The following is a 1,153,433-nucleotide window of genomic DNA, read 5'->3' as shown; positions in this document are numbered from 1 at the left end:
CAGAGACGGCAGAGCTCTCCCCGGAAGGAGAGGGCGGGGTCGATGACTCAACTGGGAGAACATGTAAAGGACTGGAGGGAACGCCCACACGAGGGGGAACAATGGGTGAGAGAGTGACCTGATCTCCCAAGGGGGCGGTGCCCATGCCCACAGGGAGGCAGGTGGGGGTTAGGTCAAAGGTGGGGATACAGGGAACAAAGGAGGTAAAGGGATTATGGGAAGAAGAAGTCCCACCACGTGGCCATCCTCCATCTTGGTAAGACAGAGTCCCCGACCACGTGGCTGCGGCCTCCTCAGGGGAACAAAGAAAAGGATTCAGGGGAGCAGAGCAGCACGGGGTAGCGCCAGAACTAGGATTTCTAACCGGGAAAAAGGGATTGGAAAAGGGGTTTGGGGTCAGTTCCTCAGTGGAGTAGCTAATTCCGCTAAGGCAGGGGTGCCAGGGTGGCTCAGGGGAGCCAGGAGCACAGTCCATGTCTGTGGAGCTGCCCTGCGCCTTACAGCAGCAGAGTACTCCCCCCTGCCTACCCGGATTAGGGGGAAGAGGGGTAGGAGAGGATGGGGAAATGGGTTCAGGGGAAACAACAGTTTTGCCCAATGGCTCTTTCCTTTCCCTGCCCACTTCTCGCGTGGACCCCGCTTTTACAACCTCCGATATCAGCAAATGGAGGGTGGCAAAGCAACCTTTAACAGAGGGATATCTACATTCAATTCCCTCCACCAATTTCTCTCCTACCCTCTCCCAGAACTCTTTTTTGTGAGCCTCCTCTGCAGTTACACGTGGAAAGGAAAAGCAAAGCCATCATACAAACTGTTTAACAGAACCTTTAGAGTGGAGGCCCTTCACTGAGATGATAGCCTTAATTAGGGAATATAGTTCCTTCTGTTGGGTAGTTAGCACGGTCCCCATGCTAGTTCTACCCACCCAACCTCACCCTTGGTGCAGAAAAACTGGAAAAAAAAGCAAAAAACTGTGAAATACCCCAGCGGCCGCCACTCATGCTGCGCGCTGCGTGTTCCGTACCCTCGGAAACGCGGCAGAGCCCACCCATGTGAAGTATTAGCCGGGTACCCCCCATCGCTAAATACTCACCAAACTGGAATCTTCGCAAATAAAAGCTGCCATCAAGGTCCTCGGTCTCAGAAAGCTTCTCTTCTTTGGCTCTTCGTGGCCATGAAGAGTTTCACTTCCCCTCCCATGCGGGGAAAGCACTGTGTGCTTCCCTGTGGGTGGCGGAGAGTTCACTGACTTACTCTGGGGAGGCTCGCTCCCATTTTCAGTCCAGCATGAAGCACTGTCCTGGAGTGGATGGCGGCTCAGCGGTGAAGCCCCGCGCCGGTGGCAGCAGCTCTCCGCACGGCTCCCGGTGCTTCGTGGTGATTCTCCGCCTGCCTCAGTGGCTCTGCTGGCCCTGGCCCCACGGTTGGGCGTCACTCGCGGCATCTCTCCATGTTTTCCTGGGCTCGGCTCCGTGCTGCAGTCCGAGCTGGGATGCCAGAGGATTCTCGCCACTGTGAGCGAAAGACACCAGTAAAGAGTGAAGGAACGTCCACCTTTCCCCATGCATGGAAGGCTGAAAGTCTTTTATTGCCACGGGGAGCCGTGCCGAGGCGCCGCGACCCACTCCCAGCTTGCACATGAGGAAACACGGCCTTGGGCACTCCAAGGCACGGGATTATATCAGGGAGAGAGCGAGGAGAGCAGGGACCCTCACAACCAATGGGGGCAGGTGCCGTGGCGATGACGTCGACCACGGCACCCAGTGGGGGTGTGACCATAGCGGACCCTGGGCGCTGGGGTGGACAGGAGATGGGAATTCGGAGTGAGGGGCACTGAACCTTCTGGGCAGGACGGGGCGTGGTCACAGGAGTGGCTCTAACAGCCAGGGACCTGGAGTGAACAGCCGCGGGGGGGGGATAGGGGAAGAGATACAGGGGGTGCAGGGAGGTACGCAGAACACGGCTAGCTAACAGATCAGAACCCCTAACCTAAACCCCAAACCACAATGCAACAGAGAGCATTCCATAACTAGCAAGTTTCCTGAAGTAGAAGATTATAAGCCATATATAAAAAGCTTTCAATTCAACTTTCAAGCAAGTTGCATATTTCTAATTTGAAGGACTCCTCAGAAATCACAATATCATCACACACATGATCTGATAGCAATATTTAGCCTGAATAGAAAATAATAGCAATAGAACTAGTAATATAATGGTAATGATGATGATGATGATAATAACAATAGTGGTTTGTACCCTGATATGATTATTGTGAGTTCATGAATATTCAGGTTTCACGCTTTTTAGTGTAAACACTGGCATAGTCATTTTAAAAACATTGTTTCTCAAGAAGAAAGCATGAGTGAAAACAGGTGAACTCTGGTTCATCATACATGAATAACAACAGCAGCTCTCATAACATATTCTGTGTAGAAGAAAAACATGACTGACCTGATTGGTTCACAGCTCACACAGACAAAACACCCATATCTGGCCTCTTTGGAAGGCAGTTATATTTGAGAACATAGTGGAAGAGAAATAAAGTCGTTTTTAAGTGGCATAGGAAAAACCTAGTGCCCAAAAAAAAAAATACAATGAAAGCTTGGTTATCACTGGATCCACTGTTTATCAAGAGAATTTTTATTTTTCTATTAAATATTTTCTGCATGTTTAAAAATCTTTTTTTAATCACCGAAAAAGCCAGTAGAAATCATATAAAAAACCTCTACTCTAGATTCAGAAATTAATTAAAATTCAGCATTGCAATATGTAACAGTAATGCCCAATGTCATAGGATATCAGAACACCTATTAATATTTTGCACCCCTACAGAATAAGAGGGAACACAGGTGAGTAAAGCACTCATAAAAGGTATTGTATAGACAAAGGAAGACCAGGAAATATCAAAGATGGGAGTTATGCTTTATAGGAACTGGTGAAGTAATTTTGGAACAAAAGAAGACACTGTCTCTATGGAGATTTACTGCCATCATCTCTGAATTAGTCCTAAAAGTCATATCAGCCTTCTGTCACACAATTCCCCTTATGTGATCAATGTGAATGTATCTTTTAAAAAATCAGGAATATTAAAGAAAAAATTCATCATCATTATTCTCAAATTCCAGAAGTTGGAAAAAAAGAGGATAAAAAAGGCACTTCTCTGGTAATTGAAGCTGTCAAGGTTAAATATTAGACATTCTAAAGCACACTAAGAAACAGATAAAAAAAGGTACTGCATTCATAGGCAGTGACACTTTTGTATTTGTACTAACAACAGAAGGTAACAATGGCAGATTCTTTGCACATATGAAGATTGGGAGCTTTATTTTTTTCCCGTGACCCAGTTACCAGTAATAGCGTCATAATATGTTTGACCTTTTGATCAAATGCTTCAACCCTGAAACACTACAAACATAGGAATCTCAGTATGAGTGGTCTAAGTATATTGTAATTATTCCAGAGTTGTGTTTTTAGAAAAAATCATGCCTTTTTTTCTCCCTGCTCTTTGTTACATGACTAAACTACTCCTGGGAAATTAAATAAATGTTTTTTACGAGGTGGTCCCTTGAGATCCCCAACATATAATTTAGTAAATGTTACAACTTATCATTTCTGAGTCAAAACATGGGAAATATACTAACAATAAAAATGAATTTTAAAAGATAACAAAATAGAAACCTTGATGTCAGTGAATGCTCTAGTTACCATGGAAACATGTGTAATACCAGCTTTGACAACAGGGTTCCTTTTTTTTTGTTTTTTTCCACTTATTAGTCAGGCCACAAGATCTGAAATCTCCGTTTGACATCCCCACCCAGCTCTTCTGAAATCTGCATAAAGGAAGAGCATTTAAAACACTTGTTTAGAGCAGCACCAGTTGCCTTCACACTAACTTTCCAGTCTCCAACTTAAATTGTTTGTGGACAAAGCAAATCATGCACAGGTCATACCATGGTGATTTAAGACCAGATGGAAATTATACTCAAAAAAAAGCCATTTCCCTTCTCCCACCTCTTCTGGTAGGCAAGGGACAAAGACAGAGATTATGGATTAAGATAACAATTTATTGAAAGCAAACAGCAGTGGAACTCGTTCCATTATGCACAGTAACAACAGAAATATAATTAACAAAAGTATACAAAAAGTGACGGTGCTTTGCCCACAAAAAGGTTTTCAACACTTTTACTTCTGTGTGTCCACCAGCACAAAGACAAGATGCTGGGCAGGGACTCCTGCAGCTAGTGTTTCCTGCCCCTAAAGCAGAGAAAAATGATACATTCCCAAAAGCATGGTCATCTGACAGAAAATGTGACACTGCTCTACTGGGCTCAGTTCTGTGCTGATGCTTCCAGCAACTCTTCAGACTGCTCCAGAGTGCTGGTGGTCCGTCCTGCATGGTGCTGGCATTTTGCTACCTCTTCACTGCACTCCTTTTAGCTCAGCTGGATTAGGGCTGCCCCCCTCGGCTCCATTACCTGCAACATCCTCCCCCACTGGCCCTGTCCTTCAGCACCATGTTGATTCCATGTTTCACCGTTTTTCTTCAGCACCATGTCCTGTAGCTGCACCTCAGAGAAATGGGAGGGGACGGTGGGTGGCAGCAGATGATAGAGTCCACAGTGCTTCTGCCAACAGCCTTCCTACAATTTATTGATTGGCATGACCAAAAAGAACCTCGCTCTGTCCTCCTGACATCCTCCCTTCAGATACTTATAGACATTGATGAGGTCCCCTCTCAGCAATCTCTCCTGAAGGCTGAACAGACCCTGCTCCGTTTAGTTTCTCTTTGAAAGCTAGAAGATCCAATTCCTTAATCATTTTTATTGCCCTCCCCTGGACCTGCTTCAGGATTTCCATATCCCTCTTGTACTAAGGAGCCCAGAACTGGACACAGCACTCCAAATGCGGCCACACCAGGGCTGAAGGGAGAGGCAAGATCTCATCCCTCACCCTGCTGACAGTGCTTTTCCCAATGCACCCTAGGATACCATGAGGGACATGGCTGCCTGGGGTTATTCCTCCCCAGGTGTAGGCCCCTTCATTTGCCTTTGTTGAGTTTCAGGCAGTTCTTCTTTTCCCATCTCTCCAGCCTGTCCAGGGCCTTCTGAAGGGCTGCACAGCCCTCTGGAGTATCAGCCATTTCTCCCAGCTTTGTGTCATCAGCAAACTTGCTGACGAGGCATCTGTCCCTTCATCCAACTCACTGATGAATTATTTAAATAATACTGGGATCAGTATTGAACCTTGGGGGACATTAGCAGTGACAGGCTTCTGACTAGATATGTTGCTAGGTTTTACTGCTGGCTGCTGATTCTATTCTTGCTGAAATCCATGACAGTCAACATCAAATTAATTGATATATCAAATAACATAAATTATTATAAAACAGAACATTATTAATTTTTTTACATGCAGTACTTTGGATCTATGTGACAGTCACTGACTTTCTCAGTCAGTAGATCAAATTAACCTAAGTGACATTTCTCTGGAACATAGATATAACATTATACAAATGAATTGCAATGTGAATTCAATTAGAGTAACGTACAGTATGGGTTGATATTCTCAATATTTTTCTGTATAAAACATGTAAACTTCCTTTGGTACTAGGCACCACTACAAATTCCACAGTAATCAGAAACAGTACTTAAGTTTTTTTCCAGCTGTGCTTGTGGATTTTATCTACTGATGGCAAAAAATTCAGGTAACAGAGATTTATTAAGAAATACAAGGTCCTTTAAGTTAACAGGACAAAGAACAACTTAAAAGTAATCTTCTATGATATAGGAAAAAAAAAAAAAGACTATTCTTCCATAATGTCATGGAGGGACATAAAGAGTATTCACCATGGCAAAACCACATGAAAAATTATAACTAAAAATCAATATATTCTAAGAATTTATTCCTATTCTCAGATGTCTATTAAACAATCCACTTTAAAGATAAAAACAACCTTACATACTTTACACGACTTTCAGTTCTACACAAGTGTTTGCACAGGACTGCTTTTTCTATCCAGCTGGCAGCATTGCCTGGGTGTCTGTTCACAGTAATTCAGCACAGTTAGGGCCAATTATCTCACTTCCAATGAATAAGTAGCTGCTATCTGCAATCACTCTTCACTGGCCACAAATACATGAAAACTTTTTGTCCTATATAAGTCTGCCTGTAAATTCACCATCTCTGTCTATAATAAAAAAAGAACTAATCTGTGTTGGAATGTGTATATTTTCTTAACAAACTAGTTGAAAAGAACAGATCAATAGTAGCAACATTCATGCATGCATTCTCTCATCCCGTCAAGTTATTTCATAGGATATTATATATATTGCACCTCATTTTCCTCAGTTCTATGTGTGACTCAGATGGAGTTTATGGATTCATTTTTATGGGATAGCACCGTTATTTTTGTTATTAGGTTTATCTACTTAAATGAGAACGTACAAGGAAGGAAGAATAAATTATACAGGGCTTCAGATAAACTACACTCAGAAAATATATTAGGTATATCAAAAAACAAACAAAAACCCCAATCTGCTGCCTTTAAAGATTTCATTTTTTTCCTCCAGTCTAGCAAATTAAAAACTTGCACTAGTTTTGTCATGAAGATTTAAACCTTGGATATCATAAAAACAAAGATTTTCTAGCAGGAAAAACATTTTTTTCCACAAAAAGTGAAGAGAGATTCATTATGCTATGTTTCCATAGCTTTGTCTGGCATGAAAAAAACTTATGTTTTCCTCTGTTAGACTACATTTGAAAAAAAAACATGCACGTGGATGGTAATATTTGAGCATTGAAAGCATAATACAATAGAACGGTTCAATAGAAAATTATTGGGTAGAAATTTGAAAGCACAGTAGAGAGCAGAAGGAAATATAACAAATGGCCTTTGAAACAAACTTTCTAATTCAATAGAAATGTATTTCTATGTAAGAGCAATAAATTATATTAAGACACAGTTGGGTTTCATAAAAACCTTGCTTCAAACACAGTGTGCTATGTCAAAAAAATTGCATCAAGATATCCACATTAAGAAAAAGTATCAAGGTGAGTGATCTGATAGATAAAAAAAAGTGAAGAAAAAAAAAAAAAAAAAAAAAAAAAGGAGGACCAGACCCTCCTACATTTTCAACAGCTATGTATTGAAAAGAAAGAGCTACTAAAGAACTCATAATCAGAAGATCAGGACCAAAATTTGAATCAAGTAAAGAAACTTAGAGTTAGATATTAAGATCTTGCAGAGGGATGGTATTTTAAATCTACCTACATTTAATTCCACTGTATTTTATTTGGTTGCCAAAGGCAATTCTTCAGTGTGGTGGTTCTGAATTTGCTATTATAAGGTTATTTCTTCAAGAATTTTGTGGTGAGTATACCCACATACCAATGTATTTTTTTATCCCCCTCTTGGATGAAAGATCCAAATGCATATCTTGGCATTGTAAATTTTGAGGTGCCAATAGAATTCCATCCATAGAAGTGAAATTGGGGCATCCCAGGTTTGGGTGTAGATTAGGGGTTCTAATCTAAACTTCTAAGCCGAGTTCTGTGTACCACCGTGCACCCCCCGTGTTTCTCCCCCACCCTCAGCAGTCAGCTCCGGGTCTTTTACTGTTGGAGCTTCAGCCCGTCACTCCTGTAACCACTCCCTATCCCGTCCAGAGACTTCGGTGTCTGTCATCCCGATCCCGCAACCCCGTTTGCCCCAGAGCCCGGGGTCCACCCCTGTCGCATCCTCCCTGTTGGTCACCGCGGTCCTCGTCATCGCCACAGCACCTGTCCCCATTGGGCAGGAGGGCTTCTGCTCTCCTCACCCCAACCCTGATAAAACCCTGCGTCTCCCACGACTCGAGGCCATTTTACGCCACGCAGGCGCTGGAGGCAGGTCGTGACCTCTCTGCCGCAGCTCTCCACGGCCATTAAAGACTTTCAGCCTCCCTCGTGGGTGAGTTGGACAATCCTTTGCCTCTTCGCCAATGTCCCTCACTCGCAGCAGTAGAAACCGCGGCCAGCCCTGCCCAGACCACAGAATGGAGCCGCGTCCGGGAACGAGCAGCGAACCTGGGTCCCGGAGAGAGGCGGTGCCACTCCAGGCACCGGAGCTGCCCGGGGACTGGGAGGAAACAACGGAATGCTGCATGAAATGAAATAATTACTTACTTTTCTTCAACATCGTATTGATTCAAAATCAGTTGCATGCACATTGTCCAGCAGAGTAGTGCCTTGTTACAAAAAGTCTTGCTTAGGTGTGACAGCATACCTTTCCATAATTTATAAGCACCCTGAATTCAGACTGCTTCCTAAAATACTTGAAAAATATGATCCAGTAGGATGGACACAGGGAGAAGGTCAAGGAAAGTAGATGGATTTGACTTCCTCCTAGATGCACAGTGTATGTCTGTGCTGCTTAATCAAACGTGCTGAATCATGTCTTTACACTGAAGCCAACTAACATTGCAGAAAACCAGCGCAGCAGAAATCATGCTACTAAATTCTGTTCTCATTTAAAGTGGAGAAGATGCATTGAAACCACTTCTTCAAAATAGTACCATACTAGCAGCCAAGCAAAAGTCACAAATGGGTGGATTAGTGACAGCGCTGGACAAAAGCATTCCAAACACACTAATTTATCAACAAACCTGACACAGCTTATCTTCCCAGGATCATTCCCTGGTACTACTTAGCTTTTCTGTGCTAAAACTACACTGCATTGAGAAATTCAGTAACAAACCCTATTACTGCGAACAAATCCTTTATTTCTAGTAGGAACTCGTCTAAGGATAATGCTCAGCAAACTAACAGAACCCCTATACTGGTAAAGGGATTTTACTATTCAATTGGCATGAAGCTTTAATGCAAGGCATTTCAGATATGGTGTATATATTTTCCTGAGGTTGCTAAACAATTTATCCTTATACAATAAAACAAAACTCAACAGAATTACACATTAACAGATAACACAAATAATATATACACTTCACCTCTCCCTAGTTAATTCCTATTCAATGGAAATGCAATGACTCATTAAGAGTCCATTTACATAACATGCAAATAAATTGGGGAATCAGCATTGAAATTACTCCAACATATAGTCTTGCAAGATATTAGAGAAATAAAGTGAATAACCTCTTTTTCTCTGAACAATAGTTTGTATTATATGAAAGACTTCATTTCCATCTAAGTTTTGTGTGCTGACTTGATATTTAATAATATATAGATCTAATGAAAGGGATAAAATAGAGATTTTTGAACCTTGCAAAATAATTCCTATATATTTAAAGAATATATGTAAAATATTTTTTTCAGAATATCACAAAATTTAAAAATAATATTTACTGAGAAGATTTTTTAATTTTATTTGTTTAATCCTGATTACTGAGCAGATGAAACTACTGTCCTCTTTGCAGTATCTCTGTTCTCCTATATCCCTTTTTATGGCAGGGCCATATAATTGTAGAACATCTTGTCCCATTTCAATCAAATTTGACAGTTAAAGAGATGACCAGAAATTTCTTCGAATATTTTTAAGACATCTTAATATTGAATTGCACTCTAAATGTGACAACTGATTATAAATGGAAGCTACATGGTTAAGGTGTAAGTGTCCTCATCTGGTGTGATAAATCTTATGAAAGCCTTCAAGAACCCAGCTAGAGGAAAGACACTTTATTACTGGCACCTTTAAGGGAATGCAACTAAAAGTGTTATTATATCTCATATTCTCTGAGTGACTCTTTACCAGCACTGTTTCAAACACTGCATATTAAAATACCCTAAAGTAAAATTGATGTATGGATAGGTTGCACTTCCAAACTTCTTAAATGCCAATAAAAGAATTGGCTACAACTAAATACCTTGAAATCTACAAGTTGAATATAGGCATTTCTTCTTAGTATGTTATACAGGAACACAAGACAAGAACTTCTAACTTAAAGTAAGGAAAAATAATTCTGAAAATCAGTAGCAATTCTTTTGTTTTTTGCTTTTGGGAAAAATCACCCCACAACAAAGAATATAGTATCAGCTGTGTGCCTCTTGGTGTTTTGGTGTACCTCCACTGTCTATAAAAAATGGCAAGCTTGATCTAATCTGGAAGTTGTTAAATGGTGTGTGTTAGCTATTCCATAATACATGAGTGGCATATCACTCCCGATTTCCCTTGACAACACTTACCTTGTGCAGACAGATGAAAGGTTTGGATGCTGATAAACTCATCTTCATCCATTCTGATAATACAGAAAACTTGCATATCTGTGGACTTTTAATGTTTAACTCTGAAACTACTGGTGTACTTAGGGGAAAACTCTGTAAGGCATTTAAAATATAATCAAATGAAGTGGAAAGAAATAACAGAGTGCATCTCAAAAAATGCCTTTTTTTTGAAGGTCAAATCTCCTGGAAACAGTACTAGTTCACGTGTCCTGGAACAATTAGTTTTCCACAGGCAAATGCTTAACAAATCCCAAATACTGTCTTGTTAGAGCTTTAAGGGAAAGATAAAAACCCGCAACATAACTATGGAGGCAGTAATTCCAATTCTGCATGCTGATTCTTTAAAATTAGGAGAACCTGTAAAGTATTTAAAGAAGAAAATCAGTACTCATCAGAAAATCAGTACTACATTAGTAGGATGCAAGTAAAAATCCAACTCTTCCTAGGAGACTTGGCTTTAGTATTTTTTTGCTTTCTTTTCTTTAACATCCTCTACATCTGAAAGAAACCTATGGAATAAATGTGAATCTGCATAAGTTTGATTATATTTGTGTGATAGGTTTTCATGTTCCTATATAAAATCAGTTTGTGCAATGGCTTTGTATTATTCAAGTAACTAAACTTCCCCTATTGCTTCAGACTTTCACTAAGATAGTGATTCCTAAAATTAGTGTAGACCACTTCTATCTTATCTGCTTACCTAAGTCTTTCAAAATTTGAAGTCTATAGCCTGACAGTCCAACATTTCTTCTTATACAGGAAATACCTATCTTGGTCTGTTCTATATATCTTAACTGTGAATCTATAACTCAATCTTCAGATTTCTAAACACTCTGCCTGTAAAACTTTGTGAATATTATCTCTGCTATAGAAGTTACTTTTCTTTCTGAACATAAAATAATTAAAGGTATTACATTTATTAAAAATGTATGCTTTGTTTTCTCAAAGCACTGACTAACATAAGTTAATTGAATGTTCTGCATTCTTTGCATTGCCTTCCCATAGATCATTTCAAGCCCTGGGCCTGTGAGATTTTAAGTATGTGTCATTATGAACAAAATTTGGCTCACGCATCCACAAGCTTGATCCACAGGAGAGAAACCCTCAGTTCCTTTACTTATGCTAATCAATATGGTAACTATATACAATTCTGCACCATACATACTTCTCAACGGTGTGTACAATTTATTCTGGCAGCAATTTAAGGGAAGGAGATGAGGGAACTTTTCTCAGTTAAATTTGAAAGGTAACTTTCAAATTTGAAAGGCAAATTTGAAAGGTAACTTTCAACTGAATTTGAAAGGGAATTCCAATTCTGGTGGCATCTAGTTAATTCCACTTCTGACCCCACTGTAAAGTCACAGTGTTTAAAAATACAAGATGCTTCAGAGTACACAAAGATATATACACCATGTGTTTATACTTGAAGTTTATAGACTAAGAGTCAACATTAGGTAATAGATATAGAAACACAGATCCTGAAATTTTTGAATAGGGGGGACTCTGAGCTCATGGTGAGAGGACTGTAGTTACGTCCCTCAGTTTGCATATCATTTTCATTCTTGAAATGAATACATAAGTAAATTAATAAATCATGGTTTCATTATTTTTTCTTTTAAATGTGTTGTGGTATGTTTTTAAGTTCATAAAGTTAGATTTAGGTAGTTGGTTTATGTCAGTTTAGAATGGTATGTTTCTTGTATCCCCCCATTTCTTTCCCTCACAGTTGGTTCAGTCCAAGTTGTTTGCCCCAGAAGTTCCTGCCACTTGGCTCCCCAGTTAACTGCTAATCTTCTCACCCCTCCCTGCTCTTTCCTTATTTGGTTCTGCCACTCAAAGTTGTTAACACCCCTCTGGTTGTCAATCCTGTAACCACCCCCAGTTTCTTCCAGAAGTTTCTGTGTCAATCACCCCAGTTTAGCTTGTCCATTTGTCCCCTGGTTTTGTAACCACCCCTGTCATACTGTCATTGGTTGTTATGATTTATGTAATCCCCTTATAGTTTGCCTCTATTGGACAAGACAGGTCTACACCCCTGTCTGCCCACTTCCTATTTAAGTTGCTGCAATCCTTGATTTGACTGACATTTGTTTCTGCACCCACCCTGAGAAGATCTTTTTTTCTGCCCCATCTGGGGAATAAAGACTCTTTGGGCATGCAAATGACTGTCCGTTCCTTCATCTCTTTTTTTCTTCCCAGCGTGTTTCGGCTATCTAAGCTGCGTAACCCACGCCGCAGCACTCAGCACTACCAGGGACGCCAGAGCCATTCTCCTGGAGTACCCACTCTCATGGTGGCCACCCGGCCTTATACGAGCAGTGCTAGGCAGCGCATCTCGTCCGCTCGTGGCCGTGGCAGGTAACTGCTGCATAAAAATGTGTGAAAATCTTATTTCTAGTATCAAATGAGAATGTTCCATCCTAAGTGTAGTTTGAAATTTGTTTTGTGATGCATAATCCTTGGCAGTATATGTCAGAAATGCTATTCAGCAAATAAGAAGACAAAAACTATTCAGTAGGAGGTTGTCTTTAGATATTGTAAAAGTACAGTTTACTGTATTCTATACTGTAATAAAGAAAAGATGTATAACCTTACCACAGATCTAGACTTTTGCCCTCTCAGTATTTTAAAAAGGATCTCCTTTTTAGGATGCTTAAAACCATTGAATTTGGTAACCCATCATGAATATACCAGTGCCTCTTCGCTCAGATATGTGATCCATGGCAAGATTGTTCATTGCAGGATAACAACTTGTCAGATGACTTTCATGAAGAAATACTCATTTATTTCAGTAGACAATGGTGGATCACTAATTTATAAATAAAAATCTAAATAAAATATGCATAAAGCTGAGAAAAATCCAGTCTGCTTGTTTTGTTACCCTGAAATTATGAGACCATTTCAAGGACAGTCTTCCTAGGTGCAAAGCTCTTGGAAGTTGTTTAGGCAACAGTAATTGTTAATAAAATAAACTCATAAGCTTATTATATAGTCCTGGGCTCTTCGCAATAGTGTTGCCTTTCTGTCCCATGTCTCTGAAAGTCAGTCTGATCTATCTTATAGCAATACTTCTAACTACATGCCTTATTTTAACTCAAGAACAACTGTGGCAGTACAGTTCTTTTCAGACAGCATGTGGTCTCTAAATAAACACTTTCTCATTTTCTTTACATTTCAAAATGCAGTTGGAACCCTCTCAAGATTCTTCAGCATTCCCCATGGTTTTGTTAGCTGGTAGAGAAACTGTATATTATTGAGGACATCAGATTAGCAGCTCTGTCAGTTTTATTGTTAGTTTAGTTATCACCATATCTTGCAGTGTATCACTTTTGCAATTTCCTTTGATTTCTCATTCAAGGGTCAGGGTGTTTTAGTTTTAGTAACATATAATCTTGCAGTAATAATAGTACCCAACTTTGAAGTATACTGATTTAGACAACATTTATAAAATACTTCACTGTGTTGACATTTTTGTAGCCACCTGCCCAGTCTTAGTTTCAGGCCACTGTAAATTAGTAACTCACACTGACTAAGGGTGCCAATTTACACTGTTTCAGCTACTCCATAGTAATTACGACTTGCCTCTGCAAATAGGAAAAATTAGAGGTTTATTGTTTGCTTTCACTGAAAGAATAAGCAAGCCCTTTTTTAGAATGGGTTAAAAGTATGTGTCTGTATGAGTCTTTCTACTATATAGCAATTTGTTGGAATTTGTGTTGCTTTCATGTCTGAAAAATGTACCCACATCAATTTGCATATTTTTAGAAGGGCTGAAAGGAAGAGAGTCACAATTTTAATTTTCATGAATTTCGTATTCACATAAGTAATTATCTATAGTAGACACTCCAGGTCAGTGACATTAATTCAGTCAAGGTTTAATATTTCTCTTTCTTTATAAAGCAGAACACCTCTATAGGGATGCAAGGATATCAAAGTACTCATGGAATAACAACTGCTGGAATGCCAGGCCACTATACGTAAGTGTGTACAATTTGACATATAAATGCCTGACAAAAGGCATCAGACAAGAAGGAACAGACTCTAAAGTTGTCTTTCAAACCTGAGTTCTCTACTTGCTGTTCTGTTTACTTTAGACATTCATTATTAAACTTAGTATATCACTACTCTCAAGACATTAGTCTTAAACATGAGATTTTTTTAATAAATAAGAAGGTATTTTTTCTCAGAAAAAAAAAAAACAACAAAAAACCAAAAAAAACCCCAAAACCAAAAAAAAAAGGTGAGAAATAGGAAAGGCAGAGTATGCTCAAGTGTTGAGCATCACATGCACTGTGAAGCAAAAATAATTGCCCCATTGCTTTCTGCCTTTAAATGCAGGATGTTTTACATACAAAAGTAAGAGCCATATGTATTTTAGGTTCCAGTCAGTAGAAAGTATAACAGTCTTGACTATAGTTTCATTTTTGTATCACTAGACTATGTTCAAATTAAAATATTTTACTGTTTATTAAATGAATTTAATGAGTAATTATTTATATATTATTACATACATACTTCTTTTATGTTCAGAGCCATGCACCTTTGTTTTTATTGATATTGTTTGGCAACATCTGCTTTGTAATCCTGGTAGCCTGTGTCTTCCAATGGACCAAACCATTAAAGATATCAGTTTTACACTACGATAAATTAAAGTGAAGGGAATGAAAATAAAAGAACAGAGGCAGTAAAATAGATTTTTAAAAATTTATCTTCAACAATACATTTCTGTTAACTATCTGGAGAATGATTTAATAATTTTATTAGGTATTCTGAAATTAATTGGGACATTTGGGTGACAAAAAAGGACTTTGTGATTAAACCCTGAATTCAGTTAGTGTTATAATAGGCTCTCACTATTTTGATCCTTTTTGGTTTCTTCACATTAAGAAACAATATGAACAAAATAATTTGCCTTCACTCAAACCCCACATTTAACAGTATATTCTAATCAAAATATATCACGTTATCCTAAGTAAGCCATTACTTTTTTGACAGAGCCCACAGTTTCCTTACTTTTCAGCAATAAGTAGTTACCATAGCAATAATCAAGTAGTAAATAGATTCCACCTAGCTTGAATATAAAAATCTATGTTAACTGATCTTCATTGATTACAAGAATTAATATACCCTAGAAGTCATCAACACAAGTTCTACTGTACTGATAGAAAAATCCCCTTTTTATTCTATGTTTATTTAGAACTGTATTTGGCTGTTTAAAAAAGGAAGAAAAAAAAAAGCTGCTGGCATTCAAGTTTTATCTCTGTTCCAAGAATTATATGTAGCATCCTAAAATAAGATAACAATCATAAAGAAAGTTGGATTCATTTCTTATATGAAACTCCTACTCAATAAATCTAAACCCTAATTCCATTGTTGTCATGCTATTTAAACAGCAGGGAAGTATAGATAAAAGATTGAATTTGAGCTAGGCTACCAGCTTCTGCAGGAAGTCTGTTGTGCTCTTAAATCCTTTTGTTATTATGTTCTGCCTCCATTGAAATGTAGACCTTGTTCGGACAGAGCCTCAAGGTATATGACCTTTGAATTTCAGAATTAGTCAGAAAAGAAAAGTTATTTGGTTGAAGATGAAACTATTCTTATTCAGTTAGACTTATAGAAAAAAAAAAGACAAATCTAGAAAAAAAAGAAAATATTTTAAAACTTTTATTTATCATTTTTACGACTTATCTGCCACCTAACTTGATAATGAAAAATGAGATAGATTTTAATATTTCCCTTGCCTGTATTTGGTAAACTTGTAGCTACTTTGGACTTTTCAAGGCCTTCTTAATACTAGGACCCCAACACTGATACCAATAGTGGTCACCAAGAGCTCTACTAGAGTAGAGGAATAACAGAAAACAAGAGTCAGGGTCTATATTTTAAGATGATACACCAGGAAAAGGCTGTTATATGTATGTCACATTGTATAAAAATATTGCTGACAAGGTAGACTGGGATTACAAACAATCAATGAAAGTCAGGGCAGGACATTTAAAACTGAAAAAAAAATATAATTTTAGTTGACACATAATTGATGTAATTCATTAGCACATGATAATACTGGCATCTAGAGGAGTATTGTTACATATAGGAATTCTATACAGAAAGTAAGAAAATTAATAATTATGTAGTAGAGAATAAAATATTTTAGATTAATATAAACCCATAAGTTCTAAGATATAAATGAACCACAAGCTGACAGTAGAGAGAAATAATTCTTTCCACTGGACATGTCATTCTTTGTGTGTTTCAGAATTTTCTGCATCTCTCTCTGATTATTCTAGTGGGGCTGTTGGGTAAGCTGGGCAATGCGTTATGGCAATTCTGAAGCATTCTTTACCCCTGACCTTCAAAAACAGTTCACTTTGGTTGCCCTTTACTATGTACTTCTTGAAATGTGAAATTAATTAAGATCTGATGTGATCTATATGTCCAGGAAATCTCATCAGAGCAACATATTGGAAATTAATCAAAAGGATATACTCCATAAAAGTAAAATTTCTCTCCTCAAATGTGCCTGTTCCTATATAAATGACAATAAATTGGAGAAAATTAGAAGGAAAAATTATAAAAATATTTTCTTTGTTAGAGGAGAAGGATAACAGAGAAGAAAGTTGAAGCTCCTAGCAGCAATAAAAAATACTCCACACTGTACGGAACTTTCTAAGTTGTCAAGATAGCTCTTGACAAATCTGTATTTTACCAACAGTTTACTGCATACAAGGATCATCAAGCATTACAGAATATACAGTTATCTTTCTGTATGTGCTCATACTGCAGCCAGTGATGGTTCAAGGAGATTGAAATCTTGGGAGCACATGCTTCATGTCACGCTTGGAAATATCAACCACTAGGATATCCCTTAACTATTGTTTTTCAAGCTGCATAATTCTGTGGTTGGGGTAGCAACAAAATGCTAATGTTTAAGTTTTTAATTATACTATAGAGATAAATACAATCTCTTGTGCTACAAAAAATCTGGATTTTTGGTGTTAAATGAAATTAAATGTTATTCTCTGTTTGGTATCATCTAATTAATCACAAAATAAAGAAAATTCATTCTTTAAACAAGCAAAAGGAAAAAAAGGATTACCGTTCTCTAATCAGGAGTTTTTCTACATTCTCTTCTTGTCCCTTCACCTTCTACTGTCACTAATAATGGGCTACAGAAGAAAAACATTTTGATCTCTTAGCTCAAGCACTACACTTCCACTTTTTTTAAATTTGGCAACCTATCTACTGAGTAAAATCCTAATTAAATTTGATGATATCTGCTCAATGCTTAGGACATGATTTACGTCACAGGTGGAACACATCTACCAGTTTGTCTTAGTTTGCCTCTTTTGATCAGGAAAGGCTCACAGCTGAGATTTCATAAAGAGAGAATTATAGCTTTATTTCTTCAAGAGGAGGCCCTTTATGTTCAGGAATGGGTTCTGCAAGGCTCCATCTTAGAACAAATTTTCTTCAGTGTGTTCATAAACAATCTGGACACAGGACTCTAAAGTATACTAATTTTGCCAACAATACTGAATTGGGAGTAGCTGTTGGCTCCCTTAAATGTGGAAAGGCCCTGCAAGAGAGACCTTGACCAATGAGAAAGCTGGTCAATCACCAACCATATGAAGTTCAGCAAGGGAAATGAATGCTGGATTCTGCATCTGGGATGGCATAACCCTGGACATACCTACAGAGAGGGGAATGAGATCCTGGAAAGCAGTGCCACGGAAAGGGACCTGGGGGTTCCGGTTGATGGCAAGATGAATGTGAGTCAGCAGTGCCCTGGCAGCTAGGGGGGCCAACCCTGTCTTGGGGGACATCAGGCACAGCATCACAGCTGGGCAAGGGAGGGCATTGTCCTGCTCTGCTCTGCACTGGGACAGCCTCACCTCGAGTCCTGTGTGCAGCTTTGGGAACCACAGTATAAGAAAGACATTAAACTATTAGAGAGCATCTGAATGAGGGCAATGAAGATGGTGAAAAGTCTGGAGGTGAAGCCATAAGAGGAGCAGCTGAGGTCATTTGGCTTGTTCTGCCTGGAGACTTGAGAGAAGACATAGCAGTCTACAATTTTCTCATTGTGGGAAGAGGAGGGACAGGCACTGACATCTGTGGCAGCCAGTGAGGACCTGAGGATATAGCATGAAGCTTTGTCACGGAAGGTTTAGGTCAGATTTTAGAAAAAAGGTTCTTCACCCAGAGCATGGTTGGGCATCAGAACAAGCTCCCCAGGGAAGCAATCACAACACCAAGCTGTGATCAAGAGGTCAAGCACGGCGTCTCTCTGTATTTTCCAGGTCCCCGGGCAGCTCTGGCACCTAGAGCGGTATTGCCTCTCTCCGGGATCTGGGATCACCGCGTGTTTCCAGACTCGGCTCCGTGCCAATGTCCGGGCGGGGGTGCCAGCAGATTCCTCACCACTACGAGTGAGAGACACCAGTAAAGAGTGAAGGAACGTCCGTATTCCCCACGCATGGAGGGCTGAAAGTCCTTTATTGTCGCGGGGAGCTGCACTGAGGCACTGCGACCCGCACCCATCTCGCGCGTGAGGAAAAACGGCCTTGGGCACTCCGAGGCATGGGATTATATCGGGGATGGGACGAGGAGAGCAGGGGCCCTCCCGCCCAATGGGGGCAGGCGCTGTGGCGATGACGTGTATTACAGCAACCAATGGGAACACAGCAGGTGTGGACACAGGGCTTTGGGGCGACTGAGACTGCAAGAACAGGGAGACGGGCACGGAAACCTCAGGAGTAGGGGAAAACCCGGGAGGTGCACGAGGGTATACAGAACCAGAAAACTAACAAAGAAAAAACCCATAATTTGAACCCAAACCCAGGATGCAACAGTCAAGAAACATTTGGACAATGCACTCAGGTATGTGCTGCAATTCTTAGGGTTGTACTGTGCAGGTCCAGGAGTTGGTCTTAGATGATCCTTGTAGGTCCCTTTCAATTGATGATATTCCATTATGCTATGATTTTATGATTCCATAGAGCGATCATGGGAAAAATAGTATCAGATACTTCTGTTTTGACTGAATGGAAACTTGTACAGTTTTAGCACTTTATTGAAAGGTATGAAGCAATGTATCTGTAAAATCTCTCAATACCTTCAATTAAAAGCTCAGTTAATGGCATTCAGGGTATATTCTTCTACTTTTTCAAAACAATTATATGTAAATTCAAGAGAGCAGTATAATTAACCAAAGTATCTCCAAAGCACTCTACAAGGTATTTACATGCTATTGAACAAGTTTTCTTATACATATGAAGTCATTTACATATTTTAGAGAAATTGCACTTAAATGGGTGGAAAAAGCAACTCAAATGTATGACTTAGTGACAATAGTGGTATTTTTCTTTTGATATTAAATTTCTCATTGGAAAATACAAAAATCAAGTGATTTTCTCCTGCAAGTCCCCATGTGACCTTTATTTTGGCCTCTGCTGGTGGTAGTAGGCAGATACTCCATTTTAATTTTAGAAAGATGCCCTGTGACACTCAAAATAGTACTAAATGATCTCCCCTTCTACAAATGCTTGCCCTTAAGGAGAAGTTCAGTAAACCAGATGCATGAGAGCTGAGATACACACTTCCTGCTGAAGTGAAGTTTCTCATGGTGTGACCCAGTATCCTTTGGTTAAAAATCTGTATAACAGAATAATAGATTATTTTTTTATGAAAAGTAAAAACACTCAAAATAGTTTTAAAGCCTTTAAAATAATAAATAAATGCCTCAGAAGGGAGTTACAACTACAACTCCTATATATTCACTTTTTTAAATTAACCTAATCTTAGAAGACCAATAAATATGTATTTCTTGTCTTTGTGTAATAGCAGTAATTAGTTAGTTTAGTCATGTCCTTTATGAGGCAAAGGATATCACTCTGTACCTCAAACTGTGGAACTTATAATACGTCATGTCACAAAAGTATTCAGAGTATTTAGCACAAAGTTCCATAGGGTTTTATGGGTTAGGGTTTTATGTTACTAAACTTTCTAAAATAATTAATGTTTTCTCTTGAAGAAAGCATGATTTTAAATCTTACCTGTTGCATTTGATGAAACCACTTAACAAAAGGTTGAGATAGTTAACATACAGATCAGTGGTTTGAGCACAGCTGAATTTTGAGCCATACTCAAAAGGAAGTAGAAGAATTTGGATCTTTTGAAAATAGGATCTCCACCTCTATTTGAGGGAACTTGACAATACTGCTTCTGCTCCTAAGTTCAATTTTTTAAAGCTCAATCTCCAGTGTCCAAGTCACTACAAAGCTCTTACACCTGAAGGAAAGAAAATCTGTAAAAAGTGCAGCATACTTATAAATTACTAAACTTGGGGACTGAATATTTGATTGTATTTAAAAATGTAAGAAAATAGTAATCACACACCTTAAAAATCAGAAGTAATGCTCTTTTTTAACTCAGAAATTTTTATTACTGAATATTAAAATTAAAATATTTAAGATTTTCTTTTTGCTTTTTATTTTCCCTCCTCTAGTAAATCTGTTGTTAATAGCTGGGGGAAAGAGGTAGGATGAGGAAAAGGAGGCAAAAATGAAATTGTATCCTCAGAGACTGCTTAAAGATTCAGTACTGTTTCTGCAGCTATGAAGAAATGAAGTGTGCTTATGAAAATCTGCATCTAGAGGTATAATAAAGATAAAATACCCATGCACATGGGCATAAGACAAAAGATCAGTAGTAAAGAATACTTAGAAAATTTGCTTAATTTCCCCCCCTTTTCCCAATCTTTTTTAATACTGAGATGCTAATAATTAACATTGAAATATTTCTCATAAAGTATCAAATTTATCCCCATGGGTACACTTGAAACTCAGACTTCATGAGAAAAGATTCAGCTGAATTGTATCAAGAAAGACAGGATTTACTTTTAAAAACTGCTTTGCAGAGAACTTTCCAGTATGGAATAGAGAAAAAAAAAGTTCAAGGAAACCACAGACCAAACAGATAATTTTTACTTCCCAAAAGTAAATGGTATCTTTAAGCTGTAGGTTGTTGCAAATATCCAGAGGTTGATATATGATAGATTTCACAGCCACAGGTTTGTCTGTATTCCGTGATCAGGTGAGAATGGAATTGTTAACAGGTGAGATAAAAGTTCTGTATCTGTAACACATTAATCTTGAAAATACAGTAATATACTATGGTGTCATGGGCTTTTTTCTTCTAGTAACTCTAGACATATATAGGATTCTGACTGTCTCTGTCTAAACAACCATAAAATAGGATGTATTAAAAGAGGAATTAGAGGAAATATAAGAACTTTATGAAACATGGCTGTCACAAGTAAGGGAGATGAATATTTTGAGTTGGTGTGTGTCACATGACAATGGCTGACATATACAAGGTAATGCATAGTATATGTGTTGTTTAATTGATAGGCACTATAGAAGATATGAGTTTAAAGGCTCCCCAAAACCTGGAATATTATCTCAAAAAAGAGATAAGTGTTGCACAGGGTGTGATTTCCTTCTGTGAACTTTCTCCTCTGCAAGAAAAAAAGCATAAAGTCACTTTCTGATGTGATATAGATTTCGACCCTACTTCTGAAACTGGCAGCACTTCTCACATTCATTTGGATGGTCAGAAAAATGTAAAGAAAAGAGGTAACTATTCTTATCCTTCCTTGTCTTCTCTGGACTATAGTCTCTAAAGAGACTGTGTTTAAGTAATTTAGATATAGAACAACCCCAAAAGGTAAACGGGAGAGAGATGAAGCCTTATTTCCCCTCAAGCAGTTAACTCCAGATCCCACTGGAAGAATGAGTGCAGTTGTTTCATTTTCAGATAAATTTTTTTGCTGTCTTCCACAAAGGCCATTTAGGTCCTCAGTGAGACTGTTTAGGTGATGTGGATACTCATATATCTTATAGCAAGCTGAACAAATTAGACCATGATATTTATGAAAAAGTGTCAAGAACCAAAATACAGCATATAACCTTTTGAAAATTGCTTCTCCTTTGTACCTGACATACAGACAAAATAAGCTGAAAAGAAAGACTAAACAGAGATAACATTGTTCTCAAAAGCTTTAATTTAGTTACCAACATACCTAATGCATAGGTGAAAAAAAAGTAGAATAACAAACACATTTGTCTCATCTACTCATTTCCTCTTTATTCTATTCCTTTTGGGAAAAAATCTAAACCAATATTTTAAACTTGTGAATTCTTCAGCATCATTTCAATAATGTTTTTTGTATTAATTAACCTGTAAGAGCACAAACTCATATTGACAGTTATCTTGTTCTCATTTCTTGATAAGTGTAGGAATTTAATTGTCTCACAATGGATGTTAGAAAAAGCAAACATCCTTACCACCTTTGAAAAATCCAAACAAACACAAAAGAACGCTTTCAACAGAATAAAATTCAGCTGTGGCTATGTTTTCTAGTCAAAGAAAATTTCTAGTCAAAGAAAATTTTTTATCTACAGGGTTTGAAATTAAATAGACTGTCAAATTACTTTTATTTTCTTTATCTTTTTGTCTCTGTATAATCATCCATTTGAGTGCTACTCAAAATGCTACTGAGAAAGTTTTAGAGGAGTGGAGGTACAGATTTAAATATAGGAACTTTCTTTCAAAGTGCTTTAAAATTTTTCATTTAAAGACTTAATTAATATATATACCTTTTATTTATAAAAGCGTACAATTTAAAATGAACCATTCAATAGGTTGCATAATTTAAGATTTAAAATAAGCTCCTAGGATTTCTAAGTTAACCATTCTCTCAGTGATTATATTTAGTCTTTTCTGTGTACTCTTTCTGTTTTTCTTTTTTTTGCACATTTGAATAACAAAAACATCTCTTATAATATCAACCCTGTGCACAAATCTAATACTCAGCCCCATACTAGTAATTGTGAAGAAAATTAACATTACTGCAGCCAAAACCAGAATGCCCAGGTATTTGCACAGTAAAGAAGTTTCAAGGAAAGAAGAAATTGAGAAAAAAAAAAAAACATTTACAATTATGTCCAGTGGTTTTGTTTGGCATCAGGGAAGAAGAATAACAGACTGGAAGTTTGTTCTTAGAGTTCAGAGCAGGAAAAGATGGTCAGAGGTTACAGTCAAATGGGCTGACAATGAAAATTCTCTACGTGGTGACTTATGGCAGACTCTGGTGTCATCTATGGATGTCTATAGCCCTCACAGAAGTTTACAGAAGGCTTCCTTCAGAAAGCTGCGGCAGCAGAAATTAATTCTCAGATACCTCTGAGAAGCTATCTAAGCCGGCTGAACCTGATGCATGTGTGAGAAACAAGAGAAAGCCATGTATGACTGTAATTGGACACTGTGGGAGATTAAGACATCCATCTGCTGACCAGATGTACAATTTTGGAAGGCTGTAAATTTCTTTCTTACATAAGCCTCTTGTCCCACTAGCAGGATTAAGGATGACATCACCTGGACCCACAGGCTGTTACCCTAGTTCCCTGAGCCCTACAGTAAATCCTGATACATTCAAGAAAACAATGACACCCCAAAGACTGGATGCAACATTTTGAATTTAACCTACCAACCAACCAATCAACCTCCCAATGATTCTTCACACTCTTCCCCTTCTACAGAAGAAACAACCCTTCATTAACTTCTCCAGCGTGAGTCCTTCCACAGGCTGCAGTTATTCATGAACTGTTCCAGTACAGGTCTCTTCCACAGGATGCAGTCCTTCTGGAAGGAGCTACTCCAGCGTGGGTCCCCTGCATAGTCATAAGTCCTGGCAGAACACATGATCCAGTGTGGGTTCCTCTCTCCATAGTTTCACAGGTCCTGCTCAGACTCGCTTACTTCCTACATAGTCTTCCCATGGAATTACAGCAATCTTTGAGCATCTCCCTGATCCAGTGAGGAGTCCTTCCTTGGCTGCAGATGAATCTCTGCTCCATCATAAACTTCTGTGGACTGTGAGCAGACAACCATGGGGGTTGATCAGGGGTTGATCTGAAAAAATTGATGATCTGAAGAAATTCCTGAGGGTTGGAAAAGGCAAATATTGCACCCATCTCTAGCCAAAAAAAGAGGTTCCAAGGAACAAAAGACCAATGACCACATCTTTATGCAAGACAAATGCAGGAAGGACAATGTTAGGACCCTAAGGACTACTGAGCTTTGAATGGCCTTCAATCATAGGCCCTGCTCAGGCAGCCCATTCTACAAGATACCCGTGTTCAGCCCTGCCTCCAAGTCCCATCTTGAAATCTGCCTTCCTAACTTTCTGGCTGGACTTTGCTGGATCCAGACCCAATTATTTAGATTGCATTATCTGACTGTAGCCAAAACCAAGTTAGTATCACCAACTCAAAAACAGACTGTTAGAGTGTATATAGTGCAGTGGAACAAATTTTGTTATAAACTACCAGAATGTTAAACACTTTTAGGAATACAGTAACCCAAAACTGCACGTGCCTAATATGTTATGAATTACACAGAATATTTTGTCTTATACTTCTTATTATGAAATCTAAAACACATCATATATAGTTCATCAGACAGTTGATTAGCTGGCAAATGAGCCTTTAGAGAGAGAGGCTGCAGTACTTCTAGCACATTTACTTGCAGAAGGCAAATGTAAACTTACATGATTGATGAACTTGATGAACATTTTTAAACCTATAACTCTGGAGATCTTGGAATGCTTCTTCTAAATTGTGCACTTTCCAGTGATTCAAAATAGCTTTTAATAAAAGGTCTACCTTAGTAATTGCCCGAGTTCATTAAATTGTATTTGTTGTGACACTGCTTTTCAAGGAATTTGTGATTACTTATACATTCCAACTCAATGGATTTCTGTCCTAGAGTACCAATGCAACTTCTGTGCTCTAGTTTTTTCTGTTCTGTATGATGGCCAGACCTTCTGTTGGAATCGCTTCATGTGATAATATCATAGAAGCATGGAAAGGCTTGGGTTGGAAGGGACTTTAAGTTTATATAGTTCCATCTCCAAGGCCATGGAAAGGGATACCACCCACTACATTGGGTTGCTCAGGGCCCATCCAAACTTGGATAGATGTCATGTTGCTTCTGTGCAACATTTTTTTTATTAAAGAAATAATAGATGTGATTTTCCTAAGACTGCTTTATCTCCCAGTGCAGCAAGAATATATGAAATTTAAATAAATTATTCTACTTGTTTTTAGAGCAAGTCTAAATCTTATTTGCTAAGATAGATTAATAAAATAAATTTCATCCAATCTTATTTGTTAAGATAGATTAATAAAAGAAATTTCAACTTTAATTTTTTCTGAGCCTTATGCAAATGTCTGAACCATCTTATTTTCTGCAGTCTTCACTGGAATCACAATATATGGATTCTGCAGGAACTTAGAGGACCAGATATTCTATAAACAAAAGTGATTAACTTTGGAATCTAGATTTTATTGAAAAATTTCAGTAGACAAAATGTGTTGAATCTGAAAGCACATTCAAGTGTAATTCTTTAGCTGACTGTTAACAGTAACATAAGCTTCATTCAATTCAGGATTAAACATCCTAAGACTGCTAATTGATAGCAAAATATATCATATATACAAGTTGGAGTCATGACATCATAGAATTGTGAAATCATAGAATGGTTTGTGTTGGAAGGGACCATAAAAATCATCTAGTTCCAACCCCCTGCTATGAGCAGAGACATTTCCCACTAGATCAGGTTGTTTAATACCTCATCCAATCATGCCTTGGACACTTTCCAGGGATGGGATAACCACACCTTCTCTGAGCAATCTATTCAAGTGTGTCATCACCCTCACAATAAAGAATTTGTTCCTTATATCTAACTTAAATTCCCCTCTTTCAGTTTGAACTCATTAGTACTTGTCATATCATTAGAGGTCCTGATTAAGAGTCCCTTTCTGACTTCCTTGCAGGCCCCCTTCAGATACTGGAGGATTGCTGTGAGGTCTTCCAACAACCTTCTCTTCCACGGGCTGAACTTTGTCAGCCTGGTTTCATAGACAAGGCACTCTAATCCCCTTATTAACTTCATTGTACTCCTCTGGGTTAGTTCCAACAGTTCCATGTCCTCCTTACATTGGGAACACCAGAACTGTACACAGGTACAGGTGGGGTTTCATGGGAGCAGAGTAGAGGGGCAGAATCACTTCCTCTGACCTGCTGGTCACATTTTTTGGTGCATCCCACGATAGGGGTGGCTTTCTGGGCACACACTGCAGGCTTATTTTGAGTTTTCCATCAACCATAACCCACAAGTCCTTCTCTGCAGTGCTGCTCTCAATCACTTCTCTGACTAGCTAGTAGATGTTTGAAATCTGGAAATAATACGGAAATAACATCTGAAAATGAAGAATGGAATGGACCTAGTTGTCAGCTTTCTATTGAGTTTAGTGAGCCTAATGTAGATGAAAACTCCATACAGTCTTGATACAATATTAAGATTAAAATAAAGTGACAGAATAAAATACATTCTGTTGTGGCTCATATATTTAGAATATGACATTTATAAGAAGAAAGTAGAAAACAAAATGAGAAAAATAAGTTAGATGATGAACTACATATCTCAGTAGATACCTTACAGAGTCAGGGGCAGAAAAGTATTTTGAAAAGTCTTGCAAGAAGACTGACATAAAAGACTAGTTTTCAAAACACTTATATAAATAAATGGAGCTTTGCTTCCATAAGTAAAGAGTACATTTGTTTTCTAAGGTCATCTCCCATTTGAAGAGGAAAGGACAGACTAAAATGTAGTGCCCTCTTTCTGTCCTTTGTCTTTGAACTTGCAAGCAACTTAAACCAACAAGGTATTTCATTTTACATTTGTGTAACAGTGTATTTTTAGGTTCATAGAGAATAATAAACAGGAATTATACGTTAAAGTACATCCAGTGCTCTGTATCTGTGCTAGTTTTAGCTGGAGTAGAATTAATTTTCTTCACAGTGGCTAGTAGGCGGGTGTGTTCTGGATTTGTGCTGGAAAGAGTGTTGATACAATTTTAAAATAAAAAATCCTGAAACTAAATATAAGGTATGAAAAGAGTAGACTAAGAATGATCACATGATTTCTTATTACAAACTCTCCCACCACAACATTTACAAGGTGTTTTAAAAGACTACAGTGACAAGTTTGGACATCCTAATTCTGATATTTAAATACATGTCTGAATTTAAGCACAAGGAAGACTGCATTAAATCAAATGGTACTACCTATTAACTGTAATCTTAGACAGACATTAGACTCTTCTAAGTGTAAATCAGCAAAATTTTTATCTTGTGTGCACTGGCAACACCTGAAAGCTTACATTCTGAGGCATAGACAAATAAATCAAATGCAATAACTGTCAACCAAAATAAGAATCTAGTCGGGGTTTGACAAAAACATTTTTATTAAAATTAAACCTCAGAAATTAAAGATTTTAACCATTATCCTGATTTTTTTTTTTTTTCATTATTGTCTAAACTGCAGTTGACTTCACTAGCACTATATACAGAGTACAGAAGTTAAACAGCAAAAACCAGGTAAAACAACAGGAAACTGAAAAATAACATTTTCTTTCAGCTTTTGTATCTTATCATGACTGGAAATCACAAGGGAAACAGAAGAATAAGCACACTGAAAACAGATGAAGAGCAAAAGTTATCACGATTGCTACTGGATATGGAGTGCTCCTGAGGACATATGTGAGGTTAATAATATGTGAACACATTAAAGAAATACAGTATTTTTTGCATTAATAAGTACATTTTTAAATGTAAGCATTTAAATTACAATAATTAATGCATGTGTAATGTTCTGTTTATAAGATCATCCCTGATGATGGTGCAATATCAAAATAGATACAACACATCCAACAGAAGAATATGTGTCTAGGAACATCTCTAGTTGTAATGTTGATTTGTTCAGACACAAAAATGATCACCAAACCTTTCTTTGTTTTTGTCACAAAATTAATTTAACTAAATATACCAAGACAAGAAAATGGGCCCATGCACTGACACATGCTTATCTATTGATTTCTGTTGCATCCTGGGTTTGGGTTCAAATTATGGGTTTTTTCTTTGTTAGTTTTCCAGTTCTCTGTACCCTCATGCATCTCCCGGGTTTTCCCCTACTCCTGAGGTTTCCGTGCCCATCTCCCCATTCTCGCAGCCCCACTCGCCCCAAAGCCCCGTCTCCGCCCCTGTTGTATTCCCATTGGTCGCTGTAGTACACGTCATCACCACGATGTCTGTACCCATTGAGAGGGAGGACGCCCCATCCGCCCTGTCCCTCCCCTGTATCATCCCACTCCTCGGCATACTCGAGGCCATTTGCATCCGTGCAAAGTTGGAAGCTCTCGCAGCCAATTAAGCATCCAGCCACCATGCGGACGGATTTGGCCAAATTCCCTGCCTCTTTGTTTCTTCCCTCGTGCCGATGGCGAAGCGTGGCTAACAGCCCACCCCAGAGCACAACAGCAAAAGCACCCGAGAATTACGGCAAGCTCCGGCCCCGACGAAAAGCTGAGACACCCAAGCCAGGCGCTCGAGAGCTGACCGAGGCCGAGAAAAGTAAGGCGAAGCCGCGAGTAATTTCTAGGCCAGAACTCAGGATGACTTTGACTCAGACAAGGAAGATCGTCCCAGATAAGGTCTGAACATAGTTTTAAATCATTAAAGGTTAGGGGAAATGTCCTATAAACAAAATTTACTTTGAGGAAGAAAAGCGCCGTATGTTTGTGGTTTACGGTTTACACCATGTCATTCACCTGAAGGGTCAGATAAGCAACCTTAATCCTCAGTCCTCAAAGGGGACACATTGAGAAAGGATTGTCTTGAGTTGTCTGGTACTAGAGGGACTTCAGAAAGTAAACATTTTAATACTCTAGAAAGCTAGAAATAGCTTATTCTTTTTTAGCTTAGTTACCCCACCATAAAGAAAGAGCACCAACTTTCTCTCTGAAGCTGTCTAGAAGATACACATATAAAAGAATTTAGGCTGTTCCAGTCAGTTGCTGATACTGTCAGTAATATGAACCCAGGACAAAGACTTCAGTGTCTCCATACTCTAATTCTTACTCTCATTTCTGAGTACTGTAGTAATTCAATACTAATTACTTGTGTCCTGTGAGTGAGAGCTAGAAAATTATTGCATCACACAAAGAAAAAGCAAACCTTATGTTTATGTAGAGTGTATATTTCTCACTATTCTCCTACAAAACTACTTATTACAGTTTTTTCATACTTTGCAATTTCTTAAATTCTGAGACTATACTTCAACATGCAGAAAAAGTGTGATATGGAGCCACCAGCCAGTCAGAAAAGAAGTCACTAATATTCTGCAGTTGAGTTTGGGTCAAACCACTGCAATTTCTTTTCTCTATGTGTAATTTAATGCCTTTCCTTACTTGGAAGAAAATACTCTTTCTATGAGATGTGAGGATTATCCGGAAAATCTGAGGTTTCGCTCATGAAATTCTCATAGCGTCCTCTACAAATTTTCATAGAAGCAGCAATTAAAAGTCTTAATAAGCACACTACTTTAAGATTAAATTAAATATTCCTTAAAAGACATTCAAGTTTTGCAACAAATTATTCCTCAAAAATAATCAAACAAAAGCATAACAGAAAAACTGAAAATTAATCAATTTTTCTGTTATGCTCCTGTTTGATTATTTTTTCTTATTTTGAGTGCCAAAGTAATTATAGGTATAAAGGTTAATTTTATATGCCAAAAATTTATTTTGTCCATTTTTAAATTTTGATTACGCATGCTTTCATCTCAGCTATACAACATACAGCAACACATTTTCTTTGATTTTAATGAAAGTAAGATCAGGTCTACATCACTTTTTCATACATGATTTTCATATTTTCTATTAGATCATGTGATGAAAAACTTGCCTGAATATCCACAAAGGAGCACACAGAGAAAATGAGTGGTGGGGAAAATCCTTGTAAAAGTCTGTCTCAGCTCCTCCTAGACCAATCCCAGGAGCCCCCAGACCATGAAATGTCCATTTTCACAAGGCTGGAGAAGCAAAGAGCCCAGAGGCAGGTAAGAGTGCAAATAAATGACTGAGAGGAAGGGACAGTCTGTTCCTGTTCCTCACGGGGCTGTTCCAAGAGACTCTTGGAGTCCCTAAGGGTGAGTCCATTGGAGTGACTATGTGTGACAGTCTGTGCCAGAAAGTCTAGTTCTCAAGCTTGAGGTATTTTTCCTGTTTTGTCAAGATGATTCTGGATTAACTCATATTTCGTTATGCTCATTTTAGGTTCTTAGCAATCTTTATTATTATTTGTGATTTGGGGATGTGATGGCCAAAAATGCAAAGACAGCCAAAGACTTATCCATGACAATTGAAATCTCTATTCTGTATAAGAACATATAACTTAATGTGGTAGGAAGAAGATGGTTACTACATTGCAGACATTTTACTTAAAAGTGTATGTAGAGGGTTGACTTTGATTTGACAGCTGATCCAACTGCTATCTCACACCCCCTTCTCTACAGGGGAAGGCGAGAAAGTAAGATAAAAAAATCTACTGGGTCAAGAGAAAGACAAGGAAATAACTTGACCATAACCATCACGGAGAGAGACTGGACTGGGAATTTTTTTTAATTGCTTCTTAAGTACATATAAAGAAGAAATTAATTCAGAAGAATTAAGCTATTCAGATGTACAGGGGATCCCATGGCCTCTTCTCACAGGGCATGTCCCCAAAGCCCTCACTTCCCCAAACTGTGTCATGTAAACCAAGACCAGTGCATCGACTGGGGAATTAGGTCTTTCTCCTATGCTCTCTGGGTAGAGGTAATTCCAGAATGCAACAACTGATCTGTTTATTCTGGAGCTGGTGTGTACCCATACATATCCCTGAGGGGACTTTGGCTTATTTTTCTCTTGTCCATTGATACTTCCACCCAAACATGTCTCTGTCCTTTATATCTTTTTTTGGAGATATGACTTGTCTGGATAGAGAAAATACTCACAAATCTGTTGAACACCTGTTGACAGGTATTCCTTTGTGAACTCCATCTCTCTTCTCCATATACAGAAGAAAGGTATATAACTCTACAAATTACTGTATCTGTTTCAATGGCAAACAATTATAATTTTCTGCATATACAGATAGGGTGGGTTTTTTGGTTTTGTTTTGTTTTGCTTGTTTTTGTTTTTGGGTTTTTTTTGTGGTTTTTTTGTTTCTTTGTTTAGTTGGGGTTTTTTTTGTTTTGTTTTGGTGGGGTTTTTTGTTTTTTTTTTTTCCCCAGAGACTTGTATAAAATTTTGTCAAACCAGGAAAGAAAAAGCTATTTTATTCATCACTTGCTGGATATTTATCTAAATTTTCTGAGATTCTACAATTCCACCACAGCAGTTTTATAAAGAGAGGATGAACAAGCAGTCTTACATAGTGGTACATAGAACTATTGAATGTGATATATCTTTGTTTTACATCTGTGAAAATAATATATATTTCAAGAGCTAGGCTAATTAAGCAGATTTTCACTTAAATTATATAATATCATAATTTACACACTTTTCAAAAGAAGACTTCACTGCTATATGCATCCGAGGGATTAACTGTCCTTCAAAGGAAAGACATCTTCATATAGAACTTTCAAGATACTCAAAATTTTACATATTTATATCTGTAAGTAATTAACTGAATAGTTTTTCATCAGATTGTATTTTATATTTAAGGTAGAAGTTATTTAAATGCATATGCATGATGACTAGAAAGCTGAAAGCCAACTTCAAATGAGACTTTTTTGGTTGCTGGAAGACCTTTTTAAATATAGATTCAAAATGCTAATTATATTTTCATGGAGAAAATTGCTGTAGGTCAAACATAATGATAATAAAATAAATGCATTTTTGTGTAGAAATATTTGTAAAAATCTGTGAATGGTTAAGTTATTATTGCTATTAGGTAGCTTCATTTTTGATTCCTCTCTTAACATAGAAAGATTTTTTTGACTCCTGCTTTCCACCTGTTGCTTCTTTCAAAGGAGAAAGGAATAATTATGCAGTGCACAATTAATTAAGTTAAATTGAGTAGAACGATTTATTTTACAAATACTGGTTTTATAAAATGACAATTAGTAAATGCTAAGTAAGACAAAGACAATTTGATTTGAAATTACTATATGCAAAGTATGCTTATTTGTAATCTCTTTTAATGGTGGCTGTAAATGTTAATTTTGCTAATTCAGTTTGAAGATAAAGGATAGTAACCAACTCCATATTAATTTACTAAGGATTAGCAAGAGGAGAGTTGAGAATACTTGAAAGGCATATTCATGTGAAAATGCAAATACAAATCAAAAGAAATCAGATATTCAGATGCAATTCTAGTTTCAGCTTACATTGCTTCACAGACTAAAAATAATCTAAATAAATAATATAAAAAAAATTTGGATGGTGTTTGAAATTGATGAGGCTAAACTAATCTAGCTCTTTTTGAAAATCATTTTTACAGCTATCTGGTAAAAGTCAAAGTCAGTATAAGTGTATATGTCTTAGCTGCATTTAATAGAATGTGATGTAAGAATATGATTCTCTATTAACTGTAAATCTTTTCCATGTCAAGATAATAACAAATAAATATGTGATTGGTAATAATAATAATCTCATCAGTGTTGGTATTTCCTAGTTGATTATATTTGATACTCTCACATCATCTAGACATTTCACCCATTAACAAGGCTGTACATCAAGACTTATCTTACATAAGAAAAAATATAAATAAATCTATACTGATCTGAAGGTCCAAGATTAAATTATTTTGTTTAATCTACAGGAATAGCTACACCCTCACTAATGTGTTAAAGTCCACTGGAAATTAACTCCAGAACTGAATAGACTATTATGGTCATGCCATGAAAAAAAAACCAACCATAGCTCTTTCTTAGGCTCCTATGGCTTTCTATTCTTTGAGATTAAAAAGGAACCTTCTTTTGAATTTTTTGAGATTCTCTTGAACATATTTGCTGTTGTTGAGTGGGAGAGAAGTGGATTTCAATGCTATGAATGGGTTCCTGCAAACTGTAGGGAGATGTTTATAAGTCTTGTCTTCTGAGAATCATAGACTGGCTTGGGTTGGAAGAAATCTTAAAGACCATCTAGTTCAAACCCCATTGCAATGGACACAGGCACTTAACTAAATCAGGTTTTTCAGAGCCCCATCCAATCTGGCCTTCAACACTCCAAAGGGTAGGACATTGAGACCTTCTCTGGAGAGGATGCTATAATGCCTCCCCAACCTCAATGTAAAAAATTTATTCCTAAGAGCTAGTCTAAACCTACTCTGTTTCATATTGAAGCCATTCTCTCTTGTCCTATCACTACACACCCTTGCAAAAAGTTTCCCTCTTTCTTGTAGGTTCCCTTCAGATATTGGAAAGCTACAATTAGGTCATCCCAAAGCTTTCTGTCCTCTAGGCTTCAAAATCCCAATTCTCTTAGACTTCGCTCATAGGAGAGGTGCTCCATTCCTATAATCAACTTAGTAGGCTCCTCTGTACTTGCCCCAAAAGGTCCATGTCGTTTTCTGTGCTGGGCGCTCCAGAGCTGGATGCAGCATAGCAGGTGTGTCTCACCAGAGCAGAGTAGAGGGTCAGGATCATGTCCCTCACCCTGCTGGCCACATTTCTTTTGATTAAGCCCAAGGTACAATTGGCTTTCTGTGCTGCAAATGCACATTGCTGGCTCATGTCAAGCCTCTCCTCCACCAGCACACCCAAGTCTTTCTTGGCAAGGTTGCTTTCAATCTGTTTGTCGCCCAAGCTCTACTGATGTTGTAGGTTTTGCCCAACGCAGCTGTGAGACTTTGCACTTGGTAGTGTTAAACCTCATAACATTTCCATGGGTCAACTTCTTGAGTTTGAACAGGTCCTACTGGATGGCATCCCACCCATCAGCTGTGCCAGCCACAGCACTGGGCTAGGTGTCATCTGCAAACTTGATTAGGGTACATTCTATCCCTTATTCTATGCTGTTAATGAAGATATTAAACAACATTGGTCCCAATAAGGACCCCTGAAGGACACCACTGATGTGACTGATGTCCATCGGGACTCTGAGCAATTGACCACTACCCTCTGGATGTGACTGTCCCATCAATTCCTTACCCACTTAACAGTCCATCCATTGCATCCATCTCTTTCCAATTTAAAGAGCAGGATATTGCTGGGAACCATGAGAACTTTTGGATGTCCACATCTTGGAGAGTTCAAGGATAGGTTGGAACCTGGTAGCTCTGAATTTGATCTAGTGGAAGGTGTGCCTGCCTGTGGAAGTTGAAGCTAGATGATTTTAACGGTTTCTTAAACCATGTCAAAAGCTTTAGAAAAGTTCAAATAAATGACATCTGTAGCCCTTTCCTTAGGATGTTACTCAGAAACTTGAGGTAGACAAGATTCTAGTCAGAGACTTGCAAAATAGTGTCATAAACCCACATCCAGGCTTTCTAAATTGAGAGGTGGACAGAATATACATGCTTGTGTCCAGGAGAACAATCTAGAAAGTTATTCTTGGAGGGACCTTAAAACCTAAAAATTTGCAATCTGATTTACCTAATAGCCTCCATGATTACTGAAGCTAGAGATTATATCTACAAAAACATACATTTTAGAAACCATAGATTGCCATAAATCTTGTTATAGTATAGTTCTCCTGCATCATTGATAAATTGTATTCACGGATCCCAAACTAGGTCACAACCATTGAGTTGCTTAAAAAGTGGAGCTGCTAGACATGGCTATTTTCATTAGAGTAAACTAAGGATTATTGAGGTACTTAACAGAGTGAAGATTCGTATTTACCACTTTTGTGTCCCATTTTCCCAGTCTTTAAAGAACTAGAAAGAAGATCAATCTGAGTTTCTTCAATTAAAATCAACAGGTTACATTTTGTGATGGTATCTTCCCATGTCTCTTAAGGCCACATGACCTTTATATACAGTCTAAAAAAATAAGAAATTATTTCCCTTTAAACACTTAATGTAGACAAATCTAAATGTATACACCAGGGGTGAGATGGCATATTTTTAAGCAAGATACTACAAGCTAATTTATTTGGCTTTACATACAGGTTGCAATAGAATAGATACAAATATTCATTAATCTAATATTTAAATATGTAAAGATAAAAATAATATTTGCATCATTTTAATACAGCCGATAGTATTCTGTTCCAAAAATTCAGTAGCTGGTAACTGATACTGGGGAAAATTATTATACATAACCAGTAGTGGAAAAAATTAATAATTTTATCTGGACATTGATACTGAAAAGGGCTATTCAAGTAAGAGTAGTGAATACATTGCTTAGTTATCTGTAGCAAAAAAAAAAAAAAACAAAAAAAAAAAAAAAAAAAACAAACAAACAAAAAAACCATAGAGTGAAATTTTAGGAAGTACCACAGACATTTCATGGCAAATCAATAGTCCCTTAGTGAAGAAATCAAAGTAATATATCTATTGTATCTGCAGGCCTCTAAATTTCATTTGGATTCTGTGGAATTCACATTTAACCAAAATATTTTTCCAATTTTTTTCCTAAAATACCTAAATCAAAGAGTAGATGATTTTCATGGATTAATAAGATTTGCCTGGTTTACAATTCTCTCATTATACCTTCTTGGGAACTCAATACTTGCAATCTATACAGGGTGGAAGATTTTAAGCTCCCCATTTTTGTCACTTCCTTAATAATTCAGAGCTTAATAATATTTTCCTGTTAAAAGACTTTAGAAAGTCTTTGTAAATAAAATGCAAACTTCCAGCGTATTTAAAATGCAATTTTCAGTGAGTGCCTCTCACTCACTAGACCCTTTGTAACAGTCTATACTTGTATAATAAACTTTGTTTTCCTTTATTTCTCCACAGATTCTTTTCTCTTTTCCTTACTAATTTATTTTTTAAAAAGTAATAGTAGAATCTTGTCCCCTTATTTCTTCTTCGAAGAGGCTCATCTGCTCAATTAGTGAAATCTGTGAAATTTCAGAATATATTTTCCGAATATGAGCCTATGTTCTTCCAAGTCAGGCCTATCCACTCACAGCCTGAAATTTCAGACACCATAAAGATTGTACTTTTGCTAGGTAGGTTAATAGCCACACTATTCCTGAGACATGGAGTAAGAGAATAAATCTAGAACTTGAATATATCTCTCCTCATGTAAATTTGGCACAAGTATCAGACAAAAAAAACAACATATATCTTAGTTTCAGCAGAGTGTTGTACCTTTGCAGTCACCTGCTGTTTCAACTACTTTAAAAAAGTTTAATACATAATTCTAAGAGATTAAATTTAATTACCTAAAAGCTACACATTTCATCCAAATGATTTGTCTTTGTCACGCCAGTAGACAAACAGGAGTTCCATTAGAGAAGGAGATTGAAAATACTTATCTGTGTAAGGGAAAAGCCACATATAACACAAAAATACTGTATTGCTATGAAAGTTACATTATATTAGATGCACTTTCTAGCAAGGTATAAAGTAGTTTGTTCAGTCATGTTAATGTAAGTGTTTAAGTCTCTCCATTTGAGATGTCTTAATGTATGCATGACATTTACATATGACTGGCAGATACTGTGGTCACAATGGAGATAATGGTCTGGTGGCAGCTGGAAATCAAATAAAATATCCTACACGATCTTAGATACTACTACATGTGTTTAGTTGAGTGACTTGGGCCAAATACATGATAAATAAAATAGCAAGAAAGCACTAATAATAGGATAGCAAGGAAGATGGATATAAGAGATAGAAAATTTTAAAGATAGAAATGAGATTATGCTACTTGTTATACAGCCATACGTTTAGGAAGGACCTTTCTTAACAACTCAATAATACGTTTTCTAATTCAATTGTCTGTTTACTTCATCAATTGCGTTGTAATTATTTAACAGCTTCTAAATTAATGCTGGGGTGATAAATAAGACTTCATTACAATGCAAACAAGAAGAAAACCACAAAAGCCAGGGATTAAAAAGGTTCTTTTAGGTTGCCTAATTTATCTTTTTGCTAATGAAAGATTCTTTCTTTTTTTTTTTTTTTTTTTTTTTTTTCCAAATACTCATATATACAGCTACATGGACACATGCTCATGTATATTCACAGATACTTGAGTATTTTGTATTTAATATTATGGTAATACTTTCTCACATTTAGTTTTGAATGCCCAAAGCAGGATACTTTCAAGAGATTTTTCATCTTTTTCTCAGAAATTGTTTTCTGACAGATTTTTTTATTAAAAAGTTTCCTTTTAACTGTAGAAGCAGTCTGTGTGCCATGTTATAAAATTCATATACTTGGTTCTTTCTTTTTAGTATTCCTTAAGAACTATTCTTCTATCTGGCATCAATATTATTTCTGCAAATACATTACTGCAAAATATCATTTCTGACTGCATTTTTCCCCATATTTTGTCTGTCATTTGGATTGCTAGTTCTTCTTGGCAGCAATTATGATTTACATAGCCAGTAAGACACACCCATAAACAGTAGGAAAGTATTTTGTCTATCATTAAAAGTACAATACATTTGATCTCTGAGAAATTGTTACAAAAAAGATATTAATTAATTTGATGTACAACTTCAAAAACACACACTGAAGAGTTTATTTTTCTCTGTTTTGCTGTTTTGGTGGGTTTTGCATGTTTTCTTTGTTTATTCAATAATATTAACAGAAATAATTCAAATTTAATAATTGCATTGGGTATAAAAAACCCTCTGCAATAATAATGATGACAGAGGTAATAAAACTTCTATGTAATTACTGCCCTTTTCCTGTAATAGCTCTTACTAAAAATCATTTTCATGGCATGCCATGAAGGCTGAGTTTATACATGTAGCATATTTATTTTACGCATCTCTATGAGAAAAACTGAAAGTAATATAACTCTTGAGCACTTTTAATATTTATTAATGTCTCAATATTGTGATATCTTCTTTAGGTTAAATACTTCCTTTAATATGAATTATTTTTAGTAACACAAGAAAGCACAGAAGACAAAACAAACTATTTTTACATGCACAATGAAATAATACGGAAAAAAATTTCAAACTGAAAATTTCTATTTATTTCTTTGCAAAATTAGCAAAATGACATTGATTTCTTTAGAGTATTTTCTATGTTGAAATTGCAGGGCTTCTCAAATGCAAGTAGTAACATACTCTTCTGGAAGACGAATAAACTGATCTAAAAATGAAATATTATTTTCTTGAGGGGGAAAAAAAGTACCTAAAAATCTAAAATTCAGTTTTACTTTTTTAGCCCCAAAGTAAAGTTTATGGTAAAACAAATTGAAAACAAATCCAAATCCCAGCTAAATAAGAAGGACTCCAAAGCAAATAAATATTTTCTTGAAAGAAACTGTACCAAAACGTTATTGGAAATACAGTGCTTGTATTGGACAATACATTGGAAAAACACCTGCTTGTTTTGCTATTGAATGTTTCTGTCTTAAAAACTGGTCATACCTGAAAAGCAGAATGTAGCTTTTGCCTTTCATGCTTTTCTTTCTTCAACAGCTTTAGAGAGCGGGACTTGTTAAGCCTGAAGAAAGCTGCAGGGAGACCTTATGGCAGCCTTCCAATACCTAAAAAGGACCTACAAGAAAGCTGAAAAGGAACATTTTACAAGGCTATGCTAGAACAAGAGGAGACAGCTTTAAAGTGAAAGACTATAGGTTTATGTTAGATAATAGTAATAAATTCTTTACTGTGGTGCTGGTGAGGCACTGGAAGAGGTTTCTCAGATAAATTTTGGATACCCCATCCCTGGGGGTGTTCAAGGCCAAGCTGGACGGCTCTCTGCATCACTTTATCTAGTAGAAAGTGTCCCTGACCATGGCAGTGGGGTTGGAGTGAGATGAGATTTAAGATATCTTTCAGCCCAAACTAATCTGTTATTCTATGACTCTGTGAGAGAAACATTAAGAGAAGAAGGAGCAGAAATCAGGAATTAAGTAGGTGGATATTGTGAAAAACTAATTACATTTTGCTTTGTCCTGAAATACCATCAATATAAAATGTTGAGAAACTCTTGGTAGGCATATGACCTTTTGGTTTTTGAAATTTGAAATTAATTGCATTTTCATCACGACTTATAAAAAAATAATAGAAGAACAAAGCAAGGCACTAAGATCCCCAAAATCTCTTTTGGGTTGTTCTAAGGTCCACCCATCCTAGCAGTGACTTTTTATCTTTGTGAATTATCTAACATTGTTCAAGCTCTTATTTCTGTGTAATAAAGGTAAGCACTAAACTCATCCTTTTACACATTAAGTTATTTATTTTGTATTCATATTGCTGCCACATAGTTATTTTGTTAATCTTTCACAAATAGCTAGTATTTCCGAACCAAGTATTCAGAACAGTGGATTTTACATTAGTCATTAAAATTGCAAATTTCTCAGTAATTTAACAATGTCAGGATTTTACCTGGATATTTGAAACTAGTAAATATTAAAATAAGTAAATTATTCATTCTGAAATGTTAATGGGCGAAAGAGAGCTCTACCAGGACAGTTCAGTCTGATTTGATAGGCAGGTAGGGGTATCCCTCCTGGCTCTAAATTCTTAGTCCAGAAGGGCACACATCTCTTTTCAACCTTGTGTCATCAGGATGAGTTAGAGACTGAGGGATAGAGCAAATGACAATAGGTATTTTTTAGGCAGCTGAATCATACTTAAGATCAAATATGTCATCTCAACAAGAAATGGTGTTTTTTTACTGTCTTGTAATATATCACTCAAAATGAGAGTCAGTTTTTTTATGTGAACACATAAAGTCAATCCAGCAGAGTAAATGGCCCAGCTTTTTTCACAGCATTTGAATGCTTATCAGAACACAGTTTTAAAGCTGGATTCTTATAAAGCTTATTGTCATTGAATCTATTTTAACACCAATCTATTATAATTGCAGTTAGAAGTGACTTTCCTTTCTGATTGTCTGAATGTGCCTCGATAGTCCAAATAAGCTGTCATTCCACTAATCATTAAATGTTTTTTTTTATGATTTAAGCAATAAATGAGTGGTACCTGCCACATACCTTTGTTCTCTCATCCTCCCCACTATGTGTCAGAAGGTTGCTCAGGGTCAAAGATACCCTGGACTTCAAAATGTCTTTTGTAAAATTTAGAAATAAATATAGTAACATTACACAGCTGTTTTCAAATGTTATTCTGCCTGCAGCTTTGAGTGTAGAGGATATGCTGGAGCAGGGCTCTGAGGAAAGGGATTGGGGCTGAAGAAGTAATGCTTGTCAAACCCTTGAGAGCAATAATAGATCAGAAGAGAACATTTAAAGCTGAAAGTTGAAACTAGTGTATTTGTTGGGAAATAGCAAATTACTCCTTAGCAAATACTATCAAGAAAAGAAAGCCTGAACTAAAAAAGCATTACAAGCAAAAACAAGAAAAAATACTTGACTATCCAGGGAATGTGCAAAATATAGTAATCTTTTTTTAAGGATGTATGCTAAAATTTCCTGCAACCCTTATAAAAGACCAGTATAAATTTTAAGGAAATAAAAAAAAACTAATTCCTACCAATATAGTAAACATGTTTTCATTTGGTTTTATACATATACATAATATGCATGTCTTTCAGATGATTATACAACATGGTGACTCTGATTTAGAGATAAGTCAAAAGTCCACTTAAGAATAAAATTGTCCTTATAGAGTACAAATGGAGTACATGGTTATCCTAAGAATCACATTCAGGCAATCAAGATGAAACATGAGATAGAATGTAATTATTCATATAGATTTCTAATTTTTTAAAAACTTTAATTCAAAAATACATGAAGATGTTACATAAAGGGCAGAGCTACTTCTAAGAATGTAAAATTCAGACTTGCTGCAATACAAATGTTGCCTACCCATGAGATCGCATGACTGGTCTGGCAATTTGTACCAAGTGATGGGGTCGATATCTCATATGTCAAACTTCAGCAAGTAGCTAGAGAAAACACTATGTGACTCTATAGCAGCAATAGCATATTAGTAGAATTGCATTTCCTACTTCCACCTAACAAAGAGACACAAAATGAAATGTGTGGCAGTTGCCCATTACAACCTCAAGCAGTAAAAGCTTCAGCTAGTGCTGCCTTGTGAGGCTGTAGCCGCCACATTTAAGGGCACTCCAGGGTTGCGGAGTGCCCCAGTGTGGGTAAGCAGCTTTGGTAGCTTCACGCTGAGAGGAAGCAAAGGGACGACAGAAGGACACTTTGCCTGCGAAACTGAGAACTTTTATTCCCTCATGTGTGGTCTGAGTGAATCGCTCTCAGAGCATTGCAAGGCAAAATGGCCCCGGACAAAAGATTACAGCAGATTAAATAGGGGGTGGGCAGACAGGGGGGGAAACCTGTCTTGCCCTATGGGGTTAAACCAAGATAGGGTTTCACAACCAATGGTGACATAACAGAGGTGGGTACAGTGTTTTAGGACAAATAGAAATGCAGAGGTGGGGTGATTGACACAGAACTTTCATGAAGAAGCAGGGAGTGGTTACATGATTGACAGAACCATGTAAGGAGAAACCCATGGGGAGTGAGAAGATTGAAAGGTAACTGTGGGTCCTTGCAGCAGGAAATCTTGGAGTAAACAACCTGAATCAAACCACTCTGAGAGAAAATAGGGGTACAAGGAACAAGCCTAACTAACACTAAAAAAAATCCCTGACTAAACCAACCCAACCTACAACAGAAATACAAATGCTTTTTCAAGTAAATGGGAAGTGTGTAATCATGTTTCTTCAAAGAATACAAAGTTAATATGCACAGACAATAGAAATACAAACTCTACTTTATGTGTTATGGCTACTTTTACAGACAAGAAATTCCTTCTGGGGGGACGTGAGAGGGTGGGCTGGAATATAATTTCCATAATTTTCTTTTCCTACTTACTCAAGGCACTAATGTTAAAATAACTATATCAGCTACTTTCATAAACATGTGCTATAGTAAAACAGAGAAAACCCAAGATTCTAATTTAATAAACATAATTTTTATGTAATCTGGGAAATCTTTACCTTCTAGAGTTTGTACACTAAAATAGCCATTCAAGAGGATCCAGGCAACTCTGATGCAAGATAAAAATTATTCATTGGTATAGTAATAAGTGGGATTACATAAAAAGTATTGCTGGTAGTAAAAAAAGCTTCCTTATATGTAATAGGATATAGCATCATAAATGCTTTGTTAGCAAAGCCAAATATTAGTAAAATCAATAACTTTTACTGATTAGTTAATAGAAAATGTTGGGGTTTTTTTTCAGTTTTGGTAATTGTTCCCTACAAAAATGAAAATAGCCAACCTAACCATTATCTTGGGTAACTGTAGAAGATCTCCATTAAAAAACCAGAAGCAAACACAATGGTTTAATATATTTATTTCAAGGCCAAATAAATTTCCATTTTAGGAAGTAAATATCAAGAAATGTAACAAAATAAAGAAATCAGACAACTGAACTATTGAGGCAGCTTCCTTTAAGAGATGAACCTTGAGGTTTGTCCAGTTTCTTGTTTATGGTTTCATTAATACATGGTAAGAAATAAAAAAAGTCCAACTAGATGAGAGAATTCCCGCGGCTGCTCTTTAAACATGGGATGCAACAAATTCCAACATTTTAAAATCCAGCAAAACTCAGTGAATATCCACACTGTCTATGTTTCCTACTGTTTTTTTTAATGAGAAGTGTTAGAGAAAGATCTAATCATTATTGGCCTTCAGAAAGCAGGTTATTGTTTATTGCTGCAGTTAAAAGTAAGACCAGTATGGTTTTTTTCCGCATAATCTCCCAGTACCAGAAACTGATCTTTATATCAAGAAACCAGAGATGAGAGATACTTTTGGCATCTTTTATTGTTAAAACTGGCCTATACATCTGATAGATGGACAGTTTTAAAAACTAACATTAGAAGGTTCACTTTCTCTTCCCTTCTCTCCTCCTTTATTCTTATAAGAAGACAAAATATTCTTCTTTGGGAGCTATAATTGTCTGTAAGTGATTCACTCAGAGCAAACAAAGAGTCCCGTGTGCATGGTTCTTGCATCTGTCTGCTTCAGGTAACCCTTTGGGTTAATGTCATCTACTTTCTTTATTCTTCTCTTGTTTTTGACCTTGTTGGTTGCATGTAACAACTGTATCTCCCCAGGGCAGGAGTACATCCAGAACAATTTCCTCATGGAGCTATTCTCACACATTTGATTTTTGTATATTGAAATAGTGATGTTAATAATAAGTTTAATAAGATGTTTTCCATGTCCTGGAGCATTCAGCAAAAAATTCAAAACACTACATTCAAAACTGATCAGAAAATATTGAACAATTTTTCTTCATTAAAAATAATTTTATTTAAGATAAATCTCTGGCAATACCAGTGTCATTGTTTGACATAGAAGTGAATTTTTTTCAAGAAGTTAGGTCAAACCAATCAGTAGTCAAGTTTAGATATTAGCACCTAGAGTGACCACTAAAGGTATAGACATGCCTCTGGGAACACAAAGAGTTAAAAGCAAGAACTCCCAAGAGAGCTATCTCTTCTGGTCAGAGTGCTCTGCAGACCTCCCCTACCCAACCACAGGCTGGGTGGGGGAGGGGAAGCCATGCAGCCTGGGAGAGGTGAGCGGAAGAAACTGAAAGACTAAATCAAGCCAGCTCCTGTAGACAGAAGAGTAAAGAGAAATATAAATGTCTTTGTTCCCCCCCCCACCAGAGGGAAGAGACAGAAACTCCAGACTGCACCTGTAAATTTACCAGCAGAAGAGAAAAGGGGGGGAGGGAGCTGCCCAGCCTTAGCCTTAAAAATTAGCTTCTGAGCAGAGATTTCAACCGTCCAGAGAGTCTGAACTTTTAACCCTTTCCTAAAAAATGAAAGCTTTGTAAAATATTACTCTTCCTCAATTTAAGTAGAAAAGAAACAGTCTGAAATCTAAAATATTAGAAGAGAAAATTTTTGGGTAGAAAGAAATAATAAAGTAGCTTGTGGCTAAACTTTTCTTATTAACCATAGACTGAACCAAATTCTCCTACAATAAAAACTACATTTTAAAGAAATGCAGTAGTAAACCAAAAAGACCTACTTCAACAACCACCAGCACAGAAATAAAAAGAACAGAAGAAAGCTAAAGAAAGAATAGTAATACCCTCAGTCTTCAAGAAGATAATCTCTGTTCTTAAACCCTCGGCCCCAAGGAGAAAATAAGGAGGGACTGTAGTCCCAAGATGTTGAACTATTGTCTCTTTTAATCCGTAACAAAACATACTTAAAAGAACCCTATAAACAGTCTGTCCATACAGAGTAGTAAGAACACTGTAACATAAAAAAAGTGTCACACTAGCAGGTTTTCTTCAAGCAGTTACCATGTGTAACATGAAAACACAAAAGTAGCAATGGTGTTTCCTAAGAGTCTGTAGTACAAGAGAGACTTCTCTCTCATTTAAAAAACCGAATAATTATCTAAAAGATAACATTTTTATCAAGAATCCTGAGTAGTGTCTCACTGTAGTTTTGTTTAGAAATTAAGTGAAAAGAAAAAGAGTGTTTTAGAGAGTCTTCATCCTAGATTTAGTGTCTGTGTTTTTTATAGTAGTAGTAGTTTAATAAAGTTTTTTTTCCTTTATTATTAAGTTTAAGCCTACTCTGCTCTGCTCCTAATCACATCTCAAAACAATTATTTAAGAAAGTACATTTTCATAAAGGTGCTAACATTACACCAGTATCAAACCATAAAAACCTGTTTTCTTACTTAATTTCAGTCATCATAAAACATAAATAATATTTATTTATTTTTACCTTTACCTCCTTCTGACTTACATGCTTTGTAATATTTAATACAACTCTATTAAGTTTAATGAATATATATTTTAAAAGCAATTTTCTTGTACAAATATCTATTGATCAAATTTATAATAAACATTTTGATATTACTTAATCAAAACTTCTCTTAAGAAATCATGTTTCCTCTGAGATCTCTCATTTTTATTTAGAATTAGTTTAATTGCCTGGTGATATTATTTCTTTTCAAATTAGAAACATTTCTGGTCCAGTTTCATCTATATAAATGTAAGTGTATGACTGAAGCAAAAAGGTGTCTTTATATACCTCAAAATTTCCTGTGAGCCAATTCCTGTGTTCAGAAGCAGAACTGGGAGAATTGGGAGTTCTTGAAAAATGTTTGATGTATTACAATCTTGATGTATTTCTTTATATTCTTTCCACTACCATGTATATTTACATGGCCAAAGATTTAGTCATCACTGAGAAAAGTTGTAAGAAATATGTATGATCTTCTCAGCAGCATTCAATTGATGTAAAAAGAAATGAGTCATCAGTCTCCTCAAGATGTGCCAAAGCTTTTTGCTTTTTGGCATCAAAACAGCAGAAGCTACTTTTATCAACATTGCCATATCTAGGTTTTCTGCTAGGAAAATAGTCACCTATAGTGACTATTATAGTCACTATAGGTAGACAGCCATAATAGTCAGTATTGGTAGATAGATGGATGCCATGTATTTGTAAAATTTGTTCAAGGAATATTAGGTACAGAAGAACACAAATTAGTGATCACTCTGTAGAATCCCACTGAAAACCCTTTATCTCCACAGTTGAAACACAGTCTACTGCAGCACAGGGAAGATATGTGTAGCATAACACACTGAATGGCAGAATGCTTGACATGAACCAGCAAAGCAGTTTCTCTCTCAGAAAGAGTTCCTTCTCTTTAACCTTTCCCTAACACATGGTATCATATCACTGCATATATCAAATATATTTCAGGACTGTGTTATATGTTATGTACTGTGCAACTGACCAAAAAGAAACTAAACACATGTATATGTATTTCTAAGTTATCTTAATACATTTATTCTTCTCTGATGCAGCACAATAGGCATTTTTCTAGTTATCATCAATTTTTAAAATATATATTTTAGACTTTCTAGCTCATCAGACATAACTTGCTAGGACTGAATTATATTAATTCTTACAATAGAAAAAATCATGTTGCCATTTTTGAAAATCTTTAATTATTGAAGTATATGTTTATTTACTTATAATTATCAAAAGCCTTTACCCCACCTAATCAAAGGTCTAGTTTGAAGACTTGTGTTTTCATCCTATGCTGATTGAGTCTTCTGGATGAACTACAGTATTGAGAATATATACCATTGCAGCTTTGCATTCTTTTCCCCAGTCCCAGGCAGCTCTGGAGAGCCCAGCTAAAGGCGCTGTTTCTCGGTGGGACCAGAGTGCCGCATGGCCTGGGCACTGTGGTGTTCAGTGCACCGGCAGGGGCTGGCCGCGCTTCGTGGCCATTGCTGGGGCAAGGCAAAGAGGTGAAGGAGGCACACCATGTCCTTGGGGTTGGCTGGAGAGGGCTTATTGTCGTGTGGAGCTGCAATGGAGAACCCTGGCCGCTCCCTAGTGCCACATGGACAAAATGGCCCCGAACAAAGGGGCACGTGGGGTTTTATAGGGGGCGGGCTGATGGGGGTGGAAGCCCCTTCGCCCAATGGGGACAGACAATGGGGGAGTGACGTGGACTGTGGTAACTGATGGGAACACGACAGGGGTGTGTGCTGGGTTCTGGGATGAATGGGAATGCAGGGACAGGGTAACAGACACAGAACTCTCAGGAGTGGACAGGGGGGGTGGTTACAGGACTGACATGTTGATGCTCCAATGGTAAGTGACCTGGAGCGGACCACCGCAGGGGGAACATGGGGTATGCAGGGGTACACAGAACCAGCTCACTAACATATATCAGAACCCCTAATCTGCACCCAAACCCGGGATGCAACATATCCCCGATTTTTAAAATATAAAAAAGACAGTCGTTTTGACTTCTTCGCTGTTCGTACAATTGCTTTTTCTCCCAGCTTCTTCTTCTGTTGTTTTCTTCTGCTGCTGTGACGGCTGCCCTTTGCAGATGGAGAGGGCTTGCTGCACTGATGCTGGGGCTGGCTCTTCCCTGGGTGTTTTGGGATGGGGTAACTGGGACAACAACTTTATTACAAACACGTGGATTGGGAACACAAACGGACTGGGGTAGCTGGAAGGGTTTTTTCTTTAGCTTGGGGGAGAAAACATTTTTTAAACTGATGTAGAATCTTTTTTTCTCCTTGCAGCGCCTGTGGTTTGATGTGACCCCCTGGTTGGTGGGGTCATCTGCGGCACTCACAGGCACCCTGATGTTTCAACTTGCCACCTGCACTACTTGATAAATCACAGCTCCCCTTGAGGTGCTGTGGCCTGCCTCATTTCTATCCTCACGCGAGGCAGATTCATGCTTTCGTTTCAGTTTTTTTGGAAAGTGGGGTCCCCCTCCCTCCCCCATTTTCCTGCTGTCCCTGTTGGAGCCCTCCTCAAAAATGGACATTGGAGTAGAAAATGTCCCTTCTGGTCAAAGTGGAAGCATCAGCGTTTTGATGGAGACTGCCTCGGAACAGCATTCTTTGGAGGCACAGCAGCCAAGGAGACCATGTGGTTTCTGGGCTTTTCTGGGATCTCTTTTATTTCAAGCTGTGTTTCAGCATTCATGGATGTTGTTTCTGGTTCAAGCTTGTCTTGGACCTCTGATCCCTCTATATGCCTCTCAGCTGCTACTTTGACCAGATCCGTGGAATCGGCAAAATGCTCAGAAACCTGCTTCTGCTCTCCCCTCCCCTTTTTCCCTCCCTCCCAGATCTCCGGAGACCATGGGAATGCGGAGGCGGGGACTCCCATTCCCCCCCTCCTCTTCCCTCTCTCCCCGGTCTCCAGGGCCCATGGGAACGTGGAGGTAGGGGTCCCTGCTCCTCCCTCCCCCAACTTCCCTTCCCCCCGGATCTCCAGGGCCCATGGTAACTTGGAGGTAGGGATCCTCGCTCCTCCCGCCCCCCTCTTCCCCCCCCACCCCAGTTCTCCGAGGCCCATGGGAAGATGGAGGTAGGGCGCAGGGGACAGGACGGGGGCTGTCCCCTTCCTGAGGCAGCGGGGCACAGACAGCAGAGCTCTCCCTGGTGGGAGAGGGCAGGGTCGATGATGCAGCTGGGTAAACATGCAAGGAGGGCACGTCTACTCAAGGAGGAGCAGGGGGAGGGGGAGCAACCTGATCTCCCGAGGGGGTGGCACCCACGTCCACAGGGAAGCAGGAAGGGGTTGGGTCAAAGGCAGGGACAAAGGGAACAAAGAGGAGTAAAAGATTATGGGAAGAAGAAGCCCCCTCATGCACCCACCCTCCACTTTCTGGCGACAATGGCGCTGGCCATGTGGCCGCTGGGCCCTCCTCAGGGGAACAAAGAAAAGGATTCAGGGACACAGAACTGCACGGGGTAGCACCAAAACTGGGATTTTTAACTGGGAAAAAGAGGTTGGAAGGAGGATTTTGGGTCAGTTCCTCAGCGAAGTGGCCAATTTTGCTAAGGCAGGGACGCCAGGGGAGCTCAGGGGAGCGAGGAGCATGGTCCATGTTTTTGGAGCTGCCGTGCACCTTAGAGCGGCGGAGTACTCCCCCCTGCCCACCTGGGTTAGGGGAAGAAGGGGTGGGAGAGGAGGGTGGGGAAATGGGCTCAGGAGGATCAACAGTTTCGTCCGGCAGCTTCTTCCCTTCCCGGCTCGCATCCCGCGTGGTCTCTGCTTTTATAACCTCCCAAATCAGCAAATGGAGCTTAGTAAAGCAATCTTTAATGGAGGGATCCCTGTGCTCAATTCCCTTCACTAACTTTTCTCCTACACGCTCCCAAAACTCCTTTTTGCGAGCATCCTCCACAGATACACGGGGGAAAGAATAGCACAGCCATAGAACGAAACTCTTAATAGAACTTTTGGGGAAAGAACCCCTTTACCTTTGGGATTTCTCTAATTTGGAAGTAAAAATCCTTCTGTTGGGTGGTTAGCACGGTCCCCATGCTTTTTCCACCCACACGACCCCACCCCTGGTTGCAGGAAAAGCAGAAAAAAAAAGCAAAAAAGGCAAAAGTGGCTGCTGCTCACACTGTCCACGGCGCGCCCCCTACCCTGGGATAGCAGCAAAGCCCACCCCAGTGAAGGAGAGTATTAGCTGGGTTCCCCCCGGCCCTGATACTCACCAAACTGGTGTCTCCGTAAACAAAAACTGCATCCAGGGTGCTCGCTTCCCGGAAATGGCTTCTCTTCGGCTTTCTCAGTCGTGAAAAGTTGCGCTTCCTTCCCACTCAGGCGAAGCACTGCGTGCTTTCCTCGGGGGTGATGGAATCTTCTCTGACCTACTTAGTAAAGCCTGTGCTCCAGTTTTCAATCCAGTGAGAGGCACTGTTCTGGCGCAGCCCGCAGCTTGCTCGGCACAGCAGTGGCACTCACTGGTTGGCAGCGCGGCCCCATGGAGCGCTGCCATGGCGGCAGCTCTACGAGTGGCTTCGGGGTGCCTCCGGTGAAACTCCACCTGCACTGGCCACTTCGCTCTTTCTCTTTTCTTTCTCTCTTCACTTTTTCTCTTTTTTCTCTCTCTTCCTTCCTTCCTTCCTTCCTTCCTTCCTTCCTTCCTTCCTTCCTTCCTTCCTTCCTTCCTTCCTTCCTTCCTTCCTTCCTTCCTTCCTTCCTTCCTTCCTTCCTTCCTTCCTTCCTTCCTTCCTTCCTTCCTTCCTTCCTTCCTCTGTTCATTGTTTCATTGTAGATTGTATCTAGTTGAATATTTCTTCATAGTCATCAGCAGTAACTTTCCCTGTCCCTCCCTGTCTTTTATCTACTGAAATAAATTTACAATTAGCATAAATGATAAAAATTTTGGTCAAAAAGAGGAACTTGTGGCATGGTAAAACTGTAAAGCATGTTCTAATTTCATCCCTGACTGTCCACAATTTTCAAAATTCCCCTGAAGTCAAAACAGGGAGGAAATTTTTTCAGAGTGCAATAGAATAAGTGACTTGCCATAATTTCTAGGCAAGGGGGGGATGTACCTATACACATGAAACTCAGGGGAATGGTTAGGCATTGTTTGTATCGTGCTATATCTTTGTCATAAGAAGTTGCAGAAGACTCAGTAGGAGAGAATTATTTTTAAAGTTTTGAAATTCTTTCAACGTGTACAAAACCTTGGTTTAGTACTGCCATTGGTGTTCACATAAGAAATTGTCATTCTAATGCATAATCCTGCTTTGTTAATAGCCCAAATCCACTGACTGACAGACAAAGGTTTCATTGTTAGAAATGTTGATTGTGACACAATTGATTTTGGATTACAAACCTACATTGAATACCAATGTCTGTAAAGCCTTATTCCAAAGGTAATAAAAAACATCTTCATATAATTTGTTCTGAAAAATAATATTAATTGAAATTAACATTCTGTAGTTACAAGCAGACATCTAAGCAAAAGAAAATGTATTTGGGGCAAAATAAAAATCCATTCAACAGTTACTAATTTAGTCTTAAGGACTTAGAGGTGTTGAAAGAAAAGGGATTAATTCCCTTCAGGTCCCATTGATTCCACCTCAGACTCAATATCTGAGTTTTTGTTGTTCCACTTTTGCAGTGTAAAAACAAAATCCTCTGTCACTGAAATGAATTAGTTTCTCATTTATTAATTGCTAATCAATTAGTAGTAGTAGTTGTAATAGTAGTAGCAGTAGTAGTTTGCACACAGGAGCTAAATTCTTTTCCTTACTGCCATATAAATATTCATTAGAAATAAGACATGTGCCTTGTGTGCTTTTTTTTTTTCTGTGTACAGCAATAAAAAGCTAGTAGAAGCTGATAAAGGATTATGAAGAGAAAATAACTTGTGACAGGCTCTAGTGTCACTATATCTGTTGCCAAATAGTTTCTAACTTCTTGGGTTTTGGGTGGTCTGCCTAAACTCACTAAAAAGTTTTGAAGAGATATTTTAAGGAAAAGAAGGTGATATTAGATTATTATTTTTTATTGGAAGATTTTAGCATCACCAGAATATAAAGCACTGAGGGAGAGAAGAGAACAATTTGTATAAACACAATATAGACTATGGCAACATTTGCTAGCCTTAGTAGCTAGCCTACTCACACTGAAGAAAGATGATGGGAACAGACTACATATTTGAAAGAAATTGGTGATATTTGATACAAGGGGTAAGAGGGAGTAGGTAATGCTAAAAAGTGATTGAGGCAAAGAAAAAACTCAGAAACCTAGTGTTTTGAATGGATTTGAGTAGTAAGTATTACTTAGCAGGCTGAGAATTTTAGCTAGGCAAAACCAGAAAAGGCCAATCAAAATTTATTTGTGGGAGGTAGAGATATAAATTTAATACGTGTTCATTCAAATCCTTTGATGAGATGGAGACATCTTAGCCACCCACAATCTAGACTTTTATCTCTGAGCTAATCACAGGATCATTTCACAGCCCACGGATGATATAGATAATAGATAATAATTGATGGCCATACCAGGCTAGCAGGCTTTTTCTTCCCATCTTTATCCCAGGCCCCAAGGAGGCAGCAAACTTCCCTAAGAAGAAGTTCCAGTCTGCATGTTGGGCTTTCTCTTCACCTCAACAGTCTATTATGAGAATGAGCTGTCTTCTTCCTTTATGGAAGTGGTTTTATTGCAGAGTGTAGGTCATCCTTAGTGATGACATGGAGTTAAACAAACCATTGTACTCGTTATTGTTTGGTTCCACTTGCAGATACTGGTACTCACTATTTTACATGTGTGATAACTCACAGACCATGACATTCTACTTCCACTACTGTGGTTTGATGATGTGTTTTGTTAATGAATGATTTGTTGTAGATGCAGAAAGTGTAATTGCAGTAGTATGTGTTTTAAGATGTTTTTCAGTGTAAGGGAAAATGTATGCCCATTAGCTGGTAGTTATAGAATTAGTTTGATTTAGTATATGACATATTTTATGTGAGTTCGAGCATCACAGGCAGAATTGAATTAGGGATAAGTCTGGACTTTTATTTGAACCATATCACCTCACAGGAACCTAAGCAGCTGTGTAAACTGAATTACGTGACACAATCTGGGAATTAAGGCAGAGTAATTACCTTGAACACTGTTAGCAGGCATCCCAAAATACAGATTAAGGTTGTCATTTTCATCTTTGTCTCAAAAAATGTTTACCAGTCTCATTACTTGTAAATAATTAAATCTGCTAATCTATGAAGTGTGCTTTGAAAGCAATCTAAATTATAAAAAAAAATGTGGGTTTAATATGCAAATTGTTTACTTTTAGCTTCACATCGAGCTGTGTTTTAATGAAACGCTTCTACTATGGGGACAGTATTAGATGGAGGATACTTTCCAGTGAAACTGAATAACTGTGCCATTAGGGAAAAGAGCTTGAATGACCACATATCCACCAGTGGTCTGATTAGCCTCTGAACACACCACTGTCTCAGCTGCTTATTACTGCTTTTTTTTAAATATCAGAAAAATGAACTGTCAATCAGACATGAAGGAAATTCACAAAAGAGTAAAGGGAGAGGCAGGCTTTTTCTTCCTTCTTTCTAAATTTCTGATACAAAAAGATTTTACCAACAATGTCAGACTTTTGTGGTGTGTTTTCTTTTTTATGATTGTTTTGTACCCCCTCCCTCCCCTGAGGCATTGGTTCATTCCCTGCTGTCAGTCCTCCCTTATACCTACCCCTTGTTCAAGAGGATTCCTTGTCATTTATGTATCCCTTGCTGCCCCATTGGTTTAGTTAGACTTCCCTTCCCCAGGAAGTCCCTATTGGTTAGAACATTGTAATCCCTGCCTTATGTTCCTTCCCTGCCACTCTGCTATTGGTTCCTAGTCCCAAGCTCCACCCTAGTCCTGTCCCTTAAAACCCACTGCCCTGCTTGTGTCTTGGTCCTTGCCTCTGCTGTATATTTGAGTTATGCACGCTTTTTGTTTCGCCCTTTTGGCATAATAAATGATCCTCGGATAAGCAAGCAAGGCCCATCTCATCTTTTCTACGCTGATTGCTCGGCGACTGCTTAGAAGGTTTGGGATCCCAGGGGAGGTGTCGCACCTCCCTTCTGTCACTCACATCCAGCACACAGCTGTGTGCCGCTGCTGCGCTGCAGCATCAGACCTCTGAAACATTGTATTCTCTTTGTAGCAGAATTTGAAAGAATACATAGAATTTTAATGCTCTGATGCACAGTCTATTCATTTGGAAATATAAGGTGCCAGATTAAAGAATATTGTAATGAGGGTATTCCTGCCTCTTGAATGTTAGAAGTAACTCAAAGCAAGCAAAGGAATAATATACCATTGCTCCTCAGTTATTTTAGTAGAAGCAGGGTATTCATCATGATTCTTGGAAACACTCAAATGTGGAAGGTTCTGTGAATATTTACATATGGGAGGGAACCAAATACCATATTCCATCTCTTCCATAACACAGTCAGAGCAGGAGGTTTAGCAGAACAAGAGTTTTGGCATAAAAAATGCTGGACATCAAAAGTACTAGGCTCATTTGTCAACAATATTTTTCAATAGAAAATTAGAACATTTACTGTTATAATTTACAAGTTCATTAAAAACATGCTTCAATAGAAAAAGTGAATAATGGATAAACTAAGTGTCTTTAATGAATAATCACTGAATATTTCACTGTTAATCCTGTTGGGATATCCATGACACAGCATGCTGGCTTTTGGGTCCTACCCTCCCTGATCCTTCCCATCTCTTCTCTTCCCTATATTTAATATTATTAGTTGCAAATTCAAAAATTTTGCAATAACAATATAAATATTTGAGAGATAATAACACAGCATTATGAACTGTACACATTTTAAACCTTTGCTTCAGTTATCATGATAATGATAGTGAACTGTTATGCAAAGGCATGAAATTTAGAATCTTTCACAAATATTTTATCTACAATCTCATTTTTTTCCAACTCTTTTACTAGATCCTTTCCATAATTTTCTTATAATCATCCTCCCACTTCTTAGTCTCACAGTCTGTAGTTACCTGCTGCTTTTCCATTTTGAAAGACTATACTTTCACCATGGAAACTCAGGGTTTTATCATTAAAATACCAAAACAATTCAAATTCAGACTTCAAGTTTCTCAAAATTAATCTCTGGTTCATTAAGTTGCCAAAACAACTGTATTTGGTTTACATGGCAAGGTAAGAAAAGGCTTCAGGTGTGACCTCTATGAAAAAAGATGAGAAGTTGTACCCATGTTGAACAGAGTCAGTTTCAGTTGACTCCAAATGAGCCCACTGACACGCAAAATTGAGCCCATCTGTGGTGTTTGTAGTGCCCCCGTGATAACATATTTAAGAAAAGATAAAAATGCTGTGCAGCATGAGAAAGGCATGAGAAATACATATGAGAAATAGCCATGAAAATGTGAACGGCAACAGAGAATGTGGGGGAAGACATACTCCAGTTGCTGGAACAGAAATTCCCCTGCAGCTTGGGGGTAAGATCATGGTGAAGCAAGGGAAAAGTACCAGGAGCAAGGAGTAGCAGGGAGGAACTACTGTGGACCAGTCATAACTCTTATTTCCCCAGCCCCCTGCACTGCTTGTTGGTGGTGGAGGAGGTAGAAGAGTCAGGAACAGATCAGTTAGGTTGAGCCTGGGATGAAGGGAAGTGCAGGGAGAACTTGCTTTTAGTTTTGACTGTTTTTCACTATCCTACTTTATTTTTATTTGGCAAGAAATTATATTAGGGCTTCCCAATCTGAGTTTGTCTTGGCCATGATGATAATTTCTAAGTAAACTCCATGCCTGTATCTCAGCCCATGAGCTTTTCCATCTTATTTTCTTTTCCTGTCCTGTCTTCTCACCCATCCCACTGGGAGGGAGTGAGCAAGCCACTGTGTGGTGCTTAACTGCTTACCTACAGGGGGGAGTGAGAGAAACAGCTTGGTGTGTGTTTGTCAGCCAGCCAAGGATAAACCATCTTAAGAATCTATTAGAGGAAAGGTCAGCTGTTGCTAACTATTTATAATTTTAAATATTACCTAGTAAGTCAAACCAGGATAAAAAGTCTTGGGTGAATCCAGAAACTGAAAACAGACTGCAGACTCAAAATGCCACACTGAAGTCACAGTTATTTGATAACTGACATTTTCCTGTAAGTCACCTTACAGACTCAAGAAAATATTTATTTGGGAAATTCTATCTTTTATCAAATTATGTTAGACTATTTTTTTGTTATATAGTTGTCAAGTGTTTTGTTTTATATTTTTTGAAGTACGGTAATGAAAGGAAGAATTTATAAAATTCTGCTGTGTAAACATCTAAGAATGCAGTTCTATTTTTAAGAAAAGTCTTACATTTCCTATGCCTTCTTGCATCATTCTTTGGCAATATGTTGCTTAACTTTGAGCTTAAAAAGAAAAACCCAAACAAACAAACCAAAGAAACAAACAAACAAAAAAATCAAATGCTGAAAAATCTGTTAATACAAGAAAGAGACATATAATTTTAGTTAGATAATGACTGGCTCTATCTCTGTTTAAAATTCACATTTGAATTATGATGAATATTCCAAAAGGTCAATGTTACACTTTGAATTCTGGATGATGCAACTTGTGGACTTTTGTTAATAACTAGATTACATGTGAAAATGTCCTTTTTCATTGCAGCAGGGGTTGAAATAGATTATGCTTGAACTAGCTTTTCAACCCAAATTTATCTATTGCTATGAAAGTGTTAATTCTGTATAATTTTTCTCTGCATCTGTTCTGCCTTACTGTGATTTACCCAGCCAGCAATTAAGCACCACACAGTTATTTGCTCATTTCCCCCTTTTGATGCCCAGCAAGATGAGGAGTAGAATCAGAAATAGGTAGAAACCTGGGTTTATATAAAGACAGTTTATTGTTGCATTTTTTTGTATTGTTAAGATAATTAGGACTACTTAGCTGTGAAAACTTAGCAGATAAATTATTAAAAATAAATTATTGACCTCACAAGTATAGTATGTTCCTTTCTTATCACCTATATACCTATATCTTGAAAGTACTATTTGTGCAAGATGCTTCCAAGAATCTTGTATTTATTACTCATTATCTTTATGAATGAAAGCAAGCATTTATTTTCTATTTTTTTTGCAGATAAAAATACAATACACTAAAGTAATATCAAGTGGATGTTGTGAGAGAATCCTCAGGCACTTTGCACTGTTCCAGTATTGTATATTGTAAACATTGCCTTTGAATTGTACAGGTGCAGTTAGTTAATCTAAGAAATTTCTTGATTAAGCTTTTCAGGGTCTAAATATATCTTAAAACTTGCACTATATACTGCTTTTGGAAATATGTTTTCTGAACAGCTCTTAAGCCCTCAGAAATTGTCAAGACAGCAGAAATGTTATTAAGTGTAGTCCCCCTTTTTTGTGATGTCATGAGTACTGTGAAGTTGTACAGCAAAATTTAGAAGCAAAATCATTATACAAAATAATTAAATATTGTGTGCAACTGACTTTTTTTTTTAGAGGGGCTCTCTGCAATTGAAATGTGCAGCCTCACTTTCTCATATGACTGATTATGCATCATCTAGTGGAAACTCAAAGGCAATTCTTTGTCTATATATTGGACATCTTTTGGACCTTATGTAGAAAAAGGTTTTGTTGTTGTTGTTGTTGGGGGTTTTAATTTTTTTTGTTTGTTTGTTTGGGGTTTTTTGTTGCTGTTGTTTGTTTTTAAAATTAATTTCTGTGAATTTAAAACTGCTTGCATTTCTTTATTTTTTTTTTTTAATATCACAGTGTTAGTTGTTTGGGGATCTGGGAAGCAGACAACGGTGTGTGAGCTAACCCTGTACATCCTAGGTTCATCACCTTGTGCCTTGTTTTGCTGTACCCACCAATGACTAAGATCAAGTTATGTTTAAAATGCCCTGGCAATTTACAGTCAAACTACAGTAATACTTTAATTATTGAAACAACAGGTTGTAAGTAATTCCCTCCACTATTGCTCTTTACCTTGTTTCTTCATGTTTCTGTTCACTGCTACCTCCACTGTGGAGTACAGTGCTTTGGGAGACAAAATTGCAAATAAAATACTAAAAATAAGGGCCATATACTTCTGTCTGGAAAAAAAGAATGAGGAGGTATTTTTAATTAATAGTTATTAATGTTTTAATAGAAATAAGTATGAAGATCCAGGTTACCATTTTGACTTGAGATACAGAATTCATGGGTAAGAAATTTCTATAATGGTTTTGTTATTAGGTGAAAATTACATTCTCTCTTTGTGTGTCCATCTCAATAAGGAGGGATAGGAGCAGCAAATCACATCCACTTTAGGGCTACAAGATAGTCTATTTTTTTTTGTACTGTACTGATGAAATCACACCCCAGTAGTGTACTGTATATCTGGCACATATAATGTGAAGGAGTATTTTAGCATACATTAGAGGGTGAAGCAGTTCCAGCAATTTCCAGACTTCACTGCAGGATTATATATAGGTAAATGAACAGCTGAAACTAAAACATGAATAGAATTTAATTATGGCAATTTGACAAGGAGGAATATTCCCTTTGACTTCAGTTTCTGAAGAAACTGCAGTGAGGCACTGGATGCTGGTAGTATGATTCTGCCTAGTCACGAGTGTATCTCCACAATAAGTTGTTGATGGATTGGAGCTTTTACTTATGGCAAGTTGAATATGTGTTATGGATAATTCTCATTCTACTTTTTTTTTACTGCAAAGCTACATCACTGCTTACACATAAAAATGTTCTCCTCTTAATCACTATGTCCGAGAGCCCTTGAAGTATAATGGTGATGACTTCGAGCTAGCAAACTAGATAGATGTAAATGCAAAATCAGTCATTACAATTTAGGTATGACCTACTGCCTAACACATTCAAATAATTTGGAAGAGTGATATAAGCATGGTATATAAATCATATTATGTCTCTAACCAGTATGAAATAGTGCACTCTATTTTCTCAATCATATTAGGGCAAAGCATGGTCTGGCAATCCATTTCACTGACCTTTCTCTTCTTTTGTGGATCAGGCACGTGAATTCTTTTAGCTTGCAGAATTAAGTGTATAATCACACATACACACTTTACCTATTCAGCAGTGAATATGGACCATTTAAAAATAAGTGAAATTGCACATTGAACTCCTTTAGACAATAGTCATTAATTAGTACCATCACATTTTACACTTCCAGAAATTAGATTAAATTCTGTATCCAATCTTCAGAAAATATGTGCTAATGGAGGATCACCACACCACATTGTCCTGTCTATACCACAGCTGGAAAATCTGTTGACTCATCTAAAAAGTTAGTAATCTGTAGAAATATACACAGTGATATCTATATAAACCAGCAGGATCAGAACAGTATAGTGATTTTCAGCTATATATTGCTATGTTAATTGCATTTCTTGCTGTGTAACACCCTCTATATATCTATTAATTAAAGAAAAAAAATGGAAAAAGAGAGAAAATATGTTTTCTCACTGCATTTTTTAAAAATAACAAGTTCTATTTGACTTTTCATGTTCTTCTTAATGTGATAGGGAAAAAAGGCAAGATAATTTGCAACATAATTGCTAACTACTTTAAAGGATTACTAGGTACACTTCATCAGTGCTCTTAAATGACCATGTTATGATTTCCTTTAACTGATATCTAAACAGTTATTTACTGATTAATATGTTTTCCAAAATAATTGTTGAACACCTGATTAACGAAAAGTGTCAAACATTTATATTGATAGAAACTTCTCTTCAAAAAAGAATATGTGGACAAGAGCAAAAATGTAGGTTTACATAGAAGCAGAGCCTTTATTAATAATATATGTACTGTTATTTGCTTTGCAACTGGAAAAAATGTACAAAATGTTGTAGAATTTCTTTTAGAAATATTTATATTTGATCTTATCGTGCAGAGGCTATGGCTGAAAAAGGAATAAGCATGAGCAATCTAAAAATTTTAACTTGCTCAGTTTATATCACTTTGATGCATTGAGCATATAAATATTCATAAAATCAATCATTTCCTTCTGTGTCTAGAAATCAGCTTTGAATCGATTATGCCTAGTTATCTGTTGTGTTTGTGACAACATGAAAATGGGCACAATCTTCTTTCATTGATTTACTGTCCAATAAATAATTACTATTCATTATTTATTGATTGTAAAGTTACATAATCATTTCACTTCCTTCCTCTTTATGCTATCAGAGTCAGTTCTAAAGCTAGAACAATCTACTTGATCAAATTTTAAAATTGGTTATGCACACAGAAGGAATGGTATTGCACAGAGCTGTTTAAATTCATGTGAGAATAAAAGGTTTGCATCCCTCAATCCATTTACACCATTTTAGAACTGTGCATTGAAGAATACAGTATAATCATAATCCAAAAGAAGCTGTACACAGTTCACATTATGATAACTAAAGCAATGTAATTAATATTTACTTTTTTTTTTGAAGATGCTAGAGACAGGAGGATTTGTGTATCATTTTTTCAGAAAAAATACCTGAGCCAGGTGCATGATGCAAATGATATGTATCATTGCTACACATAAAGTTTCATGATAATAATGGGCAAACCTTTATTGAAATAGAAACAACAAAGCTTTTTCCCCTCCCCCACTAGTTGTCTGTCATAAAGAAAAGAAATTTCACACTTGAGAAAAGCAAATTTTTCAAAATGAGTACCTAATATACCTATTTGTCAATGAAAATAATTTTAATTCTATTGCATTTACTGTGAATTTCTTTAAACAACACAATCTCCAAAAGTACTGATTAGAAGTATGCAGTGTACTAAAAAGAGAACTTTCCTATAGGATGATTCTGAGCCTACAGTATTTTTGTGTCTTTTGGTGCTAGTCTGGATCATTCCTCTCCAAGCTGTCAAAGCTCATCAAAGCTGTAGTGTTGTCATTTATCAGCACCATAATGTATTTTACACATTCCCTGCTTTTGGTCCTTTAATTCTGACCTCAGAACGCAAATGAAAGGTAAATGAACAGAAAAACAATCAGAACTACTCAGTGAACAGATACATTTTTTACCTTCAGAGTACTTTTCTGACTTTGTGGTTTTACCACACGTGTGAAAAGAAAACTCTGATTAACCTCAAAGAAAAAGAAGCACATGAATTAGAACTATTCACAGGAGTTTGCTTTATCACCCTACAGTTCAGTAACAATAAGTAATTCCCATAGCAACCCCTACTGCCATATGTCACCAAAACCTACTCTCGTACCATTAGGAAAAAATCCTACCAGACTGAAAAACAACGTTTAAAAAACCCAGTTTTGTAATTCTAAATTTTATCCTAGGGTCAAAATGGTAAAATAAATTACCTTGCAAAGGAAAAGAGAGATTTTCCTACTACATATTTTATAACATTCCCTGTAGACTTTGGTTAGGGGAATAATCTTAAAATAGAGTCCTCCATTTTTATGTCACACCTCTTCAAGTGATGATGAATTATGACAGTCATGGCAAGAAGCACAACACTTACCTTAATGTGAATGAATGTATGCTGAAATTTTAAATCTGTCCTAGCCATGGGCTAAACCAAAACAACCATTTTAAGAAAAATTCCGCATGTAGTATATTATAATAGGAAACAGCCATATTTATTCAAGAGTGTCTGCACCCTCAGTATGTACTCGTGATGTGGCAGATTCAGTGGCCCCTCAAGCCTTGGCAGAACCGTCATGTCAAAAGGCAAATATTAAGATCACAATCATGTATCATCACAGGAACATAAAATTTTAGTTGCAAGGGACAGCAGAAGGTTGGTAATCAAACCTCCAGCTCAAAGTGAGATCAGCTCTGACATCAGGTCATGTAAAAGAGTCTCTAAATAGTGTAGGACTAGAGTAGTAGTTTGTGCAGGACTGCATGTCTTGCCATAATCTCAAGATTAAGCCAGAGAAAACAAGCCAACAGGCATCCACATCCGCTTGATATCCTGCTCCTAAAACAAACCTAAGGTAGTCAGAGGCAGCCACCACAAAGCAAACTCCGAACTAAAGCAACCGGTAGTACCCTAGTTTTCCTATTATTTTTATTAGCATTTTAAGCAAATATGCAAATTAATTATTTTCCTCAGGCCTTTCAGTTACTTGGAGTCTGCTGTACACCTTACACTCAATGTTATACATATAAATACACATACACATATATGTACCTGTATGCATACCTGTATGAAGATTTTCTTTCTATGGCAACCTTACCACTGTCTAGATTGCTCTGTGGTTGAAAACATCCAGGACAATTGGGACAGTGATATCTTAAACACAACCTTTCCAACCAAGGGGAACAGCTGCTAAGAAGATTGGAGGTAGGGAACTTTTTTGAATTCAACTTCCCCCTTTTCCTCATAAGACACACCACATGGTCACCAGAGGTGGTGTCAAACAGCAGTCATATCCCTAAGGGGGCTATGGACCACCAAGGACCCAAAAACTCCACTCAAATCTTTTTGGGAACTCTCCATCAGAAGGCTGTGCATGCCCCCTGGTGATATACCACACATGAAGAATTCCCTCCCGGGGTGGGGATCTAGGCATTCCCACCTTGAATGTATGTAAACTGACAAACAGATTGAGCTTGCAACCACAGACATCAAAATTACATTTAAGTCAACATGTCAACAATCAAGACTCATTGCTGAATCCACAGTTGATGATATCTTTCCTCTCAACTATCTACTCTATACTTCTCTTTCTTTTCCCTGTATTTGTAATTTTATATTTTTTTTTTTTTAGTAAAGAACCAAAACGGCTCCTTCACACTTTAATTAAATTGTTTTAAAATAACCCTGCCTCATATGTATGCACCAATCATTCAATGTCATTTCACTCTGATTCTAGAGGATTCCAAGGGTTTTATTAACCCCTGGAGGAACCTCATTTACTCTGCCTCAGAGATGGGTCATAACATATCCATGTGTAGGAAATAACGATTCATATCCTAGGCATTCGTAAGGCTCTTGTGCAGTGGAGTATACAGTATACTGTATCTTCACCACTTCTTACTTTTGAGAACTTTATCAAGATGAATCTATAAATTAGAGTAAAAGACAAATAGTACCAAACAGTAAAAGATAATACCTACCCACCTGTGAAAGCTGTAGAATGTGAGAATCAAAAAGAAGATATAATAGTCTATAGCAGAAAATGTATATATTGTTGATCTTACTGGGTTGACATATTATTCAATTGCCTTTTCTTCACAAATTACTCTCACAGCATACTGATTACATCTTTTGAATTGAGTCTTTTTTCATCTGAAAGTCAAGATCATTGGTGTAAGAAAATAGCTATTACACCTGCATTTTATTCTCATTCCAGCGTACATATAAGTATTAGACTTGTATTCTTTTTTAAAATTTTTTCCTTGTCTACTTTACTGAATTCTCTAGAAATACAGTGAAGAACTGACACCTACAACCCTCTGTGCCAATATTTCTACAATGAAGATCTCTTAAACGCTGTGCTGAGTCCTGCCTTGAAACCCGACTTTAAGTGTATAATTTAGCTCCTCAAAGATACAAAACAGTTGGGATACATAATACATGCAGGCTTACCATGAGTCTAAAATAAAATACCTTTTACTTAGGAAACAGAGAAAACTCACAATCATAAAATAAGAAACCCTGAGCTATTTTGTCTTCATTATTCTTTTCATCACATTAAAATACGCTCTGTCCTGAGGTCATATTCCTTCAGCACTTCCAGATTCTGACTTTGCTTACTAACAACATGTTCTAGATGTGTTCTAGGTTGACTTCCAGCCAAGCTGGTTGTTGCATCCCAGGTTCTCACATTCTATGATAAATATTATGGCTAAACAGTTCTTGTTTTCCAGACACAAATGCATTTTAATTTTACTCTTCATTTCAAGTCAGTACAATTCCTAGTAATATTTGGTTCCAAATGTAAGGTGTATTCATGTAGAGTTGTCAAACAAAACCATCCTTCCAGGACTGAGGCATTTTTCCTTTGTTTTCCAACTCCATAAATATTTGGAGTTAAGGAACAAATACTAGTTCTTAACAAAGTTACTTAGCAAAAGATAAGTCCTATATATAGACTTTGATCTTTTCCAGAATATAATCAGAGTTCCAGCTGCCACCTTGATGAAGGATTCTAGGTGAGGGCTCCTATCATCACAAACACCAAAAAGAATTTAGAAGCTGCATATAGGCAGATACTGCAAAATCAGCACAGTCTGCCTCAATTGTTCAACCATGTGTAACAGGAATGATAACAGACATTTGGGAAATTCCTACTTTTCATTATTTAAATATTTTTTCCATGTGAAAATGATAGTATGTAGAGCTGAATTTACAAGGGTTCTAATAGTTACCTAGAGAAAAAAGAAAAATAGCACAGTATATCATCAGACTGAAGAAAAATAGCAGAATACACACTGGTAGAAGGGTCCAAAATTACAGAACACTGACAGTAACAATAAAACCCTGAATTTTCTGCTGTTGGGAAGAACATTTTTGTTCAAATAAAGGAGTTAACTGAACATAGTCTTGCATTCACTGGCTACTTTCAGTGGACCATGTCAAAGATATGACCCTGAGAGAAAATAAAATGTGAGCATTTTTGCAGGTAAGAACAAAAGCTAGAAATGTAACTATCTGAAAAGAAAAAAAAAGTTACTGTTACAGTAACAATATCTGAGATAATTCAGTTTTATTAAGGAACTTTTGCCTTAAATAAGTATCTCCTTTGTTTAAAAAAAAGTGTAAGCACTGTATTATTTAATTCCTTACATTTAGGCATTAATATGCCCTATTGAAAAAGGAATCATCTTTCTAAAAGACCAATAGATACTTAGAAAGGCTAGTCATTCCTAGACTTTGGATATGACTCAATAAACCACAGGTTTGGGCAGTTGCCACTGTAGTGCAAGATACCAGATTTGTAGAGTTTTGAACATGTGATCAAGCTGAAAACAAGACCTAGAGAGAGTTCTGAACCAAATATTCAGGTAAAAAAAAAAAAGTTCATTTGGGTCTATTAAATCTTGAGCAAATATCTGAAGTGAAATCACTTTTTGTTAGCAAAAAACAATTGAGACTATACTATATTACACACTTTAGATTTACTTAACATATGAGATTTAGGGAAAATTTGTATTTTTTACTTGATCTGGCATCCGTTTGATACCCAGTAACAGAAACTAGCTCTATTTTAATCACTATCTTCCATGTAAGACAATTCAAAGCCAGCTGACTGCAGTGACATGTTTTATGGTGTGCTTGCAACTAGATTTTTAGCCTTTAAATTCTTTCCGTGAGAGTATCATTTAACATTCAGAGTAGTTTTTCAGGATGTTAATTTTGCCCTAGTATAAGCTGACAGTAAAAAGATCCTTTCATGATTACATTTGAAATGTTATTTAAAAGGGGAATGAAAATACACAAGATTAATATAGCAATTGTCTAAGCTGTCACTAGGTACAATAAAATAGAGAAAAGAGAAAAAACATATTATAGGCTTTTAATTTTTTAAGAGCAAGGTGTTATTACTGGATTTGAATAATAAATTCAACAATCTAGAATATCGGTTATTTACTGTGTCAACATGAAAATAAAAAAGAATACCTTGCATTTTGTTGTTTAAGAGTGAAGACAAACTTGCCCAAACACTCTTACAGGATCAGAAAGGTATTTAGCTAGTTGATAATTTCCCCAAACAAGTCTCAAACAACAAAGGGATTTGAAATGGATCTGGAGTCATGATAGAGTAGATCATGAATCATCCAAAAAATGAACTTAGATAAAAATGTACTGTTTTTGTTAAGTGCATATATATATATATATATATATATGTCACAACATGATTTTAACAGATTAAACAAGGCATTCAAAGACTGCTGATGCCTTAAAGAGAGGTCCCTAAATTTTGACATAATCACTAAAAGAATACAAAATATTATGAATACTGCATTTAGTCTTTGGGAAGATTTGCCTGAAGTGTCATAAGCAAACCAATTATTAAAAAAATAAATTAAAACTATATTAGTAGCAAAAAACCCCACCAGTTTGAAATACTTTGTTATTTTAATTTCAAATGCAATTAACTTCTATAGATACCTAAAATCCTAATATAATAAAAAATCTCTGTATAACAACAAATACTTTTCAGTTAGTATTTCTTCAGTCAATATTGAGCTCTGCAAGTATCTTTACTAGTATTCGGTTTTCTAGGGGAGTAAGATAAAATTAATTCCCTCAAGGGCACTCTTCATAAAAAGTCTATTGTTCTCAAGGCAGAGAGGTTATGAAAACTGTCAGTTGCTTTTACAAATGCCCTTTATCAAAATGGCTTCCATCACTGTTAACAAGAGTAAGAAACTGCCTTTAGAGAAGAGTGGCACTTCCTTAGTGCTTAGGAGTTTCCCTGACACCTCACAATTAAAAGAAAAATGAAAAATTAGTAGAACTTAATTCTGAGACCCAAACAGCAGCCTGTTTTAATAGTAACTGTTGATGAGGATCCAAAGTTGGCTATTCATTTCACTACCCACAAAGAATTGTTTGTGTTCAGTCTTGCTATTTACTTCCTTATACAGACAAATCGATCTCTTCCTTTAAAATAATTAAAATTTATTTTGTCTAGTATTTAATGTTTTTAACAAACTTTTATTTTACCAAGAGTTCATTGAACAGCATAATTTACATTTATCAGTCTTTTTGCCATTATTAGGGCCTATGTTTCCAAAATAAAGTGTGTGGATTATGTTGTGAGGATTTTATCTGTAGTTCAATTTATCTTTGTTTTAAAATATTTATATTTATGGAGACAAAGGCAAAGGCAGTTGAAAAATGCAGCGTTTTGCAATTAGCCACCCCCAGTCATGACCTGCAAGATCTCTGTTTGTTGCGGCTGCTGTTAAAGTAATTTAAGATGGCTTTGTTCAGGAATCATTAGCTGGGCACAAAGAGTTTTCATGCAGACTATGTGTAACTCAGAAGTCTAAATCAATTATGTAGTAGATAATGCGCATTAAAATCAGGTAATATTTAGTAAACTATGAAGTTAAGTGTGATGGTACAGCACTTGGAGAGTCTTCACTAGCCAGGTTGGTGAGGAGGGAAGGGTCAGTGGTCATGGCTCCTGGGAGTGATCATCAAGGGCTGTCAGATTTGTCTAGCCACATCAGCAGTGACAGCCCTGATAGTCTGAATCCAGTATAGCTGATCCTGACTATCCTGGACTAGTCACCTTCCAACCATCCTCTCTGCCTTGTTTTTTTTTAAGATTTTATCTTTTCCTGTCAGTGTTTTCGCTGCTGAATTTTTGGTCTAACAATGATTGCAGATCAGCAGTCCTCTGTAATTTTGACTTATCAATTTAGAGATATCACTTATCACTTTATCATGGGTTTGTCTCAGTAGTCTGAGTCAAGGTTCCACAGATGGAATGTATCGAAGCTGAACCCCTGTAAAATGACAGCTAAATCCTTTGGGGGAGAAATTACAGCAGGGACCACAGAGAAAAGAGCTACACTGTTTGGCTTTAGGCATCACAATTTAAGAAATAAGTGGAGAAATTGTGAACAAGCAAAGGACAAGAATGATTAAAAGTATATGATCTTCTGGAAAAGGTTTAAAGGGAGGTAAGGAATGGGATGGAAGGGAAGAGACTAGAGAAGAGGAAGAAGAGGTTACACAAAAGTTCTAATATACAGATATATCTATAAAAATGGAGATAGTAGTGTTAGAAGATTAATTGCTGAAACAACAGATGGGGAATTTCAACATTTTCATAGGAAATTTTTCTACGGCTAGAAATAGTTAAACATTGCCCTGGGTTGAAATGCTATCACTAATCTATAAACATCTCAAAATGTGATAGTGGTACTCAACTAGTAGTCAGTGATAATGTCTTATTTCTATAGAGCAGAAGTTCCTAATTAAAATCTACCTCTTAAAAGATGTTGCCTATTGTGTTAGAAGAGCCAAACTGTCAGTCTTTATCTTGGAACTTCTGGAGGTCTTTCAGATACCTTGGACTGAAACCAAAATGTGTCATTGAACATAATTTTATGGAAGCTACTATAGAAAGTACAGCACAGCTTTGATGTGTTTTTGGTGGTCTGTACTTCTGTATTGAGTTGGAGTTTCCCAAACACTCCAGGCTACTTGCCCAGGTATATCACATTTCTGTAATCTGGCCAAGAGATTGATGAAAATGTGAGTAACAAAGGCCAAGGCTAGCTCATCATATGCCAAAATCTTCTAAAATCTTCTAGCCAGATGGAAATGCTAGGAATACCTTTTTTTTTTTTGAGTGCATATCAATTTGATCAGAAATTTTGTGTTACTCTTTGAACACTGGAAACTACAAATGGGCGGCAAATTCTTCAAATTCTTTACCTGTGGTACTTGTGGATGAAAAAATAGAGAATGAGCCAGCAAAATCTGTTTGCAGCTCAGTATCCTGGACTGCATAAAAAGAAGTGTGGCCAACTGGTCAAGGGAGAGGATTCTCCCCCTTTAGTATTCTCTCATGAGACCAACCTGGTATCACATCTAGTCCTGAGGTCTCTATATCTTTCTGCTTCAGTTGTGTCGTCCTCCAGAGGCCCAGATATATTATGTTTTTTCAATAAAACACATTTTCAATGTATTCAGTGCTACTGTATACACACAGTGTTCTGGAATTGAAATGGAAAACTGTCCTCATCTTTCCAAATTGAATCAACTATATGTGCCATTGGTACAATTCCAGTTGACACTGGCAAGTGTGTTAATTACTAAAAACATAATTCAAGACTGGATTTCATAAAATTAATTTTCTCATGACCTTACATTAGAAATTATTGCTTAAATTATTTTTTTCTCACTGTTATATCCTACTATAAGCTTTTAAGAAAAGATAGAAATATATTCAAACACAAAATAGCCCTTTCAGGGTTAAATTATAAATGAGGAGGAAAGTTGAGTGTTACTTTTATGCCCTACTTAGCAAGTCAAGCAATTTCTAAGCCAACACATGACTGATATCAAATTTCTCTGCCTTCAGAAAAAAATGAAAGTTGAAAATCAAATAAAAAATAATAGCTGATATATTAAAATTTAGATTAAAAGTTCTCCTTAAGTACTTGAGTAATATAAAACTTGAATCAAAGAGTAATCCCATCTTCAACTTGCATTTTCTTGACGGCTGAGTTTACATCTTCCACCTTATATCTTACTTGGAAGAAAAATGAATGAGAAACCTTACTTGCTGCGGCGTTCGGTTTTCCTTTGCCCCAGTCCCGGGCAGCTGGGGGTCTCCGGCTAGCACACTGCTTCTCGACGAGACTGGGGCCACTGCGTGTGTGCGGAGCTCTAGGGCTGAGCCTCCATGTGGGTCTGCCGTGCCGTAGCCAGACGCTGAGGCGAGATAATGGGTGAGAGAAGGCGTAGTCTGCCCACGTGGCTGAGAACTCTTTATTCCCACATGGCTGCAGCAGTGGACAATGCAGCTGTTCTCAAGCCCGCCTGGGCAAAATAGCACTGGGACACAGGGAACCGGGGATTAAATAGGGGGCGGGCCAACAGGGGCAGAAGCCCCTCTCCCCCAGTGGGGACAGACAACAAGGGAGTGACGCAGAACATGGCATCCTATGGGAAAATAAGAGGGGTGTGTACAGCGTTGTGGGACAAATGGGATTACAGAGGTGGGGTGATTAATACAGAACTTTCTGAGGGGAAGAAGGGAGTGGTTACAAGATTGACATATGAAAGCTTCTATAGCAAACAGCTTGGAGCGAACCATTTTAAGGGGAAAATAGGGGTACTTAGAACCGATCTAACTAACATTTATTAAAACCCCTAACTGAACCCACCCGGCATGCAACAACTTGCCTAGAAATGGACACAGGCATTTTCAATGTTTTTTCCTGAGTGGTCTGAGCATATTACAACTTTATACTTAAATGTTATGGGAAAGTGGAGATCACTGCTGTTTAAAATGACATCTCATTGTTTTATTTTCTCATAGCAAAATTTTTTTAAAAAATAGAAAAATTAAATCTAGGTCTTTCAAGCTAATCAGTTCAAATGCATAGTATTAGCAAAGATGTACCAAAACTGTATAATTAAAAATTAACTTTAGCAATATATGTTATATATATATATATATATATATATATATATACACATTTAATTCTACATATGTGTCTTTCCAATGATGCAGTATAATTCAAATGTCCACCTATGTACAGCACAAGACCATACCTAATGCCACCATATTCCCTTTATTATGGGATAAAATTTGATCTCATTTTTAATTTGAATTACCAGGCTCTTTTTACCCATGCAAATATACATAACTTATGTGTCTTTGCTGCTGTCATATCCAAGGTATCTCAGTTATCTCAAGGTAATATAGCATGAAGGCACAGCGATGCAGACAACATTCATTTTGAAACATCATAGCATCTAGTTCTCTCGGGTTCTGCCTTTAAAAATGGATTTTCTCTCTGTTATATATAGCCTTACATCTAGTGCTGGAAAGATTTACGTAGAAATGCATGCTAACTGAAGCATTCATCAATAATGTTAGAAACTCATACTCATTGAACCTTTTATTCTGATTTGACATGGTATCTGAATCAGTCCTTACTTGTAGCATTGTAACTGCTGAGCACTTAAGAAACTATTTCCCTAGGTTTCCACTACAAAAGTTCCAGTTTTTATGTGTATTCTGATAGATATGAAACAGTAGGACAGTCTGAAAAACTGAAAGATGTTATAAAGGCAGAGTACCTAAGTAAGTTTGACTATGGTTTGATATTAAATTAGATCTAAATAGTTTTCAAAACCACTCTATATATGAAACCAGGTCAGTAATCTACTGCATAAAAGAAAACAATCCATTGTGTTTCCTCTTATATCACTATGGGTTATGGTGAAAGTAGTTAGCATATTTCAAAGAAATTCCAAAATTATTTTAAAAAATGTTACTAGCAAATAGTCACTTAAAATGTCTTTGCTTTTATTCATGGTCACAGCTCCAGCTTCAAGATATCTTTACATTTACATAAACATAAACCTTTCTATAATTCTGAAAAACTCTGTTTATGTCTGCCTCCATCTGGCAGAGTCCAGACATGGAAATATGACATATTACACATTCTATCCAGATATGTACATAAAAACTGAAATGGTAACTTTCTGGCTGTTAATATTTCCTACAAGAATGTAAATAATATAAATGTTGTTATGTCCATGGTGTTTTTAATAGTTATTAAAAATGTCAGTAGCTATTTTATCTATGTGAACTTTTCTAAGTTTCCAAACCAGATTCTATAACCTTGAAAGTCCCTAAATAGATTTCCCATGCTTTGTACAGTTGCAGAGTGGACAAACTCACAAAAAACTTGCTTTTAAACAAGTGTGAAAGTTTCTCTCCTTGTTTCCTTTAAGAAGTGGGCTTTAAGAAGAAATTTTGCTCTATCCCACCCAAAATCAGCACAAGCTACTATTGTATTGTTATGCCTGCATGGAGTGGTGGCCCTTTCCGTCTCCACCAGATCTTTCAACGTGTTAAGGAAAGCGTAATTCCTCTGGAAAAAATTTACTTATATGAATGCTAGAGATATACAGCATATTCTGCTTCAAACTGAGAAAGAAAATCTTAAGAATAGCTCACTTTTCTTTGTCAAGATGTTATTTCGTGTCAAAGTGGTTTTTCACATCTAACAGTGACTCATGCTGAGACAACAGCTTTGTATACAAAAGTATTTGCCTATTGCGATTAAGGTTCATTTAACTAATGGTTTCCAATGGTACTGGGTTTAGATAAGGCAGAAGAAATACTCTGGGAAATATACAGAAGATCTATTCAGGCTGATTTTAGTAACTTTTATTCTCATTTTGAGTATGTTGCTTGAGAAAAAAATTTAACAATATATTTATATGATTGCTCATAAAAATGTAATTATATTCATTGTCTTCAAGTTCTACATTTTCCTGTCCTATTAAAGAAATTCATGGTCATTTTGCTTCTCTCCCCCTTTAAACCACTATGTTGCCATAAGCAAAATAAGAGAAGTAGGAAATTTATCTGACAAATGCATGGTGAAATTTCTGTCTACCAAATGCTTTTCAAATCAGAAATAAAAGCAGCCTTGGGAGATAAATCTACAGAAATTGAAACAGCCATACAGAAATTGCCAAAATAATCCCCTGCATTGCCCAAAGCAAGATATAAATTAAGAAGCAATACACTATGAGTGTAATGGAGCATTTACCTTTCATGCTTCCATTCATCTCATATAAACAGCTTGTACACTGCACCTCACAGGAATAATTACAAAATCATAGACTATCTGAAATCATACATATTGAGACAGAAAATAAACAGACAATGGTTTCTTTTTACTTATCTAATTATTTTAAGACTTTTTGTAATTAAAAAAGGTGCTATCTTCTTTTCTAATTATCAACTTGCACAGGTAAAAAGTCAAAAGAATGAAAAAGGCTTTAGGCAAAATCAGCAGGGAAGTTATGCATCCTTTCTGTTGAAAACAGATGTGAACTTACTGGCTGATATGTTAGCAGTATCCTGCCCTTCCATATAGGACATAAATATCTAAAAAGACCTCAGAATTTCCAGTTTTTAAAATTCCAAGGACAGAGTGGGTTACAGAGTTATGGCTTGCTTCTTTTGGTGGAAGAGAAAATGAATTAAAGATATACCATATGCTAAAAATATATTCAAACAGGTGTCAAGGAATTTTTCAAGTCAATCAATTTTTCAAATTTCAAATTAAAATTTCTGCTTCAGAAGACCATGTCTACTAATCCACTCAGTAATTGCATGAAACAATAAGCACAAGGAAGTGACAACTACACTGCTACTACTTCTGCAAATCTTTCCCAATCCACACGTTCATTGTCTACTATGTCACCATTACTTTTATACCTAATATTGCCACTTCCATTTAACAAATAGAATCATAGAAGAATAAGTGGAAACCAATGACTAAATGACATTAGGGACATGAGCTGCAAGCAGATACGTGGCTTCGCGTTACTTTTCTCGGCCCCAGTCAGCTCTCGAGCACCTGGCTTGGGCGTCTCAGCTTTTCGTCGGGGCCGGGGCTCGCCGCAGTTCCTGGGCGCTTTTGCTGCTGCGCTCCGGGGTGGGCTGTTGGCCGCGCTTCGCCGTCAGAGCGAGGGAAGAAACAAAGAGGCAGGGAATTTGTCCAAATCCGTCCACGTGGCGGCTAGATGCTTTATTGGCTGCAAGAGCTGTGGTGGAAAAGCTGCAGCCCACTCCCAGCTTCGCACAGACGCAAATGGCCTCGAGCATGCCAAGGAGTGGGATGAAATAGGGAAGGGACAGGGTGGACGGGGAGTCCTCCCTCTCAATGGGTACAGACATCGTGGTGATGACGTGTACTACAGCGACCAATGGGAACATGGCAGGGGCGGACATGGGGCTTTGGGGTGAGTGGGACCGCGAGAACGGGGAGACAGGCACGGAAACCGCAGGAGTAGGGGAAAACGCGTGGGATGCACGAGGGTACAGAGAACTGGAAAACTAACAAAGAAAAATCCCATAATTTGAACCCAAACCTAGGATGCAACAATTGCTATCATTTTTAAATCCAGTTTTCCTATTCTGCAGTCCAGATCCATGGAATAGGAAAGAAACTACCGCTACCAAGCTTCAGGAAGGTGGAGCAAACCTATGCTTGTTTTCCGATGAGTGGCTTGATTTCCTTACTGTATTTTTCTTTGCTAAGAGTAGAAAATGAATAGTTGCAAGATCAAATGCCAGTGTCAGACTTCCTTGTTTTCCTTCTACATTCTGAAACACATTTTAGCTAATGAAAATGAACATCCACATGACAGCAAAAGCTGATAGGTATGAGAATGACTGTATCTGTAATTCAACCTTTGAGAGGGGATTTGGGTTCCAATGCACACAACACTGTCCTTATAGTATTCTCTCATTCTTCAGATTCAAAAATTTATTTGCCATTCCTCCTAATACTTAATAGTTTCTTGATTTTTTTTCCATTTTCATTTTCCAAAACCTCCAAATCAGTAAAATTAGGAGGTTATGGCTTGTGAAATCTATTTTATTGCGGATGTGGAAGCAAATACATGATGGTGTAAGAGCAATTATAATTTTATTGGAGAAGTCATTAATAGAATATTAATATTTATTTCAGTGTAAGGGGTTATTTTCTTACCCTTGCTCACAGTGACATGTATTCATGAAAGCTTATTGAGCCAGAGCCAGCTATTCAGTGTGAAGAAAGTAGAATAAATCAGGAAAGCATATCACTTTCAGCATCACAGCTGTTCTCACTTCGTGTCCTACTTGGTAGCTGGGCTACTGAGAAAAGCAAATACTTTGTCTTATTTCTGCACTAAGTAAATGTCATAGCAACCCATTAGCATTGACAAGGTCCTTGTTCCTGAATATCAACTACTTTAACCCTTTCTCTTACACCAACTCTTTTTCCATTATATAAGACATAGCAATCAAAGTCTTTTGTTAAAGATTACATGCAGTCAGAAAATCTGATTTTTCAAAAATAATGAAAAGATAATTTTATTCTGATTACATATTTCTGCTGGCTTTTGAAGAAGTTATGCATTCTTTAAAACATGACGTTTGTATTCTCAGCAGTTAATCTTTAGCAGATTCTGAGAAGAAAATTGTTACTTCTACACAAGACTGGTCAAAATAAATTTAATTTAATGAAAAGAGGTTGAGTATTCTGCGAATTGATGGAGCTGCTTCATAAATTACATCATAATTTGAAATGGGCATCAAATGTGTTCCAAAACATGTTGAAATCGGCAGTAAAAGCTTTACTTCTGGTAACTTTGTTGACTTGGATCAGATTAATAGACTAAAAATTTTTAAGGTTTTTTTTTTTTTTCATTACCCATTTACTGTTGCAATGGAAAACTGACATAATCTTTAATTACCTAACTCTCAAAAGTATCTGAAATGTTCTTGGTGCTTTTTTAGGATCCCAAATACTTCCGTATGTTTACATTAAACTGCTTAGAAATTTCCTTTTCTTATCTTCCTTCCCTACATTAATTTGAAGTTTCAAAAATTGAATCTTGTCAGTGTGTAAATAAATCATCAAGTCCAAGGTAGCAGGCAGTAATAGTAAAATCTGTCACAGCTGATACTCTTCCAGAAATATTGACACTCTCTTGCTTCAGAGGCTAGTAAAGTCTTTGTTTTTTGCTGTAGAATGGCTACACAGAATATTAAGATTTTCACTTATTTTTCTCTACACTTTTCTAAAAAATTGATTCTAAAATGAGAGAAGCAGAGGTAAATTATCATCTCCTTTTGGTTGCAGGAAACCTGAGTACATTAATTTTCATCAACTTGTTTTTCCAACAAATTAATAAATTATTACAGAGAAAGTTGACAATTTACTAGTCACACAGGACACAGATTTATGCTGTTCGGCAGTTTCTGACAGCTTGAATTATTGGATACAGTTAGCCTGATGGAAAAAAGCAAAGGGATGGGTTAGAAGTTCAGGATTCTTGCTGACTGCACTACCTTCTTATGGCATCATGCTAAAGGTTGACTTCAGCAACATACATTAAATCCCTTTTCCTCCAATCAAGCAAAACATAGCTAATAAATCATATAATAGGAGGTAGTACAAAATATCTTAGTTTTATTTTCAGGAGAGCTGTGACAAAGTAGGCTGTGCACTGTACTATACCATGCTTGTATACAAAACACTTCCAAATTATTTTCACCAATGTCAGTGTTTACCTTATGTAATCTTATTCACAAACAGAAATAAAGCCTAAATACATGTAGTGTGGGGAATTTCTTTTATTTTCACTTAACAAAATTTAGAAATACTAAATCCTTGGAGAAAACTGGGTCCTTATTCCCGTCATGTAAACAGGCCTGCTCTAAACAGTTTTGCAATCGTTTTATAATTGTCTATATATGCTTAAGTTTTTGAGTTAGAAAATACACTCTTAGAGTATCCTTTGAGGTCAGAATGCTTTAATCTTTATTTTTCTAATTCACTTCTCCTATTTTTCTAACTAACTTGTTTCTCTCATTGGTATGTGCATTAAACAAATATGTACTATGAATGTGCAGAGACAACTTATTAACATGGGGCTCAGATCCTTGTCTTGATGAAAAATAATCAAGATTACTATATTTTGTCTAATCAATGGTTACTAATGCACTATATAACTAGATAACAAAGAAATTGTTTTCAGAACTACTCTGGATTTTTTTCAGATGAGATTTCATTTATATAAAAAATATATGTTTCACTTCCTCAGACGTACCTTTTAGGTAGAAAGGCTATGTGAAAATTTAGTATTCAGACTGCTTAGTTTAATTTAATTTTTAGTATTAAAAAAGCACAGAGTTTTAATTTTTATGACTACAATGACACTAAAGGTACTGTCCTACCCATTAACACAATAATGACCTATATGTCAAATGATAAAAGTGTAGAGTAATCTGTTACACCAAAATCTTATTATGGCCAAAAAGGGAAAAAAACCCACATATACCGATCTATAAAATTGTTGCTAGTCTTTGTAGAGTTTTAACAAGCTAGTCTAACTTGTCAGAATAACACATGAAAACCTTATTATTAATATGCTTAAAATTGACCAGAGGACCAGAGGGTCATCTCTGCTTTAGATAAAAGGCTGAATGGGTTGACCAGGTTCAGGTGGCTGTGTTCATAACCTTTCCTGGCTTTAATAAGAGTGTGAAAATTTCCTGAGTGAGCCAGACCAGCATGGGGGAGCTGGCTCAGTCCAACATAGAGTATAAAACAGAACAGCCAGAAGAAAGAATTTTGAAGAGGAGAGTGGGTTTGACCTAACTTCAGACCATGTATTCTTTCCCAGTGACTGGATCATCCAGAATCAAGACCACAGAGACCAGTAATGACAATCAAGTTTGTGTTATGATCCAATCACGTATTTAAATAACTGTGTTGTGCCTGTTTTTCTTTTTTTTTTTTTATTTCAGTGAACTGTTGTATTGTTAAATCAAAATCCCAGTAAATACATTTAATATTAAAACAAAACCTCCTTGTGTAGAATATCTTCTGACAGTGGGAAATGTGAATACAAAGTTTAACCTGGCTTCTTCAGGCTCCATGACAAATATTTACTTTTTCTTTAGTATTCTCAATATTATGTGGACAGTGGCAAAGACGTTCTGTAGAAAATTAGTCTCTTGTAGCAGAAATAGACATTTTAGGACATCTATTTTAAAAAAAAACTCAATATTATCTTCTAAGGTTTTGAACACCAAAAGTGAAATCAGGAGCTATGATTTGGTTTTGACTGTTAAACTAATTCTAATAAAGAGCTAATATCATGACCACTATTGCAATAACTCAGGGTATAATGACATCTATAGTAAACCACAGCATAGCAAGTTTACAATGCCTTGGATCTGGCTTACTTACACTTATACTTGGGTTCTGATATATCTTAAGAACCTGTGCTGTAGAGGTCATGTTCTGGTAAATATCCTAAAACACTTTGACCACATCAAAGATAAAAGAACAGTTCTTGAAGAGTCACAGGTATTTACTGACTGGAAGTGTCACTGAAATTATGTTATAACTAACAAAACATTAATATATTCTTAATGTTTCTAATAAAAAAATTGTTGCCCAAGCTCTACAGTGGGGAAGTTCATAAAATGTAAAAATACAAAAATTGGAAGGGCCATTTGCACAAAAACCCAGGTAGGCAAAATTGTATGGAATTAATTTAGTGGAAGATGGGAAGCCACATCATCTACAGCATGTTATGAAATATACCCATTCCCACCACATGTTTTATTCTGGTTTTTATTTGCCTTCCTCCAATTTTGCTGCAACAGTACTGTTCATCAGTCCTAAACACATTCACAGTTTTATCCCATGGCAGTATTTCTTGTATCCTCAGCACTCCATGGAACCCATGCCTGCATTTGCCTTGTGCCACAGATACAACATCTTGTCTTTTAGTGTCCAGTGTTCTCTCCTCCTTTGACACCCGTTTGCTGTGACTGACAACTTGCCCCTGGGAGCACTGACAAATTTCAGCTCGACCATACTGTGGCTGTCAGACAGATTGGCATAATACACCATCATTATCAATGTCTATGTAACAGCATCACACCAATTTTTACATCCTGTCACATAAGCATGCAGCTAATGCATGTTCCTGTCTTATACTTGGTACTTCCTATCTTACATTTTACTTTTTTTTTTTTGCACTTTTTAGCCACTACAAAATATATTCATTACTATAAAAGTGTCAAAAATCTCAAGACTTAAAAAATCTTCTGTAAGGAGGAGAGAAAGAAAAAAAAATGCTGAAGGAAGTATCTAAAAATAGTGTAAAAAACCTTAAACAGCATATTATGCAAAACAATAAAAATAAGAAAAGGAAAAAACAGATGCAATGAATTCCAGTATGCACAGTCAAAATATACCACTAAAATCCAGCTTTCATTAATCATAGACACAGACTTGCATTCAAAGAAAATATTTTCTCTGAAGAATTTTCTGTTAATACTAAATGAACTCTTTTAGGAGACAAAGACCTAGTTTCTCAGTAAAACCTAATGTCAAGAAAAAAGAACTAAGAATAAAAATGTGTTTGCATACTGTTCTAACACATATTTTTTCATTAAAATCCACCTACTGGGACTGCACTAGTATGTGCTTCCAGTGCTAGAGGTTGGCACACTGAACTGCAGACAGAATATGGTTTTCCAAAGAACATTTCTTAATAAGCAAAAGACCTTTGGAAATTTTTAAGCATATAAGTACTTTTGTTTCTAAGACTTTTCCTTTCTCTCAGGTCTACTAAACTGTGTAATTCTATAAAAAGAGAAGAAAAAAATCCTCTTATGAGAATAATGTTTTAAAATTTGCAACTAATTTCACTAGCTGTTGGTAACAAAACTAAATTCAAAACAACTGTGGAAGATATGAGTCTTAAATAGTGGCATCCTGTTACTTAGAGTTACTTTGCAAAACAACAGATAGCATAGGTTCTTAAGTCAACACTACTTGTCTGGCCAATTAGCAGCTTTATACATTATTTGCTGCTTCATTGCTGTTATCCTGTTCTGAAAAGCTTCATTCTCCATGCCTTATTGTGTGGAAGTGCTCATTTCAGGCTATAGCTTCTTTTCCAATGAGCTGGTACCCTAGAGAGCTCCTAGCAACCTTTGTGATCTGTAGTAATAATGGTGGAGATGCTAACTTAAAAAAAAAAAAAATCAATAAGGTCAATAATGATTTTTGCCGTTGCTTTGAAGCGTGAGGTCAGATTGGAGCTCTTAAGTCCTGTCATGTGGAGATACAGAAGAGTAGGCCTGTAAGGATACTGGTTCCTGTTATGCTAGATTCTAAGATCTTATTAGTGTTAGATAACCAATGTTTAGTTGTGAGCTTATAATATTTTTATGAGTTTACTTTTCCTTGTATTCTTGCACTTTGCTCAAAGCACCAGATTTTTTCAAGCAATAGTCCCACCAGTTTCCTCCAATGCAGTTCCAAATACCCAGGAGCTATTTGCTGCCTTAGCTAAGAATGTAGATGTGCAAATCTTTAGCAACACCCACAACCAGTTAACTAACATGCAAATGACCTTAAATCTACCCTCCAGAATGGATGTCAGATTAAGGAGAACATGAAACTTAACTTTGAGTGTTCAGGCTTAGAAAAACATATCTTAAATCTATCCTCTGCTTCTTCACTTTACCTTAATGTAAATAAAATAATAGTTTATCCTCTAGCACATATGCTTCTAATATATATAGTATGGAAACACATTGTTCAGAAAATTATTCAGACCTATAGCACCAGAGAAAAATTATTCTCCCTGATGCAAACTCCACACTATGCTAGAGAAGGAGGAGCTCAGCATTACATAACATAGATCTGACCTTTTGCTGAGGGCTATTACGAAAAACATGTAGAGGCTGATCATTTGGCTTGCAAGGGAAATTTATCACAGACCGTGATAAATTGGAAGTTGGTTTTAATGCAGACACCTTTATATAATAGAGAGGTAATCCTTTTCTTTGCATAATCTGTGTACTCATAATTTAACATGATAATTGCTATACAAACATGTAACTTCCTAATTTCACGAATTAGGAAGTTACATGTTCAGTGCATTATTGTGCATGTTTTGACAACTTTATTTTTACATTTCTTTCTAAAACATTAAATTTTTGTCAGTTCTCTCTCCAACTGAACAACAGCTGAACAACAGCAAAATATATACAGATACAGAAAAAAAAATTAACTAATTTTTACTTCAGGAAACCTTCTAGAATATCACTAAAGTAATAACGAGCTTCCTAAAGGAGGACAGACATGCATATATGTACAGGACTTCAAAAGCAATGTCATTGCTCTAATTTTCCTTTAGCAATACATTGTTCATGCTGTTTAACAACCAAACCCTTTAAAATGCAGAAGTAAGAAGAAGGTCAAATCATTCATGTTGGTTTTGGCCAGGGTAGAGTTAAGTTTCCTCACAGTATCTGGTATGGGGTTATGCTTTATGTTTGTGCTGAGCACGGGGTTGACAGTATAGAGGTTTTTTTATTGCTGAGCAGGACTGACACAGAGGCAAAGCCTTTTCTGCTTTTCCTACTGCCACACTGTCAGGGAGGTTGGGAGTACATGGGAAGTTGTGGAGAAGACAGAGCCGGGACAGGTGACGCAAACTGACCAAAAGAATATTCCATACTCTATTACATGCTCAGCACTTAAAGTGGGGGAAGAAGGAAGAAGAGGAAATGTTTGGAGTTATGGAGTTTGTGTTCCCAAGTCACTGTTACCTGTGATGGGGCCCTTCTCTCCTGGAGATGGATGAACACCTGCCTACCCTTGGGAAACAGTGAATTATTTTTTTTGCATGTGAGGTTTTGCTTTCCTTATTAAACTATCTTTATCTCAATCTACAGGATTTCCAGCTTTTACCCTTGTGATTCTGTCCCCCATTCCACTGACAAAGGAGTGAGTGAGGCAGCTGTGTGCTATTTGGTTACTGGATGGGATTAGACTATGACACCTCCAAAAATATTTAAAAAAATTTACCAAAAGAAACGTATATAATGTGAAACTTGAGCAAACATGGAGCAAAATCTTTTGACCAGTACATTTTTTTTAGACATGTATAGCAATTATTTTTTTTCTCTAGAAAATTGGAATTTATTATGAGAACAAAAAAAGTGAGCATAAACTGTTGAAAAAGTTGTGTTTTAGCTCTATATAGAAGAAAGGCCACTTTATAGTGCTTGTTGGTTCTACAAAGTACTTTTGACTCTTAAATCTTTAACATATTAACTAAGCAGAAAATAGAAATGGAGTGGGATAATACTCACTCTCTTCTAAATTAGTCAGAAATAATAACTTGGTGACCCTGGAGGTATACCAGTATGAGTACCTTTTTTCATTTCAGTGAAATCAAGTAGTATGAGGCTGCCATAATGTCAGATAATTTAAGATTTACAGTATGCCATTTCTGGAAAGCAGCTGCAGTCAGAGCAGCTATAAAAAGAGCGTCTTCTTTAAATGAGTGGCATTAACTGCAGTTTCTTGATAGTTAGTCAAACTCATGAAAAGGAAAACCAACCAAAAAAGACTCTACAGAACATATAATCAACATGTCAATGTTGTAAAGCAGTAACAGCCACTTCTGTGGGAGAAAAAGGCAGCTTTCATTTGCTCATAAATTCAAGAATATATTTTATATGACAATTATTTAAAGAACTAAAGCTGGCTTCCTCTGTTATACACCTTGAGACATTGTGATAAAAACTGCTGTAATAAGATGTAAGCATTGTAACTTTACCACTGCAGATGAGAAGAATGACTGGATTTCAAGGTTTTGAAAGGTACATGAACTCCTATGTCAGGTTATAAATGACAACTGAAGTTCTGAAGGTATTCCAAGTATTTTTGTCATGTACTTGGGAAAAGTTATCATAAATCTCAAAATACCCAAGAAGCTTGACTTCAGGGAATGAGTTCTGCAAAATAATGGTAAATTCTGCTTCTATCATGCTTAGCAGATTTAATAGAGAATGAGTCCTTCTCCAGAAGTGTAATTATGGATCTGTTCTAACCATTAACAAATACAATTAGCATAACTTAGATCTAGGATGCCATTTACCTTTCTTGTTACAGCAAGAACTAACACAGCCAAGACTACTACTGCTGCTACTGTTTTTCATTTTGCTTCATTCATTCCTGTGGTCAATGCTCTTTAAGGCTTCCTCAAAAACCATTAAGGTTTTCTACAGCACTTTGTCAATGGTCTTTATATATACAGAAATCACTAAGACTATCCATGCTCTTAGAGAGTGCATTAATGATTCAGTTTAGTAAAATGACAGGGAAAATACCTTTTTAGACTGGATTACTTTAGAGCTAGATTGTCCGGATTATTCAGACCTAATTTGTACCAATTTTTACCATTCTTCAGAGTGACTACTTAATTCATACGTGTCAGTAAATATTAAGACATATTTAAGAGCATGTAGAGGACTTCTGAAGTTTAAGATGCAATATGAATCTTCTGTTTTGCAAGAGGCTTGCTTCACACCTTTTCATCTTAAATCTATATATTTAGGTATGCAATGTATAAGAAATTAAAAAATCCTTTTTATTATGAAATTTCAATTACAATGATATTTGCAAATTAAATATATGGTAAAGAAGATTTTTAATGTAATTTCACTTCCTAAAAATAAATTATTACTGTGAACTTTTTTTTTATAAAGTAATTTTTTTATATTTGGGATTCTTAGTCAATCCATGTTGGAATGACCAATCTTACACTGGAAAGATAATCTCTTGAAAAAAACACTGTCAGACCTTCTATAGTCTTCTGTGAACTCAGGCAGTTGTGCCACTATGGACTGTAATCCTGTCAGACTTAACAAGCTAAGCACATTCAGGCTGAATTAATAGAAGAGTGGGAGACCTCCAAGGAACACTTCAGTGTTGTAGCAAGTTTTTTAGTGCTACTGACTCAGTGGGAGACACTCTTCTATGTAAGTTAGTACTGAACTAATGCCCCAGACAGGGAATTTTGAAAGACACTGTAATTAGGATGCAATAGGCTTAAAAGGTTAAGAAACAGAGAATGGGAGACATCAGTCTGACTGATGTCACTGCAAGTGTCTTAATCCATGAACTGGAGAAAAGCAACTGCTAGAAGGAAAAAAGTACTCTGGAAAATATTAGCAAAGAACATAAAATACATCTTATGATTGGATAGTAAAATATAAAAGCAGTAGAAAGCTTGGTTTGATATGATCAGCACAAGACCATTTTACCATTTTTGCAGATGATGAATTTTCAAGACCATATACAGGAAAAAAGACCTTGCAAAAAAAAAAAAAAAAGAGAGAGATAAAATTAGTCCTCAATCAGTTTTAGCTGATGTGTTGTTCATTATATGTTAAAAATGGACTTTCACAAAAGTAGTCCCCCAGGGGTCTTTACACAATCATAAAAGAAGTAACATCCTGCTGTAAAACTCCTAATACACAATACAGCTATGAATATTTAATAAACACTGAAGTAAAGAATAAATTCTACAGAAAAGCTAGTCCAATATTTCTAAGTACTGGGCAATCATTCAAATATTTCTATTTTCACACACTGCTCCTTCACAAAGCAAAAAATTCTTACCTCTCTTCTCAGAAATATTATCTTAGAAAGAAAGTAAAGAAACATGAATTCTGTATCACAAAATATGTTCTTAGTTTTATCAGTTTGTCCATCTGTAGCTGTCTCAAAATCAATTCACTTCCCCGTTATGCAACATGATCAACAAGAAGCTAAAGTCATCTTAAAACAGATATATCACATTGACATTACTTTTTAGCTAAATTAAAAAAAAAAAGTAAGCAGTGATCCCAAAAATTTGCCGTAGTTTCTGCAGTCTGTATTAAATGCACAGGCTACCAGGATAGGACTCTCTCTAGATCCTGACAAGTAATGTGTTGTGGAAGATTCTGGGAAAACAGCTAAGCAGGTGTAACTCTAATAGATTAAGGCAAGAAATGGGGGATTAAAAAAAAAAAAAAAAGGTGATGTGATAGTCCCTGAAGGGCAGTAAGTCACATTAGTAGATAAAGCTTCCATTAATGTCTTAATGGATGCCTTCCACTTTAGGAATCCCTAAATTTGGGATTTTCTCCATAAATTTTTAACCCTGAATTCCACTGGTGAACTTTCCAATCACTCTGAAAATAAATAAAGTTGACACAATACTTAGCTGCTTATATAAATATTAGATACTTGATTACCGTATTCAGTGAAGAGTATATGAAAAGCTAGAAGTGCATTGAATATTCTATGTATTAGTTCTCAATACAACTTTTCAATATGCATTGAAGTTATAGGGAAGATAATATTTTCAAAAGGTTGCTATAGAACATCTTAAAAGTTTTCTATAAATGCTGAAGAAATATGTTAGAACTTAATTTTGTGAAGAAAGGAAGAAGACTCTAGAACCAATCCCTTACTCCAAAAAATACTAAATAGCAAAACAATATGACTTAGATTATTTTTCTGATTTTCATGCTACTGGAGACCTAATAGATGTGAGTCTGTTTGGACATATTTCCTTGATGTTCCCACAGGTCATTATAGAAAATAGTCTTGTATTTTAGCAATTTATTCACTTTTAAAAGTAGAAGCATAAAAGTTTTCCATGTATGAATGTAGCCTCACAATCATGAATAAACCATTATTCAGATCAGCACAAGGCATTTACAAATGGTGCATGATGACTCCCTATTTTAGGTAAACTTAAACATCCTCCAAAGGCAGCACTATTACTTCTGGCAAATTAAAAAAGGTGGTAGATGAAATGGGAAAAGATTCTGTCTTGGTGAATGCTACTTAAGTGCATTCCACTATTGAGAGAAAATAAGAGAAAGAATGTACTGTTATAATAACACTAAAGATGAAGTGTAAGGTGTTATATATTTAATAAAATGTTAAAAAATAATTCTGAGAAGATTTGTTAAAGTCCTATAATACATTTTCAAACTTAGTTGTCCGACTAACCACACTTTCTTTGGACAATTCTACTTTGCCCAGCAGAAATTTTGATTTATTATTTCAGCATATTTTTCTCATCTGAAAAATAATACTTTAAGAACATTTTTTTCCAGGATTTGTGTTCAGTGATATTTTATTTTTCACTCTTCCAAATACAGAGAACATTTTTTCCCTTTTCTCTGAAGGCCACTTAAGTCTGTATATTTCATTCTGAAACTCAGCCTTTTTTTTCATTTTTTTTCAGTCCTAATTTTCATATTAGGGCCTGAAAAAAATAATGTGAAGAAAAATTCAGATTAAAATTATTAGCAGCAATTCTTAGCTGTGTGTGGCACATTGGTTATTGTATATACAATTAATTTTAGATAGACAAGTTGCTTTAAAATCCTTGACCAGAGATGTTTCCCAAACCTAGGTTCTTATGGATTTTCAGTTTACAAATGTTATTTTATCTTTCCTGATTACAGGATATCTGCTATGTAATGTAGACCATGTCCATCTGTATTATAGTGAAAGGTACTCTGCAGACTAGAAAGCATTGCTTATTCAGACAGACACAGTATTAAATACAGATTTTGTAACTGAGTTCAGCAGCTTACCAGGAGGTGAAGTTAACCAGATTACTGCCTATTGAAAGGCATTTCTCTGTCTTTTTATTGTGAAATTAATATCCTTACATTTCTAACTGCTCCCTGTGGCATTTATGCAGCTTGTGGGTATGTTGATCAGACAGAGATCTCTTAACAATGATCAGAAAAGCTGGCATATGGAACAACAACAGAAGGTCTACCATGAATGGGGTCCTGCACATTTAATATTCTCTGAAAACAAAGGAATTTTTTCTATTGACTCATTGGTGGCTGGAAGTGCCCATTGGAAAATACCAAAGGAATTAATATGATTCACCTGTGCTAAAAGGTATGACAGGTCCATTAGCAATATTTTCAGTTACAGTTTGAAAAGAAAAAGAACAATCTATATCATCATAAATTACTTCTCTGTCAGACACTGTATAATACTTAACAAGACAGTTGCGTTCTCCAGTAAAAGTTTATGGATCATAGGTGCTGGTTCTAAATCTTGGTACACATGCTCAGTCATGAAGGATAGGTTACAGCTCTAGCTAATTATTCAAATGGCTCCTGCAGGTAGCAGAACAAAGAACATGGAGAATCTGTAAAATTGGAAGAGACTTCTGTAGGTTATAAAAAACACAGATTGTTCTTGCTTCATCATCCACTGTGAACAAAATTCAATCATGTGCATTAGCTATCCAAGCTCAGCTGATTTTCTCAAACAGTAAAGGTATTTAAGACATCCACATACTGCTGACAATGGATGAGAGACTTATGCCATTCTGAAGAGGAAGATAAAGCCCCACAGATGGCATGTCAAGACAGTGTTGGCTGCTCATGAATGAACATCAACTCTATAAATCTGTATAAAATCCTTCTTCGTGTATGCAAAAAGATTTATAGTGAGAATGACCTTATAATTTCCTTATGGAAGTACAGTAGTGGCATAAATTGTTTCAGGAGGAAATGTGATCACCTAGCAACAGTTCTGATCTCTAATTTTCTAAATCTCAGGATTAAGAACATATTTTTCAAGGATGTCACACATTTTCAAGTCACTCATGTGGCTGTTCACTCTCTCTCTGTTGACTTAAGTACTTTTCCCTGCCTTTGCCCAGTTTGTGTCATCATTGTTCACTTCTGTGTAAACAGTGTTCATACACTTGTGCTGCAAGCAGGGCGACTCCATTGTGATAAGCAGTTTCCCCTTTGGCTCTGAGTCTAAAATTAACCATATATAGCTCTTTTTCACAGTTACTCATGATAAAGAGCATGTATTTCAGAATTTATACAAATGTACAAATGTGTAAATGTATAAATTAATAGAAACCTTGCTTTGCATATGTCATTTCTCCTACTGCCTCACTAATTTAATTACAGCGTTCATATGAAAAATTAGTGCCAACATTTAAATCCCTTTCTCTCACTAGGCTTAATTGTCAGTGAAAGAACCAAAGTTTTGTTAAATTTGAGTTTGAAAAGATACACTTAACATCCCTACAGTTCTCAAATAGGCAATTACCTTACTACAGAGAATCCCTGAATCAGTAAGTTTTAACAGCAAATTCTCACAGACTTTTCTACCAAATTGCAGAATCTTGCTCTGCTCCTTGCAAGGATCTAATAATGTTTCTGTTTTCAGACCTGCTTTTATAAAAGTGTTCTTTAAGAAGAATTTTCTCTTTTTCCTTCATGACAGAAGTAACTCATTATTTCTTTGTGTTAGGACCAGACTCCGATTGAGGCAGAACTATTGGAAACAGATTTAGGATTTCCGAGTTATGATAATATCTTGATATAACTACCGTTCCAGATTCCTGACATGAAGACTGACAAACTGTGAGCATGTTCTATGCAATATATTGGCCCGGGCTCTTTAGCAGTCTCTCAGCCAAGGTCCAGACAGGGCTCAGGACAGGACTGATTTAATTCCCATAGGCAGTTTAGATACAGTCACTCTCTTTTGGTTGGAAGGAAAGTTTAGCTCTGCAAACACAAGCTGATATGTGCCAGTTGGTCTCATATTTATTTCCTGAAGCCTCTTATTCACTAGTCAGCAAAACCTGTGTCTTAAAAATATGCATTACTATGTACTGGGATAAATGGCTATTGATTACTTCTTATAGCTTCTTCCAGGCTTGGTAAAAAGTCACAAAAATACTAGTCTGTATAAAAAAAAAATTAGGATCCTTAGCTCAAATAATAGGGCTACACAAGGGAACAGTACAGTAATCTAAGAATTGCTGAACTAATCCCTGTCTTTGTGCTCCTTGGACATCACCTGGTTTGATTATTGCAATGACGAAGCTGTTTAGAGGAGATGTTCTTTTGCATTCATATTCCCCATGAACTCATTCAAGGTATAATTTATCCCTTCTAATGTGTTAATTAATCCAGTATGATAAATAAATCCTATTGTTCAACAACTATTTAAAATGAGGCAAATCTTCATAACTTTTGTGGGCAGCATGGTCCAATGAAGATTGAATAAAAGCTAATATTGACCTCATGAACTGAAAACCTGATTCTTTTAACAGAACACTGTAGCTTCATTATCAAGACATTAACTACACAGTAGATTACAGCTTTGTGTTTCTCAAGATGCTCATTCATGTCAAGTTACTTGGCATCTGGTATCCTACCACAATTACAGACTCAGATGGCAGCATCAAAACCAAACAAGGGTGTAAGGATCATACATAAAGCACTCAGACTGTTCACACTGAAATTTTTATATACAACAAACATTTCTTTAAAAGTCCAATACAAAACTTGTATTAGCAGAGGAAAGGCCTAATCCACTCAACCGACCTCTATGCAACTGCTGTTTCACACTGACTATACCAACAACAAAAAAGCTGTATTTTCACCACAAGTACAAATCTTGAGCCATCTATTGCATTTTACAGATGCAAGCACATTCTTTTTATATTAACAATTTTAGATTTTTTTATGTTGTCTTCTTTTTCTTAAGCTAATATATTTATTGCTTTCAAACTAACAAAAAGATCAGTTTATAGCCGTATTTCCTGTATATTTCAGTACTGAAGTGATTTGTCCCTTTTTCTAAGAATTGGGTAAGATTTAAATTTCATAGGACATCTAAATACTTAGTTCATAAACACCTTCAATATACATATTCTGAAGATGCTCTAGTATGATTTTCATTTTTTTCTAGTTATATCAGAGCTAATTTTTTATTAAACAGATTACTGTTAACCCTACTACCAAGATAGTTTTTACAGTGAATGAAAAACTGCAGAATAACTAACATCTTAGCACTTTATTTATTTACTTATAACTACTAGCTATTTCTCATTAATCTGAATCACATCAATCTGTCCTTCTTCTTAAGAAATGTAATGAACATAAAATGGTCACCTGGTCTTCTGATTCTTTCCAGATCATTGATTAATACCTGTCATTTCAGAAAATAATGCCTTTAAAAATTTCATTTAAAAATGAAATAAAGAAATATTATTTCTTTAAAAATATTTTAAAGAAATAAAATACATATATTTTTGTCATACATAAAACATAAAATAAGATGAATTAATCTTTTCCTAAACCTTATCATTGAAAAGTCCCTTCAAAGCATTTTAAGAACAGAAGTGACTAGAATATTTTATGGAAGCCTTTTCTATCAGTCAAAGTAAACAATCTACTTAGAAAATCTTGCTGCTGCAGTGTACCAAGAAAAGGCTTTGTTGCATAAGATCTTTGCTTTCATTTTTCAACCCAAATATGTTACCTCCAACCATATCTGACATTTCAAGCATTCAACATAATATTGAATATAAATCAGGCCACTAAAGCCAAAATTTTTTTCTAATGGGGAACCAGTTAAAGGGAAGTTTTTATCATGAGAAAATATTTTGGTCCTAAGGCAAACCCAAAAAAGAGGAATTGATGCCAGAAGTGTTATTAAGATTTGGAATATGTTAATACAGTGTTCAAAGATATCTCCAACAAAGTTTGAGTACCAGAAGAAGTGTAACAATGTGTTTGGTCTCTTCATAGACTTAAGCAGGACCCGAGCTGGTTACATTGATTTTGTAGAGATTGTCAATAATAGTGATGCTATGAATCTACATTTGCTTGTGCCATTTGGACTAAGTTTTCTTCTCTCATTGGGCAGATAGATAATTTCATCTGGTGTCCTGGGATGACAGGACATTTTTATGCTTTGTATCCCAATCGTGTATTCCTGTTCCCGTGCTCTCAGTTTGTTTTGTCTATAGCCGTGTCCCTCCCCCAACTGCTTGTTCTGGCTTGCTGCTGCTAGCTTTGGGCCCGCTTCGCTTGCTCTGCTCTCTTGCTTTTTTTTTGTTTTTTCTTTGCTTTCCTTATTTTGCCATTTTTCTATTTTTGTTTTTCCCTTCCTTCCTTCCTCCCCTTCCCTGAAGACATCGGATCTGCTTCGGACCTTGATTCGGGAACGTCAAGGAACTCCTCCGGAGTCTGCATTACAGAGAAGCTCAGCACCCTCCTCAGCCGACTGCCCAAGCCGTTTGGCTTCTCTTGGACTGGTGAAAACGTTTGTTGTCATCTCAGGCTGTTTTTCTTGTGTTGGGGAGTGTTTTTTGTTCTTGCTTAATAAACAAGTTTTTTCCACTTTTCCTCTGAGGAAATTCCTCCCGAACCCGGTGGTGGGGAGGGGGGAAGAGTTGTGGAGGTTTGTTTCCTTTAAGGAGCTTCTTTGGAGATTTTCCCCTAATTTGTCCTAAACCAGGACATCTGGTTAAATTTAGAACAATTGCTCTTAACTTATGGTTCATTTTGAAGTTGGCCATTTCTCTTTCAAACCTGTTGCACCATGGGATTATTTAAAGAGAAATGACTCGGCTTTTGCAACTATGTTAGCTAATGTAATAAAAATTATTACTTCACCATGAAGAACTTGACTACCGGAATACAACCCTTAATTCTACCAATGTTTTCCATAGAAAATGGATAAATCTTGACAATATGGACAGTGGATATCACCACATGCAAGTATGCCCCCAGATCTGGTCTCAGGAACCTTTACTTGATGTTAATTGATATAGAATGATAAATAAATGTCATCTGACCAAGGTGGTTCACTAATATACACCAAGATACTGATATTTTGAAAGTAAGCATTATTCCTGTGCTGCCTTTACCTTGACACAATATTGGTTATAGTAATTTTCTAAGTCTTAATTTTCTTTGTGTTTTAATATGCAGCAGTATTCTGAAATGACAGCCTTAAAATCTTATAGGTTTATCAAGCTGTTTATGTACAATTCAGTTTTACCTGTGTGCATTTTCTGTTGTATGAAAACAAGAGTCACCAAAGACACTAAGAATACCTTAAATTAAATAGCCTGTTTTCACATACTGCTTTGTTTTAATCAGGATTCTGTTAAGCGTACTGGTATGATTATGTTCCACTAATCAGAGGTCTAGAAACATCAAGGTGTTTTGTTTTTAGCATTTATCCTTGTTAGCTATTCCCTAGAGAAATATTAATTTACACTAGATGCTTTACTAATGACCTCTTAACTTGGAGATAAAATCATAGCACTGTGCTATGAGCATTCTTTTTCTAGCAACAGAAACAAAACACGCCAAATTATCATAACAGAAAGATTATGATGTTATGGTGCCTTTATAGAACACTCAATATGTATATTACACATATATTCCCATAATATTGTAAAGGCAATAAATACATGTTTACATCATTTATTTCTTACAAAGATTTTTCTGTATTTCATATTTAGTCATGCTTGGATGAATCCCTTTAACCAGCTACTTTTTTAAAATTACAGGTGAATGGAACCATAAATTTCAACATGGCTTCATTCTTAACAGTCTATGAAGCAGTAGATTGGAAGCATAAAATAAAGTGAGCAGAATCATGTCATGTTCTGCTGGGAGACATATTTCACCCTTTAGCAGCATATTAAAAACGCATGTTTTAGAAATTGAGGCAAGGCATCCAGTACCTCCTTCCCATGAGATATATGTCTCTGCCTAGAGCAGAATTTTCCTCTTGGCAGTGTGTTTCAGAACTGGCAAGTTCAACTGTTTAATCTCTAGCATTTGCATTACATTTTCCAATTCAGAAAAAAAAAAAAAATTCTATCATACTGCTAAAATGTATTTTTTTTTCCATAAAAAATGTGTTAATTAAGCTGGTGGGATAGCATGGTTTCATTATGTAATTTTAATAATATAGTCACATTGCATTATCTCTATATTTCCTAGTCAGATATTCAAAATTAATTGCAAAGATAAATTCAGGAAATGTTGAAAAGCAATCTAGTTTGAAGAAGAGATGTCATAGCACATTTAAGGGCTACAGTTTATTGCATAGTCTTTCCCACTTCACTGTGTAGTTAGCAGAATACTACTAGCAGAACAATTTTTCTGGACTGGACATAAAAAACAAAGAGTGTGCCTTTCACTAGGATCCTCTTGAAAATGTTTATCATTAAAATATGAAATTGCTAATTAAAAACTCCTTTGATTATGTAGACAGTACAATTTCTACTTGCTAGCAGGCTACTGCACTTAGAATACAAGTAATATCTCAGTAGTTAGGAACATCTTATTTGCAGGTCTCTAGTGTTGACAATAGAAGAAGGTACACATCCCATGAATTTCATACTCCTCAGACTAAGAATTCATGGATTTCACTAGGGAAAAGCAGCCTTAGTTTAAAAATACTCACATGAATAATGTGAAGGATACTGCTGGAATAAGGGAGTATGAGGAACAACTGAGTATCAGTCATACAACTGATTATCTATGAACTAGGAAAGGAGATGCAAACTATGGGTATGATATCTTCATGGGCTGAATAAACAGCAGTCCTCATGAACCACTGTTCAGTTTGTTTTGGAATTGGAAAGATGAAGGGGCAGCCAAAGAGAAAGTTAAAGACAATTTTGCAGTACCAAGTGATGCCTTTTTGGTATTGGCTACTGTCTTAAAGTAATTGCAGGTAAGAACATGTGATCTCTTTTAGTCTATTAAAATCTGAAAGTATACAGAGTGTTACCATTTTTAAGAATTCTAAGTGTATGAACTTGACTCACGCTTAAACTCAGAACATTCACAATTAGGGACAAATTAACAAAAAAACCCAATCAAATCACAGGAAAAAAAAAACCCAAACCAACCAACCAACCAACGAACCAACCAACCAACCAACCAACCAATCAACCAACCATCAGAAGTAAAAGAACAGGAAAAAACGAGTTATGGGAATGCAAACAGCAATAGAAATATCAAACATAAAGATGGCAAGCACTTTTAGAAACAGTATTTATTAAGATTCTGAAATGTTAAATGTCTGGAATCTTTATAGTTTCTTTTTATTTCTCCAAAGAAAGGTAGCAATGAAGGCAGATTTTTTAATTCATAGAACTGTCAATGGTGTTTCTATAATATTTTTGGCTTTAGATATCTATAATTGTTTTCTCTATATGACATAACAATAGTCTACAGTTACCCAGTTCTAGAGAATTTTATTTTGTTGTCATTTTTGGAATTTGTCTGACATCACTCATAGCTTTTCATAGTGGTAGCTCAGCATAGCAGATGCAGAATAACCCCAGATGCAGCCCCACCACCATTGCTGTTAGTTTTACTGAGGCTTCACAGCCCCTCATCTATCCTCAACCACAAGAAATGACAGCAAGGTACAGAAAAGAAGAACATTCCTCTAGTGAATGCTGAACTCTTTCTGGAATGGCAAAAGGGCTGCTTTCTTTGCAGCTTATCTCAGATGCATATTTAAATCTTTGTTCTTATGTATTTTCATATCTATGGTGCTAAGATAGAATTTTTTATTTCAAAATTTAGTTCAATCTGTGAATTATTCAGGAACATAACCCAAAAGGCATTAGCAATTTAAATCTGTCAATAACTAACTTTCATATTTTTTTCTGTAGAAGCAAAACATGAGTAGATTGTATAATGGATCTGTTGCTGGATAATATTAATTTTCTGAAGTAAATAATTAATATGCATATGACATAAAAAATATTCTGATCTTCAGCTGAACTAAGGATGAGTAAGATATAACTATGGGAAAGGAAAAACAGACTCCAGAATATAAAAAAATACCAAGACCTATGCCAAGGAACTTTCAGCCATTCATTTCCATTACATTTTATTTCATTAAAAATAGAAAAGGCATATGCACTGATTAACTTACACTTTTTGCTATTTTTCAAAATAACTTTTGATGAAATTATAATCTTCAGGTTTAGATTAAGCTAAAGATACTAATCTCTTGTCCTCACTGCTGCCATTTTTATCAAATTAAAGGTGCTAGAAAGTTAGACATTTAAATGCCTAGCTTATCTTTTGCATCAGAAACTCATCTTCTTGGGTTCTTATCCACATAAACGCCAAAGGAAATTAATTCTAGTTTCATATTCCAAAAGAAGAATGAGATTTTTCCAACAGAAGGAATATTGGAGGTCTACCATCACATCAATATATTTTTATCCACAATTTCTACCACTTTTTGGATGTGCTATGTCTCAAATAGTCCAGTGGATATTAATGGAAATAAAATCAAAAACCCCAACCAAAAAAAAACAACAACAAAAAAAACAAACCAAACCAAAAATAAAAAAAAACCAAACACAAAAACATCCCAAAAATAAAGTGGGGGAAAAAAGTCATAGTGTTTATTTCCAAAATATTCTGAGAATTTTCTGAAAAATAGTGAAGGGAGCAACATATCTTCTTCAAGATACAGGTTAGTGAGTGGTGACATAAGGAAAGAAATGAGAGAGGTCAAGGGAAGAAATAAGAGCTAAAAAGGTTCTGAAAAACTACAGTAGCAGAAACATTATAAGACAGATAGGAACTTACTAGTGAAAACAAAGATGAAGCTCTATTCTACAAGATCCGCTTAACAAAGAGATGAGTAAATAAATAAAATTATAACAGAGATTGGATCAATATTTTAGGGAAAATAATTATAGGATTTCATGGCAGTAACAGGACTACAAAGCTATTGAAAAATATGAGATATATGCACAGAATAGATGACAGAAACCACTATGTAATCAAAAAGCGAGTTGGAAAATTATATAAGATTGTGTGTAAATGGGAATAATGCATTGTATATAACTGCTAGTTTAACTTTGGATAATTTACTACTGAATGAGATTAATATTGTGAAATAAAAACCTAAACATAATTATTTATGTGTGTTTGACAAAAGGATGTAAACATAATTTCTTCTCTATAGGCTAAAGATTTTAAATAGTTTTATGAAAAATGTCGTGGATAATTTATCACCCTGCTGATTTATTATCTTTATTATTTCTCCCCTGACCATGGATGAGGGTTAGAGGGCAAAATTAACAAAATAAATGCTCTGAGAATTATTTGATGCATATTGCACATTTATTTCTTCTCAAAAATCTACGTCAAATACTCATTATTTGCTCGACTACTTGTCTCGATTACTCTATTTAAAATTTTACTCCATTATAGTAAAAAAATTACTAGTTGTTTTTTTTTTACTATAGTAGATTAAAAAAAAAATTGAACTGTTGAGTTTAGATGAGTTGAATGGCCAAATATCAGTCTGAATATAACAAAAAATATTCACCATCTCTTTCCACATGGGAGGAGGAAGAATTACAGACCATAAAAAATAAATTGACAAGCTGGAGACAGTCACTGACTTGTCTATCATTAACTGATGGGTTGAGAGAAACATGACAAGGCATGCAGACCTAAAATGCTTGACCACACAACTTATGTATTTGTCTTATTTTTCCCAAGCAATTTGCTATCCCAGTGCCCAATTGAAATGCAACCTAAAGTAAGTACCTTATCTTTTTGACATGTACATGAAGCCCCTAAAAACTGTTAAGGTGTGTACTACAGAAAAACTCAGATTCAAATTTGAGCAGCTAGAGATTAAGCCTTTAGATGATTGGTTACATAGCATTCAATAATTTTCCTAATGCTATAGTATCTGATAGTATTAAAAAGAGACTATATTAATGACAGGTTTTATAACCAGTGAGAAAAAAAGTTATAACTGTAGGGACAATTCAGGTTGAACCAAAGTAGATAAGGACACAGTTGATCTGAAAAGAAATGTCTACTCTTCACTGAAGCAAGAGTGAAGATTTGTAACTTCTAGTTAGAACTAGACATTCTAGTTGGATTTGTCTTAAAATTATATTTCAAAGCCAGTATTTATCATCTATTAGACAATGGCATTCAACAGTCGGTAATAGGCTTAGAGAAGTATCAAATTTATCTTTTTGAACTCCAGTGCCAAGGTAACTTTTGTATCCAATCAGATCAAACTACATATGGTGCTCACATGCAAATTCCTGATCCAACAGTGTTGTGACAGGATGAGCCAAAGCTGTGGGAAGGGACTGTTTCAGGTTCCTCACACATATGCTGAAGGCCAAAAACCTCCATTATGTACAGCTATTGTCCTTCAAACTTGATTGTATGTAACATGAAATTCCTCTCATGAAAATATAATGCAGAATCACGCAGATAAATGTAAGTAGTGTTTATGTGAAGAAAATTAATTTTAGAAGAAAAAATATCTCTATATTTTATCTAGGTTCAGAGATGACTGGATTTTGCAAGACTCATATGTTGTGACTACAAATTTTCAGAAGCCTTAAGAAAGTAGAAGACAAGGATGTCCTGAAATAAATAAGTATTCAGTGGAGAAGTGTGTTGATTGTTAAAATAATCATCTCCTCCAGTAGTTAGGGCATTAATAGACAAGAGTGTTCTTGCTCTTCAGCAATTTATCCATTAACTGTGACACAGAAGATAAACAATTTAAATCTAAGATCTTGGTTGTTGCTGTATTCTGCTGTTAGAATGTTTATCTAGCAGCTTAAAGAGTGAAGCTAGGTCCTTTTAGCAAAAATATAGAGTTTTGACACTCTTCAGGACTCAGGCAATTATGTCCAAATACAAAAGTTTATTAAGCACTTATTCTCAGGCTGATTAAAATTGTATTAACTTTATTTGTTCCTGTGTTCTTTAAGTTACAACAAGAATTAAATTAAGGGTGTTGGTAGTTAAGATCAACTATTAAATTTCAAAGGGTAAGGTGAAGAGTGAATGATAATTGTGACTAATTTTAGTGCCTGAAGAAATTTTTGGTGCCTAAAACCCTATTACAATTCTGGTCATTAAGTTTTAGCAAGAAAACTTGTATAATAGTATCAAAAATACAGAAAAAATATCACTGAAGTCTTATGAGACTTAACTAGCAATTATTTGAAGAATACTTTAGAGATAAAAAATGCTGTATCATTATTAATCAGAGAATGATAGAAAGGTTTGAGTGGAAGGAACCTCAAAGATCATCTAGTTCCAAACCCCCTGTCCTGAACAGGGACACCTTCCAGGTTGCCTTGTATATCCTAATATATTAACCAACCCTCTTTCAGTTTAAAGATCTTACCCCTTTGTCCTATCACTACATCCTCTTGTAAAAGGTCCCTCTCCCTCTCTTGTAGCTTCCCCAGAAAGGAAGTGCAGATATTCCTTACAGCAAGTCAATGAAATGGAGTTTAATAGGAAGCAAATAGTGAATCTACAAAGTATGAACACTAAGACTAAGGCAGAAAGAAATTTTCATGAAATAAGCATTAACATTCTCAAATGGAAGAACTTTTCTCTCAAGAAAAGAATCAGTTCCTGGGAGTTAAATTCTACTTAAAGCTCTTACTTGCACTCTGCACTCTTTGTGGATGCTATTACACTAGCATTTCAGAGGAAATCCTAGTGTGTTTGAACTAAAATGTCCAGTCATACACATTTCAGTGAACCTTCAAGACATTCTAGTGTCCTGTTTAGAGAGAACCATTTTCCTTGCATATAAGAATAAACTGTAAGAAAGTCCCCATGGGTGTAACTTGTGAACTTTGATTACTGTATAAGGAACCAAGCCAGAATTGGTCCAAATATTGTTTTTATAGGAGGGGTGGGGGAGGGAAGGAAACCCTTCATATGGAAGTGTTATAATTTCACTGATCTGGAGTCATAGGCCAGTGTGAGTCATTCAATAAGTTTCACAGGCTCAGCTGAAGAGGCATTGATCTGCAAGAGGAACAGGGCAGCTGCTTAAACATCGTTTGCTGCAAGAAGTGTTGAAATACTGGACTCTCCCTTGAGTCAGTAGTACTCTACTCAAAGCATTGTCAGAAAACAGAGATGATCACAAAAGGAAGGGGGAAAAAAGGTTCAATTTTTCTTCATAGGTTATTTCCTAGGTTAAAAAAAAAAAGACTACAATTCTTGAAAGATTGAACTGAGATTTAGAATCACACATTTAAAATTCATTAGAACCAGAGCTGGAATATTACAAATTTTACTTTGCATCCAGGCTTACTTTATTGTTTACTCTGTCATTTTGGCAAAGGAATATGAAATGTCTAATTTTGGGAGCTCATTATACATTTTTCTCTGTCTTTGTTCAGACGTGAACTACACGAAGTATGGACCAATAGAGAAGCAGATCTAAAAATTTTAGAAAAAATTTTAGTGAAGCTTTTTTGTCTTTGTTTATTATAAAAAAACTACTTTTTAGTAATTCTGCTTCTGACCAAGTAAATATTACATTTATCCTCAAGGATAAAAACAGAAACATTCTGTGGAGAAAAGACAGTCTACCTATATTTCTTTATGCACAGTAAAAAGGTATCTTTCTTTATTGTGCTTAAGAAAGAGCAGATTCCTTATACTAAAATAAATGGTTTTTATTGCAGTGTTAGGGCACTGTGAGCTGATGGGTTTTGTTGTTTGTCTGTTAGTTAGTTTGTTTTAAGAACAGCAACTGTAATGCTTATTTGTGACTTGTAGTCCCTGGACTAGTCTTGTGTACTCTGTTAATGTCCGTTGTTTCCCTGGGGTTTTGCTGTTCCTTCTGTCAGTGTTGTATCACAGATTGCTTCTGGTCCAGTAAATTTGCTGTCCAAAGATGCCAGTTCTTTCACAAGGAATGACTGCAGGCTCTGACAAGGACAATTTTATTGTGTGCGGATTACGGCACTAACACCTTCAAGATCTAACGGGGAAGGAATAGCTATCCTTTTACAGACTGATCAAAATAAAAGCATATTATTTTACATTAATCGCTTAAGTGTTTATACTTACCCATCTTTATCATTTACATTACCATACCTACCACTTAGTAAGCATGCACTTCTCCCTTCCTTTTAATTTTTCCTGATATTTTCCAGGACCAATTATTTTCTATTACTCTCTCTGCTTAGAAGAATCTATCTCTTGAGCAGGGCTTGTAAAATTCCTACTTTGGATTAAGATTAGGATTGTAAAGTTAGGATTGTAAAGTTCGGATTGTAAAGTTCCTACTTTGGATTAAGTAAAATATTTCTGTGGTTCTACACACTTACCCTTGCTAAAGGGAGGTCTATAATGATCTGGGGAGTACAGCTTGGGTAGGAATGAAAAAGAAAATGTTCAGGAAAAGAAAATCATGGCTTATATTGTACCGAATAATTTTTAAATTTCTTTGAGAATTGTGTCTATGCACCAGTGTCTATGTACTTGGGTCTTGGACAAGTGAAAGGCATGGTTATTGGAGGTTTGATTTTTTACTTAGTTGTGTTGGGTCTCTATTTCCTGTCAAAGAAGAAAATGTATGGTCAAAAAATATATTTATTATTAGAATTTTATTTCACTACTTTTCTTTTGCGAGGATGGAACATACTTTTCATTTCAGATGAGACTATTTAAATGTAAAAGCTTCACTAAGAGCCTAATATAAGTTTTTTTCTTAAAACATTCTTAAGCATTATTGCAAAAAAAAAAAAATCCAAACTAAACAAAACAAACAAACAAAAAAACCCAAACAAAAACCAACCAAAAATCAAAACAAAAACCCAAAACAACTCAACTCGAAAAACATGATTCAGAAGAAATAGTAGTTCAGAATTACAAGAACCACCTTTGAACCTTTGAACTATTGCTAAACCTCTGTGTGACACTCAATATTGTGGAAAAATATATGGAAATCTTGTGTGCAGGAAATTTTTTTAGAGCTCTAGGTTGATCAGACTTCTCTTATTCACAAAAGGAGAAGGGTTTTTTGCTTACTATCTGTATGCAACAAATTTGAAAATTAAGTTGAAAATGGGAGACAACTGAGGGAACATTCTCAAAATAAAATTATATTGTGATATTACCATGAGAAAGACTGAAGTAAAGGGACATGCAAGACAGTGTGGAGTGAAAGTGAAGACTTAAAATACAAGGAATTTCAGAGAATAAAAACCCAAGGTTGTAAGGATCCAAGTATCCAGTAATTCAGGTTGTTCTGCAATATCCTTTTTATCTCCATTAAAAGCAAAATTTTAAAATAGTTTAGTCTATAATGCTATTTAGAAGCTATGTTTCCAGTAAAAATCTTCTCAGTGATAGCATAACATTAATAGATTTTCTTGAAAATGGTTACACTAAGGGTCTTGCCTTCCCACAGACACAATTCACATCTATGCAGTGGGATACTTCGCTTCTTCAGTGAGATACTTTGCTTGTGAAAAGTGAATTGCATTAACCCTTTAAAGCTTCTTCATCTTCATTGTCAATAATGAATCACAGCTATAAATGCCTTATGTTAATAACCAAGCAATAGTAGACGAATTTGAGAGGTCTTATTATCAGAAAATTATATTAAAATGCTTTGCATTCTGTTATAGAACAACATTTGCTGTTCCTTTCAAGTACTGAAAACATTTTCAGTAATATTGAAAGCTCTCCAACTTGTTATCAAATATTACTAAGAAAGTGTTATGTAGCACTCAAAGAGAAAACTGTTCTATTAACATGAGTTTTTGTTTTATACTGAACTGAAGCGTATAAACTAGTTTAATTTCAGAACAAGAAAAATAGAGTCTGAATTTTCATTAGATAAGCTAGGAGTGCCACTAAAGTCATATGTATTTGCCTATGAAAGATTACTATCAAGATTTTGTAGACTTTAAGTATTAATCTGCATTCTTTAATGAGTTTTGGTAGAAGAAAAACTCACTCTATGCCAATATAAATATGATTACATGTAGAAAAATCAAACTATATTATACTCTTGGTAATCTTGCCCAGCACAAAATTTGTTTCTTGGTGCTCTGTACAATGTTTTTTGTTTTTTTTTTTTTTTCTTTTTTGGATGTTTTAAGTAGGATACAAGAGGCCTAATTCTAGTTGAGTTTGGCCATCACCATAAGAAATTTGTTCACTGGGTCCAGTGTCCTTTGATTTACCTTTCATTTAATTTGGAAGCAAATAGAACACTCAAGATTTTAATTTATTTCAATGTCACACAAAAGCAGACTTTGGGAAAGATCTCACAGGTTTTACTGGGTTTTTTTTTTTTTTTTTTTGCTTATAATCAGAAAAGTCAAATCCCTCAACCCATACAGAATCTCAGAATTACAGAAAGGTGAGATGGGAAGGGACTATCTGAAGGTCAAACTGTCCAATCCTCCTGCTCTGGTGGTGGTCTGTGTGTGATTCATAATGCCATTTTGGACATTTTTTATATACACTTTTATTTCTAAAGCATAGTCCTCACCAGTGGGTTTGGCTTATTAACATATGCACCAATAGATCTATTCTGCAGTCCTGAACAAGATTAATTGCACATTTTTTTTCTCAATAAGGCAGCACATCAACTGTCTGTGTGTACTGAAGTACAATTCTCCTCTTATTTATCTTCATATGGATTTTTATTCCATTTTTAAGCATCAAAAAGAGCACAAAAAGCGTTACATTGCAGATGATATTTTGCTAGAACAACACTTCAGCTATTATAAAAACTACTACCTCAATAACTGTTAGAAGTCTTCTTTTTATATGTACCTCAGCTTCTAGCTGAATTTTTTTTACTTTCTTCATATACTCTAAATTTTGTTTACTCAGGTAAAGATGCATAATTTTTCTAAAAGAGTTTTTCTTTGGAAAGAATTTTTGAATGGGCTTATTATCTGCTGCTTGTTCCTACATGTAGAAATACTTTTGAACCAGGTGGTACTAATTTTACTTCAATCTTACCCCTTTGAAAAATTTTGGAATAAGGAAGCTGATAATTAAAATGGATTGACATTTTTATCAATCGGGATGAAAGGATTGATTAAGGCACTCTATGAAAATTTAAAACAAAAGCAAAGAAAGATACATATCTTCAAAGAACAGTAAAATAATCAGTGCTGAAAATCTCCAATTTTTAGTAAATCAAGAGATTTTATAGGAATGGAAATAATGTGAATTTATTAAAGAGATTTTTGGTTGCAAGTCTTCTCTTAGTGAAATTTAAATTGTAGAAACTGCAATCATATTTGTATCTAACTTATCTTGTCAAAGGACTAGTAAAGATGCATGAATCATAGAGGATAACAAGTGGGCAATGCGAGTTTTAATTAAAATGACTCTACAGGTCATTCTCATTTAGATGTACATGGACTTAGAAATGCATAAATCACAACATCCATTAAAGAACACCAACAGTCCGGAACAAGTGGATAGGTTATCCTTGGATACTGTGTAGTGAAATTCAATGGAACTTGATTGAAAAAAAAAGCTATCTGAGGACATGTTTGCTTTGCTACACATGGTACGTTTGGGTGGAATAACTCATGTGCATTCATTTGTCTCAAAGTGGTTAAGCAAGAGTTCCGCTGAGCTCTGACCTTGGTGCCTCATGCTTTCTGCTTAAAATGTTTTAAAATGGTGCTTAAAGTTTTTTAGATGCCATTTACAAAATGAGCAGGAGTAATTCACATCACCAGCAATATAGGAAGAAAGAACAAATCATTATTGAAGGACTCAGATGTATTTCATATACACCAAGGTTCTCAAAGCAAACACCAGTTCACTTTCCTGTGTGCTGTCCAGCAGTGCAGCTGAATTGCATCACTGGTACATTTTTTCAGGATACTTGATTTTATGGAAACATCTCATCTAAACACATTGTTAAAAAACAGGAATTGTATCATTTTTTCTTTGTTATCTCTGTTATCTGTTTGCACAGGTATGATACACACACATTCTTTCTCATTTAGACAAAAAATCTTACTGAATTTAGTGCAGAAGTTTATTTGTAGTGTCTTTGAGCAGTGCTTCTTTGAACAATTCCGCAAGAAATAAATTTTTTTATTAGAGATTTTTGGCTTAAATTTGTGTTCTGCAGAAATAATTCTCTCCTTCACACCATCTCTGTGAATTACGTATTTGTCTCTAAGAGACATAATTTTAAAGGGAACTTATCAAAGAAAGTGTCAGAAAATACTTTTGTCACCTAACTTTGTTGTGAAATGAAGTCATTGAACAATCATCCATTGAATTCAATCAACATATGAGGTCACATATACACCACAGTATACTGTTAAATACTTGATATGTTAATGGATTTTACTTTTTCTGTGCAGAGCATACTAGCAGTAACAGAGTAATTTTTATAACCTCAAGAATATTACATCCATCAGAAAGGAAACAAGTACATCTGTAAATAATGCACATATTAAAAGTTTAGACTCCCTTACCTGGAGACAGAGAAACTCAGTACCTGTCTGCTTTCATTAAAGTGTATTTTCATGGCTTGTAAAGTCTGTGGGAGAAATGAGGTGGTCTCAGGTTCAATTTGCATTTGTTTGAGTTTTTTCCTCTTGTATCAAGAGCTGTGCACCCTTCAGTAAAGCGCTGCATTAACCTTCATGAATAAGATATGTTAACACTGATTGTATTGATGCTTGCCTATTCTACCTGCAGCCATCTTTATGATAGCGATGTTCTGAAACACTGACACCTCATGCTGTTTTACTCAGAATTAAATGGTGTCAGTGCAGACCTAGTAGATTTCTTTCACTGGGTCCTATACACATTTGATTATCCTTAAGAACAGTGTTTTTTAAATAAAAAAGCAATAAAGCAAAAAACTTGGCTTCTTAGACTTCACCCCAGAGACAGAGTGAAAAATTTAGCAAGTTTAGTTTAAAAAATTGGGCTTGAACTTCCTTAGAAAAGTGTGTGAGCCAAAAAATAATTTAGTCATGACTGTAACCAACAATTAGCACACTGACAGTAAACATGGCTTTCTGAGTATTGGTGAAATTAAGTCCAGACATCTGAAAGGACTTTTCTTCTCTAGGGGCTTGTCATCTTGCGGTCACCTAAAGTTGGAATATAGTCAGTCACATTCAAAGACCAAGAATCAATACCTTGCTCTTTTTGACACTGATGCAAATCCTGCAATCTCCTTAAAACAACAGACTACATGCTGCAAAATACAATGGGGCACCTTTATCCTCAATGTACCCATTATGACTACTCTCTTCAGAAAAGAAGAAAAATGACATGAAGGCGAGAGAACATGGTTGAAGCCCTTGAATATGACTGAAGTAAGAACATACACTTAGAAAGGAAGAATTTTGAATTCAGAGTGTGGGGAAAGCATGGCCAGCAGTGTTTTCTTGGCTTGCCATTTATGTTGTTATTAATTCAGGATATTGATTATGATAGGGATAACTTTTCTTCCATTTTTAACAGTTCAGTGTTTCCTTTAGCATCAGTATGTGCTGATATATAATTGTGATGTAATTAGCTTTTTGATGAATTGAGAGAACAACTACAGCCAGAAAACCTATGCTCATTGTTTTAGCAGAGCAGTGACAGCTGCTGTGAGGTTCATGAACATATATGGCTATTTTAAAACGGAAGAGGAAACTTGGATAACTCTTCCGACATTTTTTTTTCAATCTAATAAGCTTTTACACATCAAAGATAAGAAAAGGTTGTCAGAAATGTTATTTCCTTGATAACACTTGAGAGAGATTCTAAGTCCACGTGATCTCAAGAATTCACGTGGACTAAGAGAGATTTTTTGTGGCTTGTTACTCTGTAGAAAGTGTTATAGGAAAAAAATGACCCAGCCAAATTAAAAATTAAAAAACCAATTTTTTATTATAGCTATCAAATTCTATCTGAGCTAGCCACAAAGAAAAGGACAGTGGCGAGCCCGGGATCGGCACTGGGTGAGACACAGGTCCGACTGCTCTAGCAGAGGGTCTCCTATGCTTCACACTATCCGTCCTGCGTGAGCAGTTCTGATCCAGTTTATTTTGCTTGAGGCCGGGATTTCGGCAATCAGCCTTTTCTTTCCATTCAAAGTCACACATATTCATAAAGTCTCTTTTCTTTGTGCTGAGTTGAACAATTCGAGTTCCAGGAAGCGATGTACATCAATGATGGAGTTACGGGAACATGGCATTGAGATGTCTCTTTCAGTGGTTCCAGCGATCCCAATCTCAGGTAGTTGTTGGGACAATCATCGCCTGGGAGTTCCTAGATCATGTCCAGAAATGACCCATCTCTGGGCGGGCTACATGTATTAACTTGTAAATGAAGACTTATCTGCAATGGTTTCAATATATGTGAGGCAAACCCCTAGCTCTGGCTCGCCTGCTTTATGCCTATATTTTAATCATATAAAACTTTACCCATGTATCACCTTATAGGCACAAATTATCCATATTACACATAACAAAAGTCATCACATCACAGAATAATGTAACAATTATTAAGAACATGGCAGAGTGCACAACAGTAATTATAAGACCTACATGACACACCCTAACTTTTTCACTAGACAATTCTCACCAAAATGCAGTTTATAACATTAAAGAATCTGACCATCAAAATAGAAGAAATTTGCTTCTCTGTATAAGGAAATTTCCAAATGCCCACTTTAGTATTTCTGTCTGCAGGCCCGCTGTAGACTGAAGATATCAGACAATTGCCTAGCCATACAACTAACCACCCTCATGTAACAGCACTGAAGTTTCACTTCTGATTTACAATGCAAGAAACCACTTTGAGCCTATCATAAATAATCCTGTTAGTACAGCAAATTATATGTAATTCAATGGATGAATGTTTTAACCTTTATTTTATAATAAGTTTTTACATGTATTTTTTGTATAGTACACTACTAAAACATATATTGTGGTTCTTGGGTGGTTCTGTTTTATGCCAGAGTGCCTTGCAGCAGTTCCAGGTTAAGTGTCACTGATTTAAATCAACATGATTTTTATTTATCATGCTGTTTCTTGGCTTTCCTCAGAGCAACATTCACTTGGAACTCTTTATTGCTAGTCAGGTTTTCAAGTATGATTACCTAAGGGAAAAAAAAAAAAAAAACAAGACATAATAACATGAAAAAGACTTAGAGCATTTACGTTTTCTGCTAAGGAAAACTATCCTATTCAGTGCAGCATTCTAACTTTAACTGTGAAACTAAATGTTCTGTCACACCCTAAGTTAGGGTTTTTTTTTAATATGCTGTGTGTATTCCTGACATAATTTATTCTATATTGAAAAAGAGAAAATCAAATTAAATGCCTGCAAAACAAAATATTTAAATTGTTCTCCTAAAACTTTATTTATAGAAAGTTTTAATTACTTAAAACAAATGTTATGTCTGCTTACACAGCCTTCTAACTAGACCTTAGGATGTTTTCAAATAAGTCTTTTATTTAAGTTAAAGATTTGAGAGAATTCTTGGTTTTTAATAATTATTTTCTTTAAGAACATCACATGAAAGGTGTGGAGAGAACTTTTGTTTGTGTTTTTAGCAGCAAAAATTGACATGAAACATATAAAGAAAAGGTAGGATGGAGAAATCAGAGTGGAGAATGCTCAAATGCTAGTATAGGACGGGGCTCTGAATCCATCGCTTCAGAAAGTAACTGTGTTGAAGGACTCACCAAAATTTGAACAGGAATTGGACTACACCTCGACAAGGTTTCCATTTCCCTTCTGTAATTCAAGAATTTAAAAAAAATCAGTGAGGGCAATCCCAAAAAGAATAGTACTTCAACTGTCTAGGATGTTTTTCATAGGACAATTAAATTATATTTGCTTTCTAATTTTCTATGATACCTGCTAGATTTTCCACTTCATGGGTAAAAAAAACAACTTAATACATTAATTACTCTCTTTAGGTTCCATTCCCAAATATTCTTGGACATGAGAAAACTGTTTTCATAAACACATAATCAAAATTTCTTTGAAGAGCATGGTTTAATTTGATTTCTTTAAAAAATATCACATTTTGCTAAGGAATACTCAGGCTCAACAGGACTTTTAGATAGATAGCACATATATCCAGTATACATCACTAGCCAATTATGAAAATATTACACTTTTAAAAAAGTTATTATTCCATAAACACTTCAAGGTGCAAAGTATTTTCTAAATTAAGAAGGGCTATAATGGTCAGAAAAAGGGGGATGAAAAATTGTCCCAAATCCAATCTACTTAGATGTAGGTAACTATATGATACCATGGTGCTATGTAACTAATATGCAACTATGAAGCTCCCATAGTGTACATCTTCTTTCCTTTGAGTCAGAGCGCAGGCACAGATCACAGTATTTCTTATGCAAGCTTTTAAACACTACATTGTTATTATCAATAGAATTATTTATAACATGATTGCTAACAAAACACCTCCACATCCAAAAAACACACTAACACTCACTAATGAATAAATGTGTATGTGTGTATACACATACATAAAGGTCCCTTACACAGGTATTCACATGGTTATCTGCCCAGGTATCAGTTTGGACTCCATTTTTGAACAGTAGAAACAAGGACAGAGAGTTACTAGCACACCAGTGTCTTGTACACAGGTCTTTATAAAGGCCTTCAGAGGTCTGTTACACCAGTTATAACCCTACAGCTTCCACCTGCATTCAAGCAGTCCCTGACATCTTAGATGCAGCCTAAGTTGCACAACCATGAAACCACTATGTGGAGGAAGCCTCTTAGTCTCCCAAGACTATCCATTCCTGCAGAATCAGCAGCTCTTCTGGGCTTACAAATCCTATGGAAACTTTCAGACACTGCTTTCTCAGCACACAGTTTTCTTCACTTTGCTTTGCTGGGGACTGGCAACAATTTCTCTCTCCAAAGCTATGGAAATGCCACTTACACAAAGCACATAAAAGTGGGATATTCATGACAATTAAAGATAATTAATGGAGGAAGATACAGTTATATTCCCCTGAAATTCTGCCACCCTTTCAGAGCACTTATTAATTTTGTTGTATAAATGCATTGTTTCTATAAGGAATCAGAACCACTGATTCCTAACTAAGATGCTCAGTCACATTTCCTTGGTTGTATTGGGTGGGCCCCAGGTAGCTCATAAAAACAAATTACACGAGGTCTGCTCTTCCTGGGATCAAAACTTTGATTCTTCTTTTCTTAAGAAAATTCAAGAGGTAAACACTGTAAAATGAGTTTCTTACCCTTGTAGTTTTTAAACAATCCCTTTCCACCAATAAAGAGGAATGAATAAGATTATTTTTTTGAAAACATTTTGTGTTGAGGCCTTCATAAAGTATCAGAGGTCAAATTTTTAGAAAGAACAAACTCCTATGAGTGACTTGTCTGTGGCAAAGATTTTTGTACATTCTTATGTACATAAGAAGTATCTGATATGACTCAGACTTTAATATAGATAAGATGGATAAAAATTGTAGAAGTTTCAGTGTTTTTACACTTCAAACCAGCTAGGACACTTCACCAATATGTCAGGTATCTAAAGTTCCAACTACAGCATAGTATTAAAGTATTTGCCTAACTTTCGGCAGAAAAAATAAATTAGTTATCTGTTTGCATTATTTTCCTTCCTAGACGTAGGTATGCACTTACATACATTACCGACTTGAAATCAAGGTCAATATCTGGTTCACTCAGACCAATCAGACATGTAGCAGCCTTGAACAGAACGTGCCACAGATCCAGAGGCTGATCAATGCACATTAGACTGAGTGGCTGGAGTCAGGGCCAGAAGATGAAGTTACTGAAAAATAACTAATTAATCAGCAGTGCCCCACAGGGGACTAAAATGCTAATTGAAGCAGAATTAATACAAGATTGAGATAAAATAACCCTGGAGTTAGACAGATCAACCACTGAGACAGAATCATTTTAAATAGGATCTGTCTCTCATCTACCTAGGAAAGCTTCTTGTTATTAATTATTTATTGAACAATCCCTCCCTTTAGAAGTTATGTGTCCAGCCACCAAGGAGGATAACATAACTTCCATAGAGCTAACATCTGCTCATTCAGAATTCAAAGCACTTCATCAAATAGTTATATCAACAGCATCCTGATGAAAAGGAGTGTTGGAAGGACACAAAGGGAATTTGAGAAACTTCTTCAGTATGCAAGGATAGAGACAGCTCCAGCAGTTTAAAACTATGTGCTATACTGTGCTTGATTGTGTTTACAACGGCCATATTACAGCTGTAGCAACTAGAGTTGTGTCAAGATGATTTTAATATTTTTCTCGAAATGTTTGTTGATTTTTAAAACTTTCATTTAATTGTTGAGGGGTGACGTTAAGTACGTCTTCTGAAAACTATAGCGTATCACACAAGAAACATTTTGTCTAACATTCATTGGCAGCAGAAGTAAGGTGGAAGTGTCTGGAATTCTTAATCTTCTTACTCAAATATAATGAAAAAATGGCACAGAAAACAAGTTTTGGCATTTCTTAAGACACATGGTGGCATTAAAGGAAAAAGAGAGTTTTCATACCCTGCCCACCATTGTCAGGTTTAATACAACCAGAGACCAACTTAAGAATCAAAAAAGACATTCACTAATAAATAACAAAATATAGAGGAAGATAGTGAGGATGCAGGAAATATTTCCAGATGCTGTTCATGAAAGATAGTGACAACCTAAGTAAAAATTTAAAAATTCACAATCAATCTGCTGATAAAGTAAAAAGTAAAACAAACCCCCAAACTTAGATGCAATTCCTTTTTTTAATTTACTCCCCAAAATATTGTAAAAAATTTTATAAATTAATGTGTTTTCTCCGATACTGAACACAGCAAAAGACATTATTTTATTGCATATATGACCTAATAATTTACCAATTGTGGATATCTTTGAACTTATGGTAATTTTGGTGCAACCAGAATTTAATTCTGAAAACAACTGAAAAAATCACTTTCCTAGGTTTTAATCATACTGTCCTGGAGAAAATGGGTGGGAAAAGCTATAGCTCACAATCCAATTAAAATAAAAATAGAAATTCCTTGCTAACAAATATCCTGTCCAGTAAGCCAAGGTTTTTAAAACGAATCAACTGAAAAATATGAGAAACATTGTAGCTTATTCTGTTTTATCAAGCTCCAATGCCAGCTATACATACACAATCGTGTTTTGAACCTAAATTTATGCTCGGCTTCTTTCTTTCCATGTATAAGCTCTTGTCAGAGCATACCTTTCAGATGACTTCAACACAAGTACTTATTTACATTTCCTCAGATGAATGAGAGAGATACTTCTGCGTCTCTGATCAGCTACACTCGCAGGTAAATTAGAATAAGTTGGAAACAGAAAGATTTACATGCACTTTCAGACCAAATTAATGTTTTCTTTTCAGAATTTTAGGAGAATTATAAATTAGAACGAAAAAAAATATTATACTACTACATACATCTGCAAATGAGATAAAGTCCATGGGTAGAATAAATGCAGACTAAAGAAATACCACTTCAAACCAAATATAAGCTGATCTAAGTTCTCATTACTGCAAAACATGAGATCCTAATCCCTCTCTCTTCAGCTGTTGCATCGCAGTTTGGGATTTAGGTTAGGGGCTCTGATCTGTTAGCTATCCGTGTTCTGTGTAACCCCACACACACCCTGTGTCTGTTCCCCGCCGTGGCTGTTCACTCCGGGTCCCTGGCTGTTAGAGTCACTCCGAATTTCCATCCCCTGTCCGCCCCAGCACCCAGGATCTGCCCTGGCCGCGTCCCCGTTGGATGCCGTGGTCCACGTCATCGCCACGGCACCTGCCCCCATTTGGCGGGAGGGTCCCTTCTCTCCTCACTCTCTTCCCGATATAATCCCGTGCCTCAGAGTGCCCGAGGCCGTGTTTCCTCATGCGCAAGCTGGGAGTGGGTCACGGCGCCTTGGCGCAGCTCCCCACAGCAATAAAAGACTTTCAGCCTTCCATGCTGGGGAATCCAGACATTCCTTCACTCTTTACTGGCTCTCGCTCATAGTGATGAGAATCCGCTGGCACCCCGACCCAGACTGCGGCACGGAGCCGAGACCGGAAGCACGCAGTGATCCTGGGTCCTGGAGGGAGACGGTGCTGCTGTAGGTGCTGGAGCTGCCCGGGGACCAGGAAAACACGAAGAGACGCCACGTTCTGCCTAATGCATTCTTCTGCCTTCAGCACCAGTGAAGATTAAAAATAAGAAAATAAATTAATGTGCAACCATAATGGGAAGTCTTGTTTTCACACAGACTGCAAAATGAGAAAATATCTATTTTACAACACAAAAGTATTTTATATACTAGAAATATAGAACCAAAAGTTAATTTAATCATTATTACTAGAGAAAATACTAAGTGATTACTACTACTATAAGTAGATGTCACAGACAGTTGTATTTTAGATATACTTTTTTTGCAGAGGTATTAAGGCCAAAGTATAGTGTTTTGTTTTTTTTTTTCCCTTCATTCACAAATATACCATGCAATAAACCCCCAATTGCTTGCTGTCTGTGTCAATTGAGATAATCCAAATCTGCCTAAAAGTGATAAATAGTTGTAACTGATGTAGTGAAAAAAGTATTTACAACAGCAGCAAGGAATGAAGGGGTAAGGCCAAAGACAGTAATATTTTTAACACACATAAATTCATTAGGAGAGTGTTTCTAAATAATGCACATCACATTTAGAATTAGAAATACTTTCTCTTTTGTTTTCAAAAGCGTGGAAGTGAAACATGCATGCTGGCTTGCAAACAGATGACTCAAACCATTGGAAATGTAGCCTTGAGGAATGATTTCTTTCTGTTGTAATAGTGAAATGTTTATTGGATTCATGTGAAGTGCCTACATGTCAACATCTGATCCCTGATTGTAAAAACCCAAAAGAGCATTTGCAGGAAATGTAATGATCTGAATGCTGGCGAACACATCATTGTGTTTCATCTACACACCTTCCATTTACTACTTCATCTATGTATCTTCCATTTTCCATGAAATAATGACAGTCAGTCTAAAGTGCATATAAAGAAGAAATACCCAGAGAAGAATACAATCATAGAACAGTTTAGGTCAGAGAAGACCCTTGAATCCAGCATCTAACCCAGCACTGTCAAGTCCACTGCTAAACCATGTCCTTTTGTGTCACATTTACATGTCTGTTAAATATGTGTATGGTGTCTCAATCATGTTTCTGGGTATCCTGTTCCAACAGATGAAGAAGAAAATAAGAGGAAAACAACGTATAGCTATTTCAAAGAATAATATACTGCAGCTCTGAGCCTTTATATACTTTCCTAACTAAAATGATACTTCAAAGCTAATGGATAGAAGGACTTAGATGTATATAACACCAAAATGCACAAACCTTTTAGTTTCTCCCTGTAGTTGCTGTAATGTTTTAGATACCTAATTTTCTGATAGTACTGATTTGCAGTTTTATTGAGGTGATTCTAGTCTCACCACTGCTACCATGTGGTTTAATGGTCTTTCTTAAAATCATTACAAGAATGAAAACTATACAGCAATGTTTTCCCCTCCTATCTTTACTTATGATGGAGATGGATCCAGTCACACCCATCCCTACAATATTGTTACCAAAAATTAGGTACAAATATAAAAAGCCACTTTAAAACCAACATAGCATTAAGAAGCAGGCACTCTTATTTGGCCAGATTTTTGAGGGAATATCTCCTCTGAGAATTGTGCATGCTGAGTATAGGCAAGTTTCTGTTTATATACTGTGTTTTACAACATACTCATTGACTGTCTCAGAATAAACATGCATATGATAATCATTTCCCCAAAATCGTCAACACATTTTCCCTCCCCTTTATGCATGCATTATTCCATTATGGGGATCTCTGGTGGTCCCTAGTGGTTGGGAATCCCAAAGTTATAGCTGATTGACTCTGACCTCATAAATTTTGGCAGAAAACTGGGCCTGGTTGCCTTCCAGTTTGCCTTCTTACACAATGGGCATTGTGCAGTTCCATGGGCCAGTGGGCTTTGAACAATAAGCATTTTGTTAGTTCACCAGGTGTAGACAATTTTTCATCTGGTAATGTTTTTAAAAGTCCTTGTCCAAGGTGCTCCTAGCAGATATTGCACTTTCAGTGTACTGTCTACAGTTTATAAGACAATGCCTTGACTGAGCCTCATACAAACTCAGTTGAGTAAATGGCCACATACTTGATTGCATTTTTATGTGTTTGTCAAAATCTCTTCAATTAAAACCAACCTGGGACATTAAAAAGTTAGGCTTGCATAGTCATTTCATCTGCCTTATAGTTGAGGTGTCTTACAGCTGAGTGGAGGAAAAAATTTCCAGTTGGCCTGGATTTGGATGCTTGGGAATGAAAAGGAGTAGAACATATGCCTAATCTGCTCATTTTAATTTTCTACTCTTTAACTGAGGCAGCCAACAGGGTTGTGCAATCCTCTTATAGGTGCCTATCTATCTCCTTGATGGCAACTTGTCACTAATTCTCAGCCATTAAGTACACTGTCAAGAAATACAGTTGAATTCTATGAGCTACAGTATGTGAACAAACTGTAGTTCCCTGGTGCCTTTTGCTTTATATAGTTGATAATAACTGATGGAAATCTAAACTATCATACTGTGTGTATCAAAAGTTTTGTTTCTCTTTCTGATTATCTTGCAACAAACACAAAAAATAGCTTGCAAAATAATTAGTAGATGCAGGAAATGCAGAAAATTTTGTGTGTCATACATATAAAAATTTATTTTTGTGTCTATCACAGAAACAGTGAATCTTTAAGAGAAATTTTAATAAAGAAAGAGTAGCAATAGAAAGGCACTTTTCACTCAGGCCTTTTTCTGAGTTCTTGCCTCTGCGATGTTTTTCTCAACAACCTTAAACTCTTTACAACTCCAGTACTACCTTCATTCACTTTTGCTTCCAAACTCTTTTCCCCTGTCTTTGAGTAAAGAAATAGTTGCCTTTTTATTAATAAATTATAAACTGAATTCAAAATCAAAATATTGAAAAATTTTAATCAACCACTTTTAAACAGGCAACAGAAGATGAATATGATTTGTAAATTACTTTAGAGAAACAAATCCAGCAATATTGAAATTGTCTGTCAGCGGCTTTCAAATTAGTTATTATAAATTATTTATTTCCTAATTCAAAGCAGCAGCATCCCCATATCCAATTTATGAACCACACCTGAGTCTTGCTCAGGGTCCTGAGTTAGTTATCTCTGCTAAGGAGTGAATTAGGGGGTAATATACACCTTTTTTCCTTCAAAAATAAGAAATAATGGGGCACTGGTGGAGAATATATGGCTAATCTTCCTGCAGCAGCAGAAAATAGAGCAATGATGCTGCTTATGTATCTGCAGATTTTGATCCTGTAAATAAAAGGTCATTTGTTTTCCTATAGCCTTTGTGAAGACTAGCAGGAAAATAATGTGATATTTATGTAGATCTCTTCCAGTATTCCCTCTGTATTAAATTTCCCTTAATCTTCCATTTTACCGAGGTCAGTTCACATTAATCTTATTGTCATGGATAATGCTATTATGTACGGATGCGTACATGATTTTATCAACGTTAAATTTTTTCTTCCTATTATCTAAATTCCAATTTTTCCCAAGTAAATTAAGCAGCAAGTTCCTTCCCTAATGTGACTTCACATGTAGAAAAGACAAGCAGGTCCTGAGTCATGAAGATCTACAAGCTGGTTTTGAGAGGATTTTATTGTTCCACTTAGTGTTTCTCACCTTGCAAGGGCACTCAGATAACATGCTTAATTTTGCAGAGGCCATAGTAGGACAATTTTACACTAGCTGTTCACAGAGTTTTAGAAAGAGCAATTAATACAGTAAAGCACTAGATAGTCTGTTAATCGTAGGTATCTGGATATTGGACTTATTACAGTATTTGGTTTTTGTGCCACTTTTTTATCAGTATACGTGGATAAAAACAATATGGAAAAACTTCAGTTAAGGAAATCTAAGATATTATGCTGTTCTTATAATGAAAGGGAAAACAATATATTAAAGAAAAATATAAACAACAAAAGCTCTCCCTAAAATAATTCCTTTTAGCACTGTTTTAGAGGTGCTTAGTGCTAAATGCTGAAATTGCTTAAAAAGAACAAAACATAACTCATTACTCACTTTCTGTTGTCTTATGTACTTTATATCATCCACCAGAATGAAAGAGATAAAAGTGTTACATCTCTGAAAAGGATTAGATCACACAGACACCAGACACAAAGGTGTCTTTAAATACATATGTCATGGTGGTAGATGGAACCCCTTACAGAAAATGACTTGTGTTCCAAGAGCGCCAGCTTCAACTTTGCATACTGTATCTAAAGTAAAGCAAGGCTTCTTAAGTGTTCTTACAAGTCCACAGAGGAGTGCATCATCAAGACAGGAGAGAGGAGGAAAGAGAAGGGGTGGGGTGGGGAACAGGAACAGAGAGGAAGAGTAGGATCTGTCAAAATACTAAGAAATCACATGACTCAGGAAGATCACGTGTTCCAGAACAAGTGGTCTTTGTTTTTCAAGCTTCATAAAAGAATTTTTAATTTCTATTTGATATAACATATGTCAAGAAAAAAAAAAAAAAAGGAAAAGAAATCCAAACTGGACAAATGAGGTATATATACCATACATACTCTTACAAGTGAGAAATATAATAGAAATAAGAGCTTTTTCAAAAAGACAAGGAAGAAGCCTGAATTATTTGGAAAATAAAATGAATCCTGCATACTTAATAAAAGGTATTTTTAAAAAAATAGTAAAATAGTGCAAACACATGCTAACTTATATGTGAACAGACATATGCTGGTATCAGTCTTAATAATAATTTAAATATGTTTGGCACCTCTGTGAAAGAGTGCCTGCAAAGCTGATGATACTGGATGTATCATACCTGTCTGTATGTGCAATGCCATGCTCTAGCCTTATAAAATCATAATGTTTCACAGCTTCACATCAAAATAATTTCCATTTTATCCCATCATAATTTTGGCAAGGCACTGCATTTGAACATATAATTTCTTTCTAATAATGGTTTCTTACTTTTACATATTTGGAATACTTTAATGTTCTACTGCCTACTTAACATTTTAGATTACATGTAATAATATCTAAAGATTTAGGATCTTCAAAGTTCAAAGACAAATTTCTATCTTTCACCCCACTGAATTTTGTCTCTAAGAAAGTGTGAAGAAATAGGAAAGAAAAAGATACTGAGTACAATAATCAAGCACAATAGCCCAAGGTTCTCTTGCTATCAAATGTGCTATCACTATTTCACTATTTTTACAGACATCTTATACACTACAGAATAAGAGAAAGTATAAAAGGTCCTGACAGTATGGATTAAATGGATTAAATAATCCTCACAATAGGTCATAGGGGAGGAATTAGTTCACAGATTTAGGACTAGAAACCAAAATTTTTAAACAACTAGAATTCCCAGATAGTTATAAGAGTATAAAATAAATTTTTCCCTTCATCATGACTCCTATGTTCCCAGTCTTGCTAGTAGAATTTAGTTTTATTTTAGTTGTGAAATCCAATTAAACTAATCATATGCATGAGTCTTCTATACTGGTAAATGCTTCCAAACTGGAACAATGGCGGTAAAATCTAAGTTCTTCAAGGGATCCTTGTGACCTCTTTTTCTACTGCAGTATATCTTTGTGCCATGCCAAAGAGAGTTGTTAACTGAGAAAAATATGCTCATGCACACACTGTGAAGCAAAACAACTGTGTTAATGAACTTGTTCTGAAAAAGTCACCTGTCTACTTCAGGTTTAAATAAGGTGGTCCTTTTCAGCTTTTACATTACCCCACTCCAGTCTTCCTGTGCTAGCAAACCTTTATGGGACTCCTTTCTTGCCTGTCCGTTACCTACTACATCATTATCATATCTTCTACAAGAACTTTCCTTCTTCATGAAATTATTTTCCTAAACTGGTCTCTGAAGTTGCTTCGTGTCTCTGTATGAACCCCACTAATTACATAATTGAAAACTTTATAACATCCAGATAACAAGTGTTAGAATAAATATTTCCATGTGATTTACTTTTGTTTTTCTTTCCCTTATATAGCCTGTAATTTTTACTTTCACTTTTTGATTGGGCAGGGATTCAATATTATTATTACAAATATGCGAACAGGATATTATTTTAATTATCTAGATTTAAGATTCAAAATACTAAAGCAAATAAAAACTTATATGCCTTAAATCTGGATGAACATGAATAAAAAAATCAAAATAATTGATCTAATAATTGCAGCATGTCTACATTTTTATTACTATCACAGCCCTTGGCTATTCATTTGAGCTCTGAATGGCAATTATTGGAGGAATAACCTACTTGTGTTCTCAATATTATATTTATTAGCACATTTACTGTATCAATTTGTTTTCTGATCTCTTGAAAACATACTTTCATCTTCATCTTGAATCCATTTTGGAAGAATGTTCTAGACACAGGAGATTTATTTAATTTTTACTTTAAGAGGAGATAACATGACTTGTTCCTGTTTATTAATTCCCTTGTGCATTGAAGATATTGTTATGTACTTGTCTTTGAAGAGCAAAATGAGAAATAAGAATTTCAAGAGATATTTAATGCACTTGGAAAAGGAAGTAAAATTAAAAGTACAGAAGAGTTCTCTATGACAGAATGGACCCCTCTGGGAGGATAAATGTCTGTATTGGAAAGGATTTTGAGGGCTCTCCAGGAATCCTGATTAGAATTCCCATGACTGGCATGCTGACTGTATTTCCCTTTCAAACACATTATAAGTGAAAAAACTTCTACTGTTTATTTCTTTTCCTGGGCAATCCTCTCATGCCACTTTTAGCTTTTATAAATTTCTTGGCTTTACTTCATAATCTTCTCAGTAGTCTATATTTTATTTTATGCAATTTGATGATTTTTTTCCCTGTCCTGATAGCTTTTAATACTTAGTTACCCATATGAGTCTCTTGTCTTTTCTTTCATTATTATTTCTGAGTAGTGATACTTACTCAGTTCAGAAATATTTGCATTTACTTCCTCAACTTTTCAACTTTTGTTATTTCTTTAATAAGAAATCAAATTGTCATTCATGGAGGTTTGAACCTTCCTCCTGTGGATGTGAATGCCACATTGATAAGAAAATTACAGACTGCCCCATCAACTGAAGATTGCCTTCATATTTTACAGACCTAGCATCTCAAATCATATCCTACAATTCCCACCCTTTAAGCATTTTTACTATTTCTCAATGTGGAAGATGCTATACAGAGTTACAGGAAGTTGTCTATACCCTAATTTCTCTTTGGTTTTGTTTTCTATCAGAAAATGAGGATCTTTAGCCCACATAGTTATGACTAAAAAAAATGTTGTCTTGTTTTCTAAAAAAGTAATTTATGTCTCTCCTTAATAAAACATTAATATATTATTCCTAACTTCACCAAATTAAGAACACTGAAATGTAAAGCTTTTATGTTTTTTACGGTTTAAAAGCAAGACATATGCTGCTATTCTGGACTTTTTTTCAGTGTTAATACCATCCAATTTTTAGAGGCGCCTTGGTGCTTGAATCTGTGTAGCAGATTATTATATGTCCTTAGCCTAGTTTAACCCCTAGTTATCAATGAGGGGTTCCTCATTGATAACATACATGATTTTATTAGTAGGTTTCTAGTTTAAATTAATTCCATGTTAGTTGTGATTGAAAATCATTACCATCTGATAGATGTTCTGTGTTACTGTTCATGCAGAATGAGTTATGGGGCTTTATCTACTCACAGCAGCTGAAAGTGAACAGGTGTCTCCATCATTAAACCACCAACATCAAATAGTATCCTTCTTGGTGTTGCAAGATGTGAAAAGCATCAAAACTCAGATCTTCCTCCCTTCACTGAGGCAAGACAGCTGTTATTCGATAACAATTGTCACTGAGATTATATGTGACTCCATGTCCATGATGACTCTCACTGTAAATTGCCTAAAAATAATTGTAATATGCATTGCATTAGTCTAAACATTTATTAGGTTGAGTAAAAATTTTTGTTTGGATTACTAAATCTGACAGAATTTCTGATGAAAGGACATATAGTCAAATGTTAATACTTGTTTAAGAAAACTATATTTAAAAGAATCTTACAACTTGTTTCATCAGAATCAGTTTTTTTTTTAATTCACTGAAAAATTGCTATTATATTAAAAACTATGGAGTAAAGAAAATTAAAATTTCTGTGTTCTAATATTCTGCAAAATATGCTTATTTTATTCTATGTCATTTTAAAACCTTTTGTTTCCTACTTTTTTACAGGGTGTCTGGTTGAAACCAGACAGTGGTCATCTTCCTCTGTAACCCGACTGCTTCTTGGTAAACACATAAAAAATTTAAAATTTAAAATATAAATTCACATTCCTCTCAGCCATTGTCATCCAGGTTATTTACCATCGTTGGGCCATGAAAACACCTCCAATAGAATCACAGAATAGTTTGGGTTGGAAGCGACATTAAAGATCACCTAATTCCACCTTCTGCCATTGGCAGGGAGACCTTCTTCAAGACCAGGTTGCTCAAAGCCCCATCCAACCTGGCATCAAACACTTCCAAGGATGGGACATGCACAATTTCTCTGGACAACCTGTCCCAGCACCTTACCACCCTCACAATAAAGAATTTCTTCCTAATATCTAATCTGAATTACTACTCTGAAACTTGAGTACTTTCAAAATGAGGTAGGCAGCTATAAGTGAAGTATTTGTTCTCAACTGCTGCAGCAGCCTTTAGAAAGGGAAAACACACTGAAGCTCTACCCATGCATGGAATGGAACAACTCATCTTCTCTGCCTGTATTTTCTCAAACGTTTAAGTATAAAGTTTAAATATATCCACATCAACACGTTTGCTAGCAGTCTACCCTACAATGTCTCTCTGTTCCCAAAGGGAGGAATGCTCTGAACAAACATACACACAGAGCTCTAATTCCACCTTGTTTTTTTTCCATGCTGTAAATTTGTAAGCAGCCTTGAAATATGAGTGTCAATTTACACTAATTTCTCAGAAATGTGACAGCCACCTACATAATACCATTTCCTGGTTACTTTCTCACTGTGTCTGGTATATTAACTACTCTTCAGTATTTATTCACCATTTCTTCACAAACCTATTACAAAAGTCTCCTAAGTTTTCGACTAATTAACTGGGTTTTGGCCCAGTTTGTCATCTAGATCCTATTTCTCTTTATATGTTCTCACTACTCAGTGAGGGTGTTGTGATTGTTAAGCCGCAGTCTTTCCATCAGCAATGTCTGGGTAGCCAGACACTGACTCAGAAGATGCATCCAGCATTGTTCAAGCTTCTCTATTTCACCACGGAGGCCAAACCCACCATCACCTTGGCTCCCCTGCCTTTTGCACTAGCCCCCTGAATTCTGTACTTCCTGCTGATATTCTGTGAGTGTCCCCTGGCAGTATCATTCATGGCCACATGGATGAGAGAAAAAAGGTTATACCAATGGATGGAGAGGATCTCCACATCCAGTTGAAATCTTATGTTTTTAATGAGCCAAGAAGTACGTTACAAAAATGTCAAGCAACATAACATTGATACTCCGTTTGAGAAACGGAGGAAAAGAAACTTTAAAAAATGAAAGAAACACAAACCATGAACAGCTAAAGAGCTGATTTCCAATTTCCAGCTGGAAATTTGTGACTCAATATAAAAAGAGAGACAAGAAAAATATTTTGTAATAATAAGATTATGTTGCAAAAGTTCTATTAAGTCATTGCCTTGAAAAAATAAAAATAATAAAAATATTTTAATGATAACTGAAATGAAGAAAATGTATAAGTACAAAGAAATTAGCTTTTTACAATATTCTAGTGACACTTCATATTTAATTAGGTTTGAAAAGAAAGTATGATTTATGAATGATAACACAGTACAATTTGGCTTTCTCTTTCCATCAAGATGTTCTTCAGAGAAAGGCTAAATTAAAAAATAAGTGAGTAATGTTTCATAAATTAAATTATTGTACAGAGCAATGCATTACATTAAAATCCTTCACAATTTCAGTCATTCAAACTCCAGCTGTGCTTCTGTAATAAAATGGAGTAGTAAAATTGAAGACAGAGGCACATTTAATTAATATATGTTTTGTAAATTGTGATACTGCGTACCACGAAAAGCCATATAATATATCAAAAAGAAAAAAAAAATAGAATAACCAACAAAACAACTAAAAATGAGACAGAAAATAAAAAAACTGGTATTATCCTAGCCCTCTCTTAACTGTTCTGTGCAGTCAAGTTCTCTCCACCAATGTTATAAGGAACATAAACACATAATTGAGGAGAACTCTTTCACTTGGCTTCTAGAATTTTAGGAAACTTGGTTTCTAAGCAAGAAACACTAGCATATCTACAGAATTATTCACTTTATGCTGTTTCCCTTGGGCCATTCATCCTTACAGTTCAAGTGCTTCATTTATTATCATAAACTGCAAATCATGTAAAATAGTATCCCCATTTTACAGGACAAGTAGGACTTAAGGAATAGATTAAAGACAAAAATTCATTATCTGGATATTAAGTTTTTTGGTATTTAGTACTTTTTGGCCAAATTTCTCCAAGAATGGTAGTGTATGATAGGATTTCTTATATTAAAGCAAAGTTTTCCCTGAATTTAACAGGATTTCTGACTGCACTAGGAATCAATTAATCATCGTGCAACGACTCTCAAGGCCTTCTCTGTTACTTTTTCTGCTCCCCCATGAAAAGAATTGGTGTTTCACAAATAACTGCCAAGTTACTTTCACATCAAAGATATGAAAGTAAAGTTCTGGACTTTTAAGTCTGAGGTAAAAGAATTGTATTGCAGGTATGCTGATATGCAGAGGTATTTCTTTTTATCTTGTTAGCCAATTAAAAGGGAAAATAGAGGTTGTGTGTTTTTTGGTTTTTTTTTTTTTCCTTAAGACTCTTTTCTACAATATTTTTATTTCATATGAAAATAGAAAATGTAGTAATGCTATCACTGGTGTTACATAGTATGCTCTGATGTGAATTTGAGACTACAAAAAATATATGTAAGAATTACAGGTAAGAATACTACATACATGTAAGAATTTATCCTAACATTTAAAATAAATCTTGTCATAATAAGGCAAAAAGATGTTAAAAAGGAATAAATAATGCAAATACAATAGAATGCAAAGCATATGTTTAGGGAGATGCATTTTTAGGATTCACAAACTGATATTTTTGTACCATCATGCTACATTGCTTTTTGTCATGCTAAATTCATGTAAACAAAGTTTATAATCTTGATTTTACAATCATTACTTGTTTTCAATTGCAATAAAACCATGACATTCTGTGACAAATTCATTTGTATTGGTCAAAAAAAAGCTCAGCAACGGTAAAAATGGTTAATTATATCATATAAAACATATGAAAATACTCTTATTTTTGAGCAGTAGTTTTTTTTAGATAATACTATTTTTCATTAAAAAAAACCCAAAAGAAAACAAAAAATATTTTAATATGTTTTGCTTTTCATCCATCTCTGCATCTGCATATAAATCCCCAAAGGGTTATCTGGATTAGGGAAACGTCAACAAGAAGCCCCAGCCAACTCTCCTGTCATGTTTGTGAGATACATTCAACTGTATTTAGAACTTCCTTTCAAGTCAATGAGAGCTCTGCACATAATTTTAAAGGCATTATATAGTTTAAAGGTCACTTTTCTATAAGGAATAATATCATACTTGGGGAGCTTAACAGAATGAACAGGGCTTTCAAGCAGACAAAGCTTGAGCCATTATTCAGTAAACTCTAATAATCAATATTTCTTAATGACTGTGGGGTGTCTTTCACTATTTTCAGCACCATAGTTCTAATTGATCATATTGAACCCTGGATTCTTTAAATGTCCTGAAAGAAGAATAAGCACCACTTATATATAATCTTTTATTGGAACAACACTCCTTGCCTTAATTTCCTTGTGTCAGCCTTCCCACTCTTTTTGTAATTACACAATTAATAATCTATATTTATTTATGCAGCCTTTTCTTGGTGAAGTAAAAATGTAGGACTTAAAATATTTTCTATCTTTTAAACAAAATACTGAAAGATATGGTTATTGATTGACCAAAAATGATATATTAAAAATCTGATGCCAAGAAAACCATCTGAAAAGAACAATTTAGTGGGCACACTGTGACTTATGGTAAGAAATGTGATGACCATAAAAAGAAGTAATCAGAGTCCAGAGTCACAACTGCAGAAATGCTATGGTCAGATAAATGAGCTGAGCGATTGTGAGAAACAGGTATTAAATCTCATACCATATGAAAAAGAGCTCCTATCATTGATTAAATATTCAGTAAAGCTTCATCCTGCAAAGTATCAAGCACCTGCTGAGAGCAGGTCTTGCCTTCAGATATACTCTCACTGAAGCTAACAGAAAAGCTTTTTAAAGACTTGGACATTCCTTCAAGGTACAACTTTGTGCTAAAGGATGGTTTGGCATGATATCTTTTCCAGGTACCTAATTTATCTGGTAGTATTCTACCTTACTATGTATTGTCTCTGAATTAAATCTGTATGCTACAATGAGAAATAAAAATAAATGAGCATGTAGACACTGCAAAAAGCATACCAAATATTGTTTGCTGCTACAGAATACAATTTAGAGAAAGAGAGAAAGAGAGAAAGAAAGAAAGAAAGAAAGATAAAAATAAAGAAACAGAGAGATAAAGAGAGAAAGAAAGCAAGCAAGCAAGAAAGAAAGAGAAAATGTTTTTGAATATTTGGAACACCATTTTCCTGAGAACTCCCTGCCCACCTTGAACCACTGACTAAAAACTCTTCCAGTGAATCTCATTCAAAGCTTTTATGATAAAAGCACCAAATTGGGGATCTTGAGGAAACAAAGTCATCTAACTTTTTCTAATCTTGTTTGTACCATAATACACCATCTGTACTGCAGAGCAGCCAAGCATACTGACCACATGGCCAGTGAATACTATTTTTCCTTTGCTGTAGAAAAAAAGTGCACAATTTTTTGCTTAGGTACTGTTCATTAGAAGCCAAAATATCCACTTAATCTTTAAAATTTACCTGCCATTTATGAACTAATATATCAATTTGACAAAAGTATAGAGGTCAGAAAAATATATACAGACATTTATTTGTGTCTTCATAATAGTTTGTTGGGTGAATTTGGGGAAAAGGTTATTGTAGAAGAATATGTAGATGAGCTGTTTCCTTATGAATAAGGATTTCTTTATTTTAGGATCTAGCTCTCAAGGACTACTAGGACAAGCAAATAAAACGTATTCGCCGAATATCTCACTAATCAAAAATATGCTAGCATTTGTATCAGAGGCTATCATTCTAAAGAGTGAAAAATATATTACTTTTTTAAAAGATCAGCAAATGGTATAATGAATTATATCCTTCTTCTTTCCTTTAATCCTTAGAGATGAAAATATTCAAACTTTCCTTTTCCTCTTTTCTTCAAATGAGACCCAGATATGACAGTCAATTTAACTGCCAGACTCTATGAAAAGTAAATAAATAGTAACTTAATTGTAATGCAATAAATTGAACCACATTTTTGTAGGATTTTTTTGTAGGAATAGCTATGCGACTTTTTGATGTGTAAAAGTATACTGCATCACATTAATGCTACTCAGGTTCCGTATTAGAGTTTTGCATGTAGAAGTCATTAGAGATTCTTTTGAAATATGTATCCTAGCACTAGTGAGATAAAACAAACAAGTTGCCACATTATTGCATGAAAATAAAAACTTTTCTACTGACTCACAAGCAATCTATTTAACCTCTTCCCAGGCCCAGTCAGTAAAAAATAATTTTGAAGGGTGTTAATACATTGTTTAGAAATGGCAACTAAGAAGAAGCACATAAAGCTAACAACCATTCATATAAGCTTATAAATTTTAAGAACCCCATTACCACTCCTTCTGTCTTTTTTATTTATCACACAGACATCAAAATAAAACCAAACCTCTTTCAATAAGTTATTAAACTGGATGTTTTGGAAGAGCCTTAAATAGCAATGCTTTTTATTTGTATCGTCATAGAGGAAGAAGTGTTCAGACCTATACTCTGACAGTAGGACACTGATGGAACTGTACCTCCAGTGGGCAGGGAATTGAATGCTGGATTATAAAAATTAACGTGAATTCCATTTTATAGCCACGTGTAGTCCTGTCTTTGATTCTTAAGCAGAGGGGCAGGTATCAATCTCTTTATTTCTATGACCAGTGACAAGACTTGACGAAACAGCTTGAAGCTGACAGGGGAGGTTTAGGCTGGAGATCAGGAAAAGGTTTTTCACCCAGAAGGTGATTGAGCACTGCAACAGACTCCCCAGGGAAGTGGTGGTCACGGCACCAAGCCTGTCTGAGTTCAAGAAGCATCTGGACAATGCTCTCAGGCACACGTGGTGTGATTCTTGCTGACGGTCCTGCAAAGGGCCAGGAGTTGGATTCAATGATTCTAATGGGTACCTTCCAACCTAGTATATTTTGTTGCTATGATTCAATTCTACTTCCTGATTAGCACACTCTTTCTCATCTCTACACATCATTCCTTTGAGACAAAGATTTATATGAATAGTATGGCTTGTGGTAGGCATACAAATCTTGCTATTAAGGCAGAATGTGTGCAAACTGAATGCAGAAAAATTAGGTCAATAGTGCTCCTGAGTTTCATCTTGGACAGAAAGATATAGAATCTGGACAACTGTTAAGACTGTATTTATAAAGCTAAGAAACTCATGTGAACATACTGTCTCTGAATAAATCAATACCTACTTTCTTTTTTTTTTAGTACTGGTTTAAAAGTTTTAGCTTTCCCTTTATCACTTTATCGTCTGCAATACCACAAAAAATATTATTCATATAAAGTGTATAAATATTATTCATTTAGAGTATATATATATACCTATATCAATCTCTTGATATATATATTCATAAAAGTTTTAAGTTTTCAACACATGCACTTTTCCTAAGTAAGCATCCTTTCAGTGATGATTAATTTGGCCTCATTAAGGTCAGAATAACTGTACTACAAGGATGAACAGCAGTCAGTAGTCAGGCTAAGTCAAGTAATGTATAATGACAGACACCTGTTTAAAGTCAAGGAAACAATGTCAGCTCCCAGAAGTCAAATCTGTTTGAGTCAGTCAAATCTGTTCAGTCATTCTTGGTCCTGTCACCTTGCATTTTTCCTCTGCACTATCTATGCTTATCTTTTTCTTTCTTTGATAGATATGTGTATATGCACTGGCCATTCACTATTATTTCACTCCATTCTGGCCCAAGGGTCTTCACTAAAAAGAACCTCAGTTACCTGGCCTACAAGGGATGGGTATTTGTATTAATTACAAAGGCATGTAAACAAATAGTGATGTGCTCCTTGCACTAGGAGGAGAATGCATATGCATTCCAATTCATCTCTTAGAAAAATTATATCCTGCATGTAGATCATAAACTAACATGTTAAAAAAATCCAGGAAGCAAACTGTCTTGAAAATATGTATTTTCCACTTCATAAGTAAAACAAGAATGTGAATCATTAGAAAAAGATCTCAAAGCTCTGCCAATATGTATAAGTCAATAAAAGTATTTTCTTATAAAATCTAGTATAAATATATCACTTTGCACTAAGAGATCTCATTTCTTGCTTGCGATACCATCTAATTATTTCTCCACAAATCTTTCTAGACTCATATATTACTTGTGCAGACTTTGTATCTTTACACTCATTGTAGCACAATACTACATTATTTTCTGCAGCTAGGATACTTATGTGTATATGGTGGGGTGACCACAGCTAGTCGCTAAGTTCTATCCTGTTACGCCACTCCCATGAGATGAGGGCGAGTATCAGAACAGCAGAAGTGAGGCAAAAATAGTTTGGCAGGTTAAGCAAAGATATATATATATATATAAGCAAAGAAAAATAAGGAATTCATTCACTGCTTAACATCAGCAGACATGTGCTCAGCCTATTCCAGGAAACCAGCACCTTAGCATGGGTAAAATTACTTGGTAAGACAAGCAGTACAACCATGAAAATGCCACCTTCCTCCTCCTTTCCATGAGTTCTTATACTTGAGCACAATGTCATGTGATATTCATAACAGTTCCAGTTCTCCCTCCCAAAATCTTGCCTATTTGCTGGGGAAGGTGGGGACAAGGAACCCCAGCCAGGTACCAGATGGTGGGAGGGACACTGAGAAAACTTCAACCCCGGGCATCAGGCACATCCCTGGGCACAGTCTGAGGACAGGCTCAGCTTGAGCCAAAGAGTGAGCCCTGCTCAGTAGGCCCAGCCCATGGCCTGGAAACAGGGCAGGGCTGTGGGGTCTGGAGGCCAGCCCTGCCACAGCTTCATGGGCCCAGCAGCACCAGCTGACACCCTCAGGGGCTGACATGGGGTAATGGGTGTCGACAGTGGGGAGGAGGCACTGAACAAGGACACTGCATCCTAGCACTGCTCTTGAGGCCCTGACAAAAGTTGGATCTGTGGGCAATTTCACTCTTTTGCTCATTATTTCAATCACAATGTGAAGAACATATATTTTTCTTTTATTATCAAAACATGCTGCCTTGCATCACAGCTGCCTTTTCTTTTGTCATGGAGCTGCCATAAAGGATTTTTTTGCCTGAATTTGAAATCAGTGTAATTCTGGAAATATATATGATATTAGGTATTTTATGTTCTATATTCTATATTCTGCTTTACCTACATCTTTTATGTTACATCTAGTGTGTGTGTAATGGCTTGATGCTGTGTGGCTGACAAATTCCCTCTCAGCCAGTCTCTCACTCTCCATCCTCAGGAGGGCAGGGGAGAAAATGAGATGAAGAAGCTTTTGAGTTCACATAAAGACATAGAGGTCCCTTGCCTGCTACTGTCATGGGCAAACAAGATTTGACTTGGGATCTTACCACATACTTGAAAGTAATCTCTGCTCTAGTGCCTGGAGCACTGCCTTTCAGAATTCTTCTCTCACCTTGGTGTTGCCTCTTATTTTTTTTCTCCTCAATATTTTTGATTTTGTTGTCTCTCTACCATCTAACATTTTTTGTCCATTTTGTTATTGTGTTTTCGTGAAGCCAGTACCCTCTCACCTGTGGGCTCAGCTGTGTCCGGTGGTGGGTGAGTTGACTTGAAACATCTGTGTCCAGCATGGGGCAGCCCCAGGTCCCACTGCCATCATCTTGCTACACCTTCTACACTAGCTAGAGTTTTATTTAACTTTCCATCATAGACTTATAAAGTTTAGATTTTAAGGATATTGTTTGAAAGAATATTAAACCAAATAGTTTCTACTGAATTTCAGAATAAAAAAATTATAAGAGAGGAAAAAGGAAAATCTATTACCTTTCCTGGATACTAACACTATTTTTGTCCTTCGCATATTCATCACTATTTTTTGCCACAGTGTCTCAAAAAGCATTTCAGAAATACAAAAGGAAATCACCTAACTAATAGCTGTAGTATGCACATACAGAATAAATACCTGAGAGAAAGTTAAAGAACAGAGGAGAAGAAATCGAAACTATGGCCAACATGAAAGAATTTAAAAACTGATTGCCAAAGAAGTAAGGTCAATAAATTGTCAACAAAAATAAATACATATTCTATCATCTAAAATGTCTTTTACCTCTCTAAATTGCAAAAACAATTTGCAATTCTCTTACTGTACTCTGCATCTTCTTTATCTTTCTAAGCCTGAAGACAATATAGCAATGTTTCTATCCTCTTGTGTCATATAGGAGCTTTGCTGTTCCCAAACACTGGGTAGCATCCTACTGCACAAAAAATCAGTGGGAATGCTATTACCTCTCATTCATAAAATCTCATTCTATCCTGTAACCATCTAGGTGCCTAATGTTTGGTGACACCATTTAATATATTTTCTTTTCTATACAGATGTATTTTCTTCTTTACACAGCTGTAACATCAACACTAACAAATGCAGTTGTTCTGTAGTCTGTCTTGGGTACTTGCAGTCTTTCGCAATGCATGCTGTGATGGTTTCAGCAGCAAAACAAACAAATTAATTATTTTGGGGTCTAAACATTGTGAGAAAGGGCTTTGAGTTATTTTAGTTTGATGAATTTGGAACTTTGTTACAAACTCATTCATTGAAGGCTTGATCAATAAAAGGGAATTTTAAATCCTTATCAATATATGCACCGGCAGGAAATAAAATACATAGGAGTTTAATAATGAGAATAACACACTTTAAATCACATTTGCCTCTCAGATAAGACTGAAAAAATATTGCTATCTAGAAATTATTATTTTGCTGTTTTTCAGAGTAAGTTTATAAATATTCCTCTTGGGAACTGCTTAAGGAGAAAAAAAATTCTCAGACCTAAAAGTACTGGATATGATGAAAGACAAAGTGGAAGAGAACATATTTTTCTCCACAACAAAATGGACTTCCTCCTAAGCTAAATATACTAGGACGATAAATAATTAGTAATAAAAGAAACAGTTTAAAAACATAAATATGTATTAACAAACCAGAGGATTTTTTCTCTAAAAGTAATTTTTGTTATGGCTATACTACCAACTTCAAGAAATTATTAGAACATGCACTTATAGATTTTTAGCATAAAAGATAATATAAACAGAAGATATATAATTGTAATTTTTAATAGCTTTTATATCATATTGTCCTGGGATGACTTCATGATGCTTGTATCTCCAATTCTCTGTTCTGTTTATGCTGGATATTAAGTTCTGCACCTTTAAGACTGGCTCCAACAGTGAAAGGGGAGAGAAGAAGCATGGAGTTTGTTAACAGAAACTGCACTTGCTCCCTCCCATTTCTGCTCCTGGACTGTGTTGTCTGCAGTGGATAGCAGGAGAGAGCTCTCCTTTGCTTTTAGTTAGGTTTTAGCTAGCTGAGTCAGAGAAGTTCCCTGGACTGTGGCTTTTCTTTTTCTTGGAACTGTTTGGCCCCGCTCTGGACGGAAAACCCAGAAGAACGCTGTGAGCTCATGCGTGTGGCCCATCGGGGCCCGGGATGTGGCATTTTCCGGTACAGGAGGGACTGATAAGTGACTGAGCAAGCCAAGCTACACTCCACAAAAAGGACTCTCTATCTCTGAATTTGCCATCTCTTCAGAACAATAAGAGGTTCCATTGTTTAATATTATTCATTTTTCCATGTTTGTAAGTACTTTACTTGTTAAATAAACAGTTTGATTCACTTTTCTCTGAATTTACTTTCTAGAGGGACTCCTTTGGAGGTTTCCTCAGAATTTGCCCTAAACCTGGACAAATACTAATACTTAATTGTTAGTAGCTAGAAAAAGAGAACTAAAAAAAAGAGGTATCAATTGCATATGTCAGTGTTATATATGAGAGAACACAATATGTGTGTTTTCTAATGTGTGTCAGAAAGGAAAAGTAGAGATGCATTGTCACTCATTTCTGCAAACACACACGCACACATACGAGAAAGGCAGCCCATGTAGTCACATAAAGTGGCCTAGAAACAGCTAATTTTAGAATCCTATACAATTTGCATAAATTGGGATCACAGATGCAAGATATTTAGTTTCATCCAGGACTGGGTGGCTGTGTCAAACTCAAAACACAATGATATATATTATCAAATAACTTAGAACAATTATGAATTATTCTGTTGATGTAAATTAACACTTGAGAATAAAATCCTTGCAAGTACCAGATGCAACCAACAGAACAAACAAACATAATCATATTTAGGCTGAGCACTAGATTTAGATTTGTCCATAAAAATACTGTGATCTGTTGCTAGTAAGAGTTCACATCTGTGCTTCTGAGTTTACTCTTTCGTGTATGCAAACCACAAGAATGCTTTCTGATTTTCAGTTCTCTTTTTTATAATGAATAGTACTTTGACTTCCTAATAAAAAACACCATGAAATTTTCAGACATGTGTTGAACATAATATATGTAAGAAAATATGGAAAACAAAGTAGAAAACTATTCTGCAGTTGCACTGGAATACCAATCCCTGTTATAGAATAGCCTTTTACTCTGTCAAGCATTGATCACTCTAAGAGGGAGTCATTTTCTGTGAAGATGATATGATAGTAAAGAAAGGAGGTGATACAGGACTCTGAGAGACCTGGAGCCTATATATCTTGTTCCTTGCAAATTGGCTATTTAATAATGGAGATTCTTAACCGAAAGGTGCTGCTTTGTAAAACCACTTTGATTTATTTTGTATTGCTGCAAAACCAAAGCAGATATGACATTGGCTGAATAGGTAGTACACAGATTTATATCTGACGTGTCAGCTTTAGTCTACAGACTTAGGATTGCACTCTTACAGTCTAAAGACTTCTCGCAGTCCTTATGACGTGTCCATATGTGTTTGGCTTATGTAGCAAAATTTGATAGTAGGGGGTCCTGTGCAGGCTGCTTCCATGAGAAGACACTGGAAACTGATGGAGGTTGTCCCTCTGCAGCCCATGGTGGAGCCGATAGCCACCTGCAGCCCAGGAAGAAGCTCATACTGGAGCAGAAGGATGTTCCCAAAGGAGGGTTCGTGTCGCACTATGACACAAAATAACTCACGTACTCACACTAAGATCAAAAGAGTAAAACGAAGTAACTTTTATTTTTGACCTTGCAATATATAGAATTCTAAAAGTGACAGTGGATTGGAGGATGTAATTGCCACCTCTTCAACTACACTGGTCAAACTAACAGTCTATTAATTCTCTCTTCCTACAAAGAAGAATGCAAAACAATCATTATTTACACGAACAGTGCATAAGAACTCTAGTAGAACTATGTAAACATCCAAAGGAATAGAAAACTTTTAAAGGAACTTTAAAACTTTTAAAAGAACAGGGCGACAAGTTTGATCTTGTGAAGAGCCTGCAAAGGAGCAGGCTCCTGGCAGAACCTGTGGCACTATGGAGAGGAGCCCAAACTGGAGCAGCTCATGAGGAACCACAGCCTGTGGCAAGGACTGACATTCAGGAAGAAGTTAATGAACAACTGTATCCCATGAGTGAAACCCCACAATTTACCAGAAGAGTGTGAGGAGAAAGAAGTAGCAGAGATAATATGTTATGAGCTGACCACAACCCCCATTCCTCATCTACACATGCCGCTCAGATGGAAGTAGGTAGAGAAATCAGAAGGGAAGTTGAGCATGGGGAGAAGGAAGGAGTGGGAGAAAGATGTCTTTAATATTTGGGTTTATTTCTTCATTATTATATTTGGAAATTAAATTAATTTCTCTGAGTCATATTTTCTTGTCACAGTAGCTGGTATGTGCTCTCTGTCCTTGTTTTGATGCACAAGCTTTTCATCTTATTTTCTCCCCCTCTCCTGTTGAGAAGAGGCAATGATAGAGTGGATTAGTGGGCACCTGGAGGCCAATGAAGTCAACACGTCACACCACAATAACAGAAATGTTTTGTTCTTGTTATTATTACTACATTCTGTCTCCTTTTTGTACTTCTCAATATGATTTGTTATAAAAATAAATTAATTAAGAATATATTTATTCACAACTAAATTGCTCAGCTCAAATGACTATAAGGGCCTCAGTTATTGCAAAATAATTTTCATGTAAAAATAGACCATAATACAATCTTCACTGTGGCTAAAAAGTGAGCTAAGAAAGGCTGAGAAGCTGAACAATCTAAATGTACTGGGTTTTTTTCGTCTCATATTTATAGTTACCTTTTTTTTTGCTTAATATGATTTGACTGAAAAAACAAGGATGAGAATATTCATGTATCTAAGAAAACTATGAGAATGGATGTAATTTTAGATATTGTTTTGCATGTGGATCACAAATAACAGAACTGTGATTTCAAGAGTTCAGAATCCATAAACCATAAATTAAAAATAATTCTTAAAATTACCATTTAGGTAACTAAGATGCAAATTATTTACAAAATTTCCCAGTACATATAGATCTCATTTTGTCAATCTGTCCATGTTCCAAAGCCCCTTCTAAAAATAAGAAGAAGCAATAATGGTCTTTTAAGCCCAACTGATCTGTGCTGCCACAGATCCTATGGGTTCTGCCTAACACTTGTTCCTGAAAATAAAGCAGATTTTTCTGGAGCCAATAAAGCATTGTTTCTAAAGATTTGCGGTGGTTATATGTCTTGCCTCAGGACCTGATCTGGAAATCAAAGAACCACAATATTGTGGAAAGCCCAAGGCAAACAATTCTGGCTCCCCTTCAAAGAAACTGAAGGAGTAAAAGCAGAAAGGGTGGACAACATATTTTAAATAAGACATTAAGTGCAGAACTGCTGGCAAGGAATAAATCAAGTAGTCCTCAAGGCAAGGACTATTCTGTGCTAAACTGTTTATTCTGTTTTTAAACAAGTCACCGATCATTAAAAAAATTGAATATTCCTTTAAAACCAAGCAAAATTATTATACTATTAACCAGAGATAAATTCTGCTATATTAGTTATAAAAAAATCTACAAAAAATACATAAAGGCCTGGAATAGCAGTGATTAAACCCAGGCATACAATTCACACAAAACATTTGAGGCTTCTTTTTCTTAGTCCCAACACATATGTCATGTCGAAGAATTAAATCTGCTATCTTTCTATCTCTGATGAGATTCTTTTTCCTTTACTAGCAGATTCTGTACCGCCCCATAATGGTCTTAGTAACATTGTATTGAACACCCCATAAAAACACTGCCTAAATATCTGAACTCATTTGTTTTCTCAGTCAGAACATGAACGCATCCCTTTTAGAGCTTACTCCTTTTCAGAAAAAAATTCAGAGTGAATTACTTTGGAAGACATAAATACTTTTTCTTGGTGTCAGAGACTGAAATATTATAGTTTATGACTTAAACATTTTCATGAATGATTTTTGCCTATTATAGCAGAACTGTGTTACAAAAGCTGCACAGAATACCACGACTCCCTGAACAGGCCTTTGGAGTGAGGCACTATGGAGTTCGCTGATGAAGATAAGATATAACTCAGGTCTGGGGACATTCACAAAGCACAAACTTAGCACCTTCAGGGAGGAGATGCCAGCCCCAGGACTATCAGCTGCCAGGCTCAAACAGACCCTAGAACCAAAGGGTGGGGGAGAGAGGCTTTGGGGGTGTGTTGGAAAACCTCTGGTCAGAGGCAGTGACCGCCCATCCTCCGCTGTGCAGAGGAATCCAGCTGAGGGGCCCTTCATCCCTGGAAAATCTTATCCACAGCAGAGGGGTGACATGGCATATCAAAGGGCCCCCAAAGGGGTCCCCAGACCTGTGGTTTTGGTTTTTCTTTGCCCCAGTCCCAGGCAGCTGGGGTGCCCGTCTAGAGCTCTGCCTTTCAGTGAGACCAGGGCTGCTGCGTGTGTGGAGCTCTAGAGCTGAGCTTCTGTGTGGGTTTGCTGCCTTCACAGCCACACGCGGAGAGGAGACGAAGGGAGAGAGAAGGCACACCTTGTCCCGTGTGGCTGAGAACTGTTTATTTCCCGCATGGCCGCAGCGGTGGTCAGAGCAGTGCAGGGTTCCCAGGTCACGCACGTGGACAAAATGGCAATTGGACCAAAGAAACATTGGTTTAAATAGGGAGCGGGTGGACAGGGGTGGAAAACCCCCTTGCCCAATAGGGACAGACAACAGGGGAGTGACGCAGACCACGGCAACCTATGGGAACATAACAGAGGTAGGTACAGTGTTCTGGGACAAATAGGATTGCCAGGATGGGGTGGCTGACACAGAACTTTCAGGAGTAAACAGGGGGTGGCTATAAGATGGACATGTAAGAGCTCCTATGGTAGACAGTTTGGAGTGAACCATTTTGAGGGGAAAATAGGGGTACATAGAACTGACCTAACTAATATTTATAAAAACACATAACTGAACCAACCCGGCATGCAACACAGACCCTGCACTACAACACTGCAGATGATGCAACAACAAATCCTCAGTGTTGTAAGGGACAGTGTCAAACAGGGCCCCTGCAAGAAAGGCACCTGGGCATTCCCACCTGCTCAAAGCGTGTATTAATCCATGGAATTCTGTACTCTTTGGCATGGCCTAGTGTGGTGTGTGGAGGCGTGGCCCTGTGGAGCAGCAACAGAGGACCCTCACTACCAAGAAAACCAGATGGAGAGGAGCAACGAGACATCACTGAGACCCTTGGATGGGTGATATACTTCCATTTAACCCCTGTCACTCTCTCCCTGTCCCCCCATTCCCATGACATTTCTTTTTCTATTTCTTTTTTTCTTTTATCTTTCTTTCTCTTTGCCTCTTTTACTATTAAATAAAACACATCAATTCTTTGGCACTAACATCTAACCTCATTTGGTTTTAATCTTACTTTTGTGTATATTTTGAACCTTCTAAATTCTTTCCATTTTATAGACAGGGACTTGGTTTTCTTTGCCTTTCTGGGTTTAAATTGGATCATAACACTTGGGCATGTCACTTAAAAAAGAAATTAATCTCACTTAATTTTAGCCATGCCTAATTGATAGGTATCTGGCTTGTAAGAGTGATCTTTTTTCCCAGAGACATCTGTCTCTCCATACTGACTATGATGAGATCCTGGAAGGCTAGTTTAGATTAGATGGTTACATTTTGAAAGTTGAAGAGAGAGAGAGATTATTTTCCCTCTCGCCATCACAAAGGTGCTTTATGTACTAGTGTTACCATAGTGATTTACAAGAATATAAAACAATCCCATCAACTTTACCTACCTTTGAACCACAGATGCAATTACGTGAAAAGTTAGATAATGTGATACCAAATCTGAGCAAGTATATCCTGAATTTCAAATGGATTTATGACCAGGGGTCCTCACCTCTGTCAGCCACATACTTTCACCTTCTTGTCATCTTTAGTTGTAAGAGATATTTCTTGCAGATATCACAAGAATCATATAAAAGTCTATTCTGGAAGTGACGTCTAGAAAATCATCTGGTCCAACCTTTGTTTGAAAGAAAAGCCTTGGATTTGGTCATGCAGCATCAAGGCAATTCTGGAATAAATCCTGGAGGAAAGATTTCACAAGTTCTCTGAGTGATCTAATCCTATGTATAATTGTTTTCATGATAAAGAAATTCTTCTTACATTCAGACAGAATTTTGCCTGAATTAGCTTATGCATTTTCCCTCTTACCTATCACCATGTATCCTTCTCCACCTCCTCTCTAATTGTTTTTAGGTACTGGAAGAGTCCCTCTTAGAGGGTGCATTCAATCTCAGCATCCTGACCATATATAAAGGTACTGAATACTAACAGATGTGTGTGGCAGCAGTGCCGATCCTGATCCAGGGAGGCCACCACCAGCAGCAGGGAAAACAGGGGAGTCCACTTTATTCCCCACCCCTGCCCCCCCTCCGCCCCCCTCCCCGGCCCCGTGTCTGAAGGTTATCTCAACTTGCTTTTCTACAGGAGAGGTTTTTTGGGGATAGATTATAGGCAGCAACAACCACTACTCCAACACCAGCATTTTTAAATGCAGTATCAATCTCTGAAAAACTCCACTCATGAACAAGTGAGTTCCTCTTCCTTTCCAATGTGTATCTTGATCATCTGGCCAACAAGAATATGGTGGGAGACCATGTCAAATGCTTTGCTAAAATCAAGATATACAGCAACCACTGCTCTGCCTTCATCCATGAAACATCACAGAAGACAATGGCGTTGGTCAAGCATAATTTACCTATGGTAAATCTGCGCTGCCTTTCCTCATCACTATTTACTCTTTGCTTTGTCATTCATGTACTGGGAATTTTCTTCCATGAGGACCTATTCATTTTCATAGTGACTGATGTGATGCTAACTGGCCTGCAGTTTTCTGGATCTTTCTTTTTACCCTATGCATAGATGGATGTATTCTTTTCCTTATCAGAGTAATTCAGGATTGTCCTTGGACCCTATAACTGTTTCAGAGATGACAGAGAATGATTTTGCAAGGATGTTATACAACTCTCTTAGCACCCTGACGTATCCTGTCAGTCTCCGCAGCTGTGTGTATGTTCAAATTGTTCAGATGTTCTCTTGATCATTCTTTGCTCTTTACTTCATCATTGTTCTTGGCAAAGAGAATTTGGAACTGACCTTAACTATGAGAACTAAGGCAAAGAGGACATTAAGTACCTCAACTTATTTTGCTATTTGTGAGTGATTTGCTAGTCCCATTCAGAAGTGGAGCTACATAGTCCTTGCACATGTGCTGTAAACTTAGATAGGTAGAGAACTCTATTTTTTTTAATTGCTTTTAGAAGTTTGAGCTACACCTGAGATTTTGGCCTTTTAATGTCACCTGTGAATGTTCAATCACTATTTCTATATACCTATATTGAACCTTTCCATACTTATTTCTTGGTTTGGTTTGGTTTGGTTTTGTTTTATTTTGGTAGGGTTCATAGTTGCTTTGTTTTTAGGGTTTTGGTTTGGTTTGGGTTTTTTGGTTGATTTGGTTTTGCTTTTCTTTTGTTGTTGCTGTTTGCTTATTTGATTTAGTTTTTAAATACTTTTACTAGCTCTAACCAAGGCTAGCTCTAGGTCTTTATTTTATGCTTGTCCCTTCTCTAGTTGAGTGGGTGGACTGATCCTTTAAGAAAGATGTTTCTGAAATTCTCCCAGTATTCCTTAGCTCATTTCCTCTTCATGACAGATTCCCAGGGGTCACTCTCTGAAGAAGTTCTGTCATTCTGAAATCCAGGTCTTTAATCCACTTATTTTTCTCATGATCGTTCAGATGTCAAAACTCTGTGATCTCATGGTCAGTGCAACCAATACTGCCATTGATGGTCATGTTTTGATACAACTCCTTTTTATATTTAGGTCCAGAAGAGCACCACTCCTAGTTGACATATTCAACAACTGAGTAAGGAAGTTGTCCTTCACACATTTCAGAGATCTCCTGAATTGCTTATGTGCCACTGTATTGTTTCCCTAGCAAATAAATGTACAACAACAGTATAACTGAAGCCCTTCATGGGAACCAGAGTGTGCAGACCCAAGGCTTCTTTGAATTGAGGAAGGTTTTGTCCATCAGTCCTTCCTTACTGTGTGGTCTGTACAGAGATAGCAGATCACTACCACAAGGTATCCATTGATGGTGATTCTTTGGATCTTGATCTACGTCATTCGACAGACCTGTCTATTTTTCATATCTAACAGCTAAGGACTTATGTCAAAGTTATAGAGGAAAGGAGTGGAGCTTCTAGCACTGTTTAATTCCATACCACCCACATCATGGATGGGGCTAAGTTAATGCTTTGCAGAATGCTTTATGTTGATTGAATGCTGCTCTAAAACTTTTGTCAAAGTTCTCTGATTTTCTAAAGTTGCTGGTACATTTTTTTGTTTGTTTGTTTTTTTCACCTCTTGAGAATATCTTGTTGGTATTTCTCCCATGTGTCTAGCTCAGGTTACATGAAAAACTGTGAGCCCTTTAAAGTGCCTCGTTGAGCAAGGAGGCTTTACAAGTGGGGGAAAGCTCGAGTGGGTTAAATTTTCTCAGTGGCTTCCAAACTGGCACATCTTTCACTGGTCTTTTACACGGAAAATAAGACTTTCTTCTCTTTTATCCTCTTTCCAAAGTGGAGTAATGCAAAAGAAGATTATGGGACTTAGTCTCAGAACCTAACTTTCAGGTAGGTACATTTAGCTGAAAAGAAATACATGTTCTCTTTCCAATCTGTAAAACAAGAATGGTTACTCTGATCTACTAAGACACTTAAAAATCAAAGACATTCAATTTCTGAAAAGCCTTTGAGTATTTTCAGCTGCTTTAACCTGTATAGTAGTGTCTTGGTTTAAAAAAAATTATATGGAGCAGACACTCCAGAAGGAGTTACTCCGCTTTTAGTTTTAACCACACCCCCTTCACCAATAAGGAGAGACAAATACAAGAAGATCTATGAAAAAATACTGGTTTAATAAAAGAAAACAAAAAACAAAACAGCTACAACCAAGAAAACAGTAATAATCACTAGATATAAATGGGCTAAACCCCATGGATTCCCTGGGAAAAAAGGAAACAAGATGTGGGGAAGCTCCTCCCCCAGTATGGCGGCCTCTGTAGCTGACTGAATTGTCCAGGGGACAAAGACAATGTGGCAGAGAAGCTGCCTTCTCCTGACAGTGCAGCAGAGAGAGAGGGAACAAATGAAAAAATCAACCCACAGCAACTGAACCTCCATGATAACAAAACTCCCTCTTCCCCAAACAACAAACAATGGAAAACAATGGCAAAAAAAACCTAAAAAGAAACCTGGAGAACTACTGATGTCCAAAACAAGTCAAATGCTGCTGAGCCATTTGCTCTGTGCCACCAGACAAGGTCTCTCCCAGTGACATTGGTTTTCTTTGCCCCAGTCCCGGGCAGCTGGGGGTGCCCGGCTAGGCACGCTACTTTTCGGTGAGACCGGGGCGGCCGCATGTGCAGAGCTCTAGGGCTGAGCCTCCGTGTGGGTTGGCCGCCTTCGTAGCCACACGCTGAGAGGAGACGAAGGGAGAGAGAAGGCACACTCTGCCCCAAATGGCTGAGAACTGTTTATTTCCCGTGTGGCTGCAGCGGTGGTCGCAGCAATGTTCCAAGGTCACGCATGAGCAAAATGGTGAATTGGACAAAGGGAACATGGGGTTAAATAGGGGGTGGGCAGACAGGGGAGGAAGCTCCCCTTGCCCAATGGGGACAGGCGACAGGGGAGTGACGCGAACCACGGCAACCTATGGGAACATTACAGAGGTAGGTACAGCATTCTGGGACAAATGGGAATGCAGAGGTGGGGTGACTGACACTGAACTTTCTGTGGGGAAGAAGGGCATGGTTACAAGATTGCCAGGTAAAAGCTCCTATAGCAGACAGCTTGGAGCAAACCATTTTGAGAGGAAAATAGGGGTACATAGAACCGACCTAACTAACATTTAATAAAACCCCTAACTGAACCAACCCGGCTTACAACATCTCCCAGTGGTGCCAGGTCCACTGACAATGGCAGCTGGAACTAGGTCAGCAGCTGGAACTGGTGGACTGTGTGATACAGGAGTCCCACTTTTCCTGGCATGGTTTTCTTGAGTGGCTGCAGTAAAAAAAAAAAGTCCAAAGATAATGTTGTCCCCAGCTCCAGAGACAGGGCTGCCCTCAGCAACTGTGGTCAAAAAAAGGGGGTTATGAAATTCTTAAAGGGACTTTTAAAGAACCCTAGCACTCCCCACCTGCACAAACCCAGGGCAAGAATATCTGGCTCTGCTTCTGTCCTCTGTGTCTTAAAGTGACTATACCAGTCTTGAACAGATTGGCTCAGAGAAAATATGGAATATGATAGACATTTGTTGGGTTACCCAGGACAGGTTGAAAAGAGGAGATAACCCATAGATATATTTGGACCTTAGGTCTATTTTATTGATAGAAAGATGAAAAAGTATGTTGCTGTGTTATCATAGTTACTTCCTTTTTATCTACCTGCTTCTTTATAGATTGCTCAGGAAAAGGTGACAAAGAGGCTGAGATAAAAACTATGTCTGTCTGTCATTATATGTGGAAAGGTATTATACCTCTTCAGTGAACAGATGTCCAGTTTTACTACTGTCTCATTTACAGATTATTTTATACAACATTATTTTTTCATTTTAGGTCAATTAAAAAGTTTTGTTTTCACCATTCTGATAAAGATTTTAATTTCATGTATCAGCTAAATAAAAAAAATATATTTGCATAAAAAAAGGAATGAAAATAATCTCACATTTTTGTAAGAGCTGCCATTTAAGTAGAACTTTGACAGCATGAAAGCTTCTTTATTTTTCCCATGTTTCTTCAAATATGGTTTGAATCAAAGTATTATTCTACCACGCTTGATAATAATTTGAAATCATGCTAATCTCTGACACAGCAGGTTTTTGATAGCTCTGTAAAACCTTAATATCATTGCTTCAGGCAAGGGTGACAGATGTAATCACTTCTCTAATTCATGTTTAATACCTAAGTGACAGAGAAGGATCATATCGTGTCCTTGATCCCAAATCCTCAGCCATGCTATATCACCCACTCCTAGAAAATACTTGTGAAAATTGCAAAACCTATTCCAAATTTAATAATATTAAGAAGATATTCCTATCAGTGTAAAACCTGATCCAGCACAAAGGCATAATTTGTAAAGACAAATATGTATTTTACAGGATTTTTTACATTCTTCTAAATTCTCTTCTGCAGTGTCAATATCCAAGAGAGGTTTCTGTTACCCACATTTCACCTTTCCAGAATACTGATAAAAATTGGGAAATTGTTTGACACATGAAAGACAACATCTTCATCCTCTAGTTCTTATAATCTGCTTACCTTTTGAAGAGTATCTTTAAACACTAAACCTAAGGAAAGTTTTATTTTTGTTGTTGTTTGTTTTAGCATTTTTTTAAAGAACAGTTTTGTGAAAAGACACATCTTTTAAAAGTGCTAATAAAATTAAATGTGCAAACATATTTACAAAATCTAAATTTTATATTTGCAATGAATGCACGAGATATTTAAGAAAGAACTAAATACTGCATGTTCCTGAAGGACCTGTACAAATAGAAAAAGTTTTTATACATTAACATGCAGACAGTCCTGTGTCCTGACTACATTCTAAAATGGTTACACATAACTTGTGTCTCTGCATCAGCTTGCAGAGCTGAGCCTGGAAAAACTAAGCTCACAAAGTATATAAATTTCCATATCATCTGTGTCATCAGACACATTTTTTGTTTCCTTTATTAGATAATGATCAGCTCTATTATGCACTTAGACATACCCTAATCTTTTCAAACAACTCCATACTTCTATTATCTTTAGAAAGAAATGCAGCAAGAATAATTTCCATGTCTGTGCAAATGTTCTGTCACTTATTCCATAGCAATAATGTTTCATCTGAAATGACAAAATTTCTACATTGATGTTATTCTAGGTCCCAAGGGATATGGAGATTACATGACCATTAGAATTATTCTTGATAGAGAGTGGTATTATCTGTCAGAACACCTTTGTCTAAAACAGTGCCTGAATTATAGATTCATTGATCTTTGGGAGAATATTCATGGTAGATATAACTATCTGTGTGCCTTATTCTTGTGTGTTCCCTGTTATGAACACCAGGATACATTGTTCAACAGACCTTTTAGGTGATCTATTTTAAGGCCCTGAGCAACTAAACAAAAGATTTGAGCAGTGAGGTATGAGTGTAGGGAAAAACAACCGCAAAAACCTCTACAAAAATACTCAAAAAACAGAAAACAAAAGATTATTTACTTCCGTATAACCAGAACAAGAAACTGTGATTAAGTATTTTGCTTTCAAATCACACAAAACATTTCCAGTTAATCTTGTTGTAAAAGAAGGTGACCATCTGAACAAGTTTTTAAAATATTTGTAGGTAAGAGCATTAAATGAAGAAAAAAATATTATATTCCAAGCAAGTGCTAGTATGAAATTTAGCCTACTCTATGACATTTCCCATTAAAAAATAGTGCAGCTTGTATACATGTTATATATATATATATGTATATTATTTTTGATCACTACTACTACTACCTGTTTATAGAATAAAAGTTCTTCATATATTTGGGTTTAAGAACAAAATGAAGCCAGGCTAATTATAAGAAAGAGAAAATACCAGCACGATTTAATATGGAAGAGGAGATGGAAGCAGTAACATGCTTCACTCAAATACAGGTGCATCAGGATTTGTATTTAAACAGAGATTTGCTCCCCAGGAAAAAATGACTTTTTTTTTTTTTTTTTCATGTACTCATTCCAGTTGAAACTTCAGAACTTTCAGAGAGAAATCTCTTCTTACTTTTGTGTAAAAAAAAAATGAAATTTATAATCAGCTGAATTTAGTTTACTCTTGTTTTAAGAGGAAAAAAAAACACCTGAATTTGAAAACCAGCTTAAGATGTTTGAAACACAAGCAATCGGCTATTAAACAGAATTATGAATAAGAACTTTTACATGTTTTATACAGACTTAATGCTAAATCCTACTAATGATAAATGTTTATTTATCTGAAGAGGTTTGGGTTTTCTTGATTCATCCTAAGGCAATGGTATTGAATCTTGTTAATGACAGTGATGATAGCTTTTCCTGGTTTTGTTTTCATCTGTCCAAAACATAAGTTTATAAAATAAATATTCATAAGCAAAATCCCACTATGATTATGTGCCAGACTTAGTTAGAAGTCATACCTATATTACTATTTAATGCAATTACACTATGGATGTATCAATATAATTACAATTTTTTTTAAAATTTGTTATTTATCAAAGGTAACAGTGGAAGAGAGCTTCATGACTCCCATTAGCAACAAATGGATTTTGTATTCTTCTGCTTTCTAGATATAAGATGGCTGATTTTACAAGGGAAGGAACATTAAATACTGGCTACTAATAGCAGCAATTACAGGATAGAATGAAGTGCTTTGATTGTAAAAATAGGGACAGAACTTAAAAGAAGAATATTCTCTTGACTGTCTTCTATTTCTTCTATACTCTCTACAATGCAAATTTTGTTGTAAGACACAATTTTATCATTAACTTATAAAAACACACATGCTTTTGCAGATTGAGGTGGAAGGAGATATGCAAAGTAGATATTGACCTTCCTATAAAAGAAAAACGAATTTATTGAATCTTTCTAACTCAAACACTAATCTAATTGATCAAAACAAAGCTCAATTTAATTTTTTAAGTAAGTTTTAATTTAAAGGTGCAGCATAGGATGATCTAGCAATGTTTTTTCTCTTATTGCATTATCCATCATATACACCAGTGGTAAACAACTTGTGACTCTTGACCCATAGGTGTTTGTTAGGCCATGTAAGGGAGGATTTCTGTTTAGGAACAGCACACACCTAGCAGGAGTGTCTTTGATACGTGGTAGTTTTTTGTGTTGTATTGCCATATGGGTATTTTTGCATAGTTCACAAGGTCTAGAGTAGTAGATATTCCACACTTTTGCAATTCAACATGATTCTTTGGAATTCCTTTACATACAGGAAAGAAAAATATAAGCAGTCTTCAGTCTATTCTGAGAATGTTATGACAGAGATATAAAGTAAAGATTTTTTCAGAAGTTTAGAAATACAAGTAATTTATTAACTAAACTCTAACAAAGTTTTTTTTGTATTTTTTTAAATAGGTTGACTTTTCCTTAGGATCTAGAATCACTTGCATATAAAGAAAAAATTAAGCAATATTGGCTTGTTCAAAGCTTCTTTCAGAGAAGAAATGCTGGTCCTCTAAATATCTGAAAACTTGATGAAATTATAAAGACAATAAGATAAAAAGTGTACTATAAAATTTTGTAATTAAATTTAAATACTTTTATTTATGAATTATGATGTAATTAGGTCCTTGAAAGCACCTCTATAAAAGCTTTACAAGATATTTTTATGGGCCCAGATTGCTATTTAAATATTTAATATTTAAAAATATCTGTTTAATTAAGAAATTTATGTTCATTTGCTTAGTGAAGAGAGATTTTAGCTTTAAGTACTTAATGACTGGATAAAACAAAAAGGTTGGTTGATATTGTATGCAAAAAGGTCATGTAACATAGCAAAATATTCTCCAGGAATTGTCAATTGAGTTGTAAAGTCCTGGAGAAATTTTTGGTATCTAATATTTTTTACTTTTTTTTTTTGGTTGGTTAGTTGGTTGGTTTTAACTTCTTCAGACTTTTAGAACATTCAGAATCTTTTCAAAGTCCAGGCACCTCACATACTAATTTAAATGATGGATATCTTCTTAGCATTTTGGAGTTCTAGTGTTTACACTTCTGTTTGAGAAGTAATCCTCAGTTGTTCTGTCTGGGTTTTTTTTTTTTTTGTTTTTTGTTTTTTTTTTTTTTTGTGGTTTCTTCTTTTTTATACTTAGTCTCTGGAAGAAACTAAGAAACAATATTATTTTTTTATCTTCATCATCACCCCAGCTTTAAACTAATTTACATTCTCCTTTTTTTAGCAATGGAAAACATACTTCAGTTTTCAAAACATTTCAAATATTTTAGACATTTTCATGTATATTTAATACAAGTGATAGCTTGCAGCTTACTGCCTGAATAGTTTTTAATGCTGTGAAAACATGAAAATCTATCTTATTTCTTGCTTTTGAAAATTAGTCATCTATTTGACAAGATTTTTCAACATTGTTCTCTTGCAAAAGTATGCCAAGATGATTAGTGAACATTTAACTAATATAAAGATGTGCATTTAAAGAATAAATAGCTATGCATGTATTAAATTTAGGAAAACTATATTTATCTATGAAATTTTTTACATACCCAAGAATCACAAGTGATCTACAGGTTTGCAAGTTCTAAATTATAACACTTATTTTGCATAACTCTCTTTTTCATTTTTGAACACAAAAAACTTTGTTGATGAAGCTTCTTTTATGGAGAGAATCAAAAAAAATATTTTAAATAATGCATAGGAATATTTTCCTAATTCTATAGTCTCACATTTGAATAAGTTTTTAATATGTAAAACTTAAAAATTTTCAAACCATTAAATTTTACTAATATTTAGTTTTGTCAGAAAAGGTATTATTTTTCTGGGCACTAAATATTGAGGAATGTTTAACAATAATTCCCATTTTTGAATTTACAAAGTTCTTAGTATTCACCTTACGGTTTGGTCCTGCAATTATAAAACTAAAAGTAAAACAAAATTTCCTCTAATAGATAATAAGACAGTAAGAATAGTATATGTCACATGATCACTACAGAAATATATTTTATACTACAGGATGCTCATAAAAAATTCTAACTGTGTGTTAAGTATTTTATATGGAAAACACCTCCCTATAGTCCTTGAAATTGCTATTAATAATGCTTAAAACCCCCTCGTTAATGATCTTAAATATTTACCAATATAGTCCTTATACAATGTTATTATTTCTCCAAGGCTACTGTATTTTGTTAGACTAGGATTTAAAAAGTAAAATTACCTCTCCTGTGGCAAAACTTTAATTTATACATTTCAAATTGATTTGTCAATTGGTATGTGTTGCCACTTTGTGACTGATTTCTTACACCTGTGCTTCACTGGTATTCTGAAGATAATCGATATACTCGACTGCTGGCATTACCCTCAGAATTGAGAAAGAGATTTTTATCAAGGGTTGTAAAACACTTTTATGATGCTGTTAAAATGCTGAATATATGTTGAATGGAGCATGCTGTCACTCTGCTTTTTGAAAATTGTCTGTCATCTAGAAAGCACCAGATTGTGAGTGAAATCTGTAAGACAACCACATTAGGTACTTGCTCATAGTTACAGAACTCTCACAGGACTGCTTTCCTTTGTGCTCTGGTGAGACATTGTGTCAGTAAAGAACAAAGCATTACAAGAGGTATAACTTGTATGGTTCGTAGTGTGCTGGACTCTTTGGGGAGGAAGCATGTCGATTGCATCCTAGGAAAGAGATTAATCCAATATATCAGCACCCAGGGATATAACATTTATGGGTAACACGTTAGGGAACTTGCATCTCTGACAATCATCTGACATTTTTGAGTCTATGTTCTCAACGAGAGAGTTGGTAACATTCTCTGGTTCAAAATGTATGAAAGTTGAGATTAGCATTGATATTTAGAAAGCTTGCTGAGTGAATGGAAAAATTTTGACCCAAGTTTACATACTTCTTTAATGTGTTATTTCTTTTGACCAAAACTATAAACGAAGAATTCAGCTATCAAGAAGAGATATTTCTACTGTGATTTTTCTTTCTAAGAGAAAATAAGTTGTCTTGAAAATTGGTAATATTCCAAACACTAAAGAACTAACCCTGCTGAAATTTGCATAAAACTAATGAGTGCAGTGCTATTCTCATTTATTTCTCATAAAATTCTATTATACTAAATGGATTGATATTGATTAAAACCTCACAGAATTAAGCTCATTGATTCAGAACTAAAGATCCAAGTGACAGCATTCTTCATTTGTATGGTAGATTACTTTAGATTTTTGTACAGCTAAAAAGTGAAACAAATTACTGTTTTTTTTAATAATGTCATTAAATTGTATTGATTTATTAAAGAAATATGGATATTGATCTAGCACCGATATCCACCTATGACGGACAAAAACTCTCTAACAGTTTAAAGTTAGAAAGTGTATGTTTATTACGATGCCGGGCGGCATGCGGGATAGCTCTCAAATACACACCGCGCCCCTCAGGTGATTACAAAGTCTTTTTATCCATACAAGTATTGAATACCCAAAATACAAATACATATTCATGATTTTGGTACATCCCATTCCTCGCTTCGTATGCTAATCAGTTCAAAAGCTATTAAGCATGCGTAGTTTGTTCCTTGAAATGGGTCGGTGGTCCCTTTCATGGGGAGGGGTCCTGAAATGAGGAAGTAAATTAAGTCTTCCTCATTCTGACCTTTCTACCTTTTCAATGCAAATGTGACAAATGAACCCTTGGTAGAACTCCTATTTCTTATCTGTAGTTGGTTTCGGAACAGGAGAGGCCCACAATTGTCTTATGTTCCTAAAAGCTATTTGTCAGTTTCTATATTCCTCATTACAAACCCAGCTGACTAAACATTGTGTTGACAAGCAATCAATTATTAGTTAACTACTAACTCTTAACTTCATCAAGCAAGGCCTACCCATTTATTTTAATTAATTCCAATAAAGCTTATTTCTAACTAAAATCTTAGCTCTTCTAAAATTTCTAAATTTCTTAAGGTTTATGTTTCAGTATATGTAAATTTTATATGTCTGAAGTACCAAAAAGTGGCAAAAGAAAATTAAATACCTCTCAAATATGCAAAAAATTATTTTACTTATTACTTAGCCATAATCTTGAGCCTAATACTCAATAATAAAAATGGCAGCTCAATCATTGCCCACAAAAAGGAAATGACTCTTAGATATGCTTTGTGATTATGACTATTATAAAAATATTCTAAGAATTTTAAACTCTAAGGGACAGCCACTGTGTCAATATCTGAAAGTATTTTATCTCCTTCCAATTTAGATTCGTAATTTTAAATTTTTCCTAAATTTAAACATCTTTTTTTTTAAACACATGAAATGGAAATTGTGTCTTCTGAAAGAAAGCAGAAGGATCAGCCTCTTTCCTGAAGCAGCAGAGCGGAGACGGCAGAGCTCTCCCCGGAGGGAGAGGGCGGGGCCGATGACTCAACTGGGAGAACATATAAAGGACTGGAGGGAACACCTACACCAGGGGGAATGATGGGTGAGGGAGTGAACTGATCTCCCAAGGGTGAGGCACCCACGCCCACAGGGAGGCAGGTGGGGGTGGGGTCAAAGGTGGGGATAAAGGGAACAAAGGAGATAAAGGGATTATGGGAAGAAGAAGTCCCACCACGTGGCCATCCTCCACCTTGGTAAGACAGAGGCCCTAGCCACGTGGCTGCAGCTTCCTCAGGGGGACAAAGGAAAGGATTCAGGGGAGCAGAGTAGTGTAGGGTAGCGCCAGAACTAGGGTTTCTAACCAGAATAAAGGGATTGGAAAAGGGGTTTAGGGTCAGTTCCTCAGCGGAGTAGCTAATTCTGCTAAGGCAGGGATGCCGGGGTGGCTTGGGGGAGCCAGGAGCATGGTCCACGTCTGTGGAGCTGCCCTGTGCCTTAGAGCCACGGAGTACTCTCCACTGCCTACCCAGGTTAGGGGAAAGAAGGGTAGGAGAAAGGGATGGGGAAATGGGTTCAGGGGAAACAAAAGTCTTGCCCGATGGCTCTGTCCTTTCCCTGCTCGCTTCTCGCCCAGACCCCGCTTTTACAACCTCCAATATAAGCAAATGGAGGGTGGAAAAGCAACCTTTCTGGAGGGATCCCTACATTCAATTCCCTCCACCAATTTTCTTCCCACCCACTCCCAGAACTCCTTTTTGCGAGCCTCCTCTGCGGTTACAGGTGGAAAGGAAAACCACATCCATTGTACAAACTGTTTAACAGAACCTTTAGAGTGGGGGCCCTTCACCGAGAGGATATCCTTAACTAGGGAATATAGTTCCTTCTGTTGGGTAGTTAGCACGGTCCCCATGCTACTTCTACCCACCCGACCTCACTCTTGGGGCAGAAAAAGTGTAAAAAGAAGCCAAAACCGCTGAAGACCCCAGCGGCTCGCTGCTCATGCTGCGTGCTGAGTGCTCCGTACCCTCAGAAACACAGCAGAGCCTACCCCCGTGGAGTATCAGCCGGGTACCCCCCCATCGCTAAATACTCACCAAACTGGAATCTTCATAAATAAAAGCTGCCACCAAGGTCCTCGGTCTCAGAAAGTTTCTCTTCTTTGGCTCTTCGTGGCCATGAAGAGTTTCACTTCCCCTCCCACGCGGGGAAAGCACTGTGTGCTTCCCTGTGGGTGGCGGAGATTTCACTGACTTACTCTGGGGAGGCTCCGCTCCCGTTTTCGGTCCAGCAAGAAGCACTGTCCTGGCGCGGAAGGCAGCTCTGCAGCGTGGCCCCGCGCCGCCGCCGGCGGCTCTCCACACGGCTCCCGGTGCTTCGCGGTGATTCTCTGCCTGCTGTAGTGGCTCCGCTTGCCCTGGCCCTACTGTTGGGTGCCACTCGCGTAATCTCGTGGTGTTTTCCCAATTCCCAGGCAGCTCCGGCACCTAGTGAGGTATCACATCTCTCCGGGACCCGGGATCGCCACATGTTTCCGGACTCGGCTCCGTGGTGATTTCTGGGCGGGGTTGGTCGCGGATTTCTCGCCACTACAAGTGAGAGACACCAGTAAAGAGTGAAGGCACGTCCCGATTCCCCACACGTGGAAGGCTGAAAATCCTTTATTGCTGCGAGGAGCTGCGCTGAGGTGCCACGACCCGCTCCCAACTGGCGCATAAGGAAAACGTCAGCAAACACTCCGAGGCGCGGGATTATATTGGGGACGGGGTGAGGAGAGCAGAAGCCCTCCTGCCCAATGGGGGCAGGCACCATGGCAATGACGTGGATCACGGTGCCCAACGGGGATGCGACCAGGGCGGAGCCCGGGCTCTGTGGCGGACAAGGAGTGGTCACAGGAGTGACAGCGGAAGCTCCAACAGTCAGGGACCCGGCGCGAATAGGCGTGGGGGGCAGAAGAGACACAGGGGGTGCGCAGGGGTACACAGATCACGGCCAGCTAACAGATCAGAACCCCTAATCTAAACCCCAAACCGCGATGCAACATCGATTCTAAAACACTGCTAAAATTTCTATACTGCCAATAATAGGAGGCTTTGTTCAAAAACAAATTTTATCTATGTTGAGTAGTTACTGGTGGTAAATGAGGCATCATAACCATTTAGACACTTGTAATAACTTCTGAGGAATGAGTTAAGAGTTTTAATTTCTAAGTTTCATTTTGGGTTCCTTAATTATGTTTTTAGAGCTGATACTTCAAATTTTCAGTGTTTACTATTCAATGTAAATCAAATCTTGTCTAACCAAATTTAAGTTATGTGTCAGTTGAAAGCAGTCTAGTAAGCATCTCGTCATTAACCAGTGCTTCAGTCTGTCCAGAGCTCCACTAAGTGGGGATTCAGGAGAAGAGACTACTTTTACAGGCTAATATGTAAATTTAGGTACTTTATATGACAATTGAAGTTCAAATTGTAGTAAGTATTTAGACCAAAATAATATCTGATTTATTTACAATACTCAAAAACAGTTAGAAAGCTTAGCCACAAGGAATTATTTTGGATAAACTGGGTAAGATTCAGACTGCAATATAATCCTCAAAAGCCAGAGGCATACCACATCTATCTCTGAGGTAAGAAAATGATAATATGGAACAACCAGCAAGATTGAACAGATAGGAGCATATGTGAAAGAGATTAAGAACCAAGATTTAGGAATTTAAGAAGGCTATCTCAAATGGAAATGTCATGGACATCTGGTGAGAGGTCATTACAGCATTTCCAGCTGTGGTTATTCATTCAGCAGTGCCTTATTATCGATATGAAATTCAAAATTGTGTTTTCTTCAGCTGACAATGATATTATTACATTAAAGAAAAGAACTACAAGATAATTTTTCACTTAGAGAATCAAGGAAAAAACATTATGACTTCTAAATTGTTGTCGGCACCAAAAGCACAAACATCAGAGGACATATATTATTCTGAATAGTTGTCTACAGAGTGATTGATGAAAGACATTTAGAAGGTTGCAATTTTCACTGTAATATGGATCTTCAGCAAGTGAAGTTCAAATTGAGTTAGAAATGAGCAGTAATTTAGAAGAAGGATCTACCCTGATCTATCATTTAATTTAAACAGTGGTGCATAGATATGTTTTTTTCCCGATTTCTCTATCACTACCAACTTTTCTAACGAGTTGTGTGTTTAAATCATCTGGCCAAAACAGACAAAATTAGAATAGCCATAGCCCTCAGTGTATGAAAGGGATTAAAAGGAAGTCTCATCAATACCTGGAGAAGACAGTGTCTACATAAGAGTTATGAACATATAAAGCTTTTGGATTCAGCTATTAAACTAATACCTCAAACCTCAAACTGAAGAAAACAAAACCAACCATAAACAAACAAAATAAAAACAACCAACCAAACAAAATTTAAAAAAATACCCAGAACAAATTAACAAGCTAAACAGGAAAAAAACACAATAAACAAAACTACAGAAACTAACAGATTTCCCCCTTTTTTCATCAAAATAAATAGCTAAATATTTTTAAATACCTTCACTATACTTCAAATTTGACCCAAAAATATAACACACTTTTTTGTATAATTTACAAAAATCATAGAATCTTAGAATCATTACGACTGGAAAAGATCTTCAAAATCTTCAAGTCTACCCTTTGACTGAATGCCACTTTGTCAACTAAACCATAACACCAAATGACATATCCAGTCATTTCCTAAACATTTCCAGGGATGGTGACACCACCATACCCTGGGTAGTCCATCCCAATGCCTAACCATCCTACCATCGAAGAAATTCCTCCTGATGTCAAGCCTGAACCACCCCTAGCACAGCTTAAGGCCATTTCCTTGTACAGGAGATGACACTGACCCCCACCTTGCTACAACCTCCTTTCAGATACTTGAGCAATAACATCTCCCCTGAACCCTTTTTTTCTCCAGGCTAAACAACCCCATCTCCTTCAGCCACTTTTCATAGGTCTTACTCTCTAGACCCTTCTCCAGCTTCATTGCCCTCCTCTGGACTTACTCCAGCACCACAATGTCCTTCTTGGTGAGGGGCTCACAACTGGACACAGGTCTCAAGGTGCCAACTCACCAGTGACAAGTACAGAGGGACAATTACTTCCCTAGTTCAGCCTTCTTGAGCACCTGGGCACATTCTGGATCATGTCCAGCCACTGTTAACCAGCACTCCCAGGTCCTTTTCCACTAGGTAGTTTTCCAGACACTCTGTCACCAGCCTGTAGCATTGCTGTGACCCAAGTGCTGGACCTGACACTTGGTCTTGTTGAACCTCACATTGTTGGTCTCAGCCCATCCATCCAGCATGTCCAGATCCTTCTGCACAGCCTCCCTGCCCTTCAGCACATCAACACTCCTACCCAATTTGGTGTCATCCACAAAGTTTCTGAGTGTGTACTAAATTTCTTCATCCAGATCACCGATACATGCATTAATTAGGACTGGTCCCAGTACTGAGCTTGACCAGGAACTGGACTCAGTGATCCTTGTGAGTCCCTTACAGCTTGGGATATTCTGTTTCTGTGGTTCTAAGAGCACTGCTCATCTTGGTCTGCACAAAGCTTGGTGCACTTGATCCTACTGTCTATGACATTAAAGATATGTCATGAAGATATTAAATAGCATTCATCTCAGCATGAACCCTTGTGAGACACTTGTTAACCGATCCCCACTTGAAAAAAAGGCACTGACTGTAAAAAAAGGCACTGACTGTAACTCTCCGGATACAGTTTTCCAGCCAGATCTAAAGCTCAACAGTGTAATCATCTCTTTATCCAAGGATACCACTGGTAGTTATGTTGTCAAGTAGGACTTCTCAGTTTTTGAGCAGGAAATCCAGCAGTGGGTGGTTCTAATCACATAATCCAGTATCTGCAATAGGTAATAGCTCTCAATTCATTCAAGAAACCTGATGGAAGACTTGTGTACTGCTATATTTTACCCCCAAAATGTCCAGTTAATTGCAATCACCCATGAGGACCAGGATTTAATCTCTAGTTTGACTTTCACCAAGCACTAAGTTTGATGTGTTCACAGAAGTATCATAAACTAAAATATGAATCAGAATGACAGTGGGCAACCAGAGACCATCACTTTATATGTGAAGCAAGGCATTTACTTATCCATCTTAATTACTTACATTTATCTATTTTTAATTTTATCTGTTAGTTTGGAATATCTTTGTTGCTTTTGGTGGGGGTGCTGATTTTTGTTGTTCTCCCTTCACCCTTCCTGCCTCCCCCACTTTTGTTAAGTGATTTTGCTGTCCTTTTCAACATGGTCTTGGACATATTTTTTTTAAATAGGCTTGTACCAATATCTGACTGTGTCCCTCTTTGGTCCCTTTTCCAGAGCATTTATAAACTAGGTAAACAGAAAAAGGTTTCCCTGCTAGGAACCCCTTGGAATGACTGATATTTTCCCTTTTTAGCAGAACTAAACTATTGATTAAAACAAAGCTTTTCAAAGAAAAAGGACATGTATGTGTTCATCTTTATTTGCAGAACTACTTCTTGGTATCAAACAATGCATAGCAGAGAATCAAAAAGCAAATATTCATTTCATGTAAATCATGCCACAAGAAACCAAATAAGTTGTGCTTTCCAAATTTATAAAAATCCATGCTATTGTAGGTTTATAACAATAAAACAAGTCTTACTCTAAAGTCATTAGATGAAATCTGTATGTAAAAAAATCTAGCTGTATTAATCAAATTTAAAACAAATAATCTGTATTTCATACTGAATGTTGCTCCTTTTTTTTTCCACTACAAATAATTAAAATACATAATAATTCTGAAGTGTAGAATCAAATTTTACTTTTTCTATATGAATTGTAATTAAACAAGCAACTCAGAGCAGATTACAGTTTAGTGCAAGGAAAAAAAAACAAAGGTTAAAAAGGAGTTGAAATAGTTTCTCACAGAATGTATTTACCAAAAAATTCTGAATACCACAGTAATTGAGCAAAAACATAAAATATTTTCATCTCAGAAGTACTTAATTAATGTAGGAAAATATATTTTAAAATAACATATTCAATGATTGACAGAAAAAAGTCCCCTTTATTATTGTGAATAAAGTCCCTTTATTATTTGTGAATGGTTTTATTGAGCTTCATATCCTACACAATTCAGGACACTGAGCAGATGCATTATCTGATTAAACTCTACAGAACTTCTGCAAATGTAAGGGTGTTTTAATGACTGTGCTGTACCACTGTACCATCACTGAAGTAATAATGCATTGCTCTGCATTGTGCACACTATAATTTTGGTAGAATAAGTTCTATGGGTATCTGCTTTAATCCAGCAGTACCCCCACCAACAGAAGAGTATGAAAGGATATGAAATGGAAAATAACCACGGGTATTTGATAAAATCTGAGTTTCTTTGCTTTTTAAAATTGTTTAGGTTATAAAGAACAATATTATTGCTTAAAATATATATATTAAAATATAGAAGGAAAAGTAGCTGCTCCAGCATTTCTTTGCTTTATAATCACATTATGAAAATAAATTATCATGCTCTATAGTCACAGTTTGTTGTGATCTTGATAAGGACCAGTATTGCAGTGGGCACTGAGTGGGAGAGATGCTAATTAACATTTATATATGTTCATTTCTGAAAGAATATATCCGACTTGTACCAATAAATGCTGTAATCTATCTAAATTTTATAACTCTTGAAATAACAGGCTGGAAAACATGATGTAAGACAGAAACTGAATGGCCTTTTCTCTTACTCACAGATAACTGTGAGTAATTTATTAAACTGTGTTTAGAAAAGTTAGATGTTAGCAGCTTACAGTTTACCAGGCTAATGTTTTAAGTTGTGAATTTTTTCACATTTTCATTTAATACAGACCTTTATATTTCCCTTTTATACAAAAAAAAGGATAAGGTAAGAGAAATTAGATCAATAGTTTTGTTTTAATCTATATCTTTCATTTTATCCAAAGGGATATTTAAACTTCATTTAAAGTCTGTATTTAAGCAGCCCCACAAGCACTACTATGAATAAGAGTTTGCCAGAATAGATATAAACTGGATCTGCAATAATTCAGGCATAACATTTTGCTCTACTCTGAAAATGCCTGAACAAGACCTAAATGTAAATGTTGGACAGAAGTATAATGAGCTAACATTATCTTCAGTGATTTTGTCTTCTCACGTGCATGTGCCTGTGTATACACAATGCTCAGTTACACAGTCTTAGAGATGTTTGCAAAGGTCTAATACAAGAGAACTTACCCTTTTGATTTTTTTTTCTCTATAGATGGATGTAAATCTAAATAGACTTTTTCATCCCTCTCAAGGTTTATCACACTCAGTGGATTACCCACCAGTGTTGAAGAAGAACTCCTTTTGATTGTGGCAGCAACATTGCTGAATCTCATTTAATGCAGCACATATGCTTTTCCACTACACCCTTGGACTCATCCAGCAGGGCCAATTTTCCTGCATTTCCTTACATCTGTGCTAGTAAGACAATGAATACTGACTAGTACTGCTACTACAATTATCCAAATGACAAAAAAATAACTATCTTTTTATAGCATTACATTTCTTTTGGCACTTCCTTGTTGCCAAAGGGAAATTTCCTATGTGCCCATATAACTGCAAATGGCAGAGTTACTGGGTACATCAAATATCTCTTGGAGTTGGATACTTTCTGTAAGGTCTCTTTTATCTTCAGAAATCTTGATCAAATATTGAGTTTGGGGTATATATGTAAAACATATCATCAACTCTACTGAGAACTGATACAGAGAAATAGTATCTCCTGAAGTACTTTTTCAATGTAGCTTTTAGAGATGTCAGATTTTGTCTACTATTCTGTGGTTGCTGTTCTTTTGAGTTGATAATTGTATTTTTAAAAGCCATAAGAAATATTTAAAGTTTGGGTTTGGGAAAAGTGGGCTATGGGCTTTCCTTCCTCCTCCAATATTTTTGTCTATTTCTCCAAGTCATGTGGTCTTTGATACACTACAATTGCCCCCCATCTTGGAGAAACCTGAAATACATTGCTCAATTTGCTATCATCTGGAATATCTACATTAAAGTTGTTCTGTGTTATTAAAATACCTGTTTTGCCTTATTATCTTTTTTGGATTTATTTTCATTTTAATAATTGTACATGCATTAAACTAGAAGGAAAGCAGTTATTATTGAAAGCCTTGCATTGTCTTTTGACTTTTCTGCTCTGTGTTCCACCATTTGGCATATAAGGCTTTGGTTGTTTAGTCATTCAGAGAACAACACTGTTATCTCTTTGGCATTGGGCTGACAAAAAATTATATCACATATTACACTATGGTTAACAGTGACAATTAAAGAAAAGATTAAGACCACTGGACACAATGGATTCTGTGCTTGACATTCGTCATGCAGAATACGAAGAACACTTTTTAAATTCCACTTATGAATTTATTAATGATAATAAAATATCCCATGTATGTGACTGATTTACAATCCATTCCTCTTCCTACTTTCTTTAGAAGGAAGGACCAGATTGACTTTTTTGATAAAAGTTTTCTATTAGCAATGGAATTATATTTGTCTTAATAGTAATTGTCTAATTACTTAATAGTAATTTGTCTTAATTATTGCAGAAATACAATTGAATCTGTTCAAATCTCATATATCAGGAAGGGGATATCCAGTGGGTGTTTTAGGTTGATAATAAAGATTACAGAATTATAATTTACAGAAAAATGTTCAACTCACCAGTTATTAATCAATGTTAAATAGATCAATTATAATATACCTTGATCAAAAAAAGCTATTAACAGGAATATTTTTACAGGTGATCTATGATTTTTGTAAGGGTTTTTTTTGTTTGTGTTATCGTTGTTATTAGACGTTTTATTTAAGACTTGCACAGTGGGGAAATAGTGCTGTTTTTCAGAGGGGTGTTGATAAAACCAGCAGCAATATTTGTTTCTAGCAGGAGGGACCACACCCAGTAACATCCCATCTGTGTTTCTCTAAACATTATTTAGATGCAAATAAATAAAAATTAGTATTTTAATAATAGCATAAACCAATAAAACTATATGGACTAGAGGACACTACTAGTGCTTATCTGGTCCATCTCCATAATGAGAGCAGGATCTGTGTAGATCAGACTGCCTGAGACTTTGTCCAACTGTGTTTTGAGGCAAACAGCTAAAGGATTTACCTGAAACCTTTTCCTTCATATATGCCTAATTTAAAAGTTACAGTTATATCTATGAGACTCAATCTTCTCAATTTTTTTCTCTTTCAAAATTTCTAATTTCTTTATAGTTTGAACCTGTCAACAGATTTCAATTAACTTCACATCTTCAACAAGATTTCATGGTAATCTATGAAATTAATTTTTTCACGGTGTCATGAGCCTATCTGATCCTTATTTTCATCTCAGTAATTAATATCCCCTTCTAAAGAAGGAGATATAAGAAGAGAACTATGAAGCCAGCAGAAATTAATATACTGTATCTACTGCTTCAGGATTAAAAGCAGGTTCCCTAAGAGTGGACAGAGTTTCTCTGCATAAAGCAAACATGCCATAATGACCACTGGTTTTTATATCCATGTTGAAGCCACACTGTTCATGGAGATATTTTTCCACAGCTAATTTTAGCCTTTCAGCTGGTAGCGTACATGTATCATCAGGTTGTCCTTCCCATCCTGCTGATGCCTTGTGAAGGCTTACTTAGAACAGAGACTGGACGGAGCTAAAGAATAACGTAGGTATTTATTAAGAGACCTCAAATAGATCCACCTTGGGCAGCAAAACCCAAAATATGCACAAAATGGATGACAGATCACAGGGACTCACACTTTTATAAGTTTTGGTTTATTAGCATATTGGAGCTAATTGCCCAATTACAGCTTTAGCCCATGAAGTCCCATCCTTCTTGTTTTCTCTCTTTGGTCCACTGTTTATGCTCTTGGGCCTGAGATCTGGATTGGTTGTCCTTGGGTCCCCAGCTAGAGAAGGAGTTGTTTTGTCTACCTATTCTGTGAAGAGATCTTACTATCCATATGAAGCCTAGACTTACACACTGAAGTAGAATAGAATCTGAAAAATATAAAAGCTAAAACCTGAGGCATCACTGCAACCAGCACAGATCTTCTTATCCTTAATATCAGAGCCATATTCAAGTGATGAAAAGACAGAGCTGATTAGGGTAGGGATTTTATGGGCCAAAGGGACTACACCAGATAGGCAAGGATAACAAATGCTTCTTGGTCCTGTTAACATTTTCATATTTGAAGAGTCCTATTTGTCTTGCACAGGAAAAACCTCAGTAACAAAGTGTACAAAATAAGTGCTGCATCCTCCATCTGCTTTGCCAGGGGAGTAAGGTCTCTGTGATGGGTTCTCTCCCTATCCAGTCTCCATCCCCACCATCCCCATGGGCACAAAGGGCTATGGTTTGCAGACAGTGTCTGTGTCTGGGGATGTCAGCTCCTCCCCAGCTGGACCACCCCAGAGGGGAAGCTGGAGCAGAGGAGGCAGCAGTGACTGGCACTTGAGAGAGGTTTTAAACCAGTGACACCCAGCTCAGAGTTGGCAGCACACACAACCATGGCATCCCCCTGATAAGGGCAGAAATCATATTTACAGACATACATATTTACAGACTCCACCATCTGTCCTGCTTATCAGGATGCATTACAAGAGAAGAGGCAGATTTCTCCTGCCTGCATGTTTCATTGTGAGACAGCAGTCCAGGGATCATAGTCTTGACTATAGAATGAGGGGACTGAATATTGATTACTTCAGCATTCATCTTTCATCAGCTCTTCCGCTCATCCGCTCTTCCCTCCACACTGCCGTGCTCTTTAAGAAGGATGCATGTTGTAAGAAGTCAGTAAGGAAACATTAAGAAGGCTTTATCATGTCCCCACTGAATACACTTCAGAGAAGGTGCCTTTAGCAGTCAGTCAGCAAGGGCTTTGGGAAAAAGGAGCTGTGAAACATATTTCTCCCATTCAGACAAGGATACTTAATGGTCAAGCTTTTTTTTCTACTTTTATATCCACAAGGGTTTTGTTCAACAACAGAGTTTCTTCTGCTTTGTTCCACACAGTTACTTAAATTAGTTCAGCAGAGTTTATAAAATGCTACCTTTACTTTGAAGTGTTTAACCATCCTTGGAAGGATCTAAGTGTCAATACAAATGCAAGGTTGCTGAGGAGGCACAAGAGGTTTTCTGCTAAGCAACATCAAGATTTGCTCTGCATGCTTTTCCATAGCATGCACTTCACAGTGTTACACTGGTAGGTGTAACAATATAAATAATAAAACTTTATGCTGCACATAAAAAGTTGGAAGACACAGGACACTGGTTGTATTGGAATAAAGAGTGAGGGGAGCAATTAGAGAGGATTGGTAAAATAGCAGAGTTAAATTAATTTTTTTTTGCATCCATCTTTACTATCTAGGACTACAGGGAAATCACTCTTCCAAGGGCACTTTTCATGGGAAATTATACTGTGGCCTTAACAAAATGATAGCCTCCAAGGAGGAAGTTATAGAGCAACTTAAAAAATTAAGCGTAGTAAATCATTGAAACCAGATAATATTCATTTGAGGGTTTTGAAGAAAATTAAGTGTGAAATAGAGAAGTTACTGGCAAAGATATGCAGTGTATCATTAAAAAAAGGAACTAATCCACAGGCTAAAAAGTCATTTTGATGGTTCTTGGCTTGGAAAAACCTACACTTTGCATTGTTTTTGATATCATAATGGCTAGGGGAACCTCTGAGTAGTGTAAGTACTTGGGGCTGAAAGTAATCTTCTACTAAAGACGTTCTTTACCACATGCTGTACACCACATACAGTTTAAATTCATCATGTTGTAGAGATACTGAAAATATAATCCTAATATCAAAAGTTGTCTGATAAAAATAATTACATTGAAGGTTTCTGACTGTATAAAATTTAGTATTGGAACACACTGAATTAGCAAAATTACAGTGTCATCTTCTATATCCAATTAAAAAGCATTTATCTTTTGCTGTAAGACAGAAATAATGATGAAACAAAGAAAAACAAAACAAAATAAAAAATCTTTTTAATTTAAATTGTAAGATAAAAAATTAGAACTACTGATCCACAATTGAAGATCAGTAGGAATGAGGCTTTTTTTTGGAAATCAGGTTATTTGCTGAAAAAAGATGTATTTACATAGTCTTTGAAATATACAAAACTTTAGGCTGTATTTTCTGCATGCTTTAGCTCATATATGTTTGGGGTTTTTCTTTCCAAATCCACTAGAATTTGCCCTTTAATTCAACAGTTTAAGAAATTAATGTATAATTTTCTAGGGCTTGTAAAAAGATTTAGATTTCCCCTTCTGCCATCCACTTCTGCAGATTACAGTCCTGCCTCTGTAAAAGGTTATCTTATTAAATCATCAGTATGGCACCAAAAGGCTATGAGGCTATGCTAAAATAAATGAACTGAGCCACTGTTTGTTTTTTTTTTTTCCTCCACAGGATCCCCTTGTTTAAAATAGGAATTTAAATAAGAATGCATTGTTAAGAGCCAACTAAATTGTGGCTGTTAGTCTCAAACTGAGTTCCAGTATTGATCTTTCATTTCCAATAAATGAACCTTTGGAGTGTTTACAAAGGAAAATGCGCTGCAGTTTCTCTTTAGTTTTTTTTTTTTAATTATGCCTAGATCTACACTGCTATTTCCATTATTTTGACTGTTTTTGTTAAGACTTGATAATAAAATGGGACATCAAAAAGTACCAAACCTGAGGCCCACATACAATGCATCACTTTCCAGTTGCAATTAAAAACCACCCTTTCCAATTAACTACTAGAGCAATGGAAGCAGACTAAAATACCTTAGGAAAAGGTATTTATTTAAGGACAAAGAGAAACCCAACAAAAAAACTGCCAAAATTCACAAAGCAGAAGTAGTGCCACTTAAGAATATTAAGAGGTATTAGGAGCAAGGCTGTCTTTCCCAGATGCTCTGATCCAGTTATCCCTCCTGCCTGGCCACACAGCCCAGGACAATGCCTTGGGGACCTGAGCAAGTTGAGGAATGCAGCTTTTTTTTCTCTGTGTGTAGATTCAATCAGTAGTGAAGATGTGCATGAGTCCCAAAGGCACACACACAGAGAACACTAACATAACTGGTCACACAGATTACCACAAAAGAGATATTGTTTTCAATAACACCTAAATGCATAAACACAGAAAGCCATTTCCTCTTCTTTTGTTGGGCTGGCAGAGACAGAAGTGCACACAAAAGACTCCAGGTTCACAAGCACATACATTAATGGATGCCTTGAGCACAGCATCAATGTCCATCTGACACTCATGCCCAGATCTTAGACCGTCCTACCTGTCCCGTGTGTCACTTACTTACTGGTCAGTCCATTTCTGTGCTCCCTAGAAAACACAGTACTCAAGTCTTCCTGAGCATACCAGCAGAGACTATTGCCAGTTCCCCAGCCTGACCAGAATTAAAGCTGATGTTCCATAAGGTGGTGCATTTTGTTTCTTGCTAGCCTATTAATTATTGTAATTGGCAGAGTTTGTTTCCTGTTTTTGTCTCCATGTTTGTTTTGGAATGTCTGTGTGCTGCCTTTGATACTGTCTCCCACAGAATTCTCCAGGAGAAGCTGGCAGCCCACAGCTTGGACATGTGTACTCTTTCACTGGCTTAAAAATTGGCTGGATGGCCAGGCTTACAGCGTGATGGTGAATGGTGCTGCATCCATTTGGCAGTCACCAGTGGGGTTCCACAGAGCTCAGCACTGGGGCCAGTCCTATTTTATGCCTTTACTGATGATCTGGATGAGGAAATCAAGTGCACTTTCAGTAAGTTTGTGGATCTGGACAGGAGGGATCAATAAGCAGAGGTCAACAATATGAGGTTCAACAAGACAAAATGCTGGGTCCTGCACTTGTATCACAACAACCTCAGGCAGCACTAAAGGCTGGGGACAGAGTGGCTGGAAAGGGGTCCAGCAGAAAAGGACCTGGGGGTGCTGGTCAACAGCCTGCTGAATATACACCAGTGTGTGCCCAGGTTACCACAATGGCAGTGGCACCCTGTATTGTATCAAAAATAGTGTGGCCAGCAGGCGAAGGCAGTGATTTTCCCTCTGTACTCAGCACTGGTGAGGTGTGACCAATCCTGTGTCCAGTCCTGGGCCCCTCACTTCAAGAAAGACATTGAGGTGCTGAATTGAGTTCAGATAAATTGAGTGGATAAATTGTGGAATGATCTCAAGTTCAGCAGTCAAGATAAGAAATTTAAGGAAAAAATGTTATGGCAAACAATGAATCAGTAAAGACACATGATATTAATCTAGGACTTGCAGAGAAACTCATGTATGAAATTACTGAAAGATTGACTATGGTTTGTAACTCCCTGGCTAAATCAATTTCAGTACCAAAGGAATGTAAGCTGAAAATTTAAACTGACACCAGTTATTAGAAAGGCCTCTAACAATGATTTTAGGAAATGTAGATGAATAAATCTAACTCTACTACAACAAGATAATAGATGCCATAATAAAGAGCAGTATCAGTAGATGCATGGTTACACATGATATAATGAGAAGATCCATGCAGCTTTGGTGAAGGAAATTCATGCTTCACCAACCTATCAATGTTCTTGAAGAAGTAAATGATAGTATTAATAAAAAAAAAGTTTAATAATTAAAAATACAAAAGAAAAATCATCACATTAAAGAGGATTCATAACAAAAACAAAGGATTATTGAATAGCTTCATAGTTGGTTAAAGAGGAATATAGAGGACTTAATAGACAAATTGTTGTTCAGTGATGAAAAGTTATTCTCTCATTCATGATTTGAGAATTATTTAGAAAATGCAAAGTTTGCAACTGGTACAAAACTTTTCAGTGTAGAAAAATTAAGGTAGCTATGAAGAGTTGTAGGATGATCTCATGATAGCTGAATAACTGGGTAATGAAATATCTGATAATATTTATAATTGGCATAAGACCATTTATATGAAGAAAAAAAAATTCCAATTATACATACATGATGAACTGAAAATGTGCTAAATATGTTAGCAACATTCCTACATGATTTCTTTGATCCTTTACAAATAGGTCTCTCAGAGTCAAAAGTAACAAATAGTCCAAAAAAGTAAGCAGAATTTCAGAAATTAATAAAAAAGGAATAGGAATTACAACTTAGTGTGTCATTATATCACTGGGTTGTTTGATGCTGTGGTAGTCCACATCTTTTGTATGAAGTATCATTTTTGTTATGGCCTCTCAGAAAGGATATAATAGAAATAGAAGAGATAAGGAGAAATAGAAAGGATTATGAAAAAAGAATCTATGTCTATGTGACAAAACAGACCACAGCCCAGCCAATATAATTTCTGCTCTTAGTTGGGGAATACCCCAGCTGTCCACTGATCTAGCAGTGCAAAGCTCAGCCTTGCCATGGCCTGATCTAGTTGCTGGTTTAACCCCTGTGCTGGGGCCAGTGGCTGCTGCCTGTTCTGCTCTGGGGTGGCCCCACTGGGGAGGGGGTGACACCCCCTACTTGTCACTGCCTGACAAACCATGGCCCGCTGTGTGCATGGGGCTGGGGGCATCTGTGAGCAGCTGCCAGAAGGTGAATGTGAAGGTGTGATAGTCAAGCCTGGTTGCGTGCAAGACCCCTACCAGCCACTCATTCACTTGCCCTTCTCAGCAGAACTGTTTGAGAGGGTAAGATGGAAAAGCTGTAAGGTCAAGATAAAAACATGGAGATCATTTGTTACTTACAAGTCTGATAACAACAACGCAGACTCAGATTGGGAAAAATTAATGCAATGGCATATGTATATGCATATGTCTATGCATATGTATATACAATGGATGTGTATAACACATCACATTCTTCTGAAACTAAAACTGAGTTATATCAAAATATTTTGGTAGGCTGTTTCATCCAGAAAAAGAAGTTATTTTCATTTGGATGCAGGTTCAGTGTTTCTCTGTGATTCAGCTTCTGTACCAGAAAACTAAGTGGTCCCAGTCTTTCATAAATAAGCACATTGATTTTTAATAAAATATATTTTTTATATTCACATAGTCCCATATGGAAATAATGTTTTCTCTAGAACTAAAGAGCATGCAGCATCAGTCCTGTGAATTATATGTGTTGGGTTCCAATAGAAAAAAAAGGAAATATAAATCACTACTAACTTATAGAAATAGAAGTCCTGTTAGGTTTTTATGTACTACTTAATTATATTTGCTCTCCTACTAATATATCTTCTAAAATTTAACAATTACACAGAATTACATTTGAGGAGAAAATGAGATTAAATAAATGCCCCTGAATTTGTAGCACGATACTACATATTTCAGACATTAACTATTTAAATATAATTTTCTGATTAATTCTGATGAGCTATGATTATGCATGTCTTTCTGTAAAATTATTTTCCTTTATTTATTTAGAAAGGTAGCTTTGTATTTTGGGGTATTTTTTTGTGAAAATAGATGAAAACAAAATGTTGCCTGGCTGTTTTTTTTGTGTTGTTATTGTTTTAGAAAAATGTTCAGCTAAAACCTTCAAAAAAAGTTTTCTAAAGAATAGATCTTGTAATTCATATGAATCCATTGATTCATCAGAAATGTCAGAACCACCAAAGTGAAATCTGAAAAGCCATACTTTTCAATGGTTATTTCCAGTCAAACCACCTGTTCTAGATAATTTTGCAAATATTTGCCCTCAATCAACGCTGGCATATGAATCTCTTGGTATAATAACATAAAAAGATATGAGCCCAGATATTTAGGGCTAAAATTGGTGTTTCCTAATGCTATTTTTAGCTTGAATTTTTTTCCTTGCATTAATTTACTCTTTAGTAGCCTCATTATGTAAACTCATCTTAACAGTTATCTAAATAGGTTTTCCCAAATACTTATTTAATACACACACATAAATACTTAATGTTACATTGATTTATATCTTCTATATATTTTACATTGAATAGATAGAAGCCAGTGCATCTATTTTCACTATATTTTTCCTGAATGCCGCATGTTTTATATTTTAAAGTCCTATATTAATGCTGTTAAATTTTGAAAAAGTCTGAAAGAGTGTGTCTGATGTGTGTGAACTGCAAGTGATGTTATAACTCTATAGTGTTGAGATAAATTGTCTGCTTCTTGACAATTTCTTCATAAAAGCACAGGAAACTCTCGGCCCATCCTCTCCAAAGAAAAATTGATTTAGAAATTGCAAAGAAAACAGGAAATAGAAGGCTTTATTCTCTATTATTTCCTTCATTTTATAAAGGCATTTCCATAGGCTCGAAGTAAAGGCAGAAGACTGCCAAAATCAATGCAGTAGTATTTTCTGTTTAGTTTTCCCTTCTTTGAAATGTTCAGATGTGCACTAGATTAGAAAATCAGGCCAAAAGTTCCTAACATGTAAAGCTTACAGTTTAATGCTGCAATTTCACAAGCAATTAAAAATCCATGAAAATCTGCCTTTTTTCTTTGGATTTATTTCCAAGGGCTAACAAGCATTTTTACACTATATTGAATAATTTTCTTTTTAAACAAGTTTAGTATTACAGAGATAAACTGAACAGGTCAATACTATAGCCCTCTTACCCAACCAAATAAACACTACAGAAATGATCCTTAGCTAGCGGTGATCTATACCTAAAAGAGATTTGTCCCAGAGTCTTTGCTACCTAGCTGAATCCTGGCTCAAAGATATTAAGGGAATATAAACTATGTCCCAGGGAAAAGAGGATGAAGACGGTTTTTCCCCTCTCCTTTGATTTGTAGGCTGAGAAATTTCATTCATTTAAATTTGCATCAATACTTTTTGCTGCTGGCTGACTATCATTTGCAAATTAAACGATCATTGGTGAAAGTATGAGGGAGAATGGAGCTTTTGGTAAGTAATTTTGAAATTATTACCTAAAAATATAAAAATGAAAATGTTTTATTTTTTCTTCTCTCATACTTTCCTTTTCTTTCTAGTGTGTCTCACAATGCAACAGATGTTTTGCATAATCATTCTACAAATGGTAAATACATGAAAAAATGAGACAACAAAATGGAGCTTTTCTACATTTCTTCCAGTAGGCATTCTAATTGCTTTCATGAGGCACTAATTAAAATTAGCCTTTTTTTGCAGCATCAGATACATGTTTTTTGTAGATATTCTTAGTACAGTAATGGATATCTATGCTCTTCTAAGGCCCCATTCAGCTGACATTTAAAGTAGAGGCAATTTTTGTTTATGTCAACTACCATTGCCAGACATGTGGGAACAAATGAGAGACACTTGTTAGCAGGCAGAATGAGTTTGCTACTGCTACTAATTGTGAGCTGTTAGCCTCTTCTCAGTGAATGCAGAAAATAATTTATTACCAGCATTCAGCATACCAGGATAGGAAAGAGATATTATGAAAAGTAGCTGCATTGAGTCTTAGCTACTGAAGACATCTGAGTCCATTGGCTTTAGGGATACCAGTAGAGCAGTCATTAAGACATGCAGTGTTTAAATAAACATCTATATATGGATATAGAATATTTAGAATATATGAATATTTTGGACCGTGACTATGAGTGTGACTAAGTGGACCATCAATATCCATTCACTATATTTTAATGAAACTATTAAAACATTAATTGGATTAATAAACAATTCCTAGCTTCATATTATTTGCTCTGTTTTACACATAGCAAGCTTCTTAGTGTGATCCATCCAATAAAATTGAAAACTAAGAAAGAAAAAATAAATAATTTTGGACTTTATTATGTTGCTGGTATCATTCTAGCTATTGTCAACATATACTTGGAGAAAATAAGAAACTCCAGAGTAGAAAAATGGTTAGGTTAAAATTCTTTATAATAGCAAAGTTCCCCAGAGGTTGTGCATTAGCAGGAGATTAATGTTGGAGTGCAAATTATCCATCATCTATCTAGTATAATATCTATTTGAGGTCTGGTCAAATATTTAATCCAATATGCGCTTTATATTTATATTTTGTATATAAATAAATTATATTTTTTCTTTCTGCCTGAGGATTTTATTACTTTTCTTTTTCCCCTTTCAGTATTTAGACAAGCAAAAAAGCAATTGTAAGCAGCCAGCATCTGCAAATATATCATGGTGTTGTCTACCATAGGCAGGAGGCCTTTAGAAATGGAACATTATCTGTACTAGTAAGATTTGGCAAAAGCTACTGATTCTCATTATTATTCTCAACTATTATTACTAGACAGGAATTTCTTTCCACTTGTTGTTTGTTTGTTTGTTTTCTCCAGATTGCGCCTGTATTGGTCTTGTTCTCCAGTTCTTTCAAACAGTGCTATAAGATTTTCTTTTAGTGAAAATTCTAATATGATGTTGTGCAAATTTTATGATTTTTTCACCACCAGAGTCACTGTAACAACAATATATTAGTAGTAAAAGTGGAGAAATAAAAATGAAAAAAATAATGTAGGTCTGCCTTAAAATGAATATAGAATATCTTTCATTAACATACTGTAATCTGGATTTCTTGGGACATCCCTTTTACATGCTATAGTATACTTTACAGAGGATGAAAAATTATACTCAAAAAAAACCATTTCAAAATATGCTTTAGTTCTAACCTTCAACAAAAGAAAGGAAGCAACCTCACTCTAGTAAAAACTAGATAACACTTGGAATTTGTAAACAAGTTACTGTGTAAAGACATTAGAATCTGACCAGGCTCTTAGTTGTTATGTTCACATTGAATATGTGTTCCCATTCAGATTGAAGTTTTTCAAAGAGCTGGTCATTTATTCCCTAAATTATACTAAATTGCATAACAGTGACACAATTCTGAGATGAAAGAGTGTGGTGTATACTGTTGCTAGAAATGAAACAAACAGCTGTTTAATGAGGGTTTGTGTTGCAGCACCTGCTTCTGAATCCTCAAAGTAAATGGAAAAATTGGGTTAATGGTTTTGTTTATCAACCACTTTCCAGTGGTTTTAGTCCATTGTGAAGATAATAAACTTCTAAGGGACTTCTAAATGACTTCTAAGGTACTGTAAGGCATGATAGCACATTTAAAAAGTGTATTTTTAAAAAGTATGGGAAAAATTATTATTTGTTTGGAATTTTTAGGCTTGATCAGCTCCCATGCTAAGCATTTTACTTAAAAATTATTAACCTATTCAGAATTAATATCCTTTGTTAGAAGATAATAATTGTTTGCAAATTACCAACTACACGACCATAAATTAGATACAGTAAATACATTAACAACAAAGTAATTTGTGGCTTTGTTTTAAAACACCAAAAGCAATTGGAAACATTCACCTTATTTAATCCTACTTTGGCTGTTAATGAACACCTGATGTCCCTCAACTATCCCATTTCACACCATAAAATCAGAATTGGGATTACTAATAAACTGAAATTTGCAGCAAGACCTCCACAGTCTATGGCGCAGAAGTGGATCTAAGAAATTTTCTCACAGTTGCCTATGACATATTTTCAAGCAGATGAGAGGCATTGTTGTCTTCTGCTCTGCTGGGGAGAAAAAAAGCCAATGCTACCTCTTCTGTGTATCCTAATGGTTCTGCCAAACGTCATTTCCACTGAAGTGTTTTTTTTTCCAGGCACAAGCTTGTTGGAAAGATCCTATGAGAGTTGCATACACGGAAGTGTAAGTGGACACATACAATTATTTTTCCTTTTTTTCTATTCATAATGTGGAAAAGCTGTTGAGATTAACCAATATATGTCAACTATCCCAGTTTCTTTTAGGGCAATTGTTCAATTCCAGTAAATTTACTTTTTGTAGGATATAACCATTTTTGGGAAGCATCCTGTATTTTATAGACAGTTTCCTTGGCTGAGTAACATCAGTTACATACTTGTAACTATGTAGTGTAACTGCTGATGTTTGTTTGCTTTTACTGAATGTTTTGGGTTTTTTTTCTTTTTCAAAAATGCCATTGCAAAGTTGATGCAACTAGTGCAAACTGATGTGTGCCTTGCTTTAAGGAACTATTGATATCCAGAAGTGTTTTCCATTTACCTTACATCAGGCCCCAGATGGACACATAGAAAAAGATTTCAAAAATTCTTGACTGATTGCTCTTGACGTAAATATTTTCCTTTTAACCTTTAGAGTCTCATAACATTCAGTTTGATGGGAATATATGTGTGTCAGAAATTTCAGTCTATAATGTATGAACTCTTAAATAGTTACTATTATTACAATTGTTTTAATATACATGCTCTTTAAAATGCAGAGAGGAATTAATTCCCGTTCTCACAGCAAAGGTGTCTGATTACTTTTATAATTTCAAGGATTATAGAGGCAAGAGTTATTTTCTACACAAATATATCTGACTTAACGATGGGTGACTAACATCCATTCCAAAATAACACAATAAATGTTTATAGGAGTTAACTTTGAGTTGCTGCACATAGTTGCACACCATCCACTGATTTAATTTCTAGATAAAACAAAACAACCCCCCCAATGCTACATGGTTTGGGTTTTTTCTTTCTTTTGAAGCAGATGGTATATAGTAATCTAGGATTTAAGGATATAGGTGCTTGCTGACTATTAGCTTTATTAGAGTTATTATAAGCAGTGTACTTACTGAAGCAGTCTTACTATAATTATGTGGTTATTAAGATTTTCTGTTTTAGTTGAAAAGTATCATTAATTACATGGCCATTAGGGCCAGAATAAAGAAGAAACAGAAATGACCATATAAAAAGAAAATGGCAAAAAAGGTAAATCTATATTTTGTCCCCTTTTTTTCTGTTCTATGCTTCTATTTTCCTTCCATTTTTTAATGTTTTCCTCATAGAATATGGTGACAAGACCCTATAAAAAGATAATCTAAACATTTATTTAAAAATATGTTAGCATTTTTCACATTCTCCTTTGCTAACTTTGCCCAATTTTTTTCCTGTTTCTTTTCTCTTGAAATTTGAAATATATTCAAAATCATCTGGAAAAGCAGTCAGAATTGATCATCAGTTTCATTCAACATCTTTCATATTTACAATCTTAATAAAGAAAAAGCCACACAAATGACAGAACTATTTTCCTTGGAAAAATATGTTTAAGTAATATATGAAATCATAAACTTACCATCTGAGTGATGAAACTGAGGAAGTGTATTGCACAGAGCAGGAAGCTCTATAGACAAAATGCAGAGAGGTAATTTTCCAAATACTGTGAATAAATACATTTGCCAAACTGTATTAAGTGTTTTGTTCTTTCTTTTATAATGTTCCTCTTGCTAGTTATATGGGATGTTTGTTTGGTTGGTTGGTTTTTTTTGTGTATAACACAATATGATAGTAAAACAAAGCTCAAACCAATTATAAAAAAACAGATGAATATATATGCAGACCAATTATTCTTTTTATCGCTTGAATGAAAGTAGTGTTGCTGATGCAGTGTAAAAAATTGTAATTATTTCAATGTAAAATTTTCAGCTGTACATTTAAAACCCAGGAGTATGCACAGGAAGCATTTACAGCAGGGTCCCCTAAAATAGTACTTTCCCAATAAAAAGTTGCTATTCTATAGCATTTATGGAGGAAAAAAAAAAAAAAAAAAAAAGCAAACAAGGCTTCACAATGTATCAACCTATATGATCATGATTGATTGACCTATTTCCTCCTTGATGAGTTCAAAAGTTTGATAACATTAATAATTTAAAAGTCTGAGGTATGCACTGAACAATTATAATCCTTTGATATTATATTCAATGTACTGAACAAATGACAGTGAAAGTAATTGGAAAATCGGAGGCTCAGAAAGGTTAAGTGACTTTCCTGAGGTCACAATGTGGATTTTTTGGACCTCTTGATTTGAAGAGTCATATTTAGTTCCTTCTCCACCTTAATCCAATTAGTAGTTTGATAACCAGTTCAGCCCAAAGAACAATTATTTTCAGCCATCTGCTTTTATCACATACTATCTGAACCTGCCTTACATGTTCTGTTGGAGATGGACATGAGGTCACATGCATGTTTCCTTTTGTGGTGCTCAGAACCTGTGGTAATGATAGCACTTTGCAGAATAATGAATTTGGTTTGGTGCACTTGCATTTTACTGTGCCTGTCCTAGGCAAGTGCCTCAGTCCCCATATGATCTTTAGAAAGAGCCCTGAGTACTTGAATAATTTTTCTCTCCCACTTCAGCAGCTATAGCTATGGACATAAAAATAAACTGCATTGTGTTGGCCCTAAAATAAATGTGTTTAGCAGTTGGCAGATCTTTGCTTTAAATACACTATCATGAGAGTTTGTCAAAATACAGTGCTTCAATCAATAAGGCATTAAATCAAACAATAAAGAGGGTAGTTCTAGGAATGCATTTACTCCACTTGATTGGGCATACTACTACCGAGTAGTAGGGCTTTTTTGCATTTTCCGAATACTATCAAGAGATTGCAATCAGACTGGTACAGAGAAAATTGCTCTTCATAAGGACCATAATACTGCTTTGTTGCCCTTCTATTTTCAGCATATTTTGATGTCATTTCTCTGTCTCCAGACAGGGTTTCTTAAAAATACTTCATCAATAACTAAGTTCTTTTTGACTGAGGATACTGTAACACTGGAGTGACATAAAGAAGAAGAAAAAGAATGTGTAAAATCATTGAGCTGAGCAGGAGAAAATCTTTGCCTTTGAAGATGAACCTAAGTGTTTTTAAAAAGTGTTCAATGGCTGCATGAATATACCTGGGAAAAATATGGAAATATTAGGAAGAGTGCTAAATATCCAAAGGATGTTAAAGTCCTAGAATAATAGAATTATTTTGGTCAGAAGGGGCCTTTAAAGACCATCTAGTCCAATTCTCTTGCTGTGGACAGGAATTTCACTCATCTTTATTAAATCACTTTTATTAAATATTGGTAAGTTACATATCACAATGCAAATAGGGAATTTTCAATTTTAGGAGAAAGAAAAAAAGAGAACATTCTCAAAACATCATTTCTAGCCAAAGATTCAGTTACAACTGAAACCTGCCCAACCACTACCTGAAGAAAGTAACTGAAAGCAGGTGCTGCAAGCAGGTGTCATCACTTGCTGCATGGATGATGCAAGTATAGCAAAGGAGGGCAGCTGTCAGGATGTGCTTTTCCACATTACAAGATTGAAATTACCCAATGCTTTTAATTTAGTGGAAAATTAACATTTTTTTGCGAGCTTGATGCTTGTCTGTGATCACTTGGACTTCCTGAAATTGGTTTTAAGTAACAGATACACTACTGGAGAATCATTGGCACCATCACTTGGCTGGCTTAAGCAATGGTTTCATTTATCTTATGTTTTCTGGAAAAAAGTTGCTTTTAATGGCATAGTGTAATGAATAGTCACACACTTGAGTGATTTTTGTTTAGCTGTTTAATTACCAAAAACTATTACATAGGGGAGATGAAAGCATGATGATATGACAAGCAATGAATAAATACCATCACTGAAAGTCAACATTACTTTGTCATTGCATGAAATGCTTCAGATTTACCCATTTTCTTTATGTCACATGGCAATCCAAATGATTTGATATCCTGGTATTGTGACAGCAGGATGTTTCTGATACAGCAGAATGGCCTGAAATACATAACACTGGATGAGATACCCATTCCTCTGCAGTCAGAACTTTGTCATGACTTCAGGATACAAGGAGATTTCTCCTGAAATTTGGAAATGGCTGTCTGCTTGCTGGCTGTTAAGGCCATTGCAAACCAGCTTTAGTAAAGTATATTATGAGGGTTAAAATTTAGTCCTGCAACAAACAATGTGGAGAGAAGAAATGTCCCACACCAATACCACAAATGCCCAAGTAATTTCCCACTATTTCAGAAACGCTTCTTGTTCATCAAAAACATTACTACTCAAACACACTGAAATATTGTATGCTCTGTTTCAGTGAAGAAAGATTCAACACTGCTAGTAATTTGCTGTATTCCAGCTAGAACTTTAATTCCTTCAATAAATAAATTATTAGAACTATTACTTTATTAGACAGAATATTTTGCACTATGCCTAATTCTAAAGCCTGAAAGAAGAAATATTTTTGCACAATCCTTTTCCACAGATGTTTCAAAATTAGATAGTATTTAAAAATTTACTATCCTAATTACTGGAGAAAATTTCAACAGCTTTGTTTTAGAATTAGTCTAGTAGTCTAGTATGAAATATTTGATGTTAAAAAGCTAATAACATGTCAAATTACAGGGTAATTTAAAAATTGAAGCTAGCATATTTATTAGGCTTAATTATTAGGAAAATGACCTTAAGTAATGCTGAAATAGAGTATTTGTGAGACATAGTTTGAAGGTATAGTACATAATCAGGGCATGGCAGCACACCTATAAACATTAAGATCTGACCAAATTAATAAAAATACATTGGTTGAAATTTGCACTTCATCTTGCACTGCTAAATTTTTTAGCATTTTACCATTTAAAAGTTAAATAAAGCCCAATGTTTCCAACTTCTATAGACAGGTTTATAATGACTTTCAAATAATAACCATAGAGAGAGTTAATTTGTTAGTGAGTTTTTCTTCCATGGAAATAAATACTTTTAGCACTGCCACTAAAGAGTAATTTCTACAAAGACTGAAAAGGTGACAGATTTTTTGTGTACATGTAGTACTATACAGGGGATGTTTTTCCTTAAAGTTTTTTTTTTTTTTGTATTTTAGACGTCTAGGAAAAGTAACGAACATTCTTGTTACCTCTTTTGTAACAGCACAGTGATGATATGTATAGTACAAGCCCAACACGAATTACTGTTAAAAAATATATGTCCCAACAATAATAAGCATAATTGCTGTCAAAGGCAGGCACTTAAAATAAATGTAAACCTAGAATTGTGTATGTTTGTGAATGTTTGTTTTCATTCATCAGTCAGTGTCAATATCTACATACAAAGTCTCTCTGTGCAGCAAAAACAACAAAACAAATCAAACTTAGAAAATAATGCATGGTATTAGATTAATTATGTCAGTGAGTATGTTAGTGTATATTATTATCAAGGTCCAGCACTCTCTATTTTCAATATATTTCTTTTTAAGGGGTGGGGGTCAGGTGTTATTAATTTGAATTTTTTTGCTTATTATCTCCAGCTAAAACTGGAGAATTTCTCAGCTTAATCAGGCTACTCTTCCAGCAGCTAATATCACTGGATTTTTTTTTCTCTACATTCCATACTAACTTTGTCAGTGTCTTCATTACAGGCACTGATAAACTGCATTTGAATTTAAATAAAACTAAATTAACAAAAACCAACAACAAAAAGATAAATGCATCCTTTAAAAGTTACCAGAAGACATGTAGTTGGGTGTGGTGTTATATTTTGGTTAAATAGTATGCTCTGTCTCACCCCTCGAAAATGTACGGTTTATTCCAAGCCTGTGATCCTCCCCTGCAGTATCCTGTGTCTGTAATCCCATTGGCCCAATCTGTTCTGCGCCCACTTTGAATCTCCCTGTTCAGTGTGCCGGGGGGATGGTTCGCTCTCTCCGCCGGCTCTCCTGGCTGGTGCCCACTCAGCCCCTCTCTCCCCCTCCCCTTTCCCCCCTCACTCCCCTTTCTCCCCCTCTTCCTCAGAAACCATGCTGCCTCCCGGGGGTAGGACCCCCAATAAACCCTCATCTAATGAGCACCCTCGGAAGCCGTGTGGAGTCTCCCTGCCTGCCTGCTGTCACCAGCGAACTCACAGCCTTGGCCCCGCCCCCCCCCCGCCCCGAAACGCGCCACTACAGTTGGGTAATGTCATAAAGTTTTATAGGACTTTGATTTGATTAGGTTGTCATTCAACAGGTGATCTTCAGAACTTAATTTCTAATGTTTGAAAGCTTTATTAGACTATTGTTGCAGTCTGCATAGTTTCCATCCCTGTCAAGTTAATACAGAGGTGACTGTATAAAATTAAATGTATGACATAGTACATTTCCTTCTTGCTCTTGGAGTGGCACATGGGTTACTTCTGTCAACACCTCTTTAAGATGCAAAATGCTATCTCGTGAGTCTTCTTGACATGGGAAAATTAATAAAACTAGACAAAACTAAATATAGTTCAATAGCAATATTCAGTTTATCGTGCTGTAGATTGCATTCATTGGAGGAAGAAACACATAGTTAGCAGATACCTTCAGGTAGAAATCTTCATCTGAAACCTGGTAGGTTTTAAAGTTTCATGGATAAGAGTATTTACCACTGCATAAATTATAATGTATTTGTTGCATACCTGTAATTTTCATGGCTATGATAGCCCAAGATGAAAGTGTGCTTCTGAGGTACGTTTTCCTACCTATAAATCTCCCTAAATATATTTTTTATGGTAAGTAATATTATATTTGCAGCTGTTATTCATGATAGACTCCAGCTTCCATGAGGTTATTTTACATGCTTGTTTTGGATGAATTCTAGTGCTACTATGTGCAGAATTTCTAAACCTATGTTTATTGTTCATTCATATCTATCCTCTCACTGCATCAAATGAACAAAGTTTTCTCAAACTACAATATTAAAACCATTAAACACCCTTGTGGCTAGTTTTTGTCATTTCCTCTACCTGAAGCCACAGATTTAAGTACACCTTTCCAAGATACTGAGATCACTGCACATTAATGACCAACCTCAGAATTGTGAACATTTTTCAATTTAAACAAAATGAAGAACATGCCTGTGTTTAATAACATGAAGGCAGGCACAGTTCTCTCTTTTGGGGCTGTTTGCAGGCTGTCCCATACCCTATACATATCTGATTTTTTCTTGTCCATTCATCATAGAATGCTGCTGAGAAAGATGCTGAATGCTCACTTAGAAGAGCAGCTATTTTCTTTTTCTTTTCTTCTTTTCTTTTCTTTTTTTCTTTTCTTTTCTTTTCCTTTTCTTCTTTTCTTTCTTTTCTTTTCTTTTCTTTTCTTTTCTTTTCTTTTCTTTTCTTTTCTTTTCTTTTCTTTTTTTTTTCTTTTCTTTTCTTTTTTTTCTTTTCTTTTCTTTTCTTTTCTTTTCTTTTCTTTTCTTTTCTTTTCTTTTCTTTTCTTTTCTTTTCTTTTCTTTTCTTTTCTTTTTCTTTTCTTTTCTCTTCCCCTTCCCCTTCCCCTTCCCCTTCCCTTCCCGGTTTTGTTTGGTTTTGTTTTTGGTGTTTTGTTTTGGGGTTTTTTTTTGGGGTGGGGGGGCAGGGGGGGGGTTTGAATGTTTGTTTGGGGTTTTTCCTGTATGTGTGTGTATGTTTGTGGAACACCTCATCTAGAAACATTTTCTTCTTAGGCCTCTATTTATTGGTATGTCTTCAGATGAAGAAAGTAACTCCAGTAAAATGAAAGATAAATTCTGAGATGCAGGTCTCCTCCAGAGCTCCATGTTTTGCCTCTGACATCAGCAAATATGCTTTGTACACAAGACCTCTGACAGCTGTCTGTGACCTTGAATAAAACAAAGCACTCTCAGACAGATGTTATTTTTTACCTCTCATCAAACACAGAATGTAAAGACTTCTCTCTCTTATTCTGTACTTGTCAATAACCTTGCACAGAAAACACAGGAAGGCATCAACAAATTTTTAAACCGTATGAACTTAAGAATAAAAATACTCATTTGAGGACCAAAGGTGTTCCAAGGGGATAAATGCTTTTTAAAGCATGAACCTAAACCTGTATCAACAGATGTATGATGCAATAAAAAGAAATATATCAAAATAAATCTCCAGGTTTTATTCCATGTTATATTTTCCCACTGTTGATTAGTTGTCAGATTTGTGGTTTCTGTAATCAGGGCATGAAGTAAATGAGTTAGATGATGTAATGACCAAATATTTTAGTTTATTAGAATCACAACCATTTGCAGATCCATTCCAGACTTCCTGTATTCACAGTTATCACAATAATAAGGTACAGATAAATATATAGCTCTGAATAATTCAGGCTGCAACTTTCTGATGGTTGCTGTTTTTCCCTTTCTTAATTTCTTCTCTGCATCATTGCAATACCACTGTATATTTTCTCCTTTTCCCATTATCTCTCGCTTCTCTTCTATGATTACTTTCATTCTTGTCGCTGTTCCTCATTACCTTGGACTATTTAAAAATATGGTAATATTTTAATATATTTTTATGCTTGGTGTGGTTTTATATACTCAATAAAAAATTTATCATGCAAAACAAGATATAGACATAAATTTTGTGCACTTTCAAAAGCTCATGATGTATAAGTGTTAGGCATTTGACAATCCCTTGTCAACTATCTTTTCCTAATTCTAAGTTGAATATTTAATTTATTTCTGTACAATTCTTCTTTATTTTATTGGTTTTTTCTCACAAAGTCATAATGCTCTACAGATACTTAGGCTATTTCTGTGCTAAAAGTAAATAATGAACTTAATAAGCCTTAGAAATAATAAACCTGTAACATAAATGGTATATGACAATGTTAATAAAAAGTTAAAAAATAGGTCATTGGAATAACAAAAACAAGGAATCTCTCACTTAACTGGGCACTAAACAGGAGGAGGAGAAAAAGGAGAAAAATATCCTTCAGTAGAAAATAATCTAAATAACTGTTTAACTAATGTAGAATCTCAGACATTCCATGGAACTCTCACTATCAGTTTACAGTTATTTTTGTTGTATTAAAAAATGGAATCGTTTTTATATTAAAATTTGACAGTATTACTCAAACTTACTTTTCATCCATATTCTTGTACTCTTCAGTCCCTTAGAGACATTTATACCTGGAAGTACAGACTTTTCTATTACTTATCCAGTAACACTTTTAAATTCTGTCCTTGCAGATATTCAATCTATTGCTTTACCTCTCTTAGAACTTTATCAAGACTTCAGTTCTGAGAAATTGAAATATCCAAACTAGAATTGATAGAATTGCATAGCAAGATATAACTGCCTTCAGAACATATCAGCACAATCTTTACCATAGCACTCTAAGTTTATTATCTGCTGGAAATAAACAAGAAAAGAAAGGAATGTTTCTTATTGAGTTCCTCAAGTTTTCACTGATAATACTGTAGAAGTGTGGCAGCATGTAGCTATAGTGATGATCGTGATTCATGGAGGCCACTACCAGCAGCAGAGAAAACAGAAGAGACAAGTGTCTGTTGTTTAGCAGGGGAGTCTATTTTATTCCCCCCCACCACCCCCCGTGCCGGGGGGAGCAGAGGGGCAGAGGCCCTGGAGCCTGAGCAAAGCCCAGAGAGCCCAGAGCCAAGAGCAGAGAGAGTGAGCAGACCCAAGGCTGTGGGCTTTTATCAGGGGAGTGGGAGGAGTTTTAAGATCAGATTACAGCCTCCTCGGAACGGGAAGGCTCTACAATTCCTCCGTTTATAAATTGGTTAAAACAAGGGGATTCTCGGGAATATGACTTAATGGTTTACAAAACTAAAATGAACATCATTAAGCTGAATTAATAGTAACAGAAAAGCATTTGAGACAATTACAGAGAATAAAGTAACAGAAATTATGATACTGAATTAAATGAATACATTTTTGATTAGTGGGTTAATAGCTCATTCTCCTTTGGCTTTTGATTTTCTCACCAGAAGGGGTGCTGTTCTTGGTCTCTTCTTTCACGAGGGGCCCAGTCCTTAGTGTTTGAGTCTGACTTTAGTACTGGTGTTGTAGGTGTTTCTCTGTTGCATTCTGATGATGATGACTGTGAAGCAAGGAAAGGTGAAAGCAGCCGTGGGACAGCTTGCACATGGTAGGGCTCTGCCCTTTCTGAGGCTGCCTCGCGTCTCCTGCAGACACAGCTGACGCGGCCCTATCAGGGCTTACCAGCCCCACCTGGCCTCACACTGCCCCGTGGTCCGGGCGCAGAGCCGGCTGCAGGAACGGGGAAGGTGGGTGAGGGAGAGGGGCAGGTGCGGGACCGGAAAAGAAGGACTTAGCAGGAAAGAGGGGAGCTCAAAACCGCGTGGTAGTGCCATTTTGAGAAGGAGCACCCGGGATGGTGTGGCCAGTGCCTTCCCAGGCAGGGAACGGGGGATATAGAAAGAGACGGGGGTGAAAGAGGACACAGGGTGGCAATAGAACGGTAGCACTCCCATGTCAGCTCTGGACGGTTTCCAACCTTGTCCTCCTTCAGGAAAAGAGGGAATGGGGTGGCAGAAGGGCAAAAAGTGACAGAGAAGATGGTAGCAACTCTGAGCCATTTTGGCCTTTTCACTTTTTGCTGTGCTCTTCGGAAGAAAGGGTGAGGAAAGGTACAGGCAGCTTCACAGAAAGTGAAAAACATGGGGTTCACAGGAGCACAGATCTAGGGTATTGACACGCTGCATGCAATCATCCATAACCGTCCATAAGTACCCTCCAGGGCTTTACCGTCCATAAGCTGCAGCAGTGTCGGGAAAGTTGACAAGAGTCCTGAGCATGGTCCTTTTTGAAAGCAGACTAGCCACTTGTGGCTCTTAAAAAGCCCTCCATGGAAGATGGGGGTCCTGCAGGGTGTATCAATCTGCAGGCGACTCACAGGGGTGCCGGTGGAGGTCCTCCCTGGCTGCCTGCATTCTCCACCATTTGTAGCAGCGTGTAGCTACAGTGACGATCATGATCCAGGGAGGCCACTACCAGCAGCAGGGAAAATAAACAAGAGAAGTCTCTGTTGTTTAGCAGGGGAATCCATTTTATTCCCCCCACCCCCCCCCACCCCCCCGTGCCGGGGGGAGCAGAAGGGCAGAGGCCCAGGAGCCTGAGCAAAGCCCAGAGCCAAGAGCAGAGAGAGAGGGGGAGCAGATCCAGGGCTGTGAGGTTTTCTCAGGTGTCCCATGGGAGGAGTTTTAAAATCAGATTACAGCCTTCTCGGAATGGGGAGGCTCCGCATAGGAGTAAAATGCAATGAAAACGTATGTTGTGATAAACATGTTTTTTTCTGTAGAATACAATTTCAGAGACAATAGCAACATTCTTCAATATTCTTAGGACCCTAGCCCACACCAGAACTACATGTGAAAAGACATACTCAAATGTTTATTGTTACAGTGTAAAAACAATCTCTAAGCATCTAGTCTTTCAACTGAGTAAATACACAGCTTTACTAAGCAATTAACCTTAATGCACAAACAAAGAAAGATGAGATTTTTGTTGTTTTAGTCCCTTACAAGACTTAAATTATTGCCAAAGAGACTGAAAGATTTTAATAGAAAGCTATACATTCCTATACATTCCAGATATATCTTCTGCGGAATTCTTACTTCATTGATTCTTTTGTCTTTAATGATCTGTGCAATGAACAAGTAGAAAATTTAACATGGACAAGCACTTTGTACTTCTTTCAAGTAAATTTTATGGCAGCCTTTAAGTACTTGATATGCAGATAACAAGATTTCATTTTATATTGACATAATTAACAAGAATAATTGTACTGCAATCGTGACTGTTTCCTAGGTAAAGTTAGACTTACAACGCTACCATCTCTCTCTGAATAGGTGTTATAGAATAAAATAATTGTCATTTGTCTTTATCTTTTTTTAGACTTTCTCCTTTTAATGTCCACAGTATTAGAGCTAACTTATGCTGATAAACTTGCAACTGAGGAGAAAAAAGACTCAATCATAACTGACCAAAATACAATACTGACCAAAATAGTTCAGAGAGGTTTTTGAGATGTCTGTCCTGGTGTTTCATTTTGCCACACTTGCTTGTTGAAGCTTTTATTCCTCCACGTGGCCACGAAAAGACCTATTACCTTGGCATAGCCAAGGATTTTTTTGTGCTGGAGAGCAGCTTTACATTTCTAGTGAAACTTAATTTTATAATATTATAAAAATAGTATTTGTCCACCAAAAACAATATAAAGCAGATAGATAAAATTATTTCAAATTATTTCTCTAATTAAAGAGAAAGAATATGCTCCATCTGTCTGTTGTCTGAGACACCAGACAACACATTTAACCATTTCAAATCTATGCAGGGATTGAAGTCAGGCTCTCAAACTCAGTGTAACCATTGATGTCATTTTTCACACTGACTACAGAGCTTTCATTCTGAATCAGAAAAAATCCACATTCATGAGAATATGCGAATTCTCATCCAGGAGGCTGACAGATAAAAAAGGTGTAAAGATGCTTCTACTGTGCACTATTTCAGAGGGTAGATGTGGCCTCAAAATTCATTTCATCAAAGTACCTAAGCAAAGGTTTAACTTTATAACAAGCCTCACTAAGTTGTATAGTGTACTTACTGTTAAAAAATGGCTTAAAATTTGACTAACCTTAATGAAATCATGAATCAGGCCTCTAAAATGAAGGAAAGGTAATCACACAAAATAATCAGAAATGTGGCACAATTTTGCTAAGGAGACGTAAATATGAAACAGCTTCAGTCTATGTCATTTCTACTATTACTATGATTTTTCTTTCGGTGGGAGAGTTCATAGACAAAATAAAAGTCTATAAATTGTAACTGCATTAGCCAGAATATAGCTACACAGAAGCATGGTAAAGTAGTATAAAGTTGTGTAAACAGCAGTAATATATAAACATTCTGTTAAACAGTTATGGCATAGTTAAAGACAATGTAGGAACATTTTGCTTAAGTATATGATCTGTGTGACCACCAAAGAGGCAACAAATTCAAATAATAAAAACCAGTAAAAGCATGAGATAAGCAAAAGGAAAGATTAAAAATAGGCAAGGCATTCTGCATATATTCTGTATTCAAATATATAAGAAAGATGCATTCAAAAATACTGCTTCATTCAAAAATGATAAAAGCAGTATCTGGAGCAGATAAAACTTCCTCATAGACTGTTTGTGAGGGGCAGAACAATACAGAAACCTCAGGTATAAATCAGGAAAATCAGAGAAGAAAGAGGACAGGCTTACTTCAGTTTTGACATCTTTCAGCAATGAGCTTCCTAGACCAATCTCCTGGGCCTCACAACCAGCAGTCAACAAGGACTGTAGCAGCGCATCTGTGGGGGGAGGACCCCCAGGGGCTGTCCCCGGGGGACCCCCCTAGGCTGTGAGTTCGCTGGTAGCAGCAGGCAGGCAAGGAGACTCCACACGGCTTCTGAGGGTGCTCATTAGATGAGGGTTTATTGGGGGTCCTACCCCCGGGAGGCAGCATGGTTTCTGAGGGAGAGGGGGGGGAAGGGGAGTGAGGGGGGAACGGGGAGGGGGAGATAGGGGAAAGGGGAGGGGGAGAGAGCAGTGGCCAGGGAGAGCCGGCGAAGAGAGAGAGTCTCGTCCCCCTGTGTAAGAGCCCGATTGAAGCCCCTTGTTCTCCATTCTGCCTTCCGATTGCCACGAGAAAGAATCCCTTCCCCCACTGCAGTTCCGGCTTAGAACAGGACACAGTGCAGGTGGAACCACTGAACCATCATGCTAGCTATTCCGAACAAGGCCTGACAAGAACTTGGCAAGGAGTTGGCAAGGACTTGGCAAAGACCTGACATGGACCCAGCACGGGACAGCCTGATGTGCGGCCTGCTTCTAATCTCCGTTCTTAAGCCGAATGAACTTTTGGGGGGACTCCCGTGGTCCTTCATTGAAGACCCCTCATCTGCCTCGTTACCACTGTGACAAATAAAGAATAAGAACCCTCCTCCCAAGGACTGAGACTGAGACCCCTGCTATAGGGAGGAGGGGAATTTGGTGGTCTGACCACTAATGACATGACCTGTTTCCCTTCAGTAATTTCAATGGACTTATTCTTTATTGTATTCGTCTTGATTTGGTGGTTTCTGTGGACTCACCTGTTCCCTCGTGGCAATTACAATGGACTTTCATTGTTACACTTGTTCCCCCCTCTTTCCTCTGTGGACTATAACTGGACCCTTCGAGTCGACCAGAACTTCGGAGACTCCCCCGACACGACAGACGGATCCCCATCATCCGGACCACTGAGGATCTCGCCTGTGTTGGTAGCTATTCCCATCCCCCGCTTCTCTCTCCCTCTCTATTCTTTTATCTCCTTTCTGATCCCCACTATCGCATATACTGTTTTGGCCCCTAATAAAGGTGCATTTGTTGTGATTAACTGATAGTCCCTTGTTGTTTGCCTTTTGTACTTTTGGGATCGGTGAAAAGAACCATCACGACACCCCGCAATAAGCGGATCGTGACACCCCGGCACACTTAACAGGGAGATTCAAAGTGGACGCGGAACAGATTGGGCCAATGGGATTACAGACACAGGATACTGCAGGGGAGGATCACAGGCTTGGAATAAACGAGACATTTTCGAGGGGTGAGACAGAGCATACCATTTAACTAAAATATAACACCACAAAGGACTGTAGATATCAATGATAACTTTGGCTCCACTGTGTTGTAAGAGCTTATTTAGGATACAAGTGCTAAAGACAAAGTTTTTCAAATGCAGTAATAATAATTAATATCATGTAATAATAAGCCAATGGTATAACATGTAAATGAATAATTTTAGGAAAAAGAAAAATTTTTAATGTTTGAAATTTCTCATCACAGTTGTGTCTAGATATTGGATATATGCATCAACTCATACATATATGCATAAAAGCTTATGCAGTTCTGACAATTCTTAATACTTCACCAAACAAGTATGTGCTATGTGCTAGTAGAACAATTTTCACTTCTGGCCTACTCACCAAAACTCACAAATTCATAAAAATAGATGGAGAAGGACAGACAGTGGAAGTTATAATAAATTGTATTATTATACATTTAAAAGTGATTGTTCCAAGTAATGAAGCATTACCAAAAATGATGATAAGAACAAAACACTTGGAAAGAGAAAGACTAACTGAATTATTTAATAGTTTCTCCTTTACTTTCCCATGACAATTACCTTTGTTTGTAACTTGAAGCTCTTACAGTTTCATTGCAAAATCAGATTTAATCCCTACTGTTTAAATTGCTCTTCTAGAGCTATTAAAAGTTTGGGTTTGTTTTTCTTCAGGTGCTCAACATCAAAGAAAAATGTACTTAACAATTATGACTAGTTAGGTTGCTAGTCGTTTTTCATTTTGCAATAACAATTAAGTGTTCTATACATTATGTTTAGATTTATCTAAAAGCTACATTTTTTCAGGGTTTCGTGTGCTACTGCCAGAACTGCTAGTCACAGAGCATTGCTGAAAAGTACTTCTATTTAACACAGAGCTAAATACACTGTCAAATCATTTTAAGTTTTATCACAGAGTGACATATCCTTTCTTTACTGAAATACCAAGTAGTAACTTATACTAAGCTTTTTAGCAAAAGTAGAAAATACATGTAACTTACCAGGATTTTACAGCAAAAGGGACATATCATCTTATGAATGCTGCAGGTGTAATGGAACTCATTATTCTTGACAGCTATTGATGACTGTCACTTACTTGGAGTCTACCACTCCCACAGTAAAGCCAACAGAGAAACCCTTGGAGCATTCCTAACCCATTTAAGTGTAACCTCAAATAATTTTGTGTTAGAGTAGTCCTAACACATGAGATAGCTCATGGCAACTTGTCTGTCTTTGTCTAAAGTACATTCTGTTCTATGCATTCTACAACTTCTGCCACTGAATAACTGTAGTAGTACTGAACTGTTGTCTCCAAAGTGATGGTGTGATTAAGTTCTCATACTGTTAGTAATTTCTAGCAGCAGCATTTTGACTCTAATGTCTTTCCAAAGCTCTCCTTGTTTTTCCTGGTTGTTAATTGACACAAGAAAGATAATTGCACAATGCAATTTTATAACTTTGACTGTACCTGCAACAGAAAGTATTATTAAGACAGATTTTATTAGTACACAAATGGTACCTTTTGAATGTAATTAAAGTGCTATCCTGCTCCTCTGTACTTCATAAAGTTAGAAACACTTAATTCTGTTCTCTGTTACACATAGTCTTACTAAGATAGTGTTAAATACACATTTTACTGACAGACCAAAAAAAAAAAAGATTTTAGCTTTAAATTCAGAAACCGTAAAATATGCTTTTCTGAGACAAAATCAGGAAACTAACTTTGCTAAAGGGTAGATGTTAATAACAACACTAGCCTCTGTTTCAGGTTCCCATGGCTGGAATTTATACATACAGACTGACTTTATCGTCATAGAGCAAATTAAGTAATTATGTGATGTGATTCGCTTCAACCTAAGCAGATGTCTGAAAGAAGTTAGACAAACTGCATCCTTGAAGTGCATCTTGATATCTAAAAAAAAGGAAGTCTCAAGAGAGCAGAATGGTTGTAGACATCTATATTAAGTTTCTGTTTTTCTGACATTATGTTTTCATTTGGAAATCTGTCATAGGGACCAATATGAGTTTCTAAAGGAGATTTCTTTTTTAAACTTCAGTGTAAAAATCTGCACTGTGATACAGACATTTTAAAAATCTCCTATTTTAATTCTCATAAGATGGAGTAAAATGGCCTATACATTTTGTTGAACTGATTTAAATCTTTGGGATTAGATTATTTGGGAGTTAGATTATTTTAGTTGGGGTTTTTTTTAAGTATAGCTTAATATTTTCCTCATATAAACAATAACTTCCATAGATGAACTAAAAATGCAATGTTACAGAAAGGGAAAAAAATGTATTTTCAATTTATAATAAAAATATTGTTCAATTGAAAACTTACAAGCTTTTAACATAACCCTATTTTTAAAATTATTAAACATTTGTAAATAGAAGAGGATCAAAATGCTGTAAAGGTTACAACTTCATTAATTTAAAAGTTAGGATGCATTAAATATATCATAGTGCATCCATTAAATGCATAAATTCATTAAAAGTTGACAAGGTACATGGTGACAGCAGTGACAACAGCAGGGACTATGGAAAATTCTGGGGCAAAACACCTGAAGGAGTTAAGCAGTGGATTTCTGGAGTCACAGCAAGCTGAGACAGAGCAGAAAGACCCAGCAGGGAGAGAGGCTGACATGGTGAGGGCATTGCTAAAGCAACCATAAACAGCTCCAGAGCCTCAGTGCCTCAGGTGAATCCCATCTAGTCCCATAGACTTGTGAGTTTACCTGGACTTCAGTAAAGCCTTTGATGATGGCAGCCTACAGACTGGACAGGTGTCCCTTTGCTGGGTTACAACTGCTGGAGGCTGGGCCTAGAAGGTGGTGGTGAATGGAGTCAGTCCAGCCCTGTTTAATATCTGTACTGATGATCAGCATGAGGGGATCGAGAGCACCCTCACTCATTGTGCAGATAACGAGTTGGGTGGGACTGTTGATCTGCTTGAGGGATCTGGACAGGTTGGGTTGATGGGTCCAGGCTAATTGTATGAGCTCAAGAAGGCAAAGTGCCAGGTCCTGCACTTGGGTTACAACATCCCTATGCAGCGTTACATGCTGCATGGGGCTGGGAAGGAATGGCAGGAAATCTGCCTGGTGAAAAAGAGCCTGGGGGTGTCTTTCAGCATCCCAATACACATGATCCAGCGTTGTGCTAGGTGGCCAAGAAGACCAGTGTCATCTGGGCCTGTATGAAAAATAGTGTGGCCAGCAGGACCAGGGAAGTGACTGTCCCACTTCCTCAGTACTGGTGAGGCCACACTCTAAGTCCTTTTCCCAGTTCTGGGCCCCATGGATAACATTGAGGTTCTGGAGTGTGTCTAGAGAAGGGCAGTGAAGCTGGAGAAGGGTCTAGAGAGTAAATCCTGTCAGGAGTGGCTGGGGAAGCTGGGGTCCTTCAGCCTGGAGAAAAGGAGGCTTGGGGAAGACCATAGGACTTAGTGCAATAATCTTGTAAATGTGATGGTTTTCAGTCAGATGTTGGACTCAATGATCTTGGTAGTCTTTTCCAACCTAATGATTTTACTATTCTTGCAGGTTATCCAACAAATACTTCTGGGTTAAATTTGGAATATCATTATTTTACCTATTATCTAAAACCATGGTTATTTTTATGAATTTGTGGAACCTGAGCCAATGAAACAGAGATATATTTTCTGAGGTGGCATACTACAAAGCAAAATTATAATTTACTAGCTAATAAGTAACTGTAGTGTTCTCTGTTGTACAAATTGAATTCTATTTTTAAAGTAAAATAGTATTTTCAGCAGCAGCCATTCAAATCCAGTGTCATTCCAGGTTTGTGGTTTTTAGCATGTTATGAACAGCTTGTGTTTATTTGCATACTGGAGGAAGGATTTGAGAATGCACCCTAGAGCTTTATTAAATTTGCCAACTGGAATATTATTCCAGAGTTCTTTTATTAAAAAGCACACATTGCAGCATTTTAGTAAAGAGCTGAAGAAATCTTCGATGTTTATTAAAAAAGTAAAGAGACTCAGCATTCAAAATTAATGTAAGAAATTATTTTGTGGCTGAGATTATTTCCTAAAAGCTCTTTGGAATCTCAGTGCCTGGTTTTGTTTTGTTGTTGGGTTTATGTTGCATTTTGTTTGTTTGGTTGGTTTGGGTTTTTTTTTTTGGTTGGTTGGTTGGTTGTTTTGGGGGTTTCAATTTGTTTTTCTGTCTACTTTCTCATGATTTAATAATGGATGTTAACAGTCTCAATTCTGTTCACTTCTTGCAGGTATTATGACTGAAATGTATTTTTATGTTTTTATTATTAAAACTGCTTTCACACTTTTTTTAACATATCCTCTTATTTTCTTGTAATTGTGGTAAATGCTGAGAAAAATTGTTTAACAAAAGCATTGATCAAGTGTTAGCCTTAAGGTCAGTCTTAAAAAGGACTTTAAGGATCTGCTCTTTAAGGAAGAAGAAAAGTCCTATTTCCTACCTTCTCCACAAGAAACTCAAGTTCTACATTGCCTGATTGCTTTTTATCTATCCTAAACTTTCAATATACTTATAAGGGGGAATTGACTCCTCAAGAATTAGAAAAAAAAAAAGAAATTACTCATTCTCAAAGGTCCTCTCTGAACTATTAACCTTCCCAAAGCAGACTTCCCTTGTTACCCTTGAAGTAGGTAATGTCTCTTCTTTTAAAGATTTATGACCAGTGTTCAAAATGCCTCAGGTAAATATTAATTTAATCAGTCTCCTTAGATGTGTGAGACCTTGAAACTAAAAGTCTGAGACTTTTATTCCCATCCAAATTTATATTGCTGATTCTCTTCACAATAATTAGTTTTGCTTAGTTGCAAAATGCAGTAAAACTGATATGAAGGGTACAGATGCTCAACAATATTAGGCATCTTAGCCTACTTATTGGTAAACTATGTATACTTAAGTTCTAAAGAGGGAATCCTTTTTCCAAAATCATCACATTATCTTTTCACCAAAAAAAAAAAAAACCAAAAAAAAACAAACCCAAAAAAAGGCAACCAAAAAAACCCACCCCGCATAACTTAAATAAAAATTAATTTACCTATCAATACAGTGGATCTAAACAGGACCAAAACTATTTAGACATTGTTGAAGTTCTTATTTAAGCTTATACAACACCTGAATTACAAAGTAACAAAGATATCTAAAGTATGCAAAATAACTTTCCCTTCAGACATTTTCAGGAATAACAAATGTTAGAAACATTTCTACTTACAGACTGAATGATGTGAATGGCACAGTCTAAAACTACACAAATTTTGATTCTCTTCCATTATGCACATATATATATATATATATATATATATGAAATATTTCCTTATTCTCCCAAACTGAAATCAGTAGTCTGCTCACAGCTATCAAGAAATGATGGCTGATGTTAGTATTATTCCTTGAAAATCTTAGTGCCCAAAATTCTGCATTAAAATCAGATGGTTTTGTTATTGGTAGTGTAAATTGGGAATCATATTCAGCTTTAGGAAATAGTTCCATAGAAACACTTGACCTACAGATCACTTTGATTATTTTGGATTCATAAAAATGGCTGCTAGTAGCAAGAAAAGTGACAGAACTTGAGATGTTACTTTTAGCTCATTTCTACAAAAAAAAAGATTGTACATATAGTCAGACTCACTGTCACTTCCAATCTATTTTTATATTCATCTTCCAGCTGTCATTTCCATGCTTGTTGAACATCACTGCCACACAATACTTTGCTCACAGCCACTAAGGGCCAAATATCCATGCAGAACAGGATTCTTATTGACTTCAATGACAGTTGTATTCATGTAAGAAATAAACTTTACTTCACTGTCTCTTATATTCACCAGTGCCATCAAAGAAAGTTTAGCTTGTTTTGTTGTTGTTTTTCTTTTTTTTTCATATAAAGAAATACAGTACAATCAAGACAAAGCAGTGTATTCCTTCTTTTGCTTGTACTTGGTGCATTTACCACATACTCCCCTAAAATTAATTTTATTTCTTCACCTGTCAAAATTATCACGTATATTAACTATTTCTAATATGAAATACTGTTTGAAATGTTATATCTATACATAAGGTACTGAGTTGTGTCTTCATAAAAAGTAAGAATACTTTTCAAAAATTCTTATCATCATACTTTTAAAAGTGGTACTGTATTGGGAGCCACATAAGTTAAGTCACACTCACCTAAAAAGTCAGTGGTCAAGTTGTCAGTATGGGTAGAAAATATTTCAAACACATCACTATAAAATTAAATGAGAACAGAATGTATATTTTTTAAAAAAGGGGAAATCACTGCAAACAGAAAACTAATTTCTTCATTCAAATTCACTGGTAAGGTATGATTTATCATAATTTTATATACTTGGGAATAGTATTATCCTCTTTATGAAACCAGGTAAAATAAAAAGAAAGAACTGTGAAAAGCAAGTTTAATATGTTGTTATGGGCTAGATTTCTCAAATTAATTTCTTCCCATTTGTTGCATGACAGACAAGTGAAGAGCGGCTTGCTTTCAAAGGTGATTGAGGAACAAAAGGGTTTTCCAAGAGCTCTCACCTATCTCTGTAATAGTTCGGCCCAAAGAGGGAGAGTTTGGGAGTCTTGTCTAGGGCTGGCTGCCTCTAAGCAGCTTCACTCAGAAGCACCCCTTTAGTCTCCCTCTTCCCCCTGCAAAACCTGGTCATGCAACCCCAGTATAGGTACAATAAAAGTGCTCTTTATGTTCCAGTAGTACAAAGGAAGTGGACATGAAGATTCTTCCACCTTGAGAAATTCTTCACTGTTGTGCTTTGGGTTTATTTAGTCAGGTGTTTTATTAATGTTAGTTAGGTTTGTTCTTTGTACTCCCCCATTTTTCCCCTCACAGTGGTTTGCTCCAAGTTGTTTACCCTGAGAGTTCCCACCACTTGGATCCCCTGGTACCTGTCAATCTTCTCACCTCTCCCTGTTTTCTCCTTATTTGGTCCAATCAGTCAGGGTTTGTTAACTCCCGGTGGGTTGTCAATCCTGTCTCTCGTGTGTCCCCATTGGGTGAAATAGGTTTACACCCCTGTCCGCCCACTCCCTATTTAACCTGCTGCCAGCCTTTTCTTCATTGGCATTTTGTCACTGCATCCACCCCGAGAGAACTTTGTTCCTGCCCTGCCGGGGGGAATAAAGACTCTTTGGGCTTGCAAACAAGTGTCCTTCTCTTGTCTCTTCGTCTCCTGTCAGCATGTGAAGCTACCAAACCTGTGTAACCCACGCTGCAGCACTCAGCACTACCAGGTTGGCAGACGCCATTCCCCTGGAGTGCCCACTCACGTGGCGGCCACACGGGCAGTGCTGGCCGGCGCATCTCGTCTGCTTGAGGTCGTGGCAGGTAGCCGCCGCACTTCACTTTTCAAAAATGAATTGTCATTTATTTTAGAGGAAAAGAAAGTGCAATGGAAACTCTCTTGTGAACTTCTGTCAGTAGATGACAGCAGATCGTCTTTAAAATATTCACTCTTTGCCAGAACTGGAATAAGGGAAAGAAATTATGGAGTCCTAGCTATCTACTGAGCAGTCCAATTATCCTGCTGGACCTGCTGTAAACTGAAGAGAATCAAAGAGCAGATCCAGTACTATTATCAAATATAAATGTGGGGAATAAACATTTCTGTTAAGGTGTATCAAAGTAAATAGTAAAGCAGAATTACCTGAAGAAAAATTATTTACCGTGCTCTAAACATTTTGAATTATAACATTTAGAGTGTTTGGATTTTTTTTTAAGTAAATATTTTTCATTGTGAAATTTGCTTTATTGTTCTTTAAAGTTTTCATTATCAGGAAAAATTGTATGATAGGGAAATGTCTCTTCCCTAAAAACCATCTAAAATACAGAATTTTCCCATTTTGTTTCCACATTAATTTTGGCAAGATTTTCCCCATATTTCTCTCTATAGTACTGTCTCCTCTATGCCTTGAGGTTATCACTGCAAACCTCTTCAATCTATTTCTCAGCAAGTTTACTGTTTGGAAAGACCTAGGCTGTCATTCATGAGATTGAGGCTTTATGTCATAAAGGAAATAAAACTGTTTGATAGTACCTGTTCTATCTATTTTATATCTGAAATAAACTCTTAGCTCAGTGCTGAAGCATTTCAAAAACATCTGAAAGTTACCGTTGCATGGGCCCTGACTTGTGCTTTGGCTGTATTAACTGTTGTGTAGGAAAGATTTATAGTTATTTGCAGATTGGGCCAAATCCTCAAAGGCATACAGCAGAAGGAAAATGCAGTTCTCTAACACTTTTCTATGGAAAAATAAAGATTCTTTCATATCTAGATGGCATAGAGTGCTTAAAAAAATTACGTGAACACAAGAACACCTAGCAAAAATTAAGTATCTAACAATTTATCCTTTTGCCAATGGAACCTGGTTTATTTTGCTGTAGCTCCTACCCCTATATTTTTTTTCTTATTTTATCATCATGTGCCTATTATATTATAAACATTCTTACTTTTCAAACAAGTCACCATTGCTACCAGTTTTCACTGGTAGAAGTGTAATCTGATAATGAAATGTGAGCCATGATATATAGAATATGTCAATGCATTTTCTAGGTTGGTTTTGGTTCATCCCCTCTCCTCTCACCCCATTTGTCTTAAATACACTTAGGCAAATCTCTGTTCTTCTGTGTAGGTTTCTGTATGGCTTGCATAGAATGACAGAGGATTGGTATGTCACCCAGTTAACCTTTAAGATCTAAGGCAATATTAGCTCTAGCTATGAACCTACCTATAGGTGTTTACTTAACCTTTGATTAAAGGTCTCCACAGTCTACTTATATCAAACTAGTTCACTGTTCCATTATTGTTACCATCAAAATGCTATTTTTAGACTGTAACCTGAATATGCTTTGCTTAGTTTGAAACGCAGCTAAATATGAACATAAAGAATATTTTATTCCCTTTCTCATAGCAATAGTCTTTGATGAATTGGGAGAGCATCAACACTCCTGTACTCAGTTTTAAATTTTAGAAATTAAATAAGTTCCTTTCTAAACCAGCTTTCATACATTTCATTTCTATACAACTGCTAATTAACATTAGTCTCATTTGGATCCATGAACTGAGCTCTTCTGAGGTGTACAGTGTTCAGATCTGAATGCTGTTCCCCAGTATAGACCCCAGCAATGTAGGGTAGAGAAGAAGTTTCCCTTTCCATACCTTTTAGACATCTTTTTTTTTTTTTTCAAAATTATCTGTCAATAATTGTCTATGGGGGTAAATAAAAGTTTGACTTAAGTGTAGCTTAATTATTTCCTCATATTAATTTCTATGAAACTGCTACTTGTCCTTATACGGCATTTATGCAACAATTCTCAAGTGCAAAATGAGTAATTTTCTTAGATTGCAATAGTGGATATTCTAAAAATCTTGTAACAGTCATCATTCTGAAATATCAAGCATAAAGATATGTGAAAAGTAGAATTACAGTTGCAGAATTAAGTTGATATACAAACAGTAATTGCTAATATCAAAATCTAAAGCCATCTAGAATTCACATGATTAATTTCTTTAGACATCCAGAGTTTTTTGGTTTTTTTTTTTTTTTTTTTTTTTATGATAAGACTAATTTATCTTTCTGATATTCAGTGGAGATTACTGCCCTGTTATTTCATACAAACAAAAAAGAAAAATCCTCATAGACAACTTTATCTCCTTCATAACTATTAGAACAGATTTCCACTGGCTCAGACCCAAATCTCTGTCAAGCATGCATATATGGGAAGTGGGTTTTCAGTCTTTCCTCAATAAAGATTTTAATTAATAGATTAACTTACTATTTGTATTTTATTGAATTGAGATTTTTAAATCACTCACTAGCATTTAAAAGCAAGTATTTATTATCTCTTCTGAAAACTTAGTGCTAATAGCATAAACTTCCAGGGCTTTTTAAGATCCAATCTTATTGCGACTGTAAATCAACAGCATTGTATGTACAAGACGAGGTTTTTTCCAAGGCTATTTCTTAGAATTACTGCCTTAACAAGAGTTGGAAAATAAAAATAAATATGTAAGCCTAAATGGATCTGACCTTCTGGCATTAACATAGAACCATAGAATAGTTTGGATTGGAAGGGACCTTAAATATCATCTAGTTCTGTCCCTTAATCCATGGGCAAGCACACTCTTCACTGGATCAGGTTGCTCAGAGCCCCATCAAAGCTTGTCTTGAACATTTCGAGAGATGGGCCACCCACAGCTTCTCTGGGCAACCTATTCCACTGCCTCACCATTTCTACAATAAAGAATATCTAATCTAAACATAGTCTTTTAAAGTCTGAAACCATTTCCTTTTGTTCTATCACTAAATGCTCTTGTAAATAATCTCTCTTCTTTCTTGTAGGCCCACTCAGGACTGCAAACCCCACCAAGGCATGATCACTGCAGCCCAGGCTGCCTCCAATCTTGGTGTCCCCAGCTGGCTCTCTTACACTGGTGACCATAAAATCCTGTATCACATTCCCTCTGACAGGGAATGGGTCAAGAAATTATCTTCCATGTTTTCCAGGAGTCTCCTGGATTGCCTACAGCTCATTGTTACAGCTCATTGTGCAACTTTCCCAGCAGACATCAGGACGGTCGAAGCCCCCTGGGAGGACCAAAGTCTGTGAGCATGACGTCTCCTGTAGCTGCAGCAAGAAGGCTTCATCAGTAGGATCCCATTGATCAAGGGCCTGTAGTAGACACTGACCACAAAGTTTTCTTTGTTGCATCAGTCTCTACTTCTTACCCACATGCTTTTGACCTTCTCATGGCTGCTGTTCAGAGACAACTCTTCACACTCAATCCACCTCTTAATGCAGAGGGTAACTCCTCCACATCTCCTTCCTCCTCTGCCTCTTCTAAATAGCCTGTAGCCTTAGATAGTCACACTCCAGGCATGGAATTCATTCCATCAAAGTTTCAGTAATGGCAACAAGGTCATAGGTTTCTAGTAGCATGGCGGTAGCTTCCAATTCTTTCTGTTTCTGCCCCTGCTGCCTGTATTGGTATAAAGGCATATAAGCTGGACTCTTGGCTGTGTCACCTTCCTAGAGGAGCACCCCTTAACTCTTTTGGGATATTTCTCTGGTGTTTACCTTTTGGCTTCTGTTATCAGATGAGGCCCTGGCTTGTCTCTGTATGACTGCAAGTGTGTTATCTAACTAAGTCTTGTCAATCATTGATTCATAAAGTTGGCCAAGATTTTAATAATTTGTAAAATATAAATCCTTCTGCTGCATTCTTCTTTTTGGTCATAAAACAGAGATTGATTCAGTTTGATCTAAATAAAATGAAGAAAGGTGCTGAGCTCCCAGCTTCTGTGACGAGTGGCACATGTTACTGCCGAAAGGAATGAGCAGAGGTCAGGGTTACTAAATTCATACATACTATCTAAAAAGGGTATTGAGAGATATACTCTCCTTCATGAAGAAATTGTTTTTATACAGTAAGCAAAGTAATCTGGACCACTGAAACCACAATTATGCAACTAATCACTGCTGACTGCTGGTAGCTGACTGCTAGTCTCCCAGCTAATCAGTGTATTGGTTTATCTCTGGGTGACAAAGACATAGGTGGAATTTTTTCTTTTGTTACATTCCTGTTTTGATAAGATGCAACATTCTTCTAATAAGAACAATTTTTTGCGATCACATGAAATAGATTTAATCCAAATGTAAAGGTAATAGAAAATAGTTTAAAAAATCAGAAAAAAGATTTATTTGTGCAATAATCAGAACTGTTATGTTTACATGGCTATCAAGTAAAGCATGTCACAAATCACAGGCACTGCACATTAATCAAGGGAATAGTTCTGTTTATTGAAAGCACTTGAACTTTGTGCAATAATCAAGTGAAACAAGACCAGATTTAATAATTGTTATCAAACTAACTTTAGAATTGGTATCTAACAAGTGACCTTGATGATAAAAGTATGTGGATTGATGTAGGATATGGGGTAATAATTATTAGAGTGGTTAAGGCTTATGCTCACCAGAAGGCCCCATGGAAAAGGCACAGCTGCAGGCTGGACGGTTGGAAGTTGGTTGAGAGATGAGAGAGGCAGTTATGAGTGAGGAGAGAGTCAGCTGGAAGGGAGATTGTGATTGGCTGGAGGAATGCGTGGACAGCAGATGAGCAGGAAGCTGATTAGATGATAGGACAAGTGGACATCAATGTGGAAGCTGAGCCAGCCAATGGGTGCTTTCTTTCTGTTAAGTTCTGTTACATCTGGGTGTGGTTTCAGTTATGTCAGGTTAAAATTAAAGGTATAAAAAGGGGCCAATTTCTACAATAAAGGGATCTCCGTTTGATGCATAAGGGGTCCATGTCACTTTGTAACCCACTGCTACAGATGGAAACTGGACCTACAGGAGGAACTCACAGTATCAACTTAATATTGGTTTCCTCCTCCTCTAATGTGTTTCAGTTCTGACTGAAATTAGGAGAGGTATATTTTGAAAATTGAAAATGGAAATATTTAATGGATGGGGTTATAAAATTTAATTAAGTATCAATAGTGCTGTGTGTATTTTCCTATTAACATTCACTTCATAACTTTCTTTTCTGAGATTTGAGATCTATGGTATTTTCTTCTGTCAGTTGTGGTCCGACAAATATGAGTTATGCTGAGAACCCAGTTATATTGAATACCTTGATAAAAGTATCAGTGATTTATTTTGTATTGTGCTGCAGTATGTTCTTTCAGAATAAATATCTGATCCTTGTAGGTATCAGTTTAATACTAGTTTAATATAGGTTGAATATATTTTAAACATTATATATGCTTTTGTAAATATTTCTTACTATAAAATGTAAATTTTCATCAATTACTTATTGTAGAGAAGTAATTAATTTTTTGTTCTGTACTTTAAGTGAGCTAACATTATTGTTTAATTATAATATCAATATGCTTCAGCATTAAAAGACAAATAGTCATCTACTATGTTTTACATTGGTTTTGGATTTTGGTTTGCAATCCACTGAAGTAAAGTTTAAGAAAATTTTTGTAAGACTTCCCTGATAGGGTTGAAAATGAATGTACTGGTGGCAGTATTTAAGGCTTTATGGCCAGCAGGCATATTGGTCAAGAGCATGCTGCATTAATTCAATTCTCTGTTTGGCTCTTAACTACTCTCAAAGGGTACATTGATGGGGGTTGCTTTCCTTAACCATCATGACGGCTGAATAGTATTCTGACCTTGTAAATTCTGTTACTGTCCTTAGAATGTTGCATAATATTCATACGTCTCAGGAAGTGATACCACAGACTGAATCTGATGTACAGTATAAATTCATGCAGAATTTGTAGGAAACTTGTATCAGTAAATGAAAGGGTCTCTATAGATTAATAGGAAAAAACACACAACTCCTAAAACTAACAGAGGGATCTATTTGAAGTTGCAGGTACAGTCATAGTACTTAGAGAAGGTGAGAATGTAAATGCTTAACTCACAGAAGGAAGTAAAATCCAACTTACAATGTTTCTTATGTACATATAATGCTACATATTCAAATTCTCTAGGAATTCACAATTTAAATTTGTTACGTAGAAGAAAAGAGGAAGAAGATTTTTTTTCTCTTTTCCAAATGAAATTAATTGACAAATTATATTGTAAATTGTATTTTAAAAGGAAGGCTTATGCTTAAGTGCCTGTTATTTGCTTTTTCCCTGGAAAATATTTGTCTTTTGTTGATCACAAAGGTTTAGATCCAGATTATCAAACTGATTTAAACAGATTCACTAAACTGAAAACAACAAAGGCAATGTACAGCTAAAACAGCGGTGTTAGTAATAGAAAAGACCATGAGAACAAAAAAGACTCCTGTAAAACAGCTGCTGCATAAGAATGTCAATGGAGGTGACATAATGGTCCATAAATAGTGCTATCAAGTTTAAATGATGGAGTGGCAGGTTCAGGAGGAGGAGTACATGTGAAAGATTATCTAAAGAAAAGATTTAAATGATAACTGATCAACGTTTTTGAATGCTGCAATGTATCAAAGCTGGAATTCAGGAAAATACAAGGAAGGTAGAACCCTGCATTTTTAGTGAGATAAAGAGCTTCAGAAGGCATAAAGTCAAATGGTGTTGAGAGAATACCATTATTGAGAGAATGTCTTTAATTTCTGGGTAGGCTGTTGTTTCCCCCTTTCTATTTGTATTTCTAATCATCTTGGGTAAAGATTATGCATCTGCAAAGTGTCCTGCTCAATATCATTTCAGTCTTGTCAGCATGCTATTTTATTTCCACTAATTGTACTATTTATTACAGCTCAGTTGGTTCACAGCTGACAACATAAAAAATATCCTCCAGTGATTGGCCTACTGAACAGTGCCCCACGCTTCCTTTATTGCCTATATCAGACATTAATAGAGAAACACTATTACTGAGATGTGTTGACATCATTGATTAGGATTTTGAATATACTGGAAAGTAAACAGAAACATTAATTTTAATTTTAAACTCCATTAGGAATTTGAGAGTAAAACAAAACTGATGCCTGCAGAGTACAAGTGTAGATTTCTTAATTGAGCAGCAGACATTTTCTTTGTGGTTTCTAAGGGAAACTTCAAGAACAGATAGAAAAGCAATTCTTAAAAAAGTGAGATCATTTTACCAACAAACTGTGAAATTCAAAGACACTTCTTTTTGATTGGGAATGCAGTATGAGAAAGAAGAGAAAAAAAGGGCCATTCTTTAATCATTCATTATAATGTATCACTGATTGTTAATAGGTATTGTTATGCCACATTCTGGTGATTTTTATTCACAGAAATAATGTTGATAAGGCAAATTTATCTGTGAAACAAAGCCCTACATCACTGTTGCAGACAGTGACAGTTTTGCTATTTACTGAAAACAAAACATATTTCTACATCTTATGGTATTCACCTCTCCTGGCTGTATGCCAGCTGTAAAATGTTCAGGTCCAACTAGTCCACTAATGTAAATCTCAGCATAACAGAGCTGAGATCAATCAAGTCAAAGAAAGCAAAAGCAAATGCAAAAAATGTAATAAAGTAGTGGATGTGAACAGATTCTGCTGTGCCTAGTGTAGCAGGCCTTTTTTAGAATTGAAAATTTAAGTTTTATAATTTCTGCAGCATCAGGAAGCTCTTTGTTTATAGATATTGATAATGCTTAATGTTGATACAATTCTATTGCTTATGTCTCAGGTTCTGATAATGTTTTTGCACAATGTAATTTGTGCAAAACATTGGTCAGACATTTCTTTTGTCATCTCATGTGAATATAGCAATATCCCTTCATCTTATAGTATCTTGTGTTTTTTTATCTCTTACACAGTGTTTTTAACCCACATTAACTGATTAAGTTTTGAATTTGACAAGATGGGCTAGGTTTGCAACAAGCTGCTTCTGTATTTCTCCTTCTGTCATTTTTGTTATTACTTTCTTTAATTCCTCTTTTGTTTATTTCTGCAAAACATTAATCCCTCATGATTCCTTCTGTTATACATAGATCACTTTTGAGAAATATGTAATGCTTTCCTCCTTCTGTAAAGCAACTCACTTTTTACTCCACAATGTTGTATAAATTACCTAAAGTAATCACACGGTGTATTCTAGATATTAACATATACTGCACTATCTTCATATATGTATTACAATCCTATATTTAAGCTACAACTCATATTTTAAGATACATAACCCATTCTGAATATAGCAATTGATTAAACAACAAAAGACAAAGGAGGTTTCACACCTGTAAAGCAAAAGATGAAATGGCAGCAATGACAATAATGGTACGATGCATATCTTTATGAAGTAATAGTGTGAGATACTGAGAATTTGGCAAGTGTTGAGAGATATTAGATATTTGGATTAATAATTTTTTTTTTTAAATACAAATAAGTGACTTAGAGTTATAATATTGTGGCTTAATATGCTGTGAACTTCACTTTACTTGCTTGGCATCAATAACTAGATTTGCTGAGGCCTTAGGCTGGAACTTGTGAACTTTACCTAGAGTTGCTTTTGGATAAAACACAGCTCATTTTCTTAGTAACTTTCCTGCCCACTAGTTCAGTGCCACATTTAAAATTTAGTGTGAGAGTAAGGCTCATAGCACAGCTGTTGCTACATAGTGTCTATTCTACACCAAGGACTTTCCAGTTTTCTATGTGCTGCCAACTATGTTACTGGACAAGAAGTACAAGCCAGAAGATAAAGAGGTTACAGTCATCATTAGAAGCTATAAGTTCAGAAGAAAAGAACAGCTAATGAACTGCCTGCCTGGACATGGAGAAAGAATCCAACAGGGTGTTAGAAGATCCCAGATAAAAATCACCATTGGACCAAGAGGTGTGTGCAGGGTGCATTCAAGTTGTGTAAAGAATGTGTGCATAGACTAGAAGGGTCTAAAAGTCCAGGGATTTATTTGTTCTGGGTCCTTCTTTGGGAGATGGAGTACCCCTCATATGAGAAATGGCTAAAAGAATTGGGACTATACAGCCTGAAAAAGAGAAGGCTTTGGGGTGATCCAGATACAGCCTTCCACTACCTGAAGGGAGCCTAGATGAAGAGGGATTTTTACAAGGTCATTTAGTGACAGGACAAGGGGAGTGACTTAAAACTGCAAGAGGGCAGATTTAGGTTAGATGTTGGTTAGATATTAGGAAAAATTTTTTTGTTTTAAGGGTGGTGAGACACTGGAACAGGCTGCCCACGGAAGCTGGGGATGCCCCATTTCTGGAAGTGTTCAAGGCCAGGTTGGATGGGGCTTGGAGCAGACTGGTCTAGTGAGGCCCTGTGGGGCCTTGTGAGGTTTGGCTGCTGGCTGGTATTCAACCGTGACAACTCTTCACTCTGATAAGATATAGTGACTTACTCATTAGGAGTCAGAAGAATCTGATATTTCAAAAAAATGTTGATGACTTAGCAAATGAAAAGCAGAAGTTTAAAATTCCAGTTACCTCCCTGGACCTTAGAGCTCTATGGTGTACACATGCTGTCAGTGAACCTAATGCTTATGCCAAAGTTTATGACACTTCCTTAAAAAACAGTTTAGTCTCAGTGCTTCAACATACCCAAGATGTAAAACAAAGCATATTTTTTTACAGCACAAGAAAGCCCTAATGGGCTAATGACTGCTTATTACATAAAAAAATTGATTGCCCCCTTTTAATAGCTAAGAGTATGGAAACTATTGAGGTATTATAGGGGAGCTGAATTAAAAATTATGGCACTTCAGATACCTTCTGATACCACTTTGCACACATAGAAACAATGTAGTGATTCACAGTTATTCTCAGAGAGCGATTATAAATGTGGAACAGCACTTTCCAGTTCAGGATTATGCTCATTTTCTTTTTTTATTACAAAAGCTCCCTCTGGATACCTTTATAGTACTGTAGCAGGAATATAATTATTAAAAATAATTAGTATAACAAATTATGAACTTCTAACTCTTGATACTCAAATTATCTGAAAGTTGAGGTTGATGAAAATTTCTGAATTCACTTTAAAGTAAATATGCAATTTTCATTTTATAATTATTCCCTTAATAAATATAGTACATTGAATTGCTTTGAGGATTTTAAATATTAAAGATAGAGGAAAAGACAATTCCATCACACACCTCTTTATGCCTCTTTTATTATCACACTTCATAACTAGAAATTTGTATTTGTTTCCAAGGGATTTTTTCAATTTTAAGAAAAATGTGTTCCAGTTACAGCAAAGCATTCAAGTCCATAATTATTTATAATAATTCACATGTAATTCATAAAACAACCATTTCTGAAAAAAAAAAGATTGTATTTTTCCAGAAGTTATGAAAATTACATTTTTCTCCTGCGAAGGGGTCAGATGCTTACTTGTCAGTTATGAGATGTGGAATAGCCACTGGAGTGTTAACCTATAAAAATTAAATAGAGTAGTTTGAAAAGCATTCTGTGTGCTATAAAACCTATCTTCATTAGTTAATATCCAGTTAAAAAAAGAAAAATGTCTAAGAATATTTTATACAGATTAGCACAAGAAGGGTATCAGTTACTCTATCCACATTCAGGCATTAAGAAAAGGTTCTTCACTGAAACAGATGGTGGTCAGTCACTGGAACAGGCTCCCCAGGAATGTGGCTATGGCAATAAGCCTGTCAGAGTTCAAGGAGTCTCTGGACAAGAGTCTTAGTCATATGCTTTAGTTTTAGGTGTCCTGCAAGGCACAGGCAGTTAACTTGATGATCCTTATGGATCCCTTCCAGTTTGAGATATTCTGTGGTTCTAGGATTATATGTTTTGCAAAATAAAGAAAAAATGCAGAGGGTTTTTAATTTCTGCTTAAGAAACATCAGTAAGAATGTTTTCTTCCTCCATTGACTGTCAATATTCAAATACCATTACGATTTCCCCTAAACTAGCTGTAGCTCTTTGTTGAATTGCTTCTGTTAAAATTACCTTATTTGTACAATCACCAGGAAAAAAAAATTATATATATATAAAAGTCTATATTCTGTGTTTTTAGTAAATTTGGTGCAGGGTTTTTTTAAGATTTCAAGGTAGTTTGTGGGATGTAAGTTTGGGTGGTATGTTTTTTATCTTTTTTTTTCTTTTCGGTACACAGATTATATAGTTTTTTGACAGTTTAAATCTCAAGGGGAAAATACTTTCAGCACCTGAGTATTTTCTAGTTCATTATCATGGTCAATAACTAGCACTTTGCCTGTATGGATAAAGAGCATTAGTACTTTATGCCAGTCTATTAGCTTCGTAAAGGGAAAAAGAAAATAATTTATTTAAATAAGTAATTAAATGTATAGTATTAATAAAAAAGATATAATGGATAGGAAAAAGAACTGGAGCAATCCCTCCAGGAATTCTTTTTTCTCCAAGATGGCAATAGAAAGGGTTTCCATTTCACAGAGTATATTTAGAAAAATGAAGCATTTTTCAGCAAACGGTATCTTATAGGTCATGTACTGCCACAGTTGATTTAAAAGTAGGTGAAGATTAAGCTATTTTTACTTATCAAAGAGTTTGCATATTTCTTATGACTAAATTCCCATTTCATGAAAACTGAATTAGTCAGAAGGAAAGTCAGACCCATTACTGAGTTAGTCTGTGTGATGTTTTGGCAGGTGCTCATGGGAATCATTTGTTAAAACATCAGCAAAGTAGGTTAGAGTAAATTCCCACCTCCTTTTGGAACTCTTTTAGCTTGTCTCTCATAATAATTATCATTGTTCCTCTTTTTTTACCCCCTAAATTATTGAAGCTAGACTAAACCACTAGTCATAGACAAGAATCATCCTCTTGATATTGGATAGTGATTGGAAGCTGATATATCTGTAAGATCCTTGACTGGGATGATTCCTATTCCACTGTCAGAAAAACAGCCAATAAAACAGTGTGGAAGAAGGGATATAAAATTAAAGTGACAGACTAGGAAAAAAGCTTTGTATTAAGTTTTTGACTGGCTATCAGAAAGGCATAGTTGCATCTCATGAGGGTAAGAGGAAACAATGTATTAGATGATCAAGATGCGAAATTATTCACAAGGTTACTCATGAGATGGACCCATAGAAAAGACGTCATTGGGCCACTATGCATAAGAATCCACCTAAATTTGAACAATATGGATGTTAGAGACTAGGGAAGAGCCCAAGTATGAACTAATACCCTTTTAAAGACTTATGATAATGCTGTGCGAAAGGATAATTTTAAAATGCAGTAAGATTTTAGGATAAAATCTGGATACAGAAAAAATCCACAATGTAGAAAGTTACCAGAACAAAGAAAGTTATAATAAAACAGTTTTTAAAATTAGATACATGGAAGATAGTGTGTATTTGAAGAAAAACGCCATCTGAATTCTTTACTTATTCTTGTGTTAATTTCTTCATGATTTCTGTAGAGTTATTTTAGTCCTGTGGTTTTGATATTTTTGTGGGATTCTTTTTTTTGCAGTTGGTTTTTTTCAGCTTTTTCAGACTAGATTGTTTTAAAGGGGTTTAGGAGAGAAATGTCACCAAAGTGAAGTGTCTTTGTTAGCCTCTTATTTTAACTCTACATGTGAAGTCCATATATATTATAAGACCAGGATAGAGCACTGGAAAAATTATTTAAGTGGCAAGTGTGGTCTGCAACCCATATCAAAGAGATTTGTAGGAGGAACATGTCAAACAACTCAAGTCTTACAAACAAAAGGAAGACTGGACAAAACTGTAGCCCTACATTGTGTCACAGCATATTTTTCACTAAAAATGAAAAAAAATTAAAGAATATGAGTCAAAAGTTATGGAAAGTTAACAAGAAGAATAATTGAGTGAATGAGTGTGCATAACAAGAAATTTTGAGATATGTTTATTTTACTGACTGCATTCTGTCTCTAGCATTCAAGGGATTAAACTGTATGTGCCTCAGACCTAAAATCAAACAGTACCGAGACTTTAAATGCCATGACAATTGTAATATTGTATTCCTTGTCAGAATTTCTATGAATTCATGTAGGGTTTTTCTGTATATTTTTGTGCTGAAGTTAGGTATGTACTATTTACTTTTGAAAAGGGATATTTTAAAAAAATTAGTTAAACTGTGTTTTCTATGTGTTGATGCAAACTTGATATTTATTCAAAATGTGATTTAACTGGACTGAAAATAATTAAATAATTGAAAAGTTTTGTTAGTTCATTTGATACAGTTGGGAAAGGGATTACACAATCAGTCTTATCTGGCTGTCAGAACGGGTTCACAGATAAAGAATGGAGGTGAGAAACACTGACAAATTTGGTTTTTCTGAAGACATTTCAACTGTGATATGACCAGATGTCCTATTTTCAGCTGGGATTGAGTTAATTCTCTTCCTGTAATTGGTACAGGAAACTGCTGTGTTTTACATTTAGGATGAGAATGATGTTGGTATCACAGTGATGTTTCAGCTGTTGCTGAGCAGGACTTGCACTAAGTCAAAGACTGTTCAGCTTTTCACACCACACCACCACTGAGGAGGCTGAGAGTACACAAGAAGTTGGTAGGAGAGACAGGCAGGGCAGCAGACCCAAACTGGCCAAAAGGATGTTCCAAATCATATTATATCATGCTCAGTGTATAAACTAGGGCAAAAGCTGACCCAGGGCCTGCTGAGCCACTGCCTGGGAATGGGCTGGGCATCAACTGGTGAGTGGTATGCAATTGCATTGTGCATAATTTGTTTTGTATACTTATAATTATTTTTTCCCTTCATTTTCTGTCCCGTGAAGCCATCTTTATTTCAAACTGTGAGTTTTTCTTTTTGCTCCTTCCAATTTTCGCCCCATCCCACAGCAGGGTGGAAGAATGAGGGTGTGTTTGTGTGGTGTTTAGCTGCCTGCTGGATTAAACCAGGACACAAGACAATGGAAATGTCAGGGATTTTTGTGTCGTTTTTAATTTTCATATCTTGAACAGTTTTCTGTGGATTTCCAATTCCATAAAAGGCTGCTTCTGATGCTTTAAAGGGTTATGTGTTTAGTGAACAGAACAATGTAGGTGGATGGTGTGTGCCCCCTAATCCTCAAAGGGCTCCATTTTTGATATCATGGGTCATCCTAAATCTGTGAATTTCATGTAGGAAGTAAAGGTGGATATTAGTTTGGGATTTTTTGACCAATATGTTGGATTAAACTTGGCTGCCAAATGCCCACAAAGCCACTCTCTCACTCCCTGCCCTCAGCCACAAAGCCACTCTCTCACTCCCTGCCCTCAGCCAAAGAAAGTGAGAAAATAAGATGAAAAACTCTTGGGTCAAGATAAATACAGCTTACTCTAAGAAAATATAAGCTGCCACAGAAACAAAGCCAAAAAAAAAATTATTATCTACTTCCCATCAGAAGGAGACATACAGACATTTTCTGGTAAGTAGGTACTCAGTACATGTAGTAGTTACTTCAGAAGACCTCAACCTTAATAATGAAATTTTCTGTAACCTCCTCTCACCTGTTTCCCTGAGCTTTTATCACTGAGAATGTTATCATAGGGTATGGGATATCCTTTCAGTCAGTTTGGCTCAACTGTCCCAGTTACATTCTCTCCCAGACTTTTGCCCCACCACCTACTTGCCTGTGAGTGTGTGTGTGTATGTGTGTAGAAGTGTGTGTGACAGTCTAAATGCTGCACAAGTACGACTCAGCAATTTCTAAAATGCCAGTGTGTTATCAACATAATCTCAGCTACAAATACAAGGCACAACATTATATGGGCTTCTATGAGCAATGTTAGCCACATCCCAGCCAGTTCTGATGCCATATGCATATTTGTGAATTCATGTTTAGTTTGGCAGAGTCACTCCACTTAAAGACAATTTAAAGTACTGGGGGAATAATAAATATGCAAAAGGACAGCTAAGAAAGCATAAGGCTCCTGAAAACATTACGCTAATTCGATGATTGCTAAGTAGCAATAGCTTTTCTACAGCAAATATTTCAACGCAAACTTAGCTACCACCTTTGCATTAAAAAAAAAAAAATTATTCTGTAGCAATATGTTTCACAGAATAGGTAAGCGTGGAAGAGACCACAGTAGACCTCAGTGGGTCATCTGTTACAGCCTCTCTGCTTAAGCAGGGGCATCCTAGAGCACATGACACAGGATTGTGTCCACATTGTTTTTTAATAGCGCCAGTGAGGGAAAATCCATAACCTCCCTGAACAATCTGTTCCAGAGATCAGTGAGTGCAAAGTAAAGAAGTTCTTCCTCATATTCAGGTGGAACTTCTGTGCATCAGTTTCTGCCCTTTGCCTCTTGTCCTATTGCTTGGCACCACCAAGAAGAGTCTGGAAACATCCTCTTGACATCCTCCCTTCAGATACTTATTATAGACAGTGATGAGGTCCTCTCTCAGTTGTTTTTTTCTCAAGACTGAACAGGCCCAAATCTCTCAACCCTTTCTCATAGTACATTTGCTCCAGTCCCCTAATTGTCTATGTTGCCTTCCAATAAATCTGCTTTAGGAGCATCATGTCTCTTGTATGGAGGAGCCTTCCTAGGGCAGAGATGCAATTTTTCCCCCAGACCGCAAGAAATGTTTTGAGTTCCTAAAATATTATTAATTTTTTTAATTTAAATCAGATATAAATTATTGCAAAAGCCTGTCCGGAGCTCCAAGCACCCTGCCACAATTAATCATACAATAAATGCAATTAAATCCTCAGCAAATTAAAACCAATTTCACATAAATGAGATTAGTAAATCAATCAGATAGGAACAGTCTCTATTGATTAGGAACCAAGGCAGTATCATTCCAGGGAGACCCTGTCACATAGATCTGTATTTTAAATATGCTTGGGAAATCATTTAATTTGGTCTATACAAAGAACCTGTCCTTCATACTACCCTCCTTCTACCCTTCAGCATACATAATTTATCATTATCTTAAGATACTCCATGCTACATAGTATATTTGATTTTGTCACAAAATTAACATGAACAATAGTTTTATTCATTTTAAAAGAATAATACCATGATTTTTGGTACTGCATTTCACATACAGAGATTGACTGTCCAGGTGAATCCCATACATGAATGCTTTCGTAAAAAGCCCCAAACCAATCAGCACCAAAAACCTGAAACTAACCTTCTTTTCACGCAAATGTGGTCTTTTCAATTTGGAAAGCCCTCTCCAGGGATCCTTGTAAATGTTGTTAATTATTGTCAACAGAAAGAGAAGATTTGTTCCAAAGTATGCACAAAAGGGAAACAGAAATATCATTTTAATTTCTTCTCTCATTTCTCTGGGGGGAAATAGCCATAATCTCTCTTCTGGTTATACCCATATATCCCACTCAACAAGTTAGGATCATTCAGAAAGGCCACCCAGGTTTAAAAACGGCACAGTGCAAGTGGTACACAGAATACTATACCATGTTAGTGTGACAGAAGGAACACAACCCAACAGTTGTTTTGATGTTTTAAACGTTTGTTTTTGTTTAAAAGGAAATTTATAATTTTATATTCTACAGAAATTATCAGTTTGTGTAAAGAAATCATTTGAAAGCCAGCATATAAGGATCTTAATTACATCAGTGTCTATGAAAAAGTTCAATAATACCATTTATGTACTCAAATTTTGCAAGGTTCTTTCCCACATATGACACCAATATAAGCCTGTTTACCTATCAGCCAAAAGAGTTATGTATAGCTAAAGTTAAAAGGAGATTACATATAGCTGAGATGGAATGTATTCCCAGTCCTCGGGCAGCTCCAGCACCTAGAGCAGTACCACCTCTCTCCAGGACCCAGGATCACCATGTGTTTCCAGACTCAGCTCCATGACAATGTCCGGGCAGGGTTGGCCGCGGATTCTTGCCACCGCTAGCAAGAGACAAAAGTAAAGAGAGAAGGAACGTCCGGATTCCCCATGTGTGGAAGGCTGAAAGTCCTTTATTGCCACGGGGAGCTGCGCTGAGGCGCCGCGACCCGTTTCCAGCTGGCACGTGAGAAAAACGGCCACGAGCACTCCGAGGTGCGGGATTATATCGGGGGTGGGGTGAGGAGAGCAGGGGCCCTCCCGCCCAATGGAGGCAGGCACCGTGGCGATGATGTGTGTTGTATTGCGGTTTGGGCTTTAGGTTAGGGGTTCTGATCTGTTAGCTAGCCGTGTTCTGTGTACACCCATGCACGCCCTGTGTCTCTTCCTCCCCCTGTGGCTGTTCGCTCTGGGTCCCTGACTGTTGGAGCTTCTGCTGTCACTCCTGTGACCATTCCCCATCCTGCCCGGAGGGTTTGGTGCCCATCACTCCGATCTCCCAACCCCATCTGCCCCAGAGCCTGGGGTCCGTCCCAGTCGTGTCCCCGTTGGGCGCCGTGGTCCACGTCATCGCCACGGTGCCTGCCCCCATTGGGTGGGAGGGCCTCTACTCTCCTCGCCCCGCCCCCAATATAATCCCATGCCTTGGAGTGCTCGTGGCTGTTTTCCTCACGTGCCAGCTGGAAGCGGGTTGCGGTGCCTCTGTGCAGCCCCCCACGACAATAAAGGGCTTTCAGCCTTCCATGCATGGAGAATCCGGACGTTCCTTCACTCTTTACTGGTGTCTCTCGCTCGCAGTGGCAAGAATCCGCGGCCAACCCTGCCCGGACATCGGCACAGAGCCGAGTCAGGAAACAAGTGGCGATCCCAGGTCCTGGAGAGAGGTGGTACTGCTCTAGGTGCTGGAGCTGCCCAAGGACCGGAAAAACACCATGCGACGCTACGGACGTGGACCACGGTGCCCAATGGGGATGCGACCGGGTTGGACCTCAGGCTCTGGGGCGAACAGGGGTTGGGAGATCGGAGTGACAGGCACCAAACCCTCCGGGCAGGACGGGGAGTGGTCACAGGAATGACAGCAGAAGCTCCAACAGTCAGGGGCCCAGAGCGAGCAGCCGCAGTGGGGGGAAGAGACACAGGGGGTGCGCAGGGGTACTCAGAACACGGCTAGCTAACAGATCAGAACGGCTAACCTAAACCCCAAACCACGATGCAACAGTGTGCTAAATCACAGCCTGGCCAAAGTTGGAAGGTACCTTACAGTTCATCTAGTTCCAACCCTCCTGCCCTGGAACAGAAGTCCTAATCCTTCTCTTATATGCACTGCTATAAGTCATAATAGAAGAAATTAAATTAGCCTGATTTGAAACAATGCAAACTAATAATTTGGTATCTTTTTTTCTCTTCAGGGCTGTCTCCTGACCTGCTGTATAGCCCTGAGCAGGGATCACACCTCTCAAACAATATCCTCTCCTCTCTTCAATTAATTCATGCTGTTTATGCACCTTGAGTTGCCACAGGCAAAACATCTTAAGTATACTTGGTGTCAAACAGAGTTTAAGGTTCCTGGTCTTTTTTTGTTTTGTTTATATTGTTGTTGAGAGACTGCCTCACAAAAGAATAAAAAGAGCACATAATAATAAGGAATACATAATTTTTACTAGCAAATGGAATTTCTAGTACTTTTAAACTCATTTTCTCAATCCTTCTTAACCAGGAAAATCTGTGTCATAATTGGGGTTTCTATACACACAGACACACTCCCTTACTGACAAATTTAGATAATTTCAGCAATAAGAATATAAGGCTAATTTATTTTACATTTTCTTACTGAGATACCCTTGAAGACTTTATTGTGCAAGTCCCAGACATTTAACTTGACAGTAGAACTTATTTTTATATTTATGCTTTTCAATTATATTAGGCTTATTCTTTTGCCATCTGTGTGGAATTTCAACATTCATTTCCAGATACTGTTTTATTTAAAAAAATTGTCAGGTGTATAAATAAGGGACAAAGCTTATACTGGCTGAGAAATTTTTTTCTGAAAATTCACACTGCTTAAAGAATATCATTGAGAATGCCTTGGGGAAACAATTTCTACCTCATTACCATGTAAATATTCCTTATTCCTGAGTGTGTGAACAGATTACTGTGAAAAGGAGATGTAGTTCTACTCGCAGATTTAGTAAGTTAAGGGATTTTTGGTACAATTTCTTGCACCTTAAACTGATTCTGTATTTTTCTGTATTTTGAAGGTGACCCCTTCTAACCACATTCTGCTGCCAGAGGCTCCCTTAAAAACTGTCTAGTTTACTATATGAAAGCTTTCTGAGAGCTTTCAGGTAGGAAAGGCTTATTCATTGAAGAGCTAGAAATAGTTTAAAAAATGCCCTGCTTGAAGTACTTCAGACTTTAGAGGGATTCACTATTGTCATAGAGACTTTGCAAAAGAACTGATATTGAGGCTTCACCTTCATATTTTAAAATAAGTCGCTGCTAAGAGAAAATTAACTTGAAACCTGCTTGCTGGATTTGGATTCTGATCATTTCAGAGCCCTGGGAAGTTAAGATTATCTATCTAAACTCTTTACAAATTACAATGCCACATATTTTTTGTTAATTAAACATTAAAAGTTGGGTTTGGTTTTTTGGTTTTGTTGGTTTTTTTTTTTTTCATTGAATACACAATGTGTTTTTTAATAAAAAATTTTGTAATGGTTATAGATTTCTACCAATTCTCTTTCAAATTATCATCTAAGTAAAAATGATTGTGTTTCATTTCCACTGTCCTTGATAATATACTCCAAACATTTGCCTACATGAGTTATATTAATATATATACTTCTGTATCTTATGTATATATAAAAAGGAATTTATATTCTATATTCCTACTTCCTCTTCAGAAACTAAGTTACAAGAATCTCATTATTTAAATATTTGAACTATTATATTTTAATTTTATTAAGCTCTATAGAGTGTCCTATTGAAATTGAAGTGTTCTCAATATATTTTTTCCCACAGAAGTATTTCCCCAGTATTTTTGCTACCAATGCTATTTTTAAAGTACAATTTTTTTCTCCTTTTTTTTTTCCTCTTTGCTTTTCAGCCTCAAGTCACCCAGCATTCTTAATTCAAGAGTGTTTACAGACTAACTGACCCCAAGAAGGGTCTTTTGTGAAGGTATACTTGCTCTTACAAGGTAATGTGAGTATCCAATTATGGTTTTAGAAGACAATCATTAACCTACTAAGTCAGAAAAAAATTCTCCTTGGAAAAGCTTTCAAGATTTTGCATTTATTTATTTTCTTGAATAAAATTAAGAACTTGTGTAATTTATTTTCATTATAAAGCAAACAGAAGGCAAACAGACTATGCCTGTATTAAGAGGATGACTACTTTCAACACAGTAGTAAGCAGCAAGTTTTGATACTGCTCATCCATTCCTGGGTAAATCTCACAATCTAACATCTGTTGAAGATTATTTCCTCATTTTTAGCTACCCACTTCTTTATCTGTCTACTATGAAAATTGCATGTTTCATGTTTTCCATGCAAGAAAAATTTAGCTATCTTAGGTTCTATAACAGATTCTAGTTTATAATTGATCTGGGCCATTTTGCAAGTTTTCAGTGTATAATCTACACAAATCTTTCACAAGGTAAATTAATAAATACTGTTAAATGTGTTTCTGCAGATAAGAAATTAAGAAAGAATGTAATGGATTTCATATTCAACAAGTTACTGGAGAGTAACAGGTGTTACTGGAGAGTAACATGAAAGCTGTCCCCTAGTCTCTAGAGTAATTACACAAGTGTGAGCTCTTGCCTGGCAGAGTCTGAATTGATCTGAAAAATATTTAATGTTTAAATGTAAACTCATGCAGGCAGAGATCAGGCCAGCCCTGATGGGTTGTGTCTGAGTCCTACTGAAATGTAAGCCAAAGCAAAATTTTTATTTTTGTTGATTTTTTCCAAAATTATATGCCAAGATTTTATTTCTTTTGTACTAGATTGGAAACATGCAGGTAAACAAAAACCCAGGCTCATTTCAGAAAAATAATAATTTTGGTCTCTCTAAGCCCATTTCTCCAAGCAGGCCTTTCCTCCAGCTGATGTTCTTGCTGTGAGAATCAAAACCTCCAAAACAGGTTCAGAAATAAATCACCACTCCTTGTCTGATACTGTGCTTGACGGAGGTTGGTCTGTTTGCAACTATTTGATGAGGTTTTTTAATTAACGATTCCAAAATCTACAGTAACTTGAGCCCTGGTGAAGTGACTCAAAAAGCGATGATCAAATGTAATATTCATCTCTCTAATATGACTGGCCTTTAAAATCTTTCTGAAATGTCTGCTTCTTCACCTGTCTTTCTGATCAAATCCACTTTCAATATTTAAAATAAATTGCATTTGCACATGATTTTTGTGTCTCTACTGTTTCAGTAATCCACACATTTATTTATAACATTAAATTTTCTTCAGCTCTTATGAAATAAGAAATATTCACATAAAAATCATAATTGCTGTTCTAATACTTAATGCACGTTTTTCAAGTTAGTAACCTAAGCAATAACATATTTTTTTTAAACAACTAGAAAGTAAACTACTATTCCATGTTATAAACTGTGGAAAAACATTTGCATAAAATCTCTCTCTGGGTCTCACCATCTGCACTTTTGTTTAGGCAGGAAAAATATGAAAAGATGTCTAGCTTTGCTAAGTAAGGAAAAAAAATTAAAGCCTAATTGAATCAATGAACAAATGAAAAAAAAATTTAAAATAAAAATTAATATATTAATATTTCCTTACAAATAATTGATGTTAAGTTGACTTTATACAATCATTATCACTATGATACATTTATGTTAGACTATTAGACTGTATGCTACCTTTATATTAGACAGCATGACTGCTAAAAATATTTTTATAAAATAAGGACACTGATGTCCATAGTCATAGACTGACTGCAGGGTAATTTTTGACTGACACAAAACTTTTCCTGAAGCTTTTGTTTTCTTTGTGAAACCTAATATTTTTCCCTTAAGGAAAAGATAGGCCTCATCCTAGGTGAAATTTTGAATTTTGTATTGTGGGGATGCATTAAAACTGACATTTCTGGGTTTTATTTTCTTAAGTATGAATTAAATAGGGATGGATCTTTTCATTCAATAACTTGGAATTGCAGTACTAATTTTATGGATTTAATATGTTGAAAAAATTTGGAAACTACAATACAAAGACTGCAAAGTCTTTCAAATGTGCCTTCTATATTTTCCATTGACTTACCAAAACCATACACGAAACAGGTCAGATTAAAACTCTTCATAATGGGGTATTTTACATATCCAAGCAAAAGCTTTGGATAATCTTTTACAAAGGCAGCATATTCAAATTTTCAAATGATTACTGAGAAGAGTCATCTAATCTTGCTTTCTATGACCTTAAAGCAAAAAATGTATCCAGGCATATTTCTGCAAATGAAGACTTATATTTAAAAAGTAATTCCCAAAAATAGTATTTTGGAAGATTCTTCCTGCAATACATAGCAGTTTTCTCTAGAAAAAAGATTTTTTGCTTTTTTTTTTTTTTTTTTTTTTTTTGTTAGAAAGAATTAAGAAATACCTTAATTATATTCCAGAATTTTAAAAATGTGTAGTCAAAAAGATTTCAGTGTTCTGCAAAATATTTCATTCCATGATGTATATGTCTTTATGACAATAAATACAATGAGATAATATTTAGCTTTCCTTTGCTTTTACAATTTCTTCAAAGTTTATATTTTGCTTTACTAGCAAGTATGCTTCCAGGTCGTACTGTGACAAACTTTGGACTTAAGTACATCTTTAATCAACGTAAATTCAATTTATATTGTACAAGAGGAAACTTTTCTGAATTTGTTCATAGTTATAAATACTGGCCTAGGAATAAAGATACCATCTTTCTAGCAGGAAAGAAGCAAAGATTTGAATTTTCCAAAGTGAAGAAATATTTGCTGAGAAGATATCATCACACAAGCGAGGAGGTATTTCTCATGAAGTCTTTAATACCATGAGCCTTGACCAGCTAATCTACACTATCTGTAAAAAAAACCCCAAAAACCTGCAATTTATTATATTTCTTAGATACAATACTTGTTACTGCTTTCCTCTATTGGTTCTAATAAAACATAAATAATTTTTTTGGTTGTAGCAGTATTTGTAAAACTGTCCTAAGGATTTAAGAAACACAGACTGAGATTAACATTCTGATTTTCTCTTAACTGTATACTCTATATATTAATACATATAGAGATATATCGATATTTAGACACAAACTCCTCTATTTTCTTGCTTCTTATTAGCCCTATACACAGATATAAAATTTGTGCTTGTGGTGGGTAAGTCTTGTCTAATAGCCAAACTCCCACTCAGCTTCTTTTAACTCCTCTGTTTTGTGAGGCTGGGGAGAAAACAAGAGAACAAGAAGGAGCAACCATCTGGATTGAGGTAGAGAGCTGGTATAAAGACAAAAGACAAGTCCCAGTTACTCTCATGGAAAGAACATATTCACCTTGGGGGAATTAGCTTCATTTATTGTTAATGAATATAAATCTTTAATTATTGATTGATGTATTTGAAATCAAAGAAAATGAAAAAGGAAACAAACATTTCATAGCTAGGGAAAGCACCTTTTCTCCCCTTTTCCCACACTCCATGTGAAAAGCAAGGTTCACTATCCTGGAAAAATTTAAACAGTTTAGTAAAGTACAATAGGAGACAAAGACCATAGAGCAAAGATATATATGGCCATGTGTGTCTTGGCACTCAGACAAAAACAGACCTATTTTGGAAACACACTTTATGTACCATTTCTATTGCATCCAACCTGTTACATATTCATAAACAATTATGCATATTAAACTTTTCCCCAAACTAGTTTGCATATTCCAAGAACTGTTTGGCATGGGTCCTCCTCGGGTCTGCCTTTTTAGAACATGCGTATTTTTCTGGTTGTGGTTTGAGTCCATTCTTATCATCACCTCCAGTTTTGGGTCCCGATCCATAGTGTCTTCAGATGGTGAGTGCTGATAGTTGGTATAGCTGTAGCAGGTGTCATCATCATATACTCACTGGATGTTAACCCATCCAAGCAGGCATTTTAATACAAGCATACACAGCATACACAGCTTGTTTTAACGTCAGCTATTTCACTACTATGTCTAAGCTTAATTAACAACAGAAATAAAAACTATATCTTTATAACAAAGTTTCTTTAACACCACACATATAGAATCTATTTTAATATTTGCAAAAAGACAATATTATAATATATATCTATAACACTACTTATCACCCCAGGTACCTTTTCTCCTTTTATATGACTTCAAGTAACACTCAGTCCCTCCATCAGGCAACCAGTGGCACAAGGTGTGTTGTGCTCAGGAGGCAGAAGTTTCCCTCTGTATGTCCATCCTTTCTCTCTTCTGCTGCTCCGGAACTCTCCACCACTGACTCATTCTTCCTTTTCCTTCTTTCCTCACCTTGCTGTTCCCTCTGTTGCTTCTCATACCTTTTTATTCCCCACACCCCACTATCTTCCTGTGTCCTTACACACAGTCCCCGCAGTGCCCCCACGCCGGCCGTGGGCTCAGCCGTGCCCTGCATTGGCGGTTGGATCTGGCTGGAGCTGGCTGTGTCTGGCTGGGGCTGCCCTGGGCCGTGGGCTCAGCTCTGCCGTGTGGTGGGCGGTTGGATTCAGCTGGAGCCAGCTGTGTCCGGCTGGGGCAGCCTCAGCCTCCCCTCACAGCGCACCTTCAGCCCCCGCTGCCGGCACTGGAACACCCACATCCCATACAGCTCCAGAAGGAAGAACTGTCATTACATTTACACACAGCTGTCCAACACGTATCATGGATATTTCCCATCCAGGCAAGTGTCATGACAAAATTTCACAGCCATATGTGAAAAATATCTGTGTGTGTAACTTTTGCTCTTTTTGCCTCTCCTGCTCTGAAGGACCCTACCACGGGATCACATTGAATTATGCTGGAATTAGACTAAACAAAAAACACATAGTATGCCTGACTCTTAACCTTGCCAAACTTCATAGCCCATATACTTTGTCCTGTTTCTGGTAAGCCTGTTTGAAGTTGAAACAACTTAAAAGTTATAAAAATGGCTGTGTAAAGGTGAAAATATATTTTTTCTTTATATTCGCTAGTCCTGCATTTGTTTGCCTTCCACCTGTTCTGGTTCAATAATTATATTGTGTTTGAAGACTAGACTAAATAAATTATTTCCTGCACTAAATGACAAAACAAAGGCTTTGGGTAATTGATCACAATTTAGGGGATAAGACACTTTTTTTTAAGGACTGTGCTCCAGAGCAAGACATATGAGGAAGGGGAAGTTAGTACATGCGTAACACATCTTTCACTCAACTGCCAGACGTGTACCGATTATGAATGAAAACTAAGAAAGCTGAAATTGCAAGTAAGAAATACAGGCTCCACAGCTAGATTCATCAAATAGAAGGAAACTTGATAAGGATGCCTTTGAAGGCAAGCCAGTATGAAGTACCACGTAGGGTTTTCACAGTTCCCTGTCTGGTTACAATCACACCTTTAATGATTTCTATCCCTTATTGATGTGCCATGCTCACTGATTTATGCATGAAGTCTGGAAACAGCACAATAAATAAATGCTTCCTATGTATTATATTTTCACTTTGTACTCAGTATCAATAGGAATACAATACAATTCCTATCAATAGGGATACAAATACCATTGTATTTCCCTGATAAGTGTGCTCTGGCCACACTTCCTGTCCTCACTGACTATTTATAACCATCAATTCCTCCAACTATAGGAGAATCAAGCCTCTTGAGAGAAGCCAACATGTTTTGCTTTAGATCTTGGTTTAAAGAAAGTCACAAATCCTACCATTTCCTCTTTCTAGAACAGAAAGCTTTCAAGCACTGCCACAGTGCCATGGGATTCGCACTCAGAATTCCTTTGAATTGCAGTTTCATGTCTTAACATGTACCTCACACATAGCTCTTCTTTGTTAGGATGGGGAGTTGTAGCAACCTGCGGATCAAATAAAAGCATTTTTTTATGGATGAAAAGTCTTCGGGTCAAACTCAGATGTGATTTCAGCAGAGAAACTTGTGCTTCCTTAGCGGAAGTTCAGCTGCTTAAAAGATCTGTCATTTTAAGCTCAGAAAAATTTACTTTTTCTACATTCATAGCTAGTCAATGAAGTTACATGTCAGTAAGAATTGAAGTTCCACTAAACAAACAGACAAAAAGATGAATAAACTGGAAAAGAACAATTCAAAAAGTACCATCTGTAATGAAGTTCAGTCATTCCTTCTACTGCACACAACAGTAAACCCAAGAATGTTCATATCATGCTGATCTTTTATTGGCTTTGAGAGAAATTTTCCACTATCAATCAGATAAAATAGTTTTTCTCATCTATGTTTTTCTCAATTTTTTTTGAAATGCCACCTACTGAACTCAGTTGTGACTAATCAAGAAAAGTAAGAATTTCTAAAGGAATGGGTCCTTAGTTGGATTGATTTTAGTAAGACTTGAATGATCAACTCTGTATGAAAAGTCCTGAAGGCATCAGTGAGAAAAAAAGATTTTACAGTCATTCTGATTATTACTAAAAATAAAGAAAGGAAAAAAAACATTAAAATACAGTGAATATGATAGTGACTTCACACTTAGAAAGTAAAAGCATGGCTTCAGGGTATTAAAAAAAAAGTTTTTTGTTTCATATTAATGACCTTGTGAGTGTCCCAATCCCTCGTTGTAATTTTAAGAATAGAAAAGATAATCAAATCAAACTGTGCTCTGTCAGGTGATTAAAACACAACTTTTCCTGTGATATCAATGCTAATTATAACTATATTGTATTCTTTATTTTTTATTACAGTTAAGGAAAAAAACAGAGGAGAGTTACAGTTAAGGAAAAAAAGGAGAGTTATTACGACTCTCCTATTTTAGATATGTTTAGTTTGCTGAATTGTTCAGATCTGTGTTATTGTCTCAGCTTTTCTGAAATTACTTTTGAAAGCTTTTTCTTGAATATTTTGTTTCTGCATCTGTTCAGGGAGATATAGAATAAGGAAGTGAACAATGTATTTGATATACACATGATTTCAAAGCAGAGATTAAAAAAAAAGAGTTTGAAAAAATTACTTTCTGAAGAGCCAGTCAAGAAGTGAAGCTTTTGCATAGTTGGGTTTTTTTAAATTATTTCTATTTTTAAAAATTTTTTAAGCATTTTAAAATGTTAATTGTAAATAAAGATTTTTTTTCAGGTAAAATGCTTTTAAAAACAGAATGTTGTTGGTAACATAGTTTAATACTGGAAAACTAAAACCTTTTATTTGTGCTCTAAGAATTATTCTCATCTGAGCAGTAAAACAAAATCCTTCCTTTCAACCTGTCTCTCCATTAGCTTTCTTAAACTTAGTCTCCTTTATATGAAATACAATTAATAATGCAACTATGATAAAATCAACCAGTATATCCTTTCATCATCACAAATTACCTCCATCTGATAAAAGATTTTTACAGTGGGTAAAGTCTCTATAATATGTTCAGTAACTTAGTAAAATACAACTGAATCTCCCTCAGCATGTCTATGTGCATATATGATTTTCGACCTACTAACCCTTCATACCAAGAATCTATTTAGTCAAGCACAGTGAATGCATAGGAAATTTACTTCTTACTCCAAAAATATCTTCACCACTTGCTCAACATTTTTTTAATGTGCCCCAAAACTCTATTTCCTTATATTACTTCTGTGTTCAGGAAAATTTAAAGACCTTGAAACAAGGTAACAGCTTTCACATAAATAAAAAGCTATTGGAAAAAGGAAGACAAGTAATTGTTCTTTATTCCATTGGCCCAAAAGTAATGGGATTAATTTGCAAGGAGGGATACTTAAGTTAGATGTAAAAAAAAAAGATAAGGTTTTATCTATTGTTAGAGGTAATTAGGCTTTGTAATACACAGTCCAAGGAGCTTTTAGAATCATATAATTGACATCTTCTTAAAAACAGAAAAATTAAATAAGTTAGGAATACCTTGTCTGCAGCTGATTCTGTCCTAGGGCACAGAATTCAATTACATAATACCTCAAGTTCCTTTCCAGGTCTATTTTATGTGTTTTGTAACACTGAAAATACTGAGGTAATCATATCCACTTTTCTAAGACAGTACAAGAAAACAAATAGAAGGAATTGATGTACAGTAGGACACAGACCAGTATCAATTACAGTGTCTGGTCACCATTTTAGTACACGCTGGCATGGATTTCTGAAAAGCCTTATCCTCATTATCTTTTTACTACCCTACTGTTTGACAGAGCCACATGGCTGTGGGTCTGAGACAATATCAGTAATGACAACAGAAAAGCCTTTTAGCTGTTTGCTGTAATTTGAGGTAGATTTAGCAAAAAATAACAATCAGAATGATCTAGTTTGCTTTTTCCTGTCTCTTGATAATTGTGCCAGCCAGTCTCCCTGACAAGCAAAAAAGGTTTGGGTTGGTCATTTGGTTTTTGTTTAGATTTTTTTTTTCTGACCAAGGAGATATATTGGTTAATTGTGCAAAGTCTCTAATATTGCATCCTAAATGCTATGCAGCTTGGACTGTGTGAAACTGCATCATTACTTAAGCTAGAATTGCAGCTACTTTGACATAATTTATGTCTATATAAGAATTTCTTTATGTTTATATAAGACTTTCCAGTGAGTTATACTACCATAAATCTTCATATTCTACCACATGCCAAATTTCATCAGGGGATTCCAATTTCAAGAAGTAAATGTGGTTTCAAAATACTCCAAAATTAACTGAAAAGATCATTTCAGAAGCTGAACTGATTACAGAAGCAAGGGGAACAAAAACAGCTAGCCCGTATAGCAAAATAAACCTCACTGTAGGTTTTTGTTTGCTTTATAGTAGCCTATACAAGATAATAATTTAGCTCTGCTAACAGTATTTCCAAAAGTATTTTTCATTAATTATTACAATAATAACTTTTAACAATCAAAGCTTTTAGTTTTAGTCATCCAAACTTTCACCAAATAACTCAAGTATGCTGCTAAATTCAGTATAATATTTAACTGAACATGATTATATAACTACTAAAAATAAGTGTTTCTTGTCTCTGACTTCCAGTGGAATAAAATATGTATAATGTGAAACTAAGAACTATTCCTCCACACAGTTTTAGTTATGAAATTTGAGTTTGTAAGGTTCTATCACTTCCAATAGAATATTTTTCAGTTAACATATGCTTTGAGTTCTTTACTAAAAAAATCCAAGTACTCAGTCTGAAAGGAAAATACCATTTCACCAATACACATGATGGCAATAACAAAAATAATTGTGTACTTTTGAGAATGTTGTCTACAATATTTCTGGGATTCAGGAAAAATGTATTTCTTTGAGTAGGCATGTAATTATAGTTTTCTTATAGTCATGCCATATGAAATGTCTTAAAATCTGACTATTTACCATACTCTAATATTTGTTGTCACTACAAATGCTATTTATTGTAAAATTCTGTGGTATTCACATTCTCTGAACAGAGAAAGACATGATTCTCTCTCTCAGGATTTTTCCTGGGAAGTTATGAGATGCAGTAAGAAAGCTCAAAGAAAGAAGAAAACAATTCTTATCTCTATTCGCTGCTCCTGCTGTTTGGCACATGTAGAATGTGTTATGGAGATTGTTTACCAAAGAGTGATTTGTTAATTGGACACCAGTGATGGTTGTTTGGATTGACTGGCCAATTGGGTCAAAGCTGTGTCATGACTGTCTGGACACAGTCATGGGTTTTTCTTTAATATCCTTTTAGTATGATATAGTTCTAGTATATAACAGTATTAATGTAGTATAATTTAGCTTAATAAAAGCAATTTATTCAGCCTTCTACAACATGGAGTCAGAGCGCGTTATTCCCCACACAGCGGGGTCGCACTGCTTTGATAAAATTCCTTTTATACTTGGTAAGACTTGGAGAATGGCCTCGGGTCTCTATGAGGTACCATTAATATTTTTGTTTCCACAGGAACTTTTCCCTTTGTTTTGGCGCATACCTAATGATAAAAATTCTCAATAGATTTGCTGAGCAGACCTTTTTCTTTGTACAGCAACATATGCATAGATTTTCTTATCCTTGTATCCCATGGTTATGAAATTTTCAAATTTGTAAAAAATGCTTCAGTGAATTAAAGGTTCAGCATGTCATTGTTTACAATGCTGTCATGAAGATTCATTACTGTATGGGTGCCTCTGATACAGAAATCCCCTGAAGGAGCTTCCCAAACTTCTGTCACTCTATCATTTTCTTTCTGTAAAGAGAGTTGTCTGACTTCAATGATTTGAAAAGCCAGAGAAATATTCAGCTTTGTAATTGGTAATATTCTCACCATGCCCAAGTGTTTCCAGGTTGTTTTGCTTAGAAATATATTAATTGATTTCTCAGTTTGTATGCTGTTCAACAGAATGCCATAAATGTAATAGTCATGGTTCACCTTAAGGTATGCTGAGAAAGTTATTTAAATTAACCACTCTATTTTAAGATTTATCCTAGAATGCATCTCTTCTCATATTACCATCCATGTTGTGAATAATAGAATTAAAATATAAAATTTAACTGAAACAAATAACCTAAAAAAATGAGTATTAAAATAATAACTATTACCCCACATTTTCCTAAATGTTTGAACTAAATTAACTTAATTCTTATTAATTAATCTGAAGTACAGATGGAAAAAATGATATTTTTTCCCACTGCTAGAAGAAACCTCATGCCTACAATTATTTTAAAGCAAATTTTAAATAGTGAAAAATTTTATTTCTCATCAAGAGAAATTATCTACTCATATTTTCAAAATTACTTTTTATCAGGTACATAAAACTCATTTTAAAATAGGATAAAAAAGAATAAAGAGAAAGAAAAATCACTTAAGGAAATTATATCATTTGAATATGCAATAAAAACAGATATTAAGATCAAAGTATAAGACATTCAAAATATAGAGTCACTTTGAGCACATCAACAGTAATAAACACAGCATAAAATATACACAATGTACTACAGTTATATTTGAGTGTTTCTTTGTTCTTTCAAAGAAGTGCTAGTTAAATCTATGGTTATGTTTAGATAACTGTTTATACTCTTCTCTGCTATTTTTGCTTACTTGGAATGCTTTTAAATTTCACTGGGAGAATTCCTAGGTTTTCAACATTGCAGCTGGTGTAGATTTGCATAAGATTATTGAAATTTGTGAGCTACATTTCTCTAACTTCATACACTGGCTGTTGGATCCATATCTATGCAGGAGTCAATTTTGTTCCATTTTGATTTTTGTGGCTGGGTTACATGTAGAAAACCTTTTAAGTAAATTATATATTTGATATCTATATAAAGGAGTTCCTTTAAGTGGAAAAAGTTACGCAGCATAGCCATACTCAGCAACAAAATGATAGAAATATTTTCTTTTTGACAATGTAAAAGTTCGTCAGAAGTGGCATGAACCCTTTTATTGCATTTCACTTGCTGGAAAGTCTTTAATTCCACCTTGATGGAGAAATATCCTTTTAAAACGGGAGATTACATCAAACAATAAGCTTAATAAATGGAAAGACTTGGTTTATGTTGTATGGAAGAAATAAAAAAAATTCTGCATCCATTATTTATGCTTGACATATTTTTCCTTGATTGATAAATACTTCCCCAAGTTATTTATTCTTCATGCATAATGACTTCACAAATTAAGTCTATGTTTTTGTATTGTTTTGACTGACAGCTCTACAGATTTAAAACTCACATTCATGTAAGAAAATTATTGAATTTTGGCAAATGTGAATTTTAATTCACTCCTGCAGCTGATGGAAAACAATTCTGTATATTCATATTTTGAAGTATAATTGCTTGTACATATAGAAATGTATGTGCTTTTCTGCTTTTCTGATGTTGTCTTCTTGAACAGTATAGATGAATTAAGATCCTGCAGAATGAAAATAAATAACAAATGAAGAGGACCTGGAATTCTATACCATTCTCCAAGAATGCAACATAGTGTGACACTAAATTACTAAGTCAAACTTTGCATTTTACTAAATCAACTCTGTTTGGTAGTAATCACAACTGCAGTCATAATCTTAGTAGTAGTTTTACTAAAACATGTGAAGAAATGTACTTCAGAAGTCAAACACTGAAGACAAAAATCCATTTTCCAGCATCACACCTTCTTGAGTATGCAATGAAAGGAGTGGAGTAAACTACAGGATCATATCAAACAGGGTACACAAAGCAGTGGACATGTGATATTTGCTGCAGGCAGTCATCCTGCAGTATGTTGACACAAAGAATGCATGCAGGAGTATTACACAAATGTGGTCAGGAACAATTACATCACACCATTAAATAGAAGAAACAAATGTATCTCTTACACATGCTTCAGAGTATAAAAAGGAAAAATACAGAGGCTGCGTATCAGTTAACAAGTATTTCAAACCACAGCACATTTCTGTGAAAATGATTCCTGATGACCTTGCTTAAAAATTAGTTTTAATTAAGATAAAATTCAAATAACTTAGAGGTTGCTTCAAACCTTATACTTCTCTTCTGTGAAATACTCCAAAATGAATTCAAAAACTTATTCAAGCACGGGGTGAATGAGAAGGTTTGAAGTATGCCAAAACCTTTTTACACCAAAAAGTGCAAATTTGTGCTTCATTTGTAAGACATAGAAATGCTCCCAGAACTACTTCACTGCTAAGACCACCCTGCCCCATCTGCCCCCCTACAACCATGCCAGAATATCAGAAGGTTCAAATTTGCATTGAAATTGGGTGGCAAAGGTTTATTTGGTGGATGAGGGGAAGACAGGGAGAGGCCAGGAGAAGGCTACAGTGGGAGCTTCTGAGAGAAGTGCTAGAAGCTTTCCCCTTGTTCAACAGAGCCGAGTGACTCCAGAACAGACCAACAGCTGGACATCAGCTTGCCCATCCGTGATATTTGCTGCACTTCTGGAAAAACATAGTTAAAAAGTGGGAAAATTGTACTATGCAGAAGCAGTTGCAGTCAAGAGAGGAGTGAGAATGCAACTCAGACTCTCAGGAGTGAGAAACAACTGTAGACCTAAAGGCCAGAGAAGAAGCAGAAGGAGGTGCTCCATGCACTGGAACAGACATTCTTCTACAGTCCATGGCTAAGACCATGGTGAGGCAGCTGACACCCTGCAGCACATGGAGGTCCAATGTAGAGCAGGTCGATGCCCAGAAAAAAGCTGGAGCAGGTTTCTGTCAGGACCTGTGTGCCTGTGGAGAGGGGAACCTATGATGAAGCAAATTTTCTGTCAGGAATTGGGACCCTGAGGGGTACTCACACTGATCTCCCATGGGATGGACCCCACACTAGAGCAGGCTAAGAGTCCCTCAGGAGGAAAAGCGGCAGAAATAGTGTGTCATGTAGCTGGAATTAGGACCCAGCAGTGTCCTTGGTAGGCATACAGTGGGCAGGAATCTGTATGTTTCAGCTCATTAAACAGCCAGAGTCATGAATCTGGAAACTGAGTCCAGGTTTTAATGAAGCCAGCTGAGAAGAAAAGAACCTCAACGCAGCAAGAAGTGGAAGCAGGGATGGATCTTGTTTCTTAGCCCACCTAAGCAGCCATTCAAAAACAAGAATTGCTTTTTTGCAGAATTTCACTTAAATATTTATTTTTAATTGATTTCTGGAATTCCTATTGTCACTTCTGCCTGAAAATAACAAAAAAAAAATATTTTAAAACTATCTACACTGTACTTAACTTCTACCAAAATTCTCTGAGACTAAAACTTATAGATGAATTTCTTTGCAGTTGGTGTTCTAGACTTACCTTTTTCAAAGTGAATGGAATTTGATGATTCAAAGAATTTTGATCCAGTGAAATGCATTCAGGAAGTAGTTCAGTAAATCATACAAACTTTCTTTTTCTTGCACAATAATATAAAGCTGCTACAGAAGATTGTGACCACAGTTCACACAGTAAAAGCATTTGTTATCTCTGCAGTGAATGGTGTCCTATGCAAAAATGCCTATAATTTCCAAAGTATTTTATACATTCAAAGCATTGTGTGATCAGTAGCTAATTGGTAACAAATTTTGAGCACTAATTTGTTGCATCTATACAAGCTGAGAACTGTTTGAATTTTTTTTTTTTGTTAATGCTGCAAAACAGTTATAAAGCATCTGAAAATATTTATCATGGGTAAATAATTCCAGTATTGAGAATAAAGCCAGTTATTGAAAAATGAAAAAAACCCAAACCCTAAAATATCCCAAATTAACATACCTTAGAATTTTACCCCCTCAAGGCTTTTTGCACGGGGGAAGATTTAAACTCAGAATTGAGCAACTAATACCCAGAACTTAAATAACTGAGCAAACTGAGCAGCTTAAGAGATACAGTGAGAGGAGATTAGGCCCTTACTCTAGTTCAAAATAAGCAGAAAGCTGAATGCCAGTCTCTGAAATGAGAAAGTGAGCTTCTCCGTAAGATACTAGCTACTCTACCATGTAACCATTCTTACTTTCTAGAAGTAGAATTATTCAGGCTGTATCTTTATTATACTGTAAAACAGGAATACTGTTGAGATACTGAGAAGTTACGCAGAGAAAGAAAATGGTCAGCCCAATGCAATTCAAAATCAGTAAAATGCTTTCTGAAGAATAGTTTAATACATTCTACTTACAGTTCAGATACTTGTTTCTTTAGCACTCATCTGCAGAAGTATTTAAAAAATAATTAAAAAGGTACATCATATAATGTTTAATGTAGAGGCTACCAAATAGCATTGAAAATTCATATGCAAAGCCATTCATGCATCTTTTAAAGATCATTTCACACATCCTTGCAGTGAAGATGCTTTAGATAAAACTCAGCACCTATTTACAATACACAGCAAACCTCACATAATGTTTTACTACAAGAAAAAGAAATGGAGTGTCCAAATAAAATGCAGGGGGATTTACTGGCACAGTGTAATTACTTTTGCTGGAAATTGTCCAGGACACTGCAGTTAAAGGTCCTACTATTACGGAAAATCCCACAAACTATTTAATGGTTTCATATGGCAGAGGCTGGGGTTTGATATGATGTGTTTGATTTGTGTTTGATTTGATGCCTGATATGAAGTAGGTGACGATAATCTCTGAAAGGTGTTTGTGTTTGAGTCTGCTTTCACTCTAGTTTGAGGGTAGCATAGCATTTACTGTTCTATGCAGTTACCAATGGTCTGCATTAGCAAGAAAAAAGAAATGTCAGGTCTTCAGAAAGCTTTCTGATACACTAAAGGCTGTTTTTCTTGGTATTAGGCATACATAATATTGAAAATACAGGGTATTAAAGGTCATGACTCAAAGAATCACTGCCAGTATAAGAAGAAAAATCATTAGGGAGAAAGCAGGAAGAAAGCAAACCCTTCAAGGCTGTATTTCAAATATAGCCACAGTCCTGCATAATTCTGATCTAAAATGATAACTCTGTAAATAGGATCTCTCTACTTAAGATAAAATCCTAAAATCTTATTAGGGAAGAACCATATTATATACTGGAAATAAGAGCTGGCAAGAAATATATGAAAAATAATAATCTGTAGTGAGAAATTTTCCTCTATGAGAGAACTCATAAATACTCAGGTCCTAGGAAAAAAAACCTGCTTTCTTTGATATTGCTGTTTTAGTAGTGTGTATAATCAGGAAACTAATACATGTTAACAATATTTGGGAAATAATTGGAAAAAATTAATTTCTGAAAAAATTAATCTGTTGTAAGTATTGAAAATTGAATCTATGCTAATATTGATTCATGGGATATAATTTATCTTATGAAAAGGCAAATTACACTGAATGAAGGACGTGATAGTACAAAAGATCATATGCAAATAAACAGGTATGCTTTAGCAGGTGTTGAGCAGAAGTAGCTATAAAATTGTTGTGTCTTTATGTGTGCATGCACAGCTTTTTTATGGGATTTAAAAGATTATGAATGTCAAAATGCATTTTAACCTTCTGTTATTGTTAAACAGATAATTTTGAAAATCAATTCTTATTAAATGTTTCATAAAAATCTTTCAGTGTTCTTAAAAAGTACTTTTAGAACGTCACTTTCTCCTCTTCTTTACAATCAATGCTGTTATAAACACATGTAAGTCAGAATGTGAAAGAAAAATCTGGCATGTAGATTTTATTTTATAGTTCTCTTATCTAGCTCATCCTTGCCTCTGTGTTTTTTCAAGGCAGCTAATTTAATTGTGTTGTTCTAATTTTCACTATTTTTGCAGTAAAAAATATAAACCCACTCCTTATATTTCATCAAAGATAAATTGCATTAACTCCCTTCTCTATTCTAGTGACTAATGAAAGAGACAGATAGATAGCTAGTTTATGAGAGATTAAATGTTCCAAAAATTTGGATGTCATGATCTCTGCATTGCAAAAAATTAAGTACCCTGGAAATTAAAGTGTGTCCTTTAAAATCTGCCTTAAATCTAATTGAATGATAATGATACCTATACTTCTAAGATTTTTTTTGTTTAATTTTATACTCTAAAATGTACAGAAATGCCTTTAAAATAGACTTAAAACATGTCATTACCACACTTTTGAAAATGGCAAATATACTCCATATTCACTCTCAGTCTTCTCAAGGTTTTACTTGTGCTCTTTGCTATAGGATGAACAAGAATAGCTTTAGTACTTCAGCTATTGGAAGGCTGAGTTTTAAATATTATGTGTAGCTTTAAGGCCTGAGACTCTTTTCCTCCTTTGGTTACTGATGGGGAAGACAAGATACAGAACTCACGAGTCTTTGTTGCAATTTCATGTTTGTTGCAATTTCAAGTGCAGGGGGATGGAGGTTATGGTCAGTTCGTGACACACGTTATCTCTGATATTTTTCACACTCATCCCCTTCATGCTTTGGCTTGGAGTCTTCAGTGATCTGCAGGTGGATGTCTGCTCCACTGTGGCTGCACAGGAGCAGTCTGCATCACCAGAGGCTGCCAAGTAATCTCTGCTCCAGTGTCTGTAGCACATATTGCCCCTTCTTCTTCACTGGCCTTGGTGTCTGCAGAGCCCTCGATTTCACAGATTTGCTCTCCTCTCTCTCACTGCTGTTGTTTGTGCCACAGGGATCTTTTTCCCCCATCTTAAATACATTAGCCCAGAGGTACTAATACTGTCTCCTATGGGCTCGACCTTGTCCAGAGGCAGGTCCACCTTGGAGCTGGCTGCCATTAGCTCTGCGGGACATGGAGGAAGCTTCTTGAAGCCTCTCCCAGAAGCCACTCCTGTGGTCTCCCCTCACTACCAAAACCTTACCACTCAAAACCAGTACATATCTACAGTTCCTTGCTAACTATGGCTCCTCTGTACTGGTATGGGTTACTTTATGTGCTGTAGTCCCCTCAGGGGTGTCCCTGCTCTGGCATGGGCCATCCATGACTCCAGTCATCTCAGAAAAATTTGTCCTCATGGCATGGAACTCCTTTCAAGACTGTGCATCCAGCTGTAAGCCTAGCAGTGTCCTTTCCACTGTGTCTCTCTGCTTCCTCTTTCATTTTCTCCAAAACTCTGCCTCTTCACAGTTCTCTGGTGTTCTTTTTTCTGTTTCTGCCCATGTTCCCTCACAGTTTTCCTTGCTGTGTCTCCTCACTTCTTTCAGCTTGTTTCTCCTTTCATATATTCCCACATATGAGTCCACATGAGTCCTCATATCTCCTCACATGAGTCCACATCTCCAATTGCTCACAGCTTCCACCTGTCTTATTTATATCTGACAAGTGGTCCTGTGTGTTCCTCTCACCAGCTGCAGCTGTGGGACACAGCAGATTTTCAACCACTGCAGAGCAAAGAGCTCATGTTCTCCTCCTACAAAGGTGTTAATCTGAGGGGCAAGAGCAGAGAGACATCATGGTCTCACTTCTGAGAAGGATTAACAGGCAAAAATGTGACAGGAAGGAGTACTGCTCCTGTCCATTCAAAACTCAGGAAGCATAGGAATAGAGAAATGGAAAATGCTGAGACCTGAATGCAGCAACCTGTGAGAGAAGCACAGCCTGAGAGTTCCCAGACCTGCATGACATCTTACAATTATTACTGCTTATGAGAAAAAACAGATACAGATAAACAGATAGTACTTGATTTGATTTTATGAAAGAAAGAGTATGAAAATAGATGACATTATGATCATAAATCACATTATGTAGCAGATACACATAAAGAAGTTATACACACTGTGTAATGAAAACCATTTGTTAAAGCATGAAATGCTTATATTTTACAGAGAAACTGCAACATATAATTTAAGATGCATGCTATAATGCATCTTTTATAATTTAACAGATCCACCATGTGGATAATTTTCAAGTAAAATATTGTCTTAGACTCAAAGAATGTTATATTAATAATTAAGATAAATATATCACTTTCTATATTTTTCATATAAAACCTGGCAATACCAGAAGTTAGAAAATTCATTAAATGTCATTGCTGAGCCGTAGCCTTCCTGCATCTATCATAACCTCAGTCACGGGTCACCAGTTCATGTTTTGTTATGGCCATGAGAGCTGTTTGATCATGACTTGTTAATAATTTTAAACTGATACTTCTGCTGCATCTCATGTACGAGATGCGCTACAGTTCTGCTGGAAGTTAGTTTGCATTTTGGATGAAAAGGGTTTAATAGTTATTAAAAAATATTAATTGGTAAGGAAGATACATAAAATGAAATACTGCTAAGTAACAGCTCTTGTATTTAACTTCTACAGGGAAAAAAGAAATTAGACTTTTTAGACTGTCTATATTTAATACATCCAAATGTGTCTTTGAAACAGAGGGTTTACATATGTTATTTCCTCAACTGGGTCTCCATATTGTCTGGGAAAGTGTTATTTGGCCTGAAGCAAAGCCATGACAGAGATTATGTTGACAAAGAAAAGGATAGTCGTGACCAAGAGCTCAATCTCATGCCTCTGTTTATTAACTTGTATTGATGTAGCAATAGAATTTATGGCCAAAACCCCTGTTATGATAATTCACTCTGTCATTTTGCCTAATGCTGGCCTTTAGGCAACAAACAATTAATTTTTTATTCATTATTTTTGCTATTAATCTATTACATATTCCTTACAAAAGCATTGAAACCTGCAAAAAATTATCAAGTGAGTCTTGATTCAGTTTTTTTCCCATATTGACAGTGCCATAAAGCCTCAACTATTGAGTTCTTTATTCATAGAATCATAGAATAATAGAATTATGGAATCATGGAATCATGGAATCATAGATAGGCTTGGGTTGGAAGGAACTTCAAAGACCTAGTTGCAGGACCTTGCACTTGGTCATGTTAAACCACATGAGATTCCCATGGGTCACTTCTTGAGCTTGAACAGGTCCTTCTGGATGACATCCATTTCTTCAGGTGTATCAGTCACACCACTCAGTTCATTGTCATCTACAAATTTGCTGAGAGTGCCTTTGATCCCTTTGTCCATGCCATTAATTACATTATTAAATTACAAGGGTCCCAATACAAACCCCTGAGGGAAACCACTTGTCACTGATCTTCACAGGGGTTCTGAGCTGTTGACCATTACCCTCCGGATGTGACCGTTCAATCATTTTCTTATCCATGTAATGCTCCAGCCACTGAATCAATCTCTCCAATTCACAAACAAGGACGTGCCCTTGGTTAAGTTGTGATGGTTGTCTTGAATCTCCTCCTTGTTCTCCATGTGCCTCGGCACAGATTCCAGGAGGATCTGTTTCATGATCTTTCTATACACAGAGGTGAGGCTGACAGGTCCATAGCTCCAAGGGTCTTTGTTTCTACAATTTTGAAAGATGGGTACAATGTTTCCCTTTTTCCAGTAACTGTGTCTTCACGTGGTTGCCATAACTTTTCAAATATCATGAAGAGTGGCTTGGCAACTGCATCTGCTAGTACCGTCATGACTCTGGGATGTGTCTTAACAGGTCCCAAGGAGTTATGTACATTCAAGTTCTTCGGGTGATGATGAACATGATCTTCATTCATAAAAGAAGCCCTTTGCTCCCTCAATCTCCATCCACTCAAGAGGCAAGGTAAGAGAGTTGGCCACTGAAGACTGAGGCCAAAATGTTATTATCAGCCTTCTCCTCATCCATGTTAGCAGTGTTCCAGCATTGTATCAGCAGAGGTACACCTTCTTTGACCTTTCTTTTCTGGTTAACATACCTGCAGAAGCTTGTTATTTGCATCTCTTGCCAGGTTTAGTTCCAGCCTCTCACCTCCTCCTTACACAACTGACTTTCACCTCTATACTCGTCCCAGGTTACTTGTTCTTGTTTCTACTGCCTATGCATTTACTCCTGGGGATTCTAGCTCTTTCACTCTATGGAAGACTTCCTTAAAGATTTGTCAGCTCTATTCCACTCCCTTGTCCCTGTCAGTCTCCCCAGGGAACCTATTGATGATCTCCTAGAAGAGGTGGAAATTTGCTTTCCTAAAGTTGAGGAGCCTAATTTTACACCTTACCTGACCCATATTCCTCAGGACTGCAAACCCAACCAATGTATGATCATTGAAGCCCAGGCTGCCTCCAATCTCTATGTCCCCTCTTAGCTCTCTTCTATTGATGACCATCAGATCCAATATCACTCCCCTCTGAGTCTATTATCTGGCTCAAGAGTTATTGTTTTGGGTCTTAAAATGTGTCTAATTTCAAGTTTCATTTTTGTCTAAATTAATTTTGGACACTTTGCTTTATACTTTTCTTGCTATTGCTCGTATGTTGTGCATTGAGAAGTCTTCTCACAGATGCATCCTCTTCTATGTGTTTTTATATAGGTTATGATTCTTTTGTCTTCTCTCTTAAATGCCCATTCAAACTGTGAGTGAAATCCAGGTCTACACTCAGACATTTGTACCCAGATATCTGTAATGTAGGTATCTATGTGTAGATTTGATAGATGTCTAAGCTTTCATCACAGTCTGTAGAGGTCTAATCAACACAAATACTCCTAGTGAAGTCTTCACGTAGGTGTGTCTATTTTAGAATGAGCTAAGTCTCTTTGTAGGCATCAATTATATTGATCAAAGGCCCAGACCTGTTGTCCAATTAAAAGTATTTCATGGTATTTTAGGTACCCTAAGGCATCTGAGGAATGGCAGGAGTAGCAGATGTTACATAGGGCATGCAGGAGAGACACAATGACCTAGAGTAATACCTACAGGGCAATACACATAGGTAATTCAGTCATTCCCAAAATACATACTGAATATAAAGTGAGCTTAATCATTTAGTTCACTCGACGAAATCTACATTACAGACACCTCAGTTGTACATGCTTGTATCCAATGGAACCCAACTTGCAAGAGCTAAATCTAAACAGTTGTGAAACTGTATTTTACTTCTTGTATCACTTGATACAAGTGCTCTCAAACTCAATCAGTTCTTAAAATGAATTTCTGACTGTGAAATTCTAACAGTGATCTTATCAATGTTGAGTACACATGTAACATTTTTTTTTCCTGCTTAGCAATTCATACTTCTATGGAGGATACCTTTATTCTTTTATTGTTGATACTGCCTTGTGTTGATCTTCCATGATGATCTTCTAAATCTTTTTTCAGAACAACATCTTTTCACTGTCTGTTTGACTATACAGAAATGAAAAGCATTTGCAGAAGGTCAGCTTGATATTTTTTCCCTGAAGTGTTGTGACACTCTTCTTCACATACCAAAAGCAAGAATCTCCAAAACACTAGGAATTAAAGCTAGTGTAGTGTTTAAAATCTAATGAGCTTTCTGCTTCCAAGAGCTTTACCAACTGGAATAATCTGTGTAAGGAATTCACAGAATCACACAATCACTATGTTGGCAAAGACCTTCAAGATCATCGAGTCCAATTCAGGCCCTAACATCTCAACTAAACCATAGCACCAAGTACCACATCCAATCTTTTTATAAATTCATCCAGGGATGGTGACTCCACCACCTCCCCTGGTGGAGAATTCCAGTACTTTATCACTCTTTCAGTAAAAAAATTTTCCTAATATCCAACCTATATTTTCCTTGGCACAGGTTAAGACTGCATCCTCTCATTCTGTCAGTTGCTGCCTGCAGAAAGAGACCAACCCCACCTGACTACAACCACCTTTCAGGGAGTTGGACAGAGTGATAAGGTCACCCCTGAGTCTCCCTTTCTCCAGGCCAAACAACCCCAGCTCCCTCAGTTGTTCCTCACAGGGCTTGTGTTCCAAGCCCCCACCAGCCTTGTTGACCTCCCCTGAATGCGCTCAAGCATCTCAATGTCCTTCCCAAACTGAGGGGCCCATTCCCCTGAATGCGCTCAAGCATCTCAACATCCTTCCCAAACTGAGGGGCTCAGAACTGGACACAGCACTCAAGGTACCGCCTCACCAGTGACAAGTGCAGGGGAAGAATGACCTCCTTGCTCCTGCTGGCCACACCATTCCTGATACAGGCCAGGATGCCGTTGGCCTTCTTGGCCACCAGGGCACACTGCTGGCTCATGTTCAGTCAGCTGTCAGCCACTACCCCCAGGTCCCTTTCTGCCTGGGCACTGTCCAGCCACACCATCCTCAGGCTGTAACATTGTAGGGGGTTATTGTGGCCAAAATGCAGGACTCCGCACTTGGACTTATTAAACTTCATCTTATTGGACTCAACCCATCCATCCAACCATTCCAGGTCTCTTTACAGAGCCCTCCTACCCTCCAAAAGATAGACACATACTCCCAGTTTAGTGTCGATAAAAAACTACTAATGAAAGCCTCAATACCCTCATCCATTTCATCAATAAAAATATTGAACAAAACTGGTCCCAGCACAGGCCCCTGAGGGACACCACTGGTGGCTGGCCACCAGCTGGATGCAGCACCACTCACCACCACTCTCTGGGTTTAGCCATCCAGCCAGTTCTTAAACCAGCAAAGAGTGTTCCTGTCCAAGCTGTGGGTTTTTCCAGGAGTATGCTGTTGGAGACAATGTCAAAGGCCCTGCTGAAGTCCACATAGGCAACATTCACAGCCTTTCCTGTGTCCACCAGGAGAGTCACTTGGTCATAAAAGGAGACCAGGTTGGTCAAACACGACCTACCCCTCCTAAACCCATGCTGGCTGGGTCTGATACAATGGCCATCCTTTAAGTGCTGTGTGATGACACTCAATATAAACTGTTCCATTACCTTACAGGGTACTGAGGTCAGGTCTATAATTATTGGTCTATAATTACTAGGATCATCCTTCCCACCCTTTTTATGAATGGATGTCACACTTGGCCAGCTTCCAGTCATCTGGAACCTCATCAGTGAGGCAGGACAGTTGGTAAATGTTGGAGAGTGGCTTCACAAGCTCATCTGCCAGTTCTCTCATCACCCTGGTGTGGATCCCATCTGGGCCTATAGATTTATGAACATCCAAGTGGCTCAGCAGTTCTCCAACTGCCTCCCCCTGGATAACAGGGGGACATTTCTGCTCCCTGACACCATCTACCAACCCAGGAGGACAGCTGTCCTGAGGACAAGCCATCTTCCCACTAAAGACTGAGGCAAAGAAGGTGTTAAGCACTTCTGCCTTCTCCTCATCTGTAGTTAATAAGTTCCCTCCTGCATCCAGTAGAGAACAAAGGTTGGTCTTACCCTTCCTTTTGCCATTAATATATTCGTAAAAATATTTTTTATTTTCCTTTACAAAAGTTCCAAATTAAGTTCGAACTGAGCTTTGGACTCCCTATTTTTTTTCCTACATGCCCTAGCAACCCCTTAAATACATCCTGAGAGATCTGACCCTCCTTCCAAAGATGATACATCCTCTTTTTATTCCGAAGTTCCTTTGAAAACTTGTTCCCCATCAGGCTGGATGCACATAGCATTTGACAAGCTCTTTCTTTTAGAAACTTTCTTCAAAACATGTTTACCACTAGAGATTTTTGCACCAAAAATAAACCTACAAGAAGACTAAGTGAACATCACAGGCTCAAAGGAAGCAGAGACAGAGGTTTTGTTGGCTAGGGTTAAACAGGTGCATATATCCTAAAGCTAGTTAAATTCCTCTAGAAAATATTTCTACCACACAAGAACATGCTAACAGATTTTCTTTTTTGAGCTTAAGGGTAAATCCCACCATTTCAGTAGACTTCAACAGAGGAACAAGTTATTTATATGGGGAAAAAGTCAATAAAATACATCTGTAAAGCATTTTGTAAGAAAGGAGGCTAATTTAAAAATCAATGTATTATCCAGCTTCCAATGAATAGAAATGTTCTTTTTTCATTGGTGCCTTTGTAGAACTCTTGCCAAAAATATAAATGTTATAAACGTAACATGCAAAAAAAGTTTCTGCTAATTAGTCTTTGCCTTTTGTTACAAGTATTATGAGTCTAAGTACAGCAGTCTAGAAAGACCATAAGACTATCAGCTACCTTGATGACTGGAGATGTATGTCCTTACTAGAACATGAAAAAAAATTTAAGCTAGCATTACTGATCTTTAATCTGGGTTGAGCAAAATCTGATGGCTTCAGTTTTGCTATTTGTGGGTTAAAAATGCTATAACAGACAAAAAAGAAAGGTAACTAATATATATGCATAACTAATATGCAGCCTACAACTGCAGAGCAAATGCCTGCCTCTCAATACAGATTAGAAGCATATCAGTAAGGATGTGATGCTTCTGGTCATTTGCCAGACTTTGAGAAGTAGAATTTTCTCTTTCTGAATGTACCAAAATATTTTTCAATAAAGTTTTTAAAGAAAAGACTGTATTCCAGCATAATTACATTTTAGGAAAAAAAAAAAGAGTACTTAAATTGCTGGTTCATTGCATTTTAGCCTTTAACTGCAGAGGTTGTAGATCACCACTTTTCAGACAGTGCTAGTGAGGTTTTATGAATCACGTAATCCCATTTAAAATCTGCAGTGAGAAGCTAATTGAGACTTACGTGATGTGTCATCCCCATGTAGGCCATCTGCACAGGCTGAATTGCATCCGGAGTCAGCCTGTGAGAAACTGCAGAGTACCCAATTGCTGCTTGTTGAGAAAATAAGTTACAAATTTATCTCCATCTAAAATAATGTGGTAAAATGAATTACAGGCAGTTATAAAATAGTCCAGGCTTCTGTACTTCTATATTGCTTGATCAGCTTTAGCTCTTTAGCTCAAAATCTGTTTTCATTCTCTCCAAAGAAGCTGTCATTTGGCTGTTTTGTTTGTTTTTTTTTTTTGTTTTTTTTTTTTTTGTTTTTTTTTTTGGTTTTTTTTTTTTTTTTTTTTTTTTCCTTTTTTTAATTCATGGCACTGTAAGTAACCCAGCAAGTAATCCAGAGTCCATATCCTCTCTGCATTTTGTATAGACAGGAACATAAAGAAATGTTCCTTGAGGTTTTCAATATATTACATAATAAACCCTCATCCTTTCAACTCTCCCCTACTCTCAAATATATTTTTCTAAAGCTACCATAGTCAAAATAAGAGTGAAATGGCAAAGAAGCAGAGAAGGAGAGGGGAAATCAATTTACAAAAGTCATGTACATAGAGCTCAGAAAGGTTTCTGGTTTCGGAACAGTTTTGATTTGACTGTTACTTTTGAAGGTATTATTAATGTATTCTCTTCACCTCACAGCCAAAGTGCAAGAGGATCAAGTAAGGGCTGATTTCTGAGAAGCTGTATAAGAATAACAAACTCTAAATTATTCTCTATATTGGCTGGAGATATTTTGTGTCACACTACACTAAATACCTGTGTGATAATAAAGGAATGAGGGATGGCAAAGACAAGCCATCCTGCTAAGGCAAATACAGAGTTTTATAGAATTATAGAATGGCAGTGGTTGGAAGGGGCCTTGAAGATTTTCTAGTTTCAGCCCCACTGCCATAGGCAGGAACACCTCACACTAGACCATGTTTCTCAGTGTCCCATCCTGCCTGACCGTGGAGTTTTCCAGCTTCATCTTCATCTGTGTTTGTTACCGGACATGTAAAAAGGGTAGATTATTGAATTATCCAAGTGGTTTTCACATTCCTTCTTTACAGATAATAATGCTTCTTGAAAAGAAAAACAAACAAACAAACAAAAACCAAACCAAACCAAAATAAAAAACCACAAAAACCAACCAAAAACCTAAAAACCAAAAACCAAAACAAAAAAAATCAAAAAACCCTCCCCCCCACACAAAAAAAACCCTAAACCCCAAAGAAACCAAACAAACAAAAAAAAAAGAAACATATAAGAAAAACAACATGGAAGCTTTTAACTTGCCCAAAACATTTTTTTTATTTGGCTGTAGATATTGCACCTTTCTTAGCTCTGTAGAAAGGTGATTTCCTTTGTCTTACAAGGGCGGTGAATCAGATAATTTTAAATAGCAGCTCTAGAGACACTTCTTTCAACAAAAGTCATACACAAATAGGGTTCAAATGTGTTTTTGATAGTGGGAAGGAATTGCAAACTGTGTGGAAGAAAGCTACAATAAATTTCTGCACTAAAATAAAGCAAATTTCTCACTGAAAAAATGAAACTTTCCTCTCTTAAATCTAGATGATAATAGGCTAGCAACTGGGCCAGAGAACCTCATCCATAGATGGGAATGACAGTCTGAGGCACTGAGTATAGAATTCTCACAAGGTTTGACAGCAATAATATCATATAAAAGTTTAAAAATTGTAAACAAAAATACTTCTTTCTTGACTTGCATTTTTCTTGTTCCTGAAATGAAAGGGTTTTTTCCTTTTTATTAAATATTTAATCAAGAACTCCGATTTCTATAAACACACACACCACCCTCCACTTGTGAGGAAACATTTTCAAGATGTCCAGTTCTTTTTCCTGTAAAAAAATTATTCCTCTGGTAAAATTCATGGATGGTTGATCATGGTTGGTTGATCAAGAGCTTCTTGAGGTTTTGAGGTTTGACGTTTATCAGAATTTATGGAGAAATACACCCGTGAGTTGTTCCTCATTATTCCAGATACACCCACAGAAAAAATGCAAATGACATTTGCTACTTAAAAAAAAAAAAAAAAAAAAAAAAAAGGAGAAATAAAGCTTCATTGCAAACTAGACATTTATATTCGGTCCTTCATAGTGATCAAAGCCAGATATGAAGATAATGAAGAATTGGCTCCAGAAAATGTGCACAAGAATCATGGCATGACCAAGCTTGCTTATTTAGATTTTTCTATCATAGCCATTTCTGCTTCATATGTCACAAAAATCAGAAAACTTTCCAAGTTTTGTTTAGCAATGTATTCATGTTCCCTCCTGAATATTAATAACACAACAAATATAATACTTCAGGGTCTGGGTTTTTTTTCCTACTAGACTTTCTATTCAATTGAAATCTGAAATCCCTTTTTCAGGATCTGTGTGTGCATATCTAAGAACATGCAGGCAGAGGAGACAGGAGGTTGCTTCCACTAGCTAGGAGATACCTTTGAAAAAAACTGCCAGTCTTATGGCAGTTATATGGATGTCTAAAATCATTATATAGTACTAACTCACTTAAATTTTAAATTAAAGGTTCATCAACCAGACATTTGTATGCTGTGAATATGCAGAGATATATTATAAAGAGTGAAATAAAAGATTTAGCTTATATTCTCTTCTTGTTGAGTAGGTGCATTTACTATTAAAATTAATGGGACCAATGTCTATATATAAAAAGACTCTTTATTTACAAGGTGTGATATAAAAGCAAAAGAATTATGAACTATTGGAAGAAGGATCGAAGTCATGTTAAATGAGATATGAGCCTCATATAGTTCCTACTGCATTTTAAAATATTAAGACTAGTCAGAGGATAATTGAAGCAGCAACTTTACAGAATATCTTATGAATCTGAACTTTAAAAACTACAGACCATGGTTTTTATAAGTCATTTTTTTAAAAGCAAAAATTAAAGTATAGATAGGAATAACATGTCAAGAAAAAATTCAAATAATATATTTTGTATAATTTGTTGTATGACAAAGTACATAGAAAATTTCTTATTTATTTGGGTTTTTTTAGTGTTTTACTAGCAAATTTGAAGTAGACAAAATAAAAAAAAAAGAATCTGATGTTGTTGTCTATAATGACATAATATCTCTTTACAAATAAATACCCTTGAGACCAAATACTCTGTCCTCTGGCTTAAAAGCTAAATTGAAAACCATAACTACTTGTATCAGTGCATGAGCTGCATATTTGCTTTTCTGAGCTGTGAATATGCCTGAATTTTTTTGACACTTTATTATATTTCAGCATTCTTTGCAGGTAGCCTAGTACCATTGGCCAGAATAATGGTTCCAAGAGGTAAAAATGAAAAAAGAGAAAATGAGGCAGACATATACCTGTCCTTCCAAAACAGTGGGGTACTCTTTAAGGCTGAATCAATAATGGTAGTCACTCAAGTCTACTCACAGTTGGAATGGTATCCAAAGGTTTGATTTGAAAAGAGAGAATAATATCCTAGATATCAGGGTCACTCTTTTTAAATGCTATATATATATAAAGAGTTCTATTATTTTTTCACCCACACATTTTCAAGTTGTTATTCAAGCATTTATTACATGAAATTGGATTGCTAAAATAGTACTCAATGAATGTTAATAATAATATTTTACCATTTATTGTATTTTACATCTTTCATCCAGTAAAGAGAGCATTTGCATTTTTTCTTTTATTTTCTAAAAAAACCAGGATTTTTTATTTTCTTAACAGAAAAAATATAACTCTAACTGGAGTAAGTTCTATTACGTATCTGTATTTTACACTGTAGAACTAGAGGAAGTGCAAAACAACCATGAAGCCTCTTAGAAAATAATATTTTCTCTTCTGTTTTGAAATTACTGGGGCTGAACAGGTAATTATCTGAATTCATCCCAAATGAAACTGAGCTTAGATGAAAGGTGGTGACAAATGAATGCATATTTTAAGTTCAGCCTGCATTCATTCTGTTGTGAACGACTTGCCCAATGACATTTGATAAGGTACAAAATCTTATCTGGATACCAGCTCCCAGCTCCGGAAGACTTTCAGTCTTTTCTCTGTCCTAAAAGTATAGAATAAAAGTGTTCTTTCTCAAAAAGAAAGAGGAGCGTTTCCTAGAATTCCTACATGATGAGGGCATTCTACTAAATTAAAAGAGATTTGAAGACAATATTTTCAATTCTCTTAAACATGTTTTAAAGTAAATATTTGAACAAAATATCTGCTCTGTACAGATAAATACTCTAGCTACAACACATTCTACAGTGCTAGATGATTATGATGAAAAAGTACAAGAGGAAACAGTATTTTTTCTGTTGGTATCATGCCATAATATAAAATTGTTAAATTATCACTAATCAACAGAACAAATAATAAAAGTTGTCAGAAAGATGTTTTTGTCTGAGACTAGTTCAAATTTCTGTAAAAATTCTGGGAGCTGAAATCAGCTTGGAGACAGTGGTTTCATATTTTAGAACTGAACTACTAGGTCATCAGGGAGGACCTTGTAGATAGGATTAGTAGGAAAACTCTAATTTGGTAAATTGTTGGACCTCAGGTGTAATAAGGGCACGAACAGGTGGCTGGTGTTTCTTGTATAGGGAGTTTTGACTTCTAGCAGGGAAAACAGAAGAAGTATAGAGAACAAAAACATAAGTCTTCAGGGTTAAATTGATGGTACCAACAGTTTTAGGTGTGCCTTTTATGCTCAGTGCTACACCTTAAAAATATTCTGAATCTATGTCAGGATAAAAGCTAGATATGCATCACCTCTGTGTGCAGTCTTGTTTCCTTGGAAGACAGGAAATCATAGTGTAGTTCAAATACACTCCCCTGTTCTGGAGATCGAAACTGCCTAAGTATCAGTATCATGTATTTCAAACATGTCACTTAACACACCCAGGAATCTAGGCCTAGTTTCTTTTTATTTTTAATATTCTTCCTTTCAGTGATTTTATTTGGAAAATGTGCACTGGCATCCCACAGGGGAAGAAAAACTATTCTGAGCTCTTGTAGATGGAATAAGAGAAGAGGCTAAACATACTTCCTTTCATTATAAAAAAGTTTTAAATTCTTATATTGAAACCGACCAAAGAAAAAAGTATAAATCTCTGCCTCCATTTAGATAAGAACATATTTGTTAAAAAGCGTCTGTAACTGAAAAAAACCTCCAACCTGATAAACTTACTACCGGAATACAGTGTTCCTTTATTTTTCCAGAATTAAGCAAGGAAAGGCACATTAGAATATATTTTCATACCTTGACATAGAATTCTTGATCCCTTATTATCAAAGACTTAACTGCTTATTATTCAGAAGAAATAAGCCAAAATGAATAAACCTATCCATGCTGTAGGCAACTGGTTCAGATATTTTACTAAAAAAATAAATAAAGACTACATATATCTATATTTTAATAATGATTAAAATATGTTATTAAATAATAGCAGTAATACTCCACTTCCCAGAAAGCCCCAAGGTTACATCAGAGAGATCATCTACTTATCTTTGAGTAAGTAACACCAAAGGTTTCTTCTATATTAACAAAGTAAGCAATTGCACATCCTGTTTTCTGTTCCTGAGGTAGCACATCCACATCTGGCCGCATCTGTAGAATTAAAATATCTTGGCCTATTAAACCAGAATCCAAACTGTATATTGGAAAATGTAAACATAACTATTATGTAAGGAACTAAATGTGGAGAAAACCTGCTTTCGGGAAAATCTATAAACCCCACCTTTTCTGAGATGAGATTTTTGACTCAATTTCTCTAGCTCTTGATGGTGTAGCCAAGTAGAGGTGTAAGCAATAGCAACAATAAACCCAGTTCTGTGTCAATCTTAATGTCTGGATAAAAACAATTCTCACTTCTTTCATGATTACACTGGTCCTACAAACTGAGATTGCAACAAAATGCCCTATGCTTCCATTTCCCTAATTTGTCAAAGTCTTTCTGCAGGAGATGGAAAAAAAAGTAACATTTAAATGACATAGGGTTTTTTGTTAAAAAAGCCCAACCCAAACCAAACTGCAATCCAGTGATGAAAAATCATGCCCAGCAGCAAAATATTATTTTCTTACAGACTTTACATAAAGAGGTACAACTCTATTTACTGTAAGATAACAAAATTGATAGTTGTCAGATCTTCAACTTCTTACAAAATAGAGTATAAAAATGCTAATCACTATGTCACATATATAAAATATTATAGCACTATGATGTATATCTATTACATAATGTCTGAGTTATAGGCATGACAATACAGAGAATGACAACATGAACCAAGGTTCCTTGAAGTGTTTATTTTATTTATTATACTTTGTATATAAATATATATACTGAAGGACAGAGATGAGATGAGATGAGGTGAAGTAAAGTAATATCTGTATAGATAAAGAGCTGTCTGCTCAAAGTTACTACAAACAATAAATCTATAGATAGTTCACTGATGTCTGTTCCTACTCTGCTTCCAATAATATTTTCTTGAAATCTTGCCAGATTTAAGTTTTAGTAAGAGAGCGTTCTGAATTGCTTTCGATTGTTCATTACTTAACATTTTTATGTAGCTTCAAATATATGCATGTAGCAGTGGAGTGAGATAATACATAGTCTATGTTATATATATATATATAATATTCCCTAAAGAGACCAGCTTTTACAAAGAAACAGAAAGAAATGGTGCATAATAAAGTGAGAATAGAATTACCTTTAGATAGTCCAGCTGTGGGTTTTTTTAAGAAGTAAGGGAGCTTAAAGGGAGAGTATGGAAGAAGTAATGTCTGTTGCAAGCCACAGGACTGACAATATGGACTGCAGAATGGATGAGCATTCTGTAGTCCATATGGATGAATTTTTCTTCATATGATATCTACATTGATATACTTCTTACTATCTCCCCATTTTACCCATGAAGCACACTACTAAACCAAGAAAATTTCACGTTCCCTTAATATATCCATTCATTTGACATAGGTACTATGCATGTAGATCTATAAAGATTTTTTTTTTGTAATTCTATGTGCTAATAGCAATATATTTACCAGTTTTCAGACCAAATGTAAGTAGTATGTATACACAGACACATATTTAATGTAGTATCTATTTTAGTGTCTATAGTGTCTATAACAGTAGAAATTACATTAATAATAGAGCACTGGCTGGGAGTTTCAGTACTAGAAAACTACAGTCTACTATACTGCATTTGATACATTTCACTGTGCTCATGGAGCTGAAACACATAAACCAAAATCAAGTTAAATTTCTAGATCAGAACATTTGTCTTATTCACAAACTACTGATCATCTGCTGCTACATATTCAAAACTTGAAGTATCTGAATTATCTTGCTTATCCTGGGACTTTGATTATACCTCTATTACTTTAATTTTTCACATTAATCTATAGCTCGTATAACTGTGTTGTAGTAGTTCTGAATTCCCCAAAGTTTCTAAATGAGAAATGATTTAGTTAATCAAAAGTTTTTGAATGATAGTAATTCATAACCTGATACAAATAAGAATTACTAGTGAAGTAATTTCCTAGGAGGACAATATACAGCTTGGAATGCTAACTATCTTGGTAAATTGAGCCAAATATAAGGATAATAAAACCATAGAATGGTTTGAATTGGGAGGAACCTTAGAAATCCTCTATTTCTAACCCTTTTGCCATGGACAAGGATGCTTTCCACTAGACCAGGTTGCTCAGAGACCCAACCAACATGGCCTTGAATACTTCCAGTGATGGGGCATTACAACTTTTCTGACCAACCTGTTCCAGTGTCTCACCACCCTCACAGTAAAGAATTTCTTCCCAATATCTAACTTAAATCTACTGTCTCTCAGTTTTAAACCATTCCCCCTTGTCCTCTCACTACATACTTTGGTAAATATTCTCTCTCCATCTTACAGGCTTTTTTATGGTACTGGAAGGCTGCAATTAGGTCACCTAAAATCCTTCTCTTTTTGAGGTTGAACAATCCCAAAAAGTTTCAGCCTTTCCTCACTGGAGAGATGTTCCATCCTTCTAATAAGCTTAGTGGTTCTTCTCTGGACTTGCTGCAGATAATTTGATAGAATTCTGTTTTTCCAAGATATGATTAAATCACATTTAAAGATGTTTAACATAACTTTTCAGTTTTTCTTTTACATATTTTTACAAAGTACAATGCTTTTAAAAGAGAACAAATCTGTCATATAGTATAGGTGAGCACCTATTTTAACCAAGTCCATTAATCCTTTTCAATATGAATTCAGGGATACTTTGAGATTTTTAATAAGTCTCACAATGGTCTTTCATCTAAAATATAAAATAGTTGTTTCTTCAAAGCAGGTCAATTTACATTCCAGCCATGATATCTAGCCATAATATTCACAATAAGAGACAAAATATTTTAGTGTGCCTTATTTTCATGCCCTTTCCAACATATTTTTTGATGTCATATTTATCACTGTCCCGCTACAATTATGTATGGCATCTTTAGTGTGGAAGCAAGAATGCAATGATTAACTTAGATTCAGAAAAGCATTATGGCATTAATTGCTGGTAAAATTCTAAAGACTAGGATCTGAATTTCACCTAACAGTAACTTCAGGATCCTTCAGGCTTTGAAGTTCAAGACTGAAAACACAGATGTCTTTATCTTTTCTTTAGAAGTTCCATAAACAACAACAACAAACAACAACTAAACAACAGCAAACATCTATCACCTAAAAAGCGCAAGACTTTATTCAAAGGTCTCTGATGCAATGAATTTTTGAATAAGAAACAAACTCAGAGAGACAAAGAGAATAGAAATGTTATTTATACGTAGCTCTGGCCCTTCTTGTGCATATCATCATTAAGAGTTCCTCCTTCCTAAGATTAATTTCAACTGCTCAGTGACTTTTTGAGTTCTAGTGACATCTGCATGATTTTCCCTTGGCCTCTCTCGCTCTAACTCTTTCATGTTCTTTTTTTTGCAAAGTGCTGTAGTCTCTGGGAGAATGTCTAAGTGTACCGGGTTGCTTTCAAGAAGTGAGTCCCCTTGGTCTTCACAGAGATGATAAAGCCATTCTAACACTTATGACACATGCATTCTGAAAATCAGATAGATAAAACAAAAGATACCAAGCCACTCTAGGTCGCAAAGTTTAAAAGCGCAAACTAATATAAAATTATTTCAACCTCTCTGCGATTTTTGTTTTGAGCATGATGGACTAAAACAGATTTCAAAAACCAGATGTGCATTTTTTAGTGAAATTACTCTAAAAATATTTCCTTTACATTTTAACATAGACTTAAATGCTGTCATGTCAAATTTTTTTTCATTTGTTTTGCTTGGTAACTTCCATTAATAATTTCCCCTTGTTCAAATATATTTAGAATAATTTTCTTTACTGTTTTTCTGAACCCTTCTCTTGAAGCCTCTTCAAAGCTCTTCTTTCAAACCTTAAGATGAAAAAAGGTGAATGTACATGCAGTACTATATGTTCATATACCATATATTGCTTTAAATAATATATCCTGTAGTGGGAAAGCTTTTGGTAGGTCTTCAAAGCTATTTCACAATGTATACTGTATGGGATATTTTATTGGTTTTGACAAGTATTACATATGTCCAAAAAGGAACTGGGGAAAATTTTCAGTCTAAACCAAAAAACTCTGATGGAAATTGGTGAGCAGCTTGGTCTAAAATATAGGGGAATTTTCCAAAAATTTAGAAAGTAGTTAATTGTTGAAATGTTAACATGTTTTATTTTGATTATTCAAAAAGAAATTCTTCTCCATTCAAAGCCCTCTTTATTTAAAAATAATCCAAAATATTTATATTGATTGGTTTTGAATGTTTCACTCAAAACGCATTAATGCATTTAATCCAAGATTGCCTATATTGACTCCAAATTAATATTATTTTTTGTTTTGTTTTTTTTTTTTTTTGACAATAACTACTCTTTATCTTGAACTTTCTAAATCTTGCTCAAAAACCAATAGAGAGAAAACATCAGCGATGAAGTTTTAATTTGACTATGGGTAAACAATTATTACTTTTTTCCCAGTATTATTTTGGATCCAAAGAGAAAATATTATGGGGAAATTAATTATAAGGAAATTCATAGCCTTCTCCTTGCTCTGGCCAGGTTGTTTAGTGAAAGACTTTTATGTTTGTTTTTTTTTTTTAGTTTAGTTTAATTTAGTTTAGTTTAGTTTAGTTTAGTTTTGTTTTGTTTTGTTGGAGTTTTTTGGGGATAGTGGTAGAGGGAGTGCTTGGCCCTACTATTGACATAATCAGAAATTCCCTTTGATGCTAATGGAGAGTTCTGTTGATGGGGTTATCTTCATGTTTAAAATACCTAAGGCTCCAAGAGATACAGTCTAAAAACCCAGCAGGACTGAATCAATCTTTAACCTTCAAAGCCATATTGATCAAATGGTCTTGTGTGATGTTTGGTTTAGACCTTTGAAATGGCAGTCCTTTCTGCTCTATTTGGAGACTAAAGTTGCAGTGGCCTTATCTTTGAAGGAAAGAAGTTGCTTTTGTGAGTACTATCAACAGGCTTTCCAATATTATTTAGTGGGAGATATATTTGTAAAATTCCTTGGAACTGAAGACCCTAAATTGACCATAAAATATTATTTCTGTGTATTTATATAAGGTCCCCAATGAACTAATATCCTGGAGCTCAGATGAACTACCAAACAAATAGACATATTTGATAGAAGAATAATGGGGTTTGTTTTCAGAGAATATTTTTATTATATTTGTTAATCTACAAACAATCAACTAAACGCAGAGGTAAATGAAGTTCAGAGGGATTTGTGAAGTAGAAAGAGACTTTATAGAAGGCAATGTTGACCAGACAAATATATGCGACAGGTGATACTTTACAGTTCATACTGCCTGTGTTCAGAAATACTATTTCTGAGTTGTAATAGTATTTTAAAACTTTTATCACAAAATAAAAATATTTGCAAATCTAAATGACTGAATATGAAATTTAATAGTTCCAGGCCCCTGTGAATCTGGAATTTGTTGGAAATCTTTCCTCTTTGGATCCTTTTTTAACAGTAATTAATGAACTTAAAACACATGAACTTAAAATAGTTTCATTATTATAAGTTGTCAGTTTAAAGACAAATTATTTCAGGAATTATATATATATATATATATATATATATATATGAGTAAAATATTTATCAGACTATAATATAGTATTAATTTTATAAACTTTACATATTTACATATTGAATAAGGATTTAGGAAGGTTAATTACCTGCACTAAGAACTTCCAGGCAGATTATGTTTCAAATTTTTTTTAAACATTAATATAAATTCTTTGTATCTGCTATCAAATTAATATATTTGAGGCAATGAAAGGATTCCTCTGATAAAGCAAATTGAAAACATTTGGAATCCATTCCTATTTCTTATCAGCAGCATGCTGTCTAGTCCCTCAAGCAGACAATCTCTAGTACAATACCATCTGATGCTGTCATTAAATCCTCAGCGTCAGGTTTCTGTAGCAACAGCAGAGCTCTCTCTGCTTCACTGTCTGCATGTGAAACCCAATCTGGAACAGAACCAGTTAATCTTAGGCTGTTTTTCTACCTTTATTTGACAGCTTAAATCAGAGACCTTCTGTAGCTGGAAACAAGTGGTAAGTAGCAGTTAAATTTGTGATTATTAAATTGTGGGGCTGTATTGTAGTTGTTGATGTACATGCACACCAGATGGTGGCCTGCTGTATTCATCATCAGATTAGAAAGATAAAGTCTGGGCTATATGTAGGCCCACACACCAGCTTAAGAGTTTACTTTGCAATGCATAATAGCTTTTAGTACTTATTTAAAATAGCAAATCTTGAAAAGCTTTACTTTGTTTTGATTATAGATATGACAGGATGAACATATTCCCAAGGTGTTTAAAGTTAGTTTTGATGTTACCATTTTCACACTGTTATCCCTCTCCAGGCCAATGATAGCAAACCATATACAGGTTATATCAAGTTTGCTTGGTTTCGGAGTTAGTGTTCACAGAACAGACAACTGTCTTTGACTCAAAATGCAATGGTAGTTAAAAACTGTGACCAGAAATAATGTATGGCTTTCTTACAGAAAAAATGCAAAATGTTTCTGAAGGGAATTTAGAAATTGAATGTTTGTACTTATTAGCATATTCTAAATAAAAGCTTTTCTATGTTCACTAAAACCAAACCAAGTGTTTTTCAAAAATATATTTTTTTCATTTCTAAGGCAGACAAATTTTCTGAAAGCCATTAGAAGCCCAAACAATTAGCATGAAGAGTTCCCATATCAGAGGAGTTTTGGGTTTCATTTTAATAATTATCTATTCTTTCCCATTATATTTTTATAATCTTGTTGCAATGTATCATTTCAAAATATGCATTATTGTTTTAATGAATTTTACTTAGATACAGTACCCATTTTATGAAAGCAATAGCAGTTCAAAATGTAGTTGATACTTTTTTTAAAAAAATTGTCATAAATAGGCATGAATTACTGTAATTTTTGGTGAACAAAATTTGATCATGGTAAGTATGAAAGCTATGGCATAGGTTGAATCAAACAGCTGCTACTGTGCCTTTATTGCTCAAGTTAAATCAATACATTGTGCCTTTATACTTCTGAAGATTTGAAGAAAAAAGGCAACAAAGGTATAGTACACATTTTTATTTATACACATATGAGAATGTTTAATTATATTTTATTTAGAAGGGACATATCTGAGATGAAGAGATACTGTAACAAGTATCAAGAACTTTCACAGAATCAATATTTTTACCTTTTCTGAGGCATCTCCAGACATGACTTCTTTATATATTTTCTTTGTACTAAAATAATAACATTATGTCTTAGTCTAATCTTTATATAGCTGTGAATGCCATTAAAATTATAACTATAATTTCATGTTTAATTTTTAAGTATTTTGCTAAATAATTCTGCTGACTAGTAAGAAGTCTTTGAGAAGTTTCTCTAATATACAATATTCACCTAGTTCAGGGTTAAACCTCTTTTCTGAAGAAATCAGGACAATGATGGTAATTTTCCAAGGGCCTTTTCCAATTAATATCAGTGGTAGCCAGCTTTTGCTAAAGAACAGCATGATATGAGAGTAAGGATAATCACATGAAAAGCACGTAAATATTTACTAATAATTTTGCCCAGAGGAACACAGTTGGATATTTGAGCATAGATGGAAACATAATTTATTCTTTTTATTATTACTATATTGCTTGGTCTGGATCTTAATCTTCCTTGTCTCATTGATCTTAATCTTGATTATTTAGTTTTGGGTTGTTTTTTAAATTATAGACAACTAAAAAAGAATTATGAGCAAATATTAAGAAATTATGAATACATTTGCCAAATTTGGGATAATTTGCTTCCTCTATGCACTTATGTTGCAGAAAATGTGTAGCTATTAGCACACAGGTCCATCCACTTTTATGCACATTCTTAAATAATATCAGTGAGCTTTTGCAAGAATAAGGAAGAAATAGGCAGGCTGTAATATTTTTCTTTCTGAAAAAGATATCCTCTTTGTGAAAATGATGTGTAATGAATGATAAAATTACATAGTATGATATTCAACAAACATAAACCCAGATATTTTGTGTTCCCAAAACTATTTGAGAGAGCTGATTTTCTTTCTAGTGTTACGCGTTGTCTTGATTTGTGGTTCCTAATTTTTTTTTTTCATAAACATTTGGTGGATAAAGAGAAGATCTAGAAGAAAATAAGATTTATTATAGAGGGAGCATGATGACAGACACTGACTTTGATACATGCTGTAATATGAAGATTTCTTGTCCATACTGCTGCATTTTGTTTTTATCTCCCCATTCTGTCAGTCTTGCTTCCCTTTTCCTGTGCCAGTTAAATTAATCACATTTGAACCCCAAATTTCAGAGGCTTATTTAACTGTAGAGAGTTGATAGAGGAAGAAAAATATTGCCATTGGTTTCACAAACCAAAGCCACCTCTCAGGAAAACAAATTTATGATGAAATAAAATATAAAATAACATCATTTCTATACAGACTTTCAAGCTTTTAGTCATTTTGTAAAATAACATAATTTTATGAAGTTAACAAATCAAATGGACAGATGATCAATGTCAAATCTACTGGAAAACTACCTGTGCAAATGGAATGCCAGATTAGATAATAATCTGTCACTCAAAGTGCTGATGACCATGTGTATATTGCAAAGCATGTCTCAGACAAGAATTGTAGTAAAAGTCACCTTCATCCTAAAATGAATGTAGCATAAATTTTTTGCTAAAGCATGAAAGATATTTAAGGTTAATAAAGATTTCCAAGGTACACAATGAAGAAGCTGTTATTAGCTATATCTTGAACATCAACTTTCTGGATTGGTCCAATCATTGCAACAATTATAAAAGAAAATAACTATTTTTTTAAATCAAATGAGACAAAGATTTTTATTTTGGGGACAATATTAATTGATGAACGTTGTATAATACCTTGGCATACTTTATATTGCCAAGACACTGCTCTGCTTGTAGGACCCTTCTGATTCCCCAAACTTTACTAGTTTTCCTGCTTTTGCATGACTCCCAGGAGTGTGTTCTTTTAGAAATCTTCCTTTGGAAGGTGCTAGCTGCCATTATTTTATGTATCAATACAACAGGACTTGAATAGGGTAATTACACTATGCAGCCTGAAAGCAGTGGTTGTGGAAAGCTGCTCACACAAGTAAGTGGCTGCAAGATAGGTAATATATGGCCTCTTTTTTCATTCATTAAATACCAGTTGCTTCACAGACTGAGTGGATGCTTCTTGTATGTCTAACAGCATACAGATAGATCACTGCCACTGCATACTATCACTCTAAGGAAAAGGAATCAAGTGGGTTCTGTAAAAAAAAAAAAAAAAAATTAGGTATGGAACAAGAGTTATTCATCTTGGCCTTCATCAGAAGAGGGAATTTAAGGGGCCTGGAAGATTTTAAAGTGACAAATGAAAGAAGCGATAATAGGAAATAGGCAGTCATTTTGAAACTGTGGAGCCGTTTCTCTTCTATAGTTAAGAAATTAACATGGATGGAGTCTTCTGCTTCCTGCAAGATCTAACCTACTTGAATTTTCTTCAGGAGGGCCTTAGCCTTTAATTTATTCAGTTATGCTTTTCTCTTCTTGCTTCCTGTATGGAGTATATTATGAAATTTTTGGTAGCTTCAACAAGAAACCAAATAAACCTCAAATCCTGGTATTTAAAGAATTTTACAAGGATGCAGAAAATTTAGAAAACACCTGAGCTACTTAGGTTAAAAGGCTACATTTCTTCCTTCATGAAATAGCATCTACCTTGCAAATTTTGAAGTAGAAATTATATACAGAGTCTTAAAATGGACAAAATATGGGTTTTTCTTGGGGTTAAAATTTGTTACCATTTACATAGATAAAGAAAACCAAATAAAAGGTCAGTGATTTATTTTCTTTTAGTTTATACAAAATGATTTTTCCACTTCTTTTTGACCTGTGTCAAGCACATTGGACAAATGTTCCTCCAGTCCTATTTAATTACATATTTTACCAGGAAACTTAAAATTTTCATTAATACAATGTTTGTGAAATGCTTAAATCTATAAGTAATTTTATTTTTGCGGATTGTCAATGAAATTAGTTTTGATACTTAGATGTCTATGATTTGCAAAATTCTATTCCCAAATAATACTGGACTGAAGTGTAAACTTGACATCAATGCTTGTACTACCAAATTATCATATATTTCATTTTTATATTTTCACAGTATTACCTTTGAAAGTGTTTCTGATTGTTTTATAATATGTCTAAATAAATGTGATCATCATATAAATGTCATAGAAAAAGTGGAATACTTTAAAGTAAAAAAATTCTTATTAAAAATAAATTTAAATGTGGAATTTACACAGAAGTAGATAACACCTTAATTAACAATAAAATAAAAAAAAATAGGTTGAAAGGATGAGTATTCTTACTGGTGAGAGCAATGATATAATTTCATTTCTGCTGGCCATTGGAAAGGGAGTTGATGAGAATGGCAAAAATCTTGAACATAACTGTATATGACAGACAGAGTTCATGAATGCAACTTTTCAAATGAAAGACTGTAAGGTTGCCCTAAAATATTTTTAACAGAAATATTTCACTTTTTTGAAATATTTTTCAAATAATATAGAACATTATTGTTATTGCATAACATAGAGATTGATATATTTCTATGAATATAAAGCTAGAATATGGAAAATGGGAAAAATGAAATGGAAGCAATGGAGTTTCCAGTATCTGATGCCCACCAAAGGACTGGATATTTTTTTTCTACAAACCATGACTATGGCAACTCTACACACTGAAATGTAAAGTAAAGCAACATAACAGGAGATCAGATAATATTATCTGCTTCCATGAAAAAACATGTTCATGCAAGGAGCAAGAATTGTTTCTCTGGGTGAAAAAGGAAAGAATCAATAATATTTTCTTAATATCTTCAGAATTTTTATATATTTGACATTTTTAATATGAAAGTGTTACTTTAGCCCACGATGTAAAGTAATTTTCAGTGTAAACTGATAACAATTCCAAGTTAAAAGAGGAAAATCTGTTTCATACTTTACAATTAGTGCTCAGTCACAAAAATAAATATTCATAAGAGAAGTGTTACCAATAGAGCTTGTCAGATAAAAATAGAAATTAAATGGAATTCTGAATGTCTCAACTCAAATTCTGTCTGGTCCTACTCACAGCTCTTTAAAGGGAAACATAAATGGTTGAGAGGAATATTTGTTTTTCAGATGAAACACAACAGTTGTTCAAAAGAAATTTGGAAGGGTGCTGGGAATTGTGTGCAAATGTCAGATATTCTGCCTTTTTTGTCTCTGGTAGCATTGTCCAGCAAGCTTCAATACAACACAGCAAGAGTTGAAATGGTTCTTAACAACAAAACAATTCATGTGGAAGATTTGGTATTCATATTATGCACTTCAGGATTTTTTATTTTGGATTAGCTCTAGTTTCTACCTGGGGACTTGAATGCCTGTTAGCATTTGGATTCATTAGTTACACACTGGGAGTGCATGTTCTGATTTAATTTCATTGGAAAGGTATCCTATTCATGTGCTACGTGATGTGATCTGAAGCCCTGTAAAGAGGAACAATCAGGATATTCACTTAAAAACCACATTCCTCATCCAACAGTAAAGACTATGTAGCACAGCTCCTCCTTTAGCTATAGCTTAAGCCCTGCACTTTCCCATTGCTTTATACACTACTGTGTTTGAAATCGTGTTCAGAAAACCAAAATGAAGAGCTGAACAGTCTTTCTACTGAGTACTGCACCCTTCTGTTTGATCTATATTCTGTTTGTAACATTTCATTTGCAGAGCTGCAGAGAGATATTCTGGAGCCTATTAGTTGTTACCCTGCTCCCTCTTTGCGATGAACTTGTGGCTAGTTAACACCGATGGACATCAGAAGTCACATACTTGCCCTTGTTTTTACTACATCCCTCTCCCCCTGTATTTGCTGCAGCTTTGTCCATGGGGATACAGTTTTGGGGAAACAGTTAAAAAAAAAAAAAAAAAGGAGGCATGAAAATTAGGAAGTATAAAAACACTATCACTTGCCTTTGTAATTCCCTTTTGTCATTTCATCCTTTTCAGTTGTGTTTATTCAATGCAGAGTTCTTGGGAAAGGTTATGAAACCTATAGAAATCAGGGACTTGAAAATCTTTACAAATTTTGGGGACAATACTTCCTAGAAGTTTTCCTAGAAAAAAAAAAATTTTTAAAGCATAGTGCTTGTCATTGTATAAGAACATCAGCTTTTCCTTTTATAATGATCTCTATATTCATCAGATTAACTTCAATTTTTTTATTTGCTGTCCATGAACGGGGGATTAAACTTGATGTATAGATAGATATCGATGAGAGACACTGCTCTTCTCATCATCTCTCTGTGTCACCAGTACTACCCTATGTTCACTTTAGGTGAAAACCTCCTTAGACACTCCTAACATTTTGCAAAATATAAAGTAACTCTCATGCAATGTTATTGATCAGAATTTCTTTTCTGTCCCTGCTGCTTTACAGCACTTTTTTTTTCCTTTACAAATAAATTATTCATTGCTGGAAGCACAGTAGTTATTTATACTCATGTACATGGAAGGAAGACACCTTTAGGCTAACTAATCGTTTAAAAGTGTATGTCCTTATCATTGTACGACTACATGGATGAATCATTTTCTGTTACAATGTGTCCATATTTTTCCCACTTGTCACCCAGAAAATAATTTATTCTCATTCATTGTCAGATTTTGCATCTGTACAGGCTGAATCTATGTTGTGAAAATTAAATAGTGATTTATAATCTAAAGGAGAAAAGTATTAGGACATTACGACCTTGTCAGAGTCTTGAATGGTTCTCTTGCTTTAAAAATAGGTGATAATATTGCTATTTCGTCTAAGAGACAACTGATTTTTTTAATTGGACCCTGAAACTCTTAAGTTGCTTATTGTACCTCATTTACACCAACAGTCTTAAAATAGATGTTTAAAAAAAAGCCATAAAACTCTATACTCTTCTTTTGCTCTTAAATGTCCTCTCCCCTTTTATAACCACAAGTGCAATATAGCAACAATATAGTCTTGAGCACACTGATTTTCATATTAAGTATTATGAATTGTATTTAAAAACCATTAGCTGTATGTAAACATGAAGAACCTACCTGCTGCTTAGATAAAGGTTGTGATGTACAGAAAATTTAGTCTAGCTTTCCATATTCCTGTGAGATGCGCATTTGTTATAAACAAAGAAAGAATGGATATTCAGTTTCCATTTTTGAAGCAATACTTGAATGAATATTTAAATAATGGTGTATTTAGTCAAGTTCTTCTTCAATTATTCATTTCAGCTTCCTCATTTCAAGCTAATGTCAGGCTAATTCAGTTGTGAACCACCTCTATCAACCTTTGTAAATTTAGCCCACTGGCATTAATACGTCCTAATCAAACAGTACAGAAATATGACTAAATGAGTTAAATTATGCTCACTGACAAATACTACAGAGCCTAAAAGCCCATGACTATAACACAGAGGATTCTTTCTGTGCCATGAAATTTCTCTTAATTGCAGAACTTTTATCTTCCAGGTTGGCAAAAGACTAAGGTATGGTATTCATGCAATGTTAGAAACTGGAATAATTTAATATATTCTTTTTCTTGAGGAAATATTGTCTCTTAAACTAATTGCCAACATATTCAATTCAAACAAACAAAAAACTGTTCTCCATCTATCTTTGTAACATAGTAAAGGTAGCAGCCTTAATTACAAGTGAGAGAAGAGGGCGAAAAGCAGAGACATGTTGGAAAAAGAAAATCTTTTCTAGAACTTAGACTGGCAGGATGAATTAAGCATCTTTCATTTTGGTCTACTACACAATTTTCAACTCAATATGAAAAAAGAGGAATTTTTACCAAACATGTTAATTTGAACAAAGTTTAATTGGTCATCTCTACTCCCATTCTGGTTTAGCTAACCTAAAAGACTCAACTTCTTACCTGTTTATTAATTTGCATAATAGCAGCCTTCATCACTTACTTATCATCTGTGAATGATGATTCTCTATGTTGAAGGAAACACAGGCCTGTTTTCTTTTTTTTTTTTTAATCACTGATATTGTCCAAGAAGTCACCTTATGGTATTTGAATCAGACAGTAGAAGATAATTTCAAGATAAAGTAGGTGGGTTCAATTTTTTGTCCTGTCAAATCCTTGCACTAATCTTTGTCACAAGATAAGATTAATTATGTGCAATTTTATTTTCTCATTACAATCATTGCATGAAAATAAGAGTATGTAATTGATTAGATTACAATAATTGTCAAGAATAAGAATTAATCATAAGATTTAGTATGGAGTTGATCAAAGACTACCAAATCACTGTACACTTTACCAGCATTTTCTGAAACTGTCATTAATCTGCCCCTTTCTAAAAGCAGAGGCTGTGACTGATTAGCAGATCAAACTGTACACTGTTGAAATGATTAAGATAACACTTTTGGCTATTTCCCACAACAAACCCCCAAAGTCATGATGTACAACTGAAAGTGTTATGTGTTCTTAACCTCCTGCCAAGAACAAATCAGTCTGACCAAGTGCTGGCCCACAGCTGGAGGGCTGCCTGAAGTAACAAAACAACCATGCCAAACTAAGGTGCCATGCACATTAAGTCAGAAACTGTGCGATACAAGGATTGCACACAAAAAGTACTTTATTTAAAATAAAGACACAAGGAAATCCTGTACTTAAGGCAGGGCACTGAATTATTTTCTTTTATCGGATTTCCTTTTATATAGAAAGATCATTACACTGTGGCATCTATATGCTGTGTTACTGGCAGCATCTCATGTTGACACAAAAGTTGATAAAATATGTCAGTGTTAATCTATTTCTGTATCAGGTGAAAATTGAACACAATGAACTAGTGGTGTTTGTGCAACCACTTGGTATAGCTTTTTTTTTTTTTTCTTGCTTTTATGAAATCTGTTTTTTTGTTGTGTATATATTTCATGAGACTATTCAAAGAGTATATGTGTGCTTCTGGACCTCTAAGAATGGCAGTACTTGAGACAAAGGTGTAAACTGTTAATACCTATCACATCAGCAGGATGGGAATTACTCTGTATACTTGCAGAAACCATATTCTTACAGAGACTAATTTCGATACTGTGTTGTATAGAAGCTGCAAAACAAGGCTGGTTTTCATCATCAGAAGGTCTGTTTTGTTTCTAACACAGCTGCAGCTAAGGGTAAAACAATAGTGAAATTCAGCAATGAAAACCAGGGCAGAGAGCAACAAAAGTCTCTGAGATCTTGTCACCAGTGTACCAGGACATAATTTTCCTGCCACTTTTAAGAGCAGTCTTTTCAGTTCCTGTTAAACAGACATGAAGCATAGTTTTTACCTGTGTCAGACACAGTCTGAAACAGTAATCTACAGTATTCCCAAGTTAAAAGAATTACAGAACTTGTGCTCTAGCAAAACACATGCATTGCCATTTTTCTTGTTGCCATAGAATGTTGCTTTAAGCTTTTGGTGTTATAGTGCAACAATATTATGTAGACAGTTTTGCAGTGGATTTTCTGACATAGCTATCTATCTATATATCTATTTATCTATATGTATATATCTATATATATATGTACACTCATAGCCAATTCAAGAAACTTACAGAGCTACCAAAATAGTCAAGTATATATGTATATCACTATTACCTCCTTTTCCTTTGCATTCAGAGGTATTTACACTTCTACAGAATTGAAGGTGAACAGAAACCTGGCTCTTTGGATTCCCTTTGCACAATGCCTTTTTTTAAACCTTTGACCAATTCCCATTGCTTTCAACAAGAATGACAATGGGAAGTTGCTTTTGCTCAAAAGCAGCAAGAACTTTTCTTCAGTTCTTGTATTTCTGACACTCTTACGTGTGTTTGTTGTAAACACACAGCTACTCGTTTCTCTTTTCTACAGACCAGTGACTTTGCCTGTTGTACCTGTTTCACTGTTCCACTGAGTCAAAGCCTATGCAGCCTGATTCAGTCATACAAAACCAGCAGTTCCTCTCTTCCTAATGGAAAAACAGGTGATCTAAGAAAACATGGATGACCAGAGAACAGGAAAACAACAAAAAGAACTCATTTCATCACAAATAATTAATCAAATGCACATAAGCACATGATAATTCCCCAAACTATAAAAAAAAAAAAAAGCTTGATATGGAAATTAGTTTCTAATATCTGCTAAAGAAGAAACATTGCTGTAAGAGGTTATTAGTATACTCTGTAATTCCTTTTCAGTGAAATGCCTTTCATATTCTATACAGAATACCATTTCCCTAATGAGGATTAAGGGAATATATGTTCCAAAATTAAAGTTCATCTCATTTCTAGTTTGATTGAAATTTTGTATATATATATGTATATATATAAATACATTTTTTGCTCTTTCTTTTTTGTTCATTTGGCTCTTGTTTTGGATTAGGCTTTTATTTAGTATCAGACCTAAGTCCGTCTATTACTAAATACTTTAGATTTAGTAACAGAACAATTTCTAAGTTTCTTTTTCAATCATATAATCACAACTCTTGTAAGACTGTAGGTTTCCTGTGAATTCTTTAGCCAGGAGCCATCATGTATCCTGGCTACCAGCTGAGTGTTAAAATGCACAGTGGAAATAGAAGAATGGTACTTTGTCAAGTGTTATTCACAGCAACCTTGTGAAGGGCACTACAACTTAATATAGCATCTGTCCTTGGAAAAATCACTGAACCTACACAAAGAAGTTCAGTTAGAGATACTGGGTGTTCAGGACCAATTTTCAGATGGTCCAGACCAGTCAGATTTTGCTTGGTTCAAGTAGTTCTATTTTAACTATGTTGAGATTTGAGTGCTGTTATTCCCTGCTGTCTACACTGGCACAGCTCTCTTCAAAACCTGCCCTAGATATGACTTTCGAGAAACGATATATGCAATTTCATAGCACTAACTCTTCATAAGAGCCTGAATCACCTTGAAGACAGTGTCTGATGTCACTGCCTGCAGAGATCGTTTTGTTCATTAGGGGAACTGTATCAACTGGCTCCTATGAGGCAGCACCCTGACACCTTTAAGCAGATAGATACCTAGACATGACACAAAGACTCCATGGGTAAGAAAAGAGACAAAGGCCAACATAGCTAATATTTCAAGGGTCTTTTTGAATAAAAGTTTGAAATGGGCATTATATAATGTATTAGAATTTTAGTCTTCCTTGGTTAAGTCACTGCAATTGAATGTGTAAACTACTTTTCAAGTGAAGATGGAACAACTTTCTTTTGAAAAATAGATAATTCCTCAGATGATGTAAAGTACTGATCAGAACTATTGCTTAATACCATTCTAAATCAATATATTTTATCTGCTTTGTTTTACTTTAAAACTTAGAAACTACAAGGATGAAAAAAAGAAGAGTAATGGTGATTACACTTTGAAGATAATGATTCAGTTCTGAGTATTATTAGAATTTCAGGATAAAAAGTCAGATTTAATGTTGTAGGGTAAGGTGTATGGGACAAGGCAAGACTATGAGATTAATTCAAAATTGCACAATGTTAATCATTCTTAGGTTGTTTTTACTCTTATTATGTATTTGAGAAATGAGTACATTAATTAGCAGGTTTAATTCTCATTAGGTGCTTTGTCATGAGAACTCTGAAGAATTGCATAGCCAATAAATTATGTGAAATCATTTTAAAAGTTGTGCATTTTTCCTGGTTTTCTGTATATTGTTTTGATGCAAATGTACCACTGTTTTCAACTGCAGGGAAGGCAAACAACACTCAGACTAATAAAAAAATCTGACTGATACAATGATCCATAGCTCACAGAAACTATCGTAAAGGAAAAAAAAGTTAAATTCAGACACGCAAAAAGACATGGATATATAGTGCAATGATTTATACTGTTTTTAACTTTTAAGAACATAACTTGCATAAATTATTTTTATAAAAAGGGAAGCAGATGTTAGAAGAGCATATGCATCTAGACAGCAATTGCTGTCTAAAAGTAAATATCTTTTTTTTCTGCAATAAATTGTATTCTAAAACTTTAGGGTGTTTGTTTTCGCAAGCTTAATGCATGATGGAAAAACCTTCCACACAGATCGTTGGCTGATCTCTATTGTCCTACTTTTTAAGCTGATTTCATGTTAGTCAGTTTGCATTCAACAGGCCAGACAGAAAGGTGCTGCAGGATATGGCCAGGTCGTGCTAGACCTACCTCATTTTTGTGTCACATGGTCTCAGGCAGGTTTGTGATACACTACCACGGCAGAAAGTTCATGTTATCACTTTATCAAGAGCTTCTGGTTACCAACTTTCTTGATATTATGGGGAGAACTGTGAAAAGAGTATCATAGATCTCTATTCTCAATTTGGAAGGCACTTTTTATCCATAATCACAAAAAGGATTTTATTTGTTGAGGTAATTTGATAGACAGGCACTTTGCCTTCTCTATTTACAAAATGACAAAGAAAAAGTTTGAAAATCCTGGATTTTTCATTTACAGAGATTGTCCTGCAGTGATAGAAGGGGAAATCTTAGAGACTATCTTTCCTTCAAAGGAGACTCATTCAAAATGCCAAAAAACTGGAATGTCAAATTTCTAGCTGGAATGCTTAAATTAGCTGTGCATCTGTTAGACTACTCAGTTTTTTCTGTTAAAACACTGGGCTGTATTTACAGAATATAGTCAATCCTATTTTCACACTGTCAGATTCTGTGGTGCTTGGAAATTTGAAGCAGAGACAGTCATTTAAGATTTGCAGAGAAGCATGAAAAGTGTAAAGCTAAAAACATGTTGGATGTGAGTATATTAAAGAGTGGAGCATAGGTACAAATTGATATTTTCTTTTATAAATAATAACTACATAATTATTATTTTTACATTCTTAAATCAAATGCTGACATAAGTTTCTTTGGCACTTCATTTTGAGTGACCTTTCTGTATTGTAAATTGTATATATTTTGTATAAATTGTATAAATTTCTCTGTGCTAATATACAAAAACTTAAAAATAGGTTTATTGTTAGCTTGTCATTTATTGACTTGTTTCTACCTAATTCACACCAAGCAAAGTTTATTATTACAGTAATGAGAAAATATTTCTATGCTTACTCAGGAAAAAAAAAAAGAAATTAAAAATAATTCCATGTGAATTACCTTGGAAATTTGATGGTAAGAAATAATCTTTTAACTCGTAACACAATTCTTTTAAATTTTATGGAATCCAAATAGTACACTTTTTTTTTTTTTTTTTTTAAGGAAAACCAGTTTGAGCCAAGCATGTTCAGTTCTATACTCTGCTTTAGCTTTTTTACAAAAATGTATTACAAATATGGGGGTTTCTGCATTTTCACAAATTGGGTCATGAAATGCCAGTTACTTCAGAGCTCCATGACTGCTTCCTATGAACTGTGTTTAAGGATCATTAATAAATATACTGTCATGTTTAGATAACTAAAACTGATCTAAAATGTTTTTAAAGCAAGAATTCAAACTATAGAGTGAAATGGTGCATAATAGCAAGGAGATTCTTATCAAAGACATTAAAAATGTGGTTAAAATATAGACCTTTTCTCTCAGCCCACTAGCTGAGAGCTACAAGATTGCAATCATAACAGAGTAACGAAAATGGATTTAGCTGATGCCATTTCTCATTTTCATTACCATCATTTTCATGAAAATGAATTAATATTGTACTATTTTGTATTCTCATGGCAATTTTTGTCACAAAATGGATTCATGCCAAATCATCTTCTGTTCCTGTTAATCTTTGTCAAAAAGGCAGGGCATCAAATTTTTCATGTCCTACTGAGTTCACCGAAGTATGTAAAACTTTTACAGTCCTGCAGACTTCAGGCTGTTTTTGGTGGTTTGGATAGTTTGACCCTAGGTAATGCTTACTAATGCAATAACAGTAAAGCACAGAAAGCACAAGAAAGATGACAAAATATGAAGATTTTTTCCCTCGCTGTCATTTGTAGCAGGAGCAATCAAAAGTACAGAACTGTAATAACAACGGACATAGTTTAAAAGTGACATAGGGTAATATCTAGTTTTACCTATGCAAGTAAATGTAGGGATATATAGCCAAACCCCCATATTCATAGTATAGATAATTGGGTTAAACACAGAAATTTTGAAAATAAGTATCAATGTATTGATAACAACCAAAATTAAAATCCAGTAGGTTTTCATTGTAATGAAATATAGGGTGCAACTTTTAAAAACTGGCAAAGACAGTACTTCAAGAAAAATACAATCATTATTGTATGTATATAAACTTATTCATTGATGTGATAAATCATTATGCTATTCAACTGTAATTTTGAACTAGCACATTGATTTTTTTGTTTTTACTTTTCTCTTTATAATGTAGTTATATTCCATATTAGATACATAGTTGGCATATTTAGGTATAACCTTTTACTTTTTTTTATTTTCTTCTTTCTTTTAACATCTTTATTTTTTGGTACAAAATAACTACATTGAAATTACATGTCTTACAACCTGAATGTATTTTTACTTTGCAAATTATATCCTGAAAGAAGAAAGAAAATAACATGTTAATTTAACTAGAGCAGTGGAACTGTATGAAACTCTCTTTGTCCATGTAAAAGAATGTCCTTGTTCTTTTATTAAGAAAGACTGAACACAACCATTTAATAAAATGATGTACTCGGTATCCATAGCAAGTTGGTGAAACTACCACAGGTGAAATGCTTTTACCGGGACCTGAACATGGAAAAAATCTGTTGAATTCTATAGACGTTTAGTAGCCAAATTATTTTGAGAGATATAGTAGTTATTTTCTTTAGGAAAAAAATGCCCTTAAAAGTCATCTGAATGCTTTACCTTTTCCTGCACCTTTATCCCTACTACCATGTCTTTTGGTTTGGCAACAATTAAAATTAAATTAGTTTAAAAAATGAAAAAGTTAGATGGTAGCACAAACAATAATCAGAAAAGGGAATTTTCCCTTTATCAGTAATTTTCTCAAGTCATGTCTAATCAGCTGATGAACTAGATGAGTTCTAATCAGCTGATCAAACATACAATACTGATTAGAACTTCTCCCAGATACTAAGTCATAAATGCTCAGTCACTTTTCCCTCTTCTTAATTTCTCCTTGAATGTTAGATATTAGATATTTTTATATTAGATTTTAGTGAATATATAGAAAATTATGAAAAAGACTTATTAGGTCAATAATTTTGCAAACTAAATAATAAAAATCAGCTGAAGTCACAAGACTGACTAAGCATAAGCCATTAACTGAGCAACTTTACAAAAAGACTAGTTCATATTTTTTTCCCACTAAAATGTGACACTAAATCCGTACAGGATTATCAGTGTCCATAAAATAAAGAGGTAACTTCTCTTCTGAAATACATGGAACAAACTTTTAATTTATTGTAGCGTATTTCAGACAGAGATAAATCTGGTAAAGCATTCTGTAGCGCTTTTCTTTTGGAAAGAAAAAAGTTTTCTTTTTAAAATAGAAACAAATATCTGTTTGTACTTTAATAAATAACTTTTTAGATGTCATTTTATATATTTAATATAAAATTTAATATAGTTACCATTGCATCACATTATAGGTCTATTTATGACTTATTATTAGAATTGAATTATTACTTAAGTGAAAAACCAAGTAATGTTAAGACATCTGATGTGTCACATAAAAAATCTAGGAAAGAGCTGAAAAGCTTCCAGAGCCCCTGAGGAGAGAAGATGTCACAGGCAAATAAGCTACAAATGCTATATTCACTGCTAACTACTATTTACTAGCTACAAATACTTTATTCACTGTATATTTATATTATATTAATTATATTATTGAGAGTTATCTCAATGTTTTCATAGACATAATATTATATATTTCTTCCAGATAGTTGTGTGGCTTTCTTGTATAAAATATTGTATAGAAAATGCAATGCAAAATCTTAATTTACCAAAGCTATATGTGAAGGAGGTTTATGTACAGAATACCTATTTGTGTATTAGAGAAATTATCAAGTAGAAAGATTTCACCTGGGTGTAAATGGGTTGTAAATGGGTAACATATTTAAAGCAGATGGTGATGCTAACATTAGACCTATCAATAGTCTACTGTTTTAGACTTCTTTAAAGGTGAACATATTTGTTTTTATACATAAAGCATTATGTATTTTATGATATTATATAATATTTTAAAAATAAACACATAAAATTGAAGCTATCAGTGTCTCAGATGCCAATGAATTATATAACCCACTTGTTAAAGCCAGATTGATTAGAATCAGAATGTCTACCATATATTTTAGCACTCAGTGTCTGTAGATGTTATTCATCTTTCAACTTTTGCTTCATTGAAAATCTTGTGTATTTGCAACCTTCGTGATCTTCTTACCTTCTTGCCTAGCTCTTCCACCTTGACTGCATATCCCAAAATACTAAGTACCAACAAAAATCACATTTATAAAAGTGGAAAAAATGTCTTCTTTTCTCGAACTTGTGAAGCACATTCAGCAAAAGCAATCTGACCCCAGAGCCCACTGTAAAAAAATCCTCTCTTACAGCCTGCTCAAATTTCATCTTTGCTGTGTAATCTGAGTCAAAGGAAACAGACTGTGTCAGGTGATGAAAAGAGCAGAGAAAACATTTCTGTTTCAACTGGAAAGGCATCTTCCAATTTTTTTTTTGTCTTTAAATGAGTAGCCATTGTAGGTGAAAAGATGTAAGTTCAAGATAGGCCTTTGTTCCTTTTTGTGATTCATTCAAATGATTCCTCAGTCACGAGCTTTTTGTGGAAATGCCTACCAGTCTGTTCACTTTTTTCCTTTTGGCTGGTTTGACGGGACTCTGGCTCATGACTGGAAGCTTCAAGACACTGTCATGGTACAAATACCAAGAAAAAATTTCCTAAGAATTGTGGACTTGTTCCATCAGACAGGATGACTGTAAGATCTTGGAAAATATAAAGAGGCAAAATGTTGATTTGTAACTACTGCTTAAGAATTGTAGTATTACCATGGAAGACAATTACAGTTGGTGCCATATCCATAAACTGGAAGAACAGAGGCATTTCATGTTCACTTATGCAAGGAGTGGCTGCCTCATTCTGTTGTAATCTGCCAAGGATCTGGCTGATTTAAAGAGAAGGTTCAGTGGTTGCTTCTATGACATTGAGGATGTTCTTCTCACAATGACTAGAGAGATGCAGATGGTCTCAAGATAAATTGCTGTATGGAACAGAATGATTCCATTTCTATCTCAGATGGTAGAATTTACTTTTAATATGAGATTAATTGGTTCTCTAAAAACTACATCTGTGAAATATATTGTACTCATAATGTCTGTTAATTAAAAAGCATTCCATACACATAAAAGTAGAAATGGAAAAGAAGCTTCATGACATCTCATTTAAAGTAAAATAGACACTTATAGAATTTTTTTCCTTTTCTCTTGCATGTTGGAGTACCATTGTCCATAGTCATCTGCCCAATTTTTTTTTCATTTTTTGCAGACCCCTGGTTCTTAATATAAAATTGTTATTATATTAACTACACAAAAACTTAGAAATTCAGGCATCTTGTTTAATTGTTAATTACCATAGTACAGAAGAAAACTGATGACAACTTTTCCTTTATTAAATTTTTTCACAGATTTTAATTTATATAGTGACTGATTGGTAAGTTTTTTACTATAGTGGCTTTTATTTTCACAAAGATTTAACTTCTAAGGAGGTAAGAATGACTCTGATGTTACATGCACAAGTGAGTGATTTCATTGTAAAGGATAATTGTTCCATAAAAGATTCAATCACTTTCTTTGAAAATCAGCTGTTAGATTATTCAGTAATCTCTCATCTTCCTAAATTTAAATTCACTGAAGACTAAAAGCATAGGCATGTTTTGGTAATTAATACCATGTTGATACTACTAAAGACCCATTTCTTTGTAGAATGTAAAACTCACAGCTATCAAGTCAGGTTGTTTGCATTACACGTCTGACTATTCAATATGACATTCATGTGTTGTCAGACCATATTATAAGGGATGGTTTTGTAGTAAAAGTATCTGTATTAAGAAAAAAAAATTAGGAATAGCTTCACATTCCAAGGCAGTGCTTGATGAAAATGTTCTATATTCTGCCCATTTTGATGCTATGTGATGAAAAACTCCAAAATAAACACAAGATGCAGGGCTTTCCCTTCTAATGACTTTCACTGACATCATTACTCTTACCATGAAACTGTGTTGCCATATCACATGAGAGAATGCAAATTACGATAGTTTTTGATCATCTGCAAAACCATGGTTTTACTAATTTTGGAGAAATATATGAGTAGTCCAAGCAATTGCATTGCCAACAGATCATTTTGAGATAAAAAAAACCAATATACACTATTTTTTTTATATTACTAATGCAAAAATCTGCTGATTTTTTAGAACTCAGATTTCAAAGAGCTTTTGCAAAGAAGGTCATCATCACTAATTTTTTTTCTGCAAATAGTGATGAAACTTGGGAACTATTCATTTTTATAACATTGGAATATGATTCAAGGACATAAATGGAGGCAAAACAATATGAAAGTAGACAATACACAAAATAAATCCAATCCAGCTTATTAGAACTGACACAGAAATAAACAGTCACTCATTGCAAAGAATCTGGGGACTTATGAGAAAAGTTTATCACAAAATGACATTTTCTACTACTTCTACATGGGTAAACAGATCTGTTGTATACTGTCAATAACATTTGCATTTATCTAAAGTACTCCCAATCAAAGCTTTAGCTGTTTCAGGAAAAATTCTAAATTCTTATATTTCTTAACCATAGTAGGACATATTTAATGTGCAATTACCTACTATTTTTAATTTTCATGTACATCTGTATTATCCAGTGTGAATATAGTGTTCAGAAGTTTTCAATATTCCTGATAAATAAGCAAAGATCAATGTGTCATTTAATTGTTAATTTAATGCTAATGTATGGCAAGATGACATTAAAGAACTTGGGTGATTTAATGATTTTTTTACATGAATAGATATACATAAAGTAATATGTTGGGTGGAGTAATGGGTTTTTTGAGGAGACTCTTTTTTCCACTTGTTTTTGTTGGAGTTTAGTGGTTTGGTTTGGTTTGAAGAGAATTTACCTTCTTTTCGGAAAGATATAAACCACAAAATAGTAGTAATGATAGTTGTAGTAGAAATAATACTAAATAATAAAGAATAATTATACAATTATGTAATAAAAATAATGCCAACAAAAATAATAATACTGTGACTCGTGGAGGACTGTGTTTTGCAAAATCAAATCCATTTGTTTCAACTTTTCCATGTAATCAAACCATACCAATAACTTTGCCTAATAAGTAATAATCATGATTACAGAATTTACTTCTGGTTATTTAAAGTAATTATATAAGTGCAAAAAATATTGTACTAATTTTTATTGCAAATGTATAACTCATAAAATATTTAATCCAATAAACCAGTTTGATAAAATTATGGAACATACAGTGTAATCATGGCAACATAATAAATACCTGATTAAGGTCTTATGAGCCACGAACTTTTGACAAAAGTGAAGTGTACTCTGAAATTATAGTTGGTTGTGTTTTATTTTCATTGCACCTACTAAAGATATAAACTTTCCATCCCTTTTATAAATTGTAATCATTCTGTGCTGGTGTGAAATATGAAATAACATTATCATAAGAGATTGCATACTATTGAAACTAGTGTTCATTTAAGCATAAAATCTGTAATAAATAAGTATCTTCAAATAATGGAATTTCTTGCATTTTTCAGATCTTAATGTTTCATCCACAAATATAAAATTTCAAAGGAGGTCTATGGCCTACCTGAGATTACATGTACTCATAAATGAGATAAAAATCTTATTCAAAATTTTATTTCTGGAAGGTGAGACCTGTTTGTAGGTATTCAGTGTAATTCCTAGCTTGATTTAAAACAATTTAAGGTTTGTCGAAGAACAACGTGGAAAAAAAAGGTTCTACTCAAAATGAATACAAATACAAAAGCATCTCTTGTCTGACACAATACTGGCCAGTCTCAAGTTTGAGTTGACTTTAAGCCTTTCATGTTTTCTCCATGCATATATGAGCCACGGCTCTGTAATATTCTTTCTGCCTTCATTGTTTTCATGTCCTTGCTAATTCTTATGAGTTATAAAATACCTGATAATGCAACCAAAATATTATCTATCTAAGCCCTTAGGGGTAGGTAATTTATAATAGTATTAAACATTAATAATGAGATATTTAATTAAAATTAATTTTTTTATATTGCACATTAACTCTTAAAAAAACCCCTGTAATGTATTCCAAACAACAATATTAGAAAAAAGTATCTGAAAACAATTTAATCTTATTTCAGGTTTCTATCTGTTAGAACTTGTTATAGAAAAGACATATACTTGTTAGTAACTATACTGTAAGGATTTTGTAGACTTTTGATATGATGCAGGGAGGTACATATAAACTTATGTAAAGCAAAGGAGATTTTTAACTGTCTGTTTTTTAAAATGTAATGTGGGAAAATCATGGTTAACTATTGTATTAGAAAAGCACCACAAGTAGCATAGGCTTTTTTATTTCTGTCCAAAGGAATTATATATGGTAGTTTTAATGACACAACTAACTATTTTAGATTCAGTTCTCAAAGCTGTGAGATATAATATATACTGTCTTTGAGGAAATTAAAAATTTTATATATGCTTATTATATATAATATAATAAACATATATGTTAAAATGCTATATTAATAAAAAAGAGGAGCTGGGCCCTCCAGTAATCTAATTAATTTTCTCAGAAAGGTTTTATAAGAGGATTATGTCATCTGAGTCTGCTTCAGTCATGTTCTTTTTCCTTCCGAAGAACTCTTATTTATATACTTCTAGACTCAGTCACCTCTTCATTGTTTTTAAGCTCTAGATTCCCACTAGTGGCCATATAGGTCCTGCCACCCTTTCTCTGAACTTTCTAAAAGTACTGAGTAGTTTGTACTGAGTGGTTTGTATGTAATGTATTTTTTTTGGCTCTATGTTAGAGTACCTCATGTTCAAAGTAGTTTAGATGTGCTTTCTGTACAAATATTTCTCCCAGTAGCTGAAAATGTCACTTTTCCCCTACAAGGAGAGATAAGTTGAGCATGTTCAATAGGTACCAAAAAATGATTTTAAAAAAAGACCTTAGACAATAAACTATTTTTCGATCCCATACCATAGGAACATATTCCTTAACAAGTTTCAGTATGTAGGAATTAGTGACCTAGATGACATGAAAAAAATGCACAGCTTCTAGATGTAATTGCAAATGTAACTGCATTTGTAATTTTTTTAAAAAATATGTGTTTGCAAAAAAAGAGTTTGCTAGGCTGACATGTATTTTTATGTGCTATTAAAAGAGATACATAAGTAATATCATCTTTTAGGGTTATTAAAAATATTTGCATGAGAAAGTTACCATGACAAATCTGTTCCTGAAGAACCATGAGGAAATGTATCTTTTTTTTCAGTCTAACTATATTTCAATAAACCAAAATCCCTTTTTAAAATAATTTTAAAGTATATTTCCTGACTCTTAACAAGAGACAAGTCTTAAATTACTATTACCATAGTTCAAAAGTAACTTGTTTAAAAGTGTGATAATTTAGCTTATTTATTTATTAATTAAGAACTATTTCTACAGTGACTAGACAAATTATATTTTGTACTTAATAAATTATGCTGATTCTCTGGTAAAGTGGATATAGCATAATTTCTAAAAATGTTTTATCTTAATATTCAAAAATTTTTCATTTTTGTATTGACGGCCTGTTCAGTGTCCAATCAAAAACTCTGTGTTCTGTAAAGCAATGTTTGTTTTCTGACTGAACAGTAAAAATTAAATTCCTTTAGTATATACACAACACTGAGCAAAAGACCAGTGGGAATCTGTATATTTTGTTCCTTCACTTTTCACTTTTCATTACAAAAAATATAAAACATATACTGTATCTGTTCCTTTTTCGCACACTTTTTAAAAAAGTTTTAATTTCTATACTTGTGTACCTTTAACAAATAACACTTTCAGATTTTTTTTCTTACTCATATATTCACATAAGAGATTACTATATAAATCTGTTCTTTTGCATAGCCTAGGCTTTGATTTGTACCCAGATTTCCTAAGCAATATTTGCTTGTAGAACAGCAGTTAAATATATTTATCAAACAGTTCTATATCATGCTTCTAAGCAGAAGCAGAAAAAAATAGGGTTTTTAAATGCAAAATCACTATTTTTCTCCAAAATTCTTCCACTAATATCAGTTTTTCCTTAAAACCAGTATGGATATTAGAAAATTTTAAAGAAACTTTTAATTTGAAAGAATAAGATTCCAGTAATTTTATGAAGATGCCAGTCATCTTCCACACAAAGACATTCAAATGGAAGAAAAAATAATCTTCACGAGAAACGTGTCAGGTAACACTATTTATAGGTAGAAAATTAAGCTATTTTCTTGCAAATAAAAGCACATGGTTTTTTGACAAAAAAATCTTTAACGTCTCTGCAACACAGTTCTTGGTTTTCTATTGGAAATTAGGACAAGAACTGTGAGTCTCAAGTAGCTTCTACTGTGTACTCCAATGCCTTTTCTTTCCTTTAACTGTTAAAACTAAATCCAGATGATGAAAAACAAGCTAGAAGAAAGCAATTTCTCTTCTAACAACTTTTATGTTAACTCCACTGCTGGTATTGTTGGTATTAAGACAGATAAATTTTATATGTGAATCTCAGAGGTTTCATGCCATAAATGTACTCAAATAAGTCTATAAGTTAGACCAGATTCTTAGTATGCAATGATTGATTTTGTAAATAAAGATTTTAAGATAGTGTGAATGTTGTAGCAAGAGGTTTAATGAGCTTTGCTTTCTTAATTACAACAGCCTACCCACTCACTTCAAGAATTATTTAAACAATTCCCAAGGTAGTTCAAATAGCTCTCTGATCTAAGAAATCAATATGGAGTTTAATAGAGACAACACCAATTGACTGAGGTATTAGATTCCCTAGTAGTTAGAAGACCAAGGCTTTTAGTTATAAGGCTTATTTTTAATTTAGTGTGACTTGTGTCCATATAATCTAATGCAGTACACAAAGCATTATCCTCACAGGACATTTGTGATTTACCAACCAAAACAATTTCCAAGCAACCACTATCTGAAAAACACAAAAAGAAAAAGAACAGAAATTACAGTAAAAATCTTTGTATTATATCTCTGTTTTTAAGGTCATATTCTACTCTATAACATCAAAAATGCTAAAAAATACCTTTTGCAACCCCATATTCAGCATGAAAATATAACTATGATCACATCAGTGTACATACACAAGTTGATAGGTTAATAATTATTCTTTCAAGTTAAATTTCTCTGAACTCCATCAAAGCACTCAGTCTCTCAAGTTTGTGGGAGAAAAAAGGTGGAGCTTATGGGTTTTCATCTACATCTATTTAGTTCTTTCCTCTGAGAAAAAAAATTTAATAAATCAGAAATATGCACTTAAATACAATACTGCCACAAATTAATTGGTATATAAGAAATAGTGGGGCCAGACTTCTGTATAAATTAAGAAAATTAGTATGTTTCATCTGTACCTGGGGACCAAATAGAGCTTGCAAGCATATGAAAAACTGCTTAAGGGACAGTGTCCCATTTCAGGGAAGAATTGCATTACTGTGTAGTTGGGATTCTATTTTTTCTTCACTCAGTAATTCTCTGAAGCACAGTTCAACTTAATTCTGGAGAGGAAAGGTAAGAAAACCAGGAAAAGCAGTCTGGAGCCCATAGCTTTTCCTGACTTGACCACCTGAACATAAAATTACATTGACAGAGTAAAAATGCCTCCAGTTATGCAGAAAAAAAAAAAAAAAAAAAACAAAAAAAAAAAAAACAAAAAAACCAAAACACCCAAAGGTATTATTTTCCAATAATTCTGTCATGAAAGTCTTTTAACACCCACAATTAAATACCCGTGGTTTCTGAAATATGTAACTGCAGATTTTCCTAGAGTAGTAGTGAAGATTTAATTTGTCAGCAGTCTTCTTTTTCAGAAATTGTTACCATGGTGGCCCCTTATCACAGTGCGCTGTCATGGCATGCTATGCAGTGACAGCAGGGGTGCGACCTTCCCCCCATGAGTTCTGCTATTCCCGGTTATCGCTTGGTCTGGTGAAGGAACAGATAATGATGACATAGGACTTGGGGTAGAACTGGATGGATTTATTAGGTCCAAGACCTGGGACCCCAAGACAAAACGTAGGGGGTCTGCAGAAGTTTTTATAGGGGGAGTGGTGTAGGCTACCCAAACAATGAGGGCATGGCAGGGCAGGAGTCTAGGTCAGGACTAATATTCTATAAACCTATCAGGGCGAGCAGGGGAGGGGGATAATACAAAGTAACAAATGGGGCATTGAATACTACAAGATAGACAAGGAACACTCTGGAAAAAGGGGTAGGGATAAGAAGGATTGATTGACAACTTGGGAGGAAGGAATTTAGGGAAGGGCATGGGGAGATTGGCAACTCGGGAAGGGAGGAGATTAGGGAGGAAAATAGTGGGCAAACACAAACTTAAAGCAAAGAACACACCACAGCAACCCCTAAATATCCAGGGATTACATAACATACACTAATGCAAAACAAGAAATGGACTTTTAGCTGTATATATATACATACATGTAATTTTAATTAGTTAATGTCATAGTGGATCAACTTTTGCATTTACACATGCACACATTATATTTTTACATGTGACCAAGCTCAGGAGAATAGATTGTTTTCTTCTTTTTCTTTCTCTGTTATTTAATTGGACTTTCAGATCAATTCCATCTTCAATTACCTCCCAAAGTGTTAGGTTAGAGTTCACAACCTTGAACACCTGAAACAGATTAGAAATACCTATTCTTTTTACAGATTCAGCTTTAACAGAAGGTTATATCTACAGGAGTAAAACTCAAAGACTAAATTAAGATTTAGTAGGTAAAAGACTTGAGTTTAAGAAAATTTGCTCAGCACATGTTTTTTTTCCCCCCAGAAACAGAATAGAGCTCAGAAGTTTCAGGCAAATTTCTGCTTCCAGATACTTAAACTTTAAGAATAGAAGTGGCTGTTCATAACAGCTATGCTATGATCTCTGTTTCAGCAAGTTCATGACTGCAAAGAATTAGGGGATTATTGAAAAGATGCATTGTCGTATGCTTTTTTTTTTCTTTGTTTTTCTTTGTTTGTGTTTTGTTTGTTTGTTTTGTGTTTTGTTTGGTGGGTTTTTATTTTTGGTTTTGTTTTTAAATGATCTTTCCTCATTATTAGGTCTAGTTCTGTCCACTGCTGGAAATTATTCAAAAGTTTTGTATTCTTACAATGTTTAATAAAAAAATTGGTTATTTCAAAAAGACAGTCAAATACTAAAGATTTATTTTTTAGCTAAATATGGTAATTTATTGTTGTTATCTAAGATATTTGCTGTCAAAGGAGAATTTTTTTAACACTAAAATTTTACTACAGAAATGTTTAAATAATTGTTCATTATTTCTGTATATATAATTATAGGCATTTTACTTTCAATAATGAAAAATAAATTTATGTAGATTGAGGTTAAAATTCTCAGACTTCATAACTAAAGGAAAGAACAGTTATTTTCTGAGGCACTGAAAATGCATTCACCAGTTGCCAGTGCACCTTTTGTTTAGATTGGTCATAAATAAAATAAAAATTTATGGAGATTTACTAAAAGTCTAAGAACTTTGGTTTAGTTTTAAAAGAAGAGATAATGCTGATGGAGGGAAAATTTTCTCAGAATAAAAATTAACATCTGTAGTAGCAAAGAAAATGTAGTTACCATGTTAGGGAAGCATTAAATAAAAGCAGATTAGTGTTGTATAGCTGTGTAAAATCAGCACTAGCATATTTCTGAATATTAATTTTCAATGGGATTTTGTACTACATGAAGGAAATTAGTAGAATTACATTTATACAGTAAATATTTCTTTCAAGTAATCTTTGACATTTTCAAGGCAAAGAAATGTGACTTCTAGAACAGGAGTGGCTAACTTTTAACACTAATTTCTGGTAACTACTTCTTTATCACAGCCTGTTGTTCTACCAATTCCTGCTGAGAAATTGTATATTGGCCAGACTGTTGTATGATGGATTGCTGGATTGTATGAGGAGACAGCCCGTAGAGCAATGTACAGACTGAATGCCCCACATTTTAATCTATAAATAAAGTATTTGGAAAGCTGTTTATCTTCATAAAGGTATTATGACATATGCAGGTTTGGGGACTTTCCCTTTAGCAAATGTCTCTTTTCTTTCAAGTCTATATGTTTGACTTCTAGGTGTATGCATCACAACTCTTAAAAATATGCTCACATTTTTCCCTGTCCTGTTTATCTTCACTTAGATTACTGGTGCAGGAGACTTGCTTTATTTTATATTTATTTTGGATTGTATTTTTTTCATTCACATTTTAAGAAGCAGGAAGGGAAAGGTCAGATAAGTTCTGATTATGTGATCTCTTCATAACTTTTTATTTTATACTTCTTTTTTTTTTTCCTATGGCAGTGCCTTTCTCTAAATAGAGCTTCACTCTTCCATGAATAATGTTTTCATTTATTTTCTGTGACTGAAATAGGGAAGAGCAGACCTATTTTAAGAGACATCCAATTTGCATTGGCTTAATTATGCCAGAGGATCTTTGTAGTAAGCCTGGCTTCTTATCTCCATCATATGTGTCTTAACATTTTCATTATCCTGCAGAAAGCCACTTTCCAAATCCCAGGGACTGTGAAGGCATTTCTATGTAAGGAGCCTGGCATCTGGTTTTGAAAAAATGCCTGTAGACAAAACACTCAAAGGAAAAACTGCCTCCAGTATTGCTGATATCCTCACTGCAACAGCTGACTGTAATCCTCACTGAACACTAAGCCTCACTAAGTCAGCAATGATGGTACCTACTGCTTATTTGTTTTCTTCAGCAACAGAAGATTTATCTCAAATCGGAGACTGTTAAAGTCAGACATTTACAAGAACAAACAAACAAGCTAAACAAAGAACTACCACCTGTTTCTGTGAATCCTGAGAAATTTGGCCTCCTGGAATAGCTGAGATCATACTTTTCTGTATTTTTAGAAATTCTACAACATTATGTGTTGTCTAACCTAAAGTCTTCAGTTTCAAAATTTCTTTCATCTTTTTACGAGTCTTATATAATCCTAATTTTAGAGCACTTCTGGTTTCCAGAAATCCACAAGTATTGTTACATAATTGTTCAGAATCTTCTGGCTATATGTTCTGCTTTGCTAGGGCTGATGTAATTTCAGACATCCAGGGTTCAAACTTCTTCTAAGAAATTATGTTTTACTATTTAGAGATTTTTTCTTTCTCTGAACTTTAAAATCACTAGTTAACATGTCCATGCTGTACGTGATGTGAACCATTAAGTACAAAAAATGCTTAAAAACCTTTGATTAATAATGCAAATTTTCTTCCTACTAAACTGAAGAATTTCAAGATGTGTTTTCAAAATACACAACCACTTTCTGACCTCCTTTCTGCTTTTAGCGGTCTCTCTGAAATACCAAGAGCACTGAGAGGAACTGGCAAGCAGAGAGACACCTTGCAACATCAAAAGTACACAGTAGCATATGAGCATATTCCATGGACATTCCTAATATAGATGTCCATCTTAGGTGCTTGCAAAGCATGCTGCAGAATTATGTGTAAACAAACATACCATTTCTAGAAACCACAACTGAAAACACCTATTACTCTATAATAAATACTAATTAATTAATTACATTTTAATGTCCCAAAACTTTGGGTATAAAGAATTAGTTTTTATCTTGATTGGATGTATTGGGTTTTCATGGCCAGGTTTTGATAATGGGGGGCCTGCAGCGGTGGCTTCTAGAGCAGGGAAAGGGTATGAGGGGTCCTTTTCCTAAGGAGAAAGGTTAGGCAAGAGACAATGTGCAATGAACTGACAGCAATCGCTATTTTCTGTTCCCCTGTGTTGCTTATGGGGAAGAGGTAGAGAATTCAGGGATGATGTTAAGCCCAGGAAGAAAGGACCGGTGACTGGCAGGTGTTTTATCAGATTTAGTTTTTTTGTTTCTCATTATCCTACTTTTATTAGATTGGTAATAAATTCAATTAATTTTCCCCCACATTTGGTCTAGTTTGTCTGTGGCAGTAATTAGTGAGTGATCTCTCCCTGTCTGTACCTTGAGCCTTTTGTTATATTCTTTCCTCTGTGCATCTGAGGAGGAGGACTGATAGAGCAGCTTTGGTAGGCAGCTGGCACCCACTCGGAAGCAACCCAGCACACTGGACTGCATAATTTTGTTAAGCAACCCCTTGACTTATAAAGAAAATAAAGAAGTAACCCCATCATATCAAAGCTTAATTAGCCTACCTTAAAAAATATTCACTGTATTATTCATATTGCAATATATAGACTTCCACATCCAATTTAAGTCTATTTTGTCCTGCATCCAATACCAAAATTTGCGACCTTCCTCCTTGTCTTCCAGTGTCCCTCGGCTCCTCAAAAATCTATGTACCTTGATTTATTACTGACTTACAGTAAATAATTAATCTGGATTCCTGTTTTAAAAGGAAAAAGTATAATCAAACACTGTTCAATAGATTAAGCTCATATAATGGCAAAGTTCTACCTTACCAACATCAGCAGAATCAAGTGCAGCCTCATCGAGTTTGCAGACAACACAAAACTCCGTGGTGTAATCAGCATGTTGGAGGGAAGAGCTTATGTGAGCCTCATGAAGGTCAGCAAGGTCAAGTGTAAAATTTTGCATGTGGGTCAGGGCAATCCCAAGCACAAGTACAGGCTGGGTAGAGAACGGACTGAAAGCAGCCCTGAGGAGAAAGACTTGGAGGTCTTGAAGGATGACAAGATAAACATGCCTCAGCAAAAAGTACTTGCTTTCCAGAAAGCAAATCATTTTCTGGGCTTCATTAAAAAGAAGTATTGCCAGTGGGTTAAAGGAGGTGAAATCCCCACCTCTATGCCACTCTCCTAAGACCTCATCTGGACTACTGAGCTCAGCTCTGGAGTTCCAAACATAAAAGGATGTGGAGAAAGTCCAGATGAGGGCCAAAATTATGGTTAGAGGGCTAGAGAACATCTCCCATGCAGACTGAAAGTTAGGGCTCTTCAGCCTGGAGAACAGTGGGTTCCAGCAAAATCTTATAGTGGCCTTCCAGTGCCTAAAGGGGCCCTAAAAGAAAGCTGGATGGGGACATTTTACAAGGGCATGTAGTCATAGGACAAGGGGTAGTGGCTTCAAATCGAAAGAATGTAGATTTATATTAGGTATAAGGAAGAAATTGTTCATTATGAGGATGCTGAGGCACTGGAACAATTTACCTAGAAAAGTGCTGGAAGCCTTACTTCTGGAAGTGTTCCAGGAAATATTAGATGGATCCCTGAGCAACCTCATCTAATGGAAGGTGTCCCTTCCCATGGCAGTGGAGTGGGAACCAGATTATCTTAAAGGTTCCTTCTTACGCTAACCACTATGATTCTATGAGAGTCAGATGTTAGAATCCTGTATCTCAAATTTGGAAATGAATGCTTTTATACCTAAGGCTCTGACATGGACAAAAGCAACTGTGTGCTGGTGGTTTAACAAGCTATTGCCCACCAGCTGAGCTACTGGAAATGTGCATATGCATTCTATTAGCACAGCCTAATTAGCTGAAAACCCCTGCCACTACCGTTAATTCTGGGAAGTTTATAGGAAAGGTCTCATTATATTGCATTATTTGTAAAATAAGGTTTTTGTTTATGGACTGAACACCCACATTTGTAGGCAGTGAATATAGAAAAAATATCATAAAGTAAATAAAATGATAGAAGACTCATATTGTTTTCTTCTTTTCTTCTGAAATTTTCTTCAATTCCTCTGAGGCCATAATTGGGAGCTGCTTTGCAAAATGGGACATAATACTTATCATCAATGTTTTTAAGGCTGTATAATGAAATACCATGTAACTTAGGATAATATGTTATTCATACTTATTCAGGTTTTTCTTCCTAAACTCAGCCTCTACATTTCACTGTTCTTATTTCATTTTCAAGTTTCACTGTTTCTTACTCATTTTTCCTTCCTAAACCAGCAAATATTTCCATATTGTTACTGGGACAAAGAAATATAAAAATGAATTAAAAAACTCATAGTATTTTGGATTTTAATGCTTGAATTTATCTTGTCTATAAAGAAGTCCTATTTAGTATTTCACTTTCTATATATATAGTTAGATGTGACTTTAAATCTGTGCCCGGTTTAAAAAGAGGCATAGTTCCGTTGGATTACACTTTAAGGGAAGTCATTGCCTTACTCTTTTAATGAAATTAGGGGACTGGAAATAACTATTTATTGTAAATAGTGTAATCCGTTGGATTACACTATTTGCACTTTAAGGGAAGTCATTGCCTAACTCTTTTAATGAAACTAGGGGACTGGAAATAACTATCCATCTATACTTTTAAAGGTTACTACAATTTTTTTTTGTTTTTTTTCACCAAGCAAGATTTGCCTTTTAGTAGAAGAACATAGAAAGGAGAAGGGAAAGTTTTCTCAAATCAGAGAAAACGTCATTAGTCTTTTTTTTTTTCTTTCTAATTAACCATGAAGATGATATTTTTAGAATCTAAGAGCTTTAGATTTGTTTTTTTTATTGCCTTGGCAGCAATATGATAAACCTTTCTGTACTTCTGATATATACCTTAGTATGCACACACAATAGAAGTAAAACAGTGTCATAAGACTGCTAGGGTAAGCACTGTAGGATTCAAGAGCAGGAAGAGGATATGGCTTTCTACAGGCAGATTGAAGCAGCCTCACAGTCCTAGGCACTGGTTCATGTGGGGGATTTTAATTACCCTGACATCCCTTGGAGAAGACACACAGGAAAGCACAAACAGTCCAGGAGGTTCCTGGAGAGACTGATGACAACTTTCTGACAGTTAGTGGAGGATCTCACAAGGATTGGCATACTGCTTGACCTCATACAAACAAACAGGGAAGGCTGCATTGGAGATGTGAATTTTGGGGGGCAGTCTCGGCTGCAGTGACAGTGAGGCTGTGTAATTCAGTGTCGGGTGAGAAGGAGGTAGGGCAGCAAGAGAGATTACAACCATGGGCTTCAGAAGAGCTAACTTTGTCTCTTTCAGGGATCTTCTTGTAAGAATCCTGTTGGAACAGCTCCTGCAGGAACAAGGGGTGCAAGACAGTTAGTTGATATTCAAGAATCACTTTCACCAGGTTCAAGAAAAATACATCCTAATAGGCAGAGAAAATGGGCAAAGGGGGTAACAGTATATGAATAAAGAACTCCTGTCATTACTGAAGCCTAAGCAGAAAATATGCAGGAGATGGAAAGAGGTTAGGGCATTTGTAATAAATATAGAGAGGTCACAATAAGTAAAAATGACACAAGAAAAGCTAAGGTTCCTCTTGAATTCTATCTGGCTGAGGATGTCAAGGACAACAAGAAATTCTTCTTCAAATACATCAGTAACCAAAGGAAAACTAAGGAACATGTGTAAGGAAACTCATTACTAAATAGAAGTAGGATCCTGGAAAAGAAGATGCAGAAAAGGAAGAACTACTAAACACCTTGCTTGCTTGGTCTTGTCTTCACTGACAAAACCAACCCTCAGAAATCTGTGATCCAGGAGACCAGGGTAAAGGAACATTAGAAGGAACACCACAGAACTCACTTGATGAGTCTCTTAAGAGGTCTTGTGCTCTTTTTTTTATGTACCCTGAGTTAGATGCAAGGGAGAAATATTAACAAGATATTCTTAAATACATAATGTCAAAACAACAAAAGCTTTACTGGCAAACTTCAGAATATGAGAGAGCTTTGGCAAAATTCTAGAATAACATTCAATCAACATAAAGCTTTTCAGGAATTATTAACTTAGTCCATTCAACTTAACATACCCCAAAACCATCTGATTTTAAGCTCCTTGAAACTCTGAGAATAGGGATTTGGAAGAAGAAAAGAGAGAAAGAGAGAAAAGATATAGAAAAGAACAACTATAGAACAACCAAAAAAAAACCCCAACAGCTACTGCTCCTGATTCCAGTGGTGTTCAGATGACCTAAAATCAAAGAGGAGGTAGGATCAAGACCTGTGTGTGCCTCATGCTCTGGCTTAAGTACTCTTTGGCTTTCCTGGGCCCTTCCCCCAGGTGGGGCTTCCTGGGGTTGACCACTCAAGAGGTGGGTTAGGGGCTCCAGGGTCAGGGTGTGAAGCATTGCCTTCCAGTGACTGGTGGACACTGGGGGATGGATACAGGCTTCACAGGGGGTGGGGTGTGTAGGGCTGGGTATTTTTTTTACCAGGGCAAAGCCCAACCTGCCCATTTTCTGCACACATGCAGCTGAAATGTTACAAGCTAGCAATCTCCTATAGTCTCTCACACCACACTTCTTGAGGGACAACTGTTTTATGTGTATTGTCCTCTTCTGAGCTATGCCCGTGGAAAACTAGTTTTCAGGAAATACCTTGGTTTTGATTAAGAAAGGGCAACAACTGAGGTGTTGATTCTTTTTTTTTTTTTTCATTTAAAAGATGTTTTGCATCCCAGCATGATTTAATATTATCTTTTTAGGGCTATAATGTCAAGTGTTATGGTTTTATATCCCAGTTTATGCCATGCAGCACTGCTCTTAGGAGGAAATTGATGTGAGAGCAAAAGTAAAACTTCATAACATTAAGAGCACAGATCACATTTCAGGAGGTTCAATTGTTCAACATCAGTGCCATAGAACATGATGTTTTCAAACAAAAGATAAACACCTTGATATTCTATATGATATGTAAACAAAATGAGGTAATTTCAATCATCTTATATTTTTTATGTGCCATAAATTTAAAGCAATTAACTAAGCAATAAGAAGATTACCTCAGCATTTGTCATTTATTCAAAATGAAAATGTCCATTGACAAATGGCTACATGTAAAATATTTTGTTATTGAAAACAAGTAGGTGAGCAGTCAGTGTCATACATTACTTCTATTCTTTGATACTGTTAACAGGCAAGAAAAAACTAAACTTAATCTTTTAAACACAATTATTAAAACAAAAAATTTTGAGCATTTTATGTAGATTACAGTGTGTCAAGAAGCCACACTCTGGTGTATAAAAGACTTCAAGTATCTGTGCAGAGTTCACGTTAGGTGGGTCAGTACACTCTGTCTTTCATAAACAGCAGAACTCTGGTTTCCTCAAATTCCAAGGATATAGAAATAGACCACTGTCACCCACAAAAAGACACAAAAAATGAGACAGTTTTAATTAGCGTAGCTTGCAGCGCTCATAACAGAGTAGCTTGTCAAGTATTTTTAGATGACCCAGAAAAATGTCTCTTCAGAATAAGAAAGACGATAACAATGTTGAATATAACATATTTTATAATTTTGGTTCCTTTTCTGAGGAAAAAGTTGGGCTGTGTTTCTTCAGAAAATTCCATTTGTTAACCAACAGATGTAATGTTGTGGATTATACTGCATACATGGATATGTAACTTGTAAGAAGAATAAAACCAACAAAGTAAGGATATATGAATATATGATCTACCAAAGCTATGACAGGAGCTAGAAACACCTTCCTTAATTCCTTGTCAAGAGATAACAACTTAATTATGTAGACATTTTTCCCAAGAGACTTTTTTCTAGTGAGGAATTTATTGTGCCTGAATTACAAGCCCATACAATAACACAATTATTTATTATCCAAACATTAAAAATACTGATGGTTTCCTTTGCAAAATACATTATCTTTAAAATACTGTTTTATCCCAGCCTTATTGGTGTTGCTTCCAAAGATAAAGTGCCTTATAATTTTTTCTTTTGTATTTTATGTATTTTATATATTTTATGTATTTTATGTTTCTAATGATGTCTATAAATGTTGCTATCATCCAAAAAATGGTGACTTAAATGGTGACTTAAAGTATTTCAGTCAGACAAAAAATCTTATGCATTTAAAAATTTTCTTTGTTCTTGAGGGGGAATGAAGCAGGGGGATCTTCAAATACAGTTTAAGGAAAATTATACAGCCATAAAAAATTTTTTACTCTTTTACTCATAAACTGCAGTGTATGAAGATATTCTGAGAAAGCTTTTGCTTAGATTTTCAAAGGAGGAAAGTGTTAAGCATCCTTTGTTAATTCAGCATCTGTAATTTGTTCAGTATCTTCAATATTTCAGATTTTGTGTTCAGCTGGATGTTTTTTTTTTACTTTTTCCTGGAGTTTTTTATTTATTCTGTGAAATAATTAATAATGAGAAAAACAAACAGCTTAAATCTGACAAGAATTAACATGCATATTAGACATTCTTTGGTACTTTCATTTTCTCTGGTTATTTGCAGAATCTCTTGCTATGCATAACTCAAGAAATATTAACAGTCTTACTTTAAAACCACAAATATTTTAGACAAGCAAATCTTTGCATTTTCTACCTTCACAGTATATTTCAAAGTTGTTACTCACCTATATAGCTGTTACGAGTTCATTGGAAATTATAAAAGGATAATAGTAAATTATCTGTATTTTTTTTCTGTCAAATTCTATTTTCTTGGGTTTTTTTCAAAGTAAAAAAGAATATAAGATGATGGGTAGAAAAAAAAAAGGAGCATCAGTGTTTCAGACAGACCACAACCCTTCTCTCATCAAAAACTATTTACTTCAATGTGACTACAGCTAGAACCATCTGCATATCATAGTATTGTTATTCGTGTATTTATTTCTTTTAGCAATATTATTAGTTTTTCTATTAGCAATATTAGCAAAATATCCCAACTACATATAAATCATAAGAAATCCAGATCATTTTCATTATGAATCTGCTACATGCTTTTTGCATCACTTTACAACTCTATCCCTTGAGATTTACCTTATCTTTAGGTCTTAAGCAGGTTTTGTATCACTATCTTCACTTGTATTATGCAACCCTTATTGACTTTATGGCAGAGATCTTTATAGTCTAGTCTTTAAACAACTAGGTTGACACCCATATGTATATTTTAAACTTAAACTTGTCTATTTCACAGGGTCCTCCTTCCCAGACACTTGAAACGTGATTTTGCACCTTTTCCTGACACTGTTCCTACCCATTACCCTTTTACAAAAGGTTTTTCTGAAATTCAGTCATATACTTCTGCTTTATAATGATGGCCTTGCGCTGGCCAGTGGTTGTTGTACTGAATGACTCCCTGAGACTGTCCTTCAACCTAAATTATTCTATGATTCCATGAAATTGTCAAATAATTAATTAAGAAGCAAGAAGAACAACTCTGCAAATTACTGAATATTTGACCTAATGTGCAAATAGTACTTACCAAGTAATGGAACATTAAAGTCTTGACTAGACAAAGACCAAGGAAAATAGCATATCAAAGCCTTACAGAAATGAAAAATCATTAGGAAAAAGAAGAAAAAAAACCCTACGAACAAAGAACCAACAAGCAAACCAACCTAAAAAGCCACAAAACAACCCCAACATCTAGCAACTAGTTAGAAAAATGTGTTTTTACAATTGCCTGTAGTAATGTAAGACTTTGGTGCAGAATGTTTACTGAGCAACAGACATTCAAGCCCTATATATGTTCTAGAGCAAAGAGGAAAAGTTGAGCTGATGCACTGAATCTGCAGATCTTTCCACGAGAAAGCCTATCCTATTACCACATTGGCAACAGTGATCCTCCCTAAGAGGATTTCCTCCAATCCCTGGACTCTCAGATTCAAGCAGAGATCAGAACTCATGAATACCAACAAGACTCATCTAGGTACATCTATTCTCCAGGAATCCATAGGTGAGCTTTGAAAAGCCAGCCTTGAAAAGGCAGCATAGCATAGGCCCCACTCTTCTTTCTTCAGCAAGCTAATGAGATTACTACCAACCAAATTCTTTAAAATACTAAAAGATCATTCACTCTTTTTTCTTTAAACATTTCATGCTGACAGCAGGAAAAGATACTTTTCCTTCAGAAATTTTGGAGCCAGTTCTATTCTGCTAATTCAGACTGACTTAGATATGGCAGGCACATAGCAAACTCTTGGGCAGCGCTTAGTATTTCTATGGTGTTAACCACATGTCAGAGGTTACCAAACAGAAATGTAAGCCCCTCTGAGTTCAGCTTTGAATAAAGTTGTTTCTCTCTAGCAGTAAAATGCACCTGCAGCATAGTGAAAAACAATTAAGAATCTAAGCCAATTCTTAAATGTAAAAAATGAAAATATTTAATAGCTTTAGACCTATTTTGTTGCATTTTCACCTATGCCTGTGCACAATTTAGTTATAAAAGATTGATTTTTAGAATTCAGAGAGGAAGAAAGATTATCAAGAGCAAATAATTTGTACTATCTAGAACACATACCTTGGGATCTGATTCTTAGCCATTATTCTCTCATTTTCTTACAAGTTTAGTAAATTATGTCCCTTTTTCTTTTTCAAAACCTATTAGTTACTGTCCTCTTTTCCAAAAAAGTGTGATCTCTGAAGTAATTCTTTGTAAATCATCAGAAAAGTTTGAATTTCACTTCCTCAAATGTATCCCTAAATATCAATATATCAGTGATCAGTAGCTATTCTGCTGGCACAGACTAAAACTTTAAGGTCATAATTATTTTTATTTTTAAAAACCTGTGTTTTAAAGCATGCACATAAAATGCTAATCAGTCATTTTGTTCTATGAAATATAGTATTGAGAAAACCTGGAAAGTGTTGGTTGAAGAAATTTTTTAATGGACTTTGAATATTTTGAAATATCATTTCAAGAATTTTGAATTTAAATTACTGTACAAAAAACCTCACCCAAAACCAAAAACCCCACTTTAAAACCCTGGAAATTGTGTCAAAAGTTGTTTCAGAAATGTTATCTCACTCTTTTCCCCCAAAGGAGATCATCATCGAAGCTAGTAACTGACCGATTGAAATCCTAACAGGACTGGATATTCTGGGCTACAGCTCTCAAAAGTACTTCTGCTGCATCCCGGGGTCTGCACACTTCAGCAAGTAAAACATTCGATCTGTCTGGGCTACATTTTGTTCTGCTCCTTGAAGTTCTATTTTCAAGTGAGCAAATGTGATTAGATATAACATATTTCCAGTTTTGTTTTTCAGAATCAGTCAATTAGAATTTTTTAACAGCATTTTTTTTTTAATTTCTGATTAATGCTATGCATAAGCAGAGCTGGGTTCAAATACACATTTTACTTTTATAACATGTGTGACTTGTACTATATTTATGATAGAGTTTAAAACACAAGACAATGAGGCCTGTTAAGTATTTGTAGTTCAGGTTATGTATGGAATACATTAAATTTCATTTGTGCAGAATTAATTTGAAATGAATGATGAAAATGAATGATATTTCATTCTTCTTTTAAATTAATATTTCAACTATTTATTTAGATAGCAGCATAATATATCTTTTCATTTCACAGATATTTTAGGCCCATTTGTATCCTTTACGGTTTTTCTTATATTATATAGTCACATTGGTTATATGTACTGACAATAATATAATTCTAAATCCCTCTCATTCAGTCGCTTGCAAATAATTAAGTTCCTGTTTTGCCTTAACCTAAATTAACAATTTTATATTTTTACTGATTGTTATAGTAAGCAACTTTTCAGGAAACTGGCAGATTTTGTAAACTCAAAAATGTAAATGGCTTACAGTAATACTTTGACACACATTTTTGCTTTGAGTAGATTTTTGAGGTTACATTTTAGTAATACTTGAATTATTCAGGTAATAGAATTTTAATGGGAAAGTAACACAAATTTAAAGTAGCATCTGCTAAAGGGTATATATTTCCACAAAGTTTAGCTTTTTTTAGTAATGCTAGGTGGTTTTGCTAACAGATATATATAGCACCTTGTTGCATCCTGGGTTATACAAAATAGGCTAACAATTAGGTAAACAATTACCTGATTAGGTAAACAATTGCTATCTTAATGTGTATTCTGGTGGATATGATGGGTTAAGGTTGCATGAGGAACTCTTGGGGCTTTGCTTTCTAGTGACTTGGGGATTTGGGGCTTGGGTTGGGGTTTGGTGAGAGTTTTGTAACATATATAGCAAATTGAAACTGACCTTTTCTTAACATCTGAGTCAGAAACCAATGAAATAAGATTAATCAATTACAAGTTGTAATATGGAGACAGTATTAGAGATGGTCGTAATGAACAGTGTTGTATTTTTGTAAATCTTTGAATTTGGAGAAATTCAAATTCTGTAGAATGTGACTGATCCATGGACAGCAGATAAAATTCAATAGTTTTATTGTTTATTTTGCAGTTATCTCACCTCTCTTTCTTCTTTACAATGCCTATGCATAATGATCACTTTCTTACCTATGACTATAAAGCTAATCTAAGAGTAAGAAATGAGTTCTTAACAGTTACTTGACATGAATGACAACAACTGATAATTAAGAAATGATAATATATTACACTTTTTAAGTCATAACTCCAGGTGTTCACTGCACTGTGGCATCCCAGATTTGGGTGTAGGTTAGGGGTTCCAAACTGTGTTAGCTAGCCGAGTTCTGTGTACCCCTGCACAGCCCCTGTGTTTCTCCCCCCCTACCCCGGGGGTTCACTCTTAAGTCTCTCACTATTGAAGCATCCCCCTGCCCCTCTTTTAACCACTCCCCATCCCCTCCAGAGATTTTGGTGTCTGTCATCCTGATCCCACAAACCCGTTCGCCCCAGAGCCTGGGGTCCGCCCCTGTCACGTCCCCGTTGGTCGCCGTGGTCCTCGTTGTCAGCACGGCGCCGGTCCCCATTGGGCGGGAGGGCTTCTGCTCTCCTCGCCCCGCCCCCGACAAAATCCCGTGCCTCCCAAAACTCGGGGCCATTTCCCCCACGCAGGTGCTGGAGGCGGGTCGCGACCTCTCCGCTGCAGCTCCCGTGGCCATTAAATGACTTTCAGCCTCCCTCGTGGGTGAATTGGACATTCCTTTGCTTCTTTGTTGAAGACCCTCACTCACAGCGGCAGAAACCGTGGCCAGCCCCACCCAGACCGTGGAAGGAAGCCGCATCCGGGAAAAGCAGCGAGACCCGAATCCCGGAGAGAGGCGGTGACGCTCCAGGAGGTGGAGCTGCTCAGGGGTCGGAGGAAAAGAATGCAACGCCGCACTGCACTGTCTTAGCAAAGAGTTTGTGCACTAAGAATGTCCCTTAAAGCATCTGGAGGTGTGTTGCATAGCTTTCATTAATGAGACTCTCTCTTATCTTGTCTACAATTGTTCTCATTTTTGTCTTCATAAATAGTTGAACTGTAGAAGATTGCTAATAAGAAGATTGAGAATTCATTTGCACCATACAAAGTACAAGAGTATCACAGCATAATTAAAAGTTTATTCGGTTTAGGGCTTTTCTTCAAGAAAATAGAAGCCCTGAGACGGCAAGGTAAATTTTCCAGCATGCATTTAGAAACAGTTCTCTAAAGGAGCTTCTGGGCTTCAGAACTAAAGCCTGTGTGATTACAGTGTTCACACCTCCCAGATTTAAAATAGTTGGGTTTTCCTTTATATTGATTTACCCCTTCTTTCTTCTTGTTGCCAACCCTATTTGTATTAGAGCACTGCTTAGACATATTTAATAACTAGTAGACATTTTTCTAATTTGTGATTCAAATGTTTCCACAGCCAACATATAATCTCTACCTCTGTGTCAGTATGGATCTCTGGCTTAAAAAGTATTTTTTAGATGCTGATGCTTCTAACCTTGATCTGTTTTTAAAGAGTGCGGCTTTGCGTTCTTTTCCCCGGTCCTGGGCAGCTCTGGAGAGCCCAGCTAAAGGCACTGTTTCTTGGTGGGACCAGGGCACTGAGAGGCCTGGGCACTGTGGCATTCAGTGCACTGGCAGGGGCTAGCTGTGCTTCGTGGCCATCGCTGGGGTGAGGCAAAGAGGCGAAGGAGGCACACCTTGTCCTTGAGGTTGGCTGGAGAGGGTTTATTGTCGCGTGGAGCTGCAATGGAGAACCGTGGCCACTCCCTAGCACCACATGGACAAAACGGCCCCGAATAAAGTGGCACGTGGGGTTTTAATAAGGGGCGGGCTGACGGGGGCTGAAGCCCCCCTCGCCCAATGGGGACAGACAATGGGGGAGTGACATGGACTACGGTAACCGATGGGAACACGACAGGATTGTGTGCTGGGTTCCGGGATGAATGGGAATGCAGGGACGGGGTAACAGACACAGAACTCTCAGGAGTGGACAGGGGGGGTGGTTACAGGACTGGCATGATGATGCTCCAATGGTAAGTGACCTGGAGTGGACAACTGCGGGGAGAACATGGGGGTATGCAGGGGTACAAAGAACCAGCTAACTAACATATATCAGAGCCCCTAATCTGCACCCAATCTCGGGATGCAACAAAAGAGGTATCATACTGCTGTCTTTTTTGCTAGATTGCTTCTGATACAAAGAACTTCACTGCCTAGCTTCTAGAAAAATAGTAGTTCCTTGGCTAATGTAAATATTTATGGGAATCCACGCATTACATATCTACAGCAAGCTGCTTCTAACACTGGAATTCTGAGTCCTGGCAGTATATTAGAAATATTATGCTAGACTGAGCAAGCCATGTTTTTCCATTTCCTCTTCTAAGATTAGCTCTGCACTCACTTTATCATTGTCATTGCTTTTGTCAGCAGCTTTTGTAGTTTGATGCTATCAGTCTTGAGCATGAGGAAAGAGAATCATATTCAGCATTTTGGAATATAATGGAAGCTGAATCACTGGGGTATTTTATGGAGAAAGTTTTAGCTGAAGTACCTTGGAATTTATTTTGCATCCACTGATCCACACTGATAGCTCATTATAATTCCATGATCAGTCTTTATACTCTGGCTTTTGTCCTCAGCTGCTTATAGTCAGTAAGACTGTGGAAAAGTTGTCTACCTAGGAGACACCTCTAGTAAGCAGTTAATTCTGATGTAAATATCCAAAATAAAAGTTAAGTACCTTCTCGAGGTGGATATTAATTTATTTATTTACAAAAATGGTGGAGATCCAGCAGGACTAGCTTTACCTGGGAAGCTAGTTTTTAGATAACTTAAATGAAATTTGGTGAGAAATCTTGATCTTGTATTTTCCTAAATGTAAATATGTACATAATAGATAATTTTAAAATTAGTTACTTTTATGGTTCAGATAGAGATACATTTTAGACCAGTGGCAGTAATATGTAACTAGACATTATGTCCATTTAAAACTATGAAAATTTTGGAAAGAAATTTGTATTTTCCGAATTAAAAAAAAAAAAAAGTCTAGTTTCTCAATGTATATATATAAATATAACAAAATATATAGAAAATAGTTCCTATTTGCAAGAACATCTTGGAAGAGAAATCAAAAAATTGGTATTTTCCTGAGATTTGTGCTTTATTTATATATTTATTTGTATTAAGAATACTAATAAAATTTATAAACAAATTGACATCTTCAAATCACTAAATCATGAGTAAAATTCTTAGTTTTCACTTTAGTTAATTGGTGCATTGAACATAAAAAAAATTCTCACAAATCTATATAATAATATGAATTTACTACATAAGAATGTACTACTGCTATAGAATAATATGAATACACTACATATAATTTCTCTAAATAGCTAGCCAGCATTTTAAAATAAATAATATCACTATTCAAGAATTTTACTGATAGAGCTTCATTGACACTCAATGCTGAAAGGAAGAGTTGAAGTCTAGTGCTTATGCATTTATTTTAAGCCTAGTAGAGTTTGTTGGTTATTGTCACATTATCTAGAAACAACTGGAATCCTTATGACTTTGATAATATCTCGAGGCATTCCTAAAATTTTTAAGTCAGAATTCTGACACTTGGTAATCTAATAATTAAAACTTGTTCAATCATGTTTCAGAGAAACAATGTTAATGCTTTATATGTGAGACAGATTTCCCATTAAAATTTCCACGGATACTTGGCTTCTTATTTCTTGCTTTGGTCTGTGTAAAAGGGACACAGTTGTTCCATATTCAGGATCACTGAAAGTAGATTCGGCTGTTAGGAGCAGCCTTGCAACACAAATAGTAGGATCATCTCTCTTTATTAAGAGTTTGAAAATTAAGCCCCATTCAAATTCTTGATATTCCCAGTCCCAGTGTTTTCTTTCAGGTTCTCCAGGACTTTTGCCCATAGAATATAATCTATTTATGTTTCTCTTGCAGTTTTAATATCAAGTTTAAATTTCCTGACAGTACTTACCTTTCAGTCAGTGATGTGAATTTCTTGACTTAGCAGATTTCCTTCCCACATATCTTGATGATATCAGAAATAGTGTGGCCAGAGGACTAGGAAAGTGATTCTTCCTCTTTATTTCTCACTAGTAAGGCCACATCTTGAGTGCTATGACCAGTTCTGAGCCCCTCACAGCAAGGACATTGAGGTGCTGGAATGAATCCAGACAAGGGCAAAGAGGCTGATGAAGAATCTGGAAAGCAAGTCCTCTGAGGAGCAGCTGAGGGAGCTGGGATATTTAGCCTGGAGAAAATGAGGCTCTAGAGACCTTATCCCTCTCTACAACTCCCTGAAAGAAGGCTGTAGCCAGGTGGGGGTCAGTCTCTTCTCCCTGGCAACCAGTGAGAGGACAAGAGGACACAGTCTTAAGCTTCATCAGAGGAAGTTTAGGCTGAATATTCATTAGGAAGAATTTCTTCACAGAAGGAGTAATTAGACATTGGAATGGACTGCCCAAGGAGGTAGTAGAGTCATTGTCCCTAGAGGTGTTATGGAAAGACTGGATGTGGCACTTAATGCCGTGGTCTAATTGACATGGTGGTGTTCAGTCATGGATTGGACTTGATGATCTCAGAGGTCATTTCCAAACGAACTGATTCTCTGATTTAGTGACTATCTTTTTATAGATATTATAAATGATCAGCAATTTAGCCACTATTTTAATCTCTCTTTTCCTATTAAATAATTCCTACATTATAAGTAGATTCTTACCACTAGGACTCTATCTCTTATTGCTCAATCCTATATCTGTTTTCCAGTCTGTACTAAACTACTTCTTTTTAAACATCTGTCACATTAATCTTAATTTTGTTTTCCATGACAGCTGGATACTTACTATAGTGAGAATTGACATCATAACTTTAGGTAAAAATGGGAATTGACTTTGTCATGTCATACTATTAAAAAGGACCACACATATATAAAATAAAAAACCACAGAACTTTGATTACAACTTTTTAAAAGAAATGCCAAAGCAATAATGTAACAAGAGAGTGTCTGGATGTACGTGAAAGCATAGTTCAAAGTTCCCATCTCTCTTTCTATGGAAAATATTTCCTGAAACATTTCAGTTTTGCTTTCATTTATTCTATTTTACTCTATTCAATAGAGAATAGGTAGCTTGACAACTACACTGTCACTTTCACTATTTCAAATTCCTTTCTCCAAACCCAATTATTCAGGGAGACATATTGTTTTAATGATGTAGACACACAGGGACTAAGACAAGCTCAAGAAATAGAATTAAATTTGTGAACTGAATAGGATTTGCATTTAAGCCTCCAGTGACTAGTGTGTATTTCTGGCACCCCCTATTAATCTTTATGTTGGATAGCAGTATATCATAATCAACATATTGCTATGTGATATTATGATCCAGGTAGTATTTGAAGTGCTGACCATAATATATATATCTGTGTATATATATATATATATATATATATATATATATATATATATATGTATATGTATATATTTGTGAAAAGATGAGAGTTTAAGTTCCTAGTTACGGGAAAATTATTAATGTAATTAATCGATTTTTTACACTTGTATAAGGATAAATACTTTCAGGTTTTTTTATTGGGACAAACATGCTTTGAGTAATTTTTATACAAAAAGTGTATACAACAATTTCTTCTTTAATAAAAGATCAGTTATGCATTAGATATATGTTTTCTTCAGTAATGATATCTGAATTTAGTTAAAATCATTGATTCTTTTTGTCTTTCTCTAAACCTAGGAAGCCCTTTATAATTTGTTTGGTTTTATTTGGTTTTTCTGGTGAAATGAATTGAAAACTATGATTAAGTTAGATATTTTTTCTTACTGAAATAGTTTAATTATTTTAAATATTTTGATATGTGTTTTCTTTGTTGCTTTTATATGTTTTGTTCTTCTATTTGCAGTCTTCCCTGAATTTTTTAGCTGAAAAATGTAGTAATGAAAGAGTTAGGGAAAACTTAAAAATAGAAAATCACTTCATTCTCTGTCCATACTATTTTCTATAAAATTATTCTGATTTGTTTCTGTATTCTGACATTACTTCCAAAGTCAATACATTTTATGAATGAAATATTTGTAAATATCAGCTTCATTTATTGTTCTAAAGTATACTTATTTGTTTTAGCTTTCTTTTTAATTGGCACCGGATAATCATGTTATAGACACTTCAAAATTCATCTATCCTTCTAATTCATTTAAATACCAATAGCTTTTATAATGATGTATACATTTTATCCTTGGTGGTTAATTAAATACACTGAATTTGCATAGTATAGGCTATTTTTTTATAACATCATATACCTATTATACCAGCTTACTCATTGAAAATCTTAAATTAGATAAGAATTACATTTTGTGAGGAAATATAACACACTTTCTCATTCCACGTGTAACTGAAATCCATCCTGGAGAAAAACAAAGGGAAAAAGTGGAAAAACATTCAGTCTCCAAAGGCATAAATTTATTGTTGCATGTATTTATTCCAGTGCTTTTGAGAAGTGGAGAATACATAGCATAAAACACAGTAATATGCTATTAAAATTTTCCCAGAGGTCAATATCTTAATTCCTGCATGCTCTTATCTAGTTTAACATAAGCTTCATCTTCCACATTGTCATGTCACCATTTAATATATATTAGCAGAATTTTCCATTGCATTTGGAGTCAGTCTATGAAGCATTACCATTTAAAATATTTGTCTGGATGCAACTTCTTAGTTAATGGACTGTACAGAGAGTATTTGAAATATACTCCACAGAGACTAAAAACTCACTTTATTCTGAAATATGCACATACCAGCAAAAGTAGAACCTTCCTCACTGTACTCTATAAAACAGGCTTGATCTCATCTGGAAAGCAGAAAAATTGAATGTCACTCAACAACAAAGCTCAGCAGGTAGGCAGAAGCAGAAAACACTTTTCCCCTTTTCTTAAGCAAGTAACACATTGCCATAGTGGAAAGATTTTAGTTTGGGCAGAAATTAATGTATGTGATTGCACTGATAGGTGTTTTAGTTTAAATTATTTTTGTATCTAACTCTAGTGGGTTTCAGAAAAGTTGAAAATAAAAAATATTTTATTGTGGAAATAGAGTCCAGAGGCTAGGATTTTCTCTTCATGGACAAGGTTTATCAGTCCTGATGGTGTGACAGTGGGTCAGGATAAGGAACTAATAGTTTATTGATTTTGCATTGTACAGATTCTATCTATTTTCTCAGATATTTAAGGAGACATGTATAGGTCACTGATGGGAGCAGAGGCTGATGTTGTTAATCTTGTATAGAGCTGTGTGGTTGAAGTTTGTGTTTATGTGAGTTTATTAGTATTTTTTTTTAAACTATTGTGTTCTCTTTGTGAAGACTAAAGGTTGTGGCACTTCAGACATTGAACTGTCATTTTGTAACGGCAAATAAATAAAAACAAAACTAAGCATTATCTTCAGATAATTCCTTGGATATTTACCTTTAGATAGTTTTTAATTGATTAAAAATTATCTAAACTGTAACATATCTACATTTGATTAGTTCAATAATTCAGCTGATATGGGTATGAACAATTAAAGATATAGTGTCTTATTGCATTGCAAGGAGTTTGTGCTAGGAGTTATTTTTTCTATAGACATATAATGGATTTAGTTTACAATATCAGTTTAGGTTCTACATAGTCTACAGAATGTTATGATACTGAAAAAATACTAGTAATCTAAACAAATATATAGAGGTAATTCCAACTTGTCAAGCCATTATAAAAATATTAATATGTCTATGTCACTTCCAATGACAAAATAAAAGCTTGATGTTCTCCAAAATGCTTCTGATTGCAGTAAAATGGAAGTTTTAATAAAAACAATGTTCCCTGAAATTTCTTTGGCAATGACCTATTTGTTTGTTTTTTTTTCTTCGATTCATAATGGAATGAAACAATACTTAATTCCAGTAAGTTGTGAATATACATAACATCATTAAAAAAGCTTCAGATTTAATTAATCTTCTGTAGTGGGTCAACCCTGGCTGGATGCCAAGGCCACTCTATCACTTCCCCTTCTTAGCTGGTCAGGGGAGAGAAAATAAAATGGAAAACAATTTGTGGATTGAAACAAGACAGTTTAATAAAGCAAAAGAGAAAGCTTTAATGTAGAAAAGCAAAGAACAAAGCTGAAGACTTAATTCTCTACTTCTTATAAGCAAGCAGTGTTTTGCTACTTCTCAAAAAGTATGGCTTCAACATGGCTTCAGCATGAGTAGCAGATCCTCTGGAAGGCAAAACTTATAAATAATGAATGCCCCCCTTTACTTCTCCTTTTCTTTGATTTTTAATATGAGCAGACATCATATGGTGTGAAATATCCCTTTGGGGTATTCAGCTGTCCTAGTCCTGTCCCCTCCCAAGATCTTGCCTACCTGCAGCCTACTGATGATGGTAGAATGATGAAGAGAAAGCGCTGATGCTGTGCCAGGGCTGCTCAGCAGTGCCCAAAACACCAAACAAAGGTGTGTTACCAGCACCTTTCTAGCCACCAATGCAGAGCACTGCACTGGGAGGGCTGCTGGGGCAAAAATGAGCTCCTTCTCAGTCAGACCCAATATATCTCCAAACTAAATTCTGTTGTTAGTATTTGAGTATTTTAACTGAATATATAAAACATTTTTTCAAGTCTGGAATATTAGACATGTAAGCTCTGAAAGACTCTTAATAGGGGCACAGCTGTGCGTTACTTTTCTCGGCCCCAGTCAGCTCTTGAGCGCCCGACTTGGACATCTCAGCTTCTCGTTGGGGCCCGGGCTCGCTGCAATTCCTGGGTGCTTCTGCTGCCACGCTCCGGGGTGGGCTGTTGGCCGCGCTTTGCCGTTGGCGCAAGGGAAAAAACAAAGAGGCAGGGAATTAATCCATGTCCGTCCATGTGGCGGCTGGATGCTTTATTGGCTGTGAGAGCTGCGGTGGAAAAGCTGCAGCCCACTCCCAACATCGCAGGGACGAAAATGGCCCCGGGTGTGGAGCGGAGTGGGATGAAATAGGGGAGGGACAGGGCAGACGGGGAGTCCTCCCGCCCAATGGATACAGACGTCGATGTGATGATGTGTACTACAGCGACCAGTGGGAACATGGCAGGGGTGGACACGGGGCTTTGGGGTGAGTGGGACTGCAAGAATGGGGTGATGGGCATGGAAACCTCAGGAGTAGGCAGGGGTTGGTTACAAGAGTGACAGGGTGAAAACTCCAATGGCAGGCGGCCTGGAGATAGCCACAGTGTGGGGAGGGGAAAACCCGGGAGATGCATGAGGGTACACAGAACTGGCAAACTAACAAAGAGAAAACCCATAATTTGAACCCAAACCCAGGATGCAACATAGTGGCGTTTATTTTTTTGTAAATTTGGTATTTTTTAATCTATTTCCTTTCACATTGATTTAAGTTTTGGCTCCATCTTAGGTAGTCATCTTAGTTCAAACTTCAATATTCAACTTTTTTATTCAAGAAGTTGTCTGTCTGATCTAAATAAAGAACATTTTATCCAATTATTCTAACTTTACTATTTTAGTGACCATAAAAATGTTAAGCAAGCCTTCAAACATTTATATACTTAATGGTACTTTAATACACATGTAGAATTCAGTCTGTTTTGGTTGGGTTTTTTTTCAAAATAAAACATAAAGATTTTTTATGTCCTTATTCTTGCATGCAATGAGAAATTAATTTTTGGTCACTCTTTAGTCACTCTATATTAAACCCATATAATCTGAAAATCACTGATGTCCTGTAAACATTTTAGGAATCCAGATAATACATTGTTTTTAAAGGTGCCAATAATTTAAATTTTATGGAAGACTAAACATAAACTTTACAGTGCAAAGAAAATACTAACACATTGGCAGGGACTAGGAAAACAGCAATTGGGAATTTTGTATCCTTATTCACTTATCAATCTATACTATGGATTCTGCTTTATTATTTGAAAACATACCTCCTTATTTAGCAAGGTGTGGTAAAAGATTAAAGTTATAAAATGTTATACATTGATACATAGTGCTGGCTACACAGAATATAATTAAATATACACATACGTAACTGTAGAATATAGTTGCTTATGACAAAACCCCCCTAAGTCACATGTCTAAGACATTAAAATATTATGTCAATATAGACTTGAAAATTACTGCAGAGAACCATAGATTTTAAAATAACTTTCATTGGCACAAAAAGGGCAGATATTTTATTATTAATCATATCCTTTTCCATGTACATAGACTTTAATTACTTAATTCCCTAGGTTTCCATTTCAAGATGTTTTAATGTTCTTCCTTTAAAAGTATTGTGACAATAGCAAGAAATAATTCACACAACTTGTTAGGATTCCCTTGTATCATATTGTCTTACCATCACAAGCCTCATCAAAAGGTATTTTAATGAAAATTTACTGAAATATTCATTCCTTCCTATATAGCCTACAGTTCAAAGTAGCTTGTCTGAGAAGTATATTCCAGCGGGGTAAAAAAATACCAATAAACATTCTCCACAGTACACTTCTTTTATACAATAGATATATTTTTCACACATAAACTGGATGCAGTATAATAAATCTATGCTTTTCATCTTTGAAGTCATGTTTCATTGTGATCAAATACAAAGAACTTTTAATATTTCTTGTCTGGGTAACATGTTTGGTTACCTGTCTAAAAAGCCCTTCTTCTTTTTATAAAAGTAATGGGATATCAGAACTACTCAGGCTATGAGACTCCTGACTGCTTCTAATTCATGCATTCTCCTAGCACTGTATTTTGGTTTTTGAAGCATCTTCAAACTGACTTGAAGAAGTCAGTCCAAACATATATCAGTCTCTGAATTGTGTCATTTAAAAACATTTTATTCACTCTTCCTTTTGATATTTTGATCATTCCGTAAATATTCTAAAAGTATAAACAGTCATAATTTTATGTATATTTTAATCTCCTCAGTTATGTTTACGATACCCTTTGAAATTAAATTAAATTTAATAAGACATTCAAACATTCTTAACCCTACTAATTACAGGCATTTTTAATTTGCTTCCTGCAATACTACTGCTTATCCTTTATATTGTATATAAAATTAAATACAAATTATGTTTTTTTAGACTAGAAGTACATACTTTCTATGCTGTCAAAGGGATGAATAGTTATGAATAGTTTCAGGCTGATTGTAATGTCTAACATTACACTAGGCATCTCAGACCCACACAGCTGCTTGCTTACTAGCCCCAGGGTGATGGTGAAGAGGCTGGAAAGGGGAAGAGACTGAAAAGGATAAAAGTGAGAAAATTCCTGGGTTAAGATGAAGGCAGTTTTATAGGAAAGCAAAAGCCATGCACACAAGTGAAGCAAACGAAGGAATTAATCACCACTTCCAGGTGCCAGGCAGGTGTTCAGTTGTCCCCACAGACATGGCTTCATCACTTCTAATAGTGACTTGGGAAGACAAACATCATCAGTGCAAATATCTCCTCTTCCTCTTTCTCCCCCTCTCACCCCACCCCCACATGACATTTCTGTTCTTTCAGAAATTTGCACTTGTCTTAAAAGAGCTAATGTGAATACCAGAGAGGAAATTGAGGTTTTCACTGAATGTCTGACATTTTCCTTTTAAAATAATTATTAATTCTAAATGATAATTAGTTTTTAAAAAATGCAATACAGAGAGAAGATCCAAGCTTAATGGAAATAAAATGAGTCCACCTGAAGCAAAAAGTTGTATTGGACCTGTTACAGGGTTTTTTACTTAAGGGATGGACAAAATTTACTTGACCTCTCTGAAACATCACTGGAGCTCATGGCTGTTGCACCATCTTTCAAAACCTCCTGGCAGCTTGATTTTTTTTTTCCTGAGTCTTTAAATGATATATTATTGATTGGTTTAGGTTGAGGACAGTTTAGCACATTACAATTGCTCTTAAGATATTTTTTAGTATTTTTAGTCTATCTGCAGTGCTGTCCTGCATTGTATCTTTTCCTTTTTCAGGCTACCCTTGTTCCTTGGTCCCTTGGTTGTTTTCTTGTTTTGGTTTGGTTTGGTTGTTTTTTTGGTTTTTTGGGGGTTTTTGTTGTTGTTGTTGTTGTTTTTTGTCATGGGTTTGGTACTGTGCATAGTTTCAAAGTTCATGATCAATATGAAAATCAGAAAAGATATACCTAGATAACAGATTTTAAAATAGGTTTTTAGATTAATATATAGAAAGAAATGCTACTGAACTATAAAGAAAACAATAGGGCCAATAACTGCACATAGAAAACTGGCAAAATTTCCTTGCTTTAAAAATCTAATCTAAAGCTTTAATGTTGAAATTACTAGAAATCCTTCCCTAGTTTGGTGGATTGACATATTTCCTAGTGAATGCTTAGCAATATCTATATATACAGGAAATATCAATTCAAACTGTCAAATACAAGACTAGTTAAGATTCCTTCAAAACTTCGTAATAAAAATGATGCATTATTAAAACCTGAATATGATAGAATTTTTGTCTTTAAAAAGAACTATGTACAAAGTGACCTAAAAGACCATGTTGGGAGCACTCCGTACATATCAGAATTTGAGGACTAAAGACATGAACATCCTGTTTACTGTTCTTATACCTCTGATAAAGCTCCAACATTACTGAGAAGTTGTATAAGATGCAATGATGGTTTCCTAATGGAACTTAAAATGGAACAACAATACTGAGAAATACAAAACCAGGAGAAACCTTATCCAGGTGCATGCTGTTGCATGCATCTTCTAACCTAATGAAGATGTCAGCTCTATGTTGAGTTTTCATCTTTTCAACAAACCTGTTGAGTTTTCTTCTATTGGGCTGGTAAGGCTGGCCTGTTAATCCTCTTAATTTTCTTTTTTTTAAATTTTGCTTTAATATTTTTACAGTGCATGTATATCTATTTCCAACATTAGATTTATCTTGCCTAATTTTTACCTTTATGCCTATAAAACACCCATCATATCCCTTTCAGCTTTCATTGTCCTAAGTTAAAACTAACAAACTGATCTCTATTTTCCAATCATGGTTCAATTTTCCATGTCCTTGATCACAGCTGTGAATTCTATGTTAACTTTTCTTGACTTATTTCTTCATTCTTGAGGAAATATGCCAGCTGAGATCTTGCACAATGACATTATTACTTATTCATTTATTCTGGAGATGCTAATCTGGACATCCAAAAAATGGAAGTTTTATTTTTACTTTCATATTTTATAGATGGCTCTTAAATGTCCTATGACAAACTAATCTAACTATTTTGCCTTTCTCTTCTGACATTTTAAGAACCCCTCTGGAAATTCATAGTAAGAAATTCTTAGTAAACACCTAAGTTACTTGGTACAATAGAATTATCAAACATAAGATACATCTCATAGAACTGAGAGAACAAACATCTGCAATTAACCTACAGGACAAAATAGGACCTTAAAATATAAATTGCTGATTTTTTTTCTATCTTTTGTGGGATTCTTTGTTAATAAATAGATAGATACTTCACTTTTCTCTTTTCATTATTCCAAGATTTTGAAATACGTTGGTATTAAAGAAAATATGTTACCTCTGTAATTTGACTACTGAGAGCCCTAGTGACAAAAGGTGAATCACCACTGTAGGATTTCACAAAAAGTTTTAATTGTGTCATTTGTTGGAATGCAGGAACTGCTTCAGGGAGGAGGAGGAGGGGGGTGGACAGGAGGGAATGCAGGAGTTTCTTGGTTCCAATCCATTTTCTAGTCTTAATAAAAACGTTGGAAGCAGAATAATGGTTCACCGGAATTTAATCCCTTTAAAAATAGAAACCAGGGCTTAAAGTGTGAAGATAGGGACTATGAAAATAAAATTTGAGGTCACTAAGCCATAAACCTAAGTAGAATTGAACAACACAGAGTTCACCATCCCAAAAGCCTTAATAAAACCTCCACAATGGGAAGGAACTAACAGTCTTCAGGATTATGAATTTTTCAACAAATATTTCAGATAGTGGATTAACCTGTTTGCCCATATCTTAAATAGCTTTTTCTGAGATATTGGTTCTTTTTTTGTGTGTGTCTACTGTTACTATTTGTAACAATTTCTACATGTAATCTGTAGGATAAAGCAAGGTTTTCACCCTTGGAAAAATAAGAAATATATTGACCTGGCTACATTAAGGATTAATGGTCAGTATCAGGCCAAAGAATCCTTTCTGCTTCAGATAAACTAGAAATAAACTTAGCACTGCTATTGAAGACCAATTATTCTGTAGTTCAGCCTGTCTAAACGTGGTCAAAAACAACTTTAAGACTTGATTTATTCTGGCATAAAAAAGCTTAATCTGGTTACTGGTGGATTTTATTTTAACATTTTTAATCAGAAATCCTTGATCTGAATGGCCTTGTTGCTTATCTTCATTGCCATTATATTTGCCTTAACATCAGAATAGAGATAGAAATTACTTGTGTAACTCATTTGTTCTGTCAGTTTGACTTATTCTACAAGCTCCCATGTTTTCTTATTTTTCACTTCTATCCACATTTTAAGTAGAAGTTAGTGAAAAGTTCATTATCTGAGCATAAATAAAAAATACAGAATCAGAAATTTTTGGATATGTTTTTTTTCCATTCTGTATTAGCTGATGTACAAGGAAAGCAGAAATTTTATGAAGTTCACAGGGCTAAGTTGTGAGGTTTTTGGAGATGAAAAGATGAAGTTTTGTATTTCCCCTTCAGAAACTTTTACTTTTGTCTACTGCCTACAAAGTTGATACACTTTCTTTTGGGAAGTAAGACTTTTAGGCTTTGCTGACATCAGACACTTGAATTGCAATGTACTCCTTACAATTCAGTACTACCTGTGCTAAAGTAACAGATCTTATTATTCCCCTCATTAAAAGCATACAGTATGCAATCACCTTAAAATACTTGAGCAGGAGTTGGAAAAAAAAATGTGTTCAAAGGCTCTACATGAATCTATTCAAAATCTTAGCTGAAGGTTCCGATTGTCTTCTCTAATTTATGCTTCTCCTTTTCTCCTACCAATAATTCCCTCTGATTTTCATCCAGGAGATAAAATGGTTTAGCTGCATCTTGTCAAGAATAAGCAAACTGTGACAACAAAAGGAAGTTGAGGAAGCTGTCTCCACATGCTCAGCTACCTTTCTAAATTCACCTCCAGGACAGTAAGGGAAGTAGGCAATCAACTGGTCAATGATTCCTAAAAATAATGTGCAGTATTTTAAAATATCACATCTATCAAGCTACTACTGTATAATTCTGGATGATTGCCATGGTGCAATGCAATGTTAAAAGAAAAAAAAAATATGTCTTAACAATTTCTACTGTGCAAAGCAGTCTGCAGAGTGGGAGAGGGTGAACCTTTCAAGTAGATGCAAAACATTTCATAGAAATTTTTGATAGAATCTGGAAGCGTGTCAGAAACAGCTTGTGAAAATGGGAAGATATTTATGTCAATATAGATTTTCTTAGTTTTGAAGCTACAACCTTCCACCAATACCCAGAAAGACAGATCTGTTTTTGCTCATCAAGCTCCTAATCTGAATGCATAAAAACCCCAAACAATAAAGCAAACAAACAAACAAAACCACCAGAAAATAATCACATAGTATGTTCTACCAGCAATGATAGTGGAATGATTGATACCACTTGGCAGGCAACGTCAAGACACTTAAGTGTTCCAACTAAATGCAGAAGAAATTTGTCTATAAGTGTTCTGAGTTTCCAAGATTTTACTTAACCCTTGTCATTTTGTGTCTCTGAATAACAGCCCTGCCTCTACCATTTACCTATTTTTTACATTGTGCGTTTGAATACACATTTCATGGGAAATAGCTTTTTAAGTTTCATAAATAATTCTCTTTGCAGTGACATTCTGCATCTTTTGAGACAAAAAATAGATAAGTTTAGCTGGCTCTAAAACAGATTAAGGTAGGGTAAGGTACTACCGTACCTTAAGGTAAGGTAATGTAAAGTACAGGATGTAAAACTAAAAAGCTAAATTTTGATAAGGTTGCAGTCATAATACTATTTTAAAACACTGAAATGAAAAAACAAAATAATTGAAAAAGTCTCAAACTATCCACATTTTATGTTCAGGAGAAAAAAAATAAACAGGCAATCTTATTGAAATTAAATATTCCTAAAAGGCAAAGCTTAAATTTTGTGTGTTTATGTACTCATTGAGGTAATTTCATGCCTCTTTTAAACTCCTTCACAGATATAGCTGGACTTCCAAATGATACTCCTTCTAGAGGTATGATCACTGTATACATAGAAGCCATTTAGGAGGTTCATGCTATCCACCTTTCTGAAGAATGCTTTGTTGTTTGACTCAAAAGATTCACAAGAGTCTAATTATCAGTTCTCAAACTGTGGTCAGCAAAAAGCAACCATTTTATTTCCTGCCTTTCCCATAAAAACCATATAAAATCTTAATTGTAGCAACAGTTGGTGTTGAAAGGTTAGTTAAGAACTATAAAAATGTGGAGTGCTGACTGCAATTTATTGATTGACAGACTCAGTTTGTATAACCACTACAGTCCTAGTACTTAGTACTTAGCCTAAGTAGCAGAAATTACAGTAAATACATGAAAATATTATCCTATTTAGCTTTAACTAACACATCTTCTGTAAAAGAAAGGAAATCTATTAAGATAAGTAGATGACCATTCACATCCCAAAACAGAGTCAAAGTACAAAGTCATAATATCTATATGACACTTGCATCAAAGGTCTAGGTGGGTTTTGTTGCATCTATTAAAAAAAAACAACCAAACAAATTAACAAAGGGTCTATCTTTTCTACTAAGAGATATAAAGTCTTTAAAATCTTAGCAATAGACATACGTTTTAAATTTTCTGAATTTAATATTTTAACTGATTAGTTAAATATATGTAACCTTTGTGACTTATACATTTCATATTTAAAGGAGTTTGAATGTAAAGTCTGGAGATGCAAATGTCAGAAGTGCATTGTCAGTAAAGAAGCTAAAAGAGAAAAAATTAAGCTTTCACATGTATGCAGTAGTTAATAAAAAAAAATAAAGATACTTCATTTGTCATGACATCAACAAATGTGTGATTTAACTTCATTATTTATACTGCTAAGCTGGTAAAATGATAGGACTTAATTTATTTGTTACAGCAGGTTAGAGATTGCTTCAGGATCCCTGGCCTCATGAAATAGAGATGCAGCTAAATTGCTTTGACAGCAAAAGGGTAAAACCTTTGGCTATTACTACAGTAAAACTATACTAATGGTAGACAAAACTGAACTCCAGCTCTTCTTAAAAAATCCTGGTTCATTGCCTTTAAAACTGTTGTGCTTCAGTAAAGTTAATTGCAATTTTCACATAGGCTTGCAAGCTTATTTAGAAAAAAAATATTCATATGTAAATATAAAAACAGCTATCAAACAAATGCACTTGACATGACAGAACAGTAACCTTTCTCAAAAGCAAAATACTTGGGAAAATATCTAGATCAAAGGTTTTTCAATATTTTCTCTACAGATAATCTTATAATTGAGCACCATATATCAGCTTTATCTACTTTTACTGTATACAACAACTATATTTTCTCATTGTCTTGAGTCTCAGTTTTGTGCATTTCCATAACTCACGATCTAAGGATGAGAAGTAAGAAGTTGTTTGTAGGCACGCAATGTCATAGACTTCATGTGTGAAATCCATTTAAAAAAAAGCCAACCAAAAAAAAAACCCAAAAACAAATTGATAAAACACATAAATATTCTGTCAAAAAAATTAAAACTAAAACCAAAGCAACAAAAGAAATTTCTAATGTGAGAGGGGTTTATATTAGCGTCAGCATGATAAAGATCCCAGTACAAATTAAGCATATAGTTCTTCTTTCATTCTGTTCAAATAGACAAGAAAGACAAGCCACATTTCGTTTTTGAGGAAAATTAGGTTTTCAAATGCATTATCTGAGTTTTATACTTTGTATAGGGATTATGTACAGATAAAAAAATTCCCAGGTTCTTTGTGGTAATTAGTTTGATTATTCGATTTGATGTTTCTGGACAAAAAGACTCAGGTTTTAGTTTTAATAAAACAAAATATAAACATTCTAAAACTTAATTAAGAATAAAATTTTTCACTACAGAGCTAGCTCGAGGCTTACTCCAAAGTATTTTTTACAGTTCTATGATACACTATGCAGGAGGGACATAAAAATGAGAGCTCTATTAACTTACAGCTAATACTCTCCTCAAAATCTTGGACTCAGTAAACCATTTATTTGAAATCTCTCCCGATTTTCTGGCCCTCAAATAGGATGACTAATGGAACGGATAAAGACAAAATATGTCCAAAAGTCAAACTCTAAATTCCTTTTTCTCTACTTACAATGTTAAAGGCCATAAACTTGGATTTTAAATCAGGATACTAAAGAATAAAAATACAGTGTACAAGGCTAGAAATGTTTTGAAACATTTAAATGGAGTGTATTCACTTCAGTGTTTAAAGTCATTGCAAAGACTTTTTCATTTGAATTATTTAAGCAGAATGGGAATAAAGAAACTGAAGTAATTGCAAATGTTGGCAAGTTCTTTAAGTAGCTGAGATAGATTCTGACATCTCCTACAACTACTGGTAGAGTGGTTTGATTCAGGAGTGTTAATAACTCTGCTTTGATATCTTTGCACAAATTGAATAGAGTTTTAAAATTTTGAATGTAAAGTTCAAGCTGTGTGTTTTCAGTCAAAGGCAACTTAAGTGATATGACTAAAATGTAAACCGTGCTTCAAAAATACATACATGAAAAAACCTTGATTTTACTTTATTGGTTATCTTGAAGAACCATATATAAAATTCATCAAATACCGGTTCGTTTTTTTTTTAATTACTGGTCATAATAAAAAGAAGACTTGATCTTTCTTCCTCAAAGTTTTGAAGTTTTTATCCTATATCCAATGCTAGAAGCCAAAACATGTTCTACATTTCATTCTCTTGTGACTCACTTATCACTGCAATCCTTTAAACAGGCTTTTTGAAATATCTGTCCTGTGGGGGTGGCTTGTTCAGGAGCTACTCAGGCAAAATATGTCTGTGATTGTGTTAATTTTGATGGGCCATCAAAGATCTGCATCATACTCAAACCACCCACATCTGCTTTAATTGCTTTGACAGGTTTGTTAAACCAATTAACATCAAGTTTCTGCAAACTTTCAGTCTTCTGACTCCATGCAGATTAGTGTTGTATTCACATCAGAATTTGCTTTACTGTTACAAAAAGAAAAAATTAAAAACTATTTAATAATTAACAAGAAAAAAAAAGCATACTTTCTTTTTTTCTATGTTCTCCTGCCTTGTATCCATTCAGGTAAATAATCATATAATTTAATGGGAACCATTTATGCAGTTCTAATATACATTCTATAAGGAAGAGTGTTTAAAAGGTAGGATTAGCTGCATTTTTTTAAAAAAGAGGACTGTTGAGCATCCTATAGAGAATGCTAAGAGAACATTATACTCCTAGCCATCAATTAGTATTATTGAGAAATGTGGGAAGAAGTCAGGTGAAAACTTTCATTTTCCCCTGAGCTAAGGAAAATACAACATGCTTTCATCTAGATGATTCTTCCTTTTTTTGGCTGACAGTTTGGAATGGCTTTTTTTGTGAAAATCTTTCTGTTAAGTTCTTTGTGTGATGTAAGCATAAGTCACAATGTGCTTGGTCACATACAAAGGGTAGAAGCTGCTGGTAATTTTTTGAAAAAACCTGACTTTTGCCTTTTCAAGACATTATTCTTTCTTGAAAAGTGATTTTAGATGGCATTAAAAAATTCACCAAGAAAGATAAAACTTCATTACTATTAAATATTTTGTATTTTTAGAGTAATTTATATTTTTAGGTTCAAAAGCTGTTCTCTAATACCAACATTAAATTTAACAGATTTTGCTGGATTATAAAAAGTAAAATGGCCTTTGATCCTTATTTTTTCTACGTTGTTTTTGACCATGTTTCTGGTCACTTGTCATTTTTATTGTAGCATTTACTTCATGCTCCAGCTATGCTTCATTTCTTTGCTAATTCCTTGCTGAAGTGTTAATGTTTTATAGGTATTATTTTGCATTTGTTATCAGTAATTTCTGATGCTTCTCATCTCACATTACATCTCCCTCAGCATCCCCAGGCAAATAATAGGGATTAAATACTCCAAAATAGAAACAAACTAACAACAAGGGAATCCAGTAAAAAAAAAAATCCCCTTCAGGTTCACTACAAAGGAATCCTTTTACAACTTCAATGCCTTTCCCTTGAGAATACTTGGGTGCATAAGATACTGTCTTTTCCTTCCCGTAGTAACAGAAGCAGAGTATACTGTATAATTATGTAGGTGAGAAAAAAGGTTTGTCTGGATCTTCAGTTCATAGAATATTTGCATAGTACAAGCAAGATCTTCAGCCTTATTGTCTTTCTTTACTGAACATCACTTGCCATCTGCTGGCTGAGTTGCAATTAAAGTGCCTTTGAATAAAATTTCATTTTTATTGTTTATCTTCCTAACTTTAGCGTAATGTAATTAAAAGAAAATCAGCATATCTTGTCATTATCTGTTTCTGAATTTTACCTTTATAAACATAATGAGCAACCATGTGAACTTTGACTACTAAATGCAATAGTAACTAGAGAAACAAGTGACATTTCATGCATTCCAGATATTATCAACCTGAGTGGTGCTTTTCTTCTGATATAAAGAAATTGTCATAAATTTAGTATGTTTTGGACAATCTTCAAAACAAAACAAAACAAAACAAAACAAAGTATATCAGAAATGAGGAAATTGAATTAAATAATATCTGTATGAACTGTGGAGGAAAATAGGAAGTTTATGAAGCTGTAATGGAGGCAATTAATGTAAAAATTTGATTATAGCAAAATAAAATATTTTTAAAAATTTGAATATTTGTTAAAAAGAAGACATGTGACAGAGCATGTAAGGAAATGGGAAACTACATTGTCAAGTAAAAGAACATTTCAATGGAAACCATTAAATAAGGAAGAGTAGCCTACGGTTATTTAGCATATTTGTAAAATTGTGGGTTCCTCCGTTGTTCTTTGACTGACCTGTGCCTTATCTTAGTGTGCAGCTATTTTACCACCTGTAATGGATTTGTTCACACAGGTACCATTAAAAGCCTGAGGTTATTTCACAGAAGAAAAGAAAAGTTACTCTCTCATCATTTACAAAAGAGCAGGAGACTAAAGAGAAATCTCCTTGTCCACATGTGTTTTTCTAAATTCCTTCTTACTGAAGTTGAAAAGCTGTATTCAATTGAAACCAAGGTGACTGAAGAGGACACAAATCAACACAATCTCAGTCCATAGGATAGATGCAGATACATGTTAAACATGTTAGTCAATTAAAGGCCAGTTGAATTCACTCATGCGATATTAAGTCTAAAATACTTTTAAATACAAAATTTTGTCCAATATAGACATTAGAAAAGTATGTTACAACACTCTGCAGTTTAAATCTTTGCTATAGGATAATTAACAGCATGTTACTGATGAATTAATATAACCAGTAACAGTATAAGAAATTCAATGAATAGTACTCATTCTTCTTAACTGAATCTTTTAGCATAAAAAATTTTACATACAATTTGATAGTCAACACTTTGACAAATGGTAGTGGGACAGGCACAAATTTTATTACAAATTCAGAATACAGAATTTAAGATTAAATTAATGACTTTTAAGAAATCATGATGGGTAAAACAGTACATTTAGTCATAAAGCTATGACTCCTGCTTCTTCTAGGGTACACAGAAGGCTCTCAACAACAACTACAAAAGACTGACTTATGTGCTTCTTACACATACAGTCCTAGACATGACCTATCTATTACTCAACTTAAAGAGCTACAAATAAAGCAGGAGTGGAAGCCAAGTATAGTTCAAAGCTGCACATGTAATTGATCCTTTTTGATTAAATCAGATGAGGCAGAAACAGCATTTGGTTTTTGGTTTTTAATAGAAATGAAAATATATTTTTTAATTTTTTTAGAGGACTCAATTGGGTAAGAAATGTTATCTTGCCAAAAAAAAGCAAAGGCAAATTGAGACTAGATTTGAAAATCTGTTAGTGGTTGCTCTGCAATTGAATTATATATGTCTAAGTACTCACTAAGAAAGTAGAACTTTTATTTTAAATCATCTTCCTTTCCAAGACTACTTTGTACACCCATTTTGGATTACATGAGAGAACAAAGCATGGTGGGTATAATTGCATATAAACATTCAAACATTTACTGAACCCCATGAAATAGAGATTCATTCAAACCCCTACTTTATTTTCTAGTTCAGCAGTTATCTGAGAATTATCTGTATAAGAGATGAGCTGCTCAAAGTCATCACCCCCAATAAACATACGAACACACACAGTGTAAGTTTAATAGTTGATAAACTACAATAATAGTGAAATATTGAATAATATTGAAGTAACTAAGCTGCACAACATTGTCAAGCAGTTCAAGCACACTCCTGTGCTGGAGCAATGTGTAAGCAGAAGTGAAGCTTGTTTTGGCAGGGGGTTGTTAGACTGTCTGAGTACTTAGTCATGGAAAAGAGCAAATTAACAGGGACTGCTGAGGCTGATACAGCTTTGCTGCAGCAGGACTGAGCAGTATACCCACTCTGGCTGATTATTTGTTGTCTGAAAATTATTCTTGATTCTCCTTTTTTCATAATTCTCCAAGATGCATTGTGTCCAGCTATACAAAGATTTATACCAGGTTACAGAGAAAGCTTAGACATGTAAAATTGGATCAAAAACTATGTTCTACTTTTCTAGAATTTTTTTTATGTTGCATCCCTTCATTTTCATACCTGATATAATATTAATACTGATATAACTAATGCCTACTTAATAGTAGCACATGACTTTGATGAATGCTAATACGGGGAAACACAGTCATAATGCTATTTCATATGCTTATTTTATATACTTTACAGTTTTAAAATTATGCATAATTGCATCATTATAAGATCTGTATCCTGTCAATCCTTAATTTCACTTCGATTTCTTCTAGACTCTCCTAAGCACACATTTCCTAGAGTAGTGTATGTGAAAGAAATCTATTTTCTTTAAAATCACCTTCAGTGCTTTTTTCTGAATAGCTGAGGTTTGCAGCCTTTCTGGCAGTTCAAACTATCAAGCAATATCACTATCATCAGGTACAAACTCTATTTCTCATAACACCTTGAAAAAATAGAAGAAGGCAATCTCAGAATGAGAAAATAAATTATTTATGATGTAGTAAGAACAATGAGATAGCATGCTAAGCTGGACCTTTTTTTTTTTTTTTTTTCATATAGATCTGCGTTTTGACTGAAAGAATGGGGCTATTTATATCAACAGGTAGTAGTGATTAACTCCCAGTATATGTAAAGGTAAACTAAAACTATGATTTTTCATGAAGATTCTCCTGAATATTGTTTTAATAAGACAATTAAGTAATAGTAATAACTAAAAATAATAATAAAAAATAATCTAACACTACTCTTACATATGTCAACCCTTTATTAGCTGAAAAGATTTTTTTAAATTTTACCTCAATGGAATGACAAAGGGCATTATGGAAATTTATATATGACTAGGAAAGAAAAATCAGCCTTTGGCAAATTCTTTTATCTCAAAATATTAGAAATAGGAAATGATAAGAATCATATTAGCTAAAACTATGTAATGAACTTAAAAAAAGACAATTCTTCACTACTCCTGACAAAATAAATGTGAAAATCCTTCAGTGTCTTTTAAGTTAAGTCTCTTATTCTGGAAGGAGTTGTACATTTCTACATGTCACTGAACCCAGTCCCCTGATAATGTAAGCAACCATATTGTAAATTGATTCACCTTTCTAATAAAATTAGCAATATATGTTTGTCCCACTTACTCTACCAACTTACTACTCACAGCCTTTGGCAGATTGAATGTTAAAAATATCTAGTTTTTTTCTCCTAAATTTATATCTACTCCATTTATATCAATTTGTTCTTGTGCCAACTTTGCACTTTAGCCCTGTAATGTATTTATGAGAAATTATAAACCTGAATAGCCTTGATTTCAGTAGGATAAGTAAGTCAATCTGGTTTAGTATTTGACTAAGTTAAGCTATTTCTATGATAATTCCTTTTCTACATCTGATTAAATCTGTTTAAAACAATGATCCATACAGTACACAGCAAATATTGCCCATATTATTTGTTTAAGGAATCTAAGATAGTTTCCTCATGTGATAAAACTGTAAAACAGGCCACTTAGAATGAGAATTCAGAGTGCTGTTGACATAGTCTGGAGGTTGTTTCTATTAATTTCATAGGCAGACTTTTCTTATAATAATGATATTCCAACTGAAAACCTAAAATCAGGTTATAGCAATTCTTCCCAATGTCTTCCAGATGAAATTTCCCTTGTGTTTTGGCCCAACTCCTTACCTATTACAAGTACATGGCCTGATCAGCCCTACAAAACTCAATGACTTTTTCATGTCTCCATTATACTGCTAGCTGCTGAATTAATACAGATAGGATTTTGTCCTTCTTTGCCCCTTCCAACTCAGAATCTCCATCCATAAAAACTTTCATTATGAGCAATCATGCACTTTATACTAATATAGTTCATTTTCCATTTCAATTTCTGCTCCCTCAGAGTTAGTTCTTCCTGTTCTGATTCTTTCTATGAATGATGCTTTCCATATTTTGAGGTAGGGAAATGTTATTAACACTTTGCTACCTTTTTGTTCTTATTAGTGAGATCCCTGGGGTTAGAATTTACTTTTCATCCTGGTGTCTTCCCATTGAATACTATTATTCTCAGTCTGAAGCAAATCTCCTTACAACTGCGGCCCTCATTCTCCAACTTCAGAATAATTAGCTGTGTGGCTCTGTGTTAAATGTTTTGCATCATATCTCTAGAGTTTAAGAAAAAATAACCAGTGCACCACAACTTTTCTGGAAAAAACAACATTAGAGAAATAAGCACTACATTTAGAAGTAGGGTGAGCACTTAATTTTTGACAATAGTATAAATAATTTATGTGAAATAGCTTCAACAGTGCCATCTGATATGTATATGCAAGTTTATTCCTTGAATTGGGCACTTTTTTTTTGTGAGCATGAATTGCCATGTTCCATATAGTTCTTTAGTTCTTAATCTCAATTTCATATGAATAGGATTAGCTAAATGTAGTTCTTGATTAAATGTGATTTTTTGAGAAATGAGTGCAGACAAAGAATTTTCAAGGCTTCAATACAGACTATCTCCCAAATACACTGTAACTAAATTATGCTAGGTACGCTTTTTGTATCTGAGATATATAATTAATGAAATTCTTCATACAAAGAATACACTATAACCCATTTGTTACTTTTATGACCTGATCTCCGGTAGTCTCACCACAAGAACAGTTAATCAGTTACTTGTCTATTGAGGATTTTAAATGCAAGATCTTGTTACATATTACTTAATTTAGGACATGCTAAAAGTTCTTACTCATATGAGAAAAGCTGCTGTTTTATATTATTGACTCTGAGGATATTATATAATTGAAAGAGGTTTAAAAACCAGGGTCTCAGTTATGGAGCAGGGCCAGTTTTGCTGAGCTGCATATAGTGTTCTGTGTGACAGTCTGTTAACTGGAACAATCTGTGAGTGACAGTTCTTCAGTAAGTGTAGGTTAAATTACTTTTCAAAAAGAAAAAGAAAAAAAATTCTGTGCTTTTCTGCTGTTTCTGATTTAATTGTTCTATACTGTCTTAATTTTCTATTTTTAGTTTGAATTTGTTTTTCTCACAGTGTTTTTATCTATATTTCTTATAATAGGAAAATTTTTTAAGTTATATTAAAAATCTGAAGAATTATAAGTATTTTTAACCCCCAAAGTCCTATTATCAAGGAAATCTAGGCTGATTTATTCATAAATGTACGGCCAGTATGCTTTTGGTAGGACTTTTAACAATGTGATATAATTTAGCAGGGATAGCAGAGCTAGCTCTGAGAGCAACTTTTACATGCTCTATTCAATAGAGATCCTTTTTCTTTTTTTTTTTTTTTCCCAGTAAATGCAGATTTTTTTTTAGTTTTTTGAAGGGAGACAACAGAATATGTAACCACTAGCTAGAATGTTGCTCCCATGCTATGATATGAATTCCAACTCAACGTAAGAGGGGAGAAAAGTGTTTTAAAGAAAAAAAAAGTGTTTTAAAGATTTGAAGATCAGACTTCTGAAGATTTGAGAAAATGTTTGTTCTACTCTTGCTAATAGTAAATCTCAGATATAGTTTTCAAAGTTCCTAACATCCTTTTTCAGAATAACCTGGACAATAATTGGCAAAATATTTCTGTAAACATTTTAATATTGTTTAGTTGTACATTTGCAATCCTGAACAGATCACAGATCTCACTTTAGAGGTTAAAAGTACTACATTTTTTTCATATAGAACTGTAGTATAGAAGCATAACTAATCCCCTTTAGAGATGTTTTAGCAGTGGAAGCACAGGGACTTTTTCTTTTTTTTTTTTTTAGTGGAAACTGAAAGCATACTCAGTTTCAATCTCTTCAAGGATCATATGGAGTCAACTCAAGTCATGGATGGTACCTGTCCCTCAAGCACCCCCTGAGTAAATGCGAGATTTTCAAAGGGGATTACACTATTTAATTAATCCTGTGTCATCAATCCTATGTTAACCTAAATAAATCTGCTCCAAAATCCTCATTCTATAATAGGACCAGCCTCAACAAGTTGACACATACCTACAACCTAAATAATATCATCAGAGAAGTTAACAGGTGCCTCCGAGTTCTGGGTGTCATGTCCCTTACAACCTTTAACCATATAGCAACAACCTTCTGATTTCTGAGATCAACACATGGGGAAAACGTGACACTTTAAATAGTGAAATACTCATCTCTTTGGGTGAAATGCACTAACTTTAAATCTGAAAATATTTTTCCTCTATGGAATCTGGCCTTCTTGCTCTCCAAAAAAGCTTTTAGTGATTTAGAGGCTCTATATGCTAAAATGTGTGGTTATTTATCCCCATGAAAGCTTCTTTCTTTTCATAATTTCTGAGACTTATTTGAATTTCTTACCAGCTGTATATCCTTTTCCTTTCTATTGCAGGCTTTCCTCTTGAACACATTGTCCCATTTATAGAAGCTTTTCCAAAACTGAGCACTCTCCAATGATCTCAATCTAATCTACTACCTGGAAGGTTTTCATGTAGGATGTGGAGGTCTGGGCCAGACAAGTGGACAGTCTACTTTCCTGTCTTCAGTCACACTTTCTTTAACTGAATACTATCTATCTGTTGTGCATCCCATTTTCAGATTTAAATTCAGAATTGATTTCTTATGCAGTTCAGAAACTTACATGCTTACTTATTTAGAAAGGTGTTTAAAATGCAGTGTATAAAGCCTATAGATCTTATAGAAAAAAATTAAATATTTATGTCTTGTTATTTCTTCAGGAGATGCTCTATATTTCAGGCATATGAATTCCATAACTGTAACTAGGCATCTAAATGGTGTGGAGTTTCTGATTGTATTTGTGCTTTGGTAAATAAAGAGCCTTATTTTCAAAGCTCTTTATATTGGGATGCAAATGTTCTGACCTCCAAAAAACACTAGTTGATTGACACATTGATATTCTTTTTTCTGATGTTTTCCTGAGAGGTTTAATGTAGAAATAGCTCCATTTGAAACTGTAAAGAAAACACAGAGGAGTATTATAAAATTATAGCTTCATATGTATATCTAAATGTTCCTATTTTTTAGGAAGACCTTGAAGAGCTAAAAAATTACTTTTGTAAATCAAGAGGTTCCTTGAAAGCTGTGAGATGCAAAGTTTATCACTATTGTCTCAGGCTGGTCCTTGGCTGCATGTCTCTGAAATCTGGGATAACAAAAAAGAGCCCTGTTTATGGGCAGTTGCCTAGGTATTTACTATTGGCTTCTACAAAAGTCAAGGAACAATTTACACAGATCTACCCAAGGCCTAGTGGGTATTGTTCTGCTTGAAATAAAATAACCATATAGCCAATGAGGTGTGGTATAAACAAAGTTATCATTCATAATCTACCAGTGTTTTTATTTGACTATTACAATTGGCTTGTGATTGGTATCATCTTTGTTCAGCTTTGCTTATCCCAAGATTTAAATCAGGTTGACATTCTTTGTTAAGAACACACAATTATTCATTATCATATTAAGTCCACTTCCCACATAAAAGGCAGAACACCTTGCTGACAAGATGATAACAAATAATTAAAATTATATAAAGCAAATATCTGATGTCTATGATATCTTTATCAAGAGTGTGTTTATAGTTAATATAAAACATATTATAATTTTGGCCTAATTATCAACTGAGTAAATTTTATTTTGTCAATGCAGAGACTAATAGCAGATGCCAGAGAGTAATGGTCATATCCCAGTTCATCAATTTCATTGTGTACATTGTGGAAAAGAGTACATCCTACAAATTTAGGGCCTACCCATCCACCACCTCCAGTAAAATGAAGTAAACACATCTGATTACTATGGCATCATCTTCTAAATCCCATGAAATCCAGTGCAGAAGGATCATGGTCAACAAACACTGAAGCTGGATTATCTCCTGGCACTTGCTTCCTGGATCACTTTTATGAATTAGCTTAGAATAGGAAAACAGCTGGAATGTTTTCAAGGAAAAAGTTCAAATCAACAAATGTGTTTCATGAAGGCAAGCAAATAAAACTTTACTTCAAATATATGCCTTTAAGCAGAGCTAGTTAAATACATTTCACTTCTATCATGTAACTATGATATTCAGGCCATGGAATATATTTGATTTGTTTTTCTGATTAAAACATGGATATTTAAATTCTTACTAGTGCAGCTTTAGTTTGCAGAGTTGTAAAGAGATTATTAGTCTTAACAAAGCACACTGAATCGTGGAGTCATAGCATGCTAAGGGTTGGAAGGGTCCCTAAAGATCACCTTGTCCCAGGAGCCCCTGCCATGAGCAAGGGACATGTTCTACTGGATCAGGTTGCTCAAGGCCTTATCCAACCCAGCCTAAACACTGCCAGAGCTGGGGCATCCATAACCTCCCTGGGCAACCTGTTCCAATATCTTACCAGCCTTACAGTAAAGATTTTTTCCCTAAAATCTAGCAGAAATTTCCCCTCTTTCAATTTGTGCCCATTACTTATTGTCCTATCACTGCAGTTCCTGCCAAAGAGTCCCTCTCAAGCTTCCCTGTAGCCCCCTCTGGGAAGGTTACTATGAAGTCTTCATACAACCTTCTCTTCTCCAGACTTAACAGCCCACATTTTCTCATCCTGTCTTCATAGGGAATGTGCTGTAGTTCTCTCATAGGGAATGTGCTTCTCTCAGGAGGCTATTTCCTCTCGACTTGTTCCAACAGTTCTACGTCCTTCTTTTGTGAGGGACACCGGAACTGTACACTGTATTCCACGTGGGGTCTCACCTGGAAGAGGAGAGGGGCAGAATCACCTACTTTGACCTGCTGGCCATGCTCTTTTTGACACAGCTCAGGATATGTTTTGCTTTCTAGGTACACATTGCTGACTCATGTTGAGTTTTTCATCAACCATCACATCCAAGTCTTTCTCTGCATGGCTGCGTGGCTGCTCTTTACTTTGTCTGCCCCGATCAGCTCCCGAATGCCCGGCTTGGGCGTCTCAGCTTTTCGTCGGGGCCGGGGCTCGCCGCAGTTTCCAGGCGCTTTTGCTGTTGCGCTCTGGGGTGGGCTGTTGGCCGCGCTTTGCCGTCGGCGCGAGGGAAGAAACAAAGAGGAAGGGCATTCGTCCAAATCCGTCCGCGTGGCGGCTGGATGCTTTATTGGCTGTGAGAGCTGCGATGGAAAGGCTGCAGCCGCTCCCAGCTTCGCACGGACGCAAATGGCCTCGAGCATGCCGAGGAGTGGGGTGATATAGGGAAGGGACAGGGCGGATGGGGAGCCCTCCCGCCCAATGGGTACAGACATCATGGTGATGACGTGTACTACAGCGACCAATGGGAACACGGCAGGGGCGGGCACGAGACTTTGGGGTGAGTGGGACCGCGAGAACGGGGAGACGGGCACGGAAACCACAGGAGTAGGGGAAAACCCGGGGGATGCACAAGGGTACAAAGAACTGGAAAACTAACAAAGAAAAAACCCATAATGTGAACCCAAACCTGGGATGCAACATGGCTGCTTCTAATCACCTGACTGCCCAACCTGTGGGTGTCAGGGATTGGTCTGGGATTACCATGATCCAGGTACATGATCTTGCACTTCATTTTGTTGAACTGAGGTTTGCATCAGTCCATGTCTCAAACCTGTCAAGGTCCCTCTGGATGGCATCCCTTCCCTTCACCTTGTCAACTGCACCACACAGCCTGGTGCTGTCAGTGAACTTGTTGAGGGTGCCCTTGATCACACTGTCCATGTTGCCAACAAAGATGTTGAGGAGTATCAGCCCCAGTACTGACCCCCTGGGATACCACTCACCACTGGTCTGTGAAGAAAATGAGCTGTTGACCACAACTCTTTGCAGCCATCCAGTGAGTTCTTTATTCTTTGTCTTTATGGGCAAAGTGGTCCATCCACCCATATCTCTTCAATTCAGCAACAAGGCTGTTGTGTGGGACAGTGTCAAATGCTTCACATAAATCCAGGTAGACAATGTCTGTTTCTCTGCCCTTATTCACCAATGCTGTAGCCCCTTCACAGAAGTGCACCAAATTCATCAGGCATGATTTCTGCTTTGTAAAACAATGTTGGCTATTATCATTCACCTCTTTGTTTTCATGTGTCTCGGCATAAGGAAAATCTACTCCATGATCTTACCTGTCACAGAGGTGAAATTGACTTTATTTTATTTCCTATGTCTTTTATTTCCTATGTCTTACACTTTGGCTTTTTTAAAATGGAGGTCATGTTTCCCTTTTCAAGTCATTGGAAACTTAACCTGACCATCATGATTTTTCAAAAATTATGATAATGGCTTAGCAACTTCATCTGCCAGCTCCCTCAGTACCCTCAGATGAATCTCAACAGGTACCACAGGATGACATTGTCATTTGAAGACTGCTGATCAAACGTAGTAGGATAGGCTTTTCATAGAAATACAGATTATAGTAAGTTTGATTTTTTTTCTCCTAATATTTCGGTGAACTTAAATGAGTCCTTAGTGTAAACAGACATATATTTATTTTACAGTGAAAAGCTGGACCCTGACAAGGGAAAATGATATAATTTGCTTTAAATGTTATAATTGACTAAGGTACACTATAAAATTACATAATAGTGCTCAGAATTTAATGTTCATTTTTTGCAGGCTTTGTTGATCACACTTCAGTGACAGTTTTGGTTATATGTCATGGACTGTTTAGGATCATATGTTTTTCTGTAATCAAATTTCTCCTAGGGAAACTACTGTCCTTGAACAGCTGCTCTACCTGTCACACTGAGCAGAGAAAATATTTATTTTGAGGTGCAGAAGCAGCTGGTTTTCCTTAGTAGGTGCTAAAGTGAAAGTCAGTGTCTAACGTGTTTACACTAAGTTCTGGTCCCTAGTGTCATTCCTCTTTAAACAATTCCTTTTCTAGTTACAGTCTTTTTCAAAGTGAGCATTATTAAAATATAAATTTCAAATATTTCATCTGTTTTAATAATCTGTGTGGAGAAGTTTTAATTTTCACTGCTGGCTTTAGGGAATGTTCTATATAGACTTCTGGTTTTTTTGTGGTTTTACCCCAGCCAGCAATCAAGCCACATGCAGTCACTCTCCCCAGTCAACAGGATCAGAAGGTGAATCAGAAGAGTAAAAACAAGATAACTGGTGAGTTGAGATAAAGTCAGTTTAATAGGGAAAGCAAAACCCTTGCACACAAGCAGAGCAAAATGGAATTTTTTCAGCACTGCCCATGGGCAGGCAGATGTTCAGCCATCTCCAGGAGAGCAGGGCCCCAGCACAGGTAACAGTTACATGAGAAGACAAACACCATCATCCAAAATGACCCCCTTCTTCCTTCTTCCCCCACTTTACATACTGAGTTTGATGTCATGTGATATAGAATATCTCTTAGGTCAGTTTGTGTCACCCGTCTGGGCTGTGTCTCCTCCCAGACTCCCATGAAGCCCCAGCTCCCTCATCAGCATGGCTGTATGAAAAGCAAAAAAGGCCTTGGCTCTGTGTAACCTCTAATGAAGAGTAACAAAAATGTCTCTCTATTATCAACATTGTGTTCTGCACAATTCCAAAACACAGACCCATGCCAGCCACTGTGAAGACAATTTATTCTACCCCAGCCATGAGCTGGACAGGAATTCCTGTCAAATACTTTTATGAGAGAATGCCTTTTTACTTGTATTAAAAAAAAGGGAATCCCAAAGTGACAGTGTGTTCCAGCCCTGTACGTATGAGGCTTACTGGTCAAATAATTTTTAAGATAATATGAAGATGAAAAAAAAAAAATTTCAAGCCTTGATTCTTAGATCCAAACACTAAACCACATCTGTTACAAGCTTGCAAAAGCAAATAACTAAAATTTTCTTCTTATTATTCAAAGAAGAATCAAGGATTGCAAGTTTATTCTCACACGTGTAATACGTGTTTAGATTGCTTCAAATTATTATCAAATGGCATGCATTCTTTAAAATTGTGGCTTTTTTTTCTGAAGAAGCTAATAAAGAAAATAAAATTAGCATAGCCAAGTATTAGCAAATCAGACAAATAATACCACTACTAATAAATTACACTAATTCCTATTCCACTCTGGTTCAAGTAGTTCAAATGAAAAACAAAAGTATGTTACAGTTTCCCCCAGTATTTATTTAATTAGATAACTTTTTATGACAATGTTATTTATGAAAAACATATAAAAACTTCTAGATTCTGTCAGTTTATTTATGTTTTTTTCATTGTAAAGTTTATTCTTGCTCAGCCATGTGTAAAGAGCTCCCTTCTTGATTGTCACCCTTGGCTGCCTGTTTGTCAGCTCCTCACAGAATCCCCCATGCCTTCACTAGCTCAGTTCCTTATGCATTGCATCTGATCCTGTGGCTTGTTGTGCAAGGCTCCTAGTCTGATCATGTTTCACGCCTTCTAAGGAGACATTTCTTTTATTCTGTAAGCTTGAAGGCATGCAGTCTAGTAAACTTATGTTTCTTTTTGATTCTGTTTGAAAATTTTACCCTGTAATTTCCCCCATTATTTCTCCTTCTCTGTCATTAGAATGTAAATTCCTTCATGGTAGAGACCATCTTACAAGTACAGAAATGTCTTGTACACTGAGAGCACAACTATAAGCAATGTTTTTGCTGTAGAGCATGGATATGAACAGAATATGCAACATTTGAGGAATGCTGGATCTTTTCATTTTGGAGCAACCTATGATTATATTAGGTGACCAGTTACCCTGTAAAAATGAGAAATTTAGAAGTAGTCTCTGGACAAGATATAACTTAACTGAATGACATTCATTGATAGCCAGGCACTCCAGCTTAACACAGTAGGAAAAAGAAAGGTGGATTTGTCCAGAAACACAGGAAATCAACTAAAAACCAAACCAAAACAAAACAAACAAACAAAAAAAAGGTGCTGTGTCTCTCAAGTTTGAGCTTCTTTGTACATAATCAAGCCTGGGATACAACTGTTAGTTGCCATCCTGCTTTGACTAATCAGGCCATTTTCCTTTCCACTTATGAATTTAAAGAACTCTCTTTTGGCAGACAATCTCCTTTGTCTGTCGAAAATCCTTATCTTCTTGTTACTTTGTTAAGCAAACTTTCATGCACACCCTCTTTTTAACACTGGTCTTTCATGAGTTCCACAGTTATAGGAATCAGAAATCTTGTGACTGAAAGATAATAAAATGTTTTTTTTTTAAATCCTCTTTACTAAGTTTAGGTCCATAAACACAACTATAAATGAACAGTTATTAAAATCTGTGAAATTTTTGAACAGCCACAAGAGTCTTATCATTGAGTCTGGATTACTCAAGAATTCAGAATTATGCTCAAATCATGGTACATTGAAACCTGCATTCCATTAACAGCAATAATTAAACTCCTGCAATGATTTTTTGCTTGGATGGGAAAAGATTACATAGTAACATGAATGATCTGACTTGAAAGGACCCATAAGGATCAATGAGTCCAACACTTAAATGAATGGCTCCTGGGGATTGAACACATGACCTTGATATTATAAGTAGACATATATTTTTAAGACAAGAAATTATAAAACTTGTGTTTTTTTAAAAATTTTGTAATATATTTTTGTATTTATCATACAGCAACATATATGAACCCTTCTGATAATTAGTATAATTGAATCTCCTTTTGCTATGCCTTATCACAATTGCTTCTGCAAATAAGTATCATTACCTCCCAGCCACTAGGAGCTTGTCTCAGGAGAGTTAGCACCTTTTTTCAAGTTCATTAACTACTCTCATGATCATCACCTGAAGTGCTTGAATGATCAAATCTCATTTTCCCAAAGCCTATAACTTACCTCTGTAAACTCATCTTTTACAGTGATCTCCTGTATGTGTGAGGCATCATTAGCACTCCTTCAGACATTCATGAGAAATTGAGTTATGTAAAGATTATGCTTGCTACACCAGAAGTTTACTCAGTTAAAGGCTGGAATAGACAGTTTCGAAACAGAGCATAAATCTTTCTCTCTCTTTGTATCTCTCTTTTTCCAGTTAAATGCTGAGCTGATGACAGACCAACACTGGTGCTACTAGATTTGTAAATGGAGTGATCTGACCAGTAAACACAAAGTCCTAAATACTGTTTCTCTACAAAATGCATTTACCTGAGCAAAATTTTTCTTAAATGATATTTTCTTCTTACTATTAATTTTATATGTATTTTACATCTAAGTTTACAGCTTTTTCCTCTCCAGACAAAAATTTCCTATGTTGCAGATCTCCATGTTTACTTTGCGAGAGTTTTATTCACATAGGCTTTGTTTGCTGCCCTCTGTAGCAAATGGAGAAAAAACTAACACTGATATACTCCTGAAGAAATTTACTAGCCCTACACCAAGTTCCTAATTCTTGGAATTTCACTTTAGTACAGGAAGGATAGGGATTCTATATGGTAGCAAATGCATCTCAGTAGCTATTGTGATTGCTCTTATGCAATGTCTTCTCCATGCCAAAAATAAATTAATCAAAATTTTAAAATAAGTGGTAAGTTTATGTTTGACTATTTCACTCAAGAAAGATGTATGGTGAGATAGAATATAATATAATCACCTGACCTGTAACAACAATTATTGTCAAACAGATAAGTCTAAATAATTAGGTGTTTAATTGAACTACCTTATGAAGAAATATGACTATTTTGAAGTACTTTATCCTGACAGTTAGCTAGTAGCATACTTTTGTGTAATGCTTTTTTGTTTTTTCCTATGGCATTTTTAATGGTCTGTTGATTGCCAACTATGATTCTAAAATTATTTATGCAGAAAAATAGAAATTTCTGGGTTTTTCCCCCCTACTATCACTGAAGAATATGCTATCAACATTACTTTAGAAACTTAATCTTTAAGAAAAATCCATGAAATTTCAATACTAGGAAAAATTAGGATTGTATATGTTTGTGTCATCAAAATATGAACTGCCACAAATATTTATACACTGTTATTACTGTTATTAATCAAGTTCAAACTTCTTTCTGGTATGACAATGCAGTATTGCATCTGTTCAGTAAGCCCAAATTAAAAGGTTACAGGGCTATTTGAGAGCATTAAATGTTCAGCCTAAGACAATGAGCATCAGTTTAAGAGTATTTCCAAATGTAACATATGCCTACATATAGTTCTACTACAAAGCTGTATTTTAGAGAAGCTGCCTGGCTTAGTTAATGTGCTTCATAGATAGCAAGCTCTATGTCTCATATTGGAATGATACTATAAATAGAAAATAACATAAAACTGAATATAAGAATAGTATGACTTGTAAAAAATAACCATTGCAAAAATTTGTAATAGAACCACAAAAGACTTCTCACAAGTCTGTTTATTTTTGACATGGAGGAAGGATAAAAAAGACAAGAAGACAAGGGAATATGTAATAATTAATACAGAAGTCAGCAAGATTTTATGTTTTAGGATATTTAGGAGATTCACTTCTTTACTATGCTACTAAATTGAATGATTACAGGGGACTGATTTGTTGGTTTGGGTTTTTTTGTTTGGCTGGGGTTTTTTTTGTTTGTTTTAGTTTGGGGTTTTTTTGTGTGTTCTGTTTGGTTGGCTGGTTTGGTTTGCTTGTCATTTGACTATTAAATAACTTTACGTGCCTTTCAAAGTAAGGATAGCTCATTTACTTCTGAAACAGTTAGCTGTTTTCTAGTGTGCAGAGATAGTGCATTGTCCCAAGGCAAAGTACAGTAAGCTCTGGTAAAAATGAAATGAGAAGCCATGTGAATTGTTTTTCTAATCAAATATTCAAAAAGCAAAAATCTAATGGGAAATTTTGTCATACAATTAAAAAAAATAGTTAAGCATCTAATACAAAAAATTGATAAATGCATTAAGTGTTGCAAAGAAAAATGTAGAAATACATCACTTCTCAATTAAATAAACTTCAACTGATTGTGTGGTGGTGAGATGATGGTTAGAACCCAAAGGCAATTTTGGGAATGAGCTAGTAGAAAACAAATGCATGCATTGTACTGACATGTATGTAATGATTTGTAATTAATAAAAAATATAATTTTTGGGATGTTATTGTCATTTCATTAACAGATGAAAATAAAATATATAGAAAACAAAAAAGATTTTTTTTCATATACTTTTCTTTTTTCTCCTCTTTTAAACCAACAAGAAGACAAAGGAGCCAAGAAATGCAAAAAAACCCAAAAATGAAACAGCTATTTGGAAAAGGAAAATACTATGGAAAGGTGTATTTTAATATCTTTTTTTACATTTTTTCAAATGTTTTTATCTTTTATGCAAAGAAAACTAACAAGTTAACAAAATTTATTGGAGAAAATTCTCCTCCAAATGTCAAAAAAAGTTAACTATTTTTGGATCAATCCTGCTAATGAATCAGGTGAATGTATGTTGCTAACCATGACTTACCAAAATTTTGGACTTTTTTTCCTAAGTCAACTTATTGCCATTTCATTCTAGAGAGTATCAGTACTGCTCTAAATATTCTATACTGCAGTCAACCTATGAAAAAAAAATTGAAGTGGCTCTGTAACAAATGATCAGGTGATTTATCTTGCTTCTTTATCTCTTATTATGTCTACATAATTTCACTACAAATTTGAAAGAATTGAAATTCATGTACTTCTACTGCTTAAAGGATTTAAATAATTTTGTATTTCAACTACAAGAATGATCATGGAAAAAGGAACTATTTAAGAGGATTACTTGTGTGATGGGATTTATACTAAGAGGCCAGTGTCAGGCCAGAGTTTCAGCCTTAATTCTGTCAGGTCTTGGTTTCATGGCATTAGAGTTAAACTGTCAAGAGTTCTAAGTGTGTCCTTTGTAATGGCAAAGTGTTTCCACAAAGGAAGTTGAAAGGTGCATCCCCAAGGCAAGGCCTAAGAAGAGAGTAATAGCAAATGTAGAACTCAAAAAAAACTTGTAAATGGGGGAAATTAGTAAGACATAGTAAGGAAGTTAGGAGTCTTTTAACCACTATATGGTAAGAATACAGAAATCTTTCAAGAATAAGATGTGTCACATGAAAAAAATATGAAGAAGTAATATTGAGAGAGAGCGAAGGGGGATGGCACTGAAGGTCTGCAGGTAGATACATTTTTAATGACTTTCTAGAAAAGTCAGTAATTTTCTGACTCAGCTATAAATACTTTCTGTAACACTTTTTAATTTATAGACTGAGTTTAAGATATATAGCAACAGATATTTTTCTACCTTTGTGTAAGTCAATGGGCTAGAATCTTGTTATATCATCACCTATAGCAATAATAGGCCTCATACTAATGAGTAGAGATTAATAGATGTAATGACACAGAGAAGACACATAATAAGTTAGAAAAACAAAAAAAAAACCCTTTTCTTACTGTGAGTTTGGTCAAATACCTGGGAGACTTGCCCAGGAAGGCTGTGAAAGTCCCCCATGCGTGTACATATTCAAAACCTGACTGTCCTGCGTGAGCAGGAGTTTTGGACAGGACGATCTCCAGAGGCTCCTCTAAACCATTCTGAGATTCTGTGAAAGCCAAATATAGAACTTTAAATTCAAATGACAGTTTTATCATTAGTACTGTATATTCTATTAACAACAACTTACAGCTGTAGGTTGACATAAGTATCACCTCCTTGACTGTAACACTTCAAATTTGATCTTTGATTCCCTATCTTAGGTGTCATTTTTATAGCTGGTCTTTTCCATAGGAGCCAAGCCCAGGTGCTACACATCTTAATTTGCAATGAAATGACTTATCTATTCTAACACTTTAGTCTTCCAGATTACCTAAAATCCGATAAAAATTCAGCTATCATTCGACAAAAAAAATTGCCGAAATACTCTCAGGAATTATGTCTTAATTGAAAATCTAAGTTTACTTCAGAATTTTTCTGTCTGCACTTACACATGACAGTAGATTATGAAAAGAAGGATTAATAAGATAATAAGCAACTCCTAGACTAGGTGTACTGAAATGTCACATTTTCTAGATATGAGAAATATATATGCTGGCGTTATTTGTAAAATGCAGAAGTTTGGCTTTATTTTATATAAAATAGCTTTCAAACTCAGTACTTTTTTGAGAGACAAAATAAGAAATATTGTTCAGATATGCAGTTTTTAAGAGACAGTGAGGCTTGATTCTGATAAAGGACTATTGTCCAAAACCAATTTGGGACAATTAAATTTCTCAGATGGAAAAGTAGAGTAATGCCATTGAAAAATGCAAGATCATGAATTAAATCATACATAAACTAAAAGTAATTGTAAATGCCTCAAACGGATATTCAAATCTCCCAGTAAAGCTCATGAATTGCAATGTGTTATGGAATTCAACTGACAAAATGTTTTAAACAGATCCTGCCTTTTGAATAAGAATGCTTATGCGCAAAACAAGCTGACAATATACCACAAAATTACAAGACACAGGAGTAAGAATAAAACATAATTAGATTGCAAATGCCAATTATGTGAGGTGAATTCCCTGTTGAGTTAGTCAATACACAATATACTTATACCTATTTCTTTTCATAATTGTGGAAAACCAATTAATGTGAATTACATATATGTCATAGTTTCTAGAATGTTGATAAAATATTCTGAAAAACTTTGGATAACATTTTACTTACTGTAAATTGAATTAATTTTAGATGTTATTTACATAATTGTTAATACAATATTCCAAATTTGCTTTATGTTAAATGTTGATTTTAAGTCTTCTTAAAAACTCTCTATGCTAAAGGCAGCACCACAACTGATGCTATTACTAACTCAGGCTAAAATACCTACACTTTAGGAAAAATAAATTCCAGTGTTTTCATTACAAATGTTGTATAACATTTTTAATACCAAAATAAGTATAATAAAACTTGAAAACCCAGAAACCTTTCTCCTAGTACTTAAATTATACAGTTTAGACTAAATATTTTCTTGTAATCACTCTTATCAAGAGGTGGACAATATAACATCTGGTTTGCTTTTCAGACTTACAAAGTTTTCAATTGATTGACCAATTGATTCTATAAATTTCTACTTCTGTCTCCCTCAGTTTCTGAAAGATGATGCAAATTTAAGCTTTTTTCCTGTGTTTTGGTGTTTATGTTTCTTTTTTTTTCAAAATATGTAAAATTAATTGTGTCTGGGCAGCAGAGAATAGAGTTATATGCGTTTCCTGCCTCAATGGATGCATACAGATATCTCTATGGAAAAAGGAAAAGATGCTGCTTTGTTTTTTTCTGCTTTGCTGTTCAGAAATTGCATTTCTGAGCTTTGAAGATGCTCTCACAATGCAAGTGGTAAGCAAGAACCTCAGTAGCAAGGACTGTCAATCATGAACAGAGCCAGGAAGGTCTTGGAAAGAAAAGAGTGGAGGTTTCAGTGACTACAGGAAATACAGACTGATTTTTTAACTTCTCTAGAGACAATAGCATAGCTTTTCAATCCAAAAAGACCTCTGAAAATTGCTGGACCACAGAAAAGAATATACCATTCAGTTACACATGGGTATTAGTAATGGTGCTTAAAAATACTTTTGTTCTTGTCTAGTGAACTCTAAACTTCTAAGAATCCTGTTCTAGCAATCCTAGAAATTCAAAACCATTTCACTCCTAAACAAAAAAAAAAAAAAAAAAAAAAAAAAAAGGCAGTGTACCTATTTCAAAGCTGCAAGTGCATTGGGGTCAGCAGCCATCTACCAGCTTTTAGTTTCACAATTTATGGAAAGATTTTTCCATCTTTGTCAGGTGTTCTAAGTGAATATAACATAAAACTCTTTGGGGTTTTTTGTCTGTTTGTTTGGGTTTTTGTTTGTTTTGTTGTGTTGTTTTTTTGGTTTTTTATTTTGCTTTGCTTTGGTTTGGTTTGATTTTTATCCCTGAGCTCTACTGAGTTTTGCCAAAGCCTACTGGGAAAATGAAGTTCTTCCAGCAGGAAGCATTGAACCACTTTCTGCTTTGCTCTGAAAATTGCAGTCTGCATGCTTCCCTCAGAGTTAAAAGCTCTCCACCTTTTTCATGAATAATCAGGACAGCAGCAAGGAATCTCTCACAGTTCCATGAGAAATTAATTTTATGAGGTTATTGTGAGATTCTGAGTAAAATTAATGTATTTTACTTATCCAAAATCTACTTTTGGAGCAGTGCTGCTTTAAGAGAACTTGCCTCAAATTTCAGATACCAATGAAAATTAATTTTGATGCATCAGTATCCTATTACCTCTGAGCCAAGAAATATTTCAGCTTTGACAACTAATGCAAGTCCAGTTGAATGAAATCATCACTTGAATGAAAGCAGCATGAGGTCCAAACCAGATCTTTCCAGGCAATTAAATACAAGCATAACCTCATCGGTTTTATAAAACTCTCTGTGCTATACTGTTTTTCTGCAACAGAAACAGGTGACGAAACCTGCTTCCTCCCAAGCAGTGAGTTTGAATACTCTTTCAGGAACACTAAGACATTTATGGCAGCAAAATATAACACATTGTTTTCATTATTTGTGATGAGAATTGGGAGAATAATGTTGATACATTTTTTCCTATACCCAGTTTGCTTTTTTTCCACCATCAGCTAAAATCCTCATTTGAAGATTATTGTAGAGTCTTGGTTACTCCCCAAGTTAATTTCTTCTGTATTATACTTGTTACCTCTTTCACTTTGACATCAAGACTGAAATTCTCTTAGACCTTCTTCAAAATTTAGATTAAAATTCTAGTCATCTCATCTTGACTAGTGGAAGGGCTGGCTTTAGGTTTTAGTTTGTTTTTCTGTCTCATATGAAAAAGATTTTCAAAACTTTTTTAAAATGTGAAGCTGCAACTTAACTCAGATGGCTAGAACTCAGGGCTTGCAGGATATTCATCGTTAATAGTGATTTCCAAAGACCTAGAAGGATTGACTCATCTGCCTATTTACTTAGGTTTTCCGAAATACAATTGGTGAAAATTGTGAGCTTTCTGATTTTTCATTGTCCCTGAAATATAGTTCTCCCATATTCCTTATTATGTGAATTCCTACAAAAATAATGGTGGAGGTAACTAAAACCACAGAAAATTATATATAACTCTAATAAGAAGTATTAATTACCTCATTTTTCTTTTTCTTTTTTTTTTTAATTCTTTTAAGAATACAGCTAAGAATTTCAATAAAAAGCCTTAACTAAATTCTCTATGAGTAGTAACAAGCCCTACAAGTCAGTGGAAGTGAGAAAGTAGTTGGAGGAGCAGAGGTGATTTAATTATTGCAAAGTACTAACTTGAAAAATCCTAGCAACAATAAAGCAGTTATGCAATTTCTCTTGTTGCCTAGATGTACGGCTGTATATTTAATTTAAAATATATTAAATTATGGAATGGCTTTATTAATTCTATCATTAAAGAGAAGCCTCTGTCAAATATATTACTATATTTCAAGAGGCCTATTAGGAACATAGATTTTAAACATCATTATTTATAGTGAGTATGTATTTATAGTGAGTATTATTTATAGTGTGTATGTGTGTGTGTGCACTTATTGTTGGACTTTACACTGTTAGGTTTATGGCTGGATTTGATGATCTTAAAGATCTTTTCAATCCTAAATGATTCTATGATTCTACAATTATGTTTACACATGGCATTAAGAATGAGATTTCATCACTAAACAGTTTTCTGTGATAACATATTTCATTTGCTGATAGTGCATGTTTGGCAGCTATAGAATATTTAGGAAAATATTTTTATTGAATTTGAATTAATAATACCTAGGATTAAGTAAAATGCAGGACTACTGAATTGAAAATTATCATTCAAACCCTTTAACATTGTGAGTCATACAAATTAATGTATTGTTATTATTCACAGGTCTAATAATTTTGCTCTTACATAGATCTCAAAATACTAGTAAAATACCACTCACATATATTCTAAATGTGTATTCTGGGTTTCATATTCTGGGTAACTAGTTTTTCAGACAGACATAGATATTGTTTTTTGTCTCGTCCTTCCAAACTCCCTGAAACAGTATAAGCATATTCTGCAGTATAATCATATTCTGCATTAAAGACCTAAGACATTTTTCTAAAAACAGAGTATTTCCAGAGGCTATTGTCTAGTCTTGCGACCTAATGGGATTGGCTGACCTATCCAATGTATGGCTTTTCCTTAGCCTCCAGGAAATGTGTTTGCACTCTGACTGCCTATTGGGAATGATTCTTGGCCTGAAAAATTTTCCTAGAGGACTGACTTTAAATTACAGCTTGGTAATGGTCACAACTGTTCCAACCATCAACCTAACACTTTAATAGTATAGAAGATGGGGTTTTTTTCCCACTTTCAGAACCGATAAAATAAATTGATGCTTGATTATTATTATAGACATGGCCATTGTATCAGACAAGGCCATATGTAGATACATCGCCTGGGCTTCATAGGGTTGCTTTTTCACACCTAAGTCTTCCCTGCCCTGGGGCTGAGTTTCTCTCTTTCTATTCAAATTCATGCGGGGTTTGGAGGGTTTTTGGTGGTCTTGAGACCCCTACTGGGTCTTTCTTTGGTCAACCCTCCACACCTGCTTCTCAACCCACAGCTTCTGCTGTGCTCTTCTCCAGGAGCCAATACAAGGAGTTTGTCCCAGAAAAGTTCTGGCCTGCCGCTGTATGGGCTCCTTCTCCAGGCATATCCGGTCCTTTCTCACAGCATGTTCTTGCCAGCAATCCCTATTTGCTTCCATAGTTATTTGGCTGTTGGTTTCGAGACATGCATATTAGCCCCTTGTCTTCAGAGCTTCTACAGAGGACATGATAAGGAGAGTAGAGTAGCTCTCCCGTGATGGTAGGCTGATAAGGTTGGGGTTGTTCAGCCTGAAGAAGAGACGGTTGCATGGACACCTGATAATATCCTTCCGGTATCTGAAGGGAGCCTATAAGGAAGATGGAGAGAGGCTCTTCATCAGGAATTGTAGCGATATGACAAAGAGTAATGGGTTTAAAGAGATGAAAGTTTAGATTAGATGTTAGAAAGAAAGTCTGTACTTTGAGGGTGATGAGGTACTGGAACAGATTGTCAATAGTTGTGGGTGCCCCAACCCTGGCAGGGTTCAAGGCCATGTTGGATGGGGCTTTGAGCAACCTGGTCAAGTGCAAAGTGTCTCTGGCCATGGCAGGGAGGTTGGAACTAGATGATCCTTAAGATGCCTTCCAATCAAAAGCATTTTTTGATTCTATGCCATCTAGGAGTCGCCAGTTATCTTATTCTTCCTTTCTATCTAGCCTCAATTAAAGTTGGACACAATGGACTGTAATAGTCAAGACATCCTTGAATAATAGGGCTCCTTAAGCATGAAAAAATCAAGTTAATACTTTCTCTAATAGAGTATTGAAAGGAATTCACTTAACCTGTATTATCTAGAGTTTATGAAAATTAATTTTCCTTTCAAGATTTGTGCTATTTTTCAGGGATATTGGTCTTAGTTCCTTTGCTCTCATTAAGGATCAATTTTTTTGAATACAATAGAATTTAACTCCTTGAATATGTTAGGAAACTAGTTCTATTTTAGTTCACATACAGCTCACAGATTTGCCTATGTTTTCAAGCAGTACAGAGAGATAAGAGAGGACTTTAAAAGTGAAGCAGTGAATACCTGATACCTCTAAATTATATTCATGCTATTGTTCATTTAGGGGTTTTCCTGCTGACTTGACTTACACATATGGATCAACCATCAATACTCACTGGGGTGTACCAGGTACATTCTTCAAGTCTTTCTTTCAGGTTTCTTCCATTTGAAGATTCACTTGTTTTGAGATTGCTGTCTTAAGTGAACCAAAGCGTGTTTTCTGGTGGTTAATTTAAATTAGCTTCAGAAGCATATTTTTGAGTGTAACAAAAAGTTTACTGTAAACGCACCTCTGAAATACCTGCTGCAGAAACTCAAAAACCTCAAAGAAATGGAAACAAAGTGATAATCCAGTTTAAATATGCATATTGCTTTTATAGACAAGAAAACAGAGTAAACTTTTGCATTTAGAATCTATTTGCAGTTTTATTTTGCCCATCATAATTTTCATTCATTCTCCTTGAACATAATTTTTTTGCTTTAAAAAAGTGCGTGCATGCTTTATTGGCATGACTAAATACTTTCAAAAACCAAATTAAAAGTAATGATGGACATGAGAAATGTGTATCCTGTTCCAAGTCTGTCTTCATTTCAATCTTTATACAACTAGTCAGACAAACTGAAGGAATTTAACTGAAATAAACATCCCATACATGTTTCAATGAATGTCAATGCTCTTTATCATCATGCTTGATGGTCAGTTCCAAGACCTTGTTCTGTGATTTGGCTATAACTAATAAGGGCTCAAGGTTTCTTGTCCATGGTTGTGGACCTTGTGTTGTCAAGTACAGCAGTGTTTAAGGACAAAACATGTTTAAAACCACTTCTACCTTCTCTCTTTTAATTCAGCTGTAGTGCAATAAACTAAGTATGACCTATATAAATTAGTATGTAGATTAAGAAACATTAGAAAAGAATTTCACCACAAAACACAGTATTTTCCTTAAAAATTTCCATTGTTAATATTTCTAGTTTAGTTTTTTTTTATCCCCAGGTACCATAAGTATCATGAGTGAAAACAACAAAGCTGTGAAATTCAGCACAGTGATCAGTGGGACTAGAGAAAATGTAATTTTCAGTAGCATGGGTTATTGTTTTTTCTTCTCTAGTTTGTATTGCAACCACAGTTTTCACTGAGTGTGAATATGACCTAGTATGACACTGTATCAAAGCTGAACAATAAGTTCATTAGAATGCCTGTTGGTTATGGAGGGTCTCTATTGGAATTTCTATTACTGCTGTCTTTTTAGAGATTTGTTGTTGATTTTGATGCTATTACTTGCTCTTTGAATATTTTTTCCCTCTAGTATTTGTATATGAATCTCTTTTCACATTCAACTGGTAAGGTTCTGTGATGCTTTTATTTAGTTTATTTACAGGAAATTTCAGATTGTGAGGTCTGTTTCTTGCTTTCCTTCCCATGCTCTTAAATTTAGATATACTAGCTCCTCTTTATCTATTTTCAAGCTCTGACCAATGGTACACAATTTTAATTTTTTTTAATACAGTATCCTTATATAATTTTTTTCCATGAGTACTTAACAGTATTGCCTTGTTTTAAGCATTCTTTTTAACAAATTAACTCATTAATTATTTCTCTTTTAGAAAATGAAGACAACTGTTGACCTTTTTTCACTTTAATGCTTTCCGTAGGCATTTTGAATTGAAGTACAGGATGAACACTGCTAAAGAGACATGCTTAACTAGAATCACATCAAAAGTTGCTTTGCCTTTTGTGTTTTTCAGCCTACTGCTCCATGAAACAGTAATAAATTCTACATAGAAATTTAATCTTTATTTAAACTGTGTTGTGCTATTTGTCTAATGCACATTGTAGCTGCAATCTCCCATTACAGATAATTTTCTTTACTCACTCTTTGACCTCTGCAGGTCACAGTCATGGTCACATAGGGACTTCATCATGGTCTTAGAAAGAAAACTATAATAAAGAAAACAGGTTAAAAGAGTGTGTATTTATGGATTTTTTAGGGGAAGGCATGCCACTTGAAGCACTTTTTCTAGGATCTGCTTTTCTTCTATAACTTCTTTAACTGCCTTTTTGGCAGATTTTTAGTCCTTATACTGTTTTGTTGAGCATGCAAAACTGTGAGTGAAGTAAATGAGAGTTGTCTGGAATATAACAGGCATAGAGGACTAGGTTTGAGTGGTAGGGTTCTTGTGGAATCAGGCCACCAACTACCTTCTGCTCCTCATAGATGTTTCATAATATCTCTAGGTGGGGAAACCCATCTGTGCAAAGCTGTCATCAAACTCCTGGAGGAACTCCTGGCCCTTTTCAGGCATATTTATGGAAGGCATTGGTAGCTGATAGGGGCTAGAGACAGGTTGGAGTAGAGACATGACATAGGGGTACAGACATCCTCAGAGACTTTAGCCAAGGTCAGCTTAATATCCTAGGACTGTAGAAACAAGCATCACAAACACTAAGCACAGGGCAGCAGAAAAAGTTGTGTTACATATTACACCAAAACCTCCTCCATGTATCCTGGAGGAATTGGGACAGACTCCAGACACCTGAGTGTGGGCACAAAGATTGCTTATGCATGTGTTGCTTCCCTGATCGTTTCTCTCATTATCAGAACTGCTAAACAGAATTTTGGGCTGGCTGGCGAGCTGGTTTTGACTGGATTGGAGTTTATTTTCCTCATAGGAGTCAGTATGGGGCTGTGCTTTTGATTCGTGATGAAAACAGTGTTGATAACAGTGATGTTTTAGATATTGCCAAACAGTGCCTATAGAGAGCCAAGGTCTTTTCTGCTTCTCACCCCACAATGAAGAATCTGAGTGTACACAAGGAGTTGGGAGGGATCTCAGCTAGGACAACTGACCCCAAGTGACCAAATGACCAGCTGGCCCCAAGTGACCAGCTCACCCCCAATATGACCCATTCCATACCATTCCATACACAATGTAGGGTGCTGTGCTCAGCAGATAAAGTTGGGGGAAGAAGGATGACAGGGGGCATTTTTAGTGTTATAGTGTTAGTCTTCCCAAATTACTGCTATGTGTGATGGAGCTCTGCTGTTCTGGGAATGGCTGGACACTTGCTTGCCCATTACTTTGCTTGTATGCACAGTTTTTGCTTTACCTACTACATTGTCTTTATTGCAACTCACGAGTTTTCTCATTTTTACCCTTCCAACTCTCTCCCCCATCACAATAGGGGGAAATGAGCAAGCCACTGTGTTGGGATTAGTTGTCAGACAGGGTTAAACCATGGCAGCTAACAGTAAACTAGAGTAAAGTAAAATTCCCTGGCTTAATATTTTATGCCTACCATCATTTTATAGGGATTGCTGTGAAAAAGACTAGCCACCAGAAACCCTGGTATGCAGTTTTGACACTGTCTGCATCACCACTGTCTATATTTGCAGTACAACTATAAGGTAGAAAAAAGGGTTGTGTGTTTTTGAGGTGTAGGTAAATTCACTGTCTAGCATGTTCAATATTGCTTCAGCAAATGCTATATGTTTTAAATGGTGTCTAGTAAACTAGGAATCATTTGCAAATAATTAGGATTGGTATAAATAATGCAGAATTTCCTAAGAGTTATTAATTTTGAGATGAAAAATAAAAAGGTACAAAGGACTCCTTGGTATGCCATTGAGAATATTAGTGCATATTGCAAAAAAAGAGAGTGGAAATAAAATTTTGCAGGCACTGTAATTTATTTCAATAACAATATTAATTTCAATAATGATTTTCCTTTACTATTTACACCTATTACATCATGCTTAAATTTGATGTTTTTAAATACACATCAGAAATAAAGAGAACTTAATATCACAGTCCCGGGGAGCAGCAAACATGGGCTGCCAGGCAAGGGTGGAGTGCTGAAAGGGGAGAGTGACTGTGACATCAGTGAAAAGAGGCACAATCCCATAGCACCAATATGGGAGTGTCTGGAGCTGGTGCTCAGAGGCAGCCAACAGTCTAGTGGTACTCAGACACATAAACAGCAAGGAGACAGGTGCTCAAGAGAGTAAGTCAAATATTTAGGACAGGGTCAAGGCCCAAGTAATGAAGGTATAAGGGCAAGTACCTACTCAGTTGCAGCGTAGCCCAGATGAGTATCAAGGATCAGAACTTGAGCTTAAATGCAGCTCCTGAGGAAGGTAGGGGGCACCCACAAAGCATCCCCCATCCCCCCAGCAGCACCCTCTCAGTAACTTCACATCATCTTGATCCAAGGTTGCAGTCCATCCTCCCAAAGCTGCTCGAGCACAGGAAGGAATTTAATAAAGGGGTCATGTGACATGTGAGAAGGTAGAAAGAGGAGGTTCATTCCTAGCCAAAACATGGTGGCATGATGTTACCAAACATTTCCTGGTTTATTCTTTTCTTTGACAGATTATCTTTTCCTGAGAACTTGTTAAAGTCAAATTTCATCTGTGGGCGTTTCTCCAATCTCACTTATAAGGCACTGTATTTTTTGTTATTAGTATGTAATACCAGTAATTAATAGAAAGAACACATAATCATTAAAATGCTGGACAGGAATGCAGATCATTTGGGATTATTTTTTGTTGAAGTTTTGCATAAATCTACTTGCTTTATTCTCCTCTAGTGCAACATAGAGCACTGTGCTGCTTTTCACCCAGCCTTATGTAAGTTTAAGAGTTAGATTTTCTTCAAGTATCTCTGCATCCATACAAATCCCAGTCTTGAAATTTTCTTAGTCTTCATCAATTACATGGAGCCAGCTGGGCTTATAAATAGGAAGATTTTATCCTTGCCTAAAGCAGATGTAAGGTATAACAGTTGTCATAATCCCTTTCAAATTTCATCTCATGACATAATTTTATCTCATGAGATGGCATCAGCATTTCGCAGTTATTTAATTTCTTTGCTGATTTTCTAAGTAATATATGTTAATATTATAACTGCATTTCATGCAGAGCTTTTTACTTTTTATACTCTTCACTCTATACTATTTTCCCTTTATGATTTTATTGCTAAATAAACAAGCTCCTGGTATTTCTTTTCTATTTTCCCTCAGGGTTTTTTTTATTGCTTTTACAGGATGTTTTTGTTTATTTAATTTTATTAGTTATAGAACTCCCATAATAATTTTTTTTTGCTGCATGAAGACTAATAATGATTTTGTGAAGAATAAAAACTGTTAAAATGCTACCAGCTACTTATTTTTAAAGTTTCGATTTATCCCATAAAAATATTGTAATGAAGCACATTTTAATCACCAGTAAAAATGAAATTTGTGTATGACTGCAGAATGATGCATAATTACATGAATGAAGGACAAAATGTAAGTGAGCAAGAACTCTTATGCATTAGACATGCAATAGCTTTCTTTTTGAAGTGTCTACAAGGAAAAAATAGCCTAAGAAATCTCATTATGATATAGGTAGGAAAAGATGGGCTGCTGAATGTAGGATTTCTAAATCTATGCGGTAATATAGACCATAGACTTCTATACCTGATATCAGTGACAGATGTAATAGTAGTTATAATGAACATAATAGTTCAAGACTTCTACCTTAAAAGAAAAAAATGCTCAATGACCCAAACTACACATTTGATACCCCATCATCTAATGGTGTCTTTGAACATCATGAGATTATGAAGATAATGCAATGGTCTCAAAACAGAAAGACTATGAGTATTCAGCAGCAAGAATAGTAGTTTTATCACAGATCCGTGTCCTTTCTTTCTTTCTATGGGGAATTGATGAGTTTTATTACAGATCCGTGTCCTTTCTTTCTTTCTATGGGGAATTGATTCCCAGGGGTGAAAATACAGAGGCAGAGAGGGGAAATTAGTATTAACATACTTGCCTAGCTTTTGAGCTATGTGGCTGGACTACTGAAACACTTTGAAGGCAAAATTTGGATCCAGTAATTAAATTAAAATGAAAATTATTATTTAAATTATTTAAATTTCATTAATTAATTAAATTAAACTATTAATTAAATTAAAATGAAAACTTCTTCCAGAAAACTATTTTGGGAGAAGGGTCAAAATATAGTTTGTACCCCTTCTGAGTTTAATATTCTTAATTCCAAGTCTCCTGTTATTACTATTAGTTAGTCATAGTCCATGCTTTTCTGGTATCTTAAACAGTGCTGGCCACTCTGCTGCACAAAGGTCATTGGGACAGGTTCACATATTCAGCATATTACTAATAGGACATAGCTACATTTTAGATGTTTTCATCCCAATTTAGATAGAGATGGGAGAGACTGAATATGACCCTTTAATATTATCCTATAATTGCCATCAGATCATTAAGTTTTTTTAAATTCTTCAACTAAACATTTCCGCAAACAATATATTTTCTTTGTCCTTTGAAAGTCCTTTGATCCTTCAGCCTAGTCCAGAGTATGGACCGAAATACACTTGAAGAACTTTGGGGAAAATGAGGATATTTAAGGAAATCATGTACTGTTGCATCATAATCTACATGCACTTTTGTGATAAACCAGCATAGTGTGTTGACCCTGGGTAGATGCCAGGCACTTACCAGAACTGTTCCATCTCTTCCCTCCACACTGCACAGAGGAGAGAAAATATAACGAGGGGTTCATGACATGAGATAAGGACAGAGAGCAATCACTTACCAGATATAGTCATAGGCAAAACAGATTTGAATTAGAGATATAAATTGAATTTATTATTAAAAAAATCAGAGCAGAATAGTGAGAAGTAAAATAAGACCTTAAAAACACCTTCCCCCCCCCCCCCCCCCCCCCCCCCCACCTCCATCTTCCCCAGTGCTACCTCTTACTCCAGTGGCACAGGGGGACAGGGAATGAGGATTATGGTCAGTTCAACACAGGTTGATTCTGCCGCTGCTCCGGAAGAGGAGTCCTTCCCCTGCTCCAGCATGGGGAGCTTCCCAAGGAAGACAGTTCCCCACAAATTTCTCTAATGTGAGTCCATCCAACAGGCAACAGTTCTCTACAAACTGCTGCCGTGAGGGATACTTTTCCATGGGGTACAGTCCTTCAGGAATAGGCTGCTGCAGCATGAGTTCCTCACAGGGTCTCAAGTTCTACCAGGAAACCTGCTCCAGCATGGGCTCCTCCCTCCACTGGTCTGTAGATTGCTGCAAGTTCACAGCCTCCTCTCAGGCATCCACCTGCTCTGGTGTGGGTCTCCTCCAAGGGCTGCAGGTGGATTTCTGCATCCCCATGGCCCTCCATGGCTGCAGGGGCACAGCTGTCTCACCATGGGCTGCATCAGGGGCTGCAGGTGAATCTCAGTTCTGGCACCTGGACCACCTCCTACCCCTTCTTCTGCACTGCCCTTGGTCTCTGAAGAGCTGTTCCTCTCACATATTCACACTCTGCTCTTATCTGGCTGCAGTTGCAGCAGTGCAATAACCTTTTCTTCTTCTTCTTAAATTTTTTATCTCATAGGTCTTACCACCATTTCTGATTTGCCCAGCATTGGCCAGCATCACATCCATCTTGGAGCTGGCTAGCATTGGACCTGCTGGACATTGAGAAAGCCACTCCTCTAACTCTCCCCCTACCAAAACCAGGCCATGCAAACACAGTAAAACTACATGTGTGTAGGTGTAGAAAATTATGCATCCACATTATTTTTATATGTGCTGTGCAAAAATGAAAGCAATGTGAACAAATTTCAAACTATAAATGCTATTGTTTATTTACACTGAAATGGCTTCCCTTGTAAGATAAATTTTCTTTAGAATTACTTTCTCATTGTAAATATCAGTTTAACAGCCACTATCTTAAAGGGAAATATAAATATCTGAGAGTGCCAGATAAGGATACTGAAGGGAAAAAAGACTAAGAGAGAGAAAAAGCTTTGTATTTAAGACAAATTAAGCTATTACTAATACAAAGCTATTGAAAATTTCTAAGGTATTTAACATAATACTGGATTTTCATCATTTCATTGTGACTCCAAGCAAAAGTTTCATAATCTTATTTTGGTTTTCTTTCTGTAATCACTCATCTCAATGCAATAAAAATTGCTAGATATATTCAAGGGACAGAAGAGACTAGTCTATAAATTAAATAGTCCTGAAGGATTCTGTAATCTGTCATCTTTGACTGTAATACATAAAAGTCTCAAGCATATGATTAAGGACATTTGCTTTTCAAATATATTCTTTGAAAAGTAAGGATTTAATGAAGGGTTTTGTTAAATGTATAAGAACAGAAAAGAGTTGAGTAGTGATTGCATGTTTTCTTTAAAAAGCAAAAATTCAACTTTGGAATATCTACTTTTATAATTAACTGTTAAATGATTATCAGAAAAATATTTATGGTTAAAGCTTATGACTAGAACTTAGATGTTCTTGTTTAGTTCCTCGTTTTGCCTCAGATGCCCTATCTTAACTTTATTATCATTAATTTTGTTATTTGAGAGAGGAAACATGAAAAGTACGCCTTCAATCTCTTTCTCTTGTGCACACAAGTACAATGAAACGCACTAAAAAATATCAAATTTTTAGCAGGAATAAAAATAGGAAAACACTGACATTTTTTACAGTTGGAGTTCTGATCGGTTCATTTTACTTAATCCAATTTCCCATTCCTAATTAGATGTTGCCCTTGATTTGTTGTACATTTTGTGTTTTGTAATGTGGTTTTAATATTCAACTGTATTTGGTGTGAAAACAGAAATATTTTCCTCTGTTTGAATTCCTAGGCTGCCGTGGAAAATACATGTGAACCTTAAGGAACAAATGTTCTGAAGTTATCCTCAGTAATAAAGCATATGTGAAAGGAAACTCCCATTGGTCAGGTGAAACAATGACTATGAAATCAGCATTTTGCATGGTAATTTGCTTTCTTCAACTTTGCATTGTCAATGGGCAGGTAATATGTGAGAGGCAAATGATTACTGAATGGAGAACAGAACCAAAACCTACCGTAATAAAATGGACACCAAGGGAAAATGTCTGTTCAGACTTTTACACTGAATGCTGGAATATGAATAAAAGTATTACTGGTGAAATCTCGGAAGAACGTAACCTCAATATCCCTCAGATATGCCCTTTACAGCTTCAATTAGGTGATAGTCTCTTCATTTCCTCTGAGCCATCCTTTCAGTCTTATGGAATGAATTTAGTAAATGTCTCCAAGGAAGAATTTATTGATTGCCCTAAGGCTGGTTTTCTTCAAGAGCAGTTGATTTTTGTTTGCCAGATAAAAGGACTACACCAAGTAGACCCTAACTGGCTTGGTGTTGGAACTCACTACTTTGCAGAACTTCGCAAGAGAGGTCCGCTATTGTGCAACATGGGCCTCCGTCTGAACGTTACCGTGAAGCAGCAGTTTTGCCAACAGTCACCGGGTGCACCACTATGCTCTGGGCATGGAAAATGTCTAAGCCATGTTTGGGAGAAAACATATAATTGCCATTGTTTCTCACAGTATTCAGGAACATTCTGCCAGAAGTTTGATATATGCTCCGCTAAACCTTGCCACAACAATGCCTCCTGCACTGAGAAATCGGAGCTTTCTGGAGATTCTTACAAATGCACATGTCCTCCAAAATTTTCAGGTATTTCTTTTCTCCTCTAGGGGTAAATACTATATAGATCATACACTTTCCTTAACAGATGATAAAGCAATAACAACACTAGTAAGGCTTTTATATCATTTGATTGCCCACAGCTGCTACCATAACTGCAGAGTCTCTTTTATATAGTGTCACTTATGGGAGACTGTGCAAGCATTTTAAGACAGTTTGTATTTGTGAATATTCATAAATACATTGTAGAGAAAAACAGAATAAGCTTTTATCATGCTTATTTCCTACTTGAGCATGAGACAGAAATAAGTGCTTCCTGAATTACAGAAGTAACTGTTTTACATTTTTGTTCTGCAGTTCAGGTTCTAAGACCAAATAACATAAATTATTTGGAGTAAGGTCCCCCAAAAATAGCTGGTTAACTGAACTAGTGGAAAAGAGTGATTTTGTTGAAATGAGCATTTCATTCAATCTGCCAGAACTCCCCTCCATTTTCATTTAAAGACCTTTCAGATTACATTAGTGAATTTTTAAAATCAAAATTTAGTTTAACTGAAAGGTCAAACGTTAACATAGAAGAACAAGCAAAATAAAATACTTAATGCTTTCTTTCAGATTGTTCTGTCCCGTAAAGTTCTTTTCAAAGGCAATTTTTTACAAATACTGTTATTATAAAATTAAGCATGTCACAAATGAAAAAAAAAATAAAAATCAAGTACTCCTCCTATGAAATATTGCAGCACTTACCCAAAACTCATTGGAGAAACTGAATTTGGGTTTGGATTACCATACCAGAGAATACAACATAACTGGGTAAACTCTTATCTAACCATTACCTTTATTTCATGGAGGAAAAAAAAAAATGTATTAAGGAAATTATGGGAATGTTGTTCCTGCATCCAGACCAATAGCATTTCGGTACGTTTTAGAAAGTACCAGAAATATTCATTCTCATCAAAAAAGAATCATTGTAGCTCTTTTTGTACTTGTGGAGAAGAATTCTTGAAATGTTCCTCTGTTGGACTGAATTTCTGTGTTCTCACAATAGTGATGCTATGCTATGAAGCACAGCTGATAGCTTAGGAATGAGTGAGGTTCATAGAATACATTTCATAGAAATGAAGCTTATGTTGCATAAAGATTGCTGTAATTTATTTTTAATTGCTTTTCAAAGTGCATAATAATTTGGTTACTAATGCATTTGCCAATGGAAGGATTATGCAGGTATGAATAAGTCAATGTTATGAGAAGATTTTTTTATAATTATGAACAGTGTAATAAGATAGTGGAAAACATTGATGCTATGCAGTATGTTTTATATTTCCTTTATCATTACTGGAGGCTGTGTAAAATGCTTTGAAAATAACAGTACCAAAAGCATCTGGTACTAATTGAACTCAAATTAATGAAAAAATTTGCAAGCAATTCTGTTAAAAGCAATCATCATACTTAATGCTATCAACAAGCAATTCTTAAAACATTTTTGTTAGCCTATATAGGAAAGTTTTAGCCTATATAGGAAAGATTTTAGCCTATATAGGAAAGATGCCATCAACTGACAATACTGGTCTCATAAATAAGCTGGATGCAAACAAGAAGAATTAGGAGACTAAAGCACCATATATTATAGGTATGGCTACATAAAAGTAAGGGAGGAAAAAGTGCCTCCCATAACATAAAAACTATTAGAAATTTGTACACTTTTTGAAGTGTGAATAATGTCATGGTAATAATTCAAGAGGCAAGCATAATTAAATGATATTTAGACCTGTATGCTATAATAACATAACTTATAACTGGAATTGTAATTTCCAGAAAGCTGCTTATTAAAATAAAGTTCTCACATTTCCACTCCACATAAGTACATCTTTTGTTCTCAATGCTGAAAGAAACTGTAAGCTAGATTCATGTTAAAAAGAAATAAATACTGCAGTTCTAGTAGCACTTCTGCATTTTAAGGTATGTGTGAATTTGTAACTATATGTCAGATGAGGTTAAGCACAGTATTGTGAGCACAAAAATAGATTAATACCTTTCTGACTTGACATTTATAAAACGTTCACTAAACTCACTAAATATTTACTAAAGTCCTATGTTCTTATTATTCCTTTGACACAGGTAAAAATTGCACAGAAATAGTTGGACGGTGCCAGCCATCTACATGTTTCAATGGTAACTGCATCAATGTTACTCCAAACACTTTTCTTTGTGAGTGTGACAAGGGTTTTACAGGTAGGAAACACCTTTTTTTACTGTCTTACAATAATAATTTTATCTGCTATAGTAATGGTATGAATTTTTGCTTTATTAAAACAGTTATTTTTGACTATTATTGCACAGATTGCCATATCCTTAGATTTTGTAAAAATAGGTTTTGTAAAATATAGAAGTCAGACTTCCGAAATACTCATGTACTGAAGTAAAAACATATAAATGATAGAAGCTTTTTATAATCAGATGCCATCCACAAGTACCTTTCTTCTATTGGCAGTATAACAGAGGGAGACTCTTAAGCACTGACTCACTGGTTGTCAAATACAGTTATCAAGAATCAGAACTCCTCTTAGATGGATGATTTTGAATACATTTGTATTAATAATTTCAATATCCTCTTATAGATGTACTATAAATATAAAATGGAAATAATCTAAAGAGTCAATAGTGTCATGATTTATGGGTGCAATTTGATTAAAAAGAAACAAGATAATTGGTTTATTTATTATATATGGGACAAATAAGATTTTTTCATAAGAAAACCTTGAATAAAAATGTATCTAAAACCATCCTCTTGTAAACACTTTTTTGGGGGATTAGGATAGCAGTAAAAAACTATTTATTTTTGTGTTTCACAACTGAAGTTTGCTGTATGGATGTGAGAAAAGTCGTAACACCCAGAAGAACATTCTTTAAGAAGGAACTAAATTCAAACTTGAATACCCAAAGACAGTAAAATTTTCAAAATGTCTCTTTCTCAGAAGCTTTACTTATCTTGAATAGGATATAAAGAAAATATTACATTGAAATGAAGAGTTAAAAGAAAAAAAAAAAAGCAAACTTAATGGAGTTAGAGGGATCAAAAAGCCAGTCTTTATTTTCATAGTGAAAGACTGAAGATCCTTGTTGATATTTTAACTAAGTCTGTATAGAAATATATTTTTTAAAAAATGGGATAGAGCTGCCAAATTCTAAATTCTTAGTAAATCTGTTTTCTATTCTCTCTTTCTTCCCTTTCATTCACTACAGAAGCATCATGGTGAGCATAATTCTGAGAAAACTGAAAAAAAAAAAACTTCACTCTTTTTTTCAAACAAAAGAAAAAAAAAAATCTATTAATAAAGTTTTCTAGAACTGGTTTTCCATCCCCTCATGGTCCATATCTTTTTAGAAGGCTTACCTTTTTCTTTTCACACAAATTGTGTAGGCACATTACTTTTGAAATTTTCCCTACAAGAATCTGTTTTATCCTTGCAATTTTGACATAGTGAGGGATGGGAGAAATGAGACAGGAGGAACACCCTTCCAGATGCAGTAAATCCATATCCATAATGACATGAAAATAGTTTAATACTCTGAACTACTGGAGGGCAAGATACACTGCAATCTACTCTCCATTAGCTGGTAAGATTTGAGAAGGAAAAAATGAGACCATGAGTGTAACTAGCTGCCTTTTTATTCTCCACTTAGCCAAAAGAAAATGGGGAATCCTTTCTTGTTTCTAAGAATAAGTATCTTTGGAGAAGAAGGTATTTAACAATTTTTTTCTGGTTCTGTATTATAATAGGACTGACTAATATACAGTATAATTTTACAGTTATTTACTAACCAAATATGGTAGTTTAAGTCTGCATGTCTTCCTATGGTCTTACGTAAAGGTGTTTGCAAACACAAAGACAATTTATTTGAAGAATAGCTACCTAAAAGAATACTACTATGTGAAACCAGACATTTTTCTGAGAAAATAGACATTTTCCTATTGTTCCATTGCAGCTGTATTGAAGTCTCAGCCAAGGTGAGTTGTGTAATTATGAATCTTATAAATTGAATGCTATTTTAATTGTGTGAAATTGGCAGAAAATTCAAAACATTCTTCTGTCTTGATATTGAACTTGCCCAAAAGAAAACATAAAAAAACCCAAAACATAAAAACAAGATTGTGCACATTATGTTTAAGATTTTGTTAACTTTATCCTACCTTATTTTCTAAATTAAATCAAGACACTGACAGTAACTAGTTCATGGGATCTGAGTGAAAATATTAAAAATATGTGTTACTCTATATTGATGGAATGTAAATAAATTTATAATAAAATAAAAATGCTGTGAAAGCATTTATTCAAAATAAGTAATGGCTGCTGGGTCCAAGTTGTGTTCACAAGGATAGAAAGGGTCTATTAGACAAACAATGTAAATTCTCATTTCAATTATGCATTTTTTTTTATTAATTGTTTCATTCATTCACTGAGCTTTCAAAATTCTCTTTACTCTTTACTGTAAGAATATTTTTTAACATAACAGGGAACAACTAGCATTAGGTCTGTCAGTATTCTTATGATTAAGTACTCTGATTTATAGCAGAATTTTCACCCTTAGACTTATTAAGAAGCATTTAGAGGAAGAGAATATGGGTAAAACAAAGATGGGGTGGGTGCAGAGAGGAAGGAGGGAAAAATAGGCTGGTAGTGTGTAAGCAGTTGTTGCTCAGTACTCTTGTCTGACTAAGACCTGCACTGAATCACTGTAGTCTGTCGCAGTGCACTGTCGTATCGTGTTGGGCAGCAACAGCAGGGGTGCCACCTTCCACCCATGAGCTCTGCTATTCCCAGTTATCGCTTGGTCCGGCACAGGAACGGATAACGATGACATGGGACTTGGGGTAGAACTAGGTGGATTTACTAGGTTCAAGACCTGGGAACCCAAGACAAAACGTAGGAGTCTGCAGAGGGTTTTATAGAGGGAGTGGTATAGGGCAACCAACCAATGAGGGCATGGCAGGGGAGGAATCGAGGGTAGGACTAACATTCTATAAACCTATCAGGGAGAGCAGGGGCAGGGGGTAATACAAAATAACAAATGGGATATCGAATACTACAGGATAGACAAGGAACACTCTGGAAAAAGGCGTAGGGATAGGGAGGATTGACAGTTTGGGAGGGAAGACATTAGAGAAGGGCTTGGGGAGATTAGCAGCTCAGGAGGGGAGGAGATTAGGGAGAAGAATAGTGGGCAAACACAAACTTAAAGAAAAAACCACACCACAACAGTAGTCTATCTATTATTTTCATTAAATCTTTTCTTTACTCTTTTTCCATGTAATCTTACTCTCTCCCCATCTATGTGTTCTTAAGTTCCAATGACAGGACTAGAAAGAAAAAAGTGCCTGAATTTGGTGTCTGCAATTTGAGTTATACCACTGGTGATAGAGGTCCTAATAATTTTGGGGCCAGCATTTGGAGTAAATGAGGATCTCAGCATCAGAAAGCTGAAGGGAAAACACAAATTGTAGGAGTGTGTGTCTGAAGAGAGTCAATTTTGTGCCAGCAAAGGGCATCAGACTCTGAATGACGGTGGCTCACATGCCTAGTGCCAGGTGGGGCAGGTGAGAGTCCCAGCATCAGCAAATGAAGAGGGGAGCAAGGGTGCCAGGACCTGTGTGCACTGGCAGGAGCCACTAGGAAGATAAAAGGTTTATATTTTCCTCTAAGCTGGTCTCTGAGTGTGTGTGCAGGTATGCATGTGCATGTGTGTATGTGCATGTGCAGCTCATTAGCAGCCTTCAAGCAGGACTGTCTGTTGAGTAGGAGGCACGAGATCTAGGCATCAATATGAGATGAGCTGAGGTCCCACATTGCTACTGAAAGGGTTCATAAAAGTGTTGGTCTTTGTGAAACAGAGGATAAGGGGCTGTGTATTGAAGGAGTTCACAAATATGTAGATCCTTTTGAAATAAAGAGTGAGGAGCTGTGTAACTTTACTAGCAAGCTTCCATCCTTATTAGTCAGAGAAGAGGACTAAAATTTGGCTGTTTGTACACATGATTTATGTGATTTCTGGGTGGGTGTTGGTAAAGGCAATGCTTTATCTGTGGGTAGTCTATGTAGATGGCTGCATTAGCATCCTCTGCATGTGTGCATCTCTGGCATACTTGTTCATCTTGGCTGCTGGCTGAGCCTGCAAACAGGAAAGCAGCAGCTGCAATAATTGAGTGTATGGGACTCCCAGGACTTTGGGCTCTCTGGGCTGGGATTTAGCAGCTAGGAAAGAGGTTCTCCAGGCCCCAGAGTCCACCAGAGCAAGTGTCTTTTATACAAAGAGGATGTCTCAACAATTTTGATGGATGTTATTGTTCTGTTCTGAAGATGTATAGAAAATCAATGTGACTCATTCATAACTCATTCATAACCTACAGGAAATAACAATATCTTAGCTACCTCTGTAATGGTACTGCTCAGTATGTTTGCTCTAGATAACATTTAGTGGATTAAGAGAAGTTGTTTTCCATTTGAATATGTTTTGTTGAATGTGTGGTGTTTTGCTCCTTAGGTGGGAAGATGGGACTGATTAAAAAATGCTTTGTAGAGCATTGAGATTATTTGAATTTTTTTCACACATTCCTGTAAGGGACGCTTGAATTTCCTGCCTTCCCCAATGATCCAATTGACCTCTTTGCAGACTAAAATGAGTTCCCTCCTCACTTGAGGGACAGGAGATACTATGAGAATGAGGTGGTCTTGCTTGGAGCCACTGTGCTAGATCTTTCATCATCCACGTGCTTTAGTTTAAAATAGTCTGTTTGCTTAATTGGTGAATTACACACAGTCTCTTTTGAAAAAGGTAATAAATGTAAAGATACTTTTACATATCTATAAAAGAAAACAAAAGAATTTATTGTTTGCACAATTACTGTTTTAAATTTGTCTAGTACTTTCTAGCACTCATTGCCCAAATTAATACCCAAAAGGTTCTTAATAGTACCACAAAAAACATCTTGTAAAAAGCTTTTCTACTATCTATGTTTTACTTTGGTATTATGCTCAGCTTTCCAGGGCACCTCTTGGTCAACTCCATCCATCTCCCTCAATAAGAGGGCACAACAATTGCACCAAGTCATCAGCATTTTGTGGTATTCATGAAGAGGAGTGCTTCATTCACACTGGAAGTTTCTCACCTATCAATCAGGGGATTATCTTAGTCTACTTGTACATGTTTTCATATCATTGTCTACTTCTTTTACCCAGGCTACCGGTGGGAGCCTGGCAGTGGTCTCCAGTCACTGCCACAAAGGGCTGTGATTTGTCAGATGGTACCTGAGGTGGGGATGGGCTGATCCCCTCCCAAGATGGGCCATTCACAAAGACGAAGCTGAAACAGGGGAGACAGTCATCTCTGGGCCCAAGCACCGGGTTTAATACAAACTAGAAAAGTTCTGAGATCTTGCACTGTCAGATCAGTACAAAAGTCAGGCTGAAGAGATGTACCTGCTACACATTCTGTTTTACTGTTGCTCTAAGGAACAGGGAAGATAGCTGCAAGGATGTGAGAATGGGGATATAGTATATTTTATTTTTCCCTTTATTAACAGATTTACATTGAATTATAAGTAATTGTCATATTTATTGAGTATATCAAGTCAACAGTGTAATGAGTGAATATCTCATAGCACTTTAAAACTGATGAGTATAATTACTCTGAGAAAACACCAGGTATGTATGATTCTTGTAGTTCACTTTTCTGCATGTGATTAAGTTTCTGAAATATTCTTTTTAAGGGAAGGAATCTTTTCACTGCAAGATTATTAGTATCATACTTTGCAATGAAATTATAACTGAATACATTTTTTGGGATTATTTCTATTAAATTAAGCCTATTTTTAAAAATAAGTTATTGTGCTATTTTAGTATGGAGAAGCAATGTAATTCTTGCCAAATCTTAACTACATTAAATCATTAGCGTAATCACACTAAATACATTAAATGAATTAATTTGTTGTGAAGTTACAGCACCTCCACTATATTAAGCATGCAGTTCTTATATTCTAAGCCATGATAGATATAAGAATATAGCATTGTATTGTCAGGCTGCAAATCAGACTGATAATCTTTCCTATCTCCTTACAGAAAGAAAGTCTCTTCATGTTTTGGATATCTGTCCTTCCCTAGAGATATTCACTAGTTATTCTTAAATTTCTATTACATTAATTTTATTTTTTAAGGTTGTTAAAGAAAAACAAAGAAATGCCTACACATGATCTTGCAAAAGACAGTGAGAAAAGATGCATTATATTTACAGACACTATCAGCTAATAAATACTGATAAGACTAAACACAGAATCAGAAATAATCTGTAGAAGATATTAAAGTGACTGAAACTTTGATATATTAATGTCTATGGTAGTGAAATACACAAATAATTCTATCCCCCCAAGCTTCCTGTTTTTCTCCAAACTCCTTCTGCTATCTGAAAAAACAAATATTTTGTCACTCGATTAGTTATCTGCTAGTATTTTGCTTATTTGAAACACAGAACACAGCAAGTGTAACTAGTTGCAAGAAAGAAAAAAACAACTCGTTGTTGGAGTTGTAGTTCTGATACTGAACAACTCCAGGCTCTGAGGTAAAGTCCTGATGTGTGTTCCCTGTTCACAAGACACCAACTGCCTTAGCCTTACTTTGGGATAGCAGGGATAGGGATAGCAGGGATTATCCTTTGTCCTTTGAGAACACATGGTGTTCTTAGGCCCTAAATGAGCAAAAGTCAGTCTCTTCAAAAATACAATTCCATCATCATCAACGCACACTTTTAGCAGAATGGCTAAGCCTGTAAACCCATATTGTGGTCTCCCATGCAAAAAGTTGTCAGAAGTACTGAGTTTGAACTTGCAAGGCTCTGGAGATTCACCTCATTTAGCACCAGTCTGTTTCTTAGCTAGATAGCCAAGAAAGGTAAATGTGACACTGATGTAAAAGGCACCAGCACAGAGCTTATTTTATAGACTTTAGATCTGTGAGATAAAGTTCAGTAGGTAGTTGAGCTATATCAGCTGAAGGAAGGCTGGAAGAGGAAGGAAAGAAGAGAAGGAGGAAAAGAAAGGAGGGAAGGAAGGAGGGAAGGAAGGAGGGAAGGAGGGAAGGAAGGAAGGAAGGAAGGAAGGAAGGAAGGAAGGAGGGAAGGAAGGAGGGAGGGAAGGAAGGAGGGAAGGAGGGAGGGAAGGAGGGAGGGAAGGAGGGAGGGAAGGAGGGAAGGAAGGAGGGAAGGAGGGAAGGAGGGAAGGAGGGAAGGAAGGAGGGAAGGAGGGAAGGAGGGAAGGAAGGAGGGAAGGAAGGAGGGAAGGAAGGAAGGAGGGAAGGAAGGAGGGAGGGAAGGAAGGAGGGAAGGAGGGAGGGAAGGAGGGAGGGAAGGAGGGAGGGAAGGAGGGAAGGAGGGAAGGAAGGAGGGAAGGAAGGAGGGAAGGAAGGAGGGAGGGAAGGAGGGAAGGAAGGAGGGAAGGAAGGAGGGAAGGAGGGAAGGAGGGAAGGAGGGAGGGAAGGAGGGAAGGAGGGAAGGAGGGAAGGAGGGAAGGAGGGAAGGAAGGAAGGAAGGAAGGAAGGAAGGAAGGAAGGAAGGAAGGAAGGAAGGAAGGAAGGAAGGAAGGAAGGAAGGAAGGAAGGAAGGAAGGAAGGAAGGAAGGAAGGAAGGAGGGAAGGAAGGAGGGAAGGAGGGAGGGAAGGAGGGAGGGAAGGAGGGAAGGAGGGAAGGAAGGAGGGAAGGAAGGAGGGAAGGAAGGAGGGAAGGAGGGAGGGAAGGAGGGAGGGAAGGAGGGAAGGAGGGAAGGAGGGAAGGAGGGAAGGAGGGAAGGAGGGAAGGAGGGAAGGAGGGAAGGAGGGAAGGAGGGAAGGAGGGAAGGAAGGAAGGAAGGAAGGAGGGAAGGAAGGAAGGAAGGAAGGAAGGAAGGAAGGAAGGAAGGAAGGAAGGAAGGAAGGAAGGAAGGAAGGAAGGAAGGAAGGAAGGAAGGAAGGAAGGAAGGAAGGAAGGAAGGAAGGAAGGAAGGAAGGAAGGAAGGAAGGAAGGAAGGAAGGAAGGAAGGAAGGAAGGAAGGAAGGAAGGAAGGAAGGGAAAGAAAAAGAAAGAAAAGGAGGAAGAGAAAGGAGGAAGAGAAAGGAAGAGAGAGAGTAGAAAGGAAGATGTGTAGGGAGGGAGAAAGAGAGAAAGGTTGGGAAGATAAGGTTATGTCTCAGAGGTCTCACTATGTCATCAAAGCTGATTGAAAGCTAATGGTACCCATCTGTTAATCAGATCATTACACTGTTGTTTTTGTCATCCTGTAACAAGACTTGTATACAAGATTTGTAAAAAGAGGTACCTTTTGCAATTCTCGATATTGCTGGAAGAAGTCCTTTTTCTAAAAACCCCACAGTTCCAGTCAGACAAGTGGCTGAAGAGTCTCATCACAAATATCAACTGGTGATGACTTCAGTATCATAGTTTCATTAATTATGACTTTGCAGACTTATACATCTGATCAGTTAATATCCCATCTTTATATTTAATTTGCAAATTACTCCATAGCAAGTGTATTCAAGTATGCAAAAGGTCTATTTTTTTATGAAAGAAATAAAATAGATTTAATATAACTAGTAATGTCACTAGTAATATAGCTAGTAATTTACTTTTTTATGCTTTAAAAATCTCATGTTGTTTTTCTTGTGTCATCTTTTACATTCTGATAATTCACGAATCTTTTTCTTTTCCAACTTAGAAAAAAATTCAGCTATACTAAAAGGATTATTTTTCTTGACATTGATGATATGCTTTGGACTAAAATACATATTTAAATTATATTTTTGCATAAATGATTTTAAATAGTTGTATTCATATGAAATAAAAGACATGCTTGTTGATAACAGCCTTACTATATGAAATATTACTGTGAGTCCTCAAAAACATGAAATGGAAGAACATGGTTAATGTCTTAATACTCTTTATGACTATACAATTAACAGTTATACAAATAGTGTTCTGGAAAAAAGACCTTCCTGAAGAAACCTTATATTATGTTTATACTAAATTTAGACTTTGGAAAATAGCAGGACCTGTGAAGTGCTAAAATACATAGCAATATATAAAAAGAGAACAAAACTTATGGCTATTTTGGATGTAGGCATAATTAAATAATTTTTTTATTACTGTTCTTAATCTGATCAGAATCAGATTCTATGTATGATAGAAAATAGGAAATCAACATTATTAAACCTTTTAAAGCAAGAAGAAGCACTGAATAACAGTGATGCAGGTGATGCAACTACATCTTTTAATAGAGATGAATCCAAAAGCTGTCCAAAGGAGGGCCATGAGGATGGTAAAGAGCCTTGAGAGGAGGCCATATGAGGAGGGGTTGAGGTCACTTGGTCTGTTCAGCCTGGAGGAGACTGAGGAGAGACCTCATTGCCATCTATAAATTTCCTCATGAGTAGAAGAGGAGGGACAGGTATCTCTTCTCTCTTGTGTCCAGTGACAGGTCTTGGGGAAGTGGCCTGAACCTGAGTCAAGGGAGGTTTAGGCTGGATATCAGGAAAAGGTCCTTCACTCAGAGGCTGGACACTGGAACAGGCTTCCCAGAGACGTGGGCACAGCACCAAGCCTGACAGAGTTCAAGAAATGTTTGTACCTTGCTCTCAGGTACATGGTGTGATACATGGGCTGTCCTTTGCAGGGCCAGGAATTGAACTCAGTGATTCAGATGGGTGCAACTCAGCATATTCTATGATTTTATCATTTTAAGAATCTCATTTAACTAGGAGAAAAGAAACACCATCTTTACAAAGAGTTGTCATATGTGCAAAATAAAGAGGCTGGTACTTGATACTATTAATTAAAAAAAAAAAAAAGAAGAGGATAAGATATCCAAAAGTAATCTATACTCCATCCCCTTTTTTTCAGGAGGCTTAGCCATATTTATCATCATATAGAGTGCCTAGCTCAAGCTGCAGTTCCAGCCAGCTCCAACCCACCACTACTGGTCATGGCTAAGCCCACGGCAGAGGTAGGGCCACCTTGGGTGAAATACACTTGAGAAAGGGCAAAATGCTGCACACATATAGAGGAATAAAGTAAAAAAATATGAGAAACAGCTCAGTGAATGCCGAGACCAGTAAAGGAAGGGAGAGGAGGTGCTCCAGGCACCAGAGCAGATATTCCCTTGCAGGTGGTGGTGAAAGCTGTTGTAGAGCAGGTATTTCCCTGCAGGGTGTGTAGCAGTCTGGAATGGAGTGAAATGAGGCCTAAGACAGGGAGGAGGAAAGGTGTACTCAGAATGGCACTGAGTATAGGTATATTAATATTTTTCATATAACAAGAAAAGACAATGACAGATGAAAAACCCCCTAGATGCTTATATTTTTTTTTTTGAAGAAGGTAAAATTAGCTTTATGATTTTGAGTCTACTTATATCAAATATCATATATTATTTAAATAGGCATTAAAAATGGGTAATGAGACCAATGAGCCAAAAAAGCTTCAGACCAAATACTAAATGAAATTTTCCTGAAGGACAATAGAACAATACTTAGGTATGTAGTAATATGTTGTTGGGTACGAGAGTGGCCAGCCTGCATATGCAGTTCTGAAGCAGGACATCTGCAGAATCAATTTTTTTTCATGTAGTCTTGTATGCACTGTAAAGACACTTCCAGACATGCTATAACTTATGGACAGCTTCATGTTACACAATTTTATATCATTAATTGGCCAATTGTGAGCATTACACTGCAGTCAGATATGTTTCTTTATTTTCAAAGGCTCTGCTTTGAGCTGTCCAGAGCTCCTCTCAAAGTCTTCTGCTTATTCACTTTTACATACCTGCAATAGCCTGCAATAGCTTACAATAAAAAGCACTGATGTTTAAAAGCTTATCACTGCATATGTATCACTTTCTCAACTAGTTATAATTAGCATCTGAGTCACAACTGAAATTTTTGGTATGTTTTCAACGGTGGCTTTTTTCATATTTTAGCAAAATCATAATATGAAATCAGTGGAGACATTCATTTTGATCTTGCTTGGTCTGCTCTAGAATTATGTGTCTCTCCACTGACAACAAAGATATCACAGTAAGCAAGATAGCAATTGGCATATTTCAGCTAAATGACTAAAATATGATGGAGAAATTCTGTGAGTTTAATTTCATTAGCATATAAAAGGACATTAATCAAATGGTGTAAATAAATGGGAAAATAGGGAATGAGAAAATATTTAGACATAGATTCTAGCTAATTGTTAATTTTAGTTTATTGTTTCAACATCTGCTAGGTGCTTCATGAAAGGGAATATCACCAATAGTATTTATTAATGAAGTAGACAATTCTGTAAAAGATTCTTTTGGGAAAGAATGCTGCTTCTCTTAAAACTTTAAAACACACCAGTGTAATTATTTTTATTTATATATATATATGTATGTATATATGTATATATGTATATGAAATATGACATGCAGTAGGAAGCAGCTAGAGCATTTCTATATGGCCAGAAGTGCACATGTGTTTTGTTTTTGTAACAGACCTTTACAGATACATTATCCAGACTTTCATGTAACTCTAATCAGTGTAGAACTCAAAGCATTTAAAGTCAAGATTTAATAATAATTTTTTTGTATAATTTAAGAAGATACGATGAGACCACAATAGAGGACATAGTGGAGGAATGGCAAAAAAAGAAAAAAGAGGAAAAAGAGATTTGTTTCTATCAAACTGAGTTGAGTGTTAGTGATACTTTACAGAAGATATACTCAGAAGGTGGTATGAGCTAATAAACTGAATAGAAATGAGGATTTAGAGAAAGGCATCTTAGGTTTCATTATTACTATTCAAAGAGGAAAAAAAAAAAACCCTGAAAATAAAAGAAGAGAAAAAATAATGAAAAATAAGAGGAATAGAAGTGGTTGAAATAAAACCAGAAACACTATTTGCAAGCAGGCAAAAGTGAGTGTTCTTAATACTGCTTATGGTTGGGAATCTAGGGTAGTCAATGAGGCTGATGAATAAAAGCCTCTGAAATATGGCCTTCTTTGTTGACCATAAACCACAGCAAATACCAAGCACAAAAGAGCTCTACTTCAGCACAATGCTGGGCCTGAAATGGAAGACATGCCAAAGGCTCCATTAAGTCCATAAAATATATCACTATTCATTTTCATGGAAGTGATTGGATAGTGGGGTGATGGATGAATAGACAGGTAGGTAGATAATACAACAGAGATTGCTCATGGTTTAACGGTCATTATTCATATTTAGCAATCACAATTGTATTGGTGAAGACAAAGCATACATTGCAATATATTGGGTTAATATTGATGAAAAAAATAGAGATGTAATATTTCTTTTTGGTTCTCCTGTGCTGCCATTTCACTTACAGAGTTATAAATTGCACTTACTAAGAGGAAAAAAAAACCCACAAGGTGATATGAAAGCTTAGAGAGCATATTGAAATCTCACAAACTCTGACAAAGCAAATATTAAAAATAATAGACATGCTAGAAAGAAGACAAATTCTGCAGGAAATAGTGAAATTGACATAGGCGATAAAGTTACTGCCACTTTGAACAGAAGACTGTTTAAAATTCTCAGCATTAAGCAAGTGACAAATTTCTAAAAGAAAAAAGTTTGAAATCAAATCCCAAGTTTATGAGCAAAAATAAAAGTTTACTGTCACCATTTCACAGTGGATTGACAATAATAGCTTATGAAGTTCATACAGGGAAGGAAAGAAACAGAATAAGATAGAATACTGTGAAATTGAAAAAATAGAAGATATCACCCTTATATTGATTCTAGCTGCAACTTCCGTCATTGTTGTACTAAGCACTGTGCAAGCAAAAATATATATTCTTCAAAGATTTTATGACTGAAATAATGTCAGCTGAATTCCAGGAAACCATATCTGAACCTCCTAAGTCACTCATCAGGATATCATAGGAGATGAGAATACAGCTCAGGTGTTTTGACACAAATTCCTGCTTATTCACTGGAAAACTGTAGCCTCACTGGAATTTAGCGTGCATAAATGAGTTGTGTGATAGACATCAAATTGATATATCATATTATAATATGTAGGATATAGCAACAGAAAATAATCAAACTCAGATTTCATGAAAAGGAAAGTTTATTGATTGGACCTACAATAGTAAAAAAGTTATGCACAACAATAGAAATCATAGTACCTGACTGCTTATGTTTTTATAAAAATGCATTTTACAATGGTAAACTAATCTTTATCCACAGATTTTGCAGCAGCTTTTCACAGGAAAATATATAAGCTTCACCTTGCATAATATTAAAAACTTCAATTGAAAACCCTGTAGCAATCGATTAACATATTCATCTATAAATGTTCAAAATATTGTGATTTATAGGTCTGTATTAGACACCCACATAGAAAGGTGATTACATTTAGAAATTAACACCTACTGGTGAAGACTGGTTGTTAGGAAAGTGAGGTGGGCAAATAGGCATGAGAGATGATCCACACTGACAACAACAATGGTTGCAATTTGAGCAAAGAAGTTCAAGCTGTAGTAATGAAATTTGCTAAATATACCAGTTAGAAGGTTCCTTCAAGAAAAAGGAGAATTAGATAAATTTTACAGGAAGACTTGGGTGACCTGGAAGACTAAAGAAATAAATGTGTTAAATGTTATACTTGTAATGAGTTAAAAAAAAATAATCTCTTAAAACCATAAACTGTTTGGAGGGCTGCCTGTCTTCAGCCTTCAAATCCCCAGTTAGCCAATCCTTTTTTGTGAGTATGAAGTCAACCAGAACATCTCATTGCCCATTTACGACTTGGGTCAGGATGTTGTCATTAATGCTCCTTAAGGACCTCTTGGATTGTTTATGCCGTGCTATGCTGTCCCTTGAGCAGATATCAGTGTAGTTGAAGTTCCCTATGAGGTCAAAGTCCTGTGAACACAAGACTGCTTCTATCCATCCAGAGAAGGCACACCCACTTGTTCTTCCTGGTCTGCCAGTCTATAGCAGCCACACACTTGTCACCTCTACCACTCTGCTTTTTCATCCTCACACATAAGCTCTCTGTCAGCTTATCGTCGATATCCAGGTGGAGCTCCACATTTCTGCCTTTTACTCACATAGAGAGCAACTTCTCATCCTTGTCTGCCCTGCCGATCGTGAAGAGCCTGCATTCCTCCATTGAAACGTTCATGAAACAAGACATCTAACGAAGTCTCTGTGACACCAATAAGATTATAGTCCTGCAACAGCACAAAGACCTCCAGTTTCTCATGTTATTCTTCATGTGCAGAGGTACCTGAAATAAAACAGTGTGCTGATTTCCAAAAACAGTCTTTTTTCCGTAAGAGTGTTTTATAGGCACTTCCTTGCTTTCATGCAAATGCTGGAGGTGGTTTTGCTTAAGCCATGTTTATTGTTTTTTTCCCTTTTTTTCACATCACTTCAGACTCTAGTCAGCCCTGTCTGTCACTCCCTTACAGGCTGTTGATTACTCTCTCTCCTCTGTTGGTTTCTAGTTTAAAGTCCAAGTCAATCATCATTCTGGAAATAATACCTTTGCCCTGCCTGTTCAAAAGGATTCCATGTCTTCCAAAAGGTAGCTTGTTTATTATTATAAAAATGAACATACAACGTAGTATTTTCAAGAGGTTATGGGGCTCTGCAGTCCAAGAAGTCTTTTAGTTCATGTGGTAACATCTACAACAAGCTCATGTATTGCTTTTTAGTTCATGTATTGTGGTGAAGTAAATTTAATCTGTTTGTATCAATAGAAGGCTGTTACATTCCTGCGTAAGTAGCAACTAAACAGCCAGAAAAGAACTACTCGTTCTGGCTTGATTTATTTACTTTAGAATTGCCAAGACAAATTTTTGCCACCAAGTAGCATTATATTTTCAGGATTATAGAATCATAGAATATTCTGAGTTGAAAGTTACCCATCAGCATCATCAAGTCCAACTCTTGATCGTGCAGAGGACACCCCAAGAATCACACCATGTGTCTGAGAGCATTGTCCAAACACTGCTTGAACTCTGTCAGGCTGGCGCTGTGACCGCTGCCCTGGGGAACCTGTTCCAGTGCCCAACCACCCTCTGGGTAAAAACCTTTCCTTGATGTTCAACCTACACCTCCCCTGACACAACTTCATGTCATTCCCTCAAGTCCTGTCACTGGTCACAAAAATGAAGAGATCAGTGCCTGCCCCTCCACTTCCCCACAGATGGATGGTGAAGATCACAATGAGGTCTCCCCTCAGTCTCCTCTTCTCCAGGTTGAACTATCTACTTTATATAGTATAATGTGCTCCTGCTAATAACATATAATATTTGCAATTCAGCTCACTCAATAGCAGGCTCAAGGCAGACTAATTGGAAAAAGGAGATATGAAGCAGCAGTTTTAATGGCAGCTAAAATGATTGGAGAGAAAGAAATACTGAAAAAGAGGACTAAATTATACAACTAAAGAATACTGTATTATAGTACTGTAGAGGAAACCAAGAATTTTCTAAGAACTTGTTGATGTTTTAGAATAAATTAAGAATTATTTAAGAAGCTAATAATCTTTTATAAAGAAGCACAAAATTAATTAATATCCCTAGATAAAATATAAAATAAAAAAATGAATAATAACAGAAGGTTAACATGGTAATATACTTGCTAAGGTAACCATAAGAAGTAAAAGGCAATGGTGTCACTGCTGACTTTTCCACAGCAGTAAAATCAATAAATTAGTATTTCCTGGCAGGAGATACTCTGTATCATATTCATAAGTTGCAATGAAGTAAGTTATACCGTTAAAGGCCTTTTCACCAAATTACCTATCATCTATGTGAGATAAAACAGCTGAGCAGCAGATGATGACAAGGTAAATATTTTCTTAATGTAAACATATGTTATTTCACTTGACTTCGTCCCCATAAGTTAATATTGTGCTGGCTGTCTTCACATAATAGGTCAGACTTAAAAAAAAAACAACTTTAAATCACATCATCAATATTCATGTGGAAATGGTAGTAGTTATATTTGCTTAGCTAAATTAATTGCAGCCTATATGTTACTAGGCTTTTCCAGAAGGATATTTTAAAAACTATATCTCTAAAATAAAAATGGGATTAGTCCACAAACACTTTGTTCCACAAAAATTGGACAGTTTTGTCTACACAGCACAACCACCACAACTCCTATAAATCTGTAAGTCTTACTCATTCTTTCTCAGCTCCCCCACATTCCAAAGCCCTGTAATGCCAGATTTTCTTTAGAATAGTCTAAATCTCAAACTGTTTCCTGTGTTTCCAGACATGTTTTTACAGAGCCATTACTAATTCAATATGAGAAAATTTAGTTTTATGGCTTCTTTATAAAAAAAAATATAATTTTTGAAGACGTCATAATTTGTAGCCACTGTAAATTATCATACTATTTTTTAGCCAATTATTAAAAGAAATGCCATAAAATACTTTGAACTTTTCACTGCAGTGTCTTTTTTCAATCGATTTTTGCTTGAAGGCCTTAGAAATATCAACATAGGTTCTCTGACACAACATATTACTCTTAGCCTTTAGCTTTATACATTGTGGTGGTGCAGTTGCCATTCCACTTCAGATTCATCTTCAGCATGTCCATGCAATGCTTCATCAGCTTTCTTTTCAGCCATGTATGTCTATATTATCTGATCAGTGAAAATAGGTTACAGCAGTCTATTACCTGACATAGAGATGCCTGGATAAGTATTTGTTCTTAAAAAAGCATCCATCTATATTTTTTTTCTCAGTAGTCAAAATTATATTCTGTCACTTTATATCAGCAAAATAATTCATATGGACTCATACCGAAACCACTGAGATGCTTATTCTGATGACTGCAAGTTTCTTAACTTCTGCACATTACATTAAACTGTTTTTGAAAAAATGAGTAGAACATACTTGAATTTAAAATAATGAATGATGAGTTTTTAATGTCCTGAAACAGAGCTCAAATTCATCTATTTGTTATCCATGTATATTTTATCAGTAATATTGTCAGCCTAGCTGAATTCTCACACAGATTTCTAAGTTATTCAGTAGCAATGCACAGATATAAGTGACTTTTCAGCATCTTCTAGCTCTTCAGTACTGTGAAGATGGATGAGGACCTTAATTTCCTAGGTGTTGATGTGAAGGCTTAATCACTTGTTGTTTTGATCAAAAGAGTTGATGATATATGGCATATATTCTAATATGTACATAATGATTGGCAAAGAACGGTCTATAGCCCAGCAATTATATAAATTTTGATTTAGCAGAAAGTCTGTCTCTTATGTATGCTGACAAATAGATTCCTTTCTGCTGACACATACAGGTTCCTAAGTATAATGTACAGGTTTTACTATCAAACAAGTTATTTCATTGTAACTTTTTATCCCTGAAAGACCTAAAATCTATGTTAAACAAGGAGGTGTCTCAGCCACTATGAATTTAAAAATTATATTCATAAACTTGCCTGTATAATGGGTTTTTCCTGAAGCTTCCAGGGAATCTGATAGCTGATAGTACTGAGTGGTTTGTATTGATACATATTATTTTAAAATATCCTTTTTTGTAAAAACCATAACAGCTTTGATCAGGGTTATGATTTAACCCAGTAGGAAGGAAAGCCCTACCCAACTTCGCTCACTCCTCAACAGTGAGAAGGGGGAGAGAATCAAAATAGTAAAGGTGAGAAAACCCATGGGTTGACATAAAAAACAGTTTAATAGGTAAAGATAAACCTGTCCACACATGAACAGCAAATTAAGAAATTCATTCACCACTTCCCATGGGCAGTTAGCTGTTCAGCCATCTCCAGGAAAGCAGGGCTCCATCTCATGTGAAGGCAAACACCATCAGTCTATATATCCTTTTTTTCCCAGCTTTTTGTTGCTGAGCATGGCACCATATGGTGTGGAATATCACTTTGGTCTGTTGTGGCCAGCTATCCTGGCCACATTCCTTCCCACCTCCTTTTGCACCACCAGCCTGCACATTGTTAGAGTGGGTCAAGGAACAGAAAAGGCCTCTGATGTTGTGTGTAAGCACTGGTCAGAAATAACTAAAACATGCCTGATTTTTCAGAACAGTTTTCATCACAAATCTAAAACATAGCACCATACTAACTACTATGAATAAAATGTATTTGATCCCAGGCAAAACTAGTAAAATCAGAAACTGAACAGAGTAGCTAGAAATTTATTAGGATCAGCACTGTCAAGCTTAATTCTCCTAATAATATTTTTATCACTGGGAGAATTAGTATGGTCATTATCATGCCTGAGGGGTCATTTTTCTATTTGAAGAGATGAATATTATCTTTCAAGTGAAAAAATGTTCCTTATATGAACTTTGTCAAAAGCACAGTCTTTCTGAGTCAGTAATGTCTCCTATACTTCTGTATTTTGGTGGGAATGCTGCAAGTTTCTGTTGAATGACTCTATTGCAGCTGTTAAGTAGTTTTAAGCATATCACAAAGGTGGTACTGCTGCTATCTGCTTCTTGATGGGTAACTTAAGTTTCATTTAGTGTTTTGTCAGAAATGATAGATGAATGATTTAACGGTACTAAATTGTTCGCCTTGCAGCAGGATTTAGAATTTCTTTTCCATCAGTTGACAGAATTTGATCGTCTCCATTGAATTGTTGTGCAATAGCACCATCACAGGGATTTATAAAATTTGAAGCCACTGCAAAGATGTTTGATGAGATACCATTTTTCATTTTGTTGACATGAATACTTCCCTTCATTAGCATTTTAAAACATTTTAGCTTTTATGGTAAGCAGCTTGTTTATTTGTCAATTTTTACATTTTACTCTAGCTCTGTTTTACGTTTATACTTAAAGTTCGTTCAAATGAAATTATTTTTTTAAGAACACAAATACATCTCACATTTGCCTTTGACAGAGCAAAGAATATCCTCTGGGGTAGTGTACGCTTCCTGACTTCCATGCTGACTGAAAAAAAAAAAAATCAAAGAAAAGTAATATTAAATTAATACCAGTATTATCTACTTCATCCATCTTCTCCACTGCTGGATACCTATATCATTACCTATAAGAAAAAAATATTTTCTTTTATTAGGCTGCAACCAGATAACCAGTACATGATTTCTAGTCATTGTCCCTCACTTTTTTTTGTAGCACTTCCTAGAATGAAAGTATTTACTAGTAGGTGCTAATCTGTTAGGACCCCAGGAAGAAAGGCACTCTGGCTCTGTAAAGCCTTATGCTAAATGATAGTTTAAAATTATATCTATAATGACTAGCAAAATAATAATAATAGTAAAAAAAGATAATATACATAATCTTATCTGTATAGATTCTGGTAACCCTAAAGTGTGTCGTATTGAACAGTCCTCAACACACCATGCAGACCTCCATGCTAATTCAGTCTATGGATTGGGTTACTCTATTTTGGTCATTCACACTATGCTGTAACAGGACTTTCTTGGAGGGAAAATCTTGAAATCTTTCTTGTATTTGGAAGCTGCCATCACATTATTCCCAGACTATATTTTTTTCTTTAAATTGAATTCAAACTGTCTTTGTGAAACCTGCTTATTTAAATTTTTATGCTGCTTCTTCTTTTAAGCAGGAGTTCCTATAATGATTCCCTTTCTTTTTTACATTGTTTTTTTCAACTGAACAAGTAATCTGAGCTAGAACTGGAATATGTTTTCTTCAACTGTTTATGAAAAACAATGTCAAATGCTATATGACAATAAATGTGATATATATATAATTAACATACTTGTTGTTTTCCATAAACATAGACTGGTTTGACAAGATTTGTAGCTTACAGCTTCTGTTGTCTATTTTTGTTATTTTATGGTATCTTTATTGTCTTCCAGGTATTTGCAAATAACTTGATTACTTGACATTTTCAATTTGATCTTTTAAAAAGCTAAGCATTAATAATTATTTCCATTAATTTCTTCTTCTCTGCTCTTCTGATTAATTGAATCTGAACCCTTTAATGTGTTATGTTTGGTATTTAAATCATAATTGTCAGGCATCCTGTGACATGTAGCAACCCATAGGTTGATATCTCAAACTTGATGTTATGTAAGTAATTCTGACATCTGCAACTTCTAAACCACCTCTCAACGATCTAACTAGAAAACTGCTATACCTAGACTATGTAAGAAGATATATTTTTTCTTTCTCAGATGATTAAAGTACTAAAGTAATGATAATAAGTGTTCTGGAACTCAGTAGTATACTATTTTTATTTTCAGTTCTATAGCTATGCTTATCTAGGTCCTTTCTTTAAGTAAAAACTCAAGGTTTGCCATTTAATGCCATTGACCTTGTGATGCTATAAAGATACAATTTTCTGACCTCCTTTGTTCTTTCCTCATAATGAGTGTATTACCTTTAATAGCAGTAAAATAACCAGCTGCCTCTCTGTAACCAGTAGCTGGCCTATCAGTTCCTTAGGTACAAAATGGATTTGTCAGTAATCACATGCTGTTTGTTTTCTTCCTCCAGTTTGCCAACCCAATGTCTTCCAGTTAAGGTGGCCAAGCACTTCTAAACTCTACCTACAGCATTGGCATGACACTTTTTCTGCTTTTCTGCACTGTTTGACTTAATATAATTAAGAATAAAAGGAAGAGTGTAGGAAATACATGGAAATTATGTGATCATAGTAAGAACAATTTGCATATTCCCATTTCAGTTTTCCTATCTGTGGCTTCTGCTTTTCTATTCAGGTGATAGATGCTAGATGGGACAAACATTCAAGGCCAGGTTGGACAGGGCTCTGAACAACGTGATCTCGTTGAAAGCGTCTCAGCTCCTTGCAGGGGTGGTGTGACAGGAGGACCTTTAAAGGTCCCTTCCAACCCAAACAAGTCTATGATTCGATGGCCGCAGATTAGTATATATGCCTAAAGGAAAAAAATAGAGGAGAATGCATTTCATGAGTTACAGAAAACATATATTTTTTATTTATAAGGAAAGTATTTCCATTCAGACAAATATTTTTTTGTAATGACAAAAAATTACTGATTCACATTTTTGATTGTTAAGCTCTAAATGCATGGAAATAGTTTCTAAATACTTTTTAGTCAGTTATTGCATAAATGAGTATTCTTATCTAATTGTAGACTCTGCACATTTCACTGGATTGCATCCTATTTTTCTGTAGTATTTTGAAACCTACCCAAAGGAAAAGCTGTTCCCAACAAATTTCAATAATTTGTAATTACAGATTCTCATTTGTGTCAGACTCATTTTCCAGTGTGACCAACATAATTTTATGGATTTAATTCAGTGATCATTTACAAAAAATTTAAAAACTCAAGTCAAATAGCATTCTGTAAATGAATACACATTTTGAAATGCAAGAAATATGGTTTAATGTACTGAATTGCAGCTCCAAGATAACCATGGATTTATTGGACAAGAGTAACAAAAGGCTTAAGCATTTATGTAGTTTTATGAATTAAAACAAAAATAGTCAAACCATGTCTACTCACTGTGTACTCATGATTTCAATGTAGTTTTTATTTCTTTGTGATTCATTATTTGGCACAAATTAAACTGGATTTAATTATACGCATTTATTAGTCATTGTCCTTTTAAAACAATTGAGTTGTCTGAATATATAAGTTTTAACAACAAGGCAAAATGTCATGACCTAAGATGCATGCATTGTGCAGTAAGTTTTTGGGAAATTAATACGATCTTCTCCACAATAAGTGGGCATAACTCTGTTTTGATAAGATTAATTGTGCTTTCCCAAAACTGTTGCTTTTCATCGAGTAAATTCTTTCTGGATGATGATATGCATGACTTTCCCTCATTATTTATAGCCTGTCAAACTTTTGGGGTAGTTTAGAGAGGCTCCTATTTCTTATATCTTCACTGAACTTGGGTGATCTTGGGTAGCATGTGTGTATGTAGTGTGTCAAAAAATAAATAAGCTGATGTCCTTGGAGTATGTTACTTTAATTAGAAGTGAATAAATATAATTTAATTCCATTATCTCAGTTACATCAGTGAAGATGGGCAGCAAACACATCAAACTGGGTAGGCTTGAGCTTAAATATGTCACTTGTATGTTAGACAATTATAGAATTTCAAAATTATTATGGAGTGTGGGTGTCTTGATGATTAGATGGTATTTGTTCAGAGGGTATTATGTCACAGTTTTGATAGAGATCACTTATTTTCCAAAGTCCTGCCACCAATCTAGAGGCTTTCATGAGCTCTAGGGTGCAGTGCCTGCTTCCTCTTCATACTCACAGTCTTCCCTGCTTAGATTTGTCACGGCATGTGACAAATCGTAGATTTGTGACCTGCATGGTAAAGACCTGATCACTGCACCCTTAGGTGTTCCATGACTGCATGCCGGTGTAGAACACAGGCATGCACTCTTCACTTGATTTGTCCAAGAGAAATCTATTTCACTGTAGGAATAAAGGGCTTAATAAGTGTTCAGTAAAAAAAGCTGGAGTTTCACAGCTTCTTACTGCTATTATTTCCCTTTAAAGCCAGCAGGTAGTCTTTACTCAATTAATTTTGTAGAATATCACTTAGTAGGCACCATTTTATCAACACTCGACAACTAAAGCATATTTTGCTTATATCAGTGGGTTTTTTGTTGCTATTGTTTTATAAAAAGAAAACATAACCAGAACTGTTCCTGAAACAATTTTTATTCAGAACACAGAAAGCCTTTATACACTGTGTTAAACAATACAGAAACTTCTTAGGGTGCCAATTAGCTCAAGAAATCATACACGGAGTTCATACTACAGTTCATTCCTGTAGAGAAATTATATGCTGTATGAAAAAAATATTTTTTTAAATTTTGGAGATCATTGCAAACACAGAGAAGTTAGAAATGTAAAGCAAATGTCATACAGTTCCTCTTGAGATCGATTAATTTGAAATAATTTCCTTTTCTTTAATGAATATCCCTGCAAAAGGCAAATTTGTAATAGTTGTAAGACAGTACATTAAGTAGACTGAAGAGCTCTAGAGTCTGAAGAAAAAGAAATTATGTACATGGTTTATTGATTTAAATTATATTTTACACTTGCAATTCTATTTGATAAAGTCAAGGTTTCTTCTTGTAATTATGTTAGCGGGGAAAAATTACTAAATAATTTTTTTCCTATATTTGAACAGTTCTTGTGGGTTTTATGAACTAACGCTAGAGAATAATTTCTTTGGTTTGCTACTGGCATCTGTTATTTTTCTCTTACTTGAGCACTCTGTGCTTACTGATCAATTTGTGGTAGTTTGTTTGAATATATAAAGCCAGAGTGAACATGAGCAGTAATTTGAATTTCCTTTTGGCACTAAGTATGGCTACAAGAGCATATCAATCTATAGTCAAGGGAACTGCATTTCTTCTTCATGTCATTTTATTACTATGACTTATTTCTTCCTCCTGGCTTTTCAGCTTTCCCCCAAGCTAATGGGCTCTCAACTCTGAGATACCTGATAACTTGTCTTGTCATTAATCACTCTGAAGTTAACAGAGAGTGCACCTTTTAGCACTATATTTTCTTTAACTTTGTCCATATCATAATGAATCAAGGTCATGAAAATATAGAATTGTGCCTTTTGAAGCAAAGTCACTTATCTTTTTATATCAGGCAGTCTGTCATTAAGAAAATATCTTTTTAAATTCTTTCAAAAGAACAGAAGACTGGTTGAAGTTTATGTGTTCAAAAAGCTAATTGCATATACAACTAGAAAGACCAGCATTCCTGCAAATGAATGCAAATGAAAGGAACTACATTTATTTTTTCTAAAAATATATGGTGTTAACAAGCATTATGTAATTAAAGACTGTAATACATTTGGGTCTTTTACCATGTCATTTCAATTTAGAATTGAATGCTTTGTCCATTAATATGCAGATAAATTATTGGTCTATATATTCATGATTATACATTTTATTTCTGTACAGTAGTTTATGTCAAGAGCTCCAAATAAAGAATTTTAAATAGTTTGAAAATGGCTTTTAACCCATGGTTCATCTGGAATCCATCCTGGACGCGGATGGTCTTGCCTGCAAAACAGAGAAAGTTCAATGCAGGGCAGATGATGATTATTGATTGATTATTTAGTTTATGTTTCAAAATAATTCCGCTAGTTCTGAACAAGCCATTAATACAGATATTTTATCACTCTTCAGGAAGAAAGAGACCCTGGCAATTTTGATACATTTCTAAGAGTTCAGTTCTTGTTTTAATTTTGCTTTACAATTATTTATAAACATAATAGGACAGTGTTCTGAGCATGTAAATTCCTTGAAAGCCTTCCAGAACACTGATCACAATCACAAAAAAGCAACTGTATCTTTGAACCTAGAGCCCAAAACTCAAAACCTATCACATGTATTAACATTCAAAATGTTTCAGTATGTTATCTACATAGTCAGAAAAATCATAATTTATTCAATGTTCATAAATATAAGCCCATAATCACAATTATATAACTGTAAACACATAAATAGATTTCAGTGTTTATATATTTGATTGTGGTACTGCATCAATAACTACAGCACTTTTATATCTTTGCTTAAGAGAATCTCCTAAAATCAGCCTTTATACACAAATGCACACACACCTCTTTTCTGGGAATAAGAAATTTAGAGAGATAAAGAGAATATTCTTTAAAAAACATCTTCCATGTATTTATTTATACAAATAATATTAATCGTAAATATAGCTCATGCTTAGAGAGATGCAAGATCAGCAGTGGGTTCTTAATTTTTGTAGCACTCAAAGTATTCAAATATTCAACATTTTTAATGATATTATGCAACAGGGCAGTCACAGGCCAGGCTGAAGAGAGAGTGGACTATAAATTAGTAATTTATCAACACCAGCAGCATCATTTAAAAATAACAAAATGAGTACTATGTAATAGTGGCACCCATCCACTAGGGCACTTAAAAAATATGAGCAACTGAAATAACTACTCTTGGTTTTCAATCTCAATTAACATTCCCTTTTAATAAAAAGACATCAAAAGATTGGTTATTCCAGAGTCAAAAACTGAGCAGACATTGGGTAGAAGCCTTAACATGGCAATGTAGCAAAGAGGAGAAAAAGGCAATGTACAGCAGCTTATAAAAAAGACTACTGGAGAGGAGTAAGCATCATATAGACATGAGTCAGTGGTGTTGGAAAGAACTTTCTAGGAACCAGGATGACTGAACAGTTAGCCAAGAAAACAAGCCCAGAAGCAGGGCATCCAAGTGGAAAGGAGGGAAAGAATTGGAAGGGTAAAAGTGAAAAATCTCATGGGATAAGATAAAGACAGTTAAGTAGGAAAAGAAAAAAAACATCCATGCAGGAAAAGCAAAACAATTCATTCCTAGTGGCCATTAGGGGACAGATGTTCTGCTGTTTTGAGGAAAGCAGGGCTCCATCATATGTTACAGTTACTTGGGACAACAAATGAAGTAACTCAAAATGTCCCTCCACTTGTAACTTCTCCCCCATAGCTCTTCTTGCTGAGTACAGTGTCATATGGTCTGGGATATCCCTTGGGTGGATTGGGGTCAGCTGTCCCCTCTGGGTCCCCTCCCGACTTCTCATGCACATCCAGCCTCTCCACTGGTGGAGCACTGTGTGAATTACAGAATCATAGAATTATAGAATGGTTTGGGTTGGAAGAGACTTTAAAGATCATCTAGTTCCAACCCTCCTATCATGGGCAGGGACCACTCCCACTAGACCAGGTTGCTTAGAGCCCCATTCAAACTGGCCTTAAACACTTCCAGGAATGGGGTAGCCACAATTTCTCTGCACAGCCTGAAAAGGCCTTGACACTGTGAGCACTGCTTAGCAATAACTATGACCCTCATATGTATAATCAAGTAAAAAGCAAGGACATGAAGACAGAAGACAAAATTTGAAAATATGTCAGAATAAAGGAAAAGCATTAAACACCCCAGGTTTTTGGCTTATTGGGTCATGCAGTCTTTGAGGATGGATGAAACTTTACAGGAGTCTTTATCTTGTAAATCAGTGTTCTGCATAAAATGACAACTGAATATTTTTCCATAGCAGAATAAATAAAATCAAGAAGATACAGTTTTGGATAGCAAGACAATAGGTTGATGGATAATCTGAAGTGCTTTCTAAAGAGGATAGCATAAATTCTTCAGTGTATGTACACCAGACTGCCTTTTTGTCGTGCTACTTAGAGGGTAAATACACTACTGATTAGCTGGCTGGCAGTTTCTTCCACCTGAGAGACTGTAAAGCTTGTGTAGTGCAGTGAATATGTGATTTTTGCCATTAACTGTAGAAGGTTTCAGGCTGTGCACTGACCCAGCAGTGCAGAGTCTCAGACTCACCTTGGTCTGAGCTGGGTTTCATGACTGCTGCCTCCCCTGCTCCAGCTTCATCCCTGGAGATGGCCCCTGAGGAGGAGGGCACATTTCCATCCCTCAGTCTTTGCCAGGCAAACAATAACTCTTCATGCCTGAGGGATAAGGCTTCAGCTGGCAGTCTGGGTAAAGGAATTGGTCTGTGATTAGAAAAATATATCTAAAATAAAAATAAAAATTAAAAAAAATGGAAAATAAAAATAAACCAAACTTTAAAAACAGCAACAACAACAACAACAAAATACACACACAAATAAACCCTAGACTTGAGACACAGGAGAAAGAAATGCCCTCTATAATCTTTGAGTTCCCTATGCCATTTTGCTACTTTCTTTAGTTCTTGGTTTTATATCCATACTACTTTTATAATTTGATATCTCAGTTCATCCTCAGCCAAAACACCAGCAAAAAGATAACATTAGTTGTTAAATAACAAGCGAGACAATAAGCAGTATCTAGAAACTTCCTTGCTTTTTGGTTACATTTTCAAGAGCAGTGTCTTTGGAGATGTAGATCTAGTTGTGTGGCATGAGATACAGTGATACTATCCTGTAGCACTAAAATAGCTCAAAAATTCATTTAGCTAATTATTACAGTTCTGAATTAATTTCTAAAAATTCATGCAATGAAAAATAACATAGCAGCTTCAACAGAGCTGGCCTGACTGATAATACTGCCTGTTGAGTAAGGCTGAATTCACTTATTCAGAGTGCATTTGGGTTTTTTTTCAGTCTGAATCATAGGGTCATAGAATGGCTTGTGTTGGAAGGGAATTTAAAGATCATCTATTTCCAAGCCCCCTGCCATGTGCAGGGACACAGTCCATAGATCAGGTTGATCAAAGCCCCATCCAACCTGGCTTAGGAAAATTCCAGGGACAGAGCATCATGACTACTCTGGGCAACCCATACCAGTGCCTCACCATCCTCATAATAAGGAATTTCATCCTAATATCTAATCTCAGCCACTTCTCTGAAATATGAGTAGTTTTAAAATCAGATAGGCAGCTATAAGCAAAGTTATTCGGAAGAAACGTCCATTCCCTAGTGCTACCAGAATTTTGGTTTTGTTTTCTATATTGTCAAATATGTAATTCTGCTGTTTTTTAAAGGCTTTTGTGACAAAAAAAAAAAAAAAAAGTTAAAAATTAAGACAGGTGGCATTCTTTTATGCTGTTCACTCATATACTTTCAAAAATAATTTAATATATACTAACTTATATTGACATTTTATACCTAGTAAAAAAATGATCTAAAAGGTACTTAACCTTTTTACATGGAACTCTCTTCACCTGTCATAGAACCTTCCTTTAAGAATTAAAGTGAAGTTCCTTGCATAATGACATGTCACTAGAAGTTTGTGCTTTGGGAAATATTTGCAGACACAAAGTCACAGGACTGATAACACCACTATTGAGTATACTAATCTTTCTCCCCAGGGTAGTGATTAATTACCATTGATGGAGAAAGGATATTAGAATTCATTGCACAGGTTTCTTTACTCTTCAGGATTGGCACAGAAATATGAACATGTTTAAAATCTCAAAATAAAGGGTTTAGTAAAAGATATTAAGTAATATAAATAAAACCCAAATTAACTTATTTAATGTTATGCTTACAGTTCCACATCACATCCATTACCACATTACCATTGCCATTTACAAATGACTCCTTTCAAGCCTTCAGTATTTCTTACAGTTTTATATTTGAAATGTAACACTGGCTCAAAATCTTATCCTATGGCATGTCCCATTAGCACCTATCTCTGCACAAAATGCAGACGTACTAATTTTGGCTGGGGTGGAGTTCATTTTCATCATAGTAGTTGGCATGTGGATTTGTTTTGAATTTGTGCTGGAAACAGTGCTGATAACACAGAAGGTTTTTGTTTCTGCTGAGCAGGGTTTGCACAGCATCAAGGCCTTTTCTGCTTCTTATACCACCCTACCAGCAAGGAGGCTGGAAGTGCCCAAGGGAGCTGGGAAGGAAACAATGGGATATCCAATAGCAGAACAGGTTTCCCAGGGAGATTGCATTCTTCATCTTACGTGGTTTAGAAGACTAGGACAGATAAAGCCCCGACTAACCTGGCCTGACTTCATAGTTCATTTTGCTTCAAGCAGGAGGTTGGACTAAAGACTTCTTAGTTCCCCTGTCCTTACACTCTATGATGTCTGTGGTGAAATTATCTTAAACTAAGTGTAAATAACAATATTATAAGCCACTTTTAGTTTCTAGATGGAAATTAACACAAAAGTAAAACACATGGCAAATCTGCGTCATTAAAAGCAATCTACAGTTACACAATGTGAGATTTGTACAATGATGCTTTGCAATGTCTTCCTCTTCCATGGAAACTATTGGTACAGAGGAAAAGAGATATGTTTGACTCTGGACAAAAGCACAAGATCCTCATTTTTATGATTCTGTGAAAGGAACAAGAATCTTAACAACATTATGCATTTCAGAGCTGCAATATATGTTCTCTAAACACTACACAACAAAGTCGTATTAACTCATGTCTTAGCCACTTATCCACTCTCTTGCTCAGTAAATATGTAAATAATTAACTTACACTTTTTGGAATACACTTCTAAAAACAAGCACAGCAAACACTTGCAGCCTTAGTTAGTAATAGCAAATGCTGAATATATAGTGTGCCTTTTACATTTATGAGTTACGGCTTTTCACAGTGAGGGCTTTATTGAGAAAATATGGCCTGTTCACCAAAGTGAGCTGTGGTCCTGAAACCTAGGGGCTGCTGTGCTGCAGGATCTGTGATGCCATCACAGGGCACTCAAAGCAAGTCATCATATCAAAGATCACTTTCCCAAGACCAGACCTCGCTTGGCTTGTCTTCCCACTCTAAATAGTATCTCATCTTCAAATTCCTCTTCCATACTTCAGAATGCCCTCAGATCCATACCTACCCAGAGGCAACATCCAAGGAAGTTGATGACTTGCATGACTAATGTTTGAGTTGAGGTACAAGGCTGTACTCCTGTAACAATGTATTATTCCAGTTCTGAGCACATTGTACCTCTACAGTGCTTCCAGAACTGGCAGGTGCTTGCACTACTCAGCCCAATATGCTGGGATTTGAACACACCCATTTGTCCCATTAAATAATGCTGATGGATGTCAAGAAATGGAAATATACCCAAATGGAAATATACCCAAGGTCACTGGAGACTACAAGTTACAGTTCTGAGAAATTTTGACTGTTCAAAGGTTGATTTATTTGCAAACAGTATAATACTGTGTTGGTTCTCAGTATCTAATAATGTTACAAGCTGAACAATAAGTAGATGTTTTACTTTTCATCACAATTCTAATAGAATGTACAGATGTACAAACTTAGTTAAATCTCAATAATACTTATATTGTTTTTTCTGATTTTCTTCCATATGTACTCCTAGAGATTTTTTTTCTTCTCAAGAATAATGATTTACAATAAATTAATGTATAGTATAGAATATAAATCTGGATGATGAGATGATATCATGTGGTCACTTGACAACATACCCCAGATTTTATCCATTTGACCAGCATGCGCTTTAAACATTAACCCAACTGAATCCTCTTGAGACCTTTTCACAATCGATTTGCTTAAAATTTTGTAGCTAGGATAAAAAAATCAGTTGCATCAAAATATTTAAGACAAAACACCAGTCTATTTTCCTCACCAACAATATACAGGTTATAAACTATTTTTATTTAAACATCTATCCTTGACTTTTTTTCTCTCTCCTACCATACAGAAGGTATAAAAACAGGCCTATTGGTAACTACTCAGCCTATCCTACTGGTTCTGTGTTACTGTGATGTGCTTCTCTAATCCTAAGATTCAAGCCTTCTTTTGCTCTCACTTTCTATATCACATGGTGTGTCCTGCTTCTCTTCAAAATATTCTCCCTGTCTCAGACTCTGTGTGATGTCTCAGACTTCCCCTTATTTAGCACACCCCCTGGACTCTGCAGTTGCCCAAGGGCACACCTTCCCAGAATATATTCCTATAATTTGCATTTCTTTTCAACCCTTACCTCAGTTATTGAATTTCAAGTGGCTATATCTCCTGAAGATCCATTTCCCAGGTCTTTAGTAGCTGTCTCAAGCCTACAGTCATGTTTCTGAATATTGTTAAGCAATTTAGTAGGAATTCGTCTCAGCCAAAATCCTCTTCCACTGCAAAAGAAGTATCTTCTCATTTAGACTTGTGATTTCTGAGGATGAAACAAAAGTAAATATATATATCTTGAATAGACTCCTTTGTCAAAGACTTGACAAATCAATTATATTTTGATAAGACTATTCCCTATGTCAATTTCTTTCTTCTTGAGTAACTGTATACCTGCTTCCACACTACTACAGATTAGAAAAAGAAGATATATAATCTTTAACAATAGTTAGCTGTGAAACTATGGAGACAAATGAATCACAGGCTTCAGTTATTCACATCCATTAAATTGATTTTGAAAATAATTTTGTTAAAGGAATAAAAATTCATACAAATTAGTGAATTTCAAAGGTTTTAGCTGTTTGAGGAAATTAAAGGGTTTAAACAACTGTGGATTCCCATCTGAAAATTTGAAAGTAGTGAAGGTTTTTCAATATTTTTAAATCCAGTATTTGCAGCTGTGTATAATATGCTATTGTTGTGAGCTGCATTTGCCCATAGCTGTATATTGTTTACTTAGAGGTGATGTACAAAGTTTTAAGTGGCTTGGCACATGTCTATACAACCTTTTTTTTTTTTTTGTCTTCTTACACAGTTTTGGCTGTAAACAAGAGAAAAGACCAAGCCACACATCATATAATTTGTTATGGAGGAAAGTGTTTGTGTATTCTCATGAAGTGACACGATTTTTCAGCCCATACATCTTTTGCCATCACTCAGTGTGGTAACATTAAGTAGAGAGGAGAAAGTTAATCACCTGTCATCTGTTCTAAAAAATATATTAGCAGAGAAATAAAAGAATACCAACTTTCTTGTGGCTAATTTATTTAAGACTCTTCTTTCTGGATTCACATAACTAACTGAACTGCCCACTGTCAATATATAAATTATTGCATTTAATTTATCCTAGTGTCAGAGGAATTCTTGAAAATATTACTGCCAATAGGATAGATAATGGCAATTATCATCATCAACAGCAAAAAGCCTTTGAATAGTTTTAGAATTTATGAAGGTTTACATTTATTATGACATTGTCATGGTTGCAGAATATTGAGGTGTATAGCACAGGCATGTTACAGCCAAATTTTAAAAGCTTTATATGGAACTTCCAATTGCAGGTCAGTTTCTTTATTTGTCTCTCAACAGGTATTAGCCTAAATCTCTTGGTGTCCAAATGTCTAAATTTTACTCTTCATCTGCTGACTTCCACTCCTAAAGAAAGAAAGACAAAGAATTTGATAAATCTACGTAGTGTATATATTGATGCCTTATGTCTAGATCCATCCAACGTGTTTTATAGGATTTTTCTGATTTACACTAGATTATGTGGGGTTCCATTGATATACATCATAAATAAACACAATTATGACTGCCCAAAAAAAAAGGAGGTATGTCATTTTGCATAACTGAATTAAGAATAATGCAACAAATATAACCTATATCACTTTGCCAAAGAAAGGTGTGTCAAGAAGGCCCTCAAAATAAATTACTATGCAAAGTAAAACTGTTAGCACAGATTTACCAATATTTTTTTGAAAAAAAATATTATATATACCAATTTTTTTTGCAATTGTATACATATGTATCCTACTTTCTAATTTTTTTATTTATTGACCTATTTTAGTTTGGAATCACATATACTTTTTCATTTTAATGAAGAAAATGTCTGTCCTGCTTAGTATATTTACTTGGTCTGTTTTCATTTAGGATTTTAATCAGAAGTGTGTTTCCCATTCATACCTTTAGAAACCATGTTGAGAAACCTCATGCACAATGCAAGTCCATGAATCCCAGGTGAGATCTCAGCTCTAAGAGGTGTAATTCCTCAGAATTTGAAAAAATTGAGCTTCTCACAAGAAGAATGTGAGCCATCAGGAACATACTTTGAATTGGAGTATAGACAAGGTCTTATCACTTGATAAGCAGTTGAGGAATTGAATTAATACTTTCTGAAGAGACTTGCATCACTGTTTAATCATTACATTTTTGAAACTGCCTTTCCAAAAAATGTTTGGAAAGAAATCATATAATTTTTACTGTAGTAAAACTCATGAAGTATAAGTGAAGTCATTGCTAATGGACACACTCAGATATTTTTCTGTGTGGTGAACACCCTCAGCTGACTGTAAAGAGAAAGATCATTTTAAATCTGGGCATTTATTGATGTAGCATTGGTGTTCTTGACAAAAGTTATAACTGTCAATCTGAACATTATAGATCTTATCCTGATGCCCCTAGCAGCATTTTGAACACCCCTTTCTGCAACAGACTGAGGCACTAGGAAGTGATTTTAGGTGAGGAATGGTATATGATCTCTTACACCTAGAGTGATGACCTGCTCTTGCCCAGGGAATAACTGTACTCCAGAAACAAGGACAGCCTATGCACACTGCCTTAGCAGCAGCCAGGGTGGCATCTGCTCAGGATCAGACCACTTCTGTTAGTTTACACTATTTTTTGAACACTGTGATTAGCCAAGATAAGAGGTAAAACTAAAAGTTTATAAGAACTCTTGATGAATTTTTTCCAGAAGTGCTGTAATTTTTTCTCTAATAGGATTCCCTCTGACAGAAGCTAATGTTGTTCTCATTCATTTACTTCTAAAATTTCCATTTTCAAGAATGCTGATTGGAGCTTTTCTATAAAGCACATCAGTGAGCTTTGATGCTTCCTTTTTGATCTAAAATTAAGATTATATCCCTTATAATCTTTCAGAGATTTTTATTCCATGAAAGACCTAGATTTACAGTGCCTAAAGGAGATTTCATTCTGATTCATACTTTACCAAAACTTCATCTACATGAAAAACAAGGTATCATTCATCAGTTTTGACTAGAAATGAATATGAAGATGCAAATACTGTACTTAAAAGAATTTAAAAGATTAATGATTTTAGTACAGTCATAGAAATATTGATATATTCCAGGGTCCAGTTACATAAGACAAGAACTTGTGATTCAGTGATATTTTTAAAAAGAAAAAATGAAATCATTCCACAGAGAAAAAATTTAAAAACACTCTTCAGTTTTATATTTAAAAGGAAGGACATCTGACAAAGGTCAAAACAAGAAGTGGACTAGACTAAACTAATTTTAATAAATTTTTATAGGAACTGAAAAGATAAGAATTATTTAATCACAAAAAAATTTTCACAACTGAATAAACTGAAATCTGATGGTCATGAGATTAAAATAGTTGTTTACTAATTAGTTGTTCATTTGCATAATACATATTAATGGCATGTATAAGGACATTGTGCAGGTTTCTATAATTGTAGATAGAAGCTGAACATATTAAAATATTAACAGTAGTTTAAACAATTAAATTTTCATACTTGTCTTCATACTAAGCTTTTGTTCAGTCTACTGCCTATTGTGTATCTTGGCCATTGATTGCATCAAGTGGTAGTCACTTTCTTCAATTATGCTGAAAATAAATCTCTCTTCCAAATAAATCTCTCTGCCACTACATACTTAATTTTTTATCCTTACCCTGAAATATTATTGCTCTATTCCAAGACAAGTACAAATAATTGACAATAACATATGCTGTTTCCTGAACCAGTCTACTCTGCCTTATGCATAACTGCTCTAGAAAATACTGACTTTTCATTAGAGGAACAACAAAATGAGAGTACTTATATCATATCAAAATGTAGTATGCTAATATGATTCTCAACATATTTTGCTGCTTGGGAAGAGAAATGTTTCCATAAATGTGAAGTCCATAAATACTGCAATTGAAATAGAAACTACTTATTTTAATCAGTAAACTCAGATATTTGTGTAAGTGTCACTATGTGCTATGTTAACAAATTGACTGACATTTATCAATGGCGTCAGGAATGTCCTTTGTCTTTAAATGGGTTACCACTATAACATGGCAGTGAAACCATAGAAAAGAAGACTAGGTGGGATATAGCCAAACTGAACAAGGACAAGCTGGGGTTCTTCTGTCATTAGTTTTGGTTTGATGAAAGATTTTATTCTTTTCATGTGGAAAAACAACAGAGGATGCTGGAAATAAGGTTCAGTTCCTTAAACTAAAATTCATTAGCTTTCATTTTGGTCTATCATATAACCTTTACTCACTTGTTCCTGCTTTTTAATCTTCCACAATTTTTTATTTTATTGAAGTAAAGCAAACAAGAATTCATTATATTGAAAGACAAAGGTGAACTGGTCCTACTGATGATACTTTTAATTTCTTGGAAATTTCTCTTTAATTGGGGTATTCAATCAAGCTGAAAACTGTTTTTTTTCCACACTGAAGTTTCCGGAATCAACCATCTCCCATTAGAACACAGTTTCTGCATTTATCTTCTTGAGAATTTGAATGAGCTTTGAGTAGCTGATCATTCATCAGTGAGTACTAATGGGACTTCGGTATTTTCAGCAAATGTCTCTTTTTGGGTCTCACTGAGGGAAAAATTACTTCTGTTGAAATTGTTGGCAACAGAAATGCACAGCATCTAGGGCACATACTATGCCTATACTATGTTTTTATTGATATCAAAGTAAAATTGAAGGTTATGTATCAAATCTGAGCAGTTAAAAAAAATTGCCTTGCCTTTATTTTTTTTTTTTTTCATTTTAGTCTCAGGTCTTCAGAAGATGTACAAACATTTCAAATATGCGTGTACTAGTTGAACTGATGTGCTGATCCTAGCTACACTGTTAATTGTTTAAATATTGTCCTTTTTCTGGGGCTTGCATTTGACATCAGATTATAAAGACCTATTTTTGTCCTATTCCCTCTTTACCGTGCTTCTAACCACAACATTCAAGACATCAGTAAGTGCTAACATGGATATGAATTTCAGTATTTACTTAAATATATTACAACAAGAGCCACTGATAATGACAAAATGTGTGCATTTTAGTAAAAGAATTTAGAAATTATTTCTGATTTGCACAACTTTTTAAAGGTTTTGTATACATCTTGAGTCAAAGTAAATAAATAGATTTTCAAGTTTAGAGGATCATTCATCTCTTCTGACTAAAGCTTGTTATATTACATATATCCTCTTCTGTATAGTTGTCTTCTTGTATGTAGTTAAAGTATTTTTTGCAATGCATTTATGTGAAAACAGCAAATCTAGAATTCAGTTCTTTCATGGTAGTCAGATAAAGAGATCTCTGGTAAAAATGTGTGAGGTTTTTCTTACATTATATCATTCTGCTTCTCTCTTCAGTCATTTGCTTTTCTTACACTCTTCTCTCTGAATTAATGAACCCTTTAGTGCTTAATATCTTCCTCATCCAAGAGCTGTAATCAAGTCACCTTTGAATCTTATTTAGCAAATAGATTGAGTGTGACATCAGGTTTGGGAATGATAGAATAAAAGTCTCAAACCACTAATTCTCCAGAATTCCATATATTGAGTTGATTTGTCAAACTTATCAGGCATGGATGTTCAGGTGAAAGAATGTTGCTCTTGCTTTTCACATAGGATGCTGAATACAGGGAATTATAAAGTAGAGGAATATCAAAGACATAATTATTGTCAATGAGTAAGGAAAAATTCCAGCTCAAGACTGAATTCTTCGTAAAAGACATCGGTAAATATGACTTGTGTTTTAGGCCATGAGTCAATATCTTCATTTAAATTAATACTCCTTCACCTAGTTAGATAATTGGCTACCAATTTATACAAAATGCACGGTTCTTTCTCAAATTAAAAAAAAAAAATAATTGCTCCCTTTGCAAGGAAATGCCAAGGAGTAAAGAGTAATAAGCTAAATATCTTTTCCTTTTTTTTGCCATCCTTGAAACCTGCTGTTTTCCTTTATGTATTTCTTGTGGTGTGATTGACAGTGTTTCCCTATCCACTCTCAGGCCTCTCTGTATTCATCTTCTAGCTATTTTAGTCTTCTCTTAAAAGAATGTTGCACTATCACTTTTTTTTTTTTTTTTTGGCAGAACAATGCCGTTTTCCTAGTTTTGCTAGAAATAAGCATAACATTACCAAAGGCATCTCTTTCATCTGGTTTTCCCCACTGGTCTTCATCATTCTATCTTATTTTGTTCATTTAGTCCTTCCTTGTTCTAATAATCCCATCGAGAGCCATTTTTTAAAGAAGAGGCTAAGAAATTTTTAGTAATGGCAGCACAAAAAAAACATGGAGGAGTGAATGGATTCAGGGGTAGAAACAATGGCAGGGAAAACTCATTATTCCAGTCACCTAGTGAGACTTCCCTTTCTGGCTTTCCTCTGGGTAGAGCAAATGGGGTCACTGTCGCTCATTTTCCTATATCTGATTATTATTGTGGATGGGAGAGGAGCACCTATTATTGTCAAATGTGACTAATAATGAAGAAAAAATTTGGGTGAGCCTTGATTAATAATCCCATCTATGAGTTCTGCTGGGGTACAATGTTTGCAGTGAAGTAGAACAGGACAGCTAGATAGTAAATTGGATAATAAGACAGAATTGACCAATCCTCTTCACTTCATGTTGCAAATGTTCTCTTATATATGCACTAATACTGATTAATGGCCTTTTTCTGAGGAATAGCCTCCTTAGCTTTCTCTATTTGCAAACCCTAACATCTGGAATTTGCAATGTATTGTAATTTGGTTACTATGGTGATGAGGGATAGCAAAAAAAATTTGAAATATTCTTTGAGTGTCCTCTGATGCTAAAGGCAAGTGAATAATCTGTCATAAAAGATAGATCCAATTCATTTTGCCTTATTGGAATAACTATTTATACTGAATTGAATGAAAAAAGGAAAATGTTTTGACCCTGTCACATCAGCTGTTCTGGTACATAATGGAGACAGAGTGTGATATTTCAATCTTCTGGTAAATGTTGCTCCACATACTTTCAGTTGCTTTAGATAGCTAGTCTATTCATTAATTATTGGAGGTTCACATATTTATTTATTAAGTGGTTTTTAATTAGTTATTTATGTTTATCCTCCAGGTTACTATTTGAGTAAAAGTATTTTGTTTACCATTTTGAAATTATACATCTTTTACATTTTATAGATTGTTTTCTTGCAAGGTCAACAAAGACTTAGTAACAGCCTCTTTTCTTTACTACTTCTGTGTTAACACCTCTCATAGTGGGGAGTGGTAGACATTTGAACTAGACCAGCCAGAAACTAGAATGACATCCAGATACAGAATGACTCAAACTCTGAGCCAGAAAGTCAGCAAGAGGTTCAGGATCTGGATATGGAAATCAGACAGACTTAAAATCTATGCTGATTCTTGAGGCATCCACTAATGAGGTTTTATCTTTATATTTAGAAAATGAAGGAATGTGTATGTTCATTGTTGACCTTCAATACTAGCTAGCCAGAGATAAGGAAAAAGTTTGAGCCATCATTGCTGCTTATGTTCATTTGACTGCTGTTTGTGTTTATTTAAGGGAAAAGACACTGTTCTTGATGGTGATTGGTGTTCTTCATGGTGATTCACATGGCCAGCGGATTTGTCATGTGTATATGTATGTGATTGTGTGTTTGCTCACTGAAAGCACATTCAGGTTCAGTACTCGCTGGATCTATAAACAGGAATGAGAAGAGCCCTCCTGGCCTGGGAATCCACTGGATTCAGCTTCCATTAATAATAACTGCAGTGAGATGTTCAGTGACTGTTCAGCATCTCACAGGACCATGACTTCAGTCACATCCTTCCTTTGCTACAGATGGGATTAGTCGCTCCCAGAGATTCCTACCGTGTTAATTGACCAAAACAAACAAAGCATTTGGGAATATGTTAAATTCTTTGCTTTTAGATTGTGATAACTTACAGCTGTCCCAGGCTGTAACTGGAGCTTCACAGTGTAAAAAAATTTAGAGACATACAATAAATAAAAGACTCTCAATTCCTCAACAACAACAACAAAGAGAAATAATATGGAAACATGACATAGTAAAAAGCAATGTCAAAGGGAATGCCAAGCATCACTCCAACACTCTGTATTTTTTATGTTTATTTCTTTTAGGTCCATTTTGTGAGGAACCTGGTGATCCTTGTGCCTCTCAGCCATGCCTGAATGGAGGTATATGCCATTATAACCAGTCTGGATATGTTTGTAATTGCCCTTCTGGTTTTCTTGGTCACAACTGTGAAATTGACATCAATGAATGTTCTTCAAGGCCATGTCAGAACAGAGGTACATGTATCGATTTGCCAAATGTAAGTATAAATGTTAGAGATCCCTATTTGAACAGAGAATCATAGAATTACAGCATTGCATCATAGAATGATTTGGGCTGGAAGGAACATTTAAATATGATCTATTTCCAACATCTCTGCAGTAGGCAGAGACCTCTAATTCTAGATGAGGTTGCCGGAAGTTGCATCCAACCTGACCTTGAACGCTTCAGGGGATGGATCATTTACAACTTTCCTCCTATCTCACTAACTTAGCAAAAATGATGATGTGTGGGGTGATGTTAGAGGTCTCACAGAAGTCAGGGTAAATGTTATCACTTACTCTTCCCTTACCCACCAATACAGTTACTAAGTCATTGAAAGACACCATTAGTCAGACATAATTTACCCTTTGTGAAGACATATTGTCTGTTTCTAATCACCTTCCTGTCATCCATATGCTTTGAAATACCTTACAGGAGGATCTGTTTCATGAAATTTTCAAAACATTTAATTCCAATGTAAATTTTTAAACTAGTTTTGCATGCTTCATGAAGAAACAGCATTTTCTCAATGTATCCTGCTAATAATATTTTTATGATAAAAACCCCCAAAATCCCCATTTCACATCAGTTGCGTGGTGATCACTTAAGAAACTACACATGTTATTTTATTTCTTTTTTTGGCTCCCTAATAAAATCATCTGACACAAACATGAGGCATCATGTAATCTTTATTAACTAGTTATTGTCTTGTTCTTGCTTTTCATGTGGCATGAATTTTATAATTCCCTTTTTTTCTTTCTTTTATTTGTAAAGTAGAATAAATTCATGCAGAACTCATGAAGTTTTAATAAAGCCATACCTGGTAGTATGTCAAAATAAATTGTTGATGTCCTTTCCTAAGCATGTCTATTGCAAATAGCAGTGATTGTACAGAATCAAAACAGTGAAAGAAGAGTTCAAAAGCTTAGTTATCACATAGCAGTGATACACATTCATACATAGAGAGAAAAAGAGACATCTAAATTGCTGAGTAAATGGATAGATTTCTAAGCTATGCAACCTATCTAAATATTTTGTCTACTAGATATACTAGCACAAACTATTTTATGCAGTGAGCAAACAGTTGCAGTAGTTTGTTTCACATGTATAGAAATCTCTCTAAGCACTTCCAATTTCATTAGGGGAACAAATCCCCTTACTTTTTCCTTTACTTTCTGACTTCAAAAGGCCTATGAAGAGCATAGAAAATATGGGTGGGACTGTCAGCCCTAAGAAATATTTTGTTCTGTAAAATAACTTACTTTTCTTACTGTTCAAATTAGAGATTGCAGTAACTGACAGATGTCTTTCACTGTTAAAGTGTAGCATAGACTCTGTGCTTTATATTGAAGGAGAAAATAGATACCCATAATTTTCTTTCCTCCTCTAGTTAGTGACAGTCTGGTTATTAATGTACCTTGTGTACTGTTAGTGTTTAATAGATGCAAACATTACATTGAAACAAAATCAGAAATGAGGAAAAAAACACTAATTATAAACTCCTTCTTGATTCAGTTATGAGAAACACCTATTTAAAGCTGGTATATTTCCATCTAGCAAACTCAAGTATGGTATAATCTGTGCTGGAAGGCCTGTTCTACTTGTCCTAAATTAAGTTTGCAACCTATCTGAGACTAGAACTGTTCTGTCTTTGTAGACTGCTTTGTATAATGAAAAGTTGTTCTAGTTAGGATCTCTCTAGTATTGGATGTAAACACCATAAACATGAAATTTTGTACTGCCTTGGGTACAACAAATAATTATTTCTAATTTCCCTCTCTTCTATAGGATGTGGCATGTATCTGTATGCCAATATTTACTGGCAAATTCTGTGAGAGAATACTGAATCCATGTGAATTATTGCCTTGCTTAAATAATGCAACTTGTGTAGCTCAACAGCAAAACTATCACTGCCGGTAAGATTGGAAATTAAATTATGTCAGTACTTTGTTGGTTCACTTGATGATATCACACAGACTGCAGGAAGAAAAGACTTCATTCACAGAGAACACAGAAAACTATAAACTTCTGTTTTTAAAAATATATATTTATCTTTTGTGCTTTAATCCGTTAGGCTTCTTGTAAACTCTGGGAGGGATACAAAAAGATGTAAAGCATTTAAGAGCTATAAATTTTTTCATTATTAATACCATTAAAAATATATATAAATTTTAAAACACTGATGACAATTGAGATATTTATACTAAATGTGCCACTCCCTTTCAGGGTGCATGAAATTTATGTTGTTTCTGAAAAGGGAACTTATTTAATTTATAGTTCACAGACATGAATTAGTAGACTTTAAATTGATCCTTCAAGCAGCATATGAAAATCTGTTTAATTCAGAAAGATCACACTAAAAATTATTCATTTGAAAATACCAGAAGTAACCCAATATATAATTTAATTTAATGTTTAAATAGATTTTTGGATTTTTTTTCCTATGCCAGTAAGGAGTACAATTTATCCTGTTCCCCTTTGTTTGGCTTTTATCTTGCTGCCTGAGTAAATTCAGATAAGCATTACTGAAGTAAACATTTTTCAAATTTTAGGATATTCATAAAAGCAGAAAATTGAAAACTGTGATAGAAAAAACCTGACAACATATTATTAATGAACTTAGAAACTTAAAAAAATATAAAAATATAGAACACAGAGTTACAGTCCATCAGCAGAGATTCAATTGAGAAGACTTGAATAAAAATATAAGTAGAACTGTTTACACTTTCCCAAAGAAAAAATCCTAACAATTTCATTCTTATTCACTCCTAAATACAGATGTACATACAAACAGACATATGCAAGCTCACATACAGTTAGATCTTCCCATATAGATATTTAAAGCACAGAACATCAGTGATCACTCATTTTCCAATTCTTTAAACTGAGATATAATCTAATTATTTTTTATTATATAGCCAGTCTTTCCCACAATATGTGTATATTAGTATGAAATGTGATGAAGTTTGCATTTAAGAATATGCATAATAGGGACAATTGATGTCCAGATGTATATTGCCTTTATTAACAGAAACCACACCAAAAAAGAAGTCATAAAAAAATTATCCTGGCCCTGTTATTCATAGTGAATAATTTATAATTCCACAAAGTATTTGTATAAATGGTCTGTACCAGGAACCTCAGTGTACCATAGGAATTGTTTAATAAAAATATCTATGGGAAAACATTGTGGCTGAACTATCTTTCCTTTGATAATATCATGTGACAATAAGCATGGAAGTCATAATTTAGATCAATATAACAGAACATAAAAATGGGCAATTAAGAACCCATTTTACATTGGGGTGGGTTATAAGCTCGTTAACACTAAGAATGCTCTAAAAGGGAACTGACAACCTAGAAAGAACGCTGTGAATAGTGTTCAATCCACATAGTCAACCCTGGCAACCAATTTGTCCACCAGACATTCTTGGTAAAGGAGGAGAACTCCAGAAAGTGACTCATATCTTCCACAGAGAAATATCCAAGGTGACTTGACACATCCTACACAAGTTCGCAGTTTTCTTTGACCAAAGGCAGAGGGTTACAATACAATCACAGAGTATTAGAACACAATAAATATACAATACTGTCAGAGACTCAGAACAGCCCAAGTTGAAAGAGACCTTGAAGTATCTTCTGGTCCAGCCTTTCATAGGAAAGGGACTTTAGATGAGATTACCTAGTACCCTGTCCAATTGCTTAGTGAAAATCTCCAGTGTTCTGCCTTAGTTATGCCATTCAGTCCCCAAAGGCTTCAAATATTGATTACAATATTTTGATTATTTTTTTAATAAATAAAAATTATTGTTCTCATGTTTTTGTGAAATTAAAATTAGTTTTCCACCACTTAACCTGAAATAGTTAATATAAGTATTGATGCCTCTGTACTTGAAAGAAGGCATTTAGGTGAGAGAAAGCATTTTGAAGTAGAATGAATTACATATTTTTCACAAGTAGATCACATTCAGTAGTTTTGTTTGCAAGAAATGCAATCTTGCCAGAGTACTGAAATGCAAAGGAGGTGTTGACAGAGAAGTTCAACAGTCAGCAGTCTTCACTGTTTTAAGAATTCAAAATTTTCTTTTTAATATCATATTCTGCATTATCTACTTCAATAACAGAGGATTTCAGAAAACATATAGGATCAGTGTTTAGACAGTTTCAGTTTTCTAAAATCACAGGCTTGGACACTTTCTGCTTGTGATTCATGTTTTAATTCACTTTACCCAAAGGACATCTACCATTAATTATTTTGCTTTAATTTGGGACATTTATAGCTGCTCATCAACATTTTAAGTGAAGATTTGATTCATTTTTGGTGATCATTGTCAAATACCGTGTGTTATATCTCTGTCTAGTCACTCCACAATAAACTGCATGTGTTTTATACTACATTTAGTGTAATACTACATGTCATACTGTGACATGATCCACTTCTACAGCATTTTAACATCATAAATAAATGTAATAGTGTTTAGGTCAGATGCATGTACAAGTTAAAATAATAGCTGAATTGAACTTTTTAGTTCATTACTTTCTATTTTGCTTCCCCTTATGCTATGTTGTTCTCCTTATGCCCAAACTATATTCTTATATCCTACACAATCCCAGCTTCTTCTCAACATATCCTTCCTTTTTTGGAAAAGCAGGTTTTTTCCATTCTAAACACACAACGAAATAGAACCAATTAAATTTTCTCCACTTCAATTATGATGCATGACTATCTTCTATTCTAATCGCATCCTTTCAGTCTTGATATCACACACAACTTTGTGCTAAGAATCTAATAGTTGCATTTTTTCTTAATGTCAAAATTTAAAGTGAATTCAAATAGACAATGAACAAGCATATCCATCAAAATAAACTATGATTGTTTGCTCTCTATCTTATTCTATTATCCATGTACTTTATGATAATAACAAGTCACAAAAAATGTGAAAGGGTGTTCTAAGAAAAATATGTTCTGTTGGTGCCATCTTTGGAACTTTACTGTCCAGTCTTTTTTTCCTGTTAACTTCATTTCCTTTTCCTGACATTAGTATGTTTATTGTAAAACAACAACAACAACAACAAATACATTAAAAATGAGCAAATATAAAAATTAGAATAAGCCACTTCTAAAATTGTCTTTCTAGATTATCTAGTTAATGAAATAATCATAGATTGAAGCAAAAAATCTAGGAACTCATTCACTTCAGATCATCGGTAAAAACAAATATTTTGATTGAGTTGCTCTGAACTTGGTTCTGGATGTTATTTAAAAATTAAAGGAAAATATACAAAAACCTTTTCTATTATTACTTTACATTATTTTCATATGTAAATTTTAATATGAAAACTCCTTTTAAGTAAATACATGAGCTAAAACTTTGTTAAGAATAGACTTCACGAGAACTTTGAAGTGAAGTACTTGAAATGGCAGAAATATGACATGTAAAAGATGCATGCAAAAGATGCATGTAGCATCTTTTTCAAGAGGAAGGTGAGGATTGTGTGGTGCCTTGCAACTTGCTTAAAGTGTTCTTGTGTGGTTGTGTCTATACCAGTCTCAAAGCATATAACCATTTACAGAAGGTTTTTCCATATCCATTAACCTCTGCCCAAATGGTCCTATGCATGAATTGTGGTTGGTTTCCAGAGATTTCTGATTAAATCCATTCAGTTTAACACTTAACTAAGATTAATAAATGACTTAAGCTTCTGGGCATGCTAAATGTGTCTGTACATTCCTTGGACTCAGAGCCACACCCACAGATAGACATCTTTAACTGATTTAGAAAGCACAGTTAACTCGGTTGCTTTCTATTAAATGTTGTTGCCCAAGAAGTTGCTGTGGTTAATATATCCCTTACTCTAGTATGCTGCGTAACTGTGAGAAGCTTCATGAATTTTGAAACCAGGAACTGGATTGTTTTTTTTTCTAAATGAGAAAAACATAAGCAACACATCTGGATCTCATATCTATTAGGAGCAAGAACATAGGAAAACCAGAAATAATTCTGTATAACCTTAATAATTTCCAGCTTCTGGACTGAATAATTTGAAAAAAACTACCTCTTAGAAACAGCTAAAGAAATTCCCATCTGTTACTTTTGGATTCTTTTACAGACACAAATATTCAGCTAACTGGCCATTTTCTTTCTCTTCTTAAATCTTTTCTTTCCATGATACCAGAAATGGCCTTTAGATAGGGGAACATGCTGTGTCTGTAAGAACATAGTGAGAGTGTTTTTCAAGGATTATCTACCTATCAAGATATAAGTATTCAAATATTTTTCTACATTGTTCCATTATTGATTTTAAATAGGACTTCTTTACTATCCATTTGAATCACATCTCTTTTATATGCGTTTGAGATTTTTTTAACATGGGAGGCTACATCAGGAAAGGATTTTCTCCTACTAATAATAAGTGCTGACATGAAGCAGAAGAAATTTCTACAGTTCCTTTTACATACATGAGTTATCCATCACTCCATTGGCATCACATGGAACTAACAAACAGTCACAAAACTTGAATGCTAGTTTTTTTCTTTAAAGAAAATACTGGACTACAATTAAGCAAACACATAAACAGCTATACATTGTTGTCTCTAGATTGTTACTTACATAATTAAGCATGTCATTATTTACTATTTATACTACTCTTTATTCATTAGCAATGATTGATGTTTATTCCTCACTTATCACATTTTTATTTTTATATTAAAACAACTCTTTGATGCTTAAATGTACCTATTCTTTCTAATAGCTTTCCAAAATCTTGTTACCTTGTCTATAATTGTTTATTAAATATTACCTCATTCTAGATTTTTTTTCCTGGAAGATTATATGAAATATTGGTGTAAAATACTTTAATCAATGAAGGAAATTATTTATGAAAAAGCAAAATTATTCAGAATCATGCAAGAGATTTTTAATTTCTTGAAAACATATTCAGTTTTTTTTAAATAACATAAGAGACTTGTTTTGTTACTGCAAGAAAATAATTTAATACAATTATGGAACATAATTAAATACTATTAACTTTTAAAATGCAAGTTCTTTAAAATACACTGGTGTATTTGCAGCTGCATGCCAGGATTCACTGGAAAGAACTGTGAGGAAGTAATTGACTACTGCAGGCTGCTCAGCATCAACTGTTTGAATGAAGGACTGTGTCTTAATATAATTGGAGGATTCACTGTAAGTAATTTAATACATGTTAAACTAATTCAGTGTTCCAAAGTATAAAAGCTTCAGACAAGCAAACTTGAAATGCATTCATTAATCTAAGAGACAAGAGGGGCACAATATTACAGGTTTTATTTACTTTAATCGATACCAGAAGGGTAATTCACTTGGGTAGTATGGATTTTTTTATTACTTTTCTACTGAGATCATGTTTAGTATTACATCAAGTTAGATAACTGAAGGGTACTTTTATAGTAAAAAGAATATATAACTAATTGTGGTCCAGTGTCATTTCCCACAAAGATGATAATCACAGCTGTGTTGCAGCCTTTAGAAATACTTTGCTTGAATTAAGATAATCTGTTACCATTATTTTAGCCAGAATCAAATTACTTATCTACACATAAACATGTTTAAAATTAATACAAATTTAAAACTTTGATGATGAAACTGTAGTGTGGTGACATTCATTCCAACTGACAGTTTGGGAAAAAAATATTAGACCTACATGCTTTAACTTTCTAAATTGCTTCTGAAAATGCTAAAGAAGGTGCAGAATTTGGCTCTTGTCCTTGTTGAACTCCATATGGTTGATGACTGCCTGTCCCTCTGATTTGTCAAGGTCACTCTGTAGGGCCTCTCTGTCCTTGAGGGAGTCTAAAGCTCCTCCCAGTTTAGTGTCACCAGCAAACTTATATTCTATTTCTTCAAGTTCTTTGTCCAAGTCATTTATAAAGTTGCTGAAGAGTGCAGGACTGAGGATGGAGCCCTGTGGAACCCCACTAGTGACAGGTCACCAGACTGGTGTCACACCATTCATTAGAACCCTTTGTGCCTGACCTGTGAGCCAGTTGCTCACCCATCATGTAACCTGGTTATTAATATTTTGTTAATATTTTGTCCAGGAGGATCCTGTGAGATGCAGTATCAAAATAATTGCTGGAAAGATTGCATTCACTCACTTTCCTATATAAACTAATTGGGTTTCCCTTTCATAGAAGGAAATAAGGTTTGACAAGCACAAAGCTTGTGCTGGCTGTGACTGATGACTGCAACACTCCAGGTGCTTTTCGATACTTCTAAGAATAATATTTTCCATGGTTTTATAAGCACTGAAGTGAGTCTGACAGGCCTGTAGTTTCTGGAGTCTCCTTCTCCTCTGTATGCAAATGACCACAGAAAATGGTAAATCAGTTAATAATACACAAATATGATAAGTATTTCCAGGTGGACTGCACTACTTTTGAAAAATATGCGTTCTATGAGTGGCAAATTCAATGTTGTATGCATAGAAAAAAGAATATTAATTATACAGTAATGAGTGTTCCTGATAGTCAGTGACAAGGCAACTTTTAGCTCAAAGTGAATTTTAAAATGTGACACTGCACCATTGATGAAGACAGAAAGACAATCCCTGTAGTCAACAATAAGCACTTGTATATACAGAAGCATTTTTAAGTAGTCATACTTCTTCGACTGTCCGTGAAGGGTCAGCACAGGCAGCTATATCATCTAAGTTATTTTACAAACTTTGCAAATGAGGAAAACTCTATTAAAAATTAGGTTTGTGAAATAAAATAAATAAATAATTTAAAACAATATTCTCAAAAGTACATACAGATTTGCAATCCTAAAACATTCCATGGTCTTTCAGTTTTTCTCAGAAGAAAAAGAAAAGGAACAATTGTATTTAAAATATTCAGCTGATGGTACCAAAAATTTTGAAGCCACATTAGCAACAAAGTGATAGAAGTATTGTGCATGGTTCTGAGCAGCTGCTCCTTCTATGTAATATTGATTATAGCAGAAGCATTTTCAAAAGCTTTTTGGGTAATATGGTCTAATGCTGTGTTTCAGTTCCCATCAGATCAGTGCCAGATCACATCTGTCCTGCCCTTGTGAATAACTTCACCGGACCATAAATTTCATGATGATCTACTGCTGTGGGATCCAAACCTCATAACTCCCACAGAAGGCTGAAGGCCTTACTATGGATTGCTTCTAGTAGTCAATGCAGCACACACATTTCACTGGTATTAAAAGGTTAGGAAAAGGATTAAATTTTCCAAAGTTGCCATGAATAGTGAAAACATAAATCCCCCCATTTTATTTGGGCTCTGAAGAAAATAAGATATGATGTTCACCTTGTTGGTTTCTAAAGCACAAAAAGGCAACACTGCAGCTTTGACTCAGTTTCAGAAATATGGTTATCATTTGGACATGTAATTTTAACAGGTGACAAACACAGTTCTTGAACATGAGCAGATCTTCCTCTCTCAAAAAGGACTGATATTAAAAATTCTATTACTTACTATTGATTTTTCAATTATTGCAAGAAGTCTGTTATTGAATTTCTCCTGATTTGCAGCTGCAAAGTTGGAACTGCTTCTAAGAATGAAAAGAGCCATTGTAAAAGTTCTAAAGAAAATATAATATAGCACTTTCTTTTTTTTAAATCCATACCATAGGAAAGTTTTAAATTAATGTACTGGTTTGTCATATTTTATTAGAAATAGCTCCACCAATTTAGAAGACGGGGCACTCTTTTAAGAAAAAAAAATAATTAAAACATTTTGTGCATAAATCATACTTATACAATTACTGATGTGTGAACCAATTTCAGATTTCATCAGATTTTTTTTCAATAAAACTATTTACCTACATTATTTTGACAATAGAATAACCTGCTTCTTAAAAATATTTTTAAACATCTGCCCACAGATACACTTTCAATAGATTTTTTTTGTTCTCCTGGCAACTTTTTTTTTTCTTAAACGGATTTTATAAGTGAAAAGTTGTGTTCTTGTTTTGCAGCTGATAGTATTTTCTCATTGCTTTTAATCTGATTGTCTTAAACAATTTATGGAAGTAGATAACTGTTTTCCTTATCTTTACCTGAAGACAGGGAAAATATGAGCAATGCCCAAAAGGCAAGTGATAGAGAAAAAAGAGCTGTTGTTTTTTTCATGCTAATCATACTGCTGCCAGATGCTAACCACCTCAGGGTATGGAGTGACTTGAGTAGGGTTCACCCAGTGATTTAGAATGGCTCCAGTAAAGCCTTTGGCACAGCCTGGGCTGTGAAAGCCGATAAAGAGAGTACACAAACAAGAAATCACTTGTGAATGTAAAGCTTTCCTCTAGGTCCCAAGGGTGGATCAAGTACCTTACTATCTATTTATCCATAGCAAGCAGTTTATTTTAAATCATGGCAAAAAGAATTATCTCTTCTTATGATCCCATTTCTTCCTGAATCATTAGTATTAAACTGAAAAAAAAAATGAAAACCAACCAAACAAAGTAAAAATACTGAAAAAACATATTAAATAAATCCAGGGCAAATTCTGAGGATAATAGAACTCTAGTTTACTGGAGTTTACAAGCCTGGAAAGGAGCACAGTTTTGAAAACATGATAATGGGAAAGTTGGGGTATGAAAACTGTCAAGTCTTTGGCATACTAGCTGTCTTTTCTTTCTAGGGAGTAACCATTGAATTGCATAAAAATGACAGAATTTACAGGTGACTTATGATTACCTACAGAAGTACATTTGAGGGACAAGAAAGTGCAGCTCTACAGTGGTTGCTAGGCACTCTCCCATTTGTGATCTACCATACACTTCCTATAGGAAAGGCACGGAAATTAAAAATGCTTTCCACTTCTGGTAGGGTGCAAAAATACACATTCATGATTTTTTTTTCTTTCCCTAACAGCTCCTTATTATGTTACAAGAAACTATTTTTCAACTTATATAATCTGCACAGTATATCCAAGTCTATTTTGTTAATATGCCTCTCTCCCATCATACTGACAAACCACTGATTCGTGTAAGGCTGTGTGCTTACAGCTAGCAAAGAAATTGAGTTATGTAGACACAAAAACTGAAGCTAAAAGATGAAGAGGAAGCAATGTCATTGTAAGGTCTATTTCCATTTGCCAGCACTACACTTGAGACAAGGTCTAAACAAATTATACATATTGCATGAACAGCAGAACTGTGTTGGCAAGCAAATGCACACTAGGGCAGCATTAAAGAATGAGAAAACAATTTCTGTTATCATTCTGGGTTTTACCACTAAACCTACTGTTGGCCATTCAAAGAAAATGTTTGAAATTTCTCTGAGAAGCTGTACTGACACTTGCATGTGGAATTTTGTGTTGGAAAAATTGCCAGTGGATACCCTGGTACCTTCAGAAAGAACAACAGGAAATGCTGCTGATTTCTAACTAGTGTTAGACTACAGTGCAGGGGAAGTAGATCCTGCTTTTAAGGGAGAGTGAAGCTAAGCAAAAAGAAGTAATGGTTTTAACTTCTACAAGTAATTTGCCTGGAGAACAATGATTAATGATAACAGATCCATTCCTGTCAATTCCCTTCAGAAAATTGTTCCCCAGTCAAAAGAATTTTTCTTTCTAATATGGACGTACATTTAATAATGTTTATCTAATAGTATGATTCACTGTAAGAGGATACAAAAATTAATATAATAGAAAAGAGTGGTATCTAAAATCTTACCCTGCAGATGGCTCTGTGGTTTTTCACGTTATACTCTTTTGATCTCACATCCATATAATGGAGCCATAAATTTTATATTTGGAGCTTCATGGTGAATCTGAGGTATTTCAGCAATAAACTGTGCACCAAGAGGATATATGGCTGATAAAGTAAAATTATAAATATACATTAATAATCAGTAACACCATGGGTCACTCTGCTGTAGTTGAAGATAAAAACCCCAGCAAATATGTTCTACCCAAAGACTACTGTGTTCTCTAGCAAAGTAGGAGACTGCATACTAACACAGAAAACAGTCTTCACCAAAGCTAATATGTTCCTTCTGAGGCAATGTGAGAAGGAGGATAGAGGAGGGAACATCTCTTTCTCCTGTGATTTTTCGCCATGTCAAGCTGATGTGTGGCCCTCATTCAGCAGAACATGTACAGAGATCCCTTCCAGACGAAGTTTGCCTTTGTGGGTGCAGAACTAGGCCCATCAGCCAGCTGTCAGGCTGGGAATCAAATTGCTTCTTTGTAGAAGAGCAGTGACCAGCGCCAAGCTCCACAGACTTGCCTGAAAAACCTTTGTGGAAAGTCCGCTGCTCTGGTCCTCTTAGTAAGCTTTTCCCTGAGGAGCCACTCTCAGTCCTAATGCTTTTTGATAATGCTTTATCCCAGAAATCTGGCTGAACTTATAACCCAGAAGCAAAACACCTCTATGCAGAATTGGCAATAATCTCCAAAATGGAGCTATGTCATACTGCTTAGATCTCACAGCACTAAGAAGGCCTCTATAGGTACAGTTTGTGGTAATTGGGAGTGGGGCTGTGGCCGAGCCTCATCCCAAGCTGTGAAAAGCAGGTGAACAGCATTGAAAGCAATGAGACAGGGAGTGCCCAGGTGCACTGACCAATCACCAAAGGGAACACAGGGCACACAGGTGCAGTGCATGAACATGAGGGGTATAAAAGGTTGGGCTAAAGAATAAAAGGAGCAGATACTTGCAGCCTTCTGATGTGATATGGTGCTACTCTGTATGGGTGGGTGCCTGAGGTCTTCTGATGTTGTATGGTGTATGGGTAAATGCTTAAAACCTTCTGAAATTGTATGGCGATATTCTGTGTACTGTGGCCATCTCAACTGCGGCATGTGCTGTGGCATATGTGGCAACAGGCCTCCAACTTATTCTTAGAGAAGCTATTTGTATTTATTGCATGAGAGGAGAAATAACTTCTAGATCACACATCCAGCACTGCCACAAAGGCAGTATAGCTGAGAGGAAACATTACCTTGTTTAACAAATTCAGTTCTTTAAGAAAAATGCACTGGACCTTTTTTAAAGCCCTCTGCACTGCATCTCTCACTGTTTGTTTTCTGAGTATAAAAAAGCCATAAAGAAACAAATAATATAATTGGTATATTATATATTAAAGCAGTTGGTCAGAGTGATAAAATTATTATGAATATTTATAAGAGATCTACAACCAATGCTAGAGGCAATGAAAATTGGCACTGTGAAATCTACTGCTCTCAGATGGGATTTTTATACTTTTGTACAACATATCAAATAGATTATTGTCGTTTTCCTGTTTAAAAAAATCTACAGTCTCTCCTACTGTTTCTCCCCATGGACTATGTGAGAACATTATAGTTTCATCTTTGTGAAGCCACTTTGCCACTATCATTAATTCTATTGATATCTCTCCTGTGTTTGTCCTTCTAGATGAGTGTTCAAAACAGCAGTAGTTCAAAGTCAGATACTTCCATTAGGGGCTAGTTTTACACAAGTTAATTAGTCAATTTTCTTTCACACAGTAGCAGTAATTCTACAGAAGAGTTCACATAAATTTTAAAATGCCCTAAACAGCTTTTTCCTTCTTCAGTGTTTAATTTGGACTTTATCAAAATTAATTTTCCTGCTTCTCTTATTCTATTGAAATTAACACCATCAAAGCACCCCAGGTACATTTCACATGTGCTGCTAATTATCTCTGAGCTGTACAGAAGTTAATAAACAGTAGAAATCTTCATATAATAAACTAAATGCCCTTCTTTTGAAGAGAAAATTTAAATGAAAAATATTTAGTTAAAACTGCAATCATCTTATCATTTCAGATATCTTTGTACAATGGATCTGAATTTATATAGTAGAAGAGCATATAATTAAATATAAATGGACAGCGAAACACACCAGATATAACCAACAGAAATATTCTGGTTTATTTTTAAATGCAACCTCTGTGAAGTTAAAATCAAGTCTGTGCTCAAGTTTAAACCACTTTTCAAAGACACAGATATTCCCCAAATTTCTTCTTCACTGACTTCCCTATCTAATAAGGAGCTGGCCCCTTGAGATAAGGAAAATGTCTGTAGAAAGAATCCATAAAATTTCACTCAGCCAACTCAGCACAATGTATTTCTGAAGTACATAACTTATAATAATTTTTTACCTGTTTATTAATGCCAATAAGATCAGACACACATTCTCCATGTGCTGCATAAATTTTGTGGTGTCTTTGGCAGCTGTTTCCAACACTGTACAGTAAGTTTCTCGCTTGAGCTTCTTGGCGATTATTTTTCATTCTTCAATATTTGCCCTTTTGTCATCTGCTACCAAAAACTCAAAAATGGGCATTATTAATTTGCTTTTTTATGTTAAATTAAATATTAATAAAATTTCATTATTTTATGAAGTTATATGTAAAGAGAGATGGCACCTGCTCAAACTACACAAAAGATAACTTCATCTTTCCACCTTCTATATGAGATGTACATGGATAGAATTCTACTTTGGTTTACCCATATTTTTGTTTTACCCATATTTAAGAAATGAAAGCATATATTTTTAATTTAAATAATTAATTAATTAAAGTTTTGACCTATTTCTGCTGAGACCCCTAATAATTTTTGCCTAAAATCAGAGTTTCATATGAAGGAGCACGTCATATCAAAGATCATAGTATCATAGAATGGTTTGGGTTTGAAGTGACCTTCAAAGGTCATTTAACCCAAATCCCTATCAATAAGCAGGGACATCTTCTACTATGTCAGATTATTCAGAGTCCCATTCAACCTGACCTTCAATGTTTCCAGAGATGAGGCAGCTACCACATCTCGGGCCAACTTATTCCAGTGTTTCACAATTATCATTGTGAAAAATTTCTTCCTCTTATCTAAACTGAATCTACTTTTACCTCTTTTACTTTACAAACATTATCCCTGCTATTGCTATATAACCTGCTAAAAAGTTTGTCCCCATCCTTCTTATAAGCCCTTGTCATGTTGAAAGGGGAGATTTCCTCGACCCTTGGTGTGGGGAGTTTACTCAGCCCTCAGTATTTAATTTGTCTGTCAGCAGCCCGGGAAAGCCAAGACCCTTGTGTCCAACCTGTCTGTCAGTGTCCCATTATGGCGACCCTTCACTGAACAGTTCAGCTAGATTGGAAAATGGCTTGCCTGACTCATTCAGGGACACACACCAACAGCATGAGGGAGACCCTTCAGTGTGTCTTCCCACCTTGTGATCCCTCACTGGGTCTTCCACCATGTTGAGTATGTTGCCTTTTGCCAGTGACTGCCAGCACCTGTGAAGGACTACTCACACCAACAGTTCACAGACCAACCTTATAAATATAAAATTCCTTATTAATAGTTATAGTTCCTTATTAATATAAAATTGTGAAAGGTTAAGTTTCAAGGATTTTCAATGGTAGTATCTGACTGCAAAAACATCTTCAAAGCAATACACAGAAAAGCTAAGGTCCGCAATAAAAACATTCAGCATGGACAGAGTACAGTTCTTACCCAATAGGCATCCCTAGGTGGAGAAGACAGGTTCAACCTGTTGACTGATCCTAGTAGTTATGACAGTCTTCCCTAACTTTTCTTCCATTGTCTGCTTTTATGCTATCTCTCTATGTTTAGGTGGAGCTTGCGTAACTCTAGTCATACATACCTTTGTTACTGACTGGTGTAAAATTCTGTCACTTCACTTTTAAAGATACAGTCAAAAAATAGAGAGCACGCACCTTGGTGGGGCGGGGTCATATGCTGGAGGGGGATAACTTTCTTGTGAAGGTGTACATTAATCTTACAATCAGGATATAATGAACCAAGTTCATCAGAGGAATGAGATTTTGCCAGAGTTGCTAGCTCAGCAGCAGGATATCTTTCCCTGTCTCCCCTGGCTGACAGGTACTATGCAGTTTCTCAGCTGCAAAGCACCACTGAGTTCCCCTCCCTGTAAGGATTTCAACAGCGCCTGGCTGTGGTGTCTCCACTCTACTCCACCCTCCATTCCACCCCCTTAGCAGGTGCCTATAGTTCCAGTTCATGTGTATTGGGAATTATCATAGAATAGGTTTTGAGCATGCCAACTGCATTCCACCCAGTGACCAATGATTGTAATTTACCCTATGATTGCCATGCCTAACTTCTGTTAGGATGTGGGTATAACTATTTAGTTTCCTCTAATTTTACAGCCATTCATCTTTCCACAGTCCTCTTTAATGAAAGGTCACAGGAAGATCTTCCCAGAACCTTTTTTGCTCCAAACTGAACAACCCAAACTCTCTCAGCCAGTCTCTTTCGGAAAGCTGCTCCAGCCCTCTGTAGCCCCCCTGGTGACCCACTCCTATAACGTCAATGGCTTTGTTGTAATGAGGATCCCAGAGTTGGATGCAGCACTCCAGATGGGATCTCATGAGCGCATAGTAGAAGAACAGAATTACCTCCCTTGACATGCTAGTCACGCTGCTTTTTATGCAGCCCAGGGTACAGTTGGCTTTCTGGGCTGCAAGCCCACATTGCTAGCTCATGTCTGGCTTTTCATCCAAACTCTAACCCTCTCTAATAAGCTGCTGTCAATCCCTTTCCCCTTAGCCCATGTTGGTACCAGGGGTGTCCCCAAACAATGTGCAGGACCTTACATTTGGCCTTGTTGAACCTTGTCGTGAGTTCTCATGGACCCACATCTCAAGCTTGTTCAGCACCCTGGATGATGTCCTGTACTTCAGGTGTGTCACCTGCACTGCTCAGCTTGGTGTTGTCTTCAAATTTGACAAATATAATAAGTTAGGACCAATTAATTTTCTCTTTTACGGTTTAAAGTCACTTATGTGCCCTGGTGTATTGTAGGTTAATTATCAATATTATAAAGTTTTAAGATCTATCAGTTCAAATAAGGAAGTGTGTAAAACATTCTCCCCAAATAAATCCCTCAATCCACTAAGAAGCTACACTTTCGTTGGTTACGAGCTAAATTTTTATATATTTCTTGCAGTTATTTTTTTCATTGTGAGTGACTTCTAGAATTTCAGTTAGGAATTAACTTTACATACAAAAAAATGTAAGCAGATTTTTTTTTTAATTAAGCTAAGGATTTTGATTTCTTTATTTAAACAATTTTCAGAGCTCCATCAGTGCAGAAAAATAAAAATACTATTTATTTTTAAGCATTTAGCCTAACAGCATGTTCAGAGTTCTTGATGACTTTTTGTCACAAACCAGTCACCCCAGTTCTTAATGTCAAAAATACCTATAGAAAAATTTGAAAATAGAAACACTTCTAAGGATGTACACATAACTCAGATTATATTTGTAGAATGGGGGGTAGCAGGGAGGAGTGGGCAAACAAGAAAACATGAGCATAGGAATTAACAACATAACAGAATAATGTAAGTTAAATCAAAAATTGAAAGCACTCAAACCCAGTTTGATGCCTGAATTTTGGGTTGAGTTGCAATTTTCTCCACGTACTTTAAATGGGGCAAAGAAGTCTAGCACATGAACATCTTCATTTTGCAAGCCATCTTACCAGACAATTGAAAATTGTGGAGGAAAAAAAGAAAGGTTTTCATACCAGTATGCCATGGAGGTGATTACAATTAAGCTTAAAAAAAATTGCTTAATGTTTGTGGAAAGTGCTGGCTTAAGCATCCCTAAGACTTGTCCTTCAATTATCCTCAAAATTATTCAGGCATAGTCTGGAAATAGTCATTCAGGTACTGAATGCTGTCTGGACAGCAATACCTTTCACTACAGGTGCAGACAAGTCACTTTCCTAGAGGAAAAGAAAATGTATTTTTCACAACTACAGTCATAATTCCATCTCTAAGAACAAATTATTTTAAGTTAACATGTATCCACTAGAAATAGGGTTAGACTTCACTGAATTTATTTGAAGTTCTTTCTTGCAGAATGGACTTAAGACATGCAAAGAAAGATGATACTGGCTAAACAGTTTTTACCAATAAATAGTAATGTTTTGTGACTGGGTAGGTAAAAGGTTGAGTCTAGTCAAGGAGAATTTCCAAATGGGTCCTCATGAAAAATACTCATAAAGGAGAAACTATCTTATAAATTTGTATAGGTACAGTGGCAGAAAAAATGAGATCAAGGAAAATGTATGCCCACTGCTGAATGAGGTGGATGACATTCAGTGTCTGTGCTCTGGTTTTCATTTACAATATGTGCATTTAAATTTCCCAAGTCCCATGCCAGGTGGAAAAATTTAGAGGAATGAAATATCATTCATTAAGGAGAAATGCCAAACCAGGACCATAGGCAATGAGGTTATTTATAAATGTTCAAAGGGCTTGACAGGATACATCTATGGAAGATGAAGGAGTGGGCCAATGTAACCAAATCATGATAAAGTGTAGGTAGCTTCATCTAATACTGGCTTGCATTAGTAAAAGCATAGAGAGCAGGTAAGTTAAGTCATCAGTCCCTTCTGTTCAGCACTTGATAAGCTACCTGTGTAGAACTTCAATGTACAAAAAATAAGACTGACAAAATTGTAGCAAGTCTAGCGGAGAGCCATCAACATTGTGAAAACTTTGCAGCACATGAGGAAAGGCTGAAGGATCTGTCTTTGTTAAGCCTTGAAAACAGAGAGCTGAATGGGGACATAATTCTTTTCTTCAGCTTCTCACTGGGTGATCACAAACAAGCTGAGACAAATTTTTCTCAGAAGTGCATGACACTGGAGTGAGAGGCAACTGGCAGAAGTTGCAACAAAGGAAATTATGGCTAGGTAGTAAGATGAAATTGTTCATAATGTAGTGTGAGTTTACTTAAGTGCTGCAACAAAGTTGCCCATAAAGGCTGTGAAATTGTCATCCTTGGAGATATTCAGACCTCAAGTAGACAAGATCCTGAGCAACTAGCTTGCATTTAAAGTCTGACCTGCTCTGAGCAAGGAGTAGGACTCTATGACCTTCAAAGTCTTCTCTCAACCTAAATAATTCTGGAGTCCTATGAATGTAAAATATATTGACTTAGAGGATAAATCATGTTTCTATAGGTTTGCCTGCAATAAGCTTTGTGAACTGACTAAGATAGACAAACCCATAGATACAGTTACCTAAAACATGTCATCTTGTTTTTACCTCTTATTACCTTTCACCTACTAGTGTCATATTTAACCAAACATAACATCAAAGACAAGGACAGTACATAGCAGTGAAAGGTGTTCCTGGAGGTCAAGGGGAAGGAAATCAGGAAATGTCAGGGATGTGTATGAGCATTGTCACAACAGAATGATACAGGAATAAAAATGCAGAAAATAAAAAGGAATATACATCTACTGGAGAACATTTTGTTCTTCCAGGCCTTGGAAGATAAGTCACATTTATTCCATAGGCTATCATGCTCCTTTTACAGCTAGGTCACTTTGGAGATGGCAATCTGCTTTAGTTATCTGCTGTTTCAATCACTGAATGCAGAGACTCACAGTAAGGGATTTGCATCAGTGCAGTTCCCTTAAAGCCTTCACTTGACTACCTAAGTACTGTTCATTTTTACAAAATATATATGTCAGATAGGGAATCAGAGATCACTGTAAAGGGAATACTTAAAAGACTGAGAGGTAGGGCCAGTTTTAAACTTTAAAACAAAATTGAATGAATTAATTCATAAACAGCATACTTAATGCTAGTAGTTTTCAAGATTGTTAGGCATTGTCAGTGCACCTACATACTATTACTCTGTAACATTTGCATTCTAAATTCTCTATGATCACGCAATGCTGTGGAGCTGGTGCCGAAGGGTTAGTGCTGACGGCTGTGGTCCCTGGTCGTACTTAACAACAAAGGTCAACGTAATCTGTCTCATGAGCTCTTTGATGAGAGAAGTCATTACTGAATTGAGCTTGTCTTCTGTCTGTCTCCATCCTTCCTCTGTAGATTTGATGTTTGCAATATTTTATCTCCCCCCAAGCACTCCCCCCGCCCTTCAAAAAATGATGGTCTCCTGTAACTACTTGCCTTGGGGCTTTTTACAGTAATTTTTTTCTGTAGTCAGCAATATATTCTGCCTATTTTCTGTGCTTTATGCTAATCTTGTTCTTTGGCTACTTTCTTTTTACTTGTATGAGTCACTACAACGCATCTCTCTGTCTTTGGTGGTCATGTGTACACATACTCATGTAAAATGTTTGTGCATTGCGAATCTGGTATACCATTCCAGTGTTCTGAAATACTCACATGCTACTGTTGACTATACTGTTTTATTGCCCTTCTAATGGGATTCAAGGCAAGCTACTATTAATTATATTTAATCAGAGCACTTGTATGAGTTTCACAGGACTCTTTTGAGAAGCTAATATAAACTTCAGATCTTCCCCTTTCCTCTGCACAAATAATTTTATTTATTTTAATTAACAGATAGAGTCTGCATGTATAACAGAAACCCTGTACTATGTTTTCTGATTACTGGTTGGTGACAGAGTTTGTCTTGCAGGCTTTGTTATCATCACTGCCCAATTTCTCCCTCATGTCTAACCCTTTAAAATCGTTTTGCACACTCAGTTCTTCTGTTCCTGGTGGGATTTTTATACCTTACAGACAGTAATTATCTCACCATTTCCCCCAACTCATGTCCTTTTCCCCCAGAATTTTTCAACAGACATGGTAGATGAGTTTTGCCTCTCAACTGATTTATCATCTGCAAATACAGGCATGAGGAATAGTCTCAGCTGGGTTCAACACTCTGAATTCTACCACACCTTTACTCAGTAGTAAAATACGAAACCCAAAGAAAATTCTACAAACTTTCACATGGCATTTTTATTTTGGGTTTTCTGTGTTTGTTTGTTTGTATGTTTGTTAATATCTAGTGCCTCTGTGCACCTGGATGGACAGGAGAATTTTGCCAATTTGCTGAAAATGCATGTTTAATTTACCCAAATAATTGTTCTGATGGAGCAACTTGCATTGATATGAGTCAACTGAGAGAACAACCTTTGTTTCAGTGTTTGTGTCCTCGTGATTTTACAGGTAAGACATATACAAATCATGTAGATACAAATCATCTAGTTTCATTTCCTTTTAAATATTCAAATATAAGTATGCTGGATTAAAAAAATAAAAGAGATGAAGAAGTATTTGGAGAGTAATTACACCTCTCTGCATTTTCTGCCCTCTGCTGTGATGCCTAAAAAATCTGAATGGAATTTACAGATTACTTTTGAATCTTGCAATAAAGGTTACAGTAAGGATAGTCCTAGAATTAGCTTTAGCTTCAGTTTAAGAGACTAAGTGTATGTCTACATATAAAAGTTTTGCATGTGAGCTATATGTCTGACATCTACTTATAGTTCCTTGATATCCAATTAATGAGAGAAATGGGGTTCAGGAAATTTATTAGTTTTTTATCAGCCTGTATTTACTCAGAAAATCTTACTTAGCTTTTGAGAGCTGAATTCCACTTCTATTTAAATACCTTATTTGACCACCAGTGATTTATGAAATTTAATTTGGTGTGGGATTAAATGATTCATTTTACATAACTAAAAGCCTAGTCTTTGAGGTTCTCTGTATTGTCAGTAAATCAGTTTTTTAGAGGGGGATTATTACCACTGTGTCAGATATTTGTTAGTGATTGATACAATTTCTTCAGCAATGTTTCTCTTTTAATTAGATACAAAAGAAGCCTAAGAAAGTAGCTTATATTAAACACACTAGTTTTTTTAAGTGGCAAAGAAAATAATTTCTGATTTCCCTCCAGCCTTATCCTTTAAATAGAAGCTCATTGAAGTTGGATTCTAAAATCCTTCCCTAATCTTTATCTAGAGAGAGAACTGAAAGGGAAGATTCAAATGTGATTCATTGCAGGTTTAGGTAATATTATGGAAAGAGACATTAACCACATGTACATTGATTTAAAGATAAGTGCCAGAAATATTAAGAGAACTTTAAAAATAATTTGAAATATAGAAACAATATTTAATACCCAAAGAAAACAAATTTAATCTAAAGAACTGATGGCAATACACAGAGAAAACAGACTTTTAATCTACTACATTGAAAAAGAAATAATAGTTTAATAACCCAGAGTTTATCTATCAACCTTTTTTTCACTTCTCCATTATTACTTTTAGGATTTTATCTTTTCAGTCTATGCTTGCCTTTTTTAAAATTGGTGCGATACCTATAATTATGAATTTGTGAATAAAAGTAATGTTTCACTACAATACTTCAAAGCTTTTGAGATCATTTAAGGTTTCTAGTGCAAAATATTATCATGAAACAAGTTTATAAGGTTACAATAAATGGCGATAAATATATGCAATTAATAGAATTAAACATTGCCAAACACTGAGTTATAACTGAATTCAAGTGGAAACAACTTTATTGTTCAGGGACATCTTGTTATGAGGCCAAGATTATTTTTTTGTGAATTCTCGTTGTGAAGGATTGTACATATTGCAATAGAATTTTTATTTTTCAAATTTTTCTGCCTTGTAATAGCCAGTTACTTCTTCAGTCTTTATACACTTAAAAAAAATGTTTATACCTGTTTACTGTTTCATTTATATATTGGAAAGGGAAAGAGTGAAGGAAAATGTAGTAGCAGTTTTGGTACATCTATTTGACTCTGAATTAAATAGTTTCTGCTACCAGAAAAGCTATTTAGTTTCACATCTATTGGTTCTTAATTGTGTTTTTAAAATATAAACACTACAGCTGCAGATTTTGCATTAATGTTCAAATCATGTTGGGAACAAACATCTTAGGGAACACAAAATATGACATGATGTAACATTCTCAGCTGTGAAAAGCAGAACTTTGATTTAAAAAGTAATAAACCCACTTCAATTTGGTTTCATACTCTTTAACAAAACCTTGTAGAAACTTAATATATACACATGAATTTTAAACTATAGATTTTATTTCTGTTTATATGTAAAAAAAATTTGAGTCATTTATTCAGAAAGTAAATGTTAAGTTTAAATGCTCATAGAATAAAGGGTTATAATATATAATTATTTTTGTTGAATAGGTGTTATTATTTTTCTGTTTTCAATTTCTTTCTATTGTTAGTTTCGTATTTTCATTTTAATTTTCCTCTTCTCTGAAAGTGGATAAAAACCTTCGAATCTACAGCAGTGCTTGTAAGTAATATGTCTTAGGGCATTGAAACCATCCATATCAGCAATTTCTCAGGTCCTGCTCAGTAGACCAATTGTCCTTGAATAAGCTTTCTCTAATTTATTGCTATCTTTCCTTGTGTGTAGAGCAATCAGATTGGCAGGAATTGATTTGGCATGTTAGACACTTCATTCTTACTTCACAGAAAAGTCCTTTAATTAAAATAATCTTACTACTGCTAAAATAAACTCCCAAGAAAACTCACCAACCAGAGTTTAAAGTACTACTTCAATTGCATACTTTTTCCTTATCTTAAAACTTTTTATAACACTCATTAAGATTGTTCATAGATTTATCCACAATTTATTTTTTCTCTTTCATTGTTTTATTGAGAGAGGTCTTCTAATTTCTACAGGTATATTGGAAATGTATATAAATATGCTTTGATTGAGATTGCCATATTGAACTGTGTAGGATACTTGAAACAGTATTCTTTAGAAGGTATCTCTGGTGCCAGAATAACTAATGTCCCAGAGAGGAAGCTACGGGATATAAAAGCTCCTGTATCTTTCAAAGTCTAGTTAAGGCAATGTTTATACTAGTGAACAAAAAAATTACATGGCCTAATTTTAATCCTTCTCTGTGGTCAAATGCACATTTTTAAATTCTTTTGTTCTCAAGGATACAGTGGTGACATAATTTTAACCTTGGTGGGAAGTTAAGTATTGAACATCTGGTTGTTCACTCTTCCCCAGTGAGGTGTTGGAAAGAATCAGAAGCACAAAAGTAAGAAAAGTTGAGATAAAGATAAATTATTAGGTCAAGCAAAAGCAGTTAACATAGGTGAAGCAAAATAAGGAATTCATTCCATACTTGCTGTTAGTAGGTAAGAGTTTAGCCATTTCTAGAATATTTGGGGAAGGTCTCTATTTAATGTCAAAGTACAGTGATAATCTCCTAAGTCTCCAAACTCAAATAGATAAAAAGAACAGTACTTTTTTTCCCACAGCTCTAATCCCTATAGTAAAGGTGAGCAAGTAAAGGAATTTTTGAAGCATCATGGGAGGTCTGTATATCACAGGAGCATACTGGAATTACACATCAGTATCTGTCTCAGCAACAGATGCTGCCATTTTAAGCTTTGTTCATTTCACCTTATATGTTATTGTGATTGTCACCTCTGAAAGAGAAATGGTTAGGGCACATAGATCCCAAACGTCAATGACCATGTAGTGAAATAATGGAATAAAAAAAGTCATTTGTTAAGTAGTGCTACAGGAATTCACTCAGAATACTTTCTTTCATAGGTGAATAAAAGGGAACAGCTTGTTGCTTTTCAGAAGACTCAGTTTTTTACTAAAGAAGAACTTTCAGAGATAACTGACAGAAAGCAACAATAACAACCAAAGTACTTCTCATTCTAATCCCCTTCAGCAGATGCCCAGAAACCTTACCTGCTTTTTAAAATGCCTTTTAGGAGGTGTGTCCATATATCATTAGTTAGGGTGAAAGGAAAATGATTTTAGATAGTCTGTTTTTTTAACTTTGCTCTCAATGCAGGTTTCTCCCAATGCCAGCAAAAATCCAAGAAAAAAACATGTGTTACACTGACTCTGTAAATTAGAAGGATAGCATGTACTGAATTGGAAGGGACCCACAAAGATCACAATGCCCAAGTCCTGGCTCTGCACAGGACCACACAAAAAAAATTACACCACCTGCCTGAGAACATTTTACAAATACTTCTTGAGTGCTGTCAGGCTTGGTGCTGTGACCACTTCCCTGGGGAGCCTGTTGAAGTGCCCAGCCACCCTTTGGTGGAAGAACCTTCTCCTGATATTCAACCTAAACCTTCCTCTATTCAGCTTCATGCCTTTCACTTGAGTCTTGTCACTGGTCACCACAGAGAAGAAATTGGTACCTGCCACTTCTCTTCCCCTTCTGAGGATGTTTAAAACCACATTGAGGTCTCCCCTCAGTCTCTTCTGAACAGACAGAGTGATCTCAGGTGCTCCTCATATAGTTTCCCTTCTAGGCCCTTTCATCTTATTGTGGCCCTTCTTTGGATGCTCTCCAATAGCTTTATATCCATCTCATATTGTGGTGCCCAAAAACTGCATCCAGGACTCAAGGTGATGCCTCACCAGAAAGTGTGTTGCAAGGACACGGATCCTTACTAAGACCCCTCATCTAAGATGATAGCAAGATTAATTAACATGAAAACACAACAGTTGCAGTCCATCTAGGGCATTCAACAGTACTAATTGTCATTAAAGGAGAGAGAAGTAAACAATGAAAAAATAAAAAGGATACATTATCCATACTGGCATAAAATGTAATTTGAAGCAGATAAATTCCTGGACAATAAGTAAGGGCTAGGGCTAATGTCTGATGTTGTAGCATACTTGTAGTTACTCCAAGCAGACTGTAATCTGCAGTAGTTCATGTCAACAATTTTTTCTCAGGTCTTGATTTCCACACAAAATACTACGGCTATTGAAATTTTGTGCTGGAAATACTTCTATTATTTTGGCATGCAGCAATTGCATGAAAAGCCAAAAGACTATAAAAACATTCTACATGAAAATTCAAGGAGAAGTGTAATATCAGTATTTAAGTTCTGCCTGCTTTTAAAATGGAACAAAATGCTCCCAGTACAGGCAGATATTTATAGTGTGTTCATGTTTCTTAACACTTCAGTTTCTGGTTTAATTTGCTGTGCACAGTGTATATTGCCCATTTGGGTAAGTAGGAATTTTGATGGAATTTTTGTTCATTAAGAATAGTTATGGTTAGCTTAAAGATGCTGTTGTTTTTTTAAGAAGCATGACTGTATCAAGGTCTGGATTTCTAAGCATATAGTTAGTAAAGTTCTCAACTGGAAGACATGCTTTAAAATATGCCCTTAAATTTAGCATATGGAATCCTTCAGAGATCTACATCTGCTCATGAACTCCAAAAATGACTTTCACTCACCTTTATCAACCTTGTATTTTTTAAGAGAAGTACAAGCTATTTGACTTTCTGGGACTATTAGCCCAGAACTCAAACTAAAGAGAAATTTTACATAATTGGCTGAATATTTTAAAAGTAGAAATGTTTCAGGGACATAGCAGGAATGTTTCCTATTCACAATGTATTCCTGTGAAAGTCTGACCTCAAGTCCAGGTGCATGTCACATAGCCTACCATTTTATTCTCCTGCTTCCCACTTCCTACCAACCTACCATGCCTCATTTTATTAAGGCATATAACTCAAAGATTTACCTGTCAAGGAGTTATAACTGTGTTGATTTGCTTTAGTTTGTCTGGCTCTTCTGGTTTACAGCTATTGATGTCTATCTTTTCCTTTTTTATTCATTTGGAGTAAAAATTAAAAGTTTTTTTTTTTTTTTTTCTCTGTGAATTGTTTGTAAGTCTCTTATTGAGAACATCACTGTATTATTCATTCTTATTCCCAAATATATAAATCTGCTGTTAATGACATGGGAAACTGTAGCTTTCTCTAAACATTCTGAGAGGTAGCTAGATAGATAGTGAGCATTCAAATAGTTATATATCATCCTGAAAAAACCATCACATCATCAATAGAAAACATGAGGATTGTAGGTCTTTTATGCAAAATCAGTCAAAAAGTCTTCTGAACAAGTTGAAGTGCTTAAAAATCTTAATTTACTATAAATAACCATAGAGACATTATGCAGCTTTGGTTTTTCTTCATCCTGGTCCCAGGCAGCTGGAGCGCCCGGCTAGTGGCGCTGCCTTTCAGTGACACCAGGGCTGCCGTGTGTGCGGAGCTCTAGAGCTGAGCCTCCCTGTGGGTTTGCCGCCTTTGTAGCGGCACGCTGAGAGGAGATAAAGGGACAAGAGAAGGCACACTTTGTCCCACGTGGCTGAGAACTGTATATTTCCCGCGTGGCTGCAGCGGTGGTCACAGCAGCTGTTCCCAAGAGCGCACGTGGACAAAATGGTGATTTGAACAAAAGAAGCATTGGGTTAAATAGGGTGGAAGCCCCCCCTCGCCCAATGGGGACAGACAACAGGGGAGTGATGTGGACCACGGCAACCTATGGGAACATAACAGAGGTGGGTACAGGGTTCTGGGACAAATGGGAATGCAGAGGTGGGGTGATTGACAGAGAACTTTCTGTGAGGAAGCAGGGAATGGCTATAAGATTGACAGGTAAAAGCTCCTGTAGCACACAGCTTGGAGCAAACCATTTTGAGGGGAAAATAGGGGTACACAGAACCGACTAACTAACATTTATTAAAATCCCTAACTGAACTAACCTGGCATACAACAACATTATTTTCTGCTTCCCAGCTCAACCTGTGCTTATTTGGCCAAGTACACAATTTCAGATCTTGCCAAGGTACAAAAACTGTCAACAGCATTATAAATCTCCTATCACACTAATGGGTTTAAAACATGATGAGGTGGGCAATGTAGATAAAATTATAGCATGTTTAAAAATATATAATGCATTGGAAAGATGAATAATGCTATAGTGTAGATCTAGTGACTGTTTTCATTACAAAGCTGATTTCTATAGCTCTGTTTTAGTTCTTTAAAAGACCTCAGACTTACATCACTTAGCTTTGAATATCAAATTTCCTCTTTAAAGTATGGATAACCAGGCAAACCCTATATTGCTTCCTTTTTCTCAGATACAATGTACAACATCATTAGCTGGCATAGCCTACTGCATCGCCACTGAAGCTGGAATAATGTTAATCTATGAACTAAATAATCTAGACTTTCTTATGCTATGTTTCAAACTTTGTGCTCAGTAGTGGCTCCTTCTATTAAAAAAACAAAAACAACTCAAACGCATTCTGTTTAAATATGATATACAATACCATTTTGTTAAAGACTTAAAGCATACTTCAGCTGTGTTAATGATGTCTCTTATATTGTATATTTTTCTTGTCAAATGAGTAGAGTTCTTAGGCACTTCAAGAACTGTATTTTTTTTGGTTTTGTTTATTTGAGATTTTTAACCCGAATGACATCAGAAACTTACATTCAGCAACAGCTTCTATACTTTGGTCCTCACTCTGGGACTCTCTGAATTGCTGAGGTTTACTTTTTCTGCAATATTTTTGCCTCCATTTCTATTTACTGAATAGTGGTGATATATTTGCCTCTATTTCTATTTATGTCTCACTTTAGACATGTATTCCTTCAAAATATTTGACTTTAGATTTGTTGTCATGACACCTTTCTCCTCAGCATTTGCCACCAATTTAGTATAAACTGTATAGGAAATTTAATTTATATTTTAGATCAGAAAATTTCAGGTAAGAACATTAAATAATATTGAATTTCCATCAGAGTGCTGCATCCAATCCTATAGCCCTCAGCACTGGAAGGACACAGAGCCAGTACAGAGGACTGGAACAATTCTATGAGGACAGGCTAAGAGGGTTGGGATTGTTCAGCTTGGAGAAAAGAATCTCTAAACACCTTATTGAGGCATTTCAATACTCCAGCTTACTAAAAATTAACTGAAGAGGAGCTTTTTACAAGGGTCTGTAGCAATGAGAAGGGGTAACAGCTTTAAATTGAAAGAAAATAAATTTACACTACATATAAGGAAGGAATTTGTCAGAATGAGAGTTGTGAAACACTGGACCAGGTTACCCAGAGGTATGATAGATGTCTCATCTCTGGTAGCATTCAAGGACAAGTTGGAGCAACCTGAGTTAAAATGTCCCTACTCATTGCAGGAGGCTTTGACTAAATGATATTTAAAGGTCTCTTGCAACCCAATCTATTCTATTATCCCACAATCAATCTTTATGTCACCCACCCAAATTTGGACTGTTGCCTCAGTGCACTGGCATTTATCTTTAATCCAGGCCCATAAACTACTATCTTATTCTCAATCCAGAATCTTTGTATCTAAATAATTAGACTCAATATGCCAAGGAATATTTTCTAAAACTTAAAAAGCTCAACCTCCTCTCTGGAACCCAAAAGTGATGTTCAAGCATCTTCCAGAGAGCAGAGGGACTTGCAAGTATGGTGCTTTTTTATCCAGGCTAGGTAGGATGCTCTTTCTGTAATCTGCCCTCTCTCAGTGGGTGTCTCTGTGAATGACTGTTCTGTATTATTTAATATTTCAATTAGGATGAGTGAAAAAGGATCAAGCTAGATTAAATTGCTGTGTTCCAGGCATTGAAATTGCTTTGCATATTCTCCTAATAACCAGTTGTGGTTTTTTATATGAACCAGATTTTTTAATGAGACATATAAAGGGCACTTGAACCAACAACAAAACAAATAAACAAACAAACCCTTCACAAGAGGATAAGAGACTCTATGAAGGAGAGGTCTGCAAAAGACTTTGCCAAGAGATGAATCTTTATGACCAGATTTTCAGCTAAATCCTGCATGCCGCTAAGAGAAAGGACAGATAATCTATTAAATGGTCAAAAGTCTAATTGTATGTTCCAGAATAATGAATTCATTTAAGAGCCAAGGTTATTAAAATACATCTCAAAGAAATTTAAAGACATTCTGTAAAAAGTAACTCAGCTAAAGACTGTGCTTAATCAACAGTTGCAGAAGAGCTTTCAGAAAGGACTATTCTTAAGTGCCCTTAAATGATTATATTCCTATATATATATATATGTGTGTGTGTGTGTGTGTGTGTGTATTCCTAAGTGCCCTTAAATGCATTCTAAACCAGGAGAAGGTAAAATTTTAACTGCATATTTAACATTTGACCATGTATAATTCATGCAGTAGTAGACAAATGCACTAAGTCATAAGATGACTGGTCAGTGGAAGTCTTTTTGATCTTTTCAAAAAGCTTTAAATTCAGGTCCATGTAAATAAATTATGACAGCTGGTATATTTTGAGAATAAGCATAATAATGCTTACTTGAACTGGAAAATGTTCCTATTATACTTTGTTTCCCCTTAGTCTATGAAGCTGGGACAGTAGCTAATGAACCTAGGTGTTTTACTTTGTCTACTTTACCATATGTATGTCTTTATGTTGAGAAGGTTATGTTGCAAAGGTCATGTTGCTTTCCCAAAAAAGGAAGCCATTTTCTAGAACATTGGCCCATGATATAGTGTAAATATGTCTAATCATTTACACCTAATCAAAATCTAATCAGACTTAGTGCATGATGAGTTCTAGTCTTGGAAGTGTAATCTCCAATCCTGGTAAATTCTTGTTTTTCATGAGTTAATGGAAACTATCCCCTATATATGTTAATTAGAAAAGCTGTGTCATTAGAAAATTATGACTGCATTGTTCTTGGGTATACCCTATTTAATTTCTTTCTCAGAAGAATAACTCTTCTTCACAGGGTTTTGGGAAACACCTTCCTAAAATGGAGATACGAAAGAAATTTTGGAAGTAAATTAACAGAAAAAATATAATTAAACCTGCAAATTTCAACAAAATAAATATTTTTAGATTATTTTTCAAATACCATTGTAGATAGATATGTTCCTTCTGATGCCAGCTGCCATTTCAGTTGGCTGTATCTTTTTTAAATTTTTTTTTCATTAAATACAGGGATATGGTAGTGATAATCACTGAATGAGCAATTTCAGTATGATGTACTTTAGAAATCTAAAATTTATTTAGTCTAAACAAGTTGTCTAGATTTCATCTACAGCTGGGGAAGATTTTCCAGTTTCAAGTTTCATCAACCCACCTATAGCAAAAATGCTTCCACCAATGAGAACAATAACATGATCCTTTCTTCAATGTTTCACTGTAGATAAAATATATTTTTTTATCAGTATACAATTATATTCTGTTCTAAGAAGACTAAAAAGCCACATATATTAATCTTAAATACATCTTAATTTGAATATTTATGTTAACTTGTTTATAAAAGAGTTCTTCCTAATGTCAAAACCAAGTCATTTAAGCTTGATTGTTCAACTGTCAGGCAGAACTTTGAACACTTACATGTGTGAATGCCAGATCAGTTTTTTATTTCTGCTATTTTTAAATTCTTTTCTCATTCACTGAAATTACTTTACTTAGAAAACCACAAAGATTTATCCCTATACCTAGATTTATCTAGGAATAGATTTACTGCACAGTTCTACACAGTTCCAAGGGAAAATAAGGAAATATTCAGAATCCATGGAAACCTATCTAGTGGTTCCAATAAATATTACTGTAAGTGGATTTAGTGTATTTGGAAATAAATAAATAAATGTAATGTTCCGGGAAATGGAGTAAAATGTATAATTTTTAAGTGCTTACAATATCTGTACCAGGCTTGTCACTCTTTGATCTCTTTAGGTTACATGAAAAGAGTGGAGAATTCTAGAGGGCTCCACTCATATGACCCTTTTTGGACTGAGTTCAGGATGAGACAAATCATACAATAAAAGTGGAATTTTTCATGACCTATAATGCAATGGCATGGATGTAAAAGCCAACATGTCAGAGAGTGAACCTTAACTGCCCATGAGCAAAATTTTTTAACTTCCTACTAGCTTCTTGGTTTGAATGGTTTAAAAGTAATGGTTCAATGATTATTTCAGCATTTGCACAAGTGCATACATATGCAATAAATCTAATTGGGTGTTACGATTGCCTTCAAAGTCAGGGAACAAAATAACACACAAAAAAAAAGTCTTGAGTTGTAGCTTCATTAAATTACTTTGGAGAATAAACATTTAAAAATAATTATGATACAATCCAGTACTTGTGCACTGCAGAGAAGTGTTAGGTCATGTATTCTTTTTGTTTGATAAACTTGTTACCATGTGACATAGCAAATTAAAAATTTTTACGTTTTTATAGCAGATCATCTTTATACACTTTATATTAGCACACTGGTTGTTACACAGATTCTGAAATAAAAGAGAAGAATATTAAATTGAGAGTGGAAGTACAAAAATACACGAGAGCAGAATACAAAAGTAGAAGATCACATAAAACTAAAAATATCTCTAGCAGCTGTAAGTGCAGCCAAAGTCCGAGGGAATGCAGATTCTGTTTCATAGGTTAAAATTTTTGGGTCAATTAAAAATGAAACACCTTAGAAATGCTGGCTTTACTACACTGTGCAAAATAGAATGCAACTGTGAATTATATTATTTTTAAGAACCCTCAGGGACATATGTGATAAAGTCAGACTTAATGGTACATAAGGCTCTCAATGATTCTGTTATGTTGAAAATCTTTTTTATGTGCAGGGTAGAAGCACACCATATATGCACCTAAAGCCAAAAAAGTATTGATGACATAACGGAAATATTAAAATCATTATCAGGGCAAATCTAACTGCTGAAGAAAATGAGTGGAAATGCAGTTTCAATTTTTAGTTTCTGTCCCTTTTTATGATATTATTCTCACCCTTTTCCCTCCTTCTCCAGATCTTAAGGTCAATGGTTTCATAGTGCTGCTGTTGGAAGCAATGTGGCAAAATCTATAGTCTTTCACTGGAAGGAATGTGATATTCATACTGGTGGTTTCTTCTTCATCTCCAGGATCCATTTCAGGATCATGGGGTCATTTCTATTTGTCCACTTGCACATTTTTTTCATTGGACTGCAGTTCTATTTTAGATCTTAATTTACATTTTATGGTAGGTCCAACGTATATTATATAAAATTTCTTTGTGCTTTTTGTTAGCATTCAGATCAGTTTTGTCCAGCTAGAGGTCTTCATTCTTTAACTGGGCACTGGTGATTTGCCTATCATTATGGGGTCTCCCATCTCTGATCACTGCAGTGCTCCTCACATCACATCCTCTGTCCCTGCTTCTCAAGGTCTCTTGTTATGGTACGAGCCCTCTATTTGTACACAGCACTGCACTAGGCTAGTAAATGCAATTGTACATATAACATCTATATTTCTTATTTATTTAAACTTATAGTTATTCCATGTAAAGATAGAAAACTAAAGCAAATCAGAAGAAAAAGCTATTGTCACAATTAGACCAAGTAAAACATCACTGCAGGAAAGTCTGATGACCCTCAGTTCTTGCAAATTCAGTGCAAAGGTTATGGTCTATTGCTAGAAAAGGCAGTATTCTGAACGGCTATGGGAAAAAAGCCCTCAGCTTACTTTTAGAATTTATATTGAATTTGCCACTTTTCTTTCTTCTGGTCCCAAAAGTCCATTTAAAAGTTTCCTCACTCTACTGATGTTTTTCCAACAATGTCACATTTTAGTCTTATTAGAATTCTTTGGTGAATTTTACCTGAATTGGGTTATTTGTGGTAATGTATTTAAATATACTAGTAAGTTTATTATCTGGTATAGCCATAAGTACACTAATTTATCTGTTTCTTACCTGGCTGGTATGAACCCCAGAGCTATGTAGTTGTCTTAGCTAATCATGGATTCTAAGTTAATAAATACACAGATGACAAGCAAGGTATATTCTTTCAGGTTTAGTGTGTTAATGCAATGAAATGTCTCATCCCATGGTACAGAGACAGTGGAAGTTGGAAGCTGCATAAAAGGAACATAGAGAGATTATGTGTGTGTATGGATGGAGTTAGAAAAGCTAAAGATAAGCTGGAAATTAAAAGAGCAAGAATCAAGGAGGAAAAGAAAGTTTCCTCTAAATATATTGGTAGTAAAAGAAAATTAAGGAAAATAATTAAACCATTTAACTTTTTAGAACACATCCTTAGATAAATAATGTATAAGGTCATTTACAAAAATAAACAGTGCAACAGTAGTTAATAAGTCGTCTTTAATCAAATTTTTCCCTTCTCCTAATGTTGTAAAATTTCTTTATTTTCCCCTTTGTTCCTTGGGCCTGATGAACTTATTCCTGATAGAAGAATAACATGCTTAATTGTGCACAAAAATCTTGTTTGAGTTCTCTAAATACTGCATTTCTCAATTACTCAGCCCTTACTCACTATGAAGTGATAATTAGGCATTAAAAGCTAAGTGGATTACTGTGGAGATCTCTCCTGATATCCATTTATCACTTAATCAGACTTTAATACCATAAATTATGCATTTCTCAGCAGTATTCAGACTCCAATAAATTCTATAACAATTTGGAGTTACTAGGTTTTCTTGACCTCATTGTGGCAGAGAAGAATCATAAAGTTTTTTTAAAGGATACAGCTACTATAAGAATTTCAGATTTATAGCAAAATAATTCTTGAAGCCTGTTGGGTTGCACTAATATTTATTCATAAGGGTTTCTTGGACAAGACAATTCTATCCTCATGAATAAACATGAAAAAGTTGATCCAAAATACATATTGAGTTGAAGTTTTTTTTCCCAGCTTCTTTATTTTGCTCCTGATTTTGCCTTCCAAACGTCATGAAAGAAAGCAAACCAAACCCCACAATTCCTAGGAGATTGCAATTTCCTTAGGACATTCAGTTGCTTTTGGAATGAAAATATCTATTTATGTATTAGCATGCCTTTTTGCCGGCCATTATATCAGGAAAAGTGGCTTTCTAAAAGCATTGATCATGATGAAATCTCCCAGAAATGCAGATATTTTGTGTTACCTTTAGAGTCAATATGAACAAAGCAAATTAGAGTCTTGTAAATGGAAGGTCAGGTTGCCCATAGTTTCCCATATAATATTACATATATAATAATAATAATAAATAGCAAAAGTATCTAATTACCCATTTTCCTATGTTCTCTATTATTACATAATATTAAAAAAATTTAACACATTAAATTTTATAAATTATAATAAAATATAATCTTGGCTATTAAAAATTTGATTGATGTTATCAATTGGATGGCTTTTAACTGAGAACTGAAAGGATAGAATAAATGTTAAAAATCCTTAAAAGCATGCTGGTCAACCTTTCTGTAAAAACATGAGATTGCACTTGTGGTTTAGCACCTCTTGGCCCAAAAGAGAGATTTTTGGCCAACAAATCACAACATATTCCTGTTTGAATTTACAGAAGTCCATGAGAAACAGTGTTTAGGTCTTAATTTGGGACTCCATTCCAGCATATTAAAAGTGAATGAAATTGGCAGAAAATACTGGAGAGACATAGTCATTTCTTACCAAATTTATCCTATTAATTTGTGTTTTCCTGATGTCTCTAGCTTTAGATCAAAAGGATAGATGATGAAAAATTTTAAAACAATTTTTTTATTTGAAGTAAGTTTATTTCCCTTTTTTTGACATATGAAGAATTTCAAATAAAATACTAACTTCTGACTCAAACTTTTACAGGACATATTATCTGATTTAAGAAATTAGCTGCATTTCTTGTATATTCCTTCCAAATATTTTTCTCCTGTACAGCTCTTCTATATTTTCTGCTTAAGCCATAAAGTAAAACAGATTACAAACAAGTTGGTGGTAAAAGCATCAGTACTTTACACTTATTTTATTTTCTGAAGTTTTCCTCTTCAAAATATCTCAAAACTCCTGATCCTTCTTCTACTTTTCTCAGCAGTAAAGTTTTTTTCTCTTTTCTCTATTCTTTACCTTTTCTAAATTTGGAAACTGCTCCCCCTCCCTGTCTGCCCCCCACCCCGCCCCTCTCCGAATTCCTGCTGTAAAAATAGTAAATCTAAAAAAATCAAGGAAAACAAAACAAAGCACATCAATAACAAGAGAAAAAAAAATCAAGAATGCATACACGCATTCACTATATTTTTAAAGAAAGAATTCTTAAATCTTATTCTTTTTTAAAAAAGAATAAGAATAAAAAGTGAAAGTGCTACTTTTTTTCCAAAATTAATAGTTTTCCAAGACTAATGGATGATCTGCCTTATTGATTCATATCACATTGCATGTGATCTATTTGTTTTCAGTACATTTTTTAGAACTATCCGGTTACAAGTTTAATTATTTCTTCCTGCTGGGCTAAAAGCAGTTTTCAGCTAAATGAGCAAGTTGTTCAGCGAATCACACTAAAGGTTACCTCAGATAAATGTGGACTAGCCAAAATAGAGCTCAGAAAAAACATAATGAAATACATATATAATAGGGCGTTACCTTCATTTCAGGTACTTATTTCCAGAGAAAATCCACCCTCTTCAGCTCTGTATCCCCTCCTGGATACATCCTAAATTGTTTCAAATGCTGAAAAAATATTTTTGGTTTGACCTTTTTTGTAAAACACTGAAATCTATTTTTTATATGTATAAGTGGAGCAAAAGGGTCCAAAAACATACACAAGATCTTTAACCAATATTACAGAGACCTTATTTAAAGAAAGTTATCCTATCAATATTACTAATATGACTTATGGTGTTTCCTTAAGAATGTGATATTAATTCCTAATCATTTTAGGACTTTTATTTCCCTATTTCAGGAGAATTCTGTGAGGTCCAAATTGACAACTGTGGTTCCAATTCATGTGAAAATGGAGGAACATGTATTGGCTATGAAGATAATTTTAAGTGCACTTGCCCTATAGGTGAGCCATTGGTAATTTTTTCTAACAAAACAAATAAAATATTATCCAAATATTTATTTTAAAAAATAGCGACATAAAAGCAGCAACGTATGTCAGCAAATGTAGTGAACATTTTTATGAAAAAAGCACTTTTTCTCTTTGTTCACAAAATAAAACTGCCAAATAACTCTACTAGAGTGGTGTTAACTGCTAACACCCTGAACAGACATAATGTCAATATTCTGAATGACCTGTGATTAAACATTCTCTTTGTGGTGCAGGTTTTGAAGGTGAAAGATGTGAACTCGATATTGATGCCTGCTTATTCAACAATAAAGGCTGTGCCCCAGGAGCACTGTGTATGGATAAATCTCATGGATTTAATTACACATGTTTATCACCATGTATTGGAAACACAGAGGTAGGATAAAGTAATATATTCTCCCCACCGTTTTTTGGGAAATCAAACAACTTATTCTAATAGCAGTGAGCTGATGAAGCCTCATCTTGCACAGGTTTCTTAAACGCAGTACTCATTCTTGATATATTCTCATGCTAATTTCCTTTTTCCTGTGTAACATATGCATATAAAAGTGCGTGATCTGACTAGTCTGGTTACTGTCCAACAAACCATGTCATGTCTGAGCTCTGCCTTGTTCATTATAGTTTTTGTCCCTGATGCCTCCTTCTGTCCCCTACTTGCTGCTGCTCTATTCTGCAACTTGAAGAACTTTAGGCAAAATCTCTTTGCAATCTTTGATATGTTTAAAAGTTACCAGATAGAAGGCTGATGGTACAGCAATGCACAGGAAAAATGATAGAAGTTTAATTTCCATTACAAAGAAAAATAACAAATTATATTCAACAACAAAATGTCAAGACTAATTACACTTCATTGGGAGATGAAAATGCAGTTAGAAATGAATCTAGATTTGTCTTGTAAGTTACTCTTTAATGCTCACAGCATGTGGAAATGAATACTACTTTTGCACTTTCAAAGTTTTGTAGAAGAAATGTATTTGTTGTATCCTTCTCACAATCCTTTATGACCTTTTAAATCACATTTGGGTAGGATTCATTCATATTGAGGTGGACTATGAGATTTTGGTATGGGTTAAACCAAAATACTGTTGCACTTTTTTATTATAGTTATTTTAAAAGCTCTGTACATAATGCTATATAGCCTTCCAAACAAGTAAAGAAACATGATAATGAGTGTTTTACAGGCTTTATAAATTATTTTATTGAAATATATTCACCATCAAAATATACTATGCATAGTAGGCAACATATTTAGAATAAGCTATCAATATTTATGTCACCTTGAAGTCCATGAATAGACACTTATTAGTGAATATGAAATATAGCGCTGAAAAACCCACTGGCTCAAAGGTTTATACTTAAATTATTCAGCATCTGGTAAATTTTAACATTTTTATGATTTAAAGTGTCATACTGAGTGCAAATATATCAGCAAGTACATGGCATAGCATCATAATGGTGCAATCATCATTATGGCTAGTTAGTATGGGAAGTGATGGTGTGCCAAGGATGCTGATGGGAGCTAGTAAAACATTTTACTGTAATATTCACTTAAAATCCCTCAGACATATTTAATTTTCTTATACAAACATTTCAAAAACTATAATAAATGTCATATGGGAAAACAAGTAGTTTGATATATATATATACATATATCAATATACACTCATTGTATGAGATGCTTGATTTGGGTATAATGGGAATAATTAGTAGATTTTTTTAATGGGAAAAAGAATAGAAAATAAAATTATGGATCTATATACTTAAGTTTTACCTGTTTTCTTAGCTTACAGATCATTAAAATGATATAATTTCCTTTTTTTGGAAAAAACAAAAGGCTGTATTCAATCAAATATTTTAGTACATTTCTGAAATAATGCAAGCAATAATTTGAAATTAAAGATTAGTAGTAATCAATAAATTTAATTATTCAGCATTTAATTCTTAATTTATTTGTTGTGGATAGAAAATAAGTATACATTTTTGCTTCCTTTCATTTATTTACATTTCCAATGGTATCTCTGTTATGCTTAACTGCATTACCTCTGTGTATTCAGCAAAACAGATTGAAAAGATTGCTACTATTTATAATATTTTCCTAGTGAACAAAAAATAAATGTAATTAATTGGGGCTCTTCTATCTCTTTATAAATATATAATGATATTAATGCATTAGGGTTTGTTTCCTTGTTTCCCAGCCCAACAATTAATACACTAGAGCTGTGTTTATTTATTTATTTTTTAAAATATTTTTAAAAATTGAGGTGAACAGATAAGACAGAGGATATCTTCCTTTAAAGTTCAAAATCTAATCTTAACTTTGTAATTAGGATAACACCTGCTTGCTCTGGACCAAGAATTATGACAGAACTCTAAATAAATAAAAATTTTGTCATCTTTAAATTAGTGACTTCCAACAGGACCAAATTTAGCCACTTTGTGTTATAATGCTTTTTCGCCTGTATTGCACTCAGATAGACGTGAAAAGGAATAAACAATATTTGGATTTGAATATTCAATGTATGCCACAAATTTTAATATTTTTATTAACAGGAGCTCATAGAGAATTGATAAGATCACTTATAATAACAAATAATTGTAGTGCAACATGATAGGTCTAAGTAACAGAATCACAGAACTATAAAACAGCCCAGGTTGGAAGGGGTCTCATAAGACCACCTAGTCTAACTTTTCATGGAAAAGAAAGCCTTGGTTAGATTATAAAGCACATTTTGAAAACCTCCAGTGATGGAGGTACCACATCCCTGAGTAGTTTACATACCTTGAAAGTCCACCTGTGACCCAAACAAACACAAATTAAGAGGTGTTCTAAGACATTCTGGGCCTCTCACTTCCAGAAAGATATTGAGGTGTCAGAGTGTGTCCAGAAAAAGGCAATGGAGATGGTGAAGGGTCTGTAAAGTAAGTCATATTAGGGGCAGCTGAGGGAGATCGGGTTATTTAGGTTGGAGAAAAAGAGTCTCGGGGGAGACCTTCTCACTCTCTACAACTACATGAAAGGAGGCTGTAGCCAGTTGGGGGTCAGCCTCTTCTCCCAGGCAACCAGTGACAGGACAAGAGGACATTGCCTCAAGCTGTGCTAGAGGAGGTTAAGGTTTGATATCAGGAAAAATCTCTCCACAGAAAGGGCTGTTAAACTTTGGGCTCCACCACCTTCCTCTGCCCAGGGAGGTGGTGGAGCCACCATCCCTGGTGGTGCTCAAGAAACAAATGGATGTGAGACTAAATGTTACAGTTTAGCTGACATGGTGGTGTTTGATAAAGGGTTGGATTCAATAATCTTGAACATCTTTTCCAGCCTTAATTCTACGATTCTATGTGTGATTATTTTTAGTGGCTACAACTACATCTTAAGAATTTTTTTCCCTTAAAACACTTATTTTTCAAAATTCTGTCTGCAATCTTAAAAAAACAGTTTTCTTTAGCTCTTACTATGAAAAATTCTAAAGTGCAACCATAAACTATGGGAACTGCAAGATATGGATCAATGGTTATTGTTTTTTAAAAGGAAATTAGGAATAGGAATTTAAAAGTACTTTACAATTATTTTTCATTCTCTTTTCAATTTTAAGATGTAAACAGACTTGCTTAGCAGACATCAACTTGGTTTGTCAAAAATAATTCCCATATGAGTTAGAAACTAAACCACATCTGAAAGTTCCTCTCAGTGTCTATCTACAGCTTTATAATATTGAAATTTATTGAACTCCATTTGCATATTTTACTTGAAAATTTTCTCTTTTTATGAACCATGATCTCATATTGCACTTCCAGTCAAGACCATAGCTCCAGCTTTTTCAATGGAAATATCCATATGCTCACTATATATTTAGTGTTTAGAGGAGCTGCCACTTCGGTGTTTGTCCTAGTCTGTATATGCAACTTTACAAATTTTCCTTATCCGTAAAAGTAAGGCAGTTTCTGTTTACAATATTTTTAAGACAAACATTTTATCTACTTGCTTAGTGTACCACCAGTCTAGGAAAGAATATAGGTCAGATTAAATAAAATTGCAGGAACAATTGACTTTGCAGTAATAAAACCTGAAGACTGTAGTAAAATTGTATGCTTGGGGGAAAATACATACACGTTTTCATGTTTCAATGCAGTTTCATTCAAACTGAAGAGAATTCTATGAAATGTAAGATGAAAGAGGGGTTGGAAATAATGACTGCCGTCCTATGTCAAGCATTTGACAGCATGTGATACCTAAAGAGACAGGCATATAGTTATATCCCTCAATTCCTGCAAAGGAAAGATAGGAGAAGAATAAAATCCTCTAAGGACTAATTTCTAGCTGAAATAAAGTCTACTGGTTGATTTTGGAAGAAAGTGATTCTTACATTTTATCACGACTACATAAAAAGGCAGATTTGTGTTAAAGTATTTGCCGTAGACAGAAGTATAGTGGTCAGATTGACAAGAATAGACCTGTTAATGGTCTGTCAAAACATAGGATTTGTATTTAAATACATTCCATAGCTTTCATTTCAATTTAAATCTTTAGATTACTCTAGCACCTTAAAGGGTAGCCCCTTTCTTCACAGTGTAAAGTGTCAAAATGACATAAGAATAAATTAAACATAATGTGGAAATATTGAAATATTTGTCTTAATCGCCTAAGGTTTTCTGGATGGTTTTCTTGAGTATGAGCTTATTTGACCTATTTGAGCTTTGAGAAAATAGAAAACATCAGGATAAAATCCAGGAAAAACATATAAATACAAAGGTAAGAAAACACATAAAAATAATTAAAAAAAACCAATTCCCATACCATACACATAGAAGGGGTTTTTTTTTGCATTTATGTTGAACTGCATTTTCCTTCAATATGTTGTTATAATGAATAAGTATCCCAAGGTAAGTCTAAAATTTAGTACAGGGAGCATAACAAAAATCTCTTCATTTTAAGGTCAATTTAGAACTTAATCAAAGATAACTTAATATTAAAATATTTCTGCCAAGGACTGTTATTATTACAAACCTTAATGATATTAAAAAGAGATTCAGACTCAATGAAACTGAAATACTTGTGCATTAAGTCATCTTCTAGACACCATTTTCTTTAAAAACCAATTGATTAGAAGGAGGGGTCTTCATTGCTTTGAAATGAATATGTAGTTATCCTTCTTCACACTGCAAAAATTTTCATGGTAATGAAAATGGAACCTAAAAAGTAAAATGAGAAAAGGAGCATTAATTCAGACTTATAATTTTAAAGAATACAGGAAATACTGTTTTAGTAAGTAATATCAGCAATTAAAAACAAAAAGCATAAAAGCTGTTCCAGTCTAAATTTATCAATCTTTCAGTATCTGCAAATTGAAAATAAAGGAGCTTCTGATTTTCCCACAGCATAGATGTAATTTATAAACATATAAATTACATTCAAGGATAGATTGAATCTGCATTATAATTAAAATTAAAGAAAAAAATCAGTCTTTTCCTGATAGATACATATTATGCTAAATTATACAACATAGGAAAAATTGCTCTACTCTTTCAATGGAAAAATAACAGTGTAGTTCACTATTGTCCCTCCCAAAACAAGCACATTTTAAGGGCAGTTGTAAAAATTGTACTGTTAAATTAAAACATAAATGATTTTACCAACTAAACAATAAATTGATATATTGATTTAACAGCCTTCAGTGTTTTAGGATCTTGGAGATGTACCTTTTTAATATTACAACATAAAAAGATTAAATAACCATATTTATTACCAATGGCTTATTCCTTTAAACTCTTTGGGAAAAAATCCAATATGTAAAGAAAAAACTCTTTATGTATGTGGTGGGTTGACCCAGGCTAAATGCCAGGTGCCCATCAAAGCCACTCCATCAGTGCCCTCTGCAACTGGACAGGGGAGAGAAAATTGATTATAAGTTGAGATAAGGGCAGGCAGAGATCACTTAATGATTACTATCGCACGCAAAAGAGATTTCACTTATGAAAATTAGTTGAAGTTATTACTAACAAAATCAGAGCAGGATAATTAGAAGTAAAACAAATCTTAGAAGCACCTTTCCCCCTTCCGTTCTCTTTCCTGGATTTAATTTTATTCCCAGTGTTCTACCTCCTCTTCCCTACAGCGGTGCAGGGATATGTGGAATGGGAGTTATGGTCAGTTCATCACATGTTGGTTTTGCCACTTCTTCCTCCTCAGGGAGAGGAGTCCTTCCCCTTCCATAGTAGATTCCTTCCCATGGGAGACAGTCCTCTACAAACTTTTTCAGTGTAAACCCTTCACAAGGGCTACAGTTCTTCCTGATCTGTTACAGTGTGGGTCTCTTTCACAGGATGCAGTCCTTTAAGAGCAGGCTGCTCCATCATGGGTCTCCTATGGTCACAACCTTCTTTGGGCATCCACCTGCTCTGGTGTGGATCTCCTCCAAGGGTTGCAGGTCGATCTCTGCATCCCCCATGGCCCTCCATGGGCTGCAGGGGCACAGCTGCCTCACCGTGCACTGCACCAGGGGCTGCAGGGGAATCTCAGCTCTGGTGCCTGGAGCACCTCCTGCCCCTCCTTCTGCGCTGATCTTGGTGTCTGCAGAGCTGTTCCTCTCATATGTTCTCTCTCTGCTCTTTTCTGTCTGCACTGCTGTGAAATAAGCGTTTTCATTCTTAACTCTCTTACCCCAAGGCTCTACCACCAGCACTGATGGGCTTGACTTTGGCCAGCAGTGTGTCCATCCTGGAGCTGGCTGGAATCTGTCAGGCATGGGAGCAGCTTATGGCAGCTTCTCAGAGAAACAAGTTCTATAGCATTCCTTCCACTACCAGAACCTGACCATGCAAATCCAACACAGCATATTTGTAATTCTCATCTTCAGGTATGTGCAAATGGAGGTAGTTGCTTCTACGATGAAGAAAATCAGAGATCTCACTGTGTCTGTGCTCTTGGATGGACTGGAAACACATGCCTTGAGAATATTAATGACTGTGAGATAAACCAGTGCCAACATGGAGCCACATGTGAAGATGGAATTAATAAATACAGGTACTAACATATTGCTATCTATGCAAGCCTTCATAAAGTGTTTTATGCCATATGAAGATATTTTGACTTTCAGAAATTACAAAGGGTGTTGTTAGTGCAGTAATATAATTTTCATGTCAAAAAATGCCATGGAATACTAATTTTTAATAAGGATGCAGATTCAGTAAAACTGTATACTCTGAAGTATTGCAGGAACATATATTCCTCTTTGCTGGTCAAAGTTAAACCAACTATGCAGAATCTCACATAAACCATCTATTTTATTAAATGGCAAACATTTCTGTGCCTGGATTCTATCATAGAGTGTCTTATAAAAATTTGAATGATAATTTATTATCATTTCAGTTATTGAAAGAAACATAAAACTATGTGTTCTCCTTAGTAAGCTGTAACATGCTGTAGATATTTAAAAATGAGATTTTATAAAATATGGTGAAAAAATAAATGTGAAATATTTTCTTCAATAAACAGAATTCTGCTGTTCTTATCAGACTGGAATTATTTATTTTTCCTCTACAAAATCCAGAATAAATAAAACTTCTCCATAATATCTGTAAAAGTATTTTGAAAGACATTATTCTATGCTGTGCCATGCCCTACTTAGAAGCACTGTAATTAGTATGCTTTAATGTTTCTACTTAGAAAAGATTTCAATTTTGCACAAAATAAAAATAGAAGCAATTAAAGATGTCTTCAATTTCACTTCTGTTTTCAAAGTATCTTTTGTAAAAATAACTGAAATCACCAAACATGCACACAAATGGAGAAAAGTGATCGATTCTCAGTATATCAGAGTTAAAGGAGTTTTTGTCAAATAATCCTTACAAATTCAACATCCTTCCTTTTTTCCATTTTGCAACAACTCTTGTATCAAATTACTGGACCATATTTTGGCACTTTATTTAACTGTTAAATCTGTGGCTTTCCTTTCTTTATCAGGAGAATAAGTCTGACAGAAGTACAAAGCTGTGTTTACAATACAAAATCCACTAGCATTTACTGAGAAATTAGTAGTTCTGAAGATATTTGGTAATAGAGAACTTTTGATTTTAACTTGCTAATCCAGACTCAGTTTACTGACAGAAGACACTTAATTCTTAATTTTTCAGTCATTGAAAGACAAATTATATTGTCATATCAGTCTGTTTATCTAAGGAACAGGAAAATACACCATTAAGATCTGAATCTCAGGTGGTCAGTTTTGTTCGCAGAGAACTTGACCCCAAAAGAACACAACTGGTTATTTTGTCAAAACAAAGTGTATCATGTTTATTGTATAATATCTGCTCTGTTGAGAGAGAGTGGTTGTTTCTCCATGACAGTGAAGCATTTTTAAAAATTCCTAAACTATGCCTGCCTTAAAAATAATGATATTTGCCAAGTTATTGTTATCAAGTGAAATAAAAATAATTTTCCTTTTCTAATACATGATTAAAAACAAAAGAATAAAAGAGGAATGCTGAATGTAAGTGCATGCACCTTTTCTAAATACTTGTAATTGCATTTCTGTCCTAAAATGGGTATAATTTTTTATTAAGGTATTTATCAAGAGCTGTATTTGATGCAAAGTAGTTTCAGGAAGACATAAGAGAACTGTCAGCAGAATATATGGAGAACCAAATGTATAAGTGCCATTAAGAACCCTACAGAGATCCATTTTTAAAACTATTACAGCCATTCAAAATCTCTTTTAATGAGTGTAGAAGATAAAGTTATGCCAAAAATTTTATATGTATTAGATTTTGTTTTACATAAAATTAATATAAAACTCTAGACCCTTCTCCTAGTTAAGAAATCTTACATTTTAAATTATTAAATTTTGGTCATAATGTATTTTTCTTGTGGTAGCTTTATATAGTAATGCTCACACAAGGAAGTCACAGAAAATATCCAACTTTGATTCAAGAACAACCCCCTCTTGTAAGATCTCATTTTTCAAGCCATCATTTTTTTTTTCCAGATGGGAAATAAGCTGTCAACTGAATGAAATGTTTCTAACTTTTTCTCTCCTTATCATGGCATATTGTTTTCTCCTCCCATTTTGAAAATACTGTTCCAGACTGTAGTGTCACCTAGAGGTATATTTATATATATGCAAATAATTTCCTTTGAGTTCAGACTGGGGAATTGCTCTAAGTGAAGGAAGAGGAGTTTTAAACTTCTATACAGTGTAATTCTCAGCAAGGCTGTGTGCTTAGATCCTCATAATTACAGTAAGAAGTCTTTAAGAGTTTTATTCCTTTGGTTTAGTGAGCCTTCTCTTACAACTAAAGTGGCCCCAATCACAGTGACACAAAACCTGTAATTAATTCAAATTAATTGTTGCACTGCCAGCTGAGTCTGTGCTGTTGTGATATCATGAAGTAAGTCAATCAGCATGTATTTAAAATGATAACTGCATAGAATTGCTGCTCTTGCCACTGGGTTGATGGTGTAGCTGTCAATACGAATCTGGCAGATACCATGCAACAGAGTAATTGCATCCACATGCCAAAAGAATCTCTTGACCTTTGGTTATATATACTTGAAAGAAAAAAACAACAGATAAGATTCATTACCTCAGTAAATAGAAAATGTTTCTACATTAAAAAGAAAACAATAATAATTTTTTCCTTTCTAAAGAACCTGTATTGTTTGATTATGTTCTTTGTAGGAGAAGACAGAGAACTGATTTAATATGCCTGTGTGAGAAGCATTTAATGAATAATTAAAGTGAAAGAGATCTTTGAGGAGTATAACCTCCTGTTTTAAAATCCAAGGGAAACTTATTACTCTGATTTCTTCACCCTTGTAAATATTTTTCTTGTCAATATTACATTTTGGACAACAAAGATCATTACTGAAATAAGAAAATAACAGTAGATACTTTACTATTGTCTATTCAGTAGAAAGGAAGGATTTACCACTGTTTAAAAGGTCATGATAAACTAATATGTTTTAAAAATGTATTTTAGTCAATAGCTATAGGTCTGATGTCAGAATTTTTACAGCGTTTATGCCGGAAAATGTCCCATTAAGAAGTTAGGTTTGGTGTATGGCAAAACTTGAATTGCCAACACATTCTTCAGTATTCAATATACTAATTTCAGTGCACATAATTAAATAGTTAATTAATCTCAGTACAAAAGAGTGAAGTGACACATTGTAGAGTAAAATGCTTTAGAATATGAAAAACTTCTTTGCTTGATGCCAGCAAGATTGTGAAAAGTAAACATAATTTAGATAATTTCTGGGTATCACAAAATTTAAAGCTTCTATTATTTTATTCATCCTTGACTTTTTCCATTTTCTTCCAGCTGGGTAAATTGAGCTGTTTGATTAGAATATTTTTTTGTATCTAATTTTCTTTTTTCAAGTTTATTCATCCTATACTATATATGAAATTTGACTGCAGGACCTAGTTGACAGTGCCATATAAATTAGTACTGTGATTACATAGTTTTCTGCAGCAATAATAGAATTCTTCCACTAGAGAAAGAGGAGAAATACTTTTCCTCACTTCTACAACTCCAGATGATTGGTGAATATATGTCACAATTTCTTAGGGAATAACTCTGTAATAAGTTATACAACATCTTTTCTGCAGAGAATAGAGATGGATATAAAAAGTCAAAGTGAAACTAAATAACCTTTTTGACCACTTATGTGTGTACAGGTCACATTTCAATGGCAAAAAGGGATAATTAATACTGAATAATTGCAGCTAATATGCTTGGACAAATAGCAATAAACATATATATATATATTTATATATAAGAATGATAAATATTAGGAAAACAAAGAGAGGGATTCTGGGAAATCTTTGCTAATTCCAGGTTTCAGTGTTCCTATATGCCTCTTGTATCAATATAGAAAATAGCAAGGTCATCTCCTAACACAGGTTAGCATAGACACATCTTCAGTCTGGTCTTTGGCTTTTTGCAGTAATTTTAAAGATTCATTTGATGTACACAATTATTTACTCAATAACACAAGTCACACTACATCTTTAATGCAGGCAGCCTGTGGTGACAGCTTGACAACTACACTGCCTGAAAAAACCAGCACCAACCACACATCTGCTGTTTGATATCTTTAGTAATATAAAGTTGGTAGAATCACATTGCATCTGTGCCATAACCATTCTCATTTTAGCAACACATTCCTTCTTAGACTAAATTCCATGCCTGTCTTTGCATCTCCACTTAACAATTATCATGTGACGTTAACTATGTTTAGGCTCTGGAGTAGTAACATACAATCATCTGCATGATACATGTGGGAGCACATTGATCCTCAAATGACTTGTGTTTGCTACTCATTACTAAAATCCATGTTTGTAGCAAGTCAATGAGGTATTTGTTTTCTCTCTTAGTATCTCTTACCCTCAAAATCTTGTTGTGGATGAAAGAGGACATAATGAAGCTAAGAAATTATTGTTGTTCCCATTAATGCTAACACAAAACTTTTTCATATGCTGGTTTCTGATGCCATGCTTCTGCTTTCACTGTTCCCCCCTTTTGTAAGGCTGACATTTTAGTCCTCCTTATGAAAGAGGCTGGGGAGGTGTCATTAGCATTCCCTGGTCTCTGCTGGGAGATCTCACACACAAACACACACACACACACACACACACACACACAGCCCAGGCCAGCCCTCTGATAAGGACAAAATACAAGTTCCCTGAGCTATAAATATACTTACGAATGGACGAAAATACTGGTATTGTATATATCTGTATACAATTTTTTTTATTATTTATTTTAGAGGAACATTTACGCTTCAAAGCAAATAAGACTAAAAATCAATCCATGCCTCAAAGCTTCTTATATCATGCTCAGTATCTTAGTACTGCTGAAGATAATAATAAGAAATTTAATTATAATAAAAATACATTAATAATAATAATATTAGTAATTATAGTACAGCACTTAAGTACAGTGTTGTAGGAGATGACCCGTACTAAATTAAAAGACATCCACGTATAATTTCAATAAGAAAAATAAAATGCATTTCATTCTTAGCTGTTTTCGATTTCTTTAGACACCAAAGCACTGAAAAATAAGATATTCATGACATCATTGCTTGTAGTGTGGAATCAGAAGTATGAAACCTAAACTAGAATATTCTACATCACATCTGTTTCTGTGTAGCTCTTCTGTGGTTTCTGAAGATAAGCTATACAACAAGTAGTAATAGTCAGGAAAGGACAGAAAATTCTTCATCCTCATATTTTTGTTAAAGAGAGCTCTAAGTTAAATTTTCCATTCAATGCTAATGATAATAGCCACATTTTCAGGGAATGATTGAATAGTTACATTTTTACAGTGCACACGCTAATTGTTACTGAAAAAAAAAGGAAATAAAGTGATTAACTGCACCAGAAAGATTAATATGACTGATTGTTTACCATATTATTGTAGGTAATATGGTAAGATTCAGAAAATATGCAACTAAAGGTAGCTAAAAGCACACCTGCTTTTAATGTTTATGCATAATGAAATTTTATGTAAGTCAAAATTTATATTTAGCTATAAATGTAATTGTCTAACACCACCTGCAGCCAAGCCCAATGCAGTCACTCACTCACTCCTGCACCAGCAGGATGGAGAAGAGATTTGGAAGAGTAAAAGTTAGACAACTCATGGGTTGAGATAAAGACAGTTTAATTGGAAATGCAAAAGCCATGCACACAAGCAAAGCAAAACAAGGAATGAATTCACTGCTTCTCGTGGGCAGGCAGGTGTTCAGCCATCTCCAGGAGAGCATCTCCCATCACAAGTAACAGCAACTTCAGAAGACAAATGCCATGAGTCAAAATGTCCCTCACTTTTTCCTCCTTCGTCACACTTTACATACTGAGCATGATGTCATGTGATATGGAATATCCCTTAGGTCAGTTTGGGTCACCTGTCCAGGCTGTGTCTCCTCCAAGACTCCCACGCAACCCCAACTTCCTCATCAGTGTGGCAGTGTGAAAAGCAGAAAAGGCCTTGGCTCTGTGTAAGCCTTGCTCAGCAATAACAAATAACATCTCTATGTTAGCAAATCCATTACCAGCATAAATCCAAAACAGTGTATTAAAACCAAGAGGATATGCATACTAGCCACTGTGAAGATTAACTCTACCCCATTCAAAACCAGCACAGTAAAGTATGTATGATATTTCTTTGTACTCTATTCCCTTAAAAATGAGAAACAGAATCAGCTGAAGCTCTCAAGAGAAGGTAGAGATTTGTCATTTACGAAGTGACTGAGGCTGGAAGAGAGAATACAACAGCTAGATATACTTGAGTCATTACTGCAGTAGCAATGGATCTGTAGAGCAAAAATGGTAACGATGAAGGTCTCACAACCACACTAAATGAGATATGGAGGGCTTACTTCAAGCAAGCTCTATTTTGGTCCATGGACTAAAAGATCATTAGCAGTTGGTGTCCATTAGCTGTACTCCAAGGCACGCAGCTCCTGATTAGTTTCCATATGTCTACCATAAAAATGCAGGCACTGTAAACAAGGACAGAAGCAAAGAGCCACATGAGCATTCACTCGTGTTAAAAATAAAGGGAAAAATACTCTTTCTGCCAAATGGATCAGTAGAGAAAATTATTAAAATCAAGGCTTCTTTAACTTGTTAGTTCTTTCCATCATCTGGATAGCATGTCTGTGGGTCAAGAATATGTATTATTGTAGAATTACCTCATGTGTGAGAAAACCTCTGGACATGATAAGAAGAGGATCAATCAAAGAATATATTGCCAAATACCAGGGATTTTCCAACTTTATGAGATGTGGGTCAGCTATGAGATAATCCAGATTTGTTTTCATTCACACAGCAAAAGAAAACAAAAAGGTAGAAAGGGTAACCATGAAAAAGTCATCTCCAGCCTTATATGATTTAGAGTTCTGTCTGATTTTTGGAAAACAATACTCTGAACAATTTCTATAAAATATACTGAACAATATCTATAGTATTCTGTAGATACTTTTTCTTTGGTTAGACAGAAATTGTAACTTTTGTGGCTAATGATAAAGCATTTTTATACTGATTTTGCATACCAACAGGTTGTAATATTGTTTCCTTCTAGAGATACTGTAGCAGCTAACCATTTTTTCAGAAAAAAAATGATTAAAATGCATAAGACTCATATTTATAAGAGTTTTCTCTTTCAATATTTTCATTTGAAGCTTAATATTAATATAGCTCCTAGTTTGTCCTATGTAAATAGCTAAGATTTTAATTAATTATTGCTACCAGTGCATGTGAAATGAAGTTACTTAGTGACTAATTAAAGGTAAAGAAAGAAGATTAAAAACAAATTGTGATTCATTTGTGAGTAATTTAAAGGCAGAGTATTGTTAACATTATTAGTGATAATTGACCTATATATTCCAGGATAGTGATTTAATTGGATTCTTTCCTCCCACCTCTCCTCTCATTTTAATAACAGGTGCATATGTCCCCTCGGTTACACTGGCACATTTTGTGAACTTGATATAGACAACTGCATTGGAAACCAGTGCTCTCAATATGGATTCTGCCAGAACCACTTGCATAATTACAGCTGTTACTGTGTTCCTGGATATGAAGGACCCTTCTGTGAAGTTGAAGTTAATGAATGCTCAAGTTCACCTTGCAAGAATGGAGCTACTTGTATGGATTTAAGTGGCCACTTTTCTTGTCATTGTACTGCTGGGTTCACAGGTAAGTTTTGTTCTTTTGAAGTGTCTTGTATTATAGATGTGTTTGTCCCACTCTATGTAAGCAATGTTTATGTGACTGTTTAATTATAATTATATATGCATATGCATTCATTTGTATGTTTCACTGGTGTTTTAACTTATTTAGCATTGAAATTCTTATGGTGTCCCTCCTAACAGTTCCCCAGCTGACCTTCCCTCCACTTAATGCACAATTCTGAGTATTAGCTTTGATTCTGTTGGGAAAAAAATTAATGAAGTTCCAAAATACAATTTTAATTGCATTATTTTATTTTCACAGTTATGCAGTCTTACATGTTATGGCTTCAGTCATACACAGACTGATAAGAACAAATGTTTTGGTACAGAACAGGAAAATGCAAGCTTGAGGAGGAATGAGATCTCTTTGCATGTATAGAATATAATCTGCTATATTTGAGTGAGTTGTTCAGACTCCTCTTCTATACACTGGAGGGAGATAGGGCATCTGTCTGTCCTAGACAACTTTTCTAGGAAGAGATGGGCTGTAGATTTCTGCATTGCATTAGATAAATCCTACACAACCTGATGCTATGATTTTTTTACTAATTTCTGTTTTGCATGAATAATAGTAATATTCAGACTACATGTGGGAGACAGAAAATAATTTTGAATACAGTACTACCAAAGTGTTGCATTTCCAACCTTTAGTCTATATCATCAAGAACAGGCAATTAATGCTCCAAATGCTTCTCTATTGATAATCTGTGGTACCACTAACAAAGGCAAAAATAAATAGTATCGTATGCATGGTGTCGTTTGGACTAACTAGCCATTAACTTACAGCTTCTTCTTCCAAGCTGCCCAGGGCTTTTGCTCCAGTCCAGAAAATGTGTGTAGTACTAGATTTTTAAGTCCCAGTTAAACCACTGAAATATCAAGTAATAATAATTTCAATGCTATTTTTTCATTATATTATTATTATATTATATATATTATTACTTTATAGATATATATACTATATATATGTGTGTGTATATATATAATATTTTATATATATTTACATATAATATTATTATATATATATTATATACATTATAAATATAGTATATTATTATATATTATATTTTTTCATCATATGAAAAAATAATTATATTCATAATATTCATTATATTTTCATTGTATTAACTTCTGGCTAGCTACATATACTTTTAACATTTAAGTACTAACATTTTTGAAATGAAATATATTAATTTGCCTATTTCATTTACATATATTCATTTACACATTTATGTATGTGATAGACACTTGCAGATTTGTTGTCCTCAATTTTAGTTGATTATATAATCTCTTGGTCATTTGCTTGCACATTTAATAAAAGATGTTACTTCCCGTTCATGCTCATTTATTAATAAATGTGCAATAAAACAGAGAATTGTCCCTGAAGTGGCTTTAAGTCCATTATGATAGCAGAACTGTATGTCTGAATAGAAGTGAAGAACACAGTACTTGGCTCACCTGTGCAAAATCTAAGACAATGAATTTCCATCATGCCGCTTAAACTTCAAGCCTTATTTTGTACTTTGCTGGACTTTGCGGGGAACTTCAACCACTCTGATATCTTCTACAATAAGATTTGCTTGGAAGAGTCCCATGGGATAAAACCCTCAAGGGAAGGGCCTAAGAAAATCTATCACAGCTTTTAAGCTCAAGAGCTATTTGTCTCAAAGAGCGGACAAAAATACCAGGAGGCCTGCATGGATGATCAAGGAACTCCTGGCCAAATTCAACCAAGGAAAAAAAAGTATACTGACAGAGGGTGGAAGCAAGGATGGGTAACCTGGCAGGAAATAGAGACGCACTATCTGAGCATGCAGCAATAAGTTTAGGAAAGACTAAGGTCAAGTTGAATATGACAAGAAATGTGAACGACACAAAAAGGTTTTCTATGAGTATGTAGGTGACAAAGAGAAGAGAAAGGAAAAAGTAGTCCCATTCTTAATGAGACTGGACATGGAAAAGTTTGAGGTCATAAATACTGCCTTTATCTCAGTCTGTACTGGAAGGATTGTCCTTCAAAAATCCACCATCCTGGAGACCAGAGAAAGAGTCTGAAGCAAGCAAGACAGCCTTGATGGATGAGACACATGTCAGGAAATACTTAGGCAAGCTGTATATATGTATGCCCATTGGCCCTGTTGGGAGGCACCCACAAATCATAACATAATAGAATTTTACAGTCATTAAAGCTGAAAAAACCCTCTAAGATCACTCTGTACAAATGTTAAGATAGCACCACCATGTTCACTGCTCAACCATATCCCCATGTGCCCCATTCACATACCTTATGAACAGTTCCCGGGGTGGCAATTTCACCACTTCCTTGGGCAACTTCTTCCAATGCATGGCTACCCTTTTATTGAAGATTTTTTTTCCTAATATCTCTTCTAAACCTCCCCTGGCACAACTTCAAGTCATTTCCTCTCATCCTGTCACTTGTAACTTGGTAAAAGAGACTGATGCCCACCTTGCTACAACCTCCTTTCTAGTTACTGGAGAGGGTAATACAGTTCCCCCTTCATTCTTCTTTTCTCCAGCTCAACAACCCCAGCGCCCTCAGCTACTCCTCACAGGACTTGTGCTCCAGATCCCTCACCAATTTTGTTGCCTTTCTTTGGGTATGTAATTCTGTGAGAGCTGGCAGCTTTCATGCAAAGTAACTGTCATTTAACATTAATAGATCATATTTGTTGCATCTTGATTAGGAGAAGCACCCAAGGAATGGAGGAAAGCAATTGTCACTTTTCAAGAAGGGCAAAAATGAAGTTCTGGAAAACTTGAAGCAGCTCACTGTTGCCTTGATCCTTATTAATGTAATGGAGCGGTTAATCCTGGAAATCATGAATAACAAGAAAATTATCTGAAGTAATCAGCATGGTTTCAGCAAGGGTTAATCATACTTGACCAACTTGATAAACTTCCAAAATTAAATGACTGGCTTGTAGATGAGGGGTGAGCAGTGTGTATTGTCTGCCTTGACATTAACAAAGCCTTCTGTGTGATCTTCCACAAGATCCTATTGAAAAAGCTGATGAAGTATAGGCTGGATGAGTAGAGAGTGAGGTGAACTGAAAACTGGAGGAGTGGCCAAGCCTGGAGGAAGACATTTGTCATGAAGTCAGCCTTTCCAGGAATAACGAGTGGTGTATTCCAGGAGTCAACAGAGGATCCAGTCCTTTTTAACTTCTACAAGGAAAGGCTGAGGAAGCTGAAACTCTTCAGCATGAAGAAAGGCTTAGGGAGGGATCTAATCAATGTATATAAATACCTGAAGGGAATGTGTACAGAAGATGGAGCCAGGCTCTTCAGTAGTGCTCACTGACAGATCCAGAGGCAACGGGCACAGATGCTGCTATCTGAACATCAGGAAATACTTTATTACTGTGAGGGTGACTGAGCACTGCCGCAGATTGAACAGAGGGGCTATGGACTCTCCATCCTTGGAGATATTCAAAAGCCATTTGTACATGCTTCCATGAAACTGGCTCAGGGTGTTCTGGCTTGAACAGGGGGATGGGACAAAATGACCTTCAGAGGTCGCTTCCAATCTCAACCATTCTGTGACTGTTACTGTGAGGACTTGCTCATATAAATGATAAAATTATATATTACTGAAAAACACTTTAAAATAAACTTTTATTATGCAATGAGATAGTATACAATGGCATTTCCATAGAAGCAAATTTAAAGAAAAAAGTAATGTCATAATATTACCCACTAGGTGTAAGTCATTACCACATGTACTGAATATATTTTCTGATTTTTCAGAGTATAAACCACAAACAATTAATAAAAGGCTGTTTAAACTTATAAAAATGCTATCACTACCCTGGCAATTACATTTTCATAATCTCTGAGGGTTTATGATCCTGGGATATTTTCCTGTACAAAACAGATTTTAAGTTCAGTCATAACTGCATATTATGAATCAGTTATTTGTATCTCTGTGTACAGCTAAAAACCCCATATTTTTCTTATCTCATTTTTGTGTGTTTGCTATGTTGTTTCTCTGTAATTTAGCTTTTTTAACAAATCCAGATGTATTCCGTTTTTCTTCATAAATAGTAAATTCACTTTCAGATGAAATATCAAAGTACCCTCCGCTGCCTATAAGAGAACTTCACATATGTCAAAATTGGAAGTTTGCAGTATGATTTTAAAAACTAAATAAATATCTTTTCAATATTTTCTAACTTTTGGTCATGTGGTGACACTCTATATTGCCATGTTCTGGTTCAGTCCTTTTAATGTAACATAATGCATCAGAGTAATTCCCAGTTCATATTCAGATTAATTCCTAGTCTGTCCTTTCTCCCATATCTTTTTGTTAATTATATCCCGATACATCAATATTCAGCATCAATTAACTCCAGCTTTCATGATGACTGGTATGTCTAAATAAATAGCACTCTATTTACTCCTGGTTTAAAGGAAGACTTTCTTGGAATTATTTGGAAAAGAGCCTATATTTATCTAAACATGTCCTTTATTAAAACTCTTTTCTGTTTAGATGCCCACAAAAAATATGAAGGCAGTTACTGAGAACTCTAAGAAGATAAGCAATGTGGCCTCGTTGGTTTCTTTTGGTGGCTGGTATCTATATAATATTGATTGTGGAGTTAAGATTTGGGAAATCTCTTCATTCTGAATATATGCTGTACACCACACAACAAAACACTGTCTGTCATTGCTTCACCTTTGTGTAATTAATAAAAAACAATATTAAAGCTCATCACTATTGTAGGCCTCACAGTGACTTTTTGAGTCTGACATTCATATATTCTACATGTCATGCTCTTCATCATTCTTCTTTTTGCCCAAGAAGTGAAAAATGGCATGTGGGCTTTTTGAAATTGTTCCATTACTTTAAATTTCTGGGCTTTGTTTTTACTTTTTTATTCCACAAATACACCAGAGAAGTCCATTGATATCTGCAGTCTGAGGAAATATTTATTGTTTGTATTTTCAGTACATTATTAATTGGTTTTACCTTCACTGGATGTTTTTAAATAGTTTCCCCATTCTGTAATAGGTGTGGATAGTATATCCTCCATGCTGTCAAGTAAAACAAATCTTGAAGGAAAGTACTTGAAGTTATGTGAAAGCCAATCCTTTTTGACACAAGTAAGTTTTAGAAGACTTAATCCCTTATACAAATCAAGTCTAGAACAGCTGACGGACACCCTAACACATTATGAAGATTAAACCTGTTTACAGGAAGCAGCAAGATCAAGGCTGCTCCATGAGAGGAATCACAAACTAGAATCCAAGTTTAACCTCAGTGCAATGTTGCCTTCACTAAGCAAAGCACAGTTCTGAAGCATCTACACAGGGAAGTCAGAACCAGTGTCTGGTAACAGGGTCCCTGACAAGCCCCAGACAGCACAAGCAATGGATCAGATCCAGGACCCAGCTAGGGAAACAAGTTAGAAACAGAGGGAGACAGAACCAGAGACAAATCTGTAATGTACATACAAACAATCCATCCAAAAAGAAAAAAAACCTAAAATCCTACAAGATCACTCTTGAGACAGGCAGGGAGGCAGGATTAGAAATTAAAACATCTACAGAATAGTTCAGGGCAGATCAGGGTACCCACAGTTGAACTCATTGACAATGGGCAGGGTCTGTAGGAAGCACCTTGGTGGGTCTGCTGCAGACAATTTGGGTATGTTAGTGCTCTCAGGGCTCTGATAGCTGCTTTATAGGAATTGCCTGAAGCAGGGTCATCTGGAAAACACGTAATCACTCATTTTGCTGACAAAGGAAGGCAATCAGGTTCATTTTTTTTCCACACCCATTTTGCATTTGAAATACCTGCTTCAATTTCCATTCATACAGTTCATATCTTGATAGGACTAGGCCATCCCAGAAGCACAGCTCATGTCTGCTCCCACACTTCCACCACACATCAAGGCTGGGCTGGGTTTGCAGCTCAGGGCATTGGGTAGTGCAACCTTTTCAGGGGCTCTGGCTGGCTTTTTCTGCTAGGGAAGATTGATTTATTGCTGGCATATTGTGCCAGAGCAGATTGTCAAATGTACAATGTAATCCCATGGACATAGATGAACTGGGTTCAGGGTAGTTTACATTTGAAGAGTCACAGACTTTCTCTGAGCTAAAACTCTTTCATGGAAGCTAAAAGGATGGAGTGGTTGGACACATCATATAAATTTTCAATCTGTAATAGGTGTTCACAGAAAGGATTACTCTATATGAGGTAAATAAAGATTAGATTTGTTTTGGATTTTTAACTACTGCAATATCTTACAAAGAAAAGACCTCAAAGTAAATTTAAAAATGAGCAAGTGTGTAGAACAACAAAGTTGAGAAAAAGAACTGTCTGTCAAGTTCACTAAAGCCTCACCTGGACTGTCTGTCTTTCTTTTTCATAACTGCATTTTCTGCAAAGTCAGCAGAAGCATGACTCAGCTTAATGCATCTCTTATCTAACAGAATAGTTTATGTTGCTTAGCAAGCAACAAAATTTCACAATTCATTACCAGGTACATGACTGGAATGCTTTGCAATTATACACATTTTATAAAATGGTGGACAGTAAGACAGATGTGAAGACAATCCTCAAATACACTGTTAATATTTTGGCTACTTCTTAGACTTCTTAAAACCTTTATGATTTGCTTTTTTTCTTTTTTTTTTAATAGTACTTCATTAAGATTACATTAAGCAGAATTCTAAATCATTTGCTTTTCATCTGATCTTGGAATAGAAAGATTAATTTTATTTCTTGAATATCTCAAGTAAGGAGTTTTAATTCAAAAAATATTCTTGCACATCCTTTTCTTCATTGTGGTCATTCTGTGTACCTTTACATTGTCAAACTTGATGTTTCATTTTGCCTATAAAACAAGAGTTAGTATAAACAGTATTTTATGAAAGTTTGTATTTTGATCTTTTTGCGTGTGTTTTGTGATTCAGACAGAAATGTTATAGTGGTGGTGGCACTCAATAAGAGATACTTTAAATATAATGTGTATAACTTTAAGAAAATAGGCTCTCAAATTATTTCAGTTTTATTCTAACTTCTGAATGAATTTTAGATATTTATTATAATCTCTGAATATTATATTTGAGTGTAGCAGTGTGTGGCAGCAGTGCTGATTGTGATCCAGGGAGGCCACAATGGCGACAGGGAAAGCAGGCGGGACAAGTCTCTGTTGTTTAGCAGGGGAGTCCATTTTATTCCCCCCTGCCCCTCCCCGTGCCAGGGGGAGCAGAGGGCAGAGGCCCGGGAGCCTGAGCAAAGCCCAGAGAGCCCAGAGCCGAGAGCAGAGAGAGCCGAGAGAGAGGAAGCAGACCCAGGGCTGTGGGGTTTTATCAGGTGTCCCATGGGAGGAGTTTTAAGATGAGAATACAGCCTCCTCGGAACAAAGAGGCACCACATTTGAGAACAATTTGAAATTGAATTTATTTCAAGATCAAAAAACCCCTCAATTTTGTGGATATTTTACAAAATCTAACAATAGTTTGATAAGTTCAGATAAAGTGCAGTTAATGTCTAAGTTAAGCAGAAAAAAGACATCCAAATTTTGAAAGGTTCAAACTTTCAATCTGGTAATTTTACAGAGTTGCACTTCTGAAGGTACAGAATATTCAATGAGACTTCATCCATTAGACTCATGAAACTTAATTTTTTTTTTTGTCGTCTTTCATCTGCAGTTATATTTACCTGAGAACTTCAAAGTCCCTACTTTTGCTAAAATAGCATGTCTATTTTAAAGAGAGTAAGTGATATTAGTAACACTGGAGGATGATGAAATATCTTTGCTATTTTTTTTAGTATTCACCTTCTCAGGTCCTTATGTTCTTATCAACACCTTTGTGCTCCTGCAGAATAATGTGTTGTGTATCATCAATGTGCCAGTAGAAAATGTTGCTGTTAAAGATCAGGCAATACAATTTGCAAGTGACAGACTTTCCTGTAATTATCTGTCATATATTTGAGAACACCGCAATTTTATACAGCATAAAATATTCTATAGACATAATAGAAGTATAGTTGGCTCATGGTAATTTTTAACATTCTCTCTGTACTTCAGAATTGGTGATATGATGCCTTTCAAATTTATAGGAACTCAGACCTAAAGCTATGATTTATTAAATAGCTAATTAAATATTATGTTTTACTAGTAATTATGTTTGGAATGTGTTGTATTAATTTTAACCTTAAAAGCATAAACAAAAAAAATTATATTAACATACTTTGATGCTGGAAGTAATTTGTAGCCAATTAAGAATTTTTATCTGACTTTCAAAGGTTCTCATCATACATTTCAAATATGTTGTTGAGAGGAGGTGCATACTGAAAACAAAAAAGGCTTCTCTGTATCTGTCCAGCTTTTTTCACATCTCAAATACTCAGAAAATACAGTCTCACAGTAGCTTCATAGATTCTTTGATTCTCTCTGAAATATTTTTAAATACTGCCCACATATTACCTTTGTACTCTGAGAACATGAATTCCTAAATTCCCTCTTGCATGTTATCTTAGATATCATCAGTATATGATGATGATCTCATTCTATTATTTCCTTTGAAACTGCATTTGCTTTAACCTGTAACAGTTTGAGGGAGGTGGAAGAATCTGTTTCAAGGAGTTTTTTCTAGTTCATGCTTCAGCTTGCCCATGGCTTGTGGCCAGGTAATTTATTTCTGCAGGAAACTGTGCTATTTGCACTCTCTCCACCTGCCTATCCAGAGAAAGAGAACAGATGCCAATGCATTTTTATTTATCTCCCTCAAAAGAGATAAATAATAATCCCACCATAATCAGGGATCTGAACTGGAAAGAAAAAGGAATGGAAAATACCAGAAGTAGATCAGCAAGGTTGCATATAGTGCCATTACCTTATCAGCACTTCAAAGAAAATTCTTTAAAAAATTAACTTGGAATTAATTTATATGTTGGGCAGTCCTTGCTGTAATGCTCACTGGTGCCATGGCATATGTTAGACAGCACTCAGCAGCTGCTCTTAGCAGAATGCTTTTTAGTTTATTGAGTTACCTGAACTCTCCCTGGACTATGCTTTTTCTCCCCCTTTTCATCCATATATCTTTAAATCTTATGGAAAATGCAGGGCATGTTTAGAGGCAGAAAAAAAAAAAAAAAACAAAAACAATAGGAGCCCTTCTATCACAAGTTTATGTGTGGAAAAGAATCTTGGTGCTTCATTTTTCCAAAGAAGACCTTTTGTATCTAGTAGATACAGGTTTTGAGAGCCAAGAGTCCTGGTTCATATGATTCTATGAGAGGGTCTGTAGGTGGGCTGCAGAGAAGAGACCAAATTATTTTCACCATAGAAAGAATTCAGAGGAATATCAGCATTTGGTTTCTTTTTATCTTCTGCTGTAAGATACACAGAAAGCCCAGCATGCTTTCCATACTGCTGAATGTGATTTACATTCATACTCCTATGGCTGGACATAGTGGGTTTACCCTGGCTGGACACCTGGCACTCACCAAATCCTCTCTATCACTCCTCTCTGCAACTGGACAGGGGAGGGAGGATATAACAAAGAGTTCATGGGTTGAGACAAGGAGAGATCACTCACTAAATACCATTACAGACAAAACAGACTAGTATTAGAGATATTAACTGAATTTATTGCTAATAAAATCAGAGCAGGATAAGTAAAATAAGACCTTTAAAAACCCCTTCCCTCACCCATCGCTCCTTCCCAGCTCTATCTGCTCCCTGCACAGGGAGACAGGGAGTAGGGGTTATGGTCAGTTTATCATCTGTGGCTTCTCTCACTGCTCAGGAAGAGGAGTCCTTTCCATGCTCCCTCACGGGATCCTTCCAAGAGGAAATAGTTCTCCATTAATTTTTCCAACATGAGTCCATCACACGGGAAATAGTTTTTCGCAAACTACTTCAGCATGGGTCATTCTTCCGTGGCGTGCAGTCCTTGAAGGACAGGCTGCTCCAGCATGGAACAGCACATGATGACAAGTCATACCAGGAACCCTGCTCGTCCTCTGTCCACAGGTCTGCAGGTCCCTGCCAGGAGTCTGTTCCAGCATGGACCTCCCACAGGTTCATAGCTTCCTTTCAGGCACTACCTGCTCTGGCATGGATCTTCTCCAAGGGCTGCAGGGGCACAGCTCCCTCACCATGAACTGCACCACGGGCTTCACAAGAATCTCAGCTCTGGTGCCCAGAGCACCTCCGGCTCCTCCTGCACTGACCATGGAACTGTTCCATTCACATATTCTCACTCAGCTGTTCTCTCACTGCTGTTTCACCTACACAAGAACTTTTTTTCCTTCTTAAATGTCTTATCATAGAGGTGTTACCACCATCTCTGATTGGTCCAGCCAGCCTTTGCCAGCAGCATGTCCATCTTGGACTTTGCTAATATTGGCTTTCTTGGACATGGAGGAAGATTCTGGCACTTTCCCACAGAAGCCACGCCTGTGCTCCTCCTTCTACCAAAATCTGGCCACATAAACCCAATACATTGGAAATAGCTTTTCCTGTTACATATCAAAGCAACTGCTTTTGTAGATTACAAATCTACATTTCACTATACTTTCTAGATTTGCTCTTAATTATTTCATACCCTTTTATCTGAATTTTGCCTCATTAAATGTTCTTTAGTGATTTGATTTTACTCCTCCTGTGTCCAATATTACAGAACTGACAACTTGCTGTAGAACACAGGCTGAACAGTTCTATTGCACACAAATGTCTGTAAATTAGTGTTGGCCTGATTTGCATAGTCAATTATACTTCACAATTCTGTTTCAAAGGTGTCAGAAAGCAAAATGAAAGAAAATTATTGAAAAAACTGGACAAAAATTGCTTGAATGCTGTAGATTTGTATACTAGGGGAAAAAAAGTGTCAGGATTATGTATAACCTCAGTAGGAAAGCTTTCTATTTTCCTGATTGTAACGCTTCCAACTTTGTCTGTCAAAATGGACTGCCCTGTAACCAAGAAGCAGAAAAATTCATGACACACAGGGAGTCTATCAGTAGTCCTGTGTACATGGTGTACCATGGTCAGTGGGGTCACCACATAGACTGTGACAATCCCATAGACTTTTTTCATTGCAAATATATCTCTATGATTTGAACATGTCAGCATATTTGTCCTATTTTATTTTTAATTCAAATTTTCAGGAGAAACATGTTCTGTTCGCATCAATGAGTGTCAAGACAAACCCTGTTGGAATGGAGGAACCTGTGAAGAGGACATAAGTGGCTTCAAATGCAATTGCCCCTTTGGTAAGCATTTGTACTTTTTATATAATTCCTACATTGGCACAATATGACACACTACTTGCTACTCAAGTGCTATAAAGCCTTATATAATACAAACATTCTGCTTGTATTTTGAAATGTACAGAGCTAGTTATTTAGACTAAGAAAAAGAATGTTTTTTCCCTAATTTGTCATAAGAATATCTTATAAATTATAGATTAGTTAGATAAAAAAAGTACTTACAGTACTGGAACATACTGGGAAAGAATTATGACAGAACTTAAGATTTTAAATTATTTAGTGTATATATGTATAGACACCTTACAGCAACACATTCATTCAAACAATATAGGGTTTAGGCAGCAAAATGTTGAAATTTAGCAAACATAAAAACCCCCATCTTTCAAATCCTATTCCACTGGCCAAATTACTAATTCCCAAAGGAACTGAACATTGCTCTAAAGTCTGTTTGACCTCAATCTGGTTGCCTGATCTTTGTCGTATCTGCAATATCCTGATGTATCCAAGGTATTGTGTAAGGCTGGAAGATATGCTAGAGGATACAAAGGACATCCAAGATGCATCAGGCCAGGTGGCAAATGAACTAAGAATAACACAAAAAGACCAATCAAAATTAGGGAGAAAGATATAGGGTACTAAAGATTTTGCTTTGCTTATTATATATATATATATGTATTGTTTAATTTGAGATTTTACATGTTATTTTGTGTTTTCTAAGATAACGTAGAAAAGGGTGGCTTAGAAATTCCTAACCTTAGAAATTGCTTTAACCAAAGGAGCCTAGAGTATTGATTTTGCAACTTGTAAGTTCATTGAAAAATATGGATGATAAATTACTGATAAATTCTAAAATGGTTTTTGTTTTTATGTGTGCATTTATAAGCTCATTGTTACTATGGAAAATAAGGTCAAGAAAACAAATTTTATAAGGTTATGGACTAAAAAGTATGTATAGTACTGTGGTGTTTTTAAGATAAACTGATGGTGATCAGTACAGTCTGGAAACGTCAGAGTACTGAAATACAGGTCTCCAATGAACCCTCTCAAACTGAACAACTTATTTTAAGGGAACTTTAATGTATTTAATAACATAAGGTCCTTAAATGCCTTAAGGTTGGTATCAGCTGAGTTGGGAACTGAAGACAATACTGAGTTGTATCTTCAAAGATAAGGTGATACTTTCAAGTTTATTGCTTCACTGAGACAAATGTAAGCCTGCCAGGTGTTTCACTGAATAAAGGCTGTAGCAAAACATTAACACAAACATTATTTCCTTTGTTCTTCTGAGATGGAGATTATCACATTCAATGCACCACTTTGCTATCATGTGTTTGATTCTTGTTGGTGTTCACCGAAACTTTTATCTACAGTGGATTTTACACAGAAGCATGCTGCACCTCTTTCTTTCCACAGATCTAAAAGGAGATCTCTTTCATACAGCAGAATGCATGTCAGTAACAGGAAAACAAAATGGTTGTGGCATTGTATTAGTAATCATCTGTGCCTCTTTCTTTAAAGAGAAACTTTGCAAAGGTTTCCTTACCCAATTAATTTTTGTAATAATTCCCAGTGTGTTTGTGTCATCTGGAACAATGAAGTTTATGTAATGGACATATGCACTAAAATTATGAGCTTCATTCTAGTGACTGTAAAAAAGTGCTATGTATAGCAGTGGTTCTTCATCATCATCAGTCAAATGATCAAAAAAACCTCGTAGTGAACCCGGGGTCATCTGCAGAAATGATCAGTTATTTCTGAAAAGAGTTAAGACTTGCTGTCATTTGCAGCTACATTATTAATATGGTAGCAAACTGAATTAGAGAAGGGGAAAATTGTATACTGATATGAATACCTAACAATGAGCTAAAAAGAGGAGAATTTTAATCTAAATGTGATACACATTCTATTTGTGTCCTTGGCTAAATTAATTAATATCCCTGTTCATATTCTCTAGGTGAAGGTGCAGATAAACAAATGTAACCATCTTTCAAATACATTGCTGTGATTAAATAATGTCTGTAAATTGCCTGAAATCACAAGTTACTGGATATTTTTACTGCTGGATCAGTTCTAACAAGAGTATCCCATCAAAAGATAACACAGCTGACTTGAGTTAATTTTTAAGTGAAAAAATGAAAATTTATCCCCCATACTTTTGTTGACAGCCAGTGCCCTACTGGATTTTTGGATAAAAAAAAAAATTTGCTTCTCAGAGGAACTGTAGTTGTTGGCTTTTTAGCAACTAAATAATAGTGAGTAAATAAAAAATAAAAATATTTAATAAATCATATGTATTCAATTGCAATAGACAAGGGAACACAGAGGATTTGGATACTCCCTAATGATTAAGTTCTTGTAACTGAAAAAACTTGTATCTGTATCTGTCTGACTAGACCAATGACATTTTTATTCATTAGGTGCATAGCTGTTTTCTTTGCACTTTTCTGCTTTGCCTCTGTTGTCTAAAACAGTATCTGCACCTTATTTTAGATGTATAATGATATCTTCTCAAATTTGACCTTTCAATATCAAATGTGTTACAAACAATGAACATAAAAATCTTTCCTCTGTCTTCAGTGGAGGTTCTGTTTCTTATTTAATTTAGATTATTATTTTATGAGTAATAGTAACTATTTTATTAGATACATCTTAAGATAACTTAGTTGGGCAAGAAATATGTCAATGTTTCTGCCATGTCAAAAAGTGAGCAGCACTGTTTTTTACCTTTTACTAAAAATTCAGGGGTAACCACAGTTAGGAGTTACATACATTAAAAGGGTAATCACAGTTAGGAGTGTATACATTAAAATTCATTGAATATTTTTCTCTTCAAATTATGGTATAACAGTGTTGTTATTTATTTGAATATAAAAAAGCATAAGTACTCTTAAAGTACAATTTAGAAGGAAAGGAAAAAAATTTCTTTTTAGTTTTTCTTTCATAAACATTAATGCTAAGCTAAGACAGATGTGGAGCTTTGCATTAGCAATGGGTGAAGACAGTTTAACTAATGATCTTGACATGGCTTATTAAAGAAGAGATGCTGTATTATAGTAAATATAGAATAAACCTATATGTTTTGAAAGGAAATAGAGTTTTTTAATCTTTTATCTTATAGAATTTCCATGCAAAGTGAATGTAAGACTAGCACTTTTTATTATAAAGGTATATATTTTTCCAAAATCTCAGCTGGTTACACATGGTATGCAGTGCTACATCTGGAAAATGAGAGCCTGGCCCATTGAGAACATGAACATGAAAAATATAAGGCTGAATTCTTCACAGTACTGTGTGCTGTAAATATGTGGTTATATATGAAGAAAGCAAGCTGATTAGCCTGATTAATAAATAAGGTTGATTAGCTCAACAAGAATGTTATGGTAAAACTTAGGTTGCTTCTGATAATAAGTAGGATCTTTCAGATCCTGTGTCTTTATATAGTAGAGAGTTTAAGAAATGCAAAGCAGCTAGCATATTGCCATTGGGGGGAGTTAAGAGAATTAAATTATCAGAGAAGATTCGTAATCTGATAAAACTGCTTTTGATTGAGACTTGTGGTCCTCCAATTTTATTTTATTTAAAGAGCTTAAAGTGGGAAAAGCACACAGAATGTGCAAATTGACCTATGCTATACTAAGGCAACAATCAATTGAACATATTTATGTCTGTATGAACTTTCCAAGACAATTTTTTTCTTCTAGAGAGTTAGCTAGATCTACCCCAAATGCTTCTGTAGCCTACACAGTCTATTAAAATGACACAAAATTTGAAATTTTTTGTTTAAGTTTTCAAAGTTATATATAGAGTTCATTCATCCTTGAGAAGCACAGTTGTTTTGCCTTGTCAGTAAATTAGAACTTTAGATATTTAACAAATCTAAAATATACACATTTAAATGTATGAGCTCATTTAATGAAAATATATCTTATGCTTTATTACTTACTTTCAAGTAGTTCAATTTCTTAATATGTGGACAATTTGAATACTCAAACTGTTATTTTTATATGACAAATCCCCTTTCAGCAGCTTAAAAAATAATCCATTAAAATTCTCTGTAATACAGCTGAGACATTTCTTAGAAATTATTCCAGTAGTCCATCCTGCTGTTGATAAGATATTGTCACTAAATAGGATGAAATGAGGTCATTTAATCATACAGATCATTAATTCACATAAATGTTTCTCAGCTTTGCTGGAAACCTGAAATAACTAGAGTAAAATTTTAAAAGTAGATAACTAGACAAAATAATTTCCTTGTAAGCAATTTGGGTTGATGTTGAGGTTTTTCTTTTTTTGTTTTTGGAGTTTTTTTTGGGGTGGAGGGTTTTTTGTTGTTCTTGTTCTTTTTTAGTTGGCTTGTTTTTTTGGGGTTATTTTTTGTTTTTTTTTTTTTTCCTTTTGGTTTGTTTTTCTTATTTCCCTGTACTATGTTCTAATTTTATTAACACAACATAGGAAGCCAGTACATCAAAAGGTATAGATTACTTTCAGTAATGGACTCTTCAGGGTGTACTTTTGTGGATTTTTGTGACAGAGCATGATCTTTATTTTTGCACCTCAGGATAAGAGGCAGTAATATACAGATAGATCAAATAGAATCAGACAATATCTTTAGATATTACATGAAATCATTACCTAAGTCCTTTTCTCTCTTAGTAAAAGACATGCATGGCTTTCAGGTGAATATCTTCTGAAACTGTTTTTCAGAAAAGTAATTGTATAATAATATAGCTTGGGTGACCTGTTACTGCTATATACTGATGACCATGTACAGGAGATTTTACAAGCATTATTTCTGAACTTTAGGCAGGTCAGGTCTAGTGTAATATGTTTTATCTTTTGCTTTGTTCCTCACTATCCTGCTCTAGGTTTAATTTTCTCCATGTTGAGTTTATTTTTCCCATAATTCTCTCTAGTAAGTGATTTTACTGTCTTTATCTCAACCAATGAGATCTTTCATCTAATTTTCTCTCCTCATCCTGCTAACAAGAAGGAATAAGAAAGCAGATAGCTGGGTAATGGTCTGGAAGCCATCCAGGGTGAATCCACCACACACTCACAAGCATCAATGCTGTGAATCAGCAGATTTAAGAAACAGAAAAGTTAAAATAAGGACCTTCGTTATTTTAGCATCCTCTAGTCTGTCTTGCAACAAAGGATGAAGTTTGTAGGAAGAAAGTTCTAAAATATTTAAATGCAGGTTATTCATTGATACAAGTAACATAAGAAAATTTTTATAAAATTCTTGAAATATGGGGAAAGCACTGTGACAATAAGTCCTATAAGCAGGATGAAAGGGCCCTAAATAAACCTTCTGCTCAGTACTGTGGTAGAGTCAAATGCTGCACCTATAGCAGCTTTGTCTGGAAGGTGACACTGGAAAAGCAAGATATTCCAAGGAGTCTGAAACCTGTGTTCCAACACAGCAAGGCATATTGTGTTGTTAAATAATACCATCTGTTTTTTTCGTCAATTTTATTGGAAGAAACTCCAGCCTCTTTCCTTGGAGTAGAGTAAACCTCCAGTCAGTACCAAAAATACTGAGGAAAATGGTAGGCACTCTCTCTTGCCATCACTTGCTGTCCCCGTGTGATCTTTATCATTAGAAACATAAGGACTGATCAGTATTGATTAATATGTATTCTGAATTCAGTGCAATAAAAATGCAGCTAAATACCATCTTCAGTAATGGAGGCAATGGCCAAGGAAATTTAAGTGATGATATATATGCAGCTACTATTTGATACTTGATTTAATATGTGATGTTGGAACTAATATGGTGTTGGCTCAATATAGAGTGAATGTAATTCTCCACAAAATGTAACAGAAATTTGAAGGGCAGATAACTGATGAGAAAGTCCTAAAGGACCTGTGTTGTGCTCCAACCTTGGTTAAGATTAATGTGTCCAGAAAATATTTTACCTATCAGTGAACCAGAATGTTTAGCAGGGAAAAAAGTATCCATAGAGACTCTTAGATAAGATCTTGTTCCAAGAAATAATGTACAGTTTCAAGTCCATGGATTCATTCCCTGTATGTTTTATTGCCTTGAAGTTTCTTTGTACATTCTTCTTCTTTGCGGCTCATTCTTCAGATTGTTTTTATTAGTCCCTGATGGTTTTTTTCATTTTGGCTATTTTATTGCTCATTGGAACACTATTAATTCTTTGGGTTTGCTTTCAAATTTGTTTTATATTGCTTCCTTCAGGTGGTTTTATGAAGATGTATGACATGTTACCCTTTCCATTCTCCTTCCTTTGGTATTTCACCTTTTTTTTCTCTATGAAAACAAATATTTAGACACTTGTATTTGTTGCAGGTATGTTTAAAGATTAATTAAATTTCTGTTTCTTACAAACAGGTTAGTTAGCAAGAATTTTTTTTGTCACTGAATACTTATATTCCTTTTCTGATTAACCTGCTACTTGTTTATTTTACTTATTTAATTTTAAACTTCTCTTGTTTTTAAATTACTTTTATAGATGGGTTTTGTTAATTGAAATTTTCAGTTCACCTGTTTTATTCATGTAGGATAAATATTTTAAGTGTTTCAAAATTGGTGAGATTGTTTCTACAGGTTTACTTCTTCCTTTAGTTCACTTGAAGCAAAATATTGTGTAGAGTCATAATAGCCTTTTATGGAGGGAATGACTCACTCTTTTACTCACCTTTCCTTTTAGTCTTTCAGCTAGATGAGAGTAGGAGTAAACTGAAAATTTTCATTTTTGTGTGTTTCAGTGTACATGAATATGCCATTAGTCTTTTCTTTACATCTGATAAGTTCTTAACCTAATACCTTATTCTGAAAAAAATAAAATCATTGATGACTTCAGGAAGATTCATTTATTAAAATAACATAAATAAACATCAGTAGGTGAATAAAATTCTAGCAACAAAAAGATTTCTAACCCAGCTGTTTCCATGACAACCTCCCTTCTTAGGTTTCAAAAAACATTTCTGCATTACTCCTGTGCTACTTTTCATTTCTGTTGTATGTTATTTAAATTGATAAATGTTTCCATTTTATTCATATAGAATATTGGATGAAACATGTGACAGAAAGTATTGATCTATGTGTATTACAATAGTGTCATGACGCCTGATTTATATTAGGAGCACTTATATAACATGCTTTCTTCATGTTGTTTTCATTGTCAGTGTTAATATGATCTAGGGAGTTCAATGGGTTTTGCTTTGTTTGTTTGTTTGAAGGGCAATCCTTGTTGTTGCAAACAAAATAGGAAATAGTTGGATATATCATGGTTTAATTTTCCTATTTTGTATAGAAAACATTAATACAGATGAGATGAACATTTTGCTAGAGGTACCAGTCTTTTGTATCAGAGTTTAAACTGGAAGACCTTGAATTCAGAAAACAACGTTTTAGCCAGCAAAAGATTGAGATGAGATGAGATGAGATGAGATGAGATGAGATGAATACTCTGATTTACTCTGTGACTAAAGACACTGCAGTAAAGGTGGACAGAGATTTCCTTAGCATTATTCTGATGTCATTTTTTCATCTTTACAAATGAATTTTGAAGTTTTTTTTTAATTGGCATAATTTTCTTCCACATTCTTCTCATTATATCTTTAAGATTCTTAAAACAGTTCCTCTATTTTTATAAAGTGCAATGTTATGCTTTAATTCACTGTCTGGACCTAAAAAGAACAAGTGGAAAATACATATATATTATAACTAAATGGGAATCATCAAGAAAATAACACAAAGGATGATATGTGTAGCAGGATGATAAGGGCAGAATTGCAGTCTGTACAAACAGTGAAAATTAGCTATAATAAGGCACAATTAAAAAGTTCAATAAAATGAAACCTCACAAAACCTACCATATAATTTTACTATGTTCAACATAATTGGTATCCTTTTTAGAGGATAACTCAGGACTGAAATTGTGATGCTGCTGCCCAAATTGAAGCACACTGATTGAGACAAATGGCACCCTATCTGCATATGTTATGACCTCAGCAATTAAAAATAAAAAAATAATTAATAGCATTAATACTCCAGACACCTTGTAGTCTAGCTTGCCCACACTATTAATCTGTTGTTACATCCAACCTCCATAGGCAGTCGTCAAATCAAGTACTCAGTCCAAACAGAACCAGAAAGTTCTCGCAGCTACGCCTTACTTTTCTCGGACCCGGTCAGTCCTTGAGTGCCCGGCTTGGGCGTCTCAGCTTTTCGTCGGGGCCGGGGCTCGCCGCAGTTCCCGGGCGCTTTTGCTGCCACGTTCTGGGGTGGGCTGTTGGCTGCGCTTCGCCATCGGTGCGAGGGAAGAAACAAAGAGGCAGGGAATTCGTCCAAATCCATCCGCGTGGCGGCTGGATGCTTTATTGGCTGCGAGAGCTGCGGTGGAAAAGCTGCAGCCCGCTCCCAGATTCACATGGACGCAAATGGCCTCAAGCATGCCGAGGAGTGGGATCAAATAGGGGAGGGACAGGGCAGATGGGGATCCCTCCTGCCCAATGAGTACAGACATCGTGGTGATGACGTGTACTACAGCGACCAATGGGAACACGGCAGGGGAGGACACAGGGCTTTGGGGTGAGTGGGACCGCGAGAACGGGGAGACGGGCACGGAAACCACACTAGGGGAAAACCCGGGGGATGCACGAGGGTAAAGAGAACTGGAAAACTAACAAAGAAAAAACCCATAATTTGAACCCAAACCCAGGGTACAACAGTTCTGAGACCAGATTCACAGTTTGCTTTAAAAACAATAAAGCAGTGCTGATGTAATTAGCAATAACATAAAGGTCACCAGTGATCAATTTTGCATAACTGTTTCTTAAGAAAGCAACACCTGCACAACTCAGTGGAGTTTACTACAGCATTATGTATCAAATGTAGCCTTACCCATGATCCTAGTTATGATCAAATTTAATGGTGACCTACATGGCTAAGTCGGGATCAGTCGGAATCCCTTTCCAAGGTTAATTGATTCTTCAACAATATATTTTCATTTTCTCTAATTCTAGAATATTATGTCAATTACTCTTCTGTATGTCTTTTCTTACATATGGCCTATACACTTGGGACAACCTGTTCATCTATGCACCCTGTGACTGGGTATGTTTTTTTTTTTGGTGCAGATATTTTTATAAACCTAGTATCTGCACAGAATCACAGACTGGTTTGGATTGGAAGAGACCTTAAACATCCTCTTATTCCAGCACTCCTGCAGAGACACCTCCCACTGGACTAAATTTTTTAACCCAACCTGGCCTTGAACACTTCCAGGGATGAGGTATTCACACCTTCTCCAGAAAACCTCCTCCGGTGCCTCACCACCCTTACAGTAAAGACTCTCTCCCTAATATTTAAACTAAATCTGCCCTCTTTCAGTTTGAAACCATTGCCCCTTTGTCACTATCTACCCATAGAAAAAATCCCTCTCCCTTGCTTTCATAAAACCCCCTTTAGGTACTAGAATCTATCCCCATCTTGTCGTCTCACTACATACCCTCGTACCCCAAAGTTCTTTTCTGTCCTTTCTGTCATGTTCTTGCAAACCTTGCCAAACCTCTGCCAAACCTCTTCCCAGATTGTATTTGTGTTTGGGATTGCCCTGTCCAAGGTATAGAACCTTGCATTTTATATTTTTCAACTACGTCTCAAACCTGCCAAGGTCCCTCTGGATGTCATCCCTAACCTGCAGCATCTCAACTGCACCACATAGATTGCTGTAGTCAGCAAAGCTGCCCGCGAGTGCACTAAATTCCATTCTCCTAGGGCCTCAAAGATGTTAAACATTGTTAAACAGTTCAAATAGTCACCCCTGAGAAATGCTATTTGTCACTGATCTCAACTTGGACATTGAGCCATTGACTGCATCTTACTGACATTTTTATTAAATAAGTTCAATATAAACTTTCTTGCTTGCATGTATAGTTTCAGTTTCATCTTTGCAGATTTCTTATGATACCTAGAAATTCAATTTACATATCAATGATAAAACCACATTAGGATAAACAAAAACTCATAATAATACCACTTAAATATACATATAATATCTCTGTAGATGCCTATTATTAATATATATTTATGACTGTTCATGTAAGTGATCAAAATTACTTATGGAAATTTATTTGATTTAACAAACAAATTATAGATTGATAGAAGAGATCTGTTTGTACTTTCTCAGGGAAATATTTCAATAGAAAATTCACTGACTTTTATCCTTTCTATATGTGATTAATTTTTCTCATCAAGAAATTTTATGAAATGTTTCTTTAACTAAATTCCATGTAAATTTACTTATTTAACCTATGCAACATTTTCTTTTGTCTTCTTTATTTTCTTTAATTGAATGAGAAATATATTCTCATTTACCTGAATGTGGTTGTTAAGCCATGCTGTACTTCATGGGAATATGTCATCACTCTGTATCATTTCTATGCCTTCTTTTCCATTTATTATACTCCTGTATGTTAGTGCAGCTTTGCCAAATGTGTTTTACTTCTTTAGTGTTTATAAATTGATATTAATAAAAGGGCTGGGAAAAGACACTTGCCCTTATAGAAAAGAGATACCCTTGCAGACAAACTTTGAATGACAAATTTAACACTGATGAGCATTGTCACACAATGAAATAATAATCCATTGTGGTTAGCCGTGCAGAAGACCTGTATGAAGTTCTAGTCTGCCTTCATAATTAGGCATGGTTATTCTCTCCAGTCTATTTTGCATAAACTGTGGTTAGACAGGAAACTGAATATCTGGTTACTCTTTCTACTTACTAGGCAGGAATGCAGCCCAAAACCAATCTGCAAGACCTCCTTGAGAGGATTCAGCAGCTTTCTTCCTTAAGCTTGTAACTCAGACTGTGCCAGCTGTGTCAGCTGGAGTTTCAGAGAATAAAAAGCATGCTTTGACAGCTGGATGGGGAGTCTGTACATCAACCAGGAGAGAAATAGAGCATAGTACAGATTGCACATAATTCCAAGAGAATTATTCAGCTTTGCTAACTGGGATTTAGCTAAACTTTAGTTGAACTTCTTGGTCAAATTCAAGTTTCTTTTTTTCAAGCAAGTTCATTTAGCTTCCTCTTCATTAAATTAACTTCCTTGTCATCCATAAAAAAAACTTTACTCTTTTTGAAGTTTTTTTTTTTGTTTTGGCTGATATGGAGTTAATGTTCCTCATAGCACCTCATATAATGCAGTGTTTTGGATTTGTGACAAAATAAATGTTGACATTATACCAATATTTCTTGCTAAGTAGTGTTTGCACAGCAAGGACTTTTCTGTTTCTCACCCTGCCCTGCTGGCAAGTAGGCTGGGGATGCACAAGGAGTTGGGAGAGGCCATAGCTGGACTGCTGAGCCCAACTAACCACAGGGATATCCCATACCATATAACATCATTCTCAGCATATAAAAATGAGGAAAGAAGGATGTGAGGGACGTTTGTCTTCCCAAGTCACTGTTGGGCATGATGGAGCTCTGCTTTCCTAGAGATGGCTGAGCAACTGACTGCTGATGTAAAGCAGTGGATAAATTCCTTGTTTTTCTTTGCTGCATGCACAGCTTTTATTTCCCCATTAAACTGTCTTTTTCCAAACCCATGAGTTTTTCTTACTTTTGTTCTTCCAATTCTCTCTCATCCCACTGTGGGGTACTGAGTGAGCAGCTGTGTTGGATTCAGCTGCCCACTGGCATTAACTAAACACATTACCATATTTTTTCCTCCTAGTTTTCATTCCATAAAATAAGATGCAATTATATTCTAAAGATTAATAAAGGCATTACTATATCAACATTTTTGTGAAACAGATTTGTTGCATATTCTGGTACGTTTTGAGATAAATTTAGCTCTGCCACTGTAGAGCTGCAGTAGCGTTCCAGTAGCACAAGAAATCCCACCAGTCATTTTCTTTCTTCAGGTATATATAGGAAATTATCAGTGAGTAATTCTCTTGTCCACCCACCTACATCTTTCTAATAATTTTTTTTTTTTTTTTTACTTCAAATATACAGTCCTTCAACACAAATTATCTTCTCAAGATGTATATCAACATCTTCTCTGATGTCAAGGTATATGCAGTAGAATGACATGTTTGGGTGATTCTATACCACATGAGCTGTACAGAAAGACAACTGCCTTCATCCTCCATGACTTGTTATCTTCTTTGAATTGCACTTTTCTGGCATATTACAATGCAAACTCATATCTAATTTGCCACCCATGGCCATCCACATACTCTACTACAAGAGAGAGTGCTACATACTCTACTACAAGAGAGAAACTCTTTTGAAGTTTCTCCACATTATGACATTGAATACTCATTTCATTCCCATGGACTTTTGCTGTAATAAAAGAATTTTAAGTATTCTTCAAAGTGCAAAGAAGATTACCTTTATCCACTGCTGTGGTAAATGTATATAGCCATAGCTATGAACTGAACACTGAGAGTTTAGCATCACTAGTTACACTTAACTTTTTCTTGAACCTTTTTTCTCCACTTATTCTAATGTAACTGAGTAAACTGAACACAGCATCATAAACTTATTGTTTTAACATTGTTTTAATGCAGCACGGTTTGCATTGGAAAGGATCTTAAAGATCATCTAGTTTAAAACCCCACTGCCATGGGCAGGGACACCTCTCATTAGACCAACTTGCTCAACTCCCTATCAAGTCTAGAATTGACCACTCCCAGGGATGGGACATACCTCAACCTTTCTGAATAAACTGTTCCAGTTCTTCAGCACTCTTGCAGTGGAGAATTTCTTCCCAACGTCTCATCTAAACCTGCCCCTTTCAGTTTAGAACCATTGCCCTTTGTCCTGTCACTATCCTCCTGTATAAAAAATCCCTCCCCCTCCTTTTAATAAGCCCCTTTAAGGTACTGGAAGGTCACAATGATGTGTCCCCAGAGCCTTCTCTTCTCCAATCTGAACAGCCCTTACTGTTTCAGCCTGTCTTCAGAGGAGAGGTGGTCTGGTCATTTTCGTGGCTCTTCTCTGGACCCATTCTAAAAAGTCTTTCTTTTCTTGAGCAGCCCAGACTTGGATGCAGTAATGCAGGTGGGAGCCTCAAGAGGAAAAAGTAGAGGGGTAGAATACCCTTCCTTGGCCTATTGTCCATTCCGATTTTGAATCAGCTTTTGGGGTTTGTTTACAGGTCTTTCGGGCTTTTTTTATGGTTGGCCTTCAGGCTCTGAATGCACACTGTGGCTTTTGTACAGATTTTCATCCACAGGGATCCAAAAGAGGGCTAGATCAACTATATGATGTTCATATTTGCTGTAAATAGTAATGGTTGGTAGCACAAATCACATTCTTAGCTGTAATTTATTCAAATTTTCTTTTTCTCCCTCTTATCTCTGAGCTAGTAGTTTTTGGTTTTGTGGTTTTTTTGGGGTTTTTTAAGAACATACGTTGAAAAGGTGTATTTTAGGAATAGTTTTCTCTTTCCCCTTTTTCGCTTGGGACGGATAACATAAGTTATCACTGAGAGCTGAAAGAGTGACAGTGTTGTAGATGTCGGTGAACCCAATGGGAAGAATGATGATGTCTGACTTATTTCAGAAGGCTGAATGATTTCTTTATTATAATTATGCTATGATAAATTAATATACTATATAAAAGAGGATACTAAAAGCTACATGCTACTCTCTCTAACTATCATATCTCACTCCCCTCACCACTCGTGACCCTGTTCTCCAGAGTCCAGACACAGGTGGATCCGATTGGCCATCAGGCCCAAACAATCCACTGTGATCCAACCAGGCATTCGCTCTAGGTAAACAATCTCCAAACACATTCCACAAGAGAAAAACAAGGAGCAGAAATAGAAATTGTTTTCTCTTTCACTTCTCTCTGTGCACCTTTATAAAAATCCTGAGAGAGAGAGAAATGTGCTTGCCACATGACAGTGGTAATTGCATATTTAGGTATTGTGATTTCCTTTCCATAGAATCAATTTTTCTACATTTAAAGTAACATGTTCAATTTTAGCCACCTTAAAACAAAAATCTATTGTAAATTCTCCACTGTGATACAAAGGGAGAGCTAATGACAGCTTTTCAGTCATTAGAAGCATCAGAACACAACTTTACCATCTGTGGAGTAGAGAGAAAATGAACTTTTAGACCTGTGACTTTTTTGAATTTGAAATTATTCACTGAATTTAATGAGATTTTGCATGCAAAAAGCTTTATTACATAAACTTAAACTTAAACTCACAAAGTTTATTTTTAAAGGTATCAAGATAAATATAATAAACTCTTTAAATGCTTAAAATATAATTTCTTAGTCTCCATTTTCTAATTTTAATTATATGAAAAATTTATAACAAGGACAGAACTTTTTGACAAGTTAAAAAGTATAGATTTTTGCATATATTCTAGCATATGAAATATTATCTGGCTTTAGAATGAGAAATTAATACTCAAGACTTTCAAAAAATAATGAGGCAATATTTCATTAAAAGTTTTATTCTAATTTAGAGAAAAAAATAGAAAAATCATACATTTCAGGAAGATTTATACCTGTTATAAAAGATAGGCTATTACTTGTATTAAGTTGAATACACCAGTTATCTTGTTGCCTTTTATAAAGGCAGATGGTTCTGAGAACATCACAAGGAATATCAGGAAAAAGTGCCAATGTCTATAATGTCACTATCATTTATGAAAGTGTATTGATCAGATAATTGCACTTGCTAGCTGTGCATGTGATGAATTAAATAATTATTTATTCTACTTAATGAAATCCTGAGAAATAATTAGTTACCCTAAATGTCTTCTAATTATTCATTTTCTACAAAATAATTAATGCATTTCAGATCACCAAAAGAACAGTCATTACCAACCAAACTTGATTACTCAGTGAAATGCATGTGAGATTCCTACCTTTAAGGTAGGAATCAAGTAAAAGTAGTGGAAAGAATATCAGTGAGTTAACTAGATTTCAACCATCAAGTTGAAACTGATGTTTAGAGTCTTTTATTCTTTATATCTACAATACTATGAGGTTTAGGAGATTTTCAAATTAGTATTGCAAATGTCAGAAAGGTCCTACCAGCTTTTCACTTCTATACTCTGAGACACTCAAAACCTATTTAAAAGTATGCTTTTCTAAAGCATTGTACAAAAAGAATAGTCCATAAGAAATAACGCAGATTATAACTACTCTGCAAAATGTGCTTGCTTCCTACTTCCTGTCCCCCTTGCCCTGCCAAAAACACCTCAACAATCCCTAGTAATATTATAAGGGAATTTCTGACATAAGACCAAGAAACACAGTCATGCTCCCAAGTCCTGGAATTTTTTTATATTGTAGCTAACTGCTTTTATTGAAATATTTATTTTGGAAAAATACAGTAACTGTTCAAAAATTAGGTGTAGCTACCAAGTGGCATCTTACTAGAAAGGCCTCAGAGAGATAAGTTGAAATCTTGACTCTGGTGAAACATTATGGATTTTACTGGTTATTTACAGTGAATCATGCATTTTCCAAGATGAATGTAGCTTTGAAAAAGAGAATATTTTATGAAGTGCTAGCTTTAGAACCACTGGACAAATATCAGAGTGTTTAAATGTTGTCTTGGCTGTCAAACTGGGTTCAGTTCATCTGTATTTTCCTGAGGAGAAAAAGAACAAGAATCTTCTAATAGAAAAAATTGTTTTAGAAGAAAAATGTCTTATAACCAAAACTAAAACAAATAAACAAAAAACAACAATAATAAAAAAGTGGTGTTGCCATGGTGCTTCATTTTATTTATTTCATAACTTACTATCTCTGATTGTATTTCAATGCTAAATTATAATCTTTATGTTTTGTGAGATATGTGTTGCATCTTCTGAGTCTCACAGCTACATCTAAAAGTCATCTGAAGTCAAACTTTCTCAATAAGTTAGGCTGTTTTGCTGAAATGATTGAGTGTTAAAATTCAAATGCTAGCCTTGACAAAACGACAGAAGCAAATGGCAACTGTGTATTGTCAAAATGCGAGTGAGCAATTGGCTGGACAAACAGTGCAGAACAAGGGAGAGGTCTGAGGAAAGCAACAAGAATGTGAATAATATGTTTAAAGCCTGGGGTATGGATCTGACTGAAGTGGTGTTGCCTCAAGAAACCTCAGAGAGCTGGGTTGGAGAATCCATATAACTGTACAGCCATCAGCAGATAGAGATGGCCAGGCTAAAGCATGCTAACACTGAAAACACATTCAACCGGGAAAGGTACTAGACCTAGGTAGTAAAAACAATAACTTTCCTCAAGAGGAGAAAAGAACATGAGGGCAGCATCTCTCTGTGTTTTCCTGGACCCTGAGCAGCTCCAGCGCCTAGAGCAGTGCCACCTCCCTCCGGGACCCGGGATCGCCGTGTGTTTCCAGACTCAGCTCTGTGCTGCAGTCCGGGCCAGGGTTGCCAGCGGATTCTCGCCACTGCGAGCGAGAGACACCAGTAAAGAGTGAAGGAACGTCTGCCTTTCCCACACTTGCAAGGCTGAAAGTCCTTTATTGCTGCGGGGAGCTGTGCTGAGGCACCGCGACCAGGTCCCAGCTTGCGCGTGAGGAAACACGGCCTCGGGCACTCCGAAGCACGGGATTATATCGGGGAGAGAGCGAGGAGAGCAGGGGCCCTGCCGCCCAATGAGGGCAGGCGTCGTGGCGATGACGTGGACCACGGCACCCAACGGGGACACGGCCGGGGCGGACCCCGGGCTCTGGGGCGGACAGGGGATGGGAATTTAGAGTGAGGGGCACTGAACCCTCCGGGCAGTACGGGGATGGTCACGGGAGCGGCTCCAACAGCCAGGGACCCGGAGTGAACAGCCGCGGGGAGGGGAAAGGGAACAGACACAGGGGGTGCACGGGGGTACACAGAACACGGCTAGCTAACAGATCAGAGCCCCTAACCTAAACCCCAAACCACGATGCAATACATGAGAGGAAAGTAATCATAAAAATAGGCTGCAAAATATTTTTATTAAATATGTAAGACTACAAGCCAGAAAACGTTGTGTTAGGGTTTCTCTGCAGTAAGGGAAAGGTAGCATGCGGGTGGCTATGCTGACTAGATGCAGGTCAAAATTTGTATTAGCAGGAAAAATAACTGACCTTATCAGTTGAAATCAGTTAAATCTTACATAGTTTGCATCTTGCAGATAGAACTGTTTCTATTTCTGTAGTCTTGTTGCCTCAGAATACCTGTTCTGATTCCCTCTAAATGATCTGTCTTGTCACTCAGTTTTACTGATAGATCTGAGAAAAAAAAAGCTTTATTGTCATTCAAGTGATGGTTCCTCATATATATATCTAAATATATATCAATTGCACATAATAGTTTTAATAAATATAGCTTATAAACTAAACAATCATTACAATAAATTATAATAGAGGTGCATGTTCTGTGCAAAATAGAAAAAAATGAAATGCAATGAAGAAAACCATTTAATTCCTCCAAACATTTCTGGTTTTAGTTGCATATTTTGGTACCTATTCTTATTAAGATGACTTGAAAATCAATTTATTTTGCATCTACTTTATGGTGTCCTGCATGTTAACAGGTGGATCAAGCTGTTAACTAGCCATGATGAAAAAGTTAAAATAACATACTAATGTGTGGTACACACATTTTTGAAATGACAGTTTATGTATTCAAAATGCTAAGGATATTAATCAAAATTATTTTATGCTATTAGGGAATTTTGTTCTTTTAGCCGAATTCAAATGATTACTTAATCACAGTGTATAATTGCCACCATGTTTAGTAGTCCATCGCTCACAAATTATATTAATATTCACGCAATTCAACTACAATTTGAAAATATGGAATGTAACTTAAAGAGTTGGTTGCCTGGCACACAGGGACTGTAGGATCAAGAATCTTACCCTTATATATTAAGTTACCTCTATCTGAACATAATGAATTATATTTCAACACAATTAAAGATCTAAGGACATGTGCATCAGAACAAAGAGGTTCATTCCCAAAGAACATACTGGCCTGGATATGGGGTGATATAACAATGGTATAAAATATAATTATGTCCTAAAATGCTATGTAAAACATGTCACGATGTTGCTTTATTAACTACTTTTTAACTAAGTGAATCCTCTTTACTGTCTTTGTTTGGGTTTTTTTAAGATTATAGTAACTTTTCCCATTTAATTAATATCAAATTGTGATGATAGTGTTCAATAGTAATATTTGGAAAGTAATGTTACAGCATTAATTTCTGCCTCAAAAACTGAGGTTTAATATTACAAGACAAGAAACTTTTCAAGAACCCAAATAAAATTCTCAGAAGTATGAAAGAAATTGATGTACAGAATAAAGCTAAATTATTTCCCCACCTACTTCAGTGAAAGTGAAGAAATGTAATTTAGATTTTAAAAAAAAGTCATATGATACATATGATTATATGGTGTTTTGAAAGAATCCTTGAGGCCACCACCAACACTTTAATTATAATTTGTTTTCCACACAGACTGAGAACCACAGCCTTTCACCCTGCTGGAAGCATCACTGCTGTTTGTAGACAAGCTGACTACTGAGCAGTGTGGGTTTACATTCTTATGTGGCAAATTTTTTGGCAAAAGCCAACACAGATTTAACAAAGCTAAATTGGGTTTAACCAACCTGATTGCTTTCAATGATGAAACCGTTTGTTCACTGGATTATAAAAGTGTTGTGAATTTACTTCTTTGATTTTAGTAAATCACTTTGGCACAGCCTCCCACAACATCTTTTCTGACAATTTGGTGAAGAAATGGACTGCACAGATAGGTGAGTGTTGGAGCAAAAAGGCCTATACTGTTCACATCTCTTTTTGCATCACGTTTCTTTATCCACAGAAAGGATAAAAGGATAAAGTTGAACTGGCACCCACTCATGACTGGGTTTGTTCAGGGTTCAATATTTTTCAATATCTTTCTAGACTATATGGATTACAGGACTGAATGCATAATCACCATGTTTGTGCATGACATTAAACTGGGTGAAGTGATTTCATCAGAAGGAAGAGCACCCACACAGAGAGATTTTGACAGGCGTGAAAAGCTGGGTCAGCAAGAATCACAAGAGTTCAGCAGGGTTGAATACAAAGTCCAGTAACTGGAATAATCCCAAAGAGCAACATGGCCTGGGGTCTTTACCCCTATGAGCAGGTGGGAATTTTTCTCTGCTGGGAAGGCACTGGGACCAGAGTGTGTTGCAAGCTGAACTTGAACCTGTGGGACATACTTCAGCATATGCTTCATTTGCTTTCATACTTCAGAAATGGACAACCTGAGCCAGAAACCACGTCCTGGACTGCAACATCTAGCAGATGGTGAGCAGATCAAGGCAGGTGGCTTCTCAGCTCTCCTTATTAAGTAAAACATTTATTTATTTAAAACAAAACTCCAAACATTATACCTAGCCAAGCAGTGTGGAAAAAAAAAATCTGAAGACAAGGTATAATTTCTTACAGAATACCCTGTAGGCTGTATTTAAAAAATCAATTTTATTAAAGTTCATTGATTTTTTAATAAGTGAGCATGTTAAAGACTATACAAATGTTATACAATAATTCAATAATACATATAAAAGATGGAGGAGGAGTACTGGGCATAAAGGATCATCAATGTGAATTCATTATTTGGTGCATTCTACATCAAGCCATTTCCTGGAGAGGATCTGATAATCTCGCAGTTAGTTCATTATAGATAATGTATTTAAGTACACAAATTTCATGAAAATAGGAATGAAGAAATATATCCAATAAATAGGCTAATATAATAACAATATTTTCCATTACATTGGCTGGGAAATAAATCCTATATGGAAAGAAATGGTTGAATTGCACATTTTCTCAGTTTTAATCATCCAGCAGGAGAGACATTTCTCCCCCTACCCTGTGCCTCAATCTTCTTTTTCTGGAGTGGTAATAAAGGAAGGATCCAACATAACTACTCAATTTAAAAGGAAAAACAAATTAGGTGCAATAGTTATGCTGATGTTGATAATTTTTTTTTCTTTTAATGATAAACAAAGAAAATCAGAAGGGAATGCTACAACTGACTTGGAAAAAAAAAATCAGGTACAGCAAGTATTTGTTCCACATACAAGATTGCACCTGGCTCTCAGCAGCCACGGGATGGAGGTTGGCGGGTTCGCTGTCCCGCTTGCGGCCACAAGGCAGACATGCACGTGGCCGCCCCCGAGTCTCTGCCGAGACTGTTGCAGGTGGTGCTGATCGCTGCGGCATGAGTAGCACAGCAGAGGCACAGGGCATGAGGAAACCGAGGCAAAGGAATAAGGGAGGGACACTTGCCTGAATCTCCAAATATTTAATGTCGAAGTCAGGGCAGAGCAAGTGACAAATCTGAACTTGAACAGACTACTTTTACAGGGTAGAGGGAACATGGGGAGGACGCAATCTTTGACCAATAGTAGGGCATTAGGGGAGGGGTGCAGTGTAAAAGCTCCCCAATAGAAGCCAACACCGGGAGGGAGCAAACCTTACAACCCAATTCTGCTTCGAGGAAGGGTTGAAAGACAGGGAGCACTCCAGAACCAAAGGAGTGTGCTATCTTTTACAGACAGGGGTAAGACAAGGGAACAAGGGAGGTATACAGCTGGATTGACATGTGGATTGACATACATTTTGGCTGGAAAAACTGTGACAAACAACTCGGGACCGAACCATTAGGGTACAGAGACTGAACCATTACAAACTTATAACAAGGAGTATTAAAACCTACTACAGAAGAAAAACTGTAGAATAACAGACTACCAAACAAGATCAGGTCTTATTGTATCTACCAGGCAGGTCACATCTGTTATCACTATTTATACTGCAGTCTTTGCCTTAGGGCTCAGCAAGAAGACATCGTGCACTAGGAATTCTCTGTGCAAGCAAGTTTGGGTAAAGCCGGTCAGTATCTGCTCTTAGTTCTTTCTGCATACTATCTCTCATACCAACATCTCAGCTTGTACCATTGCCTAGACCATGAGCAAGGACATTTCAGCCCTCACAGGAAATAAAAAATTAGCCAAAGATCACAAATCAAACCAAATCCCCCTCCTATTCATAGATGTGAAAAAGAAAACATTTAGAACATGGGATTTTTTGAGATCAGGCTGGGAGGGGGGGCAGCCTGATCTTATTTTGTGTATCTGTGTTTGGAGGTTTCCTTGCATTGAATCTTGCACTTCTAAACTTCTAAGCTTTTCTTTCCATAGGCTCTAGTCTTGGGAGTTGTAAAAAAAGAAAAATAGAAACCAGTGCATCCAAACTTGTACACTATTATTAACAAAAGTACAGGCTGTTATCATAAAAATGCATGGCTTTCTTAATCTTGCTAAGACAAATTAAAGTTTTGTGCACAAACTTGTGAATGATTGAGCTCTTGCTACTAATTTCACTGGCAACTAACTATGCCAAGGCAATTCAGAGGTAAATCACAATACGTGAACCCCTTCCTGAAAATTTCATTCTCAGGCAATATGACTGTAAAATAATTTTTGTTTTGGGTTGGAGTAAAATACTTTGCTCTTTCAAGTACTATGGTGAAAAAAAGAGGTTATCAAGTACTTTACTGTGTCATGTTAACATGAGTCTAGTAAATGTGTGAGCTATGAAGTGCTTCAGTCTTTTTACATTATATAAAAGGAATTCATTGAAATGGAAATTATAATAGTACAGACATCTTCAGTAAAATACAGCTTTCACCCTGTTGGAATATCCCAAAGAACACCAGACCTTATAGACAGCATCAGGAGCTGGAAGCATGTGGAGTGTCTCTAATAAAAATCTTGTCCGTACAATATGAGTTCCTTAGCTAGAGATAGTATTAATTTAATTAATCTTGAGCTACCTTCCTCTGAAATAGTCATGGATAAATTACATAGCTGCATAGTAGGCAGGGGAAAATAGATATTTTTAGAGAATTATTCATTTAATAATTTTTACATCTATTTTGTATTAATAAATCCCATTTGAAAACTTCATGAACAGCTTCTTCTCAGAAAATATAGATGTCCAGATGCAAATAATTGTATCTGCTTCTATCTATCTGAACTTTCTCCTAAGGCTTCCTGTGTGTTTGTGTGGGTGTGCTAGATATGAAATTATAATTCAACTTGGACTGCCCTGGGTTTCCATTGCGCTGGAACAGGACTGCAAAGATAAGAGAGTGTGCAATTTAGCCAATTAATTCAGATATCGAGAATGGCTCAATCTCTGAGCCACTCAAAGAATTTCAAAGACTATCCTTTGAGCTATAAGGACGCTTACTTCATGAATAAAACCATAACTCTAACATCTCTGAATAGTGAAAGAGGAACAAGAAGTTGTACACATGCCTTTGGGTATGATTTTTAACAGTAAAGGAAATTTTGAATTGAAAATGTTTTTTCATTATGATAACACACAGAGAGGCTTAAAAACTTCTGATATGCCAGTGGCAGTTATTTTCAGTACATTTTAATCTTTAGGATCATTTTAAGAAGAAAATGAAGAATGAAGCTTCATATAAATAACATAATTTATTTTACAGTGTGGTGTTCATCACTGCCATATGATGGTATTCATGTAACATTTGAAATATCTGGCCTTTCTCAAATGATTATGGAGTCTTACTTCTTCTAACTTCCTGTTACAAAACACACTTTTTCATCTCAGGAAACAGGGATTTGCCAAGTCTTATCTCTTTGAAATCAATTTTATGTGAACAAAAGTTACCAGAGATGTAATAAAACATTGTCAAAATTGGATTATTCTTTTTGGAAATAGTTAATTATTCCTTCTGTGACTAAAGAATGATACAAATTTATAAAATTGAGAAAAAGTAGGCTTTATCCTGTATTTTCTGTTTGTACCAACATTTAAGGTTGTGGGAGGCCCTCATGAGGTAATCTATGTCAGAATAACATTTAAGTTGAAGTTAAATTAATTTGCTGAGGGGCTTGTCCAGTAAAGAGCTGAAAACCTCCAGTTTTGGTAGAGATGTCACAGCCTCTCTGAGAGACCTGTTCCAGTCATTCAGGGACCCACATCTGACCTCCTCAGCAGGTTCATGGATGACCACAAATTGGGGTAAAGAGCTGGTATTTTGAAAGGAGGTGTTGCCATTCAGGGTGCCTAATAAACATGTAGAAATGAGCCAATAGAGCCTCTGGAAGTTCAGCAAAGACAAACGGGAAATTCAACCACTGAGAAAGAACTTCTTGCATCAGTGCTGAGGCTGATGTGCTGAGAAGAGGGCTGCAGAAAAGGTCCTCGGTGTGTGTCTTGAACCAATTATCATGAGCCAGGACTGCAGTCTTGTGATGATAAAAGCTAAATGCACACAAGGCTGCTGTGGTAGTTTGACCTCAGCTGGCAAGTTCCCCAGTATGTGCACACTGGCTGCTGTGCAAGGGGATGGGGGAGAGAATCAGAAGGGAAAAAGTGAGAAACGCTTGCTTTGTGCAAGCAAGGCAAAATAAGAAATGACTTCACCACATCCCATCACAGGCAGATGTTTATCCACTTCCAGGAAAGCAGGGCCTCAGCACTCATAAGAAAGGAAGACAAACACCATGAAAAACACCACAAATACCCTGGCCCCACTTCTACCTTTTTTTTTTTCTGTTTTTTTACTTCTGAGCACAGTATCATGTGGCATGAAATATCTCTTTGCTCTATTGGGGTCAGCTGTGCTGGCTGTGTCCTCTCCCAACTTCTTGTGTACCTCCAGCCTTCTCTCAGGAAGCAGACTGGGAAGAAAAAAAGGTCTTGACACTGAAAGCACTGCTCAGCAGTGCCAATGTGTTAACACTGTCTTGGTGAGAAAATCAAAACAGCACAATAGGAGATGTTATGAATGGAATCAAATCCATGGTAGGCAGAGCCAGCACAGCTGTATTAGTAAGATCATTGCCAGCTGGCTGAGGGGAGCTGTTACTGCACAGGGGAGGCCACAGCTGAAGTAATATGTCTCCTTCTGGGTCCCAGGGAAAGAAACATGTTCATAAAGGAAAGCAAATTCATCCAAAGATCAGTAAGGCAGGTAGACAGATTAAATACATAACCTGACGGAGACAAGAAGAGGCTTTGTTTGTTTAGCTCAGGGAAGAGAAGTCAAGCAGGCAAGGCTTTAATTCCAGTCCAATGGAGAAGGTGGAGCAGACTTTTCACTGACATGTACAACAGAAGGGCAGGGGCTGTTAGCCAAAAATTGTGGCAAAGCTCCTGAGAGATTGCAGAATTGACATCCTTTGAGTTTCTTAAATACAACTTGACTCAGTCTTAAGCATCTTTAGCTGCCTTTGAAGGTAAACCTGCTTTAAGCAGGAGGCTTAAATTAGATGACCCCTCTCCTCCTAACCTAAATTACTTCACAACTCAACCGAATGGCTATTTCTTCTCCCTATTACCCACTAAATCAGTTTGGAAGAAAATACATTATTTATTTCTGTCTGCGATCCTTTTGTCTTCTTAAAGATCTTCTTACCTGGATTATTCAGAATATGAATGTAAACGTGACCTCAGAGTCTCTTGTGAAGCTTTCTGAACTGTTTCTGATGCTATTTCCATAATAGATCTGCTTCTTACAATTAGCACAAAACCCAGCAGTTTCATGCAGTTTCCCAGATAGAGTTACCAAGTAGTTCCTTTGTATGTATTTAATACATAATTAATTTACCTGATATCTCTTAAGAGAACATGTTTATATTAATATTTTTCTGTCATAGCATTTAAAGATACTATTTTTTAAAATGGGAAAAAATAAAGGTTTCTTTAAGGTCCCTGAAAGGGAGCTAAGAGAATAAAAGAACACTCCTTGTCCTTTTATCATTGAAGTGAAACCTTTGTGTAAGTAAATATGAGTCATTCGGATTTGCTACATGCTGAGGTAAAGTACTTGTTTGCTGTAACACTGCAGATATAAATTTTTTGAAATACAATTTCTGTAAAATTGAGTTTCTGTAAAGGTTTGAACTAGTGAGAGGAAGTGAAGATGTTTTAATATGTTCTTTCCTGAGACACCTTCTAAATGATGACAAACTGTGATAGGATGAAGCCTCTATTAGATGGTACTTCATAGGGTATAAAGCTGTACTTCAGGGATACTGAGAAAGTGTAATGAAAAATCATTAGGAATTTTCTTTTATATATCAAGAAGTCATTACGTACTATTGCTGTGCTCGTGTCTTTCCATTATTTCATTATTTACCTTAATTTCCAAGAACTTTATAACTCAGCCATTTTAAATCATATTACAAATGCACCTTATATGTCAAAAAACAAGCATGCTAATTTTGGTTAAAAAATTTGAATATACTTAGTCAAAATATATTGGCATTATTGGCTTAGGGCCAGACAGTACTAGAAACCTGAAAAGATCATGTGCTGAAGTGGTGATGTTAAGGTCAAATTTGAAAAAAATTGAGTTAACATTAGTTAATTTTTCCAGCATGGGGTCTCTCTTATGACTTCTCCAATGTGAGTTCTCACCATGGGCTACATGACCTGCTCCAGCATACGTCCATTTCAGGGGGTGTAGTTTGGCAGGAACAAGCTGTTCCAGCGTAGATCCTCCACAGGAGGACAGGTGGTCACACAACTCCTGACAGCAAACTCGCTCCAGCAGGGGTTCCAAGCCTATTTTGGGCATTCAGCAACTCTGATATGGGACCCTCCATGGGCTGCAGAGACACAGCTGCTGCACCATGGTCTGCACCACAGGCTGCAGGGGAATCTCAGCTCCAACATCTGGAGCTTCTTCTTCCCTTCACTGACCCTGGTATCAACCCAACAGAATTGTTGCTCTCACATACTCTCACTCCTCTCTTCTGTTGCCATTGCGAAGCAGTTTTTGTCCACCCTGCTTAACTACCTTATCCCAGAGGCACTACTACTGCTTATGATGGGTTCAGCCTTCGCCAGTGGCTGATCATTCTTGGAGCTGAATGTCATTGGCTCTGTTGGACATGGAGGAAGTTTCTGGCAGCTTCTCATAGTAGCCACCCTTTAACCCCCTGCTACCAAAACCTAGCCATACCCCAATGCATCAATGAAATTACATTTAAAAGTATGAAAATTCAATCACTTTTATGGCTTGCAACCTTATTTCTTTTCAATCACAACTAGTTTGTACCACATTGTCTACCAATACTATTATTTTAATGGAAATATGCAAATGCGTAGTTAAATGCTTCTATCTCTTGTTTAAAAAAATTCAAAACCATTTATGTCCTATTTAATAAGCAGCATAACTTTTAATAGATATATGAAAACATTAATATATGTGATTCATGTATATTACAAAATTATGCCTTTCAGTACAAAAAGAAAAAGTACATATATATGTAATTTGTGTGACTCACAAGGCATCATATGAAGAGGCAAAATGTTTGTAAAATTAATGTGACTGAAGATATAATAATTCATAGATGATAAAGTGATAGGAAGTGTGTTGATTTGGGCTTCTTGAGAAAACCCCGTCTGTAGATGACCAGTTTCACCTGCCAGTACCAGATTAATCAATTCCTGATTTCACTAGGAAACTTTCATTTATTCTAAAATCTAACCATTGTAAATAAATTTGGGTTCCTCTGAATTCTTGCCTAAGCACCAACTAGATATGCTTTTCAGATGTTAATATGTTAATTACCTGCTTATGCATTGTATAATTCAATACCTTACCAAATTCTTAGAGGTAAATAAGTGTTTTAATTCATAAAGCTCCCTTTTTGTTTATTTGTCACTAAATATTCAACTTCTGGCTTTTCCAAGAAAAATAAACTTTTATAAAAACTTCTGAAATGCACTTTACAGCTGTATTTTCCCATAGAGTGCTCCCATTTATATGCTTTATAAATATTTTATTTTGTATCTGATAAACATCACTGAGTTGTACTTTAAAACACTCAGTACATATTTATTTTGCTATATGTTAGAATAACTGCATATTGAATGCTTCAACATCTCTTCTACAGTTCCATTGGCTTTGCATTTCGGTATGGCATTTACTGTTGCCAGGTTTATCAACATATTCTGAAATGAAAATTTCATTTTCCAGTCAAAAGAAGAAAGTGGTATCTTGTAATATATGTTGCATTGAAATATATTCCTATATTTATGAAAATGCATTTTATCATCTTTTTGCACCTGTCTGCTTTGATAAATTTTGCACAAATGATGATTTATTCTTGTAATCAATTTAAAGGACAATGTAAATATTCATGAATTCATCATACCAATATTAATTTACTGGGATTTTATTCATGTAATAGGAACTCTCCGATGCATCTATTATAATCTCACATAACTTTTCAATCTGACAGTGGTAAATTAAATCCAGAAAACACATGCTTTTTCCATTCACAGAATTTAGAGAGTGATAATAAACTATTTCCATCAGTCATAATAAGTGTAGAACTATATTTGAGAAAAGAATCCACACAGGAGGGAGTAACAAATATATCCCTCTGATTAATCTTATTAGTGTGTTCAGAATAAGTGCATTAAAGGATCCGTGTGTTCAGTTCTGCATGGTTAAGAATTCTGATAGTGTTAGTATTATTTGCTTAGTTTTCAACATGGTGTATATGCTCATTTATAATAAATCTTGAGGTTAGAAATTTAAGAAGAGTAACTGAGTGGGAGGAACAGCTGGGGAAGGAAAGGGGAGGGAAAAGGAAGAAGAAGGGAGAGGAAGGGGAAAGGAGGGCAAGGGTAGAAAGTATTGTGCATGCTAAAAAAAATTCTTTACAGAGGAACAAGGCTTGGTGGAAAATGTTCCTTAGGGAATGCTGTGCATGTCTGTAATGCCTGTCCATGGGAGATTGTTATTATAATATAGAGATGGATTAGTTTGCTAGAATGCCATTTTATTTCACTAGCATTATTCTAATAAATATGCAGATAGAAGGCTTAGTAAAATAGGCATAAAACTCCAACATCTATGCTCTAAAGCAAACAGATATCCCACTTAAAAATTTCCCAAACCTTGTTTTTTACCAAATTCACAGGAATATCAGGCTTGTGAAATAAACATTTGAACAAAGCCTGGTATGGACTCACAGAGTTCTCATTTTAAGTTTGTTTCTCAAGAATAGTGGCTTTTATTTATTCTTAAGGTGCCTATCACATGTAATTGTACACAAAATTAAATGGTAGGCTCCTCTTTTCTTTGCAGGTGTTGTAATATTATCAGCATAATTTTTATTAAAAGTATAGACACAATTGTGGTGTCGCGTGGTGTTTTCCCGGTCCCCGGGCAGCTCCGGCACCTAGAGCGGTACCGCCTCCCTCCAGGACCCGGGATCGCCGCATGTTTCCAGACTCGGGTCCGTGCCGCAGTCCGGGCGGGGCTGGCCACGGATTCTTGCTGCCGCGTGAGAGAGACTTCAGCAAAGAGTTGAAGGAACATCTGGATTTTCCCCATGCGTGGAAGGCTGAAAGTCCTTTATTGTCACGGGGAGGTGCGCGGAGACGCCGCGACCCGCTCCCAGCTCGCGCGTGAGGCAAATGCCGGTGGGCACTCCGAGGCGCGGGATTATATTGGGGGTGGGGCGAGGAGAGCAGGAGCCCTCCTGCCCAGTGGGGGCAGGCGCCGTGGCAATGACGTGGACCATGGCACCCAAGGGGGACGTGACCGGGGTGGACCCCGGGCTCTGGGGCGAACTGGCATCGAACCCTCTGGGCAGGATGGGGAGTGGTCACAGGAGTGACAGCGGAAGCTCCAACAGTCAGGGACTTGGAGCGAACAGCCACGGTGGGGGGGGGAAGAGAAACACAGGGGGTGCATGGGTGTACACAGAACATGGCTAGCTAACAGATCAGAACCCCTAACCTAAACCCCAAACTGAGACGCAACACGCAATAGGTGCCACTTTTCCTTTACTGGCATCTGAGCACTGGAGAAATATCTCTCCATTGTCATTTACACATTTTTTTAATGTTCAAAATCCAAAAGTCTGGTGAAGGGGGTGCACGGACTTGTCATTACAAGATAATGAGTTGCTCAGCCAGCATTAGGCAATCAAATCAACAGCTTTTTTAGTAGCAGCCAGAGTTCTACATGGCTGTTGTTTCAATCAGTATAGAGCTCCCAGTGGTCTTAATACATTTTCATTTTGTCCATGCATGACTGAACCCAGAAAGCATCTCTGTAAAAAATAAACTCAGAAGGGGGAAATAGAAAAAGAAATAGGGATATATATGAAATTAGCTGAAATAAAGAAGTGCTGTGTGGTGATCTACCACTTATTCTTCATTTGGCACAGTAGCACAGTACTGTTTCCACAGACACACAGAGCCAGGTAGGCTTGGATTCATCTCATGAATACTCTCCCTAGACCCAGATCAGAGATGGCTGATTCAGCTAATGAATGTGACTGTGTGGGGGCTGGCTTGAGCTAGGCACAGCCTGCATGCTCCCTGGAGCGCTAGAATGAAATGTAGTAGTACACCTGTGCAAATGCTTCATTGTACTGCAACATAAATTGCAGTTATGTTATTGCTTTTTTAACATGTTCCTACATTCTTTATTCAGAATAGTTTTGATTTTTATTTGGATGTGCTGAAGAAAGCAAACATTGTGTATGCTTTAATCTTGCTGTATACAAGACTGGATATTGGTATTGGGCTTTAGATTTCAGTAGCAGGGGCTTGTCTATGCTACGGCAGACCTATGAATCCACTTATGTACCCATGTAAATTTATACAAGATATATATATTAAGGCCATATGCAGATGCTACCTCACAGAATGCTCCTTCCAGTAGAAAATAGTTAATAGAACCCTTATTTCAATTGCCATTCAGCAGAAGAGCAGAAAGATCAAGGAATGTTCATTCTCATAGTTTCTATTCTGCATACAGATTATTTCTTAGGGTGGATATTTAGAGAATGTATCTCCCCTGTCTTGCCTCTTCAAAAGTGATTAATTCCTAGGCACAGAATGGGGCAAGTGGCTCTGCCATCACATAGTCCCTTCAGTTGATGCTTGGTTTAGCCATATGATATCCAGCTGATATCTTAAAACTTACATAAAGGTAACCATAGTATTCCAGGCTTTTTCCTAGTAGTGAGTTCTATACATTGTTTTATACAGTCTCGACTATCTCAACCCGTAGGTCCTAAATGAAAGTACCATTATGTAACAGTCCTTCCTTTGAAAATTCAGTATGTCAAACTAGGTCAGAACACATTCATAAGTGCTGAATCCTGTAATGAGATGTGCAGTCATTTTATGAGCAGCATCCATGAACCTATCAGTAATTTTCTTTACATTCCAATTGCAAACAATTATATTATCATCTCTCTAGGCTCCCTGTAGAGAACTGTTACAAATCAGATTTGTGAGGAGTGTCAGAAGAGAACAATGTACATATAAAGATATTTTGCTTCTGTGTGTCTGGTGATAAGGAACCAAATTGTATAGCTCATCATTTGCTGGATATAATTAAGACATAGTTAGGAAACAAACTGAAAATGCACTACTAGATGAATTATTGCAATTTAACACACTTTGTAGTAGAAAACTAGCATATAGTACCTCAGATGAAGTAGAAGTAGTTTCCCTCTGGTGCAAAGCATCTAGAGAAAGGAATGTGACACATAGACTCAAAGTCTATAAAAAAAGGCAAAAAGAATGAAGAAACTTCAACTGCTGCCAAATTTGGAATATGGTGCATCTAGTGATTTATCTAGTGAACCACTGCACTGTATTTCTCAGTATTTACTGCATAAAACCAAAGCCATTAGTGGTCTAAATTCATTCCTTTCATGATTTTTATGTATTTGTGTATTTGGTATTGGTTTCCAGTTGATGCAGAAATTAATGGCAAGAAATAAATTAATAAAAAATCACAATGACAAACATATTCTTGTATAACTTTTGTCATATTACGCAGATATATGTACCGCCAAATACTCTTGTTCCTTTTAGAAAGACTAAGAAAGATTTTAAAGCCAAGTCCCTGCTTAACATTTCAGCTGCTTTAATGTCCGTTTATTAATTGGACAGTAACATTGGGAAAGTGCACAGATAGGATATAGGTTTGATGGATGAGGTCTGAGAACATTCATCAATCAAAGAAAAATTACATCTCTTTCGTTGTTGTTTAATAATAAATAGAGCAAAAACTATGGGTTTTTTGTTTGGTTTAGTGTTTTTGTTTTTCTGTAACAGCGCTACTTACTAAAACAGTCTTCCATTCATCCAGAAAAAAAGGATGCAAGGTTTTGGTATCCCCCACTACTGAGAACAATGCCAAGCCTTACTTATTGGACTAGCATATGAGTTGGGCAAAATGTATAAACCCCTTCTGTATCAACCATACCACTGCACAGTGATGGATTCAGGGTTCACAGGTGTGAGAAAAACATGCAAGAGAGTTTTTGCTAATTCTCAGCAGCCTAGTGCTGATGTGTTCCCACTGAGACTATGTGTTCATCTGCCTTCAGCTCTTGTTCAGAAGAATGTTTCTGTACTCCAATTCAAATGGGTCTGGTCTAGAATAGACATAGTAAAAACCCTGTATGAACCATCAAACACAAGCTTATATTTTCAATTTTAATTTCCCAAATCTTATATTTGTTGCTGCTCCTTCCCAGAATGAAGCTGAGTAGAGGAATCTTGGAGTAACCCTGCTGTACAGGGCTTGCTACTGCAACAGTCAAGCTTAAACGTGTTTAATTGACAAGAGACATGATGCTTTCTCCCCATGAGTGCTCTCTGACAAAACTGTATAATGCATATACATACTATATGCTTCCTTTTAAAAGAGCCCTTGTCCTTTGGGACAAAAGAGTCCTTGTTCCTTTAACTTCAGCCTTTGTTGTGCTCATTCTGTTATGCATATCTCAGTTCAACACAGGAACTATCCTATCTGATGTGAAACACTTTCCTATTTCCTATTGACACGTTGTCATACGTTGTTCCTTGCTGCCTGGATCTCTGAGAGCTACAGATTGTCTGATTCCTGCTTACAGGGTAACAAACAGCTTTGAGCAGTGGGCTTCATTGTGTGACTGAGGAAGTTCAGATAACCAAAGACCCAAACTAGAAAAACTCCAGCAAATAAAAGCAAACAAAAACTCAACTCGAAACAAAAAAGCCACAACTGAAAAAAAGAACCACCTTGAGAATATAATGAATGAACATCATTTGAAGAAAACAGAGTGCAGAGATAAATGGCATTCAGTCCACATGTGCAGGCTTACTTACATGAAACTTATAACTGTGGTTATTGAAAGCTAGGAAGATAATGAATACTGAAATTAATTAAGTATGCTTAGTATAAAGTACACATATTTGTCACCACAAAAAAGAAGAACATAATTTGAGTAACCTTCAATGACGTCTTCTCAAATTATGTAAGTGCACGTGCACATGTGAGAGGGAGAAAAGGCCTACTGACTGGGTTTAAAACAATGTTTTATTGGAATGGCATAATTTTTACAGTTTGATCCCAGAATTTATAATAAAATTTATCAGAAAAAAATATTGAAGACATAGGAATTGAAAGCCTGATGGAAAGATCTTTTTGTTGTTATTTTTTCATAAGGATTATAGAGTTTATATGACCTTTTCAGTTCTGGCATCACTAATATGGGATTATAAATGTCTCAATCATCTGTATCTCATAAAATTTCTGCCTTTGCTATAAATTAAAATATATGTGAGGCAAATGAGAAAAGTGAGAGACAGTCCTAAAAATTTGAATTTATGGGTCTGCCCACTACTGTCTCTTCTTCAAACTTTATGTAGTCTGTTTTGCAAATGAGTTTCATAGCTGTTCTGATATATTGATTTTTGCAAGATGTACCTCATGACTCTGTGGCACTCTTCCTCACCAAAAATAATAACACAGTGGAAGGAAAAAAATGCAGGAAACTGACAGTACAGATAGCAAAAATGTGTCAGTAGAACAACAAATTTAGTTTGATTGGACTTCTCATGCAGTCTGTATAGAAAATTATGCATCTAATTTTATTTCAAAATGGCTTGTATCATACCATGCAATATTCAATGTAGCTTGAAATTATGTCCTTACCACTGCATCTTAGGTGGATGATTTGCTAGCTGATGTTGCTTAGAGCTAGTGTCTGTGTTCGGTAATTTTTATTCCACACTTCTCTATCAGCAGATATTAATATTGAATGATTTATAATTTCACAGGGGATTTTTTGAGAAAAGGAGCACTTTCTCCATAAGCCTTTAATATTTCCCATGCATTAAAAAAAGATTGCACCTATAGGGATGTATGTGCATGAATAGCAGATACAGATGTATTTTGCTCTGTTCCTAAACTGGAGTACCTCATGCTTATCAGCACATCAGTAAACACTAACACATTTGCTACTCTGAAGCGAATGCATTATAAAATTGATGCTCTCTTTCTCCTTTTCACGCTTTCTGTCTGTAATGTATATCTTTTCAACTTTCTATGAGTTTATGTACATGGAGTTTTCAGACCGCTATAGTTCTCATATAAATGCACAGAAAACAATTTAATACAGTATTAAGAACTTCCATTTTTGATATAAAAATGACTTGATACTCCAAATTGTTTTGAACTTGTTATATTATATATAATGTCTAACCTGATAGAAGAGGTGGTAATTTACACTGCATGTTAATAAGTTTTTATTAACCTCTTACACTGAAGTACAGTATGATTTGTAGTATCTGGGATGCTCATTGTAAATACAAACTAGTAAGAGGCTAACCTGGAAGACTTCAGATGCCTTTCAGGAAGTGAGAACCTTTAGGCTTGGTCTTCAAATTACTCCACCTTGAGTATTCACTTACCATGTAAAACAGCTTCTTCTTTTAGTACAATTCCATTCTTAGATTGCTTAAATTTCATGGTATCACTGGGATATAGGTGCCAAGTATGGCAGGGGAATTGGAACTGGATCAGATTTGATGACCCTTCCAACCCAAACCTTTCTGTGATCCTGTGATACAAGGAACTGGTTCTAGGTTAAATTCTGCAACAATCTTAAAGCAAGACTCAATTAAAACAGGGGCACATCAGCCACAGCATGGGATTTCAAAGATTGTATAACCTGAGAACCAAAATGGACTGCTTTTGTAGCCTTTTGGTTGGATGACTCACACCAAAAAGGTGTTTTTCAAAGATTTCCTGAAGAGACGTGAGTTTTGTCAAAATCATTAGAGCTGTCTCTCTTAACAGTTTTTTAATCATTAGGCTAAAATCCATTCATTTTTGTCTCTATCTCTACATTTCCTTACATTATTTTGTGTACTCTTTCTTTACTGAGGAAGAAAAAAGTGAAGGTTGCATCTTTCACAAGATATCTGATGACTTTGAGACTAGGACACTCTCCTGGTAATAGATTATGTCAGTGAAAGAACTTCAGCATGTGAAACTCTGTAAAACAAGTTATTTCATGTAATTGGTGGTGATTCAAATTATAAAACTATAAAGGAAGCAGAACACTGTCAGAGAGCAGCACAGACAGTGCTACACAATTAGGTGCTGAAAATTGTGGTCAGTGCAAGGGACTGGTAGCAGAGGGCAATCCAGAGTGAGCAATGAACCAGGTCTGGAGTTCATTGACAAGGTTCAGCCAGGAGCAAACAAGGCCAGTGGAAAGACTGCAGACAAGACCGCAGAGTAGGGCTGAAGGGTGAACCTACTTACACTGTTGGGGTGAAGTCCATCCTGGAGACAGCCCAGAGACACCACTGGCATGGTATCTCCCATGGCATGACCACAAGAAGGTCTTGGGATTAAATGGTGTTCATGGAGCCATGTCAAAGCACCAGAGGAAGCAGCAAAGAGACTGAGAAAGGTCACAAAAATCTTTTAGTGCCCACAATGCTCTGCCAGTGAATCTCTTGTGTCTTACCATTTAAATACTGGAAGATGAGTAGAGGTATTGATTCTTTAGAGGCTTTACTCTTGGAGAGGGCAGAGGCAGATACTAGAGATGAAATGGGTTCAAGGCATGGCCTTCTGAAGATACTTCCTATTATCCAGTTCCAGGTGGTTTCCCATTTGGCATATGATTACTGCCTATTCACAACACTAGTGTCACCCCAAACTCTCATGTTTCCCTTTGGGATTTTAACATTGAGGTCATGTATTAGACTGTGTAACAGATGACTTTCTGAAGACAGTTTAAGGAGGAAAGCATGAGCATTTTGAATATACACACAAATTGTCACACTGCATCAAGGCATCAAGAACAAAATAAAGGCAGTTGAAGTACCTATTTTTCAGTTATCTTTCATTACAGTAGAGAATATGACTTTTAAAAGGAATGAACTCAAGAATGAAATATTTTAATTTAAATTGGGGTGAAAAATATCAGTCTTTTGATTTTGTTTGACTTTTTAGCTTCCAATAAGCCATACTCTATATATTAATAGAGCCTTTTTTGCATTGAGTACTTATCAGTTCAAGAGGAATGTGCTATCTTGCAAAATTTAGAATTGTGACCGTTGTCCTTCCCAAACATTTACCCCATTCTAAAGTAATTGTAAGGCATTTTTCTCATTTTAAATGGTATAAAGTAAAAAAAAAAAAAAAAAAAAAAAGAAGGCTAAGGTTTCTATTCACTTAAACAATACAGTGTCACTTTAATTGACTAAGCATGAAATACTAGTGGCAATAACAAACTTTTCACTTAATTCTGCATACTTTGCAATTACTTTGAAATGTAAATACTGGACATTTTTTGTAAAGTTAAGCATATAAAACATATTTTTAAATGTATAACTTACATTTTAAATGCATTAACTTACAAGAGTTAAGAAGCTGTCTTTGTTCCAGAATTCAGACTAATTTTCTTTTTAATTAGTAAGCTCAACTGACTGCATATAGATTGTGGAGGAATTGAGTCATGAGCTAAAATGATAGATCATAAAAAGTTTTTTAATTGCTATTGGCTCAGACTTCAAAATTTAGGTTTTTTTTTTTTTTTAATTCTATACCAACACAAATTTATTAAATACATATTGGATTTAGTTCTGTTTCATGCCTATGCAATCAAGAAAAGATGCCTGGCAAAGAGAAGGCTGTGGTCAGACAAAATGTCATAGTGTTATGTGAAAAAGGACAAAGTCTGCTTGGGATTAAAACCTATGAAGTTTTTATAAATGTCAAATGCTCTTTTCAGTGTAATCTCTGTTTGCAATACTGCTTTGTCCCTTTTGCTCTCGCTACTCAGTAGACTTTTTTCTCTTTTTAATAGAAACCCATTATGTGGTTGTCATTATTAATCTTGGTTATGAGCTACCTCTATAATTAGCTTTTTCGGTTTTAGCAGAATATTTTATATAGTCAAGATTTTTTTGAGTATAAGTAAAGAGTCGTTAATAACATCCCTTGAGATTTTTGCCTATAAAGGTAATTTTTAGTAATTTTTAATAACTTTCATTTTATTTGCTCACATTATCTCACAGCATCTTTATATATTAAGATAGATGTTTAGAACAGGGGCAAATATATCATACTAAAAGTGATAAAATTACTGCAGTTATGCCAAATATCATTTAATACCCAAGGGGGCTATATCAACCATATATAGAAATGAGGGGGATTCTTCCAAGATTTGTAACCGACTGCATTATCTATCTCTAAACTTTTTCATCTCCTGTAGTGCCAAATCTATATACTAGATTTCATCTTGCTATATAATTTCCTGGAAAGTACCTTAAGCCTCTAAGCCGCTGTTCAATCATGACAGAGAGCTTAAGTTGAGTACAATGACCTCTATTATTTTGATTGTTATTAAATGTAATGGAATTTAGCTTGCCTTCCTTTTGTTCTAAAGCAAGGGCTGTTTTCAGAAGGGTTTAGATCAAGCCATAACTCATTTTAACATAAGAAGAAAAGAATGTTCTGCTGTATAGCAAACAAGGAAAAAGAAGAATGGTAAATTATATTGCCTTTTACTTCTTCTTATTATTCTTAAAAAACAGATAATTCAAGGTCAGCAGCAAGCTAGGTTGAACTCCTAGACCTCAAAAATATTCTGTTTTAAAAGTAATGCAAATATTCAATAGTTTCAATATACAAAATTTGTAATTTTAAACAGAGAATAAAGTTATATGTACTGACATATGAGGCTGACCTTCCTGTCACAGCAGCCTTTTCTTCTATTCTTTCCTACAGTGTCAAAACCCATTTAAAAGAAAGTTGACTGGATAGGGTTTGTTGTTTGTTTGTTTGTTTTATTGTAGAAGCAATATAGCTTTCTTTTTATACAGTTTAACAATGTTGCCATAGAAAGAAAAATATGAAGCATGGGAAACAAAGAGAATTATTAAGAAACCTTGGTCTCATCCACTGGTGATCTCAGAACTTGTATAGGTGGTGGTTAGAGTTGGGAGTCTGGGCTTATCCATAGGAACACATAATCAGCAAAAAATCTATATACAATTTAAAGTATTTATGATAATTACTGAGCAGGATAATCTTAAGTACAGAAAGCTGTACATTTACAGCTTGATTACTCTAGTTTTATTTTAAGAATTGTAGCTTTTTTAAGATATATAATTCACTTATTCTGTCAGAAACTAAGTAGTAGAGATGTAAAATGTCTTTTTTCCTGAACATTTTGGGGCCTCATGAAGGACATTTTTTGTCCTTTTTGTGTTTCTTGTTACATGAATCTTTAGTAAGTTCCTCTGTTTTAAAGGCTTCAAGACTGAGCTTAATGGAAAAGATGTAAAAAATATCACTTAATCATATTAAAATATGTATAGTCTAGTTTGAGTCAGCAAAGTGTGTCTAGAATTTCATATGGGACTACACAATAATTTAGTCCTTGGACTATGATTCCCTATCAGTGACACTTTTAAAAATAATATTTTAGATAAAAAACTGTAGATATTAAATGACTGAAATAAAAGGTTTTCTATCTGCTAAATGTTCCTACTCCTTACCTGCACAACCAATTTTGACCTATCCCTGAGGAAAATTGAAAAAATAAACCCACATTAAAGAAAGGAGAAGAAAAATAATTTCAATTGACTGGCCATTTTAAAGTTTTGCACCTGAAAATATATTTTTTTATAATTTTAGGAGAGCTTTTGGCTTATTTATGAAGTCTCTGAATTTTAATTTTTGATTAATTTTACTACTCTGTATTTCCCTTTGTTAGCTATTTTCACTTATTCTTAGTACTTTGAGAGAAACATTAGCATTAAACTTTGACACTGTTAAAAGAAATACTGGAAAAAAGCCTCACAATATAAACCTGGTATATCCATTTGCTTTTTTAGGTGTTTCAAAGTTCTTCAAAACTAATGATATTTCTCATTTCCTATATTCCTGTATGAATGCTTTTCTAGGGTGGGGAGACTAGTATTCATGTAGTCATGGCCTAAACACTTGGGCAAACAGCAGTTTTAAGAGAGCAGTCTATCACAGGCAAACTTCTCTTTCACCATGAATAATTCATAAGCAGATTAATCTCAAGGTGTTTACAAAGGCAATTGTCAAAAGCACTTACGTAATTTGGAAGCGCGAGTTTTAACCAGGAAAATATATTTTAGAAATCTAACTTTACGATACAATTTTTTAATGTGTGATGTAATGCTCCATTTTGTCTCATTTTTTAAAAGAAGCAATAACTCTTTCTATTGTTAAAAGTCTTAGTTCATCGGCTTCAAAATGTTGTTTAAAGCAGTGGCAACTTCTTTTCCCTTATTCTCTACAATGAAAGAGGACAGGCTAAAAATATACATCATATCAAAACTTAAATAATGCCAGTAGCCAATGCTGAAGACGGAGTAAGCATGGCTAAAGAAAGTTATTTGCATTGTGCCTCCATTACATAGCCATGTGGTAATGAAGGTCTCCAGTCTACTAGAAGTATGATTATTAGTCTAGACAAGATAGACTAACTAAATCCTGTTTAGTATGGACATTCAGTTTCCCTTACACTTGAGACATTGTCAGGACAGCACACTGTCTTCTCATTTTCAAAAGTCTGATGAAAAATTGGAGTGGACAGTGCTGAATGTCTAAAATTGATTAAACAGTTCATAGAGAAAGATGTAAGGGTTCAGTTTATCAAGAAGAAATAATGGAGCCTTGTGTCTTAGCTTGTTAGTAAATTTCTACGGTATAAAGAACAAGCAGCAGTGGTTTCTTTAGTGATGAAGATACAAGAAAGTCCTCTGTATTCTCTATATTTGTATCTTTAAATAGAGCTATATGATTTTCTAGAAGGACCAAGTGAACTGTAGTGCTCTTTTTTCTACAAAGAGATAGGTTGACGTCCCTTCTGTCAATAAACTCTATACATGATATATTTATTTATCATTAACCTTATAAATTTACTAAAAAAATCCCCAATAATCAAACTGTTCAGGGCACATATGTAGTTTTATATAGGTAGTAAGTGGGTAAATGGAAAGTGTAATGAAAGTTTGTCTGGTATAACACTAAAAAAGTGAAAAGGACAAGAAAAAAAAATTCTAAGCCCAAATAAAATATCTTAACTTGTAAGAATTGCCTGGGATTTGTGTGACAAGGTTTTTGTAGCAGGGGATGCTACAAGGGTGGCATCTTTGAGAAGCTGCAGAAGCTTCCTCTCTGTCCATCAGAGCCAAAACCAGCTGTCTCCAAGTCAGATCTGCCACTGGCTAAGGCTGAATCCATCAGTGAGAGTGGTAGTGCCTCCAGGAGAACAGATTTAACAAGAGGAAAAAGTTATTGTGCAGGGCCAATTGCAGCAAGAGAGAGGAGTGAGAATAAGTGAGAGGAAGAGCTCTGCAGACTCCAAGGTCAGTGCAGAGGGAAGGGCAGGAGGTGCTCCAGGTGCTGGATCAGAGAAATGCCTGCAGCCCGTGGTGCAGACCATGGTGAGACAGCTGTGCCCCTGGAGCCCATGGGAGCAGAGATCCACTGCAGCCTGCGGAAGGAGAGCAGAGCCTATGCTGGAGCAGGTGGATGTGCCCCAAGGAGGCTGAAACCCCCGTAGGAAATCTATGATTTATTCTCTCCTTGGAGTGAAAATTGTGATAGGATATTTCTTTACTCTTGTATAGTTGGTAAATGGCTAGCATAGATGAATTTTTATCAAAAAATTTTATGTAGTTGACAGTTCAATATCTGAAGTGTATTATTGATTATAAACAAATCACAAAACAATTTTGTCTGAAGAAACCTTTAGGAGATAATTTTTCCAACTTCTGATTGAAAGAGAGCTACATACAAGTTGTTCAGAATCTTGTGCAGTAAATTTCTGAAAATCTCTAAGAATAAAACATCTCAAACTTCTCTGGGCAACCCTTTCTCTGTCTTTGCCTTCTTAAACAGTCCTTCCAAAGTACTTTTTAAAGCCATTAAACTAATTTAAATGTAGGCCTATCTACTTTTTAGGAGAATAGTTTTAATCACTTCTTTATTTGTTTCTGCTCTGTCTTAAGGGGCAAAATTGTAGCATTTGCTTTCTAACTCATGTGGCAATATGGGTTAATATTGCTACAGTAGTTCCATGTTTTTTCCTAAATTAATACCTCTGTAAAGTATCTATAAAGAAGCACTTTCTTCCTTCACAAGGGTGTTGTAAGGTTTAATGAGATAATAATGTGCAGAACTCAAAATCTTCAGATGATAGATTATGCGTAGGTGCAAAGCATTAATTATTATTATTTCTGTCCCTCAGAGCATATTTTAAATGCAAAAACCATCCACATGAGGATGTTTAGATTCTTTTTTACCAATACTGGTTTTCTATTAATTTTACCTAGCAGTGTACTATGGGACTCATGTATCCCACCAAGATTTATCTAGTTTTCTAGAGTTCATACTTCCCAAATCCATGGCTTATGATAAGTCAGAAAAAATAAAAGGCAAAAATTCTCATTAAAAATTTAGCACATGTAAGCAAAATAACTTGTTTAGGAGGTAGGATTGTTTCCATTCAATAAAAATTTAAGAAACATTAAATGCATAGGGATTTATTCAGAGAAAGGGTCTATGACAACAAATGTGTCTTTATTAATTTGATGTTTTGCTACCATAACAAAAGAAGTTGTAGCCCTGTAAATATGATTATTGCCCCCATCAGGGGGATGCAGTGCAGAGGCTCAGCCTTGCCATGGTCTGAGTTGAATGTCTTTGATTCAACCCCAAGCAGCGACTGCTGCCTCACCTGATCCAGCTTCAGCCTTGGGGCTGTTGTGCACACCATGGATGGACTTGTATCCACCCTGGGTGGGGCTAGATCCATGTTAAAATGGACAGGCTTCTTCCACAGAACTTGATCATATTTTCTCAAGCTACATGTACAGGACATATTTTTCTGTTCAAAGTGTCTAAAAGCTGCATTTTAACTGGACAAAATGTCATGGCCTAAATACAGCAAAATCACTTCAAACTGGAAATACGTATTACCTGACTTAGAATACAATATGAATGTATGAGGCCACATTTGAGAGCAGAGTATTCTGTTTTTTTACAGAGGACTACAGAGCTGAAAGAGCTCAAAAAGGTTCAATTCTATTAGTTTTGCTTTTTGGGAGCAGTTCCTGGAATAAATTGCTCCAATAATTAAACCTGAGTCTTGATTAGAGAGACCCTGCTGGAGACAGCCAGGCAACAAACCAAAAACCTGCAGCTACTGAATTCTAGACATCCTGTAGCCTTCTGTTTTCCCAAGGGCATGTCCTAGGCTCTGGAGGAAGTGCAATGGCAACCTCAGCTGCCTCAGCTGACACTGAGAAAAAGATTTTAAGTAGAGAGAGTAAAATGAGGTAGATGAGAATATGACTTTCACCATGAAGATTAGAACATTTAATAGATATTTTGGGTCTTGTGTCACTGTTTCTCTTTAAATGTTTATTAGGTGAAAAGAAAAGAAGCAAAAAGCATAGTAATTAAAAAACCAGGTCAGTAAAAATAATGAAGTTCATCAGAGTAACATTCAAAGGTGTGTTGACTTTGAAGGCTGCTAAAAGCTGTTGTGTCTGTGGCTTTTCAGTTTCTATTCTGCCAAACGCTTCATGCAATTTACTGCTGGAAGAAGACAGAAGGGATTCAGGAATATTCTGGAGGGCAAGGAGCTCAAAAAATAGCTGGTTTTATGTTAAAGTGTTCAGAGTCAGAAGAGTCAGATCCTCATCCTAAGGCATGCCATAGTCAGGGCAGCAGGAAAGGCATTTTTATTCACCTTGTTGAGACTCAGATTGTAGGACATCAATTGTAAAAATGGGAAAAGTTAAATGATATTGGTTTTATTTGTTTTTTTTTTTTTTTTACTTAAATTACTTTTTATCTTGTCTTTATCTCTTCTCCTCATTGTGTTGTTTTTGAAATTTATATTGAATTTTATTTTGAAAACAGTACTAAATGGTCTACTATCTATTACTGAATGAATTAAGTACCTGGAACTAAATATAAAGCCATTAAAAAGAAACATTTTACTGTCAAAATGTCCTTATTATTGTTACACATTGTAGCTATTAAGAACACTGCTCTTGTGTAGATTGCTTTCGCTGTCTCTCCAACCCTTGTCTCTCCAGCCCTTGTCAGACAATTTGTTAATTATCCTGTATGACATACAGAGTGCTGTTGTCAAATAGAACTGAATAATTGGTACTTAAAACAATTCCATCTTTTAAAAATATTATTTGTTCCATTAAGAAATTTCCCTATTATCAAGCCCCAGTATTTCATTTCTGGAAAAGTTACTTACCAAGTATTTTTATATTCAATCATACTCAACACATTTAATGTATGCAAATTAATTCTAACTGTTAAGAAATACATAACAATGTGCAGCAATGCATAATATTTATGATCAGATCTTGATAAAGACAGCACTATTCTCATGGGATTTATTTTCATGCTTCTTTTTTTTTCCCCTTAGAGTTGCTTAAAGGGTTTTTTTTGTAATTAAACAGTGAAAAGTATTTCCATCATTTTCATTATCTTTCATATCATCAAAGCAAAACAATAGACATTTGGAAAATGGACCTTCTGAAGCAAAGAAAATTACAGAATATTATACAGACCAAAAAAGAAATTACACAGTTTAAGCACTATCACATTTGAAGACTCATTCACATGTTCACAGCATGAACAAGTCATGATAAGGAAGGCAGTTAATGATCCTTTCCTTTTTCTCAGAATTTATAGCTTAAATACATTTTTAAAACAAACTTTCGAGCTGTTCTCCTGAATTGCCTGTCAACATTACAATTAGAATAAAAAACCCTCACCAACCATTATCAAGTATATGTGTCACAAAAACAAATATATTGTTGCACATATTGTTGCATATATTTTGCACTAAAATGCTGAATTTACGAGCCCTTGGAGGTCTGTTTTTGTCAAACTCTACACAAGAATTTTTGTTTTCTCTCTAGCTGGGTTTTCTAAGTCTTTGTATATCCAAAAAGCCCAACCAAAACCAATAAAAACACTACTACCTTCCCCCTGCCAAAAAAAAATCCAAACAAACCAAACCAAAGAGACAAAAAACCAAAAAAAACCAAACCAAAACAAAACAAAAACCCACCCCAAAACAAAACCCCCAAAACCCACAAAAAAACACAAAGCAAAAAACCCCAAAACCCAAAACAAACAAAAAACCAAAATGTCAGTGCTCTCAACCTTTTCCTGTTTGTCCCTCCAAGCACTTCAGAACAGCCTGAATAATTTCCCATTTGCCACACAACCCAGAATTATGCCCTCCTTCAGTGAGATGTTGCCTTTATTTTTAAGGTACAGGGATGACAGGGATGAATGAGCATTTTACCAGTACCTTCTGCAGCGAACTGAGGCAGTTAAACTGGACTCTCATGATGAGAAATAAGCATCACTCTCAGAGATGAAGGTCTTTAATTTATACCTTGGTCCTACCTACAGTTAAACTAAAAGGCTGACAAATTAGCACCATACGAAATAAATGGATTTTGCATGAGGAGAGAGAGGACTGTTCTCTATCTTTGTCACATCCTAATCACATAGAAAACTAGGTGGGTTCTTTTCCTTTTTTTTTATGACAAAAACAACTGTAAGTCAGTATGATACACTTAAATCTTATGCAGCTGGTTTTAGCTACCAATAATGATTCCTATTGTGTTTTTTACATTCAGGTTCAATGAATCTCAACTGAATTGACTTTGTAACTGCACCCCGCAGGTAGACTAAGTGTTCTTTGGGCTATTAAAGTGCCTGTTGCCCTGGAGCTTTCCTGAAGTGCATATAAAGTCCAAATAGCAGCTGGAAGACACACAGTGAAACTTTGAAAAAAAAAAAAAGATAGCTGCTGCTTCTCGAAGTTTCTGGTCATATTTACAGTAGAGTGTGATTGGTAGAGCTAAGAATATGATGAAATTGTTCATAGTTTCCAAGTAGCCATTCTCTTGGGTATATATTAGTAAATCATGTCTCAATTATAGGAGCCTCATCCTTTTCTGCAGAGGTGAAACTCTGTTAAGATGATCTCTGGACTTTCTGGAGTGTTTGCAGCTCTCTTGGCTTTCCATATCTATCAAATTGTCTACTCTAAGCTACTACAGAAGCATGTAATGAAAGGCATTTCAGTGTAATGCATTGCACTAACTGACCTGATAAGAAACAGAGGCAGCTTCTATTTTGCCTGATATTGCAGACATAGTGAGCTAGATTCTGCTGCTCTTGACTGTATTTTCTGCATCACCCCTTGAGTTTCATGTGACATTTGAAATATTTATTTTAGGTATAATGAAGGTCATAAGATGTGAGTAAAAATGTAATCACTATTTCTCTTTTTTTTAATAAATGTTTTCAAAAGCTTGTAGGACAACTTTCTGAACTCTTTTCCAGATTGCACATGTCACATGCTAATGCTTCAAATATTTCACTGGATGAACAAACACCAATGCCTTTCAAAGTAAAGCCATAGATTCGTAAAGGTATTATTTGATACTTAATTTTCTGTGGTAACTAACTACTGTCCTCTGATTCTGAAAAGTGGCAGTGATTCAAAAATCTTTGGTAAGCAGTGAGAGCTTCGAAAATGTACCTGTTTTTCTCTTATGAAGGAATGACTTTCACATTGATCTTTGGCAAAAAAACGAAACCTCATTAAAAGAAATCTGTCTTGAGTGATTTAGTATCATCTTGAGTTAAGTTGATGCATATTTATGCGCTTGTGCCATTGTACAAGAGAAAATAATTTGGTTTTGATTTTAGTTTTTTGTTTGTTTGGGCAGGAGGTATTTAAGTGACTCTTCACGTCAGTGATACAATTTCTAAAATTTTTGTATTGACTTAGAATATTTTTTTGCTTGTAATTAAAATCCTACTTTGCTGTAGTTTTAATGTTTGAAGACAATCTTGCTAAATCAGATCTTTTTAAGCTGTGCTGTCTCCCACAGAATAAACCTGGGGATAAATTCTAACTTAAAACAGATTCCAGTGAAGAAAATGTAACTAATGATCTGATGAAGGCATTATAATAAATTTCAGAGACTTACACTCTTTTTTCCTTCTCAGTTGGCAAATGGTCAAAATGAGAGTTAATCTTATTCTTTTAGAATCTTTATCTGAATTTTGAGGTGAAAAATACTGGCAGTTGGGTCTTCTCTATGAAGTTTATTAAAGCATTAAAACAAAAAGGCTAATTTCAGGGAAATTTGCAGCATATAATGACAAGGAGTACTTCTCACTGTGTGAGTGTTCAGAAAGATGCATCTTGAAAAGTTGATCAATTTTATTTTACAACACTTTTACAGCAAATCCAAGGGTAATTTGAAAGATAAAAACATTTAACATAAAAACATGGAATTGTGATTATAAGAATTAATGTTTATTTCTACTAGATAGACTTTATATTGAACCATATTTAAGGAATGGTGAACTTTTATAATTTCTTTCAATTTAAGTGAAAGACACCAGAATTAGATACTGAAGTGCTCTCAACTTATGAGCCTAATCACCATAAGAATTAGCTGGAAATTACTTGCCAAAGGTCTGTTCATGTATTGAATTCTGGCTTGTAGAAGCCAAACATTTCATAGAAATATCTCAAATTAAAAAAACTTCTGTCTAATCGTGATTTTTTTGGAGTTCTACTCATCTGGAATAGGAATCTTTCAATGTCTGTGTCTTGAATTGAATGTGCAGGGGTTCCAGAAGCCTTAAAAAAGATCCCAAAGTCAGAAAGCTCCAATGACCAGGGAAAATCCCTCCTCTCATCCCATTTCACTGAGGTTCCTTTGCCCTTGCAGTTGAGTGGAAAGCTATATAATCTAATAAATGTAACAGTTTGGAATTAAAAAAAAATTATAAATTTCATTTGAAAACATTCACAGAAGAGAAGTGTATATTAGCTTGTCAACATCATGAGCAGTATTTTTCCCCAATTATTATTTTTCAAGTTTCTATTACATAGGTTCTAAAATCAATTTATCTTCCAAGACCATCTATGATGTAATGTGACCTAACTCAAGAGCTGTCAACCTGCTCCCTGCTTAAGCCTCCTCTCCTGCCCTACCAGATGTTGCCTGGAATTTGAGCTTCTTTTCCAGAGCACAGAAGTTTTGCACAGGCAAAACTTTTTTTTGCATATAAATAATATCTGTGGCTGTTGTTATGCCCTTAAACAGGTTTTCCTTCTGGCTAGAAGCATCATGTGTATTTGGGAACACACTGATTTACATGTGAAGGAAAACAAATAAAAAAGGACAGAGAAAAAGACTTGGAAGGGTTTTTCCAAGTCACACAACTCAGAAACAGCACTTTTCAAGGAATTAGCCTTGCTCTGTGGCCCATCCTAGGCTCCTGTGACTGTGCTTTCAGTAGTTCACGTTCTCATGTGAAACTCCAGATTTGTAACTCAGAATTTGTAATTCTGAACCAGAGATTGGAAGCAAAATTAGCTAATCTACAGATGTCAGGGAATGCACTGGAATATTGCATCCAGCTTGGACTTTTCAGTGCTCCCTGATTTTCACAGCTAACCCTAACTTGACAATTCTTGTGGCTTTAACTATTGAAGTTGACAGCTGACATTTGTTCTCAGCATGAATGAGAAACAGCCTTTTTCTTGTGTGTTGTTGGCAAGTTGTTCTCTTGATCTTTTTGTCCTTTTAGATGCCTCAAGCAAATTGAGATTACTCAGTTGTCACTAGAAAAATCAAAATGAGTTAATGCATATTGATTAAAAAAAAAAAAAAAAAAAAGTCAAACTTGCAACAGCAGTGATACAGTTAATATTCTAGTTTAATGAGATGGATTAGTTTTAAAGAAAAAAGTATGTTATCTCCTCATGGCATTTTTTCTGTGTTTTATTTTGTTTAAAATTCTTCAGGTTCTTTCACTGATAGAATAATAGCCAGCATTAATAGTTTCACATATATCAAAAAGTAATAAGGGTATTTTGTTTACTTTTAAAGAATACAAAATTTTCATTGTGGAAACAGTTGCAAAAGTATCAATACCATTAAATTTTTACAATTACCATAGATGTAATTTTCAATAAAGATGCATTATAAAATGATGTTAAGGAAAATCAGTATTTTTATCCATTCTGATATCCTTTCTTGCTTTTTCTTTCATCTTCCTGCCTGATACAAAAATACTTCCTTATGGATGTTTTGGCCTATATTCTCTTTTTAGCTAGACCAAATAATTTTAGTAAAATCATTAGATTGTATGTTAAAATTCAAAATTATTTTGCATGAATGAATTAGTTCTAACTTAAATTTAAAACAAACTAGTGAATACTGAAATATAGCTTGTTCAAGGTCAAGTATCTACCAGTAAAAATATTTTTCAAATATGTAGATTTCCTTAGAGACAAAAGTTATTGTCTTCAATCTGTATCAGTATAGTGTGGACGACAAATAGATTGAGAGCAGCCTTGCAGAGAAGGAATTGAGGCTAATCACAGGTGAATAAATGGGAATGTTGTAGAAACTTGCATCTCAGAAAGATAACTGTATGCTTTTTGGTAATGAAACATTGAAAAAGGTTGTCCAGAGAGATGGTAGATGCCCCATCCCTGAAGACATTCAAGGTCGGGTTGGACAGAGCTCTGAGCAATCTGACCTAGCTGAAGATACCCCTGTTCATTGCAGAGATGTTGGACTTTAAAGGTCTTTTCCAACTGAAACTATTCTATGATTCTATGATCCTAGACTGCATAACAAGAAGAGTGGTCCCCAGGCCAAACAGTGACCAGTGATTCTGTCACTCTACTCTGCTCTTGTGAGACCCCATCTGGAGTACGCTCCTGGAACATCACAGAATCATAAAATCAGCATCATAGAATAAGCCAGGTTGGAAAGGACCCATAAGGAGTACTCCCAGCTCTGGGGACCCCAGCATAAGGCAGACATGGACCTGGTAAAACAGGTTGGGAGCTGGCCAGAAGCATCATCAGGGAGGGCTGAAATACCTCTCCTGTGAAGACAGGGTGAGAAAGATAGCATTATTGAGACTGGGGGAAAAGAGAATCCAGGGAAACCATACTGGGACCTTTCAATACTTAGAAAGCGTTTATAAAAAAGGCACAGAGATACTTTTGTCATGGGCTTGAAGCAATATGACAAGTGATAATTTTAAACTGAAAACTGTCAGTTTAGATGAGATAAAAGGAAGAAATATTTTATTACAAAGGTGGTGAGACACTAGAAAAGACTGCCCAGAGAAACTGAGGATGCCCCATCCCTGGAAGTGCTCAAGACCAAGTTGGATGGGTCTTTGAGCAACTCAGTCTAGTGAAATGTAACACTGTTCACAGCAGAGAGATTGGACTAGATGATCTTTTAAGGTCCCTTTCAAGCCAAATAATTCTATGATTCTATGGTACTAGCAGTACCTAAGTACTGTGTTAATAATTTATTGTTATCAATTATTAATTTTTTTTTCTTCCATTCAACCTTTTTTTTCTTCTTATTCTAATTACATTTCAGCTTTTAATGTTCAGAGTTTAAACACAATTTTTCTACTGTCTGTACTAAACATATTTTATCTGTGGTAAAATCTCTTCTCTGTGTGAATATATTCCCTGTAAAACTATGTAAAATAATTCAGGACATCATACACACTATGCAGAAGTAGAAATTACTCTACAAGCTTTTAAGTAATAGATAATCAAGTTCACTTTGTGTTGAATAACATTTTGAATGCAGAGACCTTGCCAAGGGGCACTCAAGCTTTGTTAGAGGAAAAAGCAAGGTTGTTCATAATAGTAATTGCTACATATCCTGGTATCTTTGGCAGCAAATATTTTTGCAAGACTCTGAATTCAGGACAAAAAAGTGAGAAATAAAGATTAAGCCTTATTGAAATGAAAAAAAAATCTGATGAAGACAAATGTAAATGTTTCTAAAGAGTATTTATGTAAATAACATATCTGCAAAAATAGCAGAATATGAATGAAGGTAACTCTATTTGTGTTTTCAAGATAAATTACCACAGGGACAGGGAGCAGAATGAAGACCCCATAATCCAAGTGGAAACAGTCAGTGACCTGCTACACTACTACACTACTTAGATACACAAAATTCTATGGGTCTGGATTGCATCCATCCAAGGGTACTGACAGAGCTGCTGGGACAGCTCACCAGGCCCCTTTCAACCATTTACCAGCAGTCCTGGCTAACCAGGAAGAACCTAGGTGACTGGAGATGAGAAAATGTGAGGCCAATCTACAGGAATGACCAGGAGGAGGCAATTACAGGCCTGTCAGTCTGATCTTGGTGCTGGGAAAGATTACGAAGCAGATTGTCTACAGTGACATCAAATGGCTTGTGAAGGGTATCAGTCTTGGATAGATTGGATATTAGGAAAAAATTCTTAACTGAAAGGTTGGTCAAGCATGGAGACAGGCTGCCCGGGGAAGTGGTAGAATAACTGTCTATAGAAATGTTCAAGAAATGTCTAGAAGTGGTACTTGGGGACATGTTTTAGTGGTGAAGATGGCAGTGCCAGGTTAATGGTTGGACTTGATCTTTGAGGTCGTTTCCAACCTTACCAATCCTATGATTCTACAGGCAGATTATCAATCTTAAATGTTGGCATCTCTACTTTAGATGACCTTTACCATTGTAAAACAAAAATTATTTTCTTCTCCAAATCATTGGCAGCAGACAGTCGAGGCACAAAATATGTGTATCAGATATATTTAAAAAAACCAGAACAAAACAAAACAAAACAAACCAGAACAAAACAAAAAAACAACCAACCAACCAAAACAAAACAAAACAAAAAAAAAAAAAAAAAAAAAAAAAAAAAAGCAAACACCAAAAAAACAAAACACCAAGAAAAGAAGAAGAAGAAAAAGAAAACAAATGTTACAGGAATAGTCAAAGATATGTCCAGAATGACTCAAAATGTTAACTTTAGATGCAAGTAGGAGTCTGGAAGTTGTGCACAAAACCACTTACATAAGAGCTATTTAAATGAGAATAAGCGTATCCAGAACATATGATAAGCATAAGTCAAGTGGGAGTGATGATCTAAGGATTTGTTTCTGTCAAATATTCCTGATCTTCTATTTCATTTTAATTGTGTGACAAAGTGGTGAAGAAGAAATGTTATACAGAATTTTACTCCAGAAGGTATAAAACAGAAGCTATATTATGTTCAGTCTGCCACTGCTTTGAAGCCCGCAGCGTCTCTCCGTGTTTTCCTGGTCCCTGAGCAGCTCCGGCACCTAGAGCAGTGCCACCTCCCTCCGGGACCCGGGATCACCGCGTGTTTCCGGGTTCGGCTCCGTGCTGCAGTCCGGGCCAGGGTTGCCAGCGGATTCTCGCCACTGCGAGTGAGACACCAGTAAAGAGTGAAGGAACGTCCGCCTTTCCCACGCTTGCAAGGCTGAAAGTCCTTTATTGCTGCAGGGAGCTGTGCCGAGGCGCCGTGACCTGCTCCCAGCTTGCGCGTGAGGAAACACGGCCTTGGGCACTCTGAGGCACGGGATAATATCGGGGAGAGAGCGAGGAGAGCAGGGGCCCTGCCGCCCAATGGGGGCAGGCGCCATGACAATGACATGGACCACGGCACCCAACGGGGACATGGCCGGGGCGGACCCCGGGCGCTGGGGCAGACGGGGGACGGGAATTCGGAGTGAGGGGCACTGAACCCTCCGGGCAGGACGAGGAGTGGTCACAGGAGTGGCTCCAACAGCCAGGGACTCGGAGTGAACAGCCTCAAGGTGGGGAAAGGGTAACAGACACAGGGTGTGTGTGGGGGTACACAGAACATGGCTAGCTAACAGATCAGAGCCCCTAACCTAAACCCCAAACCGCGATGTAACACATGAGAAGTACAGAAGCCTTCAAAAAAAAACCAACCAGATGTTGGCTTCGAGACACCAGCTATTCTCCCTTGGGTTTATATTCAAGACTCCTGACGACTGTGTCCAATAGTGTTGTGGGTCTTTTTGTGATGACATGGAGGACTTTCTGCTCAGCTCTGTAGACAATATCAGTTTGTGCAGTGCTGAAGCATGAACAACTCCTGTGAAAGAGTGTTTAATTTAGAAATTATAGAAATGTGCTTTAATAGTTTCATAGTAAACAGAGTTTAGTTTACAATTCAGGTAAAAATGAAAATTCAGTCTTAATTGAATAAATATACATAAGAGATTTGATGTATCTCCTACTGCATGTGATAGTATCATCATGTTTTTTAGATTTCCTTACTTCTTATAAAAATGTAGGCAAGGTCAAACAAAATGTTTGCAAACAATCCATATTACTTTATATATTCCAATTCCACAACTGTTTTGGGTCTGATATTATTGGTGTCCAGCCCAAACCTCCCTTCTTCCTCCCATACTTCCAGCGCAGATTCTCTATAATCTTCAGTGCATATGAAGCATCTTGTGTGACTCATTTGAACCTTTTCAGAGTTTTCTTAGTATCATCCTTCCCAATCTAAAACCTTGCCCATTATTCAACAATCCTTAAAAAAAAAAAAAAATCTTCTATATCCATGAGGAAGGATCCTTGCTGTCTCAATCACTATTGCATTAAGGTGGTCCAGAGACTGCCCATTATATTGTCTTTTGTGGAAGTTTTTCCTCACTCTGTTCAGTCCACCTTCCCACACACTGCTACATAGTATGAAGTAGGAAAGCAGAAAGGGAGAAAGTTCAGATAGCCCTGTTTAGTCAACTTGGGCTGCTGAACACAGAGATGGTCTCAGCCCGAGCCCTCACTTTTGGTATGATCTGACCCCAAAGGCTGGAACAGAACTAAGCAAAACAGAAGAGTTGAGAGGAACACTGACTGGCATTTTTTGAATAGTTCCTCTTTTATTTTCATTTTTTTTTCCTGTATTACAGCAAAAGGATGGGCAAGGAATATAGGAGTCCTGGTTTTTCTTCCCCTAACTTAACAGGTGTTGGTGAAAATGCAGTATGTTTTCTACTAGCCCTTTGTTATGATCAGCAAGGTAGAACTGATTTCTACCTTATGAATATTTTCTTTATGTAACAACAAACAGATCTGGACAATCTGCAGAGACATAACCTGTAAAGAGTGAGATTTATACTTCTCATTCGGAATTGTAGGTTGACATTAGTGAAATTCCAGATAATTTATCCCAGCATAAGTGAGCACAGACAGGTTTTTTCAGCCCGTCATGTTTGAAGCCATCTCTTCCAGTTAGATGCTGACAAGTTAATGGCCATTGTACCTCATCTAGATGCATTGTGTAAGGAAAGTGTACCCATCAGGAGCAAAGACAGGTTCCCATCCTGAGACCTAGGCACAAATTGATGTCAGCAGGGCAGGGATAAAGGGTCACCACACTACTCTAAATTGCTGAGCATGACTAATAAATCTAACTTGCATAGTTTGTAATTTGTCAAATAATTTATGCCACAGCAAAATACTTGTCATAATTTTGACAAAGGTGCAATTTTATTACCTCCTGATAGCAGCAGATTAGTTCCTGTTTACACCATGATGACCTTTGACAGCCCTTTACCCCAGAAAAGCCCTTCTAAATTAGTGATACTTCTCACACATGCTCTTGGGATTTGTTCATGGCTGATCACTTTCGTTAAATTCTATTCTGTTGCAGAGCCTACTCAGATGTACAAGGCATTTGGCATTATACAAGAGCCCCCAGTTGACTTTAAATTCAGATCAGGCCTGTTACTCAAATGTAGATTTTCCCATTTGCGTTGGTGAAAGACATATACACCGATTTTATAGTTTCTAGTTATAATAACAGCATCAAAATAAAATACATGTTGATAATTAGCACAATGCTAATAATTTGATTAGAGCAATGTAAGAACTTAAATGCAATTAGAAGTAAAACAAATCAAAAGACATCTGTTTGAAATAGGCAGAAGAACATTACCAAAAAAAGAGATCCATTGACTTTCAGCAGTGAAGGGTTTTCTAGAATACTTATCTTTAATTAATTGATAATAATGTTTGGTTCTATTGCCCATTAAATAAATATTATTAGTCCTAAGCATTAAAAGTTTGAAAGCCTTGTATCTTATGTGCTAAATAATTACTGTAGAGAAGTCACTAGTCATATGGTTTACATAATTTGTCACACATTTTTAAATGCAGCATACTAGAGACATTTAGTGTATTTTAACACTAACTGATTTACTGTCAGATCAACAACATCCATAAATAAAGTTTCAGTGCATTTATTATATGTATTTGGCTTGAAGCAAATCTGACAGCCTGCATATCCATACTGCAATCATCTATTATCTTTCCTCATACAAACAATTAAATAAAGACACATCCTCCTAGTACCCATTGAAGGTAAATAGTCATAGATTTTTCTTTTCATTGTGTTCTTTCCATTTTAGCTTTAAATGCGCATACTTTTACTCTTACATGCAACTGGAACAGCCTGCTTTGCAGTTAATTTGCTGGATATTTTTGATTTTCTAATATAAAACTCTTCACAAAATGCTTTTCACTCTTGATTAAGCACATTCAGTGTAGAAATAAAATTAAATGAGGAAAAAAGAATTTATTGCAAAGTAATTAACTGTTTTTACTGTCATCCCACAATGGGGACCTAAATAGCCTGGAATGTGAACAGGGAATACAGAACAATGCCTTAAAACACAAAAGCTGTGATTATTCTAGATTCTTATCTGCTACTGAGCTGTCAGGAGGAATTAAGATGAATTTCTGTTGACACTCATAGAGAAGACACTAAAATACTTGAACTACTAAAAATGAAGAAAGTATTTGCTTAAACATAAAATATCTATAAGGTATATCAGATAAGATATGTCATTGTAGAAAACCTTATGTTGTTTCTATTTTGATTTTTAAGGCACGTATCTTGCAAAAATAGTCATTAAAAGGGTGTCAAAGTGTCATTTGCTCCACATACTTAATATTCTAGCAAACACTAGCAAATTTAAATCTGTGTAAGTATTCTTGAGAACTTACATGCAACCACAAATAATGATCCTTTCAGCATGTTTTATGAATAAAGAATAGTCCAGTTCTTTCTATAACAAGTCCTTTTATTCTGATGTCATTATTAATTTATTGCTAATTTCCCTATATATTATTTAGTTTTCACTGGATTCTGCCTAATGACTTAGGACAAGTTTTCACAGAAAATGTCATAAATATGAAAATGTGTGGAAAATGTTAAAAGCCTAGCAGTTGTGGTTGGACAAGTCATCTTCTAACATTTAATTATGGAAATATCTGATAGTGTGACAGATGATTTTATGCACGGTTATAGCTATTTTAATTATAATGTGGAGAAATTTGAGTTGAAAACTGTCCTTATTGTACAAAGCTTAACAAATACCTCCCAATGAAGTACTGTGTCATCATGCTGAGCTTTGGCTATCTGTTAGACTAGCAAGTCTTCACTATGGAGACTCTGGCTTGGGGAAGTTAAGATGTGAGCCAAAAGCCAATTTAAAACAAAAAAGAAAATCCTATTGACTTCAGTGGGCTCAAGTCCTTGGAGAGCAGCCTAAAGGACCCCAATGCCAGCCAGCTTACCCACAGCATCCACTTCTGTCCAGGCTGGAGCTGTTGTTTTCCTGGAGAACAGCCATCTAGCTGGCATTCACAAGCCAGCTGGCACTGGAATTGTCAGACAGGGTAATTTTGTCAGTTTTCTTGCACAGACAATAAAAACAAATATGTCAAAAATCTGATTAATTTCTTCCTTGTTTTATATGCTTCAGGTTAGAAACTTGTCAATTTCTCGGGGTTCAGAAGGTCAGGGTGACCCCAAAATTGTAAAGAGTCTTTTCTCCCTAGCCCGAAGCAGCCAAAGAAGGAGCTTGGAATGTGTCTGGTTATGTTTTCAAGGTTGCTTATTTATTCTTATCTATAAACATTCTTCCTCTGACCTGCTGAGCTCTGGCTAGCAAGTAGGCCATGGCATTCTGCTCTGCCCTGCCGGGCAGTGTTTACCTTTTATATCAAAAGTTACGTATACTATGTTTATAATTTATTACCAATTCCCATCACCCATATTAGACTGTGAATCTCTACCTTAAACCAATAGAAAAGTGTCTCCATCACACGAAGACATGGAGGACAAGACGAAGGAGAAGAAGGCTAGGACACGCTCAAATTCCTCCATCTTGTACCCCCTTGAACCCCATTCTAAAACTCCCAAAATTCTACTTTTCCACCCTGTGTTAGTTCAAATATCACACTACTAAAACCCTTGTGATTTGTAATTCCTCATACAAAATTGACAGCTTTTTCCACAGGCTAAAATAGAAGCCACAGATGTTTTTGACTTCATGCCAGGGTCTCGAGACAGCCAGGGCAGCCAGAGGGATGTCCTGGACTCTGACAGAAAATCTTTTCAGTTACCTAAACTCTTGAGATGGTTGGACCTTACTCCTTTTTGCCTTTGTTTGATAGATTTGTTCTGGTCATGTCAAACTGCTTATTGTTTAGACATAATAATAGACTAAAATGAATTATCAGCATAACTGGAAAGATGTATGCTAGTCACATGTGGTAACAGACTGTTTATTTGCGGATATTCATGGAATCAGACCAAGATTTATATATCTGTCTTTATAAGACATGTTACCAAATAGCAACAATCCTAATTTTATAGCTGTTCTGATACAACTGAGGACTCTGTTCCCTAAATCAAACATTGCAATCCATCACATGGTTCAACTATGCTACAGACTCTGTAATGCTTACATGCTGTAAAATCTTTAAAAAATCTGACCCTGTAGATAATTAATTCCTTGTTTAATAGCATATAGCCACAGCAACATATGTCCTACACTTCTTTTTTTCTTTAAATAAAACCCGATTGTTATACATTATGATGTATACATGTATACAAATATATATACACACACATATATATATGATATATACATATATATTATGATATACACACTATTGATAAACACTGATTTTTGCTGGGCACTGTTTATATTGGCACTTGCATAAAGCTATGAGTGACCTCTAGTTCAGAGTCTGGTTGCAAATGGCTAGGTATTGAATATTGCCTTTCTGAAGACTCTGACATGGAGAACAATATTTGAACTATTTCTTCTTCATTTTCAGGTTACAGAAATTGCAAACTGGTTTTTCTTCCTCTCTTTAGTTTATGCATCTTACAGAGACATTCAGCTGCAACATTTTCATCAGTGGTTAATGAGCTGCAGGGCAACCTATTGGCTTTCAGATTCCTCTTTTCTCTCTGTGGCCATTGTACTGCATTTCTCATTTCTTTTCTCATTTGTATAAACAAGAACTAACACTGTCAAAGCTATGAATAATGTAGGTGAATCTTGGACTGACTTTTCAAATCTTCTCAAGATATGAGAAATTAGGTTTGTTTTTTTGTGTTCCTGTTTCTATTTCTCTCTTTTGTCTGTCTTGTCTGTGTGAGTTCTAAGATACTAGTACTGCTCTATTTGTGGAGGCCATCTGTACATACAGAACCGTAGAATCAGAGATTGGCTTGGGTTAGAAGGAATCTTAAAGACCATTTAATTCAAACCACCTGCCATGGGCACAGACACCTTCTACTAGACCAGGTTGCTCAATGCCCCATCCAACCTGGCCTTGAACACTGACAGGTATGGGGCATATATAACTTCTTTGGGCAACCTCTTCCAGTACCCCACCACCCTTGCAGTAAAGAATTTCTTCCTAATATATCACTTTCACTTTGGGAAATTAATTTAAACATCTGAACAAACTGGAATTGGTATAATGATTAACTAATAATTTAAAAACAATATTGTAAGAGAGAGAAAGGTTAAATATGCACAAAACCTAAAAATATCACATGAACAAGATTGTTGCTTTGGATGTGAAAACTGCCTGGAAGAATTTTATAAATACTTCCTCAGTTTTGGCAGATATTAAAAAAAAAAACAAAACAACAGAAATACAAGTCATGGTGCAAAACTGAAAAAAAAGAAGAACAAAGGAAGAGTGAATGGATTGTAGTCAATCCTTGATTGATAATGTATTTCGAGTAGAACTTCATGAAAAGTATTTCAAATAATTTTCCTAACACCAAAATATTAAATAAAAAGATCCAAAAATTAAGGCACGAAATGGCTAAATTCCAAAAATAAATATAGATATTTATGTTCAGCTCTAGACCAGTTCTAGACTCATTAAAAAAATGCATATAGACTAGATGAGAGTAAATACACTTTAGTGCCAGTGTAGTTATTTCTGCAATCTAGAGCTATAGATGTGTTAAATAATAGTTCAAAGAAGTAGTGCTGATCAATTTTCTCATATAATGAATTATGCAATTATGTTAATTAGTTATAATGACAATAATAAAAAAAATATCAGAAGAATTTATTTACTGAATTGCAAAACATGTTTTATCTTTAAATGAGTCTGCCATAGGAAACTGCTTTCTCAATTGCTTGACTTCATAAAGCATTCTGCAAGTATCTATATGAACAGAAAAAAAAATCTGGAGGCATTTGAGGTTGAATCAGATTGGGTAAAAACCCAATAATCTAGGTTTTCTGGTAATCTCATAGAGAAGCTTGTTGAGTAAATTCTACAGATGTATACTGAAGTACTATAAGAAGGCATGTGCTAAAATGCTATTGTATTCTAAATTAATGCCATTAATAATGTATGCTAAAAACAGATCAAAAGATACACTTTTAATACAGAGATGTAGACACCTCAGACACAGATGCCTCTCACCTCTCTTCAGTAATGTCTAATGACAGCAAATTGCTGTAATGCCCATGCTATAGCTTTATGCCCCGCTTTGAATTGGAATGAATATTAGATTATGAGAAATGGTGAACTGATTATGCTATCCAACACAAGGATGAAGCAAATCCTACACAGAGTCAGCAAGGTTCGAACAACCAGCTCCTGCTCCAGACCACTCTGCTGCTAATCCTTTGTCTTGCTCTTCTGCACAGTCTGACAGGATATCCTCCCTTCCAGTCTTTGGGGGCACACGGGGATTTCTGGCCCCATTTTTCAGTGACATGCTGTATCTCTTTCATAGAAATCTGAGACATTGTGCTGCTGCCTCACCAAATCTGAGAAGCTCCATAAGCACCCTCCTAAGGGCACCAATATCTGTATTTCTAGTGTGCAACCTACCCACTCAACCACAGTCTCTTCCCAGAACACAACATAAGAAGTCTCCCACTTTCAAATGTAATAAATCAGTTTCCTGTACTCTTCAGTGTCTTCTAAAAGTTCATTGGTGTGGACTATTGGGTTTACCCTGGGAGTGGCCTGCTTGAAAGATGACTGTGGGGGAAATAATTCAGGTTATTTTAAACAAAAAGCAATGCTACTCAGCCACATCCCTCTTTGTCCATGTGATTTATATTACAGCTTGACTGGTGTTCTCTTTCCAGAAATAAAAAGTTTGAGTTTAAACTCACAATGGAGTCCTTATTTTGAAATATTTATGAGATTATTTTCATTCTGTTGACTATGAATTTCTGCATAAAGGTGAATTTTATGCCATGTCATTGGGCTTCAAGTCCAGTAGAATTTTTTATCATCCAAATAACTCTAATTATATAAGTGCCTCGTCTAAAATCAATACCATTCCTCACACTCCTAAATTGTACCCCTACTTAAGTGCTTTCTTGGATTCAGGCCCAAAATACTGTCATTAGAAAATGTGTCTCTCTGTATTTCAGAGAAATGTAACAATAAAGGTGTATTTCTGTAAAAAATTCACATCTCAGATGCATGCTCATTTTATAAGGTCAGGTTGAGTCAATGGATCACATTAATAAAAATTATAAACAAACAAAGGATAATTCAATATGTCTTCTGATTCCCTTTAAATAATTTGAGAAGCCTGTTTTCATTACACATGTGGACATATTTAATTAATATTTTTGTCCTCCATACTCCCATGAATTAAGATTAACTATAATGGAATTTTATGCAGATTTCATTTAAACTTGAAGAAAAATATACAGCTTACTGTTACTGCCTCTTTTGTGAGTCCTAGCAAGAACTGCTGCTTGGCTGGAAGGCAGAACTACAAATTTACATCTTAGAAATAAACAGCTAAAAGTAAACAGAATCAGTAACAATCAAAAGCTATTCCGACTACTGGAATGGGTAAAAAGTATACATGATAAGAGGTTTGCTGCTTGAGGCTTTTTCATCTTTGCTTTGAATGAAATATTTTAAATTGTTCCGATTAGACTGACTGTGGATCTTAAGATTGTCTTTGCAGGGAAAAATTCAGAAGACTCAAAGCCTTCCCAAATAAGTTTTAAAATATCAACCAGAGCACTGGGTTAGAGGATTGCTATAATTGTCTCACTAGTGCCTTCCTTTTCACATTTAACCTCTCTCTTCATACACTGACATCCTACATATAACATTGTATTTTTTTTATACATAAGCTCTTTGTAGCTATCTCTGAACTATGTTTTAAACCATACCTGAAAGTGGCCTACTTTCTTAGTTTAAGGATTTGATTTTGGAACTGTTTGTTCAGACACTCATCTTACAAATCCATGGAATTTTTTGAGCTGTATGTCTACATCAATGACTATTCCCTTCCAGCCTACTTCCAAGTGCAAATTTAGCTAATAACTATTTTTTTTTTTTACTATTAAAATACATAATATCTTCAGACCAAGAAAAAACTTCTTCTATATCTGACTAAAAAATTTCTGCTGCGCAGAAGTTCTGCAGTCAAAATCACTTGTGTCTCAGTAAACTAATTTTAATTTCAGTAAATCTTGGGACCCCATACTCTGGATAGCATTGAAGTGTTTTCCAGAATATTTTATGATCCCAAGGTTAAAAAAAAAAAAACAAGCAAACAAAAAATACAAACATATTTCTGCTGGAAAATATCCATTACAGGGGTGTTGGAACTAAGGTCCCTTGTAATACTGATCATTTATAATTCCAAGATGATTTTGTGTTACTATGCTTTCTCTTAACTGTACTTGTGATGATGCCATAAATGCCAATTTTATTTGATATTGCTTATTTTCCTAAAAATAATGATTTTTTTTTTCAATTATGTTGTTGTCCTTCAATTTGTCTCTAAGTTCTCTCCGAATCTTGCTCTAATTGTTTTCTGGAAATACTGCCAAGGTAACAAATATCAATTTCTCTAGAACCCTCTTATTGGGACTTTCAGTGTAGCAGTAAAATGTATATCTCTTCCCTTCAAACTTCTAAAGATTTTGTGTTATTCTAATTCTAGTATTAATTATCAGGAGTGACTCAGGTAATTATTTTCATAACCTTTAATGAGGATTCCATGTCTTCCTGGACTATAAAAGGCAGCAAATTGAATACTTGTCATTTAATGTTATCTGTAACGCTAAGGAAATAGTCAATATTTCATGATTATTGTATAAACAGGATTAATTCCTAAGGTAAAAGTAAAAATTAGTCTTTCCTCTTGAGTTTCACATTATTTTTTACAAATGCTTTAAAAATTATAGGGAAAAATAAGTTTGCATGCATTTAAGATAATTTTGTAGCATGTTCATATCTAAAACATTTTCCTTTTCAGTATTTTATTATTTTCACTAAGTTATTATCTTATTACTAATTTAATATTAATCTTAGTTGTAGGTCTTTGTAATTTAACTTAGAAGAATTAAAAGTGATCTCTCAGTCAATTCTAAAGTAATAGATTTCTAAGGTTATTACTTGCATTTGTAGTGTCACAATACTGTTTTGCTTATGCTCTCAAGACATGACACTACATGGAAGAATGACCTTCAGTACTTCTACTAAGTTGAGGTGTGCTCTGCTATAAACATCTGATAAGGAAAGATTATGCTGAGATTTTAACAGACTGACAACATCTTGTCTTATAGCTGCACACACGCTTCTTGAGAGCAAGAAAGGCAATTTACCCTCCACTGTGACTATTTATTAGCTTTTTAATTGTCTTGGACTACTTCTGTACAAGAAACCATTAAATCATTGCAGAAAAGAAAGAATGTGCACGGTGGGTGAGAGCATCTGTGTTGATAATTTCTAAGTAAATAAATATCACCTATTCAAACACAATTTTGAACACCTGTTCAAGAGCAATTTAAGCTAACAGTATATTCTTCGTCAGTTACTGTGTAAGCACTTGTTGATGGAATGAATTACTGAGAAGGACAAAGCAGCATTTTCTAGTCACAACTTCTCTCAAGTTTTTGGTAGGAACACTTAGAAATGGGCATCTAGATTTGATTTCCTAGAAATAAATTTTGTCTTTGAAGACAAAAATACAGCTTTTGAAAAAAAAGTTTACTAAAAATAGTAGTGTCTTCTGTTTTGTTTCAGTAGATACAAAAACCCCTTTATACAAAACCTGGTATGACAGTGTCACAGATGGAGTGGCTTCACTCATAAGAGAGAAGTAAAAATATGTTTATTGATGCAAACCAGCAATTTAACCATGTTTGATAGTAAAAATGACAGTGGTTTAACAAGATTCAATGGCAAAGGTATGCTGTATTGTTTATTATATAGACAAAGTCAGACAAAATTTTCAGGGAAATATACCCTTTGATTCTGGAACGACACCCTTTAATTCTACAATTCTTCTCAAAGAAGAGTTTGGGTGCAACTGATCCTCTGCTAGTCTGAAACTTGTTCAATATTTATGTATAAAGGTTTATAGGTTCACAATCAATCAATTATATCAGTTAAAATTTCAAATTTTAGTATGCAATAAATCACTTACCAAGGATCTGTTGCAGCGAGTGTCTCAAACTTGTGAAGTAACCTTGAGAGGTGCCCCTATTAAGGGGAACATCCTGCTGTGCAGTTGTCTGTCATGCAAGAGAGCTCAAATGTTTATAGAGGAAGATAACTGAATTATAGCCATACCTTCATGCTACCCACAGAGGTTAATTTCTGTCACACTTGGCTTGAGCCAGATCTTGACCAGTGTTATTTTTGGGTAACAAGAGGGGCCTCAGATTGGCTCTTGGGTGTTGTGCTGTTATCTGTTTCCCTCACATACACTGTGAGTGTGGTGCACCCATCACAACTGCTACTGGTGGTTAACACTTGAGCAGAGTTATGGGAAATAAATGTCAGGTAGAGGGGCAGAACTTTGTCACCCACAAGAAAAGGTTATTGAAATATATGTCTGAAACGTAGGTTGAAGTACACCCTCTTTGAATAAAAAAATAGGAATCAGAAATATAAACTTTATGCCTAAACCAATGCTTATGGAAATCAGCAAAATGGATGTAAGGGATTTGGTTTAAGTCCTTGTTAAACAAAGCTAAATTCTTACATCCTGTTAGACTATGGAAGTACAAAGGAACTGAAGCAGATCTCCAGCTCTCATACAGTGCTTTTCTACTTTATTTGTATAACACACTGACTCTTCTCACATAGGTGGTAAGAAGAGCAGTGATAGGAAGTGAATTTGAATATGGACCAAACCCTGTGCAAAAGATTCAATAAATAAATCATCTGCTGGCAGATCTCCTGTGCTTCCTTTTGGATGGGATTAGTCGAGATCTGACATGACCTCAGATTTTATTTGCTTTATGAATGTTGCATTTCTCTTTGAAATACACCATAGTGATAATTCTCAATTTTTTTTTTTTTTTTTAAAGCATGTGGCTAATAGGCACTAGCTCCTTGGTAACTAATCCTTGCTTTTTTTTTTTTTTTCTATGCTCTTAATGCTGCATCTAACTACGTAAATTTACTTTATCAAAAATAATTCAATGAAACCTTCTCTTCTCATTTTTCAGACTTCAGGGTGATAGTTCCCAAACCACCTTAAGGTCATAAGTGCCGATTTCCACTGACTGCTAATTGCAGTTAAACAGCTGACTTCCCCCTCACAAAGTAGGCTGGGGTGAATTACCAGATTTTACAGAAAGTAACACCAAAGATCACATATTAAAGTACTTTAATTTATTAACTGCATTTAAGATTTCTTCTGTGTCAGGTTCTTTTACAAAAATTAAATACTTTTGGTCATTATCTGTAACACACACCATTTTATCTAATAAATTCTCTGCTGTTGCTATATCTAAGATTTTAGCCAGCCTATTGACCTTTAAATTCTGCTGTCCTCCCTTCTCCCTGCAATTGATTTTTTTTGTCTCGAGTGCTAATTTCATGACAGTGTACTGAAAATATTTCTGAAGGAATTATGAAGAAAATGTTAACTCTTCCAAAGGAAGTATTTCTTTCACAGTCAGAAGCTTTCAGGAGTGAGAAAAGAGGTGATGACTGATTCAATGACTTCAGTAGTTCCTGACAGCTGTGTGTTTCTGTGACTTATGGTGCTTCTGAAATAAGCTGATTCCCATAACCTTTCTGTGAAGAAATACATACTGTCTTTCTAAGACATATTATGAGCTTCAACCTACTTTTAATTTTTAAATTGAGGCATATTATTAGTGTGCCTATATTCAAAACTTGTATGGGATATGTTCAGATATCTTTAAGCAACTTATAGAAATCCATTTCCAGTTTGGATAGGCCAAAACTGGTTACAATTCAAAGATGTTTTTGTTTGCATTATGGACTATATATATTTTTTTACAAATTCACTTAGAATGCTAAACTTAAAGTTAGTTGTAGGATGTGTGTGGACAACAATACACTAACTTTCATCAATCACATCCCAAATCTACATTAACATTCAAGCCATCCTTTTCTCTCTGGTACTCTACCAGAGAGCTATTTATTTTGCTTTCCTTCTTAATTTACTATGTCATGCTTTCCGACTAGGTAGTTTCAATAATAAAATATAACATATATTGGAAAATGAAATTAAATATAACTTTCAAAGCAGGTCCCTCCAAAGGCTGAATGAGTCACATTGTTTAGGATACCTGCGGGATATCATTGTACTTAAGTGCTTGCATTTTAGACAACATTTGTTTGGTGGTTTTACCAGCATTAAGCTCATTTTTTTAAATGAAAAATTTCTTAACCACATAGCTAAGAAAACTCAGAATTATTGTCTTTTCAAACTCCATTGCTTTCTGCCATATTCCCATAGCTATTGCGGAAACAGGAATCCTTGTGGACAATGTCAGAAAGTTACTTTGTTACCTGGCACAAGATATATGAAACAAAGGTAAATGAGGTTTTCATGTGGCGTAAATTGATCTTGAACAGACAGACTTCTCACCATTTTCTTCATTTTTGTTCAGTAAATAAAGACATTCAGGCTAGTATTTCACTAAAGAGAAGACAGCAGAAAAAAATAAATTGACCAAATATGAATTATGTAAAGAGGTGAAATTTCCAATGAACTCTAGAAAAATGGAAAAGGACAGAGGAGTGATAAAGAAAATTCACAATTTAGAAGTAGCATGAAGCACATTTTTTAATTGAAAGTTCTAGAAAAATATGTCTAATAATAAATTAACTACCTATAATGTTAACTAAACATACTTAGAGTAACTCATGCATTTATGAGAAAAAAGAAAATAGTGTTTGAGTAAGGAATTAATGGTTCTTTTAAGAAAGGCACTGATGACAAAGGGCAAATAATGAGATATTAGAAAATATATACATAAGAGATATATTAGTATACCTGAAAGAGCAAGATTAAAGTTGGAGATGTGTAAGAATAATTGGCTTGGAGAAAGCAAATGGAAATTTGAGTAAATGAGGAGAATATACTCTATTTTTTAGATTATGGTGGCAGAAATAGTTGATTTCTTGTTATGTGGGTCTGTTTGTGTATTTTATCTGTACAAGGTGAATTTCTGTTGTGGGTAAATTTGCAAAGAAACATCTAGGTTCTGCCTAAAATGAGAATTTTTACACTTAGTAGAGATTAACTGAAATTCTAATAATTTATTTTATATCCAGTTCTTTTGCACTACATGTAAATAAAAACTTTGGGATTAAGTAGTTTTATTCAGTCTAGAGTGAAGGAAAATGCTTGAAATTCTGTTGCTATATATCATTATCTCATGCTGGAGCATCATTGTCATGCAGTACAAATTTGAATGACTTCTTTTTTTCCTCATCATAATTTCACACTGCAGTGCCAGAATGATAGACTCATAATGGGCTCCCTATAGACACATACAGAAATCATTTTGTCATGGTTATCTCACCTTGTAACAGCACCGAAAGCGGTTGGTCTCCATGGTCTTGCATTAAACTGTCACATCATTGTTAAAATCCTCTGTTTCAGGAAATGGTGACAGTACATCTTGAGTGCTGTGAAAAATAACGACTTCATTGCCCATACTCAGTGGCTCTGTAAAACCAGATTACTCATTTATTTATATTCAAAGGGAAAACATTTTTCAATAGTAAGTGATCATAGCAATTAACCATTTTCTTTGCTTGTTTAGCTGTCTCAAATTGATCATATCAATATTTCACAACTCCAGTACTGAATTTTTGAAGAATATTTTTTTATTGTACTTTAGCTTGTCTTGATTTTCAAGCCGTTTTAAATATACTCTAAACAGGAATTGTTTACTTATGATTATTTAATTTCTCATATTAAATACAGCTCTGCAACTCCTCTCAGAGGACACTTAATTTTTAAAAAATTTTGGATATTCATTTTCCAATTTTTTTTTCTTTTTTATCCTGACCATAGTTGCACACCAGTTCACTGAAATCCTAGATGGAAAAGAAATTTATTATCCTGCTCCTTTAAGAGAAAAAAAATCACACTGATTCAAATTCTTTGGCTCTAAGGTCAAATCTTTTTTTATTTAATAAAAGCTCCCATTTTAATCATGCAACTAGAGAGCAGCATCTTTCTGCACCAGAAAGGTATGAAAATGAGCTGGATTATCTTTGAGTACTTAGCAAACAAAATATATTTGGTATATTAATGACACATCTAAGAGTGCTAAAGATAAGTGTATTATCTAGTATGCTCCTTTTCCAATATAAGTAAAGCAACATTCTCTGTTAAAGAAAGCCAAAATTTGAACCTATTCAAAATGACATGTTTGGTGCTAATCCAGCCATGGTCAAGGGAAACAATGCAAATGACTGTCCACAATCAATCTGGATAATGGGGTTTATTTAAGAACAATCCAGATAAGAGCTCTTACTGCAGTTGGTTATCCCACTTATACCCACGCTTTCAGTGCTACGTCTGCATTGGTTTGATTTTGTGGGAAGCTCAGGCAGAAAGACACGCTGCTTCATGCTGAGCTGTTGCTCAAAGTTATCAGTCTTGAGCATTACCAACTACAGTCCCCGTGCATATCCTGGATTTTTTTTTTCCCACACATACTTCTCTGATCTCCAGGCTCCTGCCACACTTCCAGCATCTTCCAGTCAAGATCTTCAACTTCTTTCTCACCACCCCTCTTCTCTTCAACACCACTTCATCTTTGCAGAAGCTACTGTTGTTCAGCACCAGCTCCCTCTGAAAGCTTGGACTGCCCTCCCCTCCCCAGTACTCTCAGTCTCAACATATGATTAAATGGATGATGCTCTCATGGCATTTTAACTAGATTCAAAACATGCAACCTTTATTTGGTCATGGTATTATCAAAGTTTACAATAAGGCCACACAATGAGTGAAGATAAAATTTGCAGACTTCTGCTTGAGATGTTTACCCACACCCAAATCCCCAATTATCTGCTGTCTGCTAGCATTTATGATTTAAGCTTTCTTTTTCCCCTCTGATAGTCACACTAAGGATTTCTATTTTGATGAATGGTTATCAAATTTCAGGGGTGTCAATCCAACCAGTTTCACTGGGATTCATATTCAGCAACTTTTCCTCTATAAATAATGGAAAATTAGGGAGATTCCATTATTTCTTTACATGGTAGAATTCATGCAGAATTTGGCAGCAAGAGGTAAAAATTAACATTCAACTTAGCTCAATCCTAAATGGTATGATCTATTTATCATTTAGATTTAAGGTTAATCTTTAGATTATTCCTAAACTTCTGTTTGGGTTTTACTAGTGTAAAATTTTGACCTGGATAATTTGCTTATAAGGACAGCAAATTTAAAAAGACGTAGGAATCTAAGGTTATGTGAATTCGTTCATGGACTGTTGAATTATTTAAAAGAAATTAACAATGCTCCATGTCCCCTGGGATACTTATCTGGGGAAAAAATGACATCCGTGTTGTGCATCTGCTGGGCAATGAGAATGTCACAGTTTCTTGCATGAGAATTCTAGTCTCTTTGACTGAAAAATGCCCATCTGGTTATTAGAGTCAAGATGAACTATTATTATTTCTAATGCCATTTGTCCATTCCATTTCTTTTACAGTGAATTGATCAAGAATATTTTGTATTGATGTCAGTTTAAAATCTGTTAGAAAAATAGAGCAAGACATCTCTACAAAAAAAAACCACAACAACCCCTATAAGAAGGAAAAGCAGAAACCCAAATGAAAGAATGACAAGTAAAAACATCTTAAATCCTTTTATATTGCCTCTAATACATTTTCACCAAGGCAATTTTTTACTATATAAAAATGTGTTGTACTTTCTTACAACTGCTTCCACAAATTCATAACTTTTTCCTTATATTTAAGCTATAAATCTTGCTATTCTTTTCACTCGATCTGTTAGTCCTGAAAATCACAAATGTAAGCAGAGATTCCTCAGGCCTAGAGATATAAATGAAACAATAGCTGTCCCTGTGCTACCTGTGGTAACAGGTATGTTTAGCATGTTTCTTGAAATAGAGCTCTTTGTCCTGTCATGGCAGCTTTTTATCTGTGGGAGGTATCCAGATGCTGTTCCTTTGCCCTTGGTTTTGACGTGGCTTTACAAATTTGTCTGCTGTAATGACATCCTCTCAAAAAGACAGATACTAATGGTAAAAGAACAAAAAAAGGAAAAATGAGGAAAGTTTTTGTTTTTTTGGTTTTTTTTTTTTTTGTTTTTTTTTTTTTTAATAGGAATGGAAGAAACCACTCTGATGCTTTTCATCTTTAAACAAAAATTTCATGGGGCATTGGAAAATTAGGTTGAAAGAAAAGCTTGGGAGATCTCCTGCTGTAGCATAAGTAAAATCAGCAAGCCTCAGCTTGCACAGTTTTTTATATAATCATCCTGTCAGAGGACAGAGGTTTTCTATTGAGGTCCACTGTATGATTTGTTTGACCAGTATCTCCCACCTGCAAGTCTGTCTTAATTTTTCTCTGCAAGGAAAAATCATACAGGTGTGTTGTTTTGTTTTGTTTTGGTTTGGTTTTTTCAATAATGGAATACCTGTACTCTCTGCTCTATGTTTGTTCTTAATTCCTATTGAAATTTGTGCAGCAGTCTTCAACTGTCCATCAAGAAAGCTTTATTTCCTGTACAAATATTTCTGACACTTGTACAAGATAATTTTAATGTGGCTGTTCTCTCCTTGTTCTGAAATTTTCTGCTTTTTTTTTATATTAGGTTCAGAAAACTGAAGGTTCAAAAAATAAAAATATTAGAATAAAGCCTATTACAGATGCAGGGTGGTTTACAGAAGACAAGATAACTAAATTATGGATATCCCCCTCCTCTTCTTCACCCCATGGAGATAGTAATGCCTTAACCTTGAATGGCCAGATGTAAAACAAATCATCCATATGCAGATTTAGAACACAGAACCATCTGGTAGATGTGATTTGTTCTTTAACTCTTCTAGATTAATCTAGGTCAGTGGAATTTCATAAAAGCATAACAGTTTGCTATATTTTATCTCTTGCATGACTTTATTTTTTCCTTCTTAATACTTGAATGCGCCTATTATGCATATACCCACAAACCATATTAAAAGAGTGATTAAGATTTCAATATGTGTAAAAGCTAGAATTATTGTTGCCAGTGTGATTTCCTGTACCATTTCTGCTTCTCTCTGTGTAAATGCATTATAATCTGAAGTTGAACAATTTCTTTTTACTTACATTATGTTGTTTCTATACATGTACTCCAATATTCCTACATGTCAGTTAAATTCCAGAACACTGGGTGTGTTTTCTGTTTAGAGGCTTATTTAAGAGTTTAAATTAAGTGGTAATAACTCCTTTCTCTGCTTTTTTGCTGGATGATAGCAATTGAGGAGACTTCATAATCAATAATAATATTAGGTGCAGTAATAGTTCAATTATAAATGTAAACTTAATTTTTTGCAAATTTTTAAAAATCACATTCAGGGTACTAATATGTGTTCTTAATACAAAGCTAGCATGTTATCTTATGAAATTTGTTGTGCAAGGAATTTTATATCCTATCTTTCTTTAATTTTAAATGTTACCGCAATTTGTATATGCAAATTTAAGAAGCTCATGAGAATGATGAGTACTTCTAGAATAACCTCTAATGAATGTGTGTACTGGTAGAATCTCTTTGTTGATAATGTTTTCTACTCTGCAATTTAAATTTGTTTTGATAATGTTACTTTTTACCTGTGATACTTAATCTTTAACTTAAATAGCTGTTCACATTTTTTGGCGATTTTTCGGCGATTTTTCGGCGATTTTTCTCATTGACAAAGTTAACAGAAACCCTCGTATCTCTTTTCAGCCTACATTTTGCTACACCAGACAAACTAGAATTTCTGAGTCCTCTGTTCTGTGACAGGCTTTCTATTTCCCTGGTCATTCTACCAGTCTGTTTTACAGGCTTTGGATTTTGTTATAGAACCATAGAACAACCCACTTGGAAAGGGATCTCAGAAGATCACTTTGTCCAACCTTTGATTAGAAAGGGAGCCTAGGTGAGAGTATCTAGCACCCTGTCCAATTGCCTCTTGAAAACATCCAGTGATGATGAACCCACCATGTCCCTTGAGAAGCTGGTCCAAAAGGTTCTCACTGTAAGACACATCTTCCTTACATCTTTTTGAAAAAGCAATGCTTTTCTCTAATGAAACCCTTCCTATGTTTTCCCAATATGCTTTTGAAATAGAAAATTCTGTGGCATTTGTCTGCCTAAAATCCAACCACCTCTAGGGACTGAGCTGCTGTTTAACCTCCAAGAAGGTTTTTAATAAAGTAATGATCTTCCTTTGGAACAAAGACATAAAAAAATGTGATCTCAACAAGTAGAGTTCACACATCATTACTTGAGGTGTAGACAGTTCAGTTTCCCAATGTGTCTTATTTTTCAATGCATAACCTGTGTGCAAGAGTTTCACATATAATTTACTTTAGTAACCGGCTTAACTTGACTTTTTAAGAGTTGAGACTTTAAAGATTGAAACATAAAATATATTTCAGTTTTATGATTTCATCCTTGAAAAATGTCTAGGAGTATTACCACTATGTAAAATTATTACTTTGAGGTAGAGTGTCTGCATTCAAACCCCTAAATTATCCTAGACCACATTTGTATTGGTAAAATTTAGCAGAAGCTAATAGATCCATACAAAAGCTAGACATATGTTCTTTCATTTTTACAAACATATGTATTATTAAAAATAAAACTTAATTGCAAAGATTTCTTGCCATTAATGAATAAGGATTAGATCTAGTAGATTTAAGCATCCAGGGAGGATGTGTCCCACTTTTCTGACATATTCATAATGCAGATTCCCTTTTCTTTCATTGAGAACTTTCTGCTAAGAATGAAAATGTGGAATCATTCTCAGGTATCAAATACTAGAAACTTATATTTATTTCATATTTCTAATGAAACAGATGATTTTTTACATTTGACTTAGAGATTCTAGAATTATGACACACAAAAATATTTTTCTTTATATATGATTTATTCCTTAATATTAGGCGACAGGAAAGAAAATAACGTTGAGGCTTTTACATATGAAATATGTTTATGAGTCAGTTAACTGCATATCTATTTTAAGATAATGTCTACAACTCTATGAAAATTACTCTATATTTGAAACAACTTCATATATGTAAAAGAGTCCTGCAAACAATGTTGCATTCACAATAGCAACTTCACAGTGAATCTTATGACTTTTCTTGAGTGCTTATGTTTTATCTTACATTTATATTAGATAGGGAAACTATGACTAGTGCCAGTGGAAATGTAGATCTCATCCTCACCTGAGGAGGAAGTCCAAATAAAGAGCTATAAAGCTTGAGAGCTGAAAATATTTACTGCAGCGTGAGTGCTGACAAAAAATAATAAAATTATATCCTTAGTAAATAATGATAAGTTTTTCCAGTTCTGACCACAGAAACTCTGTGTTATTAATTCCTTCCTTGCAATAATTGAAACAAGATAATTTAACACTTCTAATTCATCTTTCAGATGTGTTTTATCCTTGCATTTTCAGTGTAGGGAAAGTCATGTAACAGCTGCATCATCTATTATATGCTCTGATGATAGTTATTTGCCACTCAGTGCAGGCAATAAAATATTTTTGGAGATCATAATTTGTTTACCTACTTTTTATATGAATATAAACCCACTATTACTTATGATAAACTTCAAATTACTTATGATGTGATATGACATGATACAGTACTCAATAGAATAGTATAATACTGTTCTATACATGTATATTATATGTACATAATAGAATTTTATATTATTTTTAAGGGGCACTCTAGATTAAACCACAAATAATATCAATACATTTTTACATAAAATATTCCCATAAATGTTTTCTCAACTGTTTGAAAGGATTTATATATGGGACACATGCCTTTTCATTTGACTGTATGGAAATATTTATTCAGGAGTAAGCATCTCTCTGATATAATTTATCATTGGTTAATGGAGAGAGGAGCTGGATGGATGAAGGAATGGAATTTTTTCCTGGTTCATAGCGTACTGTGTTGGCTCTGCCAAAGTCATCCTATGAGATAAGAGGGTAGAGCACAAAGGTTTGGAGCACTCATACAGAGAAATTTATTTTCATATTTTCAAATGTATGGAACTGATTAACTTGTATCATATTAAAAATGCAGAAATATTTATATTTTAATTGACTAATTTCTTCTATTTTGTTGTCTAAATTAATATTATTATATCACAAGTAATTAAGTATGAATACATGGATTATAATGTAGTTAAAAGCATTCCTCAACTCATTCTTGATTTAAAAATAATACAAATGAAGTTTTTTTTCCCCTCATGGTCTTTCAGCCTATGAAGTGAGTTAGTTTGTGAAAAAAGTGACATTTGTTGGTATATTGATCAGCAAGAAATAAACACAATCAAAAAATATATATTTATATTATATTATATTATATTATATTATATTATATTAATTGTATTTATTATATTATATATATGAATAATTATATCTCAGCAAAGCAACTTAAGAAAAATACAGACTACATTTAAATTATTTTCTGCCTGCAGGACATTTTCTGCTAAAAATGTGCCAAGAAGGAATAAAAGTCTATCAATATATTTTCCTTTCAGCTCTTTCAGAGTGGATAATTCACACCGTATGCACCAAATTCTATTAAAAGCAGATTCTCTTTATGCCTTTAATTTCTTCCCTTCTAATCCATAAGTTTATAAAACATCAATGAAGTAAACTATGTAATGAAAAACTTTATAAATCACCTTCTGATACCTACAGATCTGTATTTGTCCCTATGATATTTCCCCTTGACTGCTATTCCTGCTGTAACACAAATCCTCAGAATGTCAGGTGCAACTGCTGGATATTTCCATTGCTCCCAAGAAAGGGTGACCTGGCCACAACTCGTCACAGGGAGTTGTTGCAGCATCACTGCCAGACATGCTGAGAGCTGGGAGCTTGAGTCACTCTTCAGATTTCATACTGTTTCACATGGTAGACTCAAAATGTGGGCATTTTTCTGATCCTGAAGTGGCAGCAGTAGTTCCTAAAACATTTTAACACTATCAGCAAGACCTATAAAAATGCTAAGAATTTATTTCAAAAATGACCTAATATGCTTCCCAGTAGCTCCTTTAAGAACTTTAAGAACCTCTCTACAAGGTATTGCTTTCAAAAAATAATTTACGAACAGGCATGAAGGTTAAAAAAAAAAACCAGCTTAAAAAAGGGTTTTTTTCCCATTTTAAGAATGATGTGCTGTTCTCTGTCTTTCTGTACTTGTTAATTTGTTAATTATAATGAAAAAAAAAAAAAAAACCAACAAACATTATAGGCCAGATTTCAGATAGTTAAGTTTCCAATCTCAATTAATTTCCAACTAGGTAGCTAGTTCTCAGTTATAGGTGTTAGAAGCTAACATTTTCAAAAGAACATAACTTCTAGAAAACAATTCTAACTTGTTAAAACTTAAAATAATCTGCAACAACTAAATTAAAGTAGGTTGTAAGCTATGCCTAACCACTTTTTTTTTTATAAAGGTCATAATGCTCTGAACCACTGGCAAAAGGAATGTTTCCTGCAGTTTTTTAATACACTCACATGCAAAACAGCTTTTTATACTTATTTTCTTCGTATCTGAATTTTGCATGTTAAGTGTATGAAGTATGAGCTAATTTAATTAATGTCAGTAGTTTTCTAACTCCCCCTGCCCCCAAAAGCTTCTTTGACATTGAGTATCATCAAAACAAGTTAAAACATATAGGTATTGATTCACATTATATGCCCTTTAAAATAATTCTTCATTATACTTCAGATTAAATCTTGCACTTTTAGTTGCTATTTATGAAAATACCAATTCATCTTGTCTTCATCTAGCACATATAACTTAAGGGCAAGTGGGTAACTCTGCCCTGTTTCCCTACAATGAAAGCTAAATTAATATGTTTTTTGTTTTGTAGATCAACTAAACATTTTCTATCCCTGTGTTCCTCTCCTGACAGGACCCCCTTGCAGCCCCCACTGCTGGTGCTGCAGCACTTGTGCCCTGTACAGTGTCTCAAAGTACCTGTAAGAAATGAAAAAACTGAGCTGTTCTTTCCTTATGCAAGTTTAATTATTCTTCAGATTTTTGTTTTAATGATGTACACCTTCTGTCATTTAGAAACAAACCCAACAGCCTTATGCACCATAACTGAGCTGTGCATTTTACATATCCTGAGGCCTGACTTGCACAGCACATCTTTGCTATGCCTCAGTATATTTGTACTCTGTATTTGTTACTCTCCACAGCAATAAGGACAACACAGTGGATAGAATATAATTGATGCACTATTTCTCATATTGATGTGGCAAAATTTAAAAAAGTTATTGAGCAACCTGTTTTAGTGGAAAATGCCCCTGGCAGAGGGCTTGGGACTAGTTAATCTTTAAGGTCAGTCCAACCCAAAACATGCTGGGATTATATCATAAAAATACTAAAATTACTCTAATACAAGAAAAACACTTGAAAATCTCAACCTCGTTTTCTTACAGCTATGAATGTCTTCTTGCATTCTGGAAGCATTTCCTGCTTCATTTATTGCTTTATTCCATCAATAAAGATGTATTTGTAATATTGAATAAGAAATGAATAAAATTTAACCATTTGTAAACAAAATACAAAAACTCTGACTTAAAGTTTTCTTTTCCAGGGGAATATGGATCATAAGATCTCTGGGTTTTCGTTAAAGAACACCATTTGAAATACATGTTTAATGCTAATAGCATACATAATGACAAAGAAAATCAAGTCTTATCGTACTTCATTTGCAGGTTTTTCAGGCCAGTACTGTGAAACAGAAATGAATGAATGTGATTCAGCTCCCTGCTTGAATGGTGCTGTTTGTCAGAATGATGTCAACAGCTATGATTGCTTTTGCCCTGAAGGTAAGTTGTTCAAAATAATTTATTTTTATTATCTTTGACAATTTTCAGAACTGCTTGCAGTTTGCAAAACATCTTCTTGACAGGCTTCAAGCTGTCATTAAAACTTCCTTTCTATGAAAGTCGTTCATTCCTTTCCAAAGTCTTGTTGGCATCTTTGTCCATCAAGTCAACATGTCTACCAAAACAGCCATGATCGTTAAGATTGGAGACAAATTAAGAATGGAGACAGATATACTCCTAAATGCTACCTTTTTTCAGACAGAACATAATGATTTTAGCAAAGTCTGAAGCAGTGGAGAAAACACAAATGAGCAGTACATGAATTCCATGGAAAATATCATCAATAAGCTTACAAAAATTATTTTTATCTTCATTAATAATATGCATATTTCTCACTGATCATAGCAAGCTACAATGGTCATAATGACTTTAATAGGCCATCACTAAAAAAAATCTATTAGAACTTTCACAGCCAAAAATAATATGATTTTCAGCACCTGTGATCTATTAATTAAAAAATGCACACTGCTCTTTGTTATCAGTACTGTATGAAAAAATAGCGATTTCAGTAAAAAATTAGTCAAAGAAAAGCTGAAATGTTTTAAAGCACTTAAAATTACAGTTTTTTTTTTTCTGAAATGCTTTCACAAATGGGTTCCTTACGAATATTTTTTAATGGATTTTTAGTTAAAGAAATGGTTGTAATTTATAACCTGTTCTATTCTATGTTTTAATTTTTTAAATTTTATTCTTCAAATTCTACTGTTTTCTCAATATGGACTCATGCTAGCTGATTTCATAGCTGACAATATTTCAGGTGTGTATGTATTAATGCAGGCATTCCAGTGATGATGACTTCAGAAACTCATCACAAGAGATGAAATTGCCACAAATAATTCTCATAAGTACAGTCTCTGTCATTAGTTAGCTCAAATTAGAAGTCAAAACAGATATTGGAAGGTAGCTGGAAATCAACTTTGGAAAAGATCATTTTGCTGCTTAAGCCTGCCTGACCAGTTTATACAAAAATAAATCTTGGCATCCACATTGCTAATTTTGTGGCTTACATGTTACCTGTGAGACATGGGTCTGATTAAACTTTAAATGCAAATAAGAATTGTTATTTAATACATTATTAATGAATTGAGGGTAATTCTCAAGTTTATGACTTAAGGATCAGTGGAAATTGGTTCCATGGTCAGTTTGAGAAATTATAGGAATATAGCTTGCACTGAGGGTACCGATAGCTTACTATTAGTCACGGTCTTCCTGCAGCCATGGCCTGTGACAGCACTAATGACACTCATTTTGTAGCATGACCATGAATTAGAATACCTTTACGAGTGCATGAAATATCAGATATTGGAAAGGAGATTTTCTAGCAATTTAAACTACAAAAAAACATTATTGGACCTCTGAGTTTGCTAAAAGACATTACAACACAAGAAACTGGGGCTGTTTAGTCTGGAGAAGAGGAGGCTCGGGGGAACCTCACTGCTCTCTACAACTACCTGGAAGAAGGTTTTATTGAGATGGGGGCCTGTCTCTCCTGCAATGTCTCTAGTGAAAGGATGAGAGGAAATGGCCCTAAATTGTGTAAGGGGAGGTTCAGATCAGATATTAATAGATAAGAAAAAATCACTGATAGAGTGGTTAGACACTGGAAAATACCATCTCTGGAAGAGTTAGAGAGGTGTCTAGATGGGTCACTTGGGGAGATGGTTCAGGGGTGGTTGTGGTGATGCTGGCTTGTCTGTTGGACTTTCCAGATGATCTGGAAAGCCTCTTTCAACCTTGATGATTTTGGGGTTCTTTAAAACAAATAAAGAAAAAAGTAGAAAAGCAACAATTTGAGAACTGATTTTAAGAGAGATTTTAAGAGTTGATTTTTATTTTGACAGCAGATGTCCAGAACCCAGCTTCACTTTATCTGTAATGTTGTCAAAATGGCAGCAGATACACAATTCATAGGTTCTTAAGCCTTAATGAACGTACTGAACCCTAAATTTATGCTTTCATTTATTGATTCCTTTAAAAGTATATTTGACAGAAAAAAAGCATTTTCCTATAATTAAAAAGGAGAAAAAAAATTTAGAATGATCTTTCCATAAGGTTTTTAGATCATTTTTTCAAGAGTAAATTGAAAACAAGGGACCTAAAGACATTGCTTTAGAAAAATAAAGCACAGATATAGCTGAATAATGCATTGCTCTTTGGTTTTACTTCGAAGGATTTGAAGGCCTGAACTGTGAAATCAACTTTGATGAGTGCACTTATGGCTTCTGTAAAAGCAATTCAACTTGTTTAGACCTGGTGGCAGACTACAGCTGTGCTTGTCCTCCAGGATTCACTGGTAAGATTTCTTTTAACTTGGAAAAGAAGTTAAATAGCTAAACTACTAATTTTATTTTCTGAAATTAACTGCACTTTGTTCAGTGTTCTAGCATTAATAAAAATAAAATCAACTCAGGGTTCTATGCGATTGATAATCTGTTTTAATTTCCCTCCTAATATGATAAAAATGAAAGTAGTCTGTGTATGGAAAGCAAAACTGTATTTTGCATAGATGAAAAAAATTGTTCAAAAACACCCTGCTTAAGAAACATAGGTGAGCAGGTAGCTGGTGCTATTTTTCTCAGATTTTATCACAGCCATACTTGATTGAGATTGTAACAACACAATTTTAGAAAGATTACACTTTGTTCTCTTTAACAAAGGTGCCATCAGATCCTTATGATAAATTCTTGTAAGTTGCCCAATTATTTGCATGTCTAACAGGTTTAAGAAAATAGCTCTTGCATCGTGGAGAGTCTTCAAGGCTCTATTTTCTGCCAGAACCAGCTAACAGGATCATGGGGAGATCAATAAAACTGCCTCCAAAATATGCCATCAAAATAACTTTGTCAGGCACTGAACATTGACTTTCAGCTGATGATTTTAGAGACACAAATGGAGCAGCATTAGTCATAAGCAGTAATAGAAAAACAAGCAGTGGCAGTCTAAGAAATCATACACAATTAGTGGATCTTGTAATAAAAAGCCAAACAGGTTTGTCCAGAGAGCTCAAAATGTGTGGGGACCAGTGGAGAGGAAAGGAAAAAAAAATGGAAGAGATCTATTACGGGAAATGAAAAGTTAAAGAAGCAAGTAGAACAGTGAAGGATGAGGAGGAAAAATTAAGTTAGTTGTAAATAGAGCATTTCAGGTCAGTAGTAACACCAGTGACGTTCACTTTTGAAATTCTTCAATCATATTTTGTCAATGGTTAAAAGTAGGAAGACAGGATATAAGGAATCTAAGACAATATACAGACATTTAGAATCTGTGAAAATAATAGTAGTTGCAATTGCCAATGACATCTGAGTTTTCATGGAAATGTATTCTTATATTATTCAGCATTACAAACCTGAGATATGATATATTTCCTGTAAGATCTTATTCTCCTTTTTACTTTGGTAACTGGCTTTGCTGTCATGAGTTTGCATAGTATGTCTATTTTGCATCAATTTTGAAAATAACAGAGCTGATTGCAAAGTATTTGTTACTATAGATAGAAGAAGCATAATTCAAAAATTTTAAAATAAGAAGCTTTTAAAACTTTATCTTGTACTGCTAGAATCAAAATGGATAACAGTCAGTTTGAACTGGGTAAAATACAGCAACACTATTTTGGGATGTGATGGAGTCCACTTATAGAACCAGAACTACAAATTAACATGTGTGTGTCACTAAGGAAGCCTGGGACAGAGTATGTGCTCCTTAGTAGGAACTCTTTGTCCTATATTCTGGATATATATGCATCATACTGATGCAAAGAGTTTGCCAGTAACATCATTGTACATTCCAAGATAAGAAGGATTCAGGATCTGTCAACAATAAAAAAGTTACAAATGAGTTATAAGTAGATTTTAATGGATACCTTGAGGCCTATATTGAAGTCATAAAAGTTCACATGACTGCATAGTAGACTAATATGAAAAAAGCCCAATTTTCTCTTACATTTCCTGTGTGAGATACTTTCCATCAAGAATGTGCTTTTGATCTCACTTCGTATTGGCTTTTTTATGAGACAGGACATCTACCACAAGAAAAAAGTAAGCCAGCCTACTGACTGGAATTAGGAGTAGGGATGAGGATCCTCCTGATTACGCTGAATATTTTTGTCTGTGCTCATGCCTTTTGTACAATTAATTCACAGTCATTGTGGATCTCATTAGGTCTGCTCTCACCAAGCCTTCCAAAAAAAAAAACTGCTTCAGCCTCTCTACAAAGAGTCTGTCATGGAAAACATTGGATATTTGGGCTTCTATCTTCTACAAAAGGCAAACAATGGCAAAAGAGTGTTCCACCTTCTTCTGAGTTTTAAGATTTATATAAATGGTATGCAAAAATATTGCTATAGTAACAGTGATACACTCAAAAGCTATTTGAGGGCTAAACGAAACATAGTGTGTGTATATATGAAATTTTCATCCACTTCATATTTAAGCAATGTAGTAATTGCATAATTAATGCAGAAAAGCACCATAAACAGAGCAGTTAGCTGATAACAGTTAGCTCTGGTGAAAGCACATGTTAAAAAGTTAATCAACAGATCTTCTAACATCCTGTCAATCACACTTTGTAGTCTTCTGATGAGACTTGATCAAGGAAGTAACATATGAAAAAGTCCACTAAATGTATAAGACTGATTTTTACCTTTTATTTTCTTTTAAACACACTTTTGTTTTCCTATCATATTAAAAGCAATTTCAGAAAAAGTTTACATTTAGCATCTTAGCTGGCCAGGTACAAAATTATCTTAGGCCTGCCAGTTTGCTTATTTTCCTGTTTACTATCTGTGTGAGGTGACATCAATTCTGATTGTGGTCATATGTTTCGTGCACTAAAGCTGTGATGGAAAGGCAGCTTCCTCCTTGGACAGGAGGTCCTCCTTGAATGGCCTTGGATGGATCCTCCTTGAACCAGGCTGTGGTGCTCTACAGGTGGTGGATCTTTGTCCTTCCCTGAGAACAGAGCTGGGAAGAGGCAGTTTCACATGTACAACAGGGAGCAGGGCTGGATGGTGGAAGCAACTCTCTCCTGCTGAGGAAAGCCAGCATGACAGGAATACCCAAAACATCTGAGAGGGTCTTGAGAAACAGGGAGCCCTCTTGCAGCTTCAACTGCCAGCTGAATTGTTTGTTGCTGAAAGGGTGAGCACTAGATTTCTGGCAGCCTTTGGAACTTGATGCACAGAATTTCCTTTACTCTGTCGAAGACAACCAGCTCCTGAGAAAGACAAGGAAAATACTTTCTCTATAATAAAAGCTTTCTCTCAAGTGCCCTTCCATGGTAATCTGCATACTTAGGATTACAGTAATTATCCATAGTAAAGAGCTAATGGACAAATAGACAGCAAAACTGCTACCTTCTTCCTTTACAGTATTTTATTTGGTTTTGCTAGTTAGAGGGGTTTTGAGAACATCTGGAAGTTGAGATAGGTAAAGGCAGTCCAAGTCTGTTAAACTGGCCAGCCTCGAAAAATAGAAAACATCTTGCTCAACACATCCAAACTTGAAGATAGGTGAAGTAGGGAATTTTATTATTGAACAGTGGGACACCTTTAGTCCATTAGGCAGTAAGACACCTCGAATTAAAACATCAATAGGAGGGTGCTGAATTCATCAATGATAGAGAAGGAGGAGGCAGTTCTATAAGGTGCGATTACTGACCATTTTCATTATTTGAGGGGATTTTCTCTCGTAATATAAGTAATTGGAACTAAAGAACTCTGTAATTCAGTGGTTTTGGATAAGAAAGCATGGGAATTTAATATTAATAAATGATGGGATTATATTATTCCATAGTAAATCTTTTTCCTTTTTTAAATGTTGGAATAGATGAATTTATTTATTTATTTATTTATTAGTTGAAAGTATTTCAAAGCTGTTCATGTATATGGATGAGCCCTGTGCAAGTAAGTGACTCCAGTGAATACTGGGTAGAAAAAAACTTGATTTTAAAGTGATTTTTACTTCATCACATAGCACTGAATTTTGTAGTTGTAGTTTATATACATGAGATTCTTAATCTGACTTCCTCACTTATATCAAGGTCCATATGAATCCTCTATGTGCAAAATGATCCTTCCTCTAAGTTTTGCCCATGTCTCATTAATGTTTACCATTATAAAGAGACAGTATCAATCAACAGTCAGAATCTACCATCAGTCACATATTGACTTAAATTTACACACGAGACTAAATAAATATGCAAGCCTTTTAATATACTTTCTGAAGATCAAGTCTACATAGTTTCCTCTGTCATGTCTCATACTATTGGGCTTTAGGAATTCTGTAATAGATATAGTGGCTAAGCAAGTGGGCACTGAAACACCGAACATTTGAAAACCAAAATTATAGGAAGATGAGCAAGGTCTTGCAGCTTGGCTCAAGCCATCACAAGCCATAAGATAATATTTTTCTCTTTCAAAAATCTTTCCTGTGTATTCTTTTCCTGTGTTATTCTAAATTTTGAAAAGGTGGTCTATTTTTGACACATTTTGCTTGACATAGCTGCTTGTAGTTACTATCAGGACACCTGCACAGTACAAAATTATTGCGTCACTATGTCCTGTTTTTCTTGGTAATCATGAAAAGTACTTTCCCAAACAATTCAAAGGAAAAAACTGGCCTGAGAGATCTACCTCTACCCAAAAGGAGGTTCTAGCAGGGTGAGGATTGGCCTGTTCTCCCAGACAGCTGGTGACAGAGAAGAGGACACAGCTGTACCTGGGGAGGTTCAGGTTGAACCTTGGGAAGAATTTCTTACTGGAAAGGGTTGTCAAGCATTGGAATGGGCTGACAAGGAAGTGGTGGATTCAAGAACAATGGAGTTGTCCAAGAAATTCCTGGGCATGGCCCTTAGGTGCTATGGTTTAAGTTGACATGATGGCGATTGGTCGAAGGCTAGACTTGATGATCTTGGAGATCTATTCCAACCTAATTGATTCTGTGACCTATGGATGCTCACTCATCCTTAGAGTCAGCCACAGAAACTCAGTTTAGCTTGCATCTCGTACATCAGACAATTGTTCCACATCAATCAGCCCTTATGGCCACCACAGAAGCAGCTCTTTTCTGTGCTCACAGAAAGCCAGGTCACAGAAGCCAGGTCTTTTCTGTGATGTCCCCTAATGACCGAGTTCATTTAAACAACATGCCTCTGTCTGAGCTCTAGTCAAAGCACCAAGGTTTTTCAAACCAAAACAAAACCTGCAAGCTGACGGCTAGAGAGAGGGTTCCCCAAGCTCGTGGCCAGCAGAGCTCTGACTCATAGCAGGCCATGGAGGAGTGAAGGGCTGACTCCCTTTCCCCTGCTCAGCTGGAGCAATGCAGGTGGGCTGCTGGTTGCCACAAACACTGTAAATGGCAGGCTGTTGAGGGCAGGCTTCCCACAGTGGGGTGTGCAAATTTAATGTGCTAGAAAATAAACAGCATTTATGTATACATGGAAATGTATTCACTATGTACTTCTGAGTTATTAGAGAATATTTATTGTCATGTCATGTGAAAGTGTACCTGCTTTCCTTGGAGGGCATTCAGGTTAGAGCATTTGGGAAAAAATGCACTCAGTAGAGTGCAGAAAAATCTGTTTAAGTTTCATCATGCTGCAAATTACATTACATAAAAATTTTGATAAAATAATACATAAAATTTAATGAATTGCATGAAAGAAAAGCAAATCAATTGGTTTTTCCCAGTAATTTAAAATATAAGCAAAGTGGCTCAATTTTTTTATGTGAGAAATCAAATGGCATATTTTGCCAATAATATTCCATCTGCAAATACTAAGCACGATTGGTTTAAATTAGAGGGTGAATAATAATTGTTGGAACCACCTGACAAAAGATAAGGTAATTCTTCAATCAAAACGTTAATTAGCTTGTATGGAATTTATCTTTGCTCTTCCGAAGTAGTTATGAGATTATTTTTGTATTCCAGTTTATCCCTATTATTTCAGGTATAGTGGTAGGTTTATTTAGTAGTGATTCCAACTGTCATGCATAGCATAATGTATGTAGAATATCTATATAATTTCTGGGCATGACTATGTACTTAATTACTTTTAGATAAATTGGAAAACAATAATTTTATATTAATAGGCTTGATTTTCAATTTTAAAAATGTCAGTTGCTAGGAGTCTCTTATCAAATAAAAAAAGGAAAAACAATCATGTCTAGAAAAGCTCATACAGTGATTAAAACACTCAGAGAAGACACTGGAACATGTGGCTGAAATTTTTAGTCTTCCTGAATTACTGTGGAAAATCAACCTAATTTTTCCTTAACTCCATATTTTTTCTATGTTAATGCCATTGATGACACGAAACAATGAACAGTAATATGCCAGCAGAGTGAGGACTGCTTTTACTTTTTACATCTGAGTGCACCTGAAAAATAACATATGGATATCAAGACACAATTTCAATCAAAATTTTTGTTATAACTGCCTCAAGAATCCTGTTAGGACTTAATTTTCTGTAGTGACCTGAGCAACGAGCGAATAAACCCTGACATAAAAAAAAAAAATCAACCTCCAAGAAACCTCCCTAATGCACATTTTTCATCGCTTACAGATATTTCGTTAATTAATTTGTGAAACAGAAGTGGCATCCTAGATAAGAATGATTATATTTAGAATGCGCTTAGTTTTTTTTTCTAGTATAGGGTTCCTCTTCTGAAAAAAATCCACCTAATCATTGATGTTGGAAAAAGTCTGTTGTTCAACACTGCCTCTGCATTACCGACTAGCCTAATACTGGAGGTTTTGATACTAAATTCTATTTACCAGTATATACTGCATTGCCGTTTTAGACAATGAAACAATTGTTTTTTTGACATCCTTTTCTTTGATAGAGCCATAATATAAAAAGGTATGACTATCAGTTTTAGTATGACCACAGTAAATAGGAGTCTTATTTGGTGCCATCTTTAGTAACTTGCTGACTTCTTTTTGTTCTTTACTCTTTGGCTTTCTTCTTTGTCATGTTTTTTTTTTTTTTTTGTTTGTTTGTTTGTTTTTCTTTTTTTCTTTTTTTTTTTTTTTTTTTCTGTGGCTGCCCCATCCTTAGCAGTGTTCAGGATCAGTTTGGATGGGGCATTATGCCACTTGGTCTTATGGAAAGTGTCCCTGCCCATGACAGAGGGTTGTCACTAGATAATCTGTAAGATCATTTCCAAACCAAAACATCACATGATTCGATGAATCCAACATCAGCCTGGTCACTAGACAAGTCCTGAGGCCCTTGCTCTTATCTTGATACCTGACCAGTGGCTAGAAATGGCAGTGCCACGTGCACTGGGCCTCAGGGCTGCAGTGGTGATAGTAGTGATAGTAGGAAGACTGCATCACAGCTTGACTCTCTTCACTTAGGTAGTGAGTTGACCGCAAACTACTGAGGAGCCTTGAGGCAGGAGGGGAAATGTGATAAATGCAGAAAGATGTTTTTTAAAGCTGTTTACACAACTTTCATAAAAAAGATTTTTTTTCCCCTTGGCACATTGGTAGCCAGGCAAGAAATGGAATAGCATTGGCTATTTGCTCTAGTAACAATAAAGCAACACCTTGCACTTAGGTATCCTAGTAACCTCCAAAACCTCCAATTACAGGACATACACATTTCACATGATGACAGTGATGTTCCAGAGCCTGGGTGCCTCAGGGTGGGCTATTACTATCACAGAAATATACCTGTCTCACTAAATTGTTGTGATGTTTTCCCAGGAAAGACAAAGAGGGCTACAGGATGAGTGTATTTATTCTGCAAGTCTTCTAACAATCCATGGATTGCTGTTTGTATGCTCTATATTAGGTCTGTGTACCAGAAGGAAGTTAATGTAAGCCATTAACCACCTTGTACTGAACCTAATTACTCTAGTTTTGATTAAAGCACACAATGAATCCAAAACCATTCAATCCTGATTTGAATGCATGAAAAGAAGCCAGAATTTCACTGGCATTTTTTTCTACTAGTAATCACCATCAGGTTTAGAAGTTTATATTAAATATTTTATTTAAATTTTTGTCTTCAACTTTGATATATTGCATCTCATTACCTTTTCTACACAAAATGAAAAAGCTCTTGCTACTCAAGTATTTTCTCTTTGTAAAGATACTTGCACACTGTAATCAAGTCACTTTTTGGTTTTGTTTCTTCTAAATGAAACAGATGGAGCTCTTTAAGCCTTTGCCAACAGCATGCTTTCTTCAGTTGTTGAATAAATTGTGTAGCTTTCCTTGCATCCTTCCTACTTATTTTTAAATACGGAACATTCTAATCAATGTTTTATGCAGAGGTATTTTACACATCAATGTTTGCTTTTTGTTTTATTTAAATACGTCTGAGATTTTTTTTCTCACAGCACTGCAATAGTGCGCATATGCTGAGGTCTTCAGCAGTCCTTTTCAAATTGCTTTAGTTGTTTCCCCACATACAGCTCAGCTACAGTTCAGTAGCTATAATCTGCATGGGTTTTCTGTGCTTGTATCTGAAAACTACAAGTGACAAGAAGTGACCTGGAGTACATTGAAAAATGTACCGTTTAGCTAAACAAAAGTTATCACAAGATATCACTTGGTGCCCTAGGCTTGGTCCCCTGTGGAAAGGAGATGTAGGAAAGGAAGTGAGAGTGGAAATGAGGTATCTGTTTTCTCATAAGAAAGATTTGAGGGGTGAACTCAGATTGAATGTGCCAAAAGCTGTACTGCTTTCTTTGGAAGGGTAGGCCTTAGTATCTGTCCCTCTAATTTCAACCATGTGCATTTATGGTGCGCAGGAAGAATGTGGTTGTCTCTTCCTGCTAGTGTTAACACTTTTATACTGCTTCTCTTGTCTGCTGCAAGCCTAGGCTCACCTTTCTTTTATACCACTAATGTAGAAACGTGTTTTGATGGAGAAATAGAGCCACAGATATTTGGATAGAAGCACTAGGTTCCAAAATCAGAGTGTAGTTATCACACACCACGTAACTTAAGACCTTTACCATAAGGCAAAGCAAGTTACCAGACAATCAAACTCATTACACAAATGCAAGTGTTTGGACCGCCTTCAGTGTAATAAACAGAATTTATACCCTGCAAATTATATAATCACAACACTAGAACACAATACTAACTATAACCTGTTTCATTCTTATCCAAGCAAAAAACGTATAATATACTATGTTGCTTTCTCACCTCTGTATCTTCATCTTAAAGAAATCCAACGATTCCTGATTTTCTTGGGGGGAATCTTCCCAGTGTGATGTTATACTAACCATTACAAGGATGTCCTTATTGTCTAATATTTCACTGCAGTTTAAATGCATTACTTCTCACCCTGTCTTCTGTGAAGCCAGCAAACTGATGAAATTTGTGGGAGTACTTTCTTATTTTATGATTGCCATCACATTTCTATTCAAATTTTACTTATTTAGGCTTTACAGGCCGTTTCATTTTGTTCATCCTAAAAGGTCATGCTTTTGAGCTGTTTGTCATTCCTAACATGCTCATATGGACTCTCATTTCATCCACAATTTTCTTGAATGCACCTCACTGCATGATGCAAAGAACTCCAAAAGCAGTTTTACTCCAGTAAATCTTCTAACTAGACTTTTTGGTTTTTATATATCCCAGCAAATTATTTGTTTTAAAACAAAATTCTGGCATTTGTTCCTACTTGTGATTTCCTGTATCATATCTTCTCTTCTGATCGGATTACATTTTTTATATCAAACTCTATCTTCAATTGGTTGAAATACATGAAGACTTCTAATCCTGTTCTTCAATGTACCTTTTTATGTTGACATCAGTAAGCTTACTGTACTGCCTACCATCTAGGTTGTTGAAAAAAATTTAGTGGAATTGAATGGGCAGTAGATTTCTTTCAAAACTTGTGCAATTCATTCATCCAGTCTGGTAGCAAAACCACTGATAACTAATACACGAATATGGCTTTCCATAACATTTTACTCATTTGATAATATGCTCTTATTTTTCACATGTTCACAGAGAAAATTATTCAGTTTTGAATACAAGGGAATAGTTCATCAGACCAGCATATCTGACTAACTCATCTGACAATTCTACAGCTTTTCTTCTGTATTCAGCACTGAAGTTTTGTCCTTTAGTCATAAGTACTAATTATGATAATGAACTGCTTTACAGCTGGTCTTTTTACTGATGATTGAGGCAGAAGAAGCATTGAACAATTTTGTATGACTTCCATTATCAGTAGCCCTCCATCTTCACTGGATGGCAAACTGCATTTCTCCTTCTTTGATATGAAGTACATACAGCACAATTTCTTGTTACCCTGACCATCCTGTAATATGTACATGTTTTTGCTGGTCCAATTTCATGCCTGCATATTTATGTTGTACTTTTTAGTTTATGCTTAGCAACTCGACCTGCTTTTTTGTAAGTTGGGTTTTTTTCATGCTTTGGAAACCAGGAAGTGCCATGTCGGTCTCCTAATATCCAGTGTCTTTCTCCCACAAAAAGAAATTGTGTCCTTGGGTATTTATAGAAAGCAGCAGCTCTCTTAATTACCTTTTTAAGGTTAAATGTTCACTCTTTATCAGGTTTCAAATTAGAACATCTCTACATTCTTTGCAGTTCTTCTGAATTCCTTTGTTACTATGTTATTAACCTTCCTCTCCCTTTCCACTGATTTTAACTGCTCTCAGCCAAGTTTTTCACATTTCTTTCCTTATAGTCAGGGAATACTTTTCCCTTTAACTTTGAATCAAGTAACTTGCAGTTACCTTTTATACTCTGGCACGAAAAATTACCAATAGTACATTCAAATATCTTCGAATTTTTGAAGGATTATTCCTTTCAAAAATTATGGGTTTCTAATTAAATACCCTATGGGTCCAAGTCCTGTGTTGTTAAGAATTCTGCTAGTTCTTTTAGCTATTTAAAAACAACAACAAAACAAAACAGCAACAGAAAAATCCACAAGCTATAAAAAATTTAAAGTTCCTTTAAACTGTTTCTACTGGATTTGTGATCTGTATTTAATCAGTAAATACAGCATACTATACGTGACTGTGCAGTATTTTCCACAAAATGTCAAAGTCTTACCTGGTTTCTATAATTATACTTGTCTATGAGCTTCTGTTACCATCCCCTTATTGTAAATGCAGGTAGACACAGTGGGAAGAAATTATGATGTCTGACTCCAGTTCAGAAGGCTGAATGACTTTTTTATTATAATTATACTATAATACATTAATATCCTATTTAAAAGAAATACTAAAACTACATACCTACTTTCTATCATATCTAACCACTTACATTTTGTGACCCTCTCCCGAGAGTTAAGACACAATAGATCTGTTTAGCTATCAAGCTCAAACAATTTTCACTAGAATTTAATCAAATAATCACCTTAAGTAAACAATTCTCAAAAAAAATTCCGCATAGGAAAACAAGGAACAGAAATAGAATTTTTTTTTCTCTTTCTTTCCTCTGTGCTCCTCTATGAAAAAATCCTGAGAGAAAAAAGAATGTGCCTACCACATCCCCTTAAACCTTTTACTTAATGTTGGTTTTTTTCCCCTTCCTCTGTCTTCTCCTGACTTTCTCTCCTTCCCACTCAATTTGATTTTTGCATACATTCTATTTGTACATGTTAGCTGAAATTACATCATATGGTTAAGGAAGGCAAAACAGCAAGGTGACACCCTCTTACATCCATGCATTTATTGTTGTATTGAATCTATAATTGTCCAAGCTTTGTTTGTCCAAGAGGAACCCCAGAAACCCCACATGATCATTTAATTCAGCTCCTTTGACTGAGGTTCCTGGGATTCATTACCTATCTGGTATATCTGATTTGGGTGATACAAGGAACAGTCCATAATTTCTACACAGAACACCAACAAAAGTTCTGCTTGTTCACGTGATAGTTACAGCTTTCCTTCTCTATCATTGGCTTAACTTCTGGTATTCATGTGAGCTCCTGGTGCAAACATTTTTCCCATCTATTTTTGATCAATTTTTGTTCAGAAAGATGCCACTATTATTTATAACAGCCTAGGTAGAGATTGCCCTAAATTAGTCTAGTGGACACCAGAGAAACAGGAGACTGGATTTTATTTGGTATGTCCAATGAGTTAACTGTTTTCATGAGTCATCTATTCCATTGTCTTCTAAATTTTCTCCTCTATGTATCTTCTGTATATTTGCCTATATTTTTATTGTTTCAGATTTGAATAAATTTGAATTACAGCTCAATTAAATCTTTTTAAAAGCAGAAAAATGACGAAACAGCTGAGTGAACTTGCGAGTTTCTGTTTGGATATGAGAAATGCCCTCATTCATCTGGAAATATGAATGCAACCTTGAGAAATATTTTTTTCCTTGCTATTGTTACTAAGGTTATTAAATCTCTAAAACAGTTTTTTCAAAGTAGCATATAGCTTTAGTAATTATGGTATTGAGTTGTGATGCTAGAATATACATAGGACATTTTTGCAAATGATGTTCATATTTATCCATTTAAAATATTTAATTTCTTGACATTCAGCTGTAACTCTGAATATCTCTAGTTTTAAAACTGTCAAGCAGAAATAAAATAGCGTTTCCAACCTGGAAAAGTTAAACTGTGCAGTTGTCACTTGCACTGTGAAGCAGCTTTTCTACTTTCCCAGCATGATTTATAGTTTTAATGTTTAATTTTCTTTTCTGTCAGACAAAAACTGCTCCACGGATATTGATGAATGTTCCTCCAAGCCCTGTAAAAATGGAGGCCATTGCCATGATTTGATTGGTGAATTTTACTGTAGCTGTTTGCCAGGTAAGAAGTCACATGTCATTTAGTTGAGAAATGGTCTGTGGTATTCAAAAAAGAAACAGTTTTTTAATAAGCACACATCTAAGTAGTAATTTATTTTGCTTGAAAAGAGAGAAGGATGAACGGGTATTCCTTAAACATATGCTACAATTGTTATGCAGGTGGTGTTAGCAGAATTTATTTACAGAATATAACTTGTATTCTGGAAGTCCTGCCTTCCAAACCTATGAACAGGGAGCCTTAACAATCAACCAACTCTGCCAGTAGCATGATTTTGTTTCCATCTTTTCTACTAGCAAAAGTTATTTTTAAAATTTCTGACAGAAAACACGGACAAGCTACACAGTAGTTGTCATAGGGGTTGCTGCAATGGGTTGACCCTGGCTGGGAGCTGGGTGCAGTCAGTTAATCACACATAATTTCCATTGCTTCTTCTTCTTCTTCAGGGGGGGGACTCCTCATGCTCTTCCCTTGCTCCAGTGTGGCTGCCTCCCAGGGAGAGAGTCCTCCAAGAACTTTTCTAATATGAGTTCCTTTCCATGGCCTGCAGTTCTTTACAAACTGCTCCAGCATGGTTCCCTTCCACTGAGTGCAGTCCTTCAGGAGCTGCCGGCTCCAGTGTGGTTCCCCCACAGGGCCACAGTTCCTGCCAGGAAACCTGCTCCAGTACAGGCTTCTCTCTCCATGGGGCCACAGGTGCTGCCAGAAGCTTGTTCTAGTTCAGGCTTCCCACAGGAAAGGTCACAGCTTCCTTTGGACATCCTGTTTTGTCACAAGGTCATCCATGGGCTGCAGGTGGATCTCTGATCCACCATGGACTTCCATGGACTGCAGGGGCACAGATGCCTCACCACAGGCTGCAGGGGAATCTTGCACTGGTGCCTGCAGCACCTCCACCCTCTCCTTCTGTACTGATTTTGGTGTCTACAGAGCGGTTTCTCTTGCAATCCTCACACTTTTTTTCTGGCTGGAGTTGCCCAGTTCATTTCCCCCCCCCCCTCATCTTAACTGTTATCCCAGATGTGCTACCACTGTCACTGATGGGCTCAGCCTTGGCCAGCAGTGGATCATCCTGGAGCTGGCTGGCATTGACTCCATCAGACCAGGGGGAAGTTTCTGGCAGCTCCTCAGAGAAGCCACCCCTGTACCTACCCCCCACTGAAACACTGCCATGCAAACCCAGTTCAGTTGCTTGCAGTGATGAGAGATGCCAGCAATATCTGAATTTGTCAAAACGAGTAGATCAATTTTTCTATCTTTATGTGACATACAAAATTTTGCTCACAGAATCACAGAATCAGTTAGATTGGAAAACCCTTATTTGCTGAGTCCAACAAATAAACAGTATCTTACTGAGATATGAACCTATATGCTTCAGTGTGGCTTTTCAGTGTGGATTGGTGCAACAGGCAAGAATTTACACATTGAAATGTAGTCTCTTTTAATATAACCAGCGAATTTAATATGTGACACTTGCATAACATAACTGATTTTTTTTATCCCCTGCTTTCTTTTTTGTGGGCTGACTGGTTTTCAGCCAATTGGAAAGTAGTGAGCAAAACATGAAGCAATAGTACTCTTTCACTTGTAGTTTTTTAATATTCTTAAGTCAGTTACATTGCATTAAACTTTGTTCTACAATGTCAAGATAACAATGTAAGGATAAAATGATCAAGCTTGTATTTAGACCAAAATATTTACTTAAAGTGGATAGGCAAAATAAGTGGTTTAAAATTTTTATGTCCCTATAAGAGCTATATGGGTTTTTAAAATATATACAAGCTATTTCAAGCCTCATGTACAGATACTTTGGAAGTTATTGATGTGTGGAATACAAGAACTCACAGCCAACACTGCCACTAAGTAATAGTATAAGGGCATGAATATAATTTGAATATATGTATAAATATTTGTGTACATTACTATATATAGAAGTATATGTATATGTGTATTATACACGTGCATACATATACATACTCATACTATCTTTTAAGACATGACTCTTACAATAGACTTTCAAGATGAAGAAAATTGAAGGTTTATTATTACTGCTAATATTATTATTGTAATTATTTGTTTTGGCTAATTTTTTTAAGGCTGAATTCTTATATGGTGCTGTAATAAGATAGTGTTACTTTTTCAGTTGCAAAGACTGTGACTATATTTCATCATTCCTTCCATTGTGGATAAACCAAATGTCACATCTCATTTTGTCAGTGTAGTTTGTTTTGTGAAATCACAAACACAACAATAAGTATGAAAACATCTTCCTGTTAAACTTAAAAACTGAGATCATATGCATGAAATGAATACTGAAATGCTGTAAGAAGTACACATATGAAATCTCAGACTATAAACATTTTCTATTACCATTTTGAACACTTGTTAGATACAGTCTTTGTGAAGAATTTACCCATCTGCAAAATGCAGGATGAAAAGCAATGGTTTAGACAGTCTTTAGGATTGCATAAAGGCGGTATAGCACCTGAAGGACAGCACAAAGGAATTTCAGCTAATAAATGTGCTTTATTGGGAATTCAATTTAAATGGCTTTCTGCAAATGCATGCAGTATGGGGAATTTACAGGAGGAGTTGGGAGATAGGTGCATGCCTGCATGTCTATGATATTATTGGCACCACAGGGACACAGCAGAATGACTCCTATGACTGAAGTGTTGTAATGGAAGGATAAAGGCTTTTTGGGAAGGGCAGACAAGGCAGATGAGGAGGCAGTGTTTGCACTCTGAGTCAATGTCCAGCTGGAATGCATGGAGCTTTGCCTGGTGATGGATGAGGAATCAACTAAGAGCTTATGAGTCAGGATTAAAGAAAGGGCAGGGACGGGTGACATTTCAGTAAGAGTATGGTACAGGCTCTTCCACCAGGGAGTCCAAGTGGTTGAGGCCCTCTGCAGAGAGAAGGGAGGAGCCTCACATTCACAAACCCTAGTCCTAATAGAGGACTTCAACCATTCTGGGTTTGTGTGGCCAGATTTTAGGAGCTGAGGGGCTACAGAGACATCAGAGGAAAGATCTTAATCAGGATTACTTACTACTCAGTATAAAACTAAAGAACTACTAGTAGATTACAGCATAACATAAAAAAGTGCACTATATCAAGGGACCAACATTAAAGCTAGAGAAAGAAATAGTATTGATTAGGAGTTGAATGTGACTTACCACTGAAATGACAATAATGTTCACAGATTCCTTCACTTAATATCTGGAGAGTAACAATGAAGCATCCCTACTCATGGGAGAAACTCTACACAGATCCAGGAAAATGTACAGGTTTCTGCTTTGTGAAAGTTTGGTGTTGCTTTTGTAGTCATAAAAGGAGGTATCAAAAGGTCAGTCAAAAATCTGACTTATTATCCCAGCTCTCACTTAAACATTAAGATATTCATTGGCAGCTGGGAGATGCCAGACCAGTGTTAACTCCGTGGCACCAAAATAACTCACTAGAAGACAGCTTGTCCTACTTGAGTTACCTGACTGGTTAACAAATAACAGATAAATCCTTGTAGGGGGTGAGATGCCCTGCTACAGACTTGTGGAACTGCATCTGAATTACTGTATCTAAGTTTTGCATTCTCTGCTAAAAGAAGGACATTACCTTACAGAGGCAAGCCTAGCAAAGGGCCTTGAAAATGGGGAACGTGATATACAAAGAGACACTGAAGTAATGTTCACCCTGTTCACCCTGAAGAAAAGGCTGAGAGCATTTGTTGGAGTTTACTGCTACCTCCTGGAAGGATACAGAGAAGACAGAACAAAGTTTTTCTTACAGGTCAAAATTCTCTCAGGGCAAGAGGTAATGGACACAAGTCAGTATGTAGGAAAATTCAACATTAAGGTGAAAAAAAAAACCAAAACAAAACCAACAGCACTATGAAAGTAGTTAACCACTACTTTCATGGGACATATTTTCTCAAAAACTTGTGGTATCCCCATCTATGGAATCACAGTTGCTTACTGACAGGACAGTTCCCTTAGCTACCTGATCGAGCTGGGATTTCTGTGAGTGGGTATTAGACTAGATGGCCTCAAGACATCATTTCCAACTCAAGTTTTCCTGTGATTCTATTAATAAATAAGGAATCTTTGCCCAGTTTTACTTTATAAATGTAATACTTTAAGGTGACTTTGAATTTAACTAACTGTACCTACACAAAGTCTTTAAGGCTATAAACCTTTTGACCAGATCTAAAAAAATTCTGCATATTCTTAATTATGGTGCCACATTTTATCAAGTTTGTGGCTGAAAAGAAGTATTTGTTTACATGCAATGTTTTTCCAAGCCCGGATTTTTATGAATATTCAAGAATTTATCAACTATCACTTTTTTCATGAATATTAATTTTTTATTACACTAGAAAATGGTTACCTATGTATATTGAATTTAAAAAAGGGGTGAAACAAAGTTAAAAACAGGGGCTATATTTTATGACAACAGTAGTCTTTCATCTGGAAACCAGGCCTTGAAATGGTCAATTAGAGAATCACAGTTTGAGAAAGAACTGAGGAACCTCTTTCTAAAATTTATACGATGTCTATGGGCAATATTTATGTGATATTTAAGGAAATTTTAATTTACAAGATGCTGGATTTTTGCAATATATTCAGAAAGGCATCACATTTGCTCAATGCATTATAGTAAATTCCTTATGGAAAAGTGAAGACCTTTTAAGTTTGTAGAAAAAAAGCATGAGGGAATCCTAGAAACACAAAAAAACTTTTACCAGTTGACATTGCATTTCTCTATTTGTTACCACAGAATGGGATATAACTAGAGAATTTATTTGGAAATTTTGGTAAAGGATTAGACAAGCTCACAACCAAAGTATCTGTAAGTCAATACTAAAGAATCCTTTGACTTTTAAAACACCGGAATGTTTGGAGGTTTCAAAGGGAACAGACAGCTAGAAGTTGCTAAACTAATAATCTCTCCCTAAACAGTCTCTCTTTTTCTGCTCTCAGACAGTTGTAGGCTGGATGCACAGTTTTTCTCTTTTAGAAAACATTACATCTACTACACAATTTTGTTCCCATCCCTATTTGTGCCTCAGTGATGTATTATCCCTGCTATAGTTAACTGAATACATAATTTTTTTTTAATGGGATTACTGGATGATTAGCATGATTGCTAAAGGAGACTGATTTTGAAGCAGAAAATCCTATCAGCTGATGGATTCAACCTAAAATCAATTTTTCTTCAACTTAATACACTGAATCAAAGGAGCAGTACTTCTGATTAAGAGTAAACATGCACACAGAGAAATTGTAAATCAAATTCTTCCTCTTTGGAAGGTGTTGCTGTTATTAAAGTTCAGTGTACCATGAAATAAGACTGTACTTTCTTTCAAACCTTTCTGGCAACCCTTGTTATGAAGTAGATGCTTATACATTAAAGTTTTTACTCCAGGAAGAGACCTCAGAAAAACTATTGCATGCTGTGACTCAAAAAATAAAGTGAATCATCAAGATTACAGATGAAAAAAGTTTACAAAATCATTCAATTCTTCACACTGCTGCTGCACAATGATCCCTAGCATAGAATTTGTAATGATATTTTTTGCTTTGATTTCAAAGTTGCTTGATCAGAAAGTGCAGCATTTTTCACATGAAGCTATCGCTCTGCTTGCCAAAAAGACTACCTGATGCGTAGCTTAAAATTCCAATTCTCTGTTTCTTGCTCCAAGTCACAATTCACCTATGCAATTTGTAAGTAATGTTTTTCTTCTACCTAACATCCTAACTTGTACTGGGATAAAATTCTTTCTAAACAAGTCCATTTAATCAGCTGTAGAAAGGGTGTTCAGCAGACTGACACAGAAGATACTTTGAGCATTCATATAACAAATAGTACAGAATTGCTTGTAGAAGTAGTTAGTGGGCTCAATATTTTAGGGAAACAGAGGCCAATATATTTGCATGATGTCTCTTTTTCAAAGACTTAATACTTAGACTTCTGTAGGCAGTCACATTCATGACATTTGTGTTGGCTCTTAATCCAGGATGAAGGCTGAGACCACCTAAAGTCAGAGATGTTGGAGGAGCAGAGGTTATGTGAATGGGTCTCCAGGACCTGCCATTTTTACTGCCCCTTGCAAAAGCAGTATCTGGAAACAGTGTGTCATAGGGAACATTATTAGGGGTCCTTCCCAAGAGATTTTCCTCACATTTATTTATTTATTTATTTATTCCATATGCTAGTATTTTTTTCTCTGATAGCTGTAAAATGTTAAATATTTTTTTAGTCACTCCAGTAATTCTTCTGTGGCTTTGAGAATCTTAGTGTATTAAGATATTTTTCTAATAGAGATATTCCTGAGCATGTCCAGTCATTTGTTACCACTAAAGGTGTGATTGTTTACTTCATTTTTTCATGGAGCCCTTTACAATATTAGTTAAACTTCAAAGGTTTTTTACATTATGTGTAACAATTTATCAATAAATTACCTAGCTGAAAAAAAGCAGCAATTCTAAAATTGGCACAAGTTGGGAGTTCCCTTTTATAAAGAAAAAGAATTCAGAAGTGTTCTACATTATTTTCAACATTAGGAAGCACAAAAAAAATAATCATTGAAGGCCATTCTTTACTTTTTCACTCTGGAAAAAAGCCCCTGATCTCATTATCAGAAAAGAAAGACTGGATAATACACAAAAAAAAAAAGAATATTTAATGGGTATTCCCCCCAAACTAAGAATGGATTGGATCTACGTACATGGTCTGGTTGAGATAGAACTACACCCTTTCATAGAAGTTGTTACATTGTGTTTTAGATTTGTGACCAAAGCCGTGTTGCTAACTCGAGAATGTTTTGGCTGTTGCTGAGCAGTACTTGCACAGCATCACGACATCTCTGTTTCTCATTTTGCCCTGACAGTGAGAAGGCTGGATGACCCCAATGGACTAAAGAGATATTCTATTCCATATGCAATGATATAGTCAGCCATAAAATCCCAGAAAGAGTTTTCTAAAGTAGCTGTTGCTAGAGACCATATGGCCATTGTGGGGAGGTGAAGAGTGCCTTTGCATTACTTGGTGGAGCTTTTTTCTTGGGTTTTTTTTTGGTAACCCACTAATTTGTCCTTATCGTGACTCACCATTTTTCTCACTTTTTCCTTTCCAACTCTCTATGTAAATCAAATTTTGAGATATACATACTTTTTTCTATTTCCATGATTTTCACTAGAAAAACAAGAGAACAGTGCAGAGAAGTCTTAAGTTTCCTCACTTGAAATTATCATACTTTTGGATTGAGTTGCCATGCATGTTTGAAGTTGTAATGCTAACCTTAATATACATGTTTCATGAAGACAAAATTCTTTGAGGTTTGCGTAAATAAAAATGCTGATGGAAAAGTGCACAATAGCTCATTCCTGTAGTGGATATGTGATTGCTCAGACATTGTGCATTCAAAGTGTGCACTATGATGTAACACTGAACTGTGCATTCTGTAATACACTGGCATCTGTACCTTCTATTTGTTCAAAATGCTCCCTGAAGCATAATAAAATTTAAAATTTTAAACCTAATCTTTATTATCTGTTCAAAATTGGACATAAAGGTATTAAGAGAAAATAAAGCTCTGCAATTTCTACTTCAGTGAGATTTCATTATATTATTCTTATAAAAATAAGCATTTAGTGAATTTTTACACTGAAAGACTGAAATATATAAAAGGCTGGTAAATTAAGAAGATGTAAAACAAGATACAATGATTTAAAAAAATATTGAAATAGATATACCTTTAATTAGTTTTAAAATGAAAATAAATGAAGAATGAAGAAGAAAATTTACACAATGACACTGAAAACCATTCATTATACATCAACACATACTATGTATATATACTTGCAAGGAAAAGGTGGAATCCAAAAGTACCATATGAAAATAGGAAGCAGGACAGGAAAAATGAGAAAAGCAACATACTTTGAAAAGCTCATTAAAAAGTCTCTTATACAACTTTGCTGTTAAGGCAGCCTGTGATGAAGAAAGAGAAATAAAATATGGAAAATTTCTTGATATTGTAAAAAGATACCTTATTAGGTGTAACAGCTTCATAAAGAAAGTTTATTTTTTTATAATTCCAATTTTCTACCTGTTTTCCTATTTTTCAGTATAGTCCTTCATGCCAGTGGTAAAATAAATTTTCCTGCAATAGAACAAGAAAAAATTGTCAACTTTCTCTCATTTTTTAAAAAAAATGTGCTGTCATTTATGAAGCTAAAAATACAGGGAAGAAAATTGATTAATAGCTCATTTGTAATGTCAATTCAATCCACCAACCCTAGCAGATGACTTAAAAATTTGACATTTTTCTAATAAAAACAACGCTATCTATTTCAAAGTGTCTAATAAGACATAGAGTTACTGCTACCAAAAGCAGACACAAAAGAGTGATGTCTTGAGGAACACTGTAATAACCCATTACAAATCCCCCAGGTAAGGAAATATCTCTATGACAGCGTTTAGCTTGAGTCTATTCATTTCTAAAAGTACTGTAATGGCAGTAACAGGATGGAAAGGAATGATTATGATACTAACTAGCTATTTTAAAGACCTGCTAAAACCATCATAGCTGTATTGCACAATTCACCAAAGTTATATCCTTTTATAAATTATTTATTTTGCCAATTGTGACTAATTTTTAATGTGCTGCTTCTTATGTTTGGTATCTCTATATTTTTATTTTTTCCTGATACATTATTGGAATATGTTCCCATGGTTAAGTGCCTCCTGGTTATAGAATGAGCCCATTCACTTCACATTTAATAAGAAATTAATAAGATTTACATTAATGTAATATCTGGCTCTTCTCTATCTTTTTCCATTTCTGACATTAGAAATACAAATAATATTTGTTTTCAGACATCATATTCTGGAAAACTGCTAAAAGTTTGGTCAATAGGCTTAAAATCATACATTTTGTGGAGGATTTTAAATGATAATCAAATTATTGTCTTTTCTATATGTTAGTATGCTATACCTACTAAACATATTTTTTCGATGTTTGATTTATATGTTTAAAAATTGTTTATTCCAAAATTTCTAATTCTGAAAAGTAGATAATTAATAGGTTACTTGTCCACCACATATCTAAATGCATTCAAATTTCTAATACAGGATCTAAAGGTTTTCAAATTATGATCTGCTATGTTGTTTGACCATCTCTGATTTTAAAAGAAAGTAATAATTCAGAAGTGCATTTTTATAGCCAAAACTGAAACACTCTTTATTCTACTGCCATTTCTAAAGAAATATTAACAGTCTTTATTTTGGATATGATTTATTATTTTTCTTTGAAATTTCCACTCATTAAATTCTTCATCTATGTTTTTGGTCTGTCTTTATGCTTTTCTACCTTTCTCTAAAATAACTTCCTTATTTGACAACCCATTTTCCAAGTAATTTTCTGGTCCTACAATGTACTGAAAAATAATTAGTATTTGTTCAGTTTTGATAATCTATGTCTCTACTTGCATTAATAAGGAGTAAAAATATTGTATAAAATTCTCAACAAGTAAGAGAATTTCTTTACCAGACCTTCATCAAAGTTTGCTGCTGTTGCTTTATGTGGTTTAATCACCATTTTTTTCTTTACTTACCTATTACTAAAATCAATCCCTTTTCCCCCCCAGTTTTCTAGTAACATATGGTGTTCTAATCAGATGAGAAATGAACAATCATATTTGGATTTCATATTACCTTTAAAATTTACAAAAAACAGACTAGAAAATATATGATAGATGACAGGGAATATCTATGTGCTTTGTCTCTGTCCAACAGATTGCATATCAGCAAATTCTAAGTAGTTCAACCCCAAAATTTTGCTTGCTACTGCCTGCCAATCTTAATTCCATGAATGGCATGAACAGCAAGCCAATGTGTGTTTGTTTTTATTTTCAAATTTTTCTTCCTAAATTCTACTTAAAAGTCTTTTACAGTCCTGAGGAAATGCATACCTGACTTTATATGGTATTTGAAACCATTCTCTTTTCAATAAAGTCATTGAACTTATTTTCTGTAGCAAATTAATTCATCTCTAAAATAAGAATATTGAACTGAAGAGTTCTTTATTTAATCCACTATTGTATTACACAATGGGCGGCAGCTGATCCTTTTATCTCCTTATTCTCGACACATGAAATCTGAAAGCACGCAATATCTCTGAGATGCAACTGAGGAAGAACGGCAACATTGCCTGTTGCAGCAGATAGGCCTGCTAGGCCCCTCTGGAGATTAGCTGCCTAAGGGTAGAGAAAATGCATAGTCATGCTGACTAGCAAAAGAACCCCTTTTCCCGCGCCTCAGACCCTCTGTTATCTTCCTGTAAGACAATAGGTCAATTTGCACCCTGACCCACACCATTGGACCATTTCTCAAAACCCCTGTACCCTATAAAAACCCCTCAGTTTCCCTAGCTCGTTGGAAGAAAGCTGTCCCTGAACCCTTCACGGAAGATGAAATAAAGATCCTCCGGTGGAACCTCACACAGCGCTCCCCGTCTCTCTCTCCCTGCGTCTGCCCGAGGCACCCCAGCAAGCCTAAGAGCTGAAATCACTTCTAAAAGAGCTGAACACTGCTTAAGAGCTGCATATCACTACAACAGCTTGCTGGGGCTAGCCTGTGCCTGGGAGCTCTGCCAAAGGTGCTTGGGCAGGAGGGTGTGCAGATACCCTTCTCACCCTAGAACACCAAGGCAGCCGGACCAACTGAGCACCACCGGGACCAAAAACAATAATCTGGCCGCCCAACCGGGAAGATAAAACCCACCAGAGCAGCCTTCTTCGCGAAGAGTAACTGCCTTGGGTCCGGCCAGAATCCTTCTGAAGATAACTTCTCCGTTATAGAAGAAATTTTCTGCAGAAGGTGTCTGAATGACCCTCTTTGTCCAGCCCTGAGGAATCAGACAGTGGCAGACCACCCTCCAGCAGCTTCCGACCCACATTTGGCTGAGGAGTAAGTATATTACAGCCTTTTTTCGCGCGCTTTTTCATTTGGGTCCCTTTTTCTTTTTCTTTTGTTTTTTTTCCTCTTTTTACTGCTGGGAGGGGAAAGGGAATAATAATATTATGGGATTAAAAAATAGTAAATTAAAACAACCCCAGAACGAGAGAGACGTATATTTAGAACTCTTAGAAATTCTTTCCTTTAATAATTCTTCTTTATCTAACCCTAAACTTTTGAAACCTAACTTAAAAAAGTTTATAAAATGGATAATTTCACAGTTTCCTGATACTAATACACACTCCATAACCTTGGATTCTTTTTGGGACTCTGTGGGCATACAAATATATACTTCCCAAATTAATGGGGATTTCTCTGTTACACGATTCTTACCTATTTTTCACAAAATTACCAAAGCGGTAGAAAAAAGAAATAGGACGGGTTCTGCGGCAGAAGCAGTTCCAGCCTTATCTCTCCCACCAGCTTGTTCCCTTTCAAGTGCTAATACCTTATCTACAAACCCGGACTCCAGGGAGGGCGGGCCCCAGCTCACCCCTGCCGCTTCTGCTCCGCCCCTGCCCTGCCCCCCCGGGATTACCGCGGCCCCCAGCACCCGCCCGCCTCCTCCACAAGCCCCCCCGTCCCCCTCCCCCGCGCGGTCCCCGCCCACCCAGCCCGCGCGGTCCCCCTTCTCCCCCTCCCCCGCGCGGTCCCCGCCCACCCAGCCCGCGCGTCCCCCGCCTTCCCCCTCCCTCGCGCGGCTACCAAACCCTTCCTGTGTGCCTGCTAAGCCTCCGGAGGTCTCTTGTCTCAAGTGTGGTCAACACCCCGCACCCACGATATCTCCGAATGCAACTGTATCTGTTCCTGCTGTTACCCACCCCACCCCCCCGCCGGTCCCTTCGCTCCAGACCCTACAGCCTCAAACCTGCCCCAGCTGTGCTGTCGATAGCCACGCCTTGCAGTCTTCTTCCCAGCACCCCACACCCTTGCAAAATGCCATTCCAAAACGCCAGAAAAAACACTCCTCATCTGAGGATAGTAGTGATAGTGAGTACAGTTCTGACACAGATGATTTGGATCCATGGGCTTCAATTAAGATGGAAGCCACCCGGGCAGGGGATTGGGAGTTGGCACAAAGAATTTCTGCCTTCCCTGTAACTTATTCTAAGGGAAAAAGAGGGGGTTCCTCCACTAAGATTACGTGGGAACCCAATACAAACAAAGAGCTCATTGAACTTCGAAAAGTAGCCAAAGAACATGGCAGAAACTCACATATTTTTAAAAATTTTCTGGAGGCAATCTTTTCATCACACGTCTTAATACCACATGATGTTAAAAATATTGCTCATTGCCTCCTATCCCCAGCAGAATACATGTTATGGGAAAGGCATTGGAAAAAACAATTAAAAACATTATCAGACACATATGCAAGAGATCCTAATAGGCAAGATTTCTCAGTTGAACAGCTGGCTGGAGAAGGCAATTTGCAGAAACCTTCAGAGCAAGCTAAAACTTTGTCTGAGGCAGTAATACAAGACCTGGCTATCGCAGCAAAAACCTCCCTACTTCTCACCCCAGATGACTCTATCCCTACCCAACACTTCTCTAATATTAAACAAGGAATAGATGAAAGCTTTATTAAATTTGTGGACAGAATTAAAGATGCTCTGGATAAACAAATAGAGAGCACAGAGGCAAGAAAAGAACTGTTATGCAAACTTGCCATGAGCAATGCTAATGAGCAATGTAAAAACATTCTGAGAGCCTTACCTTTGGACACAGAACCTACCATAGAACAAATGGTGGAAAGTTGTACCCGACACCTTTCCACTGAAAATACAGTAGCACAAGCAGTTGCTAAGGGCATTGCAGAAGGAGTTTCCGGTGCATTTGCAGTAGTGACTTCCAAAGACCAGACCCGCTGCTTCCACTGTGGTAACTTTGGACATTTTATAAAAGACTGTCCAGAAAGGTCACCTATCCAAATTCCCCGTAATACCTACCAGAAACACCAAAACCGGCCACGCTTTCAGCAGCGTTCGGGAAACTACCAGCGGAGCGTGGTCGGGCTCCACGCCAAGACAACAAATCAAAAGCCATGCAGACCCAACCATGCATCATTCCAGGAGAAGCCACCTCACACGAAGGGGATCCAGCATACAGAGCAATACAGACGGGAACCCGACGTCAGCTGGTAACTGCTTTATCCATTGACTTAAAAAAGAGGGATGTTTATCGTGTCCCAACTGGCAAATATGGGCCAAAAGGAGGTCCTTTTGACATCTTAATTATAGGTGATACTGTTAATTGCCCAAATGAAATTTTTGTTTTTCCAGCAGTACAAACAGTGTACCCGGGTCAAGAAATATTGGTTCAGCTGTGCTGCACAGACTTACCATATTTTCTTTTAAAGGGAACTCCAATTGCACAAGCCTTTCTACTCCCCAGAAATCACAAGGAACAGCTTCCCCTCAACCCTATAGCAATGTGGGCACAGGTTTTGGGACCTAATAGGCCTACCATCGAGTGCGGCCTGTCCTGCAAAGGGGAGAAGACCCACCGACTAGGTCTCCTGGACTCGGGCGCTGACGTAAGTCTTGTGGCACGTTCAGAATGGCCAGCAAACTGGGAACTGGAACCCGTACTAGGTATGATTTCAGGGATTGGTGGTGCCACAGCTTCCATGCGAAGCAAGCACAACATCCTCGTCGAAGGACCTGAAGGCAAGCTGGCTACTGTCCGTCCATTTGTGGTAAGGGCCCCCGTCACCCTTTGGGGAAGGGATGTTCTATCCCAATGGGGAGCCTCTCTACAAATTCCCAGTCAGGATTTCTAATTGGGGCCACTGAGGAGCGCGTACTACCAGACACCCCTCAGATCACCTGGAAATGCCAGACCCCGATCTGGAAAGAACAGTGGCCCCTGCCTAAGGTAAAACTACGCGCACTACAAGCCCTCGTAGAGGAACAGCTTGCCAAAGGTCACATCGTCGAGACCACCAGCCCTTGGAACACCCCCGTCTTTGTACTGCGAAAGCCTGGAACGGACAGGTGGAGGCTCCTCCAGGACCTGCGTAAAATCAATGAGGTAATTGAGGACATGGGCCCTCTTCAGCCTGGACTGCCTTCACCATCAATGTTGCCTCGAGACTGGTCACTTGCCATCATAGATATTAAGGACTGTTTCTTTAGCATCCCACTGCACCCCCAGGACGCTCCACGGTTTGCTTTTTCAGTCCCCTCTCTTAACAGAGAGGCTCCACTCAAAAGGTATCATTGGCTTTTTCTTCCCCAAGGTCTCAAGGTCTCGCCTACTATATGCCAATGGTATGTTTCTCGTGTTTTGTCTCCCGTTCGGAGCCTATTTCCAGAGGCAATTATTTACCACTATATGGACGATATCTTGATTTGTGCATCAGACAAAGCCTACCTGGACAAAGCAGTTACAAAGACTATTGAAACCATCGAAAAAGCAGGGTTCGAAATCCGGGAGGACAAAATACAGTACACCAACCCATGGACTTATCTTGGATTCCTGATCCGGGAGAGAACCATCGTACCCCAGCAGCTCGTCATCCGAGACGACCCAAAAACTCTGAGAGACTTACATAGCCTGTGTGGATCTATCAATTGGGTACGTCCTTTGCTAGGAATTACAACAGAGGACCTCGCTCCACTGTTCAACCTTCTCTGTGGCAGCAGAGACCTGGACTCTCCACGCACTCTGACAGCAGAAGCCCGAGATGCCATCACCAAAGTACAAGAAGCCCTATCTTCACACCAAGCCCATCGCTTCGAGCCCAGCCTGCCTTTCCAGTTCGTCATCCTGGGAAAAGCACCTCGGTTCCATGGACTGATTTTCCAGTGGGATACTCAGCTTCGAGACCCTTTGTTGATACTTGAGTGGATCTTTACAAATAACCAACTTACAAAGACAATTACCACCTTCCAAGAAATAATGGCACATTTAATAAAAAGGGCCAGAACTCGCCTCCGTTCTCTCGCAGGGTGTGAGTTCACATGCATACACTTGCCACTAACCAGTGGAGACCTGGAGCATTTGCTTCAGAATAATGAAAATCTCCAGTATGCCCTAGATAGCTATACAGGCCAAATTTCTACCCATATCCCAAAACATAAGCTTTTTAATATAACCTTTAATCTGACCCCAAAATTAGTACAAAGTAGAACACCTCTCAAAGCTCTAACAGTCTTTACAGACGGCTCAGGGTCATCCCACAAGTCTGTAATGACATGGAGAGACCCTAAGACTCAAAAATGGGAATCTGATGTCCAAATTGTGGAAGGGTCTCCACAGATTGCAGAGTTAGCAGCCGTTGTCAGAGCCTTTGAGAAATTCAAAGATGAACCTTTTAATCTCATTACAGATTCCTCATATGTAGCAGGTATAGCTATGAGGGCAGAACAAGCCCTTCTAAAAGATGTTCCCAATCCAAAGTTACACCAATTGATTTCTGCATTAATACGCTTAATCTCCCACAGAAAACAACCTTACTATGTAATGCATGTGAGGTCACACACTGACCTCCCAGGTTTCATTGCAGAAGGGAACAGGAAAGCAGATGCATTGGCCATGGCAATAGGGACTGCCAACATCCCAGACATCTTTGCCCAGGCAAAGTTGTCACATGCATTTTATCACCAAAATGTGCCTGCCCTGATCAGAATGTTTAAGCTCTCAAAAGATCAGGCCAAAGCTATTGTTGCCACCTGCCCAAACTGCCAAAGCTACCAGATACCATCTGTGGGAACAGGAGTCAACCCCCGAGGACTCAACAGCTGCCAGCTGTGGCAAACAGATGTCACTCACTTCCCACCTTTTGGAAGGTCAAAGTATGTACACGTGTCAGTTGACACATTTTCTGGAGCAGTGTTTGCATCATCTCATCCAGGAGAAACTGCACAGCACGCCATAAAGCATTTCCTCCTTGCCTTTGCTACCCTGGGAGTACCAAAACAGATCAAAACAGATAATGGACCTGCTTATGCCTCTCGTAAGTTAAAGGACTTCTTCAGTGAGTGGGGAATAGAACACAAGAAAGGCATACCTGCAAATCCCACAGGACAATCCATCATAGAGAGGACACATCAAACCCTCAAAAGAGTCCTCAACCAGCAGCGAAGTGAAACAAAAATCATATCTCCAGTTGAAAGACTCTGCAAAGCTCTCTATGTCATCAACTTCCTAAATGGCACAACATCAGAACCTGATCCTCCAGTGCTTCGCCACTTTGCAAATACCACCCAAGCAAAGCTCGCTGAGAAACCACCGGTGCTAGTGAAGGACCCAGAGACTCATCAAATCTCAGGGCCTTTCCAGTTAATTACTTGGGGTAGAGGATATGCGTGTGTTTCACTACCATCAGGCCCAAGGTGGTACCCAGGAAAACACATAAAACCATACCTAGGCACTACAAACACTACTCAGTCAGACACGGACAAAAGTTGCTCTGAACCGGATACAGGACCGCCTCAAAACCAGACAAGTTCTGCCTGGAGACGAAGACGTCGCAGAATAACCACATACCTGAGAAAAAACCGACACATCACACGACAGCAGAAGAAACAGAAAAGATGAATAACATTCTGCTGCATTAATCAAGCTATAAGCCAGACATAGCTTGAACACAAAATTGTTCTCTAAATTACATGTTATTATCTGTTTTAAAAAATTTTCCCCTAAAAACCCCTATAATTCCCTTTCCCAACTCTTACTAAAAACCCTTAACCTCACACCTGCTTACCCATCCCTTGCTTATATTACAAAAAAAAAAAAAAAAAAAAAAAAAAAAAAAAAAAAAAAAAAAAAAAAAAAAAAAAGGGGGGGGAAGGAACAGAGAAAAGGAATGAGGAAAAAAAAACCCTAACCCCCTCCTCCCATCATAAAAGATAACAAATTTTGCTTATATTCCCTATCAGAAGTCTTATCCCTGTCCAGAGATGAAAACTGGTGCTTTCTTCACCTCTGCTTGGATGCTCTTCACCATACCGTATGCCTGCAGCTGGATTAGCCCACAGCCTAGCCATAATGTTTGGGTAACCTTAGCAAAAACATTGAATCAGGATAACCTGTGCTTATCCATGGGCAGCGTTGATAACCCACTTTCCACATGCCTAGTAGGAATTCCTTTCGTAGCAGATGACTGGCCTGTCTATAACTCAGAGCTCCTCCGCACCACAGGTAAGAGACCCAACCCGGTAGATACTTGGGATGAATGGACAAAAATGTTACCTAATGCCCTAGATGAACCCCAAGAATTGGACTTGCTGGGGTCCACCAAAGCAACATACTGCATCAAATTTTACTATAAACGCCCAAAAAATAATGGCCCAGGAATTAACCAGCCAAAAAACACATACAGAAAAGATATATCACCTATTGACAAAGCCTATAACTATCCTGATTGGTGCAATTACACCACTCGAGTGTTATCTGTGTCCTCTCTCCATCCCAAAGTACTACCCAAAGGAATGTTTCTCATCTGTGGTGACCGAGTATGGGCTGGGATCCCCTCACACCTTCAGGGAGGTCCCTGTAGCCTTGGGAAACTTTCTACCCTCACACCAAATATTACCTTGTTGCATAATTGGAAAAAAGAAAGGGAGGAAAATCGCCACAAAAGATCCTATACGGAATTTGATGAAAATTGTGATCCCAGATTATACAATTGGAATAAACCAAAAAGAATCGCTGTCTCCCTATTCTTACCATGGGTAGCTGCAGCTAAGGCCCTTGGTGAAATAAATCACCTAGGCTGCTGGCTTAGTAAGCAAGCCAACGCTACATCTGCCGCCCTGAGTGATCTTTTAAAGGATGAGGAAACCACAAGACATGCATCTCTCCAGAACCGCGCAGCGATTGACTTCTTGCTGCTCGCCCATGGACACGGATGCCAGGACTTCGAAGGGATGTGCTGCTTCAATCTCTCGTCACGCTCAGAATCCATCCATGCAAACATCCAAAAAATGAAAGAACTTGTGAAGGATGTGAAAATAGAAAAGAACCCAGACTGGGTCAATGACCTTTTTGGTAAATGAAGGTTAACTGGATGGATTGCATCCCTGGTTAAGGGAATTATTTTGATTTTCATTGTAATTGTCATTGTATTACTTATGTTCTCATGCCTTGTCCATTGTTTTAAAAGAACCATTGGGAATGCCTTTTATTAAATACAGAAAGTGGAGTTGTTGCAGCAGATAGGCCTGCTAGGCCCCTCTGGAGATTAGCTGCCTAAGGGTAGAGAAAATGCATAGTCATGCTGACTAGCAAAAGAACCCCTTTTCCCGCGCCTCAGACCCTCTGTTATCTTCCTGTAAGACAATAGGTCAATTTGCACCCTGACCCACACCATTGGACCATTTCTCAAAACCCCTGTACCCTATAAAAACCCCTCAGTTTCCCTAGCTCGTTGGAAGAAAGCTGTCCCTGAACCCTTCACGGAAGATGAAATAAAGATCCTCCGGTGGAACCTCACACAGCGCTCCCCGTCTCTCTCTCCCTGCGTCTGCCCGAGGCACCCCAGCAAGCCTAAGAGCTGAAATCACTTCTAAAAGAGCTGAACACTGCTTAAGAGCTGCATATCACTACAACAGCTTGCTGGGGCTAGCCTGTGCCTGGGAGCTCTGCCAAAGGTGCTTGGGCAGGAGGGTGTGCAGATACCCTTCTCACCCTAGAACACCAAGGCAGCCGGACCAACTGAGCACCACCGGGACCAAAAACAATAATTGCCCACTGCTTGTGCTGATTTTACTAGGAGCTTTGGATTTCACTGATCTGTGGGTGGCCTTAGCTTTCCCGGGCAGGTGTTGTCGGGGTGTCTGTGGCACCGAGAGCGTCTCCGCTCCGGCCTGCGTCGGCAACTCCCCCAGCCCACCGCACACCTGAGCCCAGATGGTGTAATGAAAGCCTCACCAGAATGACAAGAGGGCTCTTGGTACAATCCAGCAGGGTTTATTAAGGAGAAATCCGAGGGTCCAGGCAGGGTAGGAGTGGGTAGAATCCAAGGAGGCAGGGTAGAAGCAGGAACACAACTTCTGCTGAAGGGAACCGGTGACAAAGAGCCAGGACCAGGGGAGGGGTTAGGGTATATCACTGAGGGGAGGTCGAAAGGGTCAGGATACAAATCATCCAATGGGGAGACGAGTCAGAGGAGGAGTTGGAGTGGGGTGACTTGACCTGTACCCATGGGGAAGTGAGGAGGGAGTGGTTTTCCAGGGAGGACCAATGGGGGAACAGGGGATACAGTATTTTCTAGAACCGGGGAGTGAACAAATGGTGACTGACAACCATCCATTTGCCCGAAAAAGCAAAGAATCATGCGAAGTTGCAGCAGCTTCTGTTAAATGATGGTGCTTTCCCATGGCATCCTGGCCCTGTCTTCCCCATGGCCGTCTCCCACACTGATTGTTTTTTCAGAGATGTTAAACTGAAAACTTGTGTAATTCAGAAGTTAAGTAATTCATATTAATTATTTATATTGTTGTTTATATTTTTGTCATTGCTTTTGTTTGTTTTTTTTTCCGTCTGATCTGCTAGCAGCAATGCTTTTACCTCAATTCTAACTGGCGTAAACTATTTCAATTAACCAATTTCTGACTCTAATTTTTCATTATTCATATAGGAATCGTAAATGCCACAGGATTTGCATATCAGTTACAGGAAGATGTTATATAGGAAAGGGTAATAAATTACCTATTCCTAATAGCAATCAATGTTATACAATACATATCACCTTCTCAGCAGATCTTGACATCACTGCAAAAGAAGCAGCAAACACTGACAACTTTGCAGTCCTCATGGGAAAATTAAAATGGATAATAGATATTATTTCATAAAGTTTTTTTTCCTACTATTGCACTTATTTTATTCTGCAGTTGTAAAACATATTAGGTTCTGTTTTAATATATCACAGCACAAAATTATAAGATAGCCTAACACATTTCACGCCAGCAAGCAGAGTCAGAATAAAAACTTATTCTGTGTTTTCTTAGTGTAAATAGGAGAGATTCTGAAGCTGCCTTCTGTGGTACAGTAATCAAACTTCTGTTGTAATAGCTGTAAGTATTCTGGTGCATTACTGTAAGATGTATAGAGAACATCTACTTTCTGTTTTTCCTTAATCCTTTTTCTCTCGTTCTAATCCATCTTTTAGTGGAACTGACAATAATATTCTTACAGTATTGAAAGATGTATCTAGCCATTGTGGCCCTTTGCATAGTCTAAAGGGCTTTTTTTAAAAAGAAGAACACTGTAGAGCAATAGTTCTCCTGCATCTTCTCATTAAATTGTATGGCTTAAGGTCCAGCTTGTCCAAAAGTAGTTGCAATGGTCATTGAAGTCAAGTAGCTAAGAGACATGGTGCACTCACTAGCCGTCACTGGGAGAAAGAAACTGTAGATGGGGGAGAATGAACAGAAAAAAAGTTACAGAAAGTCAGATTTACTCCTTTTGAAAGAACTTTGATCAGAACTGTTCTGCTCTCTTGCACTATATTCAAGAATAGACCAAGAACCTTTAAAAAGCAATACCATGTGACCTCAGCCACTCCTCATACGGCTTCCCTTCAAGACCCTTTAACATCTTTGTTGCTGTCTTTTGGACACTCTTTAATATCTTATATTGTGTCACCCAAAACTGCACATGGAACTTGAGTGCAGAGCAGAGCGGGACAATCCCCTCCCTTGCCCGGCTGGCCATGCTGTGCCTGATGCCCCCCAGGACAGGCTTGACCCTCCTGACTGCCAGGGCACTGCTGGCTCATGTTCAACTTTCTGTCAACCAAGACCCTTTCCACATTGCTCCTTTCCAGTATCTCATTCCCCAGTCTGTACATTCATCCAGGATTGCTCTGACCCAGGTGCAGAATCCACCACTTTCCCTAGCTTAACTTCATGTGGTCAGTGATTGCCCAGTACTCTTGTCTGTCTCTCTGCAGGGACTCTTCCTTTGAGGGAGTCAACAGCTCCTCCCAGTTTAGTATTACTGGCAAACTTACTTAGTATGCCTTTAAGTCCTATGTCCAAGTAATTTATGAAGATGCTGAAGAGCATAGCGCCAAGGATGGAGCCCTGTGGAACCCTACCAGTGACAGGTCACCAGTCTGATGTCCTCCCATTCACTATAACCCTCTGCAGCCAACCCCTGCACCAGTTGCTCACCTACCACATGATATGTGTATCCAGATGTGTGCTTGGCATTTTGTCCAGAAGGATTCTGTGATAAACAGTATCAAAAGCTTTGCAGAAATACAGAAATATTACATTTGGCTTCCCTTGATGAACAGGGGATTACCTTGTCCTAAAAAATAATTGTGTTTGATAAGCAGGACTTTCCCCTCATGAAAACATGACCAATACTGTGTTATTTTTCAGGTGTTTTTCTATAACTCCTGGAATAATCTTCTTCATGATTTTATCAGTCACAGAAGAACCTAGAGTATTCAAATGAAAATGCATACTATAAAATCTGTTTGTTCAGCTACAGTTTCAATGGTGGTATTGGAAAGGATTCAGAGCAATTTCAGAGCTGTAGGCTTGTGGTTAGGCCAAGTTATAGAAAGGTAGAAAAGAACAGAAGCAAAGTATAGAACTGTCAAGTCTAACTTGAACTCTTGAAAAAATAGTGGAGAAAATGTGAAGTTGAGCTATTTATAAGCATCCAAAGCCAATAAAAATATGACAGTCCCTAGGTAGCATGATCCACCATGGCCCTCCAAGGGCTGCAGGGGCACAGCTGCCTCACCATGGGCTGCACCAGGAGTTGCAGGGAAATCTCAGCTCTGGCACCTGGAGCTCCTGCCCCTCCCTCTGCACTGACTTTGGAGTCTGCAGAGCTGTTCCTCTTGTTCTTACCCTGTTTTTCGCTGCCCACAATGACCTCTATGCAATCACTTTTTTACTCCTTAAATATTATCACAGGATTACTGCCATTTGCTGATGGCCTTGGCCTTGGCCAGCAGCGGGTCTGTCATGGAGGCAGCTGGCATTGGCTCTATCAGACATGGGGGAAGCTTCTGGCAGCTTCTCAGAGAAGCCAACTCCATAAGCCTCCACGCTGCTACCAAAACCTTGCCAAGCAAACCCAATACACGTGCCAACGTCATGATTTTTCCTCTTTATTACCCTTTATTTTGCTCAAAACTGCTGTTATTAATTGCATATTTCTTAAAATTTTTACATTTTGTATATTTTTTTCAACAAGTACAATTTTTATATTTGAAATTCCAGAGGACCCAAGCACAAAGAGAATTTCACTGATAGGTGTTGAATGACAAAAAAAATTGCAACCACTCTATCCCAAAAATCAAATGAATGAAATGGTTCTTGTTATATCATTATTATTGCATTCAGTACAAATAAGGAGAAATTGGCAATCCATTATGTAAGAATCCTAATGACAATGAAAATATTGTCCAGGTTTTACATGAATTTATTAAATTTTGACCTTGTCTTGCCTTCTTTCTTTCTTTCTTTTTCTTTTCTTTTTTTCTCTTTTCTTTTCTTTTCTTTTTTTCTTTTCTTTCTTTTCTTTTCTTTTCTTTTCTTTTCTTTTCTTTTCTTTTCTTTTTTCTTTTCTTTTTTTCTTTTCTCTTTTCTTTTCTTTTCTCTTTTCTTTTCTTTTCTTTTTTTCTTTTCTTTTCTTTTCCTTTAAGCTTTTCTCAGATGGAATTTTAACAGGAATCATAGGACTTTTTCCCCCAGAAGTAGTATTTGTTCAATAAGAGTGAATGAATGCACATCAAATCCTGCTGGCTCTGACAATAACCCTTAATGTGAGGTTTCAGTTAATAGTTTCAGATGTACCTGCCATCCAGAATATAAGGAGCCATGTAGTGAAATTGCCATAAATCACTGTGTGGCTGGACTATGTCAGAACGGATCACAATTCAGTGATCTCCCTGGAGAATTTAAGTGTCACAGCCTGACTAGTAAAAATCACTTTTGTCACGAGGCATTTGGGTTTAACCAAAAGAAATGTCTCAAGAATGTAAATGTGGCATTAAAAAAAAAATTAAATATTCTGTTGCTAAATTTTCCTTATCTAAACTAAGAAGTATCTTTTGGATATCTGTAACAGAAAAATAAATCAAAATGTGTTCATTTATTTTTGCAGGAAATAGTATATTGTTAAGTACTGCAATTGAATCTGTTTTGATGAGAAACATTATAGATAACCAGATATTTAATATTAAAATTGAGCCCTGAAACCACTACCCTTTGCTCTTCAACTTAGTATAGTGACTTCTTTAATTAGATCAGATTGCTCAAAGCCCAATAATCCATACTGTAATACTTCAATAATTAATTCAAAACACAGAAATAAAAGGATACATAGGTTAAGACCTTTATTTCAAATCTATAAAGTTATTATGAATAATAATTTTTATTTCATCAAGGAAAAAAACTGTTGGCTTTTCTATATTCATTATCTCCACTTCGATGAAAGACACACATTAAACAGCTATAGATATATTTGTGCATAGCTGTTACCATAATTGATCAACGTTTCCATTTTATTTTTTTACATTAGGTTTTTGTAGTACTTCATTATGCAGATGTTAAGAGCTATTTACAAAGGCAAAATGAGAGACTTAAATTTTTAATGGCAATCAACAAGGAGGAAAACTTCAGCTGTGCAAGAACGTTGCACAGCTGGTGTTTAGGATGGAATTGAAACAAAGCTTAAAGTCACCTTTCTGCATCTACTGATTCAGAAATGAAAACGACTGCATGTGTAGGGCAGTTTTAATATGCATTGCCTTGTATTTATGCCTCCAAGGGTTGTTCAACAAGCCAGAATTTGTAAAGTGCAGCATGTTCCAGCAATTTACCCTGATGGTCACAAGCTTCTGTCTTCCCTCATGTAACAAGATGTTCAAAAGTTAAAAAATCTTCCAGATCAGGAGGTCTTCACTCATGCCTTAAGAACACAGTTTCCATTTCCTCTAGTTAAAAGACTATGTCCAAGCAGTACTGAACTTTTGAAATTTTGTAATTATTTATTATAGTCAACTGCACTTAATAAACACTATTAAAACTAGGTTATGTTTAGTTTTGAAAGCTATCATGGCATACTAAAGGAATACAGATTTATTTGAACATCTTTGACCAAAGAGTCTTCCTCTTTGTCTAAAAATTTGAGTAACTCAATGTCAAATGTGAGGAATCTCAATGGCACACTGGAATGTGTTGTGGCAATACCTATGCTACTGAAGCATGGCATTGCTTTACAAATATATTTTTAAATTAAATGCGAAATTCAGGTCTTCAGCCAGACTTGGTATCTAAGTTTGTAAGACACTGCAATTCATTATATTTAACTCACTGAACCAAATATCTATTTTAAGTCATTAGTGGCTTTTGATGCTGCACTTGTTAAATTATAATAAATTGGTCCAGTCTATTTTGATTTTTTTGCACTAAAAATACTTAGAAAATTTTAAGTGCTCATCCAATAGGAGACCAGAAAACTGTACTTCTTATGCTTTAGCTTGCTAAGTTTTTATGACCAAATCAAAATGTCTGAAATTTGAAACTTTGCATTTATATTCAGCATTTGGATACTAGCTCCACACACATGAATTGATTTTTCAACTGCTTTACATCACTTAGTTCAATATATTTATGCGGTTTGAAAAAAAATCAGTCAAACAAAGACTATTTCCTTGCAACTATTTATTGTGTATGTTCAAAAATAAAAGTTCTGTCATCAATGAAAATTATTATTTCCTTGATGCCCGTTGTATTTTTAAGGGTTTTTATTATAATTTGAAGTATAGCTTTATCATTGAATTTATCATTATGACTTTGTTCTATTTAGAGTTGTTTTGTATATGAAACTGAAACTTTCAAGGAAATTGGAATATTTTCCCTTTCCTAAATAAGATTTTAAAACATAAGAAAAGTACACATTTAATTGGCCTATCACTTGTCTGTTTTCTCAGATTAAATGTAAAAATTTCCTAGATCTTCTGTTACACTATTTTTGACAGGTTTTACTGGTGAGTTATGTGAAGCAAATGTTGCTGCCTGCCTATCACAACCATGTGGGGCCTCCAGCATCTGTAAAGACATTGTGGGTGGCTATCTCTGTTTCTGTGCACCTGGCTTTATAGGTAAGTTCATAGAAGTGCTGTTTAACATGTTTCCACCAGTCCTTAACCAGAGAACAGAAGTTTGTTCAAAAGTAGCAATAGATAATTTAGCAGGGTGCCACTGATTCAGGCAGAAACAACTTCTGCTTCCTGGCACACAGAAGTACTTGGCTGAGTAAAAGTATTCAGCTGTAAAAGATACTGACTACAAGGGACTATTTCCACTCCAATTACTCTTTACACTATTTTAGACATGGTGTCTGTCGTACACTGATGTGATTTGAACTCCCAGCCATATGCAAGTTTGCCTTAATTTATCTCCTTTGTGCTCTCTGTAATAATAAGGCTGCAGTAACAAGGTTCTCAACTGCCAAACATACATCCAAGATCCTGAGCAGGTTTAACTACTCATGTTTGCATCTACCCTGCAGGCCATTGTCATTACACTGACTAGATTAAAATTAGTTTGGCTATGTCACCATACTGACATATGGTATTTTAAGACGACAGTGTAAAAGACAAAAAGTCTTTCTAGATACATATACAGGTATTTTTGCTCAACTATATGGTGAAATAATCAAGGGCAGTAGGAATTCCCTGAGTGGCAGATCAGCTGTGCTACCGAGATCCATCCTGTCTAACTCCAGGGACATTGAGAGGGCTTCAAAAGCAGGAATAAGATGACATTAAAATCTCCCTCAATAGTCAAGGAGGACATAGACAGCCAGGGGAATTGAGATCTTGAGAAGACTGCATACCTCTTAACTTGCTGTTCTGATCTTTAAAATAAACGCATAAATTAATAAATTGATGAAAAAATAATGTAATAGGGAAAGATTTTATTATTTTAATTTTTTTTTTCTTGGAAACCATATTAACACTTGTGATGTTTTAGGAAAACTCAAGGCTAAACTCAAGGCCATCAATATATGAAAATATGCAAGTTTTTGAGTACACCTGTAAAGGACTCTATAAAATCTTCGTTGAACACTATATTATTTTTTCTTCTTTCATTCTTCTTTTTATTCTTCTTTTTTCCTTTCATCAACAAGAAATGAATTTCCCAAAGACAATTTATGACTCATTGGTAAAAGCTCCCTGTACCTAAGCTCAGTTATTTCATTTTATTGTTGCTACTTGCACTGATGATTCACCAGTGGTGTGTTCCTAATGAAATGAATCCTCCACTTGTTTCCAGGTCATAACTGTGAGATTGAAGTGGATGAGTGTCTTAGTGATCCTTGTCACAATGGAGCTACTTGTGTTGATCACCTGAATGCCTTCAGTTGCATCTGTCAGGATGGATTTGAAGGTATAAAAAAATCCACAGAACGATAACATTATAAATATACTCAGAGTTTTACACCATTTTTTAATATATCAGATGAGATGCATGTATTAATATATTGGTGTCATCTGAAGTCATAAACATGTAAGTTAGAAGAAATAAGTCTTGACTAAATTGCCCATTTTGTTTTCATGATAGTAGGAAACTAGGTGTTTTCTGCTAACTGGGTCTTGGCTGTTGAAAATGGATCTGTGGGATTCAGTGAATTCTGCAAATAGGAGATACTTTTTCTGCAATCTTCTAAAATATTTAGAAGCTTTAATATCCTCAAATTGAGAAAAAAAATTCCAACTGTGTGGTAAAGGTTCTGGTTTTTTCATATTTGAACAATTTATATGAAAAATTTAATTGCTTTGATAAGTGGATGCATTAATAGCTGCAGCAACGCTTTCAGCTTAGATTAGGAATTTAAAGTGTATTAATTTTCTTTTTAAGCATCATTTTTTAAACATCATGGATATTTAATCATTAAAATACAAATCAATCCATAATTCAAATGTTCCCATACAAAATAATACATTTCTACTACTCATTTATTCAGAAAAATTATCTCTTGCATTTTAATTTCTTTAAATGCTTTTAACTTCCCAAATCATGCAATTGATGCAATTTTTCAGTTATTCTTCAAATTATAAAGAATTTGGTTCACTGAAAAATATTAGCAATTAAGTATTTTTACACTTTTAGTAGTTATATGGGGTTTTTGTAGTCTAGCTTGGAATAAATTTTCTTCTTTTCCATAACAGACTTCTTTTTCCTAGTTTTTTGGGAGTACATCTTTTGCCTTATCATGACCATAAGAAGTATTTCCTCTCACACCACTGCAATGCAGTCTATTATACTTAATGTAATTTAGTTGCTGTTCTTTATTTATATAATAAGAAAATTGTCTGTTTTAAGCCTTAGTAAACTATTTGATGACTGTACTTTCAGTATTTTTTAAAAATTAGTTAATTACTTAAACATTCAGAAGATGAACATCTGTCATAAACACCCTGATTTGAATATAAAAAGTGCGTCAAATAGATCCTGATATGTGCGTTGTAATCACAAAAAATAAATGCCAGTCTTTACCTAAAGGTGCCATGGAATAACTTCTTTCCCCTTACCTTGATTCTATATTCATAGGTACAACTTGTGAAGCAAATATAAATGAATGTCAGTCTTCTCCGTGTCTTCATAATGCATCATGTGCAGACCTTATTGGTAGCTATAAATGTGTCTGCCTGCCTGGTTTTACTGGTGAGTTGTTTTTGTAGCAAACCTTGTTTTTCACAGCCCGGTAGTCCACAAAGCATCCATTAATACATTACTGACTAATTTGCTTGTGTTTTATTGTCACTTCTCTTTACCTGCCCTGGTCTAATGTTTAATTTGCATTCCAACAAACTGGAACACTGACTGCATCTGTAAACTACATAGCACAAAATAGATTAGTCTGCATTTAAAAAGGCCTTCAAAACTTGCACACATAAGGAAGACTAGTTATCATTTAGCAACTCAGAAATGAGTTGGTATGTATTTGTGGTTATAAGAACAAAATAGATGCTGAGATTAGTAGTGTGTCTGTTTGGCTGATGTATGTTAGCTTATCTTCACAAGCTGCTTGAGATTTTTGTGGTGCAAATTAATTAGATATTGACACTTGATTTTTTAGTAAGTGTTCAAAACTTTCATTTTTTCCAAGGTGCAAGATGTGAAATAGATATAGATGAGTGTGCTTCATTTCCCTGCAAGAATGGAGCCACCTGCATTGACCAACGTGGTAATTATTTCTGCCAATGTGTGGCTCCGTTTAAAGGTAATGAACACCAAGGGAGAAGGGAAAGAAAACATAATTAACTTTAGATGGCATTTCTGTCACTTGTCTAAATGCATTTCAGTCTTCCTACAGCATTAGTAGTCCTTGACTTCCCCAAACAAATCTTTCAAAGTAACCAGCCATATATATGCCTTCATCTGCAACTAAAGTGAAGGGAACATTGTTTATACATCTGCTAGATGTGTTTCTTTATTAAACAAAATTGATACTTTAAAATCAGTTTGTTAACAGAATAAAATTGCTTTCATAGGTAATATGAGGTATATACCCATTAAGCTGCCATCACAAAGATTGATAGGTTGACTGATTTCCTACACAGTTTTCTCTCTATTAGCATTCTCTACATTATTTTATCATTTTTAGAAAATAATTTAAAGATATCTTAGAATCCAGAAACTGTATGATTATTTCTCTTGATGCTTTTAAAAGAAATACACTTAAATTGCAAAGGTTATTGTGACATTTTTCATATAAATTTTGGGGTTAAATTTTAAACAGTTACTGCTAAAATATTTTAAAGAAACAAATTGTTTGATGTTCTTGAGCAAATATAGTTCAAATTATAGTCTCAATTAAAAGCACCTGTTGATTTTGTAAATTAAATATAAACACATTTTTCCTCCAGCAGTTCAATATAATGACACTTAGGATTCCAGAACAATCATTAAAAGGCAATTTTCCTGGTATGTTGAGACAGCGGGACTTTTCCCCTTTAGGGAAGATGGTGGAATAAAATTCATTATTCATGAGGTCATGAACAAACACTTATGTTTGTTTTTATTCTTTTAATTAATGGTCAAAATTTAGTTTGTCATTTTTGTTAGTTTTAATTTATGTTCTGCTGAATAAAATCCAGTAGAATAACAAGTAAATAACTACTGCAGTATCAGAATTGCCTCTGTGCAGGAAGATGTAAAATAATTTTCAGTACACAGTTAGAAATACTAGTCTTTTAAGTATGTCTGACTAAAGGAACCAGATTTCCAGTAGATTTTGGTATTCATCTAGATATTTAAGTAAGTAATTAAAAAATCAGAAAGTCAGCCTTTCTGTAGTCATCCTTCAAGAGACTAGCAGTGTCTCATATTCTCAATGGAAAAGGTAAGCCCTCCTGGCAAGACTCATAAAATGTAACTGAGATCCTCTGAGAACATTATAGGAGGAAGTAGTTAATGACCTCCTGTGCCACTGAGACACTCACAAGTCTATGAGGCAAGATGAGATCCACCTGAGGGTACTGAGGAACTGCCAGAAAAGCTCACCAAGACATTCTTCATAATTTGTCATCAGTTCTGGCTAACTAGGAAGATCTCAGATGATTGGAGGTTGACCAGTGTGATGCCCATTCTCAGGATAGGTTGGAAGGAAGGTTTAGGGAGCTGCAGGCTTGTCAGCCTGGCCTCGATACCTGTCAAGGTTATGGAACAGATTATCTTTAATATGATTACATGACACATACAGGACAATGAGGGGATCAGGCCCAGACATGTGGGTTTAGGATAGACAGGTCCAGCTTGACCAACCTGATCTTTTATAACCAGGTCACCCACCTGGTGGGCAGATGATGGGAGGGTTATGGATGCTGTCTACCTGTACTTCATCAAAGCCTTTGATACTGTCTCCAAGAGCATATTCCTAGAGAAGTTGGTAATCCACGGCTAAGACATGCATGCTCTTGACTGGGTTAAGAACTGCCTGGATGGCCAGGCTCAGAGAAGGTTGGTATATGGAGTCACATCCGTGTGATGGTCAGTCACTAGTAGGGTTCCCCAGGACTCAATATTGAGTCCAGTCCTGCTTAATATCTTTGTCAATGATCTGCTTGAAGGCCCAAAGGGCACCCTCAATCAGTTTGCAGATGACACCAAATTGGGTGGAATTGTTGATCTGTTGGAAGTTAGGAAGGCTCTGCAGAGGGATCAGGACAGGCTAGTTCAGTGGGCCAAGGTCAGTGGTATGAGATTCAATAAGACAAAGTGAAGAGTCCTACACTTTGGACACAAAAACCCTATTTATTCCTACAGCCTGTGGGCAGAGTGGCTGGAAAGCTGCCCAGCAGAAAAGAACCTGGAGCTGACAGAGTTTGAATATGACCCAGTGTTTTCCCAGGTGGCCAACATGGCCAATGACATCCTGGCCAGTATCAGCAATAGTGTGGCCAGAAGGACCAGGACAGGGACTGTCATTGGCAGTGGTGATGCCATACTTCAAATCCTGTGTCCAGTTCTGGGATCCTCACTGCAAGAAATACATTGAGGGGCTGGAGCATGTGCAGATGAGGGCAACACAGCAGGTGAAATTTCTGGAGTGTAAGTCATACTAGGAGTGGCTAAAGGAGCTGGGGTTGCTTAGCTTGTAGAGGAGGAGGCTCAGGGGTGATCTTATCGCTCTCTACAACTTTCTGAAAGGAGATTGTACCAAGGTGGGGGTTGCCCTCTTCTCCCAAGCAGTCAGCAACAGGACAAGAGGGCGTGGCCTCAAGGTGAACCAGGGAAGGTTCAGGTTTAATACCAGAAGAATTTCTTCACTGAAAGGGTGATTAAGCATTGGATGGGCTGGTCAGGGAAGTACCAGCATTGCTATCCCAAGAGGTGTTCAGAAAAAGACTGGATGTGGCACTTGGTGGTGTGGTCCAATTGACAAGGTGGTGATTGAACAGAGGTTGGACTCAATGACCCATGGAGGTCATTTAGGTCCAACCTAAATGGATTCTATGATTCCATTCTATGATAATATTTTTGGTACAGGAGGTCTGAGGCTATCTACTTCTTTAAGGCTTTATTCAACACCTTCCAATATCAAATTCTTATACTGATTTTGTCTAGATTTATATGGGTATAAATAAAAGTAGATTTAGTTTTATATGAAAACGCTACCTCTGTCTCACACCATCTGTTTATTTAGTGCTAAACTGCTGTAAATGTAGCCTTCAACAGATTCACAGTAAGGCAACATAATGGTTAGCTAAACTATGTTTTCTAATTGTGTGGATACATTCAGGGTGTTTTAATGAACAGCTTTGTGTGCACTAATTACAGATTACAGAATTACTTAGTTAAGAAAGTACATGCACGATGTTAATGGCAAAAATTATATAGGAACACCTGTTTTGGTTTTGAGTATTTCCACAGATTTTCTTGCTTCTGACATTCTCAGTAGCAAACAATAAATGCTGTATTATGAATGCTGTCATTTACCTGGAAAGCAATCTGAATATGTATTTCCATAGTATATTGCAATGATTTGATTATTCCATCACAAAATCTGACTTGAAGGACATGCACTATTATTAGGAACATGTATCAGGAACATGTACCAGTTGATCAGGAGATGTACAGCAGACCTCTACTATATAGAATGCAGAAATACAGAATTCAGAGCATGATTTGGACATTCAGGTGCATTCATACAAAAGATAGCCTGTCAGATTAAGCTAGAAATTGATTCTATATATAGAAACTGGCTTACATACATATATCTTGCTTTTGGTTTTATTACCTTGACTATTTTCATTTGTTTATTTTGACAAGGAGACTAAGGAAGATTATGACCAGAAAGTTTTGATTTTTTCTTTTTTTCTTCCCCTTAATTTCCTCATGATTTTTAAAAAGGAAAAGAAAGTTTTTGCTTTCTTCCCATTTCAAGTCTTCTGAGAGCAGGATAGCTGCTATTCATTTTTATGTGTGCCAAACTTCATAATATCCTGAATGGGTAGTTTTATATTTTAAAAACTTTTATAATAGTTGTATATAAATATGAAAACTCATCAGAAATTTAATTAAGGTATTACTGTGTACTCATAGTTTCTCGTATTTTTCTTTGGAAGAGTAGTGTGTTTCTTTGGTTTTTTTAAAGCACATATTTATCTACTTAGAAAAAATGTTTTAACTCATTCCATTGGCTTGCGTAGAATAATGGAAGACATCAAAGCCTTTAAGAAAAATGATGCTTGGGCAGTGATATATATCTAGATTTTTCTTCAAATACCTCTAGTCCAAGTTTTGAAACTTAACTCTACAAGTCTGATATGTGAATGAAAATTTACTTCTCCTGTGGGCACCAACTCTTTCTTAAAAAATCCAGTTTTTATAATGCGGATAGAGAGTACTGGAGAATTATATCTTCTGATGCTGCTGGTGTAACCTTAACAAAACTAATGCATTTCTCTCTACAGTGGAGAGGTAAAATTCCCCTGAGAATAATTTCCTCCCATGTAGTATAGATCATGGTCTTTTTATAATTTCTGGTATTTCATTGGAATTTTTGCCACTGAAATTATTACCTTTGACTTCCCAAATGTTCAGACTAGCAGCTTGAGGGTTAGCAGTCCACCTGTTGGTAATCCAAGAGAAAACTGAATGAACCTATAAGACTTTCAGATATGAAATAACATCCTTGTCAACATCTAATAAGTTTCTGATTACTGAATATGATAGATGAAGTATTTTCATCCTATTTCAGCCAAATTCCTCATCCTTATGGAGTTGAAAATTTATTTTCTGTTTTCCAAAATTATTGAGTTTTACCTGTAGTCCCAATAGGGTACAAAATAATGAACTAAAAATTCCCTGTACTTTTATGTCATAATTATTTTGACCTTGATTTGGAGAAGCTCAAGACTTGATTAACAGAAGAAAATCTATACCATATTATGTTATTAATCTGGTTAGAGAAAGAGATTGTTGTGTAAACCCACAGAAATCCTAGAAGTTACTGAGCCCCTCTGAGCCTGTGCTGTGACTAAGGTTAAACAGAGAAAAGAAATATAGCATCTAGGTCTGTATAATATGCTTTTGCCATTTATAATAGTTATTTATGTCAGAAGTACTGTATGTGTTTGAGAACATGTTTTAATTAATCAAACATGACAGTCCACTTATAAAAGTCCAGTTCTCTGTTTCTGTTGGCTTTCAGCAGTGTTCTGCCACTAACCTGTATAGTACAAGTCATTATCACACCTCATGTTTTAAAGCTGAAAGGCTTAAAAGTGGCCATGCTGCCACTTACATATACTGCAGTGTGATGTTCTCTACATATAGGACTTAACCTTAATATGTCTGGTACAGTTGCTTCTGCTTGGTTTTAATATATCAGTATCTGAAAATATTAATTTTAGAAATGTCTCCACTTCCACCTGTTTTGTATCATAACTGAGGTACAACAGTGATAGTCGTGTATATCGGACATTTTGTATCAGTGGACATTCTGAAGTTCTTCAGAAACAGAGGAGAGAGAAGCTCTGAAATTCTCTGCTGACAAGCAGTTGGAACAATTGGGAGAAGGAAGGAAGACCAATTTGATTTGGATGTTAGACAAAATATTTTAATATTCTTAATATTTTTAAGAGTTTTATTCCATTAGAATGTCCTAGCTGGGAAATTATTATACTAACTTTTCTATTATTGAATCTAAAATTGAAGCCTTTCTATAACAGTCACAGTTATTACAGAATTGATGTTAAGTCCTTGGGCAGAGAACAGAAGGAATGATAAACATGATGAGGCCATATCTCATTTAGGGGTCTGACAACTTCATGGAAGGTAGAATGAAAGCTCCCATGGCTCTATCAGAAAATACTGAGTTGTCCCATTAAAACTTCAAACATGTTCAAAACCTCTGCAATTAGTAAAGGTTATAGCTTTATCTATATTTATATCCATGCTGTTTTTATTGGTGGTTTTAGCGTTTTGTAAGAATATTCTTTTAACTCTCAAGTTCCTGGTAATTTATGGAACTTTACTGTGGCTTTTGTTCTTCTTTGCCCATGTTCCGGGCAGCTGGGGTGCCCAGATAGTGGCGCTGGCTTTCGGTGAGACTGGGGCTGCTGAGTGTGCGGAGCTCTAGAGCTGAGCCTCCGTGTGTGTTTGTCGCCTTCGTAGCCATACGCTAAGAGGAAATAAAGGGACGAGAGAAGGCACACCTTGTCCCATGTGGCTGAGAAATGTTTATATCCCGCGTGGCTGCAGTGGTGGACGTAGCAATGTTCCCAGGCCGCGCGCATGGGCAAAATGGCAATTGGAACAAAGCAAGCATGGGGTTAAATAGGGAGCAGGCAGACAGGGGCGGAAGCCGCCCTCGCCCAGTGGGAACAGACAACAGGGGAGTGACGCAGACTATGGCAACATATGGGAACATAACAGAGGTGGGCACAGGGTTCTGGGACAAATAGGATTACAAAGATGGGGTGACTGACACAGAACTTTCAGGAATGAGCAGGGGGTGGCTATAAAATTGACATGTAAGAACTCCTATGGCAGACAGCTTGGGGCAGACCATTGTGAGGGGGAAATAGGGGTACATAGAACCGACTAACTAACATTTATTAAAATCTCTAACTGAACCAACCTGGCATGCAACACTTTACTGTTCAGAGCTTTCAAATGCCAACTTTTTTTAAGCTACATCAATGAAGTTACTCACAACTATTAGACAGCAGCCCTTCCTGAGAATGTAGCAGAGCAAGTTTGTCTCTGTATCAGGCAAGCTTCTTTTCAGCATTCTTATCATGCAAAAGGTGAATGATCTCACTACAGTTTCTAGACCAGCTCATTTTTACAGAAGATAAAGAAAGACTTAAAAGGCTGTTTTTTTCTTCTTTGGTATTATTGATAACTAAGAACAGATCTTGCAGTCTCACACCAGAATTGCAATTTTTCCCCATTTTCTGCACTTTTATTTAAGGCAAAGGTGAAACTAACTAACAACATTTCTCTGACACATGGACTGAGCCAGTAATCTGCTCTTCCCAAAAAAGCTGAGGAAGGAAGAAAGCATTAAAATTCTAGTTTCAATTAGTGGCTGTATATTGGATATGTGATAGTCCTATGAGAGTTAGCATGATTTTTTTCCTTAAAAAAAAAAGGAGAAAAACCATCAGTTGTTTAGTAACTTGTTTTTAATAAATGGAGCAAAGATTTTTATAGTTTGATCCAAATTATTTACATGACTCATTTAAAAAATTGCACTGTATGTATTTTGTCTAGACGTTGTTAATAGGTATGACCTTTTAAACCAAATATACACAATTGTATAGGAAAATTGAAATTCAGTTCTGAGGAAATGTCTACTTATTTCTTGCAGTCTTAATGACATGTATCCAAATGTGTTCCAATTAAGATGAAAGCAAAAATGGTAATTGACCATCAAACACGTTGCAAAAGAAAGTAAACTAGTGAGAAAGGCAGCTCAGCAGAAAAAAAAAGCTTAAGTCTATCAAAAAATAAAAGCAATAATGGAGATCTCATCACGGGACACTCTATTATGGGAACAGCTAATTACAAAACAGATAATAAGTAAGAAATGTAAGTGCTCGTGAAGGCAAAAAGCTGGAGTAGAGATAATGGAGCAATTACTTTTCCAGTGCTCATAGGCCAAACCTCAGTCTTTCCTCTGCCAAGCCCCATGCAAACATTCAGGTTTGCAAGACCTCTGGCTCTTTCTAGCATAACTGTGTGTTAGACCATAAACCACTATACTCTGTTCAACATCAGGTTTTATCTTGTTTTGCCACTCTCTTGACACTGAACAGCCAAATAAAATTTTATTAAGGGGAAAAAATCAAACTGATGCATAGTTATATGAAGGTCAGTCTGCATCACATAGGAGCTCTTTGAAGGAAGAGAAGCAGAGTGGCCATATTTGGGTTATATTACCAAGAAAACATGCACTGCCTTTGAACAATAAAGGATATGTAATGCCTAAATGGAAATCAGTATGAGATGGGACTTGCTGTTGCCTCATTTATGAAGTCACTGCAGGATTTTGGAATTTTTTTCTGATACTTCCATTCAGTTTTGTATTGTTCCTAAAAGCTGCCATCTAAATGTATATTCTCATCTTCTTCTGCTGTCTCCAAAATAAAACAATTCAGAGAGAAAACCTTTTTCCTAGCCATTTCTAATATCTGTTTAGGTGCTTTTGGGTATATTAGATAATCACAAGGGTCTGGGAGATATGCCAAGGTCTGTAGAAGAGCTGTGGCCTTTCAGAACAGCTGAAGGCATGAAGGCATCTCTAAAAACTGTGTTTGCTTAACTCTGTGCATACAGATTCAGTGAGGTAAGTGCTGCAGTTTCAACTCTGCTTTTAGTTTGCACCTTGAGACACATCTTGATCCACAAGTAAAATTCTCTAAGCCTTTACAGCCATGAGTAATCTGGGAATACTTCATGTGTAAATCCAGTCACCTACAGCTGAAAAGGGGTTTGAATTTCATCAGTCATTCTGTGAGAATGGTGTTCAATATCCTCTATTCAGGAAACAGATTTAAGTTATGGAGATGATACAAGTTCTGTTCATTGCAAATAGAAATCTGGCCCTTATTTTTCCAGAAAGTAGGTGCAAACCATCATTTTTAAAGACTTAAAACATGGTTACGTTTTCCAGGTCTGCCCTGCAAATTGTGAAGTCATTGCTGCTCCTCAGAGGAAAGTTTACCAAATTTCAGAAGGGTTTTTTTGACTACTGATGCAAATGTTTTTAGCTTTATTTTTCTACATAGTGGGCCTATTTATGGCAGAGGGTCATCTGCCAATACATAAATTAAAAGTAATAAAATTATAATCTTAGTATAAAATGCTATAAATAATATCTGTCTAATGACTCAAATATTAAGAAAATGAAAATGTGATCTTGGAACAAAGAAGAGTTTGACCACCACAGCTAAAGGCAACCATTATTGCAATTCATTATTGACATCCACAAGTCCTAAGCCATAACAAAAACATAAGTTTGATACAAGCTTTCTGTAAGTTATCCACACCTAATATTAATTTCAGTTGAATGATGTTGCAGACAAAATAAAGAAAGAAAAGAAAAGCATTCCCATTTATTTCAGTCTAAAATAAATTTTTAATAATTGTTTTCCATAGTGGAATTCTTCTTCTGGTTTCTGAGAAAGAGTGAAGCATGTTTTAATGTGAAATGTGAAATTCACAAATGAGCATACAGATATATCTTCATTGTTTATTCATTATAAGCTTGTATATTTTGGAAAAAAACCCTGCACCTAAATAATATATTCAACTTCTGCTTTCTTCTATTTTTACAGAAATTTATACAGGTATGGAGCAATAATATATACAACTCTGTGTGATCTTCATTCTAAAATTTGTGATGTGGGTCTTTCTTATATTCTATTTTAGCACTGTTGCATGCTCTGCATTATCATATGTAATTAAGGAAATGTATTTCTACTTGAAAAGTGCTATGTATTCTTTTTTCAAATATTCTTGCATTTAAAAAGAAAAGTATATGGTTTTCAATTCGTATGGATTTCAGAGAAAATGTCTTTCCACTGTTTATACACAGAATGCCAAAGCAATTCCTTTAATGAAAAGTAGCATTTGGATTCCAGAAAAAGGATTGGATTTGCTATAAACTTGAAATATAATAAAATGCATTTTAAGTTTTTAAAATATTATAATACTCAGCTTAATTTCAAGTAATATAAAAATATGCATGCTTCACTTATTTTTTTTATACTTCTGGTACTTCTGGTTTTTTATTTACTTTTACTAGTCTTTAGTCATCTCAGTTGTGGAAATATTTTTCTTATGTCTCGTAGCAGATCAAGATAAGCAGTCAGTTTTTAAAATAATGGCAAGCTTAGAGGTACATCTAAGCTTCTCAAAGTTTTGAACTTTTAGTAGAGACAATTTTATTTTTAGCATTAAAGCATTTCATATTTACAGTTGCAAGGAACTCAGATTTTAGGTATCTAACTTCTTGCTCATTAGTCTTCCTGGGGTTTTTATGGTAAGTCTATGAAAGCCTTTGGAGCAAGACCTACTGAGCTGTGTAAAGGTGATGAAAACAAAACCACATATTTTTCTGAAGTGATCATATACCTTTTGAATTAAAATTGTAACCACTCATTTCAAAAGGATAATCTTGGGAAAACCAGTAAGTTTCATATAGACTGGGGGAAGGGTTTGGGGGGTGGGTAGGAATGTCTTTATATAACTTTATAGTGCCTTTGAACACTGGGTTATCTCCCATAACCAAATTTTTTTTTTTTTTTTTTTTTTTTTTTTTTTTTTTTGTAAAGAATTCAGTTTGTCTAATTTATTTTGGAAAAAAATAGTTATTAATTTCAATGTTAGAACTGTCTTTCAGTTCTGTTATTAAAAGGTAAGTTAAAAAAGACTGAAACAATGCCAGTGCAGTGATGTTATGATCACAAAATCATGGTGCTGGTGCTGCTACCTGCTTGCTACTTCTTGAAAGTTTTTTGTCCTCATAAATGAATATTTAACACCGTTACCAGACTTTTTGTTATAATTTAGGAAATTGCCATCCAAATGACACACTTGTTTCTCTGGTAGATATTTTATTTTCACTATATTGTCACAATTGTACCATCAGTCTGAAACGAGATGCATTTTGCAGGCCATACTTTTACAGCAAAATGCTGAATTTGAAAACTGTTGTCAGATTTCATTCCATAAAATGTTACTAGCAAATGTTTTATTTATTAGATTGTTTTCCTAAAGAATAACAACACTGAAGATATGTCACTTCTGATTATAGGAGATTTCAGTACTACACATCAAAGCATTTCATGTACACATTTATGCTGAGCAAATAAAACAAACAAACATCAATAGTTTCACATAAAAAATAGAAATTTATATCAGGCAATTTATTTTCTATGTCATTTATTTAAATTAGGCCTTTGACTTTTAGTAATAGCCTTAAAAAGGACTGTCTATTTCAGCAAAATAAAATCTATTTTCAGTGTTCATTTATGGTATTTAGAAATTCTATCCTAGAAGTATTATGAGCAAATACAGTAGAAAAGGAAACTCATTAATATTGGCAGAATGAAATTTCTAAATATGCAATATGCTTCTCACTCCTAAACAAAAAAAGAGAATATTTTCCAAAGAAACTATTAATTGTTTGATATACAGTATGCTAATAGAGAAACATACTATATGCTATTAGCATATGCTTAAATGTAGATAAAGATGTGTAATACTTACTGCAATATATAGTACAACTGTAAAGGAAATTATCCTTCAGCTGTTTAATTTAATTATTGGTGCATATACTTTTGAGGTTTGTTCAGATTTATTCTAACAGAGAGGCCTTTAGTTGCCCATTAAAGACAATCTATTATTGCAATCAATAAAATGTAGCCAAGAATTAAACAAGCAAAAAAAGGTTAAATCTGTCTAAAGGAAATAAGCACAGTTGTGAAGATGACCTGAACTTATTAATTAATTAATGAACTCATGTGATGGATTCTTTCGCATTTCATTTTCACATTCTCTTTTTTGTCATTTAACTATTTAGTGAACATTACCTCTTCACTCTGAATTTACAAATTCTGATATGTGAGGGAGAGAAAACAGTTTATAAACTGTCTTCCTGGCACAGCATTCCTTTCTGTCAAAAATCACAGTCCTGCTGTACCAGAAACTTTTCAGTTCAAGTGAGAAGTTTCATGTTTAGCACAAAATAGATGTATTGAAATCAATCAGCTACAGTAACACATTTGTACAAAAATATTTGTACAGAAATTCTTTAACACATATTTAGAAGAGAGAGAAAATGCTGAAAACATAAAAACTACTTTATGATTAAGCTATTTTTATTTTTAAAAAAACCTTTTGACCTGCGTGCTGTTTGATTTATCCTTAATCATACATCTTTTTTACAGCTTTGTAAAAAAATGCTGGTATGAGAGCAGCAGCAGCAGCAAGTGAACTTGTTTTGCAAGTGTGTAATCACCACTGTCTACTCCTATCCAACCTACTCCTATTCACTCTTAATTTTTGTGTGAATAAGCATTTTTCAAAAATAATTCTACTTTAACTCATCCAATTTTATTTTCTTGTTTTCTTACTTCTTGTATTGATTAGCTTTAATAATTAATTACTTAACAAAAATGTATTAAGATAATATCAACAGTTGTGATTCTCTGAGTAAGGGAATAGTCCTTTCACTTATTACTCTCAACACTAATAGTTAAAAATTAATTGATTCAGGGAAAAGAACTGAGTGAGATTGGCAGCCTTATTATTTTATTGTCTTTTTGTTTTACCAGTCTTCCAGTTAGAATAGGAATAAAACCTTTGCCATTTCTGACAATAGCAGACAAAAAGTTTTTTCATGCAATGATATGCATGAAAGCTGGGTGGGAGAAAAATGATATTGACTATCTAATTAAAGAGTAGTGAATATTTTTTTGAAACAAGGTGCTAAAAAGATTATAATATTAATAGCAACTGATATCATTCTATGTGGCTTAGCCTTATTTGGTAAACTTCTTTATGGCCATATTTTTATTTAACATTCTATAAATGTCAGGTCAATTTAATTTTTTTTCATGTTACTATAGTTAGAATTAGGAAGCAATTTGTTTTCCCTAATCCTTAAAAGGTGGGAAATCGATTTTTCATGAGGAAATAGTTTTGGTGTAATTTCAGATCTACACAAACTTCACTGTAGTTCATACCCTTCTGGGGAGCTACCTTGATTCATGCTCCTATTTGCAGAACACCATGGGAAGAAGGAGGAACGTGAGCCCCTCTCCATGCATCCTGGTTTAGTTTCCATGTTGCCAGGGGAAGGACCTGGTGAATAAGAATAGGCTACGCAGGAGCAGTGATTACAAAATGAAAGGTGAATAAGTTTTTCTTAGGCTCCCTGAAGGGAGAAAGCCTGATATCCACAGCAGGAGGATGGGAGGAGAAGATCAGGGTAGGTAGAGGATACACTCAGACATGGAGAGAAAGAGACTCTACAGCTGTGAAGGCTGTAGGAATGAAGGAATATTCCTTCTGATTACTTGGATGAGAGGTTTTATCTGGAAGACCAAGTAAGCTGTCTGAGTCTGACACAAACATCCTCATCACTACCACTAAAACAAAGCAAAGGCTGACAGATAAGACACTTCTCTGAGGGAGAGTGGTACCAGGTGACCAGACCTCATCTCTGAGGAGGTTTATTTGCATGTCAGAGATCTCATTGTGAGGAAGAGATTACCAAATCTGGCTGATTAGCAGAGCTTTCTTGCTTTTACTGCTTGTCCATGACAGCACCAATAACAATGCCAGCAGATACCCAGAGAATATCAAAAGTGACTAGGGGACTCCAGCAGCAGGGGCAGAAACTGTGGGGGCCCAGATAGAGTTTTCCCAGCACTGCTGATAAGAAGATAAGCATCCCGGGGGTTGACATCTGATTAATGCCACAGGCAAAACTTCATTGATACATCACTCAAGTAGATCACATAGAGTGGAATGGCAGCCATTTAAAGAAATATTGTGGTGGACATCTTCTACAGATAGCTTGATCAAGAAAAGTTTATGAAGTCATCTTTAGGAAACTAGAAAAAATACTTTGGAATATTAGTTCTCCTTGGGATATGACGACACTGACTTCTGCTGAAAAGACAACATGGAAAGACAAAAATAATTGATCATGTTGACAATTTTTTTAAGCAATTGCAGAGTGAGAAAACTGGGGGAGATATTTATCTATATTCTAGATTTGTGAATAAGCAAGGGGAAGTTTGGGATGTAGAGGTAGGAAACAACTCTGGCAATAATGTCAGCGAGATGATAGAGTTCATAATCTTAAGAGAAATGCAAAATTCAAGTAGCACAGTAATCATTCCAAACTCCAGTGAGCTGGTTTTCATTAGCTCAGAAATCTGTTTGGCAAGCTCCCATTAGATATTGCACTGATTGCACTGAAGGGAAAAAGGATTTGTCTTGAGCCCACTGATTCATCTTAAAAGACTGTTTCCTCAAAGTACAGTTCTTTCCAATGTGCAGGAACTCAAGTAGGTGTGGCTCAAAAACAGATAAATGGACTCTTGAATGAGCATAAAGAGAAAAGGAAGTGCACAGAAGGTAGATGCAAAGGTAAAGCTGCCTCCCCAGGTAAAGAAAATTAACTATTACATTACTAGATCATCTGACAGTTCCATTTAGGATTGTGAGCCATGTGTTAAGCTTATTTGTGTTATTCCACTTTAGGAATCGGCAGGGTTTTCACTCATGTCAAGCTGTTGTAATATAAATACAGACACTTCAGGGCAAAATCTCAATGAGCCATATGGCTTCTTTTGCTGTGCAATTTCATGAATTCTAGATCTGAAAATGATGCCTGTCTTTAGCAGGATCATCCTGCATCAGAGAGATCAGAAGCATAAAGACAGGGAACAACTTGTGTTGTTTTTTCCTCTTTTGTCAGCATCATTATTACTGGGGTCAAAGGGTTGTTGGATTTTTTAACCTCAGTTCTGTTCCTACCTGTTGTAGTTGTTATTAAAAGCGTTTAGAATTCAGCCCTTAAATGAGCATCTTACAGTAAGCAGTCAGCTCACCTACAATCCTGCTGACATTTTGGACAGTTTGTTTCATTATTATGAAAGCTCCTGGCAGGAGCTGCCAGGCTGTGGGGGGTCTGCTCTGACACAGGGCAGAAGTGTCAGGGTCAAAGAGCTGTCATGGACTAACCACAGCTCCCATTCCCCATCCCCCTGTGCTATTCATGGGTAAGGAGGAGGTAGCGGAGTCTGAATTGAAGGAGTGAGGTTGAGTCTGGGAAGAAAAGAGGGATGGAGAAAGGTGGTTTTATCTTTGTGTTTGTTTTTTACAATCCTGTGCTATTTTTAAGTGGCAGTTAATTCAATCAGTTTTCCTCAAGTTGTTTCTATTTTGTCAATGACAGTAATTTGTAAATGATGCCCCTATTTTTATCATGGTCCTCAAGGTTTTCGCTCTTATTATTTTCTCCTGCCTGTTGAGGGGGAGTGACAGAGTCGCTGCATGGGCATGTCAGCTACCAACCCACTCTAGTGTAACTGTCTGGATTATATCTTCCACATGACTACCCAGGTGTTTTGTCTTGTAGTGTCACACAGCCCAACACTGGATTAAGGTTACAGCCTGTCTGAGGAACAGAGAGCTTTCTGGGACAGGGAAAAACTGCTGCAGAAAGGAATGGCTGGACAACCATAGTGGAGGCAAGGGCACTGGTGAAGTGTGCAGAAGGCTCAGAGCACAGCAAACCCTGGGAAGCTCCACCAGAACGCATGGCATAGACACAGCTTCAGTAGTTATGGAAAAGCTTCAAAGGGATTAGGAGGAGCTTGTGTAGTTTGTTACAGCCTGACAGTCACTAAGCACTGTCCGAAAGAAAGCCTGAAAGAACAGACTTATCACCAGCAGCACTAACTGAAAATGCAGGCAGATATACAAACCTAAACCCATTTGATCTCAGTTGTCTCTGCCATCCTCATTTCCATTATCAGTACTGGAAAACATGAAACAGTTTTGTTATGTTCTAACAAATTAAGGCTCGATTAATAGGACCTTTCAATCTCTTTTTATCTAATTATTGTAAATTAAAGATTTAGATGAGGGCATCTGTGACCCAAGATCCACAATCACAAAGTTCCTTGGATAGTCCAGATACATAATCTGCTATACAAGAGTGTTAGTAAGGAAAAAGTACAATGGGACGGTGCGAGATTTTCTATTGTATGGAATTTTTATAAATAATGGAGGCATTCACTCATGATTAAATAAATACACATTTTCAGTAAAATAATTTGTATTCAGTCACGGATGGTAATCAGAACAATTATACAATGTTACATATATCTAATTCATGTTCACTATTATAGGTTAATGTATGAACGATTCACGTAGTAGTTGTGACAACAGGTTATCAAGGCAAAATAGCAGGAAGCTTCAATCAAAATTAATTTTTCATTTTTAAATACATTCTAAAAAGTTTCATTTTTGAGCTGCTCAAAGCACAAGGGTTAAGAGAAAAGATGGAAGATATACCTATCGAAACCTGTGAGATAGCTATTAGATTTTAAAATTTATTGTATCATATAAAGTAATATAAATAAAATATAAATTGTCCCTTTTTTTAAATGATTTTAAGCAAATAGATGTTTCTTCATGGTAATATACATATATGTACCTCTGAGACCCTCCTACTCGATTTTAGCCAGGGTTATAAAGAAAATAAAGCTCATAATAGACAGCAGCTGCAGGGATATATTCATTAGTTTAACACTGACAGCTTTGCCGTTTTCTTTTCCAGGTTTGAACTGTGAGTTTAGGCCTTGTGAGGCCAGCAATCCCTGTGAGAATGGAGCTGTGTGCATAGAAGAAATGAATTTGGACGTTTTTCCCCTTGGATTCCACTGCCAGTGTGTGAAGGGCTTTGCAGGTCCACGCTGTGAGATCAATGTCAATGAGTGCAGCTCTAACCCTTGCCTCCATGGATACTGCTATGACAGTGAGTTCAGTCTGGTTACTCACTTTAATGTAGGGTAGTCTTTCTCTTGAAGTGTCTGTAGCTGCTGAGCTGCTCTGGGGAGAGCAGTGGATAATTTACTGAAATTTAGCTTGTCTGAAGCTTCACAGCATGTACCAGAAGGATTATTTTTGCCAAAATGCCTCAGCTCCCAACACTGAGGTTTTTGTGTTCAGGGGGTCAGAATTGTAGCTAATGAGAATTTTTCATGAGATTTGTGCTGTCTTCTGGTACCTAAATTAATCAAAAACACCTTACCTTGTGCATTACATGAGAGAATATTCAGGTAATGAAAAAGAGCTCACAGAGCACTTAGGCATTATATGTCATAATTCTAATAAGTCAGAACATTCTGTTTACTTTCAAACTAGTGTAAAAGGGTGTACCTGTTTACCTTCTTGTGTAAATGTGTAACTTACTCTTTCATTGCAAGATGTACTGAAAGGTTTTAGAAGCAACTTGATTACTCTATTATATTCTGTCTGGATTGGCAGGCCAAGTTATGGAGTACTTACTTGAAAGTTTTATAGGGCTCTTACCATCCAACACTTTCTATACTTGTTCAAAAAAAAAAAAAAAAAGTAGCACTAGTAATTTTCAGAGGATCTTAAAATGCTGACTGGAAAGCTGAAAAACATCTGAAGGTCATGTAGTCAACCCTGCATGAAGCTAGACTACTAACAGTGCTAGAACAGGTCAGTCAGGGATTTTTCTAGCTGAATTTTGAAAGCCTTTAAAGAGGGACAGAAATTTCACAAACTCTTTGGGACAGTGTATTCCACTGATTAACTACTCTGGCAATTCTCACACTCTTCCAGTCCCATCCAAATCTCCTGAGCTGTAACTTTTGGCCATTGCCTCATAGTACCTCCTAGCACTACTAAGGGTTCTGTCATTTGTGCAAGTATCCTTGAAGTTATTGTTAAATAGCCCTCTCACTATGAACACTTCCCTAAAGGTCTAATACAAAGAAAGCCTGCTCAACTTCTCCTCATAGGGTCCACACTTTAACCACTGAGTAACCTTGTTTGTCTTCTTCTACATCTCTCTCCTGTTTCTCCACATCCTTTGTCAAAAAAGAATGATGATTTAAGAACTTCCATTAAATGAATTTTTTTTTAGAAAAATTTGCAGAAAAACTAATCAGCCTACTGATTTCAGATGAGATCTTAAAGAACTGAGCCTAAATTACTAAAGACATCATTGACTAAAACTCTCCTGGTTAAAATAAAAATAAAAATTGGTTTCAATAAAATATATTAAAAAATCTGTCTTTCCTTATCTGGGAATAAGGTGTGTGACTTCATCTTCTATCTAGCAAAGACTATTTCCTATTACATTTACAGATGTTTTCTATGTGGTCTACATTGGTTTAGAGATATTTTCGAAATGGAATTCAGATGAGCTGTATTAAAGTTTGTCATGCTGACAAAGTGCCAGTTTTTGGGGGAACAGCTTGTCCTTGTGGTGCCTCTGGCTTGAGTTTTATCATGCGGACATTTGAGCTCCTCTACCCCATGCACACTGGCTGCAGAAAGCTGGAATCCTAAGGAAGCTGTGAAGCTTTTAGCATATGAATAATGCTCCTGTGCTGAAGGACTTAAAGCATTTAATGAATACAGTAGCAGCTGTGTGTACAGACACGATGGCAGAATAGATTCTGTGGTAAATCTCAGGGATAATGAAGAGCCCAGGGACTCCTTTGAGGTTAAAATAAATGCAGACTGCAACAAGTGTGATTCCTTCTGTCATGAACTCCATATATGGATGGAGCACTCTAAGGATTCCTTGCCATTTGGATTACTAATTATGAAAAAGAGACAAGTTTCTTATGATTATCTGTCCTTATCTTGTTAAGAAATACATCATAGAAAAATTCAACTCAAATATGTTTTCTCTTAATGTAATGGTATGAGGCATTCCTTACAACAGAAATAACAATAAAAGCAACCAATAAACCATAGTTTAACTGCCATATTTTATTTTGATATCATTTTAAAGGTAGAATCGTATGTATTTTGTGATTATTTTGTGATAGAAAATTACTCATTACATATAACATCACTTTTTAACTCATTGATTTATAATTCTTGAATCTAAATATTTAAGTACATGGATCTGCTTTCATATTTAAAAGGTGTTTTGAGACCACATTTAATTTATTCCAATTCTTTTAACATGTCCACACCATTTAAGTAAATCTGGTCTTAATCTTTTCCAGATAGTATTCATACCTGGAACTTAGTAAATTTACTACATTCAGTTGTTATGACTGTTAGTACTAAAGTATGATCTCTGTTGCAGTTGTCGATGGCTTCTATTGCTTGTGCAACCCAGGATATGCAGGATTGAAATGTGACCAAGACATTGATGACTGCATAGTCAATGCTTGTGAACACAATTCTACATGTGTTGATCTACATCTGGTTAGTAGCAATTTTTTTTTTTTAATTAAAATGGTTGTTGTTATCATTCTAAAATCTAAAGCAATATTTTTCTGAGTTCTAAACCTCCTCTTGATCCATACATCCACATATCAAGGGCTTTATAATCATACTTTCCAGACACTGGTATTTTTGTTTATTTGTGATTTTATAGGCAGTGGGAAAGAGGAATGTTTTTATCATTTAAAAGCAGTTACTAGGTCAATGTGGTTATACAGGGAATTCAAAAGGTGCAGAAAATTTTCTACTAGCTGTGTTTATGACTTCATTATAAGTGACAGGAATACTCATTTACACCAAATGCACTGGCTTCAAAGGGACTTAAAAAGTATCTTACACAAGAAAACTGATTTACTTCAAGTACTTCAGCATTTATTTTCAAAATTCCTCAGATATATTAGTTTCGGAGTTATAAAGTGTGTTAAAAATAACATGTCTTAGAAATAAAATCATTCTATCACCTGATTCCTCCATGAGAGGAAAGAAGACAGAGATTCACATGGTGTAAACTTCAACACCAGAGGTGGCCCATGTTCTCTGTCACTCCTTCCAGAAATCTGTCAAGAAGTAATTTGTTTTCATCATCCTCAACAGAGACACTAAGATCATACACTAAGAATATTTTCCTTAAGAAACATTCAGGCTGTCAGAGAAATTACCAGTTAAAAAAAAAAAAAAATTGGACAGCTTTTTCTTTCTTATTCTAGTTTCTACCAGCACATTTGTGAGAATACTAAACTGATAAATGTAGAATTCAAATTATACTATGAAGCTTAAATGTAGGTGACTATATGGAATGAACTAAACATCTAAGCACCAACCAAGGATCATTGATGATGTAGGCAGCACAATCCACAGTTCAGCTGCCCACCATTTGAATCTTCACTTTGGGAGAACCGAACAACCCTGTAGGTACTACTGACTGCTGCATTATAGCTGAAAGTGTTTGCAGTTTCAGGAGCCCTGAAGTGTATGAGAGGTGTGGGTTTCAGGGGTTTTCCTTGCTTAGTTACTTTGGCTGATTTGCTTTTTTTGTGGTTGTTTGTTTGTTTTTGCTTGTTTGCTTTTCTTAGTACATGCATAAAGAAACTGCTTTTTTTTTCTGACAGTTCCTGAGGGTAACCTGTAATTGTCACTATTTCCTAAACTTGAACCAAACTTAGCTGCATAAAAAGAATTTTCTCAAATTCTGTAATTTCCATAACTGTTTATTCTTTTCACAGTTAAAACACTTTATATATCATACAATATTTTGGAGGGTTTTTTTTAACATATTTCAAGAACTAGTCAACACCTTGGACAAAATCAAGTGCTTGGTATGGAGACCACAGTTTGTGACACTTTTGTTAATTGTCTTTGGATGATATTGTAAATGCATATTTTTCTACCACTAGACTGCAATTAATATTTCAAGATCTCATAGTGAACATATATTGCCATCTTAAAGTTATGATAGAGAGCATTCTACAAAATAAATTTTATGCCTCCAATTCATGTGCTGTCTTACTCTCTTAGGAGAGTGTGTTGCATATGTTGACTTAACAGGTACTATTCCTAACTGCAGCTGATCCTTTAATTGAGACTGACAAAATGGAGTTTTATATGCAGTTTAAACAACATTCTTCCCAAAAAAGCAAGGTGCCAGAAATGGAGAAAAATACGGATTTTTAATAAAATTAATCTATTTTACCCCTTGAGAATTTTGGCCATGCTTCACCAAATGAATTGAAATATTGATCCAGGAAAATTTAATAATTTGGGCAAAATTCAGCATGACAAAGAATAGTAGTTTACTGCAGTTTCAAACACTGTTTTAATTTTTTCTTCACATGTCTTTCATCCATTTTTTTCCTTGATTTATTTGTATTTATTTTTGTTCTGTAGTGCCTATATATTTCTCATCTTGTATGTCTCAGACCTTTACAATTTTGTTTCAAATGGAGCACAGCACAGCAAATCAGTGAGATCCATTCAAACTACTGTTTCTGAGAAAGCATGACATTCAAAGCATCAATGTGGATACAGTTAGTATCTACAGAAAATTAATGCTGTAGAAACCTAATGGCAAGGTGTCATATTAAACTCTGTGTTTGATCCTTTTAATGCTTTTTCAAAAGTTTTCACCTATGTTGTCAATATTACAGCAATCATTTATGTGAAAGGATTCATTTTGATGTTGGCTAATACACATTCAAAATCTTCAGCGTTTCTTTTTTCATTACAGGATTGTTCTTTGGCATTTTTAAGAGCAACAAAATTTCACTTTCAACCCTCTTCCCCCCCACCCCTCCAACCAGAATGGGTTTTGCTAAGCAGAAAAGTTATTTTGAAAATAAATTGGGAATTTCTGGTATTATTTTGCTATAGTAATAAAAATTCATTTCTATTCAATTCTCCTTCTCTATTCTTCTCCAGAGTATATTTACTTAAACTAACATTTTTTATATATGTTTCTGAAATAACTTTCATGTGGATCATCTTTTAAGTCAAGTCTAAAACAGGACCTAAAAGACTTGTTCACTAAGTGATTGCATTATTCAGTTTATATGTGACTATATTATTTCACATACTATGTCCTTCTTATTTTATTCATTATCAAAGTGTACCAAAATTTTTCCAAATCATATTATCTGTTTATACATCAAGATTCCTCAGTGATCAACACAAAGAGGATTAATTAATTAATATATATTCATAAAAATGGAAGAAGACTCATCCCTTCTTCTTCAGCAGCTGTAAAAGAGCAGATAATGAATTAACAATCCCCTAGAAAATTATTTTTTAACAATACAGGCTCTCTTCATCCTCCTCTAAAAGGTAAAAACCTGGAGGATAGGAAATAAGTGAAGCATAATAAAGGAAGATTTAAAAACAGATGGTGATCTCAGGAGTTTCATAATTTATGCATCAAATACCCTTTTCTTTCAAAGTTATATTACAGCAGCCTGATTATACAAGTCAAGGACCAAAGATCTGAATGTGAGAAAGAATTCCAATATATGCTCTAATTGCAACACATATTTCACAGATTTTACCTAGGCTCTCCCAGTAGGGGATGGCATTAAACAATTGTGGGATGAATCACAGAATAATTTACTTTTAAAAAGATCTTCAAGATCATGGACTCCAACTGCAAGCCTAACCCTGCCAAGTTCATCACTCAGCCATGTCCCTGAATGCCAGACGTACACACCTAGTAAATACATTGAGGCATGGTGACTAAATCTCTTCCCTAGGCAGCCTGCTGTAATGCTTGACACCATTTTAATGAACATATTTTTCCTAATATCCAGTCTAAACCTTCTCTGGTGGGAGATCAGAATAAGTGAAATACGAAGTTTAATCGCACAACTACATCAGCATAAGGAGATTCTGATTTTCTACTGCATCTGAAAATTCCAGTTCTCCAGGAGCTATATGCCAGCAAGTTATTATATGACAGCACAAGCCACTGTCAGTCATATTAGACCCTCTGGTGGCTTAGGAATAATTAATCAGCTACCCTTAGGCTAATAAAAGGTTCATTCTGCAGTCCAGCAGCTCAAATACCTTTGATGCATTTTTTCAAGGTAAGGATGAATTACCATTGTCAGAATGAAACTTGCAATATGTATCCTTCATTTTTATAATATAAAGCCTTGAAATTAGATAACAATGTTATCCAAGCAATGCATCAGAAAGAACAGGCACAAGAAATGCCACTCATGAGAGGTTGATTCATCTGTCAGCTAAGGACTACACAGCCACTTACTCACTCTGTCCTTTCTATGGGGTGTTGAAGACAATAGAAAAATAGTAAGCAGAAGAAAACTAGTGGGTTGAGATAGTTTAAAAAGCAAAGGAAAGGGGAGGAAGAATAAAACAAATCACATGATTCAAAGGCAATTGCTTACACCTTCCACGTGAACACTGATGTCAAGCCAGCATTTGCATAATGGCTACCTTATGGTAGAGTTTCACCAGAGTAATTTGCAAATTCTTCTTTTAAAAGTTAAAATATTAAATTCAAAGTATTGTTGGGGGACAATACACAAAAATATGTTGTCCCTAATGATTTATATAAGATCAGATCATGTAGATAGTCTGTCTAACATAAAAGATTATTTTGGGGTATTTGCATTTTAAAAAGAAGAAAAGAAAATAATATCTTCACAATCACTCTGAATTCAGTTTTTGCTTGTGTTGTTCTGTATGTCAAATTATAATGCAAATCCTGTCACTTTAGTGTATGTGGAGATCCATGCAGAAAATTATAATAGATATTTCTTTCAGAGCTTTATTTCTGGAAGCTATTATTTCTCTGTACTTACCACATAGTAAAAAAATAAACTGTAGGCAAAGTTATAGTTGTGTGATAGTGCTTGTATTGCAGTCCCACGTCCTTCTTGTGGTTAACTCTCTATACTTTTGATTTTAAAGGCAATTATTTCTCTTTCAGTAACATTTAATGTGATGGAAATGAGTTTCCAATAAAACAATGGACAATAATGCTAATTCAAACTAGAAGAAGAAATATTTTCTTGTTTGATTTCTGTTTTTAAATTGGTGAGAGGGGAAAAAAAATACATATAACAAAGTGACATCATGTAATTCAGGTCTTTCAGGAATTTATAATCTGGGTTGTATGGAAGGCTTATGTTAAAGGTGGAGAAAGAGATTATTACTAATTTTTTTGTTTTAGAACAAAAAGAATAGACTTGACAGATAGTTTAAATTTCAAGAACAAGTAGGTTAGCTCATTGCATAAATTTTGAAAAAGATGTGAAATGAACTCTGGCATTGAGGACTAAAGTACATAGTAGCTAACTGTTAACAGCTTAAGTTACCCAAAAGTAAATTTGTCAGGTCTTTGGACTAACCTAAAACAATTTCCTAGATTGGTATACTGAACTTAAGTTCCTTGTGAAACAGAATTTTTTGTACTTTATGCTAAATAGAGAAAAGAATAAGAATGCTCTCTAAAACCTTTAACTTGTTTTAAAACATTGAGAAGCACTCAAAATGCTTCAGGAGGATCATCTTCCTAGGTGATGAGAGCAGGTGATCTGACATTTGAAACAAAATAAAAGGCTAGAAATGTCTGCATCAATGAAGTTTGTAGATTTCTGTGGGAGTAGAAATTCTCTAAGCTTTAAATAAAGCAAACAAGTACTGCCAATGAGGTTGGTCTGAAACCTCAACTTAACTAAAAGTCAGACCACATACTATGAATGGTGTCCAGTGTACATAACAAATGACAAGCTCTTAATGGTTCCCAGGGCAAATAAATTCAAGTTGACTTCTATGTGACTTAAACTTATGCATTGACCTCATTGAGAGTACCCATGTGGTAAAACTATGAATACGGGACAAGTTTCAAATTGCCAATTACACGTCGTAGAGAAGAGTTATACAGCATCTTTAGTTCACCCAAAAAACTAGCAACTGCAGCAGTACTTCTGCAATATTTTGCTGCTGATACAACTCACTGTGCTGCCCTGAAGATTTGACTTACCATCCCTGAAATATTTCATCTTCCATTTATATTTAGCTAAAAAATAAAAAAAAGGAACAGCGTCTTCATAGTCCTTGAATAAAAGTTTTTTTCAAGATCTATTGAAATGCCTCCCTCCTCTGCCTTGTGCTATAGTGAATATAACAGTAAAAAGACTGAAAACTTAGTCATTATTGGGTGTACTCCTTTATGCTCTAATAAGTGCAGTTGAGTCAGAGACATTGAAATACACAAAATTAACAATTGATTTACTGACTTAGGATAATGTCCTTGGTATTGATCTGTGGTATTATACATTACCTGGATAGAATGATTATGATATTTATGCTTTACTCATCTAATTGAAAGATGATTTTGGCAAACAAGTATAATATTTCCATTTATTTGTTTTATTTATTGCATTATTTTGACATGTTTTAATTTTATGTTCTTTTTGAAAGAAGATGCAGATATACATAAAAATTTGTAACTTCAACCAACAATACCACTAAATACCACAGAAGTGAAAGCCTTCTATTATCTTTTTCATAAACTGAATTTTAAATACTCTACAGAATGAATAAAACTGTCACAGAGTGGAGGAAATGGAGATGAAGAGGAAGTTAAAGATTGGCTTTCCAATGAGACTTGTGAACAGAAGGCAAATCAATGTGGTAAAGATACAGGAAGGTAGTCCCAGATGGTGCGCTTTAAGTTTTGCCCACATTGAGGAGGCTGGACAGACAAAATCAGTGACAGCAGGGAAAGAAGTGAAGAACTTCACAACATAAGGAAGAAGCTGGAGAATTGTGGCCTACTTGTGGGACGCATAACCCTAAATTTGATTTGTGCACTCTATAGAGACTAACATTATGCTTGAGGTGGGAAATGAAGAGTTTGTACCTTTGAAGGCATTAAAAGACTGGCAGTAGTACTACAGAGACTTGGAACTACAAAAATGTCATTGATTCATAAGGAAGGGAATTCTAAAAAGGGACATTTAGCTGCAGAGAATTATGTAATGGCATGTACTTAGCAGACTTAAAGAGCAGAAGGTCATGGAAAGCTATGGGTCCACAATAAAATTATTCTGAAACAAATTAAATAGTGAAATCCACAGGTGCTCAGTCACTGTCTGAAAGCTTCCCACATATATGTCCTTGCTATGCAACACACAATAATTAACTGGAAGAATTAATTAAATATAAAATAAATTCTCCATATAGCAGGAAGGGTGTTTTCTTTTGCTTAAAGTATATGAAATAGTTTTGCATCTGGTTGCTTTTCTAGAGAAAATGTGAACATTGCTCCCACTCCATCAATTATGAATTACAGTATGGTGTGTCTTTAACAGCAAAATAAGTTGTGCAGGAATAAAGAACAGTCTCTTATTTCTGTTTTTATTTTTTAAAAAGTGAAACAAATCACATAAAACATGTACAATTGACAAGTTATGTATTAATGTTTGTCATCCAAAGACTAGGAGGTCATTTTCTGGTTTCATTAGGTCTCTTTAGCTGCTAACCTCTTCAGGCTTGGGAAAATTATGTAGCACTTGGAAAGGAAAATAGCCCAGAGAAAGACTTGTTATCCCATTTCTTTTAGTTATTTTAGAGTTCTCCAATCTGTCCTCCTTTAGATTTTAATATTCTGTTCCAAGGATTCTGACTAAAATTTTTTTACTGTGAGTGTGATGAGTCACAGGAACAGCTTGCTCAGAGAAGCTATGGATGCCCCATCCCTGGAAACAACCTGATCTAGTGGAAGGTGACCCTGCCCAGGGTCCATATCTTGCAGTAATATTTATTCATTTGTTATCATTTTACCCCTATCCTTTTTCGCTTATGACAATGGAAAAGAGGGAGCTGAAGAACACCTGACAATTTACCAGGTCTTGTACTACTAGGCACTGAGTTACGTGTTGTAAGAGTCAGTTGTTCTTGTTTCTGTTGCTTAGCTATCCTCTTTCAGAGAAAAAAAAAAGCCAAATTATATTAAAGATATACAGTGTTTGTATAGAATCTGTTTTATTTGCATAACATAAAATTCTGAAATATGCTGAGATATTTCCCAGAAAAATTAATTTCCAAGATTATTCTAATAGTTCATCCTTTTACAAGAGAATTGACTCTGAAAGCACTGGGAAAACATTTCATTCATTTAGTGAGTAATCATATTAATTGATTTCTGCAGGTCTATTATAGAATTGTGAAAATGCAAGATTATGCCAGATGTGGTTGGACTGAAATCAAAACCCTTGACCAAAGTTTCCTTTCAAAATAATCATGATAGACTTTGAATATTTCCTCATTACTCTCTTACATTACTTCAAGTCCTGCCTTGAAACACAATTTGTAAGGTCTATTGAAGCCCTAAGCCGGGACACGCCTGTACATAGACCTGTCAGAACTAGTGGTTAACTAGAAGCTTTCTGAAGCAGTAATAACATATGCATTTTCTTCCTTGAGACATGATGCCAAGACTTTAAAATAGTTAGGCATCTTCATCACCTTATGATCTGTTATAAAAAAAGCTTACTTGGAGTTCTCCACGAACATTTTTAATTATTCATGAAATTTTTATGCTAAGGCAAAGGCTTGATATATTGCATAAATGCTTTACTATGTTTGTTTCAGTACAGCTTTAATACTAGCCAGCACCCCCTGAATGTCTCAATAAAATGTATTTCCATCCAGATTAATTCTGTTCTAGTCAGACACTGTATCCTTCATATTTCGATCTAGTACTCTTTTTGAGCTTAATTTGTACAGAAATATGTCTCTGTTTGTAGGCAAAGCAGATTATTTGAAGCAAAAGCTGCACCACATTAATGTAGACTCAGTTTCTTAATAAATATCTATAATATAGTCTGAAGTATAAATACCACTGCAATTTCCCTGAGAAAAATTTTGAGTTTCATATTTGGTTTTCATTCATTCACACATGCTCAGTGGAACCATTGAGTGTCTGGAGAACAAGAATGACTGAGATACAGAGGTCACATGAAATAATTCTTTGCATTCCACCATGTTTTCTGTCATTTTTTTTTCTTATTTTTTTCTAACTGAGGAAATGCCAATTAATGCAACAATTTTTATTCAGGAATTGCTAGACCTTCTGTAGTGGGAATAATAAAAAAGCAAACAAACAACCAAACCCAAAAACAAACCATGAAAAAAGTATAAGAGAATTTCATCAGAACTCCCCCTGAGGTGAAACCAAGAAGCAACAAAATATAAAAAGAATTTATGAATTTCATTATATATTTTTATTTAATGAATATGCAGAACAGGTTCACTGTCCTTGTAGCAGATGAGGGACTGGGAGTTATGCCAAAAAAGTGTCCAAACCAGCTTAGCCTGAAGCACTCAGCAGCACAACAAAGAACAGCAAGTAGCAGTATGGGGGGACTCCATGCTGGGCATGAAGGCCCCTATCTGCCAATACTACCTGTCGTTCAAATAGGATTGCTGCTTTCCAAGGGCTTGGATTTAGGATGCCATGGTGAGACTAACAAGACTTGTCTAGCCCTGGGACTATCATCTCTTGCTGCTCTTCCATGTCGGTACTAATGATATGGCCAGAGCATACCTGGAACACACCACAGGTGACTCCATGTCTCCAGAAGCATGGTAAAGGACATGGGTGCTCCAATGTTTTTCTCGACAATCCTGACAATGAGAGGAAGTGCTTGAGAGAGTGTGGATAAATCCTGTTGGTCAACAACTGCTTACATAACTGGCATTGATAACAGAGTTTCATTTTTCAGGACCATGGGACCTTACCACAGGATTGAGGCTAGGAAGATGTGGGATTGAGTTGATCAAAAGGGATTTAGAGAGACCTGCTAATAAACACATTAGGACTGCAGGGGGCCCACTTCTCTCTATACACAAAAATAAGGACGTGCCAAGAGGACAGAGTCATGAAGAAAACTATCACACTTTTTCTCAGAAATTAGTCCGACTGTGTGCCCATCAAAGGTGCCAGTACATTAATCCTGCAGCACCCCAGCAACTAAAGAAGACAGAGACAGACTTCTCAGTCCACAGTGGTCCCCCAAAAAAGAGGCAAAGGCCACAAAATTAAATAATGCCAGGTCCATTAAAATGTAAATAAAATATTTTTTACTATAAAGGTAACTGAAATAGGTTGCCTGGAAGTGAGGTATTCATCCTTGGATTTATCAAAACTCAACTAGATGAGGTTCTGAGCAGCCTGTAATAGCTGACCCTGCTGTAAACAAGGCAAAGGAACAGGGGAACTGGACAATCTCCAGAGGTCCCTCCCAGCGTCTACCTATGTATGATTTTCCAATACAGAAACTTGATACTTCCATCTCATCAAAACACCTACAGTTTAATGTATACCTTTCAAAACAGTGATATAAATCTTAATGGGAATGGTTTACAGATATTAAAGAAAAAATAGAGTCCTAGAATTGCATTGCAGAAATATTATACCTATATAAATTATTGAGAATTGATAAAAAGGTGGTTCACACTTTTTGAAATCACCTAGGTGGAGAAAATTGTGTCAGCAGAAAGTGGTACTAAAATATCTCCATTAGAAAATGCAACAGTAGTTCATTTAACGACTGTTTGACTTGAGCGCAAATGAGTATACAAGGATAGGAAGCTCAAGTGCTTTGGATACAATCTTAGAGTAAAAACATTTAAGATTGACTTGTGTGAGGATAGAATCAGACTTTTAGTTACTGGTGACCAGATTATATGTGATTTAAGGTCACATTTCTATGCTTTTCTTATTTAAATAAAAAATGTTCTGTAAATGGATCTGTAAATTTATTTATGTAGGTACTTCACTGAAAGCGTGAAATAGTCACAGTGGGGACATTCTGTGTAAACATAGTATGTGTTAATCAGAGCTCAAGGCATCAGAAATCCAAACCCATTTCAAATTCCAAAATTTAAAAAGAAAAAATTCTGTCTTTTTCACTTATATCTTATAGTATACCTCAATTCAGGGTAATACTATGTTAGCAAACAACACAGATAATCCCAGAGTGAAAAAATGGGTATTGAGACCTGGCTGCAAATGATATACTTGTTTGGAGGGAGAAGATTGCTATTTTCTGGACTTATGGAGAGCATTAGATGGTCACATTTTCTGTTTAAGTTTCTTTCAATAGTGATTGGATTTGTGTGCACTGAGACCAGTATATGACAAAGCACAGTTAACTGAGGACGAATGAGAAATTCATGTCCAAAGCCTAGTCCTTGGGTAAACTAAAACACTAATGAGTCGGAACCATAAGACCGTGACAACAAGAAGCATATGAACACAAGGTTGGTTTTAAATTTCATTGGCCAGTAGATTCATAAAGGAAAAGTCTTCTGAAACAGCAGTTTGTCATCTCAGTATGGACAACAGCTTGGAAATCTCTGGCTTTAAGTCTGTCCCTCATTAGTCAGCTGAGAAACTCAAATTAAGTGTAAATGTACTGATTGCCTATAAATGTTGTCCATATGTTTGTCTGGTTTTGTGCCCACTGGAAAATCAGTGATCCATTTAACACAGCCAAACAAAATGTGCCAAGTGATTGAACGAGTTTAACTCTTACTGGTGCAAAACAGTGCATGTCATACCACTTCAATGAAACCTAGCATTTGTGCTTTGAAAAAACTCTGCATATTGTTCCAAGCCCTAAAAGATGTCAGAAACTAAATTTAGACTGTTCTTACTGACAATCTGCCTGTTGGCAGAGATATACTATTGAACTGAACTGAGCCATGAAGGAACCAGCTAGTTGTTAGCATTGCCCTGAAAGATACCATAGAAAGTACCATACCATTTTCTGGGAGAGGTGAGTGCCAAGATGCTCTAGGTAACTTCACCACATGATAAGCTTGACTTATATCTCAGTGTAACATCTGTCTTGATGTAGTTTAGTTAGCGATAGGAAATACAAGCCCAGTAAGGAGTTATTTTCAGTTCCTCAATTCTGAGTACTACAAAGATATTTTGTTTCTTGATACATCTTCCTTGAGGTGCTAAGTAGTGTTCAAGAACCTTGCTCAAAAGCTATCAGAGATATAGAAACAATGAAGAAAAAAGAAAGAAAGAAAAAGACCATTGGTGGAGGATTGCAAACGTTTTCAACTGGTCTGGCTTGTTTCAGTTTATGAGTGCTTAGGCTATATCTGAAATATCCTTTGAAACAAATATCAGCACAGATTTTGTAGAAGAATTTTTGCATCTGCAAAACATAGCAATTTCTCATGTAAGATTAATGTTATGATTTCTGATTTAAATGTTTGCAAACTCTAATAAAATATATGCAGTATTTTTAAAAATAAGTTCAGAAATATCAAACTTCCTCTTAAAATTACCTTAGTCCTAAAATACAAATATAGTGTAAGAGACTGAGTTTCATATATTGAGCTGATTTGGGAAGGGGGGGGTGTTTGGGTTTTTGTTGTTGTTGTTTGTTTGTTTTGTTTAGTTTTGGTTTTATTTTGGGGGCGGTTGTCTTTTTTTAGGAAAAACAATGTATTGTTTTGTACAGCAGAGAAAAACACAATACACTTTTCGATTTACTCTGTTGCCACTTGCTGGTTAGTTATACATCTGGGATGACTGTCACTAAATGATTTCTGAATAAGTCCAAAACTGAAAAGCATCTGCAAGCAAAAGTCCCAGTGCTATAGAGAAAAAAATGCGCATTCTGCATGTGTACTCAGAGGGGAAAGACAGAAAAGGCATATCAAAGAGTCTGGCATTTCATTTTATTACCTAGGCAGCATTCCCAGTCTCCTCTGGCTGTGGACATATGCTTTTTAGTCAGGTTATGATACTTATTTCATGCTTGAGGAATGAACAATAATTGAGACAGGGTTTTTTACATGCTTTAAATATGTCAACTTTATTAATAACTGTAGTTAGGAACATTAGGCCAAGTACACCTTCTCACAGTACCTGCTACCATGTAGAAACTCAGATCTTTCTCCTCAGCCTTCATTATGTACATCTCCCAGCTTTATATTACTTCTGTTGGTTTTGGCTGTATTCCCAGATTGTTTTCCTACCTTCCAGGCTCTCAGTTTTTTCTCCACTAAACCTTTGCCAATTAAAAAATCTTTACTATTTCTATTAGTACCTGAGTGCCTTTCATTAAGAGAGATGAAAAAAATCTTAGGTTTGTTCTATGTAATGTTGAATTGTAAGTGACCAAAGGAAGAGAAAGGAGCTGTGCAAAAGAAACAAGTTTTTAGTGTGATTTTTTTAACAATAAAAACACCCCTTTGCCAAAAAAAGAAAATAAAAAAGAAAAAGAAAAGAAAAAAAGAAAAAAAAAAAGACTGGGGAGAAATTTTAATACTAATCATGGCTTTCAGCCTTATGAAGAGTGAATCAAGAAGTGCACCAAAACCCCACCAGTTTAGGTGGAGTTTCTGGAGTGTCCATTCTCAACTGCTTTGCATGATGGAAATTTTGACTAAATTTAATTTAGACAAAAAAAAAAAAAAAAAAAAAACCTCAAATACATGCATATCAGAAAAAAATGTTCAGAAATTTATTTTAAAACTGAGTAATTAATACACAATAGTTGTTTGATATAATACCAGTTTTGATCCAGTTGAAGTGTATTGAATGTCATGGATGCTAAGAAAACTGAGAATTTTACAGTCTTGGGCTTTTGTTCCCTGTCTTTACTGAATATATCTCCTCCTTACAATAGTTGTCTAAATTTTTTTTAATTGCCTAAATTATTTCACTGCTACTGTCAGATGTATAATTTTTTTTTTTTCTTGTGATGCTGTTGATTCTCAAATCCAAAATTTCCTTCAGTTTCTAAACTGTCAGATAAGCAGAACACACATCAAACACAGCCTTTATTTAATAAAAGTATATCAGAATATCATTACCTCTTTTTGTCTCTAACCTGTAGCTGAGAGAAAAATGCACTGCAGATTTAATTTCTACGTCAAGGTTTAACCCCAGACAGCAATTAAGCGCCAGAGAGCTGCTTGCTCACTCCACATCCTGGTGGGGAGGGGGAAAGAATTGGAGGGCTAAAATAAAGAAAACTTGGAGGCTGAGAAAAGTTTAATGATTGAAATTAAATCATTAGAGAGAGAGATTAAATACAAGGAAGATTTGGAGTCATGTAAATGAAGTCATGTAAATGAAACCAATTGCTCAGCACCAACCGACCAATGCCCAGTGGCCAGCACTACTACCCAAGCAGTAGACCCTTGGCCAGTTTTTCACCAATTTTATATGTTGCGCATGGCATCACAACTGCCCTTTGGTGAATCAGGGTCAGCTGTGTCCTCTTACAGCCTTGTGCCCCCCAGCCTACTTAGTAGCAGGAAAGCATGAGAAGCTGAAAAGTTCTTGACTTAATGTCAGCCCTGCTCAGCAACAACTAAAATGTCATCCACATTATTCTCATCCTAAATGCAAAACACAGCACTGTACCCGTTACTAGAAGAAAATTAACTCTATTCCATCCAAACTAGGACACTTAGGAAACATCCTTCTCCATAAATGTAAAAGTCACAGCAATGCTGACATGGTTATAGCTGAGAAATTGTATATTGGGAATGTCTCCAGGCCATGCTTAGAGTCATAGAATCAGCTATGGTACAAAACACCTCCAAGTTCAAGTCCAACTGTTTTTGCAGCAGTGCCAAGTCCTCTACTAAACCATGTCCCTCAGTGCCACATCTACACAACTTTTAAGTTCCTCCAGGGATGGTGACTCGGCTACTTCCCTGGACAGCCTGTTCCAGAGCTTGATAACCTTTTCCATGATTTTTTTCTCCTGAAATCTCATCAAAAGCTTCCCTAGTGCAACTTGAGGCCATTTCCTCATTTCCTGTCACAGGTAACCTAGGAGAAGACACCCATTCCCACATTGTTAACTGTGCTCTCAGGTAGTTCCAGGGGGTGATAAGGTGCCCCTGAGCCCTTATGTCTCCAAGATAAACAACCGATACTCATGAGAATTGTGCTATAGACCCTTCACCAGCTTCATTACTTAAGTACTTTTTATTATGCTGCAATTTCTTTCTAATGGAATGGTCATTCCAAACATTTTCTTAACTTTTTCTTTTTCCATAAAAATCCCAGTTGCTTCTCATCTTCATGTTTTAGTTGGATTATTCATTATGAATTAAGGGTTTGTATTCTAAATAAGCATCATCCTGTTTGTCTTAGAAAATTGAAACCTCCTTCTTCATCTATTATGGAGTAAAATTTTGGCAGTTAATCCAGAAGAGTGCTTATACTGGCTTTTTCCATATATATCAGTAAACAAATATTCTTTATTCCTGTTCAGAGTATGCATGCTTAATGAATTACTAAAACAGCAAGATGTTCTGGTGCACTTCTTATCAATTACCTTCTGGTGCACTTCTTATCAAGTTATCAATTACCTCATGTTTTCTAGATGTACAGATTTTACAGACCTCTGCTGTGTTTTCTTTCAACATGCACATATTCTGTGAATGAAAAAAGAGCAGGAACAATCCTTGAAATAATTTTTATTTTTAAAGTAACTTCTAATATTCAGTGTTTTAAAGCAGTGATATTTTCTACATTTTCATACACTTTTCAGAAACAACCATTTAATCAGAGATAAATAACTTATTTACATTTGTATTTTAATGATTTTACTACTATACACTTCCTTTTAAAATCAACTGGTTCCAAGAAACTGGTCCATTTTTTTCCCACTAAGTTAGACTTGATATTACACTTTAAAAAATTATATATTAAAGTTTTCAGTTAAAGTTAAGAACAAGGAAAAAACCTACATCCAGAATAGTATTGATTTAATATCAAAAATTAATTTTTTTGCTGTTGCGTCAACTTAGGGTTTTACATTCTTCTGGGCAAAGTGAAATAGTCGAACCTGTAATTTAATGGGATATATAAAAAGTAAAAAGAATTTTCAATGTTGTTTATTTTGAAGACAGGTAAATCTTTGCTTTTTTTGTATCTCAATATCTTGAATAAAATATTTTAGAAAAGTTGTGCTGTACATGCAAAAAGGTCCCCTCTGTCTCATTCTTTCTCTAGTGCTGATTTCCCACCAGAAACTGATGCCTTATGAAGGCTTACCTAGAACAGAGGCTAGAGAGAGTTAAAGAATAAAGTAGGCATTTATTAAAAGGTTACACCGTAGGCAGCACAAGAGCCCAGCCAGGGCTACACCCAAGATGAACCCAAAATGGTCACAAAATGGACGATCAGTCAGAAGGTCTCTCACTTTTTTTAAGTTTTGGTCTATTAGCATATTGGAGTTACTTGGCCAATTATAGCTTTAGGTCATGAAGTCCCATCCTTCTTGTTTTCCTCTCTTCAGTCCACTGTTGTTTATGCTCTTGGGCCTGAAATTTGGATTGGTTGTCCTTGGTCTCCAGTTAGAGAAAGAATTGTCTCTCTGTGAAGAGAGCTTATCATCCCTTAATATGAAGCTCAGAACTACACACTAAAGCAGCACAGAATCTGAAAAATATAAAAGCTAAAATGTAAGGCATTATTTCAAAACATTATTTTGAATTCATAGAGTTACAAACAAGTGGAATGAGTTTGAGCATGTACTTTATACCAAAGTTTTGTAAAAAGAGGACACTGGCATCAGTTATTATGATTGTAAATGGTGAAAAATGTTGGGGTATTCCTGAAAAATAAGTTATTTATTAGAATAACATTTAATGGCCATGTATTCTTTGGATAACTTTTATTTGAGACTGCACTGAAAGAATTAATTTCCTTCTTTATTAAACCACATGGAGTTGTAAATCACAGAATCACAGAAAATGCTGAGTTGAAAGGGATCCACAAGGACCATTGAGTCCAACTCTTGGCATTGCGGAACACCATCCCAAAGAGTCACACCCTGTGCTCAAGAGCATTGTCCAAATATTTCTTGAACTCTGTCAGACTTAGTGCCGTCTCTACTTCCCTGGGGAGCCAGTTCCAGCCTCTCCACTGTATGGGAGAAGAATCTTTTTTCTAATGTCCATCCCAAAACTTCCCTGACACAGCTTCAGGCCATTCCCTCAGGTCCTGTCACTGGTCACCACAGAGAAGAGATCAGTGTTTGCCCCTCCTCTTCCCCTCGTGAGGAAGTCGTAAATGTGATGATGTCTCCTTTCAGTCTCCTCCAGGCTGAACAGATCAAGTGACCTCAGACACACCTCATGAGGCTTCCCCTCAAGGTCCTTCACCACCTTCCTTCCCTTCCTTTGGACACTCTCTAATAGTTTAATATGTGTATGTGTTTTGATTTTCCAGATATTAGCATTTTAAAATTATTTCACATAGAATTGTTTGTACCTCAGGACAAAATAAAAGAGATGACACTGTAGGTGAAAAAAGAAGAGTAGGGATCTTGCATATAAGTCTTGACAAACCATGGTCATGTATTTATCTGCCTGAGATGGCCGGTAGAAAATACCCTGTGGTGATCTACATCCAGTTCTCACAGTGCTCTTGCTGTCTTTTTCTTTCAGCCTGCAAGAAACACATTTCTCCACAGCATTCCTGAATTCTTAATTTAACCCATTAAGAGAAGATTATCAAAATCAGATTTGATAAAGATCTAAAAATGCTAATAAAGATTGTTTAGTCAGAGTTTATGTCCCTTCATGCTCGTTACTCTGAATCTTCTTCAATTTCCTATCTGTCTTGCCTATCCTATTTTTCTAATGCTTTCCCCTATTTAAATCTCTCAGATTCAGTTTATCCCTCCAGGATCCACCACTGTCTCCTCATATTTCTATTAGGTTTGCACTTCAAATCTGGCGTATGTTTTTGTTTTGTTTATTTTTTTTAATCCTGTTGGCTTATAATATCCTTCAGAACCATCCCCTTAGCTGCAATGGCTGCACAAATCCTACCCTTCATCCAGCTCCTCCCAGGACCTGGGTAGAATTCCATGAGTAGAAGAACAGGCTACATCTTTAGTGGTGCAGAGAAGGAGGGAGAAGAGAAGATGAAAGATAGAAGAAGAGAGAAGAGAGATGAGAGAAGAGAGAAGAGGGAAGAGAGAAGAGGGAAGAGAGAGAGGAGAATACAGAGAGGAGAGAAAAAGAAAGAGAGGGTCGGTGGTCTAATAATGACACAAATGCAATCACACCAATAGGAAAAAAAAATAATCCATCACATTTGTATAAAAATTTCAGTCACAAATGATCTTTTTGTGTGACTTATTGATGAGTTGCTGATCCCATCAGTATGTTGATGAAATCCAAAGCATGAAGAAAAGCTCTAACTTTGCACCAGCATCATAAATTGTAATAGTTTTAATAAATAGGGCTAGTGGGTATAGTGTTTGCAATACCATTAAAAGGTGTGAGCCTCCTGAAGTCTTGCAGGCAAGTACCTTCAATATCCAGAAATAGAACTTCATTAAAGTAATAAAAGGGAAACTCCAGGAAGGCCAGAAAAATGCAAATTGCAAAAGATTGCCCTTAATAAGATCAAGCTCTCCCAGGGAGTGGAAATGAGACAGAAAATGTTATAGCTAAGATTAAACATTTTTACAGCCTCACAAGATTAGAATGAAAGTCTTTAAATTTCCTGCTATCAGAGAGAAAAGCCTTTTTTTTCTCTCATATGAAATATGAGCTAACAGGTAAAGAGTGGTTAACCTCTACCATACCAAATACAAATTGAACCATAAAATCCAAAGTCGTAATTTCTTAAAGTATTACTTCCCTAAGCTCACAGTATAGTCAACTTACAGCACAAATGATTGATATTTTATTGCTTCATCCTAAATAATACTAAAATTAATTTTAACTATGTATTAGGAAAATAGAGAAAGAGGGGGAAACAGCTCTTAACATTTGAATATGAAGTATTAAGTTAGAATTTTTTTGTAAGAATACTATTCCCTTTTCTCTTATCTGTACAAATGTTTCATAATGGAAATCTCTTCTTAACAGTGTTTTAGTATGCTGAAAAATCTATAATTAACTGTATTTTTCAGGAAAAGGAGAAACACATTACTAAAATCTTGAGCTGGGGCTCTTCTCATGTTCTGATTCTCAAGACAAAGTATGAAAAAGACATTCTAAAGCAGAGAGGGAAAACCTGAGACTGGTATAATTTTATAAAAATGGGGAGGGCTGGGAATGCTCTTATCCCTCAGTTTTTCTAGTTTGTCTCTATTTTTACAGTTTCCTTTTCTCTCTCTCTTTCTCTTCCTTCTAGGAAACTGAATCTTTAAAATGGTGGTAACCCTTGGCAAAATACAATGCCTCTCTTTTAGTTCTTGTCCAACAACCTCTTTATTAATTTTTTAAGTGACATAGAGTTTTAAGAAAAAAACTCAAAAATAAACTCTCATTGATACTTTTAGTTAAATAATTTAGATTTCAAAAGAATGCTTCTACTTGACTTTTGGTGACTTATTTCTAAATTGTGTTATGCAACAACTAAATTAGACTGTTGGACACAATTTGTGCTTTTCCCAGAAAGTATTGATTCTTATAGCAAGCCATTCTGAGACCATAAGTATTACAGAAATTCTCTTGCAATCAGAAGTTGCTATGAACTTTTCATTGTGGATGCAGCTATCACTAGGTGATCCTGATAAACAAGTTTTAGTGTATGGACCAATTTCTGTTATGTGTTATCAAGCAGTTGCATACTCTTAGTTGTGGTAATGGCAAGCTGTGAGTGAAGAAAAGATGGAAAGATTGCTGAGATTTAGTTTCCAATACAGAGAACATGTATCAAACATCTGAAACACTGTATTTTTTCCTTTGGTCTTGGAGTAAATTCTAGAAAATAGGGCTGCACCTAGTGCCTCAGAATCTGGGGACACTGGAATTTCTGTTTTGGGAAACCCAACCTGTCTGGTTCCAGGCACCAAATGTTCTTCCAGGAGCTGTGACAATGGGCTCAGAATGACAACCATTTTGATAGAAAAGATGCTGAACTTTCTCACAAAGACATGCACATTATTACCTGGGCATTAGCAACTGTTTAGATGTATGAGGTAAATACATTGGAAAGTTTTCATTATATTTTAAACTTCTGTGCATATTGGTCTAATTAAAAAGTAAAGATTGACAGCATATCTCTGAAAACAAGCGCAGCCAAGACACAAGAGTTGCAAATTCAGGTGAGTGGGGATACATGTTTTCATTCTTCCAAATTACTTTCCTGTAATGTGCTTTATTGTAAGGAAATGTTCTATAAATTTAAAGTAGGGATGAGTGAAAGTTGAAAAGAGGAGACTTGACATCAAGTAATATTTTGAATCTCTGGGTGCTTCTAAGGATATTTAGTTTGAAGTATTTTTGGAGCAGACTGTTTCTTCAACTTTCCCCTACTTTTGAGCCAAAGGTTGGCAAAAATGGCACTTTGTGGTGATTGAAGTGTACTGATGTGATAATGGTTGCATGCTTAAGATCTGAATTTGAATGAGCTGTTATGTTAAGGGAGGAGATAGCTTTGTTTTATGGAAACCAGTAGTTGATCTTCTGCATTTTCTTACTTTATTTAAAAAGTTACCAGCTGCAACACCAGGTTTGTAATTCAAAAGCAAGATGTTATTTTTGTTTGTCAGTACCTAGACTACTACTTTGGAATGTCACAGTTAATTCCCACAGCTCTCCTGTTACCTGAGATTTAATAGCAAACTGAAAGCTTTGGACAAGCTTTCAGGGGGGTCAAGTTCCTGTCAGTACTTTGGTTTAACAGGAATGTGTTCATGACCTTTTACTAGTCATTGAACAATTGAGCTAAACGTCAACCCAGATACACGTTCCAAAGGCTGATACTCAAATGTCTGTCACTAGCTGGATTAGTTATTTGGTTTATTTTGCACAAACAACCTAAGGCTGTTGTTTTCCATTAGTTTTCCTGTACTGTTCAGCACCTGTCATGTTGAAGATGATTTGATTGGCACATTTCCTAGTAAGCTCTCTAGGAGAGGAACAAAAGAAAGGTATAAACGGAATAAATGGCAGAGGTCAGGAAGTAGAGACAAAAAAAGACTTATCACCTATTATTAATTAGGTTGCCAACTGACTTTGGTTTGTTGTCATAAAATTATTGCTGGATTGGACCAGTATCAAATGTTATTTTATGCCTTAAATCCTTAATCTTTCCTTAGAAAAATCTTTCCTTATTCATATCAACAACTTTTAAAACACCTTGACTCTAACATTTGTTTATATTAATGATTGTTTTTAAATACCTCTTATGGTCTTCTAATGTCCATATTTATTGTAGCATCTCATGAAATAACATTTTGAATTTACTAAAAAGTATAAATTCACAGAGATTTCGATTTGTTATTGAGTATTTTTCCTTTTTTTTTTTTCCAAACATAATACATACATAATGTTTAACACTGTCCATACTCAAATGGAATCTCTGTGTCAATACTAGTAAAAGCCATATTGCATGTTTGCATGCCTCAGCATGTTACGGATGAATCTCCACTCAGAAAACTAACCCCAACAAAATTTACATTGGAATGTGAGAACTGTCATGTCTGAGCAGTGATGGAAATAATTGATTAAATTGTAAAGGCACAGGCTAGAATTTATTTGCATGTTAAATGTAATATGAAATCTAAAATAATTTTAAGAGAAGCCTGTTACTAGCATTAGCTGTATTCAATTTTGATAGAACAAAACTTTCACCAAAATATACATTTACAAAACATCTAATTTTAAAATTATCAATATCAAATGCAGCAATAATTATGATTTTTTAACAAAGCACCATTCTATGAAATGGTTGTGTATAGAGACCTGCAGTGCAAATAACAAGTGTTCCCATTTAAGATAACTTTCTTTGTGGTTACAAATTATAGTAGAGTCCATTTAGAGTCATAAATACGCAGCATGTCTAGATGCCAGCCATATTTTAAGCCGGAACTTGTACTGAGTGAAAATGCAAGCTTTTCTTTACTAATGGTGTACTACTCAAATATGATGAAAATCTTACTTTTTTGCATATACTTATTAAATGGTTTTAATATAAAAATAATTATTATAATGTAAAGCAAAAACTCATTACAACTTACTTAATTTTACTTGTACCAGCTGTTATAAATATGCTTTCTTGTTAATTTAACTTATTCATTATTTAAAATCTTACAGAGATAAGCAAATTAAAAAATGTTCTTTGTTTCTCCTGTAAGCCTTGCTTAAAATTTGAATTAAAGAAAATCTGGTTTATCCTTTATATCAGATGATATATAATTTATAATAACTTAGGGCAAAAAAGATATAAGTGGCTTGGAAGAGCAAATAAATATATTGGTCAGCATCTTTAAGATATAATTGTATAGGAAAAGATATATTAAAAAATAGAGAATTTAGAAGTCTAATTTTTTTCCTAAATTATAATAATATATATTATATATATATAAAATAACAATAACAATAACAGCAACAATAATAATAACCTAATGTTACCTCAACTTCTCTAGATCACTAGTACTTAATATTAAGTTATTTACCCTACTATTTTACAATTTTAACTGCATAATACAAAACACCACATAGGCTTTGTAACTTACGTAGCTAGAGTAAAATAAAGTATTTTTTTTTAATAAAGTAATACATAAAAATACATCAGTTAGTGATTCTAATAATAAGATTCAGTACAAATTTCAGTGATTTTAAAATAGTAGTCTTATCAGAATTAATCACCTGTAGTACTGTTTAGAAATTAGATTTTTAATTGTACTTTTTCATCACTTCTAAATCTATGTTTCACACTTTTTCACCTTATTCTTTTATGTCACTTATTATAATCGTTCTTCCAATTAACATCAGTATTAATAACCATATAGCCAACCTCATGACACTCAGGCCCAGAGGTGTTTCTTTGCTGTGAGTTAAGCAATCTGATTACTACAGAGTTATTAACTAATATTAGAGCAAGCCAGGTATGTCTTCTAGAGTAGCAACAACTGAGCTAATTGCAGACGTTCTTTGTGTCAGAAGTCAAATTTCCTTAATTTGTGGAACAGCACGATTAATACATTCACTCTTCCTACAACATATGAAGAAAAGGTAAATAATTCATTATCAGAAGACAGAAAAGTAGTGTATTTGCTAGGATTTCACTTGGCATAGGTCTTCTTTTAGCTCAGACTTCTATAGCAAAAATGAAAGTAAGTGTTAAACCAAATTAAGATGAACAGATATCCTGGTTTTGTTTTGTTCTTTTTTATTTTGTTTTTAAACAAGCTTGCTTATTTAGGATATAAATGCAAACAGACTTGCACAATGAAAACAATGACATAATGACAAATGGCAGTCTAATTTTGTCAGTTAATATGTATGATTATGCAAATGGTTGAATCAATAATAACTTTAAAATAAAGCCCTAAAGCAACAACTGAGAAAAGACCCTTAAATTAAAAAAGGCTGCATAAATAATGTTAGGAACTCAATATGGTTGAGAGCAATTGCAAATATGATTTCACAGATGCTTACATTTTTATGTTCACATTTATTTCACAAGGTTAAATGAACTGCTGTTAGCAGTAACAAAATGAAGTTGCATGAAGGTTTTCTGTAGGAAAAAAAGCCCTGATTCCTACAGACAAGAGTTTTGTAATGAGTTTTCTATAGAGACTGGAGTACATCTCCTGTTATGTGCCAATGATAAGTAGTCTTACAATAGGTTCATCTTGTTTGGCCTTAATAAAGGCCAAATAAATATAAAGGATAAAGGGTTGCATCCCAAGAAACAGTCTGGCAGAACAACTTGGAACACATTGAATAAAGGAATGTTTCTATGTCTCCTTTTGTGTGTTTCTGTTTCCAGGTGAGGTATTTTTTGTTCTTTCTATGAATTAAAAACTTTTAAATCCCCCCAAAAATTCTCCAAGTCTATGGGTATCTTTAAAAATTAAATTTATTCAGTTTTTTCCTCCAGACATGGAACACATATCTGGAGTATATATTTGTATGATAAAAATATCTACCAACATAGATATACACAGGACAGGATTGAAGATTTGCCTTGTTCATGATTCAGATATTTGTTGTGTGTGATGAACATGCAGTTTCTGTTTACCAGATGTTCAGCTGCCATTTCCTAGAGAAGTAACATTGACTAGGGCTTAAGGAAATGATTAATTCTTATTTACAGTTTTGGAGAAGGGAAATATGCAATTGCTCTTAAATGACAGTTTCTTATAACACACAAATTATTTGGATAAAGACATGCTCATGTGGTTTTGGTAATGTGTGCAAGGGATCAGAAACTTTTTACCCTAGCTGGTAAAATCCACTCTTCTTAAGCATACTGTTCTACATATTGTACAAGGCAGAGCTATGTACAAGGAATAACTATAGTGTTATGGATGCATTTATTGTGTTCTTACAGGACAAACAAAAGACAATTTGCACGAACCTAAAGGTACCATTTATTTTAACTTGTCTCCAATGGATAGTAAAACACAATTACAGTAAATAAAGGGAAATAACATATAAACAGATATCAAATTCTATTCCTTCAGTCTCTTGCTTGATCCACCACATGCTTTCTACTGTGCAGCTTTTTGTCATTTTATATTGTTGCTGTATGCTATGCCCTGACTGACAATCCCAGCTCTCTCAGCTTTTTTTCATCTGGGTGTGTCAATCTCTTACTAATGATACTGGCTGGACTCCAATAGCTCCATATCTCTCCTGGCAGCCCACAACTGACACAGCACTTAAGGCGTGGCCTCCCCAGGGCTGAGTAGAGGGAAGGATCACCTCCCTCAACCTGCTGACAGCATTCTTCCTAATGCAGCCCTGAATGCTCTTGTTCTTGGCCACAAGGGCATATTGCTGACTCTTGTCCAAGTTGGTGTCCACCAAGCCTCCCAGGTCCTTCTCTGTAAAGATTTGTATCTATAAAAACCCTTTTTATCTCCTTACATATTGTTTATTGCAACATTGCACTTTCAACTACTGTAAAACTATACAGAGATGAAATAATGTTTAAGAATTTTTAGGTTTTTTCTGCACATATGCATGATATGCATAAATGTGAGTGAGATTTTGTGCTTGATGTGACAATCCTCATGTAATGAAAAATCTGCAAAGAACAGAATTTCAGCATTTGATTGAAAGATAATTTTAGTGGGACTCGAAAAATACTGCTGCTTTCTAAACAAAACTATTGGCAAGCCTCCTTTCACTTCTCATTTTGTAATCCATTTCTTGAAGAGTTTTTTGGAAACAAGTTGTTATCTCACATTCCTAGTATATATGAAAATCTAACCTGACAATAGAACAGTTTTTAAGAGGTGTCTGATTGTTACTTATGGGTATGGGTTAGTAGTGCCCATTTTTTCCCATTTGACACAGAGTGCAGAGAACTGAGATATTTGGGTGTGCCTATTATCACAGATCACAGAATATTCTGAGTTGAAAGGGGCATACAAGGATCATCAAATCCAACTCCAAAGCAATAGCCCATATGGGAATAAAACCTTGGTGTTATTAGCACCATGCTGTAAACAACTGAGCTGATCTCAGGGTCAAAATATAATAGGAAACACCAACATGTGGACTAGTAATGTAATTTCTCTCAAATCTTTTTTCTTTCTTTCATCAAGTCCAACTGTCAATGTAGCACTGCCATGTTCACCACTAAACCATGTCCCAAGTGCCACATCCACATGTTTTTTGAACACTTACAAGATGGCAACTCAACCACTTCCCAAAGCACCCTGTTCCAAAGCTCGACTATTCTTTCAGTGAATAAATTTTTCTTAGTATCCAAATTAAACCTCCGCTAGTGCAACCTCAGGCCATTTCTTCTTGTTTTGTCACTTCTTACCTGGGAGAAGAGACTGACCCCCATCTTGGTACAACCTCCTTTTAGGTACTAGTAGAGATGCATAAGGTCTCCCTGGAGGCTCCTTTCCTGCAGACCAAACAACCCCTGCTCCTTCATCCACTACCTCTAGGACTTGTTTTGCAGACCCGTCACCAGCTTTGTTGCCCCTCTCTGGATTCATCTAGTGCCTCAATAACCTTCATGTAGTGAGAGGCCCAGAACTGGACACAGCATTCCAGGTGTGGCCTCACCAGTGCCAAGTACAGGGGGACAATCCCTGCCCTGGTCCTGCTGGCCACACTATTGCTGATACAGGCCAGGATGCCACTGGCCTTCCTGGCCACCTGGGCACACACTGGTTATGTTCAGCTGGTGTCAACCAACCCTTCCAGGTCCTTTTCCACAGGGCAGATTTCCAGCCACTCTTACCCCAGCCTGTGGCACTGCCTGGGGGTGTTGGGCCCAAGGGCAGGAACTAACACTTGGCCTTGTTGAACCTCACACATCTGGTCTTGGCCCACTGAACCAACCTGTCCAGATCCCTGTGAAAAGCCTTCCTACCCTTCAGCAGACCAACATTCCCACAAAACTTGGTTTCATCTGCCCACGGTCCATGCCCTATTTTAACTCAGAAAGATACCATTCAGTTTGATTTCTTGACTTTTAAAGTTTATATCAGTGGATTTAGAACATCCATGTCACAGAAATCATGGATGTGTTCCAAGCATGCACAGCAATGATGTTCATCAACGTGAGCACAAAATAAGCAGAATGCAGTTGGGAAAATATAAGTCACAAATATACTATGTACAATTTGGTTCGTGCAAAAGTTGATTTGACCAGATAAGATAGAATATACATGTAAATAATTTCATTTGAAGTACCCGTATCATTGGAGCTGTTCCACACTCCAGGACAATCAAACTGAGTGTGACTTGAAATTGTTAACTCCCTTTCTTTTTTGTTAATCTTTGGTCCAATAAAATATTTCAAGCTTTTAATTTGTCAGAAGAGTGTAAGACTATCATTACAGAAAGGTCGGGGTCAACTGCTCAATCTGGACTCCCTTCAGAGTTCTGACTCTTAATTTATTAAATTTTTAAAGTGTATTAGAAAATTAAATAATTTCCCTTTGCTTTTTATATAAAGATCACAGCCCTTATATCTTTGAAACTTAATTTTCTCTGCATATTTCTAAATTTCAAAAACAAAAATCCTAAAATGCAACAGTTATTTGCAGTCTCTAAACACATGGAGATGTCACAATGCTGGTACATTACACATTTCACCATCATGCTGTGGCAATTTATTTATGCACTCCTGTTTTAAAACACTCCTAATGTTGTTTTGCTGTCTGTTAATGTCTTCCAATAATTAGTAATAATACTTTTGTAATTGCATTAAAATATGAAGAGTAACAGGTTGTTTATTTTACTTAATGTATTACAGAGATACCAGTGTGATTGCTTGCCTGGATGGGAAGGAAAATTTTGTGAAAAGGAATCAAATGAATGTAATTCAGAGCCTTGTAGAAACAATGGCACCTGCATGGATCTTTTCAACAGTTATCGGTAAGAGGTGCACCTCTTCACTATATGATCATGTTCCAGGAAGGCCAGGCTTCCTGGAACATGAATTAGTAGCCATCCAGCCATTATTTTGTTTCCCAGCTTGGGAAGTAAGTGTTATTACACAAATGGGCAAAGGACTTGTGTCATGGACACAGTGCTTCACTGTACTTTCATGTGAAGCCAGCAGATATAATAAATGGTAGATGTAAAATTAAAAATAAAAAAAAAAAGAAAAGAAAAAAGTATGATTTAAAAAACATGTACCAAGTAACCTAGTTTGGAACAGTACTTTGTCAGAGAAAATATAGTTTCTCTTTCTGTCATATTTGCCCTATAAGCACAAGAGATGATTTAAAGAGTAAAAGTAGTGGTAGTGGGCAGTTGGTTGAAGAGATTATATCATTGCTGCCATCTTGTGGTTTAAAATACCAACAAAAGAGCAATTTAACTAAAATTTATACCCCCTCAGACAAAGCATGAGGATTTGACACTGATCATATTTTTTTAACTTAAACCCCAATATTTATTTCATGCATACATACATTTTTGGTTTAAAATTATTTTATTACAGTAGCATGAGGATTAAGATTCCATAAACAATCTAGGAATCAGTTTCTTCTCCATGAAGCCAGGGTTCTTCTATATTATGATGTCAATACTTGAAGAGTCTTGTAAATTCTTAATAGACACTGATGAGGCTGCATATACAGCTCAGTGTAATAACGGTACATGGTACATAGTCTAGTTGTTGTACAGTGATAATTTTCCTGATGCTACAGACAATAATCAGAAAGGAAACTAACCACAGTTGACAATGGAGATATTATTCCCCAAATAGCTAAACATAACTAAGTTAAATAAGATAATATATATAACATTTTAAAAAAATTAATTTATATTCAGAACTTAACCAAAATTATTTGTGATGTCCTAGAGCTGTATTTTATGTGGCATTAAACTTCTTAGTTTGGTAACTTTTTTTATTCTAATTACAAAAAAATATAGAAATGTTGAGAAAACATTAAAACCCTTTTAATTGCTTTTTTCCCACTTTTTAAAACCTGTTGGAATGTAAAAAATTTTGTTAAAGAATTTTATTTTTGTGGTTCTTATTTTTCTGATGCTCGTAGTTCTTTGTAGTCTACTACCCTCAAGGACAATTCTAGGTGAATGGATATTTTGCAGCCATGAATCCTTACCGATCCTTACATTTTCCCAATATTTCCAAGCTCTAGAAGTATTATATGTCTTACAGAAGGTAACAGGGCTTCTTCTGATTTTACTCATAGCTGGTTCAACTACTTATGCACAAATCCAAGGACTTCCTATTTTTTATTGAGAATAAAAATTCTCAAGAAGTACTTTTTCTGGATTTTTCAAATACTGAACTGTTACAGAAGATGTTTAGAACTGTTACAGAAAATTGATTGGAAGCGTAAGCACCAGGCATATTTTTTCTCAGAGCTATTTGTCCTAGTTGACATAACGGAACAGGAAAATTAGATATACCATTGAATCATAATATACAAGGGGCAGGTTACACAAAACAAAACAACATTTTCAAAGATATCTGGAGTTGAAAGTGACTGTGAGACTTGGCAATACCAAGGAAAATTAGTATAGCTCAATGTTCTATTTTTATATTATAAAGCAATTTCATTTCAATTGTCGGAACACAGAATGTCCCTTGGACACTCTTGGATGTTCCGGGCCCAGGTCAGAAGCATTTGAGACCCTGGAATGCAGCCACAGACCCCTGTGGCTTTGAACCTGATCCATGGAACAATTTACCAACTTTGCAGGAAGAACAAGAAATCACAAAAGTTTAGATATTATAGTAGAAGTAGTCACAAAGTCAAAGGAAGAAATTCTGAGTGCTGTACAGGGGGGGGTTTAGGCCTTGTACAGAGGGGTCTGAGTTTTGTACATGGGGGTCAGAAGTTCTAAGATGGAGGGACTTGGGCATGCCCTGTCCTCTTTCCTTCTTCTTCCTAACCTCCATGCTCTTGGTGATGTTGGCACTCACAGATTGGTTTAGAGTAGAAAGTCACCATTCAATATAGATGATGGGCATTGGGGAAAAACTATAAACATCTAATACATAATATATGATATAAAAGAGGGCACTAGCCCCCTGGGCATGGGAGTGTGACTTTGCCTGACTGCTGAACGGACCGCAGCAGCTCAGGGAGAAATCTTTTAGATAACATACAATAAACTACATTGAGACTGGACAACTGAAGACTACTGAGTCTTTCTTTGGAAGCTTGGGTTGGAGGAGAGACTTTTCCACCTCTCCAGGCCACCCCAATCAGGGAATGAGGCCCAACAACAACTACAGACCCTACATTCAATCATTAGAGCTGTCCTTGTTTGTATTCAGAATGCTAAAAGACCATAATTACACTTAATTTTAAAAATGTGCTGTTTTTATTACCTGTGCTAAAACTTTTCTCTTAAAAGCTCTAAGAGAACAAGACAAAGGGTTTATGTTATGGTAGCTAAGCAGTGGTAGCAACTGGTACCTGAGCCTGAGGAAATCCAGCCATGTCTTTAAACTTAAATGTATTTTTTAAAATAGGATAACTGGATTATAGCTGCCTAACAGAAAAGAACATTGCAGTTCTTGAGCTGTGCCCTGGCATTGTTTTGGACAGGCATTAGTCTGGACCAAAGTTAGGCCAGCAAGTGATCTGAGAATGCATCAGTGATAGGTAATGAAGTTTTCTTGCCTGTGGCCATGTTTTGGTGCTGTTTATTTTCCTGCTGTAAGTTGAGCTGCTGGAAGCAATACTCAGAATATTTGAATTTCTTTGAAATTTGCCCCACCACAACTTGTACTTGATACCACTTACAACTTAAATTAATGCAAGGGATAGATAAATTTAGCTTTCTTTTATGTTTTGATAATCTTCATTAGTTTACTTTCTCGTAAATATTTGCAAGTCCAACTGAGAACATCAGTTATTTAAAAACTAAGTAATTTATTGTGCAACAGCTTAAAAAATATATTTTTGTATAGAAAGAAAGTGAATATAATGCAAAAGGAAACATTTTCTTACCAAATTCAAATCTGTGATAAAACAATAATTATGCAAAACATAATTACTATTTTAAAACTTCACTTTTTAGTTAATTTTCTTTATCTGAGGCTATTCATTGTTGAATCTTGAAATGAAAACTATCTGGCAAAACTGAAGTATCAACAAATCTGTGACACTGAGTATCTTTCTATGATTCCATCATAGAAAAGTAAATCACATCCCAAGTGGAAATAAAGGAAAATAAAGCCTTCTCAGATGCATATTTTTATTTTAAAAAATCAGGTAAGAAAGATTCTGAACCAATAGTCAAGCTTGAATTGTTGGATGTGAATAGTTTTTAATATGTCCCCTTTCATTCTACTTAATTTATGTTCAGGTGATAAAATAAGAAATATCTTTTTCTTCCTTCTCAATTTTCAGTTTTTCTCATGGCACATGATAAATATATTAATTTAGAAAAATTTCATGCATATATTTCATACATATATTTCCAGTGCCATGTGATTTTATTTCTCATGGTAACATGAAATCTCAAACTATGTCTCTGAACATTTATGGAGAGATTCATCTAGTATCAGCTGAATTCCTTATTTCTTCTCTATTGTATTGATAATTCTGAGGTTTAGCCTTAGTAACATAAAACTCTAATTAAAGCCCCTGTGTCTCCTTTTTGGTTACCAACTTTTGAGTGAAAATCTATTCAACTCTTCTTGCCAAATAACAGGCAACATAATTCTATGGATGAACTGGAGTTTCTAATGATGTAGAAGATTTTGGAACTTGTCTGTAATCATTATGATATTAGAACTTGGAGAATTAATCAAGTGTCTTTCCAAAATACTCAGTTCTTTCTGTATATTCACATTGGAATCCACAGATTCATTTTATCAATTCTTGTTGTTAAGTTTTTTTATAAAGAATAAAAATAGTGCCTTGCTGCTGCTTTTCTGTTTATGACATACAAGTAGACTTCTCCATACTAAAAAGGAAATTAGACCTACCTAAGTATATTTTCTTATGTCATTTATCTATCTTTTATGTTTTATGACAGGTTCAGTGTTTGCTTCAGTTGAGTACGGAAATGTTATCCTTTGTCAGCACTTGAAGCCATCTACTAAGACACCTTTTTATTATCTCAGTGTAAACTAAAGTCCAATTCTTAATGCTATCTTACCCACTCTTGATACTTTATTTTTGCAATCAGGGTCTCTTGCTAATTTGTTTGGTTTTTTGTTTGTTTTGATTTGGAGACAGACATTTTTCCTGCCTGCTCATTCTAATCCTTGATATTTTCCTTATTGCATGTTTTCTCACATCCTGTTTGTGCAATTATATCACAGGCCTCCATTTACCCCTTCACAGTTATGGATGTCATAAACCTGGCTGTGTTATATAATGCTGAAAGCTCTCCTTCCCACTAAGTTCTGCAAGGACAAAAGTTGGTAACTGCCAACGTCACCTTAAAATTTGAGGTTCGAGTTCCTTAAGGATTTCTGAGAAATTATTGCTAATGAGTGCAAAAAAGTTGTCTGCATTTAAATTTTCTCCATTTAAACTCTTCTGTACTTTATCTTGTCCTGTAGGAGGCCATGGTTTTCCTACCTCCCTTTAGATTCCAGCTGAAAGAATACTTTATACTCATAGAAGAGGGTATTTTGCATGATTTCAGAACTCATCTCAAACTGTGCTAGTCTTCTTTAGCAATGCTTCTTCAATTAGTAACCATGCCATCATCATCTTTCTTTGTCTTTACTTAGGTAATGATTTATGCCAACTGACAATTTGGATAACCATACTGTCAATCAGAGTTAGATTTATCCTGCCTCCTTGTTGTTACTTTCTCAGTACATTTCCAAGTACAACACCCTGCCCTGTTGCTTCCCTCTTTGCTCCTTAACATTTGAAGCCACGTTTTTTCAGAATAATAAAATAGCTTTTCATTAGTGTAACTCGTGCTAAGCTCTTAAAAAAAAAAGACCAGTCTTAAGTCATTAGGATATATTCAATGTCATGCATACTTAAATTGCAGTACTGTTACAGAAAATCAGCATACTGTTTTGCTTCTTTTTTCCCCTTCTGGAAAGGATTTATTTAGAAAAGCAAAGTCAAAATCAGCCACTGCATTTTCTCAGAAATATGCAAGAATTGCTCCGTGCCAAGTTGTAGAAGCAGATGATTCCTAATTTCGGGATGTGTAAATATCTGAAGGATCTATAAGTAAAAGCAAGCCTATTTACACAGTGTATTTTAAAGTTATGTTCATCTCTAAATGAATGAGTTTTAAACTATAATGGAATTCTAAAGGAAGTAATGATATTATTATAATTTTAATGCTGTTTTCAGTGTGCCTTCTGTTTTTACTCACATTATTTTTAACTACTGCTATACTCTTCCTTAATTATTTTCCCCCAAAAGCAAGAAGCATCTTTTCCCATAGATGAGTATCACCTTGGTATTCAATGATCCCAGATTCCAAATGCTTAAGTATTTTATTGCAAGCAGCAACTCTTATGTGTCATTTCTTCAGGGTTCTTTGGCCAATTCTTTCTCTCTTGCTATAGAAACATTTCCCAAAACATTTGTCTGTTGCATTTCTGACTTATCTTTCATTCAGAATTGTCGGTTTTTTCTTCATCTTATACCAAGTTATGTACATATTTATTACTCAAAACCACCTTTAAAAGATTCATATGGGCAATCAGGAGTTTACTAATGAATTAGCTAAAGAAGTGTGTGAAAGCACAAACATGTGTTTCCTCTGCAGACAGTAAGTGTTTTATAGTTCTTCTCTGGTAATACTGCTAGCAGCTCGAAATGTGTAGTGTGCTTGTTGTTATACTGCAGTGAAATGAGCTTTAGGGGTTCTATTGCCTTTAGCAAAAAAAAAAAAAAAATTGCTGTTCTACCTCAGCAGCATCTAACAGTCACTGACATTCTGCACTCCTTAGGGTATATTTTTGCCATAATTCAACAATCTTCTCAAAGAACAAGAATATTTTTGTGTAAAATCCCAATAAAACATTACAATTTGAAACAAAACACAATAAGTACCTGGAAAATACCTCCCCCCTCCAAAATTCGCTCATCAATTTTTTCTTCCTGAACAGTAGCATTGTTCCACTTGGTATATTTAATCATTAGGTGATATATTTAAATAAATGTTTTATAATGTGTTTTGTTTATAAACACCCAAAGAAACACAAAACCATAATTTTATGAAATCACAGGTTAAATGGAGGGAGTTTAAACCAGTTTCTAAAATAATAAAGTACCTCAACCATAGCTTTGAGAATGTATGAAATGTTAGTTACCCAAATTTATCATTGCTGTAGGGCAATTAAACACTTTCATTGCAAATAATGTACTAATACATGAGCAGAGCTAACAAACAAAGCTGTTTGTGCAGCAGTTTATGGGCTCTGGCTTATGATATGCTAAGCTTCCTGGGCATTCCTGGGGTCATCAGAGGACTACTGTGAAACTTTGAAGAGCTTCAGGGTGCCTGGTGCTCCCCAGAAGGGATAGCTACAGAAGGCTGTGACTGCTAACAAGCTGTAACAGTGTCCCACAAGCTTTGTTGCCAACTTTCCTTGATTTATGGGGACTTGAAGCTTTTTGTTTCCAGATGACTCCACATTAAGGACAGCCAAGCATGCTTTCAGCAAATGCTAGAAAGAGTGTATATAACTGCTAAGCCCAGAGCACAGCCAACAGAGTAGAAGGGGCCAGAAATTCCACTGAGGACACTGTGTACTTAGGTAGTGAGGTGCTGCAGGGCACTGTCACTGACCATCCACAGAAGTAACTAGATCAGCCCATTAGAGACCTCAAACCAGACTGAGCTCCTCAGGGAGGGTTCTGTAGGCCTGGAGCTGCAGTAATGTCTGGAGCCTCTTTATGAGGCTGGGATCGGATGATGTCCTTTCCTGGAAGAAGCACTTGTATGCTGGAGAAGGATCTGTGTTGCCAAGTAAAGGAGCTTCAGGAGGCAGTCAGCAGTCTGTGAAGCTGAGATGGGGACAATATCATACTCTCCAAGACCCCCACAAATACAAGAACCTGAACTCCCAGACACAGTTAAGGAGAACCAGGAAGAGCCTTTGCATAAGATTTTAGAAATGGAAACTCCAGTTAGAATGAAGGCTAGAAGCCTGTAAGCTTGACAACAGGATGAGGGTTCCTGTCCTATCTGAGCTCTGCCACTACAGAGTAGGCTCAGTGAGCCGGTAGCAGGGGACAAACTAGAAGCTCTGTCCAGTGAAGCATCTAAATCAGCTAAACCTGAGTCACGAGGCAGCAAAAGAAGGAAGGATGAGTGATGGCAAACACTGGGAGACTCTCTGCTGCAGGGTCCTGACAGGAGATAGCCATAGTCCTGAGGGAAATGGCTCAAGTCCTTGTGAGGCCAGTCTTGATTACCTCTAAAAAATCTTGGTGACAAGGAGAGGTTCCTAAGGACCAGAAGAACGGTTATGGAAATGTGTCAGAGAATGGATGGACAAAGGAAGAAAAAAAGAAGGCTAGGAATGGAGAATGTGACTGCTATTTTCAAGAAAGGCAAGAAGGAGGATTTGGGCAACTGTGGACAACTTAGCCTTACTATGGTCCCTGGAAAGATGATGGATCAAATAACTCTTGAAACTATTTCCACACACATGATGGAAAAGAAGGTGCTCAGGAGAATGTTTTCACAAAGGGGAAAGCATTCCTGAAGATAGCATTAAATGAGATTACTGGCTTGACAGAAAATGAGAGGACTGTGGATGCTGTTTCTCTTGACCTTAGCAAGACTTCACATGCTACCATAATATCCTCATAGACAAAACATGATAAATTGTTGGACAAAAAGACCATATTCAACATAATTCATCCTCCCATCACATTATGTAGCAATGACACTAAAACTGAAATTCAATGGCTTTTCTTTTGTAGCTACAGCTCTGGTCAATAACAAAAATGCTGCCACTATATAGTAATCTTGGGTGAGATGTCGTAGGATGTGATGATGTGTGGGATGGTGAGAATTAAAAATAGAATAAATAGAATGCACAAAAAGAATGTCTGAAAAAATTTTCAAGACAGATTTCACTACCTCATTATTTCTAATCCTAGTATTATAATGCTTCTGTTGCACATGATTCATAATAGACTCATTCCTTCTTGTTCTTTTGCCCTTCATTTAACTCCTCCCTTAAAGAACATGCACGTTTTTAATTTGGAAAATCTTAATAAAATAGGAAGTTTAAATAAGCAAATAAACAAAAAATGCTGCTGACACTTTAAAAATGGCTCATTAGAAATGAATAGGAAAACCATCTGTCTTTGTTAGCTACAGATTAGATATTTCATGCATCAGCAATGTCTAATGCATGCACAAAGAAACAAAATTTTTCAAGGATTATGGGCATTGCTGCTGACATTATATTCTTTTGAACCATGGAGAATCAGTAATAAACAGTTCCACATAAAAGGACAGGGTGTAGATCCCATTCTCATTACTATAAAAACTGTACTTTTTCCTTTGACTTGAGAGGTCATTAGTAAAATCTATGCTTCACTTCTTAGAAGAGATTTCATTGGTTTCATAGGCATTGATACTTTTTCCTATGTTCTTAAAGCAATTCTAAACTGGTCAAAGGTCAGAATTTTTGTAAATTAAATGTGTCAGTTTTAATGTCAAGATGTTACATGTGTTTATTTTGTCTTGAAATTACTTCACAGCCAAAAGAATACCAAGGTTTCATCTTCAATTATAAGGCATTTTTTTTTGAAGTAGAGAATTATTTTCAGAGCATAACAGTCACAATATCTTAAAAAAGTTAGAATGGGATGGGAACTAAAATATTGGTTTTGGAGAAGAGCATTATTTTATATTTAGAAAAAATCAATTTTGAAAAAGTATTAGTTACTCAGATAAAACAGAGTATTAGAAATAATTGGTTATATATGACGGTATAATATGAAACATATGTACACATGTAAAAATGATACATTAAATGGTTCTAGTAAAAGTAAACTATACACAATGAAATTAGAAAATCAACATTGGTTTCCCTACCACTAGTTTCTATAGGTAATAAAATTTTAGTTAATTGTCTTTTTGGATTTGTCTGGGACTTACACTGTGTGTGCTCTGTTAGATCAATAGAAGCATTATAGGGGTTTATTTAGACTGCAATTACAGATTGTACACTGTTAGAGGTTCTCTATAAACCTGTGTTCACTCTTCAGCAATAGCAAGCAGACTAATTTGGGAACAGTAACCATCATATTTTCTTCTACTAAATGCCAGTTTGTATAAAGGAAAAAAAATCTATCAGTTATAGAAGTGAGCCTTTATCTTTGAAGGTCACAGGTGGAGAAAAGGGACTACAAATACAAAAATCACAGCTCTCTATGAGCATCCATAAGCATTGTTATATGTAGGTCTCTTGGACTTGTTCATTCTCTGTCTGGAAGGGACAGTCATAAAAATTTCATAGGTTTGCCCTATTGAAATAACTCAGTGAGACACCCATAGAAGAAAGTTTGATTGTTTATATTACAGTAGATATCAAAGGTAGATAAAGACATAACTGACTTTTGGAGATGAACTGAAAATAATTTTTGTTGTTTGCTTTTATAGCTTTTATCAGAACAATAATCTTTATAAGGACAAAGGTATTTTTTTAAAGTGCTGTTTACCAGGATATGACAAGTCAAATTTGTTTTTTAAACAGGATCTTCAGTAGAGAAATAGCTATGTCATATGTGTCTGAAGTATTCAAGCAGTGCAGATATATTTGTTTGTTTGCTTGTCTGATTTTTTTATAAGTTTGAGAAGTACTGTCTTGAATGAAGATGCTTATTTTTTAATTTTTTTTTTTTTTACTATTTATATGCTTGGAAATTGTAACACTCCTTGAAAAATATTTTCAAGGGTTTACTCATATAAATATTCTTTGGCTAGACTAATCAAGATCTGTGTTAGGTGAATTTTGGTCAATTTAGTCTTGAAAGGTGAAAAGTTATTGCCTCTGTTATTTTTTTGAGGTTGCAATTCTCTTGCACTATTAGGTAAATGGTAAAATGTTATAATTTGGCATATTAATGAAGGTCAGTTTGTGCAAATCCTTTTTTCTATTCTTTCTTTTAGTCTAATAACAAATGTGAAAACAGAGACATCTCTGCTTCTTAATCTATTTACCAAGTATTTTCTAGACTGCTAGTATTAATTATGATGCTCTCTAGCCTTTGCAAAAGTTTTATTTTCTATAGTCTCTTTTGAAAATCTGAGTTATAATGTTGAAGTTAGCATACCTGCTGCTGAGTTTTGAAAATGTTTCAATAGTTCTCTTGAAGTATATATAAATATAGATACTATATGGTTAAGTGATGTCATGATGATCTAATATATTCTGCCATAATAAGTACTGTATCTATCCTTGGTTATCAGTTTTTTATAGGCATCTAATTGGTTCTAGGCATAAAGTATTCCATGTCTTCTATGTTTGGAATAAATAAAAAGAAAAAAATGGGGAACAAAATAGAAATAATACATTAGTCAGTTTGTTCAAATAAATATTTTTGTACACCCTTGCATCTTGCATCTATGCTTGGATCAGATAGTGCTTTGATGTCAGACTGAGCCATAGAAATATTGTTTCTTCTATGATCCTCTTCCTTGGAATTGAGTAGGCCCTAGGTAAACATCAATCGACAACTCTGAAAGATTTTCCACAGAATATTGGAAACAGTCCTGCAAAACTGATAGAGACATCTTGCTTAAATGACTTGCAGAGTTCAAAAAATGCAATATGAAGGGGACAAACATTTCTTTGCTCACCCACTCAAATCATTATGCAGAGGTCATTTGCACAGATTTCTGAATTGGTGTGCAATTTGTTTAATTTTTTCTCATGTCAAATTCTCCAAATGTGAAGGTAATCTATCTTCACAGATTTGTATTGTTCATGCTTCATAAAAGTTCAGAGTTGGAGCATGTTATCTAGCCCTTCATGTTACCATGCTAATTATTGCTAATAAAGATTGCAGTTGTAATCACCTATATTTGGCCTTTTTTGATTGCCTGTGGTGGAAAGAACAGACTAGAAAAGATCTCCTTTACTCCCCTGAGCAAAGTCCTTTCTGCTGTGAGCACTCTACCCAAAAAGTTCATTTTTTCTTTCTGCAATCACTGTAATTGCTGTATATAGGATGAAGAGCTTTGAGGTCAATTGACAGAACTACAGCTGCATTACTTAACTTCCCAAATTTAACAAATGTTTCTCCTGGAGGGGCTGTTACCTGCATTCAGGTGATAGCTTCTACTTTTACAGTGTAGCATTTTTCTTCCTTTCAGATTTCTCAGGTCAAAAAGGACTTGTCTCAAAATCAATACTAAAATGCTGTAATAGTTACCTGTAACTCTCAGAAAATATCAGAGCAATAAAAACGAGGAAAGGCATTGAGCTGCTTTCCATAACAACTAGGCACTTTACACAGCAATCTTGAGTAGAGGAAGACATTTCCAAGGGGAAATAGTGCTGAAGATACCAGTTTCCACAGGTGCAGCAATAAACCCAGTTTTCATCAAAGACCGGCATTAAATTAAGAGAGCGAAGCACAAGCAAACAGGCAACTGGGGAGATGGAAACCTTTTATTCAAAATCCTTGTAAGATGTAGAGTCATCCTGATAGCTGATTTATTCAACATCTGAGTCTAACACATTAATTTGCTGTAACCCTTGGAAGCCACATGACAACTGATTCCCTCTGATTCTTGAAAAAATGAAATAATGCTTCTCTTTTTTTATCTACCAAAGTGAATCGGTAGCACCCAAGATATTGGAGGCAGATCATTTACTACTTACTTTTCATGGTAGCACTGATTTATTGATTCTCGGTTTTTCAAATTAAGGGTTTTCTCCTTTACACATCTTTGGAGAGGTGTTGCCTGTTAAAAAGGCTGCAAATTACATATTTTCTCTCAGATTGTATGGTGAAATCTTGAATTACCTTGTTGCTGCTGTACTGATTGTTGTTCCAGTGAGGAATGAAAGGTACACTGGCAAAGAATGCAACTCTTGGTGTTAGTGACCAGAGATGGTAAGATAAAAAGGCATTTATGTCCTTTTCCCTTTGCATTTCGTCAGGAACAGAAGGAAGTCTAATGTGGGTTAAGTTAATAGAGGATGGTACTTAAAGAGCAGCTTCACATGCCAAAATGCATAAACATTCTCTGTGGGGGTCTGCCATAATTCAAGAAATTAATGCTGCTACTCAATTCAAGAAATTAATGCTAAGAATGTTGTTTGACACACAGAACACAAGTTTAAATGGTCTTTTCTTTCTCTTCACCTTGTGCTGTGTGATAACTTGCTGAACTGCATTCCAAAATATTCATATTACTATGACATCCTTTTTGTACATCATGGTAAGTTTTGGAGATGGAAGTTCCTAAATTTTAAGTGATGATTCAGTATTCTTAAATACTATTTTAATTTATTTTTAAAAAGTTGTACATGGTAAACAGTTTTTCTAGCACCTTAGATAATAACCAAAACTGTAAAGCAAGAGTAAAAAATGCACCCAAACATTGGAGTATTTTTTTTGTATTTTAAAATTAATTTCTACTGCTTCTAAAATAGGAATTTAAGTAGGCAAGACTAATGGGAAGGAACTTCAACAATGGTTTTCCCCATGATAATGGTCTATGAACTAGACTGTTGATACCAAACCATGTTTTATTTTCTGGTTCAGGGCCATATGATTCAAGTGATCCTCCCATATGACAGCCATAACCTTCAGTTTCGCTTATTATAGTTTTTACTTGTTTTGTTGTCTTTCTTAATAAAAATGATTCAAAGTATTCAGCATTTGTGTTTTTAAAGCACAAACACTCATTCAAATGAGACAGTTGAACTCCTGATTTTTTATTATTTTAATGTTTACCAGCTGAAACAGATAACAATGTAAATTCATCTGGCCTTGTAGATAGGCCAAATTACTGTTATTGAGATAAGTAAGGAAAGAGTTTGATCCAAACAGAAAATGAGTGTGTACCTCATCTCTGGGTCCAGTAGTCTGAAAGATGCATCCAGCCTGATATAAGATGTATCTTATATTCTGGTTCAAGAAAACAGAAAAAAGAAAAGAGCAGCATGAAAAAAAAAAAAAAGAGGTGAAAGTATAAATATCAAGTGTAACATGTAAAATTCTGCATCCTGAAACAGAAATGTGTGCATTTCAGCTGAAATAGAGCTTAAAGCAGAAGCTGAAATATAGCTTGCTGTCTCATTGAGCTGAATGTTACCTTGTGATTGCATGAACTCATAGCTTCAAATAGAGAATTAAGGAAGAAATATATGGAAAACAAACAAATACAACTTTCTCTATCTATTCCTCTAAAATATGTTTGTTTGGGGTTTTTTGTTAGTGTAATGTTCCTGAATACACAGAATATCAGGAATAAATTTTAGTTACTGTTACCAAAGGGAAGAATATGAGCAGAGAATTATGGGAGGAAAGTATACAGAACAAAGAAAGTATATCTTTAAAATAAAAAAAAAAAAAAAACAAAACAATGATTGAAAGTCTGAAGCAATTGAACTGGAAGGGAATGAAAACTACATAAGCCCTTTGAAGGCTTTCTGTATGCATCAAACATGCAAAAGACACACTTAGAAAATATTAATAGAGTAGCAGAAACTTAATCTTTTTATCTCTCTTCCCAACAATATACCTCCCAAATATTTTTTCTCCAGTTTGGGGCCAATATCCATGCATGTCTGTTATTACCTGGTACCATTCCCCATGTACTTAATCTATGTTTTCTTAGCCACCACTTCAAATTCAACTTGTGTAGGTAGTATATATATTTCCCATAAACCAATATCTACATCTCAGTTCAATTAAAAAATACTATGTGTGTGTATGACAAAGATAACAATGTTTTTTTCCCTAATTTTAGCTTCATATCCTTATTCTAACAGTGGATAAAGGCAGGTGGACTTTAAAGTATAACTTTTGCAATTTATGTTCACCAGTCAATTTACTCTGTGATGGAGTAACTGGTCTTTGGTTACTTACTGATTAATCCTTTGGAGAGAGCTACATCAGCCAATTCCCTCAGGCCCCTGGGGTGCATCTCATGGAATTCCATGTACTTAGGTATATTCAGGTTCCTCAAACCTGACCTTTTCCCAGGATGTGACGGACTTCAGTCCCCCAGTAACTGGCATGAGCTTCGGAGAGGTGGGAAGTGAGATTAACAGTAAAAACTGAGGCAAATAAAATTTTGAGTATCTTCTCTCTGCTGATTGTTGCCAGTTCTCCTGTCTTATTTATTGCAGTAGTATGTTTTCTTTAACCTTACTTTTGTAGCAAACATACCTGTAAAATCCCTTTTTATTCTTTGCAGCTCTTGCCAAATTAAGCTCCAAATGGGCCTTAGCTTTCCTAATGCCACTACTACATATCCAGATGACATCCCATATTCTCCCTTATTCCTTGTCTGTGCATTTCTTTCTAACACTTCAGTTTACCCAGGAGATTCTTACTAAGGCATGCTGGTCTTCTGCCTTCTTTACCTGATTTCTTACATGGGGAAATCAAGAACTGTGCTCTAAAAAAAAAAAAATGTCCTTAAAGAGGTCTGTTCAGATCCCTTTTCCCTGAAGACAGTTTCCTAGGGGATCCCATGGACCCAAATACTGAAATCTAATCTAAACTGCTAATCAACTGAAAGTTTTCTGTCCTAAAATTCAGGGTCCTGCCTACTCCATAGTTATCCTATACCCCTCAAGATTGTTAATTCCATCAGAGCATAAGCACTGCAACCCAGGTTAACGCTTTCTCTAATTAGTTAATCAGTGTCACATTTGATTGGTTACAAATGGAGAGCTCTAGGAATAATGTAGGGGATTAATTATGGTGATGATTGTAAAGGCAGGCTCAAATGAATTTAGGGGAGATGAGGAGAGACATAGGTGAAAATTTGAGATCATCTTGGGGTGGCATATGAGAGTTGAGAACTAGGAGCACAAGAAGAACTTCAGAGATAAACTTGTGACAGCTTTTTCAGGTTGAAGCTGGTGAAAGAGGTCTGGTAGCTGTCTGTGGAACAAAGAACATATTAAACTTTCAGACTATGAGAGAAAAAAATATGTTTGTAGGAGAAAGAAGAGACAGAAACATGAGTGTTTGAAGCCTTTGTAGTGACTGGAAGTGTATGTCCTTGGAGCTTTGTGGTGTGTGATGATGCCCTAAATTTCAAGCTGTGTATATATAGAAAGTAAGCTCTTATTTCACTACTTCAGATGATCCAACAGCCTCCAGCTTACAAGGAATAAATTTGTCACCGAGCACTGTGGTTTCTCAGGCTGTTAGTTGATTTGATTGAATGCACTAAACAACATAAATCCTTACTGTAGAATGGCCCATTGTTGCATATATTGTATGGCTAACAGGCTGACCTAAACTTCACTGAATGTCTTGCCATTTCTCATCAAGAATCTGTCAAAGAGGCAGTTGAATGACAGGCACACTGTAGCTGAGTGTTCAGTTTAGGATTCCTGTTGCTTTGACTGTACCACGGAGGAAAAAGCTGTTCTGGTGCTTCTTAAATATTGCAATCTTTTCTGCAAAACCGCCTTTATCTGTGGCAATGGTAAGTGCTCTGACTGATATTTTCTGAAATGTTTTTTTATACAGAAGACTAAAAAGACCAGTTTCTTGTATTTTTCTGCTGTAAATAAAGAGGTCTAAAAGAAAAAAATGGCTTCTTCTGAAATTTGTTCTACTCTGGCATATTAATCTACATTACTGCTTATCACAGAATATGCTGAGTTGGAAGGCACCAACAAGGATCATCATGTCCAACTCCTGCCCCTGCACAGGACCATCTCGAAGAGTCACACCACGTGCTTTTGTTAAGCTTTGGCATTTTTCCAGAGCTTCTAGCTGAGCTAGGTTGGAATAAGCCCACCAATATGATTTTCTAATTGATAGACAGCCACTTTAGAACTCTTAATATTCAGGAGAGACTGCCTCTGCAGCTGGCATGTTAAAAAAATGGTTTTGGCCTAGAGAAGCTCCTGCCAAAATGTGAAAATAATTGATGAAAGAGAACAAGAAAAAAGGAGGCAGACTCTTCTCAGGGGTATCCAGTGACAGGAAAATATGTAGTTGAAAATATTCTACATATATATATATATAGAATATAAACTACATTAAATTCCACATGAAGATAAAAAAGTACTCCTTTTTTTTTTTAATGTGAGGGTGGTCAGGTGCTGGAATAGATTTCCCAGAGAGGTCTCCATCTTTGAGATACTCAAACCCAGGCTGGACACAGACCTGAGAAAACTCTACCCGTACCTATTTTGAGCAGGGGAGTCTAGATGAACCTCGGAAATTTTTTTCCAAAGTCAACAATTCAGGTATTCTTAAGACTATTCCCTGTTATTTAATTCCTTAAAACCTTTAATGTAGCATATAAGGCAGGTGACAGCTATATATTTCACTGGAATGTGAGAAGTAGAAAGGGAGTTTTCAAGCAGGTAAGAACCAAATTTAATACTTAACTCATCATATGGAGACAGAAGAACTTATTACATTAACACTACTTCTCTGGATACAATTCATGACTATAGCTTGCAATTTTTAATTCTGACTTTAATGTTAATACAGGTGGTAAAATATAAAACCATGAATACAAAATGTTTATTTTCATTGCCCTCTCCTTTTGGTTGTTTTTCTATAGAAAGCTTTTCAATTTTTGGAGAGATGTATGGAAAGTGAAGAGATAATACTTATGGAAGCTGGTTTATATGTGTTGGAGGAATTCTACATGTCACAATCTAAGCAGTTAATGGGGCTTATATTATTAAAATGAATAGTTTACATGAAAGAGTCATGATTTGGTTTTCTAATATCAATGGGTGTGTTTGGATTTGGTTATTGGAAAGAAAAATATTGATGTTGGCAAGTTGGTAAAACTTGCCAATAGAAAGAAATTCAGCTTTGACTATCTTTATATGGACTCTTAAAAGCATATATCAGCCTTTTTTTCCCCCTGAGAATTCCAGAAATTATCTTGATTTTTTTTAATTAAGTGAAAAAAAATTAGTCATTTTGTAAAAGTGTTTGGATTTTTGCGTTTTGATCAGTTAATTTCCAAGAATAACAGCTATAATAGCTTAATCTATGATTTGCTTTTAATAGTCCTAATACCTCCTTACTTTTTTTTAAATAACAATTCTTATTAACACAAAATTTTGACTAGATTCTTAAAACTGGGCCTCAGCATAGATGCTTCTATGTAATTTTTTTTTCCACATTTAATGAGGATTCTAGTAACTTTTTTTAATAATCCAGAAAGGAGTGCAAAAAGCTCTGTTATTAATTGTCTCCTTTGCATTAATATTGACTGTTGCATCTCAGCTGATAGCTGGCATGAAGCCAGGGTAGGACTGGCTAGTTGTGCAGTGTAGATAACTGCTGTGTTTCAGTGACCTAGTGTTCCCTGTAGTCATACAGAATAGTTTTGATAACTCAAAGGCAGTTATGAAACTCATTAGGGAAAAAATAGGGGAATGAAACATGTTTAATGTTTGCTCCTCTGTACCTCAGTTATGTCCATTAAGTCAGACCAGGTCAGAACTGAACCATGTTCTTCTAATACAAAGTGAAAGGCTCTCCACTTAATGAGCTTTTTAAGCTAAAAATGGAGCATAGCCAAGTGCTACACACCAATTTGTAGTAGTGCATCAGTAGTAATTTATTCACAACTTCATAAAAGAAGTCAACAGAAAAAAGAGCCGCTGTGAAACAATTAACACCTGTTGGGTCAGAGTGTTCTCTGTTCAGTATGAGACATTTGAGATGCTTAATTTGTAAGAGTTGATGTTTTTATATATTGACTACTTAAGAGAAAAGTCAGTAAAGCACTGATTGGGCATGCAGTGTTATTCAGTGCATGTTGCTTCTAGATAATAAATGCATTCTCCCATTTATAGCAAAAGCAGGTATGTTTGTTGTGCATAAGCAGAGAATTAAAAAAAATATATTTTTAACCATATTTCCAAAAGTATGTTTTAAGTATCATAAATGACGAGTCTTGAAATGTGATTTTTGTCAGTTATTTTAAGAATGTCTGAATGCTTTTTGATAGTAACGACTATCACTTTTTAACATGAGACAAATATCTAATTTTTGAATCTTTATTGTTAAAATACACAGGCCTTTAAAATTATAAATAAAAATCCTTTGTAATACCCATTTAATTTCATGTAACATGGTAATTGTATCCAACAACTAAATAACATAGAACACAAAAAATCTGAAAGAAAAGACTGTTTTTTTTTAAGGGGGCAAATTTGCCTTTCATGTGGCAAGCAATACCTGTGCGCTACAGAACAGAACTACATAATAGATTCTCCATTAAATGTTTGTTATTTAAGAACAATTTCTCTTATCAAATTACAATATGAAGATATATTTGAATGGTTTAATACCTGAAATCAATATTGATCAAAGTAGACAAAAGCTGGAATAGTTCATCTTTCATATTGTCTCTTGTCCTGCCAAATAGCTGCAAAAATAAAATTAAATTCAATTTTATTTATAGTGAAAGTAACAGGAATGTATGAATTTTAAAGTACATAGATGCCTCTTTTTTTGCAGGTAGAAAAGGAATTTGGCTCTGCAAGCTCTGAAAACATTAGAAAATTGTTTTCTTTGAATTTACAGAACCATATCATATGTATATTGTGAATAAAAAAAGATATTTATCTAGTTCATGAAGAAAGGTTCCTTACAATCAGATGTAATTTAGATTTTGGTCAAAGTTTTCTCTTCTGTGTTATCACTAACAGATCTTCACAAAAGCATTCAAAAAGAGAAAGAACACACTGAAATTAGGATCCTTCATTATTCCTACTTTCTTAAGCGTACTGGATATGCTACCTGATACATTTCACCCCAAACATTTGAGTACTTACTAGTTTCACACATATGAAAAGAAGTCCTTCTAATCCTTAACACTTAAAAAATATACTTTTCATGTTTGATAATTTGTGTCCATGTTTAATTTTAAAAATCGTCTAAACATGATTTTGTCTGCATTTCCTAAACCAGATGGTTCTCCAAGTGATATGTGATTTAGAATAAATCCTTTTGCTTTTGCTCAGATAAATTCTGGGACAATAACCTGAATATAACTTTTATTCATAACACATTCTGATACAATTGTCAGGAAAAGAAAACTAGACACAGAAATGTATTATTGATTTTAATTTTCCTTTTTTGTCGTTTTTATAATAGAAAGGATTGGAAGTGATTGGGCTGAGCTGTTAATTTTTATTCTGCCAAATCAGTGCTCTTTTTCTTTTTTTTTCACCCCTGCAGATGCACCTGTACAGCAGGGTGGACAGGTCCAGACTGCAGTGAAGATATAAATGAATGTGAATCTGAACCATGCTTGAATGGAGCCACCTGTTTTGAATCTGTGAAGCCAGGGCAGTTTGTATGCATTTGTCCTCCATTTTATACTGGTGACTTCTGCCACCAGCGCTTCAGTCCTTGTGAGCTGCCTTACAATCCATGTATAAACAATTCAACCTGCTTGGCACAAGTAGATGGAAATCCAATGTGCATTTGCAAAACAGGTGAGAACTGGAATAGTTAATTTCTTCCATTTTCTGTAGTGCTCCTGAAAATTGCAAGCATATGAATTTATTGCAAGCATTGAATTTATTGCTATCTTTAATGTAAATAGAAAATAATATGTTTCAAAAAACATAAAACCATCATGAATTGCAGCAGGTCTATCAGTTGTGTTAAAAGACTGGAAAGCTAACTGACAGTTTACTTATTATAAATTTCTTATTTTACAGTACTTATTAAATCTATGGTGGCTTAGATTCAGCACTTGGAATCAGTATTTCTCAGGCAATTGTTACAATGACATATAGACATGCACCTGGCCAGCAAAGACAAACTAAATTGACAAAACAGACAGGAAGATTTAGAAAAAATGTATGCAAATTGGTGAAAGTACAAAAATTGGAGCAAGTTGGAAACGGTTTCTTTTCCTGCTGAGTTGTCAGGAAGGCCTGGCACACCAGGGAAGTAATCTTTCCTTGCTTAATGGATATAGTGGGTTTCTCCCTGTATGCACAACAAAACAAATCACAGCAGGTGCTGACAGCTTCCCTGGGCCTTGGTTTAAAAGACACAATCTTACCCTCAATGTACAAGAACTGCTACGGTGGAAGGGAGCAACAGTATAACTGTGCAGAACATTGCTATACACTTCCATGTAGGAATTGAAGAATACATTAATTAACAACTGGACTGAAAAGTTAGAAAATTTAAGTAGTGGGGGAGTACAATTACTGAAACTGGAATTGGAGCAGGATTTTGAAATCTTCACTGTTATGCCTATAAAGGTAGGGGCCTCTTAGGGACAAAGGATAGCAGATAACTGCAGTGTTACGTGGCAATACTATTATTTGTCATTTAGTAAGATACAAAGATATGGATATAATATCTAGGAATGAGGAGCATATAATATTTTGGGTTTTTTACTATTAAGGTAAAGGTTACCACAAGCTGCTGAGGAAAAACCGCAAACATCACTGGGGAGGTATGCAAGTTGCATAGTGAAGCATCTTTAAGAAAACCTGGTTTTCAAAAACATAGGTAGATTACTCCAAGACACTGACTTAGTAGTAAATGGCATGTGGATTAAACTTGCCAGTAGCTAACAGTCCGGTCATTAGAAAGTTTGAGTGTGGTATAACAGGAATCACAAAACGTAGCAGTGCTTACCAAATTTTAAAACTATCTGTAGAACACCATATCTGAGATGGGAACAACAGGACCATAAATTATACCACTATCAGTGGTATATATTTAGAAGAAAAACAGAATATGCATTGGCTAGATCAGAGAAGATAAAAGCTGATAGAATATTAATTGGACAGAATCAAAGTTGATGTAAGATGTTAGATGATGATGGACAGAATTACCACAGCAAATTGGTAGGAATGTGATGAAGTCATGATTAGCTGTAGTATAAAACAAAGCTGCATCTTTGTTCCCATATGTACATTGGGGAACTATAGTTGTCTGATTTTGCTGTAAGGAGTTCTAAAATTCCTATAAATACAATTAATGTAAAACTTCCTCTTGAGTTGTTTTCACTAGATACAGAGGTTCTCTTCCTTCAAGGAGATAGATTATAGTATTTGTGTAACAAAACTCGGCTCACATATCATAGATCATGGAACAGTGTTAGACCATGACTTTAAGTTAAATTGTCCACACAAGCAGGTTAAGCAGTTTAAAAAATTATGATCTCTACAATTGCACAATGGTATATTCAAGGCTGCAAAAATGTTGTAAGGAGGGCCATTATTGCAAAAGCTTAGGAATCACTGTTTTAGAATAAATTTTCCAAGAGATGTCCAGAAAAACCTTCTCAAATACTTTGCCAGTAATTGATAAGCAAGGGTTTGATCAAGACAGATCATACAGGTTTAAGCTGTTAATCATATAGCCAGCACTGAATTTCCTTAAATAATACATACTAAATGCAAAGAAAACAGGAGGAATGGAAAACTTAGGGTAAATAGCAGAATTTTTATTGCCTAATTTATCAGTATGCCTTTCCAGTATTAGAGAATTCCATTCTTAGAATTAATCTTAATAATAGAACTGAAAATTTAGTGTAACAGAAAAACAAAGCAGGACATGTAAGCAAAACTATAGAATTTAAATAATGTTGAAATATTCGTAGCTGAGCCTTGGCTACTATTTGTAAATTCCCCAAAAGGTCTACATGAGAAAGATCCAAAGAGCAATTCAACTGCATATATAAGTAAAATAGAGGGTAAAGATACAAGAGTATAGGCATTAGACCATGCTCTTCTACATAATGGCAAGCACAAAACTTAGTTTTTTTAGAGGCAACCTGAAACAAAGATAGAACAGTTTGGTAAAAATAGCGACACTTTCTGAGATCAATTGTGTTCCAAGACAAAAAAAAAAAAGGCAGAAAAAATGTATTCAAAATCAAGGAAAACTATGAGAGGGCATACAACTACTGAGTGCAAGATCAGCTGTCTGGCTAGGACTGATAAACAAGAAGTTTAATTAAAGATTAAAAGGGAGATAATACGTAAAAATGTTCAAAAGGTGTGAAACCTGTGTAATTATAAGTGCATAAATATTGAAGAAAATAACAAGATAAAAAATAGTTTTCAACCATAAACTATTGGCCAGAAAGTATCTAGTGTTTTCTAATAAGACCTTTTTTAACTGTGATTTATTCTTTGATGAGAACTATTAGTAGATATTGGTATAGTAGCAAGGCAAGCTAGTAGGAAAGGCAGATATAGTTGTTGCTGACATAAAGAGAGGAAAGGAAGGGCAAGAATGCTGAATTAAAATGGTTCCAAGAATTCCTTCTTCACAGAAGGTAGAAATTAATCTCTCTTTAAAATTAGATGAACTTCCTTCATTAGTCCAAGTAATACACATGGGATAACCTCAGGATGTTCATGCAGAATCCTTATTACCATGGAAACAATTTTCCATATACATGTTAGGTTTTGATTGAAGAATTATCAGGAAATGCTACATATTATACATTAAGTATTGCATACATATAGACAGAGTTCATATCAAAGCTTTACCTACTCTTTTCAGAAATATGGATTATTTGACTAGCATTTGTATTAACTCAGTAACATCTTAATAAGTTATGGTAGAAGGGAAATTTGATCAATATAATAATGAATGTATTGTTGAGAGAAATAAACTGGAAATGTCTGGATTGTGGATGTGGATGTCCACAGTATTACATTAAGGAGGTATTATTTTCTGATGTACTTCATTTCATAAAAAAGTAGACGCACAAAGTCAAATGGCTAATGCTATAGAAATATTTATGTCACTCTACTGACAATTTAAGCAGCTTAGGAAAAATCTTTCAGGTGGTAGGTAGGCTGAATTCTTGACCAGTTGCCTCTTGCTGCTTCATTATTGCTTTAAATTTTTAAATTTTTTTTAAATTATTATGTTATTGCTTTGGGAAGCACACAGTTTTAAAGAGGAGTAAAAAGAAGAGGGAGCAGCAACATATGTCATCATGGCACACAAGTACACAAAAGCTTTGTCATCCTATTTGTCCTCATTGCAGCTTTAAAGATACAAAGCTAGAAATTGAGAAAGTTGAAAAACTGATTTAAGCATGGGGCTTAAGGTTAAAGCCATCAGTTTTAGGATGTAGGGAAATTATGTCTATTGTGCCAGGGAAATCTATGAAAATGACTCATCTCTAAAGAGAAACAATAGCAACAGTTTTTACTGGAATTAGGCATTCTATTTTTACTTTGTCCTTTCTAAAAGCAATACATTCTTGATGCTTCAAGGTAATTTCTGAAGTCCTTGTTTTAAGCAGATTTTCCCTGGACTGTTTCACCTCTTTTATCAGTCTCCTGTCAATAGCTTTCCCATGACACCTACTCTTTGTTCTAGATGCTAGTGATCATTTTTATTTGGTCTATAGCATCTTATAGCTAGAAATTTGAACCAAGGCAAAATATTTTTCAGCTGATGCCTGAAACAAAGCTAAGTGAAAATTATCATAATGTACAAAATTTATAATACCAAGCAGAAATAATAAACAGATGATGAAAAACAAGTTGCTTAAATTGGAGTTTGCCATTGTCAGATTTCTGAGCCCTTCAGTTTCAGTTTCTTTTTCAGATACATACATAATTTACAGAGGGAAATAACTTTTACCGTGCCTAATATTTTACACACCTTTGATTTTGATTCATGTACCTACTTTTGTTATGCTGAACAACCTAAGTACCTGAACTAATGATTAAGGGGCTACTATGATATCTCTGGTGTTTGCAAACATTGGTTCATAAGTAGTTCATGGTAAGGAGAGAAACATCTATGATACTAATCTGATTGGCAAAACAGTAGAGAGTTTATGGCAAAAGAATCCCATTAGAATCCTGTTTACCTGCAGAGGTCAATTCCATAATATTTCTCTGCAATGGAATAAGGAGATGAAAATGACCATAACTGTGACAGCAGATATTTAGCTTCTATGTTCTGCATATTCCATCACTTTGAAGCTCCCAGAAGGCCCATAGACAGAGTTGAGAAATGCAGGATTTCCTATGTTTCAGAGAAACAGAAGTAAAAACAGCATCTGTCTCATCTTAAGTAACAGCTTTCCAGATGTCTCTAAACCTTATATCATTAAAGTTACTTTCATGCCACCTGAACAATTAAAAACAGAGAGAAATAAAACTATTTTCTAACAAAAAACTGTAATAACTTTCAGTTGTTTTTCATCTGTTAATTTCTGAAAGCCTTGAATATGTTAAGTTACTACAAAAATTAACCTTTCTGAGATACTCCCTCAAATATATCTATACATACGCTATACATTCACAAATAAATGTTTTAAACTAATTGCAATAGCATTATAAAGCTAAAATATATCTATATGTCTGTGAGTTATTTATAATGTTAAATTGGTTTACCTTCAGTTTATCCTTTTCAGTAAAGTTCCATTTTCCCTGCCCATTGACAGCCTTCCACTCAGTAACCAATTTTAGTTATAGAAATTTCAAACATTACAAAAAAAAGGGAAATTCCAAATAAGGAAATTGACTACAAATAGTCCTGTGAGTCCTAGTGTCTTACATTCACTATGGCCTCCAATCCCTAATTAAACCAGAGTTAGAGAAACGTGTTGTCTTGTCATCTTTTCTGCTTTTACTCAGTGGTACTGAATGGCATGTATCAAAATGAATATTTTGTGTGTCAGTGACTTCTGCCTACTCACACAACCAGGCCTAGTACTTAACTTGGTCTGTGGTGTACTACTTTACAGCTCTTTTATCGTTCTTTTTTCCTTAATCAAAGTACAGGCAGAAATAGATGAAGGTTCAGCAGCATTAAGATGCAGATTACACATACCACAGATAAGAAAAGTATTTGGATGGTTCACTCTGGTTCAGGCTCATTTGCACATAATAAGCTAAACCATTCAGAATACATCTTTTCTGTGCTGAAGGATATATTTCAAAACAGTACACTGAGACAGAATTTTTCTTGCTATTTTGACAATTCTTTTACAGTTTTTTAGGAGGATTGGTGGGGTTTTTTTTGCTGATTTGTTTTGGACTTTTTTGTTTTGATTTGGTTTTGTTGCTGGGTTTTAATTTTGTGAAGCATACAAATAGAAAATAAATGAGGGTATCCTTTCATGCTCAATAAATTTCTGAAAAAAACACCAAAACATCATAACAGCATAAATTACTATAATTGAAAGTCTAGTTTGAGAAATGTTCCAGGCTTTATTTTCCCAGCTTTAATGTAACATTGTTGTGAAACCTTCAGCAAATATTAAGAGCTCATTTCAGTCAGGCACAAAAGTTATTGAACAGAAATAATCCTGATAAGAAGAAAATGCCAACTGCTTTGATGTGGGCTCATGTTTAGATCATATATTGGAGTACCAGCAGAGATTTCTTAATGCAGCTTTCTCTGCAGCTCTGACCAAGACACTTATTTCTTCCAGTCAAGATTTTCTCTAGATAAAAATAAGCCATACTATTCTAACAGTGGTCTTTCATGATTTCCTCACCTTCATTAAGTACTTTGAAAACCACAAATACAAAACATAACCAAAAAATATTATTCTTATTTGGGTATCTAAAAAAGTGCAGTTAACAATTTTTGCTTATTGTTTTAATAAAGAATCCAGTATATACTAAATTTCAAAAGCTAAATTTAAAGTTGTTTCAATTTAATTTTTTTATCTCAGTGTTCTTCAAAATCACTTTTCTGAACTCTATTAATGGTCTTTAGGCAACCTGCAATCAGCACTTGCATATTAGTCATGCAATGCAAATGGTTTGCTCATTGCAATGGTTTCATTTCTCCATCAATTCAAAACAAATATATTGAATTTGTGCAAAATTCAATGGCGTAGCTATACTTTCTCCATGGTATGTACAGAGAAAGGAGAATGTCTCCTTTATGCAAATGTTATAAGATGTAGTATGCTGTCTAAGAGCAAAAATAGGGTTCATGTATCACTGAAAAGTGTCTTATTTCATTTTAGTACATATTCTGGAACACTTACACAAGCAAATGTAATGCATTATGCAAGTGATGTACTGTGCAGATAAGACCTTAATCACATTTTACATGTTTTCTTCATTTAAATACAAAACCAGTTGGGTTTTTTCTCAGCTACTGACTCCTTTGAATAAATGTGGTCTTCTAACTTCCACTACTCTCTAATACATTAATTACTGAATTAGCTTTTAGTTTCTGATTTTGTCCCACACTCTCCAAGAAAGCTTTTCAGTCCTTTAAAATGGGTTGCATTTCCTCAGTATATTTATCCAGATGCTCTATCCAAATCTGTTCTCTCTGGTTCATTAAAGTATGTTGAGACACATATACTGTCTTGAAATTAACTTTCTGAAGCTAAGGAACAAAAATAGTTGGACAATTCTTTCAGAGCTGCTTCTACTTGTGGTCCTGATCTTAGGGTCAGTGAGCAGTGAGCTCCTTCAGAAGGAACAGTCAGCCACAAGTCTGACAGTATGTGAATGAGGCAGGCAGGGCAGCACTGGTGGCTGTGTCCAGGAACAGCAGAGGGGGCCAGTCAAGGCTACAGGGAATGGGGCAGATCCAAAATCAAGCCAGGAAGACTGTCTGTAGGCCAAAGTCAGCATACTACACAGCTAGGCATTGGCCATGGCTGCAACACAGCTCAGTCAGATTCCAAGGGCAAAGACCTGCAGCTTAAATGCTCCAAAGAGAAGAGGTAGCCATTGCTGATGGGGAATGGCTTCTGCTTCTCACAGACTTTTCTTAAACAGCTTTGAGTGCAGCTGAGATTTCCCAGGCAAGCCACTTTCATTGTCTGAGTTAGTTTTGGGCTCAGATACCAAACATCCACGAGAATCTGTGACCCTTTTATTCACATGAAGTAGTAGAGCTCATTCATTTGCTGTTAATGAAATCTGTGTTTCAGGATTTGAGGGTACTTATTGTGAAGTCAACAGTGATGAGTGCATCTCCCATCCATGCCAGAATGGAGGTCTCTGTGTGGATGGGGTCAACCACTACAGGTCAGGAAAATTACTTGAATGACAGATATGATACATGGATTTTTATCATCTAGCTTTTCCTTTTGTACTTTGACTGTCTATTGTTTGCTAACCTTCAGTGGGGGGTGGGGGTGTCGCCGTAGAGCAGGACGGTAACAAGAAGACTCCAAGTCAAAGGCAAAGAGAATGAACTCTGATTTATTTCAAATACACCGCTCTATATATAGAGAAGATCGTGCAGACTAATTTCATTGGTCTTAGAGTAAAAACATCTCACACCATTGGTGTGCAGTGAATGACGCACAGTGGCAGAACCTATCTATAAACAATGTGAACAACAAGATCGATTAGAGAATTATTTACATTCCTTCCCAACTGTCTCCCAGGCTCTTGCCTGGTTAGAAAACCTTCTCTTTTTCTCTCTGACTGAACTGAGAATGTCCACGGGAGGGGGTGGTGTAATGTGTTTGAAAGTTACATTATAGTCTAAGTCTTCTTATGTGCAAAAAGTAATACATACACACCATAAGGATGACCCGAGAATTTATTGTAGGGCTAGTTAAAATCATAAGGATCTAATGTAAAAATCAGAGTTGTTGTTAGATCCGTTATAATAGTACAAACTATCTGAGTTGAAAACAATAGAAATACTTTATTAATAATATAGTTATAGCTATATAAGAAATCTTGCAATTATATCTCTTTGATTATGATTACCCTCACAATGTTTGTGTTCATCCTTTGATTTTGTTCTTCTTCAAGAACTGGCAGTCTTACTGCAGGCCACTGGCATCTGGAAGTCCTTGTCAGGAGAACTATGTTATTCACAGTGGGGTTTTTTGTCATCTTCAGTCTTAGGCCTTCTTGGAGCCTCTCACTCACCAGCACCCCCAAGTCCTTCTCAGCAGGGCTACTCTCAATCTGTTCATCGCCCAGCCTGTGTTGATATCAGCGCTGCTTTGACCCAGGTGCAGCACCTTGCACTTGGTCTTGTTAAATCTCATGTAATTCCCAAGGGCCCACTTCTCAAGGTTGTCTAGGTCCCTCTGGATGTCATCCCATCCTTCAGGAGTGGACCACAAAAGGCTGTTATTTGTAACACCATGGTCATCTCGGTGTCTCACACCCTCACCATAGATGCTATTCCAGAGCTGAAGCTATAGCATGAGAGGCATCAATCAGTTGGCTGCAGGGCCGGTGTCAAAACAAGTGAAAAGCAGCTAGGCCAAGGCAGGTTCTAAGTAAGCCCTTGCATAGTGGGGTCAGCACAAAGCCCGTGGTCTTCAGCTAATGATAACAAAAGGCTTGGCTTCAGACACTCTACTTATTGGTGCTTGTTAAAGTACTGCCCTTTGCAATTACCAGTAAAAACCAAACATAATTTTGGTGCTATTTAATTAATACCTCTCAACAACTGCCATATTTTTCCAGAATCTTTGTAATGACCTAAAAAGTAATGTAGTGTTATCTTTTTTGCTAGGTGCTCCTGCCAACATGGCTTTACTGGGACACTATGTGAAGTGGAGATTAATGAATGCTTATCAAGACCATGTAAGAACAATGGAACTTGCCTGGATCTCGTAAACAGGTCATTACTACTAAATGACAAGTTTCCCTGATTTCCTTATGTTAATTCTGGGTTTGGATGGGACCTTCACCATATGACAAGTTAAAATGCTACTGACAAACAAATGCTACTGACTCAGTTTTTTGTTTCTTATGTGACCTCAAAGAAAGATAGAAGGGAAAATGTCTTCTGCACAACTTGTTCTTTTCCTCACTTTTTTTTTTATATTTGGAAAAAGACTGAAATAGAAGAGAATTGATCTTGTTAGATTGCTACAAACCCTGTGTTTGTTCAACAGCACTTCACAAGTTATTCAGAGACTTGTGCCAGAAGATCATTAGCCCTTAAGTCATTTCTTATATCTTCAGTTAAAATTACTGTGCCAAATTGTTCTATTAATTTAACAAAAAGTAAATCACCCTCTTTGCTTCAGAAACATGGAAATGAGAAAACTCTGATCATTATTTTAATATGGATGAGGATTAGGGACACCAGCTTGGCATCAGGAGATTCATCTGGCTTTAAATTATTGCAATAGATCCTATTGTTACTTTCATTGACATACCTGATCTTTTCTTTTCGAAAGATTCATTTGTAACTGTGCACCTGGATACTATGGGTCTCTGTGTGAGATGGATGTAAATGAGTGCGAAACTTTGCCTTGTTTACATGGAGGAAGCTGCATTAACAGGCTTGGAAGCTATCAGTGTCTCTGTCTACCTGGATTCACAGGTATGATCTACACTTTACTACAGCCAAGAAGCTTATTTCTCTGGTTTTACATGATTTTAATATTATAGCAAGAATACAAATTAATCTCCTTATTGGAGGATAAATCAGTACTAACTTAAAAATAATTTTATCTAATTCTTTTGAAGTAGCTCAAGATTATTTATATTAAGACTTGAATTATAATTTCTTTAATCACCCATACATTCAGTTAAAATGAGTTATTGTATATAGTGCAAAGAAAATTAATGTGTATTCTTTTTAATTCATCCAGGATTAAAACTATTATCATAGATACAGAGTAAATTTTGCAAACAGTAAAATGCTACCTTGTCATATGAATTGGCACAGAACCACAGAAATACCTTGACTTTTTGACCCTTTTGATCTACACCATTGCCTTTAGTGCTAATCTTTACATTTTTACAGTCATGACAAAATATTCAATGGGTAGAGATGCAGTAAAATTTCCCTAAAATTATGTTGACTTTTATTTAAATGCTCAATGTGCTGCTGGGCTAGTTCATAAGCAATGTTTTGATAGATCCATCTTATTCAACATGGGATCATAAAACTGCAGAAACACACAGGATCATATGACTGCAGAAATATTTACAGGTGTTTCCTCAAGTTGAATAATTTCTGTACTTTTTCTGTATAAAATGGTTTTTCCTTTCTATTCCAGCCTGTGATGAACACCACATAAAGTTTAAGATTAAAAAGGATGCAATTTGCATCCACTGAACTGAGAGGAATGTAATTCCCCACAGAACAAAGAACATGTACAGTTTTGGAAATTTCCATGTAGCTGTATATCCTTCTTCCATTCACTACAAATCTTAGTCCACATATCACTTGTGCGCTGTTCTTCAAAATTATCCTAGGTATTTCAGCAAAAAATGAAAAAAATGATGTAATTTTCCTGCCTAAATATTTTAAAACCTCCCCCTGCAATATTTTCTTCAGATGACCTGTGTTCTAAGTAGTACTTCTTGGGTGTCACAGAAACTTCTCTTCATTAGACAGTGGTGCTGCAGATGTAATTTCTAACTAGTAAATGTTAAAACAGTTGCATTAAACTTTATGTACATGTTTCTGTAAGAACTCCCTGTTATATTTATAAAAGACACCTGCACATGAGCACTTAGTAGATTCTAATTTGAAAAGGAACCAGCAATCTGCAGGTGTGCTTTTGTCTTGATTTTCCATTATTGACAAAGCAGTTTGACATTAGTGCTTTTACCTAACATATTTAACCAACAAGGATAAGATGCTGGGTTTTGTTCTGGGTTTTTTTGTGATTCTTTTTTTCCAATTAACTGCAATTTAGGAAGAACTTTTCTTAATATACTGAGAATTTTAATAATCAGCTATTAAAATATTATACGCTTATAAATGAATGAAAACTGGAAGCAAATTAAAATACGTTGAATTGTTTAGGCCAAATTATGTTAATATATTTCATTTTGTTTGTTAAATCTTATTTTAAAATTACTAGCTTTTATTAGATATTCTGAATATTTTTTCTGGTCATCATGTAATTTACTGTCTTAGAGAAGGCAGTCTTTAGACACTGATCTCTGCTCTGTTGCCTCTAAAATTTCGGCATATAATGTATCTCTTATTTTAAATTTTTAAGTTATTTAAGTTTAAAATAGAATTTTAAGTTCTCCTTGAATTTATGTTATTTGCTATTTATTTTACATTGTTCATAATTTTATTTCATTTTTAATAAATTTTTAACAAAAATACTTTAGAAAGAATTTGTTAACTATTAAAATACTATGTGTTATCCACACTGCTAATATAAAATCCAATGCTTTATACATCACATAGACTCTTAAAAAAGATGATCAACATTCAGAGTAAAAACACACAGGTGTATTTTATTATGATTTCACTGGCAGAAGCTAGTTTTTTTCTAAGTTCTAAATATCACTAATGCACCCTGGTTAATATCCTTACACCAGATACTTTGGAGAATAAAACTTTGGTGATCTGGGAATGTAAGAAACTGTTCTTTTCCTAGAGCAAAATAAGAAGTAAAATGATGTCATAAAGCAGTTCTGAAAGTCCTAAGTAAAATATCTCTTTACTCAAGATCATAGCTGTTACTGCTTGTTGCTTGTACATTGGTGGTACCAGAGTGTTAGATATAAAAACATAAAATGGAAGATGACTTGTGAGACACTGAATCTAAAACCTATTTTGTCTAAACAGCCATTTATTGGCTGGAGTAATGAATATTAGTGCTTAGAACAATAACTGTTGCTTCAAATCTAAAGACACTAACAACTAAACTTTTTGCTTTGTAATGTACCAACAATGAGACTTAATGTGCATAGAGGATAGATATTTTGAGTAAGAAAACACTGTGCTTCCATAGTCTTCTATACACTAAGATAGCCTTTGAAATATGTCTTACTCAGGGACTGCTTTTCTCTACAAGATTCCAGAATCCTTTGACTTTGTAAATGTTACTATAAATACAGGAAATTTGTTGATAATCTAAAGACATCAAAGGGTATTTAACAATTCTTTTGTCTTGATAAGTTACCAAGGTTCTTTGTGAGGGCATATGAAGGTACACTGTAAACAAGTGGAACTTTCATGACTGTATGTGGAATTATAAATGAAATGGAATTTAACCAGCAGATTAAAACTGGAAACAAAATATATTTTAGGTGTACAGACATATCTTCATTGATGCAAAGCTGTCTGATGTATTCTGAATCTGCACTCCTATAAAATTATGTAAAGTATAAAATTAGACAATATATATATATCTCAATATTTCACTGAGTTTGATATTTTAAAAAATAACAAAAACACTGATATTAATTTCACTTCAAATGCTCAATATAACATTTTAAAAGGCATGTGTCTTTAAACACAATGTGTTGTGATATCTTGCCCTGAAGGTCACTTTCATGGCTGAGGCCTTAATCACTTTTCTAAATCTTGCCATCTGAATAATTTTATGTCAAAATATAACCCAGATGATTCAGACATGCTTCAAGTGAAATAATTTTCATGTTAATGAAAAATTTATTTTATATTCAAGTATAAACCATAAGTGCCTGGGTCACCAACTCAGTTGTAAAATGGATTTAATAAGAATACAAGTTTTTTGACTCTAGAACTGTGTTAATTTTTAATTGCTTAATTTGAAAGGATTCTAGGATTACCAAATTGTGACTGTCTTCATTGAAAGACTTCATCATTCCTTAGACTTTACTTTCTGATTTTCTTTATTTGAGATTAAGAAAACAATTTTAAGATCTCTTTGAGACACTAAAGTGTTTGGGTTTTTTTAAAATGTGTTGGGTTGACCTTGTCCTGCTGCCAGCTGATCATCCAGCTGTTCTTTCAGTCCCTTTCATCAACAGAATAAGAAAAGAAAGTAAAGATGAAAAAACTCATGGGTCAGCAACATAGAAAGTAACATTGAGTGCACCTTCAGTAAGTTTGCCAATGACACCAAGCTGTGTGGTTCAGCTGATTTACTGGAGGAAAGGGATGCCATCCAGAGGGCCCTTGCCACACTGGAGAGATGGACCTGTGGGAACCTCATGACGCTCAACAAAGCTAAGTGCAAGGTCTTGCATGTAGGTCTGGACAATCCCAAACTGGAACTATTGTTTGACAAGGAGTCAGGCATGGCATGGCAGTGTGCACTTGCAGCCCGGAAAACCACCCATATTGTGGACTGCAGCAAAAGCAGTGTGGCCAGCATGTTGAGGGAGGTGATTTTCTCTCTCTGCTTTGCTTCTGCTCCTGTGTCTAGCTCAGGTGTCCCAGCACAAGAACAACACAATCCCCCTTTGGAATAAGTCCAGGGGAGGGTCACAAAAAATGGTGTTAGGATTGGAATAGCTCTACCGTGGAGACAGGCCAAAAAGGTTGGGGCTATTAAGCCTGGAGAAGAGAAGGCACCAGAAAGACCTTATAGCAGCCTTGGAGTGTGTACAGGGGGGCTGCAAGAAAGTTACAGAGGGATTTTTCAAATGTCACATAATGATAGAACAAAGGGGAATGTCTATAAACTAAAAGAGGGAACTGTCTGTCATGAGGCAATCCCTGGTCTCTTCTCGCAGAAGGTGCCTTGCAGCTCCTCCATCAACACTTTCTCACCTCCAGTCAACATCAAAAATAAGATTTCAGTGGCTAAAATAGAATGTGTGTTAAAATGAGCTATACAAATTCAAAATTCTCATTCAAATGGCCAGTTACTGGCTATCATCCGAAAGATGCCAAAAAATTACTAAGTACCATGCAGTCACTGAATTCAGTCATTTCTGCAGAGCAGTAATTATTCCTTAACTTTAAATAGTTATTCTGTTAAGCAAAGATCTCTTTCTTATCTTCCCTATGAGTACAAACTGACATTTGGAAGTGACTAAGTGTGTACTTAAGTTATATGTTAAATGAAGTCAAAATCTTGGCTTAAATAACTCAGCTTGTATTTTATCATTTACGTCAGTTTTGAGGTCATTTTCCTTATCATCAGCCTCAGACCCTGCTGTTCATCTTATCTATGTGACTGCTTCACTTTTCATACAATAGGTTCATCCAACAAAAAATTCCCAGAAAATCTAATCAGTTAAAAGGGAGAGAAGTTTACTTTGTCTTTTTGACCTTCCCAGCTGCTTTTACAGCTTTGTACTGCCAGTCAGCTCTGGCAGTGATTGCATCTGTACTCCCCAAGCCTCGTTGAATTTCTTGCTATTGATATCCAGTGGAAGAAGAGTAACTACACTACTAACTGAAGTGACCACTTATTTAGTCAGACAGAAGGACTGTAATGGCATGCTCCTTGAGATATCAAAGCAAGAGGCAGTTTAAACTGACTGCCACACTGAGAACAAATTCAACATGCAGACTGACAGATCTGCATTTCTGTACTAAATGTAGAGTTTGTGGTGTCTGTCTTTTAGTTTTCATATTAGAGTATTTACATAAGTTTGGGGAACTGTAGAAACTTTAGGTTTGGTGAACACACCATAAGAATAGCACAAATTTGCTTTTTGCATTTTCCTGAGAAGTGCTATAATGTCTGTGCTGTATTTGATTTGTGAGGAAAGGAGGGGGCACTTTTACTGGACTTGTTGAGCTTGAGCACTATTCAACAAAGATTTTCTAGACCAGAAAGAACCTAGAACATTAAGGTGTAACCTCATTGAGTATTTGGCTTGAAGTAACAAGTCAGGACTGCTAGCTGTCTTTCCTGGGAGCCACGGTCAGGACACAAACATTCTTTTTCCTCTCAAAGTGACTTATGGCCTACTAAGTAGAGCCTTAAGACATACTTTAAACAGTTAAGTCTTAGTCTGGTGGCAGGTTTGCTTCATTTGTTCTCCTTCTTGTTCATGGAAGAGAGTGTTCAAGAAGGTATGGCCAACGGGATGAATAGGAAACACCTAACTGAGGTGGGATGCAGAGAGGAAGGACACATTCAGTGAAAGGAGCAGGGATGGGCTACTTAGGAGGAATATTAAGTCATTGCCCAAGTGAGTAGAATTGAAATTAGGAAAGGAAAAGCTAAACTAGAGCTAAGAATAGAGAAAATGTGCAAAGCCATAAGGAAGCCTTTTATATATACATTGGGAGCGAAATGAAGGCCAATAAGAAAGTGGACATATTTCTCAGTGGGGTGTGGGGACCTTGTGACAAAAGACATTGAAGAATCTGCAGCATACAAAGTTTTCTTCAGGTTTTAGGACTAAAGATCAAACTTAAGCCTTCCAGTGTTCTAAGTCTTGTGGCAGAGTTGAGGATACTCCTTTTTTAACAGGTCTTCTGATAGAATATGACCAATTCACCACAACCAACCTTTTACAAATGTACTTGTCCACCTTTCCAGACTATAAGGTCCTAACTTGTGTACAGGAATATTGTGGGAGACAGTGTCAAAGCCATACTAAAATCATGAAAAGTGACATACACTCCTAAGAGCTCCAGAGCTGTTAGAGTTGTTCCCTAACTATTATTGCTAACTAGGAGAGTCTTTGTAATTTTCATCCAGTGTAACTTTGGAGGGATTTTTGAATATATTTCAGTATGTCATTGTGCATGCTTTAAAGGAGTCTCTATTTTGTAAGAGTTACCAGGGCCCAGGGGATTGAAATCTCAATTTCCACAGAAATTGCTCTGCCACAAATACTGAGACAAAGGAACATTTAAGCAGCTCTGATGTGAGAACAACACAAAGGAGCATTACATATCATAATGCCAGTCTATTCTTCTGTGACTCCATGATATTTCTTTGAGCTTTGTGTAAGTTGTAAATGTACATTATATCTTTCATATTAAATTACTGAATTGATATTTGCAGCTTGCCCGGCTATACTGTGACAGTGTGACGTTGCCTCCTCTGGAAATATTGACATCTATGTTAATTTTCTTATGATGTTTCCTACATTCAGACATGAATTAATAGACTTACTTGCACAGTTTCAGGTTTATCTTGTTCTATATCCCTTTTTGTAAGTTCATTCAACTGTCAACTAAATCTTAATTCTTAACTGCTATATCTTTAGGTGTGGCTTGATTTCTTCATTTTGTATTTCAGCAAATATTTCTGCCTTCAGCAGGGGAATGCCCCAGCTGTTCGCTGATCCAGCAGTGCAAAGGCTCAGCCTTGCCATGGCCTATCAAGTTGCTGGTTTAACCCCAGACTTGGGGCCAGTGGCTGCTGCCTGTTCTGTTCCAGCTTCAGCTCTGGGGTGGCCCCACTGGAGAGGGGGTGACACTCCCCACCTGTCACTGCCTAACAAACCCCATGTGTGCATAGGGGATTTTGAGGGTGTGGGGTGTTTGGGCACCGCTCCCAGGCTACTGCTGGCAGCCTAGGAGCAGGAAAGGTATAAAGGGAAACCCAAGCAGAGCCTAAGACTAGGGGAATAAGAAAGTATCAGTATCATCTTCCTTCAAACAAAGAGAAGAAAGAAATCATGCTCCAGTCTAAAGTTCAAATATCTAAATAACCATACAAGCTACAGGTGATGATTTTATATTTTATCCCTCTGGTTCTTGTATTCACTTTTAAATTAAATGGGATAATATAGTTTTCAAGAGCCATGCATACGTATCCAAGGTCCCTAATTGATATTTAATGAAAACAAAGGTTGTCAAAGTTTCAAATTGAGGAAATTAAATTTTTATTTGTTTTAATTACTTTGTTTCCTGTGGTCTAATCTTATCTTGTAAAGTTCTCTGGAGTGGAAATCAAACCTTGTCTAAACAAAGAAAAAGATAGTTCAAAATAGGTGGCAACCTTTCAAATTTACTGCAATCCAGTCAGCACCAATTGAATTTTACTTGATATAGGTGAAATAATTGCCTGAAATAAGTCTATTACTGACACAAAGTACAATAGAAATAGAAAATCTAAATCTCTGGCATTAGTCACTAAGTTATAATAAATCTTACGTAAGATGAAATCAACAGAAACGAGCTCAGTGACCTTTTCAGCCCTAGTTTTCCATGTACAACTCATAGAAAACTTTTCTTAACATATTATTTACTCATAACAGACTGAATGAGACAATGTTAAAATTATGTTGAAAGAACGTTATGCCTTTCACAAGATTAATGTCAGTGTGACAAAATGCATATTTGTTCTTTGCAGTCAGTTACTACTTTTAAGTATGTTTTTAGATTTGTATGAAATTATTTAACAAATAATTAATTTTCTTTCTGTAACTGGAATATGCTCTGCTTTATGGCTTTTAGTATTTCTGTTAATATTTAATTTGTTAATTTTCATTCCTTATATTTATGCTATAGATTTTTTGTTAATATATATAATTGGCTTAATAAATGGTTATTCATATGATAAACCTATTAATTTATATTTTTATTCACATCTATCTATTATGAAATATCATGGAATGGTCACAAGTAGTTGTCAGTAGTCTTATAATATTTGATATCAAAATTGACTTGAACATGGGAGCTAGGTGCTGCTAAGCAATTCTGAAAGGAAATCTCTCCTTTTCTCTCAGTTCTTTCTATTTTCAAAAGGATATAAAATTTTCAGTTACTGGAGAAAGACCAACTTCCTTTTTATTTTTTTCTGTATCGTGTAAATTAGTACAGCATGCTAATTTATTATTATTTTCCGTTTTTGAGTATGTTTTCAGCAATCAATTGCTTTTTTATCATGCATTTGTTTTTATTTTCCAGGTAGAAAATATTTAACTTTATTGCTCCACAAAATTCTGTGTTCTTCCTTTTCGTTTTTTCAAATTATTCAATTCTCATAAATTGGTATCTTGAAGTTTTAATCTTCTCAAGCAGCATTCAAATATCAAATATCAAACAGATGTCATCACTTTATATTTGTCATTTTTCATTATGTATGTCAATATAACCATCCTTTTGGTATTTACACTATGGGTAATTCCAGATGGATATTTTTTATTTATGAGTATCATGAACTATATGAACAATCTATGTAACTAAAATCAGTTATGTGGAAATATTGATATTAATAAATATCATGTTAATTTGAGTTCAGAATTTAAAACTTAGTTGCATTTTCTGGATTTTTAAACAGGTGATAGGTGTGAAGTAAATATAAATGAATGTATGTCTTCTCCTTGCCTCAACAATGGAAGTTGCATTGATGGCATCAGTTCCTACAAGTGTCACTGTAAGCAAGGTTTCATCGGAACAAACTGCGAGATAAATGTTAATGAATGCTTGCCAAATCCTTGTCTTCATGGAAGGTGCCTATTTTTTTTTAACTACGATTATCTCCATGATAATGTACCTAACTAACAATATTCAAGACCTAATGATATGGGAAGTTTGATAAATATACTTTTAATTATGTTCTTCCATAAAGTAAGAATACAAGCGCACTTAAAGATGACAGATGTTGCCTGCTTAATCTAATGTAATATAGTGTCATTATCTCAATTTGTCCTGCATTTTTGTTCATTACCATAACTAGTATTCAGTAAGTGGGGATTAATTAGTGTTTAATATACTTAAGAGAAAATCTTTAGCTGCTACATGCCAACAGTTGAAATGAGAAGATTTCTTCTAATGTGACAATCAAAATCCTTACAAAATGCCTCAGCACCCACAGTATGCACATTTGAAATCCATTATAAATTATTGAAAAGTACCATGGATTACAGTAGGTTACATTAGACCACTATTTTGAAATGCATGGAATGATACTACTAGTGCTGAATCTGGAACTAAATAACTTAAGAGCTAAATAGCACTCTTTTGTATTTCAGATGCATAGATCTCATTGATGGGTATCAATGCTCTTGTGAACCTGGATGGACCAGCTCAAGATGTGAGATAAATATTAATGTATGTTTTCAAAATGTTTTTCTTTTTTTTTTTTAATTATAGAGGAAAGGGTAATATGTCATTGAAACTCATCTTTATTTAGTTAACCTCTCAAGTCAGTATATCGAAAATGTATGACAAAAATTCAGTTGTTTAAAATCCATTCTGAAAAGTACATTACTTTTTGCTTACATGACGGTGCTTTAGAGAAGACATTAACAAAATTTTGTCGAAAGAAGTTTAAAGGTGAAGTGTGAATGATAAATCTGGAAAGATACAGCAAGCTAAGTTGACATTACCTGAATATCATTTGTCCCTCAGTTTGGGATGAATAGTATAATTACCTAATTTGTGTGTTTGAGTCTCATTTGCTGTAGTTTAGCTGCATATTTGAATAGTAAACCTCAAAGTACAATGTTTTACACTGAAAGTTGCCATGACTTGTCTTTAAATTTCAAAAAACATGCAATAATAGAACTCTGTGGTATAAAACCATGGGGTGTGAAATACACTGCCCACTTAGTCCTCTGAAGTTCATTAATAATTTTATGTTTTCATGGGGAATGGTTGTGGTCAAGAACGGATCCACATATATAAGTCTGTGCTGTGTAGATTCCCAGGGTCAGCAAACCAATTTGTAGAAGGTGACTACATCTGGCAGAACAATGAACAGAGTTTACAATATTGACTAAAATTTGCAGAAAGTATTGAATTGATTTAGACTTTTTTAGGTTTCTGCCAAATGGAGTTTAATACGATCTTGGGATATGATCCTTTCAAATGTATTTGGTCTCATGAGAAAAACTGGCATGAGAAATTTTGGCATGAACATTCCTTCAGGCTATCTGGCTTCTAATAATGAGCTACTGAGTTGTCAAAAAACATTCCAAAATGTTATAGAAACTTCTTTTTAACTTTTGTATGAATGCAGGGACTTTTCATAATTTTTATTTACAGCTTAAAGTACTATATAACTAAAAATGTGTCATATTACATAAAGGAAGTATGGTCCATAATTCTTCTGTTGAAAATCCATGAAAGTCTCACATAAGGTGTAATTCTAGCTGGTATATTAGCTTCCAAACTCTTTTACAGAAAGAAAAATCCAGAAAATAAGTAATCCAGCTCTACAGAATGCCCATCATGATATGATAAGATATGATATTGCAAATCTGTATGTTTATCAGCTGTTGCAAATGCTAATGCAGAATACCCTTGGGTAATGTTTTCTCCTGAAGCATCCATGATTTACACTTTTTTCCATTTGAAGAGAACAAGAGATTAAATGACCTGTAGACAACATCATAAAATTATATTCAAAACACAATCATATTTCATAGTGAGATGTTTGAAAATGCATAGATTAGAAACTCATAGGAAAAAACAATATACATATACCTTTGATAGATAAATCTGTCATAGTAACAACTTCATTTTTTCGATAGTCTTTTAATTTGCATGCAGTATGAATCCCAGATTACACTGTGCTGCAAATGTCATATTTTAAAGGTTCTATCATTGCATTCATCCTGCTCAGACATATATCATATCTATGTGAATCTATAATCAACATAAAAGATACACATAAAAGATACTTTTTCAAGTGCCAGTGAGGCTGTGGGCACTGACAGACCTATGCAACTCTCACAGTGATCAGCTAGGCTTTCTGACTATGTAGGGGTATGCATATCACAATAATCATAGTTGCTTATGCTATGTAATTGTTTTTTTCTAGAGTAGCTTCAGCCACTTCTTTCATTTTAAAAAATAATCATGATTTAATCTGATATATATATATATATTATATATATGTCTGTGTGTGTATATATATATATATATATATATATATCTATATCTTTTTTTTTCTTTCTTTCTTTCATGACTTGAAAGTACATTTCTTTGCATTAAGGGCTATGCAATTTCATTTGGTGAAGGAGCCAAGATTCTCTTTAGAAGGGGGTCTGCAGGAGTGGCTTTTGTGACAACAGGCCAGGGACTGTTCCATGGTGGAAACAACCCATTTGTGTCAGCTTCATCCAACCAACTGCAAGGAAGAATTGAGCCTCTCACTTAAGATGATGGCACCTTTGTAGAAACATATTTAGGAAAGAGCAGAAAACACTGTTCAGCAGAGAAAGGAGTAAGGGGGGAAAGAATTGTGAGAAACAACCAGGCACTATCCAATGTCATTGAAGAAGGAGCAGGAAGAGAAGCTTGATATGTTGCAGCAGAGATTGTTGGAGCTGTAGCTGCTGAAGAGAATCATGATGGACCAGGTATTTGCCAGTAGTTCATGGAGTGAACCATGCCAGAGCAGACATCTGCGCTGCAGCCCCCATAAGACCCCCCATGCTGCAACATGTGACTATGGCCTGAGTGTTGCAGCCCATGGAGTCCCTTCAGCCCCTGCCCCAACAGAAGCAGGTTGTAGGCAAGAACTGTGATGCATGGAAAGAAGGCCATGCATGAGCAGTTTCATCCTGCAGCACATAAAGAGGACCCACACTGAAGCAGGGAGAAAGAAGGAGCAGCAGAGAGGAGCTGCTGTGAACTAAGATCCCTCTCCTACCCCATCTAAACTTTTCAGGGTGAAACGAGGAAGTAGAACATTTTAAAATAGAGTGAAGGTGAGCCCGGGAAGAAGTGGAGTGTGGATTTATATTTTCTCACTGGTCTGTTTCTAGTTGAATGTAAATTATTATTTTACCCATGTCAAGTCTGATTTGCCTGTTACAGTAAATGGTAAGTGATCTCTCTGTCCTTATCAATCTAGAAGCTTTGTCATCTTCTTATCTTTCCTTGTCATGTAGGAGGAAGGAAAGTGAGAGAATGGCTGTGTGGTCATTACAAGGTCAGCAACTAGGATGATTCAAATAATCAGTTTAAGAATAATATTTATGTGTGTATATGTATTTCCCTAGGCATACTTGGATCTTTTTTCTTTACTTTTTTTACTCTGAATTTTCTTTTTTACCCTGGATTTTTTCATCCTCACCTATGTGGCTATACAGTTTTCAAGAAAATACACTTCAAAACTTTATCTAGTAGTCTAATATTTTTAGGTACAAAATAACCACTATATATCTTAGTAGTTATAGCCTATAACATTTGCATATCAGTTATGGAATGTGTATATTGGAACTTCCTTATCTACTACAGTTTTCATTGCTTTTTCATTTATGGAATTCACTCAAAAACAAGTAGCAATAAAAATATATGCACTATATTACTAAATTTCAATACACACGCTTCCCTTTGACATTTGCATATTTTTGAAATGATAAAATGAATGTACATAATGGAAAATTGCTATTTCCTCTCTGATAAACATAGAATAATAATACGTGCAGTAATAGCAATTATGGTTAGACATTGCTTCTTACTTTATTTGGCTTTTTGTTTCTTTGCTATGATGGGTGAGACATGATTGACAAATGAGTTTCTTCCATGCTCGGTTAAGATGGCTCATCCTGTCAAAAAAGAAACAGAAAGCATTTTGAGTCTTTTCACAGGAGAACATTCATCTTGTTCTTGTTTTGGCTTGTATCTGATAGAAAGCTGTGATCAGACTGCATCCTAGATTTATTTTATTTTATCTGGTTTTACCAATCTTTCCTCTCTATTTTCATAAAAGATAGAAACAAGTGGTAAATCAGGAAAATCAGCTAATTTTCTGAGCAAAGGCACCACAGCTTATGCACATGTGGAGGCTACTTCAAGCAAATAAATATTTATTCATCAGGACCAGCCAGATTGGAAAAAAGACAGGGGTATTGCCAACATTGTTAGGTGAATAAATACCCTCAGATAAGGTGGATGCTTTTCATGTCTCTCTGAGACTTTTTCACACTCCTGAGTATTTTTACCTATTGCTTACTAGTTTAAAAAGCATTTGGTAAAATAAGTAATTTCTTGAAAGAAGCTAAACTAAGATGAACTTCACCAAAAAAAAAAAGTGGTTTATGCACAAGATGCAGATAGGTAAATCGAAGAGTAGGAAGAAAGGGAGATACCCACTTTATTCTGCAAAACACAATATCTGTAATTACAGACCCATGGGACAATTTCAGTGTGTGTAATACTTCAGAGACATCTGGCCATGACATAGGAAGTTTATTTTAAGTCAGAGTGACTGAATTAGAGAGTCTTTTAAATAGAAAGCAATAGGAAAAATAGATAATATAGACTGGTGAAGAAAAGAAATGGGTGAGACCTACAAGAATGTTGAAAAGGACTTTAACCCCCAAAGTGCTAAGGCCTCTGAGGACATTCAACTGACAGGCATATATTTATAATCTATGACATGAGAAAATCCTATCAACTGATATCATAGTATGATCTTGCATCACAGATACTCTAGCAAGAGAGTATATCCTAAAACCCAGGAATATTAAATTATTATATTCAGTTTCGGGATAATAAACTTTGTAAAAGTGACGCCCACAAGCATATTAACAGCTATTAAACAAATAATGTTAAAAGCCCAGGTAAAATGTGTGCTATAGCTGAAGAACTCAAAGTGATTCAAAGCCCCTGCCTGGCTTAAGAAGGAAACTTAAGACTGTCACAAGGAAAAAAAAAAAAAGACATTTTTATAAATGGAGTGCTTGCCTATATGGAAAGAATAGAAAAGTTCTCAAAACATATTAATTCAAATGTTGGTAGGAACTTCAAAAACCTAAACCAAAAATTTGAAAGTGTCTTTTAAAGAGCACTCTAACTTATAAAAATTTATTCACATCTATCAAAGTCCAGAAGCAGGGAATAGGTGGGATTGCTTGATGGTGAAAGTGCAAAATGTGCACTTAAACAGGGTTTGAAAGAAGCTTAGTGAATTCGTTGCATTTGACAAATGCCAGAAGGACCTCACAGAATGGAAAAAGGGAAAAGGTGGCAGATAAGCTTCAGTGTAAAGTAATATTCTAGGGAGAAATATCCTCATTGAATTCAGCCTCGACTGAATTCAGCTGTCAGTTACAATTTAGGAAAGAAGATTTGGAACAATTATTGACAGTGAAGTCATTTTCTCAATCTACAGTCGCAGCAAAGCATAGCACAAAAACTTGCTGGGCATGATCAAGAAAAGTATGAGAAACAAGACAGAGGACATGATTTCCCTGCTGCATAAAATGGAGGTGGGCTCATAGCTTGTGCACAGTTTTGGACCTTGCATCTTAAGGAGCACAAGAAGAAGCTACAGAGAGTAACAAATATTATGTGATTACCTAGCTGACATATAAGGAGTTATTTAAAGACCTGAAATTGTTCCCTTTAAAGAGGGGAAAGCAGAAGGAAATGTAATCAAGATTTAGAAAATTACTGCAGAGGAAGATAAATGGAAAATCACTTCCCCAAATTCTGTAGTGAGGAACAGACACTTGGGGGGACATGATAAAAATAAACACAGAAATATCTGGAACAAACCAAACTGCTTTCTTTCAGGGGAAGCAGAGAACACCTAAAACTTGCTGCCCTAAAGGCTGGGGAGTCAGGTCACCTCTTAGTAGGTTAAGAAAAATTAGGCATGTTACAGACACCAGGTTCATAAGTGAATGATAAATGAATCAATCAGGGGAATACAGTTTATCCTGTCTGATTAGATGGTTCTGCTTGCTGAAGGGAGGATGCATGGGACACAGCTTTTGCTAAAGTGGCTTTTCCTCCATTACTACTATAGACAGAATACAGGGCCACATGGAGCACTGGCCTGATCCAGTATGACCCTGCTTTATATTAGTGTCTCAAAATTAGATTTATTTTCATTATTTTTTCTCTTCTCCTTTTGCTCATAACACAAAATTTCAAGGCAAAGCATTCTTATAATTTTGAACTCCTTTTGAATTATTTAGGATAAAACCAACATTCTGAAAGGTGAACCCAAGTTTTCACTGATCAGTCCTCAAGATGTTGTATATATATTCAATCCATCAAAAGAAAAAGTTTTTGGAAGTAAATAATTAAACAAAATGGATACATGATTATATTAACTGCAAAAAAGTGTAATAATTTTAATCATTAGAAAAATACACTTTATTTATAGTTTTGTAAAATATCAAATAGAAATATATCTGGACCAGTCATCTAAAGGTCTCAAAATAAATTTCATACTTTTATATGGCACCAATACTATTGAGATTTAACCCAAAGTATATACACTGTAAAATTAGATTATTTTTTTCAAAATCTAGATTTAGCATGCATTAAAATCATATGCATATTATATTCTCTATGTAAAAAACTTTGGTTTAAAACATGAATTAGCTTCTAAAGCATTTATTTACAGCCTTTTTTACTTTCTGCATGCTTTATTTTTTCATTTCATTCCAAACCCTTAGCCACATGGCTCTTGTTTATTAAAAAAACTTTCAATTTTGACCTGAGAATAGTGTTGTCCTATCATTAAGTGAATGGAAGCATGCCTCTTGAAAGCGTCTTTCTTTTGTCGTGCAATATATATATTTAAATTCCTTTCTTATCCTTTTCTTTTTCTCCCCTTACCTCCTCCTGAAATCACCATGGTGGATTTGAATGAGCTCTCTTAAGAATTATTCCTCTTTATAATTACGTTTTTGATACAAAGCAAAATTTCACTTAAATAAAAATGAGTCTATATTTACTTTTTTTTTTTTTTGCATTGAATCTCTTTTATAGAAACATATTTTAAAGATTAGTCAGAAATAATTTTGTATTTCTAATCAGTTTTTCCAAGGCAGACTAGTGGAAAAAAGTCCTTTCTGCTGGAAAATAATTTAAAAAAATCCGAACTTCAAAAATGCACCTCTTTTTTTTTTTTTTTTTTTAAGAAGCAGTGTTTAACAGACACATTATTTTGAAAAATAGCGGATTTTCATTATTTTTACTACTTTGCCAAAATGTGTTCCCTTAGAACTGATTCAAGCTATGGATTGTGAATTTGGAGATAATATAATGAAATACGTAGAAAGTTGGATTTTCTTAGACAGAATAACTTCAATTCCAAAGACAGATGTCAGTATAGACCCACAGATTTGGATATGGAAGTAGTATGCCTTGAGCAAAGTGCCTTTCTAGGTCACTTGTTAAGAGTCCCAGTTTCAGAACAATTCCCTGCAAGAAGAACCAGTGAACTGTGCCATGCCAAGGTGGACTCTCTTAAGGGACAGTCATTTTCTTCCTAGTACAAACAAGATTTGCTACACCATGATGTTCAGAGAACAGAAAATAGGGAGAAGAAATAATAAATTATTGCACTCTAATAAATGTAGTGGATCTTGTATGACATTGTTTGAAATAAGAATTCTTAATAAAATCTACCCTTAAAAGAGCTGCTGAACTAGAAATCTATGTATTTTTTCACTTTTTTGCCTTGATTTTTAAATTGTCTTGCTAGCTAGAAAAATCAATAAAGACTTATATTTACTGTAAACATAGTTTAGTAAAAATAAATCCAGAAAATCTCCATTCTGTTCTCCTGTTAGAAGTATGTATTTTCCATTCACTTACATCTCTGTGGAAATTAATACTTGTATTTCACTTTTATTTGCCTGGAGCATATGTTTTAGAAATGCCTCAAGCCTTTCTTTTAAAACATAATGAGATGGAAGATCAACATTTAGCAGTTTTACAGTGACTGATCCTCAGTAGTCAAGTTGAACCTTATCTCTTGCTGGATATAGCTGGATTTGGGGAATCTCTGTGGTTATTTTTATACTGACTTTGTCTGGGAGTTAAATACTTAATTTATAATTGTTCTTGTGAAAATTACTGTGCACTGCCATTATCTCTCTCTCAATTTTTTTGTTGATTATGTAAACCTGAGAACACTCATAGAGCCATCAAGAATTCTGGAACTTCTTATAGAAAAGAACTCACATGGATTATTGCTTTTAATAGCTAGAAACAGATCTATACTCCATAAATTTGTCTAATACTTTTTAACCCTTATCTACAATATTATCATCAGTATTATGTGAAAATTATCTATATGATGAAGTAATGGTTTTGAAAAAAAATTCTATCCTAAAAATTCTGTTGTTATTTTTCTTAGATTTAACTTATAGTGAAGTATTTTTTCTAGTACTTAAATCATGTTATAGTTTACATTTTTTGACATGCTTTGTAGTAAACAGATTCTAGAACTTGGCACAATGTCTCAGTTTCCACTAACCGTAAAAAGAGAAATAATCACCTGTCTTGGTAAGTCAAAATGTAAGTTACGGCGTTTGCTCGTTACAACCTCAAGCAGCTAAAGCGTCTGCTAGCACATCTTTGTGAGGCCGTAGCCACCACGTTTATGGGCACTTCAGGGTTGCAGAATGTCCCAGCATGGGTTAGCAGATTTGGTAGCTTCACACTGAGAGGAAGCGAAGGGACAAGAGAAGGACACTTTGCCTGCAAAACTGAGAACTTTTATTCCCCCATGCGTGGTCTGAGTGAATCGCTCTCAGAGCAATTGCAAGGCAAAATGGCCCCAGACGAAAGATTGCATCAGATTAAATAGGGGGTGGGCGGATAGGGGTGGAAACTTGTCTTGCCCTATGGGGTTAAACCGAGGTAGGGTTTCACAACCAATGGAGACATAACAGGGGTGGGTACAGTGTTCTGGGACAAATAGAAATGCAAAGGTGAGGCGATTGACACATAACTTTCATGAAGAAGCAGGGAGTGGTTACAAGATTGACACCCCAACAAGGAGTGACAACCCCTGATTGACAGAACCAAATAGGAGAAATCTCGGGAGGAGTGAGAAGATTGACAGGTAACTGTGGATCTGTGTGGCGGGAAATCTTGTGGTAAACAACCTGGATCAAACCACTGTGAGGGAAAATAGGGGTACAAGGAACAAGCCTAACTAACATTAATAAAATCCCTGACTAAACCAACCCAACCTAAAAAAGTAAGTCTTAGTTCCCCTCTCTGAAGACTTAAGGGTAGAAGTAGCCATTTTTTCCATAGCATTCCAATGGGAGTTCATGTTGATAGCTTGCCCATTATAATTTTAAAATCTTTTTCAAGTTCATTGCCTGTTAACAACATATAAACTCAAAGGATTCCATGTTAGGTCAAAATGGAGAAAGTCCATGCTTCACAGAAAAAAACCAACAAACTCAGAATAAGAAATGCCTGCTGAAAGGAAGCTCTTATGATTTACTCCTAGGACATCAGATGTGAGAAAATTCAAAAGATGTTTTGATGAGAATAAAGTGTGTCAGACTAGTGAAGAGTTGATAAAAACTATATACAAATTATTACAATTGCATTATTTTTATTTTGTTAAATCATTTCTTTGCATTGGATCTTATGAAAGCCATCCATGTTTTGAAAGATAAGCTGGGAAGGGGAGCACTGGTATGCTGTAAAGTGTGAGTGCTGGGCATCCCTTACTCATGGGAATAAGCTTTGGGAATTAGTAGAGCACCTCAGCTGAAGTCAATAAGGTTGGGGCATTTTGGGGTATTTCAGTGACAGTGCAAGCAACAAACCTCTTCAGAACAAGAAGATGAGAAGATAAGGCCATAGGAGCAGCTTCTCTGTCCTGGTTTCCTTGTCTGTGTATGGCTGTAGCCCTGGTTTGACTGAAGCTGCCCTTGCATGGAACAAACTAAACAGAAAAGGAAAAAGAAAAAGGGCAATGGTGGCCACAGGAAAGCTAGGCATTACAGCCCCATTTGGACAGGTTACTTGCTCTGATTGGACGGAAAAGAAAGTTTTACAGCCTACAAACACCCAGGTGTGGTGAGTTCCCTTTGTCTGGCTGCCACACATCCACACAGCCACTCCTGCACTCCCCTTCCTTATCAGGAAAGAGTGAGGAAATAAGAGAAGTTTGTGGGTCAAGATAAGGACAGGGAGATTGGTCATGGTCACCGATTACTGTCACAAGAAAAACAGATTCAGCCCAGGAAAGAATAATTTAAACTACTGTTAATGAAAAACTAAGAGACTTTCCTTCCAACCTGCCAGAAAACATGTTTCTGCAGAGTCTCCTCTCAAGGGGCTGCAGCTCCTGCCAGAAGCATGGTCAAGTATGGGCTCTCCCACAGGCTGCAACCTCCTTCAGGGCACATCTACTTGCTGTGTGTGTGATGTTCACACATGTGGCAGTGTGGTCACACGCTCCTGTGTGGTCCTTTGTGGGCTAGAAGGAGCCAACCACCTTCACAATGGTCTTCTTGAGGGTCTTCCCAGGGATCCCCTGGTGGACTCTGCCTCCCCATCCTTCTTCTCTGATATTTCAACCTGCAAGGGTTTTTTTCACACTTTTTCCTCACTCCTGTCTCCGATGCTTTTCTGAACATTTTTATACGCTTCCTAAACACGTTGCCGCTGCCCTGGCTGTGGGCTTAGCTGCACCCAATACTGCCACTGGCTTGGGCCTCCTGCTCACAGCTGGGCTAGCTGAAGGCACCCCAGTCAAACAATAAGACTTTCAGTGCTCTTATAGGAAACTAAAAATGAAAGTAGGGCTTGAAAAAAATGAAGAAATCTTAGAGAATAGTAACTAAAAGGAGTACTGGACGTTTGTAGAAAGTCCCGAGGAAGAAAACAAGTTGGGGGCCGAAGCTGTCGCTGATATTGCCTCATGACCTCTCATTGTTATGACTGCTCAGTGAGCCCTGGAGCTCTCAGCATGTTCTCTGCTTTCTAAATAGAATAATTCTGCTGAGAAGTTCAACTCAGAGCTGAAAGTAATTTTGTGCCTTTTGGGAGGAATTTCATTTTGGTATTATTTCCCTTGTTGTGGTTTATTTTTGGTTGGTTGCTTTTTTGGTTTTTGGGTGGTTTTTTGTGTGTGGTTTTGGTTCTTGTTTGTTTGTTTGTTTCTAAATATTTGTTATTAGCAAATTGTTGGTAGCAGTTGCACAAATTCTTAAGAGGTTTGCTGTCAGATCAAGATTTTTTCTCTGAAGCTTAAAAGTTATGTATTTTTAAATTCCCATTAAAATTAAAGTTCCAGATTTAGTAAAGACTGAAAAGATCCCATGAAAAAAAGAAACTACAAATTTAACTATAAATAAGTTGGTAGTCGTGACACTTCTATATATCAACAAATTTGTGTTTTGCAAAAGCTAAAATGTCCCATCTTTGTGAATATTATTCTTGTAGTTTTCATTTTTCTAAGTTATTCAGAGGTAATTTTCCTTATCTGATCACTTCTAAGCAAGAAAAGGTTAGAATTATATATTATTAGGTTGGGAACTGGGCAACTGAAGTGACCAAGAAAGTATTTTTCTCCTACTGTACTGAAGAAGAGAGGCAACACTTCTAGAACTGTGAGTCCCTATTGTTGCTCCAATTTGGCAGCTGTCTGATTAGGTATCATAGTTAAGATTCAATCTCCTATTATATAAAAGAAGACAAAATGAAAATAGTATTGGTGTTTCAATGAACTTGTCTTCAGATAATCAGGGTAGCTGGGAATTTTCTGCAGAGCCAGCTATTTCCTAATGTCATGATGTAAAATCAGTCTCTGGTGGGATCTAAGATAGGCAAAACTTGGTAACAGTTGTCTTGCAACTTCAATTTGTCATCTCACATTCTTGTTCTTTAGACTAGCAACTACAGCATTTGGTGGTAGAGTGGTAGCTCATCAACTTTGGGATAAAGTTATTTGTGGCATTTTTAACATAGTTCTGTCCTTATGCTGACAAAATTTTCTTGCATGATTTAAGAGCAGTGCAGACTAACACGTCTCTGGTAATAGTGTACTCTGGTTTTTTGCAAGTCTAATGACAAACTTTTAACTGCAGCATATCAGGATGTACTGATGTGAATGTAAGTGATAGGTGTGATTTCTTTCCTACAAAATGTCTGACATTTAGCTTACTGTAAATTCTTAAAAGAACAATACATTTCACAGAAGAAAATAAAAAGGTTTTCTGTTGTTCAAAACTTGGTACAACTGTGATAGTGAAATATGAACTTTAATCTGAGTTTTGAATTTATCCTTAGTTACTTTGATGATTTCAGTATTTTTTGGAATTTAACTTTTGAATCATAATTAAGTAAAAATTTGATCCATTAATTAATGTAGATTTAATTTATTCTGCTAATGAGAATAAATAAATTTTCGGTTTGTAGAATGGAGTACAAGTGATTACAAATTAAGAAGAGTGGATAAATTAATGGAATAGAAAAAAATCAGAGAGTTGGAACTGAGAATTGAGATTTTTTTTAAACAAAAAAAGAAAACTACTCTCTGCCAAAAAAAAAAAATTAATTAATATAGCAAAAGACTACTTCTAGAACCTAGCCACAGAAATTTTGGCAGTCTGTAGGGCTGTCTCCATCTTCCTGTGGGATATATAATTCAATTAGCTTATGTAATGCTCACTAATAAATCATCCCATATACACCCAGCTGGAGAGCTTATAGGAAAATAAGTTGTTTTCTCACAATTCCCCATGGATATCTGCATTTACATTCTGTCAAAGCTACTGTAGTACCTGCAGAAAATGTGAGTGCCCTTGGATATCCTTAAAGAATTAAACCTTCTAAAGTCATGGAAGTGTGAAAATAAATTTAAAATACTGGATTTAGCTAGACTATTTGGGTTGCAGCTGCAAAATACAACTCCTTTGGGATACAGGTAAAAACTGGGTTTCTGTGATCAAGGGCAAACACACATTTCTTGCACTGTCTGTTGCACTAACTAAACTCTCCTGTAATTCTGGAGAAATATTAACTTGCTGCTAATTTGTGTGGTTTGAATTTGATGATTTTTGCATTAGCCTTATCAGAGGAAATTGTTATTATGTGAACAGATAAACATGTTCCTATTTGCAATATTAGGCATTAATTGATAATGAGAAAACATTTATCAGGAAATACTGATTAAAGACTTGTGTGCATTCATTTATATAAGTAATTCTTTATTTTGTCCATAATTGCCTTACTACTGTGTTTCTTTTACAGCAGTAGGCCCTAATGTAAAAAAATAGAAGAAATAATGGTAAGACTGGCTCAAAAACATGCTTTAAAAATTTAATCATATTTGGGATTGCATACTTTTTATTGTACGACTGCCTATCTAAAGCTATCTTTGCATATCTGCAAGATCAATGAGTAGGAACAAGTATAGTGAGTGTGAGTTGTAATCAAGGATCTCTATATAAAAAAAAAATTGTGTCAAAGTGGAGATTTCTCTTTATCAGACAATAAAAAAGTCCGATACTTTTTCTAATCTCCAGATTCAGTCTCTTGCACTTGTTGTTGAGCTGAATGAGAAATTAATGTGTTTTTAAGATGTTTTAAAATGTGCAATCAATGTATTATTATTTCTCTTCTCAGGAATGTGAATCTGCTCCCTGCATTAATGGAGGTTCTTGTCAAGATGCCATCAATGCATTTGTTTGTGTTTGCCTGAGTGGCTACACTGGCAGGTTTTGTGAAGTTGATGTTGATGTTTGCAGTGAGTCCACACTGAACTCAGTTCTTTGTTACAATGGAGGTGTATGTGTTGATGGACCTGGAAGAATGTTTCATTGCAGGTTAGTATGAACACTGTCATATAATTGCTTAAGTTAATACACATTGATTTCCTAATATTTCAGGGCAGTATTGATACCATGTGCACTATATGAACTCAAATGGATTTGGTGCTCAATCTCGTGGTCAAATATATTGTTATCTTAAACCATTCATTGCTTAACATCAGACCTTTCTATTAGAAAAATTATCTTCTAGTGCTTTTTAGAATAATGTGTGGAAATGTCTAACATAAAGTGACCCTAATATATTTAAAACTATTTTGTTACTGTTATGTATGTACTCATGTGCTTCATACTCAAAGGGAAAATGAACTTGCAATCAAATTTAGATGACAGGTAATTTACATGCTATGTGTGCACACATATCCACATATCCAAAACAACGTTCTAAGATCCATCATCATCATTCTCCAGCTGTTAGACTTCTGCCTAAATGCATGTAATTTTATATTTTATATACTTGTAATATGGGATTAAAATCAGGCTTCTTTATAGACTGTTTACATTATTATGTCAAATCTTAATATCTAAGTCCCTTTTCAATTGCTACATTTGTAGAAATATTAAATACTAAGAACTTAGTTCATAAACATTCTTAAGAGAGAAATATAAATATCTTCTCCTATAAAATCATATGTTCAAGGTCCCTCTGGGTACCTTACTCCAGTGAATCAACTTCAGTACTCAGCTTGGTGTCATATGCAAACTTTCTGAATGTGCCCTTAATCCCACTATCTATGTCATTGATGAAAATATTAAATAGTGTTTATCTCATGACAACTTGAAAAATATTATGGTTTAGCTTAGACCTTTCAATGCATGCTAAAGTAATTCACCCTCTCTTGATTCTGCAGTGGGCTACTACCTGCACAGACTTCTGTTGTGACTCAGATGTTTCATAACCTGTTTCGGTCATTATTATTTGATGGCCAGTTTGAAAATTCAATCCTATACATTCTCATGTTTCTTCTTTCCCAGCTCATGTTCACTCTACACTCCTTTTTTCAAGCTTAAGTACTGCAGCACCCTTTCACCTTTCACAGATGAATCCTCTGAATTAAATTAAATTGCCTATATTTTTTTCCTCTTCTACCTGAGATTTTACACCAAACATTGTAAGGATATTTATCTTGCACTTGCTTCTGAGCACAGCATTGACCATCAGGAGGACTTCATGGAACCAGATTCAGGGAACTTGAAAGGAATTATGATCTGAATTTTTAGTGTTGCCAAGATTACAAAGGTTTTCATGAGTGTTATAATACTACAGTAAGGTAGGTTGATGTAAGATACAGCTATGATCCTGCAAAAAGAAGTGACATATTTGATATAAGTCTCTTCTGATGGGGTCCAGGGAAAGGACTTCTTTCAGCTGATTTCCTCTCCTATATTGATATGCTTTAGAAAACAGATGTAATTCCGTTTCTTATCATTCAGCAGGTGCTACAATTCCAAGTAATGTCTACAAATAGAAGTAAGAAACATAAAAGGATCATAAAGTCAGGTTTGCTACTATGCTGTGAATGTTACAATGTGAGCCCTACTCCTTTTTTACCCTTCTATTAATGGGTTTTAAGCAGTCTGAACATTGCTCATGTACAAACTGGATGATAGGAGTTATATGGAGGACAGAAAAATGGAATTGAGAAAAAAAAAAAAAGGAAGGGAGAAATATCTCCTACTCTAGCAAAACAACACAAACATTCAAATAAATAATGAGTCTTAATGCCTGTTACACACTGTGGAACAGGCAGCAAAAGGACTTCTTTAATCCAGTATTGCTTAGAGTCTTCTGCTTCTGGGGATATGTCTTCGAATGTTTCGATTTTGTGGCTGGTACATCAAAAAATAGGAAGCAATGAAAATGGTCCAGTAATGGGCAAGTGCCAGGCTACCTTAACTGTGACCAACACTGCCAGCTTCGTCTATGATGTATGTGATATTTTACTCAGTAGTACAATGAACACTTCAACTTTCCTTGAATTATATGTGAATCAATTACATGAACAACCCTACAGGCTTCTTGTGAAATGAATATAAAAAATACCCTTTGAAATAGTCCTTGAATTGTGTGTTATCTGAAATATCATTCTGTCTTCAAACCCTTGGTTTAAAAATAAAACAAGTCATTGGAAATGAGAGGGATGTTGGGAGTTGTAATTCAGTTCTATCCTGGGCAGATTGCCACTGAATCAGCGCTTCAGGAAACAGATTACCATCTGAAAAATGCCCACCTACCTTTCTTTGTATTTCAGTCTTCTCAATTAAAGGTGCTGGCTGCCACAACAATAAACACTACATGAATCAGCAAATTAATAATAAAGATAACACTGGGCTCAGGGGGCCTTTCAGAAGACAATTCAATCCAATAATCATATGATTGATATAATGAATATGTAATAGGAATTCCAAAGCCTTTTCATGGAATGTTCCAAGTATTCTGGGGAAGAGAAACTGTTTACATAAAATACTCTGAAATTTCTCATTGTATTTAAACGACAGTTGGCTCATCTCCACTTTTGCATCTTTTAGTCCCAGACCATTCAATTTGTTTAGTTTAGGATTTCAAAATGTAGTCATACTAATGAGAAAAAATATTCTTCCTTCCCCTCTAATTCTTGCATTGGCCTTTTTCAAGTATTCATTTCAAGTACTCCCTGTTGATTAGGTTCTGAAGTCATAGTGTCTTGGAAGGATTAACTGTGTAGTGTTTTCAGCCTGATCAGGTGAAAATAATATCAACAGTCCTATGACAGGTCTTGCCTTGGATTACATTCTTTAATATAAATTTAATTAATTTATTGTTTGTGGGTCTGAGAGATGTGTAGCACCACAAGTAAGTTTGACTCTATCTTTTCATTCACAAAGGAGGATTGGTGCTTTTTAAATCCATTTTTGGACTATATTTGACTACATAATTTTTTCCAGAACTGAAGCTTTTTTGGCAGCATCTTTACAAGTTTATTTTATATTTGAGAGGTAAGTATGAATATTTGATCAACAGAATTACTGATCAAAAGAGACATTTTTTTTCTTCCTTCAGCTCATAAGTTCTTAGAAAAAAATCTAAAATAGGAATATGTTATTCTACATTTCCTCCAAATAAAATGTAATTATTTTTAAACATTCATTATGATATCTACCTATCTATTCTTTTATTCTACTGATAAGGAAACTGAGTTTAGATTTTAAAGCATGTTGTTTTGAGTGCCTATATGCTCCAATTTTCTTGATCTGTTTGAGCAAGGAGCAGCAGTCCTCATAATTAACTAGGACCTCTACAGGGATCTAGGAAAGGGATTAAAACAATTCAAGTATGGAGAGGCTGTATGAGCAAAAAACCGGAGTCTGGAAGATGTATTATTCTGTGTCTGTGGTATGCAGACAGCATATAAGATAAGAAATGGTAATGTAGAACAATTTGTCTTAGAGCTTGTATAAGAGAAAAAACATACTACAAGTATGAAGCAAACAGTTGGGGGGGGAACCTTAGTGTCAGAGTCGGTGCTTGGCACCAGTCGACAGTGCATGGGAACTGACTCTCACTGTCAGTTTATCATTCTACTGTAAAACTTTCATACCTTCTCTCTGTGAGTTCCCATGGGCAGCTCCTCACAACACTGACCCTTTTTCTCTTCCTTCCACACAACCGCCAAACCCTTACTGTCCCTTGCACAACCACCTGACCCTTACTCCCCAGAGCAGTACAGCCAACTGACTCTAACTCTCCTCTCAACCACCTAATCCACACTTTTATAATACGAATCCTTGCTGGACACAGCTGTGACCTATTAAAGGCAAGGCTGTTCCTACTCTTTGGTAATTATTACAGCTGCAACTCCTCAGGGGCGAGATTGCCTTCAGCACTATCTCTGTTCTCTCACAATCCATCCTCTCACACCTTAGAACTGCAGTCTAGTAGGGCAACCTAGGCAACTATATAAGTAAAAATATTTTTCAGAATCAAACTTGTTTAGGATTTGTTAAGCATTTTTAAGCAGAAATGTGATTTATCAGTACTGCACTTTCAGCCTTTTACCCCAAAGGTAATAGAGCTATTCTTTGGAGTTGTTCATATCTACTGTATCTCCAGGCAATACACAAAAAGTTCTCCTGTGTTTCAAAAGGCTTAACATGGGGAACATTTATACAGCTGTGTGCCCCCATCAAATCAAAAAGTTATTTAATAGTAAAGTATTTGTTTTTTGAGGCTTACTCAGGTCTTGTATGCTGGGTAACAGAAAAAGCAGGTTTCTGCTGGAAGATTGCTAATTGAAAAGCTTCATGTTATTTAGATAGAGAAACACAGCTTGCGAGATCTGATCAAAGTTGCAGAATGCACATCACACAGAGCTATGCATCCAAGTTCCTCATCACACTGAAATAAATGTAAGAAGCAAGTCATTTTTTAATATGGAAGAAGAAACTTCACTGGACCATTAGAATCGCTTAAAACTGGCAAATTGTAAAACAATAGGTTCTCACATTTATATGAGCTATAAATATATTTGCAGTACACTCTGTTTCATCTATGAGAACAGATGCCACTCCATTTATATGTAGATAACAAGATGGATTTAGCTGATTTTGTAATTGATTGCCTAGTTCTTTACACTTAGTGAAGCATGAATATTTTAGTGTTTGCATTGTGTGTATGTATATTAGGTTATATGAAAACAAAAGAAAGTGTGTATGGATTCAATCTAAGAACCATATAACCATGTATGCTATTTCCAGCAGTGTCCATAAGGGGATTGCCAGGAAAAAAAAAAAGAAATGTGCACATGTTACTTGTCTTCCAGTACTTTCTTATGTTCTCTCAAATGGGAATTTTCCTGAGCCTGTTTTTATATGTTCAGTAGAAGTCAGTGAGTGTCTACTTGCACCATCTTCCTCTGAACATATGTAAAATTTTCCTCTGAGGAAGGGGCTTTGACTAGGCAATCTCCATAGATCCCTGCTCATATCAGCTGTTCTTTGCCAATATGGTACAGCAAACTGACCCACACGTCTCATCTGTTGCATGGAAAAATATCTCCCTTTTTTAGAATTTTAACTTCTGCTGCTGCCAGCTTTATCCCGTATCTAGTGTGGAAAAGGAGAATGAAAAGACGATTCCAAGCCAAGCTTTCCTTGTTTTTGTGGGCCACTGCCACATTGCTGTATACCACTTCCTTTCTAGGGTAAAAGTTTCTTGTTTTCCCAGTCCTTCCTCCTTCAGAAGCCATCATAAACTTTTAGTCGTCCTTGTTGCCCTTTTCCAAGGCTTTTTGATTACTATTTTTCCTTTACTAACACAGCAGGACAAGAAGTACACACAGTATCCAGGCTGTGGGCCACTCTGTGATTTATACAATGGCATGGGTTTTTTTCTCCTTTTCTATTCCTCCCATAACAAAAGCAACTAACTTTTCACTGATGTTGTGAGGAAAGGGAACACAGGTGTTTCAGTATTATAAGCTGGCTGATCACTAAGATGTAGTTTCCATGGAGAATAGTTAGACAAAGTTAGCATGCTACACGTGTCTATACTAGTGTACGTATCATTATTTTATATCTATGTATATATATAAAATGCATATAAATATGTGTATACATGATTTTTCATTGCATCACACTTTTTTATTTAATCAAAATCTCATTCTTTCCATCAGATAAATAAGAATAGGAAATTATGTTGATCATAATTTCTAGTTATTTATCCATTTTATAATGACAAATGCTGGTGTCTTCATGTGAAAAATATGAACTGTAACACTATCAAATGAAATAGTATAATAAAAATGCACATCATGCCCTGTATTTTTCTTACTTACATGACAAGAACGTAGGGGAAAAAAGAACAAATCCATCATAGTCCTTATTTGATAGCTGCTAATATAAAAAATTACTTTAATAAACTGCATTTAATAACTATTAACATGCCCCTACACTTTGAACTATAAACTTTGATTATAGTTCTGTAACTGTAATCAAAAGAAGGTTAACATGTAGTTAAAAAAAAATAGTTCTCTAAGTGAATTATTTTTCAGAATTATTTTAGAAATATTTTTGAGAAGAATATTTAACTTATATGTTGCTCTTTTTGTATGCTGATGTATGAAGGGTAAAAGAATCTACCATAGTCATAATGAGGCAACAGATCTGTTTTAGAGGGGTTGTGCCTGTATTAGCAAATTAACCAGAAGGTCAAGATCACAGGATCTGGAATAAGTATGTAAACCTAACAAATAATGTATCTGAACTTGCTAAATGTGTACAATATGCCTGAGAGAATACCTGTCTCCTAGAGCTTCAGGGCAAAGGTAGAGGAAAATTATCATTCTGTCACTCAAGTAGATTGTATGTTTTGATATTCAAACATATAAAACAATTTTAATTACCCACTGTGATATTTAGCTAATTAAATAAGAAAAGGGAAATATAGAAAATTGAAAATGACTAGAAGCTGTAAAAGTGGAGCATTAAGAAAGGCAAGGCATTAAGACACATATCCCAAACATTACTTTTTTTTTTTTTTTAATAAATGCATGCTCTATCATTTTTCAGCCTTTACTAGTGATATTTGCAATGGCAGCACTTCATCTAGTTAAAATTACCCACTCTCCTTATCATTTTATTGTTCTAAAATTCAACAGTAAAGTGCAATCTGCTAGAGAATTAGCATTGTCTACAAAAATGCAGACAGCAGTGTCTGGAAATGAGGCACTAAAATCTAGTAGGAATAAAAACACACCCAAAAGCAAAACACAAATCTAATACAAATCACCCATCAGCCCAGTCCCAGAATAAAACCATTTTAAATTTTGCATCTGAATAGCTATTGCCAATTGTTATATTCTATTTTTTAAGCAAACCTTAAAAAATTCATTACCTTAAAATACACAGGATGCCTCTACCCTATGTATGAATGTATTGGTTTGAGGTTTTGGCTTTGTTTTTATAGCCAAGTTGTTTTGTGATTTTATGATATAGAAACCAAATAAAAATAGCTAGTGGGAATCACATTCACATCCTCATTATACAAGGGACTGAGCAGGTGGGAATGTACCTGTAACAGAACATTTTTTTCTAGTTATACACAGAGAATATTTAATTCAACCTTACCTAAAACATGAATGCCTAAGTAAAAGAAAAATATTTAAAATTTCACTGTGCTTTATTATATAATATGCTGCTTATTTATTCAGCATACCATGTGAAATACTGAAGCATGTTACAAGTGGTTCAAAGACATGTCACTATTGATATTTTTGCTGTTAATCTTCAAATCTTTGTGATATTTATGGCATTCTTTTTTTTTTCTTTCTAAAATATATATTCTAAGCACATATACAAAAATGACAAATATACCGCTAAGAGAATTTTATAGTGACTGTTTACAAAAGCAGCAACAAACCTATCAGAATTTACATCACTTAAAAAAAAGATTACTGTATTTGGCTACATTATATTAACAAGTCATATAATGTGACAGTTGACAATGTTTAATATGTTATTGTTTACACTCCCTTATTTACTGTTTTGCAGAGTTCAAACCTACTGGCATTTTGCAAAGATAAGAAATTTACTACCTTGTATCTTGAGTGACAGCCCTCAATTAAAAAAAAAATAAAGGCTGTGCTTCATATGAGGTCTGATAACTCAGACTCCAAGACAACAGTTACTGTAGAATCCTTGAATGTATTTTTTAATAATTAGATGGATAGGCTCACTTTTTACAATAAAAATTGTTGCAAGAACTATCAAAAAACAATGAAAAATATTACTCCTTATTTTAAGGCCAAGATAGAAGTATTACCATTTCAAATTGTGTGTATAAAAAAGGCTTCCTCTAAACTTGTCCATTGACCTTGGTAGCACAAAAAAATGTAAAGCCTGTCTATTTCAGGTCATTGCTTAAAACAACAGAATTTCTGAAGGTTTTATTTGATGGATTGAATGACTGATTGATTGATTTTGGTTTTTAAAGTGCATTTATTGAAAAAGTTGCAGGTTAGCTTATGCCTATTTAATTTTACTGTAGCCTGCATTTAAAAAGGTGAGAAAATGAAGTAGGTTTGAAAAAAATTCGAGCATGTATTAATTTTTTTTTTCTTAAAGAGCAGGCTCCCATTGCCTTTCAGATGTATAGACTGATGCTTTGTAGAGATGGGAAAGGGCATAGACAAGGGAAAAAGAAAGGAAAAAAAGAGGGTATTATCAAGGTAAATCGGTAATTTTAAAGCCCATAATAATAATAAAAATGTTTTTTCTAAGTTCAGCATTTAAAATGGAAATTTCAGAATTAGTCTCCAGGGGAGCCATACAACTTTTTACAAGCACATGTACATGCCAGTATGCATGAATATGATTAATTACTACCTTAAAATTTTACTCTATATTTATAAATAAATATAAATAAGTGCATCTAACTGAGTAGTAATACTGGAAGGATACTTTTTACTATAAAACCCTTTAGTAATTACAAATAGTATTTATATTTACTCAAATTTAAATATATAGGCATTGTGTTCTATGCCGGAATGTGAAACACAATGTAATTCTATTATAATTTCTCTTAAGTGTCAGAAACTGTGTATATTAACGTAACTGGAATTAAATATTCTTTCTTTTCATGGGTTTACCTGAAATGCTTTGCTATTTCCTGAAGATTTCATGCTGGAAAATCTCAATTTCAGTTCTGTAGGACACAGCTAAAGATCAGTGTTCACCCAGTTTCTATTCATCTACCCTGGTGAATTTGGTGCTTTTCCTGGGAGCTCAACCCAGGGAAATAATAATTTCCCTTCAGAAGATAATGTAGTACATGGTACTAGGTAATACCAGCTACAGATTTTTTTTTCCCTCCAACTGTGTACACCGGAATTACTTCATGTTGAAGTAACCATAACTTAGGAACCACTAATGCTAGAAAGATTAATAACTCAGTAAAATAATCTTCCTCAGGGTTTGAGCATTGAAGTAAAAGATTATTTTCATTGTTGATAAAATTTTCAATAACTTTCTGTCTAATATTGAAACATAATTCTCTGTACTCATTAATGTGTTAGAGAATTATGGAAGAGAAAATGGAACATAGGAACTGCCATTTAGTGTCAGACTTCAGCCTCATTTTGTTCTCTATATGATCTTATACTGATTTCAGAGAAATGCCTGAGGAATTCAGTAGAAAAATATTTTTCTTCACAACACTTCATCTACCACCACAGATAAGTCTCACTTTAACTGCTTGGAGGCAGTGATTTCCCTGAAGCATAAGTTCAATGTCCTTCATAAAGGTTATTTTAAAACATTTTTTGCATTAAATATGAACATTTCTATATCCACTAAATTTCAAAACCTTTCTAAAATTTCCCTCACAAGTCTACCATTAAAATTGTTCATCTGTTCATCTCTAATAGTATTGTGTAGGTCATGAATATTGCTTTATATGTCTCCTTGTTTTGACTTCTTCCAGAACTCAGTTTAGCCAAAGTAAGTATAAGTCATTCTGGATAGGTGTCCCTGAAACACTGTTTACTGCATGATTGCAGGTGCTCTTTTTCTCTGTGAGCATTGCTAAATATGTTCTTCAGATACTAGGTACAGGGAAATCACTGCCTCCAACCAGTGATTTTCAAGGTCCCCTTCCAACCCAAACCATTCTATGATTTTCTATCCTGTGTTTTCTACCTGTGTTATGCAGGTAGAAAATTGGAAGCACCAAAGCTCAAATAAAACTTAATCTTATTAGTGGCATAAAAAATATTTCTATAAATAAATTAGCAACAAAAGGAGGGATACATTATTGGATGAGAGGGGGGAAGCAGTGGAAACCAAGGCACACAAAGCTGAGGTACTTGGCGCCTTCTTTGCCTTAGTCTTTAACAGTAACTGCAGTTGTTACGAGAATCAATTGTCTGGAGAAAAAGGACCTGGAGGTGCTGGTTGATGGCTGGCTGAACATGAGCCAACAGTGTGCCCAAGTGGCTCAAAAGGCCAATGACATCCTGATTTGTATCAGAAGCAGCATGGCCAGCAGGATTAGGGAAGGGGCCATTGCATCTGGTGAGGTTGCACCTTGAATTCTGTGTTCAGTTTTAGGCCCCTGATGATAAAAAAGACAGTGAAGTGCTAGAGCATGTCTAAAGAAGCTGAAAAAGGGTCTAGACAGTATGTCCAATGAGGAGTGGCTGAGGAGTTCATAATTCTTAAATGCCCCTGATTAACTTTCTGTCCTTTAAATGTTTGGAAATGGGTTCCAAGAAGTCTTGCCCATGACCTTTCCAGGGACAGAGATAAAGATAATTGGCCTATAGTGTGCAGTCTCCCATCCCACTTTTTCTTCTTGAAGGTAAACATAATATTAATCTTCTTCCAGCTAATAAATCACCCAAGGCCACCAACACCTTTAATTTCTATGTTGTTATAAGTACTAAAACAGTCATTATATTTTCCTCACAAATTATCTTTGTTTTTCTTAATTTACTGTGGGTGGCTGACGACTGATATAAGCACAATAGAGAAGTACCTATTTTCATGGCTGATTCCTTCATTTACACTGAAGCAGTTAGGAAATTTCAGGTACACACTTTTTAAAATTTGACAATCTTTATAAAACATGGTAACAATAACCCTGACACATCAGCATATAAATTGTTCTCTTTTAGTAGCTGCACAATTCATCTACCTTTGTCCTATTGGTTAGTGAGCAGCAAATGAAGGCAAATCCAGATAATCATCGTAGCATGCCTCTTAATGGAAAAGTGTATTTCATCAGTTACTATTTTCTTTGGATTCATGGATAATACTGCCTATAAGATCCCATAAAAGAATCATTGTGTTATTCTGAAGTCTGGAAGCCACTGCTTATTTTGCTAGTTTTTGAGTGGTTTTGTTTTCATTTGTGATTTTGTTTTTGCTGGCTTTTTTTATTGATTTTGTTTGCTTGTTTGTTTGATTTTTCTCTGACACTTATTTTATGAAATATTAAAGAGATGTGTCTTGAAAGAGGCTGTTCCAAGGTCTGTCTTCCAGAAGCATTTGTTTAGTCTTACTATCTTCTTTTCCATCTTCTGAGTTTTCTCTAGGTTGCCTCCAACAGCTAGTATGCTTAACATTGCAAAGGTTGTAGAACGTAGAAATGGTTAACTTACCACACTATAAACTCAGCTGGAACATCTCTAAATATTTGAATAGATGCTTTACTTGGATAGAGTGATAAAATCAGTAACATGAGCTTTGTCTTGTAGTTCAGTCACAAGCATAGATATACCTACAGTGAATTGCTATCAGTAGAAGAGATCAAATAATAACATCATACTACCTTAGTTGATTATCACTGTTTTAATTGTTATACAGTCAAGCTGGGACAAATGGAGTAGTCTGTGTAACATTTTAGTGGCCTCTAATTTGCACTGTCTTCCCTGAATTTATTCTTCAGAACTGTAGAGCTGTGTGAATAGAGTACAATATACCAAACATATGTAGCTAAATTACCATTTACTGCTGCTAACTCTCTTTTTCCTCTTTGGTTGATGTACAGTACAGAAACAAAATACTTAAAAGTAAAAATCGATGTTTCCTAATTCTGAGAGCTTTTTGGGTACTAATTTGAGTATGTCACTGACTGATACAGAACAAGCGACACCTTTGGGGATAGGATCTAAATAGCTTCCCTCAGTCTAGATTGAGTTCTCAGTAATGAAGCTCCTGTTGAAGATGAAAATACACTGTTAAATCTGTTGTTGAGTATTATGCTGACAGTTCATTTGGTTTTGTTTCAAATTTGTGGATAACTTTTGAAAAGCAATAACAGAATTTGCAGTAATTATACTATTTTTCCCTTTGTTTTGAGGGAAATGCTGAACATTTCTACCTAAAAAAAAATCAGTTAATGACATAGGCAGACTGCAATTGCCTCATTGTGGCAAGCGTGCAAACTTAGAATCTGAAGTAAAGGGAAGACAAGCCCAGACCACTAATAAGTGTGTGAAGGATCTACCAGTATGAGTCTTTTCAGAGAGCTGAAGCAGCATGTGTGGCACATATTGCTGAGATTATTCAGAAATTGAGAGCAAAGATGAATGCATGACCTGCTTTCAAATGAGAATGAATGCAGCTCCTGGTAGCTCAGCATGATGTTTTCTTTAGATTCAGAACCAGCTGCTTCAAAACAATAAAGAAAATCCTCTCCAAGCTATATCCATCCTTCAAATAGAAGACCAGCAATAGCTGGCAGGGAGTGGAGGAATTCTGCATTGGCTTTTGCTATATTATTTCAGACATCTCCTTTTCTCATGATTCCTACAGTAAAATCCCATTATGAAAACTGATATCAGCAAGACTACATATATATTTATACACACTTACATGCATATTTTTGTACACTATTTTGTTACAAATATAGTGTTTATCTGGAGAAATAAATTAATAATCCACATTTCCAGTACTAAATACTGTATAAGCAGACTATAAGATATATGTTTAAATTATTATATTAAACCTTATCAATGGAAGTAAAAAAAATTATGTGCCTTTGCATGGAAAAAGAAATTTTGTTTCTGAAGCAAATGATGACTAATTACTTCTGTACATTGCTATAAATGTGTGGGCAGAAGACTTGTTACACAAGAAATCTTCATGCTGTTCATAAAATATGTATAGTCTTCAATTCAGAGCTACTGAATTTTATTTTTGACAATGTAGGCATTGAAAATGTTGCATTAAAATATAACAGCACAAACTGAAGGTAGTGCAGATATTAATGGTTCTTCAATGTCACTATTTACTGTCACTATTTATTTTAAGTATAATAACTTTGAAATAGTGTGACATGGTGATTCTTCCCCTCTATTCCACTCTTGTGAGACTCCAGATGGAATGCTGCATTCAGCTGTGGGGTCCCCAGCACAGGAGGGACATCAACCTGTTGGACTGAGTCCAGAGGAGCCCACCAAGTAGATCGGAGGGATGAAGAACCCCTCCTATCAGGAAAGACTTAGAGAGATGGGATTGTTAATCCTGGAAAAAAGGAGGCTTTGGGGTGACCTAATTGTGGCCTTCCAGTACATGAAGGGAGCCTACAAGAAAGCTGTAGAGGGACTTTTTATGAGAACATGTAGTGACAGAGCAAGGGGAAATGGATTTAAACTGAAAAGAGGGTAGATTTAAATTAGATATTAGGGAAAAAATCTTTACTGTGAATCATGAGATGCTGAAACAGGTTGCCTGGAGACATTGCAGATGCCTCATCCTCAGAAATGTTTAAGGCCAGGTGGGATGGAGCTCTGAGCAATCTGGTCTAATGAAAGGTGCCCCTGTCAGTGGCAGGGGATTGCAAATCTTTGAGGTCCCTTCCAACCCAGGCCATTCTTTGATTCTATGATTCTATGATATATGTGGCATGAAATAGGATGTTAAATGTTAAGTATTTGACACCATTACCATTATCTCTTAACATTACCACAATGTACATGACACACATTGAATATTTCATTTTAAAAATAATATTAAAGTTTGTAAATGTCTGTTATAATTTTAATTCATCTTTTTTTCCAGTTTGAATTGATGTTTCCCCCCAAGCAAAGTAGATCCTTGTGTTTCTTTCAGAAGTTCCTGTTAGTTTGACTTTGTATCCTTCATACAATTTACTGAAGAGTCAAAGAAAGCACCAATCAAGAGGACAAAGCCTCTTCAATAGACTTCTTGAGGGCTTACAAGCACTGATCGATAATATTATTGTAAAAGGTATTAAAGACTGAATTTCAGCCAAGATAAGCATTATTGAATATTGGGTACTTCTCTGAAAGCATTTAGTATCTCCATTATTAGATCTATTCTGCACTCAACAGTTTTCTCATGCATAGGGTTATCATTTACTATTTATACATCTTATTAACTTAGATTCTTTACACACTGAATTTTCTAGAGGCAGTTCTTTGAAGTTATTAGGCCTAGACCACACTCTGAACATTGCACTTGTTCAGAAACAACATGAACTGAAAGTGAAAGCACAGCAATTAATAAAACTATGGGAAGTACAATATAGCACTGCGTTTAAAATGTAGCAGCATCAGTCTATTGAGATTTAGGTGATACACACAGACTTGCAAAACAAAAGCTTGCACTTAATCCAAACTTGTAAAAATAGTAAGAAAATGCTACAGGAAATACATCTCACAGCCATGGTCTGAGTTTGGAAGCTAACACAAATAAGGAAAAATATATTGGGATTGTGCTAGTATGCCCACATAAATCATTACCATTCAGATCCATTTTTTTTCTGCTCACACAGGGAAGCATCCTGAGTCCTGTAGTAAACAAATCCTATTTAGGTGTGGCCTGCATCCTTTCACCTCCCTGACTCAGGAATAGTAGTTGATATATTGTCAAAGCTTCCACCCCTTCCTGCCTATCTCCTCCTTGCTTATTATCATGGAGGTTAGAATGAAAATCAGGGTGTGAATTACAGAATGGGTCAGGTTGGAAAGGGTCGCACAGGATTATCTGGTCCAACCTTACTGCTCAAGCAGTGTCATCCTAGAGCACATGGCACAGCATTGTGTCCAAATGCTTCTTTAATATCTCCAGTGAGAGAGACTTCATAATTTCTCTGGGCAATTTATTCCAGTGTGCAGTCACTGCACAATAAAAGAGTTCATCCTGATTTTCCTGTGGAGCTGCCCAGGTGCAGGACCCTGCAGTTGAGTTCAGACAGTTCTTTGCCCATGTCTCCAACTTGTCAAGGTCCTTCTGAAGGAAGGGTTCTGCACAACCCTCTGGGGTGTCAACCACTCCTCCCAGCTTTGTGTTATTCGTGAACTTGCTGAGGAGGCCTCTGCTCATTCATCCAAGTCATTGACAAATAAACTAAACAATACTGGACCCAGTATTGAACTTTCGGGGACAAATAGTTCCATTCTAATAGAGCCTGAGTATACAGATATTTAGGCAGGAGAGGAAGAGAGTTCCATCCAACCTCATAGACATCTGCAAGAAAACATACTTTCATTTTGAAATTTTAAGCAAAGTTTACAAGAAGCAAACATAAGCTTCATTAAGAAGTTTTCTCAGTTTAGCTCCTTTTGCAATACAACATAAAATAATTTTAAAAATGTGTTGAAAGAAATCTTAAAGATCATCTTATTCCTACTCCCCTAACTCCACCATGGGCAGTAATGTCTCCCACAAGACCAGATTTCTCAGGGCCCTAGATAATCTAGCCTTGAACTCCTCCAGGAATGAGGCATCCACAACTCTTCTGGGTAACCTGTTCCACATCTCACTATCCTCTGAGTAAAGCATTTCTTCCTAACACATAAACTAAGCCTCTGCCCTATCTCTATTTACCCAGGCAAAAAAATCCCTGTCACTTTTTTTTATAAAGAAAGAAAATGTTAAAAGTTTCCTGATGTTTAAATCACCTCTTTAAATCTTTGGTTTGGATACAGAGCAGCTGGCATTTTGCTCTTTAGAATATCAGCTATCTGTACCATTCTGTACAGATAATCTGGAAGAGTGTACTCTGTAAACATGGTCATATACATACATGATAATATTATCAAGGAAAGCAACATCTTCATTTAAAATAACCAATTTTGTTATTACAGGTTATTCTGATTTTAATAACATTTATTTGACGTAGCCTTCAATGTTAAACAACAAAACTGCTGCCTTTTCTTGTCTTACAAAATCCCTATGTATTATGGCTGGAGAGACTGCGAGAAGTTTTAGGAATATCATACCAATAAAGGCCTCTTCTGGAGAGATACCTGCTTGCAAAAGAAACTTTTTCTTCACCAGACTTAGTGTGTTCTTGAATGACACAGATTTCTTCGTCCCCCTAGTTTCGTTGATTGGAAATGTGGTTTTTCCCCCCACTTTCATTCAATCTATGCCAGCAAAACATTTGGAGTTCAGCCTCAACCATTTTGTCTTTCTCCTCAGGAAGAAAGCTGGCCATCTGACAAAATGATAACTGAGCAAGAACATTTATGAGAGCTAAGCTCATAGTGCTGCCAAAGCAACACCTGCAGCAGCAGCATATGTTGCACTGGGAGTACTTGGGAGTTGCCTGAGCAGTTTTACTTGCTGAGGGGAGGAGACACCTGGCTCTAACTGTCTGCAGTCTGCAGAGCTGGCACAGGCCTATTTTATTTTTTTTTAAGATATTGTGTCACTTCTCCTAAAAGAATATAGCTGCTCCATTGATATGTTTCACCTACCATTTTGAAATGTGTTACAGTTTATTTTATACAATTATAGCATTATCCATGGGAAGAAATTCATAGGCATGGTAGACATGTGAATGACACTCTGAAGTACAAATTCTGTCATTATGTTAGACATGTGGCTGGCAGGATTTCAACAGATGGAATTAAATGATTAGCATAACGAAATAGCGGTTTTTAACTACACAAGGTGGTGTAAAGAACAAGTCCTGCTGTGTTATTAGTCTTTGATGTTTATTCATTCACATTTAAGTAGTTCCCTTCTGTGCGAAGTAGCCATCAGTACAGTAAGAATGTTCCCGCTAGAATATGCCTTGTCACTGCCACTATGGCATTTTCTGTGACATGGATCATCACTGGCAAAGCTATGAAACAATTTTTTCAAGAAATGGAAGCAGCAAAAGAAACATACAAATATGGAAGTATTTCTGATCTTTTAACACTGCTGATTTCCACGTTTTCTCCAAAGTGTATGGTCAATTTTATTAAAAATGTATGTGAGATCATTTGTACTATGTGGGTTCATACGGAGTTTTGCCCAGCTGCATTTTATCTTGTCACTGAAGTAATTTTCCACTTTTAAAGATTGTGCAGTTCAAATTATGTTCATTGTTATCCCCATCTTTTTGATTAAAGATGCACTGTGTAACATTGCTTTCAGGACTCACAGCAACACTTTAGCTGTTCTCCTTTTTAATTTACATGATGATCAGGTAAACCTGCAACGACAAAACCAAGTACTGCTTCAATATCCAGCAGTCACAGTAGTAGACAGAATAGCAGCACCAAATGATCAAGAAAATCTTTTTGCTATTTCATTTTTAAAAAGGTAATCTATTCACTAAGAATGCTTTGGAGGATCGTTCAATTATTAATTTCTCAGGTCAAATAATCATCACAGATCTTTGTTCAAATATTTAATAAAACTCTTAGAAGAAAAGTGAACCACATAGGTTCTAAGCATAGATCTGTCACAGTAAATATATGCGTGTTCTTATTTCCTGTGTTGATGTTAGCCCATATCCTGAGCTAAGGTTGTTTGTGAATTATTTAAATGGATCTGTACTTGACCAAAGATTTACCTTTGATTGATAAAAACATTAATTTTCTCTGCAAATTAGCAGATATGTGACATATTTCAAATAATAAGAGAAAAATATAGATTTGCTATATATTTTTGGAATTAAGATTGCTGCATTTCCAAAAACTTTATTAATAAATAACAATATGTTTATTGTTATTGGGAGCATTTTTGTTGGGAGCTGATAATGAATCACGGTGTCATTACCTGTGCATGTTCTTGATCACTTTGAAAATGGTGCAATAAGTAGGTACATTATCATTACTTACCTTTAGCTGGTTCCTGAAGGAGATTTTTCTTCTTCGTCTTCCGGTAATTCATTGCGTAGTAACACAGGGTGGCTTTCAACAGAAGGACTTGGTGCCAGCTGTTCTATTCATAGCCTCTCCAATGAACAGGTTTGTACTCTAGTTTCTTCCCACCTCCATGGAGTATTAGACAAACACTAGAAAACACTATATATTTGTAGAAGAGAGAAACAGAAAAAAAATGTTTTCCATTTCTAAATACATATTTTTATGTGCTAATATCTTTAAAATTAAATATTAAATATTTCCTTTCATTATAAATTGCCGTAAGATACAGCATTGCTCTAAACTAAAAGTGATGGATTTTTTAGTGTCAACTAAAAGAACTCTAGTTCTTATATTTTGCTGACTAAAAAAGATCAGCTAGGTCAGCCCCAGTTTCTCTCCAACTTAAGCTCTTATAAAAATCATTTGCCTATGCAGGATTATAAAAGCCAAAGAAGACATTTTTTATTGAGGATAACATTTACGGGTACAAAGAAACCTTTGAAACACTGGATTAAGGTGTAAGGCCATAAAAGCTGTTGAAATACTTGGAGTATTTTTCCAGTGTTTTTATATTGACAAATATTGCGTTGAGGCAAATATGATAACACAGGGCACCACTGAACAAATTATACAAGTAGCAATGAGGAAATCTACAGCTTACCTTCATTCTTTTAGTTTCCATTTCTGAAAAACAGGCGTCATGGGGAAGGGGACATATGTATTTAATTTCAGGTTCTGTCTTTGAATAATAATTTCTTTCTCACTGACTAAATGATTCGGTTTGTCCTTTTGCATTTCCTTGCTGACTTTCCTTACCTTCCTGTATCAGGTAAAAGTTTTTGAAAGAGTTTTATGTCTAATATTAAAAGTAAAGAAATGCTGGCCCTAATATATTAAAAGCAGATATTCTTTGGAAGACTGAGATTAAAGTGTTAAATTTAAGTTTGAAATGTTAAATTCATATTCAAAGATAAAAAAATATATTTTAATGTTAATTTATATTTCATATTTATTTCATCTGTTTCACAAATCTAGTGATTGCTTTTATTATCATCACATATTTGAAGACAAAATAACTCTATTTAATCTGTATCTGGGTTACAGTTGTACTTCTTCCAAATTCACATTTTATTAATTACAGAATATATAATATTTTCCTTCATAAATCTTTGAAATAGCATAATTCCTTGTTTGAAATTAATGTTGACTCTCCACTTATTGTTAATGTAGGGTGATATTCCTGCATTCAAACCATATTTCTAGGTCAAAACACACATGCGTGTCATGGCCTACAACTGAGTGACAGCCCATCTTTTCAGTTATCTTGAGCATTTGAATACTGGGCAAATATTGGAGAGATATCTCCTTATAGTTTTTCTCCTGCATTACTATAGAACTTATATTTGCTTGGTCTTCAGCAAATTTGTATGTATATGAGCAGTCTTTTCTCCTCTAATGCAGATCAAGTGAATAATTATTCAGTAGTCTTTGCTCTAGATTTTCAGTACAGCTGTGTATCCTAAGCCCAAGCTTTTTCATAAACAGTATAAATGATACAAACATCTCCAAAGTTAAAAGCTTTCTTTATTTCCTGTATGTAAGGATACCTTGGACATACCACCATAGTAGTTTAATCTGATTTCTTTATATTTTTTTCTTATATTTTCTCTATTTTCTCCCCACAATTTCTAAGTAGAAATCTTTTTTAGTCTCACATATGTAGACCATTACTTTCATTGTTAAAGTCATCTCATTAGATAACTTTGGAGGATCTTTCTCTCAGAATTGCTCATTATCTGTGGGATTTTTCAGTTCATTAACTCCTAACTGCCCATTTAAATACCTTTCCTGACCCTTAGTTGAACTATGTTTGAACTATCATCATTAAATCTCCCCCAGAATCATGTGTGTGTTTCTGGTAGAAAGTGGGGACTGACTTGCAAGTGCTTACTTGTGATGTTTTATTGATGACAACAGAAATCTTAAAAGTTTATTTAGAATTACAATCAAAATTTTATATCTGTTTCTGTAGAGATTAAATTATCTAGAAATGTAAAAATCTATGTTTAATATTTGGAACATCTTCCCTACACAATTCAGAGTTTAAGTCTTATGAGTTGCAGTTCTGGATATTACTTACTCATGCTTTCTTCATGTAGCTAGTTTCTTAAAGTTCTTCCTTTAGCACAAGTATGGTATAGTTGATCAAGATGTCAACTACATATATTAGGACTCTGGACTCTAACAGACTTTATTTTGTTTCTTTATTGAAGTCCAGGATGCAAAGAGTTAAAATACATACATTAATGTTTGCTATTTAAGCTTAAAACTTGTCACACAGGACTACAAAACTAACTTTTCCATCTAGGAGAGAAAATTCTTTGCTAAACAGACCAACCAGTTCTTTAGAAATGTGTCATTTTAATGATTCTGATGTTACCTTTTCTCAGTTTAAATCCTATTTTTCATGTTTGGTTTCTTTGGCAAAAATGTTCACCTCTTTGTGTGAGTTTTGGTGTGCTACTGCTGTTACCAACTGACTGACATGCCTCAGTGTCTTGAAAGATTATTTCATATATTGCAAGATTATTTCTGGATCATTGTATTCTTAATACAGAATGCCAGCATCAGCTTTAATAAATCCTGAAAAAAAGCAATGTATTCAGATAATTTTATATTTGAGATACCATAAAAAAAGATAATCAAATGACAGTTCTATTCCACAGATGGGAAGAAATATTAATGATAAAGACTGTTTCTTTAGAAATAGTAATCAGCAGTAGGTAGACATTTAGTCATGGAACTAGCTAATACTGTACAGTGTGTAAAATCTGAGGACTGAAAAAATCAGTGAGCTTACCAGTTAGATTTATCTCTGACTGATTCTGTCTGGCTTAATTTCCCTCATTAGCAAAAACAAAAAAAAAAATTACTATCATGTACTGAGTGCAAATTACTTAAGCCTGGTGGACACACTTTCAAGGATAGCTTTTCTGCTGTATATCTTAAATGTCTCCATGCATCATAGTAAATTTAAATTCCATTGAAAATTAATTAATGCTTACTGGAGAAGAATACTTTGTTGTAACTTCTGTGTGCTAGTTCCAGCAGGCAACTGAGCCTCATGCAGTGGCTCTCACTACCCTAGGTTGGGATGATGAGAGAAACAGAAAGGTAGAATTGTGAAAACTTGTGGGTTGAGATAAAGGCCCTTTAATGGGGAAAACAAAGCTGCACACACAAACAAAGCAAACCAAGAAACTAATTCTCCACTTCCCGTGGGCAGGCGGGTATTCAGCCATATCCAGGAAAGCAGGAATCAGTGACATGTAATGATGACATGGAAAGTCAAACACCATCACTCCAAATATCCTTCTCTTCTTCTTCCCATAGCTCTCATTGCTAAGCATGACACCATATGTTATGGGATGTCCCTTTGGTCAGTTTGGGGCAGCAGTCCCAGATGTGTCCTGTCCCCACTGCTTGTGCATCCTCAGCCTGTGCCCTGGCAGGGTGGTTGGAGAAACAGAAAAGGCCCTGAGGCTCTGCAAGCTGCTCAGCAATAATCCAAAATGTAGCACCATAACAGCTACTAGGAAGTAAATTAACATAGCCAAACCAGCAGCTGTCTATATAAACTCCAGCAAAGTTTTAAACCTGACTGTATATAGCCATTTTTACTGTATTTTTGACTTCCTAGAGTATTAATTCCTAACTCTAAAAAGTCTCATGTCTGAAAATTGATTACTTGAAGAAATTAATTAATTTTAGATAGTTCCACCAAGCTTCTACATACTGTCAAATGGAATTGGCAGGCTCTTGCTTTAAATTGTCTTTTCATTGTATCTTTATGTCACTTGTCTCACTAGACTATCTTCAAAACGTAGTCACTTAAATCTAGTTAGTGTGTACTTTCTTGTAGCGGGTTGACTCTGGCAGGATGCCAGATACCCACCAAAGCCTCTCTATCACTCCCCTCCAAAAATGGACAGGGGAGAAAATATGACCCAGGGTTCACAGGTTGAGATAAGCACCCAGAGAGATCACTCACCAAATACCGTCATGAGCAAACCAGACTCGAATTAGAGATATTAATTGAATTTATTGCCAACAAAATGAGAGCAGAATAATGAGAAGTAAAACAAAACCTTAAAACACCTTCCCTGCACCTCTTTCTCCTTCTCAGCTCTACCACGTTCCTTGGTGGTGCCAGAAGATAGGGAATGGGGGTTATGGTCAGTTCATCACAAATTGTTTCTGCTGCTGATCAAGGAGAGGAGTTCTTCCCCTGCTCCAGTATTGGGTCCTTCCCATGGGACATTGCTCTCCATGAACTTCTACAGTGTGAGTAAATCTCATGGGCAACAGTTGTCCACAAACTGATGCAATGTGGGTCACTCTTCTATGGGGTGCAGTCCTTCAGGGACAGACAACTCCAGCGTGGGCTCCTCTCTTCACAGGTCTGCAGGTCCCTTCCAATATCCTGTTCCAGCATAGGCTTCTCACAAGGTCACAGCCTCCTCTCAGGCATCCACCTGCTTTGGCATGGGGCTCTTTCATGGGCTGCAGGGATACAGCTGCCTCACCATGGGCTGCACCATAGGCTGCAGGGGAATCTCAGCTCTGACATCTGAAGCATCTCCTTCCCCTCCTTGGTGGCACTGATCTTGGTGTCTGCAGAGCTGTTCCTCATATGTTGTCATCCCACTCTTCTCTGGCCACAGTTACATCTGAGCAATAACATTTTTCCTTATGAAATATGTTCTCACAGAGGGATTACCATAATTTCTAATTGGCCATCCTTGGCAAACAGCAGTCTTGGAGCTGCCTGGGATTAGCTCTTTTAATCATGGAGGAAGATTCTGGCAGCCTATCCCAGAAGCCAACCCTGGGATGGTTTGCTCCATGGTTAGCAAAACCTGCCCATACAAACCCAATACATTGCTATATAATTTTACATTACACACTGTAGCGCCATCCATTTTTCTCTGTGTTTCTGAAGATACTTGCAACAAAAGTATTTGTCTTTGCAATAATCCATGGGTCACCTCTGGTGTCTATATGTGCATAGAGACCTGGATCCTAGAGGCTTAACTTAATCACTTCATGTGCAGATTCCTTGAAATCTGCACTTGAATATTTTGCAAAGGGTAGAGATACGCCATCTCTAGCTTTTTGTCAGGCTTGATAGAGCAGCACTTCATAATGTTCAGCTTATAAATTACTTAATGTAACTACAAGTTTACAGCCTAACAATTGCCATTAGTTTGTAATCATAAAATGGTCAAGTGAGCAGTAATTCTCAGAACACCTTTATCCCATATCCTTATGATACATGAAATGCCTTTAGCAGGACTCATACATTTTTATGGAGAGTAAATGAGAGTTGTGTCCCTATGTCTGACTCTAATGGAAATTCGCAGTCTCAGATGTCAACATAAATCTTTCTGAGAGCTGTACACACCATTCAGAAATTCAGTAGCAGCTGTTTCTGTCTTCTTCTGAGGTTATGCAGTTTTTACCTCTGTATTGTTGTACAACTGCCGGCAGTGATTTATTATTTTTAATACATATATATGCACACACAATTTAAAAAAGAAATTTTAGAAACTTCACTGAACTTCTCTGATGCTTTTTGTCCTCTTTTTTTCAGAATAAATGCCAAATTCATTGATCTGACCATTTTTCATCATCCATGTCCATAGCAGATGTTCATAACAAAATACCTGTATAAGTCTACAGACAAAATAATATAGATATTGTCAGAAATGCTAAGAAAATATTAGTCATTACTGGCTGTTGCTCTTGAGTCTCAGTGATTAGTCTGTAAAGAATTGTGTTAAATAGAGCTCCATTAAATTTACTAAACATTAATACAAATTGAGAACTTCAGGAAATATGTCACAGACAATTTTTTTATGTACATAGCATTTTTTTTCTTCAAAAATCTCACTGGCTAATGTATATTTTGAAAAAATAAACCCTGAAATTTGTCATTGGAGAAAGAAGATATATACTGGATATATACTATACAATAAAAATATATACTAACTGTAACCCTTTCTAGATATCTGAAAATATAATTCAAGTCTATCTGGTATTTTGGGAGATGAGATTTCCTTTGGTGAAAACACTGATTAAAAAATCTTGAGCATCTCTGTATACATTGTAAGTTAAAACAACAGTGTTAGACACAGAAATTCTTGTAATTAAACATGTCTTAAATTTACTTTTTCCTAACTTGGAACCTTTGACTTTTTAAATGGATCAACTTTAAAGATTTTCTTTTTAGAATAAAGTTACTCATTAGAATATTTTCAATGTGTACCTATACCAACATACAGATAATATGGAGCTATTTAGAAATGTAGAATTATTTTTGCAAGCCAAAATCTGCTACAGTGTATATTCTTAGCAACAGATAAACATATTTTTTGTTTCCCCTTTCAGTTCTCTGAGTACTTATATTCACCTCCATTCCTTTATTGTCTTGAAATGTGAAGCATTAAAGATGCACCAAGATAAAGTGCACTCAGTTGTCTTCCCCTTGCTGTGCTGCCAGGATTCTGATTTGCTAATTATCAGATACATCTTCTTTCTTGTCAGAATGTCTTTTATTTTATTATGTACTGCAGAACCATCTGTCACAGTGACAGTATTAATAAGTGCTGTTTCTATTAGATAGTCTCCATTGTTTAAAGTGAGTGATTTTTCTGCTTAAACTAAATTTTTGTAGCAAGACTGGAGTGTGGAGATGTGTGATTTTGCTTCCATTATATTTTTCTTCTTGTTGCTTGTTGTTTACAATTCATATGACAAACATTTTAGCTTCAGTCTGAACTGATGCCCTACTTTACTTTTTGGAACATATATTATAAAAGCTGGAGTTGAGCTACATTTAAGTGAACCACACAGGCCTACAGCAAAGCTCAGTGAAGAATTTGTTTTTCCCCTGCTATAATAATGTGCCACTTGAATTATCCCCACAGAAATGGTTCATATTGCCTCAAGTACTACAGCTTAATCCTGCATCTATACAAGTCAGTGCTTACTTTTCCATTCACTTAGCAGGGCATAGTCAACAAGCCTTACATTGTAAATGTGACTATAAAAAGTTTCCTATTTGATGGTCTAATATTCAGAGATTAATTTATTTACGTATAATATAAGGCCTTTATAGTAAGATAATCTTTTCTATCAGGATTATTTTACATACAGAAATAAATCAATGGTTTACTGCTAGCCTGCCCTTTCAGTTGCTATGGTTCTTGCCTGTTTTTTCTTTTCCTTTCCAACAGACAGAACTTGGATTTATTATATTTTTAAGGTTAATATTTTACTTGTATGAAATGGATAGCTAATAACTGCTACATATTTTGAACAGGCGGCATTTTTGAAGCTTAATTATATTAAAATGTTTTTCAGTCTCTTCATAGTGTCTCAGTGGTTGAGTCTCTCCCGAGGTATGTAATAGCTATTTTCAACTTTTTTATTTGTTCAGATATTGTCTTAAATTATTCTCTGATGAGATTAAGACCAGACTTAAATTTAGCGGCAGATGTAAAAATCATTCTCTCAGATTACTACTTGGGGAGCAGATCTTGCATTAAACCTCATGCAAATTGTTTTAATTTTGTCTATTTTTATTTTCCATAAAATAATCAGACAGCTACCAGTCAATAAGGATATAAATTCAAAGCTATTTAACATCAATAATGTTGCTACAGACGGTCTCTATTTTCCTTCTTACTGCAACTGAAACACAAGGAAACAAATGGGAAGACAAAACTAAAGAAAGAAAATATTCTGCAAGGCACTGAGGGCATAATACCTACAAAGAGATAGACAGTTTTTGCTATAAATCTTTCAGCTTCATAAAAGACTGTAAGAATGAGATTTCTGATAGTCTATCCCATGAAAATTTTTATTCCTGATCATGTTTGTAATATGCTTTCAGTGCTGTACCTTTAAGGTACTTTGAGTACGTGCTGTCTTTTACAAAATGCTGGGCTTTTTGAGTTTTTCTCTTTAAACAAGCTTTACAATATTTTTTCAAGAATTTCTAGTGTGCATATGAAGTAAGCATTGCGTATGCATTCTTTTTCATGCATTAAATTATTGAAAAAACCCCATGATCATTTGGTTATTGCCCTCAGTAGTGTGTTCCTTGGTAAAGCTAAGCATTCAAATGATAATCCTATAATTTTTGCTCTTTTTATGATTAGTTTATAGAAAAGCTCACTGAACCAACTGAAATACCTTCTGGTTTTTAGTCTTTATTTGCCTGCTTCTAATCTACTATTGAATGTATCTATTTTCATTAAGGAAACTAATTTCAACAACTTTTTGTTTTGGCACAAGTTTCAAGTGAAGCTGTGTACTCAGTGTTAATCCTGGTTGAGTCAGTTTCAGTTTCAGACTTAAAGCTGGTATTCAGCCTATCATATCTGCATAACAAACATGAATGACATCAGTGCTGTATTGGTTTGAATCTCTTTTTCTTGCATATTATCTAAGAAAAAATGCCTTAAAATGGGGATTGCATGGATTCACGCTAATTAAGACTCTGAATGATAGCCTTTCAAAACATAGAGCCTTCAAAGAATAAAATTCATCTTCATACAATACATTTACCTCCTTGGGTTAAATTTGAAATGGTAGCACCTTTATTTTACCTATAACTTGATTGACATAGTGGCACTGAATTATTTGGTTTGTAGGGGTTTTTTGTTTGGGTTTGTTTGTGAGACTTTTTTGGATTTTTTTTATTATTATTATTATTATAGCTAAAATAGTTGTATTATTTCTTGTAGACTGGGGTTGTAATTTTTACTATGTAGAACACAGATTTTTCTCTGTAGTGGTTTCACAGAATCACAGGATGACTTAGTTTGAAAGGGACTTCTGGAGGTTATCTTGTCCAATGGCCCTGTTCCAAGCAGTGTCACACAGAAGTGGTTGCCAGAACCAGAACAAACGTGTTTGGAATAACTCCATGGATGGAAACTCCATAACTTCTCTGGGTAAACTGTGCCAGTGTTCAGTCACTCTCACAGTGAAAAGGTGTTTTCCAATGTTCAAGCAGAACCATCTGTGTACAGCTTGTGCCCATTGCATCTGGTACTGTCACTGGGCAGTGGTGAAAAGAGATTGGGTCTGTCCTTGACATGCCCTCCATAAAGGTATTTGTAGACATTGGTGAGACGCCATTCTCAGTCTTCTCTTCTCCAGGCTGTACAGGTCTCTTAGATTTTTCTCATAGGAGTGATGCTCTGGTCCCTTTATCTTTGTGGCCCTTTACTGCATTCTTTCCAGTAGATGCATTTCTCTTACATTTCCCTCTCTCGGGGAGCTGAGAACAGCACTCAGAATTGGGCCTCACCAGTGCAGAGCAGAGGGTAAGGATTATCTCCCTGGACCTGCTGGCAAAGCTTCTCTTAATGCAGCCTGGGATATCATTGATATTAATATTAAAAAATATATATATATCAAGAAGGGCACCGTTCTCTGGCTTATGTTTTCACAACTACATTTTTAAAAACAAAATTAGGGTATTTGTCCTACAATATCCTTTTCCTGACCCAGAGATGAGGCAACTAAGAGGCATTTTAAAACTTTTATTCTATTTTCAGTCTCATGAGAAGGGTGAGACAAAACAGATGTTATAGATCACACCATCACAATCAGAAGCTGACTATTTCTTAACTACAATACACTATAAGTGTTTCTTGGCCTATCAGCTTTTTGCCACGCCATGCTGTAGATGCCTTAAAGCCAATCATCTAAAACTACCCTTCGTAGGTCGCACTGCAATGCATCTTTCATAGTTCTATTTCTCCAAAGTATCTAGTCTTATTTGCAAGGCCACATTTTGAAACTTTTTTCCAGCTCAATTTCTCTCTCAACAATATCTATCCTCTTCCATAAAATTTCTAAATCAACATTTTTTATCTCAAAGTTTACATACAAATACATACTATATAAACCTTCTCTCAAATCTTAAAATTCTCTACAAATCCATTTCCCACAGGTAGATTTGGGAAAATTTTCCATGTATGAATAAAAGTAGGGGGTGTTGTTTTTGCTCAAACAAGACTTTTATATTAAAAGGATTAGGTAAATAACTGTGTCTTTAGAAAGTGAGCTAGATTTGTTATCTATGTATTCTATAAGTTCAAAAGGATTTGGTTCTCTACACTGGAGTTGTTTTTCAATCTTTGGGCTCAGTGGCACTTGCCACTAGTGGATAGAAAAAACTAGTCTCAAATAGTTAGTATACACACTCAAGCCAGTGGGGACAATCTGCTTGAGCACTGACGTGGAGGTAGCTTTATGTTTTCCATGGGAATTCAAATAGACTGTGTACCTACATAATGACCTGACTGAAGAGCAGTGAGTCAAAAGCAGAGTTCTTTCAATTTTCTATATTATTCAAGTTCTTGATACCATTTTAAGTTGCTGACTATATTGAGGGAGTTTAAACTTTTTTTGTTTTATTTGGGGATTTTTTAATTAAAAATCACTATTTCTTCCTGGTCTCTATGATGCTAAAATATTTAACAGTACCTATGTCCCAAATAAAGATGGCTGTGAGTTGTTAGTCCTTGTTTTTTCATTCTGAAAACCAAGGATCTTCCCTCTTTTACTTCATTCTAGCCCCATCTGTAGACTGCAAATACAGCTATGTAGAATGTACATAAAGTCCTCCAGATGTAGCATACTAATGGACTGTGAAATTTAGCTTCTCAGCCAGCTGGCAATGGTTGCCATTGTATCGTGGAGAACATCCAAGAGTGATCTTTCACAAAGCTCATATTGAGGTGTCTACCTGGTCAAACACCAAGAACATATGGATTGATACATATAGCCTCAACTGCATTTCCATTACCTGCAGCTGTTTCTGCAAAATTTAGTTTACATTTGACTAATCTCATGTTACTAAAGTCTAAGCTCTGGGTAGCATTTTACAAAAATTCAGAGAGAAAAAGCTCAATTTCTACTTGTACTCTAAAATCCTGAGATAACTGAGAGTTGTCTTTGTGCTCTTCTCACCCATCATGAAGTTTTTTTGCAGGTCTGTGATTCATCATCGTTCCTAGCAATTGAATGAACTTGGAATATTGTATTTAGAAGGGAAGAAAAAATTTGGAGAATAGGTGAATTTGGAGATAGGATGAAGTTTTAAAAAGAAAAGAAAAGGAGACTAGTTATCACAAATCTATGAATTATTTAGCTGCTAACAGAAAAGACAAAGTAACTTATTTTGTGTTATATGTAAAAAAAACATGTCATTTAAAACCAGTGAATAAATGTAAAAACACTTACTTGTGAGTGTTTGGTGAGTCAGGGGCTGATAAAAGTCTGTCTGACAGGACACAATATATTGTGTTAGAAAATATATTTTGTAGAGCAACACAGATTTATTTTCCCATTATATTAACGCCTGTATTGTTTTACTTTTATTTGTCTTTCCATGAAAAAGGCTCAGTTGTGGATTATGGGCTACCTGGCAAATGAGGTTGCTATCTGTCTCTTCCTATCAGAATTTTCTACAGTGTTTTATTACTGCTATATTCTATTACTTGTATAGGCTGCCAAGGAAGAAAACCAAACCTGTTTTTTATACGCTATTTAAGACCAATATAATTGAAACTAATGGATAAAGGATGTATGATATTAGAGTTGATGAGTAATAGTAGTTCTAATTTGGTCCATCCTAGCTGTATTTCATGTATCCTTCTGAACTCATTGAGTGAGGTACAAAGAATGATATTTATGTTGCACAGGCAGATGCAATTTTTAGCCAAATAGAGAAAAATCAATAAATTTAATTTTAAAATATTGTCTTTGGTGAAGTCAAACAGTTATGTGAAAAGTTTTTAAATATTTCCACTGATTTTTTATATACTTTGTTGTGGGACTTACAAAGACAAAACAATCTGTTGTATCTTATCTATGAAGGCTTTTTTGATGATGATGCAACAAAACTAAATGTGGTTGCAATGTAGAAATTTTCTGGCATATAAAAGTGATGTCTGTTTAGGGAGAGTGAGATGGTGAGCTGTTCACACTACACAGTACTGTTGATAACAATGTGAAGTATGTGCTTCCTGGAGGTGGTTCAGACCAGCTGATTTGGTAACACTGCATTGCCCCCTTGATACTTACTAAAAAGGGAATGTAACCCCCCATTTGGCACATGTTCTTTCAAGAAAAAGGTCTAGAGGATCAATCCTTTAAAAAAAAAGAAGAAAGCAGAATAAAACAATACAGAGGCTGTGGACAAAAATACACAAACAAAAAGTGTGGCTTAAAAGTATACAAAAAATAATGATTATGACTTAAAAGGGAAAATTGAGAAAATTCCACTTTAAGGCTATGAAAAAAAATCTATATTGGCCTCTAATAGATATTTTGGGGCTTACAAGATTTTGATGTTAATTCTGTGAGAGTAGGTTAGTCATCAGTACAGACTTAAAACTGGGATTTACTGGATTAAAAGTATACTTTTTGTTAAAATCAGAGAGGTAGCACATTAGAGCTCCTGTTACTCTAGTCAGTGACCTACTTGTTCGAGGAAAAGTCCAACAATGATTCTTTGGATATAGACCTGCTTTACAAAAGTAGAGCATCAAAAAAATAGATCTGGGTAGCCTTAGATCAGTCTTTAGAGCATTATTTGGTGGTTCAAAAGCAAGTCCATCTATGAAGAAGTACACGTCATTTTGCAGTCAGACAGTTTCTCAGATCACACACTGAAAGACAAACAATAGTACAGTGTAACATGATGTCTGGAAAGCAGTTAAGCATAAGGGCCACATTGACAAGTTTTCTTTTCCTACTTGTTCTCCCTTGACATCCCTGTCACACCAGAACAGAAACTAAGGCTTCCATTATTTTACCCAGACATTAAATGTAAGTTATGATTCAGCAGTTTTAGGTCACTGCTGTTATCACAATCTTGTGTGCTTAGATGCACTCAGAGAACTGTTCCTTGATTATGACAGAAAAAATGTGTACTATTTTTTTTGAGAGGTTGGTTTGTTGGTTGGTTGTTTTCTTAATTTAAGAACATAAAATCCATATTGATTTTCCTTGGACAACACACATCTATACTTAAGGGTGAGTGTTCTGGGAAATTATTTAAATATTTAGGCACATTTCTTCAATAGCCCAATCAGTTTCAGAAAAATAATGCCTGGTTGAAGATGCACGACAACTAAATGGAATATCCTATTGTCTTTTCCTAAGCATCATGCAGCTGGCATGACAATCCTGACCATGAAATAACAAGGCAGTTGCCAAATCCTAGACTCAAGGTATAAGTCTAGGATGAAATTCATCTATTCTACTTTCTATACAGAAATTAAACATTCTTCAATGTTTTATTCAGTCAATTCCAAACCCAGTTCCTTCCTCACATTTTGGTCTTTAAATTGCAAAGGACATTAAGAAAGAGATTACAGCATTAATTATAACATCTGCACACTGAAATACTGCTATAGCAGAATGAATAATTAAAAATCAGACAGTAGAAATTTCCTGTTTGTCTGGCGCACTATTAGTTCTTCCATGGAAGAGTTATCTTCCTGTTGGGAACAAGAAAGAATACAGTTTAATGAAAGAAATAATTACAGTTTAATGTAAAATTAGGGGGGAAATGTTATCAAGGAAACAAATAGTTTAGAAATTATTGAGGTAGTAAGAATTTAAGCAAAACAAAGTAACTGTGAGGGGACATCAGGACCTTGCCTTGATTAGGAGCTGGGTGATTGACTACAATGAGTGATGGGAAAAGTGAACAAGAACTAAACACTGTGAGCTTTGGTACAAAAAGTGATTCAACAAGTGACAGGAGAACAATACTTCAGAATAACTTAGGTATATAACAGTGCTTTATAAAAGATGTCACTTTTGTTTTGTGAATTAACTGAAAAATGAAAATAAAATTCTTCTCCCTGAAGGCAATAACAGATCAGTCCTTGGTTTTATTAAATCACAAGAATTAAGATCACAGACATATAAAAGTTTCTGAACATGGGAAATATTAATATTCTCTATAAAAATAAGGATTTTGGAAAACTACTTGATGCTTCTTAAAATCTATTTCAATCACTGACATCTATTTCAATCAACTTCCATCTCTGTTACTTTTTTAACAGAACCTCATAAAAGAATCAATACTGAGATAGAAGGGGCAGTTTATCTATGCTCTCCCATTGCAAGGCATTTTCTACTTCTGTTTAAATTGTGTTATTTTTACTATTCTTGCCATAAGTTCTTATATAGCACCATTAGAAATAAGCATCCAGAAGAATAGGTTTTTTATATCATATACACATTTTTCCACACCTGGTCTACATCAGCAGTCCCAGTGATTAATATTATGTGACTTCTTGTGATGCTTAGTAGTATTCCATAACTTTCTATTTCCAAATTATTTAATGGGCACAGTGCTTTTAAACAAAGTCCTACTTCTACCGAGGTATAATAAGTGCTGCTATAATGTGAGTTCTTCAAATGTGAATGAATTTCAATTACAGATTAGTTCAGGATCACATCTCATTCCATTACTGATGTTCTATGTTTGAACCCAGACCCCTAGAGATTAAACACGGGTTCTATGAACCGATTATGTCATCTTTCCATCTGAAGTGTTTCTCATAAGGTGCTGAGCACAGCCTTTCAACAACCCCCTCCGCCCCACACACAACTGATTTGAAGCCATGTGCTTTGGTAAACTTCACTTTGTAAAACCTATTGTCATTCATTTGGTGTTTCTTAGTCAGTCAGATTTCTCTGGAGAGCTAGCCTTTTTGTGCTTTGATAGACTAGGCAGTAGTAACAGAAACTCTTCCAGTACCTACAAGAAAGCTGGAAAGGGTATTTTTACAAGGGCATGTAGCGACAGGACGAACATGTAGTGACTCTTTCTAAACTGAAAGAGTGTAGGTTTAGATTAGATATTAGAAAGAAATTATTCACTGTGAGGGCAATGAGACACTGGAAGAGGATTTCCCAGAGAAGCTCTACATGTGTGGATATCTCATCTCTGGAAGAGTTCAAGGCTAAATTGGATGGTGCCCTGAGTTACCTAGTCTAGTGGGTAACGCAGTGGGGATGTTGGGACAAGATGATCTTGAGGGTCCCTTTCATTCCAAACCAGTCTGTGAAATCTGGCATATCATCCTACCAATAACATTCTACCTCTTGGCAAAGACCAGCCATTTGAGTACCAAAAAAATTAGCTTGCTATATTAATGATGTTGGGTTTGGTACTGAAAGTGGCAAGACACTCTAACAGATGATGCGTCTTTTTGTGTGCAATGGAGACAATTGTTGTGATTATATCCAGAATAAAACATATACATTTAAATTTCCATGTGCATGTGTTTAGGTGTAAACATACAGCCAACCAGCTGTCCATGCTGAAATACAGTGCAGTCACTGCAGCCGGAAAAGCAAATCAACCCTCCCTGGAGACCTGGAGCTCAAGTGTCTAGTTCAGGCTCTGTTGCCTCAGCATTCATAGAAATAACATTGCAAATGCCCTGGAGTATCCAAAACCTCACAACAGCCTAACAGATCTCTGGCAGATCTGGTAGCCGTCTTGGTCTTCAGCCTCTAAAGCAGTGGGTCACTGACTCATAACCCTAAGGACATGAGTCTTTATGTATGTCAACTGTATGTCTCTCTGAACTGTTCCACTAATTGTACTGGTTAGATGTTTATCACATATTATGGGATATAAGAAAGGGCATACATTATCTTTTGCTTTATGTAGATTGCACTTTTGAAACATCTTTTCATTGACTGATTTACTATGCTTTGATTCATAAAATTAAGCTGCCTCAAAGTACAAAAATAAGATTAATTTTGATGAAACTAAACCAGAAGGTGTGTTCCAAAACCACAGAACTAGATCATGACTAATTTAAAGTTTAAAAAAATGAAGAAAATAATGAAATATATACAGTCAGAATGTGAGATCTTCAGAATCAAATTATTTGATCTTTAATTCTTCTTCTATCAGATCACATGTCTTCCCAACAGTTTGAGCCTTAGGTACCCAAGCATATTTGTTTGTTTGCTAAATTTAGATCCTAGCTTTATATATTAATACCAAGTATACACTACCTAGTGGATTAAGCATAACTCAATTTGTGAAGGCAGTGAAGACGTCTTAGAGACAACAATTTTATAGCATCTGTTTTGTGAAAAAAAAGTTAACATTTTTAAGAGCTATAAACTCTGTATGCTATAATTGATACTCTGACCTATTCTGAACCTTATAAAAATTTAATGCTTTTTCCTCAGTTTAGTAATAAGGCTGTGCTATTAAAAAAAGTTAATTACCAGTATCCATATACCTTCTGTTACTAGGCACCCCTGTTTAACACTGATTTAAAGCTGTATCAGAGAGGCAAAGTGCATTCTTGATTAGTATTGATTGTTGGTGTAGTGTTGACCCAAACAGTTTGCAACAGGGGAATTAAGGCTAGTGTGGCTGCAAGAACAGAACCACACTCCTCAGTGACACATGATATAAGATTAATTTACTTTGTGGGATGAATATAGCAGCTGTAGAACAGTTCCTATTCTACAGCACACACACACAGAGATTCATACTCACCAAGGTCCCAGATCTTCTGGTGTGGCTGTGTCCAGCACCATGGACCTGGAGTAGTAGGATAGTCACTCCTGGCTGGTCCCACTCCTGGCTGGCAGTCTGGCCTTTACCTGCAGCTCTCTATTTCAGGCTCAACCATCACTGCAGCATTGTGTGTTTGCAAATATGTTCCCCCAAGGGACCACTGTTTTCACTACTCATTGTTTTTGTAATTTCAATGGTTATGACTTGCTGGTCAAGTAATCATGGATAAATCTTCACAAGGTTCTCCCCTCCTAAGCCAATAAGCCATCATTTCCTAGACATTGAGTCCAGAAACAAACCCAGTACTGCCAAGTCCCTCATTAAACCACCTCCCTAAGTACCACATCTACTTGTCTTTAAATATGTCCAGGGACAGAGACTCAACCACTTCCCTGGGCAGCCTGTTGTAATGCTTGACCACCCTTTCATTGAAGAAATTTTCCCTAATACTCAATTTAAACCTGCCCTGTACAACTTGATGTATTTTCCTCTTGTCTCATTGATTCTTCCTGGAGAAGAAACCAACATTCACAAGCATTTGTAGAGAGTGATTCATTTTTTCATATTATGAATGCAATTATTTCACATCTGTATTTTAAATGCAAAACTAAAATAAAATGCTTGGAAAATACTACTTACCAAACTTTTTTCACATTGTGAAATATATTTTATCTATAAATAGATATTTCTTAATTTTTTATATATTTCTTCCAAGTTAATTATATATGGAATATTTCCCTATTATGCTAACCTTTTTCATTTTCTGTGTGTAAATATATACAGAGTATATGTGTGCATGTATATATATATATATATATATATATATATATATATGTATGTATGCGTATAGGGAGGAATATACCCCTATGTTTATGTTTATAGCCACACATGAATTTTGTAGTAACATTTTCTAGTCATTCATTCCCTCTGAATATTGATGTGAGGTACTTGCTGTATAGCAGAATTGAACATACAATGAAAATAGAAGCAAAACTAAGTTTTAGAATATATCGATAGCTCCTCAGTAGTCTATCATCATCACCACCTCTATTGTTATTCACAGTTACGAGTGATCTAAATCCTCTTTCCCTGAACACCCACAAAAGTATCCATGAGGTTAGAGGAGATAAATGGAAGTATTTTCTATACCCAGGTTAGGTGGCAAACAGTTTAATATTGAAAATAGCACTATATGGCCTCTTTGAATACCTAAACACTAACTTACCTGTTACTTCTATTCTATTAGCACTGCAAAATAAGTAAATTAGGCTTAACCCTTGCTCAGGAGAGGACATAGTCTTGAATGATGAGTCTTCCTTTGAGATTCTTCTTTACTAGTAGAATAAAGCATCTGAGAAGATGAGACTATATTATTAGCTGATTCAGAGTCTACGAGTAACAAAGTTAAAACAAAATGCATAATGATTTATATAATTACTAAAACATAATGTATGGTATATTTTTCTTTGAGATGGAAGAAAAATATTTAAGTGTACATTATTCTAAAAGTGATAAATAAAACCAGCTGAAAGAAAAAGGAAATTTCTAACAGATGTAGTTGTCTATAAATGCAGGGCTTGAACAGGTTCTTGAAGTAGTGATCCTTCTGGCTGCTGATTGCAGAATAGTGGACTCAACACACGATGCTTTAAAAAAATGAGGCTTTATGTACACAATTTGTTTAAACAGAAATTGATAGGTTTAATGAATAAATTGTTGGAGGCAGTTTTGTTATCTGCTTTGGGTTTATTTTTTTTTTCCACAAATCTAAACAACTAATGGCTTCAATCCCTCTAAGCTTAGAATATAATAGTCTGCAGGGCTTACCATGAAGGCTTCATAGAAAGGACAACAGTTCAATGTTAATGTAATTATGGATTATGGATCATGTTTAAATATTTTTTTAATCTATTGCAACATAGAACTAGATATACTCAACTCCTAGTATGACAGTAATTTATTTAATATCTTTAATAGCTCAAAATATTAATAAGGAGTGATGAAATTATTTTTTTCCTTAGGCATCCATATTTCATACTTGGATTACTGTTCTGGCTTTTTGCCTTTCCTTATACAAATGGCCACTATTACTTCAGGTCCAAATAATACTTTGTTTTCTCACTCATTTTTTCTTTTTAAGAAAAGAAACCTGAAAACAGCTTCCCTGACAAAGAACTGCTTGTATCACTTACTATTTTGCAAATGTTATCTATTACCAAGATTTAATATAATACTAAGGTTGTAAAAATACAGAAGTGTTGGTGAATTACTAAATTAAACCATACCTTCTTTTTCTTTTTTGAACTCTTATAAATCTATTTACATTAGAATACTAGTCACATTACTATTTTCTCTGTGGCTATGCAATCAAGACTTCTGCATATTATGACCCTGAAATAATAATTTCTGATAAATGCAAAATACATATATTTCAATCTTCCATCTAAAAAAGAAGACTACAGAATATTTATTTTTTGCTAAGCCCTGCAAAAAAGAGCTTTTTGTAGAAAACTTGAGTGCCACATCAAGCATTTTTTTTCCCAGAAAAAAAATTGCTGAATTATGAGATTATAGTTAATACCTGGAGCAACTTCCCAGCACTTTTTATTTATATAGATTTGCACACTGTGCTTTCTAACAATTCTCTAAAAACACTTGAAATAAATGGCCTAAAACCAAAAGGACTGTCAGCCCTAACCGGATTTTGACACATGTGCAACTTTATAATTGATGAGTGCTAGATTTAACACAATTATCTATGGATTTTTTTTTTTTTGGTCATAAAACCACAGCAGTGTCTCCTGTTTCTGTATGCAAAGGTGCTCGAGACTGATATCTCTGCTGATTTACATCTCAGCTGCATTTTACATGGCCATTTTAGACAACTGCTGCTTGGTTTTCTGCAATTTCTTCATTCAGAAGCAAATGGAAATCCAGCATTCAATTTAAATCAAAGCATCTGGTCACAGCAATAATACATGTGCTTAAACATGCACATGCACTTTTCAAGTTGCAGCCATTTGCATACATAAATCAAGTGCCTGCCCTAGAAAAATGATTCATGTATTTAGAAGATTTAATGCCTGGATATGTCCAAGTATTAAAATTTTTCAGGTGCTTTCTTAATAATTTCTGGAGAATCTGCATAGAATGATAACTTGTAATTCATTTAGGAGTCAACACTCAGAACAGAAAATAAACTCTTTCAAATGCACTTCTTCTGACACATAATGCTAAAATTGTAACAGACATCTGCAAATGTTAGCATTTGTAATGGCAAATCAGTTTTCTTGTATAGAGTCAGTTTAAATATGCACACAGGTGCTTATATGGATGTAAGTGCATATATGTATTTAAAAATCAAAGAGAATTAATAATGTATACAAAGAGATATAGTTTCTGCTTATGTTTAAAAAAAAGGAAAATGATTGCTCTTGAAAGATTTCATCACTTTCCTGTTTTATAATGTTTACCTGAAAAAGCCTATGTACCTGCAGGGACTTATACTACCTTAAAAATCTATGTGTGTGCACACTTAAGAATAAGACTTTATTTCCTCAAAGAGAGAAGGAACACTGAAAAATATGAATCTTCCACTTTTTAAAATTTATTTTCAGTTTCTGTCTTTAACAGATCAACATTTATTAATGACAGTAGAATTCTACTGTAGCAAGAAATTTATTTTATCCCATATTATATATATTTTAATTTTTGTTGATTGTTTTTTAGATACAGCAATATAGAATGACACCTGTATTTAGAAAAATGAATTTTGGGTCTTTTTCAACTGAGTTATTGGACTTAGAAGAGCTAAAAATGTAAAACAGTGATTGCAGAGACATTTGTCAAGCCAAACTCCCCGTTTCTATTTTTTCTTCAATCAAAAAATCTTAATGTGTAGGTATACTCTCTGTTTAGACTTGTAAAAGACCTAAGCTATTATCAAAACTATTCTTGATTAACAGGTGTACAAAAACAATCAGGACTTAGGGCAGTTAGAGATATTTCTTCTTTAGTTTAGGAAAGTGCAAACTATCATACAGGTTAACCACATTACACTTAATGAAGATATATGGAAAATTTGAGGTGTGATGGATAGAGCCTAAACAAAAGACAAGGCACTGTGTGCACCCAGGGTACCCATTGAACAGTTCTCTACAAGACATGTGAACTTCCCTGTGTTGAAAAGGGCAGACCTCCCAAGGAAACTTTTGTTGCTGCTATTTTCTACTATTGACATAGATGGATCATTTCCTGCTGCCACTGAAAGCATTCTTTCAATATTAACGGGGGTTCATAAGCCTCTATGCAACTTTTATAAATCATTACTGCAGAGCACTAGTCAAAAATGCCATCTGTTTTTAAGAAAGGCAGCCTGAAAGCAGCAGGAATGGCTTAATTTTTTCCTGATAATTAATACAAGAAAAGCAGTTGTAAAAATCTGAAATTATTACATATCTTAATAAATATACTCGGTTATGAATTAGTTCAGTGTTTATTGTGCTATTATAAACATATATGTAAAAAAAAATTGAAAAAAGGCAGGATTTCATTTATACAACAATGTCCCCTCTTCTAATGTTGGTTAATCATCTGCATTGCTGCCGAATGTTCTATAAAGCACTGTTATGAAATATAGTATAACTCATCATACACCAACATCAGAATTAATCAATTACTGATTATTACTTCTGATTGTTCTATGTTTATGTCAGATCAGATTAGCAAGTCACTACAGATTCACTGAAAAAATTAAGCTAGAGCTACATTACATTATGTAGAATAACATCCTAAATTTAGATTCTTCTAATTTGGCAACTTGTTTATGTTACTTTCAAAAAGGCTACCATATGGAATGCTTCAGAAATTTTTATGGGGATAAAACCTCAGTTATTTCTCACTTGTACTTTGCTTAACCTCCAGTATCTCACTTCTCTTTGACGGTGCTCCCATTCCTCTGGCTTTATGTATTTATATCACTAGCATTTTCTCTTATCATGTGTACAGACTCACAGATTGTGAACTGGCTATTTTGATGTTACATTCATACAAACGATAATAACAGTGACAGCAATAAATGTATCAGGAGTGTGATTCTGAGTCTATAGCAGAAAAGGTAACACTTCAATACTGGTTTCTCTGCCAGAGAGAAATCAGCAGGAAGGAAATTGTGTTTGTTAAGTCCTGTAAATATATATATCCTTTTAAGAATTGAACAGGGTCAAGGAGACATAATATGCATAAAAGCTGAACTAGTATTTTTTTATGGCTTGGCACATTGTATCTGAAATGATTCTCTTCTGTGAAAGTCACTGTTCTAGAATCCCTGCAGTATCTAATTTCTCTTTGAGAGTTGTAGGGCAACAGCAGCAAAGTCATTTTCTTTTTAAGGCTTTAGTTCATATTCAGCCAAAGAAGTTAAATTAATGTCTTTCTTGTTGTCAGCAAGAGGCACAAAGAGAAACATATTACTTATGGCTTCTATCTAGTGAGCAGTTAATGACTTCAAAAGAACAAGCAGATCAGTTAGATCAGTTTAGTTGTGCAAGGTCCCCGCATTCCTAATTGTCGGGAGTAAGAGAACAGTAGTGTAAGGCAGGCATAAACATTGTAAAGGTTGGAGTAATTTGGGCCATTCTGTAGGTCTCAGCATAGTGTCAGAGTCAGTGAAAACAATAAAATATGTGTCTGTGGCCTCTTTTACACAACTGAAAAATGTACTGTAGAAGGTTTGGGGACATTGAAGTTTGGTGTAGAGTTTATATTGCAAAAAAGGGTTTGAGTTCAGAGCTGAACATACATTTTCAGTAATTTGATTCACTGACATGAGGAGGAAGAAGCAGGTTAGTATTCTCTTCTGGCAAAACATCTCCCCAAAATGGTTATGTTTGTGGTAATCCCAGAGGAAAACTTTACAGAATCTGAACTTTACTCAGTCTCTACTGACCTAGCTCAGCCTCAGTACAATGAGGAAAAAGCAGGATATTTCTGGTTGCCATCTGGTCTGAAAACTCCTCTGGGGATGCAGCAGAGCATGAACTCAACACATTTGTGCTCCACCACCAGTGCTGCTTTGGGAAGGTGTTTTCTCCTTCATCAACCCCTACTTGTGCAAGCACATGGCATTAACTCTCCAGGTGGTACATCCCGGAAGTGCTTGCAGGAGCAGGAGAAGGGCAGAGGGAATTTTTTTGGCAGGTTCACGTAGAGATTTTCCCCTTTTACAAGAACAACTTCTAGGCTGGACATTCTCAGGCAGTTTGTGGATTTTTTTTTTTTTTTAGATAGCATGTATCCCAGAGAATATTTTGCTTGCCTTTTCTCTTTTTTTTCTTGTGTTCTTCCCAAACTGTTTGTGGGAGTTATTTATAATTTTATTTTTTGTTTTCTTTTTGTGCTTTTGTTTTCAGAGCTGAGGTTGGGGGCCAGGTTGACTTGTTTGGTTTTTTTCTGTTTCATCCAGCAGCCTTTCTTGACCCCTGTAGCTGCTGAGGTAGGTTATCCCTTGCTCTGGGTTAGCCAGGTCATGGATCCAAGCTGTGGCCATCCATCCCTTCTGGCAGCTTCCAGGGCCTTCCATGGCTAATAGCTTCTCCAAACCTCGACCTGATAGGTGGGATCCTGCTTGTTAGCTCTTCTCTGGTAGGTCAGCTGGTGATGAAGGGGAAGGTGCCCTGCTTTTCCAAGTGTCCCTTTTCCCCCACTCACTCCCCGTCAGCCAATTTTTATAGTGCACAGACACACATCAAACTTGCTACTCATAAAATAAATTTTATTACAAGGCCATGACCTGTTTAGAGAGCATTTTCCTGAATATTAGCAGTTAATCCTAAGTCACCCCTATGTTTTTCTCCCTTCTGTGAACTCACGGTGCACCTGAGAAGTGGCTCAACTTCATGAGAAGCTACAGTGTGAAGCACTGAAGACCAAGGACATGGCTAACTCAAGAAACTAAGGCCTGAAGAAGTTATAAAATAAATAAAAGCAGTGCTGGGTAACTTTCTTAACAGATATTTATGATAGCTCTGTGAGTGCCAGGAAAAAATGAATAAAAGTACAGGAAATCAGTTAAATCAAATATTTGGATGCAAATGCTGATTGCTGTTCTTGAGTACTTAATTATGAGATCTTAACTTCCAATATCACTTTCTGCAGAGAAGATGTTACTGTAGCTTCAAGCTTTTAACCTCATCAGATAAAGTCAGGCATAGCACTGCATTTCGGACTGTGGGTTGAGCTGTGCAGTGCAATGGAAGTGACTGAAGGCATGGGAACTGTCCTGTGGGCGGCATTTCATTGTCTAGAAAGGTTTGCAATCAGTGTTGGATTAGAAAAAGAACACAAAATATGTAGTGGAGCCATGAACTAGCTTTATCATTCTGGTGCTCTGAATTGATTAGCTAATACCAAAAAACACATTAGCAAATGCAATTAGAGTGCAATTAGAGTTGTTATATAATTTCCTTTTTTTTTTTTTTTTTAATAGCTGGCCTTTTATTTGGTGTTATACTCGCACTTCCAGTGTTTCTCCATACAATAAAGGCTGACATTTAAAGTCTTTCTTATGCAGAATGTGGTGTAGGCTGTGACAAGCCAGAAGGATGCTGATGACTTCTCTGTGAGGAGAAGCACGATGCTGGTGGCAAGGTTTTCTTTCTTCTCATTGTTCGGATCCACTTGGGTTTCTTTAATGCAGCCACTCACACACAAAAGTCTGTGATTTGTCTGGCAGTCAGTCGGGGAGTGAGTATGACACTGTCCCCAGAGAGGCATCCCCAGTGCTGGAGCTGGAATGGGGGAAGCAGCAGTCACTGAGAACAGCATAGATGCTCCAACAAAGCAAATCCAGTTCAGACCCAAACAAGCTGAGACAAATCTTGAGACCTTGCAGCGCCAGGTCAATGTAGGGCCTGTATTCGACTGTTGAAGGCACAAACCACATTCATTGGAGGACAGTAGGTGTTGTGCAATCGTAATTTTCCTTCTGAATCCGAGACACATAGAGGGTGGTAACTATGGTATGGGACCTCTGGGACAGCTAAGCACTTCTGGAAATGTAGCAGGAAGCCTAATGGAATACATCAGACGACTGAAATGGCTCCTTGGTATCTCTATGCAAGTGACTGAATCCCACCCATAACACTATAGCCAGCAACCAAATGTTAGAAAACAAAAAACCCACAAGGCAGTACACGCTGCAGATGGCAAGAATTAAACCTTTAATGAGTATAAATGTTCTAAACAGAGTTTAACAATTAGTAAACACAAAGTTGAGTAGATAAGGCAGATATTCAAGGTTGGAGATGCACTTTTTAGGCAGATAAGGATTCGAAAAGAATCTCCAACTTAGTCCAAGAAGATAGGAAAATAGTTTCATTGTAATAGAAGTGTTTCAAGTAGACAGAACATAAATGTCAGTGGTAGTGAAAAGGGATGAATTAAGATAGCTATCACATTATTTTCACAAAACACTTTACAAATGCAGTTTATAACTGAACAATATGTAACAACCATCTTCATGGTTATGCTCATTCTATCCATTTCAGAGTGAAGGAGTAGGAATGGGAAGAGGAATCCAGTTCTTAGCTTTAATCAGGATCTAGGTATGATCTGTTTTCAGCAGCATTGGTAACTTACCACAGATAGTCATTAATATTTGTAAGATACTAGACAATGTAAGATGTAAATTTTCCCTTCTCATGTGTAATAGGTATGCTTGCCCTGAAGGGGAATATCCTGTCCTAAGAAAAAAGAAAGATATGAAAATATGGGGGGGAAAGTAACATTTTTTTTTCATCTACACTAGAAATTGCGAGTATGTTTCAATACATGTTCTTGCTTATTCTTAAGATCTATTTTAGCTATCTGCTTTTACCAAGAGCTTTAATGGCTGTGCATGTGTTATGGAAGATATGTACTAATAACAAAGTCTAGAGATTTTTTTTATTTCTGTGCAGGATCTTGCAATTATACAGTATAAGATGAAAATCAACTAAGGTTCTAGTTATTATATGGAGCTGTTTGTTAAAAATCTACTCTTATGTCATCCCCATTGACACCTATACGATCTTTCCAAGAAGCAACATGTAGTATTGTTCTACATGATTCTTCAACAGTCATCTGGAATAAAGAATAAGTACTTTACAAATAACACAGTCAGAAGAATGTTTGCACTAAGATGGTTCTTTCCACTAAGATGGTTCTTCTTTTCCCACTAATTTCTTTTATTGTATTTTTAGCTCTCCAAAAACTATTATAGCTTTGTCCATTCTTTCACCAAGATGCTCTGACTTTTTCTGTGGAAATGCTGTTTTTAAGTGTTTTAACTACATTGAAGGCAGTCAAATATATCCCCTGATAAATAAACTGACTTGACAGTGTTCTCTACTGCTATTAAATGAAGCTATATGCTCTCCTAAAATGTCTGCACCACAGAAATTGCTGTGGATGCTAGTAATCTGGACAGATTGTAATGTTATCTCATCATGCTTTTGGGAAATCTAAAAGAACAGGTTTGATTTTAAATGAGTTTTTCCTAGTGATTAAAGGCATTTTTTCTATATCCCAGTTTGTTCTTGCTGTGGTAGTTCACCAGCCTTCTCCCCTGACCACTACTATGGGAAAACTTTTAGTTTAGTGTTTCTCACATCAGCCAAAAGAACAGTAGCAGTTATTTATTAGTCATGATCATGGACTGGTAAACCTGCCTTATGAAGAAAGGCTACGAGAACTGAGTATGGTCAGTTTTGAGAAAAGAAGGTTTAGGGGAGAGGCTTACAGGGCCTTATAACCATGTTCCAGTATCCAAAGGGTGGCTACAAAGAACGTGTAAACTCTTTTTTCAAGGAATCATATGGAAAAGATGAGAGGTCATGAGTACAAGTGGCTCTTGAGGAGATTCTGGTTGGACACAGAAGAAATTTTTTTTGCAATGAAAACAATCAGTAATCAAAATAATCTTGACAGGGAAGTGATGGATTGGACAACATTGGACACTTTTAAGATTCAACTGGACAGGGTGCTGAGGCATCTTGTCTAAACAGTGTTTTGCCAAGAAATGTTGGACCAGATGATCCTTGAGTTTGCTTCCAAAGTGGTATTCTGTGAGGTAGAATTTTTCCTAGATGACACTATTACTTCACTTTTGTAAGTCAGTCTGTGTTTGGAAGGGATTAGTTATTGTCAATGTCTCCAAATTTCATAGTGCTTAATACTAGAAGCACCCAGCAGAGCCTGTAGATATGAGAAAAAGCCGAGGAAAAAAAAGTTCAATTAAATTTTAAGTCCTTTTGCCTTTACTAGTATGTCACATTAAAACTCCAGTGTCTCAACTGGACAAGAGACATGCTTTGTATGTAAAGTCAAGACTTTACTGTAGGTCTAATTGGAATCATAAATCTTGCCAAAAATGTATTATTAGTCCAGTTACAGAAGTACTAAAACTTACCATGCAAGTTATCCAAATACTGAAGTTCAATCATAGTTATAATAGTTTAATGCTTGAAACTTACAGACAAACTTTATACTTCCATTTTTTTCATTCAGGGGGAAAGGGTTATGGCACATTGTCATCCTGAATCCTCTGCCAAGGGAATGCAGTGGGGGCTTCTTCTTTCTTGTACTTGAGGGGCTTATGCTAGGCGACACTTTTAAACATTTTCTAACATGTCCTATACCTTGCTTCTTTTGCTTTTCTGTGTTGCATCTGTATTTTTTTATGTAAGTTGTGTTTTATTTATGTTGGAAACTTGTCTTTTGTTACTCCTAAAGACATTTTCACTGAGCTTAAAATGTATCATCTCTTCAATGACCAGTAGTTATTCAGTGATCATTTCCTGATAGCCTTGATCTCTCATTCTGTGTTTATATTTTTCAAGGCATCGACTGTTATCCAGTATTGTGTTCCACAATACCACATAATTTATTCTATGCACAAAAAAACGTGCCACTGGAATAGTACTTGTTATTGCTATCTGAGCTATATTGGAATTATTATAAAAAGAGACATACCAGCACAGCATTGTACAACGAAAATCAAAACTCAAACAAATTAGATATAATTCTACTAGACCTAAAAAAGCAAAAACAAAGCTCCAGACAAGCCTAAGACAAGTCCAGACAAATAAGGCTTGATAAGCCCCAGTCTACGGCCTTGCAGTGTTAGAACAAACCTTGTGGTTTCTTGTTCAGTAATACCATGTTTACTGAACTAAAGGACTACAAAAGTGAGATACAGGACAAACTGGGTTGATATTATTTGTAAAAACTGAGAATATATGCTGAAATGGAATTTGTTACACTTCACTTGTTTTTTAACTATTCATAACCAAAATGATTAACACTAAGAATCAGGTGAAACAGCCCCTGTGAAATGATCCCTGGGGATTCTAGCAATAAACTATGGGGAGTAGGGAGGTTACTCTTCACAAGAAATAGCAGGCTGCTAATGATGTGCTCACAATTCTGCATTATGACTGTTTTATCTGTATTATCAGAGTTGGGAAGTGCAGAGGTTTTAAATGGTACTTAAAAAATTAAACTAAAGTAGTACAGAACATTTTATAACAGAAGGGTTAACTGTGTTTAACAGCTATATTCTCCTGTTCTCCTGTGCATTTTGTGAGCTCTTAACTTATTTTGTAAGCTCTATTAACTAAAATCTTTCATTTTCTTGTGCATGGTTCTCAGTACATTCATGTACACACAGTCACGCACACAGGAGCTAATTTAAACCAGGAACATTGGACAAGTAAATGAAGAATAGGAAAATAGTGTCTAATATTAATCTGGATTTTTATATCCTGGATTTTGAATGAGTGCCTGGATAGCAGAAAGGTATGTCAAGACTGATATTACAAGAGTTTGCATCAGCTAAGGACCTGTCTTAACTTATTCCTTTATGTGTAAGAACTATTAGTAAAAAGCTTAGAGATATTCTGTTTGAGAAAGGATTAACCAGATGTTAGCTTTCCTCTATATGAAATCTCACTGCAAATATGGATTATTTTAGCAAACAGCTGAATGGTGGCTTTTCATCAGCTCTACAAGGACACAAACACACACACAAACACATTCCTGCTCCTCCTTTAATTCTGCCCACACTACTGGTGTGTGAAGAAATGCATATAGTTTCCAACTGGGTAGGTTAATAAAATAAAGAAAGGAGTGCCTTAGCTCTAATATATTTTCATCAAGGCTTAGCCATTCTGGTTATTTTACTGTATTCATTGTAGCCTGATATTCCACAGATTAACCTTTCTTTTAACGCTTTCACACCCCACCAACTGTGATTTAGCAAGTACATAATTTATCACTTAATAAGAATGTCCATGTTAAGCACAGTGGGAGCTTTTACTGGCAGTAAAATCTGCTTTTCTCATAGGGAAAATAAAGCCTGAATCCAAGTGGTTTGAGAAAGTTTAACGTCTCTTGTAATGAGAATGACCTTAGAAAGAATGGAACTTTTTATTAGCAAATGTTTAGTATGTGTTGTGATTGTCCCAAAACATTCTTTGAGAATAAAGACACTAATTTGACATACATTAATTAAAGTGTCAACAATTTCCAGGGTAAGACTGTGTGTGTGGAGTAGTTAAAAAGTACTTTTATATAGTCCACATTGCACTTATATTATTATAGTCAGGAATAAAGCTCTTAATAAAGTCCTTACTGTCCTATGATTCCGTGATCTTTTTCTTCTTTTCTGTAGACATAATTAGTTCTCTGTTCTATTAATTCTTTTACAAGTTAAGAAGAAAGATGAAGAAAGTTGAAAAAAAGAAAGCTGAAAAATTGCAAAGCTTCCAACTCCAATCCTATCTAAATAATCTGAATCTGTTTGGGGGTTTTACAGGCAACATTCCTCCTTTGTAAAGAAGGATGCCTTGCACTAGGGTATATCCAGTTCAATATGCTGATAGGGTCACCATTCCAAGGGGATAAAGAATAAACTTCTGTTTCCTTCATTCTTTACAAAGTGTTGATATATCAGTTCATTCTTCCTTACATTTACCTCTGTGAGTATAAATCATAAGTAATTATACATTTATAATTCTATATCAAATGTCTGATATTTTTAAACCAGTCAGACACTCTTGTAAGCCTATGCTAAGTTCTCATTGTTAGTGAAAATATGGGGTTGTTAAAAGTTAACATATGGATAAGGTTCCAACTTTGTGGTTTGTAGCTCCTGTTCTAAAAGTAGTACTCCAAAAGAATGGCACTATTAATTACACTCTTAAAATTCATTTTACCTTTGCAAAGATATTCATTATAAACTAATGATGAATATGGAGAAGTTACTGACTATCAGAACCAGAAAATTTACAAGAACTAAACTTGGGACTCTTGGACTATAAAATGTACTGCTCTTTTCAAAATAATTTTTCTCTAATAACTATTTTCATACCACTCTAAATTACATTAAAAATTGAGTGATTTCTCCCATAATCTAAGAAAGACAGCAGAAAGAAAAAAAGATATCACTTGTTATTTCAGATTATAGATCTGTAGTAGGGACTCTGATTCAGATATGATAAGAACAGCACTTTAGATGAATAAATGGAATACCCTTAAAAACAAAATATATACTCAAGTGTGCTAATACTGTTATTTTCTTTTTGATTAATATTGAATATTCTTTAAAATAGAACTAACATTTCCTGACCACTGTGGAAAGCTATAACATATTTTTACTTCATTCTATGGGAATTTTTTCTTCAGAGTAAATAAATTTGCTTCATTCTAGACAGTACATCCAAGGAGAATACAGAGGAGGAAAAGGAAATTAAAAAAGCAACATGATATGCTATACTTGTAGCTTGGGGAAAGCTGCATTGTCAGTGTTTTAAAATTAACAATCACAGCATCACCTTTGGGAAGGGTTTTAGAGATAATAATCTGAGAAAAGCTCTTAGGAGATTTGTGCAAATTCCTTAGTGGCTCCTTTCTCAAGTTCTCTCCAAAGAAACATGCTTCAAAGTACATCAAGAGAAGAAATTTTCAGCAGTATTAGTGATAAGGCAGCTGACTTATATTACTTTGAACTCAGAGCCATTTGTCTTAGGAAGACAATCAGTTTAACCCATTGGTGAAAACACAGTACCAAGATCCATGCTGATCCAACATAGGATCCCAGAAATCACTAAGAGTTCACACACATGTGCACACAGAAATCAATGTTCTTTTTTTCTCCTCTCAATTTTTCACACTCCAAGAGCAGTAGAACACATATTTATTTATGTATTTATTTAACATACATGTTGATTAGGTTGTATGCTGCTCCATCAGCAGCATCCACAATCTTCAGACTAGATGGATGACCACACAGCAAATATTCTCCTTTCATGGGATACCTTCCTTTTTTCAGTGTTCCTTAGGGAATTCCTGCATCTGAACATAATATGATAAAAGCCCAAAATCTGTAGCCAGTAAAACCTGCACAGGGCAGTGACTATCAACCTAAGCTCATTATGTGATCTGTCCAGCACCCACATTTTTTATGTTCATGGAAGGCCATGGTAAAGCTCACTATGAAAGTTGTTTAAAATGTATCATGCAAATCTTGGAATAGTGGAATATTTGAAAAAAAGATTTCTCAGTTGAAATGATTTGCCTATAAAAGTTAATTCTAAAGCAATGAAGAACTTGGCCATTATTAGATAATTATAAAAACTTCCTCTCTGACTATTCTATCAGATTCACAGTAACAAGCCCATAGCTATTAATCTCACTATTAATGGAACAAATACAGCAAAGGTTTCAGTAACCTGACAGATGAAACAAGAATGCTATAACAGATTCTACTGCCAATAGATTTTTATATTAACAAGTTCAGTGTTATAGTAATCAACTGTAGAATTGTGAGAAATAGAAGGAAAAAAACAAACCAAAATCATTCCTGAGAATTATATTTTATAATTCTCCCTCAAGGTTTTTGTTTGGTTTTTCATTTTTTACAGAATATGCCTTAAATACCGATCAGTTTATAAGGAAATTCATGTTATATTAGTGTTTTCTGAGATAGGTTCCTTACCAAGGTTCTGGCAAGCCCTGAAGAGGCCTTGTCTTAATTATCATAAACAGAATTAATTCTTGAGGTAGGAAAATAAATTTAGAATTTCATTACTTATGTAGAAATCATTGGAAAAGCACAGAACCTTGTAGTGGTTTAAACCTGGCTAGTTACCAGATGCCACCCAGCTGCTCTTTCACTCCTTCTCGGTAGGATGGGGATAGAAAATAAGATGGAGAAACTCAGAGGTCTAAATAAACACAGGGAACTACTGGCTAAAAGTCTTGACTTGGGGAAAATTTAATTTATTGCCAATTTCAAATAGAATAGGGTGGTCAGAATAAAAAAAAAAAAAAAAAAAAAATAAATAAACCATTTCTCCTTTTCACCTCCACAATTCCATCAAACTCTTTTTCACAGGCTTAAGTTCACTCCTTTTTTCCCAACTCCTGTACCTCTTTCTCCTTTCCCCAGGTGGTTTAGGGATGGGTTGTTGTGGTCATTCATTGTGTAACCTGATGATAGTACTTCACATATATATGAATATATATTCACTTATGGGGCAACATTTTTTTATGTGTGTATTGAGACACACATAAAAATAGACAGAAAAATGTGTAAGATAAGAAAAAAGAACACATATAAATTAAAGCAGCTAAGTTTGAAAGAAATAAAAATATCTGAACATTCAAAACTTTATTGTAAACATTGTAAATTTCAAATGAGACATTTCATTTTTCAAACTAATGTTCATAGGGCCAGGATTTTGGTTTATTCTTGTATATCTTGAGAGAAAAGAAAATCAGTTAAATAAAATGATGTTTGGTTTTTTATATTTTGTCTGTGAATAACCCTACTTAAAAGGGCAAAAATGATGCATTGGATTCCAGTAAATTGAAATTTACTATCCAAAAGGTTAGCTGTTAGAGAGTAAAGTATGATAAAGACTGAATTTTTTTATTTATCACCCTAGAAAAATTCCCCCCTGCCAAAAATTTAAAGCTTTAAGAAATCATGTTATAATGGTAGATTTATTTAAAATCAATCAGTGCTCTTACTCATTTTTTCTTTAAAAAGATTCTGCAGAAGTTTGTAGTGCTAATACTTCTCATGAAGGTCATGCCTCATTAGTGCTAAGGGTCATGTATTTCACCAGAAATGTCTCTAATAATTCTGAAGATGGTTAAATTATCTGGTTTACCTTGCTCTTCCTTTTTTCCTTTCCAAGCTGGCATACAAGCATCGATTAAATGAATTATAAGGTCCATGTTTGATCAATTTTTCACTTTTTAATTTAGACAGTAAAACTTTCTATCACATTTGGAATTAAGAATTATGATTGAGATAATAGAGGTGTGATTCCACTGGAAGTTAAAAAGGAAAAAGTTGCCTTGCAAATGTCAAGGCACCTTGTGATTCAAGATGATTAAAACTAAACTGTTTGCTATATGAATCCCAAGGTGCTGCTATATCTCAGCGTCCATGACATTTAGCCAGTGACTTTTCATAGCTTGTTAATAATGTATAGCAATCCCAGTGTAAATTTGCAGTGACAGATCTGGCCTGTTACAGTAGAGCAGTTAACTAGATTTATTTTGGACAGAAAATTCAGCTTTGGAAAAAAAAATCATGACTAATGTCAAAAGAGATTGCACATTTACAAGACAATTTTAGCTAAGGCATTTACTCAGGAGATATTCTTTTCACATTCATCTCTTATTCTGTCCAACATCCTAATTATCTAACCTAGAGGTATTAGCAAAACATTAACAAAGTCATCAAGGTTAAAATTCACAAAGAAAAACTGATTTCCCTAAAAATTTCATAGTGTGGACTGGTCCACAAAATTCATTAATTTTGCCAGACTGACTGAGTCACATATGCAGGTAAAGGTTAGAGCATAAACATTCTCTTCTAAGTACAATTGCTGTTAATTGTTGCTCCAGATAAACCTAATAAACTTCTGTGTTGTAGAAACCATGATTTTCTGAACCTCATATCTCACTGATATACAAATTATTCATAAGCTGTAAAAGGTCACAAAGCAGATGAAGTAAGAGAGAGAAGGAAAAGGGTACAGGTAAATAAATGGACTCAAATGATGAGATACAAAACGGAATCAAAGAGTAGTGAGTTACAAAGAGAGTGAATTACAAGATATAAATCAGTGTTGAAGAGAAAAATGTGGCTGATGTTTGGATTCTTGTAGATTTTCTCTAAGGCTGAAAGTTTACTAACAAAGAAAAAAAATTACTGTGACTGTACCAAGAATTGTCATATATCAAAATCCTTCATTTAATTCTCTCTTTTCAGTCTTTTGTTCAGCTATTGCTTTGGCATATGCTCCAATTAAGATAATTACTCCTGATAATGATTGATATAAAGGCACAGGACAAAAGGGATTATATTTGCACCACAGTGTGTCAGCATCTTATATGAGATAAAAAAAATCTGCAGAGAATGACAGAAAAGAGAAAGATCTTTGTCAACATCCCTAAAAACAGTCATAAATAAATTGTGAATGTATTATTCTTACAGCAAATAAGTACTATTTTTTGCTGCCTTTCAGTACAAAACTATTGATCTTATGTTGAGCCTTCTGTAAGTTTAAAAGCTCAGACTCCACAGTGCACTAGCTTACTTTGTTAGAAAAGCGCTGAGAGTTATTTGCTGATAAACCTAGATATGCATTTACTTATGAAGACATACATTGTTTTCTATTAGATGGTAATCAACATACAAGATTTGCAGTGATCATACCTTCATACAAAAGCTATCTAAAAGCCTCTGTTTTTTGTTTGCAGAATGTTTGTCTCTTAAACAACACATGGAAACACGTTCCAGAGTGTTTCGGTTATGTTTACTTCTACTTATAGCAATAAAAACTGTATTCCATACCTACTTAAACTTTCTAATATCAGTTGTATTTAAATTCTAATGTTTCTGTCCTTCCTAATGTTCTAGAAGAAATGACAGAAGGGAAGTAAGAATGTGGAGAGGCAGAACAAAAATGCATTTTTTAAAGGAGTAGATATGAAAGAAGGTGGGAGTGAACAAAAGATTAAGAAATTATTGAAGTGTTTGCCACATTCTAAGTGTTAATTTCATTAAAACTCTTAATAAAGCATAAAGGTGATTGCAGTTTTGGGAAATTTGTGAAAGCTACTGATACTAAGCTGTTGTTTTAGCTTACTTCTAGATGCTTCATAGTTGCTCAGAATAATTTAGTTAATGGCATGGCTGCCTTTGCAGTGATTAAACATTTTTTATATTGCATCATGCTTTTTAAACAGAAGCAAACTGAATACTGTGGTATTCCAGTTTTTACCAAAAAAATATAACACATCAGTATGTTAAATGCTTCCAATATTCTAAAGTATTCTATAAGTTGAATGATTGTCCGACATGGGAAAAAAGGCCCCATGTACATGTTGATATATGTAAGACTTGATATACTGGATATCTAGGTGCTTTCATGGGTTTAGGTCTTCCATCTAAATTTCAATTTGAGAGCAAAGTCCTATTTGTAAAACTTTTCTATTTCTGGTGGTGCCACAATCACTTTATATGGTGTTATAAATTTTATAAATATTTGGAAAGCTTGCAGTATAAAATAGGTTATTTTGCCAAACATTTATATGTGTGCACACACACTCATATAAAAATATATATATATTTCTACCTCGGTGTCTATAGAGTTAGGCCCATGATTATATAGTTTATATCTCTGAAGTCTTTGTAGAGCCTTGAGTCTCTGAAGTCTCAAGCTTTTCTGAGTAGGAAATAACACAGAGTTCATCCAGGCTGTAGCCTACAATATCTAGCTGATTCCATACTATTGATTTTCCATGGGAGTTATAACAACCTGTTCCACTAATCATTCTTGCTCCAAATAGTTATGACCACAGGAGCTCCGTAAACTTTTCTAGTCTTTACTGGTGTCTACTACTCAGCACGTATGCACACCACATATCAAAATGTGACCAATTGAAGCAACCAACAGGAGAGTTCTTAAAAAGACCTTTTTTCAATGTTTGACTTTTACAGACTAAAATATCAAGCTCACACATGTTAGATACACATAGGCGTAGTTGTTCTGTCCAGATATTTTACATAATTGTATATTTTTTCCAGTTTATTCTATAAACGTTTTTTTATTATTAAGATAAAATATGTATAATTGCACTAAAGCATAAAGTTAAATTGAATTTAAATTGGCATAGTATTCCCTGTGCCTAGTTGCCTTTTCCTCCTAGCAGAATATTCTTTCCATCCTTTTCATATCTGGGAAAATTTGTTCCCTTCAATTTGGTTTTTTCTGGTCTTTTAATTTTTTTTCTTAATATGCTCTGTAGATAGTGTGAAGACAAAGGTATATGAAGAAAACTATTTAAGATTTAAGTGAGCAGAATCATCCTCTACATTCCTTTTTCCACTGAGCATAGGAGAATGTTAGGGTGATTAATGCTGGGTGTGTGAAGTTATGTTCTAACTACTGGACTTCGACATTTACAGATACGATCAAAGGACCAAACTGTATCTTCTCAATGAATTCTTTTTAATGTTTTTCAACCAAAAAACAGGTGGGCTTCTGGTGCACTCATTAAGGTGTATTTTCCATGCTTTTTCTCCCATGTATTATGACTCGATATTTGAAAAACAGTAGTGTGTGCTTCAGTTTGTTTATTTTCCAAGCAGTGTGCCATAGGTGTCATCTGTAGTTGATGTAGACTCTGAAAAATCTGTTCTGTTATTATTTTGTTGGTAGATTCCAAATTGTCATTACTCAGAGTGTATTCCATAAGAAATGAAACAAACATAGTCTATTAGTCACAGCAAAAATAAACCAAAGTATAATTCCTGGTACACAGTGTAATAATCCCTCAGGAGGTGTCACACACATGTGTTTCATGATCCATCCTCCTCTTTTGCTTCACAATGTGGAAAGTTAAGGTAGGCCTGCAGATACCTCATTCTAATTATATATTTTGAATTCAATCACTGTAGCACATTGAGGAGTAGGTGACCATGATTACTTGGATTTACTCAAAGATACTTTGGTAATGTATTCGTCTCTCTCTTAAGTGAGGCAGAAACATTTATGCTTTTCACTAGACCCAAGACAACATAAAAAGTGTGCACCACCCAGTTAGTAAAAGGAGTTTTTGAAAACATTGTCTCATGTGAAATACATCCATGTACAACACATCTCAAAAGAGTAAATTTTATTAATACCATTATGGGACTCTGTTTTTTATAATATATTTGCATATATCCATAAAGTTGTGTGTATATACGCACACACGTTTCAATAATGGGATTAGTAGGATTTTTGAACTTCATTAAAGGTCTTGTAAATCTTGTAAGCTATGTGTTGAAATCATATGGAACTACTTTGATATCAATTATCACATAGAATTTACAACCACAAAAATACAGAAGAGTTTTTTTAAAGAAAACTGATATTTTATACCTACAATAATGATTAAAGCTTGGGCCCTGAAGATTAGCTTTTATGCTGTAGTTTATATTTGATAGTACACACTTGTCAGCAAGCAGTTTTTCAAACATAGGCTGCAGTTACTTAGCTAAATTATTTTAGTAGACAACCTCCCAAGAGTACATAAAGAAAGGTTTGTATTCACCTTGATAGAACCAGTGCACTCTAATTGAGACTGTTATGCTTAATTGTGGTCCAGATGTGATATTTTTGCCATCATAAATCCCTTAAAAGATCAGCATGTATCACATGAACCTTGGAAGTGTTCCAGTAAAATACCTTGAAACAGAAATATTTGATGTCTTGTTAATGCACACATTTTAGACCCATTGTTTCCACACAAGGTCTATTTTATATGATGTTTCTGCATAGTATAACACTTTGAAATGTTTTTTTCAGGTGTCTTGCTGGATTTTCTGGACAATTTTGTGAGATAGAAGTTAATGAGTGTAATTCATCACCTTGTCTACATGGCTCAACCTGTGTTGATCATATCAATGGATACACTTGTAAATGTCAACAAGGTAACTGCCATATGACAGAGCACTCTTAAACAATGATCATTTTGAATTATCACTGTTACTAGTGAGAAAATTGGTAAACCATATCAAGCTCTTTTGTGATATATGAACTATAAGGTACAAAAATGCTATCTCTTTGGCAAGCTTTTTGAATGAAATCTAAAGAGAATTAACTACTCCAGTAAGCATATGAGAAATACTTCAAAGGAAAGCCCGCTCACCAAGGGAGTCTGAAGTATTATCTAGAGCCAGGTTTATTGTTTATGATCTTTCCTAATGTAATTTACTGACCAAGCTGTCAAATAGTCACTGTTTAACAGCAAAATAATTTCACTACCTATAGAATGAGATTGACTGAGAAGAAATTCTGAAGACGTTAACTAACATTTTTATTATTATCCTTAGTGTTGGTGTTGTAAGGCATACCTATGCTAATTCTGTTGCCTGGGATTAAAATAATTTTTTTAAACATTATAAATAGAATGAGGCACTTGCTTAAAAAGTGGGGACTGTTTTCTAATTCTGAGAGATATCAACTAAAACAAGTCTAGTGGTTTATGAAAATATAAGAGATTTAGTATTTAAACAAAAGAAAAAGTCACAATCAGCCTGCACTGTCATGCAATCATGCGTGTAGGACTATGTTGATTACAGCTTAATATTTTTAGCAACTTTTCTTTATGTCAAAGAGAAAATTGATAATTCAAAAAAACATCATAGTTCTGATGTATGAACCAATGAGTGAAATTTTTTTGGACTTTTTCATGCAGAATTCATGATAATAAAGATCTTTCTAATACTAAAAAATCTGAGTCATGACCTAACTTCAGTGCTACATATCCACCTGGTACTGCATATGGCCATATCCCCCTCCACCAATAATAATGACTTAAAAACTTAAAGATGTATTTTGTAGTCATTAAAAAGCTTCACCCAGAATACATTGCCAAGTCAATTTTTTTTTCCTTATTTTTAAAGCTCATTAAAATAATACATCAAAGATATTTTAATATAGGCATTTAAAAATTGCTCACTAGCCAAGAACTGTGATTGCTGTCTCTGTGCAACATGGAAACTCTTGGTATAAGTAGGAGAAAGTTCTCTGGGGCTTTGGAACTCACTCCTACAGCTAACATGTTTTAAATACCTCCCAACCCAAGCATCTCTGACTTTCTTTTATATTCCTTTTAATAATACCATATGTTAGTAGGGGTGAAAGATCTGTAAATAATTTTTCCATTAGGTAAAAACACAGAATAAAAACCACATGCATTAATTATATACATAATTTTTACATATCTTGAGGGGAGTTTTTTAATTAATATGATATTTTCCAATGTTATTTGAGTCTCTAAAATGTCTGAAGAGATGAGAAGGTTACAGCTCAGAAAAGAGGTGAATTTGGAGAGGCAGGGGAACCTTTGAGAGCAGTAACTTTTTCAAAGTTACACATCGGAAGAAAGGGATTAGAAGAAAAAAATATCCAGAGAGAGAAAGTAGAAATACCTAGGGAAAAAAAATGGCATTTTTTGCAGGCTTTGACTGTTCACATATAATAGATCTTATATTTCTCTTCTTAGCTTCACCTATAGAAATATGGAGCTGGGATTGGGGATTCTTTGGTCTATAAAGGCAACAATGGGAAACAACTGGGCAGATAGTCTGATATACCCTTTAACAGATTACCTGTTGTAATTTAATGAAATGGAAAAGGGATAGTACCAAGACTGAAATAGGAACAAGGCAAATGATTGCAGCTTTCCAAAAAACCTCCAGAGAACAAAGTGAAGCATGTGGTGACAGCATGTGATGCCAGGAAAGGGAATGGATTTAGCTCTGACAAATGCATTTTGTAATGGATCATGAATTTTTCAGCTATTGTCCCATTGGCAGACCCCATACCCTTAGAATAATAGATGCATGTTCAGGTTCTGTGGCTGCAGCTTCAGGCTGTTCAGGTGCAGAAGCAATATGGAGAGATGTAAAGTGTGTTCTAACAGCACCACAGACAGCTCAAAAGCGACAACAGCAGCTGTTGGAATTAATAGCAGGCTCATGGATTAGGTCTTTAACTGGGCAGGCCAGTCTTCACCAGGGCAGCTGAAGCAAGACTGGAATGTAACAGGTGAATCCATTTGATTCATACTCTGAGGGGAAGTCTGAACAGTGACAACTAGATTTGTAGCAGCCAAGGACTACTAGGGGGCTTGTGAGGCTGTAGGGGTTTTCTTTGTTTGTTTAGAAATGGTAAAATGGAGAAAAAACAAATCTGTAATGGGTGGTGGGAATAGCATGGCAGAAAGTCTGGTGCTCTTCATTAACTAGCCATATTTTACAGAGTTCTGGGTTTGTATTTATCAAGCAAATGGACTGATTCCATTTCAACTTGGCCTACAAGGAGCAAGTTTGAGACAGGCTTAAATTACATGACCTAAAACACAGATTCAAGATGAGAATTTAGCCTCTAATTTATGGTGTACGTATTTGTAAAGGATATTTTAGTAAGAAATGCTTATCACTAATATTTCCAGTAATCTGACTAATGAACTGTGAGAAGATGGAATCTCATAGAGTTTAAACACAAAGTATTTGCTCAGAAAATGTCCTCCTCATTGCTATGGTACAGTAATCTCAGAGTTTCTTTTTTAGATTCTTTCCTTTATTTTTTTTTCTACTCTGAGAAACCATAGCCCACAAAAGTTCATATTCATGCCATAATATATATCTTTATATATGTGACAATGGATAATAGTTACCCATACCTTTTTTCTCTTGATGCTCAGTAAATTGATGTAGATTTTAATGAGTCTTGCTTTGGGGTTTACATTGCTTTTTTTTCTGACAGGGTGGGAAGGCCTCCATTGTGAGTTGGATGTTGATGAGTGCATATCCAACCCCTGCATACATGGTATCTGTGTTCAAAAGGAGCCCAGCTTTGGTTATGCCTGTTTTTGCAAGCCAGGATTTGTGGTGAGATGCTGAAATTCTTTCTTAACTTTCCTTTTACCTGGATGTTCAACATTGCATAGAAAATGCTTTTTCTTTTTAAGCTTGCTCAAAATTGTTGATATACTTCTTGAATGAAAAGGAATCACAGAGTGACATATGCTTTGTTCAAGGAATTCACCAGGAATTTGTCCTTGTTCCAGTGACACTTTGTCTACAATTTTGTAAAAGTCTGTATTTTACCATAAGGGCTTGGTAGGTAAAAATTGATCTTAACAATGCAAATAATCTGACTAAATTTACTGATAAACTATCCTGAGAAGGAAAACCTATCTCGTAAAAATTAATATCATTTTTCAAAGGTGGTTTATACGGAATAGAATGGGTAACATTGATACTTTCCACAGACCATGGTAACTGCTGCCTTTTTGTCTTCTGAAGCAGATTGGTTTTCAAAACAATATCAAGTAGTCATGAAGGGTACATCACTTGAACGTCTTTTTATATGGAAAACAGTCAGATCCTTATGTTACAATAATCTCATTTTTTCCTTAAATATTTATGCTTATCCCACAAGAACAATTGTAATGGAGACGATCAGGTTCACAATTTTTTTACCATTTATGACCAAAAAAACCCCAAAAAACTTCTGAATACAAAATAAAGCCACCAGAGAGAAAGACTAAAACCTATTTAGAGAAATTATTTTTTCAATTAGTGCAAAATTTATTGGTACAAGTCAGTGTTGTGTGACGCTGTAGAGACTAGAAGTACAAATAAACCCAAAAATGGGTTAGAAGGAGAATAGATTCATTGTTATTCAAATTACTCTTCTGAATGTTACCCTGGCCTAGGGAGTCTTTGATTTACTTATTGCCAAAAGTTGGAATGGTTTATTTGGTCAGTTACCAGATGCTAGCTCTGCTTGTTTTCTTCCTGTTTTCTTCCCAAAGTATTCATTAATAGCTCACTGATGATGGAGCTAGATAGATATTTGACCCATGGGGGCAGTTTTTCTATTAGTACATAGCTTGAGTATTAATTGTACAGTATGTTGCAGAACAAGCAAGCCCTTGCAAAAGAAGTAACAAGCCTTTGAAGCAGCTGAAATTTAAGATGCATCATCTTTGCTTTTTATTCCATTATTCATTTTTCCATCTTCAGTCCCTCCAATTCTGTTCCACTATGCTTTGGGAAGGAATATAAAAGTAAAAAAAATTCAGTTGGGGAACCAACACAGAGACATTTTTAACATACCTATCTTCAGTGTCAAGGATAAGAAATTATGGTCTAAACACTTCAAGAGGTATATTTGTTAGGTCTCAATGGGTTCTGGTTCCTAACCATGAGTAGGTGTGGAGTGGAAACAGTGAAACTCACAGAGAAATAAGTATTCAAAGAACTCCAGCTACAGTGTGTATGTAAATCTTCTGTACTCTATGTCTGCACTGCTACACAAAGTATGGATCATAAAGCATGGATTGTGAAATCTCTCATAAATTTTCACAAGAAAAACATAGTCAATGGTATATGAAATAAGTGTTTACTTTTTAAGTGGAACCATCGATAGACGTATACCTACTTTTAAATACAAATCTGCACAAGCTAAAATATTCCATCCCCCTGCATAGAAACTGTTAAGGCATTTACAGGCACTTTCAGTGCTATCAAATTTATCTATGACTACTTAATGTACCCTTCATGCACACTGGAGGTTATCCACATCTGCTTTGTTTCTATGAGTCATAAAATCGTAATCAAATGCTCTTTGCCATTAAATGTAGTAGTCATAAAAATGTACTAATCTGTCACAGGAAAGTCAGAATGAAACATAAGTTTTATAGGATTAAGAATGATTATGAGCTTGCTCAAACTGATCATTTGTTCTATATGTGAAAGTAGAAAAAAGCAAGAAGGAACTGCATGGAAACTGACACATTAATTGGCCTGTTTTTCCTTTGTGCTTTGGAATACAGATACAGTGAGTGATTTTATAAGATGCCATGAATTCACCAGATAGCTTGTCTGCTTGCCAAAACAAATTAAGAAGTTGATTGAAACAAACATGGATGTATCAAAATTACTCAAAACCCATCAATTTAACCTCTTCTGTTTTAAACCTCAAATAATTTAAATTATTTGTAGAAAATGTCGTTTCAGTTTCCATGTCTATATTTTTTCCTCTCTCTCTCTTGTCCTTCGTATTGTTTCTTAATATCATAAATCAATATAATAGAGTTGACAGAGATCTCATAAAACATAAGCTGCCCCAAGATCTGTGTGAATAGTTAGCCAGGTAGACATGAAAGATTATTTAATTGTTTGTCTGAAGGAAAGTGTGTAATGAACACATGCTTCTTGAGCTCTAGAGAAAGCTTGGATTTTTTTTACATGCGTTCCAGTTGCAGGAGAAGATTCAGTCAGAAAATATATGATGATATGCTGTGAGAGATGTATGTCTTCAGGGATGACAGTGTGTGTATTTTAAATAGTTATCGAAATATGTAGTATCCTTCTAGGATAGCTGTAAGCTGTCTTTCTTCATGTAGCCTATTAGTTCATTGCAACAGAAGTGAAAATAAAATGCACCCAGGCCTGACTTCAGCATATATTTATTTCACACTTCAAGAATGCATTTAATTCACATAATTATTCCTTGCCTTTTTTACAGACCACTGAATATGAACATTTTTACTTTATTACTAGGGAGGACATTTCAGACTTCCCATGAATTGTTACTCTTGATAAAAAAATAGGAAATTAATGCCTGGTCCAATTGGAGACAGCCACTGTATTGTTTCTTTTCTAAGCATTATCTGTGAATGCAAGGTATTAACAGGGAGCTGTGTGCAGATTTGGTAACAACAGACAACAAACAATGGGCTGCATTGTACAAAAGGAAAGAACATTAGCTTGCAAGACAGAGCAAACCACAGATTTTTAGACAGCTAAGTCCTCTGTAAAAAGCCTTTTTAAAACCTACATTCTAACTGAAGTTTATTATTTTAACCAGATTTTATTACTGGTAACAATATTATCTTTGATACTTTGCAATTACAGGTCTGTAGAGAAATTCTTTTTCTTGATTATCAGAGTCAAAATGTCACTCAGTTAAAATTTAAAATATCCAACTATACTATTAAATTAGTTAAGGAATATTTTCCACATGATATTCCTTTTGAAAGTGTAAACAGCTTAATATAAGCAAAGAATATTTTAGAATCAAAAGAAAGTAATAATTGTAACTAACATCACTATGAAATGTAAATTGCCTTCAAAAAGTGTCCTTTTTTTTGAAAACTCTCTTTCAGGGACAAAGCTGTGAGCTTAATTACAATGATTGTCTTATACATTCCTGCTCCACTGGGTTTCTTTGTGTTGATGGAATAAACAATATCACCTGTTTACCTACTATGCCCCAAAGCAAGAAAACTCTCACTGAAGTGGCTGAAGTGTTTCCTGCTGAAATTTTAGACAATGACCTTCCATCAGTACTGGCTGTGTCTATGGAACTTTGGTCTAAACATGTTTCTCCTGATTTACATACAGGAGAAGTGTCCAAAGGTGAGTGGAAAGAGATTCTGAACAATGCATATATCAAACGTTTTTCTAGTTAATTCTTCTAAAGTGGTAAAAATATTGTAAATATATTAATTTTAATTATTAAGACTTTTTATTTCATGTATTCCCTTCTAACTTTTTTTTTTTTTTGTAATTACTCCAACATTCTTAATTGCATTTATATGTAACTGCAAAATTACTCTTTTTTCTAAAAAAAAAAATTTCCCAGTATCTTTCACATCCAGTAAGGAAAACTCCACTTTCTTTTAGCTGGGTTTTCAGTTTTCCAGAATGTACAATTTCATATGCCTCATATTGTGTTCAGTAATCTCTGATTCTAATGCCAATCTTCCCTTCTTCCTTGGCTAGTCAGCAGGGGAGAAAGATAATTTGTCTTACTCCATGGGGACTTTGATTCTTTTTTCCTAGTTCACATGTTTTCTGAGTGTTTCTTTTTCTGTGCATCTGGATGTTTTTAGACTAAAAATATAGTGGACAAACCTCTCAAAGTCTCTGCCATTCTAGTTGTTTGTAGTGTTGGTTTTGGGAAGCCAAAATTAGCCTATCCTGTTTAAAAATTTTCAAAAAAGTCAAAAGTAACAGAAGTGCAACATTTTATTGTGATCATTGTACCTTCATTGTAGCCGCTTCATTTTACTAAAAATAGTATTACACAGGTAGCATGTATGAGGCATTCTCTTTACAGATAGTTTCCGAATTTTTTGCTTCTATACCTCTTCAAAGGGATTACTTGTATAAAAAATGAGTCCTGTTTTGTTGTTTTAGTGGGGGGTTTCTTTGGTTTTTTTGTTTGTTTGTTTTGGGTTTGGTTTCAGTTTTTATTTTATTTTTTGTTTGGGTTTTTTATTGTTTTTTTATTTGTTTTATGTTTTTTATTTGGGTAAAAGAGTTTTAGAGAACATTGGGTTTTGGTATACAGAATTCTTTTGAGAATGACTGAGTGATTGACTGAACTGCTTGTTCTGCCTTTTTCTTCACAAGAATCACATACTCATCTTCCATTTTTTGATTGATATTGTCTTGACTATTTTCCTTCAAAGACTGTCTGTTAAAAATCATAATTTTCATCACTTAGGTTCTTTAAAGAGACAAATATAAACTTGATTGACTTTGCTTTTCACTCTTTGCTTGAGGGCTTGTGTTGGAAAAAATTATTTTATATCATTGATTTAAAGCACTTAGGAGGGAAAAAAGTAATCTAGACCAGGAAAGATGTATAAAGGCGCCAAAAGACAAATAAACCATTTTTGTTGGGTAGAGAATACAGTTGTTTTCCTGTGAATGCTTGTCTACATAGATTTCATTCTCAGTATGCATACATAAATACACAGATCAAATTCGTAGTGCCAGAACTGCCTCCTGATACTGTGCCTATACTCAAAAGATCAAGTTGTCTGAGCATACCACTATGGATTTCCAGCTGATCAAGATATGACCTAAAAGGAATTTTATTTGCATTTGTTCTTGTAGTTGTTGTTGTTTGGGGGAGTTTTGTTAGTTTGATTGGGTTTTATAGCGGAAAAAATAGATAAGGAACAACAATGCATCCCCAAAAGTAATAGCTGCCCTTATCTGATGCATAAGCAAATCTGTGTCTCTTTTATTGGAAGAAATAAGACTATTAAAAAGCTAAATGAGAAAAGCTCCATACAGTCCATACACAGTCCATAGTAGAAGAAACATGTCAAGCTGTTAAACTTGATGTACTCTCCTAGACTTACAAATTTAGTGTATTTTTTAATAACACTTATTACTAAAACTTGAGAAAAAATACTGATGACTCACCCAGATAACTTGCAGTCTCTGAAAAAAAAGGGTACTATGTACTTTTCATATATTTTAAAATAGCTACTCTCATCTGACAATCAGTAGATATATTGCAGCAAGTTCTAAGATTCTTAGAGTAGCAGGGATCTCTAGAAAAAGGCTATGAGAGATGAGAGATATCTGTCAGACATATATTTTTTTGATCTGGTCTCCAGGTGTGCTTTTCCACTGCCATGACATTGCTTGTGGCAAATAATGTTTTGTAAATACATTTATTCTTAGAAAAAAGTATTTATTGTTATAGAAATTCTTTCATGAGACCAGAGGGGATGACCTAAATTCAGAATCATATGTCTGTTAGCACTCTGAAGCTCTGTATGACTTTTTCTGTTTCCCATGCTCTGCCAGCAAGTAATTGCCCAATAAGCAACATTTGACACAAATTTAATGCAGGGAACTTTCTTTTCTTTCTTTCTTTTCTTTCTTTTCTTTCTTTTCTTTCTTTTCTTTCTTTTCTTTCTTTTCTTTCTTTTCTTTCTTTTCTTTCTTTTCTTTCTTTTCTTTCTTTTCTTTCTTTTCTTTCTTTTCTTTCTTTTCTTTCTTCTTTCTTTTCTTTCTTTTCTTATTGTCTTTTCCTTCCTTCCTTCCTTCCTTCCTGTTGGGCAGCCAAGCATTGAAACAAGGTGTCCAGAGAGATTGCAGTTTCTATCCTTGGAGATATTTAGAATCAAACTGGACAGTGTCCTGACAAACCTGTTGTAGCTGACCCCACTGTGAGGAGGTGAGGTTAAGTTAGATAAACTTCAGAGGTCCCTTCAAAACTCAGTTCTTCTGGGATTCTGTGGTACCCTGTAATGGTTAGGACAGAATTGTCTTTCAGACATTGTTTATAAAGACTGTTCTAATTTACTTCTGTGCACGCATCTAGTCACCAAGAGTGGGATTCATTTTACCTGTAGCTATCCATTCATTAATCTGTGTAAACTATATCACTGTAATAAATGAGGAAAAATCACACCATCTGCTTTAGATGCCTGTTTTGGGATAGGATGCAAACTTTTCTCCTTTCCTTATTATATACTATTCTGCTTCTTTGTACTTTTGGTTTTGGCAAAGGAATTGAATATTGCTTTGTATGTTCTGCTTTTGTAATGTATGTGGATCGTAGAGGTCACAAAGACATTTGAAAGACAAAACCCGGCAGAACCAGGTATGAATGCTAACAACACATCTGCTACTACACAGCAGCTAACTGGATTTACTTCCATTAATTATGGAGAAAAAAACAGACATTAAACAAATACTTTACTGAAGTGGATTTTCATCCCCCTATTGAGTCACCTACTTTCACTGCCTGTGTTCAATATTTCATAATTCCCTTTAAGACTGCCTAAAGTATGAAATATATTCTGAACGTATCACTAATAGTCAAATTGGTACATTACTACAAAGCTCTTCCTGTTCAGTATTATTTTGTTTAAAATCTTGCTCCGCAAAAATTCCAATTTTGATTACATTTTAGTTAAACACCCCTAGCATGAAGCAAATTTCAGGGTTTTGGATTTTACACACTACTTTTCTTTATAATGTAATGCTTTTTCAGTATTCTCCTTCATCAAGTTCTATTCAATTACAGCAGGGTACGCTTCGTTTCTGAAAAATGTTGAAACTACATGATGCATTTGCCACCTAATCTGTCTTTATCATATTGAATTGTTTATGTTATATTCACTGGATATGTCATCACTCTCATTATTCCTTTAAGCTTTGTCTTTTATCAGTTCAGCCAGATATATTATTATTAATTTCGTTGTAATTTCCCTGTTCTCAGTATCTGTAATCATATGCTGTTTTTAAACACTTGTTATTATATCTGCCACATCAAGAAGGTAATTACTTTTGACATAGTGAAGTTACTAGCTATGTAGGTTAGCATGGAATTTCATGCAAAGTGAGTGCTTTTAACACTGATACATTATTTGCACTTTATTTGTAATTGATAGAAGCTTGAATTTGGTAACTTTCCAGATCTCTTTCACAAGCACTCATTTTCCCTAGAGTTCTGATAAAGAAGACCTAGAAGAGTAATCACAGCCTGGCCTACTTCTGGTTTTACTTAAGTGTAACCTGCTGCCCTGCAGGCAAAAGCATTTTGATAGTCTGCAACTTTTAAGTGTATTTTTAACTCTGATTGCTTTGTGCTCAGACTTCTAAGCAAGCCAGGTGTATAGGAAAGTCTGTGGGAATTCTATGTATATTGGCTTTCACAACAAGAAAAAAAAATTAAGAAATTAAACTTTAATTTAAAAACTATACATAATTTGATATTTTCTAGGTTTCTGTATCAAAGTAAATTTAAATTCCCTTTTGAGCTGAAAAATATCTTCTGTTTTCTAATAATAAAAAGTGTTCTAGTAATATCTAAATGTCTTCTAGGCTATGCATTGTCCATCTGCTCAGAGTTTCATTGTGCTCGATATTCCCAGCTACATTAAAGCAGAAAGAATCATGATATTGGGAATAAAACTCTTGGCATACCTGCCAATGAAAGCAGATGTTTTGTTTCAGGTATGAGGTAATTTGAGAACAGTATTTATGCCACTCAGTACTCCCGTCATTTAGAGTTTCAAAGCCAGTGAGATCTTTGAGCATCATCTACTCCTGAAACAGGGAAATATTCAATAGCATCTTCTGTGTTTGAAAAATATTACTCTAAGAAACTTCCTACAGACATAGTTAACTTCCATATGATTGGGAAAAAAACAAACAAACAAAAAGAAAAAACAAACACAAAACAACAAAAAATACATTGACTAGTACAAGTATTTCTGGGTTATTTTTTTCCTGTAGCTCAAAAGATTTTCCTTGATTTTTTGAATACTGTCAGCATTCTATGTTAAAATTGATTTATTTTGTAGATTTTTGAACCAAGCAAACTGTATAACGTGGGCTAGCATTCATCAGCATAGCAAGTGTACTGTTTTGAAAATCTTAAAATGTCATTTGCGTAGTGGGTTCTGAGGAGCCTAAAACAATTAGGATTACTTTTTCTTTGAAGAATAGCAAATAAAAGATTTCAGGTGTTCCATGTAGCTCATACTTTGCATTTACATTTCGGAGCAGTTATTGAATTAATTATGCTTTGCTCTTATACCTCATTTTGATTATATTGAAAATAAATCATAATTATCAACTTCTACAGTTTAAAATAAGAAGGGATTTTAGAGTCATGAAAACCTCTGAGTAAGTCTTTCTCTTATTATTTATTCAACAAACCTATTATCTGGTATAATATGAAAAGTATCCCAAATGCACAGATTACTCCTCAGAGGCACTGTTACATTCCCTGGAGTAAAGTAATCCTCAGGGATGATTTAGCATCATTCAGGAAGTTTAAAGACTGTCAGTTCAGCTTTTTCTTCATCTTAGTTGAGGAAGTAGAGAGATTCCTGTATGACTCCCTTGAGCAAGTAACGGCTCACCAGCAGTGGAAATTTCTGATAGTATCTGCGATCTGAAGCAAAGAGAGGAGTACAACAGGAGGGTTGCAGCATTGGATTCTAGTGCAAGGTCTCTAGTCATGTAATTGAAAAACATTGTTCAAAATCTTAGCAAACTTGAACTGTAGTGAATTTTAAATAATGTGAATTCTTTCTCAGGAAAAAAAAAAAGGAAAATAATTCTTTACCTTTGGTTGGGATCTCTGCTTACATGGATATTACAGTAAAATAGAGGAACAGTTGGCTAACCATTATCTATAAGTCTTGGTTTTGTTCTCAGATCAATCATATGTGTACAAATGTAGAGAGCTTAGTGTGCTTTGGAAAATAAAAGAAGGAAAAACCAAAATGCTTCCAAATGTTGTGATATGTGTTTGCAATGAAGCGAGTTATAGGATGGGAAGGGTAAAAAGGAAAAAATTGTATGACGTAGATGGATGGGGAATATTGTAGGGGCAAGACAAGACAAAAGGAACGCATACACAGTGAGGTGAACAGGGGATAGGATATTCAGGGTGACATGTTTAGGAACAAGACTTGAAATAGTACATATTGGCCTGAAGAAAAGTAAAGTGCCTGTACTCTTCCTGGGTACCCCTCAGCTTCAGTCAATGTATCAGTTTTAAAAATTTCCATATTTACTTTGGTGGAAGCAAGAGGTAAGACCTTTACACGACTAAAGCAGTATCCCTACTACAGTGTGTCATGTTGCCTCACCATTTTACCCTCTTATTATCTCAAATTTTAACAGCCTTGTAGAGTTGTGAGCAACAGTGGCTTCTGCACCTCAAATCTTTGACCAGAGGGTTTGTTATATTTCAGGTAGCCAGTAAATCTTTATGTGCAGTTATGGAAAACATAAAATGACTTCATAAGCCAATCCTACTTTTTCTTTTGATGTCACATGGGTCAATATGTCACAAAGATTAAACTGATTACTCAATACTCTTGAGATAATTGTGCTTGAATAACAGTAAGCTGCCCTGTGACTTGGCTTGGCCTCCCAGCAATTTTTCATATATAGCTTTTATTTTTTTCTTCTTGAAAAGAAAGGCACAACACATTTTTCACTATTAGTAAGTACACAATGTGGAGCTGGAGCAATTTTTCTCAAGTCTTTGTTGTCTTAGCTCTGCTTCAGAAATTAGAGGTGCCTTAAATAGCTTTAAATTACTGTCCATTTATATAACTAAGCAGTTGCTAAGTGCTTGTTTGCAGAAGAGAAAGGCTATGCCTATTCTGCATATCTAAATAGATCAAGAATATACCAAATGAAACATGTTGCATTGTTCTTATTAGCTGGAAAAGACTGTTCTCCATCTAAAGTTTGTATCTTACAGCTTTTCAGTCACTATTTTCTGTTCTGTGGGCTAAAGAAAAAAATTATTTAGCCTATCTTGGTATGATTTATTGTAAATATTCTTTTTTTTCTTGCAAGCTGGGCAGGTGCAAGATTGTTAATCCTTACTTACATCATGATTTGCCTTTTAGCAAGCTGTCATATATTCAAATACCAAAGAAATGCTGCAGTTTAAAGTGTCACAAACACTAAATCATATGGCAGTTCAGTAATTTTGTGTACCACAAGCAGGTTTTACACTATTAACTCTAAAATAATAATTTGAGAGTGACCTTTTAGAACTATTCGCTGTTCAGAATTTATTTAGTATCACAATAATTAAATCAGGAAAATTTGGAGGAGATAGAATATACTGAAGATAGTCACTTTAGAAATATGAGTTTCTATCCAGTCTTTCAGGATATAAGTAGGACTGAAAGAATATTTTTCCTTACACAGAATAGCAATTCCGTTCCAGTGTTGTGCTTCTGTCATAGGTAACACTGTGTCTTTAAATCCTGGAGCCAATTTCTCACCCATTGTACAACACGGTTATCCAGCTGAATGCTGAACATTGCGTCCAGAAGGATATAAAAAGTCCAAAATGATTCCACCTAATGGCTTCCCTAGATAATTAGGTGAGTTACCCTGTTGTAGAAAGAAATCAAGTTTGACAGGACTCCCTGTTCATGAGGCCCTGCTGGCTGTGACTAATAACTGTGTTGTCTTCCATGTGTTTCTCAATACTCCCCAGAACTGTATTTTCCATGATTTTAGGGGGCATTGAAGTGAGAATGACAAGCCTCTAGTTTCCAGGGTCCTCTTTGAAAACAAGGACAACATTTTCTAGCTTCCAATTAACTGGGACCTCTCTGGATTCCAAAGACCACTTGAAAATCATCCATTTTAATGGATTATTTGGAAAAAAATAAGATATCTTAAGCACTCTTTTTAGAATTTACCTCAGCATGACTGTTAGTATCTGTGTTTGATTTGAGGGGTAAGAACTGTCCAGTATACTTTTTCCTCTGTTGACGAGAGATGAAAAGTGTCTGATACTGGACAATCTGCCACGCATTTCTTATTTTGAAGGGCATGTTTAAAACTTTATATTATGTAATGCTCTAGTATTTCCCCTGAAATTTAACCTTGGCACCAGGTGTTTCAGTTATTCTGGTGTTTGTGGCTTCTATGGCTTCTGCAAACGCTTTTCATATAAGTAGAGTATGTTTCAGACCTTTAGAAATATCATGACTTCCAAATCTGAAAGATCATCAGCCTCCAAAAATATAGAACTCTTCCAAGATGCATTGCATCTGATTACCTATCTGATTACCACCTATCTCTCTATGAGTCCTCATAATAATTGGAAGAGGGAGAATCAGTAACTGTTTAGACACTCAACTGTAGCTTTTAGCTGTGGCTACATGACATCTGGTAAACAAGCTTCACATGCTGACTAGATTTATGTGAAGGTGGTTATAACACAGGTTCTTTTAGGCCAAAAAATAATTTTGCATTGAATTTATTTTAGTACTTTGAAATTAAAAATCTTGAATTTCAAAATTAAAAATAAACTAAGAATTTCATTATCGGGATTAGAAATGGACTTCATTTACTATACTTATTTTTTCATTGGTCTGTATCAAAAAGCAGTAGGGGGAAAGAAGTGATTTAATTTTTTTTTCATATTGTGCATTGAAGCAGATAGGTCTATTCTACTTATTTCTTAAGTTAATTCTTGTACCTATGTTAATTTTTTCTTCTAGTAATTGTTTGCCTTTTTTATTTTGCCTTTTTCCTTAACCTCAAATATAAAAAGGATATAGAGTAACTATCAGTGATGCTCTGGTGCTAAGTTATAATCCTGACTATTTCTAAAATTGTGAACCATTAAATCTTACACCTTTTATTTAAGACTACTGGACGGCCATCATGTTGAAAGATAGGTTCCTGTTCAAGACTGAAAAATAGAGCCAAGTTCTATAACACTGACTCAAACAAAATTCCTTAGTTATGGGAGATTGGTTTCTCTGTAACCTCACTGGATTTTTTTCCACATTGAAGAGACTTTCTCAAGATCAAGTAAAGAACTGTTAAACTCTGTTATTTACCTTCCACTCACTTAAAGATAGTAGCTTCAGGAATCATACAAAACAATATGTGAGGAAAGGACTTGGCAAAATTTCAGAATTTACATTCTTATATGGTCAATAGTCCAGGCGATGAGCCTCAGTAGCTCACATAAATAAAAATAGAAGAATTGCTTGGTTAGAAATTCAGCCTTCAAACTTTTAAGATTTAGATTGTTCATATTAATAGCATGTTATAAGAATTAGAATTGCCAATTCCTAGTTAAGGAATAAAACCACCTCAATCCTCCAACCTCAGTATGCAGTGAAAGTTATACCAACATTGAGTATGGAGCACTTTAGTATAAATTCACTGTATTTTACTTGAGCTGCCTCTACAGGCAAAGTGTATAGTAGATAATCAGTTAGCTAATCTGTTTCAGTTATTCTTCCATGAGCTAGCATGGCCTGATCAGGAATTGGCACTACTGGCATAGAAAATGTGCATTGGACTTTGGTTTAGAATGAAACACAATATCCTTTATGTCTGCTTCATCACCTTTGGGTTTATGTTTGTCTGCCTACTCCAGCCTACATCCCCAAATTACTGCTGGGGCCACAGGAGAGGTTTTTGAGACCATGGAAAAAAATGGCTGTAGACACCCTCCTAGTTTAAAGTCATGCCCTTTCTGGTTTTATTCTCTTTGAAAGCATACTAACATGTCTGACACAGCAGCACAGTGAAGCACCTGAACAAATACATTGTTTTGATATCTTGGGACTCATAGAATTCCTGAGTTTTCATAAAATGAAATGCTGTTGCTTTCCATCTTTTGAGATGGAATTTGTGCTTTGGGGCATCTTAACACATTTATGAATTTTGAAGTATTTGAAAACATTGCAAATGCCAGCATCCCAACTTCTGAAAAGAGTTCTTTTTATCTTTTCCGTTTTTATTATTATGGTTACAGTATCATCGATATTTTTTCTGGATTTTGGAGATCTTTCTTTTTTTGGTTCTTAAATCATTGAGTCACTATTTGTGCTGTGTAACTGTGTAAAATGAAGGTTGGAAACATACAGCAAATAAACATAAAGAGGGCCATGCCTTTAGTGCAGTAACAGCTCTAGTCCTTTGTATGTTTTCTTAAGATAGCTAGAACCACCTTTCTTTATAATATTATGAAATATTTCAGACATCTAAAAAGTAATGGTTACAATATACATTTCTAAACTTGTGTCAGTAACTGCTAGCTTGAACCTACTTCGTCTTTACTAATATGAGAGTCAGTAAAGGCTCAGAAATGAGAAAAATATATACATATTATAAGCTGCTCTTTCTCAACTGTAAATAATGTCGTAGTTAAGTCTCATACATTTTAGAATTATATTTCTTTGTAAACAGTTGACTTCACTAAAATATTTACTTAGATTTAAACATAAGTGGTACAACTGTGTGCATAAGTGAGACTTCCATTAAATAGATGAGTAAAACATTTATCAAAGGTACAAGTAAAATAAAAAGAGTATTTATTTTAATTGTTCTGATTATTTATAATATACTTTTAAACTTGCATGTTCCCTTCTACTGGATGGGAATAAATAATATTCCAAGAGGGATTTTTTTTCCTGGGAGTCTCCCACATAGTAAGCATAAAAAGTATATTGGTGCATCCACCTGAGGCTGATGTTGCGCTCATTAATTTGGGGTATTTTTAATTTTATGTTTAGGTTTCTTGATTTGGTTGTCTGTGCCTGTTTTGTTCTGGAACATAACCATAACACCATATATAAGCAATGTTCACTTGAGCACCAGTGTTAACAATAAGATACAGCTTCAATGCCATTAGCAGAATGCTCATCAGAAAGGCAGGGCATTTTTTTTTTTACTCCTCAGTGTTATGATAAGACTACATATAAATAAATATTCATGTTTATGTAGGTATACATTTCATAGGACAGCAAGTTTTGTGTACAGTCTTACAAGCATTTGCTAATGGGTGTAACAGTTCCTATCATTAACTTGATTTTACTGTGTGCAAGTTGCAAAAACTAAGCCTCAGCTAGCTATATGTTTTGTTACACCAATTTTAAAATATTTTTATGCTCTGTGAGTTTCTCTTTCTAAAAATATACATATTTTCTTTATGTATATTATATATCACTCTCATATACATTTTTCAGGGCCTTAGTATGGTTAACTAAATATTGCCTTTATAAAAATGTATTTTTTTAATTAGGAAAAAGGAGCAAGTAAAGTTTCAGTGAGTTATCATTAGATAAGGTTATTTCAAGTGATTTTTACTGAAGCACCTCCTTTGCTACTTAAAAATCATTACTGTTATTGCTATAGCAACTGTTGAAAGTATCATGCCCCGTTTGCAGGGTAAGCAAGTGTGGGTCATGCAAATGAAACAGATGTTTTCAGATTTAATTTGTAAAAGCTGTTTAAATAGCCACTTGACTGAACTCCAGCACTATAAACATTGTTCTGTATGTTTTAGAGCTATTAAAGCTTAATCCACTACATTTGTAATGAATGGTTAATCAGCGCTCTTTACTGATTTCAAATTAAAACATTTCAATACCAACATTTACTGCAGTAAAATAACTTTAGTTGTACAAATAAAGCATTACCTTGATGAGATTGCAAAGTATCCACTCATAATCAACAAGTTCATTATAAAACTTCTGAATACTTTTTTTCTAAACCTTTGCTTTTAGATAATGCTTTGCACTAAAAACTACTTTGGTTTTGCAGTACTACAGGCTGCCATTATATGCAGCTTTCACTTACCAATCAGTTAAAATGCCTTTATGATTCAAGTGTGATACAAGCTTGGTTAGGTTATTACTGGTAACTGTTTCATTCAGATTTTTGTTAGGAAAAAAGCACAGTAAGAGTGACAAGAAAAGCAATAGCAATTCCTCAAGTACTGAAGTGTTTGCTTAATGCATAGGGTAATCCCTGGGAATGTAATTTGCAGGGCATAATACAGCATTGGCCCATAAAAAGTAATCAACTGCTTATGTAGGTGCATTTCATCTGTGGAAATGAAGCAAAGAAATTACTCATCCTTCTAAGCAGTGGGAGGTAAGGTCAACATGTTTTTGTTTCCCAGGAGATGACAGATGATGAGGTGAGATTTGATTTCATAATTGGAAGTCCCAGCAGGCTCAAAAGAAAAACAGCACCATGTCTCAAGAAAAAATATTGTAATGTACTTTAATATTTCTCAGTTTTTGATTCATTTAAATTTAGATGCATAACAGTAAGGTTCAAACTTAAAAATAAATAAATACTAACTACATTTTAAATAGCATTTTCCATTTGGGAACAGGTGGTAACTTTATATTTACAATCATTATGTGTGTTTCATAAATGTTATTTTTAAGGTCAGATTTTGCAAGAAATTATGCTTCTGTTCTATCTGTAAAGGACTATGATTTCTGCTGGTGTAACAAACTGCATGAAGTTCTATTCATCAACACAGAAAGTTGCTGTGTGAGTACAACCATTCCTGCTGCCTTAGGTTGCAGTAGTGCCTTTAATGGTCTTGAAACTAGCAGATTCTTAAATGCTTCATCAGAGCTTAACTTTTTTTTCCATCTTCAGATCCTAGTCAGTATTTCAGAGTCTGTGAAATAAAACCTTTGAAATTAGAGAAAAACAAGGAGTTACATTGAGTGTCATTTCAGAATAAACTGCCTTTGAATACTGTGGGACTTTCCCTATTTCTTTTGCTTTTAGTGTCTTGATATTTTACTTGATATTAGATTAACAGGCTTCACTTAGGCAGATAACGCATGCTTCTAAATGGAAAATTAAAATCAAGTGAACAAACCTCCCACAATGTAGTCATCAAATAGAAAGTTTCCTGCCCTTTCTCAGGAAGATACAGTAGCATTTAAATTAATGAATCACATTGGCTTTTATTTTATTCATGAGCAAAATTATTTTTAATTAGAATATTAAACTCTATTCAATTAAACTCCAAATATGCAACCTGGGTCGAAAATTGAATGAAATATTTGATCTTACAGATCACTGCCTGTGACACCTACCACATATTCTAAAATTGCTGTGTATAGAGACAGGGCTGATCAGTAATTACTTTTCTTGTATGTTAACATTTAGTCTCTTAATATTTGCATTATAAAGACAAAAAAATTATAAGCCCATCAAGAAAATACTTATTAGAATCTTAAACTCTGTTTTGGGCTAGACAATAGATTTCATATGTTACAGTAGTTAAAAAATGATATTGTAGACCTGGAGTTCTTTGTGAAATTTGGATGAGATTTTAGCATAATTCTTTGAAAAAAAAAAAATCTCTAGATTAATTGTTATCAAACACATATATATCTCTTGCCTGGATGGTCCTAGAGTTTACTTTGCTTTTTGCTGAATAAGAATGTATGTGTCAGTTAGCAAAACCTATTGACAATGTCATTATGTCATGGTATCAAACTAGAAGTTCTGCTTTTTCCAGTTAAATCTATACAAGACAATTGCACATGTTGGTGATTGGGTTTTTTAGGTCCTTACTTCTTGTATTAGAATGGTCTAGTTCTTCTGTGAGTTCTTGGTTTCTTCATTTGGCCCTTTTGCCTTTCATGTCCGTGACTTTATAGCACCAAGATTATATGAACCAAGATTAAATGATTTTAAGGATTGTTTCATCTGAGACTGCTGTGGGAAACGTGGGTTTGAGCCAGCTGAAGCCTGGTGTGACTGTGTGAGTGTGGGGGTGTAGCTGCAAAGGGGCCTCGGTCCCAGCTCAGGTATGTGAGTGCGACCAACAGAGTGGCTCCTGGAGGGACAGGCAGTTTTCTTAACAAGAAGCATCAGTAAGTTTTGGTTTTCCTAGGCAAGATGCCAGCCCTCATTACTGAATTTATTTCTAATCCTTCATGCTTCAACACTTAAATTTAACAGAAAAAAAAAGATCAAATAGTAGCAATGTATAATTTTCTTAATTGATAACAATGATCTAAGCACAAATGCATTGTTTAAAAATACTATCTCAGAATTTTATTAGAGAGTTCCAATTAACAAAACCTTGCCTTTTTTCCTGAATTCTTACTGAGTCTGAAAATGTTTGCAAACAAGTGTGTATATCTGAGCTGAAAAGTGCAAAGTTAGCCAAGGGTTCTGCAGTGGTGGTACCCATTCCTTGAGAGTCAAATTGTCATCAGGATAACTTTCTTTTTTGCGTACTTTATGTTTTCTAATTAAAAAAAAAAAAAAAAAAGGTTTGAGAAGCCTTAAGTGTAATATAAGGCATATTTATTGAATAATATAAGAAAGACACTTAACTATGAAATTAAAGTAAAACACACACATCTTTCAAGTATTTGCAAAGCAATGGATTTAATGAGAGAGGGTTTTTTATAGGATCCAGGATCCATAACTTATTTGTTACATTCCTTATAACTTTCTTCTGCTCAGTATGATCAAAGCGCTGTCTCCAAATTAGCTAAAGTCTGCTTGATGTTTTATTGTTTATAAGGCACACTGACTGTGATGCCTTATGGTGTTGATTTAATCTGCTGTCACTTTACTTAGCAGATATCAAGTATCACATTCAAGGTGTAAATTTGCACTTAAAAAGAAAACAAGAATTTAGGAACTCCTATGCAGTGCAAAATGCTTAAATATGCCAGGGAAGGAAGGAGAATAGAGCCTCATCAGCTAAGGCTTTTCTGGCCATGCTTTTTATCTCATTCACATTTGCATTTAAAATGTGTTTATGATTTGTGGAAACAGCTCTGGAAGCAGAAATGGAAACCAGTAGTCTGTTCTGGCTGTTTTATTCACAGAACTAGAAAAATTGGTGCCTCCCTCTCTGAATATTTCGTACTCTTTTTTACAGATCTAAAGCAGCCATGATAGAGATTATCTGTCATTGTGGAGGACTTAGCACTTTTTGGAGTCCATTTCTACAGGAAACTAGTATGTCTAAGTATTATCTAAATGAAAAAAATTAAAGATGATAAATTCTGAAACTGTTAGTCTAAACAAAAATATAAGGCAGATCAAAAAGGCTTTGAAGAACTAGCACAATGTGTCTTATCTATGAACACATTTTTCCTCTGTATTTCAAGAGCAGGGTGTCAGTGAGCAAGGTTGATGAATGAAGATTAAAAAAATCTAGAAGCCAGGGATATTACAGAAAAACTTTACATCTTTTTACACTTTATTCTGTCTTCACTTACAAGACTCTGAGGAAACATTTAGGTTGGATTCCTTCTTTGCATATGAGTGTTCAAAAAATCCTTTTTTGGAAAATAAACTACATGAATAATAGTTGAATAAACAGAGAAAATGAGCATTAGACATTTTTTGATGTCTTCAATGATAAGTCAGTTTCAGGCAAGACATTAACTGTGATGACAGAAAAAGTTTTAGGATACCTCCAGGAAGCTACAAGGCATAAGACTGATGTCCTGTTGTATCAGATAAGGTAATAGAAATAATACTTAAGAATAGAATTAGTGAACACACAGCTAAATATTACCTAGTTGGGAACAATCAAAATGTCTGGTTTGGGTTTGCTTTTTTTTTTTTAAGAAATTCTACCCTAAAAATTCTTGGCAGATTTGGAAGAGCTAGCTGTTGTGTGAATAATGCATTGGTGGAAGCTTTCTACATTTTCAGAAGTCTGCTGCTGAGTCCCATAAAACAGATTTTTAAGGAAAGGGAACAGCTAGAGGGTAGGAAACAGTAAAACAGTAAATGTTTATTGTAGCTGAAGATCAGTAGTGAAACTCTATAAGCCAGTAAGTTCTTTAGTGCCTTGAAAATGGAATAACCATTGGAATGAAACACAGTTCACTGAGAAAAACAAATTGATCAGTTGAAGAACTGATTAAATAGATTAGTAGAAAGAATCTTACAATACTGTGGGATTGTACTATGAAATGACATAATGAAGTTGAACATGTTTGAAATGGTGCAGAGGCACTGAAGGAGGATTAAAAATCCTGACTCGTTTTACAGTGACAGACTAAGGAGAAGTTTTGGTGTTTCATGCCTGATATTTGTATAAAATGTCAATTCAGCACAGAGTAATCATTTAAAAAAGCCCAAATCAAAATTTTAGAAACTATTAAGAAAATAAATTGAATATTCTATAGCATCAAAGACACAGTAAAGATGTTTGTATCTTGAATGCTTGAAGTTTCTGTCTTCCCATCTCTGTTTAAAGAGATGTAACAGGATACTGACCGATCAGAGAAGATCAACTTTATTAGTTTGAAAGGCATCAAAGCTGTGTCAGAGTTGAAGAATAGTAGGAGACTAGCAGAGAGATTTGTATGTTTGGTCTGTTCTTGCCTTTCTATAAACATTCATTTAAAGGACTTCTGGAGAATGAAAACTCCTGAAATCAGTTGTCACACTTCTTGTGATAAAATTTGGACTTTCATCCTCATTATGACAAAAAATCTTGGTTGGTTGTCATAAATCAGTGTTAAACAAAAAAAAAAAAAAAAAAAAAAAAAGAACAAACCATTTCGGGCTTATCCAAGAGCAATTCAGTAGCTGATGTATTTTTACCTTGACATGCCAACATAGTCTGTCTCTTTTATGGTAACATTAATAGTTTTACAGTTTTGTTTCTACTTTAAAGAAGACTTGTTTGAAAGCCTGTTACTTCCTTTAAGATCATTACAACATTGCTGTGAACAACTGATTATTTTATCATCTCCCCTACCTTTATTTTTTTTTCCCATGAGTACTTCAAAGAAGGTATAAAGTCAGTTGAAGTCTATTCCTAGAGATAAAACTTCTGAAATGGGAAAACTTTCACATGGCAGGGCATATGCCCTTATTGTTTCACAAGTTGATTTCTTCTCTCTCACAGCCCCAGAAGTTTCCAGGCAAGAGGTATTTTTTGCAAGAACTTGGAACAAGTGTTCCAGGAGTCTTGCTCTTAACCAACACAATCATTAAGAAACTGAAAAGTGTGTCATGAAACCTGGGACTTATTTTATCTTCCTTTTCTAAAAATTTGATCTTGTTAGAGAAACAGAGCTTAAAATTTTGGCTTCCTTGTGACAGCACGAATGTAGTACTTGTCCCAAGTCTTGACAGCTGTTGAGATACAGTTAATGTCAAAGAAAGCTTATATTCTCGTTCTCTGCAGAAAATCCTTCAGAGTAGGTTTGTCTAGTGTAAAGGGAATACAGAGAGTTAACTAAGTCAGGGCTAAAATAAAAATTGCACCACATGGAAATTTTTAATATGTTTGGTCAGTTAAAGTCACAAATTTAATATGCCAATTAGGCTTTTTTAATAAAATAAACAACAAGATAAAATCATCACTGTCAGATTTGAAAGTTACAGTAGCTATGCTGGTTTCAGTATTTGTTCTGAAATTGTCCTTGACAGCTGAGGTGAGTAAACCTTGTTATATAAATCATTATGAGCATTTTGAACTCCCTCAGGGTGGTTACAGAACTGTAGATGAAAAGGGCTTATTCAGTCGAACACAAACCTGTTCTTCAAGGTTTGAAGATTTCTACAAAAATCACTTTGGAAAATGAAAAGCAAATGTAGATCTTAAAAATAACCAATAAACTATCCACACCTAAGAAAAAAAGACTCTAGTGTTCCCACACTTCCAGGATTTTTTTTGGTCTATTTTGTATTTGAAAAGTTACTGATTTCCTGTTTGTCTTTTATGTTTATTTCATAACGTGTCTCTGCTTTTCACAGAACAATAGATTCAGAAAATCATTAGGGTTGGAAGGGATCTCTGGAGATCATATAGTCCAATCCCACTGCCAAGGCAGGGGCACCTGGAGCAGGTGACAAAGGAACACATCCAGGTGAATTTTGAGTGTCTCCACAAAGGGAAATTCCATTACCTCTATAGGCAGCCTGTTCCAGTGCTGTGCCACACTCAATGTGAAGTAGTCAATACTCATTTAGTTTAGGTGGAACTCCTCATGTTTTAATTTATGGCTGTTGCTCCTCATTCAGTCACTGGGCACCACAAAACGAGTCTGGCTCCATCCTCTTCACACCTGCCTTTGACGTATTATATGCGTTAGTGAGATCCTCTGTCAGTCTTCTCTTCCATAGAGTGCCAACTCTAATCCTTCTTTGTAAATTTCTAAAGAGCATTACTCTTTGAAATATTTAGTGTTGTCTAACTAGACAAGGGAGTCAACTGTGTAGTCGACTGTGTATTTTGTGTTACAACTGTTTCACAACTTTCATAGGATAGGTGGAAAGTATCCTTATAATTTAATCATCAACAGGCAGCAGAAATAGATTTTGATAATTTAAGGTTATAACTGGGCTAAAATGCAACTAATGGCTAATTAGCTGTATGCATGAGCAATTGAAACCGAGACATCTTTAAAATGATTAGTTTCACCCCTTAAATAAGTGTGAATGTGAAAATGCTCAGAATGTAAAAGTTCTAGGTCCACACAGTAACAGAGAATGATTACTAAATCTCTCACAGGGAGAAGATAGCAGTACTTCATGATATTGGCTTCGTGTATGCTGGGGAAAAGTGTAGTAAACCATAATCATCACTAAGCTATATTTCTTGACGTTCCAATAAAGTTTGTTGCTTACCAGAAAGGTAAAAAATAATCTGAATTTGTCTCAAATGTAATGTTACATTGGAATTATAATTGAAATCACAGAAACGTAGAATCATTTTGTTTATAAAAGACCTCTAAGATCATTTTGGTCAACATAGAAATACTGGTTTAGGCTTTGAAAATACAGCACCTTTATATGGCAGTGAATACCCGCTGTATAAACCTACATTTTAAGAAGAAATTATTTTTTTGCTGGGAGTTGTTGAAAGCTTCTTATGAAGCTCTGTGCTTGCAATACTGCTTTACTCTGTATTTTTCATATTGTTAATGTTTCATGAATGCCCAGATTTTTAGTAATTGTTTTTCACAGGGTTTACTTTTGTTTCTCTTTATTTGTGAAAAAAAATATTCATGGGTAAGCTAGAACCATGTGGGAAAACTCACAGTGTTTTAACATAAAACAGGTATCTTCTCAGATATCTCTCACTCCTTGCTGTTGTCACAAACTCTTTTCTGGTAGTAAATCTTGCTATGTTTATCCCAATGGGACAGGTTTACTTTGAAGGAAGGACCATTTTCCTCCTTCCTTGCAGTGTTTCTGCTCACTAGTAGTGCAGTAGAAGGGCAAAAGCTTATGGGTATTTCCTCTTTGCTGCTGGGAGGCATCCCTCTAAGGATAAACTATGAACAAAGAAGATAAAGCCTCTGTCATCACTAAGTTCATCTCTACATCAAAGAACCTGTCTTTGAGCACAGTAAACTTTGGTTAAACTCTTTTGAAGGTGGAGAGGGAAAGGAGACAAAGTGAATGTCAGGGAAATAGCATAAATGTTCACTGGCTTAAATGAAAAAAGCTATTCATGTAAGCAATCACTGGGGAAAATACTCCAAAATCTAGAAATTTAAGTACTCTTGGGATCTTGCAGAGTGAAAAATATGAGAAATTAGAAAGTGTTTTGACTTATAACAAGCTATGAGTTGAGCCAATATATTTTCTCAAGTGGATGTTCTCAGTGTTTTTGAAGTCAAGGAGAAGTATTGAGTGCTTTATCTGCTCACACACTTATTAATTAGATAGAATGAATGAGTGGATTTTGGAGGCAGATACGGTGGAGGTAAAATGGCAGCAAAAGGAAAGGTAGTCTGGGATTTTTAGATCTCCCCCCTTCCTAACTTTTTTATTCAGTGTTACTATCCCTTGTCTCTGTCTCTCTCTCTGAATCTGTCTTCTGCTACAACTTTCTGATCAAAAGTTAATCAATTTATTCACAGTATAGTGTATCTTAAAATCATGTAATTTCTAATACTGCTGAACCTATACCCCTGTTGCAAATAAACAAGCGGTCTTTCTTCAAGAGTCAGCTGAATTGGCTTTCATTTTGAAGTACGTTTTAGCATCAGGATGTGAATGCCATTCTTTTCTTTGAGCAATAATGCTTCAAAGTGTAACTCTTTGTAAAGTGCCATATAAAACTGAGATTGAAATTTTATTGTCAACAACTTTAAAAAAAGTCAACAAAACCCTAAAAAACCCTACACAGCAGTTAATTTCAGAGCTATGAAACATTGATATCTCTCCTGCAACCTTGAGATCAAGCAGAAAGCACCTTCATATTTTATTTTTTATTATCCATTGGCTCTAGGGAAATTCAGTAGATATTATATGGCCAAAGAATATTTGTATAAATATTCAGATTCTGTTCTTATATTTGTATATAAAGGATAAACTGACATTTGTCCAAATATCTAAACAAGGAAAAAATCCACTCATATGCATAGTGTTTGAAAAAAATCATAGTAATTTCACTTGAATAGGGCCGTTAACAATTCAGTTAATTTTTAAATAATATTTTGAGAATGCTACTTGTGTAATGTTCAATTTAACAGAAACAACAGGATTGCATGAAAATGTTCAGCCAGTCGGTTGCCAATACCTACTTTACACGGCCCAGTGACTTTAGGTTTAGGTTTTTTGTTTTACATTTCAATTGCTTGCATATTTCTAGAGAGGTTTAGTTATTCATATTTCAGACTCACTCAGTGAAATGAGAAAGAATTAGGATTATGTCCATCTTAAGTGACAGTAAATGATATTTTTTGGCAAACACAGTAAAATTTTATAAGAACATGAAGTTGCAAGGGCATTTAATTAATTGTGATTTTTTTACCTTGACCTAATTTCCAGGTAGCATCTACCTTTTAACAGAAAACAAAAAACACAGAAAACCCTTTAATATATACTGGTTTCATTTTTTCCTTATTTTTTTACAAGGGTAGAGGGAAACAAACCTCCCTTCCAATAGCTCAAATATCACATTCTGAGAATGCTGTCATTTCTTGGTTGCTTAAAACAGAAATTGTGATTGCAAGCAGTACCATTCTTTTTTCCCATTTCACAATAGAAGAATAAATTAGAAAAGGAATACTCAAGAAACTCTAGTTCTTACTATTCTTTCAATCTATATGAGATTATATTCATCACCCTAGTAGATTTCAGTATCTTTACAATCTAAACAGGCCTCAACTAATATGTCATAATTTATGACATCTGATATGAAAAGGATTTTCAAACCTGCATAAATTTGCTAGTACGCCTATGTAAGAATGCTTTATAGATCCCAAATTATGAAACTTAATCTGTTCTTTACTTTAGTTATTGCCTTTAAAAAAGGAGGGCTGCAGGGAGATGTTTATTTCCAACAGTATTAGCAAAGGAATACAAGTGGAAATGTATTTAGGAGAACTTTTCAAACTTCTTAAAATCAGGTTCATATAATGCGTGTAACAACTTTGTAAATCTGAGTGATAGATTGGAGTTCATGATTATGTTTCTCAGAGTACATGCTACCATATTTTAAAAATATATTTTAAAGCTTAACATATTGGAGAATAGCCATGCTACTGCTTAGACCCTGGAAGAGGTGAAGGAAGTTTGAGGAATCTGTGGCTTTGATTACCTCTGGAAAGTTAGATATGGTTCCATGCAAGCAGAGGACATAATGTTACATACTATCTTGAATGTTTTGTAGCAATCAGCTACCTTCTATTTTCTACAACAGAGAAGAACATTCTTACAGAAAGATGTGTCACAGTGATACTGAACAACATCTGAAAAACTACAATTGCAGTGGCTCAATCAACAATTTTCTGGTTGCAAATATGCACGGTAGAAATTGAATCAATGTACACAAATTGTTAAAATGTTTTATGCCCACTTCCTGTGGCAGAGGAGATCATTACTCTGGCTGCAAGTAGAGAATATTTATTCAGGATTTGACTAGTTAACTAAAAAGTTGCCCTTCTCAGAGGATAAGCTCTCTAAGCATCTGGGATATTATGCAGAAGACTGTCAAAAGCTATTAAAAGACCTTGCTAAACTCTGCTGATTTTGTGAGATGATAGTATTACATGTAGTCAGAGTGAAAAACATGGTTTTAAATACTGTTGTTACAGCTTAAAAGAATATTTTTGTGTTGTAAATAGTGCGGTCAGTCTGCTTAATATTTGAGTTCTGGGTGGTTTTACATGTCCAGGAAGGTTTCAGAAGTGAGAATTACAGAAATCATGGAATCAGAGAATATGCTGAGATGGAAGGGACCCATCAAGATCATCAAGTCCAGCTCCTGACCCTATGCAGGACACCCCAAGAATCACATAATGTGCTTGAGAGTGTTGTCCAAATATTTGAACTCTGTCAGGCTTGGTGCTGTGACCACTTCTGTGGGGAGCCTGTTTTTTTCACCAAAGGGGAAAAACTTTTTCCTGATATCCAAACCAAACCTCCCCTGACTCAGTGTCATGCTGTTTCCTTGAGTCTTGTCAGTGGTCACAAGACTAAAGAGATGGTACCTGCCCCTCTGCTTCTGTTCATGAAGATGTTGAAGAGCACAATGAAGTCTCCACTCAGTCTCCTCTTCTCTAGGCTGAACAAACCAAGTGACCCTCTTCATTGAAAAAGGGATACAATTGGGAAAAGCAAACTCATAACCACGTGAGTAATGCTAAGACTTAAACTTGAGGAGTTTTTTGCTATAAACACTGAAATTATAGAGAAAGGCAGGGCTGTGGAAATTAAGCTGGCTGTGTTTCACACAGAGGTAGCTAGATTAGTCAGGAGGGAGTTAGAATACAAGATTGTGCAGAAGTCAAAAGAAGCACAAACTTGATAAGAAGTACTGCTTCCAGTCCACTTGGCTGGTGTATGTAAAGTAGAAATAGTGAAATTAAATTATTGTTAGAGCTTGTAACAGGCAAGCAGGCTGGCAGACTGGGCTCCAGCTCTGCTGGAGAAGAACCTGGATGTCTGCAAGCTGACTGTGAGCCAGCAGTGTGCTGGTGTTGGTGGTACGTTTCCCAAGTTCTTGTGCTGTCATTCTCATGTCCATCTTCCTGCAAATTCTGAGGGTGTCATTATGGTGGCTTTCTTGGGAAGAAAATTCCAATTACATTATTATCACCTCACTTCCCGTCTTCCCCCCCGCCGCACCCCCCGACTTCTTCAACCCATCAGTTGTATCTTTTGTTTTGCATTAGAGAACACAATAAAATGCGCATACACAGCTAGTGCCCACAGTTAGTGGGCGGCACTTGTTCGTGACCAAAGCATGTTCTAGTCAATGCTAACAGCATCATCAGCATGAACAATCCGTAAGGAATGTGAGCAGTTCCTAATGAAAACTGCATGGCTATTGTGGTAAAGCTTATGCACCAGAAAGGATGCCCAAGGAGTGATGCTCATCTGAGCATGTGCTAAGTCTACACACTTGGAGGTAAAATTTTCAGATACGTACCTAATATACTGGTCTTTGTCCATCACTGTACAGATTCTAAGTATTTCTTCAATGTTTTGTTTTTTTTTTTTTTTTTTCCTCTCACCCTTTGGAATTGTGGCTTTTCTGTGCAGTGGTGGTTATATGACAGCATTTCTTCATCTTAAAGAGTGCACAGGTTCTATTTCAAGAAAATTGCTGGAATAAAAGTGCAATATTATTTCAAAGAAAGTAGCTGCAGATTCTTAATTGCATAAGTGAGAAAAGCTGATTTATTTGTTATTTTTTTTTCTCTGTACCACTTTTCAATGCATTTTATAATCTTTATATTTCAAGTGCATTTAAAAAAAAAGAAAATGAGAAAATGAATGTACTTCTTTATGGGCTCAAGACAATTAATAAGCACTGCTCAATCACTTACATTCAACACTGAACCTAAAGTCCGTTTCTCATCTTCCCAAAGACAATTTTTAATATCTACCATAGCAAGTCCTGTCCTGGGGGAATAGAACAATAGATATTGACTGGAAAAATTTTAAATTGTAGAAATTAAAACAAACCAGTGCATTTTCTGCTAGTTTTTCTTGATTAGCAAATATGGACTTAAAATAATACCCCTGTTTATTCTGTTGGAAAATGGTGAAGGCCTTATTAACATTTTTCATGTTACTCATAGCTTTCTAGACTATTCTCGTACTATTCTTCCATTCTTCCTACTCTATGTAGAGAGAAGGTGTTCATCCTTCTATGTTGTTTTCCCAGTTCTATACTGACGATCTATGAGATGCTGGACCAGACCATTGAGTATTCATAGTAGTGGGACATCACCAGTACATGAGCCCAATGAGACCTTTCTGTTTCCTTGTCTTGTTCTGTAAGTCAACATTGCAAAAGACTTCTACACTATTTTCAGTTCATTTGGTGTAATAGGCATCAGCTCAGAAACTTAAACCATTGCTAAAACTGAAGGGGTAAAGGTAGCTCTGTGGTTTGAGGGAGTTATTTTAGCTTTTACCACAAAGGCTGAAGAGTCATAGTGGTCATCTGATCTTAAAAACAGAATAATGTGAATTTTCATGGTTTTTACTTTTACTGCACTTTATAAATTACAATTCACTCCAGGAATATGTTTAGTAACTGTTTTATGCCAGGTATCTCGTTGTTCATGATCAAATTTCTCCTTAATCATAGTTCCTTTTATAAATCTAGGTATATTGTATGTGTGCATATGTGTAGCAAATGATTTTTTTTTCTCTTGCCTCCAGAAGGATACAGAGGTAGGCATTATGCAATTTATCAACCTCTCTTTGTCCGGATCAGATTCTTCTCAGTCAAGACTCCTGATCCTTTGCTCTCATGATCAGACCATTATTTTCAGTGACTCTCTTCATCATTTCCAGGTCTTCATTAGAGGCAGGAGAGACATGAGATTCTTTATTTTGAGAAAAACAAGAGCAAAGAGACATGAGATTCTTTTCCTGTTTTGAGCAAAACAGGAAGAGTGAGATTTAAGTCTAAGCTCTCAGAATACAAAGAGTACAAATACTCGGAATCAGTATTGATGCAGGTATTTGCACATACAGTTTTAGTAAAAGCAGCCTTTAAATAGGATGAGAGGTTTCATTTAGGGCAACTGACTTCTTGCTCTGAAAAACAAAACTAGAATGTTTGTGCCTCCTTTCCCTCTTCCACATCCACACAGATCAAAATTCCAGGAGAAAAGGTTCAAACCAGAACACAGGTGAAGCTGTGGAAGGCAGTGATAGCATTTCTTGTTTCTTTGAAAAAGAGAGAAATACAGCTAGTGTTGAACAAGGTCTAGTCACTGGGAGATACTAAACCAGGAACATACTAAATCACACCCCTGTTGTGTTTTATATAAGTATGTCCTCCAGTCATGAATCAAATGCTGGATCATCCCTAGAAGTGTTTCAATGTTGACTTTTTTAAAATGGTCCACTTTTCAGTACTGCTCTTCTTCAAATTGATGAGAAACTTATATTAGGTTTCTTTTTGTACCAGAGAGCTGGCACTGCACACTTCTACAGTGTGTGGCTAGTCCTCATCTCACTGCAGAAGAGTAATGATTCCAGGATTCCTCTTCATCTGCTCTCTTGGGTACACTCAGTTTTGCATTCACAGCTTAGCACACATCAGTAAGATTTGAGTCTTCACCAAAGTTGGCTACTCTCTTTCTAGCTCTGGGTGATAACTTCAAGCTTCTGAAGTTATTCTCAGTTCACAAAGATTGAAATCTGCTTTCATAAACTCTGAGCAATATATGAAAAGTGGGTAGCAGCTACAGTACCATTAGAACTGCTCTTCTTAAAAAGAACAAAATAACTACCAATTACATTGAGGAAGACACTGACCCCTTTCTTCAGGAGGGGATCTTACAGATAGAGTTGACCTTCAGCAGCAGTAAATCAAAAGTACCTGTGCATTCTGGTTATCCTACCAATTACAGTTCATCAATTTTCAGAAAATTTTTTGATGCCTGACACCTCATGGGCTTTGTGGAAAGAACTTTAGTGCAAACATGGACCTTTGTTCAAGGACTAGATCCAGTAAAGAATTTATAATCAGTAAAACAGCACCATCACTGTATAAGCAAATAGAATATCAATCTATGTAATAGGCAATAAGCTCATGGGGGAAATTTTCATAAGTGTGATGTAGCAGAAGGCAATGGTGATCAGAGGGAAATTGAAAGAAAAGAACAGAATTCTGATATTTCATTAGAAGAGAGAAAGGGAAGGCAAAGTTTGATCAATAGAAATATTTTTAAAAGATGTGTTGGTAAAAGAGAGGAGCAGTCAATCACAGTAAAAGGTAAAGACAGAGTATAAGCAATGTACATAACTTACAGTTTTTGTGATGTGTGGCTTATAGACAGCTTTATGCCCTCCTGTGACAATAAAATATGTTTCTCTCTTTGTTTCAGGAGAGGAAAGCACTCTCAGAATGTGGTGGTTATTAATAAATGTGTTGGCCATTATTTTTTAGACTTCCTAATGCACATTGTAGTAAAAAAAACCCAAAAAACAAAAACCAAAAAACCAACACATACACCATTCTTAAGCTCTCTGTAATGGCTTTTGTTCTTTGGAAATTCTGAAAACACAGTGACCTATCAACTGAAGGCTTTCTGTTTAAATGATATGATCCCAATAGCTGGTTATATGAGAAATGGCACCATGCTCACAATCTGTCATTGCTGGTTCCTGCAGTTTCCTGGTCTCTGAATGTCAGTAGCTTCTCCGTTCTACCACAGCTGCAAAATATTTTCAGGCAGCTGCAATCAGCAACCTAAAAGCTGTATCAGGCTTTTCAAGAACTTGGGGTGGGGGATAGGTATGGAACAAAACTGCATCTACACAAGAGAGATGTAAAATTGCCACAGAAACTGGTGTTTGCAGTTTGAATTTGAAGGAAAGCATGCAAAGAAAGCATGCTCCGATGCTATGAATAAAAAAGTTATAAATATAATTTGGAACAAGAGAGTGCTCATTTTAAGGGAGATGGCTGGCAAACTGGGATTGCTTCAAAGAAGTAGTCCTAGTAAAAGCCCCATCAGTACAGCCAGGTGCTTCTGTGCTCTCACAGGGACTTACACTTCTCCAATATTTAATTCTAAAATTCAAAAAGATATTAAGCAGGGAGTACGTAAATAATTCTCCAGTATCTGATCCCAGCAGGTTGTATTGAAGGGCTTTAAAACCAGAACATTTTCTGTCAGCTACTCCAAATTCTATTTTGAATTTGTTTTGCTAAGAACTATTTTTCTCTACAGGTTAAAACAATTATATTTTAATCTGTTAGAAATACCTCAGTTAAGGTTTTAATTCTGAATGAAAAAATGAATTTCAATGATTTTCTAGTGTTCAGTCTCACTGCTTCATGACTCAGACAAATCTGATCCTCCTCAGTGCCTATTGTGATTCTTCTGCCAGTTGACTTGGGGCACTTGTAAAGCATTTACCTGCAAATAGAATTTGGGTTCTGTGCCAGGAACCAGAAAGGTAAACATTAAACAGTATCATGTCAAATGATTAGATGATTGCATCTTTATGTGAATCTGGTCCTTTGAAAGAACCCCAAAGATTAATAAAAGGAATTTAAGCAACAAAAAAATTTCTAAGGCCTGCAGCTATACAACTCTGAGAAGCTTGTCAGGATATATGAAATGTGTATCTTGATGCATAATAGAAACTAATCATAGACATAAAATTTTAAATAGGATAGTGACTGTCACAGAATCTCCTTCAGTCATCAGCAGCTGCCCATGTTTGGAAAATGACTGGATAAAATCTTTCATAGACTAAAACTAAATGTATGAGCCCCCATAGATCTATGTCTATAGATATTTGGCAAGAAATTCCAGTGAAAGGTCTTCATACTTAATCTGACTCAGTTTTTAAAGCTTATATTCAATTTTCTCTGTAAGAAGTGTCTTTTGGCAATCCTTATACTGTTGTACCTTCCTCTTGTATGCTGAAGGTCTGTTTTGTGGTTATTTTGTTCAACCTGGAAATTTGAATGTATCCATTAACTTTATCCATGTGTTAGTTTGATTTGAGATAGATAGATATAGATATAGATATATAAACAGTTTCTTAGTTTTGGACAGAATAAGCAAATTTGTACTGAGAAACACTTGATTGTGTAGTTTTAGTTTTATAAGCAAAACAATAAAATAATCAAAATAGTATTTGGAGTTAATTTTAATATTTATTAAAATAATCAAAATAGTATTTGGAGTTAATATGGAATTTCTGAATTTTAGAATAGTTCTGTCAATCAAGTCTCTAAAAGCACCCATGGTAAATAAAAATTGGAAAATATAATTCACACATTAACATTAATTAATCTTTTCCAATTTTAAAGTTTTCATTTTCATTGAGAGTTTACTAAGAATGTCTTAACAGAAAACTCTCCTGAGACAGAGATAGCCAAACCAATATACTGACTGCTTTTTCAATGAACCCAGTGATAGAAGGAAGATCTCTTAAAGGATGCATATAAATTTCTGCCAGAGGATTCCAAGGTAAAAAATAAATGCTTCTGAACTGCCACTTGCCCTAGAAAGTTTGGCTTTGACACTCTCTTACCATTGTGTTATTAATCTTTTCAGCTGTTTTCCTTCTTGTTCCAGATATACATTAGTTTTCTTACTTGTTTTCTTATCTTCTTACTTTTTTTTTCCCTGTCACTGGTCTCATTTTCTTTTTATATTAATGGGGAGACATTTTATCTATAGTTCTTTGGCAGCAGTCTTTCGTTTTTGCACACCTCATTCTTTTATCTTAATTAGCTGTGGCTTAGTTTTGTTTTTTTTTTGGTTGTCTACCAATTCTTCCTTCATGTTCATCTATATCTACAGGTACATGAAATCAGAAAATAATACTAAGAATTCCCTGCTTTTGTTTGTTCAATCCTCTTTTTTGAGACTAAGATCCTTCTGTTATCATTAAAACATGCTGATGGCTAAAAAGCATCACATATTGTAACCCTCGACGTCTGTACCTTATAGCTCTCAATCGGAAGACTGTCTACCACTGATAAGTAATATTTTTGAGCAATCTATGCCCAGTACTTGGGGCAAAGGAAAAAAAAGAGAAAGAAAATACAAAGCCCTTCTTTTCCCTCAATACATAGTTCAGTTCTGAAATGACTGTAATTAAAAAAAGTCATTGAACTTGTTTATATGTTCCCACATACATTACTGGCACACTTTTAATTAATTGGTGTCTCTCTGATGTTTTATAATCAACACTATTGTGTTTATAGTCATCAGAACTCCATTTTATTTGCAAGGTTTTTTATCAAACAGATTTCTCATCAAATTGCATCCTCAAATTTTACCATACTAAATATAATAGAATTGTAAAGATGTAATTTAAAGTCTATAGTCGGCTTCCATAGAATTTGTCCAAGGAAATGCTTGACCTGCAGAAACTTTGTTACAAGTGATTTTATTCTTTTTCTAGACTATGTATCAAGTTGACTTTCAGATCCTGACCTCTTTCCACCAAGGAAATAATTTTCTTATGAACTTTTGAACAATCATGTACCACTAGGCACTAGAATTTACAAGATTATTTAGCCATCTTAGTTTTTGAAATATACCTATCCTGTGTCTATTTTTTTTTCATTTTTTAATCAACCTTTATAAAATGGCAAGTATAACTTGTATGATGCTTTAGACAGGACTAGAATAATAATATACACTATGAAATAAGAAAAAAACAAAGTGCTGTCACTGATTTTCAGCATTCTGCAAAGGCTTTTTTCTTTTTGGTGGCAAAAACACTTGGAAATACTAAATGAAGTCGATAGGGGTGGATCTGGTATGCTGCTCCTCCATCTCCTCATACTAGTGTCTTATCAAGCCTACTTGCTCAACTCAGAATTTTTAAGTCACAATTTTGCGAATGCATAATAAAATAATACATTCTTCTAAATGGCAGTGCTTTGTAGATTTTGTTAAAATCTTGAACTTATACTGTTCTGGAGTCATTATTTCTTCTATTACACTCTGTTATAGTAGATTAAGATGATCTTTAACCCAAATATTTAATGTGATGCCATAGTACTCAAGTCCAGTTACAGCTTTCATATGACCACAAGCTACTGCTAGAGAACTTGCATATGTGGTATAAAATTTCCATGAAGTTCTAAACAGCTTTAAATATTTCATATCTGCATTTAGCTGACTGTGTTATGAGGATGAGCACAGAACTGGGATAGAAGCAACCAACAAGCCATTACTCCAGTCACTCCCCTCAGTGTGACTGAGGCCAGAGCTGTTCTAAGGGCCACAAGTGCCTGCTGGGGTGACAGGTGTTGCAAAGCTCTTTTTGAGTTTAAAGTTGCCAATGGACAGAGAAAAGGGGGAGAAAGCCAAAAGGGATTTGGGTTTTCCCACTAAATGCTTCCTGGAACTGTACAATAACCTAAACAAAATTTCCATTTCATGACTCAGTGTTTTGGATATTTTTAATAGAAGTAAAGTATGGTGAATATCTGGCTTACAAAACTATAAACTATGTCTTGCAATTCCAGAGGTAGAGTTGTTGGTCCCCGTCATATGGACTTCAGTCACTAGGTGACCACTGTCTACCTATGCAGGGAATTTCAGTTCTATCTCTGCAAGATAAGTTACACAGTCTTAGATTTGGTCCTGCTATTCAGTGTTTTGGGGAGGTTTTTATGTATATATGGTCTGCTTATGTATAGAACCAGGAGACAAATATTTGAGTTCCAATATTCCAACAAAATGATCAAATAATGCTGTTAGCATTGAACATGTGTCACAAAAAGGGTATGTAAAGACCCCATCTAGACTCTGCGATCAGCAGTGGAAAACACGTTTCAAATTCACACTTACAAACCAAGCATCTTAAGTGCAAGTTTTCAATGACAATTTTGGATCTTAATGCTCTTACCCTGGAGAAAGGAGACAGGTGGTTCTGTTCCTTCCTAAAACAATTTCTAGTTTCTAATGGGAATTTATTGGTTTCTAAGGAACTTGCTGCAGTTTTCTTCTAGTGTGACTTATACCTTTGTTGATTTATTTTCTTTCTGGTAATTACTGAATGTGTTTTGTGTGTGCTACTAACCTTGGTCTGTATATGCTTGTTCTGAATTGTCTCAACCTTGAAATACAGAAAAAGCTAGAGGAGAGAAAGTACTAAGCTTGTTTTTTCCCTTAGTATACTCCATACAAAAACATTTTTGTTTTTACAGTTGAATAGCAGATATATCTCAGTTCATTTTACATTGGAATGAGAAACTTAAGACAGAAATACAGACTCTGCTAAAGAAACATGTTTACATAGAGGCATACATGGGGAAAGACCTCTAATGTTTCTTGCTTCTAAGTGAGGCCTGCAAATTTTTTTTTTCATGCACAGTGTAGCAAAGGATTCACTGAACTAAAAATCAGGTACAGGACTTGGTTTCTGTGTAAACATGTATTAGATATTCCTTTATCCTCTGTGGCCATGTGGCTTCAGGGGATTATTCCCTGAAAAGTGCTGCAGAGTCAAAACTGTTACTCTCTTTGTTTCACTACAGTCTTACTATAATGTGGCTTTAATGTAAATGCTTCAAATAACTGACTCTGAAATAAAGGAGGAATTAATTAAAATTAGTTTGAAATAATTCTTTCATTTTTTTTATTTTAAATTGAAGACATCTGTTATACCTAGATATTTCTTGTTAAATAGAGAATTCATAGATGTGCTTCATTACGTCTACAATGGGAAATATATTTTTAAGAAACACTTGTCTGAAGTTCCTTGATTTGAATTTATTTCTAGCACACAGATATAAAATAATAATAATAGTAAAAATAACAATGATAATCATTAAAAACAACCCTTAAACTAGCCAAAGGTCAGTGAATGGTCAATGTCCAAATGAGGGATATGAAAATGGGGAAGGGCCTAGACAGGAAGCCATATCAGGCAGACACTAATATCTGTTCTCTGGACCAGGGACAGGATCCAAGGGAGTGGCCTGAAGTCATGTCAGGAGAGGTTTGGGTTGGATATTAGAAAAAGAGGGTGGTTGGGCAATGGAACAGGCTCCCCAGGGAAGTGGTCACAGCACCAAGCCTGACAGAGTTCAAGAAGTATTTGGACAATACACTGAGGCACATGGTGGGACTCTTGGAGCTGTCCTGTGCAGGGACAGGATTTGGACTTCAATTATCCTTCTAAGTTTCTTTCAACTGAAGATGTACTGTGATTCTATGAATGATTTAATTTTACTGGTTTGTATTTACCACTTGACTGCTTTAATTTAACTTTTTTTTTTTAAAAAAAAACATAATTCTTATGCTTTTAAATGGCTTCACACGTTCCCGGTAGCTGCTAGTATAGTTTTCTCATCTGTATGCATATTATGAGTACTGTTAGATCATTTTGTTCACATGTATGTCCAGGCAGTTCAATAAAATCCTGCTGTTATTAAAAAGAAAAAAAATCAGCCTGTTTGGATTCCCAAAAGCAGGCTAAAGGGATGGGAAGTGATTATGTTGTGCCAAGAAATATTCAATGGAGAGCAGGTACCTAATTATGGTCTGTAACTCTCTGTGTTTGAGATACAGACATTTGTCCTGTGACATCAATTCTAGACTGACTGCAATGCAACATCCTTCATTATGTTGCATCTAATGTAGCACAGTCCTAGCTTTAATATTCCTACCAGTGTAATGGCTGCACAGAGTTTAATTCTTGATAGCTTTCCCTAAATGTGAACAGGAGACAAATGCCTGGTGAGTGGCTGTATATCATTTAGTCATCTCCCTGTGGAAAACAGTAATTTGAGCTAGATTTAAAATTAGAGAAGTCACAGACTTGGGCACTTACAGAGTTTCCCCTTTACCCATAATGGAGAAGAATAATTAGTTTCAGTACAAATTGCAAAAGCTAAAAATATCACTTTGTGCAATGAAAATTGTGCTGTTATATATCACCTCCCCCTTTCAATCAGCTTGTCAGCTTTTACTGGTAGATAATTTGATGAAAGCTTTGCACTGAGTAAGGCTTTTTGCTCAATTGTATACAGCAAAAATACTGCTTGTGTCAGGACCCATTAATAATGCTGAGCGTGTTTTCATACATACGAAGAGTTACTACAAACCTTTCTTCCATGAAACACCAGGATCCAAAAGAATAACGTTAGCAGTAGGGACTAATGGCAGCCTTTATAGTTGGTCTAAAGATGTTACAGTAGCCAGCTGATAAATTTGATGACAGATGACAAATTTTTGATGCATTACAATGTCTGTGGACTCCTGGCAACCTATTTAAAGCTTCCTTTCTAATGCTTGCTGTTAACCATCAATAAAAACTCCAAAGCTATATATAGATGTTAGTCCATGCTAACATTTCTCCCTGGTTCTTGCCTTCAGGAAAAAGGGGGCCTGGCAGTTAAAACATTTGATATTAAAAAGCTTTGTCTATGTTCTCATTATTTTACTTTTTTCTTCTTGAGACTATAAATGCCTGTGATTTTCATGACATGTACAATTCAAAGAATATAATATTAAAAGGTATGGTAGAAATAACTGATAAGGAAAATATGAAATGCACAGGAGCTTTTCCTTATAATGACAGAATCTCAATTTCAAAATAACTGTTTCTGAGCCTGACATTATTGGACACCCACAGGATCTTCCTATATTTTGTTTACTGGACATGATATGCCACCTGGGGAGTGCAAATACAGCTGTAGAGTCCACCTCAACTGCGGGATCTGAGCAGCTGAGAATTAAAGTAATGAAAAAATTAATGTGGCAGATACTTGAGTAATTTGAGAAAAGTGTTTGTTGTTTTAGATGCTTCCATTCTCCCCAGTTCTCTTTCATTTTAGATATTAATATTTGCTTATAAGTTATAGAAAGCTCATTTGTTGCTGTGTTAAATAATTTAACATTATTTAATATTATTTTTTTCCTTCAAAGTTTTACAAATTTACCTTTATCACAAGAATATAAATTACACATTATATTTGCCAGGGGAAAATCCTACCTGTGAAAACATTTTCTTTGTTTTTAATTTTGTGATACCTGTAGCACAGCACACCTACCAGAGGAATTGTTAATTAGTTCTTGATTATTTTATAGTTCAGTGTTATAACTTCAATCTCTCTTCAGCTGCAGTTTATACGGAGAAGAAATTTAAAAGACAGACATAAAAGTTCATTTGATGGTCAGTTCTGTGTTTTAGCTATTTATTATGGGTAAGTATTTTAAATCATTACTAATTCAGAAAATTTCTCATGATCCTGAATGGTAATCAACAGATTCATTAATAAGACTGTGTAGGATTCACTCAATTCCTAATTCTTTTTACTAACCCCTGATTAATGTGCATTACTTTATTGCTAGGCTTGCCTTTGAGCAGCGTTTATGGATTAGCTGCATATTTTTCATGTTTGCATTAATTTATTTTAACCAGAAACTCCTTCCTACTAACAAACATTAATAGTCCTACTTTTACTGTATTTTCATGCATATTCAATATCTAAATTGAGAAAATTACACTCATGGTATTTTTTTATCATTTACAAAAAAACATTGAAAAGTTTGGAGGTTTTTTTTTTTTGTTTTTTAATAAAAAATATAATTGCATGCTTCAATTATTGATAACTTTTTTCCTAGACATTTTTAACAACCCATGGAGAAATTAGATTTACATAAAGATGTATTAGAAAAAAGAGAAAACCTATGCAATACAGTCTTTATGCAATTCCACAAGAATTGTGCAGGTACTAAGTACAAATTCATGGTGTTTGGCAGCACAGACTTTTTTTTTATTTGATTCATTTAAAAAAATTCTGGTCTGGGTCTCATGGGTTGTATTGGTGGCTGGGGTAGAGGTGTGATTGAATACACTCTTAGATGTGTCATGCTTCATAGGGAAAGAGGAGTAGATGAATGGATCCTCATACAAATGATGATATCTGAGGACTGTCAAGTGAAATCCTGCAGTGTACAAGCCAATAATTCAGCTGCCTTACTAAGGTACTCAGAAAAGACAATATCAATCATTTTTCAGTAAAAACATCAATTGTTTTCATCTTGTTTCTGTTTTCAGTCCCTGTTTCTGAAGTGTTGACTTCATAAAAGTAATTTTAGCATGTGTCCATTTCTCCATCTGTGGCATGTGTGCTTAATATATTAGATCTTGCCAGCAAAGGGCTTTGAGATCTGGTAATCGAAACATACAATACAGTAATTTGTTATTGCGTATCTCTTTATCAAATGAAAGTGCTTGGAAGCAAAGCACTACCTATAAAAAAACCTTTCTGATCTTCTTTTATATCTTTTATATCTTCTTCTGATATTCTTGTAAGTACTGTTCCAAAGGAGATATAGAGGAAATCAGTATTTCTTGTACTAATGGCTGTGATACATGTGATACCTGGTTCCATTACTGAAGTCACAGTGCTGGGTTCAGAACAGAATAGAGTCATAGAATCAGTCTGGTTTGGAAGGACTCTTTAAAGGTCCAACCTCCGTGCAATGAGTAGGGACATCTTCCACTTGATCAGGGTAATTAGAGCTCCATTCAACCTGAATTTGAGTGTTTTCAGTTATGGGACATCTACTACTTCTCTGGGAAACATAGTACAGTGTTTCACCACAGTTGTTGTGAAAGAATTCCTTCATTGTATCTAGCCTGAGAGCCTGAGTCTGTTCTCTTTTAGTTTTCAACCATTACCCCTTGTCCAATTGCTACAAAAAGTTTGTGTCTATTTTTCTTAGAAGCCCCCGTTAAGCATTGAAAAGCCTCAACACAGTCTCCCCAGAGCTTTTTTTCTCCAGGCAAAGAACAGAGACATTTTTTTGGTCTCTAACTTTCAGGATGTCCAGAAGCTGTCAGAACACCATATTCTTAATGATTCTTGCTTTGTGGGATCATATATCAGATATAGCACAAGAGGAGTGAAGAAAATTAGTTCCTGTTCTTAATTCCTTTGGGGTTTTCATAGGTAAATAGTTTTTTTCTCCCACCTTTGAAAGACAGAAAACATGGAACCCCTTTGCCACAAGGAGAGAATAAGGGAACACCACAGCATGCCACTTAGACATTTGATTTAGTTAGGGGACAGAAAAAAGAAAACATTGTGCACATACACAGACGCACTATTAACTGAGACACATCTCTCCTGCTGTGATGAGCAAGCATTACTGAGGTCAGGAGTCCACGGCTTTGGCCACTGTCAGCACTGGGCTCTAGATAGCAGCTTGGAACAAATGCTTGAAACTGTTGCACCTCAGGTCCTCTGCAACCATGTAAAAATGTTTCCCTCTCATCTTTGAATTTATTATAGCTTACCTCTCTAATCATGGCAAGGGGTGTATGTGGTGTTTTCATAGACATATTTTAGCACAGCCCATCAATCAAATCACTGTAAAATACTGTTGTGATGCATCTTTCCAGTAGTTTCTGCTACTGTTTTCCTGACAGTTGTCCATGGCACATTCTGAGGCTCATTGTACTCTCATCATTTTCCTAGTGTTCTTTTGAGAAGGGTTCCAAAATTTGACCTGTGTTTGCATTGTACTCCTGGTCAGGGCAAGGTTATGAGTATGCTTTGTTGCCTTCTGTACATCTATGAGGAGATTTAACATAAGTATTTTATAATGAGTATATTTGAGCCAAATTTGAAACAAAGTAATAAGCATTAAGAGAAGGAGAGATTAAGTTTTCTGTGCATATAAGTACTAAATTGAGCAACACATGCATTCCAAACCCGATAATGCTGCACATAATATCTTAAAGAAACCCAAGCCTTTTGTTTGGAAATAAGGCTGATAATGATATATCCACTTTTTTGTTATTATTTTTCAGATGACAAATTAGTAACTATTCAGAGCATTTAATAAACTTGCACAATTAAAGAAATTCATTCTGAATGAAATTATTCCTGGTCTTTTATAAAAGCATTAGAAGATTTTCAGGCTCCAAGAGAAGCAATGTATACTTGGGTGGTTTACATTGTGTCTTTCCCAGCCAGGTGTTCTTTGGGAATATTACATATTTGGCATGTTAATCCCAAAACATTCAGAGCTGTACTGCTGTAAAGAGAGTATTCGTTATGTATCCATTAGGTTTTGTAATAGCAAAAATGAAAAATCATGCCTTTGTATTCAAAACGACCAATAAAACATATTCCAAAATTCTGACTTTTTAAGTAAAATCAGCTTGTTGTTATACTAGAGGCACTTACGTGCATGTGTCAGCTCTGGATAAACCCTGTGATATGATATAGTGGAGATATATGTGTGTGTGTGTATAAATCTTCTGTAGAAAGAATTAGTATGGACAGAATTAGAAAACATGGCAGTGTTGCAAAGATGCTTACAAATGACTGTACAATTAATAAATCTGTTTTCAGATTAATGAAATTTAACATGCATATTGTTTCATCAATCTGAAAGTATATGTGTAGCATTCGCATATTTTGCATTCATAATTTTATTATTTTATTTTAGTCTAGATAAAATAGCAAATGTTTAAAGCTAAATAATATTAAATTCTTAAGCTTTCAGGTTAGACACTTAAAAATATATTAGACAGTACACTCTTTTTACATGCAATTAACAAGTAAATTTACCTCCATGTCCTCTTCAGGTGTCCTCTTATTATCAGAAAAACTGATACCAGAATAGCATGTTTTGCTTATAGTCTGAGTTCCAATAGCTTTATATTATTGTGTTGTATTTTATTAACTATTTTCTTAATGCTAAACCATGCTTACTCTTCATTCTTCACTCTTTTTATTTATGTCCATTTATTACATTTGATTGCATCAGTTGTCCTTCATAACCTGATTCCTATATGAATTCTGAACCTTTATGCAATTATTTGTTTCTCTGCTGATGCTTATTTCATGTCCAGATTAAGTTAGCTGTTAAAAGAACATTTTGCATTACAAAGGATTTGATATTATTTATTTATTCACAGAAACTCAACTTTTAAAAATGTAAATAGATTTTAAATGTAAATAGGCTTTAAGATTCATTTAGCTATGTCTTACTTTGCCCATAAGATCTTCCTTTTAAAACTAGATAATAAAAACAAGACCCAAAAAAATCCAGAACTTTTCCCAAGAACTCTAACAAATTATTTCTGTATTTGTTTTGAAAAAAGCATCACCCATGGTGATTTGCTAAGTTTTCCCACCACAATTAAAAAGGAAATGGTGTTCTTATTTCAGATTTTCATACCCTTAACATAAACCCTACTCATATTTCTCTGATATACTCTTTGTTTTTTGCAGTGCTTTCTGTAATTCATTAGTGAGTTACAGTGACTGGTCAGGCAGAATAGATTCTCCCAGCAGTCAGCCTTTGTCACCTTGCAAAAGCAAGGGAAGCGAGTGGTCTGACCTCGTGCCATAAATAAAATGTAAAAAGTGTGATGCTGAGGTTAACATCAGTTCAGTTCATCTTGGTTGTCAAGAATGGCCTGAGTTTTCCAAGGTAGGCATGCCTAACTCAGTGTAGGTGTGTAAAGGGTATGCTTCTGGGGATACAAACCTTTTTTGATGTTACAGTGATTGCAGGGGCTTCTGTAAGCATACAGCATTCCCTCTGAATGACCCACTCTTTTCAGAGTTATTTCAGTAGAAAGTTAGATCAAGAATGCTGAAACTACCTGTGTTTAACTCCTCCTCAGGGTTTGCTGAATTTAAGAAAGATGTAAAATGTAGTGCCTTTCATGTGATTGCTATCATTTCTTCCCTCAAGGATACATTCATAGGATTTATGAGTGTCTGTAACGTCTCCTGCCTCATTGTCTCCTGTAACTGTGATACAGCTACAGTCAAGCAAAAAATTCCTGAACTGGTCAGGCTTAGGAAAGAGAGAACATTTAGCAGGGGAAAACAGGAACAGAAATTTTTGTGGGAAAATTTTGCAGACTCAAACTTGGAAAAAGCAGTCATATTGCAAGACTTACAGACGGTGGGTAAATCTATAAGCAAGGTGAGAAGTTCAGGGGCTGGATAAAAGAGTCACTGTGGACTCCTAAGCAGGTCATTGGGATTTTTACATTATGTTGTAATCATGACACACTTGCATAATTTTGGGGTGGAGGGGAGTAGCTCTACACTAGAAAAAGCCATGATTTTGAGCTTCTGTAAACCATGGAAAGATGGGGATGCAATAATGCCAGCATTTAGCTGAGGGAATGGATTTATATATGTTGAGGAGTTGAATATTTAAATAAAAAACACAAATTGCTAAGAGAAAAGAGTCAGACTAGAAGTAGAGAAGTGTTTAATAAAAGATAAATTATGACCCTAATCTCCATAGAAATTTGTTTTGTTTTTTGCGTAGATATTTGGGGTTTGTTTGATTGGTTATAGGGATTTTTATATAAAAAATGAAAACAACCCCAAAAAATTTTGAAACAGGATACATTGTAGGAGAGGACACATTTTCTCCTTTTACTAAATCCCTCTCCTATATATTTTGGCTTTTTTAGCGGCTTGCTTTTGTTTCAGCTGCAACTGTCTTACCATATCAAAAGTGAATCTTTGAGGATACAACTCAATTAACTGACATGACACAGTTATTTTTTTCCCTGTAATCTGTGCTGTTTCTTAAGTGAGAAACTTAGAAAATGAGATTGGCATTTTGCAGACACGTGGAAACATGGTCCATTTCCCCAAAGAGCTGGCAAAAAAATGTGTCAGCACATACAAGAGATCAGCAAACTTAGGACAAGAAAGGGAAAGTGAGATTTCCAAGAAGAATGGCGTTATGACCAGCCCCAGAAGGTGAGGGTAATGCAGGCTGTTGTTAATAGATCCCTTGGGGCAAATTAGGGTGAAAGGACACTGAATGATTGTGTTTGTAACACTCTCTCTCTCTCTCTCTCTCTCTCTCTATATATATATATATATATATATATATATATATATATATGTATGATATATATGTATGTATGTATATATGTATGAATGTATGTAGGGTTTATTTTAGAATAATTTGGTTGCAATAGAAACAAGGTATGTAGCCATTTTGGTTATTTTCTATAGTAAGATAGCAACATAAAAGCATAAAAATATAATTCAAGTAAATGTATGAGAGAAAAAAAGAAAAATAAAAGGTAAGAGTAGAAAATTACCACCACCCATGGATCTGTGATAAAACTTGATTGTTGAAAAGTGATGGTAACAGTTTTGTTGATGTGAAGGTTGTGGTATTCATCTGTGGAGGGTAGGGAAGCCTATGAAATATAGAATTCAATGGGTTAATATAGACTCAGGCTTGTTGGGGACACCCAGGTAGCACCCTTGAGGGAAGGAGCTTCAAGTCCTCTGGTGGGAGGCTTCAGAAATTAGTCTGGGGGTGCTTTCGGGTCTTTTATGAGTTATGACACTTTCTAAGACATGACAACTTAGAAGGTGTCATAACCCATAAAAGCCTCTCAGGTCAGCTCAGGTGAGCCAGTTATGTCCCATCAGAAGGAATGAACAATGTCAGGCCTACATGCAGATTTGAATGTTGTGTGAATGTGACCTTCCCCAAGGAGAGGAATGGGGTGTGAGGGAGAACAGGTGGCATGATAAAAACCCACCCACCTCACAGGATCTGCTGCTTATCTGCCTCAAAGCCTGGCTTGTTGCCTATGGTGGTGGGTGTTCACCCCTCTGTCATAGGCTTGCTGCTACATACCCAAAAACTCATCTCTTCATCTTGGGGACTGCAAACCTGACCTCACAAAAGCACCCTGCTACCTCCACAAATGGAGTTTGAAGTCATTAAATATCAACATTTCAGTCTTTCACAGAACAGTATGGTTTTTCAGTTCCTCACTCTCTATCTTGGTCATGAAAATAACCTGACATTTGGAAACATGGCTTTAAAGCACGCTGTTATCAGGAAAAAGGTACTACTCAGCTGGACAATCACACTAAAGTAAAATGCTTTGTTTTGTTTTGGTTTTTTTTTTTTCCTTCCTGTGGATGTGCACATCATTCTTTGCAAAAATCCTTCAGGTTCAACAAAAAAATGATGGGCATATCAATGACAGAATTTGATTTCCTCCTCTTCACTGCATAAACTATGCTTTTCCTCACAGCTTATGGTAGTCATAATGACCATGTTTAAAGCTTTACTTAATTTCCAGAAGAAAATCATCTTTGTGTAATATAAATAATGGTTGTGTACATGTGAGGATAGTTTTGCAACACATTCTTTTATCAGGTCATTAATGTTGTGGGAGATAGCCCAGCTGATTTTTTATTCCTTTGCTCAAATGCACAATTATGATTTATTTTTCTAGTTTTTCTGATACATGTAGACTAGTGTCTATCAAAATATTGGTATTCAAAATGCAAACTGTGATGAATAAAGGAAAGCTGCTGCTATTAAAGTTATAATGAACTCAACCTGTTGCTTCTAAGTATTTCAATTTACTGACTAATATGATTATTGAGACATCATGATTTAAGCAATCGAGGAGAATTTAGATTTAATTTTATCCCCACCAGTAGGGCTTGGATAAGGAAATATTACAGTTTGCAACTATGAGACCTCTCCACTTACATGTTTCTTATGGCACCCGAGGTGTGTAAACAACCTACTAGCAGCAGTGCTTTATTGTTTTCAACACTGTATCCTGATGGAGTTCTAAGAGCTCCATATGTTACACTTTTTCAATCAACCTTCCAGTTCACCTCTTGAAGCAATATATTCTATAACACTGGCATTAATTAGTTATATCAGGGGTTTTGTCCCTGCATGCTTTCTACAAACTCATTCAATGTTGTAAAGGACAATTTGCCTTGTAAAATTGAAAAAAAAAAAAAAAAAAAAAAGCATTAGCCAAAGGGAGAAGGGGAGTGCAAGCCTATGGGTTGTGGATTGCATTGTAATTATCAGTTGTGGGGTTTTTCCTGCCATGCATTCTTTGAGCATCCCTTTTTACACATGGACAAATTGTGGTGTCTCTCTCTATGGCAGAGTCCTGCTTCAACTTACTTAACACCAAGAACAGAAAATTCCTCAGCTAATGCCACCTTTATGAGGTTAACTTTTTCTCTGGCTATGTTCATCTTGAGTTGTAATTTCATCTCTCTGATGCTGTTTTGCACACAGTCTTCCACGTGAATATGGATCACATATTTACTAAGGCTGACAGTTGTTCACTAAGACAGAACAAGTTTGTGTCTGAATGAAATTCAATTGCTGATCCATTCACATGACCCATGCAGAAACTAGGACAATTGACTGAATATTAGTTCTGCATACCATTTCTATCTAATTGTGAGTAGCTCAGGTTCATGAAGCTTTTCTTTTAGCTGAAGATTTTTTTTTAGATTTAATGGCACTTAGTGTTTTAGTTCTATATGTTTGATTTAGTTCTATGTGTTTATGCAAATAGTAGTCAACTAATACTTAACTACTACAGTAGTCTAACAACTAAAGTTGATTGATTGAAAAGATTTATTCCTGAATTGATTCCTGAATATCAGAGATCTAGTAAGACAAGATTATAATCCTTTGACATCTTCGAACACTGCTGACGTTCTTCAATGTAAATGGAAAATTCTGAACACATTTTGAGTTAGATTGTATGAAAATATGATAGACCTGGCTTGAATGTGTTACTGAGGAAAATACCCGGGGGGGAACACTGATAGCCTCAGATGTCAGTTATTACAAGTGCTGAATTTTAATAGTACATCATCACTGAGATTAACTAAATATAGAATCGAAAGACTCCCAAGTAGAATTCAGTCTTTCTGCATTTTGTGTCTATCTCAAGAACATTTCTGATTAGAAAGGTTCAGAAATAGGGGGTCAAAAATGGAAACTGGAAACTTTTCTATCATAAATATCAGGTCAGATTTGAATGTCCCAGAAATTAAATATCTTCTCTTTATTTTCTGTTTCCCACACCTAAGTATTCTTACGAGACCCTGGTATGATTTGCAAATTTAGCTGAAAGTCATAAGCAGAGACAATGATTCAGTGCCCTGTGTAGCTCTAAAACATCAGTGACATACTTGATACTATAGTCATGATGCACTGCAGAGCCAATCCATTTGCATGAAAGTTGTAGACCTCCTATGCTGAGATTTAATGTTTTCCATTTCAATTCTGAGAATCACTAGAGAATATCTAGGAAGGGTGACAGCTCTCAATTCCCATAGTTATCTCTTCACTGAGATGCATGTGATTTTCATTTCTCTGTTCTAAAAATCTATTTATAGGGTAGCCTTGTGTACATCAACAGAGAGCACATATTGCACAATCAACATTTACTCAAGACACTCCAAATAGAAAATAGGATTCTGCTTAAAGGATTTTCAGTTTTGTATTTAATTATACTTAAGGTCTAAACTAAGTGGCCTCTGCTATTTTTTGTAGGATGTCTAGGAATAAAAGGAAAGAATTCGTAGACTGACATTCATGGACTGAGATTCAGTTCAATTTTGAAAAGTAAATGAAGGTATTGCTAACAGTTTCAGATGCCTGAAATGTGGTTAGTACTGATTTGTGGGAATTAGAAACTTTGAGAGACACTGAAGAGTTTGATTTCTAGCTTTGGAAGAAGCTTAGATTGATGTAAAAATACAATACACATGTATTAAATAGAAAAATCATAAACTTATGTTTCTATAGTTGTAAGTAAAACTATGCCTTAAGTGAGAAACTGTATTGATAAGAATGTGAAGGGTTTATAATGTAAGGGTGTGGTTGTATAAACTAAGTTAAGGGTTTAGAATTTATAATAAAAGCATATGTGTAGACCTGAGACAGAAGCCCATTAGATGAAAGTATCCTCAGTGCAGCAAAATTAAGTAAAGGTGATAGGTCAAAAAAGCAAAATAAACCTTGTAGCAACTGTCTATTGAGTTTGAAAGTTATATATTGCCTTGTAACAAAGAAACTTGTGACTACTCTTGAGCTATGGTGGCTCCTCTAAAATTTCACAGCCTCTGAGACTGATGTTTATCTGAGCAATAAATCGTTCTTAGCCCAACGATGGTCCCATCCCTTCATTATTAGCAGAAACAATGACACTGATTATAGTGAGAATTTAGAATGTCTGCATTTTCATTTAGGCATTTACATCTTGAACTGGAGCCTATCCCTAATTTATTTCTTATCTCTTGAACATGGTCTCAGAGCTTGTGAAGTCTGTCAAGTGAGGTGACCTCGAGGCTCGCAGACACTGCCATTTTAAAGAGTTTTTCACCACATTTCCAACAAATGTAATACCCAAAAGTGGAAACTCCACCAAGTGGAAAAAACATGGCAACTACAGGACAACTAACAGCTCTTTCAGAACTATTAATAGATACCTGATATGCTAATCTGTTAACTAAGAACTGTTAGTTTTATGCTAGCTACACATTTAAAAACTATGCGGGGAACTATCACCTTTTTAAAAATACATTTGGTGTATTTTAGAGTGAATTTTGAAATTAGTGGGTAGAGATAAACTGACAGGTGTACTTTTAGTTACTGACATGCAATTTACATGTATAATTGTATTAGATCTTGCTATGGATCAATCTCATTTATTGCATGAAATAGAACTTGCACCCCTTAGACTACTGGCAATGAATAAAAAGGCATCATGGCCTTGTAAGCCTTCCTTCTCCAGCTGATCAAGCAGATACAGTCAATCTGTTCTTGCTGTGCTGGCCAGGCGCCACCTCCATGAATCCAAAGTTAACCAGTGTCCTTTATAAGAGTTTTGACAGCCTTTTTTGACATGGTCTATAATGTTCTAATATGTCATTTAAGTATGATGTTTTTAAATGACATATGGTAGCTATTGTACATTTTGTTTTATTTTCTTCTAAGTCTTCCAATGCAATTTTCCTTAACACTTGGTACAACCTAAGAAGTGACAGAATTATTAGCTGGTGTTTGTCACCTTCTTAAGCTCAGGTATTATATTGGACTTAATACATGCATAAAAAGCTTCTGAATAGCGATTCACACCATTAAATGCCTCTCAAATTGCCATAAAAGGCTTGCCTGCTCATCTCAATTTGAAGCAGAAAGTATTCACTGCTATAATAGATTTTCTGTGATCTACAACGACAGGTTTATAGGTGTTAAGCATCAAAAGGCTTTTTCTAGTTCTGCATTATAGGTATAATCACTTTAAGACCACTAAAACAGTTAAATTGCTGAACCTCTCATATGTGGAATGGTATTACAGCTCAGTGATATTGTGTTAAATGAGGAACCAAAGGTAGAGTGAACTCCAGGGAGATAATAAAAACTAAGTGCATTATTTGGAATTAGTACATATAAACTAATTCTGAATTTCCCTTTGCAGTCCCATCAATAGTTCTATTCTTGTAAACAGCCATAAGGCTGTATGTGCCCATTAATGGAAAACAGTTTTGCTGTAAGAGTATTAAACAGAAAAGAAAGGTCTATGTTGCAGCATATGTACCAAACTCTTATTCATGCACTAATGAAATGTGGGGTATATGGGTATGTGTCAGAATAACTAAAAAACTTAAACTTTTGCTTACTCTTTTATGGCTTCCTTTACTTTCATACTATTCTCCACAGACAGTTAAATCAAATGACATTACCTTAGATTTACTCATCAACTGTAGTCAGGTGGAAGAAAAAGATAATAAAACATTCTCTTGCTTATTCTGCAGTGTATTACACTTTTGTGTCTGGTTTTAATCCCTTTGAAGAATCTTTAGTCTTTTAAGTTACTGAGTTTTGCCTTAGTGTCTAAGAGAAAGAAGTGTGTTATTTAAACTCTTGTCCTTTATCATTAGATAACCTGTCTACAGGATGGGAGCATTAAATTGTTGAGGAAATTCTCTTAGAGACAGTTATAGCTGTAGGTTTTAAATGAATTCTCCTCTTCTCGTGATTTTGGTATCATATTCTCATTCCTTTTTAAAGATCTTTCTTGAAAACACTGCATCTGAACCTTAGACAATAGCTTAAAGGTAAAAAGTTGAAAGTGAACATTGAAAATTGTGAGAGAACAATGTGTTTATATAAACAGCAGTCTTCTGTAAACAAAAGAAAATAAAGTTAGGATTTACCTACAGGTACCAGAGTACCATGGTAGGTTTATGACCCTTGCTGGTTCTGAATAACTAGCTCTTTTCAATGATAAAACAGATAGAAGACTTTATGATAGACACTGGCTCTGAGTTGGCTACACTTGATTACAGAAATGACCCTCAAAAAAAAAAAAACAACTTAATTTTGCACCGTGATTGGTTTTATTTTAACCTTTATATATTGAGCTTCCATTGCACTGATGATGAGAACTTGGTCTAGAGGAAGTTTAGTTTTCTTTAAAGAAAATTCCTCCACATATTCAGTGAAGTTCATACCTCTAAATGTAAGCATAATTGCATCACACCTGACAAAGCCAACAGCAGCTACAAGGTTAATCTGTCATGAAATGATCTACTGCTACTTCAGGCAAGAGAATACCAGCAGATTAACTGCATCATCTGGAACACAGGAGGCAGTGGAGCATCTTTGCAGTTATACCAAGTGAAAAGAAGTTATTCCAAGGGAATTTACTGTATTTTTTGCTGAGAACAAGTTTTTATTTTTCTTTTTCCAAAACTCTGAAGTAGTTCACTTTACAAGAAAAGTTGTATCTATGCTAATGATGAAGTGCTAGGTCAGGAAAAAGTTTTAGTTCACAGTCCTCTTGATTCAATTCTTTAAGGGCATGCTGCTGTTCTTGGAGAATAGCTATAGATATTGCTTAAGTACTGTCTACCACTCCCATTAAATTTTGCAGCAGAGCTCAGGACTCTCGTACTGGAGAGAGCAGAAGCTACAAAAATGTGTGCCACATAGGCCAGGCACAAAATACCCCAGCCATTCATACTAAAGGTGAGTTCACATCTTGGTTTAAGTTTAATAATGATGCAGGTATTCTTGTCTATAGTTCCCTGCAGCTCTCCAAGTCTGGACCTTGCAATGGCCATTGGTCCTCACAGTGCAGAAAACAGAGTTTTGGTCTTGGGTATATTTCACACACCAATGTCTGAAATGTGCTGCAAAAGCAAACAGAAGCATTTGCACTACCATGGTTAAGAAACACCATTCTGTAAAATTCTCGCCACCAGCTGTGGCCCAAAGTTAGTTAGTTCTTAAATGAGCAAATGAAAGTGCTCCAAAAAACATTCAAAGTCATATGGGAAGCTGGACATAAAATCTGCTCTACAGATTCACCTGAAGGTTGTTTGCCAATAGAGATTGAGAAGAAAAAAATAAAGTGAATATAACACTATCAGTAATCTAAACAGATAAATTCAGACTTTTCATCACTAAATGACACACAGACAAAACTTGCATAGTGTGTAAATGAACCTGTCAAGAAATATCAACTACATCTTTATGTTACAGGAAAGTCTCTACAGCTTGCTGTAGGTATTTATTGTTCTCCCATGTCTGATCCTGGTTGCCAAGCAACCACAACCATTTTGTTACACGTATTCAATATGAACTTCTACTGCATTTTTTTTCTTGTCTTAAAATTAATTGTAAGAAAATTCATCAGCTTCAATGTAGTTCTTTATTATGGTTCTCCTCAGCATTACAGATAATCCATATTGAACACTCTGTGTGAAAGAAGTCCTAAGAGCAAGAGAAGGCATAAATGAAAGGTTTCTATGACAAAATTTAATGTTGTTAAAGTATTATGTGTATGAATTTTTTGAGACACTATCTTTCTGTCAGGAACTAAGCAATAGACAAGGATAGAGAAAAATTCAGTAAAGTTAGTTTGGTATGTACCCTTCCCCTTTACAGGATGTAAAATACATAAAGTCAACACTAAACAGTTATTGAGGGCTGCTATTTTTTGATAGTAGAAAAATAGATATGTTAACTCACACAAACTAATGAAACATTGGTAAATCAGACAGTTTTTATTTAGATTAGGTTTCTACTAGAAATCATATCTGAGATCAAAACACAGCTAAAGTTTGGGACTTGTCATACTCAAACCTCTGAGGAGTTCTTGTGACAAATTTGATAAATCTGAAAGACAAATCTGAAAGACAGTTTGCAACACTGAACCCAGTGTAGTCGAAATATGAAATATGTGGTTTCTTGAGTTTTCTGCTAGCTTTGAATCAACCTTAAAACAGCCTTTTTTCCTTAATAATCTGTAGATGAAACGGAACATGTATTAAAATATTTTCCATGAGTGAAGTGGCCTTTTTTGTTACCTTGGCATTACTAGCAATTTCAAAATGTATATATTTATTAGAGTGAAGTTTCTTGACACACTCCATTTGATTCTGATGACTGAAGAGTAAACAGTCTCTTAAGGTTTTGAAAAAATGGTTCACTTAATTTCCTAAAATTTTAAAATTGCTCAGCAGAAGAAAGGGTGCAAGGAACTTGGCTGTAAAAGATTATTTTTCATAGAATATGAAATTAGAATATTACTGGTTCAGTAATGTCAGAGGCTTCTGTTTGGAATCACCAGTGGATAAAATTTTACCATATATTATTACTTTCTAGGTTAACATAGAAACTAAAAGACTAGAAACAATTCAGTGATGAGTAAAATCCTGATGTGGTATCCCTTCTGTCCTTCAGCTGAGCAGAAAAAATAGAATTTTCTCTAATCAAAATTCAACTACACAATTTAGTGCTTCAAGTGAGTTTTAAATAAACAGCAAAGAATGGGGGGAGGGAATCAGTGATACAAAATATGGAGGAATATGCTGAATTAATATATGAGACAAACTGAGTATTGCATTCTTATTTAAGTGTCCAGAAAACCAGTAGTACAACTTACTTTATTTTATCTAGAAAACTGTAGTACTTGATTCTTAAGTTCCTTGCATTCGAGGTCATCTCACATTTCTTGAATTTGAAGCTTCCTTCTCTGAGACATTAGGTGATTTGGAGGAACTTTGAAGGAAGATGGTCAATATTTCATTAATTGAGCTTCTCTTGTTCTGCATGAGTGAACAGATACTTCTCAGAACCTTGGAGTTATATGTTTTTTACCAGTTTTAGGGCCAACATTGCCCCAGGCAGCTCCTTTTCTTACTCTCCCTGGCTTTCAAGGACATTTAAGGTAACTATTAATCAAATCAGAAAAGTCAGCTTTGCTTACTAAATTTGGGATACTGTGTTGTGGTTTGGGTTTATTTAGTCAGCTGTTATATTAATGTTAGTTAGGTTTGTTCCTTGTACTCCCCCATTTTTCCCCTCACAGAGGTTTGTTCCAAGCTGTTTACCCAGAGAGTTCCCGCCACTTGGATCCCCTGGTACCTGTCAATCTTCCCACCTCTCCCTGTTTTCTCCTTATTTGGTCCAATCAGTCAGGGTTGTTCACTCCCTGTGGGTTGTCAGTCCTGTCTCTCGTGTGTCCCCATTGGGCGATACAGGTTTCCAACCCTGTCCACCCACTGCCTATTTAATCTGCTGCCAGCCTTTGTTTCTTTGGCATTTGTCACTGCATCCACCCTGAGAGCACTTTGTTCCTGCCCCGCTGGGGGGAATAAAGACTCTTTGGGCCTACAAACAAGTGTCCTTCTCTCGTCTCTTTGTCTCCTGTCAGCATGTGAAGCTACCAAAGCTGCGTAACCCACGATGCAGCACTCAGCACTATCAGGTTGGCAGACGCCATGCCCCTGGAGTGCCCACTCACGTGGCGGCCACCCGGCCTCTCACGGGCAGTGCTGGCTGGCGCCTCTCGTCTGCTTGAGGTCGTGGCAGGTAGCCGCCGCAATACTGTTCATTGTACACTCAATCATTTAAGAGATCATTAAGAGCCCATAGTCCTTAGCAAGACTTTAGACATATCATGACTTGGCTTGGAGATTAATGTTATCCATATGGGATCTAGGTAATCAGTGCAGCCCAGTAAATATGCTGTCTGCCCTGACCTGGCAATTCAGGGGCTTAGACTCGCTCTGGCCTGATCTGGATGTGGCTGGTTTAACCCCTTGTGCTGGAGCCAGTGGCTGCTGCCTCTCTTGCTCCAGCTTCAGCCCTGTGGTGGCCCCAGTGGGGAATGGGTGACACTCCCCACCTCCATCGCTGCCTGGCAATGCACAACCCTCTGTGTGCATGGGGCTGGTGCAGAGCTGGAGGCCACTGTAAGACTGAAGCTGGAAGTCTGGGAGAAGGAAAAGGGCTGTCACAGGGAAACATTTAAAAAGAACCCAAAGCAGTGACAAAGCTTGAGGACAAAGAAATGTGACAGTTTTTCTGGTGAAGATCTGAGGATGTTGACAGCTGACTGTGACCCCCTGCAACCTCTCACCCCCATCACTCCTGAGCAAGATTGAAGTATCAAGCATAGGACCCAGCAGAACACAGGAAGGATGAGCATAAGAGCTAAGAAAAGGGACAGATAACAGGAAAAGTTTATTACATAAAAATTTTAATGTTAATACAGCATTTCCATATTAGTTACACAGCATATGCTATGATGTTTTAAAACACTGATGTCTAGACCCCATGTAAGTGCTGTTTTCTCTTTTGCCTATGTCAGGATCTGGAGTCTGACACTAGACTGTCTCTATGCAGAGAAATAGATGTTTTTAGGATGTGATTCATCTCAAGAAATGCATCTAAAATTATTCAGGTAAATCATGTTAGAGAAGTTCCTCACTCCTCATCCACCATAAAGCAAACTGAGTCCTGTGTCTCCCTTCTCTCAGATACGTGCCCTCATCTAAGGCTACAAAATCTATACTTTCCTCCTCACTTAAGTTTTTCATGAATTTTGCCACTCTGAGGGACAAAGTACCCTCTGGGCTAGCTTTCTATCTAGTAGCTGGGACATTTGCTAACACATAGAGGACAGAGATCTTGAGTCCCAGACCTAGAAAAAAAATTAACCTGGGTCTTCCGCTGGCTGAACAATATAATAATTGCTTTGTAGCATAAAAGATGAACAGTGCCACTACCACCACCTTTGTGGAACTGCTGTAAAAGAGAATAACGATCCCTGTTTAGTTCTTTGAAAATGCAATTGTGCATGTCAACACACAGCATAAAATTCTGGCCTTCAGCAAGCAGGTGGACAGATCTGCATACAATCCTTACTCCAATACCTGGCAGCTGTGGAGGGTTTAGCATCACAGCAATGGCCTTCCCTGGTTACTATTATCTAGTGTTGGATACGTTCCTGCTTCATTTTCAGAAAGAACTTTTTGTTTTGGTTTATTGCTTGAAAATGCTTAATTTCACAATTACTGCATATTTCTTGATTCCTTTTTGATGGGCAGAAAGACACAGTGTAGGGATTTGGTCATGATCACTCTAGAGGACATGCTATTTAATCAGTAATTCCCTGAATAATATAAGGAAAAAAAAGGATATTCTTTATTTAGCAAACTGAATTTTTAGATAGATATTTTTACAGTCATTTTGATTATCTGAAGCGTTAAATTTCTGATTTTACTCTTTTTGTTACACTAAATAAGAGGTCTATGCCACTAAAGCCATGTAATTTTTTTTGTTTTTGCTTTTCTAGGCATAATGCAAATGATATAAATGACCATTGGCTTTCACACACTTCATTTGCAAATATATCTCCCCTTCTCAATTCTTATGAGTGTTTTCTTAGCCCGCATCCAAAACTGATGCATTCTTTTTATAACATAGATTTTCTTAGTGTCAAAGATGACCTAAATTCCATTCTTCTCTATATAGGTGGTGAGATGTCTTGCACATCTCCCTCCTTTTCTCTGTCCCAGTGGATTTTACATTCACATCTGCTGAATGTCATTATTGAGACATGTATATGATCCGTGACATGGCTAAGGAAGATGGGAGCTGCAGGTTAAACTTCTCCAGGCAGTGGGGTTTGTAATATGTATGTCTCTACCTTGCTTGTAAAAGTTTGTGAATTGTCATGTATTCAATATGCCTGCTACATATAAGAGAAATGCTTTTAATTCCTTCAGAGGGGTTAGCACTGTGCTCCTAAGGGATGAGAAGCCTGCTTTGTACATTAAATAAGGGAGACAATTCTAAGTCCTCAGACAAAGCTCAGTGTGCTGTTTTAGAGCTGTGTTAACACATTTCCAGTACAGTGAGAAGCTGATCTTCATTAGACTTAACTGAAAACAGTCAAGTTATAAATATCAGGTCATTTTTGGTACAGTCCTTAGAAAGTTGATAAAATTTGAAACTATGCTGAAGGAAAAGTTTCATAATTAACCTCATGGAAACTTAAGCTATGGAGTTTTCTTCACAAGAATGAAGATTTTAATACTAGCAATTGGGATGAATTTTTGATGTTTTGGTTCACAAAGCATAAAAAAAATTTAAAAGTATTAAATTTAAAAATAATAATTTCAGAATGGGCTATAAAAGATACAAACTAGATGTTTAATTTTTCTTTATAACTGTGAGAGAGTATTTTGATATGTTTTCCAGATATTTTTTAATATTTCTCCAATATTTATTTATAGTATTAGATATAAGGAAGTAGTCATATTCATAGTCATTATTAGCTAGCTTGAAATTTTAAGGTAACCAAATTGACTATAAATTTCCCATCCTATAAAGAGAAAGAAACAAAGGACCTTTACAAATTAATTAATGAAGATAGAATGAATGGCATCACCTGTTAGAATCAATATTTCTCTAACACTGTAAAGACCATCCAAAGTAATACACACATTGTATACCACCAAACAATCGAAATTTCTTTGTGCTGAGCTAATATCAATTTTCAGGACGATGCTTTTGTATTCCAGGGTCTGTCTGGTTTTTGTAAGTGTCTGTTCCTCTCCAAAGGGTGCACAGCACCTGCTCCTTTTATTATAAAACATATTGGAATTATTTTATTACTTTTGGCATATTAGAAATTGAAAACAATTAATCTTAAATACTACAGTGCTTCTCTTTAATCAAGTGATTTTCACATGAATATTTTGGTAAAAATCATATCTATCATACAACTAGCTATCAGATGCATCTATTCTTAGTTTTTACATTTTGTGTGTCTGAAATTACTGGTTTCAATTGTCTGCATTTAATGTGCCTAACATTCCTAATTAATTTTACTAAGATTTGGAAGAAAATTTTAAACACAGTTGGATGAATGAAATGTGATTATATCCAAAATGACAATAAACATTTTTTTCCAAGTTTTATTTGGTGTAAATAAGGCGGTTTTCTATTGTTATCAATATCTGCTGTCAATTCCCATCTAACTTTCAAAAGAAATTAAATCTGGGAGCTCTAGCTCCCAAATAATCTATTTTTGAAGGTGTTTGGCTTTTTTATAAAAACAGAATGCAGTGTTTGCCATGAAATTCTCAGTGATTGTTGCTGTGTGGTATTTAAGTCAGTATTTGTAGTTTGATTTTCCTGAGTAGTCTTTCCTTGGAGGCATGGGGGACAATATTGTTTTTCTTAAATTGTATTTTATATAGACCCTGTAAACCATGGGCTTACCAGGGGTGAATTTTAAATTTATGAGAAAGTTAACAAATACATTTAGATGGAAGTACTTGGCATATTGCCAGATTATGCAGAAGACCAAATAGCAGAAAAGCAACAGCTAAGAATTTTGCAAAGGCTTGGCTGTGAACTTAGATTATTTCCAGCTCCTATACAAATTGTAATTTTGTACCTCGTTCCTTCCTCAAATATTTCTATCTTGATTTTTTACATTCCATGCATATTGGAGATGTCTAAAGTAAACTAGTTGGTGTTTTACATTCACCTTGTTTACAAAGTTTTTTATCTGTTAGAATATAAATATGCACATTGGTTTTAGTGCTATGCAGAAGATGTAAAATATACTGGATTTACTCCTACTTTATATAATTTCAACAATATAAATAGTCATCATCAGAAAATTATATAGAAGTTATGAAACGTAAATTTTAAACAGCAATTCTTCTGTATCCAGCTTCTTGTTATCTAATTTTTGTCTTTAAAGGATGAAGGCATATTAGGAAATACATGACCCAAAGTTATAAAAATCTGGTTCTTTCAAACTCACAATAGTAAAGGGACCTTCCTAAAGCAGACCACAGTTTTGATGGTGTTGTTTTTGCAGGCACAGAGATTTATGGAACTAAACAAAAATTCCTGCTCTCTGGTAGGGCAAGACACTTTCCATACAGACATAAGTCATTTTCCAAGTGACCAAGATAAGATGGTGATCTGTTTTAGTAGTGGCAACTTTGCAGTTTTCTTTCTGTTCTTTCAGAAAGTTTTCTTGGGTTTGAGTGAAATGGGAATTCCTCTCTATTGACTGACAAGGATGACAATGTGGTCTAAATTCACATACTAGAACAGAGGGTGAAAATGACACTGATGCTGATAAGGACATCAGCAGAATGTTTCTATACCTGTGGTAAAAGTTAGGGCTAAATCTAAGCAGAGAAACAGGTGCTTTTTCATATTTTAAATTGATTTATGTTTTATAATGAAATATGTTTGGGGAAGCTTAGTGGAGAAGTTGAAATTGCATCTCCTGGGTAGAATACTCAGCAGAAATGAATGATGGATATCACAGCAGTAGCTATGTCTGTAGACTTTTAATATGTGAAGACAGACTCTTTATATAAAGAAGGCATTTTGCTTATGGTAAGAGCTGAAATATGAAACAAAGCAGAGGCTATGAGGATGATTGGGGGGCTGGGGCATATCTCTTATGAGGAAGTTGGGCCTGTTCCACCTAGAGAAGAGACAACTGAGAGTGGGCTTCATTAAAGTATAAGAGAATTGAATGGAGGGTGTCAAGAGGATGTTTTGAGGCTCTTCTCTGTGGTGCCAAGCAATAGAAGAAGAGGCAATGGGCAGAAACTGCATGCACAGGAAGTTCCACCTGAATATGAGGAAGAACTTCTTTCTCCATCACTGGCGATATTCAAGAACCATCTAGACACCACCTGATGCTATGTGCTCTAGGATAATCTTGCTTGAGCAAGGAGGTTGGACACTGTGGTGTCTTCCAACCCAACCCATCCTATGATTCTGTGAAAGTTTTGAGTGTTTTCTGTTGTGGACCTAAAAGTAAACATATTCACTGCAAAATAGGAATTGAGGTTTATTTTAGTTTTTACCTTAAACAGTATCAAGTGTAGATACTGCCTTTAATCAGCTTCTTAATTCCATCTTAATTCTAAGAGGCACCAGTTGCACTTAAAGTAAGTAATTCCAGACCAAGCAGAATTAACTATATATTTTAGTATGACAGTTTCTACTCTGACTATTACTTTATGACCTTTCTGAATTAAATCTGAATAAGAAATCTGAATACATCTATCTGAACAATAGTACTGGGCAGATTATTTGGAAAACTTTACTTTAGGTCCCTTTGCAGACAAAGATCCCTTTAAATACTTGGCCTCTCATTTATCTCTTAGAATTTCTAGAGATCCCTTTGGTTTCCTCGTCATTGTGGAAGAGCCAACACCACACCATCAGTGCAAGAAGAGCTACTGCTGTTTTGTATGTGTGACGTGAAATTTAAATCTGCCCCTACTTGCCTCATCTTACTTCAGTGCAAGCATAAGCACAAAGCTGACAAGGACTTCTGCATACTGAATTAGTTCTTCTGTTGTTGCAGATAGACAGTATAAACACTTTGAATGAGCTTCCACCTGAGTTCTGATCACACACAATCCTGACTTTTTGTTTTCACCAGTTTCAGAAATGCCATCCATATTACTCTTTATTCTGAAGCTCTTAACACTTACATTTCACTCACCTTAGTGACTGATTCCATTACTACTCATTCCTGATTTCTCATCTCTGCTCTCTTTCACTTACTATCTTACTATCTAGGATGCTCTGCTGCGTTTTCTTCACTGTTACTTGCTTTTCTGAATCACAACATGTTGTGGTTTAATGTACTTTGGTTTTTAGTTGGGGAGGGAGTCCATGAGCTGCGGAAGTGGTTTCCTGTGGGACCTTGGCAGCTTCCTTCAGGCTTGGCAGAACCAATTAGCTGGCTAGTTTTGAATATTGACACCCTTTTAAACCACTTAAGAAAGCTGAACATGCCTCTGTGAAATCACATTTAAAAAGGAACAAACCCCGGGAGAAACTCTCTTGCTTCCAGACTTTGAAGAGGTAACTGGACGCCAGGCGGGCCAGGCCCCACTCTGCTGGGCAGTCTGGCGGGGCCGGGCCCTGCTCTGCTGCAGCGCTGGCTGGGCCAGGCTCGCTGCTCTGCGCAGCCAGGTCGGCTCAGCCCGCAGCGCGGCTCCGCTGAGATTCTGCCACCGCTGGGTTCTAACCACGGCCAGCAGGCCAAGCCAGCTCCATTTGGCTACGAGTGGAGCTGAGTCAGGCTCCACTCCAGCCATGACCTGCCAAACCATCCTGCTGGTGCCATGGAAAAATCATGTGTTGGAGAACAGAGGCAGCCCTGCAGCCCCGCAGCTGGAATTGAACATGGCAGGCGCTGGAAAACAGCCATGCAGCCAGAGTGGCCACTGCCATTGCCCAGCAGTGATCACATAATCATCTGCAGGCCCAGGCAAGATATTAACTCTTTCTGTGCACAGATGAAACTTGCAGACATCGGTCCTCTCTCAAGTGAGAGAAAAAGGAAAGAATGAAGACACGTAAAAAAAAAAACAGAGACACCAAGGTCAGGGCAGAAGGGGTCAAATCCCAGATGGGAGAAGAGTGAGGAGGTATCTTAGTCTTGGGCTGAAATTCTCTTGTAAGGCTATGGTGAAGATATAGTTGATACACCAGACTTTGGATTTTTTCCCTGTAAGTCATGGAATGCATTGGGAAGACATAGCAATCTAACCACAGCAATGAGCAGAGGCACCTGTGTTGAAGCAAGCAGATGTTGAAGTTGCTGTGATCCAATGAGAAGGTAGAACAGAGAGATATGAGAGAAATGAGAAACCTTGCCCCAGGGATGGAAGAAGAAAACCTCTGTTCCCAGAGATAAAAGAAGTTTTTGCTTCTATAATAGAGCAGCTCATCCTTAAAATTGTACCCCAATAAGCTGAAATGACCCATTATGTTAGTTGTAGGAAAACTACAAAATCGTGGGAGGGACTTTACAATTGCAGATTTCTGGGTGGCTGCTATTCATGAAAATTAAAACCACAAGAGAACTTTTTCTTGTATAAAAGTTCCCATGAGAAGTCTCTGACGGCAGGAGAGACTCCTCTCCCTAAGTGGACTGAATAGAGATTATTTTAAAAGTGGTAAACTTACTGAAAACATCAAATTTGTCTCTTTACGTTGTCAGTGGAAAAAAGAAAGAAAAGTCTGGGGGAGGAGAAGTCTTCTGAATGTTTAATCTGATTTCTTATTAATTTTCTTTTAGTTCTGGTAATAAAGTTTTCTTTATACCATTTAAAGGTTTCAGCCTGCTTTGCTCTCTCCCTAATCCTTATCTCACAGCAGAAAATGAGTAAATAATTCTAGTGGGTGCACTGGCATTTGGTCAACACTGGACCCACCCCATTAATTGGTGCGTTGGCTGGGAAACTCAGTTTGGTGAACCAAAACTACTACACTTGGTGTTTCTGCCAAATTTAACCCAAATTTTGCTATACAATATATTCCTAATTTGTCAACTAGTGTACACCCCAGAGGGAGGGGAGCCTTTTATGTTCTACCACCATTTTCTTTGCTCCATATGTGCCTTTGAATGTATTCTAAATTTGACCAGTGTTTCCAATATCAAAAATATTGTCATCCTAATTTGTGAGCACACAGGAAAACTTCATATATAGTATATGCCTTCTTAACACAGTTAAATATTATGTATTTTGCATGGCTTCTTCAGAAGCAAAAAGTCTTGGTTTTGCCACCTTAATTGTCTCTGTCATCTTGATAACAGACATCTTTACCTTTTTTTTTTTTTTTTTTTGCATCACCAATAAAGGTGTATGGGTAACTTGTTTTGCAGCTCTGAATGCTATCTAGGCAGCATTTTTAAGTTGTCTATCTTTCAGCCATGTTGCCTCATTTAGGTTTGTAGTCAGTTTTGTGTTTAACGTGATCTTAGGATAAAAAATGGGGATCTTTCCACAAATTCTCATTTAGAAAGCCTGTATCTCAAGCAAGGTGCAGTTACTTCAGAGTCCAATCTGCATTTAACCAAAGATACTAGTCAAGGGCTATACAAACCCATATATTTGCTCTGAAGCAACAAGAAGCTACTCATTTTTCATTATCACCAACAAATTCCATACATACAGTTATTTTGGAAGATGTCCAGAGTCTGCACACTTAATTTTCTTGTCATGATTCATACAGAATCTGTGATATGGAAAACTTGTGTGAAGGCCTTCTTTTACACAGTAAATTCTTCTACATAGGGGAAAGAACGATTCACGTTTTTAACATTCACTGTGTTTTTTTGTTGATGCTTTGTGTGCATGCAGTTCTTCATTAGAACAAGTTAAATAAGAAAACAGTGCATTAGAATTAGAATGTATTAGAAAATGCTTAAGAAAAGAATGCATTAGAAGCCTGCAGGCTCCTAATACATGATTTAAGATGAAGGAAGCAGAAATAATGCTCACCAGACTATTAACTGAGGCCTTAGTATTTCTTTCATAGAACAGCTGCATATTTGCACTGTCTTACTGGGGGAAAGGAAAGTAGGGAGATACAGAAATACTGAATACAGTACTATATGTAAGATATTAGTCGCAACTTCACCAGAAGGAGTGAATGAAGTATTACTTCAGAGCACCATAGCTTTGCTGTTGGTGTCATGAGTGTCATCCCAATTTGTAAAAGACAGCTTGATATGGTAATACTGTAAATACTGTTCATATTTGAAAGTACAACTTCAGTAGGGAATGTTTTCAGGCTTCATGTGTCCAAGATGAAGACAGATTGTGCAGCTGATATTAGCCTGCCCATTTGCCACCAGCCTGAGAGATGTCATACATACGTGTGACCAAAACAATGCTTACTGAGGACAAAAATATGCACTTGACCAATTTAACTGCAACTCACCAGGCAGTTAGAAGCTAATGCAAAATCACAACTGTGGTAAATTCAACAATACTTACTTACAAATGCAGAACAGATAAAAGTTAGTTGTCAATTTAGTGGGGCATGTGCACAATTAATAGGTAAAAGTAATTACTATAAATTACAAGGAACAAGCACAGCTAGTTCACAAGCCTTAGATTGCCATCTTGCTGCAGCATTTCATCTGTGACTGACAGAGGTGGCTTTCATGATAAACATTACTTGAATCTGATGCCTTCACAAGAATTTATATAATAACCTTCAACAGGAAAAAGCACACTCTTGAAAATACTTGTCAGCAAATCACCTGAATTTCACTTCTCCCAAAACTGCATAATCTTAAGCAAATTCAGTCTGAATTGCTAAAACAAAATGTTTGATATCTGAATATTTGGATCTGGAACAAGAACAAATTATTCACAGAGTTCCATTATACTCCTGCTAGATACCATGCATTCATCCTCAACTAAATGCAGCGAATAGACAATATTATTATGCGTGTCACTTTTAATGAAAGAAAATTTAAAAAATACATTACTTCTACCAGTGGATTTGGCCAGATATAAATATTGTCTTTTTCTGGATTTCATAATGGGATTTTTCTTTATTTTCCATTCACAAAATAATCTTGCTTATATTATAGACTTGGTATTGGGGGTAAGGGATGATTACTGACTTTTTTTTTTTTATTTTAGGCTTAAAAAGTTCTGCTTTAAGTGTGCAGCTCTCACAATACATTGCAAGGTCTTGATTCTCTTGCTATTGACATCAATTGTTTTTATTCTGAATAATGGGAAGATAACGCCCTTTGGAATAGCTTATAGTACTATAAAGGATATCTTAAATTTACATTTTTAACTCCTCTTGCTTTGACCATTAATATTGTTGTAATCTTTAAAAGAGTTATTATATGCTAAAATAGTTTAGTTCTGTTTGTTCAAAGTCTAGTTGTAAGAGACTGAAAAACAGCATGTTGGTTTATGAGTAAAGGGCAAAAAACTTGGTTTCCTTTGGATAGAACTGCTTTTCTCCCAGTGGTGGCTCTAATGCTTTCTAGCCTTGGGGGTTATCAACATATAGGCAGCAGCACTGGGCTTGGTGCTGGCTGTGTGCCAGCTGCCAGTGCTTTGTAAGAAAGAACAGCAGGGGGGAAAGATTTTAGCAGGGCTTGTGAAGTTCTGCTGGGAGCAAGCCAAATCATCCCCAAGGTAAGAGCTGTTTCTGATTTCTGCTGTAATACTACTTGATCCTCTCTGTGTCTCTTCTAGTACATTTAAAAAAGAAAAAACACCACAGTCTTTAGCTGAAGCGGAACCACACACTGCTGATATTTTTCCTGATTTTTACATGTATATATATATATATATGTGTGTGTGTGTGTGTGTGTGTGTGTGTGTATGTTTTATGCCTTCAGTGAGAGAATCTCTTCTATTCACTTCTGATTTCCATGAACATAATACCTCTTTCCATTATCTGTATGTTGATGAGCTAGTCCACATGGCAAAAAATCCCTTCTGGGACTGGCAGGCAGCAGTCAAGCCAGTATCAGTTCATCTCACTAAGCTATTACTGCAATTAATAGATATAGGCAGTAGATTTGAATTTAAAATCTACACTTCATCAGGAAACAGAATCCTGCTTTAGAAACTATTGATAATTTTCTGACCATAATAAAACCATTTCTTGCACTAATTGCATTCCAGATGCCTACTATAATTCAAATGCATTACTGCTAGAAGGCTCTGCCCCCCTTTTCCCTGAGTTCAGGGAGAATATTTTCAGTTCTTTGCAGTCAGCATTTTTATTTTTAAAAATTTGAAAAATTCATTGTGTAAGAAAATATTATATATATATAATATTTTCTTGTAACTCTTGAACAGAATGAGGGAAAAACTGAAAATTAATAGAAAATGCAGCCTACTGTCTCCTACATGGAGTGAGTAGTGAAAGTGAGGACACTTTCACTCAAAAGCATTACAGACTGGCCATTGGACATGTAGGAGTTAAGAATCAAAACTTGGATCAACAGACATAACTGACATATGTGTGAGGAAAGGAGAGATGTGTAATAACTTCAGGAAAATGGAAGGAGCTTCCTGGGATGTAGGGTCTGATGTTCCATACCATTAAGGTACCTGAATTCTACATATGTGTTTCTGCATGTGTTTATGTGTATATTTAGGCTAGTAGTGAAGGTCTTGTGAAGTAATAGGAGCTCTAAAACAGTCATGTTTTTCTTTCAGAAGAATTTCAAAGGCTACTCAAATCCCTGCCTCTGTGTAAGCATGAAAAAGCAACAGTAAAGGGCGTTTATTCATAACTTGTTTTTCTTTGTTTGAAAGCTACTTGTGGGCTGCACTGGCAACCGTTCTGGATGTTAACCACATTTTATTGTTGTCTAACACACCACATTAGAGAACATTTCAAATTTGAGAGAAAAACATAACTATAATTCCCTGCTAGTCATGCAGCACAGACTTCTGTGACAGCATAAAACATGGATTCACTGTAATTGTGGGTTTGTTATGTGGAACCAAAGGTGAAGCACATTGCAGTGAAATAGCTTTGCAACTGTAAATAGAAATAATGGTTGGAGAACATTGTTCTCCTCTGCCTTTAAGACATTTCAGCTAAAAAGACTAAATTAAATGTATGGAAGTAAATGAGACTCATTTGAAAATAAACTAAAGCCTTTTAAATGGTGGTTAAAATATGAAGAAGATTATTGTATTTAAAGAAGAAAAGAGTAAAACTCATGGATTATTTTGCTGTGGCTGTTTTTCAGGACTTCCTGGAAATATTGACCTTATTTCAGATGCAAAAAAGAGTGATTAAAGTGACTCATTAAATATGAAACTTCAAAGAACGTAGATTTTTTAAGAGAAAACAAATGTAAGGAAAATGAAAGCTGAGGTACTTTCAGTACATTGAGAGTGAAAAAAAATAAACCCCACTCCTACATGCATAGGCTACCTGAAACAGAAATTTCTAAAAGCCTGAAACAGAAATTTCTAAAAGTGGTAACAAAAAAAAAAAAAAAAAAAAAAAAAAAAATCGTATGACTAATATTATCCATTAGCCCTACTTTTATATTTTATGAAATTTAAAAAAAAATAATAGGGAGATGCATTCTTTGTAGTTAGGACAGCAAGTATGTTTCTACTGCGGTAAGATACCTGTTTCAATTTAAGAATATTTTCTCTTATCCCTCTGTCATTAATGTCTGCAAAGAGCCTGACTAGAGGCTCAGTAAGACTCCTGCTCAACGGCAGTACTGAAGGCCCCCCATGCCTTCCTCCCACACCGAGAGCTCTGCAGTCACTCTTGGTGCATTGGGCTACCCTTGCAGTGTTATTGGTGCCCATAGGGAAGAGTAACAAGGGTTAAACATCTGTGAGCTGGGCAAGCCTGCTGGTCCCTGCGTAGAATCCCAGATCCTTGCTCTGACAGACAGTCAAGCTGACAGACAAGCCTCTGAGGACATCAGGTTGGATTGGTGTAAGGCCCCAGAGCTCACTCAATGAGTATTTTAAAAGGATTTAACTTTTTTTTTTTTTTTGCAGCTTGAGTTAGATGCAAGGGAGAAACACTGACAAGTTATTCTCAAGAGGGCAAACAAATAAAAACTTTACTGTCAAACTTCAGAAAATCTGAGAACTTTTTAATGTTAGAGGAACATTAAATCAACATAAAACATTTCACAAAGCATTCATTTAGCAAACTCTAAGCCATTCCACTTAGCAAACTCCAACCCATCTGACTTTAAGTTACTCAGATTTTGAGAAGAAGTAATTAGAAGAGAGAAGAGATATAGAAAAGAAAAAATATAGCTACCACTTCTGGTTCCAGTGGTGTTCACCTGTGAGAAATTCAAAGAGGATGTAGGGTGAAGACTGGTGTGTGCTTTGTGCTCTGGCTTACATAGACATTAGCTTTCCTGGGTCCTTCCCTTAGGTGGGAGTTCTGGTCATTCGGCCACTTAGGAGTTGGGTTAGCATGTGGAGCATTGCAGTGTGGAGCATTGCCTCCCACATGCCAGGGTTTGGCCTCACTGCTGGAGTACAGCCTCTGGGGGTGCAGGGTATGTGGAGCAGGGCATGGCCTTGCCAGGGCAAGACCTGGCCTGCCCTTTTCCCCACGCATGTGCCTGAAATGTTTCAAGCCAGAAATCTCCTCCAGTCTCACACAACTAATGTATTGGTGCCTCCATACCCTGCCAAAGGGAGTCTTGCATGCTGTTTGTGTAAACCTGGGATATGGATATCCATTGGAAGTCATCTGTTGGGCTCAAGCGGTCTGCAAACAGCCCTGTGAAACAGTCCTTGCTCTGACTTTCTTGTTTTGCTTCTCTAATTTTTTTTCTTTTGGCATTATCCAGTTTTAAACAAACATAAGTGGTTTTTATGACCACAGTTTTATGCTAGTAAGAAATGTGTTCCTTCTTAATAAAAAATAAATAAAATTTCAAATAGAAAATTAATTGTTCTGATTTTTCATGACAGCTCCTTTCCATAGGCAATATTATACTCTATTTGAATGTTGTAAGATAGTTCTAATTAAAAGAATAACAAAAGATGTGAAATATTTGCCCATGAAAAAGAAAAGACCAATAGCTTGAACAGAAGGACTTTGTTCCCAGGTGTAACATAACAAAAAGAATAGCAGAAGAAAGAAGAAGAGCATTATTATAATCTTCTTTTTACCTGAGTCCATGCAAACTGCAGGGGGTACATTATACATAGAAATACCTGGAGACAAAAGTTCAATCACCAGGAGCGCATGCTTGTGAACATAATAAAAGTTTTTATTATCTCTCCCTATCTGCCTTGAAAAACCAAGACGTACAATTGTGTAGCTCTCAAAAATTTTTACATTTGCAGGCCTCCATTCTGAATCTGATGCAGTTGGTACTCATTGGAATAACAAAAAACCAGGCAAGAGTTAACAAAGCTTGGCTGTCAGCTGGATTTCAGACCTGCCTGTGTATCTGCTTACTGTTACAGCTGAATCTGAAATTTTTTAACATTCAGACATTAATATGAATCCAGTAAACAGAGAGCTGGATGTATGCAGGGGAGAAAGCTAAAGCTGAGAGGATTTTATAAACCAAAGGGCTTGTCTGTTTCTTTAGAAAGCAAGTGTTAGGCATTCTTAGGGAAAGATAAGATACAGTTTCGATTTTTCTTTTTTTTTTTTTTCCTAAAGGCTTGGGGGATGAGTCCTTTCCATTAGGACAAAAAGCAATCTAGGATGCCAACTCCAGAGGTCAGATGAAAAAACTGCATCTAAATACAGTAGAAGGATTATAAGCAAAGCTTATGTTCTATAAAAAGAAATTGTGTACTGTTACAAATAATGTGAGAATCTTAACAAGTAAACTACAGCAGTGATTTATTTTAATAGCTGTTGTGGGAAGGTATGTAGCCTGTTTGTTATTGAAGTAGTATTTTTATGGATTTTACAGAAACCCGGAGCCTGCTAAATATTTTTCAGTGCTTTTTCTCATTAACTCTTTCCATATTTGTGGACAAGAGCAATTGCAGCAATTTTACTGCAGATGATCTGTTTAAGAACTTTTCTGTTTAGCAGCATGAATGTATTTCCCAGAAGAAGCCAAACTGGCCTCAAATCCATGGACCTGTGGAGTGTATTGTCTTGCAAGGCATCATCACTTGTTGCCATATGACAATAAATATAAATTGATTTTGTCAGAATAAAGCAGCAAGTTTTCTCTGCAGTGCTCTGTGCACTTGCTACAATTACATATAGAAAGTTAAAGGTAGATGCCACTAGCTTGTGCTTGTTTGGTCTTCCTTGAATTTTTGTAGATAATTCAGTCTGACCTCAGTTATCAGAGTTAAATTACAGTTTCAGAAATCGTGAATAAACTGTTTCAGCAACCACCTTTTTTTTTTTCTCTACTTATGATTACAGATTTTACTCTTCTGTGAGATCTAGGGCCTCAAATGCCTTGTGTTAGCAAATCTCTGAAGAGCTGACATAGTTTTGACCTGTTCTCACATGTCAACTTTATTATATACTGATCAATGTGGGAGAGAAAAACAACCCAACAATGAAAACAACCCACCTCCAAAATATTAGGAAGGTAGCAGGATTTCGGACTGCAGGAAGGCAATGTTGTGTGCAACTTTGCTGTCTTTTAGCCAAACTGATCTCATAAATGGATCAAGAAAAAGAGACGGTTAGATACCAGACTTTCAGGAGTGTGGGGATAACTGAGTGGTTCCTTGGGATAAGCAAAATCTATTCAGGGGCAATTCAGGGCAAGCAGAATGAGAGAAAGATTTAGAGCTCAGTGGCTTGCTCTGGAAGGAAAACAAACAAGGGTTACGGATTGGCAATAATTCTTGAAAGCCTTTTATCTGAGAAATTGTCCTGTCTATAAAGTGTAAAAAGCATTTCTTTTTAATTTAATTTTCTGAAATTTACCCCTACAGGCTTATAGTTCAAAAAAGTATTTTTAAGGATTAAATACACTTAAAATTGTAAAATCTCTTTTATTGCAGCACTGGTTATTGATTGGTATTGCTTGAAATTTTTGGTCTATTTTACTGCATGTTGTATGTATGGATATGTTGATAATTCTTATATAGTACTGAGAATTTCTTAAGACCTTTGCTTGAGATTTGACTGCACTGACTGACTTTGTAATTAAGTTTATACAAAGTCGTGAAAGGATAAAATTCGGCATACCCTTACAGTGATACACAAAAGTTCAACATCAACAGTTTTTGTTTTATCCCAGTATTATTTTTGTTCAGAATTTAATCATATATAGTGAAGTATTTGCTATTGGAGTTGTTGTCAAAACAGATTAAAATTTTACCTATTTTGGAAACTAAAAAGAGATCTGTGACCTTCAAAGATACTCTAAACCCCTGTAGAAATGACTGAGTGAAATTTGATCAAAGTGAAATGGAATAATTCACTCATGTGTTGTGTATTGTATATAGGTTGCTAATGTTGCACCAACATTTTTCATAAGATGGCTGAATTGTTAATATTTCTTTACATTTTTATCAGTCTCATGAAGCTGATCAAACAAATAGTGGTATGCTGTGAGACTAAAGCGTATACCTGTTTCTACACAAATCAAAATACTTTACTGCTCACCGTACTGCTCAAGTATGGAAGATGACCTATATTTTTAAGCCTTTACAAGCAGACAAATGTAGTGATCTCAGTTTAAATACTGGCAAGTGAAAAAACCAAAGTGCAAGATTGCATCTGTGTATGAATAGGCACCTATGTGCATGTCTGTTCCCTTGTAAGCACACCATAAGGGAAAGAAAAAGGGGAAAAATGAGGGAAAGTGAGAAATAAAGGAAAAGGAGAGAAAAAGTAGGGAAGAAGGAAGGAAGGAAAGGAAGGGAAGGGAAGGGAAGGGAAGGGAAGGGAAGGGAAGGGAAGGGAAGGGAAGGGAAGGGAAGGGAAGGGAAGGGAAGGGAAGGGAAGGGAAGGGAAGGGAAGGGAAGGGAAGGGAAGGGAAGGGAAGGGAAGGGAAGGGAAGGGAAGGGAAGGGAAGGGAAGGGAAGGGAAGGGAAGGGAAGGGAAGGGAAGGGAAGGGAAGGGAAGGGAAGGGAAGGGAAGGGAAGGGAAAAAGTAGAGGAAAGGAGCAGGGAAAGGAAATATGAGAAGGAAGAAGGAGACAGGAAGAAATAAAAATACAAAGAAGCCCCTTTTAAGTGTATTCCTATGTCACCTGGTTGGCTTGAAACCGTGTATTCACATACCTTTTCTATTTAAATAAGAGTTGCACCTGCCCTTGTCAGTTATTGCACAGGGTGCTGAATGCTATGAGGTTTATAGATAAATCAGACAAGCTGGATATAGACCCACAGGAAACTTTCAGCTTTCACTCTAGCACCACAAAATAGTTGATATATTATTAAGATGCCAACTTCATAATTAGGTTGTAGAATGTCTTCCTTCCTTTCCATACTGTGTAGTTTCTGTAAATACTTCAAACCCATTCATTCTTGCATCTAGGTTTGATGTAAACAACTAATTTTGGAGAAAATATTGAGCCAAAGCTGCTAGATATGTACCAAGTGTTTCATCTTTGCAGCCTAGTCTTTCAGGGATTGATCTATATGCTTGCTTAGTATAATTTGACAAAAACCTTTATGTCTAGTTATATAAACTCTCAGTGTTAACCTTTGACAGAAGAAAACTAATATCATTTTTCAGATTCATATATGAATCCTTGAAAGATGTAAAAAATTATCCTATATCTTTGCTACCACTACCAGAATAAGAAAGCACAAAATTCGCAGAATGTCTGGGTTGGAAGAGACCTTCAAGATCATCGAGTCCAACCCATGCCCTAGCAACTCAACTAGATCATGGCATCGAGTGCCATATCCAGTCTTTTTTTAAACACATCCAGGGACGGTGATTCTACCTCCCTAGGCAGTCCATTCCAGTACTTTATCACCCTTTCTGTAAAAAACTTTTTCCTAATATCCAACCCATATTTCCCTTGATGCAGCTTGAGACTGTGTCCTCTTGTTCTGTCAGTTGCTGCCTGGTGAAAGAGGTCAACCCCCACCTGACTACAACCACCCTTCAGGAAGTTGTAGAGAGCGAGAAGATCACCTCTGAGTCTCCTTTTCTCCAGGCTAAACAGCCCCAGCTCCCTCAGCTGTTGCTCACAGGGCTTGTGTTCCAAGCCCTTCACCAGCCTCGTTGCCCTCCTCTGAATGCGCTCAAGCACCTCAACATCCTTGCAGTGTATGAAGACGAAAAATGTCTTTATATCCTTACATGTATCAAAATTCTATTCACAGATTTTAGTTATGCTCGCTACTATGGTGATTCTTACCTGGAATTTCAAGGCTTACATTTGAACATGCAAAACTTCATCCATATGGAATTTAAGACCAATGATCCGCATGGACTTCTCCTAAATATTGAACAGAGCCCAGAAACAATACGACATTTTTTAATTCGTCTTGTCGTCAATAATGGTACTTTACAGGTAAGGCATCAAAATCCCCCACTGAAGATAAAGTAAATAAAAGTTGAATCTGTAAAAATTTTAATCTTTTTTTATGTTCTTACTGTAGAAGATAGTAAATAAAACTGCAAAGATTCTTGATATCTTCAGTATTTTAAGGAAAATAGTTGTTAAACTTGCTGTCTGTTATGTCAATTCTTGGCTAATATGATCAATATGACTCACAAGAGTACACATTAAAACACAAAAACAAAAAATATAGGTTTTGTCTTTACATGTGGTACAAATTAACTTACTGTATTTTATACCTAAACTAACTGAATTTCCTCATGTGGAATTTCATTAAAATTGTCATAAGGAAGGCTTATGTCATAGGTATAGGCATAGAAATTGAGTGAATTGTCATAGGAAAATTTACCATATTAAGGAATAGAGTGTATTTTTTTTACCACCTATCTCTAACTAGAAATCTTTCACTTCATATATTACTTAAATCAGTTCCACAGGATCAGGAAAAAAACCCTTTTTTTTGGCTTTTGTGGACAGATGAACTAGGAATATACTTGTTTATAAACTTTAAAGAGTAAAGTATTTATCATGGTATATCTTTACCTTCCACAAATTATTCCATCTTTTCTGAGGAAGAGGTAAAGCTAGAGCTTTATGAAGAGATTGGCAGATGCTAAAGAGGTTGTAAAAAGATATTAAAGAAAAGTTACTTTTCTTATAACTTATCTCTCATTTTCCTGCTAAACATTTCCCAAAGTACCTGTAATTATTTTCTTTTGTAAAACCTGTGAAATGTCTGTTGGAGACAGCATTTTTGTATTATATTTGCATTCACACTTGAAAACCATGACCATACAAAACAGATATATAAACTGAAGATAAATAGAAAATAAGAAAAATACCTTTTAGTTTATTTTGTTATATCATGATTTTTTTTGTCTTTTATTATATTGTGACTATCTTTGTCCAGAAAAAAAAGATGAAATTAGTCACGGGCAGGAAATTATCCAACGTTTAGAAAATGGTGATGGCTTTAAGTTCATCTTACTTGTATTCATGGTAAAGTAATGATGCAGAAAAATATTTTTCTAACATATCATAAGCACCATAAAATATGAAAGTACTTTAATTGACACAAATCTATTCAGAAATCCCAGTGTGCCATGCTAAAACTAATTGAATTCACTTAATCATTCACAAAGCTGGTCAATTAAATGTGGATTTAAAGCCCAATGAACAAATGGTTCTAAGCTCACAATCAAGCTACAATTACAAGTAGACAAACCATGAAATCAAGTACTTGTTCACATTAGTATAGGAAATTAAATGGTGCTCCAAAATGCTCAAGCCTGCACGCTACATTACGTGTTTGGAAGGGTAAGGAAGCCATAAAATGTTAAGTAAAATTCACCCATGGCCAGTATTAATTTCAGATGGGTTGCAGATGGTTGACTTCTTTGCAAATCAGACCCATAATATGTGATTGTACAATACACAAAGATTAAAGCATTTTCATGCAGGTTAGGAAGCATATATGTGTACTTGCATATTTCTGGTACAATAGGCTTCCTTATCCAGAACTTTTAATGAAACATTAATTTTCCTCGATACACATGACATCCTTAAAGTTTTTGTTTTTTTTTTTTGAAGCCATTTCTCGTTTTAAAATTCAGGTTTCAATGCCTGAAACTGTTTAATTATTAGAAATAATGTAATTAAAACTTTTTCCCACTCTGTAGTACCAGTATTTATGCGATGACGCAGCAGAAGTCAAAAACATCACTACCACTGCTAGAGTGGACGATGGACACTGGTATAATGTGCAAATTAGGTAAGTTTACTGCTTTCTGGTTTTATCATTGTTTCAAAGATCACATAGATTGGACCACTAGTAAATCCCGCAGATAATATATCTGATAAACTATGATACCTGAACATGTACTGTAAAATCATGTTATGGTAGTCTGGGCCACAACACATCCTTGGAAAGAATGTTTAAAACTGTAGTTGGACAGTGCTCATCACATCCCTGACGTGCTTAGTGGAAATAAATTTATTGTTATTGAAATCATTTACTGTAGCAAACGTAAACATTCAGTCAGGGAAGATGATGCACAGTAACTCCAAGCTACTCAGTTCAGGAAATAGTTGAATTTCCAACAATGAGAGTGTGACTTATCGAAAAATCTTGGAAAATAAATACATAGGCAGAAGCAGCACCATGACTTTCATTGCTGTCACTGACTTGCAACTTGTAATAGGATATATTATTCCTGTAAAAGTAGCAATATGTGAAACTGAAGGAGAATAAAATGAAAAGAAAATGAGGTAGGAAAATGAGGTAGGTAGTAGTCTTTCCATGGTTTTTTACATAGATATGTCGAATGACCAAATATCCATGCTCATGGAATCCACAGCCTTGGAAGTGGAAGTTTTGGGTTCATTTTATCAGAAAGTTAGGCACCTAGTGTGCTCTCTGGGTGCCTAGTTCCTATTAGGTAGCTTAAAATAGGTCCAGTCATCTTGTCCAGCTAGAAGAAAGCAAGCTAGCTGTCTGCTTGTCTCTCAAGAGTAAGTTAGTCCTTAAAAATTTTGTGGAGGAGTGCAGAAGGAACAAATACCTTTTACTGGAATCGCCCTTTTATAACTCTTTTTGTCCAAACATTGTGAAATGAAGAACTTTTGCAGGGCAACACTGTCCCCTCTTCCTTCCATGGGAAATATAGTGGAGTGTGTATCCATTATACTGTGCCTTGCTGCCTCAGATGTGGCAGTGAGTACTCAGTGAGGAGAATCAAAGTTTGTTTCTGCATTTCAGTTACCATTGCTATCATATTTTTTTTTTCCAGCAAATTGAACCACACTCATGGCTAGGACTGTTCAGTAACATACACAAATTAATGCAAGGAGCATAAGCCAGTAATCCACTGTGGTTGTGCTTATCACCCAAAAAGGAGCACCATAAACCAAGCCATGCTAATGGAAGCTAAAGCAAGTGTAAGCTCCTCTGTGACCAGGAAAGAAATAGAACACAGAGGCTCGATGATACTGATAAAAGTGAGATTCTCTATAATCTAATAACATACAGAGTTCTGTTTATTTCTTGGTTATGACTCCCTCTCCATATCAAAATAGAGAATTTAAATTGGAAAATAATTTTTAGAGAAGAGATATAAAGATTATAAAATCATTAAGCAGCTTCTATATGAATAGAGACTAAATACTCAAGTAGTCTGAAAGCCCATTAAATAGACAAGTAAGAGAGGATCCCAAAGAAGACAAGTCCCAAGTGACACAGAAAGGGGCTAAGTGGAGACATAAAATTTCTAGTTACTTAGATAGTTGAAATCCATTAGAATTCAATTGTTATTCGTTTGTTGTTGATTTTCAGAAAGATTTAAGATCCTGAAAATAGAAAAAGTATGAATACCTGAACCTTCAGTAATATGGAAGTCTCTACAAAAACAGCCTTTCCTCTGGCACTGAAGCATTCAAACTGCGATGTCATTGTCATCCCTCAGAGATCCACTAATTACCATGATGGGAATACATTTATTCTATGCATTTTCCTCCTACTCCATCAAGCAGAAAATAGCTTGATTCTCTAAAACAGCCCATAAAAATAGCCCATGACAAAAGAAAACCAACCCAATCTCTAAATTTTGCTTTTCCTTTTGAGTGTAAAAAAGAAAGGAACTTTCTTTCATTTGCAGGAAATTATTTCAGGACAGCTCAGGAAATGGGTCACGCTTATTTTTCCTGCTGAAAAAGAATGCATGCATACCATTTAGGAGATTCAGTTACAGAACAATCAATAATTAATCATTCTACTCACGTTAGAAGAGTGGAAATAGTTCTGGACATTGTTTAAGATGACATACTGCAGATGACACCAAGTCGTGTGGGGGTGTTGGTTCACTGGCGGGTAAGAAAGCTCTGCAGAAGGATCTGGGCAGACTGAATCAATGGGTCAAGGCCAATTGTGTGAGTCTCATGAGAAGTGGCTGAGGGAGCTGGGGCCATTTGGCTGTGAGAAAAATAGGCTGAAAGGAGACCTTATAGCCCCCTACAACTCCCTGAAAGGAGGCTACAGTGAGGTGGGGGTCAGTCTCTTCCTAGAACTAACAAGAAATCAGACAAGTGGAAATGGCCTCAAGTTGCACTAGGGGAGGTTTAGGTTGGATATTTGGGAAAAAAGTCTTCACAGAAAGGGTTGTAAAACCCTGAAGGAGGCGGTACAGTGAAGTGGCTGAGTCACCATTGCTGGAGATATTTAAAAATCATGTAGACATGGCAGTTAGAACCATGGTTTAGTGTTGGATGGACTTGGAAATGCTGGTTTAACAGTTGAACATGATGGCTTTAAAGATCTTTTCCAATCTAAACAATTCTGTGATTCTATGATTCTAAGATTCAAAATCTTAGTGATGCAGATATCAGAAAGATTTGGAGTTGCGACTCACTGTCATCTCATGCATTTTCACATGTGCTTGAATTAATTATAAAGTATACATTCTGTATATACCTGCTTAACATTTTTTTCTTTTATTGACAATTAAATATATATTGTTGACAATTAAGTTTGATAGAGTCAGTCTTGAAATTTGAGTTAATTGTTTTATAAAGTTACCATTTCTTGTAATCAACTGCAGTGTAATACAGCATAATAAAGCTTAGAATAACTTTGGTGAAAAATTGCTGTAATTTATTCACTAACTTTCTAGAGGCTTGCAAATATTTAATCTTCTCAGAACTGATTTTCAGTGAGATAAATAAGTTTTGAACAATGGTATCTGGGAAACCGGTAAAGTTAAATGGGAATGTAGGAGATACTGCATATTGTAGCATAGTGGCTATGCACACAGGATTTTCTTTGTTGTGCATATATTAAGTACTATGAACAGAAATTGTGGATAATGACAATAAAAAAATAATATTTTTTGAAAGAAAATGCTAATTTTAATTATTTAATGTTATCTTAATTGTTTGGAGCTCTTTTGGTGTAGTCCTGTGATGGAAAGGATTTTGTCTTTTCAATTGAGGAGGAGCAATGCATTTCAGCTACTGAAGATAAGCCATTTTCAAAGAGCCTGCTGCTTCTACAATATCATATAAAATGAAAGTAGACTTAAAAGTAGTGTGTGCTGTTTAATACAAGTTTAAGTACAGTGAAAATTAGATAGTAATAGTATCTTTATTTTCGCCTTACAGGAGAACAATTTACTGCTTCCTTTATCCCACAAAAATAATTTCTCATGTGAATAAAATAAATGACACACCAGCTAATGTTTGCAAATAAATGTGCATATTACTGTCAAACAATGTCCTTTTCCAGTTGTCATGGTTCACCACAATATTCATGCTAAAGAAACAGTAGCAGCCTTTCTGAAGTACATTTTTTCTGATGATGGAATATTGTGACTACAAAAACTGTAATAATTTAATAAATTTTGGTACACTATAAGGACTGTATTTGATTCAAAATCTGGGATATCTTGGATAATTTGGGTTAGGATATAATTTGCATTTAATGTGTAATCTACTGTGGTTGTGTAGTAAGCCTGTTAATGAAAATTGCAGCTGTTTCACTCACATTTCTGACTATTGTTTTGGTTTTCTTAAGAATGTTACCAGGGAAGTGAGTGAGCTACAGTGAAAAATGGATATGGGCAATATCCCACAGGGACTAGATTACTGCAGGATATTATGAAGGAAAGGAAATGTTAGACTCAAACACTGGAAGGTTTACATGTTTCGTTTTGTAGTGAAGATTTCTTACTGGTAATGCAGGGGATGTTTGATCATGATCTTCTCATTCCAGCCTTTATAAAACTGCCTTCATTCACTGCTTTAAGATTTTACTTCTTCAATCTTTGTCATCAAAACCAGTTGATAAAATAATATCTATTGCAGAAACAAACCAAACTGCAGCAGCGATATTAGAAATTTGCCTTTTCTTGGCTCAATATTCTCCATTTCAGTACAGATAAAAATAGTATATAAAAATACTTTTGATATAATTGAGGTCTCAGATCATAATTGTCAATTGCTTTAGCAAATTTGTCCACTTATAAATTGATTATTCAGTAGATGTCATGAATACAACTTCATTCTTTAATATGAGTCTATCCTTTTTGAATTTTTTTAAATTGTCTGAGATCATTAAGATTAAAATCTGGTGTTGGTGCTCCATCAGAAACTGACTGAAAATCTGACAATTGCTTTTCAAAGTGTTTTATTCCTCTCCTTTAACTCCTATTGTTTTTAATTTGAACTTTGCACTAGTTACCTATAGGACTTTTGATGATTGATCGTCCTGCTTTGAGATGTAAAAGTTTTCTAATTCCTCTAGTCAGAAAAAGATCTTTGTAATCATGCCAAAATGCAACATATGCTCATTGAGGAGCTTATATATTATTTGGTTTTGACAGTTTTTTATGAGGGTCTAAGATAATCCATATCGTGCAAAGTATCCTCTATTTATTAGCCGTCACAACATACTGCAAACTTCATATTTTCCCTAGGGCTTTTAGGCAGGTAAGATAAGTATATGATAGATAAAGTAGGTAGCAAATTCTGCAGATGCTTCTCTGTTTCTTTTTTTTTCTTTGGTTCTTTTTATTTCACTTTTATTGTAAATTCCTATATTTATTTTATCACAAAGCTGCAGAACTTTGACCTTCATTTTTAACATGACAGCATATGGGTGAAAAAATCATTCATCTGTTGTTTCATGCACCATGTAAATGTCATATACTCCGTACTTAATGGTCCATATCCTCAAAACCCAGTGTAAGTCAAAAGATATTCTTAGCAATTGCTGATGTTTAGTTAGAGAACTCTATTAAATATTTATAAAATGCAGTGAGAAATATATTCTTGATATAAAATAGCTTCAGGGTCTTTTAATTTTCTTCATGTCTCCCAAGAAAGCTGTCAGTAGATTTGCATCAGCTGCAAGAAGTTTAAGTATTTGGATTCAGCAGGGTTTAACCTGTTTTATATTTGTTACCAATACAAAAGATTTAGGAAGTTGCTGGACCTCAAAACTGGCCATTGACAGTGTCTTCACAAACATACTTCTTAGCTACAGTTTTGTTGGTCTTTTTTTCAGTCCCTCCTGAAGTGCCTAGTATAAAATTAGGAGTGAATGAAATACATGTGCTGACTTATCTAATAATTTCTAATTTTTATATGGTCTGAAACTTTTCTCAGATCAGTGGAGCTTACTTGGAAAAAGTACAAGTTTTTATACTTAGTTCAATTTATTTATGATGTATTAACACTGATAATAACATTACATTTGTACTTTCTTAAATTCACTGTATGTTAAGTCTTAAGTAGGTTATATCTGCTTACTTAATGTCCAATATACATTTCCGAGATGGTAAGTCACTGAAAACAAACTGGTTTGAGAATACAGTTTAGAAATACAGGCAATTTCATTTAATATGGAATGAAAATAATTAGAACATTGGAAATATTGATACTGATGTCAAGACCTGGATTTGTAAAGTGGAAAATAGGAATGAACTGATCATGAATTATGAATAAAATTGGAAGGATTATTTTTTCTTTTTGGTTTGGGGATTTTGGAGAAAGATAAAGAAATTTAATGTCAAATACATAGGGTAACTATCACACAGATGAGCGGGAAAAATGAACAATATCCCCAAAAAGGGTATTATGAAATACTTGTGAAAGGAAAAAGATACTAACTTTGTAACAGCATAGGTTGACTATTGGCAAAATTAGCTAAAAAGGTGGACAACTACTTTCTGGGGGTTGAAGATTTCTGTCACTGTGAAGTGACGCTATTACTGCCCACTAGCAGAGCATAACAGTACCACAGAAATGGTAATACTGGATTGAAGCAACAGAATCAAAAGAGATTCTGATTTATGAACTGTGAAACTGAAGCCAAATAAGAATCAAAAAACACTAAATAGAGGAAAAGTTTTGAAATCTTTCTACTCAGAACAAATGTGTTTTCCAGTTCATTCTGCTAATGTGCAGAGCACATTTAGAGAGAGTTAATTTGATTTTAATCCTTTCACAGATCAGTAGAGGAGGAATCAAGCCAATAATATTCCCTCCTGTGAGTAATTTTATTTTTTACTTTATCTCATAAATACTTTATAGTTTAAATATACTTTAATGTGTTTTTCTATTTGGGAGCTGTAGTTGTTTAGCGGGAAGAAAAGGAGATTCAGGAGAGACCGTGTTACTCTCTATAAATACCCAAAAGGAGGTTGTAGCCAGGCAGAGGCCAGTACCTTCTCCCAAGTAACAAGACGAGAGGAAATGGCTTCAAGTTGCACCAGGGTAAGTTTAGGTTGGATATTAGGAAAAATTTCTTCACAGTATTGGTTGTTAAGCATTGGATAAGGCTGCCCAAATAAGTGGTTGTGTCACCATCACTGGAAGTATTTTTTAAAAAATTTAGTGGTTGCACATAGGGACATAGTTTTTTGATGAACTTTGCAATATTTGGTTAATGGTTTGACTGGGTGATCTTAGAGGTCTTTTCCAACCTTAATTATTGTATTATTCTGTGATAGTTCTCCCTTTTTAATGACTTAAAGCACTGTGGAAATAATGACTCTCTAGATGCTAGAGAGCAATAAGAGCATCTCACTAAAAAACACAGATAAGAAAACTCATCCATACGTAGGTTGATCTGTACATAGGTTGAATAGGAGAATGCATTTATTATATCTGCTGCTGAACAATTATTAAGGAAAGAGATAGGCCATCCATGAATTTGTATTTACCCAATTTCCTTTGTGAATAAGCATAGATTTCTACAGCTGAAGATCATTTTTGTGCACAAATACCAGAAATAAGTTTCAAGTGCAGTGTATCACTGCAGTCATACCTAGATATTTTTAAAATACCAGTTAGGCTGAATTAGTTTTTTTTTTAAAGAGAACCACAACTAATGATTCTACTGTTCTTTGAAGTGTCTTTATTGTGAAAAACAAAAGTATATTTTAATTCTAGATTCAGAAATTATTTCTTTTTTTCCTCGGCTAGAAATTGCCTTTCTTTGTCTGTCTTTATTACAAAAAGCAAAGAAACAACTTGCCTCTCTTACTGACTGCTGCGTATCACCAAATAGAGATATTTTCTAAACAATTAATGTATTTGCTGGAGGCTTTTCCTCCATCATGGGAGGACATGTCTTTAGCTGGTTCTCTGTTTAAAATATTTAAATCCTGTTCTATCCCATGTAATCTATAAAATAGTTCCTAACTCTATTGTTCACATTATTAATTTCACAGAACCTTCAAAATTTTCTTACCAGAATAACTCAAATTGCTATTTTTAAAAATAAAGTAGTAACATTATCAGCTGACTTTTAAAATACATTATAACTATTTTTTCCTTATAAAAAGTAATAGAATGTAACAGTATCCTATTTCTGAATGGAGTTTAGTTTTAGGAAAGCAGACAACATATATAATACACACAATCTAGTATTTCCTTTTATACACTTAAATGCACAGAGGTCTTTGATTTTGTAATCAAAGTGATTTTAAGAACTTAGGTTTTCACGTATGATATCAATGTATTTTATGCAATATATGCATATTAATAAGGAGTAAATATACGAGCTATCATAAAGGAAGCTTAGTGGAGAAAAAAACAGTGTAGGTTTTAAAAAATATTTTATAGAACTTTTTCTCTCTGTGGATGAACATTTGACATGATTTGAACACAGCAGCGTACGGTAACATAAGCTACTGTTTTTATCTAAGTTAAAATTTCTAAAATTTCTTGGGTTTCAGATTTCAGGCCAGAAGGGAACATTATCTGACCACCAAAGGACCACTAGTTTGACCTCTTCTATATCTTAAATGATAAATATTTTTTTTAAAGTCTAGGAAAAACATAGACTTCATTTAAATCAAGCCCTTCTATTAAATATTTTCCTAAGATACACTTTACTGTGGTCACCTCTTCCTAAACCCACAGCATTGGTGGGCAGTTTATGTATACAGATCATTCTGTCTGACAAACCCCAGCCAGTACTTCAGTAAAAAGATGAAAATAAAAAGTGGGTAAAGATTCCCTTCTGACCCTGCTAACCCTGTGTCTCAGGGTATTGAGGTAATGCTCAAGGCTGAGCCAGTAGTGCAGACATATAAGAGGTGTAATTCACTCTCACCTCAAAGATCTTTTTGTCTGCTAGATACCCTTTCACCACTCTGTTATTTGAGACATGTCCAGAAATGGAAAAATGAAAATAATTAGACAGTTCTGTAGTGGGAGAAAAATGCTGATAGGCACTGCACATTGCATCCAGAAACCTGAAGACACACATTTTTTTTTTAAGTCATTGTACTGCAGCAGATATGAGGCAGCATGAGTATTTGAAAGATGATGCAAGCAGTCGTTTTCTCCTCTGAATAAAGCGGGATATGCAAAGAACAGGACAGGCAGTATAGCAGGCTTGTTTACTCAGACAGTGCTGTGTGAATTCTGTACACTGTAACTCCTACTTAGCAAGAAGGAAGCTGGCTTTTTGCTTTATCCCACATGAATCCCTTTCAGTCAGAGTTATCTGGAGGCAGGGAGACTGCACCTCTTCTGAAAGCAAATAAGCTTTTTTTTTCCCTGAAGGGCAGGATGGAGCTTGCAGAGAGTCTGCAGCAGCAGTGCAGACAGAAAATCCTGAAAAAAAAGAAGACAAAGGAGAGACAAAAGAAGGAGATTTTGTTTAGGACCAACTGTATCTAGTAGAAAATTTATTTCAAGTTAGAGAAAAAATTTGCTTTCAAGGCTTTTATTTAATCATGCTTATTGCTGCATTTTAATTATTAAAAATATTCTTTTAAGAATCTAGTTATCTTCTGTGCTAAATAAAGTCCATCCTTAAAGAGGGGGCTCATGACTTTTTGGATAAGTTTCTCTAACAAAAGGGAGACAATTCAGAATGCCTTCAATGGCACGCTTTTGACCTCAGAAGTCTTGGTTGTTTTTTCCATGTTTAAACCGCTTTATTCTTCTTCTTTCTTTCCTTGTCTACTGACACATGTTGCCAGGGCTCATATAGGGCTTTTTGCTTAAGCTGCCATTCAAACCACACCTGTAACTATATAAGATGCCTTAGAGATTATCCAGGCTCCATGATATCTACTATATGTATTCACAACCCTCCACTAACTTCAGAATTTCTTTAAAACGTTAGCTTGAAATTTGCCCTCTTAAAATTATCAATTTAACATTCTTTCAGAAACAAAATTTCTGTCAGTAAACAATCATGGGGCAATACTGTTGATGCTACAGGGTAATACTCCTTTTGAACTGTGTAGGAAAGATCTTGGCCCTACATATCCATACATGGCAGAATACCTTTTGCTGTTCTCAAGTTGGTACAGCAATTACTTTAGTCATTCAGTAAGAATTAAGATTCCACAGAGAAAGGAAATGTTACATTAATATTTTTTGTATCTTGCATTTAGTTTCCAAAAATTGAGAATAATCAAAGTAGACTTTTTGCTTACATAGCTGTCTGAGTACAGGAAAAAACCCTACCTTGCACTGATCAAGTCTTCTACTAAAACAAAAGTTTAAAATTTATGGTACTTTTTTCAGCTAAGTAATGTTATGTTATTTTGCATCAATGCAAATTTAAAAAAAATCCTAATTGAAATCAAAACCCATTATGAAAACGAAGCTTAAGATGTTGCACATATTCTTTAATTTTCCAGACTGGCTATTTTTCACAAACTTATAAATCAACAGAAAATAATCAACAGCCTTTTCCTTGTAATATCATTGAGCACAATGGATTTAATTATACTAAATTGACCCTAATAACAATTAATAGTGATTTAATACCACCAATTAGTTTGATACAAACTGTTGTTTTACAGCCTCTTTAAGATAAAAGCTTATTTAGTCATGCTACATCTTGGGTACAAATCACATTCTAGACATTCTCAGAACTCTACCTTAAAGAAGACACTCATTAAAATTTAGAATCATGCAAGTGACAAATCTTTGGTGTGTTGTGAAGTTTTCTTCCTCATATTGTTTAACAAAAAAAAATCTAAAAATGGTTCTGTCATAGCTACTTTATTTTGCTTTGGATCTCAAAAGAGATCATTAGTGTCACTTATAAGAATTAACATTTTCTACTTTATCTTCTGAAGCTGTTTATTGCAGGGAGAGAGACATAATAACAGTAAAATAGGACTCTAATAACAGGCCAATAACAATACATCAGGCTTTGTTCTGTATTATTTTCTATGGAACATCACAGGGTAGTTATGGATACTAAAAGTGGGTTCAGCGTTCTATGGCTGCTTTGGCCACATGTCATAAGCATGGAACTTATATTAAGGAGAACACAGATAGGGAATAGAGATCAGAAATAACATTGGCCAGCAGAGTTGATGTATATATGAATTCCCACAATGTAACTATTTTTTTATTAAAAGCAGTCTTTAAGATTCGCTTAAAATTACAGTGTTTCAGGTCAAAATCCAACTCTAAGCTTCCTGCTGTTTGAATACTTGAATACAGTATTCTCATTTGAACCAAATTTTTCCCTAAGTGACACATTTGCATAAGCTTTAAATAAGTGCATATAGTTTTCTAAGTTTAATTTCTGTAAGTAGTATCTATGGTTGGTATGATGTGAGCAGCAAGAAACTAGAAGCAGGAAACTGCAAAGACCAAAAGGGCCAGAGGCATAGATAGTTGTTTTTTCTTTAGCCATAGCTATAATAGTAAATTAAACTAAAATGTGAAGGCTAGTCCCTGGGCTGAGGCCAACTGGCAAGTCTGAGGTCATGTCTATAAAAACTTTTATGGTGGAATAGTTTGGCAAGATGAGTTTGAAATGATTCCTGAATTGTACTAACCAGTGAATTTTGTAAATTCAGAATTGAAAATAATATGTAATTTCCATAGTACCTGTAACAGAAATAGTGATAACTTTGTAAAAATATGAATGATTCCATGTTAGGATTTGAACTCAAATTGTGGACTTTAGTGTAGTAGTGTAAGTGTAATTTCTGTGAAAAGAAAAAGGGGTACTATATTTATTTATTTATTAGAATATGAAACAAAGTTCATTTCTTTCCTTTCTTGTATTATTAGAGAAATTTGCATCATTAGCTTCATTGCTCTTATTTGTTTAGTTAAATCACAGTTAAATGTAAGACCAGATGAAGAAATCAGCTTCAGGCCCAGGAAATATGCTATCAGACAAATGAGAATAAATATTTTGTTGACTAATAAGTTTATCTGCAACAAGGAAATGTGTGTTACCTGATGTCTCAGTAGGGCAAAATCAGCACCAACAGATGAGAGCAGTCTAAAATTATGCATTTTATTGCAGAGTGAAAATGTAATGACTGTGAGTGAACTGGTATATATTCTATCCAGATAAATCTACTGCAGGAAATAAGAGATTCTGCCCTATTCTGTAACTGTTATTAGTATGGAATTCCTGGAATTTTCTTTGCTGAAGGAAGATGTCTTCACCTTCTGTCTAGGATTGTAGAATTGTGCTAAAAGAGGCTTCAGGAGGTCTCCTGCTCAAAGCAGGGCCAGCCAAGGTCAGAACAGGTTGCTCAGTGCTTTATTCAGTCAGATTTTGTAAATCTTCAACACTGAAATGTGCTGAAACCACAGAAATCTTTCTGAGTAGAGAGGTCCAGATGATCAGCTCCTAAAGTTGCCTCAAACAGCCTTGAAAAGCCATAAAGATTTCAAAACCAATGCTGGGTAAAAATTGATCCAACCTTTTAAATGTGTGTTAAGAAAAAGTTTCTCTTGATTGTAGTGATAGTAGGTTTATTGTTTTGTCTTAATTTTACAAAAATTAACATTCTACTGCAAAAAACAGTTTGATTATGAAACCAGAAAATGTAAACCTCCAGCTACTGAGTGAAAAACAAGTTGTCTTTTTTTAAGCTAATAAATCTATAAATAATAACTAAATATAATCAAAGTGAAATATGTTCTCAGCTTCAATTAAACAATTGTCTTCAATGCAATTGGGGAAATTAGTGATTATTTGTGTTATGATATATGATAAAACTTCTTTACTTTTGGTGGTTCACAACTCATATTTGGTATAGATGTTTTAAATATCTTGTTGATTTTGTATAATAGACTGAATGCTATTATTACAAACTAAACAGTTCAATGGTATTAGTGAATTATTTATTGTTGTTTAGCATGGCCACATTCAAATTAAATTTCTAAAGACATGTGAATTTCAATCTTGTTTCTAGAACAAAAAATTTCCTTTTTCTATCAGAAAAAACAGGTAAAAGAATTTTTATTCCCAGCAAGGCTGCACAGCATGACTGGCACAATACTTTTTCTGAACATCCCGCTTTCCATCCTCCTCTTCTACCATTTATTTTGTTAGTTTTTTACCATTTTATGATAACCCTAAAAATGTCATTTAATCATCACTGAAAAATGTCAGAAGGTAAAGATATTATGTAAAAGGACTTAGATTTCATACAGACATTGCCATGTTTAGGGACTGCTATATCAATAGTTATCAAATTATTGTCTGACCTTTCCATCATTCTAACCTGCGAGGCATTGAGCAATGGATTTAGGACTGTTTAGACAGAATTCTTCTTCGGGTTATAATTAATAGGCCACTATTTAATCACTACATTTGTGTGATTACAAATGAGGAAACTGTGAACTATTACTGCTGGCTTGGACTGAGGCACAATTACTGGTAGCTTACCCAGCAAAAGTGCTTGAGAGTTGCTGTATGCATTTCCACATTTATAATTATGCAAAAAGCCCTGTCGTCTTACTTGACCTTTAAAGCGCCCAATGTGCTGATTGTAGAAAAAGTATTTTAAAAGCCTGATGGAAATTTCATAGAGTGTATATATGACCCAGTGATTGTATCATCAGCAAATGCTAAACAATGGTTTAAAGTTATTATTCTAATTTGCCCAGACCCTGCTAGATTCAATCAAACACAATCAGAGGTGTATGGCTGACATTCTAACAAGCTTAGGGCAAAGGCAGCTCATGCTTTGAATTGCATTAACTTGTTTTCTGAAACCAAATACTGGGAATTAGTTTCAAAATATTTTTTTAATATATGCACACGAAAATACTTTTATGTATCAATCATATAAGCTATTAAGGACAATCTAAAAATATGTCTAAAGCTAATGTGGAAAGAACAACATAAGTATGGTGTTTGTGTGATAGAAGTAAGTACATGGTCATGTAACTAGTTACAGTGTTAACATCTCAAAACATGTATAAGAAATAGTAATTAAGAGAAAAACAGAAGAGAAGTTGTTTGAGCAGCTGTACTTCACTTAGCACATCAGTCAAATAGTTAAAAGAAAAGCATGGCAGTTCTTCCCTGACCCTCTTTCACTCCATCTTAAGAATTACACTGCATTAAGACAAGTCTGATTTAAAATATTTCTGAAATATTGCTATCCTATTATTTTGTTTTTATTCATGATTACAATATCATTTTATCAGGAAGAGAAGTAATTTTAGATGTTTACAAAATCATCTTTTTTTTTCATTTGAAGTCTCACTGACGCTCTTTTCTGTAGCATGATATATCCAAGATGTCATACTGGGTTCAAACAGTAGTAAAAATTTCTCAACCATTGAAAATAGAGCTACAGAGAATGATTGTGCCAGTTACACACATTATCAGCAAACTTCCTTTGTAAGTCATTAACAAAAATGGTGTGTTACAGAACCTTGTGTGTGTTCTTAGACATACAGCCATCGTATAATATCCAAGAAACATGGTATGAAAAACATTTCTTTCCGTGATTCTAGATACATTTAGCTCCTTTTTCACATTCATGTTAGCTATTATCAAGTTCAAAAAAAATTGAGGAGAGAACAAAAAAATCCCCTGACTCAATCCATTAAGACACTAGTTTTCACTCCCCAGAATCAGAACCCCAATTTATTTTTCTTCTTCATTCTTGATTTTAACAACAAACCAAAATTTTTTATTCTTCACCTGAAGTTATTCGCCATAGGATGAACAGGCCATTTTACATACACAAGTATTTATAGGCCTTTTTGTAAATATGTATCACCATGTTTGCATATTGTTCTGAAAGTATCTCAAAAAAGAATTACACGGAAAACATAGAGAGCTGTTTGCAAATGTTACTAATGTTAGCTCTCCACTATGTCTGTTAAAGACACATAAAGGACTTTATGAAATAATATGTGAGAATCCATATATTACCATATGACAGATTATAGTGAAGAAAGCTTTTAATGCTCTTTTTTGTAAGAATTTTCAGAAGCTTGTTTCACATTGTCAGAAATAAACTGAATTCATAGACTACCTACTGCATCCTACCCAAATTGCTTTTACACAGCTGTGGGTTGTTGGTTTGTGATTTTGGGTTTTTTGTTTTGCTTTGTTTTGTTTTGGGTTCTTTAGGGGGTTTTTGTATGTGCTGTTTTCCCATAGATTTTTCGTGACACCCATATTACAAAGACACTTGGATAGCTTTAAATATAGAGCTGATAGATTTCTGATTTGTTTCATGTACAGACAGAAGGATAGGCTGAAAGAAATTCCCCCATGAGAGGCTGGTTTAGACCTTATTTTGCTTTCTTATATGAAAATAAAATGATTGCTGCCATCTGGTTAATGGAATGCAAATGACCTTTACATCATTTAAAAAATTTGAAAGAAACCAAATTGTTTACTTGGTACCTTCTGTTTGTTGTTGCCAATTTATGCACGTTGTTAACGGCAACATTTTTAAGAGGGTATGTAAGTGGGGGAGGGAAATGAGAATGTATATATTAATATATATTGCTGACTTCAGCTTTAGGAATGATGCTTTCGAAGATAAGTAATACAGATTATTATAGTACCTCTGCACTTTCTAAAATGCAGCTTGTTTTAAATTGCTTTTGTGATTTGTGTGTGTGATGAGAAAGAGGACTATTTAAAATATTTCAGTTCAATTGATGTAATTTTTGCAAATTAAGAAGTCTTCCTATTATTAAAATTTTTCTAACTCTTTTTATTCAGTCATTTATGTGCTTTGGCTTTTTTTTAGCAATTAAACTGCCCAGATTTACAATTTGGTTTCATTTTAATAGAATTTCTAACCCCAAAGACAAGTCAACTTACAGCTTTTTAAACAGCTTCTTTTACATTTATAGTTCTATAATACAAAACAGCTATTTACTTGATTTTCTTTCCTTGTTGTTTTAGTAACAGCCTAGTTAATTTGTCAGATAGATAGTAATGTAAACAATATATGGTGGTAAAATGTGCCTCTTTCTGAATTTGTGTAGGCAAGGCATGGTACCATGCGAAGCAGAAATGTCGATCCTGAAGTTATCTTCAAATACAAGTATAACTAGAAATTTCTGGTCCACTTCTTATTGGCTTGAAACAGGATCCATATTTGTTGGTGGTTTGCCTCATCCTCGTGCAGCAAAAGAGGTATTTTTTGTTGTTGTTGTTATTATTATTTAAAATGTGTATTGTTTTAGGAGGGGCATGCTGAATATGATATAACTGAATAGATTTAAACCATGCAAAAAATAAAAATTACAGCTTTTTGAGAGTTATATTTAAGGGATGAATATAGTCCCTTGCAGAGTATTTCTCACGTGTGGGACTTTGGTAAGTGAACAAAAAGGACATTATGGTCTAAAGTTATTATCTGAAATCCTGTTTGTCTTGAGTAGGCAGAGTGAAGGAGCAAATATGATCAAATTAAGAGGAGGTACCTGTTACGTCAGGTGCTAGTTCTGTGAGGATGTGAAAAGTATAACTGCAATGGTTTCCATAAGAAAGGAGAATCTGTTTGCATCCTGTGCTGTCCCAGACAGGTGTATGTAAAAACGGACGAGGCAAGAGGAAGCTAACCCGTGGAACTGCATTAATGAATGAGAGACAGCACAGGAGCTTGAATTTGTGGAGGTCTGTATGTAGCTCGGGTGACCACGTAAGCAGGGATGCGATATTACTATATGCAGTGGAGCTTGTACAGATTTAGGGAAGAAGAATATCCACAGGGTCATGCAGAGAGTTGGAGACAAGCAGATCATTATTCATTATCTTATGGAGGATTTTGGGGTAGTCACAATAACAGATACACATCACTGAAGTGATTTCCAATATTTTTTTTTCCAAAGCAGGATGAGTATAGTTCGCAATTTCTATTCCACTTTATGACACTCAAACTCTTCATGCTAACACAGATTAAAGCCCCAAGCCCTGTAATTCATTTGAGACTGGCACCAAACACCCAGGGCACACTTAGGCCAGCTTCCAGCAGCACAGCCCCTGTGTAACACAGCTCCCAGGGCAGCTGGTTCAGCCTTCTACATTTTGTCAAGTGTCTAAGTATGGACCTCAGCATCTAAGGGGCTATTGTTAGAGCTATGTACAATTTTTTTAAATTATATTTTTGACATTAGGTACCAGTGATCTCGCTAGTTACATAGCTCCAAGTTGGTCTCAGACTTTCACTTAACAAAAGCCAACCTGTGCTGCTACCTGGACTATTTAACTCTCTTGTCTCATTCTCAAATTTGGTTGCAAAATGTAAAACTGTTCACCATTACATAATAAAGAGTATCTTTGAGTATTTGTGTTTTCCATGTTTTGAAATAAATTAAACTGTTAGCACTGAGATGGTGTAGTGTGAGTCTCATTTATCTGAACAGGAGTCTTTGGATTGCTGTCACCCCACAACTGGAGCAAAGTTAGACTGCAGGGGTTTTGTTTCTCCAGTGCACTGTAAAAACTGGGCATATGTAGTTCAATTTTCATTTTTAAGCCATATTTTAGAGTAGGCATCACCATGTGCAATTGATTTAACCTTTTTATTTCTGTTCCATTCTTGAGTAAGTGAAGGTCATCTTATAGTCATTTCAAGCACCAGCATGTTTTTGATACTGTTACTGTAATGTAGCATTTCTAGATTGCTTTCACCTTATAATAAATTGCATGGTAATCAATGGTGTGACAAGAGTGTGGAAATCCAACTTAAAAGTTCTTGTGAGTAAGTGCTTTTTAGGTTGTAAAATATTTCACAAAAAGTGTACTAAGTATCTCATACTGAGATTAAAAGAACACATCGAGTAGTATTCAGAGTTATACAACTTTTCCCTTAATTCAAATGTTCATACACAAGCTACACCTTTGCCTGGAATATTTTATCCTCTGTTGTATATAGAATTTTATTTGTTACAAAAATGTATCCATACCAGTGAGATATATAAAAAAATTATTTTCAATGTTTAAATAACCTTTCTTCTAGAAGCTAAGAGAAATTTTTGGAGGATACCCCAAAGAATTTATAGTGAAGGCTTAGAGAAGCTCAATTCACATAGTGTATTTTGGAGCAGGTAAACAAGCAATTTGTTTGAGGGATATAGTAATAATGTATATATGAGAATGAATTTTGAGTTGAAAAATAACTCTTTACTAGCTAAAGGCCAAATAAAATCCATAAAAATAAATTTACATTAGGGAAGTTCAAACTGAAATTAAACACAATGGTTTAAAGGTAATATATTGCTAAAAATGTTGTCTGCATGTGTTGGATTGTCATATCAACATAGGGTTTCCTTCTTTGAGAATGATGAAGTTCAATTCTATTCTTAATGCAGGATTAATCGGTGAAATGTTGTGGTTCATGATTGTTATCTATTTAGGTAAGAGATGTGGGACATTTACAAGTGCTCAAGCTGGTATTACTTAACCTCTATTAGTACTTGGAAAGCATATGTTCTTATAACTTCCCCAAAAAGGCAAAAATATATCTTCAACTCTCAGTTGCCTCTCTAGTTTTCCACTGAGCTTTCTTGTAGCTTTCTTTCTGCTTAAGATCACCTCAGCCTTTATTTCACAAAATTTTCTTTGCTTATTTTTGATTTTTGTATTCAGTTTGATATTAGTATCTAATTTTTCTTATTTTTTATGTTTTTCTAGCTTCAGGGAAGTTCAATTTTCTTTGGCTTCCCTGTCAAAATCTGTAGGGTCCAAGACAAATATAGTCTATAAAGGCTGGGTTTTTTCCCTTTTGTCAGGGAGTGGAGAACTGCCTGTCCAAGTACTCTTTATGTGGGCTTTTCAACCCCAGCAGTGGGAAACCACTCCAGAAAGTTTCTTTCCCATCAGTTTAGACCCAGGCAGTCAGGCTTCTATTGTAAAAACTTCCTCATCCTTGAAACAGAACAGGTCTGTTTCTGACCTTCATCCCGCAGTTTGCTTCAAGGGAGATTTCTGCTCCAGCTGAGGCTCAGCTTTTTCTGACAAGTGCTCTGATCACTCTTGGAGTCAAGTTTGATGATGACCCTTGTGATATCTGCATTATTCACCTAATAATACATTGTCTTGTTTTAGCTCCTTCTCTCACAGGACTAGTTCACTCTGCTGTTCAGTTTGGCTCTCCTACCTTCCAATATTGTGGAAGTTGCAGAGAACAGTGACTTCAGGCCCTAGACTCCTTCAGTTTCTGACTAACAGGAACTTCTAGCTGTCAGTATCAGAAACTGTTGACATGGAAGTTGTGTATTACTGGAATTGGCTCATGTTAAATTATTTATTTCTAGGATAGATTCCTCTACCTTTCATTTTTATTGACGTTTGAGATGACCTCTAAAGCCCTCAGGGTAAAATATTGTCTCCTCTGATGATTTCTATACATTTTCCTAATCAGCTCTGAAATGTCCATGCATTCTTTCCACATATTTCTTCTTGCTTTCTGTATGCTTATTATTTGGTATTCCTTAGAGTCAGAGTGCACTTAGTATGTAAGGAAAGGTGCAACAATTCTACTGATTTCTCTCATTTCTGCCACAGTCTCTTCAGGAGATCAGAGCCTTACCCTCAAGCAGTGATGCATTTAAAAGAATATCTGTGACATCTGGGGAAGCAATGGCATAATACCCAATAGATATTTTTACTATTCAGAAGATCTCAGACCTCCCAGATCTCAGTCCTAGTGCCTGTGATTGGTGGCAACAAACACTAGACAAAATATAGTTATGGACTGCTTAAGTAAACCAGACATACAATGTACCATGGATTCACAGAGACATTTATAAGCATGCATCCCTGGCTGATGTTATCACTAGGCCACTCTCCATTACCTCTTAAAGCCTAGAGCAATCAGAGGAAGCCCCTGATGACAGTGGAAAAAGACAAATGTGATGTTATGTTCATCTTAAAAAAGGAAGATGGGTAACCATGAGCCAGTCAGATCAATGGCACCACCATGTTCCTGGTACTAATATAGAAACAAATGAAGGACAAGCACGTCCTTAGGAACAACCATCATGGATTTACAGAAGAGAAACTCTGCCTGACCAGTATGCTTACATTCTCTGTTGAGAAGACTGGCTCTGTGGGCAAGGGGAGGGCAGTGGATAATCCTTACTTCATGTCCCAGACAGCTTCACTCCCAACTCTGTCTCCTACCTCTGAGTGGCACAGGAGGATGGGAAATGGGGGTTATAGTCAGACCATAACAGTTTGTCTCTGCCACTTCTTCCTGCTACACATCTACAGTTCTCTTAGCTATCCACAGACCAAAGATGGAAAAAGTATTTGGCTTGGTATGAAATCTGGACGATCTGAAGATGTGGGTAGAAATCAACAGATTTCGGTGCGACAGATTTCGTATCAACAGATATGTGCACTGAAACACAAATGAATTAATCCAAGTTCAAGTACTGCAATCTGCTTCATGCACAGCAAGAAATTGTTTTTATGACTGTAAACTGTCCTTGGCAAAGTTTAGTGGAGGCATCTGACAGTCTAGGAAGCCATTGCTGAAAGTAAGAATGAAAGCTAAACTCAAAATAGCTGGCTGGCAGACATCTTGTCCTGCTGTCTCACCACAGTACATAAAATTCTCTTTGGTTCTGTGCCAACTTAGTTTATTACTTATTTTTGATATTACTTTGATAAAGAATATAATGGAAATAGTGCAGACTTGCCGCAGGTAAATGGCAAAATAATTTGAACAGTTAAATAACATCATCTTTTTAAAACATTGGGGTTTTAAAGTTGTTTATGATCCCTGGTTTTTAAGACATAAAAATCAACAGAAAAGGAAGAGAAACAAATTATACACAGAAAAAAACCTCTTTCTAATCAGAAATTAAGAAAAAAATATTGTTTCTAAAATCTCAATACATGTTTCAGAATAACTAATTTCATGCTAGCTTTAGTATTGTTAATTGTTTACAAAAGTTTTTTCTCTGCAGAGAAGATTGATACACTCAAAGGGAAATTAAATATTGTTTTCAAATATCTACAGCAGTAGCAGTTGATTGCAGTTACTGTTATTTCTGCTGCTATAATTGTTCCAGTAATTTATATTTCTAGACTTAATAGTATTTTAGTATTGTGAATGTGAAATGTCATTATATCTTCATATTCTCTTTCAACTCAAGCCATTTTCTATAATTAAACCTTGCAAGTATTAAAACAGGGAAGTTTCAGAAGGAGAGGAGAGATTGCTCTCTTCTGTACCGGGAGAGTAATCTTCTAAATAAAGATAAAAGATTAAGGGGAAGGTGTGCAAATACATATGTGGGCATCAATACGTTACCAATGTGGAAATGGCAACAGATAATTGAGTGATATGCTCAGGATCATAGTGTGTTAACGTTGAAGGTGAGGTGGAAATCATATATCTATATGAAATCATATATCTAAAGACTCAGACACAGTAGTCTAGCAGGCTTGTACTTCAAATACAAATGTGTAAAATACACTATGCATATGTAACAATACATATAGTTTTTCTATGAAAAAGAGATAATGTGATATCACAATCATATGTACTGCCTAGTTTTAAGTTATTCTCAGGTATATACATATGTAGATAAAAATGTTTTAAACATTTTAATAACCAACTGCTAAAACATACAAAATTACGTTCTTTCTCTTTTAATAACTCATCCACAGAATTCAGTGGCATTGAGTGAAGAAATGGACAATGTGAAACAGGTGCTACAAAATACAGAATCAGATCCTTAGTTTAGAATGATCCAAAAGCAATTTGCTCTATGTTACAGCTGCTGTGCTTCCATAGACTAACACAACAGTAACCCCTCTGTAACTGTCTAGTTAGAAACAGTTTATGATCCATTTCCCTTGCCAGAGCATTGCAAAGCAGTGGGAGAATTTAGTACAATCTGTGCACAGTGCTTTAGATTTGATTATCTGGCATTCACTTTATCTGATTAATCTTAGGCTCTGACAGCAGCCTTCACACTATAATTTATAATAATATAATATGTACATGATTCTTTAGCATTCTGCTACAGAAATCATTGGATGTGGGCAAATTACAGTGGTTCTGACCCAATTAATGCTCCCTGGGCTGCAGTGTTCAGCCTGAGAAGATTCTAGGGAAGCCAACAAAGGAAAGAACATCCAATCTGTCACAGGATTGCAAGGCATACTAGACTATTACATGGCTGCAACTGTTAGCTATAGTGCTATAAGCAAGAATGGGTAGTTTGAAACATTAGAGAGGCAGTTCTTGAATGTCCATATGTTTCCTGTTGTTCCACAGCATATCTAAAATTTCCATATGTAGCTATTAAAAATCATATGTTTTTTAAAATATTTTTTTAGGCAGAGTGGTTATAGGTTTCTATATTTTTTTTTCATTACATCGTAAATCTGCCTAGGAATTATCTGAAGAATATTTCATATTTTATATAATTTAAAGAACTATCTGATCCATCAGTTTAAAATCTAGTTCATAATAGACTAAGTGAAAGCCAGTTGCCAAGCATTAGACTTCCCTCTAGATATAGTGAAATATAGGTGTTTAGTTTGTAGTAGCTATGCAGTAGAGTTTAAGGTTTTGCTGTGGTACAGAAAATGAAAATGAACAGTGTTGGCTCTCATCCAGAATCTCATTGTGGTTTTAGTGCCACATTCTGAAATTGTGAGTTGTTCCTGTTTGCATCAATTCCATAATCTGTATTTTTCAAAAAATGGGATGAGATCTTTTGTCCTTGTACTTATGCTGCTCCTTTTTAATTTGACTTTGCCTACACACATTATACATCTTCTAAGTCCACTCTGTTGTCAGGTTTGTGATTTACAATATTCAGAAAGGCTCTTTCATGGTCTCTGTTGATTTGAAATGCATTTTGCATCCTGAACAGAATCTGACTTTTTTTTGAATCTTGGCATGACAGCCTTAGATCCTGACATGTATTTACTTTCTAATGTCCTACTTAGGATATGCTTTGACTCTGTCTTTGCATCGCCTGAATGCTTATCTTAATTAAGAGCACTACTTACTGTTTCTCAAGATATTTTAAATATTTATGCACTTATAAATACTAAATAAATATTTTTCACATCATCAAAAATACTTCTACATATCAATATTTCATTGGCTACTATCACATATGCTGGTATTTGTTCTTCTTTTGATTGGTAAATCATGGTAAGGCTCTGTCCTTATATAATTAAGCATTACTCTTAAGTCAGAGGTCCTGTCTCTTGACTGGAGAGATGTTTTGCCTATTCTGATTAGACTGTTTTGATCAGCATGTTTGTTTTTTTTTTTTTTCATCAGTACTTCTTATATTGTCAGATAATTTGTGAATGTGTTTAACAGCATAAGACTCGGTGGGCAATATTTTTGCATCTGACCAGTGTGAAAACTCAACTGGTATTGGTAATTTTTGTCTTTTATTTAGTTGGTTCAGCACCCACCTAAGAAACCCCCTTCCTGTATTTCCCACAATTACTAATTTTCTTGAAGAACTTTTGCTTAGGAACAATGTCAAAACATCTTTGGAAATTAGGTTGGCTCCGTTTTTGGGTGACCCTCTTATATAGGACCACTGATGTGTTCAAGGGACATTAATAAGGAGGCATAACTTCCTTAAACAAAAGTTTTGATACTTTATGTGATATTGTCCCATGTTTCGGCTACTTACATTCTTCAATAGAATATTAAGGAATTTTCTTCTGAATATATATTTGCTGGGTTTTACTTTGCTGCAATCATTTTGGCCTTTCATTTGTCACTTTTCTCTACATTGTTACCAACATATTTAATTAAAAAGTTATATAATATTTTTGCACAATTCCAGGCTTCTTAGCTTTCACATACTAGAAAGTTTTGATGAACATGGAACAACCTCCCCAGGAAGATGGTAGAGTCCCTATTACTGGAGGTTTTCATTATGTGATTGGACAGAGTGCTAGATAATCTCATCTAAACTCCCTTTTACATGAAAGGTTGGACCAGATGATCTTGTGAAATTCCTTCCAGACTGAGATTTTTTTATGATTTTGTGGCTTAAGTACTTTTTTCAGCCAAAATTAAAATATATCCCAGAACATTTTAAAATATGCATAATAGTACATTTAATTTACCAGATATTACCCTTTTAAACCTTTACCCATATTTTGCCTGGAAAAGTGTTGACTAATAGTCTTCTTTATTCTGCTAATTTGATAATCAATCACTCTTTTTTGCTTTTTTTTTTTTTTAAGTCATGCTTGATTTTTTCCTACTTGATCATATGCAGTTACTGAACTCTATAGAAGTGTTCTTTAACCTGCAAGCATTTTACCAAGCATTGAGTTTTCTATTTTTTTTTCATCCTTAATAACCTTGTCTTGATGCAGTTAAACCTTCTGGTGGTTTTTTTAGTGTGTTTTCCTCCCAGGATAACACAGAGGTTGAGTATATTATAGTCAGGGTTTTTTTAATGTTGTACGGGGTGTTCAGTTATTATATTTTGAAATATTGAAACAAATTATTTGCCTAGAGTTATATCTCTCAGAGTTTCTCTAATGGCTCCAAGAAACCACTGTTTACAGCATCTAAATATGTAGTCCTATCAGCATATTTTGTCATAATTTCTTACCAGACTGCTTGGAGTAATTAAACTCTGTTATTACTGTCTCTTCTGCCTTACCCCTTCTAACCTGCTATACTATTTAACAAATACTATCATCACCTTGGTGATACATAATATAGCTCTAATATAATTTTTTTCATTTTACATGAAATTTTAGTGCAAAATGATTTGTGCCAGTTTGTATATATTTGTCTGACTACTTTAATTATAGTGCCTTTTTCTGGTGCAGCCTACACCTTTCTTGATAATTACTCTTGCATCACAACATCCCAGTGTTTCTATTTCTATCATCAACATTCTTATCATATTCTTACTGTTTTACTGCTATTTTTCCTTTTTTAGAACTCAAGTATTTTTCTATAGGTAGTTACTTTTCTTTTGAAAATAAATAATGGTTTAGTGGTTTGGCAGAGAGAGAGATGTTTTACACAAATATTCATATTACAATTTTTGTAACATATTTACTTCTGTCATGCATATTTTGAAGGTGAATTTTTGATTTTTTTAAAAGGGTTTTTGCAGGTAAAGAGCCAAATGTCATGGAATTACATCAGTAAATCAGTTTTATTCTAATTTCAATATACTGTATAATGGTAATAGACAGTCTTGCCTAATCCATTGATCAAAAAATAAATAGGTAGGAGACTTCAGATATTTTGCTGAAAGTATCTAGTGCTGCCCTGCAGGAGTCTTTGTAACTGCCAGTTGCCTTTACCATCCAGGAATGTGTTCTTGTTATGTCTTCAAGGCTAAACAATATAGAGAAGAGATACCATCAAGAAAAAGCTAAAACATTCCTGTAATAGTGTATTGCTGGCTTGTGTTATTCTTTTCAAGTCAATCTTTGTTGAAAAGGCTGCAGATGATGATCTTGGCCACTGCAGCATTTGAGAAATTGACTCATAGGAAAGAGTTATGGACAGGGAGCATTGTAGTGAAGAGTGACACATTTTATTTTTTTTTTTCTAATTAGGTTTTTCAGTATGCTTATAGTCATTTTATGGATTTTATTAATTCTTTTTCTTATATCTGAGTATGTTCATGGAAGCGTTTTGGATAATTCATTACTGATTTATCTACCTGAAACAAGTTTGAATTCTTGCTGAAGATCATTATTAGTACTGTGTGATTCTTAAACAAGAACAGCTTATACAGATCACAGAAATCTTTAATTTTGCTAGTTATTGTAAAATCTAAATCTAGACTATTAATGAAAATGTACAATAAATGTTTCTAGTATGTCTAATTAATTCCAAATTTATAATATTAAAAATATAGAATGGGAGACATAAAAGTGTAAAGATTTTCAGTATCATTTCCTGAATGCTTCTTGATAAGTCTATTTTGAAAATTTATATTAATTTAGGTGATTTTATTAGTTATAAGTTGCACTTCGTATTTTATTAGGAAGCTATTAAGAGAAGTATTTTTGAAGTTTATATCAGACTAATTGATTGTGAAAATGTATATTTCTCCAGCTGCATTCGTGATATTATTACTGCTTCTATTTTAAATTTCACTGGAGTTGGTTTAACAAAGTTAGAATTTCACTTATGCAATATGCATGTATGTACATATGCATGTATTTAATACTATATTATATAATGCAAATACTGATATTATATTAATAAAATGTGTTTTAAACTTTTCAATAAAGTCTCCTAACAGCATAACAAAATAAATTTAAATAAGAAAGCAAGAAATATCCTTCACTGTGTTTAAGTCCAGAGACCAGAAAGTATTGCTGGTGAGAAATCAAGGTTTTTTCCTCACTGATTATCTTCTGCATCAAATTAAAGGGGGCACTTATAAATATTGAATCACTTTGACAAGGCTGTGCTTCAAAAAAGTGCAAAAATCTTATTAATATCAACATCTCTACATTAAAAAAAATCATTTGCATTCCACATGTATAATATATCAGCAGTCTACAATATAAACTGACTACTATAGCCCAGATTAAAAATGTAATTCACTCTCATTATATAATGCTAAAATGCCAAGATCATTATACTTATTACAGAGCTACAAATCACTAGAACTGGTGATATTATAGCTACACTATATTCTTGCAGAAAAGAAGCCAGTGAACTTTAAGAAGTTCATGGCCCAAGGCCATCTGTGCAACAGGCCTTGGCTAAGAGCAGCCACACTGAATCAGAACATTAAGAGCAATGAGTTTGTGCTCCAAAACTCTCAGCAGAATCACTATGCTGAGCCAAATAGATGATTTCTGTTTCCTGTTTATATGAGATTTTGATATGCATGGCTTTAAGTGTGTCCTCTAGAAGCTCTTTTATGCAGCTAGAAATAACCAGAGCTCTGTGTGCATGGGAAAATCAAACTCCTTAAGATTCTGAATCTGAAAGATAGGGAAAAAAAACATTGCAAATCTTTTGCTGATCTTAAATTATGATGGTTGTGCCACTCTCTCACTGAAATCCCCTCAAAATTTGGCTTTATTGAAGTACTTTTCTCAAAAGCATTTTAATTATTTCATAATTTCAGTGCCTGAACTCAGACTTGTGTGTACTAGATGCTTGAAGCTAACCATGTAGCAGCCTCAGCAAATTAAAAGTCTGATACCAAGACATCACTAAAAAATTTCTCCATCTTGTTCTCTTGAGATCATTTCTAGAAAACATATGGGGTATAGGGATGTAAACAAACTCTGTATTTGGAGAATCTAATAAAAGATTGGAATTTAGATTTCTGTTTAGTATGGAAGAAACATTTCCTTTTCTTTTTGACTGGTATTTCCTATAGAGGGAAGAAATAAAAGTTTGGGAAACACAAGGTAAATTAAAGGAAAATAGTATGATATAATTCCATTTCTAAAGGCAACTGGTGGGCATTTTCAGATGAATAATACACTGTAAAAAAATCATATAATGTGCATATAATGTATTACTGTGTGATACCAGAAGTTTTTTTCTATTCTGGTACCTTTAGGGAATCTGTTCAAGCTCTTTCTATCAGTCAACATGTAAAACACAAGAATGTCTGCAACCACTTTGTACTGCACTGAGATGAAATGCTTGACAATAAACAAATACCGGAGCATTCTGCCCCACAAGCTTCTCAGCTTGAAGGAACACACTTCTCCTGGGAAGTGAGAGTTCCTTTCCCTCTCCCCTGGTAGTGATGTGAGTGGGTATAGAGTAATATTAGGGTCCTGGCCATGCCCCGCCTCTAGCTATTGCAAAAATCAGCCCTGTCCTGGCCGAAACCAGGACACCATAAAACCAACCTTCAGGAATGGAAGGTCCCTAAGACCAGAGGGAAACTCTGGAGCAAGGAATACTTAACACTGCTGGAGTCATCATCCCTGGAGGTGTTTTAAAAAAAGACTGAATGTGGCACTTAATGCCATGGTTTAATTCAAATGGTGGCATTAGGTCATAGGTTGGACTTGATCTCAAAAGTATTTTCCCACCTAGTTAATTCTGTGATTCTGTGAGAAGGATTGTTTAGGGATCCTTTAAACACACTGGTCATATGTAAGTCTCTGAGGTTTAATGGGTTGCACCCAGGAGTGATGAGAAAACTGTCTGATGCCATTGTGAGGTCACTGCTAATTAACTTTGAATGGTCATGGCAATTAAAGACTGGAAGAGAACAAATATCATCATCTTTGAGAAGGGCAAGAAGGAAGATCTGCAAAACTATAGGTTAGGCAACTCACTTCAGTCACTGGGAAGGTGGTGCAGCAAACCCTCCTGGGAAAAATTTCCAAACACACAGAGGTCAAGAAAGTAACTAGAAGTCATCGACATGGGTTTAAAAGAGGAAATCATACTTGACCAGCCACACAGTCTCTGCAGTTAGGTAACTAGCTTGGTGGATAAAAGAGAGCAGTAGATGCTGTCTACAGCTTCAGTAAATTTTTTGACACTGTCTTCTATGACATCATCATAGGAAAAACTGACAAAATAGTTCACCGTGAGTGGAGTTCACAGTGAGGTGGATTAAAAAAAGTCTGAATGACCAGTCCTGGAGTGTTGTGATCAGTGATACAAAATCTGGTTGGTGGTCAGTAACTAGTGAGGTGCCCCTGAATTTACTAGTGGGTCCAATACTGTTCAGCTTCTTCATTAGTGATCTGGATGACGGAACAGAATGCACCCTCAGCAAGATCTAAGATTGGTTAAGAATTGGGAAGTGGTTAATTCTCCAGAGAGCTGTGCTGCCATCCAGAGGCACCTCAACAGACTGGAGAAATGGACTGACAGAAATCTCATGAACTTCAAAAAGGGGTATTGCAAAGTCCTGCAACTGAGTAATGATAATCCCATGTGTAGGCACATTGTGGTGTCAGCTGACTGGAGCACAGCTTGGCAAACAAGAACCTTGGATTTCTGGTAGGCAGCAAGCTGTCTGTGAGCCAGTTAGGCATCCTCACAATGCATGGAGGGGGATTCATCCTCTCTATTCAGTACTGGTGAGCTTGTATCTGAATTAATGGGACCAGTTCTGTACCCATCCAGTAAAAGAAACATCTGGACTTACTGCAGCATCTCCAGCAGAGGGCCACAAATACTATCAAGGGGTTGGAACATCTCTCATATAAGAAAAGAATTAAATAACTGTGACAATTCTTTTGGGTTTTTGATGTCTTCCTGTAATATCACCTCAGGTCTTTTGCTCATCAATTCTCACAGGGATCCTGTGCAAAAGTACCCTAATTTTATCAGAAAAAAGATGCTGTTTCAGTGATATGCAAAGATTTGATTTGATGATATACAAAGATATGATTCTGTTTCTGTGGAGATTATTTCCTTATTTTGAAGAACTTTTTAAAAGGGGTTAACATTGTTTTGAACTTGCATGCAAGTTGCATTCATGAATTTGAATGTTCAAGTCCATGTGATCATTTGTCTTTCAATAATATTGGCAGGCCTGCAAGATCAGTTTTTGTCTTTCATCTGTGAGGACTTTTCCTATAGCTGTCAGGTTGATCAGATGTTAAGATCTTCAGTTTTTGGTTGATTTTGCCACTTAGTTCCACAGTTCCTGCACATTACCACAGGATCCTGGCAATAAATATAGTCCACTTTTGTTGGCAAGACATTTATTTCTTTGATGCCTTATCTTGATGTGTGTGTTGATATGGAAGTTGTCCTGGGATAAAACTCTCAGTGTCTTTTTGATGCTTTCACTCTTTGACAGCTGTAGTTCCCTTAGTTACATTAACCATTTGTCTCTTCTTCTTATTCAGTGCAAAGTCCAGGGCAGTTACAGACATTTGGGATGACTCCTTCTGCTGAGCATGTTCAGCCTTTTTTATCCAACAGCTTCTTATGTTCCCAAATATCCTGATTTTCCTGGTAATGTGGTAGTGTGCATGTGTATAAGACCTTCTCAGGTAGCATGTCAGGTATTTTACCTTTGCTTGCCTATTATTAATATCCAATCTGGAAGCTCTTTTTAAAAAATTATTATTACCTTGAAATTGGCAGCAGGCTGCATTATGGGGTGGACAGCACATTCAAGCAGGCTGCTACACAGGATCTGTAGTGTTTGATGGATCTATGCCTTCACATTTATATCTTAAAACTTGCAATTCAAAATGAGTATACCTTTGAGAGTTGTAGGTATAGGTTTATGACCTCATGTTATGTAAACAACAAAAATAAATAATTGCTGTTTTTCTGGAAGAAACTGATCTCAACAGATGGCATCATCTGTGAGGTTGGCATTTCATTAATTTCCCTGTGTGACTCTTTGAGATCCTTTTTGAAAGTTCCAGCAGGTCTGGTTGATGATAAGTAAGAAGTAAGGCTTGAGCAGGTAGCAGACAACTTTCATGAGCCCTTAGAGGATGTGTTTGGTATCAGTCCATTCCAGCAAAGCTTAAAACTTAAACTACAGTGAAGTGACTTAATACAGCAATGCTCTTCAGTGCTTGCATCCCAGACATCTGTCATCTGAACACTTTGAGTTCCTTCCAGACACTGACTTCAACATTGCACTGTTTCCAAGCAGAGTCCCAGCACCTCAGCAGAAGGCTGTAATCATCCATTGAATAAGTGTACTCTGGGATCTTCTGTAACAAGCTTGATGGCAGACTATCTGCTGGTAGTGACAATGTATACAGGCACACTTTCTTCCTAAAAATAGAGTTTCACACACAAATTTTGTGTGGCTTATCGGTCTTGTTTACCCCTTCCTTTCAGTCTCTTTTTCAAGGCAGAATTATATCTAAGAGTCATTAATAGTGGCCACTACTCTCCCTATAGGCAATGAAGAAGAACAAAGAAGAGCTGGGATTTACCCCTTGGAAAAGGTAATTGTGTTGACCATGTACCAGCAGATACCAGGTCATGGCCTCTAATCTTCCTTTGTAGCTATTGAGGTGATACAACCTGCTGGTATAAACCTAAAGGAGATTATGCAAGAAAAAATACTTCCATGTAATTTAGGCAGGACTCCTTCAGATTCAGGAGAAACCAGACATTTGACAAGGCAGAGACCTATTTGACAGCATGTATTTACCAGTCAGGCAACTAATGCAGTGATTACCCAAATAACACTTTCAACCAACAGTTCCCTAGATTTGTCACCCACTCTTTCATTCTGTATTTGGTAACTGTAGGTTCATTTCTTGCAGACTGTTTCTTTATGCAATTAATGAGACTGCACAAATATTGCCTTGAGTTTCTTTATGCATTCTCCACAACAGACAGCTAAAATCAGGAGATGATCTTCCTTAACTATCAATTTACTCAAAAGGTTTTTTTATAAAGGTAAATTTTGAGGCATCAGCTGTAGCAATCTAACCACAAAATTTAAACTACATGAGAAAAAAGCATGTTATGCAAAATTCTTACCACATTTTAATAGATAAAAACTGACCTGAATATTCATCTGTTCCTATTTTATGTATGTGTGATTTTTCTCAAACTTTTTTCAGCAGCAGAGAGATTTATGGCACAAACATGAAGCTTTGGGTGTATAACTTCATCCTATTAAAATGCAAATCCATGAGTTTCTCTTCAGAAAAAAAAAAAAGAAAATTTGCTGCTAAATCCCATTGAAAATTACTTTTACCAATTAAACTTCTGTGCTTTGGATGGGAAGTGAAGCAAATTGTTGCCATTTCTGATAAATACAAACTCAGTAACCAAAAACATCCATGTTGCTATGATGATTCATGTTGCTACACTAAGGTAGTTTATTTAATTTTCCATAACCATGTAGTGCCTCCTGAATTGTTAACAATAAAAAAATTTTGCTCTCACAGCAGTTTTTTTACAGTATTCTGGTACAGTATCTTGGATTTTATTTCTTACCTCTGTCACTATTTTTACTAGTGTTTTTATGACTTTGCATCTCTCTAACCTCTTTAGTGGCAATTGTGTTTTCATGCAATGACTCACAGTAAGCATTATAATGTACATTATAATGTATCTGTGAAATTTTGTATGATAAATGCAATGTGTCAATATGTACTAATTCTCCCTACTGGATCTGGCTGAGATACAGCTAATTTTCTTCACTGTAGCTTGTATGGTCCTGTGTTTTAGACTGGTGACCCAAGCAGTGTTGCTAATATATGGATGATTTGGCTGTTGCTGAACACTGTTTACACAGCATCAATTCCTTCTCTTCCTTGCTCTTACCCTTCAGCGAATAGACAGGGTGTGGTCAAGAGCCTGGGAGGAGACACAGCTGAGGCTGCTGATCCTGGGTAACCAAAAGGATATCCCATACCATATAACATCACGCTCAATGATAGAATGGGAAGAAATTTTTCCAAAGTAGCTGTTGCTCACGGACTGGCTGGGCACCTGCCTGCTGGTGGTGGTTGCTTTTGCATCAGTTTTTTTTCTTCCTTTGCTATACTGTCTTAATGGCAACCCACGAGTTTGCTCACTTTTTCCCTTCTCTCTACCATCCTGGTGGGGGGTGGGAGCAAGAGAGTGGAGGGATCTTATCTTCCAGCTGGACTCTACCCACTATATTCCCTCAACTGCACTGTTACCTCAGAGGGTCATCTGTGGCTTATTTGTGTCATGCTCACTAAGAATCACACACAGTATTTTCTCTTATACTTCTGTTAGGTGTCATTGATAATTTGTAGGTCTGACTTTTTAGTGTGCTAAAGGTATTTCCAGAAGTGAGAACCCTGCTTGACTAGCTGGTAAGAACCATTCCTTCTGTAAGGAACTAACAACCTCTTTCTAAAGAAATACTAGGACAGACAGCGGAAAGTCCTCTTTACATATTTTATATGAAAATACTCATATGAGGTTATATAACTTTCCTAATCTTTGAGTGAAATGAATGTTGAAATCTGGGGTTTTCTTGTGGTATCTTAACACAAGGATGCATAAATACCATCACAGTTGGTAGCCACTTGATCTGACCTAAATTGCAGGAAGTTATGTGGATAGGATATTCTGCATGGATTTCCTTAACCAAAGACCTAAAGTCTTCAAAATAAGTAATATCCCAAGTTTTGGTAGAATAATCTAGAAACTAGAACATTTAACCTCTTCATAATAAAAGCTTAGTATGAAGTCAGATAAAGTAGAAGAAAAATGGCTTAACAACCCTCACCCTCCCACCATGATCTTGCAGGTGGGTTTTAGTCTCTCACTTCCTTTGTGAAATTTAGTGAATTTGTATCTTCTTTGATCCTATTTTCTTCTTAATTATCTCTGAGCCCAGATTCTGTGCTCTTTTCTCCTTAGAGAAGTTTCAGTTTCTCTGAGAAGCTGCAGTCTGCTAGTTTCCTGTGATGTCTATTGTCTTCCATCTGGGTTGTGACCTAGAAATTTTTTTTTTTTAATCAAAACCCATTCTTTGTCTCATTATGGAAACGGATCATATTTTATCTTTCTAACAGTGCAAATTTTATGCTTAAGGGACAATAATGCTAATTTTAAATAGCAGCAAATGAAATATGCAGCCTATTACAAAATCACACTGATACACAACTGTCTAGGAAAACCCTGACCCTAGAATTTTTAGTACTGTTTTTCCAGTGTTAATAAGACAAAGGGTTTTGGTGACAGCTGCAGTATTTGTAACTTGGTCCTGTTTCTCCTTTGTAGTCTGTCACTCTTCTTTTCTCCATGTGTTTGAAACTTGGGTAAGGTCCAGCTCAGTTAGGGTTTTTTACAAGTTTTATTTAATCTTTATGCTTTCTACTTCCAACATATATTATATTCTTTACTGTTTCCTTGTGTGTTGGTTTCTGTGTATTCATTATTCCCAGTACCCTCTTCCAGCAGGTGATTGCCAGACACTCATGCAATTTTAATTAAGGAAATTTCACACCTTCCATCTTTGATGTTTTCAGTTCGTTATCTGATCTCTTTAATTTTATGGGCTTTCCTTCCAAAAAAGAAAACCATCACTGAAGATGTAGTTTTGTTTGTCTAGACTCTGTTTAAATTTTAGTGATTCCTGCTTACTCCTTCCAGAGTTAATCTGGGTGATTAGTGTTTCTGTAGTGTCCTTGACATTTATCAATCTACAGTATAAGGTTTATGGGTTTGTTTTGTTTTTTTTTTTTTAGACTGAGTTTGTAGTTGATGAATAAAAAGACATATTTTTTGTTGAGGAATAGAGACTACCAAATTCAAAAGCATTTGGTTTCCTGTTATGCATGCTAAGTTAGTCTCACAGTTTTGTGATTTTGCCTAGAATCTACTCTAATAATATCAGCAATCTCTCTCTGCATTCATTCTCAGTACAGGATCTCCCATTCTCATTGATCTTCTATGTAGAAGTTTCCATTATTTCAGTAACAATAAATTGACTTTGTGTTTCTTGACAGCTTTGACATTTTGCTGTGTTGTTTCATTTCTTTTCCCAATAGCACACAGTGTAGCAGAGGCAGATTTTATAGAAAACTGCAGTAAATGGAGACCATTCCTGATCCCTGGCAAATAAGCCCTTCAGCGCTGTTTGCTTAATGGCTTCACTCTAAACTAAGTATCTGAATGTACCTATTGGGCATGCAGGGAACATCTCAGCCTGAACAGTGGTCAAACAACACATTTGCCAAGCCAGCAGGAAATGTACTCTGCTCTGAAGGTAGAAGCTGACTAAGCTGCTGTAATGTAGAGTCATTATTAAGAGAAGAACATGATGATCACATTGTTTGTAAATTTGTGATATTTGGTGTACAACATAAAAAAAGAGCAAAACAAAGGAACTGGCAGATGTTCTACATTGAAAATGCAACTATTATTTTGTGCTTTTTCACCTAAATGAAATGAGATTTGGAAATGAAAGAATAGACTAGGAGGGAGATTCATTTTAATGAAATGGAACTGTGGGGAACATTAGCAAAAAATCTTTAATTTCCAATTTTATTAGTATTAATGGTAATTTTTTGAAAGCAAAAATGAGTAAAGATGGGTGCTCTATTGGTGCCCGTCCTTCTCTTCTGTGATTTAAAAATCTCTATTTACCTGGATTTTACTTACTTTACTGTGTTTGTGATTCCAAATTTCTGAGAACCATATAGATAAATACAGCAAGCTGTTTTCTCTGTGTATAATAGTAACAGAAAAAAGCAATATGTGATTTTGTCATGTGTCATTATACAGATTCTTATACCAGGTTACAGAATTCTGCTTTACAGACAATTGTTTACAGCATGGGCTGAGAAATATGAGAAGAAAATATGAGAGGAAAAATTAAAACAAAGTACATATATAGAATGTATTTAAAAATTAACACAAGTTAATTATAAGATGAAATGCCAACGTAAACCTGAAATAATGGGAATATCCTGACTATTCACATAAGCTAATAATGTTTGGTATTTGTGAGCTCAAAAGTAAGCAAGATCTGGAAAATTATGCTACTGATTTTGTCTTACAATCAGTTTGTGAAAATGAAAATTGTTTGTCCATTCTACAATCCTACTGTCCATCTTGTATTTCCATACAGCAGAGTATGGACATACTCTGAGTATTCACACTTTTGAATCCTTCAGTGGGGTTGGAGGAGATGGATTTTGATTAGCCAGATGTTTAGCTAAAAGAGATTCCTGGTTTACAGCACAAATGGGTGCATGAATGCAAGCCTCTGTGTCACTGTGTGTGTGAGCATGCACACGTGCATTTGTGTGTGTATTCGTATATGAAAGTTTTTTCATTATGGCCACTGAAGTTCTAATAGCCAAATTATCATGTGAAAGTCTTCTACTAACATGAATGAAGAAATATCTGAGATTATCAGGCATCCTGGGATTTGTACAGTTTTCCAGGAAAGAGTTTGTAGATTTCTTACAGTAAAGAACTGGGAGGTCCTGGTAGACAGCAAAATGGCCATGAGCCAGCAGTGTGCCCGTGCAGCAAAGGAGGCTAATGGTATCCTGAGCTGCATTAGTAGAAGCACTGCTGGCATGTTGAGGGAGGGGATCTCTATCCTCTGCTCCACCCTGGTGAGACCACATCTGGAGTGCTGTGTCCAGTTCTGGGCTCCTCAATACAAAAGAGACATGGAGCTTCTGGAGAGATACCAGCACAAAGTTAGTTAGGGAACTAGAACTGGAACATCTCTCCTGTTAGGAAAGCCTGAGAGAGCCAGGACTGTTCAGCCTGGAGAAAGCTCGGGAGGAAAACTCACAAATATTCTACAAACACCTGAAGAAAGGCTGCAAAAAGGGAAAAGACAGGTTCTTTTCCGCAGTGCCAAGTGAAGAACCAGAGGCAATGGACACAAGATGAAAGACAGGCGGTGTCATTTGAATATCAGAACTTTTCCACTGTGAGGGTGTCTGAGCACTGGCACAAGTTTCTCTGATTGGTATGGGAGTTCCATTCATGGAGATATTCCAAACCTGTCTGGATTTGATCCCAAGCAATTTGGTGTAGGTGACACTACTTCAGTAGGGAGGCTGGGGATAAAGTAGGGATAAGGTGACCTCCAGAGAACCCTCCAAACCTCAGCCATGGTGTGATCTGTTACTGTTCTTTTCCCTAGCATCCTGTGTTGGTTGCTACTGTGGAGATATAGAATACAGGTTTAGTGTCTGCTGAAGATGGTTCTTTACCCTCACCTAATATTTCTGTTTCTAACGGAATGATAGGAGAAGAAACATGAATTATTTTGCATGGTCAGATGCACTTTGATGTGGCAGAAGAAGCCTCATTGGCTGCAGAATAGTGGAAGGGAGGGCTCTGAGTACTCTGAGTAACAGATCTTCATACTGTAATCTGTCTGAAGACTGAACAGAAAATTAGATTATTTTATCTTAGTAGGATGTCTACTGCATGAACATGGGTTTTTTTTAACCTCATTCAAAAGTAGCATTGACTTTTTTTTGACTTTTGGAAAGTTGTGGGTTTTTTTTGTTTTGTTTTGGTTTTGTTTTTTTTTTTTTTTTTTCCAATAAGAATATACTTGAAAAGGAATGCAAATGCATTGAATTTCTGGAAAGGGAAAGTGGCTGAACTTGTGGCATTTGTCCTGCATAACAGCCTGAGGTATGCTGGTAGTAAAAATGAAAGAGGTAAGATTTCATCTTGAGAAGAATAGAACAGGTGAGCATTGAGGCTTAGAGCAATGTTAGGGAGGGAGAGGAGGGAAGTCACTTCCAGAATCTGAGTGATGGAAGCAAGTAAACGAGTAGTTTAGAATTAGCCATGCGTGTTTTAATTATTTTAACATTTTTTTCTTTTTTATAAGTTAGTTTTTAAAAAGTTAGTTTAAACTTCCAGTTTTTAAGGCATAGTTTGATTTCTCCTCTAGATCGTGTAGTGCATAATATATGTGAATGTGATCTTTTTCAACCAATTTCATGGGAACCTGATATTTTTGTTTACTGTGGTTTTCCTGGGGACTATCAATTCCAAATAAAATTTGTAAATGCTTTAGGCGAAGAGTCTAAGAGCATGAAACTCAGGGCAAGTATGAGAATTTTAGAATTAGGCGTATCTTTTGCCAAGTATATGAATAGTATAAAAGTCCAAGTGGGGAAAAATAAAATTTAGAGCTAAAACAAAAGGAAATGCTCCACAAAAATCAACACCAGCCTTTGGCAGTGTGTAGGTAGTACAGTTCAAAGCTCCAGGCAAACACATAAGTCTCTCAGGATTGCATCTCTCAAAATGGAAATTGAAGCTAAACCAAAGAATTAGGTAACCAAATCCAACAGCTTGTTGAAAGTTTTTGCTTCCTCAGAATATATAAAATACCAGATTATATGTCCACTTCTCAGCTGTTCCAAGTTAAACTGCCATTAATCTAAATCTATATTAATATGATAAATTATATATACACTTTCATATTCTACTACATTTATCACAAGGGCAGTAACACCTAATTGAAAGAGTCATAACCTGTCAGTTGTTTCATTAAAAACTAAGAAAAGTTTTAAATTTTTAGTTATTGGTAGAGTTTATTTGGTTTAGAACACAACAATTCACATTGATTTAGTATAGTAAGATAATTAAATGAATTTTGGAAGTCTGTGGATTCATCACCTTCTTGGCACATCATGGTTAACAATTTTATGTGATCTGTCTACTACAGATACACCTCTGATCACATAAATACATGTGTCTAACACCTTGGTAATGTTGGAATACCCACATGTTCCTAAAATCTTTGTTATATGTCAGGCAGCTCTCCTCATTACCACATTCCGAACACCACTACTTCTCACCTGTTCCTGATACATGCCTCATTGGAGTCTCTGGAGTATTTTGGGGAAGTGAAGGCATTTATTGAAAGGTACAGTGTGCCAGCTGATATATTCCTTACCTAGTGTGTGAGGAATACTGTGTTACCTTGCAACACCTCTTAAGAAATTGTGCTAGAAAAATAAATGTATTTAAGATGTACAAAACCAGGCAAACCAGTTGCATATGTTTCTACAAGGTGTATTGGTATGATATAAGAAAAGCACAGATCATGAAAATTTATGAAGAAATTTTTCTCCTCTCTCTCTTCTTCAACAAATAATCTTCAGTTTTCTTAGGAGTCTGACAAAATTAGGCCCTGCTGAATATCATATACCATATTTATTCATTAAAGAAAAGTCTATTTTATGAGAATATTTTCATTTTTATGGGCATATTTTCATTTTGAAGACAACCTTGTGTTTTAGGTAAGGTGCTACCTCTTCTAGTCAGACAGATGTACAACTTCTTGTTAGAATTCTTCCCTTTTTTGTATCTCAACATCCATAATTCGCTAAGGAGTGTTTCACACTGAATCTTACTTTAGAAATTGAATATCCTGACTTGAAAATGACCCATGATAATCACCAAATCCATCAGCATATAAGCACATATGCTTGATATAAATGTCTCTTGGGTTAAATGTTGGTAGATTAGAGTGAGTGGCTATTGATCGGACAAGAACCAGAACCAGAGAAGCTGACTGACTTGGACTGTAAACTAGTCCATGGTGATGGACTCAGAACACCTTTCCCTAAGTGCTGTAACACTGTAATGTGTTAGCATGGTGTTCCATATTTGTGACTTCAGTGTCACTCTGCAAAGGTGATGTGCAAGGAGTTTAACTGATTTCCATAATTTGATAGAGTCTGCACTATTCAAGAAAGGTAAGTCTATTTTCCAAATTTCACTCTACATTTTCTAGTCCTCACAGGCCAGTGTATTTTCCATCTTTCTCAGGGACAAGGTATTGTAACAGATTCAACAGAGAGAATTGAAAAAAGATAAATTACAGTAGTTGAACTTATTAAGAATTGCAATAACAAATGCAGTAAGTTAATAATGCATTATGGTTTTAAGCATAAACACTGAAATTATGTACAAAAGGGGCAGACATTATTAGCTATAAAGCTTAGGAACATCCTTCCTCATATCAGAATTTTCATATCCCTTCTGAAATGCAACATTGCACTTGTTACAGTGTTTAAAAGATAAGGATCCTGGCCAAGGATGAACTTTCATAAAAATGGTAAGGGAATTTCTCAGTATTTTTGAATCTTTCAGACTTACTGATTTTAATTAATCCTTTGTGGTTTAATGAACCATTCTGAGCTAGAACTGTCAGGATCATGGAAAATTGACAGTGAAGCACTTAAGCACAAGATTTAGGCTACCAGTCAATTTAGATGAAGAAATGATGCAAGAGGAATGTGAATGTCAGTTGTGTAGTGAGCTGGTTGCCCCTGAGTCAGGGACTAGCAGATGACCAATCTGGTTTCCACTGTGAAGAACAGCAGCACGGGAGTTGGTTTGCCAATTCAGACCCAATGAGGGAGGATAGCCTCAGTTGCCTGCTCTACAGCACAGGACACTGAAAGAACTATTGACTTGCTGGTTTCCCATAGCAGAACTGTCAGGGTTGCTACTTTTGTAACCTCTGATTTTAGTGGCTAGAACAAATGAGACATGAAGAGCAGAAATGTAAACCTCTACCACACTAAGCAGTTTGGGGATTTATTTTCTCCCCTTCTTCTGCCTATATTATTATACTTTTCCTTTCTTGTTTCATGGAATTCTAGTGATAGGATTCAGTATCCATGGCAGATACAATAAACACAGATTCAGGGTAATAACAGTAAATTCTTTTAAAAATTCAGTAGAGGTAGTTGGATTAAAAAAAGTTCTGGGTTTCACTTACCACTTGAACTCCTTTTTAGTTGTGCTTTTTAGTATAACTTAATTAACATTAATTTGGGATGTTTGGCTCAGAATCAAAAATCTGTGTAAAATCAGCTATTATGTTAAAATATGAATTGAATGAAACTTCAGTGTTATGTATAGGTTTATATAGTATTTAATTTCATAGTCAGTATGAGTCAGGGTGGAGAAGATTTCAGTTGCTTTATGTTTCACCCAATTTATTGATACGATAGCATGTAGGCAATTTTACCAGTGCATATTCCCATTTTGCTTTCCCATTTCTACACTAGTACCAGGACAGAAGCTGAAGCAATATTCCTTCCCCCATATTTTAAGTGTTTTATTACTTTTGTTTGAGAGCTAATACTACTTTTCATTTTCCTACACATTTTGAAATGTCATTAAACTCTTTGGCTTATACTCCATTATCTAATAATAAAAATGCTTGTGGTTTAAAATTTGAACTGAGTATGGAAAGTGTTATTAAAAGTAAATATTAGGAAATGAAGTAATGAACAGTATAGATACATCAAAGACACACACTTTCCTGCCATTGTCTACTTCAACAGGACTTCACAAAGGAGGTACATTTTTCTCTCTTTAGGAGCTATGCAAATTAACCAGACAAGCCTCATCCATTTTTCTTGGACTACCAGAGTGAAAATGAATAAGGTTTAAATTTTATTAACCGATTTTCAGAAATTTAAATCAGCAAGAAACATATTTCAGCAAGGTGACATCTGAATCACTGGTGTTGAGTTTTAACAGTGTCTTGAATACTTTTAGGTTTGAAGAAAGTACACATCCCATATAAAGCATGCTGCCTTGAATGCAGGCAAGTTTCAGTGTTCAGTAAGTGAAATATAAAGGCAGAATAATGTCTTATTGGATTAAGCCCATTCTGATTATCTTGCTGCTAATTTGATAGTCTGTATATTTCTATTTTGTGCTGTATGTAATTCAGTATCTAAGAGAGGAAAATATGTTTTAAAATTACATCTTTAAAGAACATATTCCAAATTCTTCTTTAAAGAGAAGCATTACCACCACAACCCATGGAACTTAGACATGGGGTTTTTTGTTTGGTTTAGTTTGGTTTGGTTTATTTAATTTTTTTTTTTAATTTTCATATTTTTCTTTAGTGGGCTTGATATTGAAGTTCAGTTGCAGTAGGCTTCAAGCAAGTTACAACTGAGACGGTTAGCCAAATTTTTATGGCCAATTTAAAGAGAATACAGAGGTGAGATTATGAATTGCTTAATTTCAGAGTTCATTATGACTGTTTCATATGACTCCAATCACTAGCAGAAAACGAAGCTGGAGTAAAGAAGCTGTTATCTAAGTTGAGGTGCTTTTTGTGTTATTAATTTCCAAACTGTTCACCATGATTTTACTAAATACAAGTTAATATTTTATTTGAGTATTCCAAAGTGTGCACCTGAGTTATTTTATTTAAGTTTGAAATATTGTATTTCAAAAGTTTTGTAGTCTATTGAAGAGAGTTCTACTAATCAAACTCCAAAATCAGACATATTTCAGGAATCACAAAGATGTGAAAGACTACTAAATATTGTGTTCTGTTACACTGTAATGTCTATAATGAGAATATTTAAGATACATAATATTTATCTTGACTAGAGACAAATGAGGAAAGATTATGCTATGCTTTGTTTTCTTTCCTGTTAATCATACTTTTCAAATAAATGCTCGGATCATAACCAAAAAATCATTATATTATTTATGAATCTGTAGTGAATTGACAGCATGTAGGTTCATTTCATTAGGAACTCATTCTACATTAATTCTATCTAGCAGCAGCTTAATTTGGGCTAGTCAGTAAGGGATGTTAATAAATTATTTGGCATATATGTGTGAACTTTTCCTGCAAGGTAAGTATAAGTACTTATTTTTCTCAAGTATAAAGGGCATTTAAAGAGCATGGTTACTATATGTCAAACATATCTGAATAGCTTTTGAATAGAGAATTTTATTAAACTAAATTTTTGGTGTTGCTCTGGCCCTGACAATTTCAGGCAATTTAAGTGTTACAGTTTGTCAGCATATTAATGTATTTTTGTGAATGGAAGGGAACTCAACTACATGTGAAGTCTACATTTTAATATTCTGCTAAACACAAAAGGTATCTGTTCTCAAAAGTAGAAGAATAGAAGACACTTATTTTTGATTATATATATCAATAGCTCTTATTCCTAGATATCTCTAAGATGTTGATTTTTTTATAGAGATGGCATAGCCAAACAAATGCAAGTAATTGTTTGACCAAAATGTTTATAATGTAGTTATAGTTAAAAAACAAAGAAGTAATAATTTTAAGATTGATTTACAGGAATGCATTACTTTCAAAATATGCACATATATCAATGTAAGAGAAATTATTAGGCGACCAGCCAGTAGTGAGGGGAAGGAAACCAGGTTGTTAAAATATTCACACAATAGGGTGTTTGGGGAAATATGCAGCTAAATGTTAATTTCCAAACTAATTTGCTCTTCAGTTAGCAAAATGGACCATAGGTTGACATAGTGAATTTTCACTATACCAGAGTCTTGGATAAACTTAACTTGGCACAATAGATATCATAAAATCGTATTGCATCTGCCCTTTGCATTTATTGATTTCTTTTGTTTTCTTTTATACTTGCCCATTTTTACAATCCCAAGAAAGAGGACTTTTGTTGAAACACATGCATGGTATGACTGAGACAATCATATGAGGCTCAGGGAGAAAAAAAGGAGCACAGCTTTAACAAGTTGACTTATGCAGCCAATATTAAAACACTGTTCATTTTGGACAGGGCAATGTTGCAGGTTCCATGTAGTTTCCAGCTCAGAATCCTGTAACCATTTCTGTCTGTGTTCATAATGAATTTATAACAGATCCTTCATCCTCCTAAATTGAAAATTATTTTATTTGCTATCTATAAAAGGCTGGGGGAAAATAACAAGCATCTCTTATAAAAATTAAAATGTAAAGCTTAGTAGGGCAAGGCATCTTCGAAGATTACCTGGTATATTTTATTATAATGATGGCAGCAAAAGCAGGCGGCTGAGTGTATGTCCATCTTGGCAGTCCATCACACTTATTTCCATGCCAGAGTGGCTGGCAAAGGAGGAAGAGAAAGAGTTTTCCATTGTCTGTCACCCATAGGAATAATCTCTGCCAGCCCTTGTGGAATATCAAATAATATTGTTTTCTTAATGCACAAAGTTAACTTGGAGGAGTGTTCACATCCAGTTCTTGAATGAGGTTTTTGTTTCTTTTTAAGTTACAGGAGGCTTCATTGCAATCATCTGTGTTTATTCCGCAGAGAAACCACCTTCCCTTTGCCACATTTGAGCTGTGTTGACTTTAAATTCCACCTTACACATGGTTACATAACTTTCCACATTTTTGCAGTGTTATAATATATCTTTTTTAAAGTCTTAACTTCATGTAAGCCTTTGCTGCTAAGGAAATAAACAATAAATTATTAGTGAACTCTTTGAGCTCTCCCATGGGTTGGAAGGCCAGTTCATTCTCTTTATAGTGTGTGTCATGGCATGCTGTGTTATGTTCCAGAGTGGTTGAGCAGTGCAGAGAAAAGCAATTCTCCTTGCTTCAACTGTATTGTACTTGTACAGCCTATCTGTCTGCAGGGAGGAACATAGCTCTTTTTTCCCTTTAATATGATTGATTTTTAACCCCATTTACACTTGTACTATCCACAACATGCTATGGCACAGTTCCACAATTTAATTTTGAGTTGTATGAAAAGCTAACTCCTTACCTTGCTTTCATCTTCACACTAATTTATGTCATTTCATGTCCTTTTGAATCTGCATTTTGTGAAATTGAAAACTCTTTATTCATGTGCACACTGCTTTGTTTTGTCTCTCATTGACAGTGAGTTTTCCTGCCTGAATATTCCTGGTCTGTACAGTTACTCTGTTCAGAAACTCTTATATGTATAATCATACTTATATACCTTATAATTTTACATATTTTGACACTTTTGCACAGTGAAATCCTATTCTCAGGATTTTGGTTTTGCTATCCTGACTAGTACAGAAAATATTGAGCCATTCAAATACATTGAAGACCACAGACCCTAATACAGACTTGCAGAGGGAATTTCTAGGGACTCCATATTGACGAACCTCATCATTTACTCACAATTTTTCTGCTTCCGTTTTAACCATTCTTGTAATTTATTCAAGCCCTTCCTTGTTATCCCAGGGGGACTGAGTTACTTCAGAATCTTTTAACACAGAAACTTGTTAAAATCCTTTGGAAATCAAAGACTATGTGCCAAGGCATCCTTTTTCACATAGTCAGTGTTCCTCCTGTGAGTTAAAATTTCTCTTTTCAGAAACCCTCTCAACTATTCCCCTGTACATTACATTCATTTACATATATGTTAATACTGTTCTTCAGTGTAATTCATAATCACTGTCTTGAATGGAATTGGGACTTACTGATCTCTAGTTTGAGGTATGTCCTTGCATGCCCCAGTCATGTCCCCATTTTCAAAATCATAAAAGCAAAAACTCAAGCCCCACTCCCCTGCCCCCAAAAATCCATGTCTACCATTCCCATGGTTTGGATGCCTTTTAAGTGACGACCACAGTAATTTCCCATAAGAATCCCAGGCAAACACTGCTTGATCTTTTTTTCTTTTTTTGCCACAGTTAACTTTTTGATTTAAAAAAAAAAAAACATTTTCTAGTAATAATTCAGTTTGAGACAGATCTCTCATGTACTCCAACTAAAAAGATGTTCCATCACAGGAACCTTCCAGATCTACTCTTCATTAAATTTTGATTTGGTGAGTCATTTACATTTCCTCCTAGAGCCTTGTCTCTTTGAACATTCTCTTTACACTTAGCTGGTCTGTTAGCCCTAAAGCCTTTCTGGCAAGCTTAATGCTCCTGTTGGGCTTTAAAAAGCATTTAATGCTTTCCATTATGCTTTCAGCAAATTGTTCCTCAAGATATTTTTATTTTTCTTTCTGCAGCTATCTAAACCTGACTTCATTGTTAAAAATGGGTCCTTGGCAGTGCATAAAAACTTACTGTTCTCTGTGTTTTCAGTGCCCCTGCAGCGATTCCCATTTTTAGTAGGTCCTTAGGCATCTTTGAAACATGATTAAGAGTACTAGAAATCTTTTAAGCAGGGAAGTAATACACTTACAAAATTCAAATCTTTCCTGTTTACCATTCCCCATGACCTGTATTCCTCCACAGAAAAATAAATACCTTGATCACAATGTCAACAAGCAAAAGAACTGTGTGAATTTTTTCCTTTGTAGGTTTCTGGACCTGTCTACAATTTCACTGGCTGTATAAAAGTCGTAGAAATCAATAACGTCGGACCTTTCAACATCTCTAATGCTGTGGGAAGAAGTAATGTTGACAATTGCAGGTAAACTGTCCTTTACGCCTTTCCAAATCCTAAGGAATTGTTTGTGCTTATTTTGCTTTCTTCCTTACACAGGGTGACCATTTTAGATAATTTCAACAATGGTTGCAGAAAAAAAAAAGACAAAAATCTTTAGAGAGACAGATATCTTTCTTTCTTTTATGCTTTTAAAGCATTTTCTTAATGGAAGATCTTATTTTTTTCAGAGTAGTTCAATTAAGCTTGATAGCTTGTTTGGAGTGAGTTTTCACACCCTGAATGCTGAAACAGTGTACTAATAAAGAAGATCTACAGGAAAATACAGGACTGGGAAGTGGGGAGATGTGCTGGTTGTGTTTTACTCATGACTTTGGGACTTCCATTAATCTTGTTACAAATATGGATGAGCTGGTGCCACATTTACTCTACAAGAGATTGTGAAAAATGCTGGAAAGCATTGTTTCTGAATGCATTTAAAAACCCCAATTGATTTCAGTTTTACATGTTTACATTGCTGTTGGTCATTCATTGATTGAAATAAAAGCCATACAGGGGCAGTGGTGTATTAGGATTCTATTCTAGAATATGATGAGTTTGAACATGGAAAAGTGCAAAGCAAATGAAAACAGAGGTGAATTGCATTTGTAGATAATGAAGTCTTTCGGGAGAGAATATAATTTCAGTCATAGGAGGCACATGTCCTAGATTCCTGGAGGACATTATATATGGCTTTTAACATATGACTTTTTTCCCTAGAATTTATAGAATAGGTAAATTAATGTTCATGTGCTTGCTTAAACACTATCCTTGAAAGCTGGTGGTAACCTGCTAGATCCTTAGTTAAAGAGCCATCAGATCTGACCTCTGCACTCACTTCCACCACTAACCCTTAATGAGCATACATCCCACTCAAAGCTACAAAGGGAGTGTAAATCCACTGTCTCTAAGCTTTTGCCAGTAAAACTTACTCTGAACATAAAATTCAATTTGTTATCCCTGCAGAGACCTGCCACCATTTTTATTTAGCACAGCAGCTCAGTGTCATCTCCTTGTCCAAGCTTGATGAAGAAAAAAATCTTTGCACCCTTCAAGTTCCCCAAAGCATTTTGTTTGGAATATGTCCTCTAAGTGCATTTAACAAATGGTTGTGGGTTTAAATCCTGCACAAAAAAGAAAATCCTGGCACCTATTGTGATAAACCCCAAATAACAAAGAAACAATGTCTCCTCTCTTGTCTTTCTGTACAGTGTTTCATCAGAAATTTTCCTAGTAAGAACTATGGTGTCCTTCCAAATTAGATCATGTACTCTCATGTGTGAAACTATGCCTCTGTACAAAAAAGAAATTCATAAGGTTCAAAACAAGTGAGGAAGCTATTTCATGTCTTTCATTCAGGTATTAACTTTGAGGAATTGTGATGAAAAAAACATAAACCATCTCTGCCGTCTCCTCTGGTTATTAGATTAGGAAATTTTTCTTTATTTTGCATATGCATTGGAGCTTTGATGTCTTAAATCATAGGCAAAAGGAAGTTCTGGTTTTTAAACTACTAGGTAAAAACAGGATACTTGAAAATCAGAACTGTTACCATCTTTTCTACTTTCTTTCATTCTCCTTAATAATAGTTCCATTGATACAAGTGCTTGCATCCTTGAGCTTTTTGACACTACTGTTTTTTACAGTTTTGCCTATTGAACACTTTATATAATCATTCCATTAAGTACCAATAGCCTTCAACAAGCAAAAAAAAAAAAAAGCAATGAGAACACCTTTGTTCAGTCTGTGTATATAACATAAAGAGGGATATAAACCTGAAAGAGGTGGCTTGTAAAAAATGGTGTTATTCCTTTTAAATGTTTATTATTATAGAATGCTGTGTTATGTTGTATTATAATCTATAGAACTATGAACCAAGATTTATTGAATTTTGTATTGATTCTGATACTCTCCTTCATAGTTAATTAGCATACAAATATTGCTTATATTGTATAATACAGACGTTAAAGATTGTTTTATTTGAATCAGAACTCAGTGATTACAGTCTAGGACTGTTTCTTGCAAATATTTATTGTGCATATGTTACTGGTTAGGTGAGTAAAATGACTCTTTGTAGAGATGAACTGTGGATATAATCTTGTACATAAAAGGATGTTGAAAGAATGCTGGGCCTTCTCAATGCTCTATGCTAAGCAACATGTTCTTTTTACCTCCCTGTTTCTTCAGAATGCTGCAGATGAACCTGACTGTGTCCAGCTCCATGCAGTCCACACAGACCTGGCCCCATCCTAGTCCAAATCACAGTTTTCCCAGACATTCCTGTCTGGGAAAAGCTGAATTTCAACAATGGAAATTATTGTACTTAGTCTGTTGAAATTCAGAATAATTTCAAAATATAAACGAAATTATTCTGAATTTCCCTTGGTGAGTAGGGAAATCCATAGAAATGGACTATTTGGAAGCCAGGCAGACATTCTCCTTACTCATTTTTGCCCTGTGACACACAAGTTTCACAGCTGCTCATACCTGGCAGCAAACATCATTGTTTGCTTTTCGCTTTAGGTATAAGCCACATTCATCTTGACATCAGCCCTTAAATGTAGTCTGCTTCCCAAAAAGCACCTATGAAGCTCAGCTGTCTTTCCTGTTTGCAAAACAGGCTTCTGGGGAAGATGGATTTGTGTTGAGAAGGAAGGAGAAAGTAATTAAAGAAAGTTGTTTAAATAGGGCAATAATGGATTTTATACTTTGCAAATTCAAGTAGCAAGTGACTACTAAAAAGCAGGGTGTAATTTATATTTTATTTTCAGAATTTGTATGGTTCTGCAGATGCAGTATTGCTGCAGTTGGAGCTGCCTAATAGTAGCAGAGAACTCTACAGTGCGGCAGACAAAGCAATCCAATTTCTTCTGCAAGAACACCTCTGTACTTGTCACTCAGTGGCACTGTTTCTGTTCTTTCTGTGGTAGTTTTTCTTTAATTGACCTTCTACTTATCAACATCTATTTGTAGATTTATAATACTTTTGAATGTCCTGCTTTTACATATTTAGCATGCTCTAGTGGCATTCAATTATCCTGCTGGGTTTTGTCCTTGTTGGTCCCCCAGATGCATGCATTACTTCATTATTGTGGACATGCTGACACTTCTTAAAATGTATGGGTTTGTGAGTAAATTTTAAGCTTATGATTTTTTCATAGGATTGAAATTTACTCAAATGTGTTCTACCATCTTTATAACTGATCTATTTGTATTTTAAAATACCAAAAGGATGATCTAATATGTGCAAGGAATATAGAGAGCTTTCAAAAATATACTTTAGAGATAGTTCATTTACCTTCTCAAAACTATTGAAATCACCACATCAGGACAAGACATTAGCTTTCATAGTATATTATATACTGCATGTTCCTTATTTCAGAGATTTACATTGCTGTTTAAAAAATGTTCAGAATTAAGAAATGCAAAAAATTGCACCATAACATTAGTTTCATTGGCATACCTATCTGACTATCTACAGTCTAAAATGCTGTGTTTATGGCAAGAATGTTATTTGTTCTTTTTAAATTCATATCTTTTAATGTGAATACCACACACCACAAGGAAGAGAGAATTATTTTAACTTGGTAGAACTAAATTGGAAATGGGGGCATCATGTAAATTATCTTTCATGTCATTTTGGAAACAGGTGTTAAATTTTGCTTAAATTCAAGAAGATTATTGATACAGGCAATTGGATATGATTAAAGGCCAAACACTTGCAATAATCCTTGTCATTCTGAAAAATGCAAGATTTCTGTGCATGCTCGGAAGCATTGAGATTTCAGATATGTGGCTTTAACTCAGTTAATCTGGCCCAGATCCTTCTGCTATTCATGTGCATCATTGTTTAAGCATTTTGTTTATGATCACACTATTACATGATACCAAAAGGACAGAGAGCAGGTAGGAGGGATGTACTGCACTGAGGGCTCATCAGAACTTCCTGCCATTTAATGTAACCAAGGTGAAATAGGAAATGGCAAAATAATGGTATAGGCAGGAGGAGTTTGACTCCTTGAGAGTAGACTGGCAACCATAAAGTACTCTGAGCTATGGAGCTTTGGTTTTCAAGAGAGGTTATATTGGAATCGATCAATTAGTAAAGGTAATCCTCCAATAGGTAGTTGTCTAGAATTATGCTAGACTATATAGTTATGTAAATCTTGTCAAAGTTTATGTTATGATTCTCTTTAAATTATACCTGTATCAGAGTTATGAATGTATAGGCAATTTTGAAAGAGATTATATAATGACCAATAGTAGTCAGCAGAATAACTGAAATTAATGGATCTCTGATAATAATTTTTAAGAAATGAAATCTCTACTTTTTTTCTTCTGAAGGAAGGAAGATACTTGTGATGTGGTATTGCAATATAAAGCTTCTTCAAGTGTTTCAGAAAATTTTACTGGAATAGATTTGCGGGATAAATGACTATCACTTCCAGACAGAGTTCAGATGACAGATATAAATGAAGCTTTGATTCCTAGTATTAAAAGCTGGTGTTTACTGCAGTTCATTTCTGTTTTAGTGTCTGGGAGCTATTACTGCTATATATTGCTGTAAGTGTTTACTGTAACAGTTTACTGCATGTACTAAATTCAAAGGTTCCAAACACACACACACACAGAGAAAATATATACATATACATATACATATATACCTGTTCCTATCCAAGCCCTGTTTTTTCATTAAAAAAATAACAAAAGAATATTACCTATGAAACAGAAAAATACTGTTTACTGTTTTCCTAAGAGAAGTCTTACTGATGGATGCAAATGTACAGTAGTGAATTGGACTCTCAGAGAGGAGCTAATAAGATAAGTTCTTCATTATTGCCCATTGGAAAGAATTGTGGTAGATTTTTAAAAAATATTTTGATTTCTTATTAATTAATCTCAATATGTGTTTCCAGGCTGAAGCCGAGCTTTATTTCATCAAAAACTCTGATTGCTATTTGCATTTTGGAAAGAGGCTCTTGAAAGTGCATTACCCAAGGTCCATTCCATCAAGAGGACTAATGGGTTTCCTAATTTATGGCAATTTTCTCAGGAGCTATGCAATACACTTTGGAGAGCTCTACATGTTTTCAGTAAGCCCTCAGTCCCACTTTCACCTCACTCATGCACTCGTGCACTTTCCAACAAGCTCCAAATCCTTTTCCTCATGTGTGCATACTCCCTTTTCAATTCTGTAGTTTTCTGTGACATTTTTACAGAAATCTCCACAGACCACAACCCCTCTGTGAAGTCAGTCTCCGGTGCAATTTCTCAGCATTTTTTCCACTCTGGAACTTCCTGTATTTCAGTATATTATAAAACATCACAACTCAAAGCATCTGACACCTGGCATCTGAAGGTGTATTACTTCTGTCTTTGGAATGAACTGCATACTTTAGAAAGGGAAAAGTTCATCTGCTGAAAGTTAATTTTCAGTCAGTTGTGAAGGTCCTACTGTTACCATTCCACTTTCCAAAGAAAGTGGTTATGCTGGTGCATGCGTATGTTAGAGTGTTCCTCTTAGGAGTCCATAGAAGACTCAGGTCAGCTTGTAGAGTTTCTTCATATGAATCCACCTGAACTGAAAAATTTAACATCAATCAAACATACAAGCTTGTTCAAAATCAAAAGAGAAATCATACCAGCTTAAGCTCTCTTGTCCACTTACATCTCAGTTTATTAATAAATGCAAGATCCTATAAAAAGCATTGAGCTTCTGTTAGACGTGAGACACTACCAGTTAAATTCTTACATCCCAACATCTCAATTCTTACATTACCTACATTTGTATCTTCTCCTCAACAGTTTAAAGTCATGTGCTTAGTTCTGAAACACAAAAAAGTCAAAGAATAAGCAGTGCCCATCAACATTATAGAAGAAAATGATTAACTTAAGAATACTGACACTACTTAGTTTTATTTATTCAACAGGTTTTATGAGTTTTCTCTAGTTAAAATGGAGATTGGATTAAATGTTTCTGAAATACAGAACTGAAGATAAAGCTTCAGAAATATCATTCATTTGTATTCACCACATGCATGATGCTTGATATTATGTTAATACCATTTCTGTACAATTCTAACATAGAGAATGATAACAAGAAATTGATCTTTATGCCTTTATTTTGCTACTTTTCCCCACTCTCATCTATTGCTTTTGCTGACTGATAACTTTTCTGTGTTTGCCTCTTACTCTTTTTCCAGGGCCTGGGTTGCTTTCATATGCTTTCATCCCTTTACTTGATCTGCCCTTCTTGATTTTCATAATCTTTTGCATTTGTTTGCAATATTTTCTTTTCCTTTGTGAGTTTTGCCATCCTGTAAAATTTCCATTCTGCTCTCTGTGCATACATGAATTCTATTGTTCTCTTTTCTTCTTCTTCTGGCATTCCTGTTTAGATAATGACTTTTCAGTGATAGACTTCAGTGTTAAAAAAAAAAAAAGAAAGAAAATAAAGAAAATAAAAAAGAAGAAAGAAGTGGCATATGTAATCTTCCCTACTGTTATAAGTGTCTGTTAATCACTGTAAAATGTTATACAAGCCCTCATCTCAATCTTTTGAAGTATTCTGTGAAAATTGTTTCTAATGGATATTAAATAAATCCATGTGTCAAATATATGCAGGTGAGATAATGTGTGTTTGTAAAAATTACATTTCTCTGTTTGCTTCTGGAAAAGATTGTCTGTCATCAGCATACCACAAAACTACTATTAATCTTCTTTAGGAAAACTTTCTATTTCTAGATTAATAATAGTACTTGGTAAAATTTATCTTGACCTTAATTGTCCCTCTGTAACTTTATGTATATGCATTATACCAAGAGAAAATTGTTTCTTAATTCTGTCAACAGAATTCAGTGGCAGATACTGTCCATTAGTGTGTGTCTGTAATGAACAATTGTAATGAGATTGTGATTTCTGCTGAAATTGCCAGGTACTTGCATGGAAACTAGTAAGACAAGTATTAAAGCATACCATGCATTTTTTCCTTTCACTGTTATCAAGGAGGCATTTGCAAGTATATATGTCAATGTATGCATGCAATGCCTAAGACAGTGTGTTACTGAAAATAAATAATATCTCAGTTAAATATTTGGAAAACACTCTGACACAGCTGTGAAAAAGAAAATATTTTTTTAATAAAACTCACAGTTGTTTTTTTTTAATGAAATTTTCTTTCTACTACTGCTCATCATGTGTATTTCATTATTTTATAAGGTATTGATTTAATGTACTAAAAAGAAAAGCTCCACTGATGGAGTGTTTTTGCACTCCAGTCACACCTTTGGATCTATTTTTGTTCATTTATATAATATTTAATGTCTCCAGTTACTGGTGATTCTTACTCTAGACTACTAAATTTACTATTGGAATTTATAAAGCTTCTTTCACCTCAAATGCTAAACAATTTAATATAAACTCATCCCTTCATGTGTCACAGAATCACACATTCTCAGAAACACAGGATGAGTGACGCTGGAAGGGACCACAGTGGGTCACTTTTAGATGAACACTCATACTATAGAACCAAATTTGGTCACAGTACTACATCCAGCTCTGGGGTGCCCAATACAAGAACAACATGGACCCATTTGAACAAATCCAGAGGAGGCCACTAAGTTGATCAGAGGGCTGGAGCACCTCTCCTGTGAGGACGGGTTGAGAGAGTTGAGACTGTTCAGCCTGGAGAAGGGAGGGGTCTGGGAAGACCTTATTGGACCCTCCAGTACACGAAGGGTGCTTCTAAGAAGGATAGGGAGGGACTATTTTTAGGGCATGTAGTGATAAGAGGGACCGGAGATCTTCTAAACTATCTGACTTCTAAAGATGTAGATTACATGTTAGGAAAAAATTCTTGTCTGTGAGGGTGGTGAGGCACTAGAATAGGTTGCCCAGAGAAGCTGCGGATGTCTCATCTCTGGAACTTTTCAAGGCCAGGTTTAATCTGACTTTGTGCTGCCTGGTCTAGTGGGAGGGCCTGGCCAATGACAGTGGAAAGGTGGAACTAACTGGTCTTTAAGATCCCCTCCAACCGAAATCCTTCTATGACTCAGATTCTAACAATTTTAGGAAGGAAAAATATGTGTTAAAGACTTCTGTCTCAACAAGAGTCTCTGTCTGTTATGGCCTCTTTACATTGAGTGGTAGATCCAAAGCCCCACAAACTGTGTTGGGGTATAAAGTTGCTGTATCAAGACAAAGCACATTCACAAATCATGGAAGTGAGAGAGATTGCCTGTCAGATGCCTGTTCACTGGGTCATCACAAGCTCCTATGTAGGAGGTAAGAGAGTTAAGGATGTGACAGAGCTCAGTGGAGCAGCATGGGGAAATTCTGGGAGGCATTACAGTCCAAAGGACAGCACAGTGAATGAATCCTCCATACCTGGAGCTTCCTCACTGTCAGGACTGATCAGAATTAGAAGGCTGCTGACATAGTTTAAAAGCCTTATGGCAATCTTTCAGCCTTTCTTACCTGTGGATTATGTGTTTAGTGGTTGGAACGGTGTAGGATTTCAGCTGTATATTTTTAGCTGCAGTAAAGGAGAATGTTTTTACATCAAGGATCATAGTTCCAGAAACGCTACAAGTTGCTACAACATTTGGGTTGTTCTAGGTTATCGAGTTAGTTCATTTTCTTTTGCCAAATTTTTTTTGAATATCTATACTTCCCTGGAAATTCTATCATCCAAAAAAGCACTGTGATTGAACATTATTAGCTTTTGCAATATAAACACATAGAAAAGCACAAGAAAATATATTTTAAAGATTTATGATCTTTAAATATATTTTTATATATTTTTATTTTTATTAATGTAACTTTTTCATTTTAGATTTCAGCACAGCTTCCCCCTAAAACAAAATAATATCATTAATGTGAAAATAGAAGGTATTTCCAAGAATTAAAACAAAAAGGTTGAGAACATACCAACTTTCCCGTAAAACTTGCACAGATTCACAGAAGCTAAATATAAAGCCATTTTTCAAAGTTCTTAAAATTTTACTACATGTTTTTCACAGTATTAATAATATCATGCAACATAGCCATTTAAATACTCTTTGAAAACTTTACCTAATTATTAAAAAGAGATATCTTAATGACACAAGACATTAAACGGTAGGGTTCAGTAGCTGCCTGAAATAGTTACTTGGGCTTCTAGCCAGACAGGTATGTGATAATAAAATTATTTTCTTCTACTTTCTTAGAATAGGAAAATTATCTCAGTTTTGTTTTGTCCATTTAAAACATAGTTTTAATGATGGATGCATGTATGGTTTGACAAAATTTTGCTTTAAGAATATTTCCCTATGTATCTAGTCTTGCATCTATTATAAGCAGTGGTTAAGAAAGGCTAAGTATATAAGTTGATGAATTGTCTAAAAACAATCAAATGGAAAAAGAAATTATCTTGCATGCTTTCTCTATTGAATTACAGTCACACTTAACTTTAGTGCTAGCATTTGCTGTCATTCCAATTACAGAAACCTGGAAATGGAGAAGTGTTTTGTTATATACTCAGAAATAATTAAACTTTGGAACAGGTTTCCATGACTTCCGAGTTATGTGCAGAAACTGCCTCATAATGGAGCTGCAGTTTCTCCTGGTATTATACCAGGCTGCATTGTGGAGAGGCATATTATAGAGAATCAGTGAGAATGAAAGTCACACTGAAAGAAATAATTTGCCTACTGCAAACTTGAATTGGTATAATACTTTGACTTTTAAATTTTATACAGAAGTAATAAGAAATCTTCAGAGCTGCCTTCAACTGCTAACAGCCAGAATGACAAAAGAAAAGTTTGGAACTTCAGTTTTATTCTGTCTGGCAGCATTCTGGTGATATCCATTCTATGTCCTTCACTGTGTTGGTGAATAGACCATGAACTCTATGACTTATAAAGTATTTGTGGGTTTGGAAAAATCTCATTTAACAAAGCTAAAAGCGAAACAATCACCATCATAAAACCTTTTGTGATTTCATAGAAAATAAAATCCATCACAAATAATATTCCTCTATTTTGTATATTTTCCATATTTAAAAAGACTGTTTGAACTTCTCTTTGGCAGAGCACTCTTTATAACAATGATTTGTTTCAAACCTAAAAATCATCAGGAATCGAAATTTTAAAAACAGGGTTTTTTAAAAAGATATCTTGAAATCAAAAATATATTCTTTACAATGTTATGTATTGTGAAACTGTAAATCAAAATTTGATACATTAATATGCAATTAACCTAATAAAAGGTATTTAAAATAAAGCTCATCTAAAATTGCTCAAACATTGCAGATTTAGTTGAAAAGCTTGAAAAAAGCAATATTGATAACTTTTTTAAAAATTTATTTTGTACAAAGCTTCATATCTGAATTATTTTAAACAGGCCTAACAGCAAAGGGAGACTGATCTGCCGAAGAGTAACTTTTAGTTAATTAGACAAGCAACTCAATGTATGCTTCTGGATCAAAATGATAAATGTGATTTCTCTGTGTGTGAGCAAGAAAGGAGGAAAACAATTTCCTTTCTGTGTACACTATTGATTGTGATATTGGTTGTACTGTATTTCATTGTGTCCTGAAGTGCAAGGCAGCAGAACCTAGAAATCATAAAAGATGAAAGATATAATTCAAAAACCCTCAAAGAAATTGGTGATATTTTTAATAAAAAGAGATACAGAAAGATACTTTAGTAATTCATTGTCTCAGATTTTATTCTGAAGTATGACTGTGGGGATTATGGTGTATACAAAGGCAACACCATTCTTTAACGAAGAGAAGCACAGGATGCAGAGGAGGTTTCTTTAGCTCTGCAGAGACCAGCACGTTAGAGCCAATGGCTGAAATTTGTAACTGAAGGTGTGAATTGGTAATAACGTCCCAAAATACCTGTAGTACAAATGATGATAATCGGTACAAACTACCAGTGGAAGTGGTGGCTTCTTCCTGTTGCTTTGTTAAGATTATACTTCATGTCTTTCTAGAAAGAATTCTCTAAGCAGCCATACCTTAATACAGTTGTTAATGCAAGAAGTGCTAAGACCTGAGATGAACAGAAGAGATTGAATTCTAATGTAACCTGCATTAAAAAAAAAAAAAAAAGAGTGATTATGTGCAGAAAGGAATTAAAGAATAAATAAGCAGTAAAGAATAAATGCAAAACACATGATGAGACATGGCTGTATATCTGATGTGTTTTGCTGAGTCATAAATTGTCTTACATTCTTATTAACAAGAAATCTCTGCATCTTAGATGCCCTCACTCCTAGGTTCTATAACATAAAATATTAAATAAAATGAAGCAATATGTAATTATTTCTTTAAAAATATAATTATTTCTTATTGCAATAAATTCTTACTTAAATGACTTGGTGAATCAGGTAGTATATGTGTTGGCTGATTAATATATGAGGAAGTTATCTACAGTGAATAAATGGGCTTCTCTGAGGAGCTGCTAAGCAAAATTTTATTTTCTGTGCAGAACAGGGATTGTTTGTTTAAGGTTGTAATATTAAGTAATGCAAGACTAGAAAGATATATCATCCTTCAAAGGACCTTGGGTGTAAAGTTAAGAAAACAATCTTATCTCCACAACCACTGGGTTGCAGCAGAAAAACAAATATATTACCAGTAAAAGAAACATGAATTTCCCTCCAAAATTCAAATAAATATTTTACACTTGCCTAATTTCTCAATATCTAAATTGATTATATATAGTTTATATGTTTTTTTCTGAATCTGTAACCTACAGGACCGTTTAATCATATCCTGTTTGAATCTTGCTCTGCAATACTGTAGATAAACAGTGCACCAGTGCCCCCTGCAGCCTTAAAACACTAGTATAACAGTTAAAAAACCCCCAATGCCATTGATCGTTGTTGAAATAACTATTCAGAAAAAGAACAGCTTTAAATCCTGTTGTATCCTTTCCTTTCTTCTTTAAAAGTGAAATTGCAGCTCTTGGGTAAAGAAAAATTTCTTAAGAAATGTAGTCTAAAACTCAGGACAGACCTTGATATATTTGTGAGAATAAAAAGTCCCTTTTTTTTTTACATTCAAATACACTGGCATATGAAAAGCAGAAATCAGAAGCATAGAAAATTCAGAATATATGTGTAAACTTTAAAAAGAATAGTATAAAAAAGACAGAAATTCTGACTCTCAATGACCAATTTCTGTAATGTGTAGGATGTTCAGTGAATAGAGAAATGCTGCTTCATATGTGCTAAACTGTAGGCATTTGTGCGTTTTCATGTATATTTTTTAAAATTTGCTCAAAAATACATATTTAATATAAAGATAAGTCTGGGATTTTTTTTCCTCCCATCCAGCTCCTACACAAATACTTCCAAAGTCATTGGCAAATTTGTAGACACAGTATTAGTTATGGTTATACAGATTTATTTTGAAATTCTGAAGTTTCAATGAAGCAATGGTTGGCAATAGCAGAAATTTAGGGTAATTTATCTATGTATGGGGAGAAGTAAGGTTTTCAGCTCATAAAAACATGAGCTGTTAAAATTGCCAACAGTGCCAAAAAGAAAACATGAACATAAGAAAAATTAATTTTAAGAAAACACCTTGTCTCTATACAGTGCATAATTTTTTTGAGATAATATGTACTTCTGACCAGTTTTCTGGAGTGACATTTCCCCTTTTTTCTTCCCTATACCTATGCTAAAACTAAGAGGTAGATAGGAGTTGATGCTGCACTGCTGAAATGCATGCAAGTTTCTACTTGACAATAGAAGTGACTTGGCATTCTTTAACTGCCAAAAAATTCTCTATTTAAATAACAAGATATAAGGTGAAATTTTTACATTTGTAAGGATGAAGACTGGAGGCCAAATTACATTAGTCAATTGAAAATGCATTAATTTCTTAGAACTAACTGTCTAACATGGTTCACTGATGTTATAAAATTGAGTAAGTATGCTATGGAAATGATAGGAAATTATTAAATCTCTTCTGAGCACTATAAACACAAGTGTGACATCAGTAACTGGCTTCCAGCATTTATCAATTATAAAATCCATTTCATAAACCAGAAGATATAAAGTATTATTGAGTGAATTAAAGTATATTAAAGAAATTTGGCAGCATTCAGAACTCTTAAGTGGTGAGATAGTTCTGGTTGAAAGTGAAATTAGTTTTATTTTCAAAAAATAACTTTTTCACCTCAGAATAACTTTCTAATATAAACAGAGTAAGGTAAATTCTCTAATTTAGGAATATGGCATTGCAACCTTTAACAGATTTTTATCAAGTTGGATTAATTGAATCAAATTACTATTTTTTTACATTAAAAGGTATATTTGTACCTCCTAAGCCTTCCTAAACCCTTTGCAAATGGCAAATCAACTTGCCTTGTTAGGCTTTATTTTCATAATTTAAATCTATAGCTTAGATATTTTAAGTCTTGATTACTAAATGAGTTGTCTATTTTTTTCACACAGAAACCAAGTATTATTTTTTTAATTAATAAAGTAAGCAAAACATACCTATATCTTACACATACATCTTACATCTTCTAACTGCCTGACTGCATTCATAAGATTGTTTGGTTGATGAGCATTTGGCTGATATTATTAAATCTGACCTGTTTTGATTCAATTACCCTCTTAAATCACTAATATCAATACTTTAAATATAGCTGGATGATTTGAAGTTACTCAAGAAAGAATGGCTGAAAAATATAGCTCAGTTTGAAGGTAAAAATGAGAAGTATTCTCTGCCATTGAAAATAATCTCACAGATTTGCCTCAGGTGTCTTTTTTACTCTTGTTTTGAGACTTGTTTTGTAGCTGGAAAGAACAATTAGTTATGCAAGTGGTGTTGCCTATTGCCAAGTCATAACTGGGTACCCATCAATGATATAGTATTTGGGTTCAGGTAGTGTTTAAGACAAACAAAAGCTGTTAGGATCAATGGATGCAAAACATATAAAACTTCCGATGTTACTCTGGAACCGCATGACCACCTGATAATTTCAGTATAACATAGTTTTAGCTTATTGTGTTTTCTACCTCTCTATGATCTTGCCCTCTCACAACCTTTGGGTTGATAAGAAGATGGGAGGGTATGAATAATCTATTTATAACATTTTTGTCAAATAATCCATATCAATGCAAGTCAACTCCTTAACTATTCCTTAATTACTCATTATCTTAATCAAAGTGCATAGTTTAATGCAGAGTGGTGGCATGTTCTTTGGCTGCACTTGGTCTTATTTCCTGTGCAGTCTTGAATATTGCTCACATGTTGGAAGGAAAGACAGAAATCTGCTGACAAGGCATCTGGAGTTTCCTTATATCTTATTTGTGGACTGTTATTATTTTCTTCCAGTTCTTTACACTAAAAATAAAACTTCTCAGTCTTGATAATGTTGCCTGTTACTATCTGTCCATGTTTTAAGATTTTCCTAAGTTAGAGTCACATTCTGTTACACGTGTAAAGTAACAGCAGTCCCTTCATTGCAAACTTAAACTGCTTGAAGCGTTAGATTACTTTAGATTGTAAAAAGGTAAGCTAAGCTCCATTGTCTGCTGTAAAGATATATGATTTATGGTAAATGCTTTTAGGTTGTGTTTTCAATACGTAAAAGTGGTTTGGAATGTTTTTCAGCTATATAATCAAAACACAAATGATTTAAATGTGACATAGTGAGCAGAAGTAGGAAATTTTCCTCACTCATCACAGTTTTATTTAGTACTATGTCTAGTTGATGGAGAAAGTTAGTTACTTTTCTTAGAATATGATGAGCTGGAGATACCTCCTTGCATATAGATTGTCTGTGGGGAGAACCATGGTGGTCATCTCAAGAAAGCTTCAAAGCTCTTAGGCAGATAATGTTCCACAAAGTGAATTCTGTCCTAGAGTTTTATTTGTAGATGAAATTTCTTCATCTTCAAATATTTAGGAGGAAAAAGACTATATTGAGTGGCATTTTGATACCTTGGAGAATTAGGAATCAAAAAGAGATTGAACATGAGGTCATGAGGTCATAAGTATCAAATTTAATTACTTTGTTATTGATGGTTCTCCTTGGTGCTTTCAGTATGGAAGTTACAGTATTTGTTCACACTCAGGTAAAGTCATAGTGTTTGTTACAAAAACACATTTGGGGCAAAATTCAAATAGTTTTCCAGTTTCATGAAAGATAAATATTACTTATCCCAGTATTTAACAGTCTTCCTTTAGGAAAATCCCACTAGTAAGAGCATAACATTGTTTAGTGCACCCTTACAGTCATTCCAAGAAGGGAAAATCATCTACCAGCATTGCATCTTACACTGGGATATGCTAAAATATGACATTGCTGTAGGGAAAAAAATATTAAATTGTAAACAATAGCAGCCAGCAGATAAAAGGACATACATATGAATATCCAAAATTGAACTTTTTAATTCTTAAACAGAAAACAACTACTTCAATCAATGTGAATGGTTATACACTTTGACAATATCTGGACCAAACAATAGTAGCAGACCCTGAAGCCTGCAGTTAATAAAGTGACATGAAATTAAAGCATCATTTGGGAGGTTGATCTCACACTGTATTTCTGCACAGAGAGACTATTGGTGGTCAGAGGCCATCTAGGGCACAGCAATCATGAAATGGTAGAGTTTTGAATTTCCAGTGAAGTAAGGGAGAAGATCAACTAAACCTCTAACTTGGAGTTACAGAAGGTGGACTTCGGGTACCTCTTCAGTACTCTATTTCAGAAACTCCCTTAGAAAACTGTCTTTAATAACAAACTGTGGGTTCTCTGCTTGTTTTTTCTACCTCTGTCGAGGTTGGGATTGAAGGCACTTTGAGATGGTTTTTCATGTTCAGACTCAGGTGTTTATTATTTCTTATCAGTGAAACAGCCTCACAGCTGTGAGTTCTGCAGTCTTTCATTAGCAAGACATAAAATGGCCAAGTATCTCTTGTTACAAGGTCTTTTAAGACTAAACTATCCAATTAAGGAATGACCTAGATTATTTTCCCTTTTAACCCTATAACTGATCCCTTGAAACCCGCAATGCGGACTTTTTTGTCCAATCAGAAAACATCACCCAAACCCCTGAAGAAGAACGAAGAAGGTGAACATCCTGCCTCTGCCCTAAAACCTCCATCTTGCTTCATATTTATTTCTATATTCTAAAACTCCAAACTCTAAGTTTTCCACCCTGTGATATTACACACTTCTAACCAACTACTGACCCGTAGTCCCAGTGCTATTAATCAATTTTGGAAGTCTTCTCCACAGCCTCAAGTCAAATAAAGTGCTCTCTTGCAAGTCTGTGCCTTTCAGCACAATAAGTTTAAAATTCTCATCATCCAGGATTCCAACAACAAAGTGGTCTTCCTTAATAAGAAAGAGGAGGTTAACCTTATGTGCTAAGAGATGAGCCAGTGGGGAAGAAGGGTGGCCTGGCTGAACAGAGAGCTTCCACAGGACCTTAGGACAAAAAGGCAGTTTAAGACCTTTAGAAGAAGGGATAAGCAACTCACGAAGAATACAAGGATATCATTAGGTCATGTAGAGAGAAAATTAAAGAGGCAAAAGCTCTGCTAGAATTCAATCTGGCCACTGCTGTGAAAGGTAATAAAAAGTGTTTTCATAAATACATTAGCAGCAAAAGGAGGTCTAAGGAAAATCTCCATTTCCTTGGAGGGGAGCATTGTCACTGAGAAAGAAGAAAAGGCTGAGGTACTTAACTCCTTCTTTACCTCAGTCTTTAACAGGAAGACCAGTTATCCTCAGGGCAACCAGCTGCCTGAGCTGGTAGGAGCAGAATAGACCCTCTGTAATCCAGGAGGCAGTAATTAGTGACCTGCCGAGCCACTTAGACACTCTGAAGTCCGATGGGCCAGAGGGGTTTCACCAGAGGGCACTGAGACAGGTGACAGAAGAGCTCACCAGCCACTCTCCATCATTTATCATCAGTTTTAGCTAAAGGTTGAGGTCCCAGATGACTGAAGGTTGGCCAGGAAAGAAGGTAAATCTCCTGGCTGGAAGAAAGATCCTGGAAGTGGGGGAGAGTACTGAAGATAAGAGAGGTGCCTGGAGATGAATACCAGGCACCGGGACCGTGGCTGGCAACAGTCAAGACCAATTACTACAGACAGCAGCTCAGTATGAATCAACATAACTTTCTACTCAAGCTTCCCAGACCACCAGCAGCGTCCCTGCTAGAAGTGGAAGTGGAAACCCAGTGAACGTAGCAGGGCATGGGGGAACTGGGGCACATGGGATTGCATGAGATAAACAACTAGGATAACAGAACTATTCTCATCAGTTCTTAGGTAAAACCCCTATACTCAGTTTAACTGTGGGCTGTTGTTTACTCTCTCATCTGTCATCCACTTTATTGATTATAAAATCATTTCTTCTTCCCAGAAAAAAAATACATGAAGTCTACTATTTTAATTCCTTATTTTGCAAAATACCTTGTAAAATTCTATTTAGGGTGTTTCAAGTATTGTATTTTATCATTCTCTCATTTAATATTACAGAGATTTTTTGACCTGTCATATTTACAACACTCTTTCTTATGCGCTCAATGAGAATGCAGTCATATCTTAATTAAATGCTAAATTACTGATGAATAAATGATGTTTGTGTTTATGCATGTGAGCCATTCTCCAGCATTAAGATATAATTAGAAATTAAGTCTGGAAGAAAGACTAGATGACACATAACAGTACTCTGCATTTTTAACTCCTTCTGTACTAATAATTTCTACATATCATTCTCATCTTGCTTTCAGGACAACTTTTATGTTAATTTCTAGAGTGTGTGATATAGAATGCTTTTTTTTTTAATTCCTATTTCTCTCCAGTAACAGAGTCCCTGAATAGAAAAATGCTTTTTATCCGGGAATCTTAATTAATATTTATAAAATATCATGGTTTAACCCCAGCCGGCAACTAACCCCCACTTAGCCACTTGCTCAGTCTTCCCTGGTGGGATGGGGGAGAGAATCAAAAGGTATAAGTAAGAAAACTTGTGAGTGGACATAAAGACAGTTCAATCGGTAAAGCTAAAGCCATGGACAAACAAAGCAAAACCAGGAATTCAATCACCACTTCCCACAGGCAGGTGGAGGCTCAGCTATCTCCAAGAAAGCACTGCCCCATCACTTGCGACATTGACTTGGGAAGACAAATCCATCACTCCAAATGTTCCTTCTTCTTCACCCAGCTTTATATGCTGGTTCTGACACAGCACAATCAGCTGATTGTGAAGGGGTGTCCCTTTGGGCAGTCAGGATCAGGCTGTGTGCCCTTTCAACTCTTTGTACACTCCCAGCCTGCTCACTGGTTCGGTGGGGTGAGGAGCAGAAAAGGCCTTGACTGTGTGCAAACACCATATGGCAGCAACTAAAACATCTCTATATTACCAATTCTGTTCTCAGTAGGAATCCAAAACACAGACCCACAGTTGCTACTGTACCTCTATCCCAGTGAAAACCACAAATGTAGATCTTCCCTACTTCTATTAAGCGGGTAAGAACTATTTTCAGCACATGGGGAAACTAATCCTAAAAGAAATAAGGCAGTTCATCTGTAAAAATAATTTAAAGGCCTATTCTTATGTGAGATGTCTAAAAAGAAAAGTATGTACTCTTAAAACTGCACTTTATCTCTAATGTAATCAGGGCACATTGAATTTCTAGCCTGCGGTTCATTTCTGGAAGCATCTTGATTGTCTTAAGAGTCCTCCTCACACTTGTTAGGATCTGAGAATGCCTCTATTTTACAGGTGTGTCTCAGAGAGAACAATATCTCCTAAATATTCCCAGAAGAAGCTGAGATGAGACTGTAAAAGACAGGTCCAGTATTGGTACATCCCTTCTTTCTGTTTTTATTCCTCAGATCAGTGATAAGAGCACTCTACTGATTTATCAGATTCTTGACTTTAGTTCTATTCTTAGCTTGGTGGAATTATAAACACCTTCCAGAAATGCTGTAAGAACTCCCCAAAGCAGTCTGTTTGTCTGTTCTGTCCTGCATGGAATAAGCATTGACTGGGTTGAATGGATAAAGGAAAAGTGCTCACATATGGTTCCCCATCCCTTGGGCTAGAATATTTACCTGAGAACAGATTTGTATTTTCCATTGTGTTAATTATTTTTTATAATATATCTTTTGAAACATTTCAGGGTTTTTTTCTTGTCAATGCAGGGTACTACCTATCTGGAGAATATTTACTGTGAGCAAAGACCAAAGTATGGCTACTATAGCCCCAAAAATTAAAATGCAGAAGTCTTGCCTGAATGAATTATTGCTTAGGAAATCAATTGCATATTCAGGATCTAGAAGTACTCCCCCTTTCTTCCTCACAGACACATTGTGCAGTAATATTGCATAGGTAGATCATGCATTTTGATGCCTAAATTATAGATGGCATCAATGAGGTAATGAACTGCTTGAACTTAGATAGAATCTTTGGTAAACAGTAGTGACTGCATTCTGGAATTGTGATTTTTGGGATAGTTGTCATAGCATCTTGTTACAGGAACTCAATTTAAACAGTAGAATTTACTCAGCCATTTAGGACTGGAACAGAATGCTTATATTCTAATTTTGCAGAGCCTTTTCAGAGGGAAAAGTACAGTGTTGTATTAAAAAACAAAATAACATTTTTCATCTGCTGAAAGAATCTTCAAAGAGAGAATTAAAGTATTTATTTCCTTTCAAAAACACCAGTTCCAAGAAATAAAAGCAGTTGCAGAAATCAACAAAAAGATGCAACGCTTAGACCTTTCAAGTGCTCTTTTTCTAAATAGCAGCTAAGAGGAAACTGGTAAGAGGTTTTACAACTGTGATTATTGACTAAATGTAAAAGAGAAAGCTGAAGTTCACATAAATTTGAGATTTGTTTAAACTTCAGAAAGTGCAAGATTTGCACACTGGTGCACTCAGTGCTCAGTAGTTTGACTTCTTTCCTTTTTTTTTTTTTTTTTAATTAACATTTGGATCATTGGCATATGTAATCTTTTATGCTTAAGTAAAGATCAGTGTGAATAACTGAAAGATTTAATGCTCCCTTATTTCTTCAAGCAAGCCAAGTAAAAACATGACTGGATTTGGTACAGAAATTCAGTTCTTCAGTTTTAGCAAAACCTTGGTTTTAACAATTGTCCTAAACTTAGGGACTAAGGGTATCTTTCAAGTATCAACTAAGGACTACTCACTTCAATATCTAGTTTAGAAAGGTCTTTTCTATTAAACTTTCAACCTATTGTTGCTTCAATAACTTATTTATCCATTGCAAAGTTCATGGAATCTATATACCCCAGGAATATGTCTCAGTACATGTATTTCCTTTTCCTCTTTCCACTTTCATCTGTCTGTAACTGACATTTCTTCCCATATCTAGCCCCACTATGCATCCTGGAGTTTAAATTTTTCTTTCATATTTGTAAACAAAGCTTTCATCAATTTCATTATATCTGTTAATTTTATTCTCACATCCTTGACTACATTGTATATTGAATATATTATTTGCATTGCTAAGAGTTTGCACCATTAAATGAGATTCCGTGTGTGCAAAAGCAGTTGCAAATAATGATGTTACACCAGTTGTGAATTTTTTAATGGAAAGCTGCAACTACAGTATCACTGAGTTCTCCTACCAATGGTTGTGACTTGTAGGAGGGGGGAACTGGGCTCACAGTCTGGAGCATTTACACTGAAAATTTAATTTTTTAAGAGATATGCCTGACCATATATCATCGCTATTCAGAAAACTGATCCCCGGCACTTCCAACTAAAAAAAAATTGTCATGAGTGAGGAAATCAGGTTCACATATAAACTGTAGATTATAAACAATCTATGTCTGGTAAGCTCTTGAATTGTTTTCCCAATTACTGTGTTGAGTGATGTAAATGGTGTCTCCAGGAGGGTAAGTGCACAGATACACTGCTCTGTGGATTCATTGAAATCAGTGAGATGCCATTTAAAGTACTCTGCTTGACATGGTTGTGAACAGTGAAATAAACAGCCTGTAAAAGGCTTTATTCATTCCTGCCAAATTACATTCAAGGTACTAGGTATTTATTCCTGTTTAAACCAACATTTCCACTAAGTGCAGTTGTTTCCAGTTTCATAAACTTTGAAATTATATTATACCATGCATGCTAATGCTCATAAAAAATCTTTCTTTTGGCTCCAAATTCTAAAACATTCACTTAAACTAATATTCTGTCACAACATAAGAAAAATGGCAGATGCACAGTTTTCCACTGAAGAAAACTGCAAATAAAAGCAGTTGCTTCCCAGCACAAACTACTTTATTGACAAGATAAAATACAAACTGTCTTATCCCACTCATATCAGATAAGGCTAAATCCATTACTCCAGTAATAAAATGTTAAGTGCATAAGTACCAGAAGATATAGGCAGTGGAGATGTTATCATATCACGGGGACTCCCGTGCCATTGCTTGTCTCATCAACCTGCTTCATGGGAAATGTCAGAGTGCTTCTGTAGACACATCTGCCATCAGCCTGATAATGAATTGCTTGGGGGAAAAGTCTGCTCTCTTTGCAGGTCTCAGTTTGAAGTCCATTATATAGATAGATCACCCTGGGGAAAAAAAAAAAAAAAAAAAAAAAAAAAAAAAGTCTCTCTTAAATTTAGGTGGAATTTCTTGCATTTCAGTTTGTGTCCATTGCTGCATATCCTGGCCACCAGCAAGAAGCATCTGCTTCCATCCCTTCCCCTTCCCTTCTTCCTTAGGTATTTATACAAATTAACCAGATTCTCCAGAGCCTTCCTTTCTTCAGGCTGAGCAACTCTCCTGGTCCTGATGCAGGGGCCAAACTGGCAGCACACACGTAAGCCCCTGCCGAGGCTGAGCCCCTCCCTGCCAGGTCAGTGCAGAGCAGGGCATCCCAGAGGTTTTGTTAACTTTTTACGCTGCAGTGCCACTAACTTCACACACTGATAGTTTCAGGCTCTTACTGGATAGAGGAGAGTGTATGAGAGAGGGAAGCACAGCTGGTCTGGGTATGTGTGCTTTTGGTTTAATAAAATAACATCAAACATGACCTCTAAGTACTATATTTCTGCCATTCGGTTCATCATACATCTCCATGAGTGACAAACAATGTAATATAAAATAAAGACTTCAAATTGCACTAATGTCTATGTTTAGACAAGCATTTCAAGTTTACATGCACTCAGCCATGAAGCACAATCTTGCAGGCCTTTAAAACTCAGCTTTTGGAGCTCATTTTAAGATTAAAAACAATGTGTTGATGCTTGCAGCAAGTTTGAAGATCTTTGTGTGCATTATTGACCTGAGAGGCAGTGACAAGCTGGGAAATTGAAAGGAATAAAAACAAATATAAAATTGTGGCCTTGTTGCAGAGTAACAGTGAATCAAGTTTTGCTTGATAGATTTTTGTTACACTTTGCCAAAACTTTCAACACTTCAATTACAATTTTACTTTAAATGTTTCCCAGCTCTTTATTCAAATAATGTTTTAGTTAAAATTCATTGAGCCGAGGTCACTGCTTATTCACAGCAGCAGCCTGAACGGCTTGTGAGCGCAGCTGCAGATGTTTGCCCCACTAACCAGCCCCAGCAAACCCTTCCCTGCTTTTGTGGTAAGGCAGGGAGCTGTGGGGTGCCTGGAAGCAGTGCTGGCACCAACACAGTCAGGCACCATCTAGAAGCAAAACATCCAGAGCAACACTGCAAAGGCTGACATCCTGTGAAAAATTAGCAAATGAGCCGGGGGAAATCAGCCTACCAAACTGCTTTCCTTTCTTTCTTCTCTGCAGATTAGAATGTCAACCAAAAAATGAAGCAAGGCTGTATTACTTGCGCTCATAAAATTTCATTTAAAGCACACTGCTGTGATTCTATTTTAGAGAAAAACAGTAGCTTCCCATCAGAAAGGGGATGTGAAACTTCCACAGCTGGAAATCAGTGCATTCAGCAGAGACAAGAATGCACCTGCCAGTCAGACAGCTCTCCCTCTTGTTCAGCATTTTACCCCTGACAGTAGCTGTAACCAGGTTCAGAGGAGTAAATTTTGCAGTGGTCAGATAGGATTATCTGTCATTAGAAAAATGGTCTCTCTAATAGCTAGTAGTAAGAGCTTAGTTTATACTGTGTTAATTCCCCAGGTTTTATGTAATTTTTGTTGACTCTTTTTTTTCAGGTGTAACGGAAAAATCAACAAATACCAGTAATTGCTCCCAATAAATTTCTCCTGTAAATGTCTAAATCTTTATGCGAACCTGCTATTAGTTCAGAGTTTCTACAACATTTAGGTTATGATTGGGGGCAAAATCAAGATTTGTGGTTTATTTACTTTTAATCAGAGTTTGTTATCCCAGCAGGTGACTAAGCATTTTTAATTTTCTGTGCTAGCAAATAGAAGATTTGCTGTGCTTGCTGGTAGAAGATAACACATGTTAATGCACCCTTAATGTTGCTCTGAATGGAATAGCCTACATGAAGTTCAACAGAGTTATTCCCCTCAGGAGAAAAGTATTGTTATAAATCCAGCAATTACATTGTTTTCATTGTATTTATATAAATGGAAATGTTGTTCAATTCATAAATGGAAATAAACAGTAAGTCACTTATTTTCTTAAAGCTTCAAGCCTTTTATTAGCAAGTCCTCTGCCTCAAACATATTTTAAGGATTTATATTCAGCCACCTTGATGACTGTGATTTTTTTGGATGCTTTTCTCTCATATAAAGTAGATAGTTGTCTTGAAATCCTCATTGCTAAGCACCACAGTGTGTGTGTCTTGGCTATTTTGTGTTTTGGATGCATACTGCATCCCTGCTTAAGTATCCCATTCTAATGTTTTCCTTACTATTATGGCTCTGCACATCTCTTTACTGTCACATAAGCCCTGTGTCCTTTTTGTTCTTTCCCAGGCTCCAGTCCTTTCTCGGTTACTGTGTCTTTCTCAGTTACTGTCCCCTTAAATATTTACTTTGCCCAGAATTATTTATCTCCTTCCTCTGTCCACCTCCTTTTCTTTCCTAACTGCCTCTGGGCATGTATCTGTTTTTTTGCTGTATTGTGAATTTAGAGAAGCATATTTTTAATAGTGACATTAACAGACAACTTACTTACCTGGGATGTGTTATGTTGGGTGGAATTGTTTTCAGAATATTATGAAGTTTGTTGGTACTTTCTAAAATATGGATTTAAAAAAGTAAATTATTAAAATCAGTTTTCATGTAAATGGGATATGTAAAAAATTTGGAAGCTAGACTTAAGAAGAATCTAGACAGATGCATGGAGTGGTGAATGCAATGATGCAATGTCACACTGAATGCGTCCCCACCTATGTTGTTTCTGCAGCTGCTATCTACTGGTGCATCATCACTTTCCAATGCTTCTTTTTAAGACATACTCACAACTCTAAAACATGGTGAAGCAGAAGTTTTAGCCAATACAAGAGCAGGTGCCAGAGAGAAAGGAAAGGGCACAGCAGGACCCAATATATGAGCTTCTTTTTTTCTTTTTTTTTTTTTTTTTTTGCCATCATTTTCACCAAAATAAGTATGAATTTTGATGTTAAACTGTTTATGTTTAACATATTGCTAAAACATACTGTCTTTTGATAACTGTGGTGCCTATAAGCCATTGTAATAAGGACCTAATTTCTATGCTCTGTTTTGCCCAAAATGTTAGTGATATTTCAGTTCAACCTCATCTCCCTTCTATAAAATCATGGGTTTGGGTTGGAAGGGATCTTAAAGATTACCTAATTCCAACCCCACTGCCATGTGTTGGGACGCCATTCACCTGATCAGGTTGCTCAGAGCCCCAGACAGCCTGACCCAGCGCCTCATGGCTCTCACAGTAAGGAATTTTTCCCTAATATCTAATGTAAACCTACTCTCCAGCTTAAAGCCAATCCTCCTTGTTCTGTCACTACCTGCTTCCACGAAAAATCCCTCTCCAGCTTTCCTGCAGGCCCCTTCAGGTACTGGAAAGCTGTAATTTATTCTCCCCAAAGCCTTCTCTTCTCCAGGCCAAACAGTCCCAACTCTCTCAACATGTATTTGTAGGAGATGTGCTCTAGACCTCTGATTATTTGGGGTTTTTTGGCACAACATTAAAATATAACAGAAATACTCACAAAGTTTTAAATCACCAAGGAGGTATAAACAATAAATTGTTTAATTAGATTTTAGTTTCCAAATTAGAATTCAGAATTAGAAATTTCTTTCTGAGAAAAAAAAATGTATCTCTTGAACTTCAGAAAATAAAAGAAGAATGTCTCCTACGTAAAATTCAGTGAGAACTTATTTTTTAATTGAAAAAGCTTATTAAATAGTTATGAATCTTCTTGGGACTCTTGATTCTTTTTGGTTTTTCCTCACCATAGTAAACTTGTGTGATGCATGTAAGTTGTTGTGCTTGGTAAATTGGAAGCCTTACATTTGCACAGTTTTAGTGAGTCACAAGTTTGACTCTCTGAAAGAAACAAAAAAACTGTAATAAACACAGCTGACAAACAAGTGATATTAAACCAAAAAGTCTCTCTTTTTCATCACCTTTCCCCTTTCTCCCCAGTATTTCTGTGAATTAGAAGATACTGTGTTTCTGTACTACAGCTTTTTCCCTTCTGCTATGCATGCTTGATCTACATGTATGGAAGTCTCTCATAGAACTGCCTTACAAGTTTTGGTAAATTCAAGAAATTAGTTATTCAGTAAGTGAAGCCAGTGTTTATTTTTTAACTGTTGTTGACATCTACCAAAAATGAATTTTGAGAGCACATAAAAACTGTGCTTCTTGCATGAAGGCTATTCCTTGCTCCCTCAGAGAAAAAAATACCTTCACTGTGTTTTTACTAGTTTTCTGGATGGGGACTAGATTTGGGAATTCCTTATGTATTCATATTTTCTTAAGTATAGTCTGAATCTCCATTTAAAAAAAGCAAACTAATATCAATTAAAGCTTAAGTGCGGAAACAAAAAATTAGATCTCACAGGATTATTTTGTTTTGATATGTTGTCTTTCTCCTTTCAGAATCTCTGTACCCACACATCTATCAACAGCATTCCCCGTGGTTTCTTCTGATGTGCCTCACTTGCCTGACCCTGGTGTGCCCTCTCAGATTTCCCCTGCATTTCCATCTGTGTGCCAGGAAGGACTGTGCCATAATGGAGGGACTTGTCACCCTCTGTCTCTGCCTACTGGGGCCACCTCGTTCCGGTGTGACTGCCCACTACACTTCACTGGTCGATTCTGTGAAAAAGGTAATAGTAATTAATTTTTCTCTATTAGTTATGAAATGAAAGTCTTATACTGCTTTGAAGATGAAAAGGGAGAAGAGGTATTGATTGTCATATTTCACTGCTTTTCATCCCAGTTACTTTTAGTTAACTGAGGAGCAAATTCACTGAGGTAATCCGAATAATACTTATTTGTAGTAAATTAGGTGATATCAGTCAGGAACAGTCCTAAGGATTGCAATTTGACTTAATGAAGAAAACATTGCATTTTTTGTGCAAAATTGTAGTGCACAGTTTTAATGTATGTTTTTCAGTGTATTATTTCTGGGACAAAAGTAAATTGACTTCCTCAAAAGATAATGTTTTCCATTTATACAGGCTGGGGTTTTTTTCCTTCACTGTGTCAGATCCTTTGTTGAAAAAGGCTTTTCTTTTTCTCTGTGACTCATTTATACTTCTATTTAATGCTGTTCATAAAGCACAGATCAATCAAATGAACATAATTGGAATCTGAATAAAAAATAATTTTTTTGCTAATTTTGATTTCTTTGTAAAATGAATCAAGGCTATAAGGCAAGCCAATCAATATTTCTGTTTTGTAATTGTAATTGTTTTTCATTATTGCTTTTCAGAAAGTTCTTTTTTAGAGTAAATTTCACAGCTGGCTTCAAAAACTGTTTTAGCTTTTAAGGTACTGTGGTTTATGAATTGCAGTAGATAATTCTCATAGCACTAAAGGGCATTACTGGTGTACAGGAAAAGACCCAATAAAACGTCTAGAATATGGTTATATAACTGTATCATCCTCCTAATGAACTTCCCACAATATGAAGTAAAAGCAACTAGAGTTAAGAATGCCCTTGCCAGACTGCTAGTGTATGTGAGTTAGCATCACATTGTATTACTGTCTAAAAATAGGTCATTGCACTCCCTATATGTGAAAGCAGTCACTGACTGTCAGCTCAAAAAAAAAATTGTCATGTTGCTTAGATATCAGAGACTATTTTACCATGAAGCCTTTTCAAGTTTATAATAAATCATATATTTGCAAATTTTCAGTGTTAAAATTGAATCCCATGAGTATTTTCTACATATTTAGTCTCTGGGCGTACTCTTTGCACTTGCTTACAATACACTGCAGCTGTGGAAACTGCAACATGAAATAACGAAACTTAAAAAGTGTGTTTCCATAAAACATGAAATATTTAATTAGTGCTTCAATGAAGTATTTTCAATATTTCAATAAAGTTTTTTATTTATTTACATACATTTCATGTGCCAGAATTTCCTTCTGCATTCCAAAGAATGCAGTTGTCATCCTTTTTATCAACATCATCTGTGATATTTTGGATGAGGGCAGGTTCTGGCTTTTTGCAAGGGTTATTCCAGGAGTAAGCAATGTTCAATTTAAGCAGGAGTTTGACAGACATCCTGTGTTAATAGGCCATATCAGTATGTGTGCATAACCACTCTGTAGGACTCCACTGGTTCCTTCCACCAGTGTCTGATTGCTGCTTTCTTCTGACCTTCCAGCTGATCTGTCAGTACCCAAGGGTCTTCTATTGATGCCTAGAGAGGCTTACCCAGAACAGAGACTAGACCGAGTTAAAGAATAAAGTAGGTATTTATTAAAAGCCCTTAAAGGATACACCTTGGGCAGCACAAGCGCCTAGCCAGGACTACACTCAAGATGGAACCAAAACAGTGACAAAATAGACAACTGGTCATGAGGTTTCACACTTTTGTAAGTTTCAGTTCATTTACATATTAGAGTTAATTGTCCAATTACAGCCTCAGGTTATGAAGTCCCATACTCTCAGTTTGCTCTCTTCAATTTGCCATTGTTAATTTTTTTTGGGCCTGAGGCTGTAACAGTTGTCCTTGCTTCTCAAGCTGGAAAAGGATTGTTTTATCTAACTACCCTGTGAAGAGAACTTGCAAACACTTGCAAGTTCAGAGTTACACACCAAGGCAGCACAGAATCTGAAAAATATGAAAGCTAAAACTTAAGGCATCACTATGGTTTGTGGTTTTAATAACTGAGATGATATGTGTTTGAATGATATTATCTGGGCTGAGTACTTCCATGTGCCACCGACTTTAGGGAAAGTACTTTCTTCTTCATTGAATGAAAAAGGTATTTTTTTGGTTGCTCATTCAAAAATACAATGTTCTAAGCTGTTTTCTCCTTTGAAGCTTAGCCAGTGCAGGCCAGCAGAGTTCATACATTATAAAGAGTTCACCACCAACTACACTTCCAAGGAAATTTGTCTTCCAAGGAAGTTTATCTTAGTTGTGTAAATGAAGGGGACTTCTTCTCTCTTTCTTTATGTGATTTTGTTTCAAAAATTGTGTGTGAAAATATGACTGAATTATGACTACCCCAATAGCAAATTAAATGCAGGGGACTCTTGCACTAAGTTGCGGCTGTAACCGATTTTCTGATGGTTAGGACTGACTCTACATAAGGTACACAAGTAACCATCCTGTTCAATAAAACAGAATAGAAGCTTTAAAGAAACCCTGAAACAAGTAGGTCCTTTGGAGAGCATAACCTCAGCTGTACTACCATATAATCATTTTAATGCTCAAGTACCCAGTTTCCATGTTGTATCTATTTTGTTTTTCTAAAAGTGGAAGAGATTACTTTTGCTTTCCTGCAGCTTACATAATGTTGAGAAATTAACAAAGATTAATATTTCCACATAGGTTGTCTAATAGTTCTTGCACTGGAAGAATAACATTTCTTTTCTTTTTCTTTTTTTGTGTCAAGAAGATTAATTAAGTTCTCTTTTCACGGAGCTCTGCTTTTACCCTCTAAAACCCCCTGTTCAATACAGGGAACAGCTTCCTCCTTTTTGCTAGTGCTCCTGGGTGAACCAGGGCTGCTGTTCATTGGCTGGGAGCTCAGGGGGACAGCTGCATCCCAGAGCTCATGCTGTCACATTGCATCTTTATATAGATCAGAATACAACTTGATGGATCCTGTATTTAGTAGCTGAAAAGCAACTACAGCATAGAGTGATCTTATTTAATCCTAAATTTTCAATGAGGCTGATAATTCAGTCTAATGAAACCAGAATTTGCCCAACTGAACTATGATTTGCCCAACTGAACTATGATTTGCCCAACTGAACCTTTGATATTCAGAGACCTATTCTTCAAGAAATCTAGAGAGAGTTCATAATTACAGGAGATAAGAGCACCTGCAATAATTTTATAATTATTTACCGTAGACCTCCCAATGGAGAAAGTACATTGGCATGTATGCAATACAGAAACTTTATGACAGTAAAGGAAATTTTCTCTTGACTCCTTAAAGATACCTGTGATCTGTTTTAAACATGCTATTATGTCTACTCATACATTTCAGTAATATATTTTCATTAATCATCTTTGTCATTTGCCTTTTACCTTCCATTAACTAAATTTCAGCAAGAAACTCATTATACTTACCTGACATATTAACAGTGCACAGGGTTTTAGATACAAACCCTCTGTGGATATCTTGCCTTCACTAGAATGGGTGGATTTTTTGATTTAATAGCTATGGTAAGATACACTTTGTTACTAACTATTTTTATTACAGTGTATAAGAACACCTTCTAGAGTGAGAGCAAGTGAATGCCATTATCAGTTATCTCTTTTAACTTAATGAGTGTTATTAAATGCAATTTCTTGTTTTTATTAATTTGTCCTTCAACAAATAAGCTCTAGCAGATTGTTCTGCCCTTACAAGAAATGCATTCAAGTGATAATTGTCCTTATGGATATATTAGACCAAAGCAGTTTATCTAAATACACTGTGTACTTACTCCAAACAGACACTTCTGAAATATCTGTAAATGACAGTTTTGGAAAACTGAAGTCTATCTCCATTTTTCTAAGGAAATAGAAACATATACATACAAATCAGTGTATTTGCCAAATTCAAACTCAAGTTGTCAACACTGGTTATATACCAAAGGCCAAAGTGAGGATTTAGTATAAAGCATGGAAGGGCAACCATTTGAGACTTCTGTTCCCTTTAATACTGCTTTCAGTATTTCCATTTTTCTATTTTTTCTTAACTACAAATTAACAAAGTTAATAGGAAATTAGAATTTAGTACAAGATGTATTTTAAACCTGTGCGGCAAGCACATTTCTCTCTCTCTCAGGATTTTTCATAGAGGTGCACAGAGAGAAAGAAAGAGAAAACAATTTCTATTTCTGCTCCTTGTTTTTCCTATGTGGAATGTGTTTGAAGAATTGTTTACCTGGGGGGACTGCTTGATTGGATTCTGGTGAGGATTGTTTGAGCCTGATGGCCAATCAAATCCACCTGTGTCTGGACTCTTGAGAGAAGGTCACGAGTTGTGAGTGAGTTAGATATGGTAGTTAGAAAAAGTAGGTTTGTAGTTTTAGTATCTTCCTTTATATAGTATATTAATGTATTATAGCATAGTTATAATAAAGAAATCATTCAGCCTTCTAAACTGAAGTTGGACATAGTTTCTTCCCACTGAGTTCACCTGCATTTTACAATAAACCTGTATTAAAATGCAACATAAAAAATATGTTTGTAACATAAAATTAATCTTCATTATTCAGTGGTAAGTGCTACATGACTGCTTTCATCCAATAGAAAGGGAGGATTTTATAGATAGGGTATGAAGGGTAAATAGTGCATTTTGCACTACCCATTTTTCTTTTTCTTTTCATTACAAATAGCCTTTTTTACTTTAACAATAAATGTATCATTCTTTCTTTATCAGCTAAGCTGTGTTATCTACTTCATTGTGAAATTCCCTAATGAGTGGAAAAAACTGCTATGGTTCTACTTTAGCATGAAAGCAGATGGTGGTGTATTACTGGAAAGTTCATAGCAATAGTTTGGAATATCAGTGTCTTGCATGTGCGAAGATAGTATATCCTTGACTGTTAATTATAAGATTAACATTTTTTAAGTCTCCAAAATTTTTAGTATTCCGTAAAAGTTTTATAAATTGTTCAATGAAAGGCGTATTTAAATGTCATGTGTTAAAACCAGAAAATCTGTTGAATTTGATATGTTGCCTGTGTATATTCTGTACATTAGTTAAAGGTCAACTCCTCTGACAAAGCTGCAAAAATAGCAGTAAAATGGAAGGCTGTTGCAGGCACTTAGGTTGGAACAGTCACACTAAAGGCTTTGCTACATTTGTTTCCCAGGATACATTTGTTGAATTCCTGATTTGTTGAGAAATATTTGCTAATACCACCCTGAACATTAGAAGTTTCTTTTACAGATGGTTTTCTAGATGTCATTCCTAATTTAACATTTCTAGCTTGTGTCATTGACTACCATAATTCATCTCAGGTAAGTATGGGGAGTTTTGTCTTTATGTCTTTGTCTTTGAAAAGAAATGTAGTTGGTCCAATTTCTTTTATTTCAGCCATATTTAGAAAAATCTCATATCTCCAGTAGAACTATTTATCTCCTTAATAACCTTTATACCATCTATTTATGATTTAAAACAAGTCTCTGACATTTTCCATCAAAAAGAAAAGTGATTCAGTGAAAATTATATAAAAAGGTTGAGGAAAGACAATTGCACTTTTATCTCCACATTCTGGTTTCAGTTTGAGGTTCCCAGAAAGAAAAAATGGAATATGGTTACCCCAAAACCTCTGTTTTTCCAGGGTTTAAGGGTTCTTTCACTCATTTTGTCCTCCTTCAAAATGATTCATACCTTGTAAGATTCTGTGAGCGGGGAAAAAAAAAAAAGTTTAAGATATACTTTAATTATACCTAGGGGGAGGATAAAGAGAGTTTGTTGAGAAGTGGAAAGATCCGTGAAATTTTGCCATTTCTAGCATTTGGCTTTTGAATCATTATTTCTTTTATGAGGATGAATGTTTTCTTGTCATAATAATTTTTATGAGAATTTTAACAATTATAACAAACACTATTCTAGTCAAGAGAAGATAGCAGAAAATGAAATAGTGGTGAGTTTATAATTTGCAGGGAGCAAACTTTCTCCCCTTCATTTTCCACTTAAAAATGTCGACATAAAGTTGATTCTTTCTAACACTTGCTAGGCTGCAATGTCCCAGTCCTTTGAGTAATTTTTCATTTGAAGGTAATCATTGTTCTGTAAGTGACAAATACTTGCTTTTTTCTTGCTTTACTTCTCCATTTATGGCATTTTCTGGGAAAACCTTCTTTCAGTAGCTCCTGAATTGCAGCCATTTGTTCTGTTGCACTAACTTGCTGATAATCAAGTCATCTGCAAAAACGCTGTGTCTCCCCTGGCAGTATGGCAATGCTTATTTTCTGAGCTTGACTCATTTGAGTTCTTCCCCTGGAGATACTGTGTAATAAAGCAGGTGAGGTATTAAAAAATGTTTTTGTGCTGTATTATGTAGCATGTAAGAAAGAGATATAGAAGTCTCTGTGTTCTTTTAGAGCACAGTTAATTTAATAGTTAGTAAGAAATGATCTGTGGTATTGAGTTAGGATAATAGTATGTTTTACTACCTTGACATTTTGATTTCAAGAATGCTGTGATTGAAAACAGAAGGTTTTTAATTCCTTCACACAGTGTGTGAAGCTGTGGGTCTGCTCCCAGAGCACTCTCAGGAACTTTCAGTTAGCTGAGAGTGGAGTGAACATCAGGATTCTCTAGGGACCTCAGTAAAGTGCTCTGCTCAGGACTATGTCACCTGGCCAATCCTTTCATGTCACCTCCCAAGGCCAGTAGCCAGTTTGGAAGGATGCTGGCTGCTTACATAATGTGGCTAAAGAGAAATGGCTTTGCTGTTTCCTGGCCTAAGCATAAATTTCTGACTCAAGCATGAAACCCTACATTATTTCTAATTAAGATTGCCTGACATTCTTAAAGAGTGCCTGTTCTTTTTCAAGCATCTTCATGGAGCCCTGGTGCCTAAATTTACATAAAATCTTAAACTGCTGTTGTTTAAAGAGGAGGAAAATTTATAATATAGGTGTTAGGAAGTTACAATTGTGAGGCTCCTCAAGCTTCCAACCTCCTTCTGAGGAAGCCACTTCTTTTATGTAAAATGAAAAAAAATTTCTATGTGACTTGTATTTCCCTGTATCAAGAATTTTCTTTAATGGATTTTTTAGCCCTATAAAAGACAAAAATAAAACTACTGTATTATAAGTAAACAGTAAAAGACACTTGTATATCGAATACTATAGAAAATATGCAAATATGAAAAAATAAACTCAGGGAAAAAAAAAAAAATACAAGGGCTCTATTAGCTTCTACCAACCAAAATGGAAAACTATAGATTCATCTGACTGCAAAAGCTGTTTTCCAGCATGTGGCATTATTCTTAATATTAACTTATTGAAATTGTAAATGAATGGCTGTTTCTTTTCATTCATATGTACAGTTGGCTTCAGCAACTGGGGAATGTCAGCAAAATAAAGAGCAAAAATCAATCAAAGATTTATATGAGTACAATGTGCAGCCACAAGCTTTTTAAGTTCCTTTTAAAGTCTGACAACAGAAGCCCAGACCTTGTTGTACACCTGTGTCTTCAGATGCATTTTCTTGTATTAAAGGGAGTGTGCTACTGAGTTTTGGGTTTTATGCAGCACAGTTGCAAAATTTTGAAGTCACTGTAGATTTGTCTGAGGAATAAATTATGGAGTTATTTTTGTAATAGGAAAAAAAAAAACACATAAGTTGGGTGTGTTCTTACTAAATACATATGTACTTCATCAAATATCTAGCTAAAAGCATTGTTGAATCACTACAGAGCCTTCTCTGTTTAGAGATTTGTATACAGGTGTTTTACAGAAACTCCTATTAAATTAATTATTCCCTTGATATAAAAGCACTTTAAACCACTCATAAAAATATTAATGTAGAGAAAAGGTGGAGAAAATCAAGAATTTTCATGCATTAAAAATTGAGTATGAAGGGAACTTTCATTCTTTGTTCTTTGAGATCCAGCAGACTACATAATTTTCTTCTTTTAAAGTTGAATTCAGAGAGACTCAAGAGAGGACTTGAGAATATGGAATTCATTTCCAGATGATCAGAACCAGTCTCTCATTTTTCGACATTGCTGGAGACCAACCCGAGTGCAATTGAGAATAAGAGAAAGATTGTCAGCCCAGATTTAAAGCCTGAATATTCCCATGAATAATCCAGTCACTGATGCTTGTGGGTCTAAAATTTATCCAGGGATGCTGGGGTGGCAAAAGATTTAAAAGGAACAGTAACAATAAATTTTGTCAGAACAGAACATTTTGATCCAAAATATTGGCTCAAAATGTGTCTGTTTCGAGGGTCATCCTGGGGTTTTGTTTGTTTGGTTTGCTTTGTTTAGGATTTTAGGTCCATTAAAAAGGTTATTAAGCCTTTGGTCCCAGTTAGATATACTAAAATGTTGATAGCATTTAAGAAAAGGAGGGGGGAACAGAATAAAGAAATTACTACTGTGCACTTAACTGCAGGCAGGACAGATTTGTGAGGTTGTTTGATAGGGCAGCTGAACAATGAAAATATTTTTTTAAATACAAATCTAGAAAAGGAAAATAAAATGAGCAGTTATAAAGAAAAGTAGTCTTTGGCATTGTACTTAATCTAGCTGCAGTTCTCTTAAAAGGATAAAGAAAAATTTCTTGGTCGCAGGAATGCTAATAAAAACTCAGAACTCTCTGAGAAAGGAAATTACTGTTTTATATTTGCCATTTGCACAAACTCTTTCAGCTTGCAGTGTTAATCATCTTATCTCAGAGCAGGGAATGCCTGCCACTTTGTAGTTGCTAAAAGGAGATTTCAAATGGAGCTTTACCAACCCCTGCACCTGTTTGCATTTTCTGTTACCTGTGAAAAATACATCACATGTTTGCTGCATTTCCAGAACCACAACATTCTTCATTCTTTCTTCTGGCTCCAGTAGCAGAACTTTGAAATCCTGCTGCATTGTTACATTTTCAGAAGCAGTAAATTAATACTTTGCTATTATATTGCTGTAGCTTATTTTTTACATTAACAACTAGCTGAAAACATACCGGACTCTGTGAGTAGTGATGAACCTTACTTGTAATAATCAATAAGGCTTAGTCACTCTCCATGACATTAAGGTCTTTATAAGTTCTGGCAATATCTTCATTTATCTATGCCACAAATTTTTGCTCATAGCATGGCTATTTTAATTTTCTGCTCTAAAAGGTGCTCTGCTAACAAAAAGTGTCTTTTCCCTAAATATTTGATTCATGAGTCTTTTAGACAGTTATAATCAATATCTGTCTACTGCAAAACAAAAAGTGAAAAATAAAAATGCTGAAAGCATCTATGACAATGCTGGGGAATGTCATTAAAAAGAGATTCTTTTTTGAAACCAGAAATGTTTCAGTGTTGAAATCAGAGATGTTTCTTACTGACCCTATCAATGCTGTTTTTTCTTTTCTTCTTTACTGTTATGTTACGGACCACATAATACTAAATTTTATTTTCTGGCTTTGATCTCCCAAATAGCAATAAACTATTTATATGCTATTGCATATATTTTTAAAATATATTGCAAATATTTTTAAAATACAAGAATCTCTATATTTCAATTTCGTAATTGTTTTGTATCTTTTCTGCCACCATTTGTTGTTTGTTTATTCTCCCTCATTTTTATTGTAGCTTTTACAGTCCTCTTTGACTTGCCACCCCCCCCGGGGCAGTGTGAGCAGAAATAAAAGAAGCTGACTCAGCATCTCCTTTTTTTGAGCCCCAGTATAAAGAAAAGGACATTTTTATTGTCTTGTATTTGACAATTTCTTTGTCACAGTATTACAGAATCTTTACGGTTTGAAGGAACCTCTGGAAATCATCCAGTCCCACCTCCCTGCCAAAGCAGGGTCACCTAGATCAGGTGACACAGGAACGTACTCAGGTAGGTTTTGAATGTCCCCAGAGAGGGAGATTACATGATCTCCCTGGGCAGCCTGTTCCAATGCTCTGCCACTTTCAGTGTGAAGTTCTTACTCATGTTGAGATGAAACTTTCTGTGTTCTAGTTTATGGTCATTGATTCTCATCCTGTCACTGGTCATCACCATAAAGAGCTTGGCACCATCCTCCTGACACCTGCATTTAAGATATTTATAAGGATTTACGGGATTCCCCCCTCAGTCTTTTCTCCTCTGGACTAAACAGGCCCAGCTCTTAAAGTCTCTCTTCATAAGAGAGATGCTTCAGAGCCCAAATCATCTCTGTCACATCTGTTGGACCCTTCCCAGTAGCTCCTGGTCTTTCTTGTACTGAGGTGCCCAGAAGTCCAGGTACACAGTAGTCCAGGTACTAGGGCTGAGTCACTCTTTCTTTTGTACATTCTTCAACTCAGGTGGAAATCTCCTTCCTGGTGTGTGGCCACTGTTACAAACTTGTGTCACCCTTTTTCTAATCCAACTACATGGAAAACATTTCTGATTTCCAGTCCAGACCAGTTTAATTAACTAGTTAAAAGTTAAGTTAATTTTACAGATGCAGCAAAGCATATGTGAGCATGTCATGTACCATCTGCCACACTGCTTTCAGAGGCAGTCTGGGCCATGCAGCAACCACCTAGATTAGCATTTCTCTGAACTACCCTGCTCATTTTGCATGAGTCAGCAGGAGATGCATTCTGTGATAAAGGTGTTCACTGTGTTTGTAGCTACAGGTGTTTGTAGTGGTCCCATGGTGGGGAGAGCATTTCAGTAGAATTGTTGTGTATCCCATTTAATATGGAATGCAGGTGAGACTAGAAGTGAAAGTGAGATTCTTTGCTACTGATGTGTTACTGAATGCTTAGAGGATAAAATGCTTTTACTTTAAATACTCCTTCAATATTCTTCTTGGTTTTGTGTGCTATTGACACATAATTTGTTTTTTCTGTGGTTATCTACAATTGATAATGAACGTAACTTTGAAAATGAGATAATTCTTAGTAAAAAAATCTCAATTCAGTTATCTCTTGGCAGTATTTCTTGGCAGAAATCTAAGTGCAATTTCAGAACTAGTAATATTATTCCAAGTCCTACTTGGACTGTTTTTCTTAAAAGTCCTTGGATGTTTCCCTAACATCATCACTGAATGAAGACTGAATTATGGAGTTACTTTCTTTATTTGTGGAAATAATGAATGCGTTTGGACAACATGTGTAGAAAAAAAACAGTTGTTTTTTTTTTTAAAGTGAATTTTCCGGTTAACACTTCACTATGTAGTATTGTAAGGTCCTATTTACTTCCTTTTCTAACCCTGGGATGTCTGATCATGCAAAGCATTGGTTTATAAAAGCCAGTATGCTATCATAGCAAGCAAGGGGCTCAATTTAATTAGCAGCCATTGTGATCTTCAAAATTATTTTTTTATTTGGAGAAATGGTGGAGGGGAAGCAGAAAATTCCATGAAAATTTGAGGTTGAAATTTTGTTAACATATACACCACCTAAAGAGAAAATGCTAGGAAATAATTGGATACTTTGAATAAAAAGCTGAATACAGTCACTGCTATCAGACAGATTATTTTAGAAAGTATATCCAAATACTTGTGTTACAATTTGACTCTAGCAATCACTGTGCTTTATTCATTCTCTCTTTGACCATAAAACCTATGGCTGTACTTTTTGTTGGTCTGATGGTTCCATAAGCCATTCTCTGGAAATTTCCAGGAGCTTGTTGCTTATTTTCCTTGGTTTTGTGACCACTCAACCATCACACATATGATAGAGCAGAGAATAGAATCCACCACCCAATTTAACTTGATGCTCTGCACATGTCACATCGGAGCTACAATAAGGACAAAGGAAAGGGGGAAAGAATTTAAGGAGAAAGAGTACATATATTCTGTGATGAACTGAATCACTCAGACACCACAAAAATAGTTTTCTTTGGCTATACATAGTGGATTATAAAGCTGAATCAAAGGTAGCAAAGAAAAATACCCTCACAAAATTGGATTATACAAGAAAGAGTTTGACTTGAAAGAGATACATTTTGGAGATAGATGACGTCCTGTAGCATTGGAGAATTAGCTTCCTGAAGCAAACTGTTCAATTGTTTGATATTAACAGTAGAAGGGGTACTTGCACTGACAATGTTCAGTGTAAGGGAAGAAATAACAAAGCCAAATATTCTGAAAGAAAGGTAAAATGAACTGTCACAAATCAAAGAATGCAACTGTTTCTTAGTCAACACAGTGTATTTGAGGAAAGAAAGAAAAAGCAGATAAAGAAGTGAAAAGAGCATCCTTGACTCTATCTCCAAGTAAACCTAAAGTCATTTCATAGGGCAAAAACCTATCCATAAGAGCAGTTTAGGCAGACTATGTCAGGACATTAGAAGAAGCTTAATGCATGCTCTCTAATAACTCATTTTCCAGTTATAGATGTATTTTATCTTCTATTGTAGTGGAAAAATACAGTGCATGATACAGAAACTGTACTTTAAATAGCACAGGAGACTAAAAATCAAGTCCACCTGTATTCTTGAATTAGCCTCAGCCTCATTCTATGACCTTGGAATCCTGTTCCCTCACTGCAATTCTTCCTGCATTTTCTTCCGTTGTTTTGTTTGTTTGGAGTTTTGTTTGGGTGGGGTTTTTTTGGTTTTTTTTTTGTTTGTTTGTTTGTTTTGTTTTGTTTTGATTTTTTTTGTGGGATCATGATGATGTGATTCTGCTTGTTAATTAATAATTCACTTGTACATTCTTTATCTAGGTGGTTTTTCAAATTTCTAGGTTTGTCTCAAGGAGGTCCTTATTTACAGCCTTTCCTAGCCAATCATATTCCACAAAAGTTAATTCTAAATCCATTTTTTCTGCAAAGGATTAGCAGATCACCCAGAGGGAGTGAGTGTTCTTGTAGTCCTAACCAACTGTCCTTAACAGACACACTCATTCTGACAGTGCTTGTCAATAGAAACATTAGATTGTGGATACAGATACTTCTGATCAACAGTTTTAAATCCACTGTCCAGTATCTAAGACCAGCCACAGAGGATCAGATTCGTTATGTATTTTCACAGAACACAAGCTTTTAGCTTTTTTATCTCTGGAACAGTCACAAGTATGTCATCAGTGACTTTTTTCCCCTTCATTATTTTCCCAGAAGAAAATTTCTTTCCTCAAGGATTTTCAAATTTAATACATTAATGGGAAAAAGTAACTTTCAGATTCATTTGCACTGAACAGTCTTTAAATATAATTTTTCTTATATTAGCACTCTCCATATACATTAAGTATCCACAATTCAATCTTGGCAACAAATCCTTTTTGTTGTAAATAGAAAATATGCCTGTCTAGTAATCACATAAATGCACTTTCTTCCAGTTTCAATGGAATTGGTTGCACAAATAATTTTGAAAAACCTTTATCTTGGTGCATCTTTCCTTGGTGATTGGTTGACACAAGAGAAAATATCATCTTACAAGTTGGTTACACAGCACATACTCAACAAGTTAAGAAACCTATAGGAGCTCTGATATATAATTTCTCTGGAGAGAAATCTAAATTCAGAGTTTATCTGGTTTGGTACAGATTTCAGACTCTTACAATGAAAGAAAATCCAGGTCTCAGACTATAAGTGCTACTTAACTTGCTATACTACATGTCTGGTTTATGATATGATAACTTTTTCATATCATATTCCAGATTATGTTTCCTTAAAAGCCCTTTGAATCATACTTTGACCAGATGCTGCATGATTGCTCCATTCTATGCATGTCCTCATGACAGATGGTCATGCTCTGACTTTATCTGAAAAATCACTTGTCTTGAAACAGTGTGTGAAGAAATCATAAATAATGTGATTTTATTTGCATAGGAATTTACACATTTGGGAGAATTGCTACCATCTGTGTACATTAGTGCAGCATCATGCCTTGTAGATCAGATCTGATTCATGCCCTGCCAAGTTTGAATAGAAATTGAATAGAATTACTCAGTATTTTTCTGCATAAGATCATGCAGACAGGCCTTTGTATATCCATCCAGTTGCTGGTACCAATTGCTGGATACCAGAAATATGTTATTGTGAACATTTTCATATATGACTACATGCCAGAGAACTCTGCTTATGATCATATATAAATAAATACAGTAATTTTATTATATGACATATTCTCCATGTGGATGAGGAGAGGGTTTGCCTGGAAGTTGACCACCCCAAACCAGATCATGTTTCCTTTGATTCATGCATCAGGTCTACAGAAAACCATGTAGAAAACTTTAGCAGACATACTCTCCTCATGCCATCAGTGGAAAATCAAAGGCTCCATATGACGACATATCTTTTAAAGACTTGGACATAGCTTTAGGTGTGTATATATTTAGGCTCTGATTAGTTCTTAAAACATGGATGCCATGCAGGATTCAAATAGGTGTTTTCTAGAGTTCAAATCCATTCAGCTACCCTCCTCAGCATTCTGCTATTCCACTTGAATCTCCAATCACAAAACAAAGCAGCTCTATAAATGAACATCTTTCACAAACATCACAAACAGGTTCAGTTGTGTCCATCAAAAAGCCATAGGGCATGCAGTGTGAGGGATACTTTTCATGTTATTTACAGAGATGTCTGAGTAGGTCTCTTATTCCAGTGAGATTTTAGTACCTTCCATTGTAGAGAGCTTATTAAAACTGAAATAGAGCAATTAGGCATTAAATTTGATTGAAGATTGTTTGGCTGTTACAAACTTCACTATTTGTGAATTTCTTTTTGTCAAACAAATTACTACCATCCTCTCTTAAAGTAAAATTATTGGCAGGTTTGATTTAAAAGGCTAAGCATTTAAACCTATTAAAGACCCAGTCACTACTAGGAACTTAATTTAACATTTTCAGCCTATGGAACTGTCTTAAATGAGTCACAATATGATTCCTCATAGACCTAACACTAAAAGTCATTTGTAGTTTGGCTAGAAAATAGATTTCTGAGCTGTGATTTCACTTTTCTTGTAATTTATCTTTACACAAAATTGCCATCTAAGTTGTAGAAAGTAATAATGAAAATTCTAATGCAAAGTCTTAATAAATCAGTACTATTTCCTATTTTTTTTCTTTCTGTGTTGTAAGAGCTGGTAACAGCTCTCACATATTCTATTTTGTTCTAGTCTTCTGGCTTCAAAAACTGAAATCATCCAGATATTTGCCAGTACTTTCTGCAGATGTCTCAAAAAAGAATGAAAGGCAAAGCTGTCTGAACTCAGTCTGATAAGATCATTTCCATCTGAATGAAAACTTGCTATTGAGTAGTCTGTCACTTTGAAGCCTCTTAGCCAGCACTCTCTGGTATCACTGGAGTATGGGTTCAATTTGAATATTGATACAACAGCTGCAGGCATCTGTTTATATTTCATGAAAGCTGCTGTCATTAGATCTTCAAAAGGTTGAGATAATATTTCTCTGGGTTTTTTTCTCTTAGCATAGAGTACAACATTTTTGTGGTGCCTCTTGCATGAAAAAAGTTCAAATAAATCTTCATACAAAATATATGCACTATGTTTGAGTCATTAGGGGAATATACAAATAGGCAACACATTTTGAAGTATGTAATATGAGGTGATTAATTTCTTTTTTTCTAATGTGTGGTCCAGAAATTATGAGAACGTTATCTACTATATAATTGAAGTTATGCAGGTACTTACGCAGTAATTTACAGAACTTGCCAATTTTGACTTATGTATCAGTCCTAGATGAAGTACTGTGTAATAGGGTAATTTTTGCTACAGGAGACTGTTCAGTATTATGTATACAAATTAAAAACTTGATGAAGAATTTGCCATATTAAATATGCAAATTAAACTTCAGGAAGACATGTAACTGAATTAGCACTGAGAAGTCCTTGGTATTCTGTAACTTACTTGGAGATTGCTTCAGAGAAAAGCCATGAAAACTTCTGCCTGAGACAACAAAAGTCCTTAGCTAAAGTTTGATGAGAAAAGTATTAACAATAGTCCCCAAACTAGGGTAAAGTGGAACAGTAAACTTACTCTGCTTTGGTACTATTGATTATGGCCTCCTGGAATGCTTCATTATCAGCCAACTATGCATTGCTTATAAATGCATTAGAGTTTTGGGACAAATCAGTCATTGTTAAAATTGGCAGTTTAGTCCCTAAAGACAGACAGTGTGCAGAGCCTAGATGTGTGTGGTCCCTCAGTAACATCCCTCTTGTACTTCTACTACTTTCCAGATAATTTTTTTACAGACTATAAAGTATCTTATTGATTGAGTTCTGAAAGTTGTAAATGTGATTTATGAGTTACATTTGATTAAAAGTGTGGCTGTTCTAGGGAACACAGGGATTTCTTCCCCCTGGTCTAACACTAAGTAAATCACTTAAATCCATTACCTCAGAGAGTACCCCTTTAGAAAGACTAGTAAAAATGGAAAGTTGCATTGGAAAACCATATAGGAGAGCTTTATTTTAACCAGAGTGCCAGGCAAAAAAAGATGCATGAGGATGAGATAACTAAAACACTGCAAACATTACTCACTAGCAAGTAAAGTAATGCAGTTTTTCCAGCAATTTTGTAAGTACAGCAGTTTGAAGATAAAGTAAAACTTGACAGCAGGGTAAGTAGCCAAGTTGTCACTACTGCCACTGTCCTTTTAATTATACTTTTATTTGATGTGCAGTGCTATGTAGCCTGACAGGAAGGAAACTTTATCTTCTTAAAAAAAAAAAAGGAAAATGGGAGAAGACTAGCTTTTAACCAGACAGCACATTTTCCTAGGTTTTTAGAAGTAAGGATTTGTCTTTCAGATTGTTTACATATGAAAGAAGAGATCTTTTCCTGCTTTGGAGTTGCACTGCTTTAAAGTTAGAGCCAAGGGAAAATAGAGTGAAGACATGTGATGCGTGTTGGTGTCTCTTCTACTAATTAGATTAGGTGTTTTGTGAGTGCCCACATGACTTATCTCTTGTGGCTGATATTCAGTGAGACTGTAGTCTGTAAGTTTAAAAGAAAAATGTCTCTATCTTCAGCCTATAAAATTGGCTAGAAGACTGTGCTTGCTCTACCAATTGATCAAACTAACCTTGCAATATACTGCAACTTCTTTCCTACATTAATAATTTTCCTAACAAGATTCATTTAGCAAGAAGAATATTTCAAGTCCTTGTATTTCAAGGTGTGAAGGATTCGGGAAAGTAATAATTAATGAGGGTTGAAAAAGCATATTTAAAAAATTATTGGATAACTTTTCCCCAGTATGCATGAACTTTCATCTTTGTAACATAGCAATTATATTAGTTGCATCTTTCTTTGACACAAGATGTCAATAGCTGTACTGATGTAGCAAACAGTTACAGAAACCATGCGATTAAATTTTTAAATATGTGACAAATTATTGCTGAACCTTTAGGCATACATTCCTATACAGTCTCCCCATGAGCATCCTGTCCTCAAATCACTGACTGCTTTACATACTTCTTAGTTCAAACAGTGCAAAAATGAAGTGCTTCCTTCTTTTGGATCAAACATGTAATTTTTCATAAAAATACTTAGCTTAATATCACAAATACAAAACTGCTGGATGGATAATATTTAGTCAAACACTAGTGTAAGGATGCAGACAATGCTTTCTTACTTTGCTTAGATCCATGGACGTTCTAATATGACAAAATGTATCTTAAAATAATTGCATCACTCTTAAGGACGCTCTTTTGTTTTCCTTAGAAACATCTGCATTTGAAGTAGGCTCTTGTAAAATGTACTGAGCTTTCTCAACAGAGGAGTCTAGAAAATAACAACAATAATATTTTAAAACATTTCCGTTCTAATTAGTCCATCTATAAAACCTGTGCTTCCTTGTGAAACCTGTGGTAGCACAATACCACACAATACAAGCCATGGTAACTCACTTTTAGGAATGACTATATATAAATAAATATATAAATATTGACCCTATGCAGTTACTCGATCTAGCCCCTCTGTGCAAAGGTGTAATTGGGAAAGTGAGCTCTAGAGGCTGGGTGATTTTCTTTTCTTAGCCCAAACCTACCAGCAGCTTTAACTAGTGTTGTCAAATTTCTCAGTGTACTTTCAAAGAAGCAGTGAAGTCCCACAGATTTAGTTTCTCAGACTTGAATATCTTCGGCTTTTCTGATATTTAGGATTGTATTTGTGATATTAATCTAAGTCTTCACTAATGCAAACAGAAACCTGTAAGCCTGCTACCTTAATTAAAAAAAAAAAAAAAAAACTTTAATGAAACTCTAGAGGGACCTTCAATTTGATTCACGATTAAATAGCTTCATTTTGATAGTTTAGAGTAGGGGTTACAGCTGCAGGCACTGATTATTTTTTCTCATAGTCTTATGATAACTAGAATTAGTGATGTATTTTATGTTAACTATTTTTACCAGAGTTCAAGAGAATGGCTTGAGTTTTATTAAAAATTCAAATGGCTTGAACCATTAAAAACTCAATGGCTTGGATTTTTATAACAATGGTGTAGTGGTGCGTTTCGGGGGGGGGACCCCCCGGGGTGTCCCCGGGGGTGCCCCCCTAGGCTGTGAGTTCGCTGGTGGCAGCAGGCAGGCAAGGAGACCACACGGCTTCCGAGGGTGCTCATTAGATGAGGTTTATTGGGGGTCCTACCCCCGGGAGGCAGCATGGTTTCTGAGGGAGAGGGGGGAAGGGGAGTGAGGGGTGAAAGGGGAGGGGGAGAGAGGGGCTGAGTGGGCACCAGCCAGGAGAGCTGGCGGAGAGAGAGAGAAACATCCCCCCGGCACACTTAACAGGGAGATTCAAAGTGGGCGCGGAACAGATTGGGCCAATGGAATTACAGACACAGGATACTGCAGGGGAGGATCACAGGCTTGGAATAAACCAGACATTTTCGAGGGGTGAGACAGAGCATACGATTTAACAAAAATATAACACCACACAATGGTATGAGTTTTCTGATGTTTTCTGCTCCTCCGTTATATGAAAAATATGCTCCTCACTGAGTGATAGCTTACATATATTTTACTCCTACTGCTCATGCAGTGCCAAAAGACAGGTTTCAATTAATTGAGAATGTACATTGTGTTTTTGTTTATCCATCATAATTCTGCATATCTACGTAGGTACTTTATTCACCATACTGCACTCCAAGCCAGCTGCAGTCAGTTATATGCCTGTCAGGCCACTGTCCTACCTACTAGTAGAAATATCCAGTAATTGATCTCCTCGATTATGCCCTTCCTATTTCACTGCATCACCAATACTGCAGTCTCAGTTGTTCTGGAACCTCTGTAAATTTAATGGTTCTGACTTCACACAGCACTGTGCAGAGCCACTTTTCTGACTGGATCAGTGCCCATCCAAAAGGGACAGCAGACAGTACAATTTTTTCCTTCTGTTCCTCGTTCTTTGTTGTGCAGGCATTGAAAATCTGAGAAGTAATGCAATTTTAAAATTCTTAAAATTGAAGAGTTTTCTGAAGTAACAGTCCTAATATCCTCTTGAATGTTTGCTTGCTTGCCTGCTTGGATACCTTTGTCATTGCTTGCCACTGGCAGAAAGGATTCACCAGCTGTGTTTGTACCCTAGATGTATACAAAAGAAGTGGAAGTATTTTTTACAAGACTATTAAGATGCTAAAAGAATTTAGGAAATATGAAGGTGCTTAGTCTTAAATCATAACAGGGTTATTTTTTTTAAATCACCACAGGGACATTGCAACTCATAAAAATGTGAGTAACGTTATTTATTTACCTGTCTGTCTCTACATATTCTTTTCAAATCTGAAAACACAGAAACTGTAAATGTACTTTAGCTGTAACAGTGCAGGACACTGAACACTTCTCTGGAAAATGTTAGACTTTGATTGTTAAGATTTAGACCAACGTCTTCAGTGATTGAAGCCACTCTTCTGTTGAACAGCCTGAGGGAACTCAGTTGTGAGACAACTGCACAGAAAACTATAGAAACAGAATGGGAGACGGGTTCAAATCAAGACTGAAAAAACAGGCTCAAACACTGAAAATATTGATATGATTCTAAATTATTATTCCTTAAGTAAAAATAATTCATTTGACAATATTACAAACAGCATTTGTCTATGCAGTCCATTAAAGCTACATTCAAGCTTGTACCATGGAGACAGCTGAGTGTGAATCTGGTTTTGCACCAAAGCAGAGCATCTGTAGTGATGTCACACTCATCATGGATTTTGCTGAAAACATGCTTTGCAAGGAACTTAATTATGTTAGAATTTGATACAATCAGTGCAGTATAAGCAATCACTTTATAATTGTCAGTAAGTCCTTTTCTAGTAGCCTTTCCTTGGGAGCACTATAAACAACCAGTAAATTGGGATATAAAAGTGTCTGAGACTGAACTGACATGTGGAAACCAAAAGGATGCAGATGCAGGGGCACTGCTAGTGCAGATGTCTCCCTACCACTAATGGGGGACCAGCCTCCCTGCTGATGATGGGGAAGATGGGACAGCCTGAGAGAGAAGCCAGGCAGATCAGGTTAAATGTTCCTCACAGAAAGCCCTGGCCCCTTGGTAGCGGTAGTGGTAGTGGTGCTGGTGTCTGGGCAATAAAGTTTGGAAAGGAGGTGGGACAGGTCAAGGCAGCATTCCCAGCCAGACAGTCCCAAAGCTCTTTGTCCCTCAGTGATCAGAGCTCCTCTCAGTCACAGAAACAGAGAGGGAATACCTGGCTCTGACTGAGCCAAGTTCTGAGGCAGATGGTGACAGGCAGCTGCTCCCCACCTCTCACTCTGGAGGATTCTCCACAAGAATGAAGCTACCTATGGACTGAGGTACAGGATGGGTTTTTTGAGAGTCAGTAGGGTTTAACCTGTCCTATGGAGGGTTAAAATCAAAGCTAAAACCAAAAAGAGAGTTGTAATTGTTATCCAGACTGTAGTGTGTTATGTTTGAGCCTGTTGGGCCATTGCTGAAGGCATGGGATTCCTGACTGTCCTGATGTACAGGACTGACTGCTCTTCATGAGTGTAAACACTTGACCAGGAACACTGCTTTTCCACTATATAAGGAAGGTTATTCTTATTTAAGAGGATTATTTGGAAATTGTCTATCGTTTCATGATGCTGAAATGGTAAACTCACATGTGAATCTTAATTGTTATTTTCACTGGATTTTGTTTAGTCCAGGTCTGCATATATTTCACATTACCATTATTTGGATTCCTTTAACACTAAAAATAATAAACCGGGAAATTTTATAATAAGCCCTCATTTCATTGAGGCTACAACATCAGCCTAAGGCAAAAACAACAGAATTTTTTCATTATTACTTTAATGTAACACTCAATAGAAGCAAAGATGCAGGAAAACAAGAATTTTTTTGTTGTCAGATACACTTTGAAGACTTGAGACGTACAGAAGAATTAAAAGATAAAGAAAGTTGTGAACATACTTGAGGGTCATGCAAGGTACAGCTCTTACATTTCTGATAAAAATTGAAGTTTTTAATCTACAGCAAAAAGGAAAAAGGGATAATCTACAAGTGCTTGATCACCACTTTATATAAAAAGATTCAAAAGTGTCGCCTTACTTTTAAAATCACTTTCCCCAATTGCACTGCCCTTTGCTTTTTTTTGTCACTGTAGCCCAGACTGGCAAATACAGCCGGCTTAGATTATCCCATGGTGATGCAGCTGCTGCTGGGAAATTTTGACTTATTGTCACTGCCAATCTTCACTTAATAGTGAAGTCCAAACAAAACTGAAGTCTTTCAAACACTGTGGATCACTCTTCTCTTTCCAGTGGTTGTGCCATTTTTCACTCACGGGCATAGGTCATTTTTCATAAAGTTTCTGTGACCTTTCACCTTAAAAATATGCCAAAGTTATCTAGCTGTGCATAAAGGAATCCATCGTCTCACCAGCATTTCCAAATTGCTTTCAGGTAAGAAGAGCACAGAGAATAATATTGCATGTTTGAAGAAAATTTTCACTCTGTCTAGACAAGTACATTTTAGAGTATTTTCTGAACAGTTGGGAACAGATGGTTAAAGAATAAAGTCCACCACTAATGAAGGGATCTCTAGTGTAAGATGTGGATACATCAGGTTATACCATCATGCAGATGAAAGATTTGCTGATTCTGACAAAATTGTAGCTGACTCTTTTAGGACTCAGGGCTATCAAATGAACCTTGGCAAGCAATTTTTTCACTTGAACTCTTTGGAGTATATGATACAGTAATATATTTAAATGTTTTCTCACTAAATGCCCCATTTTTATGATGCAAAATTTGGTGCACTTTTGCTTTGGTGACTTGGTGGATAATGTTTTTGACAGAGTTTCTATTAAAAGAACTTATTGCAGTAGAATACTAGTCGTAGAAAATTTCCACTCAAGGAGGAAACTGGCTCTTATCTCCCAGTAAATGATATACCATGAAATACGCTGTAACTGATTTTGTGATATGCCTTCTGTTACCATTACTTAATCATAAAAACTTTGTAGAAAATAAACTTCCTCAACTGCTATTAATATGTAGAAAAGTCTCTCACTTGAACAAGAGAAAAATACTACCATGCAGAATATGTCTCAAAAGCTACTGGCTGTCATAAGCCACCTCAGTGTTTGTCATCACTTACATATATTTCATATATAAATTGCTATATTGTTTTCATTATTTATGTATCTGGCCTGTGATTTACCCATGAACACTTACAAAGTGATAAAGTGATATGTATGAAATATCCATTAAATATGTCCTTTAAAAGAATGACAAAACAACAGTACTAGTTGCTGTCTTTTGCTTTTCCATACAGTTCTATTCTATTTCTGCTCATTTTCAGTCTTCTATATCATCAGTTCTGCCTTATAATGCAATTTTTATTTATTTGGTGGAGTAAAGTGTATTTTATTTATTACAGTGATGAACACTTTGAATTTACCAACGCCTTTTCTACTGCTTGTGTACTTGGGTGTTAGGTTCCATTCCAGGGGATCTGTCAATAATTTTAAGAGAGCACTGATGCAAAAATATATACTATTCTTCAGGAACAAATGCAGGTTTTGTTCTGTTCATAGCAATCTATTATTTGTAACCAGTTAATTTTGCTGACACAATGCAGCCTGATATAACTGTCACACATGTTGACCAAACATCTAGGTCAAAAAAAAAAAGAAGAAAAAATAAAAATAAAATCTATTAGGAGTTTTAAGTGTGCCGCTGTGCTCCCTCTGAAGCCCCCTGGCTTCTCCTGCCAGGCAGAGGCACCGTCAGCAGCGAGGGACACTCTCCTGTCTCTCTTGGCAGATTCGGGGAGCGGCTAAGGCAGAGCGCTTCACTGTCTGCCTTGTATGGAGGAGAAGCAGCATCCGAGAAGGTAATGAGGGAGTCGACTCACAGCTGGGAAAAGTCTCAGGTTTATTGTAAGCTCCGGGGAGCTCTGAGTTCCATGTCCCTGCAGCCGAAAGTGATTCACAGGGCTTTCGTAATCACCTTAAGTACTGGGGCAGACACAAGGGGGAAGGACGCCCACTGCCCAATGGGGAAATTTGGGGGAGTGGAAGGCAGAAGGACAGACAGAAACACAAGCCATCGGAAGAAGGTTAAGGGAGGGACCCCTGGCCTTCGTCCACTCACTCGATGCCCAAGGTGGAAGATTTTGGGAGGGTGGGATTAGGAGCTGCATGATGCACAAGGCACCAGGGAGGGGTGGCATTGGAGGAGGGGCTGGAGAGCTCAGGGTGGAACCATTGGGAGAAAATGGGGGGTGAAGGGGCAAACCATTACAGAACTGTTACAAAGATATAAAAACACAATACAACATAAGTGTACCTTCAATAGCTTTTGACAGTGTCTGTCTGCAAGGCGAACAGCTAATTCCAGTCCTAACTACCACTTCTCTGGCACAGCCATATACTTATGTGACAGAAATCTGGGCTTCACTGTTAATAGTAAAATTGGTGTGCTTCATGGATTTCTTTAAAAATGGGGAGAAAAGAAATTGTGATGATATTTAAGAAACAGATCATGCTTAAAATTTATTTATCCTTTGCAATGGCAGGCTGTTTTTCAGGATTGAAGTTTTATGTAACAAAACTATAAGTTCCCTGCTTCTTCTCTGTGAGTGAGCAGAACACTTTTAAAAGGTGCACCATCAATTCTAGCATCCTAGTCAATTACTGACAGCAACATTTAAAGCATTTCTCTCTAGCACATGGCAAATCTGCCTCCAAGCTAACTGATGGATTTAAAATTATTCATAGTACAACTTGTTATGGTGTGATACTGACACTGAATCATATATTGGATAGCACCACCAATTTTTTTTCATTTTTATGTAGACCATTGAAAGCTCAGTGATGTCCCCAGTGCCATGTTTTACATGGTTAGTTGGTGTGCATACGTATCTTGAGATTGGGCACCCATGGTGCTGTGAGTGTGTGGCAACTAGAGCTCTACCTCCCTGAAGCATGAATGTATGGTGTCACCCAATCTACTTCCCAGCTGCCTCATGTACAACAGGGAAACGTCAGTTGTCTGGGCATTCCTCAACAATTCCCACCCAAGTGATGAATGTTGAACTAGATGGATCCTTAAACGTCTCTTCCAACCCCAGCCATTTTATGATTATAAGTGGGGATGATGGTTATTATTTCTGAGGAATAAAAGCCAATGGAGTCTAGGTAGACTTAATCTGTGAATGTTAATTTTCTTGTTTTTTTATAAATCTCTAGTTAAATGCTAGCATTCTAGAAACATCTTTTGGACATGAGTCAGATTTTCCATGGTCAAAATTTTCATGTTTTTTTCATTTAACAAAGTGCTGAACAACTGAAACTGTATTTTTAATAAATGTGAAATAATGCCCCACTGATATAATGATACTATATACTTGTATATTGTATCCCACTTTATGTGTAAAGTAAAAGTAAGAAAATAGAATCAGTCTGGTACAAAATTTATTATACCAAATGTTAGTGGTCAATTTGCATCAATATTCAATGTCATACCTATAGAGGTTGAACTGCAACACCACCTGTCCCATAACGATGACAGAAACTTTCTCACACAAAGTGATGCTACTAAAATTTCTTTTTAAAACACAGAATCTTGGAAAAAAGGTGTTGCAATTTATTCCTGTTACTTTATGTGACAGTACACTCACATAAATATAGTACCATTTTGATTTTCTGAAATATGACCAGTGCAAACCTCATCATATTTGAGAATTTGGTGGGGTTTTTTTGTATGAAAAATTCTGATCAGGATCATTCCAAAATACCTTATGCATGAGAAAGTAAGAACTCTTAAAAACCTGAGTTTAGCAATGATAGCCATTGGATTATAATAATATAAAATATAGTCTAATGCAGAAAGCATTCATAAAGTGAGAACAGGACACAAAGACCACAGAAGCTTCTGCTGAGTGTGTGTTAGGGGTTATTATCATTATTCTTACTTGAGGCTAATGCAGCTATCAAGGGTGTTCTGGTTCTTTAGAAGTCCATGGTTTCCACATGCCTGCCCAAGGCAATATTTATTTATTGGTTTGTATAAAAATTACATCTCCAAAATTTTCTGTTTTCTAAAAGCCTGAATGCTTATTTAGCTTTTGGAAGCATGAAATTGAATGCATGAAGCAAACAACATATTTTTAAATATTTTTAAAAGACTTGATAAACTGTAAGTCTACTGTCTAATTTTTCTCCTAATTTATCCCAATTTAGGATATTATCGTAATCCATGGTGATAAAAGTTGATTCTGCAATTCTCTCATTTGTATGATTTAAATTAACGTGTTTTAATGTGCACTGAAATGTATTAAAAGGAATCACCATTCATATGATTAGATCTTATTTGAGGGCACAGTAATGAGGAGTTGAAGAACAGTAACATTTTAAGCTACTACATCTAATTCATAAATGAACATGAATATAGTATCAGCATTTCCACTACTTCTAAAATTGTAGCTCATTTAGAAAAAGATGTTCCTTCTGTCATTTTAAAATTAACAAGTTCTTATTCTCTCTATGTATGTCCTCTGATATTCTTTTTCAGATGAGTTAGTTAAACTTCAATTCTTTCATTAGATGGTAATATTATTGAGAAGAATAAAAATGCAATGATTGGGGCATGAATTAAATTTCATTTACAGATAGATGAAGACTAGGTGTGTCTGGATGAACATGAGGGTTTTGACCAGGAATTTCTCCCATGACACCAGAATGCATACTTTGTGAAGAAATAATTGAGGCTTCAGGGCTTCTTGAGCTCTGACTGTAAATTTATGCTGGTAGAAACCAGTTTCATAGCAGATTATACTGTCTTTTATTTATTTTGACATTAGAAATGGCAGTTTGTTAACTTTTGCTATGCCTTTTTAGTCATCAAGACTTTTTTTTAATTTGCAATTGGCAACAGTAGAATTTGTTGCTTTCTCTCATTATCCTCAGCAAATTTGTTGAAAGTTATAATAGGTTTTTTGAGTTTTCTGATTCTGAAGATAAATATGAAGTTTTTCAGGAAAAAAAAATAATCACTTTCGGAACTAATGTCTTGTCCACTAGAAGAGTGTCCAAAGAACTTTTACATCGAATTCATATTTTCCCACAGGTTTGAGTTGTTTTGCTGTTTCAAAGACACTGTGATCAGAGAGGAAAGAAACCCTCAGCCTAACTGAAACCTTTTAAGATCCTTCTGCTTGTATTCTTCATGTAGTGCAATTAAGCAGTGGTACTTTTTATTTGTAGGAAATTGTAAATACTAGAAGTTACATCATGGTGTGGGTGACATGACATTCGAGTAACAGCACCAAAGGGACAAGGGGTGGATTTTGTGTAAATTGTCCATTTTCATTAAGTGCTGTGATTATGTTATTTTGGTTTTGTATGTGGAATTTTTGTCTTGCTTTGTTTGATTAGTTTTGTTGATGTGAGTGTAGGTTTTTTGCTGATAATTCTTATATATGTTTTTCACAGAGGTGATGAGTGGAATGTATTTTGTTTGCATGGCCAGAAGGGGGGTTACAGGGGAGGCTTCTATAAGAAGCTGCCAGAAGCTTCCTCCATGTCCAACAGAGCCAATGTCAGCTAGCCAAGACAGACATGTTATTGGCAAAGGCTGACCAATTAAAAATTATGGTAGTGCCTTTGTCATAACATATTTAAGAAGAAAAAGAAGGGTTATTGCTCAGATGTAATTGTGGCCAGAGGAGAATGTGGTGAGAACATGTGAGAGGAACAGCTCTGCAGGCACCAAGGTCAGCACAGGTGGGGCAGGAGGTGCTCCAGTGCCAGAGCTGAGATTCCCCTGCAGCCCCTGGTGCAGCCCATGGTGAGGCAGCTGTGCCCCTGCAGCCCATGGAGGGCTGCAGGGATGCAGAGACACATCCGCAGCCCATGGAGGGCCATGGGGGCTGCAGAAACACACCTGCAGCCCTTGGTGAAGCCCCACACTGGAGCAAGCTGTGACTCCATGGGAGACCTGTAATGGAGCAGGCTCCTGGCCAGGACCTGTGGACCCATGGAGGGAGGAACCCATGCAGGAGCAGGTTTCCTAGTGGGACTTGTGACCCCATGGGGTAACCACACTGGAGCAGCCTGTCCTTGAAGGACTACACCCCATGGAAGAGTGATCCATGTGGCAGAAGTTTGTAGAAGACTGTGGCCTGTGGGAGGGCACCCTATATTGGAGTAGGGGAAGGATTCCTCTCCCTGAGCAGTGGCAGGAACACCTTGTGATGAACTGACATAATCCCCATTCCCTGTCTCTCTGTGCCACAGCGGGAGGTATTTTTAAGGTCTTATTTTACTTCTCATTATCCTGGTCTGTTTTGGGTTTTTTTGTTTGTGGGGTTTTTTTTTTTGTTTGTTTGTTTGTTTTTTTTATATATTCTATTAGTATCTCAAATTAGACCCTGTTTTGCCAATGCCAGTATTTTGTGAGTGATCTCTCTCTGTCATTTTCTCTCATGAACCCTCTGTTACATTTTTTCTCCCATGTCCAGCTGCAGAGGGGAATGTTACAGAGGCTTTGGTGGGTGCCTGGCATCCAGCCAGGGTCGACTCCTTACACATGTGTTCAAAGAGCAACATGTATAAATTCATGAGATAAAGGTTTCTTAAAAGACATTAAATGCAAAGACAAAACCTTTGTCTCATAAAATCCACGAGTTGCAAATCATTGAAGGCTGGCAGAATACTTTTCAGAAGGATCACTGTGTACTTTGCCATGTTTCTGTCTTCCTCTGTGACATCCACTCAGCCCCTGTCATAAAAAGAATAATGAGTTAAGCTGTGGCTGCACAACTTCTTTTGACACAGAGATTTCAGCTCAGCTTTTATGCAGGCTTCACCTGTGTTACACCTTGGCTATTTCTAGCCACAAAAATTCAGATCCCTACTTCATAATTTTCCATTTGGAAATGGCATTTCTGATGTTTCTCTTAGCAGAGCTTTAATCTATGATCTGCAGTGGCTGGCTGGTACCCACCCCTCCTAGGAAAACAGAAGGTTTTCTTCTCTAACTGAAGAGTAAAAATTATAACTTAGTTTGTTGATCAGGACTTTGGGTTTTTTGTCTCCTTGGTACATAAGCATAAACAAAGAAGGATCAATAGGTTTTGGTCCAGATAACTCCTTATGTAAATATTAGAATTGAATTGAAGACCAGGCAGTACACTTTTACAGCAGTAGTTTCAGTTTAATCACCACACGTTCTGTTTCATGGCAGAGTTGCATGTCATAGTAGCAGATAAATTCATTTATTGCCAAAGGGGGCCACACAGTTCTTAACACATATGGAAACTTCCCATAGATTAAAAAAGCAATTATGTCAGTTTGTAAGACTTAAATGATTGGGTAAGGTACTAGTCTATGTTCATATTATTTTCTCTCTTGTTCCTCTTCTACAGTTTTAAACAAGTGTAATAAAGCCAATATGGTCTCTAATCAAGACCACTACAATGTGCTCTTAGCAATGCCAGCATGATTTTTAAATTAATTTTATATTTGGATATAATTTTGAAAGTGCTCTACTTATTTCACACAATTTGTTCTTTATAGTCATCATGAAACTACTTTCAAAACATTTGCTGCTCAGAAATAAAGCAACATGCACTATGAAATGAGGTTTTAAATATTTATTGTTTGTTTACATGCTGTGCATAAAAGGAAAAAAAACCCACAAGTTTTCATTCTTTTGGTCCGACATATGAAAAGAGAGTAAGTTGATTTTTGTGATATTTTATATTGTTTAAATGGTTGCCCACCCTTAGTGGTAGTAGTCACTATCATACATTGGTTTACAGACTCTTTATTTTGGATTTATACTACTGTGTCTGACATAAGTAAGCACAGTAGAAAAACAAGCCAAATAGCAAATTTCAAATTTTATATGCATGTATTAAAATAAATGTGAATTTAAATCAGTCTAAACAAGACTGCTCACAGTCTGAGTCTACTAGACATTAGATAATAAAGGTGAAGAGCATTTTGCAAAATGACAGATGTTAGTTATTTTGTGCCTTACATCCAAGATATAAAATGGAAGTGCTATACTAATGACATGAGGTTTTTTCCCACTTGTTTTTTTACTTTGTGGGAGCCTATTTTGCTTGAGAAAAGTAGGAATATTTTTTTTTTCAAATAAGTGTTTTCATTCATCTTTCTGTTTTAAAAAGCTGGAAGCAATAGCTCATAGTCCAAAACTAATTAAAGTGATTTAGCAGATAAATTAGATTAAAGCTGTGTTGGATCATTTACCTGCAGTTCACCCATTGTGGTACTTTTTAGTAGGTTTGTTACCAAATGAATGTAAAATCCAGAAAAGCAATTACATTTTACAGTGTGAAATCCATCAGCACTGAGACTGTTAGGGAGAAAATATCTGAGGTGTGACTACATGTAAGATATAGTTTGAAGATGAAAACTCAAACAGCACTAAAATGCAGAATGTACTTTTTAAAAGAATTAGGTACCACAAGTTAAAAGGACAGGTGTTCCTTATGCTGGGACATGTTCTTCTGAGCATATTTTGATTTTATCACCCTTTCAGTATGTCTTGGGATTGTATTTATTTCCAAAGAATAATCAGCACTGCTACTGTTCTAAGGTGCATCTGAGCTATGCTGAATGATGGTTCATTTAAACCTTGCTTCTTCCTCTCATACCAATTTTTCAACTATGATTAGAAAAATAAGTCATTTCCTACATTACTATTTATAGCCTAGCAGATATTAGTAAGGCAGATGGGGAATATGTATTTAAAAGTAGCAGTAAATATGATTGCAGTATTGTTTAATTCTCTGCTTTCATGTAGTTTTTTTCATGTTGGTACCAGAGAACCATGATATTGTGTGACATTAGTGGCAGAGCTGTGACATTGTAAGGTTAAATTATAATTGCTTATTAGATTGGGGAAAAATTATAGAAAATTGATATTACAGTAGTGCAGGTAGTTCTCAAAATGAAACTTAATTCTAGTCCTGTCAATGATTTTAAATAAGATTTCCCATCCTAAGGTACCATGTCCTATCAGAAAGGAATTGTTAGTAACTGTGCTTTGTTTTATAAAAGCAGAGCCTGGGAGACACTCCTCTCTGCACAGTTCGGGTCCATAGTTTTTGGAGGTAAAGAATTAAAAATGTTACTTGAACTATGCTTGTGAACCAAAAAGAGACTATAATAAATTCTTGGTGCAACATCTAGCTATTGTTTAGTTGCACCAGTGATGAAGTTAAAATGGTGTGGTTTATTATTTTTTTTAATAATGGCTCTCAGAAATATTATCTGCCTCCTTTATTTCTCCTTTTCAATACCTTGCATTGCATTTTGCTAGGCCTGTCATTCTCAACGACTTTTTAGATTTTGCTGGAGGAAAAAAAAAGCAGTTGGTATACAAAGAGGACTGTCAAGGGAGTGATGCCTCAATTAATTCTAATCTAGAAATTCTTGTTTTGAATTCTGTTACCTCAGATATTTCAGACGTTTTTAGAAATTCTTGAGTTTACCCGTCAATGAAGATTTTGAAAGTTTGCTGTTCAACCTTATTACTCTAGGCAAATGTATACTTCCCATCTGTTATTTTCAGTATCCAAGGCTAAGCAAGGAGCTTCACCTCCTCTTCAGAATTATTGATAATTGGTTTCTATAAAATGACAACAACCTGCATTGCAATGCTTTCTAGAGAGCCGGAAAGTATTTTTCCTAGAACATTGTTGTGCTTTAAGGAGCCCAGGAAGCAGCTCAATCCAGTACAGCTGTTCCCTCCCTCCCTCCAAGTTGGATGGGGATGAGAAATGGAAGGCAGAAGCAAGGAGCACTGTTTTCATCACAAACTCAAAATATAGCACCACATAGCTATGCTTCTATCACAGCTAAAACCAGTGCAGTCATGCCATTGAAATTTACTGTGGAACCTCTGAGATTCAAAACTGAAAAAATAATTTAATAAGTAGCAACAACAAGAAAAGTACTGAACTTCATGAAGTAGCTCTTGACATTCTAATTAATGTGGTAAAAGGTTGGTCCATGGAGCAATTAATTCTATTCTAGATTATCAGTTAATTTTAGCTCTAGAAAAGCAAAGTTATTCTTTTTATATTTTGATAGTATGCTCCAGTATCTTAGGTAATGGAAATAAATTAGTGTAAAATGGTAGATAAACTGTTATTTAATAGGTATCAGCCATAGGCCAGTGATGAATGGAACAAAGTAGAAAATAGATATCTGTTAAAGACTGGTTATTTTGCTATCAGTACATCAGACTGTAGGCTTATTTTGCTAGATGCCAGTTATACTATATTACATAGATAGAAGTATTTGAGTTTCAAACCTTTACTGCTAATAAACTCCTGCTGCAGCGTAGACATCAGTGCTTTCGAGTAAAAAAAAAAATGCTGACCAGCCTTCTTGCATATAATGTCCTTTGTCAGCAGTTTTAAGGTCAGATACAGAAATATATCAGCTGAGAACCTGGAAGGGTTTTTAGCTTTCCATTACTGAGGGCAGCAGACTTTCTAGCTCCAGTACTCTGGGATTTCTGGTATCACATAATCCTGATGAACATCCCGCCTCATGTATTTCTGTCTGCCTTAGTAGGCAACTGACAGAAAGACTGTCAGAGCTAAATCTAAAATGGATATCAAACCTGAGGTGAAGTATTAATCTCTCAGTTTTGCAATGGGTGAGAATATATGTTCTAGAATCATCATGGATGGAAGGAAGAGAAGACAATCAGAAGTATTTACTTTGAAAAGAAAGGCATTCCTTCCATTTGTTTCCTTCTTCTAATACATCAAGGATACCCTTGAGAACCTGCTATGTGGAAAGATATACTAATGAAATAACTTATAACTATGAACTTCTTAAGCATTTCTGTCTATATATGGAAAGTAAAATAATATGTTTCATATAAATTCTTGTGGTTGGTTCCATTCTCTCTTTAATACTGGAATGTACTGGATGGATTTATGCCTGTATTTCCTATCTAAACTTTTGGCCTGAAAATTTTCATTTTTATGACAAGAATGAAAAAAATGTAGACTATTTTTTCTGCTCCTGGTTGTTGGAAGCAGCATATATAAAAATGTCCAGTGTGACAAAGTAATAAATAAAGCAGAATAAAATAAAAATTTACAAATAAAAAAATTACTTTCATAATGTGCTCCATAGACAGTTTTCAAGCTTTGCTGGAGAAACACATTCTTCAGTTGTGCGGAAAAAAATGAGGAGTTTGGTTTTTTTCTTCTAATTTCAATTTGGAACAATAACACCAACATTAGATGGTTGCTGATACCTAGTACTTTGAGATTATTACTATCAAAAACTCACTAAGGCTTTTCCAAACTTGAGGCAGATGGTTCTTCAGTCTTGCAGAAATTTATTAGTCTCCTAAACAAGTAGACTATAATCTGTAAACTCCTGGATAATGTGATGTGTGTCCAGAAGTGCAGGGTTTCCTTCCTCAGACCTGGAGACCAGGGCACGTGCAGATTTCTGGATCCTAAGTAAGGATTTTGACCTAGTGGACAGCACAGACTCCAAATTCTTCCTGTTCTGTGTTGGGTTATTGGGGAAACAGGTGGACAGCCCAGTGTAGGTCGCTTTTTAGGACCGGTGTGAGGGAGGAAAGCCTGTTTGAGGACTTTAAAAAAGTCATGTTTTAAATGTAAGTGTCATTTCTCCTTTTCTTTTGGTAGTCAGTTGTTCTTCTAGCTGTGAGCACAATTACTTCACATGGTGTAAATCAGCACTTAAGCATCTCTTATCTAAAACCTGCTTCTGTCCTGTGAGTTCAGTTGTTATCTTTACCAGCAGCAGAGTGTGCACATTATGATATTTTTTTTTTCAGACCATCTACAGACATTTGTACTAATGTGAGGAAGTGCATTTTGGCAAAGTAGCAGAAGGGGTCATCCATTTTTCAAATGTATACTTAGTTTACTTTGGCCTCACTTCCAAAATATGTAGAATTGCATAAATTTTATTAAAAAATTATTACTAATCTCCCATCCTTTTAATTATCAAGTTGCAGGGAAGACTGTCCTGATTGAATATTACATTAAAATCTTAAGTTCAGTGTTTGTTCCACAAAGAGTTCAATATCAGCTTTGCAGTGCTGGGGTTTTTTTTTCTAATTGCTACTCAATGGTTAAACAGGTCTCATAATGGAAAACTGCTAGAATTATCACTTTTCCTCCCTAAATATAGTGAAAGTTATCCCACTACATAAGAAAACTATTGACATTGATGAAAGAAATAGACAGTTTGATGATCTGTGAGAGAAGACAACACACTATTTTAAAATATTTGACAACAAGATACCACGAGTTCCTGAGCTCAACAATTACTAGAATAACAGAAAAAAACCAAGCAATTTTTTAATAGCACCTGTGTGTTTTTCATTATGAAGCTAGGTATACTTTAGATCTACTGCTGCTTCATACCTTGCTTAAGAAATTCTCTTTTACATGGTGTTGAGGAACAAGGATTACTTTATTCCATGAAAAATGATTCTGTATGTGTACTGTTGCCTGTAAGAGAAGATTATTCACCTCCTGGAATCATTTGATGGAATATCCATGTACACAAGAAATTGTTTCTTAACTATTGGCAAATGCTGGAAAACAACTTGTCATTTGCTTTCCATTATTTGTGTAATTTCAATTAGTGCATTTTCCAAACTATATTCTAGTGTTTTAGCTTGGACACCTGGACTTGAATTGCTATCAAGCAGAAGTTTTGCTTATCTTGAAACTAATGTATTTAAAATATGCAGTAAGTTATGGAGAAAAAGAAATATTTTGTGTGCACATACTTTTCTGTAGGATAAAATTATCTCTGTCCTTTCAATGACCACCTTGCTATTAATTTAATTTCATCAACTTGCTGGAGTAGATCTACTTACACCAATGAAAAGAGGGTAATAGTAGTGCTAAAATCTAATTCTGTACAGTTAAACAAAAGGAAGATTTTGGCATGTGGTGAAATCAATAGGCATGGGATATTCTGCACTAAGTGGGAAAAGAGTACCAGAAGTGATTTTGAAACAAGATGTTTTAGTCTGCAGCAACCACTTTTCAGATTCTCAAGGAAAGCTAAAGGGCTGTTTTGCTGCTCTTTCAGACAGATGCCCAAAATATGATAGAAATCTTTGTCTGAAATTATCCTGGCTGGAACATAAAACACTAAGTAACTCCCTGTATAGACAAAAGTCAGATCTGCTCTCCTAAGGAAAAAAAGTCTGCAAAAAGATCTGTTCAAAACTGGTGGCTTTCTTCACAGGCCTTTTATTACCTTTGGGAATCAATTTAGGCAGGTATTTTTGGTCAAGAAGAATGGAAAGGGGAAAATAAATGGGGTTGGAAATGCTGTGTTTACAGACATGCTGTAGGCTTCTGGTATCTCCAAATGGAGCTTGCTCTGTTCCTCAGGAAAAAATCTGCCCTTTCCTTCTGCCTTCCTCCTCGGGAAGGATTACACTGACCAGCAGCTATGGGAAGGCAGTTAGTGTCTTTTCTACTGCTCAGTCACTTCTGCTTTAATAAAATCATAGAATCAGCAAGTAGTTTGGGTTGAAGAGTCCTTTATAAGCCATCTGGTTGAACTCTCCCTAAAAAAGCAGGAATATTTTTAAGTAGAACAGGTTGCTCAAAGTCCTGTCTAAAAATCCATGCCAGAGTTGGCACAAACAAGGCAATGTACAGATATATTGAAGAGGTGCTCTCTTTGTCTCACCTACACCCACAGTAAAGGTTTGCTAACACTGTCATATCAAATCAATGGAAGAAAAGCAAGCAGATGAACTGAAAGCTTTAATACTGAACATCCATCTGATCTGTAACTTCTACCAGTTATGTTTTGGAAGTGGGAGAATGAGGATTTTACAGTTAAAGACTATAGCCAAGATAAAACCTAAGATGTCAGAGGATTACAACTTGGCTGAATAAGGCTGCTAACAAATTGTGAATTATGCAAGTTAATTCCTTTTCAATTGGCCACCTCATTATTTTAATCCAGATGAGTTTGCTTACTTGACTGTAATATTCTTTAGCTATTTCATGAGACTGAACTGGTTTGTGTGTCCACAATGCTGAGCCCAACTAAAATACTTTGAAATTAATGCTGTTGGGATTAAGCAAACATAAATATTTGCAAATGAACATGCTTCCCCCAAATATTGCTGTCTTGTAATTGCCAAGAAAACAATTGAAGTTACTACAATCCAGATTTGTTATTATTGTTTCATTATTGTTAAATATTAACACAGTAAATATATTAAAAATCACTTGGAAAATACTTTTCTAAGACCAACATTGTATATGTTGTCATGTAAATGTTTAAAGTTATCATTATATCTAAGTGATACTTCTAGTTTTGTAATCCCTAACTAATGTAACAGTGATAAATTTTAGGAAATAAAGGAAAAGAATAGGTAAGTTGTCTATGTAGATAGGTCTCCATTTTATATTTATTGCATTTTAGGCTAAAAATAAATAAATTGCATTAGCAAAACTGGGGGCAGAAAACTACTGGTTTTTGAATCCTCAAAGGAAAGGGGATACAGAGTGAAAGATCTGGTTTTCTAATCCATGCTCTGATACTAGCTTAATTAGTTAATGACTTTAACCCTTAAATATCCTTCTTTGCCTGTTATTTGTTTATTTTTTCCACCAAGCCCTTGAGTTAGCTACATGATTCCCAAACGAAGACATAGCAAGATGTTAATATAATTAAGAGATGGAGAAGAAATTGCTTTCAAATTCCTATTTTTTTTGCACACTGAACCTCTGAAAACAAACTCAGATGAGAACTCAGATTAGATTTACACAATTCTGTAAATTATGAACCTATATAGCAAAATAATAATAGGAAAGTCTAATCAAAATCTCACCAAAATCTCCCAGAAAAGTAGTAAAAACCTGTTGCATACACAATGTAGCAATACATAAACTGTGCTATTTACATAAGCACATTAAATTTAGTGTTCTTGAAACTACAGCTTGCATTTCACTTTTAATATTAAACATCTAATATCTGGTGCCAACCATATGACAAATTAGTCTGCAATGTTATCCAGATGGAAGATTCCTCTTCAACTGACTAAATATGACACACACTGAAAAAAATCTGAATATTTTTCCAAATTAAACCTTTATAGCCAATTACTCTTCAAGTATTTCTAAGATCCTTTGGGATAGGAATGTTTGTTTATGTGTTCAAGCACCATTGCAAAAATAAAATTAAACTTAGATGGCAGAGATAAAATTAAAGTGGCTGAAAACATTTTGATAGCCCATAAAACAAAACAAAAAAAAAGGCCTTGGAATTTTGGTAAACATAAGAATTATAACATACAAATAAAATATGTACACATTTAGCTGAGATTCGCTGCAAACCAATAGAAAATTAAGCTATTTGACCCATTCATTTGTGGAACCAAAAAGTGCTCATTACAGTGATGATCTCTAGTATATCAACTTGTTATGAAAAGTATGAGTTTTCAAAAATATTATGACAGCTGCCTCTTTTCCCACTGAAAACCAATACTTTATTTCATTTTCTTCTTTTACCAGTTCATTAGATGTGAATCAAAACTGTGAAAGCTCATGTTCAAGTAGATCCTCTGTGATATTTTACAGAACAAATATATTATTGAGGAAGCTTCAAAAGATTTTTAAAAGTCTTGCTTCATTAAATTTTGCCATAATATGTGTCACAGCGACCTTCAAAGCAACCAGCATTTCAGCACTAAATATAGCAGTGCAATATGACAGCTCCAGTTTAAATTATGGTTTCATATTAAGAGTCTATCTTAGATTTTTTTTTCCCATAATTGGGAAAGATAGAAATATATAAATTAGGATATAAAGGACATTCATTTCCCTACTAGATGGGGTGCTTTTTAAAAATAGATAAAACTCTGGTGTTTTTGCAGGAAGATCATATTTCCTGTCAAATATATTCAGCTTGAAAAAATATTAGATAATAGCTTCCCAATTTCCTCCATGTCAAATTCAGGAAAAGAGAAGCACTTATGCATCATTTTGAATGCAGGTGGTAAAATACATCTGATTAGGTACAAGTATCAATTAAGAATATTCTTTCCGCTTCAAAATTCAATGCACTTAGGAGAAAAGTAATAAATTTTGGAGATGAAACTAATCAAACAGAAAAAGACAAATCACTGTGTTGTTTTCAAAACTATGAAAAAACAGGCAGTAAGAGGCTAATTCTGTTTGTGGATTTGGGCTAACAATAACTAGATTGTTTTGGATTTTTTCAGCACAAAACATCATCACTTCTTTTTATCTTTCTGTGGAGGTGTTCACAAAATCTTGAGGTGAATATGAATTAATAATTTTCTTTTTTTTCTTTTTCATATCAGTCTGTTATACTTGCTGACACATCTAGACTTTACATGTCTATGCAACATCCAGAAAATTTTACAGAACTTAATAATTACACTGCACATCTCACCTGGACATTTATAATGTTTCTTGTCCATTAACTGAATAAAATTCTTCTTATTCTGAGACAGGTAATTTTCATCCTTTCACACAGACACAGTAGTTGACTAAATACTTATCTTCTGTAAATGAATGCGGTTATAACTTTGCTGATGTAAAACAACTGAGGGTATAGGTAAAAAATTTTAAAAATTATTCCTCCTTCTTAAAATGTGAGATTGGAAGCAGAATATTGTGATCTACAAAAAAAGAATATGAAAATATTTATTTCTTCATTTTGTGTCTCTCTTTTTCACAAAGCATGTTAACATCAAACTGATTTACTATGATGTTGTTTTTTCAGACATGCAGATAACACTTCAAATTCTTTGAACTTAAGGAATGCTAAAACTATCAACATTTTTTTTCTTGTAATAAATCTAATAATATATTTACATGGTGTTTATCTGCTTATTGAAATACAGCTGTCAAAAGATATGAGTAACTTTAGGCACTTGGTAATGACAATTGCTATATGCTTCAGATATCTATGGAATCATTAATTTCCTTTATGTTAAATGGTCTGTATCTCTCTTTGTTTCTGTCATGCAATCTTAGTAGTGATACACAGAGCAGAACAAGTCACACAAAAATCACAAACCAGATCAAGCCAGGAGGGCATCTAGCTCAATATCCTGTCTCAGAGAAAAAACAGTCACTCTTTAAAAAGAAAATATAAAACAGGACAACAGAGATTTTTTCCTCAGGTGCATTACTTCACCTTCCACCATTCAATGAGGCTAAGGTTTCCTAACCTGTGGTTCCATTATATTTCCTAGTCTGGTGGATTAGTTTCCCTTGTTCTAGTATTGTTCTTATTTTTTCATTATTTTTTATATACTTCTGACCTACATAATATCTCTTGGCAATAAATTACATTCTGCAAAAAGTTACTAAGAATTTCCTTTTGTTCTGCAAGCCTGTGACCTGATAGTAACAGTAATTGAGTAATTGAATGCCCTTACCTGCTGTGTTCCAAGACATGGAGCTGCCATTTCTTACTCACATTTTCCTCTGTATGTTGAATAGGCCTGTCCTGTTTCTCCATCTGGAAGCAATGCCATCCCTTTGATCATCCCTATTTCTGTTCTGTGTTTCATTGTACCTTTGCTGATGCATGCCTGCCAAATATCTTCTGCTTTATTTTCCTAATTTTCTTTTAATGTCTTTTCTTCTATTACTGTTCCATTGTATGGCAGTTTCCTTCAATGAAAATGAATTGAGGTCCTTGTCTAAGGATTGCTTATGTGACCCATCGCCCCTAGTGCTTTTCTCTTGAGTCTTCACAATTAAATGTACTGTCTTTCTGCCATTCAAAGGACCTAGCAGTCTGCAAAGTAAGAGATTAAGTTAGTGATCTGATTTCAGAACTCCCAGTTGGCAGCAGAGAGCATTATCAAAAAGGCACTAGGCTGGCCTGATAGAGGAAGACTTGTGCATTTTATTTTGTAAGGATTTTGTGCTTTGTTATGTTAGAGATCAGTTACAGCAGGCAGGAGGCTTTTGTGCATTGAGAAAAATGAATGAAAGCAGCAAGGGTAAGATTTATTTTGTTTCATATTTTATTGTCTTGAAACAGCTGAACTCAGCTAATCAATTATTTCATAGGAAATGGTTACTGTATTTCTGTACTGTTGTAGGTGTGTGTGATGCTTTATGAAACACCCAAGTCAGATTTCATATGTACCAGACATAATCCCTAGGAATTTTCTGAATCATATTTATTTCACTTTGATTTTCTTCACACCATGAACATAAGATAAAAGAATGCATTACTCTAAGGCAGTTAAATTTGGTTGCCTGGGATATTCCATGAGCATGACATGGATAGAACAGATCATGTATTCATCAGACCCTTGATATTGCTTCTTAACTGACTTTCTGCATGCTGGGAACACCTCCATTCTTGATAATATGGAAAAGGTTTGCTGCATTGCTCGTAAAAGTTTTTATCACCTGTGCTTCTATTACATTCTCCGAGTGATGGAAAAGAAGAACAAGCACAGAATCTGTCCATAGGTTTCAGAGGACGTTTACCATTGTAATTGAAAGATACAAACAGCAAATTCAGAGTTCAATTCCCTGACTAAATATTCTGATATCCTGTTCAGTTCACATCTTTAACATTCCAACTCAGAACTACTGCACTAATTTGGTTTTGCCTAAAGAAAATCCTTCTGCAGGTCACCTATCTCTGATGCATAAGCAACAAGAATGAGAATTGTTCATCTGCCTTCAGATTTGGCTAGCATACATGTTTGCACCTAAACTACTCAAGTCCTTTTATAGCAAATAGAGAGAAATAGGCAGATTTAAGTCATGATTGGGTGAGGACAATCACATCCTAGAATTACCTATTTACTTTCCGTATTGAAGAGGACCAGGGACATTCAATGAAGTTATCTACACTGTGTATTGTAGACAAGCTTAGTCAGATGTTTGGTCTGATTTTCCTACCAGAAGATGAATGTATTTCTTCTCTTTCTAGGATTTTGTGATGTTAAAAGTCTTTCTTGGTTCTCACTTGAATTATTTAGTGATGGCTGGTGCAGTTGATGACTCTTAACATCTTCAGGACTGAAAAATATATTTTAAAAATAATTCAACAGAATTTAATCAAATTCAGTGCTAAGCCAGACTTGGCATAAAAAAGCAAAGAATGCAAAGGGAAAATTAGAGGTAGGATTGGAAACAGATTGATTCCATTTTAGTAGCAGTGGAAAACTATATTCTTTTCCATATCCTCTTTATTTTCTGACTAAGAAAAAATCAGGTAGGAACATTATAGAAACTTGTTGCTGTTTCTCAACTTTTTCTTGTTGTACTGTGTTATTGTGAAAATTGTAATAAATAATATTCCAGCTAATCTATTTATTTCAGTAAAATTTGAGTCTTCAGTGAAATTGTTAAAGTATAATTCTTAGCAATATGTGTTTGTCAAGTAATTCAGACCCAACTCTGTGATCTCTCTTACAAATTTTTTCTCTTGAATTATTTGTAATCTTTTTTACCCTTAAAATGTGAGAAAGTTTCTATTTCTTCCTGTATCCTAGGTAGATGTTTTGAGTACCCCTTAGGTTGCATGTACTCACTTGGTGACCATTGCTCCAGTGGAAGAGTCCCTTGTGATCATGGACAGAGGTGAAAGTGTCAGATAGTGGACCCAGGGTGGAATAAGTAACTATTTCTTCTTGTTAGACTGTCCTGTGAAATATATTAAATACTAAATTATTTATTGCCAGCAACCATCTTAAAATATGAAGATCTGTAAATATTGCTAGGAAGCAGTACTAAAATACACTCATAATGTGGTAGAGAATTAGCTCATTGTAGTTCAGCAGATGCCCTTCTTTGGATCTGATTCATGGGTCCTACCAGAGTGTAACCATGGTCAGTGCTTCATGGGACTTTAATTTCTGCTAATAAAGAGTTTACTAGAATGAGGGAAGTGGAAAAATTTTGTCCAGTCTGGCAGCTTTGCCCATAGTGTTCTATCGGTGTGCTTTATCACAGACATAGATTTTAGATTCTTACTACACAGACTCAATCTGTTTTCTCCCACTTAGACCCTTCATCCAAGCAGAAGACTAATCCCTGTGCTCTCAGTGACCTCTTTACTGATGCTGTAGACGTGCAACAGATTGCAGCTGTTGTACAGCTTTAGGGCAGAAAATGACTGTTAAGGATCAGCAGGCTAATAGCCTGCACACCGTAGGGAAGAGAATGTGCTCTGCATCTTGGCATTTCTGGATGGCTTTTTTTGCCAGGTATGCATTTGTTTTTGATGCAGTTGCTGTATTTGCTGTGTCTCTTGTACTGATTTCCGAGAGGACTTCACAGCTCTGGTGATGGGCACAGCACTGCACTAGGCTGCTTTGGGCACAGCACTGCAGATGTATACAGGACTGTTGCAATAGCATCTTTTCTCAGTAGTTTTGCCTATACATCAATGTAAAGATTTCTTTGGATGCAAGGTGCTGGACTCCCTGGAAAGTTTTAAATCTTTAGGGGAGATCCCTCCTTTGAAGGGAGCTATCTTTCCTAAAAGACTAATGAGATTGTTCTTCCTTTCAAGATTGCCCAAATATACCATGATCCCTTCCCCTCCTCATTCTTCTCTCCCTTCACCTAGCTGAAAGAAATTTCACAGATTAATTTTAACTTAGAATATAAATTGTGGACAGTTACTCTCCAAGTTGATTAGCTTTTTTTTAGCTACCTAATAAAAGACATTTTAATAGCTTTGTTGCTCAGTGTACCACTATATTGTTAGTACTGAGGTACATTGAGATTTCTAAAGATACTCAGAAGTACCTTTGTACTCTTGAAGTGCACTTCATGAATAATAATTAAGGTTGAGTGCACAGAACCTCCCTGTGAAGGATAACAGAATCACCGATTTGTTGAGGTTGGAGAGCACCATCATCTTAAGACCATCAAGTCCAACCCCCTGCTCAAGCAGAGCAGGATCACCTAGAACAGGTTTCTCACAACCATGCCCAGTCTGGTTTTGAAAATCTCCAAGAACTGAGACCTGACAAACCACTCTGGGTAACCTATGCCAATGTTTGACCATCCTCACAGTGAAACAGAATTTCCATGTGTTCAGGTGTAATTTCTTGGGTTTTGATTTGTACCCATTGCTATCAAGTGCACTGCTGAGAGAAGTTTGGCTCCCTGTTCTCCATCCCCATGTATTTACAGACAGGTGTTAAGATCTACCTGAGCTTTTTCTTCTGCAGCCTTAGGAGTTCTGGCTCTCTCAGCCTTTCCTCATGTGAAAGAGAACCCAGCCCTTGATCCTGTTTGTGGCCCTGTACTACACTGCTAGATCTCTTAGTACTGTTTCTCTTGAAAGTCTGAATTTAATAAGGAAAAAAACCTCATAATCATGTAGATTTGCTTCCAATTTGCAATGCCACTGACCGTTTTTTCATCCCATATCTTTTTCCACTTTCTCCAACAATTCTGACTTTCCCAGACCTGTAATTTAGAAACATAACTAGTCATTGCTTTCCATCCCGCTTTTCTCTTGCTATCAGGGTATGGGGTTTCTTAATGACTATCCTTCCACATGTTCTTGTTTAGCTAGGCCTTTCTTTTTGTCCTTTTTTCTTAAGTCCAATGAAAACAGCAGAGCATAAACAGTGGCCAGATTCTCAGACAAACAAAAAATTAATAAAGTGAAAACAAATTTTTAAAAAAAGTAATAGCCATGTCTGTGTGTAATCATGACTCGCAAATCCATTTTATAATTTTAGTTCATCAAACTAAAAATTTCTTTGCAAAAATATTACCCGAACTCAAAATATTTTTCTTGATGCTTATTCCTTACTTATATCCCTGATGATCAGTCTGGGAAATCTTTAAGGTATTTTGCATAAATAAGTTTCTTAAGGCATTGGGAAGACATTCTGCCTAACCTCAATTAGTTTTAGTTTATTTTTTCTTGCATTCATGATACTATTATTATGTCTAAAGGGAAAAAAAAAGGAAAACTGTAATGACTAAAGTAATGAATGCAATAAACATTGTAAATGTTAAGCCTTCACATTTAAATATTTTCTCTTAACAGTTATTCATTTCCAGATTAGTATAGTGGAAAAATGCATATTCTGCCCAATGGCATTCTCTTTGTAATTTCAAACCCCACAAATTTGAGGATCCTGAAAATGAAGAAAAACTGGGTTTCCCATCTAGAAATAAAAATGAAAACGACTTCACAGAGATGTCATAGGACAAAAGTTCTGTACTGACACATCTATAAAGAAGAAAATTTATGAAAGCCTTTTTAGCTTGCATCTTCTAGCAGTAGTTCCTCCTATAATGGTCTTTTCACTTCTGGTAATAGGCAGATGCTAGAACTTTTTCATTTTCTGCGTATTTGAATGTTTGAAATTAAATAAATTTATATGCATGCTCAGCAAATAACATAGTTGATCATGCTATTCACAGGTAATAAAAAATTGATATTTTTGAAGTGCTTGCATTTTATTACTTTATTTTGTAATAAATTAATAAAATTATATTTTTGTTGTTCATTTCAGACATAGCACTGTTTTTTCCATCCTTCACTGGAAATTCTTATTTGGAGCTACCTTCTCTGACATCTGTCTCTGATACCAGGACTGCATCTGGGCAGGAAACAAGCAATCTGACGACTCTGTACTTGACAGTGAAAACAACTGCTCTAAATGGCACAATTCTTTACAGTGAGTACCAAAGATACTTGAAGCTAAGTATCAGTTTTAGCTCCTTCAGGTCCTTATTAACTTTAGTGTACATCAGCTGGCATTTCCTCTTCAACAGCAAAATGAGTCATTAGAATGCAGTAGCGGCCTTTTGGTATTCTAATGCATGCTGCATTATAAAATTTGAACCATTGTTCCTCGTGTTCCTCTGGAAAGTTCTTTCATTTATGACTCATTAAGCAAAACATAACTTACAAGAGAAAATGCTGCTTCCTGACAAGAAAGAACATAGTAAGCATATGACTTTAGTTGTAAGTTTTACAGCTCTAAAATACGAATGTTGAAGAAGTTTTGAATAACTTGTAGAGGAACAACTTCATAATTGGACTGAGTCTCACTTTTCATAATTGTGATCTTGGTTCCAAATTCTTGATTTATAGAACTATCTTGAGTTCTGCAGTTTTGCCATATTTTGAAGTACTTACTGTGATTTCACACTTCAGAAAATTCTTTTGTGATCCCCAGAGAGTATACGTGCGGACTTGGATGTATGCCTGTTAATACTACATAAAAAAGTTGCTTCTTGCCTGCATATTTCATTCTTCAATATATGGCATAAACTTCTGAGAGAGAAGTACACTTTTCACTAGTCAGCAAGAAAAAATAGACTTCTCTGCCAGTTGAGTATTTCATTATATATTTTATCTTGCAATTTCTTGCAAATGGAAAACATGGAAAGTAAGGTGATTTCTTCCCAAGAAGAGCTAGAAAAATATGGTTATTTGATAGATTTACTTCACAAAGACAAAATCATTAGGAGCATTTTCAGTTCACTGCAGCTTCCTAGGGTTTCTCTACACAAGAAATCTTGTTGATATAACATAAATAATTCTGATTGAATTTTGTTGCATTTATATTAATCTGGTACTAGTATATGTGAATTCACCTGAACTATGCACATATTTATAAGCCAGGATTAAGAGTAATATAAGCTTTATTTAATTATGCCTTTTATTATTATCTGTACTAGATTTTTTTTAAATGTGAAACACTCTAGCCCCAAATTGAAAATTAATGTTTACCTCTTTTGAAAATAGTATTTTAAATCCTTGTATGTTATATCTGGGCTGTTGCTGCAGCTTCCTAAGCTACAGTACTGCAAAGTTTGCTGAGAATAATGGATAAGTGATGTGGCAGTTCTTTACATCAAAATGTTTTATACTTGTTAGTTATTTCAATTTCAAGAGGAGTTATTTGCCCTTGAAGAAGAATTCAAGGAAGGTTATTGGAAGTACTTTGAATATATTTGGCATTTAGTGATTTTGTTTGCTTCATCACTGCAAAGTAATTTGCCTCCAGCCAAAGTTAATTTTGCTATCTACACATAAGCCCTGAGTAAGCATCTCTGTGAACCAAAAATCTCAGAGAACTCCAAACCAAAAAAAAAAAAAAAAAAAAAAAAAGGAGCTGGGCTAAAGGAGTTGAGTTTGTTCAGCCTGGAGAAGAGAAGGCTCTGGAGACACCACATTCCAGCCTTTAAGTATTAAATGGGTTCTTATAAGAAATATGGTGCTAAATTTCTTAGCAGGGCCTGTTGAAATAGGACATGGAGTAATCTCTTTAAACTAAAAGAGTGTAAATGTAGACTAGATATAAAGATTATTTTACAATGAGGGGAGCAAGGTACTGGAATAGATTGCCCAGAGAAGTGGTAGATTCCTCATCCCTGGAATCACCCAAATCAGGTTTGAGAAGATGCTGAGCAGCCTGACTGGGTCAAAGATGTCCCTGCTCATTGCAAGGGGAGAACTAGATGACTAATTCATATGATTCTATGTATTTTCTTTTCTAGATAATGTACTCATTCTGCATCTAACATAATTAGATATTAAAACCTAATATAATCTGTTCAGCTATTAGTTCATACTGTCTGTGGAAAATTGTAAATATGGTATTTTTCGGTGTTTGCAGAGATTTTGTTTTAGCAGTATTTGAGGACTTCACATTCTTTACAATATGTGTTTCTGATTTCCGGAAAGATAGAATGGCATTAGTGGAGAACCATGAAGTTTTTGGCTTTCCATTTACCCATATCTGAGACTTCCATGGACTGTGTCACAGCTCACCACTTGTCCCTCCAAAAAGGAGGCAGTGTGGATCAAGATTAGTGGTACAAGTTCAGTTCTCACCCTAAAATTGAGTCGGGGTAGCTCCAGGAACTTAGGATAATTTTTGTATATTTTCACACAGTGAAAAACTCACCTTGTCTTCATAGGTTCTCAGTAGCATGTCATACTTGCATTCTCATTCCCTTTGTTACCCTTAAAATGGAATTTTAACTGATTTGCAATATTCCTTACTTTTAGTGACCAGTAGGGTTTCTATTAAGGTGAGACTTCTGTTAAGCTAAATAAATAAATAAGTTAAATAAGTAAAACTTGGATCTCTGCCTGGCTGTGGAACACAGACACAGAAAGTAATGGAAGACTTATCAAAATTCTAAAAGAATTTTGATAAGTCATCCATTACTTTCTGTATCTTATAATCAGAATTCTTGTAGAATTTTGATACTTTGTTTAACATTAGATAGGTCTTTGCTTTACATTTCCACTTTAGCTGTCTCTGCCCCTCTTTCTATAGCACCAATTCCTTTTCTTTGTTTTTAGTCTTTCTTTTTTTATTCTGTCTCCCTGATAATTAGATTCCTTTCCAAATATTACAAATGTTTGTTATGATGGTTCAGATCAATATTCTTATTTAGTTTTACATGAATATAAAATACATTATATACATTTGTAAATAAAAATATCTCCTTTGTTTTATGAATGAACTCCGTGTGCCTATACAGACAATTGAGAATTTTAAAATTATTTCTGTACACAGACACAAAGCTTTTCTGTCAGATAAATATCCTTTGTGAGTTCCCTCTTATGCTTTCTCTGTAGTTCCTTCATTCCCATTTTTTTCTCCCTGCTCTTTCATTTTCACTTCCAGCTACTACAAAAGAGAAGCTGCTGCTGTCAGCTCTTCTGTTTTTAATAGTAATACAACTCCTGTCTTTACTGCTGCTTTTCAAAGCTGTCTTACCATCAAACTTCTGAGGAATGAACCATCAGCAGAAAGCCAACTTGAGGCTGTTGCACTCACTAGGTACAAGAACCACACACTTCTAAAGGTTGATGTTCCCAACATTTTCACATTCTGTTAATTTATGCATATTAGCAATGGTTTCATAATTAGAAACCATTTTACATAATTTCACACACTCATAAAGCAAAAAACCTTTCTATTTGTCAAAATAACTTTTTAAAATAGAAAGATTATTACAGTGATCTGCTTCTTTCAGATGTACTTTACTAGAAAATTGTAACACATTTTTGATTATTTTTTTAAAACTAATCCACCTTCAGATTACACATTTACAAAAACACCTGTTTTTACCAGGTGGTGGTGAGGGTACATCTGTTTTTCTGGCAGATAATTAGTAAACATTTAATTACAGAGAGAAATCTCAGACAAGATGCTACTGATACACAAATGAATTTGAAAAGGAAAGTATGCATAAGAAGATTAATTAAGTCAAAATCATAAGGATAATATAAAAGGATTGAAACTTGCATCTGTCTTTACCTAGTACATTAGCCAGTGAAGAACAAAAAAGATCTGTGCCTTCTTCACCTTTTCATGTCCATTAAAGGTCCATGCCTTAAAGGGAACAGAACACTGAAAATATCAATGCATTATTTTAATACCTTTTAGCAGTTAGTGCAATTATATATATGCAAAAATATATAAGATAAATAAAATAAATATAGATAATACAGCAAACAAGCTTGCTTATAGGCTAACCAATAGGCAGAATATGGGAATCATTACATGTGCTAGACATGTCACTTTAGTAAATCATACCATACAGTTGTTAAAAAAAAAAATTCTTATTTGATGCCTTTATCAGCAAGAATTTTATCAATGGTTGCTTGAAATTTACAAGTACTAAGGACTTGTACAGGCTTCCAAAAATAGGTTTTCTGTTACAAAAATGGGGAAAGAGATAGGATGTCATAGAAGTCTATGTGTGATTTATAGAAAATTACTATATATATACATCTGTCTTAATAAAAAGAAAAATGTATTTCCATTCTTGATAATGACATTTTCTGTAATTATTTCAGCATGTATTTAAGAAAAGTCTGAATGCTAACAGTAAATGGACTAAAACTGTCTGGATTTTTTGCACTTACTTTATGTTTAAATTGTTTCTAGAATGTGACAATTTCATTTGTGCCAATAAAGATTAGCCATCATTTGAGAAGATTTACTTGTTGACTACAGAATGCATTCATAAAATTTCTATTCTATTCCTTAATTATTTTATTTGTTTGCATGATTAAATTTCGTCAACATGCCAAAGCAAATTGTGATATTTAGCCACAAAGCAAAATAAATTGCTGATGATCATAAAAACCTGATACAGTTGTAAAGTTTAACTTCATCATTTTCACTTTTACGAGAGTCAGCATAATGCTGCTCACAAGCCCTTCAAGGGTAGATTGTTTAACTTCTGCTATATAGGGTAGCCTATAACTTCTGACAATTGGATTTCAGATATCACAGCCCATGTTTATAGCATTCCTTAAGGACAACAGCTCCCTTTTCATAAGTTGGGCTCATAAATTTTTTCCTTTGCTCTCAGAAGTTCTGTTCCCCAGATCTTCCCATATTGCCCTTTCCCTATAGAAACTAAATAGAGACTATTCAGATGTTTCAGTTGTAGTCTCTTTGTCTCCTATTTCAGCTGGCATTTTCAAGTAGAGCATTTCACAGTATCCTTCCTCCATGTCAAAATATATTTTCTTTCTTAATAAAGCTTATCCCATATTTTAATGGGACTTCAGATTTTAGATAGGCAAGCATTTAAGCTCAATGGCCATTTGCTTGTTGTCAGACTGATGTACAAAAATAACCATTCAGCTAACTGTTTTCTGTGAAAGGGTGATTGCTGAGATTCTTTAGCCGGAACTTTTCGCATAATCTCTAGTAAGGTCAAGATGATTTACCCCTAATATACAACAAAGTTTTTAACTCAGATATTTCCTGATCTCTGTCTTTTCCCAGAACCTGTCTATTTTGCTTATGACTTGAGTTTTCCTATGAAGATAACTTCCATCATATGCCCTAGGTAGTATATGCTCTTTCACATTGCCAGAACAAAATTCTCCAACTCCTCATGTTCACTGTAGAAAGATTTAAAGGACTGTCCTTTCAAAGGATTTCATACCACCTAGCAAATAATGTGAAGAATGCTGTTAGTCACCTGTAAGTGTGACTTAAAAGTGCTCCCTAGACTGAAGTTCAAGCAGCAACAAACTCACTGAAGTTTCAAGAAGTAATGCTGCCTTTGCGAGAGCTGTCCCAGATTTTTTACTTTACTGGTAATAATGAGGACCTTCTTCCAAGTTTTTACTAGTGGGCAATGTGAATAGTCAGACAGAGTCACTGGGAGAAGGGAAACAAGCTGTTCATCTGTAACTTCCCTTTCCCAAGACATATTATATACATCCACTTCATTCTCTCTGAATCAATGTGACTTACAGATCCATTACTGGTAGAAATTGGAAATGCCAGGAATGGCATATGCAGGGCAGGGAGAAGACTAGGAAACAAATAGTACAATATGTGCATATATCAGTTATATGATTGTTAAAAAGCAGTGCAATAGTGCAATATATTTTGAAAGAGAATTATCAGACTATTGTAGAAGGAAATTGTAAAAGCCAAAGGCATGAAATCCAGTCAAATTAAAATAGCTTTGGAGTTAATTAGGTATTCAGAATACAAAATGTATCTAAGCATAAAACACTTCAGTAGGTCATCAGGATTTGTAACAGACTGAAGAAATGCGATGTTGACTAGAAAGCTGCTCTCAAGGAGGGAGTTTACATTGTGAACTCTTTCTGCTAGGAACTGTACAAAAAGAAATGATCAGGCAGTAGCAAGCACTTTTGTCTCTGATCTGAAAGATCATTTTTTGTTTTTTGTTTTGTCCTCCAAAATAAAGTTGATTATTTTGTTTTTACAAATTAATATGTTTTCTAAGTTTCAAGAATGCCCTTATTCTTTTTACTTTTCTAAATAAAAATAATAAAGGATATTCTGACCTGTGGCCCCCTGCAGCAGCTCCAGGCCTGGGAGCTCCTACCCAGCAGCTGAAACCCAGTCCAGATCCCAGCCCTTCTGACCCACTCCTGCTCATGGTTCATGTGCAGACTCACTTAAGACTCACACACCCAAACCCAGGCACTCCACAACTGAGGGTCCCCCAAATGCTAGCATGAGATTTCTACCTGTCTAATACCCATGCCAGCAGGGCCTCCAGAGGCAGTAGTACATCAAACAATGCATGCAGTATTTTCAGTTTCATGACCCAGTTAGTGAGTCTTTTTTACTTCAGTTAAACTTAGTAAAATACTGTGAAAAAACAGATTAACGTTTTAACTGTTTGTCTTAAACGTGAATAAAAATTGCAAACAGGAACTGTCTTATCTTTTATGAAAAGTAAATACAGTTAAATTCAAAGGGCAAATTCACCCAATGGCATTTGAAACTGTAGGTGTCAGTCCTTTTTTGTAGAAGAGCTGTGTATCATCCATCACTTAAATATAAATATTTTGCTGTCATTTTTGCAATGTATAATATACAATTGAGTGGAAGTGAACTTAAACATATTTTTATTCATATTTTTTAAAGTGCAAGTAACAGTATGTTCGATGTTTTATAAATAATTTTTCTTCTCTTCAAGTCTGAAATACATCATTAATTGGAAAAAGTTAATTTTTCATAATCTTTAAACCTATTACAACAGCTGTCCTCGTATAATTTTGTTTTCTATAACTTATTTGAAAAGCTGAATGACTGATATTTTGTGGTTTTTTATTGTCACCTTTGTTGTCTTAATGATACTGGATATAGAGAGAAGTTCAATTAATGTAAGATCTCTGTAAGATTGATGCCGTTGCAGTGATATTAAGTATATTTTGTCTTTTAGTTATTTTCTTTTAGTTTTAACTGTTATCAGCTAAATACAGAGATTTACAGTTTGTTTTTTTCTCACAATCACTCAAGAGTCCTGTATACAGACAGAAGAGTCCCCAGGGTCACATAGGCATTGTGTCTGATGATGGTGTTCCAGTAGCGTGATATAGTTCTGTGAGGTCCTACACTTTCAAAAGTGTGACTATCTCCATTTTTGTTTTCGAAGCTGGTGAAAGAAATTTTGGAGAGCAGTTTCTTCACTTGTACCTTGTGGAGGGAAGGCCAACAGCTCGATTAGGCTGTGGAAACTCTCAGAACATTCTGACTGTATCCCTGAACCAATCTGTCAGCAAGGGTATGCTCGTCCCTATCACAATAAGGTAAGAAGTTACCACTGGGTTACACTAAAAGAGTTTTAGTCATCTATCTTGAGCAATAAAATGTGATTTCACTTTTTTTTTGACAATAAAAAGGCAAGTCGAATTGGAAAGCAAATTTAGAAATCTTTTTCATGAGGTAGTCTCCTCTATTGAAAATACATTTTAGTTCACATAGATTAGTTCAGTCCTTTGGAGAATTTATGAATCATTCAAAGTCTTCAAAGTCCAGATACATTTACAGATACAGATTAAGTCAGTTTGAGAACTGAAAGAGTTTAAACATAATTTTTGAAATTAAAGGGGGTCTCATATTTTATGCTTATTAATTAACACACAGAATAAATTAGATTTTTCATCACATTTTAGTGCTAAAGACTAATCTATTGTTTAAGATAAACTAAAATGGTCATGCTAACAACATCTTGCATTACAGGGTGGACTTAGTGATTTTAAAATCTTTATCCAAACAACTATGATTCTAAAAGTTGTCATATCTACATTTGCCACTGTACTATCAGGATTATACAAGAGTGGCTCATCACTACTGTCATTTTTCATCTTGTACAAATGATAGTTCTCAAAATGATTCATTTATCATTTTGAGATGGGTATTGGTATCATGCTTGGGTAATGAATTAACTCTTTTCCAGTCATGGAATTTCATATGTGCAAGCTAGGTAAGAAGTAAAACAGAAATAATATAGGGGTTTTTTGTCATATTTATATTAGTAAGGTTAAATAATGGTAAAGTATTCAATCTTTACTTCAGAAATGTTTAGAAATAATTCTGACCCATATAAAATATCAAATTACTGTGATTAAGATGTATTTTTTTACATAGTTTAAGCATTATTAAGTATTAATTGCTGCACCTGAACTGTAAATATTTGTAATGTGAGGGAATGTAATGCACAAATTATTAAATTAAGGGAAGCCTTAGCTAGGACTATTTTTGCTATTAGAAGATGGTATGTGAAGGAGACTGCTGCAAAAGTTACCATGAAACATGCATTTTATACTTCTCAAAATTGCCTTTTACTATCAGAAAAGGAAAATCAAAGCAAAATCTGAATATTTTTGTGTTTTTCTTCTGAGCTGTTTCTCTGTGATGTAAATGTTGATAAATTCTGAAATGACAGAGGTTTGTTGATCTCATTATATAGAATAGATTGATATAGGGAGAAGAGACTGTTCAGTGTATTTTGTTAGATTGTGTGCTTAAACCATAAGCTTTACCACTTCTTTTAGAAACAAAGTTGTTAGAATATAAATTGTCTTTTCAATATACAGAAAGCTAATAGGAGCTGCCATTTAAGAAACTGTTTTGTTTCTATTTCTTTTCAGCTACAGGTCTCTACATTACTATTTTTTTACATTTAAAGCAGGAATTTTTTCCTTTTATGTTTAATATTAACATCTAGTATTAATGGAGAAAAATCACATAGCATACATTCAAATCTTATTAGCTGATAGTGTATTTATTTTTGGATTTTTCTACAGATTGTAAAAGCATATAAAACTTACAAAGAAAATTATATCACTTCCCCTCCTTTTGATCTAGCAGATGAAGGGTTTTTTTCCTCTTAGAAAATACATGATAGAGTTATACAGCTCAGTACTAATAAACTATTCTAAGTTTGTTTTTTAAGCCCAGAGACTTCTCTTTTGTGAAATATTGGTCAGATAATTGTCTCTACTACATCAGTTGTGGTAGCATTTTCTTTGCTTCATACATTTAAGCCATTAAAATACTGTACAGATTTCAAAGCCTAATAATATCGTATCAACAAATGCAGCTAAATGGCAATTAAAAATTGATTCCAGGTATAGAGTTCAAGTTTACACCGAAAAATGTATTTCCTTCTTTTCTTACCTTAACACCTCTGTATTTATGGCCTCATTGTTCTTCTTGTTACACTAAAAAGTACTGTCAGTTAAATTTACACATTTCCTTTGTTTCCTAGAATTTTATACTGTTATCTTTGAAACAGTGTCATACTAAATAACTTGTAAGGTGTGATTGTAGACTGTGACTAGCAGGGATTTACATGAATTTGAGTTTATGGGCTTGGCCTTCAAAATGACTTGTGATTATTCTTCTAAGTCCTTCTAAAATGGAGAGAGAGCAGTTTATCCTTCACCAAGCAGCAATAAAATTGTAATCCTTCAGCAGTCATCCTTAACCTCTGTCAAAGGAAAAATCAACTTGACAAGGCAGTTGTAGCCTCCCAAGCTCTCGTATCATAAGATATAAAATATTAATCCATGACAAACTGTTGATTTGTGTTCTTAGAGGCTGTTGGAGATAGATAATTCTATCTGTATGCTTTACCTGCAAAATTGTGGGTTTTTTTTTTCCCTATAATGCAGAAAAAGTGTCAAAGAGTAGAATAAATGACCATTTTTTGTTACTGTTCCAAAGCTCTCCAACAGGGGAACAGTACATTTGCTACATTTGACTTTGAATTAGTTTGGAAGATCATATTTGATAGTTATTCCGGTTTTGGATGCAACTATGACTGCAGTGGTTAAACACCACAACTAACACATCCAATAACATCTATAGAAACAAACAGACTTTCTCCTTTTTGAACTTATTCTTTTTAATCCAAGAAATGTGCAAGAAACGAGTACATTCCCATAGTTTAGAGCTATTGCTTTCTTTTAACTGTATGATTAGTTTTCTTAGATATGGCCATTTTCTCAAACCTGATGAAGATTAAATGACTTTTAAATGTTCAGTCATTGTCTTTATGATACTTGTGAAATGGCAGCTTTATAGAAGAAAGTCAATAAAGCTCTGATTGCTTCTTTTGCGTTGCCTAAAGAAAATAGAAACCTGCTTCAATGCAGTTTCATTTGTGTTTCTATTTCTGTTTATTTTAGGATGATTTGATTACTGGTTTGAAAATGTGCATTCATTTGACTGTAATTTTTTGTGATTTCATAATTGAGAATGTATTGGTTTTTTTAGTTAAAGCTTTGAGCACATACTTGAAATGTAGTTTGGATTGGTTTTATGGATTTGTTCTTTAAAGTTATTGAAAGAACATTAATCCAAACACATTTCATTCCATGAGTAGGTTCTGAAATGCATTTGCCTGATGTAAAATTTGCTCTACTTCGTGGTTAAAGTGATATTACTGTCATGGGAGCAAATGATGTTTCTTCAACTCAGTAGATGAAGGAAGGTAAATTTAGCAAAAAGATTGAAATACTCAGGTCATCAGGATTTTGATTTATCTAGATAGTAAAGTGAATTGACACATTTAGAATATGAGTACTGATAATTTTTAGACATCTTAAATTTTTGTCTCTAGATGATATTTTGTTCTATTCTGCACAGTGATGTGATCAGCAGGTCCTTTTACATTTAGGAGATTCCAAGCCAGCATTAATTAAAAACTTCCCTGTATGCAACATCACTCTTCCATCTTATTTACCTGCAGAACTTTCAGAATTTTTCCCTGGAATTTAATGAACATAGTGCCCATCACCACAAAGCTATATCATGGTATTATGTACATTTGCATTTCATGTGTCTTCCAAGTGAACATATTGAAAGCAGTTGTTTCCAGTTTTCTGTCACGCTTTAATCAGTAGTATGAATGTGAGCATTTACTCATGTCTGAGAAGGGCACCTTTAGCTGTCCTTAAAAGAGTTTATTTGTTAAATATATTATCCAGTTAATTTGGCCAACTCTCACCTAGACCATGCAGTGGTACAGAAGCTGCTGAAGTTTATTATTTGGTCTTCCAGCTTCAAAAGCAGATGGCACATTCTGAACTGTGAAAGTCCTCAGCATGTTTTTGTACCTCCACATGGAAACTTTGGCAAGGTATAGTATACTAAGTACTAGTTACATGATTATATTATCAGTGTCCATGATTTTACCTACATTTCTACATCCTCCCCTTCACAGAAGAAGAAAATCATTGCTTGAACTATTCTACAAAGCTTTTTCTTGCATGTGCATTCTGAAAATGTGCTTCTAAAAAAATATGTAAATCACAATCCATTCAATACGTTGTCTCATTTTCAGTCCTGGTGTTTACATATTTCATTTCATTATTTCAGAGTTATATAAGTTTTCATATTAGTGCATATTTTTATTATTATTTACAGGTGTTGGGTATCCTGCATAGTGTGAAAGCATTAATTAAAATTACATTAAAACAGTAAACAAAAAAAACAAAAACAAAATGAATTATCTGATGTCTTGCTATTGCTTCCAACACTACCAGTTACCTAGAAATATAGGATTTTTTTTGATTATTTGGAAACATCTGAGCAGCAGGTTTTGTATCTCAGCGAGTACATGGTGTAGCCTAGGTTTCATATGTGACATACTGATTTCCAACATAATCAATTATGTGATGAATGAGAAACGGAAAAGTGATTTGGTAAATGAAAACTACATGCAATATCACTGTCATCTTATCACACCTCATCTTTTCAAAATTATTTGAAGATTAACAGTGAAAGCAGTCTGGGATAGATTTAAGAATTTCTATTTTATTATATGAATTTATAAAATTGTTAAGGAAAAAACATTTAGATGTGGTTTTAAAAAGGAATATTTTACGTACTCTATATCTTAATTTCAAATTTTAAGGCAGCATGTAGATGAACTGTACCCATGTTGTGTTGCATAGAACTGGAAATGTTGTAGGATATTAATTATACTTCACCAATTTTTAAGAAAATTTGTGATTACTTCTAGAAGGATATATATACAACTGCATGAATTTATGTTTACTGCATTTTCTATAGCAATTGAAAATTTCATAAAATCATCATATTTGCAACTATAAGGTAGGAATGCTTTTGTCCTGTACACCTATGTATTGTTTGTTCTCTGAAAGCCTTAATCCCAGTTTCATTAATCAAGTTGTTACAGTTTTACACAAGTAATCACTACACCTATTCAATCTTAAAAATAGTCCCTTAAGAGATGCATTAAATCAAGATAATGAATACAAATTCTTGTATATGGAATTAAAATTTAGAACAAAAATTTGGAACACTGGAATCAGCTGGTTAAATCAATTCATGTGGCATTTTATCTGGAATAATTCAAATAAGAAAATAGATTCTCATAAAGAATATAGAAAAGGTTACCTTTTGTGTTTGTTTCAATTTCAGCTTTTGTGTATGAACAGAACATTCAGTGTGTTTAGAAACATAAGCCACTTTCTGAAAATTTTTTTTGCCTTCATTCATGAGCAGTGTGTAATATTTCATCAGTGATCTGTCAAAGCCAACAAACCAACTGCTATGGCTGTTCAAGCTCATTAGCTACTGACTTGAAGAACAGATGTTTGAATTCCTGTACCCTTCATGCTCCTGGTTTACGCTGATTTTCTTACATTAACTGACCTTACAGAAATGACCCAAGAACACAGAAGGACAGAGTCAAGTGATTCCTTAGGCTAGAAAGGACCTCTGGAGGTCCTTCCAACATTCCTACTCAAGCTGGCTGTCCTGGTTTCAGCAGGGGTAGAGTTTTCTTCTCAGTACCTGGTATAGTGCTGTGTTTTGTATTCAGTTAGGTTGATAACACATTAATGCTATGGCTGTTGTTAAATCATGTTTATAATAAGTTGAGGGCTTGCTTTTGTGTCTCATACTCTGTTTGTAAGGAGGTACACAAAAAAATCATTAACTAGTTTTGGATGGTTTATTGCAAAGTGGCTCACCACAGACCACTTCTCGGTATATGATGTCATAATATTTTCATCTTCCAATTCATAGTGTCTCATTATACATTTATCTCAGATAAAAAGGCTATGTCACAAAATAAGTGATATCTGCTGTGTTTTCTTATGGAGAAATTAGAGAGTCACATTAAATGTCATTTGAGTTCATACAAGGATGTATATTCCAAAACCTAAAACTACTAACCAAAATCAATGCATTAAAGAAGGTTTGAGGTTCTCTTGCTAGGTGTGGTTTTTCTTCAGTCTTTTTCAAAGCTGTTCATATCTATATAAATGTTAGAGTGTGAGCTGTATTAGCAGTTCAGTTATACAGAGTAGCATCAGGCATCCAGAGCTCCATTTTGAACTGGGCTCTGAATCACAGCTGGACTGCTATAACCTACCAGGAACCATAGAAGAAACAAGGAAAAGCAATGTATATTTACCATATTTCAAAGATAAAGCTTTGAAAAAATATGACCCCGTTGATTACTTGCATTATTTAAGAAAAATTCCCATGAGTCATATTTACTCCACCTAACCTCACCTACTTTCAAGTAAGGTATTAGTCTAAAGGAGTTTGTCTGCATAAGTACGTGGATTTATGGCAAAATTTAATAATTTATATAGTACTCAGATATTTATTGCTCACTAGCAATTTTTGACACTCAGCTGAAAACTGACAGTTTGTCTTTAGGTTACCTCCATGAGTGGTCAGTGTTAAATGGTAAATATGCTGAAAAAGTAGAAAAATTGGTTTGCAAAATACTCTTTATTTGTTTCTCACAATCTTTTATCCCACTGATAACCCCTTTTTTTTTCTGTTGCAATTATTTCAGCTTCAAACCTACTTAAAATTCAAGGTTTTGTTGTTGTAAGTCATAATGATAAAAGAAATATATTTTGTAAATGTCCTTGGTATCACAGAAAATAATACAGGAAAGTATTATTTGGAAAGTCCTGTTAGCAGGGCACACCTTCCAATCTACTGTCAAACACAGAATTTGAAAAATTAAATTATTTTGGTAATCTTATGTATTTAATTTTTATGCTAAATCAGGCATTCTGTCTGGGGGGAAATGGTGACTCTAGCTCAAAAAGTGAACTTGAAATTGACTTAGTAAATTCCAGTTTACACTTCCATGTCCTGAAAAAAATAAGTGAGCATCATTTAATCTCTATTCCTGAAGGTATCCACTGCTTTTTAATTGACAGAATAAGAGATGCTACAGATGACTCTATTTCCTGTAGGAAAAAGGATACTGTTATTTTTAGCCATAGTATATTTTAAGAATGTAACATATTTCATTTGAATTACCAGTGTTGCTGAAGGGTATTTGTATTTATTAGTGAGTTCAACTTAGCATAATAAAGCAAAATCAAGCCACACAGAAAAAATGTACTAACCTTCACACTATTTTAATTTGGATTGTGTTTACCATTGTAGGATGAATTAACTCATCCTAAAAGATGCTGATAGGCATAACTGGCTTACAGCTATGCAAAATATCAGTCATTCACCACAAAGACTTGAATATTTAACTTTCCATTAATTTGCAAGAAATACAAAAAATGTTTTATGATGGAGAGCAAAAAAAATTCATAGTTCTGCAGAGAATTCTGTCATGTCAGTGGTCATTTTAACATGAGTCCAACTTTATATTTTATATACTGATTGTCCCAGTGAGAGTGCCTGTATATACTAGTGGTAGAATGGAGTCATTTTTTCAATCTTTCCATGTTTAAGGTGCATTCCTGCCCAACTATTATGTTGTTTTCCCACCATTCTCCCTTTCTAATGTAGAGGACCAGACTTGAAAATAATAATGAAGGTTGATAATATCGTGTTGGAGCAATGTTTTTGTTATGTCCATTTTTTCCTGGGTTAAGTCAAACACTTCAGTAGTACCCTTCATACTCTGAATTTCATTAATTCCAGTTATTGATTTTAAAAAAGTCCACTTGAACCAAGTGGTTCAAGACAGTATATTTACTTTGTATTTTTTCCTACAGAAGTGGTAAAATGAAAAGGACTAATGAGGAATAAAAAACTTGTTGCATCAATTTAACATTTTTAAACAGAAGCAGATGTTTAATGACCATGGTAATCTCCAATGTATGTTTAGTATTTCATTGTTAAGCATATTACAGATATGTTGGTAATTAGATATGTGAATTGATTGTTAGGTTTTCATGCTATAACCTTCAAAAGCATGACTAAAGTATTGTATAATTCAGAAAATTCTAAAACCTTCCTGTTTATCAGACCCTCTTATCAAACATGACAAAATAATAGTGTAATTTTCAGAATAACCAGAAAATTTCATTTTCCAAATGAAGTTGTAAGATTAATAATCACATTAAGGAAACAGTTTCAATGTGGTGTTGACAATTGCAGTAATTATTTATTAGTTTCTTAGTGAGTGATGCTGTTAACAGCAGTTATTTCTCAATGAGATTTTACTGAATCTCTATGCCATAATTTATCAGTTCTTCTAAAGACAGTGAGTTATGAATTCACCAGAATTAAAGTATACATTATATGAATGCACATTTCTTTATCTACTACTTTTAGATTTGGCTATGTGTTACAATTTTAAAATTCCAATATCCAAAGAATCTCTGGGTTTCTGTGAGAAAAATAGGAAGAATAAAGTTCTAATAGTCTGTATAACCCAATTTCCATTTTCTGGATACATCTGCTTTGAAAATTATGTTATTTGCCTTTCAGCAGTGTTAAAGATAAAGCATATGTAAGAGATTTTTTATTATATCATGGAAATTCTAAACTGCATTTAACCTAAATTTCCAAAATATGCTAAGTTCTTCAGAACCTTCCCTTTCTGTATTAAAGGAGATACTGCTTTAATGGTGCAGACTTGTGCACAGTCTGGTTTTTTCTGTGTGCTGAATAAGCACTGTATTCCAGGTACTGCTGATGTGATTGCTCACTCACTGTGGTTTCTCTACATAGACAGTGATCTCATATGATTCACTTTTCCATCTTCTTGTGTCTGAGTCAGGCTGGGTGAAAAAACAAAGATTTCAAAATATTTGGCTACTGTTCCAGGGAGGAAGTGGGATGTGTGGCCCTTCTGATCTGCTTGGGAGGAATAACAGTAATTTCACATAGATTGCCAGTACGAAGGGATTGCAGTACTGCTGAAGGGACACTAGGCAATACGCATGAAACAGTGCAGATATCATTAACATGAAGGAAAAAAGGAGTCACTGCATTACAGAAGTAATAATAAAATAATAAAATTTAAGATAATATCATATATTGTTAATATTTTTATAATTTTATTTTTTTTAATTTCTAATGTATATAAGTTCTCTAAAATTCATCATCTATATCTGGTCACCCAGTAATTTACATGGACGACTTTTCAGACAGCAGTTTACTTTCTGTTAGTTTGGCACAGCACATGGGATTATAGCATTAGAGTATAGAGCCAAATATCTTATGAAGGTGCTGTGTTGCCTTCTTCCTGTGAGATGGTAGTTTACACTGTTGTATTTGAGAGTTCTGAAGACCTAAACAACAAAAGAAAACTTTGAAGAGCAAGCAGTTTTTTAATTCTCTTCCTCAAACCTGTTGTTCTGTATGTGGAAGATCAATGCAGAAATAAAATTTGTTCAGTGTGCTTGTAACAATTGGCAATTCTCTTCAGGTTTGCCTTAGCTGAGAGCAACAAGAAGTGCTATTTGCTCTGTAGGTATTGAAAATCAGTAGAAAATAAAAACCAGCAGTCAGCCAGTCTTTGTATGAATGTCCAAAAACACAGTGGTAGAGGGAAGGGAAAGGCAAGAAAATGAATCTATCCCTCAACAAGCCAGTTTGGCTCTCTTTGATTCATCTCATGAGCATCAATAACCACAGAGGAGTCAGAAGGCAGAGCTCCACAAACAACAAAACAGGCAGCGAAGTCCTGCAGTCCAGACTGCTGTGGGATTACACTGAATTTTCTCCTGTTTGCTGAGAAGAGAGCAGTTCTTCTTCGTCTAGGTGACCAGCTCCTAGCTTTGCAGCAAATTTTCCATGTGGTTTCAAAAATTTGGTTAATCTTAATTTGTTGCTTAGTTCACACAACTCTAAAGTGGGAGAACTATTTACCTATCTCCAAAACTTATTCAAAATACTAAATTTTCTGAGGCAAAGAATTTTTAAAATGTGACATTGAGCTTCTGGTGCATGATCTGTATTTTGTGCTATACTGAGTCCATCTCTGTGACCAGAAATTTTCACAGGACCTCAGGTGTACTGGAAGTCTTGGTTTCATATAGTTCATTGGATAACCTTCTTCATGGGGGCTGAGGGAAAGAAGAGAGATGCTTATTATTTAATAGGTATAATCTTATTTTTTTCTAAATTCTTGCTTTCTAAATAAATTTTGGGTAGATGTTTAATACATAGTTTTCACATATGCAGAGAAGAAAGAACAAAACAGGACATCAGACAGCTGTTTGTTTAAAGACTAACCAGTTTAGGTCTAGTTCTGCATACCAGCAGTAAGAAAATTTGGTGCTGCAAATTGAGTCACTTCATTAAAGAGAATATTCGGTAAAATTCATACATACATTTATTAAAGAGTCCTCCTTGATAGTAGTTAAAGAGAGAGAGGAAAAAACAGAGAGATGTCAACTCATCTTTCTAAGAGAGAGAGAAATATCCACTGCATCTTTCTGAAGATCTGCAAGAAACTCATTTGTGGAACCCATCATAGGAGGGAAGGTATTTCTCTTCCTTTAACTGAAGTACACGGATTCTGTGAGGAATTTATATTTTGGTATTATTAATTCAGGTGAGAGCAGTTGTTTTATTTAGCTCTCCACCACTTTGATTGTCACAATCATTAGCTTGTTCTTTGAAGTACACATTAACCTGGTTTTTCTTAGACTGTAAAGTGCCTGGGAAAAGTTTTTCTCTGCTTACTCACCATTGTGTACCACTTGCCTTCTGTCCCATGCTCTTTAGCTTTGTTGATCTTTTCTATGGAGTTAGTGATGCTGCTATTACATCTGTGATCAGCTTCATTAAAAGATGCTTTGTCATTTTGTGACCACTACTTGATTACTTAATACTGTAGCAAAGTGCTACAAGGGTTATAGAAAGGAGATGTACAGAGTGTATGTGCCCAGGCACTGACCATGGGGGCTGCAGCAGGTGGGTATTTCCTGAAAGAACTGGGACCCACAGAGATCTCTCACGGGATGAGGGGGAAAGTGTGACAGGCAAGGAGCAGCAGAGAGAAGCTCTTATAGACTGAGCCATATTCCTCATCCTCCTTCTGCAGTGTTTGTGTAGGGGAGATACAGAAGTTGGGAATGGAGCAAAGTTGAGCCTGGGAAAAAAAAGGGGGTTGGGGAGCAAGCAGTTAATTTTTCTCTTTGTTTCTTACCATCCAAATCTATTTAATTGCCAATAAATTAAATAAATTTTCCCCATGTGAGTCCTGTGATGATAATTGGTAAGTGATCTCCCTGTCTTTACCTTGGCCCAGGAGTTTTGTCATTGTGCTTCCCCACACTCACAGTCATGTTGAGAGGGAGGGGAGACAGAGCAGCTGGGTGAGCAGCTGGCAGCTGATTGAGGTCAACTCACCACAGAAGGAACAGGGAAGTGATACTGAGCATGATTTTCCTGAATTCCTTCCATGTGTAGTTGTTCAGGCAAAATTTTGTAACAGATATGTGACCTCTTCTGTTTATTTGAATTATAAGTAGTGCTGTCTTGTGTTGGATAAGGCTGTATTCTGTTGTTCAACCCAACATAAATATGAGTATATTGGAGAATTCTTGTAGTCACATGGTAAGTGTTAGCATATAGTGAACATAGAAAAGTAACTATTGTCTCACACTCCTGGTGCTATGGCCTTTCCAGAGGTGTGAAAAATATCTGCTGCATTAGAGAGTATTTCCAGATAAAGTAACTGTATTAACAGTTGGTAAACAGGTTTTCTGTGCTTTGATATAAAATAGCAAAACATTATGTAATGCCAAATCTGCTTTTGAGCTCACACTTTAAATGAACTGTATTAAACAGATATGTAACTGCTGGAGGTTTGGAGTACATAAAAAAAATTATTCTTCTGATTGTGGATAATTTTTATTCTATTTTGTGAATAAAAATTTATTCTTTTGCCTTTTCTGGAGGCTTTGCTCAAGTGCAGTATCACACGTTTGCTGTACATTTCCCTGTTTGGGGAAATGGTGTTTATACGGCACCAACTCACATCTCTGCCTTGGGATACATGTCTCTGTGGTTTTTCTTCTGCAGCTTCATGCAATTTGCAGTTCTGCTCTGCTGTTTGTAGCAACGGTGGATATGACTTCCTACTGCACTGAGGGGTTTTAGTGAGAACACCAGGAGCTAGGGATCTATACATTGTCACAGAAATTGTTTTATCCCCCCTACGGTTCACATTGTCTTGTCAGAGCTGCCAGCACCTAGCAGACCAATAGTAATGAAAGATATGAATGTGAGAGCTACAGTGTAGCATGCTGTGTTGCTACCAAATTACTCAGCAGCAGTTCAAAACACCTTCAGAAAATACATTTTCTCTTGATTTGAATACATTTTATGTAAATCTGACATGTGGTTTGGCCCCTGGGTTTTGTTCCCAACACTGTCAGAAACAATCTTCTACAACCTCTTTTGTTCATCCATCTGGAAAATAACAGGATTATGCTTGCCTGCCTTCTGGGGCAGGTATAAGTTTTGCTCAACAGCAAATGTGAAAAGCACAAAACAGTGCAAACCAGTCTGTGCCTGACATAAGCCAAGGTATGTTATGACCAATTTTTTCCTTGGCTGAAGAGTAATCATCCTCAACCAGCCAAAGAGGAAGGAATTTATTATTAAGACTGAGTTTTTCCTTCACTTTTAACAGAAGAGAAGAACACATTGCTTTGTTTTAATGGATTTATTTCAATCAAATATTTAAACCTGTAATCTTTCAAGATTTCTTAATGTATTTCATGGAGATAGTGAATCTGGCACTTTTATCTTGCTACTTTTTTAATGACATTTCTTCAATTTTTATGTGGAGAAGCAAGCACACAAGCAGTTTTGTTGTAAATTTAAGGTGGAGATATGTGAGGAAAAAAGGCTCAAGTTACCATGTGAGTAGAGTTTGCAGTTTGCTTGATATAGACAATAATCTCAGCAGCAACCTATGCCAAATGTATATCCGTGTTTTTGAATTTTGGAACTCAGTGTGGTGATGCACTTAGGTTGATGTGTTATTGTTGTTGCTAAGTACTCAGTCTCCACTCCAGGGGCTATGAATGCCTTCTAAAGCCCATATAATTATAACTGTTTCCTTTTAAACACTTCAACCTTCAAATTTGAGCCAGAAAGTTTTTGGGTTTATTTTTTGGGATTTTGTTTCTTTCTTTCTTTTCTGTTTTTCAGAACAAAAACCTCATTTTTAATAATTATGAAATTCTCTATTTAATAATAAAGAAACACTTTGTCAGTATGGCCATGTCCTTTGTCTCAAAATAAAATCGCAAAGAGTCTCAGAATGCTATAAAGAATTCCTACAGTATTAAGGTATTCACACCTTCCAATACAAGAACATTCATTAATATTGAATAGTAAATGGCCCTCTATTATTGCATATATTACATTTCATATAAGATGTTTTCAGACAATATACATCTGTGATGTTTTATTTTCTTGTGAGTTTTACACTGGTCAGCATCTTACACCTTTTGGAATGAAAATCTCTTTTTAAAGCCCTCTTTGCTCGGGAAGATAGTGCCAGTCTTACTAAGCAGGCAATTAAACAGAAGACTGATTAACTTGGTTTGATTAGTTGTGAACTGCCATAGAAATTCTGCTTATCTGATGAAAAAAATTATCTTTTGAGGGATTTGGTAATTTTTTTTGAGTCAGGTCAGATCACTAGTTCACTCCCTGAACAGTTTCTTCAAATGGACACCATTATTTTTGGTAGCAGCACAGTTTTATATTGACTAAAACTGCCCCTTATTAACAGTAGATTAAATATGAAATATTTCACCACTTAAGCAACTATGGCAGTTGGATCCAAAAAGAGGCCTAGATCTTGGAAATTCCTCTCATTCTTACTTTGAGGAGTTAATGCATAGAAGATAAACATTATTCAATGTATCCAACACTGTCAGAATTAGTTCATATCACATTGATTTGTGATTTAAAGTAATTAAGCAATTTGTCCATACAATTTTTATTGTAGCTGATCATGTTTTCTGATAGGTTGGCAGCTAGGTTGTGAGATTTTTTGGTAGCTTTTATCTCCTGGGTCATGTAGTATAATCGTAGTGAAAGCTGAACATGTATTTTTACTCTCACTTAGAAATCTTGCTATGATATTTTGTGTTTTTTCCTTGTGTACGTTTTTTTTTTTAAATACCCAAAATCTGCTGCCATTTTTCTCAGTTATGAGCAGGAAGACAGTTAAGTACACCAAAGGCTGAGTACTGAGTACAGACAACCAAAGGGCCAAAATATTTACAGCTACATTGAGTGGGAAATGAAGCAGCACAGAATTGTTCAGTTTAAATTCAGGATGAGCTGCAAGAACCTAGTATATCTCTCATCTCACCTTAGACAAGTTCTTGAACTAAACGTGAACTAACACTTTGTGATCTGTAACTTTCACAGCATAGTACTGCTGTATCTTCAGATGATGAAATAAATTCTATTGCCTAATAACTGGGAAAACTTTATGTACATTTTCTATACTTTTAAACTTTCATTGCATACCTTTAAAGAAAAAGTAGACAAAAAATTCAAATATTTTATTCTTCCAAACTGCATATTGAGTTGTTGAAATATTTTACATGTCAGTAGCTGAAAGTATCCCTGCTCACTTTAATCCCAGATAGCTAAGGATGACTTTCTGTGGGCTCCAAAGAACATCTATAAAAATACCGTGCCTTAAATCATTGTCATGGGTAGAAGATTCCAAAATGTTCAGTTAATCAAAGATGAGAATTAAAAACTTTGCTTAATAAGCTTTTCCCTCTTTCCTTTCAGTTTTCCCTCTAGAAATAATAATGCTCTCTTTTTATGTTAGTGTAGAGTTTGTATCTGATCCAAGCCAAATAAGGTCTGTTTCTTCCCTATCTCCCCAACTGTTGCATCAATATTCAGCAGTGACAATAGAGGACAAACACAAAACTTCTTTTGCTCCTTCAACCCTTCCTGAATAAGAAGGGATGATAAAAGGAAGACAGGGAAAATAAAAAAAAAAAGTACTTGTGAAGTAGATTTTCTATAACTGATTCCCCACACAATTTATTCTGTTTATCTGATTATGTGTAGCACATATTATAGTTGAATCATCAGTTATCCTGCCTTTTATATGTTAGGCACAGGCTTATGGGTTTTATTTTTCTTCATGACCAAAAAATAGCTTATTTTGGTTGGAGTTTTCATTTGTTTGTTTGCTTGTGCTTGTTTTTGTTTTGGGGTTGTTTTGTTTTGTGTTTGTTTTGTTTTTGGTTTTGGTTTTGGTTTTGGTTTTTTGCTTGTTTTTTATTTGAAAAGACAGTGCAATAGTTGTTTAATGAAAACAGTGGTAGAATTAGCTGACCTAATCCTGCTCACCCTATCTTCCTGCCAGCTGTCTTCCTCTGGCACACAAATGAGAGGCAGATGCATAGCAGGCGAAGTTTTCCAGGTTCATCATTAGGCAAAGCACTTAATATTGACTGAAAACAGGCAAATATTTGACTGCTGCAATTTAATAAATGCAATGGGTATGTTCTTTAAAATCAATTTCTGTTTAGATTAATTCATCCTAATTTCTAGCAATTCCACATAAGATCAATAAAAGCATGAAAATCACAGAACTTGCACTCATTATCTTACATATTTGGCATTCTTCAGACTGCATCTTGGGCAAGTCTGTTCATCTCCCTCAGCTCTTTCCCTGTGATACAAAATTTACAGGGATCTCTTTATTATAAAATTCATTATTGATCACAGGGTTCTGAGGCACATAGACGAAGACTAAAATGATTTCTAAAAATAACTTATGTTGGATAGGTAAAGTTGTTTCCTAAAACAGCACTGCCACTGAGATAGAGCATTCCTTTCAAGGCTCTCCTAACATCCTTATATCAAGATCAGCTAAGTGGGTAGAAAAATTTTTGGTGAGCATTGTATTGTCTATCTAGCAGTCCGATACCCATGGCATCCCTTAGTGTTCAGTGTGAGCCAGGAAAATAATGAAATTTTTCACTGGGTCCTTCAGAGGAAAATAATCTTCCAGTATGTCCTCCTAGGGTTTGCCTCAGAGGCATGTCTGAAGTATACACCCATGAATGCTCTTCTGACCACATTAGAAATGTTTTTGCTCTGCACAATTATCTTAAATTTTTCCATTTTCCCATTTCTATTTAAATTTGACAACTTTCTTCTCCAAACCTTGCAAGTATTTGGTATATCAGCTGGGATATGTTGATATATTTAGTTTGATCATTTTTTAAAAATCTTGGCTTGTTCTTGGTATTTTGGTGTTTGAAGCTTTAAAAGTGATTTGAAATGAAAGACAACTTTTTATTTCATTCTAATGCAAGACTTCTTGTTTTACAACTTATTTGATGGATCTCAACTACTGGTCAGTATTGAATGCTCTGAAACAAAAGACATCTATGATGTGATGCTGTTGCCATTCATTTTTCTAGAGTCCAATACTCTTTTACCTATTGCAGTAAAAAACAAACACACAAACAAACCCCATAAAATAACCTTTGGTAAGGGAATGCTGCGAAGGGACCAGCTATAATCATAAATACAAACCTGCAGAAGACACCCAAGAGGCCAGAACCTGGAACATGGGAAGTTCCACTGACATGGGGAAGAGCTTCATTGCTGTGAGGATTGGATTGCTGAGCACTGGAACAGAGTGCCCAGGGAGACTGGGCATTTTGTCCTTCTATGGAGCTACTCAAAAGCTATCCAGATGCAAATACAAGAAACCTGCTCGAGGGGACGCTGCTTCAGCAGGGAGGTTGGAGCAGATGACCTCCAGTGGCCCCTTCTAACCCGGCCCACTCAGCAATTCCGTGTGAAGTGTAAACATCAGAGTACAACTTTGGCTTTATGGTGGCCCATAATAGAGGAGTGTCTGCTTTTAACACCCTATTAAGACACTTAGGTGTTAGAGTAGCTAAAAATTGTCTGTCCAGGCTTATTCAGGATAGTTCAGCAATTTGTTTATTTTTGCTGTTGACTGCAGAGGCTGCCAAACACTGGTGGTGAGTGCAACATTACGTATAAACTGGTAGGGAGCAGGACAGTGTATGAGACAGGCCTGGGTCACACACTATGGAGTTCCCTGCCTTTCAGGATAATGAACACTAACTCTCTCAGTCTGCAGGGATTCCCACTCTGCAAATACTGATTTAAAATGCTTTTCATTAGGGCTAACACTATAAAGAGAATATAACTGGTAACTAGTAAACCCCTGTAGTGCATGATTTAATTTCTTGCTAATTAGAGGCAGCTTAATCTAAAGTTAACTTTTGTCAGTTACAAATGTTAATTCTGATAAATTGATACATTTTTCAGCACTTGAATCTTGACCTAAAGTATCTACATGGTTAGTACAGCCAGGCATCTCTGTGAAATGAAATAGTTAATTACAGGGTAGTTTTTTTAGTGAAATAATTTCTAATATTTCCAAATTCAATATGTGTGTAGTTGCATTTATAATATATAAGTGGAAAATTGGACATCAAAATCAAGAAACAAAGAATCTCATCTATAAGCAAAACCAGATTTTACATGCACAGCAACAGGCATTGTGGTGCTTGTTTACACTTCCACAATTTCCTTAATCATTTGCATTCATAAAATTTAATCTTGTTGAAAGACCTATGTAAGATTTTGACTATCCATGAAGAAATGTGGCTCATTTCACATCATAGAAGATTGCTTTTTTCCATGAACACCTTATACTCTTTGTTTCTACAATCTGATGAAAGTAATCTATCTTGTTTAAAAAAACCGAAAAAGGTCCTAAAAGATGGTCTGTGAATATGCATTTACATCTACAAACTACATGTATTATGCTTACCTTGCTTTTCTTTTTTGCAGTATTTATTTTTTAAATAATACATTTTTATAATACATTTCAGCTCAAATATATCACTGAACAAAAAAAGTAGGAGAGACATTTCTAATAGACTAGGAAATATACATGTGGGTATTTAGGTAGGTTCTTCTAAAGCACTTCCAAGTGACATTATAAGTTATATTATGCCTTTTGATATTCAAATAGGCAATATGCATCCTGTACATTCATGTATGTTTAAGGTCGCAGTTAAAATGTGCGTAAGCGTACCACCATAAAGCAGTCTCTTTTTTCATTAAAAATAGTTGGTTATAGCTTAGCAAAATGTTCTTAGTTGTTCATGTTGGATCCTTTGATTTAGACAGGTTCAAGTACAAAATACACATGAAATTATGATGAGAATCTTAATTTCTTTGACAGAGCAGATCTAAAGCTCATACTTTTGTTCTGATGGGGGAAAATACAGCACATGCACTATCAAAAGCAGACTGCAACAAAACACTTAATGAGTTTGGTCCAGATAAAGATGAGTATATGACTTTAATCAGTTTAGATGATAACAGTAAGCTTCAAGTTCTGTGCAATTCTGTATTTATGAATGTATTTTGAAATAAGAAATCTGCCCTGTTCTGTTCCTTTGTGTGTATCTGTCAAAATCCAATTTCTTTTTTTTTTTTTTAATGCAATTAACTGGTTACATTGTGTGGCCATTAGGCTTCACAAATCAATAAATCTTAAGTCTGGTAAGTGGGAGTGTTATTTAATATTTCTGCCTTGTATTATTGACTTCAGGAGAGTTGTTCATTCTTTGAGAAAGTAGATTTGTAACATGACCAGCAGTTTTGGCAATGATGTTCCTCATTTCTCCAAAAATCAGTTATTCTTACCTGTACTGAAGAGGGCCTGAAGGGATTATGATGGTGTCAAAAGGAGAGACACAAGGTTGGTGAGGAGATGCAGAGATAACTCTCTTAACTGGTGTTACAGCTTAATAAGAAATATCAGTTATTAATTTCCAGTTTTATCTGGGTTTCAAATGGTGCATTACCCTTCTCTTTAGTTCTCCATGGCCCTTTGCTTGTGACAGCATAAGTAATGCTTAACACAAATAATATGTTAGTGATAATTCTTGTCATAAATAGAAAACTTTTATTTGACAAGATTATGCTTGTACTTTCAATTCTTAGGCAATACAGTGGAGAACTAAATATTCTTAGATATTCTTAAATATTGTTTAAGATGCTACCTTTAGCTATGTATGCCGTGACTCACATTCCCTTACCATATTTACAGTTGGTCTTAATGTAGTTCAGTTGAATTAGGCATTCATAGACCATTATAGAAGAGCTGAGCAGAGGATATAGTTGTTTCAGCAGCTGTTGCTGAATTATAAGAGAGATTAAGTTTCTGCCTATTTCTTTTTTCCTACTGGGATGCTTCTGAGAATGTCACCAGAAGGTGACAAGAAGGCTGTTTGAATATCACTGAGAAGCTGGCACATAAAGTTGCCTATGTCATAATTAGAGAAATATGACAGTAGCTCCAAGGTCCAAAGGCTTAAGGGTACAAAGGCAAAATACTTTTTTTTTTTATATGTGTAAAACTGAAATACAGCAGGATGTCTCTTGGTCCTGAGTATTAATAAATATGCCAGCCACTACCTCAGGGTTTGCACTAGTTGGCAACTTTATTCTCCAGTATACCCTGGATTTCCTGTACTAGTATATAAATTGTTCCTTCTCCTGGTGTTCAAATTGAAGAGTCACTTTCTCATTAACCACATTGCTTAACTAATTTTTCTCTTAGTTTTCTTATGTAGAAGGGAGGTAACAGCTCATTTTAGACCATCAGAGTATGCAAAAGAAAATTAATTACTGCTGCCTGGTAGAAGTAACATATATTACTGATAATTGTATTTCTTCTGTCTGTAATAGGTAAGAAAAGATCTTCAACAGGAGATCATTGTAGTATTGCAATTATCTGTACAGCACTGCATTGATAGAGCTTTAGTCACATGTCAAGTGGCTTCCTAATTTTCATTCATAGGATCAGACTTATGTAAGACAATAGATGGAAGACTGTATCTGAAGATGGTTAAACATAATAATTAATTCCTATGTTCCAGTGCAATACCAAGCTGTTGCTAGCTCCAGAAGAGTCTCTCTGCTGCTGGGAGTGATGGCCGTCCTTGGGGAAGTGGAGACAATTTGGAGATTGACTACTATGTCTCTTTTCAAGCACTTTTTCAATGTTTTTTTGTGGCATTTTCTTGGTAATGTGTTAGGATAATTGAACTCTCAGGATTTGTATGATTTTACCTTTTTTTTCTTAATGTCTTCAGAGGAACTTACCCCCCCCCAAAAAAATATGGTGGTTTGGATATGTTATTTTCCTTTATTCTTCTCTTTTTTCTGGTTTAACCATTCTAAAAAGCACAAATTAAGCATACATAAGTTGTATATGCATAAGGAAAAATTTTAAACATTGGTTGTTGTCAGAAATATGTGTATATGTATACTTTCTTCAAACTTTGTATCTCATAGCCACTTCACATGAGACCATAGCTTCTAAATGTACATAAACTGTTCTTTCTCTTTATTTTCACAGTCTATTCATATCCATGAGATTCAGTTACCTGGTAGGTAGATAAATGGCATAAAAATAGTTTTATGATGTGATACCAAAGCAACAATGCAGAGCTCTTTTCACATTTTGCCAGGCTTACAACAGAGTTAATTTGCTCACCAGGACACAATACTGAATATTTCTTATATTAAGTTATACTCTGCTCCTACTGATATTAATGTTTTCTTAAACAGAAACGTGATCCAAGCACACAATTCTTTTCAGTGTGTTCAAAATCACTCTTCCTACAAGTAATCTTGTACTTAAAGAGAAGGAAATGCTTGATAGTGGTCAGAGTGGTTTGACAGTGGTCACATTTCGCTTGAGACTAAAAGACCTCTGAGGTGGTACTTTTTTAGGGTACTCTTTTAAAGTTAGCATTCATATGTCCCATGCAATCAAATTTTATTTATTATTTAGCAGAAGTCTTTCAACTTCTTCCAGTCTTCATCAGTGTCATATTGCATCATTGCACTTGATGACTATTTTGGCTTTTTCTAAATTAATTCCCTAGTATCACCTATTACCCCTAAACAATTTTTCTCATTTCTCAGAGAGAAAGGCATATGAGTTTTGAGATAATAGGTCCACATTGGCATTTTGTTTGCTGAAATTATTTCATCTCCATTTAAGGGAAGAACTGTCCAAAACTTATTATCTAGTGACTCTTCATAAAAAGTGTTTTACTATTTTCACACCAGCATATTCTTTCAGAGAATATTACAGTTAAATTTTCATGTCTTACATATTTTGTACTAGTTGTTGCATAAGCTTTAGCTGGAGGGTTTTTACTGAAAGAGGAAGGCAAACCTTCTTTTCTGACATTACACAATTTTTAATAAAATTGCTTGAATGCAATTACATCTATATTAAAAATCAGTGAATTAGAGAAGCCAGATTACAGGGTAAGAATGAGCTGTGCAAAAGACCACAAGCACCTTCCCTAAGGAGTGTTCATCTCTGTAGCGCCAAAGAACAGAAGAGTAGAAGTCTTTCTCTTTGATATAATGTAGTCTCAAAGAGAAGGTAAAGGTAGTCACAATGAAAATTAAACAGCCTTGTTCAAGTGCAGCAAATACCCATTTGGTACATGAACCTGAGGCAATGCAGTCAGAAGTAGGAGAAAGCAACTGTATTCAGTCTTGAAGGTGGATTACTGGGTTTAGAAATACAGGGTATTTATCAGCAGTGAAATCTCAACGAATTCATCTAACAGACAAAAAAGCCCATGTAAGGCACTATGAAGCCTTACGATCCAACAGACATAAATACATGTACAATATATATTCTGTATTCTTCTATGTACAAACTTGTTGTCCTGAAACTCAGATTAGAACACAAGGTTTTTGTAGGACTTGGTGTGTTCTGCCAGGAACAATTTTGTAACAATCTGTTCTTCCAATACTGTCATGATCATGAACCACAATAATGACTATGGTAACGATTATAATAAAAGTTCAATTTTGTTGTAACTTCAAAACTCTGCCTAAATGTTAGCACTAATTATTCCAGTATCTTTATCTTATTCCCATTCTTGTATGTGTGAAATGGAGTTGTCACAGTCTATCAATTGGTTGTCACTGCACAGTGATGTATTGTGTTTACACCAGTGAAATCCCCATGAAGTCAACAGAATTTCAAAGATATTATTAAAAGCAGAATTTACACTTTCCTTTAAAGATCCTTTCTGGGAACACATATCTTTAAAGTCATGATTCATAAAATATATATATTGAAGAAAAGCATTCCATTGAAATAAATGATCCTTGGGTGTATGCTGCCTGTAGTATGTTTGGCAATATATGCATTAGAAAAAGTCCCATTAGCCAGTCTACTAAAGGATCATAAACTTGACTGTTGGACTAGCAGAGCTGCAGTAAATGAAGCATAAACCAAGCTAAGTAGAACGTAACATAAACAGTATCTGTTTCACCTAATGTAGGTATTACCATTTTCAGCTAGTAATATGCTTATACAAAAACATTGGGTTTGGGGGTTTTTTTAGATTCTGTACAATGTAGGAAAAAAAACTGCATAACAACATTAAGCAAAGAAATTGCATTTTCTGTGCAAAGTAGGTAATATTTGGGAAGGTAAGACCTATTTGTTTTCCTTATTTTCTTCAGTTCTTCTGGTACCCCCATAGCAGAAAAAGAGGTTCTTTTTTATAAGCACATGTAGTGAGTGACAGGACAAGGGGGAATGGCTTCAAACTGAAAGAGGGCAGGTGTAAATTAGATACAAGGTAAAAATTCTTCACTATGACAGTGGTGGTGCACTGGAAGAGGATGCCCAGACAATTCATGGATGTCCCATCTGTAGAAGTACTCAAGGCCATGTTGAATGGGGTTTTGAGAAATCTGGTCTACTGGAAGGGCCTGGCAGTGTGGTTGGAATTAGATGATCTTTAAGGTCATTTCCAACCCAATTCAATCTATGAATCTATGATTCTATGATAAAAATATAGTTTGACTTTCTCAAATTGGAAGGGCCTCCTAAGGATTATTGATTCCAGATCCCTTACAAAACTACTTAAAATCAAACTACACCCTTAAGAGCATTATCCAGATGCTCCTTGAACTCTGACACTTTGATACCATGACCACTTTCCTGGGGAACCTTTTCCAATGACTGACCACCCTCTCAGTGAAGTAACTAATGTTCAATCTGAACTTCCCTTGGTGCAGCTCAGCTTGTTCCATTTTCTCGTGTCCTATTGCTGGTCACCAGAGAGAGCAGGATCTCCCCTTACACCACTCCCCTTGAGAATGAGGTCACTCCTCAGCTTTCTTTTCTCTGAGATGAACAAACCAAGTGACCTCTAGACATTCCTTTTAAGTCTTGCCATCGAGGCCTTTCACCATCTTAGTCCGTCTCCTCTGGGCAAACTGTAATAACTTTACATCCTTCTTTTACCGAGACCCCTCAAAACTGCATTCAGCACTTGAGATGCGTCTGCTGCACTACAGTGTAGACTGAGACAATCACTTCCCTCAGCTGGCTCATGATGCTGTGCCTAATGCATCCCAAGTTGTCCTCTTTGGCTGCCAGAGTACACTGGTGGCTCGTATGGTGACTTGCCATGAGCTCAGACCCTCAGATTTCTCTCGTACAGAGTGGTTCTCCAACTTCTTATCCCCCAGTTTGCATATATAACCACAATTCCAGGTGAAGACTCTGGCACTTGCTCTTGTTAAATTTCATATGGTTCGTGCTTGCCCAGCTCTCTGGTCTATCCAGATCTCTCTGTAAAGCCTCTCTGCTCCTGAAGGAGTCCACAGCTCTTCCTAGTTTAGTGTTGTCAGCAAATTCACTTTAATGTGTGTTTAATTTCTGTGTCCAGATCTTTTATAAAAACATTGAAAAGCACTGGCCCTAAAATTGAGCCCTGAGGAGCCCACTGGCAACTGGCTGCCAGCCTGATGCAACCTCTCTGAGCCAACTGCTCAGCCAATGTGTTATGGATTTCTCTGTGCTCTGTACATTTTATTTATTGAATACTCTCAGAAATAGTACTGAAAACCTTGCTATAATCCAAATGCACCACATCTACTCTCTTTTCTTGGTGAACTAGATGGCTAACCCAGTGCTAAAAGGAGATCAAGCTGGTTAAGCAAAACTTTCTCCTCATGAGCCCATGCTATCTATGGCAAGTGAGGGTGTTGTCTTTCAGATGTTTTACAATTTCCAGAACAATTCTATCAGGCACTGAAGTGAGACTGACAGGCCTGTAATTTACAGGGTCTTCCATCTTTCCCTTGAAAAGTGGAACAATATTTGCCAGCTTCCAGTCAAGTGGGGCTTCTCCAGACTCCCAAGATCACTGACAAATAATGAAGAGAGGTCCTGTCATGACATTGGCCACATCTTTCAGTACTCTGGGATGAGTCCCATCGGGGCCCAGAGATACAGCTGGTGCAGCAAATTTCAAACAAGTCCAGGGTCAGCTGGGTGTTTATCATTCCCTAATACATTCCCAAAGTTCACACACCTCTTTTTGTGTGTGGTTTGTTTTATTTTTCCTAAAGAAAGGGCCATCAAGGGACTCCTGCAAGACACTTCAGCAGTCAAAGTAATTTGGGGTTTTCCATCTTCCTTGTTTTCATCTACTCTTCTCCTTGGTCTCCTTTTCTCTTTCCCTCTCTGTACACTTTTACTATTTGGTCAGTTTGCAGCAACTAGAAAACCTGAGAATTGATGTTGAATTGCTGGAGGTTATGAAATATATTTCATTGATTTCAAATAAAATGTCAGACATAAAATGCAGCATTCATTTTTATAATTGTCAGTTCTGAGGGTTGCAATTGAAGTTGGTAAGAAATACCAAAATTTGACCTTACTGAAATAGAAGATGATAAAGAGACATGACAACATTTCCGTGGAAGAAGTATGCTGAAGTTAATTTTTGGGAAGTGATGGTATGGTTTTTAATGCAATGGAATTTTTAGACATATATTTTTAAGAGGAAAAAAGGTAGTAAGTGAAAGGATTTTGGAAAAGTATGAAGAGATTACTAAAACTGCAAGGCACAATACATATTTTCATGCTTGTAAATTGAATATGCTCAGTCAAAAGTAAAATCACCAGTCTTGAAAAATCACCTGTAATACTTGACAGTTGGTTAGGTGTTCCCTTGACAACTGCTCTGGTAAATCAAGGGTGTAAATGAAGCCGCTATTTCAGTGTTTTTCAGGACCCTTTTATTTTATGTCTTTAATAGCAATACTTTTTTAGTAAAGGGATTTTTGTGGTCTGTTAAGCTGGACTAGCATTTTTTAGATTGTAGGGAGAAAAATAGCAAGTAGTTCTAAATGCAGTCCTCTATCGTGGCATTATAAAATGGACAGTGGTGTAGCTAGTTTCTAATAATTTTTCAGAAGACCAGAAACCCTGCTCTGCTAGCAGTGTAAGGTCATTGTTCAGAAACAGTCTTACCATGATTATTTAGCCTTGATAAAAACAAAGGTTCTCTTTGTAATGCCGGGGGTTGTTTATACCTGCTGATATGACGCTTTAATTTTGCTATGCTTCTCCTTAATCTGTTAGAAATATGGCTGCACCTTGAGCATTATATAGAAAATGTAATTTCTATAAACTAAACTTTCTTAATATGTTTACATAACCATGAATGCACCATTTTTACATTATTACATTGTGTAGTTATAATGCATGAAAGCAGTTAAAAGTCTTCCAGAAGTTCCAGTCCCTGGACCTATTCTCATCCATACTGTCAAATATGTAATCAGTTTACGGTATTTTACTATGTTTCCTTTGATATAAGTGGAAGCTGAAGCAATCATGCTATCAATTAGACCTTAAGTCAGTCTTTCCCATTATTGGAAGAGACATTAGTAGAGATTTTGCATTCATGCTTTCTACTGTGCTCCTTTAGTGCCACCTGGTGACTAGCTAGAAAGGAAAAAAAGTATGATTTGATTTCCAGCTGAAGTAGTCCATGATAATTTAAGGTAAAACATTTACTTGAGCAAGATCATACCAGGTAACATTTCATTCAGAGGTGCCCCAATCTTAGGTAGCTTAAGAGGATTTCTTTGACTACCAGTTCCAGACCTAAAGTAATCCACTACCTAATATTCACATTTGTGTCATGAGTGTGTGAGGTACACATTGTACTTTGTTAGAAATCCAGTGTTCATGCACATAATTAATCAACATGAAGGTATTAACGACACAGTCTAAAACTACTGTTTTGCACCTGTTGAGGTTCATGAGTCTGTTGTAAAAAAACAGTAAATCCTTTGTAATTCTTGTTAACTTTATATAAAATCCACAGCAACTATGAAAAATAATCAATATTTTCTAAGCCTAGAGCAAATAAGAAGGCTGAACATCTCATTTCAAATTTGTGGAAATAAATATTTGAATTCATCAGGCCTATATCTTATGAACAGGCTGGGCTTCACCTGGCTCCAGACCTGTTAAGATCACTGTGCATAACCTTGCCCATATGTCCTCCACATATACACATTTCCTATAACTACTTCTCACACACCCAATTCTTTACTTCCTTGTGAATCCTTTTTATATCATTATGAGCGTGATGTGAATGAATCACAATTCTGCTGCCTGACAGAATTATCCTGCAACAGGAATCATATTGCATTCTCTCCTGTCGCTGTCTCTGGAGGGAAAAATATACTGGCTTTAAGTGCAGCCAGAATATGCCACTGAGATGCAAGGCAGATGGACTGAAATGCCTTCAGCATCTAGAGTGGAAAAGCACCACTGAACTAAAAATACTTCAAAATTTAAAGATGTCAGTGATTAGCCATTTTCATCTCAGGTGTTCTTAATGTGAGGTCAGTATCTCATAATATGAGGTTAATTAGAAAAATAAAGAAAAAATGTCAAGAGAATAAATCATCATTTTCATTTTCTCTTTTCTAATGAATTTCAGTCTTCTGTGAGGTGCATGAAATAATACAACTGCATTTATTCAATTGCAAGATTAAGACAGATTTAAACATAGATTATAAGAAAACTATAACCAGGTTATAGAGCAACATTAATGGTATTTTAGTTCAAGTAATTTCTGTGGCAGAATATTTTAAGTCCCTTCTTTTTTCCATCATTTTTTTAAAAAACTAATATGATTATATTTTGCATGTGTCCATGTTGTAGCACTTTTTAGGTTTAAATGGTTTAATAAAGACTGAGACAGCATTTATGGTTTATTTGCTATTTTTTTCAAATGTTTATAATATTCTAAGAAATCTGTCTTTTGGACTATGATTTTCCATGGTCTGTCTCTTTCTAAAAGCCATTTTAGGCATATTTAAGTAATCTAGCAAATTCGAACAGTCCTAATTTTGTGGTAATATAATCATGAAAAATATCAATTTTGTTCACATTTCAAATGACAGGTTTTCCATCCTATGACAAGACAGATAAAAATTTCAAGTATTAATTCATTGGAAATCTTTACAGAGAAAGAAGCAAATGCTGAAGAAAACAGTGGTGATATGAAGTGCATTCCTAGCATGCACTCCAGAATACAGGGCAGTAGGTTTCTGCATGTAGCCTGTGGTTTTATTCTCACAACTCAGTCACAAATCTATTGGCTGACATCAAACAAATCTGTTCTGCTCTTTGAGATTTCATTGCTTCATGTTAGAAAAAAAGCGAAACACCTCTATATCTTTGTGAAGTTAAGATCTAATGATCAAAATCACTGTATAATAAGCTGCTGTTTATGGATATTGAGGGGTTTTATTTGGATTTTCTTTTATTCTCACATATTTATTTAAAGATAGACTGGATTACCAGGTATGCCTAAGTAGGAATGACTGTGTCATTATCTAAATGAATTTATGATACTTGAGCTTGTCTAAATAAAGATTCCTAAAGTAAAGAACTTGTCAGTATCAAGCAGTCTTTAAGGCTTATTTTAGTTGCACCTATGTTTAATCTTCCACTTTTTTCCTTTAGATACGTGTACAAAACAGTGAGAATGTGTGTACACCAGGCATTTGCAATGGAGGTTTGCAATGCTAAATGGGTGGCTAATTGCTTGAAGATAGTCATGCTGACACAGACCTCTTAATTAATTTTACCACTTCAATTAAACTTTTGTTCCTTGTGGGCTAGACCATTGTAACATATGGTATAAGAGGTTATTTAGAACAAAAACATGCAAACTTCAGAAAACTTTCTGAAAAGCAGGAATAAGGCAGGTGCATAGTAGGCTTTGCTATGAGTATGTTAGGTCTCTACTATAGTATCCACTCAGAGCAGAAAGCATCAAGGAAAGGCTATGAGTTTGTTTCCCCCAAGAGAGAATCGTAAATGACCTGATTTTCTCTTATCTGAGAATGTTATCTTTATACATTCTGACTTACTGAGATAATTCCCAGCAACTGAAATATGAATAGGAATAATAAATCAAATTCAAAGAATATTTTATATTTTAAGAATTGGTTGGAAAACACAACACTGGAAACATTTTCTCCAAAATTGTCCTTATTTCAAGTACCTAAAAAGGAAATTACCAACTATCTGTCAATATACCCATTGTTTATTAAGGAGAAACTTCTGTTTACTGAATTCATTATTTATAATGAAATTGTGCAAATCAGATTGTCTTCAAAACAGCAGGCACTGTTTCTGGCTCCCTATATTTAAAATCAAAATATGATGCTAACTTTAGACTTTTCAAGAAGGAATGCAATTCAAAATACCTTTAACAACATGAGCCTTTTAAACCTAAAATTAGTAATAAAAATGAATATTTTTCAAACTCATTTGAGTAGTCTAGGGGTCTAGATCACATTTCAGAAGATGATAATAAAAAATGCCTTTCAAATATCTCAGACTTTTAAAGAAAGATTAAAAAATGAGAGAAGTGTTGCATACTTACAAGGTAGAAATAATTTAGCACATTTCAACTCCATGCATTGGAGTACAGTGAAATGTCAATGAATTAGTTTTGACTGATTTAGCTGTGAACCAGCAGTGATATAACCATCGGAAAGGTGGGATTTATTAATATACGAGCATCAGCTGCAGATGTGGATGTTCTGGCAATAAGGTGAGTTAGTAAATGCACTGGTTTTGTGTTACTCACTCAGAAATCACTGCAGTGAATTTCTAAATATTCATTAGGGGCCTATACTGTACAATACTATATCCATTTATGTCAATACAATGTTCCCAGCAACTTCAGAGGTGAAAACTGAGACTCTGAATTTCATAATGAATCTACAGAGAGAAAGATGAAATATTAAGACTTTAGAAACAGAAGCAGAAACACAAAACTCAAGGCATAACCTGGAATAAATCATGCCATGGCAGCTGCATAAAACCAACCATGTGGTGATATATAAAAAGGTACCATTTGAGACTATGGTACATCTTGATGTGTTTTCTCCAGGAGTAAATTTGTCCTTATCAATACTGAAGTAATTTCTATGATTAGTAATGCTTCTAAAGTATAGATCATAATGGGCTTTAAAATATTTTAACTCTTTCATATGTGTGTGGCATAACATAAAAATTCATCTCTCCCAACAAAAAACAATTTATGAGATTCCTGTTATTGTCCTTTACCATTTATTCAGCTAAAAGAAATGGAAAATTTGGTATTCCATATAAATATATTAATTTTTTTTTCAGAAACTTTTTAAAAGTTGGTTGTGTAGCATTTGTGAAATATTACATAAAAATATAACGTTGTTAGAAGCCATATCCCGGAAACCTAATTATGGTGACATGGCTGAAATTCTCAGTGTTTTATTGAATGTTCACTAGTATTTACTTCATAAATTCCCTTAACCTTACATTCTTCTTTATCTCTGAAGCTCGATACCAGAGTTTGCACTAACACCCTTTCCAAGTAGTGATAACTACTACTGAGAAAAATTACATCGCAGTGTAATTTTTCTGCTCAGAGGTATGCCTCTAAGCCTTTCATTTCTTATTCTATTTTTGTTCTCTCTGTAGGTCAGGGAAAAGAAATTTCAACCCAGGCTGTTCAATATCATTCAACGTTGATGTCACTTGTCCAACAATCCTCTGTACTAAGGAGACTGTATGTCAACCACAGTTAGCACTTAAAATTTATCAATACCCACTTAAATATTTAAAGATTTTTTTCTTCTTTTCTCTGTATATATTTCAAACACTAGTAAAGAATAGCAAGAAAGCAACAGAAGAGGGACATTAGTAGATGAAACTTACATTATTTGCCTCCTGGGTAGAGTCATGAAGCTGGAATTAGTAGTTTCCAAACATTTTAATACTTGAAGGAAGTATGAACATCTCTTTCACCTTACCTTTGCCATGTGAGATTTGAATACTCCATGACCAACAGTATAAGCAGCAATGGGATCTTCTGTTTCCTTACAGCTACATGTTGCCTGTGGACAGTCCTGAAGGTCGCTGCATGATTGAAGTGGCTGCGGACGGAAACCCTCCTGTACAGCACAGACTTTCCTTCTCACATCGAGCATCTCAGGTGAGCCTGCAAAACATCAAAAGGCAGCTATTTGCTTTGAACATTTCATCAACATATGCACTACAGTTATTTTCAAAGGAGAATAGGTATATTCTATCTTCTCCTAAAGGAGGAAATATAATTCCCCTTCAGATATCATTATATTACTTCCTTTCTTTCTAACAGTTCTTTTTGCATCCAGCAACCACAACATATCCATTAATTTCTTAGTTTATTTGAATCTGAAGCCTCTATTCCTGCCGCACAAAGTCCATAAAAATGACATGGATGCTATGAGAGTTAGAAAAGCATATATTAGCTGCATCATTTACCTAAGTCCAAGGGGTTATTAGAAACAATTAAGATATTATTAAGCAGTAATTCTAGTTACTTTTTAGTTGCAAGCCACACTGTCTAGTGGAGGACAGTTATGAATCACCAGTGATTTAATTTGGTGTCAGTATTTTTGCTAGGACGTGGCTGCTGAATAATATTGTAAAAATATCTGTCTCCATTTTGAAACTGGTATCAAAACACTCATTCTGAATGGACAAGAGGCCAGCTTTCCCAAATCTTGAATTTTTCAGTTATTCTTTGTCTTCATTTTATTGCCTTTGCTATGCATTCTCTCATTGCAAGATTATTTCTGCATGAAGCATTTTTTAATATTTTTAGACAAGAATTTGAACTGTGATTGACAGCTCGCTTTATAAGTGTGTTCACTAGAAGACAGGACAGTTATCTGTAGAGAAGCTAATCTTGATGTGCATCTCACAGCAGGCACTGCTGGTTTGTGAATGAATTTCTTCCCTTGTGTGGTATGTAGTATGAACGTCAAATCCTCATAACTATTACACTTTACAGATCTCCCAGAACCTCTATTTACAAAATGCACAATCAAAGAAAAAAAAGACATTTCTTATCTCTAAGAGGACTAATGAATATCTTCCCATTATTGCCCAAGATAATCCCTTTTACCACTCGGGTTCAAAGTGAAGAAGGATGTTTTCAAATAAATATTTGAAAAGTTAAACATGAGTATTACATAAGTTATTGATATAATGCTATATTAAGCCTTTTATGTTATTAACAAGACTTACAGGAATTCTTTCTTTGTGCCTCCTTAAAATATATTTTGGTTAAGTCAGTTAAATTCAGAACAGGACCTTTATAGAAAGAATGTGCATTATGGTGTAGTAACATGAGCTTGAACATCAAATACATTATGATAAAATCCAGTGATATTAGAAACTGAGCAAAGACTACTGAAGTTGTTCTGTGATACACTGGATCTGCCCCCAAGGTTAGTGCTTTTGTAAAATAAGCCAAATAATAAAGGAGATTGTGCTGCTAGCAGTGTTAAAAACACCATTATTAATCACAGGCACTTTATAATGCAGTCCAATGCTTTGCTTAATTCTTGAAAGAGATTCACAAGCAGAGAGAAAATGTTTGCAAATACTACTTCCAAATCTTTTGTATCACTGCGGTGTTTCATAGCTTTGTTTGAAAGGGGATAAAGTCAAGTGATCTGAAATGAATTCAACAAGTGCAGAGCCAATGTCTAAAGTCAAGTGATCTGAAATGAATTCAAGTGCAGAGCCAATGTCTTTGAATTCCTTTGGTATGAAAAATCTGATTTAATTTTATCCATGCTCTAAAAGAAGTAGGTGTTTTTCCTTTCAGAATGAAAGGCTAAATAGAAGAATATCTGGCAGTATTCACATTCATTGTATCACAAAATTTCACTTGAAATTGTCAGCAACATAGCTTCAGAACTGACAAAAGTAATACTGGAAACAGCAAAGCAAAAATCATATGGATGTGTGAATTCCAGACAAATCAATGGGATGTTTTCCTCCTGTGTCTACTTCTTTACAGGTGTCTGAATATGATAATGAGGGGCCTCTTCACTGTAAGTTACCACCTCACATTTTTTACGTATGCTGTGATAATTTCTGATTCCATTGGTTTATTCCTTCTTGACTTGGGTGGGCTAGGTGCCACCCTCTTTCTGGACTAATGGTATTGAACAAATAAATGCATCACTGTGTGATACAAGTATAATTTTTTTTTCAATTCCTAAGAATTGGCAGGCACTTAGCACATGAACTTAGGAATTATGAAGTCCCATGTCAGAATTCCAGAAACTCAGGAATTAGCTTAAGGAGTGGAATTCAGTGTGTTAAATGAGTCACAGATCATTTATATGTGATGATTAAGGGCTTGAATCCTAGGTCAGGCAACAGAGGAATTACCGTAGTGAATACTAATATAATTTGGTCAGACCCTGTGTGAAAAAGTTGTGATTGTTTCTTTGCAGCTTTATAACGATGTTTTAGGTTTTTGGAAATTTGAAAATTTCCTTTTTTTTTCTCATGTGGGCTTCAGTATAGCAGTCTGTTTTCTGTCACTCATTAAAAAAACGAAAATATTTTTTCTGTATTCCCCTTATCTTGGGATCCCATAGGTCCCAGGTCCTAAAGGAAATGTCTTCAAGTCTACAGCTTCTCCTGTGTTCCTGCACCAAACTTCAGCTGTGAATGTCCAACTCATCATATAGGATGAGGGAATAGATGTAAAAAATTTACCATGTTCACTGTGGTTAGGGCTGGGAGTTCCAATTTGTATTTCAAGGGATGTATGTTGTCTTATTTATTTGAAAATATGAAAACACATTAAACCCCCCTCTTTGTAAGGATTATTAAAAAAAAAAAAAAGAGAAGAACATTTTTTAAAAATAATTGCTTCAGAAAGTATCAGAGTTTTTGGCCATCTTCAAGTAATGATTATTTGCTTTATCAGTACCTATTATTCTGTCATTGTTAACAATAACATCACAAATCACATTTTTTCTGATGAGTCTCTTTTTGTTTCTGCAGATCAACTTTGGATCAATCTTCCTTGGAAAGGTTCCTGTTCATGAGGAGGTTCATCGATGTGCTGGGCAGATATATGGCTATAAAGGATGCATTAGGGATTTTCAAGTTAACCACAAAGAGTTGTTCATCATAGATGAGGCTCTTGAAGGAAGGAATGTTGAGAACTGCAATGTTCCAATATGTGATTATCATCCATGTCACAATGGTGGGACCTGCACTAGGTAAGACCTATTTCTTTACCCATTTTATCATTCATTCTTGATGAAAAATTACTATAAATGTCTCTGTAATGAAATAATTACCAATCTTTTTTCCTGATAAATTCAAATAGAAAATGTGACATCTTCATGCCAGCCAGAGAGATGTTACACTTTATTTGCTTGCATTAAAAATGATAAAAATATAATGACATTGGCCACAGAGGATATATATTTTGTTGAAGCCAGAATTCCATTGCAAACAACCAACCAGATCAGTACTGCTACAAGACTAAATCTGAACCTTTCTATAGACAGTTTGGACAGAAGACACATAAGAGGTGTGCCTCTTTTTCCTAACAACTCAGTATCTTACTCAGTCATGTACCCTCACACACCTTCATAGTGTGCTCCTGGCTGCAAATGTTCATCGCCATGCTATGGAAACACTAAGAAGTGACTTTCTTGTTCACCTTCAGCATATGTGAAAAGATATTGGCAAAGAACCTTTGAAAGCTAAGGTGCATCTTGCTGAAAGAGGAAATGGAGTCTGAAAGAGACATGAGTTAAAAGAACAGAGGATGATGGTTCAGTTGAATGATGGTTCAGTAGGAGCACAGTAACTTTTTAAGCCACAGCAACTTGATTATTAGCTAAGGAACTCAGCATTTAGAAACACCTTTCTGTTTAGAAATGATAGAATTTGTAAACTAGCTGCCAAATTAAAAAAAAAAATAAAAAGAAATTATACTTCAAGGCAAATACTGAACAGAACAGTTTAAAGTTCTTTTGATGTTCTGGGCCACTGTGTGTTTCTTAGATTGAGGAGATCTTGAATAAATTTTTGAGGGACTTCTCTGCCTCTCTTGATTGATATGAACACACGAAGAACACGAAGCAGGTCTTTGATCTCCAAGTCTTGTTTGACTCGAGCACAAATGAAAGCAAGGCAGTTTTATGAAAACATACAATTTGCCTACCAGTCTGCTGAAACTGAGTGTGTACTTTGGAGTAATGAATTTGGTTTTTCTCTGTTGGTGTTTACTGAATCTCTGTCATTCTACTGCTTGGCCTGTCAGCTGCCATTATGGAATACTGTTTCATTTGAATTTGTGTCCTGAATAATTCATGAGGATTGGATTTGTTTCCTGACTTTCTGCTTTCCAGCTGCTGGCCTGGGCCCTTTTCAGAAATGCTTTTGTTTTGAAATAGGTCACTTCTCTTCTGCCCAGAGGCGTCATGGAAGACTGGGCATGTGCAAACCAGGGATAAGTGGCTATGCAATAGCACAGTTTTCCTGATTTTCTACAACAGCCAACTAATTTTCAAGGCTCCAAATCCAAGAATGATTCATTCTAATAAGCAGGAAATCAACAGTCAGCAAGCCTGAATAGATTAATAAGATGCCTCTGACAAAACTCAAACATTAAAAGGAAGTATAAAAGAGATAGAAGCATGGCCCGGTGATCTGGGCAGAGTACAGAGAAAAAAATCCAGCTCCAGAGATATGGAACAAGCCAAAGCCCATCTGGAGATTAATCTGGCAGGGACACGCAGGGCAAAACCAAAGGCTTCTAAAAGGATATCAGCAGCGAAATTAAGACCTAGGAAAATGTAAGGTTGCTGCCAAATGGGGAAAAATTCTGATGACAAAGGATTAAGGAAAGACTGAAGTACCTTCTTTGCCTTAGTCTTTATGGAAAACTGGTCTCCAGGAATCCTATTCCTCTCCTGTAGGAGAAAGTCAGAAGAAAGGAAGATTTAAACTTGGTGGACAAGAATCAGATTAGAGAGTTTTTAAATCAACTGGACATATATCCATGGGACCTGATGGGATTCACACATGAGTGATGAGGCAACTATCTGATGTCATAGCAAGATTTTTGCCAGGTGTTTCCATTATACTGCTTAATGGCAAAAATTTAAAAAAATATATATTTTTCCTTGCATTTAATTCTCCGGGTGCTTGGCAACAAGTTACTAGGTTTGCTTCTGAAAATCTTACATAGCAAATTATTACATAGCAAATATCTCTGAAGTATTACATAGCAAATATCTCTGCCATGTATTTTTAAGGAAGACTGGAGTTTATCAAGTCATATTGCTGAGTATAGAAAGATGTATTTTGTAAGAAACATTTTTTGCAATTGTTCTTAAAATAAATTTACTTGCCTTTTCCCATCATTAGAGTAAAAAAAGTACTACTGTAGTGTTCAGCCTATTAATTACAATGATTATGTAAAAGAAATTTATTTGAAAGGAAACAAATTCTTTGTAATTTTAGTAGAAGAGGACAGGGATTAGAATTTACCTAGTTTTCAGATGCAAAATTTTAGGGTGCAGCTGACCCTCTGTTCTGGTCATTGGTTATGTCAGGTCCTTCCCTGATGTTTGTCAGGACAGGACTTCGCATCAGGCAGGGCATCAGGACAGACCCAGCCCTTGGGCACTGGGGATATCCCTGGGTATAGTGACATGCTGAGGCAGGACTGGGACATCAGTCCACGGGCAGGGGATCAGGATCAAGTTCAGAAAGAGGAACAAGGCCCAGACACAGCTCTAAGTTTTCTAGGCAGGGCAATGGTGACAGAAAAACAGAGCTTCTGCATGTGTAATGGTGACTTGGGAAGGCAGATAATGTAACTCCAAATGTGCCCCGCTTCCTCTTTCTTACCTTCTGTTTCATACCCTGAGCATGATTCCATATGGTCTGGGATATCATTTGGGTCACCTGGGGTCAGCTGTCCTGGCTGTGTCTCCTTCCAACTCCTTGTGCTGCCCCAGCCTCTGCACTGGTGTGGTGGGGTGAGGAGCAGAAAGGCATTGACTGTTATCAACCCAGTGTTCAGCACAAATGTAAAACACAGCCGCACACCAGCCAGCTAATATGTAGACTATTAACTCTATCCCAGCCAAAGCCTGCACAATAGAACAAAAACCATTGGTTTCAAAAGTATTTAAACATATGGTGCATCAGATGAATATTTCAGTAGAAATCTAAATTTTTAATTCTTTACATAGTCATTATGTATGATATTAAAAACCAAAATAGTCTAACTATGCAAATACTCTACTCCTTTAAAAAACGCTTTTTCAAGTTCCCTAGCTCTTTTACAGCACTTTAACTTTATGTTAAGGTAGAATTCCAGATTAATTTCAGAGGGGGAAAATGGCTATTTCGTAAATTTAAGGGTTTGATGCCACATAGTTCTATGGAATTCAAAGCTCATTGGATTTGGATGTGTTTGAAATGGGCATGGAAAGATTAACCTAGGAAGCTCTTAATATTCTGTGTGGCCCCCTGATCTTATGAGCCAGATGTTGCAAACCAAGCTTAGTGTTAATTAAGAAGACACATCTGTGTGTGGGAAATAAACTCACAAAATTACCTCACCAATGATTTGACAATTATGTCAGCCACTACACTAGTAGCAGTTGATTAATGCATTTGTTTTAAATTTTATAAAGACTCAAAAAATGCGAACATACACAAGCTTAGCTTTTATAGTGTAGAATAAAATCTCAAAGTTAATTGCTCCCACAATCATGTTTGCAATGTCTCAAACTATTCTCACAGTGATTATTTGTGCTGTTGTTATTCCCCATGTATTGATGCAGCAGATGGGTCCATTAATGTTAATCAATTAACCAAGACTGAAAAATCAAACTCAATTAGCAATAAATTTCAATAGAGAGACACTTATCTTCAGATTTTGACTGCCATGTATGCTGTAATCAGCAAAAATATAAAAGGAATTTAAATTTTCAATTTTCATCTCCTGACAATATAAGAGACACCTTCTTAGACATGTAGGTCTCATTTGAATAGTACCTTTTTAGCTATAAATAGAAAAATACATATTTTAAAACATACTTCAGAAATTGTCTGTTTTCTGCATTCTGGGAAATCATGCAATTCCTCTTTAGCCTTTAAGAACAGATCACTAAATGAAAATGTTCATCCAAACTCTTTTCATGTTTTCTAAAGTTCATCTGATAACAATTATATCTTTTAGAAAAAAAAATAGAGAATGAGTTCAAGGTTAGGTTAGAATGAGTTCAAGGTTAGGTAAGTACAAGATAATTTTATGGTTGAACTTGGTTAAGTGACAGATTATTTCATGATGTAGATGCTGAGGAGACTAGATGAAGTAAATTAACAAATTTTGTGATGTCCTTTTAGTATATATCTTGAATATTAATTAAACAGTAGAAAGAGTAATGATGAATATGAATTTTTAGGTGAAAAAAGAAAGACCTTTAACTGTAGACCTTAGAGACACTAAAATGTTCTTTTCAAAATTTTTTACATCTCCTTTTTCATTTCAAAGGCTAGTCTTGGTGATCCTTTCCCAGCCATGTGCCAAAAATGCCTTTATGCTTGCTTGTGTCTATAAGCCAAAACTATATGTTATGGTAGGTTTCAGCTGAAAGTATTAATCTAAAGATAAGTTTGTATGCCTTTATTAATTATTTTCTCACATTTTTAGCACAGAGATGCAGTCTGCTTCCAACTTGCAAAACCAGTTTTTTGTGGTTTTTGACCTAAAGATAGAATTGTTACCCTAGAATACGCAGGTTCCTTCAAACTAAGGAACACTGAAGCATTTCTCCGAAACTAGCAAGAGTATGGCAGGTCAAATTTTTAGGATTGCTCATGGATTTTCTCTCACTGCTTTAGAAGTAGGTGTTTTGGGGTACAAAACGTACCAGCTAGTCATAAATAACAAAATTTATCATATATCAAGAGACATTTTATAGGTGCATTTTGTAGACTAAAAGACTCAGGCCAACATATTATCTAGAATATCAGTTTTTTGGGGTTTTTACCAATCTAAATCTTATTTAACATCCATATCAAGTTCAGAATTAATACTTCAAGTTCCACCATATTCAGGTTTTGCAAAAAGATAAACCAAGGGATTAAAATTCATCTTAGTTGATGTTCAAATGAAGAAAATTTCCAGATGGGGGTTGTTTACCCTCACAACTTTTCAGAAATTGCAACAAATGCAACAAATGCACTTATGCGTGCTGATTTGTATGAAGAAGATAACCTGCTTCCTTTTAAAGGGGTGCTTTCTAGGCAGATCTCTCAATACCAAAGATACTCACATTTTACAACTCCAGAAATGGATGTGGTGATGATGATGATGGTGATGATGATAATTCATGCTTACACATGCCATTATTTTGGAAGACTAGCTGGGAGACTTGATTTTTTGGGGTCCTGCTCTTTTTATGAGATTAGATATTTTAGGGGGAGTTTGGTACTTATGAAAGAGATTAATTTTTGGAAATCTATTGCCTTTTTCTATTACTTACTTAAAATTTGATTTTAAAGAAGAAAATAATTAATTTAAATTTATTTCCAAGCTGTTTCTTTTTTCTGGAAGAGAGATTGTTCATCCTTTTAGATTTCTCATAATCTTTGGAAAAATTAATGCCATTCTTAGAAGGAAAAAAAAATAGTATTGAGGAGGCTGAAAGATAATTCCATAATGACCAAAAATCCTGTTGGATGTGTGTTTGTTGCATCATATTCTCACAAGAAAGTCAAATAAGCAAAAAAAAAATCTAATTTTCCTAACACTAAATGTTAACAGGTAGAAAAATCATTTACCTTGGCTGATCTTTCTGGTAGAAGGAATTAATTTGGCTTAAGTCCCTTATAAAAACTCTGCACAATTTTTTTCTGGATAAAATCTGTATTTCTCCTACATTATATTTTCTTAAATAAGAACAGAAAACTAAATTTTAATGCCTTCTAGCCCTTGAAGATTAGACAGTTACTTGTTCTAATCTACAATTTTGTTAGGATATATGTTTCAAGACTGAATTAATTTAACAAGATGTGTCTCACTCATGGCATCAGAAATAGATTCCCATTTTATCATATTTAATTTCTTGGGCATTATATTCCTCAGATAATAGTAGTAGGGAGGAAAGATTTGACAAAGAAATCAAAGCCATGTTCCATTAAGCTGACCAAATTAAGTGATGTTTTAGATTTTGAACAAAACATCTGTGAGACTTCAGGGAATTTTATGATGATAATTAATAGGAACACAGCAAAATATAGAATCATAAATTTTGTTGGATATACTAGTATTGAACTGATATTCTTTTCAAATAAGCATTTTTAAAATATGGAACTTCTTTACTAGTGATCAAAATGAGGTACTCTCTTTTTAATTTGTTTGCTTCAGAACATAATTTTATCTTAGAAATATTGTGGGAATAACAAATTCTGGCAATTGAAAAACAATAAAAACAAGCAAATTAGAAAAAGTGATATTCAAACCATAAAGCATTCTGCTTCTAATTTAGGCGGTATTGTAGTGATTTTGTTAAAAACGTTTATGGGAAAATAAAATTTTTATGTTCTCAGATCCACAGATTTAGTATCTGATTATTGTGAAAAGTGACACACTGAAAAAAGTGCACGTAAGAAAATCAAGAATCAAAAATATATAGGGCTTCAAATTCCTGACTCTTTAGATAATGTGCAGCCTGTGCACAAAATTTTTTACACACCATGTTATAGATCATCTCTATTGAATTTTACTTAAATCAGAGAAGCTACCATTGCTAAAATTTTAGTAGGGATATTGAAATACCAGTAAATGCCATTATTATACCAGTCATCTTGGAATGTTTTGGATGAATGCCTAGAAATTCTATGTAGCATTATTTCTGTGAATTTCAGCACAACCAAATCAGCATTTCTGATAGCTTTAATTCCAAAAGGGATGTCTAGTTTGAAGCTTCAAAATACAACATAGCAGCAAAATTAATGGAATACTTTTCCAAGGTAAGTGAGATGTTTAAGCATAAGTAGAAATATTCAAAGCACTATTCATATAAATTTCTCCAATTGTGAGTAGAAGTAGTGTGCAGATTCTTAGGAAGAATTTCATTTCACTCTGAATCCTGACAAATAGTAGAGCTCAGACTGCTGGCTATAAGGTGCATCATGTAGTATATGTATGAAAACTAACTAGAGTATCATATTCATTGTAGTAATGGTTTTCCAAAATTCCACATAGATAATCCTTTCAGTATAAATTTTTCTGAAAACCCAGTCTCAGAGAGTGGTGGTGAGAGACTGAGTTACACCCAGTTGTCAGCCAGTCACTAGTGAGGCTCCCCAAGACTCAGTGTTGGGCCCGGTGCTGTTTAATATCTGTATTGATGATCTGGATGAGGTGATGGTGTGCATCCTCAGTAAATTCACAGTCATCTTCAAGCTGGGTGGGAGTGTTGATCTGTTGAAGTCAGGAAGACTGTGCGAAGGCACCTGGACAGGCTGGATCAATGGGCCAAGGCAAATTTTGTGAGGTTCAATAACACCAAGAGTCAGGTCCAACACTTGGGTCACAACAACCCCATGCAGAGCTCCAGGCTTGGAGCAGAATGGATGGAAAGCTGCCCAGAAGAGGGATGCCTGGGAATGCCGGTTGACAGCAGATGAACATGAGTAAGTGTGTGCCCAGGTGGCCAAGAAGGCCAATGGCATCCTGGCCTGTATCAACAATAGTGTGGCCAGCAGGACCAGGGCAGTGATTGTCCCCCTGTACTCAGTATTGGTGAAGCCGCATCTCAAATCCTGTGTGCATTTTTGAGCCCTCCTTATAAGAAAGACTCTGAGGTGCTGGAGTGTGTCCAGAGAAGGGCAGTGGAGGTGGAGTTGTCCAGCCTTGAGAAAACTAGTCTCAGCGGGGATGTTATTGCTCTGTACAGTAACCAGAAAGTAGGTTGCAACAAGGTGAGTGTTTCCTTCTTCTCCCAATTAATAAGTGACAGAACTAGAGGAAATGGCCTCAGGTTGCAGCAGGGGAGATTTAGGTTGGATATTAAGGGGAAAAAATTAAGCAAAAAGTTTATATATTGAAACACACAGGAAAGTGGTCAAACCACCAGATAATCTGCAGTATCTGTAATATATGTCAGAACATTTCTTCCTTTGCTGCTGACCTAACATGCAGACCTACTTACTAGTTATAGACTTCTACACTTCAGGTACTGAAAATTACAGACAGGGAACCACTAGTGTAGTTGATGGAGGTTGAACAGGTGAGAACTTTGTTGTATTGTGTATTTATATCTTTGTAACAGTTCTGTAATGGTTTGCCCCTTCACCCCCCATTTTCTCCCAATGGTTCCACCCTGAGCTCTCCTGCCCCTCCTCCAATGCCACCCCTCCCTGGTGCCTTGTCCATCACGCAGCTCCTAATCCCACCCTCCCAAAATCTGCCACAAGACACAGGGGAGTGTCCCCCGCTGCTGACTGTGCCTCTGCCAGGCAGGCGAAGCCAGGGGGCTTCAAAGGTAGCACAGCGGCAGAACTTCATTGTTCTGAAACCTTGTTTGGGAGCTTATCACTGAAAGAAAACAATGAGGTTTATCAAAGGTTCCATAACAGAACAGGTTTTGATTATGCTTTAGAGAAGCTTTCTTTGCCTTTGGTATTTTGTAAGCTTCGAGGAACATGCTTAGTATTCAAACAGAATTTGAGAAGTCTGGATATGGAGTATCATCTTGATATAGAATGTTATCATGACACCAGATTTGGTTTTGTACTTTATTTCTTTCTCAGAAAGCACTTATTTAACTTTTCCTTTTAGAAATATAAAAATTGTTTGTTTGGGTTTTTTTTTTTTAATGGCAAACCATGTTTTTTTGATTTAATAAAACAAGCCAACTTTGTGATCATCTGAAAAGACAAATATAAATATTGGTACCGTGGTAGTCATGAGAATTACATGCTTCATGCATATAATGAATTTAGATTAGGTGTCTTTTAAGTAGCCAAACCTAGGTAAAGGACAACTTTTAGGAAGGAGAAAGACAGAATTAGAGGAGACATTCTGCCAAAAGATCCATAAGTGTCCAGCTGACGATTCAAAGGCAAAGGTTACCCCACTAGTAAATCACTTTTTTCTCGGAGCCCATTGGAATGGGCCAATACCCAAGGTGCATATACTGCCTTCCTCCTTCCTCACAATGGGCTCCAGTTATCCAGTTATATCTGGTTATATATTAGTATAATAGTCTTCTTGCATGTTGTGAAGAAGGGACCCTTTTTTTTTTTTTGGGGGGGGGAAGACTTACTGAAGTTGTGTATTACTTTGAAGTGAAGGGGAACATAGAAGATCAATACGTTATTTTATTCTCAAAATATACAGAGATTTAAGAATTACTGGGTGTCCTGCTAGAAAATTAGTATATCCCTCTTCAGGAAAAACTGTCTTAGATAAAAAATATGTATGAAACAACCACTTTTGAAGACTGGTTTTCTGAAATATGTATCTTTGGAAATATGAAGGTAAAAGGACCCTAGAACAACAAAAATCCTTTTGTCTTTTACCAGGACCTCTCTCAGGTTACTTCACAGTAGAAGAGGTCAGAACAAGGCCTGGGTCATTAGTTTCCTCCATAATTAGTGGAGACATCTAGCATTGTGGTATAGTAGCTGTGGAACAATAAAAATCACTACACCACTGCACCTTGAAAGCTGATTTCATTACCATGATGATAATATGGGATATATATTTCATATATATGATGTGATTGTCATATGAGTTTTTGGACATCCTACTCATGTCTGTACCTAGAATACTTCAGTACTTTAATGGATACTTTGCTTTGCTGTGTACTGAAAAGGACACATATGTGCTAGCAGGTTTTCACATTCATGAATATGTTGTAATAGACATGAAATCAGGTTCTAAAAAATTCCAGTGGGAGTAAGCACCTCAGGGATCCCGCAAGGCGAAAATCCCAGATGGAAGCCAGTTACTCAGAGGCAGAAGTTTTCAAACTGCCAGTCATAAGGGCTCCACAGGCAAGCTGGCCCAGTCCATTGGCTGGGGTGTGATGGTGAATCATCGTTCTGGAGAGAGAGCAGACACTTTCTTTACTGATCTAGTAGTGGGTCTCTGCACTGGTCAGATCAAAACTGGTGCTCCGTGATCTTCCGAGCGTCTGGCCAAGTACAACCAGCTGCTGGGAACTGAGGAGGAGTTCAGCAGCAAGGCTCGCTTTGCTGGCAGGAACATTCAGGAACCCTCATGTGCACTAAGTGTGGATGAGTCACCTCTGTTCTGGTTCAGCACTCATCATCGACTTGGACCACAATTATCATTTCAGTGACGGTTCTTTACATTAGACTTCTCTTTCTACATTCCCCAGCAAATTTTCTCAGGATTGCAGAGGGATGTATAAGCCTTCAGTTTCAGAAGCTCTGGTCATGACATCACTTTTCTGTTTCCAAACAGCCTTTGAAGCTATTAATAGAATGTGAAGTTTTATTATTGAATCACCATGTCATGAGCTTGCTGTAATCATGAGGAATTTGTGAAGTGTGTGATATATATCTGTATGAAAACACAGATACAAACACATGTGGCTATGTATGCACTCAAACAAATTATATGCTGACTATAGCTGTGCTGTATGTATTGTTCCATTCTCCAAAATCATCCTGTCTTCATTATACTTTTGGGGTTTACAATATATTTTTGGTGAGGGTGCTAAGGGTGATTTTTTAAATTTCGTATCTCACCCCAATTGCAAAGACAAAGACACTGAAAAAATAGGTAAAATCCCAAAAATACACATTAACTGGAGTACATTGGGAGTGAATTCTATCAATTGAATATAAATGAACAGTGTTTATTCAAGATGCGTGAGTGCTGTCCTGCAAATAAAATACTTTTTTTTTTCTATATTTCTCAGTGACAATCTTAGCAATTAGAATCATAGAATAAGTAAGGTTGGAAAAGACCTCCAATATCATCTTGTCAAACCTTTGACCAATATCCACCTTGTCAACTAGATCATTGAACTAAGTGCCATCTGCAGTTATTTCCTGAAATAGAGGTGATAGAGGTGGTGGCTCTACCACTTCCCTGGGCTGTCTATTCTAGTGCTTAACCACCTTTTTATTCAGTGAAGAAATTCTTCCTGACGTCCAACTTGAAACTCTTCTGACATAGCTTAAGGCCATCTCATCTTGTCACTTGCTACCTGTAAGATGAGCCTGACCCCGACCAGACCACAGCCTCCTTTAGGAAGCTGTAAGGAGGAATAAGGTTTCCCTGAGCCTTCATTTCGCCAGGATCAGCAACCCCAGCTACCACAGCTGGTCTTCCTGTGATTTACTCTCTAGACCAATTCTTCACCAGCTCAGTTGTCCTTCTCTGGACATACTCCAGCACCTCAATGTCCTTCTTGTATAGAGGGAGGGTCCCAGAACTGAGCAGAGCACTCAAGGTGCAGCTTCACCAGTGCCAAGTACAGGGGGAAAATCACTGTCCTGGTCCTGCTGGCCACATTGTTGCTGATCCAGATCAGGATGCTATTGGCCTTTTTGGCTGCCTGGCCACACTGCTGGCTCCCATTCACAGCTTTATTTTTTTTTTCTGGATTATTCATATCATGAGGTCTGGAAAAGACAAAGGAAAATACACAGAAATAAGCTAGAGAATGGTATATCATCAATAACAGAGGTGTTCAATCTAAACAAATTCTTCACAGCAAGGGGGTTTGAGTTACAAATGGTTATCATTTTGAGCACAAGTCTTAAAACAAAACATGAAGACTACTATCTGTAGCCTGAATAATATCCATTAATTATTATTTTTTGCAGTAGAACATAATGTGTTAGTATAGCATGATTATATTTCAGTTGTCAGATTTTCCCAATAATTCATTCATTTTTCCATTCTGTAAACCATTTCCAGAAATAGTGCATTATATTTCTTGGTTGGAACCTAAGCATGGTAGTCATTAGCCCAGACTTAAGCACTTTTCTGGATACCTTCAGGGATTAATTATGGACATCACATCTTACCAAAATATTCAGAGATTGATTTAAATCCCAAAATTCACACTAAGCTCATTTTCATCATGTTATCATTTTGTGCAAGCCAGACTTTTTCTTCTTTGCATTCATTAGTATTCAGGATATTGTTACATGGATCAGCGTCACTACCTGGAAAAAAATACTAATGTAGTGAAGAGAACAAACTGTTTAGAAAAACCTAGGGTAAATTGAACAGAAAATCATTTGCAGTTAAGAACCATTAACAAATAAATTGTGTATTGTAAAGGGGATTACCTTTTTTAAACTCTTTTTAGCTTTTCCTCAAGTAGATTTCATGGAGAAATTTAAGTGAAAATTTGCCAAATGGTTGGAATCTCCTTCAGGCACACAGTTCATAAGGTGGTTTTACTCCAAATTTTATGATACATTTAGAGCTGTTAATTTAATACATTCTTTTTTCTTCTCAGGTTATGCCTAATAGAAACATATTCTCCTGTTATCCAAAAAATGGTATTTAAAAAAAAACAACAACAACAAAAAATCCTCCCTGGTGATTAATACCAAACCTGTAAATTAGGCAGAAGGTCTAAATGCCCCCACTCCCCAGCTTGGAAAATACACAGAAAAAGAGTTACAAACAATTTCCTTTTCCTGATGCTTTCTCTAGGTTTCTGATTCAGTCAGTACAATTCTTATACTCTCATCTTCCCTGGGGTGAAATTTGCCTACTTAAGATTCACTTAAACCGTGAAGCACAGCTGAAGTGGGACACAGGACACAGTAAACAGCTTGTTGCTTTGTCACTGTTTCAGGGATGATAGAGCCAGAATGCAATATATAAATATGCAGTAAGTTAAAAGTAGCCACTCATATTTAAAATCCTGCTGCAGTCTTTAAGTATCATTACTATTTCCCTGCTTTAAAGGGCAATGAGGTAGACAAACTGTTTCACAGATACCTATTTAATTGTTGGGCATTAAAAGTCTTTGAGTGGACAAACATTTTCAACATTGATATGCAACTTTAGTATGTATACCTAAACTGCAATGAAAAAGACAAAGCAATCAGGAGTTTATTTTATTAGCTTTGCAAGTGTTGAGACTCAGCATCCAGATTTATAAGGTGGTAGTTATGCCAGCTCAAAATTCAAGGCTGAATTCTAACGTCAGTTTTCAGCTTCAGCAAATGCTCTCTGGGTCCTGCTGTGATTCACTTAATAGCAAGGACGAGTGAATTCCATCTGTAGGAGAGCATGTTTTACATAGAAGCTACTGCAAGGCAACAGTCAATACTGAGATGGAGCAGGATTCAATATCCAGACACTTTATTTATGGACAGTTGCTTGTTTGTGTTCAATCAAATTTTTAAAGCTAGGGTGGTGATTTAAGAGCAGATGTAGAGTTATAACACTCAGTTTTAGAATGAGAGGATGTTTGTTTTGTACTTTGATAGCAAAATGATGTGATTTAATATGAGCAAGATAGTATTTGTGGTTAAGAACTAATCTTGCTAGGTGCAGAATATGTAAAAAATGGAATTTGAAATGGACATATTTTTTTTTATCTGCCTTCTAATATACTTAAACCATCAATTTTTTATGGGTAAATATTTGAGTAGTGGCAAAACCAGTTGGGTATTATTATATCTTTATAATATGTATATAGGAGAAAATATGTTTATAAGGTGTATTCATGGGCAAATTGGTATACATGCATATATATTTTTTTCATCAGTATGCTTTTGCCCATATTTTTGGCTGGGCTGTTTTTAGTATGGATTGGGCAGTTCCTAATTCCTAGATATTTAAATTGACAAGTACTTTCAGTAAGCTAGACTTGATGATAACTTGGGCAACATACGTGTATTTTTCATATCCTTGACACTGATTGCATATTTATTTCTATCAAGTAACACTGCAAAGCCAGGTTCATGTGCAATTAGCTTTCCTTATACCAGAACACTGCAACCTGAGCCACAAGCCCCAAAAAACAGAGCATCACAAGGCCACTCACCACAGAATGCTCCAACTTACAAAAATAAAATTTAATATAAAATGAGAAACTTTTTTTTTTTTTTGTGTCAAATCTCATCTTTATGCTCTGGAGACATTTGATTATACAATTATACACAAAATTATGTCCAAGGGCCTGTGTATGCAAAATAACACTTTTCTGCAGAAAAAAAAAAAAATAAAAGCAAAGCAAAATTGAAAAAGACCCAAAAAACAAATCAACAAACAAAATCTTAAGTAAACGAGTGCTTCATAAACTGCTTTTCTTGCCAGGAAAATCCTGCAATCCCTGGCTGTGAAAAATCCTTATTACCATATTTTGTTCTGCCGCCTCTTGAGTGAAACTCTGCTCCGTGTCTCTGGGCTGGTTTAGGCTTTCACCAGGCTCTGAGAGAGAAGCGCTGTGGGCTGCTGCCACCTACAGCTGAGTGCCACTGACTCCCTGCCGGGGAAACGGACCCAGCACTAAAGCCCCTCTGGACAAAAAGCAGTAGATCACAGATGTGAGCTGAAGGAAGACTCTGCAGAGCTGGTAATAATTCGGTTTTGCCAGCTCTTTATGACATTTAAATAAAACTAGGGGTGCAGAGAAAGTAAATCCCCCAGTAGCGTATTCAAGCAATTTGCTTCTCATAAAAGCATCTTCCTACTGGCAATATCTTGCAGAAATAAATTTCATAGAGAGGAGGAAAAAACTCAGCTTCTGACAAACCTTGTGTCAGTTGACATTTGAAACGCTCTGAGATTTACCAGAAAGAAAAAAAAAAAAAGAAAAAAGAAAAAAAAAAAAAAAAAGGAAAGAAAGATTATACTCTCTTGGGGTATATTTAGTCACTGTGATTTGTGTGTTGCAAATATTTGAAGATGCTTAGAATGTTGTCCCCTATAACTTCCTTCCCTCCTCCCCTTGCATGTATATATCTCCATCTGTTAAAACAAAAAACAAAACAAAATCACACTCTAGATTAAAACCTCAGGAGAGAAGGAATAATAGTGCCCAGTGGTGTGCCATTTTCTGTGACTGCTCCAACACTTATTGTTATGAGTTTTATTGCAGTATTTTTTAAATAAGAAAATTTTTGGTTTCTTCCATCTAAACATTATTCTGTTCTGCTTAACCTAGTAAATATTGGCAAGACAAACTCTGTGTGCATGGGAAGGATGGGAAATTGTTGCTTGTTTCCATTCAAGTATATCCTCTTTTTCACTACTTCTGTGGTATCTGAAGGTTTTTCCCTGTGCTGATTTCATTTCACTTTCTATGCAACAATGAAGAAGAGTGCTCTATGTCTACCGATCAGGCTACTTCACTCTTATAAAGGATTTCTTATGCAGATAGTCCCAGTGAGATGTAGCAAATTATGTACTTTAGGAGAAATGCTGTATTCATGGAAGAATTCTTTCATAGTGAGGTGTGTAAGCACATAGGCAAGAGCCTGCACTGCACTGTAACTTTATTTTCATTTGCAGTGCAGAAAACAGACTTTTTAATCTTGCATTTATAATATTGTAGTTAGGCTTGAGACCTGGTTTTCATTTCTGAAAGCTGAATGGCCATAAGAATAAACTGCAGGAACACATTATGTTATTAAAAAAATAAAATCAACATAGTCCAGCCATGCTTCATTATCCAGCCTGCTTTTTGTTTGAGCTAATTTATGCCTGCAATCAGCATTTCTTGAGAAAGCTTACCTTTCTTTAAACAGGAATTATGCATTGATATCTGAGTAACAGAGGTTGATATTCTTTCAGGCAGCATCACCAATTATCTTTCTTGACAGAAGATGTTAAGAGCATATTCATCTCCATCTAAATACTTTATTAGTTAATAGTTAGTAATTGTACACTTCTGTGTTTACATATAAAGGAGTTTAATCTTCTGATGCAGAATTGGGCTGTAACTCTGCTGGCTGAAAAAGCAGAAAAATTAAATTCTGTTCTGGTTTTACATCTGAGATTACACCATTTCAGGGTACTGAGATTTCTTTGCCTTATGTGGAGTTACTCTGATTTATACTACTGAAATGAAAATCTAATCAAGCCCCACACCTGGATACATTCAACAATTTTTGTTCACCCAGAATAACTTTGGATTGTATTGAACTGCATTATAGAACTGAACAGAAAACAACAGGAGGGAGATCTGAAAAACAGCGTCTCAATTAGAAACTAGTAAAAGTTCCTGAGGTGTTTTTTGCATTGCCACACTTGGCTTGATTGTCCTCAGAAATCAAAGAAGAACCTGCAGTCAGAATAATGCATAAAAATGTCTTGAACTTTTAAAGTGGTTTCTGTGGATCGAACGTAAAGAGTTGGGGTAGAGGGGGATACCACCAAAACCATTGCAGTCCTGTTGATTGAAAATGTGTTCAACTTTAATTATTCCTTTCAGAGAAGTATAGCCATCTAGAAGATGACAGACAGGGTGGTACAACAAGAGAAGGAAAACAAAGCAATAAAGTACAATTTGACTGCTATATTACTTCTCTATAGGACAGAAATTGCTGTGGTTTCACTAGCTTGCTGCTACAGGTATGTGTGTGATACCAGTGGATGTCAACATAGTGAAACCAGGAAAAAGAGAAATCCACTTGCCTCCCACTTCTGGAACAAAGAAAATGGAAAAACCTGCTCTACCTCTAGTGATGGCAGTCATTGTTAAATGTATGTGCTGCTGAGAAGTCTGAGAATTCATCCTTTGGAAAAAAAGAAGTCTTTTCACCATGAGATGACACCCTTACTGTAGAGTGGCTAAGGGATTCATGCAGGCCTGATGAATAACAGCAGGGATAGGCTGTAAGCTGTAAACTAATATCAAGCCACTTCTGTCACATTTGTCTTTCAATATTTTAGGCATTAGCATGTATTTAATGTAGCTGAAGTACAATGCTTTGATGTGCTCCTTAGAGCCCACTGTTGGCTGAATACATTCTAGCTCATGATTAAGAAATCCAGTATTTTTATGCTCCAGCTTGAAATGGCTTCTGAATAAGTGTAGTGCAAAGAGGGCAATTGCAAATAAACATTCTCAGTTCTCCCTCTTTAGGAAGGAACACATACAGGAGTATAAAATTGCTCTGTTTTCCCAATCTGACTTAATAATTTAATAATGGTAATTTAATCAATATTATGTCCCAAAGCCACATCAATATGTACAAGAATCCAGCACCTCAAGGATATGTTACTGAGACGAGACTTACTTGATTCAATTATTTATAATGATAGTGTGTCAATAATCCTGATTTTTTCATGAATTATTAACATTTTCCGTCCTCACTATCTTCCTGCTTTCTGGAATAAGTTAATTATTACAAAGCTTTTGGCTATTACAGTGATCTTTAGCACAGAGAGTTGATACAATGATAGCATTCCGGAAGTGTCACAACACTCTTCCTAGAACAATTTTCCAATTAAAGCATTTAAATATAGGAAGATAATTTCCTTCCCACTCTGCCTGCTTGGGTAAAGAAATATATATTAACAAATGAAATAGTTTTGTTTGGCTTATTTTATCCTACAGAAGTGACAATGACAGTTTTTTTCTTTCATCTGTGAACATTTTACTTTTTCCTACTAGCAGTCACCATAGCTACTGGCAAATAGCATTGCATTTGCCTGATTCTCTCTGGTTTGACTACAGTTTTTTTTCAAGGAAAAAAAAATAATGTGGCTTGATTGTTTTCAGAGAACAGAAATTTTATGTAATAACCAATTAGTTCTGTCTGAAAAGTCATAGTGTCTGAAAAAGGGAGGGCTTTCCTTTATTCTACAGAGAATGTCTCTGTGAACCTTTGCATCTGGTTTTAGACACCTGAATGCTTCAAAGATTCTCTCCCATTAAGTGCTTTCATCTGTGTTTGACTCAGCTGGAAACAAATTTGCCACAATACAATATTAATAATTATTTGGATGTCAACATTTGCAATTTTTTCTGTCTCCATCTATTTTCTCAATTTAGACAAACTTTAAGTTGTCTCAGGCAGTAATTCAGATCGCTTGCTTTCAACAACTTCCTAGCTCCAAGTGGTGTGTAAAATTAGCTGGTACTTTCATTTTGACTTATGGATTTTCCTAAATGCATAAGCACAACAATCTATGCATGTTCAGAATTATACAGTATAAGAAGCTAGATGCAGGCTATACTGGCAGTTCTTTTTCTATCTTCAAATTTTCACAGGTATTCTTCACAGAGGAAAGCTGCTAAATTGATGTAGTTTAAATTCAAATAAAAGTATTTATTGATTTATTAATGGTGTATAATTATTAATTTATTAATGAAGAGAGACCATAAGTGAACTAAGAATTCAGGATGCCACTGCAATCAGCAATGCCACTGATAAACCACAATATCAGACACTGCAGAATGTTAATAAACACCTAAAAATGTCCATGAAACTTTCTATAGTTATTTATATACACCCACGCACAGGGTGTGCACACCCAGTCCCTCACAGGCAGTGTGGATTTTGCAAACACTGAGAAGGGTGGAAATGTGGATACTGAGCATGTCAGGACAAGGGGGAATGGCCTTAATCCTCAGTAGAGTATGTGTAGGTTATATATTAAGAAAAAAATTCTTTACAATTAGAGTGGTGAGGTCCTGAAACAGAAAAGCTGTGGATGTCCCACCCCTGAAAGTCCTCAAGGCTAGGCTGGATGGAGCTCTGAGCAACCTGGGCTAGCGAAAGGTTGCTCTAAGGTCCAACCCACGTCATTCTATGATTCTAAATCTTTCTCTGGTAGTACTTTTCTGCTAATTTGACTGTTGAACATAGGTGAATTATTTACTTGGTCTAGCTCTGTATTTTTCAGACCACTTTAGTCAAAATTGGGAATTCCCAGCCATTTTGACGGTGTAGTGAGGGAATCAATGTTTTAGCAGGTCATTTGCACCATACAAAACATCAGAAGCAAGGCATCTTGGTAATATTTGAAGTATTATCAGTTTTAAAGTACTATCTCCCTGATTGGACAACTATTAAAAAAAAAAAAAAAAAAAAAAGAATTGCATTTAACACTTAACAATCAGTAGAGGAGCTGCAAGAATTGCTTTTGGGCATTAAAATGAGTATGTATAGGATCAAATTTTATAAATAAATGTGATCATTAGAGCACATTGTTTAAAAATAACTTTGAAGGAGATTTTTTTAAAGAATTCTGTGGCATTGCATATAGTGTAAGGGTGCAATAAACTACCACAAGAAGGACCAGAGAAACATAGTCTGACATATCAAAATATGTATGCATAGCTGCAGAGAGCATGCAGAAAATGATAATTTAACATTTCTAAGACAAACTGTAGCCAAATACACTTGCATAAGCATTATTATTTAAGGTATCTGTCATATTTGTTTTCCCAATTAGATACACACATAGAGTTCAAAAATAAAGGTGTCCCATAAACTTGCCCTTGTCTGGTATAAATTTCCAGTTCTAGATGAACTCATTCAAAGCTCTGACAAGTAATGCTGGCAGTGCCTGTTCAAGCTGTCTGTTCCACTTCTGTATTGGATGAAGGACTATATGCCTGTGCCTCATCACCCATTTTGGCATCTTAGTGAGAGCCAGGTGGATTTGTATTAAGGTACTGAGCTATGAAGAGAAGCAATCGAACCATGGTTACCCATTCTGTCCTACAGATTGTCCTGAGGTGGTGTTGCCTCCAATAGGGGATGGTACTGACACCGAGAGGTTCAGACTCCTGGCCAATTTGACTGATAATGAAGTACATGAAAGCCAGAGATCAGAGAAGCAGAACAGTAATTTACCTTCCCTTGTAGTTGTTTAGGTTTTTTGCTAGATTTAGTGGAGTTTTTTGCTAAGGATTTTTTAAATATTATTTTTGTTTGAGCCATAGCATATCTGTAAAATGCTTTCAGTCCTTTTAATTGTTCCAACATAATTTGTGCTTTCTGACGCATTTGCAGCAAGAAGGTATTGACTGGAAATATTTGCAGTCAGTGAAACTCACTAATGTACCTCTGTCTTTCCTGAGATGGAGCAGTGTCCCTCTTCTCTCGAGGCAGTTGGTATAGCCAAGGGTTTAACCTTCTGATGATGCATCACTTTTCATTCTTCTTTCAGACTTAATACAATTCAGCATCACATTTAAAAGCTGAGGTTTTGTGTCTGCTATGAAATATTTCGTCTGCCTTGCTGGTTTTCCTTCTTTCTGATAATAACTTTTAATTATTTTCATGTAAAATGTGAAGAAGGGTGTCATATGTGTATGGTCTGGTATTCTTTCATATAATGTGAAAAACTGAGAGTAGCAGATATAAAATTAAATACTATTCTAATCTACATGTCTGTGGTGTTCCACTCCTGAGAGGAAGGGAGCACTCAAGATTTGTGAATGCTGTGGTTGAAAAGGAACAAATGCCAGAGGGTCAAAAACAAAAAAACCTTACTAAGTTTTATTAGTAAATTATACACATCATGGAAATTGGAATAAGTTTGTCCCTTATCTTCTAGTAGTAATAGAAATAAAATATTTTTTTTAAAAGGGGAAAGACAGAGGCAGAGTAAAGGATATCACTGATCCTGGGTCCAGCATCAATCTGGCCAACAAGGTGTCTACAGTCCAGGGGGTGCCACCAGGGTTTTTTATAGATAAGTTTTCCCTACTCTGAGGCTACAATTCTCACATTCCATGCAACTGAGTTATCATGCACACATTCTTCTACACATACCAGGAATGTTATTCACTAGACCAGGTTGCTCAGAGCCCCATCCAATCTGGCCTGAAACATTTCTGGGGATGGGATATCCACAGCCTCACTGGACAACCTATTTTAGTGCTTCACCATCCTCTGAGTAAGGAATTTCTTCCTGACATCTAATCTAAACCTGCCCTCTTTCAGTTTTGAGCCACTGCCCCTTGTCCTTGTCACTATTTGCCCATGTAAAAAGACCCTTTCCCTCCTTTTCATAGGTCTCCTTAATGTACAGGAAGGCCACAGTGAGGTCTCCCCAAAGCCTTTTCTTCTCCAGGCTGAACAACATCAACTGTCTCAACCTGTCATTGTGGGCGAAGTATTCTCCACTGGTCATCTTTGTGGTCTCCTCTGGATCCACTCCAGCAGGTCATATCTTTCTTGTGTTGAGGACCCCAGAATTGGACACAGCAATCCTGAGGGCAGAGGAGAGGGGCAGAATCCCCTCCCATTACCTGCTAGCCACTCCTCTTTTGATGCAGCCCAGGATGTCATTGGCCTTCTGGGCTGTGACCACACACTGTTGGCTTATGTCCAACTTTTCATACATGAGAGCTCCCAATTCCTTCTCCACTGGTCTGTTCACATGCAGCTCTTCTCCCAGGCTGTACTCATGTCTGGAATTATCCCGACCCAGGTGCAGCACCTTGCACTTGGCCTTGTTGAACTTCATGAGGTTCCCAGTTCTCACTGTGTCACTGATAAAGACACTGAAGAGCACTAGTCCCAAGACAGAGCCCTGAGGGACATCGCTCCTCACGAGCCTCCACCTTGACACAGAGCTTTTGACCACAACTCCAGTGTGGTCATACAGGTCATCTGTAGACTCTGTAGACTCTGGTTGCATCTATCTTGCTAGTCCATACCTACTAAACAGATCACACATCAAATCCATTTCTCTCTAATTTGGAGATAAGGATGATCTCAAAGACCTTAAAGAACTCTAAACAGATGTCATCTGTCAGTCTTCCCTTGTCAACTGTTGCTATCACTCTTCCATGGAAGGACACCCAATTGGTCAGGTACTATTTGCCCTAAAGGCATCCTGGCTGCCTTGAGTCACATCCTTGTCTTTTCTGTGCCAAGAATATTCTAAATATTCTTGGAAATCATGAATAAGACAGATATAATGCTAAATGATTTCTGCCATTGTTTTGAAACATTAATGAGATTTTTTTTTTTTACATAGTCATCAAGGATTCATGGCACTGCATAGAGTATGCATCTATAAATATGTAGAACAAGGTCAAACTTTAGCTTCGGACCCAAGGACAATAAACCAGAAAATAAATATTAAAGTAAAAATGAAGTTGGACATTCAAGTTTTAACTGGCTTGTCTGAGTTTATAGAAAGAAGTGCCATACCCTTTCTGTAGAAGCAGCAATATGATAAGAATAGCAATTTTTTGGCAGTTGCAGCTATGCAGCAAATGTCTTCCTGAGCTTCTTGTGGAGAATATTTTTCCTTTAAAAGCCCAGAGGGAAAGACATATCATATAGCAGAAATATGTCAAGGAGGAATTATCTGGAAACTATTAGACCAAGATGCAGTGTTTGAAGAAGAGCAATATTACAGAAATAATGCTTTTTTAAAGCATATTGCAGAATTTAAAAAGCTGAAAATGTTTTTAAAAACTTAGAATCTAATTAGTGAGAGGTAAGATAGATGTGGGTTGTTGTCATATGCATTTGCATAAAAATAATTGGAAGTCATGTTACCAGCTTCAACATTTAAAAGAATGTAGTGCTAAAACATGAAGGTTGAATCAGCTTCTCTGGGGTGGATGGGAGAAGATGCTGAAATATGATAAACCAGCATGAAAGATAAGAAGGAATGGTCTAAGACAAATTATGATTAATTAGTGTAAAATATAAACTGAAGCCCTTGGGAAACTGAGATATTTTATTTCCTTCATAATTTAAAAACCTTCTGAATATACTTCCTAAGACTAGACAAGGCATTAAGAATCAAAGGTACCTATACTATTCACTCTTACCTTGACTTTTCCAACTACAGCAAAGAAGGTTTCAAAATTTAGAGCTGGTAAATGAAATGAAATGTTGCAAGGAATGATGCCATCAATATATGTTTTTCACCAGCCAAGGTCAGTGATCAGTTTTAGCAAAATCTTTCTAGACTGTTCAGTCTGTGAAGTCACTAGGTCAAGTAAAGTCAAAATATTCCTTTCTCTCAGCTGAAAGTAGCCAAATGTTAACCCCAGGTTGCAAACACATTTTTATTTTGTAGATGCCAGTTTATTAGTCCCTGCATAATGTAGTTGCATTCTTGAGGCTATTTTTTCTCCACAGCAACTTGCTTGAAATATCTGTGGAGCTACTAACAGACCATAGAAAAAACGAATTTTGATTGATGCAGTTTTCTGAATCAACTGGCTACTGCAAAAAGAAATCAATGTTATTAATTCACGATCTCCCAGTGCCCCAGAGGATTGTGTTGTAGGAGAGAAGCAGGATTAGAGTCTGAAATGGTCTGGAGAGGGTTATACAGTGGAGCCTTTTTATTCCTTTCAAAGGACCTGGAGCCTGTGGAAACAATTTCACATCATTACTTGCACCACTGATAGTTGTGGCATTTTACCTTGTGTTCTGCTTGTTAATTACAGATGAGAAGTGCCAGTTTTGAGGGAGTATTTGATGGTGAGAAGAAAGTAATAATGTGTATTCCACTTGAGAAATCCTAAGTCGGTGTTGTAGTTCTTGACAGTTCTTGGTAAAGAAAAGGGCCCACTTTTTATCAATTGCTAATTTGTCTTGAAAGTGTAAGTGTTTTGGCAAGCTGGGAATCAACTAATAGCAGAAAGTTATTGCTTGACTCTGGGTCCTGCAGACTGAAGTTTTTTACAGTCTGCTGATCATTGCTTATTTATTTTTCTTTATTTTTCATTTGCTTTATTATCTCAGAGTAGGTCTGAGTCTGATACAGTGAAAATCAGATAAGAAACAGTTCACTTAATCTGATTCAATTTTCATTAAAATCCTTTAAATAATACATTTTAGTGCACATTACATCTGGCATACCTGAAGGTGTGACACTGATCCTGTTCTGACCTGCTCAACTTATGTGCACACTTGGTAGTTCCATCATGCTTTAACTCAATGTAAATTGGACTTCTGCTGCAACAATCATAAATGTTCCTATTGCCTTCTTGAGTTTTTATGTTGCCTGCATTCTACCAGTTTTGCTTTATATGGTTTCTGCCTCAAGGAAGATTATAAAATCATTCCTAACAACTTGCTTACAATTTATTTTTTATATTAGAAAAATAAATTTTCTTCAATTCAGGTCTATATACTTTCTTTCCAAGGAAGCCTCTGAAATATGTGGGAAAAAATTTACACTGCATTTTTAAAGCTGCATTTATAAATGTGTTTACCTAAACAGACATTGTGGTTTGCAATACTAAATCAGTAAAGGATCTTAACAAGTTCTAAATGACCTAAAAAGGAGAAGCAGAAGAACAGAAAAACAATTTTCTTTTAGAAAAAAAGGTTATCGGATAGTTTGAGAGGTGCAGGTATTTTGTGGGCATATTGTGTTTTGCAGGGAAACTGTCAAAATTCTTAAGCTATGTGATGCTGGTTTAGTGCTCAAATATGAAACCTCTTCAGAAGACCCAAGTGGCAAAGAATCATCGTTGCTTCAGCAAGGAACACTCATCTCCTTAAATCACTTCTGGTTAAATATCTTTGTCTGATGCTAAGAGACATGGCAATTTTCTTTCAAATGAGACCTTGGGTATGAGTCTTAGTTGCCTTAGTTGCTAAAATTTAGAAATTTGCTATAAATTTGCTAGATTCAAAAATACATATGGCAGATTTACACGAGTAACCTACTGTCTAAAAAACAAGAAAGATTGTTGCAGTTCTGCTTGCATACCCAAATAAGTTATCGTTTCCTGTCCAAATATTCAGTACTCATTCAGCCACTATTGTTTTCCTTCCTAAAAAAATCCACCCTTCAGTGGTAAAGAAATGGATCTGCGGCGGTTGCCTGCTATGACCTCAAGCATTAAAAGTGCCGGCTAGTGCTGCCTTGTGAGGCCGTAGCCGCCACGTTTACAGGCACTCCAGGGTTGCGGAGTATCCCGGTGTGGGTAAGCAGCATTGGTAGCTTCATGCTGAGAGGGAGCAAAGGGACAAGAGGAGGACACTTTGCCTGCGAAACTGAGAACTTTTATTCCCCCATGCGTGGTCTGAGTGAATCGCCCTCAGTGCAATGCGAAGCAAAATGGCCCCGGACAAAAGATTACAGCAGATTAAATAGGGGGTGGGTGGACAGGGGTGGAAACCTGCCTCGCCCTATGGGGACAAATGTTAGAGGAGTAACATGGATTATAGCAACCAATGTTAGCATAACAGAGGTGGGTACAGCGTTTTAGGATTAATAGAAATGCAAAGGTGGGGTGATTGACACAGAACTTTCATGAAGAAGCAGGGAGCGGTTACAAGGTTGACACCTGGCAGGGAGTGCACAAACCTTGACTGACAGAACCAAATAAGGAGAAAACTCAGGAGGAGTGAGATGATTGACAGGTGACTGTGGGTCTGTGTGGCGAAAAAGCTTGGGGTAAACAACCTGGAGCAAACCACTGTGAGGGAAAATAGGGGTACAAGGAACAAGCCTAACTAACATTAATAAAATCCCTGACTAAACCACCCAACCTACAACATGGATCCTTTAAGGATATTTTTCAATTTGATTTATTATCTTCAGGAATTCTGCTTTAGTGTTCAATAACTTAAGTCATGATGAGCTTCACACATTAGTAAGGCACTCAATCACTTTATTCTACAGAATACAGTCAGAATAAAATTTATGACCAATTCTTTATCTGCATCTTCTGCATCTCAAGTTCTGAAAAGTGAATTTTTGTTTGGTTAGTCAGTTGGGGTTTTTGTTGTTTTGTGGTTTTTTTTTCTAAGTTAAACATATTAAATAAAGGAGTTAAAATGGAATCTTTGAGAAGTGTCATTTGTTGTATTGGAGCATTTTTTCCAAATACAGCGAAACCTCTTAGATAGAAAAAAGTTGCTGAAATCTTACCTCTTGACCATGTTTGAAGACTTACTTCTCTTTAGAGGTAGTAGTAAAATCTGTCTTTTTTTTTTTTTTTTTTTTTTTTTTGTAACTGGCTGTGATCATCTTCTTTTGAGCATCAGCTGAAAGAAATATTTTTTTTTTTTCAAAATCCACAAATAATTTCTTAACCATCATCAGCTGTGTTTAGTGATTCTGAATTCCTGGCAGCCTTTTGAAGAAAAGGTAATCTTCATCTGTCCAGAGAGTGTAACTTCATCCAGATAGATATAATAATCATTTCAAAAGAGGAAAATTTCACGTGGAATTCTCTGTAAAAACTTTTATAGATTTCAGCCCTCACTGAAAAAATTGATTTTCAGAAGGAAAAATTAAATAATGCCAGTTTGTACTGAACAAAATTAATTAAAATTAATCTTAATTAGAAGCCATTTAGAAAAAACATGGATGTGGGTTTGTGTGTGTACTTATTTCAACAGAAATATCCTTTTAACTTGTTGAATTCAGTAAAAATTGCATTAACAAGAAACTCCTTCTGAGAAAATAGAGGAAAGGGGAAATAGAGAAGAGCAAGCTCTGTTCATGGCACAAGTTATAGAACCTTCAGGGAAAAGACAGAGAACATAGGTCTATATACACATGTATGGAAACAGGGATTGCAGAAGTCATCTGATTCTGTTAAAATTAGAACAGTTTTGTCCATATTGTAAGAAAGTTTTATCAACCTTTCTGAAAACAAAAATGGATAGTCACAGTATTAAGTGTCTGAATATGTTGATGAAAAATGCTATAATAAATAAATACAGGTTTCCTCTTGGATATAAATTACATAAATTCCTCTTTGGATATGAAAATCTACCCTCATTAGCCTGATGGGAGTTTCAAACTTATGTTCTTTAGTATTAAAGATTATGTGTAAGATCAGTTATTAATTTATACACACACTTGGAGTGAAATATTTTCATATGGTCTTGTTACTTTTGACAGAATGATCATCAGGCTCTGTAGTTTAAATTCACAGTCTATGGGTTAATTCAGATTTTATGTGGTGACCAAAAGAGAACATTTCAACATAGTTGTTGTGTTTTTTACACATGATGAATTTGCTAAATAATACAAATTTGCAAAAAAGATTTATTATCTCTTATCCTGAATTATTCAATAGATTATTTAATGCCTGTTACAGTATATACTGAAGAAACTGAAATTCAATAAGTCACTGTATGATCTTTAAACAGAGCCTTCTGTTCTGTTTTCCTTTTCCTTATTCCTCCATTCCTAAACAAAGCAATCCCCGTGGGAGAAGAGTATTCAGGAGAACAAGCTGGGATGTAAACTGTGAGCTACTGAAAATGGTTCATTGTCTGTAGTACCACGATAGAAGGGAAGATATGAAGAGATAAAAATATAAAAACCTGTATAAATAGCAAGTTCTCTGCTTTACACATTTGCATTAGAATTGCTTCCTTCTTAACCTTTATTCTGTTTGCAGGTTTCCTGCTTCCTTTAGTAGAGAAGCATTTTTAAGGAATTCCCTCTTGTGAAATAGCAAGAATTATATTATTCTTTTTTAAAATAGTTGAAACTTTTTGCATCTCTTGTATAGGCAAGCAAGCAGTAGAGTGTATGCAATTAGCCTTAAAGGGAACCATGGCAAGTACAATATGACAGCTTCAAAATGTTTTTCAGAGTGTAATGTCATTACACTCTTTTATGTCCTCTGTACTATACCCAATATTCTGGCAACCGTTTTAGACAAGGTTTAGGTGGTACAGCATTATGTAGGTTTTTGTTGTTTGGGATTTTTTGGGGAAAAGATTCACTTTTAATCAGGTTGTACTGGTCAACCCATAAGTCTTCTGAGAACCTTGTGCATGACTGCATTTTGAAATCCTAATTATAGAAACTCAAATATATTGAAGAGGAGGCAACAGTACAATTTGAAAAAGAAGAACCTTATATTAGAAGACATACTCACCATTTTCTTATATCTAAATATGGAGTATCATTTTAACTGAAACATTCAACGTGAAGTGCTGAGATGACACTGTCATTTGTGCACCTATGAACACCACTGAGCTTGTTACCCACCCTCTTTGCACTGAGCCATGTACTGACTCTGCATTTCATCCCCTTTGAAAGGCAATTGTGAACATCTCAGTTTTGGCATGGATTAATAAATAGTGCAATGGACAGCTGGCTTAGGCATTGCACTGCTTTATGGAAAGCACAAGCTTGTGAAGAATGAAGGAATTTCTTTCACCTTCATTCCGCATTGGAATCATTCAGGCAGTCTGTACCACATCTCTGTGTACCTTTACACTATGGATTTGTTCTCTTACTTTTTGCTGCCATCTAGTGCATTTTATGGCCTATAGCCGAGCTAAACTGGAAATGCTTGTAAAAGGGGACACACCATTCAAAGTGTTGAGATTTATCATTAAAAATGGTGAAAATATATTGTATATTTTTTCTTACTGTAAAGACTTTATCCCTGCTTAACATAGCTCTTTCTATGTGCTGAATAATCTCCTGGACATTTTTCAGTTTTTTTGACCCTGCATGATTTGCCTCATCTAAAGAATCTCTTTCAATATTTTGCAGCTTAGATTAATCTATGCAATCTTTCAGGTGTTAGGTATACATTCGTAAATATTATTTTAATCTTCCTGTAGAATATAAAATAATATAACTTGAACTATTTGGTAAACATAAAATGCTGGGGAAACGGAACATTCTGACATTACAAGCATTCAGTTCAATAGCTGAGTGTTTGAGATTCTGAAAAACATATCTTACTTGGCATTTGTTTGCAAGGCAAAGCAAGTCTGAAAATTTGATTATGAATTCCAGTTACCCAACTGACAAGGAAGCATTTTCAGCACTGAAAATGCTCAAAATGCAGCGAATATCCTTCACTGTCCATTTGGCCTGATCTAATGTTATTTCACCTGTGTAAGCAACTTCCATTTGACTGACTGCTGTAATTATTAATAGCTAAAATCTCTCTTGAAATTAAAGTGATTGTCTGTCAGGTTGCCAGAGTTCTTGATTTTTCCATATAGCTACTGTAATAAGGAGAGAAATGAGCAATAAAATATATCCTGAAATTATAATTTGCTTTGTATCCCATTATTAACTAAGGTACTTCTGGTACACATTGCCCAGGGAGGTTTAGAGTCTCCATCCCTGGAGATTACACAAAAGCCTCCTGGACACAGTCCTGGGAAAATGGCTGTAAGCGACCCTGAGCAGAGGGCTTGGACTGGTTGACCTCTGGAGGTTCCTTCCAACCTCAACCATTCTCAGATTCTCTCATCTTTGAACAATGAAATCAGCTTCTGGTACAATACTGGTTCCTCTACTTTTTAAGGAATCTGAATCTGACAGCTGCTTTTGTTAAGTGAGTGTATTATTCTGTTTTAGTAGCAGTCTAATAATGTTAAACATTTGATAATGGCTTCTATTAAATGATTTCATAAAGGTGACTTTTTCATACTTAGAAAAAAAATCTGGAGTTAAGTTTAGTATGGCTTAGTCACAGGCTATGTCTGTGGATATTTCAGAAAAGTAACTAGTGTGGGGCAAAGGAAAATAGGAAGAAGAGAATTGATTTTAATTTTGTTTGCTTGATATTGCTAAGCAAAATGATTGCACTGCTTTAGGGTCCCCTTGTGACAGAAATGCACTTTACCATTAAGACAATGCCTGACTACTCCAGGAGTTAAGAGGAAAGGGTATTCCTTCCTGGTTAACTGTGAAAGAGGAAAGGGTATTCCTTCCTGGTTAACTGTGTGAACACTGATGTCAGCAATATCTTTATGCTGACTGAAAAACAGACTCCTAGACTTGCAGAGAGTCTCTAATTTCTACCAACACAGCTTTTGACATCTAAGGATGTCCGAAGGACAATAAAACTATGTATGAGATTAGCACCATCCCTAAATATTTCCCTTGATTTTACAAGGTCTGAAATAGCATTCAGTAAGATAAACATGGTGGTTACTCCAGCTTTTTCTGGATGTTTGCAAATGAAGCAAAGAAATTTGAGAAGTGGGGCAATAGGAAGCCCTTTATTCTTTAGCAGCTTCTTATAAAGTGTTACAGATTGGCAGGAAAAATATAACACTAGTATGCTGCAAAATGATACTTCTTTGCATTAAGATAGAGAAGAAGGGTGAAGTAGCACAGTGTAGAAAAGAACATCTGAGACACTAAGATGAAGAAAAAACGGACAGTTTAAAATACAAAAGTGGTATAATTTTAACATCTCATGCATTATTAAATAGCCTATGATTTTGGTGTTACATTATGCCTCTGCTATTTTAGGAACTGCATAAAAAGCTGTGCAGTATTATTTCAATAAAGCTTTTATGTAACTGTATAAAATTGCAGTATATTACTGCAAATGTACAGAGCCTTATTGCAGTGAAGTACATTAAGATAATGCCAAACCAAGGGCATCATAATACATGTAATAAATTCTATATAGTAGTTTTGCCTTACCATATTAGCATAAGAGCATTATTTTATTATTTAGATGACCACAGAGTTTACATTAGAGACAGTTGCCAGAATCATAAACGTTGTAAATTGTCATAACACGATCCTGGAACCTGACTGATGAAGGCTCTCAATTGTGCTGCCTTGTACTTTGGCCTACTGCTGTGGTTACCAAAGTCAGAAGCAGTCAGTTACACTCTAATAACAAATTGCAAAAGCACAAAGCATTTGTAACATGCTGGGCAGACTTTCAGTTGCTAAATTTGTTCATTCTGCATTTGATCTACAATGAAATTATCAGACTTATTTAACTTTTCAAGCATTTGAGCATCAGGAAATAATGTTGCAGGTTATGGTCTAGAGGTACAAATCCTTTTGGGATGTGGAAGAGATGCAAAAAAATGATCAGCAGTATGAACTCTATTAAGGAATCTGTGGGTGAGGTATGCCACTCCTGCTTACACACAGATTTGTGGGTGAGGTATGCCACTCCTGCTTACACACAGTGGGCCAGCAGTGAGATATGAATCCCTGCATCTTTCCAGACTACAGAGAAAGAAGCACATGAATTGTAAAAGCTAACAAGGTCATTGACATATTCAGGCTTCCTATTTATGTCACTGAGTTCCACATAATTCAGCAACTGCTCAAACAGGGCCATTACTGTGGTGTTCAGACATTATATTGCCCAATCTGAATATTTCTGTGTGTTAAATACCTGCTATAACAGCATCCAATCCTCAATGGTTTCGCAAGGCACTGCCTGAGTGATTATTAACCTGTAATGTAAACGCACTTTCATGGACACATCACTTCAGATTCAGTGGGAAAGGGCCGTGGTGGGTTTTTTTTAATTTGGAAAAGGAGAAAGAAAATGAAGGCATAAAGATAACATTTAACAATTTTAAGAGGCTCTTACAAGGTGGATTTCCTATTATGTCACATACCATCTCATAGTTTTCTCAGAAGGAATTAAATGGGCATGGTACTACTAGTCTTAATGCGGACTCAACAGAAAACCTGGAGTGAAGTAGATAGAAGTTTGACATTTCTGTAAAAACTGCAAAGATTTTAATTGGGTTTACAGTCTTCCACATCTAATTTTTTGTCAGTTTCATCTGAAAATGTATTTGTGAAACCAGTTTCTTACAGCAGCATTTTTACTTTGAATTTCCCCAACTAAGACTTTTGAAAGATGAACTCTGGTATCCTTTCAGGGGGTGGCCATTTTTATTCTACTGGCTGGGTGTCAATATTTATTTGCAAGTTATTTTTATAGAGGTTTTGCTATCATCCTGCATTCGGAATTTATGGCATTTTTCAAACAGCTACCCTTTTGGGTATTTTCTTAATGACTGACAGCTATTCAAAAAGCAGTGGATGAGAATTTTGTTCCTAAGATGTTGCTTACAGTATACCATCATGTATAGCCTTATGTTCATCTGCTTGGGTTTTTAATAAGCTTGCATGTCTGCTTGTAATAGTGATACCTGTCAACTAATTATTGTCCTTTTTGTCCTTTCTGATCTGACCTAGATATCAGCAGTAGCTTGAAGATAAAAGTCTCAGACTATTGGGGAGTTGCATTTGATTTTTTGTAAGCAGGACTATCTTGTTCTATGTAAGATAATTTTTAAAAAAGATTTATCATAATAACTCTAGTTCCTATTCCTTTAGGAAAAAAAGATGTTTCTTCTAAAACAATAGTTTAATGTGGCAAAACAAGTAGACACATCAAAGCTAGAAAAGCTTGTACATGAACTTCAAATATAGGAATCCTCTTTTAAGGAAAAGTTTTGTGAGAATGTGGGAACATACTTAGAACTCAGGCAGGCTTGTAGAGAATGTTCTGAAGCCATTATCACACCACCGGGGTTTGGCTAGTTTGGCTGGCCTTAAGGCCATTTTCAGCAAGCTAATGAAAGGAAGTCACTCATCTATTCGCATGAAAATACCTTTAATAAGTTTCCCTTACAAAACTTTAGGAGTACTACAATATTACTGGTTTTGCTTCTGAAAGCTTGCATTTATGAGCCCAGCTTCAAACACAAATGCAAAAGTAATCATAGTAATTTTCTTAATTCAGAATAAAAAGGGTAATTTTTCATTCAGCAATTTTCAGCTTTTCATTCCAAATAGAAATCCTTCCCTGCTGAAAGACAATAAAATAGTGTTTCTCTCCAGCCACTGCACTAAGATTCTGAAACTAAGGCCAAGAAGTAAATGTTGCTAAATGAAAGAAGAAATATTTGTTCATTCCACTAGTGTTGGGTGGTCTGTGAGCAAGCAACAAAAATTGTTAAAATGGAATTTGTTTTAAATATTCAGTAAAGGCTAATCTGGATCATAGTTCCACAGCACTTCATGCTGATCTTCTTAATGTACCCAGAAAAAACAAAATTATACTGTTTTCACAGCTGAAGAACCTTAACATTGAGAAAAACCCTGTCTTCCCTTAGGTTAAAATTTATTCAGATTCAAAGTTTTCTTTAGCCTTTAACTTGAATTCCTTTACTACAAAAAATTTTCATATGGTGTTTTCTTAACTCAAGTTGGCAGCGATAGCAGAGGGATCTCATCAGGTTACTCTGCAGGTGGCATGTTGTAGTGAAGCTATTGCTGTCTTAAGTATTCCCTTTTGTGAAAACATCTAAGAGATTTGCCCAAGGTCTGAAAATCTGGGCAAGAGCAAGTATTTTTTTTTCATACAGCTTGTAGCACATTCTAATCTTATTTCATCTTCAGCATCAGTACAGCAGGACTTATCAGAAAGTGAACATTAATGAGCCTCAGAAGCATTTATTCAAAAGGCAGATGACCAGCAGTCATCCAGCTTTTGACAGCTTCATTCCTTGCTTTCTTACCGGTTTTAAAAAGCAATTTTCATTGGCAACTTCCCACCATAAGAAATGACACATATCACAGTCATCAGAAAAAGAGACTCTTCTGCCTGTAGAAATTTTTTAACACTGAATGTATTGCTACTGACACTTTGAGACTAGACAGCAAAAATTCTGTGTAAAGTGTTTGCAGTTTTGTCTGCCTTGGCAGCTCTATTAGCTGATTTCTAGAAAAAAAAATGGCATGATAGATGGAAATGTACATATACAAAATTCCAGGTGAATGTCATGTTTTCTTATCATGATTTTCAAGATTAACTGATAATGTCTTCCTTAACATTCCAGAAATGGCTGATGGCCCTTTACAATTAGGCTATGTTTGTAACTTCATCCTCTCTGCACAACAGCTATTCAAGATAAATTGCTTTAATCTGCCTTGAATGAAAACACTATCAGAAACAGACCTAATATTATTTTATTCACTATTTACTTCAAAGCATCTTAGCTTCTACTTAGCAGCTTTGTAAAACAAGCAGGGTATGACATAATAAGCAAGACTTAATTTTCACTGACTTTATTGTACAGAAAGTGGCCTTTTCTTAACTTAATTCATTATTGGATCACTGGGCCATGACTTGGTGGTCATGATCTCCCCTCACTGGAATTACCTTGTAACCAATCAGAGATGATTCAGCAGAGTTCCTGAGTTGACTTTCCTTGTACCCTCTAAATTCTGCATTCTTTGTGTCCATTGTCAGTGATAAATTCTTCTCCCCCAACCTTGTTAACCTCTCCCTAGGTCTGAGATGGTACCCAGACAATAGTACCTTTATCTTATCTCAAGTTCCCATTGTGATGTTTTAACTTACAGTCCAAGTTCCAGGTATCCAGAGAGGCATATTCAAGGAGGCTTCGGTGGTCACTGGTTGTCACAGGTGCCATCTGTCCCATAACTTGGGGTCATCTTTCTTTGACTGGTGATAGACCTACAAGAAGTTGCACAGCTGGCCATAGTGGGAATTTTTGTCTGGATGTGCTAACCAGACCTTGCTTCTGCCAGGCCTGAAGTTAGAACTATCCTGTTGCTCCATTCTGCACTTATCTCATGGCAAAGTACTTCTGGGATCTTAACAGTGTTTGAGACAGGCAACTGTGCTCCTTAAGTCCTTACAGCATTGCAACTACACTATAAGAGAGACATCATTTAACCCAGCATAATCATGTGTCTGGTGCATTAATATTGCTTACTTCTTCTCCTTCATATTCGAGAATTTGAAGTATTACAAAAAAAACCAAACCACCCTTATTCCACTTATGCCAAAGAATTAGGACGTGGTTCACTAGATACAGAGGTTTGCTATCTTTCTTTAAGTTCATGGTAAGTAGGCCATTCATACAATATTTTCTGCTGCATTTTGGTTCTTGGCCCTGCTCAAGGTCCACTGTAACATTTTTCTGATATTATCCAATCCTTTGCCTCTAAAGGCTGACCCATAGCTGTAATTTGACACTGGCCAAACACCAGTCACTCATGAAAGTTGTTTGCTCAACCTCTTCTGCTATAGTTGGGCAGAGAAGAGGGGAAAAAATTAATGAAGGGCTCATGAGTTGAGATAAAAATAGGGAGAAGAACACTCTAAGGCCAAAATAGGTTCAAATGTACAGGTATAAAGTAAATTTAATATTAGCATTGTCTGTGAAAAATAATGAGAAGTAAAATAAGCCCGTAAAATACTTTTTTTCCCCCCTAGCCCCTTCCTCCTTCCCACCGACAGCACAGGGAAAGAGGGCATGGGGTTTTTGGTCAGTTCATTACTCGGTATCTTCTTCTCTTCCCTCAGGGACCAAAGTTTTCCTCTGCTTTGCTATGGGGTCCCTCCCATGGGCAAATAGTCTTCTCAAAACTGCTGTGGTGTGGGTCACTTTTCCAAAGTGTCCAGTCTTTTAAGGACAGTCTGCTTTAGTTTGGAAGTAAGGGCTCCTTTTCCCTATCTTTGGAAGCAGGGGCCTTCTCTGTCTGTTCTGCTTTCTCACTGGATCACAGCTTTCCTTGGCATCCATCCACTTTGGCGTGAGCACTTTTCCCATAGGCTGTGAGTGGATCCCTGCATGCCCCATGGAATTCATGGATTACAGGGGGACAGTTTGTTTCACCATGGTCCTCACCATGGCTTGCAGAGGAATCTCAGTTCAGATTCTTGGGGGACCTCCTCCCCTTCTTTTTCTACTGACCTTGGTGCCACCATGTTGCTTTCCCTCACATGTCCTCATTTCCTTCTCTCCTCTGACTGGAATAAAAACTGCTACCTGTAGGTACCATTGCCAAAAAGTTTCACCAATTCAAAGATTCTTGCAGAATCCCACAGCACCAAGAGGTTGATCTTGTCTAGGTTCCACGTTGGGGATAATAAATATAATAAATAAATGCACATGGAAAATTATAAAAAAGTAAATCATACTGAGAAGTAAAACACATTAAAAGAGGGGAAGATCTTAATTCTCCAGATGGAAGGGTGGGCTCTCAACCAGCAGCTACCCTTCAGGAAAGGCTCTGAAACTTTATAGTTTCTAATATTCTCTGAAATAATTTCTGAATAATCAATTAAATGCACCAGCTCTGTGCTCAGTAAAAATTATGAAAGTAAAGGGTAAATCCTTAGAAGGTAAGGGGGAAAATGTCATGATGCATAAATATTAATTGATAAGGCTCCATTACTTCTCATTAATTTTTTTTTTCATTTTATTCTCAAAAAGACAAGTGCTGAGGTTAAAGGAAAAGAAAAGGAAGATGGAAAAAATGGAATTTTTCCAGATTACTTTGAAGTTTTCTGGTGTGTAAAAGGGATGTTTGAAGACTGATATACCTAGGAGAGACATAAGAAAACAAACAGACATTAATTATTTGCCATCTAATGGAAAGACTTGCATACATCATGTAAAAAAAGGAGATAAAAATTCTAAGAGAGCAAAGGTAGATGATAAAAAATATTTCATACACAGGTATTAGAATAATGCAGCACAATGTAGGTGTTGACATAGGTTTATAAAGTGATCAGACATGTTTATATGGGAAAAAATATCTGTTAAGGACTGTGAAACACATGTGTCCTTTGCTGCAGGTCATGGCATGATGAATGTCACTTAATGCTGCATTAAAACTAGCCTTTCTTATGAGATGTCAGAGACAGGATGGTATCCCTTGACAGCATGCAGCCTGCCTCCTTTGTGGTCCTCTTTGTTCCTCGATTTCAAGGACTATACCAGGAAAAACAAAAATGTCTCCACAGATTTCCAGCCCAGGGGGACTGCTTAGACCCCCTCAGTTGCACTTCCTTATTCACAGGACATATACACAGCTCTGTGGGAATGCTGCTGGGATTTGTACAGATTCCAAGGGAGTGCATTTTCTGCATTGGCCATCACAGAACCTGGGCAAGGAGTCTGCGTGGATCAGCAGGAACACATTCAGAGTATTAAAGCCTTTAGGGATATGTAGAATTCCTACCCTCTATTTCTTGATTAAATATGTTGCATCCTGGTTGTCACACAAATCTTGACCTGCTAGTGAACTCACTCTGACAAATGTCTTTTGTTATCAAAACACAAAAGTATTGCCAGAAGTTAATGTCCCTTGCAAAGTCCAGATTTTCCAGTCTTTGGGCCAGATCATTTCTCCTTGAGTAGCTAGCCAAATGCAAACATCTGTAGAATGCCTATATTGCAGTTCCTGACATGGCAGCTCACAGACACATTTGGAATTTGTCACTTACTCAGTCAGGTGGGTCCACCCTGGCCAGCAAGTAACCCACAGCTGAATTACTCACTTACTCACCTCCAGAAGGATGAGGGTAAATAGAAAGACAAAATCAAAGAAAGAAAAAATCAAGTAAACTGGAGTGTTGAAATATAGACAGTTTAATATATGAACAGGATATATATGAACAGAACATATGAAGAGGAACAAAGGAAAAAACCAAATTATGCAGAAGCAATCATTTACCCCTATCTGACCAATGCCTAGCCAGTCTCCAACCAACAGCTACTTTGGAAAGATGAGCTCACAGGTTTCATGATGAGCAGAGACCCTTAGACTATGGGACCAGTTCAGGTCAGCTGTCCTGACTGAGTCCCTTTCCAACTTCTTGCCCATTCCCAGCCTGCTCAGAGTGAGAAAACATAAAACCTTATGCTGTGCAAGCACTGCTTGCAGTAGATAAACATTGATGCCTTAACACTGTTTCAGTTTCAAATCCACAATACAGCACGACATCTTCTGTTTTGCAGAAAATCAACTCTTTCCAATACCGCTTGTTGGAATAAATGTTGAGAGCCAGAGCCTGATGCTCTGATCTGTTACACTTCTTTCCACCTCTTTTATGTTTGCTGCTCATAATAGTGCAAAATCAGAAACATTACCAGTGTAGTAAAAGAGAAAAATGGTATGTGCTTCTGCTACCCTGTACTGTTGCAGGGGAAAAGACATAGCCTGGTGTCACTGTGCTTGGCCACAGGTCAGTTCTTTGAAGCAAAAATATTCCATTTCAGGAATTCATGTCATGTAAGCTAAAAGGGAATATAGCTTTGCCTGCCTGAAGGAAGGGTTCTGAGTTTCTCTGGTGAGTTCCGGTAAGACATGTCAGAAATGACTCAGATAGATCACCAGTTCTTTTTCATATCTCATAAAGCAAAGCGTGTGTGATACTGCCTCATCAGCCACAACTCGTGCTGGGAGATCTCTGGTTTTCATTGACAGATCAGAGCACAGCTGTGCATCCTGAGAGCCTCTGTGAACATTGAGTTAATTTCTTCTGGGACAATGGGAAGGGAATTTTTTTTCTTGTCATCAGATTGGCTGCAATAAATTGTGTTTAGGGGCTTTCTCACAGGGTCTCTGGCGTGCATTCGCAGAGCTCTGCTGTTGCACTATGACAGGTGGTAGGAATGTGCTGAGGTTACACTCTTATCTTCAGACAAGGCTGCATTTCCTGGCAGGCAGGAGTGCACGGTGGCTGCAGAGCAAAGTTTTCATTGAAATTATGATGAATGAGGGATGATGGTTGTTAATAGCTTGGGTAGTAAGAGGATGATGCCTTTTCTCCAGGATACTTAACCTTCATAAAACAGGACATAATACTATTTCAGGCACTGCCTGCAACTGCTTAAGAATGAGAGTGCACATTAGTGGCCATCCCCTGGCGAGTGGTGACGTAGGAGAAAGGAGTGATTAATGTACCTGTCGTGATCCTGTGTGATTTATGCTCATGATTCATAGATGAATTCATGGTTCTAGTGCTCTTGCATCTTACTGAATCACACTGGCATAGCTATGTATACAAAAAATATTTGATAAATAAAAAATAAAGTGTTAAAGGGGCTTCAAAAAATCTGGTTATCTTGTCTTCCCTAAAATTTGAGATTTATGGAGTCCTGTGTTAAATGGATTAGCTTGTCTGTTTGGGGCATAGCTGCACTACTTTGGAGATAAAGATGACCCTTAGATAAAGTGGACAAATATACCAATATCTTTCTTGCTGATGCATATATTATATACATTTTAAAGCCATGTCAGCCATTTTTAATGTATCTTTCACTTATAATTCTATTTGTACAGCTTCAACTATTCTTTGTTTACTAAAATCACTCCATATCTATTTTTTCTGGTTTTAGCATTTATTACAGATAATTCCACTATGCACGAGCTAGTCTTTAACAGTAACAGTGTAATTAATGCCATACATAGGTGGTGTGCTACCTATGGTACTGCTAGTATAGTACTGCTTTTAACAATAAAAATCTTAACCTTCCTTAAAACATCTGAAGCTGCCTGGTTTTCTCTCTGCACAAGTGATGCTGCCATAGCTACCACCTGTGGAGCTGAACAATTACAGCAGCAGAAAATCTTACCATAGAAACACACAAGCAATGAATCACTCCATTCCTCCAATACTGCAATTTCCAGTCTAACAGAAAGTGCTGGAACACAGGAAGCACATAAATGATACCTTGGCATGAACACTGCTTTAGATAATACTAGAAGACATAGAATTATATTACACACAGAAAATACACTTCTTAAGGGTAGCCATATGAGTTACAGGAATTTCTGCCAGAAATTATTTTGTGCACTGTAAAATCTTGGAGGACTCAAGCCAACAACTGCAACACAAACTGTTCTTACTCTGCTTTCTCCACAATTGTCATGCAGATTCAATCCCAATGGAAATATTCTCTGTTCAGCTGCATTAGCAGAAACCTCTGCCAGAGATCTCCATCCCAAAAACATCACAGTGAGATAATTTTTACTTCAGCTTAACAAACGAAAATATGATGAATATAAACATATTTTAAAATGGTTCAGTTACTCATCACTTTAACACCTTTAAAAAGAAATCATAGTGTAGATACAATAGGAAAGAGAGATTTTAAAGAAATTTGCTCATCATATCATAGAAAATACTAGTTAACTCCAGTGTTGATCTTATGTTTGAAATAGTTCAGCAGAAATTAATTAACACTAAAAAGTGTTTATAATCAACTATGGTTTATGTCAATTCTAGTCAAAGATCTCTTAAAGACATTATTTCACAGATGATACAATGCCAAACTGACCTGTTTATATCAGTGGCTATGATATTCCATTACTACATTGATCATATATAAAATGTTCCAAGTGAATGTTAACAAAGTTAGGATTTTACACATTTAATTTAAAACATTTTAAAAGAAAGCAAATTAAAAACTATATTTGGTTTTGATTACATTATTTTATTTACTGATTTTCTACCACTGAATGCCCATCAATTTAGTACAAGCTGTAGATGTCAGAGTATACAGTTCAATGGTAGCTGTGCATCAGTAGAATTTCCCACCTTCTAGCACCCTTTTCTTCAATATCCAATACACAAAAAAGTGAAATTATCAACTCTGCAGACAAATCTATTTCTTATTTTGATTTTGGAGTCATTTGATTTGTATCACATCTTGATTCATCATTCAACAGTATATTTTTTAATATTAACTTTTCAGCATTACATGACCTTGAGTAAAGCAAGAACTTTTTTTTTTTTTTTTTTTTTTTTTTGCAAAGAGAAGAAGCACATGCATCAAAAAATTCAGCTCTTTTACCAGCTTCTGTAGTATCTAAGTGGTTTCATAGAGATCATATCATTGTCTGCATTAAAACATGTACTAAGATAATGATCCTCATGAAACCAGTCAACTGGTTCAGACAAGCTGAACATTCACACCATGGTCTGACCCATCAACATTCAGCAATGTTATGTTGGAAGCTCAGTTACACGTGGGAGTTTTAAGACAAACATTCTTTGATGTGAAAGTTATTCAGATGTGGTAGGACCTTGACTCCAGGGAGCTACCTTCCAGTTCTTAATGTCTTAAAAAGGCTGTAGAAAACCCCTGCACATCAGAAAATGGAATCAGTTAACAAAGAAAATATTTTCATTTTTGAGTTGTGTAATTCATTTGGATAGCACAGATGACACTTGTATTTTTAAATTTTACACTTGTAAAATAAGAATGCTACATAACCTGAGATTCTATCAAGTTTTCAGGATTCTAGGGAAATTTATGGTACAGGTCTGAATTAACTTTTGGACTGCAGGCCCTGGTTTAGGTTAGCCTTTAAGTACCCAAATGACTTGGAAGATTTCTGGGAGCATTTTTCACTTTCTCTTTAGAAATTAAGTATGTTGAAGCCAGCAGTGGAAGCATGAAAGAGTATGGACCCAAGAGTCTGTTGTTCTGAACCAGGAATAATCAGTATACCCAGAATAATTGGTATAATCTGCCCCTACCTTTGAAGAGAACTGGGAGTAGAAAATGGGAGAACTGAGGTTTAGCTGGTACTCCAGGTTTACTTTTTGCCAATAAATCTTTAATATTAAAGCAAAGCAGTCCAGAAGTAGAGAATGGAAATCCAGTTCACCTTCTCTCAACTGAGAATTTAAATTAAATTTCTGATTTTAATTAGGCCTACTTGTGTTACAGTGTGTGAAAATCTGTGATTTTCAAGATCACCTGTTTTCAGTAGTGCTGTCATAATTTGGTCAAGTGAACCTGAAAGCCTGGGAAAACTCTAAGCACCTACTCTAATTACTAAATTATTCTGCAACCACAAGCAGATTGTTTCTTTCACAGCCTGAGGTGTTAGTTGTCCTTACTAGATCTAATGCGCGTTTCACTTATAGGAACATTGATATCAATGAATAGGAAGGAATAGAAGGAGAAATTCCTTCATTAATATTGCAGTTAGAATGGCTTTGTAACATATTTCTTAGAAATTGACTAAAGGAAGTAAGCAGGAAGGGTTAAATTGTATTCTTTCCTCTTGCTGTATTAGAGCTCTTCTTTTTTTTAATCCTTTCTTTTCTTTTTTTTTTTTTTTAATAGGGCATTCTTACTTCCTTTATGTGGTGACTTCAAATAAACATGACCACAAGGCACCACAGTTCATTCTGCACTTGTTTCTATGGATACATAGCGGACATCCCTTATAAAGCAAAATAAAGAGACAATGGTTGCAGAAAAGGCACAGCTGTGGTTGTTTTCATGAAGATAGAATGAGTAGTAATAACCATACATACTAATAAACTGAAAAAAACACTATTTTCTGTGAAGACTTAGCAGCCAGAATGAAACATCCCATCATGTGTTCACTGCAGGTGGTAGCAGTACTAATGAGAATAAAGGCAAATATATCTTATTCCACTCCCATGATCTCTTCATTTCGCCATGTAGTCAGAGACACATTGGAACATTATGGCTACGGATACACTTTTCAAATCACCATCCTTGCTACTGAATTAGGAGTTTTTTTGTCAGAAAAGTACAACATGTATTAGAGGTTGAAGCACCACTCACTCCACCCAGCACTGAAGACCAGTATCTGTAAAATATTCAGACATTAGAATGAGACAATGTAATATCATATTGTTACTAGTAATTGCTCCAGTACTTTCATTTTACATGGACGGACATCATACTGATGCACATTGGAAAATAAGAAGTGTTCAGAATTTGTAAAGAAACTCGTTTACCTTCAAAAGTTAATATTGTCACAGGCACTGCTTTGCTAAATCTTAGTTATAGACACTCTATATCCAGGAAATAACATGAAATGTTTTGTCTGCTTTATTGACAAAAGTACTCTAAAATTCTCTATGATTAAATGCAGATCATTACATATGCTTTTCTAATCTTAATTTAGGTTATTTTAGTTATTAATTTCACAAGTTCAAGTATCTCATTTAAAAGAACTGCTTATTTCCATTCCCCCAAAATTTGCAAGGTTAGATAGCCAATAGAATCAGACTGATAGAATAACGTTCTGTTATTCTTCTGCATAAATGTAAAGAAATGGTCAGCATCATAATATCAAGAGAAACTGAATTGTTTCTCTGAAGGGAATCTGGAAGTGAATAACAGTACTGCTAATGATGTCATGATGCAACTGTTTCCCTTTATTGTATAGTCTCTTGTAATTTACTTTTTCAAGATAATGATTTTTATCATTACCTTGAAAATTATCATAAAATCTTTTGCTGCAAATAAGTCAGATGACCTGACTCATCTGACCTCTCGAGTACAAGCTAGAGAGAGACTAGTCTCATAGCACTTAAAGATAGATCTGTTTGAGAAAATGGTACTTTTGTATCATTCTCAACATATCAAATGTTGAGAAAATGACCTTTTGTACCATTTATAAAGATCATCTGCAAATCAGACTTCTTTTGTTGCACTTTGGATCAGTTTCTCTGGGTGTGTCACCAACTGTGCTAATTCTCAGCAATGGGACAACTAGCAGTTACAGTTCTTGCACATTTGAAAAATGCCAAGACTCACTTTTATAGTATTTGATTTTACAGTTTTTAGGGCATTTTATATCCTTCATAAGTCATAGCCATCATCCAGGAATGTGTGAAATTCTGAGCTGAGGCAGCAATCAAAGTAAAAGGTCAACCTAGAAGATGGAACAACCCAAGCTATTGATAAAGAGCATATTGTAACAAAATTGAAAACAGATGGTAATTGATAACTTTTCACATCAGACAATATTTTGTCATTCTAGTATTCAGTACTTCTTTTGTGCTTCTCATGTTCAATTAGTTGTGTAAGCTTAAGCAATTACTATTTGTAAAAGCTTTGTGCACTCCCCTATACGTTACCTTTAATTTTAGTAGGAGAAAACTGTGACAGAGAGGTCAAAGTTTGGTCCTTCCTAAGCACTTACTTTGCTAGTTGCTTTTTATTTTCAGATTTTGTGACCTACCTTTGGTGTCATTTTAAGAAATAGCTTAGGTTGAATTAATTGTAGAAGTTTGGTTAGAGCCATGGACAAATGGAATCTATGAAGTTGTCCTTAACCTCTTATACTTACTTCAGTTAAAGTATAAACAAAAATCCTATGATGCAGGAAATTCTTGCTCCTTTTGAGAGCTGGTGGTACTCTAGAGAAAGGATGAACAAGAAAACAATGTTGAGGTTTTCTTTTCCTCTTTTTTTCCTGACAGCAGAAGAAAATATCTGAACTATACAGGGAAGAAAGTGAATCTCAAAGAGATAAGCAAGACAGACAGGGGATAGACACTCAGAAGCTTTAAGAGATGGGTTTTTTTGGAACTAAAGAAAAATGCTATTTTGTTTTTGTGGGAAGTCTTTATACTACACTCAGCACAGGTTGCAGTGCCAGATGCACTGGTTGCAGGCCAATTTTCTTGTTCTAAGAAACAAAGGTCTAGGGTGCTTAGATTTTTTTTCCTTCTCTGGATTTCATTTTCACACATTCCATGTAATTGCATACATCTGCAGTGATGAAACGACACTATTGGGCTGAGATAAGATTTAACTCTAGACTTTATGTACCAGTATATGTGAGGTGACTCCTGAAAACCAGTGTTCTTCAAACATGACCTACCAATTCAGCCACATCATGTGACTCATGATGTGCTAGTCTGAAGGCTGTAAAAAGCTATTTTGGAAATTTCCAGAGTCTTACTTAAAACTCTGGGACTTATGTGTATTAGAGTTAATGCCTGGGACAGCCAAAGAAACTACAGATTGAAAAGGCACAGAGATTTGAATTACCTTCTGAGGGAATGAAATCACCTTTGTCATTGGTAAGGAAGCTTACATTATCTAGTTTGCACCATCCAAGGAATTTTGGGTAATCTACCACGTTTTGTAAGCAATAAATCTGTAGAATATATGGCAAATGCAATTGCTTGTGTCATTCATATATCACCTCAAGCTTCATAATATAATATAATAAGGTCTAGATAATAGAAATTAATGGAAATTAACTCAGCCTACAGCATTCCTAGGATTTCATGTCTTAGAGGCTTGGTATGTTATGCTGTCTAGATAGTAATCAATTTCATTGGAGGTTGAAAAAATATTTTCTGCTGACAAATGACTTTTAGTTATAGCTCAAATACTCTTTCAAAAAATGTGGAGAAGTCCAGGCAGGGTCTGCAGTGCTGTTTTTACTAACTAGATCAGTGATGTATTTCTAATATGTTAACTACCATGATGTGGTACAAGTACAATTTTTAATATATGTTAGCATATGTTATTATAGAATCAAATGTTCGGTGATGCATAGTCAGAAGAAACAAGGGTTTACATTCCACTGGCCACTGGGCAAACACAGAAGCTACTCTGCAAATGCCTACTGGTTTGAAGCATCATTTATGTGGAGGAATATTATCTTCTCCTTCCTTAACTTAAAGAAACAGGAGGGAAAAAAAGCTCCCAAAGCCTATGAATAGACAACTAATAGAATTTAAATATTAGAAACTATGTACAAGATTTACAGGCAAAGTGAAATGATGCAATTTTCTCATTAAGGCTAAAATATTGTTTGAAAGTGTGACTCATAGTAATTCCCTTCCATGGAAAAGCACTATCCATGGGAACTTGCTCTTTCTAAGCTGTGACTCTTGATCCACCTCGTAGCTCTGTCAGCTGCTCAGAGAAAAAGCAGAGCACATGCCTGTGCACCCAGTTTTGTATTTTCATTAAGAAATGAACAATACAAAGTTTCTTTTGGCAACCACTGAGAAAAAGAAAGTTGAAGATTTAATGTGGAAAGATGAACCATCAAAGAAAAACTCTATTCAGGTTTTCCTCCATTAAGTTAATTCCTTCAGAATTTCTCTCTTATGGTGTTTTTAGGAGAGTTAGAAAAAGGAATGTCCAGAGTGAATGGTAAAGGTTTTGTCACTTCAAAGCAGCTGTGGTTTACCTAGTCACTTGCGATATTGTCAACTTTTCATACAGCCTTCAGTAATTGCTATTTTCATTCATAGCTTAGAATACATTTTATATGTTTATAAACATAAATGCTTATCTGAAAATAATACACTATGTTATGTACATATGGAAAATATATCTCCATTTGGTTGAGCTACAAACAGAAATCTAGGTACCTAGAATTGAAGAGAAGGCTCTACATTTGAATTACCAGGAGGTATAAGAAATTAGTTGAACAGGGAAAATCACCATAGGATGGTTGATGATGCCCTGCAAATTCAAAGTTTAATTAACAGTTTTATGTGAGCTCTTAAGAGATTTGTGTCTTCCAGCTTTGTCCATAGACCAGGCTTAAAGTACTGATGATCAAGCCCTTGTGATTCAGAATGTTTTTAAAACAGAAATGGTAACGGGTGCTAAATAGACATGAAAGAGGTGCTGAGCCACCGATTATTAGAGTTGCAAATTGGTAGAACTAGTGACAACATCATCAGGAATTGATTATGGAAGCTTCTTTCTGTAAGTTGAATTCAGAATGGAATAGTTTGTGGAGCCTTCCCATTCTGAAGAGGCTGTAATCTGATTTTAAGACTCCTCCCATGGGACACCTGATAAAACCCCACAGCCCTGGGTCTGCTGCCTCTCAGTTCTCAGCTCTGGGCTCTCTGGGCTTTGCTCAGGCTCCCAGGCTTCTGTCCCCCTGCTCCCCCCAGCATGGGGCGGGAGAGGGGGGAGTAAAATGTACTCCCCTGCTAAACAACAGACACTTGTCTCTTCTGTTTTCCCTGCTGCTGGTGGTGGCCTCCCTGGATCATGATCGTCAGTGTAGCCACACACTGCTACAATAATTTGCATCTATTGAAGTTCAAAATAATAAATTCATAAATAAAAAACCTCTTTTAGAAACAGGAAAGTAAATTAGTAAGAAACTGATAAAGAGAGAGAAGTATAATGACCACCTAGATTTGCACTATATTTTTTTCCTCTGTCCAAGGTAGACAGTTCTGGATTTAGAATATAGCCATTATAGTTCAAAGTTATTATGTTGTGTATTTAGAGTAAATGTTGCTATTTTACAAACTATTAAAGATTTTTCCCTGCAATTTTGTTATCGGTCTCCTCATAATTACTCTAGCAAACTGCAGCTGCTCTGCAATGAGGCTGAAATCTTGGAAAATACTGTCATGTAGTTCTGCAACCTATAAATTCATCTAAATTTGAAGTAATAAATGGTTTTGTGCTTAGAGATTGTTTTAAATTTCTAATAGAAATTAATAATAGTATACAATGCAAGTTTAATGAAAGCAGTGCAACAAGCAGTATGGTGCAGGCCAATGTTCAATATCACTGCTTTGGGTATGGTATTCCCAAGTCCTACAGCAAATAGTAGAGATATTGAAGCAAAGGCTATTTAGAGCCCCAGGGACTGCTAAGGACAATTGGAAATCTTCTGTCATAAGGAATTATGACAGATTTTTGAAGGACAAACAGAATTTAGGTTGCATACGATTTCAGAGATCAGAGTGGAGATCTGCCTCCAACCTTATGCTGCTGAAAATATTTATATGTTTCCCTGGATGTGTTTCACATAGTCCAAAGTTTTTTATTATCAAAATCATAACTGTTCAACTTTAAAAAAAAATCATTTTTATAAATACATTTAGCATGTATCAACATCTATTGGCTATTTTTTGTATAAACACAAGGAAAGACAAAATGTAGATTTAACTGAAAAGACTGAGATTGGGGAAAGGAGTAATGTCATAGCTAATTATAGCCCTTGCACTGGATCCAGCCTGACAGATCATTATTTCTCTTCCTAGATGTGACCAGGGAATGGATTTCTGCCCAGATAGATTTTTTTTACCAACCATTACTTGCTGTATTTTTTTCTGAGAGATCCTTAGCCATCTGTCATTAAGTGTTACGCCTCTAGAAGTGTTTGATACCACAAACACTTTGTGCATCTTCTTGTGTCAGGAATGGTCATAACTGACATGTTACCAGGCAGAATTTTTATGCATCATACCTTTTAATGGATATGTATCCTTCATGGGATGGTTATGGAATCCTGCATGTTGACCAAGTGAGTGGGAAATGGAGTCTAAAGAGTGCTTATAAAAGACCCCAGAATAGGCTTCATGATCCTGAAAAGTTAACACTGTGTTAGTAAGTTCAATTAGTACATTGCAAAATAAATTAAAACCATCCTGAACTCCTGAAAATAATGGCATTTTTGAAGGTCTGAAATAGATAATCTGCCAATAAGCAAGAGTTTCTCTTTCTTCATTATTTCCATAAATCAAACTCTGTCCTTCCTAAATCACAGCTAAATCAAACTGCAGGAAATTTTCTACAGTTTAAGTATTGTTTAAAGAGTGTGTTCTTGCTCAAGGAAACTCATATGCTTAATGATAAGATAGAGCAGATGCTCATTGCTGTCTGACTGGGATGGATAAAGCTTTATTTGGGTCCTAAAAATTAATTTTCTGCTAGAGTTAAATCAGTTTGTACACAATGATCTTTTTTCTCCTATGTTGACAAGAGGCAAGCGAGATGTTTGAACCTTTTTGTCCCTCATGCTGTCTTTTTGAAGTGGGATTGTAACCTTTCCACTCCAATATTTTAATCTAAATCAAATAATTCAGAAGCACCATTTAAAAGTGAGGGCCTATTTAGTCTGCAATAGAACCAGTATAACTCTAAGTCTGCCCCAAAGAAAATTTTAAGCCAAATAGTTCCTCCATGAGTGCATCCAACCAATCTCAAAAAATTTTCCCCATGAGTTTTCTAAACCAACTTAATTCACAAGTGATTTGGTCTTGAGACCAAAGAGAGTCTTCATAAAAAGAAAAGCAGTTTAGAAAATTTTGGTGGGTTGAGCCTGGCTGGGCATCAGGTACCCACCCAAGATGCTCTTCCTCCTTAGCTGAGCAAGGGAGAGAAGATATAATGAAAGGCTCATGGGTCAGGCTGTCATGGGCAAAACAGGCTTAACTTGGGGAAAAAATAATTTATTACCCATCTAATCAGAGTAGGGCAAAGAGAAATAAAACCAAATCTTAAATCACCTTCCCTTCACCCCTTCCTTCTTTCTGGCCTCAACTTCATTCCCAAATTCTCTACCTCCACCCCCAGTCACACAGGGATGTGGGGATTGTGGGTTGCAGTCATTTCATCACAAGTCTCTGCTGCTCCTCCCTTCTCAATGGGAGGGCACCACACTCTTCTGCTCCAGTGTGGGATTCCTCCTACAGGAAACAGTCCTTCATTAACTTCAGTGTGGGGAAGCCTATGGCTACAGAACTTCAGAACTGCTCCAGAGTGTGTCCCAAGGCACAGGGACACAAGTCCTGCCAACAAACGTGTTTCAGCATGGATCCTCTATCCATGGGGCCATGGCCCTGCCAAGATCCTGCTCCAGCATGATGTGCTGCCAGGGCTTTTTTTCTACTTCTTAACAACATTATCCCAGAACGGTTGCAATCGTTGCTGATGGACTTGGCCTTGGCCAGTGGCAGGTCCATCTCACAGCCACCTGGCATTGGCTCTATTGGACATGAGGGAAGCTTCTGGCAGCTTCCCACAAAAGCCACCCCTGTAGGTCCCTGCCACTACCAAGACCTGATCACACAAACCCAATACAAAAATTCTTTCAGTGAAAGGCAAAGCAATTTAAAGTGAACTGATAGAACTTGCAGAATAATGCTTTCAGACAGAGGAAAAAATTATTCAAAACAGTAAAGATAACAAAAGCATTCAGAGCTAGACAAGATACTGTAATTGAGGAAACCTGAGTGAAAAGTACTAAAGCAGCATGAAAGCTGAATTGATTTTGGGAGCTGTATAATAGAAGGAAAGATTGGCAGATATATTATATACTAAAAAACACATGCTGTGCACAAGGAAGAAACACCTCCTTTATATATTGTCCTTTGATATTTTTAAGATTATTGATAAGATAAGGTTATCCTTCTGGCTGCAGTGAGTTTTTGTGGATTTGTCTATTACACAAAGCTTTCAAAGGGAGATTGCAATTGTGTTTACATTATGATGGTGTTTTCTGGAAAGCAATTTAATAAATCTTTGCATGAAGCATAATTCAACTTAAAGCTTAAACTGAAAATGTTTGATGGTCCTTTCATTTTCCAGTAATTTAAAACAAAAGAGTGCAAGGAAAACATAGTAGCAACAACTTGAAAATAAACTGAAGTACATCTACTACTTATTGACTGAAGAAGCTGTTCCCTCCAATTTCCAGAGCTTCATTACAGATAATATAATGAGGACACTAAAAGAACCTATGTCATTAAATATTGAATCCATTGTGACACATAGAACAACCAGGGAATTATAGAATCATAGAATGCTTTGTGTTGGAAGATTCCTTAAAATCATGATTAATGGGTGTTGAGTGTGCTTCCCTTCAGGGAAGTCCTCTTGCATAAAACTACACTAAGGGCATGTGCTTTCATTGTACTCCCACTTTAGAGATGGAAAAAGCACAGGAATATAGAAAATTATACTCTGTTTTGGGCAAAAACAACACTGTCAGTAGAGTACAGATGATGTCTGTGACACATTGTGAAGAGAGATTATAATATTTTCTTTCAAAACCAGAATTTATTTAAGTCAAAAGCAGAGTTTTAACTGTTTTAGCCGTGACTGGATTACTAATGTATTACAATCTAGTCTTCTCTGTATTGTGCAATATTTAAAATAAATAAATTACCATAATCTGGGTTGACATCCCAAAGCTGTCAATCTTATAGAAAGCTTCAATTTCATTAAATCAGGTCACTGATGTAACATTGATTCAAGGAGAGAAATTGTATTACTGAATAACCAATACCATGTCATATCATGCAAATATTTCTTGGTGACTTTCTTTCCAATCTAATATCTAAACCAAAGATCAAAGGAATATTTTAACATGGGAAATGGTAATACAAAATATGTCCCTTAGCATTTCAGAGGATTATGAGAATGTCAGGGAATAGTTCATTTTCCCTACATTTTTTCCCCTGTATCATAATCCTGGAGATATTATGTGATGGTGCTCTAGAAACACTCTTCTTGTCACTTTCACTCCTTTTCTACACTATTTCTGTCTTTTCTCCCATTTGCTTTCACTGTGTCTTTCTTCCTTCATATGATTCTGAATAGTTAGGGGTTGTTTGGGGTTTTTTCCCTCTATTTACTCCTGAAGTTTGTTAGTTCTCTATTGTAAAATCTGGAGGGTTTTTGGGCTGCATGATTTTCTTTTGATGGCTTATAAATCTGCATCCACATTAGTAGGTAATGTAGTTCAATAGGCATAGATTTTCAGGTCAAATCAATTAGTGCTGAGGACCCAACATTCCCATTATTCATGTTTCAAGAAGCTTTGACTCACACTAAACCTGGTCTGGGTCTGAATCCTGAGTCCATACAGCTGAAGCAACCTGAGGTGTGAGACAATCTTCTGGCGCAGGTTCATCAGAAAGAAATTCAGTTCATGTACTCTAGAGACACAATGTGGAACAAGGCATTTCAACAGGGGACAGCCAGGAGATTTTCTGCAAAACCATGCTCTGGATCTGAACTCAAACACTAATATGGTAATATAACACATTTCCACAAAACACTCCAAATTTGTTTTTTGTTCTGCAGCTTCAAAATTCTAGTATTTTCCTTATTTTTCACTTTTTTTCAGCTCATGTATGTAATTACCCAATAAGTGTTTCTTGGAGTCATTCACAGATGTACAGCATAGGCAAAAGATATTACTGTTCTGATTTTCTGTGCCCTTTCATTTGCTTCTTGCATTTATAAAGGGTAGCAGGCCATCATGAAATTATGAAATCTACCTGGGAGAAATTCTTGGTCATTTGAGCATTATGTGTTTCTTGCATCTGAGATTAATTCAGTAGAATATGGGCAATCTCATTCTTCTCTTAACCTAGTACAGTTACAGTATGCTTTGAAAGAGAGTAAGTTATATGGGGCTTTGTATACTAATTCTTGGGAAGTGGATGTGATAATTTTCTTTCTCTGTGGTTAGCTCTTATACTTTCAAGTTTTATATTATTTTTTAGAACTTTTCAAAAACTGTTTTCTTTGCCTTATCAGGAATCATTCTTCTTTGTTATTAGAATCTTACAGCACCAATAATGAAATAACATTGCTCATTTTGTAAACCATAAACTACTCAAAATTTGCTATGAAGCCTGCTATTTTTAATCTTCTCCACAGTAGCAAAAGTAAGACTATAAAAAGTAATGGCTAATGTTTGCATATACGGTCATTAAAAGAATGTATGAAATTTTTTTCTTTAAAGGTAAAGACTGAAGTCTGTGTCTTATTGCAGTCAGCAGTGATGATCCACCTTTTCTTCTATAAAAAAAATGAATACACTTGATAACTAAAAATCATCACCCACAATTGTAGATTTCCAGGAATAATTCAGTTTATTAATGCTTTTTTAATTAGCTGAACTGCGTAATGTTGTTATTAAAACCTCTGAAAGCAGGATTCTCAATACTGCACAAATGAAAGCAATCCAGTAGCTCATTTGGATTCTTCTCATTCTGTCTGCAGCAGATCTATAAATAGAACAGGCTACACACAGAAATTTATTATTGCAGCTGATAGCAATTTTCTTTTGTAAAGGTGTCTGGAAGCATTATTCATGAGATTCATTCTGGTAGACTCTCAAGCTGAGATCCTCACTCCCCAGCTCTGCGGGTGGTCAGTTTAGGAACACACTAATCAACTGCTATGAGCAAGGACTGTCACAAGACTTACTTATTTCCCTCTTTTAAAAAATACAGGAGGTCTTTCAGCTCCAGATTATTTTCTTTAACCTGATTGCATGGATATTATAAACAGATAATGAATTTTTAGAAATCACATGTATTTGAAATTTTATCAGTGCTCATACTAATGATTATGCTATTATTGGAAAACCACAATGAGTGTGATTTGATACAACATGCGCCATGTCTTCTGCATTTATACCCATGGGTACATGTGACCTTTTCAAGTAAAAGGCAGATATGTTTCTGTTCAATACTGAGGATGTACATGAATACTGAGCAACCACATGAGTTGACCTATCTAGCTGTCATCTACTTTTAGACATAATATAAGGGAAAAATCAAATAAGACCTTTTGTGAAATTATATTTATAATAAGTCATAGATGGAAATGTCTTGCACTCTTTTGTTTTCCTATCTACTTTGGTTTTCCTACTGTATCTGTCATTGTGAGATCTTTGAGTACTATAAAAAAAAATTGGTACGACCAGAATATATACATTTCTAAACGTCAGTTTTGTCAACCCTCAGCCCTGGTTACAACTTACTTTTATCCTTGCCTATTCTAATATTCTTTCTATGACTGAAAACATAAGTTATATGATAGCAGAGATACACCTGTTTATTCTGTTTCAGGTTCAGTATAATCACTACTGGAAGTGTTCATATTTCAGGATTTTCTGCATCCTACTGTATACATACAAACTGTATGTAGTACCTGAATATAAAAATTATGTCTCCATTTGCAAAATAAACTAGTAACTTTCATTTTTTTTGTTCTCACATACTTTCAATTTTTTAGGCATAACAGAAGACCTGTAATTCTGTAGCAGTTATTTTGGCTATGCTATGAAAGAAGTAGCACAAACAACTAGTGAGACATTAGAAAAGTCACATATCTCATCAGCAAAAGAAAGAAAAATCACAAATTAAAATTAAACCCAAAAAAACCTGTCATCTCAAGTCCTAATAAGGCATTCTGTCATGTCTGATGCCAGGAACACTAGTAAAAGCAGAGATCTATTACAACCAAAAGTCAGATGTCAAAGATTTTCTCTAAGTGTAAATCCTATTCTGCTTGTTTTAAATGCAGTTTGGTACTTACACTTTTTTGTTTGTTTTAATTTAAATTTGTCAGTGATGAAGAAAATTGGTATTGTGAATGCCCTAAGCTCTACACTGGAAAACTCTGCCAGTTTGCAACTTGTGATGAAAATCCATGTGGAAACGGTGCTACATGTTTTCCAAAGTCCAGGAGAGATGCTGTTTGCTTGTGTCCATATGGAAGGTCTGGCATCCTCTGCAGTGATGGTAAGAAACATTTTCTTCATGCATTGGTCATAATTTCTATCATTCATAGAAGCTGTGGTAAGAAACATGTCAAAGGTTTTGAAGGTAAAACACTGAAAGTCACCACCTCCCCACCTAAAAACACAGCCCAGAATCCAATCAGACACAAAGAATGGCTATGCTGATCACCCTTCCCATGTGTTGTTTCATTAAAGTTTCAGCCAGAGAAAGGTAGACAGAGGGATCAAAGAAGCTGAGAGATTACTCAGAGAAGCTGGGAAATACTAGGTAGCATTTGATGTTGCAGTAAATCACCTGGAGAAAAACTGAGAGATTCAAGTGAGAGATCTTTTGGAGAAATTGCTTTCTCCCGTAGTTTGATTTTTCATCTGCTTACAGAAGCATTACTTTGTACATTTTGCATATTTAAAGTAGTGTAAAAATAATACTTTCTGGATTATAAAAATACCACCATATACCATAATTTGATTAATTTTTCAGGTCAATTAGAAGAACAATTTAAAATTTACTAAGTGCTTTGCTGTGAAGCAGGAGACAGGATGAAGTGAAAATAATAAAGCAAAGGAAATAGGTCACTTTGATTAACATTGTCAAAGGAAGGACTTTTATTCCTTGAGCATTGATTTTAATAATTGTTCTAGGTCAGGAATTCCTGTGTGTGAATATCCAAGGTATTCTCTCCCCTAACAGTGAATGCAGCAAGAAGTAATCATTGAAAAACCTACATATAAAAAATAATCACTGGTTCCAAGCTCATTTAGTGGTGCACATGAAGTGCCTTTTCAAATAAATATTAAACAACGATCAGGTTGGTTTTTGTCATATCATATACATATTTCAGTCTTATTTAAAATTTTTATTTCCAAAATTTTCAGTAGATTAACATTTATGTTTTATCTGTTTTCACCTAACCATGATACTTGATAGCAAATAGAAGTGAGTATATGAAACATGTATGATAATTTCTTGGTAACCCTTCCTAATTTACAGTAGCAATACACTGGGACATCATTTGCTGCATCTCTAGTCATCCAAGCTGCATTTCTTTGTTCCGTCTCAATTCCACTGCATCCTCTTTAAAATGATGCTCCAAGATGATTCAAGGTGCTATATTCAAGGTGTGATAGTGCCACTGCTTTATACAGTGGTATCTGACATCTTTCTGTCTTACTCTCTGCCCTTACTTAACCCATTTCTGTTTTCTTTCTATTTCCCATTCTGTTTTCTTTTATGAGTACACTGACATATACATGAAAGTGCTTATTAAAATTTCTAACACCTCTTCTTTTGAAAGCTGATGGTGAGGTCACAGCCCACTGTCCCGTATTTAAGGCTAGGACTGTTTCTGTAATCCACCCCAATTTACATTTGTCAGCACTGAGTATCATCTAATGTTTTTTCCCTGTAGCTGTTCATTGAGGCTCTTATGCAGATCTTTGTATTTAATTGTCTCTAAATTGAGAGCCTACATAAAATTGAGAGCCTAAATTGAGAGAAAGTACAGAAATTCATTAGTTTGATTGGGCTACAAAACTGGAGTCTTTGGAAGCACAGAAAGAATTAATTTTAATGAGTGGAAAGGGAAAACTGTCTGGATCATCACTATAATCAAGCAAAACGAGAAAGAACACAGCTTTGCAGGACATAAATCTAAGGCAATCAGCTGACAACATAAGAAACTATTATTGGAATATGAAAAATTATTTTATTGAACTGTATCTTAACAATTTATAAGGAATGGAAATGACAGAAGTCTTAAAATTAGTTGCAAGAGGCCTCTTTATCACATTTTCTAAAACTAAGAAGGAAGAAAGAGAGCCATAATGCAGTGGAGGCTGGATGTATCCTTATGGATAGTCCCAGCAGCATCAAAGCTATACTTTTGGGAGATATTTGAATATAATCATAGATTGTCTAATTAAAATGATAGAACAATTTAAATTACTTTAGAAGCAGAAGGCAAACTTAATTGTTTACTATGACAAAATGTGTGTCCCAGATAATAAAATTAATAGAAATAAATGGTTCATAAAAAATTAAGGCAAGAAGCACAGATTTTAATTGAATTATCTTTGGTTTAAGATACCCAATAATATTGTCTCTACTATTCAGATTAACAGCCTAATGCTTGCTACTTTGTGTCTGAAACATTGAACAAAAGTTTTTTATCAAAATGTTTATCAAATAATAGTTGGTCTTCATCAACACAGAACAAGTGAGATGTCATAGTGATTATTTGATAAAATGTATATAACTAATGTACCAAATAGAATTGCAATTTCATGCCAGCTTGGCTGCTCCTACCAATAGAGATTATTTTCAAGAGACAAAGTAAGGATAAATAAAGATGTGGGCAGAGTCATAAATGAGCCTACAGATACAGAGCTCCAATTGCTATCTGTTAACTACTGGAAGTCATGCTAAGAGCAGCAGCAATATATGTAAGGAAAAGTTATAATAAAACTATCGTCACTATTAAATTAAAAAAAAAGAAAGAAACAGGAAAAAATTGAAGAAAAACCAAATTGCTTGACATGACAAGTTAAAAATACATCATTTAATGTGGAATGCATAACATTCAAAAAGTGAAGAAAATTATTGGACTATTGTAAATATGACAAATGAGGCAAAAATATAAGGATAGATTGTAACTTCTATTAGACAAACTTATATAAACATGGGAAAAAAGACAAGGTCTAGGACTAACAAGAGCTTTTTTTACATTTCTGAATCTGATGGAGCATACTGCAGTCTAAGCAGGCTGGTAACAATGGCTCTGAGTTTATTTGTTGTGCTATGCTTGTTTCAGACATCAATAAAAGCTTCCAAAAGCATGCCCATTTTTCCAAATATACATAACAAGATGCATTATCTTTCACTACACATTTTTCTTGCTTTTATCATTAGATGACCATGTTATTTTGACTGCAAGTTGACCATTATACATTGAAATGTCTCTCAAGAACCTACATAGCTATGGCATAATGGGCCAAGGGGAGGGAGGATGATAATATAAAACAGAAGAGAGTACGGACCACGTTGATCAGGTAGAGGACATGGCCAGACAATCCTTCTGAGCTATTTACATGTGCCTGGCCTTTTTTGTCTCTGTACTCTTGTTCCTCCCCAAATCACATAATTTTCTCTTTTAGACCCCATAAATCCTGTGCTATTCCAAATGCTCTTCACCCACATCTCATAATGTGACCCATACCCAATGGTAGTTACACCCCTCTGTCCAAAAGGTGATCCACTGTTGACTCATCATGGGGTGTGTCACACCTTGACACTAGGGCTGAAGGTATCCTGACAGCCCTGAGAGGAATCTGAACAAGGCGTTCCTTCCTCTGAATCCTTATTTTGGGTCCTGTCTGCTGTTGTGCTCTGTGCTCCTCTGGGATTATGGAGATAGAGCTGTGATGGGCTGGTGGCTCCTGGGATAGAGGTGGGACTTGACGATTTGCAGAGTTAAATTCTTCTGTGATTTCCAACTTGGCTGGGGGGTTGGGGTGGAGGGAAGGAGAGGAGAACACCATTGATACCCAACACTTTGGAAAAGAGACTATGAGACTGTAGAGCTTATGTCTACATGGGCAGATTGACTAATTCCCCCAAGTGACTTTGCTTCTTTAAGCTGCAGATAAAGGGATCTTTATCATTTAAATTGAGTCTAGTTATTGAGCTCTGGCTTTTCAGTAGTTTTGTGTGAAAGCAGCCAGCATTCAAACCCTTAGTCTGATAAATTTCCTTTCACGTTTAAATTAGCAAAATGTTGCTTGCATTTTGTTTTTTGCAGATTATAAATCTCCTTCAGTGTTTAGTATCACAGAGTTGATTAGAGTTGTTAAATTGCTACCATCTCTGTAATCAGCCTTTTTTTTTTTCTTTTTTTGTTTACACTTCTATCTAAGCACAGAATGGAGGCATTTCCTGGTTCGTACAGGAGATTGATACAGTCTGTAAAATATAAGATCAGTATGCTTGAAATATCTGAGTACAAGAAATTTTGATATATAAGATGCAGAATTTTTAATAGTAAATATCAGTGTATCATTGTACTGCGGGATGGTAATGGCCTCCTAAATGCAGATGAAGCAGGAATGGTTCATTCACCAGGACTAGAAATGTACACCTGGTGTTGTTGGTAATAATATGTTGCACAAGAAATTGGGCTCTTCTGGGAAGATCTTGGTCATAACATGAGGCCTTTTGTTGAGCCAAGAATCAAGAGCAAGCACTTTGTAAGTACAAATGCAGATTTAAAGGGAGAAGGATTTTGAAGGCTTGTGCATTGCTAAAATGTGTAATTGTGTCATTTGCAGTGTTTTAGACCAAACTTCAGTGGTTTAGTTTCACATACATTCACATATGAGACAGCATGAAGCAGAGTCCTAACTGTGACACTGTATTTAGCAAACACACCCTGGAAAGGGTCATTCACAGCAATCTGTAAGGTTCTTCCTTGAAACATTTCTGAGCAACACTTATGGTAATGTTTCACAGCCCCAAGAATTCCAGCAGGTTTTTTGTGGGTTGTATTCCCCCATGTATAAAATTAATTTCAAAGTGTTAAAGTGGGAATATCACTTGCTTCAAGTTCTGTAGAGTGAAAATCAGCCTGAAAGCAAATTGTTTCTGTGCAGCTATGTTTGGCACTCAGTGTCACCTTCAGAGTTGTTTAGGTCTGCAGACTGAGTTGTGCAGTTCGGTGGCAGCAGATGCCCAAAGGGAATTTCGTCAGCTAAAAAATCAGCAGAGTTGCTCTTCTTACTGTTTAAGAGAATTTATTTTCGGGGTTATTTTATTTTCACTGGGCCTTAATTTCTCCATGCCTCCAATGTGACGAATGTCATAAAAATTGTAAAAAACACATATAGGCACACTCATACACTATTAATGTCACTGCTCTACTAGCAGTTTTTTCAGAATCATAGTTTCATCTCTGAGCAATGAAGTCACTTTTATTATTTCAAATTTCAGTTCCCAAAGTAAAACTGATGGCGCCATGGTTACTGATGCCACAAGACAGATAAAAGGAATCCGTAAATCCTGGAGGTGGGGAGGGAAAGTCATACACCTGAATGACCCATGAAGCAGATCACTAACCCTTGATACAACAGTCTTCCAGACATCAGGAGTATTTTACTACCACCTTGAACCCTCAGCTGGCACTGCACCACCCTGCAGCTCTAGCACCCCATATCTTTTCCTCCTTGGACTTCCCAGAGTTTCCAGTGAACAAAGTGGGTTTGCGTGGCAAGGTTACCCTGCAGCCCATGGTAAAGACCATGGTGAGGCAGCTGTACCCCTCCATGGAGGCCCACAGTGGAGAAGATATCCACCTGCAGGCCATGGAGGATCCCAGGCTGTGACCCCATGGGAAGCCTGTGCTGTAGCAGGGTCTGGCAAGACCTGTGGACCCATGAAGAGAAGAGCCCACACTGGAGCAGTTTGATGGTAGGACTTGTGACCCTGTGGAAAACCCATGCTATGAAGAACTGCAGCCCATGGAAAGGACTGATGCTGGAAAAGTTCATGGAGGACTGTGTCCCATGGGAGGGACCCCATACTGGAATGGAGGAAGAGTATGAATAGTTCTTTCACAGAAGAGGAGAGAATGGCAGAGGCCTCATCCACAACCCCCATGCCCCATCAAGCCTGTGCCAGTTGTGGAGGAGGAGGCAGAGAATTCAGAAGTGAAGTTGAGCTCAAGAAGAAAGGGAGGGAGGGAACAAATATTTTAAGAACTGGTTTTATTTCTCATTACCCTACTCTCATTTAATTGACATTTTTTCCTCAAGTCAAGCCTGTTTTGTCCATGACAGTAACTGGCTGTCATGGGATGAGAGCAGACAAGCCCTACCTTAGCCTCAGAATTCAGCAGAAGCTTAAATTTAAGGAATTATTCTGGCCCACAAATTCGAATGATGGCAAAACAGATCTATTTATAAAAATGAATTGTTTATTAAATAGACAAGAGATAAGAGATGAAAGATCTTAATCAGAATTACTTACTACACAGTATAAAACTAAACAACTACTAGTGGATTGCAGCATAACATAAAACAGTGCACTATATCAAGGGATATAGCTATATTAAAGCTAGGAAAATAAATAGTATTCATTTGGAGTCGAATGTAATTTACCACTGAAATGACAATAATGTGCACAGATTCCTTCCCTTAATTCCTGAGAAGTATCGGTGAAGCATTCCTACTCATGGGAGAAACTCCACACAGTTCCAGGAAAATGTACAGGTTTCTGCTTTGTGAAAGCTTGGAGTGACTTATATAGCTGTAAATTAAGATGTCTGACAGTCAGAAATCTGGCTTCTCTTCCCAGATCTCACTTCAACAGTAAGATGTTTATTGGCAGCTGGGAGATGCCAGACTAGCCTTAACTCCATGGTGCCAAAATAACTCACTACAAGACAGCTTGTCCTGCTCGAGTTACCTGGCGGGTTAAGTGACAACAGATAAGTTTAGAGAGCATTGGGGGCGAGGGGCAGGATGCCCTGCTACACTGGTGAGTGATCTTTCTCTGTCCTTATCTCAAGTCATGTAATCTCATTTTCTCTGTCAGTCTGAGGAGGGGAGTGACTTAGCTGCTTTGGTGGGCATATGGTGTCCAGCCAGGGTCAATCCACCACAGCTTGGAAGACTGTAAAATACACTTAGTAGTAATTTCAACTCTTTTTTCAATATTGTCTTTGAAAATAATTTGTCTTTGCAACAGCCCTGTGTATCACTTAGGGAAGACTGCCTTGAGAGCTGCACAAATGAAAGGATTTTGAGGTTGCAGCTGAACATGAGCCAGCGTGCACCCAGGTGGCCAAGAAGGCCAATGGCATCCTGGCCTGTATCAGCAATAGTGTGGCCAGCAGGCCCAGGGCTGTGATTGCCCTCCTGTACTTGGCCTAGTGAGCCCACACCTCAAACACTGTGTTCAGTACTGGGCCTCTCACCAAAGAAGACATTGAGGGTCAGGGGGCATGTCCAAAGAAGGACAGTGAAGCTACTGAAGGGTCTGGGAAACAGGTCCTATGAGGGGCAGCTGAGGGAACTGTGTATATTTAGTCTGGAGAAGACTCATGGAGAACCTCATTGCTCTGCAGCTACCTGAAAGGAGGCTGTAGTGAGGTGGGAGTCAGTCTCTTCTGCCATGTCTCAAGGGGCAGGACAAGAGGAAATGGGCATAAATTGCACTCTGGGAGATTCAGATTAGATATTACCAAAACAATATAATTGAAAGAATTGTTAGGCATTGGAATATGCTGACCAGGAAGGTGGTGGAGTCACCATCTCTGGAAGTATTTGAGAGGCATCTGTATGTGATACTTGGGGATATGGTGATTATTGTGGTGCCAGGTTTTTGGCTCAACTGGATGATTGTGAAGACCTCTTCAAACCTCGACGATTCTGTAATTCTGTAATTCTGTGGTTCTATGCAATATGAGCAGATCTTTAGGAGAACTCTATACTATTCATCCCACACTGTATATGGCTGCTGATCTTGGAGCCAGATACTGAGCTGGTAACTGTTCACAGTTAGTCAGTGGTAATATAAAAAAAAGTGTATAATCTGATGGCAGTTCTGTACCCTGAAGTCTTTATCTCTTTCTACCCCTTTAATGTGTCTTGGTTTTTACAATGTACTTTAAAGCTGTGGTCTGAGATGTATTGTTAGTCAATGCTGAAGGAACATTAATTTTAACTTGTAACAGAAAATTCAAAGATAACCAAACCTTTATTTTCGTTTTTCTTTGTCACTATTCTCTTCACTTTGCTAAATTTTTTTTTCAAAGTATAGTTGATTTTTTCTAACTCCCATTTTTTGAGCTTAGCTCTGATGAGATATACAATATTAGGGAAGTAAGTAGTCAACCATATTGATACATTTATATAATGGGATAATTTGTCATTTTTTTGTGAGTCAATGGGACATACCATGCATTATTACTTGCTCAATACTGGGAATGCAGAAAAGCAGAATGATGAACGACATAGAACTGACAGAGAGACAGAGGACAAGATCAAGGACAAAAAGTTGATAAAAGACTTCAGTACTATGTCAGAGCAATGTGTATTTTAGTCACAGTGTTAATTTGGAGGGTGCAAGCAAGGCTCATAATCAAAGTCGTTGCGACACATCTCTGTTCTTTACCACTTCAGACTGTGTACTGCAAGAGCAAGAGTAGAAATCGGTTTGGATGATGTCCAGACTGAAAAAGAAAACTAACCCAATGAAGATAGCTGTGCCCTCTGCTAATTCAACCACTTCAAACATTTTATAAATACTGTTTAGAAGGACTGTGTTCCAAGGAAAACATCATGCAATTTTCTGCAGTTTAGGCTCCATAGCTTTATAATGAAAAGGTAGAGAATAAAAAGCAAGGTGAAGCTGTTTTGTTTCACACGGTTTTGCCAATCACTGTATTTTTCATACTGGGTTATTACTTTTTCTTTCAATTTTTAAGTTAAAAATATGTACGAATATGGTAAACTAATCTGCATTAAAATCAAATTAATGAAGGTCATTGCATGAAACGAATCTCAAACACTGATGCACATTTACTGATGACCTTTCACTTTTTTATGCGATTGGATAAAGATCTCTTGACAAACAATACTTGGTGTAGAGAAGAAACATGATTAAAAACGTGATATAAAATCTATAAGTGGCTGTTCAGATAAAATAAGTAATAGCTGTCAAGTTGCGGCAGGCAGGACATGGAAGAAGGGAACGCCCACCCGAGGGGGAACAGGGGGAGGGGTGGCAACCCGATGCCTGGAGTCGGCGGTGCCCACACCCACAGGGAAGCAGGAGGGGGTGGGGTCAAAGGTGGGGATACAGGGAACAAAGGGGACAAAGGGATTATGGGAAGAAGAAACCTCTCCATGTGGCCGCCCTCCATCTTGGGAAGACAGAGGCCCTAGCCACGTGGCTGCGGCTTCCTCAGGGGGACAAAGAAAGGGATTCAGGGGAGCAGAGCAGCACGGGGTAGCGCCAGAACTAGGATTTCTAACTGGGAAAAAGGGATTGGAAAAGGGGTTTGGGATTAGTTCCTCAGCAGAGTAGCTAATTCCACCAAGGCGGGGGTGCTGGGATGGCTCGGGGGAGCCAGGAGCATGGTCCACGTCTGTGGAGGTGCCCTGCGCCTCAGAGCGGTGGAGTACTCCCCTCTGCCTACCCGGTTTAGGGGAAAAAGGGGTAGGAGAGGATGGGGAAATGGATTCAGGGGAAACAACAGTTTTGCCCGATGGCTCTTTCCTTTCCTCGGCTGCTTCTCACGCGGACCCCGCTTTTACAACCTCCGAGATCAGCAAATGGAGCTTTGGGAAGCAATCTTTCACAGAGGGATCCCTATCGATTCCCTCTGCTAACCTGGCTCCTACTTGCTCCCAGAACTCTGTTCTGTGAGCATCTTCCGCGGTTACACGTGGAAAGGAAAAGCAGAGCCATCGTACAAACTGCTTGACTGAATTTTTGGGGTAGGGATGTTTTACTGATAAAATCCCCTTAATTTGGGTATAGAATTCCCTTTAGATAGCGTGGTCCCCATGCTATTTCTACCCACAGCCTCACCCCTGGTGCAGAAAAGGCGAAAGAAAAAAGGCAAAAAACACGAAAGACCCCGGCGGCCCGCCGCACACGCTGCGCGCTGCGTGATCCGTACCACCGGAAACACGGCAGAGCCCACCCACGTGAAGTATCAGCCAGGTACCCCCCGCGGCTAATCACTCACCAAACTGGAGTCTTCGCAAATAAAAGCTGCTACCAGGGTCTTCTTTCCCAGGAAGCGTCCGTTCTTCGGCTTTCCATAGCCGTGAATGGTTGCGCTTCCAGTCCCACGCGGGAAAACACAGCGTGTTTTCCTGTGGGTGGCGGAGACGTCACTGACTTACTTTGAGGGGGCACTTGCTCCCGTTTTCAGTCCAGCACGGAGCACTTTTCCGTCGTGGACCGCGACCCTGCGGTGGCGGCGGCGGTTTTCCGCGCGGATCGCGCTCACTCGTCTCGGCAGCGGCGCTCGCTGGTCGGCGGCGCAGCTTCGCAGCGGCGGAGCTCTCTCTGCGCGGCTCCCGGGTGCTCTGTGGTGACTCTCTGCCTGCTCCGCGGCTTTGCGCTGGCCGTGTGCCAGACATTGGGCGTCACTCGCGGCTGCTCTTTACTTTTGTCTGCCCCGATCAGCTCCCGAATGCCCGGCTTGGGCGTCTCAGCTTTTCGTCGGGGCCGGGGCTCGCCGCTGTTTCCGGGCGCTTTTGCTGTCGCGCTCCGGGGTGGGCTGTTGGCCATGCTTTGCCGTCGGCGCAAGGGAAGAAACAAAGAGGTAGGGAATTCGTCCAAATCCGTCCGCGTGGCGGCTGGATGCTTTATTGGCTGCGAGAGCTGCGATAGAAAAGCTGCAGCCGCTCTCAGCTTCGCACGGACGCAAATGGCCTCGAGCATGCCAAGGAGTGGGATGAAATAGGGAAGGGACAGGGCGGACGGGGAGCCCTCCCGCCCAATGGGTACAGACATCGTGGTGATGACGTGTACTACAGCGACCAAGGGAACACGGCAGGGGCGGACACGAGACTTTGGGGTGAGTGGGACTGTGAGAACGGGGAGACGGGCACGGAAACCACAGGAGTAGGGGAAAACCCGGGGGATGCACGAGGGTACAGAGAACTGGAAAACTAACAAAGAAAAAACCCATAATGTGAACCCAAACCTGGGATGCAACACTAGATAGATTGAGTTAGCCAGAAATATAAGCTGTTAACTCATTATTAATTAATATTTCTAAATACATTTTACTCTCCAGAGACCAGCATAGGGAGGACTATTTGCAAACATGTGCCTACCTGCATGTGCCAACCTGCTAAGGACAGGGTGGTCAATTAGATACTGCATCTGACTTCTACTAGGTGTGAGAAACTTCTTCAGTACAGTGGAGAAACCAAAATATTGTGTCACGGCTCCCATTAAAAGTGCCCATGGGACTCCTATTGCCTTAAAAAGTATTATTCCCCTTCAGGACTACATGCCTGATGGAGGTATAGCTCCATATGGTGCTCATGCAATCCTTCTCCATCTTTCTTGTAAGTCCTCTTTGGGTACTGGAAGGCTGCTAAAAGATCTCCCCAGAGCCATGTCTTCTCCAGACTGAACAACCCCAGCTCTCTCACACTCCCATGTCTTCCTAGGAAAGGTGTTTCAGCCCTGTGATGGACTTAGTGGCCTCCTCTGGACTTGTTCCAACAGGTCTGTGGCTTTCTTGCACTGGACGCTCTTTGTCAATCTTTAACCCAGCTTTATATGGAATACTGGAAGGAGCAAGTACAAAGGCAAGAAAATAACTCCCCACTTAGAATGCTCCAAGGAAACAGCTGAGACAATGGCATATCTCATCCTGGGGATAAAGAGTTATCCCTTGTTGGGAATAACTTGTCAGGAATAGATTCTTGCAGGCAAGCCAAATTATCTGACTCTGTGAAGGTACATAAGAGAATTTGTTTTTCCCATTATAAATTGAAGCAGGAAAAGAAAATAAACAAAAAGGACTCCTTTATTTTAAAATTTTCTTGTCTCTTAAATATTTTATGGTTTATTAAATAAACATAAAGACACAAACAAGAAGGAGGGGAAAAGAAAGAAAAAAAAGGAAAAATACTTTGCATCAAAGGAGATGTCTGTGTGTCATATTTTCCTGAATTAGCAAAAATACAGAATTGAGAATTCTTCAGTCATGTTCAAGTAATCTAAGGGAATATGGGTGGATTGAAACTAACATCAGATTTAAATATGGGAAAGTTTTGTTGTGTCTCCAATTCAGACCATGACTCACAAAGGTCTGAGGCTTCAGGTTGTGCTCAGTCAGACTCATTTCCGGTGTCCTCCTAATTAGGATGAAACCACTGTTTCATATGGAAATTTCCTGGCTCCCATCTAAGATCAAGAGCAAGGTATAATGTGCCACATGTGTGGAATAGTGCTCAATAAATGGGACAGTACACTCTGTACTGCTGCAAATTCCAAGTCTGTGATAGAAAAGGTTTGCCATGCCTGTGTCTGTATCTTTTCTCAGATGCAGGTACCAAGGCAATGCCTGCCACATCAGTGCCAATATGGCAGCTTTCCCAGGCTGCAAATTTAGAAACAGATTCCACACTCTAGAGGTGATGATGACATTTTCACAATTATATACTTTTTTTTTATCCCACCCTGCAAATATTTAGGCGCCTGGATGTGCTTAGGCTAATATAGATTTACTTGGAGAGTATTATAATCCTTTACTGGCGTTTCCCCATCTGGTTTGTGCATGGTGCAGATTTGTATTCTTTCCTCCCCCAGTCCCTCACACTACCTTCATTAATAAAGCTGTGTCCAGTCATGTTTGGTGTGCAGGTTGGTTGGAGGTAACTGCTTGAATCTTTTAAATCTACTCCTAGACCCAGTCTTTCAGGATTAAGCTGTCATTCCTCTTTCTCCTGTTTTTAGTGAACTAGTACAAGCATTATGTGATCTCTGAGTATCAGTTCCAGGAACTGAGCTACTGGGTGCCAGCCCCTAGGAGCCATGTGGGTACTCAGCACCAGCACTCTGTTTTCTGTACAGACATGTATATACTTGATTTTATTTGTATTTCATGTAGGTACTATTCACTGTGCTGCAAATTCATACTTTTATGATGCTTCTTTTTCTTACTTCTTCTACCTGTGAAGAATTATTATTCCATAACCTCGTCAGCACATCCTTGTACTCACTTTCACTCAAATGCCTGTCAGAGATGGCATTTCTTTTAACAAGAAAATTTTAGTTTGCATTTTCTTATGTCTGTCTGAGACTTGATTAAATATTAGTGTACTTTTACTTGTAGCAATGTTACCTAGAATCCAGGAGATGGCAGTAGTTGCCAATAATTCATTTTTTAAAATAAGCTTATGTTGAACATTTTGCCCTAACACCGAATTTATTCTTTTTTAATCCAGCTATTAATATTACTCAACCAAGTTTCAGTGGCACAGATGTCTTTGGCTATACTTCATTCCTAGCTTATTCTACAATCCCAAATATCACCTTCTACTATGAATTTCGCTTGAAATTTTGGTTGGCAAACTACCATTCATCTTTACAAGATAACCTGATTTTTTTCACTGGACAAAAGGGCCAAGGTAGGCTTTATTTGTATCACTTATCTTTACAAGCTTTCAAATTCTTATTGAACAAGTAGGATATAAATATGCACAGGTTTTTCTTGATTCTATTTAAGATATAATGTCATTAGTGGGAAAAGAATGTCTTCAAATTGTATTGTTTTGTAAAGACAGAGTAATCTATCAGGTTATATAAATGTTTCTTTTTATTAAGGAGAAATATAATTGCTTCAAGAAAGTGAAGTCAACAGTTAATCTGAGGTAGTGTATTTCTGAACAAAATAAATGGAAACCATAAAGTCAAGGTTCCAATTTTTTAGTTGTTAACATAAATTTCATTATTGATCATTGAACACTGTGTTATTTACACAAACTAGGAGACCCTCAACCCTGAGATCTCTCAATACAAATTAACCCATGCTAGTTATGAGTAAATTGAGCTAAAGTCTGTGTAGCAAGGCATTCAACTTGGTCTGATTAACACAGCTGAGAAGCAGGTTATGTAGATCTACATAGAATATTTGTACTAAGATTTTAACAATACTTAAGGTATCTCTCCACAGCACCCCTTTGTGGCAGGCTGCATGGCATCAATGTGGCACAGGTAACACTACTTGTGTTCTGTCTGCCTCAGCATTACTCTAAACAGAAGCCATAATACTAATGAAAGTTGAGAAAATTTTATGTTATTTGATGCAGACTTAAAGCAGTCATAGGTCATAGATACTTCATAAGTAGCTTATTTTTATCTTGATAATTTCTGCAATTGGAGCATGACTTAACTTTTGGGTTTGGAGCTGTCCTATGGGATTGTTGAAACCTAGGAGGGAGGTTGGATGATGTTTCTTGGGTCTAAAGCTATCACAGTAGGAAAGTGATTAAGGTGTGATAGTAGAAGTCTCTACTACTTTAGTAGATCTCTTACCATATCTGGAACATCACATGAGTTTTGTAGATACCTACAGGTACCCTACACTTATGCTGAACAGTATTGGAAAATTAATGCTTCAGAAGAATGAAGGAGGGGAGAAATTATTATTTGCTGGTTTAAGATACCGAGCTCCCAAACTGCATTATTAAAAATCAATTTTGGGGAGGCATTATGCAGTTACATATATAGCTAACAAAACAATTGCAGTATATCACATCAGTAGGATACAAGGGATACCTCATTTGCTATGTTAATACACTGGATATTTTCTTAGGTCTTCCTTTCTATTAAATTTCTTTACTTAAATTCCTATACCTTCTGAGGCTTCTTCCCCTTTCTCCCTGTGGCAGACTTGCAGGAGTCAGACTGTTAATGTATTGCAATGGAAACTAAAACTTGTTAGTGTAGAACAGCTCTGCAGTTTATCTATGATATAATTAAGTCTGCTACTTTTCATTTGCAAACATCATGTCAAATTTAGCTAGTGCAGCTCAGCTGATCAACTGCACTTTAGTGTGCCATGAGACCCTGGTACTAAGTTTATCAGGTTGATTACCCAAATTAGCCTAACACAAATTGGTATTAACCACTCTGAATGGATTTAAACCCAAAACTTAGCTCTGTTTCTATCTGTGTGAAAATCAGAATTTGCTATTTTTTTCCCAAACTTCAGCAAAAGACATGGTCAAACCTTGTTGATCCTGCTAACTGAACTACATTCACATTATTTTAATTACATCCAGGTAGAACTTTCATCATGCCACATTTTATTCCTGTGACAGTCACCACTCACTTTCAGGCAGCTTTTCCTTTCACTTGCTATTATTAATTTTTGTGGATGGATTAAATATTGTCTTTCTTTTTTGGGTAGCTGAGCAAAAATGGTGCACAGAATTGAAATTACCTAAAACCTTTCCATCTAATCATTCAGAAAACAGCATTCAAAAGACAATGTCTGCATCATTAAATTTTTATAAGAAATTCTGTTGTAATATGAACACAAAGAAATCATTAGAACGTTCTTTTCAATGACAAGAATGAATCACCACATTCAGACATGTTTCTGCAGCCTTGGGAACTGAATTTCAAACACCTGTTTGAAACATTTCCAGTTGTAGGAAATGTAACCAAACAAAAATTATACCAATTAATTCACTGTCTTTATTCAGGATGGAGAAAATATAAATATGAAATGTAGAACACCAATGGTATGAAATAATCTGATTCTTTTTCAGTTACAATAATCAAAGGAGAACACCAAAAAAATCTGCTTAAATATAAAAGATAAATTGCACTAAAATTTGCCTCAAAAAGGCCTGCCTGCAGAGTGTACACTGTATGTAGGTCTTGGAGTCATATTTGGCTGAACTGAATTTTAAAAAAAAAGTCTTAGTGGTGTCATTTTTATTAATGAGAATACTAGCATTCTGGGCTCATTATGCAGTTGCCAGGCAGAAACATGTCTCTTTATTACTTTGCATATCATTTGTGTGTGTGTGTGTGAACACTGTGGTACAGCAGTCAGGTGTTTCTGCATCCCCATGTTGAACAACGTGTAGGCACCTGCCAAGGGCAAGACTCAACAAACACAGAACAATGAGGCGATGGTAAAATGCTGTTGATAATTTGTGATTTTTCTCCTTAGTTTAAATGGTTGGGAAGACTGAGCACCCCACATTTTAACAACAAAAGCAGTTTCTTACCAAGTGAATGTCACTTATTTCACAAAGATGACGCTTTTGTTTTAACAATTTACTGAGTGTTGAAAATTAGCACTCTCAACAGGAGAAGCATGAGGGTTTTCACAGCCAGTGATCTTCCAGTAAGGAAGTACTTTTTAATACTTAATTTGCAATTTCCCCTTTCTCTATTTCATCCCATTTCTTGTAGTTAACATTCTCTTGCAGCACCCTACCTGATTCCCCTCCAATATTGTCTTTGCCTAAACCACAGGCATCAATTTCATAGCTAACCTCTTATGAGTTACTATAAAATTCTGTCCCAATACATAGCTAAAGTTAAAAGCTGCCTCCTTTATGCAGACTATTAACATTATTTTATTTTGCCCCAACCCTGACAGAGTTCAAGGCCAGGGATAAGACCTTGAGCAACTCAATCTAGTTGATAGTATCCCTGCTCATGGCAGTGGATGCTGGGATGGGATAATCTTTAGGGTCCCTTCCAACCTCTTAACAGTCTATGAGTCTGTGATTATCTTCACTATCAAGTCAATTTTGTAGAGTGCTGACACTGTTGTATGTCTTTAATGCACTTTAATTCTGAAAAAGCATTTTAAAAAAATCAACCTTTTAAATAACAGTTTGTCTTTAATGTGCTTCCCCTAGTTTTGCCAGTCAAATGACATAAGTACATTGTAGATACAGCTGAAAATAGAAATTTTAGTAAAGGTTTTTAGAAAAGAATTGTTATTTTCAGTTTGGAAGTCCTTCACTGATAAAATGCCAGTGTAACTGAAAGCAATGGGATTTAATTCAGTTATGAATAAATCATGAACAAATTATTGTAATAAAAAATGAATAGTGTTTGTGTTCTATAAAACTGAATGTAGCTGCACACTTTCTACAGAGGCAGTGGATTTATATTATTTGGAATATATATTCTTTGGATTTACTTTTCTTTTTCTATAGATTCCTATTGCATCAGAATAGTAACTCTATAGAAAAAAACACATTTCTGTATAGAAAAAGCACAGTATACTCCAGATTCATTTCCAGAATATGAGATAAGGGGAATATGTCAGTTTTGGTCATGAAGCAGCTGTGTGCAGAGCTTCAATGGGAGGACAATATAAGTGGCATTGTTTCCTGGGGAAAAGCCTACTTTATCTTTTGCAAATGAAGAAAATTTCCCATGTATTTGAGACAGGGGCATCAAAACACACATTTGAAATGAGGGCCACAGTGTGACTCTGAAGGAGCAAATAGGAAGAGACCTTCTCTGAAACAAATACAAAACAAGACAGCATTATGAAACCAGAAGAAAATATCAAATAAAATACAGTGTACAGGCATGGAATTGAGAACTGAATTGCTTGAATTCACAGGAGAGTTGTAAAAATAAATGGATGACTTTGAATTTCAGTTCAGGACATCCTAAGGAACAAGTGAGAACATTCTTCACTTTCACCATTGTTTGTATCCTAGTTCTTTTATCATAAACAAAGAAAAGTTGAGGTTGATAAAAAGAAACAAGTTGATCAGGTTTTCTTTAAACAATGGTGGTTCCTCCCTTGCCTGCATGAGAAGAGAGATTGAATGCTCTTTAAAGAGTGTAAAAATGTGTTTATTTGCATGACCAGGAATAGGTCCAGGAATTGAACTCTTACTCATGGGCTTTATGGCAGACTTAAAATCCTTCAAATGAGATTTTACACTGTAGTTACTAAAAGCACAAACAACACTTATAGTATGCTGGCCTAAATGTAAAGAAATTAAATTATTTACTGTAAACTGGAAAATCAATCAGTTCTAACCTGAAAGTTAAGAAGGCTTAAAGAATTAAAGCACTTGGCTGACCAAAGAAATTCCAACAATGAACATCCTAGAGCTGCCTTAATGAGGGGCAGATGCATCAAAGTCTCCAGGTGCTATTGAGTCAAGGGCAGCTGAAGGAGCTTGATAGAAGCTGCTAGAGCTTCTTCAGAGCTATGCATGTCCCTGTACTCCCCTTGCCCCAGAGCAGCAGGATTAAGTCAGGGCCTATTCTCACCTGCAACTTGAAATTTCCTTTTTTTTTTTTTTTTTTTTAGATTTTGGAGGAAGTTAAAAAATTATTCATGTTCCAATGGGGAAGGAACAGCAATGACTGCTGCTAAATCCCCCAGGGTTGAAGGTTGGCAGGTTTTGTGGATATCACTCACTTAACTGTAGTATGAAAAAATCTTCCATCAAAAATCCTATAAATGTTTAAAATACCTGCAGTTTCTATTTTAAGTACACAAGAATACTGAAAATAGTATTACAAGATAAACAGAGAATATTAGAAATATATAGTAAACTCATAATTTTCCTGGCTAAAGTTTTGCTAATCTGCTAATTCTCAGTGGATTTGGAGTATATTTTACACACTGGTGTTCACTAAATCCTGGAATAAGTAGTTACCATTTTTTTGTTTTTTCAGGTCTGAATGGAGATGATTTCTTGGAGTTAGGCCTCCGTAATGGGAGAGTGGTATATAGCTACAACCTAGGTTCTGGAACAGCAACAATCGTTAGCAAACCACTTGATCTGACACTCAATGTTCATGTCATCCATCTTGGCAGAAATCTCCAGAGAGGCTGGCTGAAGGTAAAAAAGAAGGATATCCTTAAGAAGGACAGCTCTTAGATGAAAGTGTTCTCTGTGCTTTTTCATATTTTACATGGAAATTTTTTTTTTTTTTGTGCTTCCCTATAAAGCTGGGAGGATTTTCTTCATTAGGAATTCCTAAACAAAGGCAAATCCCTTTGTTTTAACAAGTATTAATGTTTCATTGAAAGGTGGATGATCAGAAGAATAAAACTGTCACTTCTCCTGGGAGGCTGGTTGGACTCAATGTCTTCAGTCAGTTTTATTTAGGAGGCTATCGTGAGTATATTCCAGAACACCTACCAAAGGGACCCAGATTTAAGAATGGCTTTCAAGGTAAAGATTGCACCATTTTCAATTCCTTTTAATACACACGTCAGATTGTATATCTTTCTTTCATAGGCAACTGAAACAATCTCTATCTTGTCAGGAAACAAACTAGAATCAATTTGGCCAAATTTCCTGTGGCTTTTTCATTATTTCACTATGATAACTAAGAAGCTAAGATAACTGAAATTATGCAAAAAGAGGCTTTGCTAAATAATTTTAATATTTTCTGTTTCTGCTAAAATTGAAGTTTTCCACTTTAATTTTCGCCTTGTAATCTCTTCTTATGTATCCCTGTTCTACAGCATCACTTCAAAAGGACTTCTTTTCTCTGAAGTACCTTAGGTTCTTCTCCCACTGTGACTGGCAGTGCTAGTTTGGGTAATAGCTTTCACACTGAAAACTTCTTTCTGAAAGAAATCTGATTTTTTTTCCTGGTATTATGATCTAGGTCTCAAGACGGGACTCAGCTAATTCCTTTAGCAAATATTTATCAAGCATATAATAATTTTTACCTCAAAAATTATTTTGAAGCTTTATTAATCTGTTTTCAACTCCTACCAGATCAGCAATGAAGCAAACGACTTGTTCATAGTATTTTATTTTTCTTCTTTACTTCCAAAGAAACAATGTTCTTGATATTTGCAAGGTAAAATTTCAATTCATTTTAAGCACTGGAAAACCTTTCAAATTAAAAGAAAACATTTTGCAATAGTAAAACAGAGTTTGAGTTCTCAATTATGAAACTGAGGGTATGTTATGAAATGCAAGCATAGCAATAAATCTCCCTTTCATACACCAAAACACTGCATTTCCATTAAAACCATATAACTGCTTTATTTCCAGCCATTACTTCACTTTTTGTTCTTGCACTGAAATTTCCTCAAATTCAGTTTCATATCATATGGTCAACTTCTCATTCAGCATGCCATATGAATTAACATCTCATCTGTCTCTGTCTTTTCAGGAAGCATGGATTGTGTAGTTATACCTTTCATAGCCTCTTAGCACCTTGCAAATTGGCATATCATAAAACATAATGTCTGTGCAACTATTTTAATAGGGTCAATATCTGTGAAGTACTTCTGGCATTTTTACAGACATGCTAATGTTAGGGGTGACTAACAGGAATCTCTAGTGCTTTACTTTAACCACAAATATTTTGAGTTTTCCAGGTTCTTCATGTTCCAAATGTATTGTAATGACCAAATTTCTACCAATTCAGTATGAATAATTTTTTTAAAACCACGAAGTTCATGTACTGTTAGTTACCATGTTATGGATTACCATGGATTTTTTTTATGCTCGTTAAAAAGAAGCATTACTGCAAAATTTTGGGAAACATGTACCATAAACAGTTTTCTCTTTGTCCCTAGCATTTACAGGATTAAGACTATTATATTTGCTAATTCATTCCATGCTCCTGTTCCCAGCAGCAGCTTGTCTGTTCTCCAGAGCACAGTGACTTTCAAGGAATCTGCACTTTCCTAAGATCAATTTCTTCCAATGTTTTCTTACGTAGTCAGCATCTCATTTGTTCTTCTAGCTCAGAAATCTCCCCAGTTCCAGTTCTCAGGATAAGAAATAAACCTCCATATATTTTTTTCCAGAGTGGGAACTGCATTACCACTAACAGAGAACAAAATTTTGAACTATTTTACTTCAGCCAAACTGCAGCTGTAGGGATCTCACAGAAACTCTGGAAGTGACAGCCAAGATAAATTTATCTAGGACATGGTTGATTAAACCACTCAGACTTTTGGAACTCTGCTCTTGGCTCCTTTTAAAGACATGATTTATTAAAACCATTTTGCTTCTAATACCAGAGTGTACCTCTCCTTTTGTAAGAAATCACTACTGGATGATGAAACACTGAGACCAGCCTTACTGCTGTAGACTAAATGTCCCCAGTGTCAGTGTGCAATAATTTAGGATTTTTACTCTGTACAACTACAGTTTCAGATCATTTCCTCCCTGATCTGCATGCCTTTATCACTTGTTCAAGTAATTTCCATAGAGGAGGAGGAAACTGAACACAAATGTTTACAATAAATTGTCATTTAATAATCAAAGTTGTGGAACTTTTAATTTAGGAAATCAGCACCTAGAGATTCTTTTGAAAGGCTGAAGGATATTTGATGGTACTGTAAGCAATTTGCAAAGTTTCATTCAGTCCCTATGAGAAGCTGAAGAAACTGGTAAAGATAGAGCTCAGATGAAGCAGCCAAGTTCATGTGGACCTTGAGGCTCTTTGCACTTTATCTGAATTTGAGGTTCCTTGGAGTTTTACAGGAGCTTTTTGTAAATAGGATGGCTTACTTAAGTGTTCATCTTCTTTTCATTTCCTATAACAGTGCAATTAAGGGACCTTGAGAGTTTTCTGGGCACACTGCTGATGCTCTAAAAAAGTCAAATGTGAGGTTTAGGCAGCTGAAAGTCTTGTGGCCAAAGAGACTCAGCCTGGTCATTAAAGGACAATCTGAAAAGGGAGCATAAAACCAACTGACTCATATTCAAAGGTCTGCACAACTCAGCACTGTGATTCACCTACACAGAATGAGACAGAATAATTTGAGAAAAGCTGGAAGTTACAGCTGAATTTCCAGCCCTTCCATCTCTGAAAGAGGCAGACAGAAATCTGGTGTGATGGACAAAAGGAGGAGAGTTCTGATGTTTCATGCTCTGTGTTACCACGACTGCAGGATGCAGTCTCTAACCGTTGATCCAATTGATGGAAAGCCAGGGTTTGCATCTAGAAATAAGTGAGGAGCAGAGAAAGAGGAGCAACTGATTGTTCCTGTGGTCCTTTCCTAAGCAGGATGAAGTGTGACTATAGAAGTAATCTGTTGTTTGACAGCAAATACTATTAAAAGGAGGAGTAAATAGGTTAAGGAAACTCTTACCACAAAGCTGAACTGTTGAAGAATCTCTTTCATGCTGAAAGAGCCACCTCTTCACATAAATGATTTTGCAAAGTAAATAAAATTGCAGGTACTGCAGTCACTTTTAAAAATAGAGTAAACCCAGAACACAGTTGAGTTCCAAATAGATACAAATATAGCCTTTCAGACAAAGTTTAAACTCATAATAAGCCAGAATACATTACAAACCTTCCAGGATTAAGTCTACTTATCTTTATGTTCCTGCACCACCGATGTCACAGAAGGAAAGTGAGTTCTGAGCTGACCTTTTGTCAGTGCTGTATGATTCATACAGGCACCTCTGGGTGTTTGGGTCACAGCTCTGAGAAGACCTGAGTAGTCACTGTCAGGGCCATCTCTTAGACCAACACCCCATTACTCAAAAATAACAAAGAAAGACAGGGGAAGAGCAAAGCATTTAAGGATAGGTAGGATTTAAGAAATCAGTAAATTCAGTACTGCATTCAGATACAAAATATTTATTAGTGTATCTATTTCTGTCAGTTCTCTTGCTGCACGTTTATTACATCTTGAAAATGCCTGCTTTGTGTACTTTTTATTCAAATTAGCACCAAGTGCTTACAAGTGGGCATGGGATCCTAGCAAGAAATTTTAGGCAAAATTATTTGTGTGATAAGGATATATCAGAAAAAATAAACAAAAAGTGAAGCTAAGCAGTGAAGTAATATATTTTATGATAATCCCTCAAGTTTACTTAATCCATTTTTAGTGGCTCTTTAGTGGTTTATGAGCTCTGCTTGACTGGGGTGAAAGCTATAAAATAAATTGATGGTAAAAAAGGGCAATAATAGAAAGGTCTAGCTGTGGTATAAGAAGTCACAATTCAAAAGGTTGCAGACAAAAATGTAGTATACCATCTGCGAGTGTACAGTCTTGGTGTCTGATTTCTGTTTATGTGCATGAAACTCTGATGTTCAGAATCATGCCAAGTTTAACTCACAAAGTCGGGAACTTCGAGTTCCTCTTGCAAACTTGGCTGTGTCAGGAAACCTCTCCATTATTCAGAATAGTTGGCAGTCTCTCATTAAAAGGGGCCCAGAACTGGTAAAGCTAGGAAATTCAGGTCAGAAACAAGGCACATTCATCAGCTGATCTCTCTGCAGAAGGTTGTATAGTGCTTGCAACAACAGGCTCAAATTGCTGCTCTGACTCATTAAATGAAAGATTCAGTTGAACTTAGCTGGGCCAAAGCACTCCTGTACCTATTACACACTTTGTTTTCCAGTGCTTAAGAACTGTTCCTAACCTAGATGGTACAGTTAAACTGTGGTTGGTACATTCAAGCTAGTCATCAACACAAAAGCCAGTTTATTTTCCATGATGACCTTCAAGTCCTTGGGGACTCACTGTGCTTTCCATTGTTTACACGGAGCTCTGGGCTGCTTTTTCTTAGCACTCCAGCAAGACCCAGGAGAACAGAACATGCTTTATCTGCTACTGATAAAGAGATGAAACATTAGTTAGGATTTACCAGGCATAAGGTGACCTAAAAAAACAACCCTGTAAAAAGCAAAGAAGCAATAATACAAAGATTGCAAATAATCATCAAACTAGGTTATTTTTAAATTACTTATTAAGTTTCTGAATTAACAGTTATGTGTCAATATAGACAGAGCTACAAAATGTGTGAAATATGGAAATAGCCAAAGAAAGCTACTTTCAATAACATCATGAAACTGGTTAAAATAGTTATCTTGCTTGAAGATATTACTTATATTTTGTTAAAAAAATATGTAACTATAAAAAAATCACATTGTACATTCATTGGGTCTTTCAGATACAAGCCTACTTCTTTTGTGATTTCAGTGAGTCATGCAAAAACTCATGTTAAGTGATGTTTTTAAAATCAGTGTAATGATTTCTTGCAATCTCCATATCATATCCTTTCCCTGCTTCTAATATTAAGCAGAGAGCCTCTGGTATGCACTGCTGAATACCAACTCTTCTTGTGATTTCGGGCACTGTAGGAATTCACTGTGTCTCAGATAAATTTTATAAATCAGGTTTAGAAAGGTCTGAGCATTTTTAGATACATTTATGTACTGGTTTAACCAATGTGGTTTAAAACCTGATTTTAGTTTGAAATTGTATATATATTAATGTGTAGATCTGGATGACATTTCAAAAATATTTAAGGTTACCTTTAAATGTGACTATACATGACTTGGATGATGAGGTATAATTTGAAAGGTCACTTAGGATTTGATCCAAAAAAAATATATTATATGGCACCATCTTCAGTTTTGCAGTATAGAAATAAGCACATGGAGCCATAAACATGATCCAGAAGTACTGGTGACTTCAGCCCGGCCCATAAGGCTGACTATCCCGTGACACCATCAGGAAGGGCAAAGACTCTCCAAAGGGGCAGTCCCTGGAAGGCTCACAGACTAAGCAGGAGCTGCTGGGAAGTAGTAAGTAGGGGACACCTCTACTTCACTCAGAAGCTTTAGCTCCTCCTTTCACTTGGGATACCAATGGATTATGAAATTAAAAAGATCAGAGCATAGATCCAGGCACTGACACTCAATCGTCTTTACAAATAAATTATTACAATATTCCCTGACAAATAATTGGTCTGTGACAATTGTTGTTTTCCTAAACAATTCTTTAATGTGTTCAGGGACTTAGAATAATCTTTGGATCATTTCCCAGTGGTAGTCTGCATGCAGCTGTACTGCTCTGGAAAGTAATAAAATTTGATAATAAAACTGTGACCATGCCAGATCACTTGGCCAGAGGACCAAGTAACAGGCCCAGAAGTGTTTACCTTACTAGTATATGTTAATTTTTAAAACTATTTTCTGAGATTAAGGTCCTGAAGAAGCAGTCTACATCGACCTTAAAATGTCATGTGTGACCTGACCTGTATGTACCAAGGACTGAAGCATTCACTTGAGAAGGAAAGAATTTGAGTCAATACCTGAAGGGGTCCTTTTCAGCCTATGGAAATTCAAGTCCACATTCCTTGCTTGCATTTTATTATTTTATGCTGTCTGGATTATATTATATTTCATATTTAGCAGATTTCTTGCTGTCTATTCTTCTCTTTTCTTCTTGGGTTTTGGGGCTTTGGTTGGTTGGTGGGTTGTTTTTTTTAGTGTTTTATATTTTTTTGGATTTGTGACTGTTTATATCTGATATAGACACATTCCTGTAACAGCATGAGTGTGTAAACACAAAATTGCACCGTCACTGACTTTATATTCTGTCTATTCCTTCAGAAATTATTTCTTTTGTTTTACCCATCATTACATGAAGGACTTCTGATTATCCACTCATTTGTCTGAACAGAAAGTAGCTGGCCTACCTTTATCTCCTGTAGATGGTATGGTTGCCCATTCACTGAAGATATTCTGGAGGAACCAATTCACTGAGGGTTGACACTGTCCTGTTGTTCAGTTTGTTTTGCCTTTTACTATCTGTTTTAAACTTAATTTCTTTCTTTCTTTCTTTCTACTTCTGAGGTTGCATTTTTGATGTTCAAGTTCGCACCAGCCTTGATCAAGGGTTTAAATCACCAGGAACTCCAGAAGGACACCCCAATTCTGGTCGCAGTGTTGGACAATGTAAATATTCTCCATGCAGTTTAATAAAATGCAGAAATGGTGGCAAGTGCATAGAAAGTGGCTCTACTGTTTAGTAAGTATATATAAATATATATATATATATATATATTTATACATGTATATGTTTTTAGACACAGCATAGATTGTCCCTAGACTAATAACTATGGTAATTTATTGTGTTCATAACAGAGGAAGGAAGGAAGGAAGGAAGGAAGGAAGGAAGGAAGGAAGGAAGGAAGGAAGGAAGGAAGGAAGGAAGGAAGGAAGGAAGGAAGGAAGGAAGGAAGGAAGGAAGGAAGGAAGGAAGGAAGGAAGGAAGGAAGGAAGGAAGGAAGGAAGGAAGGAAGGAAGGAAGGAAGGAAGGAAGGAAGGAAGGAAGGAAGGAAGGAAGGAAGGAAGGAAGGAAGGAAGGAAGGAAGGAAGGAAGGAAGGAAGGAAGGAAGGAAGGAAGGAAGGAAGGAAGGAAGGAAGGAAGGAAGGAAGGAAGGAAGGAAGGAAGGAAGGAAGGAAGGAAGGAAGGAAGGAAGGAAGGAAGGAAGGAAGGAAGGAAGGAAGGAAGGAAGGAAGGAAGGAAGGAAGGAAGGAAGGAAGGAAGGAAGGAAGGAAGGAAGGAAGGAAGGAAGGAAGGAAGGAAGGAAGGAAGGAAGGAAGGAAGGAAGGAAGGAAGGAAGGAAGGAAGGATTAGTTAGACAAATACATTAATATTAAAATAACATCAGGACCATTTCTGGAGAATATTTTAAAGAAATTCCATGGGTTGGTTTTGCTCCCCTAAAGTCACTGGCATCCAGATTTACTTGGAAATGCATGGGGAGAATTAGATGTGTGAGCTTTTTTAAAACTAAGTGAACAGCCGGGATAGCAGAGAAAAAGTAAAAAAGAGGAGAGCTTGACTGTGTTAATGTCCAAATGTGACTGATGGGGCAAAAATAGGTGACTTTTGTTTCCTGGGAATTCTTATTTTTCATTTAAAAAACCCTTGTGGAATAAACCACTGACCGTCCAACATTAGAAAGTTCTGAGCCAGTTTAAATCCATAGAAGCTCCAAATATTGTTTGAACATGTCAGTTCATCTGAACTCCAAATATTCCAAACATGTCAGTCCGTCTCTAAGCTGCTCACCTGGCTGATCTATGGGATAAGAGGGGGTAGCCATGAGAGGTTGCCCAAAAGATGAGTCTCTGGTCTTTCATGCCTTGTCTCTCAAAGTAGATGGAGCTGAGTGCCCAGGCTGTATGTACAGAAGGAGGAAACACATTTGCAGTTCTAAATTGCTGTTGAGTGTCAACACTTCCATTGTAATAAATTTTGTTTTCACTTTGTAATGCAGCTGTAAAACCTTTGCTGATGAGCATTTTTATTTTAAAAGTATCTGCCAAGATTAATTATGCTTTCCCTTATGTACCTTCACATGTGTTCATTTATTTCCACATATTTGCATAATCTTTTTAAAAAGAGAAAAGTGCTGATTTAAAACTTGTTACTTGACTGAAGACATTGCAGACAGCAAGACAGATTTGAATGAGAAAAAAGGCTTCGCACTTTGGAGCCTCTTAAAACAACAAAAATTTGCCCTTCTGTGTGCTATGAAGAAAAACATTTGCATATCTGTCAAACTAAAAACAATTTACTAACTCTGTATTGGAGAGAGAATTATATGGTAATTAGTTTTGCTGCCTGTGACACTCTTCATCTATAAGAAAATTGGTACGAAAAACCTGCTCCTAAAGCTAGTAAACTGTACTGATATTTGGAAGATTGACCCCAAGATTAGCACACAGATTGTTCCCCATTCCCTTTATGAGTATATTTATTTTCTCCTAAATACAGTAATGAAGGAAACACTTTAAAAAACATAATTTGGAATTGTTTTCTGGTTGTTGTACTGCTGCATGTCACAACTGTTGAACTTTACAGGATCCTCCCAGAGCTGTTTAACCCTTGACATTTGATCTTTCTGAAGAACAAGAAAGGATAATGGTTTTCTTATGCCCTTATCAGCATATTAGAGGCAATACAAAACCAAAATTGCAAGACAAAAAGGGCATAAATGTGGGCTGAAATGTTCCACTCCCATCCACCCACCTAAAGCCTTGCTTCAGCAATTTACTCAACTGTGCTAAGTCACCTTCATGTCTATAAGGTGAACCACCACTACAGGTGGAAGGCTAGAATGGCAGCTGGTGACAGGAAAACATAGGCAAAATTCTTTTTCATCATTACAGTTTATATTCCAGATTAGTTTAGGGATTATTCTAAAATTTCTGGGGCATTGGGGAAAGGGGGTGGGGGCGAAGGGGGTAAGGTGTGGAGGGGGAAGGAGGGTGTAATTTGTTTTTTCTGCAGTTTGTTTGTTTGTCTGTCTGTTTGCATTTAATTTATAGTGACCTACTACTGAATTCTATTCCTGTCTCCCTATTTCAGGACAGCTAGGTCTTCACACACCAGGTATATGTGCATGCACGTACCAGTAATGGTCACCTTTTCCTCTCACAGAAAAAGTGAAGCATTGCCAAAGAGGCATGGATGTAGCTTACATATAATTTCTGTCAAAGTGGAGTAGCTGTCAATATTGTCTCAATATATTTTCTCAGAGGGAACTTCTATTTTCAAATCATCTGTGTTCCTTTGAAGAGCAGAGTCCTTGAGGGAACTGGATTTGTGTTCAAATATTTTCTCTGCTGAAATGAGATCTCTCCAGAGGTTTTGGTTGCTGTTTTGAGCTATTTTTATGTCTTGTTTTCACCACCCTGCCAGAAAGTGTGCAGTGCTGTTAAGCTGTAGATTCAGTTGCTATAGGGATAATGCTTTGATTTAAATAGAAAAAGAAATATGCAGCATTAATCTTTACATTCTGGCCAGCAACAGAGCACAACTGCTGTGTTTTAACAAAACAAAGGGGAAGTACTTGAATAATAAAGTGCAGAATATAATTTTCAAGGGACAATAATATCCCCTGTTATTTTATTTATGATGCAAAATCATAGAAAATAGAAAATTACCTATAACAAGATTGTCTGCTAGGTATTATGGCTACTTCTTGTGGGTGAAGTAAGAAAAAAAGTGTATCTTGTGTACTGTTTGAACAGAACATCAGACAAAATGGAGAGGATTCAGTCTGCTAAATGTGAGCATGTAGTGTCACTTTAGACACCCTATGGTAGACATTTGGCCATCAGCTGCTGCTTCAGAAGAGTTTGGGACTTGAATAGGTTTTCTGTCATATCTCCAAGCCTCATGTGGATTTCTCAGTACTCTAAGCTTTCAAAGAGCAACAACCCCTCAGGGTTCAGAAATTAAATCATACCCCACATGTGTGGGGTGGCCCATAAAAGGAGCCTCTGTAGCCTCATTATTAGGCCAGATTCAATTAAAATAAATTTGCAGTGCAAGGACAGAATCAATATGGAGCATAAGGACATAACCTTCATACTCTGTAAGGGAAAAGACTGCTAATCATCTTGGTTTAAAACAACACAAGTTTCTGTTTTGGAGGGTGAATTTGCTATGTAAAATTTTTCATCCAATTTGCCTTATTTAATAGGACACTTTTGCAGCATTCTATGATTGTCTTTGTTTAAATACAGCTGATTCTCTTCCTATCTTGTTTTCTTCAGGCTCCATCCTTACCTTATAGCCTGAAGATAGACTAGTTTTTGTTAATGCTCTGGTTTTGCACTATGTGAATTTGAAACCACTCTTATTCAGAAATTTCCTTCCTTGTTCAGCATCTTTCTACTACCCAACAAATCCAAGAATTGCATCCAGAAATCTCCAGTGGATTGGGCAGGCTGATGGGGCTAATACATGCCAATATGGATTTGAGATGTCCTGCACTATCTGAGATACTTATATGATGTTGAGAAATGTTTCAATTCCTCCTGGAGGAGTGTTTGGAGGTCAGACAAGGTACCCTAGGGAGTTTCAGATGTCACTAAACATCTGCCTAATCGCAGTTGGTCTAACTAATTTGATAAATTAATTAAGCTTCAGATCTCCATTGAGTATATGCCCATCTTTGATATAGAATCCTAAATTCAAGTGTCAGAATGTGCAGATCTGAACAGCTCCTTTTCTGCTATAAGATTATTTGTTTGATTTGACACCACATTTGCATAGCAATGGGAAATTCCATATTTGTGTTAGCATTGAGAATGACATTTTAAATTACATATTTTCTATATTTAATTAAAGAATGTTTTTTGCTTAATTTTGGATCTAAGTAACCTTTCCAATTCTACACAAATCCTTTAGGATCTTTAGTTATTTCACTATAAAGTTCAAAAATGTTTGATCAGGATTTTGTGTAGTAATACACAGACACACTTCTTACATATTTTATGTGTAAGATTTCTTTTCATTACTTTTTTTATTGTTTCCAGAATTTTGATAAAAAATTTTTGGGTTTGGTTTCTGCTTGATCACCACTGATTGATTAGTAGATGAGCTCAGGCAGTTACTCGAGGATCCCATTCCCTGAACTTGAACATTCTGTCAGATCTCTGTCAGAAACTTGTCTCCCTGGCCAACAGCTGCCTCTTTCATATACTTCTAGGGCAACTGGGCACTTGATGTAACGTAAAATTAACTGTCTTGATCTCAGAATGAATCTCACTCTTATGCTTAAAGAAATACCAGAAGCATCTGGATGATGCTCTTAGTCATACAATTTACTTTTAGGTAGTTCTGCAAGGAGCAGGGAGTTGGACTCAAAGATCCCCATACGTCCCTTCCAAATTGAGGTATTTTATGATTCTAAATGGGTCTTTAAATCCCTGAGAGTCAAGTCACTAGTGCAAGCTATTGAGCTCTCCTGGTCTGGAAAAACAAGCAACCAAAATCACGAACACATAGAGAAAACTAGATCAGCATGGCAGGCCACATGATGGAAAATATTTAAAACACTTCCTCTTCCTTAATTCCTGTAAAGATTAGGAAATTTTGGATCTAACTTCTCAAAGCAGTCCAACTTGCTTAGGTGTGTTAAATAGGCTTCATTTGTTGATAGATCATTGCTACTGTAGGCCAGCAAAGAGGTTCAGCTCTGTGCAAATAATTTTAAATTAATTTAAAAGCCTGACTTCTGTTAGGTCATAAGAGATATGAATGAAAAGAAATTTAAACAGGCATATGCAGAAGCCTCATGTGCAATGCCCAAGAGCAGCAGCATCAGCTCCAGCAGCCTCCCTCATGGCACAAGGAAGGGGCACCGCTGTTTGCACTCAGGGAGTTAAATCACTTCCCCTTCTCAGTAGCTTTCATGCATCAAAGCATAACATTTGTAGCTGAGACAGAAAGCATTCTGACGCTGACTTTGATGAATTGAGGTGCTTTTGCTTTTGCAAGGTCCTGTCCTCTTTTTCCCCTTCATTCCAAATGTCTGTTTATCACTCTGAAGGGTTTGTTTGCTGTGCTTTGTTTATATGTTGTCTGATCTGAAGGTTTGGTGAAACAGCAGTTTCACAAGCTCCTCATTAAGTTTTATGCAGAAACAATGGGCTGATTAATGGAGGATGTGCAACTCAGTCAGTGCAAAGAAAAATTCAAGAGTTTGCACAAAACAAAAAACCACACAAAATTGAACCAATCAAAACCAAATGAAAATATGAGTTTTCATTCTTAGCCTTGAGGAAAAAACTTCCAGTGAAAAAATCCATAACTGTTTTTATTCAGGGGAATAATGTTTTAATCACAAAGTGATACAAAATGCTAGAATAAAAATAGGTATAATACATGTAATTTTAACTCTTTAGTAAGGAGAGAATTTTAAATTTCAATGCCAAGTGTATTCTGTATTTAATAATTTCTATAGAATTCATACTAATTTTAAATGTATAGGTTAGTGTGACTTTTTTGGGTTTGTTCCCCAGCCTGGATGAAAGAAAGGCATAAAGTGTAGCAGACAATAACAAGTTCAATGATTCAGTCTGTTTAGAATATTTACTTTTGGTATAGATTTACAATCATAGATATATGACACCCACGTTGGCACCTCTTTCGTGGCCATATCCATTATCCTCTTTTCCGTCAACAAACACTTGACATGCCAGTTATTAGAATTTGAAAATTACCAATGACTAAGTGAAAGGAAGTTGCTGACAGACTTAAATTTTAGTAGCTAAAATTTGTAAATGTTAACAATTCTCTTATGCTGGTTTTATTTTAATGACTGTTTTTTGCTGCTTACCCTTCCCTTTTAATGCCAGCTTTAACTCCTCCTAGTTTATGAAGCCAGGGCCTTTGGAATTATTTATAGAGCAAAACAAACATATGAAAGCTACAAGCCTTTTTTTTTTTTTTATGAGATGCTAATATTGTAATGTTAATATTCAAAAAAAATTTCCTATTATGCACATTTTTCTTTTATAATAAAATTAACATACCAAATAGTTAAATGAGGAACTTGGTTACTACCCTTTTCTTGATAACCATTTTAGATCAGGTTACTGAATTTAGGTATCCAAACTTGAAAATCTCTTGATTAGATTGCTACTGACATGTTGATTTCTTTTGATGATACTGTTGCATTCTTTCCCTTCACTTACCCTCCGAAGCTGTGACTGCCTCACTGGATGGAAAGGCGCATTTTGCACAGAAACTGTGTCAGTGTGTGAACCTGAGCATGATCCTCCACATCTGTGTCAGCAAGGCAGTACCTGTGTGCCATTGCCTAGCGGCTACACATGTCACTGTCCTCTTGGAACAACTGGTACCTACTGTGAACAAGGTATGTCAAATGCACAGTACATTGTACACACAGTTATGTGATGTAAAACCACAGCAGTATATCAATTAAATGTGACATAGAGACACAAAGGACAAAATAGATTTAAGAAAGCGATGCTCCTTTCTGTTGGAAAAAGTAACTTAAAGCAATTAATTATTAGATATTGTTTCCTTACTTTGCTTATTTTTAATGCCATTTTTTCCTTCAATTTTTTCAAATCAATCAACCAAATTCACAAGCATGATTTGTCAGACACCAAACAGGAAGCATTACAGAGCAATGTTATACTGCTTAGTTCAATTCCCAAGCTCATTGTAATGAAGTATGATTGGAAATACACTTGAGATCACAGTAGTGGTACAAAAGAGGGAAGCACCTGGGACCTTAACCAATTTCTACTGATCATAATGGAGAGGTTCCTGTTGACTTCACAGCCTGTTGGGTAGGGATGCACTGATAACGATGACAAGAGATGCAAACATCACTGTAAAAATCCAGAAGTGATTATTCTCCCTGGCTTTCTTTCAACAGGTCACCCTCAAAATATGTCCTTAATTTGCAGGTTTTGCATTTCTTACCCTCATGTAAAGGAATCCTTTATCTGTTTTCTTCTCTGAGAGATTGTGCAAATGAATATTCAACAGGGCAGATACACAGGTGCTACAAGCTCAGGAACTTTTCCTGAAAGTACCCGAAGTGCCTCTGTGTGTAAGGAGGTACAGTCCACGCTCTCTATTCCACAGCCTTTAGATTCATGTTAATTTTGTTTTCCTGTTGAGAAGCTTTCTGTAAAACTTTTGGAGAACTCCAGTTACTGTTAAATAGCTGCCTTTCCAAACTGCCTGTCAAGGTCCAGCTCTCTTGTTGTGTCAGTTTGAAGCACAAAACTGACAGGCTGAACTGCATTTGACCTGATTTGCAGTCCTCCTCACCCTATAGATGGATAGCTCTTAAATCCCATTACACGTGGAATTGGTAGGCTCAAATGAAAAAGAATATAGCTTCTGGAAAGTTATTGTTGAATACCTTATTCCATGTAAGAATGTGCTTGCTTTATTACCTCTGCTGCAACAGCTGTTCAAGGCTCTTTATATGAACTTTTCAATTTTGAATTTGCATTGTAAGTGAGGTTTTCAAAAGTTATGCCATCTGGATTCAGGATACTGATCATCAAGATATGTGTTATACACAAAGCAGGTAATTAATCAGGTAAACACTCCTGTGTTCTGGTTCCAGAATACATTTGGGTCTCCTTATGATGGCCACATTATCAGTACAAAACTTATATTGGAGCAAGAGAAATTTGTATTTCTTACAGATTGTCTTTCTTGTAGTAATTCTTCACCTGATAAACACATTAGAGGGTTCCTCTCTGTTTTATTTAAAAGCTTTCCTTTTATGAATAGGTACTGTGGATCCTGACCAAACTCTGTGCCCTGTATTTCACCTTACTCTGTGGCAGAATAATGAATTATCATGAGATTTTTCAAAGAGCAATTTGCACTTTTAGTAGATGGCAAATTGCTAAAAAACAGCTGCTTATCAAGATTGAATATCTGATCTCCAGATTAATGGTGGTTATTGGAGCCAAAAGAAAAAGAGACAGAGAGCAATGAACAGCCGAAGGGACTGGGAGAAACAAAGGGTAATTAAAGGATGAAGACTAATGAATGTACCAGAAGGAAGGAAAAAAGTGTGAGAAGAAGACAGAAGAGATTTATGAGGCAAAAAAAAGTGTTGAGTAGAATAACAAAGGGTAAGAACAAACAGGGGTTTACCAGCAGCTGGTAAAGACAGTACAACAGTATGGATTGCACAGGAACAGGCCAGGTGAAGCAAGAAAATGGGGCAATAGGGGTAGAACCACAATAATAAAAAAGAGCACTCTGAACACAGCTATTAAGGGTACTCAGGCATAAATCATCAATTACCAAGCATTAACTTGTTTGGCAAACACTAAAAATATTTGAAGTTCTTTATGTACATGAGAGAGGAGAGATGAAAGCATATGAGCAGATGAGGATGATGCTGTTCTTCACTGTGATGGTCCTGCTTAGAGCATCAACTCAAGCCACCAAGGATGCAATGACTGTCAGCAGAGAGATAGGGTACATTATGGTTAAGCTTTAAATGTCAGAGCTCCACTAGCAAGTGTTCAGTGGTTGGAAAACTAAGTTAGAACAAGACTAAGCACAGGGAGAGAAAAATCAGTTAAAGAACACAGTTTTCATGGCACTTATGGCCCAAGATTCACAGGACTTACTTGAATATCTCACAGTGACCATTGACAATATGTAAATTGAGCACTACTCTCAGGAGGTTGCAGAAAGATGTGTATTATTTCATGTGTATCAGAGGAAACAGAAGAAATGAACCCACTTGACAAAGAGAGGGTAGCATTTTCAATTACTCTGCATTTCCTATTGTGAACAACCAATTAATATTCAGGAAGTAGTGCAGTGATATTTTATAGTCTGAAATGCTGAGAGCAAATATTTCACTGTATATTTCAACCTGACAAAGCAAGTAGGACTTGCTTTTCTCAGAGAAAGATCGAGAGGTCAGTCAGCACCCTGGTGACTGACAAATAGGAAGATGCCTGTGAAATTTGAGACCAGTTTTGGGAAGGCAAGCATCCATAATGAGCACTAGGAAAGAAGGACAGGGTTGTAAATTAGATCAGAATGGACCCAAGAAATAAAGCCTTGTCATGCAAGGCAGAGTAATACATTTGTTCAAGAACTTAAAACTCCACTTCTTGGGTGCACTGTGGTGTCCAAACCCGTTAAGACTCATAAAACAAGAGTGTTAGATTTAGAAAGGTAACATTGATGTAAACAAACAAAAATGTTATTAATTTATACTTCCAGAAACAAAGTGATTCTAATGAAATGGAAAGGAAATGGAAGATTTATGGAGGAGTCTATTTTACTTGGTATTAACATTGCCATTTGGACTCAAACCACTTCCAAGACTGTTTGTGACACATGAAGCAGAAAATCATGTTGTTCCACTGGTTTGGAAAGGTCACAGCTGTGACAGCAACACAGCAAAGCCAGCCCAGCTCCTGAGGTGCATAAATGGCAACCAAACATTGCCATGATCTGGCCCAGCATTAATTCTTAATTAGCACTCCCATAACCACAAGGACTGGGAATATGGGGAAGTAGTTTATCTATTTTTTTTTTTTTAAGTAGTTATGTTTTCCATTACACCAAAACATGATGTTAATAAAATCTTTGGGTCATTTGACTTAAAGTTTGCAACTGAGGCACCAGACAATTCTAAATTTTCTTCTGATTAAGAAGGGAAGATTCTGCCCACAGCAGCATAATAATTTAGTTATTTCAAAACACATAATATTCAAAACTAACACGAGTTTCCAGCAATTTGTCTGGGGAGAGTCCTGCATGGCTTTGCATGCCAAGTTCCAGCTTATTTCATTTGTGCCAATGAATACCTTTGTAATTAGATCTCTCAAAGGGCTTCTGAAGAGGGAGAAGTCTCTACGGACCTGTTTTTTTCAATTCCCCTGCAAGTATATAGTAGACCAGTTTGTTTCACTGTGATTATTACTGTGAGAAACAGTGGCCAAGATCAAATGTCAAGGATGATTATTCCTGAGAAAGAAGAAACAGTGTAAAACCCTTTTACAGCAGGCAGTTTGATTATACAGCACATTGTTACATATGTGAATACAATATCTTTTTCACAAATAGTAATTATTAAGATATGTGAACATTAAAATTACAGACATTATCCATAATTACAGTCTGCATTTATATTCTAATCTCTACTAAATTCTATTTTAGCAGCTTATTCCTCTCATAAGAACTGTGTGCCTGTGTGAGGCCGGTAATCCTCTCTCCAGCAGTGGCCAACAATGGAGATTTAGAGAAAAAATTTACACAGCAACTATATAAAATATCTCCCTGGAGCATTCTTTTAGCATCTAAACATTTACTGCTCACCTTTTTTTTTTTTTTTTTTTTCTTGCCATTTATCTTTATGGATTACATCAAGTCTTTAATCTTGACATAAGCACCATCACCAAAGGCTAAGAAAAACTTGAGCAAAAATAAATTTTAAATCAATAAAGTTTCTCTAACATTCCATTACACATTGAGGTACATTTACACATGAGATAGAGTTTCTATAGGTACTGAGTATATTTATTTCCCAGATAATTTTGTAGAGGAGTGAAGAAGACTTACAATTTCAGATTAGTTAATTGTGAGATAACAGAGACTGATAATGTTCTTATTTAAGGGGACAGCAATGTAATATTTAGAAGATTCTATAGATGGCACTATTGGAGAACACTTGCCAGTGGTGAAAATAAGCAAGGTTTTCATCACAATATTTCTATGAATTTTAAATTATTCAGCAGTTTTCTTTAGCAGGAATAGCTTGTGCCACATACATTCATAAAATATATTATGATAATTTTTCTTGACTTCAAGGCATGATAACAGAATGTTACTGCCTTTTTCACAAAGAAACAAGTTAATAAATAGACTTCTTCAACTGTATATTAGTCTCTGAATTCCATAGCTACTAATATTGTCTGTCAATGTACAATTGTTGAAGAACTGAAAGAAAATGTAAAGAGTTTTCATTGTTCCATCCTTGGTTTAATGAGATACTTGTCAAGCAATAAAGCCATTTCCTTGATGAACAAAGGGCGAGCAACTTCCTTGGGCCTTGTTTATTCAGCTCAAGTCAATTTCCTAAATATTATTTTGATGTCAAATTCCATTATTCTGATATAAAAGTACAGCACATTTTTGAAAATACCTGATAAACTGACAGAAAAAAAACCCTTTACTTTTGAAATAATTTTTACTATAAGTAATTTTTACTTTCTACACAGTATAGAATGTTACTTGACATATTTTGACTACTATTGTAAAAGAAATTAATTCACAGTAAGATTTAGCTCAACTGGTACATGACAAGACACCTTATATACACAGTCGTGTATATAAGTCACGTTGGGTTTACCTGACAATGCAGTTAGACTGGAACAGTCTGTTTCATAGTTATCATTTGGACACTTTTATTTCTGTGTTTAACCACAAGGACAATTTGTTATTGAGTCACAGTGACTATTGTCACTATTGTCTTTTAGTCATTTAAGCAATACCAATCCCATCAAGCTTTGCTTCCAGTGACATTTTTTGAAAACTTCTGGCAACATGAGAAAATGTTTAAGGAGTAGCCACAGCATTTATGTCGCATAAGGATAAAATGTGTTGTCTACATTTTACCTGAAAAGCAATGTAAGCTTTCAGGTTTATCATTAACAGTCAAGTAAACCTAATACTCATGGCAGGCACGAGGGAACATGCATTTGTAATATGTATCTGTATAATTTAAAATGCCAAGTAGAATAAAATTAGTTACCTACTCAAATACATCATATATAAACCCAAGTGGAAGTCATGTATGATAAAATGAAGGAGATGATAATGCCCCCCACACCAAGTCAGCCATGTCATCATGGGATGTGATGTCCCAATAAAAATTCAATCATCTACTTACCATTCCCTCCAGTCACCCAACAGAGTAGGAACAAGATCCAGCCAGCTAACTAGCACTTAGCAGGATGACTCTGAAATTATTTAGACTCCCTCTATGAGCATGAATAATATGCTAGAAATGTGCTTGCCGCCTTACTTTGTGAAGGTGTTCAGAGTTAGGTAGGTAGGTAGTTAATGGTGGGAACTGGTTTTAAAGCAAAGCACCTAGATTTAAGTGTCTAAATGTGAGTTCAATATATAAGTTCCTATTATGAGTTTAAAGCTTTGAGAGTGTTTCTCATCCCATAGGGATGGGACTGGTGTCAGGTCTCAAAGACAGCTTTGCTAAGGAGCCCCAGCAGGAGTTTCCTCCCGCATTGCTTCAGAAGCAGCTTTAAATAGCCCATGATCCTGTGCTGAATTACACTGTAGCAGCAACAAGATCCACTTCATCTGGACCCTGACTCACAGACAGATTGGAAGGCTGGACCTTTACACCTGCCTCATCACTATGGAACTGATGTTTCATTTGCCCTAACTCAGCTATCAGGCGTGGGGAGGCTTGATCAGGCTTTACCAAGTGAAAAATTAAGTCAGACATGGCTTTTTCTATGTCTTTTGTTATTAGGTCCTCACTCATTTGAGCAGTGACTCACATTTCCTTTCCCCTTCTTGATGGAAGCTGGAACAGATTGCCCAGAGAGGCTGCAGGGTCCCTGTCACTGGAGATATTCAATCCTGGACACAATCCTGGGCCATGATCTCTGGGATGACCCTACTTGAGCAGGGAGGTTGGACCAGGTGACCCACTGTGGTCCCTTCCAGCCATTCTGTGATTCTGTGTAGCATCATCAGACAGTAGTATTCAGCTTAGAAAACAGAGCCATTAATCAGATACAGAAGTATTTGTGTAAATGCCTGTGGTAGTTACAATGCATTCCACAGTGTTAAGCGTTCTAGTGAGTAATGCAGTAGTTACACAGCAAAGTCCCTACCAATTTAGCTTATAGGATCAGCAAAGGCATCCATTAACCTCATTTGTTTTAGCAAAGAGTTTCTCAGGAGTAAGCATATGTAACACAGATGTTGTCTTGTGCAAGTTTAGTTGAATTTCTTATTTTCTTGTCTTAGGTGAAAAACAAAGTTTGCTGCCAAGAAAACAGCATTAGAATACCTCAGCCTCTAATGTGTTAGTTTTGTATATGCCTGCCATAAAAGAAAATTGAAAAGCTTAAATCATCATATTTTTCACCTTAAAAGTTTGTCTGTCTATAGAAGCAATTTTGCAAAAATAAAATTTCATACTGCTCACCTCTGTGCACTGAGGTAGAGTGAATTCATTCGGTTTTGGGATAAGGGTGCACGTATGGGTTCCACTCACCTGTCAAACCAGATTTTTTCCATGCATATAATCAGTACTTGCAGGATGTACAGGCCACTCACAAGAAAATTATAAGTCATTCTAGTACTTCCTACAGTTACTCCTGCTGCATTGTGGCAAAATATGTTACTTTCTGACACTTGTAAAATATATTTATTGGGAATAAGCATACTTTTTAAAGATAATGAAAATAAAATATTTGCATCTTAGAAGTTCTGGAATGAAGTATATTAAATAAAGTATTGTCTTTGATATCCATAAATCAGGATAATGCCTCCTTAGTAAAGAATTCTGACATCTGTTGCTGAAGCTGTGGGTCTTATTTTTTAATACTCTATCTGAAATATGAAACTATAAACTTAATTCTTTCTCTGAGTGATACTATAAAATCACCTTTTATCCTTGTTCTTTCTCTGCTTCAAGGCTTTTTATCATAGCAATCTTCCTTTCATATCCCTCCCAATGACAAGCAATGTAGCATTTCAATCCTGCTGATTTTGCTCTCACACTAGTCATTGTCCATGCTTCCTCCATAAGCAGCAAAGAATTAACTACATTGATAAAGTGAAACTGAATCTGCCATAGAGACCTTCAGATACCTCATTATACACTTTGCCAAAGGTGACCTTTTAAGCAGCAGCACATTTTCATGTAAAATTGACCACTGTGGCACAGTTCCTCCACATGTAAGTCTCACTATACAAAAATCTCCTAAAAGGAGACTGACTTACAAATGATGCATGAAGAAAAAATGTCCATGTACAAAATGAGTTACTATTACTGATTTTTTTTAAATATGAAAACATCAGTATAGGGATTTTAACTACTAATGGAGAGCCCTGTCTTACCTACTGAAAAAAAAATCCATATGGAATAATAAGTATTACTCTGTCTTTTGTACCTGACAATGTTTATAATTTTTAGTGATGTATAGTACAGCACCAAATCTGTTTAGGAAGCTTTATTACTATTTATCATCCAGGGTAATTGTTATTCTAAATACTTCTATTTCTGTGAACTCTTAAGTATAGATGCCAGGAACTTCATGCTTTAGACATTATGTAATATATTACTACAGACACTGCCTAGCCTTGATAGCATGCATAACAGCTATTGTGATACTTAGGATGGGAATGATTTGAAAATATATACATAGATTGAACAACAGCCCATCAAAAGCCTGATTCTGATCATTCAAGCATTTAATAAATCTGTTATAATTGATAGTCCAGTGATTAAAACTTACTTTTAAACTTACTGAGATTTTGTGCCATCAAATCCATGTACTTTCCTCAGAAATATCTGTAATCTCTCAGGGAGAATTAATAAAAAGGTCAGCTGTGCAGTTACTGTCCATTCAAGAGGTATCCTCAGGTCAAGTTATGCTGATAACAGGTGAGAGATCTGGATCCTCTCTAGTCATGCACCTGCCTGCTGGACACTGTCCACCAGGGACACCTTTAACCCTATTCTGAGGGAGGTGATGTGACAAATAGACAAATCACACGAGCTTGCAGCATGCTGGCTGTATTCCAGTCTGATATCTGAGGCCCATCTGTGATAAGGCAGTGCAAGGTGCAGCTGGGTGGTGAGTGGGTTCACCAGCAGATGCTCTGCAGAAAACTTGAGTGTGAAAAGGTAGCAAAAGATATCTCAGAATGCACTTCAAGGACATCCTGAAAGTATATTTGACTGAGAGCAAGTTAATATAAAGCAATGAAATTGGGAGGACCAAAATGAGGAAAGATGTTGGTCTCTTAAAAGGGAAACAGCACAGCTTCAGCTGGGAAACACAGAAGTGAGAAGGGAACACTTACAACTCAGGCATTTAATACTGCTGTTTAACTAAATAGTAAAAACGGTTTATCACGCACAGCTTTAAATACACCCTGCACATCTATGTAGCTTGATTTATTCCAGCAAATCCACAAATACAGTAAACTAACAACTACATGATCATGAATTAGCTAATAACTAACATGATTACAGAGATTATTTACAAGAGCATGTAGTTACAGGACAAGGGGGAATGGCTTCAAGCTGAGAGCAGGTTGAAATTAGATATCAGGAAAAAAAAATCTTTGAGACTGGTGAGGCACAGGAACAGGCTGCCCTGAGGAGTTGTGGATGCCCCATCCCTGAAAATGCCCAAGACCATGTTGGATGGAGCCCTGAGCAAGCTGAGTCAGTGGAAGATGTCCCTGGCCATAACAGGGGAGTTGGACCTAGATGATCTTTAAGGTCCCTTCCAAGCCAACCCATTCTGTGATTCTTTGATTCTATGACAATTATATCTCAAATATGCAATGTTGTTACAGTGGGAAAAACTTGAAATTGTTTCAAGTCACATAAACATTATAGAAAAGTATAATAATTTATCAGTTGGCTGAAGGCTGTTGAACCAGCCTGATTTTGTAGTGCTATATGAACAATCAGTAGTGAGGGAAGAAGTAAGACAGAATGAGTAAGTTGTGTATAGCTCAAAAGTGTACATGTATCCTAACTGTAATTGTGTGAGTGTTCTCTTTCACTATAAGATAGGGCAATTTGAAATATCAAACATCTCAGTATGATGATCCTAAAAACAAATTTCAGCAACAATTAATGAACACTTCCCACTTAAAAGGTACATTCTTATGACACACAAAGCAGCTCATTACAAATCCTCCACTAGATTTTCATCAGTAGGGTGAGAAAATAAATGTTTATTTTGACTCCTGCAACAGTGTTTTGCATTTCAATTTTTAAATAATGTGAAATTTACACTTACACTTATTTGAAAATGAATGCTAACAAGATCACATTTATTTTGCATTAGAACTGCAGCCTTGATTGTTGAGGAAAATAAGGCACCCAGAAGACAATGGCATTGATTTGCTATTATCTAAGTTGTATTTTGTATCTAGGTTATTTTAATTCTGTGAAAAGGGAAGAATGAGAAGTATTATGTACAGCATTTAAGTACTATACAAAATAACTGGTTCGATAATAATGCAGTATTAAAATATCTCCCAAAGCATCTTTCAGACAACATTTCCTCTTCTGTTTTTCAGATATTTCCATTAGTGATGCATCCTTCAGAAATAATGAATCATCATGGATGTCATTTGCACCCTTTTATATCCGGCATAAGACCCATATTAAACTGCAGTTCCAGCCTCTCTCTCCAGATGGTATCCTGTTCTACACTGCACAGCATTTGGGTACTCAGTCAGGTAAGGGGATTCCAGCTTGCTGCTATCATACAGCCAGGTACTTTTGTGAAAAAGAAAGGGCGTACATTGGGGTGATTCAGGCATTCAGTCTCTGTAACTCCATGCCCATGGTGGCTGGATTTTATCACAGAATCAAAGAATGTTAGGGGATTGGAAGGGACCCTAAACATCATCTAGTCCCAAGTCCCCTGCCATGGGCAAGGACGCTTTCCACTAGACCAGGTTGCTCAAGACCTTGTCCAACCTGGCCTTGAACCCTGCCAGGCATAGGGCATTCACAAGTCCCCTGAGCAACTGTTCCAGCGTCTAACCACCCTCACAGTAAAATATGTCTTCCTAATACCTAACCAAAATTTCCTCTTTTTCAAATTTTCATTACTCATTGTGCTGTAGTTCCTGACAAAGTCCCCCTCTGGCTTCCTTGATTCCCTCCAGATATGGGAATGTTGCTGTGAAGTCCCCACAAAGCCTTCTCTTCTCCAGGCTGAACAGTCCCAACTTTCTCAGCCTGTCTTTATAGAGGAGTTTCTCCAGTCCTCTTATCAATATTATGGATTTCCTCTGGACTAGCTCAAGTAATTCCATGTCCTTCTTATGCTGGGGACACCAGAACTGTACTGTACAGTTGATTTGAACTGTGAATAATCAAGTTCAAAAGAAAAATAATCTGCAAAACCAAAGTTTTGGATAGTGAAAAAGCCAGCAAGTACTTAATGAACTTATTTAATGGTTCAGGAAAACACTTTCCCCTCAAAGTGACCACAGCCAGCTTTTTAGAAGCTACACTACAATTCTCACTTTGGGGAGCTGGCCCAGTGTTTTAAATTACCAAAACCAAAGCCATATAAAAACTGATCAAACAAGTAAAGTGAAAGTGAACAGAGTGAAATGAATGAGGCTTCTCAGAAGTGTAGCTTTTTATTAAATAATGTTGAAAAGTGATCTGGTGCAGCATGTAAAACATGCAAGTTCTGCATCTCCCAGATATGCAGAGTGACAAATAAATCTAAATAAAATATTTATAGAAGTATTTTAAATTTTAGTAAGTTAACATTCCTAAAACTTCATGTCAAGAAAACATACTTTGATAGTGTAAGTACATTCTAAAATTTAGTCTTTGTGTACATTTTAGTAATTACTTTATTAACATAATTGCATTTAAATGTTGATTGCAGGTTTTTAAACAGAAGCATTATGTGCCATCCATAACATCATCTTAGAGCAAATTTTTCTCTTGTATTGAGCAGTAGGTTATGCAAAAATTATGCTTTATATGACAAAACAAGTGAATTATTGATCATGTGTTTTTTCATTCCTTTGTTCCAAGTCTAAAGCTCTAAGATATTTCAATAAACCTACTCAGCCACAAATTCATATAAACACACATATGCCCAATGTACCAGCACCTTACTGTGTACACAGATGTTTCAACAGGTTGATAATGCATCATACACTGCTGACATCTCCTGTTTGCCTCATTCTAATTACAAACACATACAGAGAAGCTTCAAAGAAGAATATATGGAGCATCTGTAATAAAAAAACATGCATTAACAAAGAGCTCTGTCTTCTGCAATGAATCTTTTATAGTTCTATCACTTACAGGCCAAATTCTGAGATTCTTCGTGAATTGTTCTCCTCTGTACAAACTGAATCATTACATGGGCCATGAAAAATAGGAGAAAAAAGATCTCTCTCAAAAAGAAAAGTCAGAGGTCATGGAAGCAGCTAGGATATAATGAAATTAAATACCTCTTTGGAAGCATCAAAGAGAGTGTATTAAGTATGATTAACTTGGGCCAGGAGTGGGTAGTTCGAGCATGCCCTCATTCTCTTGCCATTCCTGAGTGCTTAGTTTGCACAGGAAAGAATATTTTCTTTCAATCACTATCTAGAATCATAGCAATTCAATTTCAAAATAAAATTCCTAAAATTACTCTTATACAGAGAGATTTATTTACAAATTTCTTATTTCCACTTGCACTGTCCTCAAGTTTTGAAAGATTCAAAAAGGAAAAGCTAATCACCTGGCTTTTTATTTTTGCCTTCATATAATCCTGTCAAATCCAGGCCAGAATTAGACTGATGAAAGACCTAGAAGTATTCTTAGCTGCCAGCAGATGAGATAGAGATTTCTGATGAAGATTAGTTTAGAAAGAACTTCAAATAAAGCTTAGTCTTCTAGACAATTATGTAAGAGGTAATAAATTAATTGCTGAATTTACAAAATTTTATTTCTAAAATTCCTGTTTAATAGCAAATAATTAGAATTTTTCCCTCACTAGGCAATGCTGGTTTTTTTTTTAAAGAAATGAGCTGACTATGCAGCTAATTTAGCAATGATACTAAGTAGCACAATTATGCATCAGCTTGGTTTGTCACCCACATGAACACTACACTGTGACTTTTCCTTCAGGGACATATACCACCAAATTATCCTCCCATCATTAAAAATAAAATCACATCTTAAGCAGGTGAAGGAAAAAACACGGTACTTCTGTTGAAACATTTTCTTCCAGCTTTGTTCTTCCCAAAGAATATGAAAGAACTTTCTAGAAAGGGCAAGTCTCCTTACTTTGAAGTTGATCTGCTGGTTCTAGCTTCTATTCCTCTAAAAATATCACTACTCCAGTACACACATTAAACACCTCAAAAACTGGCATAAAATTGAAAACATCCAGTGACTCTGTTAGCCTAATTTCCTATAATTGCCAGTCATGCATTTTGTTGCTTTGTCAACTATTTTTGAATGTACATCATGACTCTATGCTACTACAGATTTCTGCAGGTCCTAAGAAAATAATTTCCAATGTCTGACAAAATTTATGTGGCTGGCAATATTAATAATAAGTTGGGGATAAAACCCAACCCAAAAAGTGAGTTGACTTCAGAAACTTGAAGATAGAATGACAAGGGAACTTTCTTCCCCTCTTTGATTACTTGCTCCATGCACTGCATCTGGGCAAGGTCTCTGCATGTGGAGCATGCAGAACTCATGTGGAGTCCAGCACACTGTTTGTAGAAGGCCAGCTCACTTCACATTTGCTCAAGGGCAGTGTATTCTATTTTTACCAATGAAAGCATGAGACTCGTAATGATTAAACAGCCTTTAATTCTGACAGGGCTTGCTGGATGCACACCAAGTGCTTGAACAAGCTATGTAAGACAGTCCATTTACAGAGCAACCACTCTATATACCTGGAGGCCTTGGCACTCTGGGTAAAAGGCAGTTTAAAAGGAGCCTTGCTTTTTTGTTGAGTCACAGCATTACTGAAGCTTTACCTTTGTTAGCAAAAGTGGAATATGCCATAGACTGCCTGCATTATTCCAGAGTTCAGGCTAGGGTGATGGAAAGGTTTGCTCCCCAAAGAGATGAGAACGAACAGTCATGCTATATGACTAAGAATGAAGTCAGGTCAATAAACAGAATGGGATGACTCATGCTAAATTTAACACTCAACATTTGCAACAGCAGTTCTCTGTCTCTTTTTAGCCAGATTATGTCATCTACCCAGTCTGAAAAACCTAAAAACTTAAACTCCTGGTATTTAAGGCATTTCAATTTATAAATCTATAACATGAAAATAAGAAAATGCCAGTACAGGTGTGTGATGTCTGCATGATTTTCTAAAACATTGCTTACGATGAAAACTGAATGATGGAACTGGACTAAAAACTTTTGGAAATACTCAGAACTTTTAAATACCTAAAAGGCAGGAGTATTATTTTCCTAATCAGAAAGAAACTGATCATCCACTCACTTTTAAAACAAGAATTTGAGTGATTAAATATTTTTCTCTTTGCAGCCATATTTCCTTAGCTGACAGGGACAAAATTTCTGCTTTGTTACTAGTTTTGGACTAAATCAGCAGTGTAGGAAGCAGAACTGGCAGCCAGCTGTGTGACAGAACAGACATCCCCACTGTTTGAAATCTGTTGCATATGAAGTGTTTGTTGTAGTTACCCATTTGATACTGGCAAGCAAACCAAAAACGTTTAGCAAATTGAGGCTGCTCAAGTAAGGTGGCTCCAGCTGCCAAAATGTGGCAGAGTGACAGTGATGACTAAAGGAAGCACAGTAAATTTCTCCACAAAGAAGAAACGCATTTTGGAAAGGTGTAGCTGAATAGTCTAATCTACAGATAGATAAGTGCCCATCCCTTGTAGATGCATGGGCATCACTGTCTGCAAGGTTGCTCTGGATCCCAGCTATGCCCTTCCTGCTCTGGGATGGTGCTCCAATCTGCAGCTGGACTCCACCTATTGACACACTGATTCTTTACACAGTTTGAGAAATATACAGTCTTGACTTGACATCAGTTTTCAGTCTTGCATGAGCTGTGACATGGAACTCCACATATGGAGCAGAATAAATTGTAATAATCCATGGAAGCATATCCATGGGTAGCTCCTTTAAGTGCACGTTAGGGGCACTGGCTATGGTCACCCCTATGTAAAAGATCAAGATAAACAGCTGCAACAAGCTCCTTTACCTTGTCAGCCAGCTGGTACCTAACTGCATGCACACACTCAGACAAGGGCAAAGACAAATTTAACAAACTTAAAGGAAGACAGTTTCAACCATGTTGACATATTACCAGCTAGCAATTAACAGCAGAAGCTGCCGAGGGTGAGAAAAAGTCTCATGTCTTCTCTGCTCTTTGTTCCCTCATTTTACCCCATTATAGCCCTTTCTTTTCTTCCCTGTTTTCTCTCCTTGGCCTTGGGCCTTACTCTGGCCACTGGAAATGCTCAGGAGACATGTGAAGGACAACTGCTGGTCAATTATGTTTCCTCTCAGGTGGACACCAGAGTGCATCACTTTCCTTGGCCACAGATTGTAGCCATTCAGCTGGAGGCTGATAGGGCTGTTTCAACCCCTTCTAGACAAGAAAAGTTCTACTCCTGAAAGAATATGTAAGGGATGACAGTGTAAGAGACTGTGGTTCAGGTCCATGGAAAATCATACAGGAGACCAGGATGAGAGGAAAACTGTGAAGAACAGAATGATGAAAAAAAAAGAATGAAAGCAATGCGAACTCAGCTCAGCAAAGCAGGAGGGAGCAGTGAGCAGATACCTCTTGGAGCTGTGATGGTTACAGGATGCATCATGCCAATACGAGGCAGGAATACTGCTTGAGACACAGGCACTTCATTATGGTGGCTTAACAAGGTCAGTTTAGAATGAAGATGAGCACATAGCAGAACCTAGAATAAGAGGTTTCATTAACTGGGAGTGATTCCCATGAATGTTACTGCTTATGAGGACAAAAGGGTCAAATGTTCACTCTGCCACCAAGATGGTGCAAGTGATCAATAACAACTTTGAAAAAAATGGTGGAAAGAGAGTGGAGGAAATGCTACTCCATGCTACAGTGATAGAAACTGGCACTCTGGGCTTGAGCTAGAGGACAGAAGGGTGAGGTAAAACCAATAGAAGGCACAGACTGCAAATATATACCCAGAGGTGCTGTCTCAGGGCTCCAAAACAACTAAAGGAACCAAGGCTGTAGATGTTCAGTAACCAGGAAACCAGTGTAGGGCTCCTGGGACACTTAAAGCTGCAAGAAGCTGCTGAAGCACTGAGCTCACCAAAGCCTATGTCCTCAGTTTAGCATAGAGGCTTCTGCTCAGTAACACAGGATGAGACAAAAGACAAGCAACACATGGCTTAAAGGAATCTAGATCTTCAGTAGTTCCAGGACTAATCAGTGAGTTTTGAGCACACAGGGAGACTTCAGAGACACTTGCATCTGTGTATCACTGAGACTATGGTAACAGCAGCAAAAAAGCAAACATCACTGACTACAAGATTCCATCCACTACTACAAAAGTCACTTAAAAATATGTTCTGGAAGTTCCTTTGGCCATGCAAAGTAGTGGGAAATCCTTCTTGATTTTCAGTGGAGAGTAGGAAAAACCTCAGGTACTCTTTTAACAGGTTAAAAAAGGCCTTGTCTTACACACACACACACCAGAGCACAAGGATAGACTTAAGTCACTGTGGGGAAGAGACCTTGAAACAGAAATGTTAAAATACCATCCAGGATGCTGTCCCAGCTCATAGTGTATCAGCCTGAGACACTCTCACACTGTGTTCAGCCCTCCTAGGAAATACATCTGTATTAGGCATATTTGGTAGTGTAGGCAGTAAATGCAGAGATCTTTGCCCTACAGTTGTGTAAACTGAATATTATCACATTTTTTACTCTGGTGATGCTTCTGGCCTGAACACGACATCTGCAAAGAGAGTGCAATTTTCCTAGAATGCATTTCCAACTGTATCAAGTTTTGACAAATTATGTTGTACAAAAGTTTCCTATGGTAACATGCTCACTGCTTGAGCATGATCCCCTCTTAGAATGGGGGTATACAGACACATCTGCATGTCCAGATAAAGGATAAACATGAAAGGGCATTGTCACCATTTAGAAGCATTTAAAGTTTGACTGTGAGACTGTAACCAATTTGTTGAAGAGACTTACATACATATTCATAGTAGTAGCAAGCTGAAAAATTTTGTGATGCAATCAGAATTCATCATAAGAAGTCATATAAGAAGATACTATTACGAATAATCCAGATCTCACAGTAGCAGTTGGATGTACTTTTAGGAGACTTTTCGTTTTCTCCCAGTTTTAAGAACTGACTGCCCAAGACACAGGGCTGACTAGCCTTCTGGGAATTCTGACATCCAGTATAGGAGCAGGTGAGACTTGTACACATAAGAAAAACATGAAAATAAAATTACGAAGAAAAATTCACCCCCGCTTTGGACTTCTGGCTTCTAATATAAAATAGAGACAATCCACTCTGAGGCCAGAGCAACTTTGACCTTCAGTCACTTGGTGAAAACCCCGAACTAGGACTTGCAGGTAGAAGTGCTGTTTTATCTCCAGAACAGGTTCTTCCTTAAGGCAACACCTGCTACAAAATTCCCTTCCCTTAAGAAGAAAACAATCTTTTACCATTTGGGCTATAAAAAAATCACTGTTTTACTGCAACAGGGAATATTGCTGGGGCAGGAAGGTGCATCAGAACAGAACTGAATGTTGTTAATAATTCTGTTCAATGCCCAGGGTCCTGACATATTGCAGTTTAAAGGCCCAGCTAAGCTACACTAGCCTACTTCAAAAGAAGATTCAACCTTATTGACACAGGTTGCCTTACAGTTCCTTGCATCCAACAGGTTGGGCAAAGACTTGCGTGCAGAACAAAAGAACAACTGTGAGTGCCTCTCTCAGGAGTCTCTCTGCTTTTTTTTTGACACCACTGATGGAGATGAATAGCCCATATTAAATGAGATGCTAATCTAAAAAACCAGAAGTTGTGTGTCCTGTGCGTAGATCATATTTTCAAGAAAGTAGGGACCAGCTATACAGTCTAGTGCTGGAAAAACCATGCTTAACAAAAGTAATCTCCCTCAGAAAGGTCTCTGGCCACAGGTTAAATGAGACATGTCTGAGCAACGATCAAATTGAAATAGTAAAAACCACCCTGCTTCATGGTCTCCTATACAGACTGCTGAGAAGAGAAAATCAGTGGCAAGAATGCCATTTGTTTAAACTGGTGATACAATTCTTATGATGACATTGGCCTGCGCAGGCTCCAGCTGTGCAATCTGGCCCTCAGAGACAGGGAAGATGGAGATCCCTTGTTGAAAATATTACTGGTTGCTAAATCGAAAAGCATCAAAGACAAGCCCATAGTTTCCCTTCACTTTAAGAGGAAGTTTCTTGGATAGTGAACATACAGCACTTTACATGACAGTCCCAAGATGTTTTCAGGTAGTTGTCCCTAGTAGTAACTATGATATGATAAACTTCATTAAGAAATACTGACTGAACCCTAGAATCAACTTTCAGATCCTAAAATTTATCTCAACACTCTGTTGTTCTTGCCAACAACTAAAATGGCAAGTCACCTGTGAAAAGAGAGGGTCTAACCAGAGGAGTAAGAAAGGCTTCAGGGAGAGGTGAAATTGGAAGTGTAATTTTTTGTTCAAAAGTACTAGAAGAAGTCACTCCAGTTTGAAGTGAGGCTTCAAATTTGTGCCAGAACAGAGTATTCAGTGATAAACTCTTTACACTGTAGACAGCAGATTCAGTAACACAGATTTGTTCTTGCAATAAAATTAAATAAGATTCCAAAACAGATCATTGTCAAATGTGCAAAGCCACCAAAATCCTCCCCTGCAGGCCAGGAAGTCTTGGAGAACTGCCAGTTTCTCAGTGTCTTGATTACAGGACAGATGCAACAGCAACCCTGGTCAGACGTTTTCCTCCTTCTGAGAGAGCAAAATACAAGTACTTGTGTCCTTACTCAAATATGCATGTCCAGGTAGGAGAGGGGATCGAAGGCTACCAGAGAGGTAGTTCAGACACTTTTCCTCATGCTCCTTTCTTATCCTAGGATTGAGGGCCTCATAAAAGTCATAGACAAGCAGGTTATGTACACTGCTGAAACAAAGCAAGATCAGTGCATTGAAACTATGTGCTGAAAAATCAAGCACACTTAAAGCCACATCACTAAGCAGGAGAAATCAGAAGTGAAGGAAATTATATTAATTTTCTGGGAAAAAAAGGAGCAAGGAAGGTCCTCAAAAAGAACATTAAATACAGGGAAGTAAACCAGATCATCACAACTGGAACTAGCAAGCTAAAAGGGAGTGCTCTGGTATCACCAGAGTTGAAAGAAGGAAGAGCTTTTTTCATGGTTATCTGGAGCAGGGAAGGTGAGGCATGATGTGCTCTACAGCCACTAATACAGCTGAAACATCTCCAGCCTGCCATTTATGGCAACCTGAACATCTCTTGAATAGGGAGGTATAATTTTGGCAACTTTCTCAAGCCTCTAGTAAATTAAGCCATTCAATTTCACTACAGGCAGTGTAATCCTAGGATTAGAAATACTCAAAAATTAAATACACATGAAAGCAAACTTCATCATTCTACTGATAGGTCCACCCTTAGGAATGTTGAATCTTTAAGGAAACGAGACTGGTAGCTATTAGGAAAGCTTGCATTCAAATTTAACAAACATATTTGCCAGTTTAATTGATAACAACCTGATGCCTATTATTTCCAAAAGTAAGATATAAAAGTTAAATTGCACAGGCAAACCTCAAAAAATTTGTGAACACAACTTTAATTTGCAATTTTCTGCTGTCCTCTTCTGCTTCCCTGTCAACTTCCACTATTCGGCTCTATTGCTGCACTCACCAAATGCTCCAGCTCCCATTTCCTAACCTGTCCCAGTTTTCCTTCTTCATGCTTGAAAGTACAGTTTGAAGTGGTACTCTCTTTCCTTTTACACTGCCCGTAAGGCCAGAAACACTGATAGTACAAGAAGAGAGAACTCCTTTCTAATACTTCCTGCCATGAAGGCCTCTAGAAGAACAATGCAATAAAAAGCATCTGTTCCTACAGGGGTCAAATTATTAAACCCGAAACATCCCTGATGTGAAAAGGAGCCTTCAGGGAAACCAGACGATGTCTGGTGCAGACAAAACTGTTCATTAAACTGACAAATCCATCAAGCTTTTATTCAACGTACTGAAGTTAAGAGCATTTTCTGCCTTTGTAACTTGGCCAAAACTTTTTTCTTTTCCATGGGAATACTGATTCACACTTCCTGGATGCCAAAGTGATCCTGTTTTCTCCTACCTCAGTTATCTAGTCTGCACAAAAGCAGAGCATTTCAGAAGCTTGGGCTTTTTACTTTGAGGCAAACATGAGCTCAGTTTCCAATAATGAAAAAAAGAAAAAGGCTGAAAGCAGCTCATCAGGTAACATTTCCCTTTGTGTGACTTAGATATCATGATGGTACAAGGAAAGACAGGCATGAAAGCATCAGAATCATTAATATGTTGCTTTTCAGTGCACCCCCTTTAAAAATTAAAAATATTTTATACTGTTTTTTTACAGGTGACTTTCTATGTATATCATTAGTAAATGGATTTATACAGTTACGCTACAACCTTGGAGACAGAACAGTCATCCTACAGACCCATCAGAAGGTCCACACAAATGGGAATACATGGCACTTACTCAGTGCAGGAAGAGCTGGTAATGAAGGCTACCTGGACCTGGATGGTATCAACATTACTCGAAAAGCTAGTCCCGGAATGAATGCACTAGACACACACTCAGATTTTTTTGTTGGAGGGGTATCCTCCTTAAACCTTGTTAATCCAATGGCAATAGAAAATGAGCCCACAGGTTTCACTGGTTGTATTCGAGAAATTGTTATAAACAACAGGGAACTGAATCTTAGCGTGACTGACCCCAAAGGTGGAGCCAATATTGGTGACTGTGATGGAACAGATTGTGGTTACACTGTATGCAAAAATAATGGAACATGTCAAGTTGAAAACTCAGGCTTTTCTTGTTCTTGCCCGAGAGAGTGGACAGGGAGCATGTGTGAACAATCTATTCACTGTTCACAAAACATGTGTGGGTCTCACGCACTCTGTATTCCTCAACCTTCTTCATTTTCATATACCTGTGCATGTGCACTAGGCTGGACAGGTAAGTACTGCAATACCAAAATCAAATTTTATATAGCAAAGTTTGTTGGTAACTCCTACATTAAATACACAGATCCTTTTTATGGAAAAAGAGACCTCCAGTACAGCCGCCTTTCCTTAAATTTCACTACCAATCAAACTGAAGGCCTAATAGCATGGATGGGAAAAAGTGAAGATGAAGATAATGACTTCCTTGCCATTGGTCTTGCCAATGGAACTTTAAAAGTTGTGATTAATCTTGGAGAAAGAATCTCTGTTCCTCTAATGCATAGCAAGTATTTCACCTGTTCTGATGGAAGATGGCATTTCACTACTGTAGTTCAAAACCAAACTTGTATTAAGGTTTATCTTGATGAGGAACTAATCCTTTTTGAAGATATTGACACACAAAGGAAATACACTGCTTTAAACTATGGTGGCATTTGTTACTTTGGTGGGTTTGAAATTGGCAGGAAAGTAAATATAGTCACTACAGGGCTTTTTCAGAAGGAATTAATTGGTAAAATTAAAGATGTTGTGCTCTTCCAAGATTCTAAAAAGATTCAGCTAATGAAAGCAGAAGGATACAACATTCATGATGGAAATTCTGAAAATTAATTGAAAAAACTGTACAAGACACTTTTAAAAAGGATAAAATTCCTTCTCCTCCTGTTTATTGTGTTAGCTGGCAGTGTATGACTGAGCAACAAACATAGGAAAGCACTTAAAAAGTAATAAGGGACAAATCTATGTGGAGTATTAATAGCATATACATATAAAATATGATCAATTGTTTTCTTCATAGAATTATTTATATATACTATTTAGCATTTATTTTGAAAATAATGGGAAAGTCTGTAGGTTTGTTTTTTTTTCTTTATTGTGCTGGAAATAGTTTTGTAAACAAAGAGGTAGTGATTAGCTTATTAAGCCAACTACCATTCAAGTGTTGTTTGTTGCTTTATGAGAAAAGACAACTGTTACCTGTTTCTCCAACTGCTGAATATTATTAGACTGTTTCTAATATTATGGTCCAGTTTAAAAACTGAAATTGGTGGGGGAAGAAAAGGTGTGCTTGAGGCAAAAAGCATGTTTATTGTAATGAGAATTTAAAAAAATGCAACAGCTGTAATTACTTGTGAAGCCCACAGACTCTAATTAGGCAATGAAGTTGTTCTCCCTGCCTTCTGAATGTATCCATCCTGTATGTATGAGGGTAGAATTCAAGTCTCTCTTAAGTCTGCTAAAATATTACACTTAAAGCATGCTTTTAAGAGCAAAAAGTATATATAATTTTAGAGAAAGAAAACAGGCCTCCTGGTCTTCTCCAGCAGAGGTCTCCCCTATTTGACTACATGAAAACTTTTGGCTTTAATGATTTATAACTGGAATGTAGCGTCTGCCTACAAGTAACATTTATTCTTAAGACCTTAAAAAGTCCAAGAATTGTTCTACTTCATCTATACCTTTCTGGCTTATATGCCCCTAAATGTTATTTCTAATTTTTGTACAGAGGTTTTGGTCATAGTAAACCAAATTTCTGCAAATATACTTTTCATTAATTGATAATCTCAAAAGTAAGTAGAGCTGTTCATACATAAATACAAAAAATCAATTCCTTCTCATAAAGCTGTATTATATTCTGCTTTAGGAAGCAATAAAAAATTATAATTCTATTTTAATGTGCTTATACCAATAATGTATGATGGCATCTACATTTCTCATTTGATGGCTGGCTTACTAAATAAGTAAAATTATTAAATAAAAATAATAGTAATTGATTACTATCTTTTCCTTTTTCACTTTTTTCTACTGCTCAAAAGCACAGTAATAACAAACCATTACCTTCTTGCATGGAAATTCTCTGAATGCAAGTCTTCAGCATATACCTGTCAGAAACAAGTAACTATTTGGGGGTGGAGAGGGAAGTGAGGATGGGGTGTGTGTTATGGAGCAAAGGCCACAAGCACCTAAAACTAGGTGACACACACTACCTTCCACATCACCATACTTCATTTAGCAATGAAAGCACTGTCAAGTCAGGTACAGGTGACTTAAAGATAAGTAAAGTGCATGGGAGCTACCCCAAGGTGTTTTATTAAGCATCTGCAAACATCTTTGTGAGGTTCATTCTATCTTCTTCAGCTGCTTTGAGTCCCCAAGTGATCAGCCTGATGCAAGAAAGCTTCTGCAACTCTTCCCAAAAGGCAGCTCATGAAGACTACCTGGCATTTGAGCTGTCCCCAGATTCTTCTCTTCCAGTTTCTCTAAGCAGGGTCTTTTATGGCCACATGATGCTGCAGAAGGGAGCATATTAAAGTTTATCCTGTTCTCTCTGGGGATTCTGGTGTACTGCCACTTCCTCAGCAGTTCACACTGCCTTTTGTGATCTGAGCAATGATTCAGTGTAAAACAAGGAACAAATAATCGGAGCACTTTCAGCTAACAAATGTTGGAAGGAGAGTGACTGAAGGCAATGGAGAAGTAAAATCCTTTATTCCTGTAATAGCAGGATTTATTCCCATTACACTAACTCACATCCTAGGAACAAATCCTGGAGACTTTTGCTGTTTGTTAATTTAAACACTTAACAAAACTCTCCCTCAAGAGCTGTTTTACTGTGGCTCTCTTCAGGTTTTACATACACAAGGCAGGTGGCAAAGCACTCAGCAAACTTGAAAAATGTTTACATATTCTTTTAAACAAATTATTTCTGGTCATTCTGGCAGAAAGCATTCCCATCCCTTCCATACAGGCAGTTGCAAATTTTCACTGCTTCCAATTTATTTTCAAAGCAGAGATGGATGCACATGTGAGAGGCAGATCACCAGTGACCTTGGAGTAGACTACTTTTGAATGAATCAAAAGAAAAACTTCATATGCAGAGCTGTCCATTTAAAACTTACTCCAAAAATGAGAACAGTGCTTTGATGCATTTCTGCACCTACAGAACTTGGTGCAAATATTTAAACACCAAAACACATGTATATTACTACCAGATATATTCAATACCACTACTGCTTTACAGACCAAAAGCACCACTGCTTTTTCCAATTAATTTGGAAAAGACTAATTTTATTTTAAAGATGTATGAATATCTCTTTTAGCTACTGAGGATTTTTTTTAATTAGTCTTCTCAACGATGAGCTGAAGAAACATCACTTAATAAAAGTCTACCACCTCCTTTCTTCAGTGCAAGATTTTTAATTTTAGCCAATTTGACCATGAAGTTACTTGCAAGGTATCCAAGTAAAAATTTACCTTAAAATATATTCATAATTAAAACTAACAATTAGGATGTTGTTAAACTGGGAAGACTTTTCAGGAAAGAAGAGGCTTTTTTAAAGCAAAGTGCAAAATGCTGTCAAGTAGCATAGTAAGGTTGTGTACTCAAAGTGGAAAAACAAAACACTGAAAACCAGAACAATAAACCTCAGTTTTTCTTTATATGGTGGAATATTTTTGTTGTTTCTGACAGACAATAAGATGCCCAGTGTATTTTAAAAAGTATTAGAGTAGGTGATTTTGTTTTCACATTTGCATGTTCTTTGGCATTGGTGGATGGTAGTCCACAAAATACCAAGTTACCACAAGTCCCAAGGGTACAAGCACTTCTGCCTTTCTGCCCCCTCTTTGTTCTCCAAAACCCAAAACAAACTGAGCTATGAAGTGTATAACAAATGTGGCATTCTGTGACTCAGCCTTCTATATTCATTTAGCCTACAGCTTCACAGCTATGAAATCAAACACACACAGTATGTGAGAAAGTTTTATCATTTTAGAATCAAAATATCCCTTAAAATATTTACATTTTACAGTAAAAAGGATAGCAAAACACAAAGTAATGTACAAGCTTAGGTATTCAAGTTTTTGAAGCATGGAAAATGGTGGGAGAAATGAATTTACTACTACAAATAATTTTCAAGAATTTAGGTTAGAAATGCTTTCTTATTAAAACAAGTGCAGTTTAAAGCAGTAACATTCGAGCAGCTCAGCCTTCCAATTTCTGGTCACAAACTGCTTCAGATGCTTAGGAAAAACTTGAAATATAATAAAATGAAATATACTTGAGGTTTTATTGTACTACTGAATAATTTAAAAAAAAAACCAAACTTTTCACAGCACTGAGCATATTACATTTTGTTGTAAGATGTGGATTCTGAGGCTTTGCTGCAGTCTTTAAAAACAGTGCAATTTAAAAACAAGGTTATTGTATGAAAACGACTTTTAAAATTATCAGGGCATCTTAAAACAGAAGAGAGCACAAATTACCAAAGGCAGCAACTATATTGCAGACTTGACTAAAGCCAACTTCCTCAGCTAAGAAAATTCCTAAGCCTTTATTGCATATTAATAAAAAGAAATCTTTAAAATTTTGAATATACAGCAATGTAAAATCTTTAAAATATTAAACTCCTACTTCTAGTGATAGTTGGTATAATGAAAAAAAGGATGAGTATTGGTACATTGAGTGGTACCAAAACACAGACTTGTTTCTGCAAAACACCAACACAGAATAAAAAACGATGGCACAATCCTAGCAGGCTCTCTTTTTTTTGCCATACAAAGTTTTACGACATTACTCTAACAGTTTATTTAAATAGGATTTTAAAAGACTGCCTGCATCTTTTTACCTTTTGCTTTTAATTCTGTCACTGTGGTCCCTATGTCTCTCTCTGTTCTTTTCACTTTCTCGTTCTCTATGCTTGTCTTTGCTTTTCTCCCTCTCCTTATCTTTTTCATGAGCCTGTTCATCACTTTTGGGCTTCTCTGTCTTTTTTTCTGGATACCTAGTCTCTTTGGGGCTTTTTCCATCAGCAGCTCTATCACTGTGTGGGGATCGCACTCTTTCTTTGTCTCTCTGTCCTTCCTCTCTACTCTTCCGCTCTCTCTCTTTTTCCTGGTTTCTGTCTCTGCGCCTGTTTCTTTCAGAATCTTGCTCCCAGTATTTTTCATTGCTCCACTCTTTTTCATGTCTGTCTTTTTTTTGGTGATGGGTTTCACTGTAAAGTCTCTGTCGATCATTTTTTCCTCTATTGAATCCTCTCTCCAAATGCTGTTCTTCTCTGCCCCAAGGATCGCTGTGGCGTCTTTCTGGTCTCCTACTGTCTTTACTCTGAAAAAAATTTTCTGGTCCCAAAAATCTTGATTGTTTGTGAGCCACTGGTAGCCCTTGTGCAATGGGTCCAGCATACTGGGGTGGCTGACCTGATAAATGAGCTACTGGTGGCCACGGCATCATTGGATTTTGAGGAAAACCAAAGCCAGGAGGAGGAAGAAGTGGAGGTGGTAAATGAGGAGGAAATCCAAACATAGGGTTGTTTTGTGGAGGGAAGTTATGAGGTGCAGGAGCCTGGAACTGAAATCCAGGTGGATTAGATTTAGAATGCTGAAAATTCTGCTGTGGAGGTCCAACAGATGAGAAGCTGCCACTTGCAACAGGGCTTGGGACTTTGGAAATAAATTCAGAACGAGAAGAGTTCTCAGTTTCAAAATGAGATGAAGATGCGCCTGATCCTCTTCTAAATGAGTTCACTGTTTCAATGTTTTGCATCAATCCATCTTCCTGTGAGTGTTTGGTATCTTCTGCTTGTGATGCAACTGTGTTATCTGCCTTAGCTGCAGTTGAACTGAACTGTGTCTCACTGGTTTGTGCCTCGCTTTGATACACGTTTAAGCCCCCTTCTCCACAAAGTTGTTTATTCTCTGGTTCTCCTTGATCATTTCCTGAAGCATTTTGTCGATCTTCATTTCTGCTAACATCTCCATCCTTGTTTTCTGAAATATTAGTCTGCTGGCTTCGTCCAGCTGCCTGTCGTGGGTCTCTTTTAAGATTAATAAATGGTGGTGATTTAGAGGTATTAGCAGTAGTACCTTCAGCAGAGCCTACATTAACATTGTTCTCACTGGGCTTTTTTCCTGAATTTGATGAGGAAGAAAAGCTGGAATTTGTGCTCCTTCTAACTTCCTGTGCAACACTATCCTTGTCCAGTAACTGTCGCTTTGGGTCATTTTCTTTACTTTCTTCAGTTTCCTTATTCTGTGCCTGAGCAGACAAATTTGCTAAAAATGCTTCTGTGGAGACATCTGGAGGTTTTCCCTTAAGACTCAGCCCTATCAAAGAACCAGCACTTCTTGCAGAGCCTGAGGTCCCTACAGCTGCTGTATCCACAGTTACAGCAGCATTAGTGGATTCTTGAGGATCATCCAAACCAGTCTTTGCTTCACCAACTTCAGCAGTTACATCAGCAACATCCATGGTTTCTTCCTTCAAGGCTGCCTGTTCATTTAATAATGGTATGTCTTCACTAGGACCTGCTTCTGACTTGCCGTGCTCATACACCTGCCCTGTCGTACCCAAAAGGCTTTGAAGAATATCATCCACTGGCAACGGTTTATTTGCTAGCTCCAGTGTAGAAGGCTGATTTTCCCATCCAACCAGGACTCCAGGAAGAAACCTGAGAGGCTTTGGTGGTTCATGTTTGGTACTTTCCATCAACGGTTCAGTAACTGCTGGAGCATCATCTGCATTAGACTGCTGTGGTTTATTTCTCTGCTTGTGTAGCACAGTTGTGAAGGAATTAAAAAAATTATTTTCCTCTTCTTCTTCTAGTGCCAAATCATGATGTGAGACTTCAGGTTTGCTTGGCTTGCTTTTCTTCTCTGGTGGCAAGCTACTCAAGGTACTTTCAGCAGCTTCATCTGCAAAACTGCTGGTAACACTTGAAACAGCAGTAATCTGCCTCTTCATTTTCTGGCGAATTATCAATCCCAGTAATAAATTTGGTCGATGTATTTCAATCCCTGTACAAAATTGCAATAGCAATTTGTCATCTCTTTATATTTTGGTTAAGGCAATAATTTTAACAAAAATAACCCCCATATACTTACAATGTACTATCAGAAGTATTAATCTTATGGTATTTGAAATTATTCTGCTTGTCATGTTAAACATTAACAATACTTAAAATAATAAAAATATGTATTTCCAGTATTAAAAGTATGACTTCAAGCACTGTAACTTAAAATTGGTTCAAGTACACTGTAACTTCCAAATAGAGAATATGAGACAGATAGGACATCTAATCTCATCAAAAACAGCACAGAAGTTAAACATCAAGTCAGTCTAACCCAGCTACAACATGGTAACAGTGGTAGCAAAGTATGATAGGGGAAAAAAAAGTAAACAGAAACCTGTTTACTTTAAACTTTTGTTTAAAGTCTCCTCATCAATTTGTGTTAGACATACTTCTTCAAAGTATATACTGGAGCAAATTTCAAAAATGTTTCCCTCGTTCCAGAAAATGTACTGTGTTTCAAGGCATAATATTACCCATCTCTTCACTATCTATTTTATTCTCTATAATGGAAAAAAAAATGACTTGTAGCTCATTCTCTCTTAATTTTGGCCCTGACTATCTCAAAAAGAAAGATTATCTACAAATTTTAATAACCAAGATAAACTGATGCAAAGTAAATCAGGTGTACCACAGAACAACTGGGAGCCATTTCAGGACCTTTTCTTCCTTGTCAATCTATGTTTTAAACTTTCAATGTATTTTTTGTAAGAAACTTTAGAATACTTGAGAAAAGTGATTAGTACATTTCAAATAATGAAAAATACTATTTTAAATTGATAGTATCAATTTGGAACTTATGCCTTCTACCATAGTCCACTTGTGTGACTTAGTTTACTGACACTGAAACCTACAAAGCTTCCTCTGTTAGAGAAAGAAGGTAGTAGACATAAAACAAGGTGGTAAATACTAATCTTTTCATCTTTTAAGTATCACAATAATCTAAGAAGGGGAAATTAATTTCCTTGAAATTAATTAAGTTTCCTCTTTTCACAGAAACTAATATAATAATACAATGCAAAACTAATTACATATTTGAATAAAATAGCATTTTTTAATTTTAGTTCCTCTTATATTTCTGTTGCCAACTTCTTTAAGTAATGTTATGATAATAAAATTCCAAATTCCAAGCTGTACTTACCAGGCCCATCAAAAGGCACAAGGTGATGAGGGACTTTATCTGAGGAACCTAAAGGGATGAGGTACAAATCTTTCACTTGCTTCATATTATTGGCCGCTACACCATAACGTTTTCTGCTGCTGAAATAGGCGAACAACAATGCATAGGAGATCTGATCTTCTTCAGTTACTGGGGTAAAGCGAACCACGCAGATCTCCTGTTTACAGAATGAGAGGGGAAAAAGATGGTCAAGAAGATTTTTCTGTGAAATGTTTTATTTTACTGACTGCTCTTTATTTAAAAGAACGGTGCTGAAGGAGAAAAAGCTATGCCAAAATGGCAGAGAACAGAAGAGACAGAAGGAGCAGAAACATGGCCAAAAATAATTCAGAACTAGATAAAAGAAGTAGAAAGCATTCAATATGAAAAAATTAATTGAAGTACATGACAAAAGAGACAATATTTTAACAGTCAGCTAAATAAAAAGTTTTAGGGAAGCTTGCCAGATTTCAATGAATTATTCCACTCTCTACCCTTAACATTACTAGAAAGTTGTGTTTTGTAGTCTGCTGTGCCCAATACGTCCATTAACAATAGTGGAAGACCAGTATTTAGATCCCAGAATTATGCCCAAAGACTAGCTCAGGAGCTGATGCTGTTTGAACAGCCTGGAAGATTGGACAGAAGAGCCTCTGCAAAACTGAGACGGCACCTAAGCAAGCTGAAATAACAGGCTGAACTTTGTCAATGTCAGCAAAGTCCAAATGCAAAATGTTGCACTTTGAGCTGGAGTAACCCCATGCACCAGGACTGGATGGAGGACTGACTGGCTGAAAAACAGTTTGGCATAAAATGATGTGGGGATCCTGGCAGACAAGCCCAGTATGAACTGGTGATGCATCCATGCCAAAAAGCCCTATTGCTATCTGGGTGTCAGAATCAAAGCAGTCAGCACACCAAGGGAAATGGTATTTCTTTCTATCCAGCACCTGTGAGACACCACCTGGAAAGGACTTTAAAGTTTTGGGCTCCCCAGCACAAGGACAGCTGGCACACAGTGAGACAAGTCTGGCAAAGAGCCACTGAGATGGTTTTGCACAATGTAACACTACTGAAAATGAAACAGTAACATTTGAGAGGTGAAGTGGTATCCAAACATTCCTGAGTTACTGTGTCAAATGAAGACACGTATTCTCAAACAGCAGGTGACAGTTTAAGGTCAGGTAGGAAGAAAAAATAAATGACAGCAGGTGCCACCCATCCCATTCAACATAACCATAACATATTCCTGAAGTTCACATATTTTGCAAATGTTTCAGAGAGAAAAAAAAACAAGTATCTTTAAAATTACTAAGATGCATATTAAACAGAAAGTTTTTACTAGGCAAAATTCTTACCTTGGTCCCTGAAGCTTTGATTTTTTCTACATAATCCCAGACAGTGTGGGGAGATATCCTGCCACCTACTTGAATACTATCAGGTAAATCCTATGAGAAAGGACAACAGAAATGTGAATCCAAATAAATCTTGTGGCACGTCCTTCATCCACTATCTGTTTCATAAAATTCAAAACATACTTAGTTCTTTTATTTCTTAAATTGTAATTTAAAAATATCAGTAGAAGTTACAACAGAATAAAAAATTAAATTTTGGACATTTTAGATTTTCAGTGCAGAGTTAATGAAACGTAATAAATTAGTTATCATTCAATATTGTTCATCTATACCTTGCCAAAACTATCCTTTCTGGCAACATTAACCGCAAACATAACTACTGTGCTCTGGGAACACTCAAGCTATCCCTCACATCACACCACAATGAGAGTTCCACACCTATGTTTACCTATGAAACTTTAAAATCTTCACCTATGAATTTTCAAAATCTTCATCATGAGGGGAAAACATAACCTATATGTGCATATATATAAAGATGTAAATTCTTGAATACTACTGAGTTCACTGTTCCCAAGCAAAATAAACAGACTTTCAGAAAAATAATTTTTTTGAAATAAAGTGGAAGAGTTTTGAAAAGCGTTATCATACACATATAACAATCCGTTAGTATTAAGGATTACTGCATGGCCTGCACTTCCCTGAAGATCTACAGCAAAGTGAAGACAATCTTATTAACAGAAGCCCTAAGTTATTTTAATTAGAAAGCTCATGCATCCTATGTAGCTATCAAGAAGGAAAATTGTGCCTTATAAGCTCTCTGATCTTTATTTTGTGACATGAAGACAACTATTACAAGCAGTTACATGCTTTTCCAGTCTCTCAGACACAGAAGAGAACTTTACATAAACTTTTTTTCAGGGACAATTGAGTCACAATGCAAGGTTAGAACCAGAATTGCCACCAGATAGGCAAAAAAACCCAAAAAACTGTTACGCAGGTTTCTGTTATAGATGGGAAGGTGAACCAGAGGTTCACGTAATGAATAATGCTTGACTTACAAATATAGACCTTAACCTATGTCCTCCCACAAATACTTCATTCAGTACAATGATCATGCCTCACTGTCTTCCATTATTATACTAATATTAGCCTACAAGGTAAATAAGTTGGTAAAATTAATAAATGAATTGTTCATTGTTTTCAATAAATATAAATACCTCTGTTAAATACTCAAAGGAGCCAGAAACTGGATAAGCCTTAATAACAAATTTTGCTACTGAAGGCATATTGATAAAGCCCTTCCAGATGAAATTCAGGCGTGCTAGAAACAGACTTTCACATTCCACAGTACCAGGAGTTTCTGACCTAAAAAAAGTACAAACAAAAAACCCACTCAGTTTACAACATGATATATCATGCAAGACAGTGTAAATCCTAATTTTTCTTTATCGCAGAAATGTAGTATTATCAAGAATTTTCTTTTCCAGTCAAACATACTGAAGGGTGAACAAAAAAAGACAGGCAGACAACCATGTTTCTTCCAGTAGAGTAGTTCCATCGTACAGGAATAGTGAGATGAGCAGCACATTAGTTCACTACTCAATATTTTTTTTAAAACAGAGACGTTGTTTAGTCTGAGAGTTATCGGATTCTATAGTGAAGAGGACACAAATGCATACAGGTGCTACAGAGCCAGAAAGATGTTCCCCTGCCACAGGTAAAACATGACAACACACTGCCTGCTGGCCTATACTTTTGTGCCACCACTGTCTGTCCACCACTTGAATGCCTGTGTCACCCTACTCTCTCCTTGTACCACAAGCTGGCTCCTCATGTCTTCTCAGCTGTGCATCACTTCCACACCTTCTGTGTCTCCTAATTCCACCTGTAAAAAACTGCTTTTCTTGCCTTTGAAAAAAAGCCTCAGTTTTGTCAACAAAGCACCTGAAAAAATTAATGGGATGACTTAATTTCACAGGAGAATGTTTCTCAACCTGAGAGCTTCCTTATGAAAAATATTACACATTTCAACATTTCCCAACTTGCTGCTATCAAAATATTCTAGGCATGCTATTAGCAGTTTTAACTGCCCAGTAATACCAGATGTTGTGCTGTTACAGTAACACTGTAACCTATGTTTATTTCTGTCTGCACTGGAAATTACCTTGAACTTGCTGTAAGCTATTCAAAAACCAAAGTTCACTATCCTTGGTAAAAGATCACACTGTCCTGATAAAGACAAAATTTCAGCATGAACTCTGGTCAATTCTAAATAATTGTGAGTTGATGTTTTTCTTGAAAAGCCTCCCTCATACCAGAAAGAAATAGCTTCATAAACTGCAATTTCCTATTTAGTGAGTAGCAGAGTGCGGAAGAAAAAGAGAGAGCTGACAGCAAATACTGCAAAACATCAAACAAGCTGCTGTTACCTGCCATTTCTAGAAAAGTACTACTTTGGAATTTGAAACTAGCCTGATTTATCAGTATAAATGCTCTGTTTTGAGCAATATCAAATTCCCTGAATTTATATATACACATATACAAAGACACACTTATTTAAATGCAGCACTATATATACACTACATGCCTTAACAGCAAAAGACAATATGAAATTTATATACTGATTTTTTGTAATATGAACTCTTTTCAAACCTTGCTGCACCAGAAAACATTGGCTTTTCAGGAAAAGTAAACTATGTGGTAATTAGAAGTTTGCAATCACAACAATATATGTAGTATTATGTATATAAATGAATAGCATTTACTCCAGCAGAGAACTCCACTCTAACAATGTGTACGAGTTCAAGTACTCAAATAGACAAATGAAATGCCATTAAAAAAGTAGCTTTAGACATAATAGCTTAATAAGATTAATAATGTCTTTCATTTAAAAATACTGTTTCTACAGCTTATATTACTTTGGGAGAGGTGTGAATGACTTTGATGAGTCTTGCTTATCATCTTCTAGTAATTCTGAAGCTAAAATACTTGACGTGGAGGAGAGTGCGTCTGCAATGCTCTCTGCTTCATTGTCGGACTGCTTCCGTGCAACCCCAACAGATACCTTCACCTTCTTCCCCGACAGATCATCAGTAGGTGGTGCCATTCGGCCTGCAGAAAAGGAAGCGCAAGGTGTTTCATTTTTTATTAAAGAAACAAAAAGAGGACTTCCTCTGAACACAAGGAAGAGACACAAAAAATACTACATATTGCCATTGAAGTGAGATAGGCTACATATTTTACATAAATTTATACGCTGTATAAATTAATATATTGTATATGTTTATTCCACGCTAAACATTATTTTGCCACTGCAATGGCATAGGATAAAGAAAAGAGCAATCAACAGTAGGACGTACATCCACCATAGGGACTGGACTCTCTGAAGCTGTTTTTTTAAAAGAAGTTAAGTTTATGCCAATAGACTATGCTTTCAATAGTCTCTTTTGAAAATTATGAAGTAAAACATTCCTTCCCCAACTTCATCAGCAAACTAAGTAAAAACCCAGATTTATTTCAATTCTTGAGGTATATTGATATTTATGAGTGAAAATTAAAGAAGTGTGATCTATTTATTTTCCTGTGCTTTCCCAAATTACCTATGCAGATTTTGCAGTTTAGATCAAAGAGATGATTTTTATGTTGACTTGTGGTATCCGGAGATGCAGATTCATTTATTTCTTTATCCTTTTCAGCTTCTTCTGACTTCTCAAACAACTTCATATTAGGTTCCTAAGAAAAGTCAAACACATTTCAGTTAGGCTTTTTTAATCCCTCTGTTAATATTCCTAATATTGTTTAAAAGTTTTATGGCGTTTTCCTCCCTTCAGACATAAGCTCTTCCTTCAGCTGCATAGCCTAAAATTCTATCAAAAAAATCTTCAAATTTATTACAATAACTAATTGGTGTACTCAAATATATTCAGGTACCGTTTAGAATATTTTCTAATTTCTACTACTGCCAGAATTCATCATACAGTCACAAACACAACACAGAAGGAAAGAAACCAACAAAATCACCAGGCCAAGAAGTCAGTAAAGATATGAGAAAAACTAACAGATAATTATAGACTTGAACAACAGAATCATAAACAAAAGACCTCACAACCATATTGCCTATGAACTAAACACACTGTAGTGCCATGCTTTCTTTTCTACCTGAATTTCCATTACTTCCTCTTGTTCTTTCATTGGTGTCTCACTCTCAATTTCTATTTCTCCTTTGTGAGTAATTTTTGTGATAGGTCTTCTTTCAACCTCCCTCTGCTCTTTCTCAATCATTTCAATTGTCTGTGAAAACAAGTAGTTATGTGTAATTATTCCCATACAGTAAAATTTGGAAATCCAGAAATATAAGAGATAACAGTACTGCAATTAGGAAACCCCCTGGGAAGAAAAGTAATATATTCTTATTTTGCAAGTGTCAAGTAGTTTCATACAGCAAAAAGAGAAGTAGCCTAACTTCTCCTACAGTGTAGCAGCAAGTACTTACCAGGCATGCATTTAAATAAACTATAAAGTAAACCTTCAACACTGAATTAAAATACCGGTAATTCTGATTTCCCAAGAACTAAAGAAAAAAATACATCCATTATTTTTCCATAATAATAGGAACCATGTAGGATATAAATATATGTAAATTTGTATCACTTTTCAACATTTTGTTTTTTAGTACATAAAACTAATGCTTCACCTGAAGAAAAAACTTAAAAGATATTTTTAAAAGTAATGGAGTTGCTAATTCAAATAGCACTGCTGCTTTGCTAAAAATAAAATATAAACCATTATATCGCTGTCTTGCTTACATTTTATTGCTGTCTTGCAATAAAATAACATATAAACCATTATTTCTAATATTGCCACTTAAAGCACATTTCCATTTCTTACACCAGGAAGGGGTTGTGTTGGCTATGCCAAATATCTCAAGCCTAATTTACTAAGGAAACAAGAATTCTGTGATTGCTTTATCTGTCTGAAAAATACCAACATACTTATAAACATCCTGGGGAAATAAAAAAAAAATTATTAAGTAGCAGTCTCAATGCCTTGCTTAAATAGTAACATGAAAAATACTGTCAAGTGATACATCACTATTTATTTTACATGTTTCTAGAAATTTTGAAGCATTTCTCTGAAATAATTGGGACCCCTCAGCAATTTTTTGAGCAGCATACACTTTTTTGGGAAGATATTTCTCGTAGCAGTGGAATTTTATTTTGCATGGTCTGTTTTCAGAATTTCACTGATGTTTATAAAAATAAATGTAAAAGAGTTCCACTACAAAATATGGGCTTTGGATAGATACAGAATAAACAAACTTTCCATTCTTTCTAGGCCCTTGAAACAAGATAATCAACAAGTGTTTTTCCACAGAAAGCAGCAAAAAGTTATCATGATTCATAAACAGGTCTAGCCACAATATGCAATGACAAGGAAAAAACACAGGAATAACTACTATTGCAAAGCACACTGCAGTCTCTAAAACAGCATCCCCCTCTACTAAATTAGTTATTACCAAACATTCATTCTGAGTACACAGATGAATTTACACTACCCAAACATCGTGCTTTTAAGTTTTATAATGTGGAATATAAATCCCAAAGATCCTATCAACATAAATCCAGATTTTGTAAACTAGAAAATTTTAATGGCCATTTCTAAGCAGCTGCAGTTATCGTCAGACTAAATACCCAATAAATGGAGCAATGTCTAACAAAAAGGAATTTTCTATAAAAATACAGATCCTCTTATTCCTGTTCCTCCTTCTAAACTCTCAGCAAAGTACATAGAGTGACTTTCTGTTTCGAAAAGTCATGCTTAAGCTAACCTAGTAAACTTCTTGGGTTGCTTTTGCTGCCTGTTTTTTTTTTGTTCATTGTCCCTTTAGGCTGCTTTTCCGACTGGTAGATCAGGTTTTCAGCTCTGGATTTACTTCTTGGGGACTGCTTTGTAACGCTTCAGCAGTAAGTTAGAAACAACACCAGTTTGTTCTGGTTTGGTTTGTTCAATATCTCTTTCTCCCTCTTTAAGAAACTGGTGTTTATAAAGCTCCAGCAGCAGCTTTAAAATCTTGTGGAAAATAAGGACAAAGAAGCCTTCCCTGAGACAGAAAGAAGAGCCAGTTTCAAGGCAAAGGAAAGTGCATGGTTGCCTCCCCTCAGAAACTGACTACACTCCTTTCACTTCTGTCCTAACATCTTTGGGTTTTGAGTACTAAATTAATTACAGAGATCCTCCTGCTTGGTTGCAACACCCATTCTGCTCTTTCTGCATATACATAACCTGCAAACAGAAGTTATACATGCTTAGGCTGTCAAATAAACAATGTAAGTTGACAAATCTCACATGTCTGTTTTCTCTCTGTCTCCATGCAGCCAGTTCTTTGGAAGCCAGTTCTTCTGGGCTCATTTTTATTAAATGATCTGGAGTAACCTCTCCTTTCAGTACTTTCTTAAATAGTATCTAGAAGAAAGAAGAAAAGCAACTGTTGCTATCAAGACAAAAATAGCTTACAGCAGGAAATAAATTGGAGAAGTAACATACAACATGCTCAGTACAGCTAAATGGAGTGTGCTGGTTTGTAATTATTTCCACTCCAGGAAGCAGTACTAGATTTTATAACATAAAAAGCTTCATTCTAGAGCTCCATTTATTCTACATAACAATGTATCTACACATACCCTTAATGACTAAAGATATAATTAACTCCTGTTTCAAAGGAGAAGGAGTTTATGCCCACTGCAGCAGTAACTCGGAAAGTTCACTGGTTTTGTTTTTAAAGGTGCAAATCCTCTGCATTACACAACACAGAGAAGAAGCTATCTAAGAGTATATCTATGCTTCTTGACTAATTGAAGTCCTAGGGTAAAAAAAAGACAACCAGCTACTTTAGCAGTATGAGCAAAGAGCAAACAGAACTAAACTGTAAGTTAAGTTAAGACAGAAGTTCTTACAATTGGCTAACTGTAATGGCAAAATACTATAAACAAAGTGACTTGATCAGAATAACTGATAAAGGACAAAAGACAAAAACTGAGGAGGTATGATGTTAAATACTGGGCTCATAGAAAGCAGAATAGAGAGTGAAGACCAAGCTTGAGAAATCTGGGTATTAAAAAGCACAGTAAGGAAATTCTGGACAGAAAAACAGTAGGTGTAGTAAACAGCAAAGAATGATGGGAGGGACAGGAATATTTAAATAACGGTAAAGGGAAACACAAACTAGGCAGGCTATATCTACTACAGTTTGAAACCAAACAAAAAACTGTACACTGGGAACAAGTAGTTGGAGAAATAATGATGGGGAAGAACACAGAGGACACTCAGTGCCCAAAGAACAACCAACATCAAAAAACAAAGGAAACCTAAAAAACCCCCCAAACTGGTTAAACTGCAGAAGAATTGATAATGTTCCTAGATTGAAGACCGTTACTTTAATCTACAGCAAATCAAGGATTTCTGCAAAGATCAACGGACAAATCACACATACATTATTTTTAGGGTCTTTAAGATTGAACATTAAACTTCTGTATTTGTTCTTATACTTCGCATCAGTGTCTCGAAAAAAAGAAAACAGCTCTCTTTCAATCCTTGTGGCAACTTTTGCTGCTCTCTCCTCAGGAATCTTTAAACTGGAGTCTGTCAATCTATAAGAGAATGCAATGGCAAAAATTATAAAATGCATCCAAATAATGAACAGTTTTTCCTCCGCCTTCCAAAGGAAAATATTTATAAATACAAATTAGTAATTTCATTTTTAATGTATCTTTACCTTTTCATAAGAATTTCCTTAAGAGATTGCTTAACGCTTTGTCTTATCTGATCAGCAGAAGGCTTGGAAGCTGGCACAGTTGGCAGGTGTGTTGCACTAATGGATCCTTTCTCATTTTTCTTTTTCTTAATTTCTTGTTTCTCATGCACACCTATCAAAACACAGTTAAAAACTGTAAAATACTCAAGTAGGTTTATTAATAAACTTTTGCTGCCGACGGAATTCATTTAATGAAATTTTATTTTTAAACTGCTAAGAATTGATCCTCAAGAGAAGGACTGGACCCCTAGGAAGGATGGTTTGTGTTTGGTTGGGTTTTTTTTTTTTTTTAACTTTGGTTTGGATTTTATATTACTTAGATTAATTCAGAACAAAAACTTCCTTAGCAGAAACAGGCAGTTTGCCCTTTGATTTGCAGTATTTTCTTCTACACCATATTAAGATGACCAGTGCTCATTAGCTTGATCTTAGTGTATGATTTTTGACTCTAAATTTTTATAACAGCATAAATTCATTTTTCAATGAAGAAACTGAGAAATAATATACTATGAAGCCCACATAAGCATAAGCTTTACTTTAAAATACCATTTTACATTAAACTTAGCATTTCTGCATCTGTTAGCCATCAAAATTATTTCAACTATAATAACTCATCTTCTGATTCAGGTAACACTCAAGGTTATTATAAGGTTTGTGTCATAAATAATTCAAACAATGGGTAAATTTAATCAAACTAAAATCATTAAAGAAAAATTACTAATTTTCAGAGAGTCAACAGAAAGCTCATTTGTGTCAGCATGTGAACATGTCACTCATTTTAAGCAGCACCCTTCAATTTAGGGAAGAAGTGGGAAGTAATATAATTTTTTTCATTTTATAGTCAGAAAAAAAAGAACAAATTGAAGACTGATAAAAATTTCTAGAATGCATCACACTGGCAAAAGACCAGAAGAGCTAAGTTATGTATTTTTAGACAAAAATTCAAAGCTTGAGTTTCAGAGTAAAAGACACAGTTCTCACACAAAATCTCACTAGCTTTGCTGCTGAGATTTCAGTCCCAAATAACAACAACTTCACATTATAACAACCTTAGAAGAAAAATGCTTCCTGGAAGGGAGCTGGGGAAAGGAAAGGTTGCTGGAAGGGTAAATATGTCCCTTCAACCTTTCAAATAAAGTTTAGATGAAAATCTGATGACTCACCAAGTAATATAATGTTCCCCTCTGAAAAGAGTTGACAAAATTGTCAATTTGTTAATTATTACCAAAAGACATCAGTAAGTCAAAATATAATTTATACAGCAATTAAACCAGTTTTATGCATACAAAGCATTTAATAGTATTTTCTGAAAGAGTATTTCAAAGTCGCATACAATGTAAAATAAAGTTTAACCCAGAGATGTCTGTGTACTTTTTCTCCCACTTTTGATTATAAGAGCATCTTCTACTATTGAAACAGGAAACATACATCTGCCTAGGACACATCAACCTACTAAATAAAACTGAAAACAAAATGAGAAATAAAGATCATAAATGTTATGGAAACAAACAGCTCTTCAGATCCTCATCACATCCACTATGGAACATGATTTAAAAAACTGATACTATAAAGAAAGGTATAATCCTTCTCTATACACAGATGTGAATTGCAGCATGGAGGACATCCCCAAACCTTGGTACCTGATTTTGTGGACCTTTCCACTGTACTAAGGGATTCTTTACTTATTTTTTCATTTTTATCTTCAGGGGACCGCCGAGGAATTGGAGCAGTTTGCGATCCCTTCCGAGCAGGAACATGCTGCCCTTTTTTAGTATCTGAGTCTCTGGATTCTGGTAAATTCTTCCCATCCCCAGATTCCTGAAAGAAACATTTACACATGTTAGCATGCTACTGAATGCTACAATCAACTTCTATGTAATTACCACATATTTTCCCCATTTTTTCCTCTTTACACTGTACAATGTATCCCCTGGATGTATGTGTCACCATATAATTTTCTAAAGAATTACTGAACAATATCCCAAATTACTGCCAAGCATTGCTTAACAATCTCTTTTAAGTATTGGCTCAAGATACAGCACAGACAATTTGCATTTAAGTTCTGTGTTGCCAACCACTAGGTTTGCAGTTATTTTAAAAAGTCTGGGATACTGACGAACATCCCTTAACCAGTTTTAGATACAAAGGTCACTGATGTTTAGAGAGCATATGTAAATTAAAATTAAAAAGAACAGTTTTTATTCCAGAATTTCAGTACTACTACTCAGAAATAAGACAGGCTCACTGATGATTATATCATCATGAATATGACGTTATATACTAACAAATTGAAGAATTGTCTCAATAATCCTTGAAAATTATCCTTTGGTTACTAAAAGTAGACATGAAATGTAGAAAAACCCCAATCAAAGCACTAGGCATTTCTTTCTATATACAATCTGAAATAATAACAATCAAAACTAAAATACTGTTGTTGTATTGTTTCCTATTGTTTATCTGCAGCTTATAACATAGCAAACTGACAGATGTCCTATAAAATGTTTAGAAATCTGAAAGAAAAATGCACAAGGTTCTTCATCATTTCCTTGTACACCTGCATGCACAGGTTTATATACACATACAGGAATAGGACTTCAATGGTCTTTATGTGTCCCTTCCAACTTGGGATGTTCTATATGCATATGACATGAACATATCCTCAATGTAAGACTCAATATAATAATATGCATATGATATGAACATATCCTCAATATAAACTCAAGATAAGAGTTTAGCAATAACCTCTTGAAAGAGTCAAGCCACTTTGAAAATGAAGCAACTTTGCAAATAATTTAGATTCACAAAGATGTCTGAAACATGGTCTATTAACTGTCAGTAGCACAGGCAGAAACCTTCTAACCCCAGTAATTAAGAGAACTTAAAACATTAAATAAGACTCACTCGTCTGAAGATTTTGACTTTGTGCTTCCCAGTGTCCTCCGTTTGCTTTGTTTTTTCAGTCGTTGTATTTAGATTACAAGTAGGTGTTTGCTTTGACACCCCCAGTTTTTCACACTCACTTGCTTTTTCTTCTTTATGCTCAAGTTTCACTTGAGTATCTGGTACATTTTGATCAAAACACTCCATTTTTTTGTCTTCTTCAGCACAGCATTTCACACACACATACTCTTTATCTTCTTCACCCATCTGCTGTGCTTGAGAAAGGCTCAGTCCAACACAATCACCATGAAACCAATCATCACATCTACCACAACCTACCATAAACCTGAAAACAAAGTAAGATATAAGTCAGTGAAAACTGTGAAAGAAGACTATAAAAGAAGATACAGCACCTTCAGCAGGATATATCATAATTGTTTTGATTTGTGCATCTCAATTATTTGTTCTTACCTAGTGATTGTCTTTGGTGCTTTACATCCATCTCCAGCCTTACAACATGGTATGATCTTCCCAAGACTTTTTTTTTTTTTTTTTGCCTTTTTGCTTTTTACAGTAGTCCAAGAGACTATCAAAACCACACTGTGTTTGTGTAACTTGCTCCCAAATCCTACCAAGTTTCTTTTCAGACTACTATCAATGTTCTTATGAATGTTAAAAAACAAAACCAAAAAAACAGCAATTCTCAGGAACAGTAAATATGTTTGAAAATACTTGAAAATTTTCTTGCAAGATATTATCCTTGCTTTCTCACAAATACGATGGTCATCATTCATCACAAACACATCAGCAGCTGCAATCTTCTGCAGCAGTACGAGGTCTTTAAATGTTTTGACAAACACAATGGGCATATCAACCTATTCTAAATTAGCTGGTATTTTACATCTCATTCCTTAGACCATTACTACTGAATTATTTCTAGAAAGTTGCTTTTCATTCTCTTTACTGGTGAATATGGGGCCAGGAGTTTGGCTTCCAAAACCACCTGTCCAGCTTGCAGTAACTGTTTCCTTTTAAACATAGTACACACTTTTGAACTACTCAACCATTTATTCAGAGCAAAGTTAAAGAATGCTGCAAACACCAAAATGACTATCTTTTAAAGGACACCCTTCAACTCACTTAACTGCATTATTTTAAAAGCAGAATACTTTAGATACAGATAGTACTTTCAAAGCATTGTAAAGATCACCTGGTCTAAAAGAAAAGCATTATTTCTAACTATTTTGTGGAAGCATTTTGAAAACTTCAGCAGGTATCATGAACACGTAATTGTACCAATAGGTACAATTCCCAGTGCAAGTATTTGGGAATTATGTGGAATTTCAAAGTTTCACATGCTAAAATCCAATTACTTCAGGAGACTTAAGTGGTAGGAATTATTTTTTACACATAATGAACCTAGCATCAAGGAACAGCTTTCAAATGATGTAGGAAGATCTCTTACAATATCCACTTACATTCTCTTTCCCCTTTCATATTTTTGATGGGGCAGGGGAGGGATTGTTTATAGTTTTCTGTGTGTGTTTTTGTTTGTTGGAGGTTTTTTGTTCAATTTTTATTTCTTCTTTTCATTTTGCTTTATACTTACATGAACTATATTCAAGATATGTACTTTAAGATATAGTCCGGATGAAGAAAATATAGAAAGACTGTAAGTGTATTAAAGAAAGTATAAGTTCTTTGGCAACACTAAAAAATTATTTACTGAATTCCTAGGTTTTGAATTTCATAGAAGACAGAATGAACTTAAAAAGTAATTCATGAAAACCCGGTTGTTTCAGCAATATATTTAAGAGCTAAATACACTGACCTGCAAACCCTATTTCTTTAACCTAATACCTTATACCTATTTCTCTAACCTAATATCTTACTCTTCCATAAGATGATTCTAAGCAAAATGACACCTAACTTAGGTATATCCCCACTCAGGCTAGGATCTGCAATCTACTGACTTACCTACTTGGCAGAACCATATAAACATTGCAGAATGTGCTTAGAGCAACTCTCATTCTCCATAACTGTAAATGAATGTTCCAGGCAGCTTGATGCAGATATTGTATTCAAAAACTACTGTTACCTCAGAGATGAAAGCTCTTATTAACAGCAGACATTTGAAACAAAAGAAGAAAAAATGTGTCTTTATGTTCTGTCCCTCCCTACTCAAAATATGTCAGGATTACATTCAGCTGAAGAAAATATTATTTTGATGCAAAATGAGTCTCAGAAGTTTTAGAGGTCCATCAGATTGAGAAAAAGCCTATGATGATGTTTGCTAGATTTGAAGAAACTGTTTTTAAACTAGTTTGGGAAGAAAAATATTTCCTCATTTTGAATTTTCTTCTTCTGAGCTGCAAGTACATTAACAGTATTACTTGTCACTAGCAAACAGTATCTGCCCATCTACTTCATAATATTAATTAGAAAGGCAGAGGTTTCTTCATTTTTTGTCAGTATCTCAATCTTTTCAGATTCATGATCCAGCAAATTGCAAAAACAAGAAAAGTAATGTTAGGGCACAATTACTTCTGGTGGTCTCAGCAGAGTAATTCCACAGCATTTACAAACACAACAGTAAAACAAGAAAGAAGAGACAGGACTGCTACACAAAGCTCACTGCTCCTTTCTGAGAGCCTGGAGCCAAACATGCACAGGCAGGAAATATAAGGTGAGTGCCTATTTCATAACTGCAAGGGTCCACAGTAGGTGCTTTACACAGAACACATCTTGTACCACTGCAATAAAATACTAGTAAAGCTCTGGGAACAATAAAACTGGTTACAAAAATTCCCCACTTAAGATTTTCTGCAAAAGCTGAAATAAAGTCAAACCACACAGCCAAAGCATCATGCTTAAAGGGTGTTTTAGAGTTCTAAGGAATACCTGTGGTTCAAAAACAAAAGGAAACCAAGAATACGCCATCATGAAGCCACAACTGCTATTAATTGAATTTTTATTAAAATATATTCATTTTTTTCCTCAGTTTGTAAATTCATGCACCAGAGACTAATTTGTTATACGAGGAAGATGGATTGCAGCATTTAGTAAGCAAAACAAACTTCGGATTCATATTTAGAAAATGGTATTTGCTGAAGAGATTAAACTAAAATACACAAGATGCTGCACACCTTAAACTTTAAATGGACAGCACATGGAATTTTTCAGCTTAGCTCACACATATTAAAGGGGGTAATAGAGATGGTGTGTAAGTAAGGCACCAGGATAGGTATCCAGTCTTAAATCTTTATTTTCAGCTCTATCAAATAAATAATAAAAATTTTAGAAGTCAAAAAACCCTACAATGAATTCAGCTCAGGGAAGATCATTCTTCACTAAGACTACACACCAAGAGAGAGGTCATTCAAGCAAACTACTGAAGATGGAAGATTCATTTGGCTTCATTCCAGTCTTCACAACAAGGTTTCAGTTACACTATATTTTAACACACACAACAAAACTTCAAAATTCAGGATTAAGAAACCAAGACTACAAAAAGAATCAGGAAATGTCCATGATGCCTGTTCTATACAACACAATGTATTGTTTACAATTGTTTTGTTTAAAGCTATTTATACAAAACGGTAATAAAAATACTGGTGCTGCCTGCCTAAAAAAAATCACTATTTCTACAAACTGGGGCTTTTTTTCCCCCACTACTCAAATACAAGACTGCAATTTTTGAGGCTGGGAGACAACATACTGATTTTGGTACCAGTAATGTAGATAATCCTTTTTACCATAAGGCCACTTTTACATCTCCGCCTGTTTCTCTCATCTGCACACAAAACAACTATGATTTGTAACAATTATAATTAGGTAATGGGCAATGTTCAAATTAGATAAAGGAGTCAAGAAAAACTGAAGCCTGGTTTGAAGGCTCAAGGATGTCCTTTTGCACAGTTGTTATTTTTGACTGAAGCGGTTGTGGTATCTTGGACTAGTAAAACATCAAAGTTTCTGACTGCAGATTGCTTCAAATCTGAAGTGTAGGACTTTTACCCATGTTGTAAGGCTGGACTGGAAGATGTAAAGCTGAAAGAGAAAGAAAAGTATATTTTAAAATATTAAATCATGCCACATTCAATGCAAGACTTGCTTTCATTGGACTTTAATATAAAAATCTTTTTTGGAAGAAAAAAATTTTAGAAAACTGACAGGTGACAGCAGACAGTACTATAGCTCACTGGGACTTTTGCACAGAGTTTGCTACAGTTTCATTCCTTTAAAGAATCCCCTTGGTAGCCCACATATCAGCATGAAAAGAGACACCTTAAAATCAGAAAGTAATAGATGAAAGATAAAAAGATACAGAATAATTAATGCAAACCTGCCACAATATCTCCTATGATCAGAATACTTCCTTTGGTCTGTTATTTGTAATAAATTAAATTCATTTGTTAGATGAAAAATTCAGGCTTGGACAATTTATTTTCTACATATATGGACCATGTTTTAAAACTACCTTCATATATTCAAGTTATGTAACAGCACCAAGTTTCCAGAGAAAATCATTGCTGAAAAATGGGCAGGAACCACCTTACTCATAAAACAGCTTTTCATTGTAAAGCTATACTAGAGTAAAGCAAAATAAAAATCAGGAGCTGTCAAGAGTAATTAATCAGTGTGGGACAGTAATCAGCTTTTTAAGATTAATTAATAATGCATTGCTACAGAAAATCATTTAGTTTCAAAACAACTGCTTCTCTTTAATTCTTCATGTTTGTGGAACATAGCAATTGGGAAAAATACCACAACAGGACTCAAATCTTAACCAAAAAAAAAACTCAAAAAAACTAAAAAACCCAAATCAAACTATTCCAAATAACACTCTAGCCCCAAACTCACCTAAGAGGAGCAAACCCACTGTTCACTTTTTAAAGACTTCAGTATTTAAAGCAAGTCCCTCATTTGCACTTCATCCTTTAATGACACTGTTCACCAATCTTCTACAGATCTTTGGTAAACTTGAATTAACATTTCAACTGTTTCTCTGCTGCACCGATGCTACAGTCTAGCCAATGTTAGATCAGGGACAAAATATTCAAGGCATGGCAGCTTTAGCAGAGCGTACGTTCCACATCAGTGAAGTAGCATGGCTTGATATAAAGCTCAAATGAAATATGGTCTGTCAAAAAAAAATCTGCACTACCTTGTAAGTGCACAGAGATATGTGCAGTTCCACTTGTTTCCTTTGTGACAAAGTCTAATACATGATTTAGTCTAATACAAGTGACATGATTTTTCAAGTTCTGATCTTCTAGAAAAAAACCCACAAACCTATCTCAATCACTAACAGCAGAGGTCTTTACATGGAATTTGCAGCATATGAAAAAGATACTGCAAACTTATTACCTAAGTACTAAATTTCAGTAATTCATATTTTATGACAGATATTTCTTCTCTTAAAGGCATAATTTTCTTTACTATTTATATTACAGGAACTCCCTCCAAAAAGAAAGTGGCAAGAAGACAAACAACCCTATGCTTTTTGAATTAAAGATGAATTCATGAAACATGTCAAACAGCAAAGCCAAAACCACTAAACTTCCCCAAAACCCCGAAAAAAAGGAGTACGTTTTCTAATATTAATTACAAATCTGCACTAAAAATTATGTGTGTCTATATATATATATATATATATACGTATATATATATACGTATATATGTATACACACATATTATATATAATCATTCATTAAGGGAAGCTCCATCACCAGTGGATTCTACACGTTGTATGTTGCAGGATAAGCATCATATGCTCTATAAACTGCATTTATAAGCACTTTGTATTTATGCCCATCTTTTATAAAACTATTTTAGACAATTTATGGTATCCATTTGCTTGATTTCTTAATGCCATTAATAATAATCCTGCCAATACTGCAGCATAGTAATATAATCCATATAAATTCTATAAATACAATTATGCAACCATAAATAAAAATCACAGTGGAGTCCTTCCCTTTGTTAATTATACATTACAATGTTGTTTTGTTTATACTGTCATTCAGTTTTTCTACAGCTGTGAGTGAAAAACATATTAGCTTTTAATGTTGCAAGGCTTTTCACAGAGGAAGAAAGCAGTAACAGAGGCAGAAAATTTAAAAGCATCATCCATTACTGTAAACTGATGACATCTTGCATAATCTGCTGCTTAACACTCTCCTACTATCTAATGGACGTTTGCTAGAACGCAGGCACCATTATTATTCTAATTACTGTTCCTTGTGAAGAATGTTCTCACAACAAATTGTTTGTTGTATACTATACATTGATGCCAGGCATCACCATCTTAAAAAAAAAAGCCTATGTAATTGAAGGATGGCTGTAAATTTGGAGCCTGAAGCTCCTTTCCCAAACACTCTCTTTTGGCCTGTGCCAACTGTACGATAACCTGGATCCACTATAATTTATTCACATTTAGCACTATTTTTAAAATACAAATCTCCTAATAATCTTTAGTATGGGTAAAAATGGTTTGCAGTTTGCATCCATCAGCCAAAGTACTTTTCTGTATTACAGTTCCAAAGGAACTTTTTAGGAATTACATGTAATCAACTTTAGCACTTTCCAATTAATTACTTTTTACAACATACTAACTCTTCCTCTCTATTAAAGCATAGTTGAAATGTGGGAGGAAGAAATACCTGAAGTAAAATATATTCCTGTATCACTTAATTTTTCTGTGAGGTCTGAGGTCAGTTTGTGTCTGACCACTCAAACTGGATTATCAAAGCCCAAGCAACAATAAAACAAAACCAGAAAAAAAATCCCACAAAACAACACCCAAAGAGAATCCTCAAATTTCCACAGCCTATTAAAAAAAATCTTACTTGGAACTGTTGAAATTAAGAGAAAGTCACCAAATTAAAGTTACAAACTTGCTCTGTAATTATGTTTTCTAGAAGATTTGCTTAGAATCAGAGTATCTCAAGTTGTATACTATGAATTATTCATCCAAAATTGATCAAACTTCTTGGTAAAGAAGACAGACTACAGACAAGGGAAATAATCTGAAAAATGTCTGTTAGATTTTGTCTATTTGTACAAGCAAGGAACCAGTTCAGCCCTCCAGCTGCAGAGAATTTGAACATCTGCAGTGAAAACCAGAGAAATCTTACATTAGCAGATTTCTCAATGTCTGCAGAGCTACCATCTTCATTTTGCACTATGCCAAGAAATTACATATTATTTTTAAAATTTAACTATCTTTAACAACCTTTAATCTGTCTTCTGGAAAAGTAACTATTGTTTGTGACAAAGCTTAGTATTTTCAGCATCACTTGGATTCATTAGGAATTTGAGTAGTAACTTCAATCTAAAATTTTTCAATGTGATATGCATATCCATACACACTTTTAATCTATAGATGGATCCATGGAAAAAAATATGCATATGATTTATGTTATTAGCTGATTAGAAAACATCTGAGAGCAATATGGGAACACACTGGCAACATGTTGAAAATAATACTATGAGTAACAACAACTCAAACCTTGCACTGAAAAAATACCCTTTCAGATGTGCTGAAAATTACAAAAAGTCATCTGACTTGTGCAGAAACACAAGGTTTAGTTTTCATATGAAAGGGAAATTCTTTTTAGTTATGTAGCAAAGATACGCCACAATACATCAAGAAAACAGGCTGAGGGAGTCCTAAAGCCAAACACTGACAACCCATTCTCTGAGAATGAAAGTACATATATAAAGCAGCTATGATGGTTACAGCTTATAAACTTCAAGGCAAATGGAAAAGAGAGCATGAAGTCATTGTTCAAAGCTCAGGTGCCAAACAATGACTATCTATTAACAGAAAGCAAGCAAGCACTGTCTCTTACAAAGCAAGATGCTATAACCTGTAAACTTTTTTGATCATGAAAATCTCACGTTCATAAAACAGAATTCCTCCTTTCCCAAACCCATTGTATCTGCAGTACAAGGAAAGCATACTTTGACTTTGCATGTAGCCAGCAAATTACAGCATGTATTCCTAAAGATATAAATTTACTCAATTTGCCACGTGCTGATCTGAAATAAAACAACATTGAAGTACCAGCCTTCTAATCTTGTTCTAACAGGCAGAGTAAAATTGCTCTGGGTATGTGTAAGGCTGGTGTAACCATTGCCCTCTAGGAATTCTGTACACAAAGAAAGCTGATGCCACAATTTCCACACATTACCTTAAACATGAATCAATTCTCCAAGCTTGGTATTACAATAAGAAGTTAGTGGCTTTACATTTATTAGAGGGAATACACAAAGGTTCAAGTGACTACTACTCTGCATCCTGAATTTTAAATATGTTACTTTAACATGACATCCTGCAAAGCTCCTGGCAAATTATTTCCCAGTTTGGGGCTGCAACTTCAGTTTAACTTCTTTTCCGGTAAGCAATTTGTGCCAGAGCATTGAATAAAACTTCCAAAACTGAAATAACATAGAGCTACAAACACAAATGTTATTTCAGATCTTAGCTCTGCCTTTGACATTTCCTGAGCATAGAGCCATTTGACAGCATTTGTGTCTTAAACTTTCTCATTTTCTCTCATACAATGAACAAAGAAAAAAGGTTAAGAGTGACCGGCTAGGCTGTTTCAAAAGGGAAACAAAAATTCCTTGAAAAGCAGTCAAAACACTGAATTAAAATCCCCTTTTCATTAGAGTAAATTTTGACAGTTTTGATGGGTTTCCAAGAGACAGAATTCAAATTTTTCATCTTACAGTTCTCTCTTGCACTGTACTAGAAGTATTTTCTTTTTCTTGTACTAATAATTAAATTAAGACAAAATCCCAAGGCACGGGAGATACAAGTTTTGCTTCCTCTTGTATCTTAATAATAGCAAGTGAATCTGCAAAATTTCAGTTACTTGTAGCACAAAATTACAAAGTAATCTGAAAAAATTAAAACTTTATTACTTAGTCTAGTAATGATAAAAAAGTCATGCACTGACAGTCTTAAATCTTCTGTTATTAGGCATGAAGCTCAATAGTGCGAGTTTCCTTATTCCAGTACTGTGTCTCAGTCACATTTTATATACAAAAATTCTGCATTTATGTGTTAAAATCTTTCTACGTTTAGCAAATCCAATTATCTTCTGTTGAAAGCGCTGGTTGTATCAGCAGTTTTGCAATACAGACATAAAAAATAACACAATTCCAACACAAAAACCCTAAACCACTGAAGACTGACATTACAAAACTGATGATACCCGTAATTACCATCTGTGGCAACTCATGGGCAGTCTCAATCCAGCCTCAGCTGGTGATTCATACACTATATCATTCTTCTGGCAGCAGTAAGAACTGGCAAAGCAAAATTGTGTTTGTTGAACTTAATCCTATATTGCTGTGTATCCCTGTATCTTCTGTAAAGCTACTCTGACTTCATAAACTAAAATAAGTAGATTTAACTGAGTCAATGCCACATCTTCCCACACTGGTTAGATCCATTTAGTAATAAAAATCAAGACTTTCTGAACTCTAACAAGACATTGAAAAAAAACCAAACCATAGAATGCTTAAAATTTTAGCAAAAGTAGAAAGAATATAGCACAAGTTCAAGTCAAAGCTGCATTTTTAACATCTATCAAGTAGTTTAAATTCCAAGTATCATATTTTGCTTTAAAAATATCTACAAAAGCATTTTTTTTAATCCAGAAAGCAGCCTTTTGGGATGTAAACAATTCACTGAAATACAGGCTACTCACACAGTTTTACTGCCATGGTAATGCCTAAGATGACAAAAACTAAGGAAGAGCAACCTGCTTAAAATTCAACTCTTCCAAAGACACAAATGATATAGGTCTTAAAAATAAAAGGAACTTTTTTAAAAAATTAAACCACACGGAACTGAATTTGAGCACCCCTTCAATCAGGTAATCCTCAGCAACCAGGCAGAGCAAACTTCTTATTAATTCTTTTAGTAGGCCACAATTATGCAGTTACGATAGCTGTACAGTAAATGAATTTCCATGTATTTGTTTTTCAAATATGATACAATGAATCAATAAAGCTCAGAAGGGCTTCTTAGAAACAAACAAATGGCAAAAAAAACCCCTCAGATGCCAAAGGTAATTGTTCCATATTTCACTCTGATATATGGAGTTCTAAAGCATATCACTAAAAATTACTATTAAAACTTTCTCTCACATAGGCTAATCACAAATACCTTCAATTTGACATTAAAAAACCAAAAAGTAGGCTAGCAGGTAGAACAGCAACAAAAACCACTTCAATATTAAAACACAGTAAGTGTAATAAAGGAATTCTTATTCTTGGACTGAAAGATCACTAGTGAAACCCAATGGCCTTTTTCACCTCACTTACTGTGTAGAACAAGTTTTGCCACATAGGGATATTATCAACTTCAGATAAAACCTCATTACTAAGCTTAAAGGCAATTTCAGATATGCCCACGTGAAAGTTTTGTGGGGTTTTTTCATGTTCTTCTTTCTCCCCTCCCTGGCAATTATTTAATTACAGTTACATGAAACCTCAGGGCACTGATTATACAAAGTGAAAAAAAAATCTCTGTATCTCTACTATTAGAATTGGACCGGTACCAGATAAAAGTCACATGCAAACAACTATTTGTTTTTTTTGGTTCATGGTGATCCTTCCACTTAAGAAGTTTCTGGAAAGAAGGAAATTACAATCTGGAACACAGACATCTAATTTCTTTTCTATGAAAAAAGTCAAGTTTAAAGTGCATAATTAAACAGCATAGAAGAATTATACAGCCATCAAAATAGGTACTCATAAAACATTTGTATTCAAACTTTTGGGCCAAACTAGTTTCTAATGCTCTGTTTAAATTATTAAAAAAAAAAGTGTATGAGTGCAAAGGAAATTAACTGACTCTATGACATACAGATTTGTATTGCAAGACTAGGACTTTGTTTTGGCATGAGCAGCGTCAAACATTTGGTGAAGGAAAATATGACCTTGCGAGACCAGCAATAAATTCCTCAAACACACTGCCACACACACCTGTTGCCATGTGGCTTTTTGCAAAAGCCACACTGCTTGCTGGGCACCCAAATATGTTTGCTTTCACTAGTGGAGGTATGTTCCAAGCCTTCCCTTTTAACAGTTGAAATGTTATCTGGAATGAACAAGGGAGGTTCATCAAGTGAAAGACTTTTGCTACTTCTTCTCTGGCGAGGCTGGAGATTCCTATCATTTCTTTTTGACTTGTTTTTCTCCTTATCATCCTCCTTCAGATGTTCTACAACAGAGGGATCTTTAGTCTCTGCCTCTTCCTTTGTAGAGTTATTTGCTTTTAGCCCAGTTGCATGTTGGTGTTTGCTGGCTTGCTTCTGACCAGGATGTGAAACGTGACCTGACAATGAATGCACAGAGTGGTGGCTATCTTTAGAACAGCTTTGATGAGTAGGAGATTTCTCACTTGCTTTTTGAACTGATGATTTCTGGACTTGCCCAGAAGCCTGGACTCGCGGTATTTTCTTTAGCTTTGTGTTGGTCTGTTTTTTTACAGTCACCCCTGAAACGCTAGTCTTTGCTTTCAAACTCAGATCAGATTGTTTCTTTCTAATTTTAACTGGGTTATTTGGATGCTGATGAATCTCTTGCTCATCTGCATTTCGCTTCAGACTTGCTGAAGAGGGACTGTGAAGGCCCGAAACAGCAACACCAGCTCTCGTTCTTGACCGTGTCATTTCTTGCTGCACCAAACCTGATTTCTGCTGAGTACCTGCAGTCAGATTTTGTTTATTCTGTACTACAGATTTACTATGCCGGGGTCTAATGTTCTTTTCACATTTTGTTGAAATACCAATTTGTTTCTCATCATCCTGAAATTTTGATGCCTCAGGGCCTTCTCCTTTAGTACTGCCGATCTGCTGCTGTACATTTTGGCTTGACTGGTCAACAACAGTGCTTTCTAAAATGCTATTTCCTGGGTCAGCAGAAGTAAACTCTTTGCTTTTCAAGTCTTTATTATCACAGTCTGTACTGTCCAATAGTTTCTCAGATGGAGATTCAGTTTTCTCCATTCCCTTGTCATCACCTCTGGCTTCTGTTACACATTCCTTCACTGACAATGTATTTTCCTCAAGAACTTCCACATTGTGGGAACCTGAACTGCAATCACCCTCCTCTTTCACAGAGCTGGACAAATTTGAAAAGGTCTCACAAATTCCATCTGCATTCATGCAAGCACTAGATGAATCATTATCTTTTCCAGTTACTTCAATTTGATTATGTTCTTCTGCTTTCTTCTCTGATTCCTCTGCTTTATTATCAGTCTTTTCCTCTGAAGAATTTTCCAAGCCTATTGAATCAATCACATCACTTGTTTCATTTTTAACTGGAATCATTTCAGTATCTGCAGATACTGAACAAACTGATTCAGCACTCCCAGAGTCAGTGTTCATTGCAACCTCTACTATTTCCATTGTTTCTCCAGGAGAAGGAGAACAGGGTTCTGTTAAATTAGCACAACTTAACTCTTGGGATGTTTCTTCAACTTTTGCCTGCTCAGGGGTTTCAGACTTTATTTCTTTCGCATCTTCAGGACCAGGCAGACATTTTGTATTACTTTGGGATGCTGTTACTGCTACTGCTGTTCCTTCCACCTGTCCTGATCGTCTTGTACTACGTCTAACCTCCCTAGGCTGCTCCGTTTTCAAGCGTGCAGAAACATCTGTCTCTTTAACTGGACTTCTCTCTTGTTTCTGTCCATTTTTTGGAACAGACCCACTTTTTACAGATGATTTCTTGGTATTAAGAGGAGGAGCAACATTTGAACGCTTGGCTAGCGTGCTCTGCCGCAGACTCCGTACTGGTTCTAGGAAGGGAAAAAGAAAATCTCTTAGCTATTCTGCTTCCTTCTTTTTGCAAATACAAGATTTGCCTAGAACAAAAGTGACTTACCCCAATTTAGCTTACTGGATACAAAGACGATTTAAAACTTAGTTATTTACTAAACTTAAAAAACTCCCCAAAACTAAATTACTTGCATTTCAATTTTACACTGACATAGTTTGGATGTAAAACACCATTATTCTAAAAGCTATGGAATTTCTAAGTAGTACATACAAAACACAAGTGATGATAGAAAGACAATCGAAACTAACTCTACTTTTCTACCTCTCAGCCTTTTCTACCTCAAAGAAAAATTGCACAAGCTAGATTGTGATTAGAAATAAAACTGAAGTTTAAAAATCTTTGAGAGAACGGTCTACAAATCTGAGATCCAGTCACATTCTCACCTAATGACAACTTTTATATTTTCTAAACAAGTAACCATTCCAGTGCCTTTCTAAACAGCATAATCACCAGCTTTGTACCACAGGCTTTTATTTAAATTCTGATTGCCATATTAAATAATTTTATCTTTTTAACTCCACTTGCTCTATAAGGGGAAAAAAACAGAGTAGTAAATAACTCCAGTTCAACAAGTTAGAAAACCCATAACTATAAAAAATTAGCTAAAACGAAGAATTAAAATATTTTATTAAAATATTAAGTATCTTGAGATATTTTGATTAAAGACTTTCTGGCTGCAATTACTATAACCTAATTTAAACTAAAAAGAGAAAATGCAAATAAAAATAGAATCAAAACTTTAACTGGAAATAGAGACATGCTAACCTAACATTCCAATGCCGTTTTGCAACTCCATCATGCTTTTGTTGATGAAGAACCACATTATTAATCTTATGTAGGTAAAAGGATCAAAATCTCAAAAATTAGTTTAATGACCATAAGCAAGACACTAAATATTTATTAAAGAGGAATTCTAGTTGACTCATACCCTATGGATGCCAGCTTCTAGCTGCAGTGTATGAAAAAGGAAGTTTCTATACTGGAATTCAAACAACTAAGTTACATTTATAAATGTTGGGGGTGGAATTTTAAAGATTTTATTTACTTCAAATGTGCAAACACAATCTATAATCACCTTGTGCCATTAAACGTGGTGATTTCCTTGGTGATGTGACTGATGCTTCTTCAGCACGGCTTCTCAAATTCCTATTAGGTAAAGCAAGCTCATCATCATCAATGGTGTCATTACCACTCTCTTTAACTCCTTCTTCATCCATAGTATCATCAAGACCAATAACTGGAAAAAATAAACAAACAAGAAAGTGCCTAAAACTTAAAATGATCAAAAAGTGTTGCAGCTATAATGCTGAGCAAGACAGGGGAAAAGACATTAAAAAAAAAAAAAATTTGCCATCTAAAATCAAACAAGAGAGGAAAAAAAAAAGAAGAAATAAAGGACAGAAAATTCCCATGTAAGGCAGTTTCAGTGTAGAAGAAGCTATCACCCACATCTTAAAACTTCTGTAGATAGTCCTCACAGCCTTTTTGTGGACTCACATTTTTATTGGGGTTTTTTGCCACAGGAAGGTCCCCAGTCTTAGAGGATCAGCTGCCCCTCACTGTCCCTTCCCACCTAAGAAAAAGTGAAGAAAGGTAAACAGCAGAAAGAGCTGATCCAGAAGCACAGAGTGTAAAAATCACAGTCTTCTGACAGGATACCATTTCAAAACTCTCAGCCCCACCCATATCACATACCTGTGCCTGTAATGTCTTTTTGGAAGAGCTTTAAGTGCAGCAAGCACTTAACCTCCCAGGAGAGACGGGGAACATTGCCAGTGGTGAACTCCTATCCTCCACTAACCTGAGAAAGGTCCCAGAGCTTGCTCCTGAAAACAGGTTTCCTAAGAGGCAGTCAGGTCACTACACCAGCCATTCTCCCCTCACTTGCTCTAAATTTGGTTCTTGTAGTGGTAGCCTCTCCTATTTAAAGATCCTATGTGTGACTAATGAATCTTGGTCCCCATGGTTGCATGGGATGCAAAATTTGTAAGATCAAGCCAAACACCCAAGTGCCTTTATGAAACATATAGGAAGGTCTAACAAATGCAACAGAGACTTTAAACAATCAAGTATGCCTGCTTTTCACTACAAAGACACAAACCTAGAAGGATTTTTAAGATAAACTCACATGACACATATAAGATATCTAAAAATTTCTAAAAATTATATAAATTAACACATAGATCAGAAAAGTAAAAAGGCAAGAAGTTAAATTAAAAATTGTTAGAATTTTTAGACCAGCTCAGAAACGCCTGATCTTTCTCAAATCTGATATAATTGCAATTAAAAAAAATCAATGAAAAAATAAAGTAACCAAGCAATATATTAGAATTTCAAATATTAGGAAGTTTTTTATCGGCCTCTTAAGGAAGGCTGATCAGGGCACCAGGCAATCAGCATTCTGAACCTCTGTAATCAGATGGGTGCCAGGAGCTGAAAGCTAGGAGTTTCTTAAACTAACAATTTATGGTCATTTATTTTATTTTAACCATTATTTTTAGTTACTGCATTGTACACATCAGTTACAAGGAAAAGTGTTTGTGGAAATTACTGTCCACTTCCACTCTCCAATCCACAGAGCCACCTTTATATCTGTATGTGTTTACAAACATACAGATATCACATGCAAGGTGCATGAGGCTGATAAATTTGGTCTTACTCCACTCAAGAGTCTTCCTTAATCACTTGTTTGCTATAAGCTACATACTGGACATACTTGCAAAAAAATTGCATTGTAACTGCCCTATTAGACATTATTTGCCCAGTAAATATCTAATACTGGCCATTGTCTAAGTTGGAAACCTGAATGAGAAGGATCCTCACTCTAACTCCAGCTGCCCATTCTCGTGTTCTCAAAGATTATATCCTCCCAGCAGCTCTGCACTTTGGTATTTGTGTTTTCATAGTGTTCCTTCAAAACATGAAACTGGCTGTTGGGAACAGACTGTGGCAAAAGAGACTTCTTTCACATCCACTTCTGTTCTTTCTGTGTAGAACTAAACTACTAAACTATTGAAGACAACATGAAAAATAAAAACTACTAGGACAGCTTCTGAAACAACTCTGGAGAATATTAAAGGGCTGACATTAGGCTTGGGCTTTACAATGTTCTTGCTCAAGTTATGGAATTTCTACACCCTCCTTTATTAATAACGAGCGACACATTCAGTCCATTATTGACAGACACGGTGTGAAATATTAGAATTAAAGTATTTTCATACTTACAAGACTCTGTGCTGTAGCTTTAATTTTACAGAGGAATTGAAGCACAGAATCTTGCTAATTTCAAACCACCTGAGCTACAACTCAGCTAGGAAAGAAAGTCTCATGAGGCCCCTGAGGAGGAGCATTCCACACAGACCCTGCTGGGAAGAGAAAAATGACAGAGAACAGCAATAGATACAAAGAAGACTAGGAAAGTAAATTATGAAGAAGTGGAGGTAAAGAAACAACCCTAGGAAAGGTAAACCAACACAAGCAAAAATCAGAAACAACAAATAAAGCAGAGATGATCTTAGTAACAAATATCTAAAGATTATCTCAGCAATAAGTATAAAAATTAAAAAATAAAATAGGAAAAATAAAAAAGGAATAAAGAAAAAACTTATCTGAATAGGAAGAGTTGCACACCAGCATACAACTGAACAGATTGCAAAAAAGAAAAGTACTAGTCGCATTCAACGTATTTATACCGGAAAAGGCACCACTGACCTTCACCTTACTATTTTGAGTTTCTCAATTACTCGCAAAGTATCTAAACTTCCAAACTGCTGGGCTGTACTACTGACTCACTTTTATATATGTTATACCATAATAGAACAGCATACAGTAAGAACAATCTACTCGCAAATTTAAAGCAAAGTTTTTCCTATGGTAAAACAAAAGCATGACTATCTTTTAATTCTTTAGCAATGTAAAACTTAAGAAAATAAGTCTTACTTCCTGGTGAAAGAGGAGATAAGGAGAAGAAAACATCCCTAAATATATCCTCAAAAACTATGATGCTTATGAAGTTTTATTTTTATTAACATAAGACTTTCCTCGATTATTTTCAGCCACAACCAAGACATAAATACTCAGTTTTTTGACATACTGACCATACTATCAAGTGTAGAAATAAATTTCTTCTCTGTAGATGTTAGCCCTGGCTTTCTTTTGCTTAGGTAAACTCACCAAATAGAATATCACTGTTGTTCCTGCTTTGCACTGCTGTAAAACGCTACGTCCAGCTGAATAACACTAATGGCAGGAATGTGCAAATCCACAGTAGATTCCATATAAGCATCACAGATTATATGGAAGTGGTTGAACATTTTAAAATTTCTGCATTGCACGGGAATAACAACACAGAGATGTAACATAATGCTTCAATGAAAAGAACAGTTACAGTCTAAAGCAGTAACTAACACATCTAGGTAAGCCTTCAGAAGAGCTAATAAACTCCAGTGAAACAATAAAACATATAAAGATAGTGATATTTTGTCAGTAAATCTCAAGATTGTAAATGAGGATGGTATACTTTCTCTGAGAAACCTTTTTCCTATTGACATTTGTGATGCATATGTTCAAGAAACGAGATTAAAAATACTTTCTGTTAAAAGAAGATAAATTTTCAAGAGAAATTATGTGACTGATGATGTAACTTACATAAGGAAACATCAAACTCCACTCCAACTGTTTTACAAAAATTTGCCTGTAACCAACTGAACTGAGAATTTGCCTGCAAGTACCTTGAGCCGACTGTCCAGTGCAAGAAAAGAATCACAGTAAGTAACATGAAATATTAACTAAACACTTGCTCCCATTCTCCATTAATGCCTGTGTTATAAAGAGGTAATTTTACAGTCTTTAGAATAAAGATATATGAAAATCAACTAGGATATATAAACTGAATACAGCATGTATCTTGTCAGAGGACTGCATGCCCATTTTATTAAAAAGATGGAGCTACATCACAAGCCTACTGAATAGTGGTTCTTTAGTGACACAAGCCTCTTACATTGGAAATGAGGAGCAGAAAAACACGAATTTCAACAACAAAGCAAAAAAAAAAAAACACATCAAACCAAGCACTTTAATGTAAATTAATTAATTTTATTAAGAAGGGAGTCTTCATGTATTTACAAATCAGAGAGCTCATCTGAATTGCTTTGCAAATCTTAGTACAGATCCAACCTCTCTCCACCCATGAAACTGATCCAAAGGCATAACTAAATACTTCAGAAAGACCTAAGCTGGGGAACACAGGTAGTTTGCCACTCACAAACAGAAAAAGGCACAAAATAAATATTCTCCAGGTTCTCAGTAAATTTAAATTTTATACAGAAAAGTTACTACCTTGGTCATAAAACACTGTGTAGCTGTTCATATGGACAGCTTGGAATAAGGAAGGCATAAAGAGGTAAGAAAACTAAGAGAAACAACTGTAGATTAAATTTTGGAATCTCAAAGTTACATTCAAAATTACTTCAAATGAAGGAGGAAAAATACATGTACATTTGGCTTTAGTGAAAAGAGGCTGAACTGCCTAACACAGCCAGACATCATGCCAGCTAAAGAAAAGAGTATTTGTAATCAGAAAAATTGGTTTGGCTTCAAAGATTCAGTAGGTAATCATGATTTTAGCAGAGGTAATGCTGCTTTTAACAACAGGCATGAAAACACAGGCTAAAACTAGAAAATGCAGACTGCACTTTAGGGAAACACTTTCTCAGCAGCTATCCAGAGAGACAGAGAAAAAAGGGCAATTAAAAAGATGTCCCTAAGACATTTTGTACATTTTGTGATTCTTACAGCATCAGTCTACTTTATAATTTATGGTAAGTAACTGATTTGGTAAACATACCCAGAAACTAAATTAGTTAAAAGCTTGGTTTTAATATGAAATCTAGAAATGTCTCCAGATGATATGCAATTAAAATTCCATTCCCTGTATTATAACAAATCAAACTACCCTACTAAATGACATTCTGAAAAGCTACACAGTTCATGATTACCAATTTAATTTTCCAAGAATTACCAGTTTGGTACGAATGCTAAGTTATTTAGCTCACTGGCATGCAATGAGTATGACCTGCTATGCTCACAAGTGGATAAGCTTCCAGCACATCTTCCAGCAAGAACAGAACAAAACAGAAAACCTATCACTAGGGTACCATTCAAAGTTGAAAAAAGTGTGTTGCTCTTAAGAGTTCTGTCATATTCTAAACTTCAGAGTTTCCACTTCTTATCAATGAATTGCTCAATAAGGTAAAAAAATCAACACAACCCCAAAAGCATGCTTCCACACCCATGTGCACCACTCAAACATTTAAGATGGCCAAGAGCTGTTCTACACAACATAATTTTCTACATTGGTCATGCACAGCTTTTAAGAACAACCGCCCAATCAAACCAACAAAAAGAAGCAGAGAGGCACCTAAAACATGATTTGGGACACTTCTTATTGCTTCAAAAATTTGGATTTCATTTATTTCTCAGAAGTTTCATTTTGGCCAATTCTATCATTTAACTGGCAAGGAGAGCAGTTATATCAATTTCTACTATCGATACAATGTCTTTCTGCTGATACCTACTTCAGGACATGAAGAGCCCTCCATAACTGCTAAGCTCCTATGAGCTGCAGTGAATAAGATGTAGATAGTTTGAACCTTGATTCACAGAGATAATAGAACTTCTGAACTGTGTTGTAAGACCAGCATTCTCCTCAGTCTAACTACATAAACCAGCAACATAACTACATCTTTATAGTTTAGCAGTTGCCCTTCACAAACACATTCTAAAAGGATTTCAGCATAATTTGACCTCTATTCAGCTTGTGAGAGTTGTGAGTCATGAAGAGTTATGTCTACCTCTGCTCAAAGCCATAACCAGGATCACCCACAAAGAATCTTGTTCCCTTCTCTAAATATGTAATTATTCAATCAAAGCTAAAAAGATAACCCCATTCTATTACTCTAACCCTGTTCTGCTACTCAGTGGCAATTACAGAGCAAGCTCAGCAAGTTTGGTCTGTTCTGTCTTTGGTTTCTGCTGGTCTTTGTCTGACCAAGTGTCATCTAACTAAAGAAACTATCTTAATCCAGCACAATCTGGATTCAGATCAAGAGCTAAACATGAGTGCTTTATTGGTACTGATATAGTTCTGCCTATCAATACATAGGCAACAAACATCCATTGTCGTAGTCCTTCTATTTGTCATATACTAGTACTGCTGACTGAGACGCTTAATACAAAAAAAGCATGGACCTGGCGAAGTGAGTCCAGAGGAGGCCACAGAAATGACTGGATGGCTGGAGCACCTGCCCTTTGAAGAAAGGCTGGGAGATTTTGGGTTGTTTGGCCCGGAAAATAGGTGGACACCTCATTGCAGCCTTTTCATATTTAAAAGTGGCTTATAAGAAAAATGTGAACAGACTTTTTAGTATGGCCTGTAGTGGCAGGACAAGGGTAATGGTTTTAAACTACAAGAGGGTAGCTTCAGATTGGATGTAAGGAAGAACTTTATTATTATGAGGGTGGTGAAACACTGGAAGTGGTTGCCCTGAGAGGCGATAGATGCCCCATGCCTGGGAACTTTCAAGGTCAGGTTGAACAGGGCTCTGAGCAACCTGATCTAGTTGAACATGTCCATTGCAGAGGGGCTGGACTAGATGACCTTTAGAGATCCCCTGCAAACCACATCATTCTATGATTCTATGCTATTATTCTCCCCAAGAGATGCAGTTATAATTCAACTTACAAAACCTGTGTTTTCTTCATACATGTCTCTGTATTTCTTATAGGCATGTACTTGAACTGTCTAAAGGACATACAATCAGTTGCTACCAGTATCCATCACATACAGTCAGGTAAGAGGTAACTCACCATAAAAAGAGCTTAGTATTCACAAAAAGCTTAGCTCTTGATGAATGATGTGCAATATAAACCCTAAAACTGAGCCAAACATATTGATGAGTAACAACTTTGGATCAGGCCAGTAAAAAACTCACAACAAAAACTGATGTCCATGTAGCAGTAAGAAAAAGAGCAGGAAGCAAACCCACACTCAAAACCAACTTAAGAGCAAGCTTTCGAAAACAAAAACACATGATTTCCAAAATAAAGCAGAGAAAATGTCACAATCTTGAGAAACAAGGCATGTAGGTAAGAAGTAAGCCTGAGTCAAGCCCTTCTCATACACTCATGTTCACATAAGAAATTTCACACTTACACAGTCAGGTTAAAGGCATATAAAGATAGTATTTTGTTTATGCATAGGTTTTCTACTCCTGAACTCAGCTCAAATCTGTTTTCAAAGAAGTATTAGCGAGCCATGCCTTCTGCTCCTCCATTTTATCTAGAAAACCTTGTTATCATTTTAGCTACAACACCTGTCCTCAGTTTAGCTATTACTACCTTTATCTCTTCAGCTTGCCCACAGCAATCAAATAAACTGTAGCATGAAATCTGCACCACTTTAAAAGTTCTACAAAACAGAATACATTCCAGTTATTGAAGAAGCATCAAATATGATAAATCTGTCCTTTGCTGGTCCTGTGAATTAATTTCCATGAGCACTTCACTCCTTTTCTTAAACTGTTTAATAGTCTAGGCATGGATTATGCAAAATATAGAATATATTAAACAAGTTTTGTCAAGAGAGTTATGCTTTTTTACTTTTTAGACAAACTCAAGTGGGTGTGCAGATGAGCTTCCCCCTAAACTGGGAAAAATAGTTTTTGCAAGGCTTAATTCGTATGAAGAGTACTACCATCTTGAATAACCACACAGCAGACTACATCAGCAGTGTTAGATCACCGACAGCGTCAGACAAATCAAATAAATCACAACTATATGAACTTTCAAGGAAAAAAGACAAGCAAAGAAACCATACTTCAAACTGATACTCATTATTCTTAACTAAAAAATTTTAAGCACATACTGCAGTCCTACCAGTCCTACCAGAAAAAGGACAGTTCTTATCAAGACCTAAAAAGAACAAGTAACAACAAGAACATTTCCTGTTCTTTCAGATACCTACATTAATTCCAAATTACACATTTTAATTTCTTTACCGAAATGTGGCTTTCTTGGTGCTTTCAGATTTAAAAACAAACCATTAAATTAATAAACTATGCATAAATCAAATCAGCTTTGAATCCTTTAGTCTTCTGACAGCCTGAAATAGTAGCCCCCAAGTAAACACATTAGCTCAATTATTTTTAAGGACTTTAAAATTAATTGTGATTATTAAAGTATTAATAGTATTAATTATTGCACTGCTGATCATGTTCAGGAGAAATACATGCCAGGAAGCATCTGAAAGTTTCTCCATACCTTCCAAAATATCCAGATGTACCCTATGAGTTAATTCAAGAATTTTAAATGCAGTACAGGTTTACTGGAGGATGCACAGGATGCAATATAACACAAGAATTTGCAAGTGAGGTGGAATTTGGTTTAACTGTGTACATTATACAGTCTTATGCATATTAAGAGGGATATAATTTTTGTTTGGCAGGTTACAGACAAAAATGTATATAGGAATACAGACTATTGCAAGAGTACACAGAAGCATTAAGGATGGCCTCAAAAATGTTCTTCTGAAGTAGGAAAAAAAATGCCAAACCTCTTGTTTTGGCTTGGTAGCTCACTTTTTCATTGCTTTAATCAACATAATCTTTGATTTATAGTTTTCCATTATGTAATACCACCTAATTTAGTGAAGGTGAAAATTTAGTCTGTTAGTAACAGTAAAATAGGTATTATATACGGAATTATAAAGATTTTCAGAAACAGTCCATAAAACTTACTCAAAAAATTAAATATTGATAAAATCATTTAACTGCATTAATCTACTACACTTCTAGTAATGAAGCTAAAAAATTATGCTTTTTAAACTTCCAGTCAATTAAAGAACACTACTAAGAACAGAGTATATTTTTGTCTCTAGCATCAAATTCAGTGTAATTATTTCAACTCTTCATAAATATTAATAATTTTAGGGATTGGGGCATACTTTTTTTTTTAATCTTCTAAAATTACTCAATAAATTCTAAGACATTTTTTTAATTAAAACTTTGCTCTATATTGTTCCCAAATCAGGTATTCCAAACAGTAAAAAAAGACTTTTATTATCATTCCAGAGTCTTGAAGCCAACCAAAGCGAAACACCCAGAAATCCAGAAACAGCTCAGTACCAGAAGGCCTAGCACTAACAGAGTAACCTTGATGCCAGAGCAGTAATTTGTACAACTCTCCTGCTCCTACTGCTAATCCAGAAATATGGTATTTTTTAAACCAACCAGTGACTTCAGTGATCAGACACAGTACCTACACTAAACAACTCTTGACTTTCACTGGGAGTAACTGACAGACAAAGCCTTGGATATTTCCAACCCACATAAGGAGCTTCCCTCTATTGCCACACTACAAAATTAACAAGACCTGCACATAGTTTACATGCCAGGTATGTATGAAGTGCATCGAAAAAGGGCAGCAAGGCGACAGAAATCCCAACTTATTATTTCTACATTATGAAAAAGGGTTGGTACTAGAGTGAAACTGTATTTTAAATTGTAATCTTAAAAAATTGTAAGATTTACCTGTAGAACAAGGCTTCTGGAAATTGGGGTCATTGCTATCCAAAACAGGCAAACAGAACTGGGCACTTGCAGATCCTAGCATAGGATCCTTATCGCTGAGCATGTTCTTCAGCGAATCCTCTAAGACATTTTGACTTGTACTAAAATCCTCACAGACTTCATTCTCCAGGTGGGATTCTAGAAATAGGGCATCATCTAATTGTTCAGTAGGAATTAAATGGTTAAATGTATCAACTACATCCATGAAGACTTCTGTGTGTCTTTCAGTCCTATAGAAAGACAAGAAAAATACCATAAGAAAATAAGCTACAAATTGTAAAACACCTAAGACACCAGCAAATTTTTTGGCTCTTGTGTTTTATAAAGAATGCTTAAGGTATTTCAGAATTATAAAAACAAATAAAAAACTGCTTATGGCTTAGTATGGCTCACTGCATAACTAAAAATCAATTCCCTAATTATTTTTAAAAGAAATTCCATACTAATCTCCTCTATCAGCATCCAAGTGCTGACACTTCTATGGAGTGTGAATAACAAAGGTAACTAAACAACTCCTTTCTAAAATTTGTATAAATCTTAACCAGCCCAAGTGGGTAGGACACCATAGGAGGATATCAAGAACAAGTGAACCTGGAGACAGCAGCACTGTAAGTATGACTGTCCTCTTTTTAAATGTAAAAATGTGAGGTCAGCTTCCACTAACATCAATGGAGCTGAGAAGGTTCCAGAGCCTGCCATACTACTAATATGGCATACTACTGAGAAGAACTGCATTTCTGTTCAAAGAGCAACTACCATGAACTTCATAGCAAGTTTGTATTTTTAAACAGCAAGGTTTTATAGCTATTATTTTTCATCAATCAATACAGTCAATAAAATTACATAAATTTTATACAAAAATCTTATCTCAATCAAGTACATGAGAATTCTGAGCTGGCATCAAAAGGAGGAGCCTTTTGAAACTTCAGTTTTGAAGAAGTTTAGGTGAACTTCTAGAAGTCTACCTAAGGAATTGTATACAAAGATGGCAACTGCATTTTACAAAGAATTCTTTATTTTCTAGATCTTTGCAATGCTGCAGAAGTGCAAATACTGAAGCAAAGACTTATCTAGTAAGTATGTATAACTAAACAACAGAATGGAAAAAATGTCAACAAAACGCTTCTTCAAAAGTTTTGCTTTAGCATATACTCAAAGTGGAGAAAGGTAACTATAATAAATATGATCAGACAGGTAAGAGAAATGGAGCAGTGCAGTACCGCCTGGCTTAATTTGGCATACAGGCTAGTCTGAAAGCCAGTTTTTGGCACACAAGGCTGTTAAAGCTTTTGGAAACAGCCAAAGGACAGAAATACTTTCCTGCTCCTTCTTTCATCATCCTCCTCCCATATGAGACAAATATTTTTTTAGAATGAACACACTAATTAAAGGAAAATGACAAGTGAGAATTGGAGTTTGCAGTGCTTGAATTACTTTCTAAATGGTTATTCCAGCAACCTGCCACTAAACAAATGCAGTAGTTACTAATGCTTAATAGAACATTAAGTATGCTTCCTAAGACACACCAATAGGGCATTTCTGTTTTGACAATCAACTGGGAATATCCTAGCCAGATACATGTAAGGGCTCTGCTACAATTTCAAACTTATTGGTGCATTTTATTTCAGAAATTTACAAAAAACTACAGGTTTTAACACGAACAGTGTTTCATTTTGTTTGGGTGGTGTTTCTTAGGGGTTTTTTTCTTTGTTTGTTTGTGGGGTTTTGTTGGGTTGTTGGAGTTTTATTTTCAAACATGACAGACTTTCTTCCTTCTCCCATAGGTCAGCTCAGAAAAAAGCAATGGCCATATACAACTGTGTCTGCAGAGCATGGTATCTTTCTAATTTCTACACACTAACCACAACAAAGCTGTCTAATACACAAGGTCCTACTGACCAAGTAGCCAGAAGGAAGGAAAGTCTGGCCAAATCACATGCATTTCATAAAGAGATAATAGACTTCAGCAGCAAGTCATAATTTGAAAGCAACCTCACCAAAAAAATTGACTGCTTTTATCAAGCAATGCAGTGCATCTACATATGCACTACACCAACTAGCACCTATAGCAGCCAACATGGTTTCTGAAGTTCCAAATCTGGCAACAAATGAAGAAGCAAACTAACAGAGTAAGTACTATGCTTCACTGTATAATCTGTTTTTATTATTATACCGAGTAGTTACAACAATCCGATACTACACAGGATAAAGTACAAGAGATGCACTAGCTCGAAGTTAAGAAAATAATTACAAATGCCCCAATACAGTACTTTAAAGCACCTGTAATGACAGGTTTTTTCATATTAGCATTACATGAGCACAAGATTAACAGCCACAGGACAAAATTATGGTGAACCCTGACATTAACAAATGTCAATGACACTGCAATAGAACTCCTACATATTGTGAGAATGCAAGAAACCTTTTGCATCCAACATTAAAAAGTGGCAGAAGTTTTGAAGACACTTAACATATACTAAGATTTTTTTTTCTGGATAGGAGTACATTTATATATTTTTTACTCCAATATTGTTGCTCCCAAAGTAGTTATGATCACTTCATAAAAAGCAATGTTAAGAAGCAAAGCTTGAGAAGAATATTAGCTATTGCTACAAAAATCCCTCCTGACAGAAATAAACCCGTCTTCAGTAATGCGATGAAGAGAAAGATTACCTACAGTTTTGTAAGACTACCATGCTGCCATTCAGAACACTAAAAGCACTTTTGACAGAAATAACTGTCAAAACAACTATACATGCAGTGGCCACAGACACCTTCAATGAGACCTAAGTAACTAGCAGAGAAAATTCAAGAGGAATTTTACTGAAAGCTTTATTCCTGGAGCACGAGCCTATGATCAAGTATAAGTTCTACCCAAATTTTGCATCAAAAAGTCAGGGGGCTTGCATAAAAGTACTACTACCACAAAATATAATCTTAAAGAATTTGTTCTACCATTTTTAAAACACAAAGTTTAGGCCAGCAAAACATATAAAACTTTTGTTTTGCCTAGTTCAAAAAAACACTCTGTGATTATTTTCATAATTTGTATACTACCAAGCTATTTAAAAAATTATTTCTAACATTACTAGATTAACTATCATAAGAAGTGTAGAATCTGTGGGACTGAGGATGGAAGAAAAACTTCTTTAGCTAGACAGCTGTTAAAAACAGTTGCTGCAAGAAAAAAAAATCTTCCCCTGCACAATGCCTTCAGTGTATGAATTTTGAATGGTTTATTTTGCATTTGAAACACTTTGAATGTAGGAAAAATAGCCAGAGGTACAGGTAAAATCAGTCAAAATTTTCATGCTCACTTATTCCTAAAGATAATCCTAACCCCTCAAAGGAAGAATGCATTACACCACTGGAACACAGCTGTGTCCTACACTTGAACCCCAGTGGTCAGTGCCTCGGTCAGGCTCCCAGCAGATGCACACATAATCCGAAACGTATTATGCACACAGAACCAGTGAGGAGTGCTCATAAATGAGGCAAAGGAGCAAGTCCCAGCCAGGTTCAGTTGAACTTCTCCCACCCACTGGCTCCTGGAGCATCAGAGCATGTACTGAGACTGTTATAGCACAGTAAATAAAATACAGGAGGAGTCTGGATAAAAGAGGACCTCACCATCAAGAAAAGCTTGAAGTATAAAGGGCATTCTCCTCAGTTCACTAAATACATTTCTCTTAGACCTTCGAAAATTATTTTTTTCTATCAGCCTCTCCACTGCAAAAACAGAAGCAACAATTACAGAAGTAACACTGCAACAACTACAAAGTAACTCACCAACCAATATCTGTCATTAAGTCATCCAACATTATAAACAACCTTGTTAGAAAGCACTACAGTCAAATATGACTTCTAGAATTTGCCCCATATTATGTTTACCATGAAATTTCTTCATGCTCTCAATATAATTTCCTTTTACAGTTTGAGTCTTTCAGTTTAAAAGAAATAATTTCTTCCACTGTTGAATTAGTTTATTAAGCCAGGTATGCCATAATATTGCCTCAAATCCCAACAAATCTGGTATGAAATAAACATGCTGTAGGATCTGCCACAGCAGATTTTTATCTTCTCCCCATTTACCATATTTTCATTACATCTTTAACAGTTCCACATGACTTTTAAAATTAAAAGGTAAATAGCTAGAACGATCACTTGTTAAGAAAAGAAACTAATCTCAGAAGGGAAGGAAGACTAGAAACTAGACAAAAGATGTTGTAAATCTTCAAGCTTCTTCATTGCTTAGTTTATCCATGAAAAAGGAAAGTAATTACTTCAGTTCAGTTATATTATTTTCTTAATCACAACAGAGAAAAATAATTTAGTGGCGATCTCCAACTGCATCCCCATGTTTCAACAATCTTATCTAAAATCCACCTCAGGCAGGGGCAATCACAATTTGTATTTACCACTAAGCATTCCTTGTGTTTTCCAGCTGATGGACAGGCCAAACATACTCTTGATTACATTTTAAACTAAGTCTCCCTTAAACATCAGCATGTGAAAGTGTTTAATTTTTCAATTACATATTTAGATATATGTTAGATATACTTGTCTTGATATTTTTTCTTTATTTTCCTTTACATCCATTTTGTTCATTTTTTACAGTACTTCCACATCAATTATTTTACTAAGCAAATGTTAGGTTTGACTGTAATTGGTCTCTTTCCTTCCCTCTCTGACCAGGGGGTGAATTTAATATATCAGTTTACCTTTTAGACTTGACTTTCATATAGCTTATAGCTTATATTTTAAAGTTAGTAATATAAACTAGAAGCTTCTGTATGTTTAATAATTGTCAATTTAAAAATAAATCTAGTTTATGAAAGTCCTCAGCAGTTGGACTTGAAAAAAATAAAATATTTCTACAAAGAAATTTTACCAAAAAAGAACTGCCTGAGTTGGGAACAAGGAGAGATAAAAGCCTGAGGGAACCTAACGAAGGAAAAGAAAAAACACTCTCACACTGCTTGTTTAGGATATTCAAAACCCTAGATGTTGAATAGCCTATCTACTTTATTGACCTGCCTGAATAAGTGAGTCTGAAACTGCTGAAGATAGCATAGCAATACTACAATTCCTTCCATTTCACCGAAGTACTTTTCTGAATAGTGTCTGTCACTTCCAATTCGCTGAATCTGTCTAGTGCTTTCAAAAGCTTTTGTACATCTAGTTATTGACTGCACTATGAGGGAGACATTGCAACGTTCAAAACACAAGACTTGGTCTCTGGACCTTGTGCTTATGCACACCAAATGACCAACAGCAAACACTAATCATAACAACTCTAACAGACTCCATTAAAAAGATCCACATTAAATTTATTTCTTCGAGTAGTAAACTCTGGTAGGAGAGTAAACAAAAGGAACAAGTTACTTGGACGATTATCACCTTAGATGTCAAAACAAATGGGCAAAGTTGACTCAGCACTGTTACAGAAGAATCAGTAAGTAACAATAACTGACAAAAACTTTTCATCAAAAGAGGGGAACTGCCTCCTAATTGGCATACAATTAGGTAATAACACAAGCAGCTTAAAGAAAAAAAAACCTTGCTCACACTGTGTGACAACTACTGTACCCAAAAGGAACACTCAAGGTATGAAATGTCTAGCTTTGTTCACTGGAGCTGTGATGTCAGACCACCCCATGAGCTCACTGATACCTTGACACTTAAAACCCACCTACCAAACGATGTTACTTCAAAGCCCTGATGCACGTTTTACTACCATCCTCCTCCTTCCTCCTAGACAAACTTTAAAGTTTAAGCTCACAAGTACCTAATTGAAAATTAATGCTAAATTGCCATGTATCCATGTTGCCATGCTTTAAGCACTAGAAGCTGCATGCATTATGGTCATGGATATTACAGCATCAAAAACCAGAACAGACGCCCACGTCTTCTGTAGCAAGAGATTTTACCCAATAGTGTTCACAGTCCAAACACATCATGGGATTAAAGAGAAAATCAGTATCAGACAGTGCATCAGAGGCACTGTCAGTAAGAAGATATCAACTTGACAACTTTTTGGCGAGTTTACAACTCTCACACCAATATGCTTTGTGCTCAAATCCCATAATCTGGGGCAGTCTTCAAGAATTAAATTAACTCAAAAATATTTTTGACACAAGCAAGGTGATCTACAAGCATATGAATGACCATCTAGCCACAAAAACATGTTTTTGGAACTGTTAAAAGAAGACTTCAGCATCATTTGTCCAAAAAAAAGGCAGATATAATACTTGCATAGAATATGGTTTACTGAGCTTTAATCTTTAAGCATCATCAAATTTGACCCTCCTCATTCACTTATCTCCCAAAAACCAGGACACTGGCAAAAACCTGCCTAACAGGAACATGTATGCAAATAGGCTTATTTGAATCATCAATATTGCCATAAAGGAGGGCCAGGTACACTTTGCTGACAAACTTATACACTGAAACATAAACCCATTAGGTATCCATATGCCACCTGTTCCCTTATGTAAATCCCCTGCCTATTATTTATTAATTTAATCCCTCATTTAAAAATTAAGATCTAGCTTTTAGTGGAATCAAAACAAAGCCCTGCTAAAGACTAAAAAGCAAGAAATGTAAATCTGAGCATTTTGTTAATTGTTAAGAAGCTCTTCTATACTCTCTTTGTGTTTACCTCACCCTGAAGTCTTCAGATACCAACTGACACAAACCCCTTGCTACTAAAATCTCAACAGACATAATAATGACCACTCAAAACCCATCTAGAATCTAAAGTTATGTGCTGCTCCCCTCAATGACAGAGCAGATATCTTACTACTTGCTATCATGGTATTTAAGAGAGCAGACAGCTCGAGATACTTGTTTTGTTAAACCTTCCCTATTCAAAACTCATTCACCAGCCATAACTGTATGTCAGTGTGTACCTCAGTGAACAGAAAAGTAAATTTCCAAAGAAGGATTTAATTAGAAGACAAATGCAGAAAGAACAGAGAAACCTTCTCTTAATCATAAAATATCTAACTGCATAACTGAAAATCATCTTGACAGTTATGTTTTGAACAGTATAACTTCTCCTAAAAAAAAAAAAAAACTCTCTCCCACTCACTTTATAGCCCAAAGAGGCACACAGTGCTGCACTAAAACTTGTGTTATGTCAAAAAAAACCTTCACAGTGTGAAATGTGGAGTATGTAAATGTAAAATGAAAAGTTTTTATATTGTGAAACATTAAGTACTTTGTTTTCCTTTCCTGGACTGTCCCACCAATGAATACTCCTGAATATCGGAAAAATTAGGCATAACCAAAGACCCTACATAATTTTATGAGTCTCTCCATTGCTGTATACCTTGAAAATTTGTAAACTCACTACCAGGAGACATGTCACTGAAAAGAAAAAGATGAGGAGAGATTATATTTCCACCACTACTGCTATTCTCTTCACTCTTCCACCCTCAGGTTTCTCAACACTTGTTTCAAGTATTTTCAGCTGGAACATAGTAAAAAATGCTAAACTGTGTAACAGGTTACACTGATTATTTGTCAGTCACCAGAGAGAATATTTTCATTTCTAATACCTTTTGAATTTGTCAGTATCTTTCTCATACAGATTCATTTGGCAACACCTATTAGAATTAGGGTTTGTTTGTTGGGATTTTTATTAGCAATAGTTAAAAAGCTTAATGGCTAAGCCTTGTGAAGTTTTTCATAGAAATATGCCATCCATCACGTAGCTATACTGACACCACTCAGGAAAATGTGACAAGCTGTCTGTATTTTTCACTTCCTGCATCTATAAAATGAACTCTCATACCCCAATTCAGTGAACTTTATCATTGCTACTTCATAGTATTACCTTTTAAAAATATGCCCTTATCATAAGAAAAAGCTTCTAATATAATATGGCTCTCCCCTTAAAGCTTAGATTTAACAATATTTAGGTTGACTAGGACAAATTAATGGAAAAAAATTTTAAAAACAACTAAAGAAATTAATCAGCTCAACTCTTAGCATAACACAAGTGGTAGAGGTAAGCCTCTTTTTAAGAGAGAGATTGCAGAAATACAGTAGGTTAGAAATTTTAGAGTTTCTGTTTTTCTTAAAGCTTTCTTTACCACTGTGTTGAATTACCTCAGCTAGCTGTGTCGAATTAAATCTAGCCAGCATGGTTTGCAGTTAGGTGCCCTTTCAGTTTGCAAATGTAAAAGGCACATAAAAATTGAATGATTAACGGGCAACAATAGCTGAAAAAAATAGAGGTGTTCAGAACTCCATAATTATATGCATAATCTTTAAAGCCAACTACAGGAATTAAAAGCATAAGATGCTTGTTACAGAAAAAAGAAGAGTTTCATTGCAGGACATGTACTAAGTGTAAACACCAGTGGAATTATTCCAAGAAATAAAAAAAAAACATGTTTTCAAGACTCCCTTACATTGTGTCCCAAACCATAACAGATTAATTTATTTAGAAAAACAAACCATGAATTAGTGGTCCTAAAGAGATGCCATATGTTTAGCATTCTTACATTTAATCCTAAAATATTTCCACTATTTAGCAACACTAACATTCATTTTGATAAAAGCAAATGTGTAAAAATTACATAATGAATTAACAACTACATAAAAGACACCACAACTACAATTTGCATGGTATAGCTCCTGTCACCCCCCATTCCTGTCCTTCCTTACTGGTTCACTCCATAGGCTATTTTTACTAATTTAAACTATGCCACAGAGCTCTCTTCATCCAAACACTCCCCACACGGCTCTAACAGGTCTCCCTTGTGCACTCCATACAGAATGAACACTCGCAGTCACATGAACGATGCCCTTCTAAAGCCTGAGAGTTATTACGTGCATCCCAGTAGCAAGCAATAAACGCACTGTCTCAGAAAGAGCACCTCATCCTAGATTAGGATCTGGAAATACCACCAGGCCACCGCAGCACTGCTGATAACTACATTTTCTCCCGCATTTCCTACAGTGGGTACTATACACAGGAGTTGAACACAGAAATTGTTGGTAATGATAAGTTTAAAAGACGGGAGGAGGCGCCCGGAACAGGTCAGACCAAGAGCAAGAACAGCACGGTCCAAATTGGCAATTGTTTCTCTCGTCGGTATGGGACAACAAGGCATCGGCGGCTCAAAGGATGAGAAGAGACAAACGCAGGAGGATCGAAACGTAGCAACTGAAGGGCAGGGAAGGCGACGAGGGAGAGCTCTCAGCAGCAACACGACTCCGGGCAAAGAGCCTGCGGCGGGTCCCGCACGGACACGGGACGGGAGCGGCCGGCGCAGGCAGCGAGGCCGGGGCCAGAGCGCCATGTCAAGTGGCCGGACCGGGCCGGCCTGGGGCCCGCCGGTGGCAGCGTCCGCAACAACCGCACCGGGGCCGCGGGGCCGCACCCAGGCAGGGCGAGGCGGCCGGGAAGCACCCCCGGGGAGCGCCCCGGGGCCTGCGGCCGGACCACAGGTCGCCTGCGCACAAGAGCCAGCGGCGGCGCCGCCTCCGCGCACAGCCCGTGCCGCGGCCCCGCGGTGGAAGCAGCCGCGTCCCGCCGGTCCGTCCCTCGCCACCCGGCCGGGCCTGGCCAGCACAGGCCGCGGCTCTGCCGCCGCAGGCCCGGCCCAGCCCTGTCCGGCCCGGAGAAGGCTGGGGGAGGCCGCGCAGCGCAGCGGGGTCCTCCACCCCCGCTCCTGCCCTCCCTGCCTGCCCCGGTCGCCGCCGCAGCCCGCATTAACTCACCCGCTCCGCCGCCCAGAGCTGCCCCGCGGCCGCAGGGGAAGGGACGCGGCGGCCGCGCCAGAGGGAGGGAGGGAGGGCGGCGCGCGCAGCTCCGCGGGGGCGCGCGCGCGCGGGCTGCCCCCGCCCAGGTGGTCGCGCCCGGCTCGGCCCGGCCCGGCCCGGCCCGGCCCGGTGGTGGCCGCGTGCCCGCTGCCCGCCGGTGCGCGCCCCCGCGGCGTCCGGCGCGCCGGGCCCGGCCGCTCACGTGACGTCGCTGTTGGAGGGAAGGGATGGGGGCGGGCGGGGGCGCGCGCGCTGCGCAGGCGCCGGACGCGAGGGGTCGGGGGCGGGGCAGAGCCGCGGCACCCCGGGCCGGGCTGAGGCTGAGCGGCGCCGCTGCCCCCGGCCTGGACAGGCTCCGGGGAGGTCCCCTCGGCGGAACCAGCCCTCGTGGCTGAGCCGGGGGCGTCCTGGGTACTCTCGCTGGAGTCGGGGCCGCAGTACCCAGAGGCGCCCGGTGGTAGCCGCGGGCCCGGCCGTGCGCCTGACGGGCCCGCCTGGGCCCACGGGAGGGCGGCCGGCAGGCTCCGCGGGTTTTCCCGTAAGACCCTGGCTGAGGACACACATGGTGTGACTGGTGCGTGCGTAATGATGTGGCCTTTTGTCTTGGGAGAGCAACTGCCACCCCCCTCCTCGGTGCAGCCCGCATTACACAACCTGTTTGTTAATCTATCCCGTGCGCCGTCGGCCCCGGGCAGATTCCTGCAGCTCCCGATGTGCCAAGGCTCTGCGGTTCCTACGTGTTGGACAGAAAAGTCTCCGCAGTCGGTCGGTCCTGGGCAGACATGTCTCATGCTGCCTGTTGGTGCAGGCGCGTTTTCGCCTTCTTTTCCTGGTAACAGTTTCTGTACGTGCACTGCAGGACCTGTGCCGCACATTCACGCGAATCGACACCTAAGGGGGCTGTCGCGGTGTGCGTTTGTCGGGACATCAGAACCTGCAGTAATTTGGTTTCTACATAATGTTACCAAAGAGCAGGACTGTCTTTCCTAACTTGTATTACAGCATTAGCTGAATGCAGCATTCCTTACGCTGCTTTGAGTTGTGATGGCTGGCATAAAGTGCAGTGCAGGCTGGTTCTAGCATGTACCAAATTTGAACACCTCCAAAAGAGAAACTTATTTTTAATATTTCTAAGAATCGAATTTGAAATTACTTTATGTATTACTATATTAACGCTACCTTTACATATTCCTAGTATTTTGTAATGAAATACAAACAAGATGTAACGACAAAAAAATTCATTGTGTTTCTTTTAGTTTCCTTTTTTTCAGTTGTTTTCAGTCTTTGAGATTCTATTCTCTAGGGTTTTCTGTGGTGCCATGAAGGATGAAATACATTAAATGCTTCTCTTGCTGCCATCACACTAAGAAAGGAAGCATTAAGCTGGTAACACAGTAATATTTGCAGGCAATGCACAAGGTATTTGCAACAGTTTGAAGTGGAGCAGCTTTTAACCTATGCAACATTTTTTTTTCTCCCTGCCCTTCCAAAGGTAGTTTTGCACATTACCACAAGTTGGTTTTCTCCAGTTTTCTTCCTGTACATTCTGACTTTCAGAAGGTCTCTCTTCTTCCCAAAGCAAGCATCTTTAAAAAAACACCTGAATTCTTATGATGGTGCAGAACTGAGCTACTACTGGGCTGGCTGCACTAATTTCTTCAAAGGCTTTTTAGGCACAAAACTTTCAACAAGGTGCTAACCTGCTGAAATATTGTTGATATTATACAAAGAAATGAAATTACTTTCTGAAGCAAAATTCAGTTAAACAGAATTTGCATTGCACAAATTTTCCAGCATTCAGCCTTTTTGATTTCATTTCTTTTGGCACAAGCAGCAGGCAAAGCATTGCTGGTAATCTGATCATTGTTCATTGCTCTATTCAGTTTTTTCTTTACACTGTCAAAAGTCACATAACTCCAGTGACCCATCTCAGTTTAACAGAGCGTGTGCACTTTACTTTTGCCATGGCCATACTGTGCCACTCCATTTATGTAATCAACTTGACCATCTGAAGCACCTGTATTGCAGTTCAGCACAAAAAAGGGCACCCCAATAGCAAATTTCGTAGGTATTACCGAGGCCTTTGTATACAGTGGCACACCAGGTGTACACAATTACAACTGCACCATCTGCTATCTTCCCAGCAATATTTTTATCATGTAATCCCTTTAGATGTGAGCTACTTGGTAGTAGTCCAGATCTTGCAAGTTGTTTCCATTGAAGAGCAGCCTATTTAAGTCTCTTAGTGCCCTGAACACAAGAAAAAGCAGCAGAAAGCAGTTTCTTTGCTTATAGTTCCAAGTCTTTATTTAGCCACAACTCTTCCCAAGAGGTTTATGAATTATATTCCTTACCGTCTTTCCATGTTTTTTGGTCTAAATGGAATTGTTGAAAATATGCTCTATGCAGTCAGATCATCACACTGGTCTTAAACATGGCTTGCTTTTGACTATTAATTATGCTTTGATTGTCAAAATGTGGAAAGGAGTTAGATTGCTTCATATGCTTATCTGGATAAAGAATGTATTGGGTATGCTGGTGCAAAGCTGAGATATGTTACAGCAGTAGGCCATTAACTATTCAAACAATATCTCAGAGGAGCATCCTTCTTTTGTCTGCAAGATATTTAAGTGATTTTAAAACCCAAGTGCTACATTTATTTTGTAAATTGCATAACTTAAAATGTTACACAAAGCAGAGTTAGACTTCTGATATAAATTTATATGTACTACAGCACCAGTTACATTTATCTGCTGAGTTTACAATATTGAACAAAATATTTTTTTTCTGATTACTGTTTTCTGAAAGAGCCAGAAATACTACATTGGCACCCCTTACTAATTATATAACTGTTTTTCATAGCACACTGCCATGATTTTACCCAGGATGAACAGCAGACACTCTGCTCACAATACCTAGGATTTGCAAATATCACTAGTTCAGGAGGCTCCAGTTAGCTTGTTTAAGTCAATTTGAAGTTATTGTGAATTATATATTTAGCAAAATTTAAAACTGTTAGTTCCTCAGATCTTTTCTATTTCTTGTGTAGTAAGAATTGACTTTTTCTAACACAGAACAATAACAACCAATAATCTGAAATTTTCTAATCCCATAATGGAAACCCACATATTTTGGTAAAGAATATCTGTTTTGACACTATTTTCCCTTTAATTTCCTACCTCCTCCTTGCTTTAGTTAGTATAGGAACAGTAACATGTGCCCCCTTACCCACTTTTCACCAAATTTATGACATGATCATTCTCTTTCCCCACAAAAAGACTCATTAGCAGCTGCCAGTTGTTGGGTCAAACAGAAGTTACATGTCGTACTCTAGAAAGCAGCAGAAAAACATTCAGTTCCACAGGTGAAAAGGACGGAGGCTTTTAAAATTACCCATATAGCTTGGTGGACAAAGGCAAGGTTCTGAAGACAAAGGCTAAATTTTATGACTAAGGGTAAATTTTTGTAAAGAGGTAAAAGGTGTAGAAGCTACAAGCTATTAAGAATTACCTAATGCAATACACAGATTCAAGACTGAAAAAAAGACATTTTATCTCAGAAAATCAGACAGAATTGCAGTTATATGCAGAGATTGGTGTAAAACAGGAAAAAAAATTGTTTGAATGAAGTTTTTTAATGCTAGAGGAAAACAGACTTTGATAGCCAGCACAAAATATGCCTTTGAGACTTACGTCCCAAAGTAATTTGGGCAATTGTCTATGGAACTGCTGCTGGTTATGAATTCTCTGAATGCCTGAGATTTCACTCCAGTACTATTTACCTTAATTTTTATCTTCTGTGAAGGCAGTCATATGGTAGCCTGTATCCAGTTCCCCAGTACGTGAAAATAATGACAAAGTGGAAGGAACCCTGGTAGAGGGTCACTGAGATTATGAGAGGCTTGGAGCATAGAGTGTATTGTGCTTCCTCACCCTCATGATGAGACTGAGGAAGCAAAGTTCCTCTGTCTCAATTACCTGGCAGATGAATGTAGAGAGGAAGAGACAGAGTGTCTTGGAGGTCACAGTGAAAAAAATGTGAGAAACAGGGAAATTGCATCTGGGAAGATTCCGAATAGTTCCCAAGGGAAGAGTTTTCAGCTGGGGGACAGATATTGGGAAGGAGCGGTTATCTCTATCCATGAACGTATTAAAAACTTGATTTGATAGGCTCCTAAATAACTTGATATAATTGTGAAGTTATCCCTGCTTTGAGCATGGGGTTGGACTAGATCACCTTCTAATGTTTTGTCCAATCTAAATTACTCTACATTCTTAATGGCACAATTAGAGGGTTTCCTTCAAAAATATCCTAATGCTTCAACCCAGTAATATATGATAATTCTCTCAAATTCCCTTCCTGGACTCAGCTTAGAACCTCTTCCAAGGCAAAGGGCTTGGAATAGAACTGAGACCCAACTTCAAAGTAGCATAAATACTCTGGTAGTGCTGAAAGACAATTGAAACACGAATGTAAACATCAAGGGCTGTTGAATAGTACTTAATTTTTTTTCCAGTGAAGAAAACCAGGTAGCAACTAATGAAGTCCTGAAGGGAGTTTCGATAAGAAGTAGACAAGTGAAATAGAAATTACTAAGAATTTCTAGACAGGGAAAACAGGAACAAAATAAGGTCAAGAACTTCGGAGGTAAAGACTCTCAATGTATGAAATAAACCTTATGCAGCAAAGGGCTTACTCAAGATCAGGCAACTGAATGAAGTATGAGAATAGGAGAAGTAAAAATGGTTGTGATTTAACACAAATACGGGAAAGTTTGCATGCTCTCCATCAGGATAACCTTAACAACACAAAGTGATTGGATATTATAAAATTGTCTCACTGATTAGATTAATATGGGAAACAGCCAGCGGCTGCCTAGAAAAAAGTCTTCCCATCAGCAAAATTCTGTCTGAATAAAGACATAGTGCAGAAACACTCCATGTAGGGTGGCCTGAGGAGCATCTGAGCATCAGGGTATATAGTTCCTGCCAGGTACCCATCCTCCATAGTATCCTACAAGAAACTCCCAGTTAGAAGGCAGGGAGAATTAAGAATCTTGCTGTACAAAACCAAGGAGAGAGTAGAGTAGCCCACCCCTGGTACAGACAGGGGACCTGATACTGTGGAAAACCTTGTATATCAAGCATAAAGGGATGAGTATACTTGCAGTATGAGGGAACTCCATGGTCTTGCACATCTGCTATGGCCCTCTTGTCTATAAGTGCTTTTACTATGATGAACTGAAAGTTGTCATAGAGTTGAATTAAAATTTTAAAGGCAAGTTCAGGGTTTGCATGCCCTACCTAAAGAGACACAGATTTACTGGGGAATTGAAGAAGGCAAACTAAGATGTGTGTAGCTTCCTACTAGCACTGTGGATGTGCGTAACAATGCTGAGCGGCACTGTCCTGTTCAGATCATAACTACGCTCCTATGAATGGGGAAGAAGAGTTCATCACCTGCAACTCTCGCTCCTCTAAAGTCCAAATGTAATTCAAGTTCTGTCTTCTTCAGAACAAGTATCAGTGGAACTTGATGATAAAGCATGTGCAAATTTATAAAAAGGAGAAGAATCAGCTACTGCTGTTACTCCACTAATAAAGTGAGATTAAAGACTCTAGCCCACAGAAAATACCCATTCTACACATCTAGGTTTTTTTTACATACACAGGTTACATGTAGTATTGAGACTGAATGTCTTCTACTACATGAGTATTTCTGTCTTGAGCTTTCCTATGGATCTATACACTGGTATCTGATTTTCTTCAGCTACACTTCTAAGAGTCTTCATTTGAATCAGAAACTTGAAGCAGGCAACTTGATCTTCTGGCACTGTCCCTATCGTTTCTTGTCAGATCACTATTTAAACACTATTACCTCATAAAGAGACTTTCAACCAATAGGGAACTTGTGTTGAGATAATTACCAATGCATTAGGACAGTATGTATCAAAATTAACAGCAGTCATGCAGGTGACCATCAAGACAAAAATAATGCCACTTGCTGTGGTTACATGTAGCATAAACCCATATCAGTAAGAAAAAAACAGGTTATAATTGTCAATGGTTATTACACATTAAGAGCAGAGTATGTGGAGAGAAATACTTTACCTGACACTTTGAACTACTGCACTTAAAGAAGTTAGGTGAAATTTATTTAATCTACCTGTAGATACCAATACTGCAAATTGAATTTGCCATCCCATGTTCCCTTTACAGAATATGCTCTCATCCTTAGAGAGCTCTTCATCTAACATATTTTAGGTATCTCTTAGCATAGAAGATCTGAGACATATGCCTAAAGCGCAAAATTCCTTTCACTAAGAAATCTCTATTTCTTCAGTTAAGTCCCTCCCAGCTATTTAATAAACCCCACCAAATTTCAGCCTGATTTTAAGAGCTGAATTCAACTTGTGAAGTAGAACTTTTTTTTTTTTTTTACAGTAGGATTACACAAATACATACAAAAACATGATTGGAACATGATTTCTGGTTTGATAACTACCCCCATACTGACAGAAAATACTTGCTTATTAATGACACAGGAAAATCCCAGCAAATCTAAGATACTGTTTTGAGTACTATCTCTCAGTAATTATTTAAATCATATTGCACATATTAAAAAAAAAAAGGAAAAATAGTATTTATTAATGCTGCAGCAGTCAAGCACTCAGAAGCTTAAAAACATTTAAGGTAAGGTCACCCATAAACCCTTAGTCTGGCCCTCTCAACACATTTATTTAATTTTGTAAGGATAAACAATGCTCACATAAATGAGCAGAGCTTTACTACTTTTCTTACTGCCAAAGACTAAGTCTAACCTTGGATTCAGCCTCAATACCAAATTACACATTTTCTCATTGTTTCTTCCGTGCAATAAAGCAGATGTGTCTGATTACTTCAGAAATTACTGCTTATCTCCAGAACTGCTCCACTAGTTTAAGGACTGGAAAGGATTTTTATACATCGAGAACTGAAGACAAGGAGATTAGAAGTATTAATTAGTTTTGAGTACAGTCTGAACTGGCTCAGGACTGTTCAGAAACAGCGTTCTACATAATTTCATATATATTTAAGTACATTATTTACAGACTTATGTTGAAACTGACTGCTCAGCACTTTTAAGAATCAGATTCAAGAAAATCACATTCAGGTTTATACCTAACTTTGGATAATCAGTAACGAAGTACCTTGTTTGACTACCTTTCCTGCGAATTAAGGGACCATATGACAGAACAATATAGGGAATTTATCTGTTTTCTGCTGCACTAATTGCAAACTCTCACCCCATTTCCCATGAACATTTCTGCTACGTGCTAAGGAATGCTGTAAATACCACCACCATTTACATGCCACATTACATAAGCCATTAAGTCCACAGCGGAAACCAGTCTAAGAGATGACAGGAATGTACTAGAACATACCTCTTGAGAGGGCAAAGCAGTTACACATTCAAAGCATCCAAAATTAAATGTTACATTAAAGCCTCTTTTCCATGCCAGGCTTTAGCCTTAAGATACAGTAATTCTGCTTAAGTATTTATTCACTTGAATCTGTAAATATTTATACATATATATATATACACATACACTTTAGATGGAATTTCATTCAACTTGTTTTATGTAGTTTCTCAGCTATCCTATCTTCACAACATAAATAATGTTGAAAACTACCAGAATTGTTACGAAAGAGGAAAAGATTTTCTGTTCCTTAGAGTCAGGGAAAGAGTTCAGAAGTTGACTTTCAACAGACATGCGCTCATGCAAGTATTTCCTCTTGTTCACTGAAATCAACTTAAGTCCAGTCTCAGGTTTAGAGAACAAAGCTTCCATCACTAACTGAAATCCTGCTTACCCATGATGAATTCTGTAAAGACAGAGCAAAATCTGATCTATGTACATAAACTGTATTAATAATTTTAAGTAAAAAAATTCCAGGCATTTTACTTGTGGTTGTTTTACAGACTTCTCTTATTTTCATGGGCAACCAAATCAGAATTTCTAACTTGAATTGGATACTAATCTGTGTTAAACCAGTATTTACATCAATCAGTCCAGTATAATGATGAGTTACAGAATATATGAAAATTTTGTCTTTGCCATTGTTCCTATAATCTAGTCCATCTTGACAAGAAACATTAATGACTTTGGATGTCATTCCATAACATCTCATCTCTTCAGTCAAATGAAGCTCTATTCCATTAAACAAAGTACATTTTAAAACACATTCAGCTTCCACAGGAAAGATGATCCAAAGTTTATTTTACTGCTTTAAAGATTGTGCTATATTATATTATTTTAGGCATTTTTAAATCATACAGTGCTCTTTATAATGAGGCTGTAACTTCTCCAAAAGCAATCCTTCAGAAATCCCATTGACTGATACTATGATCCCACCTCACTGTTTGGAAAGGAAGAGATGTATTAACCAAAGTTTAACTCCAAGCATTTACGAGCATCGATCACCTCAGCTGGCTACTAAGAACACCTTCTAGTTCTCATCCGGAAGTTTAGTCACCACTCTGGAAACTCACATAACAGGTCTTTGCTCATGCATTTTTTGGAACATCTTGTTTGTACATAGCTTCAGTCTTGACAATGAAGCACTCCATCACACTATTTTTACCTGAATTCTAATGGTACTGATTCAAGTGTTCCCTAACTTTACTGATGCATATTCTCTTGTTTTACTGCAATACCAGCTTACTTACTAAGTAAGTAAGCTGTTTTAGTACTGGGGACAGCAAGTCACAAGTAAGCTACATGAAAAAATACTGTACTTTCTACCATGAATCTTTGTCCACATTTATTTATGAGTAAAACAAACAGCAAACATTACAGCAAAGGGCACATTCAGGCCCAGATTTTAAAAAAAAGAAAACAGATGCCTGACTAGATTCTGAATTTAGGCACCTCAAGATTGCTGACATAGTACACAAAAATAAGTGAAAGTGATGAGCATTTCAGCAAACTTCGTAAGTGCATTTCAGTCTTTATTTAGATGTTTTAAGCTCTCGCACTAGATTTTACAAGCTGGTGAACACTGGCAAAAGTATTTCTCCCACAGAACTATAACCACACATTCCCAAGACAGTATAAATATATGGTTGAACTAACATTAATACACATCACCATTTTATCAATTACATAATAAAACAAATTATCAAGTATCCAAATATTAAGTTACGCAGCTTGAAAGGCATACAAAATATTACAGAGGTCTGCCCAAGTCACAGCAGAAACTCAAGAAGGAAAAATGAAAAGAAAAGAAAAAGATCACACTTTCAACAAAGCAATAGTTGGTAAACAACTCTCAATAGGTACAGTAAAAGAAAACTACAAGATTTTTCAGAAATTTTCTGATTAAGAATTTTTAGCTACAATAACAAAGCATTTCTACGTTTTAAAAAAATATTTACTAAAGTAAAGGGCATATTCTATACTTCCTGCACAAGACAAAGGCAACATTTTACTAGAAATATTAAATAGCCCCTCCCAACCTTTTCAGGCCCTCTGTTAAGTTGCACATGAAGTGCCAACATTAATTTTACTGTAAGGCTTTTTGTCTGGAGACATTAAAGACTTGTGTGCTTCTGTACAATTTAAAAGATCTTCTACATGAATAACCAGAGTAATGACTTGTAATATGGAGAGGTTCAGGTAACAGAAAAGTACAGATGCAGGGATAAAAAGTTGCTGTAATTCATAGTATTAAAAAGACAGACTGTGCAAATCTTGATAATTCTAGTGCGATTGTGGGAGACAAAACATACCGTGAGCAGGCAAGACTACTTTAGAGGCCATATTCTTCAATATTGAAATGACTGTAGAAAAAAAAGATAGTAAGGTCCAGATAAGCTGGTAGTTCTCACATCATCAGAACTATGCCCATTTTAAGGAAAAACATGTAGCTGATATGCTGGGTATTTTGGCACCTAATCTCTCTACAGATTGATTTATTTTAGTACCCCAATTTTTAGTAGTTGAAACTAGGTCAGTAAGACTCAATGGCATGATTAAAGGATATTTGATCTGATAATTAATGAACAAGGAGACAGCTCAGAAACAGGGTACAGCAAAAACATTTACTGGGTCTCCAAATAGACAGATATTTATCTAAACACAGAAGTTGCATTTCTACTGAGCCTTTAGCCTAATAAATACTCCTAAGGAAGCTTCCTTTACTACTAAAAAATACCAGACTGATGTCTTTGGCATACAGTCTGCTTAATTCTAGTTTCCATCCTTTATTTCCAAAGAAGTACTATAGGCTGTTGAGCTTTACTGAATACAACAATTATTTCGGTGACCGTTGGAGTCTTTAAAGCGCAGACGCATCTTGGGGCGGTATTTCTCCAAGTACAGAAGTTGCTTGCTGTTGAAAGCTCCACGCCGCTTCCTAGATGGAAAAAACCACATTTGAAACAGAACATTAATCTACTGCCCAGTGAAATAATATCACCAACCAGAGAAAAATATTTTTAGGTCACTTAAAAAAGCCACCTTCAAGTCAAGGCTGTAACCAAAGTAGGGATAATTGGAAGTTAAGTGCCAGGAAAGAGGGTGGTAGCTTCCTTTCACAAATATCTCACTGGACCACATGCTCAAAGGAGTACAGAGCATTTTAGACAGTGTTCTAGCCTATGGAAAGCAAAAGCCAGAGATTTTACATTAAGAAGAGGAAAGCATTTTTAATTTAGAAGAAACTTCAAAAGGAAGCTATAGAGCAGATGCAAGATGGTCTTTTTGAGAGCTGAAGTTATTCATTCTCTTAAAACAGTTATGAAGAATATGACAATAGTAAGAAAGTACATAAACATTTAAAGTCCCCACAATAAAGATGCTGAACAGAAATTGAGATTCCTTTGTTTTCTCAAACTGTATATATGTGAAAAAAAGGTGCATGTTGCCCGACTGGAGTACATGCCTGGCTACCTATTCCTCATTTCATATACAACCAGTACAAGCTGAATTTAATTCTTCAAAGGCCTGGCAATTATGCAAGAAGTGTTTTGTTATTGTTTATTATGGATGCAGCTTCTTTTAAATATAGCTGAAACCTGACAAATTAAAACATTGAGACTAAAACTGCTCTCTTCCAACTTACATACATTGATTAAAAAATCCAAGGAAATATTTGCCTTCAGTAGACCACCAGAAAAGACAAAGGTATTCTGCCTTTCAAATGCAAAATAAATAAAGAGAGCTCTGCAAATCTAACTGAAAGTTAGGGGGTTTGTTAATGGTTGTTCTGTTTTTTTTTAAACCTCCTCAAGTAATTATGTATGGATTCTGGTTTCAACAAAAAAATACCCATTCCACAGATCCAAATCCTACAACACTGACTGTATGCACTACAATTTCAGATGTACTAAATTAAATACCTTACCAAAAAAAAAAAAAAAAAAAAAAAAAAAAAAAGGCATCAAAGACAATTTAGAATTTCCTTCAGTGTCCAAGGATGTATCAACACACTGAATCTTGGGAACAGCTACATTTTAGTGTCACACTTACTGTCTTATGAACTGCACTGCATCTTCATACTTCATTCCACATTCTATCAGTGCAAGAGCAACTAAGACTGGAGCTCTGGTTAAAAAGAAAACATCAGTTTAGTTTTTGTCAAAGCATACTCAGAAAAACAATTTGTTTTTTGCATATATGATGTTTCTTCACTGGGAAAGCAGAAAAGGCAGAAGGCATTCCTACATTCACCGAGACATAATATCGCCTCATTCTGAATTAGCCATTCTCATTAAACAGGGGTTTAAATTACGTCTGGTCAACCTTAGCTTCATTCATCTGACTTTAGGTACACAAGAGGACAACAGAAATAAAATGTAAGTAATCTTTAACCATTTGTTTCAAATCAATTGATTCTGAGGAAGAGTTGCATATGGGTTTTTATTCTCCAAAATTAATCATCATTAGACGCAGTCAGGATGCCAAAACAAGTGTCAGAAGAGAGGTCAAGTTCAGTAAGAACTGACAAATCCTACAACTAGTGTCACAAGTTTTGGAAATAGATGCGATCCACAGGTTGCTACACTCCCCTGAGGATTTCCTTGTTTGCCATGGTGTTCTTCCTCTGACAGAATCAATTTTCAGTTATAAAAGCTTGACTTAAATCAAACTCAAATACATTAGCAATTTATGACTCAGAAAAAAAAAAAAAAAACCAAAAAACCACAAGACAAAACCTCACGCCGCACACTAGCAACAGACTTGTGCATATAGTAGTAACTTTAAGTGGTTTCATATGTTCAGGGATTTAAAAGGAAAATGATAGATGATAGATGATCATGATAGAAAGCTAGGACTGTCTTCAACTGATTAACTGCCTCGTTTTGAGGAAAAACCAACCGGCATCATTCTAAGCAGCAGAAGAGGACTTGTTTTGGCAACATTCATCTACTACTAACATTCTTCAACATTCACTGTAGTGAACTTTTTTATTTGTTAAGCCATAATGCAGTGGATAAGCCAGGCTTGTGGACAACAAGACCAGAAAACTCCATTTTGTACTGGACATGCTGAAATCCATAGCTAGAATAAAGCAACTCCTTTTTGAACAGATCTAGTTCCCAAGTAGTTTAGAACAGCAGAAAATCCATTATTTTCTCACAATTGTTGGAACTCTATTCAAGATAGTGGCAGCAGACAGAAGGAACAGGACTTAGAGGAAACTATTTAGCAATATCCCTAAAAATTTTTATGTCACTTAGAAATGAGGCAAATAGCTTTGGGACTTTAGAAAACACTTTCCATCCCCCAGATAGGTTGTGGACAAAAGCTGGTCTTGATGTGCCAGAACCACCCACTTGTTTGTGGTTAACAGTTACAATGCCCTTGGTTCAAGGAGACTGGCAATACTGCTGAAATGGAGATGGAGAGAAAGCAGACAAGTCACAAAAATCCAAATCCATTAGGAAAAACCAGACAAAAAATCTTGATGGGGCATTCATCAACATATTCAGTACAAGAATATACTTGTTAACTTAATTCTGTAGACTTTGTGAAAGCTTTGACTGAAGCATCATCTCTTGACCTAAAGATCTTTAATAAAAACATACAACAGTTTCCTGCCATCTTAACTACTTTTAAGCGTGAGGTCATTCCAATACTGGATACGTGACTATTTTACATTTGCCTCAAGTAAAATTTTGCACTAGATCTTAACAAGTCTGGCCAGGGATGACAATTCAACAAATCTTTAAACCTTCACCCACCTTCCAAGACCAGCAACACAGTGTACAGCAATACAACAACCGGGTTCTTCACGAAATTTAACTTTAAGGAGGTTTAGCCAATCATCAACAATCTGGTTGGATGGTGGAGCACCGTCATCAAAGGGCCAGTCCTAGAACACAAGGTAACAAACACATAAAGACAGAATTCTTGTAAGCTGTATGCACAGGCAAAAAAAAAGGAGGGGACACAATGGACAAAGAGCTGACAGCTGAGGAAACCACTCAAACCTACCATTTTCTAATAGTCTAACTATAGCAATATTACAAATAGATTCCTCTCAATCAGTTTTCATTGATCACATGATTTAGCTCAAAACTGATTTTTTTTGCTGACAAGAAAAGATGTCTTCACATCTTTTTCCTCCATCAGTTGCTGGAATATACTCATAAAGTTAATAAAGTGGTGTCAAATAATCTTTTTTGGGGGAAGGGGGTAGAGTGAACAGCAAAATGCATTGGTTTCAAAATCTGCTTCTACACTACTTACCAAAACCTGAATGCCTTCTTTTTCCACCGGAGCAGTGTCATAAGTAGCTTCACACACTCTCACTACTGTGGTAACACCATATTTCTTAAGTTCCTAAGGAGTGGAAAAAAAATGCTGTAAGAGTAAACTAGCTTCACTTAACCATTTAATTTTCTTGATAATTTAACTTAGGAACTCATTCCAAAATTCTCAGTAGCAAAACTCATGCAAATGTTTGCCACCCTGCAAAGACACAGAAAGCTGAAACGACTAAAAACTTGTGTGCTAATGCCATATACTTTAGGCTTTTCTGCAAATATAGTCTTACGTGCAGAGTAAGTTTTGTTATGTTGGATCAGACTTTTTTCTTTTAAAATCAGATCCTGATAAATATTGATTAATCAACTAGTCCATCTCCAAATGATCATTCATCTTAAAGGAATATGAAGCTTTGCAAAGCTACATACTTCACTAAAAGCATTCCGAGCGAAGTTCAAATCTTCCCCCTCTCTCTCTCTGCTTAAAACAACAGGTTTGTTAGACCACTTACTCTTAAGAGTTATAAGCACAGGACAATAAATTATTCCAGTTCCTGAGCTGTCAAGACAAAATTTAGCTTTCCATTTTGCTATTACCCTACATTAAAAAAAAAAAAGCAATCCCTCTTCATTCTCCCTGCAGCAAATATAAATATTATTCACACTGCAACTGTCAGGGTAATGACTGAAGCATAGCCTAAGCAGACCTGATCCACTTGTGAGAGTATAAAGGCAAGCAAATTTTCTCTCTGTTTCCTGTAAATAATCCTGCACCAAATACAGAATTGAGGTGTAGTACACCTAAAATCTTGCTAAGGAGGGACTTAGCAAACTTGGACCTTCCCATGAAGTAGCTCTGCAAGGAACTTATTAGCATACACACACACTTTATACAACCATGCACTTTACAGTTCCAACATGCTAAATACATGGTTTAGATGATAAATTCAGTACCAGCAATATATGCCAAGCCACTGGCCTTAGTCAGTAGCATTTACCAAAGCACTTGAAGTAGCTTCAGCAGCTCTGAGTGCCACAAATTTCACTCACGTAGACTCTATAACACAGAGGATCCTCTTAAGCTACACTAAAACCGCAATCTGCTAATAGTGAAGGAAGCTAGGTAGTGAAAGCACATTGCAATCCTGTTACTAGTTCCTAAGGTTCTAACCCACACTATATATCACTATGCAGGAAGTGCAGTGAAATGTTACACTGCACTGTTACCCAATCTGAATCTACCACTAAGAGATGTTTGTATTGCTCTACACGCAACTCTGGTAGATAATTCCTGTTTTCAGACCTAAACAATGTACTTAATGTACCATGTACTAGACAGTATAATTATTACTTCACTTGCAGAATTACATTTGTGATGGCCAAAGTATATATGATTTGTCTGCAGATTTGCAGATATCTGCAGATTTGTCTACAGATCTTCAAAACACTTTACCAGTATTTAAAAATAAAAATCAATATACAGTCTCACTATCTCCTCATATGGCTTTTAGACCAGTTATCAGCTAATAAATATATATTTATTTCTATATAAATACAGCATGCTGTTCAGGGATTAAAAAAATACATCAGTAGGAATTCCATACCAGCCTTACCTCTATAAATTTGTTTAAGGTTGCATTGGTTGGATTATGTGTGATCAGAAATCTCATGTTCTTGTAGGTGATTTCCACAGGAGCTGGGCGGTTCATTCGGGCCATATTGATTTAGTTAAACATGCAACAAGATTATGAAAGGATTAAAAAAAATTCTAATACAGAACTGATGTAGAGAAACTGAAGTCTACTTCACTATACTCCACGTAAAATTCTCAGTGCTTGGAAGTATGATGTTGGGAGCAATGGGAAATGAAATGAACCTCCTAACAAGAAGCAGCAATTCTTCAATCCAGTAATACTGAGGCAAAAGAAAGGCAGTGCACTGAGGTTTACCCCATCCAGGTCTGAATTCCGTTGGTAAATGCTCTGCCGATTTCAATTCAACACTTCTTATCCTGGTCAACCACTCTTAGGGGGGCTTCTTGGTGGAGTAGTAATGGATTTCTACAGTTCACTTGTCTGCATAGAGGTCGTGCTGTGCCTGGCAGTAGTCTCCACTGCCCTTCAGAAACTCCATAAATGTGTGACCAAGAACACCACAGAACTGCTGTAAAGAGAGGGGGACAGGGGGAGAAGCATAGTGAGTACAGGTGAAACAAGGTTTTAAGACATCAAGCTTTATAAAATGAAAAAATAAAAACACAGCAAATAAGCAGTTTCACAAGGTTTATATTTTATTCCAAGAATTAGGTTTGTGCAAGAATCCTATTACTTTTTTTAGCATGGATTACTAGAAAATAAATACGTTTACTTATTACAAAGTTTCCATGTAGGGTTTTTGCAACACCAAATCCAGTAATGTATTAAAATACCAATTTCAGATGTGCAAAACACAGTAACAAGTTTTAAGAACCCCAGTATTTATAAAAAGAATAGTTCTTCCAAGATACCCATACAACTGCCTTCCCCACTTTGAACTGAGAGACATCACAACATCTACTAAAATTACAGAAAGAAATGTATATAAATTTACCTGACTCAAACAGTAGGCCTTGAAAGCAAATGCAGTCTTTGTGGCCTAACACTATAATGTGGGCTTTTGAACAGAAGCTTTTGAGGCATACACATTACTAACTAAGAAACATTTCACATACTAAGGGCTAAAGACCAATGGCAACCTTCATATGCTTTAACAGTCTTTTTATGTGGTGTCATATTTTAGTTGAATGGTATGCTCTGTCTCACCCCTAGAAAATGTCTGGTTTATTCCAAGCCTGTGATCCTCCCCTGCAGTATCCTGTGTCTGTAATGCCATTGGCCCAATCTGTTCCGCGCCCACTTTGAATCTCCCTGTTCAGTGTGCTGGGGACGGTTCACTCTCTTCGCCGGCTCTTCTGGCCAATGCTCTCACAGCCCCTCTCTCTCCCTCCCCTTTCCCCCCCTCTCCCTCAGAAACCATGCTGCCTCCCGGGGGTAGGACCCCCAATAAACCCTCATCTAATGAGGGCCCTCAGAAGCCGTGTGGAGTCTCCCTGCCTGCCTGCTGCTACCAGCGAACTCACAGCCTAGGGGGCCACCCCCGGAGGGGCCCCCCCTGAAACATGCCGCCGCTACATTTTTACACTATGACATCATTAATATACAGAGAAAGCAGTAATGCTTTAGCTAAAAACATAGGCAAGTTTCTTGAACAGGTCATTCCTGTCCACTGGTATGCTGCTTAGCTATGGCTGAATTTATATATATAATTACTGGAAGAAGCAGCCAGGAATTAAGATAGCAAATGAACTGCTCCAAGTTGTGTATTTATTTGCAGATGTTGCAAATGAACCACCCATCTGTGCTTTTTACACCTGTAAAACCCTTACAGCAGATAGATGTGTTAAGTTTTGTGCCAAGCTACTCTACCAGTATTACTGCTTATACCTGTCTAGAGCACAAGAGGGAAGAAGAGGAGAGTTCTGTCTTCCAAAAGAGAGGTACAAGTTGAACCACATATCCACTAAATATACTTAGGTATTTGATAGAAACACAATCAATCCCAGAAATATTTAGCAGAAAAAGTTATTTATGTTGATCAGTCAACCTATTTTCATGTTTTCAGACAGCTTCCTGTAAGTTTTGCTCTGTGTGTTAAGCCACAGGCATGACTTGTAAAAAACAAACAAACCAAAGAAACACACAATAAAACCCCAACCTGCTAACAAACACAAGAATGAAGTTAACAGAAAGAAACTAAGATGACAATTTCACATCCACTTTGCTGCCACTCCAGAGATACTACCATCACCTGGCAGTGATGCAGACTCCAGGATTAAGTTTGCCAGCTACTTGTAAAAAAAAGCTACTTCAGTATTTACCTTTAACAACTTGAGAGAGCAAGAACTCTAAATATAATAGGCGTGGAAAAGGAGTAAGAAGGATCCTCTTGAGTCAAAGGTCAACAGAGTAACAGGAACCAGAAGAATTCAGACTCCAAAGGACTCCAAGAATCATCATCTGACTCACCAGCCATGCCCCTAGCAAGGTGGCAGGAGTGCATTTAAAAGCCTCCTAGGACCAGATCTAGGGAACAGCTAAAATAGCAACTGAAAAAAAGAACTGAAGGTAACTTATTTAAAGTCACTTTCAATTAGTTTAAGAAGCAGAAGAGCAGAAAGGGACAGGACAGCTTTAAGCAGATATAGCTGCGCAAGGTCTTGTGCTGCTTTTTGCACTGCACTGGCAGATCTCCTGTCGATCTCTTCGTAAGACTGCTAAGAAGAAGCATAGACAGACACCCTTGCTCTGCCTAAAGGATGAGGGAATGAAGGCTGTCAAAAACACAGATGCATGCAGTGAGCTTGAGGACAAAGAATGGAGTCATTAGGGTGAAAACCTTTCAATTGGAAAAACGTAGCTTTTGGGGAGAAAAGAACATTTAACATGTTGCCATACCAGGGTAGGTAGGAAGAAAGAAGTAATCAGGTTTCATCCAGTCTTCTAGGCAGGCTGCCCTTAGTCTGCAACTAGGAGTACTCAAGATACCAGTCAAACCAGTAAACACAGAAAAGGGCAAGCAGTAAACAATTAGTTAAGTAAAAAAATCCTTCTTTTTAATGCAGATTGCTAATGACATTTTAGAAACTAGGTGCACAGTTCAAATTCTTATACAAAGCAGAAGCAAGTAGATTATGCAATGTTACATTTGAGTTCCATGAGTTATTAACCCTTACAAAGGAATTCATCCTGTTAATTACTGACTTAACAGTCAGTATTAGACACATCAGAACCTTAGTAACTCACAGATCTAAGGACCTAACCAAGCATGTACTTAAGCCTCACTGTTTGCCTTGGCAACTACTGCTGCCACACTACAGAGGACCAAAGCTCTCAGTTTACTTTGATGTGAATGCCATCACTTCTCACCAATAACTAGCAGGAAAGTTTCACAGGCAGACCAACCTTTATGCAGAAACACATTGTACTATCCCAAGACAGCTCTACCAACCTAGTTTCATTCTGTTCTGGGAGTCAAATGAAAATTAAAGATGGGCATGCTGTATCTGTTATCCAGTTAAGCCAGAGTACAAGGTTTCACCCAACTTCAGCAAAAAGACCTGGAAGATGAGAAATCAGCTATGAAAATAGTGTTGCAGTAATTATGATGATCTCAGGCTTTGAAGGAACTCAAATGATGTCATGAGCTTCCAAAAGGCCTGGAAATACAGCTTTAAAATTATTATATTGTCTCATACAGTTTTGGAAGTAAGCTATCAAAACAGTCAAGACAGTGCATGAAAGCAAAAAATTGCATAAGTGAAATTCAAACATGTAGTGTTGAAGGCAGAAGGCTCTTTAACAGAGTAAGACAAACTCATAGTTTGTACCATCAAGTTGGGTACGTTGAACCAGCATATTCTTTTCAATTTACAGATAAATTTTCCTCGAGGAAATTTAACATTGAAGGATTTTGGAAAAAGTAGCAGTTCCCATCCCAACAGAATGCCCAACATTTAGACTCTTAGAGCCACCAAAATAAACTTGGAAAACAAAACTAGGGTTAATATGCCAGGACTCCCTGTTGAGAGAAGGTAACCTGTCTGTTATAGCTGCATTAATTATGACTGTATGATCCATTACAACTCAAGACCCAAGTTAGAGAATAGGCTGTTCAAGCAGGAAGAAGGCATCTTGAAAAGCAAGGCTTCAATTCATGCCCTTCTCTGGGACAGATCTGTCATCACTGACAAGCAGATTCACATGGCTGTTTATTTGGAGTTTGAAACAACCACTCATGTCTGACAAAAATGGTTTACAAAAAGTAATCTATTAGTTCATTATTGATATGGGAAAAAAAAAAGAGATACAAGGTTTTCCCATGCTGTTGACAGTCTGATTCACAACTCTGTAGCATCTTGAAAAGCATGCAAACAAAAGCACTTCTTAACACAGCTATATGACACTATACCTTCAGAAGATATGCAAGATGGTTCATGGTTGCTCAATCCACCTGCTCACAGACTGAAAACACTTATACCCAGAACCAACTATGTCATGTCATAATCTCTAAAGCCAAGACCTTACACACACTCACCTACTGAAACCACAGGAATAACACTAGAAAACTAAAATAAACTAAGTTTCACAACAATTTGAGAACACCTGCAAGGAAGTTCATTGTTCTAACTTAGTACCCAACAAAAAGATACTGAATGACAAATACCTCCAACTTCTTACTATTCAAGGCCTCAGTAGCAACTGCCAAAGCATACAAGGAAGAGTGAGAGGGTAAGGGGTACAAACTACAAACCCATAACACAAGGTAGAAGCACACCTTCATAAGGTACTCTTGACAAGATGCACCTCCTATCTAAGGGGAATATAAATGCTTGTCCATTTTAGATCATGGAAAGCAACCCATTGCCTATGAAAATACATTCATATATCACCAATGGGAAGGGAGAATCCAAAGGTTCATCATAAATTTGTTGTGACATGCTCTATGCCAGAAGGATAGTCTTGTGGTTCAAGAAGGAGGAAGAAAAAATTATCTAAAAACTTCCTGCATAACAAGTCAACGCAACTTTTAGAGATGATGAAACCAAGGCCATGTGATTTGGTTCAAAGTTCTTCTGCTTGGACCACAAAAACAATATGCAAAGAAGCTTTAACAGATATTGGAAAAAATTAGACATCACATAAATAATCCATCCCCTTGTCTAGCAATTCCTCCTGAGTTTCTAAAAACAAGGACTCTCCAAATAACATAACACTGTCACTTCAATAGCAAACTACATAAATCCTGTCAAAAAAACGATTCCATTGTGTTTTAAGCAATAACATGAGAAATATAGCACATACAGCAATAAATGTCTGCATGTATTTCATCAAGGTTAATTAAGTAATGAATGCCTAGCAAAAAGCTACAACTGAGAAGAAAGTAGTAAGGACTTCCATTTAACACAGAATTATTTCTTGTATTTACCCAATAGAATGAGTTTTAATTTTTTGAAGAAGGTGACAATCTGTTGTTTTCGGTTCAGTAATACTCTTATCTGGGTCTTCTGGTTAATGTTTAAAACAAGTGATTGCTTACAGGCAGCCTACACGCTGGGACAGATCCGGCATTCTTATGTGGCGTGTATTTTGTCAGAACAGGAAAGTTTTACTTAATAGAAGTTATTAGATAAGACTAACTTCTATTTATTTACTGTCTTACTGACACATTTAGTTCCAGTAAGACAATGACATCCTGTTACCTTGGCTCTTGTTATATCTATCATACATTTTTATTTCTCATTCTCATATTTCCTCTCACAGCTGTGCGATTTCTGTATTACCTCCTCCACATTTTCCACCTGAAAAGACTGCTCTGTTAAGACATTTTCAAAACCCTATGCTGTTCCATCAATGGAATAATATGAGCTGACATTTAGGTGTAATCTTCAGGTTTCCTGATTTGGCAGTTTTATGAGATTACAAAGAGACAGGGTTCATACTTCTGAGTCACTGCTTTCGAAAGACACGGCAGATACAGGTAGACATATTGGAAAGTTGTCTCCAGCAGAAATAACAAACACCAGATTACAGGACCTTCATGCCACCCAAACTGTACAATTGCCAGCTCATAATACTTGCAATGTGCATAGCTGGCTAACAGTGAGCAAACAATCCTGCTTCTACTGTCGTAGACAACTTGATTTTGTTAATTCTTTGTCTTTCTTGATTGCCTGCTTTTGGAGGGCATACTACCACCAGCAAGCCGTGCCTTGTTTGATTTTTTTTCTGCCCTGTAGTCACAGATGTTATGCAGCACAGGCACCGAGACTACTAGGCGAGTTAAAAAAGGAAAACAAACCAAAAAGCGGCAAGAGAAATCTTCCAAAGCTGAACTGTGATCCACCTCCAGAAGGAAATGCCTTCCTTGAAGAGATAGATGGCAAGGTCTTGAAAACAGTTTTGGTCAAAATTAAGGTATTTGACCGCATTCGCGAGCTTTTGAGGCTTCAGGCAGATCGTCACAGAAACATCCGCTTCAACATGTACTTAATTACTCGTCTGCGGACTTCTCCTGCCGAACAATGCCGGCAGCACACCCGAGTTCGGGCATACCCCACCTCTACTGCATAGAGCTCATTTTGGAAAGGACTCACGTCCTCGCTCGCAGCCGGCGCTGACTCCCCGCCCGAGTACGACTGAGACAAAGCAGCCGCCCAGCCGCCTTCGCCCCGGCCGCAGCCGCGCACGTGGGGCCGCGGCAGGGGATGAGCGCCAGCCTCGGCAGCCAAGCCTGGCAACCGGCCTGGCAGCCAGCCGTCCACGGGCAAGCCCCGGCTTGCCCGGACAGCCCCGGGCCACGGCCGCCCCGCGGCCGCGGGGTGCCGGGCTCCCGGCCTGTCTGTCCCAATCTGTCCTCGGTGCGGAGACACCGTCCCGGCCGTGACAGCGCCCCACGGATCAGGCCGGGCCGTCGCCCCGACTGCGGCGGTCACGGGTTCGCATCACGCCTCGATCAGGCTCCCGACGCGGAGCCATCTTGTCCCCCGGAGCCGCCGCCCGGCTCGGCTTCCCCCCGGCAGGGGGCTCCCGGCGCGGCCCAGGGCGCGGAGGCGCTGCCCTTCCCGGCGCGCGGCCCGGCCTGGCCCGGCGGACTCCGCCGCACAGAGCCCGGCGGGGAGAAGGCCGGGCTGGCGGGCGGAGCAAGCGGCAGCCGAGCTCACAAAGCGGCTTTGTGCCCGGGCCGGGCCGCCCAGGAGCCGCGGAGAGGTCGCCACCTCCTCCTTTTTCGGTGGAGGAGGGAAGAGGGGCGCCAGCAGGCGGGAGCAGGAGACGGGCGCCGGCGGGGAGGGAGGCCGAGCCGTGCCGCAGCCAGGCGGGCTCGGCTCCCCAGCGGCCCGCCCGACGGGAGCCGCAGCCCGGCGCTTCGAGCAGCCGCACGCAGCCGGCGCGGCCCGGGCGACAGAACAAAGAGACAACATGGAGGAGATGGGGGAGAGGCGCGGTAGCCGAGAGGCCAGCGGGGCGAGGGGCCAGGGCGGGGAGCGCGGGCGAGCGGCACTCACAGGAATATGGTTACTCATTGAAGACTGTAGCCTGATCATACAGCCGGGGTGCGGGCGCCACCGCCGGGGGCAGGAGGAGCAGAACCAGGAGGAGGAAGAGGAGGAGGCGCTGGAGGCCGCGGAGCTGCCGGCGGGGGTTCGGCGGCGGCGCGGGGAAGGACCATACAGCGGCTGCGGCGGGCGGGCGGCTCTGCGGGCGGCGCCGGGCGGACGCGGCTGCACCAGGAGCGACACTCGGCGCCGCCTCCCGCACGAGCGCCCCGGGCCCCGCCCCTCGGCGCGTCACTGACGAGCGTCGCGCCCACCCAATCAACGGCGCCATCGGCGCGCCTGGGGCGGGCGCGAGGCCGCGGGGGGCGGGGCGGAGGCGGGGCGGGCGGGCGCGAGAGGCGGAGGCGGCCGGCGGGAACCGGTTGGTGAATGGGGCGGCGCGGGGAGCGCTCCGCGGGGCCGCGCCGGGACACCCGCGTGCGCCCCGCCCGGTCGCGCCGGTGGCTTCGCCGGGGAGCGCGTGGCACGAGCCCCGGCTCCCCCGGGACGGAGAGTTCCAGACTCTTCTCAGCGCCGCCGGTGCGGGGCGGCCGGCCGGGGCTCCGCAGCCCTGTGCCCGCCGTGGCGGGGCGAGGCGGGAGAGCCGCTCCCGCGCGGGTCGTAGGACGCGGGGTGGCGCAGCGCCGGCCGCGCGTGGAGTTAATCCGTCGGCCCCTTCGCCCGCGGGCTGCAAAACCGCTCTGGCGAGTTTAATACCGACAGGAAGCTCTTACAGCGTTCTGCTCGCAGATTACCCAGTGTCTTTTAAATCGAGATGAAAACCGTGGTTCTGGTGTTGCAGATGGGAGCTCAGCCCAGTAGGCCAGATGCGGTGTGAGAAACAACCGGGCTCGCTCCGCCTCGTGCTCCGTCTCGCTCCTGGGAAGGCGTCTCCCGGGGCACGGGGGTCCCGAAAGGCAGGCATGGGGGGGTGCGGCCGGCGGTGGGGAGCACCGCTGGTATCGCTGCCGCGCCTCAGGGATAGCGGCATGGCCGGCAGTCCCTGGCTGGACACCGGCAACCGGGGAAACACCTCAATGTGGGTCACTGCCAGCTTTATGAAATAACAGCCTGTTTTTAGCTTGTGTTCTTCTGAAACTGTTCTAGTTGTATTTAACTAGTTGAGCGTTTCTTCTGCATGATATTTTATTGCTGCTTTACAGATTACAAGAGCTTGCAGAAGTTGGATTTTATATAAAAAATAAACAGCCCCAGTCTGAGTCTCCTCAAATTACTGTTGCCCTGTACAAAGGCATGGCTGGTTTGTGATTCTGCTCAAATGTCCTGGGTTTGTAGAAACTGCATAAGCCGTGGCTTATCCAGAGGAGATTTTCCTGGTATCTGCTGAGAGATGTGCTATTCCGAGCATGTCTACACTACCTTTCACTCCACCTGGCTTCAGGAGGCCATAAGCCAATTTCTAACCAGGAGCCATGTCTCTGCTAGGATAATGTACTTAGCTTCTCTGGGCTATAAATAGATCTGGGCTGCATTTATTTACATTAATACTAACATTAATGTTAGTATTTACTGACTTAGAGCACGTGTATGGTGAACTCACAGCTGTTTCCACCTCTCCGTATAAAACTTCTTGAAAACGTGCTCATAATGCTGTAAAATGAGATCCCAAGGTTTATGGGTGCTTGGAATATTGTTTTCGGTGGTTGCAATGATAGGAAGGTTTTGGGAATAAAGAAATAAAGTCAACATAACTTCTACCATTAGTAAAGTTTCAGGAAATTTGCTCTGAATCATAGAGTTTTGTGATTAAATAGCTCTTTACCTGCTTTAATCCATGCTGTTTGGTTTTTGTTTTTGGGATTTTTTCCTCCAACAATGCAAGGTTTTGTTTACTTCTTCATTGCACAATAAATTGATCAGGATTTTAAAATAAAATTATTTTCTGCTGCAGCATCCTTTGAGTGTTCTAGCACAGTAGTTTACACTGAAAATAAGTCTGGCAGTTTCTCTGAAATTATATACCCAAAGAAGAAAGGATTTAGCTCTGAAAACTTCTGGTCTAAAAGGATTTTTTCTTCTTGAGTAAAGAATGCCTGGATCATTTTAACGATATATTAATAATTTTTATTAGATTGACCCTATCTGGTCCCCCTAGTTGTGATTAATTATGTCATACTAGTTGTCACAGACTATGCAGTTCCTGTATTTTATGATCTGGAATGGCAAGAGATACTTGGAGACTGCAATAGTTTCCTATTTCATATAATATAGGGCACAATCAGAAGTATGTGTAGGGGAGAGAGAGAGACAAGTGGGTAGTTACAAGGTGCCAGTAAATGAACTGATTAAACAAAGCAGGTTGAGGAAACAGAGATGACATTCCTAAGGAATTTTAAATATAAGAAAGAACTAAATGCTTGAAAAGAGAAATCCATGGGGTATAATCAGAAGAGACTGATACTACCAGTACGAGAAGCAAAGATGTGATCATGACCATCTTGTGGTATTAGGAAGATTAATACAAGTTTTATGATAAGAGGCTATAATAGGAAAAAGCTTGAATACATTTTTGAAGCAGTGGGAATGAAAAACAAGATGTGGGTATGGACTGAATGTCCTTACCTAGTTGACTATTCTCGAGAGTTTTTGAAAGTTTTAATAGGCAGTTGTGCAGTAAAACAGTCAATTTAAAGAATATCCAAGTTTCAGAAATCCAAATATACCTTATGATTGCTTTATTTTCTCAGAAGAATAGTGACAATAAATAGTGAAAAAAATCTTTATTTACACTCTTTATGTAAAAGTGTAAATATTTTATATGCTTTGCTAGTCATTTTTGTAAAGAAGGGGAATCTTAATATAATTAGGGAAAACTTGTTTACTTCTGGTCATCTTTGTCAACCTTTCTGTGCTTATAAAAGTTCTATTATATTTTTTTTTCAGTCAGAGGGACCAGAACAGGAAGTAGTTTTCAACATACAGTCACACCAAAACCATGCATCACTTTGAAGTGGTTTTAATTCATTGCTATTATAGATGTTCTTTTTTGAGAATGCTGCTTCTATGGGATTCTTGGAAATTAAACTTTAAAATGTTACTCTTATATTTTAAATATATATCTTTATATACAACTTATAAAAATATTACTCAAAGATTAAATAAAAGTACTGGTTGTTAATATACTTGTCTTTTGCAGACACTTAGCTTCTTTAGTCCCTTTAAAAATCATTCAGTTGTTCCTAATGTTTGACTGGGTCTTCTGTAACATAACATTAGGGCAAAAACCCACAAACAATTTTATACTGGAAAGAAATGTGAGACTCTGAATTGTTCAGTTGGATGTAGTTTCATTGTGCCTGTATGGACTAATCCTATTTTAAATTTTAGTGAAATTGGAGATTTTATATAGGTCTTGATGTCATGTCTATTACTTGTCAATATGTATAGAATTAATATATACACTTAAGGTTCTACTGGTTGGATCTTGGATCTGCTGATATTTACTGAAGCCTTTTGTGTAGAGGTTTCTGAAGGCTGTGCTAATGCCAATGTGTAAAAACGTGAAGTGAGTTGACTATCACTGGGTTAGACTGTCATCTCATAGAAAACTCATACATGACTAAGCAGATTTCAACAAAAACAATTAAAAACATAAGTAATGCAAATCAATGTAGTTCTAGGGAAAACAGCTAGTGCCAAGAAAGCTGACTTAATGCTTTGATAAGATGACAACATTGGCATAAAAGTAACCACATGGCTGTAACACTAAATGTTCATGTTTTCAAACAGTTTTATCAAAGGAGTGTAATCAAAGATCAGCCTAAAAAACAAGCATGACTGATGAATAGCAAGTAGCAATGATGCCAGCATAGCTCTTCAGAGTAATCTAGGCTATTTAGTAACTTATATTCATTCAAAAATGTAGTTTAGTACGGACATTTGCAAAGTCATACATCTAGAACAAGGAACACAAGCAAGATTTATAAGTTTTCAAGAATACTTTAGTTACTCTTAAAGGAGTATAAGGATTATAATGGGCAAGTCAATATGAACTCCTCGGGCAGTGCTTTGGTAACAATAATGATCATTCTGTGATCCTTAGATATCTAATGTGAAATAGTGAGGAATAGAGGGATTTTTTTTTTTTTTTAATAGCATCAATACTAATGAATTACCATGTGCAAATCTGTTGACCACAGACCTTATTTGATTTTCTGATATGCATAAAATCCCAACCAATTCATCTGGAGCCTGTGTGTGGCATTTTTCATGTGCCCTGTTACCTACTCCTTAGTTTATACTTATTGCTCCACCTCTTAGCCCTTTTTTGCCTCCCTCTTCTGATTAGGTTCAGTGCTGTGGGGTCTCTTGGATTCTGTGATCTTCTGGTGAACAGGATAATGGAGTGGAAGGGGCTGCAGGGCAGTGTCAATTTGTGTTTGAGTGGTAGGTTCATAGAAGTGAAAGTGTTATGTTTTTGAGAATGCAAATCTGCAGAAAATGTTCAAAGGCTGGAAACAGTGAGGCATATATAGGACTCTTCCTGTTTAACTCAAAAAGTAGATGCAGTGATGTCTCACAAGGTGAAAATATAGGCCTCTAAAGGTTTCTTAATTTGAAGAGTAAGGTAGATTGGTTTGTAAATATATGACAAATTCACTTGGTCTGAAGTTACTGAAGATAAAAGTTACTGGCTTCAGTACAGGAATTACTGGGTGAAATGTCCTATGCTGTGATGTACAGGAGATAATAAACTGCAAAATACAGGTTTTTACATCTTGAAGTGTGAATTTAGCAGGAAAAGAAGACTTTTAGTAAAAATGCTTTACTTCAGGTTTTTTTAGTTAGTTCAAACTCTTTATGGTATTTTTATCTCAATGGAGCTTTAGAATTTCTTATATTGTTTCATAACTGGAAATTCTGCTTTTAATATTTGTAAAGATTAATAACATTAATAATTTAACTGAGTGCTTCTTTTAAATTTTCCACTGATTATGATTTTGTTATGTGTATAAAAACCCCCTAAAATACTGAGCTTCTTGCTATTGTCAATTCTTTGTCAGCTTCATTTCTGCAGCTTGGTCTCATTTATTCTCCCCTCTGGCATGTTTTCCTCTTTATTTTTTGATGGATGTCTTCAGTCAAAATCTTTTTTCAAGCTTCTTTCTTTTCTCCAGTTCTTTAAAAAGTCTCCTGACTGTTAAATATTAGTTAATTTCTCTCCTATGTCCCAAGTTTCAGTCAAAAGCACCATCAGGACACGGTTCTGTTTCCATGGTCTCAGCACACATGGAGCCCTCTGCTGCTGGCAAATAGCACCTAAGGAACACTGCTCTGCTGCGACACTGGGGGCACTGACCTGTGCTGGGGGAGCCTTTCTGCTGTGGACATTTCTGTGCTGATCTGCTAGAAGAGGGATACAGGATTTTTACTAGGAAATCTATTTGTGATGCTAGCACACTGTTAAAACTGAAAGACTTTGCAGTGGATTCTTCATATTTGTTCAGCATCCTTGGCTTTTTATCTTTATAAAAATACTCTGAATTCATTATGAGGATTAACACAGACCTTTTCACCGTTCATGGAAATGAGCACTTCATATACAAAGTGGGGTATGCTAAAGGTTTCTAGTTTCGTAATCTTGGGCTAGATCTTGTCTATATGCTTTTCTGATAATGACAATTATGTTCCATTTTCAGGTCCAAAACCAGTTTCTGGTTTCTGGAAATACAGTTTCTTTATTTTGAAGAGAAGGTCATTTTAGTTTCTTTCTGGAACCCTGGTTATATGTATTGGCCCTGGACTGGTCAGAGGGATTAGAACACTACTACTGAGATTTCACAAATGCAACCAATGTGAAACCCTATTTCAGTGTTTTTTTTGGAAATATTTGTTGAATTTCTCATATTGCTTCTGTCTGTTCAATAAAAGAATTGTCTCCATAATATCCAGTTTGTATTAAAACTGTGAAGATGTGGTAAAGAAGGATTTTTCATGACTGAAGAAATTATGATCTTTTATAGTCATGTGTTGTAATAGTCACTTGGCAAGTTTAACATTTATTATTGGCCCTTAGGCAATATGTAATCTGAGTAGATGGCACTTAAGTATTACAGGAGTAATTATAAAGATGAATAATTTCAGAAAATATTTGCACAATATTGCTTACAGGTAAGTTTTCTGTTGTTAGGCTCTTTTACAACATATCTGCTAGTTTATTCCTATTGAAGTAAAAGCCTCTACACTAGGAAAATTGGACATTTTGGTTTAATTAGGTTTTCTCCTTTTTGGAGCGGTCCAATGGTTTGACATTCTGGATATAGCACAGCATTTATCTCAGGAAGCTGTTTGAGCTGACAGCCTGGGAATATTTTCTTAAGTATGTTAGTGGCAAATCATAGCCCTGCCACAGGGATTACATACAGGGCCTTTGGTGCTAATAGTTCTTTCCGTATTTACTATTAATTTTTAGGAAGTTTTAATGTAAGGATCCTATACAGCTGCTGTTAAAATACTTCATTTTTGTATGTTACAGTTTTTCAACAATGCTACCCATGAAAACTGTTAAACTGGTACTCTTAATAGAAATATCAAATATGTTAATAGCAATTACAAGAGCATACAGCAATTATAAGGACAGGTAATTTTTCCTTTTTGAAAAGTTTTTTTGGATAAGTGTGAAAATTCATTTATGTTTTGTTTCCAAAATGTAAGCCACATATTTTATTGCCTTGCATTATTAGTGCTGCAACCAGAAATAAACTGCAATCTCTTTGCTCAGTCTGTTCAGATTACTACAGCTATCAGTCACTTACAGCCTGTTCAGCATCCTCTTCACACCGCTCCTGATTTTTTCCCCTCTGTTGCTAGGGAGGAATGCTCATTGATTTTTCTGTGGGTTTTGTTGTTGTTGTTTTGTGCAGCAAAATAACAATTTATTGAGACAGGAAAATTTTGCACATCCACTTGTATAACTCACAATATTCTTTTGTCCACTGGTATGCTGTATTGTCACTAGACTCAAAATTTATCTTATCATTTACTGTTGGAGTAAATTTACTGTTGGATTATTGTTAAAAATCATTGCCTTTAATGGACGGCTTTGTCATAAAAAAATACTTTTGTTTTGTCTTAGAGCAGGTACACTGTGTCAGGCTCTCAATAAACATGTACTTTTTGTGACATAGATGACATTCCAATGGTACTCCTGGTCTTAGGCTATTTTGCTTCCGATCTGCCAGATGAACTCTGCACCAGCCTTTGCTATGTGTGTGGGCAGTTTCCATGACTGCCCATTTTGTCATGAAGATGTTATGGTGGTAATTTCACATTTCAGTTCTGTCCAAAAAACTTGGACGTCACATGGATGTCTGCATCATAACATAAACAGTTAGAACTGGGGCAGCATGTTTAATGTGTCTGTAATGCAAGTGGGGAATAGTCAGAGCTTATAGAGGCCAGAAGTACCTCAGGTGTATGTGGTGGCAAGCTAAATTAACCACTGTCCTTAGATCTATAAAGGAAAAATAATCTGATTGCTGTGTTCCTAGAGACACACCACTCAGGAGGGCACTATGTAAACTGGAAAATATCATCATAACCATTGGAGTAAGCAAGTGCACCATTGTGTTTTCAGGATGTACTTGGTTTATGGAAGTATAGATAATTGGTGATAGTTTGGTTTAAGGTTGCCTGAGTAGATGTGAAAATACTCTGTTGTGTGACATACCCCACTGTGGATAATTGCATGTAGTGAAACTCATGTCCTTGAAGCTGGCCTTTGGAAGGGAGGAAAAAAGAGTAGACAGATATGGAGCTAAGGGCTTAGTCTCACTAGACAAGTATTTCAGATTAACAATATTTGCAATGATAGAAAAAAGTGAAGAAGCTTCAAGCTGCCAGTAGAATGACTATTTTCTGCACATTCTTTGTCACATATGGAAACATTTGAAATATCAAAAGAAACTTGATGCAGAGGCCTCCTAGTTATTAGAAGAAAATTCTAAGGATGCAAACAATATTAATGTAAAACTGATATTTTTTTTCTGCAGTACTTTAGGATAACTAAGGATGCTTAGAAGCAGACTCTCACATTTTCATTATATAAAATATATTTTAAAAGAAATCAGATCCCAAAATTCACTGACATCTTTCTTGTAGCTTGTAATTTTATTAGAATTGCCAGTATTTAAATAAACTCCTTTGCTAAGGAGTACATTTTCAATGTACAATTCAAGATCTAATTTTACTTAATCATTTTCAAGCAAGCAAGAAGCAGTTTGGAGACATTTTCAAATGTCTAAGCAATGAGCTTTACAAACACTATTCCTAAGGATTAACACTACAAACTTTGGAGACAACCTCTGGAAAGAAGCTCATTATGCTGCTCAGTGGATGCTCTGCTGCCTTTGTTGTAAGGCTCAGAAGGCAGCTCTCATTCATATGTTCTCTGAAGCCTCTCATCCTGTTAGTGATCCAGTAAGCCTTGACTTGAACAGAAGCTTTCAGAACCAAGCACTGCTTGTACAAGATAAGAGCTACCAATTTCTCTCCAAATTGAATAAAATACATTGCAAGGTAATGCAGGAACCTTGACTTTTTTTTTTTTCTTAAGATACCATTATGAATAAAACTAATAATAAATACTTGTCCACTGCTGATATTTTGGGGCTTTTTACCTATACTATTTCCCAATTTCTATGTAATTTCACTATCCTTATTTAAGGAAGAACAATATCCTTTTTAGTGTTCTTTCAGTAAATAGCCTGAAGTATTTAGGCAGATTTTCTCTGCTTTATTCAGGCACAACCTAACATATGATACTAATTTTGGAAACAAATAACTGACTTCATCTCTGATCAAACAAAAAGTATATTTTGCCTTTGGAAGTTGCCCATTAGTTTAAAAGATTACTTTTCAAAATTATCTATATTATTTTAGAGCATAAGTCATGTTTTCCAAGGGAATAGTTGCTTGGGGATGCTCAACTTTAGACAGTTCCAACATAAGGGAATTCACACCCTTAATTACACGTTACAGATTCCTGTTCAAAACATGAGAAGGACTAGGAGACTAAAAATGGAATCAGTAGGAGTCAGCATGGCTTACTGAAAAATACAGCAGACAAAAGCCATAGAGGAGAGGAATAAAACTTGAATTAGCTTGGCCATCTTAGAGGTTGAAGATGACTTTCTTTAGCCAGGCTCCAGTCAAAAGGGGGGAAAAATAGGCAAACATGGGGATAAAATTCTTGAATATAACCACAAAATTAATATTTTTTAAAGAAAAGGACATTTTTAAAAGGTACTATGATTTCTACGAAAGCATTTTTTAAAATACTGAATAGTTACACAAAAAGGGAAGAGATATCAATACAACCTGCAGGAAAAAAAATATCAGCAAAGTAAACAACTGTTCTTGTCAGTTGATAAACACTTTTCAGGCTAACATTATGAGGATAACAGTGCTTTAACAAAATTAATTTTTAAAATTATCTATTTATCCATCATAGTCATGGAAAAAAGTGTCCTAAAGGTTCCTGCTTACAATTTTCTTGTTCACACACTGCTTCACTCAAATCCATTCATTCTCTAGAAACTAAGGCAGCATGCATTCTTCACTGATACATTTATGAATTATCTTAACTGCTTTTGTGTTGTGCTTTCTTTACTTGCAGTACAAATTCTGTATTTTTAAGGATTTTCACTTTCTTTGTGTTTGGTAACCCTTCCTTCTGCTCTTTGTCTGCTGGCATTATAGGTACCAGCAATATTGTTTTATTTATCTTCTTTGCCCCAAGACTGCATATTTATTTTAGATATATTCCTGTCATCTCAAGCCTGTGTCTTGTGCACCCAGATACCTCAGTCTTCTTTGGAATATTCTCCAAGGATTAAAGATTTCAGCCTCAGAAAATGTATTACTCTATTTCCCCTGCTGAATTATCAGGACTGCAGCTTTACATTTAGTCTTAGGGATCAGTTGATCTTCTCCCTTATGCTCTCTATTTCTCGTATATTGTTTTGCACAATTCTCCTAACCTGACCTGTCTTTTCCAGTTTACGTATTTGTATCCTTGTGGTCTCTTTTCTGTCATATTATTATTAGGAAAAAATGATGTAAAATGTTGTCTTCAAAGTAACTGTCATTGCCTTAAGAGAGTGACTTACAAGCAAACTCATTAATCTCCATAATATAAATTACAACGCAAAACAGGAAACCAAATGATGAAATATCCTAATCAGAAGTAAATTTATTAATTGGTATTTACACAGATTCAGACATTAACTACTTAAAAATAATTTCCCTTCAAGTGGAAAAACAGACTAACTAATGTTGGGCTGCACCTCATGTAGAAACCTACCGTAGTAGGAGACATCCAGCTTCCCTTTGCTACCATGAGTTAGGTGTCAAACGTGAGAGAGTGGTCTAGGCTTTTTCTGTAATTCAGAGAGCAAAAAAAGTCTTTCTAGAGGCTGATAAATCCTATTCTGGCATAAGCCTTAAAGATGGGTTAAATTACTTTTGAGCAGTATTTATCATGACTGTAGAAAAAGAATGAGCAATTAGAGTAAGCACCTATATTTCAAACTGGTCACATGAGGTAACCTGAATCTTACCAGTCTAAAGTGGCATGAATTCTCCTTACCAATGGTTCTAATATATCATCTATCAAGAGAAAGTACCCCATCAGTGTCTAAAACCATGCTATGTGTCCAGCTCAGTTCTGAGCAGTATCTGTTCCCACACTCTGACTGATGTTTTCAGTTGCCCTATGTAATAGGTTAATTTTTTTGTTATCCTTTCCTTGAGAAGGTTTAGAAACCACAAAGAACAGAATTCACCATAAGTTCATTTCATTTTTTGCAACATTTAAAGGTTTTTTTGACCTAAAATTATTTATGCATTTCTAAGGAAAGAAAAGAAAAGAAAAGAAAAGAAAAGAAAAGAAAAGAAAAGAAAAGAAAAGAAAAGAAAAGAAGAAAAGAAAAGAAAAGAAAAGAAAAAAGGAAAGAAAAGAAAAGAAAAGAAAAGAAAAGAAAAGAAAAGAAAAGAAAAGAAAAGAAAAGAAAAGAAAAGAAAAGAAAAGAAAAGAAAAGAAAAGAAAAGGCCTCACATGGTTTCCAAATACAACTATGTCCCTGTATTGGCCTAAAACTGCAGGGTCAACACACTTGATAGGAGTGCAAAACCTTAAATTTAATCCTCTTGTCCTTCTTCTGGGGTTTGAGTCTGCATCTCTCAGAAGACTCCCTTAATTTTCAGACTGTACCATGTCTTCACTACATAATGAGTGACTAGAGCTTCTCCAACAAGATGTAAAAACCTTTGCTGAAATACACATGCCAACCTGTTAGTGAATTGTCTACCTTTCTACACTTTTGGTCTTTGGCTCACTGATTATTTGTGGTTTATAATCGTAATGGAGCTGTATCATCAGTGGTCCAGTATACCAACTGCCCCATCACAAATTCTGTTCTGAATTCTAGTAGCCAATCTTCTTATCCTGAGTAGGAAGTTACATCAGTTTGTTTATGGATAATGATTTAAACAGAAGTCTCAAACATTCCAGGAAAAGTGCATTAATAACTAGTAATTTATGACTAATATCCGGATTTAAAAAGGCAAGAAGGTCTAATATATTTCAAACATATTTTAAACAATCTGGCATAATATAAGACTGAACACTAAAAGGCTAACAATCAAATGAATATCAATTTAGAAGGGACAAAACCCTCAACTATAGGGTTAATGAAGTTCTGTGCTGTGAATTTACTTGACTTGAACTATAGACAAAATGTTAGTTAGTGTGAAATAAAAAGGAATTTGGATTCTGTTTTCAGCCTTCTGTTGGGGGCGTTCAGCCAGATTGAATCTTTTTTTCCCTCTGCTTATCTAAAAGGTTCAATAACTCAGTCCTTAAACATGCTCTTAAAAATACGATTTCAACCATACACAGTGTTGAAATGAAAGAATTCAGGTATGATTTTGGACAAAGAGTTTACGTTTGTCAGGCCTTTTAACGTGAAATACAGATCTTAGGAAGCACCATTTTCCACGCATTTTGATGCCTGTAATAAATTATGTTTGTTGATTATCAAAATCTGACATTTCCCTGTAGTTTAGGAGGGAAGTCCTATAATTCAAAATTAAATTTACTGTATGTAAGTAAACAGTTTTTCTGCTCACTGGACTAAGTATGTGATAATTTGTAATGTGATCTTTGCATTAAGGCCATTGTAAATTGGAAGTATAATTTTTAAAAAGTGTATATTGACTATTAATAGTTAAATAATTGTTTTTATTTACTTTTTGTCAAAGTTTTCCTTCTGAACTAAAGAGTGTAAAGGAAGACTTTGCTAATGTCCAGCTTCCTGTTGGTAGCAGTTAGTCATCTGGTTAAAAAACTGAGGCATGCAGCATAAATGCCTTGATTTTCAGTAAATATTTCCCTAACTTATAAAGGGTAAAATGGATCTTTTAATATGCATTTACTAATTTAGTTAAATATTACTAATATAGTATCTGCAATACTGTTGTTTATGCATGTCAGTATGGCTTATTTTTTCACAACGGTAAGACAGTGTAGATTCACTTTGGTTGATGAACCCCAGTGAATTGCAAGTTCTTTTTTTGAGGAAATTTTGCCAAGTCATCTTGCAGTTGCACTTTTATTAAACTCTAAACAGAATAATACTTTACATTTGTCTGCTTCTTTTTCTTTTTTTTTCTCTTGACCTATCCTCCAATTTATTCAAGCATCCAAATTCTTATTCTGCCTTTCAGTCTGCTTGTATACTCTCCAAAGCCTAATATAAAGTATAACTTTAATAAATTACTTTTTTATTTGATAATTTACTTATTCACATTACTGAGTAGAATCTGGTATAAAGAAAATTTCTGTGATTCTTTACTCAGTCATCTCTCCCTTTGGACAATGAACTATTCATTTTAATTAAAAAAGAAATCGTTGAAATGGTTTCCCAAATATTTTTGTGCCCATTTTCCTTTACTTTCATCATGATATTTTTATGTGATTGCTTTTAATAAAGTCATATGGAAGTATCAAAAAACTTTTTGTAAGTTTATGACCTTTGCCTGGTTTAGAAGGAGATTAAATTGGATTAAAGCCAGAGACTCTCTAAAAAACTTTTAAATTGTCTTTTAAAGGCATTCATATTGTTTGTTTATTGCAATATTTTCTGAGAATTGCAGTTGGCTGACTGGTTTGTAAATTCCTAATTACCTCTATTCCTCCTTTTTGATATTTAGATATTCTTTCTGGAACCTTTTTAGAATTCTTAGAATTCTGTCTGGAACCTTATTTACCAGCTACAGTTAGCACGTCAATTAGGAAATTATCTAGAAAATAGGAAATATATATATGAGTCTGAAGGCAGATATTAAACCTAAGACATTCCCTCCTTTAGCAGAATGCTAACGTCAAGGCAGTTATGCAGGAGCCATGTCACTGCAGTGTAGAAGGAAAGGAATAAATACAGCTCCACCCTACTCTCAAGCAAGCATTGATGGCTGTGGATCATGAAGGGGCAGGAGTGCCTGTCTGGCATGTTGTTTGGCATGACACACAGCATTTCTGGACAGGATGGATTTCAGACATGTCACTATCCTAGGATTTTTTATGGTCTGGGCAGCAGAGTATCACATTGTGTTGTCATTCTTAGTCACTTACATACTGCTATGTGCTATATATGTCATGTGGTTGCCAAACCCTCAGTTTTGAAAGATGCTCCTGGGACCAGCTGTTTGAATATTTTTATTTGGTCTCTTTTCAGATCTTCTTTAAATAGAGGATGCAATGATGTTTTAGGCTAAGGGTGTCCACTTGAATATACCAGGGACAGGGAGGGCACAGGAGCAAACTATTGGAAAAACAGGTGCTATTCAGTCTTAAGAGCAGACCTGGTTGAACTTCTGGGGGAAGAACTGTCTGACTAGAGGCTTACTGGATTTTTGCAAGGTTAATAGCATCTCTATGAAAAAATAAAAGCAAAGGAGTACATGTGTAGGGCAGTTCCCTTGCAAGAGGAAACTTACCACTTTAAAAGTTCCCCATGCTCTGAATGTTTTTAATTTTTTTAAACATTCCCAATACACTGACTGGCAGAAGTCCAGCATTTCTCTATTGGGATTTTTATTATTATTGCTTCCTATACAAATTGCTCTTTGTCCCACAAGTTTTGGCCAGACAAAGTCCAATTTGATAACACCCTTCTCAGGCAGCCCAGACAACATGGGCTGTGTGCCAGTGCCTGTGACTGGTAGGTCCTCTTTGTACTCCTGCAGCCGCTGGGGCCGTTGGGTACCTCCTAATTGCTGTAGTGACAATATGTGCTCCTTTGCCTTCATCCCACCAAACGTTCACTTCCTGTCTCTGTGCCAGTCAGAAATGTTGCCTGAAGAATCATGAAGGAGTGGTAGTATGGAGAAAAAATAAGGAAAATTATTTTTAATTTCAACTGCTCTATGATCAACTTATATTAATGGCCACCAATTTAATGACGCAAAATCCTGAAGAAGATGAAAAGGACAAAATTCATTCATAAAGCACACAGGATACTGAAGTGCTTTGACTCTGGTCATTGCAGCAGTACAAACAGCAATTAGACCCTTGGAAAAAAGTAGGTTGTTTCCAACTGCTGTCTCCTTTCATGTTGTTTGCAACCAGTTTTTGCACAACGCACCACAGCTATTTATAAACTGCAAGTGGGAGCTGAGAATAGGAAGAGCTTTGTGTTTATGGGATGACAGTGTCAGGAGAGCAATGCTTCAGCTAAATTGGGATGGCCTCTACAGACTCCTGTTTCTATGATTGTAATGCTGCTGGTATTTAGGGGACTGAAGCCTCACAGACACAGGCTTGGCTTCATGTAATTTATGTCTTCTTACATATAAAAATAAACAAAGTTATGTTGAAAAGCTGCGAAGCTGTGCTCTTTTTTTTTTTTTTTTTTTTTTTTTTTTTTGCCAAGAGGAGTAAAGCTTTTTGGCCTCTAATTTTAACTCTGTGAAATTAGTTGATAGGCCATTTACCAGAGAGAGCCAGAAGGTAGATGTTACAATACTGAATTATTTTAAGAAGAGGGTAGAAACATGGGTGAGGTGGTTAGATTCATTAAGGGAAAAAACAGGTCTTCCACAAACTTGCACTGGTAGAAAATTCAGTGCAGCTCTAGCAGGTCTGCATGTGCTTGCAAATGACCATCTCAGATACTATTTTTCTGTTTCTCCTTTCTTTTTTTTTGTAGGTTAAAAAAGACACTGCACAAAGGAGCGGAGAACCTAAATTTTCCAGTCTTATTTGCTCTTTGCGAAGGGAGATACCATTCCAAAACTTAATAGAAGAAAATTCTTAGAAAAATCTTCTCTAGCCTATTTGCCACTAAGAGCTATGGTGTTTGCCTTGGAGCAATTTGGCCTGGAATTATTTCCTGGCAAATACTGACTTGAAAGAAGGGGAAGAAGAAAAAAAAAAAAGCTTTTTTCATGTATTTTGGATGAACTGGGATAAAATGCTGTAGTAGTTGACAGAAGCAGATTGACTTAGCACCAGTTTGAGCTCCTACCAAACTATTAGATTCTATTACTAAAACAGATAACTGCAACCCCCTTTTGCTAGAGAGATGTTACAGAACAGTATTTAAAATATATAATTTTATGTTTTCCATAGAAAAGATTTTTGATTCAGTGAAAATTCTTCACATTTGGCAAGATACTTTCTCTCATTTGAATATAGCAACAAAAAATATTACAACCTGTTTTATTCCATTCTTAAAATTATGGAAAAAGGTGTTTGCAGTTTTAATTTGCAAACTTTTTGAAGTTGAATTAAAAGAAATGCATTACTGCTCAGTTCATGATTAAAATACCTTTTAAACCTATGTTTATGATTTAACACAAGCGTCTTCAGAGGCAATGAGGAGTGAGTCAGCACCAGACTAATTACTGTTTTTAACTCTTCAGTGATTATGACTAGGAAAATATAGTAAAGAAAATGATAGCTTCTCAATTTCTGCAAAATGCCATTTAAGATTAATGCAACTTATGCAGCACTTGTAAAATGTAAAACAAGTACAGACAACTCCCTGTTAATAATTGACAATCACCTTTTGTCACTGCCTAGTGATTTGGAGATCTGTGAGGAAAAAGGCAAAGAGAGATATTCAATTCAGCTGTGCAGATTGACAAGAGAAATAATGGAAAAGTAGCATAAAAACATGAAGTTAAAAAAAAGTGGGTAAACGTCCTTTTTGATATCCATGAGGATTAAGTAAACTTGTATTCTCATATAATTACAAAACAACCCAATGATTTTGCTGTCTGCTAATTGCAAGTAAATTATACAAATTAACAAATATTGAAATTCACATAGTGCTGGTTTTGTTCCTATACATATTTAAAGAAATATTATATTTTTTAATATTGCTAATATTCCATTAATTGAGGAATAGGCTAAATTAATTAGAAAGTTAGCAAACTTTCTTATTGAGAATTTTTTTAATTCATGAGGTTTTACGAGAAGAAACAACTGTTTTTGTGAGTAAAAATGCCATGCTGAAGCTAACCTTCGTTCTTCTTTGGTAAAAGGAAATAGAGTCACTTATTTAACATTCTAAAGCTACAAATGTAGACAGTATTCTAAAATCTCAGCAATTTTTTGCATGTATTTATATTCTTTACCTGCTTAAATGCTAATGTAGGTGAGCAATCTGTAGCAAAGACCTTCTAAGCCTTTGTTAGTGGATGGAAGAGCCTTGAATCCAACTATATCTGCTCTTTTAACCCAATGCCCATAATCAAATGAAAGCCTTAGTACTGGCCTTTGGGACACTGGAGTGAAGTACTGACAGCTTGTGAACTTGCCCAAGTTAGCTTAAAGTTATCTTTCACACACCGGTGCTTGTATATGTGTTTGTACTCCTCTTCCTCACTTCTAAGTAAGGTCTCCATGGCCCTAGATAAGGCTGAATCGTTTGTATGCTAAGGGAGAAGAAAATACCGATCTATTTTAAGACCAGCATAATTTTAATAAATCATTGAATAACTGAAAGAGTAGACTACCCATGCTATATCCCTGAGTTAATTTTGAAGACTGAAGGGGAACTTTGTGCAGTGAAGGTTTTCTCCTGAGGTCAGAGCTTACTGAGACAGGGCTTTTGAATTTCAGTCAGTAGGATGTAAATAGAAAATTATTATTAAAAAAAAGAAGAATGGGGCAGAAACCTCTTAGGGAGTCTGTTTCTGAAGTTTATGTTAGAGGTACATGCTACAAGTATTTGTTACACCATGAGTTGAGTTGGTCCAGAGCTGTTTACATTTGCTATCACTTACATGCCTTCTGTTAATTCTGTAACATATTACGGGACCTTCTCATTAACTGAAGTCATAAGATGGCAGCTATTTAGAGCTGCAAACATTTTTATGCTTAATTGATGGAATCATGATCGTTATCTTATTTAAATATCAAACAGAAAAAGTTAAAGGAGGAACAGTTTTTGGATAATATTCTGACAAAATGAAACCCCTTGTATCTCTGGAGGAAGGTTTGGAAAGAGTACAGGCAGATCAGAAATGTGATCAAGTCAGGTCTGCAACAAAACATTTGGCTGGTTGGTTTTTTCAGAGAATTTATGGAGAACAATGATGATGGCACGGTCCTGTTACCTTTCATTGTATTTTTAAAGCTCCTTTTGTCTTTTGGGAATTCTGATGAATCATTTAGAAGGAGACAAAATAGAACATTTTTGGTTTTATGTTGGAATGTGTGAAGCAAACTCCCTTCTAACTGTAATATGATTGGTTTCTATGTATTTTGTAGGAATGTTTAAAACATTGCCATTATTTATATAACATGGGAACCACAATGCAATGCACAGTCAAATGAATTTTTAACTTCTTGCAAGTTTAGGATGCAATGATTAAAACTGTTCTTTTGTTGTGGTGTTTTATTTGTTCCCTAGAAGCTTACTGTGTCTAATTAATGCCTACTACAAATGTATTTATATGCTATCATAACACCCATAATTTGTGTGACCTTCATTATGGATAAATTTGTAGCAGGAAAGTAAATCTATTGAAAAACCCCATCATTTTAGTTGTGGAAAAGTTTCAGTGAATAAAACAAGTTCGGTCTGTATCTTGCTCATACTATATTGCTTAGAATAGTTTCTTTGTACACAGGATTCTGTTTCTGTCTGGGATTTTGGGATATTTCTAACATACAGAATCCATCAAAAGTTTTATGTTCTCTTCATGTTTTTGATCTTTACATTTGCTAAAATATGGATAATATTCCAGGCTTAGCTTTCATATATTACACCAAAGGTTGCAGTTATTCATTTATATGATTTTCTCTGCATGCTTTTAGTTTGTCTCTAATTTAACACTGAGATAAAGGACTTTTGCTTTGTAAAAGTGATTTGCTATGGTGAACTTCTCCTGTTTCTATTTTAATCTTTGTTGATCTGGATTTATACTGACCTCTCTTAGAGAAATTATTTTGTCTAACCCGTTTTTTTTCTTTTTCATTAGGATTTAAATGATTGTTCCCTGAGTGGGGTTTTTTATTTTGTTTGCTTGTTTGTTGGGGCTTTTTTTGTGTGCAGATTTCCTCTTCAGGATTATTTCTGTTTTGTTTTGTTGTGTTGCTATTTTCTTGGCGACCTACTTGCTGTCATTATGTTGAGACTCAGTTTTTTTGGCTATTCACTTTTTAAAAGGCTGTTTCTAGAAATCTGCCTGCTTGAACAGCATACAAATAAAACAGCAGTTCTTCTTCTGGTAATGTGCAAAATTTACCACAGCATCTATTATTTTTGGTCTTTTTCTGTGTTGGCTTTAGCTCTGGTATTGAAGTGAATATATAGTTTTCTCTCAACTCTAAGATATTGAATATTGCAGTTTCTAATGTATTCCAATTCTAGGTGAAGCATCAAGCTGTGACTTTCCTTGGACACTGTTTTTGTAAATGTGGCATCTTCTTATGAGGTTAATCTATTCCTTTATTAATTGAGAGGCCTTGTACAAATAAGCCATTGACAAAGCAAAGTTCAAAATACATTCCTGCTACTTCCATTCACATTCCTGCTGACTCCATTCACATCTCTGGATTTAACATCAAGGACATACTTATAAGGCTGATTTTAGCTGGCAACAGTTAAAAATGCTATGAAGTCTGAGGCCATGTAGCACAGACAAAAATTTCTCACCTTCAAGGTGCTAAAACAAATTGGGAAGTAAAAATGTCCTTTAGAGGTGAAATGGCGAGAAATGATAAATTGTTAGGTGTTCTGCTGTTCATTTATGTGATTTCATAGCCTGTAGTGAGAGCGAATCCTTTCTCCATTAGTGTATTGATAATTTATTTTTCCTGATGGTCAGCAACTGAAAGATTAGGTTGCAGAACAGTAAGGGACATTATCTCTTCAGTGTCTCTTTAGCTCACACAGGAGTAGCAAACATGCAAGGCAGGTCATACAGCGAGAAAAACTGTAAATTAAAAATTCTCTCAGTAGTAATTAATAACAATTACAAGGAAAAACTATTTTAGCACTCAGAAATAAGTCCTTTTCTCTCCAGAGTCTGTAGAACTTGACATTAAATACAGACTTATAGTGCTGCAGAAGCAAAATCCACTGTTTTAAAGACTACAGGCATATGCACAAACATAAAAATGTGAATAAGGTTGAGAAACTAAGCACTAAAAAGTTTGTAAGTGCCAAAATGAAAAATGCATCTACAGTCTTTATTTGGCATCCCAATGCTTATGTATTATGACACAGAAGCACATATTTAAAATATTGCCTAATTCATTGCAGCTGATAGTGCATATTATTGAAATTCTTCTCTGAATCATTGCCTTTCTCACAGATTTTTCTATGAGATGTATCACGTGCATCTGGAAGCACCACAAAATGCATTGATTTATTACTTTATGCCATGTGAAACGATGGAATATTTTATCCTTATCTGATTTGAAGGAAGCTGAAGTATGGAGATGTTAAGGTCAAAGGGATCCATTAATTTCATATATCTAAACAAGAAGACTGAGGCCTCATTTTTCAAATAAGGTAGTATTTTTAGTAAGCCATATGTCTAGAGGAGAGGTTCCTCAAACAACTGTTACAGTGTGAGTGCTTAATACTTAAAAAAACAGGTTATATGGTTGCAGTTTTCACTTCTTGTCCCAGGCACAACAGCTGAGACAGCCAGTAAAATGAAAAAAATTCTAAATGTGTGTGTGTTAAATCATTCACTTTGTGAATATGATATAGGAACAGGTTACTCATTACTACAAGTCTTGTATAGCTTAAATGTGTTCTGTGAGTATGGAATTTCTAAGGATTTTGACTTCTCTTTTGCAGGTCTTTCTGGGTTTGTGTCAGTGGCACTTTAAAGTTTGTAATGTGACCATTTAAGATGGTATTTCACAGAGACAGTGACAGGTTCAGCATTTAAATGTCCGTATCTTGATCAAGTTCAAAACCGCGTCATAAAATAAGGGAGAAAGGAAGACAGGAAGAGTGAGATCTGGCTAAAATATTGGCAAGAAAAGACCTCAGATTTTTTTTTTAAATTATGTAGGAAACAATCTGGATTTCCTTATTTCCTTCTTGCAAATAATGAAAGTATTATTGCTATTTTTTTCTAAAAGCTTTCAGACTCAGCCAGATTTTTAGTATGGAAACTGTCATCTTAAACAACTGGTGTTGTTTAAACATATTTTAACTGGCAAGTTAAAATTATCTGGTCCAACTTCTACAGGAAAGTATTGGCTATGGTTATCTTAGCCACCCGCCCTCCCTGTAACTCTAGGGCTTCATTCTGCCTCAAATTACATCAGTACAAGTCCAAAATATTTTCATTTCCGCAAAAGAAAATCAGTGCAAAAAGATAGCAAATAACAAAAAATGTCAAATAAAAAATTTTTATAATTTCTGAAAACAAGGGATCTGAATTGACCCATGAAGAATGAGGATCACAAAATATCTCTGCTCTCCATTTCATTTGTTTCCTATTACTTTTAAATAATTTCTTAGAGAAGTTGCAAAATAGGATTCATAAGCAGTTGCACTGTTGCAAGAGAGAAGCGGTAGCATTCACATAATTTTTCGACATTATAACAAGAACTGCTTTCATTAAAATGGAAAGATGTTGAAATATCTAGTTTACTATGGCTGAAATACTTCTCAGATGTGTAGATTTTCAGAAATCTTCAGCAGAATTTAATAGTATGATGAATCTCTGGCAGAGCTCTCTAATTATTACTAGTGATCACACAAGGGTTATTTCATCTGAATTTCATGTGGAAAAAAATCTACTTTTTTTCTTTTCACTCTGCATGAAAATGAAAGTGATCTCAAAAGCTATCAGCAAATGGGATTGTTTTCCAGATCATCTCAATAATTAACTTTCCAGGAGAGTTACTAAGTACAGTAGCTACTGCAGTTCATCTTTATTAACTGAGACACGGCTGGCAAATCCACTTCTGTTACACTCCCTGAAGTGTTGTTTAATAACCAACGTGTTTCAAATGTCAGCTCTGCTGTTCCTCTTGGGATTCTTCCATCAAGAGAATGCATATTCTGTCTGTGCTATACTGGCATTTTCTAAGGCCATCTTCCAATTTGCTTGCCCAAGACCCACAGAGGATTGAGAAAGACAACACAGGAAGTTTTTGAAACTACTCCACGAGTAGTTTCAAATAAACTATTCTTTCTCCATCATAAGTTAGGGTAATGTGAAAGTGCCAATCCAACCAACTGTTCCATAAGAATCTGTTTTACTGCCCAGGAGAATGAGTATTGCTGCTGTGTACCAATCATGGATGAGGCAAAGCTTGGTTGGGAAGAGGGGCTTTCTTCTCTGGATTTCCAAACTCAGTGGTATTCTGGTTCCTTTCTGAATTACACACTGCTGATTTCTCTTTCTCCTTTAAATAACTGTCCGACATGTAGTTATTCTAAACATGCTGTCAAAGACATTAAAATAGAAGATACAGTATTTAGAAAATATTTGTTCTTTCCACAAAAAGACGATTGTCTGTCTCCAAATTTACTTTTGGAATTCACTTCAAGGATCATATGTTCATAATGCTTTGGCATAGAAAATTAAGTGCCCTTCAAGTATGCTATGATTTAAGAAATGTCTTGGGGTAATTAGATGGCTTTATTTACAACTGCACTGTCCTCTGTCTGTCAAGGTGAGACACGGGAAATACTGGGACTGAATCCATAACTTTGCAGGACAAGTTCGGCTGAAAGTACATGGCAATAGCAAAACTGTTCCAAATTTGGTAAAATATTGACACCTTCTTGATATTCGTACCTTTATCTTCTTTTCAAAAAAAATAATGCACTGCCATATGACCTGTGCAGAAAAAGAAGACTCAAAGGCATTAATTTACAGGTAGAAATTAATAACCACTCTATTTTATTGGAATAAATGCAAAAATTAATCATAAACTGGCTGCTTTTTGGAAAGTAAAAGTTCAGTCATTTGTGGCCTTTATGTGTTTTTATGACAGATTTCCATTTTATATTCACAGTCTTGTTTTTGAAATTATAATATATATCCACAGATATGCATACCTGCCCATCCTTCCATATGGGGAGGTATATGTCTATTCATTGTGTACATATATGCAGATGTTTTGATATATATTCTGAAATGCGTAACATTGTTTTGTGAACTACATAAACTAAGTGAAATACTGTATGATTCTTTGTCATCAATTTTTAAAATAGTATGACTGTATTCAACTTTCAAAAGTCCTTCCTTGCACCATCGGAGTGCTTTGTTTCTTAAATATTAATAAAAACCATAAAGAAATGGTGTAAGTCAAATTGATATTTTTCTTAAAGAGGAAAAAAAAAGGAAAGCTAAAAGATAATGTTGTGAAGACATCACTGGGAAAGAGAAAAGGAGGAGGAAAAGAAGAGAAATGAGAAATTTTAGTCCTGTAAGACATTGAGTAAAAATAAAGATCTAGGCTATGTTAAAAGAAGAAAAAAAAAAATGAGAGGAAGTTAAAATCATCTGTCCTGAACTCATTCTGTCAGTCAGAGGTAGGAAATACCACCTTCAGAAATCTGAATGCACTTCATCCATTCACTTGTCAATCACAGAAGAATTTCAGTACATTGATTCCAAAGCTTTATTTACACCATTGTGGGAGTTACTGAGTGAAGATTAGAGAAATAGGAGACTTATTTGGGAATACCGTTTCAGGAGGAGGTTAAATGAGATAAAAAATAGAATGAGAAAAATTGAAAAGGTAAACTAAATAGAGCAAAATAAGAAAACTAAAAGAAGGGAAAGAGAATCTTGCAGTAAAGTGTTTTCTATATCAATACAGACTGACATGGTCGCTGTTTTCCTGGAACAAATTTTTGTCCAAAATGATGGGTTGATGCCCATGAGTAACAAGTGCTGGATGCTTTAATTCTTCTTTAGATAATGAAAATTATCTTAATACCTGGGAGTCAGGCTGACTGACTCATAGTCATGGCATGACTTGCTTGACCTACCTTACTCCTAGTTGGGAGCATTGAAGTGAGCAACAGACAAACATTTTCACGCTTGAATGCTCACTTAAGTCCTAAAACTAAAATTAAATCTGAAATAAATAACCAGGGGCAGTCTGCATTGGTGGAGTTAACACTTCTGAGCAGCTTCCTTCAAAGAAGGTGCTTCTTTTACTGCGTGCATGGTTTCTGAGAATTTACACTTGAAAATGTTGGCTTCATTCCTCAGAATATTTCTGTGCCATCTGTAAATTTTCCACCCCCTTATTTTGCATTGTCCATCTGTTTAGACTAAGCATCTTCTTATAGGTCCTGAACACAGTATGTTATCCTAGAAACTGAGGTGAACAACTATTTATGTGTTGGACTCAGAGCCTCGCAATTTTTAAGGCATGGATTTTCACCACAGTCCCTGCAAGGTTGGCAGATAATGATTCTCTCCATCATCTGAGGCAGTGATGTCTAATACCAAAATCTTTCACTCAGGTAGAAACAACTTCTTCAGCTTTGCAGAGACATAATCCTGCAATTCATGTACTGTATCAACTTCTGCTACTGACCTGCTTCTGCCACCTTGCAGGGACTGTATAACTGGGTAACACTGCATAGCTTTCACCTGCACTGAAAACTATCTCCTGCAGGACTGCCAAACCAGGCATCTTTTCAGCTATCTTTTCTTAGGGGACCAATGTAGAGGACGCTTTTATACCATTTCCAATGAACGATACAAAGACTTTTACTGTATGCGATAGTGGATATTTTAATTCCCTCACAAAATCAATGTTGGGGTTTTTTCCTACTTATGTGGGAGGCAAAAAAAAAAATCATTCTAGTATAACAGGATCTGGATCAGTTTTCCCCTTTTCTGTAAGACCACCTTAATCAACAGAATATGGTTTAGGGTTAGGAGAGAAAAAGACACATTAGAACAGTTTCAGGTTATCAAATAATGATTTATTAATTGAAAAATAAAAGATAACAGCGCAGTTTTAAACTGGTTTATAAGGGAGTTAGGCTTAGATTTCAGTTTTAGAATATTTCATATTTTTCAATTTGAAAAGACTTTGAGCTTGGCAAAATGGAACAAACCAGTAAAACCAGTTTATGGAGGATAAAAGCTACAATTTAAAAAAAATAATATATTTCAAAAATCACAGTAGGCAGATGCTAAACATAAATAGATACTCATGTATCAAAACAGGGAAAGAATCACTTCAAACTTTAGGCTTAGGACAATTCTTCTTGAGGATAATTTACATAACTTACATAATTTACATAACTTACAGTGACTTTTGGCATTTTTGGCAAAATCAAATGGCAATGGAGTAAGCCAAATCTGTTACCGCAATCAAGAAAGAGTTTCATGTTCTGCCACTCATCTTTCATTTTCCATAGATGTTTTTTACATCATACGTCTCCTGACAAACATGAAAAAACAATTATTATCAAAATTTGTGTGTGCATTACACCATGGTCAGGATATATGGGGTCAGGTTGCTCAGAGCCTCGTCCAATCTGTCCTTGAACGCTTCCAGGGATGGGGAAGTATTCAAGGGCAGATTGGATAGGGCTCTGAACGCTGTGTTGCCCATCTCTCTGGGCAGCACAGTTTGTTAGTCAACACAGTTTGTTAGGGAAAAACTCTCAAGTTGGTGTATTAAAATAGATATAAAAGCAAAAGCTCTTTCTCAGATTATACTTTTCAGGAAGTGGTAATAAAAATTAGTCTTGTGCTCTATTAACACAAGGCAGTCTGTGTTTTCTATCAGGTGGAATTTGAATATGAATTTATAAAACAGATTTGAGAACATAGGGTTTATTTGTTTTTAGACATAGATATGAAGTTTAATGATAAGAGCAGTTATACTTTATTGTGCAGAGCCAGATTATCTGGTAGAGCAGATTAGGACCTATTCAATATGTGCTTGCAAGGTCAGGTCATGAATGCTAACTGCTTGCATTGGAAAAATCATGTATTACGATTTTGTGCTAGTTTATCTTGTGATCATTCTTGTCTTGTGTCTAACTCTGCCCCAATCAAAACCAACACACTAATCTTCTATTCACTTTCCACAGATCTGTGATATCCAGCACTTCTCTTATATGCTTTTTGCTTCAGAGCTCAGCTGCTGCCCCAAGAGGCAGCTGCCCTGGAAGCTAAGTCTGCCAGATGTAGCGACTGCTTCTGTCTGACTTCCCACCTGGGCTGGAGTGAGAGCATAAACACTGCACTGGAAGGACTTCTGCAAGTAACTACTGATATGTGCCCAGCCTCTGAATCACTTCTGAGCTCAGTGGGACACTTAGAGCACAGAAATTTTGCAGTCCAGACCTACTGGCTGGCTGGGGCATGCTAACTTTATCACCACCTGTGTTGATCCCATCCTCATTCCACTTGATTTCTGAGTTTTTAAAGAGAAAAATGGGTATTAGTTATGCTGTAATGACTGTGAGTGGATGCAGAAGTTTTAAATAAGGACAGGGACATTCCCATGTATCACATGCTAAGGAAGAAAGACTGACTGGTAGAAATTTTTCACCTGAGTGTCTGTTAGGTATTGGAAAATTGGTTTAATTTCCTGCCATGCTGTTCTGTGAGCTCAGGAGTGTCTTTCTCCTTGGTATTCTGGAGTACCTAAGGCCATGGTGAACCCTAGCACAGCAAGGGAGGCAAGTGGGCTGGTAAGAATATGGAAACACCCATTTGCTTAATCCAAGAGAAGACTAGATTCATTTGTCTAATAGTGTTTCAAAACATGATACTGCAAGGACAGGCAAGCACCCAGGCAAGAAATAGTATCATCTGGAATATGGTGTCACTGGAAAAGCAAAGTTTTGCAAAGTGTATTACTATGATTGGTCATAGGTTTCTTTCAGCTAGATATCTTCGGCAAGGAGGGGGTTATTATTCCCTGGAGATTAACTGATTCTTCTTGGGGAGAAAAATTTGCAGAGATGATAGGGTAGGTCAAGTGGAAGAGAGTGATGGTTTGTTTGAGCAAGCTTGGTGCCTGCACATGAAGGAAGGACTGTGTTGAATCTGTGAAATCAATCATTGAGTGTCTGTAATGTGACAGGGACATGAAGGTCTGTGTTGAATCTGTGAAATCAGTCATTGAGTGTCTGTAATGTGACAGGGACATAGATATATGCAATACATGTGGTCTTTGTACAGACAAGCCACAGTTCTAGAGACAAAATGGGACTTGGTGTAGGATTCTGGGC

At 35.8% G+C, this 1,153,433-nt stretch overlaps 4 protein-coding genes and 3 long non-coding RNA genes across 17 annotated transcripts; 3 read left to right on the top strand and 4 right to left on the bottom strand.

The window, feature by feature from the left end:
• Window positions 1-198,466: 198,466 nt before the first annotated feature.
• Window positions 198,467-208,962, top strand: LOC137469861 (uncharacterized). The gene is made up of 3 exons (XR_010996721.1): window positions 198,467-198,581; window positions 203,964-204,111; window positions 208,760-208,962. It is a non-coding gene; the product is annotated as an uncharacterized lncRNA (long non-coding RNA).
• A 642-nt stretch (window positions 208,963-209,604) lies between these two features.
• On the top strand, window positions 209,605-215,867 carry LOC137469860 (uncharacterized). Its single transcript, XR_010996720.1, has 3 exons — window positions 209,605-209,703; window positions 210,198-210,258; window positions 214,852-215,867. It is a non-coding gene; the product is annotated as an uncharacterized lncRNA (long non-coding RNA).
• Window positions 215,868-246,039: 30,172 nt separating this feature from the next.
• Window positions 246,040-1,055,833, top strand: EYS (eyes shut homolog). Its single transcript, XM_068183727.1, has 49 exons — window positions 246,040-246,171; window positions 337,466-338,323; window positions 340,412-340,525; window positions 378,798-378,991; window positions 380,782-380,909; window positions 386,066-386,180; window positions 399,783-399,942; window positions 415,295-415,399; window positions 415,660-415,799; window positions 422,275-422,441; window positions 429,872-430,125; window positions 441,307-441,411; window positions 516,251-516,364; window positions 518,595-518,717; window positions 531,086-531,190; window positions 556,158-556,280; window positions 557,458-557,571; window positions 558,736-558,849; window positions 559,295-559,408; window positions 575,507-575,704; window positions 578,027-578,148; window positions 604,883-605,004; window positions 624,438-624,697; window positions 632,116-632,212; window positions 633,672-633,779; window positions 634,345-634,490; window positions 643,048-643,219; window positions 643,742-643,820; window positions 657,069-657,268; window positions 712,426-712,550; window positions 715,393-715,517; window positions 718,805-719,057; window positions 786,361-786,551; window positions 788,279-788,370; window positions 803,847-803,997; window positions 833,299-833,411; window positions 859,430-859,659; window positions 903,599-903,763; window positions 911,001-911,154; window positions 941,418-941,526; window positions 944,388-944,608; window positions 997,749-997,921; window positions 1,010,896-1,011,078; window positions 1,016,132-1,016,298; window positions 1,016,490-1,016,634; window positions 1,023,035-1,023,209; window positions 1,029,692-1,029,864; window positions 1,039,821-1,039,982; window positions 1,049,909-1,055,833. Exons 2-49 carry the CDS (start codon window positions 337,570-337,572, stop codon window positions 1,051,105-1,051,107), a joined length of 8,853 nt encoding a protein of 2,950 aa, XP_068039828.1. The 5' UTR covers window positions 246,040-246,171; window positions 337,466-337,569; the 3' UTR covers window positions 1,051,108-1,055,833.
• LOC137469859 (uncharacterized) lies at window positions 878,675-881,402 on the bottom strand. The gene is made up of 3 exons (XR_010996719.1): window positions 881,133-881,402; window positions 879,374-879,523; window positions 878,675-879,148 (listed from the first exon to the last, which is right to left on the bottom strand). It is a non-coding gene; the product is annotated as an uncharacterized lncRNA (long non-coding RNA).
• Window positions 1,042,275-1,103,978, bottom strand: PHF3 (PHD finger protein 3). Of its 11 annotated transcripts, XM_068183734.1 has the most exons (18): window positions 1,094,004-1,094,121; window positions 1,086,643-1,086,779; window positions 1,085,219-1,085,337; window positions 1,084,915-1,084,990; window positions 1,084,493-1,084,654; window positions 1,081,558-1,083,376; window positions 1,070,572-1,070,896; window positions 1,069,311-1,069,488; window positions 1,067,632-1,067,782; window positions 1,067,350-1,067,506; window positions 1,066,206-1,066,322; window positions 1,064,019-1,064,150; window positions 1,063,460-1,063,592; window positions 1,062,779-1,062,971; window positions 1,061,078-1,061,225; window positions 1,059,864-1,059,953; window positions 1,058,488-1,058,683; window positions 1,042,275-1,057,293 (listed from the first exon to the last, which is right to left on the bottom strand). In XM_068183734.1, exons 5-18 carry the CDS (start codon window positions 1,084,632-1,084,634, stop codon window positions 1,055,120-1,055,122), a joined length of 5,955 nt encoding a protein of 1,984 aa, XP_068039835.1. In that variant the 5' UTR covers window positions 1,084,635-1,084,654; window positions 1,084,915-1,084,990; window positions 1,085,219-1,085,337; window positions 1,086,643-1,086,779; window positions 1,094,004-1,094,121; the 3' UTR covers window positions 1,042,275-1,055,119. The 11 variants fall into 11 exon arrangements, with proteins under 11 accessions (XP_068039835.1, XP_068039838.1, XP_068039834.1 ...); XM_068183737.1 differs by lacking the exons at window positions 1,086,643-1,086,779; window positions 1,094,004-1,094,121 and adding an exon at window positions 1,103,778-1,103,796; XM_068183733.1 differs by lacking the exon at window positions 1,086,643-1,086,779 and having other exon boundaries at window positions 1,094,004-1,094,144.
• An 8,815-nt stretch (window positions 1,103,979-1,112,793) lies between these two features.
• Window positions 1,112,794-1,119,326, bottom strand: PTP4A1 (protein tyrosine phosphatase 4A1). The gene is made up of 5 exons (XM_068183741.1): window positions 1,119,185-1,119,326; window positions 1,117,555-1,117,647; window positions 1,117,047-1,117,177; window positions 1,115,332-1,115,406; window positions 1,112,794-1,114,216 (listed from the first exon to the last, which is right to left on the bottom strand). Exons 1-5 carry the CDS (start codon window positions 1,119,287-1,119,289, stop codon window positions 1,114,099-1,114,101), a joined length of 522 nt encoding a protein of 173 aa, XP_068039842.1. The 5' UTR covers window positions 1,119,290-1,119,326; the 3' UTR covers window positions 1,112,794-1,114,098.
• LOC137470424 (uncharacterized) lies at window positions 1,119,185-1,126,808 on the bottom strand. Its single transcript, XM_068183742.1, has 2 exons — window positions 1,126,672-1,126,808; window positions 1,119,185-1,119,734 (listed from the first exon to the last, which is right to left on the bottom strand). Exons 1-2 carry the CDS (start codon window positions 1,126,708-1,126,710, stop codon window positions 1,119,639-1,119,641), a joined length of 135 nt encoding a protein of 44 aa, XP_068039843.1. The 5' UTR covers window positions 1,126,711-1,126,808; the 3' UTR covers window positions 1,119,185-1,119,638.
• Between the last annotated feature and the right edge of the window lie 26,625 nt (window positions 1,126,809-1,153,433).

This window comes from Anomalospiza imberbis, chromosome 3 (assembly GCF_031753505.1).
Source record: "Anomalospiza imberbis isolate Cuckoo-Finch-1a 21T00152 chromosome 3, ASM3175350v1, whole genome shotgun sequence".
Classification (NCBI taxonomy): domain Eukaryota; kingdom Metazoa; phylum Chordata; class Aves; order Passeriformes; family Viduidae; genus Anomalospiza; species Anomalospiza imberbis.
The sequence above is the reverse complement of the archived record's forward strand: the minus strand, read 5'-3'. Positions and strand labels throughout refer to the sequence as shown.

Coding starts and splice junctions, on each gene's coding strand:
- PTP4A1 (XM_068183741.1), bottom strand. CDS start 1,119,289: ATGGCCCGAATGAACCGCCCAGCTCCTGTGGAAATCACCTACAAGAAC. Junction 1,117,178..1,117,554: donor AAGAAGGCATTCAGGTTTTG/GTAAGTAGTGTA, acceptor CTTGTGTTCTAG/GACTGGCCCTTTGATGACGG. Junction 1,114,217..1,115,331: donor GCAGTGCAGTTCATAAGACA/GTAAGTGTGACA, acceptor TTTTCCATCTAG/GAAGCGGCGTGGAGCTTTCA.
- PHF3 (XM_068183729.1), bottom strand. CDS start 1,094,247: ATGGATGTAGTTGATACATTTAACCATTTAATTCCTACTGAACAATTA. Junction 1,069,489..1,070,571: donor AAGTCAAAATCTTCAGACGA/GTGAGTCTTATT, acceptor TGTTTCTTTCAG/GAATCTGGGGATGGGAAGAA. Junction 1,059,954..1,061,077: donor CCTTTGAGTATTTAACAGAG/GTATTTATATTT, acceptor CCTTTCTCATAG/GATTTACCTGATAGTATTCA.
- EYS (XM_068183727.1), top strand. CDS start 337,570: ATGACTATGAAATCAGCATTTTGCATGGTAATTTGCTTTCTTCAACTT. Junction 441,412..516,250: donor CAAATGCAATTGCCCCTTTG/GTAAGCATTTGT, acceptor CTTCATTTGCAG/GTTTTTCAGGCCAGTACTGT. Junction 605,005..624,437: donor GATCTTTTCAACAGTTATCG/GTAAGAGGTGCA, acceptor TCACCCCTGCAG/ATGCACCTGTACAGCAGGGT.
- LOC137470424 (XM_068183742.1), bottom strand. CDS start 1,126,710: ATGATCAGGCTACAGTCTTCAATGAGTAACCATATTCCT. Junction 1,119,735..1,126,671: donor CAATGAGTAACCATATTCCT/GTGAGTGCCGCT, acceptor CTCTCTTTACAG/CAGTTCTGTGGTGTTCTTGG.